The sequence below is a fragment of the Eretmochelys imbricata genome, chromosome 2 (assembly GCF_965152235.1).
Source record: "Eretmochelys imbricata isolate rEreImb1 chromosome 2, rEreImb1.hap1, whole genome shotgun sequence".
NCBI lineage: Eukaryota > Metazoa > Chordata > Testudines > Cheloniidae > Eretmochelys > Eretmochelys imbricata.
Genome location: NC_135573.1, coordinates 63,365,980 through 64,236,327, shown reverse-complemented (window position 1 = coordinate 64,236,327; position 870,348 = coordinate 63,365,980). Strand labels below are relative to the sequence as shown.

The 870,348-nt window shown below is 41.4% G+C and overlaps 5 protein-coding genes, 1 long non-coding RNA gene and 1 other non-coding gene across 8 annotated transcripts; 4 read left to right on the top strand and 3 right to left on the bottom strand.

Moving 5' to 3' along the window:
- The first annotated feature begins 132,102 nt into the window (after window positions 1-132,102).
- NKAIN3 (sodium/potassium transporting ATPase interacting 3) lies at window positions 132,103-624,193 on the top strand. Its single transcript, XM_077808986.1, has 6 exons — window positions 132,103-132,156; window positions 358,748-358,885; window positions 367,825-367,905; window positions 504,401-504,598; window positions 593,280-593,340; window positions 624,048-624,193. Exons 1-6 carry the CDS (start codon window positions 132,103-132,105, stop codon window positions 624,191-624,193), a joined length of 678 nt encoding a protein of 225 aa, XP_077665112.1.
- On the top strand, window positions 495,984-496,066 carry TRNAS-AGA (transfer RNA serine (anticodon AGA)). The gene has a single exon. It is a non-coding gene; the product is annotated as a tRNA-Ser (tRNA).
- Window positions 624,194-665,755: 41,562 nt separating the features above from the next.
- On the bottom strand, window positions 665,756-690,410 carry LOC144261085 (gamma-glutamyl hydrolase-like). The gene is given in 10 exon segments (XM_077810218.1): window positions 665,756-668,576; window positions 670,075-670,212; window positions 671,674-671,764; window positions 671,855-671,961; window positions 673,189-673,327; window positions 678,623-678,707; window positions 683,486-683,536; window positions 687,813-687,927; window positions 690,097-690,274; window positions 690,276-690,410. Coding segments are annotated over 10 exon segments (1,161 nt in total). The 3' UTR covers window positions 665,756-668,454.
- A 17,321-nt stretch (window positions 690,411-707,731) lies between these two features.
- LOC144261084 (gamma-glutamyl hydrolase-like) lies at window positions 707,732-727,076 on the bottom strand. The gene is given in 8 exon segments (XM_077810217.1): window positions 707,732-709,832; window positions 717,094-717,104; window positions 717,106-717,220; window positions 718,535-718,625; window positions 718,718-718,824; window positions 719,807-719,945; window positions 724,033-724,117; window positions 725,592-727,076. Coding segments are annotated over 8 exon segments (780 nt in total). The 5' UTR covers window positions 725,702-727,076; the 3' UTR covers window positions 707,732-709,710.
- Window positions 727,077-733,935: 6,859 nt separating this feature from the next.
- Window positions 733,936-761,777, bottom strand: TTPA (alpha tocopherol transfer protein). Its single transcript, XM_077810215.1, has 5 exons — window positions 761,168-761,777; window positions 746,560-746,713; window positions 745,330-745,523; window positions 743,361-743,471; window positions 733,936-740,600 (listed from the first exon to the last, which is right to left on the bottom strand). Exons 1-5 carry the CDS (start codon window positions 761,411-761,413, stop codon window positions 740,409-740,411), a joined length of 897 nt encoding a protein of 298 aa, XP_077666341.1. The 5' UTR covers window positions 761,414-761,777; the 3' UTR covers window positions 733,936-740,408.
- LOC144261082 (uncharacterized) lies at window positions 761,448-781,537 on the top strand. The gene is made up of 3 exons (XR_013345143.1): window positions 761,448-761,534; window positions 763,073-763,274; window positions 779,570-781,537. It is a non-coding gene; the product is annotated as an uncharacterized LOC144261082 (long non-coding RNA).
- A 16,975-nt stretch (window positions 781,538-798,512) lies between these two features.
- Window positions 798,513-843,894, top strand: YTHDF3 (YTH N6-methyladenosine RNA binding protein F3). Of its 2 annotated transcripts, XM_077810213.1 has the most exons (5): window positions 798,588-798,740; window positions 800,264-800,288; window positions 808,837-808,922; window positions 811,829-813,424; window positions 842,924-843,894. In XM_077810213.1, exons 1-5 carry the CDS (start codon window positions 798,717-798,719, stop codon window positions 842,945-842,947), a joined length of 1,755 nt encoding a protein of 584 aa, XP_077666339.1. In that variant the 5' UTR covers window positions 798,588-798,716; the 3' UTR covers window positions 842,948-843,894. The 2 variants fall into 2 exon arrangements, with proteins under 2 accessions (XP_077666340.1, XP_077666339.1); XM_077810214.1 differs by lacking the exon at window positions 808,837-808,922 and having other exon boundaries at window positions 798,513-798,740.
- The last annotated feature ends 26,454 nt before the right edge of the window (window positions 843,895-870,348 follow it).

The window sequence follows — 870,348 nt, the reverse complement described above, 5'->3', positions numbered from 1 at the left end:
ATACTAATAGAACATGTCGCACAGTTATCCAACATATGTATAGAAAATAATGCTTTTTTCTTTTTAAATTAGAAATTAAGCAAGATTGTGCAGCATGATAAATGTCCAATATAAGTATATAATAATAATTATACAGATGTTTTCTTCAAGCACTTTATAAAGGAGATTAGTATCAATACCCCCATTTTACAGATAGGAAACTGAGGCACTGTGGGTACTATGATTTGCCCAAGTAGGCCAGTAGCCGAGCTGGGAATAGAACTTCCGACTTTCAGTTCACTACTTTTTCCCTTAGGCTGCATTGCTTTAGATATGAACCTAAATCCACCAAGTCAATGGAAGTTTTATCATAGACTTCAGTGAGAACAAAAATAAACCCTTTATGCAAAAAAAGACAACTAAATGCAGGCTATAAACATACATTCTTCAAGTGCTTAAGATTTTTTTTGAAGCGTTTTGTTTTGTTTCTTAAACTGGTTTGTCCAACTTGCTATTAATTTACTCTTAGCTGTGGATATTGGAGCCCCCAAACTATGGGAGACAAGTAGTCCACAAGCAGTCTATCAAGTAACACCCTTGGGGTCAACGTAAAGGAGCATTTTAAAGTATTGATCTATCACCAAATTAACTCTGAAATAGTTTGTAAAAGTAATTCAAACAGCAGAGGAAAAAAAATCCCTCCAGTAGCCAATAATAAAATAGATCTGTATTTTTTTTTTAATGGAAATTCCTTATCTTAATGTGAGATTTTCTTTTTGGTCAGTTATTGATCTGGAGAAAAACATACTTGGATAACAGACTCATAGGCGCCAACTCCGTGGGTGCTCCAGAGTTGTTTCTTGGTGTGTAGGTCCGCTCTGGGAGGGAGCGGGAAGAGTGGGAACGCAGCGCGTTCGGGGAAGGGGGTGGAAAGAGGCAGGGCAGAGCCAGGGAGAGGCAGGGCAGTGGCTTGGAGGAATGGGTGGAGTGGGAGTGGGGGTGGGGCCTGGGCAGAGGAGGGGGGTTGAGCACCCCCCCAGGTAAAGAGGAAGTCAGTGTTTATGAACAGACTGACATAAAAACAAACCAACACCCCCCCACGCGCACACACACATATTTGGGCTAAGACCATGTGTGACCCGGTGTGCCTAGGGCAGCCCTCACTGGAAATGCCAAGGTCAGGGCAGGCTGCAAAGGAAGAGCAGATACTCCCAAGACTGCTGGGTAACACTGTAGTTAAATTCCCCAACCATTCACAAACTGTACTTCTGATTCCACACCCTGGTTATCAAGAAGCAAAAAAAGAAATCACACAGCCCCCTTGATTGCAGTAGAGTTCTCTGGCGCCCAGTCAGCACATAAGTCCAGTAAAGTGAGAAGTTATTTAAAAAACTCTGCTTACATATACAAAATGTTCTTCTGACCCCAAAGGGTCAGCCACGTTACCAGGTCAGTATAGGTTTGGATCTTACCCAAAATACTAGGCTGCCAGCCAATCCTTTAGAGACTAAAACTAAGGTTTATTATAAATGTAACCCTTTTGCCCATCAGAGTTGGCAGCAACAAGGGCCAGGTTCAATATCTAGGGGATCCATTCCAACAACACAATGCAAAACCAGCTCGAGCCCCCACCCAGTGACCTGGGACAAATATATATCACCCTCGCTGGGCGCCTCCAAGAGGCAATATTTCCCCTCTCGCAAGCACAGAGTCTGAGTGTGGCAAAAAGCCTTTTAATAACGGAGAGAAACAATGTGGCATTGTGTTGGGGAAACCCCACCAACAGGATTCATAACACAACCCATGAGCAAAAACCCACCCCAAGCAAATTAGGTAGTTTCCTTTCCCTTTGGTTCTTGAGTCTAGCAACCCGAAATCACCCAAAGTCCCAAAAGTCCAATGACCCAAAAGTCTCTGTCCCCGGTCAGGGCAGCCCCAGAGTTTGAAAGTTTGTCTGCAGAGCTTTACCTCCCAACATGGATGGAGATTGGTGGGGGAAGGGGGGGGGCGGGAGGAAGAGAGGTAAGGGGCACCTTATAGGATCTGAGGCTGACTGCCCCGGAGCTCCATAGGGCTCCGCTCCACCAGTCCGCATCCACAAGCAGCTCCCATCATCCCACAAACTGCTCCACCAGCTGGTCCACGAACTGCTCCGCTCCGCTCCACTCCACGTCCCACAAGCAGCTCCTGCTGTCCCGCAAACTGCTCCACAATATATCTTCAGGCTCCCGCACTACTTAACACAATGCTCAGTGATTTAAGCTCTTAGTCAGTTCAGCTCTTTGGTGAATTCAGCTTGTAGTAGGGGAGCCTCAGTGCTGGTGCACCATTAGCCCAAAGTGAGCTCAGCAGCCTGTAACTAGACTCCTAATAGAATCAAAATTAGCTCTGATATTCTACAGTGGAGAGAGACAAAAGTGTAATTAGCATGTAAGGCCCTCTACAAGGGGCCCATACCACCAAGTATTAATACTTGTCCCCAGTCTCTGTCAATTCAGAGTTTTGGAACCCATGACCCTTGCCTAGCGAGTGCTACTTAGTTAATGGTGAGTCCCTCCATCATAACAAAAGGCCAAGTACAGTTCCAAGCACAGTTCCCATAATCAGGGTAATAACAATTTATTCTTCCTGCCTCAATAACAGAGAGACTGGAGATCCCACAGCAGCCAAAGTGACCATTTGGGCAGTTATGGCCTCATTCTAGGCGGGGTGGGTGTGCCTATGCAAATGAGATCGGCCCCTGAAGTTCTTTTCTACAACTTGCCACACCTCACCACCAGATGTCAGGGTGGAGCTTATCCTGACTCTGCTTACATAAAGAAAAAAAGAGAACAAGAAGAGAGTTGTTAAATGGTAAAACAATCATATACATCATAGTCCATGTATCGGGTTCTTAGCAGTATTGGGGAGTTTGCTGGCTTGAAGAAAGTCCCTCTGAAATGCATCCACAGTGTGGATGGGTCATTCAGTCCTTTGTTCAAAGCTTCATTTGTAGAACGGTTACTCTAGAGGTAAGAAGCACAAATGAAGACAAGCGGGATTGAAGACAAAATGGAGATGATGCAGCTGCCCTTTAGTCCTTGTGCCATGTGTCTGGTATTTCCTTTCTTTCAAACACAAACTCCTAGCACAGGTGCTGAAAGGCCTTAGAGTTCTCTCCATAGGCATACCCCTACATGCCTTGCTGAGTCATAAGTAAGGCTATGTTTTAGTCACAGGTATTTTCAGTAAAAGTCACGGGCAGTAAACAAATATTCATTGCCAGTGACCTGTCCATGAGGGCCCCACGGGTGCTGTGGGAGGGTGGCCCGACTGCTTCTGGGATGTGGGGGGCATTGGTGCATGGCCTGGGAACCCCGCTGGTGCTGGGAGGGGGGAGTTGGTGGGACTGGCAGGCTCCCTACCTGGTTCCACCCCAACCAGCAGCAGAGTTTGGGTGTGGGATGGGGCGGGGGTAGGGGCATGGGGCGGGGTGAGGCAGGCTCTGGACCTGTGGGGTTCCCTGGAAGTGGCGACATCCCCCTTGCTCAGCTGCTAGGTGGAGGCATGGCTAGGCAGCTCTGCGGTGCATGTTGCCTCCGCCTGCAGGCACTGCCCCTGCAGCTCCCATTAGCTGTGGTTCCCGGCCAGTGGAGCTGTGAAGCCAGCACTCTGGGTGGAGGCAGTGCACAGAGTTGCCTGGCCATGCCTCTGCCTAGCAGCTGAGCGAGGGGGATGTTGCCGCTTCCAGGGACTAGGTAAGCACTGTCCAGAACCCGCCTCGTTACAAACTCGCAGCCTTAGTCATAAGATGTAATCCCTGGCCCTTTCAACTTCATTGTACAGTTGATGGCCCTTGATGGCGCTCAAGCAAGCCTAGCGCTGATTCCAATCTGTCTGGGAGTGTCAGCCAGAAACACAGCACACGTTTGGAAATACAGATATACCCTACATATCTATAATTCATAATACAAAGGTAATACAAACATATGAACAAAATCATACTTGGCCAATTATAACATTTTCGCAGATACCTCACCATATCTGTTGCAATTTATTAATATTGGTATCAACAATATCACAAAGTGTCTCCCATATTCCATACAGCATCACACCATGAATGTGAAGTTTCAATTCAAAAGAAATATTTATAAAAATTATGAACTATTGAAAAAGAAATCTAGAATGGAGGAAACTCTTTTCAACATTACCACACTACTTGCTACTGACCTAAATAACAGACTAAGGCTTAGTCAGAAAGAATTGCTTACTGATGAGCACTAAGAAGCAACTCTGTAATGAGGTCCAGACTTTGAAACATACAGTCGGAAAGGCAGCATTGTTTTGCACTTGAACTGGTAAAAATGCTAAACATGTAATGAATGTTTTGCAAAGTGCTTATTTTCCTGTCTTGTTAAAGACATTTGTGAATGGTGAAATATGTTTCATAGCCCTTAGCTCTAGCTGCAAATATTTGCGGATGGTTTTTGAAGTGCCTCTATAGCTAATTTCCATATGAAAAGTTGCTACAATATGAGAAAATGTTTTTTGGGGGGGCTGAGTGTAGTTTGCTGAAGTTACTATGCGAGAAGTAAAGAGAGGAGAGAAAAGAGAGATCTCCTTTAAGAGAGATAAGAGTTGATAAGTTACTGGGTAAAGAGTGACATTCAAAAGGTAATGTTTAACGTTAATAATTTACTTTTGAACTTGGGTGAGCACTAGGCTTGCACACAAACTTGTTTGATGCTCTTAGCCCCTGTTTGCATTTACACATGCCTTCCAACGGTCTTATTTGGTCAAGCCTGGTTCTGGTTCTGTCCTATGAAAGGACAGTCCTGGCCACCAGCTGGATTCTCTTGTCACAGCAATACTGAAATTTGTTTATAAATAATAACAATATCCCATGGTTCTTTCATTTGCAAAGGGTGATTGCTTGAATGCAGAGTAAGTTGAACAAGTGGAACTTTATTAAACCCAGTGAACTTCTCTGTCCATGTGACTGAGCTGCCTCCAGCCTAACCCACATTCCCTGTTTTAATATTGTCCCATCATTAGCAGTTCCTCCAGGGAACATGGGCCCTCTGATTCCAGTCCCACTGATCATTATCTATCTTCCCTTTTTTACAAACATTCTAATATAAACATTAAAAACAAATAATGCCCGGAGCCCCACCTTTGTCCCTTCAGCTAAGATTGCTAGTTGTGACAGGTGGAGTTGCTCTGTAGCCCCACGCTGTCTGGCCAAGCCTGGTATTGCAGGCACTCCCTGCCTTCATCCACTGGTTGTGACCATAAGACCAGCATTGGTCTATTACCAGCTCAATAATAAGAATGATAACAAACTCAAACTTTGGCACTCTGTGTCATGACTAGGGCTTGCATGGTCGTGCCTAGTGGCGATCAGAAGGTGAGGAACTGCTCCAAAGGTCAGAGCTGGAAGCAGGAGTTAGAGCCAAGGTCAGGAGTCCAAGAGCAAGCCAAAAGGCAGATCCATCACTATAACTGGCAGGGACTTTACAACCTTGTTGCATGGACACTTCCTGGAATTCCTCCTCAGCTTAAATAGGGTGCCTGGACCAATCAGGAGCAATGAGGGAATAAGTCAGTCTGACCTTCCACAGGGTTTATATGATGATACACACAGCCCTATCACAGCTGCAGGGTAGCAGTATGGAGGAAGTGGCCCTCCCACAGCCCTGGGTTTTAGTCCCCTCAGAACCTCACAGTCTGAGCCTTTAAATAAACGAAACTCTAAGGCAAACACACATCTTCAGTGCTTGAAGGCAGTTCCTGGCCTGGACCTAGGGTTCTGGGCTAGCCCAGAGGAGCTCCTCTTCCATACCAGTCTCACCCTCCAGTGAGGAAAATGTAGCCAAACCTTCTTAACTGGGGGCAGGGAATGCCTGATAGACCCTATCACACTATGACATAGGCAAGCTGAAGTCTTGTCTTTGCCTCAGGCTCAGCTGGTTTCATAATCTTTGAGATAGTTTGGTCTTTTCAAGAGGTGACCACACAGGGAGTGACCTGTCTCTGCTGACTGTGAAGTCTCCCTCTCCCTGTGGCCTCCAGATGGTTCTCTGTTTCTCTGTCTGTAATGATCTCTGTAGGCTCTCCAACTCATAGATTTTTAAGGTCAGAAGGGACCATCATGATCTTCTAGTCTGAAGGTCTAGCTCTTTCCTGGTGTTGTCTGCTGGCTCATAATCATCTCCTGTTCTTTCAGATCACTTGTCCTTCTTGCATAATAATCACCTTATATGACCCAGGAGTGCCCCTGCAACTCCCATGGCTCCTTTATTCCACTCCTTCTGGCATCTCTCTAATGTCTGGATCCTCACAGGAGTGCCTGTCTCCAGGGCTACCAGGTTCTTGGCCAATCACTGACTTGCTTCTTGTATCAGGCAGGGCATTGACCTCCCAAAAAATTGAATAGTAATACACTGTAATCAAGTTTTGCTTTTTCCTTGAAGGCAAATAAGTCTACTCCCACCTATCCCCATGGTCATGTGGTAACAGTGTCTTTCTGCTGGTGTCAGAGTAGTAGCCGTGTTAGTCTGTATCCGCAAAAAGAAAAGGAGTACTTGTGGCACCTTAGAGACTTACAAATTTATTTGACAGGTTTCAGAGTAACAGCCGTGTTAGTCTGTATTCGCAAAAAGAAAAGGAGTACTTGTGGCACCTTAGAGACTAACCAATTTATTTGAGCATGAGCTTTCGTGAGCTACAGCTCACTTCATCGGATGCATACCGTGGAAACTGCAGCAGATATTATATACACACAGAGATCATGAAACAATACCTCCTCCCACCCCACTGTCCTGCTGGTAATAGCTTATCTAAAGTGATCATCAAGTTGGGCCATTTCCAGCACAAATCCAGGTTTTCTCACCCTTCACCCCCCTACACACAAACTCACTCTCCTGCTGGTAATAGCCCATCCAAAGTGACAACTCTCTTCACAATGTGCATGATAGTCAAGGTGGGCCATTTCCTGCACAAATCCAGGTTCTCTCACTCCCTCACCCCCCTCCAAAAACCACACACACATATGCTCAAATAAATTTGTTAGTCTCTAAGGTGCCACAAGTACTCCTTTTCTTTTTTTTTCTGCTGGTGGTTATCACATGCCCAGCTGGAGTCACACCTTGCTCTGAAGGAGTGGAGTTGTATATTCATTCCCAGACAGTAAGCCCAGAACCCTAGGTCCAGGCCAGGAACTGCCTTCAAGCACTGAAGATGTGTGTTTGCCTTGGAGTTTTGTTTATTTAAAGGCTCCTTAGCCCTGTCTAAGACAGCTATCAATGCCCAGGTGGGAGGCATGTATTTTTTGCATGACATGCTTATGTAATGAGGCAGGGACAACAGTTCTTTGTCCTGAAAATATGATTTCATCCAGCACATTCAGCTCATCTGTAATTTGAAAATATGGGTCTGCTCCTTCTGGTACATGTCTTTTGTCTTTGGCCACCCTGTATTGCTTTCTTGTCTGCCTGTAGGTGGATGTCCTTTTTCATAACCTCTTTGATTTCCCTCAGGTTCATTGTTGAAACCGGGAGATAGTGCAGTGTGTTAATGAATTCAGTGTCCTGATCCTCTTCACCCAGCTCTCTGATGCTGGGGATATATGCCTTGCTCAGGGTGTCAGCTCGCACCAGTAGTTATTCTGAACAATATCTGATCTCTACTTGGTAGCACCGCTTTGCTGTCAACATGCATTGCTGTCTCTTTGGAGCATTAAGAAGGGGCTTTGTCATGATTGTCTCCAAGGGTTAGTGGTCTGATTGCACTATTGCTGGATGGCCACGGGTGTACTCCATTCCCAATATCACAGCCAGAAAGTCATTTTCTGTTTGGGTGACCCCTGTTTGGTCTCTGACAAGGCTCTGCTGGCATAAGCAACTGGCTATTCCTGCAAAAGAGCTATAGCCAGTCCTCTCTCTAGTGAATCCTACTGGAGTGTCAGTGACTCTCCTGGCTGTAGTACTTCAGGAGTGGGATTTCAATTATCATTTGATTCAGAGTGTCAAATGCTTGCTGTTGGGGACCTCCCCAGTCCCACTCAACATCCTGCCTTGAGAGCTGATGTATGGGATCCACTACGGCCAGGGCCAGCTCTACAGTTTTTGCCGCCCCAAGCAGTGAAAAGAACTGCCGCCGCGGACGGCAAAAGGAAGAAACTGCCGCCGATTTGCCGCTGCGGTGAGCGGAACAGAGAGGCAGCCGCCGAATTGCCGCCGCTACTGGAGGAACTGCCGACCCTTTCTAACTGCCGCCCCAAGCACCTGCTCGGAACGCTGGTGCCTGGAGCCGGCCCTGACTATTGCAGCCAGGTCTGGACAGAACTTGGACTGAGAATTATCGTTCCTATGCAGTACTGTACTCCTTTCACATCCACTGGAGCAGGCATGTCTCTACTGCCTTGATCTTGTTGTGATCTGCTTTCAGTCCCGTATGTCTAATGTATGTCTCCTCCTGCTGTCTGAGTCACATTTTTTCTGCCTTGAGTTTTATGTTCTTGTCCCTGCATCGCTGTAGAAAAGCTTGTTGTTTTCTGTCATGGTCTCATTCAGCTTCTGTATCATCGCTCTCTTCACCTACAATGCAGTTGTTTTTGCCCCAGGCAGTCCTTCCAGTGCTTGGGTGAGTCTTCCTTGGTGCTGGCCATATGCCCATCAGCATGCACAGCCATCTGTAGCAAACAAATGGTGTTGCAAAGATTGTCAACATGCTGGATTTTTATCCAGGGTTATGTGCCAAAACCTGTTCCTCACAGACTGTAAAGATTCTAGCACTGGAACTTTCTGACAAGATGTCCTCAATCATGGGCAGTGGACAGTGCTTCTAAATTTAACAACCGGTTCTACCGAACCAGTGGGAACCAGCTCTAGCTCACCAGTGAGCTTAGTGTATGAGCCTCTACCTCATGAGCTAAAAGCCAACTGGCTATTAGCTAAGGCTGTAGAGCAGACTCATTAATCTCTCTCTCTAGATGGGACAGAATACCACACCCAGAAGGTGCGTTCTACTCCATGGCAGAACTAAATCAGTGATTATGGTGACTCATTCTCCTTGTAAACACCTCCAGAAAGGACCAGGTTCACATATACTGAGACTAAGAAAACAAAGAAAGCACTTTTGGCTTCAAAAGACTGTTTAAACTGACTCAGGGCCACCTTTCTGACCCAGCAAATGGACAGGATGTTTTTATCCAAGGGCCCAGCCCTTGCAGAAGGCTTTGAAAGACTTTGGCCTGCAAGGACCTCATAAATCTGTTGGGTGACCTTTGGTAAGCTTTTAGCATGCATATGGGAAGGTTTATATTTTTATATATATTTTCTTTATAGTGTTTGTGCCCTAAGAATAAATGCAGTTTGCTCTGTGAAAGCTGGTTGGTAACTGGTATACGTTGTTATAGCCTGGAGAAAGAGTTAGCCACAGGTGCTGCCTGGATCCTGGTCTGAGGTGCAGAGGGACTACAAGCCTAAACACCCAGTGTGACCAGGATCCCAAGGGAGTCACACTGAATTAGGGTGAAGTGCAAAGAATGGGGCAGACAGTCCCCAAAGATGGTGGATATTCCAATACTTAGATTTATCAAACAAGCACAAAACAGCTTCTATAATACCTTCCTGGTCACCCAGAAGCCAATAACACAGTTCCCTTAAAGCAATCCAGCCTTAGGCCTCCACCCAGACATCCAAGTCAAATATGATGAGGATTACTGAAAATTTTATTCATCATATAAAAAAGTTCTACCAATCCCAAAGGATCGGACACATGACTTTGCAGGTTAATGAATATTCCAGATCTTACCAAAATACATGCTTACAGCCAATTCTTATTAACTAAACTAAAATTTGTTAAAAAACAAAAGAGAGAGCATTGGTTGAAGGATCAGTATACATACAAACATAATACAGTTCTGAGATCGGATTCATAGTAGAGATGGGGAGCTTTATAGTTGCAAAGAGTTATTTCAGAATTAGTCCATAGGTTATAGTCCAATGTTCATTATCAGGGTGATCCAGATTGGAGCTGGAGACCTCAGTCTTGCAATTCAAACTTCCCCTGATGACGCTTAAGCAGATCTGAGATAAAAAGAATCAGGACCCAAGGGATTTTTATTCAGTTCCAGGCCTTCTCTTGACAGCTTGGAGTCCTTAGGCGAACAATAGACAATCACGGGGACTTTGAAGTAGACCTATTTCCTAAACATCACCAGTAATTAGCTACACAGATTAACATAAGGCAGTTGCCTGTTTTCTACCATTAGTAGGTGTTTGCTATACATTTAAAGGAGAGATGAACACAGTGATATCACTGTGTTTACAGGTTTCAGAGTAGCAGCCCTGTTAGTCTGTATCCGCAAAAAGAAAAGGAGTACTTGTGGCACCTTAGAGACTAACCAATTTATTTGAGCATAAGCTTTCGTGAGCGACAGCTCACTTCATCGGATGCATGTAGTGGAAAATACAGCAGGGAGATTTTATGTACACAGAGAACATGAAACAATACAGCCATACAGACTGTAACAAGAGTGATCAGGTAAGGTGAGCTATTACCAGCAGGAGAGTGGGGGGGGGGGGTGTACCTTTTTGTAGTGATAATCAAGGTTGGCCATTTCCAGCCGTTGACAAGAACGTGTTGGGGGGGGAGGGGGGAGAGGAGAATAAACATGGGGAAAGAGTTTTACTTTGTGTAAAAAGAAAAGGAAAGGAGTTCTTGTGGCACCTTGGAGACTAACCAATTTATTTGAGCATGAGCTTTCGTGAGCTACAGCTCACTTCATCAGATGCATACCGTGGAAACTGCAGCAGACTTTATATATACACAGAGAATATGAAAAATATGAGGGAGTGAGAGAACCTGGATTTGTGCAGGAAATGGCCTAACTTGATTATCATGCACATTGTGTAAAGAGTTGTCACTTTGGATGGGCTATCACCAGCAGGAGAGTGAATTTGTGTGGGGGGGTGGAGGGTGAGAAAACCTGGATTTGTGCTGGAAATGGCCTAACCTGACGATTACTTTAGATAAGCTATTACCAGCAGGACAGTGGGGTGGGAGGAGGTATTGTTTCATATTCTCTGTGTATATATAAAGTCTGCTGCAGTTTCCACGGTATGCATCTGATGAAGTGAGCTGTAGCTCACGAAAGCTCATGCTCAAATAAATTGGTTAGTCTCTAAGGTGCCACAAGAACTCCTTTTCTTTTTGCGAATACAGACTAACACGGCTGTTACTCTGAAACCTTACTTTGTGTAATGACACATCCACTCCCAGTCTTTATTCAAGCCTAAGTTAATTGTATCCAGTTTGCAAATTAATTCCAATTCAGCAGTCTCTCGTTGGAATCTGTTTCTGAAGTTTTTTTGTTGAAGAATTGCCACTTTTAGGTGTGTAATCGAGTGACCAGAGAGATTGAAGCGTTCTCCGACTGGGTTTTTGAATGTTATAATTCTTGACGTCTGATTTGTGTCCATTGATTCTTTTATGTAGAGACTGTCCAGTTTGGCCAATGTACATTGCAGAGGGGCATTGCTAGCACATGATGGCATATATCACATTGGTAGATGTGCAGGTGTACGAGTCTCTGATAGTGTGGCTGATGTGAGGGCGCGCCCATCCCCCCCATTCCTGCTGGTAATAGCTCACCTTACCTGATCACTCTTGTTACAGTCTGTATGGTTGTCCCCATTGTTTCATGTTCTCTGTGTATATAAAATCTGTCCACTGTATTTTCCACTACATGCATCCGATGGAGTGAGCTGTAGCTCATGAAAGCTTATGCTTGAATAAATTTGTTAGTCTCTAAGGTGCCACAAGTACTATTTTTCTTTTTTACTATGTTTACAGTTCATTTAAATGTTAATATTTCCTTTTGATCTTTGAATTAACAGAATACAGCATAGTCAGGGACTGTTTGATTACATTGTTAACCTCTAACAATATAGATGTAAACACACAAAAACACAAACATCTACCAAAATGTCTCTAAGGGTTGAATTTGGGTCATTTATCCTACAGGAAGCTTAACCCTTTCTGGTCATGTATCACACCCAATCTGCAGGGAGAGAGACGTGAGTCTCCACCCCAAGGGTTATGATGTCTGGAAAGCCTGAAACCTTAAGTGGGTGCCCTCAAGGAAGAGAGATCAATGGTGTAGGTAAGCCTGAAACTGTGTCTGCTGTCTAGGAAGTAGTTACATTGTGAACTCTCCAAGTCAGAAACACCTGTTCCTAGTGTGTAATTTGTCATATTATATAAAATATAATTATTGTTAATATATGAAAGGTTGGCTACTTGTTGGGACAAGATTTAAGAAGGCTATGACTATCTGGAGTTCAAAGGAAATTAAGCACTTAAAGCCAAATACAGCAGTCTTAGCTCAGCAAAGCTCCAACTGAAGCCAAGTTAGACTTAAAATTGGCAGTTAAAAAAACAGGCTCCTTTTAAACAAAGCAAAGGAAAAATCCTGCTCCTCTTGCTTCATTGACTTACACCAGCAGTTCTCAAACTTCATTGCATTGCAACACCCTTCTGACAACAAAAATTACTACACGACCGAAGCCTGAGCCCACCCGAGCCCTGCCAACCGGGCTGGGGGACCGAAGCCCAAGCCCCACCATCCCGGGCAGGGGGGGCGGGGGCAAAGCCTAATCCAAAGGGCTTCAGCCCCTGGCAGGGGGCCTGTATCCTGAGCCCTGCCAGCCAAGATTGAAGTCCTTGGGCTTCAGCTCCAGCCCCTGACAGTAGGGCTTGGGCTTGGGCTTCAGCCTCAGAGGGTGGTGTTCGGACTTCGGCTTCAGCCCCAGCTCCAGGCCCCAGCAAGTCTAACACCAGCCTTGGCGACCCCATTAAAACAGGGTGGTGACCCACTTTGGGGTCCTGACCCACAGTTTGAGAACTGCTGACTTACCCTGAGAAATTAGTGTATGGCTACACTTGCAGATGTAGAGCGCTTTGAGTTAAACCAGCCTTTGTAGAGCGCAGTAGGAAAGCGCTGCAGTTTGTCCACGCTGACAGCTGCAAGCGCACTGGCTTGGCCACATTTGTGGCACTTGCAGCAGCATTGGGAGCAGTGCCTTATGGGCAGCTATCCCAGCATGCAATTGACTGCAACGTGCTTTTGAAGTGGGGGTGGGGTGGAGTGTGACAGGGAGTGTGTTGTGTGTATGTGGGGGGGAGAGAGTGGGTTTTTGGGGGGCTGAAAGCTGATCAGAGCACAGTAATGCAGCACCTCGTTCACACTGACACCCGGGCATGTCAGCCAATACGCAACAAGTGTTAATCTTCTCGCTGAGGTGGAGTACCAGGAGCGCTCTAGCCGTGGAGTCAGAGTGCTCTATGTGCCTTGGCAGTGTGGATGGGGAGTGAGCTAGGGCACCCAGGGCTGCTTTAATGTGCTCTAATTCACAAGTGTAGCCAAGCCAGATGAGTAAGGCAACCAGAATTTGACTTTTGGATTAGTAGGATGGCTAAATACTTTGGAAGTTTATGCAGCATTTCTTGGCTTCTGGATACTTTGTACTGATTTTTTTTTCTGGACGTGATTCAGCTAGATCCCTGTGAATGCAATTACAGCTGGCAATATGACAATAATAGTAAGGGTCACTTCTTGCATTATACACTTCTTGGGACAAGATTTTGCAGCTGGTGAGGAAATCATATTTAGCATACAATTCGAAGATTAACTGAACTAGGGCAATATCAAGCCCCCTTATAGGTGCCCTAATCCTGGGTAAAAGATATCTTTCCATACCTGTCTCATTTTTCTCTCTATACTTTGTAATGAGATGAGTATGTTGTCATTACAATTAACCCATGGAACGTAAGCACACACGAAGGGTTTGATTGTGCCTTATAGGCACAGTCATGCAGAATTGCGTCACCTGGGTGGAAGCAGTGTACCAGTACTTTCCAGAGCTTCTTGGAGAACAGAGGTGCACATGTACTGTGCCTTCCATTGGGGTACATATACCTCCAAGGGGCTGTGTAGAATTCTCAGTGCACCTAAACATAGCAGTGTGGCCACAGCGGCCGTGTGGTAGCTTGGGCTAGCCATGCGAGTATGTACCCCAGGGGTCAGGTAGAATTGTACTTGGGCAGCTAGCCTGAGCTTCCGCCCATACCCTGTGGCCACACTGCGATTTTTAGGTGCTAGCTTGAGCAGAGCTAGTGTGGGTATATCTACCCATGCTGGGAATTACACCTCCCAGCTGCCATGTCAACATACCCTATGTGAATTCCCTTCCACAACCAGTCAGTTCTGTTTGCTATTATGGAGGATGTGGAGTGGTGCCATGACTCCACCTCATCCCAGCTTCCTTTGCTGATGCTTGTGCCCCATAGGGCACAATAAAGAAGACACCCCTGTCCTCGGGAGAGCGCAGGGATTTGTGGCAGGCTTTTGTACAGCACCGGGGACAAAAAAGTAACAGGGGGAAGGCTCCTTGTGCAGTTATCCTCCTCCCCAGCTCTGCACACCCATGGCGGGTCAGCCAGAGTCTAACCATAAAGTTATTACTTTAAGGGGAAGGGGCTTCCTGGTCCTGCTTGCAGACTAAAAGGCTCTGTAGGAAAGCATGCTATCAGAGTCAGCTCGCATACAGCCAGCCTAGAGTAAGGTGGGTGAGTGATGCCTCTGTGTTTTAGGGAGAAGGCTACTTCGTTTCTCTCGATTTTGAGGCTCTTGTGTGTTCTAAATTCTAAGAAACAAAGTAGTATTATGGTGCAACCTTCCAGCAAGAGTATTTCATGTTTTTATTCTAATTTCTCTGTTGTGAAACATAACAGGATATAAATTGATCTTGCACAGCTTGATTATTGAAGTTTAGTTGCTGGGAGATCATAGGTGGCACAGTTCATGAAAGCACCCTTAATCATTTTGAATCCCTGCATACTTTTACAGAAAGTGGGCTGCTGGAGCATCGTCTATCACTTCCAATCTGATCGCAGCAAACTGTGGCCAGGTTGTAGGGGTAGGATTTTATATTTGTATTAAAGACTATAGTTTATCCTACCAGCCACCCTTTTTGGATAGCAGAAAGGAATGACCCTCTGGGGCATTGGTAGAAATGCATCTGACAGACTGCCAGTGTCTGTACTGATGTTAAGGCAGGGACAGACAAGAACAGTCCTTATGACTGATTATGGTCACCCTTTGTTTTAGGATAAGTTGTATTATTAAAAGATGGGATCTTGTTTCCTATATACATTATAAACTTCCCTCTAGTCATTTCTTTGTTTTAAGGCTTAGGAAGTAAAAGTCAGGGTCATGTATTGTGTCTGTTAATTAGATTAGAGGAGTGCTGAAGGCCGGAGCCACAGTGTGAACTGTTTTGATTACAGGATTTAGTGAGGTTTAATTTCTAATGCCTTTCTTGCTCAGTATAAAACACTGCTGTTTGTATACCTTTGAAGGTCTCTGTAAATGACTGTGTGAATGAGGAGTGCATGCATCAGGAAAAGATAAGGTGTGAAGGCCATTGTCAGAGCCAGATGGCCAAGAGTGGAGGAGTGAAGAAATTTAACAGACTTATGGATGCCAGAGAACCATCAATGCGCATCCATGACTTTGGGAAGGCAGATTGATTGCCCTGAGGTGGAGGCTGGCACCCCTAAAGACAAGACAATTGATTAAATCAAAAGGACAGGATGGCCCTCTGGGAGGTGCTTTGGAATATTAACATCAGAAGATAACACCGATTAAGGAATAACCGGTCACAAACTGACACAGCAAAATCCGTAGGCTTCAACGGAGAAGAAAGACTATAAGAAGAGGGTGCTTTGCCATGGGACTTTGGGTTCATCTTGCCACAACTCCAGGAGCATCGGATCGCGACCAGCAGAGCCCAGCTCCCCTCTGCTACCAATATGTCTGGCCACTAGATTGATCCAGACTCTGGACTGGTAACTATAAACATCTACTGGTGGGACTGCGTGTGTGTGTGTCTGTGTGTGTGTGTGTGTGTGTGTGTGATTGAAAAGCACATGCTAACTGCTGTATTCTCAATAAATGTGGTGTGTTGCCTTCTCCCCTATAAAAGATCTCTTGTGCTTTGTATGAGCATAACAAGGTTTGGTTTGTCCTAGTTGCCTCAACTGGATTCTTACTAGATAGAAGACAAAAACAGTTGGAAAGGAGGTGGGAGGAATGAAGAAGGGGTAAAGACTGACACACAAGGGAGGACCTCTGAAACCGACACAGCTACAGAGATGGAAAATTGTCTGATTCTCTCCCCTTATCTGGTTTGTTTGGAACATATTTCAGTATCAGGAAGAAAAAGATCAACAATGTGATGGGAAAGCTCTTAATCCCGGACTGTTGTGGTGGTGGTGGTAGAAATGTTGTTGACTGATGTGGTAATGATAATGATGCCTTGATCTCTCTGTCACATTTTGAATAAGCCACTAAGTCCTTCCTAGAACAGAAATATTTGGGGAGCATGGCACCATTGACCTATGAGACTCGACCAATCTATATCAATTTCCACTGGTCCATATTTGAACACCTACTCTAATCTTGATCTATTACTAAAACATTTTTAACCTCACTTGGGAGACTAAAACCCCTGATCAACCATTCTTTTATTTTAGAGAAACGCATTTTAAATACTTCATTTAACTCTTTCCTATGCTTTCTTACAACAATTTGACTTAACATATTTATAGATTAAAAGTGCAACTCTGCCACTTTTCACCCATTCTGAACAATTTAAAACTTCAGCTTAGGGTATGGGTCAATACAGTATCCTCTCCCTCTTAATCTTCTTGCAGATTTCATTGCTGGATGACTCAGAACTGGTGTCAAGTGAGGGCTGGGTATTGCTGCCAGAACCTCATTCCCCTCCTGGCCAGAGTGTGGCCTTAGCTGAAATGGCGCTGAACCCAGTTTGTCCTCATCTACATTAGTAGCTCGCCTGTGCTCATCACTGGTTCATCATTGTCCGTATTGCAGACTCCCAGTGTCCATAAAGGGTATTAAATCTGGTGTAAACAGGGCCTTGAAGAAAAGAACTTACAGTTCCAAACACAGTCCTCAATACACTATGTATGCTATGTTCATTTCTGGTCATCTCAGAACCAGAAAGATTCCAACAAGATGGAGGGTATGGTGGGGCAGATCCCCAACTGAGCCATGAAGGGCTTAAAGAGCTCCTCTGGGCACAGTCAGTCCCAAGTTGGTGAACCTATGAGAAAGTATTTCTTCACAAAACACACAGCCAACCTGTGGAACTCCTTGTCAGAGGATGTTGTGAAGGCATGACTGTAACAGGGTTAAAAAAAGAACTAGATAAATTCATGTAGGATAGGTCCCTCAATGGCTATTAGCTAGGATGGTCAGGGATGGTGTCCCTAGCCTCTGTTTGCAGAGGCTGGGAATGGGTGACAGGGGATGGATCACTTGATCATTACCTGTTCTTTTAATTCCCTCTGGGTCACCTGGCATTGGCCACTGTCGGAAATTGGCCACTGGGCTAGATGGACCTTTGGTCTGACCCAGTATGGCTGTTCTTATGTTCTTGTCAAACCTGGAGAAAGGCAGGTCACTGCTCAGTTTGGGGTGGCACTCTGCGGGATCAGGGCTGTAACTTGGAGCTCCTTAGCCCTAGGAAGCAGGGGTTTGGTGACTGGCATAACCACTTGAGAGGCCCTGTCAGAAAGGAGAGGTACCAGCTCTTTTCTCTTTTTTTCCTTTGCTTTCCAAAGGCTCTAGAATCTGCCTTTTGTGGACTGCAGAAGCATCCTGACTCTTTCATTTGGACTACTTTACCCACCCCACTGTAAGGGGGCAGATGCCTAAGCAACACAACCTGAAGGTTGTGCTCTGGACTCTGGGATAACCCCATAGCAATGCTATGGTCCAGCGAAGGACTGCTGAGACAGAAATGGTTCCAGACATTTCCCCAAAGGGGTGGCAGAGAAGTATAACCTACTACAGAGAGAATTCAGGGAAGAACAGCACAAAGCATGAAGTAGTTTGAGGGAGTAGCTCTGAGGAAAGAGTAAAAGAACGCTGTATGTTTTGCTTGTCCAGCTAAAGACCCCAGTTGGAAAATCTGTTAATGTGGGTATGGCAGTCTGTACCCTACGTTCACCCCTTTTACAGGACTATGATACTTTATGTGAAATTTATGTCTTGTGAGGTATCATTTGAAAACTCACAGTTTGCTAACAATTATTGTCCTGGTAAAATATGTGTGGCAACATTGTATGTAAAGTTATAAGATTCTGCTGTACGATATTAGTAAGAAATGTTCCAAGTCTGGGGAGCATTCACAAACCATTGCCTCGGAGACAAAAGGCTAGCCAACGCCTCAGCCAGGTGTCAACAAGATCAAATGGACCATCACCTATGGCCATTTTTTGGCAGGAAACAGGGTCTGGGTGGAAAATCTACATCTTGACAAAGAAACAGCGTGGGGTTCCCATCCACACAGACTTTCTGTCTCCTGAACCTCAACTGGAGATGATTCTCAAAGAGGAGAGAAAACTATAAGATGGGAAAGCATGTGTCCCAAATTATCTCTCTCCTTCTCTCTACCCATGGCATCAACAACATTTGAAGAACAAAGGAAACAGCATTGGATTGAGGGAGGAATCCTGACTGAAAGAAATTCAGCCAGTAAAATGGCTGAAACGTGTGGTTAGAGACAATTGCTTTGAATTCACTTAGCTTATTAAGTTGGGCATTAGTTGTATTTTATTTTTGTTTTCTTTAACCAGTTCTGACTTTTATGACTCATTACTTGTAGTCACTGAAGCTTGTTTTATTTAATCCAATGTGTTTGGATTAAATTGTTTGGGAAACGCCATTTGGGATAACAGGATTTCTGCATATCATTTCTTACTAATAAAATGACAGACTTTATATGACCTTGTATTGTCCAGGAAATAACTGGGCAGTGCAAGACGTACATTTCTGGGAAAAGACTGGGACTGAGAATTTGCTGGTGTTACTCTACAATGTAATTCAAGAGTGGCTGGTTATAGTACTCCTATTCTATAACTGCGAGTAACTTACATGCTGGAGACTGTGTGAGAGCAGATCAGGAATGGTAGCTCTCACAGCAAAGCAGTATAAAAGACACCCCAGATTGGAGAACTGAGAACACAGCTGTTCATTAGTCCAGGCTGTAACCCGGGTAATGTCACAGTGGGATATTGAGTACTCCTGTAGGGTACGACAGAAAGCCTTTGGGTTTACTTCTACACCATTATTCCATTTCTCTAGCTCAATCAGAATTTATGGTCTTAATGCAGGAATTCTAGGTGAAATACTATAATCTGTGTTCTGCAACAGGTCAGTCTAAACCATAATGGTCTTTTTGGCCTTAAAAATTTATGAATCACCATTTACATCAAACAATAGAATACACTAGATAAACACACAAACTGAATGGCTTTCTCTAGTTCTGGTACTGTAGTGTGTGTGAAAGTTCAGTGATTGTGATATTTTGTTAGTATCCTGAGTCTTGGTCCTGAAAAGTTCGGAGCACCCTCAGCTCTCACTGACTTCATTAGAAGTTGAGGGTGCTCATCATCCCGCAGGATAGAGAGATTGGTAAACATTGGCCTTCTGGTGAACAAACAATTCTGAAGAGGTTTACATTTTAATTTTATCAAGGGCAAACAGAGAACAAATATAGTAGGGAGGAAAGAGTTTATTTCATGGCATGATTCATACTTATTTGCAAAGCAACTGTAAACTGCACATCTGGACTTTAAAAGTATTTCAGTACATGTATACTACAGTATCTTTTTAAAATTCATGAAGGATTTTCTCCTCCTGCTGTGTTTAATTGCAAATCAGATGTTGGTGTCAAAATATGGCTGGTTCCACATTGTACTGATTTTCATAATAAATATTTTCAATATATTAGAGAAACAATGTGGGTGAGGTAATATCTGTTATTGGACCAACTTCTGTTGGTGAAAGAGACAAGTTTTTGAGCTTACACAGCACTCTTCTTCAGGTCTGGGAAATACTCAGTGTCACAGCTAAATACAAGATGAAAGAGATTATTTAGCATAAGAGTTAACACATATTTCAAGGGAGCATTTCAGGTGAAGTGGCTAGGTTTTTTTTCCCCTTTCGCCCTTATGACTGGGAAGGTGTTAACTGGTGTTACATTTCCCAGACCTGAAGAAGAGCTTGGTGTAGCTCAAAAGCTTGTCTCTTTCTCAGTAAGAGAAGTTGATCCAATAACAGGTATTACCTCACCCACCTTGTCTCTCTAATATCCTGGTTCTGACACAGCTACAATAACACTGGATCATTCAGATAAAGGCACTATAAGTCCCAGTCCTTTTTAAAGTTAAAATTAATGAGTTATAAACTTTGGAGCTTGTCCCCCAAGAATTGGTGGAGTCATTTATCTACAAAAAGAAAAGGTGTACTTGTGGCACCTTAGAGACTAACAAATTTATTCAGTCTCTAAGGTACCACAAGTACTCCTTTTCTTTTTGCGGATACAGACTAACACGGCTGCTACTCTGAAACCTGTCATTTATCTACGTTTCTGAGATGCACTGGAGGTTGGTTGCCTCCTCTGAGACCAGATTGTGGACAGTGATAATTTTATATAGCTTTGTGCAATTTTCAGTCTGGCTCGTGCTTTAAAATGTGCACCACGTTGTACCAAATAATACAACATTTGCATTCCCTTCATTTAACTCAGAGGGTTAAAAAGGTTCTGAAAAGTGCACTTTCCACAAGCTGTATATTTTAATTAGCTATTCTTCAGTCACTGACAGGTTACAGTATGTCCTCCCCTCTGATTAGAGCAGAATTATATCTAAGACTGCTTGATTTTATTGCTTGATTAAATGACCCTTAAACTCTTTTTTATTTTTGTTTTACCCTCTTCCATGTTATTTCCCCAGAAATTTCCATGAAAAAAAATAATGAAACTAAACTAAAGAAAAAAAAGACACCACCACAAGATCCCAGCTGCATTAATTTACATCAAATTAGTCAACAAGTTCAACTTGATTTCTGACCAACTGTAATATTTTCATCATGAAGACAGCAATTATATATGAAGTAGGCAGGCAAGCTAGTACACTCTTGTCCAAAAGGAGCCAAAAGTGACTCTCTTCAACATGTGATTGCATTACTCTTCACTGCAGTATGTATTGTGCATCATTACATTGCCTCCTCAGAAACGGCAATTATTTGATAATCAAAAGATCAAAGTCCATGAAATACCAGGGTGTTGTTTCTCTTCCTGATTTTATTTTTCATGCAGATTATAAGGTTTTGCTTGTTTATTGCCATCAAAAGGAAATTACTTTAGACACCATAATTCCTGACTCAATTCATGGTGACACCATCATTGCCAGTATAAAGGTCTCCATTGTCTCAGTTGTGAAGGTGGTCATAGAAGATGTGTTATAGTGGAGGTTCCTTATTCATTATCAACCATGCATGTGATTGTCAGTACTGCTTCTCTTTCTTTCATCGTAATGGAATCATAGGGTTAGAAGGGACTGCAAGGGTCATCTAGTATAAGTCAGACGTGTCAATCTTAAGCCTGGACCCAGTAAGAATGATAGATTTGAAGTGGTTGTTTTTAGAACACTGTGGGTCAAAGTCTGCCAACCTTACTCATGTTGAGTAATGAGTAACTTCTTTTTTTAAGTGGAGTAGGGTCCAACTCAACATGAGTAAGGGTGGCTGAATCTTTAATTTGATTAATTAGTTTTTCTCTTTATAACATTTAGCAATGTCAGTCTTCTAGTGACTCAGACTTGGGCTCCAAACCTTAGGGGCTAGATCCTCAGTTGGTGTAAATAAATGTAGTGTTGTTGATTTCCACAGAACATTGCTGATTTTACATGAATTAAGGATCTAGTCCCAGGGTTTTAGCTGACCTTCACCAATCTGGAGTGCACTCTTTTGTTGCGTCCAAGAGAGCTATTACTTCTATTTTAAAGCTGCACTTGAGGCAATTGTTTTCTGTATTTTAGTCACAGACGTTATATAGTTTGTGTGTTTATTTAATTTATAAGGACGCAATAAATTGAGCTGCTAAACAAAAATGTTTCCTATTGTGTGCTGGGGCAGGAAATCTCCCATTGAAAAATGAAATATTCCTACTAAGTTTTAAAATCTAAATGCAATTTTTTTAAAAGTTATTTTTCTGCCCCTGCTGATAAAAAATTATTATAATACTGTTAAAAATAGGGACCCATTCCTGGTTCATTGAAGTAAATGGCAAAACTTCCATTGACTTCAGATTGCATAGTCAGGCCTTACACTTGTTGCATTCATGGGCTATGACCTTCTGCTAAATCCATCATAGTGGTTTATTGATAAATGGAAAGTGATGTTCCAAGCCCCAGTTATATTACACTATAAGCGAGATAGTTAGATACAGATGTATAAAATGATGGTAATCTAAAACTACAACACTTGTCAGCATGCATTAACGAAATTGGTCATGTGTTAAGTATGATGTTTAAAAAGTCTTATTTCAAGAATGTATTCGTTTTATTCCTGATTAGATAAAAACATGACATGAATGATTAAAAAAAACACACTCACCCTGTGAACCATGAATACAAGATGGCAAAATCTGAAATTTTGTTAATAAAATAGTATTTGTGGTGTAACAAGGAGCGGGGAGAGTAAAAGCAAGGGCAGAATTTACAAACATGAGGCAAAAGAGGTATTTTTTTTTTATTTTATGTACTTACTTGGGTGAATATGCCTCCACTAAAAAATGAACAAAAACAAAGCAAGCTAAACTAATTTCATTAGTAGTAATATTAATCATGTTTGTTTGAGTAGTATGTAGGGGCCAACAAGAACATGATCCCATTGTGCTAGGCACTGTATAAATACAGAGTCCATGCTCCAAAAAGTTTACAAATCTAAACAGATGGCATGGACAAAGGGTAGTAGAAAGAGCTGTTACACTCTAGCAGAGTGAACAATGTGATGGTGGCAAATACGGCACTAGTTCCGCAATTTTTGGGGAGAAGGTTAGTTGAGAGAGGATATGCTGAATGGAAATACAAGAGCAGGGATCGGAGATATTGAAGGGAGGGGACAGTAAAGGAAGGAGGAGGCAACGAAGGGCAGGTGTGGAGTGGGGCTGAGGTGAAGAGGCTGAGAAAAGATGCAGGGGCCAACTGGTTTGATAGCAATTTCTCTACTTAAGTTCAAACAGTATTAACAAGTAGATAATGTCCCACTAAACAAGTAGCTTCCATTCCTCTGAGTGACCACTGTAAACAGCGTTGCTGGGGCAATGATTTCTTGACTGGGGTGCCCCGTGTCCATAACTGATCCTGGGGGTTGATGACAATTGTCACAAGTTAAAGCAGCCTGCAAGTGGTGGGCGACTCAATGGAGAGTGGCTCAGCCATCTTTGAAGAACTCTATGTATATAGCTCCCATCAGTGTAGTATCTAAGTACTGAATAGCATTAGTGTAACTGTCATTGCTGCTCTTTTCCTTCACAATGAGTTGCCATTTAAATTCTGATAATTCCATCTCTAGCTAAGAATAGAATAAGACCAGAAATAGCATGACACTAATGCAGGTCTGGGTTGAGTTAGCATTATTTCTGGTGCTATTACAGCTTTAAGATTATAACCTTATACTATTCCTCACACGGCCCACTGCATTTATACTTACATATATTACAAGAGCCTGCTCTGCTGATTGTCACAGCTGAACAGTGTTAGCTAATGAATTATTTCAAGTGAATTAACAAACTGAAGGGGTCCTCTACCTGTCTAATGCTTACAGCAATATGTGAAAACAATACATTAATTGAAGTAGACTGTATTTGAAGTGTCCCCATCTCTGAGTGCCACAGTGGGCCTCTCACTGTGTTCGTTAATTAGGTGACTGGTCAAGTGATCAGTTATTCGTAACCACTGAAGAGGGTGCTTCAGCATGAAGTGCCTGACCCAGATCACTTGAACCCAATGGGAATCTTTCCATGGGCTTCACTAGGCTTTAGGTTTAGTGCCAATTGTCTCGACTCCCTCAGGGAACGGATGGGTAGGATCCCCTGGGGGACTAACATGAAGGGGAAAGGAGTCCAGGAGAGCTGGCTGTATTTCAAGGAATCCCTGTTGAGGTTACAGGGACAAACCATCCCGATGTGTCGAAAGAATAGTAAATATGGCAGGCGACCAGCTTCGCTTAACGGTGAAATCCTAGCGGATCTTAAACATAAAAAAGAAGCTTACAAGAAGTAGAAGGTTGGACATATGACCAGGGAAGAGTATAAAAATATTGCTTGGGCATGTAAGAATGAAATCAGGAGGGCCAAATAGCACCTGGAGCTGCAGCTAGCAAGAGATGTTAAGAGTAACAAGAAGGGTTTCTTCAGGTATGTTGGCAACAAGAACAAAGCCAAGGAAAGTGTGGGCCCCTTAATGAATGAGGGAGGCAACCTAGTGGTTGCCTAGTCTAGTCTGGTATTCTGCCTCTCACAGTGATCTATACCAGATGCTTTAGGGGAAAACAACAAAACAAAAGCCATAGACTTGATGAGTGCACTTGAATAACTGGTCAATAGCCAGGGTAAATTTCTTCCTAACTTGAGTTTATATCCTGAAGCGTGAAGATTAATAGAGCCTATTTCTGTTATCCTAACTAATGTAATAGTAAAAAGTATTTATTTTCATGTTTGTGTCTAGCTCTATTTTATATCTTACTCCTATGTTTGTCTCAATAATATCCTACTAGAACTCTTTATTGAGTTTAATCTGAATGAGAAATAAAAGGTCACAGCACACAGTAGTTCTCTACTACATCTAGTAAGTTGTGATGATCGTTAACAATTCTTCAGCATAGAGAATCATCTGACTAGGTTGGCCTTTTCCCAGGTATGGACAGCTGTGAGATTAGATCCATTTATTTCAGATGTGGATCTTGTCATGCATGCCTTTGCCACTTTAAAATTAGAAATAGGGGACTACTGCTTGACTCTATGGAGAAACTGCAACTGGTGCAGAAATTGACAGCCTACTTTTTAACTGGTGTTGCTTTTGTGGAGCATATTAAACCTGTACTGGCTGTCTATTGATTTCCAGATTGGTTTTAAGATATTAGTTTTGACTTACTGAGCCTTAAATGGCCTGAGGCCTACATAAGAAACCGCTTCTGTCCCTGTGACAAACTGCCAGAGATGCAGCTAACTGAGGAGTTTGAGCTGATGCCTCAGTGGAATAAGAGTGGGTGGCTGGCAGGGCGTTCTCCATTAGAACCTTTGGAACTTGCTTCCTCGCCAAGTCCGTGTAAAAAAAAAAAAAAAACCCACACAAAACACATACCCCGCCCCTCCCTACAAACCTGAGTTTTTTCAGCCTTCCATCTGCCCTGCAAGGCTCATATTTTCTCCCATGCTCGTGAGGGGATGAGAGTTGGGTAGGGCTGAGTAGTGGTGGTGTGGGACTTGGGTGGATTTGATTGATTTCTGTTTAATTTATCCTGTCCTTGGCTCTTTGATCTGATCTGGGGGGATTGACAGGTTTGTTTATCTTGTCAAAGATTGTCTGTGCCTCCCAGAGCATTGGACAGTGGCTCTGTCAAATCCAATTAAATTACATAAACAAATGTGTATACAAATTATAATTGAAATGGTTCACCCTCCTTTTACTAGGATAACTTCATGGTGCTAAGAGGGTTTTAGATTTCTTGCATGAGTATAATGCTATACATCTCACTTGTGTTATGTATTAATTTACAGGGTGTGTGTTGGACCATGAAAATAAATTGCAGGAAAAAATGTAAAGACTTTGGAGTGTGTGTGTGTGTGTGTGTAAGTAAATAAAGAAGGAAAGCACGAATAGTAGCAGGTTCCGTTTGCATGATTACAAGGAAGTGCATAGCAGTCAAAATGTGGGAACATAGGATTTGGTATACAGAATCAGATAATTAAACTACTTAGCACTTGCCTGAAGCAGGATGCTGGACTAACACCCTGTACTTCAGAGGAAGGATTAAAAAAAAAACAAAAAAACCCAGACCCACAATGCACCTAGCCAAATCCGCTAAGATACATGTTTGAACAAAATTCCTTCCTGATCTCTGTGGGTGATCAATTCATGCCTTGAAGCATGAAATTTGATAGCTCTTATTATCTTAAACTTGCTTAGCTACAAATGGTCTTTAATGCTCATAAAATCATCCAATCCTTTAAAAAATTCAGAAATCATATCTATTTAATGACTTCCTGTTATAGTGAATGTAATTTTACTTCTATACTGTAAAAAGCAATATTCTCTTAATTTGTACTAAATTTATTAAGATTTTAATTTCAAAGGTGGCCCCTTGTGTTTGTATAAGGAAACTGTATAAGAGAGTTACCAATCAGTTTTTATTATAAACTTCATAATTTTGAATACTTAAATTTAGGAACAAGGTGGATGAGGTAATGTCTTTTATTAGACTAACAAAAGGATAATATCTTTTATTGGTAATATTTTGTTGGTCTAATAAAAAGACATTACCTCATCCACCTTGTCTCTCTAATATTCTGGGGCTGACATCTACAAAACTAAACTTGGGAACATCTAGTTTCTCATTTCCCAACTAAACAATTATAGTGTATTTAAGCTCTTATTATAGGGAAGTCTTGCTATACTTCAAGTCATCTTTGTTTCCCGTCTTTGTTCCTTTCCAATATCTGCTTTTATTTTAAGGTGAGGCAACCAAAATAAAAAACTATTTTAACTGAGCTCATACCATTGTGATTTGATTGCTTCCTTCCCCAAAAGTTATAAGTCTTAGAGGGATGAAACTGCTTCTTCTGCAGAGGAAAAACCAGCTTTGGCAAGCCTTATTTGTATCCATAACGTTGCTTACTATAGTTCCACATACTGTCTTTTGTTGAATCAGTTGGAATTTGTCTGTGTTCTGAGTGAGTACATGATAACAGATTGTTCCTGGGACTGAACTAATGAAAAAGCAAAAGGAATAGTGCTCAATATGCACTATTCCTTACTGGAGTAAGTAGATCACCCTGAGTGTACAGACAGAGGACTCTAATTTGGGAATCAGATTCAAGTTCAAAAAGAAAGGGGAATGAATTTTATCCTAGAAACTAGGAGCTCTGCCTGAAAAAGCAAGAACTTCCAAGGGTCCTGGTTTGTTCTAGGCTCTCTATCTGGAGATTCTGAATCCTGAGTGGAGGGATTCCATAGCAGGGGATGGAACTAGGCTGAATTAGTGTGCAGTGACTTAACAGTATCCTGACGAGTGGCAGCAGCTCAGAGCTGAACTTCATAGGCCCCAAAAGACCACCTGTGGCAGAGCTGATGTTCTGTAGTGTGAACCTCTCTGGACTGAAGCAAACAGTCTGAGGAGAAAGAAAAGAAGTACTTGTGGCACCTTAGAGACTAACCAATTTATTTGAGCATGAGCTTTCGTGAGCCACAGCTCACTTCATCAGATGCATACCGTGGAAACTGCAGCAGACTTTATATATACACAGAGAATATGAAACAATACCTCCTCCCACCCCACTGTCCTGCTGGTAATAGCTTATCTAAAGTAATCATCAGGTTAGGCCATTTCCAGCACAAATCCAGGTTTTCTCACCCTCCACCCCCCCACACAAATTCACTCTCCTGCTGGTGATAGCCCATCCAAAGTGACAACTCTTTACACAATGTGCATGATAATCAAGTTAGGCCATTTCCTGCACAAATCCAGGTTCTCTCACTCCCTCACCCCCCTCCAAAAACCCACCCCCATACACACACAAACTCACTCTCCTGCTGGTAATAGCTCATCCAAACTGACCACTCTCCAAGTTTAAATCCAAGTTAAACCAGAACATCTGGGGGGGGGGTAGGAAAAAACAAGAGGAAATAGGCTACCTTGCATAATGACTTAGCCACTCCCAGTCTCTATTTAAGCCTAAATTAATAGTATCCAATTTGCAAATGAATTCCAATTCAGCAGTTTCTCGCTGGAGTCTGGATTTGAAGTTTTTTTGTTTTAAGATAGCGACCTTCATGTCTGTGATTGCGTGACCAGAGAGATTGAAGTGTTCTCCGACTGGTTTATGAATGTTATAATTCTTGACATCTGATTTGTGTCCATTTATTCTTTTACGTAGAGACTGTCCAGTTTGACCAATGTACATGGCAGAGGGGCATTGCTGGCACATGATGGCATAAATCACATTGGTGGACGTGCAGGTGAACGAGCCTCTGATAGTGTGGCTGATGTTATTAGGCCCTGTGATGGTGTCCCCTGAATAGATATGTGGGCACAATTGGCAACGGGCTTTGTTGCAAGGATAAGTTCCTGGGTTAGTGGTTCTGTTGTGTGGTATGTGGTTGTTGGTGAGTATTTGCTTCAGGTTGCGGGGCTGTCTGTAGGCAAGGACTGGCCTCACGGGAGACAGGCCAGTCCTTGCCTACAGACAGCCCCGCAACCTGAAGCAAATACTCACCAACAACCACATACCACACAACAGAACCACTAACCCAGGAACTTATCCTTGCAACAAAGCCCGTTGCCAATTGTGCCCACATATCTATTCAGGGGACACCATCACAGGGCCTAATAACATCAGCCACACTATCAGAGGCTCGTTCACCTGCACATCCACCAATGTGATTTATGCCATCATGTGCCAGCAATGCCCCTCTGCCATGTACATTGGTCAAACTGGACAGTCTCTACGTAAAAGAATAAATGGACACAAATCAGATGTCAAGAATTATAACATTCATAAACCAGTCGGAGAACACTTCAATCTCTCTGGTCACGCAATCACAGACATGAAGGTCGCTATCTTAAAACAAAAAAACTTCAAATCCAGACTCCAGCGAGAAACTGCTGAATTGGAATTCATTTGCAAATTGGATACTATTAATTTAGGCTTAAATAGAGACTGGGAGTGGCTAAGTCATTATGCAAGGTAGCCTATTTCCTCTTGTTTTTTCCTACTCCCCCCCCCAGATGTTCTGGTTTAACTTGGATTTAAACTTGGAGAGTGGTCAGTTTGGATGAGCTATTACCAGCAGGAGAGTGAGTTTGTGTGTGTATGGGGGTGGGTTTTTGGAGGGGGGTGAGGGAGTGAGAGAACCTGGATTTGTGCAGGAAATGGCCTAACTTGATTATCATGCACATTGTGTAAAGAGTTGTCACTTTGGATGGGCTATCACCAGCAGGAGAGTGAATTTGTGTGGGGGGGTGGAGGGTGAGAAAACCTGGATTTGTGCTGGAAATGGCCTAACCTGATGATTACTTTAGATAAGCTATTACCAGCAGGACAGTGGGGTGGGAGGAGGTATTGTTTCATATTCTCTGTGTATATATAAAGTCTGCTGCAGTTTCCACGGTATGCATCTGATGAAGTGAGCTGTAGCTCACGAAAGCTCATGCTCAAATAAATTGGTTAGTCTCTAAGGTGCCACAAGTACTCCTTTTCTTTTTGCGAATACAGACTAACACGGCTGTTACTTTGAAACCAGTCTGAGGGGAGCAAATCCCTCACAACCTCAGATGATCAGTGAGTCTAATTTGACCTGTGAGTAGGCATTCAGGTGGATGGTATTTGGTAACTACATTCTGGACCTCAATAAGCCAGATAATAAATACTTAGAACTGCACTGTGGCCATGCTCCTGATAAACACAAAGGACAAACTCCAGTCAGAGTGAGTGTGTGTATATATCTATATATCTATCACTAGATAGATATCAAGAGAGAGAGTTATTGTTTCTCTTCTCTTCCCCCCCACTCCCCCCCCCCTTTTTTTTTGGTTCCATGTTCCCTGGGAATCCTGAGTGCTTGTGATTAGGGAAGAACCACCTGGTGAGATGAGCAGAAAGGTTATATTTAAATTTCTCAGAGCTAAGGCAGGAATACAGCTCTGGGTGGGGGCTCAAGCCATCATTCTATTTATGTTAGAAAAGGATCTCACACAGATTGCACTCAGCCCTTATTGCTGCCATTGGCATCTGACAGAAGGGTTATGCTATTTATTTGTCTCTTTTAACCCACCCATGTATCCCATTTGCATCTATAACTGCTGCTGTGTTACTGGGCTTGATGAAGTAATTGCTCTGGGAAGTTCTATGGCCAGTGTTATGTAGAGATTAGATTTTTAAAGAAAAAAAAAACCTAGGAATTTGTGCTGGCCAGACATCTGACTTGAGCTATATATGGTTACTCTTCTATTTCTTTCTCATGCAAATGCAGAGCACATCAGCATATGATAGACAATGGTGCACCAGTGTACAGGGGTCAAAAGCCCTGCAACAAATCGGGAGAATTTACCCATTTTAGGCACTGTGTAGGACTGACTACTGCCCCCTTACAAGTGCAGAGCTGAGGCCAGGAAGTGAGTTGGTGTAGCAAATGACACTACAGGAATTCTGGGCTGCTCAGAAGTCTACCTAGGAGAACTATGAAAGCAGGCAGAACACAATGAAAATATATTTCACTCAAAGTTATAGATAAATGCATAGAGTGGTCACACTCAAAATGTTTGTTCGTTTTTGCGAGATGTTACCAGCTCTAGGTATATTCCCCATTGCATTTATAAGAATTATATCTCAAACTAGTAAACTTTAATATTTGTAGAAACATTTTAAATGTGGGGTGTGAAAGAGAGAATAAGAGGTCAAATTCTGCTCTCAGTGTATGTATGTGGCTCCAAATAGCATATAGTCCTAAGAGCCTGCTTGAAGCCCCACTGAAGTCTATGGGAATCTCTCCACTGACTTTAATGGGCTTTGGATCAGGCCCTAAATTAGATGCCATTGTTCTTTTTCTTTAGAACTCTTAAATGTCACTGGGAGACCACTACAGTGGTCTTCAGGTTTGTGACTTACCTTCTATTAGGGTTTAGTAATGGATATCGCTTTGTTCTTAAGCAGTTTTTTACTGAAGAGTTTTTGGATCCTGAAACAATACTGAAAGTTAGACTTTTGTTTTTAAAGCTTCCTATTGTATCAGATTTATGAGTCTGGCATTTCAGCAAGATGTTATTTTACACATGCTCCGCTTCACTGCTTTGGAGGGCTATGTGACTAATGTGCATTTGCATCCCAACCTGTTTTTCAGGAAGGCATATAATTAATGAGGATAATCAAATTCTTAAAATCAATGCTTATGTAATTTATCTGTCAAAATTATCCTTAGCTGTACTACCACCCACTATTTGGGGGAGAAAGTAAAATAATGGGGTGAATAAATTATCCTATTTATGCTGTGCCTTTATATTAGATATAATACATGACAGTTTAAGTCAAAGAGCGAGGCTCTCCAACTGAGAGTTGTTATATATCATTGAACATAGAGGGGGACATAAAACATACTCTTCCATGGCTGACATGCTTCCCCTCCAGAGAGGGAGCTCGTCTCAAGCATCTGAGGTTCATAGCAGTTTGAATCCCAGATAAGCCCCTGCTTACGTGAGGCTGCAATCTTGGTTGTCACCAGACGCTAAACCAAGAACTTCCAAAGCTAAAAATATGAGTTTCTACAGTTTGAGCTAAAGATCTAAAAAAAGGAGTACTAGTGGCACCTTAGAGACTAACCAATTAGTACTCCTTTTGTTTTTGCAAATACAGACTAACACGGCTGCTACTCTGAAACCTAAAGATCTAGCCTCTATAACTAAGCTGCAACAGACTCACTGTGGAACAGGCATAGTGGGGGACATGTAAATCATACACTAACACGTGGGTTGCACTTGCATTTTTGAAAAATATGCTCCCTGTTGTGTTTTGAAGAGTCACAAAGCATCACATGGATTTCATTAACAAAATGGTTAACTTTGATTTAACACAGAAAGAAAAGCCCAAGAATTAGCAAGCAATGTAGCAGAGTAACCAGTATAGAAGACAGCATACTACATTAGCATTTCTCAGGGTGGTCACTACACAGCTCTGGAGTCAGAATAATTAAACGTAGGTGCAGATTAGAACATCAGTTTCAACAAGATCCAAGATTTCTAGCAGCTCACTTGGCCTCTAGAATCTCAGCTGCTTCTTTTCAGGGCTGGCCCTTGACAAATAGCACCCCAGGCATGTCTTCAGCGCCCCCCAATTGTTAAATTTTTGAATACCTTATTTATTGCATTCGTAGTCCATTTCATGACTTTGGTGCATGATTTATCCCTGTCATACAAAATGATACATTTGCATGCTAGGCTCTGTAAATCTGGCGCCCCCTACCAAGCCTAGCACCCCAGGTAGTTGCCTAGGCTGCCTGCCCCTAAATCCAGCCCTGGGTCTTATCCAATGCCCATTGAAGTTAGTCTGTTAACTTTAATGGGCATTGGATCAGTATAATTGATCCTATCTTACTCTATGTATGCTTACATTTCAGAACCTGTTAAAGATTGGGACTTACCCTTAATGGACCATGTCCTTTAAAAAAAATAAATAAATAAACCACACATTTATAAAAAACAAAGAATCATAGAATGGCTTCCCCTATTAAATGATTCCATTGGAATTTAAGTTAACATAAACATTCACCTTTACTGCTGATAAACATGCCATTGTGTGCTAATATCCAAAAACATCGCTGAACAGAAAGTTTCTAGAAACAAAAGTGAAACCGAGTAATCTGTTTCCATTGTCTAAACCAGTGGTTCTCAAGCTTGTGTACTGGTGACCCCTTTCAAATAGTAAGCCTCTAAGTGTGACCCCCTCCCCCCTTATCAATTAAAAACACTTTTATATATTTAACACCATTATGAATGCTGGATGCAAAGAAGGGTTTGGGGTGGAGGCTGACAGCTTGGAACCCACCCTGAAATAGCCTCTCAACCCCCTGAGGGGTCCCTCCCCCACTTTGAGAACCCCTGGTCTAAACAGATAAATAAACAATGTCACCATTCATATTCCAAGGTGTTATAGTATAGGTAAAGACTGTTAATTTAAAAAATATTTTAAATCTGACAATGTCCCTTTATCATTCTAGTTAGTAGCTTACATTATTGGTTCAGCACATATCTAAAATTTCTGGTTAGTTACTCTACAATCTGAGCCAATTACTTGGTCTTGGATGGATGGTGTGTTTTAAACCAGTTATACCAAAAAACCTCCAATAAATGTGCCCCTTGTCTTTACAGAGGAAAAAAAAAGTAATGCAACCCTCCCCCCCCCCAAATATTTAAATCATACAGTTTTATAGAACCATATCATTCTCTTCCCAAACTTTTCTCCACAAGGACAGGAAACTTCATGAAGTTCTCCTTGCAGACATTTCTATGTAATATTCTGTTGAGGTAGAGGAGGAAGAGGAATCTGCTGCTTGGAGCCATAACAGAAGCTGGCTGTAGGTTCAGGAGTCTCAAAAGGAGGGTTTTAGATTGCAGAAATGTGTTCAAGTTAATGCCAAACTTCTGAGAGAATGTTTGTAAACTGGTGGGCTGTGTCACCAATTCAGGAAGGGAAGCAAACACTAATCCCAAATTGTATTTTGCCTCAGAACAGAATTTAGTGTTTTAATACAGAAGACAAAAGTGATACAAACTAAAGCAACTCCAATGACCAGTGCTAGCTGAATTCCCAGAAGGAATCTCCCTGCCTCTACCAGACAGGGGAAGATAGGACACCTTTTCCCTGTGACCTATGGCCTCAGCTTTCTCCTTTTGTTATATCCCACCCAGCCATGATAGGTAGGCTGCTGTTTCTTGTTGACAGAGTGTTGTGGGGCAAGTTGTCTCCTCCTACACGGGTGCCTCTCCTCCCTCAGTCCATGGGGAGGCCTCCAAATCCCTTTAGGGTTTATCTACATAGGAAAGTTATTCCCGAGTAAGATAAAGTTTGAATTGAAAGTGTAATAGCTATTCTGGAATAGTTACCCATGTTGACACTATTATTCCAGAGCAGAAGTATCTTTTTCTGGTTTAGCTTACTCCAGTTCCAAAATGGATTTAGGTAAATCAGAAAAAGGCCCTTTATTCCAGAATAAGTTTGTCCACAGGGGAAGCTGTTCTGGTCAATTTCCCCATGTAGACAAGCCACAAGAGAAGAATTGTGGCAGAGGCAGTGCTTCCACTCTCAGTCCTTCCAGACAGGTAACAGCCCTTTGCCTTGCATCATTACCCATTATTTTCTCTAAAGAAAATAAAACTGAGGCTTGAATAGACATGGTCATTTACTCTTGTTGATTTAACACCTTCCATTGTTAATATCCTTTGAGGCCCTAGAGAATAGATTTCTCTCCCTACTGGCTTTGTCCCTTTTCCATTTGGCAAATATTTGTTTTGTTCCTTGCATTTTTGACTGGTGCTGAAACTAATAAGGCTTTTTACTTTGTGGTATGCACACCATAATAATCATGCACGAAGATAGCAGTCTGGAAATATTTAATTAGTAGATATTGTGTATCGTAAAACACTAATAATTTTAAGGTATATTCTACAGAGCTCAATGATGGATAATGGAATAATGAGTCTTTTGCTTTAAAGAACTGATTGAATCCAGCCCAACTCTGAATGTAGTCAGTGGAGTTCTTCTGACTAGTAAAAGCCCTATGTGAAATGAGCTTGAATTCTGTACAGATGCCCCCACCGTGGCCCATAGTGTCCTAGTAGAGAGTCCAAGGATCAAATGGGTATGGAGAATGCTCTACCTTTTCTCACCCTGAAGAGGCATGATGATGGTAGCACTGTTGTTGCCCATGCTCTACTGTTTGTGTGGATAAATATAGAAATCTAATTAGATTGACAAAAGTCTTCCATCATTAATATCTAGGTTGGTCAGTCTGGAACTTTTCACAAGGATTACCATATATTTAAAAAAAATCTTACCTAATTCTGGGTCTAAAGTGCTTAAGTAGAATCAGGATTAGAGGGATAAAATATTAACACAATCCACATTCAGATTAAATGTAAACCAGAACATTAAAAAGCTACAAAATGATTTCAAGTGCTCAGTTGCAGTCAATTTATTAAATATGTTTTAATGGAAGACGTGCTCTTGCCGCAGAATATGATATGCCTCATGCTCCTCATTAGTTAAATGTCTAACCAGTTATACACATACCAAGAAATCTCTGCTGTACTATTTTAATAATGTTCTATTTTTACAATACAAACGAGGGCCCTACTCCTAAGAGAGACGTACACGTCTTTAATTTTAGTGATGGGAGGTCTAAGATCCCAGTGGTGAAAGCACTCTGCATGCAGAACTCTCATTGACTCTAATGGCAGTGCCCCATGCCCAGTGTTTGCACAACCGGGCCATCAGATACTAATGTTTAGAATTTTAACAGAGTTTCACAACTGCATTCCTTATCACTCTGATAGTCATGCCACACATTCTAATGAAAACCAACTCCTTCAGAAGGTTATAGAACCCAGAGCTCTTGATCAAAAGCAAACTAAGGATATGATTCTACAGCTCTTATTCATGCAACCATTCCCACGGACAGTCAAGAGGATAACTCAAGGAGGAAGACTTTGCAGTATCAGCCCATTTCTCCCTCTGCTATAAATGGGCAACGAGGCAAAGGAGTTTATTCAGTCAATATACTTATTGTTCAGCAGAGGTCAGTAGAGAAGCATGGCAGAGAAAAACTGAATTTTCTTTTAAGAACTCATAGTTCCGTACATCAATGTTGCAATTGGAAAAAGTCTGAAAAATTGTGATTTCCAGAAGTGGAATTTAAATAACCTTCTTTTTAGCAAAACTTTAAAGGAAAAATGCAGTGGAATATAAAATAGTTTCTAATAGTTTTATCTGATAAAATGTGGTTCTCTCACAAGTAATCATTTACTACTATAGATATAACGATACATTTATTTGTATTTAAGACCACTCATTCTTAAGCTGTAGGTGCTGTAAAAAAAATTACAACAAAGCCCACAACAATTAGATTATAAATGCGATTGTTAATAATCTTAATATGCCCATGAATAGAAAATTATTAAGCAGGAAGCCATGTTGTCAGCCTGACGACATCTACCTATTAAGGAAGATCAGCTCTATAGCAAGAGGGTTGGGGAGTAGCAGATTTCTCTTTTCGGTTTTATACGTTTTTTGTTTTATGTGGCTACTCAAATGTACAAAGTAGGGGGAAGAGACATAGAAATCTCTTGCTGTCATCATTAGCTCAGGCTGCACCTCTGATCATCCTGTCTTAATATATGTCATCAAACTGTATTTCCTTTTGGAAATATAATGGCCCTCATCCAAGGCTCACTGGAGTCAATGGGACTCCATTGTCTTTAATAGACCTTAGATCAGGACTGTAGTGTATAGGAGCCCAAAGGATGAACATTCATGTCAGTGCAGATTTTGAAACAGTTTAACATACATTTAAAAGTACTACTTTTTAATGTTCTTACCTAACCTAATTAAATTATTTTGTTTATAATTATCTAAGGCCATAGAGAAGAATCACTTTCAGTTTTCCTTTACTCTGTAGTGAGGTCAAGACTCATCGGTGTGGCATCTCCTGCTGGTCATCTGGGAATTAGCTCTTTTCCAGCATATGGAGCACCCTCTGCAGACCAGTGTCTTGCCTGCTGCTGGCCCCGTGACCCGCCTAGGCCCTGGTGCCCTTTACCCTTGGGTTTCTGCCCCCAGCAGTACCCTATAATCTGGGTCTCCCCTCCCAGGGGAACCCCCAACCCTCTAAACCCACCTTGCCTCAGTGGCTACTGCCAGTCATCATCTAGCCCCCTCTTTCTGAGGCAAACTGCAGTCTGTAAAAGGCCACTCATCATTGGCAAGGGGGTCAGACCAGCTGCCTCTTTGTATTCCCAGGCTGTATCTCTACAGCCCTAGTTCCTCTGGAGGCCCTCACCAAGGCCTGCAGCCTGGGGTTTTACCAGGCTGGAGCTCCCCAGCCCTATTCCTCAGCTCTAGTTCAGGTACCTTACTCCCAGGCAGCTAGCCCTTCCTACTACAGGGCTAGAATGAAACTCCTCTAGCTCCTGACCCCTAGCTCTCTTATCAGGGCCAGCTGAGCCTTAATTGAGCTGGCCACACCTGTGGTCAGCTACTCAGGTGCTTTCACTCCTTTTCCCAGCCACAGCCCTCTCCAGGGCTGCTTTTACTATTGGCTCCCTAGGGCTGTTTTAACCCCTTCAGGGCTGGAGCAGGGTGACTATCCCACTACACTTTCCGTATTATTTACTTTTCTTTAGGGACAGAATTATGGAAGTACTAAATCAAGTAAATTAGATATCATGCAAAACTGGGTTATTGATCAACATACATAGATTTTTTTAGGTTTTAATGTAAAATCAATAGAAACATTTAACACATTCTGGCACTTTCTGAATCTGATTTGAAATGTAGCTTCTCATAACATAGACTGTGTTGTAAACCATAATGTATTGCCAAAAGGTTGGTCTCTGAACAGGAAATGTATTTCCAGTGCTTGCACAGTTTAGCAGTCCTCCTTACCTTTGTGCTGTTACTGTGGTTTTAATTGAATGGATTTAAGGACTCTCTCTCGTCTCTGAAACAATAATTCAATGACACATTAATTTAGCACAATCATCTGTCTTTCTCTTGAGGAGGCTCAGAACTCAACTTCAGGTTAAAAAGATTATTTTAATTTAGAGTGAAACAAAGAAACTGTGCAGCCCATAACAATCCAAAAATCTGCCCCATACCTGTTTCATCCCATTCCCTCAGATGTGCTAGGGCCCGATCCAACTCCCATTAAAATCAATGAGTGTTTTTCTGCTGACTTCATTGGAAGGTGGAATGGGTCTTAGATATGGAGCACTTTGAATTCTGACACATATTAAGGGCCTGATTCAAAGTCCATTGAAGTCAGTTAAAAGAGTCGCAATAATTAATTCAGTTGGCTTTCGATCACACACCAAATGAACAGGTATAGATTATATATAGGCAGGGGGAAGTGCTGTAAAGCTGCTTCTAGTAAGGCTGTGTCTTCACTATGAAAAAAGATGTGTTCTTAACTCGAGTTAGCTGTCTTTTTCCCGTATAGCTTATACCAGGTCCCTGCCCCAGCCCACCCTTTCCCCCTACCCCCAAAAAATGCCACACCTATATCAGCATGACTGCATCTACACTGGGACTTTCTTTGGTTAGGAATATGTTTTTTATTGCACACTCCTAACTAACACAGCTATGCTGGCAAAACTTTTAAGTATAGACCAGGGTTTAGTGCCAATGAGTAATCTCTTTCTCTCCTTCCTTAATTAACATTTCAAAAACTACAACTTTTCCCTTCCCAAAAAAATAAAAGACTAAGCATGCCCAAGAATTCCTGTATGTTATGCCTTTGCAGTCAGCACTTTGACAAATTCCACATCCATATTCTGCAATGGGCCAGAGGGTCCTCTCACATAAACATTATACCCACATAAGTCCATTGAATTCAGAGGAGTTATTCCTGATTTACACCAGAATCAGTCCCACTGTCTCTAGCAGCGCGCCAATACTAAGCATGGGCAGTTTTGATTTGCTGTGTGCAGTTGCATTGATGCAACAAATAAATAAAACGGCTTATCTAGAAAAGTAATTGCTAATAAATGCCCCAATCAAGAGATAAATAAGGCCCTTTTATCCTTTATCATCAAAGTACCTAGTCTTGAAGGATTAAAATCTTTGGCTAGTTGAAAGAATTAAAGAACTAGCAACCTTTCTGGTGATACTAAACTGCAGTTACTAAATATTGCTCCAAAAGTTTTTAACTTTAAAGATGGTGTATGATAGATCCTAAGCTAAAAGAAGTGCTTGGAGCATGATCTGCATACTGGAGTGTTGCAAATAGAGTGTGAAAGGAAAAATACATAGTGAGGTTAGTGTTGAGGGTCTGTTCTGCAAGCATTCCGAGATCAATGGGGTTGTGCGTGCAGAATGGATTGGAACGTTGGGACAGCGATAATATGAGCTCGGCTTGATCTACACTAAATGTTCCATAGCCACAACAGTCAAGGGTGTGAAAAAATCACACCCAATCAACATAGCTATACCAAGAGTAGGCATATTTAGAGTTAGACATATACAGTGGGATAATGTGGTAGCAGCAGCAGTTCCTCCAGCTGATTCAGCGGCAGCAGCGGAAGTGGAATGATGACCAGCAAGAAGAGAAGGGCACTGAACAACTCTTACTACAGGAACCATTTCTGGAGCAGCTTCACATCATGCTGGGCCATTTCTGGGCTTGGAAAATCAGCATGGATTGGTGGGAAAGGATTGTTCTGGGATGAGTAGCAGTAACAAGAAAATTTCAGGATGGCATAAGCAATCTTTTTTGCTATATGTGTTGAACTAACCTCAGAGCTACAGTGGTAGCATACTAATACGTGGTATCTCATACCTGTGGAGAAGTGGGTCACCATTGCCAACTGGAAGCTGAGGGCAGGGGGGTTGGGAACTATGTTCATAGAATCATAGAATATCAGGGTTGGAAGGGACCTCAGGAGGTCATCTAGTCCAACCCCCTGCTCAAAGCAGGACCAATCCCCAATTAAATCATCCCAGCCAGGGCTTTGTCAAGCCTGACCTTAAAAACTTCTAAGGAAGGAGATTCTACCACCTCCCTAGGTAACGCATTCCAGTGTTTCACCACCCTCCTAGTGAAAAAGATTTTCCTAATATCCAACCTAAACCTCCCCCACTGCAACTTGAGACCATTACTCCTCGTTCTGTCCTCTTCTACCACTGAGAATAGTCTAGAACCATCCTCTCTGGAACCACCTCTCAGGTAGTTGAAAGCAGCTATCAAATCCCCCCTCATTCTTCTCTTCTGCAGTCTAAACAATCCCAGTTCCCTCAGCCTCTCCTCATAAGTCATGTGTTCCAGACCCCTAATAATTTTTGTTGCCCTTCGCTAGACTCTCTCCAATTTATCCACATCCTTGTTGTAGTGTGGGGCCCAAAACTGGACACAGTACTCCAGATGAGGCCTCACCAATGTCGAATAGAGGGGGACGATCACGTCCCTCGATCTGCTCGCTATGCCCCTACTTGTACATCCCAAAATGCCATTGGCCTTCTTGGCAACAAGGGCACACTGCTGACTCATATCCAGCTTCTCGTCCACTGTAACCCCTAGGTCCTTTTCCGCAGAACTGCTGCGTAGCCATTCGGTCCCTAGTCTGTAGCGGTGCATTGGGTTCTTCCGTCCTAAGTGCAGGACCCTGCACTTATCCTTACTGAACCTCATCAGATTTCTTTTGGCCCAGTCCTCCAATTTGTCTAGGTCCCTCTGTATCCTATCCCTGCCCTCCAGCGTATCTACCACTCCTCCTAGTTTAGTATCATCCGCAAATTTGCTAAGAGTGCAATCCACACCATCCTCCAGATCATTTATGAAGATATTGAACAAAACCGGCCCCAGGACCAACCCCTGGGGCACTCCACTTGATACCGGCTGCCAACTAGACATGGAGCCATTGATCACTACCCGTTGAGCCCAGCAATCTAGCCAACTTTCTACCCACCTTATAGTGCATTCATCCAGCCCATACTTCTTTAACTTGCTGACAAGAATGCTGTGGGAGACCGTGTCAAAAGCTTTGCTAAAGTCAAGAAACAATACATCCACTGCATTCCCTTCATCCAGTAATCTCATCATAGAAGGCTATTAGATTAGTCAGGCATGACCTACCCATTGGTGAATCCATGCTGACTGTTCCTGATCACTTTCCTCTCATGTAAGTGCTTCAGGATTGATTCTTTGAGGACTTGCTCCATGATTTTTCCGGGGATTGAGGTGAGGCTGACTGGCCTGTAGTTCCCAGGATCCTCCTTCTTCCCTTTTTAAAAGATTGGCACTACATTAGCCTTTTTCCAGTCATCTGGGACTTCCCCCGTTCGCCACGAGTTTTCAAAGATAATGGCCAATGGCTCTGCAATCACAGCCGCCAATTCCTTTAGCACTCTCGGATGCAACTCGTCCGGCCCCATGGACTTGTGCACATCCAGCTTTTCTAAATAGTCCCTAACTACCTCTTTCTCCACAGAGGGCTGGCCATCTACTCCCCATGTTGTGATGCCCAGCGCAGCAGTCTGGGAGCTGACCTTGTTAGTGAAGACAGAGGCAAAAAAAGCATTGAGTACATTAGCTTTTTCCACGTCCTCTGTCACTAGGTTGCCTCCCTCATTCATTAAGGTGCCCACACTTTCCTTGGCTTTCTTCTTGTTGCCAACATACCTGAAGAAACCCTTCTTGTTACTCTTAACATCTCTTGCTAGCTGCAGCTCCAGGTGCGATTTGGCCCTCCTGATTTCATTCCTACATGCCCGAGCAATATTTTTATACTCTTCCCTGGTCATATGTCCAATCTTCTACTTCTTGTAAGCTTCTTTTTTATGTTTAAGATCCGCTAGGATTTCACCGTTAAGCCAAGCTGGTCGCCTGCCATATTTACTATTCTTTCGACTCATCGGGATGGTTTGGCCATGTAACCTCAACAGGGATTCCTTGAAATACAGCCAGCTCTCCTGGACTCCCTTCCCCTTCATGTTAGTCCCCCAGGGGATCCTACCCATCCGTTCCCTGAGGGAGTCGAAATCTGCTTTCCTGAAGTCTAGGGTCCGTATCCTGCTGCTTACCTTTCTTCCCTGTGTCAGGATCCTGAACTCAACCAACTCATGGTCACTGCCTCCCAGATTCCCATCCACTTTTGCTTCCCCCACTAATTCTTCCCGGTTTGTGAGCAGCAGGTCAAGAAAAGCTCCCCCCCAGTTGGCTCCTCTAGCACTTGCACCAGGAAATTGTCCCCTACGCTTTCCAAAAACTTCCTGGATTGTCTATGCACCGCTGTTTTGCTCTCCCAGCAGATATCAGGGTGATTGAAGTCTCCCATGAGAACCAGGGCGTGCGATCTAGTAGCTTCTGCGAGTTGCCGGAAGAAAGCCTCATCCACCTCATCCCCCTGGTCTGGTGGTCTATAGCAGACTCCCACCACTACATCACTCTTGTTGCTCACACTTCTAAACTTAATCCAGAGACACTCAGGTTTTTCTGCAGTTTCGTACCAGAGCTCTGTTCCTGTTTGGGTTTGCGTTTTTGCTTATAAAGTGTCAGAGGGGATAATCGGTGGACTTCTGGGAATCACCTGCATAGTAATCCCCTCTACATCCCCATTAGGTTCTCCTGACTTTTGATGACATTACACCAAATTAAGTGATTAGGAGGCAGAGAACAACCTTTTTCAAAAAGGCCAAGGGTAGACCAATGAGATATGTTGTGAAGTTATTTACCAAGATGGTACCCCCAGAAGTGCTGCAGGAGTGGAAGGGAGTTGCGAGCTATATGGATGGGGGGAGGGACAAGGAAGACATGCAGCTGTCCTCCATAATGTCCGAATCAAACTAGAGAAATTTCTTAGTGTTAGAATCTGCTTTATCATCCCTGCAGACACGGTGAAAGTGCAGAGAAAAACAGAGTTCTGCAACGATTGTCTGAAGCATTGTGTTCTCAGAGTTTCTCTTTGTGAGGCTGTGAGAATCCATTAAGAGCTTTGCTGTCCCTAAAATAAAGCTCTTTTCCTGTAAGTAAGTGTGTTACAAGGCATTTATACCTCTGAAGGGAGCTGTAATATTTGTACCTTTAGGGGCATGCAATGTCCATATCTACCTCATGTAAACGGAGAATATTGACGAAACTTCTTTTTTCCTGTAACCACTCTCTCCATAAACAGTTGAATTTTGCAAAAATGAATGTTTTCATTATTCAAATTTGCTGAGGGAGGGTGGGGTGCAGGTTCTAGTTGCCCCATGATGCCAGCTGCCATTTTGAGTTGTTGAACCAGGTTTGAGGCAGGAGAGATTAACCAGGCAGGACAAGTGTGGGGTAAGGAGGCGGGAAAATAAATAGATAGGCATGTATCCTCCATGGTGTGGTCTTAAAAGTGGTCAATAGTTGGGGCCTTAGCATGAGATGGAGACCGATTGCCCAGCTGGAGCAGCTGCTATTTTGAAAATGTGTACAGAGGGTCCATTAAGTTTGCTTTGCATCACTGTACTGGTGTGCAGCAGACTTAAATTGTTCTTAGTTGGCCATTGGAAAATGCCCATTGTCTAGGGCTACTGTAGGAGTGTGGTCAGGAAAAAGGTGGTATGGCCAGGGTGCCTCCACACTCTGCTCATCCATGCCTGTCAGAATAGCTAGGGTGGTCTGGTGACACATGGAATAAAACAGAGCTGCCTTTAGACTGCTCAGTGTTGTGCAGGGCACCGCGTAGGCACCGATTGGCCCCAGGATCATGAAGATGCTACCCAGGCCTAATGCCATTTTACCCTCCAAACTACTATTAGCACTAATTGCAGCTCTGCCAGTTCAGAGGCTCTGGGCCTTAATTTGGAAATCACTGAGAGACAATAAACATGGAACCCCACAGTCCCATTCGTAGTGATTTTTCAGAGTATAAAACATTTTAAGTGACTGGAGAGGTCATTCCTAACAACAGCAATGATGCAGCCTCTCCTTTCCGAGGCTGAGCATACTGACTTGAGTTGTGCCCAGATGAAAACAACTGGAACAACCCCAAGGTTTGGAAAGCTCAAAGCAGGATCTAAACTTTGTGTTTGAGCGTATTTTTAATCCGGATACCTTGGGCAGTAAAAACCTGTGCTGAGACATGAACATATTCCACACACATCCTCATTTTCCCACAGGTTCTGAGGGAACATTGTGGATCTAAAGCACAGAATCACTAATTTCTTGCACTGTCTTGATCTTAAGCAAATTCATTACATTGCTTTAAGACAGTGGTTACCAAACATTTTCCCCACAAGGCTCCATTTTCACATGTATTGCTTCCCATGACCCCAGACAGCATGGATAATGTCATTTAAAAATGACATTTTCCATGCAGCATGACCTTGCATGCAGTGAAGGTTTTGTTTTTTTTACAAAATGGCGTCCTCTGCGCAGCGTGACCTCACACACCAATGGTGCATGTGAGGTCAAGCTGCATGGAGAGTGCCATTTTGTAGAGCAAAACAGCATTCTCTATGTTGTGTGACCTTGCACATATGGTGTGTGGCAGGTCACATTGTGTGGGGGGTGCCATTTTGCAAAATGGCGTCCTCTGCACACTTGAGATTGCTACAACCCCATCTGCTCATGGAGAGATCCCATTTAGGGTCACGATCCGCAGTTTGGGAACTGCTGCTTTAGGGGCACTATACTGTTAGTCTTACACTGCTTAAAACAGTCCTTCTTGTTCTCTTACTCTGTAAATAAAAGGGAACTGTATCTTTTTCTATAAAGCTGTCTTGCTGGAGGTTTGTGAGAGCATTCTTCTGTAAGAATTTTCACTCATCAACATAACATTGTGTCATTTGGACTTTCTTCCTCTTATTTCCTCATTCAGCAAAACTGTGGTGAAAAGATGCCAGGGTGACAGGGAACCTTCACTGCATACCAGTTACTTTAGGTCACACTAGAAATCACCCTGGATTTCACTTCTGGTCTGTGACAAGCTCAGTGTTCATGTGCTGTTGTTCTCTTAAGAAATGCTCCTGAGTGATGGTATTAGGGAGTAGGAGTGTAATGGGCTTAATTCTCCCGTGTCTTGTGCCTCATGTAGTTATTTACACATCTGCAAAGTGGGTTTAAAACATGTCAGTGAATTGAGAATTCTGATTTATTCATGTTTTACACCAACACTGGGTTCACTTTTCATGGATGACTATGCAAGCTGAAAGCCAGTGGAGAATGAATCCCAATGCACAACAGAAATGGAAGGAGCCCAGAAAGTCTACTTAGGTACATCCTTGTTTGTAAAACGGCTAAATCACCATTTCATACACAGCATGAATGAAAAACCGCTGCACACTAGCTTGGTTTCTTTTACTTCTCGAAGTTCTTGCATAAGAACTTTTTGAAGAGGCAGGGCCAAGTCCTCACAGGAGTGTTGGGGGCCTGAATACTTTCATGTTTGTTTGGTGCCTTGGGATCCATGGATGGAAGATGCTATTGAATTGTGAAGTATAGAATATCAGGGTTGGAAGGGACCTCAGGAGGTCATCTAGTCCAACCCCCTGCTCAAAGCAGGACCGATCCCCAATTAAATCATCCCAGCCAGGGCTTTGTCAAGCCTGACCTTAAAAACCTCTAAGGAAGGAGATTCCACCACCTCCCTAGGTAACACATTCCAGTGTTTCACCACCCTCCTAGTGAAAAAGTTTTTCCTAATATCCAACCTAAATCTCCCTCACTGCAACTTGAAACCATTACTCCTTGTTCTGTCATCTGCTACCACTGAGAACAGTCTAGAGACATCCTCTCTGGAACCCCCTTTCAGGTAGCTGAAAGCACCTATCAAATCCCCCCTCATTCTTCTCTTCCACAGACTAAATATCCCCAGTTCCCTCAGCCTCTCCTCATAAGTCATGTGTTCCAGTCCCCTAATCATTTTTGTTGCCCTCCGCTGGACTCTTTCCAATTTTTCCACATCCTTCTTGTAGTGTGGGGCCCAAAACTGGACACAGAACTCCAGATGAGGCCTCACCAGTGTCAAATAGAAGGGAACGATCACGTCCCTCGATCTGCTGGCAATGCTCCTACTTATACAGCCCAAAATGCCATTGGCCTTCTTGGCAACAAGGGCACACTGTTGACTCATATCCAGCTTCTCGTCCACTGTAACCCCTAGGTCCTTTTCTGCAGAACTGGTGCTGAGCCATTCGGTCCCCAGTCTGTAGCGGTGCATGGGATTCTTCCGTCCTAAGTGCAGGAGTCTGCACTTGTCCTTGTTGAACCTCATCAGATTTCTTTTGGCCCAATCCTCCAATTTGTCTAGGTCCCTCTGTATCCTATCCCTACCCTCCAGCATATCTACCTCTCCTCCCTGTTCAGTGTCATCTGAAAAGTTGCTGAGGGTGCAATCTACACCATCCTCCAGATCATTAATGAAGATACTGAACAAAACCGGCCCCAGGACCGACCCTTGGGGCACTCCACCTGATACCGGCTGCCAACTAGACATGGAGCCATTGATCACTACCCGTTGAGCCCAACAATCTAGCCAACTTTCTATCAACCTTAAAGTCCATTTATCCAGCCCATACTTCTTTAACTTGCTGAGAAGAATACTGTGGGAGACCATGTCAAAAGCTTTGCTAAAGTCAAGGAACAACACGTCCACTGCTTTCCCTTTATCCACAGAACCAGTTAACTCCTCATAGAAGGCAATTAGATTAGTCAGGCATGACTTGCCCTTGGTGAATCCATGCTGACTGTTCCTGATCACTTTCCTCTCCTCTAAATGCTTCAGAATTGATTCGTTGAGGACCTGTTCCATGATTTTTCCAGGGACTGAGGTGAGGCTGACTGGCCTGTAGTTCCCAGGATCCTCCTCCTTCCTTTTTTGAAAGATGGACACTACATTAGCCTTTTTCCAGTCATCTGGGACTTCCCCCGTTCGCCACGAGTTTTCAAAGTTAATGGCCAATGGCTCTGCAATCACAGCCGCCAATTCCTTTAGCACTCTCGGATGCAACTCGTCCGGCCCCATGGACTTGTGCACGTCCAGCTTTTCTAAATAGTCCCTAACCACCTCTTTCTCCACAGAGGGCTGGCCATCTACTCCCCATGTTGTGATGCCCAGCGCAGCAGACTGGGAGCTGACCTTGTTTGTGAAGACAGAAGGAAAAAAAGCATTGAGTACATTAGCTTTTTCCACATCCTCTGTCACTAGGTTGCCTCCCTCATTCAGTAAGGGGCCCACACTTTCCTTGGCTTTCTTCTTGTTGCTAACATATCTGAAGAAACCCTTTTTGTGACTCTTAACATCTCTTGCTAGCTGCAACTCCAGGTGTGATTGGCCTTCCTGATTTCACTCCTGCATGCCCGAGCAATATTTTTATACTCCTCCCTGGTCATTTGTCCAATCTTCCACTTCTTGTAAGCTTCTTTTTTGTATTTAAGATCAGCAAGGATTTCACTGTTAAGCCAAGCTGGTCGCCTGCCATATTTACTATTCTTTCTACACATCGGGATGGTTTGTCCCTGTAACCTCAATAAGGATTCTTTAAAATACAGCCAGCTCTCCTGGACTCCTTTCCCCATCATGTTATTCTCCCAGGGGATCTTGCCTATCAGTTCCCTGAGGGAGTCAAAGTCTGCTTTTCTGAAGTCCAGGGTCCGTATTCTGCTGCTTTCCTTTTTCCTTGTGTCAGGATCCTGAACTCGACCATTTCATGGTCACTGCTCCCAGGTTCCCATCCACTTTAGCTTCCCCTACTAATTCTTCCTGGTTTGTGAGCAGCAGGTCAAGAAGAGCTCTGCCCCTAGTTGGTTCCTCCAGCACTTGCACCAGGAAATTGTCCCCTACATTTTCCAAAAACTTCCTGGATTGTCTGTGCACCGCTATATTGCTCTCCCAGCAGATATCAGGGTGATTGAAGTCTCCCATGAGAACCAGGACCTGTGATCTAGTAACTTCTGCGAGTTTCTGAAAGAAAGCCTCGTCCACCTCATCCCCCTGGTCCGGTGGTCTATAGTAGACTCCCACCACGACATCACCCTTGTTGCTCACACTTCTAAACTTAATCAAGAGACTTTCAGGTTTTTCTGTAGTTTCATACTGGAGCTCTGAGCAGTCATACTGATCTCTTACATACAGTGCAACTCCCCCACCTTTTCTGCCCTGCCTGTCCTTCCTGAACAGCTTATATGCATCCATGACAGTACTCCAGTCATGTGAGTTATCCCACCAAGTCTCTGTTATTCCAATCACATCATAATTCCTTGACTTTGCCAGACTTCCAATTCTCCCTGCTTGTTTCCCAGGCTTCGTGCATTTGTGTATGGGCACTTGAGATAACCCACTGATCGCCCCTCTATCTCAGTATGAGGCAGGAGCCATCTCCTCTCACGCGCTCCTGCTCGTGCTTCCTCCCGGTATCCCACTTCCCCACTTACCTCAGGGCTTTGGTCTCCTTCCCCCGGTCAACCTAGTTTAAAGCCCTCCTCACAAGGTTAGCCAGCCTGCTTGTGAAGATGCTCTTCCCTCTCTTCGTTAGGTGGAGCCCATCTCTGCCTAGCACTCCTCCTTCTTGGAACACCATCCCATGGTCAAAGAATCCAAAGCCTTCTCTCCGACACCACCTGCGTAGCCATTCGTTGACTTCCACGATTCGACGGTCTTTACCCAAGCCTTTTCCTTCCACGGGGAGGATGGACGAGAACACCACTTGCGCCTCAAACTCCTTTATCCTTCTTCCCAGAGCCACGTAGTCTGCAGTGATCCGCTCAAGGTCATTCTTGGCAGTATCATTGGTGCCCACATGGAGAAGCAGGAAGGGGTAGCGATCTGAGGGCTTGATGAGTCTCGGCAGTCTCTCCGTCACATCACGAATCTTAGCTCCTGGCAAGCAGCAGACTTCTTGGTTTTCCTGGTCGGGGCGGCAGATAGATGACTCAGTCCCCCTGAGGAGAGCGTCCCGACCACCACCACCCGCCTCCTTCTCTTGGGAGCGGTGGTCGTGGAACCCCCAACCCTAGGACAGTGAATCTCATGCCTTCCAATTGGCGGAGTCTCCTTCTGCTTCCTTCCCTCAGACGTATCATGTGGTCCACTCTCCGCATTAGTACCTGTGGAGATAACATGAAAACGGTTACTTACCTGTATCTGCATTGCTGGTACATGGACGTTCCCTTTTTTTCATCTGGAGGAAGATGCCAAATTTCTTCACCGTCCTCCTGTCCCCGATGTGCAGCCTGCTCTGAATCTTCAGAACCTTGTGCCCGTAGAAGCATATCCTGACGTCTGTCCAGGAAATCTTCAGTTTCTCTTATGCAACGCAGGGTCGATACCTGTTGCTCCAGACCTTGAACCTTCTCTTCCAATATGGAGACCAGCTTGCAATTTGTACAGACAAAGTGGCTTCTGTCCTGTGGAAGAAAGACAAACATAGCACATCCAGTGCAGGTCACAACAACTGAACACCCCCCATCCATATTACCTTCCTTCTACGAGCTTCCTCAGGAGTTGTAGTAATTACTCAGAGAATCCGGCAAGATGTAAGCCTCAGTGGGCTCTTCCCAGGCAAACTCCTTCTGTTCGCTGCTCAGCTGGTTCGCAGCTGACTGGCTTTTTATACAGTCAGGCCCGCTTAAGGCTCACCTGGAACAAAGCACTCCCAATTCCCGCCCTTTTCAAACAACCAATCAAGCACACGGTCAAACTGTCCTCACAACAAACACTCAGATACAAACACTCAGATACTCACAACAAACAACCACTCGGATACTCACCAACACAGCCTCCTTAATGCAGCCCTTAGTGTACCTCCTCTTAGGCAGATCCCAGGCTGATTATTGTTTGTTGTTTCTAGTAGTTATTTCAAGTACTGATCAGTTTCAAGTACTGATTATTGTTGTTTCTAGTAGTTATTATTTTCCAAATTTCAGGGTGTTTAGATTCTACCCATTATAGAAATTGGTTTAGAGCTCTGAACTCTGATCTGGAGTTTTGATTTGGGCTCATCTCTAATATCAGAAGTCAGAAATCAACCAAGAGGCAAGATTCAGATGCAGAATTAGACAACAGAATTCCAGTACTGACTCTGCAATCCTTACAATGGGCAGTACTTACTTATATGGAGAGAGTCATTGACCCACAGCGTGACCAGCCCCTTTATAGGGAAATGGCACCAGCTCTACCTGTGCCATAATTTGCTGCCTCTTATCCTGAGGGAATGAGCTCAGTGGGGCCAGGTGATAGCCCGATGAACACCTGGGCCTCATAAAAAGGGCTAAGAGAACTCAGGTATGAAAAGGAACTATAGAAAGTAGATTAGACTGCTGTGGGAAGGTCTGAGGTAGGATCTGCGTGAAGGTCCCCGGAGAAGCTGCTAGAGTCCCCTGGGAGGTGAGGCAGCAGGAACCTGATAGAAAAGAAGAATCTCCAGAAAGAAAGCCCTGGGAGGCTGTGCTGAGTTAAAAGAGCAAGGTGAAGCTCTACGGGGAGTGGGAGGAAGGGGTGAAGAGCTAGGATATACAGTGAATAGAAGAGAGAGACTCCATGGAAAGCAGCCTGGAAATCCCCATTCTATAACAAAGCAGGGAAAGACTTAAAGGTAGCTAAGAAGGGGTCTGAGAACTGAGTACCCCAAGGGCTGAGATTGAAGAGTAGCCCAAGAGGGGCAGAAGAACCATTTGTTTGACTTTCAGTTGGACTTTTGTTAACACAGAAGGGGCCTGAACTTGAAAAGTGACCAGGCCAGAGGGGTCAGCTATAGAAGCTGCCCCACTGCAGAACAAGAATGTCAGGCAACAGTGGGTATTAAAGAACCCCTGCAACATTTGTGGCTGGGAGTGCTCTGGTAGTGAGTTCCCCCTATTACAGACTCACTCATATTGAGTAGCACTTATTCATGGGACAAATTTCACTAAAGTCAGTGAAACCTACTGACCGCTATTCCTACCTACATGCCTCCAGCTTTCACCCAGACCACACCACACGATCCATTGTCTACAGCCAAGCTCTATGATACAACCGCATTTGCTCCAACCCCTCAGACAGAGACAAACACCTACAAGATCTTTATCAAGCATTCTTACAACTACAGTACCCACCTGCTGAAGTGAAGAAACAGATTGACAGAGCCAGAAGAGTACCCAGAAGTCACCTACTACAGGACAGGCTCAACAAAGAAAATAACAGAACGCCACTAGCCGTCACCTTCAGCCCCCAACTGAAACCTCTCCAATGCATTATCAAGGATCTACAACCTATCCTGAAGGACGACCCATCACTCTCACAAATCTTCGAAGACAGGCCAGTCCTTGCCTACAGACAGTCCCCCAACCTGAAGCAAATACTCACCAGCAACCACACACCGCACAACAGAACCACTAACGCAGGAACCTATCCTTGCAACAAAGCCCGTTGCCAACTGTGCCCACATACCTATTCAGGGGACACCATCATAGGGCCTAATCACATCAGCCACGCTATCAGAGGCTCGTTCACCTGCACATCTACCAATGTGATATATGCCATCATGTACCAGCAATGTCCCTCTGCCACGTACATTGGTCAAACTGATCAGTCTCTATGTAAAAGAATAAATGGACACAAATTAGACGTCAAGAATTATAACATTCATAAACCAGTTGGAGAACACTTCAATCTCTCTGGTCACTCGATTTCTGATCTCAAAGTGACTGTCCTTCAACAAAAAAACTTTGAAAACAGACTCCAAAGAGAGAGTGCTGAATTGGAATTAATTTGCAAATTGGATACAATTATCTTAGGCTTGAATAGAGCCTGGGAGTGGTTGAGTCATTATACTAAGTGAAACTATTTCCCCTTGTTTATTCCTCCCCCCTCCCCCACTGTTCCTCAGATGTTCTTGTTGACTCCTGGAAATGTGCTGGAAATGGCCCACCTTGATTATCACTTCAAAAGGTTTTCTCTCCCCCCACCCCACTCTCCTGCTGGTAATAGCTCATCTTAAGTGATCACTTTCCTTACAATGCATATTTTTTCATGGTCTGTGTGTATATAAAATCTCCTCACTGTAATTTCCACTTTATGCATCCGATGAAGTGAGCTGTAGCTCACGAAAGCTTATGCTCAAATAAATTGGTTAGTCTCTAAGGTGCCACAAGTCCTCCTTTTCTTTTTGCGAATACAGACTAACACGGCTGCTACTCTGAAAACTAAAGTCAGTGGAACTCTTCTGTGATTAAGGATTGCAGAATTGAGTCCCTTATTAAGGATGAAATACTATAAATCTAGTACAAGGCATAAGAAATCTGAAATGAATACCACCCATCAAACTGATAGCTGGTGTGAAAATGATGTATATCTATCAGTGTCCTCCTAGGGACACAATACTGATCACTTCCCCATAGTGTCAGCATATTTACAATTCTTGAGATGTGTCCATGTCCATATCCATTCATTTATTGTGTAATGCAACAACAATTAACTACAAAAACATTAGGAAAGTGAATCTCCTACATCTGACTGACTTGTGTAGCGCTGAAGCAGCTGGAGCCCCTTCACCAAATAATTCATCAAAAGGTCCCATTACCATCAGTCACACTAATGTCCAATCGCACCATTAGCTTAGGCGAGCTCATGGGCAGCATCCGTTTCATTTTTCTTTCATGAGTGACTGTTTCAGCACGCCTACCCCTGCCACAAGTCGCAGGGGATGTCTCCCTCCCTTCCCCCCCGTTAAGACACACATTCTGTATATTCAGATCCATTTGAGAGGCAAGTTATACAACAGCAGGGGAAATCAATATCCACAAGAATAAGGTGAAGATTCTGAATACTCAGTAAAAATAGAAGGGCCAGATTGTGAGCAGTCCTTGTGCAGTCAAGTATGGTTAGAAGGGATAGTTAACATAGCCTGGTGTCATTAAGAGGATATGAAGCCTTGGTAAATTCTTCCTCCTTCCCCCTCCAACTGGCTGACCCTCTCCTTAGCCGTTCAGTATGGCTGACCCTCTCCTTAGCCGTTCAGTTCTTCAGAGTCTCTTTGGAGAAACTTTGACTGGCTCTGGGAAGGGAGGGGAAAGGAAAGTCATTTTACAATGGTAAAATTGCCTTCTGCATGGAGACGAGTTCTGCTGGATCCTTCATTCCTGGATGGGATGATATGACCCATTACCATTAATAAGATTTAATATAACCAATCAATAATATATTCTCATTATATGTCCATACTCCTATATCTTACCAGTATGTTTTACAGAAATGTACCACCATGAATATATAAAAATTATTTGCAAACTTCAACTAGCAAAGAATGTGGCAACCACTAATCTGAGTAAAGAGCATGTTGTACCTTTGATCTGGGATCTGTGTTGGTTATTTATTGATTTTCTGTGAGAGTTTTAAGGTGTTAATTCTGACCTTTAAAGTCCTAAATGATGGCTTGGCTTTGGCTATCTTAGACCTTTCCTCTCTCCTTGTGTGCTATCACAGCTGAGGAATTTAGCTGGCACACTTGAATGAGCAGTCCCCATTTTCTTATAAGTGGGAGGAGTTGGTGGTAGAGCATTCTTAGTAAGATGTCTTCAGTTTTGGAACTCACCTTGCTAGTTGGTCTGCCAGAGCCCAGATTTGGTTAAACTGTCAATTACAGCTATTGTGTTCACATCATGCACACAGGGAAATTAGATAAAAATATTAAATATACAGCAATCTTCAAGAAAAAAGTAACACAACTTTATTTCTTAGAATTCAGAACCCTAAGACATGAGAACCTGAAACACAGAGAGAGAAAGCAGGGTTCTCCCTAAGGCAGAGAGGTGCAATTCACCCCACCTTACTCTAGGCTGGTTCTTTGCAGACTGACTACACAAGTCCCAGATCACATGCTGAAAGCAGGACTAGGAAATATTTAAATCACTATATTTAAAGTGATAGCTTGTAATTTTAACAACACACCACAACAAATAATATCCATTACAAATGTAGTTCCCTTTTTGGTTATGGAATCAACCAGGATATGCTGCAAAATCCAAACTCTTTTTAGAGTAGAGGGACTTGATTGCATGGCTAAGCAGAATCCTTCTGAACAACAGTTAAATCCAATTTATGTAACGAAGATTGTTTTGGCACTTACACCCATCTTCTGACAAATTTACTCAGGCTCCAATTCAGAACAATATTTAAACATGAACTGTAGTCCTGTTGAAGGCAATGGGCCTCTACTACATGCTTAAACTTCATATTTACTTTAAAACTCTGATCCTGCACCACTAAAATCATTGGAGCTTTGCCATGACATCAGTTAGTGTCAGGATTTTGTCCTGCTTCACTTGGTGGGTTGGGAGGGAAGGGCAAAATGCCCCTTCCAGCCCTGAACTTCTATGATTCTATGAAGATCAAGCCATATAGGCTGTCAAAAATAGGGATAGACTTAAGCATGTGAGTAAAACCTTGATTTCTCAAAGTATTTACCGTGCATCACCATATGTATTAACTGGTATACGTACTGATCCTACCATATATATTATCAATGAATGTAGATGATGCTTTCTAAACTATTTCACATGGCATGCTGTCACTTTGATGTCTCTGTGGATGTGAATGAATGCATTTTTGCAGGGCCAGTCACTTTGCAATAAGAAGTGCCCTTAAAAGAAATATTGTTTGCCATAGAAATACTGATGAAAACGTCACTATCAAGAACTGGATTTTGAGGTAAGCATTAGAGTATTCCGTAGTTGTGAGTCTTTGTAGCCACATGTGCTAGTGGCTGGGATTTCAGTTAAAACAAGTATAGGCACTCTTTAAAACAAATCACTAGACAGGTGAGACAGATGGAAAACTTGCAAGTCAGAATTAATTTACCTTTCATAATCTTCACAACAAAGTTACGGAAAAAATATACCAACCCTTTTACAGTCTTGTTTTTCTGCTGTATGATTTCATTACTAGCAATAAAACTCTTTGAAATTCAAGAAGGCAACAGCTGACTGATTGCTTAATGATGCAGCAGAATAAATCTGTCTCAACCATAATTAAAGAGCGAATAAGTTCCACACTGCCCAGGCAATGAACATCAAATGTGTTACATACAGGAAGGAGACATCTTATTGATTACTTATAGTTCCCTAATAAATTGAGGTAATTAATTTCTGCTGAGAAGCTCTCAGATGAACATAGCTTAAACTTTGTAAAAGTGCTTTCTGTATTCAGCAGAAATGGTTTTGTATTTAGCTTTCCCAGTGTTTGAAGTATTTAGATATGGAGGTCTGATTAAGCCCATATCTTAGTTAGAGTACCTTCCATTTAAAACAAGCTTGCAAATTCTACTCACCCATTCATCTGAGCAAGGTTGTTTTTTGAGATCCAAATAAAACGTTTTGGGCGAGATCCTGTTCTCCTGAAGTAAGATCTATTAGAGATTGACAGATCCCACACTAAACTAGGGCAAGGCATAGAGCAGTACTGGGGTAGGGAGACCCTGCCCATGGGCAGCTACAGGGCATGCGCCAGGTGCAGGGATAGTTTAAAACAGTGGTTCTCAAACTTTTATACTGCTGACCCCTTTCACAGCAATCCTCTGCATGCGACCCCTTTTATCAATTAAAAACACTTTTAAATATATTTAACACCATTATAAATGCTGGAGGCAGAGTGGGGTTTGAGTTGGAGGCTGACAGCTCGCGACCCACCATGTAATAACCTTGTGACCCCCTGAGGGGTCCCGACCCCCAGTTTGAGAACCCCTACTTTAAAAGGACCCAGGTAGGCCAACGGACGGAATTACAGGCTACACCAGGAAATGAGGCAGTGGCTGCAGCATTCTTAAGGCTATTCTGGAAACAGTGGTATAGATTTCCCACCCCCCTTTGGGAGCTGGAAACTGACACGAGACGGTGAAGAATGGGACAATGTCCCACTGACGGATAAGTGGCTATGCATGAGTCTGTGACCACACCCCAGACAGAGGAGCCATACACTAGAAAGTGACTTGTGGGGAGGATAACTTGGGGTGGATCTGTGAGTGGCCCAGACTCTTTAATGTCCTTCTAGTGCCCTGGGTTGAATCTGCTGGAGTGGGTGGGCTTAAGTCCCCCTACCTTGCTTCGCCATGCCTCTGCTGTGACAGAACCCTAAGGGGAGTAGAAGAGACACTCAGGAGGGACTGAAGTCTGCCGCATAAGACCTGGCTGGGACCCCCTCTGGAACGATCAGGCCAGAAAGAACAGTGGAACCACTGCCTGACTGCTAGGACAGTTGCTACAGTGCGCACATGAAAGAAAACTCGATGTAATTATCCTTTACAGAGGTTTCTGTGTATTTTATTATTGAGGGGGTGAAGTTTCACAGGAGGAACAAAGGTTCCAGCACTCAAGCCTCCAGGGTCCTCTGACAGCTAGGAATCTTGGGGAATCCACCAGAGGCCACAATTATCTGTGCACCAGTTTCAGAGCGTCTTAAGGCTCTCCACACCTTGGAAACATGATGGTCAGAGCCATGCTGTCAGAGCTGCCTCTGCCGCTGGAGCTCCTAGGAAGGGAAAGCTTAACTGCACATTGAGGAATAATGAAAAGGTGGTGCATTCATAGGCTGTCTTATTCTTTTGGTGGGTTTCCTGGGCGGTGGGGCTTAGGCTTCGGTTTCAGCCCCAGGGGGTGGGGCTTGGGCTTGTGCCCCAGGTCGTGGAGCTCGGGCTCAGGCTTTGTCCCCAGGCCCCACCAAGTATAACGCCAGCCCTGGCAACCCCATTAAAACAGGGTTGCGACCCACTTTGGGGTCCTGACCAACAGTTTGAGAACTGCTGGTGTAGAGAAACTTTCCATACCGTTACATAGCTGGACAGCTGATATACGTAAAGCTGTATATCGCCCTTACATTGAAACTCTTCGGGGGCAGAGCTATGTCTTCCTATGTGTTTGGACTGCCCTGGCACATCAAGGGCATTGCAAGACTACAAACACTAACAATAATGAAGATTGCTTTAAGATAGTTTTTGATCTCCAAGTATGAATGTCAGTGAGGTGGGAGAACTGAAAGCCCAAGCAGAGTGAGTGAGTGAGGTAAAGCTGTGAGCTGTCAGCCTAATGACAGTATCAAATCATATATACAGAAAATGTGACACCACAAGTACCAAACTTTCATTAGGCATCAACTGAAATTACTGTTTAGAATTAATTGCTTTTTAAAACGGCTGACCAGAAAAAATGGTTCAGGGGTATTTTTTTCCCCCTTGGGATACTAATGTTAGTTGTGCACAGAATCTGAGAACACCTCATTCTGATGTGTTCTCTCTCTTCTTCTACTATCTACATTGATATCTTTATTTGTGTAAGTTACATGAAGGAGGTGTAAACTTAAAGACAGTGGAGAACTAGTTCTGGATACATAGTAATCAGAAGTAACACTTATTACATGAATTATTTCAACTGTACAGGTCAATTTTTGAAGCCACAATGTGTTATTTATGAAGGTATTCATTTAACATTAATATTGCAGCCGCAACCAATTTGGGACCCTTTTATTTATTATATTGTTATTATTTATTTATTTATATTTTAGTAGAACCTAAGAGCCCTAGTCGTGGACCAGGATCTCATTGTGTTAGGTGCTGTACAAACACAGAACAAAAAGATGATCTCTGGTCCAAAGAGCTTACAGTCTATGCATAAGACAACAGATGGATACTGGCACATGGGGGAATACAAAGAAACAGTGATAATATCGGTCAGTATGATAGGCTGCATTCTCAGCATACCAGTGGCCTAGCTGAGTGGTTCTGCTAGTCATAAATAAATTAGTCCTTGCCTCTAGCAGCTTACAGCCTAAAGGATAAGGTGTAATAGGTGGATGAGACAAACAATGAGGCCTGGGTATGGAGGGGAAGAAGAGGGTGACAAATAAATGCCTGAAAAGTTTTCCCCATTTCTGTATTTTTAATTTAATTTGATATCTAGTATGCTTTGTTGCCCTACAGTCTGGCTATTAAATAGCTTTACCACATACTGTGTATAACTATTAAATAGCTGCTATTGTGTTTGACATGATTTCAAGTATTTGTAGCCTACACTAGATGTCACACTAAGCATGTTTCTATTTCCTTCCTGTCTGAAGACAGGAAGGAATCTACAGACAGAGGGAGGAGTGGATACTACATTAGACTTTTTAAAATCTAATTTTAACCATTAATTATTTGAATGAGTAATTTAGTCTTTCATATGACACATACCAAACCATAGTGATGAAAATAGGAACTTTACTCAAAAGAGTTCTGGAAGATTTTTTAAAGATAAAGCCTACAGCATTTGTTCCTTCAGCCTGCTATGCTGAGAGAAAGATTTAAATCCGAACTACTTGTAATTCTCCAGCAACACACGATAGACTCAAGAAAGCACTATAAAACTTGTTTATGAGAGCTCAGAATGAAAAATTGTTGAGTTTTAAATGGCACAGAAGAAGAGGGAGCTTACAAACCTGGGGCCTGATTCTCCACTGCCTTGCAGCTTGTGTAGTCATTGACACGTGTAAATCACTGCCAAGTCAGAATGTTTTGTGCTCACTGGGCACGTCAGTGACAACACAAGCTGCCAGGCAATGGAAAATGCTTTGTCCTGAGCACTCTCACACTTCTTCCTAGATTTAGCAATCTTTATATATCATGATGAAGACAAATATGTGTGTGTCTACACTAGCTCTTTTCCCACTGCTGGTTTAGCACCAGTGAAGCTCAGTGGTGGTACCAGCAGAGGGAGTAGGTTAGATCAGGCAAAGGCATTTTTACCATCATGTCATCTACCCCTGCTCTTGGGAGGTGTGAATACAGACTCCATGACTCCCCTGAACCCTTGCAGACTCCATGACCCCCCTGAAGCTGCAGAGCTTTGATAGTGATTTGTTCAGTTCCAGACATCTTTGATAGGGAGGGAATCTCTATAATTATCTCTCACAAACTCTCCATTGTTAACAAGCTTAACAGGAGACATGAACAGCAGGGTGGATGGCCTCTGGGAGCCATTTGTAGTTGTTGCTTTGTGTAAGAAATGAAAAAGTTGTCGGTGAAAGGAGCTTAACCACATGTTCAAGTTTGTGTGTGAGGGAACTTTATGCCGATGGAGCCAAAATGTTTTTGAACAGCTTTCTAAAACTATTCTCCAGCCTGCATACAAACCGGTTGGCCCTGTTTGAAAACAGGGACTTTGTTTAAACTGAGCTCACAGTTTAGATTTACAAGCTTGAGATTTAAAGGACCAAATTAATCCCTGGTATAATTGGACAATAGGGTTGGCCTAACTCTTCTCCCATTTACGTCAATGGAAGAAGAGTTAGGCCAATGACTGCTTCTGAAAATCCCACCCTAAATTCCTTGAAGTCTCTTCAGCCCTAGTGTATATGGGCATAAATATGGCCTATGAATCATGTTGATGCTGGCACGGAGAGTGAGAAAGTGCAAGGTAGTAGCAAACAAAGCACAGATAGGCCACCCAGCCCCTTGGAGTGTTCTAAGATTATGGTATGCTGCCAGGCCATTTAGGCCAAACTTTACGCAATCTACAAAAACAGTTACAAAATGTTAATTCAAAGGTGTTCATGCTATTCAAAACAAAATGTCTGTAAAAAGTTTTACTTAGATATAAACATTGTTTTACAGTGCTTGCACCTCCTCCATTGCAGCATGGTTCTAGAGCATGAGAACCAAAACAAAACCAAAAAACAAACAGCAAAACCCATAGGTCCAAGTTTTGTGCTGCTTTTAATGAAAAGTATGTAATAAGGGAATTTGTAAATGTACATAGATCCATGAACTGCATTTGATGGTTAATGCACCCTGCCTCAAGAAATGGAGGGAGTAGGGCATGGAGCTGCACAAAACTTGGCATTTGTGAATGGAAGGGAGGGGGGGACTGCTGGAGGGTGTGGGGCCGGTGTTGAGAGAGAGAGCGAAGCCAGAACTGAGGCCCACACTTCTCCACTTGCTGCTGCTGGTGTCACCACCTGCTCTTCCTGGCTCTTCCTTTCCAGCCTAGATCTAGCAGCAGCAAGATGAGAGGCAGAGAAGTCACCTGGCAGCAGATGACCCAGAGGCATTGGGCGCAGATCAGCAGATTACCCAGAGGCACTGGGTGCAGATCCTCAAAGGTTTCAATGGAGAGTTAGATGCCTAAATACCTTTGAGGATCTGGGCCCGGGTAGCCAGGAGCAGCAATTGCAGGCCATTCCTGTAGCCCACTTGGATGTGTGGGATCTCAGCTGGGCTGCAGGAAGGTATGATAGTGCTATCAACTGCAGGAGTGTCACATCAAAGGTGTGACTCTTGGAAGCCCTGTAAACTTACTACTCTATGTTCATTACCCGTTGTGAATGAGACAGAAGAAGAAAGGACAACAAATACATGAAATTAGATTTTTAAAATTGCTCCATTTAAATACTCAGTCTTTACAGTACTTCATTTATAGTGATACAGAAAATGACACATTTTAAATCTGTGGTCGATCTGATTCTCCACTCCATTATATCACCTGCACGCAGGTGTGATTCCACTGTCTTCATTGGAGTTACCCTTTATTTCCCTTCCTGTACATCAGAGGAGACTCCCACCCAGTCTCTAGGCCTGTTGACTCCAGTGGACTCACACCCATGCACAGCTGGTGTAATGGAGTGGAGAATCTGCTCTATTATTTGTAACACTGCAGTTTTTCTTTAATTAAGGAAGAGCTGTTGTGCTTTGTGTGTATTCAGGGTCTTTTTTCCTTGTCCAGGCTGTGCTTGCACACATGAAAGGGAATGTGTAGCTGAGTGGGCAGCTTTACAAGACACAGAGCAGACTGCTTCCTTCTAAGCGGTTGTCTGGAGGCAAATGCTTCTTAAAGCATTGGGTCTGAACCAAACCTTGGAACAGTTTGGATCCAAAAAGTTTGGCTTGGATCCATCTTTGTTTCATTCTAGTTTCTTACCTCTTCAATAGTAGAGAATTATCTGTAGTCCTTTCTTTATGCTGCTTTTACTAACAACTCATATCACATAAGTGAGCTGTCACATCAGTGCATAATTACCATAACTAGTTTGTATTTAGGAGTGAGAGCCACAAGCAGGACTGGTAAATGCAGTCAGCCTCTACATGCCTGATCTACCTCTACTGCTGCTAAACTGCATTCTGAAGTGTTACATTTTCCTTACGCCTCGGGTGGAGGTTACAAAATAAAGTGCAATCTGAAGAGTACTGCCCAAGAACAGTCCTGAGAACAATGTTTACCAATAGCTTAGATCGTGCAGAGGTTGATAAAAAGCTAAACACAGCAAGCTTGCTGTGGGGTCTCATTCTGACCCAGAGCTGGGTTTATCTGTTTATTTTTAATCTACTCGCACAAGTCCAGCGCCAATTATTTTGCTGGTGGCTGCTGCTGCAGAAGTTTATTGCTAGCTCCTCTTTGCACTTTTCAGAACTCTAAATATCATTGTAAAACCATTAAGACACACGAATGAGACCATCTCCATGGACTCCTTAAGAGGAATGCAGACAGTTCATGACATTTTGTGTAATAGAATTCTGTCCACCAGCCGACTTATCTTCCATCGGGTTTCGAGGTTATTTCCTTATGTTTTAAGGAAAGGATGTAATCTGATAGTAAGTTCAGTTCTTTTATGTTTGTTTCCTTGGGTGGGTGAACAGGACAAGTCTATAAATCTTACCTTACATGATTTCTGACCCTACCATTCAAACTGTGTTGCATTGCCAATTGCAGGACTTTCTGGCAAATGTTAACAGATCAGCATTATTCATAGGGTCATAGAATATCAGGGTTGGAAGGGACCTCAGGAGGTCATCTAGTCCAATCCCCTGCTCAAAGCAGGACCAATCCCCAACTAAATCACCCCAGCCAGGGCTTTGTCAAGCCTGACCTTAAAAACCTCTAAGGAAGGAGATTCCACCACCTCCCTAGGTAACCCATTCCAGTGCTTCACCACCCTCCTAGTGAAAAAGTTTTTCCTGACATCGAACCTAAACCTCCCCCACTGCAACTTGAGACCATTACGCCTTGTTCTGTCATCTGGTACTACTGAGAACAGTCTAGACCCATCCTCTTTGAAACCTCTCTTCAGGTAGTAGAAAGCAGCTATCAAATCCCCCCTCATTCTTCTCTTCTGCAGACTAAACAATCCTAGTTCCCTCAGCCTCTCCTCATAAGTTATGTGCTCCAGTCCCCTAATCATTTTTGTTGCCCTCCGCTGGACTCTTTCCAATTTTTCCACATCCTTCTTGTAGTGTGGGGCCCATAACTGGACACAGTACTCCAGATGAGGCCTCACCAATGTCGAATAGAGGAGAACGATCACGTCCCTTGACCTGCTGGCAATGTCCCTACTTATACAGCCCAAAATGCCGTTAGCCTTCTTGGCAACAAGGGCAAACTAGTGACTCATATCCATTTTGTCGTCCACTGTAACCCCTACGTCCTTTTCTGCAGAACGGCTGCCTAGCCATTTGGTCCCTAGTCTGTAGCGGTGCACGAGGATTCTTCTGTCCTAAGTGCAGGACTCTGCATTTGTCCTCGTTGAACCTCATCACATTTCTTTTGGCCCAATCCTCTAATTTGTCTAGGGCCCTCTGTATCCTATTCCTACCCTCCAGCGTATCTACCACTCCTCCCTGTTTAGTGTCATCTGAAAACTTGCTGAGGGTGCAGTCCATGCCATCCTCCAGATCATTAAAGAAGATATTGAACAAAACCAGCCCCAGGACCGACCCTTGGGGCACTCCACTTGATACCGGCTGCCAACTAGACATGGAGCCATTGATCACTACGCACTGAGCCCAACGTTCTAGCCAGCTTTCTATCCACCTTATAGTCCATTCATCCAGCCCATACTTCTTTAACTTGCTGGCAAGAATACTGTGGGAGACCATGTCAAAAGCTTTGCTAAAATCAAGGAACAACACATCCACTGCTTTCCCCTCATCCATAGAGCCAGTTATCTCGTCATAGAAGGCAATTAAGTTAGTTAAGGATGACTTGCCCTTGGTGAATCCATGCTGACTGTTCCTGATCACTTTCCTCTCCTCTAAGTGCTTCAGAATTGATTCCTTGAGGACCTGCTCCATGATTTTTCCAGGGACTGAGATGAGGCTGACTGCCTGTAGTTCCCAGGATTCTCCTTCTTCCCTTTTTTAAAGATGGGCACTACATTAGCCTTTTTCCAGTCTTCTAGGACCTCCCCCGTTCGCCACGAGTTTTCAAAGATAATGGCCAATGGCTCTGTAATCACAGCCGCCAAATCCTTTATCACCCTCAGATGCAGTGCATCCGGCCCCATGGACTTGTGCTCATCCAGCTTTTCTAAATAGTCCCAAACCACTTCTTTCTCCACAGAGGGCTGGTCACCTCCTCCCTATGCTGTGCTGCCCAGTGGAGCAGTCTGGGAGCTGACCTTGTTCGTGAAGACAGAGGGAAAAAAAGCAATGAGTACATTAGCTTTTTCTACATCCTCTGTCACTAAGTTGCCTCCCTCATTCAGTGAGGGGCCCACACTTTCCTTGGCTTTCTTCTTGTTGTTAACATATCTGAAGAAACCCTTTTTTTGTGACTCTTAACATCTCTTGCTAGCTGCAACTCCAAGTGTCATTTGGCCTTCCTGATTTCACTCCTGCATGCCTGAGCAATATTTTTATACTCTTCCCTGGTCATTTGTCCAATCTTCTACTTCTTGTAAGCTTCTTTTTTTGTGTTTAAGATCAGCAAGGATTTCACTGTTAAGCCAAGCTGGTCGCCTGCCATATTTACTATTCTTTCTACACGTCGGGATGGTTGATCCTGCAATCTCAATAAGGATTCTTTAAAATACAGCCAGCTCTCCTGGACTCCTTTCCCCCTCATGTTATTCTCCCAGGGGAGAATTCAATCTTTTTCAAGTTCTCTAGGTCTTTTGTCAAGCCTTATAGAACTTGTGGTGGTTTGCATAGTCACACGGATACTATGATGACAAATGTGATGGAAGGACCTATAAGGAAATGGGATACCGGATAGTAATTTAGGCTCACTATTTATTAGAAAAAATGAGGCAGGGTGAGAAAGCAGGAAGATTTACAACACGTATTAAATACTCAGCTCAATCTTAGTTCCGGTGCCTTTTGTATAAAATTCACGTTAGTGCAGAGCATAGTTGCCAATGTGAAAAATTTACCAGAAACAGTTTTTCATATAAGTAAGGGTTCAATGGCCATCAGGTTCCCAGCCACTCAACTGATATATGAGTATGTTTGTTAGTGAATTTGGGGTTGTTTTCTGATTAGAGTGCAAGGGGAAAAAAGCAGAGGAAATTGCCTAATATTGATTTTTTTTTTAGACTGCACCTAATTCTGTCTCCTGGCTCCTCCCAATTTCCCAGACTATTTCAAAGCCTTCCCTTGCAATAATTTTGTCTTCTGCTGATTTTCTCTGTTCCCATGGTTCCTTTTCCCAGCCATTGCTCTTCTCTCTCTCTCTCCCCAGAGTGCCAGAGAAGTCTTCCAAGAGAACCAGCTTCATTTGAATGCGTCCCCTTAATCTTTGCACTCAGGAACAAGACCAGTACTTCTGCCTCTCATGCCCACCATGATTTCCCCACATGGTACCATGTCCTCAGAAGGTTCTGCTCCATGCTCTGCAGAGATTCCCCTTTTTGCCCCACGTCTAGCTGTTAAGCGCTATATAGTCCGTGCTTCAGTATGGTTCGGTAAATCTATTTGTGGGTCCTTACTTGATCCTTAGCAGTTTCTAGACAGTATCTTGGAAATGCGGTTACCCTGAATCTTTAACTTCGCCTGTGACATGAAATTCAGTGTTGATAAATGCAAAGTAATGCACATTGGAAAACATAATCCGAACCATGCATATAAAATGGCGGGGTCTAAATTAGCTCAAGTTAGTTTAGTTAGTTAGCTCAAGTAAGCTCAAATTAGCTTAGTTACCACTCAAGAAAGAGATCTTGGAGTCATTGTAGATAGTTCTCTGAAATCATCCACTCAATGTGCAGCAGCAGTCAAAAAAGCTAACACAATGTTGGGAATCATTAAGAAAGGGATAGATAAGAAGACAGAAAATATCATATTGCCTCTATACAAATCCAGGGTGCACCCACATTTTGAATACTGCGTGCAGATCTGGTTGTCCCATCTCAAAAAAAGATGTATTGGAATTGGAAAAGGGCAACAAAAATGATTAGGGATATGGAACAACTTTCATATGAAGAGAGATTTATAAGACTGGGGCTTTTCAGCTTGGAAAAGAGACAACTAAGGGGGGATATGATAGAGGTCTATAAAATCATGATGGGTGTGGAGAAAGTAAATAACACTTTCTTATTTACTCCTTCTCATAACACAATAACTATAGATCGCCAAATGAAATAAATAGGCAGCAGGTTTAAAACAAATAAAAGGAAGTGTTTCTTCACACAACACACAGTCAACCAGTGGAACTCTTTGCCAGAGAATGTTGTGAAGGCCAAGACTATAACAGGGTTCAAAAAAGAACTAGAGAAGTTCATGTAGGATAGTCCAATCAATGGCTATTCGCCAGGATGGGCAGGGATGCAAAACCATAATCTGAAGTGTCCCTAGCCTCTGGTTGCCAGAAACTGGGAATGGGTGACAGGGGATGGATCACTTGATGATTTCTTGTTCTATTCATTCCCTCTGAAGCATGTGGCATTGGCCACTGTCAGGAGACAGGATGCTAGGCAAGATGGACCTTTGATCTGATCCAGTATGGCTGTTCTTATGACGTGTATTAATATTCTCTCTTGATTTGGAGATTGGATTTATATGTGTAAATCTATCAGCTTTTAAAGAAGCCGACATACCAGTTGGAGGCTACAGAGATCTATTTTGCCATCCTCTTTCTTCTGTGAATTGTCAGGGTTGTCATTGCTGAATCTGGAGTGTGGGAACAAAGTGGTCTATTGCATCCCACTTTAGAGTCCCGTGTTTATGGCCTACAGAAATCACTTGCAGTCTTTTTTTATTTCTCCTCTCCTAGACATTCCTAATAAGAATGTTCCCTGTTTGGTCTTCTCCACAATCCTTTTTAAATTAAAAAGCTAAGTGCCCATAAAATTTAAACTCCAAATCACAAAGCATATGTACCCTGACTTCTGAATAGCAAGCTGCCACGTCCCGACTGATCTTGGCACTGCCTTGGCTTGATTTAATTCTTACTCACCCCACAGGCAACAGCTGTATTTTATTTATGTTTTTGCAGGGTAAGTTTTCTTTGACTACTGTAATTCTTCAACAGGAGCCTCATTAGACTCTGTTTACTATCTGTGTCATATCAGCGTTGGGTGCCTTTTATTTATTGGTTGGCATAATGCAGTTCTGTTTCTTCACTGGTGATGTATACAATCTGTAGCTGTTCCATATCTTTGACCTTGAAGCTTGGCATTTTGGATGCTCACTTACGCTGCTGTGTGATAAATAGAAAACTATGAATGTCTCAAAACTGTTTCCAGTTCAATTCTACTAACACAAAATTTATGGGACCTGATTCCATTGCACAGTTTCAGCGACACAGGGATTTAAAAGAAAAAATATTATTCTGGATTAGGTGAGGTTCCAGTCCCTTTCTAAGCTATTGCTAAACATTTGAGGTGAAGGGTAGTGAAAATTGCATCAATCCAGAGCTCTTCTGTCAAAACCCACGCTTGTAAGATCACTATTGCACCTTAAAAGGGAGCTTCACACTGTGGAAATGCATGTAACAGACATATTTCAGTTTTATTACCTTCTGGAGATAGGCCACTGAGCCACAAAGTTCAGAAATAGATTCAAGCTTCCCCAAAGTTTAAAGGGTTGTCAGAGCCAGGGTGTTGGTTCAGTCTCATCTCTTGTTTTCTTATATTCTTGCCACACTTGCTACCTATTGAAGATATTTTGTGCTTGATTCTCCACTGCCTTGTACCTTGCATAGACCTTTACATCCATGAAATGCTACCATTCTGATATGATAGAATTTCACACCCATGTTGCACAGGTATAATTGACTACACAACGTGCAAGGCAGTAAAGAATCAGGTCTTTAAGCAGGCAAGTATTCTTTCTTAGCCTATCTTCTCCTGTTATTTGACCCTGAAGGGAAATCATAAGGCTGAGTTTGTGATATCATAAACTTTTAGGGTGAAATTCTGGCCCCGATAAAGAGAAAAAGAGTTTTGCCATTGACTTAATAGGACCAGGATTTCATCATCCTGTTTCAATCAATTGTGATATTGCAAACATGGAATTATGACTTCATGGCAGGTTATAAGAGAAAGACAGAGGGAGAAGGCTGTGATTCAAACCAGCCCCCTCAAATAATAAAAACTGAATGGAAAAATGACTGAATACATTATTTTCTGTGGATTTTTTTCCCCATTGCTAGTCTGGCCCTCTGTGGTTTAAATCCTTTGTATTATGTTGATTGTGAGTACTGAGTACACTTGCATGTTCAAAGACCAACTGGCACACTTGATTACTGTTTTCTGGCTTCTTATTTTGTAGCACAGTGAGCATTTTCCATACATTTTTGCTTACTAAAAATAGCAAAGTACTGAAACTAGTTTTGCACTTTTTCACTTATGATGGGTTGCCCCCCCTTCCGGGGTGCCACCTCATAGAATCATGATTGTACTGGGGTACCACTGAGCCCACCTGTTCCACCAGCCTGGGCTCCCTCACTCTGTCCTGCTAAGCCAGGCCCTCAAGCCTCCACCAACACACACATAGGTAGGGACACACGCAGCTGCAGAAAGACACAGACACTGAAATGAGTACTGCATGGGAAGGCTTTCAGCTAAGGAATTGCCCAGCACTCAAGTGCACTCCCTCTCTGGAGAGTAAACCCAAAAGTGTATTGTCTTGTGCTGCACCAAGAACTGTACAGCGTAAGCGAATTGAAATTCGCCCTCTCCCTCACTGTGGAGAGAGAGATGCACAGGTCCCACCCCTCCCCCCAGTTATGAATTACACAAAGTGGGTTTAAAACAAAAACAAGTTTATTAAGTACAAAAGGTAGTTTAAATAAACAAAAAATGCAAACTGAGTTTTACACACTCGATAGGTAGGACATAATTTAACAGATTCTCACCCTGAGTGATAAACAGGCTGGCAGACTCTTAAGGAACAAGTGGCCTTGGCTTTCCCAGGTTTTCATACACAGGCTAAAGATCCTTCTAGCCTGGGGCCATCACTTCTCACAGTTCAGTTCTTGCCCCTCAGGTGTTTCTAGCTGTGTTGTTGCAGGGAGAATGAGGTCCCCCTATGATGTCATTGTTCCCCTTTTATATCTTCTTCCCACTTGCTGAAAAGCTCTTGCTGTGACCTGGGTCAAACAGTTCCCATTGCGTAGTGCTGTCTCTAAGAGTTTTCTATTGTACACAGTTCTTGGGTAATCCTTGTGCTTGTGTGCATCTCCTCAATAAGCCATTAACATTGTTTGGCCTTTTTACTGTTGTACCTGAAAGGCTGCTTGTGGGTGTTTCAACCTCACAACATGTTTCAAGTAACATACACATACCAAACTTCATAACTTCCCATACAACGATAGCACATACCATCCAACGAGATATTACTGTCTAGCAGATCAAGACTTTTAGAATGATACCGCACAAGACATACTTTGTATAAAACATATCCTCATTACATGACAGTGATGAATATTGGGGTGTCAGGGTGTCACAGCACTGGCATACAGTTTTAAAAGAATCTTCAGCTCATACTGATTTTCATTATATATAATGTATATTCTTTTGGGGAATTTAGTTCTTGACATATACAGCCTTGGAGTCTGAAGTCCTGTGTTTATCCAGAGAAGAGATACAGCATGAACAGCAGTGTATGTTTACTAATGTCTGAAATGTTCCATGGCTTGAAGGGGCCATTTCTTGACTTGATAGGCTGCATCTCTACATAGCCTATTAACAGATCACAATAAAACCAACAATAGTGACCACACCTAGTATTCACACCTTTGTCTTCCATTATTAAAGTTTTCCCAAGGTTTCCAGTACAATTGTGCTTGACCTTTTCTAGGCAAGTACTCTGGGCTGTTCCTTTAGGTGGTCTCTAATGAGAGGTTTGTGTGTTGTGTGTGCACATGCACATATATAACATACATGTAATATACAGTCTGTCTACCAGGGTTTTCAAATGGGATGATATAACTTTTTTTAATGGTTTAAGCCTTGAATGAAAGCATTTCCTGTCACCAGGCATCTAACCTGTGGCACTCTTTCGAATGCTGTTAGAGACTGACTGTGATTCAAGCGCATCCTTCATTAAATATGTTCCTATTCTCCAGAGATTTTAGCTTCAGTTAATCGTGTTGATTCTGGCTTTCAAGGCTGACAATATTTACATGGATGCAAAACTCCATAGGATGTGATTTGAAAATTAAGCAACAGTATAATCTTAATAAACCAATCTTAATGAGGATTTTAACAAGCAGATTCATGTACTGTATTTCTACATGCATGAATGAGTATAGAGTTCAGAATATTTAAATATGGCTTGGACAAACTGCAAATCTATGTTGTTTCTTTTGAAGAATATATCGGCTTATGAATCTGTAGCAAATTATGTTCAGATCTCAGAGTAGCAGCCGTGTTAGTCTGTATTCGCAAAAAGAAAAGGAGTACTTGTGGCACCTTAAAGACTAACCAATTTATTTGAGCATAAGCTTTCGTGAGCTACAGCTCACTTCATCGGATGCATAAAGTGGAAATTACAGTGAGGAGACTTATATACACACAGACCATGAAAAAATGGGTGTTTATCATACACATTGTAAGGAGAGTGATCACTTAAGATGAGCTATTACCAGCAGGAGAGTGGGGTGGGGGAGAGAAAACCTTTTGAAGTGATAATCAAGGTGGGCCATTTCCAGGAGTTAACAAGAACGTCTGAGGAACAGTAGTGGGGGCGGGGGGAGGAGGAATAAACAAGGGGAAATAGTTTTACTTTGTATAATGACTCAACCACTCCCAGTCTCTATTCAAGCCTAAGTTAATTGTATCCAATTTGCAAATTAATTCCAATTCAGCAGTCTCTCGTTGGAGTCTGTTTTCAAAGTTTTTTTGTTGAAGGACAGTCACTTTGAGATCAGAAATCGAGTGACCAGAGAGATTGAAATGTTCTCCAACTGGTTTATGAATGTTATAATTCTTGACATCTGATTTGTGTCCATTTTTCTTTTACATACAGACTGTCCAGTTTGACCAATGTACATGGCAGAGGGACATTGCTGGCACATGATGGCATATATCACATTGGTAGATGTGCAGGTGAACGAGCCTCTGATAGTGTGGCTGATGTGATTAGGCCCTATGATGGTGTCCCCTGAATAGATATGTGGGCACAGTTGGCAACGGGCTTTGTTGCAAGGATAGGTTCCTGCGTTAGTGGTTCTGTTGTGTGGTGTATGGTTGCTGGTGAGTATTTGCTTCAGGTTGGGGGGCTGTTTGTAGGCAAGGACTGACCTGTCTCCGAAGATTTGTGAGAGTGATGGGTCGTCCTTCAGGATAGGTTGTAGATCCTTGATAATGCGTTGGAGAGGTTTTAGTTGGGGGCTGAAGGTGACGGCTAGTGGCGTTCTGTTATTTTCTTTGTTGGGCCTGTCCTGTAGTAGGTGACTTCTGGGTACTCTTCTGGCTCTGTCAATCTGTTTCTTCACTTCAGCAGGTGGGGATTGTAGTTGTAAGAATGCAGACTCCAACGAGAGACTGCTGAATTGGAATTAATTTGCAAATTGGATACAATTAACTTAGGCTTGAATAGAGACTGGGAGTGGTTGAGTCATTATACAAAGTAAAACTATTTCCCCTTGTTTATTCCTCCCCCCCTCCCCTCCGCTACTGTTCCTCAGACGTTCTTGTTAACTCCTGGAAATGGCCCACCTTGATTATCAGTTCAAAAGGTTTTCTCTCCCCCCCACTCCACTCTCCTGCTGGTAATAGCTCATCTTAAGTGATCACTCTCCTTACAATGTGTATGATAAACACCCATTTTTTCATGGTCTGTGTGTATATAAATCTCCTCACTGTATTTTCCACTTTATGCATCTGATGAAGTGAGCTGTAGCTCACAACAGTTTATGCTCAAATAAATTGGTTAGTCTCTAAGGTGCCACAAGTACTTCTTTTCTCTATATTCAGATCATTGAAAGTCCAGGATTTCAGGACCATTTTGATTCAGGGTTTTAGCTAAGGTCCATCTCTACCCAAACAGATTGAGTTTTTGTATTTTTACAACTATAATTTATGCTTCTGAACATTTAGTAGGTATGTTGCCTTGTAGTGCTGTAGAATGTTGACTCATTCTTGTCTGATGCAGCAAGGCCCTTAGGCAGGTGCCTAATTTTAATCATGAGTAGTCTTTTTCATTGCAATAGGGCTACTCATGTTGTTAAAGTTTGGCACCTGCTTCAGTGTCTTCCTAAACTGGGGCCTCTATAGTACCAGTACTTGTACCCCATAATATCTTTGGCATGTCCGTATTAGAATATTAAATAAAACTGTGGAAACTGTCTTTGACATTTGTTCTTCTCCCAATCTAATGGAGGCCGAGACAAATAACAAAGATACTAGCATATTTGGCAGTGGTTCTAGATGAAGCTGCTAGATGGAGGCTCCATTTTGTCTTTTTTCCCTGCTACAGTGTACTAGTCACAGTTTTAAGTACAGCTGTTTGGCACTCACCTTTAGGCAGGATCATTCTTGATCAATATGGAGCCTTGTCAAAGATGAAATAATCTGGATTTATAATTATTAACTTATTATTTCAACACCCTTACAGTCTACAAATTTTATAAACTGCTGTCCTGCTCCTTATGCATAAACCTTACTCATATGAGTTTTACCACTGGAATCTGAGAGTAATTTTGCAAGTTAGGGACCATTTGGCTAATACCTAATCCTCTGTAAAACATGCTTGACATTCAGAATCTCGACATGATTTAAGGGAAAGAGGAAAAAACACCCACCCCACCTCCAAAACAGATAATCTAGCTTCAGTGTTTTCCCTGCAGTATCTGAGGCAGTAACTTTGTGCCAGTAGATTAACATTATTGCCCATCTGCCAAGCAGTAGCAGATGTCCAGGACCTTGCAGGTTGGCTTCCCAGTGGAGGAGGAATCAGTGGTGCAGATTCTGGATATATCTTACCTTATTCATACATGTTGCACAGTCCTGGAACAGAGGTGGTCAATCAGCATGTAAGACCATCCCTTCTTCCAGGAATCTCAGCTTAGCCCTTATACTTGGTCCCCAGGGCACGGCTCTGCCTCAGAAATTTGGAATTGTATTTATTATGTGTTTAACACAAGAGCATCCTGGTCTGTGACTAGGATCTCTAGGCACTATTTCAATACAAATAATAAAGAAATTGATTCCAATCAAAAACCAAGGCAGAGAGCAAACTCCCTGATGTTTTCATGGCTTCCTCCACCCAGAATCTTGCATAACTAAAACTAACCAGTTTTTAAAAAATTGGGCATGTTTATTCTTGAAAAAATAAGCCCAATGGTGGAAGACCTGATAACAATCTTCAAATATGTTAAGGGCTGTTATAAAAGAGGATGGTAAGCAATTGTTCTCCATGTCCACTGAAGGAAGGATAAGAAGTAATCAGCTTACTCTGAAGCAAGGGATATTTAAGTTAAATATTAGAAAAAATTTTCTAACTACATGGCTAGTTAAGCGCTGGAATAGACTTTCAAGGGAGGTTGTGGAATCCCCATCCCTGGAAGTTTTTAAGAATAGACTGGACAAACACTTGTCAGTGATGGTCTAGATTTACTTGGTCCTGCCTCAGCACAGAGGACTGGACTTGATTTCTTGAGGTTCCTTCCAGCCTTTCATTTTCATGATTCTGTGATCATATCTTTCCATGACTGAACATTTGCTCAAATGCAAAGAAAAAGAATTCGGAAGACTGTGACAGTGCTGCCAGGTGACAACTGCCAAAACAATATGATCATAGTGCCACTGGCCATGCCCCCTCCCTTCCAGATCATCTGTGCTTTACTCTTGCAGTGCATCTTGAAAGGTAACCCAATAATGTACTGAAAATTCTCCTAGCCCTCCAAAATGAGGGTGGTAACATTATTAAAATCCTAGTTTCCCAATTGCATGATACCAACAACAAACACAGAAGCTGGCTTTATTGCAGTCACTGACATTCATGTAATATAAGTGCATTCCAGCATAAATCCTTTTTTTTCCTATATTTGCACTTTTTTAAAAAAAAATTGTCAGGCAGCAGGGTACAGTAGCAGACAATCCTCTTCTCTGATGTGAGAAAAAACTTCTTGTCAATGGCAGGTGCCATTATTTAAGTACTAGCTGACCTTCTATACCTGACCCATTTTTCTAAATGGGAAGAATTTTTCTCCCTCTTACATTTTCAAAGTCATCACATACTAGGATTAGGCCATCAAGCATGGAACAGTAACTATCAGATACCTACTCTAGTTTGTTATGATTATCATTGCTCCCATAATCTTCAAGTGTTTGCTCCCTGCTCAAGAGAAAATATCCAGGCATTATTCATGAGCAACACAAATAGGAATAGAACAAATAAATAGCATGTGTTTAAGGAAGATGTTGGAAAAATAAAGGGGTGGGCAATGTACTAAAATAATTTTTGTTTGAGAAAAAAAATGATTGATTACTTTCTAAAATAAGGGCCATAAGAATGTAATTATTCAAAGATTACAATAATTAGACTATAAAATGATTCATATAAAAATGATTTTCAAAGCTCATACAAAAGTGCCTTGAATACATTAGACTTATTTGACTATATTTCTATGATTCATTGCTGTAATTTAATAAATATAGACAAGTTTTCCCATTTCATTTTGGTATTCTTAGTTATACCACTCATGCTGAAAAAGTTGAGGGCTACTTCTTTACGCTACGGAGCTAAAAATAGGTTAGACATTCAGGCTCAGGCTGGAGCCCAGGCTCTGAGACACAACCTCTGTTGCTAATCATAGGACTCTAGCTTCAAACAATTAAGCAGGCTGCTTGGTCTCCAGATTAGTGGTCTGGGAACAAACAATTATAACCAACGCTTTCATAGGGAGGTTTGTGAGGGGGAAAGCTCTGTAGACAGTGGCAGTCCTAGGATTGCCATGGGATGCTAATGAACGTTAATATTTGCTAATAGAAGCAAATTAATTGAAGCATGTCAAAAAGAGATTGTCTAGAGTACAAACCAAAGGCATTACTGTTGGACAAACATGTCAGGGATGTCTAGCCCTGCCTCAGCGCAGGGGACTGGACTAGATGACCTATTGAGGTCCCTTCCAGTTCTATATTTCTATGATTCAATTAAAAAACCCTTGTTTCCAAATCCAATACTTCATTTTCATGATTTATAAATATTAAATTTCAGCACATTAGCAATGTGTTATTGAAGTATAATAAAAAAACACACCAAATCTAAGGGGACCAAATTTACAAAACCTTTAAAGATTTGAAAGCACATATTTTAAGGTAAAATGATTCAGGGGGTGGGAAACAGTAGATTTTTGTGAATTTGCTGAAAATCATTTTTAAAAAAAAGTAAGGAAGGGAGTTCAAATGCAAGATAAAAATATATCTAGCTCTGAAACTCTTTTCCTTTGCAACTCTGAAAGTCAAAGGAAAGGGAAGAGAGAGTAGTGGAATAATTGGACACTTGTATTCTTTAAGCTAGAAAGTGAACACTGAGGTTATCATCTCAATATAGGCATTCAGCAGAACTAGGTTGGGTGCATGAAATCCATTGTTTCCTTCTGTGTCTTGGAAGTTCTGCCTTACCATTTAGTATAGTGTGATGCAAGCGATGTGATAGTTATGGTTAAGAATTTGCTTCCAGTATCAAGATATGTGGGCAGAGGAGAAAAGAGTGGATGGGAAGCTTTAGAGCTGTTTTAATTCATGGAGATCTGTAAAAAACCCAGACATCCTGGTTTGACTGGAAACCCCCAGTTTTTCATATAATATTAGTCTCCTGAGAACTTCTTTTGAGGCACATGAAATATGATGGTTTTTCAATTCTTCAGTATACACTGGAACTGAAAGAGTTAAGGAGCAACTCTGGGCCCAGGCAACTCCACCCAGCCACAACCGCTGAGCACGCGCCAGCTGGAGGTAGAACTTAAAAGGGAGCCAGACAGTTCAGAAAATGTCTGACAAGGCAGGAGGAGAGACCTACCCTGAGAGCCGCTGGAGAAGGGCACTACAGAAACTACCTTCCACAGAGAAAGAGCCTGCCTGCTGAGCCCAGAGGGGCTGAAGGTTGAATTATAATCTTTTCTTTTACTACTTTGAGAGGCAAACTGTAAGACTTTGGCAAGAGAGGGGTGGTAGAAAGTGGCCCAGGGAAGCAGCCATAAGACACTCCTGGGTGCTAGACACTGGTACCTTTTACGGGGCCCTGCGGCAGAGTGGGAGGGCCTGGGCTTTCCTACCAATGCTGCTTGTTAAGGAGGACACAAAAATCCTAATTTCTAGACTCTCCCTGGGGTAGGAAGGAAAAGATAAAGACCTTTGGAAATCCCCAGGTGGGACTGCACATCCAAGGGGTCAATAGATGGACCCCATATTTTCCTTGGAATCCTGTCACACTGGTGAGAGAGATGACTGATTGCTGACCTGACCAGAGGGTTGTGTCAGCCCCCATAAAAAACAGACTGCCAGGGGCATGACAGTGGCCTAAGGGGAAAGATTAGAGTCATGGAAAGCAGAGGCCTAAACCCCTAACTACTAGGTGATGCTACCAGCAAATACCACCTGTTACAATCATTTAAAAGGTTTAGGTTTTTAATAATGACAAAATATATGGTAAGATCTGTTTTACTGATCAACTAGCAACTGTATGTTTTGCATCAGTCATTGTTCAAGCCTAAAGTAAACCCATTATTATTTATGTCTGAATATAAGTGTCATACCAGAACTTTCTGAAGCCTTCATATCCATTGCTGACTTTGAGCACTCATCAGCTAGCCTTCCAGTGACCTGCTGCACACCATCCATCCATCTCCTCACTGGTCATGCCTACTACAATGACCCTCCACCATTTCTTCCATAGTAACTGTGACACTGACAGACCAGCCAACGTGTGTATGACCCATAACAACTTAATGGGAGGCATTACAATTGCTATCAAGGCAATATACTTGTTTGTGAATTTCAGAGAGATGTACTAGACTAGCAATCAAACTCATTCATTCATAGTAATGGAAATCAAGGGTAGATGCAAAGTGTGTTTATTTGTGTTTACCTGTATCTTACTAGAAGTTTAACAATGTAACCAGATTAGTTTGTAGATGCTAATTCCCTTTCATGTCTTAATTGCCTTAATTGTGTATGTGACTATGTCCAGTTAACCTTAAGATCAAAGATGTAAGATACTTCAGGAAACTAATAATTTCTACATTGTCTTCAGCTTAACTATCTCTGTTATAATTAATTATTAATTGCATAGGTGCCGACTCATGAGTGCTCCACTTAACACTTACTGGCAGCCAGCTCCACCCTCCCGCCAAGTGCCTCCCATTCACCAGCAGCCCTGCTGATCATCTCCTTCCCCCTCCCTCCCAGTGCCTACTGCCCACCGCAGTCAGCTGTTTCGTGAGGTGCAGGAGGCTGTGGGAGGAGCGGGGACTGGGCATGCTCAGGGGAGGGGGCAGAACTGGGTGGGAAGAGGTGGGGTGGGGCCGGAAGGGGTGGGGTGGGGTGGGGATTTAGGGGAAAGGGTGGGGGTGGGGCCTGGGGCAGAGCAGGGGCAGGAAGAGGTGGGAAGGGGTTGGGTGGGGGCAGGGCCTGGGGTGGAGCAGGGGATTGAGCACCTGCTGGTCCCGGAGGAAGCTGGTACCTATGGTTAATCATTTTATGTGAATGAGTGTAACTAGAGTTCAGGGGTGGCCAACCTGTCGCTCCGGAGCCACATGCGGCTCTTCAGAGGTTAATACGTGGCTCCTTGTATTGGCACCGACTCCGGGGCTGGAGCTACAGCCGCCAACTTTCCAGTGTGCCAAGGGGGTGCTCACTGCTCAACCCCTGGCTCTGCCACAGGCCCTGCCCCCACTCTACCCCTTCCCACCCCCACCCCTGAGCCTGCCGTGCCCTCGCTCCTCCCCTTCTCTCCCAGAGCCTCCTGCATGCCACAAAACAGCTGATTGGGAGGTGTGGGGAAGGAGAGGGAGGTGCTGATCGGTGGGTCTGCCAGAGGGCGGGAGGCGCTGAGGGCAGGGGAGCTGACGGTGCGGGGCGGCGCTCTCCTGACATATTACTGTGGCTCTTTGGCAATGTACACTGGTAAATTCTGGCTCCTTCTCAGGCTCAGGTTGGCCACCCCTGAACTAGTTTATCTGTGTATGCATAGGAAATAGAAGATTAATTTACAAGCAAAGGTTCAAATTACCTATTTTTTTTCCAGGGAAGGCCCTGCTGTGATGACTGCTGTGTGCGGGCTTGTCAGCCTGCTAAAGAGTTATAAAAGTGAAACCTCAGGCCTGATCTTGCCATCTCTAGCCTGCTTAACTTTGAACAGGGAAAGTATAAGCAATGGTGGATTAGCCACTGGGCCAACAGGGCCTGTGCCCAGGAGCCCTGGCCAATTGGGGGCCTCTGGAAGAGTGGGCACCCCCACACCCTGACCCACTCTGCCTGCGCTCTAGCCAGGAAGCAGGGGCGGGGGGCTTGCCCCGCTCCGCCAGCCCAGCATGGGGGGCCCCTGGCAGGTGGAAAGAGTGGGGAGGGGCCCCCACTTGCTTAGACCCAGATGCCCCACAAAACCCTAATGCACCCCTGAGTATAAGTCATAAGATGGAGAGTGCTAAAGGAGTTGGCAGATGAGATTGCAGAGCCATTGGCCATTATCTTTGAAAACTCATGGTGATCGCGGGAGGTCCCGGACGACTGGAAAAGGCTAATGTAGTGCCCATCTTTAAAAAAGGGAAGGAGGAGGATCCTGGGAACTACAGGCCAGTCAGCCTCACCTCAGTCCCTGGAAAAATCATGGAGCAGATCCTCAAGGAATCAATTCTGAAGCACTTAGAGGAGAGGAAAGTGATCATGAACAGTCAGCATGGATTCACCAAGGGCAAGTCATGCCTGACTAATCTAATTGCCTTCTATGACGAGATAACTGGCTCTGTGGATGAGGGGAAAGCAGTGGGCGTATTGTTCTTTGACTTTAGCAAAGCTTTTGACACAGTCTCGCACAGTATTCTTGCCAGCAAGTTAAAGAAGTATGGGCTGGATGAATGGACTATAAGGTGGATAGAAAGCTGGCTAGATTGTCGGGCTCAACAGGTAGTGATCAATGGCTCCATGTCTAGTTGGCAGCCGGTATCAAGTGGAGTGCCCCAAGGGTCGGTCCTGGGGCCGGTTTTGTTCAATACCTTCATAAATGATCTGGAAGATGGTGTGGATTGCACCCTCAGCAAGTTTTCAGATGACACTAAACAGGGAGGAGTGGTAGATATGCTGGAGGGTAGGAATAGGATACAGAGGGCCCTAGAGATATTAGAGGATTGGGCCAAAAGAAATCTGAGGTTCAACAAGGACAAATGCAGAGTCCTGCGCTTAGGACAGAAGAATCCCATGCACCACTATAGACTAGGGACCGAATGGTTAGGCAGCCATTCTGCAGAAAAGGACCTAGGGGTTACAATGGACAAGAATCTGGATAAGAGTCAACAGTGTACCCTTGTTGCCAAGAAGGCCAATGGCATTTTGGGCTGTATAAGTAGGGGCATTGCCAGCAGATCGAGGGACGTGATCTTTCCCCTCTATTCGACATTGGTGAGGCCTCATCTGGAGTACTGTGTCCAGTATGGGCCTCATACTACAATAAGGATGTGGAAAAATTGGAAAGAGTCCAGCGGAGGGCAACAAAAATGATTAGTGGACTGGAACACATGAGTTATGAGGAGAGGCTGAGGGAACTGGGGATGTTTAGTCTGCGGAAGAGAAGAATGAGGGGGGATTTGATAGCTGTTTTCAACTACCTGAAAGGGGGTTCCAAAGAGGATGGGTCTAGACTGTTCTCAGTGATAGCAGATGACAGAACAAGGAGTAATGGTCTCAAGTTGCAGTGGGGGAGGTTTAGGTTGAATATTAGGAAAAGCTTTTTCACTAGGAGGGTGGTGAAAGACTGGAATGCGTTACCTAGGGAGGTAGTGGAATCACCTTCCTTAGAAGTTTTTAAGGTGAGGCTTGACAAAGCCCTGGCTGGGATGATTTAGTTGGGGATTGGTCCTGCTTTGAGCAGGGGGTTGAACTAGATGACTTCCTGAGGTCCCTTCCAACCCTGATATTCTGTGAGTCTATGATCTTTCAAATTATTATTTTGAATAACCTGGAAAATGCACAAAAGACTATAATATACTTTATATCTAAGCTGCCTTTGTATTCTGACTTGTTGTGATGATTCCAGAGAGACTTTTAAAAGCTAGCAGTTTATTCCATCACTGCTGCGATCCTGAACTATGAACACTGGAAGTCACTCATATGTATGTTAATCTTTAACCATTTGATGTTGATCTTTAACTACAACTCTCTTCTTTCTTTTTCCTTTTATTAATAATCCTTTAGTTTTAGTTACTAAAGGATTGACATTAGCGTGATTATTGGGTGAGATCTGAGACTCATAATGATCTGGGGATAAGTGATTGGTCCTCTGGAATTGGTGAACCTCACATATGGTGAATTAGGTTTTCAGTAACCCCTCACTATATTAGACTTGGCTCTCTAATGGAAGCAAAGGGTTGGAATGCTTTAAGAGGACTGTGTTTGGATTCTTGTTAACCAGTGTGGTTTTACAGAAGCTGTTTTGTTACTGGCTTGGTGAATTTAATTAGAGAATAAATCATCAGTTTGGGGGGGATTGTCTGCCCTATTTCTTGCCATCTTCCCTGAGTGTGGCATTCTCAGTGTGGCCCATCAAGGCACCCTGGTCACAGTAACTTTCTCCCTGTTATTTCCATATCTATGCAGAATGTGAGTAAAACACATAAGATTGCATCTGTTGATTTCCAACACCAAGGTCTGCTTTTTTTCTAATAATATTTCTAATACAGGCATTCGTCTTTTTTTTTTTTTTGTCCAGCAGATACACAAGAGTCTTCACCAGCACCACATTTCAAAAGCTTCAATTTTCTTCTTGTCAGCAGCATTAACTTTCCCCACTTCATATCTATAAATTGTTAAGGAGAAAGTTAGGCTTTCACCAGTCACACCTTTGTACATTTTCAGATGTTTTTCTACACTTTAAGGGAGGTCACAGCTGAGCAAGCAATCCCTACTCATCTTCCCATTTCATTTGGAACAGTCTCCTTGATCGGACTTATGTGAGCCCAGATAATTAAATTCATCTGCCTGATGGTATAACAAAGAACCATATTGACTCTGTAATGATACAGCAACATTGGAGATCAAGTGTCCAATGGACAAAGACTTTCCTGGGTGTCTGATCCATAATCTGCAAACAGCTGTTCACCTCAAACATCAAATTAAAATGTAAAAAAGATATGACATTCAACAGGTCCACTGCATTTGGACTTGTCCAGAATCAACAAAACTTTTGTCCAGAATGGCGTTGAGCATTGGCACAGGTGAAAGAAGAGAATAACCCCAACAAACTTTAGAGTAAAATGAAAACTATAATGCTTGAGGCTGCCAAAGCACACATTCCAAAAAGTCAGTGTCCGATTGCATCATGGTTTACTGAGCAAGTGTTTTAGCTGACAGAAAAACAAGGTAGAGTGACAGAGAATGACTTGGAGACAAAAGAATGTAGGAGAGAATATATGGAACTGAGCAGACAGATTCAAAGGCAGATGAGAGAAGATGAGCAAATATATAAGGGCAAAATGCATGGAACTTGAGAACTATAAAGAGTAAATAATACAAAAGGTATGTTCACAGTTGTGAGACTTCTCAACAAAAGGTTTTCCCTATAATCAAACATGAGCATGAGGGCAGAGTCCTCACTGAGGGTCATGATATTAAACACAAGTGGAGAGATTACTGTGCCAGTCCGCCAGCCTCACCAGAGCCACTCATAATACAAGAAAATGGACAAGAGAATCTGGAGCCAAAGCCATCAATCATGCAAAAGCACATGGCTCTTGCTATCATGACAATGAGGCCTGGGAAAGCACCAAGAATAATAACTTGCCTACAGATCAGTTAAAAGCAACTGGCAAATGTGGTCCTGATATTACGTGGAAAATTTGTAATGATATATGGATGACTAGAAATTGGCCAGATGACTGGCCAAAGGGAATTTTTCTGTCCTTGCCCAAAAAGGGAGACATAACACAGTCTGTTAACTATCAGACCATCTCTCTGATATCACTCAGGAGCAAAGCTCTGATCGACATAAAGACAGAAGCAGAACTAGCACCACAGCAAGCCGGTTTCAGAGGGGACTGAGGCACACATGACCAAATCAGGAATATCCGTCACATCATTGAAAAATGCAGAGTGCAGTCACACACTGATCATGTGCTTCATTAACTATTGAAAAGCATTTGATCCTGTCTAGCACAATCGTCTTTGGAGGATACTGGCTGACATGGGGATTCCAGAGCATCTCATTGAACTCGTCACAAGTCTCTACCATCACCAACAGACCACAGTATCAACTGCAGTAAGTAAGTAACAGTGAATGGTTTCCCACTGGGCAGGATGTGAAACAAGGGTGCATTTTGTCCCAAGGTTTTTAAATAAATATATACACAGAATTTATTATGGGACAAGCCTTGAAACCTTCTGACAAAGTGGAAGGAGCTGGGATTTCCATTGGTAGACACTTCTTAACTGACCTCCAGTACACTGATGACACATTACTCTTTGCTACAATTGCCAGTGCAATGCAACAAATGTTGGAGTCTCTCAGAACAGTTAGAGAGGAAAATGGACTTTTCCTGAATGCAACACAAACAAAATGCTTGTACATTGACATGACTAACAAAAACAGAAAGCAAGTGGACACTGTGTTGAATAGGCAAACTGTAAAGGCAGTAGATGAATTTACTTATCAAGCCTACAGCTTGTCATAATCTGGCAAACCACAGCATTCCAGTGAGTTAACCCAGTCTAGTCACTACAACACCCTGTTCTGAACCCTTTCCCAGATCCTTGTTGTCTTCTTCCAGTCTGAGCTTCATACAGTCTATAGTGCAGCTCACTGCTTTTAAATTAGTCTCCCATTTCTTGTCTGCATTTTCCTCCTTCAAACCTAACTCTTCCAGGAATCTTTCTTCCCTTGTTCTCCTCAATTGTGATCTCTCTTCTCCCACCCACACACAATCTGTTTGATGTCTCCCCTTTGACTGTAAGTTTCATGGCAGAAAGGTGTCACTCTTGTTTTATGTAGCTCCTCACACACTTATACCACTATATAAATGAATGTCATTATTGACCACCTACTGCACTTGAGATATACAATAAACAGGTGAATGAGATGAGATGACTCCTTTTTCCCTTTCATCTATCATTATATTAATAAGCCCTAAAAATACACTGCTTAAGTCTTATTGCTTAATTTCACATTTTAGTAACACTAGCTTATGTGGTATGTTCCATCTGGGTTATTTTAGAATGCAAGGGAATGGCTAAACAACTTCTACATTTAATTCACTTTTTTCTTTGTCTGGCTGGAACACAATAAAGCAAATTAAAATCAGTGATTGATTGTCTTTGAGAGCATTATCATCAAGGCTGAATACTTAAACAGTGTGCCAAATGAAACTATTTAATCACATTCTTTCCTGTGTCTCTCACTTCTCAGTCGGTATATCATGAGCCAAGTAAATGACATTAACTTTTATTCAAAATAGGAAAAGTTCATTTATTCAGTTTGAACATTCCTCCCATGTCAAAGATGTTTTTTTTTTTTTCCTTGAAGTCTCTATATTTAGGAAAACATAACAGTATTTGAATGGAAGTCATTTGGCATTATATATGTATATACCTTTTAGAAATGGCTCACGGAGAGGTTCTGTCCTCCTACTACAACATGGACAAAGCCCTAGTGAACGTGGAATGCTGTTTCCATCAATATACACCTGTGAACAATCGTGGAATCCTTCTACTAGATGGTCAATACTGTTTCGTGTTCTTCTTAGCTGGTATTTCTTTGAATCATTCTCATGTATTGAACTACACTGTTTGTTTTTTTGGGGTGTGTTATGTTTCAGTTCTATTCTATTAGTTGTCTCAAGGCCTGTGGTGATGGGTGTCCTAGATAATATGAGAATGCTACTATTCTGCACCCTGCCCTCATTTTGCATGACTACAGATGGTGCCAGGCAGGGGAGAACCAGGATCACTTGTCTTTTTTGTATTAATGTAAAACACCGCTACTCTATGCATTTCTGACTTTCTTTTTGTGGCTACATTACTAAAATGTACAGAAGATACATTTGTAATGATCTGAAAACAAAGAAATAATTTTAATGAATTTAATCATGTTGATCTTTATTTTTATTTAAAAAAAGTATTATTCTCCAAACTGGCACCTATCAATTTATGGGCCAATATTTTGTACATTTCTCTTCTGCTGGATCTGTTGCTGAATCTTTTAGTAACTATGACCACGCCCCAAGATCCTTTTTATTTCTCCTCATCTCTAGATGCAGAGGGGCACTTTTATGCCAACCCTGTTTGGCATGGCAAGTAGACCCTCAAAGAGCCTAACTGGGGTTCACGTATAAGCCTGGCAGAATCTGGCCCTTAATTTTCATGTTTTCTCAGAGCGCATACAAGTGGGATTTGAATCTCGTAATTTTATTTCCCCAAAATTTTTAGGGAAAGGAGGGAGGATATTTTTTGTAGTTTCCCCATTTTTGTCAATGACATTTGCATGCTGAATTTCAAAGAGTACTGACAAATTAAGCCTTTTTATTTTAGTTGCAATCACATTGCCTTTTGTGTCTGAGGGGTGGGGGGGAATGCTGTTTAAAATCTGTAAATACCACTACTACTTCGAGTGCTTGTTCACGTCCATTCCACATTAATATGGAATGGACGTGAACAATACATCTCAAAGAACAACAGTTACGAGAAAGTAAGTAACTGTTTTTTTTTTTATCCCTTTCAGATCCGCTTAAAGGGTCACTTCTCCCATGATGCCTACAGAACACAGCCATGTGATAACAGCTAAGCAGGTGATGAGCAGAGATTACTGATATTGATCATCTTATTGTACCGCTGTATTGTGCACCCAGTTGGTCTATGCAAAACATACATGATTTACTATTACCCTGTCCTGTTACCCATTCAACCCTCCACCCATTTGTCTTGTGTTTTGTCTTTAAGGTTGTGTGCTCTTTGAGGTAGGGATTCTCTTTTGCTATATATCTTTGCAGCACCTAGTACAATGTGTCCCGAACCTGGCTGGAGGGACTACTTAAATACAAACAATGACAACAGTAATTAATAATAAACTGACCTGTCTTAAACAGTACAAGGATTGTCTGGACAGTCCAGTTAAGGTATCTGTCCATTTTAAACTGACAGTCTGTACAGAAACCTCTTTTACATAAAGAGACCTTAATTCATTTTAATCCCACCATCCACCATTTTCACCAGCATTCATTTTACCATGACCCACCCTTGTGGTTCTTCTCCATCCCCACATCCTCGCTGAATATTACCCTCCATGAAATCCACAGATCTGTGTAGGGTGACCATACATCCTGTTTTGACCGGGACAGTCCCTTTTTTAAGCTCTGTCCCAGCTGTCCTGACTCCCCCCCCCAGCCAAAAGGAGGCATTTGTTCTGTTTGCTCTTGCTGACTTTATCAGTTGCAAGATCAAATGGGACAAATGCCCACTTTTGTCAAAAAAGTGGGGTGCAGTGTGGAGGAATGTGGGGGGGGGTGAGCAGAGATACCAGCCCTTCCCGCCTCGCAGTTTGGAGGCAGAGCTGGGGAGGGGAGGCAGTGTTCCAGCATGGGGGTGGGGGAGCCGCAGGGTTCCAGCGACCAGCAGACAGTCTCCTGAGGCTCCCCCTCCTCCCTTGCAGGGTTCTAGCCATGGGCAACAGTCTTGCGGTGGGGACGGCAAAGGGGGAATCGGGCAACTGGCTGCGGGTGTCCCATTTTCTCTTTGGGAAATATGGTCACCCTAGATCTGTGGCATACTGTCTATTAACTACTTCAGGTGTTCCTCTCTGAACTTATTGAGTTTACTATACAGTGCTGTGATTCGCTTCTTGTGAGAAGAAAGGCACACAAGTGGTAGCCTATCACCAGTTCACTGGGGGATAAGTCCTCATGTGATCTTAAAAGTGGGGAGAGTAAACTCCTAATCTATACCAGGAATGGATACGGGCTGGGACTGCTTTTTCTATATAAATATGTACGGGGTGGCAGGACCTGGAATGATTGACAGACTGACAAGTCACTGGCAGAAAGTGACCTGAAAGGAGTAGGGTTTTAAATACAAGGTTTGCTTTCTTGATAAGTCAGAGAGTACAGTGGGTAGGAGAGATCAGCTATAAACAAATCTCTGTCCTAGAAAAGCAGGAAGTGTCTGTGCCTTTGATCAAAGCATTTGGGTTTTTGCATAGTTAACTGTCTTTTCTTTTTCTTCAAATAAATACAGCTGCTTTTTTGGTACCAAAATGAACATGCTCTAAACTGGTTTCTGTTGAGGGCTCTGGCACTGCACTTGCTGTACCTTTAAGAATTTTCTCTAGTGAAGCTGGGAGACTTTGATTTCTTTCTGTTGGGACATAAAACAGTAAGTGTGTGTTCACTAGAGCGCACAAGACTTCACAGTTGGAGGGTGAAGCATAACCATTTAAGGGGAAAAAGGAGGTTGGTTTGAATGAGAGAGCTCATATGTAAAGGAGATGAGGCTGAAGTAGAGGAGAAGTATGATTCTAAGTAGGCATAATGGAGGCATGCAGGTATTTAGTGCCTCCTGTAAAGTGAGGATTAGTGACTTGTCACACATCACACAGGAAGTCCGCATAAGAGTGGGACCAGAAATTAGAGGCCAGATCCTTGCTAAAGACTCTTTGTGCCACTTGAGCCATTACAACCCAATGTAAGTTACAGCAGTTCTGTAACTGCTTTAACTTGTGGTGTGGAAAGGTTTGGCCCTAACCTCTCCCCAGATTTGGGGAGTAAGTGAGTCAGGAAAGTGGTTTAGAGTCACTTTGCTTTTGTCTTAGTTATGCTGGGCTCTGCTCCATCACAGCTGAAGATTCAGTCCTAAATGTGCTGACTACTAGTAGAGTGGATAAGAGGTTGGGTTCCTGGGGTTTCAAAACATCCGTAATTATGCGCTTTAAAAAATATTGTTTCCAGAGGGTAATATGGTCAGTTATTTCAAGTAATGGAACATCCAACAGTCTAGTTCTTTGTTTTTGAAAGCAAGAACAGGAATGCTGAAGGAACAAAAATATGTACAGAGAAACCTGTACACAGCCATCAGAATGGGTTAAACACTGAATGTTTTTGGCAGAAGTGCAGATCCGTAGGCTTCCAGGAGTCTCACCCGTAAATAGAGATCTGGGGAAATTAAGAGGTAAGGCCTTTGAAAACATTCCAAACCTCTGTGATGCACTGAGATCTGACTAAATTTGTCTTGGGCACATTTTTCTTCCTGAGAGTAGAATTTGGTTTTAAGGCTGGTACAATAGATGAACAGCAATTTTCCAGACCCTTGCAACCCTGCAGCAATGCTGCTTGCAGTGACATAGACACAAACCTCCTTTACTTTTCATGGTTTACCATCAGTAGGATTAATTAATGTGTAGCACATCCCTTCCTTATCAATTACTTTTTAAAATGAACAAATTGACAAGAACATTAGAAATTATAACGGCTATTAACAAAACTAAAAATATTCTTCTCAGGTGTCTGGACCATTGATACATACCATCCTTATGATCTACAAATTAGAGAGCTTGTATGCTTCCAAGTATAAGAAGGAGTCTTCTCTTAACACTTGGACCCTAGTAAATATAAGTAATTACAACAAATCAGAGGCCATTGTGTAGCTGGTATCTTTTTTTTTTATTGCATTTATTTATAAAGCATGAGCAAGGAATTTTACAAATCACTACCAAACACAATTCAAAAATACAATACTAACAATCACAGAATTTAATGTATTACTTTTTGGTTAGAGAAATAAATGCTCCAGGAAATGAAGAATGGGACCTGATGAAGTGACAGGGGACTTGGTGAAAGTCTTGGGCAAGAGAGGCATAAAATGGATGATCAGAGTGGTTAAAGCCATATGGATAGATAGACTTGCACCTGTCCTTCAGGAATTGGTTCCAATTCATAAGAAGGGAAGCATCCATGAATGTGGAAACTATCTCAAGGGATAAAGCTATTGTTGCATAGGATGATGATACTGGAAGTATCCTGGAAGCTAGAATAAGGAGAATGGTGGCACCCCTCGTCAAACAAGACCAGTTCAGCTTTAGGAAAAGATGAGGAACCAAGATGCCATGTTTATAATATGGCAAGGGATAGAGAAGCAGCTAGAACACCAGCAGGATAGGTTCAAGGCTTTTAGAGATCTGGAAAAGGCATACAATAAAGTGGACCAAAGGACACTCACACTAATGCTGAGGAAGTATGAAAGATTTAATAACTATTGAAATGCCCTATTTAGATCACCTACAACAGTGATCTATCTGAATGTGGTTTTTGGAACAAGAAGTCTCTTTGAAGCGAAAGCTGGACCGCACCCGGGGACAGCCCTAAGTCTGCTCCTGTTTATCATATTGATGGACTGTGTCAGCAGGAGGATCCCACTGGGAAACTGTGAGAAGCTGTTATCTGCAGCTGACATAGCAATAAGGGCATCCTCAAAAGGACACCTAGTGATAGTAAACCAGTGATATGACCAGCTAAACTGGCATGGGATGAAAATGAGCATGATTGAGGTCACATGGATCAGTAGAGGTGCCACAGGGAAACTGGACATAGAGATTAATTAAGTGAAACTAAGCCAGCCTTACCAGTTCAGGTACAATGGCAGGTGGGTTATGGAAGACTGCAAGCTTGAAGATGAGATACAGTCAAAACTGGGGAATGCTGGAAGAGTGTAGAATAACATCTCAGGGGTTGTGTAAATTAAGCCAATGTCACTGAGTCTTAAAAGTCTGCTGTGTGCAGTGCAATGCTGGTTGTTGCAGAAGCATGGGAGATAAAGAGACAACAGGTTCAACGCCTACAAGTGCTTGAGATGAGATGCCTTTGTGCCATAAAAGGGGCTCTTTCATTTCAAAATCTGTCTTTGTGTATTAGGGTGGAGGTTAAAGTTCATGAGGTGGCTGACAAAAGCCCTGGCTCAAACTACCTTTACTTTTCCTAACAAAAATCTCTATCTGTATGAAGAATGAACCACAGGTGGGTCAAATTCATATCCAGAAGTTCTCTGTAGTTTCATTGATATTGCAAAGCTCTTGTTCCTTACTGAAAAGATGACATTTGCTACTGAACACTGACATTTAAAAATACAAAACTAGCATATTACATTTTTCTGAAATATTTGATATTTTAGCAAACAAATGACAGGCAAGGCTTTTCTGGTTTCATTAACTTTTGAGGAAACATTACACACGTTATTTGTTCTGGAGTCTCAATCCTTCTCCATTGCAGTGGCAAATGGATGAAAAGCTGATCTTGAGGAGTTTAAGGCAAATTGCAATGTTATTTTATTTATCATGGTAGCATCCCAAGACTTCAGTCCAGATTGGGGTCCCTTTGGGGTAAGGTAGCAAATGCAACATAAAAGATGGTCTCTGATTTAAAGTTTTTTGATAAATATATCAAGACTAATTAGAAAACACCTTGAAGAGGAAGAGTTTACTCCTTTTATATCAGAAATGCAAGAGCTAACATGGCTCTTATTGCGAATTATGGAAAGTATAAAATCAGCCCAATATTAAAATTAGAAAGTATAGGACCTATATAGGTGCCACACAAAACAAAGCTGTGTCCTAGCATCAGTATCATCCACTATGGAGCATATATGTACAGCTTTGCTTACTCTAGTATCAAAGATATAGTGGGACTGCAACCAATGGAGCTGCACCAGTGTAAAACCAATAGAGAATCTAGCCCAGTAAGTGTCATGGTTGTTTGATTCATTTAATGTTGGCAGGGCTGCTTTTTTCTTAACTATACACAGATGTGCAAACTGTAAAGTTGGAATAATGATTATTAAGGAGCTGTTAAGGGGCCAAATTGAAGTCAATAGAATGGACTTTGGATTAGTTCCTATTTACATCTCCCATATATTGTGCAATTTTGAAGGGCTGTCCAAATATCCTTTTCATTTTGCAATGGACATAATTCAGATTTTGAATACCTTTGTAACTTTTAAGATAAAAAATCATCATAATCACAGCCTCATTCTGTCGACTCTCAGAGAAAGTTCTGACCGTTAGAGCTGGGAAAACTATTTGCAGCAGACAATTTATTTGTAGCCTTTTTGTTTCGAGAATTATCTGCAAACAGATTGAATAATAAACCAATAAAATACAAGTAATTCAATTAGTTGTTTAGGCAACTGTCTTTGAGCCAATGGACTACTTTTGAACTGTTCACTCTGGCTATTTTTTGGGCTGGGTAATCAGTCAAATAAGTCAGGTAGTATTGTTTCTGCTCCCTGAATGGATGACTCCCAAAGCCCTGGAGGGTTGTCTACATTATGGCAGCCTGTCATCGATTACTGATGGGTCGTAGTGCTGCCTAGACTTTTTGTAGCTCTGTGCACCATGGCTCCACCTGTTCCTGTCTCTGACAGGTCCCTCTCACTCTAGCCAGGTGTGTACCCCACATAGGCCCTGAATAGGTTAATGTGGGCCAGCACGGCCAGTTATGCTATCTGGCTGCATCTTGAGGATGGGCCACACTTAAATGACCACTAGTCCGAGCTGGCAAAGGAACTGGGTGGCTACTGTAAACAGGACATTCAGAACAGAAAGGGGCTGGGCTAAAGGGAGGTGGGGAATTTTCTGACCCCATATGAAGTCACTCTGGAAACTGAAAAAAGAGTCTGTTGGAGAGGGACAATGCAGGGGGGAGGGGAGGGAAAGCACAGCTGAGGATGAAGTTGCACTATGCTGATGAGAGAGAGCTCTCCCATCGGCATAGTTAATCCACCTCTGTTACAGGTAGTAGCTATGTCAGCAGGAGAAGCTCTCCCGCTGACAGCACTGCCTACACAGAAGTTTAGGTCAGTGTAACTATGTTGCTTGGGGGGGTGTGTGGATTTTTCACACCCCTGAGAGATGTAGTTATACCAAAGTAATTCTGTAGGGTAGACCTGCCTTAAGGGTTCAGCTATTCAGAACCAAGTCATATAGCCGCTCTCCCTTAAGGTGTTATAAGTGCCAATGGTATGGGCACATAGCAACTGTTTGTAAAGGGAAATGTGAGGAAGAGCACTCATATGAAAAAAATATAGAAGGGGCAGAGTTTAATGTAATAATTGCAGTGGTAATCACAGTCCAGCGTATAGAGGGTGTATTGGAGCAAGACAAGCTAAAGAGACACAAAAGACAAAAAAATATTAATAACGTATCTTTTGCACGAGCTGTAAGGAGCCTCTCAGAGCATCAAGTAGAGATGGAAGAGAAAATCAGCAAATGAAAAGGGGACCAGTAGACATAGCCTTATTCTGTAAAGAATATGATAAACACTGTGAAAGGAATAGGCAATAATATACTAGCAGTGACAAAATAAAGGTTTATTGCTTTTATGATAGAAGTGATAAATTGTACATCACAAACAGGGAAAAAATCAGAAAAAATGAAAATTATAGCAAGAGCAACAGAAAAATACTTGTATATTAGCAATTTGTCAATGGAACATATTCATGCAATTTTGAATGAGATTAATGGAGAAATATGACCATTGGGGATCACAGTCTTCTGTTGGAATGTGCAATTTGATAGCATATGGTTAAGAACTAAAAAAGTACTGGAAATGAAAACTAAACCAGATATATGTATACAGGAAACATGGCAGACTAAAAAGCTTGCTTTTAAAATTCCAGGGTATATTGACTTTAGGCAAAACCAAAAACTAGGACTGGAGCACCCACAGGAAAAAAATAGTGGGTGCTCAGCACCCACTGGCAGCTCCACTAATCAGCTCCTCCCCTCCCCCCCCAGCGTCTCCTGCCCACTGGCAGCCCTGCTGATCAGCGCCTTTCCTTCCCTCCCGCTCACCACCGATCAGCTGTTCAGCAGCATGCAGGAGGCACTGTGGGGGGACAGGGAGGTAAGAGGTGGGGTGAGGGCAGGGTGGGAAGGGGAAGAGGAGGAGTGGGAAGGGGCAGGGTGGGGGTGGAGTAGGGGCAGGGTCTGGGACGGAGCCGGGGTCGAGCACCCCCCGGTAACACAGGAACTCAGGGCCTGTGGGGGGAAATTAGAAAACTCGGAGCTACAAGAAATAGCGAAGAATGCTAAATCATATATTATATGTGGTGACCTAAATAGTCATAAAAATTGTGGGGGAAGTAAAACAGCTCATAAAAATGGTGCATATTTTGAAAAGTTCATTGATGAAACCAATTCAGTAGTTTTAAATGATGGCCCCACCACTAGATTTAATGCAGCAATTGGTAATATTTTCTGTTTAGACCTGGTAAATATAACAGCAGATATGGTAAGTAAATGCAACTGGGAAATATATAAAGAAGAAAGAATGGGGTGTGATCATTTCCATATACTTATTACTTTTCAAGGGCAAGATGAGTTTGAAGGCAATGGAAAATTATCCACCTAGAATTTTAAGAAAGCTAATTAGGAAATATTTACATGTAAATGTACTGAGGGAATGTATTTGGGAATAATCTTTGTGTGAGTGATGACACAGGAAGCTGCAATGATAATATAATAAAGGGATTAATAGCAGCAGCTACTGTAGTCATACCTAAAATACTGAAGTACTCAAAACTAAAAACTCACTTCCGTGCTGAATGAGGAGTGTAAAATGGCAATTAAAGAAAGGAACAAGCCTACAAAAAGTGAAAAGTACAATGAATAGCAAAGATCTAATGAAGTATAAAAGAAACAAGGCAATTGCACAAAGAATTATTAAATAAACATCAAAGAAAGAAAGTTGGAGGAAGCACGGTTGGCGGATAAATAAAGATACTAAGACATCAGAAATATACAGGCAAATTAGAAAAATTAATGGAATTCAGACTGAGTCATATCCCAGGTCTGACTGCGACTGACAACATAGCTAGAAGTTCTGATAATGAGAAACTTTCCCAGGGCTAAGTAATGATGAAAATCAAAGTGAAGTTTTCCATTAGATTAAGACAATTCATTGAGGAGTGCATCCTGATCTATTATGTAGTTGGGGTAAACATGAAGATACTGCACTGACTAAATGCTTTTGCATCTGGAAATTTGAGAAAGTTATTGATATCAGCAAGAATAAATCCCAGATAAAAATAATATATGCAACATAATGTTTAATTATATCTCTGAAAGCAGTTTGAGGATTCTCTTGGAATCACATAACAGTATATGGGGGAAAAGGACTGCTAGGGTGGAAACACGTAGTATTAATTCCAATATGAAAACCAGGCAAACTATCCACAGAAATGGATGCCTTTAGCCCAATTGTCCTTACATCCTTTCTGGATAAAATTGTGGAGAGAACGGTGAATGCAAGATTGGTTTCCTATTTGGAAAACAGTGGCATTATAGGTAAGTGCAGAATGGTTTTAGGAGAAGAAAATGCACCATTGATCACATTATTAAATTAGAAACTGAAATACAAAAAAGTATGAGGCACAAAGGTTTCATGATAGCTGTCTTGTTAGATATTGAAAAGACATATAACATGCTGTGAAGGGAAGTCTTGTTGTATAAAATAGGTGCACTATGGATAAGGGGAAGAATGTATGGGTGGATTACAGAATTGACTAAAAGCACCATGCAGAATTGGGGAAAGTTTAATGTTGAATATGTATATTACAAATGGTATACGGCCAGGAAATGTTACCACCCAATCTTATTTAATATTATGATAAATGAACTCTCAAGACAAAAAGTGCGGGATAGGTGTCACTTTATTCGCAGATGATTGTACTCTGTGCGTTAGGAGCAGGAATATTCAGGTGGCAGAAAAGAGGATCAACAAAGTGCTATGTGAGACCTGTGACTGGGGAAATGCATGGGGTTTCAAGTTCTCCATTGCTAAGGCCAAAGGACTTTTCTTTACAAAAAGGAAATCTACAAAGGAATGTAACCTCTAACTGTAGAGAGAACAAAAGAAATAATTAAAGGGTTTAAATTCTTAGGGGTAATATTTGATCACTAAATTACCTTGGAAAGATAATATAAACTATGTTAAAGATAAATGTACAGGAAGGATTAACCTGCTTAAAAGTCTTCCTGGGACTAACTGGGGGGAACAGTTAAAAAACACTGTTGATAGTATACAAAGCCTTAATCAGACCAGCTATTGATAAGGCTATGAGTTTGTCACAGAGGTCACGGATTCTGTGACCTTCTGGGTCCTCTGTGACTTCTGCAGCAGCCAGTGTGGCTGACCCCAAGGCCTCCTGAGCAGTTGGGGTGGCTCCAAGGCCAGCCACACAGGCTGCTGCTGGGGCAGTCTTGGGCCACCCCTCTCTTCCCCAGCAGCAGCAGGAGTTTGGGTGGCAGGCTCAGGGCTGGAGGTTAGGGTGCAGGAGGGGGTGAGGGCTCTGGGCAGCACTTACCTCGGGGGGCTCCCCAGAAGGGGTGACATCCCCCTCCTTCAGCTCTTAGGCAGAGGTGTGGCCAGGCACCTCTGCCTGCTGCCTCTGCCTGCAGGCACTGTCCCCGCAGCTCCCATTGGCCATTTCCTAGCCAATGGGAGCTGCAGAGCCGGCGCTCAGGGTGGAGGCAGCACGCAGAGCTGCCGGGTCAAGCGTCCACCCAGGAGCTTGCCCCTGGACTGCTCCCTGCCCCCCCAAGTTATAGCCAGAGGTATATAGTACAAGTCATGAAGAGATCATGGGATGTGAATTTTTGTTTACTGCCCATGAGCTGTCCATAACTGTTACTCAAAATACCCGTGACTAAAACGTAGCCTTAGTTAGTGACTATGGCCGGCCAAAGTGCTGGGCAGCCATAAGCAAAATTAGGACTTAAAAAGGTAGATTTAATACAAGCCCAGGCACTGCATATTGCGTGTGGTGCATTTTATTACAACACCTATATGTGCGCTACACAGATTCTAGTGAAATGTCAGTTACGCTACACCTGAAAACTACTGAACATAACTTTCCCGGCCAAAGTTAATGGGAACTGCAGTGATGAAAATAGCAAACAAATATGAGGATTGTTTGGCTTTCTTTAGGCAAACTATAGCACATAATGTTCGAACTCCACATACCATCTGAGTTCAAGTGTAGATGCAGAAGATGAAAGACAAGGAAAAGCTGAACAAAGTCAGAATTTTTAGTCCTGGGAAGATCACTTATGGGTGGAAAGCTGCATGTTTAAACATGGATTTATAATCCTTTTATAAATGTAAGGGGAAAAAAGAGATAAGTAGGTATTAAAAATGAAGTGTACCATTGTGTAGATGAAAAGTGGAATTAGTTTTGTCAGATATATACAGATGGGTCCACAAAAGAAAAACAGAGTGGAGACAGCATATTGTATACCAAAACTGGGAATTAGTACATCTAAAAGAATATCCAATTATATAGCTGTCATGACAGCTGAACTAGTACCAATAATGCTAGCATTAAATTGGATCTGGGAGGTATGCCCAGCAGTGGTGGTCATTTTTTTGGATTCAGTTTCAGGCCTTATGGTGAATAAAAAGGGTGTCAGTATGCAGAAGTGATTTAATCAATGAAATTATATTTCTAATAACAGATAAGAATACATGTAGCATTAGCTTGGATCCCAGTGCATATTGGGATAACAAGGAATAAAATGACAGACAAAGCAGCTAAAAACACTGTAAAAAAACAGAAGGATTGACACATAAATAGCCTTGAGTAAGCAGGAATTCAAAAGCCTAGTACAGAAAAATGTAAAAGAGGAATGGCAAACAAATTGGATTAATGGGAAAAAAGTGGAAGATAATTTTTTTTTAATTATGCCCTAGAGTTGAGGATAGCAACATACTTCAAGGCCTTGATAGGACTAAGGAAGTGCTTTTGTTGAGAGTACTAACTGGCCATTGTAACATGGCTTAAACAAAAACCTATTATTTTAATAAATAGACACAAGGATGGACTATGCATGCTATGTAAGGTGGAAGAAACAATTGATCATCTCGTACAGGTATGTAAGGATTTTGATAAAAGGGAAAAGCTTTCTGAAGAATTCAAATGACTTGAAGTAACAAATTAAAAACATTGGGGAACTGGGGTATTATTAAAAAGGCATTGTTATATTACCTGAAAAAGACAGGGCAGAGCGAGAGAATCTAAACTGTTAAATATTGAGGAATTATAGTTAGTGGTAGCCATAGATTATTCAGTCAAGTCTGCTTTGCTATGAAAAAAGAAAGGGGCTGCAGATAGAGAGAAACTCTGCTGTCATGCTCTGAGAAGAGCCCCTGGATTGTGGGGTAGGTTGAAGCACAGGACAGTGTAAAGCAGTGGAGGCATGTTGGTGATAAAATGGCAGCCAGGTGAGCCCAGCCAGGCAGAAGGTTTGGTTTTTGTATTGCTACTACAGGATTTTGGTAAAGGTCTCTGTAGCCCTAGAAGAGGCTGGACTGTAAACTGGAGTAGGCCAAAGGACAGTGAGGGAACCTGAGTCAAAGTTGCTGCAACACTGAATCCAGACAGGAGGGGGCATGTTGGGCTCGTAACTTTGCCACATACCCACTTTCTACTAAGTCTTTTGAGGGTGTCCTCAGAGGACAGCCTGGCGTTGTCTTCCTCCATTCCTATGCCAGAAGAGTTCTCAGTTTTAAAGTCCCCTTACACTATTCCAGACCCTTTATCTAATGTCCACGGGCCAGACTTGGGATGAGAATGTCTCCCAACATATCTAAATCTAAGGTATGTCTACACTGCAAACCTAAGTCAACCTATATTAAGTTGACTTACAGCCACCCCAATAATTACTGCAGTGGTGCATGTCTACACTACCCTCCTTGGGTTGGTGGTATGCGTCCTTACCAGGAACACTTCCACTGACCTAAGAAGGGCAGTGTGGGGAGCTGAGAGCCCAGTCTCAGCTCCTCTCGAAGGTCCCTGCAGGGTGCCCAGCTGCCCCACAGGTTCCTGGACTCCTGGTGGCTGTACCCCCGCCCCACTCCCTGTTCCCTGCCAGGAGTGGGAGGAAACTGCTTGGGGCTTCTCACCCCAGATCCAGCCAGAAGTGGGGTCCAGGCCACCCAGTTCTCCAGGGGAGCGGGAGGACAGGGGGGCGGGAGGACAGCCAAAAGGCGATGTAAGGAACACAGTATCTACACAGACACTACATTGCCGTAACTGCATCAATGTAAGCCTTATGCCTGAGCTGGAGTTATTATGTCGGTGTAGTAGGGCACTTGCATCAATTGGAGGAAAGCTGTAGTGTAGACACTGTGGGCATGTCTACACTATAAAATTAGGTGAATTTTATTTAAGTTGACATTGAAACTCCGATTTAAACACGTTGATTTTGTGGGTCCCCACTATGCTAATTGTGTTGGCGGAGCACATCGTAACTGGCAGGGCTTGCATCGACTCATGGAGCTCTGCACTGTGGGTAGCTATCCCACAGTGCATAGAGCCTAGTGGAATGTTGGGTTGGGCTTGCTATGCCTCATGGGACCAAAACATTTGCACGGATGGTTATGGGAACATGGCATTGGTCTCCCATGATACACTTACTTCACTCCTTCCCTCCCTGAAATCAACGGCAAACAAACCAAGCCTTTTTCACACCTTTTTTCCTAAGCCTGGGTTATGCTGGGTTTCCTAAGCTATAGCACGGCAAGCGTGGACCCCACTCATCTGTACACTGTGGTTGTGAGCATTACAAACACCTCATGCCTTATCTTGCAGTATTTGCTCAGCCAAAGCAGAAGTCGCCGCAGGGAACAATGTGATGCCATGCAAGCAGCCCTGCTTGAAGCCATGGCGTGGAGCAATTCACAGATGCTGGTGACAGTCGTGCATCACCTTGTCATGGTGGAGCGCCGCTTCTGTGCCCAGGAAACACACACTGACTGGTGGGACCATATAGTTATCCAGCTATAGGATGATGAGCAGTGGCCGCAGAACTTTTGAATGCGTAAGGCCATTTTTCATGGACCTGTGTGAAGAGCTTTCCCCAGCCCTGAAGCGCAGCAATACTAAAATGAGAGTTGCTCTGACAGTTGAGAAGTGAGCGGCGATAGTTCTTTGGAAGCTTGAAATGCCAGACTGCTACTGGTCAGTGGGGAATCAATTCAGAGTGGGTAAATCTACAATGGGGTCTGTTGTGATCCAACTTGCCAGGGCAATCAATAGACTTCTGCTAAGAAGGGTATTGACTCTGGGAAACGTGCAGGACATAGTGGATGGCTTTGCTGCTATAGAGTTCCCTAACTGCGGTGGGGCGATAGACGGAACACATATCCCTATCTTGGCACCAGACCACCTTACCAAAGAGTACATAAACCAAAAGGGATACTTCTCAATGGTGTTGCAAGCCCTGGTGGATCACCGATGTCGACGTGGGATGGTCAGGAAAGGTGCATGATGCGCGCCTCTTTAGGAACTCTGGTCTGTTCAGAAAGCTGCAAGCAGGAACTTTTTTTCCAGGCAGCAAATAGCCATTGGTGATGTTGAAATGCCAATAGTGATCCTAGGAGACCCAGCCTACCCCTTGCTCCCATGGCGCATGAAACGGTACACAGGCAGCCTGGACAGTAGTAAGGAGTGGTTCAACCACAGGCTGGGCAAGTGCAGAATGGTGTTGGAATGTCCCTTTAGATGTTTAAAAGCCCACTGGCATAGTTTGTTACTAGGTTAGACCTCAGTGAAAGCAATATCCCCATTGTTGTTGCTACATGCTCCATAATATCTGTGAAACAAAGGAAGAAAAGTTTCCAGCAGGGTGGGGGTGGGGGAGGGTGGAGGAAGATCTCCTGGCAGCCAATTTTGAGCAGCCAGACACCAGGGCAATAAAAAGAGCACATTGAAGGGCACTGCGTCTCCATGAGGCTTTGAAAACTAGTTTTATCAATGACCCACAGTAATGTGAGACTTGTGTGTTGTTCCTTACCAAGCTGTCCCCGTGGTTGCATGTACTCCCCTGTAAACTACACCCCCGCTAACCACTGTGTGCTGAATGAATAAAGAGCCTTTTCTCCTCAATCCATTAAGTTTTATTATGCTCACAAACACTGAGAGACAGCAAAGAAAAGTAAGATAACCTGGGGCTGATATCACTGGAGGGAGGAGAAACCAGGACAGCTTGCTTACAATTGCACCACAATAACAATCAAAGGTGTGGGAATAGGCACCTTCTGTCCTTGTACCCGTCCCTGGAGTTGAGTGCAAGGGATACCGGACCCTCTCCTCTGCCCCGCCCACATCCTAGGACGTCTGGGAGAGGAGGATGTGGAACTTGGCAACAATGGCAGCAGGTTCAGCACAGGCTGCAGTGAAACTCTAGCCTCTAGCTGTCGTTATTGAACTTAGATTCATAGATTCATAGATATTTAGGTCAGAAGGGACCATTTTGATCATCTAGTCTGACCTCCTGCACAACGCAGGCCACAGAATTTCACCCACCACTCCTACAAAAAAAACCTCACACCTATATCTGTGCTATTGAAGTCCTCAAATTGTAGTTTAAAGACCTCAAGGAGCAGAGAATCCTCCAGCAAGTGACCCGTGCCCCATGCTACAGAGGAAGGCGAAAAACCTCCAGGGCCTCTTCCAATCTGCCCTGGAGGAAAATTCCTTCCCGACCCCAAATATGGCGATCAGCTAAACCCTGAGCATATGGGCAAGATTCATCAGCCAGATACTACAGAAAATTCTTTCCCAGGTAACTTGGATCTTACCCCATCTAAAACCCATCACAGGCCATTGGGCCTATTTACCATGAATATTTAATTACCAAAACCATGTTATCCCATCATACCATCTCCTCCATAAACTTATCGAGTTTAATCTTAAAGCAAGATAGATCTTTTGCCCCCACTACTTCCCTCGGAAGGCTATTCCAAAACTTCACTCCTCTGATGGTTAGAAACCTTCGTCTAATTTCTAATCTAAATTTCCTAGTGGCCAGTTTATATCCATTTGTTCTTGTGTCCACATTGGTACTGAGTTTAAATAATTCCTCTCCCTCTCTGGTATTTATCCCTCTGATATATTTATAGAGAGCAATCATATCTCCCCTCAGCCTTCTTTTAGTTAGGCTAAACAAGCCAAGCTCCCTGAGTCTCCTTTCATAAGACAAGTTTTCCATTCCTCGGATCATCCTAGTAGCCCTTCTCTGTACCTGTTCCAGTTTGAATTCATCCTTCTTAAACATGGGAGACCAGAACTGCACACAGTACTCCAGGTGAGGTCTCACCAGTGCCTTATATAACGGTACTAAAACCTCCTTATCCCTACTGGAAATACCTCTCCTGATGCATCCCAAGACGACATTAGCTTTTTTCACAGCCATATCACATTGGCAGCTCATAGTCATCCTATGATCAACCAATACTCCAAGGTCCTTTTCCTCCTCCGTTACTTCTAGTTGATGCGTCCCTAGCTTATAACTAAAATTCTTGTTATTAATCCCTAAATGCATGACCTTACACTTCTCACTATTAAATTTCATCCTATTCCTATTACTCCAGTTTACAAGGTCATCCAGATCCTCCTGTAGGGTATCCCTGTCCTTCTCTAAATTAGCAATACCTCCCAGCTTTGTATCATCTGCAAACTTTATTAGCACACTCCCACTTTTTGTGCCCAGGTCAGTAATAAAAAGATTAAATAAGATTGGTCCCAAAACCGATCCCTGAGGAACTCCACTGGTAACCTCCCTCCAACTTGACAGTTCACCTTTCAGTAGGACCCGTTGTAGTCTCCCCTTTAACCAATTCCCTATCCACCTTTCAATATTCCTATTGATGCCCATCTTATCCAATTTAACTAATAATTCCCCATGTGGCACCGTATCAAACGCCTTACTAAAATCTAAGTAAATTAGATCCACTGCGTTTCCTTTATCTAAAAAATCTGTTACTTTCTCAAAGAAGGAGATCAGGTTGGTTTGGCACGATCTACCTTTTGTAAAACCATGTTGTATTTTGTCCCATTTACCATTGACTTCAATGTCCTTAACTACCTTCTCCTTCAAAATTTTTTCCAAGACCTTGCATACTACAGATGTCAAACTAACAGGCCTATAATTACTTGGATCACTTTTTTTCCCTTTCTTAAAAATAGGAACTATGTTAGCAATCCTCCAATCATACGGTACAACCCCTGAGTTTACAGATTCATTAAAAATTCTTGCTAATGGGCTTGCAATTTCTTGTGCCAATTCTTTTAATATTCTTGGATGAAGATTATCTGGGCCCCCCGATTTAGTCCCATTAAGCTGTTTGAGTTTCGCTTCTACCTCAGATATGGTGATGTCTACCTCCATATCCTCATTCCCATTTATCATGCTACCATTATCCCTAAGATCCTCTTTAGTCTTATTAAAGACTGAGGCAAAGTATTTGTTTAGATATTGGGCCATGCCTAGATTATCCTTGACCTCCACTCCATCCTCAGTTTTTAGCGGTCCCACTTCTTCTTTCTTTGTTTTCTTCCTATTTATATGACTATAGAACCTTTTACTATTGGTTTTAATTCCCTTTGCAAGGTCCAACTCTACTTGACTTTTAGCCTGTCTCACTTTATCCCTACATATTCTGACCTCAATAAGGTAGCTTGCCTTACTGATCCCTCCCTTCTTCCACTCCCTATATGCTTTCTGCTTTTTCTTAATTACCTCTCTAAGATGCTTGCTCATCCAGCTTGGTCTACAACTCCTGCCTATGAATTTTTTCCCCTTTCTTGGGATGCAGGCTTCCGATAGCTTCTGCAGCTTTAATTTAAAATAATCCCAGGCCTCCTCTACCTTTAAACCCATAAATTCTTCAGTCCAATCCACTTCCCTAACTAATTTCCTTAATTTTTGAAAGTCAGCCCTTTTTAAATCAAAAACCTTAGTTGCAGATTTATTTTTGTTAATCCTTCCATTCAGTTTGAACTGAATTAGCTCATGATCACTTGAGCCAAGATTATCCCCTACAACCATTTCCTCTATGAGGTCCTCATTACTCACCAAGACCAAATCTAAAATAGCATCCCCTCTAGTCGGTTCAGCAACTACTTGCTGAAGGAATCCATCAGCTATTGCATCTAGGAAAATCTGAGCCCTATTATTATTACTAGCACTCGTCCTCCAGTCTATATCTGGGAAGTTAAAGTCTCCCATGATCACACAGTTTCCATTAGTATTTACTTTATTAAAAACATTAAAAAGGGCTCTATCCATATCCAAATTAGATCCCGGCGGTCTATAGCACACCCCAAGCACTATCCCAGGGGAGGCTCTAATAGTTTTCTTCCCCAATTTAATTTTTGCCCAGACAGACTCAGTCATATCCATTTCATCGCTTCTTATTTCTTTACATTCTATCTCATCATTGATATACAGTGCTACTCCACCACCTTTACCTTTATTTCGGTCTTTCCTAAACAGCACATACCCTTCAATACCTGTAGCCCAGTCATGACTACTATTCCACCAGGTCTCTGTTATACCTATAATATCTGGTTTCACTTCCTGCACCAGTAACTCTAGTTCCTCCATTTTGTTACCTAGGCTCCTTGCATTAGTGTACAAACATCTTAATTTTTGCTGTTTAGCCTCACTCATATTCTGTACCCTATTAGGCACGGTTATTTTACTACCAGTATAACCTATTAGACTTGTATCTACACTGCCCTTCCTCCTACCTACAGCTGTATCCACTCTTACTTCATTTTCTTTCCACTCTATGCTTAATTCTGGCGTGGAGATTACCTGGACATCTCCCAACCATCTCCCCCAAATTCCTAGTTTAAAGCTCTCTTAATCAGTTGTGCCAGCCTCCATCCTAGAAGTCTATTTCCTTCCCTACTCAGATGAAGTCCATCCCGAGAGAACTGTCCTCTATCCATGAATGCCTCCCAATGGCCATACATCCCAAAGCCCTCCTTATAGCACCACTGCCTAAGCCATCTATTGATAGTCATAATCTTGTCACACCTTTGTTGCCCTTCTCTAGGAACAGGCAGAATCCCACTAAAGATCACCTGAGCCTCAATTTCCTTAAGCGTCCTCCCCAGCCTAGCATAGTCTCCCTTAATACTTTCCAGCGAGAATCTAGCCGTATCATTTGTTCCCACATGAAGGATAATTAGGGGATTCTTTCCCGCTCCCTTTAGAATCCTTTTCAACCTCAGGTCTACATCCCGTATCTTAGCACCCGGAAGACAGCACACCCTCCTATTTTCTGGATCAGCTCTGGTTACAGGCCTATCTATTCTTCTCAGTAAAGAGTCCCCAATCACATAGACCTGCCTTTTCCTAGTGACTGTGCTATTCTCCAGTCTATCCCCTGTTCCCTCTGGCTGCAAGTTCTTTCCATTCCCATTCTCCCTTGTAATCCTTTTTAACCCATCCTGTATCCTCCTGGGGCTCATATTTGGTGTAATCTCCATTAACTCTTCCCCTTTTCCTATAGGACTAACCTCTCTTCTCTTCTTCCTTGCCCTGTCACCTTCAGTGACTACCTGCTGAGCCCCTTCCTCATTTTCCAACTCTGCAAACCTATTCTTAAGCTCTATTTCTCCTTCACTAGCCCGTCTTTTCCTCTGCCTAGTTCTTTTAGTCACATGCTTCCACCGACCACTTTCCTCACCCAGTCTCCCCTCAGAATTCCCTAGTCCTGCTTCCATCTGCAAGTCTGAGCTTTTCCCTTCAGATACCTCATGTCTTTGCTCCATAATCTGCTCAAACCCCTTCCTAAACTCTACCAGACTTTCCACCTGCATCTCCAAACCTCGGATCTTTTCCTCCATCAGCTCTATCAGACGGCACTTCATGCAGACAAAACTCTTACCAGGTGCCCCCTCCAGGATCATGTACATACCACAGCTTCCACATCCAGTCATCTTCATTGTGTCTTCTGCTACATGGGTCACTCCCACTGCCACCTCTGTATCTGTCATATCCTTCCCACCTAAATCCTGTTAATCTGGGAAACACAAACCACACCAAAACACCACCCACAGCAAAACCAAACTTCAACCAGATGCCTCAACATATCTGTTTGCTCCCCCATAATCTGCATCATCTCATCCTGCATGTCACGCTCGTGTCCCCTACATGCTCTCCTGTCCTCCTTGTGCAGGCTATCGGACAGTGCAATGCTCCATGAGCCGAGCTCCATCTTGTCACTCTCAGAGGCACGCATTAACTCATTGAATGTGTCCTCTGGTGTCTTCTTTTTCCACATTCCAATCTGGGAAAGTTTCTGTCCTTGTGTGGAGGATGCGCCGATGGACAAGGTTTCCACTGCAAAGCGTACAAAGCACAAGGGTAGCATGGAAGTGCATACATTGTTTCTGGTGCAAGATAAAACCATCCTGGTGTGTCGAAAGACTAGTAAATATGGCAGGCGACCAGCTTGGCTTAACAGTGAAATCCTTGCAGATCTTAAACATAAAAAAGAAGCTTACAAGAAGTGGAAGATTGGACAAATGACCAGGGAAGCGTATAAAAATGTTGCTTGGGCATGTAGGAATGAAATCAGGAGGGCCAAATCGCACCTGGAGCTGCAGCTAGCAAGAGATGTTAAGAGTAACAAGAAGGGTTTCTTCAGGTATGTTGGCAACAAGAAGAAATCCAAGGAAAGTGTGGGCCCCTTACTGAATGAGGGAGGCAACCTAGTGACAGAGGATGTGGAAAAAGCTAATGTACTCAATGCTTTTTTTCCCTCTGTCTTCACTAGCAAGGTCAGCTCCCAGACTGCTGCGCTGGGCAACACAGCATGGGGAGTAGGTGGCCAGCCCTCTGTGGAGAAAGAAGTGGTTAGGGACTATTTAGAAAAGCTGGACGTGCACAAGTCCATGGGGCCGGACGAGTTGCATCCGAGAGTGCTAAAGGAGTTGGCAGCTGTGATTGCAGAGCCATTGGCCATTATCTTTGAAAACTCATGCCGATCGGGGGAAGTCCCGGACGACTGGAGAAAGGCTAATGTAGTGCCCATCTTTTAAAAAGGGAAGGAGGATGATCCTGGGAACTACAGGCCAGTCAGCCTCACCTCAGTCCCCAGAAAAATCATGGAGCAGGTCCTCAAGGAATCAATCCTGAAGCACTTACATGAGAAGAAAGTGATCAGAAACAGTAAGCATGGATTCACCAAGGGAGGGTCATGCCTGACTAATCTAATCGCCTTCTATGATGAGATTACTGGTTCTGTGGATGAAGGGAAAGCAGTGGATGTATTGTTTCTTGACTTTAGCAAAGCTTTTGACACGGTCTCCCACAGTATTCTTGTCAGCAAGTTAAAGAAGTATGGGCTGGATGAATGCACTATAAGGTGGGTAGAAAGTTGGCTAGATTGTCGGGCTCAACGGGTAGTGATCAATGGCTCCATGTCTAGATGGCAGCCGGTATCAAGTGGAGTGCCACAAGGGTCGGTCCTGGGGCGGGTTTTGTTCAATATCTTCATAAATGATCTGGAGGATGGTGTGGATTGCACTCTCAGCAAATTTGCGGATGATACTAAACTAGGAGGAGTGGTAGATACGGTGGCAGGTAGGGATAGGATACAGAGGGACCTAGACAAATTGGAGGATTGGGCCAAAAGAAATCTGATGAGGTTCAACAAGAATAAGTGCAGGGTCCTGCACTTAGGACAGAAGAATCCAATGCACCGCTCCAGACTAGGGACCAAATGGCTAGGCAGCAGTTCTGCAGAAAAGGACCTAGGGGTGATAGTGGACGAGAAGCTGGATATGAGTCAACAGTGTGCCCTTGTTGCCAAGAAGGCCAATGGCATTTTGGGATGTATAAGTAGGGGCATAGCCAGCAGATCAAGGGATGTGATCGTTCCCCTCTGTTCGACATTGGTGAGGCCTCATCTGGAGTACTGTGTCCAGTTTTGGGCCCCACACTACAAGAAGGATGTGGAAAAATTGGAGAGAGTCCAACAAAGGGTAACAAAAATGATTAGGGGTCTGGAACACGTGACTTATGAGGAGAGGCTGAGGGAACTGGGATTGTTTAGTCTGCAGAAGAGAAGAATGAGGGGGGATTTGATAGCTGCTTTCAACTACCTGAGAGGGGGTTCCAAAGAGGATGGCTCTAGACTGTTCTCAGTGGTAGAAGAGGACAGGAGAAGGAGTAATGGTCTCAAGTTGCAGTGGGGGAGGTTTAGGTTGGATATTAGGAAAAATTTTTTCACTATGAGGGTGGTGAAACACTTGAGTGTGTTACCTAGGGAGGTGGTAGAATCTCCTTCCTTAGAAGTTTTTAAGGTCAGGCTTGACAAAGCCCTGGCTGGGATGATTTAATTGGGGATTGGTCCTGCTTTGAGCAGGGGATTGGACTAGATGACCTCCTGAGGTCCCTTCCAACCCTGATATTCAATGATTCTATGACACTTCCTGGAAGCCAATTCATTCAAATTTTACAGTGCAGTGTCTACACTATCCCCATGTTGACGTGTGGATATCGACTCAAGTGCGATGCCTCTCACGGTGGTAGAGTTCAGAAATTGACTTTACAAGCCCTTTGGGTCAACAGAATGGACTGGGTACTGTAGACACATACATTATTAACTCGACCTAACGCAGCATATGTCGACCTAACTTTGTCGTTTAGACCAGGCCTGACATAATTAGGTTGAAGTAAGCTGCCTCGTCTGTAGTATGGACCAGCCCTCAGCTTCCAGAGAGCAATCCTTTTTGATACTATCAAGGTGTGCCCTCCATGTAGGAAAGTCTAACAAAAGTGCCTCTCTATAAAAGTCAGATATAATTGTGTATAGTAGAGAAAGTAGAGTACTGCTTTTTTAGTAATTCAGAGACAGGCTAAATTAGGTTTCAGTAAACTCAGTTATGGAAATTGAAAACTGAAAAATGTATTTATTTCAGAGTGACACATAATTATGTGCTTCTAGTTCGCCCTGTCTATTTTAAATTACTTCATGCAAATCTCATTTTCAAAGATTATGTATGGAGTATAAAATTAGGTAAACCCTTAAACAGCTAATATAATTGTGGAATTATTGTGTGCATGAAGGGGAGGGGTGTGTATTCAAACACTCATACATAAATGCCACTCTGTATACTATCCAAATGATAATTTGTAAATCTGGTTGGTTTAACTAGCAGAAATTGGCTTTGTTTTAGGAAAATCTAACTTTTTCCAGCAACTTAATGTTTGTATTATGAGCTCATTGAGCAGAAAGAAAAAATGATATGGAGCAAAATAATTGTGTGTGTAAAGATACATGTAACAGGGTGGCTTGCCTGTGGGCTTCATAGCCTGGGAATAAGCCAGCCATGATTACAAGATAGCCCTACCTGAGGGGAATCAAGTAATTTCAATGTAAAAGGTAGCATGAAGATATAGGGGGCAGATAAACAGAGCAAGGAAGCCTGAGATAAAAGACTAGGTTTCTGCTGTGCAGCATAAGAGCTTTGTGGATGACAGGAGCGAACTATGGGCTTACTATAACTGGATCTTGTGTTTAGGACACTGAGGACTATTTTGAATTACTTTGGGCAACTAACCATTTCAGTCATTATCTGTCTTTGAGCTATATGTAGCTCCAGCAGCCACTGAAGAGAGTAGGTGGAGGGAAGGCTCTGTGGTAACACTTTTGGCCCCCAGGGGCACCTGGCAAATAGTGACCCTTCTACAATACACAAATGGGAAACATATATTGCCCACCTAATATACCTGGCCTGGCAGGTGCTAATGGAAGAAGCTTCCTGCTCCTGCATGGTTGGTTAAGTGCCAGGCAGTTTTGCAGGGTCAGATCCTCAACTTGTGTAAATTGTCATAGCTCAGTTGAAGCTAATGGAGCTATGTCACTTTACAGTAGCTGAGGATCTGGCCCATAGCCTTTGCTCTCAGGGGAGCTAGCTGGTGTTATGTGGAGGAAGTCGTACTCCACAAAGAAATGAAGTAGTAAGCACATCTCTCTGCATCTGGGAAGCAGTGTCCTGGACATGAGGGAAGACAGACAACATGCAAAAAATGGTTTAATAAGGCTGCAACTTTATTAAAGTGATTCAGCTGGGAATGATCCAGCAATAAGTTGTATAGTGCAGGTCATCCTTCCTTAATCATTTTCAGATGGCAGAGGCCTGCTATCAGCTCCCCAGCCCAGTGCTGGGACTCCGTCCTCCCCTTCTATGAGGGGAAAGGGGGTTGCCTCCTTGCTGTACCAAACATTGGGAGGGTCCCAACCCCATTCCTAAGCTTTTCTAGGAGATATCTTCCTCTAAGTCCACTTCCAATTCTGGAATATCTGGGAACTGCAATCCTTGTGGAATGAGTACCTGCATGGGACATCAGTCACAAGGAGGTGCCAGCAATTAGCTTAGCTGCTTATCCCTCCTACCACTCTGCTGTCCTAAACTGGCTCTACAAGAGTTAACAATTCCTTTCTTAACAGCCAAAAAACTCCAAAAACCAACCCACAACCCAGCCCTGTGTTCTCTAGTCAAAGAGTGGTACCCCATAGTCCCTGAATTACTCCATAGCTCATATGATATTTGATGGGCAATTACCCATCCTCCCATTACCAATGCACACATCTTTGGGCCTTGTCAACCCATGGAGACCTGCTGCTGAATTTTAGGCCAGTTTACAGTCACCCCAGGAAAAAGTCCTAGACTGGCCCTAAGTCTCTCTTCAAACCCCTTATGAAATCCTAAGTCACTTTCCCAACCCCAATAATAATTTCTGGGGTCTAGTTTCTGGCTGCCAACGAGTATAAGAGGAGCATCAGCTGGTCCCAGTGCATGCCCCTCTTACCTAGGCCCAGCTGTGAGCCCCTAGGGGTGCCTGCCTATGGGTGCAATATGCAACAGTGTGTGTACATGGATACAAACACCAGCTCTGATAGCCCTTTCCCTAGTTCCTGAAAACTGGATAAACAGCATTAGAATGATTCTCACCTTGGGACCTCACATACATCCTGTGAATATTTGAATGCCAAAGACTAATCACCTGTGTCCTATCAGCCTTATGAAAGTTCATGATGGGCAATCACAAACCTTTCCCACTCATGCAGTTTAGCCACCAACTGATATCTATCTAAAGCCCTTGTTGCTTCTCTGACTCTTGACTCCACCTCAGTTGCTTTGGTTTTTTTTTTTTTTTTTTAAACTAAATCCCCCAAATTGTTTCTCCTCAAGCTTCACACTGATCCACTCACATACCCACTCCCTGGCCAATGAATGGAAGAGGGGCATCCACTGACTCCACAGTGTGCTCCTCTGTCCATTCCAAATCAGAGCTGCCTCACAACTGAGGCCCAATGGTTAACTTTCAGGGCCAAACACACAATGTGTCTGCACATTCAGTCACCAATCCCTGTGACCCATTTACTAGATGCTGAAGGAAAGGATAAAGAATGAATTATGCTCCCCAGTAGGGGCCTCCATACCTTTGTATGTACGTGGATGCCATCATTGACAGACATAACCCACTGGACTCCCATACCAAGCTGTGCTATGGATGTGATCCAGTAGTGTGCAAATGGGATCCCACTTCACCAGAATCTTCTGGTGGAATAGTTGGAAGTTGAAGCTAAACAAATTCAGACCGGACATAAGAAGCAAAGTTTTAACAGTGAGGGTAATTAACCCTAGGAACAATTTACCCAGGGTTGTGAAGGATTGTCACTGGTGATTTTAAAATTGACTGGATATTTTAGAAAAACAACTGCTCTAGCTTAAACAATAATTAATTCAGAGAAGTCCAGTGGCCTGTGTTATTGTGGAGGCCAGACTTGATTATCACAATGGTCTAGTCTAATCCTATCTACAGGTATGTCTGTGCTGCAGCAGGTGGTGTAATATCCAGATTGAGTAGACATACCCACGCTAGCTCTGGTCAAACTAGCATGCTAAATATAGAAGTGTAGCCACAGCAGTGGGAGTGGCAGGACAGGCTGGCTTCCCCAGATATGATGCTGCTGGGAACCCTAGGCAGGGATTCAGGGAGGCTAGCCCATCTTGCTGTTCATGCTGCTGTAGCTGCGTTTCTATGTTTAGCATGCTTGATCACACTTCCAGCTGTATTGTAGACAGATCCTATGAGTTAGGGTAGCATCAAAGATACATAATACATAAAAGATACATAATCTTTGATATTGCCATAACCTTGCAAAAAGATTCTCAGTTCAACTCCCTTCCCTGTGAAGAGAATGTGGCCTGGCCTCAGCAGCCTCAACACTAGGCAAGTCTGTACTGCTCTGACTGGGGAAATCCAAGCCTCCATACCATGGCGGCGGATGAGTGAACCCTTGGGGGAGGCTAGCCCCTGGCTCCTCCTACTCTGCCTGAGACCCAACCCCTCTGCCCCTCTCCTCCTGAGTACAGAGCACATACCCCCCGCCCCCACAGTCACCCCTTCCTGAACACCCCCAGCCTTAGGTGGGCAGTGTGGCTGGAGTGCCCCCAGCCCTGGGGGTCTTGTGCACACTGCGGCCCACAGCCTGCCTGCCCCAGCCTCTGGGCTACAGAAGGGAAGAGCAGACAGGAGGGGGTCTGGGGTTGGAGCATGGGCTGGCCACCCCAGGCTGCTTGGGGAGGCGCAGCCTTCCCCTGCATACGATACCTGGCACCCATGCTCCCCACACTCTTGTAATAGTATGGCTAACCTTGCCATCCGTTAACTGTAGGGTGGGAGGGTGTTGTCACTCTCCAGAGTGGCTCACAACTGTGAGTGCCTACCTCAGGGCAGATTACCAGAAAACAAGGGCAGATATCCCTAACTGGTAATATGTTCTATAATTAGATTTCACCAAGCCAGTAACAAATGTGAACTCCTGGATCACTATACCAGTCTTACCATCGAGTCATAGATAGTCCCCTTAGACTGGGGAGGCTAACTTTTATATAAAAGTTATATAAACCAAAAGTCACACCACCTCAGGTTTCTCCCAGTCCCAAAGGATCAGTCACTTACCCCCAGATCAGTTGGTACTCTGGATCTCACACAAAGACAATGCTGGCAGCCAATTCTATAGTAAACTAAGTATAGGTTTATTAATTAAGAAAAAAATTGAGAAGTTAAGCAGGTAAAATGTAATAACAGATGAGTCAAAGTTTGTAATTCCAAAAATGATAGAGATGTAGTAATCTGCCAGTTTCCCAAGAGTCTTTTCTGGGCTACCCAGAGTAATTCTTGGGATCTGTCTTTTTGTTCAGTTATTCTTCCCTGTTAGAATCCAAACAGTCCAGAGATAAAGAATCTTCCTTTGAGTCAGTACTTATAACTTCTTCAGACAACAGTAAGTGTTTTTACTCAGAATGGTCTCTTGCTTTGAAATTAGCATTTCACAAGATTTCTTTGAATAAACTAGTTACAGGGCTATACATAAATGCAGATGATTGTAATAGCAAATAATCAGGGATTTCATTAGTTTTCATGAGTTGAACACCTGAATACATTCTCATACTAACACACACTTTAATTCAGTGTTATCTAATTACAGGGGTATTGTAATGAGGTGGTACTCACTTCTCAGCAGCGCTTCTGGTATGAGTGTATGTGCCTGAGCTTTCTCTCTGGCTTGTGGTGGAGTCTTCAGTGACTCAGCCCTCCGCTGAGCCAAGTCACACACAGTCTGTATGAGAGATAAAAATCAAACCCTTTCCCAGGTACAGGTCCAAAAGGGGGCCTATACCAGTGCCCTCTGTAACATCTCTTTATCTGGCCCTATCCCTGGTCTCAATCCTCAATCAGTCCAACAGGGCCTATCACAGTACCCTGGTACCAACTGTGTCTCAGCCCCTTCTGGGCTTTCTCAAATTGTCCCTGCTCTGATATGGAGCAGTGCCCCAGGACTCCCTCCCTGGAGGCCATGTTTTCACCCCCTCTGGGTCTTTCTGGCCCCAGCTCTCCTGCTGGGCCACTAAAAGAGTTAAGTTCCCCTTCTAGGAGTACATTCAAGATAGCAGCCTCCACCATGTCCCTTTAAACCACATCACTGCTGCAAATCCCTGGGCCACTTCCTCATAACCCCAGCTCATTCTTCACCCTTACCTCAGGGCCTTGTCCTGGTTGAGTCCCAGAAGCCATCCTAGAACTCCTTCATGTTCCCCCAGTCTTTGCCAGCACTGCTCTGTCTGAGGTCCTGTAGCTCTCTCAGCCAGCCAGACAGACAGACACACCATCAAGCAAGGAACTGATGGCTGCGTTCCATGGCAGTTCCTTTTATATGGACCTGCTGGGCTCAGATTGGCTGCTCCCTGCAGCCCCTCTCTGATTGGCTGTGTCCCATGATGCCACTTGGGCCACTTGGAGGATTCTCTCCACTGCCTTTTTCTGGGGTGGGGTGTGGCAGGGCCATAAGGCCTCCAGCAGGGAGCTTCAGAGCCTACTCCACCGCGTCACAGTTACACATAATGTAAACGTCATTACAGGGGTATGTGTAATGTAATAGTAGATAACTGGTTATAGATAAGTGACTACAATAACCTTAGCATCTCTTTTGATCTCTATTAGCATACGAGTGAATTAGTTTGAATACTAATATACTTAAGATTTCTGTGATAGTCACCCTCAAGTAACTATGGCCTATGGCTCTGGCCTGAGTTAGTGTGTCAGTGTCATGGGTCTTTTTGGTTTTTTTGGCACTTTGAGCATCAGCATGGCAATCTCCTCCCCTGCCCCTTGCTGATTCCTAAATTCCAAAGTCTGATTTAAATCCATTCTTGACTAGCCCCTTATTAGCCCTGATAGACATCACCCATCCAATAGCCTTAACACACAGGTTGTAATGTCAAATTCTGAGACAGTTTACCCTGCCCTCAAGTGGAGCTGAGTAAATTCCTCCACATCCCTCATAAATACTTTGAACATTCAGGCATTAAGTGTTTTGCACAAAGACAAAATTTGTCAAGAACCAAAGTTGCAGAGGTTTAGCTGTGCCTGAATGGGCTCCTCGCTGGCCCCTTGCACCAATTCTCAGATTCTACACACTTCTTATTCCGAGTGACTTGCAAGAACGGGGGTTCAGGCTGGAGGGACAGGGTTTATATGCCCTCCTCAGGTACACAGGGCTGACGGTTTACCAACTTAGCTGCCACCTACCAGCTTAGCTGATGCATCCCCTCCCTCCCTCCCTCTCAGTTCCCTTCCCAGTCCCCTAAGGCTGGGGTATAATTAAAGGAACCACTACCCTTTTTTCCACAAACCCAGTCAAAACACCCTCGCACCTTGAGATTGCAGGGGTTGCATTCTGCTTTGTGAGCCAGAATGCTTGGGTTGGTGTAGCTCCTCACAACCTCATACTACGGGCTGTGCCGAGATAGCACAATCTAGCCTTGTATGTTGCAGAAAACAGACACCTTAGTTAAAATGTTTAATACTACAGATATTTTTTTCAAAAACAAATATAACAACTATAATTTAGATGAATTTTGTTGTTTGGCATTAAGTAGACAAGTCATCTTTGCCTTTCTTGTCATTACATACTGGTACACAATTGCAGGAAAGGAAGCGTGAATCACGCTGAAAAAACACTAAGTCCTCTTGATTAACAGTAAGCCCCATGGCCATTTAAGGAATGGTATTGACACCTGCTGTGTCCTGTATTGGTATTTGTTATTAAAAATTAATTAATATTAGAATAGAACCAAGCAGAAGAGAAATTATAAAGAACACCTCAGACATTTCCTATATTTTGGATAATCTAAATTCACCTTTATGTATGCAGGGATTTCCCTCCAAAATATTGTCAGAAGTTTCCAGTGTTCCATTGCAAATGCTTTTAAAGAATGAGTAGCAACAGACTATTTGTTATCACCCTTCTGCAACTAGAAGATATTTTAAATTTGTCATTTATTCACTACTGGAAAACATGCATTTTTAAAATGCATGCTTTTTTTTTAAACTAAAATATTTCTGTCTCTCCTAATCCAGGAAATACAAAGGTACTGGTATCCTGATTTCTAAAAATGTTCATGCAATTTCCTAATGATAATGGGTAACACTTTCAAAAACACCTGTCATAAATATAAAGGGAAGGGTAAACCCCTTTGAAATCCCTCCTGGCCAGGGGAAAGCTCCTCTCACCTGTAAAGGGTTAAGAAGCTAAAGGTAACCTCGCTGGCACCTGACCAAAATGACCAATGAGGAGACAAGATACTTTCAAAAGCTGGGAGGAGGGAGAGAAACAAAGGGTCTGGGTCTGTCTGTATGCTGGTCTTGGCCAGGGATAGACCAGGAATGGAGTCTTAGAACTTTTAGTAAGTAATCTAGCTAGGTATGTGTTAGATTATGATTTCTTTAAATGGCTGAGAAAGGAATTGTGCTGAATAGAATAACTATTTCTGTCTGTGTATCTTTTTTGTAACTTAAGGTTTTGCCTAGAGGGGTTCTCTATGTTTTTTAATCTAATTACCCTGTAAGATATCTACTATCCTGATTTTACAGGGGGGATTTCTTTATTTCTATTTACTTCTATTTTCTATTAAAAGTTTTCTTGTAAAAAACTGAATGCTTTTTCATTGTTCTCAGATCCAAGGGTTTGGGTCTGCGGTCACCTATGCAAATTGGTGAGGCTTTTTATCCAACATTTCCCTGGAAAGGGGGGGTGCAAGTGTTGGGAGGATTGTTCATTGTTCTTAAGATCCAAGGGTCTGGGTCTGTAGTCACCTAGGCAAATTGGTGAGGCTTTTTACCAAACCTTGTCCAGGAAGTGGGGTGCAGGGTTTTGGGAAGTATTTTGGGGGGAAAGATGCGTCCAAACAGCTCTTCCCCAGTAACCAGTATTAGTTTGGTGGTGGTAGCGGCCATTCCAAGGACCACGGGTGGAATACTTTGTACCTTGGGGAAGTTTTGACCTAAGCTGGTAAAGATAAGCTTAGGAGGTTTTTCATGCAGGTCCCCACATCTGTACCCTAGAGTTCAGAGTGGGGGAGGAACCTTGACATGGTGGCATAGCGGTGGGATTAACCTGAAATCATTTTGAGATCCAGTTGAGATTTTTTGAACTAGAAATACAGATTTTAAAAAGAAATTATTTTTTCCTTTGGAAAGGAAGTCCAGAAAACAGTTGAAATTGAAAGCAGATTGTTTTTCTCTGCTTTGTGGCCAAGCAGAGACAAAAGGGGATTATCTTGTGAATTGCAGGTTTTCTTTGCCTGGAGGCAGGGTACTTAACTCCTGCAGGGAAATTCACCCTCTTCCAACCCAGAGGTTTTTTTTTCTTTTCTTCCTAAAAGTAAATAGGGGGTGTGTGTTCTACCCATTTGCTTTTTCTTTGGGCTGGATAAGCAGGTTTCCAAGTAGTTGGAATTTTTTTGCTTTAATTTGGGCCCAGAGCAGAGACAAGGGAATTGTCTTTTTCTGTAGGCTGACAATCACTATCAGAGAATAGGTATTCTATTCCAGCACAGCAAAATTTTACAGCCAAGTTTTTTTTGTTTATTTCTAAACCTCGGGTGTAAAGTTAGTTAAAAACAGAGAGGTTAAAATGACCAAATCCTCAGCTCGACTACAGCTGGAATTAGCCAAATTTCAGGCTGAGGAAAAACAAAGGGAACATGAAAGACAGATAGAACTCATGCGGCTGGAGAAGGAGGTACAGGAGGGTGCCCACAAGAGGGAAATGAAGACTTGGCGAAGCATGTGAAGCAGGCCAAGAGGGTGGGAACGGTCACCCGCAGCCAGGCTAAACAAGCCGTGAGGCCTAGCTCTGTTCCGGAAACTTCTGTCAGGACCCGGTCAGAGGTGATGGACCCGGACCCCAGGCCAATGTCTGCAACAGCAGTAGTGGATCCAGTCCCAGAGACCCAGACGGAACCAGTCCCAGAACCAGAACCAGCCGAACAACCAACACCAGACCCAGTGTCAGCACTGAATCCAGTACTTGCAACCTCAACACCAGAGGGCCCCACCGACCCTGAACTGGCAGCAGCCGATAACCCAACACAAGAGGCTCAGCCGGAGCCTGAATCCCAACATAGCGCACCAGCAGAGAGCGGTGCACAGTCAACAGAAACAGCTCCATCCCCTATATCGCTTCCAGAGGGACCAAGCCTAGGTCCACAATCCAATGAGGGACTGATGTCCCCAGCATCAAGGGAACAGTTCGAGACCGAACAGGAAGCAGATGAAAGCCTCCAGAGAGCTTGGACGGCGGCACGGAGCAACCCACCACCTCTCAGCTCTTCTAATCGATCCAGGTTTGTTGTAGAAAGAGGACTTTTATACAAGGAAACTCTTTCTGGTGGACACCAGGAAGACTGGCATCCTCAGAGACAGTTGGTAGTTCCAACTAAATACCAGGCCAAGCTCTTGAGCTTAGCCCATGATCACCCTAGTGGCCATGCTGGGGTGAACAGGACCAAAGACCGTTTGGGGGGATCATTCCACTGGGAGGGAATGGGCAAGGATGTTTCTACCTATGTCCAGTCTTGTGAGGTGTGCCAAAGAGTGGGAAAACCCCAAGACCAGGTCAAAGCCCCTCTACAACCACTCCCCATCATTGAAGTTCCATTTCAGCGAGTAGCTGTGGATATTCTGGGTCCTTTTCCGGAAAAGACACCCAGAGGAAAGCAGTACATACTGACTTTCATGGATTTTGCCACCCGATGGCCGGAAGCAGTAGCTCTAAGCAACACCAGGGCTAAAAGTGTGTGCCAGGCACTAGCAGACATTTTTGCCAGGGTAGGTTGGCCCTCCGACATCCTCACCGATGCAGGGACTAATTTCCTGGCAGGAACTATGAAAAACCTTTGGGAAGCTCATGGGGTAAATCACTTGGTTGCCACTCCTTACCACCATCAAACAAATGGCATGGTGGAGAAGTTTAATGGAACTTTGGGGGCCATGATACGTAAATTCGTAAATGAGCACTCCAATGATTGGGACCTAGTGTTGCAGCAGTTGCTCTTTGCCTACAGAGCTGTACCACATCCCAGTTTAGGGTTTTCCCCATTTGAACTTGTATATGGCCGTGAGGTTAAGGGGCCATTGCAGTTGGTGAAGCAGCAATGGGAGGGATTTACACCTTCTCCAGGAACTAACATTCTGGACTTTGTAACCAACCTACAAAACACCCTCCGAACCTCTTTAGCCCTTGCTAGAGAAAACTTACAGGATGCTCAAAAAGAGCAAAAAGCCTGGTATGATAAACATGCCAGAGAGCGTTCCTTCAAAGTAGGAGACCAGGTCATGGTCTTAAGGGCGCTCCAGGCCCATAAAATGGAAGCATCGTGGGAAGGGCCATTCATGGTCCAGGAGCGCCTGGGAGCTGTTAATTATCTCATAGCATTCCCCACCTCCAACCGAAAGCCTAAGGTGTACCATATTAATTCTCTAAAGCCCTTTTATTCCAGAGAATTAAAGGTTTGTCAGTTTACAGCCCAGGGAGGAGACGACGCTGAGTGGCCCGAAGGTGTCTACTACGAAGGGAAATGTGCTGGTGGTGTGGAAGAGGTGAACCTCTCCATGACCCTTGGGCGTATGCAGCGACAGCAGATCCAGGAGCTGTGCACTAGCTACGCGCCAACGTTCTCAGCCACCCCAGGACTGACTGAACGGGCATACCACTCCATTGACACAGGTAATGCTCACCCAGTTAGGGTCCAACCTTACCGGGTGTCTCCTCAAGCTAAAACTGCTATAGAACGGGAGATCCAGGATATGTTACAGATGGGTGTAATCCGCCCCTCTGAAAGTGCATGGGCATCTCCAGTGGTTCTAGTTCCCAAACCAGATGGGGAAATACGTTTTTGCGTGGACTACCGTAAGCTAAATGCTGTAACTCGCCCAGACAACTATCCAATGCCCCGCACAGATGAACTATTAGAGAAACTGGGACGGGCCCAGTTCATCTCTACCTTGGACTTAACCAAGGGGTACTGGCAGGTACCGCTAGATGAATCTGCCAAGGAAAGGTCAGCCTTCATCACACATCTCGGGCTGTATGAATTTAATGTACTCCCTTTCGGGCTGCGAAATGCACCTGCCACTTTCCAAAGACTTGTAGATGGTCTCCTAGCGGGATTAGGAGAGTATGCAGTTGCCTACCTTGACGACGTGGCCATATTTTCGGATTCCTGGGCAGACCACCTGGAACATCTACAAAAAGTCCTTGAGCGCATAAGGGAGGCAGGACTAACTGTTAAGGCTAAGAAGTGTCAAATAGGCCTAAACAGAGTGACTTACCTTGGACACCAGGTGGGTCAAGGAACTATCAGCCCCCTACAGGCCAAAGTGGATGCTAGCCAAAAGTGGCCTGTCCCAAAGTCAAAGAAACAGGTTCATTCCTTCTTAGGCTTGGCTGGTTATTACAGACGATTTGTACCGCACTACAGCCAAATCGCTGCCCCACTGACAGACCTAACCAAAAAGAAACAGCCAAATGCTGTTCAGTGGACCGGAAAGTGTCAGAAGGCCTTTAACAAGCTTAAAGCGACACTCATGTCTGACCCTGTACTAAGGGCCCCAGACTTTGACAAACCGTTCCTAGTAACCACAGATGCATCCGAGCGTGGTGTGGGAGCAGTTTTAATGCAGAAAGGACCTGATCAAGAATTCCACCCTGTAGTGTTTCTCAGCAAAAAACTGTCTGAGAGGGAAAGCCACTGGTCAGTCACTGAAAAAGAATGTTATGCCATTGTCTACGCTCTGGAAAAGCTACGCCCATATGTTTGGGGACGGCGTTTCCACCTGCAAACTGACCATGCTGCACTGAAGTGGCTTCACACCGTCAAAGAAACTAACAAAAAACTTCTTCGGTGGAGTTTAGCTCTCCAAGATTTTGATTTCGACATCCAACACATCTCAGGAGCTTCTAACAAAGTGGCTGATGCACTCTCCCGTGAAAGTTTCCCAGAATCAACTGGTTAAAATCGTCCTTGAGATGTGGAAAATATTGTTAGTCTTTATGTACTTGGTAGTATATTTAGAGATGCATGTGTCTTATTAACTCTGTTTTTCCTAGAGCTCCAGGAAGAAATCCCAGCCAGTGTTTCACCCTAGCTGAGATTTGGGGGGGCGTGTCATAAATATAAAGGGAAGGGTAAACCCCTTTGAAATCCCTCCTGGCCAGGGGAAAGCTCCTCTCACCTGTAAAGGGTTAAGAAGCTAAAGGTAACCTCGCTGGCACCTGACCAAAATGACCAATGAGGAGACAAGATACTTTCAAAAGCTGGGAGGAGGGAGAGAAACAAAGGGTCTGGGTCTGTCTGTATGCTGGTCTTGGCCAGGGATAGACCAGGAATGGAGTCTTAGAACTTTTAGTAAGTAATCTAGCTAGGTATGTGTTAGATTATGATTTCTTTAAATGGCTGAGAAAGGAATTGTGCTGAATAGAATAACTATTTCTGTCTGTGTATCTTTTTTGTAACTTAAGGTTTTGCCTAGAGGGGTTCTCTATGTTTTTTAATCTAATTACCCTGTAAGATATCTACCATCCTGATTTTACAGGGGGGATTTCTTTATTTCTATTTACTTCTATTTTCTATTAAAAGTTTTCTTGTAAAAAACTGAATGCTTTTTCATTGTTCTCAGATCCAAGGGTTTGGGTCTGCGGTCACCTATGCAAATTGGTGAGGCTTTTTATCCAACATTTCCCAGGAAAGGGGGGGTGCAAGTGTTGGGAGGATTGTTCATTGTTCTTAAGATCCAAGGGTCTGGGTCTGTAGTCACCTAGGCAAATTGGTGAGGCTTTTTACCAAACCTTGTCCAGGAAGTGGGGTGCAGGGTTTTGGGAAGTATTTTGGGGGGAAAGACGCGTCCAAACAGCTCTTCCCCAGTAACCAGTATTAGTTTGGTGGTGGTAGCGGCCATTCCAAGGACCACGGGTGGAATACTTTGTACCTTGGGGAAGTTTTGACCTAAGCTGGTAAAGATAAGCTTAGGAGGTTTTTCATGCAGGTCCCCACATCTGTACCCTAGAGTTCAGAGTGGGGGAGGAACCTTGACAACACCTATACAGAGAGCACGTCTACACTTCCAAAGTTACAGCGCTGACAGTTACGGCGCCTCTCGAGAGCGCTGAACGAAAACCGCTGTTGTGTGTTCTTGCTGACAGCTGCCTGCGCAATAGCGTGTTCACACTTGCGGCACTATTTGGAGTGGTACACTCTGGGCAGCTATCCCACAGACCACCTCTTTCTCTTTTGCTGCTAAGACTTGTGGGAAGGTGGAAGAGGTACTGGGGCATCCTGGGTCCTGTCCCAATGCCCTGTGATGCATTGCTTCTCATCCCAGCAATCCCTGTGTTTCTGTCCACATTTGGCGCCATCTTTCAACGGATTGTGTACTACGTGCCCTGCCCTGCCTCTTTCGGGCTGCAGGAATGGATCCCGAGCTGCTGACCAGTATGCTGCTTGCTCTGACCAACACATCACGAGTGGCAGTGGAGTTATTCCTTAAACTACAAAGGCAAGAGGGGTGCAACATTGATCTCACCATTCGTAGTAGCTACGTCACAAGATTGCTTGTGGCATTCACGGAGGTTCACGGTGGAACGCCGCTTTTGGGCTTGGGAAACAAGCACTGAGTGGTAGGATCACATCGTGATGCACGTCTGGGATGATGAGCAGTGGCTGCAGAACTTTCGCACAAGGAAAGCCACATTCATGGGACTGTGTGATGAGCTTGCCCCAGCCCTGCGGCGCTAGGACATGAGAATGAGAGCTGCCCTATTGCTGGAGAAGCACCTGACAGTTGCACTGTGGAAACTGGCTACTCCAGACTGCTACCAATCGGTTGCTAACCAGTTTGGAGTGGAAAAGTCAACCGTTGGAGTCGTGTTGACAGAAGTGTGCAGAGCCATTAATATCATCCTGCTCCAAAAGACCATGACTCTGTGCAATGTGCGTGACATTGTGGATAGATGGGCTTCCGTAACTGCGGAGGTGTGCTCGATGGTATGTACATTCCAATTCTGGCACCAGACTAGCTAGCCACCGAGTACATTAATCACAAGGGGTATTTCTCAATGGTTCTCCAGGCGCTTGTGGATCACCATGGGCATTTCACAGACATTAACGCAGGCTGGTCGGGAAAGGTGCATGACGCATGCATCTTTCAGAACACTGGCCTGTTCAAGAAGCTGCAAGTAGGGACTTTCTTCCCTGACCAGAAGATCACCGTAGGGGAAGTCAAAATGCCCATTGTGATCCTGGGAGACCCCGCCTACCCCTTAATGCCATGGCTCATGAAGCCATACATGGGGCAACTTGACTGCAACAAGGAGTGGTTCAACAACAGGCTGAGCAAGTGCAGAATGACTGTGGAGTGTGCATTTCGCCATTTAAAAGCCCGCTGGTGATGCCTGTATGGGAAGCTGGACATGGCTGATGACAGTATTCTTATGCTTATAGCACGTGCTGTACGCTCCATAATATTTGTGAAGGGATGGGTGAAATCTTAACTCAGGGCTGGTCTGCAGAGGCTTAGTGCCTGGAGGCTGAGTTCGAACAGCCAGAGACCAGGGCTATTAGAGGGGCACAGCACGGGGCCATAACAATCAGGGTTGCTTTGAGGCAGCAATTTGAAGCTGAAAGAAATATTTGTTTCTATGCTCAGGATTGCAGTGCTTGTAATGCTAGGAGGTGATTGGTGCACATGATGCAAGAAGGGGCCTTAACATAATTGTATGTTGCTTTGCTGTGCTCTTTTTGCTTTCGCTTAATAGAATAAAGATTGCTTTCAAACAAACACAAATCCTTTATTGAAAGACAACAACCAGAGGAAAGAGTCAAATAAAAAAAATCATCAGCAGGGAGGGGGATGGAGGACGAGAGAAGGGAAGATCTCAAGAGGAGGAGGGGTGCTGGGGTGTACAGATTTGTGTATGCCCTACATTTTTGTATGTGCTACAGATTTGTGTATGTCCAGGGATCATATCCAACCTTCTCCTTTGGAGTATGATGCAGCGGGTGCTGTACTTCAGCAGGGCCAAACTGCAGAGGGATGGGTGTTGAGTGCAGTGGGTAGTGGGAGTCCACACTGATGGACTGTAAGGAGGGAGCTTGTACCTAATTCTATAATTGATTTAACATGAGGAGGGAGGATTGGAATGCTGCAGGTAGAGAGTGGAGCCAGGAGGTTGATAACAGTGTGTTGGTGGTGTGTGTGGGGCACAGGAAAGAGTTTTGCGACAGCGGCTGCAGGGGAGGGTGGGTGCAGAGCTGCTCGGTTTGAAGAGCTAGTATTGCCTGGAACATGTCCATTTGGCACTCCATAACTTCCAAGAGCCGCTCCGTGACTTCTTTCTGGCGTGCCGCATTCTCCTTTCTGTCCCTCTCCTTGCTGTCCCGCCACTCCTTCAATTCCTTTTTCTTGGTGGTGGAGTGCATCATAACCTCATAGAGAAAGTCCTCCTTAGTTCTTCTTGGACGCTTTCTAATTCTGTGCAGCCGTTCTGCCACTGATAACAAAGAGGGAGGCTGTGCAACATTTTACAGAAGCTGTATTGTTTGCAACACAGACAATACTGTTTCAGTGCTTTCAAGCACAGCCAGTACCATAGGTGCTGACCCTGTGGGTACTCTGGGACTGGATCAACTAAGGGGAAAACTTAGTGGGTGCTCCGCACCCACCGGCAGCCATTCCTCCTCACCTCCTTCTCCCCCAAGCAAGTGTGCTGCATCCCTGCTTCTCCCCCTCCCTCCCAGCGCTTCCCGCCCCGCCCCCGCCACCTAACACTGTTTGGCGACACTTAGGACTTTCTGGGAGAGAGGGGAAGGAGCAGGGAAACAGTGTGCTTAGGGGAGGAGGTGGAGAAGGGGGGGGTACTTGGGAGAAGGAGGTGGAATGGGGGTGGGAAGGGGGCGAGGACTTTGGGGAAAGGGTGGGAGGGGGGAGGGCAGTGCAGGAGCGGGAAGAGGCGGGGAGGGAAGAGGCAGGGGGAGTTGAGCACCCACCGGGCAGAAGGAAAGTCAGCGCCTATGGCCAGTACTCACACACCTGTCACTAACTGGCTGACCCCAGGCAAGCACACATGAACCACAAGACCCCCAAAATGGTGAGTAGCTGCAGGGTCAGGATAAATCATTGTTCCTGGACCCTGCTGTACGCTGGGCACGTGGCTCCTGGGCACTTGGGGAGAGCCAGCACTGTAGAGTGCACCTGATAATCATTCCTGTCCCCACACTTTCCACAGGAGGTGATCATTATGGAAGATATCTCGCTGCTGAGGGTGAGCAGGGAATCAAGGGAGGGTCTTCTCCAAGCCTGCGGCTTCTGCCCTGGCGCCTATGCGGCTAGCTGGTGGGCAGCAATGGTCCCCCACCCGTCATGGCAAAGTGGCATGGGAAAGTTCCCATTAATTGGGCAAGAAACAAAGCAGCTCTGCCAAGGAACCTGTGGCAGCGGATTGTCCAGTATCTCCATGAGAGTTTCTTGGAGTTCTCTGAGGGAGATTCCCGTGAAGTGAGGGAGTGTATCAACAGCCTACTCTGCCACTCGGACTAGGCATGTAGTGGGATACAAGCCTGCTTTCTGCAACCCTCCTGCCCACAACAACTCACTTCAGCAATTCTCAAAATCAGGTTTCAGAGTAACAGTCGTGTTAGTCTGTCTTTGCAAAAAGAAAAGGAGTACTTGTGGCACCTTAGAGACTAACCGAAGTGAGCTGTAGCTCACGAAAGCTTATGCTCAAATAAATTGGTTAGTCTCTAAGGTGCCACAAGTACTCCTTTTCTTTTCTCAAAATCAGATCCACTTACCAGGGACCTCCTTTCCTGTTTCCGCTTCGCCAAGATCTGACTGCTGTGACTGACTAGGCTCCTCCAGGGTAGAAAAGAGCTCCTGAATGCATGCATCTCTGGCCTCCAAGTTATCATCTGCCTCTGGGTCCCTCTCCCCCTCTTCATCCAAGATTGCCTCCTCCTGGCTCGGTCCACTCTCAACTGGCACATGAGCCAATGAAGTATCCACAGGGTACTTCACAGTGGAGGTGGGGTTGCCACCGAGTATCGCGTCCAGCTCTTTGTAGAACTGGCAGCTCATGGGCGCATCACCGGAGCCGTGGTTTGCCTTCCACATCTTGTGGTAGGCGTTCCACACCTCCTTCACTTTTACCCTACACTGCAACATGTAATGGCCCCTTTCTCTCATGCATCGTGAAATCTGTCCGTAGGTATCGTAATTCCTATGGCTGGAGCACAGCTGGGACTGCAGAGCCTCCTCTCCCCAAATGCTGATGATGTCCAGCAGCTCAGCATTGCTCCAAGCTAGGGATCACCTCGTGGATGGAGCAGGCATGGCCACCTGGAAAGATGCGCTAAGACCACTGCACACGTCACTGAGCAAACAGGAAGGGGACTTTCAAATTTGCAGAGGAATGTACGGGGTGGGGATGACATTTGGTCACCAAAGGGCAGGGCAGTAGAGTTCAAACCGATGACCAGAGAGGTGAGAACAGGCATTGTGGGACACCTCCTGGAGGCCAATCGCAGCGCTGTAATCACCACGGTGTCTACACTGGCTGTAGCCCCTACAGCGTTGCTACAGCGCTGTAGCCCCGGTGCAGAAAGCTGTACACCCCTCATTGGGGTGGGTTTTTTTAGAGCACTGCATCTGTGCAGTTTCTGCGCACTAAGTGGTTTGGCAGTGTGTACACCTCGGGAGTTACAGCGCAGAAAGCTGCTTTACTGTGTACAAACTTGCCAGTTTTCAGAGTAACAGCCGTGTTAGTCTGTATTCGCAAAAAGAAAAGGAGTCCTTGTGGCACCTTAGAGACTAACCAATTTATTTGAGCATGAGCTTTCGTGAGCTACAGCTCACTTCATCAGATGCATACCGTGGAAACTGGGCCTTAGGCTCCTGAGTCACTTAGGCGCATTTGACAATGTTACCCATTTTCACAAGTCTGCTAAAATCAGGAGTCTGTTCATTACTATTGTTTTAGTGACTACAATAGGGTGGAACAAAAGCACCTAGTGAATTGTGTCAATGATTTTTGCTTTGTGTACGTGGTAGTGTTTCCATTAATTTTTGTTTGTTTGCAGTCAGGCTTTGGTACTGCACTCGTATTCAGTTGTTTATCCTTGAAAGAAAGATAAATAAATAAGGACTGCAGCACTGTATTTGTTCACAGTGAATGTTTTTAAGTGAAACATTTATTGCCTAGCAAACAAAAATAAAAGTGTCTGAGTACTTGTCATCTTAAGTGTTTCTGTGGTGAACATAAACAAGAGAGTTACAAAGTGAAGATCTCTAGTGGTGTCCTAGTCTGACTGGGGGTGATTGTGCCATTGTAGCAAGCACTACGTATAAACAGGAGCGGTAAAGGAAAATATAGAAAACAAAGGAAATATAGCTTAGCTGGACAAAATATTTTGTCAACATGCCAAGAAATGTTATATTTATTCACCAAAGACAGGCTGAGGTTTGCAAACTTGGTTTCATATGTCATCTTGGCTTATAAATACAAATTAGCTTGTGGTGTCATTCTACTCTGTCAACATCCGTAGTCAACCTCTGAACAAGGGAGCCAAGGACTGGAAAGCAAGGGTATTACAAATCAAAGTTAAGGTATACGGGCAGATCTGCAAGAGGAAAGTAGTACAACAGCTGCTCATGCTATTCCTTTCTCAGATATGTGCCATTGATTCACCCACAATATTATTTAAAACAATACCTTTTAAATAAAAACTTCTTTCACCGATCACATAGGACTTAGTAAACTTTTCCATTCCATAAAGTCTTTACATTTTAATGAGGAATACAATTTCCTAGCAGGAGGTGTTAAAATTGGAATGAAAAATTAGTTCATTATACTGCAGTTCTGCCTTCTGAAGGATAAATTGAAACTGGGTTTTACTAACACGGATAATATCTTGAAATACCCATTTGTCTTTAAAAGTATATTAAATTCTGTGTAGTTTCTAGGTTGTTTGCACAGCAGTACTTTAAGATGCTTATGGAAAATATAGTAAATATGTTTTCCTAAGCAATTACAATTCTGTATCTGACTAAAACTCAGCCTATTGTTAAATATAAGGAGAAGCAGTATGAATTCTGTAACCAGAGAACAAAAATATTAAAAAAAAAAAAAAAACACAGACTCTGACTCTCTTCCATTATTTCTCCACCATATGCAGAAGAACCAAAAACCTGCGGACCATGGGAAACTACTTTAAGGTCAATCCTGAAACTCTTAGATGAGTAGGCTTAATTTTCCATACTATATTTAGGACTACTCAGAGTTAATAAAGGTAGGCAGGGGTGTAAGTCTTTTCAGAATCAGCGCCTAAACTGTAAGAGCCCGATTCTGAGACAAGTCAGAATGAGTGAAGGGTACCTTACTCTGAGGAGTCTCATTGAAATCAATGGATTCCTTTCAAGTCAGGTATTATTCCAAATGTCAAGACCACAAGAGAAGAGTCCATTCCCTGTTTTGATAACTTGGTAATTGGGCTGTGCTGAACATATTTAACAAAACTACTTTCCTTAACTTCCTGATCAACCATATTTAATTGAGGTTGAGGCGCAGGCAGAGAATTAAATAAACATGTTACTAGCTCCTGTGAGTAATATGATCAATTAAAAAAGTTACAAGGAAATTTGGGGGGCAAGATCAGTTGAATATCATGAGTTCTACTTATTTTTTGTTTGTTGACTTGAGCCTTATAACCTGGTTGAAGCGATTCATAGAGTCCAAAGTATAGTATTTGCATATCTGTGATCACCAAGGATGTAACCTATTAATCCCTGTACATATAGGATATAAACAGTCTCTCCTGCCTGATGCCATAAGTACATATTGACTCAAATTGGAACTGCAAATCTGAATCACTCAAACTTTGGGAAAGTTTGATGCAGACAGATCAAAACTTCATAGCTTGTACCTAATTCTATAATTGATTTAACATATTAAACAATAATGTATTTAATGTAATATATATAATTGTGCTGACCAATATTCTCTACACACATTTTCAAGTTTAGTTTGAAAAACACTTCAGAGCTGGATTAAAGTATAGGACATTATTGGCCCGTATCTACAGCCCCAGCTCCTCGAATCATGCCATTATATCGGAATATCAGCTTTTTTAAAAAAATAACTTTATAGCCCTGCGTATTTCCAAAGAAAAGCTTGAAAATGTGAACGGACTGTAAGCAAAGCAGCACTATCTGCCTCAGTCTGCAGCCAGCTTGAAACAATAGCTATGGGAGATGTGGTTGCCCCAGGTATCTCAACTGAGTATTTATTCCAAGACTCACTGATCTGGGAGAGTCCAGCCAGTGCCACCCCAGCAGAAGACTATGTGCATAGCATGTTGAGAAGAGTGAAGTGGGCCCAGCCCATCTACCCAGTTTTGCCAGGTACCCCAGAAGCTGGGATAAGGACTGGATGGGACCTTGCTGCCATCCCTGCCTCTCTAGTGGTGGGGAGGGGAAGAGATAGCTCTTAGTGCTCCCAAGATGAGTACTACTAGTATGGGTGGGGGACATGTTAAGGGAGCCTAAGGCTACAAACCCTGCCTCTTGAAGTGCAGGTAGGGTCATGGTGCAAGGGTGAGGCCACAAGGGTGGAACTCCAGGGGCAATGGGAGACCTGTGTCATGGTGGGCCTTGGGCACCAGATAGTCATAAATCCCCCTGAAAACAAAACTTAAACTACAAGCATTTACAAAATGACATATTGTCAGAGTCTTTCCTTGGTGCTGTGATGTTGCACTCCATATGATTTTATGAAAATATGCTAAGGAGTGTGAATATAATGTAATTGGAATATGCTTCATCCAAAAGGTCTCTTGTAAGGTATCATTACAAAGCTTATAATCTACTGAGTGTAGTCATCCTATTTGTATAAATGTATCATTCTTGTATCTGAAACTAGAAATATGAAATATAACTCTGAGGTCCTACTGTAATTATGCAAAGCATGGGCCATTAATGGTGGCTTGGAATCTTGAAGGACAATTGGTTGTAAATGGTTCTGTTTAACTTGCAAGCCTTCCTGTGAGTCAGACCAGGAAGAATAAAGGCTTGGGGTCTCACAGGACATGTGACCATGTCACCTGGTAATGGAATCCATCTTAAACCTGGTGCTTTTCCATTTAGAAGGAGGGGTGGGAACCCAGAGAGACAAAAAATTCCCGCCTTGTGCCGAAGCTATATAAGAGGGTGGAACAGAACAAAGGAGATTCCAGTCATGAGAAATCCCCTCGTTACCACCTGAGCTAGAGCTAACAAGAACCATACCAGGGGAAAGGATTGTGCCCAGTCTGTGAAAGAAGCTTATTGGAACATCTCTGAGGGTGAGATTTTGTCTGTAATTAGAAAAGGAGTACTTGTGGCACCTTAGAGACTAACCAATTTATTTGAGCATGAGCTTTCGTGAGCTACAGCTCACTTCATCAGATGCATACCGTGGAAACTGCAGCAGACTTTATATATACACAGAGAATATGAAACAATACCTCCTCCCACCCCACTGTCCTGCTGGTAATAGCTTATCTAAAGTAATCTTCAGGTTAGGCCATTTCCAGCACAAATCCAGGTTTTCTCACCCTCCACCCCCCACACAAATTCACTCTCCTGCTGGTGATAGCCCATCCAAAGTGACAACTCTTTACACAATGTGCATGATAATGAAGTTAGGCCATTTCCTGCACAAATCCAGGTTCTCTCACTCCCTCACCCCCCTCCAAAAACCCACCCCCATACACACACAAACTCACTCTCCTGCTGGTAATAGCTCATCCAAACTGACCACTCTCCAAGTTTAAATCCAAGTTAAACCAGAACATCTGGGGGGGAAGGGGGTAGGAAAAAGCAAGAGGAAATAGGCTACCTTGCATAATGACTTAGCCACTCCCAGTCTCTATTTAAGCCTAAATTAATAGTATCCAATTTGCAAATGAATTCCAATTCAGCAGTTTCTCGCTGGAGTCTGGATTTGAAGTTTTTTTGTTTTAAGATAGCGACCTTCATGTCTGTGATTGCGTGACCAGAGAGATTGAAGTGTTCTCCGACTGGTTTATGAATGTTATAATTCTTGACATCTGATTTGTGTCCATTTATTCTTTTACGTAGAGACTGTCCAGTTTGACCAATGTACATGGCAGAGGGGCATTGCTGGCACATGATGGCATAAATCACATTGGTGGATGTGCAGGTGAACGAGCCTCTGATAGTGTGGCTGATGTTATTAGGCCCTGTGATGGTGTCCCCTGAATAGATATGTGGGCACAATTGGCAACGGGCTTTGTTGCAAGGATAAGTTCCTGGGTTAGTGGTTCTGTTGTGTGGTATGTGGTTGTTGGTGAGTATTTGCTTCAGGTTGCGGGGCTGTCTGTAGGCAAGGACTGGCCTGTCTCCCAAGATTTGTGAGAGTGTTGGGTCATCCTTTAGGATAGGTTGTAGATCCTTAATAATGCGTTGGAGGGGTTTTAGTTGGGGGCTGAAGGTGACAGCTAGTGGCGTTCTGTTATTTTCTTTGTTAGGCCTGTCCTGTAGTAGGTGACTTCTGGGAACTCTTCTGGCTCTATCAATCTGTTTCTTTACTTCCGCAGGTGGGTATTGTCTGTAATTAGTTTCTTAATGGATTAGGCTTAGACTGGCGTGTTTTGTTTTATTTTGCTTGGTAACTTACTTTGTTCTCTCTGTTACTACTTGGAACCACTTAAATCCTACTTTTTATACTTAATAAAATCACTTTTTCTTATTAATTGACCCAGAGTAAGTAATTAATACTTGGGGGAGCAAACAGCTGTGTATATCTCTCTATCAGTGTTATAGAGGGCGTACAATTTATGAGTTTACCCTGTATAGCTTTATACAGAGTAAAATGGATTTATTTGGGGTTTGGATCCCATTGGGAGCTGGCTGTCTGGGTGCTAAAGACAGGCACACTTGCTAAGCCATTTTCAGTTAAGTCTGCAGTTTTGTGGCACGTGGTTCAGACCCTGGGTCCATGCTGGAGCAGACTGGCATGTCTGGCTCAAAAAGGCAGGGTTCTGGAGGCCCAAAACTGGCAGAGAAAATGGGCTCAGAGGTAGTCTCAGCCCATCAGGTGACAGTCCTAAAGGGGTTTCTGTAGCCCAACTCATCACAGGTACTATCAGTGTCACAGACCCACTCTCTCCAAGAAAAGCCCAGGACAGTAGATGGGCCTTGCAGTATACCCTGAGGACTCTGCTGGATTGAGTGTAAAAGTAAAATCCAGTAGTGTTGACCCTTCACTGAGAATGCCCTGCTAGCTGCTTGCTCTTGTCTTAAATAGAAGGTTACTAGCTTGAATGCCTCAGTTGATTTTTTACTGTAATGGAATCACACTAGGAAACAGGTGGTATCTGAAGTACCAAAGTCATTCAAAGCTTTATGGTTGACCTACCAAGCAATATCTTAAACTTCATCTGGAAATCAAGTCACTGTGTAGGCTAGTCCAGATCATGGAAGACAGGTGTAATGTGCTCGCAATATGACACACTGCGTAAAATGTGAGCACCACATTCTGTACTCGTTGCAATTTCTGAATGGTTTTAAGGTTACGGTGATTCAGTCTGGATGTGATGAAGGTATGAATGACTGTGACAGAATCTGCATCTGAAAAAAGGACTGCAACTTTCTTCTTATGTTGCAGATAAGAATGCTCTTGGTAACTGCTGCTACCTGAGCATCTAGCAACAGTTGGGAATCCAGCAAGACCTTGATCTCAGGCATATCTCCTCAGAGAAGGAAATACTGATATCTCTTATTCTTTACAACGGCTTCTACTAACCTATGTGTATCACCTCACTCTTATCTGGGTTATCTTATCTCAGCCAACTAGCCCTTTTATCCATACCCCAGTCTCTGTTAGACATTGAGTTAGTTGCTCAACTCCAAAGGATTGGAAAAGAAGTAAATATAAAGACTTGGTGTCATCCGTACATTGAAAGGAGAACCAGATGCTTATACTCCACCTGTCACTATGGTATTTGAGTACTTTTCCTAAATACTGGGATCAAGATGGAACCTTTATTCTCCATACTCCTAAACTTTGGGAAAGTTTAGAGCCTGGTTTTACTTTGTGTCTAAGCCATTTGTGTAGTTGATATAAACCTCTGACACTTTTATGCAGTATGTGCCTTGAGGATGTTTCACAATGGGGTTAAATTTTGCTTTTCTTAATCACATGACCAATTGATTACTCATTTGAGTAATGTGATCATTACATGGCTCTCAATTCTTTCTTTATTTTGTTCCTTTATGAATATAAAACTATTCTTAGCACTTTATTTAAAAAAAAAAAACACCTAAAATTTTAATAAATTTAAAGCAGCATTTCAAACCAAGGTAAACTTGTCACAGTCCCATAATTAAATTTCTAGTAATCTTAATTATTTTGTGATTATTATTAACATTTAATCCATCAATTAAGTAATAATTCAGATGGTAACAAATCTTAAATAAGTCACTATTGTCTCTTTGAGGAATTAAAAGCCTGTCTATAAAATGTATTTTAATTCTTGGATATATGAAAGTACTGTATATTTCAACAGGGAATATCAATCAGGTATTTTTCCAACCTCACAGAAATGTAGGTTTCTCCCAAAGCAAGGCTCAACAATCATTGGTAGTACTTAGTAGACAACAATGACAACAGTAGACCAAAGGATGTTGGTGATTAGTGACTGGAACATGCCACTTCTGCCACAATGCCAGACAATTAATTATGCTGTGCTGAAGGAAAGGAGGGGATAACTAACACTTTATCCATTTGGACAATTTTTTCCAAAGGGAATGTACACATTTATTTTTTTTATTGTTCTCACTTTCTCCTACATACCTCACTTGTCTTAGGCCTAGATCTTTCAATGTGGTGCAGGAATATGGACCTTTATACCTGTAGGGAACCCATTCATCCTGCAACCCTCACATCCCCATAGCATGACTTTCCCAGAGGAATGGTTATTCATCCTTGTCCTTTCATGGAGGTACTCTCCTTCTTTGCAGCACTCTGATTCCCTTTACCAAGTGAAACTATTCATGTGGCCAAGCCTTTCTCCTGGGGGTCTTTCCCAGCTCCTGCAAGGGAACCTGTGACTGGGGCGGCACACAGAGGTTGCCATAGAAGGAGCCGTGATTCCCCAAATATCCCTTGGATTAATTGGCCGAGGAGCAGATTAAAGAATTTGAGCTCCCGTGAAGGCACCCAGGTGCCTTACCCTCCAACAACCACCTCCACTCTCCCTGTCTGCACTCTAGCGCTGTGGGGGAACGTGAGGAGGGTTGGAATCGCTGACGTCCCTGCAATCCCCAGCATAACTCCACAGGAATATGACTACCTTCAACTAACTCGGTTCACCCAACCTTTGAGGGAGTCCTGCAGGAACAAGAGTCTGGACCAAATTCTGCCCTCAGTTACACCTAGGTAGCAATCCAGGGTGTTCCTTGGAACATGAGGTTAGTTAGGCCAATTTCCGAGCTCAGTTACACCTTTGCAGCTCCCCCCGCCCCCATCGGACGAGGTACGAGGCTCAAGTTAAATTTCCCTTCCTTAGTGAGAGTGGCGCTGGGATGCATTTCAGAGCAGGGTTTTACTAACCCGGGCGGCTGAGATGCTTGCACGCTCCTTCTTTTCCGAGGGATAGAAACTGCTGCGAGATGATTGCGCTCTTTAACATCCAAAGCAGCCAGAGGCACCAGCCGAACCGTGCGATCAGTGCCTCAGTGGCAGCCCGATCAAGTCCTGCTGGCCCCTTCTGGTGCCCACGCGTCTCCCTTCGCCCTCCACAGACACACCAATGCCCCCCCAGTGCTTTCCGAAAGCCTTGGCGCCCTTCCCCACTGCCAGTACAGACCAGTGAACAATGGAGCCAGGCTCCCCCGCCCCTTTCTCTCCCCGGCCCCAGCTGTGAACACGGGGGAAGGGCTGTGGGTGGGGTCGAGTGCAAGCCCCACCCAGCAGCAAAGCGTCATCGCCTCCCCCCCTCCCCCGCCCCCGGCACTTCTCTCCAGCCAGCTCCCCTCGCCCAGCCACCTAAGTCCCTTGAACTTTCCCGGGAAGACTCTCGCACCAAGCACTAGCGAGCGGAAAGCGGCACCCCGGAGCCCGCTCAGCAGCAGCCTCCCGCCCACGCTCCCTCAACCATTCACCCCCCCCCCACTCACACACGCCCCCTCCCCAGCCAGTCACACAGCCCACGGCGTCCTGGCATCTCACTACACTACAGCCCCCCCGCCCGGACGCTCCCCCCATTATCCCAGCCCCCAAACACCCCTCCCCCACCGCAAACTCCCTCTGCCCGCCCCCAGCCACACCGCTCTGCTCCCCTCCGCACGCGCCGTCCCCGACCCGCGACCACCGACAGCCGCAGCCGCTCGTGGCTGGCCAGAGCCCGCCGCCGGATGCTGCGCTCGCCCGGCTGGCGCTGAGCTCCGCCGGACACCACTCGCCCGGCTCCTGCCCGCCACAAAGGAGGGAAGAATCCCGAGGAAGCGACGCGCCTCCCGCGGGGAAGAAGCCGGGCAGCGGGTCGGTCCGGATGCGGTGAGCGCAGCGTCGCCTCTGGGGCTGCCTTAGCGGAAGGAAGGAGAGGGAGAGAGAGAGAGAAGCAGGGATCGGGCACCGCCAGCCACCACCATGGGCTGCTGCACCGGGCGCTGCACGCTCATCTTCCTCTGCGCGCTGCAGCTGGTGAGTGCCTGACCCGCGCTCCGCACCCGGGCACTGCCAGCGTGGGGCTGATGGTCCCGTGCTCGCTGCAGCTGGCGGGCTGCCTCTCCCCGCCCTCCCCACAGTCTCCCAGCACTCCCAGGGCACTGCCAGCCCCTCCGCTGGGGGTGAGGCTCCCGTGCTCGCTGCAGCTGGCGGGATGCCTCTCCCCCCAGTCTCCCAGCACTCCCAGGGCACTGCCAGCCCCTCCGCTGGGGGTGAGGCTCCCGTGCTCGCTGCAGCTGGCGGGATGCCTTTCCCCCCAGTCTCCCAGCACTCCCAGGGCACTGCCAGCCCCTCCGCTGGGGGTGAGGGTCCCGTGCACGCTGCAGCTGGCGGGATGCCTCTCCCCGTCCTCCCCCAGCACTCCCAGGGCACTGCCAGCCCCTCCGCACGCTGCAGCTGGCGGAATGCCCAAGCCGTTTGTGTCTCGGGCTCCCTGCATGCAGATCTCAGCTACCGGGCACTGCCAGCTGCTCTAGGGCTGTTGCGGTGCGGGGGTTCATTGCGCTCTCCTCGGTTCCTCTGGTGAGTGCTCGCTAACCAGGCACCTCTGAGTGAGTGACCCATCCCCACCTGATCCCCCGCTCTCACCCGGGGAGCACAACTGACTCTTGCGCCCTGTGGTTAAGTTTTGACTTTTTATGTTAAAAGAAATGTGTTTGGTTTGAAATCTGTTCGTGTTGGGGGGGATCTGCTCCCATCCCAGGGCCAGGCTCTGTTTAACGTTGCCCAGTTTCTCTTTCGGGTCTCTAGGGGGTTGCTACAGCTTTTCTATGCCGGCCAAGTCTCGTGCTTGAAGGATTTCTGAATTCATTTCGAGTCTCTCTCTTCCTCAGCCCCCTCCTCCCCCCCCCGAAGCCAATCTGTTTGAACTAGATTTTAAAAATCTCACTCAGATTTTTTTGGAAATCACACCCATTCACATTGTCTCAGGTTGACAGCCTTGTGTTAAAATCGCTTCGTGATCAATATAAGATCAAGGTGTTCAGGCAGCATTGGGGTCCTCTGGTGCCGGTGTGTGTGTGCGTAATATGAAATGAAAGCCACCGAGAGACTAAGTTCTATATGATAGCCTAGCACAAGAATGACACTTTTAGGACATGTTTGTTGGGACCTGTCATTGGACTCTGCTGTTTATTTTCTAGTCACTTCACTGAGGTCAGGAGCCACCAATCTTCTTTTGTGTCAGATCCATTGTGGAATGTACAAAAATCTCTTTGTGCTTAAAAAGGCAAAATCTGCACATCCTTCTGGGTATTTCCTCCCAAGTGTTTTATTTCAATTACATACACCCTGATGTGTAATTGACACAATTGAAAATGTGTCTTGTTTTCTTTGTGTATTAAAGTTGGCATATTTGTTTCAAAGTAGTGTTGTCAGAACAGAACTATACTGAGCAATAACAAGTCCTTGTATGGCTCATTAGCTGAGTGATAAAATAATGCTCTTCCTTTAACAGTCAGTCTCTAATCCCATGAGAATTTTAAAAGATTTTTTTCTTTTCTACTGATTAGAGCCATCTTTTTTGCCACATGATATTTCTTTGGATAAGTGTGGGTTCTTCAGTCTGTGGGTGTGCAAGTGTATGTGTAAAGTAAAACTATCCGGTGATTACAGAATATGATCATTTGGCAGTCATCCTAGCTTCCTTCTAAACCTCTAGAAAAGGCTTCTGTTTCATGAGAATTATTAATGGACTGTTAAACACAACATATTTGATACTTCACTTTAAGAACATCATTCATTTTCAAAGTATTAGTCAAATCTTTAGCTGGTGTAAATTGGTTCATTAGTATTGTCTCCTATTCAGATATTCTTAAATACCATGGGGAGGGTGCAGTGTTAAAACCTGAATAAAATAAACTAACAAAAGGGAAAGAGATTTCATGTATTCAAAATTTGTACTTTTAATATTAACCAATCTTTGTTTATAAAGCTGTGGCCTTGATCCCCTGGACTTGTTTTACACTCCTGTAACCTATTGACTACTATGGAGTTATTTTTGATTTACACTGATGTGTGTGAGGAGAATCAGATACTTCATCTTTAAAAATATAACACTAACACAGCTATGAAGGTTATAATAACAGTATTTACTATTCTGTAACATTACTTGGAGGCTATAAAAACTGAAGAAGTAAAGTATGAATAGCCATCATAATATGTAGAGTACTGCAGATAAAATCTTTCAAAAAAAGGTATCATGTTTTATAAGAGACCCATCAAATGATCTAACAACTTTCAAACTGTAGACTTTTAATATATAGATTTTTCTACTGTACTTTCCTGTTTTATAAAAATGCATACCTTAGGTACAGTCTACTATAACATCCATAGGTTTTAGTGACTGATCAATCCATGTCTAGCCGAATGCTTCTAGTGTAATTTATTTTCATTAAAAACATAAAAATAAAAACTGCAGTATAAATATGTGTTAGACCTAAAATTTAATCTAGTAGACATGGACTCGAGCCAGCGTACTCACAATGATCTCAGTGGCGGTGGTGTTGAATTTATGTTTGTAGGAATTGTCACCACAGGAGATTTTAGATCTGTTTCATCACAGAAGTCATGAGTATAAAGCATACCCAACAAAACTGCATCCCCAGACATTACTATCATTAAGAGAGATTTATTTTACCTTGCATCCATTTATGGAGAGGTGAAAGACATATTACTGACTGTGGACTATGTTTAGATTAAGTGCTACAGAAGCCAAAGTACTTGTTTTGCTAATTTGTAGCAATGGAAAAATACAAATGATTTCTATGGGTTGAGAAAACTTTAGAAAAATAGAAAGATGACAATGCTTTAAAAAATAAGTAGTGAATTTTCACACAAGAAACAGTTCATCCTCTCAATAAGTCTTGTTAGACCACACCAAAGAAAACCAAAATAGGTCAATAGAAAGGCATTATGTGAACAATTCAAGACTTTTTTGATTAAGAACCGTATAGACACCAGCTGAAAAGTCAGACAGCCAAAAATCTTCATGAAAATACTTAACTTGCAATTCTCTTTGTTTGTGAAGTGGATTGTGCTGCTCACATCTCCCTGGTGATTGCCAATAAAACACATATTTCAGAAATATTTGATACCCAACACAGCAGTGGTTCTCAACCAGGGGTCTGGGGACCCCTGGGGGCCCACAAGCAGGTTTCAGGGGGTCCGCCAAGCAGGGTTGGCATTAGACTTGTTTGGGTCAAAGGCAGAAAGCCAAAGCCCTACCACATGGGGCTGAAGCCTGATGACCCAAGTCCCACCCCCCGGGGCTGAAGCCAAAGTCTGAGCAACTTAGCTTCACAGGGTCCACTGTGGTGTGGGACCTAGTGCAACTCCTGCTTGCTACCCCCTAATGCTGGCCCTGGCTCTTATATGCAGCAAAAACAGTAGTTGTGGGCCATGAAGTTTTTATCTCACGTTGGGGGGCCTCAGAAAGAAAAAAGTTGAGAACCCTTGCAAACAGGACACTTCTATTATTGTGTAGATGTACTGAAGTTTGGAATTGGAAGTCTTTCTATACAAATGATAGTATTATCCCTAAGTGGAGTGTCTGTCACACTCACACAATCCTTAGCTTTGGAGCATCTCATATTTGATTTTAGTTAGTTGCTCAAAATTAGACCTTTGGACTAGAGCTGCTTTTCTACTGTGTTACACCAATTTGATACCAGGGGCATTTCATTAAAGTAAATGGAGTCATGCCAGTGTAAAACTGTTGTAAGATAGTGGAGAATCAGGCCCATAATCTCTTTTAGGATTTCGTTCTAACTGCCTCTAAAAATTCTTGCCACATTTGTGATGTGTGCTGGCTTCTCAGCACAGTTTTGCTGGTTCCCTCACAACCTTTCCCCATCATATCTATTTTCCCCTCTTACTTTTGCCCATTATGCTTGTATATAGAAAAATGCTATTGGGAAGAGAACCACAGTCATTGAATGACCGTGGTGTTTGTGTGGGGTCTATACACCATCCTTTCTCTAATGGTAAAATACTATGGCTTACTATCTTCAAGAAGAATTATTTGTAAACATGGAGTGTTGTGTGTGCATGTGAGATTTCAGTAGAAAATATTTTTAAAATGTCATTATTTTCATTTCTACATTTTGATCTACAAAAATGTATACATCAAACTGCTCACATAACCTTTCAGATTTGGTACTGACTATAGTTCAGTCTTAAGTGCAATAGACTCAATACAATGCACACTAATGAACACCCCAAAGGCATTCCCCGGTTAATCTTATATGGTTTCATATAAATGTACATTTCTTAAAATGTAAATCTGCATAAATATGTATAATGCAAGGTGTCAGAGGGCAAGTGCACCCCGTCCCTTCTTGGGACAAAGTGCGGGTAAAGATGGCCCCACGGCTGAGTCTATACAACCATCCCTTGTCTTAGGATAGCTTGGCCTAGCGGTAAAAGTCAATATGGCTGCCCTCTCTCAGGGCTTTGTGGCCTACCAGTCAGTCAACAGGTCTGCCCTGTTCAGCAGGGCCGTGTGGCCCAGTGGCCAGAGTCAGCATAATGGTCCTCTTTAGTAGGGTTGTTTGGTCTAGCGGCCAGTCTGGGGAGTGGGCCGCCACCTTGGATGGGAGTGGGGGTGTGGTGACTGGGTAGGGGGACCCGGGCCCTCCCTGCTCCACCGGGTCCCAGCTCAGGGCCCTGACAGTGGCAAGTATGCTCGCCACTGGGTCAGCAGGGAATCTTCCCGAAACACTCTGACACCGCTCGGTACAATGCCTAGTCCCCCTGAGCTACTTCCTACCCTGTCCCTTGTGTAGTGGTCCTGGTGTCCCAGAAGTCCATAGTCTCCTCAGCCTGTGTGACTTTCAGCAGTTCCATCGCTTCTTGGGCATCTGCAGGAGCTGGGGCATTATCCTGGGTCTCAGCATCTATTGCTTCAGCAGCTCCCAGGCTGGAGTTTGCAGCATGTGTCTTCCCTCTTCAGCGGTCAGCCCTGAATGAGCCAAGCTGTACCCTTTTATATCCCAGCTGGAGCATGCCCATCAGGGCAGAGGGGGCATGACCAGTGTGGGGCCAGTGTGCCCTGTCACACAAGTGTTCTGGAAAGAGCCTCAAATTGAATAGGGCATTATTAGGCCCTGATTCAGGAAGCTACTTAAGCACAAGCTTTCCTGAATTGGGTCATCTTACAGTGTTGGAGGCTGCCCCCGTATTTGCTCAAGCAAAACTCCCTTTGAAGAACCCAGAGTAAGGAGAGCAATTTCGAGGACTTGACTTTACACTTTGATCTTATTAACTCTAGAATTGTAATATGTCATTTCAGAAGATGTCATACTGGGAGCTCTAAGGTGTATATATCTTCCTAATATGTGCATAGCAGGAGTTACGTACATATATCAAGAGAATATATCACAATGATATATTAATCTTTGAGTATGTGCTGTAACTCTCATTAGCATCATCAGGAATCACATATCACCTTTTCTATACAAGATAAGTCAGTAGCCTTTTTACAGAAACTGCCAGCAATTTGTAAATGCTAGTGTAGCCACCAGGTCATGAAACACTGCAAAATGAAAATGGTCAGAAAATAAAGCAAATAAAAGAATACTAATAAATTCTGGAAGGGGCAAATTGGCAAAGGATTATACAGAGAGTTAGCTGTGTGAAACCAATTGAAGTTAATGTGCCCCAGCTAAAGCCCTTCTGAGGCCTTGAAAATGTATCTCTCAGGAATTCACATTTACATTTAATTTTGTTTTAAAGTTTACATTCATTGTGTGTGTCGGTGGAGCAGGGATGTTGGTAGGTAAGAATTATATAGATATGTAAACACAACAAAAGTGCTAATAATAAGTCATGGCTCAGATTTTCAAAGCAGTGCAGAAAAGATTAATGGAAGGTGTATGGCTAACACCCCATCTCAGTTTCGAAAATCTCAGCCTATGATTTAATCTGTAGGTGTTGGTGCTCTGTGTTCATTTAAAGCCCTTGCTTTAGACGTACAACATTATATGGTGCAGCTGGTATAAAATAGTTTATTTTCTACTCACCATACTCTCAAATCAATTTCAGTGTTAGTTTAGCACAAGTTTAAATAATTGTAATGGAAATGTGACTACATATTAATATTTTCCAACTAAGTGATTATTTGGTGAGTTCATTCGGTCATCTTAAACTAATTCTTCTCTTGATATGCAGAAGATTTATGCTTGTAAATCCCATTAATGCTAATTGGAGTAACGTGTGTAAATCCTTGCACTTTGAGAAGAGACTGTATCCATTAGACTAAAAGATAATACTTCACCATTGATTAGTATGCATAATACCATTTCGATAGCGGTGCTGGCAAATGATGCATAACATGTGATGTAATAATTTACATTTTTTCATCTCATTTGAGTATACTTTACAAAGCAGGAAATCATAACTTGTACTAAAATGCACTTTATGTAACCTTCTGATTTTGGCTCGGTGCACTCTTATGTTAGAACAGACATATAACAATTATATAACAGCATAAGGACTTGAGTGATGTGATAAATGAAATAAACTAACCCTTTGAACCGATAAATTGCTGCACCATTTGATGCTGGTAAAAGAACCACCAGTCCATTGATCTGGAGATGAAGCATCTGTCCATGGGTAAAGCAGAAAGTTGAGAATGTATGTTTTATATTAGTGGGGCAGGGAAGGGCGTGGTTCCTAGCACTGACAAATGTAATGACTGTAAGAATCAAAAGGCCTGTTGTTTTTAGTAAGGGAAGAAGGTGTAAGGTAACTTTGGCAAATTTGCTCTGACATCTCATATGAGTATCTACAAAAAAGATACTCTTTTGGCTGACAGACTGATTCTCTGTTTTAAGGCCCTTATCCTGAAAAGATTTATATGCATGCTTAAAAGAGCTGGGTGGGAACTGGGTTTTTTGTTTAGCAGGAAAAGCTGTGATTTCAATTTATTTTTAAATTCCAAAACAAAATAAAACCAACATTTTTTGAAATTTCCTGTGAAATGAAATTCTGAAAAAAATATTGTTTCGGGTTGATTGAAATGTTTTATTTAGATAAAATCGAAATGTTTTTCTCTGAGTATGACTTATTAAAATTGTGTATTATGTAACATTAAAACAAATTAAAATTAAAAGTAATTTCAAAATGGAAAATCAAAGCTTTAAGTTCTGAAAAGTTGTTTTGACCTTAGCAAAGTGCTTTTTCCCCCCAATTTTTCCTTTAAATGAAATGTTGTCAATCAACACATTTCTTCAAAACATTTAGCTTTCAACGAATTAAAATCTTCCAATGGAAAAATATTCTGTCAAATTTCTGACTAGACCTTATGCTTAACTTCAAACATGTGAGCAATCCTATTTAGTTCAGTGAGGTATTCATGTGCTCAAAGTTATGCGTAAACATAAATCTTTACAGATGGGGGTCCAAATCATCTGTTAGAATCATGCTTCTGTAACTTGTCAGTCATCAGGGACATAAATATTCATCCTTCCTAAAAATAAGGCTTAACATTTGCATTTTGAGTGTATTGTACATACATTCAATAATCACAACATCCCTGTGAGATATTAATGTACATATTTCCAAATGGCCTACTATGTTAGTTTCTGAGCACACTGCAAAATAATAATAATAAATTAACCCCCCAGAATGAAAAGTACTTTTATTTAAATCTAATTTATTTCAGATACCAGTGGTTGGTGGTTGATTTTCAGGAGATTTATGTTTAGTATAATATGATATAGTTGTTTGGGGTAACATGAGCCAAAAGAGCTGTAACATCCTCTGGAGCAGGATGGTTTTAGTGTCAGGCTGATTTTGGGTGAAAGTGTTTGTTCCATAAACATATGTCCTTTTACAGATAACAAAAATGAGACAGTATACCAGGAACTGAGCCTTAAAGTAGCTACAGCTAACAAGGTGGTAAGAACGGTGGGATATGGCCCCAGAAACCACAGCACCAGACGTGTATCAACACACAGCGAGGGTGGATGCACCTGCCTGTATATGGGACGGAAATGAGGTGTGCACACCAAAGTTGTGTGGATGCTTACAGTTGAGCTTGAAAAGAGCAAGCTCATATGTAAGTACATGGACCCAGATACAAATTCAGTATACACATACCCTTAGAGTGGGTAGGGGACTAAATTTTCCAATATGCTCATGTTTGGGGGGATGCCTTCTCAAACTGAGAATTAGAGAGCTCTCTTACAAAATTGCCTCTATGTGACTTTCCAAAAGTCACACAGCAAGTCAGGGTACATAGCGGCGAAGCAGGGAAGGCCAAGCTCCCAGTCTCAGGTTCAGTCCACCATAGCATGCTACTCCTTCTCTTTTCATTATAAGTTCATGATGCACAGAGGCTGCTGTGTAGAAGCATGATTATTTTTACATCTGTGAGATGAAGGAGAAGATTTAAAAATCTAGTCTTGATTGTGGGTGGAAGCAGAAGTTAATTAATTGAAAGTGAGTTATGTAGGTATCTCTAATGGCCATATGATCTATCATTTTCTGGGAATAAAACAATAGGATACCAGTACCTGCTGCACATCTGCTGCTGTCCCAAACAACAGATTCTTGGGATTGAGATACTATGGTTTACAGAGGTTCGCCTCATAAAAATAATTGAAATTCAAAATAGGAATTATGTTGTTACATCTAAATTAGAATCTGGCTCGGGATTCAGAACTTGGATGTGAATACGTATTGGGATCAGGACAGGCTTTGTATTCTCCACTCTGATCAGGACAGGGATTGTCTAGATGATGTCCAATTGCTGATTTTGTGAGGTAATGGTATAAAATAGAAAAAACAAAAAACAACTTTTGAGATTAGGTGATTAGATTAGGAGATTAGAAATCTTTAAATATCATCTTGCAAAGAGATTTCAGCCACATCTGTACCAGAACCAGCTCATAGGTTCCTTTTTACTTTTGGGTCTGACCTGGTACCAAACTGTAGTGGCAGGTTCAGATATAAGATTTGAAATCAGAAGTCTACTACCTTTACATTTTTAATCTGTGCTTTGGGTTTTGGCTCATCTCTAATCTACATATTACTTCCTTACGTAAATAAGTTAAACTTTACTTGATTACATATGTAAATAAGGAATGGAACAGGTCACAAAGTTCTTATATCCTGATCTCGCACTATAAAAGACCATAGCAGTAAAAACTGACTTCAGTAGGAGCAGGATCAAGCCTTTGGTGCAGATATTGGTAGGCATCTTGCTCAGGTGCAATATAAATAGCCATGGATTCTTCATTAAGAGGTATGATGGGGTCTGCCAGATCTCCTCTTCTTGCTGAGGAGGCATCAGCACACTGACACTCCCTGCCTAAGGAAAATCCACTCAGGCTGGGTGAGCATCAAGACAGTCTGCCAGAGGTCTAGCAGGGTCAAGAGGAAATACTGAACCAGCAGGCCAGTTAGGAAGGCTTGCCTGCTTTTGCTTAGGGGCAGGGCCAGGTGAGATTGGGACAGGGGAGGTGTTTCTCAGGGCTAAGCACTTGCATTTGAAGGGGTTTTCCTCTTTGTTTAAAGTAGTGGCTCTCAAACTTTTGTATTGGTGACCCCTTTCACACAGCAAGCTTCTGAGTGTGCCCCCCCTTATAAACTAAAAACATATTTTTTTATATTTAACACTATTATAAATACTAGAGGCGAAGCGGGGTTTAGGGGTGGAGGCTGACAGTTTGCGACCCCCACATAATAATCTTGTGACCCCCTAAGAGGTCACAACCCCAGTTTGAAGACCCCTGATTTAAAACAGAGACAGCTGAATACTGAATTGCTGTTTTATTACATGATTTTGTAGAGCAGTGGTCTCCAAACACCCCCCCCTTACCTGTAACATAATCTGTCTACGCCCCCCCACCCCCAGGAGCAGGGCTGGGAGCCAGGAGCAGAGCAAGGACTGGGGCCGGGGCCAGGAGTGGAGTCATGGCTGGGAGCAGGGCTGGAAGCCAGGCCACGTTTGGGGATCGAGGCCGTGGCTGGGAGCCAAAGCTGGGGCCTCAGCTGGGGTTGGGGAGGGCTGGGGCTGGAGCCAGAGTAGAGCTGGGGGCAGAGCGGGACTGGGTGGCGTTTCTTCCCTGCCCCCTGTGGGGGCTGGCCTGGGCCCTACTGCAGTCTCCCCACCCGAATATTCCTCCCCACAGTTTGGGGAGCACTGGTTTAGAAACTGACGCCAAGCTTATGGCACAGACTGCCCTGCCCCAAGCAGATATCCAGATCATACAGACTAAGGTGGGGAGGGCCTGCGGTACCATGTGTGGCCTGAAAGAGGGCGATATTGGGCAGCCCCACCTCCCACAGGAGGATATTTAAAGAATTCAGTAATTTAGATTACATTGAGGGTGGAAGAAGTCCTTAGAATCTTTTAAAAACTGCTAGTTCGATGCTATGGAAATGAATCTGAAATGGGAATGGTAATTTTCAAGACATCTCTCTCTCTCTCTCTCTGTCAAATTTCACTGCTAAATTTACAGAAGAATAGCAATTATCTGGGGTAATTTTGTCTTCTTTGTCTTCTTTTATTCCACAAACACTGTGTCAAATCTTGTTTAGGTACATTTGTATTAAAACCAGCTAAAGTTAATTCACTCAATTTTACAATGATTTACTAAACTAGACTGCAACCATTTTGGGGCAGGGAATCTGTCTTTATCTGTATTGCAAAGCGTGATGCACATCTATGGCTCTAGATAAGTAATATATAATAATAATAATAAGGGACTTCATGGTTCAGGAGACCAGTAATAGGATAAAGAGTCTTTCATCTTTAGGTCACTAATTGAAATTCAGTGCAGGTTAGTTGCTGCTGAAAGTCATTATGGCCTCTGTGCAATGAGTGTTTCAATACAATGTCCATATCAAAAAAAACAGTTCCATATTAGCACTAATTGGCACCCTGTCTGATGTGGTAGTTCTCGTCTCAGCAAAAGGCCATGGTGTCATGAAGACCAAAGCAATCTTTTTTTCTAGTGGTTCCCACAGGCCATTGTTCAGGAATATCAGCAGGGTGCTGTGATGAAGTTTGCATTACTTTGCCTGCGTTGTACCTGGTTTGTAAAACAGAACTTTATTTTCCAGGGTTCTCAATCTGGCACCTTTCATAAGCAATACATTAAGTTTAACACCCACCCCAAAATAAACAAACAAGCAAGCAAACAAACAAACCACACACACACATACACACACACACAGAAGAAACGACATGGATTATTAGCTAGTTTTCAGTTTTGTTAAGGAAGAGACCCTTCCATTCCCTCCCCTTGTCCCCATCGTTTTATTTGAAAGACTTTGACTTGGAAACAGAATTCAGGCAACAGGAAATATTCAGCACTTGGGAAATACTTACTTTAGAATCTTGAAAGTTTTTCTGAATCACATCACATAAAACTGTCTCCCTTCATCTATCAAGAGAGACTAACACACACCTTTCCAAAGGGGGTGCCAGCAGGTTTATGTTTATGTGATGTGTGGACTGCAGTTCCTTGACAAATCAGTACCAGTGGCATGATCACCATTTTTAGTGTGATTATGGTCTTTTTTTCCTTTTTGTGATCAATGAAATCTCTGTGATTTCACTATAAATCTGTGTCTTTTGGCAGGTTTGTAGGCAGTAGTGAGCTGGGATAAATCTTTGATCTTTGGAACGTACAGAGTGCTTAAGACCATGGTAACAAAAAGGTAGTAAAAGATTTTATTTTGACTTTTCATTTTTTTTATTATATTCCCCTATTGTCTTCTTCCTGCACGTGGATCCATACCTTGTACATTACCTTTCCTTGGCTCAATGGGTGGTAGACTGGTATTTTTAATGGCATCTCTGGTGATTTTTGGACCTGATTTTATGAGTTGCTGAATGCTCTAAACTCCCACTGAAGTCCCAGAAAGTCATTCTTATGGGTCTATCCCTTTAGGCTCAAGTAAAAAGAACAATAAAACCTTTCTAAACAGTAAAGGCACAGAAACATAATATTCAGAAAAGTTGGTTTTCTGCTTGGATTTGAAACAAACAGTGCCTACCAAACAAATGTCCCCGACAGAAAGCTCCAATAAAAAGAAGTAAAATGTGAAAATTTGTGAAATGCAAAGAATGAGGAAAGGAAACCAATTAGTTGTGCTTAAGGATGTTACTCTTTTTAAAAGGTCATACTAGAGGATTCACATGAAGGAAGTTGAGACAAAGGCACAACTTTATTTGGTCAAGAGTACCAGAAATTGTGAACATAGAGAAGTTCTTACAGGCATGGAAATATATGTACAATTAAGTGTCATCATTGTAGAAGGTAGCTGATAGTAATCAGGAAGAAAGACTAGATAGAAAAGAGCATATACCTGCGAACTGGACCTTGTGGAACTATTCAGTGAAGAGTTTTGACACACACAGGCGAAGTCACCACTACAGATGCCATCCAGAACCAGGCCCTTATTTTTAAATGGATTTTTATTCAGAACGAAGCTGTGGAATATATCGGCTTTTGTATTATGCCTCATTTTCTAAAAATGGGATTCTGGTAACATTTAGTGTAAATATCAGACTTTTGCACCTTCCCAAGAAGGCATGCATAGAAAATAGTCAGTTAAAAAATGCAATTTCTGCTGCTCCAAGAAAACCCCAAAGCTGGGCAACAACATAAATTATACTACAGAGATAATATCACAGAAATGTACAGGCTTTATCAAGGCTTGGTAGAATTCAATTTTTATTTTTAAAAAATAACTTGAATGGATAATATCAACATTTATTTTTAAACACAGATATTTTTATGTATTTAAATGTTTATAGTAGTGGGAAACTCTGTGGGGAGGGGTTTCAGACAATTATTTAATAGCAATGGACACTGAGATTCAAAAAGTTAGTTTTATAACTGTTAAAGCACAAATTGTCAACATCGCATGTCAAAATATACAAAGTAAATAGCCTTCAGTCAGTAAATGCATTTGTTGGTCAATTTGTAACAAGCTTACTACAAAAGTCTAAATCGCTGGATTTTGGGTCTATTAAGTTCTCAGGCATAATTTTTCTTACTTTGCCTATCTCCAAATTTCAGTTATCATCAATGGAAATATTTTGTCATGGGTTTGTGTGTATGCTATGAAATTGACATTTAGTGATATTTACAGATGATAATGTAATCCCTCAAAGCCTAGTTTTATCCTACACACCCTCTCAATGCAACCTAAATAGCCTTTTGGGGGGAGGGCTATTTATTCTTGCTGCTAAAATCTTCCTTATTCCTGCACAGTGAACTGAAAAGTTTTGTTATTTAATATTTATTCTTTTTACTGAATTAGGTAGACACTGTCAAGGTAGGAGTGTTTAGAGGATTTTAACTGTGTCAGAAGCCTTGCTACTCCCACAGACTGCCTGAATTATTTACATCATGGAAATCTCCAAAGTGTTCTAACCCAGATTAACCCACTTTACTCTCAGAAGCAGAGAGTAGAGTCCTCATTAAAGTCCACTGAGCTACTGAAGACTAATTGACTTCTCTGTGACCATCTATTCATTTTTAGGGCGCCCATCACTATAGTATGCACATACAATAACAAGTGCATTAATTCTTTCCCATTCCCCATAAATGGCCCAAATCTCACAGTCTACCCTGCTGCTTAAACTTCCTGCTATCTCCCAATGGACTATCTTGTTGGCAAACCTCCCTGACTGCTGCCCTAGCTCAGTCTTCCTTTCCTCCCATAGCAAATTCCTGGTTCCAGATATTAACTGTCATGAAATACTTGATTCTATGCTATTCTAGCTTAGAACCCTTCTGCTTCTCTTTTCCCTTCTCTTTTCCCTGAGCCAAGTGCTTGGTTGTGAAAGCTCCTCCTACCTACCCCTTGTCAAGCTCCAGGCCCTGCTCTCTTTCCCTTCTTTTGGCTTCAGACCCTTTCCACAGCACTCAAGACAAGATTATTGGTTGTTACTCACAGCTGCTAATCACCCAGCTGATCGGAGGCTCTCCCCATTCCCCCAGCTATTCCTGCTCACAGTTCCCTTATTCCAACTGAGCAGCTGTCCCATCACTACACTGTTTTCTTCTGCAAGTGTCTCCTACTTGAAAATTATGTAGCATAATGTAGGGTTAATGTAGGGCTTGATGATAATTATAAAGGAATTGGTAGGTACATGCAGTAGAACAATAAATACTGTGTATAGTTTTAACATATGTTTTAATTACACAAATGAAGATTAAAATTCCTGTGGCTTTAAAAAAACAAAAAACAACAATTCAAAAACTGAGAATTGAGCACTACATCCTGGTTGAGAACCAGCATAGGTTTTCAGAATGTCAGGCCTAGGATTCCACTTGAGAATTTCCCTAACTTCTCTTCTATAACGTAACACACAGGTGCATCGGAAACACCTTTAATAATGCTCCAATACACATCAAATATTTTTTCTTGGTCTCTGGGGGAAAAAAAAAGTGTGTGTAGCACTGGGTTGCAATTTGCTGTGGTTTACATCTGCTGTAATCCCACGGAAATTAGTTGTATTGTGCATAGTCTAATTTAAGGCTGAATTTGGCTCCTCATGTATTGTAGGCACCAGTACACTAAAAAGAGAGAGTGACTAATAGGATTTTGTTTAAAAAAAACTAGAACATAAATGTGATAGATAATGACTGATGCTGGATGAATGAACTAATAATGTTATGCTCTGTAATGCCATTCTCACAGTAGCTCTTTCAACAGTGAAATGGAATTGAAAGGGTTTCTCCGTCAAAAACTGCATTTGTGATGAGACTTTGTAAATAAAAATGAAAGTATTCTCAATTTAAACTTCATCATCACAAATGACTTGAAGTGTATTGAAGTATTTTAAATTTAGTCATGGATGTCTTGAATGGCTTTAAGTTGTATCATTAATATATAATTTCATCATAGTGATTTGATGAAAGCTGGAGCTGATTCTGTTGTGTTAGAAGTCACCACAAAGTGCCAAACTCACTTTAAATTGGATTAATATGATCAAACCCTTAGACATCAAGGCATCCAACATCTCCTGCTATTTCATAACATAGCTCTGCACATCTGTGGATCAAAGTCTGATTCTTTGCTTCCCCAGCCTACTGAGCTTGCAAAGACGACCTGGATCATGGACACGCGCTGCACAATGGTATGAGAGTTCTAGTGAACGTAACCTCTCTTGGTTGCTTAAGTGAATTAAAGATCAAATGGAAGAATCAGGGGAAAGCTGGGTTGAAATAATTTCATCTCCTTTTTGTATCACTGAAAGTTTCTACGCACAGGATGTAGTATTGTTATGCACAGGCTGTATATGATGTTCACTTACATTAAAAATTGAAGATCTGTTTTCTATAGGCTTTGGGGACTCTAGAACTGTCACAGTTAATCTCAGATTTAATTTAAAACCAAAGTTTCTAGGCCTTTTTTCTGTGTAGATAACCGTGCAAATGAAAATTGATCCATACATTTGAAAGTATGTCACTGATCTTATCTATGGATTCACAGTTCCTCTAAGTTTCATAAAGTTCCTGTATGAGCAGTGAAACCCAGGGCCACCAGTACCTCAGTTTTTTGAGAGAACTAAAGACCAAGTTGAAAAAGCTGAGGGATGTGCCACACATGCTGCTGAGGGACGTGCCACCTATGCATTGTGAGGGCCACCACAGGTTTCCTCCAAGCTGATTCATCTGCTGCGCAGCCGGCGTAACTTCTGATCACAAGAAAGTGGTTTTACTTTTAAAAAAATCATTTGCATTATAGTACAACTAACCTTCCGTGCTAGGCTCTGTACATACGGATAGTAAGAGACAGACTCTGCCCCAAAGAGCTTACAGTCTAACACAGAACACAGAAGGTGGGTCAGAGGAAGCACAGAGACATTAAGTAACTTGCTTGAGTTCACATGCAAAATCTGGGAGCTGAACTCAAGTCTTTCTAGTGCAAGCAGTTAGCCTCAGGGCCATTTTTCTTCTCTGTGTGCTTTTGTTTGTGTGTTCAACTACCATAAATTGGGGGTCTGACCCACATGAGAGTATAGGTGCCTATCCATGGGCAAACAGTTGATTTTTGTCTGTGTACTTATGGTACTTGGGAGTGCAAATGTACATATGCAAAAATATGTATGGGTTTTTAATTACTTAATGTTTGTAAGGTGTTTATATATACGTGTGTGTGTCTCTCTCTACATATAGACACACATACCATAGACACACACACAAACACACACGTCTGTTAATATTTCACTGCAATGTGTAACAAAGCCTTGGCATGAGGTGAATTTTAGTGGCCCCCACGCACCCAATGTATTTGGAAAATTGCCCTCATAAACTTTTCCACATGTTGACAGATCTGAGTAGACCCCAGCGCAAGCTACGGTGCTCCACTTCTCCTGCAGCAGGAGGCTGGTGCTGACCAAAACATGCTCCTCACCCCCTTGCTAAAGAATGATTTTGTCTGAGGATTCCCATGCCACAAAGAATTTTCATGCCAGATGTGTTCATGGGGCAGAGTCCTCACAAAAGACAGGACTCAGTTATTTTTTGTGGGTCATGATGTGTGGGTCAATGAAAAGTTTTCACTGCAAAAATGCTAAAGTTGACTCTCCACAATGTAGAGTGGGGACCATTTAAAGAGAATGAAGACTTTCTCCTCCTCCCCCTCCCCCCCCCAGCCAATGCCACGATGGATTTAAGGACTTCTTTGACTGTATAAAAAGAACTTGGATCTTCACGGTACAGTTTGGTATATTACCTCCTTCATCGTATCTGATTACTTTAGTTTTTGATAACTGGAATTAAGATGTTACAGAACTCTTATTGCAATAACAGAAAGAAATTCTATCCGCTTGGAAGATGGGTCTTTGATTTTTGCACGTGCTCTTTTTACAAGCGAAAAAAGCACATCTGACAGTGAATCCGAGTAATATCCAAGGCAGACCATTCATAAGCAATAGTTTTCCTTCTCAGAGACAAGGCCATACATTATTTTCATTGTCTAAGGGGATAGTCTCTCTTGGCCTTAGAGTGTATGAAATATCAGTGGTCTAAATGCCTTATTCTGCAAGATGCTAAGCATCTCCTTAAAAGCACTGAGTAGCCTCAGCTCCCACTGAGAACAGTGGGAATTAAGGGTACATATTACCTTCCAGGAGGCCCTCAATACCTTGTTAGATCACGCTGTAACTGCTGTAGCTGTGCCTTTGAATGGGCTTTGTAAGTGCTAGAACTATTAGAGGGGACCATTAGATGAAGTCATTGAACCATTAGGAAGCCTGCAAAAAATTAGTACTCTTTTTCTGATCTAAAAAAGTGTTGTGGTTGAGAATATGCACATAGAGCCATCCTCAAGGGAAGATTTCTTTTACACACACTGACTCCATCAATGCTACTACCTAGCAGTTCACTAATATGAGACTTACGCTTTGTAATGTTTCACAGATTCCCACATCATGCTGACTAGAGCTGGTCATCTATTATTAACATGCTGGCATTTTTGCTAGACTAAAAGTGTCTTCCTATTATCCATATTCCTATTAACCCTTCCATGATAAAAGACACTCGCAAGCCTTATTCTGTTGTCACTTTATCTCTTTGGAGCAAAGGCATTTCAAATCTCAAAAATTACACACACTCCCTTCAGAGCATACAGAGAAAGATACATATTGATTTTCTTAGAAATACCTCAGACATTTGAACACAATGTCTGTAAAATACTGTCTTTTTTTAAACTATATTTCAGTGCATGTCTCTGAACATTATTATAGGGTTGCATTAGAAATACTAGGATGATGGTTGAGCCAGCATGTTTTGCACGTATACAGAGACTTACATCGACAGCAAATGTTAAGGAATTACTGCCCTTATGAGGTAATGAGGTATTTTAATTCTAGTTTTGCAGATGAGGATGCTGAAGGGGCCTTGCCAAAAGTCACAAAGTAAGTCTGTGCCCAAGCCAGGAATAGACCCTCACTCTTGTGACTCTGAGTCTCACGTCTAAACCACAAGTCCATCACTCCTCTTTTATGATCCTTTCTTGTTTAGTGCTTTCAAGTTTTCAGAAGAATTAGCCGTTGTGCTGGGAAAAAACATGAAAAAGATGGATTTTCCTGTGAAAGGTTTGGTAACGTTACGCTTGGTGGTTTGAGCTGACTGAGCATGCAATAACTGGACAGTTAAGAGCTTTATCAAATGCTTTGTCTGTGCCTGGTTAACTCAGACCTCATTTTGGGCTCGCTCCCCAGCTGATGCAAATAGTTTGACTTCAGTGGAGCTGATTTACACCAGCCTAGGATCTGGCCTGTTATTTTAAAAACTTCAGATTTGGATCTGGCCCTCAGTGATCAGCGTCATTCACATTTTTTGAAGAAACTTGGTTTAGAAATGAATGTAGGTTTCCAAAAATCACATCTTATAAGCTTGCCACTGAATTTTTAATCAAATACTAGATGATGTGGCAGGAGTATAGCGGGACCACTGTGGATTGAAACAAATAGAGTTGCACTGATTTCAATGATTTCTCATTCAAACACACTCCTGTAGGGACTAATCTCTCTTCCCTTTCTACCTCCTCTCATGTTTGCACTCCTGGGAGTGCAGAGGCCCAAGATGCAACGGAATTGCCATGGTTCTGTTTCTGTAGTCATGACTTTCTGCATAAAGGCCATGTAGAGTAGCCAAGCAATGCCTGCATCCTGTAAAGTAGTTCTCCATGGCAGTTCTCTATACTGCACAGAGGGATGACAGTAAAGGAATGGGAGGCATTGTCAGTGGAATCACAGTTACATTCACCAAATCCGTGTGTGTGTGTGTGTGTGTATGTTTTGAGCAATAGCCGTGGCCATTGTTTCAGCCCACAGGCAATCATATCAGCAGCAGATCACGTGAGCATTCCATTCCCACATCTCTTGTGGAGATGTTCAGTGTGAGGCTGATTTACTCAGTGTTACACAGAGGTGCACAATTTAACCTGGTGTGCAAAGTGTATTTATTGGATTGTGTGATCGTTCATTTTCTATTTTTTAGTTTTTACACAGATTTTATTCTTGAAATAAAAGAGGAATTACGTGCAATGTTACAGTTACCATTTAAAACATGCCAGATGCATTTCCTGGGTTTCAGTCCAGTGCTTTAACTACAGGACCCATCCTTTCTCTTCCCATCTTATTCTCTACACATCTTCCAACTTCCACAGTGAATAGAGCAGGGGTCCTAAAGACAACAGCCTCATTCATTACACAATCTTTATTCATTCCCAGAGCCTGGCCACCCTGTGCACTCAATGTGACAGGATACTTAGCAAAAATAATGTATGATCATGTGATTAAAGATTGCAGCATAATACTATGCACAATGTGGGCAAATTCTAGCATTACCAAATGTTTCAGTGCTTCACTTAGAAACATTACCACTGTTCTTTCAGGGTCCCATCCAAAACACATTGAAGTAGAAAGACTCCCATTAACTTCAGTGGGCGTTAGATCTTAATGTAGGGTTTGGGTTTTTTTAATGTATAAATGAACTGTGTTTAAGTTGCTGCAAGAGACATATTTTGCATTCCCTATTGCTGGCCTGTTTAAAGTCTCAACTATAACTCTGTATTAACATAATTCTTTGCATTTAACACTCTTATGCAGAAGGCTAGAAACCTGCAGGTATATGGAATCATTATCTGAAGACCTTTCCAGAAGTGTCAGGAGAAATATTATATATGCATTCTTAATCTTTCAGCAGGAAACAAGAGCACTGTAAGCCAAATCTGCAGTTCAGAGCTGGAACCAATACATCCTACAGCGATAGGATAAAACAACAGAAGAAATCGCAAAGAGGCACCTTAGTTCCCTGCCTCCCACATTCTTGTTAACTGTGGGAGTATCAGCAAATAAAATAAAACTCACTCATTTTATTGGTGTTTTCAAATGCAAATGATGCATTTTTTTATATAAATGAGGAAAAATGCATTTTTACTTTGGGTCTCAGTGAAGTCGATGGGAAAACTCCGATCAACTTCAGTGGAAGCAGGATTAAGCCATCAGTGTGGACAGTATGCATTACAGAGATGCCAGACTTGTGTAGCCTTGTTCAAGAATTCATGCTTTCTTGAGTCTTTTTCTCCATGCAAGTTATAAACTACATGGGCCAAATTGGGAGAAGAATTTTGTCCACTGTCTTTGCTGCTTTCACAAAAATAATTCTCTGCTTGAATAGCATGAGAGGTTCTTTACAGAAGTGCTTTGATCAGCAGCATATATATATATATACATATATATATATATATATATATATATATATATATATACACCACTATATATACACCTACTAAAATTTTTCAGACACGAGATGTGCATAGCTTGAAAAACTAATCTCACACTGTATGGTTTCTTTGTCGGTGTCTCTTCCTGTTCTTTACCCTGTGAAAGGTGGACTTGATTATTGGATCATTCACTTACTGGTATTTACTGGCTCTATATTATTTCCCGTGCTCCATCAGATATTGATCAATATGTAAATCAGTCTGATGGAACATGGAGGAAAATAAATCGTCCATCTGGGAATCCAGTTGTGAATTTTCCCAAAGATATTAAGGATCAAATTCTTCCTTCAGACACTTATGGGCAAATCCCATGGACTCTAAGAGTTGCTTACACAAAACTGCTGATGGCAGAATTTGGCTTCAAGTACATCACCAAAGAGTTTTTTGTACTGGTACATCATGAAAAACAGACCAGAAATAAAAGGCCCTGTTAGTGGGAGAGGAAGTGTTGTCCAGTGATTAGAGCACTACTCTGGGACTTAAAATACCTGGATTAAACTTTCTGATCTACCACAGACTCACAGGTGACCTTGGACAAGTCACCCTCACACTGTGTCCCATCTGTTAAAATATTAATAATAAAATATTTCCTTACCTCATAGCAGTGTTGGGGGTATAGATATATTAACAATTGTGAGATGCTCAGATATTAAATACCTTAGATTCCTAGATAGGCTCTGTTCCATATTCATTGCTACTTCTCCCAGCATATTAATGAGCAAGAGCTACCCTTTAAAAGGAGTCTGTAACATTCCCTTTTAATCATGATGGGTATGCTTTTCTACTGTTGTCCACCAGTTATACAGCAAACCCTATTTTATTTTAAATGAAATTGTATTCTGTTTTGAAGAATGTAAGCCTAACTAAACGCAGGCAGGAAGTAAGTGCAAACTGTGCAAATATTAACTATTGGATAGATCTAAAATTAATTATATATTATAAAGATATGTTTATTATGGACCTGTATTACATTGCTTTGGGAAGTAATTACGAAATGCTTGAATGATAACAGAAAATTAACACACTAAAAGAAGGAAAGACAGCAGAAAGGGCAGAATATAGAAAGATAAGAGGAGAGATAAGACGATGTGTTTAGACATGAAAGGCTCTCTTACTTTAATATTTTGTGCCAGCTTCTGCTAGTCTTACTAAATTTGACTCCTCGCAGCACAGGGTAATAGTTACTGTGAATAAGGGTAGCAGGATCAGATCCTTTAAAACTTTGGTTATTTTAGTTAGGATAAATTCAATATTTTCTCTCCAGCATGGTAAAAAGCTTATTTTTGCTGTATGTCTGACAATGACTTGAGCCCATTACTTTAGCCCCATCATCTTCTACCTATCTCCCACACTCTGCTGTGTTCCTCCTCATCAATCCTTAGCAGGGGAAAGCAGCAGTTTCTGCTTGAAGTACTACTGCAGCAGGAGAAATTGTCACCCACTGGAGACATGCACCAAGAAACCAGTAATGTACACTTTTATTGCTATATGGGCAGCTGCTGCAAGCTAACAGATCTTGCGATACCTCCGCATGAAAAACTATATGCAGTACCTGTACTGATTGCACAGAAGGATTCCAGAGTCCAGCCCAGGGATTGTAGATAAGCACTCTAATGAGTGATCCCATGTGCAAATGGCACATCTGGAGCTGTTAAAGACAACAGAATTTATCCCATCCCAGGGACAGGTGAAACAATTCAGACTAATGGAGGAAATAGCAGAATTTCATGGTCCTGAGCCTTTAAACACTTCCTCATGTGAGTACTGCCACCAAGATGCCACTGGATAATTCACATAAGTAAAAACTATTTTCATAAGCAAGGATAGCAGGGTTTTGAGCCAATATTTTTGCCTGCTTTTTCAAAAAGAGAAAAATGTGGCATTTTCACCCACATTTTTGGTTATGGTGAAGGGCAGTTTATTACAAATAAATATTTAAGAATGTTTTTAAATATTTAATGTTTTAGTATTTAAGGGGGCAGTTCTGAACAGCTGTGCCCCCCCACCCACATTCCACAGAAAATCTAGCACATGAGGAGGGTAAAGGGTATTTCCACTCAGCAGGAAAGGGGTTAATACACACATTGCCAGCGGAAGAATCAGTATGTGTGTGAGGAAAATTATTAAAATCAGAATTTAGACTTGAATATCTCCAGTGTCATTAATTTCTTTCCTTTGTGTTCAATAATAGGCTGGTTAACTAAACATTTTTGAAACCACAGGATTAATAATTAATGTTTTTATATTGGTTGTAATTGGAAAATCTGTTAAGGAAACCCTCAAAGAGCTATTTTCTAAAATAATTTTGAGATGATAGTTTCCCCTTGAATGGCACTTAGCCAGAATCAGTAGCTGTGGTACAACTTCTTAGTAAGGGGAACATTTGATAAAACTTGCCCACACCTATTCTGGGCAGGTAGGGTGAAATCTTGGCCTCATTGAAGTCAATAAGACTTTTTACATTGACCCCCCCCCCCACACACACACACTTTCTTTCCTCCTTTTTCATTTCTGAGAATTTGGCCATTACTGTATATTCATTTGAAAGCTCCGGCCTGCTTGACCAGAAAAGAAAACCTCATTGCATGTGGCAAACAACATATCACATCAGCAGAAGAAAGAGTCATACAAGCAACTCAAGGCTGAAGCCCAAAGGAAAATCTGTGACATCAAAAATAAGTGGTGGCAAGAAAAGGCCAAGGAGATTGAGCTTTATGCTGATAAACATGACATGAAGAGTTTCTTTCAGGCAATAAGGGCCATTTACCGCCCATGCTCCCATGGACCCACACCACTCTGAGCCCAAGACAGGTCAACATATTTTAAGGACAGTGAAACCATCAAAGCCAGATGGAAGGAACATTTTGAGCTACTTTTGAACCGTGAGTTAGCTGTCTCTGATGCCACTATCGAGTCTATAGCTCAACGACATGAAAGAGAATCTCTTGTTGACCCCCCCCACCCTTGAAAAAGTAACACGAGCCATTTTGCAAAGTAAGAACAACAAGGCAGCAGGGCCAGATAGCATAAAAGCTGAAGTCTACAAGTTTGGAGGCGAAGAACTGGTAGGGAAGCTCCACAAACTTTTTCTTCATATCTGGTATAATGAGAAGATTCCAGAAGACTTGAGAAATGCTGACATTGTTACAATCTTTAAGAAAGAAGATAAGTCAGAGTGTGGAAATTATTAGCGTTGTCTTGCTATCTACAGCAGGGAAAATTCTTGCCCATGTCCTCTTAAACTAATTACTTCCCCTTGCTGAGGAAATATTGCCGGAATCTCAGTGTGGTTTTAGACTATCCTGCGGGACAACATGATCTTCACTGCCCAACAAATCCAGGAAATCAGGGAGCAAAATCAGGACCTGTACATGGCTTTTATCGATTTGACAAAGGCCTTTGACTCTGTCAATGGCAAAGCCCTGTGGAAGGTGCTGGCCAGATATGGCTGCCCCCCAAAATGTATTAAGGTCCTAGGGCTTCTCCATGATCAGATGACTGCCACGGTTCTCTGTAATGGCCTTGAGATGGAACCTCAAAAATCGACAGTGAGATCCAGCACAGGATCCAGTGCACAAGTGCTTCCTTTGGGAAATTGCTCCAACACGGACAGTGACCTACACCAGGACACTGAGATTCAGGCATACAAGACTATTGAGGTTCCAACACTTCTCTATGAATGTGAAACCTGGGTGACCTATCAACAGCACCTCGAGTTTGGAGAGGTATAACCAACTATGCCTCTGGAAGATCCTTCGCATCAAGTGGCAAGATCGCCGCACTAACAACAGCATCCTCGCTGAAGCCAATGTCATCAGCATTGAAGCAATGTCTGTACTTACTATGGGTGGATTTGTGGTTCCAGAATCGGATAAAAATACCATCTGGATTGGTCATCTCGGGGCTCATATGTAAATCCATGGTACAGATCATCCTTGAATCGAGGGATCACCCATCAATTAATCATGGCAAAGCTGTGGCATAGTAGTCTTCAGGGGATTTTTAGGGTCCATCTTTTGTATGTTGTGGATGCTGTTTTGGATTCCCCCACATTGTCCTGGTCATTGTGAAGCTTTAAAAAGCTTAGTTTAGATTCTATATGCCAATTTTAGCTTCAGCACAAGTGGCAACAGCTTATTATTACTTGCCATCATTATTATTTTGTTTCCAGAATGTTCTGGGCACTTTACAAACAGGTATAAAGACTAGGGGTGAAATCCTGGCCTAGTAGCAGTAAATGGGAGTCTTGACAAAGACGTCAACATGACCAGGATGTCATCTAGTTTCTGTGTCCTCAGGAGTTTACAATCCAGATGGTATTGTTATCTAAAAACACCAAACTAAACAAACTCAGGATTCTGGGATCAGAGGTGCTTAAATGATCCTAGCACTGCACTGGCTTACAAGAACAGAACCAACAAGGGAGAGGACTGGAGGGACAGAGTAATATGCAGGTTGCTGTTGATGATCCCAACAAAATAATTATTTGGGTACTCAGCTCAGTCACTGGAATTCTGAACGCAAAAGCCCCTGTTTTGGAGGACTGAGAATTTTATTACTTAGATTTTAATCTCTTTTGGCAGGGTCCATCTTTCTGTTATGTATTTGTACAGTACATAGCACAATGGGGCTGGAGCCTCTAAATAATAATTTCAGTGTTAGCAAACATACAGCGTAATGATCCAATTTGGGGCCTGTTGACTTGGACAGTGTCTCCATTGACATATTTGTTTGAGTTACAGTGAAACCAGTAGTACACCATGGGAGATGTAGTCCAGATGGGGAGCTCTTCCAAATTATAGGAGAGAAAGGGGGCAGGAGGCAGCTGAGCTAAAATTCCCATGAGGCACCATAGCAGCATTTTGCAAATCTTTTTGTTGTTGTTGTGTTTCGTTTACTAGAATTTTACTTTTTCAGCCAAAAATTTCTGCTGAAAGCAGACATTTTTCTGTGGAAAACAACAGTGAGTCAAAAACCCAATTTTCCACCAAGAAATAATTTCGATGGAAAACTTTTGACCAACCCTATAAAACATGTAAGTGTTGTATACATAGTATAGGAATATAGCCATTAGAACTGTTAGGAAAGTGGAATTTCTCTCCTGCAGAAAATTTCAACAGTTTGGAAAATCCCAAATAAGGACCAAAAAAGGAAGAAAAAATGTAGGAGGGGAAATTATGAAAATTTCATTTTGGGAGAACCAAGTGGTAAGTTTTGTTTTGCTTCTAGATGCCTGATTGCCCTGGTAGCTTCCTCTCTATGTTGCCTTACTCCCCAGCAATTTGTCAGTTAAGGAAGACAGCTCTTCATGGAGCTGGGGGACCTAGGATGGCAGGAAACCAGGCAGGCAGGCTGGTTTTGAAGGAATAGATACATTCCCAGAGAGCATTTCAATTCCATCAAATCAATATTTTCCAATAGAAAAGTATTCCATTGGAAAATTTTCAACCAGCTCTGCTAACCATATGCAAAGATTAATGTAAATTACTCTACACAGGCCCCAATCCATGGAATCCTTATGTACATACTTAACTTTAAGCTAAGATTAGTCCTGTCGACTTCAAAGGGTACAAAATACCAATTTGAACATCAACTGCTGTTGCATAGGCTTATTAATGCCAAAATGTGCTAGGCACTTGAGCAACAAGTATAAGGAAAAGATTCCTGTCCTGAGGAGTTTACAATCCAAATTTTAGTTTTCTTTCTAATAGTGTCACAGACATCAAACTGAATAAACTCATTGAAATCAATGGGATTACTCATATGCTTAAAGTTAAATGCATGCATAAGTATTTCCAAGATTGGGCCTTAAATTGTGAGTGAATTGTGCCTTAACAGTTCTATCTAGTTTGTTCTTAGCATAATCTTTTCTGGCAAATGGAGTGATAAGCCAATTGCCGATGTAAAATAAGGAATAAATAGTGAAACCACTTCATAGTTAATGTACCGGTATGATCATAAAGTGTCTGGAGAAAAGTTACAGTAGGCACCAAAAAAGAAAGCAGGCTATTACATTTTCAGATTTATAGACGGAAATACAAAAAAGAACTAATTGTTAGAAAATGTTGTGTTGTGTAACTAGTCTTCCTTCTCTTTGTACAGACCTATTAGTTTATAAATATATGAAAAAGATGACCATTTTTGCCTGTTTGAGCCCACTAAACAATATTTCATACACTATTATTTCTCAGAATTCCCTATAGAAGTTCCAAATATGTATTTTAAAGAAGTTTCCTAGATTTTTCTCTATCCTTTGCAGCTTTTATATATAATATACTCTCTGTAGTTTCAGTTAGAAGTAATGCAAAAGGTCAAAGTCTCAGGTTACAGCAATCTAAGTGGACCAGTTTCATTTACTGTTGCATATAGTTTCTATTTGATGTGAATGTAGTTTACTCTGTTTCTGATATTCCATAAAATAGCTCATGACAGCTAAATGCCAAAACAAATAGCTTTTTTCTTTCTGTAAACCCTTGACTTGTCTGTTCTTTCTACAGATTTTAAATACAAAGTTTCTGCCAGCTCCAGCAGAATGGACATTTTGAAAGAAAGTTTTAAACAGATCAGAGGTGAATGAAATGTGTTCAGGAATGGGTTGGCTCTATTTAGGCTTCTTGTAGAGAAAGAGGTAGTAGATTAATCTGCGGCTTTGCCCCCTCTGGAAGCATAACCATGTTAGCAACAATTTTGTTTCATATACCATTGTAACTATCTGAAATCTAGCACGATTCCCCTGATCTCTCCCTTGAAAACCATGGTGACCAAACCGTTTTGTAGCCTATTGTCCCATTCACTAGGTATAATGACCATGACATGGCTCTAACGTGGACAGGATATTCATGCTGGTCAGGGAAACAATGCTAGAACCCTGCTAGCAGCAACTGTCTAAATATAGCTGTACCTAGCTCCGAAGATGTAGCTTCCAGTGTAGGCAGTGGCTGAGAAATGTGATTTTTTTTATGAGGCTACTGTCCAAGGACAGAGAGAAAAGTAATAACAAAGGACAGAGACGAGCTGAGTATAATTATGGAACTGGAAGTACTCAGAGGACCATGGGTAGGCTGGACTTCTTTATCTATCCAGTGCGCTCCTGACACAATATACTTCCAACTTGAATTGTCATTTCAGGACGTAAGGCCTGTAAAATCAGTAGTTTGGGGAATACAGTTACAACTGCTGCTTTTTAGTGGGAGAGAATTTCAGAGAATAATACTCAGCCCAGTCAAGTATAAGATTAAGTTGTAGAATATGAATTTCCACTTCAAATTCCACAAACTTCCATGTAGGTGCTCTAGTCTATAATAATGTTACAAAGGAAACCCATTAGCTGCATAGATACGTCAAGACTGATTTCCCTGATTTGTGGGAAGGACACCAAAAAGTAGCATTTGAGACTTTTGCAGGTGACATTTATGGCAGAGATACAAACACAAAGGCATTCCTAGTCACTATGTTTTCACAGGTAGGGCAGACTATCCATGAATAGACAGGAATTTTGGATATTCCAGTTCTTTCTTCTGTAGTTAGGATAGACAAGAACTATTTTTGCAGTAACACAGTAAAAAGCAGGTATTACATTGTAGTTTGCTAAGCAACTTCACTGTAGTGATGTCAGAAGAATCCAGAAATACAGTAATTAAGACCTAATAGCTGCCGCTTTATTGTAATGACGTCTGAAAAGCTTGTAGAAGTAGAAGGAGTTAAGGCTGGATTCTGATCACATAAAGGTTTTACCTTGTGTAACTCCACTGACTTATGGTTTACTATCACTAAAGTTTTATTCTGCAAGTAGAAGTACAACATTCTGGTGAAAATGGGAATGTAGAGTGTGAATAGTTCTGTAGTCTTCTCCAGACTAATTACAATTTTATGCATATTTCTTACCGAAGGTACTCAGATTTTTTACTCAAATGAAGAAAACAATATTAGTTGCATTTTTACTTTTTAAATTGCTGGGCATTTACTTTATTTACTTTATTCCAATTTTTCCCACATTCTTTTCTTCTGCCAGAAAAAGAAATAATTAACTTGTTTCCCTTTCAATAACATCACTGTTCAATTTTATTGGCACTACAGAATCTCTTATCACTTTCTTCTAAAAGGATGACTACATTCACTATTCTGTTCACATCATCACTGCGTTCCCAGGGTTCGAACTTCTCATCAAATATCTTCTCTAGCTTTCAGAACTAAAAGACCTGTCCATAAAGGATCTATAAATGGACACTGATGGATGTAGTCAAGTTTTGGAAGGCCTTTGGAAGGATGGTGCTTTCCTTTCATAAGCAAGGATTATTGTCTTCTTCCAGGTGAAATGTACATGCATTGCCTCCTGCATGCAGGACATGCATCCTGTCTTTCACAAAGCCTGTATGGGCTTTGTGAAAGACAGGATTTGGGCATGGACAGTGCAGCTCTTTAACAGCCTCCATTCCAAACTATTTGTTGAAGTAGTGGCTATTGTTCCTCAATGCCCATTGTGTTTGGAGTATGTACTATTTTATCCAAGTAAATGTGGATCCAGAGGCTTCTTCCTGGTCCACCTCCAAATTTTTCTTCTGTCTATTTGGGGTTAACATGGAGCTTATTTTCCAGTGCTCTCAAGTGATACAGATGCTCCATTGTATGGCTACTTTGTTTGTGTTCCGAACAAACTTTTCTCTGAGGTTTCCATGGCACAGAAGTCCTTGCATAGGTGCTCTACTAGGGAGTGAATTTCACCCTCAGTGCACTTACTAAACTCCCACCTACTTTAATGGGTCAGGATTTAATCCAAGGTGTCTTAGCGTGTTTATAATAGTGTTAATGGGAGTGGAATGTACACTTTAAGGACCATATCTTTCACTGGTGTAAATTGACATAGCTCCTTTTGAAGTCAATGGACCTACCTCAATGTATGCCAATTGAGGACCTAGCCCTCAGGGTGAAATCCATCCCATGCAGAGAGCCAGCACAAGGCAAATGTACTACTTAGTTTAAATGAAATGTATCAAAATACACCTTAAATGGGATTTAAGAGGTATCTAAGCCTTGTACTTGCCCTCTGCACAGGGACAAAATTCACCCTGGGTAAAGGATAGATCTCAACCTCTTGTTCAGGCCTTTCTGTGGTCTTATAGTCCTGGTCTCAAGGTGCACTTAGATTAGATATCTTATTTTACAAAATCAGGACACACATGATGAAAATAGCCTTTGCTGTTGGCTTGCAAGCATTTATATAGGAGTTTCTTTAGTACCCATCACCTGAGTATCCAGGCACTTTAGACAATTGAAATTAGATGAATTATTATATTTATGAGCTACTTACCTGCACAAAACAATGAGCCATTACCACCACAATGAATTGGCTGCCTTTCTGTGCTTAAAAGTAACCCTTCTTACAGCTTCTTGACTGCCTGTTAAATATTTGGCTACAGTCTACATGTGCTCTTCTCCTTAACGACATCTGCAATTTATGGGAGAATACCTATGGTCAGAGTAAGGTAGATTTCATAGCAAGTTGATGTGTCCTCTGCCAAAAGTTGGCATACCTTGGATCTACAGGCTTCTGATGAATTTATATGGCTTGGAATGCCACTAATATTTGTAGTTTGATCAAGTTCATCATGTCAAATCCTGCATTTTATAATCAAGCATCATGCGTACTGCCATGAGTGGTACTGCTAATGGGACTACTGACAGTAGTAAGTGCCACAATAAGTATTTCCATTCTCAGGTGGATTGTGAACTTCTTGAGTTTGGAGGTGCACACCTTTGAACCTCCAGTTCTGAGATTCCACACTGTAAATCTACCTCAAAGATCCATGATTGCTAGTGGTGCCCATTTTAGAAAAGAAACGCAAAGCAAGCAGTTTTATTCATTTTCATGGCTGTCAGTGCCGGGTGACATTGCTCTCAGTCTTTAGACATGGCACGTTTTTCCATGTTGCAATAATAGATCTGGAAGATTTTAGATGATTGTACAGCTAGACAGATATTCTAAAATAATTATAATCACAGGCTTTTTACACTCTTTAATTTTCATGCATTATCATCCCTAATGTTTTTTTTTACACATGCCAAGTATTGACAGGTTACGCTTAGTCAAGAATTTTGATGCCAAAGCTCCTTTCCATTACACTGATGAGCACTCATTTCTGTGTTCTGGATGTAAATAGTAACAAAAGCCTAATCCTTCCACCCAGATTTGTACATGGATAGGACTGAAAGCAATCTCCTTTTGCTTTTGTAAATGGGAGAATTAGCTACTTCGGTTGCATTGGTCCCTTTCCTAAGACCCCATAGAAGGCTCCTGGTGGAATACAGGATCTGCGTATGGGGAGGTGACAAAGTTTGTGCGGACATGTCATCTCCACACCAACGCCCTAGGAGGTACTTAGGAATATGAGAGCAGTCTGGGAATCTGTAGAACTCTCTGCTGGTTGACCATCATTTTTTTTTTTTTTGGCCAAATGGACTCCTGCCACCACAAGATCAAAGCTATGGGTGTCCTTTAGTTTGATGCAGAAGTTGCGGATATACAATACAAAGATGCATAGACACTTAAAAAAAACAGTTCAACACAATGGACTAGACCTCCAGCTGATGTAAATCTGCATAGCTCTACAGACATGCCATCTGCAGACCTGACCTTGCTTGTCTTATCACACTTTTACTTTCCCCCAATGAAAATCCAAGTTCACACTAAAAGCTTTAGTTTATAAAAGTTCAAGTAAAGAAGGAAACTATTTGTAAACTTTGGAGAGCCACAAAATACCGAGAATTTGCTTCTAACTTTTGTACAATTGTATACTATAAAAAAATCAAAATCATGCTAAATAATAACAGATCCTCCTTTTTTTTGTACGTCCCATGCTGCCTTGGAGAGAATATATGTTGCTGTGTTATAATGACTTGTAAACATAGTTTTAAATAGAAATTGTGATATTAACTAAACCAGTTCTCACAGGTGCCTTTATAATTTGTCTATTTAAAATTCTCCATTGGTAGATGATATTAACAGAGGTTAAGATCCCTTATCAAAGCCTACAGTAGAGAGTCTTCTATTGAAATTACTGAGAAAGCACAAAGGAAGAGGGCATTAACCAATGTGTCATTTTTGGGGATAGATAAAGAGCTTTATTTTTTAGTACTGACTGTCTTTTGATCTCAGGAATTGAAATGCATGCAATCTGAATCTAAATCTGAATACCCCAGCAGGAACAAACCTAGTTGCAAAATGCGCTTATTTCTACTCTCCTGGAATATAGCAATTATTTTAGCAAAAGTCAGATTGATTTTCATAGTTTACCAGTAGTTTACTTCTTCCTGTTACAAACATGGATTGATTGTTTGGAACACAACATGTGACAAGTCTGTGAAGAACAAGGATTTAACTTTTCCTACTTTCTTGTCTCTCTGCTTCTTTGCAAATATCAATGAGCTCACTTTTTTTGATTTGAGTTTTTAAAGAAAGTTTAACAACATTTAATGAACATTATCTTTTAATAGAAGCTTTGTCTTAAATTTATATTAAACGGTTCATGTCAGGTTTCAAACTATCAGAAGAGAATTAGCACTTCATACTGAAAGAATGTTTTCTGTGAATAAATTGTCTGTGTGATCTCTGGGAAAGAGACCACTGCAATTACCGAAAGTACAAAGAAGCTATATTTTTGTTCACTGTTGCAAATACTAGTGGTGTAAATCAGAATTTAAAGGTAAAAGATATGCAGAGAGGTATTTGTTTAAGCATTACTTCTTCATATATGCATCACCACTCCAGTCAAGAGAGCATGAGTTTTTATGGAGGCAAAGATGACACAACTGAATGCACAAGATTTATACAATACATAGAATGCTTGTTTCAGGGTTATGAGGCTGTACTTTGCATTTCATAATATTCATTAAAGGAAAAGTGAAGAAAAAACACCAAAAGTAGTACATTCCTGTTATCTTTTTATCTCACAGACAGGTTTTAATTAAAGTAGTATAGAACATTGTAATGTGGCTGCACTCCATTGTACATTTTAAAGATAATTGCAGATGATCTTCTGGAAGTGTGATTGTCAAAGCTGGTCAGCAAAATTCTAATGAAACATATTTTCTTTGGAATTTGCTGATTTGGCAAAAAGTGAGCCATTTCATATGGTTAGATTTCTCCAAAGTTCTGATGGAACCCAAGCAGGGTTGTGATGGAATCCTGTCTGCTAGGTAGGTTTCAAAACCTGCTTTGTTACCTGCAACTTGTCTCCTGGCTTCTCACTGTCTGTTGTCTCTTGTAGTATACTTAGATTGTGAACTCTTTGGGATGGAGACCATCATTTTTTTTTTTTTTTTCTGTTTTAGAGCACTTACCACAATGGGGTCCTGGTTCATGACTAGGGCTCATAGGCTGTATGGAATACAAATAATAAATCATAAGCAAGAGGAAGGATCCATACCAGTTTGTGCTGGAGAGTCAAGGCCTACATGTTTTCCTATTTAAACCACTGGATATAGCCATATATTGCTTTTGCACAGTGTATAGTGAAAGCTATTTAATCCCTAAGCATAATTATACACATACTGTATTAGAGTTAGGACTTGCTTTTCAAGCAATGTAACTGTGAATGTTTTTGTTTTGCAAACAAAAGCATTTGAAATAGCTATGGGTTAACTGTTGTTGGGAAGTCCTGTGCAAGTTGCCTATATTTTCAGCTTCTCTGAAGCACTTTAAAATTATTCATTTAGAATAAACAAGAGTACTCTTTGTTAGAGAAAAACATTTCCTTTCTCACCAAGCCATCACTTTAATTGCCTCAGTATTTCTGTCAGGGAGAGGTTTTTAGTGTGATGTGATGCTCAAGCTGAGGAGCTGTCAAACATTTTCTTTTACAGTAAATGGATTCGTGATGGATTAGTTCATTGTTCTGTACTGGAGTAAGACAGACCCAGATGACATGAATAGAGGTGCTCCACCACTAGTCAAACAGTTCTGGGTCCTAATGAGACTTAGTGTAATATCATCCACATCCAATGCTCTTTAAGGCTTGAATTCAGAATTGAAAGCCTAATTCCGTGGAAATATTTTCTTCTACAGTACATGTCATCACAAATGAACTTTATTTTATCGTCACTGCTTACAGATAAATATGACTTGGCCTCAAGACTTTCTTCTTCCCTTACATACAAAGATTAGTGTTTAGGTGAACTTGCTTACTGCTGGAAAAGCAAAGAGGCAAACCTTTGCTGTCATTTCGCTGTCTGTCTTCCTGTGTGTCTGTATTTTTATTCAAAAGAACTGTTTGATATGGCTAATTTGTGGTACATTAACTGTGCGCTCTTTTATTGTAATGATACTCAGAAGAACAATAGCCTGACAATGTTTTACAGGAAGCCAGTGCTGTGTGTTGAAGTGGTTTAATTGTAAGGCTTATGGTTTTGCATGTAATTTTGGCTTCAATTTTATTTCATTATGTACAAATGGTTCTGTAGTATGCAAGTGATAGCATCTAGTAATCCAGCAACAAAGCCAAATTTATCTTTCTGATGTATGGGGGGCAAAAGGATGTTCATATGACCCTGACATTAAGTGAGGGTGAACAAATGTTAATGACTTGAGAGCTTGATATCAGATCACCATAAACTTTTCCTTCACCCTTCTCTGATTTTCCTCCCCATGTGATAATCACACTGAATCAGCTCATATCAGAGTCCCTTTTCCCCTTTACACAGCCTTTGGAGATGCGTCTTTTGCTGGCTTCCCCCACTTCTTTAAAGCAGTCTCCTCTGCTATGCAGAAAAAGATATCTCCTAAATAGATCACGCCCAACCATTTCTCAGATGTTGGGATGAACATGGTAGAATTCCAATAGACTTCTGAAATCAAGATTGCTGTCGGTTATCTGTCACCTAGATCCACCTTTCCATAGGATCCTGCGACTAGAATTTAGGAGACTCTCTCCAAATAGGGGCAGCAGTTACCGATTAACACAGGTGCCCCAAACTGTTCCCTTTCATTTTGGGAAAATGTTGTGGCATGGTATAAAGGCCTTGACTTCTGTGTACCTGGACAGGTCTAACTTATTTTGTGTTCGCCTCTCACAGGTCATCTCATCCACAGAATGGCCTCTCCTTAGGGCCTGGACTGTGTCACTGAAGTCTGGTCCAAGCAAGACCGAGGCAGCTACAACCATGAGGCTTTAATGAGTCTGTGGCCTGCCATTCAGCCCTCCCCCTCCAAACCCCAAAAGAGCAGGCAGGAAAATCTCCCAACTCCTAAACTCTTGGTCCCCTTCACCTTACCTATCCTTGATGTGGTTAAAATAGACTCTACTTTCTTGGAAGGAGGACCTAAATATTGGATTCCAGCTCAACAGTGCCTTCCAACACTGCTTTAAAAGCCTTGCCTTCCATAATCCCATGTTAGAGCAAAATCCTTTTTCAAATCCCATGTTCCTGGAACACTAACTCTTTTCCAGACAAGATTCGAGGATTTTGGGAATGTTTGCTTTAGCTACACGTTTGCGTTAGACATGAAGTATATGCAGAAGAAAGAGATGTCTTTTTGTTTGATATTTGACATGTTTTATGTTTATGGATTTATAATATATTTACAAGATTTTATATGTATTTATATCAACTACATTTTTTATTTTGTCGTCTTTAGTTGGGGTTGTTAAAACCTTATGATATATAGTATACCTATATTATAGAAGTGTGTATATCTATACTTATTCTATAAAGTATTCTAGTCTTGTGGAATATTGTTCAAAATCAGCTATGAAGAAATAATAGTCACTATTTACATGCAACTCAAGCTGCTAGATTTGGGTGGTGAAGATTTGCTGTGTAGCATGTGAAGTCATTTAAAATGTCAAAAATGAAACAGTTGGGTGTTGTTAGGTTCTGTATTAGGGCTGGTGTTGCCAAACATATTGGATAATGCTCTGGGAAAAGAGGTGACAAGGGAGGTGGCACTCACTTTGCCACCAAAGATGTTTGCAGACATCAAATTATTTCGGTTGTCAAGACTAGAGAAGACTTCTGGGAACTTTAGAGGTACCTGAGAAAGGTAGGTGACTTGGTAGCATGAAGACAAAAGAAATTTGGTATCAACAAATGCAAGGTAATGCACATTGAAAAGAACAATTTAAACTATTCATAGACCTTACTAGGTTCTTAATTAGCTGTAGCCACACCATTAGATACTTCTAACAATCTGTTTTTTTCCCCCTGTTTTTTAATTCAAGACTACTAGGAAAATGTGGTCTAGATGAAATTAAAATAAGGAGGGTGGAAGACTGATTGAAAGACCATACTTAAAGTGTAGTTGTCAATGGTTTGTTGTCAAACTGCAAGGATTTATCTAATAGGGCCTGCAGAGGCCTGTCCTAGGTCCTATATTGTTCAATATTTTCATTAATGACTTGGATAATGGAGTGGAGAGTATGCTTATAAAATCTGTGGATGACACCGAGCTGGGAAGGGTTGGAAGACCTTTGGAGGACAAAGTTAGAATTCAAAATGGCCTTGACAAATTGGAGAATTATCATAAAATCATAGAATATCATGGTTGGAAGGGACCTCAGGAGGTCATCTAGTCCAACCCCCTGCTCAAAGCAGGACCAATCCCCAATTAAATCATCCCAGCCAGGGCTTTGTCAAGCCTGACCTTAAAAACTTCTAAGGAAGGAGATTCCACCACCTCCCTAGGTAACGCATTCCAGTGTTTCACCACGCTCTTAGTGAAAAAGTTTTTCCTAATATCCAACCTAAATCTCCCCCACTGCAACTTGAGACCATTACTCCTTGTTCTGTCATCTGCTACCACTGAGAACAGTCTAGAGCCATCCTTTTTGGAACCCCCTTTCTGGTAGTTGAAAGCAGCTATCAAATCCCCCCTCATTCTTCTCTTCCGCAGACTAAACAACAGCAGTTCCTTCAGCCTCTTCTCATAAGTCATGTGTTCCAGTCCCCTAATCATTTTTGTTGCCCTCTGTTGGACTCTTTCCAATTTATCCACATCCTTCTTGTAGCGTGGGGCCCAAAACTGGACACAGTACTCCAGATGAGGCCTCACCAATGTCGAATAGAGGGGAAAGATCACGTCCCTCGATCTGCTGGCAATGCCCCTACTTATACAGCCCAAAATGCCATTGGCCTTCTTGGCAACAAGGGCACACTGCTGACTCATATCCAGCTTCTCGTCCACTGTGACCCCTAGAGCCTTTTCCACAGAACTGCTGCCGAGCCATGCGGTCCCTAGTCTGTAGCGTTGCATGGGATTCTTCCATCCTAAGCGCAGGACTTCTGCACTTGTCCTTGTTGAACCTCATCAGATTTCTTTTGGCCCAGTCCTCCAATTTGTCTAGGTCCTTCTGTATCCTATCCTATCCTATCCTAAATTGGTTTGAAATGAGCAAGTTGAAATTCAATAAGGACAAGTGTAAAGTACTACACTTAGCAAGAAAAAATCAAATGCACAATTACAAAATGGGGAATAACTTGCTAGATGGTAGTACTGCTGAAAAGGTTCTAGGGGTTATAGTGGATCACAGATTGAATATGGAACAGCAATGTGATTCAGTTGTGAAAAAGATAAATATCATTCTGGGGTAGATGTGTCATATGGTAAGACATGGGAGGTAACTGTCCCTCTCTGCTTAGCACTTGTCAGGCCTCAACTGGAGTGCTGTGTCCAGTTTAAAAAAGATATGGACAAATTGAAGAGATTCCAAAGGAGCGTAACAAAAGTGATAAAACATTTAGAAAACCTGACCTATAAGGAAAGGTTAGAAAAAGGACATGTTTAGTCTTGAGAAAAAACGGTTGGAGGGGGGATCTGATTTGTCTTCAAATAGAACTAAAAGTACTTGGCTTAAGCTGCAGCAAGGGAGATTTAGGTTACATATTAGGAAAATATCCTACCTAAATAGTTAGAATAGTTAAGCTCTGGAATAGGCTTCCAAGGGAGGTTATGAAATCCCCATCCTTGAAGATTTTAAAGAGCAGGTTGGATAAACACCTGTCAAGGATGGCCTAGGTATACTCATCCTTGACTCAGTGCAGTGGTCTAGACTTGTTGACCTCTCAAGGTCCCTGCATTTCTATGATTCTGTAATATACTTTATCACTTTTTACCACCAATGTTGCATGCGTGCTCTCGCTTGCTGTTGCTACACTATTTTTCAAACTTTGGCTTGATTACCAGGATGCTCCCCATAGAGGTTAGCAGTAGACCACTTCTTCTACCTGTTTCTCTCAAAGAAGACCTACATACTTTAAGGGACAGCTAGGGATATTTCAGGGACTCTTGTGGAAGGGGCAATGCACTCTAACCATTTGTAATCCATACACGATAACAATTACGTACATCCTACATACATACAAAATACCATGAGTCCCCTACCCCACTCCTTCTCCTTATCAACTATCTCCAGATAAATTGGAATATTAGCCCAAATCCTGAGAGGTGCTGATCTCCTGCTGAACATGCCCAATTCCCAGTGACTTGGCTCATTATCTTTTAAGTTAGACCTTCACTGCCATTTTGCATTGTATAAATTAAGGAATTACATCAGTCAAACAGGCCAGGGGATGGCAATTTATCACCTTTCATCGGGATTAAAAAGAAGAATTTAATGGTGAGATATTATTCTAGCAAGCAGAGGGCTCCAGAGAAAGAATAAATGGACAAAGGCTGAAAGCAATATGTGCCCAAGGAGTTATACTTGGTACTCAGGTGGTCAGGAACTGGTCTGGCTGGTTTTAATTAGTCCTCTGAGACAGGAGAAACATGTGGCCAGCCACTCATTGCTAATTTTGGACAAACAGATAATACTGTATGCCCAGTGGTGCATTTGAGCCTGTAATTATGGGTTACTATTTTTCATGCTGCTGTTTACTTTGTCATTAATTAGCAGGGCTATGTGTTTTTGATCTAGGCATTTCCCTTTTATCATTATCCCTTTATGTTATTAAGGTTTCTGGTTTTTGGTTTAAACAATAATAAATACCTATTAAAAGCAGTCCACAGAGGTCTTGTATTCTTTACATCCATCCAACAGCTTTGTGCTCCCCTTTTAAATTTAAAACTGGAGAGTAATGCAGGACTGACAACCCAGGGCATGCCCTTAGGATCAGTAGAAAACCTGCAGATGGACTAGGGGTTTTATTGCTCCAAATGTATTTGACAACCAGAACACCCTTCCCCCTTTTTAAATAATCAAACGAATCCCAAGAGCTATAAATTTAGCCATAATTGAGTTTCCTGCTTTGTTTTCAGACTTCTCTTCCACAACTAAACAGATTTATCACTCATTCCTGCATCTCCTACCCAAAGGCATCATATTTTAAATCTGAGTGAATTATCCCAAGCTATCTTCATGATCAACAGGAGATGAAATGTTACATGGTATCTTAAGCTATGAGGTATTAAGGGGAAATCATTGTTTCACTTAATATTATGCCAGCCAGACATAGTTTTTCTCACAATAACTTCATGTTACCTAAGGATGGCAGAGGAACAAATAACATTTATCATTGCTATATCAGTTTATACTATGAAGAAAGGATAAACAGGGAAACCTGTAGAAACCTGTTACTGGTCCCTTACCGATTTCGTTTAATGAGCTCATGCATTTCTTCTCCATGAGGTAGCTTCTGAAGCCCAGAACTGCCACTCTGTCTTGGTATTTGTAATGGATGTTATATGTAGGGGAGTGCTTCCATCTTTATTGGCCTACCTCTGAAGTCAATGGGAGCAGAGTTAGGCCATGGTGGAGTGCTTTTGAAAATCCTGTCCCTAATTAGTGATAAAGTGGGCACTTTCTAATGTGTCCTGTTCATGTCTGAGATGTAATACTGTCTAGTTCAAGGCCAGATTGTGACTGACCCTTATACAGGAGCACTGGGTGCTGAGTACTTTGAGCCTCCCTCGTTTGTGCACTGCACACAAGGGCTACCCTGAATGGCAGGAGGCATGGCCATGACCCTGACACTCTTCTGGACTGTCAGAAACTGGGATGGAGATGGTCAGGCCTAGTGGTCAGAGCTGGAGCAGTCAGGCCTAGAGGTCAGAATCAAGAGCTGGAATCAGAAGTTGAGGGCAGGGTTGGAGAGAGGACTGGGAGCAGGGCAGTGGCAAGAGCAGGGCTGGAGCAGGATTAGGAGGAGGGCTGGAGCAGGCTAAGGTCTGGGGAGTTTGTTGCCACTGTCAGGCAGGAGCGAGTTCCAAGCCCTGGAGTGATGTTGAGCAGGCTGAGCTCTTGGTCCTCCTGTGAAGCTTATTTATATATATGGTCTGGGAGTCACATCACCAGTTCATGGCTTGTGGATTGGCTGGAGCCTAGCACAGGAATGTTACACACACCAATGTTAATGGGGTGCAGCCTGCACGTTCCACCTATGAACTAGGCAACTGTGGAGGGAAGGTGCCATTCTGAGACACAGTTCCTCTCTGAGCACCTCATTGAGCAGTGTGGTTGTGTACTACCCCTATCCCCTACTGAGACAAGTGCATACAAATCCTGTCCCTAATTAATAATAAAATGGGCACTTTATTATTTGGTGCTAAGATTAGAGCTGGTCAGAAATATTTTGATAAAACATTTTTTCATCGAAAAATACTGATTTGTCAAAATAGAAATTTTTCATGGGAAAGAGCTGTTTTGAAGAATTTTCTGCTTTGAAAAAATGTTGAAAAATTTTGTAATTGTTTAAAATATCTCATTTTCGCATTTTTTAAATGAAAGGTGGTTTTTTTGTTTGAAATTATTTTATTGAGACATTTAAGTTGATTCCTAGTTTTAAAAAAAAGTAAAAATTGAAACAAAATGTCGCCAAACCATTTTTTTCAGATTATTGATTTATGAACATTTTTAAGCTTTCAAGTTTTTGTCCTGATTCAGGACAGCAATTTTTTTTTTAATCTCTCAAATTTTCCAGGGATGGGTAAACCATTTCTGGCCTAGCTCTAGCTAAACTCTTATATCAGGCAAGGTACAAGCAACAGAATAGGTTCCATGATGTCCGGTTGTGTAGCGGCTGCAGCTTCTATCATCTCACAACACATTTTACAGCTCGGCACAAAATCTTGCTCCTGTGGTCTCGTTTATTGATTCTGGAATTATAGACCAGTTGTTATAGAGGACACTCTCCCATCTTGAGCCTCTATCTCAAGGCTCTTTCTCACCAAGTTAGTTTTGATCCTTTCCCTCAGTTTCAATCTGGAGAGTCCCTGCTTCCCTTCAGCAGGGAGAGGGAAGAGGAGAGAGAGGGAGCAACCCCACAATCTTCCTCAGATCAATTACAGAAGCACATCTATCATACTCCTGCTTCTCCTTCTCCTACTGAGAACAAGCTGTTGCTTATATCTTCCAGCAGTCCCCTCGGTCACCTGCTGAGATTTTCAAGTCCCATGACTTTGGAGGAAAAACCAGGCACAAGTCAAAGCTGGGTCTTGAACCCTGAAAATACTGAGCATTGATAGAAGCTGAATGCATGATGCAGATGCTCTCTTAATTTTAAAGTGTGTGTGTGTGAGAGAGAGGATCATGGTACTGATGGTGGTGGGTGATCACATGGTGGGTGATTTGTAAAGATTTCAATATAGGAAGTTCTACTTGTCTAGGGCATGATTCTGCCACTCTTACTCATGTTGGATATTGTTTATTCAACCTGCGTAATCCAAACAAAGACAATGGTTCTACTCAAGGGTGAAAGTAACTTAAGTTACTTCGGTATGCAGGGCGGCCCGGATCCTGGTCAAGGTGTGTGTGTGGTGGGGGGGAGTGGTGGCGAGTCTGGGCCCCAGAAGGGGCGAGGCTTCAGACAGAAGAGGCGGGGGCTCAGACAGAAAGGCGGGGCTGGGCCCAAAATCTGCTAGTCAGCCCTTCAGCACCTGGGCCTTCAGCACTGATTTAAAGAGCCCAGGGCTCCGGCCACAGGCATCTATCTATTCTACTGCAGAAAGGTAGAGAAAAGCATTTTTGCTCCCATTCAAGAGCATATGAAGTTCCTAACAGGAAACTTCTCTATTGTGCTGCTTTGAATATATTTGATGGTCGCAATGTGGAGGAAAATACATTTATCCCTTGTCGTTAGGAAAGTCCAGCTGCTTCTGTCAGTCTGAATTGTCATATAATACCTAAAGACAAAAAAGATTCAGAGAAATATCATTGTTAGTTTGCGTATGAAATTGCCTTTCACTGCTAAGGTGGTAGTATTTTTTTAATTTAAAATACATGTCAGAGGCATGGTGTGCATAGCAAACAAAAAAAAGGGATCTGTGGGAAGTCAAAGTTCTCTTCCCCAGGACAGTCTTCCACGTCACCTCACAAATAGCTCCCGGCCCCTGCCGCTGCTACCCCAGTGCTTCGGCGGCGATTTAAAGGGCCTGAGGCTTTGGCCACTAGTGCGATAGCGGTGGTTCAATATTGGTAATTGCAATATTGGTAAAAGTAACAAGACTTCATATTGATGTTTCAAAGTGATATTTGAAAACTGTGGGGCTGACCAGATGAAAACAATCATATCAGGTGAAGGAAATAAATTGTTTAGGGCCAAACTGTCCCCTGCAAAATCAACTAAGTTAATGCAGTTGTGTGAGTGTCTGACCATGGCCTGTCACCAATGCTGTCTCATTATTTCCTTGTACTTACCCATCTGTCTGTATCCATCCGCTGTCTCTTGTCTTACGCTTATATCATAAGCTCCTTGGGACTGGGACAGTCTTTTTGTTCTGTGCTTGTACAGTGCCTAGCACCATGGAGTCCTGGTGCACGACTAGGTGCTACAGTAATACAATATGATAATAACAAATAATAATTATTATTATTGGCCCGGGCAAAGCCTCCTGTATTGCCCAGATCCTACTGTGAATTAAGGGAATTTATCAAGAAATTTTTTTGTTAGCTTTGCTTTATAATAATGTAGGGTTAGTACTGGAAATAGTTTTAGGATTTACACGCTAACTAAAATCTGGGGCCCTGATCCTGCAATGAGCGCTGAACAGGTGGAGTCTCACTGATTTCAGTGGGCCTGGGCATGAGCCCAGGGATTCACCTGCACTGTGCTCGCTGCAAATTTGAGGTCTAAGAGTTCAATATCCCACATCATGCCAAATATTTGCCTTGGTCAGTCCAGTGAAACCCTTGCTCATTAGAGAATAGTGCCAATATTATTTTTTAAAGATACTTTATTAAAATAATTTTTTCACTTTTTTAATCAATAAAATGCTGATCTATTTTAACAACGCTTATTCAGGCAATGTTCTGAATAACTGAGGAAGCCTTCCCTTTTGCAAACAAAGGCTTATCTGCAGGAGTTATGTCATAATCCACAACAGGAGAGGAGATTATTGTATGTTTGGGGTACTGTAGATCCCAGGAATAATATCTGCATTACTTTACAAAGACAAATTGCAAATTCAACAAAGAACTACTTGTACTGTTTGAAAACTAAAGTGAATACAGCAAAATTTGAGGAATACCCTGACCTCCTTAATATAGCATGTATGCTATAGTGAACATGGCAATTGAGTCCGCTGTACTGGCATATAATGTATCATGAAATATTGGCCCTTATCATTTATTTTGTACCTATTTTAAATTAATGTTAAACAGTCTAATACTCTGAGTATTATTTACATCAAATTCGAGGATAGATTAGATTTCTCTGCCTTCATATATGTATGAAGCAGGAAAATACCAGCACATCTTTAAAGTCACTTTGGAGAAGAATTTACAGTTCACAGTTGAGAGACATCAAGCACCGTGGAAAGAAACATTAAAAAATATACAACATTAGATAACAAATGGAATGGGACAAGGCTACACTCTTACCTGGAGCTAGTCGTTTATGCTTCTGTATTAATTGAAGTACCTGAAGTTTACATTCTGCCTCAGTTACACATTTGTATTATAAAATCCAATACATCAGTTTTGTGGGAGATGATTTTGATTAAATGAATTTTTGGTCAGTAAGCAAAGTGGTTTAATGATACACATCTGCTTAATAATTTGGGACTGTAACTTGCTTTTCAGCTCCTGCAAATAGAACAGAATATAATGTATTTAATATAGGAACTTTCATACCAAGTATCACACAATGATTTACAGTGCAAGTAAATTATAAGCAATGGAGGAAAACAAACTTTTCAGGTGAGTTTTAAGGAGAAAAATTGACTCAGTGCCTCAAAAGGGAGGAGAGGATTGAATTCCAGATAAATGAGGCAACAAAAGTGAAAGAGTGACCTTCCCAGTTTGGGAGGATTGCAAGACTGCTAAGACTGGAGGAGTGGAATGAGCAGAGGACAGGGGAGTAGGTGAATATAAGATTATGGAAGTAGGGTGGAAAAAGTCAGTGGGAGGTTTTATGAGGTAGGAACATAATTCTGAAAATAAGGAACACATTATTTACGTTGATTTCAAAGATGGACTGGAGATGACAGAGAATGATAGTGATGTCTTCTGACTTTTTGGAGAAATACATTAATTTGGTTGAAGCATTCTTGGCCTCTTGAAGTTGTGTGTAGGGATTTAGGAGGAGAATAAAAGAAGAAATTACAGTAGAACGTCAGATCTATGAACATCTTGGGAGTGGAGGTTGTTTGTAAGTCTGAAATGTTCATAACTCTGAACAAAATGCTATGGTTGTTCTTTCAAAAGTTTACAACTGAACATTGACTTAATACAGCTTTGAAACTTTACTATGCAGAAGAAAAATGCTGCTTTCCCCCTTTTTTAGTAGTTTATGTTTAACATAGTACTGTACTGTATTTGTTTTGTTGTTGTTTTTTAGCTCTGCTGCTGCCTGATTGTATAGTTCCAGTTCCAAATGGGGTCAGTTCATAACTCTGGTGTTTGTAACTCTGAGGGTCTACTGTATGTTGGTCAAAATTGCTACTTTATCATACTAAGTGGTGTTTTTCATCTTTGACAAGTCTGAATAAATAGTTTCCCTTATATCTTTTGCTTCACTAAATTTAAATACGTGTCTGCTTTTTGGCCACATGCTGCAAAATACCACTGCGTCTAGTTCATTTCCTTTGGGGAAAAAAAAGTGCATCCTTTTGAGGAGAGCAAACATAACTTGAAGAATAATTCTCCAAAGAATTTACATGACCATTGCCAGGATGCTTGTGAGAAACATTTTCTATGATAATTCATTGTAGAACAATCTTTGAGATCATACGTTGTCACTCTGATCTTCCACCAAAAACAAATATCTCAAATTTGTGTAAAACAAGATTTATGGAGTCTGCTCGATCCTGGCAGCCAGAATATGGTGGATTTATAGACCATGCACATCACTGGAATCTAGTTCTAGAAATGGGAGGGCTATTGGATAAGCATTTTCCATAGTTGAAGTGTGCGGATCTGGAAACTTCCCCTTAGGTAGATCTGCAAGATTTAGGTACATTTTCATGTCAACTACCCCGCTCATGAACAAAAGTCCACAGTTTCTTGGGAGATCTATCAGTGCATCCGTGCATATAGCATGTTAATTTAGCCCTTAATGTGTACTGTATATTGTGCTTCTTCTTTATCCATCAACATCATTTTTCAGTGTATAGTAGGTTTGATTGCATAGTGTAGGAACTGAGATTTTACCAGGTTGCAGCCTCGGTTAGGAGGAACAGTAGTTTTATCATTCAGGCTGATTTGAAATAACATGTTTAAAGGTGGGAAATTTTGTGGCTGTCCATCTTGAATAGTGTTTCTTTAAAGATGTTTATGCTGATAAATCTATTACCTCTGAAAAATTATCTAGGTCATTGTCATCTTGAGTTATCTGCTCTAAGCAAGTTACAGCTAAGTTTTTAATGAACCAATGTGCTGTGTTTCTTTGTGCCCCTATAACACTCTTTCATATCAGACTCCAGTAATGAAGACTCCAGCACATTAGTATGTCCTTCTCCACCTGACTGATGTCTTGATGAGTGATGAGAAATCTATGTTGATGAATCCCTATTATTATGTTAATTACACATAATTAATAACTAGCTCCTAAGTCAGCATTTTTCAAAGTGCTTTATAATGGAGTCCAGTGTCACTATCCCCATTTTTATAGATGGGAGAAGTGAGGCACAAAAAGGTGTAGTGTCTTGCCCAAGGTCTCCCAGCAGGTCAGTGGCAGATAAAGGAACTGCACCCAGGTCTCCTGAGTCCCAGTGCTCTGTGCACTAGGCCACTCTGCCCCCCAGTTCTTTTACACAAGAAAAAAACATAAAATATCCCCAGTGGCTGGAGCTGGGACACTAGGTGGGGAGGGCTCTGAGTTTCTACAGAGAATTATTTTCCAGGTGATTGGGTCTTGCTGATATGTTCAGAGTCCAACTGATTATTGTATTTGGGCTCAAGAAGGAATTTCCCTCTAGGTCAGATAGACAGAGACCATGGGGGTTTTTCTCCTTCCACTGCAGCATGGACCATGGGTCACTTGCAGGTTTAAATTAGATTAAATGGTGGATTCTCTGTAACTTGAAGTCTTTAAATTATGATTTGAGGACTTCAGCCAGAGGTTATGGGTCTATTACAGGAGTGGGTGGATGAGGTTCTGTGGCCTGCCATGTGCAGGAGGTCAGACTAGATGATCATGATGGTCCCTTCTCGCCTTAAAGTGTATGAGAACGTCCTGCCATTTTCAGATGGCAATCACGCTTTCACAGAGAATAAGGTATTTCTGCCCCCCCCCGCCCCCCCCATCTTCCTCTTTGTCCACTAGGCCTCAGATTCACCTTTAGGAGGTATTTATGTGACTTTGTCTATTGCAAGAGGTTTTCTGATTTGGTTTCTTTACATTGTCTAGCATTATTGATCCAGCAAAAATGTATAATCCTAACTGGTGTTGTGACACCAAATATTGCAACAAGGGGTAAATACCAACTGGATTAGTTTACTATGAAATCTATGATCTGCTAGACCTTGAATATAAGGATAAAGAGATATCAGCAGGATCCATCCACATCCGTACTGGGTGCAAACGTGGTTTGTTCTTATTAGAATAAGTCATTTAGTGAATTGTAGGTTTGGTGATTTCTCTTTCAGAACTCAGAGCTGAAGTTTGGGTGAACAATACAGTAAATCAGTTTCTTTACATCACTTTATTGAAGTCAAATAGTAGGTTTTGAACCACAAAATCACTACAAAGTTTTATTTACTATTGAGTTTTACATGCCTTCTGTTGAGGAAAAAAATTGTAGTTCAGCTCTGCAGGTGTTGAAACTCAAGTGGTACTTAAGCCCTTTTGTAATGGAAGATAGAAGAGTTTCTACTTAGAAAAGTGTGCGCCCAAGGTCCTGGAGTCAGCAATTTCATAAGAACTAATAATTATAAGCAGCTGAAGAGTAAAATAGTAGAATTACTAATGAGAATTATAGTCAGAATAAACTGTATTCATTAAAAAAAAAGCTGTATGCATTTTAATTTACATATTTGCCTATAAAAATCAACAAGTGCTGACAGTTACTATACAATGGTATCTAAAATGCAAGTTTTCCCCTATTATGTATTCCAAGTATAGGAAAAGTTGGGTTCAGTGGGGTTACACCAAGGATGAATTTGACCTACAGTGTGAAAAAGCACAAAAACTTGTGGTTGTATGGTACTGATAAAAACCCAGCCCTTCCCTATTGTGCTCAATTAGCTTTACAATATGAAGGTGAGGGTGGGGTTGGAATCTGCAGTTTCATGGGCTGCCTCTCTGTATTAAATGTGAAAGCAGCTGCAATTTGTTCCCGTCAGTGCAAGTTCTATTTTGTTTCTATTCTAGGAGAAATGAACAAAATAAAGCAAATTAGTGTGTGATAGAAGAAGACCCTGCACAAAGGTGTGATGTTTGTCTATATGTCCAATAATTTTTACAGGCAAAAAAAGAGGCGTTTCCTTTCCATGCTAAATTATACTCTTGCTTAACTTGTTTAATTCTATTGTACTCCCTTTCCATTTTTTCTGATAGCTTGTGAAATGTTCCACACAGAAGAAAGAACTGCAGAGGCAGGATATGTTAATTATACAATTTTCTAAGGACTTTCACTCTCATGTTCTGGTTGTAATGAATTCCAATTGTTCTATAGCTAATCTATCCAACCCACAAAGACTAGGTTGATTTGTCTTCATTATTTGCCATTGCTTATGTGCATTCTTTTGTTGAAAACAAAAGTGTAGTGTACAGTGCTACAGTGCAGGGTTGACACTTCTAGGAAGCTATAACAGGATACTCAGTGACAGTCAACAGATTTTATACAGCCCAGTCATTAATAGAATGGGGAAACTCATTACTCCATACACAGATCTTGTGGAAAAGCCACATTTAAGCTGTTTATATAGTGCTTATACAGTTTATATAGTGCTTATTATAACATTCATAAACCAGTCAGAGAACACTTCAATCTCTCTGGTCACGCAATCACAGACATGAAGGTCGCTATCTTACAACAAAAAAACTTCAAATCCAGACTCCAGCGAGAAACTGCTGAATTGGAATTCATTTGCAAATTGGATACTATTAATTTAGGCTTAAATAGAGACTGGGAGTGGCTAAGTCATTATGCAAGGTAGCCTATTTCCCCTTGTTCCCCCCCCCCCCCCCCCCGACATTCTGGTTAAACTTGGATTTATGCTGGAAATGGCCCACCTTGATTATCATGCACATTGTAAGGAGAGTGGTCAGTTTGGATGAGCTATTGCCAGCAGGAGAGTGAGTTTGGGGGGGGGGGGTGAGAAAACCTGGATTTGTGCTGGAAATGGCCCACCTTGATTTTCATACACATTGTAGGGAGAGTGGTCACTTTGGATAAGCTATTACCAGCAGGAGAGTGAGTTTGTGTGTGTGGTTTTTGGAGGGGGGTGAGAAAACCTGGATTTGTGCTGGAAATGGCCCACCTTGATTATCATACACATTTTAAAGAGAGTGGTCACTTTGGATGGGCTATTACCAGCAGGAGAGTGAGTTTGTGTGGAGGGGGCGGAGGGTGAGAAAACCTGGATTTGTGCTGGAAATGGCCCAACTTGATGATCACTTTAGATAAGCTATTACCAGCAGGAGAGTGGGGTGGGAGGAGGTATTGTTTCATGGTCTCTGTGTATATAATGTCTTCTGCAGTTTCCACAGTATGCATCCGATGAAGTGAGCTGTAGCTCACAAAAGTTCATGCTCAGATAAATTGGTTAGTCTCTAAGGTGCCACAAGGACTCCTTTTCTTTTTGCGAATACAGACTAACACGGCTGTTACTCTGAAACCTGCTTATACAGTGTAATTAATTCTTGTCCTCTTATGGGTCTGATCTCACTTTCTGTGGTACTACTGTCCTGCCTCTGAAAAGTAAGGCTTCAATAATGGACTGTGTTCTCTGCATGTCCATATGTATTTCTCATCTGCTGTGCACCTTTATACGATGTTTTTTTGTATGAAGAACACATTTTTAAAAGTAAAGCCACTCTAGTGAATAATCATTTTTCTTGTTCTGAAGGGGCCAGCTGAATAGTTTACCAGTATTTCTGTCAACCTTTCTTTCTAAGGTTTAATTGAGAACATAGCCAACATTCAAGAGATCATAGGCAGTGCTCTTGCTGCCAGGGAAGGCTGTAAGGAAGTACTAAATCCCAGACTAGACACCAGTGTAGCAAAGCAGATTTAAAACCCACCTGAAGTACTGTTCACTGATCAGCAGCAGGAGTTTTGAAGATTATCAGTGTGATAAGTGGCAGTACACCACTGGTAAGAATATAGTGTAGCACCATTATCTTGCTGACCATGCAGAGTGGCAAGCAAACTGTGTTGGTTGTACTCTTGGTCCTATTCTGTCTGCATTTGTGCGTATAACTTATCTAGGAACAAGAAAACTGAAGGAAACTTTTCTTTCAACTGCTTTAGTTATTTTTAAAGTGAATTTGACTGTGGCTTTGTTTCATGAAAACCAATTCACTTGGAAGTATGTAGTTGATGTAACTGAGTTGTGAAAACATCAATCTCTTGAAAAACCTTCTTACCATAACCACAAATTATGATACACAAAATGATTAATGTGCTCAGGTCTTTCACATGAGCTGGAGAAGACAAGGAGAACAATGAATTTATCTTTAAAATACACCAGTAACAATCTTGTTACAAGTTTATATCTGTCACAGGCACACTTTCATTTGTGTTTGCAATTTTTTTTCCATTTGCAATATTTTTTCCATTTGCGAAGTAAACTCCAGTAGTTTATTCTGTTGAAATTTAACAGGGGACGTATGTAGCAGCACACAGTAAATTAACTATTAATTCAAAGAATCATTTTCTAAATGTTATAATTTCAAAACAATTAAGTTAATAATGATTTTTCATATTGGTTCCATCCTCATCACATAAACTGCTCATGATATCCTTGCACTGTGCATTGATCCATCTGTTATGCCAGTTCATTCCATTCTTGTGCAGAGAGAGCTTATCAATTGCACCCATGAGTCTGAATTTATTGGAACAGTTAAATGACATTTAATGCACTGTAGCTGGGAAACAGTGCCAGCAGACAAACCTATTATTATACTAATGGAGTTTTTGAATTACATCTCACTAAGCTCAGCATTATCTTCTACGGTATTCTCAAACCCAATGACAGGTAGGATAGTTTAATATCTTCTGAATTGTGTAGTTCTGATTTGTTTACTTAATGGACCCACAGTTTCAGACATTGTTTCCCTTTATTTCTAACTGAGCTTAAATGTTTTAAAATAATTGTAAACAAACCAAAACTAGAATTTGGGAGGGGGCATTCATCTTTCACTAGTTGTCTTTTTCTTTCAGAGGTCTGAGGCAACAGTACAGTTGCAACATTTCAAACTCTGAATGAAATTAGTTGATAAAATAATTCCAGAAAAATTAAAGCAAGATGAGAAGCTAGATCCTCAGTTGATGCAAATCAGTGTGGCTCCATTGACTTCAATGGAATTAAGCTGGTTTACACCAGCTGAGTATCTGACTCAAATGTTTTACTACTCCTGAAATATTCACTTGGAGCCTGATATTTTCAGAAAGGCTAACCACCCACAAGTCCAATGTAACAGAATGGTACTTCCCCCTTATGGGCCAGAGGCCAGGAACTGGCCAGCCCTGTCCAATTAGGCCTGCTTGCCACAACTGGGATGGGTCATGGGGGTTAATTAGTAGAACCAGGTGAATACAAAGGAACTAATTCCCCTCTAAAGAGCATCAAGAAGTAACTGAGGGAGAGTGTCAGATAACCAGAGGGAAGCTGGAGCGAGAGATTTCAGCAGAGGCTTGCCAAGGTAGGGAACGGCTGCTAGGAGTGAGCAGGCTTCAGTGAGGAACTCTTGGTCTTCAGGGAAAAGGCTCAAGACAAGGAAGGCCCAGGAATCTCTCAGCAGGAAAGATTTGGAGTACAGACTTGATAGAGATTTGAGAATTTGATTTTGTTGCATTAATAATGCCAGCCCTGAGGTGATATGTACCTGTACCAGTGAAGAGCTTGTTTGGTAGTTTGAGAGAGCTTGGAAAATGAGAAAAGTGAGCTGCTCCAAGATCAACTCAGGCCATGAGGGGGTGCTTGGGAGGCAGCTAGCCTGTTCATATGCAGTAATAATCCACCGAAGAGTCTCATATGAATCCTTCATTGTATGAGAAGTTCAAGAAACCGATAGTATGCATGCAATAAAAACATCAAATAGCACGTTCTAGTTGATTTTAAACTTAGCAGGCCAGACCTACAACTGGTATAAATCAGTGGAGCTCTGCTGACTTACACTAGTTGAGGAGCTGAGCTAGGGTCGTTATTCTTACAATTTGTCTTTCAAACGTCACAGGCAAAATGTCAAAGAAAATAAGAACTACGCTATGGCATAGTGGTATCTGCTCCATAGTTAAGATTGGTGATAGTTTCTTCTTATAGGGAAAGTGGTAGCAACCTCCCTATAGAGTTTGCCTATATAATCTCCTGTTTTTAGTCATTTTTGACTTTAACACACTTCAGCCATTCATGCTGACATGTGCTGTGGTGTAAGGGAATGGAATCCTGATAGGGTGTTGGGAAACACGGGCTTCCTCACATGGAGGTTTGGCACCACAAGCCTCCCAAATGCTCCGCATATGTGCTTGAGTGGGATTGTGAGGGTTTTAGTGTGTTTTTGTTTGTTGAAGGCCAGATCCCCGGCCCTCAGTATGTCTCCTTTGTACCACAGAGCAGCAAAAAGGAATCATAAACGTTTCCTAAAGTGGGAGCTAGAGATTTCCCTTGCATAGAGGAATCCTCTCCTGACATAGGGCCAATGTAGCCCTGTGCGTAGAGGGTATGTTAGGTTTGCTGCAGGCTTTCATAAGCTAAATGATCTGATGCCAGATTATCCGCTGGCAACCCCGCGGATCAGGGCAGCACAAAGATACTTGAGTTCTCTGCTGCGTATAGATTGGCTGCACCTGAGGAGCTGGACCTGAGAATGTTTACAGCATTAAGGAATCAGAAATGAAGTTTGGGAGAAACACCCTACTTTAGGGTATATTCATGTACAGACGTGAATATAAACAACAGCTCTCTTAATTATATAAATGTACATTTTCATGTACCAAAGCTGATTTAGGGCTACTTTATACTCTCATAGATGTAACAGAGAATTTTAGAAGGAACATGTGAAATCATAAATTTCTCAGAAATGAGAGAAAGCTAGCTAGTCAATGAAATATTAACCTATTTCCAGCTATAGTGTAGGTTGTCAGGCCATAGTAAGGTGGACAGTTAAAAGGATCTGTGTTTGACCTATATAATTGTGTGGTACACAATACAGTACAAGGGATTTGATAAACCTTTGGCTTCATGACTGCAGTTCACAGCGTTAACCTTTTATTTATTTTATCTTCAAAGGATATAAAATACGATTAACGAAAGTTAAACTGATGTTTATTATTTACATTTATTTCTCTGTTAAGGGGATGAAGGGGGAGGTTAAGGGGAAAATTACTCCTGGATTTTTTTATGACTTCTGAATTCCTAGAAATGTCATCTTTTTTTTCTTTGACTATATACTAAAGCAGGGGGAAAATGGAGGTAGCCTGACTTGCTGAGGATAACTTGTCAAGCAGGCTTCCTGTCCAGGGGCCCTAATAATTGGCATGCATTGCTATCTTTGTGCTTTATTTGTTACAATGTGGTCTGCAGAGTGGCTTAAGTACCTCTGGGATTGACTGCATATCATAATCCATTCATTCCTGCCTGATGAGGTGATAACATTCCTGGAAGTATCCGTTCCAGAGGGGATGGATGCAGGAAGTGAGGTTGAAAGGAGAGGAAAATCCATTATAGCCATACCGACTGGAGGCTAATGTGTTAGGTAAATACTTCATAAAATCATAGAATCGTAGGACTGGAAGGGACCTCAGAAGGTCATCTAGTCCCGTCCCCTGTACTCATGGCAGGACTTGATCAACTGTGTGTACGTGGGCTCTTTGAACTGTTGTAAAAATAGCAGGTTCTGCTTTATTTATCCCTTTGGCATATATTAATGAGGGAACTAGGAGTTCTTTAGCACTTCAGGGCCAATTTTTAGGTCAGGCAAAAGGGAATTCCAAGCAAATGTTAATAAATTCCATGTTGCTAATCATATGCCCCAAGTGTGATACCCACAGAATATGCCTTTTGCCTGTCTGTTTCCAAGAGCACTGCATTTTCATAATTCAGCAGACATTAAATCCTAACTGACCATGGAATTTATATAATCTTTCAGTGCACTTGCACATATAGTGTGAGTGTATAGGTAAATGGGCCATCTGCTGTGTGTCATGAGTCATAAAACAGCACGAAGCTACATTTTAAAAAATGATAGTTTAGCTCAGAATGCTCTATGCTTGCTAATTCTTCCAATTGCTTCCCACGGATGTATAAAAACCCTTAAATATCTGTTAATAGTTTCACAAAATAAAATTGATATTTTATATGTAGGCATTTGTGTTTCTATCCATTGATGTATTGATTAGTCCCATTGACAATCTAGGAAGTATAGGTAATGCATTCATGTTCAGAAACATTCATATCCAAATTCTTTCAGATAATTTTAAAATGGATTAATGTATAGAAAATCCAGTTCTTGGATATCATTTTCATGTAAAAGTGCATCTCTGTATATTTTGGTGGTAGGAGAGCTTTTTAACAACATGTTATTGTTAGCATTTTAAACTTTCAAGGGCTATGTTTTCAAACAGGCCTCAAGGTGACCATTAATTTTTGTGCATACCCTTTTGCATTCACAATGGTAGAAAGAAACAAATTCTAGCATTTGAGTAGACAAGTTACAATGCACATAGAACTATGTATGCAAAATTCCAGCTCATATTTTAAAAAATTGTCTTCAAGCATCAGTCTTTCCCCTGTGATTTAACAGTATTGCCAACTCCAAGCATTCAAAAATCATGAATCAGGCCCCAAAATCATGAGAATGAATTAAAAAGCATATTGGTTGTTTTTAATTGTAAGTTCTGGATTTTTTTTTTTTTGACCCTTTGGTTTCTGAGTCTTCAGGGTGCACTCAGGTGACATTTTCCAGTGTTTTTTCACAAGAATGAAGGCTAGAAACTTTTTTTTTTTAATAGAAGCTGAGATTCTTTCCTAATCATAGGATTCCAGGAGCTAGGGCTTGAAAGAAAACACCTAATATCACAAGACTCACAGTAAAAACTGAGCACTGGCAGCACTGTGATATAACAGCCCCAACATTCCTTTATTAAGTTTGATGGGAGAGAGGTGTTCATCAAAAAGCAAATTTGCAGTTCCATAGCCATTTCTGTGCCTAAGCACTGGTAGGTTACTATATATTATGACCTCAATCAAGCTGTGAAACTTTGGTCCTGGTTAAAAACACAAAACTCTTCAGAGACAAAGCATTCTACTTCTAAATTAATGTGGCGGATATTCTTAAAACTGCCAAATATCACTCATGTCCTTTCTTTAAAACCTATAATTGGACTATTTCATATTCCAGTAAAATTGGAATTTATTTCTGGTGATATGTAAAAGAACAACTATGAATATTTTGCAAGTTTGTCTTCCCTATGTACCATGTGACAAATGCCTCTGCATTTTTCTTCCAGTGTAGGGTATACTGTAACAAAAGGGATATATTGGGGGAAAATGATTTTATCCTTCCACACAGCACAGCAGTACCATATAGGGCAGACACAATAACTGGCTATCTTTGCTGTGCTGTTGCAAAATTTTCCATCTCCCATGACATTTTACTTTTAATTATGTATGTTAAAATTATTAGGCCCGAATCTGCTCTGATTTATACCCATGTATATTAGGCATAATGCTGTTGAAAAGAGCGGAGTGACCTGTGAAAGCAGAATCAGGGTGTTTTGCATTTATATTTATTCAGATTGCTGGTGTCTGTACCAGAGCCAGCAGGATAATCTTCACATTCTTGTCAGGCACAGCACAGTTTGTTTCTTATGTTCAGACTCCCAGTGTATACAGGCAGTTTACATTTCTTGTTATCCATTAATCTAAGTCTTCTACATATAAAGTACAACAAAAGGAAGGTCAATTCCTATACTGGGCAGGCCCTTTTATTTTAATCCAGTAAGGATTAGAGTTCTTATTTTGTTGTCAAATTCTGATGAAACAAATAGGATTTAAGTAGAGTATGTAGCCATTCTCTTAAATTAATCAGGCTATATATGCTGCAGGTAGAAGCATAGTGTCATGTCCCACCCAGTCCTGGTTTAGAGTTACTGTATGTGGAGTGAAAGTTTCGTGTCCTGAGGGGAGGAAAAAGATAATCATTCTGGAAAGCCTCATAGCAGCTTTGCTGATGAACAGTGAAGAATAATTTAATTAACATAAGAACGGCCATACTGGGTCAGACCAAAGGTCCATCTAGCCCAGAATCCTGTCTTCTGACAGTGGCCAATGCCAGGTGACCCTGAGGGCAACAGAACAGGAATCATCAAGTGATTCTTTCCCTGTCTCTCATTCTCAGCTTCTGGTAAACAGAGGCTAGGGACACCATCCTTGCCCATCTTGGCTAATAGCTGTTGATGGACCTATCCTCCACAAATTTATCTAGTTCTTTTTTGAACCTTTGAACGTTTGGCCTTCACAACATCCTCTGGCAAAGAGTTCCGCAGGTTGACTGTGCATTGTGTGAAGAAACACTTCCTTTTGTTTGTTTAGAATGAGAGATACTGATTAGAGATGTACTTACTGTGTGGATGCAATGATTCAAAAGGGAAGTGGCTTCAAAAGAGAATCCAGTATAACAGAACAGTGTGGACACTCTACTTTAGGAATAATTATTCCTGATTAAGTAGAGTAGAGAAATGTAATCCAAAGTAATTTTCAAGTGTAGATGAGCCTTACCATATATTACAGTCCTAGTTTCACTCTGACTCCCAAAGTTCATAAAGCATATAGTTGAAACTAATTAATGTGTTCCTATTTTTTTTTTAATACCCAAAGACTTGAAGTTAGTAGTTTGATAATTAGACTGTTCATATTTAGACTGAAAATGGAGATGATTAGGAATGAGGAAACACTGTGAAGGTCAATTGTTCATCATTATTAGAATAATTTAATGCATTTTAATGGTAGTTGATAAGGTGCCAAGTGCTGTGGAAGCTCAGGCCCATCTCCACTTAGGATCTCCTAGCGCCTGGAGAACAGTTTAGGTTTAAGCAAATTTCCATCCACTGAATTTTCTGCTTGGGGTAAAAGGTAGTTTTTAATTAATTCTCCCCCCAACCCCCCCCCACCGCCGCCCTTTTTATGGGGTTGGGTTGGTGTTCGCTTCCAAAAACTCCTTGCCACATGAACTTCCTTCTTGACACCTTAAGGATGCAATGCACAAGTCATTCCACAAACATACAGATGCAGAATGGCCAGCAGTGCTTTCTCCAGCAAACAGACAAGAAAGAGCAGCCCTGCTAAGTAAGCAGCTAATCCCTGGAAGGTGGGAAGCATGATCCCGTTCTGTGACATGCTCCTTTTCTTAACTGAATACGTGGTCCCTAGATACTATGGTGATGGGTGCATTACAAATGCTGAACCATAGTAGTGTTTGTATTTTAGTTACAGGTATCGGAGATGGACTTTTACTTTCATGCCCTTGTTATTCTAGGTAATATGAGTAAGGAAACAAATCAAAGTGTTTCTAGGAGATTCTGTAGGTGTTTTCCTGCAAGTATAGCATGCGCTTGCTCCAGGTGGTGATTGGTCAAAGTTAGTGAGTCAGTGTGTTTCTCCGTCCAGTAGTATCAGTGCTTCTCTCAGGGAAGTCCAGTGGAGAGGTGACAAACCCTCTCTTGAATGAGGCATCCAGACAATTCCCATAAAACTCCTCCGTTGTAACAAAGCTGTTTATTCTCTTGCTCTCTGCATTCATTACAGCTGGTTGAATCTCTCTCTGTCACATATGGCTAGGCAAACTGTTGTCTCACCAATGTTAGAATGGAGAGACTTCAGGACAAAAGAGCTCCCAGATCTTTTGATTTTTCATGATCGAGTGGCACAGAGTTACTAGGCTCCTCTTTTATTGATGAGCTGAATGAAAGAAGGGTTATCACAACAGCCATAGCCAACGTGGCGTCGCCTGCCCATTTCCTTTGTGATATTTCCTGAAAAGAATATATTACAGGAGTCAACCGTTGTCTTAGGTTGTCAATCAGTCATACAACAGTTTGTTTTGAGAGAACAAAGTCTTGAGACAGAATCACTTTTTTCCAGATTGTATTCATGAAGAATATTCTACATACTGTGTCAGGAGGAGCAGCAAGAAATGTAGAGAGATTAAGAGAGACTTTCCATTAAGATTCAGTTAACAATGAGCTTTAATCAGGGCTCTTTAAAGGAATGAGTAAATTCACTCCATAGAAAGATTATCTCTGGAAGGCTGGAGTTCGGTATGTTGGCTTTCCAAAAATTGTTTTTACTGTTCTACATTGTTACTTATGTCTAATTGCTTTCTTTCATAACATCTACATTATAATGAATAATTTAAGTCAGTGCTGAATTTCATAATAAATTCAAGAAATCCTTAATATTTCTTCTGTGAGCAGATTTTTATGAATTTAATCTTACAATGTTTAGAAATCTCCATTCAAAAGAGAGGCCTTACAATATATGTGTTACAGATATACAGAAAGCCATTCTTTCCATAGACTCACCATGGAGTAGAATTATTGACAGCCTAGGAGGTATTAGTAATATGTTTCCTTTTCCAAATTCCAGTATGCTTTTAGAAATTCTAATTCTTTTAGAAAATGTCAAGCTACTTTACACTAATGGAGATCAAGAAAATTGCAAGAGCTATAGATATCTGATAAGTTTTGTTTTGGGCTTTTCAGACTCATTCCCTACTTGTCGTTAGTTCACATCACATCAATTGAGAATGTAATAACAAGCATCTCTTCCAGAGCCTTTCAAGTAGCATGTATTTGAACATTATCAATAGATTTAGATAGAATCATCTGGGGATGGCCATAACTTTTAGGTGAATAACAAAGCCCTAGCTCAGATTTCTAGATGTCTATGATTGGAACTCTTCTCACTAGAATGACAGAGTCAGTTTACTGGAATTACAATGTAATCCAACATTTGAAGATGTCCACTATCAGAAGATTTATCAAGTAAGAACATTAAATTGCTCTCTCAGCCTAGTAAATCGTTCACTGAACTGTCATAGCATATAAGTGACAGGGTAATAGTAGGCTTGAAAATCTCCTCCCCCCCACCCCCACAAGATGTTTCGCTTTCTACCTGAAATTGTTGCTGTTCATTCTTTGTTGGCAGAAGTAAGGAATTGGATGGTAGTCTCTAATTTTTTTCCAACTTTAATTTCTATAAGATGAATGTCACTGGAAACTGTAGTGGCTAAAAAGCAAAAGCAGGATTACTTATTTGTCACATTCAAGGTGATATTTTGTATCACGTGTATGCACCTCCATTTTGAATTAACTATTCTGCTTCTCCTTCAATTGCTGTTCCACACTGCACAACAGAGTCAGCTGTCTGATTTTCTGTGTGCCCTCTACTCTGGGCTTATCTTGATGGGATGTCACCTTCCTATTTAAATACCGGTGTGCAACCATGTGCACCTCTTTGTGATTCCAGATAGTGGCAAGTTCACACACCTAGAGTCACATACTGTTTATACAGCAGACATGCCCCATATTTCCATGTGGTCCCATGCTGAGGTCTATCCTGGATTTGCTTGGCCTGTGGGGAGAGGAGCAAATCATGGGTAGCGCATGGTTCCAGCATTTGGGGAGGCTGGCCCAAGTGTCAGTTTCCCCACCTGGCGCCCAGATTGTGGCCCCACCCCCTGCTGTTCCCAAGGCCCCGCCCATGCTCTATTCCTGCTCTTTCCCAGGCTCCACTCATGCTAGACCCCCCTCTCCCAAGGCCCCCGCTCACTGCTTACCAGGTCCCTTCCCCCCCCCCCGAAACCCTCACTGCTTGCTGAGTTCCTCCCCCTCCCCAGCCCTAAGTGGCTGGGGGGGGGGCAAGAGGTGGTGTGTGTGGAGGGACTAGGTGAGCGGGGGGGGGGGCCCACGGGGGAGGAGTGGTGGTGGAGAGGAGGGACTTGGTGAGCGGAGGGACCACAGGGGAGCAGTGGTGATAGATGTATTAATGACCATCAGGATTGCAGTGCCCAGCCATGTTTCCTCCATGCTGCCTGATAGTAGTTGGAAAATAGTGCTGTCTTGTAAAAGCATGATGGGATGGCAGGAGAGGAATCCTATGGATTTGTTAGTTTGACTCCAAGTCCAAGAATTCCAGTGTCTTCTAGTAGATATCCTACAATGTGTCATGAAAAAAATCCCAGAATGCACAGAACCGAGTGGTAGAACATTGCATCCTGGGATGTCTGCCCGGACTTCTGTGTGCTTACTTCCAAAAAGCACAACATTGTGTGGATGCAATGATTCAAAAGGGAAGTGGATTCAAAAGGAAATCCAGCATAACAGAACAGACTGCTTTAGGAATAGATATTCCTGATAAACTGGAGTGGAAAATGTAATCCAAAGTAACTTTCAAGTGTAGACAAGCCCTAACATATTCTGCAGTAATGTGTTTCTATTTTTTTAGTGCCCAAAGACCTGAAGTTAGTAGTTTGGTAATTACTGTTTTTCATATTTAGACAGAAAATGGAGATGTTTAGGAATGAGGAAGCACAGTGCAGGTCAGTTGTGCATCATTATTAGAGCAATTTAATGCATTTTAATGGTACTTGATAAGGTCCAAAGGGCTATGTAAGTCACAAAGTGGATGCTTTATTCCATTATACATTAAATGTATAGGCATAAATAGACTCACATTTGCATTTTTCTACTTTGTGCTCAGAAATCTGAAACTTGTTCTCACGTGATGCTAGAATATGTAATTGTGTGAGATATGCCTGTTGGTGATGCCAGTGACTTAATGTTTAGGTATCCTAGGCTTTTCAGGGGTAAATTGACATATAGTATCGCACTTATATAGTGAAGTCAACAGGAAAGGTGATTTTAATGCCTTATCATCTACAGCGCTTATGTTAAAGTTGCAGCCTCTGGGCCTAATTCTGCAAGCCTTATTCTCCTTGAATAGTACTGATTTGAATTATCCCATTAAGTTAATGATCGCTGTAGATTCTGCTGACGGCTATGCTCAGGCCACATTGTGTCACTCCACAAAGTTGCCTTTAACCCAACAGATACAGCTCCTAGCAGGTCTTCGTTTCAAAGTTACCAAGAGCCACCATGCTGGCTGTTATATCACTACATCCGAGCGCCTGTTATGGGGGAATGGCTGGGTAAGACAGTGTGGTTAGGGCTCCAACATACCCTAGCTATCCCTGGTCGTTTATTGATGTAATATAGCCTCTGCCAACAGTAGGAAACTGGCCATTTTTTGACAAATGTGGCTTTCCTTGATTCCCTCCCGCTATGGCTAAGGAGAATTTGTTGGAAGTAAATTTAGTAGTTAAACTGTGCCACGTTTTAATGCAAAAAACACGATAAGCTTTTATTCTAACAGGCTCTGATCATACAGTCTGCATCAGATCCTGAACACAGTTTGGCCTATCTCTATCGGCGGTCAAACAGTATTCAAACACAACTGAAGGATAAGTTATTTGCAGCTTTGATTGAAATCCAATGTCAAACATAATTTATTTTCTAGCCTAGGAACATTCTGCAACAAAACAAACAACTTTATTTTTGTTTTTCAGAAAAACATAGACATTGGCTGTATTTGTCTCAAATTTTCAAGTGACTAGTGATTCTGAGTGCCTCTTTCTTTGGATGCCCAACTTTAGAGAGAAGGGCCTGATCTTCAGAAAATGCTGAGCACCCACTTTCTGAAAATAAAGCTCCATCGATGGGTGGGATCGAAGCAGGGATCCCTGGAACTTAGTGTATGAGCCTCTGCTGCATGAGCTGAGAGCTAACTCATTTAATTCTCTCTCTCTAAGTGGTCTCAGTGCCACTAGATGGGACAGAACACCACACTCAGAAGGTGTGTGAGTTACAGAAGGACCCAGAATAACTAGTCACTTTTGAAAATATGGGCTAATGTTTTCTATTTAGTAAATTTTCCTTTGAATTTCTGTGTCTTTCTGCACAGTTGCTTATAAGTTTCACAGGTATAAAAATGTATTTTTGAGGAAGGTGGAAAAGGAAAAAATGTGTTCCGTTGCACTGTTTCACTGCTGTTTTAGAAGTAGGAATGGACACTGATCCCGAAGTACGCTGGAAACAGCAGCTTGATGAAGAGAGAGATCTCCAGCCCTAGGGATATCATGACAGAGTGAGCAAAGAAGAATTGCTTCCGATGTGAAACAGTTCTCCTTTTGGATACACTTTGAGCCTTAAGTGCTGCGCAGGAACTCCCACACATCCAGGAAACTGGCCAAGTACAAGGCTGCTTTGTGACCCAAACACAGTTGTTGAAGGGCCCTTCACAATGTGCACAATAAGGAGAAGTTCAGACAGGATGCAGATAGAAAGGAGAGGAAAGAGATTACAAGATTTTGGTCTTGATTAAGTAGCCTCCATCTCTTTAATAAAGAGCACTGTGAAATGGTAGCATGTTTCTTCACTAAGAAGATTTGCATGCAGTATATTAGTACATTTTGGGGGCAAATGTCCAGGCTGTTCTCCAGCATTCTTTGGTGGTTTATCTTCCAACCGATGTGTATTGCAATTGTTCTTTAAAGTTGCATCTTATCTGTAATTCTGCTTGTAAGGAGACTTTATGGCTCAGAAAAATGAGAATGGAATAGGAAGATTTTCACCTCTACATGATTAGCATAAACTTGGCACAGGGAGCCACATGCTTCCTTCTTTCTTGAAGAGGAACAAATGAGTGCAATAACTGCCAAAACGGCTAGAATTTACACTGCATACCCCTCAGCCCTTCGTAAGATGGCAGGAATTCCTTTGTACAAATGCAGCATGGTTAGGAATGTATGAAATTGAGGATAAGAAAGAAGAGGTGTGCAATGGGAAGATAGTTGTTTGGTCTGCTCAGAGACCTGCAGATTTTAATGAGGAAAATCCATATGAGGGTTTTAGTTTTCAGTGCTCCGTTTCAGAGTAGCAGATGAGTTAGCCGCAAAAAGAACAGGAGTACTTGTGGCACCTTGGAGACTAACAAATTTGCACCTTTCAGAAACAACTTAATTAAAAAACCCCATCAAGATTCCTGAGAACACACGGGGGATTGGTGGGTTGTTCTGGTTTTTTTTCTGTTTGTTTGGCTTTTGGGGGAGGGTGTTTTGGTTGTGGTTTTTTTTTTTTTTTTGGAATGAAAGAAATAAATTAGCATTCTGCTCCTGTTTTTTAACACTCAGGGGGTTTGCCAAGCTAGATGATTGCAAGAAACCCCTAAATGTGCCCTTGGGGCAAAACAGAAGTTTGTGGAGCTCCATTGATTGTTTGAATTGAGCCCTAATTTCTTTTTTATACAGTCTTGCTCTTTTCTTGTAGAGCAGATTGACTCTGGTAAATTTTGAGTATCAGAAAGTCAAAAATGCAAAAGTTAGGATTTTTATATCACCCCTTATTGGCCTGTATTTATGTGGCATATCTGAGATTACTAGCTATGCTGGAATATAATCTTCATATGCAATGGTCCTGACTGAACTGGAGTTACCAAATCCAGACCTGTTGTGAGTAGTTGTAAGTATCTGAGTTTTCTCACTTTTGTGTTTTTAAGGCCCCAATTCTGTAATGAGCTCTGCACAAGACCCTGGAAGCTCATCACAGGATTAAGGCCTAAAACTATAACCCTAATGTTAAATTAATTTAATATTAATTTAAAATTTAAAAATATTTATTATACAAGTCATACATCTGTGCTAGTAGTAGTTTCTTCTTATAATAATTTCACAGTCCTTGGGTTTCTTCCTTTTCTTATTCCTTCTAGGAGAATCTCTCCAGAAATCTTTTCTGCACTTATAAAAGATTTCTCTGGCGATCTAGATTTTTCATATTTTCCTCATAGAATTTATAGAAATTAGAGATTTCACCCACTGCAGGAATATTTTACAGGGGTTTGTCATTATTGCTTTCTAGGTTTCTCCTCACTGAATGTCCGTATTTCTAATTATTTTTCCACAGGTGTACAAATGGGAATGTAAAAAAACCCCAAAAACAAACCGACCCCCACCACAAAACATGAATCTTATTTCCTACCCCCATAACCTGTCAGTCCTTCTGTATTATTGTTTGTGTACACATTGCTTGACAAATTTAGTATCATTACAGTTGTACCTACCTTAATTACATTGCTAAAGTCCTGATTTGATCATCTAAAGCCCACTTTTAAGATGTTAGCTATTCTCTCTATGTTGACCAGTGCACTGCATTAGATCTTCTGGAGGATGGGAGAAAAGGACAAGAAAATAATAGTCCCCAGACAGTAGCTTTGGGAATATCACATGCTACTGACAAGAGTATAAACTGCTTTGAATTTAGTTTGTTCACTTTCAAACAGATTATATGCTTCAGTGTACAAAAGTAGGATACATATTGACAAATGTTCTTATTACCAGTGTTTATATGAGGAATATTATAGGCAAGTGACTGACCTGACATTTTGGAAAATATATTTAGATGGCTACTTGGTGAAATGTCTGAAGTTTCACGAAAGGCTTGAATATTCGTAATACGTTTCCTTTAGTGTTTTCTTATTTTTAATTTGTGAGGCACTACAGTGGATACCAGGCCATTGAGTCAGTTCTGTGAGGACACTGGAGAGATGTAACCAGGGAGCAAATGCCGTCTCCTTGGCCTACTGTTAGGTGTGTATCTCTGAAATAACCTAGCTTCAGAGACAGATACCGTGCTAGCTGTGGAAATAGTTATGACCATTCCTAGTACGTCACTCCATCACATCTCCAGCTGGTAGTACACATAAGCTAATGATGATCCCCCTGCCTAAACAGAAAGAAACCGATTCATTGCTCATCTTTCATGCCCAGTATACTCAGTCAGGTATTTAATCAGGTTCTCTCTGTCTTGCTTTTTTCAGCAAGACTGAAGAAGCAAAATGTATACACTGATGTATATAACAATGCAAAATTGATGTCTATTGCATGGGTATCAACTCTCCTTTTTTCTTTTCACTGTGACCTTTTATTTCTATGTTACTTCTCTTCTTCTTTTTCCCTATCTCTATCTCTCTCTGTCCCTTCCTCCGTGTGTGTGTGTGTGTCTCTCTCTCTCCCCCCCCACCAAATCCATCAGAATGCAAGTGTGTGTATTTATTGCATATGTAAATGAGCAAACACATTCCTATATGTGCTGCATTTTATTCCCATTAAGTGAGAGCATTAGAACAAATTAGAGCATTACTTAATGTGGTGTAAAACAATTAGCATATGAGAAGTCAATTAACAAGATAAAATTTGCAGTAATGCCTTAAAGGTGAAGTGCAAAAGCTTTCCATTAAAAAATGAAAAAAGAAAAAAATCTCTCAAGATCCAAAATCCTTAGCAGAATATATTTGCAAGTGTAAAAATGACAAATATATTTTAATACAGAATATTTAAAGATAATTTCCTTCTTCACTTTCCTGTTGGGTTGTAATTTGGGGGCTTTGAGTCATCCCTGTTAGAGCTGATGACCTATAATTACACGAGAGTACAAGGAATGCAATTTCTTGGTGCTTGCCATTCTATCAACCCTAAACTCAGATCCTGCCCCCAAATATGGGAGGTGACCACCACCTCCTCCATCTTGTTCTGAGATCAGCAACAACTCAGTTTTGAAAGTGAATAGCAAGGGCTCACAATGCAGAGTGTTATAAACTGCAACCCCTTTTTTGGGAGCTGTGAAAATCCCCTACAGTGCTCTGAGCTACCACTCAGCTGAAACAGAAGTGCAAAGTTTGCTACCACTGGAGTGCTAATGGGCTAAAATTTCCAGTATTATACTCATAATCATGAGAGCAATACTGGTATCCTTCTCTTTAAAATTTCATAGTGAACACAAATCATAATTTGGTAAACAGCATACTTTTAAAGGATGGCTAGCTGCAAAATATTTGATTTCAAAGAAATCATAACAAAATACAATCATATGATCTAGTTCCATTTTCAGGAATATCAGAATTTATTTAATGTTTTCTAAATTATGATCTTCATAGCTTTCACTTTTATATTCTAACTGTATGCTTCCTGAAGTGTGTGCGTGAGCAGAAGGTTGTTGCTTTTGGTAGAGGTAGGGTGGGATTTTCACAAGGGCATAGCTTTGCCTGGCCCTACAGAGATCAGTGCTTATTATATGGACAATTGTCTGAATGCATTTGCAAAGCTGGATTTAGGCACAGGGTAGGCTCCCAGCTAAAATAAGGAATGCCCAGTAGGCTCCCACAGCTGGCAATCTGAGGCGCTCTTACATGAGATATGATAGATAGAATTTACCAGAAGACTAGTTCAGAAGGCGGCATGCAGAGGAGTGGCGAGGGAGCCCTTATGCACCTGTATCAATCTTATCACAACTTTCCTACAGCTACAGGTCTGAATCAGGTGCAAATGTTGCTTAAAGAAGGGTGATCACTGAACATTTGGTTAGGGATGTGGAGGCACTTATCTGCACTGTTTTCTGACTCCTGAAAGTAATGTAAGCTCAGTAGAATTTGATCTTTACTAAAATGACATTTTGCCGTATGTTTTCGACAGACTTGATTCACCCCTCGCCCAAAAGATTCATAGATTATAAATCCAGAAAGGAGCACAGTGATCCTCTAGTCTGACTACCTGAATAACAAAGGCCATAGGACTTCCCTAAAATAATTGTTGCTTCAAATCCAATAGTTGTAGCTGGAATGAAATAAAGCACATATTTTAGAAGAACAGTTGAGGTGTCTCAGCAAAGATGCTCAGGTACCGGGGATGGACGTACAATAGATCCTTACTTCAGTATTCTTGTCCTTCTAATGAAGAGCTTTAAACTTCTGTGAAGATTGTTCCTTAACAATGATCTTTTTGTTTTGAATTCCAATACATTATAATGGGGACATTTTGTCCAATTACAGTAACTTCTTTAACTGCAATAAATCATAATTTTTCCAAGTATTTATTGGGTAATGGAAGAACAGAGAAACAAGCCAACTTCTCGCTTTCCTAAATATTCTGTGTCTCAAGCATTATTAATCATTATTAACATCACTCCCAAAATGTGCTAGGAGCTGTACAAATTTATAAGGAGACTAGGTTGTAAACTCTTTGAGGCAGAGACTTTAACAGGCAAACACAAGATGAAAGAGGATGCAACCAAAAACAAAGTGATTGAGCAGCAAAGTTTAGCATATCTTGTTAGTTAGATTTGAAAACAAACAAAAAGACTTTCTAATATTGATTTTTGTCAACACTTAATTTCAGAGAAGGAGCCAGGTTTAATGTCTTTTTTCAAGAAGTGTGTTTTAAGGAATGACTTTGTCCAGAGAATATGCTATAACGCTAGGGTAGACTTTTTTTTTAACATTGATAAGAACTTTTTTTTTTAATGGCTGGCAGGTTGCCTTCACTTAGCAAATAATGCCTGCAAATTAAAAATGTATTATCTGAATTGCCAACCAAAGTGCTTCCTGGTCGTAAGAACCTCGAGCTTCAATGTATGGCTGCTGTGCTGTTTCAACCTGTGCTGGAAATTAGCATAATCTACCTTACTAGTAAAAGGATACTCCCTACAAGGGCATAGGTATGTGTACATTTATTTAATACTGAATTTTTAACATCTGCCCCATTGTGGCTGTATCAGACTCCAGCGTTGCGTGCTTGTAAATGTATTTATGGAAATAATCACTGCAGAGTATATGTGGAGTGCACAATGTAATATATTGTACTTTGTGGTATCACTTCTTTTCCCAGATGTCTTTGTTTGAAAGGTTTGATTGAATGAATTGTCATATCAGGAAACTCAGTAAGTCAATTTGTTATACTGATATTCCTGTAAAACACATGAGGAGTGAGCCAAGGAGCTGCTGCTGTGTTCCACGAGTCATTTCAACAGTCCTGACTGATAAATCAGATTGAATCCCATTCAGTAAATGCTGTGGCTTAAATTTCCTTCCACCTTGACTTCAGCTAAACTACAGAGGCTGAGATACAAAATCCAATCACCAACAGCCAGGCCTGAGCTGTAAGGAAGAGACAATATGAGAAAATGGAAAGAAAAAGAGATAGAGGAAGAAGTGGATTTATCTGACAGTTCTTCATGCATGAAGCTCTCAGCCCAGAATAATCCACACAGAATGTATATGATCAGAATCTTAAGAAAACAGGTCAGTGAATTCTGGAGAGGTTCAGATAGGTTGATGTACTATCTTACAAACGTTACAAAATACTAAATTAAAGGGGCTGCATTAAGTTCTGCAGGATAACCTACAGACCCCTGTTTTGTGGTTCTGCTTCTTTCCACCACAATGAATTTAGTATCTGATTTGACCACAAACATTTAGTTAAAACAAAGTGGTTTGCTATATTATGTCAGGTTAAATCCCAAAGATCACATGACATCAGGTTGTACTGCATCACATAACAAAACTGATTCTTATACATTGTGACATTTATTGACATGTCGCCATGGAATGGAATGCAAAACACTGCACTAAAAATCCAGAAAGTCAACACACCTATTCTCTCCTTCAAATTTTTTGGACGAGATACCCACTGTTTAGCCAGAATCTTAGGGCTTGAATTTGTCCATAGGCATAACTCTCAGTAATAGGCAGTTTGCAAAGTTTACTCCCCAGGAGGAGCCCCAAGAGGTGCCATACTCTTGGTCCAGAGGTGGGCAGAGAAAGTTGCAACTCGTTTCTGTGCATCTGGCCAGCTAACCTGGTCAGTGTATAAGGAGCTGAAGCCAGGGCTCCAACCACTCTCTGTTGCTGTCTTTCCCATCTCTCTCACCTGCATCCTGAAAAATGCATCTGGGCTGCAGCCCATGGGCGGTGGGTATCAAAGGCAGGGGAAGGCTCAGCCTACCCAAACTGCCTGTGTGGTCCTCCCTGCCCACACTCCACCCTCAGGCCCCCTCCTGCTTCCCACTGCGCTCTGCTGCTGGGGCCCTGGGTGAGTGGCGCCATAATCAGGGGGGCCGGGAGCCATGCCTTCCCATTTTTTGAACGTAGATGAGCCTGGTCTACCCACTTTTCGCTGGGGTGCGCCTTCTCTTCCCCCGAGGCACCTCTCCCCAACCAGGCCAGCATGGAGTCCAGCCGGGGAGCCCGGGAAGCTGTGGGGAGCTGCGGAGGATCCTCCACTTGCTTGAGGTGCAGGGGGTGGGCTGAGAGCAGGCCCCTGCCCGTGTTCCGATCCCTCGGGGGGCAGGAGGAAGGTCCACAACTCCATGCCGGCTCCCCACAGCTGCCCGCGTGGCTCTCCCCAACCTGGCTCTGGACCATCCACCCGCCCCCCAGGGGGCGGGGACATGGGTCAGGGGCTGCTCGAGCCTCCTGCGCCGCTGGCAGGCAGAGGGTCCACCGTGGCTCCCACAGCTGCCCACACAGCTCTTATCATGGCTGGGCTGCAGCTCTGAGAGCCCCTCCCCCCTAGGCTGGAGCCAGGCCGCTATGGGGAGCCTAGGTCCCTCCACCTGCCCTAGGCGGGGGCCTGGGACATGGACGGGAGCTGCCTTTGCCTCCATCTCGGGCGGGCTTTTCTGCATGTTACTCCTGTTATTGTTCTGTTCGAGTTATTCACAGCTCATCCTGCGTTACACGTACTCTAGGTGATTTGAATCCTGAGTTTCTTAAAATCTCTGGATGGTTTTCTAGCAGCACATTTTCTAACAGTATTAACCATTTTAGTCCTTGGGTCTAAAATCTCATTAGACATGAGGTAGAGTTCTCCCTATAGATAAAATCTTAGTCATTACTCAGGCCAAATTCTCATTCTGTGATTTCAATCAAAGTTTGCCCTGATTTGGGGCTTCAGTGTTTGGCCATGATTTCTTAACATGGGGATCTAATGTGGGAGCCTGGTAGGATGAGATATACATGTTGTACTAAACTTCCCACTCTGTTTTTTGCCCTCTCTTTTCACTGCGCTCCCAATCCTACTTGCCTTACTCAGGGGCGTAATTCCATTGACATCATTGGGACCTAATCACATGAGTAATACAAGCAGGTCTTGGCCCAGTGAGTTGGCCTCTCCTCCTGCATTATTTCTGAATTTCTTCAATGAGTAAATATTTTCTGGCATAATAAGTAGATAGAACAGATGGTATAAAATGGAATGCATCTTACAATGGGGGCTGTGTAAACAAACTTTTAACAATATGATGCTGCTGCTATGTAGAAAACATGCTTGGCCAAATCTTTAGATGGTCTAAACTGGCAAAGCTCTATTTATTTCAGTGGACCTAAAGCCAGTTTACACTAATTGAGCTCCTGGCCTGCTGTGTGTCAGAAAAATGATCACATCAACACAGTTTTCTGTGTTAACATTTTTTCTGTATTTAATGCTCATGGAAGATGCTAGGTGTACAGTAATGAAGCCTGATTGTCCTCTTCTGTAATTTCAAAACATATCCTATATGGGCAGTGGGAGCCCAAGCTTTCTCCCACTGTGCACGAACCTTCTCAGCAGTGACTGCAGAGGGATCATCTTTACAAGGGGGAGTGAGTTTGATCTTCAGCATCCATTTACTTCTTGTACTCTCTGCTGAGATTTCTAAGAGTGGCATGTCAATTGTGACTGTTTTTTTCATTAGGAAGAATAAAGTTAAGATCACCCAATGATGTCAGGCCATCAAACAGCTGCCAGATGGTAACACCTTTTGGCTATTACCATCTGGATCAGTTTTAAGCCACTGACCTAGAGGAGAAATGCTTTGTGTCCTGTTACCAAGTCATCCAATTTTTCCTGTTTGCTTTTCAATTATAATTAATAAAATGCATGAACTGCATCTCAAGCTAATCTCATAGGCCCCAGATAAATCCCCTTTGCACTGCTATGGTGTTGCAAAGGGCACTTCAAGCTGCTTTAAGGTAGCATCCAAGGAGTGTCCTGTCATAAGGGAATTCTCTGAGCATGTCAGCAGGGTGTTGTGTTCCTGAGATCCTGGCTAGTGTCTCTTTCATTGGGAGCTGCAGACACAGGTTAAAGCATTCCTGATGATGCCATCTATAAAGCCATCTATGCCTGCCCTTTCCCCAAGTATGCTGAATTACATTTTTAAAAACTATGGGGTTGCAGTTTTTAATGGAGAAAAAGGATGTGCAAAGAAATTCACACCTTGGTGTGGTTATCAGAAGAGCAGACGTGGGGACGGGGAAAGAAGGAGTCATAAATATGCCTCTTTCACCTGTCCTTAATGCGGTTGTTCGGGGGGGGGGGGGGGGTTCTGTACTGCCTCCTGACTAGCTCTCTTTGGCTAGCCTCTGGTCAGGATAGTTCTTGGCTCCTGGCCTCTCATTAGGCCTAGCAGTCTGTTTCAGTCCCTTTAGGCTGTTTCTGGAGGCAGGCACCCTCAGCTGCAACCAATCAGGGAAACAAGGCTTGCTATAAAAAAAGAGAGCTCAGAGAAGGAAGGGAAGCAGAAAGTCCTTCATCCTTCTCTGAGCTCGCTCTCTTTTTTTATAGCAAGCCTTGTTTCCCCTATTGGTTGCAGCTGAGGGTGCCTGCCTCCAGAAACATGAAGGATTGGCAGCTGCATAGGGGTGTGGTCAGGCTGCTTGCCTGGAGAGGCTTCCTTCCGCTTTCTGTCTTTGCCCAGCATGGGGTATGTTGACGCCATTACAGCCTCCTATAGAGAGGAAGGGACAATGGAATTCTTTATTAAAACTCTTTTGTGGAATGGCTAATGCAAAATCACTTTATAATGCAGTTTAAGGAAGGGAAGCAGGGCCAGCTGGTACCCTACCTCCAATTTCTGCAATCAGTTTAGCATCTGGAGGAGATCAGAGAGAAACGTGACTTCCTATGCTATTGGAACAGGAGTACTTGTGGCACCTTAGAGACTAACAAATTTATTAGAGCATGCTAAATTTGTTAGTCTCTAAGGTACCACAAGTACTCCTGTTCTTTTTGCGGATACAGACTAATACAGCTGCTACTCTGAAACCTATGCCATTGGTCTTCCTTGGCAGCTCTCACCTTCCAAGAGTGAATATATTGCTGTCCTATAACGGTTGATCCTTGTATAAACCTTTACTGTTTCCCCTCTCTTTCATACTGTACCTTTCTCCATTTTCTGTCTGGATAAATAGACCGTGCTTCTAAGAACAGTCAGATACCCACTGAAATAGTGTGAATGAAAATGTTTTATTATTGGTCATTCCATTATTTACTATAGGCTTTGGAAGGAAGATTTATCTCACTAGATCAATAAAATCTCTTATAAACCTGTCCCTCCCTCCAATATCCACCCCCACCCTTTCCCTACATCACCCCCTGCCTCTCTGGACTCCTCCTCTCAAACTATAATCTCTAGTCCATCTCAAATATCACCACCACGACCTCTAGTGACAGGGGAGGTCTGCCTCTTTAAGAAACAGGCTGGGGTTTTGTTTGGTTGTTTTCCCCTTTGTATTCAGTTAGCGTTCCTGTTCTATGTTTTCTTGGTTGTGTGATACGAGCGAATGTGCTTGGAGCAAAGCATGAAGAAAGGATGCCAGTTCTTCTTTTTTTTTTTTTCCTTTTTGTTAATCACAGCAGTTTGTTCTGTCTTTCATCGAAAACAAGGAAAATAAATAAAAGCTAATATTAGTGATTTGCTGGGATACTAATGGCTGGAGGAGCAAGATTAGCTAAGTCCTGGTTGTGATAGGTTAGCAAAACAGAAATCTCAGGAGAAAGGGAGCTGTCTGGAACAGCTCTGATCAGAGCCTGTCATTTGTGGTTGTCGTCTTGGTGTGTGCATTTTTTTTTTTTTTTGTCGCTTTCCCCATGATGCTGGGACTAATAATTTTTTTTAAAATCTTGCTTGGGCTGGAGTACGCTCCCCGTACTCCCTCCCTTCTGACAATCTAGCCCAGCCATTTGGTCTCAGTCATCTTTTCATCTCACAATTCCTTCATCTCCATGCTCCCCCATCATTCTGATGCTTCCTCTGCAGCTGTTCTCTCTTACAGTGGTCTCTTCCTTTCCACCCTTTTGACATCACCAAAGGAAATCATGGTGATGTTGGGTTTCTCCTCTGTGCTCGTGCTGGATGCAGCACCTTTCTTTCCCACTCCTGTCCCCCTGTACCAGAGAACTTAGATGGTCAATGATATGGCAGAAACAGTGAATCGTTAAAGCAGCCACTTTGTGTGCAAACAATAAGCTAGAATTTCTTCACATGGGCTGCTCATCAAACAACTGAGCGTAATGGATAAATCTCTTAATAATCACAACCTGCTCACAGATAATCCAGAGGGAGAAAAGAAAATGCTACATTTGTCAAATAAATTATTCCTAACAAAAAATTCAGTCAGCTCCATGTGTGATATAACAGGAGACAAAACATCTGCCTTTATTAGGCCATGATATGATGACTTTTATTATGAAGTGGTAACAACACTTTCTAAATGGCAGTGACCGCAGTCTTGCAAAATATACAGATGCATCCATAACGCAAAGGGCGAAATGCTGCTTGAATGAAGTCAATGTACGTTTTGGCATTGACTTCAGTGAGGCCAGGAGTTCACCCACTTAGTACATTTTCAATGCAATTTTCTGGCATGCATTGCCAATAGGAATTGCACAGCTGGGTCCCTGCATATCATTTTGAAAATGTACCCTTAATTTAACAATGCACATATTTTAAAAGTGCTGTCATTAGATGGAGAATCCTTTTAGTTAAGTATTACCTATGAAAATCACCCATAATACGTGTTCAGATATGCAGTTTTATTGTTCCAGAAAGAACAAAATTAATTAGCTCCAGCTACCATTGCACTGCTTCCACCCCACTGAAATGACTGATTAAGTGAAAGGGATGCCCATCCTCCGTGGTGATGATGCATATTCTACACCCCAGAAGGTGTCTCAGAAGCAAATAATTATGGCTTAGCAGGCAAAAGAAACATTGGGGAGAGAGGTTGCTTTCTGAGGGCCCCTGATTTCAGTTTGGCCCATGAAATGAGGGTTACTGTTAAGTTGTAGAGATGCAGACCTATACATTCTGTCACAGTTTTATTTTATTGCTACACATATGCAGCTAATAAGAAAAGTTGTGGAGAATAGGACACTGTTGAGACCAATACCTTAGTCACTGGCTTCTGAAGAAAGTGCCTTGCTTATCAGCTGAAATGAGCTGCTCCGTTCTACCGGCTGTCAACTTCACTGCAGTATACCGTCTACTGAGGAATTTCAGTATAGGCATGGGGGACCTTTCACCCACAGTGTGTCAGGGTTGACACTTGGAACTCCTGCTAACAGCAAATTGTAGTAGAAAATTCTTGCTGAGCCAGGCTGAAAAAGTACCCTCTATGTGAGAAATGAAGCAGAAGACAAAGTGTTTCAAATCCAGAGTAAGAGAACAGTGTCAAAATGCACTGCATGAAGTTACACTGAAAATGTTTTTCATATGATTTAGGAGAGGATCTCTTTAGACTGTCAGGGAACTTCCCTTAAGCTTCTTAAAGCATATGTGTGAGGAAGGATGTGAGAAATGGCTAAAAGTGAACTTTTCTCAGCCAGTACTTTGAAAATTACTTCACTGAGCAGTTAGATAAGTTAGGGCCAAGACATGAATTTCATCTGAATTTATCAGACTTAACCTGTTTTAAAACCCAATGCAAAAGATGCACAGAGACTATAATAGATGTTTCTCTGTAATTTCATAAACAGGTTGATGTTTCAATGTAAGGAAAATTTGGTTAAAAGAGGCTCTTGAGGACTTTGCATAGCTCTTCTTTTGATAAGGCTGTGTATGCCTCATATGACAGAATGGTGTCATGTGTTAACTACTACTGACGTCCAAACAACATACTACAACATTCACGGGTGCTAGTTACTGTGGCAGACTGTGTGCAACAGGACCATCTCAATTTCAAAGGCTTTCTCTTCACACAGAATTAAGTGAGCCCAGAGAAAGAAAAGTGCTTTGAAGAGAAAATGGGACATAGACAATAGCTCAAGCTAGGTGCAAATGGTCCCTCAAAGTGCTAGGGAGTAGCAGATGGAGAATAGCTGAGGCCTAAAGCAGTCTGAAGAATTAATTATCATGAATATTTAAGGACCTCTGGCCACACCCCCCTCACTGCCAGTACAAGTGTGCGTGCGCGCACACGCGCTCCAAAGAAGCAAAGGATAGACACACAAACTTTCACAGCATATGTGGTATCACTGGTCTTATCCATCTGTGCAAGTCCTGGGGAACTGGAGAAGACAAAGTTCCAGTTTTAGAGCAGCTTCTGTTATCAAAACCTCTGTCTTCATTTTAAAGGACCGTCCTCTGTACTTCTTGAATGGGTACAGATAGGAAACAGGAAAAGACAGGAGGAAAAGTTAACTGAAAAATTCTTGGGTGATGTAGTGATCTGATTAGGGAAGAAGCTGTCCAGCTCTAAGGTAAGCATTTGCTGGGAGTTAAGTATATGGATCTAGTGCCCTCTTTATCATTTAGATTAGAACCCTCCAGATATCATCAGATGTACGTTTATAATTAAGAATAAAAGGGCTCTTAAAGGATCTCAGCCCTCAAGCACTCTAGACCTATTTTAATAAAGGTTTCAGGTCCAGTCATCCTGTCCTTTGGTTGGCATGGTATGAAGGTGGTCAGTATAGGATAAACCATGAACAGCGAAAAGGTTGTAGATATACAGGACATATCAAGCTGTCATTTCCCCTGAGCACAGGCTGTCATTTACCCTGATTTGTGCAAGGCAGAATGTCAGCACTGGGCTCAGTCAGGGAGGGAACTTCAAAGGAAAAGAGGGATAGGTCTGGTGAAAAGTGAGCATGGTCAGGTCTGAATCCAGTGCACTGAATGACTCCCACATAGAACACATGGCACCATGAGAAGGGAAGTCTAACTTGGCGCACTAAGCTATGCCTCAAGATTCAAAACCTGGCATTCTAAATAAGATTTTACTCTCTCTCTATTCAGGCAAAACTCTTTGGAATCAATGGGTCACTGTTATAGGAACTGTGCACTTGTGACTTCCATTGACTTCAGTGATAGTTTAGATGTCTGAATGAGATCACAGCCCCAATGTACTAGGTGCTGTACAAGCATATAGCAAGAGAGAATAACTGCCCTGAAGAGCTTACAATGTGAATTAAACCCCTGTCTACAATGCAGCAGCTTTACCAGTTAAATTTAAATTGTTTTTTTTTAAATTATTTAAATGTGTGTAAAAGCAGTACAGACACCTTCATTTTAGTGTAAATCTGTTCCTAAGCTAAATTGTAGTAAGTCTGATTTTTACCCATGTAAGTGTGTTAACGCCTGGCTTTCTACGCTGATTTAACTAAACATTTTAAATTGTACCTTTAGTGAAAACACTGCAACTTATTGTATAAGCAAGCCCTAAGACACCATACAACAAGTGAGGGTGACCAACAAAAGGGGAGTATGGGGGATAGGGGAGGAGGAGAAGGAGGGAAACAGTGCCAGGAACACATAGTTGTTATGTACACTAACTATCTGCCCAAATTACTGCTTCCAAATAAATTGGCTGTTTAGATATAAATAAATAAGGGATATTAACAATGGCAGTAATCTGTGCTGGCTGCCTGCTTAGACAATCTGCCCCTGTCTCCTTGAGCGCTTTTGGGTGGTATGGTTATGTGTAACTTGCACTCAATAATTTGTGGGTAATTTTGGGGCACAGCTCATCTCCTCCACTATTCTTTGCACCATAGGGGTTGATGTGCTTCCTTTTGTTTAGCAAAACAAAACTAAGTTATAATGAGAAAATTAATGTATTGGAAAATTACTCTGAATGGGATAATATCACATTTTACAAATTACATTATTTTTCATCCTCTAACATAAGAAAATGCTGATCCCAAAGTCATGTATCTCTCTTTCTCTGCTTCTGAGAACTTTAAAGGCTCCATTATTGTTCATTCTCTCTCTATCAGGTCCTCTGTCCCAAAGGCCCCTCTTTCGACTACAAATATACTTTCTCTGCTTCAAAAGGTTCCGTGTTCCATTTTTTCTGTTTCCTGGTTTCTTTGTTTCTTCCAATAATCCTTGTTATCCTTTGGCGCATCCTTTGCTTGGTATCTTATGACATTTCCTTCGTCCACTAGAATATTAGACAGTCTTTCTCTTTCTGCCTTTCTCTTTAGTTCATACACTCTGTTTCCTTCAAACATATGAGTCCCTAATTGCGTCCTGAGAAATCTTTCACTCTTCTCTGCTTTATAATAATCTCTACCTTGTTCTTCAAGCTGTGGTGGTTAGTGATCGCTCAGACCCAAGGAGCCTGACAGAGGTCTGCTTCATTCACTGTCCGAGTTCCAACTGATCCACGCTGCATAGTATGAGCCTCTGCCTCACATAACAACTAGTTCCAAATGGCTCTTGCCAAAGCTTCTTAAAGGTTTCAGAGTAACAGCCGTGTTAGTCTGTATTCGCAAAAAGAAAAGGAGTACTTGTGGCACCTTAGAGACTAACCAATTTAGTTAGTCTCTAAGGTGCCACAAGTACTCCTTTTCTTCTTAAAGGTGAAGTTCCCTACATGACTACCAATCTTTTGGATCAGGAATATGGGACAGGACTCCATTAAACGATTCTCAGCCTTGCTGCATCGTTTGTCAGGAGGGTTACTCTTGATCTCTGTGAGGTACTCCTTGCTCTGGAGATGAACAGCACTACTTTGGCAGTGCTCCTACACTTGCCCAGAAAGCAAGTGACCAAGATAGAGAAGCAAACCTAGTCTTTCCTCATTGCACTGCAGAATAGTTATGAACAAAGCTGAAAAGATTCAGCACTTTGGTTCAGATTAACATCGCAAAGGTCAGATCCCTTTCTGAAGCTTATCTTGACTATTAAGCTAGAAATGTATTTGGGAATCTTGCAAGCTTGTAGGCTTTTCTATAAGACTTTCAGTGCTCCTGCCTTGTTAGAAGTCCCTCCAAGAGAGATTTTTCTAATGGTATTTCATCTTCTGTTGCCATACAAATTCAGGCAGTTCAGAGATGGATTTGTTTTAAAAAAAATTCCCACTCAACACCAGTTTACCATACCTTTTAAAAACTCAAAGGATAGTCAGTTCAGTTAGAGTTCGGGCATGGATTCAGGCTACTTGCAATTTTACCATAGGCTGTTAGTTAATACAGATACAATGAGTGCCGTTCACCACTTCCTTCTGCAGAGAATTATCACTAGATCCAATATTTTCATAAAGGGGTGCCTAAAGTTAGGCTCTTAAACACATATTTAGGCACTTTAAATAAATAGCCTAATTTTTCAAAAATGCTGATTCCTGAATAGCATCTGTTGCCATAGTGGGAGCTGTCAGGTGCTCTGCACCTTTGAAAACAAGGTCACTTATTTGTGTGCCTAATATGGATTTAGCAACTTAAGTTTAGGCGCTCTCTTATAAAATATTGGCCTCAACTACTCAGCACGTCAGAGCATAATTCACTTTATAGTAACTGATGCTTAAAAAGATGTGGAACACATAATAGAGCAGTTTTACTTCTTATACATTTTTTTTATCATTAGAGTATTTCAATGTTGTTTGGTTTTTTAATTATTATTTTACTAGCCAAGAAATTAGTCCAAGTCCTTAAAATACTTATAAGATTGAATTGTGCACAATGGAAACTTTTGGCAAAAATGCCAATAGGCCTGCCGTGTGGTCAATGTCTCTGGCCTTTTGCATTTTCCCAGATTTCCCACTTTGCAGGCTTTGGGTGTTATAACATCTTACATTTTTAGATTGCTGCCAGGATCTATTTTATAATTCCAGCTCCAGTAAGTATCTTACAGTTTCCAAAACTCAGTTGTACAAAGAATAAAATTGCAGTTGTAAAAAAAGAAGAGTACAAAAGAAAAGAGTGCTGTCTTAGAAAAAGATGGGTGTCAAGGTTCCTCCCCCACTCTGAACTCTAGGGTACAGATGTGGGGACCTGCATGAAAACCTCCTAAGCTTACTTTCACCAGCTTAGGTTAAAACTTCCCCAAGGTACAAATTAATTTTATCCTTTGTCCCTGGATCTCCACTGTCACCACCAAACTCTAACTGGGTTTACTGGGAAATGTAGTTTGGACATGTCTTTCCCCTCAAAATCCTCCCAACCCTTGCACCCCACTTCCTGGGAAAGGTTTGGTAAAAATCCTCACCAATTTGCATAGGTGACCACAGACCCAAACCCTTGGATCTGAGAACAATGAAAAAGCATTCCATTTTCTTACAAGAAGACTTTTAATAGAAGTAAAGAAATCCCCTCTGTAAAATCAGGATGGTAGATACCTTACAGGGTAATTAGATTCAAAACATAGAGAATCCCTCTAGGCAAAACCTTAAGTTACAAAAAAGACACACAGACAGGAATAGTCATTCTATTCAGCACAGTTCTTTTCTCAGCCATTTAAAGAAATCATAATCTAACACATACCTAGCTAGATTACTTACTAAAGTTCTAAGACTCCATTCCTGGTCTATCCCCAGCAAAAGCAGCATACAGACAGACACAGACCCTTTGTTTCTCTCCCTCCTCCCAGCTTTTTAAAGTATCTTGTCCCCTCATTGGTCATTTTGGTCAGGTGCCAGCGAGGTTACCTTTAGCTTCTTAACCCTTTACGGGTGAGAGGATTTTTCCTCTGGCCAGGAGGGATTTTAAAGGGGTTTACCCTTCCCTTTATATTTATGACAGTGGGGAAAAAAGAGAAAACAAATATAATTTCAATTCTAGCAACTTCCAGTCATTATAAAAAATGCAAGGACTTAAAGAAAATCAACACACATTTTCAGTCACAACTCACCATGTAAAATAGGAACTCTGTTGTACTTAATACTAAAGAAACACTACAGCAATAAAGTGCAAAGTGTGAAATGATATTTTTGTGTGTCGAGCAGTGTTCCAGCAGAAACTGAAGCATATAATTTACTTCTTAAACTGCAGATTGAGAGTGCTCATTGTGCTAGGGTTTTGAGAGCATATTATCATTTTAAAAACATTATCAGCCAGTATTGCTTGGAACTGGAGCCATATTTCTTGTTTTTAAAAAGATTACTTAACAAGAGGCCTGTCCCCCCATTTCAGTTCTAATGTTTTCTGTACTATAAAAAGGTATGGAACTCAGTCTTGAATGATTTTATTCTTCAAGGAGTTGGGTGCCCTTTTGACTTTCACACTATATGTAGTTCTATTTTTGTAATGACTCAGCTTGCTTTTATACCTCTATGTTGACTGCTGTATATATTTTACTCTTGGTTGCCTGAATTCCCTTATAGTCCTGCTGATTTTCTTCTTTACCATTTCTGGCCTCTATTGCTGCCATGTATAAAAGATGCACATCGGTACTCCCTATTGAGGAGGACTGGGCATGGTTCATTCTATGGCTTGTCCCCATTGCTCCTGAGCAGGCCAGAAGAGTTGCTTCAGAGTAATGAGCAACAGTCTCTCACCTCCGCCTAAGTTTTAAGCCACCTTCATGACCCAGCCATGTTCCTGGGCTATCCAGGGCTGTTTGAACCACGCCACCCCCCACCTCCGCATTCCCAGTCTACGTTTCCAGGTGATCACCTCCTGTTAAAATTGTTACAGTTATCTGTTACAGTTATCTGTACAGTTATCTGTGATATGATATAAATGACTGTTTACCTGACCCTGGTGCTATTCGATTTCCGTGGTGGTCAGGTTTTGAGACCATTTTAATGAAAAAGAAATGAAGACTTGACCTGAAAGGAGCAGTGCTTAATTTGTGCCAGCGCTGAGCCCTGGCACCTCTAGGCTTGCAGTGTTAGTTATCAGAGTAACAGCCGTGTTAGTCTGTATTCGCAAAAAGAAAAGGAGTACTTGTGGCACCTTAGAGACTAACCAATTTATTTGAGCATAAGCTTTCGTGAGCTGCAGCTCACTTCATCGGATGCATACTGTGGAAAATACAGAAGATGTTTTTATACACACAAACCATGAAAAAATGGCTGTTTATCACTACAAAAGGTTTTCTCTCCCCCCACCCTACTCTCCTGCTGGTAATAGCTTATCTAAAGTGATCACTCTCCTTACAATGTGTATGATAATCAAGGTGGGCCATTTCCAGCACAAATCCAGGGTTTAACAAGAACGTCTGAGGAACGGAGGGGGAAGGAATAAACAAGGGGAAATAGGTTACTTTTTATAATAACTCAACCATTCCCAGTCTCTATTCAAGCCTAAGTTAATCGTATCCAATTTGCAAATTAATTCCAATTCAGCAGTCTCTCGTTGGAGTCTGTTTTCGAAGTTTTTTTGTTGAAGGATAGTCACTTTGAGATCAGAAATCGAGTGACCAGAGAGATTGAAGTGTTCTTCAACTGGTTTTTGAATGTTATAATTCTTGACATCTGATTTGTGTCCATTGATTCTTTTACGTAGAGACTGTCCAGTTTGACCAAAGTACATGGCAGAGGGGCATTGCTGGCACATGATGGCATATATCACATTGGTAGATGTGCAGGTGAACGAGCCTCTGATAGTGTGGCTGATGTTATTAGGCCCTGTGATGGTGTCCCCTGAATAGGTATGTGGGCACAGTTGGCAACGGGCTTTGTTGCAAGGATAGGTTCCTGAGTTAGTGGTTCTGTTGTGTGGTATGTGGTTGCTGGTGAGTATTCGCTTCAGGTTGGGGGCTGTCTGTAGGCAAGGACTGGCCTGTCTCCCAAGATTTGTGAGAGTCTTGGGTCATCCTTCAGGATAGGTTGTAGGTCCTTGATAATGCGTTGGAGAGGTTTTAGTTGAGGGCTGAAGGTGACGGCTAGTGGCGTTCTGCTATTTTCTTTGTTAGGCCTGTCCTGTAGTAGGTGACTTCTGGGAACTCTTCTGGCTCTATCAATCTGTTTCTTCACTTCCGCAGGTGGGTATTGTAGTTGTAAGAATGCTTGATAGAGATCTTGTATGTGTTTGTCTCTGTCTGAGGGGTTGAAGCAAATGCGATTGTATTGCAGAGCTTGGCTGTAGACAATGGATCGTGTGGTGTGGTCAGGGTGAAAGCTGGAGGCATGTAGGTAGGAATAGCGGTCAGTAGGTTGAAAGTATGAAAGTAAAAGTTATGAAAGTAAAAAAATTGCTTGAGCCCAAGTGCCTCTTTCATTACAAATTAAGCACTGAAAAGGAGGGAGGTAAAATTTACTGTATAAAATATAATGAAATAAATATAGCTATGCCTGGGGTGTGAGATGTTGCTTTACTTACTGGTCTTAATATACCCTGTTTGGAAAGAATCATAACTCACTGTTAGAATTTGCATTGGGTTGAACAAGTGGCTGAAATCAATTTAACATTTAAGCCATTTTTTAATTTTAAAATATGAAAAAAAATCCCCCTTCACTCCCTTATATATGTATATTCCCATTCTAGGCATTTGCTTTGGTAATGCTTCTAGGTTTTAGATATGAATTTCCACACTTCTTTCACTAGTTTTTATTTTATTATGTGTCTGAGACCAGTAAAATATTCAAGTTCTTTGAGACTCAAGTGTAATCTAAAAGAAGAAACACAAGACATATTTTGGCCTTATGCACCTCCCAGGCCCCCACATACCATACATTCAGAGGACTATATAACTTCAACTAAACTCACGTTAACATGGGTGATAGTACCACCTTTGTTGCTATTGTTTCTATGTGTAATGTCACTGGAGATCTATTCAACAAAAGAATACCTCCCAATGAATAGCTTTGCGATTGCTGACCTATTAACACCATTCTGACCAAGGTTTTCTTTCCTGCTAGGTGGAGAAGGTGGTTTATTTCTTTCAGAGAGTTAAAGCAGTAGATCTGTCATAATAAGAGTGATATCAAGTTTGTTGTTTTTTTTTTCTCACCACATTCATGATTGGTACCTACCTTTTCTTCAGCGGCTGGAAAATATAGGGGAAGATATATTTGTCATTTTAAAACAGCTTTCAACATTTCTAGACACTTGCTTAAATTTTATTATCATTTATTATTTGGTTTTCTGCAGCATTGAGCTGTGCTAGGCAATGAAGGAGCAGCTCCAAAGAGTTTGTAATCTAGGGCCCCAATCCTGGAGTGAACTCTGTACATGTGGATCCCTATACCTGCACAGAGCCCCTTGGAAGTCAGTCTGCTCATATGGAGCTCAGGGCTAGACTGAGGTGCAAAGAAGGCACAAGGTAGTGGAAAGTGTACAACAGGCAGTTGGCGCTGGGCAAATAATGGGATTTTTCAATTTGCTGGCAATTTTGAAACATTAAAAATCATTTTGGCTCAACCAGAAAATGACATTTTCCAAAACTTTTCAGTGAATCAAAATTTCCAGTAGAAGCCAATCAAAACGTTACTGGAACAAAAACAATTGCCTTGAAATTTACTGGTAATGTCAAACTCTCTCTCACCAACAGAAGCTAGCCCAATAAAAAATATTACCTCACCCACCTTGCCTTTCTAATTTTGACTTTAAGGCATTTTGACAAAAGCAAGCAAAAGGATGGAGATAATTCTTCTGTCACATGTTCCTCCCTTATAAGCTTCAGCCCAGTGGTTAGGATACTCACCTGGGATAAGGGAGCTCTAAGGTCAATTTCCCCTCTTCCTACTGTGGAGAAAGAATTTGATCTTGGGTCTCCTCCAGTTCAGAAGCGTGCCCTGGGCTATGGGGTAGTCTGGCATGGAGCTGATCCTTTTTTAATCAATAATTTAAATAATCATTGGAGCAAAGTCAGACTTGGGTCCCCCACATCCAAAAACATTTTGACTTTTTCAGTTTGGTCAAAAGTATCTGGTGAACTCAATATGAATTTGTGAATAGTTTTGGTCAACCTGGAACTGCATTTTGCGGTGAATAAACTACTAATCTGAAAAATGTCACCCAGCTCTATATACAAATAAAGTAGTCAAAGCAATGGCTGTTCATATCTTAATAAAACAAATGTCATTAGATACGTAGACTGTAGTCAGTCTTGCTATTATTAGTTGGCTAATTACTAGTTGACATCGGTGGGGGAGGGCGGTGGCCTCGAAGTCCCACTCAGGAAGGGTAATCCATGCGTCTGGACTGGCTGATGCCAAAGACCTTTTGCATTTAAAGAGTGGACCATGAGTTGCTTCAAATCAATCTTAATACACAAGCACTAAATGGCATTTAGTAACAGTGCAGTAGTATCAATCTTTTTTATGAGTTTGGCATTTACTATTGGTACTTTGCCATTCCCCAGGAAACACTGGATAGTTTCCTAGTCACGCTGGTTTGCTTGATGTTTCTGAAGCTTCACAGCCTCTGTGAGGAACACACGCAGATTAAATAAAAATGGGCCAGTCCTTTTCTAGTCAAACTCCAACTGAAGCCAGTAACATCTAGCATTTTGTGATGGGATGTGTACCCCACACAGGCCCTGAAGGAATTAATGTGGGACTGATTAACATATCTCTCAGCACTAGAGAGAGAGAGCATACATGAAAGCCAGGCTTAATTGATGATGAAGCCTATCTGGGGAGGGGCTGGGTGATGATCATAAAGTTAGGAAGTTTGTAGAAGAAAGAAGCTACAAGGAAAGAATCCACAATCAGTGTCTGGGCGATAGAAGAGGTAGGAAGCAGTCTAGGCAGGTAGCAAGGAGTCGGAGGGAGTAGACCTCGTCTGCCAGCTACACGTTCCCTGCATTGGAACCCAGAGTAGAGGGTGGGCCTGGGTTCCCCTACCAGTGCCAAGGAAGGTGAGCTGAAACCCCCCCTTAGGTAAATGGTGTAAGGACTGTGGAGCCCAGAGATAGATGGAAGACCCGTTTCTAAGGTCATTGGACTATAACTGGGTTGGACACTGTTACTCTGTAAGGGATGGACTAAGGTGTAACCTGGCTGGAGGGCCAAGTTGTGGGAAGAGAGACCACCATAGTGACAGAGTAACTGTTGGCGGGAGGAGACATTTGACATCACACCTGGCCACAAGGTGGTGCACCCCATTTTACAGATCAAGAACTGAGTCATGCTTGTTCAAAGCAATGAAAGAACATTAACAAATCCAATGCTCAAAACATCCTTGTGAAAGAGCTATTATCCCCTCTTTATATATGGGGAAACTGGGGCTGCTGTAAACTGTTTCAGGGTCTGGGATGGGGGTACCCTTGGCACAGTCCAGAATGAGAGAGGTACAAAAGTGGTTTAAAGACCGTCCAGTCTTGTCCCATTGTTCTTTCTCTTTCCAGCCACACCAGGCTCCTCTTAGTTGTGGCTATTTGTTAAGAACTATTCTTCTCAGTCAATCATCTAAGGCCATTGGTGGCCTTTCTGGCAGGGTTTTGATGTTATGTTTTATTTCTCTTCATTTTACCACTTCCTATATGTTAAAGTGAAAACAAAAATTACAACTGTACTTCTAAGTTTTTGAACTTTTTTACTGCTTCCATATGAGGGACAATGCAGATGAGGAATAATAGTAATCTTTTTTTTTTTTTTTTAGGAGAAAATGAATATAATCTACCTGAAAACAGAGTAGTCCATAAAATGTCATTTTATTTTAAAAAAGAGATCCATTATAAATGACAGGGCAACAAAACTGATTCGCTGGGGCAAATGACTTGTTTTCTCTTCCGTGGAAATTTTCAGGGCAGAGGGGATGTAGGGTTGAACCCACAAAGTGCTGCAGCATTAACAATGGTCCTAAAATTATCAGACATTCACAACACACATAACTTAATATACTAATAAACACAACATCCCGCAAGAGGCTAAGCACTCTGGAAAAGAGGCAGTGTGAGGTAAGGGTGTCCATAGGAGTACAGACCACTCTCACCATCTCTCAGGAAATGCTCGGCATCTCACAGCATTAGGCCCCTTACACTTATTAAAAATATGCATCTTTAATAGTGAATGTGACTTCCGATAAGACATAATATGGAAAAGGAAATGTATTCATAGGTCTGTTGGAAAGCATATAACTGCTTTAAAAAGGAATTTAGATAAGGCTTTAATAGTAATAAAGAAAAAGTTGAAATGCTCGTAACATGTTCAGAAGACTTTTAGTATATTAAGTTTAAAAAGTTATTTTACTTACTGAACCATTTGATTATGCAAAGAAAAGCACCAACGTATTCTATTCATTGAACCATTAAATGGGAATCCAGCAAGCCATTAAAATTAATAGATCAGCCTGGAACTTGGGTGGATGTAGAAGAAAAAACCCAAGGTGATTAGCTGTCAAAACGTTGCATCTGCTTGTCAAGATGAATGGTGTAGTCCAAATTTTGTATAATAGTCTTTCTATTTTAGCATTATAATTCACGTGCTTGTCACCTTTAAAAGTTGCAGATTAGAGTTAAATGGAAATGATATACCCATCCTGCAACAAAACTAGAAAAAAATGATAGGATCTAAGCTTGTGGAAATTGATTTCATATTCAGTGCTACTGGTCTCTTGAACTACAGTGCAGTAGGTAAGATCAGTTACATACATAACTGCTTTAAAAACTTGTGCAGATATCTTTTGTAGGTTTGCTGACATGAAACTATGAAATATCTCCACAAGGTAGAACAAAATGAAATGTGCAATATATGAAACAGATAGCTGAAAGCATGCTAGACTCAGTAGAAATGAGCAAAATGGAAATAGTCTGTTGATCCAAGTTTCTAGTACTATTTAAATAGAATCGGTGCCATAGCAATTACGAATAATGTAACAGGCAGCAGGATGCAGCTGAACAGGTTATTTCTTTGGCTGGAAAGAGTAGTGGGAGTCTACGAATAGGATGTTGTTTTGACTCCTTGACTGCTGCTGGACATATTAGTATGCCTGGCAGAATGCACCTTACTGTGCTTGGGAATCCTAGTGATCCATTGACTTCAGTGGAACATAAATGCAACATCTGCAACACAGCAGGTACAATGGAGAGCCTGCAGTGAAAGGATTAAGACTATTTAGTTAGTAATTCTGAAGTGCAGGACACTTCCCTTTCCCATTTATTACTGCAGGCAGCTTTCCGTTGCCATTAATGCCTTCACTGTGGTTGCATGTGTGTTGTATAATACTATGCATCTGAAAGCAACTGCAGGATGTTTCAAGTGTATTGGGTCACACAGGGGGATATTTTCTGTGCCTTGTATGGTGAAGGATGTTTAGATTTAAAATGTGAATTCAAACTGAAGAATGCTAGATAAATATTGAATGTTTTTAGACTGGGTCCTAGTTCAGCAAACCAGAACTCTGGAGTCAGCATTAAACAATAAAGGTTGGATTTACTTTTAATCCTCTAGAAATCGTAAAATGAAACATTTTAAAAAATTTCCGCCACTGTTGCAGTTCCAGCATTGAATGAATAATACAGACCTGGGTTTAGATGCTGATGTCAGTTACGCCTTTTACACCAGCAAACCTAAAGGCAGAATATTAGCCCTTAATTTGAAGATTAATTCAATTCAACTCCCTCCCTAAATTAGACATTATATTGTATATCTGATCGTATTGAAACATGATGTGCACTTTCCACAGTCTTGACAGCTCACGTTGAATCCATGCTCCTGTAATGTGGTTCCACTAGTTTAAGGTGATAGAACTGCTTTAATCCTCCATCAGGAGCCGTATTGCACAAATGCAGTCACCACAAATGAAGTAGTGCCCACTTATCAGAGCTTGAAGTGCATCTCACAGGGATGTAGGTTCTTTGGAACTGGTCCATAAATTATACTTTGAATTACCGTGAACCTCTACAAATTTCCTTCTTTTAGTGCAGACATTTGCTTCCATTTAAATTATGCAAATTGTCTTCCATAGCAAACCACAACACATTAGTGTTAGTGCCGATTCATTGATTATTGATTTGCCCTAATTATCTCACTGATGTTAAAGAATGATCAGTGGTAGGAAATAGCTCACAAGTTAGTCTTTATTAATGAAAATCATCAGATCCAGATCATATAAATATGTAACTTCCTCCAGCTATATATTCTGCTCTGGGATGAAACTCCTCACTAAAAAAATGCCAGGGATAGAAATACATCCACATAAAATAATGTGTGTGTATATACATGCAATTACATGCTGTACAAAGAGGCAGGCGTGCATGCTAAAAAGAAAATTCAAACGTCTTCTCTGTGGCTTCAAAGAATTACCCTCTACACATAATTAAATGAAGGTATAGCTGGAACAATTAAATTATAAGAGCCTGATCCAAAGCCTCCTGAAATCAATGGAGATTTTTCTGTTCATTTCAATGGGAAGTTGATCCAGTCTTTAGTGACCAGTTTCTTCTGAGTTCATAGCACATAATGAAGTCCATAGCTCAGTGTGTTTCACTAATGGCAGTAATAAAATAAATTCTTGCTTCAAAATATCCTGCAAACTGAAAAGAGTTAGTCAGTGGCCATATAATTCACAAACATGATTAAAAAGCAGTTGAGTTTGACAATGTTTTTCAATAGAGTTCAGCTAATATCATAACAAATAAATACATCTCTACCAAAAAAAAAAAAAAGCTTTAAAAAACCCAAAGTTTAAAAAGTCTTGAAATGGTTAAAGGACTCAGCCACTTCCTCGCTGTCACTCTTTGTCACTCAATATCATCTCACCTGATTCATGCCATCCCCAGTGCCGTAGCCTTATTCCTCCAACTCTGTCCCTTCCATGGTCCCTGTTCCTTTCCATGCCTGCACTCTGTGCACCAGTACCCTGCACATCCTCCCATGTCCCTTTGTCTTTCCCCGGCACTCTTCGCTGCCCTTTGTAATAGAAAACTATCATCATCTTTAACTATGGAGTAGTTTCTGCCACTCCACAATATTGGACATGATCTTCATATACAACAAACATTCCTTGCATGTCGTTGCTTTTCATTCAGGACACATGCATTCATTTTTGACATACCTGACTGCCCACTGAACTGCAGGTAGGAGATAGGTGATCAGTTGCTTAGGGAAATAATCCTGTACACTCCTCTTTGGCCTTGAAGGACTGCCTGACAACCGAAGTGGCTGGGTTGCACTGTGCCATAGACACTGAATGGCACAGTGCACCAGTCAATGGAGGCTCCTTGCACAACAACATGCAAAGGCAGGGAGGATAAGCTCAGAGGGTCCAGCACACTGTTGATGTGCTCATTTGTGCACAGGAGGAGGGGCTGTATGGGACTGTGGACCTATTTTAGATGAAGTAGTCCTGGCAAAGCCCGGGCTCAATAAATGTTTTCCAGATGGGGCAGATGATTTGTTGCCCTAGGCATCTGCTCAGTACCTAGTCCAAACATTTGGGATGGGCTATATTGTGTAAGGATTTGGCCCTTAATGTAGACGTAAGCTATGGGCTGAATGTTGACAAAAAGCAGTTTAATATTTTAAAAATTAAGTTCAGATGTGTGAAAGATGGTCATTCTAACCCACAAACATATAATGTAGAGATCTTTGCGAACGCAGCCACAAAGGCAGTCAGGGAAATTGTGTCAATTGGTCTTGTTTGGTCTGATTCCACTGCATTACCATTTTAATACAACTAACATCAGCAGTTCAATATATGGGGCACAGAGCTGAGCCTTTCCTGTACATATCTCACCTAAATAGGCTTAATGAAGCAGGGGGAAGATGTGTAAGAGAAACTTTCTGACTAACAAGGGAAGCTTCATACCTTTCATGCTCTCATGTTCAAAGGAGCTAAGGGGAAAAACTGGCTTTTGAGATGCAATAATGCATCATGGAGGACATTATATTTCTCATACACAATAATAAATACATGGATTTCACTCATGAGTAAGCTGGTCTACATTAAGACTAAACAGTTCTGGATCGTGTTTTTCTGGTCTGTATTGGAAAACATTTTCATTGCCTATTTTATGGAGTGTGAATGGAGGGACAAAGATGTTAAAGACCTGAATTTGAGAGATGCAGGGAACCCACAATGCCATTTGAAGTCAACACCAGGGTGACTGGTCTGAAGTGTCACAGTGAGCGAGAAGTAAAGCTGGAATTAGAATTCAGATCTCCCAGCTCTGAGCCCTGTGCTTAATCCACCAAATCATGTGGATCCTCCAGTATCTATTCATTAAATAAAATAATAAATGAAACAAATCTGATATAGTTCTTAGATATAGTTCTCTTCTATTTGAATTATATAGAATTATGGGAAGGTGCCAAGTGTCTTGGGAGGGCCTAGGTTCTCTTGGGGGTGTCTCCATGACAACAATGACAGATGCAGACTTTCCAAGTAATGGAATTGCAAAGGAAAGGAAGGCTCTCATGAATTATGCAGGTTGTCAATATCTAATCAAATGTGGAGAATACAGCTGGAATCCTTCTTAATAAAGTTGTCATTGCTATGTTGCATCAGCATAGTAATGATGCACTAAAATTTGTATTGATTAGTAATTGAAAGCTAAAAATAAGCTTAAAAGCAGCAATATGTAATCATCTCCCCATCTTCTAATTTTCTTTATAATTGCCATTCTCTGTCCTGTCTTGTACTGTCACTGGACCCTGCTTGCAATTAGAGAAGAAACATGGAAGCTAGATAACTGTTCATCATTTGCATTTGAAATGCATCATACATAGCCAAGCCTGGAATAGGATGGCTCTGCTTTCCTTGGGTGAGAGTTAGATTGTAATCCTACAGTCTATACAGGGCTACAGGCAGCAGGTACCTGGGCTGCCCCAGGAGCAAGGCAGCTCTGACTCACATTCGATCCCTCTTTCCCTCATGGTGACATAAGCTGTGCCAGCCCTTTTTCTGGGGGAAGGCATTGTCCTGTGGACCCCTTTTATTCTTGAGTGCAGCTTTCTTTCTTTATTGCAGCTTACTTCCCTCTCTGCCCTATGCCATGGAAGAAAAGGAGTACTTGAAGCACCTTAGAGACTAACCAATTTATATGAGCATAAGCTTTCGTGAGCTACAGCTCACTTCATCGGATGCATACTGTGGAAAATACAGAAGATGTTTATATACATACAAACCATGAAAAAATGGGTGTTTACCACTACAAAAGGTTTTCTCTCCCCCTACCCCACTCTCCTGCTGGTAATAGCTTATCTAAAGTGATCACTCTCCTTACAATGTGTATGATAATCAAGGTGGGCCATTTCCAGCACAAATCCAGGGTTTAACAAGAACGTCAGAGGAAGGGGGGGATAGGAAAAAACAAGGGGAATTAGGTTACCTTGCATAATGACTTAGCCACTCCTAGTCTCTATTCAAGCCTAAGTTAATTGTGTCCAATTTGCAAATGAATTCCAATTCAACAGTTTCTCGCTGGAGTCTGGTTTTGAAGTTTCTCTGTTGTAATATTGCAACTTTCATGTCTGTAATAGTGTGACCAGAGAGATTGAAGTGTTTTCCGACTGGTTTTTGAATGTTATAATTCTTGACATCTGATTTGTGTCCATTGATTCTTTACGTAGAGACTGTCCAGTTTGACCAATGTACATGGCAGAGGGGCATTGCTGGCACATGATGGCATATATCACATTGGTAGATGTGCAGGTGAACGAGCCTCTGATAGTGTGGCTGATGTTATTAGGCCCTGTGATGGTGTCCCCTGAATAGGTATGTGGGCACAGTTGGCAACGGGCTTTGTTGCAAGGATAGGTTCCTGAGTTAGTGGTTCTGTTGTGTGGTATGTGGTTGCTGGTGAGTATTTGCTTCAGGTTGGGGGGCTGTCTGTAGGCAAGGACTGGCCTGTCTCCCAAGATTTGTGAGAGTGTTGGGTCATCCTTCAGGATAGGTTGTAGATCCTTAATAATGCGCTGGAGGGGTTTTAGTTGGGGGCTGAAGGTGATGGCTAGTGGCATTCTGTTATTTTCTTTGTTAGGCCTGTCCTGTAGTAGGTGACTTCTGGGAACTCTTCTGGCTCTATCAATCTGTTTCTTCACTTCTGCAGGTGGGTATTGTAGTTGTAAGAATGCTTGATAGAGATCTTGTATGTGTTTTGTCTCTGTCTGAGGGGTTGGAGCAAATGCGGTTGTATCACAGAGCTTGGCTGCAGACAATGGATCGTGTGGTGTGGTCAGGGTGAAAGCTGGAGGCATGTAGGTAGGAATAGTGGTCAGTAGGTTTCCGGTATAGGGTGGTGTTTATGTGACCATTGTTTATTAGCACTGTAGTGTCCAGGAAGTGGATCTCTTGTGTGGACTGGACCAGGCTGAGGTTGATGGTGGGATGGAAATTGTTGAAATCATGGTGGAATTCCTCAAGGGCTTCTTTTCCATGGGTCCAGATGATGAAGATGTCATCAATATAGCGCAAGTAGAGTAGGCGTGTTAGGGGACGAGAGCTGAGGAAGCGTTGTTCTAAGTCAGCCATAAAAATGTTGGCATACTGTGGGGCCATGCGGGTACCCATAGCAGTGCCACTGATTTGAAGGTATACATTGTCCCCAAATGTAAAATAGTTATGGGTAAGGACAAAGACACAAAGTTCAGCCACCAGGTTAGCCGTGACATTATCGAGGATAGTGTTCTTGATGGCTTGTAGTCTATCTTTGTGTGGAACGTTGGTGTAGAGGGCTTCTACATCCATAGTGGCCAGGATGGTGTTATCAGGAAGATCACCGATGGATTGTAGTTTCCTCAGGAAGTCAGTGGTGTCTCGAAGGTAGCTGGGAGTGCTGGTAGTGTAGGGCCTGAGGAGGGAGTCTACATAGCCAGACAATCCTGTTGTCAGGGTGCCAATGCCAGAGATGATGGGGCACCCAGGATTTCCAGGTTTATGGATCTTGGGTAGTAGATAGAATATCTCAGGTTGAGGTTCCAGGGGTGTGTCTGTGTGGATTTGATCTTGTGCTTTTTCAGGGAGTTTCTTGAGCAAATGCTGTAGTTTCTTTTGGTAACTCTCAGTGGGATCATAGGGTAATGGCACGTAGAAAGTGGTGTTGGAGAGCTGCCGAGCAGCCTCTTGTTCATATTCCAACCTATTCATGATGACAACAGCACCTCTTTTGTCAGCCTTTTTGATTATGAAGTCAGAGTGGTTTCTGAGGCTGTGGATGGCATTGTGTTCTGCACGGCTGAGGTTGTGGGGCAAGTGATGCTGCTTTTCCACAATTTCAGCCCGTGCACGTCGGCGGAAGCACTCTATGTAGAAGCACTCTATGTAGAAGTCCAGTCTGCCATGGAGTATCAGATCCTGAGGGGTACAGATGCCCTTACCAATAGGACTAGGGAGATGTGTCTGGCTAGCAAAACCAGGTGGCAATTGTGATATGTGGGAAGTAGGGGGTATTTGATCTGCCTGATTTTCACTCCAGGAGTTGTAGTTGGGTACCTTTGTTAGTAGTTTCTCCATTTCTAAGGTGGACTTATGAGCAGTCTTTGGGAGTCACAAGAAATAAAAATAAAGCTTTCATGTACATTAGTGTTGAAAAGAGGGGTAATATAAGTCTCCAAAGTGAGTCTGATATCACAGTGAAGAACAGCTATGAAAAGCGGAGAGAAACTAGAAAAGGTGATGTAGGAAAAGAGAGGGATGAAGCATCTTTTGGGATCTTCCCACTCTGTAGCCAAGTGCACTGCCAGCAAGTCAGGTGAACCAAGTGAACAGCTTGTGTGTGTTTGCAAAGTATGTGGTGAGTGTTCTGTTTGCATGATGTATTCATCCAAGGCCACACTTGTTCATCTGTAATATAGGTGCTTAGTTTTTGTTACTTTAGATCTCAGGGCTGGATTGACTGAATGATTCAAGTCCCTAAAGTTTGCTTAAAGGATGCCTCCCGCTGTGAAACAAACTGTTCTTAGATTACTCCACTGTTTTCAACCTACTCAGAGAGAAAAAGTGTTTTTAATACTATGTTACATTTTTAATTTTTTGCTTTGTATTTGTTGCCTTATATTTCAGCACTTTTATAATATATTTATACTGGGCCCTGAGGATACCTCTCTTTTTATTGGTGGATGTCTTTTTTTCACAGTTCATCTAAGACAGAACCACTCAGCTTTTCTTTATATTTCTATAGCCCAGCCAAGAATTGTTTGAGAATACCCCCGACTATAAATCTAGGAACCCTTACTACACCATGTAAAGGTGAATTATTTTTATAAATAAGGGAGATTACAGAGGTTGATAAGCACTGAAGGAGGTATATAAATGGATTCTTAGATCCTTTAAAAATTCTTTCTGTCTCCTCCATATTCATATATTGGAGCTTTGAAAGTTTTAGCTGCCAAAGCACTCCCTGATAGCCATTGACCAATCTGACCCTCCTTTCAGTCCCATTAAGCTGATAGATAAGAGTCCCTTATAGGAAACACTTGCCAAGGCTAAGGATTTTCTCCTTTCTTTATTGTTTCTGGTCTTTTTCGGTTTCTCTTCACTCCCATGTACAAAGCTACTACTCATTTATCTACCTTTCTTCCTGCTGTATGTTCTCTAAAAGCCAACTGACAAAATGCCAGTGGCCACAGGCTTTCTCTCAGGAAAACCTTGCAATAATCACATATAATTGATTGTGCTAATCCATGACACAATGTATAGCATCCTGCATTCAAAACCCAGAAGCTCACTGGTCAGTGATGCTGCTGCTGTTAGTCTAACACGCTTTGTTGGAAAGTGAACCATTGACCTTAGAAACAGCAGCTGTAGATATTAGGATTATGAAAAGAACCTCAGATTACTTTAGTATGAAATACATTGGTGGGAGCAAAAGGGAAAGATTTTTTTTTTCAGGGGCTACATCCCATTCACATTGCTCAAGTGAGTAGCCCCTCTGACGGCATTGGGACTAATTCAAAGAGGATTTGGCTTCCAATGTGTGCTATCATTTTATGTCATTTTATGTTAAAAATATGAGGGAATTTTAATATATTTTTCTATCTGATTTTAATTTAATATAATGCCACATCTACGTAGAGATAAGTATACTGCTTACTTCAAAGATTACAAATCTGCTAGGTCAGTATTTTGTGAGCAAGGTTTATAGTAGTCATAGTAACACCAAAAAAATCTCGCAAAGTAGAATATGCTACTATAATCCTTAGAGAACCCTATTACCATTTCTGCATTGCTAATTTTGACAATGGAAGCATACTTCAGCTTGATAAGGATATCATTAATGCAACACAGACTTCTGTCCTAGTTTTACTTTTCTTTAATATTAATGTCAGTGTGCCAGAGACTAGGCTACATTTAAATGTCAGTAAAATTGGTAGGTGGACCATGATGTAAATAAATTATTCACATACAAACAAGTGCATTAATGATTTTTGTAAGACTTTTAACTTTTGGGAATGGCATTTGTATAGGAGGCAAGAAGTACTAAATTCTGTCTGCAATGAGGAAACTGCAGTACAGCTGAATTTGTAAGGACTGGCATCATTAACAGATGTCAATTTAGCTTTCTTGTGTAAAGGAGTAATCTGGATCTAAACTCAGAGTGAAAATATTGAAGACATTTGAAACAAAACAGGTATCTTGATATAATTCTAATAAGGGTCAATGATAAATATTACATTAGCCAAGTTAATTTAAATTATGCAAACTAAATATAATCCTATTGCTTTTTTCTTTCACCTAGTTAAAGTATAAAATTGAATGAACCTATTGTGCTTTAATCATAAAGTAGTATTTGCATTTATTTTTACCAAACTTCAGTGCTGTTTATATCAAGTATATTGAAATTAATAAAGATGGGATCAATTTCATTTTTAGATCTACCCTGGCTTGAAGACTAAGGATGAATTTGGCCCTGAGATAAATTTGGTCCATTTTGGAATCTGTTCACAGGGCACCTTGGTCAAATGGTGGATGATATGCAAAAAGAAAAGAGAGCGAGTGTCACAAAGATTTTCCACACTTGGTAATCTAACAAATAAAAAGTGAGATGCTGAAGACATGTGAATAAAAGACATGGCATACTCTCCTCTCTTTCAGTAAGAGTGGGTAAGTTATTAGGTTTTTCCTGAGTTTCCTTCATGTGAATGACATGCCATATACATCAGATGCCAGGAAGGTGAAACAAACCTATACCGATTAGCCTCTGCAAAGACTGTAGTTGGGCACACTTTTCATTCTTTGTTTTTTCTATTTTGGAGAGGATGTTAAGAATCTGTATCTGAGTGTCTCACATGGTCATTGAGTTCTTTTTAATTAACCTTCTTTTTCCATGAAAGGGATGAATTTGAATATTGGGGATTTGAGAGTGACCAGAACTAGAATTTAGGTACTTCCTAACACTGCCCAAGCGAGGCTGCACTGGGAAGATGCTAGGAGACATCAAAGCAATATTAAAAAGGAACAGATTGCAGTCCCTTCTTTTGTAAGACATTAAATATAATAAATATTTTCCCAGGTATTGTACCGCTGGTGTTGTGATGTTAAGACCACATCCAAAACCCAATAAAATTAATGGAAGTCTTTCCATTGACTTTAGATCTGGTCCTTAATGAGTGCTCTCCCCTGCCATGTAGGAAGTTTGGGGCTCACTCCATGAATTGGCAGGGCTGGAGTTACAGTGGGTGCATTGCACTTATTCTTCTGGAAGAGGAACAGTTTTCCATTACTCAGTAATGAGTACTCTGGCCAGTTTACGAGTGGAGCTGATGGCTCTGAAGAAAATTCCATTCAGTCCTGCTCTGCCAGAAGGATAACTATGTGCTTTTAGGAACTTTGTCAAGCCCTGTAGCTCCATGGGAAACAACAAAGCTTCCACAAAAGAGAAAAATTATTTCATGGGTACTGGGTATGACATGGGTCCTATCTTTACAGTATTTCATCATAATTGAATTGTATACTGTATGTGCACGTACAGCCTGGGGCTAGATTCATCGCAGAGTTCATACTGGCTAATTCCACCATGCATCCTGAAGCAGAGGAGGAGGTGATTGGTGGAAAGTGTCCACAATGTGCCTTGGGCCAGGTGGGACGGTAGGGACATACCCAAAGTGGTCAGTGTTGGCTGGAAATGAGGGGGCCCAGGATAATCAGGAAATACTCAGCCCTCAGCCACTGGTTCTTGCTTACAGACGTCAAAGGGAGCCCCTGTTGGAGTTAAGCTGGTTCCCTGGTAGGAAAGTTCTCTACTATTGCTCCTTTAACTTCCCCCTTCAACCCGGATGTTTTTTAACCAAAGAAGCCTTCTTTCATGATTGCAGAATATTGGTATTTTGGACATCCTGCTACCTTCTTTCTTTAGGTTCAATGCTCCTAAGTTGCAAGGAACTTTGCTGGACAAAGGAGATTGTAATTTACATTTCCAGCAACAATTATAGTGAATCTGGCCTTTCTGACATAACATTCTATTTGCCCTAAAAGGGATTTCCTGCTCTGAAGGTGAATGGCAGTGAGTTAAAACCACTCCTTTCCTGCAGGTAAGATTTGAATGAAATCATGGGACTGAATATACAGTTCGTCTGTGAAATGTAAATATTTCTATTTTTTCTGGATTAAAATGCAAGGAGAGTGAACTTGAATTATTCAAGACTGATGAAAGACCTTTAACTTTAAAAAAAATATGCTGGAAATATCAAAGGATCTAATTATCCCATTATTTTCTTCACTGAAGAAACTTTTTCCATTTTTAGAATTGTAGAACTGGAAGGGACCTGGAGAGCTCATCTAGTCCAGTCCCCTGCACTCGTGTCAGGACTAAGTATTATCTAGACCATTCCTGACAGGTGTTTGTCTAACCTGTTCTTAAAAGTTTCCAATGATGGAGATTCTACAACCTCCCTAGGCAATTTATTCTAGTGCTTAACCACCCTGACAGTTAGGATTTTTTTCCTAATGTCCAACCTAAACCTCCCTTGCTGCAATTTAAGCCCATTGCTTCTTGTCTTATCCTCAGAGGTTAAGAATATTTTTTTCTTTCTTTCTCCTCCTTGTAACAATCTTTTATGTACTTGAAAACTGTTATCATGTCCCCTCTCAGTCTTCTCTTTTCCAGACTAAACAAACCCAATTTTTTCAACTTCCCACATAGGTCATGTTTTCTAGACCTTTAATAATTTTTGTCCTTCTTCTCTGGACTCTCTCCAATTTGTCCACATTCTTCCTGAAATGTGGTGCCCAGAAGTGGGCACAATACTCCAGCTGAGGCCTAATCAGCGCAGAGTAGAGCGGAAGAATTACTTCTCATAGCTTGCTTACAACATTCATGCTAATACATCCCAGAAGGATGTTCACTTTTTTTGCAACAGTGTTACACTGTTGACTCGTATTTAGCTTATGGTGCACTATGAACCAGATCCCTTTCCGCAGTACTCCTTCCTAGGCAGTCATTTCCCGTTTTGTATGTGTGCAACTGATTGTTGATTCCCAAATTGAGTACTTTGCATTTGTCTTTATTGAATTTCATCCTATTTACTTCAGACCATTTTTCCAGATCATTTTGGATTTTAATCCTATCATCCAAAGCACTTGCAACCCCTCCTAGCTTGCTATCATCCGCAAACTTTATAAGTTTACTCTCTATGCCATTATCTAAATCATTGATGAAGATATTTAACAGAACTGGACCCAGAACTGATCCCTGTGGGACCCCACTCATTATGCACTTCCAGCATGACTGTGAACTACTGATAACTACTCTCTGGGAATTGTTTTCCAACCAGTTTTGCACCCACCTTATAGTAGCACCATCTAGGTTGCATTTCCCTCGTTTGTTTATGAGAAGGTCATGTGAGACCTTCTAAAGCTTTACTAAATTCAAGATACACCACATCTACCACTTCCCCCCATACACAAGTCTTGTCAAAGAAGGTTATTTATTTTTAACAGATGTACACTAAGTGCCAGATTTATAAAGGTATTTAGGCACCTAAGCAATCAGATAGGTATCTAATAGGGGCCTACTCTGCTTAATCCAGCTAAATCATAACTTTTTTTGTAAATCTGTCCCCAGGGTCCCAGTCCAAAGACAATTGAAGTCAGTGGAAAGATTTCCCTTGGCTTCAGACATCCTAATCCTCTGACACTACCTTCTGCTCACACACACACTGACTTTGAGTTAGAAGCCGATACGTTTTGTAGTGTACATGCAGCTGTAGAAAGGTGGATTGCAGATTCAATAAGGAGACCTATTTTTTGTTTTGAACTCTGGACTGCAAATATGTTTTTTTCCCCAATGGCTTTTCTTGATGGCTTCAAAAAGGTCCTTAAAGAATGCAACCAATTGTGTTCTCGTCTCCCTCAATATTGCTGATTAGTTTTGTGCACATCAGGGGTGCAATCGAGTTCTTGCGTTGGCTGTGTGTGATGTTTGTGACACTAAAGTAAAAGAATTCAATCTGTGAGGACAGCCACAATTTCAATGCTCTGTAGTAACTTGCCATGAGCATGTTGATTATATCGTCTTTCCTAACCAGAAAAAGATGGGAATTTTTTCCCCAGGAGAAACAAGTGAATACCGCAAACAAAAGACGAAAAAACCCACCCCTCAATGTGAATATTTGTTCTGATTTTTAAACCACTTTGCTTTAGCCATGTACAGACCCAAATACTGGCAAACAGCATTATGCTCTTATTCCATAACAAGAAAGTGAAATTGACCTCCAGCTCATGAAGTGCAAAAAGTGAACAAATAGTTTGTGGTGAAAAGTAAATTAGACTGTGAGTTACTAAAACAGAATAATTTTAAAATGATATTAACATGGGGAAGAAGTCATAAGTATGATTGTTATCTAGACAGTGTGGATTATTTAATTATGAATTGACTTGCTTTGGGATGCTGAGCTGGGTTCAGATAATGAATTAGTTGTAACTCTACCAGCTTTGTTCAAAAACAAAACAGAAGGGCTTTGATTAGATATGTGGGACCTGGAAATGTGCTCAGCTGTGATCCATAGAATTATTTTTATGAAATGTTGAGTACAGTTGTTTTTAAAGGAAACAATTGAAAAGGTTTCAAGTGTTAGCCTACTGCCTCAGTGATCCTGAACTATACATGACTCGGTTATTTTCTGGAGATTGAGCTTGAAGACCTATCAAGGTGCCTTCCAGCGCTATATTTCTATGATTCTATATGTGGATTCTCAATAGGGTCCTCTCTTATAGCTGGTTTTATTTACATGGTTATTGATTGATAGTGATAGGTGTGCTAAGAACTCAGTTGCATATCTTAAACTCAGTTGCATAGCAGTGAACTGGCACGTACACAAAGATTTTTGTTTGTAAATGTATGCTGACATTGTTTGTCCTTAATCCAGAAAAATCAGTATTTGAGAGAATTGAAACTGTTAATTGATTTGGCTAGGAGTCTATGTAAAAGACTAATTACTCTAGACTGAAAGCTTGCCTGTGGGTAATCATGATACGCAAATTATGTTCTCTTTTCCTTTACATTGTTCTACTAGCTTTATTTTAATAGGGTTAAAGGTCTCCGCTTCCAGGAAAGATATTTATATTTAAGTTAAATGTTCTATCATTGCAGTGGAAAACTTAAACAGGTAATTATTGATAACTTCACTCTGATACATGAATCAACTGAATGTAACTTCAAAGACAGGTTTCTTTGAAGAAGGAATACTGACAATGTAGGTTCTGGAAATTATGATCAGGGCTTGGCTCTCTCATAACAGAGCAACAGTAGTGTCAGGAGCCTCCACAGAATGATCATGAGATTTTTTTTTCCCCACTCCTGAATATGACTCTATAGTACAGGGTGGGAGACTGGCTTCATGGGTCATTCACATACACTGGATTATTACTCTTAGAAGCCTGTGATTTAAAGCTGCAGATACATAGGAAGTTCCTACACTTGGGCCAAATTCTGTATTGATTTATATCCCATGCAATTTGACTTCAAAGTTTAAGTCCTTGCCAAAGCTGATATCTTTCAATCAAGGATAAATCTTGGGGTTGAAAACAAAAGGATTTGAGAACTCTTGGATGATCCTTTCCTTAAAAACAATGATAAATCTAAATAATGTTACCCCAGCACTCTTTGATCAGACCAAAGGTTTCAGCCAAATGCCTCAGTGTTCATTAAAGAAGGTATTGAACCTTTGGGAGGGATCAAAGTTGGAAGATACAACTCATAACAAACATAAATTGCTTTAAGATAATGAAACGTACCAATTATATTTTTTCTATATACCTAAGAGATTTACAATGATTCACTATTTTAAGATGTCACCTTGAAATAGAAAAATAAGGAATGTTTGAGGGTTTCCATATAATGGAAATAACAAGTAGCAAAACAGACTATCAATTTTAAAACTGTAGTTTAACTCAGCAATAAATGTCAAATTAAATTAAAGCTCAAACTCTTAGTTTCATTCTCTTAAAATATCTTAAACAATCCATGAGACAAGAAGGGTGAGGTAATATTTTTTATGGGACCAAAGACTCAAAAAGTAATAGCATAATTTTAGTTAAGTACACCAGAAGCAGGAAGCCTGCTAAACAACCAGTGGGGCCACTGGATGATCAAGATGCTAAAGAAGCACTCAAGGATGATAAGGCCATTGTGGAGAAACTAAATTAATTATTTGCATCGGTTTTCATGGCTGAGGATGTGAGGGAGATTCCCAAACCTGAGCCATTCTTTTTAGATGACAAATCTGAAGAACTGTCCCAGATTGAGGTGTCATTAGAGGAGGTTTGGGAACAAATTGATAAACTAAACAGCAATAAGTCACCAGGACCAGATGGTATTCACCCCAGAGTTCTGAAGGAACTCAAATGTGAAATTGCAGAACTACTAACTGTAGTCTGTAACCAAACATTTAAATCAGCTTCTGTACCAGATGACTGGAGGATAGCTAATGTGACACCAATTTTTAAAAAGGGCTCCAGAAGTGATCCTGGCAATTACAGACCAGTAAACCTGACTTCAGTACTGGGCAAACTGGTTGAAACTATAGTAAAGAACAAAATTGTCAGACACATAGATGAATATAATTTGTTGGGGAAGAGTCAGCATGGTTTTTCTAAAGGGAAATCATGCTTCATCAATCTGCTAAAATTTTTTTGAGGGAGGTCAACAACCATGTGCACAAGGGGGATCCAGTGGATATAACGTACTTAGATTTTCAGAAGACCTTTGTTGAGGAACCTGGTCAAAGGCTCTTAAGCAAAGTAAGCTGTTGTTGGATAAGATGAAAGGTCCTCTCATAGATTAGTAACTGGTTAAAAGATAGGAAACAAAGGGTAGGGATATATGGTCCATTTTCAGAATGAAGAGAGGTAAATAGTGATGTCCCACTGGTGTGGAGAAAGCAAATAAGGAAATGTTACTTCCTCCTTATCATAACACAAGACCTAAGGGTCACCAAAAGAATACAGGCAGCAGGTTTAAACCAAACAAAAGGAAGTATTTCTTCACACAATGCATAGTTAACCTGTGGAACTCCTTGCCAGAGGATGTTGTGAAGGCCAAGACCATAACAGGGTTCAAAAAAGAACTAGATAAATTCATGGAGGATAGATCCATCAATGGCGATTAGCCAGGATGGGCAGGAATGATGTCCCTAGCCTCTGTTTGCCAGAAGCTGGGAATGAGCAACAGGGAATGGATCACTTGATGATTACCTGTTCATTCCCTCTGGGGCACCTGGCATTGGCCACTGTTGGAAGAAAAGATACTGCGCTAGATAGACCTTTGTTCTCACCCAGTATGGTCATTCTTATGACCAACTTCTGTTGGTGAGAGAGACAAGCTTTTGAGTTTACACAGCTCTTCAAGTCTCGGAAGAGTTCTCTGTAAGCTTTCCAGACTTAAAGAAGAGCTCTTTGTAGTTCAAAAGCTTGTATTTCTCACCAACAAAAGTCGGTCCCATAAAAGGTAGTGGGGGGGAGGGATAGCTTAGTGGTTTGAGCATTGGCCTGCTAAACCCAGGGTTGTGAGGCATTGTTGTGTGGGGCAAAAATTGGGGATTGGTCCTGCTTTGAGCAGGGGGTTGGACTAGATGAGGTCCCTTCCAACCCTGATATTCTATGATTCTATGTCTCACCCACCTTGTGTCTCTCATACCCTGAGACCAAGTCCAAGGCCCCACCAGCTCTTCTCTGCCCCCTGCCTCTGTCCTACACCCACCGGCAGCCAAGCTCCCCTCTCCCCTGTCTCTTTTCTGCCTCCTTCCCCAGCGTGCTGTGTTCCCGCTCCTCCCTCCCCGCGCTTCCCCCGCCGCAAAACAGCTGTTTGCTGGTGCTCCGGGAGGAAGCGGGAGGAGTGGGGTCTCAGTGCGCTTGGGGGAGGAGGCGGAGAAGGGGCAGGGGGTGGAATCAGGGTGGGGCGGAGCAAAGGCGGGCCCCTCCCCCTCCCCATCCCCCCCCTGCCGTGAGCCACTCGGAGCGGGGTGGGGCTGGGGGGCTGGGAGCACCCCCATGACCCCAGCCCCCTCCCCTGATTCCTGCACCCCCTCAAATCCCCACCCCCACCCTAAGCACAAAATGGAAGCTCCTGCAACCCCTCGCCCCACATTCCAACCTGCACCCCTCGCACCAAACAGGAGCTGCCCTAGGTAAGCACTCCCCACCCCAACCTCCTGCCTCAGCCCTGAGCCCCCTCCTTCACCCTAACTCCTGCACTCCCCTCACAACCTCCCCAATTCCCTTCCCTCCCTGACTCTTGCACCCCCACATCCCCACCTGCACTTCTCACCCCAAATGGGAGCTGCCCCAGGTAAGCACTCCACATCCCAACCTTCTGCCCCAACCCTGAGCCCCCTCCCTAACTCCTGGCGAGACCCTGTAACCCAGCCTGCTCCTGCACCCTAACTCCCTCCCAGACCCTGCATCCCCAGCCCTGAGCCCCCTCCCACACCCTAACTCCTGGCCAGACCCTGCACCCCAACGTTTTTTTACTTTTTTTTTTTTATAAAGCGCTCTTATCCCAAGCCCCATCCACAGGCGCCACCCCCGCCACTCCCATTGGCTACGGTTCCCGGACCACGAAGCGGCGGAGCCAGCACTTGGGGCAGGGGCAGCACGCGGAGCACCCTGGTTGCCTCTGTGCCTAGGAGCCGGAGGGGAGACATGCCACTGCTTCCAGGAGCCTCATGGAGTCACGACAGGCAGGAAGTCTGCCTTAGCCCTGCTGCACCATTGACTGGATTTTTAATGGTCTGGTCCACAGTGCGGACCAGAGCCACCAGGGTTCCTTTTTGACTGCGCGTTCCGGTCGAAAACCGGACGCCTGGCAACCCTATTGTTAGAAATCCTTTTGAGTAAAATGACCCCTGTAGTTTGAGTTTGAGGCAGAATCCTCCTCACAGAACCATCTTTCCATTGGCGTGACTTAATGTCATAGACAGAAGTTTAGCAGGTACAGAAGCTCTAAACACCACTGGTTTAAGTACAAAAATGATCATCAGTATCATGTCCCTAATCTAGTACTTCAGACCCAAGGTCTTTTTTCTCAGCAACTTCCATATATTAGAACATTATGGGAGTTGATGAAATAGTTGTTAATAAGTGTCCTTACAAATAGTGGGCTGAACTAAGTCACCTACCATCTTTTTTGTCAAATTTTAATTCCACAAACTTGACTCCAGTGTGGATATGTATAACTGAGTGCAGAATCTGACAGTGTGTGTTGGTCATTTCTCCTTGCCAAGTAGAAATCAGTAATTCCACTTATTTATTTCCCACAGCAGGATTCTCTGCAATGAAGAAGAAAACAGAAGCAAAAATAAATAAGTGAAATTATGGGAATATTTTAAAAAATAGCTGAAATGTGTGACCAAGACAATGGCTTAAAGAGAGAGTGTGAAAACTGAAAGGCCTTAAACTTTGATCAGCTGTACTGTTCTTTATTATCCTCATCGTTGGTATTGAGGTAGTGCCTTCTCTGGCCACTGAGAATCTGGCTTGGTAATTCAAAGACAGTATCATTTGATATCAAATGGAGTTTTATTTTAATAAGGTTTATCTCATAGCTTGTGTCTTATCTTCCACTAGACTTGTTATTGTCAATCTCTCATTAGGGGCCCACGTTCCTTAGAAGCATATTTGCTATGGTGGGCCGTAGAGAAGTGAGGCAAACTCTGAGATCAAGTACAAGTCATTTAGGGCTTTGTAGGTCATGACCAGGGTTAGTCCCTGTTAATGATGAGATCTGCTCCCCTCTTCCTTGGTTTGAGAACTGAGTTCTTACGTCATGCTGTGAAGAAAGTTGAAGAACAATAACCAGACAGTGATTTCCACAGCAGTCCTTGTTTTACACTTCCCGTCATTCTGCCCTTCCAAAGGTTGTGGGAAGGGAGTCTGCTGCTTCTCTTGTGGGAGGGACCTTTGAAAGCTTACTTGCGTAGAGGCTATTTAACAATGAAGACATCAGAAAACAGATAGAATGGCTAAACTGAAAATTAGGGCCTACAAATTAGGGCCTACAAATCCTTAATTACATGAGTGGAATTCAGTTAAGACTTCAGTTGTGCTGTTAGTGTAAGTAAGAGTTTGAGGGCAGTTGGTATTTTTATTTGCTTTAATTACAATATTTTTAAATTACACGTAAGGCAAGATTAAGGCACACTTAAAAGATAAAATAAAAAGGGCAGCTGCTTATTCAAAGGTCTGGCTAAACAGAAGATGTATTTAGCTTGCACCATGAATAATCTAATTAAACTGTTTCCTCCCCCTCCACCCCCTGCATTGTTTCTACTGGTGAAAGAGTAGGCATTTTCTTTGCTGAATTTGGTCAATATTGCCATGCTAGTTTTTAAATTCTGTCCATGATTATTTCCCTTGGCTTGCTTAATTTTAAAACTTTGCTTGCTATGATAGTATGTCACTGTTTTGAAATTCATTTAGCTCATGTTTTGATCTTCAAGAAGTTTTGTATTTTTTCCTTTTATGTAGAAAACCATCCTAAAATGAACTGAGATGATGTTTGAGTTACATGTCTTTTCTGCACATGATGTGACTATTAGACTTCTTGGTATGTGGTATCTAAACATTGTGTATCACCTGAACAATGCAAGCTTCCCAAGCTGTACTTCCCTTTGTCTTCCTATTTTGAACTCTGCTGTGCCAGAATTCCAGAAACTATCATGATGATGGTCTCTGATACCATCAAGTACCTTCATTATATGAAACAATAAGAAGCAAGTTTAGAATTTAGCTAAATCATTAACAAATATCATACTTCTGGGGGGGTTTTATGACTGTTTTCCTGATGTTGCACTCCATACACTGACAAAATTCCCATTGACGTCAATGGGAGCTTTGCTTGAGAGAGGATCATGCCCTATATTTATTTGAAAGTCTCTTACAATAAGGTAAAATGAGTCAGAGGAATGTAAGAAGAAGGAATTGGGTGCAGATAAGACGAGATTAAATATGTTTTAGTCAGCACTAAGGATATTTTGGGAAGAGATTCAGATCTTTGACATTAAACTTCTCATTTGATTGTTTTAATTCACTGCCATGCTCCCTTTCCTAATTAACATGCAAGGGATAAAGACAAGAGCAGGTGAAACCACCTGCAGTGAGAGCAATAGTGACTAAATTATCTTTTATACCAGCCTTCACTTTTGTGAGAGGAGGAAGAATAATAATAAGAAATCAATTCATGGGAATTTGTAAAGACGGACTCCAGGTCTGTGACACAAAATAAAATGACAACACAAAAATCAATAAAAGGGTAAAATGGGGTGGTTTTATTTGCTGATATGAATTTGGGCTAAATATAAACTTCCCTGCTGGTGGCAGGAATTGATGTGGGGCGATGCAATAAGAGCATGCTGACCAGTTATGGGAAATGAGCAGCAGCAGTGCTAGTCTCCATGGTGACTGAATGGCTGACAGACCAATCATTTGCAAGTGAGAACAATACTTATTGTTGCTTTTAAAAAAGAAATGTCTCTGTGACAGTCCAGCACTTTTGAATGTCCATTTACCTTTGGAAATCAGGGGTTGTGGAACAGCAGTGCTCCTATTTACTTTCTTTTCTTTTTTCTTTTAAATTTGTGCCTCAGCAGCTGGCAGTGGCCTGCTATACACCCTAGTCGAGAGCAGTTAAGGGCCTCAGTATAGAGGCTTGAAATGATTTTTAATTTGGGGAGGGAATTCTCTAGGAAAATATGTAGGCTGTAATACCTTGAAAGAAACCTTTGTCAAATTTTCAAACTTGGCAACTTAAAATTAAACACTTAAATCCATATTAAGGCATTTTAAACATCAGGTTTGAAAATATTTGCTCTAGAAGCTGGGATAAGCCTCTCTCTCCATCTGCTGAGGAAACTGTCCCAGAGATTAAGCGTGAACGGTCTAGGTGCATGTTTGTTTATACACAGTACATTGTAGGACAGTGGTGTCCCATGCTTTCTACTTTAGGCCCAAACATACTATTTCAAAAAAATCAAGGAGCCACAGATAATTCCTTATGGCAGATTCTCTGTGCTATTCCGCTTCCTTAGCACCAGTTAGCATTGGGGATCCCCCAGTGGCCTTAGTCAGCTTGTACACATCCTTCCCTGCAGCCCCTCATTCAGAGAGTAGGGTGAGGGAGTGGCTGGAACATGCTGGTCACTATGGGGACTACTTAAATTGTAAGCTCTTTGGGTGAGGGCCCATCTTTCTTATGTACGTACAGCACTTAGTCTATGAGAGAAGCCTCCTAGGTGCTACTGCAATAATCGTAATAATAATAATAATAATAGGGGACCATAGTTAGGTGGTGCAAATTAAAGCTGCCCCTCTTCCCTCCCCCTCCCCCGTTAGTGGTTCTCATCTTCTCTTCTCTTTTTTTCCTCTCTTGGGTTGCGCAAAGGTGGATATGTTGAGGACAGGAACAGTCTTTCACTAGGCACTTGCCTAATCTCACTCAGGGCTAGTCAAGCTCCTGTCCTAATCTTCCTGAGGATACCATAGCACGTAGACAATGAAGCAGTCAGAACGATTTACTTTCTTCCTTCCCCCATGATGCACTAAGTGGCCTGTGAAGTAAGAGTTGCAGTAGAGAAGTGCTAGCAGGTATATGGAGCATTCCTGAGCTATGCAAAGTGAAGAGGTGGGAAGTGGGACCTTCTAAGTTTCCTCCCTTTACTGATTCAAACGCTTCCATTTAGCAGCTGCAAGGTGTAATTATTTCAATTAATAACAAGATACAAACTTTCTTCTCAGTGCAGTCACCTTCAAAGGCCACTGGTTGGACACCACTGCTGTAGGATACTTCATTAGTAATGACAGGTTTCAGAATAGCAGCCATGTTAGTCTGTATCCGCAAAAAGAAAAGGAGTACTTGTGGAACCTTAGAGACTAACAAATTTATTTGAGCATAAGCTTTCATGAGTACAGTTCACTTCATCGGATGCATGCAGTGGAAATGTACAACATACATTAGTATAGAACAATATTCCCTACTTGCAATGTAGCCTCAAGCCCATGGATACTGACCCTTGCCATGTGACAAGGCACTTCTGTTTGTAACCTGGACCTGTGTCATATGACTGGGGACAGAAAGGAAGATATCAGCACTTTGGCATATTACACTCCTATTGCACTACCGTGATACTATCACTATTAGTATATTATAATAAATGGCACTGCCAAGTAGTTCATCTTTCACAACCTGTGTTACCTTTAAATTGTTAAAATCTGGTGGGAAATATCTGGTTTATAAAGGCCATATTTTCAGACAGTGACCTAATTTTGCAAGCAGAAATCACTGTGAGTACGCTATTTACACCTGCAATTATTTATGCCTGCAGTCTAAGTCACTTAGACAACCCAGCCTCTGATTTGAGGGTCTAATTAGGGCTTAGAGGTGTACAGTGGCCTAATTAGCTGGCACAATTAACTGCCAGCATAAAATTATGCTCACATGTTTGCACTTGTGATTGTGTACCTGCAGAAATAGAGGTCTAGTCAAGGTCTCAAATTTGGATTTAAATATCCATTTTTGTTCAACTCCACCACGTGGCAAATTTTTTTTTTTTTTAAAAGTCAGTGTTTAGGTGAGACCCTACAATATACTGCAGTTGCTTTGCTGCTTTACAGCCAGCTGGCAGGGAAGGCTAAGATTAATGAATGAGCCCTAATCTTCAGAGCTGTGCAGACACCACTGATGATAGTGGTGCCCAAAGAAGGAAGCAAATGAAACAGAATGATGATAGCCTGTGCTTTTTAAAAACAGGAATAAAACAATATTTGGCAAATGGAAAAAGGACGGAGACCCTGATGTGTGATCTGTGATAGCCCCTTTGTACTCAGTAGGCTTTCTCACATATGTAAAATTGTTCATATGAGTAAGTGTTTGCAGGATCAGGTCTCTGGTTAGGAAGAGAGATGGCAAAGACAACATTACAGAAAATGGGTGGTAAAAATGTTTTACAGTGTGAATGTCTTTTTTTTTTTTTTAAAAAAAACCATAATGTGTATCTATGAGTTTGAAGGGACTTGTGATACACCTCATATAACCTGCCAGACAAGTTTATTTACAAGTGGCCTTCTGTGAAATGACTGTCTTTTCGTCAAACCCAGTGAAGACCCTTGATTCAAATGAAATGCTGATCTGTTAGGACAGTTTATTTTCCTTATTTTGAACAGACTCAATCTCCTTGAGCTTCAACAGCATTTTTGAGATACCTAGGAAAAAAACTTAATGTAGCCTGTGCCAAGATCCCATCTATGCCTCTACTGCCTTGTATACTTAGCTTTTCAGTTTTTCATTTAAAGGTCTAGTCATGCCGGGTGCCAACCACAGAAAAGAATGGCGGAATTCCCATTGGCTTCAATAGCAGCTGAATCAAGCTCCCTGTTTAGCATGATAGTCAAATATATATTTTAATAACATCATTTCTTCTCTGCCCATTGCATCCTATTAAGGTCTGGCATTCATGCAGAGAGATTCTGTACAATCGACTGAGAGATCTGACCAGTGATAAATCAGAATTGCATTCATGATCATGAGTTTTGGGTAGAGAGGGAAGGGCTGTGAATCCAGCAGTCTAATTTCAAGGACATAGTCTTCTGTCAGATATTTTCTAGAGCTATAAAAGAAATATGACATCCTCTGTTTGTCCTCACCATGGGTTTGTCTCCAAATACATTTGTTTACACTGTGACAATCAATTTTTCTTGTACTCTCCAATAACAACAATTTTTTAATGTATTCAGGTAACCTGAAAAAAATTATTTATTTTCTGCTAAGTGGTGTGGGTAATCCATGAGAATGACAGTAACAGTGCATTAAAGGTTTAATTATCTTTTTTTGAGATCCTTAAGAACTGAAACCATTACTAATAAAAATAATATAATTTACATGTCCTGCAAAATATCCCTTTCAATTAAACCATAACCAAAATATATGCTTGGAAATTTGAACATTTTGTGAGATTGTTTCGGCTGGAGAGACAGGAAACAGATGTATTTAATATCACAGAAGTACAGGTGGATTCAAACACAACAAACGACACATGATGATAGGTTTATAGCAGCTCTTTAACTGCATCACCATATGTCAAGGTTCCTTCCCCACTCTGAACTCTAGGGTACAGATATGGGGACCTGCATGAAAAACCCCCTAAGCTTATTTTTACCAGCTTAGGTTAAAACTTCCCCAAGGTACAAACTATTTTACCTTTTGCCCTTGGACTTTATTGCTGCCACCACCAAGCATCTAACAAATATATAACAGGGAAAGAGCCTACTTGGAAACGTCTTTCCCCCAAAATCCTCCCAAACCCCCTTTCCTGGGGAAGGCTTGATAAAAATTCTCACCAATTTGCATAGGTGAACACAGGCCCAAACCCTTGGATCTTAAGAACAATGAAAAAGCAATCAGGTTCTTAAAAGAAGAATTTTAATTGAAGAAAAAATAAAAGAATCACCTCTGTAAAATCAGGATGGTAAATACTTTACAGGGTAATCAGATTCAAAACATAGAGAATCCCTCTAGGCAAAACCTTAAGTTACAAAAAGACACAAAAAACAGGAATATACATTCCATTCAGCACAGCTTATTTTGTCAGCCATTTAAACAAAACAGAATCACATATAGCTTACTTACTAAGTTCTAAGACTCCATTCCTTATTCTGTTCCCAGCAAAAGCCTCACACAGACAGAGAGAACCTTTGTTTCTCCCCCCTCCAGCTTTGAAAGTATCTTGCCTCCTCATTGGTCATTTTGGTCAGGTGCCAGCGAGGTTATCCTAGCTTCTTAACCCTTTACAGGTGAAAGGGTTTTTCCAATGGCCAGGAGGGATTTTAAAGGTTTTTACCCTTCCTTTTATATTTATGACACCATATGACAGGCCATTCATCAAAATTGTCACCTGGAATACAGTACTGTTCAGAAGGAAGGCTTAATCATCCAAAATAGGCCACAGATATTGTTCAAATGATAAATCTCTGCTGTGGTAGCTTTATATCCTTCAGAAACCCACAGAAGAATTGAAGCACCATTGTCAGCAGATGGTATCATCAACAACTTGTGCTCGCACCACCAGAATCAAGTTCAATTGAGAATTTTCCTTTAGTTTAATTTCCCAGCTTGATGATTTTTCTTACTAGCAGAGTTGGTCTCAGTATGAGTCTCCACCTAAGTCAGCAGAACTTGAACAGGAAATAGTCAAAGCATCTGTTCTGATCAAGATTACTTTCCAATAGCTGTAAAAATAATTTTAATGAACTACTTCTGTGTCAAAAGAGAACACTGCCATGCCTTTTATTTTAGTGACCCAGAAAACTCTCTCTGATGTTGATGTGACCCAAGGGCATATGCATTAAAATTAATCTGTGACAGACACTGCATATTAGCATGATATTTAATGCCCTGTCATATTAGGTTTACACATTTTTTTTTTCTTGCTGTCTTTAATCCTTCCTGGAGGGCAGAGTTCAGTGCTGGGAATGGCCACCCTGGAAGAAAATGCAAGTGTGCAGCATGCATACTACAAACAGACAAAATACTATTCTGTGCCTTTATTTCTGTAAACGTGCACACTTTCCATTGCTGCACTAAGAGCATGACTGAAGCTTGCCTAGACGGCCCCGCAGTTCAGACTATGGGGGTATGAATTGCAGCACTAACATTCTGCTCTGTCGTTGCCCATGTAGACCCTGTGGACATGAACTAAAAGTTCAGGGTTTACACAAGGCAGTTACAGCACAGCACACTAGTGCACGCTGCAATTTACATCCCATAGTATGAACTGTGGTCTGTGAAGACATACCCTGAGTTCTAATGATGGCTGGAGTATCTGCACAAAAGATACAATGGCTCAAGGGAGCGTGCAGTAAAAAACACAATGGCATCTTAACTGCATGTTTGTGTGCAGAAAAGGGTGATTGTACAATATACTAGAAACAGCATTGCTGTATTTATTATCAATGTTACATAGTCATTCTGATGTGAACTGTAATCTGTGTGTAGGAATGGAACATGATTTGTGAGGTCAGAGTGTCTACTTTGTGTATGAAGCTCCAGTATGGATTGGAACTGAGAGCTAGGGCATGTCATAAACAAGCTTTTATACTTCTTTCCATAAAAAAATTATAAGGAGAATTATCACATAGATTGTTACCAGGGATTCAGTTTTACAGGGGCCAGATTGTACGCTCTTCCATGCTCACCATGTGCTCCCATGCCACAAGGATTCTTCACCTTTGTGCATCCTGCACAAAAACATAGGACAGTCAGAGTCCCTATGCTTGGCAGAGGACATGGACTGTTCCTTCCGTGCACCCCTTGGGGACCAAATCCCCCAAAAGGGGGAAAAGGAAGCAGTGCCATGAACACCCCACTCTTTATGCTGGCCTGCTGAGCCAGCTGGATATAGAGAAAGGCCAGGTTATAACATCTAAAAGAAAAGGAGGACTTGAGGCACCTTAGAGACTAAGAAATTTATTTGAGCATAAACTTTTGTGAGCTACAGCTCACTTCATCAGATGCATTCAGTGGAAAATACAGTGGGGAGATTTATATACACAGAGAACATGAAACAATGGGTATTACCATAGACGCTATAACGAGAGCGATCAGGTAAGATGAGCTATTACCAGCAGGAGAGCGGGGTGGGAAAAAACCTTTTGTAGTGATAATCAAGGTGGGCCATTTCCAGCAGTTGACAAAAACGTCTGAGGAACGGGGCAGATAAACATGGGGAAATAGTTTTACTTTGTGTAATGACCCATCCACTCCCAGTCTTTACTCAAGCCTAAGCCAACATTTTTATGGCTGACTTAAAACAACGCTTCCTCAGCTCTCATTCCCTAATGGCCCTACTCTACTTGTGCTACACTGATGACATCTTCATCATCTGGACCCATGGAAAGGAAGCCCTTGAGGAATTCCACCATGATTTCAACAATTTCCATCCCACCATCAACCTCAGCCTGGACCAGTCCATACAAGAGATCTACTTCCTGGACACTACGGTGCTAATAAGCAATGGTCACATAAACACCACCCTATACCGGAAACCTACTGACTGTTATGCCTACCTACATGCCTCCAGCTTTCATCCAGACCACACCACATGATCCATTCTCTACAGCCAAGTTCTACGATACAACCACATTTGCTCCAACCCCTCAGACAGAGACAAACACCTACAAGATCTCTATCAAGCAATCCTACAACTACAATACCCACCTGCTGAAGTGAAGAAACAGATTGACAGAGCCAGAAGAGTATCCAGAAGTGACCTACTACAGGACAGGCCCAACAAAGAAAATCACAGAACGCCACTAGCCGTCACCTTCAGCCCCCAACTAAAACCTCTCCAATGCATCATCAAGCATCTACACCCTATCCTGAAGGACGACCCATCACTCTCACAGATCTTGGGAGACAGGCCAGTCCTTGCTTACAGACAGCCCCCCAACCTGAAGCAAATACTCACCAGCAACCACACACCACACAACAGAACCACTAACCCAGGAACCTATCCTTGCAACCCGAAGCCCATTCCAACTATTCAGGGGACACCATCTATCTATTCAGGGGACACCATCATAGGGCCTAATCACAGCAGCCACACTATTAGAGGCTCTTTCACCTGCACATCTACCAAATGTGATATATGCCATCATGTGCCAGCAATGCCCCTCTGCCATGTACATTGGCCAAACTGGACATTCTCTACGTAAAAGAATAAATGGACACAAATGAGACATCAAGAATTATAACATTCAAAAACCAGTCAGAGAACACTTCAATCTCTTTGGTCACTCAATTACAGACCTAAAAGTGGCAATTCTTCAACAAAAAACTTCAAAAACAGACTCCAACGAGAGGCTGCTGAATTGGAATTAATTTGCAAACTGGATACAATTAACTTAGGCTTGAATAGAGACTGGGAGTGGATGGGTCATTACCCAAAGAAAAACTATTTCCCCAAGTTTATCTTCCGCCCCCCCCCCCCGGCTGTTCCTCAGACTTCTTGTCAACTGCTGGAAATGGCCCACCTTGATTATCACTACAAAAGGTTTCTCCCCACCCCAAACCCCCGGTTCTCCTGCTGGTAATAGCTCACCTTACCTGATCACTCCCATTACCGCGTGTATGGTAACACCCATTGTTTCATGTTCTCTGTGTATATAAATCTCACCACTGTATTTTCCACTGAATGCATCCGATGAAGTGAGCTGTAGCTCACGAAAGCTTTTACTCAAATAAATTTGTTAGTCTCTAAGGTGCCACAAGTCCTCCTTTTCTTTTTGAAGATACAGACTAACATGGCTGCTACTCTAAAACTGTCTAAAAGGATATAGCAACTGCTGTGCACTCCCTGTGCACTGTGGATGCATAGGATGGATTGCACAAACCTTCCTGGAGCTTCCTCTGGGACAGTGCAATGCCTCTAACAATGGGGTGTACCTTATGGAAACGCACTGTGCTAAAGGTAGTAAAGGAGCAACTTGTTTTATAACCCATTGTGTCTAGCCAAGGATTCCAAATTCTTTTGATTATTTCTCAACATGCTTGTGTACCTGTTAGAGCTTTTCTGATTTCCATTGCTGCCTGATCCATATAATTGTGCAAGAAAAAAGAACATGCAGAAAATTATTTGGCGTGACATGTAGAATAATCTTCAGGAAGGGGGCACAAGAAACCCCCCAAATTTGGAATCATGTGCATTCGAACAAAAGGACATATATCTCAGCTCAAACTGAGTCTCCACACTGCATCCCTAACCCACTGTCAACATGGTCCCACAAGACAGAGGGGAGCATGTCACCATGACTTGGAATCACTGTAAGGTACAGTCAACGTTCCAAGTGTTAACTTATACTGGGAACCTGTGCAGAGAGTGGAATGAGTCTGTGGAAAGTTGCTGTTCCTCCAGTGCTAACCCTTCCCCAATATATAGTGTACCCATGGAAGTAGGATAGGGAAGAATGATGCAGAACTAGCACTCCCCGTTCTAATGTCCATCCATCAAGGATTTGAAGGTTTTGTTTCTAGAGGGGAGAATCTGGCTCTCTGCTCCTTGGCCTTGTCTGCATTATCAGTCCGATGCAGTGGAGATCACACATTGCTCAATATTTCATCTTCACTTGTTTCCTTTTTTATTCAAGTGAGAGACATTTTAATAATTTATCCTTACTGAAGTTTCCATAATCCATAACCATTGTGAACTGTAAATTCTTAATACAGAAATCTGGCATTGGTTTCTGAATGAGAAGAGCAGCTTCCTTTTGGAACTAGCAACTAATAATTTAGAGAAGTAAGTGAACAGGTCAAGCTGCGACTACAGGAAAGCTAGGATGACAACATCAAACCACATAATGAACAGAGCAATCATTCTAAGAACAACAGAAAAACAGATAAGACTGGAGCTTATCATTGTCCTCAGGGAAACATTATGAAACACAATATAGATTCTCCTGTGTTGTTTCCTGATTTTTTTTAAGAGAGCTTTAACCTGAATAGTTAAGGAAAAACAAACTAATTTTGGGTTTGGGATTGTATTTCCCCAGGCCAAGAAAATATGTAGCAGATACTGGAATAATAAGATGTTTCATTTATACACAGTCCTCATTTTCTCTTGTTAAAATGCTGAAACTGGAATACTGTATCTTGGTCAGCTGATGCTGTTCCTGTTCATGTCACCTCCAGAAATAAAGCTGGTACTCTGGAGATGAAAGACAGAAGAGTGACACTAGGAATGTGTGAAGTGTGCTCAGTGAAAACCAAATATGCCTGTTTTTTGTGTTCCATTCCAAACCCCTGCAAGACAAACCATCTGCTTTCAGACAGCTGTGCATGATGGTCCCGTCTGTCTGGGTACAACCAGCCTAAGGTCAAGTAGCACAGTGGCACCTGTGGGAAATTGGGTGACTCAGGTATATCAATAACCAGCCATGTCTAAACATCCTAATTAAATCAGTATTAATTAGCCTCTATAGGTTCCTGAAAGTGCTCCTCTGGTTATGTTCCAATATTCATAATTCCAGAGAGTAGTTTTCTTTAAGTTCTTTAATTCCATTTTATTATGAATTATCAATACATAATCAGTTTATAAAGGGAGACTATGTCCCTGCCTCAAGTCTTATGGGCCTGATGCAGCTTCCATATAAGTAAGTGCAAAGGCTCCTCTTCACCCTAATGGAAGTTGGATAAGGCTTTAAATGGGAAACAGTGCAAGATGCACTGAGCCCTGGTCTACACTAGGAGTTTAGGTCGAATTTAGCAGCGTTAAATCGATGTAAACCTGCATCCGTCCACACGATGAAGCCCTTTTTTTCGACTTAAAGGGCTCTTAAAATCGATTTCCTTAATCCACCTCTGACAAGTGGATTAGCACTTAAATCGGCTTTGCTGGGTCGAATTTGGGGTACTGTGGACGCAATTAGACGGTATTGGCCTCTGGGAGCACACTATCCCAGAGTGCTCTATTGTGACCGCTCTGGACAGCACTCTCAACTTAGATGCACTGGCCAGGTAGACAGGAAAAGGCCTGCGAACTTTTGAATTTCAATTTCCTGTTTGCATGGTCACCTGCAGCTTGCCACGCTGGCCAGAGCTCATCAGCAGAGGTGACCATGCAGAGCTCATCAGCAGAGGTAACCATGATGGAGTCCCAGAATTGCAAAAGAGCTCCAGCATGGACCGAACGGGAGGTATGGGATCTGATCGCTGTATGGGGAGAGGAATCCGTGCTATCAGAACTATGTTCCAGTTTTCGAAATGCCAAAACATTTGTCAAAATCTCCCAGGGCATGAATGACAGAGGCCATAACAGGGACCCGAAGCAATGCCGCGTGAAACTTAAGAAGCTGAGGCAAGCCTACCAGAAAACCAGAGAGGCAAACGGCCGCTCCGGGTCAGAGCCCCAAACATGCTGCTTCTATGATGAGCTGCATGCTATTTTAGGGGGTTCAGCCACCACTACCCCAGCCATGTTGTTTGACTCCTTCAGTGGAGATGGAGGCAACACAGAAGCAGGTTTTGGGGATGAGGAAGATGATGATGAAGTTATAGATAGCTCACAGCAAGCAAGTGGAGAAACCGGTTTTCCCGACAGCCAGGAACTGTTTCTCACCCTGGACCTGGAGGCAGTCCCCCCCGGACCCACCCAAGGCCACCTCCTGGACCTGCCAGGCAGAGAAGGGACCTCTGGTGAGTGTACCTTTTAAAATACTATACATGGTTTAAAAGCAAGCATGTTTAATGATTAATTTGCCCTGGTATTCGCGGCTCTCCCGGATGTACTCCCAAAGCCTTTGCAAAAGGTTTCTGGGGAGAGCAGCCTTATTCCACCCACCATGGTAGGACACTTTACCACACCAGGCCAGTAGCACGTACTCGGACATCATTGTAGAACAAAGCATTGCAGTGTATGTTTGCTGGCATTCAGACAACATCCTTTCTTTACCTCTCTGTGTTATCCTCAGGGGAGTGATATCATTCATGGTCACCTGGTTGAAATAGAATGCTTTTCTTAAGGGGACATTCAGAGGTGCCCGTTCCTGCTGGGCTGTTTGCCTGTGGCTGAACAGAAATGTTCCTCGCTGTTAGCCGGGGGTGGTGGTGGTGAGGGGCTAGCCACTTCGTGGGGGGAGGCAAAATGCGACTTTGGAACGAAAGCACATGTGCTGTGTGTGTAATGTTAACAGCAAGGTTTACCGTGAAACAGTGTAGCCATTGTTCTAGAAAATGTGTCTTTTTAAATACCACTGCCTCTTTTTTTCTCCACCAGCTGCATGTGTTTCAATGATCACAGGATCTTCTCCCTCCCAGAGGCTAGTGAAGATTAGAAGGCGAAAAAAAAGCACTTGTGATTAAATGTTCTCTGAGCTCATGGTGTCCTCCCACACTGACATAGCACAGACGACTGTGTGGAGGCAGACAATGTCAGAGTGCAGGAAAACACAATATGACCGGGAGGAGAGGTGGCGGGCTGAAGAGAGGGCTGAAGCTCAAATGTGATGGCAGCATGATGAGAGGAGGCAGGATTCAATGCTGAGGCTGCTGGAGGACAAAACAATATGCTCCAGCGTATGGTTGAGCTTCAGGAAAGGCAGCAGGAGCACAGACTGCCGCTACAGCCCCTATGTAACCAACCGCCCTCCTCCCCAAGTTCCATAGCCTCCTCACCCAGACGCCCAAGAACGCGGTGGGGGGGCCTCCGGCCACTCCACCCCAGAGGATTGCCCAAGCAACAGAAGACTGGCATTCAATAAGTTTTAAAGTTTTAAACTTTTGAAGTGCTGTGTGGCCTTGTCCTTCCCTCCTCCACCACCCCTCCTGGTGCTTCTCTCCTCCACCACCCCTCCTGGGCTACCTTGGTAGTTATCCCCCTATTTGTGTGATGAATGAATAAAGAATGCATGAATGTGAAGCAACAATGACTTTATTGCCTCTGACAGCGGTGATCGAAGGGAGGAGGGGAGAGTGGTTAGCTTACAGGGAAGTAGAGTGAACCAAGGGGCAGTGGGTTTCATCAAGGAGAAACAAACAGAACTTTCACACTGTAGCCTGTCCAGTCATGAAACTGGTTTTCAAAGCTTCTCTGATGCACACCGCGCCCTCCTGTGCTCTTCTAACTGCCCTGGTGTCTGGCTGTGCGAAACCAGCAGCCAGGCGATTTTCCTCAACCTCCCACCCCGCCATAAATGTCTCCCCCTTACTCTCACAGATATTGTGGAGCGCACAGCAAGCAGTAATAACAGTGGGAATATTGATTTTGCTGAGGTCTAACCGAGTCAGTAAACTGCGCCAACGCGCTTTTAAACGTCCAAATGCACATTCTACCACCATTCTGCACTTGCTCAGCCTGTAGTTGAACAGCTCCTGACTACTGTCCAGGCTGCCTGTGTACGGCTTCATGAGCCATGGCATTAAGGGGTAGGCTGGGTCCCCAAGGATACGTATAGGCATTTCAACGTCCCCAACGGTTATTTTCTGGTTTGGGAATAAAGTCCCTTCTTGCAGCTTTTGAAACAGACCAGAGTTCCTGAAGATGTGAGTGTCATGTACCTTTCCTGGCCATCCCACGTCGATGTTGGTGAAACATCCCTTGTGATCCACCAGCGCTTGCAGCACTACTGAAAAGTACCCCTTGCGGTTTATGTACTCGGCGGCTTGGTGCTCCAGTGCCAAGATAGGGATATGGATTCCGTCTATGGCCCCACCACAGTTAGGGAATCCCATTGCAGCAAAGCCATCCACTATGACCTGCACATTTCCCAGGGTCACTACCCTTGATATCAGCAGATCTTTGATTGCGTTGGCTACTTGCATCACAGCAGCCCCCACAGTAGATTTGGCCACTCCAAATTGATTCCCGACTGACCGGTAGCTGTCTGGCGTTGCAAGCTTCCACAGGGCTATTGCCACTTGCTTCTCAACTGTGAGGGCTGCTCTCATCTTGGTATTCTTGCACCTCAGGGCAGGGGAAAGCAAGTCACAAAGTTCCATGAAAGTGCCCTTACGCATGCAAAAGTTTTGCAGCCACTGGGAATCATCCCAGACCCGCAACACTATGTGGTCCCACCAGTCTGTGCTTGTTTCCCGAGCCCAGAGTCGGCGTTCCACCACATGAACCTGGCCCATTAGCACCATGATGCCCACATTGCCAGGCCCCTGCTTTGAGAGAAGTCTGTGTCCATGTCCTCATCACTCACGTGACCGTGCTGACGTCGCCTACTCGGCCGGTATCACTTTGCCAGGTTCCGGTGCTGCATATACTGCTGGATAATGCGCATGGTGTTTAATGTGCTCCTAATTGCCAAAGTGATCTGAGTGGGCTCCATGCTTGCCGTGGTATGGCGTCTGCACAGAAGAAAGGCGCGGAACGATTGTCTGCTGTTGCCCTGATGGAGGGAGGGTCAACTGACGACATGGCTTACAGGGTTGGCTTACAGGGAATTAAAATCAACAATGGGGGTGGGTGGCTTTGTGAGAAACTGAATGGCCCCCTCAAGGATAGAACTCAAAACTGGGTTTGGCAGGCCGTTGATTTCACAGAGGGAAGGAGGAGAAAATGAATACAAAACAAATCTGGTCTATTTCTTGTTTTGAGCCACTTCATCTGTCTTTATAAATCTTGCTGGCAGCAGACTGTGCAGTACGACCGCTAGCTGTCATCATCTCCTGGGTGCTCAGCAGAAGACGGTGCAGTATGACAACTAGCCATCATCTTCTGCTGGCTGGAGGTTAAAAGACAGTGCACTTCCGGTAGGACTGAATCACCACGAGACGAAACTTAAAAGGGAAATGACCTGGCTGAGTCACTCCCATGTTTGCCGAGGCACCCGATTAAAAGAGCACCCAGGACTACATCGATGACGGCTACCAGTCATACTGCACTGTCTGCTGCCAAAAGGCAATTTGCTGCTGTGTAGCAATGCAGTACCATGTCTGCCAGCACCCAGGAGACATACGGTGACAGTTTGCTGAGTGGGCTCCATGCTTGCCGTGGTATGGTGTCTGCACAGGTAACTCCAAGAAAAAAGGCTCAAAACGATTGTCTGCCCTTGCTTTCACGGAGGGAGGGAGGGAATGGGGGCCTGACGATATGTACCCAGAACCACTCGCGACAATGTTTTAGCCCCATCAGGCACTGGGATTTCTACCCAGAATTCAGATGGGCAGCGGAGACTGCGGGAACTGTGGGATAGCCACCCACAGTGCAACACTCCGGAAGTCGACGGTTGCCTCGGTACTGTGGACACACTCTGCCGACTACATGTACTTAAAGCACTTGTGTGGGGACACACACAATCAACTGTTTAAAACCACTTTCTACAAAACCGACTTCTATAAATTCGACCTAATTTCGTAGTGTAGACATACCCTGAGAGACCAAGAGGCTCTGATGTAGAAGGGGTGTTATCTGTCTTCCTTTCAACCCCCATTCCTCACTGACATGGGCTAGCATTTGTGGGCCTAGAAGAAGACATAAGTCATCAGGGAATATTAGAATTGTATTGTGTTAGGATTGTAAAGGATGGTTACATGGTGCGCCTCAGGGATGGGTGGAGGGCATGCCAGGCATATGAGACGGTACTGGAAGAGACAAGAGGATGGGAGTGGTAGAAAGGAGCAAAGGTAGTAGTGAGGTGCAATTCATGAAGGGATGAGGGAGAAACATGTTCAATTATACTTTTTCTTCCTCAAGTTCCTAAACTTGTCCAGGCTGATACGTTGCACTATGTCAAAACAATGAGAGACCTCCACATTATGCCTGCGAATTGTGCACATGGCTAGCCTACAAGAAAGTCATGCTTATATTGTGGTGACTACATCCTCCCTCCTGGTTTCCCATTTCTTCATTTCACCTACCTGTTGCCTCTTGTCTTTAGCTAGGATTGTAAGTTCTTTAATGCAGGGATGGTCTTTTGGTGTACATTTGCACAGTCCTTTCTAGAATGGAGCTGTAAGTTGGGTGTGGCCTGAAGATACTATTGTATTGCAAAATAATAAAAATATTGGTTCGCTTCACATCATACGTTTTTCTGGTGAGAACTGTCAATGGTGCATGCTGCCAAAATAACCCCCCACACAAAAAACTCCTGAAGATACAACTGATTAAATGAATTCAGTGGAATTTATAACCCCTTCTTCTTTGATGTTTGTGAATGTTTGCGGTTTTGTTAACTCATAAGTTATGAGGTACCTGTTATAAATGCAGATGAACTTGTTCACATGTGAATATTAGTTTGCATATTTGGTTGGGTCTTCATGCTGGAAACTATAAAAGTTAGCCATCCAATCAGGTAACCAAACGATATCATGATACTTTTGTGACTGATCAGAAAGCATGAATAACAAACAGTGCAAAAAAATCACAGTGAACAATTCACAAGCTAGTAAAAAGGTGGAAATACATTCACATAAAGCATTCATTGAACAATTTCACCTAAAGAACTGATTTGTAAAAACCATATGGACAATTTGCAAACCAAATAAAAGAGCTAAATTAATTGAATAAATTGTTAGCTGCTATTAGTTTGATTTGTTCTAATAAGTTTTATTCAGTATCAAGTAATGAAGGCAAAATATAGTATTAACCTTACACTTCAGCCAAATGGATCTGCATTCAGAACAAATTTGGACAGATTTTCAAAAAGACACTTTCCTTTCCTAATTTTCTCAATATGTTTGCTTTAAAAATCACAGCCGTTGAAATTTATGAGTAATATATGAATAGACCTTTTTAATTATTATTCTTCCTGTTTCAACTGCAAGGCTAAAATATATTTTCCTACACATCTTAGGCTCCATTTGCTATAGTCTTTATTGTAGTAAGAAAAGGTTTTCATTTTACAGCCCTTTGTGTTCCTATATCCATGTAAATACAAGGATTTTTTTTGCTAGCTTTATCCAGTTCTCAACTGGAAGCTTTTTATTTTGATCTTTTATATTGTGTGCAGCTCATTATAGCTTGAATTAGGTCTCTGAGGAGGCCTGATGCCCTTTCCTGAAAGGTGCATTACATCTGTAAGCACTTCCAAGGTCAGGTTCTTCTTGAACTGGGAAAACATAATTATCTTTTTATTGATCTATTGGAGTACTTTTATTTACCTTCTTACTGAACACCAAAAGGGATCAGGAAATATACCAGAAGAATCATAGAGTTTCTTTTTTTAGTTATGATTTGCACTATGTGGATAACAAATAATCAGTTCATCATTTTCAAAAACTGAGTTTTATACTGACAGCCTCTGAACAAAAAATAATGACCCTGATTTACAGAAGTAATGAGCGAACTCCGCTCTTGTTGTTGTGGATGGGAGTTGAGGTTCCTCAGCATGTCTAGAAGTTGGCCTGCAAATATACCTTAATGGCGTGAGCGAGTTAATGGCATGAGCGAGTGCCTCCTTGGGGAGCCAAAGGCCATGTCATCATCCTGCCATGAATATGTTTAACAATTAACCTCAAAATATGCAATTTCTTACAGCTAGAAAGTATACTTTAATATCTAGAAAGAAAAAAAACTGTGTGTGAGAGAGAGAGAGGCATGTGGCAGTGGGTGCCAATGCAATTGGCAGCAGCTCTGCAGAACGCAATATATCTGCAAAACAGACACAGCGAAAGGGATGAATGTCTCCCCAGGCAAACGTGGGGAGAGTTACACTCCTGCACGGCTAGCCACTGGCTTGGATATCACCCTTCAGCCACAACATACGCTATTTCTACCATTTTTGTAGGGTTTCTGAAATGGTTATCCTTAGTTTCCTCCTTCAAATCTTTCTTTAAAATCCACCTCCGCTGTGATGCCTACTAAGCGTTTGATAGTGATTTGGCAGCTGATGGGATATGTCTACTGTTTATTATTCTAATTGTAATCATCTCACTTTTACCTTGTGGTCCCTACCTGTAAGTATGTTGTATATACCTATTGTCCTCTTTTGGGCAGTAACTGCCTTTTCAAAATGTTTGTACACTGCCTAGCACAATGGGGCCTAGTCCCTGACTGGGGTCTTTAGTTGCTACTGCAATACAAATAATAAATTATAATAAAATAGTTAGTTTCTCTAGCCCCCACTGTGGTACCGGTAGGAGAGAGTCCATGTTACATGGCTGCTTTTGTGATTGTGGGTTGTTGTACTGAGTTTCCGGCCATGCCCTCCTCCTTCCACAGGTTCATTTTGGAATGTGGAACATGGCTAGCTGAACTTCAAGTTATTCTTCTGCTCCTCCTTCCTTCCTTCCTGAAACTGTTTTTTCTTCTCTGTCCCCTCATTCCTGATCTTTCATCTTGTGTGTTGTTTGTTTGTTTGTTGTAGTAGAAGTAGTAACAGCAGCACCTAAATGCCCAAATGAGATGGGGGCCATGTTGTGCCAGGCACCTTACTGTGTATTTGTAAGAGACCGATGTTTAAGGCAGAGACTGACATTCTGGCTAGACCAGACAAAGGATGAGAGGGGAGACAAAGGCACAGAGGTGATGTGACTTGCTCAAGCTCACACAGCAGGCCGGTGACAGGGCCAGGAATAGAAACTAAGGCTCCCAAGTCCCAGTCCAGTGTCCTCTAGATATTTCTCCTCTCCACTTCTTTCCCTTCTCCTACTGTTTCCTGATGGATCATTCTCTCCCTTCCCCCCTGCACACCTAATATTTCTATACCCCCAGCTCAGCTTAGCTGATCTTTCTCCTTTCCTCTCTCACTTATGACCCTCTGTCAATTTTATCACACCCGAAAACAGTTTTATCACAATTCCCTCCAATTTGACAATATATTTCTGGTTATGGGATTCCGAGAACTGAAAGGCAGCTATATTCCAGTGACATACAGTGTCTATGATGCCCCAAATTGCATTGTTCTATTTTGCTGCTATAACATATTTCAAACTCAGACTAGTTTGCTGTTCACTATAATCTCTGACTCTCTATTAGTATTACTGTTCCCAGGCTCTTCCTTCTATTTTGCTTCCTACCCTGCCAGTCTGTAACTCTCAGTATTCTTATTTGGTTGTCTATTCCATTTTCAACTGTCATATGATAATGTATATCCCTCTGCTAAGAAGTAGCTGCTGTGAGAGCCTTTCAGGTTGCTTCAAAGGAGAAATCAGTGATACAGTGTCTGGGTATTTTCTTAGTGTAATTTTTTTTTTAAATAAACCAAACCCTGAACAAAGACGGTCACAAAAGGCATGCAGATACTGCAGCTTCAACACCAGTGCCCTGTTGGAAGGAAGCAACTCTACCCCAATAACTTACTCTAATTAGATTAGGGCAGAGAGCAAACTCTCTTGCTATTTGCTACAGCTTCCACAAAAGAACCTACCTCAAAAAACTTATAATATAGTGTTTCTTCAAGTACTATACAATGCTCAGACACTAAGAAAAATAACTTGTAAGACTGTATACACCATCCACACCATAACAATACTGACCTTAAACTCTGAGTAGAAAAACTTAATAATTTCTTATGTGTTCCATTCTTCTTTTTCAGAAAAGCTAAATTTGCAATGGTGTTATGTCCATCTATCAGTATTTCATGAATTAGTCACTTGTAAATATAGCTGACAACATCAGAATTTCTCTCCTGTGGGAAATTTCAATATAACACTTGGTTTTCCTCCCAAGTTGACACTAAAAATCACTATCTAAATTTTTCATGAAACAAAAAGTTCTGAAAATTTTCAGTTCAGAAATGTCAGTGAAACACTTCAAGATTCTCAAATTGAAACATTTTGATTTGGTTCGGTGAATAATATCAAAACATCTCATTTCAGCTTGGTTTGATGTTGATCTGTTTCCTCTGAACTGCTGGAGTGCTTTTTGGTCGGTTTTCTTCAAGTGCCTCATGACCTCATTCTTCTCTATGGGCTTGGCTCCCCAGCAGGACTGCATTACGATGGTGCATTGCAATCACATGACTCCCATGATACATCACATCTGTTCAACAACAGGGGAAACTGCGCTGCTTTACAGGAAATGTAGTTAAGCCAGGGAACTGGGCCCAGTTCTAATTGTAGTGCTCTGTGAAGAGCCTTTCAGCTTCTCTCTCAAAATGTATTGTTTGGGAATCCCCAGAGAATTTGATCTCAAATATAGATTCCTAAGTGGTTTTCCAGAAATCACTTTAATAATAAAATGAACAGTTGTGCACAAAGTCATATCTATCTATATACGTGGTCCAGTGGAATGTCCAGTGAAAGTGGTGACATGTTGTCATATTGTCCCCATGCTAGTTGTAATGCATGTGTATGATATGTGAAAATAGGAGGGTGGAAGAAAAGACTGTTAAGAAACTGGGATGCAAACTGTTGCCTAGAAAAGTGTGCTTTGCTATGTTACTGACCACTATTGTGAATTCATAACACTGCATAATCTAGAATTTGTTAGGACAGTAGGGTCAGATCTTCAGCTGGCATCAATTGGCATAATTCAGTGGAGCTACACTGGTTTACATGAGCGATGGACATGGTGCAATAAAGAGTTGGATTGTTTTACTTGCTGTGTACAAAATTCTGCAGCAGGCTTTTGTACGCTGGGGTGACTTTTTTTGACCCCCTTTGTTTCTGCCATTTTTTGGTAACCGTTTTCTATAGAACACTAATTTAAATGATGGTAATATCAGATGGTAGCAAGCACCTTTTATAGAACTGGGAGAATGCATTTACCGTTTGCACCAGACTCATGCTGTAACTTATTCAGCAAGAGCTGACACACACTACTCATAATCATGACTGTGAAGCCAAGCTCATTTGTTGTGTGTGTCACAGGTAAGGGCAACTGCACCTATATTCCCCCATCATGGGCCACCAAGGGTACGCACTGCAGGCTCCCAGCTCTGCATTCTCCTCCCACTAGACAATTCCCAGGTAAACCATTTGACACTGTTTGTCCCAAAAGTTCATTCCTGTCTGGCACATTCAGTATAGTCCCAGCTTCTCCCTAGAAAGATTACATACAGTCGCTGACCACAATAATACATAACCTTTGCATTTAAGACAATGAATTCAAAAGATTCTTAAAATTAATTCAATAGGGTTTTTCAAGGAAATTGTCATATTGCAGGAAATTGTCATATCTGGCACAATGTGGTTTATTTCAGTTCTGTCATTATAAATGATACGTGGAAACTTGGTGACGTTTGATGTTTTGATTTTTCTTTGTACATGATAAAGGAGAAGTAATTTTTAATATAATTTGCACCATAATATGAAGTCACACAAAAAACAGAGTCCAAATAACTGCCCTATGAAATGAAGTTTTATTTTGTCAAATTATGATCTAATTTCACATATCAATAAAAATTTCAGGGGAGGCAAAAAGCTAGCATGACCATAACAAACCTCTTATACACAAGGGTTGCTCCTAACAGTCAGACAATTGGAAAAATGCCCAGACCTTCTTTTTTTAGAAACATATTTGTATAAAGAAGTGCAGCTTGAGCAGAAAGGTACAACCTACTTATTAAAAATCAATACAAATTAATTTTTGCCTCCTAGAGAACACATCTTGGGCTAAGCAAATGAACATTCAAGACTAGACCACAGCTCCTTGAGCCAATGCTGCATTCGGGGGTAGGGGTCATGCCTACATTGACTGGAGGCATTCTGCCTGGGGAGAACACATGCACGCAGTGTCTCTAGAGGTAATAAGGGAACTCACACATGCGCACACACACACAGTAGTGGCAATCAAATGCTCTCTCTGACTTCCACACCAGACTACTGGCCAGTTCGCAATGGGGTGAAGAGTCTCAGTTCTGCCTCTTTAGGGCATCTGAGTCTGATGTGCCAAGACCTGCCCCTTTTCTGTCCCCCTCCCTTTGCAGTCTGGGAGAATAAATGGGAATTCTGAGTACAATGTGTGCATATGTTGCTTATGAGAGAAGCAATCCTGTGGCCTGTCTCCACGCACACTGAGGCAGTCCATTCACCTTCTTCATAAATCATAAGGGAGTGACAAGTGATCAGTCTCCCCATTACCCATATTCACCTCCTCTAAGTTCAACAAAGGTGTGCTATGGGGGTTGGTGCCCATTGGCCTTCCCATGATATGCCTCAGCTCTGCAACATCTTAGGGCATCTCTGGCTGTAGTCAGAGAAATGATACCTACTTGAGAGCAGGACTTCGGGTCTCCACTGTTGCAAAGTGGAGTAGCGGTGTGGAGACTCTAGACCTCCCAGATGACCCATATTCAGTTTGGAGTAACAGAGGGCACAGATGTTGTGAGCCTCTTGATTAGTTGAGCCAACTAGGCTAATGCACGTAGCTGATGTGGTTAGTGGTCAGTTGGTTATCGTTGTAAACCTCTGGAGGAGAAGAGACAAGTGGATCCCAGGTGGGAGCATAGGATGGTATGTAGGCTACTGGTCAGCCCCTCCTCAGAAGATGCCAAAATTAAAGGAGATCCCAATGTGTGTAATTTGTAAGAGGAAGCTTATTGCATTTTTGTGGGTTCATTCATGGCATCCTTCTTTGAAATTTTGGCTCCAAATGTCAACAGAAAAAATAATGCATAATCTTTCACAACCCCATGAAACAGTGATTAGCACTTGCTTAGCACTAGTATTATCCAGATAAGGAAATGTGTTTAAGAGCCTGCAGTACTAATTAGCCATTGTGAGTGAAATGGGCACTGTAGAAATTCTCCAAGCAGGAATGTATCATTGCTCTGACAAATTCAGATGGAGCATATTAATGGAAAACTTAACTGGGATGAGGATTATGTGCAAACTGAGAAATTGAAATTGAAATGACAAAGACATAAAGGAATAACTTGTACAAGCTGTCCGTCAACAGAGCTAGCCATTTTTACAAATTTCTCCTTTTGTCACAACTCAAAGGAAAGAGGAGACATTATAGCACATTTTGGGAACAAGGTTTATTTTAAAGGCAAGAAAAATATGTTCTGAATCAGGAGTTGGAAGTAGGAAACAGCCTTTCACCTCAAAGCTGCTGCTTTAAGCCCAGATTATTATAGTCACTATCATCTAAGGCTGTAAACTGCCGCTGTAGCATTGTATGTGAAGACATGTCCAAAGAGTTAGTCAGCACCCACAGCCCCACTCCTTACCCAGGATCTGTAACCAGGATGTCAATTACCCTCAAACTTTTGTACTAGTGACCCCTTTCACATAGCAAGCCTCTGAGTGTGACCCTCCCCCCCCTTATAAATTAAAAACACTTTTTGGTATATTTAACACCATTATAAATGCTGGAGCAAAGCAGGGTTTAGGGTTTAGGGTGGAGGCTGGCTGCTCGCGACCCCCCATGTATTAACCTCGCAATCCCCTGAGGGGTCCCGACTCCCAGTTTGAGAACCCCGATCTAAGGGCTGCCAGTTCATACTAGACAGGGGTCCTGATATCTAAAACCACCATCAGAATTGGGATCTTATATGGCAGTTAAAGCATGGAGACTAAACTGTCTTCTTCTGTTCTGAGTATACTGAGACTCTTCTGTACTGTAGAGGTGTTCCCTCCAGACATTTATTCTCTTTTTTTCCATCTAAATATCTATCTAGGTTCCTTTTGCACCACACTCATCACCCTGAAATGTGAGCATCTATTCAAGGGCCTTATATTGTCCCATAAATGTATGACACTGCATGTATAACTGCACTCAATCTGTATTGTATAATCTGTACCTGCTGCAGATCATTTAATGCTGGACACCTTCCTTATGGCGCAAGGTTGTCTGCTTTTGGCAGGTGTGATTTTTTTTTTTTTTTTTTAAAAAGGTCATTGTGAGCAGACATGATGTTTCATTTTCCCCTCACTAACGCATGGATGCATGTGCTTTACACCTTGGGGAAGCCCAAGTGAATGGAAGCAACCAAGAGTCTAGAAGTTCTTCTTACTTTATCCACACTAAAATTTGCAGTCTGCTAAGGACATGCCTGGCAACATGAGCCACCGTTCCAGTCAGCTTGCAGTATTCCAAGTTCTTTCCATGTTTGACGGGAAACATTAACAAATGGTGAAGGTATAAAATATTTAAAACCTATAAGCCACTGCAAACTGTCAAAATGATCTATTCCACATGTGTGGCATTATACTGAGCCTTTTAGAGCAGCTTTGCAGTTTGTTAGCTCTAGCTAGAATTGCTGTTTTCTTATACTTCACTGAACTACATCATAAAACAAACAATAAAGTTTGGAATATACGTTTAAATTTCCAAGCCACTTTTTTGGTTCATTTTCCTTCAGCTAGTGCGCATCAGACTCGGAGAAAGGGTGGGGTGTGTGGATTTTACATTGTTCTAATGAATGATTTAACAGTTTTAGAATCAGAAGTAACCTTTGGAAAAACTTTTTCATTTGGCTCTTGCTGCTTCCACATCTTGCTGAGTTGCTAGTATGAACAGATTTTTTTTTTTCAAATTTAGAAGGGAATAAGTCATGTTAAGATTACCCAGCTTCCAGCTGGGCCTGAAGGAAACTCAATAATGTCCACTGCATGTGGTCCTTTCATGCTAGGGTCGCCACCTGTCATCCAGTGAGCCTAACAGCTTTGCCTGGAAATAATGTGTGGGAGGGGATGTATATGACTTGCAAAATAAAAAAAAGCATCATTATCCCCGAGGGAGCAGCAAAGAACATTTGAATCAAATTACAATACCCTGCATTTAAGGTGTTTTTGTTTTTTTTTGCAGTTAAAGTACACTTTTACCTTTTTCTCCAGTTGCTTGCAGTTCAGACAACAGAAAGTAGTGACTAAAAGTGTACAGCCACCTAATGATGAAAAATGAAGATGGGTTAAACAGGATTTCTAAAACCCCCACTAAATCCAGGAAATTCCTCCTTAATAAATCAGAAGAGCAAGGTAATAAATGAATCAACTTAGGTGTCGTGTGACATTACTAATATCACTCTGCTTGAAGGAAGGCTCCTTGTAATGGAAAGATTTGTTAATAAAGAAGGCTCTTCACAGCCGTTGGGATATTTTTGTTAATAAACATGGTGTCAGTTGGCAATGGTATTTCTAGGTAATGTTCTACATTTCTAACCAAGTAATATATTGAAGTGGCTGCAAGGACATACACACTTAGTTTTTTTTGTTTTTTCAATTATCCTCCTTGGTATCGAGGTCAAAAGATAAATATTTGACTTGATAGAATTTCCTGTGAGGCTACAACTTGTTTCTAAGCAGAAATTGGTCAAGAAAGGTTCTTAGCACAACTGTAGTCACCACCAGATTGCAAAATCTGGGCCCATAGAATCATAGAAATGTAGGGCTGGAAGGGACCTCAAGAGGTCATGTAATCTACCCTCCTACACTGAAACAGGACCAATTATTCCTAGATTGCTGGTTGGGAGGAGTTTGTTTGTCTAACTTAAAAAGCTCCAGTGAAAGAAGGCAAAAAACCTTCAATGATGGGAATTCCACAACCTCCCTTGGATGCCTATTCCAGTTCTTACCTAGCCTTATATTTGGAAAGTGTTTCCTAACATCTAACCTAAATCTCCCTTGCTGTAGATTAAGCTCATTACATCCTGTCCTACCTTCAGTGGACATGGAGAACAACTGATCATCATCCCCTTTATAATAGCCGCTAACCTTATATGAAGATTCTTATCAGTTCCTGGCACCCCATAGGGAGGGAAGGAGTGAATTTAGGAGAAGTAAGGGAGATAATGGAGGGCAGTTGGGATTGAGTAGGGAGAATGAAATGAGAAGAATACATGTGAGAAAGGAAAAGAATGACAATGTTCCTTTTCTGCCGGACACACTGTCCCATACACAGGGTTTGCGGCAAAACCACCATCTAATCTTGAACCAGAAGAGGATCGCTCTATTTTGTTCAGCTGATATTGTGTATTTGTCGTATGTAACCTAAGTAAAATTCTACACTGACTCTCACCTTGTATGATCCCACTGACTTCATCATGGTTGCAGAGGGTGCATGTCAACGCAGAATGTGTTCACCTGAAAACTGGTATTGACATCTAGTTTTGCATCTGTCTGGATGAAAGCTCTATTTCTGTGCTAATCTGCATTTTACCTTGTGAAGCATTACCCTCACAATGTGTCCATGTAGTATGAAGTGGTGGTGTAGCTATGTGGATCCCAGGATATTAAAGAAACAAGGTAGGGGAGGGAATATCTTATATTGGACCAACTTCTGTTGGGGAGAGAGACAAGCTTTTGAGCTTTACACAGAGCTGTTCCTCAGGCCTGTGTAGGCTCGAAAACTTGCCTTTGACAACAGAAATTGGTCCAATAAAAGGTATTACCTCACCCACCTTGTCTCTCTAATGCATCCATATGGCATTTAAAACAGTAATAGAGAAAATAACCCAGTAAAAAAATATACTGTCAAAACAGCAGTGTTCTGTGAGTAATCTGCTCTTTAGGCAGTAATGCACTGTGGGTGCCTTCCATGTGAGAACTGTATGTTGAAATCTCTCACAGAAACATCTTACAATCCACACACCTCTGAATATATATTACACAGCAAAGCAGGGTTGTCTAAAATCTCTTCTAATAAAGGATTCTGATTTTACTTTTCTTTTCTGAGTAATTGTGTCTCCCACTCACAAAGGGATTTTCTGTTGAGCACCTTCCATAAGGTGAAGTAAAGGAATGAACATGACGATTCTTGGCCAGATTTTTAGTCTTAAAAAGAATGACTCTGTGGTTTTATAATGTAATTGTCATTATCTTTAGATTTCTCAGAATATCGAGTACATATATACCCAGCTCTTTGCCTATCCTATTTCGATCAGTAGTTTACTCTTACTTGCTTTTTGAGGATACACTCAAAAGTTCCTTCCATTGTACTTACTCGTGACCATATTCTGCAACCCTTGTTCAGCTTGAGTAGTATCTATCAGCAGCCTTATTCATTACTCACAGAATGAGGAACTATTAATTGTGAGAAAGGGTGGTATGATAATATCCAAACTAATTGTAGAGTAAATCAGTTTTTCAATTTTTGGGATGAGATCACACATATCAGTATGCCAGACCCTTTGTCTGGTAGACATGTTACTGACCACATTATGGCTTGCAATTTGTCCCCCTTGAAACATGAAAAAAGGCAAATGTGCTAATCTTAGGAAGTGTTTGGATCCTGTAGCATTTTTTGTAATCCAGGTTACATAATTTACCTGAATTTATTTATGGGATACTACTATATTCGTATTGCATCTATCTGGCTTAGAATTAACAATCATTTCCAAATATGGAGAACAAAACTTTTTTCATCTATGGCTTAGCAATTAGAATTGGGTGAATATTTGGTTTTTTTCAGTTTGGTGGCAGTTCCAATAGTTCAGGCACTGAGAAGTGGGAAATTTAGGTAACAGTCTGTGTTTCAGAGCATGGCTTCAAATGGGGCAGGTGATAAAAGCCCACAGGTAAATCAAAAATGTGGAGACCTCAGCTAAGTGTCAGAATCTGGGGGGGAACATTGGCTGTTATAGAAAGAACAAGGGAGAGACAAGAGAGAACATGGGGGGAAATCAAATCAGTATCTTAGATGACTGTATACTAATGCGAAAATACGGGGAATAAGCAGGAAAAACTTGAAATGCTAGTTAATAAGCACAACTTGACTTAGTTGGCACCACAAAGGCTTGGTGGGATAATAAGCATGACTGAAATATTGGTATAGAAGGGTGCAACTTGCTCCGGAAGGACAGGCAGGGGAAAAAAGTGGGGAAGAGGCATTGCCTTATATATTAAAAATGTATACACTTAGACTCAGGTTGAGATGGAAATAGGAGACAGGCTTGTTGAAATTCTCTGGGTAAGGATAAAAGGGGTCATAAACAAGGGTGATGTCATGTTAGGGGTCTACTACACCACACCTAATCAGGAAGAAGAGGTGGATGAGGCTTTTTTTAAACTAACAAAATCCACCAAAGCACAGGACTGGGTGGTGATTGTGGACTTTAACTACCCAGACATCTGTTGGGAAAATAATACAGTAAGGCACAGATTATCCAACAAGTTATTGGAATGTATTGGAGACTATTTTTTATTTTTTTTATTTTAGAAGGTGGAGACAACTACTAGCAAAGAGGCTGTTCTAGATTTGATTTTGACAATTAGGGAGGAACTGGTTGAGAATTTGAAGGTAGAAGGCAGTTTAAGTGAAAGTGATTGTGAAATGATAGAGTTCATGATTCTAAGGAATAGTAGGAGGGAAAACAGCATAATAAAGGTAATGGATTTCAAGAAGGTAGACTTTAGAAAACATAGGGAGTTGGTAGGTAAGATCCCATGGGAAGCAAGTCTAAGGGGAAAAACAGTTCAAGAGAGTTGGCAGTGTTGCAGAGAGACATTATTAAGGGCACGAAAGCAAACTATCTCACTGTATTGGAAAGATAGGAAGTATGGCAAGAGATCACCCTGGCCTAACCAGGAGATCTTCAGTGATCTGAAACTCAAAAAAGAGTCCTACAAAAAAGTGGAAACTAGGTCAAATTACAAAGGATGCATATAAACAAATAACACAAGTATGTAGGGACAAAATTAGAAAGTCCAAGGCACAAAAGATTAAACTAGCTAGAGACACAAAGGGTAACAAAAAAAAATTCTACAAATTCATTAGAAGCTAGCGGAAGACCAAGGACAAGGTAAGCCGGTTACTCAATGGGAACAATAACAGAAAATGTAGAAATGACAGAAGTGCTAAATGACGTTTTTGTTTCAGTTTTCACCAAAAAGGTTAGTAGCAATTGGACATCTAACATAGTGAATGCTAATGAGGTAGGATCAGAGGCCAAAATAGGGAAAAAACAAGTTAAAAATTACTTAGACAAGTTAGAAGTCTTCAAGTCACCAGAGCCTGATGAAATACAACCTAGAATACTCAAGAAGCTGACTGAAGAGATATCTGAGCTATTAGCAATTATCTTCGAAAAGTCATGGAAAACGGGAGAGAATCCAGAGGACTGGAAAAGGGCAAATATAGTGCCAATCTATAAAAGAAGAAATAAGGACTACATGGGGAATTACAGACCAGTCAGCTTATCTTCAGCACCCCAAAACATAATGGAGCAAATAATTAAGCAATCAATTTGTGAACACCTAGAATATAATAAGGTGGTTTATATATATAAAACAGTCAACAAGAACAAATCATGTCAAACCAACCTAATAGCTATCTTTGACAGGATAGGGGGAAATTGGTAGATGTGTTTAGTAAGGCTTTTGATACTGTCTTTCATGACCTTCTCATAAACAAACTAGGGAAATACAACCTAGATTGAGCTACTATAAGGTGGGTATAGAACTGGTTGCAAAACCATTCTCAGAGAGTAATTATCAGTTGTTCACAGCTGAGCTGGAAGGGCATAACGAGTGGGGTCTCACAGAGATCAGTTCTGGATCTGGTTCTGTTTAATACCATCATCAATGATTTATAAAATTTGTGGATGACTCTAGTCTGTGAGGGGTTGCAAGTGCTTTGGAGGATCGGATTAAAAGTCAAAAAGATCTGGACAAACTGGAGAAATGGTCTGAAGTAAATAGGATAAAATTCAATAAGGACAAATGCAAAGTACTCCACTTAGGAAGGAACAATCAGTGGCACACATACAAAATGGGAAATGACTGCCTAGGAAGGAGTACTGCAAAAAGGGACCCGGGGATCATAATGGATCGCAAGCTAAATATGAGTCAACAATATAACACTTGCAAAAAAAGCAAACATCATTCTGGGATGTATTAGCACGAATGTTGTAAATAAGACATGAGAAGTAATTTTACTGCTCTACTCCACTTTGATTAGACCTCAACTGGAGTATTGTGTCCAGTTCTGGGTGCCATATTTCAGGAAAGATGTGGAAAAGTTGGAGAAAGTCCAGAGAAGAGCATCAAGAATGATTAAAGGTCTAGAAAAAGTGACCTGTGAGTAAAAATGGAAAAAATTGCATTTGTTTAGTCTGGAAAAGAGAAGACAGAAAGCAGTTTTCAAGTACATAAACGGTTGTTAAAGGAGGAGGGAGAAAAATTATTTTCCTTACCCTCTGAGGATATGATAAGAAGTAATGGGCTTAAATTGCAGCAAGGGAGGTGTAGGTTGGACATTAGGAAAAACTTCCTAACTGTCAAGGTGGCTAAGCGCTGTAATAAATTGCCTAGGGAAGCTGTGGAATCTCCATCAATGGAGATTTTTCAGAGCAGATTAGACTAACACCTGTCAGGGATGGTCTAGATATACGTAATCCTGCCATGAGTGCAGGGAACTGGACTAGATGACCTCTCAAGGTCCTTTCCAGTCCTACGATTTGATAATTCTATGAAACCTGGGTCTCCCACATGCCAGGGGAGGACCCTAACCACTGGGCTAAAAGTTATAAGGGGGTGCACCACCTCCTCTTCCAGCCACTTTTTTTCTGTCTTAAAATAATTGGAGAATGATGTCAAATTCATGAATCATTTCATGGCAACTGAACCTGCATTTTTCTGTGAATAAACTATTCATCCAAAAAAATTTGCCTAGCTCTGTTAGCAATATACTTAGAGAAGATACTTTATTGTTGCATATGAATCTCTTTCCCTGTATCTTAAGTGATTCACTGTTTTCCTCGCAGAGTGTAATTAATGAAGTAATTGAATGAAAAAATTATCACTGATTTTTATTTAAACGAAGGAATTGTGATATATTAACTTAGACAGATATAGATATATTTAAAAATATAGCAGCCTATCTTACACTGCTCTTCCTCACTATAATTGCTCTTTGCTTAATTAATTCTTATGTAGGTTTCATATACTAATGTCTGTTGTTGTTGTATATGAGGCTTGTGTCCAAAATGACCTGAACAACTATAATAGTTTCACTATTGATCATGCAGTGATTTTCTGTCTCCTTTGTTTGGGCTGTATCTATAGAGGAGATTCAGAGATGAACAGCAACCATATTAATCCACTTCCATCCAACTGCCAAGGGCTCCAGGTTTAGACGAAACAAAAATATTGACAGTACAATAGGTAACAAGGGTCAGATAATTGGCTGCCTGTCTATCTGTATGTCTGACTTTGTGATTAATCTCTACCCTTTTTTCTTGGAGGTGGGGTTCCCCCCCATCTCCCCAGCAGTAGAATCTCATATTTCAACCCTTTTTGCTTGGGTCCATACTTTGGTGCTGGTTCTATGTATTTCATTCACTATACCTGTGGTCCAGAAATAAATATAAAAGATTTGAAACTTAGGAAAAAATAGATAAATAGGGCATTTAAGTAAATAAAGAATTGATCAATATCACCATTTATTAAATGTGATTGTGTGTGAAGATATGACTGAGGACTGCTACTGTATAGCAAGAGCTCTGTGTCTTCCGTTTTCCTGTAAGACAATAGTTGTTGAAGAGTTCTGTGGTGAGACATCATCAGCTATCACCTTGCAGGATTGGGCAAATAATCTTGATTTGTGGAAACAGCTGATGTAGGTAGGGGTTCGTGTGCATGTCTCTGAAGTAAAGAAATACCAATATAATAATTACATATTTCTTAAATAATGATGTATTGTCATTTAGACAAGCTTCCTATAAAGGATGCTTATGCCTTTTAAAAAAAGTAACCACTGAAAATAATTCAGTATACCTAAGATGTGAATGGGTAATGCATTTTTCATGTTCTTTCGTTGCCTTATCTAACCTTTCATCATAGCTGTGATTATAGACTCAAACATTATTCTGTGGATAGTCCAACACCAAGCAAACAGTGGGACTCTCAGAAAATTATCTATGTCCTAATTACTGAGTGGACTAAAATCATAATTTGCATGTATGACTATTGACAGAAAGAATGCAACATTCATCGCAAGAATGTTATCTCATCAGGTGTCTTTTGTACTGTGACTTTTATTGACTTGCAAAGTAATAGCCTGAACATGTTAGTGAATTGTTGCATTTTTATCAGTTAACAGAAATTTCTGAACAAGGCTTGAAAGTGTTCAAAATGTAGTTAATAAACATCAGTTGAACCTTTTTTGCATGGGTTGAAACGAGTGTTTTTGGAGTTTTCCACTTTAATCATGATTTATTGTAGCAGAAGTGATCTAGAGTGATTAAAAATAGCTATTTATTTATTTATTTTCTGCCTGAATGTTAGGCCATCTAAAAATGATCCTAGGTCTTCCAGATTGGGACACCTGAGGGATTACATGAGACATACTAATTTTAGATTTTGTGTTTACTTTGTTTTTTAAGAATGTTTTTGCTTCAAGCTTTGTTCACCAAGTTTGCTACCCTTCCTCATGTTAGACAGTACTTCTATTCTGTAAATAGCCCTATTAACTATTTATGGTAGAAGGTACTCTACTTGATGTAAGGAAGAATGTCAGAAATGGGTCCTCAAAAAATTGAAGGGACTGGATGCTTTAAGGGGATTTGTTGCCAGATTGAATTCATATGTTGCTGGAAAACTGAAAGTTGTTTCCATCATCTGAATGGAGAGTGGCCTATGAAAACTGACTTGGCAGTCTGAATGCTGTTCCTAGTAGAGGTGTCCGCATCACAATTGTCACTAATTAGCAGGGCAGTGGAGGCCTGGATGGACACTGGAAATTAACTATACTAGAATGGTGATGGGGCAGTAGAAGGGAAACTTAACAGCTGCTGCCTGTACTTTGGACCTGTTCTGCTGATAAAGATTTTTAGCCTTCAATTTCAATCACACACCTTTCTCGACCATAATTTTTTTTTTAATATTTATACTTAAAAAAAGAAATCCAAGTATTCTCATAGGAAGAAAAAATCTAGAAATACAGTGGGTCTGTACCATTTACTATTATTTAATATAGGTCAGATTTTCATAGCTGCTGGAACTAAAGGTACTGGGATACTGCTGTATTCCTTGGCTTGAAGTGGTTGCTATCATATACAGGGTTTACCATTTGGTTCAATGGCTCTCAGCACCTCCACTATGCAAATTGTTTCAGCACCACTGCAGATTTTGCCCCTTTTGATTACATCAAGTAGTGCATGGCCCTGAAAGTGCATGGCTCCTTCATTTCACTGGGGTTGTTTGTGGAGTCAGATGCCACTCAGAGTAAGGGTAGCATAATATGGCTCTGTGTGTTTAACACTCATGTATCTTCGCCCTGCACAAACATGGAACCAAATTCAAACACAAACAAAACAACTCAGACTTTTATTGAAGGCACAAGAAAAAAAGTGGTTTAAGGAGGGATTAGAATTTGGTGTATGGTCTGGAGCTTTATTAGTGCACAAGGACAGGGACAAGGACAAGGACAAGCACAAGGGAAGAAGGTGTGAAAACAAGAAGGAGAGAAGAATACAAATGGGACATTGAGGAGGGATGCCTGGGAGAAGTGTAGATTGCGGAGAGGGAGTAGGAGGAAATGAGAGCAGAGACATCAGCAGGGACATTGTTGTACAGTTCCTTAAAGGTGAGAACAAGAAGTTTAAACATGATGTGAAAGGAAGCCGGTGTGGGTATTCAGAGTGGAATGTCATGAGGAGTGAAACTGAAAAAAAACCCAAACATTGCAGAGTGGACCAGTGCATGAACTATAGAAGTGCCTTTTATTATTATTATGATTTATAATTGTGGTAGCACCTAGAGGCCTCTGTTCACTGTACAAAAAATAGAACAAAGAGACAGTCCCTGTCACAAAGAGCTTGCAAGCTAATTAAATAGTAATAATTAGAACATAATAGTGTTTTTTCATTGTTCTTTGTTTTTGTGTTTTCAGATATCGCTACATATATCTCATATGAATTAACTTTTATTTTTAACTCAGATTTGAATGGAAGTGAGAGATGAAGGGGTATATTTTTCATCAGAGTTGAGGCATCATCTGCCTTTCATGCAGAACCTAAGTCATTATTGCAGACAAATATGAGTATTGGCACCTTCCATTATTTATGTGTACCTTCAGTTCAAATGTGGGCACAGAAACATGACCACAAATTGGGCCCACAGAAAGGAGACTACTCATATGAAAATGTGGCTTTAAATATCTTTATTGGAAGTTCTACTTCTTCTTAGAAGTTATATCATACATTGGAAAAAAATTGATGAAGCTTTTTCCAGATTATAAAATGTAGTTTGAGGATTCTTTATCTTTTGCTATATGCTTCGTTGATCCTTTTCAGAATAGCCAATTGATATCTTGATATCTTCTTGCTGAATAATTAACTGTATGAATGACATAGGGAGACAAATTCATCTTTGGTGTAACTCCATTGAAACCACTTGGCTACTATGAAGTTATACCAGGAATGAATTTGGCCAATGGAATTTACATATTTGACCACAAGGACTTAATGTTTTTCAACCCATATAATTTAAAACCAAACAATTATTACTAGGTCAACAACTGTCTATTCCATGCAGTGCACACCATATTGTTAGAGAAATTATATGTGGCTTTTCATGCCATTGCACTGTGCTTTGTGAGATCTAAGCAAGACAATGGAATAGGAAAAACTCTTGATATATTCCTTATCTCTACAAATGCATTTTTGCCACATAGCACTTTAATATTAATGTGATTTAAAAAAAAATTCTTTTTGCTAGTTCAGAGAGTGTTTCTTGCAAGGTTGGTTGCCACTGAGCCAATAATGTGGATCTCCTAGGGAAAAAGAATCTTGTAAGATGATATTCTTCAAATTTCCTGAATGTACACTTTCAATACTTCAAATTTTGCACATCAGTAACCTCATCCCACTCCAGTCTGAGTGAAAAGCGCAGGCAAGGGGACCAAATCTTCATGAGCCTGAGAATTTTCCTGCTTTTCAATCTGTTCTTTCCAGTATGGGCTAAACTCACCCCGATGGCATAAATGGAATTTCAATGGGCTGACACCAGTGATGAATATAGTCATATGTCTTAATTCTAAGGGAACTTCCCAAAGATTAGTTAGTGTTTCCCTTGCGGAGATATGTTAATGAAAAGTGAAGAACCAAGAAGGATGATGTTGTAAACTAAAAGAGAAAGAATGAGGAAACAAATTTAAGGAAAAAGCAGGCAATGTTAGATCTGCATGTAATGCATATCATAGGTTTCTAGAGAAAAGTGAATAAAACTTTTAATATTAACAAAGAGGAGGGAAAGGTCTAATTAATTCCTATGTTCCCTTTTGTGTATTTTTTCAGGCACGTATTTTTAACTAGGGATGCAAAGCAGCAGATTGCATACAAGATTTGAAAACAGAAGCTGAAAGATCCCTGTGGAGTGCAATTTGTTTTCTGTTAGAGAAAAATCTCCATGTGAAAATTAACAAAACCAGCTCTTTACTTATTGTAATCTTTTCTTCCCACTATATTTTTCAATCCTGGTTCCACCTCTGACGTTGAATTTTGTTCTACAGAGATTCACTAGTTCCCATTGACAAACATAGCACAAGTTAGGAGTGATGGATAGAGCTTGGGTTGCAGAAGTCTCATGCTAAAATTGGGCTGATTGTGATGTAAAGAACCTTTGAAATCTTTTGCTGTGGTCATGCAGCAAAAGAGGAAACATTTTCCCACTTCACTATAACATAAAGCTAATATTTTTCTCAGGTGCTAAGGCCAGGGCTGAAGGATATGGGCTGGAGAAGAAGGGTGCTTCATACGTTGCAATTATTATTGTTGTTGTTTACTATTAAGTTTGCCCACAAATTCCCATTTATTCAGTTGCTTATAACTTTGCCAAACTTTAACTGTTTGGATTGAAATTTTACATGTTGGGTGTCGGCCTTGAATATTTTTGGAAAATTTCAGCCAAAATGGGGTTTCAGCTGTTTTTAACAATGAGGCAAGGGAAAATATGTTATTTTGCCCATGTTAAAAATTCTGGCGACCTAGTCTTTGAACAGTTCTTGCCCTCCATGCTTTGGAGCAGGCACTTGAAATTTGGTAGGTGCATGGCCTTTGTGTCAGGGATGTGCCTATTGCAATCTTCATGAAAATCCATCCAAATTTGACGAAGTTCTAAGCCTCTTAAAAATGGCAGTTCTCAGAGGCTTCTTTGATTTTTAGCAGATAGACTCTCCAAAGATTCCATCCTGACTGAGCCTGCTCAGTCCTCTCACAGCTCTTAGTACAGACCAGACTGCACACACCATCCCCACAGAGTGTTTGAGCATGGTTCTCCAACCTAGGGCTACAGGGGAAAAGCTGGACTTTCCCTGTAATAGCTGCTTCCAGATACTCCAGGCTATGGTGGGGGTGGGTGAGGGGGTATGCACTGTAACCTTTGGGGGTGAGGAGGGGAAGGAGTTTGGGACATTTAGTCTGGTCAGACTATGACTAGAGGAGGGGAAGAAAGTGGGACTGGGGCTGGCGGTCAAGGAAAGTGGGACTGGGAACTAGTGGGGAAGGGGAAGCTTAGACTGGAAGATTTGGGGAGGGAAGGCTGGGACTGGCTGGGATTTGGAGTTGGATGGATTTGTAGCCCACTGTCTGGTGGTACAAGAGAAACATTAGATTGAATGAGGAACTGGAGGAGACAGGGACTGTCTGGACAAGGAGACTGGGACTAAGTGGGGGGAATGTATCAGGCGAGAGGGGAGACAGATCTGAGAAGGAGCTTTACTATGGGGATATAACTGGGACAAGGAACCAAGTAGTGGGAAGCCTTGGGAAAGAACTGTGGTGGGAATGGAGAAGGAGCCTGGGGAAGAAGACTAGGACTGGGAGCGAGTTGATGGGGAGAGGAAAGACAGATTGTGCAAGCAGCTAGGAAGGGAGAACTGGAATTGGCTGGACAAGAAAAATAGGGACAAGGAGTTCAGGTGGGAGGGGAATTGGGACTGGCTGGGAAAGGAGACAGATGTATGGGAGGAGAGACTGGGAATGTTTGTGGGTGGGTGCGGGCGGGGAAGGGTTGAGATTGCAACTCAGACAGTGAGCCCAGCCGAGTAGACTAGGACTGGTGCGGCAAGGATGCTAGGATTGGTGTGTGCAATCTTAAATCACTCCGTTTTTCTGTGTGCAGTATTATGATACTGTCTTTAATTACGTGATCACATACCACTTTTTCCACAAGAACTCAATTCTAGCTTTTTGTAACGGTCATTCCTGAAGAGGTAAATTTTTCATTTGAAGCATGAAAGCGTAGAACCTTCAGACTGTCAGCATCCAGAAAGCAGGTTTTCCTATACCCTGCAACTACACAGGACACTGATTAGGAAATCACAGACTTCACAGGTGTCTCTCAACAAAGATGAGGAATTGCTTCTCACAGTGTTCATGCCATGCAGCGTCCTGATTGAGAATACAGCAAAAGAGCTGTAAAATTAATTTGACTCCATTTACTCATCACAGATCCTGTTTGATAATCAAAGATAAGATTCTGTTGCAACAGCAGCTACTGTAACCGGTGCTGTTCAGTCCCTAAATGTAGAATTTAAACAATGTTTATAGAATGTTTGAATATATAGGAATCAGAGTGAAAAGGTTTTGCCCAACTAGGTCATACCATCGACCAGTCAAGTCTGGTAGTATTCTGCTTCCAGCAGTAGCTAATACATGGTAATTCAAGGGAACACAAGTTCACCCCATCCCACGCATATGCACGCACGCACTCACACAAGCACATACAACAATGCACTTAGCCAGTAGAGGAGCATTACACATGTGTGGGAGGGGGAGATGTGGAGGAATCCTTCCTGCCCTCTGCAGTAAACAGCTTATGTCCTGAAGCGTGATGTTTGATTACCTTTACTTTAGGCTGATGGTTCAGCAGGAGTGTAAGGTTTATGAGCACGGTGGTGCCACTCTTGTTCCGGTTGTGTCAGTATTTCATTATGGATGCTTCTGTATAGAGAGTTGTGATTCAGATGTACAAACTTGCTTCTGTCTGAGAAAGAGAGATTATGGTTCTCAGATGAGGACTGCATTTTTTTTGTTGCAAAATCCCCCAAGTTGGTTCATCCTTATTATTAATTATTATTGTACTAAAGAGGTAGATGAATATTATTTTCCCTGGGTGCATTGAACCATATGCTTTTGGCATTTTCAAAGAAAAATATTTTGAAACACCTGGTCTAATTGGTTAACTTTGTAAACTCAGCAATTTTCTCCACATGCTCTTTTACATTTTTCGTTCACATGATATTGACATCATTCCATGTAATAATTTTGTCACAATATAATATATGGAAGGTCACAACAGCATAACATAACTATGGCAAACATGTTGAAATGATATGATTACAAATATTTAACTTCTATGTGGTAATTTAATGTAATTAAACTAGCTACATAAATGCATGATAATCAGTGAAAACTTAAACTGAACAAGGAGATTCTCCCACAGAAATCTATACAAAATTACCATTGGGCATGTATATGTAAAACACTCCTAGTTGAAAGGTATTACCTCAGTACCCAGCTTCAGCAGAGCAGTAATTTTACTCTTCTGCACTATGTCGTTCTTAGATACTGGAACTTTTAATTTTTGACTGTGATTTTCCTTATTTTTAAAGTTGATCAGAAAAACATTGGCATTATTCCAAGGGAAAATGATTTACCCAGTCTATTGAAACCGAAATGCTTCCCAAAAGCGTGTCAATTTTGCAGAAATTTTGTTTTGGAGAGAAAAATGACTGTTTCATTTTTAGTTATATAATAGTATTTTAAAAAGTCAAAATTGAAATTAAACATTTTGATTTTGTCGAAATGAAATGTTTTGATTGCTCCAAACCAAACAAACAAAAATCATAATTTTTCTTTTCAGAGAATTTCAAAAATTTTGGGTTTCATTATGATTGGGAAGTGTCAAATTTTGAAATCTTTAAATACTTTGCAAAATGGAATTTGTCTTCCACACAAATCTGCTTATTTTAAATATCCTTTCAATAGAAAAAAAATCTCTGTTAACATTTTAAATCTATTCTTGTTTCCATTAAAGTCAATGGCAAAGCTGTTATTGACTTCAATGGGAAAGACGTCTGGGTCTTTATGACAAACTGATATCATGTTGATGGTTGCCAAAAAAAAAGACCAAGACAGATCATTTAGCATATCTTCCAAACTTACTCTGAAGAACAACAGTATTGATTTTTTTCAGCTATCATATCTGGTATGTACCAAGAATGACACAAATCGTTGTAACTGCACCTCAGACATGTGAAAGATTTTTCCATGGAATATTCTACTGCACAAGATGCTCCTTCTGCTAAATCATCCAATGTTTTATGTATAAAATTCCTTACATTTTACTTAATCAGAGTAAATTCAGAACTTTTTCTTTATACTTGGCTGATAGCTACAGTAGATTGTAAGCTATTAGAATGTGTAAAACAGCCTTTAAAACAGCTCCAGCCAATTAATCCTAATTTTAAAACTCCAAACTGGAGTTTTGAAAGTACTGACATGCACTTTTATAAAAGCCTTTCAGATATATGCACTCTACCTGCCAATACAATTTGTTACGACTGCTACTTAATTCTTCTTTTATTCAAATTAAATACCTTCTAGTCATTCAGAAACTGTGAATTATGTTGCCACTTCTTGCGATTGTCACACTAGTTAATTAGCTCTTGGCATGCCTGATGTGTCTGGAGAGATTGGAAAAATGATTTGTAATTGTTCACTGAAATATGAAGAGGCACTTGAAATAAATAAAGCTACACAAATGTGGAAGAATAGATATGTACTTCTATCTAATTTAGGTGTAAGTTTTTTATTTCATCAGCAAAAAATAGAAAGGCTCATTTGTTTTACGGACAAAATATAGGCTCGCTATTGCTACCTTTACCGGAGTTTAGCAAGGTCATAAAACACTAGGAAAACTGTAAAAAGAAAAATGCGATTTTATAGAAACTGCCAAATAAAATTTGTGAAGAGTTCCTCCTGTAAGACCTTTGGCATAAAATTGATTCTTATTACTAAAGTTATATTGTATTAGAATGGAGAGATTTAAACCACAGACCAGAGCGCATACAGTGGAAACTTGCAAGCTTAAACTCATAGGGCTGGGTTGTGGGTCCCTTTCAGGCTGCTTTTTGTGTCTCTTGCAGCACAAAGTAGCCTTAAAGATGGCCTAAATGGCCAGCAGAGGATTCACCTGTAGCTGGTTCTACATCACCATCCCTCCCGGTCCCTGGTAGAAGGGGTAGGTTTGTGAAGGAATGGCTGGCAGGAATCTCAAGAGTCCTAATTCATCCCCTGTGCTCAGGCAGAACCAAGTATACCTACACCATAAGGTGGAAAGTACTGTGCTTCAATGATGTATGGTAGCCTCAACACCCTTTTGGGAACTGTTGCAAGTGGTCATAAATTAGAGATGCCCTGAGGCTGCTTTTACTTTCACCAGGGGCTGAACTGGCATCTGGCAGCCTTGAGCGAGAACAGAGGTAGCAGGCAGTCGCCTTCCCACCCTGACTCCTGTATTGAGTGCAATTTATCTAGACACAAGGATTGTAAGACATGGAGTTTCAATGAGTTGTTTAGTCTCTCCTGCAAGGGAGGAAATGGTAGGACCTATGTTAATACTTTAAGTGTTGCATTTTTGGTGGCTGTGGCTTCCTTTGGTGAAGGTGGAACCAAATCCTGCTCATAGAGTGATGTTAAATCAATGGTATTTTTTAATCTGAGAAAGGGGTACAGGATTTTCTTACTTGTTTCTGCCAGATTAGGAAAAAAATGATCCAGGATATCACTGTGCTCAGTTTCGTGATTTTTCATTTAAAGGGAACTCTCAAAACACTTCATTTTTAGAACAGTGGTTACCCCCATTGCACATTATATCAACAGGGAAAGCAGGCCATATACAATATGCACCTAAATCCCATGAGCATGAATAGGAGATACCTGCATGCATTGATGGAGTCAGAGAACTTGTTGGGTTAATAACTTCAGAAACCCTGTTGTTCAGTGTTTTGTTTACCAAAAGCTTAATCTCCTAAAGAGTCATGTATCTGAGTGAGGATGCCAAGTGCCTTGTTAATGCAGAATTTAACGTACTGCAACAGTGGTGTCAGATAATTAGCTTGACCTCACAATAGATTTTCCAATAAAACTGATGGTATAAACCATTTATTTTTTATTATTTATAGAAGACATTGTAGACTTTTGTTGAAATTAAAATCAATCTGAAAATAAAACCTCAAAATCTATAGCACGCTTGTAATTTTGGTCACCTTGGCTCAGAATTGTTTCTGGCTCACTTTCCTTCCTTGTCCTCCTTCACCTTAATTCTGATTTGCTTTGAGAAAAGTAAGCTGCCAGGGGTTCATTAATATTCATAATTTGATCAAGAAAAGCAGTGTGGTATGGAGAGAGAATTTTCACAAATAGCCATTTCAAACAACTTTTTAGAGTGTTTTATTGTTTGAATTCTCCAGTTGATTAACCTTCCTGGCAGCAGCATTGTGAGTTTTCACTGATTCCCATCCTGTGGTCTTATGAACTCTGTGTTTAGAACAAAGGTACTGTACACAAAGATGAGGAAAATAATTCACAATTACTATGAAGTGCTTTTTTATATTCAGGGCACCTTACAAACTTTGTTTTAAAATTTGTATTGTAATTGTATCCAGAGACTCCAGTGAAGATTGAGGCTCCATTTTGCTAGTTGTACAAACACACATGAAGAAATGGTCCCTGAAAAGTTTACAATCTAAGGCCACGATCCTGCAATGAGATCTATATGTGGTCTGCCCACACTGAGCTCATTGCGGGATCAAACCGTTAGAAGACAAGTGAGAGAGAGACAAGTGGGGGAGAAGGATACAATCAAATATATAAAACTTTTATTTACTCAGATACTTTATCTCTATAGAATTATATATAAAACAAAGTGTAAGTGCCAACAACCCCCATTTGCCCCTCAATATCTCTTTAGTTGTTTGATTTCTTATGGGTGTCATTGGAGAAATGGATGATCACGGGAGATTTAAAGGAGAGTGCTCCGAGTTGCCTTCTCTAAATGAATTTTCATAACCAACCTGTAAGATCCTTTAAGGACTATGTATTATCTTCATTACACAAGGGAAAACGGTAGCAGAGGGATTAGTGAACAGTTCAAGATTACCAAGGAAGCTGGTGTCGGAGGCAGAAATAGAATTTAAAACTTTCTTATCCTGGCTGGGATGATTTAACTGGGAAGTGGTCCTGCTTCAAGCAGGGGGTTGGACTAGATGACCTTCTGGGGTCCCTTCCAACCCTGATATTCTATGATTCTATGAATCATGGGCTTGATCCTACATAATTCAAGGCAACAGGAGCTTTTCCATTGACTTGACTAGAGTCAGGATCAAGTCCTGTGTGCTTTAAAACACAAAACTGTGCCTCTTTCAAGTACTGGTGTAATGACTTAAGTAATTAATATGATAATGATCTGATAATTATCCCAAAGTGCTTAACATAATTTTTGTATAAAATTGTTGTGAAGTGCCCAGAGTTTAGGATGGGCACTTAAATCACATAGCATCTTTCACCCAAATCAATCTAAAATACAAACTAGTTTAATATTGTGTAGCAAACAGCTCTGGGCAATAGTTTTGGACAGGGAGTGCAGAATGTCATGTTCAAGTGAAACTGTCGTGCCTTCTGTAGAATATCAAACCATTGCAAAGAGAGAGGATGTGGAAGAGTGCGAGGGAATCTTTTTTGCAGACCTGGTTTAAAAACAATAACCTGCAGATGTTTATAGGTTGGATTCTGTCTCCCAGCACAGCTAAACCCAACATTGCTTCTGTCGGTAAGGTGTTTTTGAAACTCTATGCCGAGCAGTAAGTGAATGATTCTCAAAATCCTATCATCCTTGCAGAGGCAAAGATTTTATTCAAGCCACAGCAGGAACTCTGCCTGAGTAAAAATGTCACGGGGCTGCAGAATTCCCTCCCCTCCCACAACCATCTCTTCCCCTCCACACTTCTCTACTTACTTTATCTCTTCATTTCTAGTTTTCCTGTTCATTTCTTTTTCTTACTTTGCAATAATGTGCCTCTTCCCTGTTGCATTATAAAGAGGTCAAAGGCATTTTAAAATGGATTACCAGACCAATACAGGAGGATATGAGAGACTAGGGAGTACACTATGACTAAAGGATGAAATGACACACAGTTTGGCTATCACTGCAGAGACAGCTTGGATTGAAGTGAAATATAGGAAAGGCACAAGAGCAATCACAGGAAATTATTATAGTTCTCCAAGGGCAGAATGAAAAGGCAGACCAGGAAACATTTATGCAGATAGAGGAAGCCGCTTGTAAAAGGTTAGAATGCTAATCATGGGGGATATATTCAGGACTCATCAGAGACTAAATTGTAGCAACCCTTATGGGATTTGAGGTGGGAGAGACTTTGGTAGGAATTTTCACATGCAATATGAAAATTTTAAGATGTTACTTGAAAGAAATCAGTCAGCAGATGCACATTATTGTTCCATTAATAGGCAGAGACGTTATTAACATAACTGACATGCAAGGATGGGAAGCCAGAGGCTAAAAGCAAGGCAGTTGAAGTGGACACAAGTAAATAGTGAATTTGCTGTCATATACAAATGAGCCCATGTCATGCTCGTACCATGAATGCCCCTTCTGCTTTGGTGTGCCATGTGGCTGATTCTTGGATGTCTCCCTAAGGCTAGGCCTGTGTATGTTAGTGACATAGGGCTTCATCCAATTCTATTTAAAGTCAGTGGGAAGCCTCCGATTGACTTGTATGGGAGTTGGGTTGGCCCTTTAGGAGCAGAAACTCAGCTGTTATAAACTGTTCTAGCTCTAGACTCTAGAATAATTTGTGAACAATTTCCTAAATGAGTATGAACACTGCAAGAGACAGCAGTTAAGGATTTTTGGAAGTATGTGAAGGAAGAAATTGCATTATGTTACAGAATGTCTAAGGCTCCACCATGTTCAAAAAGAGTATTTGCAATAGAAATAAAGAGGGATAAGAAATCTGGCTCAATGAAGCTTCTGCATCTGTTTCCACTAATCCTAAACAAACTGTTATATTTGGCAAGGGGCCATGGAAATCAAAGGGTATAATCAAATATCTTGGATATTAGGAACTATAAATTGCTTTAAATATGCAGGAGGGAATAAACATATGGGATAGATTACTTTGCAGGGTTATTCAAAGGAATACTGGCAGGACAGCTTCCAGGCACAGGGTGAGAATAAGGAGGAAAATGGAAACCATCTTAATTCCCCGCTTCCTGTAACATTTCCTGTAATCAAGCTATGTTAGATATTCCAAAACCATTCTTTAAGCTGCTTCGAAAGCAAAGCTCCACAAAGCAATGCCAGTCCAAACAGTTCCCAGTTTACATATCTCGCTACTTATATGCCTTCCAGCAACATAATATCCACCAAGCCAATACAATTGGGGAACTTTAAGTATCAAAACACAGTCCTTGAGGTGGACCCTGTATTCATTGGGAGCCAGTGCAGGGAGTAGAGCACCAAAGTGTTGTGTTCACAGCTATCTGTATGGTTAAGCAGAAGGGCTTTGCAATTTGTACCAGTTGGAGCACTTCAGAGTGTGTAGGAGTTTGTAATAGGTATGTATAGAGGTGAATGCAGTAGGACTGTAGGTCATGAATGTATGGATCACTGTGACCAGTTCTGAGTCTGAAAGAATGGAGTGCAATCTTCTGTCCAGCCACCGATAGAAGTGGACACTTTTTGCTACAGTGGCTATTTAGCAGTGAGAAGGAGTACAAATCGATCCCAAAGCTTCAAACTGACAATATGAGAGTAGAAGCTTGTGATAATGGGGGATGAGGCAAATTTTTCAAGCGCTTTCTTTTTTCTGAGAGCTGTTCTTCATCCTGGTGCTGATTTCAGTAGCTGGGAGATAGTGCTGTTTAAGTTTTATGTAAAGAAGATGGAGAACTTGGAGTTGTCTGAATACTGCTGGCACTTCAGCCTGTGTTGTCTCACCAGCTCCCACAGTAGCTTCAAACAGATGTTAAATAACATGGAGGAGATAAGTGAGCCCCGAGGGAATTTACAGGCAGGACTTGGGAGGTGGAAGAACAGTTACCCATAAAAAAAAACAACTCCTCTGGGTTTAATCTGAGAGGAAGGAGCTGAGCCATATCAAGAAAGGAACAAATTACATTTGTACTGTATTGAAAAGTCATTCTTTCAGGTTTATAACATTTGCATTCACCTCCATGCTGCTGTTTGGAGATGAGAAAGGAGTATTTGGTAATCAGTAGCATCAATGCTACAGGGAAGTGCAGCGGGGGATGGGTGTGGATTTACTTCTCTTACCTATGGACAAAAGGAGGGCATCCATCACGAGTCCTGTCTTAGTACTGTGCCCTGGCCTGAAGCCTTGACAGAGAGTGATCCATGATCTTGGCAACTAACAGATACTATTGGGAAGTGTGGTTTGCTAGCTTCTTAATTAGCTTATTAGGAAAAGGAAGGTAGATGCTGACCGAATGATAGTATATATAGTCTCCTTGCATTGAGAGACTAGTTACACTACTCTATGTTTTGAGGTGGCTAGTAGAGTTCCCTCACTGAAGGAGGTGCTGACAGTCTTTGTAAGGAGGGGTCTCTACTCTCTCATCATTCAGGAAGGGTGAAGGTTATTGCCACCGTTAATGCTTTCGTGGAAATCTTATGCTGATCACTTTCCTATTCTAAGCACACCACACCAATCTCTGTCCTCATTACACCTATAAATCCCATTGAAGTCAAAGGCAGAATTTGATCAGTTGTTGTCATGGACCAAATCTTCAAAAACAGAGCTTAGATTTCATCCATTAAATGTGCATTCAAACAAGTTCACTAACAGAGTTTGCACAGTGGGAAAATTCTAGCCTTGTCTCTGTCTCCTATATATGAGCTTTAAACTCAAGTTTAGCTCTTTATAGCTTGATCCTACAAGGGCCCTCTGACCTCTTTCTAGCAAAGCACTTAAACGTCCTATTATAGGCTCAAAGTTAAGCATGTGTTTAAATGTTTGGCTGGATCCAGGTTAGAATGCTCAGCATCTTGCAGGATGAAGCCCTTACATTCATATAACACTTGTTATTTCACTGAAGTCACATTGGGTGTGGACTAGCCAGAATTACCCATCTTCATCTCGTGTAACCTCAGTGGAGATGACAGGGTTGCATGGATATATTTGACAGCAGAAGATACAATATTTATGCCAGATTCATATTCTCTAGATTCCACACGGTTTAACTTCCATTTCTTCCACAAAGATTATTAGTAAGCAAAATATACCAGATGAATGGGACTAAAATATGTATTTTAGTCTGATGAGTAAAAAAGTCTAAGTATGTTTTGTTCAAGTTAGAGCAGCCACTTTTGTTTGAATGTTGCAGACCCCTCTATCCAAATCTCTTTGTGGGAGAACCCTACCAGATCAAGAAGAAAAGATGAGTTCTAGTACATCAAATCCAAATATGTCACAAGATTAACTCCACCAAAGGTATTGTTTATTTGTAGGGGACAGCATAAAAAAAGTATCAAATGGAAACCGGAAGTCTGATAGTGATTGTTAATGCACATATGGGACTCAATAAACAGTGGTATCACTGCTTTCTGTCCTTATTCCAGATTCTTCAGATAAGCGATTTCTATTTGTATCACAGAAGCGAAGCAGATGAGATTTGTCCATTATTAGGAACAGCGCACTGGAGTAATATTAATCATTGCCTGACTTAGGCTTGCAGAGCAGGTTTTAGCTGTTCTGAATTGCTGGAACCAAAGAGAGTATAAAAAAGCTTCATCATTACTAGGAGAATGAATGTGGCATGGTGGGCTAAAATAGTGAGTAAAAATTTCCTAATTTTCTTGTAACTTTGTAATAGAAGATATCTATTAATTTGTACATTTTTATAAGTTGCCAGTTAGAGTGGGAATGGGAGAGTTAGACACACTGGTTGCAAAGTTCCCTAAAGCATGGGTCTACCAATCTTGACAATTAACAGAGGAATAGTCTTAAAATCCTCTTTACATGTCACAGGATTATTTGAAATTACCTCAGATTTTCCACTAGTGAGAGTTTACTGTTTTTGGACAAATAGATTTCTTTCTCATCTGTGTGGTTCAAAGAGTAACTCATCCTGCCTTTCCTTTCCCCTTGAGTAGTATTCACAGGAGTTGAGCTAATGTTTAAAACAAAAAATCTTTTATAAATTAAATGAATTGATTGGGACATAAATGGGGGTGAATAATGTTCCTTGAGGGATTTGAACTGCATTTTTTAAAAATGTGCACCTGAAGTTTCCTTGCTTTATTTCTTGAACTATGACTGTGATATATTGTCGTTGAGTGTGCGATTACTACTCAGATAGGTTTCAGAGTAGCAGCCGTGTTAGTCTGTATCCGCAAAAAGAAAAGGAGTACTTGTGGCACCTTAGAGACTAACCAATTTATTTGAGCATAAGCTTTCCTGAGCTACAGCTCATTTCATCGGATGCATGCAGTGGAAAATACAGTGGCGAGATTTTATATACACAGAGAACATGAAACAATGGGTGTTACCATACACACTGTAACAAGAGTGATCAGGTAAGGTGAGCTATTACCAGCAGGAGAGGAAAAAAAAAGCCTTTTGTAGTGATAATCAAGGTGAGCCATTTCCAGTAGTTGACAAGAACTTGTGAGGAACAGTGTGTGTGTGTGTGTGGGGAGGGGGAATAAACATGGGGAAATAGTTTTACTTTGTGTAATGACACATCCACTCCCAGTCTTTATTCAAGCCTAAGTTCATGGTGTCCAGTTTGCAAAGTAATTCCAATTCAGCAGTCTCTCATTAGAGTCTGTTTTTGAAGTTTTTTTTGTTGAAGTATTGCCACTTTTAGGTACATGGCAGAGGAGCATTGCGAAGTGCTGAGCACTCTGACCTCAATCTAGCAAAGCATATAAATGCATGAAGAGTCCTACTGAGTTCACTTGGACGCCTCATATTTTTAGAGTTAAGTATGTGGTTAAGTGCTAGATTTGCTAGAATTAGGGCCAGAATCTTCAAGCACCTTTCAGCATTGAACACCCTTGCCCCGCCCTCACAGTGTAGTTATACAATAGATATGATACACACATTTTTCAAAAGTAGAGGCCCAGATGCCCAGTTACGTTCATAGAAACAGGGTACATGAATATTATCGCCACTGCAGGTGCAAATAGCCATTTAGATGCTGATCTAGACATATGCATTTGTAATAATTGCTTATGAAGTAGGTTTCTACTATTTTAAATATTGCCCCTTTGTGTGAGTTTATGAGAAGGAATTTATATATACAAAAATTACTATTGCTCTCACTCTTGGACCATTTTTACTCAATCTTGTGACCCAGTCCATTGTTTTTACATTCATCCTAATGGCTATGCCCAACAGGTGCCTCTAAGCACTGGATAGTGCTTGTTTACCAATTCCAGATTACATCTGGGGTAATGGACAGGAAAGAAAACAATAAAATAGTAAATCAGTTGAGGCTCCAATGATGTCAGAAATGTGAGAACTTCACTGTTGTGGTTTATTGGATTACAAGGAAGTAGACAGATTCACAGAATGATTTGTTGTCCAGCTATGCCGGAAGAAGGACCAGAGACGCTGGATGTGGTTTAATTAGACCTCAGTGTTTTTATTATCTGTCTGGGAGTATCCAGAAGATAAAAGTGCACAGTGCAGGTAATTTCATGATCATTTCTATATATATACATATCCGGGGGACTTCTGTCAGCCTTTCCCATCCTGGTCCCCAGTTTACCAGCTGCTGGAACCTTACCATCCCCACTTCAAATGATGGTTAATGTGGGCTATAAAGGGGAGGGGGAGCTGGCTTCCTGCTATGTCACTCATAGGACTCCTAAACCAAAACTTCGCCCCTGCCATTTCCGCTCCTTTAACACGCACATCCTTTATATCCTTTACCAATCTATTTTATCTGATCACTGTATCCCTTCCCTACGGAGTACCTGCACTGGATATCCGCCACAGGGAGGTGCCAGCAATTAGCTTGGCTGCCTGCCTGCCTTTGCCCCACCCCCATATCTAGCCAATCTCCTAATGCCCCTTTTAATATCGGCCAAAAATCTGTCAGTCCCCAAGTCTGCAGGTAGACCCCATCCTCCCTGAATAGGTCCGGTGCCTCATATGCTATGTCCGAATGTGAAATTACTGACTCCCCTGTGATCCCCTCCCCATGAACTTGGACATCTCCCTATTCACATACCTCCTAGCCTTGTTGACCTGGGGGGCCTTCACATCTCCCTGCTACACGCTCCCTGCATTGCAGCATGTCTGACCATACAATTTTTACTCCTGGGAAAAGTTCCTCTTAGCTCTGAGCATTAACTCTGCCCCTTTACACCTTCCCAAATCATTGTTCCCAAGGTGAACCACAGTTATATCTGGTGTCCACTCACAGGCCCCCACAGTGTACAGAAGGGGCATCAGCTGGTCCCATAACATGCCCCTCCTCCCGTGCCAGCCCAGGACTGCTTCCCTACTGAGGCCTCGCTGCAAACCTCTAGACAACCTGGACACTGCCAGCTCAGGACTGCTTTCCTACTGAGGCCTAGTTGCAAAACTCTTGAGACAACCTGGACATCTGCCTAAGCACCCAGTAAACAACATTGTGCCTGCAGAGCCACACGACCATCTGCCTGGCCCATTTATCCCCATGTGGAATGAAAACATAATGGAAAATTAACACTGATTCCCCACATAGGGTCTCATGTACGTAGTGTATGCTTCAGAATGACAATTCCCAATTGCCTGAATTGCCCTCCCCCTATACCCTGCTGGGCTGCTGCTGTTGCCATCCCAATCCTGAATGAGTGTGAACCAATTTCATGCGCTGGGAGCCCCAATATTGTTGGTTCCCTTCTCAGCACTGGAACAGAGTGGTGTGTTGTGAGAGGACCCCTGTCACCACGAATAAAGAAAGGCCCATCTCTCCCTGGTCTTATCACCATGTGTGCCCTCACAGCCTCCACAGGACAGAGCCTCCCATAGAATAATGGATTCATTCTGACCCTCTTGATCCGTCTTTGACTTCCTCAAGTTTAATATATCTGTTCACCCCTCCCAGGGTATATTCCTCAATTCCAAGGCCCTTCCAGAAGAATCTCTATGTGACCCAGGTAATAGCTCGCTGATCCTAAGAGATAAAAAAAAAAAAGAGATCAGAAATGCAACTCTAACCTGTTAGAGTTCTTTGTGGTGGTCAACAAACATGTGGACAAGGGGGATCCAGTGGACATAGTGTACTTAGATTTCCACAAAGCCTTTGACAAGGTCCCTCACCAAAGGCTCTTATGTAAATTAAGTTGTCATGGGATAAGAGGGTAGATCCTTTCATGGACTGAGAACTGGTTAAAAGACAGGGAACAAAGGGTAGGAATAAATGGTAAATTTTCAGAGTGGAGAGGGGTAACTAGTGGTGTTCCCCAAGGGTCAGTCCTAGTACCAATCCTATTCAACTTTCTCATAAATGATCTGGAGAAAGGGGTAAACAGTGAGGGTGGCAAAGTTTTTGCAGACGATACTAAACTTCTCAAGATAGTCAAGATCAAAGCAGACTGTGAAGAACTTCAAAAAGATCTCACAAAACTAAGTGATTGGGCAACAAAATGGCAAATGAAATTTAATGTGGATAAATGTAAAGTAATACACATTGGAAAAAATAACCCCAACTATACCTACGATATGATGGGGGCTAATTGAGCTACTACTAATCAGGAAAGAGATCTTGGAGTCATCGTGGATAGTTCTCTGAAGAAGCCCACGCAGTGTGCAGCGGCAGTCAAAAAAGCAAACGGGATGTTAGGAATCATTGAAAAAGAAAATATGACGGAGAATATCTTATTGCCCTTATATAAATCCATGGTATGCCCACATCTTGAATTCTGCATACAGATGTGGTCTTCTCATCTAAAAAAAGATATACTGTCATTAGAAAAGGTTCAGAGAAGGGCAACTAAAATGATTTGGGGTTTGGAATGGGTCCCATATGAGGAGCGATTAAAGAGGCTAGGACTTTTCAGCTTGGAAAAGATGAGACTAAGGGGGGATATGATAGAGGTATATAAAATCATGAGTGGTGTGGAGAAAGTGAATAGGGAAAACTTATTTACTTGTTCCCATAATATAAGAACTAGGGGCCACCAAATGAAATTAATGGACAGTAGGTTTAAAACAAATAAAAGGAAGTTGTTCTTCACTCAGCACACAATCAACCTGTGGAACTCCTTGCCTGAGGAGGTTGTGAAGGCTAAGACTATAACAAGGTTTAGAAGAGAACTGGATAAATGCATGGAGGTTAAGTCCATTAATGCCTATTAGCCAGGATGGGTAAGGAATAGTGTCCCTAGCCTCTGTTTGTCAGAGGGTGGAGATGGATGGCAGGAGAGAGATCATTACCTGTTAGGTTCAGTCCCTCTGGGACACCTGGCATTGGCCACTGTCGGCACACAGGATACTGGACTGGATGGACCTTTGGTCTGACCTAGCATGGACATTCTTATGTTCTAACCCTGACCAAGGCCACCTCCTGTTGACAGTGACATGTGGACTCCAGGATCCTCACCAGAGCTTGAAGTGTATTAATGGTGATGGGATAATGTATATTCTCCCTGGAGACAGTGCTTTGCGACCACCCTGCTAGGAACCTTTGAACTGAAAAACTGCTGCAAGGATCTGGGTAACCATTCAACCTACTGAAAAATATAAAGGCTTGATAGGCAATTGGAGATAGCTGAGGATGCCAGCCATCATAGGCGCCGACTCCATGGGTGCTCTGGGGCTGGAGTACCCATGGCGAAAAATTGGTGGGTGCTCTGCACCCACCGGCAGCTCCCCGCCCTGCCCCAGCTCACCTCCGCCTCCTCCCCTGAGCGCCCTGCCACGTCCTGCTTCTCCCCGCTCCCTCCCAGCGCTTGCGCTGTGAAACAGCTGTTTCACATGGCAAACACTGGGAGGGAGGGGGCAGGAGGAGGAACGCAGTGCACTTGGAGAAGAGGCGGGGCCGGGGCGGGGATTTGGGGAGGGGTCCAATAGGGGCAGGGAGGGGGTGGGGCCAGGGGGCATGAGCACCCACCGACGCCAAGGAAAGTTGGCGCCTGTGCCAGCCGTCGGCTTGCTAACAGCACCACGTACCGCAGCACATGTTCCTATGCAATAGACCCATATCAGTGACTGGTGTTCCATATCCTGAAATTGCACAAAATCATTAAAACGTCTCTCATAGCTCCGCCATGCTTGTGGAGCCTCCAACCTCTGTGCTATGCTGACAACCGTTATATGCCAAGGTTCCACAGTGCATCTGTTCAGGTTCCTTGCAGACTGCCGGTGCCAGCTCCTGAAATCTGTCCATCTGAAAACAAGAGAATGCATCTTCTGTACCATTATCAACCCTGGGCACATGCCTGGCCAAGAAACAGATGTCAAAATGTAAACATTGTAGTACAAATTCCCTTACCAACCTTATATAACCCTGTGTGATCTGGAGGTGTGGCAACTGATTAACATGTACTTCTGCCATGTTGTTGCACCAGAAACACACCCTTTTATTAGGAAATTCCCTTTCCCCAAATGACCACTGCAACCAAAATGGGAAAAAATTCCAAAAGTGTTATATCATGCACGATCCCTTTTTGCATCCAGGTGGAGGGCCATTTCTGGGTGTCCCATCTGTCTTGGTAAAATGCCCCAAACCCACAACTCCAAAAGTGTCCAACTAGATTTTTAAATCAACTTCCGGTATCCATTCCTCCCTCCATAATGATGCTCCATTAAACTAGCTCAGAAATCCTCCATTTCTTGAGTAACTCTTATAAAATAGTGAATTCTCGCTGCACCACCTCAGAGCTACCACTCAGAAGGCACAGTTAATGTGTCCAGTAATAGACCTGCAGCTCATGGAGTGTAACTTTCTTGGCTCCTCTGCCTCACCTAACCAAGCCCAATAGCTCCCAAAGCTTATCCTGATGGAGTTGCAATATACCAGCCTGTCTGCCTAGCTCAATCCCCAGGTAGGTCAGTGTAGTGGAAGGTCCCTCTGTTTTTCCTCGACTAGGGGTACCACCAATTTTTTAGCAAGAGCCTGAAAGGTGTCTAACAGCTTAACGTGCTCATCTGAATTTGTCCTAGCAGTGAACAAAAAATCATCCAGTAATGCACTATGTGCTGTAAACCAGCTTCCTTACCTACCTTCCTTCCTTCAGTACCAGGCAAAGTGGTTGAAACTATAATAAAGAACAATATGATCAGACATAGAGATGAACATAATTTGTTGAGGAAGAGTCAACATGGTTTTAGTAAAGGGAAATCATGCCTCACCAATCTACTAGAATTCTTTGAGGGGGTCAACAAGCATGTGGACCAAGGGGATCCAGTGGATATAGTATACTTAGATTTTCAGAAAGCCTTTGACAAGGTTCCTCACCAAAGGCTCTTACTCAAACTAAGCTGCCACGGGATAAGAGGGAAGGTGCTCTGATGGATTGGTAACTGGTTAAAAGATAGGAAACAAAGGGTAGGTATAAATGGTCAGTTTTCAGAATGGAGAAAGGTAAATAGTGGTGTCCTCCAGGGGTCTGTTCTGGGACCAGTCCTATTCAACATGTCCATAAATGATCTGGAAAAAGGGGTAGATAGTGAGGTGGCAAAATTTGCAGATGATACAAAATTACTAAAGATAGTTAAAACCCAGGCAGACTGCGAAGAGCTACAATAGGATCTCTCAAAACTGTATGGCTGGGCAACAAAATGGCAGATAAACTGTAATGTTGATAAATGCAAAGTAATGCACATTGAAAAGCATAATCCCAACTATACATATAAAATGATGGGGTCTAAATTAGCTGTTACCACTCAAGAAAGAGATCTTGCAGTCACTGTGGGTAGTTCTCTGAAAACATCCACTCAATATGCAGTGGCAGTCAAAAAAGCGAACAGAATGCTGGGAATAATTAAGAAAGGGATAGATAATAGAATAGAAAATATCATTGCCTCTATATAAATCCATGGTACACCCACATCTTGAATACTGTGTGCAGATGTGGTCTCCCCATCTCAAAAAAGATATATTGGAATTGGAAAAGGTTCAGAAAAGGGCAACAAAGATGATTAGGGAATGGAATGGTGTCCGTATGAAGTGAGATTAATAAAACGGGGACTTTTCAGCCTGGAAAAGAGACGGCTAAGGAGAGATATGATTGAGGTCTATAAAATCATGACTGGTGTAGAGAAAGTAGATAAGGAAGTGTTGTTTACTCCTTCTCATAACACAAGAACTAGGGGTCACCAAACAAAATTAATAGGCAGCAGGTTTAAAACAAATAAAAGGAAGTATTTCTTCACACAACACACAGTCAGTCTGTGGAACTCCTTGCCAGAGGATGTTGTGAAGGCCAAGACCATAACAGGGTTCAAAAAAGAACCAGATAAGTTCATGGAAGATAGGTCCATCAATGGCTATTAGCCAGCATGGGGAGGGATGGTGTTCCTAGCCTCTGTTTGCCAGAAGCTGGGAGTGGGTGACAGGGCATGGATCACTTGATGATTATCTGTTCTCTTCATTCCCTCTGGGGCACCTGCCATTGGCCACTGTCAGAAAACTGGATACTGGGCTAGATGGACGCTTGGTCTAGCCCAGTAGGGCCATTCTTATGTTCTTCCTGCATCACTGCCCAGTGTAGCATTGTACTAAATTTCTCAAATGCTGAACAGAGTATTGACAGTAAAATTGTTCCTCAACCTCCAACCTCCCAAAAAGGTTGAAGACCTGCTCTGCTTGGTCCAGGTAAAAGATGCTTCTCCTGCCCAGCATGTACTTATATAACCTCGTCTCTCTTCCGGACACCTGGGGTGATCGGTCAGCATAACTGCATTGACCTGCTTTGCAGATGCTGCAAGATCATTCAGTCTCTCTCTACCCCTTAAAATGGTACACACCTTCCTGCAGCAAGCCGGACAATGCCCCCTCCTCCCACATTTTATTGTTAGACAATATTTTGATGATAAAAATATTTTTATTTTACAAATGTAAGAAGTATATTTTTAAACTGAAAACAACTTTAAAAGTGTCTCCAAAAAGTCGTAGTGTTCCTAGATTAAACTTAACTATAAATTGGTATGGGGAGTGTCAAAATATTGACTTACAACATTTTTTTTTTTTTTAGAGAGACATGGTAGGTGAAGTAATATCTTTTATTGGGCCAACTTCTGTTGGTGAGAGAGACAAGCTTTCGAGCTACACAGACCTCTGTTATGAAGAGCTTTATTGGCTTGGAAGTTTGTCTCCCTCACCAACAGAAGTTGGTCCAATAAAAGCTATTACCTCACCCACCTTGTCTCTCTAATTTCCTGGGAACAACGTAGCTACAACTATACTGCATACAATGTTTTGTTTTTAAAAATTGCAATGATTTTAACAATACTACTAAATTTTAAAGCAGGAAAAAAGTGTGTAGCCAAGAATTGTCAAAATGTTTAGATAGAAATGCTTTTGCTATGTTTATGACCGTTTTGTATTTGTCTTTTATGGAGATTCAACCGATCAAGTTTCACTAGAATAAAAATCACAGAAAACAAATGTTAAAGTCATAAATGCCCATATAACAGCAAATAGATTTTACTTTTGAACATACAAGTATTCCCACCAGAAATGCTCATGTGCTTATCCAGTCAGAGCATAGAAATGATATCATGTGACCTGTCTGACCAGCCCAACCCAACTTGCATAACAAATAGTAAATATCAAGTAATGATGGAGAGCTGTTTCAATCTACATTTTAAAAAAAACCCACAAATTCATTGACTCTCATATGTTAGAGGAAATCATGATTTGCTTGTGTTTATACGTAGTTCTAAAAAAAAGTTTACTTTGTCTAAAACTAATCACTTTAAATTGTTTGCTCATTTTACTCATTTTACAATTTCTGATTGAATTTTCTACTGCACAATATATGTTCCATCTTTCTTTTTGTACCATGGCAGTTAGCTTGGCTATCCTGGGAGAACTAAAAAATTGGTATTTATATTCTGACTTCTAAACAGGCTGAAAGACACTGTCTGAGACAAACAGGCTTTCCTGAAATGTAAACACAACTCTAGAAAACAGTGAACCAAGCTTTTATCATCAGAGCCTTAACAAACAGATTTGTGTACTGTACAAAAGTTGCAATAAAAAGTGACACATTTGTAGAAAATTCCATGGAAGAGGAGGCAAAAAGAAATTCTACAGATCTAACAGTAGCAAAAAGTCAGTGGGAGTTTTGCCATTGACTTGAATGGTGCTACGATTTCACCCTTATTTCATAAACTGCAGAAGATGGGGATTGGATCAATCCATCTAGAAAAAGGTGGTAGCGGATGATCTATACTGAGTCAGAGTATTTCAGCAGAAATTTGGACCTCCATGCATGGCCAGAGAGCAATCACTATCTTACGTCAGAGTTTTTGTGGTCCAGCAGTGGGCTAGGGAATCTGAGAAGCGAAAATGTATTGTGAGCACATTATATAGCAGCAGGAAGGGACGCAAAAAAGTGGATAATTGCAGCACCAAGCTACAAGCATTCTCTTGAACCTTTCTGTGAGTTGTTCTGTGTTGTTTATCTCAGTTTGGGTTCAGAAGCCAAACAAATGTGTCTATTCCAAGTGAATTTATGAATTACACAGGAGAAGAGAATGAGAGAGCAAATGGAACTTTTTAGGGTATTTGGTGAGAGCAAAATCTGATCTTCTTCACTGAAGTTTTAAACCAATGTACAGTTAAAGAAATAACCCACAGCTACTGTACACTGATAAAATTAAGCACCAGTCCAAGCAGAAAATAAGCAGAAACTTGTCTTGATAGCAGAAAGCATACACAGAGGGCTGTGACAACCAGATAAGAACCTACCGCCTGTAAAACATTTTCTCCCATCAAATCTTTAACCCGTTACTGTTAGCATATAAGTGAAGTGGGAGCAACTCGGAGTTCAAAGGACTGTAGCAATCCCACTGTGCTGCAGACCTTTATGTTCACAACTGCCTGTCTTCTGTGGTACCATGGCAGCTGTTGCCCTGTTTCTTGACTCCTTCCTTCCTAAAGCCCACCTCTTTATTTCTATCCATCCCTTCCAGCAGGCACGCACCACTCCTCTGCTGTGTACAGCTGGCACATAGCAACAATACCTCCCCTAGGGTGGCTGGCACAGCTGCAGCTACTAAGTGTGAGCTGGCCAGCCAACTGCTCCTAATGATTCCCCTGATAGCTCTCTTCCACTTACTGCTGCTTTTCCTATCTACCACCTGCTTGACTCCTCTTCCCTGAACACATCATCTGCTCCCACGCACACTATTCTGTATTCTCCTACTGCTGTCTACCCAGCGTCCTCTTCTACCTCAAGTCCAACAGCTACGACTGATTCTATCAATCATCATCATATATAAGAGATGACCATGCACTGCCCCACCCCTGACTTCCTGCATCACTGTGTCCTCATCTCAGGCCTCACAGGCTGATAGGTCAATATTAGAAATGAGCCCAAACCAATATTTAAAATTGGAATGACCTGCTGACATTTCAGAAAGGTTGAAGGCTGATCCAAACGTTGGCCTGTTGCGCCCATGTGGAGCCCTGTTGATGTCACTGCATCTGTGTGGCTCTCCTTCTGGGATCATTGTCTTACGGATCCTATATGTTTCAGAGACTGAATCGAAACTTTTCAAATTGGATACAATTAACTTAGGCTTGAATAGAGACTGGGAGTGGTTGAGTCATTATAAAAAGTAACCTATTTCCCCTTGTTTATTCCTTCCCCCCCACTGTTCCTCAGATGTTCTTGTTAAACCCTGGATTTGTGCTGGAAATGGCCCACCTTGATTATCACACACATTGTAAGGAGAGTGATCACTTTAGATAAGCTAGTACCAGCAGGAGAGTGGGGTGGGGGGAGAGAAAACCTTTAGTAGTGATAAACACCCATTTTTTCATGGTCTGTGTGTATAAAAACATCCTCACTTTTTTTCATGGTCTGTGTGTATAAAAACATCCTCACTATTTTCCACTTTATGCATCCGATGAAGTGAGCTGTAGCTCACGAAAGCTTATGCTCAAATAAATTGGTTAGTCTCCAAGGTGCCACTAGTACTCCTTTTCTTTTTGTGAACAGAACAGGTAATCACCAAGTGATCCATCCGCTGTCGCTCATTCCCAGCTTCTGGCAAACAGAGGCTAGGGACACCATCCCTGCCCATCCTGGCTAATAGCCATTGATGGACCTATCCTCCATGAATTTATCTAGTTCTTTTTTGAACCCTGTTATGGTCTGGGCCTTCACAACATCCTCTGACAAGAAGTTCCACAGGTTGACTGCATTGTGTGAAGAAATACTTCCTTTTATTTGTTTTAAAACTGCTGCCTGTTAATTTCGTTTGGTGACCCCTAGTTCTTGTGTTATGAGAAGTAGTAAACAACGGATGCTTATCTAAAAGCAGCAAAGAGTCCTGTAGCACCTTATAGACTAACAGACATATTGGAGCATAAGCTTTCGTGGGTGAATACCCACTTCATCGGATGCATGTCTACTTCTTTATCTACTTTACTTTCTCTACACCTCAATCATATCTCCCCTTAGCCGTCTCTTTTCGAAGCTGAAAAGTCCCAGTCTTATTAATCTCTCCTCATTCAGAAGCCGTTCGATACCCCTAATCATTTTTGTTGCCCTTTTCTGAACCTTTTCCAATTCCAATATATCTTTTTTGAGATGGGGTGACCACATCTGCACACAGTATTCAAGATGTGGGCGTACCATGGATTTATATAGAGGCAACATGATATTTTATATCCTATTATCTATCCCTTTCTTAATTATTCCCAGCATTCTGTTCGCTTTTTTGACGGCTGCAGCACATTGAGTGGATGTTTTTAGAGAACTGTCCACAGTGACTCCAAGATTTTTCTTGAGTAGTAACAGCTAATTTAGACCCCATCATTTTATATGTACAGTTGGGATTATGCTTTTCAATGTGCATTACTTTGCATTTATCAACATTAAATTTCATCTGCCATTTTGTTGCCGAGCCACTCAGTTTTGAGAGATCCTATTGTAGCTCTTTGCAGTCTGCCTGGATCTTAACTATCTTTAGTAATTTTGTATCATCTGCAAATTTTGCCACCTCACTATTTACCACTTTTTCCAGATCATTTATGAATATGTTGAATAGGACTGGTCTCAGTACAGACCCCTGGAGTAGACCACTATTTACCTCTCTCCATTCTGAATACTGACCATTTATACTAACCCTTTATTTCCTATCTTTTAACCAGTTACCAATCCATCAGAGCACCTTCCCTCTTATCCCATGGCAGCTTACTTTGAGTAAGAGCCTTTGGTGAGGGACCTTGTCAAAGGCTTTCTGAAAATCTAAGTACACTATATCCACTGGATCCCCTTGGTCCACATGCTTGTTGACCCCCTCAAAGAATTCTAGTAGATTGGCGAGGCATGATTTCCCTTTACTAAAACCATGTTGACTCTTCCTCAACATGTTATGTTCATCTGTATGTCTGACCATATTGTTCTTTATTATAGTTTCAACCAGTTTGCCGGGGACTGAACTCAGGCTTACAGGCCTGTCATTGCCGGGATCACCTCTGGAGCTCCCTCATATCCTCAGCCGTGAAGACCGATGCAAAGAATTCATTTAGTTTCTCCACAATGGCCTGATCATCCTTGAGTGCTCCTTTAGCACCTCAATCATCCAGTGGCCCCACTGGTTGTTTAGCAGACTTCCTGCTTCTGATGTACTTAAAAAAAATTTGCTCAAATATCTCTTGGATTACCCAGTCTTCTAATACATTCAGCCATTCTTACCGCAACAGTGATGAGCTCAAAGACTGCTTTGCCTAGTCATCTTTGGGCAGAAGGAAGATGCTCTGACAATAATACAGGCCCTGTGAAGATAGTGGTGGAAAGTACTGAGTGTGTTATGCACTGAAATAGCAGAGGTGCCTGTATGATCTCCCCCCAGATAACCGTAGTTGAAGACTCTGATGTGATGAAATGTGTTTAAAATTAGCAGAACTATTTCCTTTTTGGCAACGAGTTTCACTAGCATTCCATCACTTTAGTGCCATTAGTTTCTTAGGGGAATGTTTCAGTTCTTTCCCTCATCCTCACCAGTGTAATAATGCTTTACCATCTTAATAAGTACAATAGATATGCTCCATTAATGGACAGGGGTAATAAAGAGTGTCATTTCTGAAAAGACTTAATGTATTTCACAATTAAGAAGGCATTAATTCAAGGTCTTTTTCAAAGAGTAAACAACCAAGATGTTTTCCCAAATGATATTTTCTGCCCTGGAGACAGAGGTGTTTGTTGTTTTTTTTCTGTTTGTGTGTTTTTTTAAATTTTCTTGCTGGAGTGTGCAGTGGTTTAGGTTAAAACAGCATTATCTAGTTGCATAACCTGCCTGCAATGTGCACCACTTTCAAATAGTGACATTGCTTAAAATATATAATTTCACAAACATAGTCATCTCTTTAAAATTGTGAGTTATTGCCCAAAAGATGTAAAGCAAATAATGTAAATGTTTGGTTTTGTTTTAAAATATATGAAAATCAGGAAGGACAATTAATGATTCAAAGAACCAATAGCACTGTGCTTATGTTAACAACATGGCGAAGAGCCCACCTTTTAATAGTTTTCTTCTATTTTACTTAATGACCTGGCCTTAATGATGCCTATGAGTGCTCAACATTGCTCAGAGTTCAGCTCTATGGTGCTGATTCTGCAAAGCATTTAAGCATAAATCCCATTGACAGCAAAGAGCTTTGCCGAACTTGGGCTGTGAGTAGGTCCATTGAACTCAGTGGGGCTGTTTATGTGAATAAAGTTAAACAAATGTGACTTTTTAAAGGATTGGGACCTAAAAGTTTCAAAGACTGATTTTAGAGCACTAAAATAAATCTTGCGTGAAACTTAAAATTTCAGGGTACATGCAGTTCAATATTTTACCATCTGTTTTTTCTATTAGTGAAAATGACCTTTTTATTTTGGTGACTGAGTTGGAAATGCATATGAGAGTGAATAAACTTTGTTCATTCCTTTTTATAAAGGAAGAGAAATGCTGTGACCCCTTTCTGGTCCCAAATGATGCTGCATGCATGTCTCTCATCTTTAGACCAATCAATATGACCAATTAGCTAACATTCCTGGCACTAATCTACATTCCTGCCTACTACATATTGTGGCTTTACATGCAGACAAACTCTTGCCAACTGTGAGCCACTCTGGCAAATTGCCAGGAGTCTAAGGGCTGCTCGCAGTTTGTATAAAATTGTAACCATCTTTCCCTTCCCTTTCCTGTGGATGTGCAACATGCTGGGATCTGTAATCTCGGAAGGCCTTACTGCTACAAACCGCATTGTAGAAACTGAAGGGTTTAATTTTGGTTACCCTGGCAATCAGTTATGGTTTATTGAGAACAGTCCCTGTAAAGGACAGCCTTCCCTTCTGTTTCGCTGTCCTGTACAACGTGAGATCTTTAAAGAGGTTACCATTTTAATTAATTTCTCATTATTTCTTGTCACGGTTGAGGCATCTTCAAAGGACTGATAATGTCAGGAAGATAGATAATTGCTGATTTGTTTTGATGAGAAAGACCAGCATTTAATAACGTGGGGCATCACTGACAACACTGAACCACTTTGCCGTGTGAATAGTAAGACAAAGACTAACCATCTGGAAGGTTCTTTGGCCAATTTCCTTCAAGCTCATTAGTAAGCCTGGGTCAGACCTGGTGGTTTGCTCCACTCCCATCCAATTCTTTTTTCATGTTAGCAACATTTGAAGGATTAGGTATGTCATATCTGTCTGCTCTGGACTTGTTTTATTGTTGTGCAAAATGAGGGATGTGGGTAAGGCAACAAAACAGTCCTTCCATTTAGCTCTCTTCTGCTTTTTTCCATGGTTGTTATGAATTAAATTGTGTATCTAGCAAGAATCCAAGTGTGTTAAATTCATTGCTCATTACACATGAAAAGCTGTGCTAGACTCTAACGAGAATAATTGTTTGAATTAGGCACGAGAGACCCTCAGAAGATTTCAAGTTCTCAAGCACTGTCCTGTCGAACAAGAGGGGAAAAAAATTCTCTCAATGATGAAACATTGTTTTTATGTGGCTAATTAACATAGAATGCCAAAAAAAAAAAAATCTAGAGGGAATAAAATTGGTAAGATCAAGTAAACATTGAGTCTCAGATTCATATTTCTTTCAGGTCTGATTTAATCAGTAATGCTATTTAGGTATGTACCTTTCTTGATTCCTTGGGCAATCCTAGCCCAGGGTCCCAGTTCTCTGCCCACAGGTCTATCTACGTAGGTTCTCAGATGGGCCGCATTCTCACAGTGTCTGAGAACCTCATAGATTTTAATGTATTTATCCTTACAACACCCTGGTGAGGTACAGAAGTGCAGTTATATTCATTTCATTGATGCAGAACAGACTTATAGAGAGACTAAGTGACTTGCCCAACGTCACATGGGAAGTCTGTGGTGTAGCTGGGAACTGAACCAGGATTTTAAAATAATAATACTAGGCCTTATTTAGAACTTTTCATCAGTAGGTCTCAAAGAACTTTACAAACTTGTGATCTTTTTCCATATGTACATTTCAAACTATCAGATTCAGAAAGGGCTGGATATGTAATCTGAATATGCTTGAACATATGCAAAAGTCCTGTAACAGATGTAAAACATACTGCTCGATCTACAGTATGTCATGTGGCATTGCATACTGGTTAAACAGATGTGCTATTAATGTGCCATTAAAATAGTTTAGTGATTTATTATCTCTGTATAACTCTACCACAGAAAGTTACTTTCTGTTAGCACTTTATATAACAGCAGAGCTGCTTAGCAGGTCCCTATATTATACTCATGTTCAGTGATCACACTGCTAAGGGAAGGCATGAATGTCTTCTTAAGGTATTATTGATAAAGTGGTTCATTATGGACTGCCATTGAGTGGTCCTGGTCCAAGCAGCAGTAATATTTCTAATCCAGTTTACTTTAATGGGATACCAAATTTAATGCCCTTTTTGCTGTTTGTTGTTATTGCACAATACAATAGTTAAGATAGATAACTGTGCGTACTATGGACTACATCCTGAGAGGCGCTGGTGTGCCAAGCTCTCTCAATTCCCACTGTAAGGAGAGGAAGTTGAAGTTGAAGGTGCTCATCAGCTCCCAGGAGGCACTCAGCATTTTACAAGACCAGGCCCTAAGCTTGACTGCCGTTCCCCCTTTAACAGACGATCTTCAAAGCTCCCTCTCCCCACAAATGCACGTATAAAATAAAAAGACTTTTAATTCCTTGGCAGCTATAAATATGTATTCTGGGCCAAACTTCAGGACGCCCTTAGTCCCCTGGCTTTTGGCAGTTAGATCTTTGCAACAGGAATAAAACATGACACGTTCATCATCTAGTTACTTGTTGGCCATACAGAAGAAATACAGTGTTTTGACATCGCTGATTATGTCCTACTTGATCATCAAATCTTGATTTTTCAATGATTTTCTTAGACACACTCTCTTCTTTCTCCTTATTCTTCCAAATAGATACTACAATGAAACCTAGTGTGCTATTCCTTTCATTAAACCCAAAACAACAAGTAAGTTCGGGGCGGGGGCGGGGTTGGGGCAGGGACCATCTTTTTGTTCAGTGTTTATGGAGGGCTCAATTTACACAGTGTGCAAATTATTTCATTCTTTGCAATGACATTCATTGTTTGCTGTAGAGTTAGGCAGGAATATTAATACAGCAAAAAATATTTGACTCAACCCCCACTTAGATTTTGTCCTGTGATCAAGCTTTGAGTTCCCCAACCTTAACCCAAGCTTGCAAAAAATTGTAAACAAAGAATGAAGTTGTACACTGCAAAATCTATGAACTCTTCCTCCCCCATTACTTCTCTTCCCTTCAATCAAGCATCCTGACAGCCTCCGTTCCTTAGATACCTTTTGGTGGGTGATAACAAATGCAGTGACCTCCTTCCCTTACTTCATTCTTCCTAGGTCATGGTTGTCTGCGTTGCTTGGGTCTTTGTGTGATTCCAACACTGGCAGGACATCATGCCCCACAATTTGCATACCAAATCACCCACAGTAATCTGCCCCAAGATCAGGAAGTAGTCACCTCCCATCCCCAAGGGGCTAGTAAAATACTTATTTTTCTCAATTAACCAATCCAAGGCATGCCTACCACCTGTCTTCATGTCCTACCTCTTCTGCAGCCACACCACTTTCACTGTCGTCCCATCGTCTCCCTGCGCCCTCCACACATAAAGCATCCTCTGCCCCCGGCTCCTCCTCACCTGATATAACAAACATTTGGTATAGACTGGCTGTTGACTACTTTTCTGTGTTCACAGTAAATCTCCCATAAAATAAAATTACTTGACATTATAAAAGAGGCAACTTGTAGCAAGCAGTATGGAATATTAAATCTTTATTGCACAGGAGTACAAAGCTTCGGACTAGAAACATTAGTGGTGGGACAATGGTGTCAGCATGTTACCTCAAACTCTTCAGGCAAGCACAAGTGGCTGCAGAGAAACCATCTCATGGTTGTTTCTCTGGTGGTGCATGTACACTATAATCCTTCCAGACTACACATCTACACAAGTGAAGAAATGAACATGTTCTTAAATAGTATTTTCAGTTTGGGTTTCCCAAAGATTTAGTGGGTGCCATGGACTATCTTGGGCAAAACTCGACAGATTGAGACCATTTTTGATCCTCATCACTTCAATAATTTTTTCTCTAGCTTTGTGGGAGAAAGAAAAGCCCACCTAGAAGCTTTTTGAAAAATGGCTATTTTTTCAGAGCTTATATCGCCACAATTCCTAACTCAAATGACCCCAAGTTTGGGCCACTCACCCTACCCTGCAGTCTTCTGAAGCACATCAAATGTCAAAGGAATCTGACAAAGCATGTCTATTTTAGAGGATTTAGAAAAGTTAACCTCTAAACGGAAGTCATGCAATCTTAAGTATTGTGGTGCTGCTGCACCTCTATAATGTGTGGTATCTCTCAGTCAGTTCCGTTTTTAATTGGTATTGCAGTTATGCAAAGGAATATCTTCAAATGAGATAATGTAATATCCTACAGCAAAATCCTGGACACATTGAAGTTAATTGGAACTTCCTGGTTTTTAAGCTTTATCACCACAATACATATATTGACTCAGTCAACCTGTGGACAAGGATAGGCCTGTCTGGCTATGTTGATGACTGTTACTTTGACCTTACTATCTGAGACCAATTAGACATAGAGTTGCTCAAAGTGGTCTTCTATTAATAGCGAATTACGGTATGTAATGTCCTAGTTCCTGTTTTTATTCTTTGCTGAAGTTGATGCTGGCTGTTGAAGGTCTTTGTTTTGCTACATTAAATCCACGGAATCAGTCCTTGTATTTGTGCAGTGTCTGAATGGACTGTCTTACATGGATGTTTGCAGTGTTATTGTAGCCATGTTGGCCCCAGGATATTAGAGAGATGAGGTATTGGACCAACTTCTGTTGGTGGAAGAGACAAGGTTGGTGTTACAGAGAGCGGAAATAGAGCTCTGTGTAGCTCAAAAGCTTGTCTCTTTCATCAACAAAAGTTGGTCCAATAAAAGAGAGTACCTCACCCACCTTGCCTCTCTTACATAGATATCTCACTATGTTCTCTGATAATAGTAAGTAAAAGTTACACTTTACCCAGCTGGGACCCACAAAGCTGAAATTGTTTTTATTCTCTAGTTCTGAAAGTTGGAGCTTGCAAAACAGATCAAGGAGACAGCACTGTGACTTCTTTGTCCTTTCTGATGCTAAAGTACTGCTGCTTTTCCCATTCATTGTGCACATTTGTCAGCAGATTAAAAGCTTTTCCTTGGTGAGGTTTGTGAGAGAAATGACACCTTCCTCCAGACAACCTATTGCAAACGCCAACGAGGGAGCAACATGCTTGTAGAAAAGACACATAAAAAGGAGATGGATGATGAGATAGTATCAAATGACCTTTGGAGAGATTCTGGCTGTTCAAAAGTTGGTGACTGAAATTGCCAATATTTTAAATCCGTGGCATAAATATTGCTGAAAAGATTGGTGTTTAATGTGTAAAACAAATGCTCGGAGATGACAGGCTTATCAGTCACAACGTTGGAGAATTGGTCTTACTAAAAGTAATGTGATGAATTGTCATGGTAAGAAAGCAATTCCTCATTCTCTTTCCTCCCTGGATGGTTGTTTAAAGATAGTTTTTGACTGATGATAAAACTGCTTGTATGAAAACTTTAGGAAACTTCAAGTGATACTCTGACGTAGCATCTCACTGCAAAGCGATATTTTCCCTCTCTCCAGCCATTCAGTTGCAGAATAAAGACCTTCTCTGGTCTTATCTTTCTGTCCCTGCTGCTGTTGAGAATTTTACTAAAGATGTTCCTACGTTAGGCAAATTGCACATCTTCTTCCTTTTCCCAGGTGGCGCTGCTCACTCTGATACTGAATCGTGTTGGAGTCTTCTACTTGTCTTTAATTAAACCTGTTTCCTCATGTCTTCACTCCTGCCAGTCAGGAGGGTCCAGCTCTTCTGCTGGGCTCCGCTGAGCAGGATATATAAGCTCTGTCTCCACAAGCACTTTGGCCTATCACCTGCTAGTTGGAACCTTGAGGCAGGGAGCAACTATACAGCTGCCACCTGCTCCCAGACAACCTGCTCTAGGCCTGATTGGATGAGGAGCTGAGTAGGGATGGAACTGAGGATCTTCTGCGAGTACATGTCAGTGTCAATCCCATTGTTGGTGGGCTTGTCTCATGCACATGAAATCAAAGTTTTCTGAATCTCAGTGAACTTTGGGACCATGCATGCGTTCTCTGCTACCTCATGTTCCCATACGAGGGCAGAGCGAGCAGGGTCCTCCCACCATTCCCTTTTACAGCCCATGGCGGTGATACAGAACCTGGGAAGTGTCCACCCTGCTATTGGTTTTCTAGCTTCAAACTTACCTGTTCAATAAAGAATCTCTTTCCCATACTCTTGTTCTCAAATTGGTTGTTCTCAAAATAAATGAATGAAGAAGAAAGGGGAAAGACAGAGACCTCTGTGTAGTGGGCAAGGTATCTTGAACTGACCAACATGATGAACTCCAAATCTCTGTGTTTAAACCCTGCCCAGCTGCTCAGCCCCATGCTCAATGAGCATAGTCAATGCCTATTCTGTCTGGGGGAAAGCCATATCACAGGTAGGTGTTGTGTGTGCAAATTCTTCTCTTCTCAAAGACTTTTAAATCTAGGGATGCATGGCTGATGCTTCATCGGCTCAAGCAGACAGTGAGCATCAGTTCAGACCCTGAGGAGGTGAACACCTCCAAGGAATGACCCAAAAGTTCATCATCAGCTTGCATTCCCCTGAGTACGCACCTCATCCAGGATTCAGCCACAAAAGAAATGCAGGAAAAAAAGGCTCCATCAAAATTAGCACTAGTTATTCTGATGCCAACTGCTTCATCTCCAGAGCCTTCAGCACCAGTCAACTCTACACCAACACTAGCACTCACAGACATGATAGTGGCACCAATAAAGTTGACATCAGTCTTGGCACTGGTGCTCCTGACACCAACAGTGTCATCATCAGAACCAACACAAGGCTGAAGCTGACAGCTGAGCAGAGCCCAAGCAAAGCTCCAAACACTGAGAGAAACCTTCCTGTAAAGAAGCATCATTCCTCCCAGGACAAGGCATCAAAGTGCTCCATTAATGCAGGAACAACACAATATATCAGCATTGGTACTGGCAACTGTACAGATTATGAACCTTATATGTGTCCTCACAGAACCACTGAGATCATCATTACTGGAGCCATGCCCAGTACCAGGACCAAGGTATTATCCACAGCACCATCATTTGAAGAGTATTTCTCTTCTTCACCATCACAAGGTTATGCCTTCTCCCTAGCATGGAGCAGGGATGCCAAGGTTTCCCAAAGGGCTACTAGACATTTACTTTACACCACCTCACTGTGAGGACGGTCTTCTGAGAGGCTATCAGGTTAGCCAGAAGAGTGAGTGAGCTTTGAGGCACTGATTCCCCTATACAACATTCCGTAAGGGAAAAAGTGATGCTGTGAAGTTCATTCCTAAGGTGGCTCAGAATTTCAGCTAAACCCATCAACTTGCCTGTCTTCTTCCTGAAGCCACAGTCGGCACGAGGACAAAAGAAGTTGCCCACAATAAATGCACCCTGTCCTTTGCTTTATTACATTGACAAGACCAAGCCATTCAGGCTGTTTCCCAGTACGTTCTAAGCCAGGGGTTCTCAAACTTCATTGCACCGCGACCCCCTTCTGACAACAAAAATTACTACACAACTCCAGGAGGGGGGACTGAAGCCTGAGCCCACCCAAGCCCCGCTACTCTGGGAGGGCTGAGCCAAAACCTCACCTCCCGGGGTGCCAAAACTGAAGCCCAAGGCTTTGGCTTTGACCCCAGGCCCCAGCAAGTCTAAGCCAACCCTGGCGACTCCATTAAAACGGGGTTGTGACCCATTTTGGGGTCCTGACCCACAGTTTGAGAACTGCTGTTCTAAGCCATAGCCAGAGTTCTAAAGATCAGGCTACTTCAATTCAAGGAATATCAGAATGGTAAGAATGTATTTCACTGTGTTACCAGCTTGCTGGTGTACCTCTCCCACTGAATGTGAAGGCTTAAGTCAGATTTCCAGTTTGGGAGAGCAAAACTGTGATCACCGTTTGAATGCAGTAGTTGGTATTACTCATTCTCACCATCCCTTCTTGCTAGTTTCCCACAGTGGAATCCACACTGACACACATTCAAAGAAGAGAGAACAATTACTTATTCCACGGTATCTGTGGTTCTTTGAGACCTTACAGCCCACTTTTTATCCCCACTCTTCAGATGCCTCAGCTACCATGGAATTCAAATTGTGAGGGAGGGTCACATCTGCTCTGCCCTTTCACAGTAATGCAAGGAGACACAGGACATATGCACAGCTCTGACAAACATGGCTATTTTTTAAAAAAATCCAGTCTCATTCATATGAGGCACACGCATCCCTACAGAGGGATCCACACTGACTACCACATCTTGAAGAGCCACAGTTATCGTGGAGTAAGAAACTGTTATTTGGTTATTTGGTTCCTTCCCTCTCCTCAAACCTGGAACTGTTTTGGGTAGGGAGCAGGGACATGCAATTGAGAACCTGTTTCCCTCCCGCCCCATTGCTTTGAAAGACTACTCCAATGCTCAACATGACGCTGCAAGGGTGGGGTTAGAGGCCTATGGAAGAGATGCCGGGGGTGGGAGGTAACAAGAGATGGATAGAAGTAGGGGACACAGGAGGAAAGGGTCAAGCAAATGGTACCGTTTTAACATTCACATTTTCAAAATGTGTGCAATTAACAATTTCATTTTGTGTGCAAAAAATACTGCTCAGTGTGCACCTGTATTTGGCTGTGCACCTACTGTGACTGTACAAGCACATATGGCAGCTATACACACAAATGGGTAATTAGATCCCTAGTTAAGCATTGTGCTTGCAATTGCCCATTTTGCATACACAATTGCAACAGCTGCTGGCATGCACATTTTCAAACATGGATATGGGACCCTATCAGCATTGTTAAATATTTCACTGCTAACCATTTTGGCAGACACATCTCAGTACTCAGGGATAGTGGTTAGAGCTTCAGCTGTGAGCTCCATCGATTTTTTAATTGGATTGATACATCCATCCAAAGAAATCAATGGCTCACTCTGTGAGGGAGATTACTCTTTTTAAGATACTTCCTCTTAACAGTGCGTCTAGGGTTTTTTGTTTTCTTTTTCCCACTTCCATTCCAACCTCAGAATGATAAACCCTGAAGTGGAGTGTCTGTTTGGTGGATAATTTACCTCTAAATAGAACATCTAACTTGCTCCTGTATACTACAGTTCCCACTTGAGCTACCTTGCTTATTATTTGTGTCAAGTAGCACCCTTGAGGCATCAAAAACAATTGGGGATTGCTGGTGTTAGGTGCTTTACATACCAGACCAATGGTATGTAAAGTCTAGTCTAGTCCAGTATCCTGTCTCTGACAGTGGCCAGTGCCAGGTGCTTCAGAGGGAAAGAACAGAACAGGGTAGTTCTGCATTCCATGAAGGGGTAAATAACACTTCCTTATCCACTTTTCCATACTATTCATGACCTTATAGACCTCTGTCATATCCTCACTTAGTTGTCTCTTTTTTCCTAAGCTGAACAGTCCCAGTCTTTTAAATTTATTCTTGTACGGAAGCTGTTCCAACTCCCTAATCATTTTTGTTGCCCTTCTCTGATCTTTTTCCAATTCTAATATATCTTTTTTGAGATAAGGTGACCAGAACTGCATGCAGTGTTCAAGGTGTGGGCATACCATGGATTTATTCAGTGACATTATGATATTTTCTGTTTTATTATCTCTCTTTCCTAATGGTTCCTAACATTCTGTTTGCTTTTTTGATGGCTGCTGCAGAGTACATGTTTTTTAGAGAACTATCCATCATGACTCCCAGATCCCTTTCTTTTGTGGTATCAGTTAATTTAGACCCCATCACTTTGTATATACAGTTGGGATTATGTTTTCCAATGTGCAATGTAGTTATCAACATTGAATTTCAGCTGCCTTACCCAGTCACCCAGTTTTGTGATATCCCTTTGTAACAGCTAAGTCCAAAGCTGGCAGCATAATTTTGTACCATCTGCAGATATTGCCACTTCCAGATCATTTATGAGTATGTTGAACAACACAGGTCTCACTGAAAATCCTGCTATTTACGTCTCTTCATTGTAAAAACTAGTAATTTATTCCTACCCTTTGTTTCCTATCTTTTAACCAATTACTGATGCATGAGAGAATCTTCCCTTTTATCCCATGACTGCCTACTTTGCTTAAGAGAGTTTGGTGAGGGACCTTGTCAAAGGCTTTCTGAAAGTCTAACTACACTATATCCACTGGATCACCCTTATCAACATGGTTGTTGACGCCCTCAGAGAATTGTAATAGATTGGTGAGGCATGATTTCCCTTGACAAAAGCTGTGTTAACTCTTCCCCAGCATATTGTGTTTATCTGTCTGATTTAAGCAGTAGGTTAGATCTCACAGTTTATAGTTTCGCAATTTCAAATTTGAGTTCCTTCAGAACTCTTGGGTGAATACCATCTGGTGACTTATTTCTATTCAGTTTATCTTTTTGTTCCAAAACACCTACTCTTGACACTTCAATCTGGGACAATTCCTTAGATTTGTCACCTAAAAAGAATGGCTTGGGCATGAGGATCTCTTCCAGACCCCCTGCAGTGAGGACTTACTCAAAGAATTCATTTACCTTCTCCACAATGGCCTTGTCTTCCTTGAGTGCTCATTTAGCACCTCAATCATCCAGTGGCCCCACTGACTGCTTGGCAGGTTTCCTGCTTCTGATGTACTTTAAAAAAATACTTTAGTTTTTGTGTCCTTAGCTAGTTGCTCTTCAAATTCTTTATTGGCCTGCCTTAATGTACTTTTATAGTTGACTTGCCAGAGTTTATGCTCCTTTCCATTTTCCTCATTAGGATTTGGCTTCCAATTTTGAAAGGATGCCTTTTTTGCCTCTAACTGCCTCTGTTAAGCCATGGTGGCATTTGTTTGGTTCTTTTCATGTTTTTATTTTTGATTTTTTTATTTGGGATGTTTAGTATGAGCCTCTATTAGAGTGTGACATGCCCGCAAACAATCATGACTGTTCCTTTTAATTTCCATTTAAATAGCTTCCTCATTTTTGTGTAGCTCCCCTTTTTGAAGAGGTGGGTTTCTTTGTCATTTCCCCCCTTACAAGGATACTAAATTTAATTACATTATGGTCGCTATTACTGAGTGGTTCAGATATATTCATCTCTTGGACCAGATCCTGTGCTCCATTTAGGATTAAATCAGGAATTGCCTCTCGGTCTTGTGGGTTGCAAGACAAGCTGCTCCAGCAAGCAGTCATTTATGATGTCTAGAAATTGTATCTCTGCATCCCTTCTTGATGTCACATATACCCAGTTAACATGAGGATAGTTGATATCCTCCATTATTATTGTGTTTTATGCCTTTGCCTCTCTAATCTCCCTGATCATTTCACAGTCACCATCACCATCATAGACCAGTGATTGGTACTGCTCTATTTTTACTGTTCAAGCATGGAATTTCGATCCATAGAGATTCTGTGTTACAGTTTGATTCATTTAAGATCTTTACTTTATTGACTCTATGCTTCCTTTCATATATAGTGCCACTCCCCCGTCAGCACAACCTATTCTGTTGTTCCTATATATTTTGTACCCTGGGTCATGGGGTTCACCGCTCACTGCTGGTGGGGCACCTCCTCCTGGTCACTTTGGGGATTAGCTCTTGAAGTCGTTGCCCCCTTCCGTGGTTTGCACGCCATTGCTCTGTCTTTCCCTCTGGTCTGCAGCTTCTCTCTCGCTCCAGGAACCGTAGCGTCCTCTTCATGACTCAGCCTTCTGGCCACGTCACTCTGTTTTCCCCCTTTCCAGGGTAGCAAAGTACCTTCTCCCTAGCAATCCCGGGCAGTGTTCCCTCTCACTGCCCCAAGGTGCCACTCCCTCAGTGGCTGATAGGGGAATCTGGGCCCGCCCTCTACTCTGGGTTCCAGACTAGGGACCCTCAGCTCAGCAGTTCTGGGCTTTCCTCTCTCAGCCCTCACTGCTCCTTCTTTGGATGGCTTCCTACCACACCTGGTTCCCCTTTTCTCTCTCTCTCTCTCTCTCTGTCTCTCTCTCTCTCTCTCTGGGTGTACCAGCTCCACAACCTTCCTCCCTCTTCCCAGGAAGTGACTGCTGCCTGCCTTCTTGCAGCCTTTCCTAGCAGCCCCTATCTGTTGACAGATATACACACAGACCAAGCCTGCTTCCAATTAGTTCCCTGCTCCCTGGCTCCTCCAGGTGCAGCCTGTGGAGTAATTGGCCTGCAGGGCCATCTTAAACCCTTCCAATGCTGTGTGGGGTGGACAACCCATCACACCCTTGTATTACTGCAGCTCATTAATTATCCTCATTCCACCCAGTTTTTGTGATGCCTATTATATCAATATCCTCATTTACTGCCTGGCACTCTCATTCATTCATCTTAGTATTTAGACTTCTAGCATTTGTAGATAAGCACTTGTACATTTTGTCAATATTCAGTTGCTTGCCTTTATGTGTTATATTTAAATGGGACTTTTATGTTTGACTGTTCCCCACAAGCTCCTGCCTGTACTTTACCAACTTCTTTCCTATCCTCTTTACTAGGATATAGATTTCCCTTTTTAATAAACTCATCCCTAAGGGATGTTTCCACCCAAACTGTGTGCTCCTCTGCACCTGCTTGTTTCCCCCCAACCCTTAGTTTAAAAAAAAAAACAAGCCCTCTACAACCTTTTGAAATTTACATGCCAGAAGCCTGGTTCCGTTTTGGTTTAGGTGGCCCTATCCTTCCTGTATAGGCTTTTCATTTTCCAAAAGGTTCCCCAGCACCTAGTAAATCTAAAACCCTCCTCCCTACCCCATTGTCTCATCTACACATTGAAACACTGCAATTCTGTGCATCTTTCTGGTCCTGCTCATGGAACTGGAAGAATTTGAGAAAATGCTACCATGGTTGTCCTGAACTTTAATCTTTTATGTAGCAGCCTAAATGTGACCTCCAGGACCTCTCTCCTACCTTTCCCTATGTCATTGGTGTCTGCATGTACCATGACCACTGAATCCTCCCCAGCACTGCACAGAAGTCTGTCTAGATGTTTCATGAGATCTGCAACCCTTGCACCCCGGCAGGCAATTTACCATGTGGTTCTCCTGGTATTCAAAAACCCAACTGTCTACATTTCTGATAGTCAACTCCCCCATTACTATTATCTGGATTTTCGTAATAACTGGGGTTCTCTCCCCAAGAGAGGCATCCTGAATATGAAAGGAAGGAGGGTCCCACTGAGGGGATGCTGCTGTACTGTCCCCCTGCAAGTCTTCTGTGTGTACCTAGCTGTTTTCCTTAGCTCCTCTTGTTCAGCCCCTCTAGCTTCAAGAGCCCATATTGTCTCTCTGAGGACCACGAGTTGTTTTGCAGCATATGCACATGTATGCTACCTACCCACAATGCATGTAATGGTACATTCTGCATTCAGTGCAATAAACTGGATAGCCCACCCTCTGCTGCTGAACTTCTGCCTGCATTATTTTTACCCTTGCAGGGTTTTGTGGGGTGAGGTGGGGAAGGTGATTATTGGCCTAGGTTTAAAGTATGTTTGTTAGGTGTATCTGCCTCTTCCTCTCTAAATTCCCTTGCAAAACTCTCGTGTTTCCTGCTCCTCTGGTTGCTTAGGAGCTGGCTTTTTAAACCCCTGTTTAAAAACAATATAGACAGACAAGGGGTGGGAGAAAGAAAGTGCTATTTATCTGTGTTTTACAGGTAGGGAACTGAGATACAGAGAGATTAAAGCTAGGTCAACAGTACGAGCTAGGAGTATGAACCGCAGTGGCGCCATGTTAGCATGGGTAGCTGTTCTCGAGGCATGGCTGGGCTGTGCCAAGGCTGGGCTGTGCCAAGTGCATATCCACCAGTTTCAGGTGAGATTGTACTCGGCATGCTTTCACTGCTGCTACCTGTGCTACCACAGCGACGCTGTTATTTATACTCACGCTAGCTTGAGGAGAACTAGCATGTGTATGTGTACCTGAGCAGGGGAATCAGCTTGTAGTGTAGCCTAAGTGACTTTCCCAAGCTCACACAGGAAGTCTGTGGCGGAGACAGAAGTTGAAACAAGATCTTCTGAGTCACAATCCAGTGTCTGAGTAACCAGACCACTCATCCTCTATTTCACAAACTAGAAGCCTGTGTTTTTAGAGCTGATATTGTCTGTGTTTTTTCTTTATTGATCCCACATGCATCAGTTGATTGGGACCTTGATGACTGTATTGTATGTGTACTTGGCCACAGGCTTATAGTCAAGTAAACCTGATTTTGGACTTCCTACAATAGTTCTCTTGGTAGGCGAACCCTTATTCTACTGTTTTTTTTCCTTTCAAACAGACAATGTATTGTCACCTAGATACGTCCAGTATATAAAAAGTTTCTGAAATATTTTGGCAGCAGGATGTGTTAAAAATATATTTTGTTGAGTTTTTATCACAATTTTTGCTGCTCATCTTATAAAATATTAAATGCCAAATGAAACTCGCTCTGACAGATGTGTTAACATTATTTCCATTTCTGTTTCAAGTCAATGTAGATGAAAAATAAGCAGTCTATTCTTGTCACGACTTCTATATCCCCTTGAAGACAGTGATTCCACTTAGGACTTTGAAAGTAAATAAATATATGCCTCAAAACTACTATAAAGGAACACAAGGATATTGTATTTCCAACAAATGATGTGCAAGGCAAAACTTTGAGAACAGTTGTTTTCATTTGGTGTCCTTCTGTATCTCACGTGAGATGGGAAATCGATAGCCTGGTGAAGGTGTTGGAGTGAGCATATAAACTACCCAACTGTTGTATTTCTATGAGGCTCTCACTCTATAGAGTGCTTTTCCCCATAAGTCCAGCTAAGTCAGCTAAGGTTCCACAAACCATCACCTCACTGAGATATGCCCCAGTTCTCTCTCTAACTGAGACAGTCCCAATTGAAAGCAGCTAGCTAATAGCTCAATGGAATTTCCATATGTTTTGTAGCTTGTAGGAGTGACAAATGCTCACAGCTCTCCCTCTTTAAAACATACAACAATGGACCACACATGATGCTAATGGAGAGCTTCCCTAGTAAATATAGGTGGAATAACACTAACCTATGTCCAAAATGGTACAGGCTCAGGGACCCAACCCTGATAGCAGACACATCTCTTGGTCCTGCTTCAGTCAATCACAGGACTGTCTTTTAATGCTTGTGCTTATTTCCTTACCCAGCACTGGCTCAGTTCTAAGATGATAATTTGTGTGTGGTCCACAAGATTGCTTGCCCTTAATTAGAGTGTTTATATATAGCTTCAGCTACAACTACTGAGCATGCCTAGTAACCACATCAGTCAGATATTTTGGGCCCTTCTTGCCTTGCCCTTGCTCCCTGCACAGATGCAGAGACATAGTGTGCAAACAAAAATCCATGTCCACTGCTTCTCTCCCTTTCTTTGGACTTAAATATCAAATGCTGCAGTATAATCTTTAAGTATGTGAATTACAAATACAAACTACTATATAAGTGCTAGCTATTACTAATTATACTTTGCACTTATTATGCCTTTTATTCAAGAATCACAATTAATTTTTATTAATAAAGTGCCTTTAACATGATCTTAACTTATTGAAAATGATCCTTGATTGACCAGGACATCAATACACTTACATATATATTGTTGTATCTTTATATTTTTTCCAATATATACTTTAATATACACTTCTGAGATGCAGATTAAAATATATAATCTGTGCATGAGGCAAGTCATGTGGGTAGCAAGGACGGAAATGCAGATCTGACCCATTAGAATGATTACTAATCATGTTTGTTTGTATATTAGGTATGTTTGTGCAGTTAGAATAGCAATAAGTCTTCTTTTTTTTCTTTTTTTCTTTTTTTACAGCAGAGTACCTTATTCAAGTGTTAAAGCCAGTTTCAAATATCTCTTTATAATCAAACTCATAACTGTAAACCTATCTGCTGGATTTCTACTGCCATTTGTTTATTTTTGAGGGTATTACTTATTCAGGGTGAAAATAATTCAAACAGAGAGGATCTATACCACTAAGTTTCACTTAAGATATTAAAACAGAACTTAAGTAATACTTAGATCATTGCACCGATCTGTATTGGGATTGATTTCAAACTCAGTTGAAATTGTAATGGGCATCTGTAATGCAGACTTTTAGACAGGTGTCTGGGATGTTTGCCTACTTAATATTTGGACCCATCTGATTATACTGGCAATTTTGACATCTGCAATTTTTTCAGCATGTAACTTGGAAAAGTATTTTTTTTTTTAGACTGCACTATCATGGTTGTGAAAAATGCTTATTTCACAGAACACGTATAATATATGGTAACAATTTTGTCATCAGGCTAACATTTCTTTCTAATAATGCCATAAAAGGATATGTGTCAATGTCAGAAAAATGGAAGGACTGGAGAAAACAAGCAAGCACGCTGCTACCATCAGTTGGAATTATGGATTTTACAATACGCTTTGATATTTTGTCTTGTGATGTTAATGATTCAGTCTCTTTTTTCACTTGCTATTAAAAAGTTGAATATAAGGAAAAATTGATCTAGAGTAGAGAAGTCTATTTCCTTCAGACTTTACTGATGGAAAAAAGTCTATTAGTTTTCTGTTTTGAATGGAAGCATTTCTTACATGCTGTCTCATAGTTTGTTAGCAGAATTGGTTATGTTGCAGGAGCACTGTACCAAAGTATTATAAAATGCCAGAGTTTAGTGGGCATCATTATGGTTATGCTCTATCATGCATACATTTTGTATGAAGCTTTATTAAATTTAACAGGAAAGTGTATAGTCAAGTTCATTAAAGTTGTAAGGGCCTTAAAATTATTTCCTTAAACAACATAACTTTCTCTTAATATCATATATGTGAGAAATCAAATCCAAACCTTGACAGTCTTCATCAGTTTTTGTCTGCCTGTCCAGTGGTATCTAGGGACCTTACCTGAGTTTGTACTTTGACTCTGCTCTATAGTGTAGACAGCAGGGTTTACAAAGATATTTCACCTTAATTATCAAGCCAAGGCTGAAGATTCAGAGGGAGGCAAATGAATGTAAAATGTTTTAAGGTCACAGAGTAGCAATGACCTTTAGATTCCTTCAACAAAGGAATCCATTGTCCATTATTATCCATTGTTCTTTATGGTGCATCTGCAGATGTACAAAGCATTTCTCAACAGCCAGTTAGAGCAACAATACAAAGATAACTCAATCAGTGGCGTAATAGTATATTAATGGCATGTTTTGCTGATAGATAATGTTTGTTCTTAAGTTGAGACAAACGCATTCAAACTTCCCATGTCTTGGAAAAATTACATAGTATTTACAGTTTACCCTTCTTAGGACCCAATCCAGACAGAATCTCTTTGATCCTGGGGTTTAGCATTCAGGAAGGTTTACAAGATAACAATGTTGAGAAACTGAAATGAGATTGAGTTCAGTTTGAATCTTAATTAACTCAGCTGAAATGAATGTTCTTGTAGCAGAAACCATGATGAGGAGAGGTACTGTCAAACCAATTTCCAGGTAATGGCAATTGAAGTTAAAACAAATCAGACATGCTGATAATAAAATAAACAAAAGGGACAAATTTCAGAGAAGCAGCCGTGTTAGTCTGTATTCTCAAAAAGAAAAGACAAAGCCGTGGTTTATTCAACTTTTATTGCCAACATTATAGGAGGGAAAGGGTAATATTCTGACTGCCATAGTGCCTATGGTAGGCAATCTAATTTGACTTGTTAAATTAAACTTTTGGGAGTAGCATTAATAATGATGGTTTATCTGTTTCCAAAGATTGAGGCAATGAGGTTACTCCTCAGATTGTCTCCTTGCAGAGGAAAAGTAATTTTTAAAATACTCATGGACTCTGAACAGATAAAGAGTAGAGACTGAGCAGTGGGGAACAGGAAAAAGGACATTTAAGAAAATAAGATTTCTGATCACAGACACTTATAGGTTTTCCTTTGGAGCCTCTAGGGCCCTAAATAAAACTGCACTATAATGTCCCATGGTGGGAGAGGTTTTAGAAGGAGTTTGCCATAAGAAAATGAATTGTGTAAGATATACTTTAATTTGAGAGAAAAGCCAGTATGAATGCGTGGGGGCGATCCTTAGCTGTGTGAACTTCAATGGAGTGCTAACAATTTATGCCAGCTGAAGACCTATCCCACAGGACCTAGTTCTTCTCTCATTTACACTTGTTTTACACATTCATAACTCCTTTTGGACTCAAAGGCATTATTCTTGATTTCCCCCTGGTATGTCAGAGCAAAATCAGGTCATCTTCTCCTTGCCATGTTGGAACCAAATTTATTCTTAACATCATTGTCCTATAAGGACAGGAAGTCCAAGACTTAGAATTCTGCTTCCACAAGGTTAAAAACATAGACTCTGCTTAAGGTAAGAAGTGAGTGACATTTTAGTGAGACACAAATGAGCCAACAGCAGCATACCTATACTTCTGGGCCCCATTCAGTTCATTTTGAATGTCCCTAAGGCTCATCCTGTGCAAATCCCAAACCACCTGCTCTGGTTTAGTTGAGGTTGTTTTTCTGTGACTCAGATTTTTGCTTTTAGATCTTTATTTCTAAGGCTGTATCTCCTGCTAGGTTATAAACTTAAGTAACTCACAGTACAAATTCTTAAATAATTTATACACAAACTCTTGTCTGATTTAATTCAAGCTCATTCACATTTTATCATGTTTGCTTAAGGTCTTAACATTATACCTTTCAAACTTTGAGGTACAAAGATTGTGTTATTTCTCAGGCAGGAGGAAAAAATGTCATAGTTAGAAAAATCTAAGCACTTAAAAATATTAATTTGACCAGTTCTTCTTTGAGTGCTGTCTCTATGGGTTCTCCACTTTAGGTGTTCGTGTGCCCTGGCACTCATAACCAGTTGGGTTGCACATGCATGGTCCCCGTCTCACACTACTTTCGTTGGTTAACTGACACTGTGTGACCAACCCCTCCCCCCTCAGTTCCTTCTCTACCGCCTTTGGCTTTAAGTCAGAGCACTTAGTAGCACCTCACTACTTAGTTCTTTCTAGCCTATTTACTACCATTATTTAGTTAGAATAGTTGGTTAGTTTTTCTTTGTCCTCGTCACCTTGTTTAAAAAAAAAATTATTATTTTCCTCGTTAGAAGCTAGGTTTCAGTTCACCCTTTAGAACAGTCAGCCTCTCTGGGGGCAAAAGCTTTTCCTGACGGGAATGCCCAGTTCCTTGGGCTTTAAATGTTGCCTCACCTCCAGGATCTCCGTACCAGTTTCGGACCTACACACTCAGTGTGTTTGCTTTCTGGGCAGAACACATATAACACAGAAGTGTCCTCGTTGCCACAAGTTAACTGCCCGAACAAGAAAGGGTAGAGACTTACAACTAAAACTCCTTCTCATGGAGAAGTCTCTCAGACAGGTATCTAAGCCTGAAGCCTGGACCCCACCTGGACAAATCTCACCACCCATGGCTTCTGACAAGGGTTCCTCCTCCATGACCCAGGCTTCTGATCACCCTGCTAAAATAAGTGTTCAAAAAATGGGTAACTGTGTCCCCAGTGCAGGAATCTGCCAAGAAATGCCATTCCATGAATGGGCAAACAGCCTCTGCACCAACCGCACCGGCTGTTCCTTGCACTGAGACAGCAGGACCATCTGGCACTGCCGATACCGCGAGAGCTAAGGACTCTAAAAGAGCCAGCTCGGACACAGGAACTAAGGGGAAATTGAACCCCATGCCTCAGCACAGATGCAGTCAAAGCCGCGATCAGTGCACAGTGGCATGGCATCCCTGCAGACTGTGGCTCATTCTTCGACCTCCACTGCATGCTCAGTGCACACACCAGCACAGTCTAAGGTGCCGACATACACGCCGTGGCTCCTGGCACTGACAACCAGGCAGCCTCCGGTGCAAATCATACAGACACTGCAGCGGTTCCTACAGCACAAAGATCTCTTAGTTCGATCTACGCCTGACGCTCCCATTCGTTTGGCACCAAGTCTCCTGTGACTCCATCACACTCTGCTCTACCCTTTTTGAGCGATGAGGAGGAGGACGAGGAAGGGCAAACAGATTCTCCTCCAAAAATCTCCTGTCCATCATGAGCCACCCAAACCGGCACCCCCTCAGGGGACATATTATACTAATCCCAGATATCCACAGTGGCATCGCCAGCCTTGGGGCCTAGCCATGCTCTTTCCACCCCAATGGGCATACTGGAATCCATGGGTGACATACCTCACACAACAGAAAAGGGACTGTCTACCACATCCAAACTAAGCACACAGCAATCACCTACACCTCGGTACCTGGACCTTTGAAACCTACTGGGGAAGATGATGAAGAGGGGGAAGAACCCTCATACCAGAAAGGGGCACCACCTTTCATCCTCCTCCCCAGATGACATCGTCATGGCTCCTCCCCCTAATATGGGGGATGACTTCAAATAATTCCAGGTCCTATTTAAAAGGGTGGTGAGTTCTCTGGACATCTCTCTGGGAAGAGGTCCAGGTGACACAGCACAAGCTAGTAGACCTTTTGAATACATCCTCTTCTTCCAAAATCACTTTACCTATGAACGATGCAATAATTAAACCTGTCAAAAACCATTTGGCAGACCCCTGCAACTGCTCCTCCAACCTGTAAGACTTCTGACAAAATAAATATTATATGCCAGTGAAGGGCACAGAACTCCTCTTCTCCCATTCGGCACCCAATTCACTGGTTGTCGATGCAGTCCGTGAACGTGGCAGACAAAAGCAGCCCAAGAACACACCTTAAGGACTTGAAAAGGCTCAACCTTTTCACCACAAGGCTTACTCTTTGGCTACACTACATCTCCGGATAGCCAATTATGAGGCCTTGCAGGCGAAGTATGATTTACAATTACACAAAGTTTTCTGAATTCATTGACTTTATTTCTGAAGATAAAAAAGAACAATTTACAACACTTGTATCCGAGGGACAACTCATATTTAGAACAGCCCTCCAAGCTGCACTGGACTCTATTGACTCAGCTGCAAGATCAGTGGCGACCACAGTGGGGTGATGAGACGGGCCTCCTGGCTCCATCTCTCCGGCTTCCCTAGGGAAGTGCAATCCATGGTCAAAGACTTACCATTCGAGGAGCCCAAACTCTTTGCTGCAAAGACAGATGTCTCTCTCCATATGCTCAAAATTCACGAGCGACACTCCGATCTCTGGGGATTTATACACCTAGATCCAAGAAAAGATAGAGGAGTTACTATGCCCCTCAACACTACCGCAACATTCCATACTCACAACAACGGCAGCATGAGTCACAGGATTGGAAACAGAGACCATCGAGGAGATGACGGCCTATTCCTCCAGCAGCTGCGTCGCACCATCAACATCCAGGCAACAAATTTGAAGCCTCGGTCGAAGGTCTGAGAACCCCATGTCTTTCTGTGTGAAGACATCTACTCTCTCCTGACCATTCAGAGATCACCTAGTTCTGTTTTATCCAATCTGGAATACCATCACATCCTACAGATGAGTTCTAGAAATTGTACAAACAGGGACACACATCTCAAAGAACTTACGTTACTGCACAAGATGAGTAACTTTCTATTACAGGAGGATACCTATAGGTATCCTATCCTATCTTATAGGAAGATAAATCAAATATTCTCACTGTCCATCTCTCTTAAATGAACTGTACAAGAGTAAAATTTCACATTGCACTTTACAAAATCAGCCTTATTTTTGCCCCTATCCAATTTCAATCCTCATCTAACAGTCTATACACCAGAAAAGCCTCTTTTGCCAGACACCATTTTATATTGTACACATTTCAAATACAGGCTACAAACAGAAACAAGACTAAAAACACATATAGCTCACAGACTAAACCACAGACTATCTTCCAGTTCACCTCCTGTTATTGACTTACCAGTATTTTGACTCTAACCAGAGCTGGTCAGAAATTTCTAGTGGATCATTTTTCTGTGAGAGGAGGCCAATTCGTTAAAACAAAAATATTCCATGGGAATTTGAATTTTAAAGTTCACCCACCTTTCTAAAGGACTTGAGTTCTACTGCTGCCAAGTGATATATACATATATAAATATATATAAAAATGTCTACATCCACTTTACATTATGCCGCCAGAATAGAGTAAAGGAGTTTTAATGTAAGTGAGAATCAGGCCACATAGGTACAATGAAAATGTAGTAACTTTTCTATGTGAAAGGCACATATATGAAAGGGACTGCGCTCCATTATTTGTTATGTGCTGATTTGGGAAGAGAGAACCTTATAAAGCTAAACCCATCCTAGATAATGGCTTGTGTTGACCGTAAGCCCTAAAATTAGACCCCAGTCTATTTTATCACTGAATTATTTCAGACAGATCAAGAAATCACTTGATTTTAAATAAAAAACAAATACATTGGCTCTGTGATTTTTTCCAAAATTTCCAGTGTCCCTTGACAGGCAGTTCCTCTGTGGAGCTATATGGCCCCATTTGGTTCAATTTTGAATTATTATTGATTGATTCAAGGAATAACTCAGCCAAATGGTGGTGAATTGAAAAATGAACATTCCCTGAAAGGAGTACAGTAACTCTGATTACTGATTCCTTCCCAATATGTGGCCCAGTGCAGGTCACTTAGGAAATGAGGCCAAAGTGAACAAATTATTTACCTTCAGGTTGAGCAGCTCTGTTGGTTTTATTTCCAAAGATATTAATTAACCCCTGTAGTGTTAGGCAATTGCAACAGTGTAAAACCACTCAAACTTATGGCATTTCTGCAGCATGCCAAAAGAGGCCTCCAGGACTTTAGGGTTGTGTTGCTTTCCTTTTTAAAGGCTTTCAACATAACAACTGTGCTATTTAAACTCTTTTATTCTAAAGAGCATTTCCTCCATTCTGTCTGAAGCTTAGCCTGCTCCATGCTTGCTACGAAGCACATCTTGGCATTTTGAAAATGAACACAGGTCCCAAGAGGACATGCGATGTACTCAGGTTTAACAGCTGCTTGAGTTAGTGATGTATACAATTATATTAAAAATGTATTAATTACACATCAGGATTAACACTGACTGAAGGTTTGCTGAAAACAAAGCCCACACAATAGCAATCCATTACTTTGCACCTCTGCCTTCACGGAGAACTAGTGCAAGAAAAAGGTGAATGAGCCCGTATAAATTTCTTCAGTCAGCACCGGCTTCATAATTCCACCTGTGAGCTGTCAAGGAGTCAGACTTAGCTTTAATGGAGAGCTGTGTACTGAGAATTCTGCCACAAAGCCTCCTAATGAATGTTGATTACATTAAAAATGGCTTGCTGGGGATGGCATACTTAAGTGTGAATTATAGCCATTGCAAAGTTAAAATTCTGAAAGGAACAAATATTGAGGAAAAATGAACAATGGATAGTGAGGATAGTCACAAAACGTGCATTTAAATCTGCCAAGAAATTATTGGCAGTGATTGCAATTTTCCTGGTGTTTAGGTCTGCAGAAGCTCATTTCTCAATACCAGAAATACTACCAAATAACACAAGGCCAGATTCTGCTCTCACTGACATCAATAACTCCGTTGGTTTATACAGTGGAAGGGAGAGTGGGCCTAGTTCATTTGACCCAGTATCTCTGAAACAGAATGGTTTAGCTCTAAGTTTCAGTCAAGTTGGACAACTCTTCCCAGCTCTCTGATTAGCTAAGCATATGAAAAAGAACTTTAATTAAAAAAAAAATCCTGATTGGGCCCATTACCTTTACTAGTGGCCAATCAAAACCTACCTCAATTTGTCTGATACACATGGCAGTCTGTAAATAGACTGTACCTTTTCCTTTTACTGGTTAAGCCCACAGACATACTACTTCCAAATGAGGTATCCCTTCTTGTTGTATAGGGATGAATTTGCCCCAGGGTTACTCACCTTATTCTTTGATTTGTGGTTTAAAAGACTCTTTATATGGCAGTCTGAAGGGGTTGGTCTGAAATGGAATCCTTTCAGTACATATGCTGTCCTGTTCCTAGATTAACAGCTTTATTTAGGCATAAGCTTTCGTGGGTAAAAAACCCCACTTCTTCAGATGCATCTGATTGCATTTAAAGAATTGGGTTTTTTACTCACAAAAGCTTATGCCCAAATAAATCTGTTAGTCTCTAAGGTGCCACTGGACATCTCATTGTTTTTGTGGATACAGACTAACACGGCTACCCCTCTGATAATTAACTTAAGAATGGTCCTACTGGGTCAGACCAAAGGTCCATCTAGCCCAGTATCCTGTCTTCCAACAGTGGCCAGTGCCAGGTGCCTCAGAGGAAATGAACAGAACAGGTAATCATCAAGTGATCCATCCCCTGTTGCTCATTCCCAGCTTCTGGCAAATAGAGGCTAGAGACACCATCCCTGCCCATTCTGGCTAATAGCCATTGATGGACCTATCCTCCATGAATTTATCTAGTTCTTTTTTGAACCCTGTTATAGTCTTGGCCTTCACAACATCCTCTGGCAAGGAGTTCCACAGGTTGACTGTGCATTGTGTGAAGAAATACTTCCTTTTATTTGTTTTAAACCCACTGCCTATTAATTTCATTTGGTGATCCCTAATTTGTGTGTTATGAGAAGGAGTAAATAACACTTCCTTATTTACTTTCCCCACTCCAATCATGATTTTATAGACCTCTATCATATTCCCCCCTTACACGTCTCTTTTCTAACTTAAAAAGTCCCAGTCTTATTAATCGCTCCTCATACGGCAGCTGTTCCATACCCCTAATCATTTTTGTTGCCCTTTGCTGAACCTTTTCCAATTCCAAGATATCTTTTTTGAGATGGGGCGACCACATCTGCACACATTATTCAAGATGTGGGCGTACCATGGATTTATATAGAGGCAATATGATATTTTCTGTCCTATTATCTATTCCTTTCTTAATTATTCCCAGCATTCTGTTCACTTTTTTGACTGCCATTGCACATGGAGTGGATGTTTTCAGAGAACTATCCACAATGACTGCAAGATCTCTTTCTTGAGTGGTAACAGCTAATTTAGACCCCATCATTTTATATGTATAGTTGGGATTATGTTTTCCAATGTGCATTACTTTGCATTTATCAACATTAAATTTCATCTGCCATTTTGTTGCCCAATCACCCAGTTTTAAGAGATCCTATTGTAGCTCTTCGCAGTCTGCCTGGGTCTTAAGTACCCTAAGTAATTTTGTATCATCTGCAAATTTTGCCACCTCACTATTTACCTCTTTTTCCAGATCATTTATGAATATGTTGAATAGGACCTGTCCCAGAATAGATCCCTGGGGGACACCACTATTTACCTCTCTCCATTCTGAAAACTGACCATTTATACCTACCCTTTGTTTCCTATCTTTTAACCAGTTACCAATCCATCAGAGCACCTTCCCTCTTATCCTGTGGCAGGTTACTTTGTGTAAGAGCCTTTGGTAGGAGACCTTGTCAAAGGCTTTTTGAAAATCTAAGTACTCTATACCCACTGGATCCCCCTGGTCCACATGCTTGTTGACCCCCTCAAAGAATTCTAGTAGATTGGTGAGGCATGATTTCTCTTTACTGAAACCAGGTTGATTCTTCCTCATCAAATTATGTTCATCTCTATGTCTGACAATATTGTTCTTTATTATAGTTTCAACCAGTTTGCCCAGTACCTGAAGTCAGGCTTACAGGCCTGTAATTGCTGGCATCACCTCTGGAGCCCTTTTTAAAAATTGGCATCACATTAGCTATCCTCCAGTCATCTGGTACAGAAGCTGATTTAAATGATAGGTTACAGACTACAGTTAGTAGCTCTGCAATTTGACATTTGAGTTCCTTCAGAACTCTGGGGTGAATACCATCTGGTCCTGGTGACTTATTGCTGTTGAATTTATCAATTTGTTCCAAAACCTCCTCTAATGACACCTCAATCTGGGACAGTTCCTCAGATCTGTCATCTAAAAAGAATGGCTCAGGTTTGGGAATCTCCCTCACATCCTCAGCTGTGAAGACCGATGCAAAGAATTCATTTAGTTTCTCTGCAATGGCCTTATCATCCTTGCGTGCTCCTTTAGCACCTCAATCATCCAGCGGCCCCACTGTTTGTTTAGCAGGCTTCCTGCTTCTGATGTACTTAAAAAAAAATTGCTATTACTTTTTGAGTCTTTGGCTAACTGTTCTTCAAATTATTTTTTGGCCTTCCTAATTGTATTTTTACACTTCGTTTGCCAGTTTATGCTCCTTTCTATTTTCCTCACTAGGATTTTAACTTTCACTTTTTAAAGGATGCCTTTTTGCCTCTCACTGCTTCTTTTACTTTGTTATTTAGCTGCAGTGGCTCTTTTTTGGTTCTCTTACCATGTTTTTTAATTTGAGGTATACATTTAAGTTGAATCTCTATTATGGTGTCTTTAAAAAGTTTCCACGCAGCTTGCAGAGATTTCACTTTTGGCGCTGTACACTTTAACTTCTGTTTATTTAATTTCTCTTAATTTTTGTGTAGTTCTCCTTTCTGAAATTAAATGCCACAGTGCTGGGCTTCTGTGGTGTTTTTCCTGCCACAGGGATATTAAATTTTATTATAGTATGGTCACTATTACCAAGTGGTCCAGCTATATCAGGGGTGGACAAACTTTTTGGCCTGAGGGCCACGTCGGGTTTCCAAAATTGTATGGAGGGTAGGTTAGGGGAGGCTGTGTCTCCCCAGACAGCCAGGTGTGGCCTAGCCCCTGCCTGCTATCTGACCCCCACGCTTCTTGCCCCCTGTTGGCTCCCCCGGGACTCCTACCCTATCCAACCCCTCCCCGTCCCTTGATGCCCCCCCCGGGACTCCTACCCCATCCACCACCCCCTGCTCCCTGTCCCTGACCATCCCCGGACCCCCCCACCCCTGACTGCTCCCTGCCGCCCCATCCAACACTCCTTTTCATTCTTGACTTGCCCCCCGGAACCCCTGCCCCATCCAACCACCCCTTCTCCCTGTCCCCTGACTGCCCCTGGAACCCCTGCCCCTGACTGCCCCCTGCCGCCCCATCCAACCTGACTGCCCCTCCTGACCTCTGCCCCATGCAACCACCCAGTTCCCCACCCTCTGACCACCCCAACCCCTATCCACACCCCTGCCCCCTGACCCACCACCCCCAACTCCCCTGCCCTCTATCCAACCCTCCCTGCCCCCTTACTGTGCTGCCTGGAGCACCAGTGGCTGGCGGCGCTACAGCCATGCCACCCAGAGCTCCGGGTCAGGCTGCGGCTCTGCAACTGCGCTGCCCGGCCACCCAGAGCCTTGCGTCAGCGGCACGGTGTGCTGAGGCTGCGGGGGAGTGGGGATAGCAGGGGAGAGGCTGGGGGCTAACCTCCTGGGCCAGGAGCTCAGGGGCCAGGCAGGAGGGTCCCGCAGGCCAGATGTACTTTGCCTACCTCTGAGATATATTCACATCTTGGACTAGATCCTGTGCTCCACTTAGGACTAAATCAAGAATTGCCTCTCCTCTGGTGGGTTCTGTTAGGGGCTTATTCCTTCACCCGCTCACTTCCCTGGTCCTTCTCGCATGAACAGAGAGCAACAATACCTGAAGTCCAAAGGTGCAAACAATTCGATGTTTATTGGGGTGAACTCCCAGCAAGCAGTGATTCCAATTTCCTTCCTTAGTGTCCCCCTTCCCAGCTCTGACACCACAGAGCCTTGCCTGTGTCCCTGTTCCCATTCCCCGCCCCCTTAGCAAAACATGATTCCAGTTTCCCCAACCCCATTCCCCACTACTTCCTGATTGACTGCAGACTATATAGTAAAACTTGAGTTCTGCTTTGCTATACCTTAACCAATCATTTTACTGAAATTTAACTAACCAATCCTAACATATTGTAACATGATTATTTAACCAATTGTATCCCACCACCTTAATTGGTTTACACCCAGCAAAATTAATTATACAGCAGACAGAAACAATCACAGAACCAGACAGAGATTATACAGACAAACAATAAGGAAATGGGGACTACAGTGATAGAACAACAAGAAATGAGGATTTCACATCCCAGCTATAGATAAGTGAGTTCTTGCCAGACAGGATGCTATCAAACTAAGTTTCCTTTTACATCTTCTAGGCACTTCCCTTTCTCTGGAGGTGATAGGAATACAATCCTGTCCTCATAATGCCTAACAGCCCAATAGCACCTTATTTCAATGTGACTAGGTTGGAATGTGAGGATGTGACCGTTCGCTTCCCAGTTTATGGCTGCTTCTGCTGCTTAGCCAAAGGCCTTAGCCTAAGAATAGGGCCTCAGACTGTCACAGTAAGAGAAGGCTCTTACACCGGCAGACAGTGATTTTGACAGTGATTTCTTTTATACCTCTATAACTAGCTAAGTGATAAGAATACACCTAAATTCTTAGACAGGCCTGAATATCTATATCCTAACAGGTTCCAGGACCAGCTGCTCCAAGAAGTAGTCATTTAAGGTGTCAAGAAACTTTATCTCTGCATCCCATCCTAAGGTGACATGTACCCAGTCAATATGGGGATAATTGAAATCCCCCATTATTATTATTGAGCTTTTTATTTTAATAGCCTCTCTAATCTCCCTGAGTATTTCACTATCACCATCCTGGTCAGGTAGTTGGTAATGTATCCCTACCACTATATTTTTATTATTAGAGCATGGAATTTCTATCCCTAGAGATTCTATGGTACAGTTTGATTCATTTATGATTTTTACTTCATTTGATTCTACACTTTCTTTCACATAGATTTTGAGTCTTTGGATTCAGATACTTCCTTAGTAAATGCTTTTTGACATTTTACTGCATTTCAGTGGAAATAACAGAGAAAAAGTGGTAGCAGGAGTAGTATAATTCAAAAATATGACTCTAAAGTCCACACGGTTGTATATCTCGTACTGTTAAATATATTTATTTTAATAGCAGTTATTTATTATTCATGCCATTCACCCATCTATGAATTCTACCATATACAAAAAGAGTGGTTGTGAGGAAATAGTTGTTTCTCTTGTACTGTGTCACATGGATTATTAGAAATAGAGGACCAGATTGTTGGGCAGATTCATCCACAAGTTCAGTTAATATGGAAATAAAACAAGCAGCTAGGAAGGAAAATGGAAACAATAGTCATCTGTCGTGAGAACTTTTTCACAGTCCATTTTTTCCTTTCTTGCTTAGCTCAAGTGATCTAATTGGCTAATAGTGAAAAAAGATCAGAGCATGGTAACTTTGTAAATGCTGTGCTTTATTGCTCCTGGGTCAAGTTTGCAAAATTTTATGGTATGACACTTTCAGAAAGCAAAAAAAAAAAAAAAAAATCTCTGGGAGTATTAGTTATTTCCGTAAAGATGTTGAAGAGCTAAGCTCAAAGAGTAAATACACTGGACAAGACCAAGTGCCTAGGAATAATTTTTTTTCAAGTTGCTATATTAAGTTTGTTTCCATGGTAGTATGATGAAAGGGAGTCTTATAAAGAGAGACCCACATGACATCATTATAACGCTTACTGTGATTTAGACCAATGGTTCTCAAAGCCGGTCCGCCGCTTGTTCAGGAAAAGCCCCTGGCGCGCCGAACCGGTTTGTTTACCTGCCGCGTCCGCAGGTTCGGCCGATCGCAGCTCCCACTGGCCGCGGTTCGCCGCTCCAGGCCAATGGGGGCTGTGGGAAGAGGTGCGGGCTTTGAGAACCACAGACTACATCCCAGTGTATGTCCTAAATTCAGACATGTCAGCTCTTGAAAGCAGGTGTGATCTGCTTAGCGACGAGGGGACAACAGAAAAAACAACAGAGAAAACCCCAATATGGTTGTTTTTAAATTATCAAAAATTGAACATAAATATTTAACAAGTAATGCTAGAATTTTTAAGCACATTTAGAATTATGTAATTGAAAAAAGATAGATTAACCTTCAAATATTCTTACAGCTTCTATTGGCTTCTTTAAACAGATGTAAGTAAAATATATTATCCATTCCAGAAACCACTTAAAAGTTTATCCCAGATGTCAGCCTTAACATATAGGCCAGAAGCTCTCTTTTCCTCACCCAGCATTCATCGTATATATATATTTTAAATATGGATTACAAATAGAGCTGGGTGAATAATGGATTTTTTTCAGTTTGCTGAAATTTTAAAAATAAAATTAAAAAATTCAGTTCGGGTCAAACTGAATTGAAAAATTACAAACATTTGCATGAACTGGAAAAAAGATCAATTTTGGGCCAAATGAAACAGGTTTTCTTCAACTCAAAATGGAGTTTTGGGCCATTTTTAAAGGGGCTAGATTCACAAACTAGCTGGAGACGAGGGTAGTTCCCTCCTTATAATACTTAGCCCGATGGTTAGGGATCAGAGGTGGGAGTCCCAGGTTCAGTTCTCTCCTCTGCCTGATGTGGAGAAGGGATTTGAGCAGGGTTTACCAATATTGTAGGAGAGTGTGCTAGCTATGGGACACTTTTGTGTGGGGCTTTGTCGCTTTCTCCTGTTGAAGTTGTTCCACTTACTATAAATTGTCATCATTTAAGCAGGGACCTAAATTTAAGTCTTTTGCATCTTAAGTGAGTGCCCTATCTACCAGGCTATATGGTCCTTTTTGTTCTTGTTCTCTTTCTGGCACAATGAATATTAATGGTCATTCATATTAGTACTTCATAGTCATTCACCATCATCACCTTCTCTACCTCTTCTGGAAAAAGAAAAGGAGTCCTTGTGGCACCTTAGAGACTAACCAATTTATTTGAGCATGAGCTTTCGTGAGCTACAGCTCACTTCATCAGATGCATACCGTGGAAACTGCAGCAGACTTTATATATACACAGAGAATATGAAACAATACCTCCTCCCACCCCACTGTCCTGCTGGTAATAGCTTATCTAAAGTGAGCATCAGGTTAGGCCATTTCCAGCACAAATCCAGGTTTTCTCACCCTCCACCCCCCCACACAAATCCACTCTCCTGCTGGTGATAGCCCATCCAAAGTGACAACTCTTTACACAATATGCATGATAATGAAGTTAGGCCATTTCCTGCACAAATCCAGGTTCTCTCACTCCCTCACCCCCCTCCAAAAACCACCCTCATACACACACAGACTCACTCTCCTGCTGGTAATAGCTCGTCCAAACTGACCACTCTCCAAGTTTAAAACCAAGTTAAACCACAACATCTGGGGGGGGGTAGGAAAAAACAAGAGGAAATAAGCTACCTTGCATAATGACTTAGCCACTCCCAGTCTCTATTATGGGAGTGGCTAAGTCATTATGCAAGGTAGCCTATTTCCTCTTGTTTTTTCCTACCCCCCCCCCCAGATGTTCTGGTTTAACTTGGATTTAAACTTGGAGAGTGGTCAGTTTGGACGAGCTATTACCAGCAGGAGAGTGAGTCTGTGTGTGTATGGGGGTGGGTTTTTGGAGGGGGGTGAGGGAGTGAGAGAACCTGGATTTGTGCAGGAAATGGCCTAACTTCATTATCATGCACATTGTGTAAAGAGTTGTCACTTTGGATGGGCTATCACCAGCAGGAGAGTGAATTTGTGTGGGGGGGTGGAGGGTGAGAAAACCTGGATTTGTGCTGGAAATGGCCTAATCTGATGCTCACTTTAGATAAGCTATTACCAGCAGGACAGTGGGGTGGGAGGAGGTATTGTTTCATGTTCTCTGTGTATATATAAAGTCTGCTGCAGTTTCCACAGTATGCATCTGATGAAGTGAGCTGTAGCTCACGAAAGCTCATGCTCAAATAAATTGGTTAGTCTCTAAGGTGCCACAAGGACTCCTTTTCTTTTTGCGAATACAGACTAACACGGCTGTTACTCTGAAACCTACCTCTTCTGGCTAATTCATGAATAGCACCTAAATCATGTAGGGTTGAGATCTGAGACCTGAGGTCTCTTCCACCTAATCTTCTATGAGTCTATGATCTAAAAATACTTGGCCAAAAAATATTTGTCAAATGTGTGTCTGAATCATGAATAGTTTTGGTTTACACAAAACTTCATTTTTTAACCAATAAACTATTTTCTGGAAAAAGTTCGCCACTCAGCTCTAGTGACAAATCCCTACTCACCATACGGCCCACAGACCATATTCCCCTTCCCATTATAGATAGAACAGAGACTACAATTCTATCTCAGTTATGGTGAAAAACCATCCCTAATGCATTACATTATCGTCATTCTTATTCTCTTATTAATCCTGGGGTATCTTGCTAGTAGCATTCTACGACAAAGTACCTTTGACTTTCTTAAAAATCACAGCACTGTGTGCAAGAAATTGGCATCAAGAGACCTTTTATCTTTTACACTGAACCCACTGATGAGATGATTCAGAGGGAAACAGTAACAAGGCATCACAAAAGCAAAGCTTCTGATCAGTTTATTTTCACTAGAACACTGTGATGTGCTGTCAAAGAGAATGATTTGCCTTCCGGGTCCAGAGAAAATGGTAATTGGCAGTGCTAGACTGTGTCACCACTGAGTGACATGATTAAAATTAATTTGAAGACACAGGATCATTGAGATTCAACGCTTCTTTTAAAAAAAATAAAATCTTAAATAGTTATTTGTAATTCTATAGTTATTACATCAGATATTTTTGTAATTTGAATGTGAGCCAGGACTTTGACACATCTAGTAAGAAAACAAGAAACTTTACTGCAGTAAATTTTGAAAGGGTAAATTGTGTGTGGGGACAAAAGGACTTTGACTTATTATGTCTGGCATCCTTTTGGCCAAGATGAACTTTACTTTGTAACATGAGGTTAATTTTAGTGGTTTAGTCATTCAAATAAAACATCTTTGGGGACAAGTTACAGGGCAGCTTATAGAAATTGCCCTTTGTTCTCAGAATATTGTAGGGTCTGAAAAGTCCGAAGAACTTCACAGTTAGGTCAATATTTCCTTAACAAAGTAAATAAATGGACCACATCTCATAGAGTCTTCTATAGTATTACCTGGCTTCTCTGTGTACCCAGAGCAGGTAGTTCTGAATCCTACATTAATTACACAGAACACAACCTTCTCCTTCTCAAGAGGGATACACATTATCATTATAGACTTCTACAAAATTCTTAAATTACGTATATTGCTAATTCCAGGTTCTGGATTCACTGCTCCTTCTGTGGTGGTAAACCATCATACCACCCCAAAGATGAGCCAGTGACTATCTTGTACAATCTGGTAATAAAAAATTTGCATATGGAAGTTAAATAATAAATACTGAGGCTAGAAAGTTAGCAGGTACCTAGGGAATTGTGTTTAAAAAAAAGATGATTTCTAGGCATTAATGTACACCCATTAATTCTTGACTATTCTAATTTATAGCTAGCAATTTTACATCCCCAGAACTATAAGATAAATAGACTTGCTATGGCTTCAGTGATGCAACCTTGATCTACAGGGATGGTGGACATTTAAGGGTGGATTTTCCATTCCATAGACAATTTCTTGTACCTGACTTCTCAGAAAGTTTTTTGCTGTTTGGTAACTGGGAATTGGTACTAGGGTACAGAAATGTTAACCTCTAAATTCAAATCTAGGTCAAGTGTTTAGTGAATTAAAATGTTGGCAATATGACATCTGTATGGTGACATTTATGAAATGAGACAGCAATTTTAATTCATTTCCCTATGGCTAGACAGCCCTATCACAAAATCCATCATAATAATTAGTACCTTTGTTGACAATTCTGGGACAAAGTCATGTTAATGAATTATTTCAGCTAATAAGTGTCTTCCTACTTCCTGACCGTATGTGGGAGCTTGCACAGTAGCTGATTGTGCTGCTCCCAGTTCTATTGGTAAACAGAGGACTTCTAATGTGTTAAGTCCCAACATTTCATGTGTAGTTAATTTCCAATGGAAAAAGGGGGGGGGGTTGTATTACTATTTTCATTAGAGGAGATCTAATCTACCTGGATTTCAGTAAAGCATTTGATACAGTTCCACATGGGAAATTATTAGTTAAATTAGAGAATATGGGGATTAATGCAAGAATTGAAAGTTGGGTATGGAACTGGTTAAAGGGGAGACTACAACAGGTCATGCTAAAAGGTGAACTGTCAGGCTGGAGGGTGGTTACTAGTGGAGTTCCTCAAGGATCAGTCTTAGGACCAATCTTATTTAACATTTTCATGAATTACCTTGGTACAAAAAGTGGGAGTGTGTTAATAAAATTTGCTGCGGACACAATGTTGGGAGGTATTGCCAATACAGAGGAGGACCAGAATATCATACAAAAAGATTTTGACATCCTTGACAACTGGAGTAATAGAAATGGAATTAAATAGTGCAAAGTACAAGGTCATGCACTTAGGGACTAACCAGAAGAGTTTTTCCTATGAGCTGGCGACATATCAGTTGGAAGTGACAGAAGAGGAGAAAGACATGGGTGCACTGGTCAATCTCAGGATGACTATAAGCTGCAATACCATGAAAAAAGCTAATGAAATCCTAGGATGCATCAGTTGAGGTATTTCCAGAAGAGATAGGAAAATATTACCATTGTACAAGGCATTGGTGAGACCTCATCTTGAATATTGTGTGCAGTTCTTGTCTCCCAAGTTTAAGAAAAATCAATTCAACCTGGAACAGGTGCAGAGAAGGGCTATTAGGATGATCAAAGGAATGAAGAACCAACCTTGTGAGAGAAGACTTAAGGACCTTGGCTTGTTCAGCCCAACAGAACAAAGGATGAGGGAAGATATGATTGATTTCTATAACTACATCAGAGGGAAAAGGAGTACTTGTGGCACCTTAGAGACTAACAAATTTATTTGAGCATAAGCTTTCCTGAGCTACAGCTCACTTCATCGGATGCATGCAGTGGAAAATACAGTAGGGAGATTTTATATACACAGAGAATGTGAAAAATGGGTGTTACCATACACACTGTAACAAGCGTGATCAGGTAAGGTGATCTATTACCAGCAGGATGGAGGGGGGAGAGGAGGACCTTTTGTAGTGATAATCAAGGTGGGCCATTTCCAGCAGTTGACAAGAACATGTGAGGAACTGTGGGCGGGGGGGGGGGGGGGAGAGAATAATTTTACTTTGTGTAATGACACATCCATTCCCACTGAAACAATACATCAGAGGGATAAACACCAGGGAGGAAGAGATGTTATTTAAGGGACAAATGCATATAAACTGCCCATCATGAAGTTTAGGCTTGAAATTAGATGAAGGTTTCTAACCATCAGAGGAGTGTAGTTTGAATCAACCTTCCAAGCGGCGTAGTGAGGGCAAAAGTTGTTACTTCTTGTAAAACTGAGCCTGATAAGTTTATGGAGGGGAGGATATGATGAGATTGCCTACAATGGCATATTGCCCATCTGTGTCTGCTATTAGCAAATATCTCCAATGGTTGGATGTGGTACACTGGAAGGGGAGGACTCTGAGTTAGTACAGAGAATTATTTCCCAGGTATCTGGCTGGTGCGTCTCACCCACATGCTCAGGGTCTAATTGACTGCCATATTTGGTGTCAGGAAGGAATTTTCCCCCAGGTCAGACTGGCAGAGATCCTGGGTTTTTTTTTGCCTTCCTCTGCAGCTTGGGGCACTTGAACTGGAGTAAATGGTGGATTCTCTGTAACTGGAAGTCTTTAAATCAAGATTTGAAGACTTCAGTAACTGAGCCAGAGTTTATCGTCCTATTGTAGGTGTGGGTGGAAGAGATTCTGTGGCCTGCAATGTGCAGGAGGTCAGATTAGATGATCATGATGGTCATTTCTGGCCCTAAAGTATGTGAGCCTATGAGTAAGACTTAGAGGATCATCAGGAGTCAAGCTCCCCATATGCTATGCACTTAAAACAAATGTAATAAAAAACACAATCCTTGGCCCAAAGAGCTTGCAATAGTAATACAGATGGTAATGTATAATTGAAGATATTAAAGGCACAGAGTGAAAGCTGACAGAGCAGATGGCTGTTCTGTCCACTTCTTTATGGACACTGAGATTGACATTGCTCCTAGATCACAGGTATCAGTGAACATGGTGATCTCCAATACCTAGTTTCTATGTGAACTTTTACAATGTTTATTTTTGCCAGATTATTCTATTGTTTTCAAGATAGACCAGAGCTAGAATTGCAAGGCTTATTTAGGCCAAAATGAATGCGAATCTGTCCCATATGATACAACAAATAGTGGTCTCAGCCCAAGGTTCATATTAAATATTTTAGGCTCCATTTTTATTCCAGTTATATTGATCTAAATCCAAAGGGATTCCAAGATTCACAGAAGTGTAACTAATTTCACAGTTAAATACTTTATAATATGATCATTGTTATTAATATTATTATAGTCCTAATCAAGTGTGTAAAATTTTAGCAAAACAGTCTATTCACTGGGAGAAGATAAGCAGAAATACATTTTTTTCAGAAAAGGGGAAAACAAATGGCATAATTTTATGCATTTAACACTGAAGCAATTATTGATTTTACAGTGAGAATAAACTCAATAGTGTTTTCTGGTCAAAATACAATTATGTGAGAATTCAGCTTTAAAATGACAGGTTTCAGAGTAACAGCGTGTTCGTCTGTATTCACAAAAAGAAAAGGAGTACTTGTGGCACCTTAGAGACTAAGCAATTTATTTGAGCATAAGCTTTCGTGAGCTACAGCTCACTTCATCGGATGCATACTGTGGAAAGTGTAGAAGATCTTTTTATATACACACAAAGCATGAAAAAATACCTCCCCCCACCCCACTCTCCTGCTGGTAATAGCTTATCTAAAGTGACCACTCTCCTTACAATGTGTATGATAATCAAGGTGGTTCATTTCCAGCACAAATCCAGAGTTTAACAAGAATGTCGGGGGGGGGGGTGGGGCTAGGAAAAAACAAGGGGAAATAGGTTACCTTGCATAATGACTTAGCCACTCCCAGTCTCTATTCAAGCCTAAGTTAATTGTATCCAATTTGCAAATGAATTCCAATTCAACAGTTTCTCGCTGGAGTCTGGATTTGAAGTTTTTTTGTTGTAATATAGCAACTTTCATGTCTGTAATCGTGTGACCAGAGAGATTGAAGTGTTCTCCGACTGGTTTATGAATGTTATAATTCTTGACATCTGATTTGTGTCCATTGATTCTTTTACGTAGAGACTGTCCAGTTTGACCAATGTACATGGCAGAGGAGCATTGCTGGCACATGATGGCATATATCACATTGGTGGATGTGCAGGTGAACGAGCCTCTGATGGTGTGGTTGATGTTATTAGGCCTTGTGATGGTGTCCCCTGAATAGATATGTGGGCACAGTTGGCAACGGGCTTTGTTGCAAGGATAGGTTCCTGGGTTAGTGGTTCTGTTGTGTGGTATGTGGTTGCTGGTGAGTATTTGCTTCAGGTTGCGGGGCTGTCTGTAGGCAAGGACTGGCCTGTCTCCCAAGATTTGTGAGAGTGTTGGGTCATCCTTCAGGATAGGTTGTAGATCCTTAATAATGCGTTGGAGGGGTTTTAGTTGGGGGCTGAAGGTGACGGCTAGTGGCGTTCTGTTATTTTCTTTGTTAGGCCTGTCCTGTAGTAGGTGACTTCTGGGAACTCTTCTGGCTCTATCAATCTGTTTCTTCACTTCCGCAGGTGGGTATTGTAGTTGTAAGAATGCTATATAGAGATCTTGTAGGTGTCTGTCTCTGTCTGAGGGGTTGGAGCAAATGTGGTTGTATCGCAGAGCTTGGCTGTAGACAATGGATCGTGTGGTGTGGTCAGGGTGAAAGCTGGAGGCATGTAGGTAGGAATAGCGGTCAGTAGGTTTCTGGTATAGGGTGGTGTTTATGTGACCATCGTTTATTAGCACTGTAGTGTTCAGGAAGTGGATCTCTTGTGTGTACTGGACCAGGCTGAGGTTGATGGTGGGATGGAAATTGTTGAAATCATGGTGGAATTCCTCAAGGGCTTCTTTTCCATGGGTCCAGATGATGAAGATGTCATCAATATAGCGCGAGTAGGGGCATTAGGGGACGAGAGCTGAGGAAGCGTTGTTCTAAGTCAGCCATAAAAATGTTGGCATACTGTGGGGCCATGCGGGCACCCATAGCAGTGCCGCTGATCTGAAGGTATACATTGTCCCCAAATGTAAAATAGTTATGGGTAAGGACAAAGTCACAAAGTTCAGCCACCAGGTTAGCCGTGACATTATCGGGATAGTGTTCTTGACGGCTTGTAGTCCATCTTTGTGTGGAATGTTGGTATAGTGGTCACTTTAGATAAGCTATTACCAGCAGGAGAGTGGGTTTGTGTGTGGGGCGGGTGGTAAGAAAACCTGGATTTGTGCTGGAAATGGCCCAACTTGATTATCATACACATTGTAAGGAGAGTGATCACTTTAGATAAGCTATTACCAGCAGGAGAGTGGGGTGGGAGGAGGTATTTTTTCATGCTTTGTGTGTATATAAAAAGATCTTCTACACTTTCCACAGTATGCATCCGATGAAGTGAGCTGTAGCTCACAAAAGCTTATGCTCAAATAAATTGGTCAGTCTCTAAGGTGCCACAAGTACTCCTTAACTTTAAAATGATCAGTGTTGTGTGGTGGTTGTATAACTTTTTTTGTTACCTTCAAGATTTATACAGCTCTTCCCAGGATAATGTTGAATGAGAAATTGATGCTGTCTGCATGTTACCTGAACAATAAGAAACCAGTGCAACAATACAAATCTCTGGCTTGATATCCTTGATGACATACATTTCAAAGGGGCATATATAAAGGCTGCAGTTATGACCAATGATTTTCATGTTACCAATGAGTTTATTTACTTTTCTTGCTGTCGGCAGTTATTAGGTTGCATCAACAGCTAAAGAGAAGGAGGGTTCCTCTGAAACACCAGAAAGGGGGTTGTTTGAGAAAAAGTCTTTGGACTGGGTGCGGGGAGAGAATACTAAACACTGCAGCATGAGAGATGAAAGCCATGAGCGTGAAGCTGGGCCCACTGAAGTCAATGGAAGCTTTGCTATTGATTCCAATGGGCAGAGGATCACTCTCCACAGGAATAAGGCTTTCATAGCTGGTGACTCAGTTCTATGCTGTGGATGTGGAGTAGGTCAGCCATGGTTTAAGAGTTAAGTGATTTGGAATATTGCTTGTGGTGCTACTGTATGTAACACATCAGACGTCACTCATGCAAAACTTCCTTGTAGCCAGCAGTGTCCCCTGAGTAAGGGCTTTCGGATTTTTCACTTTTTAACTTACACTGCTTTCATGATAATGCTTTCATTGTTAGGATTCCATTGTATTGGTACCATTACAGAAATAACATTACTAGGATTTCCATTGTTCAATAATTTAATTGGCCTCTTAAGATTTATACTGGTTCAGTGAATACCTGCTTGCACAGAAAATATTCAAACCGTTCCAATAATCTTGTATTTGAACACTGTCAGATAGACTGAAAATTAGCTGAAAAGACCTACTAACAAAAGGTAATGTTAAACAGTGGAGTTTTGAGTTCCAAGAAGCTGTCTAGTTATGCCTCAGATTCTTATGTCTCCTCTTAGTTAATATTTTCACTAATGGTCTAGGGAAAAAGAGACCCAGCATACTAATGAAACTGACAGATAATTAGTTAAATTGGGAGGAACTGCAAACAATTAAGATAAAAAATTAACACAGTGGGAACTAGAAATATTATGAATATTGGCAACTGACAAAGTGGGATTCACTTAGAAAAAATACACTAGGATAGGGAAATTAATAGTTTTGATTCCAAATTGTCTGGGACAGCATGTAATTCTATGAGCAAGTTAGTGATAGAAAGGTAAGGGAAGTGTCATTTGATTAGTAGTTATCTACAGAATCATAATTTCAATGATGCTATCCTCTGTATTGTGGCAGGAGGGGCTCACTGCCTTCCACCCCCAACTCCGAATCCTCGAGTCATTGGGAATTTTGATAATGGGTTGCGTCGAGTATCATTCAAAAGTCCTTTCTCCCATGAACACAATGGTACCAAAACGTAACTAACCTAGAACAATTATACAGATATGTATTTGAGAAAATGTTTAAATTATACTTTAAGACAGGCATGTCAAACGTGTAACCCTCACAAAGTTAAATTGTGATAGTACTGTGTGGTCAGTTAATGCTCAGAACAAGATACCTGATTAATTTTTTTAACGATACAGACTACTATAAATCAAGTTGATTTGCCATTATCAGCAAAAGAAAAAAGCAGTTCAATGGTATTGATCATCAGATTTGTTTACTATGCCAAAAGAATTATGAGGCACTGGTTACGATGCCAGCATCCAGCCAGAAATTGCTGGAATCCATCCACAAATGGTATGCATATAGTTACGTAAAATTAATTACAATCTCAAAGTAATTTATTACAAAAGCCTTGTTTTTACTTTGGTCTTGATCATTTTTTGATATCAATGGGGAGTACCAACTAGTAGATGAATAGTACCAACTAGTAGATGAATCTTTGGAAAATACTCTGGAGGACTTGGTTAAACGCAATCCTCTGGTTCATCTTACATGCTATAACAGGGATCGGCAACCTTTGGCATGCAGCCCGCCAGGCTAAGCCCCTGGCGGGCCAGGCTGGTTTGTTTACCTGCCGTGTCTGCAGGTTTGGCCGATCGCAGCTCCCACTGGCTGCAGTTCGCCACTCCAGGCCAATGGGGGCTGCGGGAAGTGGCATGGGCCAAGGGATGTGCTGGCCGCCGCTTCCCACAGCCACCATTGGCCTGGAGCAGTGAACTGCGGCCAGTGGGAGCTGCGATTGGCCAAACCTGTGGACTTGGCAGATAAACAAACCGGCCCGGCCCGCCAGGGGCCTTACCCTTGCAGGCCGCATGCCAAAGGTTGCCGATCCCTGTGCTATAAGAAGTACACCCATAAACTGAATTTGGCAAGGTTGGAAATGAAGTACATTGAGCATTAGGAAGAAGATGAATGTGCCAGGAAAAGTGCCGGCTGTGGAGACTTGACCTATACTAGGTCCCATGGCATGCATTTTGAGAAGAACACCTGCTTCTTCTGTGGTAAGCTGGAAGCCTGAAGGTATCCATTAAGCACAGTTTCAATACATGATCTCAGTCAATATTAAAAACATTGCAAGAAAGTAAAGTGGGTACATTGACCCAAAAGACACCCAGGTATAGGCCATTGCATACCACATCAAGCCCCACTCCAAGAATGCAATGCATCAAAAGGTAAAAGCAACAGAAACAATTACTGATTTTACTACTGCAAACTGTGCAACTCATATGGAGTTCATAAATTGCCTCGCAGAGGCTCTAATGATTGGGAAAGTGGTGGTGATGGCTGATGCAGAGGATAAGTACAGAAAAATATGTGCTTTGAAAGGGATTGAAGAGGAACAAATGCTTAGCAGAAAGGCTCTTACAACATTTATTGAAGATTAACTGTGGGATAGGGACATAATTTGTATCAGTCCTATCCACAGAAATGAATCTCAGCACATATCCTTAAAAGCTGCAAAAGACATGGCGCTATAAAAACCAGAAGAAAGTGCTGATATCAACAATAAATTGTAGACACTGTGTGCAGCTGATAAATTTTTATGGAAAAGGATTTTCCCAGAAACTCCCAGAACACATGGGAGTTTCAGGCATCCATAGCTAATGCCAAACCTGAAAAAAATAACTCCATGTGATCTGTTCTACTTCTTTAAGTGGTGTATCTGTGCTCAGTGACTTCAGCAGCAGCAAATCTGACAGTAAGCAAGTGAAGCACCAGGCTGCCATTTTATTGCAAAGCCTCGGTGTATAAGGCCTTGAGTGAAAGGCAGGTTTCCAACACCTACACAACAACTGCGTGACATACGTGTGATCTATCACTACCAGTGGATGTTGGTTTAACAATTCATTCCAAAACCCATAGCAAATTCCTCATGTAGCTTACGCACGTCAGCCACTCCTCCATTGACTACAACAAAGTACTCCACTTGGAAACAGCAGTTGCTATGAGGTTCTTCACTGCATCAAACTGAAAGAAGAGTTTTATCTTCCCCCAGACCTAATCTAAGGTAGGTTTATATTTTGTGCTCCCAATAACTTAGATTTCCTTGAAGACACAGCATGCTACTGTTATTGTCTGCTCTCAGAAGCATATTAATGAGGAGCAGTCCCAGTCTCAAGTATGGTCTGGACGAGCAAGAACCATTCCTTGAAGGAGCTTCCTGACTCCTACTTTCCGACCAACGGCCAGAAATTCCGAAGCCAAAAAGTCCAGTTTTCAACGAAGCACCAGTTAAATCGACTATAGTAGAGCTTTCTACATTCACTAATCTTGACCTCACTTGGTTATGGTGGGATGCATTCCAACGGCAAAACTCCATGAGTATGGCTTCAGATGAAGAACGAGAAGACATATCCTTAAGTGATCTGGACCCCCCAGGACATACCATACCACATGATTTCAGGGTAAATGTACATTCCAACATGGTCAGCCTTTAACTTGGCACTACATGAAGTACCAGACTGAATGACCCATGTATGCATACTGCCAGTCATACCTGCTAGCTCCACTGATAACTCAGTTCACTCGGAACAATTAATACTAATAAGGGGTGCATTTATATCTGCTATCAAGAGGGCAAATCATCAAGCAGTGGGATGGCTCTGTGAGCGCATCCAAAACTACCCTCTTCTACCAAGAATCAATGGATCTGGGAGGAAGGACTGATCACACCAGTTGTGTGAAATACCATGCACTCCTGAATCAATCCTTCAGATAATCAAATGCTCATGTGCAAATACCAGAAGCTTACCACCCTACAGATGTCTGGCCAGCAGCCTGCCTTGTTTGGAAATATGCAAGTGCAGAGCAGATAAGGACCAGTGTGACAATGTGTCTAGCAGTAGAACCCTAGTTGGAGTTGACACTGATGATGACTTTGATGAATAAATGTTTTCAGTCCTACATGTCAAGGATACCTTTTCTAGCATTACCAAAGATCAATGTATTTTATGTGAGCAATGCATCCCTGGGTTAACATATAATTTTAAAAAATGTTAATTTTTATACATTTTCTCAAATATATATCAACATGATTGTTTTAGGTGTGTCACATTTGGTACCATTGTGTTCATGGGAGAAAGGGCTTTCAGATGATACCCCACACGACCAATTTCCAACAACTCTGTACTATCAAAATTTCCACCAATTGGAGGTCCTGGAGCTTGGAGTTGCGATGGTGGGGGCCATCAAGTCCCCCCTGCCATCCTGCAGAGGGTGACACCATTGAAATTATGATTCTGTAGATTTTTACAACTCAAATGACACCTCCCTTACTTTTCTGTCACTAACTTGCCCACAGAATATGCTTTTACTATATTGTGCCCCCAGACTATATATAATCTTTAGTACTAAACCCCAGCAGCTCATCTGGTTTTAAACTTGGAGTTGTGGGTGCTCAGCATTTTTGAAAATCAAGCCTTAAATGCAGTCACAAAAATAGTTCTGGGAGGTGTCAAATGCAGTTGTGGTAAAAAGACACATGGACTCAAAAGTGGATGCATTCAGGAACTCTTTATTGGAGCACATACCTGATTTACGTTCATATCTGGTTATCTAAGTACTTAAATCGAGCATGTGCAATTTTATGGGTGTAACTGACTGGACCTATTTTAAATAGGCTCATTACTGTACAGCCCAAAGTAGCAAAGCCATAGTTTTATGGTTAAGGAATGGTCTTGTGGCTAAACTAGACAACTAAGTGTCAGGAGAATTATATTCTATTCCTGGCTCTGCCATAGACTTCTACTTAAGATAAGATGCTTACTCTGGTGAATGATCTTTGCCTACCTCCTAGAGATGTGAAAATAAATACATTAATGCTTGTTAAGTGCTCTGAGATCCTTGGAAGGAAAGTGCATTTAAGAGCAAATTATCAAATTCTAACCCATAGAAAAACAGATTTATATTGAACATAGGCTGGAAAATGTGTTGAACTGAAATTTTCATTTTGTTTCTTGAAAAATGACATTTCAAAATTTTGAATTTTTTGAGATCATAAATTTAATTCCACCCCTTTTCCCTTTTTTCCACTGAGAGCAATAAAATAATCATTGTAAAGATTTCCCCCCGAAACACACACACACACACTCTCTCTCTTCTCCTTTTCCATTCTGTAACTTTTCAAAACCAAATCAAAGTAAAAAATTCAATTCAAATCAGAATGAAATAAAATTTTCATGATACTTTGTTTTGAAATTTTCTGGTGAAAACTTAAAAATTCTAACAAAAAATTTGTAAGTGAATATTTCTCATGGGGATAAAAGAGCTTTTTTGACCAACTCTAAGTTGTAGCACAATGGGGCTGTGATCCTGATTTGGGCCTATCAACACAAATCTTCTTCATAAGGCCGATGTAAATGTAGAGCAACAACTATAAGTTTACTTTTAGATGGTTAAGCCAGATAATTGTGTCTGGAGTAGCAGAGTATCACTGTGATGCCTCATCTGTATTTGTGAATCGGGCATTGAGTTGTGTGTTCCATGGTCTGTTCTAGCTGACCACAGTTGCACTGGAGAGTCTTTAATTTTCCATTTGTGCTGCAAATATCTGCATCTGCCATGGTTTGAGTGGACGTGGTTTGGGTTGCCCATGAGCTTCATGGGAGATGAAAGCCAGGGATCTTCCGTGGCGGGTCTTTCATGAGGTGTCTATTTGTGGCTTCTTGTGAAGTTCATTCAGCTTTCCAAGCTTCATCAGGGTTGTAGTTGTATTGTTGAAGGCTAAATGCCTGGGTCCAAAAGGGCTTAAGTGACTTCAAGCAGTGGTGAGGGATGTTGTTAAGGTCCTGGTGAGTGGGAAGACTTCCATGTTCCATCCATTCACTGCGATGCTGAAACCCTTTGGGAATTCCAGAGGATCATGGAACATAAATGTTTCCCCATCCACCAAAACCTTGACAGCACAACACAATAAATAATAATAAGTTGAGGTGAAAGAAAAATACCTCTTGGCCTGGTGCATTGGTACAAAGTAGCTGGGCAGCTATCCCTCTGCCATGGCTACTGCCACAACCCATGTTCAGCACCTAACAGGATGGAGCCCTAAATGATCAAATCTTTGAAGCTACCAAATCAGTTCTGCACGGATGCAAAAAAGTGTGTGTGTGTGTGCATGTGAGAAAATCAACTTGCCCACACACATCAGAAGATTTGCTTGTGCATTTTTTCACATGCCCATTTGAAATTGTAGGCCAGTTCTCCAGTGATAACTGTGTTTTGATCTTAGTTTTTTGTAAGCCTGTCTAATCTCTGAGAGTTGACTCTGTGTGGCAGCTTTTACAATCTTGGATGATATCTGAGCGGTATCTGTGTGGCACCTGTCACAAGCTGCAAACTGACTGTGTGGAACCTTTTTTTACACTGTGTCAGTTTAGTACCGTGTGATATCTGCAAATGGGCTGTACCATATAGTATCTCACTCTGACCTAAAGAAGATGCTGCACAGAACTCAGTTATTTTGTAGCTATTTGAATATATAGCTGTGTACTTTGCAATCCTATCTCACTTTTAGGTAGGCAACTCCATGCTCTAGATATCCCTGAGTCTCTGACTCTGAGATGCTGACACTGGAGAACAGGGGACGGATCACTCAGTAATTACCATTCTGTTCATTCCCCCTAAAGCACCTGGAATTGGCCAAAGTTGGAAGACGGGATACTGGGCTAGATCGACCATAGGTCTGACCCAGTAGTACCATTCTTATGCTCTCATCCACTTGGCAGAACTTGATTTTTATTTTATAATTTTGACTGATAATGTTGATGTTTGTTTTTTTCAATTTTTATCAATTTAATTTTTCCACAGTTGTGGAAAGTAATGGGAGAAGGAGGTCTCAGACAATTATTTAATGAAAGTAAACACTGAGGTATAAAAAGGTAAAGCTTTATAAGCCTATAAAACTCAAAACGTCAACATCACTAACAGGGTCAGCACCTGCCTCTTGCGAGCCCCCCCTGGTTGAGTGCGAGCCTGCTGATTCTTAGTTTTTGGAACAGGGTGGTATCTGCCTCTCATGAATGCTCTCCTACCCCAGCCAATGGTTTCTTCAGCAGATCTTCAGTGATTCAGCCCTCCTGTCAAGTCACACACACTGTCTTTAGGTGGAACAGAACGAACAAACCACTTATGAGGTATATAGTCTTTACCTTGTGCCAAGGCTTCCTTCTTGGAGACACTGTCCTCTATAATAGTCCAACAGGGCCCATCTCAGTACTCTCCATTGGTGTATCCTTTTTTGCAACCTCACCCCACAGGCTCAGTCTTTAACCAGATCAACAGGACCTATCGCAGTACTCCCCCTTGGTCTGGCTAGGTTCTGGGCTCAGTCCTTGCTTGATGCCTACAGTCAGCTGAAAGCTCCTTCTTTGCTCTCCCTCCTCCCCCAGTCTTCAGCAGCCCGCCCTGGGCTCAGCCCTGCCTGCATGGAGCTGTCCATGGTCCTGCTTCTCTTCCTCCCAGCAAGAAACCTAGTCCTCTCTCTTCCAGCTTCAGGCAGCAACTGACTACTCTGGCTCTGCTGCTTCTTTTTATATGGCCCTCCTGGCCCCTGATTTGCCACTCCAGCAGCCCCTCTGGTTGGCTGCTTCCCCTACAGCCACTCTAGGCCGCCTGGAGGACTTCTCCTCTACTCTTTTCTGGAGTGGGGTCAGACAAGGCCAGCAGAGTCTACCTTGTCACAATCACACATCAAAGTATGCAAAGTAAATATCCTTAAATCAAATCATACCTGTTTTCACTATTCATTTAATAGAATCATAGAATATTAGGGTTGGAAGAGATGTCAGGAGGTCATCTAGTCCAATCCCCTGCTCAAAGCAGGACCAACACCAGATAAATCATCCCAGCCAGGGCTTTGTCAAGCCTGGCCTTAAAAACCTCTAAGGATGGAGGTTCCACCCTCCCCACTAAGTAACCCATTCCAGTGCTTCACCACCCTCGTAGTGAAATAGTGTTTCCTAATATCCAACCTAGACCGCCCCCTCAGCAACTTGAGACCATTGCTTCTTGTTCTGTCATCTGCCACCACTGAGAACAGCCGAACTCCATCCTCTTTGGAACCCCCCCTTCAGGTAGTTGAAGGCTGCTATCAAATCCCCCCTCACTCTTCTCTTCTAAATAACCTCAGTTCCCTCAGCCTCTCCTCGTAAGTCATGTGCCCCAGCCCCCTAATCATTTTCATTGCCCTCCGCTGGACTCGCTCCAATTTGTCCACATCCCTTCTGTAGTGGAGGGACCATAACTGGACACAATATTCCAGGTGTGGCCTCACCAGTACTGAATAGAGGAGAATAATCACTTCCCCCAATCTGCTGGCAATGCTCCTACTAATACAGCCCAATATGTCATTGTCCTTCTTGGCAACAAGGGCACACTGTTGACTCATATCCAGATTCTCGTCCACTGTAATCTCCAAAATCTGAAGAACTGCTGCTTAGCCAGTCGGTCCCCAGACTGTAGTGGTGCATGGGATTCATCCTTCCTAAGTGCAGAACTCTGCACTTTACCTTGTTGAGCCTCATCAGATTTCTTTTGGCCCAATCCTCCAATTTGTCTAGGTCACTCTGGACCCTATCCCTATGCTCTAGCATATCTACCTCTCCCCACAGTTTAGTACCATCTGAGAACTTGCTGAGGGTGCAATTCATCCCATCATCCAGATCATTAATAAAGATGTTGAACAAAACTGGACCCAGGACCGACCTCAGGGGCACTCCACTTGATACCGGCCACCAACTCGACATCGAGCCATTGATCACAACCCCTTGAGCCCAACAACCTAGCCAGCTTTCTATCCATCTTACAGTCCATTCATCCAATCCATACTTCTTTAACTTGCTGGCAAGAATACTGTGGGAGACCATATCAAAAGCTTTGCTAAAGTCAAGATATGTCACATCCACCGCTTTCCCCATATTCACAGAGCCAGTTATCTCATCAAAGAAGGCAATCAGGTTGGTCAGGCATGACTTGCCCGTGGTGAATCCATGTTGACTGTTCCTGATCACCTTCCTCTCCTCCAAGTGCTTCAAAATGGATTCCTTGAGGACCTGCTCCATGATTTTACCAGGGACTGAAGTGAGGCTGATCGGTCTGCAGTTCCCCAGGTTCTCTTTCTGCCCTTTTTAAAATATGGGCACTATATTTGCCTTTTTCCAGTCATCCAGGACCTCCCCCAATTGCCACAAATTTTCAAAGATAATTTTGCTAGTCCATTTGCAACAAGCCTATTTCAAAAGTCTAGGTCACTGGATTTTGACTCTAATCAGTTCTCAAGCAGCATTTTTCTAACATTTCCTATCTGTAAATTTCAGTTATTAGCAATGGAAATATTTTTTCATTGGTTTGTGTGTGTATGGTGAAATTGACATTTACGAACAAAAATCTATTCCTTCCAAGCCTACTTACAGATGAGCTCAAAAATTAGTATGGGCACACACACATACCTCCAGTGACACACAAGTAAATACTGAGGGGATTTTGGTAATTCCTGTGCCCTGGATATCTGTTGTACTGCATGACTTCCAAACTTCATTGTGCCTGCTAACACACTGATTTTGGGTCAGGCTGAAGCATGAGAGTATATTTAGGCTCAGCAAACTGTATGTTGTGTGTGTGGGTGGGTGTGGGGGGGGTGTTAATTTAAGCAATCACAAATTTATTTGAGAATTCAAGGGCTGATTGTTTTCTCAGTTGCAGCTTCCATTGACTTGGCTAAGAATTGGAAGTGCTGAGTACCTTTGAAAGTCAAGTCCAGAAACTTTATCCAAATCCTTCTGAGCGGTACCATATCAATTCAAACCCATATTGTATCTTATGGAATAATTGCAAGGCCCTTTGCTTCCCTCAGTTTCTTATGATATCCAAATCTTTGTTTGAGACAATTGTCAAGTACAGTAGAACTTCAAAGATATGAACACCAGAGTTATGGACTGACCAGTCAACTGGACACCAACTGGAAGTAACCAATTAGGCAGCAGCAGAGACAAAAAAAAGCAGCAAATACTGTACTGTGCCTATATTGTATCTTAAAAGTAGGCACGTCTGGGATACCTGTCCCCACCCCACCCCACCCCACCCCACCCCCACCTCCACTCCCACACACGGGGCAGCCACTTACAGCAAGATGCAGGGGCTGCCAGCCCAAGGCAGCTGAAGCCAGCAGAGCAGGAGCCGTGCTGGCATTTGTGCCTCTTTCACCCCTGCCCCCACCCGCTGCTGGGGGGGACATGCTGTTTGCATGCGCACACATGCCAGGAGTGGGGCGAGCTTGCAAACTCATGCCTGTACTTAATAGGCAGCTCAGTTGCTGGTGAAGCCTAGCCTGGAGTGTCAGCTGCTGGATCTGGAGCCCAAACTGCGCTTTGCTCAGCATTACGAACGTTTTAGAGTTACGGACAACCTCCATTCCCGAGGTGTATGTAACTCTGATGTTCTACTGTATGTGTACTTTGGGTTGGCAGCTGAACTTAGAAATGAACAAAAGCGCTTTCAGAGAAGATCTGAGATGAATGGGGAGAACACTGCTGAATAAATGGAGAGTTCTACTGCATAACACAACCTATCTTCTCTATATACTGCATGCTAAAAGGCAGCAACACAGCTCATTGGAGGGTGGCTGGAAATGTGAAGATAAAGGCAGATAATAACTAGATCCAAGGATGGTAAAGGGAGGGATAGATAAAGTCTGTAGTAACAGCACAGGCACACTGCTAAATCGATAGAGGTTGCCACAGAAGTCACTGTAGGGAGAGAAGCCAGATGGTGAAGAGTTGTGCGAGGGGAGAAGTAGCAAAACTAATGGAAATAATTCATCATAACACAAATTATGTAGAAATTAAAATATGTGGGATAATATTAACCATTTATATACATTTGTGATTAAAATGTATAAAAGAGGCAAATATGTGGTGTAGGATGATTGCACGTACTTCTTGATTTATCAAAGTGTCTTTACAAAATGTCATTTCCTTATTCCTAAATACTTGGTTTTATGGTGCTGATTATGCACTAATTCATCATCTCTGATCAGATTTAGACTGCTAGTAAAAATACCCTGAGGCTTGATAGACACTATTTCATATCTCAAGCAATATCAGACCATTTTCCAGATTAGGTCAATAGTGAAACAGCAAAGGGATTGACTTCACTGTTCATCTTCCTCTCAAAGCAGAGTATCAATTTTGTTAAAGAATGCTAATGTACGTCTCATTAGCTCATTCTGAAAGGTGCTGAACATGGAATGGCATTTGCTTCTATTGACAACTTTCTAGGAAGCACTCAGTACCTTGCAGAGCTGAATCTTCCATATACAGCTCAATAACGACTTTATCATGCACTTTGGAAGTCAACGAGAGTTTTGTAATTGGTTTCAACAAGTATTATTAAGGTCTGATCTGGCACATGCAAACGAGAAGGACTTAAGCTGGGGCATTGTTTTTCTACCTTGTTGAACCTCTTTCTCTAGCTGTGTGCTTTTGTATTTGTCCAAAGATACCCTCTGCCTAAGAATTCCCATTATTTTTAACAGGTTACCAGGATGTTCTTATACATTCAAATGAGATATAAATGCCCTTTTAGCTTCTCTCTCCCTCCTTACGTCCCTCCTGCCCTCCCTCCCGCACATTCCCTATTTGGGAGAATGAGGAACTGTTCATAGGTGATTAAGTTTACTTCTTTGCCCTATGAGTATACTGTGCTAGAATACAGAATAGCACCTTTATAGCCAGATTTTGTAAAATCCTTCTTATTACAGTCAGTATAAGAATGCTCTTTACAACCCGTATATCTAAAGTTCCAAAGTAACAGGATTAAAATGTCAGCACATTGACACTAATCTGTGTATTAACATGGTACCTTTCTCTTGCCAGTTATGTAATAAGCCTATAACTCATATTTCTTGGAATTTAGTTCTCATTCCCACCCTCCCAATTTCTGAGAAGTCTTTCTGAAAGTCTTCTGCAGCAAGCGTTATAGAGTGTGGTTTTCAACAGTAACTTATTCGTAAGATAGACACTGTTGGTGAATTACTTCTGATAACATTGGGTCAAAATAATTTGTTGAGCTGTTGTTCAATCTCATCCTTTTGTACTCAGCAAAAAAAAAAAAAAGGGGGGGGGTTAAAAAAAAGACCAGTTGCCCTACATTTGGTTGATAGTGGCTTGCAGGACAGCTCATGGGATGCTATGTGTGTGTCAAAGCTGCAGGATTAGATATTTGATACAAAATTTTGGTACTTGTAAACAACAGATGAAAAAGATATAGTGCAAAGAACATGCCACAGATAATCCTTTGCATGCTCCAAAGAGCTTACCTATGTCCATAAAAATAGGGGATACCTACTGGTGGCAGTGGATCCAGATCCTCAGTTATGCTTATGAGAATTTACGGGGTAACAGCAGTCAGCAGGCTAACCTGTTGGAAACATTTGGTATTCTTTATTATGCTGATGAACAAAGGAAGTTTTGAATTGTTTTCCCTAATGATGATGCACTAAATTATGCTGCCTTAGGTTGCGTAGGTTCAGCTTACGTTCTTAACAATGGAAATTGAAGAGTTCAATTATAACATAATAGACAACCTCACTTGACTTGCTGCAGCAGATTGCTCTAGAGGGGGATTCTCTCTTTCTTCCTGCTGGGAGGTGGGAGTGCCAACTGTTTCTCCCCTGCCCTTCTGAACTGCCTCAGAAGGGACAAGCCTGGCTGTCTGTGGAGAGGGAGGAGGAGCTGCAGGGAGGCAGAGAGGGAGAATGGGAGATGAGGAAGGTTGAAGTTAGAAATTTACTACTCCACGGCTGGCTTGGCCTCAAATCAAAGGGCTGCAGCAGTGCTGCCAGAATGTTATAGCAACGCTTTCATTTACACAGGGGAAGGAGGCCCAGAGGGCATCCGCTGACCTTTCTGCCCCTCATATCCTAGGCTAAATAAACCATGAGACTGAAAGCCAAGGGATAGTGTTACTTTACTGTAAACAGGAAGCACTTGGAAGTTGTTGGTTTTATGGAGAAATATCTAGTGATTAAATGTCAAACAGGTTTTTCCTTTCAGCCAGATGGAATGAGAAGCTGAGGTGGTCAGGTTAATTGTTGGGATATGTCTGAGTTCTGATGGCAGCAGCAAATGCGGGTGAACTGCAGTGCAGTTAGTGGGATCCCATTCTGCCGTACACAAGAAGAGAGGAAGCTTGCTCTGTTACAGGCATGGGGAAGGTGAAGGGGTGCTCACATGCTTTCAGGGCCTTTCCCATCACATTTGTTTCCAGAAATATTGCTCTCCCACTGTGTCCCTGCTCTGCTTTCCCCCATGGGTTTGGGGAAACCAAACCTCCATACTTTCTCCGGTTCCATAAAGCAGGATCTCTACAGAGGGCAGGTAGAGAGGTTTCTGTGGAATGTAAAAGAAGAGGGAATCATGCTGCAGAGGCAGCTCCCCACTGATGTGGGTGCTAATATGGAGGGTGACACAACGTGCATCATTTTTATTATAAAATGTTCAACGTTTCATTTGATACCTAGGAGAGAGCTTATTGATCTAAGATTCAGGTTTAGCAAACCTCGACCCGCTGGATCCACAAGCGTACTTCCCAGCTGGGTTGGTCTCCACCCTGCATCCTCCTCAGGCACTATGCCGTTTACCCTGAGCCTTTCAGAGGATATATTAAAAACAATCTTTTGAATAGACATTAGAGAATCCTTGGCATAGTTCATAAGGCTAGAGGTTTGGCCATGTTTTCTACCCCCTATACTATGGTCTGATTCAGAGCATGGTGAAATCAATAGAAAGATTCCCATTGACTTCAGTGGGACTTGGATTAGGCCCCTATTATGCAAAGAACAGTGCACTGGCTAGCTGCCCTCCCAGCACTCAGTATGGGTATTCATTCTGGTGGCAAGTTATGCGTATACTCTAAAGCACAATTTCTTCGTGTTTATAAAGTTCAATGACTGTATTGGGTTCCTTATAACGTGCAAAATATGCTAATTAAAAAAACAAAACATCTACTACCTAGGAGACTTTAGAATATGACTAAATGAGTGGATACAATGTAATGAACAGATGTGCACTGGGTTTTGGATTAAGGTCATGTAACATGTAAATTATTATTACACATAAAACATATTTTAATAGGTTTTCTCCTTTATCATCATCTTTTCACATGAACGCTATTGTACATAAAAAGATAGGGAACTTTTAGATCCTTTAACCCAAAACCTATCTCTTTTGTCTTCCTTTGCTGTGCATGTGTTGGCATTTAAGTAAAACAACCGAGGGAGTCTTAAATTCCATTACAGGCACATTCATTCCAGCTATTTGTGGGACTGTATAGGTCAACCAGCCAAGAGGCTTAATCTTAGTGTTTTGGGATCAGTTTCAGCTTCATTGGAGGGTTGAAATTCAATCTTAAATCACTGTTCTGTGACGAATTGGCAGTTTGGGTTTTTATTACAATAGTTGGCTTGTTCCTTGTCCGGGCTACTCATGGACTGTAACTGCATTTTTATAGTGTCTATTTGGTACAGCTGTAGGTGTTAGGCTGTGGTATATTATACTGGCACATGCAGTGTTCTAGGATGCAAGATCATTTGATGCAGCTCTCATGTCTTTGAGATCAAGGGGCATTAGGAAACAAATAGTAACAGATTCTCTCTTCTGCACTGCTGGGTGTGATTCTTAAATAATTTACTATCAACTTTCTGGGCCTAGGCCTGAAGTCCTGACTCAATCAAAGTTCTCAGGGATTTCAATGGGAGTTTTGTCTGAGCTAAGATTGAAAGATCAGGCCCAATATGTTGAATGTACAGAATTTTTCCTTTATAAAAGTCATCATTACAGGGCTACACTGACATCACCAAGGTAGCTGCAAACTTTGTGAAGCTCACGTAATCCAGAAAATGTCATGCCTCTAAGAACAGCCTTATAGAAAGATCAATATTTTAGAATATATGGCACTTTATTGTGTGTTTGCTTAATAGTATGTAAAGCAGTGCTATAAAAACAAATGAGTATTTATCAAAATATAATGAAAAATACATGTTAAGAATTAGGTTCCTTTCAGTCTCATATAATTGTTCTTGCAAAGCCAAACTTTCAAAAGAGCTCAACTCCTGTTTAGACAGCCCAATAAGGCCAGATTGACACCCAGAAGCTCCCATTATGACATTTATGCCAGGTTTTGAAAAGAGCTGAGCTCTTTTCAATATCTGGCCCCAATTGTGGGTGTTGAGGTCTTTGAAATTATGTCTCTTAAGGATTTTTCATTAGTTTGTATTTGCAGCAGGTTATGAATTAAGAGTGTTATCACTACACAAAAGCATGAAATGCCTAGTATCATAAGATAAATGATTCACAAAGCATCCTGGTAGCCACAGAGAAAGAAAACGTAGTGTATTTGCTGAAACTTGCTCTGCTATAGTATATGCAGAAATATCTCTCCTTTAAAAGATCTGTTTATTAAAAGAACCTGGGCAATACTGTAAATAAGTGCCTGGTTAGATGTTGGCATGAATGTAATTTTCTGTAGACAAGGCTTGATACAGTGTTGTGGGTTTTTTTAAATAACAGAATATTTAAGCTCTCAGTGCATATTACTTAGGTTATTATGTTCTCAAATAATTGTTTGTGAACAAAATAACCTAAATAACAAACATTGTTTGTGAGGTAATGATGAGCTGTGGTAAGCTAATTTTCCATGTCTTCCTAATGAGGTCCATATTAATTTCACCATAAATACAATATTTGTGACATCTTTAGCACACATAGAGTATATACTGTAACATTAAGGCTGTACCTATGTCCTTCAACAATTATTTCAGAGAAGAGGTTGGACGATGGACCGTTGCCCAGTTCCTGAGATTTCCCCTAAGAGAGCTTTGCTAGTTGAGCTATGAGCAAAAGGTATCACATTAGAGTCACAGAATCTCTTTTTAAAAAACTAATACATTATATCTGCCTTTCTCTTTCACTGTTTCTGTGTTCACTGTTAGTCCTCCACTAGCCTTTGTCATTGCTCTTTGTACCAAGTTCTTTCAGGAAGAATGTCATGTATTTCTTTTGTATTATATGTTACCCATAGTCCCTTACACCCACTCAAGTGACAGCCAATTACGCATTTGACCGGCAGTGCAAAGTCACTTTTGATATGATACTACCAGTTTCTTTTTCTTTGACAATAACTTGTCCGAAGACTAGTGATTTCTCTTTTGTCCAGTGCAGCTGAACTTACTGCAAACACTAGTGATTTAGTTAGAACCACATAATGCTCTCTGAATCTCAATAACCTTCATGCCACATTATTTAATTATTTTGTTTAGTGGGTTATTATAAGGGACAGACCTTTTCAAAATCACCCAGAAGTTAATACTTCACTTGGACAAGCTAATTCAGCAGTCAGACCACTCAACTACCACTGAATATCCTATTGGAGTTTCTCATACTTTGGATCCAAATGTTCTTTGCTCCATCTATACTCCACATTGCCCTGTGTGCTGTGAGTCTCATCAAAGTCAAGCACACTAGTAACATTCTAAAGGTGAAGTAGGAGAATAGAATATGTACTCAAAACGTGTTTTGCACTTCCTTTGACATTGCTCGGTCTCTGACTCAACTAAATTTTGTTGTATTTCTGGCTTTGGTTGTTTGCACAGCATCTTAAGGATTCTGAATTTTAAATATCGGATAGGCCAAATATTTTTTACTCTAAAAAGAAAAGGAGTGCTTGTGGCTCCTTAGAGATTAACAGATTTATTTGAGCATGAGCTTTCGTGAGCTACAGCTCACTTCGTCGGATGCATGCAGTGGAAAATACAGTGGGGAGATTTTATTACACAGAGAACATGAAACAATGGGTGTTACCATACACACTGTAACGAGAGTGATCAGGTAAGGTGAGCTATTACCAGCAGGAGAGAAAAAAATAATAGTGATAATCAAGGTGGGCCATTTCCAGCAGTTGACAAGAACGTCTGAGGAACAGTGCGGGGGGGGGGGAATAAACATGGGGAAATAGTTTTACTTTGTGCAATGACACATTCACTCCCACTGAAACAATACATCAGAGGGATAAACACCAGGGAGGAAGAGATGTTATTTAAGGGACAACATGCATTCAGTGGAAAAATGAAGTGAGCTGTAGCTCAGGGAAGCTTATGCTCAAATAAATTGGTTAGTCTCTAAGGTACCACAAGTCCTCCTTTTCTTTTTGCGAATACAGACTAACACAGCTGCTACTCTGAAACCCATTTTTTACTCTGTTACAGCGGGTTTAAACAATAAAAAGGTGGCTCTGGCACCTAGCGTCACTAATGCACTTGCACAGAGGGGGAAGCAGCAGAGCAAACACTGTTGTGAATGCTCTGTGGTTCTGAGAGGCAAAAGGCTTCCATAGAAAGTAGATGGGATCTTCCATCAGTGTCTGCAGCCCAGCAGTCACAGGAAATGAATAACATGGAGTACATATCATACGTTTCCCCTTTGTCAATGGCCTTATTACCAGATTGGTCTGCCATGGTGGAACTCAGGTTTGAATTACAAGGGGGCCAGGTGAACTGCGTGGGATTTTATTTTAGCTCTGATGGCTGTGGAATACAGTACTGCCAAAAATCGAGATGAGCATGAATCTTGTAAGACACCCTTTCTCTAGTGAGCCATGTGTGATAACAAGTTTTCAGCATCAGCCCTTGTGGAAGGATCTGGTAGTTCTTGAACGACAGAGTAAATCTAGAGGGAGAAAGGGAAGCAGATAGTTTTGTTGCTGTTTCTGGAGAAACCTATTTTTTTACAACCACTGGCATTCAAGTACTACAATGAGTAGTGCCTTAGAAAAACCCATGTTACTAATAATTATTAATCATCCTCATCCAATACTGATTCTCATTCTCTCCATTCTATTGTTTTAGACAAGTTCCAGAATTGTACCTGGAATTTAAACTTTCTAGCTGTAGTTTCATGGGGGAAGGCTGTTCATCTGTTTTTATCGTGCTTTTTAATTTTGTTTTGTTATGTTTTGTTTTGTTTTAAGACTGGGGAACCATAAAACACAGTTGAGAGGCCATAGATTTGAAATATTTTAATAGAGTTTTACTGTTTTCATTTCAAAAAAGCTTTTGACACCACACTTTGATGTAGTTGTAATTAATTAATTTCACTCTTTCTTGGTAGAGTTTGAGTAGGGTGCATAGATTGCTGCTGAAAGCAAGCATCCTAGAAATAAAATGTATACGTAATTAAATATTATTATGTATTGTTTCTACATAACATCTAAGTGGTTTTCTAATTTCAAATACAGAAAAGATAATACATTTCCAGTATTATAAACCCAACAATGTACAATATATCAGGGCCACAGATGTTTTTAAATAGTGCCATTTTAGTTTGGTTTTATGAAAATAAACATTTTATTGTAAGGCTTTATGAAGCATCCTTCTTTTAGTGCAAAATCTTTCAATTTGGCACTTTCCACTCTGAAGGGTGTAGAATTTGTAATAACTGGTCTCAAACTAGTGTGCCCTTTATAATATGGGTCTTCTCTTTATAATGTAAAATTGAGTGTTATCCTTGAGGTTGATGACAGAAAAGGAAATTGAATTTTCACACTCATTTTTGAAAAGTTGACTTCCTAAGTCTGCTGTGGTGGCTCATCACCCAGACAAGCTCTGATTTGTACTTGGAAAGCATAATAGGACTGAACAATTATTGGAGGACTGTGCTGCATAGGGGGCTAGCTGTTGGTGCTTACAGTCAGGCATGTGGTCTGATTACTTTTTGTAGTTCTCATACAGGCTTCCTTCCTGCTGTCTGACCCCTTATTACTTACTACTGTCTGTAATTAAGTGTAAGTGTTCCTTACTACTGTCTGACCCCTTATTATCTGTGTCTGCATCATGATAAGCAGGATATCTAGTACCGAAAATTCCTCCCCACTCACATTGCAAGTGAAGTAAGGTTAATCTGAGGTGGTTCATCTAATCAAACCAAGCAGGACTATGAATTAAGATGAACCCAATCTCTTTCTGGTTTTCAACACAGAAAATTGAAAGGGTTTGGCAGAGGCCAGAGGAAAATGACTGAGCACTATTGAGCAATATCATTGCAGCACAGCAATATCATTGCAGTACCCTTTCCGTGCACTTTGTAGGAAGAAGGACACAGGAAAAGGTAAGACCAACTTAATGAAACATAGAAGAAAATCCAATCAAAAATCTGACTCATTTTTATTAAGAGATTTTGTATAATCCCACTATAGTGAACTGCTGCTAGACTCTCTGATATCTCCACTCACTGGAGTAGTGCTCTTTTCATCATAGGAGTGGATCTTCCATCCTTAGAACTACTGTAATGGAATGCTGGTAGCTAACGAACACCAAGATTTGCATAGTCAGCCACAAAGAGAGCTGGTGGGAAATGTATTTTATCTTCTGTAAATTTCTGAAGAAACTTTTTTTAAGTTTTCATCAACATTTTTCACAAACTTTTTTTCAGGTTTTCATTACCTAAGAACTGAAAAAATTTGGTTTTCAAAAACTGAAAACCACAAAGTTTTTGGTTTTGATTGCCAAAATCTGAAAAAAATCAGGGTTTTGTAATTGCAGATGAAAGCAGAAATTTTCTTTTGAACATTTCTTTTTAGCAAAAGGGCATTTATCAGCAAAAATATTTTGGTGATTTGTCAACCAGCTTATAAGTATATGGCTCCAAATTCCTCCTTATAACTTTTCTTTACCTATCAGTCCTTACTACCCGGCATGGATTAGGTTGATAGTCACCTGTGACTACTGAAACTACTACTTATGCAAACCCACTTGTACCTAGTGTTACCATATCCACGCACTTGCTTCCCCCCCTCCCATTTATCTGCTTATTTATCTGCTTATTGTAACTTATTGTTTAAATTCAAGCTGTGAGCTTTCTGGAGCCGGGATTGTCTGGGTTAGTTACTTGTAGGGTGTGTGACAAAGTTCCTGCTCTACCTTGGTGGGTCTTGCACTTATTGGCGGATTTGCTTGCCTTGGAGCTTCACAGCAGCCATCAGCTTGGCCGTTTTTCTGAACCCACAGTCCAGGTCAACTCCTCCTGTGTCTGACCAGGAGTTGGGAGGATTTGGAAGGAACCTGGGCCCGCCCTCTACTCTGGGTTCCAGCCCAGGGCCCTGTGGAATGCAGCTGTCTAGAGTGCCTCCTGGAACAGCTGTGGGACAGCTACAACTCCCTGGGCTACTGCCCCATGGCCTCCTCCCAACCAACACCTTCTTTATCCTCACCATAGGACCTTCCTCCTGATGTCTGATAATGCTTGTACACCTCAGTCCTCCAACAGTCCATGTTCTCACTCTCAGCTCCTAGTGCCTCTTGCTCCCAGCTCCTCACACGCACACCACAAACTGAAGTGAGTTCCTTTTTAAAACCCAGGTGCCCTGATTAACCTGCCTTAATTAATTCTAGCAGCTTCTTGATTGGCTGCAGGTGTTCTAATCAGCCTGTCTTAATTGTCTCCAGAAGGTTCCTGATTGTTCTGGTACCTTCCCTGTTACCTTACCCAGGGAAAAGGGACCTACTTAACCTGGGGCTAATATATCTGCCTTCTATTACTCTCCTGTAGCCATCTGGCCCGACCCTATCACAGGTATTTAAAGGTGGGTGGCCTTAATCTCTGTTTGAGAGTTACTTTTAGGTGCTACCACAATAGAAATAATAATAATAGCTGTTGTATTTTTTTAGTGCATTTGGTGCACTTGAACTAGAAATGCTGTCCTTCTGTTACCATTAGTGTTGTTATTGTTATTAGTTATCTGTTTTAGGTAATGCCTACAGTGTGCTATGTACTTTCCAAATGCACAAATAAGGTTTTATAACCTAGAAGAGGGTAGATTTTTGAAACAGCACAATAGTACTACCCATCCCTTTCCTCTCAAGATTTCTGTAGATCTTGACCAGTCATGCATTCTGTGGGTTTTGGGGATAGTAACAAATAATTTAATGAATAGGAGAAAACAGCCCAACAAATGAGGCCAGAAAAAAGAGCTCTTCCCCACTGGCTGAGTTTTAAAGAGAACGGGCCAGATTCACTCTCAGCTAAACATGTTCAAAGCCTATAAATGAGTATGGTCCATTATGTGTAAAATAAAATGTTTGAACTAAATGATATACCCACATATGATATTGATTTGGTTGGTATTCATTGGGCTGTACACTCTCCATCTGCCTAAGTATCAATATTTTAAGTGCATATTTTGGTAATTTTTAGGGTACGTAACAATATAAGTAAAATCAAGTGTAACAAACTCTGGCATGCATAGAAATTCACTCATGGTATTTTGTTTAGCAGCTCAAAAATGTTTTGCTACATCTGGAAAAATATTGAACCAGATTTAACAGTCAACAAGTGAATTGCCAGAAAAGCTGCTTTTAGTATCTTTACAGCAATTTTTGGACCGTCAAGAGTGAGTGCTGGAGAATCAAAATAGTAACATTGATGCAAAGATGTTTAAAAACCTGTATTTGCAAAGGAGGTGAGCAGGGGAGAGGTTTCTAGTCCAGACTTTTTGCTAGAAATGATCATGGTTTTAAATTTATAGTAGCACCTGGATGGCCCAGTCTTGATGTGGATGCCATTGGGGTCTACAAAAATATAGGGTGAGATTCTATACTGCTCCCGTAAGAGGCACAGCACAGAACTTTCAGCATGGGAGGAGGGGGAATAAGGTAGTATGCTGAAGTGGCCCCTGGCATAACTTACACGGTCCTGAGCGGCTAACAGTGTTCCATCAATTTGTTCCCAGCCGCCTCTGGGCAACAGTGCTGCCCACAGTCTCCACAGCACTACATGCTGTGGCCCTGCTGTTACCACAGCTTCCTGTCCCTGTCCCTATGCCAGGGCTTGAGACGAGGTCTTTGGAGGACAGCCAGCTTCCTCAGTTCCTATACCAGGGAAATCCTCCCCTAGCTGGATCTGGGGTTTTAGAGCCACTCTGCGCTGCTCTGACCTTTTTACCCAATGTAAATAGGCCAAAGAGTGGGTGAGAATCTCACCCATAGCGAGAGACCAAACATCTTACAATATAATTAAGACTAGATGCAACAAAATGAAGGGAATAGGGGAGGAAGGATGATAACAGTGAGGGAAACGTGATGGCATTATCTATATTGATAGCTGTTTGAAACAATTTTTGTATTTAAATAAATAAATATCAGCAAACATTGCTCCCAGCAGACCAGGACAAGTTAATTCTGGATGAGAATTTACCAGTCTTTGGTTATCTGCTAAGCTGTGAGACAATACTGAAATCAGCCAGGGAGCAATGTAACTAGAAATATTTTTAAGTGCTCTATCGCTAAAATAATTGGTATGCGAGTTAAGCAAACATGTTCAGTTATCAGTCCAGCTCTCAGAATTCCAGCCTCCACAGAACTCCAATCCAAGTGAATCTGGTAGAGTCTCATGCAATGACATAAAAATAACAAATATTCTGAATAACCCCAAATTAAACTGTTAATGTCTTGTTATGTGTTTCCTTACAGCTGGCTGCATTAGAGAGGCAGATCTTTGACTTTCTTGGCTTCCAGTGGGCTCCTATTCTTGGCAATTTTCTACATATAATAATTGTCATATTGGGTTTGTTTGGAACCATCCAGTTTAGGCCTCGATACATAGTTGTGGTAAGTCTCTCTTATTGACTTTGTGTTCATAGTAGGCTTTAAAACCTCTTAAATGACAAAACATATATTTTATGCTTGAAAACATATGAATGATCCTTTCTGCATTATCTTTTGAGGTCTCCAGTTATCCATCATTTTGAAACTTATGGCCCAGTAAATGAGATCTGGTTTTGAGGTATAGAAAACTATCCAGGGTAGTTAACCTGTAGAATTCACTGCCACAAATATAATTAGGCTTGGCAGAATTCAATTCTTACCTTTTTATAATTTCAAAGGAAAATATCTATGTTTATTTTTAAGCATTTTGTTTTTTTATTGATTAAAATGTTCACAGTTATGCAAAATTATGGGGTTTAAGCATTTATTTAATTTTTTGCAATTACAGGAAATTATGCATGGGCAGACTATGGGGGAATGAGACAACACTTATTTAATGACAGTAGACGTTGAGATTAAAAAAAGTAAAGCATTATAGCCATTAAAACACAAATTGTCAACATCACATGTCAAACTATACAAAGGAAATATCCTTAAATCAAACTCTAATAAGGTCTCAGACACTACTTTTCTTTCTTTGCCTACCTGTAAATTTTGATTATTATTGTTGGACGTATTTTTTCATCACTCTGTGCGTGTGTGGAGAAATCAATGGTTACTGACATTCACTAATAAAAAATCTAATCCTTCCATGCCTAAACACAATTAAGGCCAACATCTTCATAGGATTCAAAAAAGGGATTAAATGGATAATGAGAATATCCAGAGTTAGACTAGACTGAAAAAAAAACCTGAGGGCTATCAATTGTCATATTTTTAGCCATAAGACAGCCTGTAGCTGACAGGAATTGGAGAAAAAATTATTTATGGGCTAGTTTTTTCACAATATATAGTTTCACCTTTCTGTTAAACAACTGGTACTGGCGACTCTTGGATCCAAGATATTAGACTAGATGCACCTCTAGCATGATGCACTATGCCAGTTCCTGCATTCCTATGATCACAGAGAACACTGACTCCTGAGATGACTTTCTTGCAGTTGTCTCTAACTTTGCCAATAGCTGTTGTATATTATGGGTCTGATCCTAAACTGGTATAAATTGTCACCAAGGACCTGTCCCTGATGTATGTAACTTGAAGATATATTACCTCTGAGAAACATACAATCTCAATCCAGCCAGGAATCAAAAATTCCAGTGTTGATTCCTGTAACTTTTTGTTATTTCTAAAAAAAAAAAAAAGGGGTGGCTCCCCTGAGAAAAAAGTGGTCTGAATGTAACATTGAGGTTTTTTATACTCACTTTTGTTAAACTTCATGAACATTTATAAAGAATTTAGAAGGGAGTGATAGAAGTATTATTTTGCACTTTTAGCTAACACTTCCATTGGAGAATGGTGCTTTACAGACATGAATGTATTATTCTCCCATTATTTTGCCCATTTAGATGTGAGAAAACTGAGGCACAGAAAGATTAAGCGTATATCTACACATGGAGCTGGGGCTGGGGCGGGGGAGGGGGGTGTGATTCCCAGCTCGAGGAGACACTTATACTGGCTCAGTGAGAGCTAGGAGAGCTAAGAGTAGTAGTAAAGCCACAGTAGCCTGGGCAGTGGCTCAGGCTAGCTACGCAAATACATGTCCATGGGCTCCAGACAGGTCTGTACTCAAGGCAGCTGAGCTAGCCCCTCTTGCCACTCACCCTGCCAGTGCTTCTGAGACTACACTACTATTTTTAGCGTGCTGGCTTGAGCTAGACCGAGTATGTCTCCTCGAGCTGGGAATCACACCCGCAGCCCTAAGTGTAGACACACCCTTAGTGTCTTGCTCAAAGTTACACAACAGGTCTGGGGGCAGAGGCAGAAATAATCTCCTGAGCCCCCAGTCCCAGCACTAACCATGCATCTTCCCCTGTTAAAACTCTTTCTTTTTGTTCAGCATAAAAGATGAAACACAGCACATTAACCAACTGTTTCTTTATATTATTTTTAGTGTAAAAGTACATTTTAAAGGCAACATTTATAAAAAGTTGTTTTATAACTAGAGATGCAAAACTCCATAAATAAAAAGGTTTGCATCCTTGCTCTGTCTGATTCATATCAAGGTCTTGAACCTGGGTTTCATAGAATATCAGGGTTGGAAGGGACCTCAGGAGGTCATCTAGTCCAACCCCCTGCTCAAAGCAGGACCAATCCCCAATTTTTGCCCCAGATCCCAAACGGCCCCCTCAAGGATTGAGCTCATGACCTTGGGTTTAGCAGGCCAAACCACTGAGCTATCCCTCCCCCCCGACAATCCAGGAGAGCACTGGGCTATTGGCTAGCGGGGCTCTTTTACTCTCCTCTGTTGGAGCTGGTCCACTTGGTGCAATAATTAAATATTCAGTAGGCTAGCAAGAAACTGATTCTATAGCCTGATGGTATGATATTTACCTGGGATGTGACTGGTACAGGTTCAAGTCCCTGGTACACAGCAAGGTCTTGGACTAGTGTCTCCCATATGCTAGATGAATGATTGGCTGTGCTGGGATGAGTTGTTCTCTGTCTCTTTGGTTTTGACTGGAAATTCCATTCTAAACCTGAGAAACATACCCAACAAAAGTGTAGTCAAAATGGATACATTTCAGTGAATATTTTCTGTTTCGATGAATCAGCATTTTTGTCAAAAAGCTGTTTTGACAAAAAATTCCTGCCCAGCTCTACCCATAAAGCAGTTTGCTTGGACTGTCATTGTCTGTGTGCACTGTGGTATTACTTACTTTATTTACTCAGTCTTTACTCAGACAAAACTACCAGTGAAGTGACAGGCTCAGATCCTTAAATCCTACATAGCCTCCCCCACAAAAGTCCATGCTCCTTCAGAAGCTGTGCTTCCTGGGGCTTTGCCGTTTGCAGCTGTCCCCAGATTCCTCAAAGGGATCCACAGTATGGAAGCATGCTTGTTCATACAGCTCTGGGTTATATTAACTTGTGATATGTTCCACTGTGAGCTAAGCAAGAGACAGTGAAGGAGTCCAGCCCAAGGGATGATGAGGTTTGCCTGTCAGATTTTAAGATCTGATTATATCACAGTTCAGGGCCATAGGGGTAAAAATGGAGTTTGCTGACAAGCAGACTGGTTATTGGCAACTCAAAATCTGGTTATTGCAAATATATAATAAGGGCCTGATTTTCAAAGATAGCTAGGTGCTTAAAGATGTAGCTAAAGACCTAGTGGGATTTTCTAAAGGGATTTAACCACCTAACTCACTTAGGGACTTCTGAAAATCCCACTAGGAATTTAACTGCATCTTTAGGCACTTTAATGCTTTTGAAAATCTGTCCCTAAGTCCCTTAGTGACAGATATTACACATTAGAACAAGGACTCAACTCAACTGACTTAGCAGAGGAAATATATTGAATCAGGCTTTCGGAGTCATCTTCTCTGATTGACTCAAATCCAGGAGCTGACTTAATCAGATCCAGTCTAACTGGAAAAGCAACCAAATATTTCAGGAAAAAAATGTAGTAGTGTATATTGTGTTCCCTGATGATTTTCACTGCAATTAATTTGCCCTCTATGTCTACCTGATCCTATCTAAGGAAAGAATGTAAAGTAATTAGCATTTCATATCAATTCCTAATAGACACCGATCCATAGTATGTATGTGTGTATATATATATGTATGTGTGTAGATTTTATTTGTAATATTATTGTATAATATGTTTTGCAGAGGCTTTGAAGGACCTGCTTTGTCCTCAGCATGAGACCTTTAATAGATCAAGCCTTTGTGTGTAAGGGAGGCTGTGACTAGTGCTTTTTCTGTGCCTAGATCATTTATAGTGAAGTTCCCACCCTGCTCCCTCTGTAATGCTCTTCACACACAAATTTTACATTTACCGTATTGCAGAATTATGAAAGAAATGAATACATGTGTTAAATGTTTGACTTAACAAAAGCAAGGTAAATCAGAGTTAAGGCTGACACTGCATCTTTTAAAACTCTCAAGTCTGAGTATGACTGCGCATAAATTGTTGTTATTACATGAGTAATTCTTCTCTTCTTCTATCTCAGAAATGCCTCCTAAATAAGTTTAGCTTCAGAGAGTGCCAGATTAGTACTTAACTTAGTCAAGGAAAGGACCAAACAGGAAAATGTGGCTTGCCTCATACTCTGAAGGTTGTAAAACTTGGGCTGAGACTGATCTCCAGCAAGAGCTAATTCCTGCTGAGACCCTTCCTCTGAGAAAACCCTGGCCCTGTCTCTCAGACCTCCACCCTGCTAACTGACACTTGAAGCATCTCTGCTGATTGCAATTGTTCTACCAGGTCAGGGAAAGAGCTATTATCTAAGGTGCTGTGGTATTTAATTTAGATGGAATAAATGGGCCCAAAATGTCAGAGGTGTTAACATAACCCAGTCATGGTTCAAACTTAAACAGTTTCAAACAAGATTCGGGGTTTGGTATACAGAGGCCTCAGCCTGCTTAGTACGATGGCAAACACAACGTTAAAATTCTTATTAAAGAGACAGAAAAGAGGGGAAAACAGCTAAAGCGTTTGAAATGTAAACTATTAAATCAGGCTTTCATTTTCACTGCCCTCTTTGTTCCCTTTCCTGTTAGCTGGCGAGAGTTTTTAGGAGAAAACCCCTTGCTGGACAATCTTTTAGATGGTATCAAAGATGATAATAACTGTCCTTTTTGAGAAAAAGAAAATAAGTCAGTTGAGATGTGCTGTCCTTGTTGCTGCTGCTGTTAGTGTTTCCTAAAAGATGAACACGCACAAAAATGGGGAGAGAAGAACAGCAAAGATAGAAAATGCAGCTCTGGTCCATGCTGCTGATTTTCACTTGCAACCTGCCAGCTGGAAAAACACAGGCACAATACACGGTCTCATCAACCACTCTGAGATCTGGCAAACTTATACCAGCATCAGGATGTTCAGGGCTTTGCTTTTAGTTGGATCTTTCTGGTCACAAGCTTACAGTAATGCTGCAAAATATACAGTCTTGGCCATCTAAGCCAGACTTTTATTAGACAGAAGGCATAAGGAGAGGGATAGAAAGAGAAGAAATGCGGGGGGGGGGCAGAAAGGACACATGGATGTGGAGGGGAGAGACAAAGTATCAATATCCCAGTTGGTATTCAGGATTTAGATGGAGCTACTAGAGGTGGTGATGTCATCTGGGTCCTCAGACTGGTCCATTTTGATCAGGACATCTCTCAAGATCAAGATGACAAAGGCCTGGGATCCCAGGAGATGGTAAGGTGGCAGCCATGATGGTGAAATTCACTCCAGTAGCCATTTTTTCTCTGCAAAGTTTCTTTCTTTAAAGACTGAAAAATGGGAGTGGTTGGCAAAATAGCCCATCCCCTCATTATTTGTCCACCAAATTTATCCATTTTCAGAAACACCAGTTTTGGTTTATAGATTTTTCAGTTTCACACTTTTCTTGTTTACCAAGCATGATCTTAACATAACCTTTGAGTTATTTCAGCGGGTCTTTTTGTTTTGATTAATTCAGTCTTTTTGTTTCACTTTTGCATCTTTTCCCATTAACATTTGTTGTTATAGGTTATTGTGTCGTCTTATGAACTTACACTCACTTTTCACAGCTGAGCTCACAATTAGGGTAAATTTGTAGGCCCAGTTATTACAACAGTATCCAGGCCACAGGTCTTTCAGGTCTTTGATCATGAGGACCAATATCCTGAAATGGACCTTGAATTCAACTGGCCCCCAATGTAGTGTTAAGTTTATTAATAATTGTGGCATGTTCTTGTTTCTTTGCCCCATTTGGCAAAGAGGTTGCTACATGCTGCTTCTGGGTACCCTTCACAATTGGCCCAGCTAACACATGTTGCGGTAGATGCACTCTTGCCTTTAAGGCAGCAGTTTTTGCAAAAGGGTATTAGGAGGGTCACAAGATGAGGGGGGAAAGAAAATGTGAGAAAGCTTCTAAGCAAACAGTGTTGGGGCAGTGAAGCAGCATTAACTGCAACTGAAACAACAGAGCGCTCTCACAGCATCTGTGGCAACATGCCTTTTCTGGTCACTGGCTCCATGTGGAGGATTCAGGAGCCAATGTGGTGAGATCAGAAAGTGGGGTGGCAGGCATGTGAGGTGGCAGGCCAAATAAAATGATCTAGTGGGCTGAATGTGGTCCCCAGGCCACTAGTTCACCGTTCCTTTTTTTTCCTTTGGTTTGGTGGTCAGGGGAGCCTCTCAAATGGGGGCCCAGTGCAAGTACGCTGAATGCACATTAGTTAATCTGGGCCTGGCTACCCATCCATAGTTTTCAAAGTAGACTATTAAAATGCGGTGTTCATTTGTGCAAAGACAACCTGAATACTAAGTATCGGGGGTCGCATTAACAGAGGTGAGTGCAAAGGGGATCACGCCATAAGAAGGCTTGAGAAACACTGCCTTAACATGATGAAAGCAAGGATCACGTGGCCAGCGCTGCACCTGCAAGAAAACGCACAATCCCATGGGCTTCCAGAATGGAAGAAGTCATGTCCAGCCATCACTTCTGTGTAATGTTCTGCAAAGTGCAACCTAGCCAACCTTAGTGCAACCTAGACAACCGATGGTGAGAGAAAGATGGAATGGAATGACAGCCTTAACTCTGAATATTTTGCTCACCTTAAGTCAAAAAGTTCCATTATTTTAACTCTTTTTTGGTATTAACTTCTAATTTAAATACATCTCAGAAAACAATCCACTGTGTCATTTAGCAGATATAACATTTATCACACTTGAAAACTTTGTGGATGAGATTAATCTGGCCAAAGTTCCCGATGGGCATCAAAATGAAAAACTGGTTCATAATTTTCTTATATTAGCTCATTTAAAAATTTTTACAAATATTAATTTGCAAAGAACAAAGAAGAACTAAATTTGAATTCTAACCCACAATGTAATATACTAATCACGCAGCTGTGACGTTACACCATGGTCCATTTCTCTGTACATTCTTTTCCTTTCTTCACAGAACTCCCCATAGCTAGCAATATTTCTAAGCTGTTAGAATCAATTAATAATGGTAACGGAATACTTGTTAAAGTTTTTTTTTCTAGCACTGTGATGAAATTGAAAAACACTCAAAATGATGAGTCATATGGTTAAGACGGTGCAAACCTGGCCCAGCTCAGCATAAATGTATTATTGTACAATGAGATGTGAAAATAAAACACTTTAACCTAAACTGAGAGTGGATCTAATTCACTTAATTTACTCTATTAAATAATATGATACATGAGGTGCGGTTATAGCTTGGTGATGTGTGCAGTATAAACACCTAGAGAGAGTTAGATTTAAAACAGAAAGAAATTAGGACATATAGAAATTCCATATACATTGATCAAGGAAAAGTAATTCCACACAGAACCTTACAGCTTCAAAATATTTAGGTATTCAAAGCTGCTGTGTGAATATAATACTTTGGTAAATCCTGCACTGACAGTATTCATGTTCTATCATATTGCCTTGTTCTATGATTCCCGCTCATCTCTCATAAATTGAGTTGGGCTCTATCAATACTTGTGATACCTCCAGGGCACACCTAGATGTATGACTCTGTTGTTGCCTCTCTTCCCTTGAATTAGCACTGAGCCAATATGCTGTTCTAGAGTCAGGGACACTGTGTTACCGGAGGTACTGCATTTCAGATGAGATATAAAATTGAATGGCTACCTATGGCCATTTTTCATAAAAACTAAAGTATTAATGTCAGTATCCTAGCCAAATACGAACGCTGGAATGTCCTACCTTTCGGTTGCATGCTTTTTGTCCTAAACTCCTTAGTGGCACTGTACATTGTTAAACAGTTGCTGTGTTTTACTCCAAAAATGGCTGCAATTCACTGGGGGATTAAATGTCATTTCTGTATCAGTTTAAATATGCAAAATGCTTTGAGAACCCTCAGAATGAAAGGAGCTATATAAATGTGCCCTTATTATTATATTCATTTGTACATATTTATAGATATAGGTCTGAGACAGAATTGATATGTATATAATAGCAGAATTTCAAAAGAGAAAAAGAAACAAATTTAAACAAGCAAGTCTACCTCATGAAATATTTCACACAGAGCTAGTGGCCTATTATTAAGGTTGCCTGAGGTTTCCCATTATACGATCCTATTTGCAGTTGCTTATAACTTTGCCAAATGTTATCTATTTGGGCTGAAATTGTCTGTGATGGGTGTCCACTTCAGGCTGAATTTATTTGGGAAATTTCAAGCAACACATTTCTGGAAATGAAGTTGGGGGAACAGGCTCAGGTCTTTCAGGATTTGTCCTGGTAGGAAGTATGAAGCAGCTGTCCCATTACTACTAAATATCAGGTGACATGTTAATGTAGACATGTGCAGTTCTCTAATATGGTTTTAAAAAATGGATTTCCCCTGCCTATTTTGAAATCTGCTTTTGTGAACCATTATGGCTAAACCTGAGTAAGATGCTGGCACATTGGTATTAGCTGCTCTGTGCACCGAAGTACACATTACATCACAACTTGGTTACTGCATACATATACATCAGTTATTGCCTTTGATATAGAGTCTATAGTGATGATAATGACAATATCCCATTTAAGTAAATAATGATGATAAAAAGCCAAAACCCTTACTGCAGATAGACTACAGTAATTTTAACAGTTTTATTGCTGTTTAAATAAAAGGTTAAAAGCAGGCCTCAGGTAGTACACTGATCTTCTCTGTAACGTACAGGAGATTGGCCACGTCTGTTACTCTTATTGGATTTATAATTTGTTATGGTTCTTAGGGGACTTGAGCCAGGAGAACTCTGTTTCTGGACTCTCTCTGTTCGTTGGTTCTTAGAATAACTATATTTATTGATATATTTTCTAAAAAAAAGTAATGATCTGCTCAGTATAAAGCCTTTCCATCTTCACATTTTATTTTTCTTTCTTTTTTGCTGTCATCTGGCTTTTTGTCTAGTACACGGTGTGGACTGCCCTCTGGGTCACCTGGAATGTTTTCATTATCTGCTTCTATTTGGAAGTAGGCGGGCTTTCTAAGGTAGGTCCCTTATAATTCTTGAGGGTTGTGGGGGAGCAAATGATTGTACTTTGATAGCAACAATGCTAGAGTGTTCTAAATTACTAGATCCAGGAGAAAAATTAGTGTGCTCTTTTTACATGTAATCAGAGCTTCAAAGGTTGTTTTTTTTCTAGCTAGAACTCCAGTATATCAACTTGTCTGTAGTAGTCAATATTCATAGGTTGGAAATAAGTAAATGTAAGTAAACTGAACATCTGTGTCTCTCTAAAGTAAAGCTTGCTGCTGAATCCACTTTATCAGGTTGACGATTATTTTGTTAAAAAAACATACAATATCTCTTTAGCAGATGCTTTGAATGAGTACATGAAATATGGTCCTGAATGTTCTGGGGCTGGTTTGGAAGCAGATAAAGACATTGATTAATAAGGTTAATGCGACAACTTGTTGAGCAAATTGGTCTCAGTGTAAAAATTCTAATTCAGTAAAACAAAATTGAACAAGAAAAGATGACATTTTTGCACATATGAGTCAAGCTTCCCTTTACTGTGTACTCAGTATTTTAGTTTGCTGAGTCCTTTTTCAAAGTCCTGATTAGAGCAGAAGTGTTTGCTGGAAGCATCAATGTACATATTACTTTCATACCATGTAGCACTTATGTTGATATAGTTTATAGTTAACCACATTGTATCCACAGTGACTTCTGTACAACATCCTCTGATTTTCATCCTAGCATAACAAACTCAACAAAATCAATTTATTTGCCATATTTATATGAACATGATCTAGAACACTTTTTCATGCTGTAACCCATTAACACAAAGGAAAAACGTTCTTAGAATTAGTGTGGCTACTAACATTCTCAGACTTGGCAATATTAAGTACGTGGCTGTGAATTCATACTATTATCTTATAAAAGTACAAACTTCAACTGGCTAACATGAGATCATATGTGGTTTAGATCCTTTATTATTAATCAGGAAAAGTCATCATAGTATTTGTCAAACAAAAGATCTGGTGAAGTCCATTTTATAACAAAGAAAACATAATTTAATCACACAGTAAGATATCCATTGAAAATTTGCTTCAGTATATCCAGCGATGGGTTTCTCTTTGTTTGTTGATTAAACTTTTAAATTAGAAGCTGTAGCTATTCTTCTCCCATCTGCAAATACGCTTTCTTTCTAAAAGAGATGCTGCAGCTCAACCAGGAGTTTCGGGGTTGATGCAGGAATTACTGGGCTGATGCTATGCAAAAGGTCAGACTAGATGTTGATACTGATCCTTTAAAATCCATGAATCTATGAAATGAATATAGACATCACACATAATATCCCACAAGAATGACAGACTGGTAATAAATCACCAATATAATTTTTCTTTACTACTTAGACTTTAGCATTAAAGTGACCACAAGTTAAGAAAAGTTTATTTTTATATCAGTTGTGCGATGACCTTCGCTGCTACTTTTTACCAATTGCCTAGAAAACAAAAGTGTATTACGAAGAATTTTAATACTCTAAAGTCTGATCCTTAGCTCCTCAAAATCAATAGTAGTCTTTCCATTGACTTCAGTGACCTTTTGATCAGGTCCTTAGTGATGGCTGTGTTAAAAACAGCATATGTGAATTAAAAACATTAGCCATTCAGTTTCACCATTGTACTCCAATTTTGGGTGGTCTTACTAACAGTGTATGATAAATCACAGTGTAGTGGAATAATATCACAATTTTACTACTCAAAGGATTTAAAAAAATATTATTTTAAATTCTTGCTACTTAGGCTAACTTTCTGTGTCTGTTAGAATTCTTACATCATGGTCTAGAACTATTAGAATTTCAGAAGTTGTTTTAGAACAAAGAGATGTGGAACATATCTTCCCTATTACAGTCAGTTGGGGTTTCACAGTGGACTTCAATGCGAGCAATATCTGGCTCCAAGTTTACAATACAGTAAATTAATATAGTGAGGGAATTCATATTCTCCAGTGAGCTCAGCATTCATGTCACACTCCCTGTCACTACCTGCCCTGGGCCGGGGAAGCTACTGATTCAACCAGCAGACCAAATTCGGTGATGAATCCTGGTCACATGCCACCTGAGGCACATTGCACATATGCTAAAAAGAATGATAAAACAATCAAAGCTTTCCAAATTTGCAGACAGTTCTGCGGCTATGTGGAAGGTTAGAGACAAGGTTATAGATGCATTCATGGGCTAGATCCTCAGCTGGTGTATAGAGACATAGCTACATTGATTTCAATAGAACTATATTGTTTATACCAGCTGAGGATCTGGCCTTTATAATAAATAGTACTCTGTGCCACAAGAGCTAAAGACTCTATAGAAATTAAATTCCCAAAGGAGAACTAGTGTAATACTTACTTCAAAAGCTACAAGAATGGGGCTTTAAAGTTATTTCCTAAACAAAACAGTGTGAATTGGAATATGGACTGATCATTCCTGATGAAAACCAAACTACATCTGGAGCCCAGTTATTCCATCTGGTGCATGACACATATTTTATAATGGTGCAAATTATATCTAATAATCTCTAAAAGGGAGCACGTTTTACAAAAAGGTGCTATTTTACAATGAGAAATTATTATAAAGGCCTATTGTAGTGCTAATGTTTTCTGTCTTTGATAAAAAAATTAATCTGTGGTCAGAGTGAAATCCCGAGACGACATCCAAGAATAGTGAATTAAAATAAAACCTACCCCCTCCCCTAAAATGGCAGCAGTTAAAGAAGTGGAATCCTGGCCCTTTTGAAGTCAATAGCAAAACTCCCTTTAACTTCTGTGGGGCCAAGATTTCACCCAAGGAGCTCACAGCAGCTTTAGCTTACACCTTTGCTATGCACATGGGGCCATAGCGGACACTGGTGCCAATATGGGCTGCATGGTGGACACCAGTGGAATACACTTGATTAATGCAATATAAGGCTCGTTTGTAATATGGATTTCGTATTGATATAACACAGGCACCCAACTGTGGATCAGGTATGCATGAAGAAGGATTCCATTTGGTGTTCAGATGTATGCACTTAGGTGTGGGGCACTGTTACTGTTACAATTCAGTCCTGAATGGGTAATACATTGGGTATGGATATGATTTGTTCTTTCTACTCTGATGTATTTATAATTGAATATAATCATTTCAATTTACAACGCATCTACCAGTGAGAACATCGTTTCAGAGCTGATAGTGATAATAGTGTTTGCTATTAGACATGGTACATACATTCATGGCCAAGTCTGCTGAGCATTTCTTCCCATATACCTCTGATTCATATCAGTTGCTTTTGGTTAGGATCTCTCCTGGGATTGGAACTGCATACCCACTATTTACTCATCTTCTACGTTTCCACTGTCTGCTTTAGTTGATGCCATCAGTTGCCAATATCTCCTGTGTTATACGCAACACAGATCTCACAGGTCTAAGCTGATTGGTTTGGTTACAGGCACTAGCCTGTTTTGGGGGTTTCTGTGAGTCATAAATTAATGTATGTTTGCAGCATTAGGTAAATATTGGCTCTTCCTAATCTACCCCTATGAAACCACAATTTGCATGGATTGGATGGGATAAAAGGAGTACTCTTCACGTTCTTGTTCTTGGGAACTTTAGAACCTTTTCCACCTTACACTCTTTATTACTCCAAAAATGATAAATGTGCTTCTGAATTGTTTGTTTTATTACAAGTAATGGGCCTTCCTTTACTTGTATATCAGGAGTAACACCACTGAACTCAATGAAGCTATACTATCATAAATGAGATTAGAGTCAAGCCCAGTCTTACTTTCATCCATTGTCTGATGCAGTTCTTTCTCTCATTTCAGTCATCTTTAGTAAGGAAAAAAATGAAAGAAATTTAAAGGCATTTGTCTATTTTTATTCCACATACTTAATAATAGCTGTACCGTTTCCTACAGCAGAGGTCTAACACTGTATTTTTCCCAGAAAATAAAGTTTGGCATGCCCTTCTTTATGAAGATTGTCCCCTTCTTCCCCTGCTGCTGCTGCTATGCAATAAAGGGAAATAATATGCTAAGTGAATTGTATGTAGTATTTTTCCCTAATGTTCTGTTCAAACACCAACCTTTTGAATTTTTTTAACTACTTTGGCAATAAACCTGGAATCCAATTTACTGCTAAGTTATGTTAGGAATGTCATGCAGAAACATTTCAGAGCTTCAAAATAATGAGTTTGGCCTTGGGTGGTAGTAGGGACCGTTAATCAAAAATTCTGTGCAATGATGGTATGCCCTGCAGTCGTAGTTAAACAGTAATTTCTAATGTTCGGTTAACATCAGTAGTATATGCATCAACAGAAGCTGCATGCATTGCTTTATGATTACTGTACAGTAACTGTTACTGCAAAAAATTAGACGCATGTTCAAAGGATCATGTGTTTGTAAGTGTGTAGCTATGCAAAAGTATATTGTCTTTTTAATATGTAGTTTCAACACAAAAAGAGAATAAATACAATTCATACTACTAACTTTAAAATGCACTGAAATCATTGTTACCTGTACAGGAAATACTTAACTCATGCACTCTTAAAAATTACCGGTAATTATAGAATAGAAGAATTCTAATCTTCTAGGAATATGCTCTAGCTTTACACCAGTGTAACTGCATTGATGTCTATGGAGTTACATCACTGTAAAATTCAAGTAGCACAAGGCCCATATACTTTTATTCCAGAAGAAGCAGCTGTCTTTTGGTTTTATTTTGGTGTTTTAGATGTTAAGTAGCATAATCAGACAACTACTCAAATATACCTACTGTCTGATCTGTGATGATCCACTTTGCAGAACTTCAGTAAAACTACAGTGCCATTTAAGTTATGAAATATTTGTTCAATCTTGGAAAGAGTTAATCCTGCAACTAGCTGAACCTTTGGTGGTACAAGTTGAACATCAGGTCATTCTGGAAAAACATCATGTGGAACAAACAGAACACCAGTAAATGCCACTCAGACTGCAGAAGATGTCGTTTTTATGTTAATTGGTGTGTTTAGCGGATACACTCACAGTGCTGAGGATCTTAATTGGGAATAAATTCCAGATGGTGCAAAAAACAGAATTTAATATTTTTTCAGCTGACATTTACAGTGGCTCATAGGATTACATACAGTTAAAGCCATTAAGTTTTGCAATATTAGTTTAAACAGAATTCATTTTCTTTTATAACACCTTGATTTTTAATTTTAAAACTGACATCCCATATGACCCATCTTCATTTGGCTAGCCAGATTCTCAGATACCACTGTGACAAGTACAGTTTAAAAAGCTGGTTACATGGATAGATTTGCTAATGTAAATTTTTAAGCTGTTCTGATATTTGTTGGTGTACATGACCATTCCCTTCGGCTTTTGGCAGAAATGTTCAAGAATTGTATAGGATTTGAATAATTTAAATGGTCCTAAAAAAAATCCCAAATTGTGTAGCAAAGGAAGGAGGTAGGAAAGTCTCATCTTGTTGGATTCTACAGACTCTTACTGAAACCACCATCAGAACTCACTGTCACATGGTATCATTGATATTAAGAGCTTGGCAGGATTCAAAAAGTGGACATTTATATGGATAAGGAGAACATCCAAAGTTATAGATTCATAGAATTTAGGTTTCAGAGTAACAGCCGTGTTAGTCTGTATTCGCAAAAAGAAAAGGAGTCCTTGTGGCACCTTAGAGACTAACCAATTTATTTGAGCATGAGCTTTCGTGAGCTACAGCTCACTTCATCAGATGCATACCGTGGAAACTGCAGCAGACTTTATATATACACAGAGAATATGAAACAATACCTCCTCCCACCCCACTGTCCTGCTGGTAATAGCTTATCTAAAAGCCATTTCCAGCACAAATCCAGGTTCTCTCACCCTCCACCCCCCCACACAAATTCACTCTCCTGCTGGTGATAGCCCATCCAAAGTGACAACTCTTTACACAATGTGCATGATAATGAAGTTAGGCCATTTCCTGCACAAATCCAGGTTCTCTCACTCCCTCACCCCCCTCCAAAAACCCACCCCCATACACACACAAACTCACTCTCCTGCTGGTAATAGCTCATCCAAACTGGCCACTCTCCAAGTTTAAATCCAAGTTAAACCAGAACATCGGGGGGGGGGGGGGTAGGAAAAAACATTACAGGACCATTAGATCATCATGTCTGACCACCTGTGCATCACAGCCATTAAATTTCACCCATTTACTCCTGTATTTAGCCCAATAACTTGTTTGGCTAAACCATATCTGCAGAAAGCCATCCAGTTGTAATTTGAAGAAATCAAGAGATGGAGAATTCACCACTTCCCTTTGTAATTTGTTCCAGTGGCCCTCACTGTTCAAATGTGTGCCTTATTTCTAATTTGAATTTGTCAGGCTTTAGCTTCTCGCCATTGGTTCTTGTTATGACTTTTTCTGCTAGATTAAAGAGCCCTTCAGTATGTGGCATTTTCTCCCTGTGGAGGTACTTAAACTGTAATCAAGTCTCCTCAATCTTCTATTTGATAAATTAAACAGACTGAGCTTTTTAAGTGTCTCACTGTAAGGCATTTTCTCCAGACCGCAAATCATTTTTATGGATGTTTTCTGTACCCTAATCAAGTTTTTCAATATCCTTTAAAAATGCGGTCACTACAACTGCACCCAGTATCAGTCTCAAATGCTGTATGTACAGATGAAATTACCTCACTACTCCCTTGTTTGTAACTCTAAGGATTTCACTAACCCTTTTTGCCATAGTATTTTATTAGGATCTCCAAGTTGAGTTGCTTGTCCGCTATGATACCTAAATACTTTTCAGAGTCAGCTTTCAAGGATACAGTTCCCCTGTCCCATTTTTAGGTATAGCCTGCATTCCTTGATCCCATATGTAGAACACTGCATTTGGTTGCATTAAAAACACATTTTGTTTAATTGGCATCAATTTACCAAGTGATCCAGATTGCTCTGCATGACTCCCTTGTCCTCACTATTATTTACCTCTTCGCCGATCTTTGAGTCATCCACAAAGTTTATCAGCAGTGACTCTACAGCTGCTTCCAGGTCCTTGATGAAAATGTTGGACAGCTTCGAGTCTGGTACTGATCCTTGCAGAACCACACTAGAAACACTCATTTGATGACGACGACTCTTGATTGATTATTAATTTTTGAGATCTGTCAGTTCACAATCTATTTAGTGTATGGTTTATTGATATTGTATAGTGCTAATTTTTAATCAGAATTCTGTGTGGGAATAAGACTTACAAAGGTCTATTGCATATACCCAGTTACCCTTAATCAAATTTTATAATCCCATCAAAAATTAAATCAGTTTTTTTAACAAGACCTATTTTCCAAAAAACCATGTTGACCGTCATTAATTATATTCTCATCCTTTACTTCTTTATTGGCTGAATCCTGTATCAGCTTTCCCATTATTTTGTGTTGGCTTGATGTCAGACTGGCCCACTTACCCTTTATGAATAGTTGTACCACACTAGCACTCTTCCAATCCACTGGAATTTTCCTACTAGTCCAAAATTATTAAAAATTAACAGGTCAGAGATCTCCTCAGCCAACTCTTTTAGGACTCTTGGGTGCAAGTTACTCAGGTCTGAGGATTTAAAAATGTTAATCCCTAGCAAATGTTGTTTAACATTCTCCTTAGTTACTAAGGGACTGAGAAGTACAAGTACATCATCCTGTTTCTTTCCAGACACAGAACAGAAATATTTATTGAACACTTCTGCCTTTTCTGCATCATCATCAACAATTTAATCTCCATCTAGTAATTGGCCTATACCATAGCTAAAATTTATTTTGTGACAAATTTCCTTTAAAAGTGCCTTTGCTTTACCACTGAACCAGGAGGGGTTTTAGCCAAAATCATTCTCTCTTTATTGTTGAATCATGGCTTTTTGGTTATATGATGACCTCCTCATAAAGAGCTCTAGTTTTCATTTATATTTTTCTTTCTAAATTTCCCCCCCAAGTCAATTTTTCTCATAATTCCCCAAAATAGCTAATTTTCTAAAATTTTGAAGAACCAACTATATACATTATTGGTTAGGACTGTGCTCTCTCTCTCTCTCATATTGAAAGTAATCAGATCATGATCATTGGTTTGTAGCTAACCACTAACTTCCAGTCCAGTGAATAATTCATCTTTATCTATCACAATGAGGTCCAAATAGAATTACCTCTTTTTGTGTTAGAGTTTCTAAAAATTACAGATGATGATTTTCTAATGATATTTTACTACTGGTTGCAGCCGCCCTCCAACATATGTCTCCCAAACTAAGTCCCTCAAAACATCACAGTGTTTTGTTCCATGCATTACAGACAGATGCTTAAAGAGTAACTTTTCCTGTTTTCTAGTTTGATTGACTGGTCTGTAACAGATTTATATTCCTAAGGATATAAACACACACACACTCAAGTGAAATCCTGACCCCATTGAATACACCACTGAAGATTTCACCCCAAGAGTTGTGTGAGAGATACAAACCCACATTCTTCAGGGCATAAACCAACCTCCAACTGGTGAGATTAGGAAGAGTCTTTCTCTGCGAGAAGGTTATTCCATTATTACTGACACTGACTATAGTCAAGGGCAGGATATTATACACAATGGATCACTGATCTGGTCTAACAGGGCATTTCCTTTGTTCTTAATTTGCACCACCATTTTCGTAATGACTGCTGTAGAAAAACATTGAGAGTTAGTTACATGCACCAAAGGGACTCTATAATTCTAACAACTCTTGAGAAGGGTCTAGCCACTAGGGTCACAATCAAAATATATATAGTAGACACACATTAACAGAATATGCCATAACAAGAGTGCAATATGAAAACATTGTTATAAACTTTTGTTAAATATGTTAAACAATCAATGCCATAGTGATGAGATGATTTAAGTTAACAGGAAAAACAATAAACCTGCTCCCCTCTTAAAAAGAAAGAGAGCCTTTTGAGAACTTTCTGAGCCCTTTTATAATTTTCAGTGTAATGTTTTTGGATTGAAAATCAAGGAAAATATTTTTAACATTATCGGTTTTACCTAACTGTGTCCTAGTACAGACTTCTCCTACATTTCTCTATAGCTGCACATCAGCAAGATACATGGCTAACTTTAAATGTGAGTAGTCCCATTAATCTAACTAGAACTACTCGTGTGGTTATGGGGCTATTAACATGTTTAAAGTTAGACATGTTGTAAAAGAGGTGGATTCATGCAGCAGTACCTTTTCATGGCCAGGAATGGTGTAGAGGCTTTCTTCCCATACCATGCTCCCTGCTGATGGTCACTTAATTGCTGTGGTAGTCTCCATCCCTTCTGGGGGAACAGAATCCAATCAAACTATAGTCCAATGACATTACAACAGGTCTTCTGTCTTTCTTTGGGCTCTATGGTCCTTACACCCCTTATCTCAGGGGGTTTCACCCCACTTTCCTTAGTTTCTGGTAGGGGAATCCAGGTCCACCCTCTACTCTGGGTTCCAGCACAGGGTCCCTGTAGCTTGCAGCCAAGATCTAGTCCTTCAGACTCCTTGCTGCCTCCCTAGACTGCTTCCTATTCCTTCTATTCCCCTAGAGAATAACAGAAGATTTTTTTTTTTCCTTCAAGCCTCTTTCTGCTACAAACTTCCTGGCTTTATGATCACCACCCACCCATCTTCAGCTGGGCTGCATCATCGTCAATTAAACCTCTCTCTCTCTCTCTCTGGTTCACTCGCTGCTAGATACATTAATTGGCCTCTCAGGCCCACATTAACCCCTTCAGGGCCTGTGTGGGGTTCAAACCCTGTGACAGATTTCTCCCCCTTCGGGAAGCCGCCTGGAACTGGGGTACTACTGAGCCTGCCTGACCCACCAGCTTGGGCTGCCTTTACACTGTACTGCTGTGACAGGCTCTCAAGCCCCCTCAAGCACACATACAGGTAGGGACACACCCAGCTGCAGCGTCATACAGATGCCAAGATCAGCTTTACAGAGGAAGGCTCAGCTAAGGAACTGCCCAGTTACTCAACTGCACACCTCCAAAATTATACTGTCTTGCGCTGCACAGGGAACTGTACAGCATAATCTCATGAAATTCGACTCCTCCCTCAAGGTTGAGGAAGATAGGCAACAGCTTTCTGGCTCCAGTTAGGATTTAGACACACTGGTTTTTAGACAAAACAAAAACAAGTCTATTAACTACAAAAGAAAGGTTTTAAGTGATTATGAGGGATAGCAAACAAACAGATCAAAGCAGATTACCTAGCAAATAAACAAAAACTCAGTCTAAACTTAATATACTAGAGAAGCTGAATATGAGTAGCAAATTTTCACTGTAATTGTTGGTTGAGGCAGTTTGCAGAAATTTTTGAGGGCAATCTGCACTTGCTTGCAGCTTAAAATTCCAGGTATTCCTTTCACAGACTAGAAATCCCTCTAGCCTGGGTTCAACCCTTCTCCCCCTAGTTCAGACCTTGTTTCTCAGGTGTTTCCAAGCATCTCCTTTGGGCAGGGAGTCAGTGAAGAAGAACCACAATGATGTCACTCCCCTGCCTTAAATAGCCTTTGCATATGGTGGAAACCCTTTGTTCCCATGCCTTTCAGTGGAAAAACACTAGTATTCTATAATAGAGTCCAATACCAGGTGACTTGTTCATATGCCTCTGTAAGGCCATAGCAGCCATGTGTCAGAGGCTGTTTGTAATGTCCTCAGGAAGGCTCCCCAGTGGGAGATGAGCATCTTCTAAGACCCTATTGTTCTCTCTAATGACCCTTCCCAGCCAGCCATCTAGATTGATTGCATTCTGCCTACTAAGTGTTCCCCAGGTGTAAACACATTTATTATAGATGCATAGACAATATTCCTAAATTCAGATGCTAAAATGATACATGTATACAAATAGGATAATCTTATTCAGTAAAACATAACCTTTTCAATGATACCTTACATGACCTATCTTGCATGAAGTACATCATAGTTATGCTATAATCATACCATAATAATATTACTATGAAGAATATGGGGTGTGATGCCACAAACCCCATCACACATATGCTTATGTAGCCTGTTGCATTGTGATCACTGTTGGTGGAACCTTTGCAATGACAGAGAATCCTTAGTCCTCTCCTTTGCTTAGATGTTACAGTTACAAACCCCTGCAATAAACTTTCATCATGTCTTGCAGTATCAAAAACTGAACTCCCAAGATCTGAATGCATTAGAAATTAATACTCTAAATTTGGCTGTTTTTTCCTATACTCAGTACAATGGTATCTAATCACCATTTCATTGAGCCTTAAAGTAAGCTATATTGTTATTTACTTGTATTGATTCTGCATAGGTTATATTTTGCACATTGTAGCTGGCTGGTCACCCGCTCCTGCCCTGAAGGACTTGAAATCAGCCCTGGGAGAGGGCTGATTCTGTCTGAGGGCTGCTGCTAGGAAAGCAGCGAGCCTCGGCTGATGGCTGAAACAGCCACAGCTGCGGCCATGCCCCAATCAGTCCACAGCTGGCCTGTATAAAAAGGCTGGGAGCCAAGAGCTCAGAAACCCTCTCTCTAGGCTTGGAGGGAGTAAGGTTTGGTTACCTGCAGAAAGTGGGAGTGAAGCAGGGCTGGGGAAAGGCCAGAGGAGCTCTAGGCTGGTAACTCCCCAGGCTGCAGGGCCTGGTCCTAGGCCCACATAGGTACTGGGTGATAGAGGAAGGTAGCTAGTCCAAACCTCCCTTGCCTATGATGAGTGAGCAGGGGCTTGATGATGACTAGCAGTAGCCCAGACTGAGGCAAGGTGGGGATTAGAGGGTTGGGGGTCTCCCAGAGAGGGGAGACCCAGAGACAGAGTGTGGAGGTATTGCCAGGGGGCAGCACCCTGGATAAAAGGGCACTGAGGTCTGGGAGGGACACTGGGCCAGTGGACAGTGAGACACCAGCTAACAGAGGGTCCTCTGCGCTGGAAAGAGCTCATTCCCAGATGACCAACAGGAGGTGCCACAGGGATGAGTTGTGCTGCTACACACACATTTCTTGGTGATTAGTGCTCTATAAATCCCCCTAACAGCTAAAGTTACATTAGGTAAACTGAATTAGAGTATGAAACTTGTTTTAATACTCCTCTTTATTAATCAATCACCTGTTTTAACTTGCCCTTCCCACGTATCTCCTAAGCATTCTATAGGATTAAGTGTATTAAGCTGCCATCAGTCCAATGCAAACAGAGGCCACTCAAAATTGATTCCAAATACAGCCACTCCTAGAAACCAATTAATAATGAATCTCTTTCATTTATTTATATATATATATATATATATATATGCCACCAATCATAATTCCACTATATAAGACCATGGTACTCTCATACCTTGAATACTGCTTGCAATTCTGGTCACCTGATCTCAGAAAAGATATATTGGAATTTGAAAAAGTACAGAGAAAGGCAACAAAAATTATTAGGGGTATGAATCAGCTTCCATATAAGGAGAGATTACAAAGACTGGGACTATTAAGCTTGGAAAAGATATGCTTTGGGGAAGGTGACTATGTAGTGGAGAAAGTGAATAAGGAAGTATTAGGTACCCCTTCACATAACACAAGAACCAGGTCACCCAATGAAATTAATAGTCAGTAGGTTTAAAACCAACATAAGGAAGTACTTTACACAATGCACAGTCAACCTGTGCAACTCCTTGCCAGGGGGTGTTAGGAAGGCCAAACGTATAACTGTGTTTAAAAAAAAAATAGATAATTTCATAGAAGATAAATCCATTAATAGGTGTTAGCCACGATGGTCAGGGATACAGCCCCATGCTCTGGGTGTCCCTAAACCTCTGACTGCCAGAAGCTGGGAGTGGACAAGAGGGGTGGATCACTGAGTAATTTCCGTGTTCTGTTCATTCCCTCTGAAGCATCTGGCACTGGCCACTGTCAGAAGACAGGATACTGGGTTAGATGAATCCTTGGTCCTACCCACTATGGCCATTCTTTTGTTCTTACCAGATGAACTCTTTTGAACATACCTAAAAAGGCATTACATTTGTGCTTTGCCTAATTCCATGCATTGTTAAGTTTATATGCTGGAGAGCCAAACAGTTAAATATAATAAATTTTGCACTTTTATTTCACCTCTGGCTAGTGAACAGAGCAGTATTTCCACTATAAATAATCTTTTTTACATTACAAGTCTGTTTTTATCAGTATTTGCTTTTCAAGTCTTTTTTAAAAATGGAAGTTTTTGTATTTCAAGTGTTTTACAAAGAGTAAAATGTCTTCTGATATCAAATGAGTATGATTTAGTATTTTATTAAATATTCTCCAACTTTTCAAGTAAAATATCGGTCATTTTTATTGTAATATCACCTTCCTAAACAGATAACTTTGTCAGTCCATTGAGTGGTTATTTAATTCACATTTCACAGTAGATAAAAGGAAGAAACACAGAAGCCTCTGAGTTACATTGTTCTTGATTATAGAAGTAATATATGAGAACTATAAATAATACTCAAAACAAAATATAGTATTTAAGCAGCCACAGATCTTACTGCTGTTCAGATATGCGAAGTTGGTAAATGCCATTTTCATGAAGGAAAGATAAGAATTTATTTTGTGGATTTTAAATATTCTCGATCCTCAGAAGTTGTAATTTGATATAGCTCCAGTGAAGTTAATGAAGCTCTGCTCATTTACATCTGATGAGAATCTGGCCCTGTGAGTTCAACATGCAGTTAGAAGCTTGAGTTCCAAATAAATGACCTTCATTGGCTGAAAATGATGGGGTACTGTTCTGAGAAGTTTGAATGACAATTCACTCAACTGCTCATCAGCCATCTACATGTTTGGTGGTAGACAGCAGGTGGTTGGTGTCTTTAGTCATCTAAGAGAGTAAACAGAGGCCCACTAATTTACAAAGATTTCCCTGTTCTGCCAGCTAGGGCATAGTGGATTCTACAAAGGCCAAAATGGCCTTCACAGCTGAAACACCTACAGAGAAGATTCACTGCCTGCCTAAGTCCACAGTCACAAAAATTGTTCCCTCTTCTGAGGGAGCGGAAGCCCTCAGTTGCTGTGATGTAAAGCTAATGTGAGACTTCTGTTGCTGCTAAAGCCATCCTCAGGGATGACTAAAAGACTTCATCCAGAATTGTCTTAAAGGGCCCTCATAGGCTGAGATGGAACTCTCCCATTTATGGTTCTGAAGGGAGCTCAGAATAGGATAGGAACCAAAGGAAGAGGCAATTTTTCTGTAGAGTCTCACCCCACTCCTTGTCCCTCCCCCGCCACTCCCAAAGGAAGTGGTAGGTGGAGGGGGAAGAGAGAATCCTCTCATCATTCAGGAGACCTCACCCACTCTATCCTTCCACATACAGAACAATGAAATGGGTAGAATCTCCAACCACTAGTGAAGGACGGACCCCACCATACAATCCCAATCAGTGAACAGGATGGGAGATGCTCCACCCTGTTGTCCTCAACGTCTGGATATTTTATCTTTTATGCACAAATCAATGCCCTTCAGCTGAACCAGGGCCTGTCCTTCTCTTTGTGCCTGTGCTGTGTAGCTTACTTTGTCTGTATTTGTCTATCTGCTACAATTTTTGGCCTCTTAGATCCTGATCCTTATTGAAGTCAAAGTTTTTTCCATCAATTTCAGTGTTTTTAATTAGGTCATTGGTGCTAGAGTGCCCTCGAAGACCAACTATCCACACTGTTGGATAGGGCCATGAGGTATTATACCTAAAGTTTCCTTAAATGTACCTAAAGTTTCCTTAAATGTCAAAATACTTTTCTTTTAAACAAAAGCCAACCTATGCTGTTGCTTGTAATTGCTGGTTCTGTAGTAAAATTGGCATCTTAAGAATGATGAGTAAATCCTTCAGTGTGTTATAGATCTTTGCTTACTGGATATAGTATCAATCCTACATTTGAGAAGAAATTTTAGTCTAATATAAAAGGCAGACTACAGGTCCCTGAAACCAATGACTTGCAAAATTGCCTAAACATTGAGCAATATGCATGAATAATTTAAGACTGTTTAGTTAAATGTGCAAAATTCAAGTTATCCTTGCAGTGAGACACATTGGCAATTGCCAGCAATTTATTGTGTTTTTGAAAACCACAGGCAGCAATCTACAGAACAGATTAGACCTGTTACTAAACACGTAACATTTTCTTGATTTAAACTGTTATTCTAAAAAGCTGTTACCTGACAACTAGAGTTTGGAATGAGGTTATAAAGTTTAGTGAAGGACTCCTTTTAACTGAGTTAGAGCTATATTTCTGCGCTGGGAGAGCACAGCATGTAGACCTCTTACTGGAACTAAAGTATGTATGCATTCAAATTAGCATTTTCAAGGGAAATTTTACATGATCTTTGTAGACATTCATGTGCTGCAGAGGTATTGTGATATTTTACATCTCATAAACATAGTAATATATTTCTGAGAAATGTCATTCTTCTGAGAGATGTCTGAAATTCTGATTATAAATGCTTCAGATGGCTGTCTCAGTATGCATCAGCTTCATCATTTCATCCAGTCCTTGTAGCTGATGCTTAAAACATATGAACGGTCATACCAATAGGTCAAACCAATGGTCCATCTAGGCCAGTATGCTTCAAAGGGAATAGTGTGTGTGTATCTATCTATCTATATCTATCTATAATTTTCCTTTCTCTCCTGGGGCATTAGGCTCAGTGGTGCTTTGGGGTTTTTTGCTCACATTCTTTACTTTAATGTGGATCTTTGGTTTGTGAATGAATTCCAGTCACCAAGATATCAGATCCAAATATCTATCACAAAGATCTTTCAGACCGCTACACACAGAAGGCTACCATTTGTCATGCTTTACTAAATGCTGTCACTTAAGTTTCTTTACACATGGATTTATTGTCAAACCAGTATTCTCTAACTACTGTACCTTGGTGAAACAGCCTCCACAAGATCACACAACAACTTGATGTGTCACAAGCCATCATTTTAATTACAATGCACAAAATTCCTGTCATGAGATCTCGTGAGTGGAATGAAACTAAATGGCACCACCCAGCTGTGTGCTAATTTGAGTTATTCAATCTTCCAAGAATCCCAACATGGCTGCAATATGTCTACATATATGTTGTTTTGTGGTTAAGCACTGACATAAGCAAAGCAAGGGTAAACTCTAACCCAAAGCTGCTCCAGGATTGATTTTATGTTTTAAATCAGTCTGTTTCAGGCCAGTCTCTGCTTTCATTTTTGATGGTTTGTTTTTATCTCCTTCAACCCCTATTTTTTCTCAAAAGGGAGAGGAATGGTGGCTCTTTCATAAATTACTATTTTTATCTCCCCTCTTAAGTTTCAGGGACTCAAACTGAAAATACTATAACTTCATCACAGAAGTCAAACTGAAGAAGTCAGTGAATAGAGATTAATATTAATCCATTAGTCTGGTATTACCTAGGTTATTTCATAAATAAGAAAATCAATAATACACAAGCTAGTTCCAAATGGTCTGTGAAATCTTTTCTCTGCTTTTGATTTTTCAGACGTGTCAAAGTCAGCTCTAAATTGGGTCAGCAATAATTATTTTACCAGGCAGACCTACAGCATGAAAGAGATTGGGCTGTACATTATTGACAAGCTCATATGCTACTGACCTGATAACAAGAGCACTGCTATGAAATTTGAGGAGGCAATACAATGCCTTCTCTCTCTCTCTCTCTCTCTCTATCCCTTCTTTAAAAGGTTTCCTCTCATCTCTGAGAAAAGGCTCCTAAATACAAGCCCCAAGCTCTTTTGATTAACTCTGTTATAAACTTCTTGTGTCAAATCAAATGGACTTCAATGGCATTGCACAGAGTGTAAATCAGCACAGAATTTGTCATATATATAATTCTTTCTTTGCTATCATATGTACAACATCCTTGATCTATGAAAATACTCTGAGTAATGCCATGTTTCATTATCTATATTGCATTCCAGAATCAAGGATTTTTGATGGCCATAATCAAAGTGAAGGCATTTTTCCAAGCCTTGCATATGGGAGGTTTCATGTACTAATGTTTCCAAAGTGTCAGAAATCCTTGGATGAAAGGCACTATGTATATGCAAGGTAGTAGTAGCAGTAATAACATAACAGCTCTATTTTGAAGGTTGAACCTGTAAAAGACAATTTATACCTCCAAATTAAAGTTTCAAATTTAGCATTAAACTCTTTATCCTCCCAACATATGCAGACATACCCTATTTTAACAATTCTTCCAGCTGCAGTAATTTCTGGGCTGTTTGCTGACAACCAATTGCCCAAACACAAGGTGAATACCTCAGAGTTCCCATCTTGGTTGCCTGACATCTTAAAAACAAAAGGCCTTGAAAGGGACACTGAGCTCCCAAAGCCACTGCAACAAAAACAAAGAAACCATGTAAGCCCTGCTGATGCCCACGCTCACCCCCCACCCACACACACACACGCTGCCCACTCCCCACGCTTTAGATGTAAATATATTGTTTAAAACTTAGTGTAGACTTTGATGGAAGCATCACGACAAAACATGCCTCAGTGATGCAACTGATTCATTTAAACTCATTCAGGTTATAAATGTATATTTTGTACTGTATTAGCTCTTGGGGAGAAATTATCACCTTCTATATACATTTATCATCTGCCTCAGAAAACTCAACCCTCTCATCTCCACAAGTTAATTCGTTTAAAAATAAAAAGTTTCCTGAAACACAAGCTTATTTTGCTATTCAGATATTTCATCCAATTTTTAATTCAAATATAACAATAAACCTGGAAATGAGAATCTAATAATAATTTGTAATAACTTGCAGAGGGCCATAATATGGTGAAGTGTAATCAATAAATCAAGTGTCACTTGTGGATGTTGTGTGTGTCAAGGCATATTTGTCATATTTAAAGTATTCAGCTACAGATCATTGGTGTATTTTTGTCATACTTTTCTGTTTCCTTGGTCGATATATTTTTGGCTCCTAGTAAATGTGAGGAGAATAAAATTCTGTCTGTTCCCATGAAAAGAGGTAATGGGACAAGGGATTCAACAGAAAATCCTGCTTTGTAAACATCTTTCTGCTAGGTATGGATTTGTGTTTAGGTGTATTGTGGAAAGCACACAATCACAAATTAACTGATTTGAAAATCTAAAGTCACTTTTGACATCTACTGATTATGAGCTTTTGGCAGGCATAGGTCATTGGGATTGGTTCAAAATGAAAACAAGTTTTTGATGAACAATAAAGGCATATTCCTAATATCACAGGTTTGGAATTTCCAATCTTTTATGGAAAATTGCTGAAGTAGCATCATAAATTGTCATGGGCTGGACAGCACTGAGCTGGTGGTTTCATGTTGAGGTGAAGATGAGAGTGGTAGGAGGACCTGTGGATTTTTACTATAAGTATAGGATAGAAGGTGGAGATTGTATGCTCTCAAGGATTGGATAGCAGGTAAGGGTTGTGTGCACTTGAAGATTGGGTAGGATGTGGTGGTTGTGTGCACTTGAGGATTGGGGAGGATGTAATGATTGATTGTGTACACTTGAGGATTGGATGTGATGCTGTGATTTTTGACTTACTGTGTTAATCACCTTGATAAAAACTTTCCTGTGCCTTCAACGTCCTTTGTACACTATATGATACAAGGGAGTCCACAGAAAGAGGTAAATATTGTAATACAGTACCATTACAAATACATCATATTAAAATATTTGTTTACTAGATAAATTTATGTATTCAACAATAAATTCATACAATTAATGTTAAAGTTTTCCAAGAAAGAAACAAAACCAAAACAATTACCGTAGGTGACATGCCCAAGTCAATATCAAGGGTCACAGTGTAATTCTGGAGGGGAGAGAAGGCCCAGGAAAAGTCAAAAGACATAGTAGCAGAGTTCCTGGTGAATGCTTCTCTCAGTGATGGATGGCCTGTGGAGTCATAGAAGAGCTAGGACCAATGATCACTGCACCCCATGAATCCCAGCAAAACAGCCAACCCTGTAGGGAGGCTACCTCTTTGCACTGCTCTCTGGAGCCCCTTTCCGCCTCATAGCATGGCTTTTTACCATTTGTTACCACAGCTATTCCTGCACTTTATTTTCCCTCCACAGCGAAAATAACATCACACTGTGCAAGAAATCAATCATTGCATTGTGCAAGAAAGCTAATTCAGTGTTCGAGGAGATTACTAGAAAATACCGTGGAAGTTTTGTATTAAGGAATTTAATGCTCATAAAATAGTAAAATATGTCAAAATATTCAAATTTGGGTGCTGAAAGTTAGACATCTAATCCCATATTTAAGAAACTTAAAAAATATATATAGTGGCTTGATTTTGCAGGCTGTTCACAGTCCCTGTAGACATTGGTAGGAATTGATGGTGCTCCAAACCTCAGAAAATTAGACCTCTTTTATTTCAGTGCTTAACTTTAAACACCCAGGTTTGAAAATTTACCCATAACCCACATCTGTAAACTATTTACCAAATAGAATGTGCTCAGTGTTATGTGGTCATATCTAAAATGTTGTTTTAAAGTTTGATCAAAAGTACATTGAAGTCAATGGGAATCTTTCCATAATTTCAGTGGAGCTTGCAAAGAGCCCATAATGACTGTCACAACAGCACAGAGTGACCATGAGAATTTCCTGGGATTTGGCATATGAAAATAGACTATATGGATATAAGTAGGTTGATGTAAGCATCCAACAGTTTTACTTATTTGAAGGTTACCCCCAAAGTATCGGAACCATTTTGGTCGAGAAATTTGGTTGGAAGTCTAAAAAAACCAACCTTTCTTTTAGTACTTCAGTTATTTTGATTCTTATTTCTTCTAATACTAGAAGTGCAGCGAGGCATGAAAGGAAAACACTGAAAGCACAAAGGTTTGAAATAGAGGTTTTCAAGCCTAGAAACATTTTCGGTTTAGTTTTAGTTCCAGTTTTGGGAGAATATTTGAGTCAGTTCTCATTTTATCCAAATCCAAAGCTAAACTTTAATGTTAGATTAATATATAGTAACTGTTGCATTGGTCTCTTGCTTTTTAGACCCTGATCCTACAATGATTTCTGTATGGAGGACCTCTGTGCCTGCACGCAGCTCATTGCAGGACTGGGCTTAAACTGGTGCTGTGATTTGCAGAGGTTTTCTTACAAACCTTTCATTTTTGTGTCATTCAAAGATGTCTGGAAGTTTTTCTCATATAATGAAATGCATAGAATTCTCAGAGTACTTAAAATCACCCCTGTTGGTGAGGAAATATTTTAACATTCTAATTTCTGATTCAAATTGGTGATTCTATTTTTTAAATAATAAAGCTTTAAATATTACTTTCATTATCCATACATCTGCATTTAATCTATGGCTTTATTGCTGGCTGCATTCTTCAGACCTGTTACACCTGGCCTTAAACCATACAATGGTCTACAGAACACCTCAAGTCCTTCCTAGAAACAAATTGGGCATCAGCCATATTACCACTAAAGCAGGAAGAGATTGAAAAATATCATTTTAATTGTCTCCATTTGTATCTGAGAACTCATGAAGCTTGTTAATTTCCCAGCCTTCAAACCACTGACACCATTGGGAATAAGGAAGGATGTTAATAGTCCTGTAATGTATCAAACAATGGTCTTGGAAATGCTGACATTTTTAGACATTTTTGGTCAATGATGAAAGTAATGAAAGGTGCCAGTTAGTCATTCCAGAACCACAAAATACATCAAAACCTGAAAGGTGAGGTAAATTAAAGGAGAATGTAGGACTGGCACAGTGTACTGTGAGGTTTGGCATTAATTTCAATTAGTTTCCAGGTATTGATTAAGAAGAGATTGCAAGTACTCATTTGTGGGCCAGAAAGCAGATAAGGCTCTTCGCAGGCCATTTACTCTTCCTTCGTATGCTTAATTAATAGTGCTGATTTGAAGACTTCTGATAGCAGAGCTAGGCTGTCAATTAAACTATATTCAGTGGTAAGGTTTGATATCAGATCTTTTTTTTTCCTCCAGTACTGTTATCACAAGTACAGTTAAGACTATCTGTTTTTCCTTTGCAAAGTCAATTAACATTTAAATTGTTGCACTTACATTAGAAATAAACATGTTCTCAGCTCAGGAACCATTTATCATTTGACTTAAGGGAAAAACATCAATTTCAAATCACAGTTTTGTCTGGATTTTTTTTACTGCAAGTCTTACAAATTACACTTAAGATACTATAACTAGGGCCCTACCAAATTCGTGGCCATGAAAAATGTCATGGACTGTGAAATCTGGTCGTTCTCCCCCCACCCCCACCCGGTGAATTCTGATCTTTTGTGTGCTTTTACCCTATACTCTACCAATTCCACGGGGGACACCAGAGTTTCACAAATTGGGGATCATGACCCAAAAGGGAGTTGCAGAGGGTCACAAAGTTATTTTAGGGGGATCGTGGTATTGCCACCCTTATTTCTGCACTGCCTTCAGAGGTGGGTGGCCAGAGAGCAGCAACTGGTGGCCGGGTGCCCAGCTCTGAAGGTAGCACCCCACCAACAGCAGTGCAGAAGTAATGGGGGCAATACTATACCATGCCACCTGTACTTCTGCATTGCTGCCTTCAGAGCTGAGTGGCTGGAGAGTAGCGGCTGCTGACTGATGGTCCAGCTCTGTAGGCAGCAGCACAGAAGTAAGGGTGACAAAACCATACCATGCCATCCTTCCTTCTGCACTGCTGCTGGCAATGGCTCTGCCTTCAGAGCTGGGCTCCTGGTCAGCAGCCGCTGATCTCTGGCCACCCAATTCTGAAGGCAGCACTGCTGACAGCAGCAGCACAGAAGCAAGGGTAGCAGTACCGCAACCCCCCCTACAATAACCTTGTGACCCCAACTCCTTTTTGGGTCAGGACCCCTACAATTACAACACTGTCAAATTTCAGATTTAAATAGCTGAAATCATGACACTTACTATTTTTAAAATCCTCTGACTGTGAAATTGACCAAAATGGACCTTGAATTTGGTAGGGCACTAACTATAACTGAAGGAACTTAGGGAGGAATGTTTCCTTTCATATGAACATTAGACAGCATTTTTTGTGTAGTGAGGTTCAGCTTTCCTCTGTATAGTCACAAAACTGATTAGGGGGCTGGAGCACATGATTTATGAGGAGAGGCTGAGGGAACTGGGATTATTTAGTCTGCAGAAGAGAAGAATGAGAGGGGATTTGATAGCTGCTTTCAACTACCTGAAAGGGGGTTCCAAAGAGGATGGATCTAGAACGTTCTCAGTGGTACCAGATGACAGAATAAGGAGTAATGGTCTCAGATTGCAGTGGGGGAGGTTTAGGTTGGATATTAGGAAAATCTTTTTCAGTAGGAGAGCGGTGAAGCGCTGGAATGGGTTACCTAGGGAAGTGGTGGAATCTCCTTCCTTAGAGGTTTTTAAGGTCAGGCTTGACAAAGCCCTGGTGGGATGATTTAGTTGGGGATTGGTCCTGCTTTGAGCAGCGGTTTGGACTAGATGACCTCCTGAGGTCCCTTCCAACCCTAATATTCTAGGATTCCTCTTTTGATTGTGGGTCTTTCCACAGCGGCGGTAGAGATTATTTATTTATTTTTTACAAAACAAGAAAATGTGGAAAACCACAAAAATCAAGAGGGACTCAGGGAAATGTGTTGCATAGAAAATTACTTTTAACTTATTATTAATACTGATTAAGAACACAATCAATATGATATGAAAATTTGGTCTAAATTATGTTTTCCCCTTTTATTCTTTTTACTTTTGTTTAGTTTTCTAATTGCTTGTGATTGCCTTATTCTGTTAATTAAACATGATGCACCAAAATCTGCATTATTGTCCACACTGCATTTTCACAAGCTCACTATGTAACCTTGCAAACTTTTTATCATTTGATTGCCCAACTTAGCACTTTTTTACTTTATCAACATCTTTACTGTAGGGAGGTATTCTGAGGTAGATGAGGCAGTGGTGTGGTAATATAAGTGTAGATCAGATTATGTACTTATACACAAAGCACCTTTAAAATGAACATTTACCATGTAATGTAATAACTGCAGGGGGTAAATGGTAATGGATTCTAACATCAGTTTACTCTACCTGTATATCTCCACCTGCCTAAACGAGACAGAACAAAGACACCTAATAGAAAATCTTACTGTGTATATGTGAAAAATCTTTCTATATCCATAAATTCAGAACTACCAAACTGTTTACGCTCAAATTGTTCTTCCAATATCAAGCCAAGCTAAAATAAAACCATTTCAGCCATTGTTGTATGTGAATGTAAATTCTGATTAGAATATTTAGGAAAAATATTGTTTGGTTTTTTTTTAATTTTAACACACACAACTCAAACTGATTTTGCTGGAACTTTCCCCAAAATTGCCTCATGGCACAGACCAAATAGGGAAAATTTCATCCCCAAAGAAATTTCTGGGAGGTATGGGTAATGGAAAAATGTGTTATAATAGAAATTGAACATCATCTTTGAATACAGTGATGACCATTTATGTGCTTTACAACTTTTGTATCGCTTGGAATCAAATAGAACTAGAAGAATCTTACCTTCTTGTACTTGGCTCCCATAACAGCTTTGTTAATTGAAAGTTTCATCTCTGGCATTTCTCTTGGCATTTTTAATAAACCTTGACAGCTGTCAGTTACTTTGCTTGATTTGCTGTTTTTCCCCATGTTTTACCAATTTTTTTTCAAATTCACTGTATATTGATAGAGCTACTGCATAAACAAAACAGGTCAATCAACTATGTCCACTTCCACACGAGACAGTCAGTTGAAATAAAACTCACAAAACAAAAGAGATCCAGGAGCAACTAGTTTCTAAGGTTACATTCCATTCAGGGTAACTTCATTTTTTGGATTTACATGGCAAAATGTGGGTAGATTTTGGTATTCTAAGACTGTGGAAGCAAGTTTCATTGGATAACAGGATCTTCTCTTGACCCTAAATGTTTTTATTAATTTATATCTTAAGAGAACCCTTCATCTATGTCTTCGTGTGTTTTCAGTACAGTGGCTCCCAGTGTTTTCCATCCCACAACCTTGATTTTCACAGTGTGATCCTCCTTCCCCGCCTTCGCCCCCCGCCCCACCCCCAAAAAAACCTCCCTCACATCTAGCCAGGACACATACAGTACCACCACTACCATTTCGCCCATTTAGCATTATGGAAAGGACCAAAGTCATTATGGCCATCCCTTACCCAGGTTGAGAACACATTTTTCAGGGAACCAAACAAAGATAACATGAAGAGTTTCAGAGTAGCAGCCGTGTTAGTCTGTATCCGCAAAAAGAAAAGGAGTACTTGTGGCACCTTAGAGACTAACAAATTTATTTGAGTATAAGCTTTCGTGAGCTACAGTTCACTTCATCGGATGCATGCAGTGGAAAATACAGTGGGGAGATTTTTATATACACAGAGAACATGAAACAATGGGTGTTACCATATACACTGTAACAAGAGTGATCAGGTAAGGTCAGCTATTGCCAGCAGGAGAGGGGGGAAAAAACCTTTTGTAGTGAAAATCAAGGTGGGCCATTTCCAGCAGTTGATAAGAATGTCTGAGGAACAGTGTGGGGGGGGAATAAACATGGGGAAATAGTCTTACTTTGTGTAATGACACATCCACTCCCAGTCTTTATTCAAGTTTAAGTTAATGGTGTCCAGTTTGCAAATTAATTCCAATTCAGCAGTCTCTCATTGGAGTCTGTTTTTGAAGTTCTTTTGTTGAAGAATTGCCACTTTTAGGTGTGTAATTGAGTGACCAAAGAGATTGAAGTGTTCTTCGACTGGTTTTTGAATGTTATAATTCTTGACGTCTGATTTGTGTCCATTGATTCTTTTATATAGAGACTGTCCAGTTTGGCCAAGGTACATGGCAGAGGGGCATTGCTGACACATGATGGCATATATCACATTGGTAGATGTGCTGGTGAACGAGCCTCTGATAGTGTGGTTGATATGATTAGGCCCTATGATGGTGTCCCCTGAATAGATATGTGGACACAGTTGGCAACAGGCTTTGTTGCAAGGATAGGTTCCTGGTTTAGTATTTTTGTTGTGTAGTGTGTGGTTGCTGGTGAGTATTTGTTTCACGTTGGGGGGCTGTCTAAGCAAGGACTGGCCTGTCTCCCAAGATCTGTGAGAGTGATGGGTCGTCCTTCAGGATAGGGTGTAGATCCTTGATGATGCGCTGGAGAGGTTTTAGTTGGGGGCTGAAGGTGACTGCTAAAAGCGTTCTGTTTTCTTTGTTGGGCCTGTCCTGTACTAGGTAACTTCTGGGTACTCTTCTGGTTCTGTCAATCTGTTTCTTCACTTCAGCAGGTGAGTATTGTAATTGTATAAATGCTTGATAGAGATTTTGTAGGTGTTTCCCTCTGTCTGAGGGGTTGGAGCAAATGCGGTTTTATCATAGAGGCTTGGCTGTAGACAATGGAACATGTGGTGTGGTCTGGTTGAAAGCTGGAGGCATGTAGCGAAGTATAGTGGTCAGTAGGTTTCTGGTATAGGGTAGTGTTTATGTGATCATCGCTTATTAGCACTGGAGTGTCCAGGAAGTGGATCTCTTGTGGACTGGTCCAGGCTGAGGTTGATGGTGGGATGGAAATTGTTGAAATCATGGTGGAATTCCTCAAGGGCTTCTTTTCCATGGGTCCAGATGATGAAGATGTCATCAATGTAGTGCGAGTAGGGGCATTAGGGGACGAGAGGTGAGGAAGCGTTGTTCTAAGTCAGCCATAAAAATGTTGGCATACTGTGGGGCCATGCGGGTACGCATAGCAGTGCCACTGATTTGGAGGTCCCCAAATGTGAAATAGTTATGGGTGAGGACAAAGTCACAAAGTTCAGCCACCAGGTTTGCCGTGACATTGTCGGGGATACTGTTCCTGACGGGTTGTAGTCCATCTTTGTGTGGAATGTTGGTGCAGAGGGCTTCTATATCATAGTGGCTAGGATGGTGTTTTCAGGAAGATCACCGATGGATTGTAGTTTCCTCAGGAAGTCAGTGGTGTCTCGAAGATAGCTGGGAGTGCTGGTAGCGTAGGGTCTGAGGAGGGAGTCTACATAGCCAAAAAATCCTGCTGTCAGGGTGCCAATGCCTGAGATGATGGGGCATCCAGGATTTCCAGGTTTATGGATCTTGGGTAGCAGATAGAATACCCCCACTTGGAGTTCTAGGGGTGTGTTTGTGTGGATTTGTTCTTGTGCTTTTTCAGGGAGTTTCTTGAGCAGATGGTGTAGTTTCTTTTGGTAATCCTCAGCGGGATCAGAGGGTAATGGCTTGTAGAAAGTGGTGTTGGAGAAGTGCCTAGCAGCCTCTTGTTCATATTCCAACCTAGTCATGATGACAGCACCTCCTTTGTCCGCCATTTTGATTATGATGTAAGTTGTTTCTGAGGCTGTGGATGGCATTGTGTTTTGCGTGGCTGAGGTTACGGGGCAAGTGATGCTGTTTTTCCACAATTTCAGCCCATGCATATCAGCGGAAGCACTCAAGAAAGCGGAAGCACTCAAGTGCATGAAGAAGAATGAATCCCCTAGAATCACACCAGTTTGTCAGTCAAACAGTGGATGAGTAGTTTATCCGAGGGCTTGTGTGCATGTGTTTAATAGTCCTAAATTCATTTACATAGAGGGGCCTAGCTAGATTTGAATACATTTAATTTCTTATTGTGGTTTGTTTTTGTTGTTTTGTTGAATATCCAAGATACCAGACTCATACATCACTATTATATTCAAGCATATAATTTAGTTTCAAGTATTAGACAAAATACTTATAGTATAAGGGAAAACTCTTAGAAATATAACCAAGGGTAGCTGAAGAAAATGAGAAGTGGATATTTTAACACTTCAGATGTCAAGATGGAGCTAATTCTTTTATAAAGCTACCTTTTCTTGAATCACACCTAACATGCTTTCCCCCCATCCCTTTATTTTTTCATTTTACTTTTTTTTGCATTAAAATAGAAGTCTGTGGCCAATCACTTTAGGGTTAGAAATGAAAAAATAGTGCAAGTGGCAAGTTAAACAGCTTTTAGTTGCGCTTTTGGTGAATTTTCTATCAGTGTTTATACAGTTCAATGGAAATATCTTTATATCTAAAGATACAAAGCTCCAGTGGACATTGGTGTTCATCTAGTGCAGTCAGAAGAGCTTTATGTAGAACTAGACAAAGGAAGGTAAGTATATTTTGTTAAAAATTTCTACTCTGCGCCTGTTTCCACTCCTTTTGTGATCTGTTATGTTGCCCTCCTGCCAGTTATCATAGGTTTGTCCATCCCCTTTTGGATCGAGTCGGCATTTCTAGAATAGCATGCTTCTCAGTAAGGTTGGCTGATGTAGTATTTCCAAAATAACTCATTCATTGTGCTGGGGACAGGCTGAGCAGCTGGACCGCATAACAAGTGAGCATGCACCTGGGACCCAAACAAAGCTGCTGGATAGAGATGGTCATAAAATGGGGTGTTCGTTCATGGATAATTTCAGCTTTGTTTACTTAACTGAATACTTTCAACCAAAACCTGAAACTTTCAACTTGGAATTGCTGCCACGGTGCTTCATGGAAATTGTAATTCAGACACATCATGTCCTCATTCTCCCTACGTCTCCCCTGGTGAACCACTATCTCTATTCTTACTGAGCCACCGTGAAGAACACATTTGCAGAATAGTTTCAGTGCTGCTCTCCCCACTAGCTAGATTGACAAGGGGATTTAGGTGCCATTCACAAAATGATCAAAGAGGCTATTTACCCAATAGCCCAGTGATGAGCACTCATTAAGGATTTTGGAGACCCAGGTTCATGTCCTCATTCTGCCTGATTTGGATCAGGGACTTCAACTTGAGTTACACACTTCCCAGGAGAGTGCCCTAACCACTGCACTGTAGGGTATTCTTGAGTGGTAGTTCTTAATCTGTCCTGCTGAAGCTTTTCCACTTCATATAAATAATTAGATATTCATTGGAGCCAGTCTGTTATGCAGGTGTCTTTCCACCAAGGTAAGTGTCCTAATCACCAGGCAAGAGTCATTTTCTCTCTCTCTCTCTTTACATATTTATACAAAATGGAACAGCTTCAACAGGCCAGACTGAGGGCGCGCTGCATCAGAATATCCCAGTGGTTAGAGCACTCACTTAAGAAGTGGGAGACTCAAGCTCCTCAGCTGAATCATACACATGGGTGACTTACCTGGGTTTCACACGCTGAATGAGTGCTCTGACCCCTGGGATTTGGGGCAAAAGGGAGCCGCAACTGCTACTACTTTTGTGAATGTAGTTTTCAAATTTTCTTTGCTTTTAATTAAAAAGTGGTTTAAAATGCCCCAGAATGAAAGGTTTTGTTTCTGCTCAAATGGAACATTTAATTTGACTTGAAACATTTTTGTTCATTTTGAGTAAATTTGAAACCATTTCTTTTTTCAGTTTTTCATTTCAGCTAGATAACCAAGAAGTTGATTATTCACAAAGTTCTAGTAGCATCATGGGAGCCCATGGGAGATTTAGTCTATCTGAAAAATCTGGTCCATGGAGCTTAGGAGGAGGCTGAAATACAAGTCCCATGAGGCACTGTGGTGCCATTTCCAAATCAAGATCTGTTGGTGAAAAGTGGCATTTCAGGTATTTGGATTTTTTGACAAATTCCATATTTTCCATAGAAAGCAGACACTTACATAATATCACATAACTGAAAGCTAATTTTCCACCAAAAAAAAAGGCTGAAATGGAAAATTTTTGACAAGTCCAACAGCTGGGTCTAGGCTGCCCAATCTTGATATGTTTATACTGTTACATAAACAGTTGAAACAGTTAACAGTCTGCCTAAGCTATATCAGACAGCATCCTTTTCCTTATTAGCCAGCCTATTGAGGTAAAACTAGGTACAGAGCATCATCAATACTGGAACATAGCCCAGCCGTTAAGAAGTCATTTCCACCTGGGGCCAAGAAGAATTGCATTTTAAAATTTCCTTCTTATGATGCAGTCGCTGGCTCTATTCCCGGTGCTGACAGAAGAAAGATTTCTTTAAACACGCACACTCACACGGGGAGAGAGAGAGTGCCCAATACAACAGAAGTAGAAGCATTTTGCTTTTTTATTACTATTATGTGGGGTAGAAGGAGGGTTAAGGGTTAATTAGTACTTAGTCCTGTGTAGATGCAAAATGCAGTGAGGAGTACAAAGACTCCTTCCCGCCACCAGGAAAAAGCTTTTCCTGTCCTTCTGTTCCCATCGTGCAAGGTTTGAAGTGTACTAAGTGGTGTGAGATAGGCATTGCATCCACCTTTCCACTAGCTAGTTGAGCTGGGTCTGGCACAGAGAGGAGCCCATGCTACATTCTAACTGAACGTATCAAGGATTAGTCAGGCTCCTATTTAGTGGCTATTGTGGTAGTTTCATAATTATACCTTGACTTGGCAGGATAAGATTTTTATCAGAAAATGTCAGTAAACTTAAATTTCACTGTACACATAAACCAACAAAAATATTTCCAGCAATAATCAAAATGTACAGGTAGGCAAAGTAAGAAAAATGCTCCTTGAGAATTTATTGGATTCACCATCTTAATGTGTATTAAATGTGGTGTAATGCTGGTGCAGGGGTGCCACTGAGGTAACTTTAACTTTTTTTAAATCTCAGTATCTACAGTAACTAAGTAATCTGTCCATAATTTCCCACAACTGTGAAAACTGATAAGAATTAAAATATATTAGGGCTGTCAAGTGATTTAAAAAATTAATTGTGATTTATCACGCTGTTAAACAATAATAGAATACCATTTATATGCATATTTTTGGACGTTTTCCACATTTTCAAATATATTTTCAATTACCACATAGAATACAAAATGTACAGTGCTCACTTTGCAAGTATTTATAATAAGTATAATAGTATTTTTCTATTCATCTAATACAAGTACTGTAGTGCAATCTCTTTATCATGAAAGATGAACTTACAAATGTAGAATTATATACAAAAAAAAACTGCAATCAAAAATAAAACAATGTAAAACTTCAGAGCCTACAAGTCTACTCAGTCCTTCTTCTTTTCGACCCAATCACTCAGACAAACAAGTTTGTTTACATTTACAGGAGATAATGCTGCCCATTTCTTGTTTACAATGTCGCCTGAAAGTGAGAAAAGGCATTTGCATGGCACTGTTTTAGCTGGTGTTGCGAGATATGAATCTTAGTGCATCTGGCACGTGAATATGTCCCTTCATGCTTCAACCACCATCCCAGAGGATATGTGTCTATGCTGATGACAGGTTCTGCTTGATAACTATCCAAAGCAGTGCAGACCAATGCATGTTTATTTTCATCTGAGTCAGATGTCACCAGCAGAAGGTTGATTTTTCTTTTTTTGGTGGTTTGGATTCTTTAGTTTCTGCGCCAGTGTTGCTGTTTTAAGACGTCTGAAAGCATGCTCTACGTCTAGTCTCTCTCAGATTTTGGAAGGCACTTCAGATTCTTAAACCTTGGGTCGAGTGCTGTTGCTATCTTTAGAAATCTCACCTTGGTACCTTCTTTGTGTTTTTGTCAAATCTGCAGTGAAAGTGTTCTTAAAACGAACATGTGCTGGGTCATCGTCAGAGACTACTATAACCTGAAATATATGGCAGAATGCAGGTAAAACAGAGCAGGAGGCTTACAATTCTCCCCAAGGAATTCAGTCACATGCCCTCTGAAATGGTGGCCAAAGCATGAAGGGTCTTACAAATGTTTAGAATATCTGGCACATAAATACCTTGCAATACTGGCTACAAAAAGTGCTATGCAAACATCTGTTCTCACTTTCAGGTGACATTGTAGTTAAGAAGCAGGCAGCATTATCTCCTGTAATTGTAAAGGTTTCAGAGTAGCAGCCCCGTTAGCCTGTATCCGCAAAAAGAAAAGAAGGACTTGTAAGGGGCCACAAGTCCTCCTTTTCTTTTTGTAATTGTAAACAAACTTGTTTTCTCTTTGGAATTGGCTGCACAAGAAGTAGGACTGAGTGAGTAGACTTTTAGGCTCTACAGTTTTACATTGTTTGGTTTTTAATGTAGTTATGTAACAAATCTACATTTGTAAGTTGCACTTTCATGATAAAGAGATTGCACTGTGGTACTTCTATGAGGCGAATTGAAAAATACTATTTCATCATTTTACAGTGCAAATATTTGTAATAAAAATAATATACAGTGAGCACTGTACACTTTGTATTTTGTGTTGTAATGGAAATCAATATATTTGAAAATGTAGGAAAACATCCAAAATATTTAATTTCAATCGGTATTTTATTGTTAAACTGCTATTAAGCGCTATTAATTTTTGAGTTAATCGTGTCAGTTAACCATGATTAATCAACATCCCTAACGTGTGTGTGTGTGCATGTATAAAGCCTTTTTTCAATTCTTATCAATTTATTTATATATAAAAAAATGGATTCTGCCAAGCCTAACTAAATCTCTTTGGTTGTTGACACCATATATCAGGAGGGAACACAATTGAGCCCCCATGCTTCTGTGCCCACATACCTCTGGGAACATCCTCCAATCTGGGGAGTGATTGAAAGCCACAACATTTTGTTTTATTATTTATTAATTATTTGTATAATGGCAGCATCTAGGAGTCCTGGTCATGGAACAGGTCCCATGGTGCTAGCTGCTGTACAAACACAGAACAAAAAGACGGTCCCTGTGTCGTAGGGCTTACAATCTAAGTTTAGCCCATTACACAGGACTTCTCAGTAGGGTGTTATCCTGTCTCATCCTTTAGTCGGAGCTCTTCTGAAGATTAATTTTGCTGCATGAAATGAAAAGAATTTTTTGTATTTTTAATTTTCTCTTAATGGAAGATTGTCAATCAAGACCACATTTAAATACATAGCTTCTTATTTTCAAGAAAATGCTAATAAAACTCATCAGTATTTCTATATTTTAGCTGTTTATAGACATTTAATGGATATTGCAATTAGACAGCTGTTATTAATGGAAACCTAATGGTATCTCGTAATCAGCCCTAAGTCTACTCCAAACAGCTTCCCAATGTTTGGACACAAACATAGCTCTAAATTTTTGTGATTTTTTTTTCTAGTAGATAGGTGCTATATACAAAACTGAAGCACAAGAACAGCTATTAGAATCAAAGTTGGTGTGTTCACTTGTTTTTAAATTAAGCAAGTGTTGCCAGTATAATTTGTAATCATACCATCTCTGGTTGTGATCCAGTCACTTAACTCAAACTAAACAGGCTTGAGGTTGATCAGTATTTGGGATGGAGGCCACTAGCAGACACCCAAGTGAGGTAATTAGTAAGGGTGTGTCTACACAGTGGGATAGTGCACACTGTGAGGGTATACTTTCTAAAACACACTAACGTGTTGCACATTAATTGGTCTGTGTACACCCTGTGGTGCACAATAAGAGTTCCCTAGTGCACTTTTAATTTAGTGCTGTTTCAAACATCACTACATTAATATGCACTAGGGAACTTTTAGTTTGTGCCAGCAGTATCTATCTGGACCAGTTAGAGTGCAACACAGTTAGTGTGCTTTAGAAATCACACCCCCATAGCGCACATTATCCTATCATGTGGATAAGCCCCAACCTGCCGTTTTGCCTGGAAGTCAGGATTGAAGCAATACTTCACCATGATGTCAGGAGGCACGGTGTTGCTAGAGTAGCCATCTTTCAGATAGGACCTAAATTCAGACTTCTGACTATTTATATTCATTAAAAATATCCTGGCATCTTTTGTTTAAGTAGAAGTGATGCCCACGGTGCACTAGCTAAATTCCCAAATCCTCTACCCCGTCCCGATAGTTTCAGCTGGATATTCTTAATTTGCTCTCTTAGACTTGCATAGAGCTGCTGTATTGCACCCCACAGGTTGATGAAATATCTATAAATCTGTGGTTCCCTAATTTGATTAGTTCATGTACCACCTTCTTAAAAATTGGAATGTTGTACCTCATGCACATTTCTCCTTTTGTGCCCATATATTGTAGGCTTTACTAGGCTTAACTTAAGAATTTTACGGACTCCTAGTAAAATATATTTTGAATCTGGCTGGTAGGGATCTGCATGGGGAAAATTAGAAGAGAAGGGAATTTAGCTTGAGCAGTCTGGGTGGAAGGGTTAGAGGACATGAACTTTAGAGCTGTTGGGGAATTTTTCAAAGAAGCATTCTGTTGGCAAATGCCAATTTGCCAAAATTGAATTTGTGAAGGAACCTACCAGTTTTCTTTAAATGTATTGGGAAAGGTTTCTCAGGTCTTGAATCTTGCCTATAATTCTCCTCTTCAGGCTATCTTCCCTCCCGGGAGTCATAGAATCATAGAATATCAGGGTTGGAAGGGACCTCAGGAGATCATCTAGTCCAACCCCCTGCTTAAAGCAGGACCAATCCCCAATTAAATCATCCCAGCCAGGGCTTTGTCAAGCCTGACCTTAAAAACCTCTAAGGAAGGAGATTCTACCACCTCCCTAGGTAACGCATTCCAGTGTTTCACCACCCTCCTAGTGAAAAAAGTTTTTCCTAATATCCAACCTAAACCTCCCCCACTGCAACTTGAGACCATTACTCCTTGTCCTGTCCTCTTCTACCACTGAGAATAGTCTAGAACCATCCTCTCTGGAACCACCTCTCAGGTAGTTGAAAGCAGCTATCAAATCCCCCCTCATTCTTCTCTTCTGCAGACTAAACAATCCCAATTCCCTCAGCCTCTCCTCATACGTCATGTGTTCCAAACCCCTAATCATTTTTGTTGCCCTTCGCTGGACTCTCTCCAATTTATCCACATCCTTCTTGTAGCGTGGGGCCCAAAACTGGACACTGTACTCCAGATGAGGCCTCACCAATGTCGAATAGAGGGGGACGATCACGTCCCTTGATCTGCTCACTATGCCCCTACTTATACATCCCAAAATGCCATTGGCCTTCTTGGCAACAAGGGCACACTGCTGACTCATATCCAGCTTCTCGTCCACTGTCACCCCTAAGTCCTTTTCCGCAGAACTGCTGCCTAGCCATTCGGTCCCTAGTCTGTAGCTGTGCATTGGGTTCTTCCGTCCTAAGTGCAGGACCCTGCACTTATCCTTATTGAACCTCATCAGATTTCTTTTGGCCCAATCCTCCAATTTGTCTAGGTCCCTCTGTATCCTATCCCTGCCCTCCAGCGTATCTACCACTCCTCCCAGTTTAGTATCATCCGCAAATTTGCTGAGAGTGCAAACCACACCATCCTCCAGATCATTTATGAAGATATTGAACAAAACCGGCCCCAGGACCGACCCCTGGGGCACTCCACTTGACACCGGCTGCCAACTAGACATGGAGCCATTGATCACTACCCGTTGAGCCCGACAATCTAGCCAACTTTCTACCCACCTTATAGTGCATTCATCCAGCCCATACTTCTTTAACTTGCTGACAAGAATACTGTGGGAGACCGTGTCAAAAGCTTTGCTAAAGTCAAGAAACAATACATCCACTGCTTTCCCTTCATCCACAGAACCAGTAATCTCATCATAGAAGGCGATTAGATTAGTCAGGCATGACCTTCCCTTGGTGAATCCATGCTGACTGTTCCTGATCACTTTCCTCTCATGTAAGTGCTTCAGGATTGATTCTTTGAGGACCTACTCCATGATTTTTCCAGGGACTGAGGTGAGGCTGACTGGCCTGTAGTTCCCAGGATCCTCCTTCTTCCCTTTTTTAAAGATTGGCACTACATTAGCCTTTTTCCAGTCATCCGGGACTTCCCCCGTTCGCCACGAGTTTTCAAAGATAACGGCCAATGGCTCTGCAATCACAGCCGCCAATTCCTTTAGCACTCTCGGATGCAACTTGTCCGGCCCCATGGACTTGTGCACGTCCAGCTTTTCTAAATAGTGCCTAACCACCTCTTTCTCCACAGAGGGCTGGCCATCTATTCCCCATGTTGTGATGCCCAGCGCAGCAGTCTGGGAGCTGACCTTGTTCGTGAAGACAGAGGCAAAAAAAGCATTGAGTACATTAGCTTTTTCCACATCCTCTGTCACTAGGTTGCCTCCCTCATTCATTAAGGGGCCCACACTTTCCTTGGCTTTCTTCTTGTTGCCAACATACCTGAAGAAACCCTTCTTGTTACTCTTGACATCTCTCGCTAGCTGCAGCTCCAGGTGCGATTTGGCCCTCCTGATTTCATTCCTACATGCCCGAGCAATATTTTTTTACTCTTCCCTGGTCATATGTCCAACCTTCCACTTCTTGTAAGCTTCTTTTTTATGTTTAAGATCCGCTAGGATTTCACCGTTAAGCCAAGCTGGTCGCCTGCCATATTTACTATTCTTTCAACACATCGGGATGGTTTGTCCCTGTAACCTCAACAGGGATTCCTTGAAATACAGCCAGCTCTCCTGGACTCCTTTCCCCTTCATGTTAGTCCCCCAGGGGATCCTACCCATCCGTTCCCTGAGGGAGTCGAAGTCTGCTTTCCTGAAGTCCAGGGTCCGTATCCTGCTGCTTACCTTTCTTCCCTGTGTCAGGATCCTGAATTCAACCAACTCATGGTCACTGCCTCCCAGATTCCCATCCACTTTTGCTTCCCCTACTAATTCTTCCCAGTTTGTGAGCAGCAGGTCAAGAAAAGCTCTCCCCCTAGTTGGCTCCTCTAGCACTTGCACCAGGAAATTGTCCCCTACGCTTTCCAAAAACTTCCTGGATTGTCTATGCACCGCTGTATTGCTCTCCCAGCAGATATCAGGACAATTAAAGTCACCCATGAGAACCAGGGCGTGTGATCTAGTAGCTTCTGCGAGCTGCCGGAAGAAAGCCTCATCCACCTCATCCCCCTGGTCCGGTGGTCTATAGCAGACTCCCACCACTACATCACTCTTGTTGCTCACACTTCTAAACTTAATCCAGAGACACTCAGGTTTTTCTGCAGTTTTGTACCGGAGCTCTGAGCAGTCATACTGCTCCCTTACATACAGTGCTACTCACCCACCTTTTCTGCCCTGCCTGTCCTTCCTGAACAGTTTATAACCATCCATGACAGTACTCCAGTCATGTGAGTTATCCCACCAAGTCTCTGTTGTTCCAATCACGTCATAATTCCTTGACATCACCAGGACCTCCAGTTCTCCCTGCTTGTTTCCAAGGCTTTGTGCATTCGTATATAAGCACTTGAGATAACCTGCTGATCGCCCCTCATTCTCAGTATGAGGCAGGAGCCCTCCCCTCACAGACATTCCTGCCTGTGCTTCCTCCCGGTATCCCGCTTTCCCACTTACCTCAGGGCTTTGGTCTCCTTCCCCCGGTGAACCTAGTTTAAAGCCCTCCTCACTAGGTTAGCCAGCCTGCTCGCAAAGATGCTCTTCCCTCTCTTCGTAAGGTGGAGCCCATCTCTGCCCAGCACTCCTCCTTCATGGAAGACCATCCCATGGTCAAAGAATCCAAAGCCTTCTCTCCGACACCACCTGCGTAGCCATTCGTTGACTTCCACGATTCGACGGTCCCTACCCAGGCCTTTTCCTTCCATGGGAAGGAATGGATGAGAACACCACTTGCGCCTCAAACTCCTTTATCCTTCTTCCCAGAGCCACGTAGTCCGCAGTGATCCGCTCAAGGTCATTCTTGGCAGTATCATTGGTGCCCACGTGGAGAAGCAGGAAGGGGTAGCGATCCGAGGGCTTGATGAGTCTCGGCAGTCTCTCCGTCACATCGCGAATCTTAGCCCCCGGCAAGCAGCAGACTTCTCGGTTTTCCCGGTCAGGGAGTCCCCTAATGCTTGGGTTTTATCATGGTAGGGAGATAGATGATTAACAACTGGCCCCAATTCCCAGCAAATCTGCTGTTCCCATGTTTCCTTAAAGGGTCCATTTCCTGAAACTGGTAGACTGGCTTCAGGTCCCAGTAGGCCTTTAAAAGGGACAGATCACCCTGTTTACAGCAGACTGGTTCCAGCAAGCTCATGTGCCACCGGTGGTACTTATAACTCAGTTTGGGAACCCCTGCTATAGGTATTTTAACTACTTTGCAGGGGTATTTTAATTAATTAATAGTTATAAAGTTCTTTGAGATCACAGATGTACAAAGCAGCATAGAAATCCAAACGATTGTTGTTACATTGGTTTATTAAGAATTTACACCCACTCACAAAAAGAAAACTTTAACACTTTGATGTATGCAAATATTATTTAATAACCTTAAAATGAAGATCCCATCTTCCCAGAAGCAAGCAGAAATATGTATACAGCATCTCTGAACAAAGAATCCATGCCTTACTAAATTATATGCTTTAGTGTACTTTGAAGTGGATATATTAAATGTCAGTCAGTTTGGACAATTGTGTGGTGTTGTATTTAGAAGGAATAAATGGGCCCAGTCAAAGGTGTTAACATGACCTGCCACTGTCCAACATTAAACAGTCTGAAACAACGTTTGGGATTTGGTATACAGAGACCCAAGTCTGCTTAGTACCATGGCAAATATATTATTAAAAATCTTGTTAAGCTTTTATTAAATATACAGAAAAGAACAGGAAGTAAAACATTTGCAATGTCAAGTATTACGTATGGCTTTCATTTTAGCAACATCCCTTGTTCATTCTACTTTTAGGTGTAGAGTTTTTAGAAGGTACATCTTCTCTTCTCCCATCTGACAATCTTTTAGATTGTATTGCAGATAACTGGTTTTTTGGGGGCGGGGGTGGAGCGGGAGGAAGTTAGTTGAAAGAAGCTGGAGCATTTATTGCTGTTGAAGTCTCTTCCTCTTTTCTAGAAGACAAAACAAGATGAACACGCAAGAGGAGAGGAAAGAATAGCAAAGATACAAAATGCATCTTCTGACTCTGGTGTTGACTCTGTCTCACTGTTGGAAAGCACCAGCACACAGCAAGCAGTTTTATCAGGACTCTGAGACCTGACACAATTGTACCAATGTCAGGCTGTTTAAAGCATTGCTTTTAGTTGCCCCTTTCTGGTCATGGGCTTACAGCAGCATTGCAAAATTTACTGTCTTGTCTGGCTAAGACAGATTCTTATTAGACAGGCAAAAGGAGAGGGATAGGAAGAAATAAGGTGGGGAAGGAAAAGCATACTGTGGTTGAATGCACCCCTGTATTCACACCCTACATACTATTGTAATCTTTCTACAATTTGAAAATTTGTATAATTTTGAAAATTAATAACTTGCTGGTCAATATCTTGATATGCATGTAGCAACTTTATAAGTAAAGTTATGAATTCCCTATAAATGATGTTGGTACCACATGATCAAATCCATGTAGCCCCAATTAGGCAGGACTGTTTGAGCAGGTGTTAAAGAAATGTGTGTTTACTTCAGTTTACATATAAATTGAGACAGTGAGCGGGGGAAGACAGCAGACTAGGAAAAACTGCATTTCAGAAAAAACTGCATGCAACCTCTTTTTACCACCAGTCACGATGTCACTTTTTTTATTGTTTGAATGAACCTTAACAAGGTTCAGGAAAATGCATTTCAAACAGTGACTAAACTATAAAAGCGAGAGGCAAAAACACTCCAGCTGATCTCTCAATATTCACCGCTCTCTTTTCACCTAAGAAGACAAAAGAAACAGCCATTGGACTTTGGAAGTAAATCCTGGCCTGATATTTTTGGTCAGCAATATACTGAAAATATGTGGTAAGGGACTTCACTTTGAATCCAGTCTATTTCATGAACTTAAGTTTAGAAAGCATTTATCTTTATTTCTCTTGTAACCATTTCTGACTTTAATGCCTTATGCTTGTACTCACTTAAAACCTGTGTCTTTGAAATTAAATAAACTTGTTTTATTCTTTAATCAAAACTAATCCACAGGTATGAACTATGTGAACTCCATTTGGGGTAGCAAACTCTTGTATATTAAACCCCTTAGAGAGGCAATGGACCTAATGTAGCTGGGCTGTCCAGGAGAGGGTTGGATAGTGCAGAACACATGTTTTTTGGGGGAAATTCAGGGCTGGGAGTGTGTTGGACTAACCCTGCAAGTGGTAGGCAAGGCTGGTAGAAGCCAGACTGTGACTGGAATGTGCTGATGGGTTGCAGCTATATACAGGCATGCAGGGTGTTACCTGCATGCTGGAAGGCTGTTAGTGAGCAGCCCACATGGGAATTACAGCAGAGAAGCATTATGAGACACCTGATGGGGGTGCAGAACTGGATTGCACCCTGAGACATCAGACACACTGAGGTTGTGCATGTGTGACAAGGTCTCACAGCCTAGATGGTTGAGATTTAGCTGGTAACGGTGGCAATGTCATCTGGTAAAGATGGTCCTCAGTCCCAGGAGACACTGGGTGTGGCAGCCATGATGGTGAAGTCCACTCTTTCTTCTCCTCTTTCAGTCAGCCAGTGTTCAAATAGTCACCTTTTCCCCTAGGATCTGTTTTTGAAAACCCCAAAAGTGAGTGATGCACAGAATAGCCCATTTCCCCCATGATTTTGTCCGCCAGTTAGGCCTAATTTCTGACACGCCAATTTTGGTTCACTGATTTCTGGTCCCCCACATCTCTTGTTTACCAAGCATGATCTTAACACTGTCATTGAATTATATCAGTGGGCTTTGTATTTGGACTAATTCACTCTGTCTCCCTTTTGCAACTTTTCCCATCAACATTTATTGTTACAGGTTTTTGTTACATTTTATGAATGTTCACTCACTACTTACAGCCGAGATAACATTTGTAGGTACATTTGTAGGCCCAGTTATTACAAGAATGGCCATTTTAGTGATATGGCAATTGTGTATTACTGTCACAGGGTAAGTAAACAGTCACCCCTTTGAGTGCTACGACACTGTGGCAAAGTCCAAATAAAAGTCGTCTTCTCAGGGTTGGGAAGCCCAATGATCAGACAGTAGGACTTTCCTTAGATTCAGGGCAGCACAACCTAGTGGTCCATGTCAGTGAGGTAGCTCTGTAGGTCAGGGCAGTGTGGCCCACTGTCCAGAGTCTGGGGTGGAGGGTGGGGGATGTCCTTAGATTCAGGACCGTATTGCCTAATGGTCAGAATCAATAGCACCACCCTTCAGCCCAGAGTGGTATGGCCTAATGACTGGCATCAAGAGGGCTGCCCTTCTGTGTACAGCAGCATGTCTCAGTGCCTAAAGTCAATAGGGCTGCCCTTAGGTGCAGGACCGCATGGCCCAGTGGCTGAATCAATGAGGATGCCATTCTGTGCAGGGCAGTGTGGCCTAGCGGCCAAAAAGGCCATGGGCCATCACTCACGGATAGGTTGGTAGCTAGGGTAAGGGGACCTGGGCCCTCCCATCTCCCCTGGATCCAAGCCCAGGGCCCTATCAGTGGTGAATGTATTTGCCACTGGGTCAGTGGGAATCCCTCTGAAACATGCTGATTCAGTTCCTGGTTCCACAGCCAGATCAATGTCTGGGTCCCCTGGACAACTTCCTACACAGTCTTCCTGCTCCATAGTCTGCAGGTTCTCTGGTTTCCCCCCCATAATCGACAGGCAGAGCGTCCGATGACTCCTTCCACTCACAGGGTTCCACGGGCAACCAGGTATTCAGCTGTGTCTCTGGGTGCCCAGCCTCTGGTCTGGTGCCCTGACAGCTTCCGGCAGGAGCCTGCAATGCATGTCCTTCCTCCTCCATGGTTAGTCCCGACTCAGCTGAGTTGCTCCCTCTTATACTGTGGTTCCATTTGGAGCATGCCCCACAATATGAGGTTAACCTCTTCCTGTCCAGAGTTGGTCAGGTATATACTGTCATAATTATGTTGTGGCATGCTTGTACCATAAGTTGAGGAGGATTTAATGTGCATTACTCAGACAAGTAGGCTCTCTCTCTGAGGGAGTGTGGATGACTAACACACGATATTTCAACTCCTCCCACTGATAGAAAAATTGGGGGAATGAGGAGATTGTAGGATACGAGATTACATCTTTCACCCTTGCTGTAGAGAAAGTGCTATTGTGGTGGTAGGTGAGGAGGAAAAGAATGACAGCATTGTCACTCAAGGATTTCCCTACACCCCCCCTCCTGTGAATTTTCACAACCCTCCCCCCTCATACAAATCTACAGTAGCGATTTCTGGATTCTACTCAACCTCTACGTAGCTTTTACAGTCTTATAAAACACCTACAGTTGAGTGGAGTGAGGTGCTACCAGCAATGGGGCTGCTATGTGATCGGGACAGAGTAGAGAATTTTGAACAGAGTGGAATATCATACGACAAACGAATAAAGATTTAACTTCCACTTCTTTATCATCACTAGTGGTTTGACTCAATCTTTGTCCTATGGTTCCAGGGATGAAAGAAGTAGGAATTCATCTCTTCCTATTTCCAGTCCCAACAGCTGCAGTTGAGCATTCTTTTTCCTCCCTTCAGAACACAAAATTCTATTCAAGAAGTTGCCTTCTGCCTGATCAAGAGCATATCATGAAGGACTGGAAGTAACAGACACACAAGAAGACACCAGAGTTGTGCAAAATTACAACAAGAAAACAAGAAGGATGTAGTTGTAGTGCTTCATAGTAGGCTTGAGTAGCCCTCTTTAATTTCTGTGATTTTAAAATATGAGTTAAATCTAATAAAATAGTCATGAAACATTTTTCAGTTCTTACTATGGTGCCATACAGCCCACCTTTGCCCTTACGGTCTGAATCCTTATTGGCCCTCACATGCCCTGTATATTCAAACACCCCCGCTCCCGTAATTTCAATTCCTGGGGAAAACACTGTGTCCTGCTCCCGGGCAGATGCCCCACGTGCCTCCCTCCCGAGCTTAGTCCAGCAACTGCTTCCATATTTACCTGCTGTATTGCAATCTTTTATAGCAGCAAAACATATTCATTACATTTACTGCCTCATTCCTAAGGGGAGCAAATCAAAGAAAGAGACAGAATGATTCTCTGCTTTATCCTTATTTCCAGATAATGGGATGAATGAATAATAAAAGCAGAAAGCAATCAGTGTGTCAGCAGACAGAAGGAAGATTGCTGAACTTGGTACAGTGCAGCTTTGTCTGTAGAAGATGCACTGTTGACTAGAAAGATCCAGGCACAAAAGAACCTTTTATCCTTGACAGCTCCTGTGATTAGCAGCTTTCCCTTCCAGTAAATCAGAGTTCTACCAAATAATCAAACTAATAGCTCAGAATGTTTTAGAAAGGAGGGGAAAGGCAAGCCAAGAAGGCCATGAACTTAAACACATCATCTTTAATGGCTGGGTGTTACCTCACAGGTCATTTGGTTTACACAGTTAGTAGTCAGGAGCTAAATTTTCATTCTAGTAAAGAGGGCCGAAATGCCCATTTTGTGGGTTAAAGAAAAGCTAATGCTGGATGGAGATTTCACTAGAGTTTAATTAAACAGATATCTCCTGAAGTTTCAACAACCTTGGGGAAAATGTTTAATCTCCACTTTGGCTTGAAAAGGGTGGACTGGGTTAAAGGAACTGTACTCAACACTTCTCCACCTTAGGGAAAATTAATTCTAGGTGTTCTCCTATTAAAAATCTGGGGGTGGGGTTAGTGGCTTGAAGTTTATTTTAAGTTATCTCTGTAAGGTTCCAAGATTGAAAAACTTACTTGAATTCTCTCTTCTGTTTTCTAATTAAACGAGGATCTTTTGTATGTGTGTGTATATATAATATACACAAATGACCATACATATAAGCACTTTGCAACCCTGTAATAGGGACTCACTTGTTAGTGCTACATACTACCATATAGCATAGTTTGGAGCAGATCCTCAGCAGGTGTGAATTGTCATAGCTCTGTGGCTGGAGGTGTGGCAGTTTGCACCAGCTGAGAGTCTGTCTCCTTGACTTGAGAAGGACCCTGGGTGCGCTCTACCTCAAGGTAGAGGAAGATGGGATATTGTATAAGTGCTTGTAATGTTAATGAAGGTTTGGCATCTTGCTACCATCCCCTATCTATAGGAACCACTTGTAGCTGCTGAATATGGTGTCTGCCATCGCTGGCTGTGCATCAAGACTCAGCAGCATCCAAGATATTATTTGGCAACTAAGTAACAGTGTCTGGGATGTTGGAAGAAACAAAAGATATATTCTACAGGGAGAAATGGGCAACCCTGATGGGGAGCAACGAGTCCCATAATTCCTACCTAGACTACCATCTGTCTTGATTTGAGGACTTATGAAGGGGGAACAGGGCACTTGGAACACACAACCCACATCACAGGGCTAGATGAAATGTTGAGATGCCACGGTAATCCCTTCTAAATTAAGATGCTCTCAGCACAGTACAGCTTTGTTTTCTACAGCATCTTTCATACAAACTTTATCCCCAAATGGTTTGCAGTGTTAAACAATACACTTATGGAGTTAATCATGAACACTATCAGAGAGAGAAAAGAATTAAGAAGAGGCTTAGGCAAGGGAGAATAGATATGTTCTCAGACGAGATTTGAAAAGAGAAGCATAGCAAGATTTTTAACTGCATGTGCTTAAATATTTTCATAATAATAATAAACCCTGCATTGTTCAGCCAGCTGATCACTGGGCATGGCTGTGTAATGTAATCACTCAGACAACCGACCTCCAGGCTATCATCTAAGGCCTAGTCCACAGTGGAAAACAATTGCCAAGCTATACAGAGATAGCTATGCCAGCAAACCCTCCTGATGTGGATGCAGCTTATACTAGCAAGGGAGTTATTTTGCTGGCATAGTTTATGCCAGTTCCCCCAAAGGAATCAAATACACTGGTGAAGGCACTTTCCCCCCCAACAGAGCTGTGTCTACACTAAGGCTTTTGCCAATTTAAAAATGTGAGACTCATACACCTTAACTAATGTATACTGGTCGCTATACTGGCACAAATGTAGACCTGGCCTAAACTTCTCAGTGAATTCCTCTAAACTTTTGCTAAACAGTTGCATTAGCTCTCAAGAAACGTTTCTCTGTGTTTAAGGACTCAGTCTCCTGACTGAACTATTAAATAACATGAAGCCTCAGTGCAGTTTTCTTGAATATCAGTTACCCAATGAACCACTTACTACAATCCAACAAAGAAGCACATGTGTTACTAGGCACTAGTGGATTTCTGATGGCTTTTTGTTGTTGTGATTAGGCGGTTTACACCTAATCTCTTACCTGCAAAGATATACTAAAGAGGATAGTGCAGTCTGTATTCTCCAATGCTGGATTTACAAATTGGTTGTCATTAAAGAATCCTCTTTCTCAGTCCTTTCTTAGACTTTAGCTTTGCACTGTAGCAATCAAGCTTGAACAATAATAACCATTAAGGTCTTTAGAGAAAAAGAGGTGCTGCTGAATTCCTGCTTCTGAAGTCTCTGGATGTGCCTACATTAGAGCTGAAGGTGTGGTTTCCAGCCCAGGTGAATATATATGCCTGGCTTTGACTGAGCTAGTGCACTAAAAATGGCAGTGTGGCCATGGGGGTGTGATGGCAGGACGGTCTAGCCGACTCAAGTAAGTACATATTTTCCCTGGCAGGATAATACTCGGAGGGGCTAATCCGTTCCAGCACTTGCATCATCATGACTACACTTCTCCTTTTAGTGCACTAGCTCCATCAAAGCTAGCATGCATATATCTACTCCAAGCTGGAAACGACACCTCCAGCTTGAGTGTTAGAGGTACCATTTCTCTCAGTGGCTCTTCTAACATTGGTTGACAATTAAGGGGTTGTGAATGACTTTGGAGGAAGGGGGGCTGGCAGACTTGAAAGTGCTCAGAGAATTTCTCCTCCTCCTCCTCCTCCTCTTCAGTTCCCTGCTGCCCAATTGTAATACTAGACCTTGTGAGGACTCAAGCCTTGGCTCTACTAGATTCAGTCTGGAGTGTTCAAACAATGGTGTAAACCCAAAAGATGTTAGTGGCCACAGTGGACTGTAGAATCTGCCTCATGAGAGGAAAATTCATTTATGTGAGCTCTTCTTGACTTTCTAGTCTGCTGTGACTTTCTCCATAGTTTGGCACTGTAATCACCTGTCTGGGTGTACTGGTGTATATTTTTATTAATTAGAGCTCGTCAATTTGCAATTTAAAAAAAACCCTGTTTTTATTTTAAAAAAATTATGATTTTAAAATTTTGGCTCACTTTTTCATACTTGAAAAAATTTGACCTTAAAAAAAAATCAAATTTTCAATTAAAAATTTCATCAAAAATTCAACCCAGAACACAGTTTGACCAGCTCTGTGATTTAATGAGCAATATCTTTGCTGCTGTGCAACATTGAAAGTCTCTGAATCATAGACAAAGGGGGAAAAATGTAACAAAGAAATCTACATTTCTAGTGCTGACCCTCCATTATTGACATTTTCAGTTTCGATTCAAACGTTGGGCCCAATTTTGCTAAGTGTTGAGAACTTACTGGTAGGTGTTAAACATCTCCAGCTGCTCATAATCTTGCAAGATGAAAACTATTGCACATAGAAGTTGAGTAAAATGTCATAGTAGCACCACTTATTAAGATTACCTGACACTTCATTATAAGATCCTGTTTTCAGGTGCTTATAACTTTGCAAAACTTTAAGCATTAGGGCTGAAATTTTACATGTTGGGTATCTGCCAGGTGTCTGCCTCAGACAGTATGTATTTATGTATTTATTTATTTTAAAATTTTCACCAAGAATGGCTATTTCTCAGAATGAGATGAGGGAAAAATACAGAATTGTACCATATTAAAAAATTGTATAACCATTTCATTAAGAACCTCTATCATCTTGAAATTTGGTAGAGGGTAGGAGTCACCCTGCTGTTACGGATATATCTTTTTGAAATTCCTGTGGAAAATTTGACCTGTTTGGCCAGGTTATGATTCTACAAAAAAATGTGACCCTGACTCAATATTCTGATTCTCCAACAAAGTCACTTGAACAAAATGTTCACGGTTGGCCACAAATTGTGGGTTCCTGGTTTTTGGGGTACTGTGAGAAATCTGGAGCTAGATTTGCAGAAGTGTTCAATGCTTATAACTACATCTGAAGACAATGGGAGCTGTGCTTTGAACATATAAAATATTATAATAATGCCAAATGCTCTGAAAAGTCAGGCCTTAAGAGTCACAAATTTGGAACTAGATTAATGGACACTTTTTTACTAATTTTGGCCTTAATCTTTCTGCCTCAATTCCCTGTCTGTAAAATTAGGATGATAATACCACTTAATCTCAGAGGAGTGTTGTGAAAATTAATTCATTAGTGTTTGTGAAGCACTCAGCAGAAACACCCATGAAGAAACACATAATTTTATGTACAGTGCCGTTTGTAAGGTATGCGTTAAATAAGGTCTGAGGCCACATGTTGAATGAGGAAGACAAAAAGAAATATCAAATAATTAACTACCCATTCATGAATGAGGCAGGGGTCCTGTTGAAAAAATAGTATGTGATCATGTAATTAAGGACTATCATAATACATACGCACATTAAGATTAATTATGATGTAAATGTTCCAATTAATATTAAGATTAATTGGAACATTTACGTTTAATTGGAATGTCTATACTCAGTAATAAGATCCCATGTAGATTATACAATTTTTCCTTATCTGAAAAATAGCATGGAAAATTTCTAAACAGACTAGTAGAACATGACCATGTTTTGAAAGTCACATTTGGTACACTAGCTAAGGGCTTGACTTGGACTGGAAGCATCAGTCACTGCCAAAACAGTTATTAAAGAGAATCTACTGAAATTCTGTCATGTAGATATGATTTGCATATACACAAATACATGATTAATCTTCAAGCAGGAAGATTTAGCGTGCAGGAAGTGACCTGTTTTCTTCGTATAGTATCGGGCTATGAATGATCAATTGCAACATTGCACAGTGATTTATTTTTATACGCTATTTGCCACAGTAAATTTAGTCTATTAAAGGGGAGAGGAGGGGGAATTGCTCTCATCTCCATCTTGAAAAGTTGTGAATAAACAACAGCAGAGGTGTTGCAGAAGGGGAGGACAGTGCTGTAATTTGCTGTACGAATCTTATTGCAACTGTGTTTGCATGTGCGTGCATGTGTGTTTCTCTTTGCAAGCTGACCTGTTTCTGTAGCCTGCTGAAATTTTGAAAAATGGGAACCTTGCATTGTTTTTTCTTGGATGCAGGGAACATTTGTCATGTGGCGATGATAAAGAATGACATTTTACAGACTGCCTTGTCACAGAGTGGGAAATGGCTGCTGGTGATAAAGTTAATTATTAATGGAATTGGAAACTCAGCTTTCCCAGCCACAGGCACCATCTTCAATCTATTTCTGGTACTGGAGAAAAAAACAGAAGTCATAACCGTGCTCACTGTTGCATCACAAAACTGCATCCACACTGCACAGCTTTGGTTAGAATCCTGAAACCAAGTCATTTCTCTAGGCTCCTGATCTTATTATGGAATTGGTAAAGCAATGAAGCGATCCTATATGCAGGAGATGTGTAGGTAGATACTTCCATTAGGAACAGGAAAATTCATACAGCAATTGTTTGTTTGGGACATTTTCCCAAGCTTTACACAGCTTATAGGATTTTAGTTTAAAGTGTCTGTGATGAGTTTACTTCTGTTTAGGCTCTTGAGAAGCATTAGAATAAAGACAAGTTGTTAGGTGCTGTCATTTGCATAACTTTGTTGAAATTAATTATTATCATACCAATCAACAGCAATGTCAGTAGGTATAGCACCATCCATGCCACATTGGTGGCACTGTGTTTGCTATCTAGTCATAATTTTTGGTGCTTGAATTAATTTGGAAATGCTTTTTAAAGCAGGAGAGCAAAAATATGGTACATTGGTATTTAGTGGCATTAAAATGGCCGCAAAATATCATTATTTTGTGTGTGTTCTTTTGAGGGGATCAGGGCAGGGGAGTGATTCATTGTGCAACTAAGGGTGTGTACACACTGGCAGAGTTACATCGCCGGCAGTTACCGCGCCACTCAGAGAGCACTGAAGGGAAACCGTTGTTGTGTGTTCACACTGTCAGCTGCCTGCGCAATAGTGTGTTCACACTTGCGGCACTTGCAGCGGTAGTTGGAGTGGTGCCCTCTGGGCAGCTATCCCACAGAGCACCTTTTTCTTCTGCCGCTAAGACTTGTGGGAAAACAAAGGGGGTCATGAGGCATCCTGGGTCCTGTCCCAATACCCCATGATGCATTGCTTCGCATCCCAGCAATCCCTGTGCTTCCATCCACATTTGGCGCCATCTTTCAATGGTTTGTGTACTGCACGCTCTGCAGACCGAAGAGGCAGTAATGGATCCCACACTGTTGACCAATATGCTGCTCACTCTGACTTAAAAGTCACAAGTGGCAGTGGAGTTATTCCTTAAACTACAAAGACAAGAGGAGTTCGACATTGATCTCACCACGCATAGTAGCTATGACATGAGATTACTTGTGGCATTCCCGGAGGTGCTGACCACAGCGGAACACCGCTTTTGGGCTCAGGAAACAAGCACTGAGTGGTGGGATCACATTGTCATGCACGTCTGAGATGATGAGCAGTGGCTGCAGAACTTTCACATGAGGAAAGCCACATTCCTGGGACTGCGTGAGCTTGCCCCAGCCCTGCGGCACAAGGACACAAGAATGAGAACTGCCCTGCTGCTGGAGAAGTGCATGGTGATTGTACTGTGGGAGGTGGCTATTCCAGACTGCTACCGATCGGTTGCTAACCATTTCAGAGTGGGAAAGTCGACCGTTGGACTTGTGTTGACAGTGTGCAAGGCCATTAATCACATCCTGTTCTGAAAGACCGCGACTCTGGGCAACGTGACTCTGTGCATGACATTGTGGATGGCGTTGCACAAATTGGCTTCCCTAACTGTGGAGGGGCGATAGATGGCACGCATATTCCAATTCTGGGAACAGACCACCTAGCCACCAAGTACATTAATCACAAGGGGTATTTCTCAATGGTTCTCCAGGCACTTTTGGATCACCATGGGCATTTCATGGACATGAACACAGGCTTGTCTGGAAAGGTGCATAACACATGCACCTTTTGGAACACTGGCCTGTTCAGGAATCTGCAAGCAGGGACTTTCTTCCCGGACCAGAAGATCACCGTAGGGGAAGTCGAAATGCCCATTGTGATTCTAGGAGACCCTGCCTACCCCTCAGCAAGGACCAGTTCAACAGGCTGAGCAAGTGCAGAATGACTGTTGAGTGTGCTTTTGGCCAGTTAGAGGCCTGCTGGTGCCGCCTATACGGGAGCCTGGACTTGGCTGATGACAATATTCCTATGTCTATAGCTGCATGTTGTATGCTCCATAATATTTGTGAAGGGAAAGGTGATGGCTTCACTCAGGGCTGGACCACTGAGGCTCAGCTCCTGGAAGCTGAATTTGAACAGCTAGAGACCAGGGCTATTAGACAGCGCAGGGCCATAAGGGTCAGGGATGCCTTGAGGCAGCAACTGGAAGCTGAAAGCCACTAATATTTGTTGCTATGCTCGGGAGTGCCGTGCTTGTAATGCTAGGAGGTGATTGTGATTGGTGCAGACGATGCACTAGGAAGGTTTAAGAAAATTGCCTATTGCTTTGCAGTGCTCTGTTCTCAATTAATGGAATAAAGATTGCTTTCAAACCAACACAATTCTTTTATTAAACAACAACTGGAGGAGAGAGCCAAAAAACCCCCAACAGATCAGCCCTGTGGGGGATGGAGGAAGGGAGGGTCCCAGGAGGAGGTGGGGTCCTAGGATGGTTAAAGAATTGTGTATGTCCAGGTATCATATGCAACCTTCTCCTTTGGAGTACAGTGCAGAGGGTGCTGTACTTCAGCAGGGCTAACCTGCAGAGGGATGGATGTTGAGTTCAGTGGGTACTAGGAATCCGCAGTGCTGGACTGTGAGGGGGGTAGAGTGGAAAGCCAAGGGTACAGACTGGAGCCAGGAGGTTGATAAGAGTGTGTTGGCGGTGTGTGGGGGGTGCATGGGAAAGTTTTGTGACAGCGGCTGCAGGGGAGGGAGGGTGTGGAGCTGCTCGGTTTGCAGTGCTAGTAGTGCCTGGAGCGTGTCCGCTTGGTGCTCCATAATGTTAAGAGCCGCTCCGTGGCTTCGTTCTGGCGCACCGCATTCTCCTTTCTCGGTCCCTCTTCTTGCTGTCCCGCCACTCCTTCAGTTCTTGTTTTTCGGCCATGGAGTGCATCATTACATCGCACAGAAAGTCCTCTTTAGTTCTTCATGGCCACTTCCTGATTGTGCGCAGTCATTCAGCCGGCGATAACAAAGAGGGAGGCTGGGCTCCCAAACTCATCTCTGTGAAGCCAAAATGCAGCATTTTACAGAATACGGTCTGCAATACACAAACCACTGATTCAGTGATTCAAAACACAGCCAGTACTCACACACCTGTCACTAACTGGCTGACCCCAGGCAAGCACACGTGAGACACAAGAGCCCAGAATGGGAGTAACCGCAGGGGCAGTGGAAATCGGTGTTCCAGGACCAAACTGTACACTGAGCACATGGCTCTTGGGGAGAGCCAGCACTGTAGAGCGGGCCTTATCATCATTCCTGTCCCCACATTTTCCACAGGCTGTCTTCATTATGGAAGATATCTCACTGCTGAGGGTGACCAGGGAATCAAGGGAGGGTCTTTTTCAAGACTGCGGCTTCTGCCCTGGCCCTTATGCAGCTCACCTGTGTGCAGCAATCGTCCCTGTTGAGATGGTGCCAAATTGGTGTCGCAATACTAAATAAATGGTAAAGGCATAACTTGACATGACTTAAATATGGCTAAATGGCTGCAGAGAATCCTGAAAACAGTTTCCCTTTAAGCAGAAGCAAATTTAATAAAGAACTGGCAAAGTCTGCCTGTACGATCAATATTAAACCGATTGGTTGGCAAATTTACTTTTGCATGGGCCCATATATCCCATGTATAAAGTTCCAGCATGGAGCACAGGTGAACCTGGTTGTAGTGACCGTACAGCAGGAATGTCCTGCAAAGAGCCAGAGTAAATAATTAATAAGTAAGTAAAAGTGGGGTGATCTTCGTTCGGTACCACCATCCCCCCAGCCCTTTCTAAAATACTAACCAGGTAAAAATTTATCAACCACATGCCCACTGGGCATGCTTTTAAAACATGTAACTCCTTTGAGGAAAAAAGAGTATAAAAATCAAGCAAATTAAATTACTGTTAAAATTCCTTAATTAACGCTTAAAAAGCAACACTGCTAGACAAAGTAGCCAAAACTCTGCTCCATGGGCTTGAGTAGAACTGTAACCAGAACTGTGAACAAGGCCTTGCTTCAGGGAAATCCAAGACAGACTGAAGGGCTAAAAAAACCAGACAAGGGGGAAAAAAGCAGTCTATAAAACTGGTAACCGCCTTCCCTGTTTGCCAAGCAGAAACTACGTGAGGCTAGCACAGGGCCTGTTCGTGTATGGTTATTAAAAAAAAAAACTTGTTTAAAAAATGTGTAGCTCTTAATGTCTAACATAAAAGTTATGTGCTTAATATAACCCTTTACTGCTTGTGTAATTCCTTCTCAATAAACTGCTGTGTAGTAAAAATAATTACTGTAAACCTTTTTCACTGGTCTAACAGTAATCTGCTCCACTGAAGGCCAGTAAAAATCCATTTCAGGGATAGTAGCGCCCCCTGTTAACAGTCCTCTTCCCCCCCCCGGCCCAGTGAAGGCAGAGTGGCATGGGAAAGTTACCCTTAATTGGGCAAGAAACAAAGCCGCTCTGCCAAAGAACCTGCAGCAGCAGATTGCCCAGTATCTTCATGAGAGTTTCGTGGAGATCTGAGGCAGACTCCCGTGAAGTGGGGGAGTCAATCAACACCCTGTTCCACCGCTCATACTAGACATGTGGTGGTATGTACATCATACAGACAAGCCTGCTTTCTGCAACCCTCCTGCCCCCAACAACTCGCTTCAGCGATTCCAAAAATCAAAGCCACTTACCAGGGGCCTTCTTTCTTGTTTGCACTTCGCCAAGCTCAGACAGCTGTGACTGGCTAGCCTCCTCCGGTGTAGAGAAGATCTCCTGGCTGCATACATCTCTGACCTCTGAGTCGTCCTCTGCCTCTGGGTCCCCCTCCACATCCTTGTCCAAGATTTCCTCCTCTTGGCTCGGTCCATTCTCAACTGGCATGGGAGCTACTGAAGTATCCACAGTGGCCTTCGAGGTGGAGGTGGGGTTGCCACTGAGTATCCCATCCAGCTCTTTGTAGAACCAGCAGCTGTGGTAGGCGTTCCACAGCTCCTTCACTTTGACCCTGCACTGCAATGTGTCCCGGTCATGTAACTGTCATGCATCGTGAAATCTGTCTGTTGGTATCATAATTCCTACAGCTGGAGCGCAGCTGGGACTGCACAGCCCCCTCTCCCCAAATGCTGCTGATGTCCAGCAGCTCGGCATTACTCCAAGCGGGGGATCGCCTTGTGCCTGAGGCAGGCGTGGCCACCTGGAAAGATGCGCTAAGACCACTTCAGGCGTCACCAAGCAAACAGGAAGGGGACTTCCAAAATTCCCAAGGAATTTAAGGGGTGGGGCTCACAGTTGGTCACCTGAGGGCCAGGCAGTAGAGTTCGGACTGATGACCAGAGAGGTGAGAACAGGCATTGTGGGACACCTCCCGGAGGCCAATCGCAGCGCTGTAATCAACCAGGGTGTCTACACTGGCACCATGGTGCTGTAGCACTGGTGCAGAAAGCTGTACGCCTCTTGTAGGGTGGGGGGTTTTTTTTGTTTGTTTGTTTGTTTGTTTGATAGCACTGCAACTGCGCTGTTTCTGCGCCCTAAGCAGCTAGGCAGTGTGTACACCTCGGGAGTTACAGCGCAGAAAGTTGCTTTACTGCACAGAAGCTTGCCAGTGTAGACCAGGCCTAAGATTGTTCCGGAGAGTTAATTGCACAGTTTAACAAAGCACTGCAAGCTAAGCTGTGTTTAGGGACAGATTGTATGGATCTGCAATTTTTCTGGGGAATTTGTGGGGGGATTGTGCCCTTAGGATGTGGTAATGTTCTCCCTCCTCTATAGCCAGCCAGCTGCTCGGGTCAATATGGATGATGGGGAGTAGTTGAGGCGATGGTCCACACTTCCACAATCCCTTGGGGAAATTTACACTACTGATTGTGCACAGAGGGAAGACTCTTTGGGTTCTGCCAAAGCCTGGCCTTTACACAAAGGGTGCAGGCTGGGCAAGTCTCTTTGTGCCCTCTCTCATAGCCCTGTTCCTCTGGCCAAGAGCCAGAGTAAGTCTGTCTTTATTAGTGGCACCGATTATTACACTTAAAATGTTTCTTTTTTCCTTGGCACTGAGAGACTAACCTTGTGTAAATGGATCTGAAATAATGTGTTCATGCTTCAAGGAAGCACTCACCAGAGGGGGTTGGTGGCTTTGTGCACAGTGATTAGATGTGGTCGGGTGCTGCTCCTTTATGGCAATTCCCATTCCTAGCAGCCAGTGGAGTCTGTGAGAGGAACAGCTGCCAAGTAGGTCAGTCTTGTCACAGATCTTGTCATTGTGTAATCTGGAAAGTTGGGTCATAGCCACAGTAGCCGTAGACGATGGAGACTCTTTAGTCCTGCTTCAATCTCACATCTTGATTTTAAGAAACAATGGACAATAGAGCAAACTTGGATAATAAATATATGACAGTGATTGTTAGCTGCACTATAACTCAGAGCATCCTATCCAGTGGTGGATCTCAGTCAAAGTTTTTGTTGTGGCACCATGTCCTTCCTTAGCTGCACATGCACTGATCAGTAGAAGACACTTTCAGTCTTTTGCTGTGGTTGCTGGGTTGTTTACTGGAATGTGGGTGCAGTCCCTGGGAAGCTGGTTGGAGATGGAGGGTATTCTACACACTCTGGAACAATGCCCCGATGTGGATCTTTCATTTGGATGATGGAAATGTCGCTCCATGGGAGTGTGTAGGGCACATGGAACTGTGGGAAAATTAATTTATTTTTACTTTATTATCTCATTGTTCTGAATTGAACAGAGCCCTCCATTCCCCTCAAATAACCACTAAGTTCCAGTATTGCCAACCCAGCACATTCAAAAATCATGAGTTAGGCCCAAAAAATCATTTAAAAAAAATCATTTCTCATTATTTACCTTTCAGTTTCTGAGCCTTTAAGGTGCACTTGAGTCATATTTTCAAGATTTTCTCCACAACGAGGGCTAGAAACCTCAGTTTTTATCAATGAAAGTTGAGGGTCTCATATAACCATTTGCTGCAGGAGCTGGGGCCCTGAGTAAAACCTCAAACATCATGAAACTCACAATAAAATAACATGAGGTGGTAACATTGAGTTACAACCTAGGGAAATCAATGGAAGCTGGGACAAAAAAACAGATACAGGTCATAGAGTTTAAAGAATTTAAGGACAGAAGGGACCACCAGGTCATCTAGTCTGACAGGCTACCAATACCACCCAACATCTGCACCCTAAACCCAACAACTGAAATTAGACCAAGGTATTACAAATTTCAGAAGACTAAATTATTAGTGCCACAGGCAACCAATAGGAGGGACTGAGGTGCACCAGTACCCCAGGACCCTGCAATGGCGGGAAATTGATTCAGTGAGATATACCCAGATGATCCTGGCAAATTACCCACAACCCACACTACACAGGAAGTCAAAAAAACCCAAGGTCTCTGTCAGTTTGACCTGGGGAGAAATTTGCTCCTGACCCTACATACTGCAATCAGTTAGACCCAGAGCATGTGAGCAAGAACCAGCCATCTAAGCACGTGAGAGAGAGAATGCTCACTGCTGCACAGAGCACTGGCCTACCCTGTCCAATGTCCCATCTTCAGCTGTGGCCATCTCTGACGCTTCAGAGGAAGGAGGGGGAAAAAGAAGCTGAGGCTAATTATATCCTGACCATGTTCAGCCCCAGGGTGGTTGAGACAATTTTTCATTTTTTTGACTTGTCAGTGAAGATCTGTCTACATCAGACTCTTGACAGAGACAGATTGCCAGGGAAATGTTACAGATCAAATATCACATGTATTTGGCTCCACAGAAAGCTCAAAGAAAATTACAAAGGCTTTCGTGATTTTAAGCACATCACTACATTTAACAATATGCAAACATTCATGTTATCCATGAATTCTGCATGAAATCATCCAGCTGCAAAGAGCCGCCTTTGTCAATGCCAAAATCTATTACGCGAACAGGCTGCTGGCTATTGCAAATGAAACGGTCTTCCCATGTTAACAGATGAGAAATGTCATCAGATTGGCAAAGCAATCGTTACAAAGTTTGTAGTTTATGGTAATGAGAGGGAAAGGATCATTAACTTGTGCAATATGTACATTCGAATACTGGATTTTAGAAGACACATTTTTTTAATCTTTGAGAGTGTTAAATCTTGAGACTCCTGGTAAAGAATTCTGGGGTGGTTTGAGTTTTATCTGCTAGCAATTAAATAAAAGTCTAGTTTTTGACTCTTAGATCTTGGGTATCAGTACAGTCAAAGGGAACATAGTGAACTCTTCAAAGATGAATTAATAGCCGGAGGAAATGACCCCCTTTCTTGGTCCTTTGTGAGGTTTGAAGAGGGCCTCAAAGATTTTTGGGGGATGGAGTTCCTCCCAAAAAGCATTTTCCTACTTGTTTTCACATTAGAAATGTCTAGTTCTCACTTCCAAATCTTGCTAATTCACCTTTAAGTGGATTGAAATTGTAATAACTGCCCTCTTAAAACTTTCTTCTCTATTATTTTTTCCTATTAGTTTTTGACCGTCTGTCACACACTCACTCTTCCCAGCCTTTAGGCGTAATAGCTTGGTTACTTTATCAGTTTTTATTTGTGTGTGTGTGAGAGAGTGGGATGTTGTGTATCTCTGTGTTAAGAAATGATGTAAGTCAAAGAAATGAGTTTTGCACTGAGTTCTGAAAAGCCGTGGGATCCGTGATCACTTTTCCCTCTTGCACTCACAAGTTTTATAGTCTCTGATCAGCTTCTGAGAAAGCTCCTGCTGTCAATAGCTTCCTGCTGTTGGCTGACAGCTTCATCACTACTGGCCACCCCAAGCAATCAAGAAGCATGAGCTAGGCTACAAAAACCAACCAATATCTTAAAATTATGAGATTTTTAAACAATAGAATAATAAATGTTGGGTTGTTTTTATTTGCCGTTTGATTTTTTTTAGCCTTCTGTGGTCTTGTTTTCAAGTTATTCTGGGCAGCTAGAAACATTTTTTAAAAGGAAAGCGTCTCCCATAATAACACAACTGTGGGAACTGAAGCTTTAAGATAAATCCATATATCATAAGCCTTGCAATAACGTCATGAGTGTTGACGATACCAGTGGAACTGAGGCCAGGTCTGTGTTTGAAAGGATAGGGTGTAATCTTCCTAACAGGGAGCAGCAGGCATTTTTGCTAGCCTCGTTATTTGATAACTAACAAGAGCACTGAGGGGGCCTTGCCTGCAGAACAACTGAACAGTCTTTGAACAGATGCCCGTAAAAGTGGAAAGGATTGTAGAGGAGGCAGTCTTATCAAAGTGCTTCCCTTTTCCTACCAACATCACCTTAGTGCTACCTGGGTTTAGCTTTAGCCAGGTGCTCATTATACAAATGCAGAGCTCCGATAATTATTGTGGAAGCTGGAAGATGATGCTGTTCATGTTCTATGCAAAAGAGATGCAGAGCTGGGCATTGTATATAACTGCTGGCACTTCATCCTGTGTTGTCTCACCAGTTCTCTCAATGGTTTATGTAGATGTTGAATAACATGTGGAGGTGAAGGCATTGAGGGTGTTGCCTATAACCAACCCTTGGTTTTGTCTGAGACAAAGGACCTGAGCTATTTCAGAGCACTTCTGTCCACACTCCTAAAATCTGGGTGGTTGCCAAAGGAAGTGTAATGTTAAGGTCTCAAATACAGTCATGTTACCATTAAGGACTTTAAAATGAACAATAGTACAATTTTTTAGTCAGTTCGCCATTTTGTAGGCAGTAAGGGTCAATAAAGCAATGCTGGTGTAATATGATCACAGCTTCTCGGGTGTGTGTGTGTGTGACTTGTGTCCTTTTTAGCCCTCTACCAGTATTCTAAGGCAAACCTAAATGGGAATGAGGATAGTGTTGTTTACTATAAACGTGCTTCTCCCTTATCTCTAGTTTGTGCTCTGTAGTCCTCTAGAAGAACAGCAACTTACACACCCAAGGCCATGGAAATTTAAGGACATAGTTATTTTTATAATGCTTCTTGTCCAAGGGTACTGATGCTTTACCTGTTATTCATGAGAGCTCTTAAAAATGAGAAATACCTCTAGCTGTATTTTGATTAAAAATCCTTTATTAAACAAATTAACAGGAAAAGGACTCATTGCCTGCTTTGTCTCATTCAGCATTTGAAATAAAACAAGCACACAGACTGGCAGCAAGTCTGGCTGTTTATAGTCCTAAAACAGATTTCAAGTCATTTATAAGTTTGGGCTAATCCTTAAATTAATGGCACCATGTTCCTCACATTTTCTCTGACTATTTTGCTTTTTAGCAAGGCTTTAGGTGTACAATATATCACTTTGTCTGATCCTGGGTAGGTGAATTTTTTGGGAGGCATCTAGTTGAATAAATGCAGTTTGAGTGTCTGCACAGTTTGCGTTCAGTCTCCCTGCTCTTTGGCGTTCACTTGGGGATATGTATTCCACTGTTATGCTTTTCCTTTCTACATTCTCTGTGGTATTTGCACCTCCGTCCTCTGGAATCAAATAAGATGGCTGTGATGTGAGACATTGTTAATGCTTTTGGGGCTCTTGTTTCAGGAAACATTTATCTTTTCCTTCTTTTGTTTAACAGACTAGTTGTGAACCAAGTTGAAAAGGCTGTTGAAGAAATAGTTCAGAGACCATTTATCTCTATATTCACTACTAAGATGAACGATAGCCTGTGCTAACTAAGATAACAAAAATCATGCTTCAGGGCCTAAGCTGTAGGGGACACGAGGGAATTTCCCACCCATACTCCTCTTGTACAATACTGCACAATATTATAGGTGCATTTTGGGATTTTTCCCCCCCTCTAAGGCAGCAAATATTGACCACTATTGAAGGCAAGATACTGGAACTGATCAACCAATACTCTGATCTACTATGTCAAATCCTTTGTTCCTACTAGCCTTCAAGGGACTAAAGTGTTGCAGTAGAAGGGTAAAACATCCATGTTTGTTTCCTTTGGTGATGGTGTGAACTAATAAATGGGCTTTCTTTGAATTCTGCTGTCTAACTTGTTTTGTTAATTATCTAGTTCTTTTTTAAGCTCCCTTTTGAGGTTTGGGCAGAAATGAAATGTCATATCAGTATGACAGACTGCAGCTGTAGTAGGTGTGAAGATGCAGAAAATGCTCTGTTTGTGTGAGTTACTATAACCTTGGGTGAAGTGGTGCTATGTGGAATCATTAACGCTGAACACCTACTAAGAGCAACGGATGCCCATAGTGGGCATAGAGCCAAAGCACTTGAAGCTAAAACTGAGGTTTTATTTATTTACTTATTTATTTTTTGTAACTGGTTGATTTGTGAATAAGGGTAGGAGCTTATACAACACACACCAAGCATTCACCAGTGGATTACACTACTGTAATATCACCATTGCTGTAGTACCTGCTTGGATTTGAGGATTTATCGTCCTTTCCAATCTAAGCACCTATTTTTAGGTATTTGCATTAATTTATTCATGCAAATTTTATTTTAATTTTTACTTTTTCATTTTTCAAAGTAAATTTCTAAGCCATTTATTCACAAATTATGTAAAACACCAGGAGCATCAAAAGAGAAATGCATCCCCTTTGGCTCAGGTCATATAGCTTATTTATTTATCTAGGTAAAGTCCTATTGTGTTTGCATTCCAAATATCGGACGCCCATAGAAATCAGTAAGAAGTCCCACAAAGAAGAGCTGTAACAGCTGGACCGTTGGTGATATTACAAGCCATGTAGGCTGCATTGTGGTGGGTGAAGGACAAAGTTTGGCCATGTTTGTGAGGGAAGCTTGTCTGCAATCATGTGGTAATTATGCAAAAACAGGTGCACAAGTGAGCCTCTGTTTTAAAAATCAGATCATTAATGTCTTGTTTAATGTGAGTTGAAAGTAAACCTTTATTACTATTGGTTTAAAATATTGAACTATCACCGCAGTGTTAATGGTATATGTGTCCCGGAGTCACAGGACCCATGTGCTCTCTCGGCTCCATACGGTCGCTAGGACGAACCCCCTTCAGTGCGACAGCCCTTCTCAGGGTCCACTCTCTCGGGGGATTAAGACGTAGGCCCCTCCACTCCTGGAACTGCAGCTCTCTTGAACCTTCAGTATGCTTCCCACTGTGGGCCCCTTCAGGGACTCCACTCGCTCTGGACCCCCTGGACCTCCACTCCCAGAAGGAATAATGCCACCCTGCTCTCTAGACTAGAGCAACTCTCAGCCAGCATAAAACAGCAGGGTTTACTGAGCATTTGAACCCAGCACAGGAAACTCTCCAGCCCTCAGGCCTAAAAACCCTCAGCACAATACATCTAGGTCTTTCCTGCATCCAGGGGGCTCTGGCTGCTCTCTCTCTCTCCAGTCCAGAAGCCCTCTCCTTCCAGCCGATCATCCTAGATCATCTCCCTGAACTGCTCCTTCCCTGTCCTTTGTCTTCGGTCCCAGCTAAACAGGTCCCCTGGTCCCCCCTCGTCTGTCCTTTTGTTTCCACTGGCTGGTCAGGTCCCCTGCATCCTCTCTCCTCAGCCCTTTGTCCTCACTGGCCAGAACTGGCTGACTGCCAGGCTGGGGTGGGCCTCCTGGTAACCAGGTCACTAGGCAGTTGTCCAGGGTCCCGGCTGCTAGGCAAGGTCACACCTGGTCCTCTGTAACAACAAACCCTCTCCCAACACCTTGTTACCCACACATCACACAGGAAACTGAGACCCACACAGTATTCATGAAGAACTCTTTTTTATTATTTTTTATTTTTTAAAACTACTTCATCACAACATGTAGTGTACATTGTATGTTGAATGTAAATAGGTCAGAAAATAGATGTGAGTGAAAATATGATTATTTGTATATATCCTGATTCGGCAAGGCACTTAAGTATGTACTTGACTTTTAGTTGTCCCCTTTAAGTCAGGCAATTTCTTAAGTACCTTGCTGAACTGCAGCCTCAGCACCAAAGGGTGCTAGACATTTTACAAACAAATAATAATAAGATAAGGTACTTGACCCAAGGAATTTATATTCTAAAGACTTATCTACCCTACAAAAATTACAGCTGCAACTAAGCCAATGCTGAATATGATTTTACTGAAAGTGTAAACAAGGGCAAACAGTGTGAAGTTACTAGGTTCTGAAAAGATGCTGAACCCAGTTCATCCATGTCTATGCTTGTAGGTAAATTGTGTTAATCATCAGGCCACCTATACCTGCTGCTGACACCTGTTGTCAGCTGTAGGCAATTTTTGTATTCTGCACAAAGCTTTAGGGCTTAGTAATAAAAACACTCTTTCGTTTGAGCGTACACAGGCTTATATATGAGAGTGCAGTCCACGTGGTGTCAAGGTCACTGAGATTGTTTCTCTCCCTCTGCTCTAATAGAAATGTTAATTATTACCTCTCATTGTTCCACCATTTTAAGAGGCCTCAGAGTCATGAAGGATACAGCTGAGCCCAGCCAGTTTACATTAAAGCTAGACTTGAGCAATTAAGACCAATACAATTCTTCCTCCCTGGTTTAAAAACCAGTGTAGGGTGCTGGTGAAACACATTAAAAACAGATTGCCTGATAGCCTTTTCCCCAGGATAACTATGTAGAGATGTATCTTATCATTCAGAGTCCAAACAATTCGAGTCTGTTTAATTTACATATGTAACCCTTCTGCCCGTCAGAGTTGGCAGCAACAAGGGCCGGGTTCAATATCTAGGGGTTCCATTCCAATAACACAATGCAAACCGGCTCGAGCCCCCACCCAGTGACCTGGGACAAATATATACCACCCCCGCTGGGCGCCTCCAAGAGGCAATACTTCCCCTCTCGCAAGCACATAGTCTGAGTGTAGCAAAAGCCTTTTAATAACAGAGAGAAACAATGTGGCATTATGTTGGGGAAACACCACCAACAGGATTCATAACACAACCCATGAGCAAAAAAAAACCCACCCCAGGCAAATTGGGGCATGCCCTTTTCCCTTTGGTTCTTGAGTCCAGCAACCCCAAATCACCCAAAGTCCCAAAAGTCCAATGCCCCAAAAGTCTCTGTCCCTGGTCAGGGCAGCCCCAGAGTTCGAAAGTTTATCTGCGGAGCTTTACCTCCCAACCTGAGTGGAAATGGGACGGGGGTAAGAGGCACCTTACATGATCTGAAGCTGACCTCCCCATAGCTCCATAGCGGCGCTCCGCTCCGCCAGCCGCCCCACAAACTCCTTCGCTCCGCTGTGCTCCGCTCCGCCAGCCGCCCCACGAACTCCTTCGCTCAGCTGCGCTCCGCTCCGCCAGCCGCCCCACGAACTCCTTCGCTCAGCTGCGCTCCGCTCCGCCAGCCGCCCCACAACCTCCTTCGCTCAGCTGCGCTCCGCTCCGCCAGCCGCCCCACAACCTCCTTCGCTCAGCTGCGCTCCGCTCCGCCAGCCGCCCCACGAACTCCTTCGCTCAGCTGCGCTCCGCTCCGCCAGCTGCCCCACAAACTCCTTCGTTCAGCTGCGCTCCGCTCTGCCAGCTGCCCCACGAACTCCTTCGCTCAGCTCCACGACCCACAAGCAGCTCCTGCCATCCACACACTGCTCCGCGTCGAACTGCTTCACAATATATCATTCAGGCTCCCCCACCACTTAACACAACACTCAGTGATTTCAGCTCTTAGGTGAATTCAGCTTGTAGTAGGGGAGCCCCAGTGCTGGTGCACTGTCAGCCCAAAGTGAGCTCAGCAGCCTATAACTAGACTTCTAATGAAATCAAAATTAGCTCTGATATTCCACAGTGGAGAGAGGAGGAAGTGCAATTAGCATGTAAGGCCCTCACTAAAGGACCCATGCCACCAAGTATTAATACTTGTCCCCAGCCTCTCTCCATTCACACAGTTTTGGAACCCATGACCCTTGCCTAGCGAGTGCTACTTAGTTGATGGTGAATCCCTCCATCATAACAAAAGCCCACGTACAGTTCCAAGCACAGTTCCCATAATCAGGGTAATAACAATTTATTCTTCCTGCCCCAATAACAGAGACACTGGGGATCCCACAGCAGCCAAAGTGACCATTTGGGCAGCTATGGTCTCATTCTAGGCGGGGTGTGTGTGCCTATGCAAATGAGATCGGCCCCTGAAGTTCTTTTCCACAACTTGCCACACCTCACCACCAGATGTCAGGGTGGAGCTCATCCTGACACTGCTTACACATATTAACAAAATAAGGGCAATGATATGCCATACGTGTTTTAAATGTGGACCTAAGTACTACAATGATGGATGTTCTACACATGTTCTAGATATGTTCAGTAATTAGCCCACAATAAGATATACTGCATGGTTAGGGCTCAAGAGGGTAAGTGTAAGATATGTGCCTTTTTTGTGTTTGAGAAGCACCTAGCACAGTGTGGGTGCTAAAAGGAACAAATAGTAAAAATAATAGTTGATCAGTTGCAGGTACCCAAGTTAATGATTTGAAATCCATGAATCATATAACAAGGTAGGTAACCGTAGACTTATAAAATCCTCAAAGGTAGCAAGGGAAAAAAGTATGTATCCAATCTCACTCCAGTATTCATGCTAATCCATTTCCCAACAAGTTCCAAGCAAGGCAGTCACTGTGTGTTTGTTTCTCACAAGTACTCGTGCTTATTTGCAACACACGTGCTCTGCTTTGCAGCTTACTTATGCCATCATCATAGCATTTGGGTAATATACATGATAGGACCACATTCTCATTGTTCTGTGTGCATTAGCATGTGCCATAAAATGTACGGGCAGAATGAAAACAAGAGGAGGAAAATGTCTGCTCCAGTTCCATCTACGTTTAAAACCAATGGATAGGCCAATCCTGAAGGCTATCCTTAACAGAAGGATAGGTAGTATCCGAAGATTAGATACTACCGTGATGGGTACTATAGACAGACTCAGTTAGATGGGAGCTCCAGAGGGGCATTCTAGGGTTGAGAGTAGCATTTAAGAGGTATGGTCTACATATTTGTGGGTATATGCGAGTCATTCACATTAGGTACTGCTCAGTATACACAGCCTTCACAGACTGTTTCTACTGCTCTCAGAAATAATCAAGTCAGGGGCTGTATTGTAGAGAGAAGGATATATTGCTATTGTGTCCCTTCAATTCTTCCTACTCCAAATCAGCCACAATAAATTCAAGATCAGAGAATCTAAATCAGTTAAAAATAATAATCAGCTTTTATGTAATAAACAATAAAACTGGAGACAGAATAACAAATGTGGCTGAGTGGAAAGAAATCAGTGTTTCCCAATTAATCTGTTGTAGTGCCCACACAAACAGCACATCAAGCAGATCTTAGGATGGCATAAACAAACAGTGACAGTAATATAAAAACAATCCGTGGTAGGAAAAAACAGTCATAAAAACAAATGGTTTAAGTACAGCAATAGGCAGAACACAACAATGTAATGTATGTAAATGAAACACAAGTAAAAATATAAATACATCATTCTTATAATTTATTCCCCAGAATAAATCACTTTAAGCATCCTATAACATGCTCCCTAGTTATATATTCAGTCTTAAAGAAAAAGCGTACAGCACCTATTGGGCCCAATTCTCATTTACACTGGAGGTATGTCTGTATTGCATCTGGGAGCAAGCCGCCCAGCCCAGGCAGACGGGCTTGAGCTAGCATGCTAAAAATAGCAGTGTGGACATTGTGACTCCATTGGAGACTCGGACTAAACTCCTAAGCTTAAGCTGAGGGAATGGAGTGGGCTTGAGCTCAGCTGGCTAGCACAGGTTTCTGCCAGAACCACAACATTCACGCTGCTATTTTTAGCACTAGCTTGAGCCCCACTGGTGTGCACCTGTCTCGCTGGGCTGGGAGATTCGCTCTCAGCTGCAGTGTAGACATACCCTCTGGGCCCTCTATATTTCTTTAGCAGTTTAAAAGGACTTTAAAGTGTGTAAATTGAGAGACATTTATCTTAAGGCCTATTTATGCTACCAGAGTGATATGAAATGACTTTAGTGTAAATGAGAACGAGACCTGAGCTTTTAAACCTGCACTTGTTTAAATACTGTGGACCAGATCCTTCTGCATACTAATCTGTCATAATCTAGCTATAAAGCAAGAATAACTGACTCAGCATGGATCATAAGGATGGCCACACTGGGTCAGACCAAAGGTCCATCTCGCTCAATATCCTGTCTTCAAACAGTGGCCAATGCCAGATGTTTCAGAGGGAATGAACAGAACAGGTTAGGGTAATCCACCCCGTCACCCATTCCCAGCTTCTGGCAAACAGGATCACACCAGTGTAGTGATCTTTCAGAAAATTATATCTAGTGTAGGGCTTTTATGCCACTCACTCTTCCTTCTGCTTGTGTAGGCGGGAAAAGTGTGCATAGCTGTTGAATAAGAGGTATGGTCAGGAAGTCCCTGTGCCACACTGATCCTAAATTGCATTTTTGACCCCATGTGGCCATTGCAGTGGGTTTGTATTAGAGTAACTTAATGGCTGTTCTAATAAGATCCAGGGAGCCCAGCGCTAGATAGCATAGCAGGAGGCTCAGAGGAGTAAACAATAAACATTAGGTCATGTTGACACCACTCTCTTGAACTCTGGCCTTTTGGTCATACTGAAGGATCAGGTCCCTATGTACAGTGCAATAAAAGAAAAAACAAGGAAAGCCTACAAACATAATGGAGCCCTCAGTGTCATCACTTGTGGTTCTGGTCTTACTCTCCTTAACCAACAACTGATATATTTTGTTAACATTCACTTTCTGTAAAGGTTTTAAAACACAATCACATAGGATGCTTACAGAGTAGCTATTAAACAACTGTTTGCAGAGACAGAGGCATAGATTGGACACTTTTCTGAATTTCATCACCCATGAGCTATCTCTGAACTGCTCGAATTCAGTGTAGCTGCAGCAAAAACCAAAACCAACCAGTTGCACCCCAGTCTCGTGCTAATGACATTAATTCTTGTCCTTTGCATGTAGCAGCAGGTAATGAATATCATTCCTCTTTGTAATTTACCTTAGCATTTATACTGATTCTATCTTGGCTATTTAAACCAATAGTTTCAGTAGCACTTATAAAATATAATTGGTATTTTCATAAGACTTTATATTTCTGGGTGAGAAATCAGATTTAAGATTTTGCTGATGGCTGTATGTTACAACACATAGGGTAATGAGCAAATACTCTTTGGCTAACAGATCAAATTAAGGGTCTATATGGTGTATTGAGCTAGAAATCGGTCGTGCCTTTGGTTTCTGTATATTGCCCTTTTAATTCTCTAGGGACGCTCTTCCCTGCAGAGACCAGCAGCCTTTTTTATGTCAAATGCAGCCTGCTACAGGAGAAGGGGGTCATATTGAGCCTGATTTTCCTTTCATTTACTCCAGTGTAACTCAGCAATGATTATGTTTAAGTCAGGGAAGTTACATCTGTGTAAATAAGGAGCAACTTCACTGAAGCCAATGGCCCCAATTCTCATCTCATTTAGAAGCCTTGTTTCAGTTTTTATTCTTTATTTATGCAAGAGTAAATGAGATCAGAATCAAGAGCAGTGGGCTGACACCAAAGTAAAACTAATGTGAAAGGAGAATCATGCTTACTTTGTCTCCTCTAGCAGAGACTTTATTTTTATTCTTTCATATTCTGGTGTTCTCTTGCTATAAAATTGTTTTTATACCATGCGCACCACCTTGGTATCTGAGCAACAAACATTCTGAACGAAAGCATCTGTTTCTCATTGTGTATGGAGAAAAACAACCTAATATCCGACAGACTGATTTGTTCCGATAGTCACTAATGCCTGTCGTTGCTTTGTTCCATAATTGCATTGATTTCATTTGTCCAGTGGCAGTGAACGAATGGGTTTGTGGTCCATTTAAGAAATATTTGGTGGCAGGTGTATGAGTAAAACCTGGTAGCAATTCTTTTTGGTGTCCACTTCATTAATGTAAGTGTGTTTGAAAATGAAGACTTTTGTGGCTCTGTTACAGGGATGGAATAGACTGTATTAGACCTTCCTTTTAAATTAACATTCTTCATCCTCTGTGGGAGGAAAAGGTTTCTACTAAGAGAGCTGCTCCTTTGTCTTCTCTTGCGGTCTTAATTGAGCCTTTGAACTGCATTAAAAGTTCACAAAAATATAGTCTCCGATAAGATGTATATTTTAAAAATGAATCTACATTTGAATACCTTTTGAGTTCCCAACAGCACCTGCAAAAAAAAAAAAAAAAACCCTATATGAAAAGAGAGAATATATTTGCAAGTTTAATTTCCCTGGGGAGAAGCAGGCTTTCAGGAGCAACTTTGATATGTTTTTCCTTTCTTCTTTGTGTAACCTGTGGTTTAATTTTTATTCAGAGTTTTGCGTTCATATTTGCATGATAAAAAGATGCAACACCTTTTTAAAAAGGGCCCTTCTTGAAAGTCTAAATTATTCATAAGAAGCCCAAAGAGCAAAACAGGAATATTTTTTTAAAACACTCTCTTCTGAGCAATCTACGTAATCCTGTAACATTCACCATCCTTTAGCTGATGGTGGCAACCTACTGACTTCTTTGTGTAAGGTGCACAGGGAATATTGCCTTGCTACTTTCATGGCAATATTCTAATTTGATTCTGTATTTTTTTTAATGGAATCACCTCAGTGATGGAATTTTTGACCTTCAAAGGTAAAGGTATCCTCAATGATTTTTCTCCAAACCCAAGCAAGCGTTTAGACTGTGTAGCATCCTATTTGAAAACTACTTTCACACTCTCCATCCTGCGGCTGAGATGATTGTGAAACTCTGAAGAAAAAAGCTCTGAAAGGAAATAGTCTCCAATGGTGAGGGACATCTCATATCTACATTATTTTATTAAGGGGCTTATTTCCTTTCCAGTGGTTCTTTAATGAACACTATTTTAATTTATTATTGTAACATTTGTATTGAATATAATTACTAGCATGAAAGATAAATTTGAGGATGATAGTTTAATTTGTATCCTGTCTATCGGTCTTGGTACTTATAGTATATAAGTCATTATGGTACCTGAGTGCCTCACAACTACTTGTAAAAGAGAAATTGTTATTTCTATTTTTCCCCCTTCCCAGGACAAATAGCTTGATTAGTTTATAGGTATTTTATTTGCTTCTGGTTAGTAGCTTTGGGTGAGTAGGTTTATGTGAAGAAATTATTCAGGGAAAGTTGTGAAAGTAGTTAGTTCCTTCATCATGTTTACCACCTGTGAGACTGAATTTCACAGTCTTGGTCCAGCTCCTGTTAAAGTTCTGTCTCCTGGGTAGGTAAGTCTTGCCCTGTGAAAAATGTCATTATTCCAAATTAACACAGAGTTGTCATGAGAAGTAACAATCTCAGGGAGCTCTGGTAGCTAGAGCCAAATCCCATGGAGGGCTTTAAATATCAGAACAGAGACTTTGATTTGGGGAGTGGGAGACATGTCAGAGAACAAAGCACTGGAGCAGTGGGCTCATGATCACCTGAGTTACTCAGGGGACAAACTGCTGTATTTTATATCAAAAGGAGCTTTTGCAGTTCATGTGGCTTCTGTTCTAGATATGATGAGGTGAAATAATAAAAAACAAATGGAAGGATCTTGGTAGTCGGCTCTGTGTCTGATAGCATGGGGTGAAATCTCTTCTCCAGTTTCAGATGGAAGTGGATTTTTTTTGTTTTGTTTTGTTTTGTTCTTTTTAGCCATCATGGCTATTTGGATATGCAAAAGCACTGAGGAAACCAAAAGGACCCCAGTGCAGCACACCAACTGTGGATTTATTCCCCACTGTAGTGAGGGATGTTATAGAGGAGGCAAGTCTTCAAATCCCAATGACTTGATACAGGTGTTGAATAATGTGAGGGAGAGAATGAGCCTTGTGGGTCTCTGCAGTTGAGGGCTTTTGAGGTGAAGAAACAGTTGTCCATTATGGCTTTGGTCTGAGAAAAATGACCTGAACATTCCAATGTGTTTCCATTTGCCCCACAGCTTCTTCAAGGCAGGACAGTCATATTTGGTGATCATTACTATCAGGTGTCATAGAGGAATTCCCTGAGGAATGAATATGACTGTAGTTCCCTTGGCCATGAACTGGAGGAAACCATCCAACAGAGCAGGGTTTGGCCTGAAACATGACTGAGAGGGATCAAGGATACGAGAATGTAAAAGGTGGTGATGTAGGCTACTTTTCCGTGTCTTGATTAGCTTGCTTAGGAAAGGGAGAATGAACACTCTGCGGTAGTATGTGACATCTCTAGCATCAACAGGTGTTGTCAGTCTTTGTTAATGGTGTCCCAGGTTTTCTTTCCTCTTTATCACCATTCAAGAAGGCCAGGTGTCAGAGTCACAAGTGGTGGTCCTGATTGCCATCAAATGCTACTATTTTTGTGAGTGGGCTGAATTTTTAGAAGAAGTGTTGTGCGTCTAGTCATGTCCTTTGCTTGTTTGTTCTTGATGGCCATCAGGCCATCCCAGCTGCTGTCTCTGTGTCACTGGGGGATCCTCAATCCCTCCTTTTCTGACACTGAAACTGGTGCTAAAGGGACTTAGTTTGGCCTGAGGATCTTGCCCTCTCTTTTCAATAAGTTTCATATTTAAATAGCATGAAAATCAATCACTTTTGTAAGATTATAAAAATAGATTTTGCCACACAATAGATTGCACATCCATTATACAGAGAGCTCATTCTCTCACTTAAACCCCATACTTTGAAAATATATGTAATGTGTTTTTAAATTTAGATAAATACTTACTTACCACCTACATTTTCTTCTCTGTGGCATGATTTACTTCTGGTAGAACTGGGTTTTTGTATTTGTTATTTTTCATAGAATATATTTAATAACTGTATACTACTTTTTTTCTTAATGATTTTTATCCTGTCTGCATTTTAGATTCCTGTTTTCCTGTTTGTTTTTTCGATTTGAGCAGTGAAGCATTCTGTTCCTTCTGGCTGGTGGCTTATTATAATTCTTCTAACTTGTCGTCATCATTAGGTATATATTTTAAAGTGTCAGGATATTCTGCATATTTATAGTGTGTGTGTGTGTGTGTGTTTGTTTCAAATTCAGGGGTTGCTGAAGAGGACTATTAAATGATGGAAAGTTTGATCAGAGTGAGGAAAAAACCTGATATGGGATAGAAACCCCAACACAACATTTTCCATCGTGAATCTACCAATATTTTTTTTGTTATCGTTAAAGATTTGTTTGTTTGTTTTTAATCTTTATTTATTCAGGTACATTTAAACATAGAACCAAAGCTGTCCACAGATTGGATAAGAGAAGTACAGGAACAAATCTTCTGATTAGAAACAATTAGTGTGTTGCAATTGTTTAGGACTAAAATGCATCCCTGATATGTACCTACTTCCAGATTATTGTTCTGCTTATTGTTTTTCTCCTCCTTCAGTAGGACTATAAGTTCAATCAAAAATACCTTTTTTTGGTTTTTGCCATTTTAAAATATGCACTGTTTCACTGCCAGGAACACTGAAAGCTATATCCTCTGTAACTGTTTTGTTTTCCTGGTGTCTGTCTGAAGCTTAGAAGTACTCTCAACGGCACCTTAAACAACAATGGAGAACTTTAAAAGGATAAAATACTTGATTAGGTTCAGATGAGCCTTACAGCCTCGATATATAGACCATTTAGTTCTAACTAACTGTAGGAAAGGAGTTCTTAACCTTATCCATAGCTGGATCCCCCACCAGGACCTTCCTTCCATCTAGCTGAAATCTAGCCACAGCCTCCTTCCCATTTAATAGGAAATACTTTTTCCCATAATGCATAATTAGACTGTGTAATTCATTGCTATCAGATGTTTCTGAAGCCTACAATGTAGCCAGATTCGAAGAGGGATTGGACATCTATATGAATAACAGGAATAGCCAGAGTTAGAGTAGTGGCTGCTAACAAGAAGTTTAGAAAGGAGATAAACGCTCATTATTCAGGTCTAACTATTAGGAATTAGGATGAGATCCTCCTGGGGGCAGATTATCCCACATCTGCCTGCTGTGGGGTTTCTTGCACCTTTCTTTGAAGCATCTGGTGTAGGTCACTGTCAGACAGGATATTGGACTAGATGGGCCTCGTGTCTGATCCAGTATGGCAATTCCTATGTTGCTATGTTTGACATATGGGAACAGCAGGTTGGTCTCAACCCCTGACATCCATTAGGATTGTGACTTGTAGGTTGAAAACCGATGCTCCAGGGCCTAAATAATACAGCTGGTCATGACCGAAGTCAGTGCATCACAGAAACCACTGGTGGTGGTGCTTCAGAGGAAGTCTGGCTAGGAAGCCCCACCCATAGAGGAGAATGGGGACACAAGGCAACCAAGCTACAATTCTCATAACTTTTTGGGGTGATTGGGTGTTCAGAAAAAAATCAAAAAGTCCACAAAAAACAGACATTTTTTCGCGCACACACACACAAATTGTTCGGTTGAAAACCCAATTTTCTGCTGAGAAACAGAAAATTTTCAGGTTTCAGAGTAACAGCCGTGTTAGTCTGTATTCGCAAAAAGAAAAGGAGGACTTGTGGCACCTTAGAGACTAACCAATTTATTTGAGCATAAGCTTTCGTGAGCTACAGCTCACTTCATTTTCAACCATCCTTATTAAATATGTTGAAGCTTCAGAGGCTCAATACACTGCAGGGAGCAAAAGGAAATGAATGTTTGATGATATTAAGAAATTGCCAGCACTGTGTAACCATCCCCTTCTGATGTTAGTCACAGGAACTTGCTGAGGGCCAAGTTTTCCCTCATTTTGTTCACTTAATAGGTGGCTGATTGGGTTAATTTGACTAAATGCTTTGCAGCACAGATTTCTTTAGTATCAGTTATATAAGGCTTCATGATATGAAAGTCATGTTTGAGCATGGTCCATTGGACAGAATGATGAACAGTGCCCTTTGAATGTCACTATACATTATTTACTCAGTGGTTAGTATTTTCTGATCAAGATTTAGCAATACATTTTGTCATGTAGCAGGTAGAATTCTGTCTGGTTGAATAAGCTGTTGAAGTGAAGTTTTTTATGCTTAGGTCGATTTGAGCAAGAGTTTTTTGAACGTTCATAGAGTGACAAAAGTGAGCGCAAAAAGTCCTCCTTACCTGTGCATGCAATGTGATCTGGGAGATGTCCGCTTCAGAAGCAAGGGCTTAAAACAGAAGCTAGCATGGAGGTTTTTTTAAAGATTGAAAATAGCAGTTGTATGACAGCCTCGGTAAGTGTAATTCGTTCACAGATTTATAGCTTGATCCAGCAAGATACTGAGCATTCTGGCCAAAGCACTTTACTCATGTGCTTAAAGCTAAGCACATGCTTGTCCTGCTAGACGGAATCCAGCAGGCTTGTGTCCTTAATCTATTATATCCAAAAAGGGGGTGAACATTGTGGTGGATATATATACAGAATGAGATCTGTGGATGCCTGGGGAAGACTTGAGCTCCTGGTGGAGAGTTACATGTTTCATAGTAAGGCTGCAAAAGGTTCCATTAATTCAGTATCATTCTGAAGATTGTTTTCATGAAAGTTCAAGGTACGAATATGTTTTCACAGATTGGCTTGTAGGAACCACATCTTGGTGCTGAAATACTAAAGTGCTGGGAAATCATACAACACATACACAGCTGGAAGTGGTTTGGTCCATTCAGAATTACTCATCCAAATACTACGGCAGACATCCTGGCAATTTTGTCTTGTAGAGACACGTCAGGGAGGGATAGACCAAACAAGAGATATGCATTTATTATAGGCAGAGATGGTAGTGCCACTTATCATTAAGGATGCCATATTCTTCCTGTTATAAGGCCTTGTTTTCAACAGCTTCAAACTTTGACAAAGTTTAACTATTTGGGTTGAAATTTTCAATGCCAGGAGTCTGCCTCAGGTTGAATTTATCTTTCTGTCTTTGTTTCTTTCTTTTGTAGAAAGTTTCAGTTAAAATGGTTCCGATGTTTCCGAGAATGAGGTTAGGAAAAATACATTTTTTGTCTATGTTAAAAAACAACAACCTTACAGCTAGTTAGTTGAGAAGTTCTAGCATCACCATGTTTTGAAACAAGTGCTTGGAATTTGCCTTTGTGTCTTTTGCTGTCTCTGTGAAAATTTGTCCAAAATTTGTCCAAGTTATAAGCCTTTGAAAAATTGTAATGTGCACATGCTCAGCAGACACTTGTTAGTTTGGTAGCTAATTTTGCCAAACATTTGGTCTGTATTGGACATGCTCCATCCCAGGGCTGCATGGACTGAGCAAGATTTTATCTACTGTTGCTTCTCTCTTGTGGTACCAGACAAAGGAACTGAGAGAGGGGAGACTGTCTCTCCTGTGCTTTCAATGCCTCCCTTGCTGGTGCTCAGGCAGCATGGAGGAGGAGGCTCTCTGACTGAAATACAGAGGGGTGAGGAGCTGGGGTTAGAGGATGGAATTATGAGGAGTGGAAAGAGTACATTGGACCAAGGAGCCATGAGGGAAGCACTGGAACTGAGGTGGAGTCCAAGGGGAATACTGGGAATGGTTGGGCAAGGACACTAACTTGGGGGAAGCCAGAGGAGGAAACTCGGATAGTATCCAGTGTTGGGGGGGGTGTGAAAATAGATTGGACAAGGAACCTGGGAAAAGGTTGAATGAGATTGGCTGGGCAAGGAGTCTGGTGGCAAGACTGGGACTGGGAGCTACTTGAGGGGAAGGTTGGGATGTACAGAAGAAGCCTAGAGGGGGAGACTGGAACTGGCTAGGCAAGGAGACGGGGAGTGGGATGAAGAGCGAAAGAGGTGCGGGAAGATTGAACTGAGAGCTCAAGGGAAAGAGACATTATTGGCACAGGGGATGTGGGCAGAAGGGATCAGGATTAAGGGAAGCAAGTGCCAAAGGGTCTGTGCTCGCTGGAGAGCGTTCACCTCCAAAGCCTGCAATGGAACCCAAGATATACTTTCTATTCCTGCAATTCGCTGCCTCATTCATGGATCTTGCAACCTTAATCTTCTTTTAACATAGTTTTTTATGTATAATATGTTACACCCAGCATAGAGCACCAAGTTGTGGCACCATAGGTCAGTAGCTACAAGGAGGCAACAGCTGTCAAATCTTTCTGTTGTGATTTTCTGTGGGAGATTTTAACCCACAAGAGATTCCTTTTGGCCTGCTCTACTGAGTTTGACCAAGCACTTGACTGTAACTGATTGCTAGAGGAAATTATTGGAATTTGGCCAGAATAACACTTCTAATTTTATGCAAAGGTCTATGAGATCACAAATGGTCAGAGACTCCGCTTTAGGGCTTCTCTACACAGGGAAGTTGTTCTGGAATAAGATAGGATGTGAATTCAAAACACAATAGCTTACTCCACAATAGCTGTTCTGGTCAATTTCCTTGTCCTTCCTAGAGAAATTCTTCCTATCACTTAATCATTGCTGCTCAAAATTATTTGTTTTCTGGGAGAAATTTTCTATGGAATGTTAAGCTATCGTGTCTCATCTCTGCATTTTTCAGCACCAAAATTGTTCACTCCATAAAAGTTATCTCGGATAAATGAGCTAAAACTTGGCCATATTGAATTTTTCATAGTCTTCTTCTGTTATGAACTTTTCCTTCTTTAACAACATTTCAAAGGGTCAGAGCAATTCATCGGTTGCTCTAATAATTCCCATTGCATCCCTTTCTCCTCCAAAGAAACCTTTAAATAAACAGGAGTTCATATTTCATTCAGGTTTACAAATCACCTATTTCCACCTTGCTTTAAAGTATAAGTTCCTGCTTTTCTTTTTTTAGTAAAGTTTAACTTTAGGGTGTAGGAAATGAACAGACCCATAAGAATCTCTTGGGCTCAATCCCCCAATGAACCTCGCTTCTGCTGAGGATAGGGGTGAGGGAAAAGTGGCTCTAACCATCTTTACTCTCTCTTGATCTAAATCTAGAGCCGGGTGGTGGCCATTTTCCCCTGGTATATCTTACAGCAATCTAAATTATGTCAACTCCAATGGTTCCTAAGGGGATCAGGTAAAACATTGTGCACTCTGCTCTGTTTCCAGCACACCCCAGCCCGCCTCTCTCAACCCCAACGTGCCATTGCTACAGCACAATGCTGTTGGACTGGAGACCACTTCAAGGACCACATCTAGCCCCTTTGTATTCATCTTGTTTGCTATCACTCCTGTTTTTACCCTATCAATCTTATTTTAATTTCAGTTTGCATGACAGAAAAACATAATTTGCCCAGAGACTTCTGCTTTAATATCTCTACATAAGAGAAAAATAAAGCTTAAAAATAAGAATACAGAATTGTTTGAGGAGAAGCAGAAAGAAAAATGTAAGAAAGTCTGGAGATTTTACATTATGTTCTCACAGTCTCCTTCCATTTGCCTAGTTAGAACAACTGTCATTTTGTATCCATCCATCTGGTACAGTAGCATGGAGTGAGCTGTACTGTGACGGACGGAACTGTCTTGAATCCTACTGAGTATTTAGATATTGCACCAATGCATTACATTTACAAACAGGTGCACTACAGGATGCAATGGTTGTTCTCACCTTTCCTCTCCTCTGACATTTTTAAGCTTAGGCAGCATAGCAGAAAAGTCTGTACAAACTTATAGAGTATGTGATGGTCTATTATTTGCTGTTGTAGAGGCTAAATGGCAACAGACCCAAGATTTCTCAACGATCCTGTTCTCAGAGATTTCCATTACGAATGTACAGTGCCCTTCTAACTTAGACACAGATCAAAGCTGTGTCCTAGAGAGTAACACAGATTTAAAGGATAGAATCTTGAAACATAGCCTGAAGATTATCCATACTTTAACAGAGTGGAAAAATAATATCATAAAAGTACAAATGAATAATATATTTTTTTATTTTTCAGGTTCTATTAATACTTTTCCCTAAATCATTTCACCTTGACAATTCAAATTAAAATACTAGTGTTTTACCTTTACAGAACTCCTTTCTTATCTTTTCTTGTTTCTGTATTCCATGTAGACTTCACTTGCATATTCTCTATAGCTGTTGAATGAAACATTTTTATCTTCATTTGAAATACCTTGAGATTTTTCTTTCATAAATAGAGGAACAGTGGCATTTTCCTGTGGATGAATTTTTAGGAATCAGTTTCCTTGGAGAGGTTCACATCAGTTGCCTACTTGCTTCTGGGCGGATTCTGAACTTTTATGACTGAAATTGTGGATTAGTAGGTACATTTTAACTAATTAGTGGACAATAGAAAATAATAACAATACCTTGCATTTCCTTAGCACCTTCCTTCTGATAACCTTTGCAGACAGGAACACGTTTAGCTTCACAAGTCCCCAGTGAGGGTGACAAGATTATTATCTCTATTTTATTGATGGGGAAAATGTATACAGAGAGATTAAGATCAACACCTTAAACTTGGGTGTCCAAAGTGAGACACCTAAATCAATATTTAGGTGCCTAAATAAGAAGTCTGATTTTCAGAGGTGCTGAGAACCCACTGTTCACACTGATTTCAGTGGACTTTATGTTGTTGATCAATTGTATAGTCAACTGCTTTCTACCTTGATTTTCTGATACATGGTGTACCCCTTCTCTTTGTTCTGAACGCATACATTCTAGGTACCAAAGGATGTGAAGGCACCTCTCAGGTTTGTACCAGTGTACAACAATCCTATATCTTGTCCTTTTCCTTTGGACATCCCAGTACTGGTCTTTGAGACTAACTCCCTGCTTGTTGCTATGGTAAAACACCCATATATCCTTCTCCTGGCAGTTTTCCTATCTACTTATGTCAGCTTACTACAGCTAATGCAAAGTGTTAAGGGATACTTGACATGGGTGAACAGAATTGTGGGGTGAGTATAATACATTCAGTTAGCATCACTTCCCAACACTTATAACAATACTCTGCCTAACATACATGTATTGGCTAACACTGCCTAACATTCATGCCCCCGGTTTTGGTGTAAGTTACTTGTGCAAGGTCACGCAGTAGTTTGTATCACAACTGGGAATGGAATAGATTCCCAGACCTATGTCTTAACCACAAGACTAATGTGTATTTGATGTGCACCATATTTGTTTTTCAAATTCCTTTGAAATCACTGGAGTGCAATGGAACCATGTGGCCCCTACAGCTATACAACGTTGAGTGCTCAAGAAAACGATCTTGTGACCTCATCTTTTATTGGAACTTTGGTTTCCACAGAATGTTACATCCTCTCAGCCTCTGTCTGGAGTCAGTTTGTACCAACAAGATAAACACTGAACAGTAATAAAGGCTTTATTTAGAACCCATTGAAATTAATGGAAGGAGTCCCATTGACTTTAGTGGGCTTTGAATTAGACCCTAATTAGGCTAGGGAAACTCTCTCTTGACCTCTCTTTCTTCTGTGGGGTCCATTGCAGTGAAGAGGAGAGGGCCAGATGAAGGAGATGATGTCACTTCCTGGCATGCATTTTGAATGCTGTATGCTGTAAAACTGGCCTCGGTGGGTTTCGCTGAGGGCGATTGCTGGCAGACAGAATTGAGACTAAGGGTTCTCCAGCACTACCAGCACACTGTTCTGCTCGTTCATTGATGTTGTCACACTCCATTGAAATATACCTGTAGCCACTGCCCCGCGAGATTGTCTTAAACTACACTGCCTGGATAATGCAAACACCATTGCAGGAAGGATTAGCAGAAAACTCAAGAAACTCCAAAAACAAGTTAAATCTTCAGGGATTCTTTCTTTAAGCTTTGCCCAAAGAAGGAAACTCTTATTTGTAGCTGAGACGATTTATGTTAAACTCAATGTCGTCTTGTTTGGATTATAACTACCACAGGACTCAATCACCATAATCACTGAAAACATTGCCAACTATCTTGTACCTAATCAGCATGTACTTTACTCAACAAAGACTGATAGGATTTTGCTAAATGGAATCTGGCTGGAAACCAGTTTCCTGGATTCTCAGGGTAAAGATGACTTTATGAAGCCCTACCTCTCCTCTGAATAAATCTTGAAGGATGGGTAAAGTTGGGCTTGGCAGAATCCGATTTTTTTAAAATAATTTTGACAGATAATATCAATGTTTATTTTTAAGCATTTTAAAAGATTTTTATCTATTTACATTTTCACACAAGCAAAATTATGTCTTAATATTTTTTCCAATTTTAATCAATTAAAATTTTCACATTTATGGGAAATTATGGGGGAATCAAACAATTATTTAATCACAGTAAACACAGATTCAAAAAGCTAAGGCTTTATAATTGTTGAAACACAGATTGTTAACATCACATGTCAAAATATACAAAGTAAATATCCTTAAATCAAACTCTCAAAAGTTCTCGAATGTCATTTTTCTTTCTTTCCCTAGCTGTAAGTTTTGATTATTATTGATAGAAATATTTTTTGTCAGTTTGTGTATATACATTGACATTTACTGACATTTACCGATAAAAATCAATCCTTCCAAGCCTCAGTATTCCAGATGTGAAGTATAGTTTTTAATGGCCAAAATTTCAGAGTTGTCTAAGTTTTAGCTACAAAATTTGCCCATATAAGTTCATACCTGTACGTTTTGCATACACAAGTAACGTTTGCTCACACAAGTATCAATGTGTGTATGCAAATATGCAATTTGCAAGTGTAAAATACCTACATGCAAGTGTAACGCTGACAGACCCCGGTTATCGGTGGGCAGGATTGAACCGGGCATCTCTGGAGCTTTGTGCATGAGCTAAAAGCCAACTGTGATCTTCTACACTTTCCACAGTATGCATCCGATGAAGTGAGCTGTAGCTCACGAAAGCTTATGCTCAAATAAATTGGTTAGTCTCTAAGGTGCCACAAGTACTCCTTTTCTTTTGGCTCTTAACTAAGGCTGTAGAGCAGACTCATCTCTCTCTCTCTCTCTCTCTCTCTCAGTGCCACTAGATGGGACAACACCACACCAAGGAGGTGTGTGGGTTACACAAGTGCATATGAATATTTTATTTTAAAATGTGCCTATTTAAAAACATGACCATAAATGCTTAAGCTATTAATTACCTCCCTATTAAATGATGTATTATGTATATCCATCAAAATCAAGAGTGATACAAATTAAGCAGTGCATTACACATAATTAATGCATTGTAGATAATATTTTGTTTGAAGTTGTACTTGCTTGTACTCTGAAACTTAGCTTTAAAAGGGGATCTTATTTCCCTTGAAATCAATCCATCCCTGTACACATTTGTTGACTAATATATGCTGGCTAAACTGCCCTGTATACACTCTCTCTCTATATGTATTAAGCACCAGTAACATTAAGTATAAATATTATAACAACTAAACTGGCCTATCCTGTTCACCTATGCTAAGTATCTCATAATACCTTGCATTTGCTGCAGTAAGCATTTGTTAGAAGCTGATAGGAAACTTGTCAAAATCAAGATATATTTGTTTTATATCTTAGTACAAGCTAGGGAAGTACCTTCACGGATCACAGTACCTGGAATGCTAGTGTCCAAAACAAAGATAAGGAAGGAACAGAATAACAAGTTAGGGAACTGGAACAGACTGATGGGTTGTACTTTAGTGACCTATAAAGAAATACGTAACTTCTAAAACCATATAAATAATACCAGCTAACTTGGGGAGCACACCTTCCGTGTACGGTGAATGTAACATCGCTGCACAGACTGGTATCGTATACAACCTTTGTCCTGTACCATATTGTTAAGCCTGGCTGACACTGGTTATTTGGTCTCGAGTATATTTCATAACGAAATAGCGAACCAAAGTGTGGTTGAGCAATTGACTACACAATTTATCAACACAGTGTGGGAAGCAAAAAGTTGGGACTCTGAAACAATTGCGGTGTGACAGCAGCAAATTACATTATGATGCTGCTAATTCCATGCAGAACACAGCTCCAGCTGTAGCCTTCTGTTCTTTTTACTGATTCTCTCATTCAGTCAGAAGTGAGCCCTAAGAATAGAGCCACAATGCTTTCCAATATGATTTACAGCAGAATCATTAGTATTATTATTTTAATGGAGTTTAATTGGAGGCACATCATTCCCAGAAGAAACTGAGGAGAAATTGTAAAGCTACCAGGAGAGTTCTGTTTTCTTTCAGTTTTGATTTCTATGGAATTTAAAGCAGCAATCTGTTGCTAACCAATCAATCTCCCCTATTCCCTCAGCCTTTAGTCATCTGATTTAAACTCTTTGCTCCTTTGTCCATGACTGATGTGCCCTTCTGGTGTTTCTGTTCAGTATGGAAGTAATAAGGGATTCCTGTTGTCGGAGAAAAACACCGTTCTCACTCTCAGGTTGGGTGCAGCAAGTCAGATACAGTTTATTATCTCAAGCAATTGCACAGAGGGAGAGAGTCCACCTAGGCAGGTCTCTCTCAGATAAACAATTTGAGCAAGTATGTATACCTTTATTACAGACAATAATAAGCAACAACTGCATATTGTTTATACATATTCCTTCATGATATCTTATTTTTCTTACCATTTCTCTTGTAGTCTGCATTCTATTCTTATCTAATACAAGGTCACAACATCCGCTTTCACAGTTGTTTTCCACTCGCTTTGCACTATCCCCACTTCTACAAATCTCGCATTATTAAAGCTAGACTCCTGCTCATTTCAGAGGCCTGCATCCAAATTCCCTTTATCTATTTCCACACTGTCCATGGAATTATGAAAAGTAGAAACTACTGCAATTTCACAGCAAACAGAGATTTCAAAAAGTCAGATCCTCATTTGCAAAGGAGACTCAGCCTCTCCATTAGGGCCCACAGATATTTATGCACCATTATTTACACACACACAAGCTCATGTTTGCAGGCAGATATGTGCATGCAAATCAAGTAGTTACATTTCTTCCTTCCAAATGTTAACATGCAATTGCCACCTGAAAATGCTGCTTTTTCTTTACACAGATTGTGCACCCAAAACAGCAGGAGTATGGAATCATGGAAATTGTAGATGGAGGGGAGGAATTTATTAGCAGAGCTAGTTCGATTCCCTTCCCATTGCAGTATTGTTCTCTATAATATATTTGCTAGTGCTTTGTACAACTTTGTATTAACTATTATAAGAGGTAGGGTTTCCAACATGTCTCTTGAGAATCTGTTCTGAAGTCTTATGTCTCACTAATGAGACTTTTTACTAGATATTCAACCTGATTTTCCTTGATTCCTTTCCATTCCATCTATTTAAACTCCTCTGACTCACCCAAAATACTTTTTCTAAATCCAAAGTGTTTAAGATCTTCAGCTATTTATAAATGATTACTATATACCTCTTATTTAGTATTTAACAAAGCTGTACACAGTGGTTCAGGCTGGTGAATGGAAGAAGAGGGACACGTAGCTTGGCAAGACTAGGTTTTTGCTTCAAAGTTTATATAAAATAATAAACCTTATTATGTCTGTCTCTTCTTTGTTCTTCCTTCTCTTTCAAGATTCTCTTGTTTCATTCCATACCCCCGTCTTTACTCCCATTATATCATGGCTTATCTTTTCCTCGTTTCAGAGTAACAGCCATGTTAGTCTGTCTTCGCAAAAAGAAAAGGAGTACTTGTGGCACCTTAGAGACTAACCAATTTATTTGAGCATGAGCTTTCGTGAGCTACAGCTCCGATAAAGTGAGCTGTAGCTCACGAAAGCTCATGCTCAAATAAATTGGTTAGTCTCTAAGGTGCCACAAGTACTCCTTTTCTTTTCCTCGTTGTTTTCCAGGGTTTTTCTTACTGCAATGTTATTTTTTTCCATGCTTAAAAATCCAGTATCTTCTTTTTTCTCCTTTCTCTTCAAGGAGCAATTCTTTTTTTCTCATCTTGCCTCTCTCAAGTTCTTAGATATTACCCTTGAAGATTTTCTCTTTCCTATTTGGCACTGTGTTTAGCTCTGTATTTCTTTTCTCTCCTCTTTGTCAAATGTCTGCCTTTGATGTTAAGCCTTTGCCCACCTCTTTCCCATTCCTGTTTGTTTCCCTGGGCTTAGTCTCCTACTCCTTCCCTCATATTTTCTGCATGTGTTCTCCTTCTCATTATTTCCCTCTCGACTCTCACTTTCTTTCCCTTTAATTTCTTTCCATCAATGCGTTCAGGGATGTTTGCACCAAAACTCTTCTCTCCCCTTGCACAAGGTCTTGCACAGCTGGAGAGATGCCAGAGTATGTTCTCCATTCCTGCTCACACATGCAGAGTGTGAAGGAAAGGTCCTACCATTGGACTTCCATCAGAGTACAGTGAGACCATGATGGCAATGGGGGGAAGAAAGGTGCTTGCATTCCTGCTTGGTGATATGGACTCTTCATATTACTAGGTGAAGGGGCTGCTGTCTGAAGCATGGAATCAATGGGAAATGGGAGACTTAGGGGTGCAGAGGCCTCAGCTGACAGGGAGGAAGAGCAATAGGTGTATCCTGTCAGGCTGAACAGATGGTGGGGTGTACATGCCCACCCCCCCCACACCCGCTGCTAAATGATGCCTAGCTCTGTGTGAAGCCAGTGTGAAGGATTAAAAACAAAGTACGTTTATTTTTTAAGTTGTGAATAGATGTCTGTGTGGGGTTGGGATGGTGAAAAAGATAGATGATTTGGTAGTAAGTCTATTATTATTGCTATTTATTAATTATATTACATGATGGTGTGATGTGGCATAATAGTTTTATCAACTTGAGATTGGGTTCTTGGCACTACTCATGAATGGCAAAGCAGCCCTGTATTTGAAATACACTCTGCCACATCCAGCATATATTAGGAGGCAGTGCTGTCCAGGAAGTGTAGCTGGGTACCTGGTTCTCTCCTTGCCCCAGCTACACTTCCTTGCCCTGGGCACAAGTCAGAACAGCCTGGGGGCTATTCTAAACTGTGCTGGCTGGCTCTGGTCCCTTGAAGACTGTACAAGCTGATGTGCTCCAGCTGCTCACCTTTCCCGCTTCTATTCACTCCCTCTCCTCCTGCCAGGTGCTGAAGGGAGGGAGGCACATGATCCATTTCTGTCAGCACTAGGCCACCTGGGGACATCCTCATTCCATAGATACTCCCAGCAAGGGACTTGACGTAGTGAAATGTGGCCATAAATTTGAGTGAGTGTGTGTAAAACAAGCATTCAAAAGTTCGGAAATGCAGGTTACAGATACACTCTTAATTTGCCCTCTTGTGGATATGCATTATCTTACAAGCTTTAATTACATGATTACATACTGCTTTTTTCCACTGCCTCATTCAATGTACACTGAATGAGCAACTACTCAATATTTTGTTTTCTTTTCATTGTTCAGTGCATGGCCTCAGACCTTATTTACTGCACACTATACAAAGCCTGCTCTGCAGACAAAATTATTAAATTCCATATAGGCTTTTCTATGGTGCTCATCACTATAGTATCTTTGTGCTTCACAAACATTAATGAATTTATTTTCACAACACCTCTGTGAGATGGAGTATTATTATTCCCATTTTGCAGATGGGGAACTGATGCAAATATCCACTAATTTTTTGCTGACTAATTTGAGATACCTAATGCGTGGTTATTCAGAGTGCAGGTACCTAGCATTTTATATGTTAAAAAAACAGTTCCTGTTGATTTTAGTTGCCACTCAAGAGTGCTCAGCACTTCTGCAACTCAGACCCCAGGATCTCAAGTTGGGTACCAAGAAAATGAGGAACACCAGGTCTGAAAAGTTTAGTTTAAGTGACTTGCCCAGGATCACACACAAACTCTGTGGCAGAGACAGGGATTTAATCTATTTCTCCAGGACAGCTTTCAACTGCATTAATTGAGAGAACATCTTTTCTCTTCCTGAAACCGCCTTCCTCATACACTGCACACCTTCCAGCTTCTGCAACAAATGTGGCAGGGGTCCTACAGACAATAGTCTCCTTCCCTACACAACTCTGATTCATTTGCAGAGCAGGTCTATCCTGTACACTGAATGAGACAGATATCCTGTGGAAAAATTGTATGTAATCACATCAATTAAAGTGTATATCATAATGTATGTGAAGAAGGGAGCTGAATTAAGATCACACCTCCTGTCATAAATATAAAGGGAAGGGTAAACCCCTTTAAAATCCCTCCTGGCCAGAGAAAAAAATCCTCTCACCTGTAAAGGGTTAAGAAGCTAAAGGTAACCTCACTGGCACCTGACCAAAATGACCAATGAGGAGACAAGATACTTTAAAAAGCTGGGAGGAGGGAGAGAAACAAAGGGTCTGTGTGTCTGTCTATATGCTTTTTCTGCCGGGGATAGACCAGGAATGGAGTCTTAGAACTTTTAGTAAGTAATCTAGCTAGGTATGTGTTAGATTATGATTTCTTTAAATGGCTGAGAAAAGAATTGTGCTGAATAGAATAACTATTTTTGTCTGTGTATCTTTTTTGTAACTTAAGGTTTTACCTAGGGGTTCTCTATGTTTTGCATCTAATTACCCTGTAAGGTATCTACCATCCTGATTTTACAGAGGTGATTTCTATTCATTTCTATTTCTATTAAAAGTCTTCTTGTAAGAAAACTGAATGCTTTTTCATTGTTCTCAGATCCAAGGGTTTGGGTCTGTGGTCACCTATGCAAATTGGTGAGGCTTTTTATCCAACATTTCCCAGGAAAGGGGGGGTGCAAGTGTTGGGAGGATTGTTCATTGTTCTTAAGATCCAAGGGTCTGGGTCTGTAGTCACCTAGGCAAATTGGTGAGGCTTTTTACCAAACCTTGTCCAGGAAGTGGGGTGCAAGGTTTTGGGAAGTATTTTGGGGGGAAAGACGTTTCCAAACAGCTCTTCCCCAGTAACCAGTATTTGTTTGGTGGTGGTAGCGGCCAATCCAAGGACAAAGGGTGGAATATTTTGTACCTTGGGGAAGTTTTGACCTAAGCTGGTAAAGATAAGCTTAGGAGGTTTTTCATGCAGGTCCCCACATCTGTACCCTAGTGTTCAGAGTGGGGAAGGAACCTTGACACCTCCATTTCCTAACTTTTAAGCAGAGCTGTTTGAAAATTTTCTGACAACAGTTTTCCATCAGAAAATGTTGATTTGACAAAATCAAGATGTTTTGTGGAAATGTATTTATTTCTTTAAAGTTTTCATTGGGAAATTATCAAAATATTTCACTTCAATTTTATTGTTTCAACTTTTAGGTTATATAATGTAACAAACATAAAAGTCAGAACAATAATGTCAGAAGAACTCTCAACTTATAATCAAAATAAAACATTTAAATGGTGTTTTGATGTTTCTGAAGTTTCATATTTCTGAAATTTAGTTTTTCTGTACATTTCAGAATTTCAACTTTTTGTTCTGATTCAGGATGGAAAATTTTCAAAATGTTGGCAGGCAGAAATTGTTTTGTTTCCTGCCCACCTCTACTGTTGAGTGCTTTACTTTACAATCTTTGTGTTCCTTAACATAGGTGTGTGTGTGTATGTGTATATATATAATTTCCTAGTTTTTAGAAAAGCAAACTGAAAAAACCAAATTCTCTCATATGGCATTATATTGACACTCATGTGATTTACTAGCAGGATTGGAACCTTTAGATCCACCACACAGACCTCTGTTCTTCTAGCTAACAGAATAACTGTAAACAGTAGTAGGTTGTCATCCATTATGTGGATTAGCACTAGAAAGGGAATGAGACACTTTGCCTGTGGGTTTCACAGATATTTGGTGACCTCAGAGGAATGGTGAGACTCAGGAATCTTGATTTTTCATTCAAGGCTCAGGAGGGGAGTGTGCTCTGGTGGGCACAGACCCTTCCACCTGTTCCCTCCAAATTTGATCCTTTGTGTCCTGTCCCCTCCCCTCCGACCTGTACCTGTCAGAGTCCTGTCTCTTCCCCATGCCTGGTTCTATGTCCCAAACCCATTCTCCTAGTCATACCCTTTGTTAAGAAGAAGGATGGCTCCTTGAGGCCCTGTGTTGATTGTTGGGCACTCCACAAGATGACTATTCAGAACCACTCTCTGCTCCCTCTCATCCATGAACTCTTTGATTGGCTGCATTTTGCTCATATTTTCATGAAACTTGACTTAGAATATGGTATGTGTATGAGAGGCAGATGAGAGAGAGACTGCTTTCTACACCCCTTATGGTCACTTTGATTATCTGGTCTTGCCATTTGGTCTATGCAATGTCACAGCAACTTTCTGGTACCTTATTAATGACATCTTCTAAGACATGCTAGACCAATTCATTAATGGTTCCCTGGATGACATTCTTATTTTTTCAGAGGAACAAGCACTTCACAGCCAGCAAGTATGTAGTGTCCTTGAAAGACTTCACCAGAACCACCTGTATGCCAAGCTGAAGAAATGTGAATTTGACCAAGACACAATGGAAGTTCTTGGTTCTATCATCTCCCCTAAGGGACTGGCCATCACAGACTGAGTGACACAGAAGGCTGTCTGCAGGGTAGACAGCTTCTTGGGCTTCACCAATTTCTACAGGTGATTTATTGAGGGATTCTCCAGTTTGGTCACTCCTCTCACTGCCCTTCTGAAGTGAGCCCCTTCTGTCTGGTCCCTGGAAATGCAGGCTGCCTTCAGTCATTTAAAACAGATTTGTCGTGGCCCCCCATCTTGATCCATCCAGACCATTTACAGTAGAGGCAGATGCCTCAAATTTTGCATTGGGAGCAGTCTCTCCCAGCCATCTGACTCTGATAGTAAGCTTCACCATCATGCTTTCTATTCATGCAAACTGAACCTACTGGAGAAGAATTATGACATCTTGGATAAAGAGCTGTTACCCATCAAAGTGACCTTTGAAGAATAGCAGTCTCTTCAAGGAGGCTAGTCCCCAATCCAAGTTCTCCCTGGCCATAAGAACCTGCAGAACATAAAGAAATCCAGGAATCTGAACCAGCAACAAGGCCATTGGTCCCTCCTTTTTACACAATTTGATTTTGTGATCACCTGCCACCCAGGGACAATGAACAGGAAGACTGATGCCTTTTCTAGAAAGGATGAGTACTGTGAACCTGGCAATGAGGCTCAAGCTACAATCCTTAAACCCTCAAACTTTATTTTTGGCACTGCAGTACCTAACCTGATCCCCTCCATCCGTTCCTTGCTGCTCAATGATCCCTTTGCCATTCAAACCTTCGCCAATGCCAACAACCCAACTACCTCAACATTCATGTTCCAAGACAGGATTCCGTTCTGCAAAGAGTACATCTGCATGCCTGAAGGCCCACTGAGGCTTCAAGTCCTAAAACTCTGTCATGACGCTCCTCTTGCAGGGCACTTTGACCACGCAAGACCTGGTATCCTAAGAGCTTTTGGTGGCTGGCCCTACATGCTTCCATAGTGATTTATGTAAAGTCCTGTTATCTCTGTGCTTGAACCAAAACGCATGCCTATATGAGACAGCTCGGCCTCCTCCAGCCCTTGCCTACTCCACCTTTGCCTTGGTCCACCATCTCTGTGGACTTTATCATGGAACTGCCACCCTCCCAGGGGCACACTATGATTCTTGTCATGATTGATCTTCTAATAAAGATGGCACATTTTATCCCATGTCACACTCCCCCACTGCATGAGAAACAGCCTGCCTTTTTGTTGAGAACATCCTCTTCCGCCTCCATGGGGTACCAATGACTGTGGGTCCCATTTTGTGTCTGGCTTCTGTTTCTCCTGGGTACCGATTTGGTCCCAACTGCGTATCATCCAAACACCAATGGTAAAGCAAAATGGTTGAACAGTATCTGTGCAGAGGTCCTTGAATCTGTTGTATCTCTGCTGCTTCCTCAACTATCACCAAGACAATTGGCTGTCCCTGACCCCCTATTCTGAGTTTGCTTACAACACCACTGTCATAAATATAAAGGGAAGGCTAACCACCTTTCTATATACTGTGCTATAAAATCCCTCCTGGCCAGAGCAACATCCTGTTACCTGTAAAGGGTTAAGAAGCTAAGGTAACCTAGTTGGCACCTGACCCAAAATGACCAATGAGAGGACAAGATACTTTCAAATCTGGAGGGCAGGGGGGAACAAAGGGTTAGTCTGTCTGTGTGATGCTTTTGCCGGGAACAGATCAGGAATGCAGACTTACAACTCCTGTTAAATTAGTAAGTAATCTAGCTAGAAATGCATTAGATTTCCTTTTGTTTAATGGCTGGTAAAATAAGCTGTGCTGGATGGAATGTATATTCCTGTTTTTGTGTCTTTTTGCAACTTAAGGTTTTGCCTAGAGGGATTCTCTATGTTTTGAATCCGATTACCCCGTAAGTTATTTACCATCCTGATTTTACAGAGGTGTTTCTTTTACCTTTTCTTTCATTAAAATTCTTCTTTTAAGAACCTGATTGTTTTTCATTGTTCTTAAGATCCAAGTGTTTGGGTCTGTGTTAACCTGTACAAGTTGGTGAGGATTCTTATCAAGCCTTCCCCAGGAAAGGGGGTGTGTAGGGCTTGGGGGGTATATTTTGGGGGAAGACGTCTTCAAGTGGGCTCTTTCCCTGTTCTTTGTTTAAAACACTTGGTGGTGGCAGCATACAGTTCAAGGACAAGGCAAAGTTTGTACCTTGGGGAAGTTTTTAACCTAAGCTGGTAAGAATAAGCTTCGGGGGTCTTTCATGTGGGTCCCCACATCTGTACTCTAGAGTTCAGACTGGGGAAGGACCCTTGACAACCACCATCTATGCCTCCACCAAACAGACCTTTTTTCTTTTTTTTTTTTCAACTACGGGCTCTGCTGTGACTTTCACCCTGAGACCTCCACCAAATCACCAGTACCTACCATTGCTGACCTCACCACTCAGAACCACCAGATGCATCACAAGCTCAGAAAGGAAGTTAGAGGAAATTAAGGCAGCATCCAAATGGTATGCTGACCGGCATCATCAGCCGGGCCCCAGCTTCACAGTAGGGGATAAAGCTGCTTGTCTGCCCAAAACTTTAAATCAAGTCGTCTATCTGTGAAACTAGGCTGCCAGTATTTGGGGCCCTTCCAGATGAGAGAACAGATTAACCCTGCATACAGGTTGCAGTTACCAAAATCTCTTAAGGTACACCCCATGTTTCATATCTTCTTTTAAAAACTGGATGTTGAGAATACCACATTGCACCATTCCTCCCCCCACATTCCCCGCCAATAACCATTTGGGAGCAAGAGAAATACATGGTCTGGCAAATTCTGGACTCCTGCAGCATCTGGGGAAAGCTACAACATTTAATAGATTGGGAAGGATACAGCTTAGGCACGCAAGAGGTCCAGCGCATGGACAGTTAAAAGGATTCCCTTGATCATTTGTCTTTCTCTTCATGTACCCCAAGAAACCCAGCCCTAGAGCTCCTGGAAGGTGCCCCTGAAAAGGGGGCTAAGGGTCAGGCCAGCTAGGACCAGCTACTTGTCTGCTTCCATGCTAACTTTGCTGCTAGGCAACTAATTGGTCCAGCTGCTGCGCTGCCCTGGAACTGCCTATTTAATTACAGCACCTGATTGACTGCAGGGCCAGCAGCCTGGTTTATAAGCACTGCAGACCAACAGCTGCTCAGTGTGCTCCTTGCTTGCAGCTGCACTTTGTACTGTCCGTGCTTCCCCTGCTCCTGCCCGTACCTGTTTCTGCCCCAACTGTGTCCTGATTTTGGTCTCCTGGCTCTGACCCTCAGCCAGACCTCCTGATTGTGACTTCAGTTAACCCATTGGCTTTGGCTTTGGCTTCTGACTCAGGCTTGCCTCTTCTGAATTGAGCTTTAACTGGTAAGCCAGACTCTTGCTCGAAACAATAGGTCAGACCACCAATGACTTGGCTGTTTCCACCTGTCCCAGTTCTCTCTCCACACCTTGGCTCATCAGGTCTGTCTTTCTTCCCTCTCTCCCCACCCCAGTTCCCTTCCCACTCCTTCTCTTTACCCAGATAGTCCCAATGTCCCCAGCCCCATAGCTCTGTCTCCTGTCCCCTCTGCATTCTGATTGGATGCCTTCCTCTTTCTTGCTGCCTGGTGGGTCCAGCAGGTCTGGGAGGGAAGGGTGGCACTGCAAGCACAGGAGAGACAGTGTCTCAATTTGGATGCCTGGATCCAGGCCCAGGCTGGCCTGCAGCAGTTGAGATCCACAATTGCAAGGGAAGACCTGCTCAGCTCCAGGCTGGAACATGTCCAGTATAGACAGTCTTCTGAGATTTTAGCTGTTAAATTCTAAGAAATCTGTATTAAGCATGTGCAAACTGCAATTTTTCAAAGGCTTATAACTTGGTTAAATTTGGGGAGATTTTCACGGGAATGGCAAATGGCACATCTGTGAGATAAAGGCCGCCCTCCTCAGCCCCGCCAAATTTCAAGTCTCTGCTTCAAAGCACTGGGACATTAGAGCTCTTCAAAGTAAAAGTTGCTACCTTTTTTTTCCCAAACATCATTTTTGGAAATGGCTGAAATTTTCCACAACTAGTCAGCCTGAGGCAGACTATTGAAATGGAAATTTTCCGCCCAATTGGTTAAAGTTTTGCAAAATAATAAGCAACAGAAAACAGGGTTATATAATGGGAATTGTGGGGCAACCTTAACAGGCAGCGCCACCATCTCTGCCTATAATACACACCTATATATGTGCTCACGCACACCGTATCTTTCAAGTAATTCATTCATGCAGATTATTGAGGGCTGCTCAAAATGCTTTGCCTGAGCTTGCCACTTCATCCTTGCTCATTTTGTTATTTCATGCTCCTGTCTTCAGGGCACTGATTTGAGAAAGCACTTAAACACATACTCAGTTTTAACCATGTGCTCAATTTCCATTGACTTTCAGTGAAACAGGTGCTTAAATTCTGTCCTGAAAAGGGACATTTTCTTGAATCAGAGTGCAACTCCCTTTATACGTTGTCTAGTTCCTTCACAGGTATTTGCAATCCTTTGAATTTAGCATAATCTATGAAATGTATTGCTAACTCCCTTTCCCACCTAATTTATGAATGTAGTATAATAATAGACAGAGTACATCAGACATGTATGACAGGAAAGATGATTTTGTGTGTTTTCTGGACCTTCCTGCATGCTTTAGATTCTAGTTTAGAACTTCAGAAAATAGAGAAAAATAAAGAATTAATCATTAAATCATACACAAGGCTAAAACAAATAAGCTAATTTTGAAAGCCAAAGGTTGTATATGTCTGACAGTAACACATACATCTCTGTGCCATTTCATAAAATAGTCTGCAGTGCAGCAACTTGAGGGAAAAGGAGACTGATATTCAGGCTCTCACTTTAAAGAACAGAGGTGATAAAAAGTAATGTGCTGGACAATGAATTTTTAGTACCTTTCTGCTCATCTCTGAATTAAGAAATGTAATTTGTTAAAAAGGTGACCGTGTTACAAAGAATATAGAGAGAGCTTCTGTGGCAAGATGTATAGCTGCCAAGGTCTTCATAGCTTCATGTGTGACATTTTTCACAGAAACGAGCATGGGAAGTGAGCAAACTTTTTGTGATTTGGCCTCTTTCCCTGTATCTATTTTTATCTTCAGTGTTCTCTGTCCTCTTTTCACCTCTTTCTGTCCTAATCTATCTCCCACCTCCACTATTGTTTCTTTATCTCCCCTTCTCTCCTCTTGCTTACACTATATTGGCTCTTTTTTTTTCTCCTCACTCTCATTTTTCTCTTTCAGTCCTTTTTCTCCCCCACTTGTGACGATTCTCCAGTCCTGTCTTCCTGTACTATGTTTTTCTCCTTGTTGCTTCCTCCCCCGCTGGGTTGTCTGCACAGAGCCAGAAAATGTGCAGGCAGAAGAGGGGAGGTAAACATCACTGGTCTTCTACTCCCAGCTTTCTCCATCTCATCTTCTCCACATTATCATCCATTTAGTTGCACTGTTAGAACACCCTAGTCTTCTCGGTTGGCCCTGTGAAAATGTTTGCTCCCATTTGCCCCTAAATATAAGTGACACCTGTCTACTATGGCCACATTGCTATGCACAGGGTTGATCTGAAGTTATTCAGGAAGGTCAGGGAGAGGGTTCTTTTGAGTAACTCCAAAACTATCAGAATAGTTTGGTATGAAAATGGAATTGGGATATGTTCATGCTATCACCAGCCTCCTGCTGTGGAAGAAATGGAGCTCTTTGTGATGTGGTCCATGGATAGTTGCCCATATTTAGAAAAGGAACGATTCCAAGCCTTGGCTACTTGATCAGCAACCCTGCAGCAATGGTGAGTGGCTGGGAGGTGGAAGTTCTAGGGAAACCTTCCTTACTTCCTACAGGCTTACTGAGGGTGACATTTTAACATGGGTTAGTGACATAGGGATGGCTGGGACAAATACGTGACTATGCCATTGGGTAGGTATACAGATAGATACATGAGGTGAAGCAAGAATGCCCTCATTTTGGCCAACTGAAGTACACATTGGCAGCTTGCCAGGCTCCCAACTGGCACACCATAATAGCATGATATACAAAATAAAATTAATTTTTGCTGGCAACCTTATAGGGACGTACAGTCCTCTGTCCTCTCAGGTCAAGATGGAGCATTTGCATGCTGGGATTCATAGCCTCTGCTCCGTCATCTGCACCTTTGTATTTAAGATGAGAGGCATGGCAGAGTGCACTTTTTGGACTTTGCCTTCACTAATATAAACCCACAGCACATCATTTTATAGTATACCTGCAATTTCCTGCCCCCATCCCCACCCCAGAAGTGGAAGGAAGGAAGCACACTTTACAGATGCTAGTCATGTCATTTATTGCACTATAGGAAGTGCTCTGATAACACGGTAATGGGCTCACAATAACTTGAATGGAGGGGGAGAACAGATTGCAGTGTAGAGCTTTGTGGTCTTCATTTAGCTACCCTTGAAATAAGGACTAACATGGAGCAGATATACTAGCCTTCTGTGACTGTGTTGGTATCTTAAGTAACCTTTAACTTAAACAAAGAAGGGTTTTTCTGCAAATTGGTGTTCTGATTGTAATACAAGCAGTTGATTGGGACATTTCCTTGGAATGTGACATTTTTCACAGAAACGAGCATGGGAAGTGAGCAAACTTTTTGTGATTTGGCCTCTTTCCCTGTATCTATTTTTATCTTCAGTGTTCTCTGTCCTCTTTTCACCTCTTTCTGTCCTAATCTACCTCCCACCTCCACTATTGTTTCTTTATCTCCCCTTTTCTCCTCTTGCTTACACTATATTGGCTCTTTTTCTCTCCTCACTCTCATTGTTCTCTTTCAGTCCTTTTCTCCCCCACTTGTGACGATTCTCCAGTCCTGTCTTCCTGTACTATATGTTTTTCTCCTTGTTGCTCCCTCCCCCGCTGGGTTGTCTGCACAGAGCCAGAAAATGTGCAGGCAAAAGAGGGGAGGTAGCCATCACTGGTCTATGGTTACTTCTTTAAAGTGGAATAAACTGAGGGAGGAGGTCATTTGAGTGACTTAAAGTGATGTCTGTTTCATTTCATTTAAAATCATGTTAATGTTCCAATATGTGAACCAAGCAGCATCTGAACTTAGTTTGCAAATAGGAGGGGAAGAACATGTGGAATACAAAGAATGAGAAGAAAAATCACTGAGTAAGGAGATTTCTTTTACTGGAAATTATGGAATAACTGAAACTCCAGACAGGGCTTTCTGTTACTGTCAATATTATAGCCCTGCTAATAATACCCATATCTCTTTTCCTTATTGTTATTTACAAACTCCATTTCATAATAGCAATAAAATGCTTCAGGAGTGCAATCCTAGGGGATTAATGCTTTTGCTGGGTGATGAGATGATTCACTCTTTGGTCTTGTATCATACTTCACTACCTGAGGAGTGCTCTAATTGCACAGAGACTAACTGTATGTCAAGTCTGATTTCTTCAGTGTAATAATGTAACATCTTAGTAATTATATTGTAAAAACTGATGTCACAGTACCCTAGTAGTGGATAATTATTTCCCCCTGTCTTCTAAAGTCAGCATTGTGATGAGATCTAAAAACTGTAGGTTACATGGTAATTAATCATTGAAAAACTGGGTAACCTTCAAGCGTAATTAACAAGTGGAACAGTTAATGACCATGTATGTGTATGGTATTTTGTCTTATAATTACTAAAGACTTAGTTTTATGGCTATGCATTCCCAGAAAGATAAAAAAGGTCAGAAGGTGCCTGCCAGTATATAAATTATCTGCCATAATCTGTCTGAGAATGCAGCCTGTTACTTTCTCTAACTGCACATTTAAAAAACTCGTATGACGCCAGTGACATTTTCTCTTGGATATACCACACACATAACTGTTAACCAGCAGATAAAACTGTCTTCATGCTTGAACGTGGCATCCCCTGTCATGTCACATTTATGGATCTAGAAACGTCAGATGTGCTGCCAAAATATTACACATTATCTTGCAGACTTGCAAGGCTGTAAAATTCAAAAGACTACAGACCATTACTCCTAGATGGGCCAAGGAAATGACAGAGATTTGATGCCAGACATTTTTTCCCCTACATGGAAATTTCTGCTGCTGGGGCAGATGTACAAAAAGCACTTGTTACAAGAGATGTTCCTCATTTTCTGATTAACAATCCTCTCTCTGTTTCATCAATGAGGTAAAGAGTTCTTGTTCATTCTGAATTATTCAAAAAGAATGAAATGATGGGAAATGTCAGATGGGAAATGTCAGATATTTGTGAACAGTCTCCAGAACTTTTTGATGGAGTGGACCACATACAAAGGCTGCCTCAAGGACCACCTCCCTTCCCAGTTACAAACATGCAGACTGACTCCCTTCCCATTCAGAATTGAATAACATCCCTGAAATAACTACATAATTGTGGATATGGAAAAATATTAGGGACTTATTAATGTAAGAGGGTTTCTTAATGCAATTTAGCTTCTGGAATAAAAGGAAGAGGAGCCAGCACTGTGTGACTAGCCAACTCTCTACTGGCCACTAGCAAATGTTCCAATGACCACTTCTGATCATACCAAATCTTGTTAAAAGCTCTATCAGGTTCTCCCTCAAGTAGATCAGATTTCCTGTTTTTGTTTTTTTATAGACTGCTGCCAGTCAAGAAAGAGACAGTGTATAAATACACTTAAAACACAAAGGATTTCATTCTGTTTTCTTTATTTAAAAATGTGTGAGAATTTAGTGATATGAAGGACTAATTAGCTGGATCTCTTCCCAAGCCTAATTTGAGGGGAACACCATGCATTCCTCCTCAAAGATCTGTCAATGTGCCATCACCCTGACCTGTTACATTTCTGCGACTGTAGTTCAGGGGCTCTTTTTTTTGTGTGTGAAAAACATCTATTCTAAACTGGGTGATGTTTTGATGTGTATAAATGAATGTTAGGAGGAGTCCACTAAACTCAATTCCATATGTGTCCTGAGGCAGGACTGAAACTCTCACATTCAGTGTTGAAATCAAATGCATTATTTGCCCCCACCCCCAGTAAATGAACTTTTATAAGTTCATATCTGTTGTGTTGCTGTTTTAACTTTTTCCCTGCAATTGTGTGTATGTGGGAGAGGTTGTAAAGCTGGAAGAGCAGGATTTCCACAGTATTTATGAGTAGGGCCCTACCAAATTCACCGTTCATTTGAGTCAATTTCACAGTCATAGGATTTTTTTAAATTGTAAATTTCATGATTTCAGCTATTTGAATCTGCAATTTCACATTGTAAGTGTAAGGGTCCTGACCCAAAAAGGAATTGTGGAGGGTTGCAAGGTTATTGTAGCGGGGGGGATATGGTACTGCTACCCTTACTTCTGTGCTGCTGCTGGTAACAGCACTGCCTTCAGAGCTGGGCAGCTGGAGAGCAGCAGCTGCTGGCCAGGAGCCCAGCTCTGAAATCGGAGCCACTGCCAGTAGCAGTGCAGAAGTAAGGATGGCCTGGTATAGCATTGCTACCCTTACTTCTGCGTCTGCTTTTGGTGGGGACACTGCCTTCAAAGCTGGGCACCCGGTCAACAGCTGCCGCTCTCCGGCCACCCAGCTCTGAAGGCAGTGCAGAAGTGAGTGTGGCAATATTGCAACCCCCCTAAGTTAACCTCGTGACCCCCCCTGCAACTTCCTTTTGGGTCAGGACCCCCAGTTTGAGAAATGCTGGTGTGCCCGGTGAAATCTGTATACTATAGGGTAAAAGCACACACGAGACCAGATTTCAGGGTCTGTGCCATGTTTTTCATGGCCGTGAACTTGGGTGCAAATTTAGTTTGAGTGGAACGTCTCCTCTCTCGAGGGACCTGAAACAGTGTTTGCTGGTACACACCATAACTCAGTAGTCAGCTTTGGACTCAATTTGAAATAGAAGAAAGCTCTCTGCTGTGGCTCTAAGAAGCTCCTCTTCTTCTCCACCTTCCCCTCCTCATTCTTTGAGAGGCGCTCCCTCTACTACCATCTCTTTTTTTTCCCCAGGCATTGGGATCTTCCTTGCCTATCTGCTATTCTTTTCTTCCCCCAGGAGAGAATAAGGTCAGAAGGGAAAACCCATGCCAAGTCAGACTTGCCCAGTGTGATTGGGATAAAGTCCAAAGTTGCTGTGCTTGATGTTTGAACTTTTAAATGAAGGTCCTAGAAGCTGAACAGTTGAGTAAGATCAAAAGCTTGTCTCTTTCCCCAACAGAAGTTGGTCCAATAGAAGATATTACCTCATCCACCTTGTCTCTCTAGATTTGATGCTTAGCTGGTATAAATTGGCATAGCTCCATTATCTTCAGTGGAGCTTCATGGATTTACACTGGCTGAGGATCTATCCCTACACTGTTTGATATCCCTGTATGTACAACTTTGAAATCCTTCAATGGAAAGCTGTTTCTGTTGCCTGTCTACCTTCATGCTTAGCTTGTGAAATATCATTTGGGGGCAGGGGATCTAGGCAGTTGTTTGCTTATGCTCAGATTTTTTTTTTTAATCTGTTTTTTTCATGTAATTTTACTCACTTTCCGGAGTCTGTCGGGCATGAACACATTGAAACGTGTAATTTAAAGCCTGTTTTTAAGAGCATCTTAAAAATGCTGTGATGTGGCAGAGCATGTCACTTTAACGTCCCCGTCTCTGTAAAATCAGCATGCATTGGCTTCCAGTCTGCTGAAGGCATTTCTGCTAGAGTATTGTCTAACCCCCACTCCAAGAAGAGTTAGACGATAGTGGTGGAAATGTCTAATCATCACGCTGCATCTTCCACTTTTGCCATCACTGGTGGGGAATTATGGGTTCGAATTGTCCCAAGTTTTAAGCATTAGAAAAGTAGACTAGACAAACATTTTTTCAATGCTGATTCAGAGAGTAGACTGACCTTGTCATTCAAGGTCAGGCTTGGCAAAGCCCTGGCTGGGATGATTTAGTTGGGGATTGGTCCTGCTTTGAGCAGGGGCTTGGACTAGATGACCTCCTGAGGTCCCTTCCAACCCTGATATTCTGTGATTATGAGGCTTTCCCCCCCAAATGTTCCCATAACTGTTACCGGGGGTGCTATACTAATGGTAACAATGGCTGCGTCACTAAGGAAGAGAAGATGTCCATGCCTGCTGGTGTGTTAACCACAGTGCCATATAGACAGATTCTGAGAGTTAGATGGTGCCATGATTCAAACACCAAGCAGCCAGTGAGCACTAGCACTCCCTCATTTGCTTCAGTCAGTGATGACAAACTGCTGGAGTAATAGTGGGAAGTTTTAAGGAGTAAAGCGTTATGTAGACATCCCCACTGGGACTTTTTTCCAAGGAAAATCCCAAAATGCACCCTTCAGGAACAGGTTTTGTCCAGTCTGTCCTTCCATATCAGTTTGGAGGACCCATTGCTGAGCAGTTGTCAGCAACAGTTCAGTTTTTTATCTTAGACAGGGATGTAGGGTCACAATGGTTTGTCCCTAAGTAAGCCCACTAGGAAGCATACCCATTGTGTAACATTGACAGACCCCGGTTGTCAGCAGGTGGGATTGAACCTGGGACCTCTAGGGCTAAATGCATGAGCTAAAAGCCACATGGCCCTTAGCTAAGGCTGTAGAGCAGACTCATTAATTTCTAAGTCAGGGGTGGGCAAATGTTTTGGCCTGAGGGCCACATTGAGGTATGGAAATTGTATGGCGGGCCACAAATGCTCACAAAATTGGGGGTTGGGGTGTGGGAGAGGGTGAGGGTGAGGGCTCTGGGGTGAGGCCAGAAATGAGGAGTTCAGGGTGTGGGATGGGACTCCAGGGTGGGGGGGGTGAGGGCTCTGGGGTGGGGTTGGGGATGAGGCATTTGGGGTGCAGGAGGGGGCTCCAGGCTGGGACCAAGGGGTTCAGAGGGTAGGAGGGAGATCAGGGCTGGGGCAGGGTGTTGGGGTACAGGGGAGGGTGGCAGGGCTCCAGCTGGGGGTGTGGGCTCTGGGGTGGGGCCAGGGATGAGGGATTTGGGGTACAAGAGTGGACTCTGGGCTGGGATCTATGGGTTCGAAGGGCTGGAGAGGGATCAGGGTTGTGGCAGGGGATTGGGGTGCCGGGTGGATCAGGGGTACAGGCTGTAGGCAGTCCTTATTGCAAGCAGCTCCTGCAAGCACGTTCCCCCTCTGGCTCCGAAGTGTGCCAGGCGGCTCTGCGCACTGCCCTATCCTCAGGCACCACCCCTGCAGCTCCCATTGGCCGGGAACTGCAACCAATGGGAGCTGCAGGAGCAGCGCCTGTGGATGGGACAGCGCGCAGAGCCACTTGGCCATGCCTCTGCGTACTATGTAGGACCTGAAGGGGGGTCAAGCTGGAGGGGGAATCATGCAGGCTGCTTACTGGGAGCCGCGCAGAGCAGGACAAGCCCCTGACCCAGCTCCCGGGCTGGAGCGGGGCAACCCCCTGACTCAGCTCCCAGGCAGGAGCTGAGGGCTGGATTAAATGGTCTGATGGGCTGGATGTGTCCCCCGGGCCGTAGTTTGCCCACCCCTGCTCTAAGTGGTCTCAGTGCCACTAGAGGGGGACAGAGCACCACACTCAGGAGGTGTGTGGATTACAATTGCTGACAACTTTGAAAGGGGTTTGAGCTTGGAAATATCAAAATAGAACAGGAGTGAATCGTTAGTGAGCAAATTAATTGACTCATTGATTCAATTATGTCATATTTTAAAAATGGAATATTCAAGAAATATGTTTTCATTAGTTGCCCAGCTGTTGCAGTGAATATTGTCGTATTGAATTTCACTTTTGAGTTGGAGTGAATATTTGTGAATAATATTTTGTACTGGTCACCCAGCTCTATTCTGAAGTGTCAACTTTTTGTTTGTTCAGCTTATGGACCTCTAATTCATGAGGACATATCTAGCATATGGCATTTTTTCATTGGTCTTTTATCTAATCTGTCACCTATGATGATTACATCTGAGATACAAAGTTTACTGTAGGATGCCCTTTGTTTTCTGTGCATTGCACCTTTTCACATGTTTCTCAGAGCTGTCTCTGACTGCTGAACTGTGCACACATTCTCAGAGAACCTGAAGCTATAACAAAGGAGACACACACACTGTATTCTGTGATGGAGACTTTAGCTTTGTTTATTGCTGTTGCTTTTCTTAGTCTAAAAACAAATTGAAAATTAATGGTTTGCTTTTTGTGAATGGAAACATAACAAGAAGGAAGTGTGGGAAATAACTTTTAAAAGTTGGAAAGTAGCTTTTCAGTAGAAAACCTGAAAGCGATATGTTTGCAGCTATGGCTTGACCCTACATGGAACAGGTCTGAATAATTTTACATGGAGGTGAAGGACAGAGTTAGACCTATTTCATTATAATTCAAGCAGCAGCTAGAGTTAGAGACCCCAAAGGATCTTTTCCGTCTGATAAATGGAGTGTTAGTTAATAGTTTGGGGATGACTTAGCATCTTGTAACTATCTCCTTAAGCTCTTGACAGGTTTGTGTGTGCAAATTATTTTGAATTCAACAATTTTACTGTTTTGAGCTACAGGATGGGTTTATTAACCGATTATCAAGTAGCTATTGATAACTTAGGACAACACACATGTAGTGATCAGTGTTTCTAAGCTTACATGTATACCAGTTCATGAAACCTTCACTCTGAAAAATGTTCTTCATCCAGCAAGTTTGTACAACTTTTTTGACATCTAGAGGATCCAACTAAGTACATCACAAAACAGATCATATATTTTCATTCAAATTTATGGTCAAATCTACACTACATCTTCCACCACTGCTGCCCTGGTGGGAATTACAGGTCCTATTTTTCCTAACGTAGCCAAGAATCGTCATCACTTAAACTAGTTTTGGTACTAGGATGACCCCTGCTGAGGTTCATTTCTTAGCAATTAATCAATTTCCTAGTGAAGATAAGATTTTCATTGTGAGTTTTCATCTAATCAAGAGTCACACCTATATTGGAATTAGTGGGAAATGCTGCAATGAGTTCCCCCACATAGCCACGTAGAGGGTTCTACAATGCCTGTTAGTGTTTTCCAAGAAAAGGAACAAGCAAAGAGAGAGAACCACCCCTGTCTGAGTGTGGAGGAGCAGTGTGAGGCGTTGTTCTGGGAGCAAAAGCAGCCTTTGGGATGAAGGATGTGGCTGGCAGAGGGCCAGCAGAAGCAAGATAAGGTGGGAGCAAGCAGGAGTTGACGCTCATCTGCATCTCTACAGCAGGAGAACTAGGCAACAATGCCACGTTCTATAGGACTGAGCTCTGCACAGTACTACAGACAAGTACTTAATTGCCCTTTTTGGAGAAGGGTGGACTAAAAAGAGTGCCTCATAACTCCAGTATTCTCCTCTACTGGAGCTGAATTAAGAACATGGTTATCTGTATTGTAACTGTTCAGGTTATTGTCTCTAGAGTATCTGCAGCCTTTATTTGCTGCCTGGTCCTAGTAAATAATCCTTCAGTTGGAAACATGATGTGAGAGCTTCCTGGAAACTCAAGAGACTCTAGAGGCTATAGGACTTATCAGTTGAAGTGTCTTCAGCATTTACCTTTGATTTGCGGTATCTAACACTGAGAAAGTTTGATATACCACAACACCCTAGTAGCCCCATTAAGGGGAGAAAATTGCAGTATGTTTCCAGCACTTTGTCCAGTCTATTTCTAATTCACTTAAGCAAAGGGGTTTGTACTATTTCCTTGAGAAATTATTGCACAATTTTAATGGGCCTCATTGTTCAGAAGTTGTTTCTTTCTCTCACCTTTTTCCTTTCCTCAGTTTATTCTACTACTCCTAGTTATTCTCCAGACAGTTTTTCTCACTGATGTTAACATCTTTCAATACACTTATTGATGGCTATAATATATTCCCTTTAGTCATCATCTGGCTGATGTAAAAATAATTAATTCTGTTAACCTTGCCTCATAAATCAGCCTTTCCAGTTCCTTAATTATTTTTGTCTCTCTTCTGTGTTACCCCCTATTTGTCAACAACATTCAGTTACTGAGGTGCCCAGAATTGTATTGTAACTGGAAACTAGATTGATTCTCACAGTGAAAACTAAAGGATAGAGTCCTAAAATTGAGAATTTTGTTCAGACAAAATGGGTAGTACTGTGTGTAGAATCTTACACTTAATAAGCACTGATGACTAGAGCTGGCTGAAATTCAGGATGTTTGTTTCATGAGAAATTTCAAATTTTGATTTCATTCCCAATCATACCGTAACTAAATGTTCAAAATTTCTTGCAAACTGGAAATCTCTTAAACTCGGTTCAGAAATACTGACACATGGTGTTTCCAAAACAAAATATGCTCCTCATGACTGGCAGCTGCTGACTGAAATTGACATTTTCATCAGTTTTACTGTTGCAGCCACCAGGCGTTCCAGGATCTAAGGCTCCAGAACAGCCCTACCATATGGACTGCCTTTGGGTGAGGACCATAGGGCTTCAAGCATCTCTGGCCGCTGTCTCCTTGGGCCACCCAACTTTCAGGGCAGCTAGCTCATCCGGCTGGCTGCAGCAGTCAGGGAGCCAGCTGGCCTGGGAGTGTAGAAAACTCTCAGTCCCCAGCTCGAGGTACTCTACATCTACTCTACAGAGCCACAAACCCTGAAAATCTGTCCCAGGACCTCCTGGCTTGCAATTTCATGGCAGGGAACCTAGAAGATTGGTGAGCCCTGGTTCAAGTTGGGGTTCTCACAGCTTCCAGGTTCCCAGTTTCTGAGAAGCCTGCAGGGCTTCCAAACTCCTGCTTGCATGGCAGGGAGCCACATGTTAGCGCTGCCCTGGGAGATGTAGACCCTGGAAATCAAGGGTTCTGGGCAATCTGAATTGCATGAGGCTGCTCCAGAGCCGTGGACGCTGGAAGCTCTGGGGTCCCCAAGGGAACTGTCAGGAAATGAGACAGGTTTCCAATGGACTCCCATGCCTCTGATTCAATGAAAGTTTGTCAAAACCTGCCTCACTTTTGTGAGACATTTTAGGTTTGAAGAACCAGCATTTTTTGACAAAATAATAATTCACTGGGCAGTGATGATAATATTGCTTACTTAATTTGCCATACTTAGGTTAAAGTCTGTTTTCTATTAAATTACCATATTTTAATCTATCCATGTGATATTTATAATATTTTATATTTATTTATCATCTTCCATCCAAGGATTTCAACCTTATAATCATGAGTGAATTTGTCCTCACATAATCCCTATAATTTAGATCAGGAGTTCTCAACCAGGCTCCGGGTACCCCTGGGAGGCTGTGAGCAGGTTTCAGGGGTCCACTAAAATAAACCAGAGAGCAGGGCTAGTGTGAGACTCACTGGGGCCCAGAGCAGAAAGCTGAATCCCAAGCCCCACTGCTCTGGGCTGAAGCTGAAATCTAAGTAACTATGCTTCACGGCCTCCTTGTAGCGTGATGCCCTGGGCAATTGCTCTGCTTGCTACCCTCTAATACTGGCCCTGGCTATTAATTTACTGAAAAAAACAGTTGTGGCAGAAGTGGGCCATGGAATTTTTATAGCATGTTGGGAGGGCTGGGGAGGAAGGGCTCAGAAGGAAAAACCTTGAGAACCCCTGAAACTTAGATCATCAGTACTATTATTACCATTTCACAGATAAAGAAAATAATGCAATTCATTAAAAAATGTAACCACACAGGGCTCTTGTTTGTGAAGCATGTTAAGTTTCTCAAACACTTTGAGACCCTCAAATAAGAGGTGCCTTATTTCTGCTAAGTAGTTGCATTAACTTTGCCCATGTTGTCTTGAAAAGAGTGTTTACATTCATAATTCATGGGTTGCTGATCTTTCCTCTGTTGCCCAGAGACTTTCCAACCTCAGTCCCACAGCAACAATGAACCTAGTTTTCTTTAGTACTTGCTGGCTATTAGCCTATTAGTCGTCATTATCACTTCAGAGTATTAATATCTTAAACTCCACAAGAGAATCACTGTTGTATGCCACTAAAATACTTCACTTACATATTAAGTAATTGACCACATGGTTCTATACATTAGATTCATTTAATGAGATGTATGAATCAGTAAAATGACACATAAGTCTTAAATAATTAACTGATAAACTGTGATAACTCTCCATTTTATTACTGATACCAGAGATTCTCACTTTGTGTCTCTCAACTAATTGGCTCAGAGAGAAATGATCATAATCTGGGTAAGCCCCCTTTCATGTTACTTACTCTGAAAACAATTATATGTTACTTTCAAAAGACCGTATTGAAAAACTCTCTCTGTTCACCTTTTCCCACTTAAATATTAATTAGGCTCAGTGAAAAGTGGCTATTTGTTTGACACATGATAATTGGAGAATCAGAGTTTCTATTGGATTGTTAAAAAGTAAAACCAGAAATCACTTCCCTGCTGTCAGTAAGTGTGATACTCTGGAGGGACCTTCCAGTTAGAGTAGGCTAACTTATTATACCAGCTGATTATTTTTGTGACAGGCGGCATTAGAAATAGCAGTCCTTATTCCCAGGTCAGTGACTTGAATAGCACCTTCTGTTTTATTCAGTATCATTATCTTTCCAATCCTCACAACTAAGTGAAACAGCTTTAATAAGCTGTAATTCTTTTCTGCAGACCCACCACTATAATCCGATTTCTTTTGGCAGTTAATAAATAACAGTGATTCTTTCCCAACATAGATCACCAGGTCTTACATTTTCCTTTTAACACAAGTGAGTTAAGGTACATTTTTTTCATAGCCTTTGAATTAATGGCTGCTTTTTTTCTCCCTAGCTGAAATAGATTTTATTTGTATTTATGGTCACAATGATGTTCAAATACCTTCTGTGGGTTTTAATTAAAATGATAGTGGAATTTATGCAAAATAACAGAGCTGAGCTGACTTCTGGGGCCTACAAAACCCACTGTGGAAGAGAGTCCCAAACTTAATGAGGGAATGTGAACACAGCAGCACACTGTTTGGGGCTCCATTAGTTGAACTTTATCTTTGGTACAAAAGGTGATTGGAAGAAGACTGAGTGTATAGAGACACTCCTTCATAACCTTGCTGAGAGCATCCAGATTCCTAAAGATGGCCTAGAGTTGTCAATTTGATACCAAAGTGCTTCAATAACGATATAAAAGGTGCCCTACATACACACTACTGCACATCAGATCTTCCTTCAATGCAGGAACATGATTCCCATTAGTATGAGTAGGACTAATGGTCAGGAGGTGGGAGAAAGGCCCTCACATTTTAATCTAAAAGCATCTTTAGTGGCTTGTGGTTCTGAACCAATGATCCTGGAGCTTCTCCCTTCAGATTATGACATTTATATAAGTGCAGAATGTGAGGTGGTAATAATTGGTGACGCACATAGTAAAATTACTGAACTGCAAGCACTTGGAATGAGCTCTAACAGAATAGAGTATGTAACAGAATGACTTGGGTGTATTTTTATTGCCCTCCACTGCTAAGCCCACAGAGGACAACAGTCCTACTGGCTCCTAGATGTTACAGGGATGGAAACATAGAAATGCCTTAGATTTTTGTATTATTTTTGGCAAGAGTGTAAATAAGTGTCATACTCAAATGCATTTATCAAAATAGTCAAGCACTGTGATTAATTTTTGACTAGATATAATAGAATATATTCCCATGGTACTTTACAGGTCATATTAAAAGTTGAGAGACAACAAAATTTGTGTCCTTTAGATTAAGATTACGCACAGTTTAGTGTTAATCATGGTGCCTGGACATTTTTATTCAGAGTTCCAAAATCTCCACACACATTTTTGCTATAATTTTCTTGCCCAATTAATGTAAGCTAGTTTATGTATCACGTGATATTCCACATGCTCATCTTCAAATCATAGACTTTTCTAATGAAATAGACTCATCACTTAACTCCTTAAATTTATATTTTATTTTAATAGCAAATACAAGTTTCTCTTGAGCAACTATTCCACTCCCCCCCCCCATGAACTGGTTTTATTTTTTTATGTCCATAAGGGATGAGATGAGGGGAAACAGAAGTGAAGACTTGTGTTTGGAAAAGAACAGACTGGTGGATAGAAGGGGGGCACTTGGAAGGTATCTGATCTAGCAATACTTTCCATTTCATCCCTATGCAATTTACTTTTAGAATGTGGCCAAATTACAGTTACTCATTCCATAGAATAGACATTACAAGTTTGTTGAACTGCTGGGACAACATAGTAGATGAATCCCTGTTTTCTAGTTTCATCAACCTCTTCCAAACATGATGTGGTGCCCCTTTCTGATTGGTGGAACGTCATATGTCCTGAGAATAAACACAATGGTTACATAACATCTCATGAAGCTGTGTGACAAGATAATTTATTTAGCTACCATTTTTTACTTTCAATAAATATTTTTAAAATACTTTGTAACATCCGTATATCATAGTAAAGATAGAGGTCATCCAGAAGTGAAATGGCTGCATATACATGGAAGCTGTAGAAATACCCATGTGAAACTGACTGGTTTACAAAGAAATAATCCAAATATATGTTTGCTAGCACTAACCAGCCAGATTTTCCAAATGAAGAGTAACATACAGTTCTATCTCAGAGAATGAGAGGGAAAGTCCTCCACCCACTGCAGCTGTTTTCACTGTCTCCCTTGTTTTCTGAAGTGTCAGCTACTATACTAGGGCAGATGTGTAATCTGGGAAGTTTTCCAGAGCAATCATTAAAAAACATGAGGTTCTCAGCATTAGCCACTCTATGTAAACTTTCTTTCCTCTCAAACTGCCACCAGCAACACTAAAGATGTGTACACTGGATGGTGGGGAAGTCAGACCAAAAACACAGCCAAACACTGGTTTGCAATGCACTAGTGATCTTCCTTAACAGCTATAAGCAATTTTATTCTGGTGAAATTCTTCTGCTGATACAGCAGCAGCTTGAGTTTGTGTGAACAGCCACACTCGGGGAGGCAGATAAAGGTCCGAACGTTGCCCTTTCAATCTCAAAACTGATGCAGAAGCAAGAATAGATTTTATGGCTGATGGTTGCAGTGGTGTCACTCTGCTTGTATGTAACTGTCTCACCAATCAGTGGAACTGTCTTCCACTGATGCCCCAAGGGAAAAGCATGACTAAACTGAGAAGGAGAAGATGTTCATGATGACGTAGCCTCCAGCATTCACAGCATCCTAGAAAAGATTCTCGTTAATACAAATAGCGTCTGTTCTGTGCCTGGAACAACTGGCAAGCCACAGTTCCAACACGCAGCCTTCCCTTTAAAGTAATTAGCTGATTCTGAAATATTAAGAAGAAAATGTTCTTTATTTAAAATCATGTCTTCAGTTACTTCAGATGAATAGAAGGAGCCAGTTCCTCAGCCCTCACTAAGAGCCCTTTGTGCCACTCCAGCTGCACAAAGTGCATTTAAAACTACTTTAATTAGGCAGTTGAGGATTTGCTCAGTGTAAGAGAACCCTGTATCCTTAGTTACATCACCAGCTCCCCCACTTCAGTGAGAGTGGGAAGAGTAACAATAAATCATAGAATCATAAAATATCAGGGTTGGAAGGGACCTCAGGAGGTCATCTAGTCCAACCCCCTCCTCAAAGGAGGAGCTATCCCCAATTAAATCATCCCAGCCAGGGCTTTGTCAAGCCTGACCTTAAAAACTTCTAAGGAAGGAGATTCTACCACCTCCCTAGGTAACGCATTCCAGTGTTTCACCACCCTCCTAGTGAAAAAGTTTTTCCTAATATCCAACCTAAACCTCCCCCACTGCAACTTGAGACCATTACTCCTTGTCCTGTCCTCTTCTACCACTGAGAATAGTCTAGAACCATCCTCTCTGGAACCACCTCTCAGGTAGTTGAAAGCAGCTATCAAATCCCCCCTCATTCTTCTCTTCTGCAGACTAAACAATCCCAGTTCCCTCAGCCTCTCCTCATAAGTCATGTGTTCCAGACCCCTAATCATTTTTGTTGCCCTTTGCTGGACTCTCTCCAATTTATCCACATCCTTCTTGTAGCGTGGGGCCCAAAACTGGACACAGTACTCCAGATGAGGCGTCACCAATGTCGAATAGAGGGGGACGATCACGTCCCTCGATCTGCTCGCTATGCCCCTACTTATACATCCCAAAATGCCATTGGCCTTCTTGGCAACAAGGGCACGCTGCTGACTCATATCCAGCTTCTCGTCCACTGTCACCCCTAGGTCCTTTTCCGCAGAACTGCTGCCTAGCCATTCGGTCCCTAGTCTGTAGCTCTGCATTGGGTTCTTCCGTCCTAAGTGCAGGACCCTGCACTTATCCTTATTGAACCTCATCAGATTTCTTTTGGCCCAATCCTCCAATTTGTCTAGGTACCTCTGTATCCTATCTCTGCCCTCCAGCATATCTACCACTCCTCCCAGTTTAGTATCATCTGCAAATTTGCTGAGAGTGCAATCCACACCATCCTCCAGATCATTTATGAAGATATTGAACAAAACCGGTCCCAGGACCGACCCCTGGGGCACTGCACTTGACACCAGCTGCCAACTAGACATGGATCCATTGATCACTAACCGTTGAGCCCAACAATCTAGCCAACTTTCTACCCACCTTATAGTGCATTCATCCAGCCCATACTTCTTTAACTTGCTGACAAGGATACTGTGGGAGACCGTGTCAAAAGCTTTGCTAAAGTCAAGAAACAATACATCCACTGCTTTCCCTTCATCCACAGAACCAGTAATCTCATCATAAAAGGCGATTAGATTACTCAGGCATGACCTTCCCTTGGTGAATCTATGCTGACTGTTCCTGATCACTTTCCTCTCATGTAAGTGCTTCAGGATTGATTCTTTGAGGACCTACTCCATGATTTTTCCGGGGACTGAGGTGAGGCTGACTGGCCTGTAGTTCCCAGGATCCTCCTTCTTCCCTTTTTTAAAGATTGGCACTACATTAGCCTTTTTCCAGTCATCCGGGACTTCCCCCGTTCGCCACGAGTTTTCAAAGATAACGGCCAATGGCTCTGCAATCACAGCCGCCAATTCCTTTAGCACTCTCGGATGCAACTCGTCTGGCCCCATGGACTTGTGCATGTCCAGCTTTTCTAAATAGTCCCTAACCACCTCTTTCTCCACAGAGGGCTGGCCATCTATTCCCCATGTTGTGATGCCCAGCGCAGCAGTCTGGGAGCTGACTTTGTTCGTGAAGACAGAGGCAAAAAAAGCATTGAGTACATTAGCTTTTTCCACATCCTCTGTCACTAGGTTGCCTTCCTCATTCATTAAGGGGCCCACACTTTCCTTGGCTTTCTTCTTGTTGCCAAGATACCTGAAGAAATCCTTCTTGTTACTCTTGACATCTCTCGCTAGCTGCAGCTCCAGGTGCGATTTGGCCCTCCTGATTTCATTCCTACATGCCCGAGCAATATTTTTATACTCTTCCCTGGTCATATGTCCAACCTTCCACTTCTTGTAAGCTTCTTTTTTATGTTTAAGATCCACTAGGATTTCACTGTTAAGCCAAGCTGGTCGCCTGCCATATTTACTATTCTTTCGACACATCGGGATGGTTTGTCCCTGTAACCTCAACAGGGATTCCTTGAAATACAGCCAGCTCTCCTGGACTCCTTTCCCCTTCATGTTAGTCCCCCAGGGGATCCTACCCATCCGTTCCCTGAGGGAGTCGAAGTCTGCTTTCCTGAAGTCCAGGGTCCGTATCCTGCTGCTTACCTTTCTTCCCTGTGACAGGATCCTGAACTCAACCAACTCATGGTCACTGCCTCCCAGATTCCCATCCACTTTTGCTTCCCCCACTAATTCTTCCCGGTTTGTGAGCAGCAGGTCAAGAAAAGCTCCCCCCTAGTTGGCTCCTCTAGCACTTGCACCAGGAAATTGTCCCCTACGCTTTCCAAAAACTTCCTGGATTGTTTATGCACCGCTGTATTGCTCTCCCAGCAGATATCAGGAAAATTAAAGCACTGGAGCACTTAGCACTGTGACTGAGTCTCTGCTGATGGAGTGGTCTTTTGGGGACCATTCTAGCTGATGCAACTTAGAGCGGTCCTTAGTCTGCTCTAAATTAGCATGAAGCCAAGGATTAGCAGAGGGATAAGGCCATTTTTGTCTTCCCACTAAAAGGCTCAGTGCAAGTAAGGCTCTAGCCAAAGGGGCTTACAGTAAACAAACTTAATATAATAACAACTTAAATAACCAAATGTGCTGAATGGAACACGGTGCCAGTTGTGGCATTTTGAGCTGTTTGTGAAGACGATTCTTCAAGCAGCAAAACGTTTTTTCTGATTTATTTGAAATTTTAAAAATCTCAACCAATTTTAAATGCAGATATTTAGGAAATGCTTTTGTAAAATTTGCTTCAAAATTTAAAGCAAGATGAAGTAGGCTCTGTTCAACAGAGGAGATTCACTACTCTAAATGGGAGGTAAGAATTGTTCATAAGGTATTTCTTGCTCCACTCCCTATTTTCTCAAGCAGCTCAGTGCAGTGAATGGTGCTGCAAAACACAATACTATTTATTTCATTATGATCCTAATGAGCAACAATAAACCTCAGTCTGAGCTGGTTTTAAAACGTTTAATTATTACACTACAGTTATAAATGACAGTGATACTAATGCTGTTGAATCCGCATTTAGAGTGTTGTTGCAGAAAGTCTAATTAGATAAGTACTGCCTTAGGTATTCAGAAGAACTGGCAGGGTCCATTGTTCATTTTTAAAATGTGCTTCTCCCACTGCTAGCTTTCGATTGTCCGGAGTTTTTCCCCCTGAAATGCCGTACAGTACTACCATCTTAGGGCCACATTTTCTGGTAGTGTAAATGGGCTCAGCTGCGTTGACTTGAAAGGAAACTGCCCATTTACACCATCAGGGAATATGACTCTTGATTGGGAGGAAACATTCTATAAAACAGGCACTTTATTTTCTACCACCATTATGGCACTGGCAGCTGTCTTCGTCTGAATACACTTTTTTAAAAAAAATATTGCTTGTCCAATGTTATAAGTCACCTTGACTGTTCCCTAAACACCTGCTTGTTCATGGCATGGTACAACTTAAGTGTCACAGCCAAAAAGTATGGGTGTGACATTCCGCTTATTTCACCAGCATGTATGAAACATGCTACTGACACACAATGCTGCAACCTTGTTTTGAAGGCTGAGGTGGAGGTGCACAGAGCCTTGTAAGTTTGTTTGTCCTTGTCTTCTACAGTGGGAAAAGGGAAGCCAGTAGAGGAACTCAAAGAAGGAAGTGATATACTTAGATTACAAGGGGTGAAAGTCTGGCTCCACTGAAAGCAATGGAAAAATTCCCATGTCTTCACTCTAGAGGTGACTAAGATCATTTTAGCAGCTTCGTTATGGTCTGGAATGGTCTACGAGGACTGACTTATGAAAAAAGAGTAAATTATTTAAATTTGTCTGAGCACCAACTCTGATGAGACATAGGTCTACAAATATTTAGTAGTCTACAAGGCCTGAAGGATATATTTTTGCATGGTACATGTGGCTTTAAGCAGGAGTAATGGTTAGAAATTAAAAGAGGGAAAACTGAAGCTGAATATTGTACCACAAAATGTTCATGACAGCAAGACTGGGACCTACCTCGGTAGTGCAGTCTTGCATCTCTCATTGTCTTGCTTGCTGTCATCTCAAGATCAACATGGCCAGACTCAAGCTTTTTTTTATTTCCAGGCCAACTCTTGTGGCTCACTTCTCTGTTCTGGATAAAAACACTTTAGCCTGGGGAAAATGATCTGAGATTCAGCCCCATCCTTCTCCTCCTCCAACACCCAGGCTGTGACCGGATCCTGTTTCTTCTTCCTTATTTCATCTAAAAAATCCTTGCCTTCTTACATGATACTGTAATGCTGACAGACCTCGGTCATTGGCAGGCGGGATTGAACCAGCGATTTCTGGAGCTTAGTGCACAAGCCTCTACCACTTGAGCTAAAAGCCAACTGGCTGTAGAGCAAACTCATTAATCTCTCCCTCTCTCTAAGTGGTCTCTGTGCCACTAGATGGGACAGAACAACATACCCAGAAGGTGTGTGGGTTACATACTTCACCTAGCTGAGGAAGCATGTCCAAAGCTTCAGAGACTTCCCAGTTGGAATCCCGGACAAGTCCCCACTTGTAATGCTGACAGACCCCGGTAGTTGGCAAGCGGGATTGAACCAGGGATTTCTGGAACTTAGTGCATGAGCCTCTACCGCATGAGCTAAAAGCGCTCACTCTCTCGCGCCTCGGTGCCACTAGATAGGACATAACACCACACTCAGAAGGTGTGTGGGTTACACTACCACTGATTCATCAAATGCCATCTCCAAGTGTACCAAGATATTTCCTTTACTTTGTTTAAATCTTCTCTGAAAACTCAGTTCCATTGTATTTCAAACAAGAGGGGCAGAGAAAGAGAAGAGGAGATCTGTAAGATCTTATCAAAGTGACTCTTGTCCTGCCTCTCCTCAGTCTCCACATTTGTGTCTCTCTATTAACCTCTCATTTTGTCATGTCAGGTTCAGGTTATACACTCTTTGGGTTTGGGACCTTGTTTTTACTTGTTTTTGTAAACATGCCTACCATATTTTGAAGTACTCAAAATAAATCATAATGATGATGGTAGTTTATTAAGACAAGCTGTTGAAGCCTCATTGCTGGGAATATTCAGAAACAGTGTTGTCAAAACACTTGTAAATGTGCAATAAGGACTAAGCAGGCACTGGCAGCAGAATAAACTATATGACCTTATAGGTATTTTTTGTTTCCACAAGAATGTATATAACAGCTGTACACAAAAATTGTCTTCAGTGGGCTTTGGATCAGACCCATAGCCTGGCGGGTAGAGTAGTCCAGAAGGGGTAAAAGGAGCTGTGGATGGGTCCTTAATTTTGCATGTTTGTTTCAGTGTTACAACGAGTGTGTGGTGATGGCAATGACCAAAAATGTGTTATGTAATTTATGGACAGCCCCAAACTAATTACAAAAGGGAAGGTAAAAAGTAGGAAGACATGAGCATTCAGCACAAAATCAAGATTCTGAGAACAAAATTAATCAAGAAACTAAAGGACACAAAGAGAAGAGATTCCTGAATTGCTTATATATCAATGCTAAGAACCTGGGTGACAAACAAGAACTGGAATTGCTCATTTATGAGCATAAAATTCAATCTAGTTGGTATTACTGAAATCTGGTGTGTTACCCAGGGTTCTTTCAACCCAAAGCTCTTGGTAACTTTTACTCTGTGCGAGGTGGTGTCAGGAAATAAATTAGGGGAGACATGGCCATCCGACCAACAGATGGCTTGCACAAACAGGACAACACAAGAGTGCTTTCACTTAAAGCTAAACTTTACTTAGTCTCAAGCACTTATACACACATCTGCAACAGGTTAGTAAAACACCCCCAACCCTTGATAATTACCAAAGCGGAGTGTGGCTCTCGAGTGGCACAGCGGTGGGGGAACACAAGATGCATCCAGAGGGAGAGTCCAGTTCTGAAGAGTCCCCCTTACCTCAAACACCCCCCCCCTTATTTATACATTAGTAATAGAATAACATGGCCCTTAAAGAAAACTTGTTAAGCAAGCAGTTCCAATGGGCAAGCAAGAGGCTCCTTCTGATTATTGATTAACCAGGTGTGAGTTTTTCCAGAGTTTGCAGCCTTGAGACCCTAACAGACATTCCTGGGGCACATCCTGCTCTTCTAAAATGCATGTATCAGCAACTTCAACACCAATTCTTATCAGGAAGGATGCGGGGTCAAGTTGCCCTTTCTGTGGTACCCAACCCCCCCCGCCGCCGCCACCTTGGTCAAGCTGAGTTTGCTACATGGCCACTTTACGGCCTGCTGACTTGGCTGCTTTTAGCAATAAGCCGTAGTGGTTTCTGGCACTTTACTGGATTGCTGTTATTCCCCCCGCCCCCCATACAGGTGGAATGATTTGCACGATTGGAATATTAAAATCAATGGTTATAACCTATTTAGGAAGGATTGAGTGGGTAAAATAAGGGCATGACACTCTGTCAAAAATGGCATTACCTGTTTTCAGGTCACCGATACCTCAGAAGAAAATTATCTTAAATGCTTATAGCTTGTTGTTGTTGGAATCTCCCATTGTAAATGTAAATGGATAAAAGAGCCACAGCTGTGTCTGCACATCAGGCAGATGTGGCTACATGTTTTTGCCACAGCTTGCTTTCTTTGATCACGCTTCTCTTTGGCTTTTTCTGTTCTGCTATTCTCGGCGGCTTTAGCCGCAGACCAAGAGGTCTACTGCCATCCTGATCTGTTGGCGGCAGCAGCAGCAGCTTCCCATGTGTTTAGGTTAACTTGGCCAGGTTTTAGGTGAGCTTTGAGAGTATCCTTTTATTGCTTTTGTTGGCCTCCAAGCGTATATGCTCCCATTTTCAGCTGTCCATGAAATAAGACGTTGGGAGTCATGTGTCATCTATATGTATGAGGTGACCAGCCCAGCGAAGTTGCGCCTGTATGATTAGGGATTCAGTACTAGTCATGCAGCACTAGTCCAGGACTTTCAATGTTTGGTATCCTGTCTGACCACTTGATGTTACAGATGAGATACAGACAGTGCATGTGAAAATGCTCTAATCGCTTCAAGTGCTGCTATAGAGTGTCCATGTTTCACAGCTGTAGAAAAGAGTGACACAATTGCAGGATAGACCGTAAACTTGGTGTGAAGTCAAATGCCTCTCTCTTTCCACAGGCGGTGTCAAAATTGACCATAGGCAGAACAGGCTTAAGGAAAGTGTTGCATGATTTCTTTCTCGATCATGGCATTATTAAAGGGCTGCCAAGATAATACAATTTTTCTACCGCATTAGGCAGTTTGTCATCAATTGCAATTTCAAATGCGGAACACATTTTTCATGGAGCAGGCTGGTACAGAACTTTGGTTAGCACATTTTCCTAACAGATAAAGCACAAAACAGACCACAAAATCACACTGAGGAACAGGATGATGCCTTCTTACGCACTTATCTATAATGTGTAGGAAAAACTGTGGGTTCATGTGGGACTTCAATTTGAGTGACATATGTTGGAGGTCTCATGCAGCCAGTGCTAAAACATCCTTGGAATTTCTAAACATAATAGATGACAATTTCCTACCTTAAAAGGTGTTGCAGCCAACACAGGGGAATTCTTTACTAGACCTTGTCCTAACAAATAAAGAGCAAATGATCACAGAACTAAAAATTAATGGTAGCTTATTTTCAAGTGATCATGTCTTGATCACATTTATAATGTGCAAACAGAATAAAGTCCGGACTAGTGATAGATAGATAGATAGATATCTATATCTACTTTAATACAGGGGTGGCCAACCTGAGCCTGAGAAGGAGCCATAATTTACCAGTGTACATTGCCAAAGAGCCACAGTAATATGTCAGCAGCCCCCCATCAGCTCTGCCTTCCCCCCCGCCCCGGTCCCAGCACCTCCCGCCCACCGGCAGCCCACCCCCCTCACTCCCTGCACCTCCCAATCAGCTGTTTGGTGGCGTGCAGGAGGCTGGGGGGGAGGGAGGAGCAAGGGCATGGCAGGCTCAGGGGAGGGCATGGGAAGGGGTGGAGTGGGACAGAGCCCATGGCAGAGCTACAGTGAGCAGTGAGCACCCCCCAGCACATTGGAAAGTTGGCACCTGTAGCCCCAGTTCCGGAGTTGGTGCCTATACAAGGAGCCGCATATTAACCTCTGAAGAGCTGCATATGGCTCCGGAGCTACACGTTGGCCACCCCTGCTTTAATAGGTCCAATTTCACAAAGCTGAAAACAATTATAAGCTAAATCAGCTTGTAAGGAGAATTTAATCAGAAAAATATGAATGATAATTGGAAATCATTTAAGAACACCTTAGTAGATGCCCAAAAAGCTGCAATCCCACAATTAAGGACGAAGGCTAAGCTGGTTAAAAAATCCAACCTGGTTTAGCAGGGAAGTTAAGGCAGCTATAAAAAATTAAAAATAATACTATATAACAAATGAAAGAGAGCGGAAGTTGAGAGTAATGAATATAAATCAGAAGTTAGGAATTGTAGAAAATTGGTAAGGCAAGCCAAAAGACATAAGAAGAAATCTACGGCCAGCAGTGTTAAAAGCAATAAGGAGATTTTTAAAGGAACAAATATATAAGGAACAAAAAGAATCCTGGCAATGTTTTTGGCCCATTATTGGACGGAAATGGTAGAATTTTTGGTGGTAATGCAGAAAAATCCAGAAGAGTTCAATAAATATCTGTTCTGTATTTGAGGGAAAAAATAGATGATATAATCTCATCATACAGCGGTGATGATACTCTTTCCATTCCACTAGTGTCTCTTGAGGATATTAAACAGTCAGGCATTTTCAAATCAGCAGGTCCAGATAACTTGCATCCTGGAGTTTTACAAGAGCCGGTTGAGAAGCTCGCTGGACCATTAATGTTGATTTTCAATAAGTCTTGGACCACTGGAGAAGTTCCAGAAGACTCGAACAAAGCTAACGTTGTGCCAATATTTAAAAAGGGTAAAGGGAATGACTCAGGTAATTATAGGCCTGTACTCCAGGAGCATCTAAGAAGAGTCACCACCCAAGAAATGTGTACACACCACAAAACAATTCAAAATGATATCATACAGTTACTGGCAACAAAAGTCAAACAGAAGATTGTGGCAGATCTGAAATCAGCAAGACATTACTCTGTTGTTCTGGACTGCATAACTGACATCAGCCATGCAGAACAAATGACTTTACTGGTGCGTTTTGCAACAACAACAACAGAACCTAGTGAAAATGTCCCTGCAATGGTAACTGTCAGAGAGCATTTTCTATAATTTATTGACATGGATGATACTACAGGAGCTGGTATGACAAATGTGCTTCTTAAAAAGCTGGAAGATACGGAAATTGCAGTAGCTGACATGAGAGGTCAGGGCTACGATAATGGTGCCAACATGAGAGAAAAGAACAGAAGAGTGCAGACACGGATCTGAGAGTTAAACCCTCGAGCTTTTTTTTGTCCCATGCAGTTCTCATTCATTGGACTTGGTGGTCAGTGATACAGCATCAGCTTCTAGTGAGGCTGCTGAATTTTTTAATGTAACTCAAAGCATCTATGTATTTTTCTCTGCATCAACTCGTCGATGGCAAAGCCAAGTCATACCTACAGTCTTACCGGTCAGAGGAGAGATTTCAAAACGTTCTGAAGAGCGCCAAGAAGTTGGCAGAGGAACTTCACACTGAAGCTATTTTCCCACCCATTCAAGAATACAAGAGTCACTGAAGAAGACGACATTTTGATTACAAGGCACAGGATAATCCCATAAGAGACCCAAACAACAATTCAAAGTTGAATTCTTTAACCAGGTGTTAGATTGTGCAATCCAGTCAGCTGAAGAACATTTCATGAAGCTCAAGGAACACAGTAGTATATTTGGGATGTTGTATGATATTCCAAAACTCCTCACTATTCCTGAAGAAGACCTACACCAGCAATGCAGGGCACTAGAGACAGTGTTGACACATGATGACATGCGCGATTTTGATGCAAGTAATTTAGGTGATGAACTGAAAGCCCTTTCAAGATACATTTCAGCAGGATCAACTCCAAAGGCTGTTCTGGGGGAATATATGTGCACAAATAAGATGACCACCCTCTTTCCAAATGCTTTTGTTGCTCTGCGCATACTTCTAACACTTCCTGTAACAGCTGCCAGTGGAGAACACAGCTTCTCCAAGCTGAAGTTAATAAAAACACATCTACGCTCCACAATGACACAGGAGAGGCTAGTCGGCCTTGCAACCATCTCAATAGAGCATGAGCTGGCCCAGACTGTGGACTTTCAGGAAGCAGTTCAAATCTTTGCAACCCAGAAGGCACGGAAAGCACCACTTTGATTATTCAAACAGATAAAAAGGCCAGTGTTTACTATGCAGACAAGAAAAGTTACATTTGCTGTTCAGGTGTTTGAAAGTTAAGTGTTACTTAAAATTTTTGAACAAGGCATTTTAAGTTGTTAGTTCTCCTTTATTGGGGTAGGTAGCAGAGCGGTACCATGAGAGGAGTAGAACAGGAAGAAGGCAGAATTGAGACCTTTCATAGTTTTGGCCCAAGCGAGGGGGCATGGGAGCGTCATTTGAGCTCCCCGCCTCAGGTGCCAAAATGTTTTGGGCCGGCCCTGCTTGTAGGCATATCCTTGAAAGCTATTTGACCCAAAACTGCCAAAGTTGGGTGAAGGGACCTAAGGCCTGGTCTACACACTGGTTTTGTTCTGATAGAACTATTTCAATTAGGGGTTTGATTTTTTTTTTAATGGAAATAGTTAAAGCAGTATTGTCCTTAATGTGGGCACAGTTATACATGTACTGGAATAAGCTATACTGCTATAAGCACCCTGGGGTTCATATTGCTTTAATGATATCGGTGTAGTTACAGTGGCACAAATTGCATGTAGACAAGGCCTTAGTGAACATGGCAATCTGTCCCATACTGATTTTCTTTAATTCACCAGAACCTCACACATGCAAATTATTCTCATTATGTTGATCATTACACAATAGTGTACAATGTTAAAGTGCACCAGGGAACCTTTAGTCTGCAAGAGCAGGGTCTACTTGGACCAATTAATGCTAAGCATTTTAATACACTGGAAATCACATCCCAGTAGTCCACAATGCACCACCATGTAGACAAGTCCTAAGTCTGCTTTATTGTTTTGAACTGTCTTACTCTTTATATAGTAATATGAGCCATAAGAAGTCATGCTGTAAATGTGACTCAGGTGTGATTTTTTTTTCCAAGAGGGGTGATTATTTTTCTAAAATGAGAGATTTTATTGGAGGCTATTTTTTTTTTCTTCTCTTACTTTCTTTCCAGGCCTTTTCTGATATTCATAATGTTGAATTAAAGCCTTTGTGGGAGATGTGTGTCTGAGGACTGATTACTATTTTTGATGTGCTGACTTTTTTTGCAGATTTTAAATTCCAGAACTTCAGATGATATAAAGCTGAAGTCAGTTGAGTCACACTGGTTTGCCCTAGCTAATGGTCTGAGTCTTCATCATCATTTTCTGTTGATCATGACAAAAAATAAAACCCTGCTTTGTAGGGCTAATGAACGCAGAAGGGCCTGATTTTCCCCTCTCTGACCCCTGTAACTGCATTGACTCCAGTGGAATTACTCCTGGATTTATACTGTATCAGTGAGAGGAGAATCAGGCCCATAACCACTGATGACATTAAAATAAGGTGGTTTTACTATGATCCCTTAAGGGTACACATGCATTTCTGCAAAGTACCATGGCCAGCTCTAGATGTAGCTGCTAAAGTATCCAGTGACACAGACTGTGCTGATGACTTCATTTATAGAACCAGGTCAACTTTGTGGTGATTTCCTTATTCTTTCACCATGGTATCATTGATTCAGACCCACAGCTCAGTCTTATCAAAATGTCTGACACACACACACGCGCGCACGCATATTCCACAAAACATACGAAAAAGTGAATGAAGCCATGCACTTAATGAAGCCATGCACTAACACAAGAATAAAAGCAGAGAGTTATACTGCCATTAATCATAATGTCAGAATTAATTATTGCCTCCATTTGCACCAATATTTCATGCCTTTCATTGCATAGTAGCATCAGAATGTGTTTCAGTTTGGTGTTATATTCCAGGAGAGCTCATTATGGGCTGGAAGGGGGGTATTGTTCCATGACAGTACTGTTCAGTTTAATTGCCTCCTCTCTGCAAGCAATACATATAGTCATTACTTAAAATTATTTAAAATATATCAGGGAAAAATCCATGTGAACAACATAACCTAATTATAACATCTAGACAGCATTTCCTATTTCTGTCTCTTCTCACTAGGTGTTCTTTGAAGCTGAATACAATTGTAGCCCTCCATCATTTCCTACATTTGCATTTTTAAAATAAACAAATCATTCATTCCAATAGCCACTATGTTTCAATCTTTGCTGGGAATGTGATGTTTATAACTCGACTGAGGCTGTGTCCCAAGCCCTCACTGAAAAGCAAGTACCAATGCCACCCCAGGAGGAGCCTTTGGAAGGAATTTTGATTTACATTTCCTTCCCTGGTTCCTCCTTGCTCCAGGGAGGAAGAAAGTTTCTGCAGCCCTTCACAGGGTGTTATACGATATTACCCCCTGTGGCAGCCTTGTCCTCTCCATGCCCTCTTTATCTCTATCCTGCCCACTTGCTTGCCTTGTGGATCCTCCTCTCTTCCCTTGTACCCAGACTTACAATCTGGACAAGTCCTATGTGGCAGTGCAGACAGATGAAGGGGCTCTTTCACTTCTGTTTATTTTTATTTGCTTCCCTTCACACTTCCCAGGGAAGGACACCATAAAGCCTTTCATGGTTTGGGAGTTCTGAAACCATGATAAACAACTTGCCAGTCAGACTCAGGTGCTTCTTGGTTTGACTGTTGCTTATACTAGTCTGTTAAATTGTAGTATGCCGATTCTCTTGGTCTTGATCGTAACCCAATGGAAATACACCAGTTGGCACATTCCAGGTATACTGAGGTCAAACAAATTTAAAATGCCAGCTTCACATTCTGAGCTGACTTTTGACCAATACATGAAACCAGCAAAGTCTGCTACTGTCTCTTCCTCTTCCACTGGAATCTTCATCAAGGTGGTAACACTGGGCGAAATTTAACCCTGTGCAGAGAGCCAGAGCATGCCCTATATGTACCACTGAAATCCTACCAAAATCCTTAAAATAAGTCTTAAATGGAAATTAAATGAGGCATAGTTCTTGTGAATTCCCCGCCCCCCACCTACACCCCCACTTCCTTCTTCCACAAATACAGGCATGAATGTTACCCATTGTGAATAAAGTCCCTATGAATACTGGACCAGATGCTCAATTTGAGTATCAATGGAAATCAATGGGGCTATGACAGTTTACCCCAGTTGAGGAGCTGGCCTACTGTGTCACAGTGGGAAGAGGAAAGCTGGGCACGATGGCCCAGGGGTCAGAACAGTTTAGAGTTAAGGTTCCTTTTCCACACATCTCCTAGGTTTGGCAACTTCTGTCTCCTCACTCAGACACACAACCTCTCCTCTAAGGGAGCATTCACTGGCAAGTGCAGGAGGAGAAGCTCATGATGTTTCTTAGATCTGTCCTCCTTCCATGGATTTTATTTAGTAGGGCACAGTGTGGCTCAAGTGTGGCTGTGGTATTACAAGATCCCAGCCATGCCTCTGTGAATCATGTCAAAGCTGATCTTTACTTTGCTGCAAAGGATTTCAGTGGGATTAATGGAGAGATGAGAGATTGATTGTAAAGAGTTGGGAATCTACTGAACACCAGGTAGCTTTTATTGATATGATTTTTTAAAGGACTATAACAAACACCAATTTTCTGTAGGTTAGAGGGTTCAGTAAATTCATATGGTGTTCCATTTTTTGAAGGTTGCTGTCTTGGACATTTAATTTTGTGTTTGGAATGTGGATTTATGTGGGTTTATGATCCTGCAAACCAGATAAAGAAGTTGCCATAGTTCTATTTTTTCCCTTAAGAAACATACTAGTGGTTGTGTAATGGTTAAAAATTATGAGATTGTATTGGATTTTCCATTAGAAATCCATTATTTTTAGGGGTTTACAACATGACTATATATTTTTGTTTGGAATTGAACCCTGAGACAACCTCAATGAATCTTTTATTACTACTATTTTTTTTTTTTAGTGCTTTTTAAACTTGAGTATATTTTCCGTTGAAAATCTCCTCCTTTCCCTGTGCATTTAAAAAAATATGACTTTTTTAAGTTACAATGGTGCAAAAATAAAGCAGAATATTAATATTGAGATCTTTTTGCCATTAATATACTTTAAAAATTAATTCGTTTTAAATGAAAATTTTCAGGTCATGAGTCTTTAATGTGGACTATTCATTTTTCCTGTCTCAAAGAGAAAAATTCAAGAGAAGGGTTTTCTTTTTCTTTAAAAATTCATGTGCTGCATGGGGATGGCATATTCTGATCACTCCAATGGTTTAGAATGTTTTCTAACTTGCGGATTTAAGTGCTGTAGCCACATGACATTCTGCATGCTATGTGAAAGGTACACCAAGCTTTTACTTACACACTCACACACACAGTCTCTCTCTCTCTCTCTCTCTTTCTCTCTAATTACTCTCGCAACAAATAGGACATTCAATTATTCATATCTATCTGACTGTCCTATTTGTTGTTTGAGTAATCATATTTTAAAGGAGTAGCAAACTTATTGTATGCCAAAATAAGAGAGCAACGTTCAGTGGACAATCCCGAAGGTGTAGTTATCTTTTTAAGTATGTAGATTAATATATCTATATAAGTATCCATATATATATATATATATATAATCTTGTTATATTTTCAGTATGCCTACCGCTGTGGTATCTCAATTCAAAACACTGTGATTCAGATTCAAGTTGAGTCTGTTTTTCTGTCTAGTGTTTAGTTTTAGTAGGACTTAATCTAAAATTCACTGAAGTCAATAGGAGTTTTCCCACTGACTTCAGTGGACTTTGGCAACCGCTCATATGGTACAATTTAGCTCTAAAACCTATTCAGTGAATTTGCAGATTTTAAGGTATGGAAGATTTAGGCCTGCAATGTTGCACACGTAAAAACAGTGTTGTTTCCAGAAGTGCAACTGAAGTACATGCTGGGCGCAGCTGCACCTCTGAGATGTTTCACACCTACAGTAGAACCTCAGAGTTACAAACACCTTGGGAATGGAGGTTGTTCATAACTCTGAAATGTTCGTAACTCTGAACATAACATTATGGTGGTTCTTTCAAAAGTTTGCAACTGAACATTGACTTACTACAGATTTGAAATTTTGCTATTCTAGTTCAAAAAAGAACTAGATAAGTTCATGGAGGATAGGTCCATCAATGGCTACTACCCAGGATGGACAGGGATGGTGTCCCTAGTATCCTTTTGCCAGAAGCTGGGAATGGGCGATGGGATGGATCACTTGATGCTTACCTGTTCTGTTCATTTCCTCTGGGGCACCTGGCATTGGTCATTGTCAGAAGACAGGATACTCGGCTAGATGGACTTTTGGTCTGACCCAGTATGGTCTTTCTTATGTTCTATGCAGAAGAAAAATGCTGCTTTCCTTTTATGTTTTAGTAGTTAACGTTTAACACAGTAGTGTACTGTATTTGTTGCTTTTTTTGTGTGTATTGCTGCCTGATTGCGTAGTTCCAGTTCCAAATGAGGTGTGTGGTTGACAAATCAGTTAGTAACTCGAGCGTTCATAACTCCAACGTAATTCCTTAATGCATAGATCTTTTAGGTGACCGTCTAAGGTACCACACTGCAGAAGGGCCAAACAAATTCTCAAGCAGGTTTGTCATACTTCCCCTTCTTTCCCCATGGCTGTTGTCTCCAAAGGAACACTGCTTTGACCATAGCTCTGCATCCTGTGGCTAATTGGCAAGCAGTAGCCACTGACCCATAGACTGTCAGCCAGCCAACTCTTAGCAGTTCACTCGGGAACTCAATTGTCATTTTCTGTCTGCTGCTGAGGTGTGCCAGACACTGCAGAAACAACAGTCCTGAATCTTACCAGAGCCAGCATCAGAGATGTTCTGGACAATAAGAGCTTGGGAGAGAAGGAAAAGTCTGAGGAGATCTGGAATAGGGGCACTGGAATAAAAAGGGTCTTAGGCCAGGTCTATACTAGAGACCTATCTTGATATAATTATGTTGCTCAGGGTGTGAAAAATCCACACCTCAAGCGACGTAGTTATATCAACCAAACCCTTGTGTAGACAGTGTCATGTTGATGGGAGGGCCACTCCCATTGACATAGCTACCGCCGCTTGGGGAGGTGGATTAACTATGCTGATTGGAGATGCTCTCCTGTTGGCAGAGTAGCGTCTTCACTAAAACACTACAGTGGTGCAGCTGTAGTGAAGACAAGCCCTTAGAAGGAGGAAAAGTTAAATAGGATGATCAAAAGAAAAAGGAGAGCCTGGCTAGATGAGCAGAAGATATAGGGAAAGTTGCTACAGACAGCCCAATACTCTATCTCTGTGAGGCTAGCCCTATAGAATCCAGTATTTCCTACTCTTTGCCACCTCTCTCTGCTACCAATGGCCTACTCATGCCCAGAAATACTTCAGTACTGCTGCCTCCCAGTGCTGGAGCAGTTCCAGCCAAGGCAGCAGTCAGTACTGCACCCTGGAATACAATCAGCTTACACTACACAGGCATGATATTATTGATGGGGCTTAGGTCCACGAATCCCTAATTACCAGCTGTGTGAGGTGAGAACAAACAAACCAAAAGGTAGAAAGGATAGAACAAGTAGGGTAAAAATGAAGTGGGAAACAGGAGAGAGAATAGAATAAAGGAATGAAAAAGAAAACAGAGAAATAAAAAAAATCATGGTGCAGCTAGTAAATGTTTTTTTTAATTAATTGTAGTCTGTTCTAGGGGTAGTGGGGAGCCTTGACAAAAAGCATTCTTTGCATAGGATGCCCCATCCTTAGGGGCATCCCTTGACCCCTATTGTTTATTTAATGTATGTTGAAATTCTAGCCTTAAATTTAAATGCCAACATTAGAATGTAATTTGTTTTATTTTGGTGTTTGAGCTGAGTGTTCAGTCTATTCTGATGTATTTCATACTGCAAACCTTTATAAATAGAACAAAATAGTATTGTGTTCAGTGAACTAATAAGAATCCATCTCTACTCTCTGCTCCCCCCAGAAAATGGTAGGGATATTCACCAACAACAGCAAAATTGACAGATTTTGAAAACAATAACAGACAACAATAGTAATCCCAGTTTAGGGCAAGATCCAACACCCACTATAGTCAATTGGAATATTGCCATAGACTTCATTGGGCTCTTAGCAGGTACATGACATTTTGCTCTAACACCCAGACACCTTCTTTGCTATATGTCATTGTGCTAATGTGTTGTGTACAGGACACACTGAAAATAAATTCTTTCTTACCTTCAAGGATACATCATATTGCCCTCTTCCTCATCCTTCTCCTCTTATACCCTTCTCAAGTTGTCATTGCTTCCTATTTCTTCTCATCACTTTAATGTAGGCCTCAGTGAACAAACTCTTATTCACATGCTTTACTTCTATATACTATAGACTATACACAATGTGTAAGTAAGTATATGGACAACATTTTGCAAGTTTAGGTTGTTTAGGCTGTAAATTCTCCTGCTCAAGGAGACGGTCTGTATTTCTGTATTTTAAAGTCTCCAGCATGTCTTCTGTTACATGAGTATGAAATAATAATAATAATAATAATCTGTAATGTATAGCCTGATTAATATCCTCTAAGGGACAATGGGAATTAAAGGTACTCAGCACCCTGCAGGATCAGACCCTACATTGTGAATTTCTTTCTTCTCAGACACTATCTTAATGTTCTTTTTATATCTATTATGTTTCAGCGGGAGGTTTATATAGTGGGTTTTGTTTTCTGTTTTTAATAAATAGGAACAAAAGTAATTTTAATCCCACCTGTCCTTTTTTTAAAATTGTGCCATGCCTGCGCTTATAAAAAACAGATGATGCTGAACTACTGTTCTTCCCTTTTTTCTAGACACTGTCAGTATTATTTCAAATTGGCAGCAAAATGATACCATAATTTAAAACATTCGTATGTTTTTATTCCTCTGAAGTATTCCAGGTCCATTTCTATTTATTAGAGTGGGATAGATTACTACTTGGATGATGATGGATTAACGACAGGTATACAAAGTTAGAAACTGCATGGATCACTAGGCTTCAGAGGTCTATTCGTCTGTTAAAGTGACCAGCAGTATATAACTCATATTAGTAGGAACATTAAAAAAATGATCTAGACTTTAATGTTTCTTAATAGGCCATTATATCTTTTTTATATTGAAATTTATTAATAAAGACATTCCTTGGTAATGTGCAGAACACAATTGGTTAGAGCTTTTAAAACAGGGTTTAGGTCAGCTTAACTATGGCACTCAAGAGTCTGAATTTTTTCACACCTTTGAGTGACTTAGCTAGGTTGGCCTAAACTTTAAGTGTAGAGCAGGTCTAAGTGTGCAGAAAGAAGAGACCTCAGACTGCCCTTCCTGCTTGGTGGCTTTCTAAAGACACTATACTTTTTAAGTCCTTAAATCTGAAAGAAGCTTGCCTATTTTGCAAAACAGGAAACAGATTCCTGAGCAGGTGGCAAATTAAACAAAGCAAAGCAGCTGTTTTTCCATTTAGGCAGCACATTTGCCTGTTTTTCAAATAGACTCACACATTTTCCGCAGAACTGCAGACTAGGGACCGAATGGCTAGGCAGCAGTTCTGCGGAAAAGGACCTAGGGATGACAGTGGACGAGAAGCTGGATATGAGTCAGCAGTGTGCCCTTGTTGCCAAGAAGGCCAATGGCATTTTGGGATGTATAAGTAGGGGCATAGCGAGCAGATCGAGGAACGTGATCGTTCCCCTCTATTCGACATTGGTGAGGCCTCATCTGGAGAATGTGTCCAGTTTTGGGCCCCACACTACAAGAAGGATGTGGATAAATTGGAGAGAGTCCAGCGAAGGGCAACAAAAATGATTAGGGGTCTGGAACACATGACTTATGAGGAAAGGCTGAGGGAACTGGGATTGTTTAGTCTGAGGAAAAGAAGAATGAGGGGGGATTTGATAGCTGCTTTCAACTACCTGAGAGGTGGTTCCAGAGAGGATGGTTCTAGACTATTCTCAGTGGTAGAAGAGGACAGGACAAGGAGTAATGGTCTCAAGTTGCAGTGGGGGAGGTTTAGGTTGGATATTAGGAAAAACTTTTTCACTAGGAGGGTGGTGAAACACTGGAATGTGTTACCTAGGGAGGTGGTAGAATCTCCTTCCTTAGAAGTTTTTAAGGTCAGGCTTGACAAAGCCCTGGCTGGGATGATTTAATTGGGGATTGGTCCTGCTTTGAGCAGGGGGTTGGACTAGATGACCTCCTGAGGTCCCTTCCAACCCTGATATTCTATGATTCTATGATTCTATGATTTCATATGCTCACTTTTAAAAAAATCAGACCTACTATGTTGCGCAATAAACAAAATAAGCACAATACAGTACTTACCTTATCTCTCCACTTTCCTGGGCTTTTCCTCAGTTTGGCTGCATAGCTTAGCTTTTTAACCAACATTAAATTTTAAAATAGCCAGTTTTATTGCCTACTGCAATAAACAACCAGTACTTTCTACCAGTTCTGTGACTGGGTGAAAACACCTGTTCAATTTATGAACCTAGGAATAATTGGGCTGACTGGTGAAAAGCTATTTAGTATTTTACTTTAAAAGTGTCTGCTCTTTTCAGAGAGATTCATCAATATCCCCCATTTAAAATACAGGGCATACCTGCTAAGCATATCAAATCTTTCAAAACAAAAGACATTTTCTAAATATATATGTCTTTATTCCTGTCTATATAGCTATGTATGAACTATAGATTAATAGACAGAAGCTGTATAAATGAGGTACATTCAGACCACCAGTTATGCTTCCTGGGGAGTCCTGACCCCACTTCCATAGTTGTGGAGTTGACTTGTGTCATGATTACAGATCCAGCTATACAACTGTCCCCTCATTGGGTCTCACTGAGTGCACCCACTCAGATGTCAGGCCTTGTGCCTTCACCTCTCCTGGGGTGGAATCTCACAATTCTTCTGTGTTAGACTGGGTCCTGGGCTACAGCACCCTGTAGATCACCTGTGATTACCCAGCTGGTCCAACTGGACTCAGTAACTGTGGTTCTTCCCTGGGGGAGTCTGTGGCCAACAGTAAATACAGTGACACCGAACTGCCTTCTTAAAACAAAGTATTGTTTAAACTCATCAGTGGGAACAAAGCAAAGCATAGGAGAGGAAGTTTTTAAAACAACCATCCCCCTCAAAAGCCTAGATCTCCAAGCAGGTGTCTGTGTTAGTCTGTTCCGCAGGGAACAGCTCATTGACAATTGTATTCCTTCCCTCCAGAATCCCTCATTCTAATTATTTAAGTGCTCTTAATCTGGATGCTCCCAACACTGGCAAAACAAGTCCTGTAACTTGGCTGGCAACTAGAAGTAACATCTTCACAGCTTAATGTGAAGCTCCCTCATGTGTTTACTGGGAGGCTGCTCATTTGGAGCCATTATGTTTCCCTCTTACTTATTTGCTAACATCCTTGCTACTGAACTAAACCATTATATGTACAATAACTATTCCAATACCCCAATATACCATTCTGTAGCTATCCCAATAACCAGGTCACATATAGAATTCATAAATTATTGCAGATCAGCCCCACATCCTTCACAACTAGACATTGTGGATATGATAGATTTCCTCTGCGTTTAAGTAGGGGACCAGATGCTGGCAATACGCATGCCACAGAGCCCCTCTGAATGACAGTGTTTCCCCTTTTTGACCCAAGCAGCTAGCAAAAATTTGGGATCTTGTAGGTTGTTCCATTTGGGAGTTGAAAGTGATGACTGAAAAGAAAATGCTAGACTCCATCTTGTTTGTTTACAAGGAATGTACAAAGTCTAGCTTCTCTGAATGCAGAAGGAATGAAAACCAGGGGAAAGCTTCTTTGCTTACAACCCAAGTCTCTTTAGCCAGCACCCCCAACCTAGATGCTTTCTCTGGGCTTCTCCCAGGGTCACACCATGCTTACAGGCTGCTGCTTGACTTTCTTGGTGTCTCAGAGGCTCCTTCAGTTTCTTGTTTCCCTCCAACACACGCACACATCACTAGACTTTTTTCTACACCCACATTCTACAGACACATCTGCCCACCTGGTCACAAAAAAACACCTAGTAAACCCCTCTGCCTGCACACTTCAATAAACTACTTATCAACAAACATTCCTAACAACCTTAGTCATAATACACTTCTTATCAAAAGGTACCCAAATTCTGAGTTCTCTTTCACTGTCAGTTTGACTCTTTTCTTCCCTCCTCCCATTCTAATTAGCAAAAACTGCAAGTGGGCAGCTAGCATATGACCTGGCCTGCAGAAGCCCTGTGTATTCAAATTAACCCTTAACGCTGTGGTGTTCTATTTGATTAATTCATGGTGGCTGAATGCGCACACTATGGTTGCAGTTAGCTTGATCAACATCTGGGGTACACATACCCCTCAAATCTGGGGCAACACTGTACCCATTTAAAGAATGCTTCTGCAGTCAGGACAGAGCCTCCATTACAATCTTGTGGGCCCTCACTCCATGGTTGTATGATTTATTGCTTGCTGTGTTGCTATGAGGATGTCTGCAAGACCACTCTCTTCATACGTTTTTCCCAATTACAGCTAGAAATGTCTGTGCTCTGCGGAAACCACCCATTCTCAAGACTGTTTTCTGAAATTCCTCTTGGTAGGTTCACTGGATCTCTTTGGAATTACAATATACAGCCTCATTAAATGTCAACACATAATCTTGCCCAAGTATCCAAGATATCTTGCTGACATTCTTCTCTACAGTGAAAACCCTAATCCATTCAGTAGGTGATGCTGGCAGCACTGGACAGTATCCAACAGATGTTACTGTTGATATGGTGATGACATCGTCACATTAAAAAGCTGTCCATCCTGGTACTTGCTGAGAATTCCCCTTTTTCAAACTCAACATCGAATAGCTTGTTTGGGCAGTATCTTAGAATTATCCATTGCAGATCAAGGTTGATGGCTTGTCAGCAGGCCTCCACATCAATATACTGATTACTTTCTACTTTTCCCACAAGATTAGATGTAAGGTGTCTACCATGAGAATTGTACTTCAGTATGTTGTGGCCGAGTGGTTAAGGCAATGGACTAGAAATCCATTGGGGTCTCCCTGTGCAGGTTTGAATCCTGCCAACTACGAGCTGGCGATAATTTTGGGGGGAGGGATAGCTCAGTGGTTTGAGCATTGGCCTCCTAAACCCAGGGTTGTGAGTTCAAGCCTTGAGGGGGCCATTTAGGGATCTGGGGCAAAAATTGGGGATTAGTCCTTCTTTGAGCAAGGGGTTGGACTAGATAACCTCCTGAGGCCCCTTCCAACCCTGATATTCTATGATTCTATGTCTTGCACATTGCAGAAGTTTCAAGTCTTTGTCTTTGCAATGCTGTTTCTTGTGTTTGAACCTGAGCACTGTGCAAAAGCTGCCTTCCAGAACCGAGGGAGTCTGACAGTGACAGACTACCATAGACTAGCCAAAATGAAAACCTCTTTTGTGCATGTTTTATAGCTGTAATACATGAAATACGCTTTTTTCCAGAAATCACACTGGGTAAGCGGATCATAAATGACACATATAGACAAAACAACAAGCAGAGAACATATTTAAAATAAATTTTCCATAACAAAATTGAATGAAATCAATATATAATTGTACACATATGGAGAGATGATACTTTGACTTTTTCAAGAAATATGAGACAGCAATATGACATGATTTACAAAAACATCCATAATTCTAAAAGAATATGCAGATCACATCCCCTTCCCCAAATCACTCTTGGGGGTTAAGCCTTTCTCAAAAATATCAAAACCTGTTCAAACCTGTTCTGTGGAGGCTTGGGGGATGCTACAAATTTAAACAGGGTGTTCCATTTGGGCCAGCAGTTCTGAGATCGCAGTCATGGGCACATTTTGATTATTCAAAGTGCCAGCAAGATAAGTCCCATCTTCAGTTTTACAGATGGCTTTTACCTGAGTAGAGCTGAAGTCAAATATTTAGATTTAAGGCAAAAAAGGAGTAATTAATATTCAAAATATCAGAAGCCTGAACCATCATCATTGCTAATGCATATGAGAGCTAGTGACAGAAGTGCCTGTTATTCACAATGCCACTTCCTTAGTGCAGTCTGCCCAGTGCTTCAAAATCAGCCTGTTCAGCTATAATGAGGAGACAGTGAGTGGTCAGATGCAGCATTAACTGGGATCATAACCTGTGGACTGGGAATGTAATGGAGTGGAAAACTAAAGTTATTCCGCAAATTGTAGACCTTGGCTTGCAGCTGATGCTCCCTCTCCAGAGTAGCTATACAGTTAAAGCAGGCTTCATTAGCACTGGAACACATCATTTGCATCTAATGGGGATTAATGACTCTTTGAAATTAAATATTATGGAATTTGCAGGCTTTTTGTTCAAGCCACATCACATCAAAACTGCAAACTTAATTGAATGCAGGGAATTAGGACAAAATATTCTTTGTTACAGTCCCTTTTTTCCTGGAATTATGTACATTATAATTATTTGCCAAGAAGTTCTTTGAATTAATGTCTTTCCTCTCCATTTGTGAAAATGAAAGACTTAGCTGGGGAAACTGATCAGAACTAGAGCATTCTTGTTTTTTTCAGAAAGTGATATGGGGCTATTTATTGTACTGGTGTTGTTTGCTAGTAAAGCATCAGCTATCTGCTATAGGCTACACAAATAAGAATGAAGATAAGATCCCTGCTGTTTATGCCAAATCTGCCAACTATAGGTTCTTGCACCTTCCTGGGAAGCTTCCAGTACTGGCCACTTTCTGAGACAAGATACTGGATGGACTCTGCATCTGATCCAGTATGGCAATTCCTATATTCCAGAAGAAATCACCTTCTAAGCAGACACAATGAATAAATGTGAATGGGTCAGACAAAAAGCAGTGTGTTTGACCCACAATTCTTGTTGCTCTCCTCTGGGTATTCTTCCCCCATTAAGGTTGCACAAAGTCACCCAAAGTGAGAACCTTGAAAGTTAAGATTCCAACAGTAGAATTAACTTAGCTACATTGCACATGTGTAATTTTCTATCCCTGATTTTCTAGTTCAGTGTGTAGCTTAATATATTCTTACATTTGTAACAAAGTATATTCCATACAACATACAATGCGGCAATGTTAATTTTTCTGTTGGACCTTTAACATGTGTATTTCCTAATCTTTGGTGACTTTAATCATGCAACCACAATATTTTTGCATGTAATCATACTATTCATTAAGTACATACACATATATATGTGAAAAGTGAATGTAGGCAGGATTTTTTGGAAATAAAGTTTCAAACCTAACTATCTGCTCCACTACCAAGAACATTATGATACATCTAGAGTCACTACACAACAATCTATATGGGAACTGTCCAACTGAAACCCCAAGAAAATTTTAGGTAGAATGAAATTAGGCCAGGGCATCAGTCCCCATAAATCTATAAGACCTTTAATGATGTTGGCTCATCTTATCTAAAAGCGAGAATCTCCAATGGCCCAGTGACCTCTGACAATGACTGGAATTCATTTCTGTGCAGACAGGCAGCACAAAGCCTATGTACCACTTAGCACTAGAGTTTTAAAACCATAGCAAGTTAAATGGGACTTAAGTGGTGCATAAGGTCTTCTGCACAGGACTGAATTTCAAGCAGTGTGCCTGAGAGGGAAGAACATGCTATATGGAATAACTAGCATCACTTCTCCTTTACGCACCTACAATTTTTCTGGAACATTATCATCCATGTACTGTTCGAACATAAGTGTGTGAGATCTAACAAGACTGCAGAGAGAGAAGGTATGTCTTATAGCCTGATGCAACAAATAAATGCAAGGACATGTGGTGTGAGCTTTAAGTGCAGAAGGTCCACAATCCTAAAGCATTGTGCCTTTGCACTCTCTCTTTGGATTCAAGGCATGCTGTTATATAGATGCATAGAGTCTGGTACACAGTCAGTAGTAAGCTTGAAAAACTGCATACTTTTGTAAGAAAACAGCAATTTACATTACATTACCTTCTGGAAGATTGAGTGTCTTGAAGCAGTTGTTTAATGGTTGTTTTTAACATGAGAGAACAGTATGTGTTGCATATTGAAAAATTGCAAGCATCCTCTTGGACTTTCCTAACAAACATTTAACTTTCATATAATACTGAAAGGAGTAAGCAATCAGTACTACAGTCTAAGCACCTTCCAAAGTGGTAGTTTTGTGAGAAGTTCTGCAGAAACAGCCAGATTAAATTACAATGGTATTTATAAACTGTACATTGGGAGAAACAAGCTTTGGATTTTCTGGTTCCAAATTTAAGCAAAGCACTTTGAGCACGTTCTTTATTTTAAACATGAGTAATCCCATCCCTATTCAGCAAAGCACTTAAGTGTGTGCTTAAATCCCACTGACTTCAGTGGGATTTAGATACCTGTTGAACGCTTAGCTCACTAGGGATGGGATTATTGATGTGCTTAAATTTAAACACATCTTTGCTGAAACAGGGATTTATCCCATGTGCATACACTTTATAGATCTGGATTAAATGTAACACTGTGGAGTGCACTTATCTAATGCAATGCACATGCTGAGACATCTGAACTGATATTTAGATGTGTTATGGTTTAAAGAATGAGGAGTACTTGTGGCATTTTAGAGATTAACACATTTATTTGGGCATAAACTTTCATGGGCTAAAACCCATTTCATCAGATGCATGGAGCGGAAAATACAGGAGGAAGATATATATCTACAGAGAACATGAAAAGACGGGGGTTGCCATACCAACTCTAACAAGACAAATTAATTAAATTGGGCTATTATCAGCAGGAGAAAAAAACTTTTGTAGTGATAATCAGGATGGCCCATTTCAAACAGTTGACAAGAACGTGTGAGTAACAGCAGGGAGAAAAATTAGCATGGGGAAATAGGTTTTAGTTTGTGTAATGACCCATCCATTCCCAGTCTTTATTCAAGCCTAATTTGATGGCGTCCAGTTTGCAAATTAATTCCAGTTCTGCAATTTCTTGTTGGAGTCTGTTTTGGAAGTTTTTTTGTTGAAGAATTGCCACTTTTAGGTCTGTAATTGAGTGTCCAGGGAGCTTGAGGTGTTCTCCGACTGGTTTTTAAATTTTATAATTCTTGACGTCTGATTTGTGTCCATTTGTTCTTTGTTTGTTGTTTAACAAATTTTCCACAAGCTTGATATGTGGCATCTGAAATGAGTGGTGGTGTTTTAGTATTGTATATGTTATGGCATATTCATATGAATTATTTGTTCAAAATTATATTCATATTGCCTCCTTGAAAACCACAACACTTTAATTGTACCTAAAATGCAGAGGTCATTGCGACTCTGTACATGAACACATTTTGCTTATTGTTAAGATTGTCTAGTCTGGAAGCTTTTTCAAACAGGGATTATCATATTATAAATAGGCTTGGCAGAATCAATGTTTATATACTTTTGAGGAATAATACCAACATTTATTTTTAAGCATTTTTTTCTATTTTTATCTATTTACATTTTCACAGTTCTGGAAAACTATTGGGAAGCTCAGACAATATTTTAATGATAGTAGATGTTAAGATTCAAACTGTTAAAGCACTATAATTGTTAAAACACAATCTGTCAACATCATATTTCAAATGAAAAAAGTTCCTTAAATCCGACTCTAAGTTCTCAAGCAGCATTTTTCTTTCTTTAAATTTAGATTATTATTGGTGGAAGTGTGTGTGTGTGTGTGTGTGTGTGTGTGTGTCGGGTGGTGAAACTGATGTTCAGTGACATTTACCAATAAAAATCTAATCCTTCTAACCCTAATTATCAGTGTTTGTATAGTGTCTAGCCCCGTGGGGTGGGTAGGCTCTGCTATAAAACAAATAATTATTTGTATTTTTTTTATAATTTATTAGCCATAAATAACATTTTGTGTGGAAAAGTAAAAGACACAGAGTGGATCAATGTTCTTTATCTCATTTCACCGTTATTTGTGAGTTTCTTTATTTCAGTATAAATAGTAAAACTACTAGTTGATTTTTATTTTTTTTTTTAAGGATGGCATAAATGACACATTGTATAGCTTAGGTGCTTCCTAGAGAGAAGATACACTTTGGCAACAGCAAATTTTTTTCAGGCTTTCATTTATTGATCAGTAGCTTAATGTTTATCAGATGTAACATTATCACATTTTGGAGTAACATATTAGAGGTCAAACTAAAGCACCAAGTAATTTTTTTGGTTAGCTTACACTTATAAGACTCTGGTCTCTGCTGGATAATTATTTATCTTTCGCATCTGCTTTGGAGAACCAGGGTGTGGTGCCTGGGCCTCTGGCATTCATAGAATCATAGAATATCAGGGTTGGAAGGGACATCAGGAGGTCATCTAGTCCAACCCCCTGCTCAAAGGGGGTTACCCAGAGCTGCTGAACAAAAGTAATGATACAAAAAGTGCCACGATCACATCCTTTGCACATCAGAGCAGAGAATTTGCTGATGATATGGGTGCTTCCTTCTCTCATTGTACCATCAGTGGCTTGAAAGTCAGATTTCACAAATGTCTCCTCTTCCATTACTGAATGAAGGATGATAATGGCCAGTGATGTCAATAGGGCTTCTTAAGCACATGCTAAAAATTAAGCACATCTGTAGGTGCTTTGCTGAATAGGAATAACAGCTGGATGACAAATTTTAAATTTAAAAACGTTGTCAAAATTTGCAAAACATAATTGGGAGAACTTTTCCAAATGTTTGTCCATCTCTAGATGAGATTTAGGATGTTTGTGTGTTTCCTTTACAAGGTTTATTTTTAATGAAGTACTGTACATAAATATATTGGCTCATTCTTGAAGAAAACAAAACAGTTGCCTCTGTAATGGTACAGTTCTTTTGCAGATCATATTTCTGGCTTGCAACGATACATAGCTTCAGAGTTAGTTTACAGGGTAATCCCTACTTAATGTTGTTCTTCCGGTACAATGCAGAAAAATAGGCAAACAACTATTATGAAACAGGGTGAAATTCACCCCTTGCGTGGAGGCCTAGTAGAAGGCCCAGGCACCACTTAAGTTCCATTTAAGCCTTCAGGGACTCAAAGCAGAAAAATCCTTAATAAAGTTCCCACTACCAAATATTGAAGGGGAGACTTTTCCATGGCTTAGTAGCATAAAGAGAAGTCCATCAGTAATGTGTAATAAAATAACAGGGATTGTTGCACTGAGCCAAACATAAGAAACTGCCCATTATTGGCGCTTGCTTTTATTTATATTTATAATTTTACCTAAGCAGAGTTGTCTGTCAATTTTTATTTCAATTCAGTAAGATATCACCCTACCACAGGGACGGGCAAACATTTTGGCCTGGGGGCCACATCGGGTTTTCAAAATTGTATGGAGGGTTGGTTAGGGGAGGCTGTGCCTCCCCAAACAGCCAGGTGTGGCCTGGCCCTCCGCCCCCTATCAGACCCCCCTCTGTCCCCTGACACCCCCTCCCAGGACCTCTGCCCCATCCACCCCCCCCATCCCCTGACCACCCCCAGGCTCCCCGCCCCTGATGGCTCCCCGCTGCCCCATCCAACCCCTCCTCTCCTTCCTGATGACCCCCCCGGGATCCCTGCCACCATTCAACCCCCCTGTTCCCTGCCCTCTGACCGTCCCACCCCTATCCACACCCCTGTCCCCTGACCACCATCCTGAACTCCCCTGCCCTCTATCCAACCCCCCGCTCCCTGCCCCCTTACCGCACTGCCTGGAACACCGGTGGCTGGCAGTGCTACAGCCATGACACCCAGAGCACCAGACCAGGCAGCCACGCCGCCCTGCTGAAGGCAGCCACGCCATCGTGCAGCACAGAGCACTGGGTCAGGCTGCATCTCTGCAGCTGCGCTGCCTGGCAAGAGCTCGCAGCCCCGCAGCCCAGAGCACTGTGCCGGCGGCACAGTGAGCTGAGGCTGCAGGGGAGAGGGAACAGCAGAGGAGGGGCCAGGGGCTAGCCTCCTGGGTCAGGAGCTCAGGGGCCGGGCAGAAGAGTCCCGTGGGCCAGATGTGGCCTGCGGGCCATAGTTTGCCCACCTGTGGTCTATTGTGAGTGCAAAATTTTCTAAAATGGAATCAAAGAATGATGTTCAAAGTCAAAAGACAGATGTCTCACCAAGTCTAAATAATGACTTAGCAACTATATAATATGTTATACAATGGCAAAAATCCTGCTACCTTTGTTTGGTATGGACCTCTTCTTCCACAGAAAGCTAGACTTGTAGGGGAGATTAATAAGGTTCAGTATGTGAGCCTGTAAAAGTATACCTGCAGCAGCCCACATTTGTACCCACAACTAAGCATGTATATGCCTAGAAAATGTGATGCTTTTTCAGTACAGCCAGAAGACAAGCATTTTTGCAGGCACAACCGGAGTGGTCTTCAAAAATTTGTTAGAATTTTGCCACTGTTACTGCTCTGCTGAGCCATGAAGGTGGAAGTGAGTGGGTGAAAATATGCATGTTATACTACACTATTCATGTTGTACTGGTAGGTTTACACAAAATAACAGATATTTCCACTAGACCTGTGGCCTCAAATGTATTCTGTAGTGGTTTATTTTAGATCTTATCCTGTAAAAATAACATTGGGTATATGCTAGGGTTTCTCGGCCCATGGGTTGGGACCCAAAATTGGATCACAAGAATGTTTCAAAGGGTCACATGGCAGCTCCTCTGGCTTCTGTCCCACAGGATTGACTGGTTTCGCCTCCCTGCTCCAGGCACAGCAACCTTAGGGGTCCCAGCACCACCCAGGTTTGGCTGAGCCGTCATGACGACAGGAGCCTGGGTAGTTCAAATCTGAGTGAGTGGCACTGCAATCCCCTGAGCCAGGTCACAACTCCACTCACACAAATTTAGTCCAGTCATGGGGGCAGGGCCAGTCTGAGTGGCACGGCAACCCTGGAGGTTGCAACACCCAGAGCAGAGAGCCAAGGCCAGCCAGTCCCACAGCACAGGAACTGCCACTGTAGGGTGAGTGTCGGGCAGGATCCAACCTAAACCACCCCTGGGCCTCCACCCTCAGACTATTTACTGGGTCACGACAGGCCATAAAAATTTATAAGGAGGTCATGAGCCCAAAAAGGTTAAGAACCACTGTTTTAAGTGACTGTCACCTTTACCTACCATAAGAATAAATACATTCTGGAGACACTTTCTAGTAAAGTAATAATTAGGTTGTATTTTTAGATTCCAAGTTTCTTTTGGACAGGGACTATTATTTGCTCTATGTTTCATAGCGTATCTACCGATCAGGGCCCCAGTAAGATTTTTCTCTTTCCTTTTCTATGGTCTGGCTTCATCTTAGAAATTTGTATTAATTTATCTGTTTATTTAGCTGAGTTTTTCTTTTATAAGTGAAATTACATTAATTCCTGTTTTCACCTTTAATGCTGTGACAGAAGGGCATTTCATCCCTTTTTCTCTCTCTCTGTCTCCTAGGAAACTGATCTCATGACCTTTAACATTTCAATGCACCGTTCCTGGTGGCGAGAGCATGGGCCAGGCTGCATACGGAGAGTGGTGCGCCCTTCAGCCCCTGGGATCCTAGACGATTACTCCTATGTCTCTGTGACGGGCTGCATCATTGACTTCCAGTATCTCGAGGTCATTCACAGCGCCATCCAAATATTACTGTCTGTAAGTTTCTATTTTCACAAATGCTATTTTCAGTTATCAGATTGTACCACTCCTACTCTTCTTTAGTATGCAGGTCACATGCTATTGTTTCTGTTTACTGCGTGGATGGTTTCAGTAACTGACCAATAACAGTACAGATTTTACCTTGCATATTTGAATATAAAACTTGCCATTTGAAATGTACACTGTTCTCCTATGCTGATATTTCATAACAGCCCTACACTGGGTTCATAGCCCTAACGCTGGCCCTTTGTATGGAAGTGGATTTCATCCATAGCAATTAATGCTATTCATTAGAACGTGTGCAGAAAGGGAACACTTCATCCAGCTCGGAATATAAATCTATTTTAGCTAGTAAATAGTTTCCTAATGCAAACTAAGAACAAGTGAAAAAGGTCAGGGAAATTGTAGTAATTAGAGTACCACTATACCCTTTTTTTCTGACATTCTGTATCCTTCTGTGGGAATCTGGGGTATCCAAACATTTTACCTGAGTGGGCTACTTACGGCGGTTAGTGTATAATTACCTTACCAGCCTGAAACTGCACACCATTTAATATAATAATATTATTGTGCCATGAAGAGAAGCCTATTATCTATCAGATACTGCAGATTGTTCTGCTACTGGACTGTGAAGATTTGCACTACTGAAACTAAAGTGGCCATGGGGGAAGAGGGAGAACAGGACCTAATTTCTCAGGAGCAGTAGACTAGATTTTGTTTGTTTAGTTGAAAATTGCTTGCAAAATATAATAATCATAGTTTTGTACAAGATCTTGATATACGAGTGTAGGAGGGTATTGGAGTGGACAGCAATAGGTTACTGAGCAAAAAAGAGAGAGAATCCTGTGAAATTGTTTATGGCAAAGTAGAATTAAAATGCCATATTTTAGAAAGAGAGAAAGAGAGAAAGAAAGAGAAAGAAAGAAAGAATTAAAATATTTTTTTTGTGGCAGCTAGTTCTAAAAGTGGACTGTGTCTTTCTGGAGCTTGCAATAGGGTTAAATTTCATAACAGTTTTATGTAGCAATAGTAGTGCAATAAACCTTTTTATAACATAACAAAAATTTTATTGGCATAACAAATTGTTTTATCATGCTAACTCTGGTCCAAATGAACAGGAAGGTAAATGCTTTTATTTGATAGGGAATTAGATTATCTGTAGCATGAAATCCCTCAAGGGGTAAATACTGCATACCAGTCCAGGTAGATCTTTCTGCTTTTCAAAAGATCTTTTCAAAGGTTCCTTTTACTTAAATATTTTAACTTGTATATAAAAAGCAACAGTTTTATATGCACAAGATGGTGCATCTATGACCATATTAGGCCCTGCTTACATCACTCCTTTGCCTCTAGTGCAGTCCAATCACCTGTGATGCTTGCTGTATATGCATTAGAGTAGTCATCATCAAAGAGTCATCCTCTGCAAACAGTTAGTAGGCCAGAGTAATTTAAGGTCTGAACCTGATGCTGAACATTCATTGATATCAATGGGAATTGCAAGTACTCAGCATCTCTCAGGATTAGACTCTTTTCCCTATTCTAACTATAGGGAAATCCAGTCATATTTTAGAGTAGTGTGGTAACTGCTGTAAAAGCTGACTTTAAAAAGGGAACCTTGGTAGCATTACACAACAATACATTATTCTATGTACAGTGCATGGAAAATTTCCTACTGATGAACACATCCTTATACACAGTGCCTTTAATTTTTAAAAAGTGAGGCATGTCCTCTATGCTGAGTGCCAAATTTTGCAGGGAACAAATGTTGGTTGCATAAGTGGCAGCAGCTTTGAGCACGTCTGTGGCCCATAAATCCTTCTGGGGAGGCTATTTGGAGAGAGATGTTCTTACACAAAACTGGAAATGCTAAATGGGGAGTGGGAACTGGCTTTCATAAGACAATCTCTGAAGTCCACAGAGAGTCTCTCATTGACTTCAGTGCGCTCTGGATTAGACTCAGAATGAGCCATTTTATATGGACATTAGGAAAAACTTTAGTTTTAGGTCGGACATTAGGAAAAACTTCCTAACTGTCAGGGTGGTTAAGCACTAGAATAAATTGCCTAGGGAGGTTGTGGAATCTCCATCGTTGGGGATTTTTAAGAGCAGGTTGGACGAACACCTGTCAGGGTTGGTCTAGATAATACTTAGTCCTGCCTTGAGTGCAGGGGACTGGACTAGATGACCTCTCGAGGTCCCTTCCAGTTTTATGTTTCAATAATTCTGTGATATATATACACACATCCATCTAATATTTAAAAATGTTTCCTTATGGTTCTAATCTCCTCTCTTCTTGACATGGAGGAGAAGGGAATATTTTTACATGACACCCAGTGGTACCAGTGAAATTTTCTGACCACACAATGTCAGGTAATCAATGTTGGACTGACCTCATGGATTGTTATTCTTGTTAATATCACTTTTAGAAGAGAGCTACTTCCAGTAAAAAATGAAATTTGAGATGACAGTGGATATTAATTCACAAGTATTCTACACAGGTTCTTATATCATGCTCATCACTGTAGTATCTGAGCTTCTTCCAGCAATGTATTAAGTGATGTGACTAATACCTGGTGCGTGGTTTGTTCTCTCATTCTCCCCTCCCTGAGTGGGAGGGTATTGTGTATGCAGTGGAATGTTTTCCTTTTGCTAGGGGTTCTTGTTGTCTTTTTGTTTTTGTTTTGTTTTTTTAATGTACACACTGCTTTGTCTTAATAGAGAAGGCAAGGGCAAAGACATGTGCCTTGCGTTCAGAGTGGAAGTTGATGAGGTTTGTGAATGTCCTTAGAACCTGGGGAAGATCATTCCACAGTCTCTAACCAATGCTCCAAGATTTCTGGTCACCAAACAGACAAGCTTTACCTTTATCGTAGGGGAGTAGAGTTGTGATGCTCAGTGTGACAATGCCTAAGTACCTTTGTGAATCTAGGCCACAGCTCCCATTAATATGAATACTGCAGCCTGTGTGAATCATGCTGAAGCTATACTCAAGGATATTTCCAGCCCATATATTATTTTTGTATGAAAATACATTGCAATAACTTCTTGCTGCCCTCCTGATTACTAAAGTCACTTAATTTTTTAGTCAGATTTACACATGTAAACAAAGACAGACAATCTTAAAAAAGAATTAACTCCTTAAAATAGAAACATGTTAATTCTTGGCACTCTTAAATCCAAACACGGGGTTCTTCAAAAGCATTCTTAGAATCTGTCTACACAGCAGCTGGTGGTGTGATTCGCAGCACAGGTGGACGTACCTGTGTTGCGCTGTAGGAGCACAGGGAGCAGCTCTGACCACTCACCCGAGTACAGTCCCATCTGACCCCCCGGGTACGTACTCAGGGGGCTAACCCCAGCAGCTGTCTGTGTGGCCCCCGCCACAACCACTCTGCTATTTTAAGTGTTAGCTTGATTAGAAGCGGCAGGTGTCCAGTGCTTGAATTACCAGGTGAGGGTGGGGCTGGCGGGACTTAGCCCCTTTACTACACTTTTAGAGGCTACCTCCTATCTGTCGTATGGCCCCCTTACTTCTCAATACTGTTTAAATGAAAGTAAGCCACTTGATATTTAGATCCCCCCGACTTTTTCCCCATAATTCGAGTGCTGTGTTTGTGTCTGTGTCTACCTGGCCTACTGTTCCTCAAGTTAGCGTGGACCTGACTAGATCCACGCTAGCTTGGATATATCTGCACATGCCGCACTCACAGCTCCCGACTGCAGCGTGGACACAGCCTGGATTAAACAATTCTGCTCCCCTAAAGTCAATGAGTCTTATACCACTGTCTTCAATGGGAACAGAGTTAGGCCAGTGCAGAATGCTTTGGAAAATCCTACCTTTAACATTCATAGACATGTCATCCAAGCACCTGCAGAGTCTAACAATTTTCATTAACTACTTAACTGAATATTTCAATGTTTTGTTGGTTCATCCATGAACATGCAATCATCTCTCTCAAAAAGATAATCATTTCCTCTTGTTTTATCACACAACTATCTGCTCTCATGGCCATTTTTCTTCTGAATGTATAAAACATCACTTCCATATGAAAATGGTAAACAACATGGTCTGATTACATTAGTTCTGGAAATCTGTTGCTTCGCTCCTTCAGCAGTACATCATGGTAACCCAATGCAGTTGCATTACTTTATGAATTATTTCTGCATCCCTGCTTCCAGAGAATCTGTCAAACATTGATTATTTAATATTACAATGAATTATGATATTTGGTGGATTTCAATACTATTTCATCAAAGAGAAATGGAATTTAAATTAGAAACCGTATTCTGCACAACAGCCATTAAAATGGAGGATCTGAGATTCATGTAAATAATTAATCAAAACAAACATGATTGTCAAGTTTGAGAGAGAGATTAAAAGCAAGACAATAAATGATACTGGAAATAGTTGCTTAATGAAGTTCAGATTGTTAACAAGGTCAACATCCTGAGCCATAGATTCAAATACATTTTAGGTTAATTTGAGTAGCTTTTCATGAGTGCCATGCATCAAGAATTCTGTTCTATACTCCATTTTAAAAGCTCCAGACCTTTTTTTCAACAGGATTATAAAGAAATCTTTTCTCCTTCTCTTTAGACAAGCTAGAGCTGCTGGAATAATTATTGCAGCCCAGTTATCATTAGATATAACAAAAGGGCTAATGATATCAGTCTATAACGTGATTCCTCTGAGGAACTGCAGCAGTCCCTCTTTTTCCCATTAGTTATAGCTCTGTTATTTTTATAATTGGGATAGGAAAAGATGCTACGAAGCACATCATCTACACTGTTCACAAAAGAAAATCCCTTTAGAGAATGGCGCCATTGTTCAACCTGGAGCTAGGGTCTCTTTCCATTTCCCAGAATGACTCATGACTGATTATGAAAGCCAATCAACATCAGTATGTGAGAGTAAAACATGAGCTAACTGGATGCGAAGACCTATGGGAAATGTACATGAATAAAATGTACTTCCCTTTTGATATTACATCACTTTGTGAATTTCAGCTCATTACTTTTGTCATCTTTATTGTCTAGGTTGGAAACATTTACTGTGTCACGTTTCCATCATGAACAATTGTACCAGGGCATAGAAAAGCAAGTTAACAATGCTGAAAGCAGAGCCTACCTTCAACATTATACCAAAAGAGAGTATCAGAGAAAAGCATATGTGTAATAATAATAGTGAAAAAGACATGACTAATAGCCATGTGAATAGCAGTTTCAGTTGGCCTATGGGCTTCTCAAAGATTCATTAACAGCTTTAGAGTGTTCAACAGCTGATAACTTTTTTTCAGCCAGAGCAATTTTGCAGTAGAACTATAGGGCTGCACTAAGGAACTATGACTGCAGACAGAAGACTTTGTGAAAGCTGTGACAGATGCATCAATTTCCTGAAATATCTTTGGGGATCTTACTGTGTGTAAGATGTATGTAATTCCATGTGGGAGGGTGACCCGAGCTTCTAGAGGTACTAAAAAACAGTGTGAGATGATTAAGGCAAATCAGCCAAGTTGTAATCCTCCAGAGAGGCTCACACCTCCTGCAGAGTCTCACATATATATAGATTCTCCAATGACCAACAGACAAAGAAAGGACTTTTGGATAAATAGCCTCACTTGGGGCCTTCTTTCTGATCCAGCTAATGGACAGGACCTCCTGTCCAATGGGGCCCCAATCCTTCCTGTGAAAGGTTGAAAGGACTTTGGCCTACCAACGCCCCATAAGACTTCTGACCCTAGGCTATGGCTTTTTGGCTTCTGACTCAGTGCTCACCCTTGGCTTCAGCACCTGTTCCCTATCTGAACCAGGCTCTGACTTGCAGCTCTAAAACTTGTCTCCTGACTTTGTACCTGCCCATTGGCCTCGAACACCGTGCTGACCACCAGGCCAGACCACCCATGTCCCCATCTCTGGCACCAGTCTTTCACAGACCCTGACATAGTGGTGGTGTACACCGTCTTGTGCAGAACACCAGTTTGAGCAGCCCGGAATGGTCCTTGACTCAGGTAATAGTGGCTTATATCCAATCAACTCTTTTTTAGGAAGAGTCCATAAACATAACATAAAAAAGCCCTTTGGCCCTCAGAGTTTGTTTCCTTCTCTGTCCACCTCCCTTGTACCTCCAGGGGGTTCTAAGAGGCAACCTGGGGCTAGCTCCTGTTGGTAGAGATTTTTTGCTCCCTTGAAGTCCCAAGCTTTTCTGTCCCTTCTCATCCTGTTCCTCCCTCTTTATACTTGGGCTTGCCCTCATTAGCTACAGCTGCTGGGAGCATGTCTCTCCACAACTGACATTTCTCACAGCTGAGCCAGAGCAGGGCTGGTTTTGCTATTTGAAGACGGAGGCGTTTTGGTGGGGGGTATGTATACCCCATCACAGAGACAAAAATCCACTCATCTCATCTGACTCAAACTAGTAAAATGGATTGTAGCTGTGAGGGAAAAGAAGTGAGAGCAGCTGAAGTCTTGGGAGTAGAGTAACATAGCATAGTTATATGGCACTGGTAGGATCTGACCAGACTGGCCATAGATTGGAATAATGTGAATGTTGGAGGAGGTGGGGCAGAGGTAGAGAGAGAAAGAAAGAGGCTATGTCTTCACTGACAAAAACTGTGTGTTTCTACAGTGAGATAACTTAATATGCATTAGCTGTCTTGCTGTAAAATCCCAGTGAATGCAATACGGGATGTTACCACGTGAGGTTAACCCTATACCTGTATTCATGACTGAGCTTGCCTAGCTACATCACAGTAAAAATTACTGTGCCTGTCTCCACTCGGATTTTACAGCAAGATGGCTAATGCATGTTACTTGTAAAAACACACCCTATATTGGCAGTGAAGACAAAGCCAGAGAGCAGGAGTAAGTTCTGGCACTAAAGAGGGGTCAGCAGTAATTCAGCTGGCAGGAGACCACCACTGATAGCTCAGAATGTATCACTTAGGGCTTGTCTACATGGGAAAGTTATTCCAGAACAAGCTACAGTGAGAATTGAAAGCACTATAACTATTCCAGAATAGGTTTCAGAGGGGGTAGTCATACTAGTCTGTATCAGCAAAAACAACGAGGAGTCCTTGTGTCACCTTAGAGACTAACAAATGTATTTGGGCATAAGCTTTCATGGGCTAAAACCCACTTCATCAGATGCATGGAGTGAAAAATATAGTAAGCAAAATATATATTATAGCACATGAAAAGATGGGAGTTGCCTTACCAAGTGGGGGAATAGCTCCCCCATGGATATTCTTAACCCAGAACAGGAGTGCCTTTTTCTGGTTTAGTTTAATCCATTTACAAAATGGATTAAACTGCATTGAAAAAAATTACTCCTATTCAGGAACAAGTGTTCACATGGAGAGTTATTCTGGGATAGCTATAGCGGAAGAGTTATTCCAGAAAAGCTCTTCCGAACAATTACCTCATGTAAACAAACCTTTCAACAATGCAACGGTTTTTCATTGAGCTGGAGTGAGAGACTTGAAATTATTCCTGAACCCGAGTCTCCACACTTAAATGTGAGTGAGCTCTATGGACAAAGCTGGAGGCTAACCTAATACCATACTTTGTTTTGTTTTTAGCAATGGATTTGTGCTGCCCTAGTACTCATCAAAATTATCTCCTCTGTATATTATAGTTGTCAACCATGTAACCAGACTTTCATATACAGGGAGAAATATCCACTGTCTCTGTGGGAGCCTGCACAGACAGGACATTTTTCTTTTAATCATGCACTGCATTGACAGCCTAACTCTTCCATTACAATTTGTAGACTGAATGTGACCTGAGTGCAGAAAGGATTTTTTCCTAGACTATGGTCCCACGTGATTTGCAACATTCTATATGTTATCCTATTCAAACAGGAGACTATCAAGTTGGGGTTGCACTGTGTGCACATTTGCTGCATCTCAGACTTTTCAAACTTTGTTGTAGTACTTTGGTTTTGGCTGAGAAAGAAGGTGCATGTCCATGTGACCCCTTTTCAGGGCAGCTGAATAAAAGGCATATGCAAGATTGTCTAGGAGCCTTGATTTGTGAAATTTACAATCCATAAAAAAGTCATATTCTTTAGCTACCAGAAATAGCTTCAGAGGTTTTAATGGCTTAATTCCTTCCCAAACCTAATCCGTATGAAATATTTCGGCCTGTCTTGGCTGCAGTTTTTCCACTGCCATATGCCCCAGAAAGTCTAAATTAAAAAAAAAAAAAAAACTTGTTCTATGCCAATTGTAGAAGATGTCTCACATACCTGATGTAAGAGTGAACTTGCAAGGAGGGGCTAATTTGAGATATGCAGTTCCACCAACAAAACAGAAGTTCTGTGTGTCACCGAAAACAATTCAGTGGGGATACCTAATGCATTGGCACGCAGAATCCGTTTGGAGTCAGGGCAGGGATGGGCTACAGGTGGACCTACTGGATTCACTGCTACATATATTTGCTGATCATTGCCTCATACGGGGGTTGATCCTGTAAGGTGCTGACCACTCTTGCCCTGATCCTGCACTTACATTCGTGCTTGGCTTTAAGCAAATGAGTAGTCCTGTTGAGTGAAATCTCGGTACTGTTGAAATCAATGGCAAAACTTCCATTGACTTCCATGGAGCCAGTTTTCACCCATTAAATTCAATTAGATTGAACGCACATTTAAAGTTAAACACACGCTTTAGTGCTTTTCTGAGTTGGGGGCCAGAATACTTAGCCCTATGCAGGTTTGGGCCCATGAAGCCTGTGTCGAGGAAACAAGGGAGATATTGTAGAGAACTCAGAGCTGCAGTAGTGGCCACAGCATTGCTCTCCTGATACGCCATGGCCTAGGAGAGGAGATAGCTTTCCCCTGCACCCCAAAAGTCCCCTTTTCTTTCTCTTCCTCACCTCCCCTTGCTCACAAAACAGATACTTGGGTTCCACGGTGGGGAAAGAATTTCCCCCTCACAGAACACATGCATGTAAGGAAAGGCCCTCAGAGGTTGGCTGACAGTGTAAGTACTTATGGGAGACTAAAAAAGAACTGGGTGTATGTTAGTTCATGTCAGTCACAGATAAACCATTGCCCAAATGATGATATTTTGCAATTGTATGTTTGCAGGTTCCTGTTGAATTTGTCTTTGTTTTGATCTGTTTTTTCCCCTCAGTAGTTGGCAAGTGTGCTTAGAATCTGGGAGAGGCACCTTCTCTAACTTGCTTTTACAAATCTAAAGAAATCAATAAATATATAAAATAAACCACATATTATAAAAAAGAAATTTCCAGGGTCTGGGTAAGCACAAACCTGGAGGGCAGTGGCTGAGAATGTGGCCATGAGGAAGCGTGTGCCAACGTGTATGTGTGTTCAGAATGGCTTGAGATTGAGTGATTTATGCCTGTGTCATTTCTTTGACATGGTTTGACCAGGGTTGGAAAAAGGAAGCTTATTATGCACACCAAAGATTTTTTGGCAGAGACTGTCAGGTGAATTACTTTCACTTTGCAGATTTGTCATGTGTAAGACTACGGTTATGTCATGGAGGTCACATGAATCCTTGACTTCCATTGATCTTTGTGACATTTTCTGCCCTGGGGCTGGAGCTCCAAGCCAGCCCCAACCTTGCAGCTCCCAGCCCCCAGCCTGGTGGGGGGACCCTGCAGGTGCCCAGCCGCAGCTGGCAGTGGGGACTCCCCACAGCTGCCCAGCTGCACCCGTGGCAAGCAGCTGGAGGACCCTCCAACTACCAGCTGCCCCAGGTGAGGGGACCCCGCAGCAGCCCAGCCCCAGGGGCAGAGGGACCCCGGAGCTCCCACACATTGCATCTGTGGGGGACCAGGGAACCTGAGCAGCAGTGCGTGCTGAACCCACCTACTCCTTTTGTCAGGGATATTTTTAGTAAAAGTCAGGGACAGGTCTTGGGCTTCCATGAATTTTTGTTTATTTCCCATGACCTGTCCATGATTTTTACCAAAAATGTCCCTGACAAAAACTTAGCCTTAGTCATGTGTCAATACCAATTTTAACTAAGAGTGCACCAAAAAGAAGTCCAGATCCCATTGCTACACAGGCCTGAAAAACAAATTTGTATCCTCTAACATCTGAGGGGAGTGCAAAAGACTATAGCTGGAGCAAACCCTGACTTGAAAAGGAAGAAAGTTACAGAGAATCGTATTGCTCCTGAATACTGTTCAAGCAATCTGACATGAGTCTGAACCAGAGAGAGAACCTAAAAAGTCAACTGTTCTGAAAAACAGTCCCAGCAGCTAGAACTCTGCCCAAGTCTACACAGCATAAGAGTTTTAGAGAAATTATTCAAACTGATGTGGAACACCTTAGGGAGCTAGCTATTGATGTTATTTGTACTTCTCATAAACTCCCAGATGCCACTATGTAAATTCAGTGATAATCATTGTGAATGACAGCAGAAAGACTGATAATTAATCATCCATTTAAAGGAACATTACCATTTTCCATTTTTATCTGTGTTTAGTGTCATTTGTTTTTATCATTCTTTGAATTAGCTTATAATGCATGTAACACATTCACACATACTGTAACACACACATACCCCAAACACACAAAAACACACAAAGACATTTTTACAAATAGAGATAAATATACAAAAAGAAGACATATCCTGAAGACCTTACCCAGTGTCTCCTGAGTATGTACTCAAGCAAAACACATTAATTGTTGAATTTTTGCCAGTCTGAGGACTTCTGAAAATGGGGCCTCATCCAAAGCCCAGTGAAGTCAAGGTAAAGACTTCCATTGACCTCAGTCGCCTTTGGATCAAATAATTCTCCCACAGATTTTAGTTTACACAGAGAAGTTGGTGATGAATACAAATGAAGCAGAAAGTTTGCCTGATCAATGTTACATTAATTCAATGTGGAACATTTATGTGACAAGGTATGTAGGAGAAGGATGGTCCAGTGGTTAGAGTATTAGTCTGGACCTTGGGATTATGTGTACATGAGCAGGGGAATCACACCCCTAGCTCGTAGTGTAAATATAGCCTTAGTCTTTCTATGCCTCAGTTCCCCATCCGTAAAATGGGCTAATAGTACTTCCCTACCTTTCCAAGAATATTGTGAGGTTAAATGTATTTAAAGACTGTGAAGCACTCGGACACGACGGTAATGGGGCCATAGAAGTATCATTGATAGATGTTATTTATTTGTATCTCTACTTCAAAATTAACAGGACTAACAATGAGGTATTGCCATTGTCACAGTTCTGCTTTTGTATAATACTTTCTCAGTGGCAGTTTAAATGGATAACTAGTGGTATGAAATATCTAAGGTTTCTTCTTAATAGAGCTTAAACATCATGAAAGATATTAGATTGCACCCTTGTACGATTGCTGTTCAATGACAAAATAAATTGGAACAAGATGCAATTTACTGTGTGGGGCTGAATACAATCATTAGAATGATTACTATCCTTAGGTTTAATTATGTTTTCAGTATGCCATCCTTACAGATGCCTAATGGGCTCAATAAACAAATGCATGCTCTAATTAAAAAAAATAGTATAGGAAAATCTAAAAAAAAAAAAACCTAGATGAAAATTAGAACTTGTACAGCTGAAAAAAAAATCTACAGGGAGTTTAAATTGCCCTAATTTGAATCTATATTATCTGACAAATTGCCTTATATACTCTGCAAAGACCTATACTCTAAGTTATCCAAGGTAACAAAAGTCCAGTGCAGCGTGTTATGTAAGATTGTTTATAAAAGTCAGCAGAAGTTGGAGACAAATCAACTGGTAAAACGGGATTACGTTAAAAGAATTGAGATAAGGTTAGGGTGACCAGATGTCCCGATTTTTTAGGGACAGTCCCGTTATTTGGGGCTTTTTCTTATATAGACACCTATTGCCCCGTCCCAGTTTTTCACACTTTCTATCTGGTCACCCTGGAAGGTATCAACGAGACTTCTAGTAAAATTTGATAGGAGATGAAAAATTAAAGAAATCATAGGAAGTGTTTATAGATGAAATCATCAAAATGTGTTTTGACTGATTAGTGCTAATGGGATGAGGCTGCCATCTCTTCTTGGACATTGTTTATCTGAGGATCACGAAGGATATGTGTGCTCCGCATTTAAACACCTGCGAGGGGGAAGGGTCCCAGAGCCCAGACTCCAGCCTGAACCCAAACATCTACCCAAAAATTTTTAGCCCCGCAGCCTGAGCCTTGCATGCCCGACTCAGGTAATCTGGGCCAGCTGCGGCTGGGCTGCAGATCTTGTATTCCAGTGTAGAGGTACCATAAGTGGGAGTGAGTGGGACATCTGGACTGGAAGGAGCCAGGTTTACCATCATGGCGGCTACCCTTACCATCTCCTGGGGCCAGGATTCACTATGACACCACTGAGCCTTCATCGTCCTGATTCTGAAAGACGTTCTGACGAGACTGCACCAGAGAGAGGGAACTGATGACACCAGCACATCCACTAGCTTTGGCTAAACCATGAAGAGCACCTGGAATGTGAAACTTGGGTTCCTGCTGTTCCATCTCCCTCATGTGTCCATTTCCTTACCTCGCTTATTTCTTCTTTCCTACCTTTCTCCTTTGCCTTCTGTGTAATAAGAGTCTGGCTTAGCTGGCCAAGATTGCATCTTTTGCAACTTTGCTGTGAGTTTGTGACCGGTTAGGCAGCAAAAAGCAATGCCCTGAAGAGCCCGATGCTGGTACCAGTTTGCCACAGCCGCTCCGAGGCTGATCAGACCATATGCTCTGCCTGCATTTCTCCAGCAGTGAGGTTGCAAGTAAGAGTCAGCACCAGAAACAGAAGCTGCATTTTCCATCTTTATTGTTCTTTTCTGTCCCCTTTATGCGTATTTGTCTTCAGGGGAACAGGTTTGAACTTCAACAATGAACTACACTGCAGGCTGGCTCCAAGCTGTATCACATGCCCAACCCCACCTAATGTGCACACTCAAAGCCCTTAACCCCTTTTAAGGGTGTGTTGGACCCAAGCTAGTGTGCTTGGCCGAGGGAATGGGGCAGCGTGCATGTTGAGCTGTGACCCCCACACCTGCTCACAATGCCGTGTGAAGACAGCAGAATTGTGTGTGCCTGGGCTCTTATTTAGTTAGTCCTCCAATGCCATTCCTACAATTCCCTATGTCAGTATCTTCCAGCATTTTTATCTACTCGCTTACTACCAAAAGCTCCCTGCCAGTTTAAAAATCTTTGCTCATTATTTAATCTTTTATTTCCGTAGGGCCAGTTCCAGTTTTTGCACAGCTCAGTCCAGCTCTGCCAAACAGCCTAGAAAATGCCTATCACCCAGCTGGCTAGATGACGAGCACACCAATCCCCTAACATACCAATAGCATGTCAGGTGTATCACGACTTGTACACAAGCACTGTAGGTCCTTCAGCAGCTAGGCCTTGTAGGCACCAGCCCTGGTGGGTTCCAATAACCGCATAGACACATGGTTAAGAGAAAGGTTGCAAATACCCTAGATACAGAGGCTTAAACAGTTACAGTTCAAAGTGAGCAATAGCTGTAAATGTTTGGAACTCTGGGACCTAGTGCCTGGAGTGCCCTTTCCAGTCCAGTTTCTATTCAAGCAAATAGGAGCTTGCAGTTTGCCAAGGCAGGTTCAGTTAGTGTCTTTCGTTTGGGTCCCTCTGCACTGGCTCCCTGCCCAGCAGCTGCTGCTCCCCACCCAGCAGCTGCTGCTCCGCCACAATCCCACACAGACTTGCACCCAATTGTAATGACCAGCAGTCACAGCCTGTTCCATACGCCACTCTCCATGCAGTTCCTGGGGGTTCCTCTCTGCATTCAACTTCTCTGCAGTTCCTGCCAGGCCATGTGGCTGCTGCTTTCCAACTTCCGGGTTCAGGACCTTTCCCCTTACTTGACCTGGGGGAAAGAAGTGCAGAGGGGAAGAGGCTGATGGGAGTTATAGCCCCCAGTTTAGCAGCTCCATACCATACCATACCATATCATACCATACCATTCCATAGGAGCATCAGAAATTGGTTTTGTTAATAACTTGGTTTGGTTGTACAATACGTTGGTGTGTGGGAGCTTGCGAAAGGAGGAAGAGTCAAAAAGTTATGTCTGAAGCTTTTAATAAAATATCAAAATCTCATAGTCACATAAAATCTATACCAAACCAATAATCAGGCTGTATTGCTGATATGTACAACAGTACAGTACAGTTACCTCCCAGGTCTTGCATATGACAATCCTGATACACTAATACACCCAAGAATGATATTAGTCTTGTTTGCAACTGCATCATATTGTTTGCCCATATTCAGTTTGTGATCCACTATAACCCCCAGATCCTTGGCTGAAATACTACTTCCTAGCCAGTTATTCCCCATTTTGATTTTGTGCATCTGAGTTTTTGTTCCCAAGTGTAGTACTTTGCACTTGTCTTTATTAACTTTCATCTTGTTGTTTTCAGACTAATTCTCCAGTTTGTCAAGGTTGTTTTGAGTTCTAATCCTGTCCTCCAAAGTGCTTGCAGCCTCTCTGTTTTCTGTCATCTGCAGATTTTATAAGCATACTCTCCACTCCGTTGTCCAAGTCATTAATGAAAATGTTAAATAATACCAGACCAGGACAGAACCTTGTCCGACTGTAGTAGATATAGCCTCCCTGTTTGACAGTGAACCACTGATAACTACTCTTTGAGTATGGTTTTTCAATCAGTTGTGCACCTACCTTATAGTAATTTCATCTAGACCGCATTTCCCTAGTTTGCTTATGAGAATGTCATGAGGGACTGTGTCAGAAACTTTACTAAAATCAAGATATATTACATCTACTGCTTCTCCCCATCTAGTAGACCAGGAACACTATCAAAGAAGGAAAGTAGGTTGGTTTGGTATTATTTGTTCTTGACAAATCATACTGATTATTCCTGATAACCTCATTATCCTTTAGGTGGTTACAAATTGATTGTTTAATAGTTTTCCCATTATCTTTTCAGGTATCAAAGTTAGGCTGATTGGTCTATAATTCCCTGGATCCTCTTTGTTCTCCTTTTAAAACTTGTATTTGCCCTTCTCCAGTCCTCTGTGACCTCACCCATCCTCCATGAGTTCTTGAAGATTTTTACTAAAGGTTCTGAGATTGCATCAGCTGTTCCTTAGGCCTGGTCTACAATAGAAAGTTAGACTGACCCAGCTACATCACTCAGGGATGTAAAAAATCATATGCCTGAGCAATGTAGTTAAGTCGACCTAACCCCTGCTATAGACAGTGCTAGGTCGATGGGAGAGTTCTTCTGTTGACCTAGCTACCACCTCTTGAAGAGGTGGATTAACTATGCCAATAGGAGAATCCCTCCCATTGGTGTACGTAGCATTTACACTGAAGTGCCACAGCAGCACAAGTGCAGCACAAGTGCAGCACTGTAGCTGTGCCCCATAGTGTTTCAAGTATAGATAAACCCTTGAGTACCCTATGGTGAATTTCCTCAGGCCTTGCCAACTTGACTATATCTAACTTATCTAAATATTCTTTAACCTGTTCTTTCGCTATTCTGGCTAGTGTTTCTTCCCCTTTGTTGGTAACATTAATTGTGTAAAGCATCTGGTCACCTTTTAAAATTAACCTTTTAATTGAAGACTGAAGCAAAACAGGCATCAAACACCTCAGCCTTCTTGCTTTTGTTCATATTAGCTCCTCTTCCCCATTAAGTAGTGGACCTATTTCCTATGTCTTTCTCTTAAGAACATAAGAATGGCTGTATTGGGTCAGACCAATGATCCATTTAGCCCAGCATTCTGTCTTCCAGCAGTATCCAGTGCTAGATGCTTCAGAGGGAATGAACAGAACAGGACAATTTATCGAGTGATCCATCCCCTGTTGTCCAGTCCCAGCTTCTGGCAGTCACAGGGCCTGGAGCATGTGCTAATAGCTATTGATGGTCCTATCCTCCATGAACTTATCTAATTCTTATTTTTAACACAGCTGTAATTTTGGTCTTCACAACATCACCTGACAACAAGTTCCACAGGTTGACTGTGTGTTGTATGAAGAAGTACTTCCTTATGTTTGTTTTAAACCTGATGCCTATTAATTTCATTGGGTGACCCCTAGTTGGTGTGTTATGTGAAGGGGTAAATAACACGTCCTTATTCACTTTCTCCACAACATTTGTGATTTTATAGCCCTCTATCATACCACCCCTTAGTCATCTCATTTCTAAGATGAACAGTCCCAGTATTTTTAATCTCTCTTTGTATGGAAGCTGTTCCATACCCCTAATCATTTTGTTGCCTTTCTCTGTACCTTTCCCAATTCTAATATATCTTTTTTGAGATGAGGCTACAGAACTACATGCAGTATTCAAGGTGTGGGTGTACCATGAATTTGTGTATTGGCATTATAGTATTTTCCATCTTATCTATCACTTTCCTAATGGCTTCTAACATTGACTGCCACTGCACATTGAGCAGATGTTTTCAAAGAACTATTCGTGATGACTCCAAGCTCTCTTTCTTGAGTGGTAACAGCTAATTTGTATAGATAGTTGGGATTATGTTTTCCAATGTGCATTACTTTGCATTTATCAACATTTTTATCTGCATATGAATTTTATCTGCCATTTTGTTGCCTAGTCACCCAGTTTTGTGCTATCTCTTTGTAACTTGTCATCGTTGTCAGCTTTGCACTTAACTATCTTAAGTAATTCTGTATCATCTGTAAACTTTGCCACCTCATTGTTCACCGCCATTTCCAGATCATTTATGAATATACTGACAGCACTGGCCTAAATATAGATCCTTGGGGAACCCTACTATTTGCCTCTCTCCACAGTGTAAACTGACCATTTATTCCTACCCTTTGTTTCCTATCTTTTAACTGGTTACTGATCCATGAGAGGACCTTCCCTCTTATACCGTTGCTGCTTACTTTTGTTTTATGGCCTTTGGTGCGGGGCCTTGTCAAAGGTTTTCTGAAAGTCTTGTTCCTAATGTATTTACAGAAGCTCTTCTATTGCCATTTATGTCTCTTGCTAGGTGTAACTCATTTTGCTCCTTAGCCTTTCTGATTTTGTCCCTACATGTTTGTGCTGTTCTTTTGTATTCCTCCTTAGCAATTTGTCCATGTTTCCACTTTTTGTAGGATTCCTTTTTGATTCTCAGGTGATTAAAGAGCTCCTGACGGTGCCATATTGGCTTCTTTAGTATTCTTCCTATCTGCCCTTCCCAGAAGTATATTTTGCTGTTGTGTCTTTAATATTGACTGTTTGAGAAACTGCCAGTTCTCCTGAACTCCTTTTTCTGTTAGTTTTTTTCCGACGGGACCTTACCTGCCACTTCTCTGAGTCTGTTAAAAATCTGCTTTTCTGAAATCAATTGTCTTTATTCTGCTGTTCTCTTTGAGCAGCTCTCTACCCAGAGGGCTCTCACAAAAGTTACACAAGGAGCACAGAGGCATCAGTGGACATTTCTGCTTCTGTTTGAGACAGAGGGGGATGACAGCTGTTTATTCTGTTGTAATACCTGGTTGAATAATCATGCATTTGCATTTATTTATGAGCCTTTCAAAATTCCTTTCTGCTTTTCTGACCGGTGGAGTTGTTTACCAGATATTGGGGCAGGGGTACTTAAGGACTTAAGATTTCATAGAATCATAGAATCATAGAATATCAGGGTTGGAAGGGACCCCTGAAGGTCATCTAGTCCAACCCCCTGCTCGAAGCAGGACCAATTCCCAGTTAAATCATCCCAGCCAGAGCTTTGTCAAGCCTGACCTTAAAAACCTCTAAGGAAGGAGATTCTACCACCTCCCTAGGTAACGCATTCCAGTGTTTCACCACCCTCTTAGTGAAAAAGTTTTTCCTAATATCCAATCTAAACCTCCCCCACTGCAACTTGATTTACCTTCCTCAAGCTTTTGTAAACAGAAAATACAAATAATACAGAGATTTCCCATGTGCTCTGGTGTTTTTTCATTATATTGTGTTGACAGAGTCTCGCATTTATAACCTCACCTGCCATTCTCTGCTCCTTGGCTTCACCCCGCAAAAAGGGCATTTTTGCAGCGGAAGCAGAAATTTCACTATTGCTACCACTCTTTTCTTCCATTTCTGCTGGTCTATCCAGTTGTTACACCCACTTCCATCCTTCAGTTTCATGGGGACATTCAGAGACAAGCGCAGGGAACAGGCCTGTTTAAGAGTCTCCCCTTGCTTTTTTTTTTTTACCACCCCTATGCTGCAGGCTAGGTGGCACTGGCACATGCGTTCAAAACAATTGCCCCCGCTGGTGAGGCCTCATGCCCCAGTGCAGGGATCTGCCTCACAGATTAGAACTACGGATCAACTGAGAAAGAATTTCTGTAGATTGATGAGTTTTCTCCAGTGAGCTACTGAAGCACCTAAGCATAACCAGTGCACGAAGCGAAAAAGCATCCGCAAGCGCTAGAAAATGAGTGAGGAGGTTGGGCTGGTGGATACATGCTGGGGCTGTACGGCTGTTGGGGTTTTCAAAGAATAAATTGTGAGCTTTGATTCTGATTTTAGTCTAATAAAATTAAAAATCCAAACCAAGCAAGTGGATGGAGAATTCCACTTCAATTTGCTCTGCCGCTTTGAAGCAGCAGTTGCGGCGTCTCCATTCCTATGATCAAACATTTTTTTTTTTTAAAAAAAGGAAATAAAAGTAGTGCTTTAAATGGAACACCGTCTGCGTCGTTAGCGTATGCAAAGAATCTCCCTTGCTAATTTGTGCATATTTCCATGCCAAATTAAATCTTTTTAGTGGGAATTCCTTTCATATGAGGAAGCAGAGACTCTTGAGAATGAAAGTACATCTGCATAGGCTGCCTTTCTTCCTCCCTTTCATCTCCTATTTTTCAGCTTCCCATTGGTAGCTGAAATCAGCATTTCGATCTGTTGCTGAGATGATGATTTTTCTGATAAAAGGGGAGTCTTCCTATAGCAATTGCATGGTGGGGGGGAAAACTGACTAAAATACATTGAGATGGGATACATTTAAAGCACAGCCAGAATGTTTACACCCTCAGAAATAATGGACCTTGCCAATTGTTCCAATCATAGCTCTGTTAAATCAAGCTCCAAAAATCTAACCTGTCCTGTATCTGGCCCCTCTATTTTCCTTTGCTCTTAATATAATGAAAGTCTCTAAAAAGCAAGTGCAGACTTTTTTTGAATCCCCAGTAAAATCGTCTTTGTGCAGTGGTTTTACTTTGTGGTGACATTTTTTACTGGGGAAAATATTATATCAACATATGTGAATAAAACTAGACATATATCAATTTTGTCCTTGTATAATAAATGTATGTAACTATAGCTATACAATAAAAAATTTTTTGCATTACAGAATACAGATATTTCTAATGTGTAAGTTGCCAGGTCTCTGGATAATTCTAGCACAATATTCCAGAGTCAAAGTCATAGGTGCTCCAAAAAGCAATAGCCGAAAGTTTAAAAAGAAAACCTGACTTGTAATTGCATTCTGTCAAATAGGTTACATAAATATGGTAGTTGGGCTGTTTTACATCCAAATGCATTTGATTATTCAATATACAGTGGGCTGAGTAATCCTATAAATATTTATGAGTGAACTACAGAGCCTGGCATAGGCTTTTCTCTGTCTTCCAGGACATGGAGGTTTTACAATATGCACCATGTCAGTATAAAATAAAACTTAATGTTTTGGTTACTACTTAATAAATTTAACTGCATGGCTCTGAACCATATATGCATATTCTCTAGACAGTTTGTTATAGACAATTTTCTTTAGGCCAATTCATGAGAAACTAACCTGTGATCACCTAATTCCCAAAGCAGCTATTGGCGACATATGTCTGGGGAGGGTTGAGATATAAAACAAGCTGCTCTGCACTTTGACCTGTGCCAGGATGATTTGGAATTCACAGATTAATAGATTTTAAGTGAATGGCTCACAATGCGCAGCAATCCCCGGTGGAAGAGAAAGGAGCTGAAGAACCCAAACGGACCAAAGAATTACATAAGAGATCATCAGAGTGACTTGTACAAGAACAGTGGCTTTAAGGATGCTGCTGCCACCTAATGAGTGAGTGTTAAATTCTGTAGTAACCTAATTAGTAACACCTCTGCCCCATGACCTAATTCAGACATAAATCTAAACACTATATATGTTTAATGTTTATCTTACTGGCATCACTTGGCTAACCTTTCACCACTAATTGCCATTCTCACCCAATCTGCCACTGCTCTGATTCATCATACTATAAGAGCAGACATGAAATGAATGAAAAAATAGTATTCTGCTTTTTTTGTAAAACAGCTATCTTCCAAAAGCTGTACTCCCTTCACATGGCTTACTGTTGTCTATTCTCCCCTTTCATGTCCTTCCCTCTGGCCCCCACAAACCAGAGCTCTCTTTAGCTATCAAGTTATCTGTTTAATCTAGGACCCAATACTGTGAGATACTGAGCCCCTTCATGGGAGTGGGAGGCTACTTACTCTCAACTCCAACTGATTTCAGCAGCTGGGGGCACTCAGCATCCCAGGAGATATCCAGCATTTGGTAGGATAGGACTCTTAGACTGTGAGCTCCTTTTCATTTTGCAGTATTGTAGGCAGCACAGGTAGTTGTTAAGGTTGCCTGACACTTCCCATTATAAGACCCTGTTTTTAGTTGCTTATGACTTTGCCAAATTTAAACTGTCTGAAATTTTCCATGCTGGATGTCTGCCTCAAGCTGAATTTTTTGGGGGGCTGAGGAATTTCAGTTTAACTGGTTCAGACTTTTCCAATAATGGAGTTAGGGAAAATATATTGTTTTGCCCCTGTTAAAAAAAAATCTTACATTCATATTATTGAGAAGTTCTAGCACCTTCATGCTTTGGATCGAGGGCTTGAAATTTGTCAAAGACATTGCTGTAGTGTCAAGGATGTGCCTTCTGCCATCCCTGTAAAAATCTGCCTAAATCTGGCATGTTATAAGCCTCCAAAAAAAAAATCCACGTTTGCACCTATCCAGTAGAGACTTGTTAGTGTTTGGCAGCTAACTTCTCTGTAGATTCTGTCTACACTGAGCATGTGTTATCCCCTCACAGTTCCCTTGTGTGACCAGACTGTGCATGCACCATCCCCACATACAGATTGACTGTTTCCCCCAGAGCTGCAGGGACTGAGGAGAACTTTCCCTACAATTGCTCCTCTCCACTCCTCTTGGCTCTCTCTTCTACAATTTCAGTGCTCACCTAATGGTGACCAGGCATCTTGGAGGGAAAAGAGTAAACAGCTTGACTAGGAATAAAGAATGTGTGGGGATGGGATAGAGATGCAGGGGAGAAAGGGGTAGGCACTCAGGAGAGGGAGAATAGCATCTTGGGAGGCTAGGGCGGTGGATGGAGACAGGAGGTGGGAAGAGGTGCAGAAGGGCAAGAACCAGGGATGGGAGAAGAATAGGAGCTGAGGAGAGGGGACTGGACAGGAGGTAGGGTGTGGAAGTATGAGAGAGAGGAGCAGTGGGTAGTATGGGCAAGAAGTGGGGGAGATAGCAACAGAGGGGAGGGACAGGGTCCGAGTCAGGAGCTATGGATGGGAACAGAAGGGGATGGGGAGACCTTCTGCCAGGAGCAGAAATGTTTGTAACTTCTAGAACATTTATAACCATTATATCCCTACTGAGCATGGAATAAAACCCTGAATGAGACAGGAGGCCAGTGGGGGGGAAAAAATTTGTATGTGATCATGTAATTAAAGACTATCATAATGCATATGCACAAGGGGTCCAAATTAAAGTTGCACAGGCAACCTTCATTCTGGCATTTCTTAACTTCTGAGTGCTTGACTTCACAACCTTACCGCTCTTTTGATTTAGTCTTGGGGATGAATTAATGTATATAATTATCATCTACACCAAAGCTGCTAAACAGATAATATTCTGATCTATTTCTTTCTTTCATTGTATATAAAAATGCCTCTTCCTGCCGCTAGGTGCAGGAACAATTTATATAACGAACATAAGTTTTTAAATGCTGACAAACTTTACCATATTGAATTCATTCAGACACATTGTGGTTGCTTAGAACTGAAGCAAGCTCTTTGCCAGGGATTTCAGCTCTTAAAAACAAGCTCTTCTAGGTTATCTGTGAAAATCCATGCTAAGGCCAGTTGTCCTTGTGTCTGACTTATCAAGATTTAGTCTCAAAAGGAAAATGCATATTGTTATGGCTTCCCTGTAAGGCTCCTTTATGATAATGGTTTCCACATAAGGGTTTGTGTATAAGAACAGCTGCACAAAAAGGAGGGTTGATGCCCAAGTCCACCAGTCCATGCAGTCTTGGGGAGCAGCCTTGCACTAACGGTTTCCCAGGTAAAAGGTATGTGTACTGAGGGAGGAAAAGAGACCATTTCTTAAGCAGCAGGACTTATGTGAGACTCAGGAGAGAGACAGAGGCTCAAAGACATCTGTGTCTGGGGACAAGGCCCTTAAATGAGGTTTCTGCAAATGGGTTTTTGTGTGCCGTCTGTTACCAGCTTTTTTCAGGGAAAGAGGAATTGTGTGCATTCTGTAAATAACCAAATTACACTATGAAAATCCCTGATTCTGCTCCAAACAGGAATCTGTCCAGCAAAGCCCTGAAATTTGCTACTGCTCTGCAAAGGGGCAACAATACACTGTATAGATCATAGGCCTAATTACGGGGTTGAGTTGGGCTGTGCTTGTCACAGGACAAAAGAGAGGGACAAAGGCCATCACCTCATACATCTCCCCTAACCAGTACGGGCTGACTCAGCTGCTATTATCCATGTATTGAAATGATTCAACCATCAGTGAAATGTCTGAAAAGTGAAAGTCATGTAGATGTCAAAGAAATATTTTGAAAAAGGAACTCTGGGGGCCTCAGTCCTTTGGGTAACATTCTGCTGTTCTCAAGGTCTCCCCTTATTATGTGACGGGTTCCAGGTGTGTTTTACCGCCACCCATACCACCAGTCAGCGGCAGCTTGCCATGTGCATGTAGAGCAAACGCACAGCAGCTCTGAATAGCCCCCCTGCTCCAACTACAGCAAGCAGAATTTATTAACTGTATCCCTCTGGGCACACCATGTTTCCGGCTGGCTCTATGTTTTAAGGCTAAGAATTTCAAAAGTGGGTGTCAAGAGTTAGGCTCCTAAATTGATATTCAGGCATCTAAATAAGTGGCTTGCTAGCTGGCTGAGCTTAGGGGCCTTGCACTCAACTCCACAGCTTTTCTGTTTGTAGTTCTGTAGCTGTCTATAGATGAGAGAAGCTGTTGATGGTAACGATTAATATCTTCCATCATAACACCCACTTCTCATCTCTGCCCATCTTCCGTGTAGAGTTTAAAATGTTGACACCCGGAATGATTTATCTCCCAGACAGAAAGAAGAGAAATACAAATGGTGTGGGGAATGGGGGTACACAGAACCCCTAGCATGAAGGAATGGGTGAACGGGGTGCACACAGCTCCTGGTACGTGGCAGAGGGGAGAACGGGGGATATACAGAGTCACTGGTATGCAGGGGGGATATGGGGCACACAGCCTCTAGCATGGGGGAACAATGCAGGACCCTGGTATGGAAGAAGAGGGGAATAGGGGCACACAGAGACCCTGACAAGTGTGGAATAAGGGTCTCTCAGAGACCCTGGCATGAGGGAAGGAGCTGGGGGTTACAGAGAGTTCCTGAAATAGAGGGGTATGGGAGCTTATGCAGGAGAATGGAGGAATAGTGTGTGCAATGAACTCAGCCTACAGTTGCAACAAAGCATGTGATGCTCTAGTTTAAAAAATTCCAAGCACTCAGTGACTTCCATCAGTGTCCATGGGAGGTGTTGGGTTCTCCACACTTCTAAAAATCCGCTCCCTTATCAAGGTCCCTGAATGTGCACACAGGAACCTTGGGTGGAATTTTCAAAAGCATCCAAGTGACTTTGCGACACAAATTTCAGTGGCCGGGATTTTCAAAGTGGTCCAAAGGAGCTAGCCACCCAATTTCCATTGATTTTCAGCAGGATTTGTGCTCATAAGTTACTTAGGTATTTTTGAAAATCCTGCTCTTTAACTATAGGCACTCTCCTTTTGAAAATCTTGGACTAATCTAAGCCTGACACAGACAGCAGTAAATACAGAAGCTGCGACAAGCAAGTTTGGAGGGACTGCTTGCTGAAGTTTCATTTCCAGTGCACCTCTCTCTTCAGCTATAACAGTCACTACTACACACCTTCGCAGTATCAGTACCTACAGTACTATACATGTCTAATGAAGCCTGAGATTTCTGGGTTACGTAATATCTAGAACAGGGTGTGTGCCGAGTCTTTCAGAAGTGGTGTGCTGAGTCTTCATTTATTCACTCTAATTTAAGGTTTCACATGCCAGTAATACATTTTAATGTTTTTAGAAGGTCTCTTTCTATAAGTCTATAATATATAACTCAACTATTGTTGTATGTAAAGTAAATAAGGTTTTTAAAATGTTTAAGAAGCTTCATTTAAAATTAAATTAAAATGCTGATCTTATCAGTTTAGTGTGATCCTTGCCCTTGCTTTTCCTTGCTGAGTTTTCCATTGTCTGGCACGTATTTGGATACTTTAAGCTGTACACAGGCTTCTGAGTGATCAGTTGTTAACCAGCTCTGAGAGGGAGAGAGGACAGATTTCATGTGTGAAAATACCTGTTCACACAGGTATGTGGATGCAAATGCTGAAAGCATTGCAAACGCAATTTTCTTCAAACAGTTACATTTCACTGGCAGGGACGTCCAGCAGGTCAGAATAGAGGTCCCATGATCTCACTTGGTAGCTTCAAGTGCACTCTGCAGATCTCCAAATTCTGATGCCCACAATTCTGAGCTTTTTAACTGAATGAGCTGCATTTCGAAATTTTCAACACCCATCCACTTAAATACAGACAAATCCAAATCTCTTTCATTGAACTTTTCAGGTTTAATTAGAAAAGAAAGCATTGGGCCAAATCGCTGGAAATCTTGAAATCTGTCAGAAAATTCTGATTCCAGTTCTTGCATGTACATTCTAATCTGAGCGTCAAACGCAGTGCGCTGTTTCACATGGCGTGATAGTGATGTAAGCAGCAAATCAGGACTTAAAAATATCCCAGTACAGTGGTGCTGGAACAATTTTTAAGGTGGGGGTACTGAGCTGTGCCCCTTCTTACCTCTGTCTGCACCCCTCACTGCCCCAAGCTGGGGCCCGTGGGCCACAGCTGGGGGTGGTTGCAGAGCCCTGGCCGGCAGCCGGGACCCCAGGCCAGCAGCGGCCTGAGCGGGGCCGGCGGATGGAACCCCAGCTGTCAGGGGGCTAGCAGCCGGTATCCCAGGCCAGCAGTGGAGCCCCCTGGACCGGTGGCCAGGATCCGGGCAGTGTGAGTGCCACTGAAAATCAGCTCGCGTGCCGCCTTTGGCACGCGTGCCATATGTTGCCTACCCCGATCTACAATTCCCAGTGTGTTTTAACACAAGTGAAAGAGTATCGCTAATTAAGCACCAACTACCAGAGGCCGGTCTTCTCTTAACTTAATTATTCTATGGGTTTGTGTAGACTGTAGTTGACAGTGGGGCCTTTCACATCCATCCACATTCAAACAAATTTTTTGTCTCCTTGTTGGGGACGAAAGGGTGAAAGGCTTCTGTAGAATTGTTAGCTGCTACTGGGGTGATGTGTGCTACAGAGGCAACTTGAATTTCACTTCTGTCTTGATTGTTCTTTTTTTCCTTTCCTATTTTTTCTATGTTCAGTAGCTCCGCTGTGTCTGAAGGCCTGATTCTGAGAGGTACTGGTGGTCCTCAGCATGTCACAGCATCAGGCCCTTGGTTTACACCTCTTAGAGCAATGACTGGTTTTGTATTTGTGTTCTGTGCAGGGCTGAGCACATTCTCAGGGCTTATCAAATAGAACACAACAATCTGAAAACAGGTAAAGACTTTCCCGGCCAGAAAGTAGAGTGTTCTGCATTGCAGTAATTGGTCTTCTAATGAGACAATCTGTGAGGTGCTGCCAGGTTGCCATTCTGAACACACTCTCTCTCATATTTCTTTGTGGCATGTAACTTGCTAGAAATATGCATTCAGATTTTATCTAGGGACATGCATCTGAGACCAAGTAGATCGTTTAAGAGATCTGAGACATCTCATACATACAGTATGCTCGTCTGACCCGAGGCTACTGTCATGAAGGTGCAAGAAGGTTGCCTCAGTCTCATTCAAAGAATTTTCAGTGCTGTTTTAAGATGAATCTGTAATGGTATAATAGCTTCTTGAAACCCCAATTTCATGGAGAAACTGAATCAGCTGGGATACAAAACGATCTATAACTGTACCCAGATGTCGTTTGCATGAAACTGTCATTTTCTAATGGCGTTCTGAGAGTCTCAACAAATATCCCTTCACTGCAACATTAATTGTTACTTGTCTGCAATATATGACTTACAGACAACCACTGGAAGATACATGGGGCAAGGCAGACAAAACATTGCACACCTGTCACACAGCTGAAAACAGCATTTAGGCATGTACTACTTTTCAGCTCCCGGGCAAAGGTTTAAATGAGCAAAAGCTTTCACAGAAGGCATCAATCTGAGCAGGCAGTAAAAAGCAACTTCTTTAGTACCTCATAAAAATAGTTTTAGATTGAGCAGCACTCAATGAATTAAGTATGCAGATTTTGAGTTTATAAGTATAGAACACTGTGCCAAGGGACCGTTACTTTAGCGTGCGAGTGCACACATGCACACACACACACACACACACACACACACACACAGAGCCGCTTATTAACAAGTACATCATGGGGACAGAGGGTAACAATACTCTTAAGAACTTATTGAGCATATGGTTCTGTTCTCCCTGAAGCTGAGTGTGGAATTGTGTGTGGGTTTTCTGAGATCATAGCTCATTCTCCAGTCACTTCAGAGTTCACTGTAGGAAACAGTACAATAATGTCAGTGGGACAGAGAAGAAAACCTTATGGATCTTTTCTGTCTTTAACAGTTTTGATTCTCCAACCTGAGATGGTAAATCTGGGTGGAATCTAGAGCTGGGCAAACTGTTCATAGCAAACTATTTAATCAATTTCTTCCTTCATTTTTTCATGATTTGTTTCAAAATAGATGGTGAGTTTTGTAAATTTGTTTGTTACTCAAAATTATTCAATCAAACACATTTTAGTCTATTCGTTGCTTGTGAATTGTGTTTGCTGAGTGTATTAATTACAAGCAACTTGATCCTCACTTGATGATCACCTGAGTTACGTGCTTTAGGTTCTGTTTCCTAACTGCATGGGCGTGACTGCATTAAAGAAGGAGATGGTGTCATCAAAGTGTAGGTCCATTGATTCTCTCAGGGAGAGAATGGGAGCAGGTTTTTTTATGGGGTAAAGAAGTGTTCAGCTGCCTAGAGTAGGGAAAACTTAGGAAGATTTAAAGGTTTCTCTTCCTAGGCCACTTGAGGCCAGGCTGAGGCATCATTGCTAGAAAAAGTAGACTACTGGAATATTTCTGTATCTCATTTAGTTTAATTATTTTTGTGCCAGGGCTCTGGCCCTGGGTTCCGTCAATAAATTGTTTGCAGGTCTTTGCTGGTATTAAGCACGTTGTCCCAGTTTGTTAAGCAGTAGCAAGTTCATGCTTTGACTTTACTGCTCTCTAATTTTACAGTAATCTATTACCATTTACCACAGACATTGTTACAAATAAATTAGTAATTGGGGTAGAATTATACATGTGCAATCCTAGTTTGGTCAAATCCATGTAATAATCTACTTGAGGGCTCTGTCCTAGGGCCAGGGCAACATTCCAATAGGTCTGTCCCTTCCTTATGTACATTAAGCAGAATATCCAGAAATATCCATCACTTCTACACACTGGCTGAGAAAAGCAGTCAATCTACTGTGGGACCCTTGTGAGTATAGAATTTGTCACAGACTGTTGTTGTCCAATCGCAGGAGGATGCAGATGAGGTGTGTATATCTGCGGAGAAATGCTCATCTGTTGATGATGCAAGTAATAATGGTTTTTCTTATGAGAGAAAAGTTGGAGCTAGTGCAGGCCCAAGATGTTTTCAGGCAGAATCCCTTGGAGGATAGAGAGGTGCCAAAAGAAGAGGAGGAAAACGCATGATGGGAGATGACGGCTTTCATTTCTCTCATCCAAGTAAGAAAGGTCAACCCTTTTTGAGGGCTGTGGGCAAGTCTTGGAGGTCTTTAGTGAAGGACTACAGAGCAAATCTATATAGGTATGAGGTGATAGGGTATCTCCATAACAGCTGGCTTATCCTCACAATTGTTAGCATCTCAGAATGTGGTGAATGAACCTTTACATAAATATGATATGCAGACATTTTTTAAACTTGATGTACCAGCAAGAATTCTAGTTTTGTCATTTATGTTAAAGGGACCCACACCAGCCACAAAAAGGTTAATTTTAAGGCTATACCCTTAGAAAAGGCCATTTTTACGTACTTTATATATTTGCATGTGGCAGAATTGTTTTGCAGCTAATGAAGTATGCAAAAGAAGCCGATCATCTTAAAGAGATAACCATACAAATAATAATATTGCAAAGCCATTAGCAGACATCTCACTTTATTACACTATTTATTTCTAGTAAATATTTGTGCACCATTTATTTTACTAAAAGTCTAATCTAGCCTGAAGTCTTGTTTATAGTAGAAGTAGAAGCAGGAAAGTTTCTATTGAATGCTGATTGCAGTTTGCATGGCACCACCTTCAAAATGCAAAACACTAATATTTCATGGAGGGACAGATTATGTCACCTTTACTCTTACAGTATAGCACCTTACTCCACCATTAAGCCCATTAAAATAAATGGAGTTACACTACAGCCAAGGTGTTGCTAAATGTAAGCTGTAGTAGGAAGAGGGCCTGAAGCATAAGCCCTTGTATTAGAGGCCTGATATGAGGCCTGAGGCCTAAACTAAAGTAGTGGTAAGAACTTGCTAATATAAAGCAAAGTTAAGTTGTGAGCAAGAGGCAGGCCCTGCTCACAGAATCTGGCAAGGACAGGGCTAATATTGCAGAAACACACATTCCTAAGTAGTGCTAGGCATAAGAATATATATGCAAACACATTCCAGATAGGTGGTACTAGAATACCTTGATACCAGCACATTCCCCAAAGATAACGGGAACACTCTGACCCATCCTAAAGATAAGGTCAGGATGGCAGCATGATGGATAGAGATGTTTCGATCAAACCAACATGTACAAGGTAATGGGTGGCACCCAAATACATCAGAGTGTGGTACCTGGATGTGTCTGAGGGGCAATATGTAACTTGTTTGTATTGGTGTATAAAGAGGTACCTCAGAGGGAGTGTCTTTGGCTGGCCTAGGGGATAACGGAAAGTCCTGCCATTAATTGAACTAGTCCATTGCAATGGGCACACGTGTTCGTGTACCTGAAACCATTAAGCCAGGACATTAGGACTGTGCTTCATTGACAATAAACCTGACCAACTGCCTTCACTATGAACCTAGTCTGTGGATTTATTGGGCAGTTTGATTGGAGCCTGCTGTATGGGCTATCTAGCCAGAGTCAGTAGAGCATGCAGAAAGAACACACACATGAACAAAACATCTGACCGCATAAGGGTGCTCAGTCTGGACCAGAGTCACACTTTAAGGTGATTCTCTACTTTTTGCAAGATATTAAAAAGTTATTGCCCTAATTTGTTCTATGGGCTAGATTGAGTAGCCTTTAATCCTACTGGTAGGTAATGATTTCTATGATTTCCTGATATTTCATTCTATTACATGTTGGAGTACGTTTGTCAGAGAACAGGTCAGGCTACGCCATACGAATATAGCTCCTACCAAAATCCAGAGACCAGTCTCTCCTCTTGTTCTACGATTAATTAATTTAGGTAGAAATAGGGAGAAAAGAACAAAAATAACCATTGGATCAATGAACATACCTAATACATGAGTGCATCTCATGGGGTTCCTCACATACCAGCTATCAGAACATCATTTGAAAGGCTGATGTTCCATTTGCACAGTGGTGGATTAGCCACTGGGCCAATGGAGTCCTTGCCCAGGGGCCCCAGCCAATTGGGGGCCCCCCGGAAGAATGGGTGTCACCATGCCCTGACCCACTCCGAATTTCCAGAGCTCCTGCTGGGGAGCTGGGTCAGGGCATGGGGGCTTCCCGCACTCCTCAGCAGGAGCGCTGGGTGGGCAGGGCAGGAGAAGCCCCTGCACCTCAATCCCACTCCCTGGCAGGCATCAGGCAGGCAGGGGAAGCCCCCGCTCTGACCCAGCTCCCTGGCAGGAGTGCCGGGTGAGGGGGGAGAGAGGGACAGCCGTGGAAGGGGTGGGGAGGGGTCCCCACTTGCTCTGGCCTAGGGCCCCACAAACTCGTAATCCGCCTCTGCATTTGCACATCAGTGCTTAAGAGAAACATGTATCAATAAAGGAGTTCAGAACATTAAGACTTCTCACAAGCTTGCAGTCTGATAAAGCAACTTTGTGTATGCTGTGTTGTTGTAGCCAGGATAATAGAGAGACAAGGTGGGTGAGGTAATATCTTTTATTGGACCAACTTCTGTTGTATTGAGCAATGACATTCTGAGTTAGTTTCCAAGACCTGAAGAAGAGCTCTATGTAAGCTCAAAAGCTTGTCTCTCTCACCAGCAAAAGTTGGTCCAATAAAATATATTACCTCACCCACCTTGTCTCTCTAAAGCAACTTCTTGTCTATGTTGTCTAGTTAATGGCAAGTTAAGAAATTAAACCTGGGCTAACCAACAGGGACTGTCTTTTTTGTTCTGTGTTTGTACAGCACCAGCAATGGGCTCTTGATCCATGAGTGGGGCTGTAGGTGCTACAATAATACAAATAATAATAATAATAAATATTTCTGTTATCCAACCTAAATATAGTATGAAGATGTACAAGGATTACTGGTCAGTCAGGAGTGCTGCTTCTATGCTGATCTTAGCTCTAGACTTTGGATTTGAACAGGGTTCTGCCACATCTCAGATGAGTGCCACATCTCAGATGACTGATTACTGGACTAAGGAGAATCCTGGAAACTAGGAGTGAGTGACGGGAATGGATCAGTTGATGATTACCTGTTCTGTTCATTCCCTTTGGGGCACCTGGCATTGGCCACTGTCAGAAGACAGGATACTGGGTTAGATGGACCTTTGGTCTGACCCAGTAGTGTTGTTCTTATGACTATCAAATAGTCTGAGGTGGGTCTTCCTCAGTCTCTCCTATTGAAGTTGTTCCACTTTAATTCAGTATTAACTGAGCTAGGAAAAGGGTGAGAATGACTCTATAGCCTATTGGTTTAAGGGACTCAACTGAGAGGGGGCAGATCCCTGTTCAAATCCCTTCTCATCGAGTGGAGGGGGGATTTGAACCAGTGGTCCCAGGTATGTGATCTAACCATTGGTTTAAAGCTTAGAAGGGAGTGTCTCCTTGCTATTTTGTGTAAATCTGGATGACCTCTGAACATACCTATCAGATTAAGGCTCCAGCACATGAGCTAGGTAGAGGAGCGCCTATCTTCTCCCAATTTGTGGATCACTCTGGGTCTTAGGCAAGAAATAGGCTCCCAAATGCATAAAATGAAGCAGCAGTACAGATGCCCAAAGGCAGTAACATAGGTGGCAGTTGGGTGGGAGTTCTGTGGATCACCATGGTGCCTAAAACTAGGATTTAGGCACCTAAATCTTGGTGTTAGACATAAAGGGCCTAGATTTTTAAAAGGTATTTAGACACAAAGCAGGATTTTCCAAAGCACCTAGGCATTTAATTCCCATTGTTTTCAATGGCTTTTAGGCAGCTAGATTCTTTTGAAAATCCCACTAAGTGCCTAACCACCTTTAAACATCTAAGTACCTTCGTGGATCTGAGCCTTTGATACTATCTGCTGTAACAAGAGATTAACCAGGCGATGAGCAAGGTGCGAGGCAATTAAAATCAGTTCCATTCAGAAAACACTGAAGAGCTGCTCTGCTTTGGCAATCAAGCTTACTCACCATTATAACACTGTACTAATGAATACCTTGAAGGCTTAAGCATAGACTACTTGTGCCATTTAATAGGCATCATAAACAAAGTCTAATTGAACACCTATATTCCTCAAATGAATCCATGGGGACTAGCATCCAAGGAAGACCTTCACACTGGAAAGAGAATGGGAAATGATCCCAATTTGAACTAACCTAATTATAGCACTGTAATCTTATAGCTCTGTTCACATGCATAGCAGAGGCTCTTATCTCACATATGTATATTCTGTGCCTTATTATCTAGCTTTAAAATGCTTGCTCAGCTTTAAAATGACCTGTGTCATTTTAGTTTCATTATGGTCAGAATACACATCAAGGTTGTATAGTCTGCATGTGAATATAATAGGAACATGCAAGCTGGTGTTTATCATCAGTAATGAGGAAAATAATATAAATAAATGAGGCTGAAATATGAAGGAATTCATTACATTGGAGTTTCATTTTCACAAAAGTAAAAGTTCATTAGAGAAGCAGGCTCCTGCAGGAAAGTTGCTGGTTGTACTATACAACACCTGCTGTCATTTTTTGTCCCACTGTTTAATATGAATGTGCACCACCAGCCAACTTCTGCTCCCATTAAAGTCAATGGCAAAACTCACATTGACCTCAATGGGACCAATGTATGACCCTCTGTCAAGTCACTGGAAGCATTTTCCAGTAATATATGCATGCTTTCAGTAACTAAACTGTTATTCCGTTATTCCCTGGTGTCTGCTGCACTGGCTTCTTTTGAATGGAACAGATATACAAATATGAGCTTTTACAAACACAAATCAGAACGTGTTTATGGGAAATAAAATGTATTATTTTCCAGCAATTGCAAGGCTGTAATAGAGAATTAGAGAGGGGGACCATCACCTTCCTAAAATCGTCTCTAACTGTGTTTTGCAACAGCAGCGAATAATCACTTTTTAATTTGTTTTACTACAAAGTATAGTCTGCTTTTATTGACACATTAAACTATGGTTTACCTTTCTGGGTAAATTAACTGCTTTTGACTGGTCTGATTATGACCCAGTAGCTTGTGCATTGAGAGAGTTGGTTGCAAAATGAAAAAAATTTTTTGAAAGATATTGTTTGCAATTTTTAATCATTTTAAAGTCAATTTTTATCATTTTCTGCTTTTGAAATAAGAAATACCTTTAAATGGATTTTTGTGAGTTTAGTCACATGGGTGGGATTTTTAAATTCATATTTATAAAACATTATTTTTTGAAAATGTCTTTTTTGAAAAGCAAAAATGATAAATGATTAAAAATTGATACATTTCATAGTTTGTAGAAAACAATTTTTATGACAACGTTTGATGTAAAGAAGGTCATTTCACTCAAAAGAAATGTCATTTGAAAAATGTCACCCAGCTCTATTAACAACTTAAGCTTTATTGCCCTCTTCAAATCAATTGTGCCTTATATCAGCAACTACTGGTATTGCTAAATTTGTAAGGCTCTAAAATTTTCTACACAGTCTACTCTGGTGTAGCTGGAAAATTAAATTGTTTCTTCTAGGTTGACCAAGATAACTAACAACCTTGAAATTACCTTACTGTAGCCAAAATGCCCAGACCCAAACTCTCTAGTCATAAAAACAGCCATACTGGGTCAGACCAAAGGTCCATCTATCCCAATATCCCATTTTCCGACAGTGGCCAATGCTACGTGCCTCAGAGGGAATGAACAGAACAGGTAATTATCAAGTGATCCATCCCCTGTTGCCCATTCCCAGCTTCCGGCAAACAGAGGCTAGAGACACCATCCCTGCCCATCCTGGTTAATAGCCATTAATGGACCTATCCTCCATGAATTTATCTGGTTCTTTTTTGAATCCTGTTATAGCCTTGGCCTTCACAACATCCTCTGGGAAGGAGTTCCACAGGTTGACTGTGTGTTGTGTGAAAAAAATACTTCCTTTTGTTTGTTTTAAGCCTGCTGCCTATTAATTTCATTTGATGACTCCTAGTTCTTGTGTTATGAGAAGGAGTAAATAACACTTCCTTATTTACTTTCTCCACACCAGTCATGATTTTATAGACCTTTGTCATATCCCCCCTTAGTAGTTTCTTTTCCATGTTGAAAAGTCCCAGTCTTATTAATCTCTTCTCATATGGCAGTCCTTCCATACCCTTAATCATTATTGTTGCCCTTTTCTGAATCTTTCGAAGCCCAATATATCTTAGTTAGTCTCCTAAATTTATATTTGGCTTCCTAAATAAGGGGCCTGATTTTCAAAAGTGCTGAGCAGGAATTCCCATTGCCACGATTGAGAGTTGTTAAGTGCTCAGCACTTTTGAAAATTAGGCCACTAATTTAGGCTGCCATTTTTTAAATCTTTGCCTATGTATTTATTTATTTTTCATTTTCCCATGTATGTGAATCCTATTCATCCCATAGGGATATTTATTTATTTTCTCAACATTTCTTTCAGTTTGCTGAGATCTTTCTGGAATTTAGATGCAAGAGTCTAGGCCTGAGTTTATCAGTTCTGTGTAGAAAGGAACTACCATTCTATTCTGTGATATATTGCTTATGCATATTCAGCTCAAAATCACACTGGCTTTTTTGTTTCCAGTACAACTTCATATCTAATTTGCTACCCAATATCTCCCCTCGGTCCTTTCCAGCATTATTACTTTCCAAATATTTCCATGAGACTATCTACATTTCAGATTATTATTCCCCAGCTTGTTCGCCTACATTTTTCCAAATTGAATCTCATTTTGCTATTTCCTGTCCATCCTTCTACTGTCTTAGTTCTGGTGTCAATCCTCTGTTCACAGCACTCCCTAATTTAGCATGATCCACATATGTTTTTGCATTTATCTGTTTTTCCACATCATTAATAAAGTTGTTTAAACTGGCCCCACCCAAGTCTCTGGTAAAATGTTAACAACCTTGTTGAATTCAATTAGAGGTATCTGATGGCAGGGTATTCTCTGTGAGGGGTCCTATGCTATGGAACTTGCTTCTAGCAATCAGATCAGCAGAGAACAAAGTTGAAATTCCAGTTCCATTGAAATCAATGGGAGTTTTCTTACTGACTTCAATAAGGTCATAACTTCCCACCAGATTAGTTAACCTTCTGAGCACCTTCCAAAAACCATCTTTTTTCTCCTTCTCTAAAGCTGTGTAGGAGGGTTTGAGCCAAACTGAATATATTTATGAAGAGTCTTCTGTTTGTTCTATGATTTTTAATTTATGGGATAGCACCCAAAGAGCTGGATGGGTGCCTGTAGTGATATTTTTAAATGTGAATGAATGAATGAGTAAATAAATCTATATTTTTATATAGTGTACAGTATACATGTTCTCAGATAGGAAAGATTAGAATAGAAGGTTTCATTTTAGAAAATATACAATCTAGAAAGAACTGTAAGAAAATATTCCAGGCACTTAAAATATGCTGTTCAAATAATAATGAATTTTAATTTGATTTGTAACTTTGGTCAATTAATCTTAAACCAGATAATGATAACATGACAGTCTTGCTTACAATGATAAAATCTGCATGGACACTGTCAACAGAAGAAATAAAGAGAAGAAGGGCACATTCCATTTGTTTAATTGAGGCACTGATGTATGTTCCCTCTGGAGAGAAGAGAATAAAAGGTGTAATTTTCTGACAGTGAAAGGCATTTCTCCCCACAAATAGCCAAGGGACCTTCTTTTTTCCATTGCAACAAGACTTGGTTGATATTTGATTTCTAAGGAAATGCTGGCTAATAGTATACAGCTTATTAAGTATTAGCTCCTTGTAAGCAACCTTGCTTGTAATGAATTAACATGCATTTTTAATGACCATACTCTTGTTTCATTCTCATGCAAGCCCTGTGACAGCTTGTTCATTTGAGCTTTTCTCTAAGTGTGCTTTGCACAGATAATAGTCCAGATTTTCAGGCACTGGTTTCCATTTTTGCAGATGCAAATAACTGGGGCACAGTTTTAGGAGTAAGAAAGTCTGGAAGAAAGGAAAGCTGAAGAAGAGGAACAATGAATAGTCCAGTAAGACAGAAAAGAGATAACCATGACATGATCCAAACCTTTGGCAGTGGAGTGCCAGAGGGGAAGGTTGGAATTTCGAACTGTCATAGAGGGAGAAGTTACACAATTTGTTGAAAACCTAGAAAGGAAGAGCAAAGGAGAGAGAATAGTCAAAGATAACCTCATTGTTGCAAATCAAAGTAACAGAGAAGATAGGGGGATTATCATCAGTGATTGAGAAAGAGGAGATAGGGAAGAGGGTGAAGAAGGAGAGATGTGGAAGTCTGTGCCATATTTAGCTTTAGAAAGCATCAGGGTGTTCCTGAGAAGATACTGGAAGAGATGTGAGCTTGGAATTAAATCACAAGTGGAGAGGTATGTTTGGAGCTCATCAGCATGGAGGTGATAAGAGAGACAATGGGAGCAGATAAGATCCCATGTATGAGTGCTGAAATGGAAAAATATGGGAGAAAAAAACCCAGGCTCTTGGGAACACAGAGAGGAGGAAAGAGGAGATAAGACTCACCAAAGATAATACACTGAAGGAGTGGTCAAGGAGATAGGAAAGACCAGAAAAGGAGAGAGCCCTGCATGGCAAGAGAGTATCTCAAAAAGAAGTGGGTAATAGGTGATGTTAAAGGCATAAGCCAGAACATGGAGAATTGTATCACAAAGCTTCTAATAGAGTTAAATAATACATGGTACAAATTAGAGAAAGAAATGGTGAAAAGCATACTCTAGCTCAGTAGCTGGGGGACCTGCACTGGTACACATAAGCTTTCTTTGAATATGCTTAGTGGTGCCCTTGAAAAGACCAGCTGAACACAGAAGGTGTGAGATCGATTTGGAGGTATAGGGGGACAGAACTCCAGAAAGCTTTACTCATGTGAGTAATTGTTACTCACCCTAGTAGTCTCATTGTCTGGAAGGTTCAGGCCCCTGATTACTAGTGAAGTGCTCATAGGTCTAGAAACGAAATGTTGTTTATGAACACAAAGCTTCAGCCTGTAGCTAGATGTCTGAACCAATTGATATTTCTAGAGAGATTTGACTTAACAGATGTTCCTGAAATTGATTGGCAGTACCTTGGGGTCTTAGTTGTATTACCTGCTTACATTTCTCCATTGGGCTATTAAATAGAAAATCTATCATTAATTACAGGTATAATGACAGATTTATCTGGGATTGTTGAAAGGCATACTGAATGGCAAACTACAGAACAAGTAGAGCTGTAATAATTTCACTGGAAATTGCCCATGTAGATTTCTAAGGGGAATATTGTACTTAGCCAGACTCAATGATAATGGCAATCCATATCCAGTGACACAAGTTATTAGGATTTTATGAAAGTCCTTGATAAAAATTGTATTGTTAGACTCCTCCATAAACTATAAGGTGGAGATTCCAGAGTTAGATATGGAATAAGTGAAAAAGTAGTTAAAACATCAAAAATATGGAGTGAGGATGTGGAGATAAACAAAACTTTTGCCTAATGAGACGATTTGGTTGCTTCCATCAGATGTTATTAAATTGCTTCCTTATCCTTCATTACTGCACACTCACACAGTTGCTGTACATAGTCTGGCCCTAACAATTAAAAATATATTTTGACATGATTTTGAAAACATGGACTCTTTCTGTCGATGCAGTTTTGTGCCCGTAGTTTATCAAGAGTGCATTTTACAAAATTGCCCCTGCAGAATTAGAGGCAGAGTTGATTTTCTTTTCAAAATAAGCTTTAGGGGTGGGGGAGGGCTGGTTGGTTGGTTAGTTTTTTAACGTTAATGCTGGTCAATCGTAAAATATCTTATAGCAAAAGAAAAGACGAAGAGCAAAGAAAAAGACAACCACAGACTTAAAAGGTATGGATTCGGCGGGCAACCTAACTGACTAAAGAAAAATCCTTACAAACTGTGGTTCTGTAAATGTTCTCTATCATTACAATATTTCTTCCAAACTATATCGCAATACTAAAGGTTGTACATTCATAGAAGAAATTTGAAAGAAAACAAATCTGGAACAGACATTTGAATACTGAAAATCCTTTTTCTCTCTAAGGACTATGACAGTGAGAAATAGCTCAGTAGTCAAGGCTGAAGGAATGAGAAGGCAGGAGTCATTTAAACAAGAATTCAGTGGCATGATGGGAGAGTAAGAGATAGTAATGTACAGTGCCAGCAGAGAAAAAAACTACTGCCTGATATTAATTGTTTCTGCTCAGTATTCCTCCCTTCATATCGCACATGAATTCCACAATAAATCATTTGATAAAAGGAAAAGAATATAGATGGAATTTTGAGTTTGAATTTAATACTGGACAATACTCAGTTGCTATAAATTAAAATTTGATTTCAGTTTACAGTATGTATTATACTAAAAGTAAGTTGCTATGCCTCCCATTGATTTCAGCGGGCTTTGCATCAGGCCCCTAGTTAAGGGTGAATGTGCACTATAGCCACTGCAGCAGCACAGTTATGGTACTGCAGCTGTGCTGCTGTAGTGTAGACACTTACTACAGTAATGGAAGGGGTTTGTCCGTCTCTGAAGTAAATCTATCCTCTCCAGAGGCAGAAGCTAGGTGGACGTGAGAATCCTTTTATCAACCAAGCTGCATTGACTGTGGGAGTTGGGTCGACCTAACTGCATCGCACAGGGTGTGAAATTGTTCATATCCCTGAGCAATGTAGGTAAGTTGACCTACATTTTAAATGTAGACCAAGTGTAAGAGCACCGTAGCCTCAATTGTTTATATATGTGTGAGACTGTCACAGAGCAATTGGTTTCAATTTTCATCTGAAGATTACAGGCTGAGGTCATCATGACTCATAATAACTCAGCAATGTGTAGCAAAGTTAATATGAGACCACTCTAGTTGATGTGATGCTCCTGTATGCCCCGTTAGGACATTATCCCAAAAAACAAGGACAATAAATAGTGAAGCACTTGTAATCCTGTTAACATTTGCATCTCAAAACAAGTTGTCACAATTTAATTACTAACAAGAAGTAACTCAGAAACACTAATTCAGTGTGGAGTGGATCAGCAAGAGGTATTGTGCACAGTTTTCATTTTTTAAATAATAAGATAGAAATTACTCTCTTATTTGATAATATTCAGACCAAATAATTCTTATACTAATTACTGAATTTTGATATTTTTAAATAGCATATATGAAGATATAGAAAAGCATAAGTGAGTGCTTCAACTTTTAATGACTAGGGATTGTTGTTGTAGCCATGTCGTTTCCAGGATATTCGTAAGACAAGGTGGATGAGGTAATAACTTTTATGGACCAACTTCTGTTGGTGAGAGGGACAAGCTTTCAAGCTTACCTAGAGCAGAAGAAGAGCTCTGTGTAACTCAAAAGCTTGTCTCTCTCACCAACAGAAGTTGGTTCAATAAAAGATATTACCTCACCCACCTTGTCTCTCTAATGACTAGGAATGGCACTTCTTTGTTGCAATTAGAAAAAAGGATATATTATTCTGTTCTTGTTTTGATAAATATAGTCCCCATCACTACCTCCTTTTGCCAGGAAACAGTGTTTGAGAAAATATAATCTTCCCATTACAAACACCTGCATTTCATATTAAATTCTAGTGTCCATGCTATCTCTCATGAAAAATACATAGGTTTATGAATCCTCATGCACCCACTTACTATTTGTCCACATGCCATAAGTAAATATGCTTGCTGCCCATGCTATGTTTGTTCATAAAGAACATTCTCTCCAGGTTTCTCCATTGGGGATATTTCCTGAACACTAAATTCATGTTTTTAAAGGAATAAACCATGAAAACAAAAGTAAATATGAAGTAGAAAGCCTGTAAAACGTGGCTTTTATGGTATTTGCTGAGGTTGTCAGGCTGCCAAAGATACAACTATCCACATTTTTTGGAATTGTCCCAGGTTGCTGGCTTTCAGAGGGCATGTAACTAACTCTATAAGTGGGATGGTTAATAAAAATATAACAATTATCCTTTACTTGGTCTTTTGGGAGTAGATAGTAAACGAATCTCTACTCTAAAATGTCATTCTAAATTAATATGAGTACTTTTAGTGTATGTGCCAGGAAATACATTACATAACCCTGGCAAGATACCCTGTCTCTGGCCTTGAAAGAACACATTATAGTGCTATAGCTTGGAAGAGAAAACACATACCAGAAGGTAAGATTCTGAGTCTGATATTGAACTCACAACTATTTACACTAATTGTCATTCCATTGGCTTCAGTGGAGCAGTCCCAGATTTACACTGGTTTGAGCAAGATCAGAATCAGTTTCTCTATCTTTTTTTAACACTTTTAAAGACATGAAAATTATGGAACCAAATTATCTACATCTGGAAATATTTGCTGTGATCAATTAACAAGCCCAATTGTACTCTTATGCACTCCAATGTAATTCTTTTTCTGTGTAACCAAATGTTGTTTAATGTTCTTTCTCATTTTCTCATGATATTCTTTCTGTTTCTTCAAAAAATGAAAAAAAAATCAACATTTTAAAACCAAAAAGGATTATCTTAATCATAGAAATGGAAGATGCAAATCACTTATTCTCCTATCTGGTGTATCTCATTAGTGCAATCATGCTAAATATTTTTTATTGCATTGTCTAGTTTTAGATATTCTTTTTCCACATATGCTGTATATTTGATCATGTCTAATTTGGGTTGAGGTGTATTAGGCACATCTGCTATTTTTGGACTATTGTGATATGTTTATGATCTTGTGAAGAACAAGTCTCCCTTTGTATAAACTTTAGGCAATTTTGAGCTTTCTTACATTTGGTATTAACAAGAAAGTGAAAAAATGTAAACTTATAAAGGAGTAGAGTGGGATGGTTTGTAGAGATGTGATATAAAGAAACTGACATAAAAGCTCTTTTATCTAGTGTAATGCAGCACTTGTGAAACAAATTGAGCCTGTTAGTCACCATATGGCACTTTTAGTGCTTCATTTGTTGTCCTTATATTCTAAACCCAAGCTCTTACCAACCAAATTTCACCTTTCATAATGCCTTATTTACTTCATTATGTTAACTTCACAGTTCCATTTGACCATGGACACTGATTGGAAGAAAAAACAATTTATCTGAATAAGAACAAATGTGAATGCTAGTGGAGACAACCACGATAAAATTAAGCATCTGTTCCATTGCATTTTTTAGTGATACCAAACACATTCCTGACCTATTTTTATCCTACAGATAAAACCAAATAATAATCCCATACTGTGTCCTGCAGAGATCCACTATTCACTCTAAGTGTACTCAGCTGGAGTTAGTAAAGAAGGAGAACAAACATAAAGCTACTGCACTAAAGCCAATCATAGTGGGTATGATGATGTGACTATGTTATAGATCACATAATTAGTGAGTTGAGAAAGATGGAGAGCAGATGGTGCCTGAAGACACTGAATAGGTAAGAGTCTTTCCATTGAATTTTGTGAGGTTTCAATCAGGTCCATGGAAGTATCACTTATGGAAGCATTTTCATGTATTTTCAGGGTTATTCCAAACCATGGACAAAGAAACACAGAATCATGTAATCATGAATCAGATATTAATTAAAAAAGGGAAAAATCTGAAGGTGGAAGAAAATTTGGGATCTTAACACATCATAATTGCATAAAGAAAATCCTGTTAAGATAAAGAGTTAGTCTTGTAAAATGGTTGGCTTTTTCATAAGCCAGTCTTGTGAAGTTCTGTGTCTCTTCTGTGAGATGCTGATATTGAAGTAAATCTATCTAGGTTTCTATATCCCATGGTAACTGGGAGCCAAACATACTCCTCCTTCTCTTTGGGCCCCAAGCCAAAAAACATCAAAGCAAAGTAATAATGAACATGTGAAGAAAGGAGAATAGAAAATGATTGTATAAATATGTTCAGGAAAAGACAAAAAAATAGAAACAAACACAAGACATGTCTGCAGCCCTTACTTGGCAAAACAACCTAGACTTTAATGGAAATGTTGCCTTTACAAGAACTGCAATATAAGATCATAAAAAAGGGAAATGTACAATGAGCATAAAAGTGAGGAATCCGGAATGACTGCTCTGCTACAGCTTAAACCTGCACTGCTGAAGTAAATCACAGTTTAAAATTATCATTGAGAGGGAAATTGGGTCCTTATTGTTTATGAGTCTCATCTTGCCAGGTCCTCCATTCCCTTTAATTTGAGGGTTGGATCCCATGGAAAAAAATTATACTGTCAATGGTTTTGTTTCTCTCAAACATAAATTAGTAGCAAACTAACCAAAATCTTAAATAGCTGTTTTTCTCTGTCAGTAAAAGATAGAACAGTAATAAGGAAATGGAGAAAGTTAGTTGACAAAGCAGGAAAATTATTTTTAGACATTATTGTTGGTCAGGCCAAGAGCAAATTGTCAGCAAGGCAGTGAGCAGGTATCTGGCAAGATAAAGATTATAGATGAAATTCTGGCCCCAATGAAGTCAATGGCAAAACTCCCCACTGACATCAATTGGGGCAGTATTTTACCTTATATATATTTCACCTTATACATAAAAACGCTTTCCCCAGAATACTTAAAAACAAAAATGCCAAGATACCCAGCAGCTAAGACCTTAGAAATACCTAGGATTGGATTAGATAACAATGGCAAGTGAAGAAAATGACAGGTCACAACAGCCTGCACACCCAAAACTGCAGATACATTTACTTACAAAGATAATAATAATAAGTAGGACTCTGCTCTAAACGTTTCTTTCCTGCACCATCTGCAATGGTTATCACAGACAAAGAATATTTTCTGTTTCTGCTAGCTACCAAATTAGTCTTCTCTGCCTCCCATGTGTTTCTCTGTCCCATTCCCACAGGTCACCCCCATACCATATAGCTGCTCCTTCCCCACTTCCCCATGTGGTTCTTTGGCTGCCATTTTTACTGTGGCCAGCTTCACAGCGGCCATGAGAACTTTTAAATGAAGCTTTGGATCCATACAGAAGATAAAAACTCCACAGTGGACCATGCAGTGTTTATGTGCATAAGGGCCTTTAGATTACATCAAGCACATGGAAATCACTTAACATATCTAAATAAATCCTTACTCATCCCTTTCTCACTTCTAAACTAGGTAAAGGCACCAACTCTCATCCGTATCAACACTATAACAAAATTGAATTTCTAGACCAAACCAATTTGGAGATATCATAAAACAAAACAACAACAAAAAGGAAATATGTGTCTTATGTTTTTCACCTGCACTATTCCCGACATGTAGGACCTTGAGAGGTCATCTCATCCAGTCCCCTGCACTCGTGACAGGACTAATTATCTAGAGCATTGTTGACAGGTGTTTGTCTAACCTGCTCTTAAAAATCTCCAATGATTTTTTGGATCCTGATTTTTCACACTTGCTATCTGGTCACCCTAAAGTGAGGGTGGTATTTTACATTTTAATGAATTTTGATTCAGCCCCATTTAGAAGCTCTTAATTTTTAGCTTTTGAAGAACTCTAAGCCTTAAGAACACTGGGCTCTTTATTCATCATTCCCACAGTCAACTAATCTCTTTCCATCCGTATAAGCAACTGACTAAAAGTCTTTTCATTGACATGGTGAGGGAGCACTGTATAGTGACCAGAAAAAGTTATAGAAGATCTGAAATATAATTGATGCTGCACTCTTTTGAAATAGCTTTATGGGGCTCCTTGACCATATCAGGATATTCAGAACATAATTCTATATTTGCCTCAATGGGACTGATTTGACTCTCAGGCTATGTCTGCATATGAGTTGGGATGTGTGATTCCCAGCACACATAAATGTACCTATGCTAACTCTACTCAATCTAGGTTGCTATAAACAGGAGTGGAGCTGGGATGCCAGATTGGGCTGCCAGGACACACTGGGTATGTACACACAGGGCTAGCCCTAGACCAAATGGTGCCCCAGTGAGGAGCATCTTCAGCGCCCTCCCCATTTGTTAAACTTTTGAATACCTTATTTTTTATTGCATTTGTAGCCCATTTCACAACTTTGATGCACGATTGGCATGTGTTATTTATCCCTGTTTTATAAGACAATAAATTTGCCACTAGGATCTATAAATCTGTATTTATTCATGCCATACATAAGCAAATAAAAAATTCATTTCCTCTAAGCTTATAGAAACTTTTTTTAATTTTAAGGATAACTGAAATTTACTAACATCAAGAAATTGAACTGTGCACCAGCATTGGGTGGACCAGTATTAAATAGTGTTACAGTAGGTGACAGCCTTAGAATTTTAACCCAAGTCCTTTAGTTCAAAAGGTCACTTTTCTCACCTTTGCCCTCACAAAGTGAAGCACAGCATCAGAGAGATCCAAAGACTGGCCAATGGCATTTTCAAGAGATAAAATAGCAAGTGATGTCAGTCTCTCATTGGTCATTGTCGATCAAAGATACGTTTTAATGAGCCTGAACTTCAAAAAGCTGTGCTCACCACTTGCAACTGTGACCAGGAGTGTAAGCAGAATACACAAAGCTGTCCACACATTAGGAAAACTGTCCTTCAGCTCTGCATCATGAATGAATTGGAGAACTTGGAGTGGAGAGTGCTTCCCATGTGGCAAAATGTGATGGATATTGTCCAATTCAACATAGTGGTCTTTATCATTTATGTCTGAACATTCCCCATGTTTTCAGCATCTAGTGAAGATCAGTATAATTGTTCGAAAGTGTTTTCTTGTCCACCGGCAACTTACAAAGGTCATACAAAAAAAACCCAGATCTTTTTGTGGTGCTTCATTTTTCCAAACCTTTATTCAATGAACACTCAAGCAGTGTCAACAAGTGAGCAAAACAACTTCCTCTTGAATTTTAGTTCCAAGCTTCTCATCACGTCATCTCTGCCCCCGTAACAAAACTGTCTCTTCTTTCGATGAATAAGTTTTCCACCATTTCTTTGGCAGCAGTGATGGCATTTTCAAATCCATTGTCTCTGTAGGCCACAATGAAATCAAGGCAACTTCTCATCAAAGTAGTAGCAGTCACGATGTCCATTGACTGAGTTTTTAGTGCTTTGCTTACTTGGAACAGGATATCCTGCCAAACTATAATTGAGACCAGAAATTTGAAGTCAGTGATCTGGTTTGCCAGGTGTTGTGCCTCATTTCAGATTCTGACCTTGGCTTTACTATACTGCACCAATTCCATCAGGGCGTCGTAAACTTCAGTCACTTGATACCTCGCTGGCTTTATGCTGTCAAAGCGGCTCTCCCAGCAAACGTCACTTAGCCGCTTCATGGTCAGATTTGTAACATTGTCCGTGAGGATCTTCCCCCTGACAGTTGATGTTGAAAACAGGATGTATATCCTTGGAAGTACTCCAAAGAGAGATGATGAATCAAAAAAAGATGATGCTGCATCTGACACAACTAGGTTGAGGCAATGGCAGCCTCAAGGCATGAAGAAAGCTCTTGTATTCAGCGCAAAGATCCTTGCCTGAATGCCACTGTTTCTTCCCTTCATGTTCATGCTGTAGCTGTAGCCATAGGCTTGGCCATGGCAGTCCTGAAGCTTTATTTTATTCTCATTCAAAACGTTTATTAAAAAGTTCTGTTGGGCCTTTTCCAGCAGAGCTGTCCAAAGACCGGAAACAGATAGTGTTCCTTTACTTGGAGACAGCCATCCTCGTTGTCAACAAATCTGACTGTAAATGACATCTTTTCACTGTGACTAATGTTGGGAGTGCAGTCCATTACTGCGGCGTAGTACTTCACTTTGCCAAGTCTCATTAATATGTTATCAAGCACCTACCTTGCTATAAGGTCAATAAATTCATTTTGAATTGTTTTGCTGGAGTAATGAACTCTTTACGAACTACTCAGTGTAGGTGCTCACACATGATGTTGTCATATTTCCCAAGTAGCTCTATGAAATCGAGGAAATTACCATTATGTTCAGTGAATAACTTAACCGATGACCCCCAGAAAGACAAATTATTCTTTGTAAGGAAGAGGGCAATTGAGATCAGACACTCGAGCACGTTCCTCAAGGGCTGGGTTTTGACACTGATAACGCACTGGTTTTCTGCATTTATGTGTTTATTCAGCTTTAGCTGAATGGCCAGGTGATTTTTCATGTTGCTTAAGCGTATCAGCTAACTTATGCCATTAATTGTATGCAGACAGCGCAAGCAATGGTTTGTCATTCTTCTCAAATATTTTGCAAGAATTACAGAACACTTTATCAGTTGATTTCAAGTAAAGTAGCCAATGCCAGTTCAGTTTCTCACCATGCTCAGGCACTCTTTCATAGTGTGACTTTAAAAAGTGTCACTTCTGCTCATTTACTGGAAACTTCATAGCCTCGATTTTGCCCAGCCTGTTCAAAATTGTGCACTGAATATCAGCAGAGTTTAGGCTCACCGGCCATAAAGGAGGATCTGAGGTATCAATTTGTGGTGTGCAATTTTTCTCACTGTTGTTTCTGTCATCATGCAAGGCTGATTCCTCTTTATCGTATCTCTCCTTTTCATGAAAACCAGATTTTCCTTTGTCATTACTCTCCTTTTCCTGTGACCTATATTCTTTTTTATCATCACTCTCGTTTATGCCACCAGGAAAACTGGACAATTCTCCATCACTTTCCTCACATTTCCATTCCTTATCTTTAGATAAATCTGCTAATTCCTTAGTAATAGGGCTTCCATCATTTACGTTGCACTCCTCAATTTCTTCAGCACTGGGACAATTACTACTGCTTAAAGCCCAGGCTATGTTGTTCTGTTTCAGATATTTTCCCACCAAATTTGCCCCTTGCTGCAAACTAGATTGCAATTGAGCTTTTTGCTTCCTATACGGAGCTCCTGAAGACTTCTTCATGAGCATCTTTTATTTTCTACAGGGGAAAACAGACAGTGTTAGGGACAGCAAAAGTCTGTTCCACAGTCTTAGAAAGTTATCAACCATTTCATATCAGAGGGTAGCCATGTTAGTCTGTATCCACAACAACAATGAGGAGTACAGTGGCACCTTAAAGACTAACAGATTTATTTGGGCATAAGCTTTCATGGGTAAAAAACCCACTTCTTCGGACGCATGTAGTGAAAATTACAGATGCAGGCATTATTATACATGAAGAGAAGGGAGTTATCTTACAAGTGGAGAACGAGTGTTGACAGGGCCAATTCAATCAGGCTGGATGTAGTCCACTCCCAGTAATTGATGAGGAGATATCAATACCAAGAGAGGGAAAGTTGCTTTTGTAGTGAACCAGCCACTTCCAGTCCCTATTCAAGCCCAAATTAATGGTGTTAAATTTGCAAATGAATTTTAGTTCTGCAGTTTCTGTTTGAAGTCTGTTTTTGAAGTTTTTTTGTTGAAGTATGGCTACTTTTAAATCTGTTATAGAATGTCCAAGGAGATTGAGGTGTTCTCCTGCTGGCTTTTGTATGTTACCATTCCTGATGTCTGATTTGTGTCCATTGATTCTTTTACGTAGAGACTGTCCAGTTTGGCCAGTGTACATGGCAGAGGGGCATTGCTGGCACATGATGGCATATATCACATTGGTAGATGTGCAGGTAAATGAATCCCTGATGGTGTGGCTCATATGCTTGGGTTCTCTGATGGTGTCGCTTGAGTAGATATGGGGTCAGAGTAGGCAACGAGGTTCGTTACAGGGATTGGTTCCTGGGTTAGTGTTTCTGTGGTGTGGTGTGTAGCTGCTAGTGAGTATTTGCTGCAGATTGTGGGGCTGTCTGTAAGCGAGGATTGGCCTGCCTCCCAAGATCTGTGAGAGTGAGGGATTGTTTTCCAGGATACATTGGGGGCTGTACATGATGGCCAGTGGTGATCTGTTATTTTCCTTGTTGGGCATGTCCTATAGTAGGTGACTTCTGGGTACCTGTCAATCTCTGTCAAACTGTTTCCTCACTTCCCCAGGTGGGTATTGTAGTTTTAAGAATGCTTGATAAAGATTTTGTAGGTGTTTGTCTCTGTCTGAGGGATTGGAGCAAATTCGGTTTATCTTAGGGCTTGGCTGTAGATAATGGATCATGTTATGTGTCCTGGATGGAAGCTGGAGGCATGTAGGTAAGTATAGCAGTCAGTAGGTTTCCGGTATAGGGCGGTGTTTATGTGACCATCACCTATTTGCACTGTAGTGTCCAGGAAGTGGATCTCTTGTGTGGACTGGTCCAGAGGTTGATGGTGGGGTGGAAATTGTTGAAATCCAGGTGGAATTCTTCAAGGGCCTCCTTCCCATGGGTCCATATGATGAAGATGCCATCAAGGTAGTGCAAGTAAAGAAGGGGCGCTAGGGGACGAGAGCTGAGGAAGCGTTGTTCTAAGTCAGCCATAAAAATGTTGGCATACTGTGGGGTCATGTGGGTACCCATAACAGTGCCACTGACTTGAAGGTATAAGTTGTCCCCAAATCTGAAATGGTTGTGTGTAGGACAAAGTCACAAAGCTCAGCCACATTTTGTGTTAATCTTGGCAAAAGAAGTAACAGTAATTCTTTTATATTGCTGCGTAGATAGGGATTAGATAGATACCTTTGTTGTCTCATTAAATATGTCCTTTATTAGTCACTACTTACACTCTTCAAGTCTTAAAACACAAGTACACTTTCACAATTACACAATAAAACAAGGTTCACAATATCGCAGCTGGGCTCTCACTTCATTTCACTTCATTCTTATATCTCACGGACTCTCTGGTGATACTCCACCCCTTATATACCTGTGAAGGCATGACTGACAACATTCTAGGAAGTTCGAGGAAAATTTAGCTCTTTGAAACCTGGAAGGTTTTATGAGATTCTACAAAGGTGCAGAACATTCTAGAAGGTTAGTGAAAAATGAATCTACATCTAGTACAGCTGAAACATTTTACTTCAAGCATTCTATTTTCCCTTTTGATGTTAACAACAAAAACAGCACCCAGAGCCCGGCATCCCACAAGTCTGGCACCCCAGGTGGTTGCCTGCCCCTAAATCCAGCCGTGTGTATATGGGCAGCTAGCCTGAGCCACCGCCTGTGCTATCCCAACTATACTGCTTTTTTTAGTGCCCTAGTTTGAACAGAGCTAGTGTGGATACATCTTTGTGAGCTGGGAATCACACCTTCCAGCTCAAATGTAGATGTAGCCTCATTTTCAATAACGAATGCCTAAAGTTAGGTTCCTAATTTCATAGATAAGCATCTAACTCTCCTCTCTCACACACCTTTGAATCACTGGTGTAAACCTACTGCGAGAGGTTTAGAATTTTTGGAAAGAAAATACATTTATTTTGGGGGAGCTCTTACCTGTTAGCAGGGATCCAGTGAAACAGATGTAAGCAGTGTCAGGATGAGCTCCACCCTGACATCTGGTGGTGAGGTGTGGCAAGTTGTGGAAAAGAACTTCAGGGGCCGATCTCATTTGCATAGGCACACCCACCCAGCCTAGAATGAGGCCATAGCTGCCTAAATGGTCACTTTGGCTGCTGTGGGATCCCCAGTGTCTCTGTTATTGGGGCAGGAAGAATAAATTGTTATTACCCTGATTATGGGAACTGTGCTTGGAACTGTACTTGGCCTTTTGTTATGATGGAGGGACTCACCATCAACTAAGTAGCACTCACTAGGCAAGGGTCATGGGTTCCAAAACTCTGTGAATTGAGAGAGGCTGTGGATAAGTATTAATACTTGGTGGCATGGGCCTCTTGGTGAGGGCATTACATGCTAATTGCACTTCCTCCTCTCTCCACTGTGGAATATCAGAGCTAATTTTGATTTCATTAGAAGTCCAGTTACAGGCTACTGAGTTTACTTTGGGCTAATGGTGCACCAGCACTGAGGCTCCCCTACTACAAGTTGAATTCACCAAAGAGCTGAACTGACTAAGAGCTGAAATCACTGACCGTTGTGTTAAGTAGTGGGGGAGCCTGAAGATATATTGTGGAGCAGTTTGCGGGACGGCTGGAGTGCCTTGTGGACAGGCTGGTGGAGCAGTTCATAGGACGGCGGGAGCTGCTGGTGGGATGCGGAGCAGTTCGTGGGACGGCGGGAGCTGCGTGTGGGCCGCAGAGTGGAGATGAGCGAAGCAGTTTGTGGGGCGGCTGGTGGAGCGGAGCGGAGCGAAGGCCTATGGAGCTGTGGGGTGGTCAGCTTCAGATCATGTAAGGTGCCTTTTACCTCCGCCCCCATTTCCACCCATGTTGGGAGGTAAAGCTCTGTAGATAAACTTTTGAACTCTGGGCTGCTCTGACCAGGGACAGAGACTTTTGGGTCATTGGACTTTTGGGACTTTGGGTGATTTGGAGTTGCTGGACTCAAGAACAAAAGGGAAAGGGCATGCCCCAATTTGCTTGGGGTGGGTTTTTTGCTCATGGGTTGTGTTATGAATCCTGTTGGTGGTGTTTCCCCAACATAATGTCACATTGTTTCTCTCTGTTATTAAAAGGCTTTTTGCTACACTCAGACTATGTGCTTGCGAGAGGGGAAGTATTGCCTCTTGGAGGCGTCCAGCGGGGGTGGTATATAATGGGTGGGGGCTCGAGCCGGTTTGCATTGTGTTATTGGAATGGATCCCCTAGATATTGAACCCGGCCCTTGTTGCTGCCAACTCTGACGGGTAGAAGGGTTACACACACTTTCAACCTTAAATCTTTTTTATTACGTTTTCTGTTTGGAAATGTGCCTTTTTGCCTAGAGAATAAAATAAAGACACATAAAAGTACAATGTACCACTGTGCCAGGAACAAAGACTTGAAGCTACTATTTTAAGTAAACTTTTTAAAACTAAACATCATCCGATCTATTTTATAGAGAATCGGTCACTGCAGTGTCTTGATAGGAGTATCTTTCTGTGAAAATTTGATATTATATGTTAAATATGGATAAGGAATTGATACATAGCCAGAGGCAATCAACAACCTGTCTGTATACTCTAGCCTTCGTGCAGTAATTTAGCTCTTCATCTTAGATTAGGTTTACAAATGGAGTATCAATTTCTTGTTTTTACTCATTAGTAAATTGTTACTGTGTGAACAGAGCTTTTGCTCTTTGCTTTCCAAACCCTAAGAGAAAGTTTTAACACTTAAAATGGCTTCCGTGGTCATTGAAGTAATTACAGTATAGTGCTGCTGTTCTCTTAACCTTTAGGTTGACCTTTTCAAATGTACTCTAATAAGTTTCTCTACAGTAAAGTTAATTAAGAATTTAATATTTCCACCTGTTAAAATGCAGTAAAGTGTAGTTACTTTTGCTGCATCATGTTAATGATGTTACTAATTGAGATAATAATTGTCACAAAACGGGATCCTTCATTTTGGTCTGAATTAATGGGATGAGTTTTACCTTTGGGAGAAATAGACCATGGGAAATGCAAACTGTACTAATGAGATAATTTGTTATTAATCAACCAGTAATGCAGAGGAGACCTGCAGGAAAAACAGTTAGTTTGAGGCAATAGTGTTACTTTCATTTGTGGTATTGTTAGTAGGGACATAGAAACAATTAGCCAGATCATGTGGCCAGTATTACTGGTTTGGAGGGTCTCTTCTGTGCAACTCACCCCTTACCCTGACTCCACTTACCCTCCATGGCACCATCCCTGCTCCTACCACATACCCCATGGATTTCCCTTTACTGAGATCTTTGGCTAAGAAGAAGGCAGGAGCAGGAAGACAGAGTGGAATGGCCTTGCATCTGCTCCCATTTGTAATTCACTGAAACACAATGCCTCTCAGAAATACTGCTTCAGATCAAAATTGGGGTCTGATTCTCCTCTGCCTTGCACCTTATGTAGGTATATGCACTTGTGCAAAGGAAAGCCGAGTGGGTGTAAAACAACCCCAAATCAGAATGAGATCTGCACATGGAAAAGGTCTGCGTAAGTACAAAATATTGGTATCAGGCCATTTTACAGTTAAGAAAATGGAGAGATGGGTGGGTTAAAAGTCTGATACTGCACACTGAAGGTCAGTAACAGTTTTTTCATTGATCTCAGTGTTAGCAGGGTCAGGGTTTGAGGTTCAGATCCTCAAAGATATGTAGACACCTATTTCCCACTGAAAGTAATGGGACTGATTTAAATGGAAGTTAGGCACCGTGAGGATCTGGGCCTAAGTGATTTGCCCAGGAAGCAATATGAGATACTGTAGTGGGTTGGCCTGGACCTCTGAACTGAAAGATCTGGCTTAAACTTCTGGATCTAACACAGGGGTTCTCAAACTGGGGTCAGAACCCCTCGAGGGGTCACAAGGTTCTTACATGGGGGGTTGTGAGCTGTCAGCCTTCACCCCAAACCCCACTTTGCCTCCAGCATTTATAATGGTGTTAAATATATAAAAAGTGTTTTTAATTTATAAGGAGGCTTTCTATGTGAAAGGAATCACCAGTACAAAAGTTTGAGAACCACTGATCTAACACCTATTTGCTGTGTGATCTTGGGCCTGTCACCTACACATCTCTCTGTGCCTCAGTTGCACCATCTGTAAAATGTGCCCACAGATGCATGCTTAGTGTTGATGAGCACTTTGACATCTATGGATGACAGTGCTATGTAAAAGCAAAGAACTAAGCAAAGTATTATTGTTGGTATCATTTGACTCTTTGGACGGATAATGAAACTGAAACAGACAAAGGCTGAGTGAAATGCCAAGGTAAGCCTGGAAGCCAAGAGGCCTTGGTTCTCATCCTTGGTCAGAGGCTCATTTACTGTATGACACTGGAGAAACCACATTAATCTCAGTTTTTCCCCAGCTCTAAAATGGGGATACTGATAATACTGATAATCCCCCTTATGAGGGGGATGTCAGCATTAATTAGCAATATTGCCCAGTTTTCTATAAGTAGTTCTTATCCCTCCCTTGAGAGCATTTATCAAGGGAGAACAACCATCCTTCCTTCTATTCTAGGTCTAGTACCCTCCACAGGGCCCAGGGATGGGGTGGGAAAGTATTACAATATGTCGGTAATGAGGATATTGGAGTGGGAAAGATTTGGTACAAACACAATGTGTAGAGAGAAAAGCTGTTTACAATAGATGAGAAAGTGTCCACTATAGTTTTTTTATGAATTTCTGTCTCACCATATGTCTAACTACTTTTTGTTGCCATTCTCTGGAACTTGGTATTCTTAGCTATGTTTTTTCAGTGAGCTGACAAAACCAAACACAGTGCCTAGGTAAGGATGCACCGTTGTTTGATGCGATGTTGTTGTTTTAATATGTTCTCCACTGTTTTCTACCCATTGTTAAGGCTAAGATTTAGTAATGAGTATTTTTAGTCAGGTCACAGGCAATAAACAAAAATTCATGTCCCCGTGACCTGTCCATGACTTGTACTATATACCCCTGACTAAATATCAATCCTCTTCATGATCAGTCCTAGGAATTTTTTCTTCAGAGACTCCAACTCATTCAAAGCCCATCAGTGTGTGAAATGTCTAATTAGATTTTCAGTGTATCTGACAAGCCTAGCTGTGGGAATTCCAGATGAACCATCTGGAATCAGTTGATCTTGAAGTGAATTAAAATAATATTTCAATAAACCCATGTTTGAATGCTGCCATGTTTGTGATCCTGAAAATACCAGTCTCACAATCAGCCTTTTTTCAGTGAAGAAATGAGTTCTCCCTAAACAGCCGCACAATGTAAGAGGTGGTGGTTTTCTTTTAACTGTTTATTTATTTAGCTTGTTTAGGTACATACAATATTGCTACCCATTCCTGGAACCAGCCAGAAAATAACCACAAAGGGTGAACTTGAGCAGCACTGAGGCTTCATTTATTGCTTTCCTTATTGCTTCCTGTATTAGCACAGTTATACTCACACACACAACTCATTCATGCTGCCAGGGTGCAGGCGTGGATGTTGGTTTGGATGACTGAGGCTGTCCAGGCCACAGCTGCCCAGAGATCGAACGCGGGGCACCGAGAATCCCCGGAGTCCCTTCGGATCTGCGGGAGGGCTCTACTGCTTGTGGTCCGGTCCCAAGTTTAGTGTGCTGTTACATTTCCTTGTTGGTAACCTGTCCTGGCCACCCATCTCAAGATTTATATCTTCACCACGATAATACCATGGTTGCATAAAAGGCGATATTTGTTTCTTTACTTTGCCATTGGCTGTCACTCACATTCTCTCACTCATTCCTTACATTAATTGATTGCATATTCATAGGTATGAATACAATTGGTAATATAGAGCAGTGTAGCTTTAAGCAAGCATCTAACATCACTGGGGACTTCCACTGTTTGTGGCTTTGTAACAGCATAACAGGAAAAGTATGCAAACTGCACTTGAAAGAGCAAATTGTGGGGTATGGGGAGGAAGGGGGCGTGTCTGGCTACAAATGTAATCTAATGTCCTGTACTTTTCTGCCTCTTCTGCCTCTTTGAAATCCAAAAAAAGTGCAGGCAAGTTATTGGTTCACAGGAGATAGTCCATAGACTCCTTGCTAAACATTGGAGAGGAAGGGTTTATCCTACCCCAGATCAACAACAGCTTCCACTGCTGCCCTCCTTTTGCTAGGGAGTCCAACAATTAAGGAAATGTGACTGGGCTCAGATGGAATGAATTACCGTATCCCAGAGGACTCTAAGTGATCTCAGGAAGCTCTCTCCCAAGGTTTGTCAGGCAGATAGACAGATAGGCAGGTAGAGGCTAGAGTCTGCTTGGCTGTAAGAAGCACTTTTTGTTTTTCTCTAGAGAAATTCCTTTCTGGAAGCATTTTTTGATTCAATTTAGTTGAGCTCTAGCTATAGGAAGGCAAGTTCCTTTAGATCTATAAACCCTAATATCTGGGTTGGCTATTCTTTTCCTGTCCTTGACTCACTGGACCCAGCACAGCCCTTCTTTAAAAACAAAGAAATGAAAAGTTCTGTTCTAAATACATGTCAGAGTCATGGAAACTAAAGACAGAAAAGCTCTATTAAGCCATCACCATGTGGGGTCTCCTCAATCCTACAGCTGGATATAGATAATTGTAAAATCTAGAAAATACGTCATTTACACATAACACAGATAAACACTTTCCTAATAGTGCCTCCTTCTGCAAAGGATTAAGTGGATAAATTAATTTATGAAAGGTATAAAAAAGGACATAAGTAGCCTCTTATGCTATGTTCCTGCTGTTTAAATACTGGTTTAGATCATATACAGCCACTCTTCACACCTTTCATTAAGCCAGTTAGCTAAACTGCAATCAAGCAGTGATTAAACATAACCCCTATATATCAAGACTTTTCCTAGTTTGATCAAGCCTCTGTTTGCCCAAACTAAAAAAACTGCTATAGTATTAAGGCCCCTTGTTCTTTCCCCTCAGCTCTAGTCCCTGTCTTCTTGCACTTGATAAGTAAATAATACAAATTAAAAAGCATGATAAAGTACTCACACTGCTCTCTCCTTAATTATAATGCTAATTGCTAATCCTTGCCATACAGTTTAATGCTATGCCTATTAAATTAACTTCATTGCAGAACTTTTTTTAACATAGTAGAAAAATAAAATAAACAAAAAAAAATGAAGCAAAGTTTACATAGGGAAAGTCTCCAAGACTTTAGTGTCTGCTGAAGTCCTTTACTCTTCACTGCTCCGTCACTTCAGAAAGGGTTTGTTTTACTTAAACAAATGGAATTGGATTACAGTCATAGAGACTAATTTTTGTTAAATACAAAGCCTTTTATCTGGACAAAAACGCATTCTACATGCAAGTTTTATTCTCTTAGAGCCTTCTTGGTACTGATTTTGAAAACATGGAGGGTACATGGTAGTGGATTTGTTTATATTTCTGCTTAGGAAAACATACTGAAGCAATCAATAGCATCTTTTCATGACATATTCTTCTTCATTCAGTGTGTAAGTTGTTTCCTTCTAAAATCTTGTTATTAATATACAAGAAGCCTTCCTTTGAACAAATTATCTTCCATAGGCAAGCCTTGTACTACAGTGAGAAGTATTTTCTCTGTTCTCTGGATAACTCTAGCCAATCACTTTCCTACACAGTGTGGACCTTTTTAAAGACTACATGTTGACAATATTATTATTTATTATTTGTATTATGGTAGTGCCTAGAAACCCCAGTCAAGAGGTCTAATTGTGCTGGGCACTGTCCAGACAAATAGCAAAGTAGATAGTCTCTGCCCCAGAGAGCTCAAAATCTACATGACAGCCTGTGACAAATGGACAAAAGAAAGAGAGAGTGGGGTGTAACAAAGTGAACAGAGTTCAGCAGAAAAGAAAAGGCAGCCACCATTGCTGTTGATGGCAACAATTTCTGCATCTTCTGTGACATATAAAGACAATACCAACAATAGATTGTAGAGGATTTTTCTGCAAATGTGCCCTCTTCACCTATTTTAACAATCTTGGATGTGATGTGTCTTTCAGTAGCCTTTTTTTATTCAGTCTATTAAACATTTCCTACTCTGTATCTTGCTGCTAATTATTTTATTATACCAATGAGCCACTTTCATATAGTGCTTTTCATCCAAACATGTCAAACTGCTTTACAGCTTCACAACTATAAGTTTCTATTATGGAGACCATTCCACCCACCACTAGTAATTAGCCTGTCATGCATGGAGGACAGAACTGTTTAGTACAGGATGTGATTTTCTGCAACTGAAAATTGTTGAAACCACAGATAGGATTGAAGTAACCAGCTGGAATTAGGTCAAGAAACTGGGCTTCAACCCTTTACTCTTTAACGACCCTTAGTGTTCAGGACCTTCCTTCTGAAAGACAGCACAGTGTTCCCAATATACTAAGATATTGGTTTACTCTTGGTGCTTGTCACTAAGTAGGTATTGTAAATGATCAACACTACTTCCTGTTGCACTATGGGTTTCCTTGGGGCTTCTCCTGTCCAAGTACTGACCAAGCCTCCTTAGCTTGCAAGATCTCACAAAATCACTGCCAGAAATGCTTTTGACTTCAGTATAGGACACAGAGTCAGGATTTGGTTGAATTAAAAGGTATTAAAATAACACCGTCCTAAAATTCTCTCTCTGTTTCTCAAACTGGTCTCTTTCTTATTGTGTGTCTCCTCTTCTACTATCCCATAACCAATCAGCATTGAGAATGACACATTTCTACTTCCCAAGAAGCAAAATAGCTTAAAGGCTATGTCAGGTGCAAATTTGTCAGGCACTACTGATTCCCTTGGTCTTATATACCTCCTTGTGCTGAAAGGCAGGGTCCAGATGCTCTGCCTCATGTTCCCCTCTTCCTGGGTGACTGAGAAATAAAGCATATGTTAGAGAATTAAAATAAGAGATTTAAAAATGAGTCTTATTCCACAGCTTTCTAGGCCAGCTTCAAGGAAGAAACTTCCTTGAGAGCCATTCTGTCTCTTTCCCACACTCCCTGCAATGGGGCATAAAAAAAATAGGACATCTATCCTGCCTCCTGTTAGAGAGCTTATTCCTTCACTCTCCCACTTCCCTGGTCCTTCTTACGTGAACAGAGAGCAACAATACCCGAAGTCCGAAGGTACAAACAATTCAATATTTATTGGGGTGAACTTCCAGCAAGCTTAAATACAAGTTCCTTTTTCCTTATTTTCGAATCCCAACTTACTTCCTGTTTTCCCCTAATTTATATAGTAATATTCTTAGCCATACCTTAACCAATCATTCTACTGAAATTTAACTAACCAATCCTAACACATTGTAACATGATTAGCTAACCAATTATATCCCACCACCTTAATTAGTTTACACCCAGCAAAATTAATTATACAGCAGACAGAAACAATCACAGAACCAGACAGAGACCATGCCAATAAACGATAGCAAAGTGGGAACTATAATGACAAAACAATACAGAAGTGAGGATTTCACAACTACATCTATAAAGACATAAGGGTTTCCCAGCTGTGTCTATTGATAAGTGTCAGGTTTCAGAGTAACAGCCGTGTTAGTCTGTATTCGCAAAAAGAAAAGGAGTACTTGTGGCACCTTAGAGACTAACCAATTTATTTGAGCATAAGCTTTCGAAAGCTTATGCTTTTTATTGATAAGTGAGTTCTTACCATACAGAAAACTATCAACCTCAATTTCCTTTTACATCTTCTAGGCACTTCCCTTTCTCTGGAGGTGATAGGCACTATCAGGACAGGATTGTATTCCTAACAGCACAATAGCACCTTCTTTCAATGTGACTACTTTGGAATGTGAGGATGTGACCGGTCGCTTCCCAGCTTATGGCTGCCTCTGTCGCTTAGCCAAAGGCCTTAGCCTAAGAACAGGGCCTCAGACTGTCACAGTAAGAGAAGGACCTTACACTGGCAGACAGTGATTTTGATTCTTTCTTTTATACCTCTGACTAGCCAAGTGATAAGAATACACCTAAATTCTTAAAGTACAGGCCTTTGCAGACAGGCCTGAATATCTATATCCTAACACCTCCTATCAAAATCTCCAGTCTTCAAGTGTAAAGTGCAGCTATCTTCCTCTGATCCATAGGATGGGAGGCCTAAATTATCCCTCTCTCACTCGTTACACCTCTCTGTGGGTGCAGCCATTCTTGCGCCGTCTCCACAGTGTAGTGAAACTTCAGGTATTCACTATTTATGCCTCATCCCTGTCATTTCAACAGCAACCATCTGCATGGTGTCAGAATGGGAAGAGCTTCTCCTGCCCGCTTTGCAGTAAAATGTCTTTTTTCCAGGCTTTAGAGTTCCATCCACTATAGACTATGGGAGATTTTTATTACATCATCTTATCACCTTCACTCCCTCCTACTCAGTTTTCTTCCATGATCCTTAGGTGTTTCTTGTGCATCTATCTGACCGCAACCCTGACAACAACACAGCTTATGGGAGAGAACATTATCCGTGCCATTTAGAATAAGGCTTCCAATTTGGGATAGGTTCCTGACACTCTTCCTTCTCTTTTGAAGGTATTTTTTTCTTTCTGCAACGGTCACTGTGAAATTCCGCAAACAACAGTGTATGATTCAAACTGACTCTTTAGAAGCAAGATTTATTAAATAGAGAATATAAAATTAAAACACAATGAATGCTTGGCACCTATTATTGAACCCCAGACAAATTAATCTAGATGAGGTACAATTGTGGTTCAATTACAGTGAAAAAAAAATACTTTGCTTCTAGAAGCAGCTTTCTCCTCTCTCAGTCATGTTAGCTACTCACACAGCCATCCTCAGTCAAGCCACATGGCATCTTAGAGACCCTCCCCCTATGAATGGTGGCTAGGGTTGCCACTTTTTAATGGCTGGTAACTGGACTGTGCCCCTGCCCCACCTCTTCCCTTGAGGCCACACCTCTTCTCTTGAAGCCCTGCCCTGCCACATCTCTTCTCTCAAGGCTTCGTCCCTGCATGCCACAGGCAGCTGTGAGCTGCATGAGCAGCCTAGCCCCAGAGGCAGCGGTGGCAGGTGCTGCTGCTGTGCTGCCTCCTTCCTTGTGCTTAGGGTTGCCACAGATCAAAAAACTGGACATCAGAGCTTCTCAGATGGCACCCAGGCACACAAGCAGAAACCTGGATTGTCTGGGTGAAAACCAGATGGGTGGCAACCTTAGTGGTGGCCCTGTCTTTCAAGTTGCAAGTCCTGGTCCAGCTGTAATTTGTGATTTCTTAGATCTTGAAGGTGAGGTTACATTGGCGTTTCATTGGCATTTCAGCAACATCATATTTGATCTGGGGAAAATGGAATGTGCTCTGATTTGTACAAGGGTGTCATGAATTCATAGGGTCTGGTCTATTCCCCAGCCTGTAACCAGTACCTGGGAGTGACCCCTGTAGTGGGCTGGACCCCAAGGATCCACAGAGGTCTACAGAGGCAGGCCCTCAGCTTCCATGACTCTGAAACTGGGCCTTTAGGCACCAGCAACCCCTGTCTCTCTCCACAGCTCCTTGCAGTGAATTGAACCAAGCCAGACTCCTGTGGGAGCTTTATTCCTACCCCTACAGGTCACAATACTCTCAGCAAGTATTTGCAGCAACACCAGGCAGCCTTTTCTAAACAAGGTAATAATTTATTAGTCACCTGGCCTACAGCATCTGAAAGTCCTTAGGTTAGCATAGAGAAGCAAAGTTTAACACAGTTCAGACTAGCCAATGCCAGGACTCCCTTCAGCCATGCTACAATAGAATACATCTTGGCATTTTTGCCTTTGTCTTAGTCCTGGGTCAGACCCCGTGGCTGGCCTGAATTAGCTGACTCAGGGCTTGGGCTGTGGTGCTGTAAAATTGCTATTTAGACATTTGGGCTCAGGCTGGAGCCCTAGCTCTGGGACCTTGGGTCCACAACTTGGGCTCCAGCCTGATCCTGAAAATCTACAGCCCCACAGCCCAAGCCCTGTGAGCCTAAGTCAGCTGACCTGCAGTTGTGACGATTGTCATTTATTTCAGTGTACATGTACCCTGTGAGCACAGCTCTTAACATGGCCACTTGACTCCTTTCCCCTTCGTTCTCCAGGCCTTTTCTCTGCTTCCCTGCGGGTCATAGGTGTGAATGTCCCAGGCTTTGGGGTGTCCATTGTCTCCATTCACATGTATAGACTTTAGTCAATTTATTAACGACTCTGGTCTCAATGCAGGCAACTGTGTGAGTCAAACACCTCATAACTGAGGAGTGCATACGAATGATAAAGCTATTACCAAAATTCCCACATTCATCACATCATGATTTTGGTAATTTATTTCTCCTAATATTCCCGCTACTCTTGATTTAGCTTTGGAAGGATTTCCCAACGTCCATGCTCAAAATCTAACCGTTCAAAGACCACTTAGATCTTGCCTGCACCTTAGGCAGCTTAAAGAACCAAGGTGATGGAATCCTGGTTTGCATATCACTCACTCCTGGCTAGAGGCTTGAGATAAAATTAAGCTCCATCTGCCTTCATAACAACCTTATTTACCATTTTTGTCCTGTTAAGAAGATAGTTTTATTTCTCTTAATTCCCTTTTACAACAGGGACTCCACAAGAAGTATGAATTATTATTGACAGATACAAAATAATCTGTCACACTGCTCTAAAATAGTAATGAGAAAACTCGAGTCTTTTGACATTAGTAGTCATTTCGTGTTGTAATTGAATCTGAAAAGCTCTGTTAAGATCTATATCATTTTACAGCAACTTACATTTCTTTTGATGGAAATGTTTTATAATTAGTTTAGATGGCAACAGTCTGAAAGAGCATTTTTCATTTACACTTAATGTGAATGATGTGAACACATCGTTTGTACTACTATGTGAATAGATGAATTTCCCATTAGCAGCTTACATGAAAAGGGATTGTGGTCACACTAGATTTTCTAGTGGACTTGTCTCTACATCCAAAATACACTACAATTTTAGGCATTCTCAGTGGAAAAGCCAAGGAATGAGTATGAATATGGAAAGGCCAACGTAAGAACATGAATATGAACTCCTAGAGTTGTCGCTGCAGATTACGGATGAGGTTTTGGTGGGTCATTGTGGGGAACTTCAGACAGCTTTGGTCTATGCTTCGGTAGATAAAGCATGTCAGTCTCCAGGTTTCTCATCTGAGCACCTGACACAAACACTCAATTAACTTTATTAATAAAAATCAATATTTGTATTGACTTTCCCTAACACAATATATACCATGAAGTCTTGAGGTTCACTTTCCGCCACTCTTATGTTACAATGGCCCATTAACCTGCTGATGCCCAATATGGACACATGGTGTGACAAAGAATAAAAAAATAAAAAAGGATACAGGGATACTAATGGTGCAAGGGATTTAAACAATGTCAGAATCTGTTCTGTAGCATAAATAAACACTGGCTTCAATAATCCTCTGCATTCATGCTCCAACTGATGCAGGGAAGAGAGGGGATCTCTAGGGAACCAATTCTGGGTCACTGATCTTGAGCCAGCCCAGTTCTAGTGTCAGTTAGAGAAGCCTAGAGGCTGGACACAGTGAAACCTGGGCTCATTCTGATGTCTTGCAGTAAGGCACTACATATAAGTTGGGACCATCTATTGAAAACACTCTGCCTCCAGTTCCTGAGAATTTCACGGTAGATCACCTTCAAATTTAGATTGCTCAAAGTTCCTCAGAATTTCATGTTTAAATAAAACTATGCAAGTATTAAGGAAATCCAAGAGGATACTTTCCTTGTCTTTTAATAAGAAACTCTGTATTGGATTTTTGCTTGAACTTGAATAACCTCCATAGTCAGTTCTCACCCTTATAAACTTGCCAGTTGTCTTAGATTGATGATCATCTGTCTTCAATATTTATACAGCTGTTACGTATGTGTAAGAAATACCACAAATATTTATCTCTTTATTAAAGCTGAAAATGGCAAGTTTTTAAAGCAACCAGGTAGATCAATAAAGGGATTATTGTCTTTAAAATAAATGCCAAGTTGTAGCTGAAACTGTTAAGGGCTCATAAAAAAAAAATATGACCACTGGTAAAATTTTGTTTGAGTATCTCAAATTGATTTGAATTAAATAAAATATTTCACAAACCAGATACCAAAATTGTATAGCATTCTTCTTGTATTCAAAGTGGTGATGGCCTATTACCTTAAAACCAACCACAAATTGGTAGACAAGAGTTGGATATTATAATATTATGTCTGATTATTTATACAGTTTGTAATGTCCTGTTTTCAACCTGTAAAAAATAGTCAGCCACAAATATCTCCAACTGGAAGAAATGTAGTCCACTTATTTTAGAATTTCATTAAGTAATGTATAATCTAGAAACAGCTGTGATATGTGACTGTTTCTCACCCTGAATAAATATACTGTAAGTTTGAAAAATTAAACACTGGGGCATAAGTATTTTCAAATTTTCTCTAGCGGAGGTGCACTGCACACAAATTGTGCCTGGTGCAAAAAAGAAAATCTCAAAATGACTGATTTTCAAATTAAGAATTTGGCATTTTATTCTATTAGGCTCAATACATGATCAGTGCATTCTGAGGTTCATTACAATGACAGTTATCAGGAAATCCTGGATTATGATTTGCCGAAAGTAGTCATGATGACCCTGCCTCATACTCAGAAAAGCTGCATTGGTCGCTTAATCTGAGATAAATAAAACACTGGGCAGAACTGCACTGAAGAGATATTGTAATATGTAAATCAAGCCTACTAGAGCTAGTTTTTCCCTTTTTCTCCCATAGGGGGAAGTAGAGAGTTCTATCCCTCTAAGCCTTTTATCTTACTAATGTAAAACCCCCCTAAAAATAGTAATACATTGGCATGTGTTAATTCTGCAGACATAGAGCTGTTGATCTTCTGGAGAGAAACTAGCAAGAAGGGGGAAAGTTGCTAGGCAAGCTCAGAGTGGTTCACCATATACAGTGGTCATTCTGTTGAGGGACAGTGGGGAATTTGTGTGGTTTAGGGACTGAGCAAGGAGTGTCATCTCTGAATTGCCCTGATAATATGGCTTCACATGGAAACATGTCTGACTCCACAGTTCTTGGTGCATTTGCACTTTTCCTAGTACTCCTTTGACCAGTCAGAAGCCACGATGCCACTAGTTTGCCACCTGCACAGTAGCACTGTTTCTAAGGGGTGTAGATGGCCCTTAAGAAGCATTCATGCTCAAATGGGCATCATGTATTATATGTACTCTCTGGCTCTTTCCTTGGCAACTCTGCTTTGAACTCCAGTGGGAAACTCATAGGGACTTGAATACCATGTGTATAGGGTTTGAAAGTATTTCTGAGAGCCATTGTGATACAATGAAATTGGGGGGAAATGGATTTTGCTTTCATTCCTCTGGAATGTCTACCCTTTTGAATAGCTAGTGAAATGGTCCAAAGTAAGAAGAGGGAGTCCAGAAAATGCACAATTAAAGGAAGCCTCTTCTTATTCTTTTCAGAAGCCTAACTTTTTTACATCATAAGGCATATGGAAAGAGAGAGAGAAGGAATCGTCTACATGCAGGTAGTGAGAGTTCCTTTACATTCCGTGAGTTGAGAGTGACTGTATAACTCATGAGTAGGCTTGGAAGGATTAGATTTTTAATGGTAAATGTTGATTTAACCATACACACACAAACCAACAAAAATATTTCCATCAATAATTATCAAAATTGATGGATAGCCAAAGTAAGAAAATGCTGCTTGAGAACTTCTTGGAGTTCGATTTAAGAATATTTCCTTTGTATGTTTTGACATCTGATGTTCACAATTCATGTTTTAATGGCTATACAGCTTTACCTTTTTAAATCTCAGTGTCTACGGTCATTAAATAATTATTTTCTGACCTCTCGTCCCCTTGTCTGACCCACTCCTACATTTCCCACAACTGAGAAAATTTAAATTGATGAAAATAGAAAAAATGCTTTAAACCCATAATGTTGCCCAACTGTGAAAATTTAAATAGAACAAATGCTGAAAAAAACCATCGATATTATCCACTGAAATTATAAAAAACAATCTGCCAACCCTACTTCTGAGCAGCAGAAAGTGTGCACATAGCAGAAGACCCTATTGATTCTCTAGATTCTCTGCAATACTAACTTCCCTTAAAGGGCTGATTCAATATTGTGGTTGGACTGTGAGGTAAATTCATGGGAATTATGGAACCAAGGGTGCACTACAGTGAGGTCCAGCTCCAGGTATGAGGCATTACTGACAGTCAGAAGGAAACTGGACATGAAGCCACTTGTGAGTTGCTATGAACTTAGCATAAGGCAATGATGTTCTGTAAGTCTATAAATTCTGGTGTTGAAAAGTGGTGTAAGAGATCACGCTGAGTTACATAGGACCTAGAGGCAGCCTCTGACACTCATTAGGCAGTGCAGCTTGACAGAAAGCACTGCTTCATTGCAACTCTTGATAGCTTTTCTTCCCAGTGGGAATCAAACACAAAGCCTTTCAGCACACAGTTTAATGGGGAATACCTGGGCAAACAGATAACATTGCTATTTTTAAAGAAGCCTTGTTTTTCACATCTCATGTCAGGCCACTTCACAAAGCACGCGTATATTTTTCCGTCTGTGTGGGCAGATGCTGTGTGAGGGATGTTGAAAAGAATTATGCCATATTATCCAACATGAGATAAAATACAGTGGACATTAGAAATGTATAATAATGCAAACTATTATATGAGAACTTTTCAAAATTAACATACAATACATATATAAGATTTATTTTATTATGCACACATTTTAGGGTGTTACAGTTGCACGCAGAGGCTGCCAAGCCACCCATCAAACATACAAATAACTGCACATTTTGGGTGATAATATTTGTTTCTGTCATAGGATAAGATTGAGTCCTCATTTTTTAATATGCCAGATTTATTTTTATTTATATAAATATATATGATTGTATATATTTATGTGATAAATTGTAGTGGGTTATCAGATTAATATTCTGAGAGGTGTAAGGAGGTTTGGGGATGGGGTGAAATAATCTAGCTAGAGTTTCCTCTCTCTGTCTATCTGAGGTTTTAATATAGTAGCATACCACTGTAATATCTGAGCACCTTTCATATAAAATCAATAGCAATAGAAAAGTTCCTAGTGGACTTCATAGAGTCTCTGACACATCTCCCTCTCTGAGGTCAAAATTCTCTTGGAGTAGAGTTTTTGGGTTGTTGTTTTTTGTTTGGTTGGTTTGTTTTCTTTTTTTAATTACTGTTTTTTGGGGGGGTTAATAAGAGTTTAGTAGTAGAAGGGGTTGTCATTGTTAAGAGTGTCATTCTTGTAACGGAAAGCCTTTTAGCATATATTATGATCCTATAAGAAAGTACACATGTAAAAAAAAGTTGGCTAAAATTACCTTAACATGTCCCAAAAGGAGTGCGTCTTAACCATAATTTGCAAGTTTTACTTGTTGTCGAGCTTTAATATTATTATTAAAAATAGGAAATTGAACTACACAAATCTTTTAAAAATAATGTGTAGTTGTTAAAGACTCACAGAAACAAGGAACCTTACAGTTAGACTGAAGCTTCCTCTCAGTGTTGAGTAAATGTGGCAGGTTTTCAAACAATTTGTGATCACTCATGCTGCCTTACGTGAATTTCTATACTCTTGTGAACTTAAATCAACTATTTAGTATTATTGGAACATATTTTTGTGTGTGATTTAATTACTACTAGAACTAAGCTGGTGCATGTCTTTCAGGTAACGGAACTTCCTTTTGAAGTACATTTCTATGACTACATTTCCTGAAAATCCTATTTGAGTGTTTCACTAGGGGGCTAGTAAGAGCTGCCTGGGTAAATGCAGAGATAAATATTATTTCATAGTTCATTAGATCATAGAACATTTTCCAACATAAGTTAATATGCTGCCTTGCACTCTCTTTTTTTTTTTTCTCTGAGAAGTACTCTGAGGTTAGCATACTCCTTGATAGTGTTAGCTTTGCATTTGCTTGCCACAATTTTCAGGCCATGCTTCTAATAATATCACCTAGAATTGCCCTCTACTCTTGTGACCCAAGAACCTCCGGATGCCAACTGGCAGAAGACCCTCGGGCATACAGAGGTACAGGGATCTTCTGGGTTCACCAAAAGAATGACACATAAGGTCCCTAATGAAAGCCTGTGTCACATTCGTCCTCATAACCATTGCAAGATATATGTATGGAGAATAGGTGAAGAGTTGTGTATATATACTAAAAATTATGTTCTCTGGGTTTGTAGTTAAAAACAAACACTCAAAGGTAGTGTGTCTTGAGACAAATTCCTCGAGGTGGGGCTGGGGTGGGGTGCGGGGGTACCATTGTGTATTGTGAGTCATACAATAGGAGTCTATTAGCATTTTAAGTCAAATGCTAATAAAGAGCTGGCAGAAACTTGAGAAAGAAACTAACAGGAAGAGGTTAATAGTGGAGAGGGGAAGCCTATCTTGAGGTGAACATCAAAGGGCTGTTCTGGAATATCTGGCATCCTTCACCTAGGAAGTAAAAAGACAGTGAGTTTGCTTCACAGAAAAGGGGATCTCAACCAGGCATGGATGAAAATGCTGGAGAGAACTATGGGTGAGATAGACTTCTTTAGACAGGAGGATAAACTTGTTAGTTATGTTTAGGCTTTAGAATACATTTTATGATGTTGTTTTCCAGGTAACAGTTTGTTCCCATCACTCACACTTGTTTTTATTTGAATCTCCATTCTTTCTTCAATTTCCTTTTATTTTATAATTGAACTCAGTGCTGTGCATAATACAGGAGCGGTGGTCAAAGGTGAAACTGGTAAATTGTGGTACACTGTTCCTTTTGGAATAAGAAAAGGAGTACTTGTGGCACCTTAGAGACTAACCAATTTATTTGAGCATAAGCTTTCGTGAGCTACAGCTCACTTCATTGGATGCATACTGTGGAAAGTGTAGAAGATCTTTTTATACACACAAAGCATGAAAAAATACCTCCCCCCACCCCACTCTCCTGCTGGTAATAGCTTATCTAAAGTGATCACTCTCCTTACAATGTGTATGATAATCAAGTTGGACCATTTCCAGCACAAATTCAGGTTTTCTTCCCCCCCCCACTCTCCTGTTGGTAAGAGCTTATCTAAAGTGACCACTCTCCTTACAATGTGTATGATAATCAAGGTGGGCCATTTCCAGCACAAATCCAGGGTTTAACAAGAATGTCTGGGGGGGGGGAGGAAAAAACAAGGGGAATGGCTAAGTCATTACGCAAGGTAACCTATTTCCCCTTGTTTTTTCCTACCCCCCCTCCTCAGACGTTCTTGTTAAACCCTGGATTTGTGCTGGAAATGGCCCACCTTGATTATCATACACATTGTAAGGAGAGTGGTCACTTTAGATAAGCTATTACCAACAGGAGAGTGGGTTTGTGTGGGGGGGGAGGGGAGGGGAGAAGGCCCAACTTGATTATCATACACATTGTAAGGAGAGTGATCACTTTAGATAAGCTATTACCGGCAGGAGAGTGGGGTGGGGGGAGGTATTTTTTCATGCTTTGTGTGTATAAAAAGATCTTCTACACTTTCCACAGTATGCATCCGATGAAGTGAGCTGTAGCTCACGAAAGCTTATGCTCAAATAAATTGGTTAGTCTCTAAGGTGCCACAAGTACTCCTTTTCTTTTTGCGAATACAGACTAACACGGCTGTTACTCTGAAACCTTTTGAAATAGAGGATCTGGCATTTCTGTGTCTATCCAGTGATCAGGGACTGGATATCACAGGGGGAAACTCTGAAGGGATACTGGGGATGGGGTGAATCTGTTGTCAACCTTCAAGTTAGCCCAGAAGAGAGTGTTTGAGTGGCTGACAGACTGGTTGTGTTACGGAGCTAACTCTCAACTAGTACAGGCAAGACTCCCTTACACTAGAAGCAAGTGGTAACAAGGTAACTCACAGCCATGGGTTTCCCCAGATGAATCACAGCTCTCTCAGCTATTAATAGCTGATGTATTTAAAAAGTACTATCAGGGAGTATAGGCTAGTGGTTAAGGAAGGGGAACTAGGAGTCAGGTAAACTGAGGTATGTAGAAGTTAAGTCAGCATGAGGTGATGGCAGAGGTAAAAATAGACTCCCTTTCTGTAAAGTGAGTATTAGTAGCTGCTTCACAGAGATGTAGTAAGTTTAGTTGGGTAGTATTTACATGGTGCATTAAGCTTGATAAAAGTATCAATAAAAAGAAATTATTATTGACTGAAGTGAATCTTTAGAAATGAAACTTAGTATATCTGCCTATCTCCATAAATAAATAGAAATGATACCATTAAAACATTCATTCCTTTTTGATGTACCATGGACGGAGAAGTTTTTATACTACAGAATAAATATCTACATACTGAACTGTTGGTATCATATCATCAAATAGCAGTGCTCTAGATAATTCCACTGTGAGCTGTGGAATATGTTACTTCCAACAAAAAAGGAATGATAATCAAAATTACTCAAGGTGGGGTCTGCAATATGATGCTGGGTTTATGGGGACCAGTTTTACAGCATAATGAGCTCAATACAGGAGTAACTGGATGAAGTTCTCTGGCCTGTGTTATGTAGGAGTTCCGATTAGCGGATGTAGTGATCCCATCTTGCCTTAAAATCTCTTATCAGACTCTTATCCAAGGAGAAGCAGGATTTTCTTTTTTTTAAAAAATAGCCCTGTGTAATAGCAAAGTAGGAAGAAATAAGTAGTAACTAGTAATTATACTTCAGCAAGAGACCGAATCTTTCTCACAGCTATTCCTTTGAGAGAATCCTCAATCCTAACCAAGCTGCAACAAATCTTGGCAGCATTCTTGTAGACAGGCATGTCAAAAAAATTTAAATATAATTTTGACAGATGTTATTGATATGTTTAGTTTTAAACTTTTTTTCAATGTTTATCAATTTAAATTTTCACTGTTGAGGGACATGATGGGGCAAACAATTATTTAATGACAGGAGATGTGGAGATTCAAAAATTAAAGCTTTATAACTGTTAAAACACAAATTATCAACATCACATGTCAAAATATACAAAGTAAATGTCCTCAAATCCAACTCTACTAAGTTCTCAAGCAGCATTTTTCTTACTTTGCCTATCTGCAAATTTCAGTTATTATCGATGGAAATATTTTTTCATCGATTTGTGTGAGCACAGTGAAATCAACATTTACTGACATTTACTAATAAAACTCTAATCCGCCCAAGCCCCACTTCTGCATCCTGCCCTTTTCACCAGTAGGAAATAGCAGCTGCCATGGGGGAAAAGGCCATTTGGTTAATTGGGGCAATAAACCAACCGCAGATGGCAGTTATATGCTCATGCAGTTAAAGAAATTAAATTCTTAGCTCAAGTGCTAGTGGCCATCGTTATGATCTGGGTGTGGAGAAATTGGATCATCAATACAATTCTTCTTTTACTGGGGAAACAAAAGAAGTAGGGGAGTTAATAGCAACATGCACAGGACCAGCACTTAAAAATTCACAGCAATTTATATGCACAGTATTTTCTGCAAGTAGTCCTCAACTCCCAGGACTACAGAGAGAATATGCAAGTGGAATTAACTACTTGCTGACAGGATGCCAGACATTCAAACTACCCCGCCGCCCCATTTATATATAAAAATAAAAACATCTAGCCACCTTAATATCCTGTCACCCTACTTTTTAGACCTGTGCAAAGCCCATCTGAACACAGCTTCATTGTAGTCTACAAGGAGCTCTTTATCACAACTGTACATGGCAAAGCTAGACCAAGCTGACAGAGGATGGGGGGTTGGGTCACACTACTAAAACAGGGAGACAGTGCCCCTAAAGCCTGAATTTAACTCATGTCAAATTCAGTACATGTAAGAAAGGAAATAGCAGAAGTAAAGATTTAGACAGGGTAATGTTCTTTAGGGGTATAATTCACAAGATTCTATTTCCATACGCCACTCTGTTTTCTGTCCTGTGTTTGTTCTGTTTGTTTTCTTTTATGCCTTTAGACTTGTAAGGGTTTCTGAGTAAGGCCCAGTAATCTGCATGGTACCATACATATAAGCAGTGCTATGTAAATGAATTTTAAGGGCATAAATTCATCTATTCATAGCTCAATATATTTTAAATATACACAAAATTTCATCATGGCTATGGCAAGATTGTCATGAATGACAAGTTTTGAGAGGAGATCTTGAATCTCTCATTGGATAATTAACAATAGTCATGGAGTAATAGTAGCATAAAATCAAGGCTCCAGCCCCAAATTTCTTTAGATTTAATATAAAGTTTGCTGTTACGTTGTGTAAATGTGTTTTTGATGCACTTCATCACTCAGTTCTAGCATACAATCACATGCCAGTGAGAATTAATCTTTTTTCTTTATTTATTTAAAATTATTTTAATAAAAATTTTGGAGTGGCTTAATCCTGGCCCCTTTTCTTCAGTTAACTTTCCTGGTCACCTGTTCTGGCCATTTGGCAGTAGGTGAAATTATAACCCCTGCCACTCTCAATGGTCTAGTCCCCAGTCCTATCTGTCCTTGCATTTAACTGATTCATCGATGGACACACACGTGCACGTGCGCACTCGCGTTCTCTCTCTCTCTCTCTCTCTCACACACACACACCCACCATGAGTACATTCCCTTCCTTCTACATGTCTACATATACTTTTAATAGGAAAAAAATCCATTTGGTAATAAAAAAAAATTTCACCTTTGGTTTTCAAGTCAATAAAGGCAGAGCAGCACACAGTGTGACAGCACTTGTCATAAATCCACAGAGTCTGGAGTCCATATGACTCTAAATCTATTTCACAGAGCATTTTAGGGGGATTTTCAAGATCTTAAATAAATAAAAAGGCTTTACTGCTCTCTTTGGAGCTCATTACAAAGCATGAATGGTAAAATAAGTTGATTGGTAGGATGACACATGAAAACTGGCCATTTCTCTGTTCTTTATGCAGAGTTTGTTGGATCCCAGTAGTAAAGATTCAGAAAATATCTTATTTCTGCCAATATAAATCAAGATAAAATCCAGACTAATGTAATATAATACAGTTTTGACTGCTTACTGCAATATGTTTCTCTTCAAGGTTTATCACTTCACTATTTCCATTTTGGAAGCTGTCTGTACAGAGAGACCATCAGGCTGTGACACCTTTTGTTAAAAAAAAAAAATGTTTGTCACAAAATATAAAAACAAGTGTAACTTAAAACAATCTATCCCCCTCGCTTTTGTTTCCTGAGATTGTGAGCTCCTAGGAACAAGGCTTTTTTACAGATTGTAGATTTGTACAGTACCCAGAACAATGAGGTTCTATTTCAGACTGGGGTCTCTAAGCACTACTGTAAGATATATAATAAATAGTCATGACTAGGAAAGTCCCATTCTGTGTATTTGTATCACGACTGACTTAAACAGAAGTGTGCTCACTTTGAGCTAAGTTGTGTCTAACCTTGGGTACAGATGAACAAAATTCTCCAAACTTTTACACTTAACCAGGGGCCAGACACTGCCTCAGTCCTTGTGCCTGCAGCATAGAAGAACTGGTTTAATGCCAGTGGGGTCCTAGAAAACCTATTGGGGAGCAGAGGAGCAAGACTAAGTCCATAGCTCCATCTGCCTTCTGCACTTGCCAGGAAGCAGGGAAGAGAGCACACATTGCACCTAGTTAAAAGCACAGCAGACACCACTGCTCTGAGAATACCATCCAGTGCTTCTGAAGGAATTAAGCCTGCATCTTTGCTACTTCCCCACATTGTACATGTGTGCACAGCACACACACAGTGGTTTAAAACTATACTCTGGCTTTTTGCTGTTAAGTGATGATGACAAACAAAAGCAGGATCATAGAATCATAGAATATCAAGGTTGGAAGGGACCTCAGGAGGTCATCTAGTCCAACCCCCTGCTCAAAGCAGGACCAATCCCCAACTAAATCATCCCAGCCAGGGCTTTGTCAAGCCTGATTTTAAAAACTTCTAAGGAAGGAAATTCCACCACCTCCCTAGGTAACGCATTCCAGTGTTTCACCACCCTCCTAGTGAAAAAGTTTTTCCTAATATCCAACCTAAACCTCCCCCACTGCAACTTGAGACCATTACTCCTCGTTCTGTCATCTGCTACCACTGAGAACAGTCTAGAGACATCCTCTTTGGAGCCCCCTTTCAGGTAGTTGAAAACAGCTATCAAATCCCCCCTCATTCTTCTCTTCCGCAGACCCAAAAATCCCAGTTCCCTCAGCCTCTCCTCATAAGTCATGTGTTCCAGTCCCCTAATCATTTTTGTTGTCCTCCTCTGGACTCTTTCCAATTTTTCCACATCCTTCTTGTAGTGTGGGGCCCAAAACTAGACACAGTACTCCAGATGAGGCCTCACCAATGTCAAATAGAGGGGAACGATCACGTCCCTCGACCTGCTGGCAATGCCCCTACTTATACACCCCAAAATGCTGTTAGCCTTCTTGGCAACAAGGGCATACTGTTGACTCATATCCAGCTTCTCGTCCACTGTCACCCCTAGGTCCTTCTCTGCAGAACTGCTGCCTAGCCATTCTGTAGCGGTGCATGGGATTCTTCCGTCCTAAGTGCAGGACTCTGCACTTGTCCTTGTTGAACCTCATCAGATTTCTTTTGGCCCAATCCTCTAATTTGTCTAGAGCCCTCTGTATCCTATCCCTCCCCTCCAGCGTATCTACCTCTCCTCCCAGTTTAGTGTCATCTGCAAACTTGCTGAGGCTGCAATCCACACCATCCTCCAGATCATTAATGAAGATATTGAACAAAACCGGCCTGAGGACTGACCCTTGGGGCACTCCACTTGATACCGGCTGCCAACTAGACGTGGAGCCATTGATCACTACCCATTGAGCCCAACACACTAGCCAGCTTTCTGTCCACCTTATAGTCCATTTTTCCAGCCCATACTTTTTTAACTTACTAGCAAGAATACTTTCATGTTATGTTTATTATCATACCAAAATGGAGACATGTGATAGGGTGCCACCTTGAACTGGGGTACTGTTGAGCCCCCCGACCCACCAGCCTGGGCTCCCTTTTACACTGTACTCTTGTGACAAGCTGACAAGCTTTCTCCAGGCTCCAGTCTGCACTTTCACCAGCACACATACAGGTAGGGACACACCCAGCTGCAAATACATGCAGACGCTCTGACCAGCTACTGCATGGGAAGGCTCCAGCTAGGCCACCTCCCATTTCCTAAGGCACGCACCCCCTCTGGAGTATAAACCCAAAATTATACCATTTTCCGCTGCACAAAAAACTGTACAGTGTAAGTTCATGAAATTTTCCCCATTCCTCAACATGGAGAGAAATATACAACAGCTTTCTGCTCCGAGTTATGAGTCCCACACACTGGGTTTTAGATAATGCAAAAACAAGTTTATTAACTACAAAAGATAAATTTTAAGTGATTATAAGGGATAGCAACAGATCAAAGTAGATTATCTAGCAAATACACAAATGCAATCTAAGCTTAATATACTACATAGATTGGATATGAACAGCAATTTCTCACCCTAAATGATGATATAAGCAGGCTGCACTTGCTTACAGCTTGGAATCCCCAGGTGTTCCATTTACAATTTAAAAATTCCTTTATCCTGGGTCCAGCATTTCCCCCAATTCAGTCTTTGTTCCTCAGGTGTTTCCAGGAGTCTCCTTGGGTGTGAGAAAGTCAGTGAAGTCACTCCCCTGCCTCTATAGCTTTTGCACATGGTGGGAACCCTTTGTTTCAAAGCTTGGTTCCCACACCAGTCAGTGGAAAAATACTAACATCCCAAGATAGAGTCCAGCGCCAGGTGACCTGGTCACATGTCCCTGTGGCGTCACAGCAGCCATAACTTGGAGGCTGTCTGTAGCGTCCTCAGGAAGGCTCACTGGGTGGGAAATAAACTTCTTCTAAGGCCTCTTGTTCTCTCTAATGGCCCTTCCCCAACCACTACCTAGTCTGAGAGCATCTTGTCTGGTCGGCATTCCCTGGTGTAAACACATTTGAAATACAGATACATAGTCAATATTCCTAACTTCAGATACAAAAATGATACATGCACATAAATAGGATAATCATATTCAGCAAATCATAACCTTTTCAATAATATTTCACATGACCTATCTTGCATAAAATGCATCATAACTATGTCATAATCACATCATAATAATATCACTATGAAGAATATGGGGTGCAGTGTCACAAGACTATTGCTGAGCAACAGAGTTTGAATTTGAATAATTAGACATAACTAGATTATTTTTAATAGTGTAATGAGGGTCAAATTTGGGCCTACAATGGCTGCTGGTGTCCTTGAAAGACTTATGCTTCTTCATTAAACTCATCAAGTACAGACAGACAATCCAAGTCAGGTGATTCTTGACTAATGGTTTTTAGAGCTGAAGCAAGCCATTCTCCAAAGGACTGAACCTTGCCCTGTAAACTCCAGAAAACTCTCTTTAAGTTTAAGAGGATAGAGTGAATATTTATTCACCTGGAAGGAAAAACGGGGCAGATTATAGAGAGTAGCGCAATCAGCAGACATGGGAGTAAAACTGAGATATGGGAAGAGAGATCATTGTAGGGAATCGAGTTTAGCATTAAACAGGGAAAAAGAGAAACAGCTCCCAGTAAGTGAAGATTCTGTTTGCCAAGTACACACTCCAAAGGATCAGAGGTACCATAAGAGGTAGATGGATGATGCCAACTGAGGTCCATTCATTTCATACGGAGCAGTAAAGAAAACCCATCTCCAATGAGATTAAAAACTGGGATTATTAGAAATGTGCAAAAAAAGTTTGCCCAAAGGAGAATAAAGCACAAATTTGGCACTTTCATTTTCATACAGTTCTTATTTGAGGGATCTTGAAAGTCTGACTCGATTATTATGACTCTGCTGGGGGCGTAATTAAATTTGGCTAAACCCAGTTACTTGGTATTAGATTTTTGGAAACCTGCATCTAGTGGCTAAACTGGGATAAACATATTAATTCTTGAGATTAATCCAGTAATTTACCTGCTATCTTAAATATCCGGTATATAGTGACATATTTCTTTTGATCCAATGGAATTGCAGTATGCAAAATATGTAGATAAATAATCACATGCTACATGTATGGACTAGAAGTTTCCAAATTTCTGGTGACAAAACAAGTTGGGATTGATTTAAATTGAAGTGATTTAAATCACTGGTTGTCCGGCTATACTGAAAGAAAGACAGGAGTCATTTGATATGAATTTAATCATGCCTCAACTTTATTATTAGATGTCTGGGACTACTTGGTAGATAAAAGTGTACAGTGTAGCTAACCCCATGTTTATTCCATAATTAACTCGGGGGCTTCCGCCAGCTCCCCATCTTTTTACATCCAGGTCCCCCCTGCCAATCCATTGCTGGGACATTACCATCCACACACACCCCCTCGTGGGAGGGTTAAGGTAGGCTATAAGAAAGGGGGGCTGGCTCCCTGCTGTACCAATCATAGGAATTCCCAATCACCACCCCCATTCTGTTCCTTTAACGAATACCTTTGTAAATCCATTTCTAATCCATTTTTCTGGTCACTACCCTATGGAGTACCTGCACTGGACATCCGCCACAGGGAGGAACCCACAATTAGCTTTGCTGCCTCTCCATGTAAAAGGGAGCTTCACGGACAGGTCTGTCCCCTTTTAAATCCTTCATCCCAGCTGGTTCCCAGGGGATGAGTCAGTGTTGCCAGGCTGGACCCTCTTCTCCTTTTCAGCAGTTTTTTTCTCTTCTTCCCACCCCCAGCAATAAAGGACTGTTTCTTTCATTTGGCCAGCCAGACTAATCCTGCCCCCCCAACCCCTCCACAATAAAGGTCAGATGTGGACATATTAATCAAGATTTAAATCAGAAAGCAGGAAACATGGATTTAAACAATCAGTTATAATTTTGTTTTGTATTTGTACTTTAGTTATTTTCCTAAATAAAGGCTGGTTCTCATTGGTTGGCAGCCATTAAAACATGTTGATTTGCAACTAAATATAGCCATTACATTAAATATTGTACTTTGTTTGGCTAATCAGGAGGATATAGTATATCTATACATATTTATTTAAGCAATTAGATAGCGTAACATATATTTTTTAGATTCTTAATTTTTACATTTTTATTATGTTAGAAAATGAATGATGCATTTCTTATTTAGTATATGGTTCATTTTTTTACTCATGAGTTGTCAAGTTGCATTTGAATGGTAATTGGAATTCAATTAAAATACATAAACTCAGCATTTAAATTGGCTTGTATTAGGTAAATATAACTACCTTAAATGTGCTGGGTGTATGAGAAACAAAAGGTATGTTTATTAAAACTTGTTTTGCATTTAAAACTAACTGATTATTAAACCAGTGAAATATTATCTATATTGATTGAATTGAACTGATTGTTTCTGGCTACCATATACTTCAAGATTTTAGAACCAGTAGATCTCATCCTCACTTCTAATTGTTATTCATAGATTAAAAGAGGAAAACAAGCTTTCCTGCTTTTTCAGATCCCAATTGGTTTCTCAACTTTGAATGAACTAGTCATTGACCTCTGAACTACTTGAATAAATTGAAATGAAGAAAATATTCTCTCTCTGCCTGCTCGCAAAATCTGGTATTGTACTTTATCAAACTCTGTGTCCAGGTACTTAAACAGTGACTTCCATCAGTTCAGTGGTTTGACTCTCATTAAAACTTTGACAGTAAACATGTATTGCTTGAATTTTATTATTTTTTATTTAATTTAAATTATTGTAATAGATTATAGTAGGTTCAGGCCTTAACATAAATTTGATATTCTGACAGTCAAATTTTAAATAGATTTTTAGAAGAAAAATATATATAATTTAATTTAAATTTTAAAAATCCAATTGAAATTAAAAAATCCAGTTTTAATTTTTAAAATAATCATCAATTTTTAGCCAATGTGAAACAAAGCAATATTTTGATTAAGTGATTAAGAAAGGACCTAGAACTAACTGTTCATATAAGCGTGTGCTGTAAACCAACAATACTTTGTAGAACTATAAGTATTTATCTTACTTTAGAATCCAATCAAGATCATGGCCCTATTGTGCTAGGTGGTACTGAAACACTTAGACAGACATGGTTCCTGCTCCAGAGAGTTAAGTCTAAAGACCTGGTCCAGTGCCCATTGGTGTCAATGGAAAGAATTGCATTAACTACATAGGATGATGAATTAGGCTCTACAAGTCTGATCCTGAGCCATCAGCAACACAGATAGAAATACCTTTAAAAATGTGGCCCCTTCAATCTCACTACTTCAACAATCACCATAAAACTTTATTGAAATTCAAGATAAGAATAATTATCCTTTAGGTAATTTGCATTGGCTTTTCTTTTGTTATCAGGGAACACTCTATCATTTGGTGCCAGGCAAATAGCCAAAAGGGACTATTTCAGTTAAGATATTGAGAAACCAAGTAGTGCAAACCAATCAGCCCAATGCAAATTAGTGATTAACATGACAGCTAGATGGTTTGCATGACCATAACATTATTAATTAAACAGCAGTTCGGTTAATCAAGATAGCAAAAGTAATTTGTTGGAATAAATATTTTATTAGTGTGCCCATCAATAAAGAGAAAAGATATGTTTTCATTAATTCATTTGTAATAATATTCAGATTGTGTCTGGTATAAACTGTTTAAGGATCTGGGTCTCATGGCTGCATAAATGGTGTGTTTCCACCTTATCACTTCCTGTTAATTATACTGTAAATTTCAGTTACCTGATTGTAATTACTGGCATATCATTTATCAACTGAACTTTAGTGTCCACTGGTGACCAACTGAACCTTATAGTAGAATGTTAAGAAGTTGTTTAGTTGTATGTGGCTTTCTTTTTAAACAATGTGCATTCTTTCATTAAATCAGTAGGAAGATGTTTATTAAAGGGTAGGGGGTTATGATGTATGCCACCAGATTTTCCCTGTCCCCCCAAAGAATGCTTGTACTACATACTTTGGTAAGATATAAATAAAGAGATTGCCTACTCCCACTCATGATAAAGAATCAGACATTTAGTGCACTGTGAAGAAGTTATTTCAGACATAGTCCCCAAACAACACATAACATGAAATTGGGATTTCTATCAGGATGAGGGAGGTTTAAAAGCTAGATCATAGATTTATACAAAAACATAGGTTGTCACAGTTCAGGGCAACTACACCTGTATTACCCCTCTGTGTCAACCAAGGGCACATACTTTAGGCTTCTGGCTCCCATCCGTTTACTCTCCCAAGTGAAGACCTTCATTTCTCCCTGCTGACTGGGGATTTTAAAATTATGCTGTCTTTCACTGTGACATCTTCAGCAAGTCAGGTGGTCTAAAAAGGCCACTGTCTGCACTTTGCTTCCTCTCCAAGGGTTATGACCAGTGGTCCCCACCCCCCACCCCCAGTTATAAGTTACCACACAGCTCCTTCTAAATAAGCACATTTGTTCTTAATTTTTAGTTTTATGTTTTAGGCCTACAGCTGAGCTGAGTCTGCACTCGGGGAAGTCTTTACCATTGGGAACTTGATCTCCAGCATTGCATTACATAGTCAGTTTGGTTCTTTGTCCTATTGTCAGGTGACCTCCACATTTATAAATGTCTAGGATGTTGGGTGTTACTTTCCCCGCACCAGTCATGATTTTATAGAGCTCTGTCATATCCACCCTTAGTCATCTCTTTTCCAAGCTAAAAAGTCCCAGTCTTATTAATCTCCCCTCATATGGCAGCTGTTCCATACCCCTAACCATTTTTGTTGCCCTTTTCTGAACCCTTTCCAATTCCAATATATCTTTTTTGAGATGTGGCAGCCACATCTGCATGCAGTATTCAAGATGTGGGCGTACCATGGATTTATATAGAGACAATATGATATTTTCTGTCTTATTATCTATTCCTTTCTTGATGATTCCCAACATTCTGTTGGCCTTTTTGACTGCCACTGCACACTGAGTGGATGTTTTCAGAGAACTATCCACAATGACTCCAAGATCTCTTTCTTGAGTGGTAACAGCTAATTTAGACCCCATCATTTTATATGTATAGAGGGGATTATGTTTTCCAGTGTGCATTACTTTGCATTTATCAACATTGAATTTCATCTGCCATTTTGTTGCCAGTGACTCCGTTCTGAGAGATCCTTTTGTGTTATACCAATAAAATAAAAACCAGCAGGATCTTATTAAAGGGAAAAAGGCAAAATACCACATTTATTGTGAATACAGAAAGAATCATAGTAAGCAGTTAGTTATAGTTATAACATTCCATTCAATCTCATATTTATTCACACATTCATTCATACAAACACACACACACAGGTTTTGCAAGGTTATTGTCATAGTTACCAGCCTTAGAGTTGCTCATGCCAAGCCACTGGCCAGGTGGCCTGGACATGAGGAGGGAGCAGGGCCTTGTCAGATGCTCATCTGATGCTCCTGGAAGTTGGTTTGCAGAATCAGACCCCAAAGTTCTCACTTTTTAGAGTCTATTTTTATAGGAATTTCTTCCTATGCCAGTCTATGGGAATTGCTTCATCATGCCGTTGCTGAATCAATCAGCAGATAGCACATTCCTGACGGCTCCAAGATGTTATCTTGTTCTTTGGTTCTCCCATTCTTGAGGCTGTTGGGTGGATTCCAGTCTGCCCTCCGGGGGATGGGGGGGTCCTCTGGTTCTTTCCACTTGACGCCTTCTTCAGCCGATGGACACTGGATTCTTAGGCTGGCACCTCCCTGATCATTCAGTTATTATCCACACCAAGCATCCATCCACATACATCCTCTATCTCTATTTTAATCACAATTGTTAATACAACAAAAGGGTGGGGAGTCTCTGGGTGTTGTTTCTGTTGTTAGAGTATTGCTTTGAGTCTCTCTCTCTGTGAATTGCTTTGAGAACAGACTCTGTCTTAGAATGTACTAACACAATTAGCAGCTTGCAAGTTTCACACATAGAGGGAGAGAAACAGTACCAAAAACCAAGAGACCTCTTAATTAGTAATACCCTGGAATTTAAACTATGGGGAATCAAACTCATTTGTGATTTTAATACAGAACTTCTTTAATATGATCCAACATTTGTAGCTCTTCGCAGTCTGCTTGGGACTTAACTATCTTGAGTAGTTCTGTATCATCTGCAAATTTTGCCACCTCACTCTTTACCCCTTTTTCCAGATCATTTATGAATATATTGAATAAGACTGGACCCAGTACAGACCCCTGGGGACACCACTATTTACCTCTGTCCATTCTGAAAACTGACCATTTATTCCTACACTTTGTTTCCTGTCTTTGAACCAGTTACCAATCCATGAAAGGACATGACTGCTTACTTCGCTTAAGAGCCTTTGGTGAGGGATCTTGTCAAAGGCTTTCTGAAAATCTAATTACACTATATCCACTGGATCCCCCTTGTCTGCATGTTTGTTGACCCCCTTGAAGAATTCTAGTAGATTGGTGCTGCATGATTTCCCTTTACAAAAAACATGTTGACTTTTCCCCAACAAATTATGTTCATCTATGTGTCTGACAATTTTATTCTTTACTATAGTTTCTTACCAGCCTGTAATTGTCGAGATCACCTCTGGAGCCCTTTTTAAAAATTGGCATCACATTAGCTGTCCTGCAATCATTTGGTACAGAAGCTAATTTAAATGATAGGTTACATACCACAGTTAGTAGTTCTGAAATTTCACATTTGAGTTCCTTCAAAACTCTTGGGTGAACACCATCTGGTCCTCGTGACTTATTACTGTTTAGTTTATCAATTTGTTCCAAAACCTCCTCTAATGACACCTCAGTCTGGGACAGTTCCTCAGATTTGTCACCTAAAAAGAATGGCTCAAGTTTGGAAATCTCCCTCATATCCTCAGCCATGAAGAATGATGCAAAAAATTCATTTAATTTTTCCATAATGACCCTCTCGTGCTTGAGTACTCCTTTAGCATCTCAATCATCCATTGGCCCCACTGGTTGTTTAACAGGCTACCTGCTTCAGATGTACTTTTAAAAAATGTTGCTTTTACTTTTTGAGTCTTTGGCTACTTGTTCTTCAAATTCTTTTTTGGCCTTCCGCATTATATTTTTATACTTCATTTGCTGGAGTTTATGCACCTTTCTATAGGATTTAACTTTCACTTTTTAAAGGATGCCTTTTTGTGTTTCATTGCTTATTTTATGTTGTTGTTTAGCCACGGTGGCACTTTTTTGGTTCTCTTACTATGTTTTTTAATTTGGCGTATACATTTAAGTTGAGACTCTACTATTATGGTGTCTTTAAAAAGTTTCCATGCAGCTTGCAGGGATTTCACTTTTGGCACTGTACCTTTTAATTTCTGTTTCACTAACTTCCTCATTTTTGTGTCGTCCTCCTTTCTGAAATTAAATGCGACATTTTGGGGCTGATGTGGTGTTTTCCCTGCCACAGCGATGTTAAACTTAATTGTATTATGATCACTATTACCAAGCGGTACAGCTATATTCACCCTTTGGTACTCAAGCACGATCTTGTGCTCACTGAGGACTAAATCAAGAATTGCCTCTCCTCTTGTGTGTTCCAGAACTAGCTGCTCCAAGAAGCAGTCATTTAAGGTGTCAAGAAACTTTATCTCTCCATCCCGTCCTAAGGTGACAGGTACCCAGTCAGTATGGAGATATTTGAAATCCCCCATTATTATTGAGTTTTTTAATTTTAATAGCCTCTCTAATCTCTCTGAGCATTTCATCCCGGTCAGGTGGTTGGTAATATATCCCCTGCTGTATTCTTATTATTAGAGCATGGAATTACTATCCACAGAGATTGTATGGTACAGTTTGGTTCATTTAAGATTTTTACTTCATTTGATTCTACATTTTCTTTCACATGTAGAGCCACTCCCCCACCAGCACGACCTGTTTTGTCCTTCCGATATATTTTGTACCCTGGTATTACTGTGTCCCATTGATTATCCTCATTCCACCAAGTTTCTGTGATGCCTGTTATATCAATATCCTCAATTAATACGGGGGACTCTAGTTCACACAGCTTATCATGTAGACTTCTAGCATTTATATATAAGCACTTTAAAAACTTGTCACTTTTTAGCTGTCTGCCACTACATGATGTAATTGAATGGGACTCTTTTTCATTTGACTGTTTCTCATCAGATACTACCCATATTTTATCATCTTCCATCCTCTCCTTCTTACTAGGGCATAGAGAATCTCCATTAAAAGATCCTCCCCTAAGAAATGTCTCTGTCCGAACCACATGCTCCTCCACAACTGTCAGCTTTCCCCCAGCCCTTAGTTTAAAAGCTGCTCTACAACCTTTTTCATTTTAAGTGCCAGCATTACATTAGGCATGTAACAGCCCTATGCCCTCACTGGCCAGGCCCAGATGCAGAAGGTTTTGGTATGGGTGATGCCACCATTCCAAATCATATTGCACACTACACAGTTTGTATACATTTTTCCTAGCTACTAACATCTATGTTTCTTGAATCTTATTGGTTTGAACATTGGATGATTATGTAAGAACCAATCATTTTGCAGCACATATAAGGATCAATCGCTTATGTCCTCACCTTATGTAAGTTTCAAGCTTAACAGTTCAGGGTATTCCCACTTACCTCAACTAGCCTGAAAATGCCATCTGCAGCACACCGCCTGTCATGAACTGGTTTACAGTTTAGCCTGGCACTCAAATCAAGCTATCTTCAATTTACTCATGCCCAGCAACACCTATACCTACAATGACTTGGTGATTATGGAAGAAGAATTCAACTAACCACCTTCCTCTCGCATTTTGTTAGCCCAGACCATTATTTCCCATTAGTTCTTTATGAGAGCTTGCAGCTCCAACTTTTGCATTCAAGGATGATATCTTTATTTGGTGTTTCAGTGAGAGTTTCTTCAAGTCATTCATAGAAGTCATTAATCATTTCATTGTAAACTGCTGTTTTAGGGGCATATACCTGTATGATTGACATATCAACTGGCTTCTCCCAAAGGCCAATTTTAATGATTCTGTCACTGATTGGATTGTATCCAGACGCACATTCTGATGTCTCCTTGGATAAGATAAATGTAATCCCACTGTCTCTCCTGGGGGAAGTATAGTGCCTGATGATAGCACCAAGAACAAGAATGACCTGAGCCATCATAAATGAATCATTAGAGTAGGAACATAAAATATGAAGAGCATGTATGAAGGGAAGCTTGCCATTGTGACCAAAGAATTGGAGAGGTGTAAGATAGAACTTTGTGGAATTTCAGAGCTTTGTTGGAAGGATAGGGATCATTTCATGACAATGGATGGATACATAACGTATTATTCTCTCTTATAACTTGGTCTCAAAAATGTTTAGGTCAAAGCCTATACCCTAAAATGCATGTGAAAAATATTGACAGCAGAGTAACATGTTTCCTATGAGAAGTTCTTCTAAGCAAGTAACAAACGACCTCCTGCAGCAACTGAAATTTCCAAGTGGCATGATGTTACTGTTCTGATGCTTATTGCCAATGACAGTTCTTCTGACTTTGCCAATGAACACTAGTGAGTCAGGGCCTGTGGTCTTCAAGGCTCACCCCCACATACAAAGCACTGCAGTACTCTGATCAGCAGATGACAGTGGCATGGATAACGAGTAGAAGAGTTTTCATTCGTGTTAGGCTATAGATATTCAGGCCTGTCTGTAAAGGCCTATACTCTAAGAATTTAGGTGTATTCTTATCACTTGGCTAGTTATAGAGGTATAAAAGAAAGAATCAAAATCACTGTCTGCCGGTGTAAGGACCTTCTCTTACTGTGACAGTCTGAGGCCCTGTTCTTAGGCTAAGATCTCTGGCTAAGCAGCAGAGGCAGCCATAAGCTGGGAAGCGACCAGTAACATCCTCACATTCCAAACTACTCACAGTGAAAGAAGGTGCTATTGGGCTGTTAGGAATACAATCCTGTCCTGATAGTGCCTATCACCTCCAGAGAAAGGGAAGTGCCTAGAAGATGTAAAAGGAAACTTAGTTTGATAGCATCCTGTCTGGCAAGAACTCACTTATCAATAGACACAGCTGGGAAACCCTTATGTCTTTATAGATGTAGTTGTGAAATCCTCACTTCTGTATTGTTTTGTCATTATAGTTCCCACTTTGCTATTGTTTATTGGCATGGTCTCTGTCTGGTTCTGTGATTGTTTCTGTCTGCTGTATAATTAATTTTGCTGGTTCTAAACTAATTAAGGTGGTGGGATATAACTGGTTAACTAATCATGTTACAATATGTTGGGATTGGTTAGTTAAATTTCAGTAAAATGATTGGTTAAGGTATAGCTAAGCAGAACTCAAGTTTTACTATATAGTCTGCAGTCAATCAGGAAGTGTGTGGGTGGGGCGGAATGGGAATGGGGGTGGGGAATTGGAATCATGTTTTGCTAAGGGGGGGATGGGAACAGGGACACAGGCAAGGCTCTGTGGTGTCAGAACTGGGAAGGGGGACACTAAGGAAGGAAACTGGAATCATGCTTGCTGGAAGTTTACTCCAATAAACATCGAATTGTTTGCACCTTTGGACTTTGGGTATTGTTGCTCTCTATTCATGCGAGAAGGACCAGAGAAGTAAGTGGGTGAAGGAATAAGCCCCCTAACAATTAGAACTGATTGTATAATACAAAAAAATGCTCTGTTATTTGTAGTGTCATATTATTCACTGTTCTTGACAACTGGACATCACAGCTTATTTATGTAAATGTCTTCAAATCATACATGGTTCACAATTTTTCCCACAAATGATTATTCCTCTGGACGTGTGTACAGGAAATGCATGCTGTTGGGCATCCTTTAGTCATTATTCTCTTATTCAAACAATTTTTGGGTGCAGAAATAAAACCAAATGACTTAGGTGACCACATCACACAACACAAATAATGAATAGCCAACAATCAAAGGGAAGTTGATGAGCACACCATATGCTGAAATTTGTACAGCACAACCAGAGGTTTCCAGACATGGAGGAAATTGTAGTGTGGGCTCCGCTGCACACCCATTATCATCACCTGCACCTTCCGAATTCATCATCTCTAGTTAATTTCCTGAGAATTTTAAATGTGGAGTTGTTTCTTTTTTTTTGTAGAATAACTTATAAATAACAAAACAAAATAGCTGTACTCTCCAGCAGCACAGTGCCCTTCCACACCCATTATCATCATCTGCACCTTCTGAATTCCCATTGCTAGTTAATTTGCCGAAGAACTTTAAATGTGTAGGTGTTTCTTTTTCTTGTAGAATAACTTATTATAAAAGACAAAACAAAATTGCTAGACTCTCCAGCAGTACAGTGCCCTTACACACCATACAGAAACCTTGGTTCATTACTGACTCACTGGAATGCAGTGTTTGAGATGTGGAGTTTGACTTAGACGTGGTCTGATATGGAGTTTAAGAAATATGGGAGGAGCAGTGGGAACACGGTGGGAGCAGTGATTGTGGGCATGTGAGTGGAAAATCTTGGAATCAATGGGTATGCTGGAAGGACAGACTGCACTTCCCTGAGACCACTTCTAGTCATGCAGGACTAGCAATATCATCAATATACTGCTCTTAAGGTGCTTATGGCAATCTAAAGTTTTTCTGAGACTGCTATAGAATACTGCTTGCCCTGTGTGCAAGGGAAAAAAACAAACAAACAATTAAATAAAGGGTTTTGGGGAGGCTTTTAAGGCTAAAGTAATGATCCAGTAGCACAAAATACATAACTTTGATGACCCTCATCTATGACGGCAGCAAAGTGACTTAGTACACTAAGTGCTTAATGCTTTTGTGCATTGACCCTCTGTTTTCTGAAGTTGAAGACAACTACCAGGTTTGGATCTGAGCTCAAAATGTGTATCACTGTATGTTTTCTTGGAGGGGTGTGAGGTGGGGGGGAGGGGGAGAATAGAGAGAGGAGAGAGAACCTCAGGGCATGCCTGTGTCTTTTACATGGTGCAAACTGAGGAGACAGTTTATTAGCAGTGCTGTGGCAGTGTACAAAACTTGACTTCTTATATTGGTGCTTTTGCTAAGCAGGTGTCAGTATAATACACTCTGTACTCTTTTATACGGCAGTTTGAAAGTGCCAGTAATGGTTTTGTATCATGAACTCTTATATAATTGAGAACCAGCCATGCTTACTGTCGCTTGAACATAACATCATACCTGAGAGCTTTCCTATAGATAATAGCATATTTTAGGCATAAATACCTATCCTTAATATCACAAAAAAAATTAATATAGCAAATTAGGTCACAAATATCTTACCCTGATTTTACCAGTCATGTAGCGTACAATGTGTGTTCTAGCATTGGGCCAACTGGAGAGCTAGATATGAGAGATGATGGCAGAAAAACAAGCTCTTTTTCTGGATTAAATGTTGTTTGAAGATTGTACTGAAATTGCTTTAATGAAAAAACATCCACAAGTAGTGCCTACGGTATTAATACTATAAATTAAATGCTAAGGGTCAGATTTAATGACCCACGTGAAGGATTACAACAGGCTTCAGTAACAGCTCAAGGAGTTTCCTACAGGGTTGGTGAAGACAGAAAAGTAGACCCCATGCCTCTCTTATGTATCATGAGCCCTGCAATCATAGAATCATAGGACTGGAAGGGACCTCGAAAGTCCAGTCCCCTGCATGAGCCCTCTGGAGGCTTCAAGGAGGAGAAGGATGGTGATGTAGAAATGACTGATGTTCTCTCTTCTACACAAGCAGGGGGAGTTCCTCACACAATGTCTATCACTTAGCTTCAAGTGCCGCATATAGATGATAGTTTATAGAGAACACATTTGACTGGGAACAATCATAAACAAAAGTACAGGAGTACTTGTGGCACCTTAGAGACTAACAAATGTATTTGGGCATAAGCTTTCATGGGCTAAAACCCACTTCATCGGATGCATGCAGTGGAAAATACAGTAGGAAGATATAGATATATATATATACACACAGAGAACATGAAACAATGGGTGTTATCATACACACTGTAACAAGAGTGATCAGTTAAGGTGAGCTATTACCAGCAGGAGAGAAAAAAACCTTTTGTAGTGATAATCAAGGTGGGCCATTTCCAGCAGTTGACAAGAACATGTGAGGAACAGTAGGGGCTTCTACTCTGAAACCTGTCGTAAACAAAAGTGAAATTCTACTCCTCTTAGTCTTTGAGCAGGCTCCTTGGTATTGCTTGTAAAGATGCTGGCACAACCGAAGTAAAAGGCAGGGTAGCATGATTTCTTGCCTCAAATGTGGCTGTCTGGATACTGTTAAATTATCTCTGTTTGAAACAGCTTATTCTTGGGCCTCATAAATGAGTGTGAAGAGCAATTTTATGTTAGAAATGGACCAGATTGCAGGTATCTTTAAAAAAAAATCCCAGAGGAGGGTAACCCCCAACATTTCTACAAGGATTTCATATTAAACAGGTTGAACACTTGGCTATGTTATCTATATACTCAGCATATTTTCTCAAGAATAGAGAATATAGATTTCTAGGGCAGTACAGTTTAATGGGTATATTTGAGCAGTGGAATTGTCTCATTCCTTTATTATAAATATAAGAAAATATTTTGGCTACATGGGGAAGCAAATGACGAGAGGCCCTAGTCCCTCATCCTTCCTCTCTAGAGCACAAGTCACGCTGGAACACTGGCTGAGGGCGATATTTTTGTGGGAGCCCCTATTAATATATTGGCAATACATTTATGGTTTGCCTTTTTGGGTAATGAGACTATTTCTTTTATTTTACAATGAGTCTAACTTACAGGCCTCCCTGATAAAGTCTTTCCTGAAGTTGGTGAATTGTAATATGGCCTTTGCAATTAAATTGCATTGCAAACTTTCAAATGCCTAGTTAAATTTGTGTCAAGTGGTTTCACAAATGCAATAGGACACTTTATGCAATACTAACTGAAGCTGTAGTTACTTAATTATGTATTTACTTAACATGCAGTAAGTACATGTCCTTTTCAAATGTGAATCAAATGGGCAAGGGCCCTTTCAACTCCAGTCTGCCTTGGTAGTTAGTGTTCATGTGAATGGAATCATGTGTGCAAAAGAGACAGAGAACGCTCCTCAAATTGCAGTTACTAGTTAAAAATAATGGTTCAGATTCTTGCAATCAGTGGTACTTGTGCAACCATATAGATAATCGGTGGGGTTGCTTTAGTTAAATGAAGTTAGAATAAGGCTCTGCATGAGCAAAGGTATGTACAATGTGTCTTTGTATGACCATGTGCTGAAATCTGCTTTTAAATTAAGAAAATGAAAGAAAAACGTTTTGAAATACAATCTTGGCAGCTGTATTTACTGAGTATTTTTAACACATTTTCTAACTAACAAATTATTTTCCTCTTATTTTCATGCAGTTGATTGGTTTTGTGTATGCCTGTTACGTGATCAGTGTTTTCATGGAAGAAGAGGACAGCTGTAAGTACTGATACACATCTACTCATCTCTGGAGCTACAGTGTCTGGGGTGAGACTTAGTCTTGCAATAGCCAACTATAGAGACAAAGAACCACATTTGCAAAATGTAGCCTTCATTTGCACGTGGACAATTTTGTTTCTGCAAACACTCGCATGATGATAGAATTACTGTGTGCAAAACCCTCTTAGATGGATTTTGTGAACTACCACAGCTACATTAAAGCCATATTGCTCAAAAATATGTGAGCAAGACTGTGTACACCCAAGGTTTGGTGTATGTAAATACAACTTTGATTGAGGCCCCTTTGAAAATTAGTCCTGAAGACATTTAACCTTGGGTGTACACACTGTTACAACAGTGAAGTTAATGGCAGGCTACTCGACAAGTCACATTGGCAATGTACAATCTGGCTATCATTACACTGCAGTGGACACACACCGAGTGCTGTTACAACCAGTTAGACACTTGAAATGCAGCTCTCACATTTTAAGTTTGCCTTTAACGAGAAAAATAAAACTAAGTAGTTTGCAAAGTTAGGAAGGAAGGAAGACCCTATAAAATAAGTATTGATCAAAAGCCAGAAAGGGAACTCTTCAAAAACCTGAATGTGAACAAAACAGTCAGTCCAGCTGATGTGTGTGGCTCTCAGAGTTCCCAGGACTGTGAGTCAGCTTCTTACCCCCTGCCTCTAGTGGAAGCTGGGTGTCAGCTCCCTAGCACCACCAGCATTTCAGCCACTCAAGCACTCTCCTCTGGGCTTATGCCAGCCCTTCCTTTGCAGGTTAACAATCGGTGCACCCCAATCCCTGAGTCCCTTTGAATTGTTCCCCTGTGATATTTAACCCCTGATGCTGGATACTCACAAAAATTCCAGATCCTCTACACCCAAAGGTGTGTAGGGTACCCCAGTTTCCCCTTAAACCAACACTCCTGTAAACCACACAGGACTTGTGAGCGCTTAGGATAAAGCAAACGTAGGTTTATTTAAGAAAGAATAAAGATTTAACTAGAAACAAGAGAGTGGTGGAAACAATGGATATGATACAAAATAAAATATAAATTGTGAACCTAGGTTTATAATGATCAATAGTTGCCTTTCTTATCTAACATAGTAGATTTTGTCCCAATGTTTAGTCTAAGACATAGTTGTCTGGTTTCTCAAAAACCAAATCAAATAATCCAAACGTTCATGAAAGCACCCCCCTCTGCCGGGAGTTTTCCTCAGTGAATGGATTGAGAGTGCCTTTCATAGCACTCTTTTATACTGAAAACAGTCTTTTGTTTCTAGTTGCAGGCAGGGTGAATCCCTGCTTTGTTCCAGAGTTCCTTTTTACCATTAAGTGGCTTTAATTGTCTGTCATTGATTTACGGTTTTGCATTCACTTTTCTCGGATGTGGCAAGAGTAGACAATACAACCTTGCATTTACCTCACCAGCTGACTAGGGAGAGGTGACAACTTCCTCTTGCTTGGATGGGTCATCACCAAAACACATTACCACCTGGTGACTAATTTCTACTTCAAGTCCATAAAGCATACTTTCAATATAAATATATTATTCCTTAAATGTTACCCAAACATACATCTCACAACCATTATGAGTCTTGACAAGTTACAAGCTTTCTATAGCTATCTTACATGTTGCTCTTTATGGGTAAATATCCTGTAAGACATGTTTGTGTAGTGAGTTTTTCAAGTCTGAGGTGAGAGCTGTTTGCAAAGAACAGGGGACCCTTTGCCAAGGAGTCTCTGAGTCACAGCATTTCTAAGGATAGTATAGGAATTAGCTAACAAACTTTCTGTACACCACATAACTGTCTTCATTATTTTTAAAAGCCCTAGAGAACCACAATGATACTGGAAGAGTGAATAAAAGCAAACGTGGTACCAGCCTTTAAAAAAAGGAAGGAAGAGTGGTCCCAGCACTTACTCTTTCATACACAAATACTTACGTAGTCTAACTTCACCCTTTAGGAAAATAATGTAGTAAATGTCAAAAGAAAAATCACTAGACAGCTAGAGGGTAAGTAATAAGCAACGAACATGTTAGAAAGACTAAATCTTGAAAAACTTGTTTGCTTTCTTGAAAGAACTACATGAAATTCATTTGGATTTTAGGAAAGCATGTGATAATGTCTCACAAAATCATATTGAAAATTGTAATTCAAATTGACTGATGGAAACTGCCATATTTTGCTTGAAATCTGTGTGAAGGACCATAAATTAATTGTTATTACATAGTATAAACAGTACTATATTTCACTGAAGGGAACTCTCTAGTGGGGTACAACATGCATGAGTATAAGGCCAAGTCTACTTAACATCTTCTTTTAGGTCTGGAATGGAGAGGGAATAGCAATGCTAAGTTGGGAAGAGATGCAAATATCAGAGAGACAGATATTATACAGAGAGGCCCAAGAAAAATTAGAAATATGTTCAGAGACTAACATAGTGAGTTAGAAATATGAAAGTTGGGGTCAATAACCTGAAACACATGTTTTGAATGTTAAGGAGAACCTAGATAGCAGTAATTCTGAAAGAGATAGTAATGGCCAGCAAATTAGTAATGAGTGTGCAGTGCAGTGTGACAGAAAAAAGGCCATTGTGTTTTGAGGTGCGTAAACAGAGTTCTTGCTTAATGGATCATTGTGGGATGGGAGTGGGGAGATAATAATTGTCCTTATATATATGGCTCTGGTAGGACTACACCTGGAACATTACTTTCAGATCTGGGTATGTTACTACCAGAAACATAGCAACAAATTTCATAGACTAGAAACATCAAATGATTAGGGCTGGTGGATGCACTGATTAGAAAGGAAGTGCCATCAGCTGTTTTATGACTAAGATGCTTCACACATTTGCACCTTTGAAGACTGGCTCTTTACTTTTTAAGTAAATCGTTTTCTGTTCTCAGTGTTGCTCAATCCTAAATAATAGTGTGCTTCATAAGACAAATGTTTTAGTGATGTACATAAAGAAATACACAGTTCTCTCTCACCAGAAAATAGAACATACTATTGGAAAACGTAATCACCTGCTAAAAATGCTATACCATTTGTATTCAGCACCTGACAACAGGTTTATAGTCAAGTGCATTAGCCTTGATCCTACTTCACAAAACTCATTGACATCAGCAAAATAAGGATTTAACTCTGGGCTGCTCTTGCAAGCTGCTGAGTATTCCATGGTGTGTTACATCAATTCCCTTTGACATAATGGAGAATTGAGGGTGTGTCAGTTTCAGGGTAACTGTGCCTGTATTCCTCCTTTGTGGTCCCTCAAGGGCACATGCTTAAAAGTTTCCAGCTCCCAGCTATCACCTCTCTTGGGTGGAGACCCACATCTCTCTCTCCCTCCTGACCAGGGTTTTTTAAGGCTGCACAGTTCCCAGCCTACACTGTGATAGCAAGCCAGACTGCCTAAAAAGGCCAGCATCTGTGCTTTCCTTTCTCTCTGAAGGCTATGAACAGTGTAGTTGCCAATAATTGCAAGTCACCACACTGCTCTTTCTAAGCAAGGATATTTATTCTTAAGATGAAAGCATTCCAGAGAAAACATCAAAACACTAAAAGAACTTGATGTGTGCTAAAAATCTTACCAGAGGTCACCCCAACTCTAACCTCAGGATCTGGTAGGTGTCAGTCCTTCAAAACCCACAACTGGGTTTTTCCCATGGCTATAGGTTCACAACTGTCTCAGATTCAGAACCAGAACACAAGTTGGGCAGTTCAGCCATTTTTTATACAGCTTGGACCTCTGATCACCAGTTTCCAGGAACAGCTCATGCTCAAATAAACTGGTTAGTCTCTAAGGTGCCACAAGTACTCCTTTTCTTTTTAGTTAATCAGTAGACAGTCACCTTCTTCTCAGGTGTAAGTTCAAAAGGCTGGATTGTTTCATAATCAGAGGTAGGAAATTTGCATTAACCTCTCCCTAGGTATCCCTCAGGAAATCCTCTTACCACTTACTATGCCCAAAAATTCTAGTCTTGTCTGGCACATTTTCAGTATAGTCCTTTGAACTCCCAGGTCTCCCATCTGTCATAGTCACCACCACCACCACACCCACACACCAAAAAGAGGTTACATACAGTCCCAGCCCACAATGATACATTAATCATTCATTTAATATAATAGACCCCAAAGATATTTAATTTAATATGGTCTCCCAAGGATATGGCAAGACACCCCCATATCTATCATAGAGGCCACTCAATACTTCACAGGCTCAGATCCTAACACATTTAATTAGGGGGCAAAATACAGCAAGTGATACAGAATAGCCTTGTGCATGTTTTTTAGAACTTTAGTGAGGTCACGTACCTGAAGTCAGTTTTTACTTGTCTCCACTATATACCAATGACAAACAATGTTTTGTTGTTGGATGCAAATTGCAATTTTACATATCCAGTGAAAGTTTATTTTAATTTAGCTCTCCATCTTTCATTGGGATTGGTATGCTTTGGCCTTTTCACTTGTTCAGTTATACATTTTCCAAATTCTCTTGGGCATAGGCTAAAATTTTACTAAATTTTCTCAGTCACCATAACTGCATCACAGGTTTTCTTTCTCTGGTGTACTTTTCAATATAAGGGCTAAATTCCCACCAAGAATTTGGTCCTATTTATTTGAAATGGGGTCAAGGCACTTTCATGCTTACAAAGATCTTTGTTGTGGCATTACATGCTAGCAAAAAACAAAGCAAAAAAAAACCAAACAAACACTGAGAGGCACTATATGTAAGTCTAAGATAGATATATCTTAAGAAGGGAATTCAATAGACAAAATATTTTAGTCACCCAAAAGTTTGGACAATGGGTCAGTGTGGCTGAATTTATTATTATTATTTTATTTTTTGCCAAGTCTGTGGAAAAAGTCTTTCAGACATTTAAGAATAACAGAAACAAAATTAAAACATTTACTTTTACTTATTAATTTGCATTTTAATGCTTCTCGTTCAAATGATTGGTAAAATGAGCCGGTCCTGTTGTAGATGAGAATGAGATCTTTTCCACTGTTTTATAATATATTTTTAAGATGATAATCTCAAGAAACAAGATTTAAAAATCATTGTTCAGTTCAAACAATCAAGGATCTTGCAATTATGAGGGTGATATTTTTCTATTAGTATTTAAAAATCTCAGAATTTAGCAGAAGGCTAAACACTGCTGATGGGTATCAAAAAAGCTTGACGTCCAGTTGAGATAAGCTCCCCAACATTTGGATACATATCCACACTTTTTCAAAAACCATTCAGATCTGCAAAATTGAGCTACAAATCTCGGAGAACAGGCACTGTTGCATCATAGACTTGAATTTGACACAACAGCCTTTTCATGACACTTTGTTGCTTTTGCTCTTGGCTGGAACCAAGTTACTACTCTGAACTGAAAAAGAATTTTAAACAAAGTGAATTAAATGTGCTTTGTGGCTTTTTAATTTAGAGTAAAGGTTTGGATTGGTTCCTATTTTTGTGGAATCAGTTCCCCCATCACTAGTAGTTCTACTGTTTAGGACATTGATACTCTCATTTACTTCCTGTCAGCATTTGTTTTCTGTAGAAGTAGCCCCAGAGACTGAGCCTTCATTGGTACTTAGAATATAAGGTCTTCTTTCAGCAGCTCTCATTGGTTTGTGGAAACAGTTTTACTTTAAGAAGCATCACTGTTTTGCCAAAGATGTCTTTCAAATTCCAAAATCTTCCCATAATCATTCCTGATTAAACTCTAGCAGGAATATAGAGAATTTTAGAATTTCTTCTTCACCTTTGCCTTATCCTGTCAATCGGAGTCTATGGCACTTGTTCTTCATCTGCAAGTGTTCTTATCAAGTACATCTTTCAAGCTGATACCAGCCTTCTTCATATCCTCCTTCAGTGTATCAAACCACCATTTTGGGGGTCTTCCTCATGGTCTTTGTCTCATAATGTCTATCTCTTGTACTCTCTACCCCACATATCATTTTACATGACCCAACCATTTCAGTCAATATTCCCTGGGCTTTTCCATGATGGGTAGCTACCTGTATCATGACTCACACCATTTCATTATGTAGCCTATCAGCTCTCATCTTGCCCAGTATCCACCTGAGCATTCTCATTTTGACAGCATGAAGTAGCTCTTCTCTCTTCCTCATTGGCCAGCATTACAACCCACACATCATAGCTAGTCTAATCATAGAATGATAGAATCATAGAACTGGAAGGGACCTCAAGAGGTCATCTAGTCCAGTCCTCTGCACTCAAGGCAGGACTAAGTATTATCTAGACCATCCCTGACAGGTGTTTGCCCAACCTGCTCTTAAAAATCCCCAATGATGGAGATTCCACAACCACCCTAGGCAATTTATTCCAGTGCTTAACTACTCTGACAGTTAGAAGGTTTTTCCTAATGTCCAACCTAAACCGCCCTTGCTGCAATTTAAGCCCATTGCTTCTTAACCTCAGAGGTTAAGAAGAACAATTTTTCTCCCTCCTCCTTGTAACGACCTTTTATGTACTTGAAAACTGTTATCATGTCCCCTCTCAGTCTTCTCTTCTCCAGACTAAATAAACCCCGTTTTTTCAATCTTGCCTCATAAGTCATGTTTTCTAGACTTGTAATCATTTTTGTTGCTCTTCTCTGGATTGTCTCCAATTTGTCCACATCTTTCCTGAAATGTGGCACTAGGATGACCAGATGTCCCGATTTTATAGGGACAGTCCCGATTTTTGGGTCTTTTTCTTATACAATCTCCTATTACTCCCCACTCCCGTCCCATTTTTTCATTCTTGCTGTCTGGTCACCCTATGTAGCACCCAGAACTGGACACAATACCCCAGCCAAGCCTAACCAGCGTTCATTATTTCTTGTGTCTTGCTTACAACACTCCTGCTAATACATCTCAGAATGATGTTTGCTTTTTTTGCAACAGCATTGCTCTGTTGACTCATATTTAGCTTGTGATCCACTATGACCCCCAGATCTCTTTCCGCAGTACTCCTTCCTAGGCAGTCATTTCCCATTTTGTATGTGTGCAACTGATTGTTCCTTCCTAAATGGAGTACTTTGCATTTGTCCTTATTGAATTTCATCCTATTTACTTCAGACCATTCCTCCAGTTTGTCCAGATTATTTTCAATTTTAATCCTATCCTCCAAAACACTTGCAACCCTTCCCAGCTTGGTATCATCCACAAACTTTATAAGTGTACTCTCTATGCCATTATCTAAATCATTGATGAAGATATTGAACAGAACCGGACACCGAACCGATCCCTGCGGGACCCTACTCATTATGCCCTTCCAGCATGACTGTGAACCACTGATAACTACTCTCTGGGAATGATTTTCCAACCAGTTATGCACCCACCTTATAGTTGCTCCATTTAAATTGTATTTCCCTAGTTTGTTTATGAGAAGGTCATGCACGACAGTATCAAAAGCCTTACTAAAGTTAAGATATACCGCATCTATCGCTTCCCACCCCACTCACCCCTATCCACAAGGACTGTTAACCTGTCAAAGAAAGCTATCAGGTTGGTTTGACATGATTTGTCCTTGACAAATCCATGCTGACTGTTATTTATCACCTTATTATCTTCTAGGTGTTTTCAAATTGATTGTTTAATTATTTGCTTCATTATCTTTCCGGGTACAGAAGTTAAACAGACTGGTCTGTAATTCCCCAGGTTGTCCTTATTTCCCTTTTTATAGATGGGCACAATATTTGCCTTTTTCCAGTCTTCTGGAATGTCTCCCGTCTTCCATGACTTTTCAAAGATAATTGCTAATGGCTCCAATATCTTCTTAGTCAGCTCCTTGAGTATTCTAGGATGCATTTCATCAGGCCCTGGTGATTTGAAGACATCTAACTTGTCATATAGTCTTTGTTCTGTAGTTTACTTGGCATGTTCTTTTAGCACAGAGAATTTCCATCAACTTCCTCTGTTTGCATCAAGAGTTCTTCTTACGACTCCTAACATGCTCATCGACATTCCTATCATGGCTCAACTCTGTCTTGAAGTATTTGAATTTTTACGCAGACTTTAACTCAATCTCATCTAGCTTTACTAGCTTCTCCTTGTCTCTCTCAATGAAGCAGAGCATGTGTTTCATCTTTTGTCAACTGATTCATCCACTATTTTCTTCTAATGCAGCCCTCCATCATTCTAGGTCCCCGTGAGGCGGTGCATCAGCACAACAACACCCCCTCTGTCCAACCGTGCTGTAGCCCCTGAACTCACATAGCCTAGCAGAGCAGTCAGTCTATTCCCAGTGCCCAGGAGGCTGAAAACGCTTTGTTTACTCCCAAGTCCATCAGGAGATCAGGAGGGAAAACAAGGCCCACCCTCTCCAGTGGGTTCGAGCTCAGGGCCCTCCAGGTAGATAAGCAGGATTCTTAAGTGACCTAAGATCCTTCCTACCTTCCCCTGGATCTCTGCAGGCTCTCCAGCCTGTGGATCAGTTCACCCCCTTCTGGGCTGTTTTCTGTGGGCGGCTCTTTAGTAGTTTGCTGGCAGGAGCTTCTTTTTCCAGCCTGCTCACTCCTTTGGTAGCCACCCTGCCCTTCTGCTTGCCAGCCCCTTTATCCTCTCAGCTGCTCTGAGGTTGCTGAGCTAGCATGGAGTATGGACACCCCATAACAGTTCCTTTCCAGGTTGTATTTATCATCATGGCACAACATAATGTAATTAGCAAAAAGCATGCTGCATGGAGCCTCTCCCCTGATCCCCTGTGGCAAGGTGTCCATTTACAATCATAAATAGGAATGGGCTTAAGGCTGATTTTTGATGCAGGAGTACAATCACAGTGAATGATTCACTGTAGCCACAGCTGCTTCTCACTACTGTTGTGCTACCCTCGTACATATCCACAATAATCTGAATATATGTCTATGGCAAACTGAGTGGCTGCAGGCATCACCATGTCGATTCACTAGGAACTCTGTCATAAGCCTGCTCTAGGTCCACAAACACTACATACAATTGCTTTAATTTCTCCCTATACTTCTCCTGCAACATTCAGGCTGCAAACACGGCATCCACTGATGACCTTCCTGGCATAAACCCAGATTGGTTGTTACTTACTTGCTGCTCCATTTCCTCACAGCATCTTTTCTCAGTAATTCTTTCCAGCCATTTCATTGGGTGACTTATTAACCCTCCCTGATGTTCATGGATCTCAACCCTTTCCACTTTGCCTCTTGTATTCAGACAAAGTGCACTCTCCTTCTATTCAGTTGCTCAGCTACTTCTCTTGATTTCCCAGTCATGTTCCTGCATTCAGGGAAGCCAGACATAGTTCTTGGGCTCATTTCTTTAACCTTTGTACACTTTCCACAAACACCAGGTGAAGCAGTTGCACTTTGCTTCCAAGGAATACCCTAGCACTGTATTGATATACTCCCTGAGGATGAAGCCCCATAGCATGTGTGATTGGCACAACATTTATAAGATGGCTGGCCATGTCTGACGTTCTTGAGATCAGAGTTCCTTCTCCTAGGTGGATGGCCTGCCCTGGCTAACAAGACCCATCTGCCTGGAGAATATTTTTAAAATTGTATATGGCATAAAAAGGACCAAGATAAGTGCAGCTACTTTGTGTAGTCCACCCTAGCTGTTCCAAATATCATACAATAGTATCAAGCCAGCCAGCTCAGAGCAATAGCGAATTGGGCATGTTCTAATCTATCCAAACACTGGGTCTTTGTCGAATAAGAAAACTGATGCAGTGTAAATATTGCTAGTTTACCATGGATTAATAAAGAATCATGCCCTCCAGAAGTGTACACATAGCTTCTGGCAAAGGCTGTTCTGTGGGTTTGTGTGAAAGGGAACACTCATCAGCAGTGCTGCCTAGTAGACAGGCAGGTCTGTGGCAGGTTGTCTCCCTCCCTGGCATTCCCCCTTTTCCATTACAGTTCTGTCTTGTGAGTCTATCCCTTCTTAAATAGAGACTGGGAGTGGATGGGTCATTACACAAAGTAAAACTATTTCCCCATGTTTATTCCACCCCGCACTGTTCCTCAGACATTCTTGTCAACTGCTGGAAATGGCCCACCCTGATTATCACTACAAAAGGTTCCCCCCACCCCCGCTCCCCCTCTCCGCTCTCCTGCTTAATATCTCACCTTAAGTGATCACTCTCCTTACAGTGTGTATGGTAACACCCATTGTTTCATAGCTCAGTGGTTTGAGCATTGGCCTGCTAAACCCAAGGTTGTGAGTTCAATCTCTGAGGGGGGAAAAAAAAATTGGGAATTGTGCCTGCTTTGAGCAGGGGGTTGGACCAGATGATCTCCTGAGGTCCCTTCCAACTCTGATATTCTATGATTCTATGTTCTCTGTGTATATAAATCTCCTCACTGTATTTTCTACTGAATGCCTCCGATGAAGTGAGCTGTAGCTCACGAAAGCTTATGCTCAAATAAATTGGTTAGTCTCTAGGGTGTCACAAGTCCTCCTGTTCTTTATCCCTTTTTCTGTGACTCAGCCCTCCAGCCAGCTCACACTTTCCTATCCACCTCTTCTGCAGTACACAAAGAAAGTCCAAAGCCAGGGAAGTCTTTCAGTGCCTGCAAAGGTGTCATTGCTTTCTCCTTAGTTCAGGGACTTGCGGCCCGAACTCTTGAGCATTCAGGGTCTTCCCCAGCTGGATTCCCTGCCAAAAGAATGGCTTCTATTGTTGTCCTGTCTTTTGGAGTTGTAAGGGGAGCTAAGGGCCCATCCTCTGCACTAGGCTCCAATCCACAGCCCAAGAGTGGGCAGCTAAGTTTTGCACCTTGGGATGCTAAGCAGCAGACTCCCTGGATCTCTTTCTACCTAAAGTCCCCTTTTCCCCCATGGAGTAAATTAAAGAATGAAAAACAAAGTTCCTGACCTTCATAAACAGTCACCAGTCTCTCTTTTGCAGGCTTTGTTGTCCTGCTTTGAGCAGAGGGGGTTGGACTAGATGACCTCCTAAGGTCCCTTCCAACCCTGATATTCTATGATTCTATGATTCAGGTCTCAGGCAACAAGAAAGAACTCCCTCTGAGCAGCTCTGCCTCCACTTTGTGCAGGCTTTGCTGATGTGGCAGGGCAGCGGTGCCTGGGCCCACCCTGGAAATGCTCCTTAACCCCTTAGCCCCTTGTTCTCCAGTGTGCGGTTTTTATATCCCATCACAGTTTGGGATGGAACTAGAGACAGGAATCTCTTTTCCTTCACCAATTACGTCCATTTCAAATGAATCAGATTTTCACACAAATCACAAATGAGACAGTTTTAAAGATTGGGCGAGCCATGGAATACATATGGTTGGCCAGCTCTTTGCCAAAGAAGTTTTTCTAACTTATTTAAAAATCAAAACCAACCCACTCTTCCATGGTATCAGTATCTACAAGATAGGCATTTTGTTTCTCAACTTTCTAGAAAATTTGTATTATATACAGAAATCTAACTTTTATAGAATCGATGGCTTCTGGTCAATGAGGAAACAAACAACAACAACAACAAACTATAACTAAGTTATATCAGCTTTAGCAGACAACTTTCCTAAGAAAGAAATGCCCATATTTGATACGGTGGGAAAAAAGATTTGGATAGACCAATTACCCCGGAAGAATGGGCTTTAAGATGAAGAAGAGTCCCTGCAATCTCAATCTGTTGCATGATAAAAGAAAATGTCTTTAAGAAACTCTGTTAATGGTTCCTTACACCATTCTGATTAAAATATAAATATATTGATATAGATTGAATGGAATAAATGTTGGAAAAATTGCAGTGAAATAGGTGATTTTAAACATTTTAATACAAGTGTGCAGCATCTCTCCTCTCTTTGGAAGCATTGGTTAATGTATAATATTGCAGCATTTGGGCAGAAAATAAATCCTAAACTATTTGAGACAGACTCTCCCTAATTAAATATTCTCAGAATTATTCTGTGCGCAAAGTTAAGCCTAGTTCTTGGACTGAAACCTGTCAGGCAGGCTTAAACATTAATAACTGATTCCTACTTGGTTGCTAAGCATTGCTTAAATGAATTTGGGGGCTAGCACTTCAGCTGATGGACACTTTCTGAAGGGTAATAAATGCTTGAGGAAACATTTATTTCCAGCTATTGCTCTTCTTACTTGTGTTTCAGACTGTAGTTAACTTTTACGCAGAAGGAGGATGATTGCAGGTCAAAGAGAATGAAAAGGAAGCCATGTAAAAGGCGTCTTGCTGTAGTGGGGTTAATACCTTCCATCATTCATCCTAATGAAAAAGTCTATTTATATCTCTTCCTTTTATTTTTTTCATTTCTTCCTTTGTAGATCTATCAATTTACATGAGCCTTTTGGAGAGACTAAAAGATGTGAAATCTGTAATCATAAAAACCTGTCACTATCCTGTTTGTAAATCACTTTCTCTTAAAAAATGGACTGAGAAGCTTGTTATAAGCTTGTCAGAGTTACTGAACGTTTTTTAAAAAGTGGAGTCTGGAGGCAAGGCAAAATAATTATTTTTAAAACATGATTAACCTTTTTAAATATTTTGTAGACTTTCTTAGTGGAACAACCAATAACATTTTATTACCACTAAATGCTAGGTTATAAATATAACATCTGCATGTCTAAAAGGGGTAGCTCTGAACTGTGTGTGCATCTCGTGAGATGGCAGTGGGAGTTCGGTTGCATGTGAACGAAATGAGTCAGGAAAAGGATGTGAAGTAGGAGGAACGGAGTTGCCACAAAACCATCAGTTGTGATTCAGCATTTGTTACACAGGCAACACCGAGACCCAGATGGTTAACCAAAGGAAGTTGAAATCTCTCCTGTGTCTGAGCAGAACTGCAGGAAGCTTCCATTGTCCAAGAGGCGAAGGCATTATCCAGACAGCAACACCACAAAACCAAAGTTAATAACTGAGTAGTCGAATGTTTTATGCCTGTCCCCTCTATATCAAGGCTGTTGTCAGAGCTAACATATTTTGAGAGCTGAATCTGCTTATTTTTTCTCCCAGGAGGCTCTTTTTTAATGAAAACGTTTCATTATACTGTAATCTCTAGTAAAGAAACAGCCAGGTGGCATTGCTAGACAAGTCTATTAATTAACACATAATATATTATTACCCACACTAAAAAAACTATAACATTGTGCTCTATGAAATATAACATTTCATTTATGCCCACCATTGAACATCTGTTGTGAACAGTCAAATAAGCAAGAGGTTTACTTCCTGACATTGTTTAATATTTACATAGTTATACAGTGGGTGATAAACTCCCTATGAATCCACTCTCTTTTGTGGGAGGCAATAAAGAAGTGGCAATGAATTCCCAAGGACTTGGCAACATTTAGCAGTAGACATAATTCTGTTAACATTGTGCTGTCGTACAGGGGCCACCCCATGAATTTTTCACATGGTACACACAATTGAACCCCCTCATGTCCAGCCCCCACCCCGCCCAGGGCTCCCTGCCACCCTTCCCCCGGTTGGTTTCCCCATGTGGGCACACACTGCAGCTCCCAGGTCTTGAGGCTGTTGCTGAGCAAGTCCTGCAAGCAGAGCAGAAGGGACATGTGCATCTGGAAGAGGGACAAAGCTGGGTAGGTCCCCAGGATGGAGACCTGATGTAGGAGCCAGCCCTATGGCAGGGGAGAGGAGGAGCAGCATAGGTCACCCCACTGCCCACTCAGGTTTGGCCCCACAGCCTCTCCATCGTGACGAGGGTTGAGTGGCAAGACCAAAATTTAGTGAGTAGGGTTGCACCCTTGTGCCAGGGGGTCACAGCACTGCTCAGGAGGGGCTGCAGGGCCAAACCTGAGTGGCATTGCAACTTGCATGTACCAGGTTACACTGCCACTCACTCAATTTTGGCCCCAGCCTGATGGAGTGCCACAGGTCCAAACCTTAGTGGGCAGTGAGGTGGCCAGTGCTGCTTCTGCTTATTGCTGCCATGGTGCCATCTACTGCACAAGGGCTATCCCAGGGGTCCAGCCTGGCCTTGTCCTGCTCCTAGCAGCCTGAGCACTGAGCACCCCTGCCAAAAGTGCGAACCATGTGTAACGTATTTATGGCTGCGGGCATTGTTGAACAGAAATTCACCACTCAGCTGACGGGACAATTTTTATCGAGTCAAATCTTTATCACCCAGAAGTAGTGATCAATTACAAGTGGAAAGCACTTTGGGAACCCGATCCTTTGTTATACTCACTGTATATAACTTTCTGTTATCTTTCCTTATACATATGTGTTAACCTATAATTTGCCTATTAACTCGTCTCCTCTGTCAGTACAGGTTTTGTGCTTGCTCAAATCAGTCTTTTCTGGTTGCGTGGTTACTTTTCTCTTCAGCACGTCTTGCAAACTTGATTACTTGGCCATTTCTTACACCTGTGCAATTCAACTTATGCTAAGTAAACCTAAGCAGGCTCCATCAGGCCTGAGCATGTTTTCACTCCTAACACTCCCCACTATGAAGCTATAGAATCCTTTCTCAGGCTTCATCCAGGCCTGTATTTCATATACATCTCTGCTTCTCCTCAATTGCTTAATCAAAATCCAAACCTGCCAAATCAAAACAATTTACAGAAATATTAATATGCCTTGCACAATTACAAAGCCTGTTGATATCATGCATATCCACAGATGTTCCCCGATATTGTACGCTAATTCCCACTGCAGAGCATTTCCCCAGTGTGTCTATATTGCTTTGAATACTTCAACTGTCCTGTTTTCAAGTCAACAAATGTTCTGTGCGCCTACTCATTAAGGCTTTCACATTTAAATACAATGATGGTGTGACTCGGTTTAACTGTACCACAGTGTTTAGGGATGCACTAATCAGAGGGACATCAGCTGATACCTTGTGGATCTGATGTTGGGGAACTGGATAAATTATCTTGTCCTCTATTCAGGTGACCTGCCTGGGACTAAGTAGAACATCGCCAATTATAAGAACATGTTTGAGTCCCATATTGGAAGTGTCCGGCCCACAAAGTTACACAATATTTGCCTCTCCAGCCTTTGCAACCTTGGCTTGACCTTATCCCCATTGCCTCAGCTGTACTGTGCCATTTTGATTTCATCATCCAACGTGAACTCACATGCCAGCAATGCACTTTGCTGTACCTCACAATGACATAACCAGGTACCTCTTGCAACAACATAAGTTATCTGTGACTTTCTAGAACCCCCTGTCCCCACACACACACACATACACCTGTTCTTACCAGCATCTGAAGATGGGTGACAAATTCTTTTAAGATGCAACTCGCCATGGTTGGTTCCAATGTCCCTATGAAATGGGCGCTATATATACTTAATGCCTGACTTAACCTGAAGCCACGAGCACCACTGGCACCATACGGTGGATCCACGTCTCATTGACTGCACATCTTTTCTCACTATAATAAACGTCTGAGTAGCACTGGACCCTGCACCAATCTATCTGTCATGAACTGTGCAGTTATTTGGAATCTGCTATTATATCATCACACCAACTGGAAGACTTCATGTGGTTGAATCCTTTTGAAATGCAGTCCCCTAGACTTATGTTTTATTAGAAGAGGATTTTCACCATAAATCAAAATAGTTACCTTATTGGCACTGTACAGGGATGACCAAGAAAATGGCTGACTGCCTTTCAGCTGCATTATGTATGACAAGAACCACAAGTATCGCAAGACAATAAACATCCTAATTAAACGTATTGAAAGCAGGAGGCTTCTGAAACTTTCAGAACAGTGGCCAGCAGTTCCTAACTTAAACTGTCATTAGGAATCTGTGAGATGCTGTTAGTATTATAATGACAGGCAATGAGGAGAAACACAATGTGTCGCTAATGGCTAGTACTTCAATATGCTTGACTGACCATCACAATAGAATAATAGGCTTTACTAGCTGGCACTGAAACAACATTGTTGCTGCCCGATTTAAAGCATTCCCCTGGGTTTGGAGTGTTTTTATAAGACAGCAGTGACTAGCTGTATTTTAGGAGACTTATATGGATACTTGTATCTTTCTGAGCTGTCTGCGCCAGAAACCTCCAAAGATTAACAATTGGGTCAGCCAAGAGCATGATGTGCTATTGAAAATGGAGGCAGGATGAAGTCACAGCCCCGATGTGTCCCCCAGGCGTGCCTTGAGCTGTGACCAAGTGTGGGTGGACTTCCCTGACAATGAATGAAATGCTTTTTTTTGTTCCATGGGTTCTACAGTTATTGTCTGTCTGGAGATGAAGTGTCTAATCTGGAAGTTCTCAAATGTGGTCTCAGGAGCTCCAGGGGCCCACGGAGCATCTGCTGATGCTCTGTGAAGAATCTGCTGGCTGCTCCCCCTTGTTTCCAAGCGTTAAATCACATTAAAGACAGTTGAAAATATATAAATATTTTGGTAATATCACTTTTCTATTTAAGACGTTGCTGTAGTTGCAAATGTTATATGATTGTGAGTGGCAGGGGAGATGAAACATGAGACCATGAATGCAGAGGTGTCCATGAGACACACTGTCTTTTGAGCCATGGGTCACCATGTGAAAATTTTTGAGACAACTTTTCTGGAGCTAATCAATGACAACTTTTCTGGAGCTAGTTTTCAAGCCACAGATCTGGTAGATTATTTTTCCTAGTAACCTGGCACCACTGATGAGGCATTGTGTGTTCAGCTGGAAGCTGATTGTTTAGATTCATACCCCACATATTTCCTGTGCCACTTTTGCCCTCCTTTACCAGCCCCATCTTGCTAATAAAAAGGATGAATCTTCTATGATGATCTTGGAATTCCTTTGATGCCCTCCTGCCCATCAGTAAACCCTAGTACATGATGCTTTTGCATCACAGGATTAACTTGAAATCTAAAATTGCTCCTAGACTAAGCTAACACAATGCATTCTGAAGTAAATAATGAAGACAAACACAGCAAGGGCCATTCTACTCCTTAAATTATCCCTACATGTTACTTTATTATTTACACTGAAGAAGTATGCAGTAGTCTCATCAAGCATCAGGATCCAGTTTGGTAGGTGTTGTGGAAACACGTGGATTGATAAATTCCCAGCATCCAGTAGCAAAATCTATGGGAGCTACACAAAATAAAAACCTGTTTAATACTATCAGCACTAAAGACAGTGAGTGAAATCCTGGCCCTGCTGAAGTCAATGGTAAAACTCACATTGATTTCAATGGAGACTGTATTTGACTCTCTTATTCTACTTCAGAATAATGGACCTGCACTGTGACTCACCCCTTCAAAAATATCATGACAAGTCAAAAACTGAGAAAAGAAATCTATTTTAGCCTCTGCCCTGCAGGTCAACAGGCAGATTGAATAGAGTAATCTTCATCTCCGGTTCTAAACTGTCATGCAGTATTGCTGTGCACTGTTAAACAATTGTTGGGATCTGTCCCAGTAGTGATGAGGAGATGGTACCCAGACATGCTATAAAAGTGATCCCTGTATAAAAGTGTGGTGTGGAAGATCCTCACCTCAGCCAGGAAGGAGTTAAAGAGCTCCTCTGTGCGCAATCAGAGCAGCTGTGAGGCTTGTCAAGCCTCAAGATGGGCAGGTCCTTAGAATAGAGAATCTCTACTCAATGCACAGCAGCACTCTGAAGGAGCAGAGCTGCAACTCAGAGCTTCTTGGTCCCTGGAAGCAAGGATTTCTGACCAGGGAAATGGCTTGAAAACCTAGGTCTCCCTGGCCCTCTCAGAGAGTAGATGGACTGACATTTTTCTCTTTTTTTCCTCTCTTTGGCTCCTTGAAGACCTAGCACTCTGCTTTTTGTGGCCTGTGGCAGCATAGTGAGTTTTTGTTTGGACTACTTTAACTTCTTCCCACAAGGGGGAGACACTGTGAACATCTAGAGGGCTGTGCCCCGGGCTCTAAAACAGGAACAGTGCCCACCCTTTCCCCAAGGGGGTGCTAGAAAGGTATTGCCTGCTACAATGAAGCTATAGTGTGTCTTTAATAGTCACATGCACAATAAGGAGCAGTGCAGGGTGCAGATATAGGATATAGCATGGTGGCATATTTCAGAGGGGAGCCTTGACTCTGGGATGTGTTCCATGGCAAAAAGGAGTCATTCAGTTAGAAGAAGCATGCAAGTTGGTAGCCATTCCAGATCATTATGTGTACATAGGTAAATTGTGGTCAGTGACAGGGAGAATGGCAACATCTAAAAGACCCATACACAAACACACACGTTCTAGAAGCTCATCAAGAGAGCACAAAAGTAAGCAGTGTCAGGATGAGCTCCACCCTGAGATCTGGTGGTGAGGTGTGGCAAGTTGTGGAAAAGAACTTCAGGGGCTGATCTCATTTGCATAGGCACACCCACCCCGCCTAGAATGAGGCCAGAGCTGCCTAAATGGTCACTTTGGCTGCTGTGGGATCCCCAGTGTCTATGTTATTGGGGCAGGAAGAATAAATTGTTATTACCCTGATTATGGGAACTGTGCTTGGAACTGTACTTGGCCTTTTGTTATGATGGAGGGACTCACCATCAACTAAGTAGCACTCGCTAGGCAAGGGTCATGGGTTTTAAAACTCTGTGAATTGAGAGAGGCTGTGGACAAGTATTAATACTTGGTGGCATGAGCCTCTTGGTGAGGGCCTTACATGCTAATTGCACTTCTTCCTCTCTCTACTGTGGAATATCAGAGCTAATTTTGATTCTATTAGGAGTCTAGTTACAGGCTGCTGAGCTCACTTTGGGCTAATGGTGCACCAGCACTGAGGCTCCCCTACTACAAGCTGAATTCACCAAAGAGCTGAACTGACTAAGAGCTGAAATCACTGAGCATTGTGTTAAGTAGTGGGGGAGCCTGAAGATATATTGTGGAGCAGTTTGCGGGACGGCTGGAGTGCCTTGTGGACAGGCTGGTGGAGCAGTTCGTAGGACGGCGGTAACTGCTGGTGGGACGCAGAACAGTTTGTGGACCGGCTGGTGGAGCAGTTTGTGGGACGGTGGGAGCTGCGTGTGGGCCGCGGAGCTGAGCGAAGGAGTTCGTGGGGCGGCTGGTGGAGCGGAGTGAAGCGAAGCGAAGGCCTATGGAGCTGTGGGGCGGTCAGCTTCAGATCATGTAAGGTGCCTCTTACCCCTGTCCCATCTCCACCCAGGTTGGGGGGTAAAGCTCCGCAGATAAACTTTCGAACTCTGGGGCTGCCCTGACCAGGGACAGAGACTTTTGGGTCATTGGACTTTTGGGACTTTGGGTGATTTGGGGTTGCTGGACTCAAGAACCAAAGGGAAAGGGGCATGCCCCAATTTGCTTGGGGTGGGTTTTTTTTTGCTCATGGGTTGTGTTATGAATCCTGTTGGTGGTGTTTCCCCAACATAATGCCACATTGTTTCTCTCTGTTATTAAAAGGCTTTTTGCTACACTCAGACTATGTGCTTGCGAGAGGGGAAGTATTGCCTCTTGGAGGCGTCCAGCGGGGGTGGTATATATGTGTCCCAGGTCACTGGGTGGGGGCTCGAGCCAGTTTGCATTGTGTTATTGGAATGGATCCCCTAGATATTAAACCCGGCCCTTGTTGCTGCCAACTCTGATGGGCAGAAGGGTTACACAAGCTACAGGAAAAAGTGAATCAAAAGACTTGGGAATCAAAAGCCTGGCTTATTTTTGCCAATACCATTCTTGCCTGTGGTAAATTATTTATGTACGTCTTCACTGCAGACCTTTACTCAGATGTTGGCCCTAAGACCCCTCCCATCCATATTGGTTTAAAGTGATTCTTTAAACCAGGCTAGCAGACCCAGATGTGGGATGGGTTAGAGCTCAGGTGCCACTTTCAGTAGGGCTAGTAACCCACCCACTTAGTGAGGAAGCACATTGAAACACACTGGAGTGCTTATAGTTGTCCAGTGCCTTCCCACAATTCCCCCTGCATGCCCAGCAGGACACACAAGCTCTCCCACAATTCACTGGGAAATAATCATAAAGCAGCTCAACTTACTGCAGGACAAAGAGTCATCAGTCATGCTCCCAGAATCCCTAGCAACACACACGGGTGAGGACACACCAGGGAGGACACAGATTTAATATGGGTAGGGCTTTGTGCTGTGGCTGCTCACACCCAGGCTAGGCTAACCTAGGTATTCTGTTGTGGGTGCCAATCACGCAAGCTACCTCTGCAGAGATACCCTTTGTATTCAGAGTAATTCTCATTCTTTCTTGTGAAACATTACGACAGTTAGAAAAATATGTTGTGATGCAGAATTTAGCATTTTTTAATGTTTTCTTGCTCCTCTAAGAGTTAAGTGTCACAATGAATTACAGTTTCAACCATCAGAATATCTAGTGATACAAAAATACAGACCCTAGCCTCTAGTCACCATTCCGGATGCTGAAAATACACACACACACATGCACACACTTCCCTTAGGATTAAATTAGTTTACTGACATAAAAATAAAATGTGAGTCCTTTCAGTTAATTGCTTCCTCATACTATGAAAATTTAATTCCTGTTCATTGTTTTTGCTATTGATCAATATATATATCTCCCTTCCCTTCAAATATGAATGTAATTTCCTTGGCCAGGGATTGTGCCTTCCTTTAAGTGTCCAGGGGGACACTAATATAATACATAATATTCCTATTCAGGTTAAACAATACCTATAGTTAGTGTTCATGTATAGTTTATTAAATATGCCTCCTTGTTTCCCATGTCCACACATTCCTTCCCCATCCCCAAATACTCTATTCGGCAATCTTAACATACTGATTTGATTCCAGCTTCCACTTAGCTAATTTAATATTGATCTTGTTCTAGTCTCCACCTACCACGTCCTTGGCCTTTCTGTTTAAATCTATGTTTAAATGGATGTTATCCCAAACCTCAGCTCCCAGCACCTTAGCTTTTCTGTTTAAATTGTATCTATTGTTAAATCAATCTTACTCCAGCTTCCATCTCCTGAGCTTTTCACTTGACATCACATCTGGGCCTAAGTGGTGCCTGTTCATGTCCTGAGCTTCCCCTTGCCTTTCCGTTAAAGTTGAATCTCTTTTTAAATCTGTATTTCCTCATCCACTCCTGATCTTTGTACTTTTTCACTTCTAAGTGGCAGCTACCTTGAGTCTGTTTTCCTTTGTGGAACTTGTACAGCAACTTATCAGAATCCCACCCATCAGTGCAAATCCTGTCTCCTTGAAATCATAATTTTTCTTCCTTTTATGCAGGCAGGTTCTTCCAATTTCCAGTCCTCAGTTTAAATCACATCTATTTCAGTGTTACTATTCTACAAGTGACAGTTTTTGCTATCTGGCATCGGGCTTAAGAACTCTAATTTAATAATAGCTTTCAGTACTGCTTTTAATATTTGATGTGTGGGTCTGGATTGAAAGGTAATTGCATGTTGTGAGGCCGTGTGGAGAGCTGAATAGATTATAGAGTCAATTAATCAGGTCTTACACCTAAATTATCCCAATTACATACTGGTAAAGGATCTTGGGATTCAGTAATTTGAATGGCTTCAGTTTAGATGAATTTTCCCATTGCTTCCTTTTATGAATAGCTTTGCATGTTTGATTCATTTAAAAAACTCATGCATGAATTAGCAATTTAGAATTCTGAGCCTGCAGCTGTAGGCCCCCTGCCCTGTTAAGGAGACCAAGAAATGTAGAGGACAATCTAGCTTAGTTTTAATAAAAAGGAAGTTTCTCATCTTTTTCCTTACTAAGATAACTTTGAAAGTGTGAATCAATCCAGACAAGTCCTTGGGCTGAGAGCACAGTCATTCAATTTTCCTAAAGATCACAGATTATTCACAATTCCTTTGCAGCCCCCCAGGACTGTGCTTAAGAGTACAGAAAAAAACATACCCATGAGTCTCTAGTTTCATGGAAAGACGTGGGATCAAGATCAGTTATAGGTCCTAGTGCACCAAGCTATATCAAGCTCCCTCTCAGCCAACTTCTCTGCAGAGCAGCTTGTATGGCCACTGGTCCCAAGGAGCAGTGGCTCAATAGCATGAGAGGTAGCATTGTGTATTGGACTAAGCAAGGGACTGAGGGGAAGGGAGATCAGGTGAGTAAGGGTCAGGTGCTGGGAGGGATGATGATTTTTTTGGTGGGGCAATAAGGATGCTAGTGACAAAACTGGCAAAATCTTCAACTGGACTTGGATATCTGAATCTCATAGGCAGCTTTGAAAATCTCAATGCTAAATGCCACAAATGAGAAAAGAAACCAATACATATCTCTGAGAAAACTGGCAAGTTGCTCTGGAAAAGGAAGACCTAGGTTTTTTATACTAATATTAACATTTAGTTAATATTAAATTAAAACAATCAAATGAAAACAAAAGAAATATTTATAGAAAACAGGGACATCACAAAGTCTTGTTAGGATGGCTACAATGATAGGACAAGAGAAAGGAGAAGACAAATACAATATATTTAAAATAAGTGAGGTTTGAGCAAATTTCTTAGATACAAATTAACACACAACCTGCCCTGAAAGATATTCCTGTTATAGTAAATGCTTGTTTATGAGTGGTTTCTGTTAGAAGGTTCTAGTAAAAGAACTTTCTTCCACTGAATGACTTTTCCATTTGTGATATGGGTTTTCTTCTGCAGCTGAACTTAAAAGGGTGAGCTATGTCCACTATTCTACACATCCAAAATATTCGGTAAAGCATTACTTCATCATTCATGTATTTAATGTTGAAAATATATTGCTCTGGGAAATTCAGCTGTACTGTCACTTAATGTGTATTGGAACTTGATCATAAGAGAAGATTTAACTTGAGAAAATTACCTGACATAGCAATTCGGACTGTGGTAAAACAAAACAATAGCACTTGAGACAATCTTGGCTATATAGTAACAAGGAAGGTAGAGAAGTATAGTCAGTACAATGATGAAAATTCAGATCATACTGACAAATAACTGAAGCAAGAAGATTATACAAGTACTAAAATCAAAAGGCGAGAAACAGCCTTCTGGGTCCCTCGCAGCATAAAAAACAAGCTTAGGGAAGCAAAATACCTAACCTATAAATTGGCATTGACCTGTAAATGGGATAGATCTGTTCCAGTCAATCTTACCATCTGTACTAAACATTTTAAAAGGGCACCAGGATTTGTGCAGAGAGATAAAGCTGCACTAATAGAGAACACATATCCCTGAATCAGCCTGCAACAAAAGATCAAAGCACATCTTCAAAATGCAGACTCCTAGCTTTGTCTCCCCTGAAGCCAGCCTGGAATTTATCATTAAGATCCTGTGTTCTGAGGTGTGACTGAAGCTGTAATGCAACAACCTTTATATATAACAGTCTCCTTTACTGTTTGAACTAGTGGAGCTGTCCTTTTAGCAGACCAGTGAAACACCTGTATTGTTAGAGCTGCAGGGCATCATTTCTGTTCTCAGTACCATATGAATGTGGTTGGTGGATGACTGTGAGGGTCTATGTTTTTGTATCCACATCCATGCCTGGACTTTTTTTCTCAATTTAACATGCACATTTGCACTGCAGCAATCTCATTTTGGGGAAATGCAGAAATCCCAGAGCATTATAAGCAAAGCAGTTAGATCAGGAAGGAAGCGAAAGAGACAAATGCAGTCGTTAGCCAAAACAAGTTCCATCCAGTATTCTTCTTTCCAAGTATCTTACCAGTTAAAATTAGGGAGTATAAGTTAAAATAGCTGGCAGATATAACTCACACTTCAGTCACAGGCACCACTGTACAGTTAGCCTGCCTCATGCCCTATTTAAAATTATTTTTATGATAAAACTTTAAAAAAAGAAAAAGAAGGAATTCCAAGTATAATCAAGAAAAATATATAACTTGTAATATTTTGTTCGGAAAGTACTTGTGCAAAGAAGTGCTGCTATGTGGCATAAGTTATAGTCAAATACGCAGAAAAGCATCTGACTCCAACACCCGTGTTGAGTTGCCCTGGTAAAATGAGTATGAATCAAAATTCTAATTATAGGGAGAGAGAACTGTAGTAATGAAAACCAAAATGGAAACTAGAGAGGGCAAAATAACCTTGGTAAACCCAAGATCTCAGAGTGGAATTCATAGATGGCATAGTATAGTCTGATAGGATTGGTAAATAAAAGTAATTAAACAATTACTTTGTATTCATCATTATAAATAATAAAATGTAGCTATTTACTTAAATCTAAAGAAAAAGTTTCACATGCATGTCAAGTTAGAGGCTAGGAAGGACAACAGACACAGCCCCCTCAAAAGACCATACCTTTCTGAACTCTCATTAAATATAAGAGGCTCTTAAAATTTACAGGTGCTTTGGTTACAGACTTCGTACATAATGGACACATCAAGAGAGAGATAATACAGAAAGAGTAATACACTTTCAAGAGATTTTTGTATGTCGTCTGAGTTAAAGAGAGATCCTTAAAGACTAGAAAGCAATCAACATAAAAGCTTAATTTAAGAAAAGACTTTTAAAAATACTTTGTGAAATTGCACAGCATGCGGTTTAATTTCAATAATGGAGTGAAGCGTTAAGTACCTTTTTAAAATATGGCTAGAGAACATTTTGCAAAGCACGCTTTTATGAGATTAAGGAGGGCCAAAGTGGTCCAGTGAAGGAAAGTTTGAGCCTCACTAAAGTGGTAACTTCTTTGATGCTCCTTATATCTTATTCTTGTATCCTGTTCCTGGCAGAGAATATGAAACTCATAATGTTTAATGATGTTAATGTGTTAATGTCTTGATTGTCAAAACACTGAAGAAGTGGAAAGGCCATTCAGTAGTGAAAGTCATAGTTAAAATGACTCTAGTCTTAGTGTCCTCCAAGTGTACTCAAGACAGAACATTTCTTAAGTTTTGTAATGCAAAGAAACACCATCCGAATAGTATTCAAGTGTCAAAATATGAACACCCAAAATTGGGGAACAAAGTTTAAAATATGGGCTCTATCTGTCCTGCCCAAGGCTACAGAGGCAGTCCAATATCAGAGCAAGGAATATGACTCTGGAAAGCCCTTTAAACCCTGAAATCTCTCCCTCCAGTCCCAAGTAATGAAAACCATTTTAAAAAGTTGTTTCTAATAATTTTCTGTCCCCTATTCTTTCCTTGCCCCTTTTGTCTCACCTGGTACTTTTTGGGGACAGCGAAACAATCATATATTCCTATTGATGTTGCCTCTGGTCTTCCTTCTTTACACCTCCCTACTGAACTGTTTCCCCTTGTGATAGGGAGGCAGTTTCTAGGCTCCTTCAGAGACGTGCAGGGTTTTTCTGTGAAACCCCCTCAACTCAGGTGCTAGAGCCAAGTATAAAGATGCAAAATAATTACTGTTGGCCCATGCTGGTAAGTGGATCTGGTTAGCTCAACCCAGGATATAAGAGTGGAGTGTCTCTTGAGGGCAGAGGGAACTGCAGCGGAGGGAGGAGTTGCTCAAGGGAAATCCTACTTGCAAAGAAAGCTTAGGCTGAGGTTTATACTTATTTGGTGTCTGAATTACAAATAATTCAGACCTGAGGATGGAGGTAAATTTGACACTTATATATGAGTCTGTCACACCAATTTTATGCTCATGTAACTGTATTGGCTTCTTCTTCCTATCAGAGCCTCTTGAGGTCCCTTATTGAATTTGGGTTCTTTTCCTAGCCAGAGTCCACTACCTGTCCACTCAAGGTGACCAACTTTCTACTAAGTATATCTTGCACAATTCATATATCCTTTCATGAATGAACACTGTTGCATTAACACACACGTTCATAAAATCATAATTCAAACAAATTCCAAACAATGCAACAAAACACACTACACAGAACTATGGATAAGCAAAATTATACTTTATGTAAATGACACCTGCCAGTAGCTTCTCTAAAGGGGCAAGCAGAGAGTAACATTACTTTAAGCCATCGATCTGTGGGGCTTACACAAGTATAAAGGATCTTCTTGATCTTACCTTCTCCAAAGTCATTTCAGGCTGAACTACTCAACATGGTGTTAATGTGAAGATCCTGCAAGAGCACAGTTTGTATTTTGCATATGAATGTTCTCCTTACACCTCCATGTTCAGCCACACCTAAAACTTGGTAACTTTGAAAGGAAATATTGGTAATATAACAATGGCCTGACAAGCTATAGCAGCTATATAGAATCATAGAGTTGTAGGACTGGAAGGGACCTCAAAAGATCTTTTAGTACAGTCCCCTGCACTCATCCTGCAGAGATCCTGAAAACAGCAGGTTACTTTATGGGCTATGGCCAAAGAAACTATGTTTTGTAGGATAATAATCTTTTCAGACCCCTTTTCTTATCCTTCTGTGATTTCCTCCCAAACCTGAAAAGAAATTTTAGTTTCAGCACGTGGGTGAAAGCAGTGAATTAATAGCAATAAAACATATATGGATGTCTGCTATCCAGCAAAGAATAGATCTTAATGTTATTAATGACAGCAGGAGCACCTCCTTGGGCCCGCAGTGTTTTACACTCTTCTCACTGAGGGAGATTGACAGCCATTCCCCCCCAGTACAGCCCACGAGTGAGTGAATATCATTTTAATAGACTGCCCATAGTAGCAGTCAAAGCAGTTTTGCAGCTTTCAAGCTCAGCATGAAGTGAAATCTTAAAGAACGTTTCAAACTGGCCATTAAGCATCCGGCACAACCACAAAACTGAGGCAACACAAGGAGAGAGCAATTCCCTGGAAATATGGATCATGTTTTGCAGCCAGCTGCAGATCAAATAACTAGTTTCCTCTATAACCAGCAATTATCTGCAGGGTGCTGAAAATTCTCTCCCTAGTTTTCTAAGTGTATCTCTGCAAGAAAGTAGTTAATGACTGGACTCCATGCAGTGTTCTTTTCTAATGACTGAATATCACTACTGCTAAACTGTTGGGTTTTTTTAATGCATATCGTATATGACTACATAGAAAATCAAATGATATTTCCATAGAGCTTCCATATTCACGATGTAAGTGGCTCTCTGGATTAAAGCGTATTATAATAGTCTTATGGCTCAATAGCAGGTATTGCCTATAATTCATTAACCAGGCAAGAGATAAATAAATCAGTTATTCATTGCCATCCGTATGTTTGTTTGTTTTTCTTGGGGGGTTCTACATAAAAGCTCACTGAAGCAGAAGCAAAGAGTTTTGTTTGATAGACATTTGACTCCTACAGCCAAACCTGAGTTGTCTCTTGTAGCTGGCTGGTACACAGAAATATTTCTTTTCTCAGGCTGAGAATAGAAGCTCAGATAACTAAAGGTAGTTAATGGCTACCTTTTCTTTTCTGTTTCCATCCTGGGAATCAGCTAAGACCTAAGTGAAAAAAGCAGGTCAAATGAGATCAAATTTCTAAAAAAATATTATCTGAAAAATAATTTATAATTAAAATAACTGAAAATGAATCTTTTATAGAGAAACTACATAAAGAGGAATTCTAATTTGAAAAACTGTCAGCCAGATCTATGTAAAACACAGCTTATAAGGGAAAGATGACATTTTCCTTTGTTGTCTTATGTGATAGACCTGTTTCTTGTTTTGAGAGCTATCTTAATATGATTCAAAGTCAAGTCCATTCATATTTATAGGAGAGGGCTTTTGTAAGATCATGTATGTATGGCTATGAATAGCAAAGAGAAACATTCAGCTAGATATTCATCTCATATCAACTCCTAGTTAATATCTGATATCTCCAAATTTGCATGACATGTGATAAATTATTTCGTATGTCAGGCAAAGACTGGTAATCAGTGTTGGCAATCAGTAATATTCATTAGCCTCGTTTTCTACACAAAAGTATGTTAGGGAAAGATTAGCTGGTTTACGTTGTCCTTTTGCTTACGGATGCAGATTGTTTGTGATTGGTGAGAGAGGAATTGTGTGTGATTCTGAAGAGGTGAATTACCCAAAAGAAATGTATTTCCTAAGTTCAAGTTTCCTTCCTGTAGTGTTTGAATATGAAAACTATTTTGTTTAGCAAGATATGCTTATAGAGCTATAGCACCTCACCCATCACATGACCTCAATGAGTAATAATCCTTCTCAGAGGGTTGAGAAGGCCAGGCTGGAAGACCACAAGGAGATTGTTACTTTGAACATAATTTCTTCAGAGAGGTCAGTTGGTAGTTGTGTACTATGTTTGACTCCTATACAAGAAATAGCTGAAAATGTCGACAAACAAAAGGCTTTTAAAAGATACATCCCATTGCTGCTGTCTTTCACTCTGGATGTTTGTATTGTATTTTGTTATAAGAGTCTGAATAAAGGTTGAAAAGTAAAACAAATGCCGTACAGTGAAAGAGTGGCGGACACACTTTGGCTAGCACGCTGACTGTGTTAGCTTTTCTCAGTATGATGTGATGCTCAATTAGCTGTGAGACAATGGCCTTGTGGCTAAGGCACTAGACTGAAACTCAGTATATCTGGGTTTAGTTCCCAGGTAATTAGGGCCCTACCAAATTCACGGTCCATTTTGGTCAATTTCACAGTCATAGGATTTTTAAAATCATAAATTTCATGATTTCAGCTATTGAACTCTGAAATTTCACCATGTTGTCATTATAGAGTCCTGACCCAAAAAGGAATTGTGTGGGGGATTGCAAAGTTATTGGGGGGGTGGGGGGGGTTGCGGTACTGCTCCCCTTACTTCTGCGCTGCTGCTGTCAGCAGTGCTGCCTTCAGAGCTGGACGCCACCCTGAGTTCTGCCCTGCTGCTGGCTGGGCACTGTCTTGAGAGCTGGGCACCCAGCAAAAAGCCTCTGCTCTCCAGCCACCCAGTTCTGAAGGCAGCACAGAAATAAGGGTGGCAATACCATACCAGGTCCCCCCTAAAATAACCTTGCGACCCTCCGCTGCAACTCCCTTTTGGGTCAGGATCCCCAATTTGAGAAACGCTGGTCTCCACTGTGAAATGCGTATAATATAGGGTAAAAGCACACAAAAGATCAGATTGCACAGGGGAGACCAGATTTCACGACCCGTGATACATTTTTCATGACTGTGAATTTAGTAGGGCTCTACAGATAAGCTAACAAGGCTCAGATTTTTAAAGTATTTAGGTGTAGTGCACTCAGCATTGAAACTTCTCACTGATTTAGAACCCTAAATCTCATTTTAAAAAGGACTGTAGGAACTTAGGTGTCTAAATCCCATTGACTGTCAATGGGATTTAGGCTTCTAAGTGCCTAAAACCCTTTTGAAAATGAGATGCAGGTGTCTAAATCAGTTAGGCATTGCAATGCTGAGTGCCTCAATGCCTAAATACCTTTAAAAATCTGGGCCGAGCTTCCTAAATTCAATGGGAAAGCCCACTGAAGGCAAAGGGAGTCTTCCCATAGATTTCAGTGGGCTTTAGATCAGGCCCTTAATCTCAGTTCCTCATCTATAAAACAGGGATAACAGTGCCTTCTCTGTCTGTCTTATCCCTGGTGTACACAACAGAGTTATGTCAACGCAAGGCAGCTTATGTGGACCTAACTCTGTAAGTGTCTACACTAAAATGTAGCTCCCATCGATGTAACTCACCCCTACATTAACTTAACAACCCCATCTTCAGACAGGCATAGCATTTAGGTTGATGTGGTTATGGTTTCACAGTGTCTGTGTAGACACTGTGTTACTCACATTGCATGTTGGTTGTCAGTTCCAGGTGGGGCTGACAGCTGGAGCCCTGCCTTACTCTGTGTCTGTACAGTGCTTAGCACACAGGGTTCTGATTTTATTCGGACCTATAGATGCTACAGCAATACAAATAATAGTATTTGCTAGTGATTGATTGAAGAATCCTCATGTGCTATGAATTGAGCACATCAGCACTGGGGATTGAAAAGGCAATTCCAGACAAGAACACACTCTTACTATCACACACAAATTCAGAGCAAAGAAATGTTTTCCCTGAAGCAGTTGAGCTGCACCTTTCTTGCTGTTTTCCTGCTACTGGATGCCCAGATGTGGTCTAGATATAGCTGAATCTCCACCCTCTGAGCTCAGCAATGAGAAATATGAAAAAATGTGGCTTGGTGTAGGTGTTGGAACCAAAGAACTGGGGGCCAGAACGAAGAGCTAGAAGACACAAACATAATTACTTGAACGAGAACTCATTTATAAACGACCACAAGAAGTGGAATTAGTGGCCTCTCAAGTGCAGATATTCTTCCATTATTTCTGATGTAGAAATCTTGACAGAAAAGGCGAGATGCTTTCTCACAAGATCACCTGCCCGAAGAGGGCTGTTCAGAGACGCCTCTGCTGCCTTTTGATCTTCACTCATCGCTTTAGTGCCTCAAATAAAGGGACAAACTCTGCTGCCTGTCTCACATATGTAACTTCCATTGATTTGTATATGTTTAACTGCAAGCAGAATTTGGCTCACAGGGTCCAAAACCTTCACTTCTTTCCCCACCTCCCCCAGCCCCCCCCCCCCCCGCCCCCCACTCTTCCATAGGGTTTTGATCTGAGCAAGAACTGCTTGATCAGATCCCGTGGCAATAAAAGGCCACATTACCACAATGTGGCTTCCACATGCACACCGCAAACACTACCATCCCCTTTTGGCAGCATGCACACACTAGAGTGCACAGCCTTTGGGTCAGTGATAGACTAACGTCTCCCTGCACAGAATTAAACAGGCACATAAGGAGGTTGGGTTGAGGGCCCTCTGGAAACGAGTCTCACAATATTTTTCATTTACATGGATGTTTTTTCTCTGTGTGTATGCTCTTTATTACTATTATGATTTATTATTCAGATCGTTTTTTCCATTTTTAATTCTGTTTGTGTGTTTTCGTTTCCATTTATTCATTTCTGGAACTGTTGTATTTTCAGTTGATTTCATAGGCGGACTTGACACATACTGCTATCGGCAACACCCTCTGGAACATGTTGAGTTAAAGCCTGTAAGTAAGGTTTCAGTCATATGGACAAGATTAATCCTTCTAACTGGACTGAAAGCTACTCTGCTGCTCAAATAGTTTTGACATGAGATTACTAATGATTTCATTATAATTTACCACTAAACGTGCTAAAACACGCTACGCTTTACGGCTCAAATCCGCCAAAGCAGCAATGAGTGGATATTTCTCATTTTATTATGACTTATTTGTTTTTACACTATGTAGTGTTGGGGTTGGCATCAGTGGGTTCAGAAACACTGAAGGGAAGAAATTCTTCTCTGCCAGCTGGGAAACAGGAATAGTGTAAGTATATTACTGCACCTGCCGCAGTGCCTAGGCCTTAATGCAATGACCCTTAAAGGAGAGGCAGAAACTCTTATTTTTGTCCAGATTTGGCTGTCTACCAAATGTGTTTCATAGACTAATCTGTAGAAAATGACTTGCTGAGCCAATGCAAGTTCACCAAGATAAATCCATGGAGCATCACTAAAACTCAATTATCTTTTCACCACAAGTGATTTGCTTCCACAATTAAAATGCCATTGTTTCCATAGTTTATTCAAATAAAATATTCTCTAGTACATAAAAGACACACTTCCAAAATGTTCCTTTTTTTTTTTTTTTGTATTTGGGGTAAATCTATTCACTAGCAGATGTTAGCAATGCATCAGTTTGGCAGAAGCTCAGATACCTTCAGATGAGGGACACTTCAAAGTACATTTGCAAAATAGATCACTTGAAAATTCTTGTCAGGTGTTTATAAATTGCTGTCCTGATCCTGTGTGTCATGAAATTCACATCAGAATCTTCCATGCATAGTAAGATGAAGCCAAAGTGCAGCTGACTAACCGAACTTAATGTGACACAATTTACTGTGTTTTAACTAGCTGGTAAGAGAATTAAAGGTTACATTTTAAAAACTATTTATTTAGAACGTTTTCACAAGTTTACAAATTCTTGCCATATAAATAACTGAAACAAAACAATCATTATAACTGTTAGTTTTTGTTTAAAGATGCATTATACAGGTACATAGTTATCAGACTTTTCTAGTTAACAGGGTATCACCATGTTATAGGGTGAGCATCATTACAACACTTATGTCGTTTCTAGTGATTTTATTAAATTGAGTAAAATCACTATATACACATTTAACAGACCAGATATGTCTATCAAATATTAATATTCAAAAAAATGGATAGGCGTGCTGTCTTTTCTGCAGGTGAATGTACTTTGTCTGAGTACTGAATAAAAGGTAACCAAATATCTAAATATCATTCTCTGTCCTCTGTCTTTTTCAGATTGTTTTTGTTTTCCTTGTGTATGTGTTGGGGGATTGGAAAGAGATCTAGGGGGAGACTGTTAATTTAAAGAGAACTGTTACTAACACAATGTTTGGGTTGGACATTTGCTCCCTGAAATCTGAAGTGAGTTTTCATTACTCTTAGAATGTTGTCAAATATAGGTGTTCACTTATGTGCACCAGCATTTGGTTGTAGAAATGTACATGAGGAAGAATGTTTCAATCTTTTTTACCATTACAGAGAGACTATATAGTATGGCATTATGAAAGCCCCGAAAGAATAAGAAACAATTGCAATTTAATAGTGTGGGAGTGGAAGAAGTATCAAATTAAGACAACTAATAAGGCAAAGTACTGATCCATATATGATCATATTGCTAGGATCTGCATTTACAAAAGTATTCCACTAAAAAGTTGTCTACACATGGAGTCATTCTGGAATAACTATTCAGGATTAGCTACTCTGGAATAACTATTCCTGACAAAATCCAAGGGTGGACTCTCTTTTTTGGTATAAGAGTGCCTTTTTCCAGTACAGCTTAATCCATTTTGGATTAATCTAAACTCAAACAAGGTATTCTTACTCCTGAATAAGAGTGTCCATGCTTGAAGTTAGTCAAGAATAGCTTTTGTGCTTTAAATTCACACTCTACCTTGAAATAACTTTCAAGTGCAGATAAGCCATAAAGTAATGCTTTTGTTGCACTGTGACGTGGGAGGAATGGCAGGGGCATGGGTTTAAGTACTCTGAGGGCATGGCTACACTTGCAGATGTAGAGTGCTGTGAGTTAAACCAGCCCTCGGAGAGCGCAGTGTGGAAAGTGCTGCAGTGTGTCCACACTGATTGCTGCAATCGTGCTGGTGTGGCCACATTTGCAGCACTTGCAGCGGCATTGGGAGTGGTGCATTATGGGCAGCTATCCCACAGAACACCTCTTCCCATTCTGGCGCTGTGGCTTGTGGGAAGGGGCGGGGAGGTGTGGGGCATTCTGGGTCCTGTCCCAATGCCCTGTGATGCATTGGTTTTCATCCCAGCAATCTCTGTGCTTCCATCCACATTTGGCGCCATCTTTCAACGTTTTTGTATTGCGCGCGCTCTCTTTCCTTTCGGTCTGCGGGAATGGACCCCAAAGTGCTGAGGAATATGCTGATGAGTCTCGCCACACTTCATGTTTGGCAGTCGAGTTACTTCTTAAGCTACAAACTGACAGTGAGGAGTCCGACGATGATATCGACTCGAGTAACACATATGACACAAGATTGCTTGTGGCATTCACAGACATTCTCACCACCGTGGAACACTGCTTTTGGGCTCGGGAAACAAGCCCTGAGTGGTGGGATCACATTGTCCTGCAAGTCTGGGATGATGAGAAGTGGCTGCAGAACTTTCGGATGAGAAAAGCCACTTTCATGGGACTGTGTGAGAAGCTCGCCCCATTCTGCGGCACAAGGACATGAGACTGAGAGCTGCCCTGATGGTGGAGAAGTGGGTGGCTATTGCAATCTGGAAGCTGGCAACACCAGACAGCTACCGATCGGTTGCTAACCAGTTTGGAGTAGGAAAGTCGACCGTTGGAATCGTGTTGATGCAAGTTTGCAGGGCCATTAATTGCATCCTGCTCAGAAGACTCTGGGTAACATGCATGACATTGTGCCTGCCTTTGCACAAATGGGTTCCCCTAACTGCGAAGGGGCGATAGATGGGACACATACTCCAATTCTAGCACCAGCCCACCTAGCCTCCGAGTATGTTAATTGGAAGGGGTATTTCTCAATGGTTCTCCAGGCGTGTGTGGATCACCATGGGCTTTTCATTGACATTAACGCAGGCTGGCCCAGAAAGGTATATGACGCACGCATCTTTCAGAACACTGGCCTGTTCAGGAAGCTGCAAGCTGGGACTTTTTTCCCAGACCAGAAGATCACCATAGGGGTAGTCAAAATGCCCATTGTGATCCTTGGAGACCCCACTTACCTTTTAATGCCATGGCTCATGAAACCCTACACAGGGAGCCTTGACAGCCGCAAGGAGTGGTTCAACAACAGGCTGAGTCAGTGCAGAATGACTGCGGAGTGTGCTTTTGGCCATTTAAAGGGACGCTGGCGCGCTCTGTATGGAAAGCTGGACCTGGCTGATGACAATATCCCCACTGTTATATCCGCGTGCTGTACCCTCCATAACATTTGTGAAGAGAAGGATGAAAGAGTCACTCAGGAATGGAACTCAAAGGTTCAACACCTGGAGGCTGAATTTGAACAGCCAGAGAGCAGGGCTATTAGAGGGGCCCAGTGCGGGGCTTCAAAGATCGGGGATGCCTTGAGGGACCAATTGAGGCTGAAAGCCACCAGTAATGTTGAGTGGGAGTGAAGTGCAGTGGTTCCAATGTTAGTAGGAATCTGTGCTTGCTACACTGACTTGCTGTGCCTGATCCTTTCCTGGGCTAACATATCTTTTACTTAATGCAATAATAAAGAATGTTTTCAAAGCCAAAAAAGCCATTTATTTAAAACTGCTTGGGAAACAGAAAGGGCAATGGGGTGGGATGGGGAATGGTTCAATCACAGATTTGCATATGTCCTATTCTCATACTCAGCCTTCGTATCTGGGGTGCTGTGCAATAAGTGACTGGCTAACATGCATGGTGATGGGGTTGAGTGCAGTGGGTGAGGGTCGTAGGTTGCAGGGCTGGGTGGTGAAGCTACAGGTGTTGGAGGCAGCTGGTGGTGATAAGAACCTGGATTTGGGGAAAGTGGGTTGGAGGTGACATGGGAGCACAAGGGAAAGAGTTTTGGGACAAGGGCTGCAGGGAGGGGCGGGCACGGTAGTGCGCCGCCTGCCTGGCTATGAGCACCTGGATCGAGTCCGCTTGGCGTTCCATGATGCTTATCAGCGTCTCTGTGTTTTGTTGCTGGCACTCCGCACTTTGGTGCCGGCACTCCGCATTCTGCTGGCGGATCCTCCTTTCACTCTCCCACCGCTCCTGCCCTTTTTGATTTTCGTTAAGGGACTGCTGCATGACTTCATGCAGCATGTCTTTTTTGCTTTCATGTGGCCTCTTCCTAATTCTTTGGAGTCTTTCGGCTGGTGATAACACGGACGGCTGAGATCTCAAGGTTGCATCTGTAAAGGCAAAATGCAACACTTAACAGATTGTTCACACCAGACAAAGCAATGATTCGCCCTTTATTAAAGACAAACACAGTCTAACGATAGCAGAATTTGCCCATTCCAAAGCGAGTGCACATAACCCACAGGAGCCCCAAAATGATGAGTAAGCACAGGGTCAAGGGGGACTGATTTTTTCATGGCCGAACTGTCCTCTGGGGATCTGTGTCTTGGGGAGAGCCAATAGCTGCAGGGGGCCCCTATACTGAACACTCTCCCTACATTTTCCATAGATGTTCGTCCTCAAAGATGTCTCACTGCCGACGGTGACCTGGGAAGCAAGGGAGGGTCTTCTACTACAATGCGGCTTCGGCCCTGGCCCATATGCAGCTTGTCTGTCTGCAGCAATGGTCCCCCCGCCCCTCATGGCACAGTGGCGCGGACATGTTAGCCTGACTGGGACAAGGAGTACAGTAGCACTCCCAAGGAACCTGTGCAAGCGCATTGCACAGCTTCTGAATGAGACCTTTGAAGAGATTACTGAGGCTGATTACCGCGATGTGAGAGACACATCAACGCCCTATTCCGCATCTAGGTATGCATGCAGCCCTAACCCTCCTCGCCCCAAGAGCCCACACCGAATAACTTATTTCCCAAAATAAAAGCCCCTTACCGGGCATGTCCTCTGGTGTTTGTCCTTCCCCAAGCACCAGCCGCTGCGACTGGCTACCTTCCCGGCTTGAGAACAGCTCCTGGCTGCATGCATCTAGGGATGCCAGGGTGTCTTCCTCCACCTCAGCACCCTCGCTCCCGCTTTCCTCCTCCTCCTCCTGCCTTGATGAACTCGGCTCTGAAGTGTCCATGGTGGTATCAATCAGAGTGGAGGTGGGGTCGCCCCCCAGTATTGCGTCCAGCTCTTTGTAGAAACAACAGGTCACGGGGGCAGCACTGGAGTGGTGGTTTGCCTCACAGGCTTTGCGATAGGCATTCCACAGCTCCTTCACTTTAACCCTGCACTGCAGTGCGTCCCGGTCATGGCCCCTTTCCATCATGTTCCTTGATATCTGCCTGAAGGTATCATAATTCCTATGGCTGGAGCACTGCTGGGACTGGACAGCTTCCTCCCCCCAAACACTGATGAGGTCCAGCACCTTGTCATTGCTCCATACTGGGGATTGCTTGGCACATGGAGGCATGGTCACCTGGAAAGATTCGCTGAGAGAACTCCATGCCTGGCTGAGCAAACAGGAAGGGGATTTTCAAAATTCCCAGAGAATTTAAAGAGCGGGTCTGATGGTTGATCACCTGAGGGCACGGCAGAGTTCAAAGTGATGACCAGAGTGGCTAGAACAGGCATTGTGGGACACTTCTGGAGGCCGATCAGAGTGCATTAACAGGCCAGGGCATCTACACTGGCACCACGGTGCTTGAGCCAGGGCACATCAAGTGTTATGCCTCTTGCGGAGGTGGATTACCAGGAGTGCTCCAGCTGCGGAGTCAGGGCGCTCTACATGCCTTGCCAGCATGGATGCATCGTGAGTTAGGGCGCACGGGGCTGCTTTAATGCGCTCTAACTGGCAAGTGTAGCCATGCCCTGAGGCTTGGTTTGCACTTAAAAGTTAGGTCAGCAGACCTAGATAGCTCTGAGGTGTGAAGACCAACATAGCTATGACAACCTAACCTCAAATGTATATGCAGTTATGTCAAGAGAAGGCTTCTGTCGACGCAGCTACTGTCATTCGCGGAAGTGGTTCCTACACCAATGAAAAAATCCCTTCCATCATTGTAGGCTATCTCTGCACTACAGTTACGTTGGCACATAGCTCTGTTGGTATATTCTCCATAGTATAGACATACCTCATTGAGATATTGGAGACCAAGAACATAGCCTGGGTATCCAGTGGGAAGAAGGTCATAGCTGCTATATTTACATTTCTGTTTTAAATGCTCTTTGCCTTTTTACTCTATGGAGTTGCATCAATGTTGGTTTAAAGACCACCACTAATTTTCCTGAAAGGTTAGAGGAAAAATTGTGATGTCCAATATTTTATTAACCAGTGCACTAGTACTGAAAAAAAAGGAAATGAGGGGGTAAATTTTTCAGAAAAGGAGGTTTCCTTTTTGATTGTCTGCAAAATTTGCATCTACAATTGAATTATTGTTATTCCTTGACGTTAGCAAAGCTTTTGATATGGTCTCCCACAGTGTTCTTGCCAGCAAGTTAACGAAGTATGGGCTGGATGAATGGACTATAAGGTGGATAGAAAGCTGGCTAGATCATCGGGCTCAATGGGTAGTGATCAATGGCTCCATGTCTAGTTGGCAGCCGGTATCAAGCGGAGTGCCCTAAGGGTTGGTCCTGGGGCCGGTTTTGTTCAATATCTTCATTAAAGATCTGGAGGATGGCATGGATTGCACCCTCAGCAAGTTTGCAGATGACACTAAACTGGGAGGAGAGGTAGATACACTGGAGGGTAGGGATAGGATACAGAGGGACCTAGAAAAATTAGAGGATTGGGCCGAAAGAAATCTGATGAGGTTCAACAAGGACAAGAGCAGAGTCCTGCACTTAGGACAGAAGAATCTCATGCAGTGCTACAGACTAGGGACCAAGTGGCTAGGCAGCAGTTCTGCAGAAAAGGACCTTGGGGTTACAGTGGATGAGAAGCTGGATATGAGTCAACAGTGTGCCCTTGTTGCCAAGAAGGCTAACAGCATTTTGGGCTGCATAAGTAGGAGCATTGCCAGCAGATCGAGGGATGGAATCATTCCCCTCTATTTGGCATTGGTGAGGCCCCATCCGGAGTACTGTGTCCAGTTTTGGGCCCCACACTACAAGAAGGATGTGGAAGAATTGGAAAGAGTTCAGTGGAGGACAACACAAATGATTAGGGGACTGGAACACATGACTTATGAGGAGAGGCTGAGGGAACTGGGGATGTTTAGTCTGCAGAAGAAAAGAATGAGGGGGAATTTGATAGCTGCTTTCAGCTACCTGAAAGGGGGTTCTAAAGAGGATGGATCTAGACTGTTCTCCGTGGTACCAGATGAGAGAACAAGGAGTAATGGTTTAGGTGGGATATTAGGAAAAGCAGTGGGGGAGGTTTAGGTTGGATATTAGGAAAAACTTTTTCACTAGGAGGGTGGTGAAGCCTCCCTTGTTGCCAAGGGATTTGATAGCTGCTTTTAACTACCTGAAAGGTGGATCCAAAGAGGATAGATCTAGACTATTCTCAGTTTTAGCAGATGACAGGACAAGGAGTAATGGTCTCAAGTTGCAGTAGGGGAGATTTAGGTTGGATATTAGGAAAAACTTTTTCACTAGGAGGGTGGTGAAACACTGGAATGCGTTACCTTGGGAGGTGGTGGAATCCCCTTCCTTAGAAGTTTTTAAGGTCAGGCTTGACAAAGCCCTGGCTGGGATGATTTAGTTGGGGATTGGTCCTGCTCTGGGCAGGGGGTTAGACTAGATGATCTCCTCAGGTCCCTTCCAACCCTGATATTCTAGGATTCCATGAATTAGGGGCAAAAATTTGAGAATGTTCACATCAAATTACCTGTTTCCAAGCTCAGATCAGGTAGAGACACTTGAATGAAGATTTGCACTCAGAATTCATTTTGTTGGTAGGCAAATTTTGTGGACATAAATTGCATCTGCTAAATGGGAGACGCCCCCCATTCTTTCCAGGTCCTGCTTGGGTTAACTTGTGAGACCTAACAAGATCACAGCTGGCAGCCCTGCAGCTGTGGAGTATAAAGCAATAATAAACGTATTCAGTGATATTGTGGTTTTAAGTAATGGCAAAGTACAAATAGGATCTTTGCTTAAACAAAGGGGGAAGAAGAATGTCAATGATCAAGGTAAATTTGAATTAAAAGCCAAGCTTCAGGAGACAATTTGGATAGTCACTGAACTGTGCTATCCATTGGTTTGCAAATGCTATCTGTCTGCAGTGCATCAACCTGCCTGCTTGTTGTCTTTCAGTAAATTGCTATCTATATCAATTGTAGATGTCCAGGAATACCACAGTCCTCTTGAGGAATGGGCCTTTCAGTATCCAAACTGTGGAAAAACTCCATTTCTTTTCACTTGGAAGTTGCAGATGAACAAGGAAGATACTTGTTAACTTTTATTAAGGCTCTTAATCCATTTATGTGTCTTTTACTGTCTTCATCATTTTACTCCTGAGGAAAAGTAAAAATGTGACTCTTTTTATAGATTATAGCCAGGTTGGGCATTCAGTTCTCTCCCCACTTGTCATATCAGTGGGGTTTATTTTGTAGGCATTTGGTTAAGAAAGTATTGTAGAATTACCCGCTCTTCCTTCTGTGGTGGGTAGTAAAATACCAGGGAATAGGTAGGTTCCTAAACTTTTCTGAATCAGTTTGATCAACTCCTACTGAACAGCAAATCACAACCTCTTCTCTATTTGTGAATTGTCCTGCTCAGTACCTGGGAGTCACATTATAAGACTTCCATGGATTCTGAGAGATTAACAAAGCATAGGACTTCAAACATGCAAAGTTCTATGGCCTTATCGAAACTGTGAAAGAGAGATCTTTAGTCAGCTGTGGATAATTCATTTTCTTGTATATGCATAGGCCATATTATAGTATCTGTCTAGGGCTCCCATAATTATTAATGATTAGCAAGTCTAAGAATAGTTGTCCTTTTCACCCCTGAAGAGATGCTAAAGTTAAATGCCTTCTCCTAGGAAGCATTTCTTTGTGCACAAATAAATGAGCATAGCTTGTCAGTTTATTGTTTGTTTGCCTGGCACTCTACAGTACAGACACATTCTTTGCCCTGAGGTGGTTACAGTCTAGGTGAAGATGTGCAGAAGTAAAGGAGGAGACAACACAGAGATGAAATAAGGAAAAAAATGGACAAGGGAGGGAGAGGAAAATATGAATGTGTTCTCTTTGGAAGCAAAAGTAAACAGCTTATAAAGGGGATCATCAGGCTGAAGGGACATTACATTTTCACACAGTTCTAGGGCAGCATTAAGCTCTAGGCCCTGGTCTACACTAGGACTTTAGGTTGAATTTAGCAGCGTTAAATCGATGTAAACCTGCACCCGTCCACACGATGAAGCCCTTTATTTCGACTTAAAGGCCTCTTAAAATCGATTTCCTTACTCCACCCCGACAAGTGGATTAGCGCTTAAATCGGCCTTGCCGGCTCGAATTTGGGGTACTGTGGACACAATTCGATGGTATTGGCCTCTGGGAGCTATCCCAGAGTGCTCCATTGTGACCGCTCTGGACAGCACTCTCAACTCAGATGCACTGGCCAGGTAGACAGGAAAAGAACCGCGAACTTTTGAATCTCATTTCCTGTTTGGCCAGCATGGCAAGCTGCAGGTGACCATGCAGAGTTCATCAGCAGAGGTGACCATGATGGAGTCCCAGAATCGCAAAAGAGCTCCAGCATGGACCGAACGGGAGGTACAGGATCTGATCGCTGTTTGGGGAGAGGAATCCGTGCTATTGGAACTCCGTTCCAGTTTTTGAAATGCCAAAACCTTTGTCAAAATCTCTCAGGGCATGAAGGACAGAGGCCATAACAGGGACCCAAAGCAGTGCCGCGTGAAACTGAAGGAGCTGAGGCAAGCCTACCAGAAAACCAGAGAGGCGAACGGCCGCTCCGGGTCAGAGCCCCAAACATGCCGCTTCTATGATGAGCTGAATGCCATTTTAGGGGGTTCAGCCACCACTACCCCAGCCGTGTTATTTGACTCCTTCAATGGAGATGGAGGCAACACGGAAGCAGATTTTGGGGACGAAGAAGATGATGATGATGATGAAGTTGTAGATAGCTCACAGCAAGCAAGCGGAGAAACCGGTTTTCCCAACAGCCAGGAACTGTTTCTCACCCTGGACCTGGAGCCAGTACCCCCTGAACCCACCCAAGGCTGCTTCCTGGACCCGGCAGGCGGAGAAGGGACCTCTAGTGAGTGTACCTTTTAAAATACTATACATGGTTTAAAAGCAAGCATGTGAAAGGATTACTTTGCCCTGGCATTCGCAGCTCTCCTGGATGTACTCCCAAAGCCTTTGCAGAAGGTTTCTGGGGAGGGCAGCCTTATTGCGTCCTTCATGGTAGGACACTTTACCACTCCAGGCCAGTAACGCATACTCAGGAATCATTGTACAACAAAGCATTACAGTGTATGTTTGCTGGCGTTCAAACAACATCCGTTCTTTATCTCTCTATGTTATCCTCAGGAGAGTGAGATATAATTCATGGTCACCTGGTTGAAATAGAGTGCTTTTCTTCAGGGGACACTCAGAGGAGCCCGTTCCTGCTGGGCTGTTTGCCTGTGGCTAAACAGAAATGTTCCCCGCTGTTAGCCACGGGGAGGGGGAAGAGTTGAGGGGGTAGCCACGTGGTGGGGGGAGGCAAAATGTGACCTTGTAACGAAAGCACGTGTGCTATGTATATAATGTTAATAGCAAGTTTCAGAGTAACAGCCGTGTTAGTCTGTATTCGCAAAAAGAAAAGGAGGACTTGTGGCACCTTAGAGACTAACCAATTTATTTGAGCATAAGCTTTCGTGAGCTACAGCTCACTTCATCGGATGCATACTGTGGAAAGTGTAGAAGATCTTTTTATACACACAAAGCATGAAAAAATACCTCCCCCCACCCCACTCTCCTGCTGGTAATAGCTTATCTAAAGTGATCACTCTCCTTACAATGTGAATGATAATCAAGTTGGGCCATTTCCAGCACAAATCCAGGTTTTCTCACCCTCCGCGCCCCCCCCCCCCAAACTCATTCTCCTGCTGGTAATAGCCCATCCAAAGTGACCAATCTCTTTATAATGTGTATGATAATCAAGGTGGGCCATTTCCAGCACTAATGCAGGTTTTCTCACTCCCCCCCCTTTTTTTTCCAAAAACCACACACACAAAGAGTGAGTTTGTGTGTGTGGTTTTTGAAAAAAGGAGGAGAGGTGGCGGGCTGAAGAGAATAAGAGGTGGGCTGAAGACAGGGCTGAAGCTCAAATGTGGCGGCAGCATGATGAGAGGAGGCAGGATTCAATGCTGAGGCTGCTGGAGGACCAAACCAGTATGCTCCAGTGTATGGTTGAGCTGCAGCAAAGGCAGCTGGAGCACAGACTGCCACTACAGCCCTTGTGTAACCAACCGCCCTCCTCCCCAAGTTCCATAGCCTCCACACCCAGACGCCCAAGAATGCGGTGGGGGGGCCACCGGCCAACCAGCAACTCCGCCACAGAGGATTGCCCAAAAAAAAGAAGTCTGGCATTCAATAAATTTTAAAGTTGTAAACTTTTAAAGTGCTGTGTGGCATTTTCCTTCCCTCCTCCACCACCCCTCCTGGGCTACCTTGGTAGTCATCCCCCTATTTGTGTGATGAATGAATAAAGAATGCATGAATGTGAAGCAACAATGACTTTGGTCAAAGGGAGGAGGGGAGGGTGGTTAGCTTACAGGGAAGTAGAGTGAACCAAGGGGCGGGGGGTTTCATCAAGGAGAAACAAACAGAACTTTCACACCGTAGCCTGGCCAGTCATGAAACTGGTTTTCAAAGCTTCTCTGATGCGTACCGCACCCTCCTGTGCTCTTCTAACCGCCCTGGTGTCTGGCTGCGCGTAACCAGCAGCCAGGCGATTTGCCTCAACCTCCCACCCCGCCATAAACGTCTCCCCTTTACTCTCACAGATATTGTGGAGCACACAGCAAGCAGTAATAACAGTAGGAATATTGGTTTCGCTGAGGTCTAAGCGAGTCAGTAAACTGCGCCAGCGCGCCTTTAAATGTCCAAATGCACATTCTACCACCATTCTGCACTTGCTCAGCCTGTAGTTGAACAGCTCCTGACTACTGTCCAGGCTGCCTGTGTACGGCTTCATGAGCCATGGCATTAAGGGGTAGGCTGGGTCCCCAACTATAGGCATTTCAACATCCCCAACAGTTATTTTCTGGTCTGGGAATAAAGTCCCTTCCTGCAGCTTTTGAAACAGACCAGAGTTCCTGAAGATGCGAGCGTCATGTACCTTTCCCGGCCATCCCACGCTGATGTTGGTGAAACGTCCCTTGTGATCCACCAGAGCTTGCAGCATTATTGGAAAGTACCCCTTGCGGTTTATGTACTCGGCGGCTTGGTGCTCCGGTGCCAAGATAGGGATATGGGTTCCGTCTATGGCCCCACCACAGTTAGGGAATCCCATTGCAGCAAAGCCATCCACTATGACCTGCACATTTCCCAGGGTCACTACCCTTGATATCAGCAGATCTTTGATTGCGTGGGCTACTTGCATCACAGCAGCCCCAACAGTAGATTTGCCCACTCCAAATTGATTCCCAACTGACCGGTAACTGTCTGGCGTTGCAAGCTTCCACAGGGCTATCACCACTCGCTTCTCAACTGTGAGGGCTGCTCTCATCTTGGTATTCATGCGCTTCAGGGCAGGGGAAAGCAAGTCACAAAGTTCCATGAAAGTGCCCTTATGCATGCGAAAGTTTCGCAGCCACTGGGAATCGTCCCAGACCTGCAACACTATGTGGTCCCACCAGTCTGTGCTTGTTTCCCGAGCCCAGAATCGGCATTCCACAGCATGAACCTGCCCCATTAGCACCATGATGCATGCATTGGCAGGGCCCATGCTTTCAGAGAAATCTGCGTCCATGTCCTGATCACTCATGTGACAGCGCTGACATCGCCTCCTCGCCCGGTATCGCTTTGCCAGGTTCTGGTGCTGCATATACTGCTGGATATACTGCGTGTGGTGTTGAATATGCTCCTAATTGCCAAAGTGAGCTGAGCGGCCTCCATGCTTGCCTTGGTATGGCGTCCGCACAGAAAAAAGGCACGGAACGATTGTCTTCCGTTGCTCTGATGGAGGGAGGGGCGACTGACGACATGGCTTACAGGGTTGGATTCAGGGAGCTAAAATCAACAAAGGGGGTGGCTTTACATCAAGGAGTATTTCAGGCAGGACTTCATGGAGGGTTTCAATAAGAAATGATGCACCTAAGTTATTGTTCTTATTGGAACAAGGAGGTTAGCCTGGCCTCTGATTGATACATGGCTAGATTTACCTCGCTGCACCTTCTCGGTGAGTGACAACAGTGTGACCTAGAGGAATGAGTCCCCTAGACAGGGGAGGGGGGGAAGCAAATGAGTACAAAACAAATCTGGTCTATTTCTTTTTTTGATCCATCTATCCATCTCCATCTATCTTTTACATCTTTGGCTGGCAGCAGACGATGCAGAAGGACTGCATGCCATCCACATCTCATGGCTGCTCGGCAGAAGATGGTACAGTACGACTGCTAGCCATCCTCATCTCTTGCCTGCCTGGCAGAAGATGGTACAATACGACTGCTAGCCATCCTCATCTCTTGCCTGCCCGGCAGAAGATGGTACAATACGACTGCTAGCAATCCGTATCGCCTGCCTGCTCACCATAAGACGGTTCAATAGGACTGACTGCAGGACTAAAGAGAATGACCTGGTCAAGTCACTCCAAATTAGTCCCTGCACCCATGTCTGCCCAGGCGCTCCCAGCCGACATGGCCAGGAGCACCTCGGACACGACGATGACGGCTACCAGTCATATTACACCGTCTGCTGCCACAAGGCAAGGGATTGCTGCTACTGTGTAGCAATGCCGTACCACATCTGCCAGCACCCAGGAGACATACGGTGACAGTTACCTGAGCGGGCTCCATGCTTGCCGTGATATGGCGTCTGCACAGGTAACTCAGGAAAAAAGGTGCGAAACGATTGTCTGCCCTTGCTTTCACGGAGGGAGGGAGGGAACGGGGGCCTGACGATATGTACCCAGAACCACCCTCGACAATGTTTTGCCCCATCAGGCATTGGGATCTCAACCCAGAATTCCAATGGGCAGCGGAGACTGCCGGAACTGTGGGATAGCTACCCACAGTGCAACGCTCTGGAAGTCGACTCTAGCCTCAGTACTGTGGAAGCACTCCGCCGAGTTAATGCACTTAATGCACTTAGAGCATTTTCTGTGGGGACACACACACTCGAATATATAAAACCGATTTCTAAAAAACCAACTTCTATAAATTCGACCTTATTCCATAGTGTAGACATACCCTTGCTTAAGTTAGTTGGGTGAGGAGACAGAAAGTTTTGGTAAGGGGCGTGGGAAGGTAGTATATTTAAAATAAAAAACCCCAAAGTTTTACCTGCCCCCATAATCATAACTCTCTATTTTGCTGTGTGGATAGGACCCCTGACTATGCTCATGTAACCAGGTTAGCTGGCCTTCCTCCTTCACAACTCTCTGTGCATCAGGACTATCACACCTGCTTCTGACACTACACTGTGCACATCCTCCAGGCACTGTGGATCAATATAAAATAACCACACGAATGGTCCCAGAATACAGTGATTGATAACATGGTCAGAGGGATGGTATGTGCGGATTCACAAACTCAGCTGACATATGGCTGTGAACCAAAGTCGTATGTGGATCCAGTTCAAATGTATTTGCCATAACCAGGTCAGATGAAAGTGTCAGGAGCCAGCATACAAAAATATGTTTCATTTAATATAATGAAGCCGAGGGAAATCCATCATTCTGACAGCTTCTGACACCTTACCAGGTGCAATGCTTTCTCCAGCTTCTGTCACCATCATGGCACACACACACACACACGCCCTTTAACCAAAGGAGAGAATGGGAGGGGAGGGAGTCTCCTTCAAAACTGCCACAAATGCTTCCTAGGCGTGCGGCCATGCAGTCAGTATTTTCTCTGTTCCTAGGAGCCTAGTCAATTGTGACCTTATACTTGGTCACCACCAACATAGGAAATGAACACCCAGAGGTCTGTTATCATCTTGTTGATAGATTAGTAATTCATATCTCTTTACAGGTCGAACTAAGTAATGAACATTGACTCAGCACTGCTGCTGTTGCTGAAGAAACAGACTTCAGAAGAAAAGACCAACTTTGTGAACCGTTGTCACAGAAGAGACATGTCCTATATTTCTCACAGAGTGTGTGGATTGCTCTTCCCAGTGTGACTGAATCCTTCAGTCGCAGCCTCAGTATCATTATCAGCATTGCCATTAGATGGATACTTGTAGATGATATTGGATTTTTTAAATTATTTACTTATATGGACACTTGTAAATTGTAAATTGTTTTCTTTTTTTAATTTTGTTTTTTTACAATACCTAGTGTTAAGGCATGAAAACAAATCAACCTGTGAAAATTCTGAGAGAAGAATGTGTGTTTCTCTAGAAACTCAGTATTTCTGGACTGATACAATCATACTGTGCCTGACAAAGATAGTGTTGGTAAATGATAATATGACTCCAGAATACGTCAGGGGTTAGACACCTATAGTGTAATATGGACTGTCTTCAATAATGTATCAGACATTCACAAAGTCTGCACCTAATGTTGGTTGAGCTACTGTAAGTAGTAGAAACTGATAAATAATTCTTCTTTTCCAGATGTCCTAATTACCAATATGCTTGTCTAAATATTCCAATTCATATATGGTTTCTTCTCCCTCTTTTTGTCTCCTCCCCTGCACCCACAAATAGTAGTTGTCTGTGAGTTGAAGAGAAGTGAAATGGATGTTCTCTATTGATGTCAGTCTCCAAGAACCCTTAAAAGCAGGGCTCTTTTAGATGTCTGTAATTTGCACATTTTTTTTACTCTTTTCCCCTCTTCCCAGGAAGAAGCCAAGCATGAATGTACAATATAGGCACCATCTACAGCCTTAGGAGTCTCTGGGGTGAATTTTGTTCTTCATTTAAAAGTAAACAAGAAGATCTGGATATGAAAATGTGTATAAAAGTTTGTAAAATTTTCTGTAAATACTTATCGAAAAAGGACATGTATGTAACTGTGCGGCATTTTGTTTTATATTCAGTCACCACCAGTATAAAAAGAAAAGTCATACGCAAAAGCTATTTTCTGTGGGGAGTTGGCAGTCTTTTTCGCAAGACTTTTTTCATAATTTCTTTTTTATTAATTACTATTTAGAATATTGCATATGATACAAGGCTGAGAGAGTGAAGTCCTCTGCCTCTCCATGGAACCAGTACTCCCTCGGAGGCAGCATCACAAGCTTCCTCAGAAAGGTCTGCCAATCAGCCTCAAGTTTTGGAAGAAAAACCTGTAGGGCTGTGAGAGCACTTCCATCTTTGTGCTTACTCAGTTTCTTACTTCTTTGATGAAACTGTCAGGAGGGATGGTATTTGTGATGTGCACATCTGCACCTGTCCATTAGGAACTGGACCGAGGCCACCAGGTTCTTCCATATAAGCCACAAAGAGTCTTCAGATGCTAATGATTTCTTGTCCATCATCAATGGGCTGAGGCATACAGCCCCTCAACTAATTGTCTTATGTGAAGCTTACTTCACTTGCATTTTCTGTTACTGACAGATTACAACTAGACTAAAGCTTGCCTTGGTTCTTTACATTGGAAACTATAGTTGTGCTATTTACCAACAAGAACCTAATCAAAAAGTCAGCAAACACAATGCTGTCCATCATTTTTAGATTGTTGAGCCCAGAAGGTCTTGTGGTGCTTGCCCTTTTTTCACATTCAGCTCAACCAAAGATCACACTGTCTTTTGTGAAGAAATAGATCTTGCCGTAATTTCACGTAGGCTACTTTTTCCTGAAACTATGTACGAAACAACTGCCAAGCCAAGAACAAGCAAGAATGACAATGCAATAAAATCACGTGTCAGTATTTTCTGTGACTAGGCAGTACAAGACAGTATGCAGCGCTAGAAGTCAAATAGTGCCAAAAAAGAGGATACTTTGTGCAAAAGATAATACCACATTTCTCTGAGTCTCTGTGTTCTTCTGTTGTTCCCTGCTGCACCCTGATGCCAGATACTTGGTCTGCCCTGTCTTGAAGTCCTAGTCTTCTGAGAATGTCAAAAATGGGTAGTTTGTCACAAAACTAATAGGAGAACTCTGTCATTTTTGAGACACCACAGCTGGACCTCAGAAGACCAAACTGCAGAACAGTTAATATTTGTAAATCACTTATATTTGACAAAATGGCCCTCGGTAGAGTTTATTGTTTGAGTGTGTACCGGTGCGCGTGATTTAGTTTCTTATACATACAGCCTTACGTAACAACCTATAAGCATATGATACAGCTAACAGATGCCTACAGCTTTCTCTTATCTATGTCAGTGCACTTCAGAGTCGAGGATTTTTTTTGAAAAAGTTTTGTTAAAACTTGTTTACGTTTCTGAATACTCCACTTTTCCCCTGCTCTGCACACACAGGGGTGTTCAGCATATATTCCTACAGTTCCTCCCTGCGGCCAGAGCCTTTGCCCATCCCAAGGAGCGGCGGGAGCTGCTTTTGCTGCAGTGTTTAGCTACACATACCCTACATGCCCCCAGCAGAGCAGTCAAGGCCACACCTTTGACTGCAGTGTAGACATACCCTCCAGTCGCAACATTTATTTCCTTCCCTAAGTGAAGGGGAAAGTTGGTCATCTCAAATACCACCAGTAACAAACTCTGAATTTTTAATGGCAAGCACTGTATGCCTCTCTGAGCCAGGCTGTTTAATTTCCTTTCACTTTAGGTTTATCTGATTAAAAAAAAACAACCCAGCAATCTATCAAGGTCCTATAACAGTGTTTGACAGTGGCAAACAAAATTGACATCCCAAACTAATTGGCTTGCCTCCTTCTAGAATTAGTCTCATTTAGTTTAATTATAATAAATTACAAGCTGGGAGCTGTTTTTTGCAGTGAATAAGTTTTCTTCCAACACAGCAAAAGACTCAATATTTACATACCCCATTTCTACATACCTTCTGTGAGAAACCACTTCAGCTCTTATCCAGCATATAAAATCTTCAGCCAGAAACCGCTTGTTTAAAAGTCTTCACTCCAGATCATTTACAGTGTTGTTATAATTGTGATAGTCCCAAAACATTAGAAAGGCAAGGAGGGCAAGGTAATATCTTTTATTGGACCAACTTCTGTTGGTGAAGAAGAGCTCTGTGTAGCTCAAAAGCTTGTCTCTTTCACCAACAGAAGTTGGTCCAGTGGAAGATACTACCTCACCCACGTTGTCTCCAGACCCTCATTCATCATTTATGTATTTGGAGTTAAACCCTGCAAAGTTCTCAGCACTCTCAAATCTCATTGAAGTCAGTGGAAGTTAATGGCAGTCAGCCATTCATGTGTTCCTTGTGCATGTCTTTGCTATAATTTACCACCTGTTGGCTAACCTTTTTATCTACCTTAATAATAATAATTATTTGCAGATAAACTCCAATTATCAATAACTTAAACATTTTGAAATATCTAAAATTCAGAAATATCTCCCGAAATCAGAATTTTATTTTTCCAAAATTCTGATCTTCTGATGTATCCCTCCATAGTATATTAATCATTGTAGTGCTTCACATGTTCAAATTGTTTAACAAATTAGTCTCCTCAACAGCCTTGTGAGACAGGTATGTACGTAGTAGTAGCCTCATTTTACAGATGGGAAAGTTCAGTGTATGTTTTAAGTGCATTTATCTGTGACAAAGACACCTATTCAGATGAAATAGCATTTAAATATATTTCCATCACATTTGCTTTTTCAGTTCTTTCGTCCTTCGATACTCAGTACGTCTCTGATATATCTAAATTACTATATAATCTATATCTGTATTGTGACATTTATCTGGACGAGGGTGCCAACAACACTGTTATGATGCTGAGAAATATAGCCATGTAAAATGATTCCATTGCATAGTGCTCATTAGTAAGGCTGAGTATTTGCAATGAAACCAAAGGCAGTGTACAGAGCAGACAAACTGGACAGCCTGCCTCCTGTTTTCTTCCCACATTTCAGAGTGAGACAGATAGAGGAGTAACATAAAGCAAAGGATCTGGGCTGGAAAAAACAGTAATAAATGATCAAATTTCAGGTGTAACTCCAGTGAAGTCACAAGGGTTATAAAGGGATGAATTTGGCCACGGGCATCTTGTCTGCCTTCTAACTGCATAGATATTTGTATTGATTGTTATTTGACAGCCTTTTCTAAGGTGTGCTCTTTACCTCACTGTTTGGCTGACTGTTTACAAATGATTGTACTTTTCACTGTAATTTCTGTTTCTTGCATGTCCATTACGTGTAATGTTTATGTTTACAGGGGTCTTTATTTTTAAACAAATGAAACATCTGGATCTTATCCCTACTCCCCAACTTTCACTTGCATCTGCTCATCAGTTCCGCTTAGCATGACAGGAGAGCATGTGAAGTGCTTCCTTGTTGTAGGTCTTCAGGGAATAATTGCCATTGCATGTCTGTTGCCATTCAAGACTAGCACCATAATTGGGAGCGAGTACCACAACAGCTATGTCCCAAACACTGCTGAGAAGCCACTGATGTTCTCATTCTATTGCTAGCACCACAAAGAATTATTGAACAGTGTAACTGACATCACAGTGCATGAGCTGTTTTTCCACAGTTCCCTAGTTACTTAATTCCAATCGTATAAAGGCATGTTTTCAAAATGCTTTTGGACACGTGTGTCCCAGGCTAAACCCACTGAAGTTGTTAGAGTTACACCTGAGACTAATTTGGCTCAAAGACACTACCATTAACCTATTCCCAGTTGTTACAGGAAACTAGTGTACCCGATCAATTCATGTGGTATCATGTTGATGGAGGGGTGACAGCATTTCCTAGCATGTGACATGCTTGAAGTGAAAGGCATGTTATATGTAAGCCAATTGGTTCTTATGGGGTATAAATCAGTGCAAATGTTGGCTCATAGTGTTAAGTAGAATAAAGGATATATTTTGTTTACCGCTACAGAGTGATTACATGAAATCACCTGTGCTGCAGTATCTGTAGCCAAAACCAATGCACGGCAGTGAAGAATTCAGTCCTGTAGCAACTCATTTAAGCAACCACACTATGATATTAGTAACATACTAAAAACCTAGGTGATTTTCTACCATCTGTACACTCCCCTGATCTTCAGGTCTGCCACAGCCCCCAGCATAAATCAGAGCAGACTCAGTTGCCCTAAGAATTTAGACCCTATGTCAGTGGGGCTGGGGGCGGGGAGGCGGGGCTGGTTCAGGATTCTTCTGCATTCAGGGAATCTTCAGCTGATGCTTTGAGGGAGCTTTAATTTCCCCTTGCACCACTCTAGTATGGTATGCTCCAGCAGTGCAAGGGGGACTTAAAAAGGGATGAGGATCTTTACTGATTACCAGTAAAAAAAAATGACATGCATGGCTTAGTGTAATCTAGTCACTAGTTTCTAGAGCTAGGTGCCATCACCAGTGAGTAACCTATACTCACAGGATGTCCTTGAATGCTGAATTTTATGTTTGGAGTCTCTCTGAGACCTTGGCCTTGTCTATTCCAGCTAGCCAAAGGCATAAGCTGCTCTCAGGAAATGAGTTTCTGACACACTGATGATGGCAAAATATAACTTTGGTGTTCCAGCTAAAGTTGTCGCTGTTCTGGTTAAACCCCACTTCAATCCCATTTTTAATCTCACCAGGTAGGAGCCTGCTGCATAAGATTGTTTGCTGCAGTTAATGAAATACACACACAAAATTGAATCTTTAAAATTGTTGTTGGTTATGGTGTGTGTGTTTTTTAACATGGCTTTGTTCCAAGAATTTCAATGGCAAAGTAATGACTATAAATTATAATATGGAAAGGTATATGAGCGACAGAATGACAGTTTGCTTGCTGTTACACTGTACTAACTGTGCCATCTCCTGGCTAATGCCAGAAGTACTTAGTGCACTGCGTATGTGTTCTGCTGAAAGTGGGGAAAATAAAAGTAACACATCTTTCTAGTGGCACCTGCTGATATAATGCAGACAGGGTGCTGTCAGCTCACAACACATGGTGGAAGCTTTTGTTCTTGCACTGCCTGCTTAAAGCAGAAATACAACAAAGTGTGTATTGCTCATTTTGACAATGGAACTTGTTGAGTTTTATAGTAAATATATTGTCAATGTGATGTTTTCTTCCAGTCAGAATTTATACTGTCCCATAAAAATATTCACTGAGGAGTACGTTCACCATGTGTTATCTTGCTTTATAGGAAATTCGGAGCTGCTAGGTCTCCATTAATTGGAAGCATATAATCTTATTAATTCCAAGCACTATCTGGCACTGCGTCTTCCATTTCAGTAATGGGAAATACTCTGGATTTACAGTGGTGTAACTTCGACTAGATTCCAGCCATGTATATGTATAATATATACACATGTTATACTCACATTTTAATGTGACCTGAAAGTTTTATGGCTAGAAATACTTAGAACATATTTTTACTTCTCTAAGTAACCGTTGAGTCTAGGTACAGATCACAGTACACAAGCAGTAGCTGGATTATTCTTTTCCATTATGAATAAATTGTACATTGAACTAGAAAGTGGTTACCAGCTGAACTGATGAGCTGTGTGTGGTACAGTATGTTTACAAATACTTAGTTTCTCAGAGCTAAATGAAAAACCCTGTGGCAAAAATGTTTATTAAGAACAGTGCTTTGACCCTGGGAGGTGAGAAACGCACTCACAAACACCTTCGAAGTCAGTGGTTTTTCCTTTACTGTCTTACGGTAATGTACCTTCAGATTCAAGCTGCTTATAGCACAAAGGTTTAAGGTCCTCCTAGCTGGGCAGGATCCTTTATGTTCCATCCTGGTTATGTGGCTAGTGTGGATTTATTTGATTTTGTGTTTTAGTGTGGGGCTCATTAGTGACATTTTTTAAATGAGAAACAGTCCCCACTTTTTTACACCAATTTTAAATTAGGTCAAATGTGGGGTTTAAATTATTTGATACCGTCCCTTTAGAGAGGGCTGGGGTTATTTTTCTAAAACAATCTTATTGTATCTATTTGTTTTAGTACTTCAAAAGTAGATCAGAACTCTTTCCCCTTTATCTCTGAGTAGTAATCTGCAATACAAAGCCATTGATGTGTTTGGGGCATCTCTTCCTCATTGCTCTGAGTTGTCAGAAACATCAAATTCCCAAAGGATGATTTACCAGCCAACTACATTAAGTGCAAAGAGAGACAGAAATTTCTTCTTCTTTCATGTTAAGAATTGATTACTTATTTGAGTGAAACACAATATATTCATTGGGCTGAAGGCAAATGTGCCATTTTTAAACATATAATGTGGAAATGTGCAATCACTACAAATGCTGCTTCTTTAGATTTGTTTAATAACCAGCTCATGTGGGGAGCAAGGATAATAAAACTTTTTGAGTCAGAATCTTCGGGGGGAGAAGGGGTGAAGGAGGGACAAAAAGATATACCCATGTATTCTTTTCCCATTTCCAGTTTCAGAGCAGACATTACATTTGTCAAGATAGAAATGTCGTTGAATAATGTACTGCAAGACCAGTTTTCATACCTTTTGAGATTCATTCTATTCATACAGCAGATCCATTATATGCCTCTCATTCTGCTCTGTGTGACACATAATTATGCATAACATTACTCAGGATATTGGAAATGGAGTCTCCATAATAAATACAATTTCTGCTTCCAAATTAAATGGAGCTGATTTCTTGGAGTCAGCTGGTATAGGGCTGTCAAATTCTATTCTCTGAAGAAGCTTGTGTCAGTTATAATGATGTTTAAAAAGGCTCTGATGAAGACCTGAGTGAGTCAAAACATTAGCAGTTAATGGTGCCTAGATCTATCTTTGTCATTCTGGAGATGAATAAATAAAAGGAGACTGGACTTGGTGAATGGGGACTTCTTACAGTACTTCAATAGAGCAATTACTTTACTTTACAAAGTGTCATTAGGAATAGAGTAGAAAATTCAGCCTTCTTGGGTTTAGAGATAGCATTAGGTACTGTATTCATTGTATTAGTTGTATTAGGCATTGTATTAGTTGTAGAAATATTAAGGACAAAAACAGTGTGTTGTATTTATGAAGCAGCAGCATTGTCTAATGGTTAGAGCACAATCTAGGGACCTAGAATCTAATCATGGCTCTGAGACTGACTCACTATATGATCTTAAGTTGTTTAACCTTTCTGTACGTCATTCCTCCTCTGGAAAATGAGGATAATACAATCTACACAACACTTGCCTCGCAAAGCTGGGTTTTCATAATAAGCACCTTATCCACACTCTACATATTTAATGCAGCATACTTATTAGCCTATTAAATGTAGACTATTCATTACTATTATATATTTGTATATACCGTATTTTGCATGTTACTTTCCAGGATTTTTTAAAATGGTCTTGTCAAGGTTCCTTCCCCACTCTGAACTCTAGGGTACAGATGTGGGGACCTGCATGAAAACCCCCTAAGCTTATTTTTACCAGCTTAGGCTAAAACTTCCCCAAGGTACAAACTATTTTACCTTTTGCCCTTGGACTTTTTTGCTGCCACCACCAAGCGTCTAACAGATATATAACAGGGAAAGAGCCTGCTTGGAAACGTTTTTCTCCCCAAAATCCTCCCCAAACCCTACACCTCCTCTCCTGGGAAAGGCTTGAAAAAAGCCTCACCAATTTGTATAGGTGAACACAGACCCAAACCCTTGGATCTTAAGAACAATGAAAAATCAATCAGATTCTTAAAAGAAGAATTTTAATTGAAGAAAAAAAGTAAAAGAATCACCTCTGTAAAATCAGGATGGTAAATACCTTACAGGGTAATCAGATTCAAAACATAGAGAATCCCTCTAGGCAAAACTTTAAGTTACAAAAAGACACAAAACAGAAATATACATTCCATTCAGCACAGCTATTTTATCAGCCATTTAAACAAACCAGAATCTAACGCATATCTAGCTAGATTACTTACTGTCAAAGTTTGACTCAGACTCACAATTTATCAGACCACTCTATTTTATTAGCAAAGCTGCTCTGCTAATACATTTAGAAGTGAGCCCCCCAAGTGGGGCTTGTGTGTTTTAATTTATACAGTTTTTTGGAGAACAAGTTACAGAGAAGTTACAGACAAAAGAAGAAAAAGATTTTAGTCACCACCCTTCGAGATCCCTGAGACCAGTCACGTATCTTCAATTACCTGCCACCCTTAACAATCTCCTTTAACAGCTTCCAGTTAACTTAACTAATTGCCCTTCACACCTTCCATTCTGATGCCTGCTTCTTAGACGTGCTGGCTCTATCTTAATTGCTTCTCCATTCAAAAGCTAACTGTCCCTACGTGTGCTCCCTCAGATACTTTGTAACATGTTTTGGCATGCCTTCTCATATACAATGTATCCAGCATGTCCCCTTATACAACGTTATACATATACAATGTTATACTGCCACATTACCAAGTTCTAAGACTCCATTCCTTTTCTGTTCCCGGACAAAAGCATCACACAGACACAGAGAGCCTTTGTTTCTCCCCCCCTCCAGCTTCAAAAATATCTTGTCTCCTCATTGGTCATTTTGGTCAGGTGCCAGCGAGGTTATCCTAGCTTCTTAACCCTTTACAGGTGAAAGGGTTTTTCCTTTGGCCAGGAGGGAAAGGTATTTACCCTTCCCTTTATATTTATGACAGGTCTGTATTCCAAAGAGTTTACAGTCTAAAGACCTGATTGTGAAATTCCATGAGATCTGAAGCAGCATATAGCTGCACTGCCATTGGAAAAGCCAGACCAAATTGTGCCCCCAAGACTTACTATTCAGTCCCTGCTCTCCCTTGCTCCAGGATGGAGGTAATCTGTGCTACTACTGTACTTCACTTCCCCCTCTACGCCAGCCCAGCTCAGCTGTGCTGCCTGGGATGTTGCAGGGAACAGGAACATTTACAATGAAAGGGAGTAATATCTATTAGAATTATTTGAGGGGGTCAACAAGCATGTAGACAATGGTGCCTTAGTGACTATATTTCAGAGTAGCAGCCGTGTTAGTCTGTATTCGCAAAAAGAAGAGGACTTGTGGCACCTTAGAGACTAACAAATTTATTTGAGCATAAGCTTTTGTGAGTTACAGCTCACTTCATCGGATGCATTCAGTGGAAAATACAGACTATAGTGTACTCAAACTTTCAGAAAGGCTTTGACAAGGTCCCTCACCAAAGGCTGCTAAGCAGAGTAAGCAGTCACGGGATAAGAAGGAAGGGCCTTTCATGGATCAGTGACTGGTTAAAAGATAGGAAAACAAAGGACAGGTATACATGGTCAGTTTTCACGATGGGGAGAGGTAAATAGTAGGGTCCCCTAAGCAGCTATACTGGGACCTTTGCTGTTAACATATTCATAAGTGATCTGGAGAAGGGGGTAAACTGTGAGGTGGAAAAGTTTGCAGATGACACAAAATTACTTAAGATAGTTACATTCAAAGTTGACAACGATGAGTTACAAAGGGTGACTGGGCAACAAAATGGCAGATGAAATACAGTGTTGATAAATGCACAGTAATGCACATTAGAAAACATAATCCCAGCTAAACATGCAAAATTATGGGGGTCTAAAGTAGCTATTACCATTCAAGAAAGAGATCTTGCATAGTCATCATGCATAGTTTTCTGAAAACATCTACTCAATGTGCAGTGGCAGTCAAAAAAGCTAACAGAACATTAGAAACCATTAGGAAAGGGACAGATAATAAGACAGAAAATATCATAATGTCACTATATAGATCCATGATATGCCCACACCTGGAATACTTTGTGCAGTTCTGGTCACCTCAAAAATATAGATTAGAACTGGAAAAAGTACAGAGAAGGGCAACAAAAATTATGAGGGGTATGGAACAGTTTCCACATGAGGAGAGATTAAAAAGATGGGTTCTTCTTAGAAAAGAGACTATTAAGATGGGATATGATAGAAGTATATACAATCATGGCCGGCATGGAGAAAATGAATAAGGACATGTTATTTACCCCTTCACATAACACAAGAACCAGGGGTCACCCAATGAAATTAATAGGGAGCAAGTTTAAAACCCACATAAGGAAGTACCTTTTCACACAATGCACTGACAACCTGTGGAACTCATTACCAGGTGGTGATGTGAATGCCAAAAAATTCAACTGCGTTCAAAAATAATTAGATAAGTTGATGGAGGATAGGTCTATCCACGGCTATTAGCCAAAATAGTCAGGAATGCAACTCCATGCTTTGGGTGTCTCTAAACCACCAACTATGAGAAGCTGGGTCTGGATGATGGGATGGATCCCTCAATAATTGTCCTGATCTGTTCATTCCCTCTGAAGTATCTGGCACCAGCCACTGTCAGAAGACAGGATACTGAGCTAGATGAACCATTGGTCTGACCAGGTAGGGCCACTTACGTTCTTATGAAAGGGAGAGAGATAATATGACTCACATTGTTATATAACAGGAGAGTCATATAAGTTCTGATTCTTTTAAGCAGAGGCTGAGATAGGGCAAGAGGGGAGATGGCCTGGAACCAGCCACCAGATGTGGAAAAGAAGGTGAAAGAAGTTGGGTTTGAAAAGAGATTTGAAGGCTGCAAGTGAGGACATGTGGCCCACAGGAAGGGGAATGTCCTTCCATGTACTGCAACCAATGGGGCAAAGGCACAAGACAAGGAATAGGGCAAAGCAGGAAGAGCACCAGGGCAAGCTGGGGAGTACCTCCAGATGATAAAATGAGCTGCTGAAGGCAGGGGAAGAGCCAGGCAGGTTGAAAAATGAGAACAGGAAGCTTGGTCTGTACAAAAAACTGTATCACCTCCCACCTTCCTATTGTCTTGCTCCTTCCAGGTGTGCTGTGAGGGACTGTCCTGGGGAAGGTGTATCATTTGCTCTGATTTGTCTTTTACTCTGAGAGCACAAAGGAGAAAATATTTATTAAACACAGTGTTCTCAAAGACTCTGTCACTTCGTTCACACACAACTCTTTGGACTATATTTGTACTGTATTGTTTCGCTTATCTTTTTCTTAGTGTATTGGTTTAGATCTGTATTGGATGGGTTTACTTGAAAGACAAATAAAGGACTTGCACTACCAGGAATTCTGTCGCTGGGGGTCTTCTCTGTGCTTTCTCAACTGGATGAGCTACTTATACATAGCTTCAGTTCAAGAACTAAAAATAGCAGGCTCTTATTTAAAGGATTGTGGTTTCTCTGTCTCTTTCCTCCCCTCAAACTGACTGCACTCAGATAAACTCCATGAAGTGGCTGGGAACTGGCACAAATGCCAACATATTGCTCTTCACTTGTAGCTGAAAGTGCAGTTGTTGCCTTTGTCGTCAACAAACCCTGAATGCAGCCTAAGAACACAGCTATGAAATCTGACATGATGTTCTCTGGCCTCCACTGTCACTTCGCCAGATCATCTCTGAAAAACTGATTAAAAGTGCACCACACTGAGCAACAATGGATGATATACTAGTCGCTAATGCTGCATGCACTGCCAGTGCCTCCAGCAAAAGCTCTGGGCTACATTTGTTTATTATATTTTCTTTCCTTCCTTTTATGATTAAAAAAGGAGGGGATTAAAGATTTTGCTGATACAGATCTAAAACAACACACTCACACAGAGAAAGAGAAACAATAAATAAACACACAGTACTAAGGCAATTGGACTGATCCTGTGCCCTTTGAAGTAAATGACAAAACCACCCATGGTAATAGGGATCAGTAATAATACCACACTGAAGGGTCGATACAATGCCCAGTGAAGTCAGCAATGCCCATGTGAGTTCAATGGGTGCAGTGGCCTCAGTTCAGCAGTCCATGCCTATTGACTTTAAATGGGATTTATGCATTAAATGCTTTGCTGAACTGGGCCTGTGTCAAGGCCAGAAATATAGTTCATGGAACGCTTAACTGTTCCTCTCTCTACATGCCAGCCGAAAATTTTAGTAGCTTTCCAGTGCCCCTTGGTGTAATATCCAGAGGACCACAGTGAATTAAACGCTTGTCTTTTTCCTGTTTTACTCTGCTGCTTGGAGATTAAGGGATCACTAATGGCAAGTACTTAAAATAAAATGAAATAATTCTTCACACTGGTCCAAATCTTTATCCTATTGAAGCTTATGGCACAATTGGCCATTGACTTTAATGGGATCAGGATTTGGCCTGCATCAGTTCACAAAGTCAAATACTGTAGCTGGAATTCCGAAGGGAGTTGATAAGTGTGTGCCCTATAACAGCATTTGTCGCTTGTTAACGCTATTACACTCAGCCCAAGGTCTATGATCGGAAGAGGAACAAAGACAGATGGTGAAAGAGAGAAGAGCGAGATAAATACAAGTAAACTAAAATACCTAAGTAGCACATACCTGAAGTGCCCCAAGAGCAAAGTAGAGACGGAACTGAGTCTCAGAGAGTAATGATTCCATCCCTGATTCTCACTTTGCTCCAAGGAGAGATGTAATAGCTGTCAGCCCTTTATCTTATGTCCCTCCCTCCCCTGCCCAGGTGTATCTGGAAAGCCATGACCTTTCCCTAAATAAATAAATAAGAAATGATGATAACACTTGCTACAGTAATATAAAATTAACCAAACCCCATGCTTCAGAGTGTCATTTGACCTCTGCAGAGGATGAGAAGGAATTTGCCAGGACCAGCATTGCATGATTGTTATAAGGCAGCATTGCAATAAAGGGTATTTTGCTTTGTGTTTTACTTTCTTCTGAAGCTCCATCTATAGGTCACTGGAGGGGACGGCTTACCAGAGATGGGGGACTCTTGGTCCAATCTGTTACTTTATCGTTGACCAATGCTATGTTCCTATTTAATACTGGAATTTAATTCCTGTCCTCATTCATAAAGCTAAAAGGAAATCAGTAATTAGGTCTTAACATTCATTCATTCTCTACCTTTTAGGCACCACACATAGTGTAGGGTCAAATGACTGAAACCACTATTGGTTTGGTCAAATGAACAAAAATAAGAGCCAGCCAGTTAGCCACATGCCTAAAATCACTCACTGCATTAAGCAACTAAAGGAAAAAATGGTTTTGTAGTTGGCTGTGCACATTAAAACTTGTGTTCTGTACAGAGATGTTAACTTCTTGTATGGCATTTCCATATTTCTTCTTATTACTATGTTATTTGTATTACATCAGCTGACCCGGCGCAACCCAACCTGCTACTTACTGTACAAACATACTGAGAGCTTACTATCAGACAAAGGGTAGGAGGGGAAACAGAGCGAAAATCATGGAATTGCCCAAAATCGTGAAGCGAGTCACTAAAACAGCAAGAAATAAACCCAGGTCTTCTGACTCCCAGTGCAGTCAGTGATGCTGCCTCCCCAGTTAAATTCAATACATACAGTCTCCTCTCATACCCCTCTTGATCTTGGCAATATGAGCTCAGCTGATGACATTGTCACAGTTAAGGACATCTGTACCTCCATTTCCTACCTATGGTCCAGCAAGGGCACTCACTCTAGGCACCTCATCTCTCTCCCTCCTGACCGTGGTATTGCCAGGCTGCACAGCTTCCTGCCTACCCTGTGATATTGCCAAAAAAAACAAAAACAAAAACAAAAACCAGACAGCCTAAGCAAGGCTGCTTCATTTCTCCCCTTTGAGAGTGTATGCCATGTCGTTGTCACAAATAAGTTACCACACAGCTCTTTCTGAGCAAGCACATTTATTCTTAACTTTAAAGCACTGCAGCGAAAAACAATAAAAGAACCTATACGCTAGTCAATAAGCTTACGAACACTCACCCCCCTCATGCCAGCCAGGGCTCTGGTTGGTGATCAGTCCTTCAAAGCCTACACAAGATTTTGTGGCACACAAAGTGGGAGTGGACTAATACAATTTTTAGATGCCACAAAGTTGGGAGGAATTGCCAATACAGAGATGGACTACAATATCATACAAAAAGATTTGGATGACCTTGAGAACTAGAATAATAGAAATGGGATGAAATTTAATAGTGCAAAGTGCAAGGTCATGCATTTAGGGCCTAAGAGTTTTTGCTAGAAGCTGGCACTTTACAAGCTGGATGAGACAGAGGCGGAGAAAGTCCTGAGTCTATTGTTCAATCACAGGGTGACTAATAGTCACTGATGTGACGTGGTCATGAAAAAGACTAATGTAATCCTAGAAAGTATTAGGCGAGGTATTTCCAGTGGAGATAGGGAACTGTTATCCCCATCATACAAGGCACTGGGGAGTCCTAATTTGGAATACTGTGTGCAAGTCTTGAATCCCATGTTGAAAAAAAGATGAATTCAAACTGGAAATGGTGAAGTGAAGAGCTGCTAGGATGATCAGAGGCATGGAGAACCTGCCTTATGTGAGGAGACTTAAAGAGCTTGACTGATTTAGTCTAACAAAATGAAAATGGAGGGGGTGGGAATATGATTGCTCTCTTTAAAAACATAAGAGGGCTAAACACCAGGTAGGAAGAAGAATTGTTAAGGGCCAATGCAGGCAAAAAAAATAAATGGATATAAACTGGCCATCTACAAGTTTAGGGTTCAATTAGATTAAAGTTGCTAGCCATCAGAGGAGTGCTGATCTGGAGCAGCCTTCCAAGTGGAGTAGTGGGAGCAAAAATTGTAACTTGTTCCAAGACTCAGGCTGATAAGTTTATGGAGGGAATGGTATGATGAGATTGCAAATAATGGCATGTAACCCATCCACGACTGCTATTAGTAAATATCTCCAACAGCCAGAGATGGGACACTAGATGGGGAGGACTCTGAGTTGATACAGAGAATTCTTTCCCAGATGTTTGTATGGTGGGTCTGGCCCACATTCTCAGGATCTACTTGATCGCCATATTGGGATCAGGAAGGAATTTTTCCCCAGGTCAGATTGGCAGAGGGAATTTTCACCGTCCTCTGAAGCACGGGGCTCAGGTCACTTTTGGTTTGTACCAAAGTAAATGGTGGATTCTCTGGAACCTGACATCTTTAAAGTATGATTTGAGGACTTCAGTAACTCAGCCAAAGGATATGCGCCTGCTACGGGAGTGGATGGGTGGACGGGAGTGCACTGTGGCCTGCAGTGTGCAGGAGGTCAGACTAGATGATCATGATGGTTCCTTCTGACCTTAAAGGCTATGAGGCAAAGTTCAACACAGCTTCAGCTCAAAAAAGCCCCCAAATGTTATGGGGCCTCAGTGGGCCAAACATCTTCAAGACCTTCCCTAATTATTGAGCCCCCTCTTGGACCACAAGTCCTGTCCATTTGTTGGATCAGAAAGAACGTTTTAAATCTAACTTTGTCTGCTGGTCCCTGGAGAATCCAGTTTGAACCAGTATATGTGAGCCTCTCTCCTGGTGGTGGTAGCTCTCTGAAGGTATTACAGCCTGAGTAAATTTGCCCAACCAGCCGCCACTGTTCTTAGTTCCTGGAGGGCTGTGGTTCCCCTCTCATATGGAAATACATACAATCCCTCAATAGTACATAAATATTTGCATTTTTAATACACTGAATGCCTAAATTACATAAACTTCATTCAATACGGTTTGACCAGGATATTACAGACTGTCATAGCTGTCACAGGCATTTCTTCAGTCCCAAGGCTGCTCTAAAGTCTGCCAGCTGACCAGGGGCCACATCACTAGCTAGGGACTGCCCAACTGCAGTAGTAAGCTCAGTTCAAGGAGGCGAGAACAAATTGGAGAGAAGTGGGCCTGGAGTATGCTGTGTATGACTCAAAAACTGAGCCTTAGCTCCAGTGATGACACTATAAAGACATTGGCTAAAACCGAAAGAAAAAAGAATATTGGTCCTTAATCAGAAATTTCTAGAAAGGACCCAGATTTTCCTACCGGTATTTTCATGAGCAAATTTCCATATTTGATGGCATCAAGTAAAAATGCTTTACAGATGCATAATACAGCGGGGCTCAGTGAGTCTGTGAGAACAGCAGATGGCTTGTATACATCTGAGGAGGTTTTTAATATTAAACAAATAAATGAAGATTGGAGAGGAGTGTCTCTCATGCATCTTGTTAGATGGTTAATCAGGCAGAAGAGCCATCCCAAATTTTAATTGCCTCAGGTTTTTTTAGCACTCCTATCTAATTTTAAATTGCCTAAATGATTCACTTTAGTTTTTCTTGTCTACTTTAGAAGCCTCAGTAGCTAGATGATAATTTAGCAATAAATTCTACAGTGCCTACAGAATGAGGCAACTATCAAAAACACTGGTAGCAGTTAGGCTATGGGATGGTGTTTATTTTTAATTACTTTTCAAATAATTAATCGTCCATCTGTCTGAGTCATATTCTTCAATATGCCTTATATTACAGCCATGAGTAAAAAATATTCCTTGACTACATGGCAAGCTCATTCAGAGAATAAGCTGTGATAAAGGTGAAACTAATGATGTCTGCTAGTAATCTGAATATTACAGTACAACTAATATAAGTGTACATGAAAAATGCAGGGACACCCTTTCAGTTCCTATGTGCTGAACAAAGCCACCAACTGCAACTTTTAAGGTAGTTTTTCCCCAAATAGCTTTTCTCAGTGTAAACCCCAAGCCTGAAGGCATTGAGCAGGCATTCTCTAATTCGTCAGCCTGATGATTAATCCGAGCAAAGCTCAGCCTAGTGCCATGAACAGCACTAAGTAAGCTGATATTTGTGACTTCAGAATGTACGCTCCAGATTGGTCAGCAAAGAAGCTTCTTGGGTGAATAGTCAATTCTAATGAAATGCATGGAAGACTTACTGCCATGCTTTTATGGACAGAAGCAGTCCATAACTGGGTTGGATGTCCAAATAGAAAAGGACAGTTCAGGGGTCACATTATAGAAACCTGACAGTTCAGCTTCTTTACAGTTTGTCTGAGACTGAAGATAGCGAAAAGGGGGTTAAAAGCTATTAAAGAGGGAGGTGCTGAAGATCAGCAATGCTGACAAATACCTAGTACTGGGAGAGGAAGAAAACAATATTATTCTTGACTGCAAAGTCTAATTTCTAATTAAAACCACAGCCAGATGTACACTTCACTCTGGCAATGAGGGCAGGGGGAAGAATGAGCTGTGTTTGGGTCATTGTTGCTAGGCAGATGCACAATTAGCATACAGTTCAGAAGTTTCTGGAATTGGGTATGGTAGTTTTGGGTATGCTCAGTAGGTTCCCAGTAACTGGACTCAGACTTCATGAAGGCAGATAGTCAGGCAGTTGCTTTACAAAAGGCCATGTGCACTGTGTGGGTTGGGAGAAGTTGAGCCCCCCCGGAGCAGAAAGCTGGCTGTTTTTCCCTTAACTCTGAAGCATTTTGCAGCAGATTAATGATATTGTTAACCCTTCAACAGGGAAGTTCTGGCCGTGTTAATTATAGAAAAGGGAAATTGGGAGGGAAAATTAATTTAGCTTATTTTAATTGCATACTTTGCATGTTTGATGTCAGCCAAGCGGTCTTAGTTACAGAGTCTCACCTAGTATGATTCACTAACTTTTCTCTTATTTAAATGTGATGATGAGGAATGAGTCACTTATATTTTGCGCTTCTCAGTTTATATTTTTCTTGTAACAGGATTTTTTTATTTAAATACTTAAACAGAGTGGCTGGTGACTTAATTAGTTAAAAGTGATCTCAGCAGAGGAGGAGGAAGAGTCTGCATGGATTCCAATCAGAGATTTCTACAAGCAAATGGAGGGAAGATTTGTTGCAGTGCTTTTGACTCAGCCGACTATATAGATTTTAGTGATCAAAGACTGTAACTGAGACTCAGGTGAACTCAGTGTAAGCTTTTGGGGTCTCCGAGTTACTTCTCACTGTATTTTTGTGAGAGGACTGAACTGTTTAGATTTAATTTGTTTTCTTTGTTTATATTTATGTACAACTGAAGATAATGTGGATTATAAAGTAGCCAAATTATGCTGCAGAAAGTAAGTTATTATTATTGTTGTAAATGGGAATCAGGTCCATTGTTTGCAGAGCTATGGGAGCTAGTTATGTTGCTTAAGCCTGGTTGACACCTAACACTTAGGTAGACCTAGCTACGTTGCTCAAGGCTGTGAAAAATTTTGCACCCTGAGTACCATAGGCAAGTCAACTAAACGGCTGGTGTAGATGAGGGAAGGATTCTTCCATTGACCTAGCTGCCGCTCCTTGGAAAGATGTATTACTTTCCTCTATGGAAAAACCCCTTCAAGTGTCTCTACTATGGTGCAACAGTAATTATTAATTCTCAGTTGATTGAAGAAATTTTCTCAGTTCACTGCAGAAATGAAATGCCATTCTCCTGCCTCAAGATATGAGTAAATGCCATCAGTATCAAAAGGAGTTTCTCATAAACTGTGGTGGAATTCTAGAACCCATGAATGTGTGCCATTCCAACATTTGTAGTACTATGGGCAATGAATACTTTAATGAAACACGGAACTATGAAACATAGAAAAGGTCCACACAGAGGACCTGAAAGAAGTTCTTAAATAATTATGAGTGCTATTCTTCACTCTATGTGTGCAATGTCTTCTTTAGCCTTAGTGAGAGTTAAGCATCCACATCAAAGGTGAAAGAATCTATTTACTGCAATGATTTTGCCTTTTCTGGGGCTTTCTTCCATTCTTTGAAGAAATAATTTAGTTACTGGTATAACCCACTGCTGTAACATCCCTTCTCCCTCCTCTTGAAAGCTGAGCCATTCCACTTCAATTCAGCAATTTCAAAAGGAAACCACCTTTAAAAGAAAAAAAAAAAAGCAAAAGATTTCTTGTTCCACCAGGATTTCCTTTCCTGACAAGACTCTGGTCAGTTTCACACTGCTCTGTCTGTGTATAGAGGGGAGAAGAGACTTCAGACAGTAAAATCCAAGCAATTCTGAAATGGCCAACTGAGAGAACTTGGTTTTTCTCTTACATCTACCCGTTTGTTCAACCACAAAGGAGGAAGTCAAGTAAAGAATAATTAAGGCTGAACAGCTGGCAACATTTCCTAAGTTTGTGGATTATAAATTGTGAAACAGTATCACGAAGGACCTGATGGAAGCCACATTGCTCAAGTAATTTAAAACTAGACTGAGAATTTGTGTATATTGTTATGAGAGTGCCCTGCGTATGTAAATAGTTGATAAATATGGTGCCAGTAGATGGTGCTCAAGAATGCATAGCATAGTTCCTTGGTTTTGCAGAATCAATAAAACTTTGTATGTGTGTAATTCTGTTTATTGTTGTTATTGTCTCCTTTCAGCTCCTGGTGACCAGAGCAGGCTAAGGGAGCAGACGGTTGTGGTGGTTTAGAAACACCAACAAAGCACTGAAGGAAAGAATGGAAAGGTGGAGGGGACTGATTAGACTGGCCAAAGCCATGAAGGCTCATTAACATTAATTTAGTTGGGGGTTGGTCCCGCTTTGAGCAGGGGGTTGGACTAGATGACCTCCTGAGGTCCCTTCCACCGCTGGTATTCTATGATTCTATGAACTGGTCTCCAGACCCTTCTCAAACTGTTCAAGTGAGAACTGTGTAAAGCTAGAGGCTCAGTCAGGAGTAGTTATTGTCTGGACTGGTGTTATCTGAATTTATATAAAAGATTTAATCCATTTTAAGTGAAATTGCAATTAAAATATACTATATTTTTCAAATACATTAGAATGTTTTCCCCTTAAAGTGGGTTTAAAAACAATAGTTCTCATGCTACAGCTGTAGTGTAACAATCTCACTTCTCTTTCAACCAAGCCACTGTTCAAAATGAGTCCAGCTTCACTGCTTATTTGACTCAGCTCTCTTGGTGTAAAAATCAAATTGAGCTGATCATGCAGAGGAGGGAGATGGCCTATTCAAAAATCTCAGCCTCTCACTTATTCCTTAGGGGATCCCCCCCGGCCCTCAAAAAGATACAATTGCTGATAGTTAAAGAATATGAGACACAAAGAAGAGCACTAAATCAAGTTTATACTAGAGTTTTGTCCCCAGGTACAGGGCAAAATCTTACCCAAGGCAGGTGCACTGGAGATGAAGAGGACACAGGCAGCCTCTCCTGCCCCCCATTGTTCTCTGCCCAAAATGAGCACCCAGTGCTCGCTAGTTCTCCACTTGTGCTTCGCTACCTCAGGGTTGTGGTATCTGGTGGTTTAGAGATATGGCTCCTCTGTGCATAAACTTCTGTTGGCAGCAGGCACTTGAGGAGGAGAAATTGACACAGCACCTTTCCGAAGGCTCAAGCAGTCCAGACTCCAGATTAGTCCAGCAACAGCCAGGATTTGCTCCCCCAGGGAGAAGACCAGCAGCCAGATCTCAACCCTGTAGATCTGTGGAGATTCACTGATGGCCAGGTCATCATGCCAGCTCATGGCTTCCTTGCTACTCTACCTGATTCCTGGACAGCATGGCTCCACTACAGCTGTGTTGCTGAGATTTATTGAATTAGTGGACCTCTGTAAAGGACATGTAGTGTGCTGGGGAGAGGGGGGGGTGTAGAGTGGGCTGGCGGAGACGTAATGCAGTCTCAGCCAGCAGTTCTCAACCAGAGGTCTGGGGCATCCTGGAAAGTGCAATTCCAGTTTCAGGGGATCTGCCAAAATAAACCAGAGAGCAGGACTAGCCTTAGACTCACTGGGGCCCACAGCTGAAAGCCCCCAAGCAACTTATCTTCGCAGGGCCCCCTGTGGTGTGGGGCCCTGGGCAATTGCCCTTCTGGCTACCCTCTAACGCCAGCCCTGGCTTTTAATCTACTGGATATGCAGAAAAACAGCTGGTGTGGCACACGTGGACCATGGACTGTTTATGGCATGTTCTGGGAGGGGGGTGCTCAGAAAAAAAAAAGATTAAGACCCCCTGCTCTAGGCTGTATCACCTTTATAGTGTAGTTTTTGCTAGGATCTGATGAGTGCCCCTCCCCATTCCCAAAGACTCTCCTCAGCCCTATGCACAGAGCCCAAATCCATAGAGGCTGCTCCAAGGGGTCTAGTGTAATGTGGATAGTTTTATGAGGAGAGCTGATACCATATTCTCCCATTGGGAGAAGTGAAAAATAGGCCCAAATCAACAGAAATAATTCTCTATCCCAAATTATGTTTTGCTTAGCGTGACTATTTTAAACAATTAAACCTTTGGTAAGGCAGCTCTTTTTATGGATAACTAGGCCATATTCAGTCCTGTGAGTTTGCCTTTAAACTATTATTTGTAGTGGGGCCCTGTGATGGGGAGGTAGACCCCATCCCTAGGCTAGCAGAAAGAGTTCATCCTTTTGGCCTAGGAAGGGCCACAGATGGGTGCAATCAGTGCAGATACTCAGGAGGGAGCATGTGACTGCCTGTGAGGACTGTATAAAGCCACGCTCTAGGCTACCCTGAGAGAGATTAGGGTCTAGAAAGACCTTGGCATTTTGGTTTCCATGGAGACTGGCAGGAGGACAGCTGTCTCAGAATAGAGCCGTGGCCAAGGGCCTGGGTTGAGCTTAATGGGCTGGGACAAGAATGCAGGAGTAAGACTAGTGAGCAACCTGGCAAGTGAGACGGTGGAAAGCCTGATGCAAGAATGACTGTGAACCTCTGGGAAAGGACTGGAAAAAGCTAGTGAACAGGAGCAAGGCTAAAAAGGACTTGAGGAAACTGGTTACAAGAATGAGGGGTTGAGTATACTTTTGTTCCATAACAGTGGAAAGGAAACATTGAGAAATTCAGCATTGTGTTTTCAGCTTCATGGAGTTGGTCCCTGAAAAAAGGGAAACTGAGGCATGGCACTGAATGCAGAAGGGAAGGTATGGCATTTAGAGATCCCAGCTGAGGTGGAGGAGTATTATAGTATGTCCTACACATAGGGCTTGCTTTCACTACCAGGGAGATTGATGCTGCTAAAATTGATGCAGCGTGTATTGATTCAGCAGGTCTAGTGAAGACCCACTAAATCAACGGAAGAGCACTCTCCAGTCAACTCCGGCACTCCAGCTCCCTGAGGAGAGTAAGGTAAGTCGACTGGAGTGCATCTCCTGTCGACGCAGTGCAGTGAAGACACCGCGGTAAGTCAGCCTAAGCAATGTCAACTCCAACTACGTTATTCAGGAGCATAAACTTCGGTCGACTTACCCCAGTAGTAGAGACAAGCCTGTAGTAAGAGAAAGCTGCAATCCCAAATATCTTGCAGTCTAAACTCATAAGAGAGACAGAGGGGGAGAATGGGGATAACACTTTCTTAATACAGCTGAGAAACAGACAGAGATTAAGTGACTTTCCCTAGGGCACACAAGAATTTTGTGGCAGAGCTGGGAGTTGCACTCAGGAGATCTGAGTTCCAGACCAGTGCCTTACCTCTAACCCCGTCCTCTCTCTCTTTCTAGCTCAATTTGTGTGTTTTTTCTAACTTTTTGCTTCACACACAGACTTTTTACAATTTATTTTTGCTTTACAAGTATGGTATAAAATTGTATAATATATGAAATCCAGTTTCTGCTACATAAAACACAGTGAAATGTCATATACTCCATAGAACCTTAAAAATGGGAAGCTTCTATTGTTCCCCAGAAGTGCATATTCTCATGCTAATTTTACTCATCCAATTGCATTTAATGATTAATGCTATGATTACTCTTGCTTAGAAATTACTGTGTTACATCCTTTTGTACTTGCTTTCTTTTTTCACACAGAGAAGGCTTTGGGTGTGAATAAAAAATGGTTTTATTGTTCTTCCAACAACTACAAAGGAAAAGGAAATTGACTTTTTAAAATTAAGTTTGGCACAAACTCCTGCTTTATGCACCACTTTCAAATGTTGATGGATATTTTCATGCAGTTTGAAACTTTTTGGATGAAAGCGTTTTACAGTTTTAGCTGCATAGGGATACGCAAGGAAAACTGGTTGCAGAAATGTATTTTGTGTTGTGGAACAGAACTGAATTGGGTGAGGGAAAGTGGAAAGCCAGAGCAAAATCCACCCTCTATTAAGGACCCCCTGTGCAAGCTACTATCCACCACTGAACAAGCAAACCAATAACTGCTGGAATAGAAAACAAACAATCCTTAAGATCTGAGACCAAAAAACATAGAAGCCTGTAGAAGCAGGATGAGGACTGTATTTAAGACTACGGCTACTGAGACATCCCCACTGTCTACCCTTGCTGCACCTCTTTTTTCCCCTCTGCACACTTGAGAGAGAAGATAGACATAGGATTGGAGACATCCTCTCAGAGCAGAAGAACATGTGTCATGCTGAACCTTACTAGCTCTCAGGAATGGCCTCCACTCACACTTAGGAGGAAGCACAACAGCTTTGTGCAACCTGAGGCCTCAACATTCCTGCATGAGGGAAAATTTCACTATGGAGAACAGTCAACCTACCTGCCTTATTACTTTCTGTCCCATGCAGTCGTGACCATGTGGGTCTCTCGCAGTATAGCTGCTATAGTCCCTGAGGCCAAGGTGGGAGAATATGCTGGAAACACAGCTCCTTCCCGGAATATATCTGTGTGCCCTTTTCCTTCCCAATCACCTTCCTGTTGCTCTGTGCGAAGATGGGAACATGTCACCCTATATGTTAAGTAATGTGTTAAATTCTCAGCTAGACATGCCAAATGCCTAATATACACTGAATCCACAATCTTATTCAGTCCCTCTTGTACTTAAATAACATACCATAGTACTATAACTATCCTATTCAAACACTAATCTTTGGTGTGAACCAGGAAGTTCTCAAATTTCAAAATGGTCCAATACAAACACACTACACATGTTAAAACCATTTATAAAATCTTGCTTTCAAAGGCATTGAAATATAATGTGTAATAGACAGAATTGCAGTGGTGATGGTAAGATCAATTTTCAAAATAGTGGGCCAGATTCTGTTCTCCATTAGTCATCTCCTCCAGACAGCTGTATCGGGCCCTATGTCTCTGCCCTCTCTCCACCCCCCACAGATATTCTGAAATGTTTTAACCATATTGAAATAATGCAAATAGTGAGGTCTTTAAAATTGATCTATTAAAACATGCACTAAATAATTAAGAACCTACATTACAGATTAGAAGTTTTATATTAAAAAACATATTTGTGTGGGGGCGGGGAGGGGTGCTAGCTACTTTTGAAGTCTTGCGGGTTGTTTCCGTTAGAAGGAGAAATTGATGGAAACCTGTTTATTTACAAATGTGCACAAAGTGGTCTTTCCCTGAAAACAATAGGCATCAAATATGAGGAGGCAATTTCTTTGCTAACAGTTCCTAGCCTCTTTCCAGCTAGCTCTCTGTCCAAAAAAGCGCTCTCTGGCATTCTCTCACAGCCACATTACCAGTGCTTCTTTTGTTCTCTCCAGAGCAGTATCAATCTGCCCATGCCCCTCCATCAATTCTGAAACACACTATAACTGTACTTCAATAATGCAAATAATAAGGTATTTAAAACAGAGCTATTATATACATTAACTAAGTAATTAAGAAGGAACCCTATAGATTGGAAGATATATATATTTTAAAAAATTACCTCTTTTTCTGAGCAGTTAGCCATTTCAAGGTCTTGCAGATTGTTTCCATTAGGAAGAGAAATTGATGATAGAAAATCTGGGATTTCTTAGATGAAATCCTGTTTATTTACAAAGAATGTGCATAAAGTCTTATTTCTGTGAACACAAGGAATCAAACAACAGGAGACAGTTTCTTTGCTCACAGTTCTAGCCTCTTTCCAGTTAGCACTCTCTTGGCTTTCTCTCAGGGCTATCTTACCAGTGCTTCTCTTCTTGCTCCTGGTTTTCTGCTGCCTCTGGCTGATTCTGCCTCACAGACACCCACAGCCCCACCAAAATATACACAGCCCCTAAGCCCGCAATCCCCAATCAAAAGCCCTCAGACCTCAAGAATCAGCTCCTACTCCATCCTTGCCATACTGATCTGTGATTTGGGTAGTCGCTTTTATTGTTTCAACTATCACTAAACAAAGGGGCATTTAATTCCTCTTTCATTTAGCCTGAATGACAGGCAGCTATCATGCTCACCAGCTTCAACGAGGTTTGTGACTGCCCATAAAGACACACTCTCTGGGAACCACACAAAGTCCACCATAACTGTATTAATTTTTCAGGGCTGTGATTAATTATTAGAAACAAATTCTCTGCCCTGCTCTGCCAGAGAGCTGAAAAGAGAGCAGAGACTGATGGAAGACCCCAACTCGAATTACCACAGTCCCCATCGGAAGGGCAGCCAGAATAGTCTGTACCACCCTCTTCTGCCCCTGTCAAGGGTAAGCAAAAGGGAGTGGCTAGAAAGCGATGCATTCTGGCAATCCTCAGCTGTCAGATGGTCCCTGGAGACCACAGCCAACTGGTGCGGGTTAGACCAGCCTCTGGACTGCTCTGTTTAGTGATTGCATCAAGATTGGGCAGGGAGTGAAGCAGCCAGGACTCTTTTATAATTTTTTTTTAATAGTCTGTGTACACCTCTCAAGGAAGATACAAAACTGCTTGTGTAAACTTTATTTCAAGTATTAAAAGAAATCATTTAATACAATCAGTTCAATGAAGTGCTCTTTTATAAAGCAGAACAAAACAGCAAGGAAATAAACTTCCAAACTCATGAATAAATACGCTGATCTCACTCATATTACACCCCCCCCCACCCTTTGCATTTGCACACTTTGGCCCTGGTCACAACCAGTAAAGTTAACAGAAATTCCACTTGCAGGATTGTTCTCCACTATATTAGGGCTAAATCATGCATTTCTTACATAGACAAACTCTCAGGGTATGTCTACACTACAAACGCTACAGTGGCACAGCTACAGCGGTGTAGGCTAGACACTTACTACAGCAACCGAAGGGGCTTTTCTGTCACTGTAGTAAATCAACCCCCTCAAGAGGTGGTAGCTAGGTCCACGGAAGAATTCTACAGTGCAGGTAAGGTCAACTTAAATAGATCACATGGCACATGAAATTTTTCACAGCCTTGAGCAATGAAGCTATGTCAATGTAAGTTTTAGGTGTAGAAAAGCCCTACTTGGCAAAACTCCTGGGGATGCTTAAGAAAGAATTGCAGGATTTGGTCATTAGTGTGTAAGCAGTTTAGCCGCTATGCCTGTATGTAGATCGAGAGCCTGACTGTCTTCTCAGACTGGTGTAAGTCAAGAATCAGGAGTAACTCTGTTAAAAACACAGCTATGCTAATGTCATTTCTCATACTGGTAAGCCAGGACTCAGGAGTCACGCTATTGAAATCAAGATTATACTAGTGCAAAACCTGGGATAAGAGAAGAATCAGGCTGATAATATTCTATATAGGAGTCCAGGATTGTCACTCAGTCTGTATGTCACTCTGAAGCCTAGAATGTCTGTTGAGTCAATGTGAAGTGATGGAAACAGCTACAAGCAGGGCTGAAAGCACTTTTTGTTTAGAATATCAACAGGTTGAATCATCACTGGAATTAGTACTCCATTACCATCCAATTTTTAAGTTCTCAGCCACGTCTTTATAAATTACACCTTTATAAATTATGACAGCATGAGCTTTCAGCTACTAGTAGAGACATAATACAACACAAAATTGTATTGTGCTGAATTGGGGTAGTCAAGCACTTACAGAAGTGAAACCTGAGAAGTCATCTAAAATGTCCTAGACTAATTAAGCTTTGCACAGTTTGACTGTAATAGTACCTAGAAATAATGAAATACAAATGCTGAATTTTATAACCAAAATACACCATGCTTATGAGTGCACTGGGCTGGATTCTTGACAGTAGTTACAGATAAAAATTTTTGCTTTATAGAACATTAATGAATGCATTTCCAGTTCTTTCTGTTAGGCCTGCTACAGCTTAGCCCTTATCTGGTCATGAATAGCGAGTAAGAAGTCTTCCACCCTCTTGAATGCCCTGATAAATTCTGCACCTGTAATGCAGATGTGGTGCTGGAACTGCTGTGTGTTACTAACTTTCAATTCTGGAGACCTGAGGTTAAAACGCTATTAGGTTTGGGCCTGTGGAACAAAAGGGAAATGAAATGGATTGCCTCATCTTTGTCCTATTTTGACATCACAAAACTACTGAACAAACTTTTCAGTAACTGAGAAGAGCTACTTCAAGTAAATGTGTTGCAAGGCAAAGCAAAAGGAAAAAACACAGTAAATGCAGCTGCCTAATAATTACAATCATTACACTGTGTCAACAGTAAAAGTCTTCGCTGCCTGTATCCCTGTTAGTCACATTAGCATTACATCAAAATGTTTTTTAAAAAGGGATGAAATCCTGTCCCAACTAAAGTCAATGGCAAAACACCCCTTAATTTCAACAGGGTTAGGATTTCACCAAAAGTCAAATTATACATTATATCATCATTAAAAACTCTAGACAGTCATATTCTTTCAAAAAGCAAACTAATTCAGGGCCTATCCAAAATCTTTCCACTGACTTCAGTGTGCTTTGGAACAGATTCTTAAGGAATAAGTGAAACTGAATAAGGGAGCAGGAGGTGAATCAATGTTTTAACAGTGCCCTCCAAACAGACTTACTTTAACTGATGAAATGCCTAAATAATACTGCACCTTCACTATGTAAATCCTACAAGGTACAGATGGTACTGCATACACTTCTTTATGTCCGTTTGCAATAATGTTTCCCTGTTATTTTGTCTTTCTAAAGGACAAACAATTTTCTCTGCCAAGAGTTTGGTTACACAAGCACACATCTGTCAAGCTCAAGATCAAAAGATTATTTCATCTTTTAATTGTATTGTACTCTGACCAAGAGAAGAAAATTATGATAAATCAAATCTTTTATCTACTCAGCTGTTATCACAGAGCCCACAACGTTTTGTAGAAGTAAACTCATTTCTTTCAAATATATGGCCAAAAGTATTGCTCAGTTTTTTTAAATAAACTAGATTTGTTTCAAATTTATAAGTGCAATCTAGTTGTGGTCTCTGGAGGTAAAATGTATTTCTCTGTAGCAGGTATTAAAATGAGATCCAGGATCACTATAATGTAATTGAATTGAAATCTGTCAGATTCATGGGCCAATTCTACAGAGGTAACATAGGATAAATCACTGTAAAGTAAGCTAAGCATTTTGGCTTTCTGCCACTTGCAATGCACAACATGAGTTTAATTATGAAACTTGCAACAAATAACTTTATTTACAGATAGCTATCCTGTACTATCGGATAGATGTTCAATCAAAAAAATAGACTTGCTCAAATGGAGAAAATGTACCAGTAAAAACAGGGGTATAATTGTAAATCAATGTTTTGGTCTCTTCACCCTTATTAGGAAAATGGTGCAGGCTCTTCCGGGCTGTAAAACATTTTAAAAGAACAGATTACTTCACTGTCATCATCCATGATAGTATCTTTCTTGGTGAAATCACTGATTCTATATAGGATTATAGTAAGCAGTACTGTAATAATTTAAATTTGTGGGGAATATTATGGGGCTAGCTTTTCCAAAGATATTGGTAATAGGGATACTATATTATCATGTTTCAGAGTAACAGCCGTGTTAGTCTGTATTCGCAAAAAGAAAAGGAGTACTTGTGGCACCTTAGAGACTAACCAATTTATTTGAGCATGAGCTTTCGTGAGCTACAGCTCACTTCATCGGAAGCATACCGTGGAAACTGCAGCAGACTTTATCTGCTTTATTATCATGGAAGAATATGTTAATTTTTAAGAGCAATCGCTGCTTCCGAAAACTTGATTCTTGCAGCACTGGAGACCCATGCAACACCAGAACTAATACATTGAAATACTAGACTATTAGATATTAAAATGCTGAGAGAAATTGTATTTGCAAGGAAAACAAAATCCTACTAATTCAGTTTTTTCCATCTGGAACTAGGCATACGTTAAAATTAACATGAAGTAATAAGAAATATCATTGATGAAAAGTAAATTCTGTTTCAGCAGACTGGACTGGTTGTTAAATACTCATAGAGGCTGAGTAAGTCTCCACTAGTCAGCAAATATTTTGCGTTTCTTTCCCCACATTTTATTTTTATGGTTAGGAGAAAATAGGCTCGACGGATTCTGATATATGTAAAATATGTTCAGGAGGCAGTGTTGGCCTACACACCATTGTTGTCAATCTCGTCCGAGGACCCTTCCTGGGCTGCAGAAATTTTTTTAGCCAGCTGGAGTAATGGCTGTAGAGATATACTGAGAGGATTAACTACTGTACCTTAAGGGACTAACACTGAAGAGTTTGTGGTATAGCACAAGAGACAGAGTGACACAGCTAGACACTGCAAGAGGAAAGTGTATTGGTCTTTCTCTGAGCCTGGAGACAGTTTCCTACTTACTTTTGTCAATCCCTCTACTGTAATTACCCCAATTAAAACAAAACTCAGAAAGCTTCTGGAAATAAAATCTTCCATTCATTATCTCATTCTACCTACTTTGCCCAAGGCAGAGCGAGACGGGGATGTGAATAAGAGCTTTGAGTTCACCTAGAGTGCAGCCTTAACAATTCTAAAGTTTCATCAGTTTTTGGTGTCTGCTCAAATGTTTATATCAAATTAAAAATCGACACTCTCCTCCTGGCAAATTATTCTCTGCTAAAAGGAGTTTGTATGCTTCCATCAAAATGCTTGGCTTTTGTTGTTACTTTTGCTTAACCATTCTATTTACAAAGTCCCTCCTTTTAATAAGCCTTTAAAGCTTGCATAGTATGCGATCATAGGTATAGTATTTTGACACTTTGAAAGGGGGCCTTTTTCCCCTCTCAAAGAATATTCTACTGTTTTATCTCTCTGAAACTAAATTTTATGAATATAAATGAAAAAAGAACTATTTACCTTCATTCACTAAGAAGTCAGCTACGTAATATGCAACTTTCATAGCTGATGCAGAATGTGGTATGCCTGATGAGTTCTTCCATTCAAAAGGATTTTTCTCTGGATGCCATTGGACACCATAAATTGGGTATTTATGTGCTGTGTAAACAAATTTTCATCAATGCATGTAACATTTAGGTCTTCACTTAAATTGCGGCATGCACAATTTTATTACAATGAACACATTATTAGAGATCTCACTATATCTCACATATAATTCATAACATCTATAATGGGACCAAAAAGCCTTAAGCAGCTTGTAAAATGTATTCCCACCTAAAACTTCACATACAAGATTTCAGCCCAAGAACAATAATAGTGACGTTTAAAAAATAGTTTGGTCAATTTTACATTGTAAGAAATTAAAAGTTATAGTGAGATGCTAAATGAAAAAGGGCTTGATTCTATGCAAACAAATTTCTGCAGGTCGCTGTTCCACCATTGTAATCTGATTGCTTTAGTTGCAATATTTAAAAAAAAAGGAAAAATAAATGGTTTCATTATAAAAAATAAGAGTACTAAAAGTGTTATTAATTGCAGTTACGATCTAACTTCAGTACCATACTCTTACTGTATAGCTTCTAGCAGAAAAATGACAAAATCCTCTCTATAGCATACTCTACTGCAGTGGTGGGCAACCTGCAGCCCACGGGCGGCCCGTCAGGGTAATCTGCTGGCGGCCCACAAGACAGTTTTTTTAACATTGACCGTCCGTGGGCATGGCCACCCGCAGCTCCCAGTGGCCATGGTTCACCATTCCTGGGCTGCCGCTTCCTGCGGTTCCCATTGGCCAGGAACAGTGAACCGTGGCCACAGGGAGCTGCAGGCAGCCGTGTCTGCGGACGGTCAATGTAAACAAACTGTCTCATGGCCCGCCAGGGGATTACCCTGATGGGCCGCATGCAGCCCGCGGGCTGCAGGTTGCCCACTACTGCTCTAATGAATCAAAACAGATGTTTCTGGAGTTAAATATGCCAGGTAAAGGCACAGGTTATGCAGGAGTCTTTTGGAAGACAGCAATTACCAGAACTGTAGTCAAAGGAACGGGGGATACTGTTGGCATGTCACTAGCATAAATGGCTCTCCCTGTACTACAGGCATGGCTAAAGAGAGCAACATGGAGAGGCAGTATCTATAGACAGCCAGCAGTGGAAGTGAAGACTATACACGTTTCATTGAGGAGGGGTTTAAGCTACAGAAACTGGAGTGGTGTTTCCATGTCTTATCCCATAGATCTGAAAATATTTCATTTGGTAAAGTGTGCTAACATATCTAGGTGTGGAGCAGTGGAGTGAAAGAGAGAACAATCAGACTCTGAAACATGCACATCTAAAGTAAAGTGCAGAGGTATAAGTTATCTTCGACAAAACATATTCTAATCAACCAGAAGGCAGGCAGTGCGGACACTTAACTCCTTATCCTAACATTAAAATTAGTAACAGCACCGCCACACTCACTGAGATCTTCCACACAAAAAACAAACAAACCCTCCCCCTTCTCCCTCCCAAAAAACAGCCCCACAAAACCCTATCACAGTTTACATGTTACACTGATAACTACCTTCCATTGTCGATATAAACTCCACGTCTGCATGGGTGTTAGTTGTTAGAACCTTATAGAAATTGCGTAGCTTCTCATTCTGTGTGAAATTCTGCATTAAAAAGTGACAGAAAAAATGTTTTATTTCTATTATTTAACAGAGTAACCTCATTTTGGTTCACTAAATCAAATGATCAAATACCTGCATGGAGAGGCTCCAGTGATGAAAGTGTGCTGTCAAAGACTCAGTGGCAAGTTTTTTCAACAAGAAGTCTGGAAAATTCTTGAACATCCTGCTGTCTTGTGCAGCTTGTAAAAAAAAGACAAAGGAATATTCTCACTACCAGGCAGCCATAGGAACATCACTATTAGGATGGAGATAAATGTGATGAAGTACTGGCTGAATTAATTTTAATTCCTTTTGATTCTGTTTTCACTGAATTTTATTAATCAATAATACAATACAAACATACCCCAGTAAGAAATCTATAATACAGCTATGGCAGAGTGCAGTCTAACAATTCTCACTAGGCCATACGCTGCAGCCCTGACCCACTAAGGGCCCCATTCTGCCTCCTTTGCTCACACTCATTAGAATCACGTTCTACCATTAATGTCAATGGTGTGGTTGAGGTACTACTCTGTGTAGTTAGGAATGGCAGAATTTTTCAAAATAAGGCAAGGCAACAGGATTTAGTCCATTGATTAATTACTGCAATCAGTGGAAGAAATCCTACTTATTGCTCCTAGAGGGAAAAAAAAACAAAACAAAAAAGCATCATTCAGAGCCATCTTCTGCCACTCTTATGCTGAGTTGCATCTCATTTTGCAAGTAGTCCCACTGATTTCAATACTATATATCAGGGATCGGCAATCTTTGGCATGCAGCCCACCAGGGTAAGCCCCCTGGCAGGCCGGGCCGGTTTGTTTACCTGCACGTCTGCAGGTTCAGCTGATCGCGGCTCCCACTGGCTGCCGTTCGCCATCCCAGGCCAATAGGGGCTGCGGGAAGGGTGACCAGCACATCCCTCGGCCCGCACCACTTCCCGCAGCCCCCGCTGGCCTGGAGCGGCGAACCGTGGCCAGCGAGAGCCGCGAATGGCTGAACTTGCAGACGTGGCAAGTAATCAAACAAGCCTGGCCCGCCGGGCTTACCCTGGTGGGCCGCGGGCCAAAGGTTGCCAATCCCTGCTATATATTATAGTATATAAGGATTCAGAGCTCATTACAGAGTTAGGGGGCTGGATCAAAATTATGGATCTAGGACCAAACTTTCCCAAAGTTCATAGCTTTTCAGATCCATAATTTTGGTCAGGCCTTTCTCTAATTACCCATGAGCTGCAAATAGTTTGCCCTCAAACCTTTAATTTTTCAGTCACAGAATTTTATTGGCTTTCTTACAGAAGTAACAATATTAATATTATAAAAACATTAGTCACCTATTTCAAACCTTCAACCATAAATATTGGTTTATTACAAGAAAAAAAAAAATCCTGTGAATCCAAATGACATTAGCAGTGTAACAGGATTGTTCACCTGTAGTAAAGTTCAGTGGGAGAGCAAAATCCTCAGTATTAGTCCAAGTCAGTAAAATCTCCCCGCTGGTGAGGTATGTAAGCTCTTCATATCCCAGACATGTTCCCCATACAGGAAAATAGTCTCCTTTATCATTAGCCTTTAAAATAAGAAACAAAAAAATGAAGAAATGGGTCAACACATATAGTAATTTACGTACAAGTTAACAAACTGTAAATCCCTTTTACTTCTATAGGACTTTTTCTGCAACATCTAGCCCTTTTATGTGCTTGACGTTTGCATAGCCAGCAATTTTATGCCCTGGATTCCTGGAGGAGAAATTTGGACATAAGAATATAAGAAAGGCCATACTGGGTCAGACCAAGGTCCATCCAGCCCAGTATCCTGTCCACCGACAGTGGCCGATGCCAGGTGCCCCAGAGGGAGTGAACCTAACAAGTAATGATCTAGTGATCTCTCTCCTGCCATCCATCTCCACCCTCTGACAAACAGAGGCTAGGGACACTATTCCTTACCCATCCTGGCTAATAGCCATTAATGGACTTAACCTCCATGAATTTATCCAGTTTTCTTTTAAACCCTGTTATAGTCTTAGCCTTCACAACCTCCCCAGGCAAGGAGTTCCACAGGTTGACTGTGCGCTGAGTGAAGAACTTCCTTTTATTTGTTTTAAGCCTGCTGCCCATTAATTTCATTTGGTGGCCCCTAGTTCTTATATTATGGGAACAAGTAAATAACTTCTCCTTATTCACTTTCTCCACACCACTCGTGATTTTATATACCTCTACCATATCCCCCCCTTAGTCTCCTCTTTTCCAAGCTGAAAAGTCCTAGCCTCTTTAATACCTCCTCATACGGGACCCATTCCAAACCCCTAATCATTTTAGTTGCCCTTTTCTGAACCTTTTTAATGCCAGTATATCTTTTTTGAGATGAGAAGACCACATCTGTATGCAGTATTCAAGATGTGGGTGTACCACGGATTTATATAAGGGCAATAAGATATTCTCTGTCTTATTCTCTATCCCTTTTTTAATGATTCCTAACATCCCGTTTGCTTTTTTGACTGCTGCTGCACACTGCGTGGACTTCTTCAGAGAACTATCCACAATGACTCCAAGATCTTTCTCCTGATTAGTTGTAGCTAAACTAGCCCCCATCATATTGTATGTATAGTTGGGGTTATTTTTTCCAATGTGCATTACTTTACATTTATCCACTTTAAATTTCATTTGCCATTTTGTTGCCCAATCACTTAGTTTTGTGAGATCTTTTTGAAGTCCTTCATAGTCTGCTTTGATCTTGACTATCTTGAGAAGTTTAGTATCATCTGCAAACTTTGCCACCTCACTGTTTATCCCTTTCTCTAGATCATTTATGAATAAGTTGAATAGGATTGGTCCTTGGACTGACCCCTGGGGAACACCACTAGTTACCCCTCTCCATTCTCAAAATTTACCATTTATTCCTACCCTTTGTTCCCTGTCTTTTAACCAGTTCTCAATCCATGAAAGGATATTCCCTCTTATCCCATGACAACTTAATTTATGCAAGAGCCTTTGGTGAGGGACCTTGTCAAAGGCTTTGTGGAAATCTAAGTACACTATGTCCACATGTTTGTTGACCCCCTCAAAGAACTCTAATAGATTAGTAAGACATGATTTCCCTTTACGGAAACCATGTTGACTTTTGCGCAACAATTTATATTCTTCTATGCATCTGACAAATTTTATTCTGTACTATTGTTTCAACTAATTTGCCCAGTACTGACGTTAGACTTACCGGTCTATAATTGCCAGGATCACCTCTAGAGCCCTTCTTAAATATTGGTGTTACATTAGCTATCTTCCAGTCATTGGGTACAGTAGCTGATTTAAAGGACAGGTTATAAACCATAGTTAATAGTTCCGCAATTTCACATTTGAGTTCTTTCAGAACTCTTGGGTGAATGCCATCTGCTCCCGCTGACTTGTTTCTGTTAAGTTTCTCAATTAATTCCAAAATCTCCTCTAGTTGCACTTCAATCTGTGACAATTCCTCAGATATGTCACCTACAAAAGATGGCTCAGGTTTGGGAATCTCCCTCACCTCCTCAGCCGTAAAGACTGAAGCAAAGAATTCATTTAGTTTCTCTACGATGACTATCGTTTTTAAGTGCTCCTTTTGTATCTCGATCGTCCAGGGGCCCCACTGGTTGTTTAGCCGGCTTCCTGCTTCTGATGTACTTAAAAAACATTTTGTTATTACCTTTTGAGTTTTTGGCTAGCTGTTCTTCAAACTCCTTTTTGGCTTTTCTTATTACATTTTTACATTTAATTTGGCAGTGCTTATGCTCCTTTCTATTTACCTCACTAGGATTTGACTTCCACTTTTTAAAAAATGCCTTTTTATCTCTCACTGCTTCTTTTACATGGTTGTTAAGCCACGGTGGCTCTTTTTTAGTTCTTTTACTGTGTTTTTTAATTTGGGGTATACATTTAAGTTGAGTTTCTATTATGGTGTCTTTGAAACGAGTCCATGCAGCTTGCAGGGATTTCACTCTAGTCACTGTACCTTTTAATTTCTGTTTAACTAACCTCCTCATTTTTGCATAGCTCCCCTTTCTGAAATCAAATGCCAGAGTGTTGGGCTGTCGAGGTGTTCTTCCTACCACAGGAATGTTAAATGTTATTATATTATGGTCACTATTTCCAAGTGGTCCTGTTACAGTTACCTCTTGGACCAGATCCTGCGCTCCACTCAGGACTAGATTGAGGGTTGCCTCTCCCCTTGTGGGTTCCTGTACCAGCTGCTCCAAGAAGCAGCCATTTAAAGTATCGAGAAATTTTGTCTCTGCATTTCATCCTGAGGTGACATATTGAAATCCCCCACTATTACTGAGTTTTTTATTTTGATAGCCTCTCTAATCTCCCTTAGCATTTCATCGTCACTATCGCTGTCCTGGTCAGGTGATCAATAATAGATCCCTACTGTTATATGCTTATTAGAGCATGGAATTACTATCCAGAGAGATTCTACGGAACATGTGGATTTTTATTTCATTTGATTCTACATTTTCTTTCACATATAGTGCCCCCCGCCCCTCCCCGGCACGACCTGTTCTGTCCTTCTGACATATTTTGTACCCTGGAATGATTGTGTCCCACTGATTGTCCTCACTCCACCAGATTTCTGTGATGCCTGTTATATCAATATCCTCCTTTAACACGAGGCACTCTAGTTCACCCATCTTATTATTTAGACTTCTAGCATTTGTGTACAAGCACTTTAAAAACCTGTCACTGTTTATTTGTCTGCCCTTTTCTGATGTGTCATATTCTTTATGTGAATATTTCTCATCTGAACTGGCCCATACTTTATCCTCTTCCATCCTCTCCTCCTGACTAAAACCTAGAGAATCTCTATCAATAGATTCTCCTCTAAGAGAAGTCTCTGTCCGATCCACGTGCGCCTCTGCAGCAATCAGCTTTCCCCCATTTCTTAGTTTAAAAACTGCTCTGCAACCTTTTTAATGTTAAACAACATAAAACAGAAAGTGTCAGTGTTACCTTAAAAACAATGAAACCAATGTGAAACTTGAGCTAAGGGCAAAACTAGGAGAAGGAAAGAAGAGCTAAGCAAAAGCAGAATGAAACCTTCAACTTAAAGAAGCACATAAAGCTCTAAAGAGAGAAGATCCGGACAGCAAGCAGGTGGCATTTCTACACCATATGCATGGTTTAAAAGCTCTGTTGCCCCAGAACATTATTTATTTGTGATGGCTCAGTGCATTTTCTTAATTTCTTTCTAAAACAAATTTCTGAGTTGTGACCCAACTTGAGAAGTTATTACTCAAAAGCTATTTTTCTGGAAAGATCTAAGCAACTGATACTCAGGGCTTAGAAAGAAAGTGCCATCTCCATCTTTACTATATCCCTGATACTGTGACTGTAAAAACTCACATAGATATTTACTCCTATAGTAAACTACTGATATATAAAATATCTTTGCAAAGAAGCTCCAAAAGCATTACAGTATCTTTCTAGCTATTTGCCATGTAAGTGCTAGATATGTTAGGCTTGCTACTCCTCTCACTTACTCTGATGCAAATGAGGAGTAACTAATGTCAAAGGAGTTACATCAGTTTAAGTGAAATTATAATCAAGCCGTTAACATATACTCCCCTTACTTTTGCTGTGCCTAAAAATGCAGCCTAGAGATTAACCACTTATTTAACAGCATTAAAGTCTGTAATTTATAATTTATAAGCTGAGGAAAAAATCTTTGATGAAATCCTTGCCTCATTTAAGTCAATGACAAAACTCCCATTGACTTCAATGGGTCTAGGATTTCACCCCTTGTGTGTACACGTAATTTAAAAACAGTCACATCAAGTAACCTCTTTATTTTGAATTTGATGAGGGAAAGTGGGAAGAGACACTGATGTGAATTTAAAAGAATAGTAGAAATTCCAATCATCTTCATACATGCAAACATCACCTTGACTTCTATAACTCACATTGCACTTACAAATGTATCAGTATTTTATAGTGCTAATTAAGTCTCAAAGGATGCAGTTCAGAGCACACAATTTCAGGAGTAAAACAGAGAAAAGCATGCCAGGAAAGGACATCTATAAAGAACTGGAAATTACTTTCTAAGTTTTCAATTATCTTGATTACATACAGCAAGTCAAATAAGATTTTTCCTCAAGCTCTGTATATGAAGTGATGACAAGCAATTTACTGAGTTGCTATGAAACGTTCGTGCAATTTCATCATACTGTTTACTGTAACGGTGCCCCCACCAGACATTGTGGCCCCAATCCTCCACACTTACTTACATGCTTAACTTAATGCATTGTGCTTAGTTTCATTGAGGTAAATGGGACTACTTATACTGCATAAAGGTAAGCATGTCTTTGCAATATCAGGGGCTATGATACCCAGATGACAATGCCCATGAACAAAGATGGGTGGTCAAGTTGAAACGCTTTAAAGGGGCCTGGTTTTCAGAAAGTGCAGAGCACTCACCCAAACCCCTGAAAATCTTGGCCTCAGTTAGTACTGAGCACAACATATGAGCACCATTTCTGCTTCATAAAAAATACACAGTCTTTCTTTGTATCTAGTGTAAGTGTTGGCAATAAGGGTGACTAAGCTAAATTTTACAAGTAATGTTGTACAAATAAAGAAATTAACAGTTGACTTCACTTAAAATTATTTAGCGATGGGCCTCAAACCTTAAAGTTCAGATTCTAATTTTCTGGAGGTGTTCATTTGAGACCTGCATCTAATGCTATTAGATGATTTGTTAAACACACATACCAGTAGTCAGTTGCTTATTAACAGGAATATACTGCACTCCAGTTGCAGATGTCCAAATATAAGCCTCCCATGATTTTGGTCCCTGAACACTGACAATAACCAGAACAGTTTTTCCTTTAAGTAGTTACCTTTAGTGCCTTGTTGTAAAATATCCTAGCAATCCTGGAATATTCTGAAGTCTTAAGATCAACACCACCTCCTGGGAAAAGCACCCTGAAAAACAACAAAATATTATTACATGTAAATAACTATAGGTCTAGGCATAATATAATATGTAAACATGGACAGGGCTGACAAGAACCCTGAGACCTAAACTCACTGGAGGCAAACACCAAACCATATGATCACAATGTCTATGTGCTACAGTAAATTCCAACACTTAAAAAAGGAGGGGTGGGCGAGCTGCTGAGAATAACTAAAGATAATATTTTCAGAGTGAGAAGAACCTGAAGCTAAAACATACAAGCCTTACAAGACAAAAGGCCATAATTAGCATTCTGATCCAAAGCTTCCATATTACGATTCAATGGATGCCGTTAATTTCTTTTACTGATTTTATTTATTATTTATATAAAGTCAGCTTCTCACAGTCGTTACTTTACAGAACAGAGCAGCGAGACAGGGTGTGGCCCACCCTTACTCACTTGTGCAGCCCTCCTCAGATTGTGACTCTCATCACAGATGAGTTGGGATGAAAGGTAAACAGCGGCTACTTGACCACTACTCCCGTTTGCAAGTATTTGGGTGGCAAGAGGATAAAGAGTGGGAAAAGACTTGAGTCTGCCCTCTCCAATAGCCAGCCAGATATGCCCATTTGCTCAGGGCAGAAGATGAAGTTACAGTAGAACCTCAGAGTTACAAACACCAGTTACGAACTGATTGGTCAGTCACACACCTCATTTGGAACCATAAGTACATAATCAGTTAGCAGCAGAGACAACAACAACAAAAAAAGCAAATATAGTACAGTACTGTGTTAAATGTAAACTACTAAAAATATAAAGGGAAAGTTTAAAAAAGAGGTTTAACAATGTAAAGAAACTGTTTGTTTGTTTCATTTAAATTAAGATGGTTAAAAGGAGCATTTTTCTTCTACATATTGAAGCTTCAAAGCTGTATTAAGTCAATGTTCAGTTGTAAACTTTTGAAAGAACAACCATAGCATTTTGTTCAGAGTTACTAACATTTCAGAGTCACGAACAATCTCCAATCCGAGGCGTTGTAACTCTAAGGTTCTACTGCGCCATCTAGCCCAAAATGCAAGTGTGTTTGGCCTTCTACAGAACATAAAGACATTGTCCTTGTCACAAAGAGTCTGCAATCTAAGGACCTAGCACTGCCACCTTTACTCACATTGAGTCACAACTTACTCCACAAGAAATCCCATGGAAACTATTCATGGAGTAAAATATCATTCAACCCAAGTAAGGGTGGCAGAATCAGGCCCTCAGCTGACACAATACCATAAGGGGTGAGTTGAGTGGAGCAAGGAACCTGGGAGAAAAAGTTTCAAGGAGGAAGTGTAGGAGAAAGAGGGGAAGACAGGAAAAAGGGTAAAGGAACCATGGAGAGGATTGGAAGAGGAGACAGAGAAGGAGTAAGGAGGGAAACAGCAAGTAGGCAAGCAGCAAGGGCTGTGAAATAGCTTTGGCAAAATGAAGGCCATCACTGAAAGGAGATATAGACAACATGACAAAAGTGAAAGTGGGCTGCTGGCTTCCATTCAAATGCTGCTCCTATCAGCCTGCTCACAGGCAGAAAGGGGTGCCAAAATAAGTAGGGCTGTCAAGCGATTAAAAAAAATCAGATTAATCACGTGATTGCTCACACTGCTAAACAATAATAGAATACCATTTATTTAAATATTTTTGGATGTTTTCTACATTTTCAAATATATGGATTTCAATTATAACAGAATACAAAGTGTACAGTGCTCACTTTATATTTATTTTTATTACAAATATTTGCACTGTAAAAAAAATAGTTTTCAATTCACCTCATACAAGTACTGTAGTGTAATCTCTTTATCATGACAGTTGAACTTACAAATGTAAAATTATGTACCAAGAAACTTCATTCAAAAATAAAGCAATGTAAAACTTTAGAGCCTACAAGTCCAATCAGTCCTACTTCTTGTTCAGCCACTCACCCAGACAAACAAGTTTGTTTAAATTTGCAGATGATAATGCTGCCCGCTTCTTGTTTACAATGTCACCTGAAAGAGAGAACAGGCAATTGCATGGCACTGTTGTAGCCAGCGTTGCAAGATATTTACATGCCAGATGTGCTAAAGCTTCATATATCAAGGGGTAGCTGTGTTACTTTGTATCCACGAAAACAACAAGGAGTCTGGTGACACCTTAAAGACTAACAGATTTATTTGGGCATAAGCTTTCGTGGGTAAAAAACCACTTCTTCAATTGCATCTGAAGAAGTGGTTTTTCACCCCCTAAAGCTTATGCCCAAATAAATCTGTTAGTCTTTAAGGTGTCACCAGACTCCTTGTTGTTTTTAAAGCTTCATATGTTACTCCTAAGGGCATTCTGTGCCAAAAAAATTAAAATTCAAGTTTTATTTGTCAATAAATAAATGCAGAGGCTCCAGCATGGCAGTGGGGAGCACAGACTACTGGCTGTGTGAAGGTGGGGACCACCCTTCAGCTTCCCCACCCCTCATCCTCGGGACATGGACTCAGTGGTGAGGCTGCACCCAACCCTGACACAGCATAAGGCCTGGGCCTGCCCCAGAAACACTCTTGGGCCCTGCACCAGGTTTTGAGCAGGCAGGCTCAACCAGGCAGGATCCAGTTGTGGAGGGGCTCAGTGTGAGGGGACCCAGGTGTGGGGTGAGAGGATTCTGTGTGAGGCTATCTAGGTGTAGGCAGCTCAGTGGGTATTCTAGGTGCGTGGGCAATGGGACTCTACAGGGGCTTCAAAGTGACAGTGGCTGGGGCTCAGCAGAGGTCTCGGTGTGGGGGTCTCAGCAGGGGTGTCTGGGTGCTGGGGAAGTGGGGGTTGGTGGGGTGGGGGTCTGGATGCAGCTAGTTGTGAGTCAGTGGCATGGGGATCTGGATGTGGGGGCTCCGGGGAGTGCAGGGGGGTGGGGCTCATCAGGGTGGGGGTTTAAGTGCAGGGAGCTCAGTGGGGGCGTGGTCTGGGTTCAGGGAGGCTCCAGATGCAGGGGCTGAGGTTCAGTGGGGTGGGGTTCAGGTATGGTGTGCTAGGGGCTTCTGGGTGTATGGGGTGAGGCTTGGTGTGGGTGTCTGGGTATGGGAGGTACAGATGCACGGGGGTTGGGCGGATGGGGGAGCAGCTCCCCATACAGTGACCCCTCCCTCTGCAGCTGTGGCGTGATGGGGGCAGGAAACAGAGAGGATGATGAGTATGGGAGGATGCTGCAACTGGGGGAGGGTCGGACACAGCCCCAGCCACTCCTTGAAGGGGAAAGGGAAGTCGTGTCCTCTCCTGCCTCCAGCCCAGCCAGGATTAACAGCTGATTCTGGCTCAGGATAAGAGCCACTGGCTTGGATGTCCCCAGCCCTGCGGTGATTTACCTCTCTGACAGCTGCCTGAAACAATGAACCTGCGCAGCTAGGGACTGGTACGTGACTACTCTTGCAGATTCCCTTTGCTTCCCCCCAGAAAAATGACTTTCTGATAGGGAAGCAAAGAAATCTGCGGGGAACATGAATTCTATGCATGCGCAGTGCTGCAGGTTTTCCCAGGAGTAATATGTCCCTTCATCTTTAACCACTATTCTAGGGGACATATATCCATGCTGATGACAGGTTCTGCTTGATAACGATCCAAAGCAATGCGGACTAATGCATGTTCATTTTCATCATCTCAGTCAGATGCCACCAGCAGAAGGTTGATTTTCCTTTTTGGTGGTTTGGGTTCTGTAGTTTCCCTCATCAGAGTGTTACTCTGTTAAGACTTCTGAAAGCATGCTCCACACCTCCACACCTCTCAGGTTTTGGAAGGCACTTGAGATTCTTGAACCTTGGGCTGAGTGCTGTAGCTATCTTTAGAAAGTTCACATTGGTACCTTCTTTGCATTTTGTCAAATTTGCAGTGAAAGTGTTCTTAAAACAAACAACTTCATCCGAGACTGCTATAACATGAAATATATGGCAGAATGTGTGTAAAACAGAGCAGGAGACATCCAATTCTCCCCCAAGGAGTCCAGTCACAAATTTAATTAACTCCTTATTTTTTTAACAAGCATCATCAGCATGGAAGCATGTCCTCTAGATTGGCTGCCGAAGAATGAAGGGGCATACAAATCTTTAGCACATCTGGCACATAAATATCTTGCGACACCAACTACAACAGTGCCATGCGAATGCATGTTCTTTCAGTTGACATTGTAATTAAGAAGTGGGCAGCATTATCTCCTGTAAATGTAAACAAACATGTTTCTCTTAGCGATTGGCTGAAGAAGTAGGATTGAGTGGACTTGTAGGCTCTAAAGTTTTACATTGTTTTGAGTGCAGTTATGGAACAAAGAAAATCTACATTTGTAAGTTGCACTCTGATGATAAAGAGATTGCACTACAGCACTTGTCTGAGATTAACTGAAAAATACTATTTCTTTTATCATTTTTACAGTGCAAATATTTGTAATAAAAATATAAAGTGAGCACTGTACATTTTGTATTCTGTGTTGTCACTGAAATCAATATATCTGAAAATGTAGAAAAACATCCAAAATATATAACAAATTTCAATTGGTATTCTATTGTTTAACAGTACAATTAAAACTGTGATTAATCACAATTAATTTTTTTAATCATGATTAATGCACACACCTGCAAGAAAGAAGATTACACTTGCATTCCCTACTTAGAAAAATGAAGTATCGGAGTCTGGAATCACTAAAGGCAAAACCAAGCACTTAACAGTAAAACAACAGTGGCTTTGATAACATCTGTTTTAGAGAGACTTTGTGTTAATGGACATTTCAACAGGAAACTGATGCTCAAAGCTTACCCATTAATAGACTGGAAAATCTTATCATACTCTTCTTCTGAACGATTCAGTCTGAAATCCCAACAAAGATAGTTATAGGTATGTCTAGAACTTCATCACATTTTACTATTAAAATACCAAAGATACTTAATACAAGCCGTCTGCAATGGGCATGGAAAGTTTATAAAAACATGTATGAAAACTAAGGAAGGGAGTAATTCTAGGTCACTAAAGGCCAAAATCTGCCCCCCCCCTTTATAAATGGTACCTTACTCTTCCAGTAGTCTATGAAGAGCGTACAACTACAAAACGTGGAATAACTGGCTAGGTGGCAGCAGTGTAAAAAGGAGCTGAGGGTTACAGTGGACCAGAAATTGAATATGAGTCAACAATGTGATGCAGCTACAAAAAACTAATATTCTGACGTTGTAGCCAGACAGCCAGCCCCCCCCCTCAGACCAGCATTGCTGGAAACACAGGAGGAAGCCGGAACAGGGCACTTAACATATATTCCAGCACAGCCTTTGAAGCTGTGAGAAGCACAGGTGTGCTGCTACAGTGTGCCTCTGGGGGCAGATACAACGATTAAGCTCACAGCAGGCAGAGGCCCTGTGACAGACATGGCTTTTAGCCCCTACTAAATAGCGTGATGCACACACACCAACATCCTAGTTGGGAAAATATTTACCCTGATAAAAGAAATGTCCAGTAGTCAACACTTATTGTTTCTCTCCCTTGCAAGTGTAAACTACTCTTGCGAAAGCTGGCGTCACCCAGACAGACCAGCCTCAATTTGGCATAAGAAAGGAGAAAGAGAATAAAGGAGTACGGAGGTATAAGTAGGGGACCTACAGCACCATGATTTTTGAGTGCTTTTCACTATCTATCTGCTGGTCAGATAAGTGACAGCCTCCCAAGGCTTCTGCAGCTAAGAGGGTCCCTACGCCTTGTCCCTTATTCGTCTTTCCGCGGAATTGAGTGACCGATCCTGGCTTGGCACCGCTGGAATCGAGAGATGCAAGGAGGGTAAGAAGCACCCACACCTGATCTCATATCTTTAGTGTACACATATTTTGAAATAGAGCTCTATACTTTGTTTTCTTTCTTTGGGATTGTGGCTTCAGTTTTGTAACTTGTTTGTGTGTGTAACATCTCTACATTTAAATAAGTAGGCACTAGCAATTTTGTAACCACATGATTAGAATCTAGCTTAATAAATTTTGGTAACCATTTATGCATAAGCCTGACTTGTTTTCTCTGGTTTACTGTAAAGCAGCCAACACAATTAAAGAACCTCAGCCGTTTTGGCTCTAAAGCCTGGCCATTAGGTGAGAGTACTAAGAGCCTAGCGTTGAGTTGTGCCGCCTCCACGGGGCAAACTCTTGGGGCACCTGTCAGTCAATCCTGGCTGCCCGCTGCGAAGGAGCTCTGAGCTCTAGCAGTTAAAGTCACGGGTGTGGAGAGGCTCTTAGTGCTGCCATTGGGGCACCTGTCAGTCAGTATTGACTGCCCGCTGCGAAGGAGCTCTGAGCTCTAGCAGTTAAAGTCACGGGTGGTTAGGACCTTGGGGCATCCGTCAGCCTAGCCCGGGCTGCCCGCCGCGAAGGGACAGTGCGTCCTAGCGGTTAAAGTCACGGATGGTATAAACGGGCATAGCTGGCACCTCACCAAACATCCTTGGCCGTCGGCTAACAGAAATGTATTAATAGGAGTGTCATCTGTAAGTCACAGGAGGTAATTGTCCTGCCTACTCAATGCTGGTGAGACCTCAGCTGGAGTACTGGCTCCAGTTCTGGGTGCCACACTTTAGGAGACATATGAACAAATTGGTAAGAGTCCAAAGGAGAGCAACAAAAATGACAGAAGGTTTAGAAAACCTGACCTATGAGATTAGAAAAACTGTGTATGTCTACCACTGAGAAAAGAAGACTGAGTTGGGGGACCTAATAACAGTTTTCAAATATGCTAACGGCTGTTATACAGGACGATGATCAATTGTTCTCCATGGCCACTGAAGGTAGAACAAGAAAGGACTGGCCTTAATCTACAGCAAGCAAGATTTAGGTTAGATATTAGGGAAAACTTTCTAACTATAAGGATAGTTAAGTGCTGAAATAGGCTTCCAACGGAGGTTGTGAAATCCCCATAATTGCAGGTTTTTAAGAACAGGTTGAATACACACCTGTCAGGGATGGTCTAGGTTTACCTAGTCCTGCCTCCGTGGGGGAGAGACTATATGACCTCTTGAGGACTCTTCCAGCCTTAAATTTCATAAATGGAAACTTACTCTTCAGGGAGTCAGACTGGGTGAGTTCAGGCCTCCTAGAGCAGGGGTGGGGAACCTCCAGCCTTTATCCGGCCCACAGCAAGTCCCCATGCCACGGGCCAGAAGCTCTGAGCCTCGGCAGCCCCCCGCAGGGCTGGAGCCGTAAGTGCCAGCTTGCTCCCTTGCGGGAGGAGGGCTGACAGACCATTAAATCTCTGGTCGCCTCCATGCAGCTCCCAGAAGCAACTGACATGTCCCTGCATCCCCTAGGAGCACGGGCGATTGGGGAAACTTTGCGCGCTGCCCCTGCTCCCAGCACCAGTTCTGCAGGTCCCATTGGCTGGGAACCAAGGCTAAGGGGAGCTATGAGGGTGGGGCCTGCAAGCGCAGGCAGCACGCACAGCCCCCTGGCCCCTCCGCCTAGGGGCCGGACATGGTGGCTGCTTCTGGGAGCAGCGCAGAGCCTACCTTAGTCCCACTGCACCGCCAACCAGGAGCCGCCTAAGGTAAGTGCTGCTCAGTGGAGTCTGCAACCCAAACCCTCTGCCCCAGGTCAGAACACCCTCCTGCACCCTAACTCCCTCCCAGAGCCTTCCCTCCCACCCCAACCCCTTGCCCCAGCCCTGAGCCCACTCCCACACTCCAAACCCCTTGGCCCTGGCCCAGAGCCCTCTCCTGCACCTCAAACCTCTCATCCCCAGCCCCACCCCAGAGCCCGCACCCCTGCCCCAGCCCAGAGCCTGCTCCCACACTCTGAAGCCCTCATTTCTGGCCCCACCCTGGAGCCTCCACCCTCCCTCCCCCGCAAGGCTGTATGGCCTGTGACTGTTTTTTTTCTGTGGGTCAGTGGCCCCGATAGAAAAAAGGTTCCCCACCCCTGCCCTAGAGCCATGCATGGATGTGACAGACTGCATGCAGATCTCACCCCTTTCACATAGAAGTGGGGACTCCACCAACTTCTTTATCCTATCTCCACACCTGTCAGCCTCAAAGAATTTAGAAAAGGCAATACAGTCTGCATGGCCCCTCACATCAATTCATGGGGCTTTGGGAACAACCCCTGCTGGTGTCTCTCCTTTGGAGCATGGTGTCAGAGCTGGTGCAGAGGTATAGGCAGCCATGTGAGTATATGATTAACAGTGATTTATAAACATGAGATCTTATTCCATTCTCACACTGATTTTATGGTTCACTGACTTCAGAGTAGTTACTCCTGATTTACACCTGTGTCAGCAAGGTCAGAATTGCCCCACTTGTTAAACACACACTCTGACTATCACCTGCCACACTCAGTCCTAGCTTTCTCAATTTGCCCCATCCGCCTTTTTAGCTAAGAGCCAGTCTCTGTGAACAAGGAGCATGTTTTGCCACAGGTTCTCAGATCAAAGTCCCGGAGAGATTCAGAAAGCTGGGGAAGACCAATGGGATCATCAAAACATTGGCTATGAAGAATGATTTCATGCAGTTTTGACACTTAGTTGTGTTCTTGTTTTGTAGCAGTATCCAACTACTACTTTAATTCCTACTAATATCGTATTTGCGGTTATAGTTTTACATTTTACTGTTGGCCACGAAGTGCTCTTTCTGGCAGCCTATTGCCTGCATAAGCCAGAATGTTACTCTGATCCAGAACTTGGAATATTTGCAAAACATAGAGCTCTTTGTGGTAGTAGTTAGTGAGCCGGAGTATGAGAGAAATCAGATCTGAACACTTCAAGCACTAGTGGCAGTCTCCCTCCATACCCTGAGTCCTAGCTTTACTTATGTACACGTGGCAATATATGGCCCTGAAGGCAATAGCATGTATTTGGAAACTTCACAGATCACAGCTAGCAGCTGGTACATATATTAAGTCTGAAGATGAAGAAACACTTTTAATACACTGCATTGGCAGCACCAGCTTGCTGTGAGTCTAGCCTCCATTCCTAGAGATCTTGCAAAGTGCTGTGCACTTTCTTTAGTCTGTGAGGGATTAAAATTATAAAGTGAGTCAGCACTTACGCATTAAGCACCTTTCAAGATTAGGCATTTATGCAGTACAAAAGGCCTGGAATTACCACCTGTAACTATATGAGAGCCTACCTTATTGGCACAACTCGTGCACCAGCAGATTCTAGGAACTTCACATATGAAGCAGCAATGTAGGAACTTCCAAACCTACTGAAACTTGTAAAGTCACACTCCTGTGCCAATATCCCTACAGTGTCCAGAAAACAGAGAGGATTGCTGATATACAAATGACAGTAGTTATAGTCCAGAAGAAGGCAAATTAAATCAAAACTCTCATTCCTTTCACTAACTGATTTGATTCATATACTACATTGAGCAGTATTATACTTAATGATTTACCACGAAATATGAGAAAATTGGAATAATAAGCAAATAAGCTTGCTTAGTAATGGGGTATCAAATGAAACCATTTTAACAGTTTGACTTTAAATTCCCTGCCTTATTTGATTAGTTCCACAACTTCTTATAAACATATTTTCTATATTTAATTTGTTTAGAGCATAACTAAAATATCTTTATTTATCAAAGCACTTTAAAGACAAGGTCCCAGCTCCAAAGAGTTTAAAATCAAATCCCTGACGCTGCAGCCTAATCTCTATAGTTGGACCACTGGCCCCACACAGTGAATCGAGAGGATTCCATAAGAGTTCAGTGTCATCCACACAGATTGGACTGCAATATTGGGACCATAGTTATATGTATCAGAGTTGAGATGACAGGCAACACAGGTTATTTACTTTACGTCCAATGTTGCAGGCTTTTTTTGTGGTGGCAGGCAGTGTTTTAGAATTTTCCATTTTCATCTTTTTATGGATTTATATTTTCAAAAACATCAGAAATACTAAAAACCATATCTTAAACATTAGCCATACAAAAACCTACAATAAGGTCCATTTGTAATTCTAAAACTAATACCATTTTAGGCCCTAATCCTTCAAACACTTACTCTTGCACTTAACTTTAAGCATGTGAGTAGTCCCATTAAAATCACAATGTATGTGCTTCAACTGAAGCACATGTAGGTCTGCAGGATTGGGGCCTCAGACAATACCTTTTTACGAGGATTTACACAAAGATACTTGGACATTTTCTAAATGTCCATTCTGCAGCACATAGCCAGACCAGAACACTACATTAGAATGTTTTCTAGACTGTTGTGCAACTGTGCCACATGACTCACTGTATCACAGCTTCTGGAAACAGCAAAAATGAAAAAAAAACTAGTTTGCTGACTAATTGCTTACTATTTTTACTTTACATATGGAAAGCAAAGACCTGGTAACAAACAAACCAGCTCTGGAAAAGGAAACTTTTTTTTTTTTTTAAACAAAATCAACACTTGTTCTGACTTCAAAAGGGAGCAGAGGGGCTTTTCTGAAAAAGTTGAGAGGGTGGGTGGGTGGAGGGGACTCCTGAGTGTCTGTGTGCCTCGGTTCCCCATCTGTAAGATGGAGATAACTGTACTTCCTTAGCTCTCAGGTGTTCTGAAGATGAATACTCTAATAGGGCTAGTCTACACTAGAAGCGCTACATCAGTGCAGCTGCACATCTGATGAAGATGCTCTATGCCGACAGGAGAGCTCTCTCTCCTCAGCATAATTACTCCACCTCCATGTGAGGCAGAAGGTGGTCAGGCGAGCCTCTCCTGCTGACATACCGCTTCGCTTGTGTGGACAGCGCTGAGGTCGCTGTAACTTACATCGCTCAGGGGCGTGGCTTTGTCACATCCCTGAGTGACATACGTTATATTGACTTAAGTGATAGTGCAGACCTACCCTAAAACAGTTTCTCGATGACAGGTCCGGCACTGGTCCCTGACATCTCCCTGATAGTTTAGGAAGGCAGCAAGCCAGGCCCTAGTATCAAAAAGGTTGAGAAACACTGCTCTAAAAGATTAGGACGTGCTCAGATCCTATCACAGTGGGAGTATGTGGGCGCACTGGATAGATACAGTCAAATAGTCTTTCGCCTGATGAGTCAGTGCAGGCTACGTTGTTATTGCTGAGGCTGACACTATCCTAACAGGTGAGACGGGTAGGCAGTGAGAAGATGGCTCCTTGTTGACACAATGAAACTTTGTACTCAGGATGTCAACACCGCCCTCCCCACAGAGGTGTCAGACCTGGGGGGGGGGGAGGGGAGTTTTGGAGGAAGGAGAAGGTATTTTGGCCTCATTTTAATGCTTTCCCCCAATTGACCCTCTCGTGTTAACATCTGCCCTAACCACCCTCTGCTCCCTCCTCTCTACAAGGGGGCGTGGGGCTCTCCCCCCCTGCGAACACGGGGCACACCTCTCGCACGCAGGGGCTGTCACGGTGCCCGCCGCGCCCTGGCTCCCTGCCCCTGAGCTTCTTACCAATGATGGGTCTCTCGTTGCTGCTCCCCCGGCGGCTCCCCGACACCACGGAGGCCAGAGCATTGGCGCAGAGGAGGAGGAGGAGCAGGAGGAGACGGACGCCCGGCGGGCAGCGTGGCCCGGGATAGCGCAGCATTGCTCCCGCGCCGCCGCCCGGCTCCGCACTGGCTCTGCGGCGCTGCAAGTGCGCCGGGCCCGCCGCCCTTCCTGCGGGGCCGGCACCGCCTTCCCCGGGCTGCGGGCTGCACCCTGGGAAACGTAGTTCCGCTGCGGGGCTCCGCCGCAGGAAGGGGCTCTGCGGGAAGGGGCCACATGGCCTCCCCCACGTGCCCGGAACCACGGGGCCAGGCAATCAGAGCCCCGGGGCAAGCAGGGCAGCCCCAGCGGGTGGTGGGATGAGCTGGAGGCAGGGGAGGAGCAGGTGTAAACCCGAGAGCAGAGAGCCTGAGCTGTATCAATGCCTGAGCTACCCCACCCCCGTTCCTGCTGGCTGGCTCGCTCCTCCCAGGTGTGCTGTGGCCGACGGACTTGTTCTGGGGCATCGCTGGCTCGCTCTGTTACTCTGGGAGGAAAAGCGGGCAATGCTCATTTTGTCAAAGGCTCCCTCACTTCCTGCATACACAACTCTTTGGACCACATTTGTACTGTATTGTTTCTCTGGCCCTTTCTTCGTGTAGAGTTGTAGATCAGTGTGGAAGCGGTTTGCACTATCAGGAATTCTGTCCGGGAATACAGCACTCAGGCGTCTCTGTGCTTTCTCAACTGGTGAGCTCTTTAAACTTAGCTCCAGTTCAGGAACTAAAAATAGCAGGCTCTTATTTAAAGGATTGTGGTTTCTCTGTGTCTCTTTCCTCCCCTCAAAGTGGGTGCATTCAGATAAACTCCATGAAGTGGCTGAAAACTGGCCCAAACGCGAACATATTGCTCTTCGGTCGTAGTTGAAAGTGCGGTTGTTGTCTTTGTTGTCAACCTACCCCGAATGCAGCCTAAGAACACAGTTGTGAAAGCTGACATGATGTTCACTGGCCTCCACTGTCACTTTGCCAGGTCCTCTCTGAAAAACTGATTAAAAGTGCACCACACTGAGTGATAGTACATAATATACTAGCTGCTACTGCTGCATTGACTTAAAGCTCTGGGCTACATTTGTTTACTTTTTTTTCCTTCCTTTTGTGTTTTAAAAAAAAGATTTTGCCAATACAGATCTAAAACACGCTCACACAGAGAAAGAGAAAAAATAAATAAACACACAGTACTAAGGCAATTGGACTGATCCTGTGCCCTTTGAAGTAAATGTCAAAAATCACCTGTGGTAATAGGGATCAGTAATGATACCACACTGAAGGGTTGATACAATGCCCAGCAAAGTCAGCAATGCCCATGTGAATTCAATAGGTACTGTTGTCAGATATTCAGCTGTGTGTGTGTGTTTTCCCTGTGTGCTGTCCCAGCTCTGAGCAGACAGCTGGCACGGCAGACCTCAAGCAAACTGCTCAATGACCACAAAATCTGTTAAGGTGCGAAGGTGCTTGGTCCAGTTTATTGTCAACAAAGCACAGTCCTAGCTCCCGGGATCAATGTCTACAGCTACATTAGCACATGTATGCCTGTGACAATGGAAGCAGCTCAGTGAATGGCAGGAGTTTCCATTTCCCCCTGGGCTGGCCAAAGACACTCCCTCTGAGATACCTGTTTATGCACAGATACAAAGAAGTTATGTATTACTCCTGACATATCTAGGTGCCACCCTCTGATGTATTTGAGTGCCACCCATTACCTTGTACATGTTGGTTCGATCAAAACATCTCTATCCATCATGCTGTCATCCTGATCTTATCTTTAGGATGGGTCAGCATGTTCCTGTTATTTGGGGGGAAAGTGCTGGTATCAAGGTGTTCTAGTACCACCTTTCTGGAATGTGTTTGCGTATATATTCATATGCCTAGCACTACAGTAACGCCTCACTTAACATTGTCCCGGTTAACATTGTTTCGTTTATTAGGGAACAAGCTCGTTTAAAGTTGTGCAATGCTCCCTTATAACGTCGTTTGTCAGCTGCCTGCTTTGTCCACTGCTTGCAGGATTCTCTGGAAGAGCAGCCCCTCCTTGGGGGGATTAGAACCAGGGGGGCTGGCAGCCCCCCCTCCCATCAGCTCCCCTAAATTCCCTGTAAGGTATGTGGTTCAGCAGCTGCCCAGCAGCAGTTCAGGTGGCCCTTCCCCTGCGGCCGTGCTGCTCTTGCCCTGCCCTCTGCCTTGGAGCTGCCCCCAGGAGCTTCCTACTTGCTGTGGGGGAGAGGGATGCTGATATCAGGATGTCCCCCTGCTCCTGCCCCCTCCCACTCCATATCCCCTCTCTACAAAGTGGAGGAGGGGGACAGGGCTCAGGGACAGAAAGGAAGGAGCTTGCTGGAAGCTGTTGCTTCCTGTCTGAACTGGCTGATCTGCTTAAAAGGGCGATGTACTTGAATAGGCAATGCACGTCTCTCTCACTCATGCACGCACACCCCAGCACTTTGGAAAGTCAGCCCCTGTGCCGCCGTACATGTGCTGTCAGGAGGAGAGAGTGGTGTGCGCCAGCTGGATAGGGTGGGCTCATCATCATGTTCAGTTTTTGCAGGGAAGTGTTTGCAGCTACTGCCCTGCATCTATTGTGTTTGCTCCCTCCTGCCTCAGTCCATGCTGCCTTGTAGAGTATGAGGCTACATTAACAACAGCGTATTAATCCTTGAGGGCTTGGCCGAGTGCTAGTTCATCATTTAGCAGCAAGGCATTCCCTGGGAAATATTTCACCCTTTTACTCCACCATCTCAACCAAGATTTACGATCATTCATTGCTGTCTACAATATTAAACTGTTTGTTTAACATTGTTTAAAACTTATACTGTATATGTATATAATGACTTTTATCTGGAAAAAAAAATTTTCCTGGCACCTAACTCCTCCTATTTACATAAATTCTTATGGGGAAATTCGTTTAATTAACATTGAAATTAGCATCGTTTCGCATAAAGTTGTATTTTTCAGGAACATAACTACAATGGTAAGTGAGGAGCTACTGTACTTAGGAATGTGTTTCTGCAGTATTAGCCCTGTTCTTGCCAGATTCTGTGAGCAGAGCCTGCCTCTTGCTTTATATAACTTTGCTTTATATCAGCACAGGCCTCAGGCCTGATACAAGGCCTCTGATACATGGGCTTATGTTTCAGGCCCTCTTCCTACTACAGGTATAATGGCCTCAGTTCAGCAGTCTATGCCTATTGACTTTAAATGGGACTTATGAATATGTTAAAAATGCTTTGCTGAATTGGGCCTGTGTCAAGACCAGAAACATAGTTCATGAAACTCTCAAATGTCCCTCTCTCCACATCTCAGCCAAAAATTCTATATGTCACTTTCCAGTACCCCTGCGTATAATATCCAGAGGACCACCGTGAATTAAACTCGTCTTTTTCCTGTTTTACTCTGCTGCTAGGAGATTAAGGGGTCACTAATGGCAAGTAGTTAAAATAAAATGAAATAATTCTTCACACTCGTCCAAATCTTTATCCTATTGAAGCCTATGGCACAATTCTCATTGACTTTAATGGGATCAGGATTTGGCCTGCAGCCATATGTAATCAGTTCACAAAGTCAAATACTGTAGCTGGAATTCCGAAGGGAGTTGATAATTGTGTGCCTTATAACAGCATTTGTTGCTTGTTAATGCTATTACACCAGGCCAAGGTCCATGATATGGAAGGAAGAAGCAGAAGGAAGGGTTGTACCAGAGACAGATGGAAAAAGGGAGAAGAGAGAAATAAATATAAATACACTCAAGTACCTATGGAGCCAAAAAGGCATGGCCATCGTCACCCCAGCTGCTCAGTATGTTGTATCTCCTTTCCCCACCTTTCATCTGTCATTTTAAATCTCTTTAGGTTGTAAGATTTTGGGGACAGGGACTGCCTCCCCTCTGTGTCTGTACAGCACATTTTGGGTGCTACTGTAATGTAAGGGATTGATTGTGGAGTCACTCCAAGCTTTAAGTAAAAAACAGCACTTACCTAAGGTGCCCCAGGAGCAAATCAGAGACTGAACTGAGTCTCAGGGAGTCATGATTCAATCCTTCATTCCCACTTTGCTCCAGGGAGAGATGTAATCTGTGGAAGCACTTTACCTGACATGTATTGTGTCCCCCTTCATGCCAGCTCAGCAGTGCTGGCTGAGAGATTGGGGACGAGGTATAGTCTTTCTCCCAACCTGCATGGAAGGGGGAGTAGCAGTGGCTCATGATGCAAGTAACCTACATAGGCATGTAGCGGTGTCTTATGCATCTTTACTCAGGTGCATATGGAGAGCCACAATCTTCCCCAAATAAATAAATGAATAGGAAATTATAATATTTGCTACAGTAAAACAGAGGTAACAAAGCCCCATGCTTCAGAGTGTCAGCTGATCTCCCCAGACGATGAGAACGAATTTCCCAGGGTCAGTAATGCACGATTACCATGGCGCAGCATTACAGTAAAGTATATTTTGTTTTGTGTTTTACTTTTTTCAGCAGCTTCGTTTATAGGTCACTGGTGGAAGTGGATTACCGGACATGAGGGCCTCTTGGTTCCATCCAATACTTTACCATTGACAAATGCTATGTTCCTATTTAATATTGGAATTTTATTCCTGTCCTGATCCGTAAAGGTTTAAAGAAATCAGTAATTGGGACTTAAAATTCATTCTTTCTCTACCTTTTAGACATTGCACGTAGTATATGGTCAAATGACTGAAACTACTGTGTGTTTGGTCAAATCAACCAAAATAAGAGCCAACCAAATGCCTGAAGTCACTCACTGCATTAAGTAACTAAGGGGGGGAAATCATTTTGTGGTTGGACACATTTGGACACATTTGTGGTTGGACACACTCACATTTAAACTTGCATTCTCTCAAGAGGTATTAGCTTCTCTTATCGCAGTTATGTATTTCTTGTTATTACTATATGCTCTTTGTATTACAGCAGTTGACCTAACATACTTCTTACTGTACTAATATATTGAGAGCTATTAGTAAATATTAATCATTATGATTCTTTCTATATTAACGTCTCATGATTTCTTGGCCAAAAAAAATCCCAGAATCTTTTTTTGTGTTAGCCAAAAGTATTGTTAAACCCCAATGTTAAAGAGTGTTTTCTTTTGGACTAATGAATGTTTGTAATCATAATAGGCTGGTGCACAATTATTAATAATGTTTTTACTCTGAACTTTAGCTGACCCTAATGAGTTATCAATAAGCTGAATTTTAGCTTAGTTGTTATAAAATAATGGATTGTGTGTTCTTCTACTCTGACTCTCAATCCTTAGGAAAATGTGTCCAGGTGGCCAGAAAGGAACCGTTTGTAATTAATGAATGCAGGTGTTTTTCTGTGATTAATAAGATAATGATCTATCGAGAGATGCTTTTAGTTTATCAGAAATGACTGTCACAGATGCTTGCTGTCATAAATTCACTGTAACTGATAAAATATTAGTAATTAACAAAATGGACAGGAAACATTTGGTATAGCAGATGTGTTCTATAATCGATATAACAGCAAATCATGTATTGATTAATGTCTAAGAATTAAGAGTTTATTGTGATTACAGATGGTCCCAGTAGTAATAAAATAGCTGCAGATGTCATTGGCTTATTTGATTAGGTAAATTTAGATTTTTCAAAATAAGATCAAAGCATGAGAGAGAACGATTTTAAAGGATTTTCCATGTTCTACACCAGTATGTAAGATGTAATTCTGTGAGCTAGTTAGAACAGTGCAGTGCAGTGAAACCTCTCCCCAGACTGGTTTGGTATGTATACATTTCCTTTCTGTACTGTGCTGTGTTAATCTTTGACTAATAACCTCTGATTAAATAATTCCAGTTGAGCCAATTACCTGACATCTTGCATTGTTGTTATTGTTATTAAATTCAAAACACACAACAGAGCTTACCATCTAAATAGATAAGATAGACAAAAGGTGGGAGAAGCAAGGGAGCTACAGAAAGGGGAAGTAACGATGCCCAAAGTCATGAAGCAGGTCAGTGGAACAGCCAGAAATAAACCCCGGGTCTCCTGACTCCAAGTCCAATCAATGATGCTGCCTCCCCAGTTAAATTCAGCACATTCTCGCTCCTGCCATACCCACCTTGATCTTGGCAATGTGAGCTCAGCTGCAGACATCACACATTTCTTCAGTTCCCAGGCTCCTCTGAAGTCAGCCCGCTGACCAAGGGCCCCATCATTAGCTAGGGACTGCCCGAGTGCAGTAGTAAGCTCAGTGCAAAGAAGCACGACAAATTGGAGAGAAGCTGGCCTGGAGACTGTTATTGTGACTGTGCCTATGCTGTCTATGACTCAAAAGCTGAATCATGGCCTAAGGCTTAGATACAGTGGTGACATTATAATGACATTGGCTAAAAATAAAAATAAAAAGATTTGTCCCTTAATCAGAAATTTCTAAAACAGACCCAGATTTTATTGCCAATATTTTTAATGAGCATATTTCCATTCTGGATGGCATCAAGTAAAATGCTTCGCACATACATAATACAGCAGGGCTCAGTGAGTCTGTGAGAACAGCAGATGGCTTATATACATCTGAGGAGTTTCTAAATATTAAACAAATAAATGAAGGTTGGAGAGGAGTGTCACACATACATCTTGTTGGGTGGTTAATCAGGCAGAAGAGACATCCCAAATTTTAATTGCCTACATTTAATTTAAAATTGCCTAAATGAAGCACTTTTGTTTTTTTCTTGTCTACTTTCGAAGCCTCAGTATCTAGATTATAGTTTATCAAAAAGTTCACCCATAAGTACACAATGAAGAAACTATCAAAAACACTGGTGGTAGTTAAACTATGAGATGGTATTTATTTTTAATTTCTTTTCATATAATTAATCATCCATCTGTCTGGATCGTAATCCTCAATGTACCTTATATTACAGCCATGCGTAAAAAATATGCCTTGAATTCATGGCAAGCTAAGCGTATAAGCTGTCATACAACAGTAAAGGTGTAGCTAGTAATGTTTGCTAGTGATTTGAAGTCTGCAATGCAGTCCATGTAAGCTTAATTGAAAAATGCAGAATTACCCCTTCAGTTACTGCCCACTGGGCACCTGTCCATATTGCTGAGTTCCTCTGTGCTGAAGAAAGCCATCAACTCCCATTTTAAAGTAGTTTCTCCCAAATAGCTATTTCTCAGTGTAAGCCCCAGGCCGGAAGGAATTGAGCAGGCACTCTTCAACCTGATGATGAGTAATCCCAGTAAGGCTCAGCCTAGTGCCAGGCACAGCACTACTAAGTAGGCTGATATTTGTGACTTCAGAATGTATGCTCCAGACTTGTCAACAAAGAAGCCTCTCGGCTGAATGTTCAGTTCCAATGAAGTGCATGGAAGACTTGTCCTTGCTCCTGCCATGCTTTTATGGACAGCAGTGGTGGCAACGTCCAAACAGAAAAACACAGTTAAGAGGTCACGCTACAGAAATCTGATAGTTCGACTTCTTTACAGGTTGGTGGGGGCTGAAGATAGTGAAATGAAGATGGGGGTTGATATCTGTGAAGGAGGGGCATGCTGAAGTTTCAAACCTTGACAAACCCTCAAGCAGTGGGAGAATAATACATTATTCTTGGCTGCAACGTGTAATTTTAAATTAAAACCACAGCTTGACATACCCTCCCCTATTCATCCCAGGGATGGGATGAATAAACCACATGGGAAAGAGAAGGTGCAAGCATCCAGGATCAGTGAGTTGGGGGTGGGGGAAGTTGGGAGTCTCTCTGTGTATGGCAGGCAGGTTAGGGAAGGGGGGTTGAGGAGGGGAGTTGGGCGGCAGGTTGGGGGGATTATGGGAGGGGAGTTGGGTGGGGGCAATCGGGGGGTTAGGGGATGGGGGATTGGGAGGTTTAAGGAGGCGAGCTGGGGGGGATTCCCAGGCTTCGGGAATCAGTTAATATTTTTTTGTAAACTCAAAACAAATTCAAAACTTCAAACAGTTGTCTGAAAGAGTTTTAATGCTAATATTTCATCTATTTGACATTTTATCTATGTACTTTCTCCAAGTCTCAGATGTCATTCATTACATCTTTCTTGGAAGCTATTTTTTGGTTATAAACTGGTTGGATATTTTTAGTGCATTAAATGAAAAATAAAATGGCCAACTGAGAAAACTTTTTTTTTCTGTGTCTTACATCAGTGAGTTCATCCAATCCCAACGAATTACATTGAGCTAAAAAAAATTAGGCTGGAGAGCTGGCAACATTTCCTAATTCTGTGGGTTGGTAAATTGTGAAACAGTGTCACAAAGGAAGTGGTGGAGGCTGCATTGCTAAAGTGCTTAAAATTAGATTGAGCACTTGTGTACACCGGGTTATAACAGTTCTCTATAATTGTACATATTTAAATAGTTGATAAATATGGTCCCAGTAGATGGTGGTCAAGAATGCCCAGCATAGTTCCTTGGTTTTGCAGGATCAATACACATTTTGTTGTGTGTAATTCTGTTTTTGTTGTTCTATTTTTTCAAGGGTGGGTGGTGTTGTCTTCCTTTGGTTCCTGTTGAGCAGAGCAGGCTAAGGGCTTGTCTTCACTAAGGGCTAAATTGGCACTGCTGAGATAGATGCAGCAGGCATCGATTGAGCGGGTCTGGTGAAGACAGGATAAGTTAATTGGAGAACACTCTCCCGTCGACTTTGGTACTCAGCTCCCCAAGAGGCGGAAGCTATGTTGATAGGAGAGTGTCTCCTGTTGACATAGCGTGGTGTAGACACTGCTGTAAGTCGATCTAAGCTATGTCGAATTAAGTTACATATCTTATGTAACTTAACTAGTGTAACTTAGATTGACTTACCTCATTAGTGTAGACCAGGCCTAAGGGAGAAGACTGTTGTGATGGTTTAAACACACTAATAAAGCACTGAGGGAAAGAATGGAAAGGTGGAGGGGATTGATTAGATTGGCAGAAGCCAAAGAGGCTCATAAACTGGTCTCCAGCCCCTTCTCAAACTGTTCAAGTGAGAGCTGTGTAAAGCTGGAGGCTTCCAGAAAAAAAATTGTTTGCTCAGGAATAGTGATTGGACTCTTGTTACCTGAATTTATATGAGATGATTCAATCAATGTTTAAATGAATTTTAAATAAATTATATTATTTTTTTCAAATACAATAGAATTTTTCACCCTTTACTGCACTAAAGTGGATCTAAAAACAACAGTTTTCATGCTACAGCTGTAGTGTAACAATCCCACTTCTCCTTCAGCCAAGCCACTGTTAAAAATGAGTCCAGCTTCACTATTCGTTTGACTCAGCTCTCTTGGTGCAAAAATCAAATTGAGTTGATCATGGAGATAAAGGAGATGACTGCGATTTTCATAGAATCATAGAAATGTGGAGCTGGAAGCAACCTTGAGAGGTCAGCAAGTCCAACCACCTGCGCTGAGGCAGGCCCCAGAAAACTTAGGTCATTCCTGACAGGTGTTTGTCCAAGCTGCTCATAAAAATCTCCAGTGGTGGGGAATCCACAACCTCCCTTGGAAAGCCTATTCCAGGACTTAGCTATCCTTATAGTTGAAAGTTTTTCCCAATGTTTATCCTAAATTGCCTATTACTTCTTATCCTACCTTCAGTGGATATAGAGAACAATTTTTCACAGTCCTCTTTATAATAGCCTTTATATATTAGGAGACTGTTATGAGGTCTCCCCTCAGTCTTCTTTCCTCAAGGTTAAACACACCCAGTTTTCTTTAACTTCTCCTTATAGGTCTTTTATCATTTTTTTGCTCTCATCTGGGCCCTCTCCAATTTACCCATATCTCTCCTAAAGTGTGGGAACCAGAACTGGACACTACTCTTGCTGAAGTCTCCAAGTTCTTCCTTGGGGGATATCTCCGCACCCACATCAAAAAGATATGATTGTTGATAGGAATATGAAAAAAAAAGTAGGGCAGTAAATCAAATTTCTGCTAGAGTTTTGTCCCCAGCTGCAGGGCAGAATCTTACCTCAGGAAAAAGTACTGGAGATAAAGAGGGAACAGGCAGCTTCTCCTGTCCTCCAGGGAGCCCAGAATACCCACTCAGGGCTCCCTAGAGCACTAAATAAGGTCCCATACAGAATGTCCACTGTTGCTCCACTGACTCAGGAAGTTTCAGAGTAGCAGCCGTGTTAGTCTGTATTCGCAAAAAGAAAAGGAGGACTTGTGGCACCTTAGAGACTAACCAATTTATTTGAGCATAAGCTTTCGTGAGCTACAGCTAACTTCATCGGAGCTGTAGCTCACAAAAGCTTATGCTCAAATAAACTGGTTAGTCTCTAAGGTGCCACAAGTACTCCTTGACTCATGGAGGTCACTCTTCTGTACATAAACGTCAGATGTCAGCAAGCACTTGAGGAGGAGCAGTTGACACTGCACCTCATGTAGACTAGACTCCAGATTATGCCATCATAAATCATGGTTTTCTCTGTTTGGGAGCAGCTCAGCAGCCTGACCTCAACATTGTAGATCTCTGGCGCTTCATTGCAGGCCAGGTCATCATGCCAGCAAATGGCTTCCTTGCTGCTCTAACTGGCTCTCTGATAACATGACTCCAGTACCGCTCTGCTGCTGGAATTTATTCCACTGGTGGACCTCTGTGAAGGACACTGGGAGAAATGAAAAATAGGCCCAGATCAACAGAAATAAATCTCCATTCAAAATTATGTTTTGCTTAGCTTGACTATTTTAAATGATTAAACTTTTGGTAAGGCAGCTCTTTTTATGGATAACTAGGTCATATTCAGCCCTGTGACTTTGCCTTTACACTATTATTTGCAGTGGGGCCCTGTGACGGGAAGGTAGACCCAAGTTCATCCTTTTGGCCTAGGAAGGGCCACAGATGGGTGCAATCAGTGCAGACACCCAGGAGGGAGCATGTGACTGTAGAACATGTGACTGCCTGTGGGGACTGTATAAAGCCACGCTCTAGGCTACCCTAAGACAAGATAGAGTCTGGAATGACCTTGGCATTTTGGTTTCCATGGAGACTGGCAGGAGGACAGCCGTCTTGGGAAAGAGCCCTGGCTAAGGGTCTGGGGTGAGCTTGGAGAGAGCTAAATGGTCTGTAGTGAGCTGGGGCAGGAATGCAGGAGGTCGGTAACAAGATAGGGGAAAACCTGATACAAGGGTGACCGTGATCCCCTGGAGAAGGGCTAGAAAGAGCTATTGAGCCTTGAGCAGGACAAAAGGGACTTGAGGAATCTGGAGCCAAGCACAAGGAGTTGAGTATACTTCTGTTTCATAACAGTGGAGGGGAAACTTTGTTGCGAAATGCAACATTGTGTTTCCAGCTTCCTGGAGCTGGGCTGAGAAAAAAAGAGAAACTAAGGCATGGCATCAAACCCAGAGGGGAAATTATGGCGATGCACTTACAGGCCCCAAGTGAGGTGGTGGGGAAGCACTGTGCAGTGTCCTGCATGAACACTTAGTAAGAGAAATCTCCTGCCCCAGAGAGCTTACGATCTAAACACACAAGAGAAACAAAAGGGGAAGAAGGGGATAACACTTCCTTTTTACAGATAAGGAACTGAGATGGAGAGAGATTGAAGGCTTCCCTATGTGAAAGTAGAATGAATTATATTGAAATTATAATTCATTAAAGAAATGCTACTTGAAAGGTTTGTTGAAATATAGTTGTCAGGAAGAGAAACATTAAGGAGTGTGAGACAAGGAGTCCTCAAACTAATTAACTTAGAGCTCCTACTGAGCTAGGAGATTGTTAAACGTTAGTATGCAAATAAGATATGTATGCATATTTGTCAGTTTCTCTTTCTTTTGTCTCTTATGTTAAATTGGCTTTGGCTTAACTGTATAAATAAGTTATCTTGAACCTCAGAGAGGGGCTCACATCTGGGTGCATTAGCAAAGCGCTTTTCTAATAAACAGAGTGGTCTGACAGATTATGTGAGTCCTGAATCTGACTTTGACACCTACATGAACAATTAGACTGCAGCAAGCTGGGGCATGAATCTATTCCATGCCAACTATCCGTGTGCAACCTGCTGATGCATGTTAACATTTTGTTAATGTGCTTTCATCTAGTCCCCTTTGAGAGAGGACTACATCATGGCGTTTGAACAAATTGTTAATATACATCAGCATGGTGTACATGGACAGTTAGACCATAGCAAGCTAGTGTGGAGCAGATTCACACCAACTTGACATTGTCCAATTGTTCATGTAAACAAGCCCGAAGTGACTTGCCCAAGGTGGCACAGGAATTTTGTAGCAGAGCTGGGAGTTTCTACTCAGGAGATCTGAGTTCCATCCCTGTGCCTTCCTCTCAGGTCCATCCTTCCCCCATTATAGCTCACTTCTTGTGTTTTTTCTTTTTTCAAACACACAAGGTATACTTTTTTGGGATGTGTACAATTCCTTTTAGCTTTAGAAAAATGATAAGAAATGAATCATCATATATAATCTATGACATCCAGTTCTCTGATATCATACCAAGCTGCATAAAACACAATGAAATACAGTAAGACTTCATCTACTATGTAGAATTAAAGAAGGGAAGCTTCTTTTGTTCCCAGAGGTACATATTCCCATGCTAATTTTACTCAATCCAATCGTTTTAAATTATGGGATGCTATAATTACCGCTATTTAGAAATTTCTGTGTACATATATTTGCTTTAGTTTTTCACCTTTCGGTGGGAACGAAAAGGTGGTTGGTTGGGTTTTTGGGGGTTTTTTTCTGTTTTTTGTATTGCTTTTCCAAAGACTGAAAAGGAAAAGGGAATTTTTTTTAAAACTCTTAAATTGGAGCTTAAACTCTTGGTTTAAGGAGCATTGTTAAATTTTGATAGAAGTTTTATGCAGTTTGAAACTTCTTGGATGAAAGTGTTTTTGCAGTTTTTAGCTGCATAAGGACTTCCAAAGAAAACTAGCTCCAGACATGTATTTTGTGTTGTGGAACAGAACTGAGTTGGGTGATAGAATACAGAAAACCAAAGCAAAATCTACCCCTGAGGAAGGAGCTGTGTGTAAGGTGCTCTATCCACCACTTAGCAAGCAGATAACTGCTGGAGCAGTAAACCAGATCTGAGACCAAAAACATAAAGATCTTTATTAATCAAAATGAACAGCTAGAATTGTACCTGGAACTGAATTGGAACCCAGTGCAATTTGTGAAGCACAGATGTAAAGGATCTAGGTTAGGGTTTGCTGTAGCACGCCCTCATCATAATGTTTCAGCATTTATATTCTATTTAAGAAACATTCAAATCAGAGATCATTTTGGCTGGAATTTTCAAAATTTCCCTTATGAATCCCACACCAAGTTACTCCTAACTACTAACAAGGAGGAAAACAAGGAGAACATATAGCTAAACACTTTAGAAGCAGGATGAGGATTGTATTTAAGACTATGTCTACTGAGACACACCCACTGTCTACCTTCACCCCACCCTGTTTTCACTCTGTATGCTTGAGAACCAGGGAGAAGGTATACTTGGAGCTGGAGCCATCCCCTCAGTGCAGAGGACATTGTGTCAAGCTGAACTTTACTAGCACTCAGAAATGGCCTCCACTCGCACACTGCTGCATCAGTAATTCCCACATAAGGACATGTTATATTCAGTACCCTAGAGTTGTGACCAAGGGGTTTTCACACAGTGTGGCTTCAGTAGTCCCTGAGGACAGGGGTGGAAAATGTTGGGGGAACACTACTCCTCCTATGGTATGTCCAAACCCTTTCCTCCCACTTCTCCTTTCAGTTGTTTTGTGCCGGGGATGGGAGTATGTCACTCTGTATAGTTAATAAATACAATTTACGTCTCAACTAGAAATGCCAAAAGTCTAATATATATCTAATTATTACTTCCTATTTCATTCAGTTCCCCCTTCTATTTAAGTAACATACCACAGTATTATAACTATCCTATTCAAACACTTGACATTTTTGGTGTTAACCAGAAAGCTTTATTCAAACTTCAAAATGATCTGATGATACAAACTATACATCTGCTTAAGAAATTGCAAGCTAAATAAACTGGTCCTCTTAGGCCACCTAGTGTTAACATTGTAGTAGCACAAAGTTAAAATCATTTTTAAAGTCTTGCTTACAAAGGTGTTGAAATATATGTAATAGACAGAATTAAGGAGTTGATGGAAAGAAGATAAATTTTCAAAATAGTAGGCTACTTTCTGATCTCAGTTACAGCTGTCTGAATGAGATCAGTATCTGTCCACCCCCTGCACCAATTCTGAAACACGTTTTAATTGTACTTCAGTAATGCAAATGGTGAGGTCTTTAAAACTGAGCTATTATATACATGTGCTAAGTAATTAAGAACTAGCCTTATAGATTGGAAGATTTATATATTTAAAATTTTACCCACGAAAGCTTATGCCCAAATAAATCTGTTAGTCTTTAAGGTGCCACTGGACTCCTTGTTGTTTTTGTGGATACAGACTAACACGGCTACCCCCGATACTATAAGCCATTTCGACGTCCTACAGATTGTTTCCATTAGGAGAAGAAATTGATGATAGAGTCTGGCATTTCTTTGATAAAATCCTATTTATTTACAAAGATTGTGCACAAAGTCTTGTTTCCCTGAACACTAGGAATTAAGTAACAGGAGACCATTTCTTTGCTCTCAGTTCTAGCCTCTTTCCAGCTAGCACTCTGTCCAATAAAAAGCTCTCTCTTGGCTTTCTCTCAGGGCCATTTTACCAGTGCTTCTCTTTGCTGCCTCTGGTTCCTTCTGACCCACACACACTCTCAGCTCCACTAAACAATACCCAGCCCCTGTGCTTGTAATCAATCAGCAGTCCAAACTCCTCAGACCTCAAGGATCACTTCCTATTCCAGCCTTGCCATACTGATCTGTGATTCGGGTAGTGGCTTCAGCTATCACCAAACAAAAATGCATTTACCTGCTGCTTCATTTAGCTGGAACAACAGGCAGCTATCATACCCATCAGCTTGAATGAGGTTTGGGACCGCCTGTAGGTTAAAGGCACAGTCCCTGGGAGCCACTCAGCCTCCAGCATAACAACATTAATTTTTCAGAGTTGAGATTAGTTATTAGAAAGAAGAGACATTCTCTGCCCTCCTCTGCTCCATTACAATGCTAGAGGTGTGCAAAGGGAGCAGAGACTGATGGCAACCCCCACACTGGAATTATCACAGGTGTGGGACCATCCACTGCAGGATGGAAACCAGCAGAGTCATTGAACAAAAGGAGTGGCTGGAGAGCAATGCATTCTGGCAATCCACAGATGGTCTCCGGGGATCATCGCCAGGTGGTGCAGTTCAGAGCAGCCTCCAGACTGCTCTGCTCTGTGATTGCATCGGGACAGATCAGAGAATCAAGCAGCTTTAACCCTTTTTTTCCAAGTCTGTGTACACATTGCAAGGAAGATACAAAACTGACTGTGTAGATTTTATTTCAAGTATTAAAGGACATCATTAATACAATCAGTTCAATGAAGTATTGCTTTATAAAGCAGAACAAAACAGCAAGATTTATTTCCTTGCTCATGAATAAATACACACACACACGTACTTTGGGCTGGATTATTATGATTAAAGTTAATAGGAATTCCACTTGCAGGATGGGTCCCTGCTATTTTAGACCAAAACCTGCATTCCTTATATGAGCAAACTTTTAGGGCTTGTCTACGTAGCAGCAGAGTCTGGACTATGGTACAAGTAAATTGTAGAGCACAGTAATGTGTTGCACTCTACCTGCCCTGTATAGACCCTGCTAGCATGAACCAAAAAGGTACCTAGTTTGCTTTGATGTAGTCCTGTTTCAAACAGGACTATGTTAATGTGAACTAGATATCTTTTAATTTGCACCAGTAGGATCTACAAGGGACAGTTAGAATGCAACACATTAGCATGCTCTACAGCTCACACCCCTTTAGTCTGGACTGCACTGCCATGTAGACAAGCTCTAAGAGACATTGCTAGGAGTTTTACCTGAGTAAGAACTGTAGGATTTTGTCCTTAGTATGTAAGTAGTTTAGCTATGCTGCCTGTATGAAAATATAGGGCCTGATTCTCAGGACTCAGGAATAATTTTATTGAAATCGGGATTATACTACAGTAATGTAAAACTGGGGTAAGAAGAGAATCAGGCTCACAGTATTCTATATAAGAGTCCAGAATTGTCACTCTGTGCATCACTCTGAAGTTTAGAGTGTCTGGTGAGTCGATGTGAAGCAATGGAAACAGCTACAAGCATGGTTGAGAGCTCTTTTTGTTGAGAATATCACCAGGCTGAATCATCACTGGGATTCATGGTCTGTTACCATCCAATTTTTAAGTTCTCAGCCACATGATTTTGTGAATCACACCCGTGTGATAGCATAGACTTTCGGCTACTAGTTGATATATAATACAGCACAGAATTGCATTGTGCTAAACTGAAGTAGTCAAGCACTTGCAGAAATAACCTACAATGTCCCACATCAACTAAGCTTTCCTGAGTTTAAGTGTAATAGTACCCAGAAATAGTGAAATGCAAACACTGAATTTGACTTCACCAGCCAATCCACACCCATGCTTCTGAGAGCACTGGGCTGGATTCTTGACAGTAGTTAGAGATGCAATTTTTGCTTTATGGAATATTAATGAATGCATCTCCAGTCATTTTTTGTTAAGGGTTAAATTGTAGCAAGCCAATGTGGCTGTGAGGTCATGAGTAGTGAGTAAGGAGTTTTCCACCCTCTTGAATGACCTGAGAAATGCAGCACGTGTGCTACAGACGTGTTGCCCGGAAGTATTGTGTGTTACTAACTTTCAATTCTGGAGGACTTAGGTTCAAAACCTGAACTCCTCACTGACACAAAATGACTTCAGTGGAACATTGTACCCATGAGGAAGTTGGCTGCCTAGTCCCGGTCCTACTCTAATATTTACTTTCCTAGAGAGTTTAAATTAACCCCCTGGATAAATTTCAAATTGTTGACTATCCTCCCCCAATGAAAAAATGAGAGGCAACAAAAGACCTAAGCCACAATCGCCTAAGCAGCTGAAGCCACAGCAGAACCTAGCTCAGGACAGGGCGGCACTGAAAGAAGTCCTAGCGGACTCAATCTCAAAAAGGATTTGTGGCCTCTCTCAGGATGTATGTGATATAAAATCCCAGATATAAATCCCAGGTGGCTCACTTGGAAAATGAGCTACACAAAACTGCCACTGAAACCAGGAAAATTAAAAAAGAAACTGCCTCCTATATATTTGTCTCTGATGCCCATAGGTTATGTTCTCACTTATTTAGCTGTTTAGTCACTTAATGATTGATGCCCAGCATGACCAGTCTATGGATCTAGGTTTTGTGTGTGTTTGCTTTTGGTTTGTTTTCTCCAGGTTTTGCAGATATTAAACACTGAATTTTGTTATTTATATGGTATTTCCACCTTGTCCACATATTTATACATATTTTGTTTCATTATGTATTTAGATTATATATAAAATCAATAAAGTTTCAAAAGCATAACAAAATTACTTCAATGGGAGGTTTGGGCCTGTAAAGGGAAAAGGAAAAGGAAATTGATTGCCCCAACTTTGTCCCATTTTGACACATCACAAAACTACTGAACAAACTTTTCAAGAATCAAGAAGACTCATTTCAATTCAAGTAATGTGTTGTAAGGCAAAGCAAAAGGAAACAGTACAGTAAATGCAGCTGCCTAACAATTACAAGCATTACATCATATCAGCATTAAAAGATTGGTCTTTGTCATTCATCTCTGCAGTATGGATCCCAGCTAGTAACTTTTCTGAAAGGCATCACATCAAAATGTTTAAAAACAAGGGGTGAAATCCTGGTGAAGTCAATGGCAAAACTCCCCTTAATTTTGGAAGTATCAGGATTTCACCCAACAGTTACAGAAAAAGCCTAATTATACATAATATCATTATTGAGAACACTAGGCAGTCATATTCTTTTTAAATTCAGGGTCTGAGCCAAAATCTGTCCACTGACTTCAGTGAGCTTTGCATCAGGTGCTTAAGAAAGATGTGAGTCTGAACTTGAAGGAGAGAGCAGTAGGTGAATCAATGTTTAAACTCTCCACTCCAAATGGATTTACATTAACTGATGTCTGTAGTCCCCAAATTATACTGCACCTTCACTATTATATACATTCTAGAAGGTTTAGGCTCCCCAGACACAGATGCCTAATGTATAGCAGATACCATTTCACAAATGGCACTGCATGCACTTTTGTATGCCAGTTTGCAATAATGTTTCCCTATTTTTTGTTGTCGTGTTTCTAAAGGACAAATCATTTTCTCAGCCACAAGCCACACCTCTGTCAAGCTCAAGATCAAAACAGTGTTTCATTCTGTTGATACCAACGAGTTCAATTCTTTTATTGATAAGACATTACTTAGGCTCAATCAGTTTATTAATCAAAAATAGATAAATCAGCACAATACAGAAAGTTAATACATCACCGGTCTGGAGAGCAGTCTTGTAACATTCAGTTTGTCCCAAAGTATGAGCTCCCTTTGACTTATATTTATGCCCCACTTGTTTACAACAGATAGAAAATCCTCAAATTCACTGTATTAACAAAGCCTTATATCTCTTTTCTCATCTAGTCTTATACCTATTTTGCAAGACATAAAGACATCTGTACCAAACAGATCCAGTTCATATAACTATCTGTACCTGGAAGATGGTGCTTATTTCACAAGCCTCAACAGAACCTACATCTCATTTTCTGACAGACTCTACCCATACAAAGAACAGAACGACATGTACAAAAACAGGGACTGCAAGAGTTTAACTGCTAGTACATTGCCACAATAAGCTGAACATGAGTATAGTTCACAGTTCTAAACTTAGCACAAGTATAAAGCATTCTAAAAATATATGATATGCCTTCCTTGTTTCTTGTTAATAACTTTCTTATTTTAGTTACACAACACACCTTATCCAATTACCCATATAATTACAGTAATAAAGCAGTATATATATTTGGGTTAATATGTCTGGGAGAATTGATTTCAGAGTCCTTAATACAAATCCATTCTTTATTTGGTGAAACTACCACTGTAACATGGCACTACAGCTTCTCAGACAATAGTTTTCTGCTTCACCTTTGGTCAAGCCATAAAGCATTGTGGGGCTCTGGTTCAGTTCAGTTATCAATTCTGGACATTTTCCAAAAGAACAGAATTATGCTAAAAGATCTGATTAAACAACACACATGCTATCACAGAGCCCATAGTGTTCTGAAGACTTAAACTTATTTCTTTCAAATATATGACAAGAGCATTGTTCATTTTTTTGGCACTGATTAATAAACCTGATTCTTTTCTAATTTATAAGCACAATCAAGATTCCATCCCTGGAGGTAAAATGTATTTCCCTGTAAGCGATATTAAAATGTGATCTAGGGCAATTATTATGTCACTGAATGAAAATTTGTCAGATTAATGGACCAATTCTACAGAGGTAACATAAGATAAATCACTGTAAGGTAAGCTAAGCATTCTGGTGTTCTGCCACTTGCAATGCACAACATGAGTTTAATTATGAAACTTGCAACAAATAACTCTATTTACAGATAGCTACCCTGCCCCATGGAATGGATGTTCAATCAAAAAAATAGATTTGCTGAAATATAGAAAATGCACTACTAAAAACAGGGGCATAATTATAAATCAATGCTTCGGTCTCTTCATTCTTACTGGGAAAACGGTGCAGGCTCTTCCAGGCTGTAAGACATTTTAAAAGTACAAATTACTTCACTGTCATCGTCTATGATAGTATCTTGCTTGGTGAAGTCAGTTATTCTATATGCAATTATAGCAAACAGTGGTATAAAAATTTAATAATAAATAACAACAATAATAACATCATAATTTAAATTGGTGGTGGAAATCGTGGAGCTACCTTTTCCAAAGGATACTGGTAATAAAGATACTTTATTATCATGGAAGGCTATGTTCATTTTTAAAAGCAATGACTGCTACTAAAAATTTGATTCTTGCAGCACTGGAGACATCTGCAAAACCAGAACTAATACATTGCAATTCTATCCTAACAGAAATCGCAAAGTTGGGGGTCACGTGGTACCCCTGACAAAGGTGGCTACCTAGTCTCAGACCTCTTCACTCCCTACATATCAATTCATCTCTAATAATTACTTTCTTGGCAAATTGGCAGTAAGTTTCTGTCATCAAAGTTGAAATTGATCCCCTGAATAAACTTTGAACACTTGACTATGGATTCTAATGAAAAGGCAACAAAAGATCTGACCCTGCATCACCTAAGCAGCTGAAAGTGGAGACTGCAGGGCCTCAGCAAAACCTAACTCAGGATATCATGGCACCAAAGGAATTCCTCACAACTGGATTTAATGTCAAAAGACATCTGTGGTCTCTCTAAGGATGTATGTGATATAAAATCCCAAATGGCTGACTTGGAAAATGAGCTACAAAGGGAAATTAAAGAAGAAACAGCCTCCTTAAACTTACACTAGACAAAGTGGAAGAAAATAGGATGACTTAGAAAACAGATCTCAAATAAACAACTTTTGCCTCTTGGGCATTGCTGAAGGTTTAGAGGGGAAGAATACTATCAGCTTTCTTCAGAAGCAGCTCTCTGACATACTTAAATTGGATCCCCAGCTGCTCCCATTAGATATTGAAAGGGCTCATCAAATGCCTGATACTACTAGCCAAGATTCTGGCAAGCCCAGACTCATCGTCTTCAAGCTACTGAATAGCTTGAAGATGATCAAGTAACGTTAATGAAAGCTGCCAGAAAACCTAAAACCTTTATGTACAAAGGCCACAATTTTTCTCTTTTTCCTGCCTTCTCAGCTGAGCTTAGCAAAAAAAAGGGTTGCATTCAGTGCACAGGGGCTGACTTTCATTTTCCCGGGTGGGTGTTCCACCCTGAGGCCCTGCCCCCACTCCCTCCAGCACCTCCCCCCTGCCACCGAACAGCTGATCGGCGGGTGGCTAGTGGATGCTGAGCACCCACCTTTTTTTCCCCTGGGTGCTCCACCTCCGGAGCACCCACAGACTCAGCACCTATAATTCAATAGCATAAAGCAAATCCTGAGGGGGACCAACCTCAGATACAGCATCAAATACCCATCCACTTAAGGACAACCGAATAATGCTGCAGTGCATAGACTAACTGTTTAACACTAAGCCGAGGTTTATAGCAACATCTGCTGACTGAAGTATTATCTGCACTAACCATCGCAACTTGAACCGCTAGACAGAATCTCTTCACTAGCTCTGCCTCTCATGTCTTGTGTTACGGTGACCACAAGTCCTTTGGAATAGGCAACACTCCTGACATGTAAAGTACACTATAACCTTAAATAGCACTAGTTATTCAATTTGTGCAGAGCATTGGACATACTGTGAATATCATTTTATCTTGCATTTTTCATTTTTAGATTTCATACTAATTTATATTTGATTTACCAGATCAGTTGTAAATGTAGATGTGATGAGTTTGTTTATATGTATATGCATACAGTGGAGCCTCAGAGTTATGAATACGTTGGGAATGGAGGTTGTTTATAACTCTGAAATGTTCGTAACTCTGAACAAAATGCTATGGTTGTTCTTTCAAAAGTTTACAGCTGATCATTGATTTCATACAGCTTTTAAACTTTATTATGCAGAAGAAAAATGCTGCTTTTCCTTTATATTTTTAGTAGTTTACGTTTAACACAGTACTGTACACACCCTGATTCTCATGGGTGACTTTAATTTTCCTGATATCTGCTGGGAGAGCAATACTGCGGTGCATAGACAATCCAGGAAGTTTTTGGAAAGCGTAGGGGACAATTTCCTGGCGCAAGTGCTAGAGGAGCCAACTAGGGGGGGCGCTTTTCTTGACCTGCTGCTCACAAACCGGGTAGAATTAGTGGGGGAAGCAAAAGTGGATGGGAATCTGGGAGGCAGTGACCATGAGTTGGTTGAGTTCAGGATCCTGACACAGGGAAGAAAGGTAAGCAGCAGGATACGGACCCTGGACTTCAGGAAAGCAGACTTCGACTCCCTCAGGGAAGGGATGGCCAGGATCCCCTGGGGGACTAACTTGAAGGGGAAAGGAGTCCAGGAGAGCTGGCTGTATTTCAAGGAATCCCTGTTGAGGTTACAGGGACAAACCATCCCGATGAGTCGAAAGAATAGTAAATATGGCAGGCGACCAGCTTGGCTTAACGGTGAAATCCTAGCGGATCTTAAACATAAAAAAGAAGCTTACAAGAAGTGGAAGGTTGGACATATGACCAGGGAAGAGTATAAAAATATTGCTCGGGCATGTAGGAATGAAATCAGGAGGGCCAAATCGCACCTGGAGCTGCAGCTAGCGAGAGATGTCAAGAGTAACAAGAAGGGTTTCTTCAGGTATGTTGGCAACAAGAAGAAAGCCAAGGAAAGTGTGGGCCCCTTACTGAATGAGGGAGGCAACCTAGTGACAGAGGATGTGGAAAAAGCTAATGTACTCAATGCTTTTTTTGCCTCTGTTTTCACTAACAAGGACAGCTCCCAGACTGCTACGCTGGGCATCACAAAATGGGGAAGAGATGGCCAGCCCTCTGTGGAGATAGAGGTGGTTAGGGACTATTTAGAAAAGCTGGACGTGCACAAGTCCATGGGGCCGGACGAGTTGCATCCGAGAGTGCTGAAGGAATTGGCGGCTGTGACTGCAGAGCCATTGGCCATTATCTTTGAAAACTCGTGGCGAACCGGGGAAGTCCCGGATGACTGGAAAAAGGCTAATGTAGTGCCAATCTTTAAAAAAGGGAAGAAGGAGGATCCTGGGAACTACAGGCCAGTCAGCCTCACCTCAGTCCCTGGAAAAATCATGGAGCAGGTCCTCAAAGAATCAATCTTGAAGTACTTGCATGAGAGGAAAGTGATCAGGAACAGCCAGCATGGATTCACCAAGGGAAGGTCATGCCTGACTAATCTAATCGCCTTTTATCATGAGATTACTGGTTCTGTGGATGAAGGGAAAGCAGTGGATGTATTGTTTCTTGACTTTAGCAAAACTTTTGACACAGTCTCCCACAGTATTCTTGTCAGCAAGTTAAGGAAGTATGGGCTGGATGAATGCACTATAGGGTGGGTAGAAAGCTGGCTAGATTGTCGGGCTCAACGGGTAGTGATCAATGGCTCCATGTCTAGTTGGCAGCCGGTGTCAAGTGGAGTGCCCCAGGGGTCGGTCCTGGGGCCGGTTTTGTTCAATATCTTCATAAATGATCTGGAGGATGGTGTGGATTGCACTCTCAGCAAATTTGCGGACGATACTAAACTGGGAGGAGTGGTAGATACGCTGGAGGGGAGGGATAGGATACAGAAGGACCTAGACAAATTGGAGGATTGGGCCAAAAGAAATCTGATGAGGTTCAATAAGGATAAGTGCAGGGTCCTGCACTTAGGACGGAAGAATCCAATGCACCGCTACAGACTAGGGACCGAATGGCTAGGCAGCAGTTCTGCGGAAAAGGACCTAGGGGTGACAGTGGACGAGAGGCTGGATATGAGTCAGCAGTGTGCCCTTGTTGCCAAGAAGGCCAATGGCGTTTTGGGATGTATAAGTAGGGGCATAGCGAGCAGATCGAGGGACGTGATCGTCCCCCTCTATTCGACATTGGTGAGGCCTCATCTGGAGTACTGTGTCCAGTTTTGGGCCCCACACTACAAGAAGGATGTGGATAAATTGGAGAGAGTCCAGCGAAGGGCAACAAAAATGATTAGGGGTCTAGAACACATGACTTATGAGGAGAGGCTGAGGGAGCGGGGATTGTTTAGCCTGCAGAAGAGAAGAATGAGGGGGGATTTGATAGCTGCTTTCAACTACCTGAAAGGGGGTTCCAAAGAGGATGGCTCTAGACTGTTCTCAATGGTAGCAGATGACAGAACGAGGAGTAATGGTCTCAAGTTGCAGTGGGGGAGGTTTAGATTGGATATTAGGAAAAACTTTTTCACTAAGAGGGTGGTGAAACACTGGAATGCGTTGCCTAGGGAGGTGGTGGAATCTCCTTCCTTGGAAGTTTTTAAGGTCAGGCTTGACAAAGCCCTGGCTGGGATGATTTAACTGGGAATTGGTCCTGCTTCGAGCAGGGGGTTGGACTAGATGACCTTCAGGGGTCCCTTCCAACCCTGATATTCTATGATTCTATGATTCTATGATTTGGTTTTTTGTTTTGTTTAGGTCTCTGCGGCTGTCGGATTGTGCACTTCCATTTCCAAATGGGGTGTGTGGTTGACTGCTCAGTTCGTAACTCTGGTGTTCATAACTCTGAGGTTCTACTGTAAATAGTAGAGAGGCTGAGGGAACTGGGGTTGTTTAGTCTGCAGAAGAGAAGAGTTGTGGGGTGGGATTTGATAGCAGCCTTCAACTGAGTGAAGTGGGGTTCCAGAGAGGATGGAGCTAGGCTGTTCTCAGTAGTGGCAGATGACGGAACAAGGAGCAATGGTCTGAAGTTGCAGTGGGGGAGGTCTAGGTTGGATATTAGGAAACACTGTTTCACTAGGAGGGTGGTGAAGCACTGAAATGGGTTACCTAGGGAGGTGGTGGAATTTCCATCCTTAGAAGTTTTTAAGCCCTGGCTTGACAAAGCCCTAGCTGGGATGATTTAGTTGGTGTTGGTCCTGCTTTGAGCAAGGGGCTGGACTAGATGACCTCCTGAGGTCTCTTCCAGCCCTAATCTTCTATGAGTCTATGATTCTATAAGTATACATAAAATCTGTAGGTAGGAATATATTATACATATTCTAGAATGCCCAATAGTATATACAAAATTATATTTGACTTAAAACATATTTGTATTTAGAAATGTTTAGACTATTATTAGATAATATAGGGAGGGGAAGAGAGGATGGAACTGAAGCCATCAGAGGTCTGAATGTGCCCACACTGGGGCACGTTTTAAGTCTGGGGGGTTGGTTTGTTTATTTTGGGTTCATTTTCCTCCAGGTTTTACAATTTTTGTTGATATATGGTATTTCCATCTTGTGCATGTTTTTATATGTTATAAGAAAAGGAGGACTAGTGGCACCTTAGAGACTAACCAATTTATTTGAGCATAAGCTTTCGTGAGCTACAGCTCACTTTATCAATGAAGTGAGCTGTAGCTCACGAAAGCTTATGCTCAAATAAATTGGTTAGTCTCTAAGGTGCCACTAGTCCTCCTTTTCTTTTTGCGAATACAGACTAACACGGCTGCTACTCTGAAACCTGTATATATGTTATATGTTTATATTTTATATAAAAACAATAAAAATATAGGTTTTTTTAAAAAAGAAATTGCAAAGTTGGGAAAGATTGTATTTGCAAGGAAAACAAAATCCTTCTGAGAGAGACAAGGTGGGTGAGATAATATCTTTTATTGGACCTACTTCTGTTGGTGAAAGCGGCAAACTTTCAAACTACACAGAACGCTTCTTCAGATGTCTAAATATCCACCTGTGACCCTCTGAGTATCTTTCCCAGGCCGGAAAAAGAGCTTTGTATAGCTCAAAAGCTTGTCTCCCCAACAGACCTAAATCCAATAAAAGACATTACCTCACCCACCTTGTCTCTCTCTAATATCCTGGGGCCAATATGACTGAAACAACACTGAAAACAAAAATCCTACCAGTTCAGTTTTTCACTTCTGGGAGCATGCTCAGGTTAAAATTAACAACGTTGTAAGAAATACCATTGATCAAAAGTCAATTATGTTTCAGCAGAATGGATTGGCTGTTAAATGCTCATAGATTCTGTGTCTCCATCAATCATAGGAAGCTATACTGGGTCAGACCAATTGTTCATCTAGCCTAGTGTGCTCTCTCCATACGGACCAGTACCAGAGATTTAGGATGGGAGGCGTACAGAAAAGAGCAGTTGGAATGATCGATCCCTGTCTTCTCCACTTGGTTTTCTGGTAGTCAGAAGTTTAGGGTTACCTTGAGCATGAGGTTGCATCCCTGATCATCTTGGATAATAGTCATTCATGGACCTATCCTCCCTGAACGCATGTAGTGCTTTTTTGAACCCAGCTTACTTTTAGCTATCACAGCATCCCATGGCAATGAGTTCCACAGGGTAGTTCTGTGTTATGAGAAAAGTACTTTCTCTTGTTTGTATTAAACCTGCTCCCTATTAAACAAATATTTTGTGTTTCTCACTCTACATTTTATTTTTATGGTAGGGAAGAAATAGGCAGGAGGGATTCTGATTTTTGCAAACTATGTAAAGAGTGTTCAGGAGACAGTGTTGACCTATAGCATTGTAGTCAACCTTGTCTGAAGACCCCTTCCCAGGCTGTGGAAGCTTTTTCAGCCAAATGGAGTAAGTGCTGTAGAGAGAGGCTGTGAGGATTAAGTTCTGTACCTTAAGAGACTAACACAGAAGAGTTTGTAATGTGGCTAGGCTGGACTGCTTTGTTGCACTTCAAGAGGAAAATGCATTGGTCTTTCTCTGAGCCTGGAGACAGTTTCCTACTTATTTTTGTCCATCCCTCTTCTGGATCTGCTGTAATTACCCCAAATAAAACAAAACTGAGGAAATTTCTGGAAATAATGAATAGGAGATTTTATCTCATTCTACCTACTTTGCCCAAGGTAGAGTGAGACTGGGATGTGAATAAGAGCTTTCAGTTCTCCTAGACTGCAGCCTTAACAATTCTAAAGTTTCATTGGTTGTTGGTGTCTGCTCAAGAATTTATCTCAAATTAAAAATCAACACTCTCCTTCTGGCAAATTATTCTCTACTGAAAGGAATTTGTTTGCTTCCATCAGAATGCTTGGCTTTTGTTGTTATTTTTACTTAACCATTCTATTAAGTGTCCCTCCTTTTAATAAGCCTTTAAGCTTGCATAGTATGTGCTCACAGATCAATCAAAGGTATAGTATTTTGACACTTGAAAAGGGGACCTTTCCCCACTCCAGAGAACATTCTACTACTTTATCTCTTTGAAACTGAATTTTATATATATAAATGGAAAAAAAAACTTACCTTCATTAATTAATATAATATGTTACTTTCACAGCTAATGGGGAATGTGGTATGCCTGAGACATTCTTCCATTCAAAAGGACTTTTTTCTGGATGCCACTGGACACCATAAATAGGGGATTTATATGCTGCCATAAACAAATTTTCCATCAGTGCACATATTAGGTCTTCACTCAAGTCATTGCATGCACAATTTTATTACAATGAATACATTACTACAGTTCTCACTAATAATTAGTGGGTTCTCTAACAGGAACACAAAGCCTTAAGCAGCAAGTTGGATCTCTGTTGTGAAAATTTATTCCTATCCAAAAAGTTTCAGGCCAAGAACAACATTTATTTAAGTTTAAAAAAATAATTTAGTCAGTTATATAGTATGAGAACTTAAAGTTACAATTAAAATTAAGCATATTGTTAAAAGAAAAAGGGTTCCATTCTATATAAACAAGTTTCTGCAGGTTATTGTTCCCCCTTCGTAATCTGATTGTTTTAGTTGCAGTATTAAAAAACTGAAAAAAGAAAGCTATCGGGGGGAGGGATAGCTTATCGGGGGGAGGGATAGCTCAGTGGTTTGAGCATTAGCCTACTAAACCCAGGGTTATGAGCTCAATCCTTGAGGGGGCCGTTTAGGGATTTAGGGCAAAAATTGGGGACTGGTCCTGCTTTGAGCAGGGGGTTGGACTAGATGACCTCCTGAGGTCCCTTCCAACCCTGATATTCTATGATTCTAATTGTTTCATTTAAAAAAATGAGCAAGTGCTAGGAGTTTTGTTAACAGCACAGAAGTTACTATCGAGCTCCAGTATTAGTCTAGAATGTACATACACCATACATTTAGCCTACTGCATAGCTTCTAGTAGAACAATGACTAAATCCTCTCTCTAGCATTCTCTAGTGAATCAAGACATATGCTTCTGGAGTTAAACATTCAGATGAAGGCACTAGTAATGCAGGAGTCTCTTGGAAGAGAGCAATTACCAGCTTTCCCTGTGCTGGAGGCACAGATAAACAGAGCACCATGGAGAGGCAGCATCAGTATCAGTAGACAGCCAGCAGCAGAAGTCCAGAGTAGACACATTGCACTAAGGAGGGGTTTAAACTACAAAAATGGAAGTGGTGCTTCCATGTCTTGTCCCTGAGCACTGAAAATATTCTGTTGATAAAGTGTGCTGACATATCTGGTGTGGAGCAGTTGGGTGAGAGAGGGAACACGTGTACTCAGAGACATGCACATCAAAAGCCAAGCGCGAAGATGTAGGTTATCTCTAGAGTCCAGATTGAACACATTCCAATCAATTGAAAGGCAGGCAGTGCTGACAGTCCTCTGATTATCCTAACATTAAATTTGTATTATGAACTCGTAACACCACTACCACGCTCACTGAGATCTTCCACAATAATAATAATTGCAATCACAGTTTACATTGGAAACTGATAGCTACCTTCCATTGTGGATGCAAACTCTATCTTTCCATCTGTGTTAGTTGTCAGAACCTTATAGAAGCTGGTTAGTTTCTCATTCTTTCTGAAATTCTGCAGCAAACAAATGACAGAAAAAAACTGTTATATTTATAGATTTAGAAGAATAAACTCATTTGAATTCACTAAATCAAATAGTCAAATACCTTAATGGAGACACTCCACTTGTGAAAGTGTGCCGTCAAAGGCTCAGTGGCAAGTTTTTGCAACAAGTCATCTGGAAAATTCTGGAACATCCTGCTGTCTTTTGCAGCTTGTACAAAAAAAGAAAGGAATATTCTGACTATTGTATGATCAATGGAACATCATTAATAGGATGGGGATACATGTGATAAAGTACTGACTGAATTCATTTCAAATCCTTTTGATTCTGTTCTTTTGTTAGACTTTATTAATCAAGAAAACCCCTGAAATATAGTCACATGTGTGTAACACAGCTCCAGCCGACTTCACCCTTGCAATTCTCACCAGGCCATATGCTGAAGCCCTGATCTATTGAGGTCCTGATTCTGCCACCTTTGTTCACACTGATTAGAACCCTATTCTACCATTAATTTCAGTGGGACTACCCACAAGATAAGGTATTACTCTATGTAATTAAGAAAGGCAGAATTGTCTAAATAAGGCAAGGCAACAGCATTTAGTCCATTAATTATTGGCAATCAATTGGAGAAATCCTGCTCATTGCTGTGAGATAAAAAGCCACAGAAAGCATCATTCAGAGTCAGATTCTGCTACCCATATGCTGACTTGCATCTCATTCTGGAGGCAGACCAACTGCTTTCAACGCTATGTGTTATACCACCAAGAAGAACAGTGCTGCCATTTATGATTAGAAGTGAGCCAACCTGCTAAGTTCTAATCCAAATGTCTCCAACGCTTGGAGGTGTTTGGATCCAAACATTTTATTCAGCTCATTACAGAGCTGGGGGACTAGACCTAAATTATGGATGTCGGATGAAACTTCCCCAAAGTTCATGGCTGTTCAGAGCCACAATTTTGATTTTGGCCTCTCTGTATATACCTGTGGCCTGCAAATAGTTTGCTCTCAGACCTCTTATTTTATATTCATAGAATTCTATTGCTAGAACAATATCAACATAATAAAAACATTAGTCTCACCTGTTCTAAATCTTCAACCTTAAATGTTGGTTCATTACAAGAAGAACATTAAAAGGGGAGAGAGAAGCTCTAACATGATTCCTGTGAAACCAAATGATATTTGTAGTGTTCACCTGTGGTAAAGTTCAATGGGAGTGAAATATTCTCAGTTTTCGGTTTAACCAGTAAGTTCTTCCCACTGGTGAGATATGTAAGCTCTTGGTGTCCCAGACATGTTCCCCAGACAGGAAAATAGTCTCCTTTATCATTAGTCTTTAAAATAAGAAGCAAAAAAAGTCAAGAAATATGTCAACACATAGAGTAATTTAGGTACATGTTAATATGCACTGGACCTTTGTAGGGTATTGGCAGATAATCTTGTGAGTGACCTGGACGTGAGAACCATGAAATGAGGACATTCTTACTATGAGGCAAGCACAACGCTATGCATTAACAAATAGTACATCCTTTTATTTCTATGGGGGACAGGGAGTTCTGCAACATCTAGCCCTTTTATGTGCTTGACGCTTGCATAGCCAGCAATTTTGTGCTCTAGGTTCCTGGAGGAAAAATTCTGACTTTAAACAACATAAAATAGAAAGTGGCACTGTTACTTTAAAAACAATGAAACTGATATGAAATCTGAGCTAAGGGCAAAACTAGGGTAAGGGAAGAAAGAAAGAATAGCTAATAAAAAGCAGAATGAAACTAATTTTTGTAACTTAAAGAAGCACATACGGCTCTGAATATTCTCAGAGAGATCTGGACAGTGAGAAGGTGGCGTTTTTACACAGTAGTTTTTCTGACCGCACACAGGTTTTAAAAGCCCTGTTGTCTCCCGAACGTTAAGATGCTACCTCCATCTTAACTATATCACTGACACTGTGACCCTAAAAGCTCACACAGATCCTTGCTCCTACAGTAAAATGTTGAAATATTGACTATCTATGCAAAGAAGCTCCAACGGTATCACGGTATATTTAGAGCTAGGCTTGGAAGGATTAGATATCAGATACATATTTGTAAAAGTCAATTTCACCATACATACACAAACTCATGAAAAAATAGTTCCATCAGTGATAAGTGAAATGTACAAATAAGCAAAGTAAGGAAAATGCTACTTCAGAACTTATGAGAGTTTCATTAAGGGTATTTACTTTTGTATATTTGGACATGTGGTCATGACAATTTATATTTAAATGGTATAAAGCTTTAAACATGTTGAATTTCAGCATCTACTGTCATTAAATAATTATCTGACCCACACTGTTTTCTCACTCTCCCCATAATTTCCTGCAACTGTGGAAATTTAAATTGATAAAAATCTAAAAAAATGCTTTAAAATAAACATCAATATTATCTGTAAAAATATTTAAAAACTTAAAACAAATTATGGCAAGCCTATTTATAGTCATCTGCCATGTAAATACTATATGTGTAAAGCTTGCTGCTCCTTTCACTTACTCTGGTGCATGTGAGGAATGAATGATGTCAAAAGAGTTTAAGTGAAACCATAATCAAGCCCTTAACATGTACTCCCCTTATAGTCACTGTCCCTAAAAATGAGCCTAAATGCTAACCACATATTTAACATCACTAAAGACTGAATTTTTTTTCTAATGTAGCTGAGAAGAGCGTAAGGCAAAACTCCCATTGGCTTCAAATGGACTAGGATTTCACCCCTTGTGTGTACATGTAATTTAAAAACACAGTCACACCAAGTAATCTCTTATTTTGAATTTGACAAGGAAAAGTGGGAAGAGACATGGACATGAATTTAAAAGAACAGTAGAAATTCCAGACATCTTTATACATGCAAACATGCTCTTGACCGTCTTGGCCCGCCAGGGGCTTACCCTGACAGGCCACATGCCAAAGGTTGCAAATCCCTGGCATAGACCATGTCTACAAAGATCTTCTCTCAAACTCTGTATCTAAAGAACGACACAAGCAATTTATTGAGTTGCTGTCAAATGTTCATATTTCATGATCACTACTGTTCACTGTATGGTCCCTCCATCAGACTCTATGGCCCTTGCATGCTTACTCACATGTTTAACTTAATACATTGTGCATAGTTTCATTGAGGTAAATGGAACTACTCACACTACAGAAGGTAAGCAAGTCTTTGCAATATCAGGGTCTATGATAACCAGATGGCAATGCCCAAGAAAAAAGATGGCGGGGAGGACACAAACTGCACAGAAAAGTGACTTGTACCCTCAGATACGTGTATACATCAGACCAAACACACATTGTACTGACCCCCAGTTATTTCACAATGGCCACCTGTGCAGTGAGAGACCCAGAGCACAGACAATCATACACAACACTATCCAGGGTGAAGCACCTACCATTTTGAAATAATCTCTATAAACCAATACCAGTGAGAAAATATCACTGTGTTTTCCTTGGCTGCTGTATGCTATATTCTGCACAGCAGGGTATGTAGGAATGCTGATTGCAAGCTAATGTTTCCTGATGCTGCATCAGTTTATGCATTGTACATATTATGCTTTAGGGCTGGTCGCATTTTTTTTTAAATTAGACTTTGCTACAGTAGTTTTCATTGAAATTTTTAATTTGGATGGAAAAAATGCATAACAATCGCTTTTTTGACCAGCTCCACTATAAAGGTTCCCACCAAAAGAGAGAGAGACTGACCTCTCTTGAGTAAAAGATTAGTAAAATGGAGAGATTCACTGCTGCCAGGACCTTGGAAGATCACACTTCTACTTCAAGATAGGCCAAATGGGACACAACTAACCTTTGAAAAAACTGACTCTTAGAAAATGAGAATTAATTATTTATCTTCAATGATGAATCAGAGCATCACTGGCATATTCCAAGAGAAACAGCCTCACTATAAATTATGTTATCCATATAAATCTAGATAATTCTCTGCAAAGAATTTTTTTCTACCTGGCTGCCTTACTGTGCGATGAATCAAGCTCACTTCTAAGGTATTGTGTACTGATTTGCAGTTACTGGGGGTCAAATTCAGAGGAAATTTGTAAAATGTGTGACTCACATTAACTTACACTTTTCCCTCCCACACACACACACTAAGACACACTTAGATCTACTGAAATCTATTTGCCCATGTGTAAGAATAAGGGAATTTGAACGGGTGGGTGCCAAAGAAGTTGTAAATAACGTCACTTTAGGGTCTCTTTAGACTCCCTTTAATGCTATATAATGATATGACTTGAGTAAACTGTATATGTACAGAATTAATGCATTTAACATTTAAATATTCCCTGTTTTTGGATGGTATCATTATTATTTACTATTTTTATTGCACCAGGGCCTAGAGGCCCCAGTCAAGAATACAGGCTTCATTGTGCTAGGCTCTGTATACACATGTAAACAAGACAGTCCCAATTCCCAGAGATCAGAGTCTATGACAATGATGAAATCTAAGAGGTGGAGGAAACAGATAGGAAAAAGGATGAAACAGTAAAATTCACACAGGTAGAGTAAACAGCAGGCCCAGCTTGCCATCTGCATTGCTATGTATCATGCACCTAAACTTCTACTCCAGGCACCTCTCCTTTTCCTACGGGCTATAGTTTGAAATGCACAGCTGACTTCTTGCTAACTGATCTATTCTGTTTTTTCCAGTCCCTTTCTTGCAGTATCAACTTGTATGTCTTAGCCACTTCTTCTCATTGCAGCATACTTATTAGGCTATTTCCTTCATCATAGCTCATATCTGCCTTCATTATGCATAACAGAAGAGAGGCAAAATATCTGTATTGTTAGGATAGATTTGTACAGTTAAATATGTTGGGGAAAGTATGTTAACTACAGTTAGCAAAGAGTGTAGCCAAGATTTTCAGAAGTGACCCATTATTTTGAGGTCCTGACTTTTTGGGTGCTCAACCTGAAACACTTAAAGGGCTCAGAAAGTGCTGAGCACTCGCCCAAACCCCTGAAAATCTTGGCCTGATTTAGTATTGAGCAGAACATCTGAGCACTTCTACTGCATAAAAAATACACTGGATACCAAGAAAGTTTGTGTAAGTGTTGGCAATAAGGGTGACTAAGCTAAATTTTACAAGTAATGTTGTACAAATAAAGAAATTAACAACTGACTTCACTTAAATTATTTAGCGATGGGCCTCAAACCTTAAAGTTCAGATTCTAATTTTCTGAAGTTTGGAGGTGTTCAGTTCAGACCTGCATCTAAAGCTATTAGATGATTTGTTACACACACATACTAACAGTCAGCTCCTTATTAACAGGCTAACAGGAATATACTGCACTCCAGTTGGAGACTGTCCAAATATAAGCCTCCCATGATTTTGGTCCCTGAACACCGACAATAACCAGAACAGTTTTTGCTTTAAGTGGTTACCTTTAGTGCCTTCTTGTAAAATATCCTAGCAACCCTAGAATATTCTGAAGTCTTAAGACTAACACCACCTCCTGGGAAAAGTACCCTGAAAAACAATAAAGTATTATTACATGTAAATAACTACAGGTCCAGGCATAATGGGTAAACATGGACAAGACTGATAAGAACCCTGAGACCTAAACTCATTGGAGGCAAACACCAAACCATATGATCACAATGCCTATGTGCTACAGTAAATTCCAACACTTCAAAAAAGAGGTGGGGCCTGCTGATAATAATTAAAGATAATATTTTCAGAGTGAAAAGAACCTGAAGCTAAAACATACAAGCCTTATAAGATAAAAGGCCATATATAGCATTCTGATCCGAAGCTTCCATATACGATTCAATGGATGCAGATACTTTCTTTTACAGAGTCAGATTCTCACAGCCCTTACTTAACATAGCAGGGCAGCAAGATTGGGTATGGCCCACCCTTACTCACTTGTGCAGCCCTCCTCAGATTGCAACTCTGATCACAGATGAGTGGGGATGAAAAGTAAGCTGCAGCTACTTGACCACTGCTCCCTTTTGCAAGTAGGTGGGTGTTGAGGGAGAAAGAGCGGGAATAGACTTGGCTCTGTCCTCTCCAATAGCCAGCCAGATATGTTGGCCAAGTTGACAACAGAGTCTTCACAAAAAGGAGTGAAATAAATTACTCCCTCCCCATGGGAGCAAGGAAGGACTTGTCACTCTGAGTTACAGGTCATCCTGGTGCTGGACAGCTATGTGCCACCTCTCACTCAAGGTGTGTTTGGCCTTCTACAGAACATAAAGACATGGTCCTTGTCAAAAACAGTCTGCAATCTAAGAACCTAGCACTGCCACCTTTACTTACATTGAGTCACAGCTTACTTCATGAGTAATCCCAATGAAACTATGGAGTAAGGTGGCATGAGTAAGGGTGGCAGAATCAGGCCTTCTGTTGACACAATATCATAAGGGTTGAGTTGGGTGGAGCAAGGAACAAGGCAGAAGAAGTTTCAAGGCGGAAGTGTGGGAGGAAGAGGGTGAGACAGTAGAAGAAGCATGGAGAGGGTTGGAAGAGGAGAAGAGAAGGAGTAAGGAGGGGAACAGTGAGTAAGCAAACTGCAAGGGCCGTGAAATAGCTTTGGCAAAATGAAGGCCATCACTGAAAGGAGGTACGGACAACATGATGGGCTGCTGGCTTCCATTCAAATGCAGCTCCTATCACCCTGCACACAGGCAGAAAGGGGTGTCAAATGAAATACTTGCAGCCATGCTGCTATCTGACAGATACACATTTCTAAGGAATGGACACAAATGATTTCCTCTTTTAGCAGGGGTGTGTGCATGTGCAGTACTTAGCACACACCTGCAAGAAAGAGGAAGATTAGACTCGCATTCCCTCCTTAGGAAAATGAAGTATCTGAGTCTGGAATCACCAAGGGTAAAACCAAGAACTTAACAGTAAAACAACAGTGGCTCTGATAACATGAAGCCTTTCTAAAATATATGTTAATGAACAGTTCAATAGGAGACTGATGCACAAAACTTACCTATTAATAGACTGGGAAATTTCATCATACTCTTCTTCTGAAAGAGTTAGTCTGAAATCCCAACAAAGATAGTTACAGGATCGATCTGAAACTTCACCACATTTTACCATTAAAATACCAAAGATACTTAATACAAACCATCTGAAATGAGCATGGAAAGTGTATAAGATGTATGTATGAAAAGTAAAGAAAAGAGTAATTCTGGGTCATTAAAGGCAAAATCTGCCACCCTCACTGCTATGAATGGTACCTTACTTTTCAGATAGTCTATGATGAGTGAACAACTACAAAATGTGAAATACTGGCTAGACAGTGGGACTGCTAAAAAGGACTGGAGGGTTATAATGGACCACAAAATGAATATGAGTCAACAATGGGATGCAGTTGCAAAAAAGCCCTATACATTCTTGGGTATATTAAGTGGAATGTCATATGTAAGACACAGGAGATAATTGTCCCAATCTACTTGGCACTGGGATGAGGCCTCAGCAGGATTACTATGTGTAGTTCGGGGCACCCCACTTTAGGAGAGATATGGAAAAATTAGAGAGAGTCCAAAAGAGAGCAACCAAAACAATAAAAGGTTTAGAAAAAGCTGAACAATCAGGACAGATTAAAAAAATCTGGGGATGTCTAGTCTTGAGAAAATAAGTCTAAAGAAAGATCTACCAACAGTCTTCAAATATGCTAAAGTCTGTTATAAGGAGGATGATGATCTATTGCTCTGCATGGCTGCTAAAGGTAGGACAAGAAGTATTAGGCTCAATCTGAAGTAAGTGAGATTTAAGTTAGATATTAGGATAAGCTTTCTAACTGTAAAGATAGTTAAATTCTGGAATAGGCTTCCATGGGGAACTTGTGGAATCCCTGTAATTGGAGGTTTTTAAGAACAGGTTGGATAAACACCTGTCAGTGATGATCTAGGTTTACCTAATCCTGCCTCAGCACACAGGGCTGAACTAGATGACCTCCTGAGGTCTCTTCCAGCCTTAAATTTCTATGATTCCATGAATGGTACCTTACTCTTTAGGGAGTCTCACTGGGCCAGTTCATGCTCCCTGGAGCCACACATGGACAGGACGGTCTGCATACAGAGCTCACCCTTTTCACACAGAAGTGGGGGCTGCATCAGCTTCTTGATCCTGTCTCCACACCAATAAGCCTCAAAGAACTTAGTCAGAAAAGACAACATAGTCTCCCTGGCCCCTCCCTCCAACCCATGAGGCTTTGGGAACAATGCTCAAATAAATTTGTTGGTCTCTAAGGTGCCACAAGTACTCCTTTTCTTTTTGCGGATACAGACTAACACGGCTGCTACTCTGATCCCTGGTAGTGTGTCTCCATTGGAATCATGGTGCCAGAGATGATGCAAAGGCATAGGACTCTCATGTGGATGACTCTGCCCTCCCATGGATTTCCTAGGATCTTCCAGATCCCTAGGGATTCATCAGATTTGAGGGAGGGACCTACAACAAGAGTGTGGGATGCAGTGGCAGATTTAGAGTTAGTGGGCCCTGTGCGCAGCTTCATTTTTGGGGGCCCCCCCTTGGGCTCTGGGCTGGGGCAGAGGGTTGGGGTCTGGGATGGGATGAGGGCTCTGGGAGGAAGTTTGGGTGTGGGGTGCAGGCTCTGGGCTGCGACAGGAGGTTGGGGTGCAGGAGGGGTCAGGGGGGCGGTGCTTACCTTGGGTGCTGCAGCTCCCAAAGTGATCGGCACTCTCCTTTGGCAGTGGTTCCTAGGCCGGGGGGGAGCGGAGGTCTCTGCACGCCGCTGCCTGCAGGCACTGCCCCCACAGCTCCCATTGGCTGCAGTTCCCAGCCAATAGGAGCTGTGGAGCTGGTGCTCAGGGCTGGGGTAACGTGCAGAGGCACTCCACCCCCAGGGGCCGCAGGGACACGCCAGCCACTTCCAGGAGCAGTGCGGCGTGGCGGGAGGGAGACCGTGTGGGCAGGGAGCCGCCTTAGCCCTGCTGCCCTGTTGCTGGCACATCTCTGCACGCCCCTTGAGAGGAGGAGGAGGGCAGGGGGTCTCTGTGCGCTGCCTGGGGCGGGGGCAGCATGCGGAGCCGCCTCCCCCCACCAGGGGCATGCAGAGACATGCCAGCAGCCAGCCGCTTCCGGGAGTGGCATGGGGCCACCGGCCACCATGGAATGCAGGCAGCCTGCCCGCCTGAGCTCTGCTGCACCACCAGCCGGGACTAAGGAGCAGGTTGTCAGATGAGATTTGTCCTGCATTTTGTGGGGCCCCTGTCACTGGGGGCCCTGTGCCACAGCACGGTCTGTTTCATGGTAAATCCTCCCCTGGTGGGATGACTTCTTCAAGGAGATCCCTGTAGTGATTTCATCCCCGCGCCCCTGAATTTGCTGGAGCCCAGACACCACGGGCCCATACAACTCCCTGCCCCGAGCACAGAGCAGCCATATTAACATATCAGTAAAGTCTTCTGTAAGATTAGATGATCAATAGTACTGCTCAGGCCGTTTCATCAACATCAAGAGCGCTCTTAAATGGTAGTTGTGTTGTCGTCCATGCCAATGAACAGAATCATTTTAAAATTACAAAGCCAACATGGAAATAAGAAACTTTGTTTCCTCACCCCCACATGTACAATTTTTCTTGTTGTCCTGGACACCTTTGGTCTGTAGTCTCAGTTTTAAAATATTTTAACCTTCAAATTGTGGTCAAAAGAATTTTTTATATACTTTCTTGTCAGAGATTCAGCTTAGAGCATGGTACAATAATATCCTCAGAGAAAGGAACTTTTGGAAGATATTTCTTCCTGTTTAAAGGGAAATAGAATAATGACCATAGTTGGCACCTTGTACAATGCACAGCTACACTGAGCTACATAACTCAGATTCTAAACTACTGGGGGAAAATGTTTTTCTAGTGAGAATTGGAAGCTGATGCTCTTCCGTATACTGCTTTAATTTTAGTTCCTTGGAAAGAAACTCCATCAAGAAATTGTTTGAATTAATTGAAAGTTCAGTGCTTTCCTATGAACACAGAAGTTTGTATTGTAGATATTTTACCTGGCAGAGACCAAATCTATTCTCAACTATAAATATGCAGCCCTGTTTATGTAGTTTGGGTCGCATGCTTGTAAACGAAGAGGTGTGGGGCTTTGGTTTTGTTTAACACTAGAGTGCTGAACTAAAATTGTAACCATTCAGTTAAAAAAAACCCACCCCAAACCCATGTTAAATGGTGTTGCGAACGCATTACAGATATTGGCACCTCTGCTGCGGTGTGGCTGTGATTTACTTTCTTCATGGGACTTTTATTTGGCTTTTAATGGTTACGCCTATTGTATCACAACAGAGTGAACTGTCCGTAGGAGTCGTTTGATTTGGGTCTTACCTCAACAGTGAGTTTTGTCAGGTGGGTGGAAGGGCTATTATTTTACACCCACAGGAGGAAGAGGAGGCACTTTGAATTGCAAAGGACACATATCTTATTGCACAGTGATTGAAGCAGGAGAACCTCTTTAAAGTACTAACTTTCTATAAAATGCTGATGCAAATATAGTTTGCTACTGACTGTCAGCACACTGTAATGTAAATTGTTTTTGTAATTTTGTACATGTTAGAATACCTTTATATTAAAAAAGAAGTAAACTTAATATAACATTCTAGGTGGATCATGCAGTCTTGTTGGTCTGTCTCTCTCAACTTTTTATTAAGAAAAATTTACAATTAAAGATTAACGTACTATGTCAAACATTGCTTATTATTTAATCAGGATCAGGTTAATATTCAAAGTACCTGGCTAAAGATTCCGGCTTGCTGGCTGGAGAGTCATCCTGCTCCTCTGAGTATGCCAAAATGGGTGACCAAAATTGGGAATCCTCTTTTTGACGCTTCTCTTATGTACATACTTTGTGTGAAAACTTTTGCATTACAAAGGCAGTCCGTATTTTGCAATACCACATTTCCAGAGAAGTCACACTTTTACCAGTAATGTTCAATACAAAGTCTTGCTGCTAACAGTAAAAAAAGGAAATTAATTTGTTGCTCTCTTTGAAATGTTGAGCCTCTCCTGGAGCATTAAGGAAGCAAGTCAGCTCTGGGAAGCTGGCGCTTTGCGATAAGATGAATCTCCTTAATAATTTCCTCCCAAAACCAAAATTGGAATGAATCTTATGCAAGATATGCTATGTAAGGTACCAGTGGAAAAGTTATGATTTACTAAATATGATAAGCTTTTTTATATATATGTCATCTTTGTATTGTGAGTTATAAATGTGTGGTACATTGATATCTCAAGCTTGTGCTGTGTTTCTGGGTGACACCTCTAGACCGATTACAACAGCACTATCCAGACTGCGTGAGGCCCATTCAAGGGCAATCAGCTGTACAATGAACCTGTTGAGAGAAGCCAGGGGCTACGCCTTTGAGTCAGCAGGACATACAGGAATATGCCTATGGACCGGGGTCTCTAAATTCTTTTCCATGCCTATCTGCTGTGAATTTGTGTTTGGGACAAAGGAAATACAAGCCATATTGCAGAGAATATAAAAAGGCAGCTGTATCACCTCCATTTTGTCTTCAATCCTGCATCTCACAGTAACTTCTCTACAAACCCATATTTGATACAGCGTTGCAGCTGGTACTAGCTAAAAAGAAAAAGCCTTTCTTGAATGCCAAGCTTGTGAAGGAGTGCATGTTGGAACTGCTGGAAGAGCTTTTTGCCAGAGATAAAAACAAAGATGACATTGTGAACCATGTGAAGCAAGTTCCCCTGTCTGATTCCACCCAATAAGAAGATTGGAGGTAATTTATGGGGATTGTTTGTCAGCACTGTTTTCTGACTTAAAAAATGCCAAATATATGCTTCTTGCAGTGGACAAATCAAATGATTTAAGCGACACTGCCCAGCTATCACTGTTTGTTAGATTTTATGATGGTGACATTTTCAAGGCAGAATTTTTGTGCTTAATACCATTAGAAATCTACACCACCAGAGAGGTCATTTTTGAAAAAGTAAAAGGCTTTTTTGAAAAAAATGGCTTAGATCTGCAGAAAACAAATCTGCTTGTTACAGACGGAGGTCCCTCCATGACAGGAAAAGAAAAGGGCTTTGCTTCATGTTTGGCAGTGATACACCCTTCATCAAATATACTTCACTGCACCATTCACTAGACTGTCCTATGCGGTAAGTTGTCTGGGGACTTGAAAAAACAATGGGTATTGTGAGGAAATTAATGAACTACACATGCTCAAATTATAGCTTGCAACACCATCTTTTTAAAGCTCTTTTAACAAGACATTTCAGCCAAATACAGTGACCTATTGCAGTACAGTGACGTTTGCTGGTTAAGTAGGGAGCATATGTTAAAGAGGTTTTTTGCGCTTCAAAAAGAAATAATAGAATTTCTTTCAAACTACAAGATGAACAAAGCTTGCAAGGTCCTGGAACTTATGAATGATGTCCTCTCTGTATCACAGGTAGCTTTTCTGTGTGATATTACTGGTCACTTGAATTCCCTCAACTTGCAGCTCAAAGGCCGTGCAAGCAGTGTCGGGGATCTGTTTAGAAAAAACGATGCCTTTCAGACAGTCTTAACAGGAAAGATATTGCACTTCTCCACATTACACGTTGTTGGTAGAGGTGAAACTTCGATGTAAACAATGCAAGAATTCCTAAACAATTAAGGCTCCAGAGCTCAGATGTCTTGGAAGCAAAATTCAGAGAAGTGGAACTTTGTGATTACTGGACTTAAAATGCTGGCCAATTTCAGAATAGCCAGAATCTACCCTTCTATCTTTTAAAGATGTTTGGATCAACATACCTCTGTGGATCTGGGTTTTCTACCATTGGCGTTATAAAAAACCAACACCACAATTGTCTGATAGATGAGCATTTTCACCGGTGCATGTGCCTTGCTCCTCCAAAACACTCTTCATAAAGCTTGCCAGGGATCGTCACTGTCACCGTCACCTTTCCCATTCGAGATTATCACAAACACAGGTAATAATGTTGATTTTTATACTTTGTTAAAAGATAGAAACTCTAATATTTATGTGGCAATCAAGGTCTTTATTAAGTGCCAACTGAAGTTTGTTTATTTTGTCAGCCTCTGCATAGAATATCAGGGTTGGAAGGGACCTCAGGAGGTCATCTAGTCCAACCCCATGCTCAAAGCAGGACTAATCCCCAATTTTTGCCCCAGATCCCTAAATGGCCCCCTTAAGGACTGAACTCACAACCCTGGGTTTAGCAGGCCAATGCTCAAACCACTGAGCTATCCCTCCCCCCCACAAATGGTCCGCCTCTTGTCATAAAATTCTCAAATCGGCCCACAGGTAGCTCTAATTGAGTGTTGCTGCTTTACATCCTCTGCCTTGACTGCTACATGCAAGCAAAATTTCACTCTTTCCTAAGTGTAGAAAATGCACATTTCAGCTTGCCTTCCACCACTACCATGTCTCTGCTCCATCCTCTTCCTCCATGACCTCTCAGTTGCTTTTGGTACCCTTGATTATACACTCCTCCTTGAAATCTTGTCTTCTCTCAGTCTTCTGTAGATAGAGACAGAGGGACAGACACACAACACCTGAATGGCGCTGTGACTCCATGTGCTAAGTGTGCCAATCAAATTTGGCTCCCCACTCCTCAGTTTCCATCTACAGTGGGAAGCACGTGTCAACCTTGAGTGATGCTGTAACCACATGCACCAGGTTGTAACGTCCAGAGTGGAGAGTTGGGCCCATCCCCCCAGGACAGGAGCCACTGCTGTGAGGTGAGTGTGGGGTGGGTTCGTCATGGACTTGATTCCAATTCATTATACCATGAACACCATGACCTCCAAGCTAAAGTTATAGCCATAATCATAGCATCTGTATCCCATGTCCCAGCTGCAAAGGGTATAATGAATTACTTGGTTAAGACGTGTGGTCTGGGTAATCATGACTGCAAAAAAAGTAAAAAAGCAGGATATAAAAACCCACAGAATTGCAATCAACTTGAAACAGAATGTAAGCTGAAAATCTGTCCTCCGAACTAGGTAAAGTATTAGCCCATACTATGCAGTGCTGATCTATCTTATAAACACCAGTTGAGTAGAGTTATCTGATGTTTCATTAATCAATAATCCAAATAGAACCATAATACCAGTAATAAAACAATGAACCAGCTGTGCCATTAGGACAGGGCGGGGCAAACTACAGCCGGGAGAGGGGCGGGGGTGGCATCTGGCCCTTTTTTTAATCCCGCCCTTGAGCTCCTGCCGGGTAGCGGGGTCCAGGGCTTGCCCCGCTTCAGCCAGGGAGCAGGGTTGGGGGCTTGCCCCGCTTTGTGCATCTCCCAGAAGCAGTGGCATGTCCCCCTGCAGCTCCGCATGCTGCCCGCGCCCCAAGCGCTGCCCCTGCAGCTCCCATTGGCCGAGAACCACAACCAATGGGAACTGTAGGGGCGGCACCTGCAGACAGGGCAGCATGCAGAGCCACCTGGCCACACCTCTGCATTGGAGCCAGAGGGGGGACTTGCCACTGCTTCTGGGAGCTGCTTGAGATAAGCGCTGCCCAGAGCTTGCACCCCTGACCACCTCCTGAACCCTAATCCCCTGCCCCAACCCAGATCCCCCCCTGCCCTCCGAACCCCTCAGTCCCAGCCTAGAGCACCCTCCTGCACCCCCAACCCCTGCCCCAGCCCAGAGTCCCTCCCATACCCCGAACTTCTCATTTCTGGCCCCACCCTAGAGCCTGCACCCCCAGCTGGAGCCCTCATCCTCTCCCAAACCCCAATTTTGTGAGCATTCATGACCTGCCATACAATTTCCATACCCAGATGTGGCCCTCAGGCCAAAAAGTTTGCCCACCCTTGCATTAGGATGAACATTTCTCAGCACTTTCCAGATAAAAGACTAAGTCTGTGTTTCTTGCTTGACTTCTTTTAATGATTTTCACTTATAACAATGTCAGTGACCTTTCCCTAGACAGTGAACATTAATATTCCTGGGATGGGTTGGATCACAGAAACCCCCTTGGGAATTGCCAACTGATGTGCTGAGACTACCTCTAAGCCCATTTTCTCTGGCAGCTTAGGACTTCAGTACCTTGCCTGGTTGTGCCAGACACACTAGCTTGCTACAAACACAGGCCCAGGTCTGAACCACATCCCCCACAAGCTGCAGGCTTAACTGAAAACAGCTTAAGAAGTGTTCCTGTCTCCACCACTTAGGTACCCAGCTCCTAATGGGGTCCAACCCCGAAATAAATCTGTTTTACCCTGTATAAAGCTTACACAGGGTAAACTCATTAATTGTTTGCCCTCTATAACACTGATAGAGTGATATGCACAGTTGTTTGCCCCCCCCCCCCCAGCTGTTAATACATACTTTGGGTTAATTAATAAGTAAAAAGTGATTTTATTAAATACAAAAAGTAGGATTTAAGTGGTTCCAAGTAATAACAGACAGAACAAAGTAAATTACCAAGCAAAATAAAATAAAACATGCAAGTCTAAGCCTAATACAGTAAGAAAGTGATTACAGATGAAATCTCACTCTCAGAGATGTTCCAATAAGCTTCTTTTACAGACTAGCCGCCGTCTAGGTCCGGCAATCACTCACACTCCTGTGGTTACTATCCTTTGTTCCAGTTGCTTTCAGGTATCCTTTTGGGGGTGGAGAGGCTACCTTGAGCCAGATGAAGATGGAGGGGTCTCCCAGGACTTTATATAGTTTTTCTCTTGTGGGTGGAAACCCCTCCCTCCCCCTGTGCAGAGTCCCCTCTACAAGATGGAGTTTTAGAGTCAACTGGCAAGTCACGTGTCCATGCATGACTTAGTTCTCTACAGGTATGTTCCCAGGAAAGCTCAGATGTGGACTGGCGTCTATCAAAGTCTATTGTCAGATTAAGTGTTTCTTGATTGGGCGCTTACTGAGAAGAATCTTTTCTCAAGAAACTGACCAAATGCTTCACTGAGGCTACTTAAAATTAAACAAGTATACAGCCAATATTCATAACTTCAAATACAAAAATGATACATGCATACAAATAGGATGAATATATTCAGTAGATCATAACCTTTGCAGAGATATTTTACATGGCACATGTAGCATAAAACATATTCCAGTTATGTCATTTGCATTCATAAGCATATTTCTATAAAGCATTATGGGGTGCAACATTACAATTCCATCTCTTTTTCCATGTTTGAAGTCAATCTTTTGGTGGTGGATTACTAGCCTGTTCATAAGGAATTGTACACAAGCTCCTCTAAATTTGGAGTATGGAGTTAATCCAAGATATGGATCCCCACTACACTTGCTGCTATGAGCTTCTTCGCATGAAGCTTCAGTAGAGAGACAAGCAGGAGTTTAAAGGCAGAACTGTAGGTGCCTCCTCTTGTTGTGCCAAAACCAACCTGAATAACCTATTCTGGACACCCTGTGGACAGCTTGGCATTGGTAGCTGAGAATCTGGGAGGTTTTCGCACAAGGCTGCAGAGTCAGACTACAGTAGCTCTTCTATGCTTGCTAGCTGTGGGTTTAGGTGAGACTGTCCAACCCAATGGATAAGTTGCTTTAGGAATGAAGTGATCTGAAAGAGTACAGCTGAACAGCTGGAATTTCCCACATGGGAAGTGGAGAGATGAACAGGACTGAAGGCCCTAAAATTATATTAGACAATCTTTCCTTGAGGGAAGGGGATAGTCTATATGCCTGCAGAAATTAGTGTACCTTGCCACTAACTGGAGTTAGGGAGCTGATGTGCATGTGTCCGTGGAGTGGCCAGGTAGAGAGAAGTCCCTTGTAGAGCAATATCTAGGGCACTTTTGAAAATCCCATCCTAGAGCTCTAATGAAGGCAGACTCCTGGTCTGAGCAACAGTCAGGTGGGGAGTCCAGAAACAACATTAAACAGTTTGCAGATGGAGTCAACAGGGCCTGGCCTGCCACAGGTTGTCATGAGTGAAGAAGGGACTTTGAGTGGCTGTCTGTCAGAGCACCTTGTTTTAAATACAAAACAATGAAAGACAAACCTTATTTCTAAGGGACCTGAATGACTTTACTTGGGGTGCAGAAGTTATCTCTGTTTTCTTGATGCCATTTGAAGGGGCAGTTGAATGGACCATAACTGAAAAGACAGCTTTATTCCTCAGTTAATATATTACAATAGTTGGAGGGGACTTTTCAGTTTTCTATATGCATTTTGCTAGAAGCTGTATTGACAACCTACTTTTGTTGTTAACATTGCAAGCAGTAGCTAGAAAGAGAAACTACTTGGGAAAGGAATGCTTACACTATTCCATAATTCCTGAGCATTTAAAAACAGACAAATAAGTGGAGGGGTTGTGGGAAAACGTGAACATACTTGCACATGTAGTAGTTGTGTCCAGGTAGATGGTTTTGGGAGGAAATTATTAAAGAGATTCATCTTATCGCAAAGCGCCAGCTTCCCAGAGCTGACTTGCTTCCTTAATGCTCCAGGAGAGGCTCTACATTTCAAAGAGAGCAACAAATTAATTTCCTTTTTTTACTGTTAGCAGCAAGACTTTGTATTGAGCATTACTGGGAAAAGTGTGACTTCTCTGGAAATGTGGTATTGCAAAATACGGACTGCCTTTGTAATGCAAAAGCTTTCACGCAAAGTATGTACATAAGAGAAGCGTCAAAAAGAGGATTCCGAATTTTGGTCACCCACTTTGGCATACTCAGAGGAGCAGGATGACTCTCCAGCCAGCAAGCCAGAATCTTTAGCCAGGTACTTTGAATATTAACCTGATCCTGATTAAATAATAAGCAATGTTTGACATAGTACATTAATCTTTAATTGTAAATCTTAGTTAATAAAAAGTTGAGAGAGACAGACCAACAAGACTGCATGATCCACCTAGAATGTTATATTAAGTTTACTTCTTTTTTAATATAAAGGTATTCTAACATGTACAAAATTACAAAAACAATTTACATTACAGTGTGCTGACAGTCAGTAGCAAACTATATTTGCATCAGCATTTTATAGAAAGTTAGTACTTTAAAGAGGTTCTCCTGCTTCAATCACTGTGCAATAAGATATGTGTCCTTTGCAATTCAAAGTGCCTCCTCTTCCTCCTGTGGGTGTAAAATAATAGCCCTTCCACCCACCTGACAAAACTCACTGTTGAGGTAAGACCCAAATCAAACGACTCCTACGGACAGTTCACTCTGTTGTGATACAATAGGCGTAACCATTAAAAGCCAAATAAGAGTCCCATGAAGAAAGTAAATCACAGCCACACCGCAGCAGAGGTGCCAATATCTGTAATGCGTTCGCAACACCATTTAACATGGGTTTGGGGTGGGTTTTTTTTAACTGAATGGTTACAATTTTAGTTCAGCACTCTAGTGTTAAACAAAACCAAAGCCCCACACCTCTTCGTTTACAAGCATGCAACCCAAACTACATAAACAGGGCTGCATATTTATAGTTGAGAATAGGTTTGGTCTCTGCCAGGTAAAATATCTACAATACAAACTTTTGTGTTCATAGGAAAGCACCGAACTTTCAATTAATTCAAACAATTTCTTGATGGAGTTTCTTTCCAAGGAACTAAAATTAAAGCAGTATACGAAAGAGCATCAGCTTCCAATTCTCACTAGAAAAACATTTTTCCCCAGTAGTTTAGAATCTGAGTTGTGTAGCTCAGTGTAGCTGTGCATTGTACAAGGTGCCAACTATGGTAATTATTCTATTTCCCTTTAAACAGGAAGAAATATCTTCCAAAAGTTCCTTTCTCTGAGGATATTATTGTACCATGCTCTAAGCTGAATCTCTGACAAGAAAGTATATAAAAAATTCTTTTGACCACAATTTGAAGGTTAAAATATTTTAAAACTGAGACTCCAAACCAAAGGTGTCCAGGACAACAAGAAAAATTGTACATGTGGGGGTGAGGAAACAAAGTTTCTTACTTCCATGTTGGCTTTGTAATTTTAAAATGATTCTGTTCATTGGCATGGACAACAACTCAACTACCTTTTAAGAGCGCTCTTGATGTTGATGAAACGGCCTGAGCAGTACTATTGATCATCTAATCTTACAGAAGACTTTACTGATATGTTAATATGGCTGCTCTGTGCTCGGGGCGGGGAGTTGTATGGGCCCGTGGTGTCTGGGCTCCAGCAAATTCAGGGGCGCGGGGATGAAATCACTACAGGGATCTCCTTGAAGAAGTCATCCCACCAGGGGAGGATTTACCATGAAACAGACCGTGCTCTGGCACGGGGCCCCCAGTGACAGGGGCCCCACAAAATGCAGGACAAATCTCATCTGACAACCTGCTCCTGAGTCCCGGCTGGTGGTGCAGCAGAGCTCAGGCGGGTAGGCTGCCTGCATTCCATGGTGGCCGGTGGCCCCATGCCACTCCCGGAAGCGGCTGGCTGCTGGCATGTCTCTGCATGCCCCTGGTGGGGGGAGGCGGCTCTGCATGCTGCCCCCGCCCCAGGCAGCGCACAGAGACCCCCTGCCCTCCTCCTCCTCCCAAGGGGCGTGCAGAGATGTGCCAGCAACAGGGCAGCAGGGCTAAGGCGGCTCCCTGCCCACACGGTCTCCCTCCCGCCACGCCGCACTGCTCCTGGAAGTGGCTGGCATGTCCCTGCGGCCCCTGGGGGTGGAGTGCCTCTGCACGTTACCCCAGCCCTGAGCACCAGCTCCACAGCTCCTATTGGCTGGGAACTGCAGCCAATGGGAGCTGTGGGGGCAGTGCCTGCAGGCAGCGGCGCGCAGAGACCTCCGCTCCCCCCCCAGCCTAGGAACCACTGCCAAAGGAGTGTGCCGGTCACTTTGGGAGCTGCAGCACCCAAGGTAAGCACCGCCCCCCTGACTGCTCCTGCACCTGAGGATATTATTGTATCATGCTCTAAGCTGAATCTCTGACAAGAAAATATAATGAAAAATTCTTTGGACTACAATTTGAAGGTTAAAATATTTTAAAACTGAGACTACAGACCAAAGGTGTCCAGGACAACAAGAAAAAATTGTGCACCTGGGGGTGAGGCAACAAAGTTTCTTATTTCCATGTTGGCTTTGTAATTTTAAAATGCGTCTGTTCATTGGCATTGACCACACCATAACTACCATTTAAGAGCACTCTTGCTGCTGATGAAACGGCCTGAGCAGTACCATTGATCATCTAATCTTACAGAAGACTTTACTGATATGTTAATATGGCACTCTTAGTTTCTCCTTCCTCTTCATTTTAAATAGCAAGTTTGTACAAATATCAAATCTACTGATGATTCCAAGAGAAGCAAAATAAACATTTGAGTCAACTTTACAAAAGACATTGTTCTTATAAATGCTTTTAACATTAGGGTCCATAAGGAATCATTAAGAGCTGTTTAATACATCTGTCAAACAATTTCTGCCTTGTCAAAAAACCATAAGAAATAAGAGCTAGGAAGTTAGTTTGCTAAAAAACAAACAAAATCAAAGTACGTTCATTGTTTAAATCCTTTCAGTTTAAATAATCTATGTTATTGCTGTGTAACACAGGTAAGAAAATATCCTGTTTTGTTAAAAGATGTAATTTGGATCTGGTTGCGTCCCTTTAAGAACCGCTTTTCGTAAAGACAGTGGGAAAGTTTTCAATTGCCTGTAATAGCTGAAGAGGCATCGGGGTCAGTATCAAATACATTTAAGTAAAAAATTTCTGCCAGTGCTAAGCAAAATGCCCAGGCACAGGAGATGTTAAATACCCTTAGCATCTCTTGGAATAAAAAGGAAGGTGCTTGGCATCTAACAGCAACACTATTCAGTGAGAATACTGAAACCACATGACACGTTTATTTCTATGGTCAAATCCATGAAGCGAGACCTACTTTCTTCCCCTCAAACAGCCCAGTCCTGGGCGTTGCTAAGCACCCTTTACTTCTACAGGACTTCACAGTAGGAGTTAAGGGTGTCTGGCACTTCACAGGAGCTGCCTTGTAACTTATCTAAACAGAACATTTATTGCCGGGGAAGAAAAATTATTTTTCAAAGTTAAGTTAATCCATTTGCCCCCCTCCTCTTTGTGATTCACGTGATCTTTTAATAGTTTCCAAGTTGATTATCCCTTTACAATGTTAGATGCTTACTAACTTAAATGCCTGCATGGATATGTGCTGCTCACAGCAGCCGCTGGCACAGCAATGTTCCACCACTGCTGATCAGTTCTCATCCAAAGTGCAAGCTCAGCTATGCGAATTGACTGGAAATCCACTTCCCTGAGAATCAATCCAAAGACCAGCCCCATTCCCTGCTAACATTAGGCCTAAGAAAAATCACTACTTTGTACAAATGTGCTTCCAAGCCAAACAACTGTAACTCCAAAGCAGACTTGCCCTGCAGCTCTTGAAATCATTTGGCTCTTTATGTCAGTGCATCAACTTGAGCAGCTACAGTGCAAGAGCTGAGCATATGGTTTGTACTGAATCCTCACAGACTGGAGTTCCATGAGAACATATCTAGAGGAATATTGTTCTCTGCAGTATCCTACATGCAGCACTATCCAGCCTTTGGGCACATATATAATCTGTTACAAACAGTATTGCATATTATCCTTCTAAATATCAAACTCATGAATCTCTCCTTTAGTTCTGAGATGCAACTCTAACTGAGATGTAATTGCTTGGAGAGGATATCAAGTACAAATATAAAAATGCAGCAAATGGGGCATTTTTTCCCTCAACAATGATCTACCAGAAGTTTTACACAGGTCCCTTTAAAGTAATGACAAATCTAAATAAAAAATTTCTGATTGAAGTTCATTCTGGCTTGCAATCATAATACTAGGAATTAACTGCAGCTCTCTGTTTTAATGAATTGCCTCAGTACCAAGAGGTTACTTTTTAATATGGTTGCTTCACTGGAAAAACCAGAGAAATACTCTGAAGGTAATCTGCAGATTCCATTATGAAGTCAGTCCACTCTTGGGAAAGGTCTTCAATGGAGACATCCTCCCCACCATACTCCTGTGGGAGAATGCTAGCTGGGAAATGTTGCGTCAGACTCTGTATGTAATTACTCCCATGCATATACACCTGAAACAAGAAAAGCTGTTTAAAAATGGCTTTCCAGTTTTCATAATACACACATACATTTACTTCCATCTGAATCCCAGAGCAGTTAGTGAAGACATTGGAAAGGCAAGAACCTCAGGTGTGGGAACTGAAGCACAAGCTACATTTCACTAATGCACTGTATCCTCACTTCTTTTAATGTACGTTCACTGCCACACTGTGCAAATAAACTTCACTATACTCTCCTAAAGCTCCCAAACTCACAGCTATTCGCGGCTTAGTTCAGGATGAAATGCAACTTGTGTTTCATGCTGCTGCAAATGTAGAAACCAAGGCCTAGTTTACACGATTTAACTATTTCAGGTAGGGGTATACAATGCATACCCCATCTATGCTGTGCTTAGACCAGCCCTAAGGGTGTGATCATGCAAGGTACTGTCCCCTCTCACTTCCCATTCAGTATGTTAAGGGCTGTTACAAAAAGGACTGTGATCAATTGTTCTCCTTGTCCACTGAAGGTAGGAGAAAAAGTAATGGGCTTAATCCACAGCAAGGGAAATTTAGGTTAGATGTTAGAGAAAACTTTAGCTATAAGGGTAGCTACACTCTGGAATAGGCTTCTAAGGGAGATTGAGGAATCCCCATTATTTGAGGTTTTTAATAACAGGTTGAGCAAACACCTGTCAGAGATTGTCTAGGTTTACTTACTCCTGTGTAAGGACTTGACAGGGGACTGGACTTGATGACTTCTTGAGGTCCCCTCCACCCCTGCATTTCTATAATTCTATGATATTAACATTTATTTCTAGTTTACAACACTTAAGATAAAACATTTCTAAATGAGGGTAATTATTTCAACCACCTCAAAGGCTTTTTCTGTGGTTAGAAACATCAGATGCAGAGCCTGTACTTCTAAGAATATCAGTAGAACCGCTTTGTTGTTGTTTCTTCAGTGCTGTTTTGAAGTCTCATGCACTACTTCCCGCCAAATGCTTGTTTCATTTCCAGTCTCTAGTTCTTAACATTTAAACAGGCTTTTCTGCAAATGTGTATGACACAAAGACTTACTGTATCAAAGCACAATAAACTGAACATGCAATTAAGTGCGTTTGTGCTCAGGGCTTCTTGAGCAAGATCTGAGAGACAGAGTGAGAAAGCAACGCCTCCTTCTGAAGCTAATGGGAAGCCAGTCCAGCTAGTCCGGGGTGGGCAAACTTTTTGGTCCGAGGGCCACATCGGGGAATAGAGATTGTATGGCAGGCTATGAATGCTCACAAAATTGGGGTTAGGGTGTGGAAGGGGGTATGGGTTCTGGGGTGGGGCTGAGGATGAGGAGTTTGGGGTGTAGGAGGGTGCTCTGGATGGGGACCAAGGGGTTCGGAGGGTGGGAGGGGGGATCAGGGCTGTGGCAGGGGTGCGGGGAGGGTTCCGGCTGGGGGTGCAGGCTCTTGGGTGGGGCTGGGGATGAGAGGTTTGGGGTGCAGGAGGGTGCTCCGGACTGGGATCGAGGGGTTTGGAGAGCAGGAGGGGGATCAGGGCTGGGGCAGGATTTGGGGAGAGGCTCAGGGGGTGCAGGCTCCAAGCAGCATTTACCTCAAGTGGCTCCCGGAAGCAGTGGCATGTCCCTTCTCCAGCTCCTATGCAAAGGCGTGGCCAGGCGGCTCTGCTTGATGCCCCATCCATAGGCACCGCCCCTGCAGCTCCCATTGGAGCACATAGGAGTCAGAGCAGTGCCTTGCCACGGCTTCTGGGAGCTACATGGTGCAGCCCCTGACCCAGCACCCCAGCCAGAGCGGGGCCGTGCCGCATGGTGCACCGGAGCAGGGCTGAGCTGCATGGTGCGGCCTTCGACCCAGCACCCCAGTCGGAGTAGGGCCAAGCCACATTGTGCAGCTCCGTCCCAGCGCCCCAGCTGGAGCAGGGCTGAGCAGCATGATGTGGCTCAGGAGCCAGCTTAATGGCCTGTGGGCCGTAGTTTTCCCACACCTGAGCTAGTCGCTTCCCAGACCCCCTGGCCTGGTCTAGCCCTAACTATTGACCTCAGGCTGCTTTTGTTCCACTTCATCAGCTTTGAAGTTTTCTCTATTCTCTCATTCACTCTTTTCTCCTCTTCCTCAGCTTAGTGCTGCCGTTAACCAGAGTCACTCCTACCTACTTTGCCTGGAATAATTGCCACACAGCTTGCCATGCAAGAGCAATCCTGCTGGAATGCTTGATGTGCCACTACACCCAAATACAACAGGGATTTTAGGTTAAGTAAACATCAACTATGAATTCATTTAATGTCACGCAAAAGCTATTTTAAAAAACAACTTTGCGTCAGTTGAAATTTGAACCTTTAGCCTGACCCATGAGTCTGTGTTCGGGTTACAGTATAGGCTCTTTGGAGCAAGACCAGTGTATTCCGTTATGTTTGGAGAGGAGCAGTGTCAGTGCCCACTGAGTAATAATTATCGCTTGAAGCAAAATTCAGGAGATCTGGGTTTTATGCTCAGCTCTACTGCACACTTGGTGTATGACACTGGGCAACTGATTTAACCTCTTGGCACTCCAGTGTTCCTTATCTGTAAAAATGGCGGCAAGACCAACCTCACCAGTGTGTTGTAATTCTGAAATATTTAATATTTGTACAGTGCTTAAAGATTCCGCTAGTGAAAGTTCTACAGAAGTGGAAAGTATAAAACTGATTTATCCTACTCAGTGCTCAGGCACTGCAGAACCCAGATCCAAATGGAAGTTGTTATTGTAGAAAAAAAGAAATATGTATTTATGTTCACTCACCCGTTCCTTTATTTTGTCAGTGAGAAAGGGCTTAATTAGAGCGAAGACCGGGTGGAAGAATAACGGTTCATTAATCAAGTGGATGCCACGAACTTTTAGTGGAAAGGAATCCTGCAAACATATCAACAAAATCACCACAGAGTTTAAGAACCCCTGCACTAGAGGGAGAAGAGCCTCCATTCATGCCCCATTTCATTGCTACAGCTCTGCTGACTACAATTTTTCTACTTCTTCCAGAGGTGAACTGGAGATACTGATCATAAATGTTTTTTCCATGAATATCACACTAGCCTCTCTTTTCTTATCATGTTGGATACGGCCAGATTGATGGGCTCTTATCTGAATTAAAAAATAGCTTGCTAAATGTAACTGTTTTTAGGAACTTTTTGAAACAGTGGGATAAAAACTTAAGCATCAGATTCTAATCTTGTAAAATGTATGCAAAGAGCACTACTATGTAATCTCACCAAAATCTGCTTTTACCCATATCTATGGTAACAGATTTTTTCAAGATCCACAGTTATGGGCACTGCACAGTTCAGATTAGGCTATAGTCCATAACAATTAAATGCGCTTGCTAGCTAATGAGGCTTGGGACTGGAAGCTAAGAAACCGCTTGTCTTCTTAGTTCTTTCTGTGTCCAGAGAAGCAGGACTTTGTACATTCCTTGTAAATAAACAAGATGGCAACAAAGAGAATACCAGACTTTTATCAATTTTTGCTTCCAACTGGAACATTCCCAGCACCCTGAAATTGGACTAACTACTTGGGTCAAAAAGAGGCAATACTATTATTTTGATGCTATTTTTCCCTTTCTACGTTGCAATTAACCTCTCTCTCTCTATGTCCTCATATTTGTTCATGCAGTGCAAGATCATATTTTTACAAGAGCTGTAACAGTAAAGTTTAAAAAAAATAGGAGCTGAAAGTTAGGATCCTAAATCTAAATGTTCCTAAATATGGATTTAGGAAATTAACTTTTTTAAATCTTGGTCCATAACGTGTTACTTTAAAATGTCACAGTGACAGAAAGGGACCTGAATTGCCTGAACTGCCAAGCAAAAGCAGAAGAAACCTGTGTGTGAAAAATGTCAACCCAACTTAGAAAATGATGAGAGGAATAGATAGAGAATTGCAATAAATAAGTTTATAAATTTTAAGAAGCACTACTCACAATTTATAGTTTTGATTTATTTTCTCTGCTGCCTTATTTGTAGTACTTTTAAATGTTTGAAAACAAAGGGTAAATACGAAAGTAGACACCTCACATCCAAAGAATTTCTGGCATGGGAGTACTAGATCCAAATCCCTAGATTTAACCAGGCACCCTCTTTCCCCACCCCCAAAACAAATTCTAAAGATACCAGGGACCTGTTTACTGGTTCAGGTACAGCTGAAATATTTCACAAGAACAGCCATTCTAGTGAGATTTTTCCCAAGATGGTAGAATCATCGTAAGAGTAACCAACCATGTAAGAATTCCCCCATTTAAGACGGTAGATGCTCTGTGAGGCTTGGTTTCATGAAATTCTCAGGTAGAAATATTATCAGAAAAGCTGAGATTGCTGCACCAAAAGATCAATGATCTAACTCTGATTAAGCCTCAAACCCAAACCCTTGTTAGTCTGAAGCCAGCCACTATCTAGTTGGCTAATATTACAGAGATGAGCTATTGGCTTTATTATTTTTATTGAGTTCTTATGGAAGTTTACTGACTTTTTAAATATGTAACTAGAATCTGGAGGATATTCACTACTTGATTATAACAATTTGAAGGCAAATCAAATAAAGTTTAGATTTAAATCATTTAAGTGTGTCTCACTTCTAATAGCTCTAAATAGCACTATTTTGTTCTTTCAAGCGGTGTTACCATGACAAGGTCCTACACAAAAGGAAAGTGTGCCATAATTTACAGTAGAAACATTTTGACTATTGCAATAAAGAAACTAAAATTAAGCATCAAACCTACTGTGAGCACGGCAGCAATCCTCTTGGCCACTGTTGGGCTGATTTGAAATGCATGAGCAAATAGCCACCCTTGAAGATCAAAGATAGCCTTGACTCCATTCCGTTGTGTCTCTCTCTCTTTTACAATGAGCTCTGATGTGATAAGGCTTACACGAAACACATCATATGCTGTAAACACCTTTGGATCCCATCGTCCTGAAGAACAAATAGACTGTACTGTATTACCACACAGATATTCTGTATACATATACTCCCACTGGCTATTGTTTCTAATGCACTCCTCAAATACAAAATGAGTAAACAGCAATATGGAGTGTGAAGTCATTTTCTTTTCCTCCTTCAAGCCCTCTCCTGTTCTGCAATAAGTAGTTTTGTCAGTACAGAAACTATTTACTCTATACCCCTCTGGCTCCTCTTCTACCCTGCACAATCACTCCACTCTCTGCAATTCATTTCTACTATCAGTAGGAACCTGCCGAGAAGTTTTCAGAAAAGAATCTTGCAATGTTTGCTTCAAGAATCCTCTAGGTTTGGCAGTGACAGTAGTAATTAAATTGGAAAGTCACTGGCCAAAGCTCCACAGTACAATATCTAGGAGGGATACTCCTAGGATTCACCTCAAGCAATATGTGTTAAAAATGAGAAACTGCCTTGTCTACACTAAGATTTGAACATATTTTAGCTAACACATTAAAAATGCACCCTTTTTCCTAGTGAAGACAAGGTTTGTGTTACTTGTCTCTAGCACAGTCTGGCCCTGATTCTTGTCGGGGTTTTCTAGGAACCACTGTAATAGAAATAACTAATTATGGTGGGGTGCTAAATATAATAATTAACACGGCAGATAGCTATTACACACACACACTCTCTCTCTCTCTCTCACAACAGCAAATGAACACTACTTTATCCAGGTATGTTAAATGAGATAGATATTCATAGGTAAATAGTGAAAAATTAAAGAGGTTTCTGGCTATCACTAGAGTTTTCACTTAATCAAGTGCTTCAGGAGTTCTCCCATCTGAGTATTTCTCTACAATATACAGTTATATAGTATGAAGGTGGTGCTTTACTAGCACACCTATATCCACAGGGAGGGAAATAAGCTATACCAGTTTAAGGGATTGTATTGTTTAATTATTTTGATAGAAAAATCACACCCATAACCAAGAGAGTTATACCAGTACACAAAACAATGTGTAGGCAATGTCTAGGCCATAGAATTGTTACTTACCAATTCTATAAATAAGAACTTTGCTGCCACGTGGGTCCCTTGATCTCAGGACTCCATGGTAACCAGCATGCAGGAGATTGAGAATAGAGCAAGGCTGTAAATTTGCACTTAATTCTGGGCATTCAGCTCTCCACTTGTGATAGTTCTTCAATAACTGGGGACAAGAGAAGCATTCTTGTCAGAGGAATATCAATAGAAATGGGAAGCAAAATCCAGTCTCAAGTGTCTTGGACAGATGGGTCCAAGTCACAGAATTAACATGTTAGAGCAGTAGTTCTCAAACTGGGGATCGGGACCCCACAGGGGGTCACAAGGTCATTACATGTGGGGGGTCGCAAGCTGTCAGCCACCACCCCAAACCCTGTTTTGCCTCCAGCGTTTATAATGGTGTTAAATATATGAAAGTGGTTTTAATTTATTAAGGGGGAAGTCACACTCAGAGGCTTGCTATGTGAAAAGGATCACCAGTACAAAAGTTTGAGAACCACTGCGTTAGAACTTCCATCATTCCAATGCTTCCTTATTTTATTTTTACTTTCAACAAATGAATTTTAGGAGCAAGGAGATTGCCAGACTGGATCACACCAGTAGACCAGAATTATTTCCGACAATCGCAGGCCAGTATCAGATGTTTCAGAGGAACAAAGCCTAAAATAGTTGCCTAACTATTTTAGGCAACAAAGCCTAAAATAGTTGCCTAACTGCCCATTAGTTAGACGAAATATCAGGCAATAAGCTTTTTTTTTTTTGGAAGAGGGAAGAGAGGAACCTTTGCCAATGTAACTTGAACATAAGCTTCCACTGAGTGATCCACAATCATACCTAGGTTGCTCTCTGCCCTGAGTTATTACAGTGAATTTAGAACCCAATCCATTTGTTAATAGCATGTAATCACCATTCAGTGCCGCGTGGTAGATAGAAAATACTGGCAATAGGATATTTTACTACACAAAATAAATAGAAATGGGATTCTAAACTGAATCCTCCTTGTGTTATTTAACTTGATACTGTGTCAGGCTCATACAGGGGCATGTTGAACTAAGTAGAGACTTACACATCTCATAAGAGGAATTCCCAAACAAAAGGGTATTAAGCCATCTTATTGGCCACAAACTTTTATTAATAATTCCACTGGACTGATCATTGTGCCATCGTAAGATCATTGTGCCATAGCATGTAACCATTGGCACATCCACAGCACATTTTCAAAGACATAAAGGTTTCTCCATGTAAGATATTGGGAACGCATGTAACCATTGGCACATCCACAGCACATTTTCAAAGACATAAAGGTTTCTCCTTGTAAGATATTGGGAACGCATGTAACCATTGGCACATCCACAGCACATTTTCAAAGACATAAAGGTTTCTCCTTGTAAGATATTGATTAGATTATTGATCAATGAGATGTCAGATAATTCAGCCCAATCGTTTTTTATTAAGTGAAGATAGATCAACATAAATAGAGAAAGGCAAAGGTTAATAGAACTCACCCTTCCAGGGACAATTTCTGTTCCAAACTGATTACAACTCTGTTTTATATCCCACTTCTTTGCAAATATTTTATTTGCCTATTACATTTCACAGTTGTTTCCATACTTACCTTATCTAATCACATATTAACCACAAATATGACGTTAACATTGCCTGTACACCTGCAAGACGATTCCTGGCTCCTGTACATTTCCATTCTATAGGCAATACAATACTCATCTGAAAGCAATTTTCCACTGTTTCTCTATGTGAAGATTTACAGAAGTCTGGTTCAGGTTTGGAACCTAACTCAGTTCCTCCAATTATGTTTGTTTATAACATGTCTACTTATTCATTCCTTTCGTGTTGTGTCAGGTACAATTTCATTACTTGTTGTTCAAGCAACAGAACCAATTCCATTTTATCTAATAAGCACATATCTTCTTATTTGTCACACTTGCTAGCACATATGCAGTTAAAAGTACCCTATGCAGCTACAAAAGAAAATATAGGATCTGAAAATGGGTGACACCCTAAATACATTACCATTCCTTTTAGGGCATGTCCTACACAAGTTCAATGTGCTCAAAGCCATGTCTAACTTTTAGTTGCCCTTGACATAACTCTGAGAAATGCTGGAAGCTCAATGCCTACATGGCAACAAAGAGCATCAAATAATGATGCAATGGATGTCTCTCTCTTTCTGATTGCCCATAAGAGACATGCTTTTTGAGAGTGGAAATAATGGAGGTCGGTCATTGCCAAAACAATAGAGATCATGTCTGTTGTCAGGAACATAAATACTGTTGTTCAGATGGAGGCAAAACAGATTTGGGCAGCATTATACTCTGGAACTGTTGAATGATACAAAAGAGCTATGCGCAGAAGTGATATGAAGAAGTTCTGAAGAAGAGTTACTTAGCTAAAAAGTGCTGACTTTTGAGGTTAGATCCTGCTGGAGAAAATTGAATTATCCATAGTTTCATGATTTCCATTAGAGAATTAAGCTGATGGTGCAGTAGTTCTGATTTCCAAATCTGATCAGATATTTTCCTCTTAGAATAAAAGAATTCACTATAATAAAATTCACCTGCTTGAAAATCTGGACTTTACTTGCCACTAAGAGAAAAGCTCTGCTGTGCAAAGGAGCCATTGATTTCACCGAGTACCACCACTTCCCTCACTTTATTTCTGATACTGTGAAGAGGTAACCAGGAATGGAAGTGCTTCTGGTTACTCCAGGAGTTGAGAGTTCTCCACTGACTGTGTCATTAATTTGATTGGTGATCTTAACCAAGTAACTTAAACCTTTGGTTAAGATTTTCAAAAAAATAAAAGCTTGGAAGTTAGGCTCCTTTGAAAATCTCAGTTTAGAAGCCTAAGAGTTTCAATGGAAGTCGGGGCCTAATTTCACAAATAACTGAAGAAAAACGAGGATAGCCAGCTTTAAATCCTAACAGTAGCAAGGATAGGGCCTTACAGAACTATTACTACTTTTTTTTATTTTGTTATTAGTGCTCTCAGACCAGCAAGACAACTCTAATCATCAACACATTTTCAAAAACACCAAACATTTTCTCCATAGCAAAGTAACAATATGCCTGAAGCGACTAGATCTCTCTAGTTACCCCTTTTTTCAAGGGCCCAAGTAACATAGCTAGAAATAAATAGTTACTAGTTCTAATAACTAATAAAGTAGAACAAAGTATGAGCTTTCCAACTTCTCACTTCTATGCAAGGCTCTTCCTGGTCTAACCAGTTTTTCCAGGGTCTTGAATTGCAGACTAAGAGTCAAACTGAAATCTAATCCTCTTCTGCTGTTATCCTGTGGCAAGCTAAGGATGGATATTTACTGTGACTACTGACCTCTTACCCATTCCTCTACTTTCAAGTTCCTCTTGTCTTTTTTAAAAAAGTGTATTGTTGCAGCATATTTTTCCCCGCTCTCCTTGCATAAAGTTGTAGGCTATTTGAAGGGTGTCTCAAATAAATTGTCAAGAAGGAAACTGGTTGAAAAGACCCAATGTGTATCAGCTCTACTTGTAAAACAGATAGGAAGAGATGGAGAGATATACTGATTACCAGTCATGTACATCTCCACTCTTCATATACCCTATAATGATTTATTTAGTAGTGGCTTAAGACCTCAACCAGGCTAGAGCCCCATCTATCTTGAACACTGTATAGAAGATGGTAAATAATCATTCCTTAACCAAACAATACACAAACAACCCAGTTTTTCCTGTTAAGCGTTTTAATTAAGTATATAAATTAGTTCTTAGTCTAGGCTAATAATATGTAGAGAGTTTTCTGAGGGGTGTTTTTTTAAAGTTCTTGGTATGCAAGAATATAAGCTATTGGTAATTGATAGAGCAGGGGTCGGCAACCTTTCAGAAGTGGTGTGCCGAGTCTTCACGTATTCACTCTAATTTAAGGTTTTGCATGCCAGTAATACATTTTAACATTTTTAGAAGGTCTTTTTTCTATAATATATAACTAAACTATTGTTCTATTTAAAGTAAATAAGGTTTTTAAAATGTTTAAGAAGCTTCATTTAAAATTAAATTAAAATGCAGAGGCCCCCCGGACTGGTGGCCAGGACCCGGGCAGCATGAGTGCCACTGAAAATCAGCTCGCATGCTGCCTTTGGCATGCACGCCATAGGTTGCCTACCCCTGTGACAGAATAATGTGATTAGAAGTTCACTGTGCTGGTAAACAGCAGTCCAGAACTTGATATTATTTTACTTCATGTTTACCTCCTTACAAACAACACTGATTAGCACAAAGTGTTCAGAATTGCATAACCAGACAGCATGAACTGGCAACACTATGTATTTTTTCTGTTGTCCTTCATACATACAAGTTGAATCAGCAGCAAAATATTTACCTTGCCAAAAAACAAAAAAAAAAAACAAAAAAAAACAAACACACTTCCCAAAAATCTATAATATTGGTTTCTGCCCTTTTCCTCTATTAGGAGTTGTGCACACATTTTCAATAATTAATTATTCTATTAAAAGAAAACCACTGTACATAGCTAGTGAGTTCTGCTCCATGAGAGACTCAAACTTGGAAAAGCAGGGTACTGTTGATTAGGGTTGCCGAATTTTTAATCACACAAAACAGAACACACCTGCCCCACCCCTTCCCTGAGGCCCTGTCCCCACTTGCTCCATTCCCCCTTCCTCCGTCACTTGCTCTCCCCAACCCTCACTCACTTTCACTGTGCTGGGGCAGGAGATTGGGATGCGGGAGGGGGGTAAGGTCTCTGGGCTGGGGGTACGGGCTCTAGTTGGGGCCAGAAATGAGGGGTTCAGGGCGTGGGAGACGGCTCTGGGCTGGGGCATGGGTGAGGACTCCAGCTGGGGGGGGTGAAGGAAGGAGCTCCGCGCTGAAACAGTGGGTTGGAGTGCAGGAGAAGGGGTGCAGCCTCCGGCTTAGGGCTCTGGGGTGGGGCCAGGGATGAGGGGTTTGGGGTGCAGGAGGGGGTTGAGGCAGGCGGTTGGGGTGTTGGGGGAGGTGTGGGCTCCGGGAGGGAGTTTGGGTGTGGGAGGGGACTCTGGGCTGGAGCAGGGGGTTGGGGTACGGGAGAGAGTTCAGTGTCTCGCGGCTCCCAGGAAGTTGCCGCCAGGTCCCTGCAGCCCCTAGATACATGGGCGGCCAGGGAGGAGCCACTTAGCCCCAGGCCCCCCTGCACCCACTGACCGGATTTTTAATGGCTTGGTTGGCAGTGCCAACCGGAGCCGCCAGGGTCCCTTTTCGATCGGGCGCTCCAGTGGAAAACCAGATGCCTGGCAACCCTACTGCTGGTAGAAATCAAGATGTGTGCAAAAACAATTCTCTCCATCACCTAGTCAATCTCCCTACCAGCGCAGAACTTTTTCCGCCAGTTCATACTTTTAGCCACAGCAACCGTGATTTAAAATCAGCAGTGTTTGTACCTGCAATGTTAATGGCACATAAGGGAGGCCAAATGACATCTGGCCTGAACATTTGCCTATAAATCACTTAAGATAGTGAAAAAAGAGATTAATTATACCATCTCGAGATACAGTCTGCAATTAGACGGTGTCAGATGCTATTTTCATCTATTTCTACCAAAAGGTAACAACAAATAGCTAAAAATTACCAAGCACTCAGGTCTACTACCTTTACTCACACTATCATCTTATTCTGTAAGTACTCCCATTGAGACTACTTGTGGAGTATGAACTACTCCGTGTGTGAAAGGGGTGCAAAACTGAGCCTAAATGTCTGAAATATTTATTTCCTGTTCTAAAACTGAAGTGTGAGCTTAGCATTAAAGGACTTTCTGGGTTATCTCCAGCAGGCATTTAAGGTTCAATCCTGCAAACTTTGCTCAAGCAAATTAATCCTTATTCTACTGAGTAGTTCCACTGAAGTTGCAGAGGACTGCTTGCATGTTTAAAGATTACTCATGTGAATAAGGCCTGCAAAATTGGACTATTCTTGTTGAACAAGCTCTGAAGAACAGCTCTCTGTTATCTTTAAAATAAATCTCTAATTTAACATGGTATAAATTGGCTCAGGGTCTCATGTACAAGGATTACTTGCTGATAGTTTTGAAGGGAATATATCTGTTCTGCTAAGGGAGTCAAGGGAAGGTGTACTGTGTTTATATATTGGCTATAAAGAGCTGTAGGTGTCAGTGTGGGTATAAGAGGGCTAAGCAACCTGAAAATACTGGGTTCCCATCTGGTTTGTAGGAAAAACAGATGGGATGATCATGATAGATGTAATGGCAATGTTCCAATCATTCAGGATTGTGGAACAGTTATTGTATGTGGAAAAACAATTCAATACATAATTATATTAGTTTATTAATTGAATAAGCAACTGTATGTCTGTTTGGCAACTGACGATGGATATAAATTAAGTTGGTAAGTGGAATAAATTTGATCAGAAACATAATCCAATGTCTGTGGAACCAACCATTTCATCATGAGTGTCTTCATGCCAGGGATATAGTCCAGGATTTCTGAATGTCAAAGAAGTTATTGATTAACCTCAGAGAGTGCGAATTCAGTGTCTGACCTAGAACTAATTTAAAGAAAACAATGCATTTATAAATGAAAAATGACTGAATTCAACTTTTCCTGATCAATAATTATGAAAGCATATTGCCAGAGGCACCAATCAGAACTAGGCCTCCATTGTGGTAGAAACTATGCAAACACAGGCCATAAGGAGAAACAGTTCCTCCCCAGAAGAATTTACAATCTAAAAATAATAATGAAAGATCCAGAAGAGAAAATAAAAAGGAAATGGTATTTCTTTAATTTCTTCAGATCAGATCACACATACTGGGCTAATTTCTTTGTCACATAGTTATTACTTTAAACCAACAGTATGCTCAGTCCTGGACAAAATAGAGGAAGTCTCTGTCCCTGCCCCAAGGAGCATACATTCTAAAGTAGACAATACAGACCCACGGTAATCTACTGGTGAATCTGAAGTTGGTGGTCTCTCAAAATTGCTTTTGTAAAGGTAACACTTATTTCACGGGTGGATTGGTGCCAGGCTACAAAGAGTATGTCTTAAGGAGGGAGTAGAATGAGGAAAAGGTGGTCAGTTGACATATCTGGAGAACGACAGAGTTTTAGACCACCTGGAAGAAGGTGTAAAAAGAGGAGTGGATTAAGGAAACTTTAGCCCTGACTACAGTAGGAAAAGGACCCATTGTCAGCCTTCCTGAACGGATATGGAGATCAGTTTAGCTATTCGTGTAGTCCTACCATAACTGTTTTCAGCATCTTTATGGAAAGTGTTATACAGATGCTTCTGTAAGGCAACAGAAAAATTGTGCCCCAGCTACTACGCACTAGCAGTTGGCCACTTTCAACTCCAGTTAGAGATGGAGGAGACAACTGTCAGCAGTGGGTCATTTACCTAGTGTGAACGGATCTAATGGAAGCAGTTAGACAAGAGGCTTGGGCAGAGCAGAAAGAACAAGGTGGAGGGCAGGAAGATAAGGGCAGAACCATAGCAAGGGCTGGCTCATGCAGAGCCTTCAAAGTGAGGAAAATTTTGAAATCAATGAGAATAGCAAGAGGAAGTCAGCGAAGGGAAACAATAAGGCTGTAATTAACTCTTGCAAAGAACAAAACAAGCAGCTTATTTTCCATAATGTATGTTAACATATAGAAAGCAGAACATCTTGAGATAACATCTTGAACTAAGTTGCGGCATGCCTAGCTCCTTTTATATGCCACGAAATTTGGTGACTGTGAAGGAAAAATGCCTAAAATGGCCAGCTGACTTTGAACTGTAGTAATCATATTCTGTATTGTAGTGCTGCAATATAAATAATGAACTGAAAGCTGAAAAGTTTAGGAATGTTTCATTTGGGGCCCTATTGCATACTGTGTGCAGGATTACCTCAGAACGCAACATGGTTGCTATGTGCTATTTCTCAAGCAAGCTTAGGAAAGTGTCCAACATGGCAACGATTATATTGTTTCACTCAAAAATCCAGCTGTGGAGAATGACAGTTTTCATAGATTTGTTATTGATCCAGTAAGCATTTAGGAAAAAACTGACTGCATGCCATTGTTTTGGATCCACACATCACCGGTAAATAAAAACAGATGCTGTGGTTTGTAACATTATTAAGACTTTGTCTCACCCTTCATAGATCTCAGTAACCACTGTGGTGAGAAAAACTTAAAAGGAGAGGATTTAATAACAGGATCCTAAAACACTGGGAGCCCAGAACCCCGCCAATGTTTTAAGGTCCTGATCTCACAAATACTTGAAGAAGGAAGATACCCTGCCCCTTATAACCTTTAGGCTATGGAAAGGGTATTCACCCAGGATGTGAGAGACTCCCCAGGCAAGTCCCCCCTCATCCTAAGGAAGAGAAGGGTTTTGAACAGCAATCTGCCACCTCTCATGTGAGTGCTTTAACCACTAGACCATAGAATATTCTGATATAGGTGTCCCTAGTTGTTCCATTTTAATTAAACAAGTGAATATTATTATTAATTGGGCCAGCGAGAGCCTTAGAATGACTCTTTAGACCACTAGTTAGGGCACTCACCTAAGAGGTGGAAGATCCCAGTTCAAATCTGCTCTCCCCGTCTTGAACCGGGAGTTCCCTATCCAGTAGGCTAAAGATTGAAGGAATTTCTCCCCCCACCCTGGGTGGGTTTTTTGGGTCCCACATGCAACTTCAGGGGCTGAACGCCTGCCTTCTCCTGGTTCGTGGACCACAAGGAGAGCTAGATGCCTCCCTGCAGCCCAGACTTAGGCACCTATCACGAGGGAGGGGCGGGACTTAGAATCATAGAATATCAGGGTTGGAAGGGACCCCTGAAGGTCATCTAGTCCAACCCCCTAAGCACACTCTGGTTGGTGTCTCCCGTTGGCTAGCTTAGGCAGCTCCACGCTTAACATGAGGGCTTTGTGGATTGCAGTCTAAGGCACCTAATCTTTGCTCAGGCTCTGTATAGGGAGCCTAGACACCTAATTCAGGCTTTGTGGATCACAGTGTTGATCCTGTGACTTTTCTAGGCACCTAAAAATTTGGTGCTGTAACGCTCAGTGTTGCAACACCCAAGTCCCTCTGTGGATCCCACAGACAAGGTGTACCTTTTGAACACTAAAATATATCCAGGTAAGTGTTAATGCGCCTACCTGTGCCTCAGTTTCCCCATCTGTAAATTGGGGACAGTGCTACTGACCTCTTCCGTAAAGCAGTCTGAGACATACTGATGAAAACCACTGTAAGAGCTAAGTGTTGGTGTTATTATTGCAGTATTAACATCTGATCCCTGCCTGCATTTCCCTCAGGGTGGAGGAAGATTAGTTACTGCACAGGTGTCAGCAAAATCAATGACAGTACAACTCCCTTACTTGCCAGTGTTATTCCCCAGTAGGTGACCATCCTGCCAGCATTTCTTTCTGAAGTTGCACAGGAGAAGAAAATTCCTTGTTTGTGTATTCAAGCCATATCACATATTCAGTGCCCTGACTGTCTGTGCTTAATCTTTTCTGTGTCAAAGGACTTCTCGCTTCACCCCAAGGAAGACAAATCTCTGCCAATATTCCATTTAGACTGAGTTAACGCTTTCCTACTCATGAATGTTTACCCTTGTAATCCTTTACCGAAAGCTATTCAGTTACTTTCTCTTCTACTTTTGGAGTCTGTGTTTAAATGGTCAGGGCATACAGTCCCACCAGCATTTCAAGATTAAGGTTTTGGGAGTCAGACGGGTTGCTTAATTGAATTTGTTTCAGTGTGTAATAGTAAAAGTAAAAATGTAAAAGTGTATGCTGTGTGTGTTTGTTCCTGCCTGCTCTATGGTTTGGAAATGGTGTGTCTTACTGAGATGGAAGAAAGGAAGATACAGGTAGCAAAAAATAATATACTGTGAAGAATGGCAGACAAGCAGAGCGTAGAAAGAGTGTGTGACACACTGTATGGATATGTGGGACAATTTATGATACTGTTGAAACCGATATTATAAAATTTCCAGGAATCTGACCAGATATGCCATCTGAGAAAATGTTACAATTTGCCAATTATGATAATCTTGTTTACATGTTCGTATCACCTTTGTATTATGAATTATAGATATGTAGGGTATATCTGTAATTTCCAAACTTGTGCCGTGTTTCTGGGTGATGCCAATCTGTCTGGGGGTATCAGCACTGCCTCGCCTGTTTGATGGCCCATTAAGGGACATCAACTGTACAATGAACCCATTCATGGGTGGCGGGTAAGGGAGGCTGGGGGAGGCAGTGCCTCCCCAAACAGCCAGGCATGGCCCCACCCACACTCCACACCCAGGGTCCCGCTTCAGCGGTGCCGCGCTGGGCTCCAGGGGGCTGGGGCCACACCACTCTCCCTCCCAGCACTGCAGAGGCTGCAGCGGCACTGCTGCGCGCTCTCCCTCCCAGAGCTCTGGGACTGGGGGCGGCTGCAGGCACTAGCCAGCCTGGGGCTGTGGTGGGGGGGCTCTGGGGTACGCGGAAGGGGCAGGGCCTCTTGTGGAAGGGACGGGGCTGGGGGCTAGCCTCCCCCAGCCAGCGGTTCACGTGGCACCTACGAACCCCTTGAAAGCAACCAGGAGGGATACCTTATGAGTCAGCAGCAAAGCATGTGGTATGCCTGTGGACCGAGAACTCTAAAGCTTCCATGCCATGTGCTGGGCAGCTTGTGTTTGGAACAAAGGAAATACAAGCTGCATGGCAAGACTATAAAAGGCAGCTGCATCTTTTGTCTTCAATCCTGCTTCTTACCTCTGGAGTAAGTTTTCTATATACTGAAGCTCTGAACAAATGACTGAATGAACCATCTGAGCTGTGGATGTGTTCCAGAGGGACTTTCAAGCCAGCAAACTCACCAATACTGGTAAGAACCTGATATATGGACTTTGAAGTCTTTGTATGTATCTGATTGCTTTGACCATTTAACAACTCTCTTCTTGTTCTCTCTATTCATAATAAACCTTTAGTTTTAGATGCTAAAGGATTGGCTGACAGCCTCCTATTTTGCGTAAGATCGAAACTCATATTGACCTGGTAACATGGCTGGCCCTTTGGGGTCAGAAGAACATTTTGTATATGTGAGCAGAGTTTTAAAATAACCTCACCTTACTGCACCTATGTGCTGAATGGGAGCCAGAGTACTGGAATGCAATAAAGGCGGCTGTGTGATTTCTTTTTTTGCTTCTTGATAACCAGTGTGGGGAATCAGGAGCACAGTTTGTGACTGGTTGAAGAGTTTAACTTTAGTGTTAACCACTAGTTTTGGGAGTGTCTGCTCTCCCTTATGCAGCCTGCCCTGACCTTGGCATTTCCAGTGAGGGGTACCCCAGCACCCTGTATCACACGGTGTATGGAAGAAATTAGGGGGAAAATAAACTTGGGGCTCTCAGTGATAGATAGGCCGGACAGCACGCACTTGAGGTGGAATGGACATGTGATAAGAATGGGAAAAGAGTGACCAGCAAGGAAAGCACAGGAGGAAGAGGATAGCAACACAGGATGTGGAAGGTTGAGGATATGATGGAAAGACTCCATCAAGAGAAATCTGAAGAGAAAAAGAACTGGAACTACAAGACGTGTGATGAGCCCATCCTACGGTCCACAAGGAGCGGAGAAGAATCATGTGCACCTCTGACCCAATGTAAATAGAAAAAGGAGTTGAGAAAAAAAGAAAAGAAAGTTTTGTAATAACTCTGCAGGACCACATATGAAATAGTTGGTGTCAGGCTTAATGGGATGCACCTCTGGATTTTTAACATCTCTAATCCTTGATATGGGTTTTTCCACCAAAAATTAAATGCTTCAAGGCTGGGTTTTCTCTAATTAAAAAACAGCAGCAGCCTAACACTCCTGAGCAACCCTACAATAGCCAGTGAGCACTGAGTATGGAAGAATAATTGGTATAAATGTTTGTTCCAAGTTTCCAGTGAGTTATTATAAACAGTTATTTTAAAAATACACTATTTTGCCAATGTCTAACTGATCATCCTTCCTTTAGTAATATTTCCATAATGTGTTAGGCCCAAATTTTCAGACATGCCCAGTGTGACAAGGTGGGATATGTCTGAACTGAATTATGACTCCCATTTTGTGTTGACTATCATTTTTGTATTAGACAGGCGATCTCCAGTCTCAGTCTCTGAGACTGAGATCCAGTGTCAGAGGCTCTATGATCAACCAGTCAATCACAATAGGGTTGCCAACCCTCCTGGAGCCAAACTGGGAGATCAGCCACTAGCAGTCCAGTGGTGCAGTGGGGCTCAGGCAGGCTCCCTGCCAGCTCTGGCCCCGCACCACTCCCGGAAGCAGCTGGCATATCCGGCAGAGGCTCCTGTGGGGGGAAGGGCAGGGGAGCTCCACACGCTGCCATCACCTGCAGGCACCTCTCCCGCAGTTCCCATTGGCCAGGAATGGGAAAGCGCAGCCAATGGGAGCTGTGGGGGCGGTGCCTATAGGTGAGGGCAGCGTGCAGAACCACCTGCTCCCACAGGAGCTACTGCTGGACATGCTGGCCACTTCCAGGAGCAGCGCGAGGCCGGGGCAGGTGCAGGCCTGGCCACCAGTTCCCACAGCTCCCATTGGCCGGGAGCAGCAAACCGCAGCCACTGGGAGCTGCGGGTGGCCATGCAAATGTATACAAATGGTCTGTTGGCTGGCCAGCGGCTTGCCCTGATGGACCGCGTGCGACCCGTGGGCTGCCCAACACTGCTTCAAAGGCTCAAAACCCAGAAGACAAATAGAATGCAAAATATTAAAGATTTTAGCAGGCTTGTCTCATGATTTTTGAACACGCAGAGTTGGCCATACTGATTCTCTGATATATTAATAAGTGAAAAATCATAGCTTAAGGCAATATTACAGCTGGGAAATATAAATATAAGGTTTGCTGGGCAACGTTAACTCATCCACATCAATTTCAATTAAAATACAACGCATATTCAATGCTGGTAAGTTAATATTTCCCTGAGAAACTTTAAAGGGCCACTGATGACTTGAACTTGTTACCAGTTTTAAAAAAAAACCTTTTAAGTAATTACCACATAAACAACCAGGAAAATGGTGAAATTCACTACATACTGAATGAATTCAAATGCACTAAATGAACAAAGTCAGAAAGAGAGGAAAATATGTTTTTCTTAATCTCTTTGTGTTACAGTAACTCCAGGTGTCATCTATAAGACAAGAATGTGATTTTTGATGTTAATGGCACCCCTTTAAGTGTTTCACTTTCTGATATTAGGGTATTTAAATCTGTACTCAATGCTGCATAAGTAAGATTACAGAAAGCTAATAGTCATACTGTGCACTTCTCTGGCATCAAGCTGGATATATGCATCCAGCTCCTGCTTTGTGAACTTAGAAAGTGCTATAGCTACCAAAACAGCTGCTCCAGTCCAATCCCTACTAAATGCTACAGCCATTTCCTTTACTCCTACTTTACTCAGTTATTACACCACCAAGACGCGACCCTGATCCTGCACTAGGAGTAGTCCCATTGACTTCACCAGGGTTCCCTGTGGCCACGTGAGTCTATCCAGCCCACACAGAGCTCTTGGCAGGAGCATGGCCTAAACACTTAGTTTGGGTGTTGTCTTTATTTATCCTGGAACGCAGCGGCCCCAATTTCTCCCATAAAATGCAGGCGTGTGGTTTTGTTGGGAACACTGGGGCATGGCCACTAGGTAACTCGAGGGGATGGAAGACCACGAGTGTCGATGAAGCCCCCTCGCGCTAGGCCCCAGTGTCCTTGGCCCCCCTCCTGCCTGGAGGCACTCGCAGCAGCTCTGCGTGCTAGGCCCAAGTGTCCTTGGCCCCCCCCGCCTGGAGGCACACACAGCAGTTATGCTGAGAATCTGCAACAGTATGTTGCAGAGTCAGACTGCCTGAAACTAAGCAAGGCCAAACAGGGGAGATATGGAAGAACAATGCTGAATAAAGCAGCTTTATGTATAGTTTAACAAATGATACAGAGAATCAGGGAACTAGCTGGGAACTGGATTGGCTGGCTATATGGATACTTGGAGCAGCTTACTATTGGATAAGTATGCTGGGAAAAAGGATGTATAAAAGCCTGTGTAACTTCCTGCTTTGTTGTACAGGATTTGAGATTCAAATCTCCCTGTACCTTTTTGAAGCTTCAAATAAACTTTTTCTGCTTCTCCACCCCGTTGTGATTATTGGGTGCAGCACACCGGGTAACGAACCACTCAAGCTGTTGTTCAGCCTCTCGGCACTGGGTGCCGGCAACAGTTTCATGAGCTGTCTCTCCCTTTCCCCGCGAGGGATTAGTGTCTGTATTGTCATTACTGTGCATTACTTCTAGGGTGCCTACTCAAGCTATTAGGCACTTGACAGACAGACCAACAGTTCTGACCAGAAGGGCTCACGCTGCAGACTAGCAGGCATTGCCCGGGCGTCTGGTACTCCTCTCCCCACACCGGGGAGCGATCTCACACAGCAACCGGGGCATGCACCTTCCGGCTCCCTGCAGGATCGTCCGAGGGCGGCGGTCGAGCCCGCAGCGCTGAGCCCCTGCAGCCCTGCGGGGTCCGAGGGAAAGGGCCGGCTGCAGCCCCAGGGAGACCAGCTGGCCTCGGGCCCCGCGCCCAGCCCCTCCTTACCTTCCAAGCCAGGGGCAGGTCGAAGTCCCGGGCTCGCAGGAACCTGAGCAGGAAGGAGTCGGTGAGAGCGAGCGGCCAGCGCTGGCTGCGGTCAGCCGCGGCCAGGCGCCGCAGCTCCGCCACGGCGGCTCCCACCAGCGGGGACTGGTCAGGCAGCTCGTTAAGGTTCCCCGGCGGGGCGGGCGGCTTCACCTGAGACATGCGAGCTGTAGAGCCAGGGACCCGCAGCGACGGCTGCTGCTCCATGCAACGGAGGCGAGCGGCGGCCAAATGCCCCCCGCGCCGCACGGGGCGGACACGCCGCTTCCCATCGCGAAAGAGGCAGAGCGAGTCAGGGACGCGGGAGCGCTCACCCCACCCCCGCCAGGTCAGGCTTAACCCCTGCAGGGCCTGCTGACGCCAGGAGGAGGGTTGTCATGGGGCCGGGGGCTAGTATCTGGACGCCAGTGGCGCATCAGTCCCTGGGCCAACGAGCCCGTGCCCAGGGGTCCCCGCCAACTGGGGGAGCCCGGACACACGGGCGCCCCCGCGTCCCGCCTTTCCGGCGCTCCTGCAGAGGAGCGGGAGCTTCCGCGCCCCGAGCCCGCTCCCCGGGCAGGAGCGCCGGGCAGGGCGAAGCGGGACACGCCCCCAATCCAAAATTTCCTTTCCGTGCAAGGTGCGGGCTTCATGCGCCCCTGCAACCCACCGCCAGCCCCAGCTTTGCAAATCATCCTTCAATAAGGAACTGTGGTTTCAACGCACATAAATAACAAGAGACCTCTCAAGTCAAGCGTCACGTCCAGCAAAAGTTGGACTGTTCTGGAAAGACTTGAACATGCCACTCTCTGACCCCAAACTTTTTTTTCTTTGCAAAGCACTGTCCTGTCTCCCTACACCCATCTTCCATTTTGCAACTTGAATAATAAGCAACTGGGTTTGTAGACTGGCTACAAAAAGGACAGATGAAGGGATCAGAATGTATAAATATTATACACATCTTTTCCATTTTACAATTATACATATTATCTATATTAAGATACCCAAAAAAAAAAAAAAAAACTTTGTTGTCAAGCTGTTAAGTTTTCTACACAGTTAACACACCTGATGCTATGGGTTCTCAAACTTCATTGCACTGTGACTCCCTTCTGACAACAAAAATTACTACATGACCCCAGGAGGAGGGACCGAAGCCTACCTGAGCCCTGCCACCCCGGGATCAAAAGCCCGAGCTCCACCACCCTGGGCAGGAGGCCCAAAGGTCTCATCCCTGAGCTGGGGACCTATAACCTGAGCCCCACCACCAAGGGCCCTGGGCAGTGGGGCTTGGGCTTTGGCCTGGGCCCCAGCCAGTCTAATGACAGCCTTGGAGAGCCCATTAAATTGGGGTTATGACCCACTTGGGGGTCCCGACCCACAGTTTGAGAACCCCTGCCAGGTGCAAAATTACAAAAAAGAAGGAAATGAAAAGTTAAGTTAATCTAATCTATTCCTTCTCTCACACTCCCTACCACTGTCAAAACTAACAATACAGACCATGCTCTGTAACCTTAACTGTTCCCCCAGAGATGCCAGACTTTTATCACCACTTTTATTGGCCCTTGCGCACCAGAATATTTTATCTGCTATCACCTGTTCCAGAGATTTCTGTGCATGACAGCAAGTAAGCTGGAAAACCAAGGTGCATTTGGCTGTTCTATCAAAAAAATTAATTGTATTATTTTAAATACCATTCATTGCCTATGCAGAAAAGGTTTTAGGAGCATTTGCTTTCACCTGCCCCCTCTGTAGCTCTTTTCCATGTAATGTGAATGTAGCATTAATATTAAAAATAATATTTCAAACATTGATTAGTTCAGTAGAGGACGTCAAAGAGCTTGGCCAGAAAAGTAAGTATTTATTAAAGCAAAAATTCTGTCATTACAGATGTAAAGTTGTTGGAATAATCTACAATATTGGAAACCATTTTGTATGTTTCCACAAGCTTGGGAAAGCTCAGAGCTGACATTTCTATGATGGCATTTTTGAATTCTAAAGCAAAGCAAATGGAGATATTTCAGCCACCGAAGAGATGTTCTCCAAATATCACCTAAAGAAAAGTGGCCTCAGTCACACTGCTGATGTATGGGTATGTTGCATGAACTACATTATTTTGAAATTGCTGGATGTGAGATGCTGTCATAGGATAAATGTTAAGTGAAATTATATAGTGAGGTACATTATGGGACGAAGACCAAAAAGAACACATACCACTAGGTGGATGGAGACACAGAGTATGTTTACACTGCATCTGGGAGTTAGCTTCCCTGCCTAGGTCCACAGTCTTATGCTGGTGGGGCTTGCGCTAGTATGCTTAAAAAAAAGCTGTGTAGACACTGCAATTTAGGCCGGAGCTCAAGCTGTCAAATCCATCCCCACCCGAGCTTGAGAGCTCGAGTTCCAGCCTGAGTCGCAATGTCTACACAGCTATTTTTAGCATGCTAACCAGGTATCATGTAGACATACCCACAGAGACTTGGACTTCTGGACAGAAGCTCCACTCAGACTCCTCACTTGGAAATTTGGGAGGTTGAATTTGAAGGAGAGGAAGCTCTGCTGGGCTCTTATAATCTTAGGCTGTCCCTGCTAGAGTAAGAAGTAGGACGGTCACTAGATGTTACTGTTTTGCTTGTGTTATGTTTACTCAGTTAGATAAAAGTTTAGTGTTTGGTCAAACCCAGGAGTCAGAGGCATAGTCAGTCGGTGGGTTTTGAAGAGATCCGAAGGGCCTTCAAAATACAGTAACGAAAAGCAGCCAATAGCACCTGACATTTACAGGCAGGTGTCCTGAGAAGAAAATTAGAGACGTAAAAAGGCTGCACTTGTCAGTTGTAGCCACTGACACTAGTGTTGAATAAGGTGTGCTGCCCCGTAAGGGGGAGGTTGTGACAACAGGTATTACAGCAAGCTGAAGGAAAATAGTTGATTGAACTCGTCATAACAAATATTTGCACATTGGTTAAAAAAAACTGAACTAATGTGATGTGTTTAGCCATCTTTCCTGTTCTTAACTTGTCTAAAGAAGGGAGTTTCTGTAGATCTTCTTTATTCATAATTGTTTATCGAATAATGTCTGAGAAAATATTGCAGCTGGATTTGCAACAAATGAATGAAGTGTTGGATTTGGTTGCTTTTTATGGGTTTATGTGTGTTTACTCAGAAAGACCAGGCAAAGTGGAAGTACAGGTCTGATATTTGGCAGGAAGCCCAGAAAGGTAGGAGTGGTGTATTTTGTCATTTATGTATGTTGAACCCCCCATTGCTTATTTAAGAACAATTTGAAAAAGGAAAGGGTGGGAGGCTGTAACATATGTGAATGATTGTTCAGAAATAAATCTTTAGGTCAGGCAGTAGCACATCCTAGACTTTTCATAACGGTTTAATGCTTGCATAAATGTGTCACATGGGGTGACATGACTTATTTTGTTATTTATACCAGGTCAGGCTCAGTTGCTTATTGATGAACCATTCCCAAAACATAAGTGGGGAGGAGATGGAAGAAACTAAGCTTTGGATCGGGGAGTGGCATATCCAGGTCTCTTCACCACAGTCTAAATTTGGCAGGGATGTGTCGCTTGGGGTGACTGAAAAGTTTCTTGTCATTTATGTGGGTTGAAACCACAGTTCCTTATTGAAGATCACTTGCAAAATGTGGGGAGAGTGGTGGGGCACATTGGGGTTGTGTGACACATTTTGCACAGAAATGAATCTACAAGTCAGGGTGAAACATGCTCTCTGGAGTCTTCAGAATGGTCCAATAGTTGCACAGATGTTTCATTTTAGATGTGATCCAAAAGGTATTTTTGTCATTTACACATCATCAGATATATTACTTTTTCAAATTAAGAGACAATCCCATCATGTGAGACTGGGGTCTTGCTTGCATCTCAGAAAAGTGTATCCTTAAAAGCATGACTATATAGTGTTTTAAAGCTCAATCTAGGGTTTGGTTTGAGATTTCTAAAAATTAAATTTACACCAATTAATTATTTTTATTATTATTTTGGCCTTTGAATAAGAAACCAACAAATAAGGATTCTAGCCTCATGGGATCCTGGACTTATTGAAGTCAACTGAAGGGATTTCACTCTCTTGCGTTTGCACAGTACCTAGTGCAGTTGCATCCTAATCAGAACTATTAAGCATTGCTTCAATACAAATCACAAATAGAAACCAGAATAATGAGGTACAGGGCGGGTTAGCAAGCAGAAGAGGTGAAAATTAGAGGTATATCCAAAGCAAAGCCTTTAAATCAAGAAAGTGAGAAGAGCAGAAAACTCCATGAAGTCCAATGGGGACTTCTCCATGTTCCATGGGAAGTACTGGCTGCTGGGCCATGGTATAAAATCCAAGATAGAATTAGCAGGTGTTAATTGAGCCTCAGACACTTATGTACATGCTGAATGTTAAGCACACATATGTCTACAGGATCAGGCTTAAGAGTTTAATTTTCAAAGGTGCTGAGCACCCACAACTTCAGCTGCAGTTAGTGGGAGTGGCAGGTGTTCAAGGTCTCTGAAAATCAACACTAACTGCCTTACCTAACCTGCCACAGTGGCTCACTGCTAGAGCCAGCAAAGAATGTTTGACTCATAGGTCCTGGAGTTTTGCCCAGCAGCTTACATTTGACTCAAATCAATGCAGTTGTTGAGATAGGAGAGCAAGGGGGAATATTATGAGGGGAGGGGTGATGCAGAGAGTCTTTTTGTATGGCTTGCTTTTGAGGGGGGCGTTCATCTTTCAAGAAGACATTTATGTTGTTGGCTTGTTTTTGTTATTGATCACAGCACTAAAAAGATGCTGAACTTTCAAACCTCCTGCTTCAAATGTAGCATGTTCTCAAAGATGGATAAATTGCTTGGAAAAATATTTTACCAGTTTACCTAAGAAAGGTATAAAGCTAAGTGCTGGTAAAATGGTACATCTCACTTAAGGTTTTTCCATTATTACTGGAGCCCTTTGTCAATAAGCAGCTGGGTTTGCTCCAGAGAGTTATCACGGTTAAGCTTCAGTGTAGCGATGAGCTCAGTATAAGAAGACTTCTGCACCCACACAGAGCCTCTACTGAAGTGAAGAACTTACTGTCAAATCATGGGGGCTCCTATAGGGTGCAGTATCTTCCCATGCAGAGCTCTTTGCAGGATCACAGCCTTACTCATGAAAAAAAAATACATTGTCTATCATCAGATCCTATAAGCTAAGCAAGATTGAGTTGAGAGTTAGTTCTGGTATTGCCAAGAAATATTGAGTGCTGCAGGAAGAAAATGTAAATAGGTGTAATTCTTCCCCTGAATCAGTACCATACTAATGCTTCAGTATGGTGTTTGGGCGTTGTGCTGCTGGAGGTGCCATCTTTCATCTCACCTAAACCTCAAGTTCAAGTAATCTCTGGTCATTGAAGGGCAGGGGTCAGTGCAAGCCTCTTCCAAGATGTGAGGAGGACTAGGCGTAAAATCCTGCCACAGAGCCCAGCTCCTCTCTGTGGCCCCATGCCTTGCTCCTCATGTGAGTCCTGGCTGTACCTCCTCCTCTCCTCCCCCCCCCCTCCCCAAGGCACTGCCCCATGGCCAGGTCAGATGCCAGAAGCTGGAGCCAGGCAGTGCAGGGTGGCTGCTGTGCTGGCAGTGGCTGGTGCCATGATGCAGGCAGCTGTAGTGCTCCTCCATCTCCTGCTATCGCCTCAGGCTGTGTCTGCTCCTCAGCTCCACACTGCCCTTCGACTGTTCCCAGCTGGTAATGGCTGCCTGAGTGTGGGACCCAGCTCTGGGGCTGACAGAACGCTAGGGAAGCTGCGACCGTGGGAGCTGGGGCCCAGGAGCCCGGGCTGGAGCAAGTGAGTCTAGGCCGCTGTGGGGAGCCCTGGACCCTCCACCTGCCCTGGACGGCATGCCCCAGGGGGTGGGCACATGGGCCAAGGGCTTCTCTTGGGGCCCCCCACCCAGGCTTACTCCAGCACTGCTACTGGAAGGGGCACTGCCTTCAGAGCTGGGCGCCCAGCCAGCAGCCACTGCTCTCTCCACTCTGCCTTCACATTTCCAAGTGTTCTACTTCCTGTGTCACTCCACCAGCGGTAGACTGGTCACTGGCACTTTTTAACAACCATACAGTGGTGCTGGAACAATTTTTATAGTGGGGGCACTGAAGGTGGAAACCATATGTTTGGGTTATTATTACTACTTCCAGCCAGGGAATGCAGCAGCACCCCTAGTTCCAGCACCTATGCGACCATATCATCTAATCTTGCTGTGTTCCTTCACCCACAGGCCATTGGCTTTAAAACTTCAACAAATTTTACTATTGCACTGGGCCTTGAAGCTTAACATACTTTCTGGAGGAGAAAATGAATGACTCAACAGATTGGTAAAAGACTCTTAAAAATCTTTCACTATATGATATAGTGAAGTGAGGTCAACTGCAGGTAGGGCATAGTGTTGACCTTATCTAGCTACATTGTGGTAAAAAAGACAGAACCTTTTTCCCTCAGGATTTTATAGTGAGATAGCTAATGCACATTAATTATCTCTATGTGAGAGGCTGGACAAGGTCTTTTTTGACAAAGAGTAAAGTCACCCAAAAATGCAGTTCTGGGGGGATCATAACTATTTGCAAATTCAGATCAAATTCAGCAGAGAGTTTCAGCCCAATCAAAAATGCGGAAAACTTTTTCAAAAAAGTTGAAATGTTTTATTTTGATATTGTTAAAACAAACCATTTTGTTTCAAAATCTGGTTTTTAAAATATCCATTTGAATCAACTTGGTTGGTTATTTATTTATTTTTCCGCTTAAGCCAGAAAAATCAAAAAGCTGGGTTTTGGTGTGAAATGAATGACTTTTTTTTTTTTTTTGGTTCAGCTATCAAAACTGGGGAAAAAAACGTTATTTGCTCAGCTGTGCAAAAAGCACACCTCCCTCCCCACCCACCCCCAGTGAAAAAATAATCTAAGTCTCTGATTTAAAATCTAGTCTAGATCAGTTGTTGTGGCCTTTATGTAAAATGAATTGGTGGTTTCAGTCCAGGTCCTAGTGGATGGGTGAACCTATTACAGAAACCATTACTTGGCAGTCTCAGTGAAGGACTGAATCAGAAGAGAAACTAATGCCCTGACCATACCGTTTATTGCAAGAAGGTGCAGCAATCCAGCCACATCTAGTCTTATTTCTCAGTTCTAGAGGCTGTCCTTCCAGTTGAGGGCTGAGATAAGCTGGTGAGGCAATGTGGGGAAACTTGCACAGCTGCTATCTGTTCTGTAAAAGACATCAGGCTCCAATTTCATAGGTGCCAACTCCGTGGGTGCTCCAGGGCTGAAAAATATTAGTGGGTGCAGCCACCTCCCCTCCACCCCCCGTGCCTCCTGGTGGTCCTGCGGGTCAACTCCTCCTCCTCCTCCTCCTCCCCACACAGGGCCTCCTGCCTGCCACAATCAGCTGTTTTGCAGCAGGCACTAGGAGGGAGGAGGAGGCGCTTAGATGGGGCATGCTCAGGGGAGGGAGCGAAACTGTGTGAAAACAGGTGGGGTGGGGCTGGGGGTTTGGGAGAAGGGGCGGGGCTTGGGGCAGGGCTGGGGTCTGAGCCGCCGGGGTCTGGAGGAAGCTGGCGCCTCATTTGTACCTTTCATACAAAACAAATTCCTTTGGTGGCTATCCTGCAGTCAGTTCCTTTGTTTAGTTTTTATCTAATTAATATGATAGGGTTTTCATTCAAGAGCTATGTTTTCCAGAAAACATCGGTAGTGATGGAAAGTAAGAAAGACTAAGCACGAACCTCTCAGCAAGTTTCTCATTATCCTTTGCATCTGTGCATATACAACTCATGTTTATGACTGTGTGCTCAATATGGCTCTCTTTAATGTACACCCCGGGACCCATGCTCAGAACTCTCTGCTGCTTTTGCAGCTTGTCAAGATTTTCACTGTGCAAGCCCGCAAACAATAAAGATGCTAACTCAGGTTTTCTGGGGCTGACAGCAACTGAAAAACCAAGAGCAAAATAAACAAGCAGAATCAGGTGGGTGAATTTGTGTATTTATGGACATTCATTTGCTTTGAGTTTAATTATGTAACCCTTACCTTTGGTATTATTGCTTCTGCTGCTGTGGTGCAAGACTTGCAGTTGCAAATTCCAATAGTGTTTGATTTTAAAGTCAACAGCTGATACAGCATGTAATTTCTGTGGGGCTCAAGGCATGGTTTTTCACTGCTTTGCCCCTGATTTGGTAGCATTTTACACCCATCCCATTCAGTTATAAATAAAGACAGAAAGTGGAAGGCAATGGAGAATCAGGCCCTAACAAAGTATGGATTAACCAGGTTTGAAATGTGCAATGTTTCCTGTCCTTTTCAGCAAACACTAATTGTTTATCCATCTTTACAAGTAGATCACATGGTTGTAAACTAATGCAACATATTAATTTGTTCCTGTTTGCTATCTGGAAAATAGTCTGCAGGAGAATAAAAGGCAAGATCCCTGTTGTACCCATCTCCACCTCCCAATTTGCATACGTTTGATGGAGGAGATTGCATTATATTTCCTCATGTTATGTTCTGCAAGATAAAAACAACTTCCGTTTAGTGTGCTGAACAACCACTGTTGAACCTCGATAGGCCACTGGTACAGCTAGTCTAAATCCAACACAACTATAAGTATGCATGTTGTGATGCGTTTTTGGAAGAGCAAACTTCAGACAACCTAGTTATGTCCCTCAAAAGCATTGTATGTTTCATATGTATCTGTGAGGGCATGCAGGTTACCCCAGTGCACCCCCTTTTAGTAACTAGTACCCCAGGTGAGCCCAGCCTCCCTTCACCCTACTTATAAACAAGTCCAGGCAGATCCTTTTAATCAAAGAGCACCCCTTTTCCAAGGGTCTCATTTATTAACAAGAGCCATAAACATAAATTTGAGTTTACTCAGCGACACCCAGGGACATTCTTCAACTCTGGCTTCATCCAACATGCAGTCTCTAGCTCCTTCCTTCCAGAGACTCTTCTTTCCTGTGCCTATAAAGAGGCTCTATTTCTGGAACCCTTCTCAGTTCCTTCTCTGGGTTATATCTTTCAGTCCTTCCTTAGGCAGCAATCACCAGCTGTCCTGTCTGGAATTGGGATGCAGTTAGTTAGTCCCCTCACTGTCTCCTTAAACAGGAGTCCTTTCAGCTCTCTTCTCTGATGCTGTTTATCAGATTTTATGATTGTCCTTAAGGAGCCATCACCTCTCCTCTCTGGAGCTGAGTTGTGTTTTAGCCAGCAGTAAGAGCTTTGCCAACTTCTCCTTCAGCTGGCCCGCTTTTCCTTTATCAGACTTCAGGCTGCCTAGCAGGTTAGCCTTTCCCTGCTGGTGTCTACTCTGCTCTAAGAGAGGAGGCAGCCTTTATGCTAGTCCCCTTTGTCCAGCTCATCCCTAATTGGTTGGATGTGAGGGGACCCTTTCACTGCTCTCTCTACCAGGCTCCTGGCAGAAAGAAACCATGACAGAATTTCCTCCCAAACCCATTCCGGAACCGCTTCCTCTCTCCCAGGTCCTTATCTATATAAAATCAGACCTTTCAACCTCTTGAAGAGTCATCCCACATGCCAGGATGGGTTGACCATTAGGCACCACTACCCTTAAGGGACAGACTACCCCATTATAATATTAGAATAAATAAACACTGAATTACTGCACTCGGACATAATTTTGCAATGATAGGACCTAATCCTATTCCTACTGAAATCAGTGAGAATAGGAATAGGCCTATTGTTTGGAAAAGCAGTGCTTTCATTATCATCAGCTTGTTTTTATTTCTCAACCTGAGGGTCATGGCCACTTTGTTCTTATCATATTGTTACATGGGAGGGGGCCTGAGCTAGAACTGAGCTACGAGGAAAGGGAATTCGGGGGGCTCCTGAAGTGGAAAAACTTGAGAACCTGCCCTAACGATATCACTATTTATACAATCAAATCAACATTGCTGCTGGTCAGCTGACTGGTTCCAGCAAAAGATTATAGGGTTCATGTTTAAGTGCCCCATCCCCAGCTCAATTAATTTTCCATATGTTTGTATTTTCAGCCAATGATCAATGAATACGATTGATTGCCAATGCTTTGGAAAACAAACATAGTGCGTGATGGGATCAATGATATTTTAAGCAATAGGATCGATTCATCTTGTGATCCAGATGATCCACAGTAAAAATAATAAAATTTAAATGTCAGATAAAATATTTACATGGCAAATGATGGGTTGGGAAGATTAGATCAGACATTTTCAGAGAACTGTATATGAGTATAGTATCAAGTGAACTTTGTTCACATGAGGCCTGATGCTGTGAAGTTCTGAGCACCTTCAACTCCCGCTGAAGTCACTGGGGTTTGAGAGCTCTAAACATAGAGCAATGCTGTATGGGGGATAGTGAGGTCCACAGGCCTACTCATGAAATTCCCATTTGTCTACCTCTGATTCTGCATTGATGTGACCTTGGGAAAGTCACATAGATACTGAAGTCTGTATGTTAAAACTGCACACCCAAAGGTAACTGCATGTGCATTTTGTTTCCATATCAGAAAATTTGGTTCCTCTATTCTTCTAGCTGCACATCCATAAAATTGGTATAGCAACATGTGCTGTAGAAAAGGGCTTGTCTGGTTTACTTCAATTTCTTATTTGTAGTATTCTCATGCTTCGAATAAGTCATGGTGAACGTCCACAGCAGCCAAGTAGAGACAGTATTAGTGGGGGAGAATTCAGTGAGTCAGATTGTAAACGATTTATTGAAAAACACAACCTGATCCTTCTTCATCAGTCAGGGGATACTTGAAAGACTGTCTTAGAGTAAATACCAATTAATGACAAGGAGAGTGATGTGCAATGTGGGATGTTCTCAGTGAGACACATGAGCTTGCTTGCTCATTTCCTTGCCTCCTTATCCTAGGAACACAGAACACCGTGGTCCAGATCCTCAGCTGTAGCCAAGAAGAGCATAGGGCCAATAGTTTGTTAATGAATATAACATAGGTGTAATACTTGGAGGCTGATCCTGCAAACTCATATTATTCCCACTGGTGTCCTATTGACTTCCTAGGAGTTTCATGCAGTACTTAGAGTCCTCGTATGCAGATCTGGTTCACACACTAAAGCTCTTTGTTTTTATTTTATACCATTTGTGACTTTTCAAGTATTCCTTTTACAACACTTGGAGCTGAGGCAATTTTTTTTGAACAAATGTATTTTTAAGGGTTATTTTACCCTGTGAAATAACCTGAAAAATAAAACTTGTGTTAAATGATTCAGTGAATGAATGTTTTATTTGTAGTAAAAGAGATGTGTAAAACATGCCTGAGTGTTTATACTGTATAATTAAAGTTCCCAGTGTATTAAGCAAACACACTACAATGTTCAACACCAAGAAGAGGCTCCATATTTCTTTCCCACAGAACAGGTTTATTTTTTCTACATTTTATTTCCCTAGGTTCAGCTTTAGAATTTATGGTGTCCCCAAGTAGCACTAAATTTTAGTCTCTATGTTGGGGTGAGAGTTTTCAACAGGGATTTTCAGTGACAGAGTGGACCCTTAGGACTTCATTTCAAAGAAAAGATGCAGTGGGATGCATTATTAAGAGGAAAGTATATAGAGCCAGAGGACAGAACTTTGCTTCTGAAATGCATCATATAATTACATTTCAGGGGAATCCAGAGCCTTCTATTACTGAAAAGCCTACATAAAGTGACATCATACATTTTCTTGGCTAGGGCCAGGTAGGAGCTCAAATTGTATATTTGATGGGATTGAGGTGAGCAAGATCACAAGAGTAAAATATCAGCACACATTGGGGGGGAGCAGCCACAGGTGCACAATCCTGACCGGAGCCATGGGGAGTGGGGTGCACAGCCCTAGGAAGCTGCGACGGGGGCATATGGCCCCTGCTGCAGCCCCTGTCACAAGCCACGGGGCAGGGGCTCATGGCCGCGGCAGAAGCCACAGGACAGGGGCACAAGACCCTGGCTCCAGCCCCTGGCAGAAGCCACAGGGCAGGGGGGCATGATCCCAGTTCCACTCCTGCCTGCGCTGCTCACTCAGCCCAGCTGACAGTCACCTTACCTCCCAGCAGGGCCAGCGATTGCGGCCAGGGAAGGAGTCAGGGCGTGGGGGAGTGAGTGTCTGGGAGGTCTGGGCGGGGGAGGGTGCTGGCAGGGGGGAGGTTTGTGTGTTTTGGGTGCTAGGCAGTGGGGGGTCACTGGGCAGTGGGGAAGATCTGTGTGTGTCAGGGCGTTGGGCAGTTGGGGTCTGTATGGGGCACTGTGTAGTTGTGGTGGGGCTGTGGGGAAGAGCAATGGGTAGTGGGGGAGGGGAAAATCTGTGTGTGTTGGGGAACTAGGGAGTGGGGGGTTCTGTGGGGAGCAGTTGTGGTGGGGCTGTGGGTGGGGAGGTGCTGGGCAGGGATGGTGGTGTGCAGGACGCTGTTCATTTGTGGTAGGGGGTTTAACCGTGTCTCTGTGGGTTACAACGGAGAATACCAAATTCAGGACAAACTGCTGAAAAACAGGGCAGACACACCCCAAAACTTGTGGTTATTCTCCCATGAGATATACCAAACCAGCAACAAAAGTAAACTTCTGTCTCACCACACTGGATAACAAGAAGTCATAAAAGCAGTTTCCTTGGGTATTCCAGTGCTTGTGTCATCCCAAAAACACTAGACTTAAAGATGAGTGGTTCTTTAAAATCAATTTCATCAAACAAAAAAGGTTCTTCTGATCCCAAAGGATCAGCCACAGACCCAGGTCAATATACAACTCAGATCTTACCCAATAACCACGCTGTTGCCAATCCTTTAGTATCTAAAGTCTAAAGGTTTATTTACAAAAAGAAAGAGAGAAAGGTGAGAGTTAAAATAGGTTAAAGGAATCAAATACATACAGTAACTGCAAAGTTTTTGGTTCAGGCTTGTAGCAGTGATGGAATAAACTGCTGGCTTAAGTCAAGTCTCTGTGTAGTAGTAGGATTTTATGTTTGTATTTTGTATAATTTAAAATGAAGAATAAATGAGATAATAATGTAGCATGTATTGCTGTATGATTTGATCATATTCTGCCAGCCACCCTTTTTGAATGGCAAAAAAGAATGGCCTAATAGGCCATTTGGTAAAAATGCATCAACCAGAATCTGTGTCTGTGCTAATTTCAACGGCAGTGACAGACCTTAAAGGGTCACCAATTTAGCATTTTATAATAAGTAAAAGAACGCAATGATTGTTTTTCTTTTGCATTGCAATTTGATGTTCCTGTTCAAAACGTTCTGTGTAAATTAATTTTGTTTTGTGTGTGAAGGAGGAATGTATGTGTTAAGAGATAAGTGTAAAGGTCATCACTGAGCCAGACGTACGAGGGAGGAACCAGAAACAGACGCAAGGGCGCCAGGAGGCTGCAACACGCCCCTATTGAAATGTCAGAGGAGAGCAAATTAACGACTCTAAAAATGAGACAGGCACCTATCAATGAGGACAAAATAGCTGTAATAAAAAATAAGGACAATTTAAAAAAACAAGCACTTGTCAAACAACAATTTATTACAGCATGATGGTGCAAAACTTATTGGTCCCAATGAAGAAAAATCACTATATAAACAGTGTGCCTTGCCATGAATCTTTGGGTTCATCCTGCCAAGACTTCCCCAGAACATCGTGTTGCGACTGACGGAACCCGGCTCCTCCCTACCAGTGATCAGCTAGCTGGCCACTAGGTTAATCCAAACTCTGGACTGGTAACTATAACATCGACTGGTGGACTGTGTGTGTGGGGGGGAGGTTAATTGAATGCATATGCTAATTGTTGTATCTTCAATAAATGCGGCATATTGCCTTTTCCCCTAAAAAAGATCCCATGTGCTTCTTATAAGCATAACATCTGGTTGCTTCCAAATCATTGGAAGGTCCTCAGTCCCTTGATTACACTAATGGGAGCATTCTAAGTTCATAGTCCAGAAGTTTGAGCAGGCAAGAGACTTGAGCAGGAAAGAGGCAAAATGGAGATGTTCCCAGCACCTTTTATAATTTCTGCCATGTGGGGGGTGCCCACCATAATGCTTTATGGAAATATGCTCATGAATATATATATATATGACATAACTGGAATATGTTTTATGCTACATATGCCATGTAACATATCTATGTAAAGGTTATGATCTGAATCTATTAATCGTATTTGTATGCATGTATCATTTTTGTATTCAAAGTTATGAATATTGGTTGTGTACTGGCTTGATTTCTAAGTAACTTTAGTAGAGCATTTGGTCAGTTACTTGAGAAAGGAATGTGCAAATTAGGCACCGAATCAAGAAACACTTAAAGGGCAATGACTCTTGTAAGGCTCCAATCCACATAAGAAGTCTACCTGAGGACGTTCAAGGAAGCACGTGAACCATGGCTGCCACCTGTAAGTTCTGAGTCATGCATGGATGTGTGACTTGCCCATGTGACTCCAAAACTCCATCTTGGAGCTGGACTTTGCATAGGAGAGAGGAGGGGGTCTCCACCCACAAGAGAAAATCTATTTAAGCCCGTGGGAGACCCTTCCATTTTGTCTTGAGCTGGCCAAAGAGAGAGCCTCTCCATCCCCAAGGATACCTGAAAGAAACTGCAACAAAGGACAGTAACTACAGTGGGTGTGAGTGATTGCTGGACCCAGACTAGAAGGAGACTAGTCTGTAAAAGGAAGCTTACTGGAACTGGTGAGATTTCATCTGTGTTCAGCTTTATTACGATACTAGACTTAGACTTGCGTGTTTTATTTTATTTTGCTTGGTAATTCACTTTATTCTGTCTGTTACTACTTGGAACCACTTAAATCCTACTTTCTGTATTTAATAAGATCCCTTTTTACTTATTAATTAACCCAGAGTATGTATTAATATTGGGGGGGGTGCAAACAGCTGTGTATATCTCTATCAGTGTTATAGAGGGTGAATAATTTATGAGTTTACCCTGTATAAACTTTATACAGGGTAAAACGGATTTATTTGGGGTTTGGACCCCACTAGGAGTTGGGCATCTGAGTGTTAAAGACCGGAACACTTCCTAAGTTGCTTTCAGTTAAGTCTGCAGCTTTGGGGCACGTGGTTCAGACCCTGGGTCTGTGTTGGAGCAGACTGGCATATCTGGCTCAGAAAGACAGGGTGCTGGAGTCCCAAACCGCAAGAGAAAGCAGGAGTAGAAGTAGTCTTGGCACATCAGTTGGCAACCCCATGGGGATTTCTGTGATCCAAGCTGTCACAGAGGGAAATCCATTGTTTCAAACAAAGCTCTCAGCATAGCTAGTTAAAAATTACAGGTAGCAAGATGGTGTTTGGAGTCACATGGGCAAGTCACATGTCCATGCATGATTTTGCTTAGTCACAGTAGGAAAGTCCATTAAGTGTAGATGTGCGTCTCCCATGGTCCATTGTGAGTTAAGTGTTCCTTGATGACCTACTTAATTTGAATAGTCCCTTCAAGATGTGCAGGCTAAATATCTTGTGGGCATTACCTCTACAAACATATTTGAAATACAGGTATAGAGCCAATACTCACAACTTCAAATACAAAAATGATACATGCCATACAAATAGCATAATCATATTCAGCAAATCATAACCTTTCCATAGACACCTTACTTGACATAATTTGTACAAGTTTTGTTGCAGTTATATAACAGTGGTAGCAACAATAATCTACATGGTCATATTTAATCAGATAATGGCACAGGGGGGTTGTGCAGGGCATTGGGCATAGCAGGTCTGGGGGGTGTTGGCATGTGAGCTATGTGGCGCAGCCTGGGCCCACCCCCAACACGAAGGGGCATGCTCACAGCACAGGGTTAGGTGAACCAATGTGCGTCTGGCCATGCCACATATGCCCAATTGCCCCGGGCCAGCCCCGCCGCCCACCGTGAGACTCCTCACTTGAGGGCTGGGGCAAGGAGAGGAGGTGTGGGGGTGGGGTCCAGGCGGCTCTTACTTGAGGCAGCTCCCTGGAAGCAGCCGTCGGGTCCCTCTGGCGCCTAGGATCAGGGGCAGCCTGTGGGATCTGCACATGCTGCGCCCGCCATGAGTGCCGGCTTCACAGCTCCCATTGGCTTGGAACCACAGCCAATGGGAGCTGTGGGGGTGGGACCTGCGGGCATGAGGAACGCACATAGCCCCCTGGCCGCCCCTGACCCTAGCAGGCAGAGGGACCTGCTGGAGGTCCAAGCAGCGCTTACCTGGGGCCGGCAGGTTCCTCTGGCTCTTAGGGTTGAGGCGGCCAGGGGGCTCTGCTCGTGCCCGTAGGCCCCTCCCCCACAGCTCCCATTGGCTGTGCTTCCCAGCCAATGGGAGTTGCGGAGCTGGCGCTCCTGGCAGGTGCAGAATGCAGAGACCACCCTGGCCGACCCTCCACCGAGGAGCCACAGAGTCCTGCTGGCTGCTTCCCGTGAGTGCAAAGCCAGGTAGGGAGCCTGCCAGCTAGGGTGATCGGTCTAGCCCCGCACCAAAAATCAGGACAAATGGCATCCTGACCGTACATCAGTTGGGAAGTGGGACAAACAGCTAAATATAGTGACAGTCCGGATTTTATCGGAATGTCTGGCAACCCTAATGGGATTGAACTGCAGATACAAAGGCCTGCCATTGAGAATGCCCTTCACCAGGCTCTGTCAAACTTTCTAGCATAGTTACGGAGGCAGGGGGAGGCAGAGAGGGAGGCAGCTTTTGAGATAGCTAGAGTGCAAATCATTTCGGTGTCACTGTGATGCACTGCACCTCAAAATAGCACCCCAAAACCCTCATATTCACCGTGGCTATATGATTAAGATATGCCTTGTGAGGAAAGTTATAATCTGTTGAGCATCATTGTTCTGTCAAAAGGTATGTATCACCATTGTCTATGAAGTTATGAGATTTTGCTATATGATTGTTACTGAAATGTTGCGAGTCAGAGAAATGCCCACAGACTAGCTCTTCAGTAGGCAAGTGTTAAGCAACCACCATAGGCCATTCACCAGCAGGCGAGTTGTAAACAGGAGATTTACAATTCACATGAAAGACAGTTGCTGGAGCACATACACCATGAGGCTGCCAACCTCCATGACACAGCAAGGATCTTTCCAACACCTGTAGGAGAGTATAAAATAAGGGACAATGACATCACCTCTCCCACCTACACGGGCACTAGGACCGTGGTGACAGGCGGGCAGGGCTCTGAGGGCCATCTTAGCAGTAATGCAGAAACAGGATGAAAAGTTGCATAGTTGTTTCCTAAGCTGGAGGTAGGAAACCAGCTGCACTGAGTGCCTGGGGTGCGCTGCGCAGAGAGGGGGCGCAGGGAGAAGCTGCAGCCCTTGTTCGGGGTTAAAATCTGCTGCCTGCTGATCACAGAGGTACAAAGGGGGGCAAATCAGAGCGGGGGATGGGCAGTGTCTGACCAGGGGTTGGCAACTGACTGGCAGGGGGGTCAAACAGCTGGGGGTAGGGGTAGGAAAGGCGCTGAGGAGCAAAACTAGGGACAGGCAGGGGTAGGAGTCGGAGTTAAGCCCAGGAACAGGGGCGTGTACAGGAATAAAAAATTGACAGCTTTTGGAGGGGCATGTTCTGTGCCCCAGCTGCAACCCAGAGGATCTCACTCAAGGGGCTGGAGGAGTTCTGTGCCCCTGCCGATTATCACAGGGGCTGTGCCCCTGCTTGCCCCCCCTTGTGCATGCCCCCGCCCAGGGGTGAGGTACTGCCTGACAGTGGTAGAGGGGGGTAACAGTTACCCGATGGGATGAATCACCTGCCGTGTTTGTAAAAATGGGGTGTGGGGCAGAGGGGCTCTTTTATTTCCCCTCTCACAGGAGTGTAGGTCACAGCACATGATTCCCTGGGCTGTGTTGTCAAAGGCACAGGGCATCCCAAGGCCTAGACATGGCAGCTCTTCTCTATTTTATATAACATACTGAGGTGGTACAGGAGACTTGATTCAGTGAACTATTTTACATACACCCCCCAAAAACTGTGTCTCACCCTTTTTAGTGTTTTAGAGCCCCTTATCAGTTTATATGTCTGTATAAAGTCTCATAGCAGTTCACAAATGTATTTTATCTGCTGCTGATTCTCTGAATTGCACTCCCTTCCTTGTAATCCATTTTAAATATAGTTTTGCTCTTCAAATTGTTTACTTTTTAAAATGTTATTTTACTCCTATTACTTTTAGCACTTCATCACTTGCCTTTGTCAACGTTGTCCAGATGGATGTCAATGTGCTACTTAATTGATATTTTAATAGCAAATAATCATTAAAAATATTTATAAGTAAATAGTTGCTAGTAGTTTTAGCAATGACATCTGTTTCTAGTAAAGCACTTCCTATATTTTTACTGTGATTTTTAATTTGGAATTTTTAATTTCTTTTTTTTATAGCACAAGCTTATTCTGTTGGATCCTGTGTTTTCCGGTCTGACTGATTTTCTGGTCTGCTGGCTGATTTGCTGGTCTGCTTCATTTTCATTTGATCCACCCATGGGGACTGCCTTTCTCAACTGTTATTTTGCCTCTCAATCCAGCCCTTAGTGCTTTTTCACACGTCACTGCTTGTGTGTAGAACTTGGGTGCCAAATATTCATTAAGGGCAGTATACTATCTCCTATTAAATACTTCTCAAAGACAAACCTCTGCTTTAATTTTTACTGAACATAAGAACGGCCATACGGAGTCAGACCAATGCTCCATCTAGCCCAGTATCTTGTCTTCTGACAGTGGCCAGTGCCAGATGCTTCAGAAGGAATGAAAAGAACAGGCAGTCATCGAGTGATCCGTCCCCTCTCGTCCACTCCCAACTTCTCTCAGTCAGAGGCCAGGGAAACGGACACCCAGAGCATGGGGTTGCATCTATTGATGGACCAGGAACTTATCTAATTCTTTTTTGAACCCAGTTTTAGTTTTGGCCTTCACAACATAATGAACACACATCTACAACCCCAAGACAACCACAAGAATTCAAAAATAATGAGTTATACACCCCCAAGACATGACATTTAAAAAAAGAAATAAATGATTTTGAGTTCTTTTATGTGCCTTTTTGTTCCTGAGCCTTTAGGGCCCAGTCCACAAAAGTAGGAGTTAACTCCCTGAGTGAATCTTGGCCTAGCTTCATACTTCTGCTGTTACCTCTCCCAAATAATTCATATACCTAAGGCCATATCTACACCTCAAACTTACGTTAACTCAAGTTACGTCAGCATACAGTCGCCGCAGTTAAAATGTCACTTGGGCATGTGCCGACTTGGCTCCTTGTGTTGATGATGAGTGCACTCACCAGGAGCACTTGTGTAGACTTAGGCCTTGTCTACACTGGCAAGTTTCTGCACAGTAAAGTAGCTTTCTGCGCTGAAACTCCCGAGGTGTGCACACTGCCAAGCCACTTAGTGCACAGAAACTGTGCAGTTGTAGTGCTCTAAAAAAAACCACCCCGACGACAGGCGTACAGCTTTCTCCACTGGGGGTACAGTGCCACAGTGCCAGTGTAGACGCCATGGCAATTAGAGTGCTACAATTAGCCTCTGGGAGGTGTCCCACAATTCCTGTTCTCATCTTTCTGTCATCAGTTTGAACTCTACTGCCCTGCCCTCAGGTGACCAACTGTCATCCCCACCCCATAAATTCCTTTGTAAATTTGAAAGTCGCCTTCCTGTTTGCTCAGTGACGTGTGCAGTGGTCTCAGCACATCTTTCCAGGTGGCCATGCCTGCTCCACGCACCAGGCGATCCCCCACTGGCAGCAATGCTGAGCTGCTGGACCTTATCAGCATTTGGAGAGAGAAGGCTGTGCAGTCCCAGCTGTGCTCCAGCCATAGGAATGATGATGCCTACAGACAGATTTCACGATGCATGATAGAAAGGGGCCATGACCAGGAAACATTGCAGTGTAGGGTAAAAGTGAAGGAGCTGCGGAACACCTACCACAAGGCGCATGAGGCAAACCACGTCTCCGGTGCTGCGCCCATGAGCTGCTGGTTCTACAAAGAGCTGAACGCGATACTCGGTGGTAACCCCACCTCCACTACAAAGGCCCCTGTGGATACTTCGTTGGCTTGCGTGCCAGCTGAGAGTGGACCGAGCCAGAAGGAGGAAATCTTGGACGAAGCGGGGGTGGGGAACCTAGAGGCAGAGGATGACTTGGAGGCCAGAGATGCATGCAGCCAGGAGCTCTTTTCTACCCAGAGGAGCCTAGCCAGAGTGTGGTGAACCATGGGTATGGATCAACCACCTGTCACAATTTGCTACCTCTCACCTTTGTCACTGTCTGGGCTACTGTTAGCAAGTTGTGATGGATGGTTGAAGCCCTGTCACAATGTGCTATCACAGGACCAATGAGAAAGGAGAGGGATAGCACATTGTGATAGGACATTATGATAGTGCTACATTGTCATTCTTTAAGGTGAAAATTCTTAGGAAAGTGAGCAGTTAATGCCACTGGCTTGGTCCAAGCATAATGCAAAAGGTGTTGTACAAAATTCCACACATAGCTTTACTATGGTTGGTGGGAGGTGCACCCCACAGTTTGGAAACCTCTGTGCTGAATGGAAGGCAGAAACTGGGGCAAGGGCACATGACCCTGCATGACCCCCCATGTATCGCCCCTAGGGGGTGTAAATATACTTACTCACCCAGGCACTTAAAATGCTTAGTTACAGCTCTGTTCAACACAGTTTGGTTTGATGGACATTCTGCTCTCAAGAGAGGTTCCTGATTGGGACAGCAGAAATGCCATGATCAAGATCCACCAACCACAGTAAAGCTATGTGTGGAATTTTGTACAACACCTATTGCATTATGCTTGGACCAAGCCAGTGGCATTAATTGCTCACTTTCCTAAGAATTTTCACTTTAAAGAATGACAATGTAGCATGTTTTCCCACTCTCAGATTTACTGCTATAACTGACCTGAACACTTCTGTGGTGGGGATAGAAAGATATCGTATAGTGTTATGACCTTTGAAAAAGCAAAATAAAAATTAATTTCCATCACATAATATTTATCTTGTAATGATCTGGGCATTGTACATAGGAACCAGGCATTAGCGCCTGGTGTCAAGAAAAAACAATCTCATTCAATGTCATTAAGTGTAGCACTGTTCACTGTGCTCTATAATCATTCTCTTAATAGCTAATCAAGCTGTTCCTCTACCACACCTTTGCTTCTGGAATGGAAAATGCTAAATTAAAAACCTGGTCTGTGCTGCCTCCTTTTGGTACTTTCTATATATGAAGTCACCAATTTTTTCAGATGAGCACTGGCAGTTGGTTTTAATCCTGTTGAGTCCCCTGATTCTCTGCTTCTAGGTGAAAGAACATCTGCATCTAATAGGCTTTATAATGAATGTGTTGACATGCATGCATCATCACTGCCTTCTGCCTTCATGACACAGCTTGGACACAAGACACTGAGCTGCCTTTCTGGGATACTATGTTAGAGCTAGGGTCATGGATATGAATTCCATTGCTTCCTGTTGATACCATATATGCCCTGCTGGCTGATGACTGATAACCCCAGATCAAGACGATGAATATACTAACCTTGGAGGCAGAGAAATGTTATCCAGTGCAAACTAAGAACAGGTTGCAATGCATCTCATCTTGGGTGGCATATCATAGAACAGACTTAGCATGGAGAGTTTTGTACATCGTAGTTGCTGAAGTAAACCTTTCCGTACAGCTGCTGCAATATTTTCACCATTCAGATTGGCAAACTGGAGAGATCCAAAGAACAGCTACAGAACTTGCTAATACTGAAGAAATGATTATGTGGAGGCAATATGAGGAAACTCATCCCTCATGATTTAAAATAGATGTATTCATCAGAAGCCCTGCTTATAAACGTTCCCTGTTGAGCTGTTTGAAGTTCGTAAGTGATGAGTATAGTACTGATTCATACTCAGAAAGCGAAGGCATTATATGATGAATTATGATTTCTTTTTTCAGAACATGTGGTAAGCACCTCATTTACTCGCTCTTCTCATCTATCTGGAAAGCAATTTTGTACGTGGTATAGTCCCCATTGGAGATATGAAGAATAAAAAAATCATGTGAGAGACCAAGACTCAAAGGTTGATGGTGGGATTTTCAAAAGCCCTAAGTCACTTTCAATGGGACCTGTGTTCCTAAGTCACTTAGGCCCAGATCCCCAAAGCTGTTTAGGCACCTAACTCCCAAATTAGTGCCTAAACACCTTAAGGATCTGAGCCTTAAGCATTTTTAAAAATCCCACCCAGGGCATTTAAAATTATAAGTGATGGAGATTGCCATAAGGACTTGAGTGTAAAATTTTTCAAAAGCACCTAAGGGATTTCAGATCTCAGTACCTCTGAGTAAGTGAATAACCTACAAGGCCTTTCCTATTCCTGAATCAGGTCCTGTCGTTTCAAACCACTTTAAAATAACAAAGGGCAGTGGTGTTGTCAGCAATGCTTTTACACTGTGATTTATGCAGAGGGTCTAACTTTTCATTTCAAAGAGATTATATTATGATGTGCTGATCCACTGGTATGAAGAATGCATATAGAGAGTGCAATATTGGCCCCACTGAAGATACTGGGAATTTCGCCATTGACTTCAGAGGTCCCAGCATTTCACCCAGTCTTTCCAAATTGCCAGTTAAGTTGTTTTTAAGAACAAGAAGACGAAATAGTTCTGGAATTTTTTAAATTAAGGCCAAAGTTTTTTAAAATGGGTGCCTTAAGCTAGGCTCTTGAATGCATCCACAGTTAGATGCCTAAATAAATGGTCTGATTTTCAAAAGTGCTTGTATTCACCAGCTGCTGTGCCATTGACTTTTGAAAATCAGGCCATTTGCTTAGGAGCCTAGGCACCCATTTGTAGGTTTGTTTGTTTGTTTTTGAAAATCTTGGCTTAAAATTTTCTTTTAGTCTACTTTTGAATTAATTTATAGTAAATAGCAACATTATGTTAAAGAACAGAGAGTGATTTCAGTGCAGAGCAAGCATTTACTGGCTGGCATCATTTGATGCTCTCTCTTGTACTGCATCGGTCTCCAGCAGTGATTATTTTTTAATGTTTTCTCAGTAAAAGCAAGAGGAAGCCAAACAATCACCCTGGCATCATTTCTAGTTAATACCACTGGCAGGAGACTTAATGCAGTATTTGCTCATCTCTCAACACAGCAAAACCAAAGCTAATAAATAACCCTGATTGCATCACCCCGACTTGCAACCTTTAGGGACACCTTGTTTACTTATACCTTTGTTCCACGATCTAGAATATGAAATAGTATTTGGGTCCATGAATGTTGTACAAACTTGTCACCAAGATTTATACTTGTTGGGTTTTTTAACTGCTGACTCATCTGATTTCATAAAAAGTGAATTACGCAGCTGTTACAGTCGGTTATTGATTTTTTTTAAAGATTCCTTAATTGAATTCAACTTAAAAAAATTAATGAAGGTGCCTTAAGTACTTACTTTCTGATTCTCAGAGCTCTGTTTCCCATCTTTGCAGCCTATAGTATGGTAATATTCAAGGAGATGTACTAGATGGCCTAATGTTTCCCTCTGTGACTTCTATAAACATTTTACTTCCTTTTAGATTGTGAAGCTAACGAGCGACCCACACTGGTCACACATGTCAATCTGTTCCCTGACACATCCTCTTTGCCACCAGAGCACTGGAACTGGGTGTGATGGCAAGGAAATAAAAAAACAAAATGAGAATAGCAGGAGCCTCATGGAAGGGAAGGGAGAAGCTGAATTAATGAAATTGGCCCAACCCAGAAGGATTTCTTGTACTTCCTCTAAGGTTAGCACTAGCTGACAGTCCAGTATAATTAGAATACCGTACATGTTCATATTGTAGTGTCTTTAAGCATTTCTCAATTGAATATATCTGGTTGTGAACTAATACCATGTTTCCCAATGGGAACTAGACCTGAAATAGTTTTGGCTTCTAACAGATGTCTTCCCATCCCATATACACTTATTTTTAGAATACATAAATAATTATTTTTGCTAAAATAAGAAAAAATATGGTCTTAATGCAGACCCTTGGTGGGTCCATTATTAACTTCTCTCCAGTTGGAAAAGCAGCCATTCAATCCAGCTTTTCATTTTCCATCCCATATTCACTGTTTACGTCATGCAAAAACCCAACGGTTATTTATTTTCTTTGATAACCTTTTCCAAAGCTTGTCAGAAAACTGAATAAATTATGCCCACGGGGTCATCTTTATCTTCTACTTCATTAACTTTGTCAAATGCCATCTAAAAAAGCACAGTTTTTCTCTTACAGAAGCTGTATTGGTCTGGCCATCTATCAAGTTATACTTATTCAGTTCTATCCTTTATCTAGACTCTGCATCAGATTACTCAGTATCTGTACTTCTTTTTTACAATGCCATTCAAATAAGTTGTTTCAGTGTAGCCTAATATCTGTGATACATGGTGGAGTTGCATCAGGAACGAATATGGCACATTTAATAACAAATAGCAACTCCTGTACATAGGGATGGGAAAACTTGTTGCTTATTGTGACTAACCGGGAAGAAAATAGAAACATACTTAGTCTCTCTCCTCCTCTCCCAAATCTTGTTTCTTTTCAACACGCAGAAAGTTTCTCCTGGGGGGGGGATTATGCACCCCTATTGGGGTGCAGGATTCATATGGTCACATTTTTCTGTGTCCCTGGGCAGAAAAACTCAAAAAAAAAAAGATCTGCCAGGGGACACATGCCTGTTCCCCGACAGCCCAGGCAGCACGTCTGTTCCAGGGTGCCTGGAGCAGCTACAGAGACGGGGGAGGAAGGCTGGGAGTGCGTGCCTTGTGTGGTTCAGCACCTTTGGGGGTGCAGGGCTGGGCATACGTGCTGGGCGTATCTCTTGCGACTGCAGCTTGCTGGCATGAACGGATAGGGCTTTTTATTATGCATGAGGCAGGCTAGAGGCAAAAATGTAGCAGCCTGCCTGAGTTAATTGACCTTATTCTCTGAGGCAAAAATGTAGCAGCCTGCTAACATTGTTAGTGTTTCTAGAGTTAGTTAACTGTTCCCATTCTCAGTCAATTCTCCCAGGAGCATAAAACCTGTGAAAGTTTTAAGGCCCTTACATTGCCAGAGTGAGGTAAAGGAGCCTTATTATAAATGACAGTAAGGGAATCCTCAGCTAGGAAGATCTATGTGCTTTCTCACTTTTTTCATGTGCCAAAGTGGCACAGTGGGGTTAGATTACAGCTCAGGATTTATTTTACTTACCCATTTAATAAAAAAGACTTTGAGGGTAAATAAAATATTTTCCAAACAGTCAATAAAATGTCAGTACAATCAGAACCAAGCATTTCCCAAAGTACCCAGCCAGGTTCAGGACAATAATTAGCAAAAGTGTATGCCTTTCATGTGTGAAAGTCTGATTAATTTAAAATGACATTCTACGTTTTTTTTTCCTGTTTGGTGTTCTGTAATGTAATTTAAATGAAAATCCAGGATTGTAACTGGAATGCAGGGTAATAGTTATCAAGTGTTTGTAAATTAACTCTCATGTGTTTAGGAAATGCTAAATAGTTACTGTGACTTTTTTTGTATTGTAGTTTAAATAAATTACCAAAACATTTGAAACTGGTGTGATTATATTGCATAATTTTGACAAATAAAGTACACAGAATATTGTAGAATTTTGCATTTTTTGGTGCAGACTCCCCCCAGGAGTAGAAAATAGTAAGACAGCAAGGTTTCCTTCTATAGTCTAGGAACTTACTCGCTGCTGTATTAGTTATTTTATTTCTTTTAGCAACAAACTAAGAGTGTAAGTTGGCTTACACCAATGAATGCTTGTGTTCACTTCTGTGAGTGAACTATACATGCAGCTTCTCCATGTGACTCAGTTGGGATTCTGTGGGAACTATAGCAATCAATCTCTGAATTTCTAAAGGACTGCCACAGAAATTAAATGTAAGGCAAATAAATTTTGCTAGCCCCCTTTTTGTCCCCTGGCTAACACAAACTTGAATTATATAGAATTCTCACTAGTTCAAGTAAATTGCAGTTGATGACAGTAAGTGTGATTCTGGGAGGCACAGGCAGGAGAAATAGCCTGGTCCAGGGGTGCCCCTTCTGAATTACCCATGCAGATTTGGAGAAGTGGTGTCTAGTGGGCCAGTACAACCAACAGCTCCCTTCTCCTTGTAATGGCTCACAAATCTGAGACTGGAGGTTCCTTTCTTCAGCTCCCCAAATACTCTGTCCCCCATAAACTCTTCTTCCAATGTTAGAGGGATATAAATGCCCCCTGCCAAGGTAGAGGCATACAAATTGCAGAGGTTAGGATTCTACCTGGGTGCTGCTCAGATGCTTTTGCTACAGATGTCACTACAGCAGTACTCCAGGAAACTGAAGTGATACTAGAAAAGAGCAAACTAGATCTTGAAATAATTAATAAACCCATCAAACCCAGTTGAGATTTTTGGTCACACAGACTTCAATTTTATCAAAGTGAAATGCATGGAACTCACACTTTAATGTTCAATTTTTTATTATGTTGTCACAACAGCAACATAAAATGAAGAAAGAAAACAGTTGCATACATATCATGGAAAGAAAACAGTTGTATACATTTTGGTCCGACTCAAAATGATCGAGAAAGCGAGAAGGTGGATGGAAGATACTGAACCATCACTTAATATTGACTGAGATGAAGCCTTTATATAGTCTAATCCTGCATACAATATTGTTCCAAAAAGTATTACAGATATAATCAAATGTGTCCACTCTTTCCACTCTTTCTCTCTAGCCTCTAACTCCCCTTTTCAAGTAATGCCATCTGAGTTAATGATTCATTTCTTCTCTATAGGTGGTTATCTTTCTAAAGCCCTAAATAAACATTTTTTTTAGTCAAGATCAATATTCTCAGGCAATTTTTTCAAAAGCAATGTTGTAAACATAAAAATGGGAACCTGAATGTTCCAGGCATTCTAGCAGCTTCAGAGTAACCTCTCATATATGCATAATCTTAACTCAGAATTTACATACCTTTCTCTGCTTCCAGATTTATGTGTGGAAAAGAGCTTATGTGCTTCAGAGACCTCCAACACAAGCTCTTAATCCTAAATGACACATTTTATATGGCGTCAGGACATGTGTCTATGACTCTGAGTTTAGATTTGCATGCTCTCCGGACTTTTATAACTCTCTATCTGTGGTCTGCCCCACTGCCAGCTTGGACACATTTTTTCCTGCATACCCTGCCCCAACATTAGTTCTAAAGGAGGAGGAGAAGCAGGACGGGTATGCTTGTGTGAAGATGCTTTTGCCAACCTCTTTGCATAAGGCAGTGTGAAGTCTGCTGCTACCCATTTCTGCTATTCAGGGAGGAAATGGTGCTGGTGAAAGTTCTAATGGTGCTTGCTTCACCAAAACAGAGTGCAGAAGACTACACCATCACACACCTTGTGAATGGGGTTTTGAAGCTTCCACTGCTGCTGTAAAAGAACAGCATTCTGTTTCTGAGGGAACGCCAGTGAGACTACCCTGCTGATTCAAGAAGGATAGCATCTGATGCCTCTGACCTGGGAGCATGAAGCTAGGGGACAAATGTTCTTTCTCCCTCCTCCACACCTAAATTGTAGATCGGAGGGGCACATTTCCTTGAGTCTTCCCAGCAGTGGGAAATGCATTTAAAGAGTTATCTTCATAGTTATGTGTGTATTTGTGGGCTTAGGGTAAAATCCTGGCCCCATTGAAGTCAATGTGAGTTTTTTTCCATTGTCTTTAATGGGACCAGGATTTCACCCTTGACGTAAAATCAGAAATGGAGTAGTAGGACATATGGATCTTTAAAGGCTTAATTTTATTATTAATTATTATTTATTATTGAGCATCAAAAATCAATTTACTGTTAATTGTAAGTTTCTGAGTTAGGCCTGGTAATTCAAAACAAGCACAGAGTAGAGTAGCTTAGTTCAAGCACCACCTAGTGGATCTGTTTGAGAAAATAAAGAATTGATATAAAAAAATCTTGTCAGTTTACAAAGCCAGTCATAACAGTGACCAGTTTCTTATCTCTAAATAGTATTATAATTAATTTATTGCTATCCTCAGCTAGTGTGATTGGTCCTGTACAACACATCAAGCCAGTCCTTGCAATTACTAGTAAAAGACAAATAATACGATTATTTTAGATGTTCAATGCACCAAATATTTGCAAAATTTCATACTGGACCTCAAAATAAAATGTTCCCCTTCCCACTCAGTGTCCCAAACATTAAAAATTATATGAAATTTAATGAACTGTTTTGAATTAATCTAAAATTGTTCAATTAATGCAAACATTTATATGCAGGAAGCTAGCAAAAAAAGTTCTTTTAAAACTAGAGACAGCAAGAGATACTGAGATCTCTGGATTTTATTAATGAAAAGCATAATATACTCCTGGGGGAATTTTGTGCCACTGTGCATGCTCAGGAGTCATATCCCTTGCAGTTTTCTTTGCTTCCCTGAAGAAAAATGACTTTCTGATGGGGAAGGAAAGACAAGCCACAAGAGCGGTCATGTGCCCCTCCCAAGCAGTGCGGGCACGTTGTTTTGCATGTTGTTTTGTGTGCCCAGAGCAGCTGGCAGAGAGGTAAATCATTGTGGGGGGAGGGGGCAGGGATGGGGACGCCCTCGCTGGTGGCTCCTACCTAGCACCAGGCTCAACTTCTTTTCCCCTGCAAGGAGTGACCAGAGTCAGATCAGACCCACCTCCAGAAACCTCCCTGACTGAAGGAAGCTCCATACCCCCACCCCCTTGCTTCCTGCCCCCCATCGCTCCTCAGCTGTGGGGAGAGGGGTCACTGTATGGGGAGCTGCTCCCCCATCCAGCCAAACCCTGTGCATCCTTTGTCAGGAAGGTGTAGCTAATTACATAGTAGTAATCCTAAATCATAGTCTGTCAAACACAAAACAGGTAGGTATTTTTATTTGGTTGAGCAGCAATGACTAAATGATATGCCTGTTAAGTGTATGGTTACTTCTAAATTTGAATCACTAGCTTTCCTTCTTTATTTTGATTATTAATAGAAGAGATATTTGTGTCTGGATGTGTGCATTAAAATACATTATCACTTTAAAACAGAATTCAAGTTGTACTCCTATTATCCTTATCAAAATGGAAAAATCATATTTTTATGTCCATTTGCTCATAATATTCGCTTGTAAGTATGTAAATGCCAAAATCCCACCCAAAAAGTCTCTCTCTATTTAGTGGCTGAAAATGTTATTTTAATGATCATCTTGTGGGAAGCTCTGGATCTGTATCACCAAATAGGTAAAGGTCATAAGATTTACGGCTAAAAAGCTAAGCCCCTTTCCTAGGTTTCTACTTACGTGCTATAGTCAAGTGACTCAAATAAAAATATCAAAAATCCTGAGTCATAAGCTATAGTCTCCCACACGGACAGGTCCAGAGAAACAGTTTCGTAGAGAAACTAAACCAGCCTTGCAAAATTCTATGTACCCAGTGTGATTAATTTTTCCCCATCATCATAATGATGAAAGGGTGGGTGGATAGATTTTGTGCATGGGCGGACATATTTTAATGACAGTTTTGATACATTTAGCCCATATTAAAATGATAAATCTCCTACTCTATCTTCCGTGCTTTGCAGGCCAAATTCAGCCCCTGTGTCAGTGGTCACAACTCCATTAATTTTGTGCACTGACACCAGGGCGTTCCTCTCTGCCCTCTTCTGAAAGAAGACTAGCCTGTTTAATGTGATATTGCACTGTTATGAGCTGGGTGAAACCCTTGTTAAAACTGATGAGTGAATGCACCCTTCACTTAAGAGAGTTGTAAGAACATTTAAGGGACCATACCTAACATAACAAGTAATAGAATATGCCCAGAAACTAGCACGATGTCAGTGGAGGGTTCCACTGGTTATTATGACTAAGTGTGCCTGCGGGAGGCAGAACAAAAACTGGGAGAGACAGACAAATAGCTGGAAGGAGCAGCGGGACGCATCATTTCTGACCCTGGAAGAAACCGGGGGAGAGGTTTTTAGATCAAGGTGCAGGCTGAAATGAGTTCTTGGTGTTATAAGCAAAAGAAGATGTCTCCTGCTATGTGATTCCTTCCGTGTTTAGAGACACAGGACTTCATACATTCCTTGGAAACAAACAAGATTGCATCAAAGAAATACCTATCACCAATTTCTCCTCCTAACAGCAAAAAGAAAAGGAGTACTTGTGGCACCTTAGAGACTAACAAATTTAACAGGAACATCACCTGAGCACTGACCTTTGACTAGCCACTCGGGTCAAAAAGGGGAAACAGTCCCTTAAAGGCCTTGTGTACAATGAGACCTCCCAGTCCATGTCAAACTACAGAGGGACAAACACCTGCCATCTGCTCTGCAAGGATTGTGCTCCCAAAGACTCAGAAACCCTGGTTAGAATCCAGATCAGGATCTATTAGCAAAGCTTCAACTTCCCTGGGAGTAGTAGCTGCCAGGAAGATGTGTACTTTCCAGCATATTCTCCAATACAAGATTTGCCACAGTGCACTGCAGAGAGTGGGTGGTAATGGGTCTACGAGTGTTTCCCTGTTGAGCCAGAAGGGTTTGTACACTACATCACATACATTTTATCTTTACACACACACACACTACGTGTCTGCTTAAGTACCTGATGAGTGGAGTGAGTATAAATGCCTAGAGCAGGGGTGGTCAACCTGTGGCTCCAGAGCCACATGCGGCTCTTCAGAAGTTAATATGTGGCTTCTGGTATAGGCACCAACTCTGGGGCTGGAGCTACAGGAGCCAACTTTCCAGTGTGCCGGCGGGGTGGGGGGGGGAGGGAAGGGGGGTTTGCTTACTGCTCAACCCCTGGCTCTGCCACAGGCCCTACCCACACTTGACTCCTTCCCGCCCCCTTCCCTGAGCCTTCCATGCCCTCGTTCCTCCCCCAGAGCTTCCTGCACTCCATGAAACAGCTGATCAGGAGGTATGGGGAGGGCAGGGGAGGTGCTGATCAGCAGGGCTGCCGGTGGGTGGGAGGAGCGGGGAGCTGATGGGGGGCTGCTGATGTATTACTGTGGCTCTTTGGCAATGTACACTGGTAAATTCTGGCTCCTTCTCAGGCTGAGGTTGACCACCCCTGGCCTAGAGAATGGTGGATAATATGAATATTTTCACGGACACACTCAAATAGGAAACATTTTTCTTGACCTATTTTTATTTATTTTGTCACTTAAATGACCAGTATTTCTAACATCTCCTTTTCCCTCTCAAAAAAGTAACCACAACCAAAAAAAAAAAAACCTATATATATATATATATTGCTTTTGCTTCTGGCCTGCGATTTATCTGATGTTCAGGCTGGAGTGAATTTTTATAGAGGTTTGACTGATATTACATACTTCTATAAATAAGGTGTTATAAATCCCTAAAAGGAATTATGAGGTAATTGGGATGCAGCTTTAACAACAAGGTTCTAAACACTAGACCTATAATTACAAAAAAGGTTTGACTTATTCAGAACTTTAATAGAATGCCCATCCGAAGTCAGAGCACCCGCACAGAAAAGTGTCTATAAATAGGGATAAAGTGTGGGATGAGAAATTATTTTTACTTTTCAAGTATTAGTCACAGCAAGCTAATTTGGAGCTTGCTTTAGAACTGATGTTCTTCCAGTTACCTGATAGGTTATTCTATATAGCACATCTAGTACAACATATGACCCCTGAATTTGACCACTAACAAACTAAAGTACCTAGCAAAGAAAGGCCTAAGAAAAAGACATGCATCAGGGACAGAGCTTTTTAACGAGTTTTACAAGGTTATAAAACTGATCAAACTTTCCCAAGTTTAGAAATCAGCTTAATGCAACATGAGGTGAAATAGATGCTGGGAACTGAGCCAACAACATTATTCTACCAAGGACTGTCCTTGTCAGACTCAAGGGCAAGAATGGACAAAGGAGGCACCAATGGAAAGAAATGGTAGTCTCTTGCACACTGCAAATAATCAGTTATTATTTTTGGGGGGAAAATGTCCTACAAGTCAGTTCTGTGCCATGGCAACTGTCACAAAATAAAAAAAAGAGTGGTTTTTTGTCCAGATGTCAATATGAACCAAACAAAGGCAGAAAGAGAGATGCTATTACATTTAAGGCAACACTTAAGAAATGTTTTATGGCTATTGTTAGCCTGCCTGATTGTGCATGATGAGGAACTCCCCATCTATTAAGGGTAGAAAGATTTATCTGCTCAATAATTTTTTAACCCTTTTTTTTAAATAAAGCACCACAGTAAGTTTATAGATTAAGTAGCTAAATGGGACTGTTGTCTAGTTTGATGTAACAATATCGGTATAACTATGAGAATATCCTTCATTCAGAGGTCAGGGAAAGAGAGAGTTCAGACAGCTTTTCTTTGAGCTGATCACGAAATTTGACATCTGACATTGTTCATGAGTAACAAAGGAAATAATAAATTCAGGTCATGCTTCTCTGTGAGCTGGAACTGTCACCTCTAAGCTTTTTCTCAGGAAAACACATTACCACCTAAGGCTGGGATTTTCAAAGGAGCCTAAGGAGTTAGTGCCCAAATGGGACCAGACCGGCCTACAATTACCTATAATTCCTCAAAACGTTACTGAAACAGGAATTGAAAGCCTGAGCTGCTGTGCAGGAGTGCCAAATGTCACAGGCCAAACAGTACTAAAGAAGCTTTTGAGACTAAGAGGTACAATAGGTAGGCAAATAATGTAGTACACTACTCGCCTAAAATAAGATATCCACACTATAGGGGAAATTCAATCTAAGCTATGCAACTTGAATTACACGAATAGCGTAACTCAAATCAATGTAGCTTAGATCTACTTACCGCAGGGTCCACTGTACGAGAGGTCGATGGGAGATGCTCTCCCATCGACTCTCCCTACTCTTCTCAATCCCATCGAGTACAGGTGCTGACGGGAGAGCGATCTGCGGTTAATTTAGCGGATCTTCACTAGACCCGCTAAATGGACCGCTGATGCATTGATCGCTGCTCCTCGATCTCCCGGTAAGTGTAGACAAGCCCCTAGAAGCCCAGCTGCAGGAGACGCAGGGCCAGAGGCATCCATACCTGACAGTATGTGTGCCTACCCCACACAGGCACAGAAAGGATTAATCATGCCCTGCCCTCAGAAGGAGCAATGGAGGTATCTGGGGAAGTGGCTAGACAACAGGACTGTAATATGCACCCCTGGAAGCGGAAAACACGTCTGGCAGACGATGTGAAGGGCTGAGATGCAAAGAGGACATTGAGCTTCCGGAAGCTGAGAGAGGCCATAGTGGAAGCAGAAATGGAGTGACAGTGTGCAGACCACTGACAGGGGTGTCTACCTTAAGCTAATCCTCAGAGCGACGAGGAGGAGGCACCAGTTTGGCAGTGAGGACTACACTCTGTGTCACACCCCTTGACTCTGTCCCCTTCCATCCCACCTGAAAACCACACAAAGAGCCTTCTAGGAGATCTAACGAAAACTAGGATGCTGTTGCAGGGGAATCCTATCACTCCTATGTCTAGTTTCTCCTCCATGCAAGGATTTAGAGGGTGTAATTTAGGTCCAGACCAATAAAGCTAAACCCATGGAAAGATGTAACACATTATTAAATATGACCTATTTTAATGAGTTTATTATTTTCCTATCTGGTTTACAGTGTAAAAGGCTTCCGTTTGCTTTTTCTAAGTTTACTGAGGGAAGAAACATAGGAACGCAAGATGATATCCAGTTACAAATGTAGCATGGCAAATATCTAAACACGGAAGATACACTAGAGCATATTCTGATGTAATTTAACTTAGTTGTTTATAAAGTACTATTTATTATCTCCTTAATAATTACTCTGTTCTATGCACTCAGGAAGTACTGTTGCGTCCCTTGTATTGAGTATATATATTGCTTTTATGAATGTATTTCTTTAAGAAGAAATTATCTAAAACCATCTGGCTACTGACAGTAATGTTTGTTTACTGTATGTGTACGTATAGTAGCTTTGTCTATTAGCTGTGAAGGGAAAAATGTTTCCTGAGGCTAACTTAGACACCTTTTTACTCTGTAAGTTAAATCAGCCATTAAATTGGCTGACAGTAGTGACCAGAAGAATCCAAAAGTTTTCTGGAGGCCAAAGGAAAGATTTTGATACAATCTAGTGATTTCATGACTAAATGAAGGGAACTATTCTTTTCCTCAGCTTTTTGATGGTCTAGTGGATTCCCCAAGACTACATTTGCACTGAGTGTGTATGTTATGGACATCTATAATGCAAATCTTATGCTCTATAGTATAATACTGGTAGATGTTGGAATCAAAATATAATGCTTCACATCCCATGTAAAGTAATTTTCTTGCTGTAAAAATTATAATGGTATAGAAAAATAAGTTTACACATAGGCCTAATGCACTTCAAAGAATGAACAATACATATCTGCAAAAATCTCTAGAGCTACCTAATGCTTGACCCATTATATTACAGACTAATTGTCATAGATCATTCTGGTGAGTCCTCAGAGTCTTATAATATTCCCATCAAAAGGGTTCATTTGAGCCTAAGAATCTGCGAGGCATGTAGTATAGATTGGGATCCTGCTGAACTTGCATTCTTCTAAAGGATAATTTTCACTCTACTTCATTCTTAGTGATATAGATAAGAAGAAGGGGCGCAGAGTTCCTTCCCAGCACAACCTCTAACCCATCAAAATATTACAACCTTGGGCACGTGGTTAGTCACAATTAATTTGGCTTCTGTGAAAGTTTAAAAAAAAAAAATCTAATGCATCGACCATTTTCTCTTATCTTCCTACTGCTGCATTGTATTGAACAGGTACCACTGAACCGTGCTTCATTTGGATAACAGTATAGTTGAAAGAGGGAGCCTGAAACATGAGGCTGGGTATGAGGCCTCAGCCCTGAGCTAAAGTAGTAGTCAGGCCCTGTTGCTACAAAGCAAAATGCACAGTTAGCAAATTCAGGCTGGGAGCAGAAGTCAGGCCTGTTATAAAATATGCCTGCTTGCAAGTTCACAGAACCCGGCAAGAACAGGGATGGTATTGCAAAAACACACACATTCCTGAGAAGTACTAGGCCCAGGACACTCACACAAACACATTCCAAAAGAGTTTACCAGAACACCCCAATACCAAGTACTGTACAAACACTCTCCCCAAAGCTGATACAAAGACAGAGTGACCCCTCTCCAAGATAAGGTTAGGATGACAGGGTGATGAATAGAGAGATTTTGATTGAACCAACATGTACGAGGTAAAGGGTGTTAACTAACCACGTCAGAGGGGCAATACCTAACTTACTTGTATCAGGGTATAAAAGAAGGGTCACAGAGTGGGTCTCCGTCTAGCCAAGGGGGGAATGGAAAGTCCCGCCATTCACTGGTCCATTGTTGTGGGCATACGTGTACTAGTGTAACTGTAGACAGTGATCCTGGGAGCGAGGACTTTGCTTAGTCTACAATAAACCTGGCCGGGTGTCTTCGCTACAAACCAAGCCTTGTGCTCTTTGTGGGTAGTTTGATAAATGTCTGCTGTGTTGGCTATCCGCACAGAGCTGGCCCAGCACACAGAAAGAACACATACACGCAGCCAGTGACTAACTACAAACAGTAGCAATATTTGCAACCACCAGTATTCAAAAATGGCCAGTCAGCCCCCTCAAAATCACTAAATGACTTAAAGATAACGAAATCTTAAAAAATAGTAAGTGTTGGATTCTCTTGTTTGCCATCTAGTTCTTGAGTCTTTAGTTTCCTTCTTTTAGAGCCTTTGTTCACAACCATGAGGGCTAATAATGTGGGGGGGGGGTTAAAATAAAAGTTGATATTGTCATGTAATAAAAAGACTCAGCTCCTGGAATCATGTTAAGAAAAACACCAAATACTGTAATACTCATGATAAAAATCACAAGAGTTGGCATGATTAACCAAGGGCATTTTGATCCAGATGGTGCATTGAAGTTTAGAACCTGTAGTCTCTTCAAGCGGTGTAGCTCAATTAGAGAGCCAAGGTGAGTGAGATAATGTCTTTTATTGGATCATTTCAGAAGTAGGTCCAATAAAAGATATTACCTCAAACACCGTGGCTCTCTAATATCTTAGGCCCAACACAGCTGCAACACTGCATAGCTCAGTTAGAAGTGTGACTGTCTTTAGTCCACATTATAAAGGTCAGGATCGAAACCCACTGCTAACCAAATGCATAATGAGGCTATTTTCAAAACGTTTGGACCTAAATTGCAGCAGCAATATATGAACGTACACAGGAACTGCAAACACAATGTAAGCATATGGGGTTTGTACACATTACTTGGGTGAATGTGTCTATGTAATTGTGCGTTCAGTACCCGTACGTATGAACATATGATTACCTGGGTGCAGATGTATGGGTACTGAACACAATTACACAGACACATGCACAAGGAAATTGCACACACAATTACCCAGGTGCAGAGTGATTACATGTAGGATTAGTGAGGTGCACAGAAAGAGGGACCCTATGTAATTACATGGAATTACACACACACACACACATTACTGGGATACACAAACTCAACATACACTCACCAGGGTGCAAATTTGCTCACTGGACTTACACACGATTATGTTGGGGCACACCGGTTTATGTAGGGGCACAGAGGGATTGCATCAACATTAACTATGTGCACACAAAGGGGGACGACTTAAGTAGTTACTGGGGCGCAAGCACACATGCACCGATCATGTCCCTGATCCACTGGGCATGATTTGTATATAAACACAATGGTAAGTTCAGCAAGTTTTAATAAATTGTCCCCTTCATCTCTCTCCATTTCCTCTTTGGGAGCCTCTCAAGCTGCACGGGGAATAATTCAGATCTGCAGCAAACAGCCCCAGAACGTGTAAAAAGCCCCCAGCCCGTCTGCCACCAGGGACAGCTGGCTGACCGCCCCACTAGTGACAGGAATCAGCTGGCCCACACCTCTTGAGAGGAGACGCTTCTCATATGCGCACGCGCAGCCCGTGAGCTGCTGGAGGCTGCCCCTTAAAGCTCACAGCGAGCATGCGCATCGGAGTAAATTGAGACGCCTCCAACTCCCTTCTTGAGCGTTCCCTGGATTCTCCACCAGCCTCCTTTCTTGTGCGCGTGCGCATCCTGGACAGCTGGAGCGCGCAGCCGCTATCGGCGCCACTTTCTCCTTCCCCTCCCTCTACATTCCCCCCCCTCAGCTCTTTGAGTCCCTGGTATGGTGCGCGCGCGGGACCGTTTCCACCCTCACGTGACATGGAGGCGGAGAGAGGAAGGGAAAGGTCAGTGGCGACGTCGGCGGAGCGGAAGGTCAGGGCGGGAGCGGAAGTGGGAGCCGGAGCCTGTCCGCCATTGTGGGGAAGCAGCGCTGCGTCCGGCCGGCTCCTTCCAGCGGGAACCCGATCGGCGGCGGCGAGCCCGGGCGGCAGCGGCGGCGACAATCAAGCGGCAGCGGGGAGAGCGGCGCGGTCCGTGTGTGCGGGAGTCACTCGAGGCCCAGGCGGAACGAGGGGATCGCGGCTCCCCGTGAAGAATGTCAGCCACTAGCGTCGACCAGGTACGGGCCGCCGCGGCCTGGGCGCAGGGCGGGAGGAGGAGGCGCCCCAGGCGGAAGGGCCTGCGCGGCCAGGCGGGTCGGAATCCCGCCGGGCCCTTTCCGCCGTCGGGCGGCCAGCGCGGCTTCCCGGGCCTCATCCTCGCGCTCAGCATCGTGGGATCCTCACCTCCATCCAGGCAGCCGCAGCCCCCTATTTATAGCCGCATCTGAGCCGCGCCAGTTTCCCTCCCCCGCTCCGAGCCTCCTTGCACCACCACCACCTCCTCCATCCCAGGGCTTCTGCTTCCCAACATCTTGTCTTTTGATGCGTCCTTCTTCATTCCTCCTGCTCTGGGCCGCTGATTCCCCTTTATCCCTCTCTCTGGGCCCACGTCCTCTTTAGGAGTCTGTCTTCCCCCAATATCCCCAACGGTTCTTTGGATCTGGGGCTCTGCTACCCCCTTCTTGGGGTCACAGTTGAGCCTTTTCTTCCCTTGTTCACTGAAGACGCCCTTCGGGTCTGTGGTGCTGCCTCTTTTCCCTTCTCCTGTCCTTAGTCCTCTTTTATTCTTTCTTTCTGGGCCTCTGACTTCTCCTCTTTCTCAAAGTTCTCTCTTGCATGACCTCCTCTTCCCCCATACGCCCCCTCTCCCTGGGTTTGTGCTTCCTTGTCTTCCACTCTTCCCTGCCCTGGGCCTCAGTTGTCCCCTTCTCTACCTATTCACCTGGCCTCTGTTACATCCTTACCTCTTGACCCCCCTGTTCTCTCTAGGTCTTTGCCTCCTTCTTGGGCCTCTGCCACTCCCCAAAATGTTCTGCCCCTGCCGCCTCCTCTCCCCTCTCAAATCCTGTCTGTGCCTCTTAGCATCTGTACTGTATACTCTACGTGCTCCATAATTCCTCTACCTGTGTGGGCTGCCATACTGCTTCTTAGCAGTGTATTTTCTATGCTCTTCATTCGTATTTGCAAGTACCTTCTCTTTCTTTCATCCCATTCTTTTTGTGGGTCACATATAAAAAGTGTCTCACTGAGCTACACGTACATTTTGGTCCATTCTTCCATAACAGTAGTGCCCATCTGTCAGTTTAAAAGGTCACATGCTGTAAACAAGTTTCTGTATTTGCAATATCCGTAGCCTACTAAAAGGAAAGATGTTCTTAACATTTTATTTTACTTTTATTTAATGGTTTTCTCTCACCTTGGACAATCTAAAAAAACAGAAACAATTTACCTTGCAGATTCAGTGTTGCAGCTGTTAGGTTTCAAACACTGCAAAGGAGTGTTTTTGATTAAAAATAACTGGTTTTCACTAGAGCTTCTTGGACGTGGAGACATTTCTACTTGTTTTAGATTTTATTAAAATCTATTTTTACCGTATTTTAAGTTTTGGGTGTAATTTAAGTTGACTTACTTTAAATGATAAAATCAGCAAACATAAACCATCATGAATGGAAAATTCAAGGATTTTAGTTTTTGCTAATTTCCCTATTAATATTTTTCCCTTTTTTTTTTTTTTTTTTTTTTTTTACCTTTTTATATACAGAGACCTAAAGGACAGGGAAATAAAGGTAAGATGATTCCTTTATTTATAATGTCTGAGGCCCTGATCCTGTAATATATAGGAAAAGATGTCCTCAACCAATTATATAAAGTTAAATGTAACTACAAGATATTCTAAAAACACATTTTATCCAAGGTTGGCAATTTCCTTGGAAAAACTAATTTACGACAGGATGTTGGTAAATACCAGCTTAACCCTGGTTTAGACCAGGAAATTGGGAAAAATAATTGCTTTAGTGGCCAGCAAGTGGAGAATGAATTTTTTCAAACTTTAGATACATCCATTCAAAACTGAGGGATAGGTTTGGTCTGTCCACTACATCAAAGTTGGTCCTGTGCTACAGAATGTTGCATGGCCAAATGGATCTGGACTGCTAGTCTGAAACTCTGCATGCTTCTGATTGCTTAATGCTTCACACTGCAGTATTGTCGTTTTTCATATAATCAAATGTTTTGGACTTTTGTTTATGTAATATTGAAAACTGAAATGTGAGTAATGACTTGCTTGAGAAAATACCAAATCAGACATTCTAATGTTCAGAGTTATACTGGCATATATTAGTATTATGCTTACTGCAGTTTGACTTTTTATTTGTATTACTCTAAATTAATCTCCAAATCTACTGCTTTATGTAATCACAGTTTGAATATGTAACTAAAACTAAGTATATTGTGGTGCCTATTAAAGAAGCAGTTTTAAAAATAGATAATACCTTATACTGGCACTAACTAGCTTTTTCTGGGACAGTAAAAACCACTGGTAAAAACCACCTCTGGTAAATACCATGCCACCCTGATTTATCACACCAGCATGACTAGAAGTGGTGTGCTGAGCGTATTTTTCCAGTATTTTTAACATGATACATCCCTGTAAAAATGCTTGAATATGCTTATCAAAGTAATAGTCATGAGTAATCAAGGGATAAGATGTAGTTCTTTTCATTTAGCTATCTTTCAGTGAAAATGTTGGAATGATGTCCTTGAGTATACCGTAGGCATTTGCACCAACCCTATTCATTGTTACTTATTAATGTCTAATGAGGGTCATTCGATCTAAAGAACAATGATCATGTGTGTTCATTTAGTTTCTTACTCCTACTCATGAACAGAACACATCACCACTTCTATTCTGAGAAATCTTCACTGGTATCTTGTTCATTTCAGAATCCAGTACAGAGTATTCCTTCTAGCAGTTATCCAGATTCTGTCTTCACTTCTTCCCTCTATCTGTTAGCAACTTACTTATGCTCTTTAAATTCCATACTCTCTTAGCTTATCCTCCCCCCACAAAAACTCTACTCACTTTCCTTAACACTCCTCCTGCTAAAAGTACCTGGAAAAGCCTGTGCCTAAATGATTGTGAGTTTTCAGATCATATTTTATTATCTGAAACTTCTCTCGGTCCTGCAATTTATAATCTTTTGTTTAATACAGTAATCAGATTTTATTCTGTGACACCCTCCCCCCCACTCCCATCTCCTCTCCAGTTTTCTCATGTTTGTTTGTTTTTCCTGGGAAATCAGCAGTTGTATTACGTTAATAACACACACACAGAATGCAATCTGTGGTAGACTAAATCTGCATTCTCACTGGTATCTTCATGCATAGTGTAAGAAACATCTCTGATGGATGATACTCAAAGTTTTTATAGCAGTAAAATATTCTGTCATTTAACTATGAACATTATATTCTTTGTAAAGTGTTTGCTTGAAAACGATACCATCAAATTCATAATCATTTTTTAAAATGCTGTATTTATTGCCATATTTATTACTAAAAATCATCCAACAGAAAGGTTTCACCATTTGTATCATTTGTGTACTACCTGAATTTCTTATTCACTGCATTTAATTAATCAAGCAGTAAACTTGTCACTGTTTTAGGATTTTGTTCTCAGTCTTGTCTGTCCCCAGCCAATATTAACCTTACCTGCAGTTTCATCAACACAGCTCCTTATAGGTGCCTCCCAAATCTACCTTCCCAACTTTGACCTCTCAAAGTGTTCCATGGTAACCTCAGTCTTTGTGGTGAAACACTGAATGAACTTTACCTCCTAAATACTCTCTCCTTGGCTGTCAAAGCCCTGCACAACTCCATTCCTTCCTCCATTTCTGTTCTCTCATGTCTTATTCTTTTGACACTCATTGCACTCTTTTCAAGCCTGGCTTTTAACCACCTGCTTTTTTCCTTTTCTACTCTTGTCTTCCTGTTACCCCTGTGCATGGCACTGCCTCTTGTTCTTTTATGCCTAGAGGTCTCTACCTTCAACTTTTTCCTTAAACTACACTGTTTCTAAGCTATTTAAAGGTGATCTCACAGAGATCTGCACCAATTTGATTTTCATCCAGTATTTTGCTTGATTTGTATTGTCTGTACTTGAATTAGAATTTAAACATTTTGATGCATGGATTGCATGTAATTATTTAATGATGAAAATAGCCTGGTGAATTTTACTTTGATTTATGTGCACTAGCATAATTTTGTGATAGGTGCATTATGAACACTGCATAGTCTTAGGTTTTACTTAAGAGCTTTGTCTGGATTCTTTTTCCAAAACATGAATGTTGGGCCTAAACTACTGGATCTAGACTATTTTAGATTGCATCCTGTTTAAATACTTTAACTGTGTATAACTAGATGCTAGTGAAAATGGTTTATTTGTATTACCGACCTACGGCACTAGGCACTGTGCAAACGTATAGTAAAAGACAATCCCTGCCCTAAATAGCTCAGTTTAATAAGACAAGATATGACATGATAAAGGGAATGGGGAAGGAGGATGAAGGGAACAGTGATAGGAGTGCTTGGTTACATAGACTAGTTAATATACACAATTAGATGGTTTTGAGTCATTCAGAGACTTTACTTATTTTATGTGTATAAATAAAGTAAATATTGGTAGTCCCTACTTGGCTATACATTAACCGTTGGTAATCTGCAGGGGTCATGATAGGGTTCCTGTTTGAAGTGGTCTTTGAAGCAGGATAGAGTAGTGAGCTGACAGACTAGTTTGGGGAATATATATGTTTCCATACATGGAAGAAAATGGAGGGGAAAAAAGGGTAGTTGTGGGTGGCATCTTTGGCAGACGGGAAGGAAGTATGCAGTAAGGTATAAGAGGATAAGTAGGAACAGTAGTAAGATACTGTATGAGAGCAGTTAACATTGAAAATGTAAAATACCTTAAACAATATTGTTAAAGTAACTAAATTATGTGGTCTTGTGAGACTTCTTTTCTGACATGTTGCTGACAATTAATTATAAATTGAGGGAACACAGACACTATGGAAACCAAAAGTAGAGATCCAGGAAGATCTATACGTAGCAGAGTAGTAATATATAATAATATAGTAATATATAATTTGGGGTTTATGTGAAAGAGCCAAGAGCTTGTGTTGCTGCAAGAATTGAATGAATAATATACATTTCTCTGAAGGTTTTGTCTGTTACAACTGTCAACTCTTAGACATTACTAAGAGAGCTTTTGGTTGGAATAGGCTTGGACCTATAAAAAGGAGCATTTTCTTATGAAAGTGTTTGATTATTAATTTTCCCAAAACACTTACATCAAAACATGCAGATTGAGAAGTATTAGAATTACAAGACATGCAGATGGTAGTACTTTCCTATCATCTTCCACTGTATTATGTTTTCTTACCTGAAATCAAACTGTTAAATGTAACTGTGAGGTCTCCAGCTAGAATGAAGCATAGGAATGGCAGCTTAATAGGCTGTTTTATTGAGTATTTTGCACACTAGTCAAGAAAAATCAGCTTCACTCTTTGAATGCTGTGACTGGGGGCCAGCTGAGGTCACTCAGTTAGGGTGAACTGCAAAGAATGGGGCAGACAATCCCCATAAAGCTCATGGATATTCCAATACTTACATTTACCAAGCCAACATAAAACAGCTTCTTCATTACCTTACTGTTACTCAGAAGTCCGAACAACACAGTTCCCTTAAAGTGATCCAGCCTCAGGCCTCCGTCCAGGTGCCTAAGTCAAATATGGTGATTTCTGAAAGTGTTATTTCATCATATAAAAGAAAAGGTTCTACCAAACACAAAGGGTTGGACACATTACCTCCCAGTTTAATGACTGTTTCAGATCTTACCCAAATACACACTACAGCCAATTCTTATTAACTAAACTAAAATTTATTAAAAAACAAGAGAGAGAATGGGTACAAGATCAATGTACATACAGACGTGAGTTCATTTCATTGAGGTTTGGATTCATAGCAGAGATGATGAGCTTTATAGTTGCAAAGAGTTCCTTTAGAATTCAGTTAAAAGGTTATAGTCCAATGTCCAAATCTCCTATTCAGGGCGTACCAGCATAACTGGGACCTCAGTCTTGTGACTCAGACTTCCCCTGATGAAGCTTAAGCAGATCTGAGATGACAAAATCAGGACCCAAGGAATTTTTATACAATTGCATGTCCTCTTTGACAAGTTGGGAGTTCCTCCAGGAACAAAAAGTAATTAGGATGACTTTGAATGAAGTCCATCACTGGTACTTAGCTACAGAATTAACATAAGGCAATTTGCTTGTTCCTCCACCTTTCACAGATTATTTGCTATACCTTTCAGAGGGAGATGCAGATAGAGATATCGAGTGTTTACAATTCATTTTAATGCTAGGATGTTCTTTCTGATTTTTGGCTACCAGTCTGCAACCTGAATTATCAGAATACAGCATAGACAGGGACGGATGATTACATTGTCAGCCCTACTCATACATATGTAAATACACAAAAACACAAACATTATCTCCCCACATGTCTTTTGAGGGTTGTTTATTTTGCAGGATGTTTAACCCTTTCTAGCCATTCATCACAAATGCAAATTTCATTCTTACATTTTTCTGGCCATCACTTGTGAAAAAGGACACATGAATATTTTGCTACAAATTTTCATTCAATGCAAAATGATAGTAAAGAGAATATACTGTAAATTTGATTAGTCAGTAGATTGACTAATTATTTACAGAAGTAAACAACAGAATTTTATTTTCAGGGTAACATTAAGGTAATGGCGCTTTTGGGAATTGTTGGTTAATTACCAGTTAATATTTTAAGCAAGGTGAAAGTGAAGTAGGCTCTGTTTGAAAAGTACTGACTAAATGTGTGGTGCTGTATTATGTTGTGTTTTTTTTTTTTTTTTTTTTTAAATAATAAGCCAGTTCAAGTTAAAGCAAAGAGCCTAAATAAAACATTTTCAGGGCTGGAATTCTTCATCACTAGGAAATTGACAGTGTGACAATCCAGAACTATTTGGTCTCATTGTGGTTTAGATTATAGATACCAACAGTAAGAAGGCAACCACTTTTTAAAAATATATCTGAGCTAAGAATTAATGATTGGCCAAATCTGTTTTCAGTGGTTTGATTTATCCTTAATACCTCTGAAACCAGTAAATGCCCTTTCTGTACATTCAGATGTTACGCAGATGTTATAAGTGAATTACACGAAATAGAAGGATTCTGCTCTGGAGATGTGACACATCTAATTTCTCCAACTATTTTTATAGTATGTTTTTTGAGGAATTTGTTTCTCAGTATACTTTGTTTCTTTATAAAGATTGTACCTGAAAATTGTTGTGCCTTCCATACCATTTAGCTAGGATCAGGCAATGAACCCTTCCTTCTAAATGACATCAGCAAGACTTGTGGAGTACTATCCCTGTGTGTCAGCTGAACACAAGAAGGAATGAACTCTTTAGGTTTATCAAAATGTTCTCATTGTCTACAGACTTGGTTTAATCGGGAGTATGTCTATTTTAGATTTTTTGTTAGCTCATGATTCAAGCCATCTATTTTTGGGAAAATTCTTTTAAATATTTGTTTTGCTTAAGGTTAATTTTTAAACTTAAATATTTCTACATTAGATAACTTGTTCTTCACTTATCGCCTCCCATTTGTAATGGTCATAAATATTTGGCTGCTGTATCATAATATGTCTTTATAAACCATTATAGCATCAGGGGTTTTGATGTTGACTCCCTTGATTGTTGAAGAAATACAAGAGACAAACTTGTTAACTTTTTATTTTGTAACTAGTGAAGATGTGCTCAGTGTTATTGCTGAAGCCCTGTTGTAGGATATGAATTGTCAGTTCCTTTTGGAACTGTTAGAGTAGTTTGTTTTTGCTATATATTTTTCAGAACCGTAGCTATTGTTAAATTACTCCTGCTTCTTAGTCATCGTGGTTCAACTGACAGTATAGTTATTTGTCCCCAAGATGAGTCTCTTTAGGGCTTTACTTACATAAAAACTATGAAAACTTTGCAAAATTATTGGGCACAGGCACCAACTAGTTTGCAGGCTTAAACTTCGTAGCTTTCACTAAACATTAGTTGTAAATCCTCAGCTTTATTAGTTTTGTGGCTGTATATGCTCTTCAGAAGCTTTTGCCAAAAAGGGGGAAATCATGGAAAACAGCTCTGCTTTCTGACTCCAACTTGACAAAAATTCCTTTCTTTATGCTTGGAACTTCCTCTTCCATAGTGTACCACATGACAACCTTAAAACACCTTTCTTTCACTAAGTCTATCAATGGTAGATAATTATAGAAATAATCACTTTTAGGAAAGCACCCACACAGCTTTGAGACTGGTCAGTTATCTGTTGTAATATTGTCCAGCTTGTCTAATTTAGGTCCATATTCTGTTTGCATGGAGCTCAACCAAAGCTGTGTCAAGACAATTTGAATCTGCTTGGAAAGTGGTATTGGTATCGTGAAGAGGGATACTTGCTCCAGTTCCCATCCACTTGAGAGTGACTGTGTTATATGTTAGGTAGCCTCAGTACCCTATCTGGGGAATGGGATGTAACTCTAGCCTTGGGTATAACATTGGAGAAGTGTTGTGCGTAAATATCGTGCTTTGGTGTTGTGAAGCAAGCAGATATGCTATATAATGCAGCTGTGGAGTGTCATGGAAGGTCTGCCCACCTTTCACATGGAAATCCCAAGTGATAGCTTGAAAAAGAAAGAGCAAAGAAAGTATTAGGCTCTAGACTTGTCTCCCATTGGAAGTGGTGGAAACTTCATAATATTTGTTCTAATTTTTTTAGTATTTTATTTAGAAACAACAATCTGGAATTTGTGAGGGAGAGACTGGTGATATTGTGGTCGTGTGTTTCACCCTTCTGATTCTAGGGTATCCCAGAGGAAAAAGGAGAAAGGTATCCCAATTGGTAGCAGGAAGTGTGGGGGGAGGGAGGGTAACATCACTTCAGGGACTCAACTCCTGCTTCTTTCTCCTCTCTCGTTGCAAGTGTTACTACAAAGTTGCAGGGGATAGAGGAGTAGGAGCCAAAGGGGGTGGGTAAGAAGCTCATTTGCATGAATTTCCCATGCGCCTGTTGAGCCACTCACTTTGCACTGGTTCCAAGCTGTTGATGCCTGGGAGGAACTGGGAAATGTATTCATTCCTCCCAAATAGTCGTGTGTTTCCCTACAGGATTTTGCCCTTAGATTGTGGACTTCTTGAGGTCATGGAACTTGCCTTCCTATGCCTTTGTATAATGTATAGCATAATGAGTATTCAGTAAACATAGTTTTTAAAACTGTTATACAAACTTGGTATGGCAAATTTCCTCTTGCAGTGAAAGTAACATAGCTATATTAATAAACTCAGATTTCTCAAAAAAAAAAAAAAAAAAGTGGAAATAGCACTATGACCATAGTAGTATAAATGGGAAGCTCTGAGAAACAGGACATTTCAACAGTTAAGCAATTTAGTAGTGTTATAGACTGAGCTGTGACACGGTAGTTTGGTTTGTTCTTCATTGTACAGGCTTTCTGCAGATGACAATGCTGAATTTATTTGTTTGATTTTTTTCCCCCTTATGACTGCAGGAAAAATGGTTTGCTCTGACACAGTCCTGCACTGTGAAATTATGCCAAGTGAGTGTGTCTGCAGGTTCTTTATCACAGAAAAGTGAATTGTAAACCATCAGACCTCTGTCATTCATGAAACATAAGTTTTCCTTTTCTAACAAGTATTTGTAAAGCTTGAGCTGAGCTGTAAAACACTGTTGTTTCTTCATTGGATTACTTTCTAACAACAACTGTCATCTAAGCACTCATTAAAATTGATGCAACAATGCAGTGTAGGATTAAATAGAAGAGAACCTGTCTGCCTGATTACTTGTAACAAGTACTTTATAACATATATAGTTGTTTAATGAAATGATTATCTTGAAATTTTACAAGCGAAGCTTATTTGCAGTGCTTTTGTGAAGACTGTATGTATTTATCTGTCATCAAAATTTGTTACCTCATTTGATTCAATAGCCTAGGCTTTAGATGGTGGTCTCTCACAAGGAGAAATATAGTGTACTGGCTTTTAAACACTTATGAGATCTCAAATGTGACAAAGTCCTGGTAATTGAATCAATACAAGATGTTCTGTTTCTCAGAAAAACCCAGGAGAATAGGCAGTTCACCGTACATATGACAATTTAGTAGTTAAGACTGAACTGGTTTTTGTTTTGAATTAAAATTACAACACACTAATTCTAAAAGAGTGCCTAATACAAGCTCGCTTTTCAGTTTCAGTACAAAACGGTTCGATTCATCAAAAGGATGCAGTAAATGATGATGACTTTGAGCCATATCTAAGTAGCCAGACAAATCAGGTGAGCATTCGTTGCTATTTTGACCTATATTCAGAATTTAATTGTCTAGCTAAGATTTCCTTATCTTACACCAAACTAAGAAAGTTTACTATGTATCTGCTTGCATATTTGAAATATAACTTAATGCTTAGCATGTAATGGGTCTACATGTCCTCTTTTTAATAGTAACATTCTTGTGACGCTTCAAGTAAAGGATGGAATTAAGTTTAATCAGTTCTATATGTATGCATTCTAGAATCAGAATTATACTTTCAAAGGACTTTTTTGCCTTCTAACTTTAAGTGAGTTCAGTATACCCCTGCTATATCGTTGAGACAATAGTTCCTGGGTTCCTATGTAGTAGTAATTGTATACACATGATTTCCACAGAAGTCAACGGGAGTTGTTAATACATGATTGATAGCATAATCCATTCCCCTGAAGTTTAATATTGTTGTGTAAGTTTTCTGCCAGTAAATGGATGACTTCACTTTCTGAAGCTGTGGATCCTCCATCTTTCATAATACTAAATTCAGTTTTTATTAAAACATTTAATTCAATAATTAAGATAAACCTGAAAGTTCCAGGCTACTCTTTTTGGAAGAGAGGAGGGAATGAAGGTGATTGTAATGGCTTTGGGGATTTTCCTTGCCTGCCCATCTGCTTTGATGTTATAACACTGGGCTGTTTTCTGTGGGAGGAAGATGGGAAGTGCCATCTTTGCAAACCAATCAGTGCCACTTGAGTCATCTGCAGGGAATCTTTAAAGTGACTTGAGCTATACCTTTCAAAGGGCTGAATGCTTTGCTTCCTGAGAACCTTTATTCCATAAGCCCTGGGCTCTAGGAGTGAACACAGTATGCAAATTCTGCATTACTTCTCTAGACCATTGAATTGAATCGTATGTTTGATGTTATCCACTCTTAAATATTGTGGGGCTGTTTTTATGAGATACATGAGTAGTTTTTATAATCTCTTATCCTGCTGTGCTCCCATGAAGCACTGAAAATACTTTCATTTTAATAGTAATGAGAACCTCACCAAGAAACAAATATAAGAAAACTGCAGTCATATTTACAAATTATGTTGTCTTATTTACTAATTTCTTGAGCTACTTTTTATTTTAAAAATACCTTAGTTTAGTCCCTTTGCTGTTAAGAATGAATTTGATTTGGTGGTATAATGGCATGCTCAGGTTTGAACTTTTTAAATTTAGATGGTATACATAATGTAGATGTTTACTGAAAATACCCTTCTGTTTCTCTTTAGTTATAGCTAGCATGATTCTAATTCTAAGGACTGGATAAGGCGCTTGTTTGAAACTTATTTTCTGAAACACAGTAAACTTAATTATTTTAAGCGTTTCTAATTATTTTTAAGTGCAGCAATGCATGACTAGGCCTTGGAATGTCCAATATTTGGATTCATGTTGGAATTCACACCTTGTCATAATTTATTGCTTTCTGTTAAATGTGCTACTTAAAGTGTTAGTTGGTACAACACTGAATATTCTGAGATCTCTTTTGCTACCAGTTGGATTTTAGGAAAAATGTTAAATGGTTTCACGTGTATCTAAGTAATATATAATATTGAGAATGGGTTTGTATTTGAAGAAAGAGCTGCTTATAACAAATACAATTCGCAAAACTCACATCTTGTTACATTAGTTGTATGTATGTTATAATAGTCTCTCAGCAATTACATGTAGCGTTTCCATCTCTACTGAAGTTCTACTTCATGTTAGTTGAATAGATTCTTCTTCACGCTTGAGTATCTTTAGAAATGTAGTGCTTAATATATTAAGCAAGATTAAAGTTCTTTATCAGTCTATAGCTAGGTATGGCAGAATTCAGTTTTGTTTTTTTCAAATTGACAGATACCAGTGGTTTTTTTTTTTTTTAGCATTTTTTTTAGATATGGGATATTATTGGGAGGGTCAGACCCTGGTAGGATCATACTATTTAATGACACTAGATGTTGAGATTCAAAAGGTTAAAACATAATAACCATTAAAACAAACACTGTCAACATCACATGTCAAAATATATAAATATCCTTAAATCAAACTCTTAAGTTCTTAAGCAGCATTTTTTTCTTTGCTTATTTGTAAATTTCTGTTATCAAAAGGATTTTTTTTGTTGGCTTGTATGTACACAGTGAAATCAGTGCTTACTGACATTTACCAATAAAAAAATCTCATCCTTCCATACCTATTTATAATTAAAGGTTAACATCAACATACCCATGGTAGCCTTTAGGTTGACAGTTAATACTCTGGTTGATATTATGTACAGTAGAACCTCAGAGTTTTGAACATCAGAGTTATGAACCGACTGGTCAACCACCTCATTTGGAAATGGAAGTACGCAATCTGGCACTAACAGAGACAGGGAAAAAAAAAGCAAATACAGTACAGTACTGGGTTAAACGTAAAGTACTAAAAAAATGAAAAGTTTTTAAAAAATGATTGGACAAGGTACGGAAACTGTGCTTTTTTCATTTAAATTAAGATTAAAAGCAGCATTTTTCTTCTGTATATTAAAGCTTCAAAGCTATATTAAGTCAATGTTCAGTTGTAAACGTTTGTAAGAACAACTATGATGTTTTGTTCAGAGTTATGAACAACCTCCATTTCTGAGAGGTGTTCATAACTCTGAGGTTTTACTGTATGCGGTTTTTTACTAGAGGAAAAGGTGGATTTACACTAAAATCAACTTTGAAAAAAGAGACTTGATACGTGTGGAGCTCAAGGGCTTTGATATTCTCAGATAAAAATGTGTTTTGAGATTTCTGTAGCCTTAAAGGAAAAGTAAAAGGGAATGCTGTAAACAGAGCATCAACATTTGTTGTCTGATGTCTGCCATTTTCTCTTGAATTATGTTGATGATGGAAAGTTCCACTGCTGATTTTACTTTATTTTCTTGCAGAGTAACAGCTATCCACCAATGTCAGACCCATACATGCCTAGTTATTATGCTCCATCCATTGGATTTCCATATTCTCTAAGTGAAGCAGCATGGTCCACTGCAGGTGACCCTCCAATGCCATACTTGACAACCTATGGACAGATGAGCAATGGTGAACATCACTATATACCTGATGGTGTGTTTAGTCAACCTGGGGCTTTGGGAAATACCCCTCCATTCCTTGGTCAGCATGGATTTAATTTTTTTCCTGGGAATGCAGATTTCTCTACATGGGGGACAAGTGGATCTCAGGGACAATCAACACAAAGCTCTGCTTATAGCAGCAGCTATGGCTATCCACCTAGCTCTCTTGGTAGAGCCATAGCAGATGGACAGGCTGGATTTGGGAATGATACTCTGAGCAAGGTGCCTGGGATTAGCAGCATTGAGCAAGGCATGACGGGACTGAAAATTGGTGGGGATATGACAGCTGCTGTGACAAAAACTGTAGGTTCAGCTCTGAGCAGTACAGGTATGACCAGCATTGCAGCAAATAGTGTGCCCCCAGTTAGCAGTTCAGCACCTAAACCAACCTCATGGGCTGCCATTGCTAGGAAGCCTGCTAAACCTCAGCCGAAACTCAAGCCTAAGGGTAATGTGGGAATTGGGGGCCCTGCTGTACCACCACCTCCTATAAAACACAACATGAACATTGGAACTTGGGATGACAAAGGGTCGGTGGTAAAAGCACCCCCTTCCCAGCCAATACTGCCTCCTCAGACTATAATACAGCAGCCTCAGCCATTAATTCAACCACCACCATTGGTGCAAAGCCAACTGCCTCAACAGCAGTCTCAGCCACCACAACCACAGCAGCAACAAGGACCTCAGCAGCAGGCCCAGCCTCACCAGTTGCAGCAGCAACAGCAGCTGCAAAACCGCTGGGTAGCTCCTCGTAACAGGGGCGTGGGCTTCAGCCAGAACAATGGAGGAGCTGGCAGCGAAAACTTTGGCTTAGGTGTTGTACCTGTCAGCTCTTCACCTGGTATAGAGGTGCACCCGGTACTGGAGAAACTAAAGGCCATAAACAACTATAATCCCAAAGACTTTGATTGGAATCTGAAGAATGGACGTGTGTTTATAATCAAAAGCTATTCGGAGGACGATATACACCGCTCCATTAAATACTCTATCTGGTGTAGTACTGAACATGGTAATAAACGCTTGGATGCTGCTTACCGTTCCCTGAATGGAAAAGGTCCACTCTATTTACTCTTCAGTGTGAATGGCAGTGGACATTTTTGTGGAGTGGCTGAGATGAAGTCTGTTGTGGACTACAATGCATATGCTGGAGTCTGGTCTCAGGATAAGTGGAAGGGGAAGTTTGATGTTAAGTGGATCTTTGTCAAAGACGTTCCCAATAACCAGCTGCGGCACATTCGTTTGGAAAACAATGACAACAAACCGGTTACCAATTCGAGGGACACTCAAGAGGTACCCCTAGAAAAAGCTAAGCAAGTGCTTAAAATAATTGCTACTTTCAAGCATACCACCTCAATCTTTGATGACTTTGCACACTATGAAAAGCGTCAGGAGGAGGAGGAAGCCATGCGTAGGGTAAGAATCCAATATCATATAGTAATTTTTCCTGTAGTTTCTTTGTGATTTTTTTTTTTTAAGCTAGTTATTTCTTACAACTCAGTGTGCAGTATACATTGAAGCAGAAAGTAATGCTACTTTGTCCGAAGCTGGTTATAGTTCTTTGGTAGTTGATGTAACTGGCTCCTACTATTTAGATTGTTTTAATTCTTGTGGCTAAACCAAAATTATTTGTGGATTAACATGAACAGAACAATCCTAACCTAAGTTTATGTGTAAGAAGATGTTTAAAATGTTTTACTTATTGTTACAAAGTGAAAAAAACTTTCAGTGTAATATAACATTCCTAATGGAGTCTCATTTTTAGTGCAATGTTAACAATTTTTTGACAACTCTTAGTGCCTTATTGAAATTAGGTGTGCCACAATCAATTTAGGTCATTGAATTACAAGGAAAATAAAGGTATTGAATGCTGTAACAGATAATTCTCAAGTAAAATATGATTTATTTATTTTTTTTAAATCAAGATTCTAACAGAATACTAATCTGAAAATTTGTGCTTAGGTCAGTTTGTGTTGTCTGTCTTAGTTTTTAAAGTTTTAAAATGTGTAAGCAGCACAGTGATCACCTTTACTATTAAAGATCCACTATTTGTAACACTGTAGTGTTGTCTCAAATATATCAACTTATCATAGAATACCAGAGTTGGAAGGGACCTCAGGAGGTCATCTAGTCCAACCCCCTGCTCAAAGCAGGACCAATCCCCAATTTTTGCCCCAGATCCCAAATGGCCCCCTCAAGGATTGAACTCATAACCCTGGGTTTAGCAGGCCAATGCTTGTGTTGTCTGTAGAAGAAATATGTGCCTGCAGCAATATAATTTCATTGGGGAAAATTTCTAAAAATTGTGCTTTTATTCATGGTGTCAGAATTTCAGAAAATTTACTTGAAAAATATTAAATATAAATTTTCCTCTTAAAGTTGCTTTATGGTGTTCACCTGCTTTTGTCTTTCCTGTCTTTCCTCCCTCCCACCCCCTTTGCCCTACTAGGTATTTCTGTTTTTGCATTTTTAGGAAAAATTCTTTCCCCTGCATTGATTTTTTTTTTATTTTATTTTATTTTATTTTTTTTTTAAATTTACTGCTGGTCCTCGCAGTCCAGTTGTGCTAGACTTATTTTCCTCTGTCAAAGCTGAGTAGTAGTTGGATTTATGGAAGGTTCATTTGATGGCTTGAAAAATTTACCAGATCTACTAGTCAGAATACTACTATAAGCCTGTTAGCTCATGTGCTCAGATATTGCAGGGATGGGTGCAAGAATCTGGAAAGACTGTGAAGAGCCTGCATCAGTGAAGTCTGGGGACTTTGCTCTGGTTTGAAGCCTTAACTCTTTTTGCCACCACGAGCTGCTCGGTAAAATGAGGGTCCTGGAATTTATACCAAGGTATTCTCTGCACCTTGCTCAAGGGGCTCAGTCTTTTGTATCTGTCCCTGGCTACTAGGAGTTCTTGATGCATCACCCCATACTGGCTGCCTAGTACTCTTATCTTTTTGTCCACTTCAAGGGCTTCCTGGTAGCTGTGAAGGAGGATTTCCATTTAAATATGAAATTAATACCTTTCCCCTCTTCAGTGGCCTCCAAGCTGCTGTCAGAAGGGGGCCTCTACTACAGTGCTTTCTACCTAACCTCTGTTCTGTCTTCCTCTCTGGTGAATAGTACAATTGTTTGTTTCTTTTGCTACTGCTTTATCAATCAGTTTCATCTTGAAATTGGCATGATTCTTGACAGTTCCAGTGCTACCCATATGTTTCTGAAATAGCAGTAGTCCAACTGTTGTCTTGTTAATTTCACTCTAGTTCTCCTTACCATAGCTGAGTGATTGCAGAGGCACTGTAATAGTGTAAAGACACACAAAATTGATTGACTTACATTACATTCATATTTGGAACTATTATTTTACACCAAGAAGAGTACAAACTATTTTTTCATAATGAAAGTTTTTAACTTTGGAAAAATTAATGGTTTAATTAATGGTTTGTTTAATGGTCCCCTCACTTGCTAGGACAAACTTCAGGTTAATTTTTCAAACCAGAGTTTACCCCCACTGCACTTTGCATTTGTGTTGCCTCCTCTCTAGGACTGCCTGCTGTAGGGATGGGCAACTTTAAGGTGACAGATGGCTACAAAACCATTAAAACCATTTGACAGGCTATAAATTTTTTGGAGGCCACGTATTGCATAACTCAGAATGTTTGCTAAAATACAGCATGTTAACATAAAACAGGAGTTTTCATAAATAGAAAAGACCCTTATCCCACAACCTTTAAATAAAACCCCCACCCAAAAAACCCCCACAGACAGTTTAAACATAATTCTTTAACCCTTTTTTAGTGTGCCGAAAAGCACAGGATGGATAAACGAAAATAACAAAAACACGAATGTCAACGTTTTGTCTTTGCTGCTTCCAGTCTCTGCTTTGCTGCCTCATAGACACAGGCTCAGGGCTAAGAGCAGGAGCCTATGCGCCAGGTTGCAGTGCTACTCGAATTTGGCCCATCCACTCCTCCATTATACCTGTAGGGAAGGGGCTTAGCAATTAGGTCACCCAGCTCTGTTTACTGCTTCCCGACTGACAGAGGTTCCCCCCAACCCACCGTTGACCAGTAAGATTCCACGTCCCACAGCCAAAGGTAAGGCAATAACCAGAGCGGAGTGGTATGGGGCAGAGACCCTCTCCTGTGTGAGTGATGAAGAGATGATTGGGCCAGATGAGTGGCATTGCAACCTGGCACATGGGACACAGGTTCTATCTCTGTCCCATGCAACCCACTTCTGATTACTTCCCCAGTGGCAGAGGTGTGCCCTGACCGACCTACCCACTCACCAAACCTCGTTGACTTTCAGCTTCCAGACAGTCAGTGGGTCCACAGTAACTGGTCCTAGGTGACATTGGGCAGGGGTGAAGCCTGTGATGTAGAAGCAAATCTGAGCAGAGTGGCATGAGTCTATGCTACATGCAGCAATCTTTGCTAAAAATCTGCACCCTTCAGCAACCTAGCTCGGGGCTTGTCTACACTTGAAACACTGCAGCAGCACCGCTATAGTGCTTCAGTGTAGACACTATACTGTGTAGAACCTCCCTCACAGGCATAGGTAATCCACCTTTTTGAGAGGCAATAGTGAGGTCGATGGAAGAATTCTTCTATTGACCTGTCACTGTCCACATTGGGTGTTAGATTAGCTTAACTACGTTGGTCAGAGGTGTGCATTTTTCACACCCCTGAGTGATGCAGCTGAGTCAACCTAACTTTTTAGTCTAGACCTGGCCTCGGTCTTAAAAAAAAATTGTTCTGGGACTGCAACTCTGCCTATAAGCAGGCCAAATAAAATGATCTGGTGGGCTGGATGCGTCTCTCTGGGTTGCCAGTTTTGGTGGGCCAGAGGTGGGTATTTTTGTTTGAGATCAGTACATAGATATATTGCATGCCTCTGCAGTTGACTGTCACTAGAAGGTGGTTTAAAGGTTGATAGAAGATAAAGAAGGTGAGACAGCCTTTAAATGTTTAATTTTTAGTGTATATTAAATTTAAAGGGGGAGAAATGCGCATTTTACTAATTCCGTGAAATTTACTTAAATGGATTATCAATTGAGATTAATACAATGAAAATTTTGTCAGATTTATATATCTGTAGACTTTATCATCTCTTTAGGGCATTCTTTTACAGTTTCTGAAAGATTTTATGTTCTGTTTATCGAGGGGGGTTACCAAGTTTCTGACACATTCGGTTTGTTTTTCTTTTGGTGCCCTAATATACATTTAATTTAGGGTATGTCTACACTTGTAGAGTTTTTGCGCTGTAAGGGCTTGTCTACACCACGCAGCCTTGTCACTAAAAGTCAGTGTGTGTAAACGCTTTTTGTTGATACTTTGCCAGCACTTTTACTGACAAAATACTTCCAGCCCCGCAAGCGGCATTAGCTTTGTCGGCAGGAGAGCACACCTGCTGACAAAGCCTAGTTCACACTGTCGCTTGTGTCTGCAAAACTTTTCTTTTGCAGGAGGGCTTTTTTAAGTACCGGTGAAAGACAAATGTTTTGTCGACAACTTCTCGGTGTAGACAAGCCCTAAGTTTCACAAGTGAAGCGCTGGTTTGTGTACGTAATTAATTCCTCAGGGATCAAAAAGTGTTTACATTAGTAGCACTTTGCTGTCTAGAGCAGCTATCCCACAGTGCAGCGCTCTCCCGTTTGATGATGGGTCTTGTGGCAGGGGTGGGGGGCGATCCTGGGTCCCTGCACAGCTTCCTCTCCCCAAACACTGATAAGCTCCAGTAGCTCAGCATTGTTCCAGGCAGGGGATCATTTGCTCCCTGAAGCAGGCATTGTCACCTGGCCAGATAAGTGAGCACTTGCCAAGAAAACAGGAAGGGGAGTTTCAGAGTTCCCTGGGCTTTAAAGGGGAAGGGTGGATGTCTGTTTACCTGGCAGCAGAGCTGCTGGCCAGAGTGGTCACCTAGGCACTGTGGGATATCCTCCAAAGGCTAAAAGCTGTGTAAACAGGAAGAACATGTCTTCACTTGCACATCACCATAAAAGCATCACCGGTAAGAGCTGTATGCCTCTTGTGGAGGTGGTTTTCTTTTTGAGGTGAAACTTCTGAGTTGCACTGCAACAAGTCATTGGCAAGTGTAGACGCTCCCATGGTTTTTGCACAAAAAGGGACTTTTTCCACTTTAAATGGCAAGTGTAGACATGCCCTTATTGTATTTGCTTAAACTGATAATTTTGAGAGTTACTACTTTGTGGGAGCATTTATCAAAGGAGCTAGTAATTCAAAAACCAGTGCTTTAAGAACTGAGGAAATTAAAAAGGTGAAGAGGGCCCGGAGTTACTTCAGGAATTCTTTCCCAGCTGTGTGGTTGGTGGGTCTTGCCCACATGCTCAGGGTCTAACTAATCACCATATTTGGGGTCGGGAAGGAATTTGCCCTCAGGTCAGATTGGCAGAAACCCTGTGGGGTTTTCGTATTCCTCTACAGCACGTGGCACAGGTCACTTGCAGGTTTAAACTAGTGTAAATGGTGGATTCTCTGTAATTTGAAGTCTTGAAACCATGATTTGAGAACTTCAGTAACTCAGTCAGAGGTTAGGCATCTATTACAGGCATGGATGGGTGAGGTTCTGTGATCTGCAATGTGCGGGAGGTCAGACTAGATCGGGGTAGTCAATTATTTTTTGTGAAGGTTCAGACTCCAGAGAAAATAATAAAAATAACAATAATAAATAAGTACAAAGATTTAGGGGTCCTTTCAAAAGCATCTGGCAGTCTGGATTTGGTCTGCGGTCTGCCTATTTACTACCCCTGAACTAGATGATCATGGTAGTCCCTTCTGACCTTAGTCCATGGGTCTTGTTTTTTCACTAATTACAGAAAGAAAACCATAAAATGTAGTGGAAGAACCTTGGATTGTCAGTACGTTATGTACTCTCTCAACTTAAAATCCAAACCACAAAGTTCTACAGTTTAATATAGACTGGATTCAGTTGTGTGATTATGCATATATTTCGTGTAATTAACATTTTCCAAGTTGTTGGCTTTAATAGGAAATATATAGTATCCATATGGCTCAAATACTGGCATATGTAATTCTAGTATGGTAAATAATTTAGTTGCATTTTCTCAATGGTATTTCTGTGACAGGCTAACTGAGAGAAAACTAACAAAGAACTAAATATTTGTCACGGTGCTTTTATAAAAAGTGTGTAATAGTTTGCATTCATTTTCACAGTCCTCTCAAAAGTGTTGGAGACATCTGACAATTTAGAAGCAAGTTTAGAACTGCATAACTATCCCACTAATTCTTCATCGTACATGCATTTGAAGTATTGCTAAAATGGATTTAATGTATATTTAAAACATAGTAGGAAGTCTAATGAAAATATAACACTGGCTACCAAAAGATCCAAACTCTTGATCATTAACTTAACTGGGCAAATAGAATTTTGCCTTAAAATTGGTAGATTATTTTTTTCTTTCTATGGCATAATTTTTATTTTTTGTTTTCATCTTTCAATTATAAATATATGATACAGTCCATTTCTTTTTAATTGGAGAACAGTTTCAGAAATGCAGTAATTTATATCTCTGAAACTGTGTGCTGTTTATAGATAATTGGATAATCCTTTTCTTTCTAGTGCCAGGCTAGATTTTTATTTTCATCATACCTAAATTGGTGTATTCAGTAAGAACTACACATTCTGGATGTTATATGGGTTAAGTACATGCCTGTTTTCTATAGCAGCTGTGATAATTGCTTTGTTTCTTTTTAACAGTGTGTGTACTGTTCATAAAAAAGCTGGTTTTTGCTGTTAATAAAATATTAAATACATTAAATAGCAGTAGTCAGTTGCAATTTCTTGAAGTTCAATTAGGATTTTATTGTGCATATGTAATAACAAATTTCCTTAGTCAATTATCTAAACAGAGCAAATTATTTATGGATTTAATTACCTTTATAACTGACTGTTCCAACTAACTTATTTTAGAATAATTGGTTTTAAAAGTTTAATCTAACAATTTGGGATGATCAATAATTAATTTCAAATAGGACTTGACTTTGTTCTATTAAAATATGGCAGTATCTCTATTAAAGTGCACGCAGCTTTATCTGACCAGGATGAAAGTAATCTTTTGAAATACCTATGTTTAGTAAAGTTTTTAAGTGATTATTTGCCATCTCTAAATTCATTTGAATAAATCCCCTTTCGATGTATTCCATTTTAGCATTATTTGACATTACTCCATTACGGGCAAGGTAGCAAACATTAAGGGTGGAAACAGATTTTGCTTTTAAATTTTACATATGTACAATAATTATTGTACATATGTAAAATTTTGTAAAAATTATCTTTCTCATATGCGATCTGTCAGCAGTAATGTGAAATCATCTGAGGCCTTGTTAATTATTAATTTGTACTGTTCAATATTGTATAAAATCCTGTGCATTTATACAAACAATTCAGAAAATAGAACACCTGGGGACAGACTTCCGACTGAAAGTGGTAAAGATGTTTCTAAAACTGGCAATTTTTGAGACGAGGACAAATTTCAAAAATTTAATTGCACCATTTGAGAAGAGTCGTCATGTATTTTCTGTAGTGGCCATGTAAATACTTATCAGCAAATACATAGATAGTAAAACAGAAATAATCTTTGCATAAAAAGGCACAACTGTTAAAATGAATATATTTTCTGAGCAATGTTTCTAAGTACTCTTAAGATCATGTCTCTCAAGTTTTATCTTCCGAACCCTAAATCAGATAGTCCATCATGTATCCTTTGTTTTCTAACATCTGATAGTGGCTTTTACCCTGTAATCTTCTATTGCTCTTCCTTGCTACACAGTGTAAAATCTGAGCTTTTTAAAGTAACTTTTGGGGGGAATACTAATTTCATTACCAGTGTGCAGTAGAAAACACTGATATTGGATCCAAGTGATTATAGAATATTAACAAAACAGGGTGGTAGTACAGCCGCCCCCTGACTTATGCAATCGTTCCGTTCCGGAAAGCTTTGTGTAACTCGAATTTTGTGCAAGTCTGAAATGTATACCTGTACGTTACGCAAATATTTCCACAACTTGAAAATCCTATTTCTGACTTACGGAATTTTTTCCGTAAGTGTGAATTTGCATAAGTTGGGTCTTGCGTAACCCAGGGAGCATCTGTAAACTGAAATTGTTTCAGTACTGCAAGTCAGAAAATACTGCATAAACACCAAATTTGTTGAGGCTGTGGAGGAGAAAGGGGCTTTTTAGTTCCCAACTAAAAGACTCCACTTCCAGTGTTCCGTTCAATAAAAACAATTTCTTGGGGATTGCTTGCCTGCAGTTTCTCCAAAGGATATAGTCTTGTTGCTGTTTTCCCTTTTCCAGCTATTAAAGTAAGTGGTCACCCACTCTATCAAGAATTCCTAGCATTGGCATTTTCCTTTACAGCCTGGACTGCCTTTGTGGAGGAGAAGCAACAGCTGAGCAGTTGCTTGAGGAGTCCTCTGGGTGAAGTTAAATTTTTTCTTGTGTTTCACTGGGAATGTTACAAGAGTTTTCAGGAAGTTGGAACCCTAATAGGTAAGCCAGGAACACAGCTGGTTACTTATATTAATGTAGTGCCCAGACCTGCAGTCAGTGTTGGGACACAGTTGTTGTAGGTGCTTGTGACTGGGGTCTCGGTGGGGAGCCAGCTGTGGGCACTCAATTAGGATGAACTGCAAAGAATGGGGCAGACAATCCCCATAAAGTTGGTGGCTATTTCAATACTTAGATTCACCAAGCCAGCATAAAACAGCTTCTTTATTACCTTACTGGTTACTCAGAAGTCCAAACAACACAGTTCCCGTAAAGTGATCCAGCCTCAGGCCTCCATCCAGGTACCTACATCAAATATTATGATAAATTTCTGTAAATCTTATTTCATCACATAAAAGAACAGGTTCTACCAATCCCAAGGATTGGACACATTATCGCCCAGGTTAATGAATGTTTCAGATCTTACCCAAAAGCTACTATTATTGCTCCTTCTGGGCGTGTTTTTTTATCACCAGGAGAGCTCTCACCTGGAGAAAAGCATGTCTACACTGCCCATGTCATAGCATTGCTGCGGCCACACTGTAATGTGGGTAGTGTAGACATTCCCCAAATCTCATATTCAGGGCATATCAGCATAACTGGGACCTCAGTCTTGCAACTCAAACTTCCCCTGATGAAGTCTAAGCAGATCTGAGATGACAGAATCAAGGCCCAAGAATCTTTTGTACAATTTTATGTCGTCTTTGACAAGCTGGGATTTCCTCGGGGAACAAAAGGTAATTAGGATAACTTTGAAGGAGTTCCATCATGGATACTTAGCTGTACAAATTAACATAAGGCCATTTGTTTGTTCCTCCACCATTCACAGTACAATTCATTTAAATGATATCAGAATACAGCATAGACAGAAACTGTTGATTACATTGTTGACCCTGCTCATATATATGTAAATACACAAAAATACAAATATTGTCTCCCCACATGTCTTTTGAGGGTTATTTATTTTGCAGGATGCTTAACCCTTTCTAGCCATGCGTCAGTGCTATATGTAGACAGGTCCATAAAATTCCCAGATGCAGGATATTTGACCTGAAATGTAGCATATCAGAATTCGACATTTCTAGCCCAGATACTTAAATCTGAAAGAGAGAGAGAGACTATCATTTCCTCAGTGATGTTACAACCTGTGGTTATGGTCAGAAGATGGCTGCACTTTAAGTAAAGAAGGCTTAAATAAAAAGTGTCTTACGGGAGAAAAACACGTACGGAAGTTAACCTCAATCATATGAACAACTCTCTTAAAAACACGCACATACAGCATGCAACTGTTTTTTCTTTGGCATTTTCTGCTCCCTGCTGCATCCTCTTTTTCTCATAGTTCCACCTGTATTAAGAGCAGACGCTGGGTGGAACATAAGTAGTTGTCTAGCTTTTGTCACTTGCAATGAATGAGTGGAAACAAGTTCTACACCAAGAGGTGTAGCCACTGGTGTCATTGTCTTCAACCAGAAATTTTCTCTCCAGAATTCGACACTCCAGGAAAGGTAGCTTGCAGACATTCTTCAAACCTTCTAAGAATATAAAGGCTTCTGGTTCCTTCCAACAAGACACTACTTGCAAAAGGGGTTTAAAAACTCACCATATTGGTAAACTCAAAGAAGTTGCTAATATTTCCCATAAGACCACAAATCCAAATACTATATTCAGGCTTCACAGCTCCAAATAGATGGGAAGGTCCAGCTGAACATTACCTAATCTTATCTAGCTGTACTTATATTGCCCCAGTCCTCACTATGGCATTTGAAAAAAGAAAAGGAGTACTATTGGTACCTTAGAGACTAACCAATTTATTTGAGCATAAGCTTTCGTGAGTTACAGCTCACTTCATCGGATGCATTCAGTGGAAAATACAGTGAGGAAATTTATGTAGACACAGAACATGAAAAAATGGTTGTTATCATACACACTGTAAGGAGAGTGATCACTTAAGATGAGCTATTACCAGCCGGGGGAGGAGAAAACCTTTTGTAGTGATGATCAAGGTGGGCCATTTCCAGCAGTTAACAGGAACGTCTGAGGAGCAGTGGGGGAAATAAACATGGGGAAATAGTTTTACTTTGTGTAATGACACATCCACTCCCAGTCTCTATTCAAGCCTAAGTTAATTGTATCCAGTTTGCAAATTAATTCCAATTCAGCAGTCTCTCGTTGGAGTCTGTTTTTGAAGTCTTTTTGTTCTAATATTGCGACCTTTAGGTCTGAAATCGAGTGACCAGAGAGACTGAAGTGTTCTCCGACTGGTTTATGAATGTTATAATTCTTGACATCTGATTTGTGTCCATTTATTCTTTTACGTAGAGACTGTCCAATTTGACAATGACAATGTGCATGGCAGAGGGGCATTGCTGGCACATGATGGCATATATCACATAGGTAGATGTGCAGGTGAACGAGCCTCTGATAGTGTGGCTGATTAGGCCCTATGATGATGTCCCCTGAATAGATATTGTTCTAAGTCAGCCATAAAAATGTTGGCATACTGTGGGGCCATGCGCGTACCCATAGCAGTGTTGCAGATTTGAAGGTATACGTTGTCCCGAAATGTGAAATAGTTATGGGTGAAGACAAAGTCACAAAGTTCAGCTACCAGGTTTGCCATGACATTATCAGGGATACTTGTTCCTGACGGCTTGTAATCCATCTTTGTGTGGAATGTTGGTGTAGAGGGCTTCTAGATCCATAGTGGCCAGGATGGTGTTTTCAGGAAGATCACCAATGGATTGTAGTTTCCTAAGGAAGTCAGTGGTGTCTCGAAGATAGCTGCGAGTGCTGGTAGTGTAGGGCCTGAGGAGGGAGTCTACATAGCCAGACAATCCTGCTGTCATGGTGCCAATGCCTGAGATGATGGGGCGCCCAGGATTTCCAGGTTTATGGATCTTGGGTAGCAGATAGAATGCCCCAGGTCAGAGTTCCAGGGGTGTGTGTGTGCGGATTTGTTCTTGTGCTTTTTCAGGGAGTTTCTTGAGCAAATGGTGTAGTTTCTTTTGGTAACCCTCAGTGGGATCAGAGGGTAATGGCTTGTAGAAAGTGGTGTTGGAGAGCTGCCAAGCAGCCTCTTGTTCGTATTCCGACCTATTCATGATGACGGCAGCACTTCCTTTGTCAGCCTTTTCGATTATGATGTCAGAGTTGTTTCTGAGGCTGTGAATGGCATTGTGTTCTGCACGGCTGAGGTTATGGGGTTACAGGGCATTTGAGCAACTCAGGTTACAGGGCATTTGAGCAACTCAGATAGTGAAACAGAGGGATTATCCACTCTTCCACCCTAGCTTCAGGCTCTCATGCAATGTAAAGAGATCATAAATCACATTTCTATCCACCAGATTACATCATCTCCACATATGTGGAAAACTGCTATACATAGTGGGAGATAAACATGGGACAAAACCAGTATTTATTTTAGTTTTTTACTTTAAAAATAAAACTCTAAACAAAGCATGAGATATTTTGATCTGCAAGAAGGTGCTTTAGAAAGTTTCTAGTGGGTCCGGAAAAAACCCTCTCTAAGCAAAACATTTCAGCTTTAGGGTCAGTAATATGAGACTACATTCTGGCACAGTTTGGACTTGTGTAGTGGTAGGAATAAAAACTTCATACGCACAACTCCTAAAATAGCTGATTTACTATGAATATGGATTGTTTTAGTAAACCCAAGTTATTCTTGGGCCAGTAGGATATTTTCCAGGTAAGCATGTTGTAAGCGGGTTTTTTTTTCCTGATACTGCTGACTCTTCCAAGAAAGTTTCTCTAAGCAAGTCATCTGCACTAACTTGCCTATGCATGCAAAGAATATATAATCTAGGTTTACATATCAGTGTACAGTAGGAAAATATGCAGAAAAAAAGTTTTTAATCTAAACACTTGCATGCATAGTACAGAACAAATATAAATTGGCATTATACTTTATAATTGGAAAAATATAAGTAAGTATCTCCATAACTTTTACAACCTACAAATGTTTTAACTTTCCAGTATTCTAATTCAAGGAATACATTAGTGTAAAATTAAGCTTGCAGCATCTGTTCTGATTATTGTTTATGTAAAAAAAAATTCCCAGCTGCTTCTGTGAAAAGACAGACATGATGGAAAGTCTTTTTTTCTTATAGATAGATTTAAAGTATACGGGTGAAAGTGTTCATAAGTAACTGGAAATGGAAAAGGAGTACTTGTGGCACCTTAGAGACTAACCAATTGATTTGAGCATGAGCTTTCGTGAGCTACAGCTCACTTCATCGGATGCATACCGTGGAAACTGTAGCAGACTTTATATACACACAGAGATCATGAAACAATACCTCCTCCCACCCCACTGTCCTGCTGGTAATAGCTTATCTAAAGTGATCATCAGGTTGGGCCATTTCCAGCACAAATCCAGGTTTTCTCACCCTCCACCCCCCCCCCACAAATTCACTCTCCTGCTGGTGATAGCCCATCCAAAGTGACAACTCTCTACACAATGTGCATGATAATCAAGTTGGGCCATTTCCTGCACAAATCCAGGTTCTCTCACCCCCTCACCCCCCTCCCAAAAACCCCACACACAAACTCACTATCCTGCTGGTAATAGCTCATCCAAAGTGACAACTCTCTACACAATGTGCATGATAATCAAGGTGGGCCATTTCCAGCACAAATCCAGGTTCTCTCCCCCCACCCCCATACACACACAAACTCACTCTCCTGCTGGTAATAGCTCATCCAGACTGACCACTCCAAGTGGATGAGCTGTTACCAGCAGGAGAGTGAGTTTGTGTGTGTATGGGGGTGGGGGGGGTGGGGGGAGAGAACCTGGATTTGTGCTGGAAATGGCCCACCTTGATTATCATGCACATTGTGTAGAGAGTTGTCACTTTGGATGGGCTATCACCAGCAGGAGAGTGAATTTGTGTGGGGGGGTGGAGGGTGAGAGAACCTGGATTTGTGCTGGAAATGGCCCAACTTGATCACTTTAGATAAGCTATTACCAGCAGGACAGTGGGGTGGGAGGAGGTATTGTTTCATATTCTCTGTGTGTATATAAAGTCTGCTGCAGTTTCCACGGTATGCATCCGATGAAGTGAGCTGTAGCTCACGAAAGCTCATGCTCAAATAAATTGGTTAGTCTCTAAGGTGCCACAAGTACTCCTTTTCTTTTTGCGAATACAGACTAACACGGCTGTTACTCTGATAACTGGAAATGGTAAGCCCTTTCTATGTATATACTTACACAGCCTCCATTGTAGTATCTGAGTTAACCCGTAACTCTTATGGAGGCATCATAGCTAAGGCTGTACCTGAAATATAACTAAAATATGGTATTTTGGAAAATTAGGTGGATTTCAGTTTTGAAAAATGCTTTGGTTTCAAGCAAGCCATATCTCAAAAATGGCTTCTTACAAACTTTAGAATTTTATTCAGTGGTGCTTGACAAGATGTGTACTGCAGAGGATTGCTTTTGATCACATAGTGTACCGTGCTTTTGTTGAGTTCACAATGGATTTTTAGAGCTGAATTCCCAGAGGCCAGCTGTATGTGTTCAAACTTTGGTGGTGTGGTGGCTGTGCTGAATCTTGTGTCCATCAGCCAAACTTCTCAGTTACAAGCTTTGGCTTAAATTAAAACTTTTGGTAACATTGTTATCGTGAATACAATATGTTTATTGCACATCTGCAGTTACATCAGTCTCTATCAGAATAAATATTAGTACTGTAAATTTTCATGTTGATTTGTCTAATTGTATTCTAAATGACAATGAAGTAAATATGTGCTATTTGAGAAATTCTTTCTGGACACTGTTTGGGAGGTCCTTCCTATTAAACACCATTGGCTGTGGCTGCTGCTTATTGCTTTCCCCAGCACAGAAGCATGAAATTGATTATTTTTATTTTACTGCTGTCTCAGAGGGTTCTGATTTAGTATCAGTGAATCTGGCCGGGGTCTTATTAATTTTGCTCAGTTTCTGCGTGGCAAAGATTTGAGCAACAGCAGATGCACATACACTAGCTATTTGCAGATGTAGTAAAGCAACACTGCATCAATTAACGTTTGGATCACACCTGGAAAGTTACCTGTAGCTGTGTTTTTTTTTTTTTTTTTTTAAAAAGTGGAGTGTGTAGTACTGTAAATGAAAGATAAAACAGTGCTGAAATTGATCGCTTAGGTCCCCTTACTAGAGAACGCTTCCAGCTTGTTAATGTTGCTTTGAATCTTTGGATATTTGCTTACAACCTGGGCTGAGATTTTTCTGTATACTATTTTAAGGGCAACAGAACACATTGTATAGAGTGGGCAGCTGCAGTGCAAATTTTCCTGCATTAATATTGACCTTCTTCCTGACCTGGGAATGCCACCCACTTGGGTAGCAAGAATTTATCGCTTTGCAGGTCAAGCTGGTGCTGTTTATTACTGTAGCTGAATAGTTCAGTTTGTTTTATTTTAATACATCTTTCATGTAGTGCAAGGTATCTCATTACTTCACAATGAGATAAGCCAGAATACAGCTAATTTAAGTGGTAATTTAAGTAGCAAATAAGCATGTTTGCACATTTATAAAAAGGATGCAAGAGAGAGGGAGGAGGCTAGGTGCTAAGGTGAGGAGGAAGGTTTGAAGGTAAAAATAGTAGGTATTCAGATACAGATGGTGTATCTGATTGTGACAACATAAATGACATTGTCTCCTGCTCTTTTTCACTTCTAACAGAAGCCTATAGAATTGAAGAGAAGAAGAAATGATGAAGTAATCAGAGTCCAGATAGAGAAATAGACTGGAGGAACATCCCTATGGAGGGAGGTGGAAGTGACAAAGTTTTAATTGGATTCAGAAATTGATAGGGAGCCAATTCAGGTAACAGAAATGGAGATTCAGGGTGTGACTTGGCTATGGTGTTCTGGACTGCTTGCAGTGTAGGAAGACTACAAAAAGGAATTGCAGTAGCCAAATCAAGTGATAAAGACATGGATAAACTTATTTTGAAAAGCTACTGTGTATGACAGTGTAATAATGGCTCTGTATGTAGTAGAGGTTAATTAAGAGTTTGTTTTTTGTAGAGTACAACTGCATGTGTAAATTTTTATATTTCAGTTGCAAAGTTAAGAATTACAGGGCCCTTTCTTCTATTTTTAAGACAGCTACTCCATACTTCAGAAATATTTAGAACTCTCTTTTTAACACCCTCTTTCGTGGGAAAATTTCTCATAACAGTTTTTAGAAAAAGCCTACATATTCCACAGAGCCCAGAACTTTATTTTATTTCCCTCCTTATTGCTTGCTTAGGCCTGAGCTACGCTGGGGGTGTGTGTTTCGAACTAAGATGCTTCGACTTCAGCTATGCGAATAGCTGGCTGTCCTCACGGTGGCGAGTCAACCACAGCGGCTCTCCTGTCGACTCCACTTACTCCTCCTGCCAAGGTGGAGTACAGGCGTTGATTCAGGGATCGATTTTATCGCGTCTAGATGAGACGCGATAAATTGATTCCCCCATAGATAGATTACTACCTGCCAATCCGGCGGGTAGTGAAGACGTACCGTTAGAGACATTCCTTTCACAGTGTAAAGGCCACCATTATAAATTGATACTGCTATGCCAGAGCTACATCCAACATGTTAAATCAACATGTGCCAATTTAGTTTTTTGGATTTTAATGTCAGATTTAAAAACCGAACTTTAATGCACAACAAGCTGTTCTCTTAAATGTGGTTCTTATAAACCAGTAGGAGTAGTTGGAACTTAATTGTACCATTGTGTTTAAATTTTAGTCACAAGAAATGTCATTATTTTGTGTACCAATCTATGGCATGGCTGCTGCAAGCACAGACTCTGGGTTCATGCATGTGTTAGCTTTTTCTGAAGGAATTTACATACAGTCATCTCCTCCTCTGTACCTCACTTACACAAGCAAACTTTGTCTTTGTCTACACTGGCAAGTGAAAGACAAAATGTTTGTTGTTCAGAAGTGTTAAAAAACACCCCCACGCCCCGAAAGACAAAAGTGCCGGTGTGAACAGCACTTTGGCTTTGTTGGCAGGAGCGCTCTCTCCTGCGGACAAACAGCGGCTATACTGCGTGCCTTTTAGCAGCACGGCTGTAGCAGCACAGCTGTGTTGCTAAAAGCTGTGTAGTGTAGACATAGCCTTAGCGAGTTACTTGTCTCTTACTGAAACTGCAGCAGAGCATCTTGGGATGTGATGCCGGTGTTCTCCATTTGGCTTGGTATGTTCTCTAGATCAAGCCTAAGAAGAGCAGCAGGAGAAATCTTCCAGGCGAAAGTTAAGTGCCCTGATTGTGGCTCTTCCCTCAGCTGTGAGCATAGTAAATTGGATTTAGCCTTCCTTGAATCAGGTTCCAGGAGCAAGGTCAAGCCAGTTGATTGTGCCATGCTTGAAGTACCAACTATTCCTCCAGACAAACTAGAGAAGAAAAATGACATGGATTTCCCATATCTCCTAGTGGGGTCGGGGGGCAATTACATGCATTCTTGCTTTCCTTCAGGGAAAGTACAAAGTTCTAGATGCCTGAACAATCTGATGGAGCAACGGGGTTTATGTAGTGTCTTTTCTCTTCTCCTACTTACTGCTGGCCTCCACTGAAAGACTTACATCTCTCATCCTAAGTCAGTATCCAAGTCTTTTAGGTGCTCATAGGCACCCATGGATGCTTGAATTCTCAGCCTAGAGTATTTTTGGCAGTTGGCCTCCCTTTTTAAGCAGTCTGATCTTCTCTTGGATGCTAATATCTTCCTCTATGGCCGTTTGGACAGGAAGATCAAAGGAACAGACAGGAAGACCTTTGTAGGTGGAGTGGAAATTGCCATAGTCATTTATGCATCTCATATGTTCAGGCTGTTATTTGGTGGCTTTCAGACATTCAGATACCAATTAAGGAGCCTATATCTGTCCTCCTTTTTGAGCATGCTCTCAAATGTCTAGATACCAAGTGTCTCTCCCACTAGATCCCATCTTGTATCTGGTTTGCATGCTCCTTTGATGGTTTCCCTTACCTGTTAAATTTTTTGCAGTTGCTGCCTTCTGGATCAAAAGTCTGTGAACAAACTCTCCAGAGTACCTTATCCAGGTGCTCTGCCATAAACTATCTGCTGCATGTGGCCAAATCGTGATGAGACATTCAATCAGAGTGTGCTGAGAGTAGTCAGTCCTCCTTCAGCAGCTCTTAGGCTGTCTGGGAGAAGGGGGTAGTTCATGTCTTTTTGGGCTTGGTCTGTCTTCTTTCTTCCTTGTCACATTAGCCTAGGTTGTTTAGTCTGTTTTTATGCAAAAATCTTTAGTAACAAAAAAGAAAAGGGAGACTGGGGGAGTGGTTTAAAAATAGGAAGACCATGCTCCTTTCCTGGTTATTTCTTGAAGTTTTTTGTGGTGGTTTGTGAGCAGTTGGCCTTTAAGCAAAACTATCCATCAATTTTTATTTATCGTAAGTCTCTGCAAGATGCCAGGCTGTTGTACCAGATTACTAAAAGTTCTTGAAAGAAGGACAGCAAGCTTAAATCTGTCAATGCTGTACTTTGTTGATATGTGGTATTTGCAATAATAAACACATAGTGTATGTTCTCCCCTCTGCATTGGCACTGTTTGTTGCAATTCTAACACTAATATAGCAAATAGAATACCTCTGTTTGTTGTTGCTGAGCATATTGCATATTGGAGGTGAGAAACTACAGGACCTATATATCTGCTCCATTTAATGTTTTTACCAAAATGTAGTACATTTTCATTAAAGAAAACAATCTACAAATGCAGTCTTTAACTTGGTATTTTTGAGCATGGGTATGGAATAAACTTTGACCAATATCCAGTTTTTAAACTATCCACAGAATATTGATCTGAAATCCAGTTGAACTTCTAATGATTTAGACTTGTGAAAGAAACTGGGAAATTGCAGAGTCAGAAGTATAGGAAAAAAGTAAGAGTTTTTTCTGTTTTTAACTTTAGTAGTTTCAAGTGTTTAGATAGGGAATTAGTAATCACATTAATAAATTGTAGAAAAATGCATGAAATTTTGTGCATAGAAAGTTGAGATGTCTATTTGTTGATGGAAAGTACAATTCACCAGGGGTAGGTATCCCAGTGTGCCATGGTCCATCATCTGGCATGATGCCTTGTGGGAACTTTTCACAATGTGTTGTAGGGTAGAAATAAGTTGCACAAGGATCTTTGGAGCTAGGGATCAAGTTCCCAGCATGCAACTTTCTCCATCCCATATGCCATCTGTATCTCATCATTTTTGTGTTTTTTAAAAAAAAAAAAAAAAAATTCTCACAAACCCGCACACCTCCATCTCAGACAGAAGCCTGGAGCCTGCAAAGCTCTACACTGTTTGCATTAATGTTGCAAATACAGAGCACCTGATTCTCTTGAATTTGCAGACCCACAATAAGTACTGCAGCAATGTGGGACATATTGATTTCTTTAAGGACATATTAAAGGACATAGCAAAACACAATTCAAGGTTGCTGGTGTTTACAAAGCAGCTGTGGCTGGTAGGGCACCTTTTCTGGACCCAGTAAATGAGCATTGACTCGTGGGGTTGCATCATAATGCAAGTTTCAGAGTGGTAGCCATGTTCATCTGTATCAGCAAAAATAACGAGGAGTACTTGTGACACCTTAGAGACTAACAAATGTATTTGGGCATAAGCTTTCATGGATTAATACCCACTTCATCAGATGCATGCAGTGGAAAATACAGTAGGAAGATATATATATACACAGAGAACATGAAAAAATGGGGGTTGCCATACCAACTCTAACAAGACTAATCAATTAAGGTGGGCTATTATCTGCAGGAGAAAAAAAACATTTGTAGTGATGATCAGGACGGCCCATTTCAAACAGTTCACAAGAAGGTGTGAGTAACAATAGGGGAAAAACTGGTATGGGAAAATAAGTTTTTAGTTTGTGTAATGACTCATCCACTCCCAGTCTTTATTCAAGCCTAATTTAATGGTGTCCAGTTTGCAAATTAATTCCAGTTCTGTAGTTTCTCATTGGAGTCTGTTTTTGAAGTTTTTTTGTTGAAGAATTGTGACTTTTAGGTCTGTAATTGAGTGTCCAGGGAGGTTGAAGTGTTCTTCGACTGCTTTTTTAATGTTATAATTCTTGACATCTTATTTATCTTCATTTATTCTTTTGCGTAGAGACTCTCCGGTTTGGCCAATGTACATGGCAGAGCGGCATTGCTATCACATTGGTAGATGTGCAGGTGAACGAGCCCCTGATAGTGTGGCTGATGTGATTAGGTCCTATGATGGTGTCCCTTGAATAGATATGTGGACAGAGATGGCAACGGGCTTTGTTGCAAGGATAGGTTCCTGGTTAGTGGGTTTTTTTGTGTGGGTTGCTAGTGAGTATTCGCTTCAGGTTGCGGGGCTGTCTGTAAGCGAGGACTGGCCTGTCTCTCAAGATCTGTGAGAGTGAGGGATGGTCCTTCAGGATAGGTTGTAGATCCTTGATGATGCGCTGGAGGGGTTTTAGTTGGGGGCTGAAGGTTACAGCTCCTGTGTTCTGTTACTTTCTTTGTTGAGCCTGTCCTGTAGTAGGTGACTTCTGGGTACCCTTCTGGCTCTGTCAGTCTGTTTCTTTGCTTCAGCAGGTGGGTATTGTAGTTTTAAGAATGCTTGATAGAGATCCTGTAGGCATTTGTCTCTGTCTGAGGGATTGGAGCAAATGTGGTTGTAGACGTCAAGAATGGGACTTTAAAATTGGAAAATCAGCAAACCTATTTGTCCATTTCAGTGTACAAATTTAGTCTGCTGTGGCTTCACATACACCAACCATAGTTCTCACAAGTCAATGTATGTGAAGCTGAGTTCCTTCCTGTCCCCCAATATGGAGTGCTAAGAGTAAAGATGTAGCCTATGATCGTGGTATGTTGAGGAATGCAGGGGACTGCTACCATTCAGCCCTCTGAGGAATGCAAAGGGTGGGTAGTGGGTGACCTTTGGACTTGTAGGTCAAGCAGGGCCTGCAGCATTTGGATTTTTTGCCTGATTTTCTGTTTTGGTGCATCTCCCTCTCTTCCTGCTGGTACTTCTGAACCTTTCTCCTGTCCACACTTTCCTTCTCCATGCTGTCTGCATTAGACTAGAGGGCCAGTGTGACAACATTGGCTTTCAGAATTTTGCTGAACCTAGAATTGTAGGACTGGAAGGGACCTCGAGAGGTCTTCTAGTCGAATCCCCTGCACTCAAGGCAGAACTACGTATTCTCAGACCATTCCTGACAGGTGGTTGTCTACCTTGCTCTTAAAAAACCTTCAGTGAAGGAGATTCCACAACCTCCCTAGGCAATTTATTCCAGCACTTAACTACCCTGGCAGTTAGGAAGTTTTTCTAACTCCCTTGCTGCAATTTAAGCCCATTGCTTCTTGCTCTATCCTCAGAGGAAAAGAGAACAATTTTTTTCTCCCTCGTCCTTGTGATAGCCTTTTAAATGTACTTGAAAACTGTTATCATGTCCCCTGTCTTCTCTTGTCCAGACAAACTCATTTTTTAATCTTTTCTCATAGGTCATGTTTTCTAAATCATTTTTGTTGCTCTTTTCTGGACTTTCCAATCTGTCCACATCTATCCTGAAATGTGGCGCCCAGAACTGGACACAATACTCCAGTTGTGGTCGTATCAGAATAGAGTATAATGGAAGAATTATGTCTCGTGTCTTGTTTATAACACTCCTGCTAATACATCCCAGAATGATTTTTGGCTTTTTTTTTTTTTTTTTTTTTGAACAGTGGTACACTGTTGACTGATATTTAGCTTGTGATCCACTATGATCCCCAGATCGCTTTCGCAGTACTCCTTCCTAGGCAGTCATTTTGCATTTTGTATGTTTGCAGTTGATTTTGTTTCTTTTTAAGTGGAGTACTTTCTATTTGTCCTTATTGAATTTCATCCTATATACTTCAGAGCATTTGTCCAGATCATTTTGAATTTTAATCCTATCCTCCAAAGCACTTGCAACCCCTCCCAGTTCTGTATTGCCCACAAACTTTATAAGTGTACTCTCTGTCATTATCTAAATCATTGATGAAGATATTGAACAGAACTGTACCCAGGACTGATCTCTGCAGGACCCCACTCGTTATGCCCTTCCAGCTTGGCTGTGAACCACTGATAACTACTCTCTGGAAACAGTTTTCTAACCAGTTATACACCCACTTTATAGTAGCGCCATCTAGGTTGTGTTTCCCTAGTTTGTTTATGAGAAGGTCATGCAAGATTGTATTAATAGTCTTACTAAAGTCAAGCATCTACTGCTTCTCCTTTGTCCACAAGACTTCTTATCCTGTCAAAGAAAGTAAATAGGTTAGTTTGACACAATTTGTTCTTGACAAATCCATGCTATTACTTATCACCTTATTATCTTCTACGTGTTTTCAAATTGATTGCTTCATTATTTGCCCCATTATCTTTCTGGGTACTAAAGTTAAGCTGACTGGTCTGTAATTCCCCAGGTTGTCCTTATTCCCCTTTTTATAGATTGGTACTATATTTGCCCTTTTTCAGTCCTCTGGAATCTCTCCCATCTTCCATGACTTTTTGACGATAATCGGTAATGACTCAAATATCTCCTCAGTCAGCTCTTGAGTATTCTAGGTTGTATTTCATCAGACGCTGGTGACTTGAAGACATCTAACTTCTGATGAAGTGGGTTCTAGCCCATGAAAGCTTATGCCCAAATACATTTGTTAGTCTCTAAGGTGCCACAAAGACAAGTTAAAACAATGAGGAGTCCAAGTAATTTTTAACTTGTTCTTTCCCTATTTTAGCTTTAGATCCTACCTCATTTTCACTGATATTTAGTGTTAGATGTCCAATTATTGCTTGCCTTTTTGGTGAAAACTGAAACAAAAAAGTCATTTAGCACTTCTGCCATTTCCGCATTTTCTGTTATTGGTCTGCCCCTTCCCCACATTGAGTGACGGGCCTAGCCTGTCCTTGGTCTTCGTCTTGCTTCTAATGTATTTATAGAACATTTTATCTCTAGTCATTGTCTTTCTCCTCGTGAGGGTCAGTTGTGGAGGGGGCATTCCTCAAGACTGCAGCAGCTGCTGATAAACAGATGTATCACTAGATTTAGGATTCAGCTGGAATGAAAAAGGTAATCAAAACTCCCTTCCCTTATTGCCATAAAAACATTTGGCGTGCTTATTGACACGTTAGCTTTGCAACGCTTCTGTGCAGCACCACTCTTGTGCCATACTCACCATGGCTGTGGCTGATATGGGGGGCAAGGAAAGGAATTTCAGTTACCGAAATTTTGTTGTTTCATGTACCTATTCCATGGTACAAGTATAGGGCTATGGCACTGAATATTGACACTGTTTTCCCCAGGCAGTGATAGTTTCCCCAGGCAGTTGATATCTCACTCTTGAGGTAACAAAAGCACAGGGAGCACAGGTGCTGCTGGCATCCTGAAACTGCCCAGGCCTGAATGCTGCTAGCCTGTTTGGTGCCTGCACTGGTGCTAGCCAAACCTAAATGGAGTGGTGTGGGGAAGTATCCTACCATGGAGGAAGAAATAAGACTGCCATCCCTAGAAACCTTTGTGAAAGGATTGAAGAGAGTGTCTCCATGAATATTTCACTGAGATCTCAGGAGGATACAACGGATATAAGAATGGCCATACTGGGTGAGACCAATGGTCCTTCTAGCCCAGTATCCTTTCTCTGACAGTAGCAAGTGCCAGATGTTTCAAAAGGAGTGAACGGAACAGGGCAGCTTATTGAGTGATCCAACCCCTGTGGTCCAGTCACAGCTTCTGACAGTTGGCAGTTTAAGGACACCCAGAGCATGGGGTTACATCCCTGACCATCTTGTCTAATAGTCATTGAAGGACTTATTTTCCATGAAATTATCTAATTCTTTTTTCAACCCAGTTATATTTTTGGCCTTCGTAACATCTCCTGGTAACAAGTTCAACAAGTTGGCTGTGCATTAAGTAAAGAAGAACTTCCTTGTGTATGTTTTTAAACTTGCTGTCAATTAATTTCATTGTGTGTCCTCTGTTATGTGAAGGAGTAAATAACACTTTCTCTACACTATTCATGATTTTATAGACCTGTATCATATCTTTCCTTAGTCGTCTCTTTTTGAAGATGAACTGTCCCAGTGTTTTTTAATCTCTCCTCATATGGAAGCTGTTCCACACCATAATCATTTTGTTACCCTTCTCTGCACCTTTTCCAATTCTAATATCTCTTTTGAGATGAGGCAACAAGAACCGCATGCAGTATTCAAGGTGTTTGCCTACCATGGATTTATATAGTGTCATTATCATAATTTGTTTTATCTATCCCTTTCCTAATGGTTCCTAACATTCTGTTAGCTTATTTTACTGTTACTGTACATTGAGCAGATGTTTTCAGGGAATTATGCATGATAATTTCAAGATCTTTAAGTGGGTTAAACAAAATTGGGGTCTAAATTAGCTGTGTATAGCTGGGATTGTTTTCTGCTTTACATTATTTACACTTAGCAACATTGAATTTTATCTGCCATTTTGTTGCTCAAGTCGCCCAGTTTCATGAAATTCCTTTTGTAAGTCTTTGCACTCAGCTTTGGACTTAACTACTTTGAGTAACTTCGCATTGTCTGCAAATTTTTGTCACCTCACTGTTCACCCCTTTCTTCAGATTATTTATGTATCAATGTGTTGAACAGCACAGGTCTTAAGATAGGTCCCTGGAGAACCCACTATTTGCCTCTCCATTGTGAAAACTTTCCATTTATTCACACCCTTTGTTTCCTATCTTTTAAGTAGTTACTGATCAAGGAGAGGACCTTACCTCTTATCCCATGACTTTTTACTTTGCTCAAGAGCCTTTGGTGAAGGCCCTTGTTGAAAGTCCAAGTACAGTATAGATTGGATCACCTGTATCCATATACTTATTGACACCCCCCCCCAAATAATTTTAATAGATTAGTGAGACATGATTATTAGGGCTGTCAAACGATTAAAATGGCAATAATTGTAATTATTTTTTATTCTCGTGCTTGATATTTTTAATTGCACTGTTTGACAATAATAGAATACCATTTATTCAGATATTTTTGGATGTTCCCCACATTTTCAAATACATTTATTTCAGTTACAACACAGAATACAAAGTGTACAGTGCTCACTTTATTATTTGCAATATTTGCACTGGAAAAAATAGTATTTTTCAATTCATCTTATGCTAGTAAAGTAGTTGCAATCTTTTTATCATGAAAGTGCAACTTACAAATGTAGAATTTTTTGTATATAACTGCAGTCAAAAACACAACAGTGTAAAACTTTAGGGCCTATAGGTTCACTCAGTCGCACTTCTTCTTCAGCCAGTCATGAAGACAAACACGTTTGTTTACATTTACTGGAGAGAATGCTGCCTGCTTCTTATTTACAGAAGTACCCTGTGAATGCCTGTTCTCACTTTCAGGTGACATTGTAAATAATGTCTGTTATATTTCTGCATTTTGTTCATTAGTCAGGTCAGTTTCACTTCCTTGTTCTCTCACACTGAGGCCAGGCCCACACTACAGACTTTTGATGGCATGACTGTGTTGGCTATGGGTGTGACAAGGGGTGATTTATAATTGATATAGCTGTCAGCAAAAGCCCCTGGTATAGATGCTGTTGCACTATTTTGTTGGTGTAGTATACCAGCAAAGCCTTCTATGTGTAGGCCTGTTGTGACTGCTTGCATTTCCAACACACTGTGTGGTAAACATTCAGATTAAAAAACTAAATGCATAGAACCCTGCGCAGATACTAAATTTGTATCCACATCCAATCCACGATCTGCAAACGTAGTCCGTGGATACCAGCAGATTTGCAGGGCTCTATAAATATATTCTCACAATTTCCATTAATAGATTTTACAAATCGCCCATCCTCTTGAACTTTTACAGATCTTTTTGGGCCTGAACTAATAAAATGTTCTGTTTACATTGCAGCTGCTTTTTGTCAGACTGCTGCTTTAATTTTTTCATCCAAAATTACCCTTTGACTTTTTCCTCCCCCTTCCATTTAAGAAGTGCATTTAAAGTTATATTGCCCATTTCTTTCATTGGTTATTTTGATCTCAAAATGGAAAGCAGTTTCAAGTTAAACCAACTACTCATTTTCATGGATTTTGGAAAAATAGGGGGGAAGCTAAAATGACTTCTTAGTACATCATTGAATTCATAATTCTGAGGGTAATTTCCTGTAGAGCATTTTTCATCTGGTGGTCCTTCAGTTGGTACCTGAATTTAGAAAACTGAAATTGCATTAAATATAAGGCAATATGGAAGAGCTGAACATAAGTTGGTATATTATCAGTTCCACATGTTTGCATATTCTGGACTGATGCATGCATTTCCAAAGCCTGGGTGTTTTCCAGGTTCATCCCCTTTAAGGGATTTTATTTCATTAGTATGTGTAGCAAAATCTGCTCACCATGTGGTCTATAGCTAGCAGTTATCATTAACCAGCTGTTGCATTCTCCTGTAGCTTTAATTCAAATGCTAATTACTCTCCATATGCTGTTAATAAACTCCACCCAAAGCCCAGTAACATCACTGCTTGCGATAAATTCTAAAGTGAAACAGACTGCATTGTTGTCCCTTGGTAAAGAACTTGAATTGATTGAAGGAACTTCCTATCCTGGAGTGTCAAGGTGAGATATGGCAAGGATTCTGATAGAATTTGAGAAGTAAAGAAAAGAATGTAGATGAATGGGAACTGGGAGGGAGTTCAGACTGTACACTGGGAAATGATCCCAAGGAAGATGCTCTGTTCTAATTGTGGAAAGCCTGGGATAAAGGTGTTGTATTGTTTGGTCTGTCTTCACTGTTTGAGAACCAAAACACTGTCCTGGGACCTGGATATAAATTTTGATTCTCCCTCCTGCCTGGCCGTCAAGATGGGAGAAGGCAATTGATATTAAATGGAATTTTACTTTGTGGTTTTTTGCGGGGGGGAAAGCAGTATAGTGTACAAACGTCTTTCTGTTCTTTCTTTCATCTTGTCGTACTAAAGACCATTTCAGACGCATTTGAGACATTCTTCTATGCACTTCATAATGAGATATCAAAATTTAAAATCTACGAGGCAGCAAAAATGTGAAGTTTGTTTCTCTCTGTGTGGAGTGCATGCGTACATTCAGGAATTGAAAATATGCAGGTAGTATGGGCATGGAGAAGGAGGGTTTTTAAAGACAACATCCTCTTTTGTTTTCTGATGGAATTGAAGACTGATTTTCCTGAGACTTACAAGTTTGGAAGATGCCTAACTTCAGTCTCTTAAATCAACAAATATCTTCAGGATGACATTACTTTTTAGGTTATTCTTAAGAAAAAAGTTCTTGGATATGAAGGGCAATGTTTGATTTAAGTGTTTTGAGTCCAGAAGCTATGTATAAAAATGCAAATAAGCATCAGGATGGTCAATATGTTAGGGGTTGGGTGGGACTGGGAGACACTTCATAGCAAATATATACTTGAGGTTACTTCCATGAGTTAGCTCTTTCTTCACAACATTTGCAAGTATAATGTAAAGTATTTCAGAAATGCAGTATTGTTTAAAAACAAAACCTTTCCTAAATTGAAATCCTTTGGTCTTGTGCTCTTTTTCACTGCTTCACATTACAATATTGCATCTCTCAGTGGAGGAGGTCTGCTACTGATACAGCAATAAGCTGTGACAAAATGTGCGTTAGTAAGCTATTTTTGCATGCCTTTACAGTGAGAAAATGAGGCCAAAGGTCGAGTCTTCAGCCATCTGAGAAATGCACATCAATGGTTCATCAATTTCCCATTTTAAAAAATCCTTTCCTTTGAAGGTTTTAGTGCAATGAAATACTCTTTTGCTATAAAAAGTCGGTCCTAATAAAATGATGAAAAAATGGAAAACAGAGAAATACCTTTCCTACTATTTAAAATAGGCTTGTTTAGATTGTAGGCTCTTTGGGGTAGGTTTTTTGTGTGTCGCATCCAGCATAGTGGGATCCTGTTTAAGGACTCCAGGCACTATTGTAATACAAATAATCTGCACTGTCAAAGCAGTGTGAAGCAGGCAATTTGGAGGTCAGAATCTGGCCCAGTGTGTGTAGTGGTTGTATTTTGAGTGGTGAGGGTATAACTGTCCACCATTGTGAGCTGCTGCAAAGGTGTTGCAACAAAGAACAGTTTATGGCCTCAGCCATACTCTGAACTTTTAATAAGAACAGCTTCAGTCATATATGGCTACTGTGTACCTTCTTTCTTGTAGTCTGTCTTCCTGGAAGCATTCATTCAGAATCTTTCCTGCCTAATATGAACAGTGAGGGAACACTGTGTAGTTCAGCATGTTACGTGACAATCATTCTTCAGATGTAAAAGGTTCTTTATCTCATCCTACCATCATGCTACTTTTTTGTTGAATACCAGAAACATGTAGCAAAGTCAATCTAGTCTCCTTTTTAATTGTAATGAAAATTACCTATGACTACAGCAGAAGCCTTTCTGTATGTGGACTTTTCCAGAAGAGTATTTAAAATGTTGAAAATACTTTCACTACATATCACTGAATTACTATACTATGTAATGCACTTATAAAAACATAGGTGTATATGCAAACACTCAGATATGTCAGTCATAGAAAACAATTGCTGCTTCTGCTCTCCAGGTAAAAAGAAATCTTCATTCAACCCCATCACACTAAGAAATATATATTTGAAACAATAGAACTTCCCCATTGGCAGTTCTAACAGCTTTCTTTCCAAGGGAATTAGTATATGTGTTGTATATATGTCTGTTTATATGTATTAAAGCATGACATGGACAATGTTAGAAATAGAGAACATGAAATATGTTCCTTCTATACCAGTCCAGGAGAGGAAGGAGAGTTTTGGTCATAAACTGGTAGAGATGCAGAACAATTGACAAGTTAAGCTATCAGATATTGAGAGATGTTTTCCTGATGGTTTTATATTGCCCATACAGCTTTTCCAGATTTGTCTCACATTTTCAGTTGGTATCAAGATATTGCACAAATAGCTATTTTTAAACTTTTAAATGGATAGCATCTCCTTCATTTTGGTCCTGTTAGTGATAACTTTTTGCTAACATCTAGTGTAATAAAAGTAACTGAAATACTTCCCTGATAGCTTGTCCCTTAGTAATTGAGAATTAGGGTAGGTTGTCCATTTAGAAAATACAATCTCCACTCATTGATATATTTTGATTTCCACAACCAAATCTATCTACAGCTTCTCATGTACTCGATGTACTCGAATACTTGGCTACTAATACCTAAACTGTATTCTTAAATATATTCACCTAAATTGGGGTTATTGCTCGTTATTGCTTATTATGTACTCTATGTATCATGGCTTTTTTTAAAAACAAATGTTGTGGATAATCTAAGCACTATACTCAGATGTACAGACTCTCTTTTCTCAACCTGTGTATTACATAATTTTAACATTAGCTTTAATAATTTTAAATCAGTTCTGTATCTGATATTGCCTCTGTTGGAACTTAATCCTTCCCTTAAGGGGATGAAATTAAGCAGATGGTTTTCTTCTAATTCAAACAAGACTGATCTCAGACAGTATTTTGCACAATCACTTCTCTCCCAGTCACCTTTTTGCCTGTTAATAGCAAAAACAATTGGGAGAGAGGTTTTGTCCCAACATTCTCTACTGTTCGTTCCTTCTTATCTACATTTATTGGTGCATGTGGACCTTAATTGTGACAGCTGTTTTCATGGGGTGGGGGGCGGGGGGGGGGCGTGTACAGTATGTGCAGCAGTAGTGGCATAGAATTCAGCCAAAGCACAGTGAAGTTAATAGACTCACATTGACTTTGATGGGTTTTGGATGAAATCTCTGGTGACTATCACCTCAATAACATTCCAGACTCCAGAACTGTAAGGAATAAAAATCTTCAAGGAAACGTAAAACACTCTGGATTATATATTTAATTAGTATTTTGCTGACAACGTAGATAGCAAATTTAGGGTAATTTTTTTTTCTTGCATGAATGCTGAATAGCGCCTGCCTCTCTCCCTCCCCCCCCGCCCCCCTTGACTGTGTTCATTTCATTCAGTGGAATGTCTTTTTAGTGGAAGCAAATATTTCTCCACTATGGTGCCTAATGTACCATGGGAGGTGTTCTGTTCCTTTCAACAGCTAATTGTCATTTAAACAGATTTGCCTTTTAATTTCCACTGTACTTTAAAAAAGTTATCCTGAACTTAACATTCCACTTGCCTGAATACATACAGAACATTGATTTGATTTCCTTTAAAACATGCTGCATTCTTTAAGGAAGTTGATATGCTTAACAAGTGACATTATTACTGTTCTAATGAGGGGGGAATATAAGAATGTAATGTGAAAATGCTTGTTTTAACTTTATTTCCTTTTTTTGCAGGAGAGAAATAGAAACAAACAATAACTATATGGAGATGTCCTGCTAGAATTACAACACTAATGATGTAGACTCTGGAAATGCCTAATATGTCTAAGACGACGTTATTAAAGCTTTTTTTCTGCTTAAGGTGACATCTTCGAACACTTTAACACGAAATTGACTCTTCTTGTAATGGTTCTCATCAGTGCATCTGCCCTTATACTCTCTCACCAAACACACTTGAGAACTGTAACTTCGTCAAGCACTTTCTGTCCTGAAGCTTTTACCAGTATCTGCTGTCTTTTGTATTTATGCATCCTAGCTAAGGCACAGGAGCCGGAAGGAATGCAAGGATTCATTAACTCTTTGAATTTGTTAAATACTAACAATTAACCATTAGAAGTGATTCCATGATGTGAGATTCACATTGCTTCAACTTATTTTTTCTTTGTTGTAGTTTTTTTTTTGATTGTCAGTTTTTAGCTATTCAACAGATTAAAAGCAAAATCATGCCATATTTAGTCCTGGAGTAAAACTCAAGTCTAAATGTTCATGTGAAAATTATTGTAGTAAACTTTTAATATGGCAAAGCAACTTTAAGATGCAGTTTAGCCAAATGAAACGTAACATGAAATTATATTAGAATGACATTTCCCTTGTTTCAAACTGTTTGGTGTAAGAGAATATTAATATGCAGCTTGGTGGACAGCACCGGTTAATGCACACTTCTTTATTTTTTCTGTAATATGTATACCGAAAAAAGTGCATTTGTCTGAGGAACTGTTTGTTTGCTACCACTCAATGAATCTCAGTTTTGAGTAAATGTACCTCAGTCTAAATCAGACTTTTTATGACCTTTATAACTACATTTAAAACCTTTAATTCCTATTTCTGGGTGTTTGCAAGCCTGACAGATTGCTATCATGGAAGTGAAAATTTACTCCTCTAGGTGATTCACTAGCTAAATAAACATAATTCTTGTTTAGCAAGCATATACTGTTTCTCAGCTTTTTTCCTCCTATTATCACAGTATTCAGGCATTCTCTCTTCAAAATACTTTTGGAAAAAGACTGATCAGTGGATCAAGTCTGTGTTCACATCCATGTGTACCTGTTACTGGCTAGAGCTCTCTAACAAAGTGTTTAAGATGCTATATTAATCTGAATACTTCTGTGCTAAATTTTTAATTTACGTATTGAAAATTATTTTTTACAATAACCTGTTTCTTAGTAACATGAATTTTACCTGATGGAAGAATTTGTATGATCAAAAATATCAAGCGGCTGTATGAACTGCATGAAATACTGAACAGTCTGTACAAATTCCAGAGATAGTTTCCTTTTTTTAGAACAGCAGTGTAGAAGACAGATATGTTAAAGCTTAAAATAGCAATACTGCAGATTTGAATGCCTTTGGTGTGTCTTATTATCCAACACAAATGTTTACATTGTGTTTGGAATCTCTTGCATTTACAACAGCTTCTAGTCAGCTAAGGTTCTGACATTTAGGGACAAGCACAGCTTTTTTAAATATAGGCTATTTTACTATATATGCACTACTTTTTTCTCTTCAACACACACAATGAATATACAGTATTCTTTGTCCATTGATTTAAAACATTTTACAGTCCCTCGGTGGAGATTTAATTCAGTACCCTGGAGCATGGGATATAAAGCCTTACGAATACAAATGTTAGCTTGTCCCAGTATTCTGAAAGTTCAAAAGGTAATAGCACCTGGCAGTGTAAAGAAGGAAGCAGCTTGATTCAAATGCTGTGGGTACGGGGAGGGGCCAGGAACAAAGGGGTTGGACAGAAAGGGGCAAGCTGTGTTTGTCGCATGGAGTTACAAGCTAGGGGACTGTGGTAGAAGGGTCTATAACCACTGAGCACAATTCTCTTCAGGACCTAGATTTGGAACCCTGAGTCCCAGACTCCCAGCATTCCTTTATTGTATAGCAAATAGCTATAAAATAGTGGCAGAATGTTTTGTCTCTCTCTCTACTGGCTAAAAGAAAAGGAGGACTTGTGGCACCTTAGAGACTAACCAATTTATTTGAGCATAAGCTTTCGTGAGCTACAGCTCACTTCATTGGATGCATACTGTGGAAAGTGTAGAAGATCTTTTTATATACACTAAAAAGTTCTTCTACACTTTCCACAGTATGCATCCGATGAAGTGAGCTGTAGCTCACAAAAACTTATGCTCAGATAAATTGGTTAGTCTCTAAGGTGCCACAAGTACTCCTTTTCTTTTTGCGAATACAGACTAACACGGCTGTTACTCTGAAACCTGTCCCTACTGGCTAGTCTACAGAGGAAAATAGCCTACCACACCTACCAGCTAGTCTATTTGCTTAAGTGGCAGATATTGATGCTGTGAGTGTAAAGGGTCTAATCCTGCTGGTGACCCATGTGGGCATCAACATGTTTCCACACCGTGGAATTTGTTTTTCCTTTTGCTTTTTAAAACAATGTTCGATATTACAGGGGGACTACAGTGAAAGAATGCTAAGTTTGCAAGTCAAGCATTCGAAAATTAGGAAATGCCAGAATCAAGTTTGTTTGTGTACTCTTAATTCAGATTCCATGTATATATACCTTGTTAGTCTTTAATTATATGATCACATACTATTTTTTCCCTCAAGAACCCAGCCTAATTCAATGCACAGAACGAAGCAGGTTGTATGTAGTAAATGAGGCTATGCCTTATTTGTTCCAGAAGTTAAAAGATGTGAAGAAAATGACGTGGGATTGCAGGATGAGACAGAATGATCTTCTGGCTAAGGTAGTTGCTATAGAGTTCCTGTATGATGCTAGGCAAGTCACTTAAGACAAACTTTTCAGAGGTGGCCGCTAACTGTGTTTTAACTTTTTTTCTGGGTGCCCAAATTGAGACCTGAGCATTCACACCTAAAATTGAAATCAATATACTTTAAATATAGAAAATGCTGTAAAATACTAAATACTCTATAAGATCCTGAGTGGTATTGGGCACACACAAAATTCGTGAATACTTGGCATTTTTGGCCTTGAAATGATGCACAGAAGTTAATCTATACAAAGGTAGGACTTGTCATCCCCTATCTCACTGGAGTATTGTTAAAATAAGTTTTCAGATGCGTGATGAGTGTCATAGAAAAGCCCATGAAGAAAATACTAATTCTGTAGTCAGTGCAGGGTTTGGATGGTGTGCAGTAGGTAAGGCACAAGGTCACACACAAAATGAGAATGAAATATTGAAATAGTTACCCAGGATAAATCAAGTCAGGCTCCTGGTAGAAAATCTAGTAAGTGATCGTGTAACTAAAGACTGTCATAATATATACATACAAGAGGGACATATTAAGTTTGCATGGGTAGCCATAATTCTGCCATTCTTTAGCTTTTGAGTGCAGCTTGACTGTAATTTTTTTAATGAGAAATGCATCTTGTCACTTGAATTCCCAGGCTGCTGGCCTAACAAATTATGGGTACTATTTTTCTTTGAGGGACTTCTGTACTGGGACAGACTCTCACCTAGTCTTACTTAGGCAAATTTCAGCTCATTAGGTTTCCGCATATCCTTTGGTAACTTATTACATTTTTGCATTTAAACAAGTTTGCTCCTTTTAGAGCTAATCTCTTCTTCCTGCTTGATCTTGTAGCACTGACGTCCTGCTGAATTCATGACTGCAATTTTTCCAAAATTCATTGGAAAAAGAATTTATCTCAAAGCTCAGGTCTGTGGCACCAAACAAAAAATTGAGTTGGTCTAATGCAGATAACTGAAATAATAAAGATGAGACATTTTCACCGAGTCTTACCTGTAAAGTCCCTTCGTGAAGTTACTTTTTTTATAGTTGGAAATTCTCATTTCAAATGTTAAAAATGATTCAAAAATAAATGTACCATGTTTCTCTATGTATGGATGCTGGTTGATCTTTCCCAGCAGAAATTTAGTTAAATAAATACTGCCTTGTAAATTCCAATGCAGTGCTAGCTGCCTTATTTTGGTCCTGTCTAGGCTAGGCTTTCAAAGTAATTAATATCTCTGCAGCAAGAAAGATGTTTAAATGGTTCTCCAGATCTTGCTAACAGTTTGAAAACCTAATGCAGATCTGGCCTGTGTGGGGGGGAGGGGAAGGGGTTTGTTTTTTGTTTTTTGAAGCATTGACTTTTTAAAATGGATACTTGATATTGAAGAGGCATTCAAATACATAACATTGTTCATGGGGGGGGAATGGTTGTTAGAAAAATTTTAGAAAAATAATATAAGCAGTTCCATCATTTCAACTGCCATTTTCATTTTAAGGAAATGAGAGGCACTTGTTTTCAGTAACATTTGTGTATTCTTTTGCCATGTAAAGATCCTATATCTATTTTTCTGGTAAAAATTAAGGAAAAGATTAAGGGAGAATGGTTCATTTAACTTCATTCGTAGTAGAACATGGGTGTTTGAATTTTGTTTGTTCCTTCATGTGGATTAGACTGCAGTTAATTAGGTGAGAGCTTCTTCTGTTTGGCATGAAAACTCACCATTTGGTCCTTTTTTAATCCTTATGAGGGTTTCAATAAAGAGAACCTGTTGACGTGACTGACTATTTCAATTTTATCAGATTTATAGAGCTATATTGTGTTCCCTTATATCAACATTTGCTTTATCATCAGATTCCAAAAAAGAGGAAAATTGTCTGAGTTATAAGGAATTTTAGATAAATGTTTTTGGCTTCTTTTAAAATTCCTATATTGCTATACAGGCTATACGTTTTTATACATAAATTACACCAAAAATGCATTTTAACAACGTGGATAAGGAGAGAACTTTGGCTAAATCTATATCAGAAACAAAACAGATTTGTCAAATCTGTATCAGTTTTCAGCCCTTGAGAATAGTTTGTTTTTTATCCAGATTATATAAATGCTGAAACAGATTTATATTGGTGACATACTACAGTGCCTAGCATAATGGGGCCCTACTCCACTCTAACATTGGGACAGTAATATATTTTATTAATAACTCCAAGTGTTCATATTTCCAGAATTTGAATTACCCTCCTCCCAGCCATTAATCACTACTCTAAAGTCAAACAAGAAACTAATTGGATTTCTCCTTCACCCGATTTCCCCCTGTCCCGATCAGAAGCCACTCATGCCACAACCATACCAGAAGCACCCAGGTTGGGGCTTCAAGCATTTAATTCAAAGAGGATCCCCAAGGTTAAGTGGGTCCTCTTCCAGATAAGATGTGCAAGAAGGGGACAGTAAGAGGCTTCTCATTCTCTCCCCCCCCACACTTTCAGATAATGGGGACTCCTGAGCAGGAGGGCTCCTCTTCATATCCTTGTTTGCTCCTCGTTTAGGATCTGATGAGAGAAGCACAACTCTGGTTACCATCTGCTATATTCATGATGTGTGGTAAGATTACCAGCTGCTCTTTGCATATTCCTTTTGTGGAGGGATCCTGGTGTAATCTGCTTTTTTCCAGATCCATAGCAGTACAGAAGCACCTCCTTTTTTCCCCAGGACTTGTTTTCTGATAGGTGGGTAGAGAAGCATTCCTGTCATAACTTGTGTGTATAAACTCAGGCTCATGTGTAAATTACCATACAGTGTCCATCCCACTCCAGTGTTTTGATGTGGAAGGTGGGAAAGGATATAATTCCATTGGCTTTTCTTTAAAAAAAGGAAGATGGTGGTTTTTACGATGAGGTTTGGGGACACAATTTTTTCCCAAACCCAAATTGAATTGTGTAATTTTGGTTGTCCCTTTTAATATGGATGTGTGTAAGTTAATGCTAGGATTAGAACTTTTAATGTTTACATACCCTCCTTTGTGTGTGTCTGCAACTGCAGTCTTTGGCCTGGTGTACACTTAAAAATTAGCTAGACCTAGGTATGTTGCCCAGGACTGTGAAAAATTTCATGCCTTAAGTGCTATATTTAGGTCAGCCAAGACCCCGTTGCAGATGCAGCTGGGTTAATGGAAGAATACCTCTGTTGACCTAGCTACTGCCTCTTGAAGAGATGGTTTAATTACATCAACAGAAAAAACCTTTCTGTTGCATTAGGAAGCTTCTACACTAGGGTGCTACAGTGGCACAGCTGTAAGTGTAGACATAGCCATAATGTTGCATTAGTGGCATATTTTGTATCCTTTCAGCAACATAAACAAAAAGGAGGAGGAGGGAAGACCTGAGCTGCAGCACTGTGGAACTCTGCAACTTGGTTGGTTTTAAATTCACCCACTTGGTAGACACACTGGCATATCTAGGAAACGTTAACACTTGCATAACTTTCTGTGCAATTCTATAGCTCTGTAGGCAATTGTGCAATGGGAAACAGTTACTTCACATTGCCTGAACTAATTTAATTGTTTAATTTGGAACTTAAGTGTTTTTCAGATTCACTGCAACTCTTCCTCATTGAGGGACAAACTACCTGTGAAGTCTTATATTTTAATATTGAATTGTCAGTACGTAAGTCTTTTTCCTTCTTTGTTTTGAAAGTAGCTGCAGGGAATTTCTTTAACTGCTTTTTTTTTTTTTTTAATCACCTTTTATGAAGTTTCAACCCAAATAGTTCTGAACAAACAAAAATGGAGTTTGGAGGCTGAGTCCGTTTACAAACCTTAGCAATTAGCATTTCAGCAAAAGGGCAGGAGAAGGAGGATTTTAGTTTCTAGTTTCCCAACTGTATAAAACATCTGTTTTGCAGACATTTGTATATGCTGTTGCTGTTCAATACCATCTGAGTATTGCAGCTGCTCCGAGAAGCAGCAACATAGTTATGTTTAGTGTTTTTAGATATGGAAGAAAAAAGGTTGGAATCTCCTAACCGCTACTGAATTGTTAAATAAGTTGGTTATAATTCAGATGTATGTTTGTGTTACATGTCTGGAATATGTGTTAAATCGATCCTACTCCTTTAGAAGGCTGTTGCTATTACATTCTTAGTGTGATTTTTCCGATTTCAGGTTTCCTTGCCAATTTGCTTTCCACAGGCTGAACTGGTTCACAGCTTCTTTCTCATGACATACTCATTGGGTCTCGTGATAGTACTGTTTTTTCTGGAAATGTGTAAAATTGTGCATTTAATTTCTTCAAGTTAAAAATTGCTATTAACTTGAATTGTGTTCCATTCAAATTCAGATTTAATGGTAATGCAAGATCTTTAAGTTATATTAATTTTCCTCCAATGTTTACTAGGAAGAAGTTAATGTGATCATGCTGAATGGCTAGCAGAATGACACAGAGAAACTTAAGTTCTTTAAATCTATGCTTATTTTGAATATTAATATTAATAAATACAGTGTCTGACTTTGTAGATTACTAGTGAGTATTGATAGCTTCTTGGAAAACCTGAGTTACAAAATCAAAGGCTGGGACAGGAACAGGAAGAGGATGAGATACTGGAATAACAGAAAACCAAAAACATTATAGTACAAAGGAGAGTAATGGTAGCGGAGAGTGATATACTGTGAGACACTCTTTAATGGTTCTATAATTCACTTATGGATGCTGGGAATTCCTTCTGAGTAAAGAACTGGTATGGATGATGAGCAGGTATGCAGGTACTTAGTACCTGTACTGTAAATTCCTAATTTGGTCACTTTTAACTTCAGTTTTACAGAGATTTCTTTCACTGTTAATAAGATATTGTCCCTTCTGGGCTTGAATCAGCATCATGCAATTCAGGTTACTTAAAGTGCCTATCTCTTTTTTATATTTTTCAAATTAACCTTATTTGTACAAAAGCCTTGAAGATTATTTGCATTCATCATTTGGCCCTTAATGAGTCTCTAATTTGTATTTGTAGATATCACAGTTTACTAAAGTCCTTCATTAAGTCTTAAGGTCAATGATTATTCTAATATCCCAGGATTACATTGGTCATATTACTAGGCATTTGTCTGATAAATTAGTTCAGGTACTAAGGGTTGATATTCATCTTAATAGTTAACAAGACCAATATGCTTTCTTGTTTCATATAGTTCACCAGACACAATTCTGTCATCAGCTGTGCCTTGTTTAATACTAAATCAATTAGAAATAAGATATTGGTGTACGCTTGGGTAACTTCTGCTGTATTACTGGTATTTTAAAAAAAAATTGTAAGTTTCTTTGCTAAACTGTAGTTTGACCACACCTTGACTGCATGACAGTGGTGTAAGAATTGCAGGTTTTAGTTAGCTTTCATTATGGTACATTTCTGGGTCTGTGCCTTTGTTTAAAAAAACATGCTCATTGTTCTTTTCCCTTTAAACAGTTACCACACTGTTTATATTAGAGACTCCCTGGTGGAACTTCTTTTGGACATTGGTAGCTTTCCGTAGAGTAAACTTTTTAAAATTGGCACTAATGTTGAATGATTTCAGATAACATATATACCCAATAAATTTATTTCTATATGCATCTGATCTCCCTCATATGAAAGGGCACTCATGATTTTTTTAACCTTTTTTGTTTCTCGGCTTTTAATTTTTCTCCTCTTCCTTGCAGTTGCATTGATCAAACTTATGCCAAGTAAAAATCAACAATCAGCTGTCTGATTGTCAGGTTGGAGCAGGTTGTGGGTCCAAGAAGGAAGAAAAACTGATGGAATTTTATGATTAGTGCACCTGCAAGGAACAGAAAAGTAACCATCCAAGGCCAGGATAAAAAATAAGAGAATTCTCTCCCTATGTACCATGCAATCTTTTACTATGCATTTTGTGGACACTTTACTTCAGTCTGGAGCCAAGTTGTTTATAATTCAATCAAGTAATAGCTGAACTGAAAGCTACAAAAATAGAGAAGCAAAAAACTAGAATGAATGCTCAAATTGGAAGAGGAGAGATCAGGGTTCTAAGCTTTTTTTCCCATTTTTTATCTTATAAACTTCCCTCCACACACACCCCTCCATACCCCACACCCCAGTCACCCAGAGACAGAAACTTAAGGCAGGCAGGAGGAAGAGCAAAAATGATAACTTTAAATAAGCTTTTGATACGACACTGCCAGTGACTTACAAAATAATCCTAATGGACGGTAGTAACTGGTTACTGTGTAATGGACCTTTGAGAAATGACCTAATGCTGGGATTATTTTTAATGCTAGGAACATGAAATACTAGCTCTTGAGAGACTACTACCATTGTCCAGCTACAGTACAGCCTATGTGGAAACAACTGACAAAATAATCAGAGAATCCAATCAACAAGGTGCATGCAAAAAAATTGGAATCATTTTTTTTCTTCAGTCTTTGCTGAGATAGACCCTTAAATCTTGTGCACTGTGTATTAGGGGACACGTGCAACTTGGCCCTTTTATCACAAATCACATGTATCAAGTATGGATAGCGTAACTGGTACATATGTTTTTGGGATAAAAAGGGGTGTGTGCGCGCACGTGCATCCATCCCCGTCCTAATATGTAGTTTGGTGAGAGAGCTCCTTAAAACTTTCAGAATTTCTTGATCAGCCCTCAGATGTTAGCATATAATATTTTGAGTCCTAACAATTTTTTTTAACATTTCCTTTTCTTTTCCTCTTGAAGCTTGCCTTTTGGACATGTATCCTTTTGCACTCAGCCATTTATGTACCTTGGTTTTCTGTGAGGTGACATCACAAACTCCATGGATGCTTAATCATTGGCTATAATCTGAGTTTTGTCTGTTTTTCTTCTCCACCAAACACTGTGGCGGGAGACAACACCTTTAACTAAGACCATGTAGCAATGTATAAGTAAAAGAGAGTGCAATAGGAATGCTATTCATATTTGCTTGGTCTACTGATAACAGTGATGTCAGTAGGGGGAGGAGCTTAATTTTCCCTTGAGTTTTTCCCATGAAGAATCACTATTAATAGTTTAAAAAGATCAAGAAAAACAGGATGTTTGAGAATAACAAAAATGGGTGTTGTTATGACGATAAGAAAAGGAGGACTTGCGGCACCTTAGAGACTTACACATTTATTTGAGCATAAGCTTTCGTGAGCTACAGCTCACTTCATGCTGTAGCTCACGAAAGCTTATGCTCAAATAAATGTGTTAGTCTCTAAGGTGCCGCAAGTCCTCCTCTTCTTTTTGTGGATACTGACTAACACGGCTGCTACTTGAAACCTATCATGATGATAGTTTGTCATGTCCCGGGTTGCCTAAAATGAGGCAGCATCTGCTTGGGAAATGTGAATTTTTGACCTAAGTTGGTTCTCTTCAAAAGAGCAGGAGGACAGCTGAACATGAGTCAATGATGGAACATACAGAGGGCAATTGCCTTCAGTTCCTAGGGCTGCGGTGGTAACTGAGCTAGCTCTTCAAGCCAATGCAATTTGTGGACTTGAAATGAGCATCTTTTAATTTAGACAAGAGACAGAGTGGGAGTAGAGTATTATTCCTGTTCTACAGACAAACCCAGAAACTGAACCCAGGTCTTCTGTGTTCCAGTTTGGGGTCTTAGTCACATTACCCTTTCTGTCTGCAAGAGAGACCTCTTAATTACTGAAGAGGAGGATTAATTTTGCTTCAAAAAACAAAACTCTGTACTGAGGGAAGGACTCCCAGGGAGCTGACCACAGCACAATATTATGCACATTCTCTTCAGCTAGCCATAATTCTCAGCTCAATGAGAAGAGCAAAGTAATAGAGACCCATTGTTATGAAGCAAAAGTGGGAGAGTAAGGACTTAATCTATTTGATTAAAAGAAAATGGTAATTGAGAGAGCTGATTCTGAATGAGTATATTTTCATCTGATCCAGCACATCACACGGTTTTTAGCTTGCATTTCTGGGGGGCATGTGTAAAGATACAGTATTTACAAATCCAAAACTTGGGACCAAATTTGACCAGTGTCCAAAAAGAGTACAGGAATAATGTGTTATGTCACTGAAATGGTCAGAACAGATGCAACAGAACAGGGATTACATTTGCGCTTATTGTACTATATACTGTACTGTCAAGTTATTCAATGTGAACTATATCTTAATGCAGCAGTGTGCAAATAGTGGAAAATTGCCCCAATATTCATTTTTTAAATTTTAAAGGCAATGTAGACTCAAAAGTTTTTAAAATGTATTTGTTCCTGCAAACATTTGAATGGCCAAACTTTACTCGTTTGAATATCACAAAATGCATATCATTCACTTGAATGCACAAATGTTCGTGACGTCCAAGTAGTAGTGTGAATTTTCTAAATTAATTTCCATAAATAGCCAACAGTGCAAAGAGTTAATATTGCAATCTGTGCTGTTATTTCTGCAACTCTGTGCAGTCAGACCTCATGAAGCCAGGATTGGTGTCTGTATATTTGTGATATTTGTAATCAATAGAATCTACAGAACGAGATAAATCATCATAAATTAATAGATTTGAGAATTTTCTGATGTTTTCATGGGCAGTTGAACAAGGAAAAAGGCAAAATTAATCAAATTATTATGTTAATTTAATTGATAAGTAACACCACAAATGTTCATAAATATATAATAAAGACTGCTTAATCTCATCACAGTATGTAGCCTGTATAATCAGTGATATAGTTGTTTAAAGCAATAGTGTGTGGTGAAATATGGACCAAAACTTATTCTATGCACAAATAAATTTCTGCAAAATCAAGAAAAATAGAAATGTTTGCATTGTTCTAAAATTTAAATTGCAGTTAAACTAATATTTTGCAACAGTTTTGATAGGATTGTGTAAATGCATGAGATCCTAAAAATTTAAATTGGGACTATAAATAAAAAGAAGCTGACTAGTTTCTATTGCCCAAGCTGAGAAACCGGTGAGTGGGGCTGGGGGAGAAACTTCACAATGTTTACTTCTAAGGTGTAACCCAGAAACATTTTTTTTAATTAACTTGACAGAACCCTTTCAAATATATTGACTCTCACAATGATTAAACTATAGAAAATTCTTACAAAATATACATGTAATGTATAAAAATACTGAATCCATTGCTATTTACCAGCTTGAGAGCCTTTCCATAAAGAAGTTTTACTCATTATTTAGTTGAATATGAATTTCTCTAAACTAGTCAATGAACATTAAGCTAACCCCTTTTCCTCATCACTTATGAATGTGTACTTTCTCTGCATTAATTTAAATGATTACATTAGTCAAGTGCTAAACATATCTTGGATTATAAACTCTTCAGGGCAGGGACCATCTTTGTTATGTTTGTACAGTGCCTAGCCCAGCTGAGCCCTGATCCATGACTGATGCTGCTATGAGCTACTGCCATTCAAATGCTTTTTTATTGTTTTAAAAAGCACAGCAAAAATAGTGATGGACATTTCTTCTAACTATAAACCTGCATCTTGCAGCCCCTTACACATGTACATAATCTTACTTGGGCAGGAGTTTGCAATAATTTCTCACTACCAATGGGTGTAAACTTAGCTTCTGTCCCTCTTTCTAGTTTACAACAAAGCTTTTTTCCTCTTTCCAATTCAATTCCTCATGTTCCCCTGCTGGTCTTATTAACCCTTAGAATAATTGCATAAGGAAAATAGATCATGAAATAGTTTATACAAGGATGAGTTAACTGGGTATAAAAGGCATTTATTGGTAGTGAGGCTCATCAACAGTGCATGTGTGGCAACCTTGTTTATCTTTGTGCTGCTTACAACAGTATTTAACTGCATTTTTAATCTAAATGAAGTAAAACTGAGGTAATAAAATGAAGAGCAAGTGATGCGTACATTTACAAGGAATTTGAATAGGCTCCACAACTCACTTAAAAGAAGGAAAATTCTAGAACACAACTTTATGCCTTATTGATCATCTCGGTGTCTTCAGATGGAACAATTAACTCCGTTGGACGTTGCAATGGCATGAGGATATGGGGAACATTCCAAAAAGAAATAAGTTTCTTGAGTTTTATTTCCCCAAGAAACTAACCAAACCAGGTGAGCACTTCAGTAAATGATACATGTTCTACCTAAGAAAATATAGACTCCACATGTAGGAGGTTTCAAGGAGGTCTTTTTTGTATGAACAGGAATATATTAAGGGAAATGTATGCTCCAAAGTGGAGTTCCTCAGACTTTCCACAGTGTCTTTCTAGCACTGACACAATTCTAGAGCTGCAGGTATTGGTTACCATTGGAGAGAATGTGAGTCAAACTTTTAGTCTTTAAATACAACATTTGGCATCCTTCTCCAGAGAAAGCAAACTGAAACTACCTACAGTACCTTTAAATATAGTAGTTATATGGAGGAAGATACTCCCACTGGATCAACTGTTTTTCTCTTCACAGGGACATAATGTGCTTGAGTTTGGCTTAATTATTGATTTCAGATTTATTAAATCTGCCGTTTTACCTTCAGGAATTATTGATCTCTTGGACTGTGTTCCTGTCACTTTGGATGGAAAGTAACATAAAGGACTATTCCCATATGACAGTTGAATACTTTACTTTTAGCTGAACAATTACTATTTAAGTATTAGAGAAAATATATTCTACAATACAAATACTGGAGTACAGCAGCCATATTTTCCAGGAAGCAAAAATAGATTATTGGAGAGGATGGGAGAGATGCTATGTTTCTGTAGTCAGACTTGTGTGCTCCTTGATATTAGCATGCAGACAAGGCCTAAAGTGGGTTTTTTATTGATATAACTATCAGTTTAAATCCACACCTTATTTTACTAGGAGACCACATCTCTTCCCCTGCTCCCTGACACACTCACTGGAATGAGAGTGGCTTTTTTGGTCTAGCTTATATTTCAGAAAGGGTTTAAGTTAAACTGAAAAGGCCATTTTTATATCAGAAAAAGTTTTCACACCTATATAACTTGTAAACTGCCATGTAACCTTAGCTGAACACTGAATAAATGCCCTAATGAAAGGTGGAGGTGTTAGGTGCATTGTCAGATCCTCTTGGTTGTGGGATAAACTGGCTAACCCACTCCTTCCATAGGCAGTGTAGGGCTCAGTAGACCTTAGCCTGTCCTGCTGCTGCTCCACTCACACTTCTCTGTGCTCTGGAGTTTTCCTAGTATTTATGCAGTGTGCATCAAGCTTCTGACATAACTGAAGACTGGAATATAAATATGAGGAGAGATTTCAGAGTAGCAGCCGTGTTAGTCTGTATCCGTAAAAAGAAAAGGCGTACTTGTGGCACCTTAGAGACTAACAAATTTATTAGAGCATAAGCTTTCATGAGCTACATGCATCTGATGAAGTGAGCTGTAGCTCGCGAAAGCTTATGCTCTAATAAATTTGTTAGTCTCTAAGGTGTCTCAAGTACTCCTGTCCTTTTTATGAGGAGAGAGTGACTGGATCTGCACTTGAGAGCCCCTGGAACACAGAATGAGCTACAAGCTCTTGCTGCCAGTGCAAAGGATTCAGCTTATTCTCCCCCTCCCTTTGAAGATGTATATTTGGATTATACTTTAGTATGCATATGTAGTGATGCACCAGAGACCATCAGGCACTTGATTTGTATACAGTTCAAATAGTTCATCCTTGTTTTAAAATCTATACCCTGGCCTAGTTGCAGCTCTCTGGTCCTGTGCTACTCAGTGTTGGCATACTTAAGAGTTGCTCAGGAGTCACTGGGGCTCAGTGGACTTGTTTTGGGTAGTGGATAGCTTGATTACACAGTTTTGGTTTGGTTTTGTTCTGCAAAGGGTACCTGCTTCATTCAATGCATATGTAGGGCAGTGCATAAGTTATGGTTGTGGTGTAGTGAATAGATTTGGTGTCCAAAGTATCCTGCATCAGTCATTGCAGAAGAAGCCAGTTTCTGCTGGAAGAGGAAGAATAATCTTGTGGCTATGGACTGGGGCTCAGGAAATGTGAGTCCTATTCCTGCCTCTGCCACACCCTTCCTGTATGACTGGGCAAATTAGTCAATTTCCGTGCCTCAGTTTCACATCTGTAAAATGGAGATATTTCCTGACTTCACTGGGGTGTTTAAGAGAAATTTGTCAAGGTTTGAAAGGCACGTAGATACTATGGTGGTGAAAGCCCTCAGGAAGTTCACTGCCCTGGTCCTTCTGACATACAATCCTGCACCATTAGGAATATGGGGGATTAGTATATATCTTTATATATTTTTTTAAATATAGGAACACATTAATATTGACGAAACACCCTTAACTTCAGTTTCTCTTTAAGTCTCCCATAAACCTCCTTTGTCAGAGATTGGGAACATCCAGTCCAAGAAAGAACTAGAATTCTGGCCATGTACTTATCTGGATTTTTTTTCTGGTAGAATTCAATCCATACACATGAACCAGTAAGACTACAAGGAAAAGCCATTTCCTATGAAAAACATTTCCTAAAAGAGGAAAATGCCCTCAGTTTGCAATGTTTTGTGAGATTTTTTTTTTATTTAAAGAAAAAGTAGTTGCTAAAAATAAACTGGAGAGGAGATAAAATAAACTGGGTGTGACAGGCTATATGTAAATTCATTTGCATATTGAGAAATTATTTCTCACTGTACCAAAGATGAATGGAGGGAACAAAAGGAAGAACTCAGATCTTTAAAGGGATAAAGAAAAAGCCAAAGAGTATTTTGCTAAGCCAAGGATGTGCTAAGGGTGGAAACATGTTTGTTGTTGACTTCTTGAGGAAGATGTCCAGGAAAGAGAGAGTCATTAGGCAAAATTCAAACCTAGTGTAAGGGATGTCACACTATGGTCTCTAATGGAGCTAAACCCTCTTGCATCAGATTTGAGTTCATGCAAAACGATAAAACTCATGCCTGTGGAATATGGGTATGTGTGGAGCAGCCAATAGTTCACAATTTCCTCATCAGGTTATTGAGATGTTGGCCTGTTCAAATGTATATAGCTGTGTATTACTTGCAAAGGATGCTACACTGGCCAAGAAAATGAACAGGAACACAGAAGAAAGATGCTTGTCTTTTGGATGTGACAGAAGTTGCTTTATTTAGAAGCATGAGAACATGAGAAACATTACAGTATTCATGGAGTAAATATAGTCTCTAGTTGGGTGGTGTCAGGTGATGAGCAAAAAGCAGGCAGAGGTAACTGATGAGACAGACTCTGACTGGTATGGAAATATTCACTACACTTACTCCATTAACCTCGGGAACCAAATATGCTTTGAGGAAGTATTAGTAGAATGTGTCGATAAGCAAAGGATTTTCCTTCAGCATTGTCAAGGTCAGGGGAGTGTTGCTCATGTAGGAAGTGCTACACTCACTAAATGAGGACCCTCTTAAATGTCACTGAACTTATGAAATATGTCTCGGATGGTTTCATGAAGCTGAGGCATCCTTATTAACCAAGTACTCCTGTGTTCTGCAATAATGATCCTTGCAGTGCATCTTGCAAGAGTGATGCTGTCATGTTTGAGGTGAGCACTGTAAATGACTGTATTGCTTGTTCTTACGAACAGCTGTGTCCCGTTTCTCAGTTATTGATGGAAATGAGCCTGTTGTAAAAGATGGTGTGTTCTAAAAATCCTAGGCATAATAGTCATTGTGCTGTCAAAAATTCCCTCTCCAGATCCAGTTTGGGAGGCAGGGGGTAAATGTTGTTTCTCAGTACTGTTCCCCTAGAGCCCGGTCCTAAAACTACTGAAGTCCAATGGAAACTTTGGATCAACCCCCTAATTGCATAGTTGGCACTAAGCTCCTTAAAGTGCTAATATTGAGAGTCAAAGGCTATATCTATGCTGGTGTGCATACTGGACCGTGTACATGCTCACACCTGCTCCCTATATACATGCTGAGTGTCCCCATTATGCTGTGCTGGACACAGCTATAAAGCTATGCATAGGCTTATACCTGCAAGTCCACACTGTGGCCGCTATGCAATATTAGTGCTGCTATTTCAGGGGCAGTAGCCCAGGGAGACAGTATGTGCCTCACAGAGGCACTCTAGGATTTGTTTTGCTGTGTAGTGGTGTTACTGTCCCCCACCTTGACACATTTGTCCAATGGAGGTTCTTCATCATGTCGGTCCTCGTTCCCTGCAAAAGTGGGTGGGAAACGTGAAGCAATAAGATTCTGCTCCTACTCCTTATTGCAGGACACATGGTTATGCAATGGAGTAAATGATAAAATTTGGGCAGAATTTTCTGACACATCAAAGACAGCTGATCTTGAATGTCATCAGCTTACAGGGTACAGATACTGTGAATGCCTGTATTGGCAAATGCTGTTTGTATAATCAGTGAAAATTACTTTTGGGGGAAACCAGGGATATCTCCTGTGCAAGGTTTAGGGCAGAGGTGGGCAAACTACAGGTTGGCTACATCCGGCCTGCGGGACTGTCCTTCCCGGCCCTTAAGCTCCCAGCTCCTAGCCCCCCTCCCCTGCTGTCCCCCTTCCCCTGCAGCCTCAGGTTGCCGTGCCGCCAGCACTCTGGCCCACCACTCCTGCTGGGCAGCATGGCGGCGTGGCTAGCTCCAGCGGGGCTTTGAGCTCCTGCTGCTCTGAGCAGGGTGGGGCATGGAGGGGGGGTAAGGGGCAGGGGGTCCTGGGGGGGGGGCAGGGGGCGGTTGGGTGGGTTGGGGATTCAGGGAGTGGTGGTCGGGGAATGGGGGGGTTGGATAGGCATGGGAGTCTCGGAGGGCCTGTCAGGGGGAGTGGATAGGGGATAGGGTGCAGGGGAGGGGTTGGATAGCAGGTGGGGTCCCGGGGGGGTGGTGGTTAGAGGGAGGGAGTCCCTGGAGGGGGCAGTCAGGGGACAAGGAGCAGGGGGGGTTGGATGGGTTGGGGGATCTGAGGGGGGTCGGAAGTGGAAGGGGGCAGATAGGGGGCACAGCCCTCCCTATCCAGCTCTCCATACAGTTTCGCAACTCCGATATGGCCCTTGGGCCAAAAACTTTGCCCACCCTTGGTTTAGGGGGTGGGTACTTGGTGGGGTTCCATGACTCCCATATACTCATTGTTCCCTTCCTGGTCACTCAGGGAGTCCCCTTGGGTGAGGTTTTGGGTGCTCGTGGAGGGTGGGATCCCAAGAGTCCTGCAGGCTCCATGTTCTCCCAGTCGCTCCGGGAAGTGTCCTTGAAGAAGTATCCTCCAGCTCAGCAGCACCCGGGATGGCGGCAGGAGGAGGAGGAGGAGGAGGAGGAGGTGGTGGTGGTTGCTGATTGACTGGTTCTGTGATCGTGGCAGTAAGTGGATCCCCAAGTCATTTGGCTACCAGTTCAGTGAGCCTTCATTCCCTACAGCCTGTCTTCTGCTCTGTGAACCAGTTAATTAGTTCTTCCTGCTCCTCCCATGCCCTGAGGAATTCACACTGCTCCTGGTTTCTCCTGTGCATCCCTATACTGGAATTTGAAAAGGTTCAGAAAAGGACAACAAAAATGATTAGGGATATGGAAAGGCTTCTGTATGAGGAGAGAATAAGACTGGGACTTGTCAGCTTGGAAAAGAGATGATTAAGGGGAGATATGATAAAGTTCGATAAGATCATGACTGATATGGGGAAATTAAATAAGGAAGTGTTATTTACTCATAACACAAGAGCTAAGGGTCACCAAATGAAATTAATAGCTAGCAGGCATTGGCGGATTAGCCATTGGCCCAACAAGGCCCATGCTCAGGGACCCTGGCCAATTTTGGGGGGGGGAGGGGGACAAAAATTGGTGTCCCCATGCTCCGCCCACCTGTCTGGCACTCCTGGTGGAGGAAGCACCCGGACCCACTCCCTGGCAGGAGTGCAGGGTAGGGCAGGGATGGCTGCATTTGCTCTGGCCCAGGGCCGCACAAAAGCTTAATTTGCCTCTGGCAGCAGATTTAAAACAGACAAATGGAAGTATTTTTTTACACAACGCACAGTCAACCTGTGGAACTCTTTGCCAGAGGATGTTGTGAAAGCCAGGACTATAATAGGGTTCAAAAAAGAACTAGATGAATTCATGGAGGATAGGTCCATCAGTGGCTATTAGCCAGGATGGGCAGGGATGGTGTCCCTGTTTGCCAGAAGCTGGGAATGGGTGACAGGGAATGGATCACTTGATGATTACTTGTTCTGTTCATTCCCCCTGGGGCACCTGGCATTGGAGGACAGGATACTGGGCTGGATGGACCTTTGGTCTAACCCAGTCTAACCCAGTATGTTTTATGTTTAACGTTTTTACGTTCTTATGAACAGTTCGTCCAGGGTCTTTTTCCTTTTGCCTCTGCTGTCTCTAAAGTGCTATTCCAGCCCTCCTTGTGGAATGCTTTCTCTCTTCAGATCCAAAGGTTCTGCCAATTCAAAGACCAGTGTAGCGTTATATATAATATTTTTTCCCCTTGGGAAGAAGCTGAGAAATTTCCCCACATAATATTGCTGTTGAAGGCCACAACTTTGGTACTTTTCAGCATTCCAGGGATGCGACACTTAGAATATCCTTGGTTCTCAGATAACTTTTATAGCCCAGGAGGAAGTAGTAATGGTAAGAAAACCCGTGGAAGGAACTATCCTCACTCCCCATAAGTACAGTTATGTTGTTAGTTTGCAATTCCTTCTTTAAAGACAGGCCAACTTCTGGAGAACGTAATGGTTTTCAAGGTACCAGAATGGAAAAGGGAAGTGGCTTTCCAGTCCTGTGGAGGAGGTCTGGCAATCTATGCCTGAGAGATGTTTCTGCTAATTCTTATTCCTCTACATATTGCTGAATGGAGGGGTTGGGTCAGCTCTGAAGGTGGATCAGGCAGTTTTGCACTGCCATTGAATCTCTTAAGGCCCAGCTGAAATTTCTGCTGTGCCAGAAATTTGCTGAAATACGCTTATAAGACTGGGAGACAATTTGCTTGGAAACTGACAATATCCTCAGCTAACATTAAATGTTTTCCCTTCAAAGGGAGATGTGAACTACAACCACCTTCCCCAACCCTGGCATCACCAGAAAATCTGCCCTTGTGCCTTAACTCAGAAATGGACTGAGAAAGAAAGACAAAACACAACTTTATTTGGTTCCCTGAAGTTTCAGATCAGCAACACAAGCCCCTCTCTTCTCCACTGCAAAGGGATATCACATTGTGTTTATCCGACCACCAAACCGGATTCTTCTCCTACCCCCATTTTTTTCCAGCTTGTGCAGCACAGCTCAGTGTGGAGAGGGGGTCAGGGACAGAAAAAAATTCGTAAACTCCCAAGGGCAAAAAGACTGCCGACTAACTTTTTCCTCAGACAGCCAACATCTCCTATGACTGTTCTCTTCTCTGCTTCTTCACAGACTTAACCCCAGCCTCAATCCGTCTTCCTCACCATCACTGTTCTGCACAGCTTCCATTGTGGGTGAGGGTGGGAGAAGCATTGAAACTGTGTAATCTTCCCAGGGACAAAAGACAGCTATTACCAACTTTGTAGAAAAAACTTAGAATTGGTTATCTAATTGTCCCATCCCTAACCAGGACCTTTTTAATCCACCTTCTCCCGTCTCTTAGGCCCCTCAGCCCTGGGACCATCACAGCCTGATTCCTCCCAAGAAATGCACAGACACAGGGGCATGATCATTTTTCTTAATGTGTTTTTAAGATCTCTAGCGTTAGCTAAATGCATAAGTGTTTCATCAGAAATAATTGATTTATAAGTATCTTGCCTGTGGACTATTTTGGGGTGGAGTGGAGAGCGGTCTGGATGGAGAGGACTGGGGGGAAGCTTTCAGAGTTTGGTAAGGGGATGGGGCATGATAATGTGGCTTCAGCACTGCAGTTCAGACTCGGAGATACAGCAGGAATGTAGCACCAGAGCAAGAGGGGATAGTGGTGGGCAGGGTGGGACTCCATTGTAATTTACCAGCCTGGGGTTCTGGTTCCTGCCCTGGCTTGGAGTCTGCCTCAGCTTTGTCACAGAAGCTTCCTCAACCTGTTTCTCTGAGCAGAGATGCAGAATCACATTCTCCATGTCCTCCAGGACAGCCTCCGTATCCCTGTGGTCTCCTCACCCAGGCTCTTATCAATGACCTGTTGGGGAAGGAGGCTGGCAGGGTGCAGGAGAGTGGCATGAGCCACTTCCAGCTCGGTATTGAGAGCCCTTGTTCAATATACAACATGCCCTCTGGGAGTGACTGTTTGAGTCTTTGGCCTTCCTGTGCAGGAATCTCAAGTGCTTGGTGTGTCCCTGGCATTCAATGCCCTCCTGCTCCCAGAGTGTGTAAAATTTCCTGGTAGAGGTAAATGTTCCTGCTGCTCCAGGAGAACTCCTGGAAGGTGGTGTATTTGGCCCACACATTGATCAGCACGTGCATGTGGTCGGCGGACCAGACAGCTACTCTTAGACAACTAGAAAAGGAGGACTTGTGGCACCTTAGAGACTAACCAATTTATTTGAGCATAAGCTTTCGTGAGCTACAGCTCACTTCATCGGCCACGAAAGCTTATGCTCAAATAAATTGGTTAGTCTCTAAGGTGCCACAAGTCCTCCTTTTCTTTTTGCAAACACAGACTAACACGGCTGCTATTCTGAAACCTGTCTTAGACAACTGTTCACCTGTCCTGATCAGAAGAGTGCAACAGGAAGCTGTTCTGATGTGGTCAGCGCAGCTTACCACTACTGGCGACAATGCGGCAGATGGACCTTTATACATTGGGTTAAGGGGCTGGAAGAAAAGCGTTCAGTTACTTGTGGGACCTGGGGTGGAGGACTAGTGAAACTCCAGACCTGGTATGTGCCCCTTACCCCTAGTCACACTGAAACTGGCATGGGTTTGGGCTGTGCCACAAACTAAGGAATATACTTGCACACACCCCTCAGGGGTACTAGCTTCCTCCCCCTGTACTCACCTTCAGACATACTTCTGGTGGACAATAGGGGGGTTATGGCACGACCATACACATGCACACATGTGCAGGTGTGATAAATGAAGGGGGTTTGTACATGTTTAATTTGCTGGGGCAACAGCTAATTTCCTTTGTTTTCTTTCTCAGCTCTTCCCCAGAAGGGGGAGGGGTGAGTGGGTGGGTGGGTGTGTGTGTGTGTGAGAGAGAGAGAGAAAGGTACCCCACAGGCAGGAATACCCAGGTGCGCTTTTCTGGGTCCCAAGGGGTTTTTTGCCCTGGGGTGGTGGCAGCATCTACCCATCCAAGGTCAGAGCAAACCGTGACCTTGGGAGTTTAATACAAGCCTGGAGTGGCCAGTATTAATTTTTAGAATCTTTGTGGGCTCCTACCTTCTGCACTCAGAGTGCCAGAGTGGGGAATCAGCCTTGACAGCAGGTGCAAGTGAAAATGTACTAAAAATGTCATTACAGGCTGTTTGGCTAGACACCTTGATGCTGTTACTCTTCAGCATTCACCTGTATGAGAGATACAGCTTAGAGCTCTTGCACCTCTATTGTCTTGGCTTGACAAGGCATGGGACAAGGGGTTTGCAATGCTTGGGTCTCTAGCTCACTTAATTTTTTGTTTTCTGTTTTTTCTTAATGTATAAAAGGTGCCATAGACATGGCCCATCACTTGTTTTTAAAAATGTATTCTTTAAGACTTGTTTGGATACTCTGGCCGTTGGTTTTAAAAGATGAAGTAGGTTACAGCTCATTCTCCCAGAACAGTTTTGCCTTTGCAAGTGGTGAAAACATGTTTTTATCAGCACATAAATGTGACTTTCTCTACAAAGTGCTGAGATGCTGAATAAGAAAGTGTTAGTTTTGCACAGATATTAAATGTAGCCTTTGTTGTTTTATGGTAGCACTCACCTTGTGCTAAGCCCTGAATAAACATAAAAGAAGGCTTAATCCTGGCAAACCGCTATTTAACTGACCACAGTTGCACTACAGGGTTACCTGTGGCTCACATGTATTTGACTATCCACTCTCCAAAGTTTGTGCGCTTTATGATGTATGATAATGTCAAATGCTGATGAAAAAGTTTAAATTATAATGAAACTGCTAATAATGTAACAGCAGAGGGAGCCACTGAGACTTGATTTATATTTTCCCTCTCAGCAGTTGGTTTCTACATAGAAATAGTCTTGGAATCTTGCAGGGCTCGCATTTTTCTTGATGTGGGTGTGAGACAGAAAACTACTATAGTTCAGACTTATAACAAGCTAATTCCATTTGATAGCTAAATGCTGTAGGTATCGGAGTCTAGAAGCAATCTACAGCATTCTACCTTAACAGGTTTCAGACTACCAGCTGTGTTACTCCTTTTCCCTTTGAGTATTCTAAATTGGAAATTGGAAATATTGCAACAAGTTTGAGGGGCGATCAAGGATAGATTACATTTAATTTTTTAAAAAAACCTTGTATTATCAAGACAGCCAATCATCCCTTTGATTAAATTCATAGATTGTTATGCTACTGTCCCTGACCCTTTGACGGTTTATCTTTTTACAATGGAAACCAGCTGGAGCAGGCTCTATATATATTCCTTGGTTTGTACAGTGCCTAGTACTGGGTGAGCACTGCCAGAAACTAATAACTTAAAAAAAGCTGTGACATCCTCGGAGCAAGAATGCTAATAACATCTTTCTGTCCTTATTTTCAGAAACCTGTCCCATACAACACAGAACTTTGGGTGAGATGAAAAATAAACAGCAAATGATTTTTGAAGGGACATTTGAAGGGAAATGGGACATTTCAGTTCTAGTTATTGATGTGTATTACAGTTGTAACTGGAAATCCCAACCAAGATTGGAGGCCTGTTTTGCTAGGTATTGTACAAACATAGTAAGAGAAATTTCCTGCCCTGGAGAGTTTACTCTAAATAGACAAGACAAAGTGTGGAAGGGGAAACAAGCAGAGAGATGGAGTGAGCTATTGTAGGTCATACAACAGGGCCTTGGGAATGATCCCCTGAGTCCTATATACTAGATCACACAGCCTCTCCTTAAAATGCCATACAGTAAATATTGTCTCATGTAGGCTTTTACAACCAAAAATATATTTTATCACAACAGAAACATCACAACATAACTATTCTCTAAATACAAATAGTAGTAAGTATTCTGCAGAAGACCATCCATGTATTTAATAATTCAGTCTAGGATATAATATTGTTCAAAGGCGTAGAATGAAACTGGCAATTTTTTATGGGGTTAGTTCCCTGTTGTGTGCTTTGCTCCCAAATTTGATATGGCACATTTGTGAGAACCATCTAGAAATACAGTACGTTGTATTCTAGGCTTGTATTTCCTTTCATAGTCCCTCACTGCCATTTTCAAAATTTTCTCCCTGCTACCCCTGCCCCACCTTTGTGGTTTCTCTCCTCCTTCTAGATTCCTGGTAAGATGATGATGATGATGATTTCTCATGGAATCCTCAGTTCTGTTCAGTCAATGAACACACAGGCACAGTTCTCTAAGACAGAATTTCCTGAAGCTTCAGAAGCTGAGCTTCCCCTTAGCCCTACCGTGTATTGCTACAGACCTCCCAAGATGCAAGATCCTTATCACTGATTTGGACAGAAAGTGCTTCATGAAGCAATCATTTTCTCCATCCCATCCATGACCACTTATACCTCCTCCCCAATGCACACACTTCTCTTCTGGTGGGAGATGCTGCAGCATGTGTCCATTATAAAATAATTTGTGTTCATCGGACATGCCTCATTCCATTATAGGTAAGATAAAATGGACAAGAGGGTATGTTCCCTTTCGCTGCAGAATCTGAACACCTCTCAACTGTAAATGAAATGATCACAACATGCTGTGAAGTAGAGAAATATTATCCCCATTTTATTGCTGGAGACCAGAGAACTTAAGTAACTTGCAGAAGGTCCCACAGGAAGAGCAAGGCCATCCTTCCAGGAGCTGTGCTAGGAAGGCTACGTATAAAGAAGGATCTTGAACACCTGTGGTGGAAGTGCACCAATGTAAAGTTCTTGGGAGAGAGAAACCGAATGAACATCCAGAAAATAGTAAAAACCCTAGCCAGCTGTCAGTAACACAGGCCCTCCTGGGTATATCTAATGAAATACCACTGAGGCAAACAAGGCACCAATAAATAAATTCCTCTGGCTCACAATTAGAGTTCACCAGAGTAGCCTCAGGATACTTCTGTAATGGAAAATAATTACTTGTCAGGAAAACAATAAAAGAATGGGCTAGTTCTTTACTTGGTCCCCTTCTATCATTTCATATCATACTTCAATTAACAAACAACTATTGGGAATTGGTTGTCTAACTATCTTTTGTACACAGAACTTCACATACTTTTGATGTTTCTAGCCAAATTTATTACCTTGGAAGAAAGGAAGTGTGTGGTGTAGGTATTATCGTTATTCTCATTTCTATCAGTTAAACTATTAATATAGCATGTTGCTACACTTCTAGGTTATATATTTTGTATAGCTAGTCTGTTAGTCTTTGTGGAGGAAAAATGTGATTTTTTTTTTTTGTAAGGAAATGTGCTAGTTTCTAGATCTTTGGCTGTCCTCATCTCACTTCTTTCCAGCTTTGCTTGTCTGGCTTCTGGAGCTGCCATAAGTCTGTTTACTACATTTCCCATCAGGCACTGAGGCAGGATTCAATGTAAACAAATATTATTTAAAAGTATGTGTGTTTATGTGGCCTGGATGCAAGCAGGCCTATTTTGCCACTAAGGAATTTCAGAGTTTCAGGATGCTGTTAGAAGCAGGGAATGGCACAATCAAGTTTCCCCAAAGAAGACATTCAAATTAATTTTGATGTAGGATGACAACTTACTTGTCTGTAATATCTGAGACCAGCTGTAAGCCTAGTACAAGGTGTACATGGTGTTTTTAAAAATAACTAGTTCATTATTTATGAAGGAGTCACAAGGCAGAGAAAAATACATTCAGAGCCAGCATTTATGTTTGAGCTTGGAAAGGCAATGTTCATTTATTCAAATCTGAAAATTGGTCCCCACAACTCAAAACAAATACAAATGTAAGACTTCATGCTCGTATTTAAAGCTGTAAGCACAGCTAGGTTGTGATATTACAATGCTTTCTACCCTAGAAAACTTGCTTCTGCCACTATAAAGTTACAATAGCTGAATGAATGTATTGCAAGGGAGGGACAGATCTGCTAATCAGATTACTTCTGTGCTGTAGTCAACACCTTGTATGACAACTACATGGACTTTAAGATGCTGCGTGCTTGATACATAAAACCCTTCTGACAGCCTTTTTACCTATATGAACATAGAGTGCATCCATATAATAACCAAATCTGCACTCTGCAATCTTCAAATCTCTGAAAGCACAGGACACTGTGGGTGAGATTCTGTGCTTGCCTCTGAGTGCTACAGGACAGAATTTACAGCCCAGGGGATGGCAGAGGCTGAGGTGGTTTTAAATCCTCTTTGTGGCCTCCTATTCCTGTGCTGCTCCGTGGTCCCTGGAGTAATTCAGACAGCTCTTGGGGCCTGTCTTAAATTGTTAGTCTACCCCTTGCTGCTTATGGACCATAGTACTGCCCAGAATCTCAACTGTTCTGCAGCCTCCAACCCAACACACCCTGAAACACAAATAGGGCATCCTTGGAAGGCAGTCTTACGGCTGTCTAGTTCCGTTCCTGGGCTGGGGAAATCTCCCAGCTAGAATCGGTGCATTTATGCTGCCTCAGCATAAACAATGTGAACCAAGGGGGAGGGTCTTGCCATATGTAGGCAATCAGGTCTTTTTATTTTTTGTACTATATCCCATCATATGTAACTTTTTGATAATGCTTACCTCAGCATAAGGCAAGCTGTATTAATCATCGGCAACACCTTGAGCCAGTGCTGTCGTCATCGCTTAAAGGTAGAGTGAGTTAAATATGTTCCTTTGAAAACATTGCAGCGTTTGAATAATGTGAGGGGTGGGCGATTGTTGGGGAGCGATTAAAATACAGTAGGAATTGAGATCTCTGATGGTTCTCGGGTATCCAGGGCTGAGAGTCACCTTGTCAACCCCTAGCCTCCAGCATGAGGTAGCTGGGTATTAGTTCTCTAACACTGCCAGTTTTTCAGACACTCAAGCACTCTCCTCCAAGCCGTGCCAGCCCTGTCTGTGCCTTGCAGGTTAATAGGTGCTCCCCAGTCCCTTTCAATCACCTCCCCTGTGATATCCAGCACCTGACCCTGGTTACTCAGAGAAACCCCAGACCCTGTGCCCCCAAACATGCAGTGTACACCAGTTTTACCTTAAATTGCCAATCCTGTAAAGTCCCACAGCACTTGTCCGCTCTTGAGTAAACCTACTTTTGTTTTATTCCAAGAAAGGATGCAGATGCTACTAGAAACAGAGAAGACCAATGGGAACAAATGCTTACACGATAAAACACAATCGTAAAACACAAACTATGCTTACTGATAGTTACCTCTCCTATCTAATAAAATAGGTTTTCCTTCCAAAGTTCAGTCTGTTGCAGAACTGGCTGGTTTCACCAGAACTGAGATCCAATTATTGATGAGAACCACCTCACTCCTGAAGATTGAGTGGATTCAGGCCAGGTCTACTCTAGAGATCTGTATCGGTATAAAATGTGTCACTTGGGTGAAATATCCAACACTCCTGAGTGACGTCGTTATACCAACCTAACCCCTCCCCCCGTGTAGACAATGTTGTGTTGATGGGAGAGATTCTCCCGTCTATATAATTCACCTCCCCAAGAATCAGTAGCTAACTATGCGGAC

Bases quoted from the DNA above. Each gene is read 5' to 3' on its own strand.
- NKAIN3 (XM_077808986.1), top strand. From the start codon at position 132,103: ATGGGCTGCTGCACCGGGCGCTGCACGCTCATCTTCCTCTGCGCGCTG. The intron at 367,906-504,400 runs GTAGGTCCCTTA...TCTGTCTCCTAG, and splicing joins AAGTAGGCGGGCTTTCTAAG to GAAACTGATCTCATGACCTT. The intron at 593,341-624,047 runs GTAAGTACTGAT...TTGTATTTTCAG, and splicing joins CATGGAAGAAGAGGACAGCT to TTGATTTCATAGGCGGACTT.
- TTPA (XM_077810215.1), bottom strand. From the start codon at position 761,413: ATGGAGCAGCAGCCGTCGCTGCGGGTCCCTGGCTCTACAGCTCGCATG. The intron at 746,714-761,167 runs GTAAGGAGGGGC...TCTTGTCCCCAG, and splicing joins ACCTGCCCCTGGCTTGGAAG to TTATTGAAGAACTATCACAA. The intron at 740,601-743,360 runs GTGAGTGAACAT...TTCTTGTTTCAG, and splicing joins CTGACAAAATAAAGGAACGG to GTGTATATGCATGGGAGTAA.
- YTHDF3 (XM_077810213.1), top strand. From the start codon at position 798,717: ATGTCAGCCACTAGCGTCGACCAG. The intron at 798,741-800,263 runs GTACGGGCCGCC...TTTTATATACAG, and splicing joins CAGCCACTAGCGTCGACCAG to AGACCTAAAGGACAGGGAAA. The intron at 813,425-842,923 runs GTAAGAATCCAA...CTTTTTTTGCAG, and splicing joins AGGAGGAAGCCATGCGTAGG to GAGAGAAATAGAAACAAACA.